The 888,827-nt window shown below is 40.4% G+C and overlaps 22 protein-coding genes, 4 long non-coding RNA genes and 1 other non-coding gene across 102 annotated transcripts; 11 read left to right on the top strand and 16 right to left on the bottom strand.

Moving 5' to 3' along the window:
- Positions 1–7,732: 7,732 nt before the first annotated feature.
- Pi3K68D (phosphatidylinositol-4-phosphate 3-kinase catalytic subunit Pi3K68D) lies at positions 7,733–24,985 on the bottom strand. Of its 6 annotated transcripts, XM_067359511.1 has the most exons (26): positions 24,827–24,985; positions 24,005–24,237; positions 23,622–23,828; positions 23,334–23,404; positions 23,158–23,273; positions 18,925–19,186; positions 18,274–18,494; positions 18,092–18,200; positions 17,841–18,002; positions 17,541–17,770; positions 17,373–17,472; positions 16,877–17,296; positions 16,605–16,806; positions 16,358–16,531; positions 15,962–16,222; positions 15,680–15,868; positions 15,347–15,596; positions 14,910–15,056; positions 14,576–14,824; positions 14,047–14,483; positions 13,769–13,925; positions 12,630–12,865; positions 12,239–12,439; positions 10,289–10,485; positions 9,768–10,015; positions 7,733–9,694 (listed from the first exon to the last, which is right to left on the bottom strand). In XM_067359511.1, the coding sequence occupies exons 1-26, from the start codon at positions 24,983–24,985 to the stop codon at positions 9,521–9,523; spliced, it is 5,412 nt and encodes a 1,803-aa protein (XP_067215612.1). In that variant the 3' UTR covers positions 7,733–9,520. The 6 variants fall into 6 exon arrangements, with proteins under 6 accessions (XP_067215612.1, XP_012232487.1, XP_012232479.1 ...); XM_012377064.2 differs by having other exon boundaries at positions 15,371–15,596; positions 23,158–23,404; XM_012377056.2 differs by having other exon boundaries at positions 15,365–15,596; positions 23,158–23,404.
- Positions 10,485–11,314, top strand: LOC105678126 (uncharacterized). The gene is made up of 3 exons (XR_010891287.1): positions 10,485–10,893; positions 10,971–11,128; positions 11,226–11,314. It is a non-coding gene; the product is annotated as an uncharacterized lncRNA (long non-coding RNA).
- On the bottom strand, positions 24,918–39,994 carry LOC105678102 (probable cytochrome P450 6a14). 6 transcript variants are annotated; one of them, XM_067359518.1, is made up of 7 exons: positions 31,033–32,929; positions 30,334–30,723; positions 29,604–30,177; positions 29,309–29,530; positions 28,657–28,908; positions 26,151–26,352; positions 24,918–25,046 (listed from the first exon to the last, which is right to left on the bottom strand). In XM_067359518.1, exons 2-6 carry the CDS (start codon positions 30,679–30,681, stop codon positions 26,186–26,188), a joined length of 1,563 nt encoding a protein of 520 aa, XP_067215619.1. In that variant the 5' UTR covers positions 30,682–30,723; positions 31,033–32,929; the 3' UTR covers positions 24,918–25,046; positions 26,151–26,185. The 6 variants fall into 6 exon arrangements, with proteins under 6 accessions (XP_067215619.1, XP_067215618.1, XP_067215617.1 ...); XM_067359517.1 differs by having other exon boundaries at positions 24,931–25,060; XM_067359516.1 differs by lacking the exons at positions 24,918–25,046; positions 31,033–32,929 and adding an exon at positions 39,902–39,994 and having other exon boundaries at positions 25,462–26,352.
- Positions 34,179–43,490, top strand: LOC105678047 (uncharacterized). The gene is made up of 13 exons (XM_012377045.2): positions 34,179–37,082; positions 37,466–37,654; positions 37,932–38,167; positions 38,394–38,605; positions 38,677–38,753; positions 38,859–39,055; positions 39,140–39,300; positions 39,380–39,548; positions 39,922–40,115; positions 40,180–40,309; positions 40,374–40,563; positions 40,648–40,790; positions 41,252–43,490. The coding sequence occupies exons 1-13, from the start codon at positions 35,528–35,530 to the stop codon at positions 43,292–43,294; spliced, it is 5,496 nt and encodes a 1,831-aa protein (XP_012232468.2). The 5' UTR covers positions 34,179–35,527; the 3' UTR covers positions 43,295–43,490.
- Positions 43,491–51,687: 8,197 nt separating this feature from the next.
- On the bottom strand, positions 51,688–56,189 carry LOC105678083 (UDP-glycosyltransferase UGT5-like). Of its 2 annotated transcripts, XM_012377131.2 has the most exons (7): positions 56,012–56,189; positions 54,245–54,435; positions 53,537–53,930; positions 53,115–53,431; positions 52,665–52,887; positions 52,225–52,444; positions 51,688–52,088 (listed from the first exon to the last, which is right to left on the bottom strand). In XM_012377131.2, exons 2-7 carry the CDS (start codon positions 54,338–54,340, stop codon positions 51,773–51,775), a joined length of 1,566 nt encoding a protein of 521 aa, XP_012232554.2. In that variant the 5' UTR covers positions 54,341–54,435; positions 56,012–56,189; the 3' UTR covers positions 51,688–51,772. The 2 variants fall into 2 exon arrangements, with proteins under 2 accessions (XP_012232554.2, XP_012232546.2); XM_012377123.2 differs by lacking the exon at positions 56,012–56,189 and having other exon boundaries at positions 54,245–54,666.
- Positions 56,190–148,779: 92,590 nt separating this feature from the next.
- On the bottom strand, positions 148,780–162,249 carry LOC105677836 (ester hydrolase C11orf54 homolog). Of its 4 annotated transcripts, none has more exons than XR_010891382.1 (8): positions 162,147–162,249; positions 161,070–162,056; positions 158,670–160,981; positions 156,570–158,598; positions 152,794–156,496; positions 151,101–152,496; positions 150,666–150,759; positions 150,566–150,580 (listed from the first exon to the last, which is right to left on the bottom strand). XR_010891382.1 is itself a non-coding variant. In XM_067359946.1 (7 exons), exons 2-7 carry the CDS (start codon positions 150,728–150,730, stop codon positions 149,175–149,177), a joined length of 1,035 nt encoding a protein of 344 aa, XP_067216047.1. In that variant the 5' UTR covers positions 150,731–151,015; positions 151,101–151,252; the 3' UTR covers positions 148,780–149,174. The 4 variants fall into 4 exon arrangements, 2 of the variants coding, with proteins under 2 accessions (XP_067216047.1, XP_067216048.1); XR_010891381.1 differs by having other exon boundaries at positions 150,666–151,015; XM_067359946.1 differs by lacking the exons at positions 152,794–156,496; positions 156,570–158,598; positions 158,670–160,981; positions 161,070–162,056; positions 162,147–162,249 and adding exons at positions 148,780–149,390; positions 149,462–149,661; positions 149,780–150,059; positions 150,219–150,397 and having other exon boundaries at positions 150,482–150,580; positions 150,670–151,015; positions 151,101–151,252.
- Positions 162,250–164,076: 1,827 nt separating this feature from the next.
- Positions 164,077–164,528, bottom strand: LOC137001299 (uncharacterized). The gene is made up of 2 exons (XR_010891383.1): positions 164,453–164,528; positions 164,077–164,359 (listed from the first exon to the last, which is right to left on the bottom strand). It is a non-coding gene; the product is annotated as an uncharacterized lncRNA (long non-coding RNA).
- An 8,085-nt stretch (positions 164,529–172,613) lies between these two features.
- Positions 172,614–174,374, bottom strand: LOC137001107 (uncharacterized). The gene is made up of 2 exons (XR_010891230.1): positions 173,000–174,374; positions 172,614–172,926 (listed from the first exon to the last, which is right to left on the bottom strand). It is a non-coding gene; the product is annotated as an uncharacterized lncRNA (long non-coding RNA).
- Positions 174,375–192,943: 18,569 nt separating this feature from the next.
- On the top strand, positions 192,944–747,743 carry Ten-m (teneurin transmembrane protein Ten-m). Of its 12 annotated transcripts, none has more exons than XM_067359312.1 (19): positions 192,944–193,298; positions 211,647–212,322; positions 212,680–212,741; positions 379,608–379,692; positions 469,449–469,757; positions 716,535–716,717; positions 721,835–721,919; positions 723,668–723,831; positions 724,368–726,947; positions 727,683–727,972; positions 728,160–728,406; positions 729,185–729,559; positions 730,203–730,538; positions 730,828–731,035; positions 734,296–734,512; positions 734,745–735,580; positions 735,730–738,038; positions 739,060–739,813; positions 740,067–747,743. In XM_067359312.1, the coding sequence occupies exons 4-19, from the start codon at positions 379,677–379,679 to the stop codon at positions 741,553–741,555; spliced, it is 10,398 nt and encodes a 3,465-aa protein (XP_067215413.1). In that variant the 5' UTR covers positions 192,944–193,298; positions 211,647–212,322; positions 212,680–212,741; positions 379,608–379,676; the 3' UTR covers positions 741,556–747,743. The 12 variants fall into 12 exon arrangements, with proteins under 12 accessions (XP_067215413.1, XP_067215412.1, XP_067215418.1 ...); XM_067359317.1 differs by lacking the exon at positions 192,944–193,298 and adding an exon at positions 732,696–732,722 and having other exon boundaries at positions 211,541–212,322; positions 724,356–724,511; XM_067359311.1 differs by lacking the exon at positions 192,944–193,298 and having other exon boundaries at positions 211,538–212,741.
- LOC105670001 (sialin) lies at positions 331,160–526,286 on the bottom strand. 7 transcript variants are annotated; one of them, XM_012363263.2, is made up of 11 exons: positions 525,700–526,286; positions 486,445–486,471; positions 466,685–466,806; positions 408,802–408,861; positions 403,074–403,104; positions 335,743–335,998; positions 334,610–334,886; positions 333,933–334,518; positions 333,227–333,359; positions 332,317–332,558; positions 331,160–331,898 (listed from the first exon to the last, which is right to left on the bottom strand). In XM_012363263.2, the coding sequence occupies exons 6-11, from the start codon at positions 335,744–335,746 to the stop codon at positions 331,710–331,712; spliced, it is 1,431 nt and encodes a 476-aa protein (XP_012218686.1). In that variant the 5' UTR covers positions 335,747–335,998; positions 403,074–403,104; positions 408,802–408,861; positions 466,685–466,806; positions 486,445–486,471; positions 525,700–526,286; the 3' UTR covers positions 331,160–331,709. The 7 variants fall into 7 exon arrangements, with proteins under 7 accessions (XP_012218686.1, XP_012218688.1, XP_012218687.1 ...); XM_012363265.2 differs by lacking the exon at positions 408,802–408,861; XM_012363264.2 differs by lacking the exons at positions 403,074–403,104; positions 408,802–408,861; positions 466,685–466,806; positions 486,445–486,471; positions 525,700–526,286 and adding an exon at positions 337,256–337,802.
- LOC105669997 (E3 ubiquitin ligase RNF121) lies at positions 747,477–752,494 on the bottom strand. 2 transcript variants are annotated; one of them, XM_012363247.2, is made up of 8 exons: positions 752,333–752,494; positions 752,044–752,078; positions 751,766–751,907; positions 751,540–751,694; positions 751,234–751,462; positions 750,930–751,165; positions 750,729–750,845; positions 747,477–748,495 (listed from the first exon to the last, which is right to left on the bottom strand). In XM_012363247.2, exons 1-8 carry the CDS (start codon positions 752,366–752,368, stop codon positions 748,441–748,443), a joined length of 1,005 nt encoding a protein of 334 aa, XP_012218670.1. In that variant the 5' UTR covers positions 752,369–752,494; the 3' UTR covers positions 747,477–748,440. The 2 variants fall into 2 exon arrangements, with proteins under 2 accessions (XP_012218670.1, XP_012218671.1); XM_012363248.2 differs by lacking the exon at positions 747,477–748,495 and having other exon boundaries at positions 749,027–750,845.
- Positions 752,495–753,349: 855 nt separating this feature from the next.
- Positions 753,350–802,783, top strand: Synd (protein kinase C and casein kinase substrate in neurons protein Synd). Of its 6 annotated transcripts, none has more exons than XM_067359354.1 (11): positions 753,354–753,773; positions 793,778–794,169; positions 794,552–794,740; positions 795,405–795,425; positions 795,995–796,075; positions 797,604–797,830; positions 798,126–798,246; positions 799,375–799,485; positions 801,340–801,500; positions 801,586–801,746; positions 801,907–802,783. In XM_067359354.1, exons 2-11 carry the CDS (start codon positions 793,807–793,809, stop codon positions 802,017–802,019), a joined length of 1,548 nt encoding a protein of 515 aa, XP_067215455.1. In that variant the 5' UTR covers positions 753,354–753,773; positions 793,778–793,806; the 3' UTR covers positions 802,020–802,783. The 6 variants fall into 6 exon arrangements, with proteins under 6 accessions (XP_067215459.1, XP_067215455.1, XP_067215458.1 ...); XM_067359355.1 differs by lacking the exon at positions 753,354–753,773 and adding an exon at positions 778,358–778,613; XM_067359358.1 differs by lacking the exon at positions 799,375–799,485 and having other exon boundaries at positions 753,350–753,773.
- LOC137001123 (uncharacterized) lies at positions 769,401–770,701 on the bottom strand. The gene is made up of 2 exons (XR_010891254.1): positions 769,834–770,701; positions 769,401–769,662 (listed from the first exon to the last, which is right to left on the bottom strand). It is a non-coding gene; the product is annotated as an uncharacterized lncRNA (long non-coding RNA).
- Positions 802,784–803,122: 339 nt separating the features above from the next.
- LOC105670066 (zinc finger protein 836-like) lies at positions 803,123–808,678 on the bottom strand. 2 transcript variants are annotated; one of them, XM_012363385.2, is made up of 4 exons: positions 807,995–808,677; positions 807,767–807,913; positions 807,594–807,689; positions 803,123–807,376 (listed from the first exon to the last, which is right to left on the bottom strand). In XM_012363385.2, exons 1-4 carry the CDS (start codon positions 808,133–808,135, stop codon positions 804,233–804,235), a joined length of 3,528 nt encoding a protein of 1,175 aa, XP_012218808.1. In that variant the 5' UTR covers positions 808,136–808,677; the 3' UTR covers positions 803,123–804,232. The 2 variants fall into 2 exon arrangements, with proteins under 2 accessions (XP_012218808.1, XP_067215427.1); XM_067359326.1 differs by lacking the exon at positions 807,594–807,689 and having other exon boundaries at positions 807,995–808,678.
- Positions 808,679–809,587: 909 nt separating this feature from the next.
- Fkbp59 (FK506-binding protein 59kD) lies at positions 809,588–812,139 on the top strand. Of its 2 annotated transcripts, none has more exons than XM_012363195.2 (6): positions 809,588–809,785; positions 809,996–810,332; positions 810,507–810,627; positions 810,723–810,970; positions 811,056–811,559; positions 811,914–812,139. In XM_012363195.2, the coding sequence occupies exons 2-6, from the start codon at positions 809,997–809,999 to the stop codon at positions 812,079–812,081; spliced, it is 1,377 nt and encodes a 458-aa protein (XP_012218618.1). In that variant the 5' UTR covers positions 809,588–809,785; position 809,996; the 3' UTR covers positions 812,082–812,139. The 2 variants fall into 2 exon arrangements, with proteins under 2 accessions (XP_012218618.1, XP_012218619.1); XM_012363196.2 differs by lacking the exon at positions 811,914–812,139 and adding an exon at positions 811,649–811,867 and having other exon boundaries at positions 809,590–809,785.
- Positions 812,140–814,325: 2,186 nt separating this feature from the next.
- On the top strand, positions 814,326–817,107 carry LOC105670074 (GMP reductase 1). 2 transcript variants are annotated; one of them, XM_012363400.2, is made up of 6 exons: positions 814,326–814,559; positions 815,296–815,415; positions 815,669–815,926; positions 816,039–816,227; positions 816,357–816,559; positions 816,640–817,107. In XM_012363400.2, exons 1-6 carry the CDS (start codon positions 814,473–814,475, stop codon positions 816,833–816,835), a joined length of 1,053 nt encoding a protein of 350 aa, XP_012218823.1. In that variant the 5' UTR covers positions 814,326–814,472; the 3' UTR covers positions 816,836–817,107. The 2 variants fall into 2 exon arrangements, with proteins under 2 accessions (XP_012218823.1, XP_012218824.1); XM_012363401.2 differs by lacking the exon at positions 814,326–814,559 and adding an exon at positions 814,936–815,083.
- A 1,697-nt stretch (positions 817,108–818,804) lies between these two features.
- On the bottom strand, positions 818,805–826,086 carry LOC105670064 (far upstream element-binding protein 1). Of its 6 annotated transcripts, none has more exons than XM_067359344.1 (14): positions 825,761–826,086; positions 825,344–825,422; positions 825,045–825,224; positions 824,564–824,693; positions 823,259–823,513; positions 822,959–823,172; positions 822,611–822,817; positions 822,307–822,499; positions 821,957–822,114; positions 821,785–821,893; positions 821,543–821,704; positions 821,244–821,455; positions 820,881–821,167; positions 818,805–819,400 (listed from the first exon to the last, which is right to left on the bottom strand). In XM_067359344.1, the coding sequence occupies exons 1-13, from the start codon at positions 825,842–825,844 to the stop codon at positions 820,907–820,909; spliced, it is 2,244 nt and encodes a 747-aa protein (XP_067215445.1). In that variant the 5' UTR covers positions 825,845–826,086; the 3' UTR covers positions 818,805–819,400; positions 820,881–820,906. The 6 variants fall into 6 exon arrangements, with proteins under 6 accessions (XP_067215445.1, XP_067215447.1, XP_067215446.1 ...); XM_067359346.1 differs by lacking the exon at positions 818,805–819,400 and adding an exon at positions 819,434–820,207 and having other exon boundaries at positions 822,974–823,172; XM_067359345.1 differs by lacking the exon at positions 818,805–819,400 and adding an exon at positions 819,434–820,203.
- A 582-nt stretch (positions 826,087–826,668) lies between these two features.
- Positions 826,669–830,092, bottom strand: LOC105670005 (DGAT1/2-independent enzyme synthesizing storage lipids). Of its 3 annotated transcripts, none has more exons than XM_012363279.2 (7): positions 829,768–830,092; positions 828,749–829,092; positions 828,389–828,524; positions 828,076–828,170; positions 827,601–827,962; positions 827,328–827,531; positions 826,669–827,230 (listed from the first exon to the last, which is right to left on the bottom strand). In XM_012363279.2, the coding sequence occupies exons 2-7, from the start codon at positions 828,795–828,797 to the stop codon at positions 827,132–827,134; spliced, it is 945 nt and encodes a 314-aa protein (XP_012218702.1). In that variant the 5' UTR covers positions 828,798–829,092; positions 829,768–830,092; the 3' UTR covers positions 826,669–827,131. The 3 variants fall into 3 exon arrangements, with proteins under 3 accessions (XP_012218702.1, XP_012218701.1, XP_067215464.1); XM_012363278.2 differs by lacking the exon at positions 829,768–830,092 and adding an exon at positions 829,200–829,583; XM_067359363.1 differs by lacking the exon at positions 829,768–830,092 and having other exon boundaries at positions 826,669–827,253; positions 828,749–829,587.
- A 29-nt stretch (positions 830,093–830,121) lies between these two features.
- Positions 830,122–842,951, top strand: LOC105670006 (ATPase family AAA domain-containing protein 2-like). 2 transcript variants are annotated; one of them, XM_067359322.1, is made up of 16 exons: positions 830,122–830,468; positions 831,052–831,280; positions 831,419–831,719; positions 831,791–831,962; positions 832,056–832,122; positions 832,210–832,459; positions 835,366–835,580; positions 835,676–835,968; positions 836,052–836,369; positions 836,451–836,632; positions 836,725–836,911; positions 837,181–837,659; positions 837,734–837,919; positions 838,089–838,124; positions 838,354–839,209; positions 839,316–842,951. In XM_067359322.1, the coding sequence occupies exons 1-16, from the start codon at positions 830,463–830,465 to the stop codon at positions 839,367–839,369; spliced, it is 3,831 nt and encodes a 1,276-aa protein (XP_067215423.1). In that variant the 5' UTR covers positions 830,122–830,462; the 3' UTR covers positions 839,370–842,951. The 2 variants fall into 2 exon arrangements, with proteins under 2 accessions (XP_067215423.1, XP_067215424.1); XM_067359323.1 differs by lacking the exon at positions 838,089–838,124 and having other exon boundaries at positions 830,123–830,468.
- On the bottom strand, positions 842,474–864,632 carry LOC105670003 (uncharacterized). Of its 5 annotated transcripts, XR_010891249.1 has the most exons (8): positions 864,493–864,632; positions 864,144–864,272; positions 860,630–860,896; positions 858,696–858,831; positions 852,380–852,548; positions 846,276–847,457; positions 844,342–845,827; positions 842,474–844,257 (listed from the first exon to the last, which is right to left on the bottom strand). XR_010891249.1 is itself a non-coding variant. In XM_067359353.1 (4 exons), the coding sequence occupies exon 4, from the start codon at positions 850,432–850,434 to the stop codon at positions 848,836–848,838; it is 1,599 nt and encodes a 532-aa protein (XP_067215454.1). In that variant the 5' UTR covers positions 850,435–850,681; positions 852,380–852,548; positions 853,299–853,452; positions 853,658–853,794; the 3' UTR covers positions 847,591–848,835. The 5 variants fall into 5 exon arrangements, 2 of the variants coding, with proteins under 2 accessions (XP_067215454.1, XP_012218697.1); XR_010891250.1 differs by lacking the exons at positions 844,342–845,827; positions 846,276–847,457; XM_067359353.1 differs by lacking the exons at positions 842,474–844,257; positions 844,342–845,827; positions 846,276–847,457; ... (2 more) ...; positions 864,144–864,272; positions 864,493–864,632 and adding exons at positions 847,591–850,681; positions 853,299–853,452; positions 853,658–853,794.
- LOC137001122 (ATPase family AAA domain-containing protein 2-like) lies at positions 843,390–846,776 on the top strand. Of its 5 annotated transcripts, XM_067359350.1 has the most exons (11): positions 843,390–843,543; positions 843,606–843,754; positions 843,971–844,240; positions 844,314–844,505; positions 844,667–844,848; positions 844,907–845,093; positions 845,167–845,352; positions 845,680–845,815; positions 845,885–845,983; positions 846,045–846,143; positions 846,315–846,776. In XM_067359350.1, exons 1-11 carry the CDS (start codon positions 843,390–843,392, stop codon positions 846,614–846,616), a joined length of 1,956 nt encoding a protein of 651 aa, XP_067215451.1. In that variant the 3' UTR covers positions 846,617–846,776. The 5 variants fall into 5 exon arrangements, with proteins under 5 accessions (XP_067215451.1, XP_067215448.1, XP_067215453.1 ...); XM_067359347.1 differs by having other exon boundaries at positions 845,680–845,983; XM_067359352.1 differs by lacking the exon at positions 846,045–846,143.
- On the top strand, positions 847,270–864,510 carry LOC105670002 (collagen alpha-3(IX) chain-like). Of its 6 annotated transcripts, XM_067359329.1 has the most exons (20): positions 847,270–847,409; positions 855,458–855,525; positions 855,604–855,814; positions 856,070–856,286; positions 857,563–857,733; positions 858,243–858,314; positions 858,384–858,467; positions 858,744–858,851; positions 858,933–859,049; positions 859,631–859,817; positions 860,638–860,880; positions 860,979–861,157; positions 861,252–861,413; positions 861,576–861,779; positions 861,879–862,080; positions 862,388–862,489; positions 862,867–862,968; positions 863,400–863,567; positions 863,648–863,716; positions 864,158–864,510. In XM_067359329.1, exons 2-20 carry the CDS (start codon positions 855,477–855,479, stop codon positions 864,274–864,276), a joined length of 2,766 nt encoding a protein of 921 aa, XP_067215430.1. In that variant the 5' UTR covers positions 847,270–847,409; positions 855,458–855,476; the 3' UTR covers positions 864,277–864,510. The 6 variants fall into 6 exon arrangements, with proteins under 6 accessions (XP_067215430.1, XP_067215428.1, XP_067215431.1 ...); XM_067359327.1 differs by having other exon boundaries at positions 861,576–862,080; XM_067359328.1 differs by lacking the exon at positions 847,270–847,409 and adding an exon at positions 853,857–853,953 and having other exon boundaries at positions 861,576–862,080.
- TRNAR-ACG (transfer RNA arginine (anticodon ACG)) lies at positions 853,150–853,222 on the bottom strand. Its single transcript has one exon. It is a non-coding gene; the product is annotated as a tRNA-Arg (tRNA).
- Positions 864,633–868,394: 3,762 nt separating the features above from the next.
- Positions 868,395–881,585, bottom strand: LOC105670004 (E3 ubiquitin-protein ligase TRAIP-like). Of its 4 annotated transcripts, none has more exons than XR_010891252.1 (12): positions 881,364–881,585; positions 880,690–881,076; positions 880,507–880,608; positions 880,347–880,439; positions 880,080–880,263; positions 879,105–879,350; positions 870,878–871,002; positions 870,454–870,670; positions 870,086–870,347; positions 868,788–870,019; positions 868,636–868,697; positions 868,395–868,554 (listed from the first exon to the last, which is right to left on the bottom strand). XR_010891252.1 is itself a non-coding variant. In XM_012363277.2 (7 exons), the coding sequence occupies exons 1-7, from the start codon at positions 881,474–881,476 to the stop codon at positions 870,955–870,957; spliced, it is 1,173 nt and encodes a 390-aa protein (XP_012218700.2). In that variant the 5' UTR covers positions 881,477–881,585; the 3' UTR covers positions 870,782–870,954. The 4 variants fall into 4 exon arrangements, 2 of the variants coding, with proteins under 2 accessions (XP_012218700.2, XP_067215462.1); XR_010891253.1 differs by having other exon boundaries at positions 870,439–870,670; XM_012363277.2 differs by lacking the exons at positions 868,395–868,554; positions 868,636–868,697; positions 868,788–870,019; positions 870,086–870,347; positions 870,454–870,670 and having other exon boundaries at positions 870,782–871,002.
- LOC105670008 (dystrobrevin beta) lies at positions 868,430–878,459 on the top strand. 10 transcript variants are annotated; one of them, XR_010891248.1, is made up of 17 exons: positions 868,430–868,589; positions 868,818–869,034; positions 869,120–869,202; positions 869,265–869,416; positions 869,491–869,599; positions 869,677–869,843; positions 869,923–870,050; positions 870,133–870,231; positions 870,332–870,413; positions 870,634–870,672; positions 870,753–870,871; positions 871,315–871,480; positions 871,668–872,008; positions 873,479–873,624; positions 874,721–874,853; positions 876,294–876,353; positions 876,911–876,960. XR_010891248.1 is itself a non-coding variant. In XM_067359334.1 (16 exons), the coding sequence occupies exons 1-16, from the start codon at positions 868,430–868,432 to the stop codon at positions 877,171–877,173; spliced, it is 2,331 nt and encodes a 776-aa protein (XP_067215435.1). In that variant the 3' UTR covers positions 877,174–878,459. The 10 variants fall into 10 exon arrangements, 8 of the variants coding, with proteins under 8 accessions (XP_067215435.1, XP_067215436.1, XP_067215437.1 ...); XR_010891247.1 differs by lacking the exon at positions 876,911–876,960 and having other exon boundaries at positions 875,907–876,526; XM_067359334.1 differs by lacking the exon at positions 874,721–874,853 and having other exon boundaries at positions 876,911–878,459.
- An 11-nt stretch (positions 881,586–881,596) lies between the features above and the next one.
- Positions 881,597–884,058, top strand: LOC105670062 (zinc finger protein 277). Of its 2 annotated transcripts, none has more exons than XM_067359360.1 (9): positions 881,597–881,634; positions 882,166–882,345; positions 882,432–882,609; positions 882,667–882,869; positions 882,952–883,114; positions 883,184–883,399; positions 883,477–883,619; positions 883,698–883,799; positions 883,887–884,058. In XM_067359360.1, exons 1-9 carry the CDS (start codon positions 881,612–881,614, stop codon positions 883,897–883,899), a joined length of 1,221 nt encoding a protein of 406 aa, XP_067215461.1. In that variant the 5' UTR covers positions 881,597–881,611; the 3' UTR covers positions 883,900–884,058. The 2 variants fall into 2 exon arrangements, with proteins under 2 accessions (XP_067215461.1, XP_012218804.1); XM_012363381.2 differs by lacking the exon at positions 881,597–881,634 and adding an exon at positions 881,743–881,975.
- Positions 883,420–887,926, bottom strand: mei-9 (DNA repair endonuclease XPF mei-9). 2 transcript variants are annotated; one of them, XM_012363380.2, is made up of 11 exons: positions 887,776–887,926; positions 887,473–887,664; positions 887,217–887,396; positions 885,964–887,131; positions 885,581–885,886; positions 885,288–885,506; positions 885,034–885,207; positions 884,803–884,943; positions 884,540–884,740; positions 884,246–884,428; positions 883,420–884,101 (listed from the first exon to the last, which is right to left on the bottom strand). In XM_012363380.2, exons 2-10 carry the CDS (start codon positions 887,538–887,540, stop codon positions 884,273–884,275), a joined length of 2,613 nt encoding a protein of 870 aa, XP_012218803.1. In that variant the 5' UTR covers positions 887,541–887,664; positions 887,776–887,926; the 3' UTR covers positions 883,420–884,101; positions 884,246–884,272. The 2 variants fall into 2 exon arrangements, with proteins under 2 accessions (XP_012218803.1, XP_012218802.1); XM_012363379.2 differs by lacking the exon at positions 883,420–884,101 and having other exon boundaries at positions 884,119–884,428.
- Positions 887,927–888,827: the final 901 nt, after the last annotated feature.

Consider the following 888,827-nt stretch of genomic DNA (forward strand, 5'->3'; position numbering starts at 1 on the left):
ATTTTTATAAAACCCTTGTGACATGACGTATGTCTTAATGATATTGGAAGAATCGATTACAAGATATATTCGAGTTACGAATCCTTGCATCTTAATTGTTGTAAGATTAAAGTGTATCCTTCTGTTCCGTTTTTATGTATCTATCTGTAAGTCGCATGTTACTTTTCTTTTCCCATTTGCTGCTTGCTTATTGGTTGCACCATTGTGAATGCTTACAGACTTACACTTTAACCTCTTTTTCTGTATTCACGTTTATATCAACGCTGTATAACCTTCTGTATAACCAAGTGTTGGCTTATAATAAGTCTACTAAGTATTTCAATTGACTTGGGGTGGTGTATTTCATTCTGGAAACCATTTACAACATTATTAAGAAATCCTAAATGCGTATTTATCCGCATAAGTGGTCGCACGAATGTAATATATCGATTATAGCCGATTATGGTCAATTATCAACTTTATTTTTTTATTTATTTTTTTATTTTATTGCACGTGATCATCCATTGTGTGACAGTGCGACTTGCTATTTTCTTTTTATTTTATTGTAGCAATTTACGTACAGCAGTATATTTAGCGTTTACTTGTGTAGTAAAAACTACTAACCCCGTAGAGAATTTGTCAGGTACTGGTAGTGACTTATGATTGTTGCGTTCTTATGCAAGTTAGTCCGTAGTCCGTTAGTCCGTAGTCCGTAGTCCGTATAGTTTGCCTTGGAAACTAAGCAGAAGCGCTTAAAATCGATTTTTACGCAATAAAGTTTACGATTTTGAAAGGATTTCGGCAGATGGACATCGGTAATAATGTTGTACTATTGATACATTAATAACACCGAAGGTATGCCGCCGAAAAGCACTAAAAGTTTTACAAGGATCCATTTTTTATCAGGAAAGAGCTCCAAGAGCATAAAATTAACTTTCAAAGTAAATATAATAAGTTTAGATTTCAAATAATGAGTTTAGTCAAACAGTTGTGTATAAGATAACATAAATCATTGACTTCGAATCTGTATTATATATAATTATGATGTTTCTCATTGTTTCTTGCGAACACGCAAAATATAAATCTTTTTTTCGTCACTTCTCTGAAATTGTATCAATTGCATTGCTTTTTAAGCAATATTTTATTATATTTTATAGGTACGTAATATAATAAATATATGTTCTATCATATAATATAATGTATACCAAAATTTATTATTTTACATACCTATAACTTGAAAATAAAAGAATTTATTTCAAAATAAACATTTTGATCTGATCGACGCAGAGAGGAAGATACATTTTTATATTTTACTTATTACGATTCACATCTCATTTTTGTTATTTAAAAAAATTCTAATTAAAGTTCATAAAATTTCATTTATTTAACTCTTACTCATAATTACATAAAATATCGACATAAGAGTAATAAGAGAGACCTTTTATTTTATTTTTAGGTTCTTTTTCAAATAGGTTTTTTAAATATGATGTTGCTTAATTTAATTGATCATCTAGAAAAATGCAGAAAATAGAAGAAATTATTATATAAAAATTAATATATTTAATTATATTTATTTTGAACAAATATTAGATTATTGCGAACAAATATTAGAAACGCAATGGATCATAATCTTAAGATTTTTGAGATTTTCTTGTACCATAACATCCACCGGAAATAATATCAGTAATGGATAGTCTAAATATCTTAGAATAAAAGATATCGTAAGATAAAAAAAGGAGCAAAAAAGAATCTAAATGCCTTTGTTGAAGTAACCCTATAGAGTAACGATTCAAAAGGATCGGATTGCAAAATACCTGGGTATTTTATGGAAGTGATGAAAAGGATAGGTAGTGTTTTCAACGGATGTTCACTCGATGCCGACTTTACAGTTAAGATACAAAAACGCATGGTGCACGTAGTAAAACGAGGGAGACACAATTTTCACCACAGGCTACAATTTATATTTACAATTCATTGTAACCCTTGCGCCTAAAATACTTACATATGTACATAATATATATTGGTCGTAACTTGTGTGAAACACAACTGCTAAATGCAAAAATTGCATGCAGCATGCCATTAGTTCAACTATGAATTTACATTAATATTTAGCCGACTATTTGTTTACTGAATAAGATCTTATTTGTTTATATATTTTAAATCTGTTATAATATTTATTAATTTATTAATTTACAAAAGATATATGTACTACACACACACACACACACACACACACACACACACACACACACACACACACACACACACGTACACGCGCACACAAACACGCACACTCACGCGCGCCATATGCTTCACATAAGTATATATAATTGTGATATACGCTTCTGTTTATTAACGTTATTAACGCGTATGTGGTACAAAAGACATTTATGTTGCAATCATAAAACAATCACCTTCCACATATAACTGAGCAATTGCCTGTGTTATCATTCTTATGACTAGTATTCAGTCGAGAGAAATAGTGTCACACAAGAATTAGTCTCGAGAAGCGTATGTGTGTAAGTGGCCACATCACTGGAGAACAATTTGCTCTCACACTTGTATTCTTGCTTAATCCTGTTTATTTTCAAAAGTTACTTTTAAATATGGACACCGAGCTTTAAAGCATACCAATAATATTTACAACGAAGATGAATGGATGCGTAAAAACGTAAAATTTATATTGAGCATTTATAACGTTAATCTGTTATAGATAATAAAACACATAATTATTATATTTTTCTCACGGCACGTGCCGTACATCTTTATTACAGGTCATAGATTTATAGGTTTATTTTTAGGTGTAAATTGTTTCCTAAAACGCCCTCAGACGCTATCGAAAATACCACGTATAACGTCAGAATTCTGAAGATTGTCCCTTACAGGTTTGCTGTAATAAGTTAATAATAATCTTGCTAGCAGATTTATGTACCTTTCCGCGCAATATCAAGAGTCTGTAAAATAATTTGGAAAAATAATGAAGTATAATAGATTGCAAAAATTGGTAGGAAATTGAATAATGATATAATTTTAGTGAAGTTAAATTGTGATCAATAATCATGATCATATCGTAATTAATAATATATACGATTCTAGTTAAAAAAAAAAATAAAATAAATAAAAGGAAATCGAATTCAGAGAGGAATGAGCAGAGAATATGTTTCTACGCTTTCTACGTTCACGGGTTTTCTTTGACATATCGTCTCGTGAACGAATCGATCAAAATGCAAATTAAACGCTGGCGAACATTTTTTCGCATTTATTACGACGTATATTGTATATCTTCCGAACTTTGACAACGAGAATTTGCATTCATGGCTTGTTCATTGTTTATTCGCTCATATCCACGTTTATACGTAAAACAAACGTGAAAAAAGGAGAGCCTGATCAAACGAAGATAACTCGGTGTATCTTTTGCGTTGGAGAATTATAGTTACGTGAGCCCCATGGACATTAATTGGCGGACATCTTCGTTGCCTCGCCGAGACGGCTTTAATGATCAGCCCGTAAAAATGTTTTCTATTTTTTTTATGACGCCATAAACACTCCGCCGGCAAAGCCGCGCGCAGTGTTCTCGTTGCAGCTTATTTTATGCGCCGTTCCACGATATCTTTATACGTGCACATAAATACATATATGTGCATTTGCATCATTAACACATCGATCCGAAAATGTAGCTATTAATCATACTCGAATAATTCGGATATCAAAATGGAGTGAAATTGCACACAGCAGACAGTAACTTTGCACCCACGGGCGCCATGATGAGATCGCACTCGCGCGATTTTAGATCGCCAAGCAATGTTAAAAAGTTCAATTACGAAATACTGTTTTATGAACTTAAACTTCATGGAATTATTTATCATTTGTACATTTTAACAATTTAATTTTACTTAAAGTATTTTTACAAATTTTGTCGTTTTTTTTCTATATTTATTCTATATTTTATTTGGAAAGAGACACACCTCGATTTTATTTTTATAAAGTCGAAATGTGTACTTTATTTTCCTTGAAGGCTCTATCATCTCTAAAAAGAATCATCTAGAAGAGTTGGAATTCCTGGAATATTTAGTTATACTGCAGCGGGAGGGACGAGGGATCGTGAGCGCAACCTCTCGATTATAGTACCTGCGGGAAGCGTGATGGCACATCGGAGCGCCTCAACGTCTCATAACTTTACATAAAATTAGTACCTAAAAGCCCTTCGTCCTTGAGGGCCGCGGAAAGCTCTCGCACTGGCATTATGACCGCAGAAGTTCTAACGTTTAATCGGCGAACATAACATTAGATACTGGAAGCGCGTAATAATATGTATAAGTGGACGAATATCTCAAATATGATTTAAAATACAAGTGAGTAAATTTAAAAGAAAGGAATCAACAATCAAGAATGCGGTATGCGCGTGAAAACTGGAGAAAAATTCTGAAGATTCTTGTTTAACGTACTTCTATTTTAATAATGTTATTTCTAATATATATGTTTTTTCACAGAAACAATATAAAAATACCACTATTGTCTGATAAAATTAAAAGTTAAACATTATTTTAAATTCAGCAAAGGGAATATAACAATTTGTGAAAGCATGAAGAATTGTGTTTACAATATTTCAGTCGCGCTTGCAAAATATTTTTTATGTGTTGAAACTCGACGTTGCTAAAGAATCGATTTATAAAATAATGTTACTTGATTGCAGCCAACATTGAGTGCCTACGGTATGTGATGTAATGTCACATGTGTCACCATGTTGCGCGATATCTTAGTGAGCACACGCGAGAGATATTAATTGCGATTGCATAATATTTACGATGTGCTTTAAATAGCGGCTCTATCTCGTTCTCAGATGAAGTTCCGTGTATCAGGAGGCGCTTACCAGAAAATTACTCATTAGCGCGATATAACATCGTATTTTAATTTCACGTTTTAATTTATCATTGTTATTGTGCGAATTCCCGGGTGTCGAGAAATTTTTACATGCTAGGAACAAATGGTGAGAAAAAAGGCGAGTCAAATCGCGGACACAATATCGGGTATATTTATTTTTCTTATTTTTATATTTTCTATTCTCTTGAAACGAGATTGCGTATTATACATAATAATTTATATTTTATGGGGATATTTTATATAGATACTCCTCAATCCCGTCCTTTTCATAAATATTCAGCCTATCTCGTTTTTTCTATTACACTGCGTTTTCATCGGATCAATTCTTTATCATCCATTAGTTTTCTTTGATTGCCTATTAACGCTTTTTTGTTTTACGAATATTTTCTTCTTAAGAAAATTTCTGTAACAAACATCTTATTTTCATCGTCACGTAGTTTTGTAGTCCATCCATTAGTTATCTCGCAATTTTTATCTTATCGTGTCACAATTCCCTTCTTCACGATTGTGCAATTTTTCGATGTGATCTGCATAACTGATTTCACGATAATAATTAAACTAGTAATAAATTTGAAATTAAATGCAATATGCGTAAAATCACAATCATATAATAAATGAAACGAAAAATTATATATATTTATTCAATATTGTGACTTGCTTCGTTCTTAAATTTCTATCATATTTTCTATTTTGATATCAGCGAAAACTTTTCATGATAGTTAAAAATTAAAGATGTAATTAGGATTAATCGATGAATAACGATTGAATAATGACTCTCTGTTCTAATTAAAAATCAAGATCGCCAATCTTTCGTTTATAAATAGATTAATTCAGAGCTAAAATTTGACGATTGGAATCTTTACAACGTTTGATAGATTTTAGAAATTTCTTATTTTCGAAACAATTCTCGTGATTTCCAATTTTAATTGGTTGATTCAGATTATTATTTTTCTGTGCGCTGCGGCCTTAATGCAGTCGTATCTTTCTAAGTGCTTCCAAGGTCTTCATTGAATTACTTTTTTATTTTTAATCGTTTCTATTTGATTATTAATTAAGATTAGATACTCTATTTAATTATGTATTACTTTAAAATTCTTCTATTTTTTTTAAAGTGCAGTTTGCTAGCATTTTTTTTCAAGATTTATATTATTCCGCAGATATATCTTGTGTATAATTCCGTATAATCTCTAGTGTGATACCTAGCATAATATAAAAATATGCAGGGCCAAAAGTTTATTGACTGTAAAAAAACGTAAAAGACATGTGTGCAACAAACATTGTTTCAACTATTCGACTCACATTTGTGCCATATTTTGTCTAAAAAAGTGGTTTAAAAGTTTTGTTCAATAAAGTCTTCCAGTAGTTTCAGTATAAACGTTATTTTCTAAAACCACTTATAATCCGTAGCTACATAAATTGTAGGCTATTGTAATGTATATTGTGTAGGTGTAAAGAATATTTGAAGGTATAAAAAGGTGAACTTACACTCTTAAGAACGCTATTTATATAAGAAAACATGTGAAAAGTACATAATAAAGAAAGAAACCATGAAATTATTTTGTCGGTAATATTTTTACGATAAAATAGCCAAAGGTTTCGGCTAACAGTAATAAGAAAGTTATTTATGAAATTGTTTTCACAGTATTATAGCATCTCATGGAAAGAACAAAATGGTACAAAGTGGATTTGGAAAAACATAAAGGAACATTTTATAACGGGATACGTGCATTTTTAATACAAAAAGTAGTTACCAATCATGTCAAAATTGTGTGCTATATTGTCATTTCATTATTAATCGCATTGTTAATATGTCAGTTGCGCATCTCACAACACAAGGAATCGAAAGTAATCTAGAACGTTCAATGGGAATAGTGAAAAGAAGAAATGGTTCGGAGTGGAATGCACTTTTGACACAGGGAGCATGTTTTGTTTGGTATTCAATGAAGCGAGATCGAAGAACTGGCGACGTGATTCCGACCACTCTGGAGAACTCAGAGTCAGCGGAGGTACTGGAGGTGCTGCTAGTCAATCCGGGTAGACTCCGCCCTCATCGGACGACCAATCTACATCCACCATGCAGTGTAATGGGTCTGTCGTCGATTCCAGAAAATATCGCCTCCCGCCTACGGGAAGAGAGTGAGCAAGCAGAGGGGGAAGTCGGCCCTTGCACTTCCATTTCGATACTGCTGCTTGCTCTCATGCATTTGTAAGGAGGTGCATCGTAATATCCATTCTCATTCATAGATCACCTCCTGTATGCGAACGGCAAGTTTGTCTCTTAATCGTTTAATCACAGATGAAAATTCTTATTTGCGCATTACATATTTATATTTGCTGAAATTGATTAGTTTTCAAATAAAATGTGGCATTTTTGAAAGAAGTATTTGCGAGGAGTAGTTTGAATTTCTTTTAATTGTTAAGAATAAAGGTTTGGATATTTAAGAATAAAGAATAAAAGTTTATAATAGAAAATGAAATAAAAATATTATAATAAGTAATAAAATATTCTTCATGATATATAATAGAGTAATAATCTATTTAGTTTTTATTTTTTTAATTCATACTTCTGATGAGATATATATGCTTCAGTAAAATTCGAAGGATTATTTATCTAAAATGAGATGTATTTGATACAAATCTTCATACTAATTCATTAATATGCATTCTTCACGTACAAACGTTTACATGATGCCGACTATCGATCAAAGTACTGTCATAATAACGGAAGTTAATCATCCCCATTGTACGGTGATGACAGTGGCAGGTCACAAATTACCACGTAGTTTTGTTTTATTGCGGCAATTTACGGAAAGCAATATATCTCGTTTACTCATTGAGTGTAATAGGTGTGGTGCAATAACGACAGAAGTAATCTAGTGTCAACAGCAGATAATAAAGGGGTAGTTTATTTAAATTTATGAGAAATATTTCTATGATTTTTTAATATATCTCCAAATCTAATTGCCACATGTAAAATGTGAATATTAATTTTAAAAGTAAAATTAGCAAACACATTTAGTAAAATATACAATCAGTAAAAATAATAGCGAGTACCTCGTAGGTATTTATTTCACAGACGATTATATGATTTCCTACTTCGTGATATACTTTAATAAAAATTGATATTTGTTGTGAGACGATACATATCAGTGAATGTATTAATCATTTATATACTTTTATATATAGGATACTTATTAATTTTAATTATTTAAATAAATTGAAAGAAGATTCCGATTTTATTGCTAGATAGTACTAAATTATTAAATTAAAGATATTACAGATTGAATATCATTTTACATAAATTTTTGAGTTTAAAGAAATAGTTGTTTTAGCACTATTAATTTTTTAATACAATCAAAACTAATTACGTGGATGTGTTTAATTCATTAAAAAAAAATATTCAACAAATACAATATTTATAAAATAAAACATATTTCAATGCAAATAAATCCAAGAAGAAAAAAATCAAAGACTCAAGGAAAGAGAATTTGCAACTTGAAATTCAAGTATTTTCAAAGAATAGAGGATTCCAGAAATTTGTACGGAATAGAAAATAATTTATCTAAAATAGAAGTTTTTTGAAATAAAAATTTTCCATCCTATAATTTTCAGATAGAAAAAGAATAACAAGAAGAAAGGGAGACAGCAAGAACTATTTTCAAAGCTTTTTAAGTGCCTAAAAATTCCGAATTCTACATTTCTATATTAATTTGTAGGAGAAATGTAGAATAAATATTAATTACAAATAATTTGTTACATAAATTTAATAATGTATTTACATAATTTCATTAATATTATAGGTTCGTTTGTTATAAATGAGGCCATTACATAGACAGGCAGTTATGTAAACTTTTCTTCTAATAATAAAATAACATCATAGAAATTCACGAAACATATTCCTGCTATGTATGTTGTATATAAAGTTCAATTTTTAACTAGATATATGATAAAAATTGTAAATTTTCATTTGACTATAAAATATCTTTGTAGAAATTCAGTTTGATAGTTCATTAGATTACAAATGATTTCATTACTACGTATTGTGCAATACACTTGATCAATATATTCAATCTATTTACAATTTTGGTGATTTAAAATCGGTAAAAAGTGATATAAATAAATAAGTGATATAAAATGTCTGTAAAAGAGTAAAATCCCGATGTAAATCTATTAAATTCATGCTGAATTCTTTCATCTTTTCAGGTATTTCCTGTCAAAAAATATAATTAGAAGATTATGCAAACACGATATATAATCCTCATCTTTTGCAACATTCTCTTTTCTTCGTGATACCTTCTTATGCAGATTTCGACATATACATATTTAAATACTTCATAGATAATTATTATGTAAACTATTCTTTTATCAACTTTTGTAAAAGTTGACTCTCTTTTTGTATATAGCTATCTTTTGAATATCACATAGTTTTTAATGCTTATCGCTTATTGAAATTACTTCGTTAAAGAAACAAACCTCCACTAGACGCACAAAGCTGTATAAACTTAGCTTTGTATCGTGAATAAGCACAGTGATTATCGCACTTGGCTGTGCATGATAGAGAAGCTTTAATATGTTGTGCCGAATATGTTTTCTACGTTCTAATAGTATTATCTATGAGCATTAAGAGACTTCATACTCCAGGGCAGTCTTTATACTCGCTTCATCGTACACTACCTAGTGGAAACCATTCAATCGTTTCATTCGTCAAGTCAAGACGCCCGAGTGGTAAGCATATACCACCGAGAAATTCATTCTCCTGCAGAGTATCGTGATTCCATATCGTTGCTTCGAGTGTTCTCTCTTTGATTACTTCCAGCGGCATTCTATACTCCAACTAGTTCGATAAAAAATTATTACGTTAAGTTAAACAATATTTATCGCTGGTTGAAACTCGATTTATATCTTACCATTTCCATAAATGACGGATAACAATTCTTCTTCACCACTTTCGTTTTCCGTTTCGTCGCCTTCGTAGGATCGGGTTTAAGATATACCTTCACATACGTATTCGGCTCTTGACTGTTCGCCACTTTGGGGAGTCCTCGAGCGTGACAAACCATGACGGATAAAGTACCGCGAGTATAGTGAAGAGACAATTTGATCTGACCGCTTTGTACGTTGTCTCTAACTTTCTTCTCGGCCCACCAGTTTCCAACTAGTATATGAAAATAATACCACTTTTAATATTATTCCATAAATTGCAAACTTTATCACAAGTATCCGCAATTAAAACGGAGCTAATTATTAAACAATGCTTTTTAAATAAATTATATTTCATGCATATAACGAGACTTCCTCAATCAACTCCATTTATTTACATTTAATTTAAGTCTTCATTTCCGAGTGTTATAATAATTATAATCACAAGTCTCATATATATACAAATTTAAATGTATTTAAAAAGTTCAAGATATATGAAAATATATACCTTTGACTTTACGCAAACGGATGTCGGCATTCTGTTGGTCTCGTAACAGCGGATGGAAGAAAGTGTACACCAGATCGCTTTGGGAAATTTCGGGTGCCATTTTAAATAGGCTTACAAGGAATTTTTCTATATCAGCTCGTCGTTTATCAGCCACTTGTTTAATATTAGAGCGTCCCACGCTCATCCCACTTGGTAAACTGCGAAACAATCGGAGAAGTTAAGTTCTGTTTATTTTTGGAATGCTAATGACCGACATATTCGTAAACACATTCCCCCATTCGCGCCTCGAAGTAAGAGTAGCGTACGTATCGTAAGACGATATCATTTTAAAAATAAACAACAGCATATATATATAATATAGTTGATATCAAACGACCGCGTTAAGCAGCAGCGGTATTGAGAAATCTTTATATAGTAACATCGTCAGCTTAAACAGTGTTTCAATTTGAGTGGGTTGCTGTTTTAATTAATTTTTTTCTGCGATATTTGCTTTTAATGAATTTTGTGCCACGTTCATCGCAATTAATCATCGAGTGACCAAGGTTGTTGAATATGAGATATGTCTGATTAATATCGGATAATCTGAAGATAACACATATCAAAAGGTGCGACATTTTGCGCTGAGTTTTTGTGTTTGAGATGTCCTACATTTTGTGACATATCGTTTTGTCATATTTTTCAGGATATATTGCGAAATTTATGATAATGTACAATCATATACATTTTTGGCGTTAAATGTGATTATATCGCAATTCAATTTCTTGTGAATTTTACATGCGCTTGACATTTTTTTTTTCTGAAGCAAATACGAGTGATGAGTTTCATTGATACATCTGTGTTGTAAGTAAATTGTTTTCAACAATAATAATTATGCAAATAAGTGTGTTATTTGATAATATGTTTCTAGCAAAAGAGAATAATATATATTAAATTTCAGAAAATAAATTATATTCAAGAAATATATCATATTTTCAAGATCTACTCAGCCGTGATTTATCGATATATCAAAGTTGTTTTCTTAAAAGTAAGTAATCCCATACAATTTTTATATTATCGTAATATTTAGATTAATATTTTTTAATATTATAAAAATAAGATTGTTATCAATAGATAATTTAAGAATTTAACGATTTGAATCTGTAATGCAGGCTAAATTATTTTTAAAGGTCTAATAGTAGATTCTAGAAGAAAATGGGTTTCAAATGGTTTCGAGCACGTCTAAAGATAACGAAGAAGGCGTCTAAAATTCCAGTAATGACCGGTTTATATCGGAGAGTTTCGTACGTTGAATCGTTTACATCAACAACACGGAAAAATGAGATTTCAAATGAACAAGTTTTTGAGCACAACGTTCCAGCAGCAAGTATTAATAACAAAAGCATGCAACATGATTCAAAAGCGGATCTTACAAGTCAATTATCATCATCATCAAGCATTGATTCCAAAGAAAGTAATCATACAGTTGAAAACGCGAAATCTTCTGCTAAAGATTCTACCATAAATGGAGAATCATCAACGCATGATAAGAAAGAATTGAATAAAATAAATAAAGATGAAAGTAATGTTTCAGATACAAAGAATCGTGTCAGTTCAGATAACGAGCTAGTGATTTAACAAGGGAAAAATGTTTGAAAATGGTTGTATATAAAAATGCACAAAAATGGATATTTTTGTGTCCCAATTTGTACATTTCGTTCTCTTATACACTTATTATTCGCTTTTATATAGTTTAAGTACTATATTTGAATTAATATTCTTTAATTTTAATTATACATAAACAAATACGCAATAATATATATGTTTATATATAAAAAATGTTAACAATAATAGTCTTTAGTATTAGAATAAGTGTATAAGATTATTATAATCCGCAGCACTTGTATTAAACAAGTTTGAGAGGAAACAATGATAACGAAAAGGATATGTGACTAGCATACATGTGCTTTTTACCTGGTCACTTTAGCAAGTGGAAAATGTATGCATAACTTCTGGTAGAATTCACAAAACTCTTTGTACGATCGGAACAGGTATGTCGGATCTGCTTGGTTTTTCCGCTGTATCCGTAAAATGTACATGTAATATTTCTCCGGGTCGTAACGTTTTTGATATCCGTGAACTTGCACGCTTGTCAGTTGACCTTCCTGTTGCATTCTACAAACATACATGTATTAATTGTATAAATAATTACAAACGTATGATTACATTTAATATTGGATGTGTTCATCAAAGTTGATTTTGAAAAAAAAGGCGAACAAGGAAAATATATATTTTATACTTTTCGACTTTTTTAATAAAATTTTATATCAACCATCACAGTACTTAATGATAGAAAATAACTCACGTATATGTGCGCGGAATGAAGGATAACAATTCCCCTTCGCTGTGATCTCCGGAGAATCTGAGCTGCGCCAGATTATGTAAAAAGAAGTTAAACTGCGTAAACCAGCTTTTCAACGAACTTTCTATCATCCGAGCGAACGTCGCCGCGGCTTCGGGATTCGTTTGTCCAGGAAGCAGAGCCTTCTGCACGTAACTAACTGCATCCATGGTCACTCCAGGAATACCGGAGGAGGTCATCTGCGAAATAGTGTACTCGTTCATTCTCGCCTTGTTGAAATGATCCTTTATCTCGATGTCGTGCAACTTTTGCGTTATAACACTTTGCTTGTGCAGATCACTGAAGCGATTCTTTTGGGATATTAAGTCATTCATGGTGATTTATGATTGAAACGATAAAGTTCGAGTCTTATTTTTATCAGCGTATAGCCTATAGAAATATTAATTCGTCAAATTTATTCACTGTCAGTATTTCACTCTTAACACAATTGACTCAGACTGCTGCAGCACACGATATTGTAAGAGTGATAAACACTAATTAGCTACATCATGTATATAGTTTGTGCTGCGATAGCGGTCTGCTTTCTGATAAAGTTCACGGATAAGTTCTTCCGTTGCGGTTATATTGTTTTCATTATGGAGTGTCAGACCACATAACTCGAGTTTTTTACTTCAATTCTATGTGTGCAATATAATCCTTGTAAAATTTATATAAAATGCGCTCGTATCTATAATAATAATTAATTTAGAATATGTATCAGTTTTGATCGTACTAAAAATAAATCTTTCCAAAATGATTTATTTAACTTAATAACAAATATTAGATACAATATTGTGATAAATTTTGATAAATTAACGAAAAATCTGTTAGAAACAAAGCAGTTTAGCACACTGTCATTCATTGTTATTTCATGTAAGAAAATATATGACACTTTTAGAATTAAATTTTACTTTTGTAAAGACAAAGAATCATGAGAAAGACAACTTATATCCCATAAGCGTTATCATAAAATTTCAGAATGTTGCAGTACGAATTTATAAAAATATATTAGTGCATATATCTTATTGAACATTATTTGGATTGTAAGTTGCACTTGCATGCAGTGTAATTATTTTACGCAACATAAATATTACAAAACATACCAATCCGAAAAGATGAAGAATTAGATTTCCATGTTTCCGCACTATATTAAAAGCTTGACAGCACAAATCCACGAAGTGGTGAAACTTCGCTGACGGTTTAACTCCTCCATTTATAACATACGCCATATCCGATGTCAGCACAAATGGTGTTCTGTCTCTGATTAAAAATATAACGCACAAGATATTACACATAGCTGTATCGCTTTAATTAAAATAGAAATATAAAAATATGTATCACTAACGATTAATAAACCATAAAAAAAATTGTGTATGCTCACCTCTTGAAGTTTCCAAACATTTGTGCATCACCAAGGAACTTTCCGAAGTCAATGTGAAACAAATGACCTGACGTTTTCAGCATAATGTTATCGTTATGTCTATCACAAATTCCTAAAATGTAAGTGGCAACGCTATAGCCGGCACAAGACGCGGTGAAATTTTCCACCGCTCTCTCGTACTCCAGTTCCGAAGGATTGTGCTTGGCTAACCACTCAGCGATCGGTCGATCCTTAAACGACCCGGTTAGCCCGAATTCAACTTGGATCCTCCGCAATGTCTCTGCATTCGTTACCATTTCTATCATTCCGCGTTTGTGGCCAGTGGGCACACAGGCGAAAGTGACCATTTTCAGATCGAGGCCTTCCTTCAACCACAGTTTGTCCATAATGCGAACCATTTGGAGAGTCAACATATCTTGCTGTAAGTCGTCGCCAACCTGAGAGGCAGAAAATACGATTCGTGCAGACATTGAATACGTTTTCACGTGAAACGACTTTGATAATTGTGGATTATTTCGGAAATGTATACCTTGAAGATCGCCGGACTTATCACATTGTCGCAACTGAGAAAGTTAATTTTCAACGGGAGAGTGAACGATTGGAAATAGGCACATGTCTGTACGTTGATACCGAACACCAGCTTACTGGGAGACAGTGGCAAGCATGTGCCGTCATCCTCCATTAACTGGCAGTGTATATTTTGTAAGCCGTTTTTAAGCGTTTCCACTCGTAACGAATCCTTCACAATTTTAATATTTTCAGCTACTTCGTGCAGGTTCTGTAAAAAGATGCGACTTGAAGTATCTGGTCTTCCTGGTTACATTCTTTCTTTCTCGTTAAATAATTGAAACGTAAAAACATACTTTAACAAGTAATTGTTGAGTGAGAAAACTCTTTCTCAGTGCATCTCCAATAACAGCCAGCAACGCTCTTAACATTAACTGCAATCTTCGGTGATAGCGAGCGTAACTGATAGCTTTGTCATCTTCCGCGGTAATTTCAGAAGAATTCTAAAAAAACAAATGCACTTTATTAATAATGCGCCTATTTTTATAATATTTATGTTGATGATATGAATTGCATAAAGCAGCTACTACTTTTACATGCTTAGGTGTAGAAATAAATTCTTTCTGACTTTCGATGTCTTTATTGATTCAAAGCTGCTAAATTTCTATCACGGCGACATCCAAAAAAAAAAAACAAAATTTATTTTTACACCTAATACAAAAATAAGTGATTTCCCAGTCCGATTAATATCTTATTAACGCTCAGTGGATGCGCAAGCTATTAATAATGTTACCAACGCCGATGATCCAACCTGTACCTGGGGACTTTGTCCCGGCAGCGCTTGAGTTAGCAACCAGTAGATGTGATGGGCCACTCTCGGTGAAAGTAAGGCACGCTCTAACAAGAACCGAGTCAGAGGTGAGGCTTCGTACGTCTCGTGTTTCATTGCTTGAAGTAGCTGCGGCAGATAATCGACGAGTTCATCGTTGCTCAGCTCGCGGATCCATTCAACTGCCATCTCTCTGACTTTCATATCTGGGAAACTGTAAGAAGAAATGCGGTAATTTGCGAGACACATCTGCGTGGATGACAAATAGAGAAATAATTTCTATAAAATATATAATACCATGGTAAAAGTAATTGTAAGGCTTGCACTGGAGGCAGTGGACTCCAGACTCGGAGCGACGCGTGTAAGTCCGGTAAGCACGCCCAATCCCAACTGTGCGCAGCTAATAATACTTTAGGTAGAGCTTCGGGTCTGTCGTGTAAGTAATGTCTTTTCTCCCATAAAATTTCCCGTTCGTCGACGGGCGGTCTAGAAAAAGAACAAGAATCAGCTTTTGCAAAGTACAGTAAAAGAGTCTCGAGTCTATTTTTATTTATAATTGTCATGCCATTTAGAGCGTACCTCGAAAATGTATCCTGCTGCGTGATATCTATTAATAGCTCCTGCGTGTTCTGATCTAACGAATTAAAATCTAACGACTCCACATCGTAATCTCTCAATTCCGTGGGGAACAACACCTTTCCACCGTAATCTGGTAGTTCTACTCCGATAATGGGATGCGTGTCGCCGCGCGGGTGAATTCCAGGCGCTGGCGCCGGACCTAATCGTTTGTCTGCAAGGGCTGGCCAAAGGGACAGAAAAAAACTCCCTTGGCTCATAACGCTATAATTAAAATGAAGATACATAAAAGTGTGCGTATGACGCAAAGAAACGTATGTGACAATGTAACATCTCATCGGAGAGAAAAAGCTGGATGAGGAGCAATTTTTGAGATGCGGCAAATTATTCGTCTCTTACCCGTCGTAATCGAAGAACTGTATGGCACCCCATCCGAGCTCTTCCTTCTGCATTGCGTTCTCTGCGGATGAATTTGACTCGTGCTCTGCGGGTTGCAACGTTCGTCCGTAAAGAACTAGCACGAGTCTGGCTTCTCTTGGTACTTGACACACACTTATTCCGTGAAATTCCAACCTTAAAAGACATATCATTTATGTTACATTTATCTGACGTCAGAAAGACGTTGCAAATGCGTGTTTGCGCTTACCATGAGTTAAATAAAATCCGCGGATGATAGTTTGTACTGACAGTCATCGGCTCCGACAAAACTGGATTCCCGACCGGTCTGGTTCCATGGAAGATTTGAGCTGCCACTATATAATCATCGTGTTTCCACGAGGTTGGTAGCCTGTGCAGAGCCCCAACGCGCACCAGAATAGTATCAATTACCTCTGACGAAATCAGCGTATCTATTCAATGGAAATAAATTACGAACGTATTTCTACAAAGTACTTTTTACGAAAGAATCAATTCTCTTACTTGTCGGAAATTCGCCTTTGCTGCTCAGCTGAAAATCGACTCTAAACGCATGACAGTACGTCTCGACGAGTTCTTGGATAGCATCGCGAATTTTGTGACAATGGGAGGAAATCACATCGGGGAACTTTTTTCTCAGAGTGACTACAGCGTAATCGCCATCCTCGTGTATGATCTCTGGTTTCTTGCATTCTATGTTAGCTGTGTGAGCTTGTGGTAGAAATTGGCAGCAAGCGTTTACGAAGTTGTCGACGGCCTCCGTGGTTTCGACCGTCTCAATACTTCCCATTAAGGCACACACTGCTTTTACAGCTTGTACTACGCCGTGCGGTTGAAGTTGAGGTAGTAAAGCAGAACCTTGATTGGTGGTTGCCAATTGTTGCGCCGCGGTCTCCACGCGTTCCATTTCTTTCTCTACTGTCTCTGTGATAAACAAAGTAGAACATTTATACAAATGTACGACAAGAAAGGCATATTTTTGTATATGCTAGAGTTATACCTAATAAAATAATTAATGTATCATATGAAATAGGCTGCGAGGGTTCATTCGGTAGAATATCTTCTAATCTTAGACACTGATCACGATTGTCATCTTGCAGCTGGAGAAGAAACGGTAGCATGAGTATTTAAATGTAGCCGAATGTTTAAGTAGCGGCATGATACTGACTGTTCGTGCGATGGATTGCTTAATTTGTGCCCTGCTCATTACAGCTAACTCGATATCTTTTTCTAATTTGATGCACTGATGTATGTATTCGTATTGTGCTAAAGTCGTGTTAGGTGCCAGGTATTCAGCTAGTCCCCATACTCTCAAACAATACTTTTCTACATTCACTGTATCTTCGTCCTCCAAGGAACAGGCGACATTCAAAATAACGTGCTCCACGCTGCAGTTCACTGCAACATAATATTTCAATTAATATATGATGCAATCGTTAAGATTTTAAAACAAATTCTTGCAACTTACCATTACAAGTGAAAGAAATAGATTGTGCAGGATCTTTGTCGTTATTAACTAATTGCGGATGAACTACTAATTTTATACTTGTACCGTCTGGATACAAGTTCTCCATCATTGGACTGACAACGTATCCAATATTTGTACCAGGATCATTAAACGGAAACTCGCCTTGAATTATTTCAGATGAAATTGAATTATAAACAATGAAAAGATAAATTATTTAAAATGTGCCCGCTAAAACATTGTTTTCCACTAACCTCGTATAGATTTTATCATTTCGTGAAACGCTTTCAGATCACAATCATGAAGAGATGATCTAGTTTTCTTAACTCTTACATTTTCGTATAATCGCGTTTGATGCTTTTGCTGTAAATAATATATTAAAGTATAATGATTATTTCGTAAAAAAAGAAGAAAAACAACTATTTTCGAAACTCACTCGACGATCTAAAGAAGTTTTCCGTCTTTCTATGGTATTCCATGCAGCCGAATTTCGAGGAGGCAATGGAGGTGGTGCGGCTGGCGACAAGGCTGGCGATTTTGCAGATTTCTCCACAGCGGCGTAAACCGGATCCGAGTTGACGCTTTCGTTTGTACTGTACATGTAATCAAACGGATCGAATGGATCGTATACACTGCCACTAACCTGCGACTGTGAATCTGTAAAAATTGATACATAATAAGAACAAAATAACAAAATCTACTTACATAACAAACATTTTTCCGTTAAAAATTACATTATTTTGTACAACACTATAATTTATTAACAAGTTTTGTGCCGCGTAAGCCAGTTTATACTGAACTTTGTGTTTAGATTGCTCGATATTATCGTTATTAGGAGAAATTATTATAAAATTTCATAATATTAATTGATGTATAATTATCACGTATAATGTTATCATGTTAATGAATTGTTGATGATTTATGTGGCACAGCAATCTCCACTTTTGCAAATATATATGTATATCTTACAAAAACATATATAATAAATTCGATAATGAGTCAATCCATGCGGTATAAATAAAAGTATAAATAAATGTAAAATCAACGTGAAAAATATTAATGTGTTAAATGATATTCGACAGTTTACCATTTTTGTGTTCTTGCGTTGAATCATGTCCACAGTCAGTCTTAATAAGTAAAGGATCAAACGCCTCCAATACACTAACTCGCGCATTTGGCTTGTCCTCTATGTGCTCAAAACTATTTAAATCTATAAGATTGCTATTTGGTTTTTTCTCTATCACTTTTAATACGTTCAACTGTTCATCATCCTTAGAGAACGCCGATGCTGATGGAGCACATATGGCAGGTGTAACGGTTGGTCTATAATTCATAGGCAATGGAGGAATCTAAAAAAGAAATGCAACATTTAAGATAACATTCCAGGTGATTTCGTTTTCGTCATGCATTGGCCTATATGAAGTTAGCCCCCCATTTTTCGATTTTGAATATTTTTTTAGTTGTTCCAGGTTGTTCTACGTTTGTTCTATATTGTTCCAAAGTTATGAGCAAAAAAATCAAAAAACATGACGGGAAAAGCAAAAAAACGATTTATTTTTGTGGCCACCCATTTTTTAAAAAATTCAAATTTTTTTGCTGTTCTGGATTGTTCTAATTGTTCTAAACATTGTTCTAAAATATTAATCCCCCTAAAAAAGAATTTAAAAAGATATAGCAAAAAATAGCATTAAGCGTCCAAATAGTATTTTTACATTTATCGCTATTATTATATTATGTTTTGACACCAAATTACATATTTAAGCTAAAAACGAATAGAACAACCCAGAACAACTCTCAGTTTCACCAGAACAAACATATAAAAGGCACTTTACTCTTGAAGGTAGAGAATTATTTTATCTTTTTCGACCGATAATGTTACATCAGCGACACTAAAACCTAGAACAATGAGAAATAGACACAGAACAATCCGGAACAACTCTCAGTTTTGTCAGAACAAACGTTTAAAGAGCACTTTACTCTTGAAGATAGAGAATTATTTTGTCTTTTTCGACCGATAATGTTACATCAGCGACACTAAAACCTAGAACAATGAGAAATAGACACAGAACAATCCAGAGCAACTCTCAGTTTTGTCAGAACAAACGTTTAAAGAGCACTTTACTCTTGAAGGTAGAGAATTATTTTGTCTTTTTCGACCGATAATGTTACATCAGCGACATTAAAACCTAGAACAATGAGAAATAGACACAGAACAATCCGGAACAACTCTTAGTTTTGTCAGAAAAAACGTTTAAAGAGCACTTTACTCTTGAAGATAGAGAATTATTTTGTCTTTTTCGACCGATAATGTTACATCAGCGACACTAAAACCTAGAACAATGAGAAATAGACACAGAACAATCCGGAACAACTCTCAGTTTTGTCAGAACAAACGTTTAAAGAGCACTTTACTCTTGGAGATAGTTTTTTTTTTTTTACTGATAACGTCGCATTAACGACACTAGAAATATATAAAAGACATTCTTGAATATAAATATTTATGACATTTTTTCTTTTTTTTTTGTTTTAAAAAACGTATAGTTTCCAAGATATTTTACTTTACATTACTTTAAATTAAATGTTTAACTTTTAATTTTATGCGTCTTTAGATCAATGATCCAGATTCTTTTTGGAATGCTTGATTAAAGTGAGTTTTCTTACCTCTCACGCTTAAGGTCTTGTACGTGTATATATAATTAAATTCCAATTCCAATTTTTCTACAATTGATTAAAATTGTAAGATTTTTTTTCTATAAAAATTGTTTTTGTAATTTTTTTTAGTTTTAATATTTTTTATTTTTTAAAATGTTTTTTAATTGTTTTTAATGTTTTCAAATTAAAAAAAATTTTTTTATAGTTTTAAGTTTTATAGTTTTTATAATTTTAAGGTTTTGGAGTTTATATTATCTATAACCGCAAAATTATTATATATATATATATATATATATATTGTATAAATTTTTAAGTTTTTATTTATATACATATACTTCTAGGTTTATTTCTATATTATTCATAATATGTACTGGTTTTTATGATGTAACAGTTTTACTGATGTAACATTATCGGTCGAAAAAGACAAAATAATTCTCTATCTTCAAGAGTAAAGTGCTCTTTAAACGTTTGTTCTGACAAAACTGAGAGTTGTTCCGGATTGTTCTGTGTCTATTTCTCATTGTTCTAGGTTTTAGTGTCGCTGATGTAATATTATCGGTCGAAAAAGACAAAATAATTCTCTACCTTCAAGAGTAAAGTGCTCTTTAAACGTTTGTTCTGACAAAACTAAGAGTTGCTCCGGATTGTTCTGTGTCTATTTCTCATTGTTCTAGGTTTTAGTGTCGCTGATGTAACATTATCGGTCGAAAAAGACAAAATAATTCTCTATCTTCAAGAGTAAAGTGCTCTTTAAACGTTTGTTCTGACAAAACTGAGAGTTGCTCCGGATTGTTCTGTGTCTATTTCTCATTGTTCTAGGTTTTAGTGTCGCTGATGTAACATTATCGGTCGAAAAAGACAAAATAATTCTCTATCTTCAAGAGTAAAGTGCTCTTTAAACGTTTGTTCTGACAAAACTGAGAGTTGTTCCGGATTGTTCTGTGTCTATTTCTCATTGTTCTAGGTTTTAGTGTCGCTGATGTAATATTATCGGTCGAAAAAGACAAAATAATTCTCTACCTTCAAGAGTAAAGTGCTCTTTAAACGTTTGTTCTGACAAAACTGAGAGTTGCTCCGGATTGTTCTGTGTCTATTTCTCATTGTTCTAGGTTTTAGTGTCGCTGATGTAACATTATCGGTCGAAAAAGACAAAATAATTCTCTATCTTCAAGAGTAAAGTGCTCTTTAAACGTTTGTTCTGACAAAACTGAGAGTTGTTCCGGATTGTTCTGTGTCTATTTCTCATTGTTCTAGGTTTTAGTGTCGCTGATGTAATATTATCGGTCGAAAAAGACAAAATAATTCTCTACCTTCAAGAGTAAAGTGCTCTTTAAACGTTTGTTCTGACAAAACTGAGAGTTGCTCCGGATTGTTCTGTGTCTATTTCTCATTGTTCTAGGTTTTAGTGTCGCTGATGTAACATTATCGGTCGAAAAAGACAAAATAATTCTCTATCTTCAAGAGTAAAGTGCTCTTTAAACGTTTGTTCTGACAAAACTGAGAGTTGTTCCGGATTGTTCTGTGTCTATTTCTCATTGTTCTAGGTTTTAGTGTCGCTGATGTAATATTATCGGTCGAAAAAGACAAAATAATTCTCTACCTTCAAGAGTAAAGTGCTCTTTAAACGTTTGTTCTGACAAAACTGAGAGTTGTTCCGGATTGTTCTGTGTCTATTTCTCATTGTTCTAGGTTTTAGTGTCGCTGATGTAATATTATCGGTCGAAAAAGACAAAATAATTCTCTACCTTCAAGAGTAAAGTGCTCTTTAAACGTTTGTTCTGACAAAACTGAGAGTTGTTCCGGATTGTTCTGTGTCTATTTCTCATTGTTCTAGGTTTTAGTGTCGCTGATGTAACATTATCGGTCGAAAAAGACAAAATAATTCTCTACCTTCAAGAGTAAAGTGCCTTTTATATGATTGTTCTGGTGAAACTGAGAGTTGTTCTGGGTTGTTCTATTCGTTTTTAGCTTAAATATGTAATTTGGTGTCAAAACATAATATAATAATAGCGATAAATGTAAAAATACTATTTGGACGCTTAATGCTATTTTTTGCTATATCTTTTTAAATTCTTTTTTAAGGATATTAATATTTTAGAACAATGTTTAGAACAATTAGAACAATCCAGAACAGCAAAAAAATTTGAATTTTTTAAAAAATGGGTGGCCACAAAAATAAATCGTTTTTTTGCTTTGCCCGTCATGTTTTTCGATTTTTTTGCTCATAACTTTGGAACAATATAGAACAAACGTAGAACAACCTAGAACAACTAAAAAAATATTCAAAATCGAAAAATGGGGGGCTAACTTCATATAGGCCATGCATTGATGTATATTTTTCGCTAGCTAGCAAGTGTATGTAATGCAAATATCTTTGCATATACTAGAAATGTGTTAAAGCATTGATTGCAGTTTATATAAAAAAAATTATATCACTAATAGTATAGTATAAAAAAAATAAACACTTTTCAGATGTAAGATACCTGTCCAAAGAAAAAATATTTAAAGATCATAGATTTCCATGCAGGCTGTAAAGAAACTGTGTTTTAACAAAACTTTCTTATATATTAATCCGTATTCAGAAGGATCATATTGATAAAAAAAAAAAAAAATATCTTTACGGATTGAGAATGTTAATTTCAGAGGATAATGTAGAAATCTTTATTACCTGTGGTGCAATATCAGGTACATTGTTGCTAACACTACTAGCTCTTGACATTACAGGACTAATTCCTGGCGTTCCAGGTGTTCCTGGCGTACATGGTGCTGTGGAAGATCGGGGGCCTGGAGAAAGAGAATGATATCTGAAATCTCTGGAATGATATGCACCAACTGAACTATTACTTCGAGATACTCTTGATTGTTTCTTCAATAAAGATGGATGTGTATCCCATTTAGGTTCTACTGGTGCTTTCCTGCAATAAAACATTTTTCATGTTAGTATAATATTTTATGCAAAAGTAAAATATGATGACAAATTCAATTAAAGAAAAATAACTTGACAGACATATCAAAATTAAAATATAGATACACTTATCAAATATACAAATAAAATAAAATAATTCCAAAAAAAGCATTGATAAATACTGACAATTTTATTAAAAAATTGCTTTAATTAAATATATTTATTACGGTGGTGGTGGAGGTGGTGCTGAACAGTATTCGGCCAGATTATCCTGCTTCACAGGGCTTGTAAAGTTGATTAAATCAGTAACATCTTGACCTGCTACAGTAGTTGTCGAATTTCTCCTACATGGTATTGGAGGTGGTGCTAATATTGCAGTACTCTTTTGATTTGTGTTAATGGATCCTGGTCTTGGTCGACTTCTGCACTGGGATCTGTACATACCACATACAATAGATTATTTAACTTTACTTTCACATAATAACGATATGTTTTTATTTAGATAAAAATGATCATAAGTCAATAAATATTATCAAGTATAATATATTTTGTACAATTAAGAGTAATTAATGATTAAAATCAGAAACATTGAGTGTTGATAAATATTTACCTTTCTCCCTGCGAGCCATCTGATTCTGATGTACTGTTTGTATTGCATACATTGTTTTGTGCAGTGCAAGATTGTTGTACATTATTAAACTGTGACTCCAACTTCTGTAATCTAAATCTTTCTAAGGCCAAACTTTCCAAACTGAGGGCTTGAGCCCGTTCCAAGTCTTCCTGAAACTGTCTTTCATGGTCAACCACCGCAGTCCTTTGGTCGCAGGCACTCCTACGTGACATCTAGAAACAGTGCAAAATTGCATTTAGTATACTTGTAGCATTGAACCATATATTTAGAATGTTACATTTATCATTAGAGCAACATTACTCCAATAATGTAATGTCATACACATACACATACATATACACACACATACACAAATGTACATTCAATATCACCCAAATAGAAGCACGTCAGCACATAATAAATCACATTCTAACCTATACAGAGAGATGTAATAACACTTGAAGACTTCTGCTTGTTATATAGCAAAGTGAACAATCATTCTGCTTGAGGGAGCCAGTTTTAGGAGCATCTATCGATTATTGTGCACTTCGACCGAGTTGCTTTGTGGCATCTTGTAAACATTACCGTGGGAATCTCGCGGACGGAATCGGGCAAAACGGATCTCCCTCGGGACTCACGGACTCCAGAATGCCTGAGCGATACGTACGCTACTGAGCACGAATGTAATGTATAACACGCGTGCAGCGATAAGAACAGGAGCTACGCGATAATGCGTGGCGACTGCGTTTAAAAGGCCGCGTTATCACTTCCGTCATGTGCAACACGCGTATGTAAGATTCTTAAAATTGGTGGACTGCTCACCGTGGCATTATTCCCAAGGAAACGTTTTGCTGACAGGTGCTTTCGAAACGCGTTTCTCGCTCTTGTTCTTTCTCTGTCTGTTTTTCTTTCCCTCCGTCTTTCCTCTCGCTCGATTAACGGGTCCGCCACGCTTTTTTCGCACATGCGCGTCGAATGCATTGACTGCGAAATACTCAATTCGAGTAGAAAAGGGCATCATACGGTCCCCGCTTCGTTGTTTCTAAAATTTGTGCACTAAAAATGTTTTAACACATTGATATTACATTAATTTCAAACAATTTGGATCGTACACATTATTCTTAGATTATTTATGCATTATAATTGTCGCTTAAAAAAGATTGCACAGATGTTTTAGACGCGATGAGGCGTTCGTGGCCGTGAACAATGTCGACAAATGCATCATTACAAAAAAGATTATTATTATTGAAAGTGTCTCTAACAAGTAAATGCGCAGTTGGATCTTCGTACCGCGCGCTCCGATTAGTCGTTCCACCAACGAGCCTTATTTGATTACAGCCGATTCAATTTATGGAGTGCGTAGGATTGCGAACAGTTAGGAGTTCCGTTTTCATAGCACGTCGCGACAGACTATCTATATCTCCTCTTGTATATACGAGCGCATAGCAATACGTAGCTATGCTTGTAACTTACAATCTATTTGTTTATATTAGGTGATCCACTACGAAGTTGTATCGACAATATTGAGAAGCTTATCTCTATTTAAAAAATAGTTACATAGTAAGATAAAAATGTTTACTACTGTTCTATATTAGCAGATTAAGTATAACATTTGCGTGTGTTACGTACAATAAAATTTATTTTAATAACGCAGTATTTAAAATCGTAGCACATATATATAAATATATTTTTTATAAATACAAAAATAAAAAGAACGCTATTTTCATAGAAAATTAAAGCCGCTTTTAGAATTTACAGCATAAAATAACGAGGTCTCTCAAAAAAAAACGATAGAAACTAAATTTACTTATAAGTAAACGAGCCACTTAATAAATAAAAATTCTAATCAATTTATACAAAACAAATGTCAGCTGATATTCCATCTTTGCCGAATTAAGCACGTTTATATATCATAGCACAATTTTATACATAAAATATATTAAATTTAATATCCCGAGAAAAAATGGTATAATATGGTCAAATGTAAATATATATAATTAGTTATGAAAAGATCTGATAACATGTAATATTATGATCATGTAAAATCACATATAAAATTACATATGTTATTAGATCTTTCCATAATTATACATATTTGCATCTGACCAATTATACCATTTTTTCTCGGCATTAAATATTTTAATACCTTAAAAGAAATGCTTTTTTTTTAAATCTACAGATTTAGGAAACTGGAGTAATGGCGAGCCAAAATCCCTTCTCGCTTGTGGTCACGAGACTCCGTCTGCTGAATTTTATTGGCACGATCGATTTGTCGCAAATCTCGACCTGGTGATCCTTGAGGAACGATATTATCCCTATCTTGATTTGCAGCAACGCGAATCGCATTCCTGCAAAATAATCAAATGCGTCACTTGAGTGATTATGATGTATCGGTCACGGTAGCTGTTTAATAATGAATTATCGCTTTCGAAGCAAGCGCTTATCAGAATGGATCGGAATTGGGACGGACGTTTTCTGCGAAAAGTTTTATGCGCATACTATCACGGTCGACGTCCTGTGTAATGCATAAATTTGCACGCTCAAGCAGATCCGCATCTTGTTTCTTGAATAAATAACTATTAACAGAATTATTGAACGATAAATTTCCCACATGACTTCCAGTGTGTAATTTCTTATGCGGCAATGATTAATAAAATTAATAAGTGATAAAAATAACAAGCTAAACGTAATTCCAGAATGTTATTATGCTCTTAGTAAGTTAATTAGAAAATAAGAATGGCGAAATAACCGAGATAAGAAAGAAAACATAATCGATTAGATGATCGAGTGAGATAATAGCGTTTGTAAATTTCACAGATATAATTTCTTATCATCGCGAATAATTCAATTCGCTATTCTCAAGGTGGTCACCGGAATAACAAGCCTTTATTTTATTTTAAAGACGCAAGCGTATGACGTAACGTCTCGTTGAGTCAGCATATTATAAATTCCGGATAGACTCCGCTTAATTTGTTATTCAGATAATTATACCATTTATAGCAGACTTTATTGTTGTGAATGGTTCATAGTGACAGCAGATTTTGGCGGTTTCAGAGAGGTTAGACATCTGCTAATAATATTCAGTTTATATCGCTTTGAGTTTCATACAAAAATCTTGATTTTTACTGTGTTCGAAATGTTGAATTTTGTGCTAACCAAGCAGCATTTGCGGGAGGTTTTAATTTTCTGCTTTAATTGGAAGAAAAGTGCAGCTGAAGCCCATCGAATGCTTGTCGAAGTTTATGGTGACACTGCTCCAACTGATAAATCATGTAGGGATTGGTTTCGACGTTTCAAGGATGGAGATTTCAGCGTTGAAGACAAGCCTCGCTCTGGACAGCCAAAAAAATTCGAAGACAAAGAATTAGAGGCATTACTCGAAGAAGATCAGAGTCAAACGCAAGAAGAGCTTGCAGGATCATTGGGAGTAACTCAACAAGCCGTTTCTGTACGATTGAGAGCCATGGGAATAATACAAAAACTAAGAAATTGGGTGCCTTATGAACTCAAACCGAGAGACGTTGAAAGGCGATTTTTCACTTGCGAGCTGCTGATTCAAAGGCAACAAGAAAAAGATTTTTTGCATCGGATTGTGACTGGAGATGAGAAGTGGATATTCTACGACAACCCCAAGAGGAAAAAATACTGCGCTAAGCCCGGTCAATCGTTGCCATCGACCTCAACATCAACATCAAAGCCGAACATTCATGGTTCGAAGATCATGCTCTGTATCTGGTGGGACCAAAAGGGTGTTGTTTACTATGAGCTGCTGAAACCTGGCGATTCCATTACGGGCGATCGGTATCGGCTTCAATTGGTTCGTTTGAGCCGTGCATTGCGAGAAAAACGGCCGGAATACGAGCAAAGACATGATAAAGTTATTCTTCTTCATGACAACGCTCGGCCTCATGTCGCAAAAGTCGTAAAAAAATATTTGGAAACGCTCAAATGGGATGTTTTACCGCACCCGCCGTATTCTCCGGACATTGCTCCTTCTGATTACTGGTTGTTCCAAAAGATGCAGCACGATTTGGCAGGTCACCGGTTCACTTCTTTCGCAGAAATCGAAAATTGGCTCCAAACTTGGATCGCCTCCAAAGACGAGTCATTTTTTCGAGATGGAATTCAAAAATTGGTTGAGAGATGGGAAAAAGTAGTAGCCAGCGATGGACAATACTTAGATTAATCTGTTCATTCATTTTGTTTTGAAATAAATGCATTTTTGAACACAAAAAAACGGACCAAACTAATTTGTACTCCTGATACAAGAATTAGAATCTAAGTAGTCGTGCGTACCTAAACAACGCGCAAGTCCAAAAGTCGCCGGAAGTACGTTTGGATAAGCGAAGTTGATTAACTTTGCTAAATTAGATCACTTCGATAAATTTTTAAATCATCAAATTTCGACGGAGTTTTCCTCATTTCGCCAAAGAGATCGTTAACATTGATAATTATTTTTGTTGTTAAGGAAAACCATATTATTAATAATAAAAAAATTATTATATATCAAAAACTACACGATTTTTTGAAGACTTAAAGTCTTTCTTAAGTTCTTATTTTTATATATACACTTAAAATTCAACTTACAATACGCAGTAGAGAGTTTTAAGAAATATGAGAAAGGCTGAGAGAGAATAAATAAAAATCGGTACCTATGCAATTTCGTGGCCCTTCTCCGAACGGCAGATACGTGTTAGGATGTCTCGTGCGTTTGTTCTCCTCCGTGAATCTCTCGGGATCGAATTTAGCTGGATTGGGATAATAATTCGGATCATGATGAAATCCATAAATCGGTATGATTACCCGCATGCCGGCTGGCAGCTCCACTTTGCTGTTCGGTATCTGGTACTTAAACGCGCACTTGCGTGAAAGCAGCGGGGCTGATGGATACTTTCTCAATGTCTCTATGCATTTTATAAATATTTTATTTCAAGTTTTGCCTGCAGCAAACTCACTCGAATATGAATTTTATCTCATGAAAAGCGGAATATATATTCCATTTTCGCAATTTGTCAATAAATCGGCTAAAGATAATTATGTCTATCTTCAAATTTAACGACGAAACTCTTGGTTTTTTCGTTGCAATCATATTAAATTAACATCAAAAAGTCGCATTAAATTTTTTTCCGTTGAAATAAATTAGTTTTTCGCGTTTTTTTTTTTTGCAAAAATTCCATTTCTGTAAAACGCAGTAAAACGTTACGAACGTAGGAAAACGTGGTAACTAATGAAAATACGAGAGCGTCAGATTTAAATCTTATTACCTTCAGATTTCTCGTCAATAATATTACTTTGGATTCGTACCTAATATCACCATGTCGAGGTACTTCATCTCTTGTACCGTGTCGTAAGTTAATTTTCCACCTAGCGGCTTTATGGCGTTGCGGATCTCTCGCCTAGTCTTTTCTTGAATCTCCTGGTTTAAGGCAAGCTCATAAAGGCAGAATGCGATCGTGTTCGAAGATGTTTCGTAGCCAGCGGCAAAGAAAACAAATGCTTGCGCGGCAATAGCGTTCTCGTCCAATTCTAAAAATAATGTTTTCAGCTTTATGTAAATAAATAACGTACGACATTCGCGCGGAATATACGTGCAGTTTACCGATTTCCTTCGCCGCCTGGGCATCCTCGTCGCTGCAGATCTGCGCGCTTCCGGTCTCGTTCTCCACCGCGCCCTTGTTCTTCAGGTCGAGCAGCAGATCCATGAAATCGTGTCTCCTCACACCATTGCTCTCCCGCTGGCTGATCACCTGTGACACGACATCCTTGAAGAAGTGAGTGACGCTCGGGTCGATGACCTGCACGCCCAATAGCTTGTACAGCCTCGGCATCGCCGTACGTAGCATCCTCCAGAGGGTGGCTTTGTAGCTCGGCCTCGAGAGCTTCTTCGCCGCCTTGTGAAACTCGGACTCCTCGTTAGTTAATGCGTTTATCTGTATGCCGAAGGCGCAACTCCCGATGACGTCGATGGTAAACTTCGTCGCCAGTTCCCGTACTTCGACCGTGCGATCCGCGGCGCAGCTCGCGCTGATGAGCTTCTGCAGCTCCTCGCAGCACTCCACCAGCAGGTAAAACATCCGCTTCAGCTTGCCGGACGAGAAGGCGGGCGTTAATTTCGACCGCAGGCTCTTCCACTTGCGCCCTTCGAGGTGGAACAGGTGCTCGTTGAGCGGATCCTGACATGCGATTAAGGACGAACAGGATTATAAAACTTAGCGGCAAAGTTTTTATTGTAAACGTTTAAAATTGTCGATTAAAATTTTGAAAGAGGAATTATTTTTTTTCCAAAGAAAAAAAGAAAATAAAGAACTTCTAGTGACAGTGCTATGTACCTCGTTATTGATCGGAATCCCACGATACGGAAAGCAAGAGAAGTCCTTGATGCATATACTTTTCACCAGATCGGGATCGCGAAGGATCAACGCGGGCGATCTCACGCGAAAGACGCCGAAGAACCTTTCATCCTTGAACCATTGATACATCTCTTTGACGCCTTCCGGTAGCGACTGTCGAAATAGGAGCAGAGGACCGAAGTTTCCGACCAGCACAGTCGGCTTTTTGTATGGCACACCGCGACATTTCCAGAAATCGAAGGTCGCCGTGAGATAAAAGTACAGACTGCCGAGGACGAGTCCGATAAGCAGGAAAGGATGTAATAGTAGCGCCACGATAGCCAGCATCTTCAATTTCAACTCGATTTACAAGTTTGAAGTAGCTTCTTCCTAAAAATAATTTTTTTTAAAGATAATTTATTATTTTTCCTCAGTGTTAACTAATTATTAGTACAAATAATATTCTTTAGTTGTTATATTAAGGTGCATTGATTTAAGGTTGTTAAAGTCGCTGAATTGCAACCTTAGCGCAATGCAGGTGCGGCTGTTTGATTATCGAGGTCTATTTTTAAATTTGTTTTCTAAATGTACTCTTATGTTACACAAAAGAGCATGCAGACGAGAGATTATAACGCGTTCACACTTGTACTGCGTTTACATCAACAAATCCAGATTACACACGAGTATAGTGATACATACATAAACACTCGCACAGCTGTTTAATGGAGAGAGTTCTACGTGAGACCACTTCTTAACTCGTTGCTTTAACAAGAATATTCTCTCAGCGAAGATTAAATCACTTTCTTTCAATCACATGACTCTCTATCGTGGGAATATCGCACATTATATGAAAAATATGTTATGCAATATTTAATATTTTTATTTACATTACATTTTCTAGTTTAATTATTTTTGTTAAAATATTTTTTAAATTCATAATAATTTAAAATAAAGATTAAATCATCCTCGATTAGTTTATCAGCTGATTAAAGCGTTTATTTCTATTATATCTTTATAATCACTGTTTTATTGCGTTTAGCTAATAGTTTTTAATTTTATTTTAAATATTGATATTGCAAATTTATAATTTGCTTCTTTTGAGTTTAATATAAAACCACTTGAAAAAGTTAGCGTTCTATGAAGAAAGAATTTGAAATGCAGCATGTGTATACTTTCTTCAAATATTCTTCAATGATATTTCAAATTTTTCGCACATTCAGGTAAGCGACAACTTTTACTCCGTTCGAGTAATCATTTTTGTGGTCTGTACTGTGACGATGCGAATTATTTATCAGAAACTTCGTTTCTTCACTGAAAATACGCTCACTCACTCACTGGCCGATTGCATTCTAGGGGCCGACGAACCTAACAGCTCAAACCGCTTCGACTGATCTGACTTGGCATAAAGAGAGCACAAAAATATCGTGACACACTAAAAAACATTTGCATAAATTTTTCGCGATTTTTCAACGGCGCGTGTAATGACGCAGTGTGCTATCGTCGTCGTGATCGAAGCGGCGAAGAAGAGCGAACGGTGAGAAAAGGACGGGAGGGAGAAAGGCGAAGAACGACAGAGAGAGAAAAGAATGATATATCTATATTCTACGCGTGTGTGCGTCGTATCGTTCTCGTCGAAAGACTGACCTCCCACCGACTGAAAGTCATGAATGTACGCTATACGCATTTATAAAGCCTCTCTCACTTCACTCCCATGCCGGCTCCAGATCGGAGGAGCTCCCGCAGCCGAGCTAATACCCCCTTTCGGGGAAGCCTCGCTTATCTTCAAGAGAAAGAGGCTTTCGCCTTCCTCTCTGCCATCGGTATCAACCGCGGCTAGGAAAAACGGATCCGCGCTCTTTCACATTCTCTTTCGCGTGCAACTGACAATTCTCATTCTCCACGAGCGATCGTACCGTTTGGATGAACGTATAGAGCAGAATTTATTTGGATACGCTATAATGTACTGACGCATACACTTGGATTACAATATATGTATATCATTGATAACGCACATCCGGATTTTTCACGACATACATGTGTACTAAATTTGATTTTTCAAATGTTTAATACAATTTCTTATTCCTGAGACACACATTTGTGCAAATCTATTATAAGAATCGATTCTTTGTAATATTTGCCGTATGGAATCACTGAAACCCTTGGTAATCTAAGCGTTAAGAAATTTCATAAATTTCCCAAAGTGTATAAATAAAACGCAAATTAAAAGAAGTATAAATCTTCCCAAATAAAGTGGTGCAAGCAATTTAATCTAATCTCTACTAGATCAAGATTTATTAGATTATTTGCGGAACGTGACTGATTATGCGAAATGCTATCTTCGATATGAAATACGATTAGTATGTTACATGCAAAGATAAATATATAAAAAATATTGATATTCTTGTACATTTTTACATTCAGTAAATAATAATAAATACTCTATTTTCTTTTAATGAAAATATTCAAACAGAAACATATTATAATTACTGAAATAGACACCATTGAAAATAATCTTGTCGAAATCTTATTTGATAAGATTTTTTCGTGCAAATGTAAAATATATCATCTTGAGATTTCAAGTGAGATTATAAGAGTTATATTATAAGCTATAAATATAATAAATAAAAAACTATTAATAAAAATATAATTTGCCTTTTTTATCTGACATTTTATATTTAATTATGATATTTAATTTTAACTAAGAAATGTCGGACCAATAATCAGTCGCTGATAACTGGCCGACTATTGATCTTGCTGGCTACTACAGAAGCGACTGCTCTTGGTGCTGGAAATGTTTCGTGAATTGTACGATACGCGGTGCATTTCGCGAGTACACTTGTATTTTCATTCAATCATTGGAATTTCCATTCGAATGCAAAATCACCCTAGATGACGCGATCGAGATATTTCTGATTGCACAAAAAGCAGCCATGTTTCTCATACCTGGCACGTACCTCGTACAATTTTTTTTAATTTTAGGATTAAGCTAACTCATTCATACACATGACAAAGCCCATTGTCGTCGATGTATTAAATGTTTAAATCAGCTAGAAAAAAATATAAAACTGTGCTATGATGAAATTATTATCACGATAATTGAAATGGAAATAATTAAATTTTTTATATATTTTCTAAATAAACGATTTGAACAAACGTAAATAAATTATGTAATTTTTAGAAATTTAAGTTATATTCACATTTACAATTGTGTATTGTTTTACAAATTAAATTAGACAGCTTCTGTTAATTTAATGCAAGACTTGCAGCCTCGAAAAATGATGCATGAAATTGTATCATCGCATGAAGATGCAATTGTATAAAATATCGTTATATTTACTATTCTATTTTCATCTTTTAATTATTAAATTTATCTGAAGCACTTTAAAGAGATGTTTTGATAAATCTATTATTAAAAAAATATGCAGTGCCTTAAACTTTTCCGACACATCTACGAATAATCCGAATATGTGTCGGATTCTACTGTTCGCGAAGTTGGGGTGCGAGCTTTGTGCGCAAATTTCGCCACCGTTGTCCGCTGAGATTGATTAAATTCGCACTAAGCGGATCAACGTGTTCGTTCATTGCTGTCCCACGACCTAAATAGGACTATGAATAAATAATTGCGATCGCCGAGTATAATCGCATTCATTTGAATACAATCGCAGTAACAAAAGTCATATTAAAATTTTATTATTTGTCGCTTAAAAAACGAAAACTGTTTATATTTCGACATAATTAAAAATATAAAACACACATATATAAAGAACCAATTAAATCCAGAAAATTTTCCTTTAATCAAATAGAAGAAGGGCATTTTTCCTTTTCATATTTTAACACATCAATTCCCACAGCATTATAATATGAATATATAACACAATCAGATACTTTGATTATTACATGTTTATTTATATAAACATAACTGATTGCGAATGCAACGATAAAGTAAATTTGAATAAATATTTTTATGAATTCATTCAACTTTCTTGGGTTTAATATTAATGATTTCGATATATCGTATCTGAATTTATAATAATTTAATTTGCCTACATAAAATATTCGATAAGCGCAACAAAATATTTATAATAAAGTCAATAAACCAACAGATTAAATGGATTATTTAACAGAAATTTATATCTCATTGACACGAAAATGATGCGATCAAGTTGGAAAATAAGATTGCATATATGTTATTAAAGATATCTAAATTATAGATACATATTTTTTTCAATCTGTTATAAATATTATTCATCATGCCAATATTTTTTCGTGCAAGAACCATGATTATAAAAATATTTAAGAGAAATCTACAGTGCGATGTAAATTTATCGAAAATTATGTGACAAAAATTGAACGTAATATTTTAACGAAGAATTTAAAGACTTTCTGATAGAACATAAGAATTTGATCTTTGTGTATTTTCGTAAATAATCTCAAGCATTGTAAACTAAATATATATCTTTTTCACAGATAATACTCGCAAATATATTTAGAGTTCAGAAATTACTGCCAACTCAAAATGTCCCTCAGTGGCATTTATTGCCGCCTCGCCGCAAAATTATACGAATCGAGATCCGGAGCACCAGAGATGAGATGACGCGGAATTCGCTTTCGCCTTATGTGCCGCTTCCAAAATTGCAAATTATTAAAATTATTCCGCGATAAAAAATTATTTTTGCTCGGTTATTATTCGCACGCGCATCGCCGTAATTACACGGACCCTTCTTCGATGCCTTGCGTAATAAATCCGTGCCGGGCGGACCGCATGGCGCGTAGACACAGCGGTAGCTACGGAAGAGGCCGCTACAGCCGCAGCTGGCGGTCGACCGCCTCGAAATGTTGATGCTAAATAAAACTCCTAGCTGCTTGGGCCGATGCCACGCGCTCTAATTTCCACGAAGGCACGGCCGGCTGTGGACGTGGTGGCCCGGGGTCTGCCACGTCGCAGGGCGACGAGCGCGTGCGATAGATCGCCGATCGATCTAGTGATTCTTTCGTCGTTGCGAAGGACCACGGGATCGAAGACGGAGGAGTAGCGGGTGAAAAAAACGCCAGGCCGTTCGCCTTGGGCAGCTTCTTGGACGCTCTCGCTGCTGCGTGTCGACCAAAGCCGGAGACAGCATCATCGGCGGACGGTGGATCAAGCCTCACAAGCAACGTCCGGTTCTCGCCTTTTCCATGTGAAGGGCGCATTGTCATGGCTGTCGCCCTTTTGGGCAAGTGCGTCGCGCTGCTAGGCCTCGTCGTGCTGCTCTACGCCACTTGCTATGGCTTCCGGATACGGGACATTACGCCGCAGACACATCCGGCTGTCTGTACACCCGCGCACGGTAAAGCCTGTCCTGCGGAGAAAACGGTGACGACAACCGCGGGACCGACGCGGAAATGGCAGGAGTTGCGGACTGTCGCCGGCGACCGGAAACCACCTGCCGAGTCGTCAGGTGTCGAGAGTATCGTCGAACATCCAAGAGACAAGAGCGCGACTGGACGTACGCCAAAAGGTTCCAGAATAAAGAATATCAAGGTAACCGACGACGATGACGATGACGACGAAGAGGAAGTGGAAGACGAACAGGAGGATGAATCGGTGGATTCCGAAAGAGATCAGACGGATAAAACAGAAGACGATGACGAAGAAGAGGAAGAAGACTCTGAAGCTGAGGTATCAGATGCTGAGGACAAGGAAGAGAAATTGAAAAAGGAGCTCGCTCGTGACGACGATGATGATGAAAGTGAGAATGATGACGAAGATGACGAAGATAATGATGAAGATGACGATGATGATGAAGATGATGATAATGATAAAGATGGAAACATTGGCAAAAAAATTCTTAAAAAAGATCCGAAGAAAAAAATAGAAGAAACCAAGATGCAAATTAAAACTGCGAAAATTGTTAAAAAGGCGAAATACACTAAATCTGATGAGGATGAGGATGAGGATGATGAGGATGATGAGGATGAGGATGATGAGGAGGAAGAAAAAAAAGAGAAAAGAATAACAACAAAGAAAGATACCCAAAAAGTAACAGAATCGTTAAAAAAACAAATTGGTACACCGCATAAAAAACAAGATAAAGACAAAATTCAGGTTTTGCAAAGTGACGATAACGAAGACAACGAAGATGATAAAGACGACGAAAACGACAAAGACGACAAAGACGACAAAGACGACGAAGACGACGAAGACGACGAAGACGACGAAGACGACGATGACGAAGACAAAGATGACAAAGATGAAGATAAAAAGAATGATGCAAAAGAAACTACCCCAGCACCTAGAAAGTTAGAGAAAGTGAGGCTTGCCGATAAAGATAAGGCTAAGATTGCTAAAATGTTGCCCAGCAAAGGTGATGAGGAAAAACCAAAACAAGAAGATAAAAAATCAGCCGATATCGCAAAACCAGCAGTTGAGAGCGTGAAGAAAGTAATCGAAAAACCAAAGAAATCCGAACCAATCGAAAGTATAAAAAAACCAGTCGAAAGTACGAAGAAATCAATCGAGACTGCGCGAAAACCAGACGAAAGTGCCAAAAAATTATCTGAAAGTACGAAGAAAGTTGAACCGGCTGCTCCTAAGCCTAAGGCCGAAACTCCTAAAACCGCAACAAAAGTAGACGAGAAATCGAAAACGCGCGTGAAACCGGAAACTTCAACACCTGCGCCGAAGATCAAGGAGCGAGCGAAGGAAGCGGATGTGAAAAAAGTAACAGCGAAACCAACTTCAAAATCGAAGCAAGTTCCGCAAGCGGAGAGTGAGTATTATGTGAAGATACGATTCTCAATATGAAAAGCGAGTTTGGCCTTAGTGTTTCCCGCGTAAACAGCTATTGCATTAGTGATAGAACTTTAGATAACAATCTATCTAAAGTAATATGCAATCGATAGTGCAATCCTGTTATTCTACGCTGCATTATCTTTTGCGTACAAATGTTCTTTAATCATTTCCCCTTAAATAATTTTTGTAGAAAAAATTAAATAGCTTTCTTAAAAAAGTAATATATTAATAGTGAAAATTCAAGTGCGCTTTTAAACATCCGATAAAAACAAGCAAAGATACATTTCTGCTTTCCAAAGTGGGATTTATGTTGAAAAAAATTGCAATAATTAACTGGTTAATTACGCGATATTCTTTTAGAGCGAGAGACGAAGCCGAAAACGAGTAAGCCTACAGACGCATCTATTACATTGTCCGAACTGAATGATGCAATTCTGCATGTGCCGACCTTCGTGCCAAATTTTACGAACGTTGAGAATCCCGAATGTCAGCAACATGGCAAGATATTCCTGCGACAATTGAGAGGTTACAAGTTGTGGGCGCTGCAAAGTGAGTCGATTGACAGAAATAACTGTTCATTCTATTTTCGCATTGACGAGCCAGAGTCATTATTGCCTCAGTTAGAAGGTGTTCAATATTCCTCTAATAATTTACTTGAAAGAAATACGTTGATATTATCGACACCTATCGAGAAGCTTCAACCGGAGATTCACACTTATATAAATGATATAAATATAGAACGCAATAATTAGTTTCTGGTTAAAAAAAAAAAAAAAAAAAAAAAAAACACTTAAACAAATTGACAAAAAACCCATCTTGCTTTCAGTGTTAGATTCGAGCGCTAAGATTCCGTCAGGCTTGCTGCGAGGAAACATGAATCAGCTCGGGGATTACGATCAATGCTTGGGTGTGTTGACGCATGTCAAAATAGATGAGAAGACGATAAGAATTCAAGGGAAATATTGCTTGGCTACTGTGGACTTGTACGCTTCGCATCCAGATATGAAGTTACCGGTCAATCTAATGCAAGCTCGCGCCTTTATACGCGGAAACATGAACGACGTAAGTTTTGCTTAATTAAAAAAAAAATGAGAGAAAATTAAACATTATATCTTTTAGAAAAAATAGATAATAAAAATCTATTTTGTGAATAATTATAAATTTCGAAAATTAAAAGTTTACTCTAAATTTGGTGGATTTCTATTGTTTCTGATAACACTTTGTTTCCGAATTGAAAAGCAATTCGTCCTGAATTAAGAATTCTTTAGCAATCCATTAAATGTTTCAGCCAGGTCATTTCATTCCAAAGTTCACTACAATTAATTGGGCGCTATGCCTGCCCGCAGCGTGTTCCGCTAATGATGCTGAACGTGCGTTCGAGAGTGCTTTAGAAGAATACAATGGAACCATTGGAATTAAATTTACAGTGAACGTCGATTCAAATATGTGTTACGTCAAACAGAAGTCTCAAGCTTACTCGAAGGAGACAATCGGCGTCTTGTACGTACCCTTTCGTTACATAACAAAGAAATACGATGGATAAATTTTCACGCTGCCATTTCACTTTGTAGATATTTTTACGCCATGATTGTTTGTCTCGTAATTGTAGCGACTGCGAGGGATTACCTCGTGGAAACGCAAGGAAAAGGTAATGTTAAAAATTAATGTCTTGCAGAACTACAATTATGTTTACAAGACGATTTCGGCTCAATAAAGCAGCGATTACGGCATAATACACGTATCTTTTTCGCAGGAAATTATTCTGAAAGGATAATCATGTCATTTTCCTTACGGAGGACCATTAAAGCCTTATTGAAGGAAGCGACGGGTACCGAGGATATTACGTGTATCCACGGAATAAGAGCGTTGGCTACGATCGCTCTTTATGTCGCTCATCAGGTTATAATAATCTCCCGGATACCGCTTAGCAACCGTATTTCTCTTACCGAGGTAAGATTCGCCGGGCGGAATCCGCATTTGGTTTATAACACTCTGGCATACTCCGGTGCCGTCGATTAAATTGTATTTGAACAGATCGCCAACAGCCCGGCCAGTTCTGTTATGCGAGTATCGTTAGTTTACACGGACGCGTTTCTGCTGTTAAGCGGCGTTCTGACCGCTTACAACATGGCGAAGGAGCTAAAGAATCGCGGTGAGATTCGCTGGTTTTGCCGTTTTATCGCCCGATTTATCAGGTACGCTGACCCAAAATCCGTTCCAATTTTATTCCGCTCGCACAAAAAGGTGTATCAATTATCTCAATTTGGCTTCCAGACTTTCGCCAGCGTTGCTCGCGATCGTGTTCTGGTACGCTTTCGTTATGGAACACGTCGGTTCGGGACCGCAGTGGAACAACGTTATCACGGCGAACGCGGAACTCTGCAAGTACAACGCGTGGACGAACCTGCTGTACGTGCAGAATTTCTTTCCGTTCGAAGAAATGGTACGTATACGATAGCGGCATTCAAATCCTTGGATGCACAACAAAGTCTTCGAGATCTAGTATTTAAGTTTTTGTGACATTTCCAATATCTTTGCAAATAAATTTGTACTTCTGATTAATGTTTAGATTATCCAAAGGTTATCTTTGATAATATTCCATTTTTAAATTTGTTAAAATTAATTTTCAATAATTTTTTGAGAAAATATTAAAAATATTATAAAATTAAGTAAGAAATTTATGAATTTATTAACTATCTTTCTGTTATTCAAATTTTGGCAAGTTTTTATTATCCAGTCATGTATCCAAGGATTAAACAAATGTTAAATAAATGTTGAATTAAATAATCAACTCACCAATAATAACACCTTTGCAGTGCGCCACGCATACTCATCAGTTAGCTCTGGACATGCAGCTGTCGTTCGCAGCACCCATTCTAGTCTTCTTCCTGCAATATAAACCCTTAATTGGTGTTTTGCTAATCATCTTTCTCATTTTGTTATCTGCCACGCTCCGTTACATAGCGACAATCAACAATTATTTGTCTCTCGTCATTTTCCACGGGATTTCGTGAGTATATCTCAAGTATCTTAATTGTAACGCAGATTTGGCTAATATATTCTCTCGATTGCAGGCTGAAGCGCCTTTACAGGACAGCAAATTTAACATACGCGTTGCCGTTGCACAGAGCCACGCCGTATGTTTTCGGCGTCGGCCTCGGTGTGCTGTTGCATTACACCGGCAAGAACGTCCGCATTCACAAGGTAACTTTTGGGCGCTGTTTGCGGAAGTCGTTGTGCGAATCTCGCGGTAACGTCCTAATTTCAGGTGTTAGTGATCTTGGGCTGGCTAATCGCGTCGGCTTTGGGTTCATGGTCGTTATTTTCACCCTGGCACCAGGCCAGACGAGATTACGTATACGACGTTGAAGAGGCAGCGCACTACGCAGTGATCGGACCGGTGTTGTGGGCCGTGGCTCTGTGCTGGTTGATATTTGCCTGTTTCACGGAACACGGAGGTCGGTTGTTAATGCAATTAATGATAATTCGGATTGCTGATCAATAGATAAAACCCACTGACATAATTATAACGCTCCATGTAGGTGCCATCGACAGATTTCTCTCCAATTATTGGCTGATAATCTTCAGCAGGATATCGTACGCCGTGTACTTGACGCAATTCGCGGTGTTTTTCTACAATGTCGGGACCACGAGATTTTCCACGGAATTTCAGCTTCACAGATCAGTAAGTCGCGCGCGATCGAAGCGGAAATATTTTTAAGGCGCCTCGTATGAAAATATCACGTTCAATTCACGTTAAATGTACCGTTTCTTCTTATTGTCTTTCATTGATGTTGCTTCTTTATGATCTTAAAAATATAAATAATTAAAAAATTAGAAAATAAAATCAACAATAAAAAAGAAATAGAACTCAGAATCAGACAGCTACATTTAGAATTATTTGATATGCAATAAAAATATTATTGTACATATGTGAAAAATTAGTATAAATGAGAAAAAATGTGTGAGAAAGACAAAAAGGAAGAAATATTAACTAAACATAGAGACGAAGAACAATGCAAGCGTTTAATCTTGAATTTAACTAATTATAATTAATAATTAACGTTTCGAAGTAAATAAAAAAATCACAAATTTACTCGTTCTTACACGATCCTACGTATAAATGCATTATTTTCATGTTTGCAGATCGATCTACTGGAATTAGCAATAGTGTTAGCCGCGTCAATCGTTTTGACGTTACTTTTCGATCTTCCGATGCAGGACGTGAAGAGCGTCATAATGGAGAGCATGGACGCTCTGACAGTCGAAGCTGTCGAGGAAAAGAAGACGAGCAAGGATGAGAGCGCCGCGGAATCCGCGGAATCCGCGAAAGCGGTCGAGCGTGCGAATGTTTTCGAGGACGACGAAATCGCGTCCACTGGTTGGGATTGGCAGAAGGATATAGCTCACGGTGCTACGATTCTCGATCGACAGGACACGGAGGAGGAAATAATGGACGTGCCGATATTAAAGAAGGCGAATGGAAGGCGAATGTCGTTCATCGATCGCGAAACGTACAACGCCGAGGACGCGTCGAGCGGAGATCGGGTCAAAGCGACGGCTAAAAGACCGTCCAGAGACAACACGGAGAACAACACGGAGCGCGGCAAGAGGGGTCAGAGATACGCGACGGACGATTCCGAAGAGGAAGCCATCGAGCTGCTGAGAAGTCAGCGGGAGCGCGAGATCGCGACTCAGCGCAGCAGGCGTTCGAGAAGTAAAGACAGCAAGAGATTATCGTCGAGAGAGAGCGAGAGCGAGGAAGAGCGGCAGCGCAAGAGGGAGAGCGACGACGACGCGAGACAGTTTAGAAGATCCGAATCGCGAGGAAGAACGTCGGCCAGAGAAGCGGACGATCATCGTTCCTGGGAATTCGTCGGGAAGGAAAGTCCGTCGGCCAGGGAGCCGCAGGAACCGATATCGCGACAGGCGAAGCCGATCTCGCTTGCGAGATCAGCGGACGTCGCGAGGAGAGCGTTCTCCTCCGAAAGCGAGGAGAGCTCGTCGACTCGCGGCAGAACGCAGCCGGAGCGCGTGCCGAGCTCCGACGCGAGGACGAGCGACGAGGAGGAGTGGGAGCACGAGCTGAGGATACGGAGACAGCAGTTCATGGATAAGCTGGTCACTCAGCAGCCGGCCGAGGACGAGGAGGCTGAAGGCAACGCGGAGCCCTTGAAGCGCAGATCTTCCGCGGAGGGTCGAATAGCGCTGCTGAGCGACGATCTCTCGGTCGAAGACAATATGGACTCGTGGACCGTGAGCGTCGGGCCGCAATTCACGTTACTCAGTTCTTCTCAGGAACCGAGCGAGACCGAGGACGACGCAATTTACATGCGACGCAGGGACTATCGCGAGCAGGGTCCGCCCTCGCGAGAAGAGAGCCAGAGCGAGGAGGAAAGTAGCCAGGAGACTTCGAGGAGGCAGTCTTACACGAGCGGCAGTCAGAAGACGTCCCTGGAAGAGGAGGAAGAAGCCAACTACAACTTCGTACTGACGAAGGACAGCAAAAAGGAATCTCTGCAGGATCTGTCGAAACTGTCGCAGGAGGAGCTGGTGAGCGCCGCGTGGAATGCGGCGCGGAAAGAAGGCGATCCTCCGGCGAGACCGGCGTCGACGGGATTATTCAAGCGGGAGTCCATCGTGAAGAGTCAGGCGAGCGAGGAGGACCCCGAGTACCTCCTGCCGGAGAGACCCAAGTTGGTGCAGCAGGAGCGCGAGCATCCCTTCAAGAAAGCCTGGCAGGAGCAGAAATCCAGGTCAGAGGAGGAAGGATCTTCAGCGTACGCGATAAAGGATCCCAAGGAGGCGCAATCCGAGGCAAGAGCGAAAGAGCAAGGAGCGTCGCCGGTTAAGCGCGAGCGCAGCGGCGAGCAGTCCGACGACGTCGATTCGCTCGCCGACGACGAAGCGGAAGGTGCCGTGATGCTGCGAGGCGGCAGTACCGACGCAGAGGACAATAGAGCCAGCTCGAAATCCGGCACGGATGAGACGGACTCGGTCTCGACGGAGTACAGCAGAGCGACGCGCGAGGAAGATCACAGGCAGAGCTCAAAATCTGAGACCGACGAGGATTCCACGAGATTTAATTGGCCCGATGAGGAGGAGGAGGAGGAAGACGAAATCTACAAGACCGACCGCAGGAGGAAATCGGAGGAAGCGGATTGGGAGTGGGAGCGGGAGGAAACTTGACGAAGATGATTTTAGACGATATTGTACAGAGAGTGACTATATCTTACTTTTAAGTCGAGTCGAAGGGGAACGACGATCGGATCATGGCGTTCGAACGGGGTGTGCGAGAAAATTGCGTGAAGATTGTGAGGAAGATATCCGAAAAAATGACCGAGATTTATATTAATCGTTATAAGTTAATAAATTATAAAGGAAATATTCTATATATCATTTCATGGAGCCTTTCATTTTTTTTGTATTTTAAGTGTTCGAGATATTGATATTCTTGTCAGAATTGTGTTTCAATCTCTCTGAAAAACGAAGAATTATATACATAGATACATTGCTTTAACGCATTCTGTGCCATTCTGATTTTACGTGACTTTTCACTTACGTCGTGAAATTTATTACATATGTTTATAAGATTACAATTATATAAATCTTTCACACACACACACAAATAAGAAATATAAAATATTTTATTTTAAACAGCTTGAATGATCAAGCGTGAGCCACGCGGCACGGAACGTGTTAACTTGCTTTAGGCGATTTATTTGTAATTTCAGAATTCAAATAGAAATTAATTTGTAATTTTATGCAATTTTATGCATTTAAATAATCAAAATACACATTTGCGAAAATACAGAGTACTGATATACATCCTGCAAGTTTCATGTATTCCGATTTTTTAAATATTTCTCTACACATATAAAATTACTAATAGAATTCTATATCGAATTTTGCGAATATATCATTAAAAGTGAGCTTTATAAATTTATAATTATTATCATATGCTTACGCGCTTCAAAATATTCATTCAACAAATATCATCGACAATAAGACATCTGTACCAAAACTTTTGCTCCGAAAGTGAGTATTATTACATGCGATTTGTGACATGTTTTACAAGCGGTATTTAAAAATTAATTTTTTATGAAATAACTACAATAAAAAATAAATATCGTTATTATTAAAACGAATTTCCGTCATTATTTACGTTCAAAAATCAAATGTTCTAGATATCAAGATTAATTTGTCTTAGATGAAAAGTAGGTGTGCTCTGTAAATTTGTTCGCGCGGAGCACAAAGGATCACATTAGCGGGATAAGGAGGAGAAACTGTTCCTCAGCTGCTACTATGCTTTATGGGGCAAAATCTCGTAAAGATCTCAAGTGCACAAGGTCCGCCGGTCGCTCACTCCGGCTAGTAGGCGATCCTCGGCCGGATGTTATCCACGCAAGGTGATCTACGCTCGCGTTTATGGCACTACGAGGATTACTTCCGTTCGCCATACCCAGGATCTGTGGGTGGCGGTTGCCGCTTACGGCGGCGGCGGTTTTCATTGCTTTTGCCCGACCGTTGCCGCCGCCGCGGCGGTGGTTTGCCTCGTTTATGCCTGTTACATAGAACACACGGAAGAGTAAACGAAGGCTTTACACCCCCCCCCCCTTCTGTGTAAACGCATCGCGAATCGCGCGCCGTGCATAAACTGATGAAAAGATCGGCGCGCTGCCGATCATATTTCATGCTTACGATCCGCCCGCGCCGCGGCTGCTTTATTTATGTGTCGCGCGGGTACATTGAAACTAATTACCAGCTTCCCCGCCGACCGGCCATTGTGCCGGCGAGTGCTTGCGCGACACGCTTTTGGCCCTGACATCGCGCAGACAATTACTTAACCCCCTTTGTTTACCGCGTTATTAAAGTGTCATGCTGTTTTCCCGTGACATATCTAGTTTCCGCGAGTATTCGCGTATGTGTCATCGTCAGTCAAAGGTAATGTCTCTCCAATCAAATCATTTTCACGTCTCTTTGACGTTAATGTTTGCAGAGTGCGAATCGTAGCTAAATGCTCTTATACAAAATTTGCGGCCAAGTTCCATAATTTACTTTCACTTTCGCGTAATGTAATTAATATCAGTTTGTCGAAAATGCACGGACATACAAAGTAAATGTGAAATTATAATTTCAATAAATTGATTTCTATTAGAAAACATTTGTCGGAATAAAATTTATCATCAAGCAAGCGACGCAACGGACGATATTACGCCGCGGAATCTTCACGTGAAATATATACGAATATCCGGAGACTTCGACGAGTACGCTTTCGGTTTCCGCGCTTTCTCGGGTATGAAGCCGCAAAATTGCATAGTCAACGCGATCCCGGACGTCCGAGGAATCCGAAACGGTTGAAGCGCGAGCGGTACGACCCGCCACGGATCACTTCGTACCAATTTGGACTACGATGCTCCGCGAGATCGTGGCCATGAGCGAAAGCCTGGAACGGGACCCTTGAAATTCTAGGCTTCAAGATCGTGAACTGTGCGCGAACCGTCATAAGCCAAGAATTCGATAGCGGTTCCCAATCGCGGCTGTTCTACATCCTTGACGTCTACATCTAATACGGATCTTCTCGCCAAAACGTTAATACGTTTTTCGGAGCCTCATCAAACTACAAAATTTATTTATAAAAATTCTGCGAGAAGATAAAAAATTAGTTATAAACTGTCATTTTAAATTACGTTGGCAAATCTTAGTTTGTGTGTGTTGCAATATTTACTTTGTTTGAAAGACTCCCCACTTTTTTTACAAGTGATGCGCATCGAAACTTCTGCGAATAGATTTCTAGAAAATGCAATTCTCAATTCCATTATTTTCGTAATTAGATTAATTAACACAATAAGAAAGCTTCCCACGTGAAATAAGATTTGGAAACAATATTTCCTCGAGTGGCAAGACCGAAATTTTATCGGCGCGTAGTTTCACCGTGTTTCTGATTCGCAATGTGTGTCGGTCGGCCGGCGCGCACGCCGATATCGCGCGAGTCGACGTGATGAAGCGACGCGGGCGCACGCGGGACAAAGAAGCGACGAAGAAGTTGAAGAGAGGCAACACAGAGTTGGGTGTACAATGGAGAAAATATTCAGCGGGGTTGGGGAGGGGTGAAGGGGGGAGGGCAGAGAGGGAGCGCCTGTTATTGCCTCGCACGTACACGCGACGTACGTGTCGGTACGTTCTTATTTACTTTATCGAGAAGGCGAATCGCGAAAGCGGCGCCTACGGTGGTACGATTTCCACGTTCTTTCCTCCCCCCTGCCCTCCCGACCGTTTCCCCCTGTACGTCAACCCTTTTTCTCCTGCATCCTTTTTTCGCCCGCGCCGAAGGATCGGCCCTTCCTCCCATTCTTCTCCACGGGAACGGGCCGGCGACGTGCGCGCCGGACGTGATCTCTCCGTGCATCGTCGTCGGTCTCGTTAGTATGGCTGCTTATCCGCTTTTCTCATCCCCGAGAGTGCGGAACGTGAATGCTGCGCGTTTCTCTCTATTGTCGTTGATTTCGGCCCGGTTCCCTCCCCCGCCCGACACGCGTGCAGACGACGACGACGACGACGATGACGACGACGCGTGTCCACACGAGTGCACGGCGACGACGGAGTCCGCTCCTCTCTCTATCCTGCGAGACGTGCCCCGACTACCGTCAAGAACTCATTCTCTCTCCGATTTCCAGGATGCGTTTCCGCGCACCCCCGGGTGTATTCCAACGGGATGCCACAGCGTCCCAGGAGGCATACGCCTTTTCTGCGGCACAGCCGAAAGACGGCCAATATAAATACTGCAGGATCAAAGCGCGAATCGAAGCCCCGGTCTACCCGCGTCCACATTACGGATAGCATTGATCTGGCATTTATTTGAATTTATGAGCGTTTGTTCAACGTAAATCTATTGTGACATTGCGAATAAGACGATCATTCAATCACAAATTTTTATCATATGTATTAAATATGTGACAATTTGAAGTAATGATGTTCAATTTGGTGTGTGAATATATGATTTGTTATTATTAAACTTGGGAAAGCTGGAAAAAAATTCTAATGCTAAAATTCAAACAAAACGATTATGTCCATAATAGTCGGAAAATGACCGATCATAATTGCTGAATTAGTATTTACTGAAATTAATCATTGTTCGATTATTTCGGTATAAACAGATAAAGTGTTGCATTTTAGAATTGCACGCGAAAATTTGAGAAGCTGGCTGCGTTCTCGAAACGAGTTATCGACAAAAATCCATAGGACGCGATAGTTCCTTGTAACAAAGAATTGCACGCTTTACAGATTACTGTAGTTTTCTTTTAAAATATAAACGTAATTAGTGCGGTATCGTAAGCAAGCAGCGATGCTGCGCAACTCCGCGAGGGAGAGCATCGACAACAAGAACTCTCGAGTGACGCTCGAAGGCGACGAGAAACGTCTAACGGCGCGGAGACATTTGCATACTTGGGTATTCATGCAGGGAAAGCTTTCGTCGGGCACATTACAGGATCCGGGATTGTTGCACATGAATACGCGACACTGTCTGGGAAGAGCGACTGTGAGAACGGCAAAGAGACGGCGAGAGGAGACATTGTTAATGCGAGTAGGTGTGTACACGTCGGGTATTTGCAATCGCGCCGCGATCGCGGGGACGTAAGTAAATTATGAGATATGCCTTACGATGTGTAATTGAAATCTCGCTTAATCGTTCGCGGGTTTGAGCGCTTTCGCATGCTAAATATTTCGCCGCAAATTGCGTTTCGAATAATTTCGGGGTTTCCGTCTCGGCTTTGTAATTGTTATTATTTGATAAGCAGCACCCACTTGATATCTTAATCTGACCTTTGACCTTTGTTCGAGGCTCGCAATGTCGACTCGATTCTCAATTGCGTGACATATATGTATATATTATTAATAAATTCGTTGTTATGCGCAATCGAATCAAGTGTCCCCTCTCTCTCGCTCTTCCTCATCACGCGCAGAAAAGTTGCGCCGATCTCTTTTGCAGAATCGCCGTCGTCTTCGTGCCACCGAGCCGGATAATTGCTTCGATTATTTACAAGATTTCCTCGCGGCAGATTAAAGCGATATCACTCCCGTCTCCCGTGACGTGATACTTTCCCCGCTTTGAGAAATTTCCCGCTTCCTTTTTCACGCGACCCGTCAGCTAACCACGCCTTCCTTCTTCGCGCGCGCTTCCCTCGCTTCCCCTACAAAGCCTAATCCGATCACGATGAAACGAGGTGTCCGTTCGACTGTAATTCCGCGATAATGGATATTGCTATTCAAGGTATCTCTCGCATTAAATGACAAGCCTCGTCGCGATTTCGTCAAGGGTAAGGATTTCGGGGCGTAACGCGGTCGCGTTTATACATAGAGGAAGGATATGGCTAATTTTGCATTCAATTTAATCAACCGTCGCAACCAAAGAATTAATTACGCTACAAATTGAGAAAGAAATAATATACACGATGGCGAGTTAAAAAAATAGTCTTTACATTTTAAATACAGCCAAAAAATTTGTTATCAAGAAATTAAAGTGTAGATAAGCGTAATGATTGTTTAAATAATTATTTTTATAATAAATACATATTTTAATAACGACTTTCCGAAAGCTTTTCGGCTTTCTTGTCTAAATATATATAAGCAGAAATGCCTGATGCATGGAAGAAATTCATAAATATAGAATTATGCCAACTATGAGCATTTGAATATCAATAAGAAAATTTTCTTTGCAATAAGAAAATTACATTGCAATTTCTGTGAAACATTTGATCGTACATTCTTATCGTATTACCAAGAAGTACTCATTCAATTTATTTACGTTTATTCTTATTACTTCTCCAGAGCAATTCGCTTCGGTCCGATTGCCTGCCTATTCCATAATCAATAAGGATAAGAAGACTTCCCAGTCCAGCGGCAATAAATCGGATCCGTAATTGATTGATAACGGATGTGTAATTTCGCAGGCTCTAACGAGGCTCATTGAGAGAAGCATTTGATATTGAATTATGAATGCGTCAAGCGCGAGAGAAGAGAGGAGCGACGAGTCGGTCACGGGGTGTCGCGGAGGGGGGGACGAGCTTGCGCGAAGCGTGTGCCGCAACCGATCCCACATCGTGGGTATTATAAGTTCAGTCGAATCCTTCGTGGGAATGAGCGGCTTGCGCGCCCGCGAGACTCACCTTTGCATTACTGCTAGCTCGTCCCCAAGTGTAATCTCTAAGCTCCTAAAAGGTATTCGCCCCTTTCAGCCCGACCGCCGCTGCTCCCTTACACTCTCCGTCTGTACTTTCTCGTCCTCTTAACACAGACCTCGAACTTGACGTTATCGAAGGAGGCTGCGATAAGATGGTGCTCGAATACGAAAAAAAAAAAAAAAAAAAAGAACGAATCGTTTTTCATCGCAAATCATATTGGACGCGACTCGCAATATGATATTTTTGCAATTCCAAAGGAGTCGCTGTCAAGTTTCGAACGAATCGAGTTACATATTAAACATATATATATATTTCCATAAATTTTGCAGACAGCATATTTGGCAATCTGTAGCCTGATGCTACAAGAGGGCTGTATCATTTAATACTGTCAAACATCCATTTCGTGAGGGCGCCGATCTCTTTTCGCCGCGTGTAAAAATTTCTTTCTCAAGATGTCGGAGTAAGCGATGGAAAGCACGCACAATGATAAATTATCGTTGATAATAGCAGGGACTAAAGTGTTTTGATGACGCGCGCGAAATAAATCTGAGAGGGATGACTTTCAAATATTTCGGTTGAAAGCCTGTCAAATCAATATTTAATCATTTTTGATATGTTCTGCAAGGAAGACTATTACTTCATTGATTTTAACAGTTTGTTTTTTGTTGTCCGCTTTTTACATTTGTACACCCTGTACGCGTACGTCTTATATGCTTTCAAATTAATAAAACTATCAAGAGATCAATATCGAAACGACGACGCAGCATTATTATTATGGACTAATATCCCACACAAAATTTTTAAAACTGCTAGAATCACATCTTTTTTGTAAAATGGACGAAGAATGACAGTCGCGATAGGATACGCGCGAGCGAGAATGATCGACGAGTGGGAATGGCCCAAAGGCCTAATAATATTAATTCGAGAATATAGCATGTGGCGCGCGCGCTTACTGCTTTCCGGGAAAATTCACAAGCCAACTGAATATGAAACATTCATCGTATATTGTTTATTTTTGAACAGTGCGTTGCTTACGCAATCACTGTCGAATGAGCAGCAATTTTACTGCAAAAATTATTTTTGTTCGTATCTGCAAAATACTTTTCCAATATTTTATCTAAGGTTTTTTTTAAATTTTCATCACTAATAACGGCGCATATATATTTCATATTAAATATTAATATAATATTAACAAGTTTCATAAAATTTTAATCGCCTCGTTGCATTGTAGCCACTGCTCGTTGATTCTACTCGCTTCTTCGATTCACGTTTACGCAGAGATACGAGCGCGATAACCGCGTGTACGCGTGTAAGTACGCACGCGGTTCGCATATGTGCATCTGCGGTCGCGTTTTATTACACGGCAAAAGGGCCCTCCTCACGCCGCTGTACCATCAATAATTGCGCGATCGGCGCGCAATCAAACGCGCTCGGCGATGCACATTGAATAATATTCGTATCATATCAAACGGCGAGTCGTTCGCGGATACGCGGCAAAATTTTCAAGCAAATAATGGCCGATTGCGTAAAGCAATTTCGCGGCTCATTGCTATTGAAACGTACGCCTATCTCACCCCTTCTCCTCATCCCTTCCCGCCGAAATGGACGTGCCGGCAGGAGCGAGCAATTTTTCCAGCGAATATTTTGAATATCGTAACCAGAAATTGTGAATGGAAACTCATGGAAAGAGAGACCATTCGCAGCATTTTATTATGAAATTAAATTTAAATTTGTGCCGCAGAGAGGGGAGAGTTCAGAGGATTATTTCGATACCTCGTAACCACAGGATATAATTTATCCATAAATATTCCCTGATTTGTTTTACACGAGTTATAATGTCATAATTTATAAAATCGAGTGTTTAATTGCATTATTAAATGCTGTAAGAGCTCAAGAAAAATTAATTATTCTGCATCACCATGGTGTCTTACGTTTTTGCGATACTTTTGCCACTAGATTTATAAAACTGCTACGCGCACTATGCTAGGATTAAAAAAAGCAAAATCATAGTGTTATTATTATTGTTTTCGGATAAAATCTCACAGAATTGCTGTCGCAAAGAGAAATAAAATTGTTCTAAATACTGTTGCATTCGCTTCGATTGAGAACGAAAAATCGGCGGTTTTGCTGCAATATAAAGAAAAATAAAAATAGAGAGATTTCATCCCCGAGGCAACTAGTCAGCAATATAAAAAAAGAGAGTCGGTTTTTGCGAGCCGCGTACGAACGCTTTCGCGCGATTGTATTGCAATTCGAATATATTGATTTATTAACTCGTTGTTCGGACGTTGATTGCGTTATTAAAGATTCTCTGTTTTATTATAAAAGTGTTATATTCATTTCGCACGTATGCGATCGCGAGAATCTCGGACATAATAATACATATAAAATAATACCATAGAAAATTGTAGTGTAGATTTATTATATAGAAAATTACTACAGGATACTACAAGAAGTTTTACCTTTTGATCAGCCCTCGAAAATGTCATTGTTGCTTCTTCGCGTTGTGCATTGGCCGTTTCTTTGCTGGCAAAAGCTGCTTGTTAATCCTAAATAAGTAACGTTTAATCATTGCAAGAAATACAATGATAACCAGTACAACGAGAATAATTGCTCCGATCACAACTGCCATTATGTCTAACAGCAGAATCTGGTACCAGGGCATATCTCGTGACTTATTTCGAAGATGTGGCGCTCCTTTGTGACGTATGACATGCTCGGTCCACCAAACGGCATTGTCGAGTGGATCGTATGGCAGGTCTCGCAACAGGTCTCGCATTTTCAGCATGTTTTCTTTATAACTAAGGATAAAAAGACAGCAGGCAAACGAGTTAATTATTTTGACATTAGAAACATCAGATAATCGGATACGCATATTTTTTAAAAGATAGACGTAAGTTCATTTTGAAAAAAGATTTCGTCTCATTAACTTATTACCTGGAATTCGTAATGACCTCAAGTATGGCTGCTCGGAATTCGTCTTCGTTGGTATTTTTGAACGATAACATCTTTCCCGTTGTAAAAACTAGGAGCATTTTTACATTGTAAAATTGGTCAGCGAAAAAGGGAAAGCCAATTACAGGTACTCCGTTTCCTATCGCTTCCTCGGTACTCTGCAGTCCTCCTTGATAGACGAAGAGTCGTATGTTCGGATGTGCTAATAAGATAAACTATTATTTTCACCGCGTAAAATTTTTTAGACATACTTTCGCAAATAAAAGCAATATTTTGCGGATCAAAAACGCAATATTTTTTAGACATATTTTCGCAAATAAAAGCAATATTTTGCGGATATCAAAAGCGCTATTGTGATTTAATTCCTCTATTGTAGAATTCTGTGTATCTCAGACACAAACTCCACGTTAAAAATTACGAACCTAAAATTTCTTGCTGCGGCAACCACTTCCTAATAATGACGTTATTAGGTTTATCCGGAAGAAATTCGGATTCGAATTTCCATAATACTTTATACGGCAATTTCGCAAAAGCTCGTAGCAACATGTTACGCCTTTCGTCAGACAACGTATTACTTTTAATGTTTGAGCCCAAACTGAAATATACGTATCCTTGTTTCGCATCGTTCAATATTTTCTCCAAATCCTGAAATGGATTCGAAAATATGAGTGTTTTTTCGCTTTAAATAAATTTGCTTTGATCTAAAAATCAACGTTGTAGCGCAAATAATAGAAATGCAATGTATATTAAAAATTTCTTGCAATAATGTGCTTTTGTACCAAAAATATGTTGAAAATATTTTTCAACATTAGCAGATATCATAACGCAATCTCATGGCATTCGTAACATTACGTTGCTTGGTTTATAACTACCTGTGGCAGGCCTTCTTTCTGCGACACTGGACGGTATCCACTTATAGGAATTATTGCAGGAATGTTTGCGCGAGGATAAATGAACGGATGAAAATTCGACAGCAACAGAGTGATATTTGAAATGAGTTGATGGACGGGCGGCACGCTATCCCCGAAATGTTTCCTGCTGATCTTTTCATGTGCAGGGATGAGCTCGTACCAATACCAGTATATCTGATAAAGGGATGAGTACAGATTGACGAAACGTTCCCACAGATTCATATTTTCGTCCAAGTTCGTTAATGAGTTCGGTGAATAAGCCGCCAACAGAGGATTTCCTACGATATAAGAAAAGTCCAATAACGAGCTTTAACTCTTTTTCTCTCTGATGGTGTAATAATAATTACATGACGTTTCACGGATAATAAACACATTCTGCCTACCGAACACGAAGTGCTGCCAAGATAACAATGGTATTGATGAAATTGCGATTATCGGAGCGTTAAAGCGTACTGATAACGCGTAAAGTGAATCATAAAAGATGCTTTGGACGATGATCAAGTCGAACTTCTCGCCACTGTTCGGCGATATAAGTCGCTGCATGACAGGATGGGATAACGTTTCGTCGCTGATTATCACGCTGCGCACATTTAATGCCCGTAGAAGCTCTGAGAGTCTATTTATTGAATATATGTTGATATTTTGCACAGAACTAGTCAAACACAATTCCACTTCGGTGTAATTCTGAAGAGTGGAGTTGTTCATAGGGAAAGTTGTAAAAATGATTATATCGTGACCTCTTTGCGATAATTCCATCATTAATGGTCTAAAGGCCACCTACGAATATGGGTGAATGTTAGTTATTATATTTTCAAACATTTTATCAAAAAATTCAGAAAAACTTTAGAAAGATTAAAAAGAAATTTATAAGAAACCTTAAATCGTGATTTATTTCCCGCGCGTAAAGCTATTCTAACAAAAATTGTTCTCAACAAAAAATTCTCATGTTTTATCGATTAAGACGAGACTTTATAGATGTTTTGAAATAAATATCCGTTTCTATATTGAAGAAAAATCTAAAAAAAAACTTATTTTATACTTTGTAATTTAAAGAATAATTTTATAATTTGGCAAAATTAAAAAAGAAAAACCTGGTGGCTGTAAGATATATCTGGGAAGACTCCAAGTATGCGAGCAGCATCGACGACAAACCACAGGATCGGCACTATTAAAATTGACTTCGACATCTCATTGGATGATTTCCGTTTTCATTTGTGTCGTCTACTTTTTCGACTAAAACTGCGTAATGGTAAAGTACGCTATTTTGGAGTTGTTTGCATAACTAAACAATGCAGAGATAATTACTGATAAGATAAATTGAGTAGAATTATATTGTATTTGTAGAGAAATAAAGATATTTTATAGATAAGTTATGTTTGTTTGATGTATTCTGAATTAAAATCATAAATAAAATGTAACCACAAATAACAAGTAATAATTTATAAGTATGTAAATAGAATAAAAATTTACGTTGCACAAGTGCGCTAAAATTATGGAAAATGTTAAAAAATTATGAAAACCATTGCAAAGATTATTCTAATTATAAATATTGAATATAAATATGCGATATTAACTTTACAACTGATTAAGAAGCTGAAATAAAAAACAACTGAATTAAGAAAAATGCGCAAAATGTTAAAACTATATCTTTATGAAATCGAAGCGTGGAATTTTTTCACACATATATATTTTTTTGATAATTAAATAATTATTAGCGAGAGCAGAATTTCAATATTATATCGATTCAAATATAACTATCGAAATTCACATTATTTGGATATGAAATAAACCAAGCGCGTCGTAATTTTTCGAAACAAACAAATGTGGCGCGTTCTTGTAGGACATAACGTTTCACGCGGCCGCGATCACGGCAACGATCACCGCTCCCAGTTGCCCCCTTTGGCATCTCATTGCCGGGGGCGCGTACAGGTCGCATCGGGGTGGTGAGGCGAGCGTTACCATTATCATAGGTGGCACGAAGCGTCATTGGCCTAATTGGCGTCGGTCGGCCGAACGTTTCGCATTCGGTAGTGGCCGTACAGTTGCGCGCAGTCACGCGTGATTTCCCTGTGCACGACCATCTGCACGCATCACAAACCCCGAAAGGGTGCTCTTTCACCGGAGCTACCGCGGCCACCGCCGCCGTTCTCGGGAGAGGGGTTACATATCGGATGGACGATGGGTGGCAATGGGAGATAGCGGCGGCGGCGGCGGCAACCCGTACGATGGTAGGAGAGAACGGCCGGCACATTGCGGCTGTTCCAAAACAAACATACGACTTGGACAGGCCGAATCGTTTCCCGGTTGGAAGCTTGCCTGGAAATCGGCTACGTAGCTCGTACGGAAAGCGCGAGTTATTGTTGGCGTTTCGGCCGACCGGTGCCTTCGATCGACGGTACCTCGTGAATTTCGTCTCGTAAAGTTATATTCACTCGGGGGAGAGATTCGTAAATTTTGCCATGTTGTAATTCTGGCGCGTTGCTGAATTATCAATCGATCAGCCGCAAACGTAATATTTTCTCTGATGAGTCAGTGGGTGTATTGGTAAAGTTGTGCGAGCGAAAGAAGGAAAAGTTAAGAAAAGAGTATAGCAATTTTAATTTTTCAGCGCATATTGATAAAATTAATTTGCTTGTTTAGAATGACACAATTAAGAAATAATATACGTATGCGAGATGAACGTTGAATGTAATCACTGATCTAAAAGTTACAACACCATTAATTTCTCAAAAAATGAGGAAGTCTCAAGCAAAAGATGAAGAAACAACAGTAAATAAAAATCAGCGTTAAAAATAAGGCTCAAAGTTTACAATAAGCTAAAATAAAATAAAGTAAAGAAAAGGTTTTATATTGCTTACTTTGTAGAACAAGAATATCCTAAGATTCGAAGATCATAAAAATAATCCATGATAAAGCGTATCACAATAAAAATTATAATAAAAATGTGTCATGGTCAACTACACATCGAGAACACGTGCTCTCTGAGCTCATCTGAAACATACTAACCTAGAATTCATGGACCAAATCAATACCCAAAACCCTATACAATATGGACGTTGAAAGCGCGAAATTCAAGATGAAGAAACAAAAGAGAAATAGATTGGATCCAACAATCCAATGATAATTAAAAATTGAGCAAGTAGATGGTTAATGTTATGTTAAAATTTTATTTTTTTAAATCTCTTATCAGAAATCAAAAAATTCCTAAATCAGGAAAAAACCATGAAATTTGATATTAAATATTTTTGCAGCACATCATATAATTTTCAGAAAAGTGTAAAGATATCGAGTTTTTTGTGAAAGGATGTTTTCATCCTTTGAACAACATTTTTGCCAAAATGTGACATTTTCGCAAAGTTTCTGCAAGACTTTCGCAATTTTCTTTGAATTATCTTTGTCAGTCGGTCGAGTTATCTTTTCGCGTCAGCGACAGCCTGCGGAATATAAGCACATGGAGAAAATATCGCCCGCAGAAACGATCGTCGAAATTAGATTCAATGGCGGAGATGGCTCGCCGATCGGTCGGCTTGCGGAACGCTACGGGGGATGCCGGGCGGACGGATCGAGGTGGACCGACGGGTCGGTATGTTCGGGCGGGCTTCTCGGCTCCGGCGGAGTGAGGTTCCTCCGCTCTGCGGAGGAGAGATAGCGAGTATTATCGGGGAACTAATTAAACTGGGGTATAAGAAATAAAACAAAAGAAGAACGGTAAGGAGGAATTCTCTCTCGTTCTCTTCCTTACGCGAATAGACGGCCGCCCCACCGAGCCGGCCAGGTGGCTCAACCTGGATACGTCGTGCCTATCTACTTACCTTACCCATCTTACGCCGTGTTGGGTCAGAGGTAGCTCGCTGAGTGGGGTCGATGGAGGTGGCCCTAACCCTCATTCTCCGCTGCTTCGTTGCTGACGCCGCCGCCGTCGCTGCCGGAGGCCGGAAAGTAATTAGGCTGGAAGCGAGAGATGTGGCGGATATTGTACCATGGTAGCTGTTTCCCTCCTTGCACCAGCTCCGAGATGGCTATATAGAGTCATTGTTATCTAACTTAAATGAACCGCGTAATAATATCGTTAGAGGTGTTTCGGTATCGTCGGCGTCCGGGCGTCTTCGGGATATCACGACCAGCCGAGAGCGACGCTCTCCTGGCTTATAATCCGCGCGTGTGCGATTAGAGCAGCGCTTACGATATTCAAACTAGAGTAAAGTGTTGTATAATGTTTTGATAACGTGGAACAACAATTGTTTTATTCCAGTTTGAATATCACAAGTTTTACTCGACCAAGATTCCGCCTTTTACAACAGCAAAATCGAAAATTTTATCGTTGTATTTTCAGAACGGCTGTAAACCCTTCTCTTTACAATACAGAATTGCTAATGAATGCTAAACGCAAGTATAAAATATATAATATAGAAAAATACCCGGAGGGTTTTTGGGGAGGAAAGGAATCATGAAAAGCTCATGATAAAGGCGCGCGAAAGGAGATAGATTCTCAAGAAAAGGACGTTCGTGACGTTATCAGGGACGGTCTCGAGAGTGGAAATTAAACGGGACTCGGCAGGAGCAGATGAAACAATTTTTCGAGGAGAGGGGCGCTTGGCGAGAAAAGGACCGAGAAAAAGGGCGAATAGTGGGTGGGATTTCACCGGGGGGGAAAGAGCGGCCGCTATCTCGACTTATTTTCACGGATCGGATTTCTCCGGGCCGGCGGGGGTAACGGTATCAGCGGTTTTCACGTCCCGCGGCAATTACATTAAAAGTTTCTGTAAGGGGCGCGAGAATTGAGTAGGAAGACGAGGGCAAAGAGAGAAAATGGGAGGAGCGTAGCGGGCGGAGGACCGACGCGGGAGAAGAGAGAAATATTCGACGAGGAGCGAAGGAGTCCATTTCGCATAAAAGAGCGGCGGAAAAGAGAGAAGGGAGAGATCGAGCGGAGAGAAGAATAAGAAATGGCCGGGACGCTCGCTAACGATCCACGAAGGTTTTTATCTCGTCATTTCTTAACGGTCGCCGCTGTTATTTAGTGCCTCGTCATTATAACCCCGACCGCCGCCCCCGCGTTTCACTGTCCCGGCTCGCTCCACGGCGTCCGCCGGCGTTGAATCACTCCCCCTCCTGCTCCCACTATTAATTGTTCATTCACCCTCATCGAAGTCAGCGCGCCCTTTTTTAATTCTGTCGTCGCGTCCGCGCGAAACTCGAGTAGGAGGGAAATTCGATATCAGAAGAATCGCGAGATGAAGATCTTGGCACGTCCGAATACTCGACGAATCGTCGGTGCTAATTATTATTCAGCGGACACACAACGTAGCGCTGCATCTCAGCACTTTCAATTTTCCGTGTCAAAGTACGCGTTTCTTCTCTCTTCGCGGTTACGCGCGTCTCTCTCCCACATCGACAAAAAATGCAAACTATAAGGCAATTATTGCCAATTACTGGCGGCTGTCGAGCATTGCGCGCGAGGAATATAATCAATAACATCAAGCGAGCAATTGCTTCGTGCATTTAATAGAAATTCTTGCGCCGGTCGCTTGAAAAAAAGCAAACGCAATTTGAGATTCGACACGATTTTGCTAAACGCGCATATCGCTCGTCGACTGTTCTCGACGATTCGATAACGAAGGCTCACTTGGCTCATCCGACTATTCCGATCGGGAGGAGAGGTCCCTAAGTAGGGATAAGATGTCTGGCTGGGACAGCTCCCGCGACGAGTTCGCGGTAATCCGAGCGCTCGGGATATTTTAATCAGACCGATACCGCGAAACAAGGATTCCACCTTGTATTTACATATCAAAATTATTGGAGCTCTCCGTGGAATTACCGAACGGTCGCCGTGTCCGGGACAAAAGCAGCTCTCATCGAAGATCGTCTGCGAGTCTGTAATGTTCGATACGAAAAGTGTTCCCGTCGAGAATATTCCGGTCGTCGACCGGCGAGAGAAAAGTCGTCAAAGAAGATGGTCTTTACGTATCCTCCTCGCCTCGCTCCTCGAGCGGTTTTAATTACTTGGTCTTTTTACCCATTGTTGATTTCTTTTCATCAAGCGTATTCCGCGCTACGACACGTGATATAATTAAGAACAAGTCGATCGAATGCTAATTAGATTTTGATCGTAACGCGCGCACTTCCGCGGCTACGTCGCGAAAATACTCGCCAAAGTTTGCACAAATACTCGTCGAAAGTCGAAAAGAAAAAAATTTAAAGTAAAGTCTATGTACCAAAGATACAATATCGTTGAAATTAAGATGCATTCAAGGCAGCTGTTTGTCCGATCTTTGCGGTTTTTCTTCACTTATATATCGCGCGCGCGTGCGCGGCGACTCGCGTGGCGCGATTCTCCTCGAATTCGCGCCGCGTCGTCGCGCAACTTTTTTTCCTCCCGTCGCGTCCTCCCGCGCTTTCCAGACCGATTAATACAGCGGACGGAACGGGAAGCGGTAATATCGTGAGGATATGAAAAATGCATTCCTCGCGGCATAGTCGATGGCGGGCAGCGTCGGGAAGGGGCCAAACTTTCGAGACTTCGGTTTCAGAACGCGCAAGCACAGCTTCCACGGAACGGGAAGATGGGTGTTGGAGACCGTCGCCGGGGGTTGGCAGCAGGAAAGAGTCGTTGGAAAGAGAGAACGGGGGGGAGGGGAGGGAGGGATAGCGGCGACCGACAGGGAGATGGAATGCGGAGCGAAGACTGTACCGTGCGGCACGACACGTCTCGTTCTTCCTCATAATAATATTTAATCCGATCCATTGCATGGTACAGCAGTTCGCTCTTACCCCAACCTCCGAAATCCTTCAGGGTTCTCTATCCGATGAAAGTCCGCGGCGGCGGTAGATTCGTCCCGCCCGCTAATACTTAGACGCCTCGCGACGACGCTTCGAGAGGGGGGGAGCATTCAGCATACATTTCGTGATTGCGAATGCGTTTTATAATTTCTCTCGATATAGCGATTTAATCTAAATTGAGATTCGCGGGTAAATATTTTTCTTTGAATTCGCGCGAAATGCAAGCCCGTTAACTGGGTTTCGCGTAATTATGTTTAGCTCATTTTCATTTGCTTCCGCGTTATCGCTCGTTTATATTTGTTATGAAATGCTCGCGGACATTGGTCCAATTCACGATCATAATCTCTTTTTATTCTGAATACGTGCTTTCTGCAAAATCGTTTCATAAATATTTTGCACCGTGGAAAACGCAACGTTAAAAAAGAGAAAGAGATAATAACATATTATATATATAATAAGATATTATGCGTGTAATAACAATCCTCAAAAAGGAAAGTAATCTTTTACTTTCTCATTTTGGCAAAAGATACGGTGGAAAAAGCAACCGTGTAATATCTGGATGTCTGGTGCTCACTCTTGAAAATATTTCGGGACGGGATTCCGTGAAGCCGAGATAACGTTTCAGACTTCAGAGCCGAATACGCGAACCGGAAGCACAGTGTCGCTTTACGGGTCGACGATTTCGCTTTGCGCTGCCCGTTGAATTCTCTGCCAATTATGCAGTGTTTGTGATACGCATTTGGAGGCTGTGTCTTTGCCTCTCAGAGACACTAGTGTTTCGGACAAAGTTGCGGTGACGAAAGTTAGAATAACACATCAGGCATACTTATTTTAATTACAATTATCTTCGCGACGAAAGATATGAGATGTGCGCTTTCGGCAAGTAAAGTTTTTTAACGTTCAAATCGCTTGAAAAAACTTAATACAGATCTATTATTATAAAAAATTAAATACACGAGCCCGGTTGAATATAAAAGGGCGCTATATCAAAAGTCACTTTCGTTCGATCACGATCCAATTTGGTTCACGGACGCTCCACCTTCCGCGGACTTACGAGTAATAAATAACGATTTCAAACGTCAACCAAGAATTCGCCGCGGCCAAATTGATACCATAGATCAAGCTATGGAAAAATGGCTTTGGCGTACCAGGCTGACTTTCTCCGTTCAATAAGCGACTTTCTCGGACGCTGCCTGCGACGGCGGGAAAGACCTGGAAGCTCGATTCTTGAAATTGATACTGTCTTCTAAATTTTCAGATGACAGAGTTTCTTTCCGCTGGATATTTTCGCGATCTTACGTCATCGCGAGAAAATCCGCTTCTTTCGCGACGACGTGTTTGCGGTTTGAAACACGATAATAGGTCATACGAATAAAACGGAATAAATACGTTTGCTTTTGTTTACCGGGACAAATGTATGTCGAGAAATATGAATAAAGATATTAAAACCTTTTGAAAGTGATGAGAGACGTTTACGAGCAAATATTTCGAAATACAAAGCGAATGTCCCGTAGTAAAAGGAAAAGGTTGCACATACAAAATATGGGATATGCTGTTTCGTGCTTTTACTTTAAAGGAAATGCTTTTACTTCCATCTTCAGCTAAGAGTATTTGCTTCATTTTTATGGACGTGACGCAATATATTTTTGATCCATAAAATTAGATCTTTAAGTTCACGGGATAAGTCCATTATACGTTTACGATTGGAATTTCATATGCGACCCAATGATGTAAACACAAAAATTGCACAAGCGCTCACGCATTGAAATATTTTTTACTTCTTTTCTAAATAGCGATAATAATTGGATCTTGATGTCAATATTAACGCAACGCGAAATTTTTTTTTTTATACGGTAATACAAATATTTTTTATTAATCAAAAATTCTGGTATTTAAAAAAAAAAAGCATGAGTTATTCAGAACTATTTGACCATTCGAAATCAAGTGTAAAAATAGCGTCCCATTTTTCAAATGCAGCTATGACGCTGTTAATGGAATTTTTAAAATAAATATCAGAAAATTATACAACTCTTCAAAAAGAAGCTGAAGCTTCGGTCGGAACTATGAAATTTTTATGTCGGGGTGCTAACTTTACACAATCCGAACGGCGATATCGTGTGAAATAGCACCTCTGGCACTCGACGCGGCGCCAATGTCGTGGTAAAAGCGAATTTGGGAACTCGTCCAAATGTTAGCTCATCGGTTAAATCCATGCAACGGGCGAGGCGGGGGTATTTGATATTGTGGCACGGCATGGAGGGCGGTCGCCATTATAGGCGAGAACCGTGAGCTACCGGCAGTCAGCCCCTCTGTTTACCATATAGATGACTCGTTAGCGAATGTTAAATCACTGTATTTGCCTAGTCGAGATTTATCATTCATACCGCGGGTCAATCTACCCGTTTCTCGCGATAATAAGTCAGCCTGCACTCGCGTTCCCATGCTACCTGGCTTAGCTGCGCGAAATTCATTACGGATTTAGATCTCTGAGCAATTCATTCATTCATTAGTGCGATTATTCTTGCATTCATTTTTATTATTTTCGACTTAATTTTATACAGTTTTATACGCTGCGATACGTAATAAAATGATTTTAAATATGAATACGTCCGGATATCGATTACTCGGTAGATTTATGCACAATATAGAACGATAACGCGCAACGATAACGCGCGATGCAGATGCACCAAACGAGCGCGGGTCGGGCGAACTTGAGCAGTTCAGTGAATCTCTAGCGTGCGCTATCGTTGCACCCCATTGTACTTGGCGATTGTACAGACGCTACACCGCGTCTCCTGATTATCTTGGCTTCACTGTCTCTATCTCGATTATAAATGACCTGTTTTGTGCCCACGGTGAAATAAAAGCACGATGGAAGATAGAGCGACGCGGTGCTGAATAAAAAAAATCACTGTGATTAACGCAGGATGCAATTAGTCCACGAGAAGTAAAAGCGAGAGCGATTCTTTTTTTTCCTCTCTCTCACTGTAGCCCTCGTAAAAATGGAACCGGCTTCCGCCTGAAATTGAAATGTCGGCGTGAGTGAGCACTTATGGCTGCTTCGAGCGCCAACGTCGAAGAATGGAAATGTACGTATTTGCACTGTCAGTCATATCCTCTCGGATCTCGGATAAATAGTTTTTAGAAAATTTTAAAACCTTTAATGAGAGAAAAATCCTAATAAATTAGTACAAATCTATAGAGTTTATTAAAAGCAGTACTCGATCTTTTTCACAATAATATTACTTAAAAAGTCAAATAATACTTTTATAAACATAATTTATGAAATGTCGAAATGGGCAGGAAATGGAAGATTCGGAGTGCGAAAATAGAAAAAGCGAAATGCACACGTATTTCAGGTCGGAAAGCGTAAAATTTAACTTGTCAAAAGTTGAGAAAAAAATAAACGCAAGGCACGCGTATATATAGAGTAAAGAAATTAAATGAATAATTACGTTAAAAATCCTAATGATATTAATAATACATAACCTTATTATGCATCATAATTAGAATATTTGCGCAGCGGAATAATTTGTTAAAGGTTTATGAGATTTTAGCACTCTTCGCGCAAATTTTAGATATCGTACAGCCAAGATTCGAGGTGCCATGAGCGCCAAGCACTCTTCGACAGGACACGAACGGCAGAGTAGCTTCAGTCTATCTGCATCTCGTTCCGTTTCTCGCCCACCCATAGACGCAGTAAACAAAGCTCTAATGAAACTTCTAACGAGTCAAATCTTATTATCATTCAGAATGGAGCGAACGGGCGGCAGAGAAGATGTGCCGGGAGGCGGAGGGGGCTGCCGGTTGCTGAAGAAGGTTGAGTTCGTTCGTTTGAGGAGTAGGTAAGTTTAGTTACTTCGCGTGCATAAACACACCCCATTACTTGAAATAACAGCAGCCCCGGTTTGGTTCAAGAATCTCAAAATAGAATCTTCTAGAAATACGACGCGTTATCTTCTCTGTTTTTAACCGTAATAAAGATCAATTTGTAATGTCTCAATCATTCTGATACGAATTGAACATTTTAATGGAGATATTTTTAATCTATTTCTTGAAAATATTGCAAAGCGCAACATTAGGAGCGGTTTCTGGCAAAAGGATAAATAAGTTACAAATGTAAAACTTCAAATTAAAATTTTATATGTGTCGACAATGATAAAAATATTTAACTGACAAAAAAGCTTTTTATTTCGGTATGATTATGCATAAAACGGACTTTTTTTGGGAAGCAAAATCTCGAGTATTTATGACATCCCTAACTTTTTACGTTCCGCGAGGGTCTACGGCGAACAATAGCCGAGGTACAAGATGAAGTCGAGAGATGAATTGGAAAAGGTTATAGCATGAAGAGCTGCCCTAAGACAAAGACAGCACAGAGCTGGCTGGGGCAAATTCGGATTATTCTCAATTAATTAAATACCAACCGACGGCAGCCATCCCCTAAAGCTATTCCCGATCTTGCAGAAAGATTTCTGTTCAAAGACAGATTAATTAATTCCAGCGACACAACGAAGTTGTAATATCTCGACGCCAGACTATTGCGTGCCGCTCTATCGAGAATTTATATTATTTTCTCATTCGTTATAACTTTATTTCGCGCATTCATCATAATTCACGCGTAATTCGTGACTATTCTCGCAACCTATCGATACCGGGATTAAGATAAGTATACGTAGTTCCGCGGATGGACAATTTCCGAATTGTAAAAGTTACAATGAATCAAAATAACGAGACGGGACAGCGAAATTACTTGAGTTTGTCGATACATCCCTGATGCCAATTCCACCCATATTCCCAATGCCGTGACTGCAGGAGAATCACTATTGGAAAGTTACCTTACAAATTAGAGTAAATGAAATTAAAAGAAGTTTCCTCCCTGCAGTCTGAATTTTCAAGGAAGTTTGCCGTTGGAAGCAAGCTCCTGCATTCGTCCGAGTTCTATGTATAATGAGAGGAGAGCGACAATCGTGTCGTCCTCGGCTTCTCTCTCCATCTCCGCCGTTTCTCCACGAATTGGAGTGGTATTCTTCTTCCCATTCTACCTCACTTTGCTCGTTGATAAGGGAAGATTAACACGACTGTGTGCGCATGAGGCGCAATTAAATCTAACACCAAGTTTTTGGGAAAATATTTTTGATCAAGTGTCGAAACAAATATTTTCGACGACGTTAATCTATTTGATATATCACACTGACGTTTCAGCCGCATATTCTACGCGGAATTTTGATAGGAAAGGTATTTCGTTACAATTGATAGAAAATTTATGTAGGAAAGTTTTGCGCACGATACAGACTCTATGGAAGAGTGAAAGTTAACAGCTATCGCGTTATTTTTAGCATCGTTTCGTTTGGAAACACACATAACTCCGTGGTTACATAGCGCGGGAAACAAGCGAGCAAATAATATAACAGGTGCAAAATATTTATAACAGGGATTTATTAAATATCCTGTCTGCGAGACGAAAAAAACAAAGGAATCAGTTGCGAGACTACATAAATATGGCACACGTCCGATGTATGCTTTCGTCGAAAATATGATATGCTAACGCAACGGAATAAAATGTAATTCGAGGCGCGGATATTAATTTACATGAAATTTAATTAAATCTCGATTAATTCAAATACACCCGCGTTGGCCGCGCCGAGATCCAATGCGGCTTTCGTGCAGCATTTAAAGTATTTAACGTTGACGTCACGAGCTAATTGATATTGTTTATAGATAATTATTACGAGCGCGTGAGGGATAATACGGATAAGTATACAAATTATATTGAGATTTGCAAGTGTGACAATTGTGTTAAAAAATAAGATTGCTTGATCTTTTGCTGAGTAAATGTTACAAATCCGAATTGTCTCTTATCTTTAAAATTATATAAATTATTTTATCGAATATACATCCACAATGATTTTATAATATTTAATTTCGAAACTTTCAATAAAAATTAAATTTTTTTCGTAATGAAATTTATCATATATACGAGACGTATATGGAACATTTGAAAATTATGAATTAAAACCAGATTACATAGCAATACTATTGTAAATTTAAAGTGCATTTCTTGAATCTGTGTAAAAATAGTGCAAATAAACAATTTTGAAACTGTTAATTTAATGCAATTGTCATATTCGTGTCTAATTTCTGGCAAAAGGTATCTCGACAATACGACGACTCTATCGTAGACGCTTGACTTTTTAATTACGTGTCATAAATTGGCCGACACGCTCGGCCTGCTCCAGGACACTCCATTTTCTGGGTGGCCGCAGGTTCGATCTACCACCTCCGTGCTTTGAGATGAGCTCCACGGCGGTTCCTCCGTAAATTGTCTCGCTTGATAAATCGATCGGCTAACGGGGCATCCCGTACGTGTACGTAATACCAGCCGGGAGAGCGGCGCTCTCTCGTCGAAACCCCGAGGGAGAAACTAAGAACCCATACCATAAAAGACGTCACGTGCATAGTTGAAATTGGCTGAACAAATCTCTTTGTAAATAAAATTCGCTTCGACACGATTATTCCAAATATGATATGATATTTTTATTAAAGATCGGAAGATCAAAGTTAAATCTAAGAATATTATTTCAAAATTATTACTAAAACAATTGAATATTTTTAGTTTTGGTTTCTTTTAGCATCAGTCTCTTCACATATTAGCTATAACTTTTTTTCTTTTCGTTCGACGAAAGAATAAAAACATTTATGAAAAAAATTTTCAAGAAATACACAATTGTCAAATCTGCGAAGAACTAAAACTCGTTTCCTTGTAGGTTCCGGTGTGATTTGTTAGCGCTTCCGTGCGAAGCGTATTATTATTTGTCCGACAAAAGCCTGGTAATAGCTACTTGCCACGTAACCACTGGACGTGATTTCTAGTATTTCCGGTATCGCGGTCGGCGAACATTCGGAGGAATGATTCATGGGGTTTGTTCTTTGGAATAAGTGTTCGTGGTGACGTCGACACCGGCGAGAGAAACCGACCGGGAGGAGAAAGAGAGACAGAAAAAAAAAAGAGAGAACAGGACATCGCGGTTAGAGAGGAGTGGGCCCGTGTACACGATTGACAAATCCGAGAACTCATATGCAATAAATCGTCGGCGGGCGGCTGACTGCAGCACGAGTTTTTTGTATTTATAGCCGTTGCTGAGAGATGCAACGCGCACGCTGGCAAGCACGCGAGGGGATGGAGAAAGGGGCGGCCTCGGCCGAGCGGCAAGAAGGTTGCCAACTTTTCCTATGCATCGATATGAATATAAATAACAGGGGCTCGGCCACGTGGGGACAGGCCTGCCCCGTCGCGCTCAATCTGCTTGGCAGTCCTCTTTGCCACCCTTATATATACGAGTTATATCTCCTACGTTCAAGCTCCTCGCACTCCATAAGATGATTACAGAGCGTGCCATCGCGGCGAGAAGGATCGCGACGCTTTTCTTGGAAAGTTTTTATTTAAGTTCTTATGTAATATCTACATCGGGCCGCTCTTTTGAAAATTACTTTGAGACTTTTCGGCGTGTAAGATCTCGTAAATTATTTTCGCAGAATTTCCGTCGCGTTGAAATTAAATTCCTCCCTTTATCTTCTATCTTTAAAACGATTTCTTTGACGATTCTAATTTTCCCCGCATAGACCTAGACCCCGCTTTTAAATCCCTGTTGCTCGCGGCGGCGGCGGCTCTTACATACCTAGGTGTAATTGTCATTCGTATCTCATTGCAAACAGCCGAGAAACATAGAGGCCAGAAAAGGGGGGGAGGGGTTGGCGGAATGAGTGAGGGATCCGTAGAGGTAGGTATCGTACCTTGGGAGCAAACACCGTCTCGCTACAATGAAACGCAATTTCCTGCTGTTGGTGCCGAGACTGAGTCAGTCGTCTCATTCGTCTTGAGCTAAAAGCTTCGCTTCTCACGCTTGCTGCGTTAAACAATCGTACCTGCGTAGCATTCGTTAACGAAAGCCGACGGGTGAAAAGGGATCTCTCCCCGCTCGATGTCGAAGATTCAGCCGAGGCTCCCCCGCCTGTGCCTTCCATCGACTTTAGCCGTCGCTCGCGCTTCTTCAACGTCGTATTTGTAGCGGCGAGAGCAAAAAAAAATCATCGTTTCCGAAAGGATGAAAGAGAAATCGTAGTCGGACGAAAAATGACTTCGGATAGAAAAAAAAAAGTTTCCCCTCGGGAAGCGGAAGGATTTTGAATGGAGGACGGTCTTTCTTCGCTAAGACACCGGTACGGAAGAGACACGAAGGGGACTTTGGAAGGAAGAGATGAGCGCGGAGGAGGGGAAACGATAAGGGATGAAGGCGAGAACCGCACGAGTGGCAGAAAGACAGGCAGTATTATTGCTTTAATCGATCAGCCCGATAATTCTATTAGCATTTGCGTTATTCAAATGGTATTTAATTTTCCGCAACGTTACCTTCATTCCTCGATTTACATTTCATTCGTTCGGAATTGTCTCGTTCCCCCCCGCCCTCCCCCCTTCTTTTGCCGGGCCCAAACCTTTTCTCTCTCGGTTCGGCTCTTCTTTTTTTTCAGTCATTTAAAAACTGCGGCCTTTCGTATCTGCATGTCGTTATCCTCTCCTCTAAACTGTTTCCGAACGGGAACGTCAGATGCGCCGATATTAAATGTATACGTAACCGGATTATATTTGATTAAGCGTCCGCCTTTTGTCGGAATATTTGATATTTTAATAACCGTTCTCTCCGCAAGATTTATGCAGATAGCACAATGGTGGAGGTAAGACATTCTAATTCGTTTTTTTTTTCTTCGACGTAAGAGAGAGACAGAGAAATACGAGTGTTATTTTTAAAAACGGCAAAGATTATATTATAGATATATGCTTAAGATTAATAAAATTCCACATATATCAATAATATATATAAATTATATGATTATTAGATGTTAAAAAATAATTCATTAAATATAAAATGCTTCATAAATTAAGAAAATTGTAAATCACCTGACACACAACAAATACTGCGATATCGCAGTATTTCGCATAAATTTCCGTTTCGTTTAATTTAAAAGGCGTAATAAGCGCGCAAATAACAACGCCCTGGCTGTAGATTAATTTCGTTAAATCGCTGTGGAGATCGCGGCGAAATACCTGTCGTGAAAACGGAACGCTCGGCAAAGAAGGGAAAACAGCCAAGTAGACTTCCGGATCGCTTCGAAAAACTTTCTAGTTTAGGATGAAGGGAGAAAGAGCAGGACGGTATCGGCGATGGGCCGGAGCAGGGCGGAGAGGGAGGGCGGAAGACGTGGAAATTCTTGGTACCTTACCTTATCCAATCACCACGGGCGGGACGTCGGTTTTCTCGCGAAGTAGCTATCGGAAACTTTCTTTAATCAAGTGTTTGATCAGCACCTCTCTGCCCCTCCCACACTCTCATTGTCTTCGTACGACTGGCAATCTGGCCGCGGCGGAGCCATCCTCCTAACCGGCATGAACGCGTACCAACACGTCGATTAATATTATATTATGCCGTTCTCTGTTTGCGCAGGAAACAAGCTTTGCTTTTCGACGCGTAACGTAAATAGCGGAAGTACTCAATTTAAGGGATTGCCGGTTGCTTGCGCTTCAATGACATTCATACTTAGATTTTAGATTCTCGTTGACGACGGAAGTTGATAATCACGATCGGTAATTAAGAATGGATAATTGTAACGTCACGGATATTGTGAAATCGGAAAACATTTTAAATATATATTATGCTTAAAATGTAGAAAAACATTTGAAATATTCATGTACTCTTTAGACTGATTATAATTGATAAATCTATTTTTAAAATGCAACAGGAAAAAGATTGTAAGGTTATAATCTTTCTTTTTCTGTTTGGTTTCTTCCTGTTTTTTTATTTAAAAAATTTTGAAAATCTTAACTATCTTCTGTTCGGTATCAAGTGCAATAATATTGTTTATTCCACAGGAAGCAACATACCATTGCAGGTTCGCGTGTGCGATAGGAAGAAAAGAGAGAAGATAGCGCGAAACGTTAGTAAGACTCACGGGCCACATAACGGCGTATTAAGGGTGGGCTCTAAAAACGACGATATAATTACATGAGGTTGCGCCTGAGCCATGATTTAGGGCGGTATAATGTATAATTCCTAGCACGACGCGCCATGTAGCACACAGGCCATCTCTCCCTCTCCCCCCGCGCCCTCCTCGCGACTCTCACGACAGCGCGGCGCCGTTAGCGTAAAGTGCAGGTGCTTTCGCTAAAGTATCGCGCCTATAAAATGAAATTAAACTTCCAGCAAATTTATCGGCCACCACGCGGCATTGCGGATATCTTCCCTCGCCCTATCTTGCATCCCTCCCCCCTCCGGGCCGATTAATTCGTCTCTCGTCGTTTCCGGAAATCAAATCTCCCCTGCTTATCTGCGGGATCCGTCAAGTCCGACGCTTAACGTTCGGTTGTTGAAATAATCTCGCGATCTGCGAACGGAGTTCGCGGCTGGTCAGAGTTTAACTGAACAGGCGGATATTCTTTCCGTTACTGATTTCTGAGTGTTATTATTCCGATCTTTTATCATCAATCCGTGAATTCAATTGTAATTAATAATAGAAGTTGAAATTGACGAGCAGATAAAAAAGTATTTCGATTTCTTGGAACGAGAACTTGAAATTCATTACGATAACTTTGATACAACTTTTGGATTTATTCTACAATAATAAAGATTCATTGGAATTCAACAAGAGGTATTTACTGATTTATGTGTGATTGTGCGTAACACCGATGCCGCCCGTCTGATCGAATCAATGACGAGACGTCTCACGCCCGCTTTCTTGTCGCGTCGCGACGCGTGAGCGCACGAGCGGAGGAACACGTGGAACACGCAACAGGCCGACACGTTTGATCCATCAAATCGCACGGTGGAAATCTTTCTCGCTTTATCTCAAAAGGTTTAGCGTCTCTCATCTCCGGTGAGATAAGAAAGCCATTCACGATCCGAATGTGAGATATTATTGGACCGGGAAGGTTTCAGACTCTCAAGAAAGCTCTCAGTGTGCTTGTGCAAGATGCAAAAGATTGCAAGGCGTATCGAGAGAAGACGCAGATCGTGAAGTTTTTCATTCTTTTGAAATCTCCGTGATGTGTTGTGTAAAGTGAAAAAAGAATTGAATTGTAATTTCTGTAGAGTGCTTTGTTCGGCTGATGAAAAATAAGTCAAATAGAACGCATATGAAGAGCATATAAAAGCAAGATTCTCTACAGTTCATTGTATTCTCCATTTGTTTCATCAAAAACGTGAATATGGTTTTTGCAGTCCTCGCGTATTTTATTTAAATTATTATAAATAATATTGTTATTCATATGATCATTATGGTTCCATTTAGATGAAAAATTTTGTAATAATTAAGCAAAATGTGAAAAATGTAAAGTAACGTATAATATTCAAATACTTTATCACACTAATTTAAATTATTACTCAGAATTTTAATTATAATTTATTGTTATAATTATTATACTTTATATATACTTGATTTATGAACTTCCATCTAAAACGTCTACACGTTTTTCAATTAACCAACACGGACAAAATAAATCAAATATTTATCATCAACGCTTTTTCATGTTAATAAATTCTCCGTTATCATCTCTCGTTTCTTTATAACGGAATGTTATAGTAATAATAGCAACGCCAGAGAGAATAGCGTGTAGGGAAAGTTATCGCACGAAAAAGGGCATTCTCGCGCTTAAGCCTCGCTTCAAATTTACATGCATTACGGTAGCTCGCGTGAGTCATACGACGGTACGTTAATTATCCTCAGCCGTTCCTTAAGGGCTTGAAACTCTCTTGAAAAACCGATGGCTAATATTTGAGACGAGGCGAGACGAGCGATGTTAATGCCTTATCTAGCCGCGAGGTTAATAATGCCGTGTCGTGTGATAAATCAAGCGACGGCGGAAAGGCTACAGGGACGAGGAAAGCAGAGGAAGGGCGGCCGGCACACCATTCGCGTAAACGCGTATACTTTAGGCAGCGTGCCTCAGCGAGGGCGGAAGAAAGCGCGCGAGGCGTGAGACGGGAGGCAGAGTTTGTAATCTACGGCCTCGTGGGGCCAAGGGCGAATCCCGAGTATCCCGACAATTATCACCCCTCGACCTTCCTTCGTTACTTACGTTGGCCCTTGGGCTGCGAGCGGCCTTTTAGGAATCCTTGCGATGCCATCCTCGTGGCGTGTTTTCTTACATATTATATTATATTGTACTCACCGACACGAATATTTTGCAGTTTGCTCCATTCCCCGCAGTTTCCTTCTTACAGCATGTCTTCAAAACATTCAAGATGAACGACGATTGTCTTGACAGTCGTGCGAAGATCGGATACGCAATAACGTTTTTTTTTACGGTACTTCATTCCAACAAGCTAAATGTTCAATACACTACATCTGTTACACTACATTACACTTCTAATACACTACACTTCTTCTGCACGTAGAGTCTTTTAAGTGATTATTTTGTGAATGGAAAATTGCATATTTACTGGAATTCTTAACCTCTTTGTTTATACCGGCGTCCGATCGTCAAACAATCGACGTCGTCAATTCATCACTCGTGGAAAATAATACGTTATGATAATCGCTCGTTACTTTAAACGGCACTCCCGATAAAAATTTGCAATTACTATGCACAGTAAAACCTACGAGATCGTTACGCACAAAATGGCGATTTTATGCAATCAGTAACTGACATTTTATAAAGCGTCCTGTGGCGCGTTACGATGCATTACTAATTAGAACGAAAGTAACTACAGTAGCTGGTAAAATAGAGGGCGCTATAACCGGTAGCGCTTTCTCTTCTACCGACTTGTTCTCCGCAGTGATGCGATATTGTGGACAGAGGTCCACGGCTCAGCAGCTGTTGTAACAGCTGTGTTCCGAAATTCAGTATTAATGTACTGACAGTACTGGAAATCTATAGTTTACGTCGCATATATTATAGATTTTCAGTGGCAATGAATTTCGAAACGCAGCCAATATCAGATCACTGTGATTCCATCTTTTCCGGTTAGGACAATTAAGTATCATATCGTTCAAGTACTTATTTGAATTTTAATAATATCGTAATAAAAGTGTGCAGTGATTGTGTAGTAAGTGTGTAGTGAATTTTTATCGGGAGTGCCGTTTAAAGTGACGGGCGATTGCGTAAAGTATTATTTTCCACGGGTGATGATAATTGACGGCGTCGATTGTTTGGCGGTCGGACGGTTTGAAAAAAAAGAGGTTAACAATTCCAGTAAATATGCAAGTTTTTATTTCATTCACAAAATAATCATTTAAAATGTTCTACGTGCAGTACTTTTTATTAGATGTAGTATATTGAATATTTAGCTTGTTGGAATTTAGTACCGTAAAACGTTGTGTTATTGCATAGTTGATGATGCATAATCGCCGTGAACGACAATCGTCGTTCGTCTTAATTGTTTTGAAGATTGGGTTGTAAAAAGGAAACTGCAGGGAAATAAAGCAAACTGCAAAATATCGGAAGTGAATAGGGTAACTTGATATAATTAATTGTGCATAGCCGGTGATCGTTGCGCAATTGTTCGTTTCGTTCGCTTCGAAGGCGCGTTTCGTGTCAAATAATTCGCGGAAAAAGTAAGGTTATGATAATCGGGGAAATTATGTGTTAGACGCATCGTAGTATAAAGTATGTATTTTATGTAACGCGGAGTGGTGAATTTACGGCATAAACTACGCGTAAGTGAAGTGTGCATCTCGTTTACGATATGAAGAAAAATAAGAATCTACAGCGGAGCAGAGCAACTTGCAGAATATTCTAACAGGTAAATGCAATTGTTTGTTTATTATTTAAATATATGTATTTTGTAGCCAAAGAATTGAGAGATTAAATTAATCTCTCGCTCGTAGATATATATTACTACGCATTTCAAAAGTTTTATATTCAAACTCTACAACAATTTCCCAACTTTAAACAATTTCTGAATAAAATAATTCCATCCAATATTCATTGGATATTTCTGTTGAGAGCACACTTGTAAGCAGTTTCATTACCAAACGTAATAGTGTTATGTCTTGTAATTACAGAAGTCTTTTTTGTTCCCTTTTTTGAAAAATAGTATGATTACATTTTTCTTCCATTCTGTTAGTTTTCTTTTGGCTAGTATTGCATTGAAAAGTTTTGTCAGTTCGTGTACAAAGTACTCTCTATCATATTTAATGAATTTATTTCAAATTTTATCTTTGCTAAGCGCTTTTCTATCTGTTAGCTTTGATATTGTGATTCGTACTTGACTTTCCGTTATATTTTCTATTTCTATTCCTTCCCTTGTGTTTTCTAATTCTGCTTCTGTAATTGTGTTGGTGTGTTGGTGTTATAAGTTGTTATTAGTTGTCTATTAATGTAAAATTCTGCTGCATAATTTGTTTATGAATTATCCTGCTTTTTATCATTTTTTTAGCTTTAAAACATTTTTCGCAATGCTTCTGTTCGATATTATTTGTTTGTACTACGGGAATGTCAGACTTAATTACCGACGATTTGATTCCCCTAACTGCGTCCTCGAGCTTGATTTATTACAAAACTCGGGACCCTTTCTGGAGACACATTATCGATAAGACGAGAGAGTGGCTTAAGGCCCTTCGAAACATGCGTATAATTCCACGAGCTCGTCCGATCACTCCAGTCTTTCATCTCCTTTCTCTATATTGCTCCGTGACAGTTTATTCCGATTCAGTAGAAATATGCGTCGTTAATCAGACCTATCGATCCAAAGGTTGATCTGCGCAAGATAATTGAATAATTAGTGCGTTTTCACATACAAGCGCATGTTGTAACACCAGATTAAATTTTTCCGTCGACGGTACCCAAATGCGTCGCGGCGTCTCCGTGCGGAAGATTGCACCCTTTCCAGTCCTTAGAAGCTCTTAATTAATGGCACCAGCACGGCAACGCGAGGGGAGTAAGGAGAGTTTATGCTGCAGACCTGTAATCTCATGATGCCGTAAGTTATTCTAAATGCACTAGTGGGACCTACAAGATATCCTCTCGGTGTTCGTTGGGAGATAAGTTTCGACCTTCTCCACGCTGTTTCACGCGCCACTATGCCACCCGACGTTTCGGCTCTCTCGGCACGGATTCTGTTTCTCGCCCGATATCGTTCACATAAGTCGATATAAATTTTCGAAGATCTTAACCGGCGATTCGACGGGACACACACATCTCTTGCTCACTTTTCTCAGAAAATATTCCAGCGGAGGCATATGTTTATGCGCTTCTCGGTGGGACCACATGTCTTTTATGGACGCTTATCCAAACGGTCAGTCTTACAGAGCGAATATTCGAATGAGTTTCTTTACGTTGTCATATTTATGAGAAGCAGATGTGTGTGTTTGGCAATTGCAATATATCTCTTGCGTTTGACGTGTTCTAAAATTTGTTGGAAAAAATTGAAGGATTCCTTTGGGTTTGTAAAGGAGCTCCGCTCTCTTGCATCAAGCAGTCCTTTTAACAATAGATATCACGAATTAAATAAGATTAAATTTAAGATAAAAAATTTTGAACCATGTTACTTTTTATTTGTTTTCAACTGTGTTATTTTAAAAGCACTGTATATTTTCTATGTTATTTTATTTTAAATATGTCTACAATTTTTAGACTAATTTTATGAAATTTAGATCAGAATTATATATATATTCTTTAATTCACTAGAAGATAAAATGTTGAAAAATTTAAGAGCGTTTGTTGAATGGTTGTACTGGTTCTAAATGTTTTGCTTGGGTTTAGGTAGAAACGGTATGCAAGCAAATACCATTCGGCTAAAACAGATTCTAGGGTTAAATGCGCTAAACTGAGGCGTTTCTCACGACGCTATTAAATGTAATGTACTGGAAATTTATCTGTCATACGACTTCTTGCCTATATACATGAGTCACAGTTTTCTTGTTAGTATAATGAGACAAACTAAACTATATATATTTTAATGAAGTTTTTTTCAAAATTTAGACGCTCAAAAATGTGTGTAAAATATACGAATTTTGTTTATTTTTTTGTTAATTTTTCTTATATTTTTCGATCGCACTAGGTTTGCTTTCTTTTACGAATCCAAAGGAGTTCTTCAATTTTTTCCAAAAAATTTGTATCATATATATGTGTGGCACGGAGCGAGGATCCTCGCGCACGTGCAGCACATCATAATTAAATTTTGAAAACGCGCTGCGCAGCGCACCGCCGCGTTACCGTCCGCTGCGGCTAACTTCGGCGCTTTTCACGCCGGACCGGCTTGGTAATTCGATTTCGTCGAATTATCACTCATTCCGCAAAAAGGATAAATGCGTACGTGAGCCGAATTCGACGTTGGCTCTCTCTCGCCTCTCTGGCTGCCTTTATCCGCGAAAAGCGACGTGCACCGCGGCATGAAAAATATTGGATGTGCGCGCTATGACGTTGCGGTAAACGCTTTCGTTCTATCAAAAATTTTCCAAGAACAGAGAGCAACTGTTATTAATTACAAGATTTGGACAATCCATGTTTGCGTAAATACACGCTCGCCGAATTGGCAAACTTTATGTAAATATCGAAAATCATACGAAAATTCGATTTCAAATTGGATTTTTTTCTCGATTCGCATCACTTTGGCCCGTAACCGAATTATAGTTCGCAATCAATCTCGGTACAACCGTTGTTCCCGACGCCTCGTGCTTTACGGACGAAACAGACGGGACGATTCATATTAAACGATATGAAGAAATGGCTCGGTGATTTATGCGCACAAATTGTTCTGTCGCTGCGCTGCCGCTCCCAAAGCTGCCTTCGGGCCCCCGTAGTGTCCGTTGTTCTTCTCCCGACATCTTATTGGGTGCTCCCGCTTCCTCCAATATCCAGTGCATTAAATCGCACTTTTTCACGATCCGCCGTGAGATAGTGTCGTGGTGGAGTCATACAAAATGACCGTGTAAGGAAATTTGTGTGAGCGACGAGGATCGTTCCTCATAATAAATTCTTATTTTGCGCGTCAACGCTCGGTTTTGCGAGGCCACTCGTAGAATGCAGATGGTAATCATGAATCGTTAATGGCGTCTACCTGAATCCCCGTTATTTTCTTTGACAAGTTTCTTGTCGGCTCTGCGGGTTGTCGCTCGCTAAGGATGGCGTTATTCGGTTTTCACCTGCTTTTGATTCATTCAAAGACTTTGTCTCAAGTGAGTTAAAGTTTTACAAAGGACACGCAGGTAGAATTTCTCCTTGGAAAACCTCTTGTCCCGGTGTTCTTCGAATTCCTACTGCGTTGAAAAGAAAGACAGATGACAAATTTTTATTGCTCAAAGAAAACATGTTTTTTCTCGAACATTTCTTTGCAGCAAGGATCACAGGATCAAACAATGCGATTTCATTTTTTTTTAGAAATTAAAGGCGTTTTAATTGAAAGTTTTCGTTACGTCAAATATCAAGTAAGAATTTTTATTATACACGACTGGATAAGATAAACAATTTTCTTGCTCAAAATTTTTTCTCGACGTTATTTCTCGCGATATTAGTTTGATTTTGGTTACATCCGTTTCTCTCTTAAGTATTTCTTTCTTTTTTTTTTTTGACTTTCTTTATATTGCAATGTTACATAAATCGAAATATTATTCTCCGGCTACGGGTTTTCCCGTGGCGATTTTTTAAGACCATCATTTTCACGGTGACGCCGGGATATAAGTGCCAAGTGTGGGGAGCGTGCGACGCGAAATATCGAATATAGAAAGCACTCCTCCGGCAACATCTGCGGAAACACAGGGACTGACAGGTCTCAGCCATTTAAAATGAAATTTAATACCCACTATCTTCGCTCGCCTTCCTTATCCACGCTCTCGCGTCCCTTTTATATCGCACACCGTCCGACGACGCGTGCTTGTCAAATGTTTTATGCAGTTTTACGGCAAATCGAGCATGCATTTATCGATGCGAAATCAGCCGCTGCACTCTAGTTCGCTCGAAAACCATTCGGATTCTCTCCAATTCTTACAAGCCTTTCTACTTAGAGGAAGTTTAAGCAGCCTTTGCGGTATAAGCAGACTTGTAACGCAACTTGGACAGTGCTCGCAAAAATGGACTAGGATTATTCGGAGTTTCACAAACGCGTCCTACAGCGCCGATTCGCTTGCGAAATAAAATTTGGATAGATTCTCGCGTATATGCGTACACGTATCTCGTAGATGTGCGTGCGTGAATGTGCGACTAGCTGAGGGGGAAAAAATAGCTCGTTCGCGTCGACGGATTTGTCGATGGCGGAAGCCGCGCGAAATCGTCGCCGATCTCGAGTAATTCACTCGCCCGCTCTCTCTTGGCCGCCGCCACCTTCCTCTCCTCGCTCAGAATGGAGGTAATTACCGGATTTCGGCGAAATCCATGGAGCGTGGGACATTTAGAGCTGTTATAGTTTCGACGACTCGGCAGCGACGAACCGGCTGGTCGGTCCGTCAAAATGAAACGGCGGGAACAGAGAAGGAAGAGCGACGAGGGGGTGGAGAGCAACGGGCGGGAACGAACAACGACGAACGAATGGCGTTATAACAAGGGCTAGTTAGCGGCACTGCCGTATTACCCTCGCGTAGTTCTGCCGCTGCACAATGGCGACAAATTTCACGCGCTATATCATCCGGCTTCGCCGTTCGCTCTACCCGACGGCCGCAGGAAAGACGTAGCAACGGCATGACAAAGCGTAGAAACGGCGAAGGGCGACATCAACTTGATGTCGGCCCACGAGTATCCCTAATAACTGCTAATTCGCGAGATTTGTTTCAAATCTCGCATCTAATCTCAGATATAATCGTCGCCGCGCTTACCGTTCTTAAATGTTTTCCCGTGAATTTATTTTATAAGTTACGTGAGAAAACAGTTTGGACAATGATCGGATTAAGATCGGCTAATATCTTTCTGATTCTTCATCTTTATGAAAATAAGCTCGTGTAGGTAAATCGAAAAATTTCCATCATAAATTCGTCGATAGTCAACGTACAATAGCAGTTAAATTTTATCATAAAAAGTGTTGAAAAATATTTGAAATTTATCAGCCAGGATTTATAAATGTATGTGGATTTCTGTTATAGACACGTTGATAGTCGTTTATTTTTACTATAAATCTTGCACTTTCATATCGCATAGAAAGCATTTGTAGCTAGACGTAAGAATCGCGGAAGCTAGCACTCAGTCAGCCAGAAGAAGGATATTCGCCGGTCCCCGATTCCGACGATTCCCAGGCCAAGGCCCTTTTGATCGACAGGTTTGATTTCCGCGTCTGGTCGCGGCAGTTTGCGTTAACATCCGGCATTCGAGCCGCAGGAATGACTTCGCCGTCTCGACGTCTCTCTCTCTCTCTCTCTGCAACGATTTAGAATATCTGGCAAAGGTGGCCGTGGCACGTGGCCGGCGGGAATTCACAGCCGTCCTCGACGCCATCGCATTTCTTCACACTCGGCCTCAGCACAGCGGGTAATGTATTTTGTATTCAATGAGGCGGATGAAGAGAGAGAGAGAGAACTCGTCAAGCCAATAGCGACAACCTCTACCATTGGTATTCGAAAGAGGGAGAGAGACAGAGAGCGAGAGAGAGAGAAGGAGAATCAGAAGTAACACATCTAAACTCGCGTCGACGTCGCGTCTATATCCGCGCTCACTCTTCATGTATAAAACGAATGTATATCAGGCTCAACGCGAAACGACGACGACGACGGCGGTGTTCGTCGCAGCGCGACACCTAGTAATAACGTTTATTGAAGTGTAAATACGCCTCTCGGAATTTATGAAAATTATCGTATGATATTATCGGATAGATTTCCAACACGCAGTTGAAAAATAGGAAATATTTCAGGATTTAGAAAGTAAAATGTCCCAAAAATAGCTTTGAAAAAAAAGCATTATTGTTTGCTTTTTTTAATAATCGACGTCGAGTTCTCAAAGTTTGCTTATATGATTAATTAATTATAATACGCATTTTTATGGAATTGTTTTTAAGATAAAACATTTTAGGAGTGCACATATATATATATATATATGACGCGACACAGTCCAGACTAAAATTTTTTCCGCGACAACGCCGACGTCAGACAGCGAAATATTCGCCGCTGGGCGCTGCGGGTCTCCGGACCCTTCAGTATTCAGTACACTCGATCACACAACAGTTATCAAAGGAACTCATTTGAGCGGTTGAATGGATAGAAAGGAAGTCAATCTCGGTGCGCGGAGATAAGGCTGCAGCCGGTTTTCATCCGCCCTGCCATCCTCTTCCCCGTCGCCAGCCATCCGCACGTAGCCCTGCTCTCTCACGGACGATTCCCACCCCCTCAAGGGGGTGACCTCACTGCGCGTCTACCGGCGTCTTATGGCACTCCCCCCCCCTCTCTCTCTCTCTCTCTCTTTTCTCACGCACACATCCGCGCAGCGTAGTCAACCCCGGACCACTCATACGAGCGCGTGTCAATACGCTTCGTCTCACATCGCATGCAGGCCGCATGGAAATCCGACGAGTTACGAGCATTTTCTCCTTTTTTTCCGGATTACCGTCCCGTTCCCTCCTCGATCGATGTCTACGCGCGCATCTGGTTTCCGATTCCACTTAAGCCGCGTGCGAGGCTTGAGTAACAGGTGCATTCCAAATTAGGCGACAGCATTCGTAATCCCTCGTCACGCTCATAGTGACTTGCGAGAGATTGCGAATGCGCACAATCCAGTCAGATGAAATATCTGCACCTGAGGGGAGCCCAAGATTTCAGATTTGACGTATGACATATCTTTGACACTTGACATATCTTTCTAGCCAGAGAAATTAACGAAGCTGAGCTAGGTTGAATCAAAATCACAAAATAAGTGGAGAAAAATAACTTTGGAATATAGAGAAAGTGGATCTGCCGTAAATAATTGCAAAAGCCTTTCTGAATATCGACTTTGAAATTATTTAAAAGGTTGAAATGTAAAGACGTTTATAATTTATTTGAAACTTTACGCAGCATATCAAATGAACATAGATCTCACATACATACCGTTACTTATTAAATAAAAGTACTCGAAGATATATTCTTATACTGGACATGTACCGAGAAACCGTGCGTTGTCATAAATAAATTACACGGGAACGACGTGGGGTGTTCTCCGAGAGTTGGTACCGTCGCGTACATGTTTATTAGATCTCCAGAACACGGTGAGAGAGAAAGAGAGGCGAGGGTGTAACGTAATTACATGTAAATAAATGTATGGGTCTGGATAGTTGTCGGTAGGAGTTTGCACAGAACCGAACGTGCAGGACAGGCGGTTAGAACCGGCCTCGCCGCTTCATCCCCGTACCCCGCTTTCTTCGTCGCTGTCTTCTCCCTCTCTCTCTCTCTCTCTCTCTCTCTCTCTCTCTCTCTCTCTCTCTCTCCTCGATATCCTCCCTGCCGCAGCATCGTCTTCGAGATCGCGTCCCTGACAACATCGCTGTTCGAGACGGTAGGTGCATGAAGTGGCAGAACGTGTAATCAGGTTTTCAGTCGTCGAAGCTACAGCTCGTATATTTCTGATTAAAGCAGTTTTTTCGGGAAGAAGGAGCTCGTCCAAGATCGATTTCCGTCTATTACTTTTATGACTTTCTATGGACGGGGCGCAACTTTCTATATATTCCCCGTTTCTACTCGATAATCTTATCTCGCTTCAGTTCCGGATGCTGATTACGAATTGAGTTCTTATCAATACCAATGGGAGTTTTTACAAAAAGAAAGGTCACCCGTATTTTTTTCTACGCGGAATGATATCAAGGAGCGTTTGGCCAAGACGAGGCAATAATTTGTTCCGGCAAAAGTTATCGATATTGCCTGAGATAGTTATCTATATAGCGCTTTGTAGCTCCCTATACATATAGTTAAAGATCCTATTATCCGTATTCATGCGTAAAAGATAAAGAGGAAGGAAATCCGTTACACTTTATCGATACTTTACCATCTTTCCTTTATCCTTCGATAAAAGATCTGATTATATTGTGCTATACTTCGTAAAGTTAGAACGTTATTTGCATGCGCGCGCACAAAATACTTTCAGAATTATCTCTACGATTTTCAATATGCATTATATTTTTCCAATTTCGTTTTTATCGGAATAATTTTATTTCCTTGAATATCAACTCGTAGATTCAATCAGAGCGCAATTGTGATATTAAAGTAAATGTAACATTGGAATAAATATGGAATAATATTGTCTCAATATTTTGCAATAATGAAACTGAGCTCCCATTTTTTTATATCTATTAAACAAGTAATTTTATCACTTTCAATAATTCATATTAATTCCAATGTAGCAGGTCTTTTCTCATAGAAAAAAAAATCGCGAGAAATTGCATAATTATTTTTCCATTAACATTAATCATATATTTTTTTTTTATTATATGATGAAAGACGTTGGCTCGCAATTTTGATTTCGCCGTTTGATTAGGTTCTTCTCGCTTGCGAGCCATCCAAGTATATTTGCTGTTTAGATACGTTATACACAACGAACATTTTTCTCTTTCGTCCTGACAGACATATGTCCTTATTTTTTATTTCTCCGGCTAGCGGTATCGTCTCATAAAAAATAAACAATCGTGAAAGGAGAGACGAGGATCGAACGGTCTTTCAAAGAGATGCGCGTTGAGGTAGAGAAAGCAGGATGATCGCGATTACGCGCGCTGTCACCCAGCACGCGCGCGGCAAAATATACTCTTTGGCACCTCCCGGACCGCGCTGGGCCCCGCGGACGTGTTCGCGGCTGAAATTATGCGCTCGTTTACTTCGCGCCCTGGGTATCATGCAAACAGTTACGACGCCGCGAGCCACGGCTGGGTGGTAAAATTACATTTCCAATTCATGAAACGTCAGTTATACAGGGGCGGGAGAGTGGCGCTTGGTTTCCCGTCTGTAAAAAGCACACGCGTTTTCTCTCTCTCCTTGCACACGTTTGCACGTCCGCGGTGATGCTCCCGCGCCAATAAGAGTCGTGTCTTAATTCTTTTCGCGCCTCTTTCTTCGCGCCAGCATTATCATAACCGACCGGCGGGATAATCTTTTATTTCCTTCTCTCGAGGAGAAAGAAAGAGAGTCGGTTTCTTCGCCCGCTATCATCGTCCCATCCGCGTACACAGCATCGTCCTCCAACCCAATTTCGCTTCTGCGTCACTTTTCTCATTCCATTCTCGCCTTCTCCCCTCTATTTCTTTCTCTCACACGCACAGTGCTCACGCCACTCAAATAAATCATATAAATACGACCGCGCACGTTTGCGACGACCAACAGGCGGCGAACGTGCGGCGGGAGATGGCAGGGTCCGCGGGGCTTTATGTATTTGCCGTTTTAATCTAATCTGCGGGCGCATGTAAGAATATATTAAAGAAAAACTTTGCGCGCTGAGACGTGCCCGCAAAAATTATACCGTCTCGAACAGCGCCGCGATCTTGTTAGGGATTGTATCTGAACCTCCTGATAAAAAACATTTTATCCAGGAATATATCCTAATCCCCGCCGAAAATTCGATATATTCACAAATTTCCGCCACACCGTTTATTCCTCACTTTTCGCCGTCAAAACTACTCTTACGATAACATCACCAGGCAGCGTAGCCTGTAATCGACTTTTCCTAAATGCGTTCCACTTTTTTGAAAAATTCAATTACGCCGCGTCACTCCGCGCGCGCGTATACACATATAACGCGGCTTCTGGATATATATCGAAAATTTCCGTCCTCACGCGTGCGCTTGAAGCAGCGCGTTTGACATTAAAAAAAAAAAAAAGGGAAAAAAATGAAAAGAAAAGAATAATAAACTGCTTCGTCGCAACATTTAATTGCGGATAATCAGGGATATTCGGTAATCCCGCGGTCGGACAACTTTCGCGGCCCCGGCGCCGGCCACGTCGATATAGCGGAACAGTCCGAAAGCCTTAATCAGGCGGTTGATCCGCGCGTGGCAGGTCGTCCGACGGAGAATGGCGAGCGCGGGGCGGGTGTGTTTGCAGAGGATTTTACCTACAGGCAATTAGACAGAGTTATAATTAACCCGGGCAGCAATGATTATGGCGTACGGACACCTACCTACCACACGCGGCCGTGAGTGCGGTGGAGACGAGAAGCCGGTACGGACGTTGGTGCGGGATCACGTCGTCGTATACATCCCTCGGTGTTTACCGGACGTTCATTGGACATCGCGGCGGATTTGTTTGTATTACGGATTACAACGGTTCGCGCAAGTTCCCCGAGGGTCGACGCGTTTCTCAGTACACTGACGGTTGACACTGCATCCTCTTACGGAGACTTAATCTCGTAGCACGACGACAAATTGGCGCTGATTGGGTCGGATGATCCTCTGATTACCGTTTTCTTCTCTGATAAAATTCCACTGGAAATTCCAGCGAAACGTCGGGCGGACAACTAAATGATAATGCATTGCATCTGAATTATTCATTTGAGTTATTCGAGAGTTTTTTTTACATATCACGTCTTCTTTAGAAATGGTTCATAAAATATCGTACCGATAGTATATTTTAATTCATAAAATATGCAATCCGTATGATTTCTGCTTACCGCAGCATCGTCTTCGAGATCGCGGTTCAGTATATTTCATCAATATATCCCGAGAAATTTGAATTATTTTTCTTCGCAAATCATATATATATTGATACGCAAATAGATCTCAATTTCTCTCAGTTTCAAGAAGAGAATATTACTTTTTAGCATTGATTAAAAAAGTTTCATGAAATATTTTTATTATATTTTCATATCGTATTTTTTCCTCAGAAAAAATATTAGTTTTATAATAATTATAATTCCATATAAAAATATTAACTTCTCAAATAACTGCACTCATTATGGTTATGAAAAATATGTGCATATTTAAAATAATGAATAAATGGTAAAATTAGAAAGAGTGTAGTATTTTGTTTCAACTGCTATAGATTCCATCTGTACGTATAGTACGTCGAATCAATTCCATTGACAAATACTAAAAACTTTAGTTATTTGCACTATCGAATTAAAAATCAATTCACGAGTTTCACTTTTAAAAACCATAAATTTACGTCGCAAATTATAGAATTTTGGTTTACTTTCGTCCGCGTAAAATAATATTTGTCGGATTGGAACGATAAATCTCCCTTATTAACTATCTCATAAGCTTCTGCATACTTATTCACATAATTCAAGAATCTCGCGGATATCTGGTTTTTTTTGCACGATAAAATTTACTTTTCAAACCTGAGTTCTCATTCCGCAAGCGACCGATGTCATCGCTAATCAATTCGACCAGAAAATCATTGCAAATATTGCTCTTAATTGATTCGTGCGTACTTAACAAGCGGCTCGTATTTCCTCGTTCGAATATTTTCAAGATTACCTGACCTACGAACCTCGTGATTTTCCGCGCCTTCTCCGACGGTTGAATGAACTTGTAACTCATCGCACGATCCAGTAAAGTCATCCACTATATTGAATACATATTTTTAAATATATTTTAAATACATATATTCGCGTACATATATTAATTTACTCTTAAATTATTATTTATACTCCACCTTTGTTTTCTCGACGTGGTTTTTCACTCATCCATTATGTACAATATTTGCCGTTTACTATTCTTGATGCGTAAATTCTCGTTTCACTTACGACGATTCTCTCTCGTCCTTTGTATTAAACGCGATATTCTCGTGGGATATTAGCTTCTGTCGTAATTGCATTAAAATAACAGGAACCGAGAAGCCGGAAAGTTGCGGGGCACCACTGGTCAAAACATTTCCGCTGCCGTCGGATGATGAATGTAATGTTCGGTTGAGCGCGCTACTTATGGTCAAGATCGTTGTTGCTAAAGTTTCTTGTATAGGAATATACGGCCGTAAGGCTTGTTTAGGTAGGCGGTCGGAATAATTATGAGAATAGTGGAACAGTTGTGGAATAGCAACCTCAGTGCTAGGAGTGGGAACGAAGGATTCCGAGTTTGAATTCGGCGTTAATTTTTTCCGACACTTACATATCTATGAATTACGACGCCGTAAAAAAAAGTAAGGAATGAATTTGCAAGAACAACTTGTGCAGAAACAACGAGATCTTGATATAGACGAGAAAAAAGTACCCGATAGCGCGCGGATGCGAGAAAGAAAAGCGGGGAACGGCGGTGGGACAGCTTAATAATACAATCTTAGCATCATTAACCGCGGTAATGGTGTGAACTTTTAATTAGTTGTGCAGTTTCATTCGGAAACATTTGCCCGAGTAGCGAATCCATTGTGTTTTTATTCATGACCCGCGAGATAGGCAACACAGCCCTATCTCCCTCTCCTAAACTGTACTCGAACCGCTTCCACCCTACGTTTCCACCCTACGTTAACCAGAAGCCCTCGGGCCCTTGGAGGGCAAGAAACTTTAACTTTCTTCTGCACCCTCCGCCTGAGAATCCCAAGAAAGAGATGTTATGTATTTGTCTATTAACGCCCGAAAGACCCTCCGACGATCCGCTTGATATCCTGACGATTTAATTGAGAAGTGAAAGACTCAGTCGGAATACATCGGAATTAACCCTCTCTATTAACGACGAATATATATATATACGTTGTTTGAAAAATGTTCCCTACCGCCGTAGGACGATATATACGCACAGTTCTAATTTATTTTAGATGTGATACCAACTGTTTCGCGCTTTTATGCTTAATATGAACCGACGGAATTAAATTCACAAATCAGTTATCTGAATACAAAGAAGTACGATAATTTTACAACGCGCAAAGTATATGCATTTGATAAAAAATTCTTGATATCACACATTAATGTCTAATAAATAATAATTAAATTTTAGATTATTTGGATAGCAAATTTAGGTTATTTTGAAACAATGATTATTATTTTTTTCATTAATTACACTATTTGTGGTCTCTTTGTGGTTCTTCTACTTTTTCTTCACTACTTCTGATGATTTACTGTTTCTATATATTATGCATGCTTGTCGTTTTTCCTGCGCTAGTGTATTTATTTCTTCAATGAACCATTTGCTGCTTTTCTTTATATTTGTATTTATGTTTCTTGTTTCTATAGTTTCATTTGCTGTTGGAAAATATCTTAAAAGCTGTAATTTCTTGCACTCTAGTATTAAAATGCTTCGTAATCGTTCGATAAGCCAAATACGCGTAAATATTTTCGTATTTGCGATGAGAAGAGTCGACACTTTAACGTGCTTGTCGAAGCGATCGGTCAAAACAGGCCGGCGTTCCTTTCGCGGGATAATGGTAGAGGATCCTTAAAAGGATTCGGTTTACTAATCCCTTCACGATCCGCCTATAAACTCAAACACTCTTTGCCTCCGACCAGCGCAGGGTCATTCAATAGAACCGTCAGTATAAAACGGATTTGGATGGCTTTAATTACTCAGCTCTCGACCGGCGATGTAAATGACGGCCATTAAATCGCTTAGCTCGATGTTTACCTGAAAACCGCTAAAATGTGGGCGATATGCAGGAGAAACGACTGTGGTCGCTGGTTGAACGAGCATTTTTATGAATGAGTCGCGGGTATTTCGCCGATTTTGCATCGGCGATTGCGCACATTTATTTTAGATCGGGAACCTCACTTCACAAAACATACACGATGGCAATCAGTGTTCCTATTCTAAACTTGGCGCGGCTCAGTGAATTATATTTAAGTATGTCGTTAAAAGTAATAATAAAAATACGAAGTAATTAAAACATTGATTGCATTTAAATTAAATATCTTAAGAGACAGTATTAGTATTATTTTTGAGAAAACTGTTGATTGCGTTAACTCTGCAGAAATTGACCATCAAAAAATTTTAAAAGACATATTTGGCAAGTTATTAGTTGTCGCAGAGTAATGCATTATTTATTTGGTTGACGTGCATTGGTTGCACAAAACTTGGCAAGAGTGTTTGACAGTTCGATTCTAGAAATAAAAGTGAACGGCTCGAGTGCCTATTCCGGTTGATTAAAGCGTTGTGGGATACTCCGGTGTACGAGATTGGTTATTCGCGAGACGATGCGCAGCAGCGTATTTTGCAAAAAATACGCAGAAAAAAATGGCTCGCCGTTTGCTTATAAACATGCAAATCGTGGGCGGCAGAGCGAAATTTTCATTACGCATCCCCCCGACGTGCGCTACCGCGTTGCCTCGGTTTCGCTTCGCGGCTCGTCGCCCGGTTTTTGTCTCTCACGCGCTAAATTCATCGATGGTTATCATTGTTCATCCGTTTTCCTTTCCATTCCGTCGTGTACACGACTCTCTGCATCGAATAGCGTTCGCCATCAAATCCCGATCATGCCCTTCTAATCCCCATTTCGGTGCAACTAAAAATGAATTTTACTTCCGTTTTAATTCCACTTGAACAATTTTTGGCTTCGGTTCCGTGTTTCATAGCACGGCGCTACTAATTTTTCTTCACCATTTCGGCCGTTCGATAAGACGCGACTCGCGGATTGAGAAAATTTCAAATTTTCGCCGCGCAATATTTTTTCCACGCTCGCGTCGATTTGGCGAGTCGCGTGATCGAATCCCCAAGTCGCAGAAAATGACGGCGGCCCTTTATTCAAGGGTCTCGCTGGATGAACCTACCCGAATGACGCCAGATTACAGTGTCACGTGGTCCACAGGTCCACGGTGCGAGCGAGGGGCGCCAAATATATTGTCTGTCGCACGCATCGTGTACGGCGCGTATACGGCCTTGGGACCGACGAGCGTAACGCCGACGCGACAGATTGGCTGGGATAAATTAATTTCATTTACCGGTGATTTAGACGATCCGCGATGTTGAAGGGACGCCATTTGACATCCTCCACGCTCGCAACGTCGCGCCGAGACGCGCTACAAATGGATCCTTCAGCATGTCTCGGGCATCGTTGCACAGTAAGTTAGGCGAACATTAATGCAACCACGATCTCTCCGTGCCATTAATCTTAGAATGTTAGAAGTGAGTGAAACACACGCGTATTGACATTAAAATATATTAAATTAAAAACATCCATCAATGATTGTGAATGTTTAAATTTGTCATTTTTGCATTTTTGGGAATTTTAATATATTGCTAAAAATTAAATTAATATTCTTGCTTTTATCTTCTACCACGAACGCATCAATTGCTGCAATTATTTATACTTTTTATTGTCTGCCACAAAGTTTGTAATAGATACCTTGATTTTAATTCGCAAAACATATTAATAGCTTGCTCTCTCTTCGCACTTTATATCATCCGAGATATCAGTTTTAAATTATAATTAAACCATTTGCGCGATCTAGTTTGGTGGCTCATTTTGTTCCAATTTAGGATTTTCCGCGAGACGATCGGATACTTGAACAGCCAGTCAGTCGACGATCCCACGCTGCATCGCAGCAGCGCCAGGTAGGCTAGAACAGTGTAACGTGAAATTGGTACTTTGAAATTTCATTAGTGAAGTCAGGTGGCGTCACAGATTCAATTAGCTTTTTATTGGATTTCGAACTGTGCGAACTGTCAAAGCGGTAACCGCGCTGGCTGGCTAGCTGGCTGACCAGCCCGGCTAGCTCCACTACTGGGCGCGTCGAGCTCTACAGCAGCGCAACGCACATACATCGCGTGTTGCGTGTGCCCGAATGCACGTAGCCGGACGAACCGATCGCTTTGCCACCGAATCGATATTTTTACACCAACTCGGATAATCGCCTGCACAACTTTGCCGTGCCTTCGAATACCGTGGAAATAACTGATGGCTTTTCGAATGCCCTCGCAGTTGATTTTACGCTTTTCGAAAACGCTTTCTCGTTTATCTTTTCGTTGGAACGTCCATTCGACAGAGATAATTTGTTTTACAATCCACATGATTGGTTAAATTTAAATAATAAGCTGTTGATCAGATAGGGTCTTGTCCGTCGAAATGTAATTTTGTACAAGAAAGCTTTTAAGTTGACTTAATATATAAAAAATATTTTACTTGTAAAGTACTAATTTTCTCAATTAATATTTTATTAATTGAGACATACATTCACACATAAATTGAAAGAAATCGAAAATTGGTAAAAGTCGCTTGTTATTGAATGCCTACAACGAATAATATATTATATGTTCTATACATCAAAATATTTAATAAATTTGTATAATTAATTTTCTATATAGAGATTTCTTTGCGTTCGCAAGAAACAAAGTTAATTCGTCATTTTCTTATTTTGGCCATCGTTAACGACGTTCGTGAAATACGAATGAGAAAAACTAACAGCGAGCGGACTTTGAAAGTCGGCAAAATTCGACCCCATGATGGTCGGTGCCGCTCGTGCATCATAGGTTTATGGTTCTACGATGGCATTTATAAGGTTTGCTTGACTTGGCAAGTAAGTTCCACCGCCGAACTCGTCCCGAGCATTGGGGTGGCGAGACGCCATGGAGCGCATCATTACCACCATGATATATATACAGGGAGTTCTGTTAATGCGTTTTGGGGTTCCTTATTGAAAAATATTGCGTTGATTCTGCATTAAAGTGACAGTCTATTGTGTCTCCCTTTTTTCTTGTAGTTACACTATGGTTATATTTTCGGAATTCAATCAATGTAGTAGTGTGATGCCTTCAAATTAATCTTGCTACAATAATTTGACGAACATGATATAATTATCGATTTAACTAATAATTATTTTACTGCAAAACAACATTAACTAAAACATCGTTCTAGCAAAACATTCTCTATCTTCGGCAACCACTTTGCGCCCAAATGCGAAACACCGAGAACGCGCAAACCGCATCGTTTTTATAGTTGACTGACTACGATCCACGTCCCTTCGTCCTCTCCATCTTTCCTCCGATGGGTGATCCCATAAATTAGGGAAGACACTCTGCCGCTTACACCCCCTCTGTGCGGGAAAACGGAACGATTTCGAACGCACGTCGCGGCGGCGTTACTCTGTCCTGACGTCGAAGGGTTCGTCGGGGTTCGATGGGCCCCGGTCATCCCGCGATAAATCAGACCGGACGCGTTACACGCGAATGCAATGCGTTTTCTCTATGTGCCCGTGAAACCGGCCTCGGTTGCAGTTTTATCAAGCTTGCCGGCCGTACGGTGACGGTTACGTGCACGCAGATCCCAGTGCGACACTAAATTCACCGGGCGCAAAAAAAAGACTTTTTATCCCTCGCGAGATCTTGTTAAGTCTAATTCCCCGCCCGCACTAGGAAAAGCACTAGTTTTCAAGTGAAAACATAAAGCAAGTACCATATTGTACATTTCTCACACAAATAATTCTTTACTTCTGTTAGAAAATATTTTTTTGCAAAGAAAAGCATGGAGTGAAAGCGTTTATTTTAAAGTAAAGTGAAACACAAGAAAACACATTTTATCACACAAATAAATTACTTTTGCTAAAAAGCATTTTTCACTTGCTATCTCGTTTTTTTACCTGTGATGTACTTTGAGGTAGTAGTATTAATTGCATTCCGTGTCGAAGTATTCTATTTGTAGAAAGTTTTAAATTTAGTTTATTTAGATTTTTGCGACTAAAGACAGTCGCGCACACGCTCGAATAACGGCAACTAAACGTTCTCGTAAAACCTACCACGTAGCGCAACTTTCTCGCGGAAGCCTTTTAACTCGTTACATAAGCTAGCCGCTTGAAGATGCATCTCCACCAACGCGACATAATTTTTTGCGAACTTTCGCGAATCTCGCGTCCGCGTTGTACGTACCTCCGACTCCCGCTCTGTCCGTATTTCATTCTCCGCGCGTCGCATTCGTTCGTTGTCTTCGAGGAGGAAGAAGGAGAAATAGGAAAAACTACGGAACGCTTCGTATCGTGGGCACGTGCGGGCCGAGGTTAATTTCAGGAGACGAATGTCACTTCTTAAACTTGCTGTGTTCCACCCGAAAAAAAAAAGTTTCTCAAGCATAATTGCGCCCGTTCCACGTGCGCGATGCGACGCGACGCGACGCGACGCCGCCGCCGCATAATTTCGGTCCATGCTGAAAATATCGCGACTACACGGTGTTTCCGGCGAGTCCTCGCGAAGCGGCACAATCTCCCGACTTTATGTCGTAAGATTTTTTTCGAGAAAAATTCCTGTCTCTTACACCCGCCGTTGCAGCAACCCGAGGGAGCAGTCGGCGGGTTTTTTCTTTGCATTGTGGCAAGGACGCATTTGTTTTGAGAGAAAAATATGAAATATTGTCATAACGATAATTGTTGCAATTTTAACTTTAAATCAAAATTGCTTTCAGTTGATTGAGCTTTACAGCTCGGAATTGGAATGCAATTTAATCGGTTGAGTGCGCTAATATTTTGAATAATGTTACATAATAATCATTTATCATCAATTTATGATATACATATATTAGTTATATATTTGTCATACTTCTATTTGTTTCTTCTGATTTTGTCCCCTTTTTGCAGTAATAAAATGTAAAAAGAGAAGCAAAGAAAGAAACAATTAAATGAATCCAGATTTCTATTTTGAGGAATTATTCCTCAAAATCGGGAAATACACAACTCGGTTTGCTACCGCTTCCGGAACTTTCCTGTCGTGCCGCCCCTCTAACGATCAGAAAACAAATACGACGATTCGAGATTCTTCTAGGAATTAAACTTATAAACATGACGGTCTCTATATACTGACAACGAAAATATATATATATCAAAATCACGTACCCGCATCGTTATTCGATGCTTCGACCCGGACAATGGCCGCGTGGTTCAAGTATCACAATGCGCGGCTTGTCCACGATCCATTCAATTACATGACTCGAGAGATACGCAAACCCTCATTTTTCATCGACGTCTATTATAGTGAATCTCTTCCAAACGTTCTCTCGCTATCGACAATGTCCATTTTCGTGCATAATAATAATTGGACCCACTTTTGTCTCCCGCATTCGCGTACTCGATCGACCGGCGCGGTAGAAAAAGACAAATGCGAATTAATATAAAAAAGATGTCCTAACTGCTACATGAGATACATAGCAGTCACCAGTTTTTCACCGGCTTCTTCTCGCTCGATCTGTCTTTTTTTCATCTCTTTCTCTTGCTTGCCTCTCGCGTTTCTTTGTTCCTCTCCTCCGGCCCTTTGCCTGGGCTGCCATTGCAGTTCAATTGTCCGCGAGAGGCAGGAGAAAGATTCTATTAAAAGTTGACGACGGGGACGACGACAACGACGGATCCGGACTTGCGAGTTTTAATGCACTCGTTATAATCGGCCCTCTTACCGCGAAATGCCTAGCGAGCGCGCCTTCGTTCATTACCCTTCAGCATTCCACCCTTCTCCCTTTCCTCCTTCGCTCTCCATCCCCCTCGGATTAACTTTCCCTGCTCGTCCTATACTTGCCGCGTCTTCTCGCGAGCGTCCTCGTAAATTGGGAAAATAATTTGCTGTTTTAAGAAACGGCTCGGCTCCTCCCCCGCAACGGCCGCCCTTCCCCTTCGCCTTCGGCTAAACGCGAATCCTCCTTCTTAAGTGCGGCAGTCTCGCGACGCCGGACATTCGCCTCGCTTTCGTCGCGAGGCATTTGACGCCGTTGACGCCGGCAACGTCGTTTCCGTCGCTCCGCTTTTAGCGTAAGGCGTCGTTTTCATCGCTCGTCTCGTCGGATAACTAATTTTCATAATCTTCGACCGCGCGCGAGAAAGTCGTCCGGGAATAAGAGAGGGACTCGCGCGACGGACGGCCCCGTCTTTTTATCCGAGTTCTTAAAGTTTAATTAAATTTTAATTTATCAATATCCGTCCACGCAGCTTCAGACGAGAATGATGGATTTATTCTTAATACTAACGGAATCCTCGGAACGACGATGTGTTAATGTTACGTATTATTCACGTAAAATATATATGGGTATTAAATAATCGATCGATTGTGCGTCTGTTAAGGCTCATCAAAAAAGATCCAACTACTTTCGTCGACTACTGCTTCTACTAATTGCACGGACAAAAGTATTTTATAAAGTAATTCGAAGTATCGAAGGCATCTTGGAGATTGTCAATTTAAAATTTATATTTAATTTATTCTTAATTTATCGATAACCACAATTTTATCGAATACTTGACTTTACACAAGCCTGTACAATGTAAATGGATCTTCATCGCATTGCATAAAGTGATGGCAGGACTCGCTAATTGAAAAGCTTATCCATCTGATCACGTATCTGTAGGCATATTTTCGTTTCTTTAGCGTAATTGTCCGATTTTGATGAGACTGTCGAGGAAAGGCCGATACCTTTCGTTAGCTCGCAAATAAGTTTTCTCATTGAATGCGCGATCTCCGCTCAACTTTCATGAACGCTCGCTCGATCGACGAATGAAAGTTTCCGCTTTAGAGTTGAAGCAACTTCGACCGGTAACTTGTACAATGACCCAAGTCTATTTTGGTAATTATATTAAACGTTTATTCAGTTTATTCAATTTGCTCTCTACAAATTATCATAATACTATACCTAATTGTTAAACTGGTCTGTCTTTTATATTGCTTTTTGGTACAATCGCAAAAATGCCTTCCTTTTTAGAGAGAAACAGCAGGAGTAAGATTTAATACGTCAATTGCATAGACTTCTTCTCTTGCAAAATTTCGTAAAATATTCAAACAAATCTCATCTTTAATTATAAATATTTGAAAAAAATTCTCTGCAATTAAGAACTTGTTTGCAAAATTATGCGCAACGGTAAATAAGTATCTGTAAATTACGACAAAAATTCTTTTAAGTACGTGTTTTTTTCGTATGTGAGAAAACTTTCGAATCGATTGGATTCGCACTAACACTTTAAATCCGCGTCTACGTCGGTCGCGCCGGTAGCACGTCGTTGCGACGGTTTAAGGGCTTCGTGTCTTTCATTTTCACTCTTCGACGACGCTCTTTCTGACTCTCTTTCTCGATTTCTTCCGGAGCGCATCTCTGCTCTCGAAAGCCGCCGGCGGTTCGTCCTAACGTTCCCTCGGGCCGCGACCCTTGCCTCCTGACGGGTCTTCGAGCCGCCATAAATGGTTTCATTCTCGACTCCTACATCCCGATATAAAAATCTCTCCCTCGGATTTTCTCGCTGGCGCATCGCGTGTCGGAAAGGAACGGAGAAAGTAGAGCAACAGCGCGCGACGAACGAAACGAAAGGAATCAGAAAAATGCAGGCATCTCCGGGGAAATTAACGTAATGAGGCAGTTCGATTCTTCGCGCGGTGAAGAAAGAGAGAAAAAAAAATAGAAAAGGACGAGAGCAGTCTGGACTGTGAATACTATCGTCTTTCGCAGTCGTTCGCCATCGCAAAGTTATTGGTTTCCTCAAGATGCTTATATATATAAGTATATATATATTATATATATATATATATATACTTCTGTAATTCATCGGGATCGTCCGATGAGAAGCCGAGTGTCTCGTTAAAATTATAGCAGATCTTCGACGGTAAGACGGTTGGCATTGATTACGATGCGAGTGCTCTGTATCGCTTCCTTCTCGCCGCGACGTTCTTTTCAATGGCAACAAATGCGTCTCCGAGACATAATCGATTTTCGATAATAAGTATCATAATACGATCCAGACCTTACAACGATTTCCCGGATACGCTATAATGAGCAGTCGAAAAAATACATTTAATCATCACTTAATTCTTTCTAAAAATGTGAAATTCTGCGATTGTACATTTTATTCATTAAATTATTTAAAATGTTATTCATTATTCATTATGGAAGTCGATATCAATGAATCTCTCACTCTTACGGCAATTTAATAACGTCTAGGCGGCAGTAATTCACGGCGGCGGATCCGCGCGAGTTCTTTCCGAGGCGCAGGAAATTCGCTACCAAATATCCCAAGATCGCCGAGGGTCCTCTCTTCTCCCGGGTCTGAGTAGTGGAGAAATATTCCGGAGTGCCTTACTTCGGCGGTTAATTAATGCAGCTACATTAAGAAGGAAAGGGCGCGGAGTCCGCCTCCTCCTTCTCCTCCTCTTTCTCTTGTTCCAACTTACTCTCCGCTAGTCGCTCGTACGCTGGTGCAAGGAATCCTCCGGGCTATGTTATTGTGCTCAAACTGTCTGAATGCGGGGGTTAATTGGAAGCTCTCGCGTATAGTTACTCGGCAGCTCTACGATCCGTTTGGACCACTGCGCCCCGAAGCCACCCATTGGCTGCCATTACCGCCGTTGCTGTTTCTGTCGCTGTTCCACCCGTCGCACGCAACTTCCTGTCTGTTAGGCGTGCGATAGCGTGTATCAGTGAACCGCGACTAGTATCTTAATACCACACGAGCGGCATATTCGAATATTCGCGCTAGTAATGCACCGGAACAATGCGTTGGGTAAAAGAGTGGGAAGGGCAGGGAGAGACGTCGTTTAGAAGGCAAGTAGGCATAAAGAGCCTAAGCGCGTCTTAGCTGAGTGAACTGACTAGTGAAGCATCGTTAAATATATAGTCCCGGAAGGAACTAGAAGAGACTTTCGTCCGCTGAATAATGTTTGCCAGAAAGAAATTACGCCAGAATAGAATCCGTGTGCAAATTCTGCAATTTAATATTTATATCCATTATGTTCTGAATTTTTAACACATTTTATGGTAAACTGATAATAAGAGTTTGAACAAATTTATACAAAAAATTCGGGATTAGCGCCGGACAATTTTCGTGGTGACCATCTTGCGGTCCGATCGACCTCTCAGCTTTTTCTTTCTCGGTTTGGTCCTTCTCTCCGTTTAACATCCGGTCCGCGTGCTAGCGATATGTCGACAATTGCGCGAGATTCGCCCGCCACTTTGCCCATCCACAGCTCCGTTTAATCCTCCCGGTTCCGCTTCGTCTCTATCCTCGTTTCTCCCTGCATTCGCGATTCTCTCCCCATCGCTTCTTTCCCCATCCGCTTTATCGTTCTCGTTTTCTCTAGTCGTAGGCCGGATGCCGTCGCGCGCATGTGCCGCAAGAAGAGCGGTACGCATTGCGGTTGTAATATCGCAGAGCGACCGTTTTGCTGGCGCAAGGATATTACACCCTAAGCCTCGTTCCGACGGCCTTTCTCGGTCCCCGTCCCTCGCTTCCTTCGTTTCGTTTCGCGTCCCACCGCCGGCGGGAACAACGTCGCTCGCCACTTTGCGAGAGAACGGAAATAGTAGCCCAGAAGAGCGGAACATTCCCCCTTTCCTGAGTGGAACGTTGATGGTCATCTAACGATGACGCCCGGCGCCGCGCAGCATCCGGTCGGCACGCACTGTCCTGCAACAGCGTGCCCGGACGACGCGGACCGTCGCGGCGCGTGTATTGCGTGTTTGTCGTTCCTCGTTTGTCTACGCGTTCTCCCTCCCTTCCTTCCACCCCCCTCGGTTGTCCTTGTAAATTCATGCACGTGCGACGCTGTGCACAGGCCCGACGTCGCCGCCGTCTCGTATTTTCGCACTCAAGTACACGCACACGTGTGCCTAAGTGCGACGACTACGAATTCCAGCTGGAATTCGGCGACGATCCTCGGTAATTTATGAGGTAGACAATTGGTCCGAGGGCACCGCCGTTGCCACGGAGCGTTAAAGTACCGGGAGGACACCGCCGGGTGCATGTATATCAGGTGACTCGTAAGGATAACGGCACGCGCACTCGTATTATCGTTGTGAGAAGCTTTTGCTCTTTCGTGTCCAGCGACTGAACAGATAACAGTTTCCATTATTTTGTAAATTAAAATTCGAGAAATTTAGTAGTTGTGGGAAACGTGATAGGTGTAGAATTAATTTGCGTTTATTGCATTTTAAATAAATGCATTATGTAAATAATTAAAATTATTGACAGTTAAAAGGAATTGTCATTTGATCTCATATCTGCATTAAAAGTATTTATACACAGCGCAATAGTGTTGTAATATACAATGCTTTTTCTTTAAATGCGAAACTTGTGTGCAAAAGAAACGGATAGAGTCATAAAATCTTTATGCAGAATTTCCATTTTGTCGACTACTCGAGATATAAATAATACTTACAAAAGTCGGTAAAAAATGCTATACTGTTTAAGGTCCTACCAATGTTCTCATTATGATCGTCGCAATTTACAGGTACCATTATAATAGCAAAGAACCCGCGAAGTGTATTCAGCATAGAATTCTGAGATTTTCCCTCTTGCTCCCTCTCTCTCAGGAGAATGTCCTGGTAGTTGAAGTTGAAATAAATTCCAAGTCCGCGCACCCGGTAGCTTGCAAATTTATGGTAATGCCGGATCACGAATCTCCCAAATGAATTTTATTTAAAGTTTCCTACATCCGACCGTGCTGTGGTTTGCCGGAAAAACTTTAGAATTCATAAATACAATTTGAATGATTCCCGCTATTCGGTCCGACATTTCTGTCACGGACGAGTAGACGAGTATAATGATGGTCAGACACTAAGTAAAGTGCTGGAAATTAAATGAAAAAGTTCCGGACGTTAACCGCGACGATTTTCACATTAGCCGCTTAAGGTATGTTGATGGATAACGAAAGAGGCGACTACTGACCGCTGTTCGCTAATATTATTAATAAGTTAAAACTTCACTTGAGTTCGTGGCAGACTAGAGCTCCTAAAGTCGGCTATAATCGAAGTTTCTCTCTAATCATTAAGTGGAATTATTGTGTTATGGACATGCAATATGAATCGTTTAACTGTGCTGTGTAGAGTCGAGTGCCTATCTCTTCTCTAACTTCTCTAAGTTAGTTGGCGTACCTGAAATTGCGATCCGGTGAACGCGGATAATATCGATTAAGTCTTCGTCGAGTTTGGAATTTTCTGAAATCGAGCTTTATGTCCAAAAGTCTGATTTATGCGTGCTGAAAATTCTTCACGGCACCGATTTCAATGCGTTTTCGCGAGTTTCAAGTTTTGCGCGGTATTTCTGCAGCGTCGAAAAGAAACGGACTCGAGAAGTTTGCGCCTGTGGTTCGTGTACCGAACGAGAGAAACGTGCACACGATTTCCATCATATTCGCGGTGGACGCGCTCATAGTTTCGCCGACGGTCTCGTTGAACACTTTTTGGGTCGAGTGGTTTCTCCTATCTGGCTGTTTTTCAGCCGGCCGAGTTTCTTCTTGCGGCCGAAGCCTTTGACTGTAAGGGAAGCGGCCGCAGTTGAGAATCCTTTTCATGCTCCTCCTTGCGTAGCAGCACTCGGAAAGAAGAGATCCGCATAAGTTTTCTAACGATCCGACTTTGCCTCGTTTCGTCTCCGACGAGAAATTTCAGCTACCCTATCAAATGATGATTTTGCAATTCTCCAAAGAAGGAGATGAAGTGCTCTCAGAAGCAAATAGGAAAAAAAGGCACAATGCCAGATATTCTATCTAATCAATAATTCGTTGAATGGACTACGAAAGTAAAACCTACGTTAGTTTCAATTGCTAAATACACTAAAAGTGGAAAAATTAATTAAACTCTATTAAAATATTTACTAACAATCATAAATTAATAATCAATTAAAAATCTGTAATAATGTGTTCATTTGAAAATTAATTCAAATTATTGATTAATTGATTCACTAATTATTTTATTATTATTATTTATTATATTTTAGTATTTTATATAATATTATTCTAGTACACTTTTTAAAATATTTTTTTACGTATCTGAATATTTCTTGTTTTATTCCTCGGATCGCTTTTGTTAAAATCATTGACGTTAACATATGGAAGTGTAATCGAACAGGAACCTTCGTGCCCTGGCACGAAGTTCCTTGAGAGTGTCCTTAAGGGGAAATAGAAGAGGACAGAAGGAGGGATGGTTGTGGATCTCTTATTGGGGCTGAGAAATATATGGGCGGAAATAAGCCCCCCTCCCACTGGTATCGCCAAGATGAAAGGACGATAAAGGCAGGCCGAGTGACCGGAGGCATGCAAATTGATAGTAATAGCTAGTCTCCTCTGTCTCAGCCCTGCAGACCTTCCGTCTCCATCCCTCCTCTCCCCCACGTTCCTTGGAGGATTCACCACCCTCGACCCTCGACTCCCTCGGAATCCTCGCATGCACCGCGTGACATTGATCATCTTGATTTACTGCCGTTTGCGTTATTATCCGCCGGAATCAAAAGCAGGCGGAAGTATTCCCTTAATCCGAATTATGGGGGCGTATTTGTATTCGTGTTGCGTCACGAGAATAAAGTGAGTGCTGACAAAAATTGCTCTATAAATATTACCCTCTCGTATAGTGTTTCTTTTTTATAGAAATACTTTTGATAAGATTGATTTGAAATATTTGCAAGAGTTTATAGAATTTTTAATAGCGGCAATATCGCAGAGTTATTGTTATCGTTACCAATATTTCGAATAAAATATTAATATTTTTAATTATTTTGCATTTACATACTTTGTGTTGTTTTCATAATACTGCTTTGTTGTAGCGTGTACGATTTAAATGCAATTATTTTAATTTATACCACTCTTTGTTGCAAAATTTATATCTTTTGTTATATCGTTTCGTCTGTGATTTATATTTTAAGGAGCTGCGCGTTCTTTTACACGCGGGATTAATGCCGCGCGATTAATTATCGATTGCACTTTACAGTTTTTTCCCGACTCGTTTGCATTCATTTGTTGTTTCTTGCTTCTCTCGAGCCGGATCTCATTGTTCGTCCAATAGCGTGAAGCGCGTTAGAAGGGGCGAGCGACGACTGTTGACTTCGTGGGTCGGCAGCATCCACGCGGGAGCAATGCGTCGAGTCTCGAAAAAGGGGTTGGCAAAGGGCGGTTGACTCCCTGATTTACACCGGCGGCAGACTTCTTCTGAATATTTAACGCGACGAGACTTGAACATCGCCGGTTCCGTCGCGCGGCTGATCCCGATTAAGGGAAAGTGATAAGTTACTCCGAGTTTTGTATGCGACTTTTACTCCGCCGGTTGTTTATATCCTCACTTCTCTCCCACGCGTAGTCCGGCTTTTCCCTGGCAACAGTCCCCCATTCTGCGATTTTGCCGAAATCTGGGATCTTCCATGTGTCGCGGGTTGTTTCACATTGTTGATGCCTTACCTTCCGCTATTTTAGATATGCTCTGCTAAAAATATTCGAAAGACACTTTGAAAGTGTCTAATTATATATTCAAATTATAGATATCTATAATTTTAAAAGATATTTCGTGATACTCGCGCATGTAATATAAAATATAAAAAAAATAATATCAAAATATATCAAACGAATTTTTATTTCAATTAATTTAAATTGATAAATTTAAATGACGGTGTCCAAATTTTATCGCGCTCGTTAAAATCGTTATTATATAAAAAATAACGTACCGAAGCACTTCGAAAGATTAGAAGGAACTAACGATGTATCGGAGTTTCCAAGACGATGAATCTGTGAGACTCTCTCTTTGTCATGTGCATCCATTCCGATTACGAAAGGTACTAACGCTAGCACGTTTGTTGATCCGTGAAACTCTACAGGACGCTGATATATCGCATCACATTGTACCCCTTGGATCGAAGCAAAGACCGTTAATCAGAGTGCAGTAATACAATCAGACTACTAGCGTGTAATTCCGTTAACGTGGCGCCTCATTCGAGTAAATTAAATAACGCATCTGCACTCTGTGAAGGTGAACCCCATTTTCGAAAAAATTAATTTTTTATTAAAGTTCTGATTTCACCCCAAAAAGTTCTAGAGTTCTTCATTAAATTTAGAAATAGTTCCGGTGAATTAAATAAAAAAATCCATTCTTGAAAATGTGGAATGCTAACTTCAACAAAATTAACGTAATACCTTAACCGTTGAGAATAATTGCGTTACATTGCAGATTACAATTACTGCGTATATGTTTGTTGTTATTTTATTTTAATTAATATATTTTATTCGAGCGATGAAAAGAGTTTTATATTTATTAAATTGAAAATAACTACAAATTGAATATAAAAGTGCCCAACAGTTTGAAAAATCAACTGTTATTCAATTGCTTAATTGCTCAACTAATACCATAAATAATTAGAAATATGTGAAACAAAATCTGAGAAGCTCACGCAATATATATTTTAGGAAACGTTCCATCGAAATGCACAGATTCGAGTCAATTGAGCGTAGAACGATAATAATGAATAATAAAAGTGTGCGCCGCGTAGTTATGAATTTATAGAGTTTCAGTAATCATCCTATCACTCGGCAATGTTTCGGGCAAATAGAACGTGCGGTACAATGCGCATAAGTCGTTCGTTAAACGGGCGGGTAACGGCGCGTTGCGTTCATTTTACCAGAATCGCGGCAAATATCAATAATTAAACGTTCCGCCGGTGGAAACAAAGCATAACGAAGCGAGTTGTTTGTGAACGTTAATATTGTGCGCATATTATTTACTCATTAGCGTCATTCAACGGCACAGTTACATACCATCCGAACATTATCGCGATTTACATGCAGGTCGCGGGCGCATCTATACCGGGCGCGCGCGTCGACGTTAACGAGGGCCGCGCCATCGACGCGACGTCGTGCCCACGCCGCCGTCAATCCCAATCGTTTTCGCGTTCGCACCAATCAACGCGACGGCGACACCGAGGTGCGGAATAAAAACGGCGGAATCGCGATTAAAATCGCCGGCGCGAGAATTACACGCCGCGCGGCGGCGGCGGCGGTGGCGGCGGCCAGACCGTTTCCCTCTTCCGTTCGCTTTGTGCGAACCGCGATGCATCGAAACGGACAAGCGGCCGAAACGCGCGTTTTGGGCATCGTTAATTTGCATAAATCCGCTGATAAAGATAACAGTCATTGTTCGTCGCGGCTAATCAATTGCTTCGTATTTCCATCGAACTGTTCGTGTTCTACATCAAACGGATCGCCCTTCTCTCCGCGTCGCAAATCTGCGTCGCGAACGGAAGGGGGTCGATCGGCGAGGGCGCGGGTGGAAAGGGTCGGGGCTAATGCAATACGCGCCCGCACTTGGACATAAATATTACAGCGTGTATGCCGGTAGAGAAAATTACGGCCACTCCGACGGTGCGAAAATATTCGGCAACGCGTCCCGTGGCGAGTCGATGATTAATAAATCAAACCGTCGCGCACGTCAAACAGGCATGATTGTAATTTGCTGGGATTTCCGTTTTGTGTACAAGAGGCACGGTCGATGGGGAAAGAGGAGAACGAGGATGGCCGGTGGTAAACGTATACTCGCAAATTAAAATGCGCATAATTACGTAGCAATTATGACGTTTGCCTTTCGTCACGAGATTTCCGGCGTACTGATAAAATTTACGCTCCGAATATGTCAATAACTTCTTCTCGATAATTGGATAGGAAGGAAAAAGATGTATAATATATATGTATGTAGGTAAAATTCACGATAAATATATGCGAAAAATTATTTATATATGAACATTAAAAATATCAAAAGAAGAATAATTTATTTAAAAATATATTTAAAAAATATTACTACATCAAATGCAATTGTTTCGCGTACTGCTGCGAAAGCGACTTTTGCTACATCGTTTATGTTAACTAAATTGTCACTACAAGTACCGAATTTCAAGGTGTCTTTGAATCTCTGAACTTTGTCTTACGTTGGTGTTCCCCAAGTAGCTTTACGGACACCTAGACAGCGCGTTCGCGTTGCGTTATATGACGCAATTACTACCGCGCGACTGCAGATATTGTTGCATTGTTCGGTCACTGTGATTGGAATTTAAATTTTATTCATAGGCTCGTTTATATCCGGCCAGTTACGTATTCAAATCAGACTCGGTCTGCATTCGAGCCTCCCGCGTGTCCGTACGTACCCTAGTCATAACCCGGCACCGCCGTACTCTCGATAATTTCGCCGATTTCCATCGTGGTCATCCGACTGGATCGAGTTCGGAAGGTGCGAACTTTGGCGATTTTACAGAGGCGGGGTGTTCCACCGAAAAGTAACGTGTTCGAATTGACGTGTCACGCAGTCATGGAATTCCGAATCGAAATTTGTGGCCCGGCTGATCTTCTCCGACGATGTTACGCTAAAACGAATTGCGACAGCAGATAGTTTTGCGCAAGTGTGGAATTACACGCTTTATATTGCCGACCAAGCTATGCGCTGACTTCTATCACATTCGTTTGTCATATTGTCGATGGCGTACAATAGACATTGCATGTCCCTTCGATTTTAAATTCGGCAAGGAATCGGCGAAATACGCGCACGACTGACGTTCGCGAATTCGGCGGCAGGTCCAAAGCGAAATTATGGTTATTACGTCGGATGTTTAATGATGACTATTTTGTTCCTGCAGAACGGACTCGCGCGTAAGGTACAATACGTCGTCAGAGAGAAACTCTGGGGCGATGGGATTGAGTGGTGAGGGGGGAAGGGGGGGGAGGGGAGGGGGCAGGACGACATCCGTATTACCGGTCGTTCTTTTTCTTCCTCCCGATCGTCCGTTTGCCGCCGTCGCCTATTGCGGCGTCGCCCGGCGTTGCCTTATTCCAGACGAGAGTAAGTATTTGGCATGACGTCAAACGTAGATATTAGGATTCCCGGGAGTGGCCGGCCGAAGGGGCCAAAAGAGAAGAAACGGCGGAGGTGAAGGCGGAGGAGGTGAAGGAAGAAGAGGAAAGAAGGACCGAGCTGTGTGGTACTCGCTCGTGCGTCACATTCGTGACCAGCCTACGGGCACCTTCCCGATGCTCGCCGCCGTCATCCTCCGTTTCTTCTCGAAGGCACCTTTATTTTTGGCACATGTTACGAGTCCTTTGTTCTATTTCCGCCGTCTACTCCAGATACAGAAACAGTCGCCTTCGATATTCCCTGCAGTTCGATCGATTGGTGTAAACTAATTTACATGTCATAGATTTAAATAGAGAATATTATTAAAACGCAGACGGAATAGGGCCTGCATATAGAAGTTAAAGAGCGGATGTAAAAAAAATATATTGCATTAATTATTGATAGTGAAATTAATTTCTCCTTTTAGATAGAACGTGAATATAGATCCCTCGTATTGTGCAATTCGATTATCGCAATTTAATATTGCCTCTCAAATTTCTATTCGTACAATTGTATTTAATTTCACCTTTAAATATTTAACACTGTACCTGAGATTACATCGTTATCATCTGAGAATTTAAAAAAAAATTGGTACACGCGAATAAAAAAGTGTATATAAACTTTCGCTTCTTTTTTTTGCCTTGCGTGCACTTCCGCGATATTTAATTAATGCTCCCCTAGTTCGACGTTAAAACGAAGCCCGTTATTCGGACGTCTTCATTGTCTCGCCTTTCTCGTCCGCGCAGGCAAGTGAGGGCGCACGCCGACCCGCACTCTTTACGAATTGCAAATTTTCGGCAAGTTTTCGTTAGGGAAATTCAGTCGGCAGTGTTCGCTGTATACAAAGTGGCACTAGAGGATAGAGTGGATAGCTAAGGGATGGGCGGTGGGGGAGAGGAGAGGGGCCTCGGATACGGCGCTCCACGGTAAAAGCACAAATATTTGACGGGTAAATAGAGTGATACTTGATGCGGCGCGCTGGTTGGTGTAGGATGCTGCAGCAGCGTGCTGCGCTATCCGCTATCGTGGCCGTTGCCGCCGCTGCCAGAGCGGTGGTGGCGGCGGCGGCGGCGGCGGCCAGAGAGAGCGCTCGCCGTGCTTCCTGGGGGTGCTTTCAGAACCCTTCCGCATCGGCCACCTAGTTTGCTCGCCGGCGAGATCCAGCACGCCTGGGTAAATTGCAAACATTAGCTTGCAACTTGTAACTCTTCGGCACGTTGCGGCAGCGGATCGACGCGCTGCACCTCCCGCGACCGACGGACGTAGAATGTCGTAGTATTTGACATCAACGAGTGTACGTGATCCATGTCACGAGCGATCGAACGGACCGATTGTATGAGAATGGAGTAAATTATTGACGTACCGTGCTGCTTGAACGGATGGCCGGCAAAATAGATTTTAAGCACGCGCTTTATTGAGATTTTAATGAATTTTAATGATCTGTCAATCATCAAAGATTTATCATTTTTTTTTTACTACACGATAATTTTATTTAGTTTTAATTTACTCGCAAAATGTTTAATATAGTGAAAACAACCTTTTCGAGAAGAACATTTTGATATTAATCACAGATATTATTTTAAAATGATCAATATTATCTTACACTAAAACCTTATTTTCTTTTATGGAGATTGCAAAATACGTCGGATATAATAACGCGTATTGTATTTGAGAAGACTGCTCTTACGACGTTTTCGTATACAATCATTAATCCGCAATGATAAGGAAGATCCTCTCTTGAGTGATTATCCTCCATAAATACGTTCAAAGATCTGTCGCTACGGAACTCATCCCTCGTTGTCAAAAGCTCGCCAAGGGGCGTAAGTTCGAAAAGAAATCCTCTTTGAAAGGATGGGAACGCGAGTCTTGCGTGGCTCCTTCCTGCCGAGCGAGAAGGGCTGACGCTTAGGGTTAGGATAAAAAGGGGCCATCACCAGGCAGCATAATGCGTTTATAATAAATCGCGGGTAAGCTCTTATGGAAATCCGCTGGAAATTATTCGAGCCGAGAATTTGTGATGGCACGCAAAACGCAGAAATGTGTACTAATGTACGTTCTCGGAGGAGAAGTGAGGATATTTATTTTGAAATGTCGAAGCATTAAAGGCACTGAGTCACACCCCTTAAGTACGCTTGTCACCCTCCTTCGTTCTTGATCTCTTGTGCTTTTTTTTAATCGGACATGCTATAATGGCGCTCTCCCCGTATCTGTCAATTTTTTACGACACCCTTTATTGCTCTTTACTGTCGCGTATTAAAGACGCTGCCAGAGAGATATGCACTTTAATATCATATTTATAGGAATTACAATAATATTTTAAATTATTATTGAAGAAGGTTAATCAAGAAAATTTAAGCACAAACTTAGAAACATTTGGAAAAATTTATGTTGGAAATTTCATGTTTATATTATTTGCAATATTAATTTTTATATTATATTATTTTATACATATATATAGATAATCCTATAAATAATTGAAAGATATAAAATTAATTTTATACAATAGTTTATTTTTATAATTAAAAACAATTAAAAATTCTGTTCTCTGTTATGGACATATTAATTAACTATTGCGTACAGTTTGCTTTTTTACATAAATATCAAATTTTAATTAAATTAAAGATTAAAAGAGCGTTCTTCCGCTATCAGTTTGACTCATTATCTCATTCTCGTTGTGCCAACCAACACCGAGACTTTGCGAAACGGAAGAGCAACCTGCAGGGCCGACTCGACATGACTATTCGTCACCGAGGAACCCTAACGCCTAGCAGGTACGATAAACGGAGCTTCGATTCCCTTCGCGGAATACCCTAGCCATTAAGCACAATGCCGCTGCTATTACTCTTCGCGATGTTATTGAGTGGTCCCCATTATCATCGTATAATATCGCGATATCTTTTCGCCTCGATGCGAGAGCTCACGCAGAACGGAAGAACTGCCAAATCGCAGCGATCCTCGTTCGAAATACTCTACTTTGGAATACAGTCTGAAATACTTTTGGCAACTGATAGATCCGGAGATTTTTAAAGCTATTCTCTTGCAAAGTTGTTAAATCGTGAGATGCGAATTTCACTGGTTTATAGAATAATATTTAAGTTTTACATTTAAATTATTTAAAATAAAGTTGGAAAAGTTTTATAATATATATATACACCACAGCAAGTATAACAAGAGCTCACAAAATTAGAAACTGAAATTTGCAGAAATAAGGATTACTAAAAATTGATTATAATAAATTCTTTTAGCCGTCATTTTCAACATTATTTTTAGATTACTTTTAAATTATCAGAGTGTTTAGATTACATAGTTTGTTCTACGCGGTATATGGATGTGAGAAGTTGTGCGAATCAGAGACTTTCTTTGTTTCGAAAAAGTCGCGTTTGCTGCTTCGCCTCTCGCGCGCCGACTCGTTTGCGTGCCGATTTAACCGGCGGACTAACGAGCCAACCGAGTTGCCGGGCTATCTTTTCCTCGGCTTGTTCGCAGTTATAACGGCAAGCGCGGCAGCTCCACCGGCATAAGATAAACATTGCCCAATTATAAATTCCTCGCATGCAAATGCCGAGCTCGCCAGCTGCGAAGCGCCTACGAGTAGAGTTCTTGCTTCCTTTCGTGTACGAGCGCTCAAGAAGCGGAAAGACCGCGGTACCGTGATGAGGGTACGTCGAAACGCCGGACTAAACGAGAGAGCGTAGCGAAAAAGAGGGATGAGAGTCGAACGAAAGAGGACAGCGCGGAGAGACAAAGCAGGACGTACACGGAGACAGATGATAGACGGAGGAAGATAAAGAGAAGGAGCGGCGGAAGGGGAGAGAGAAGAAGGAGAGGGAGAGAGAGAGAGAGAGAGTGAAGCGAACAGAGAGACACAGCGCGGAGTTAGAGTTGCAGGACGAAAGGATGAAAAGGGAGGAGATTGGAGGCGGGTCTGATTGGCGGCGGCGTTAACTGGGAAAGCTAAGCCCGGAGTCAGCGCTCGGCTGCTGCCGCTGCGTCGTCATCCGTGTGACAACTTATAATTTGATAGAAACCCGTTTCGTACCCGTGTCTCTCTGTACCGGTCCCGAGCGCGCCCGTCTCCGCTTCACTTTCCGCTTTCGCCCCCTCCCTTCCTCCTCCCTCTGCCGGCTCGTCCCGCGCCGGTCTCTTACGCTTCTATAACACGTACCCCAACATCCACACCATCCCACCAGCCAAGTCGGCTGCTTACCGGTCCAAGGTGTCTACGGCTGCGTGGTGACGGCGGGACTTTTCAGGCGAAACTACCGTCGCCGTCAGGAACCGCCGGATCCGCTCGTCGGGAGGATAGGAGGGATAGTTTAATTCCGTTGATTATATCGCGATGTTTGCACTGCGCTCGACTCAGTCCCGCATAGTTAGCTGGTTGAGTGCCTCCACGACATTCACGCAATTTAACCGTCCACTATCGACTGCGCGCACGAAATTATTACACGCGTAACTTTCGCGAGGCGTTATTTGCGATCTCGGATTGCGCGCAGTCACACGGAACGCACGCATCGTTAATTTCCAAAGCGAATTGCACTTCGCGCTGCTTCGATCAGAATTTGCGACAGTCGCGCTTGTCGCGCGTAACGCCGAAAGTGGAAATTTATTCATGATATTTTTCCAGGAAAACTCCAGCCGGAATACACGCTTTTCGAGTCGATCTCGTGCTGATCTCGTATCTTGTATATTAATCATAATACGTCCGGTTGCGCTTGTAACTTAGCGAAACCGCGTGCTAGCGGCAGCGGCCGTCCGTACACGAATATGGACGGGCGCGCTAAAGAGACGTACGGCAACTCGTCCAGGTAAATGGGTTGACTGATACGTTTATATATGAATACTCTCTCGCGCGCGCATTATGCGGAGGCTCGGTTCGCAGTATTCATGCGTTTAGCACGTGTTCCATCCTTCCGTGATAGCGAGATTTTAGCCGATGAAAGAGAAGGAGAACGGACGAGCGATCAGGAGCGAGAGAGATAAAGAGAGAGAGAGAGAGAGAGAGAGAGAGAGAGAGAGAAGTATACAGAGTGGCCGAGCTTGCTCAGCAGATTGGTATCAATGGAGACAAATTGAGTTGGTCGGTGATCGATGAAGCTTACTGGCCGTGACGCGAAGTTACGGCAGCGTGCACAATGTTTTCCCTCGCTCCTCGCTTGCCGTCGTGTTTCCACCTCGATACGTCGCTTCTCTTTCTACATAGATATCCGCCCGGAATCGTATCTTCTGTACCGCTGCACGTTGCAGTCGTAACTATTCCCCGTCCGGTGCATTTGCACACTCCTTTGTGAATGCGACAGGCCGTAACTGTCCACCGGAAGCCGATTATCTCTTAACGCTCGTTCAGCGATTCTTCGCCTATTTGCAAAATTGCGAGGAACCGACACTGCGCGCGCAAGAGCGCGGCACTCGCCCGCGTTAATTGCAATTAACTTGTGTGTGATTTTTTTCCCGAGACTAGCGTGAGAATTAAATGTCCGCCGAATGGCGAAACGACGCGCAGAAAGAAAGATTACATAATTTTGCTGTTAACATCATTTTTAGTTTCGCGGGGATTTTCACAGATTATCGCGACGCCACGGGAAATCGCAATTACATACGCCAAATCTGTCGTGCCGTAACGATATAACTGGAGGCCTGTCGCGCCGCGTGACGCACAAGAGTCCCATCGTCTGGGATCTTGAATGATCGATGGCACGCAATAAGTAAATATGGGCTATCACTCAACGCGGGCTGATTACGGAACGAACGCGAGCCGACTGCACACGCGCGCGCGTTTACGTATGCATCCCGTCTTCTCCAGGCGGAGTTATCGGTATGCGAGGTAGACGATAGTGGCTATTGAGACGCGGTGTGTAAACCCAGACTACCGGGCTTTTAGTTGATTAACGCACGCTCCAAACCGTGACTCCCCGCGAATCTGGAGTACAATGAAAATAGCTTTCGCCAGAAAGACGGATTACTTGAAGATTATTGACTTTCGACCCATCCCCCGTACGTCGCGAGACAAGCCGGCTGAGGGGCGGGAGGGATAAGATGGAGAATTCCAGATTCCTCGTTTGGACCCGGGTCTGTGCGCGAGGTTATACCGCTCCTCCCCTAAGTAGTAACGTCGCGGGTATGGGGAAACGGCTCTCTGTCTTGTCGACCGAGCGGTGTGTCCTCCTCGACGCGAACTGAGACGGCTTTCCAATCTTCTGTTTCTTCAAAAGCGGAATATCGCTGACGACGGGCTTGGTCGCTGCTGATACTGAGTACGTTCGAGTAGATATGTACAAAGTTCCACGCGTACATTTGTAACATAGTGATGTAAATATGCCATTCATCTGTAATTGCGGTTAATTTTTCGATGACAGCTGTTCTTATTGCATCCATATTTAAGGAGAACGATTTAGGACTTTGATCAATTAATTCAGAAATATTTGAAGATTGAAAATATTTTTTAAAAATTGTAAAAATTTGAAAGATTTTCGCTAGAGCAAAAAACCGATATTATAAAAAAATGTTAGAGTACTACTTCAACTGTAAAATGCCTAACATCGGATTATTACATCACGCCAACTCTTGCAAATGGTATCGATCGATTTATTATGCAAACGCTTGCACGCGCTACATTTCCGGTGTAGTCAAGAAGCGTATTCTGCGCATACTTGAAAATTGATTTTCCTTTGGGTCCCACTATAGATTTGGTTAGCTGCATTTATAGTTCTATATACAGGTTGTCCGGCTATGCGAAGGCAAACAGTCATGGCACGTGTTGGTTTAATTATGGCCTGATGGCTCGGCGCATATCCTCTCGGCTCCGATACTTCCTATGTGTGCACACAATGAGGAGAGAGCGTCCTCCGTATACACGTACATAGGGGGCGTCAATCAACATTAACTAGATCGTACAAACGTGGTATTGGCGATTACTATATGTTGTCATCGACGTCATAATGACAAGACATGCGTGATGAGCATGGAAAATCTTGAATTATAGTCGTCGGAGATGAATTAATTGCAAAATCACGAGCGCGCTATTATCATAGATAACCTCTCCTCGTAATAACGATTTGTAAAAACCCGGAGAAACGTTACAAAAGCGGAAAATTTTGAATCAAATTTAATAATAATTTAATAATGAATGTGCGAAATAATAGTAAAATTATACGAGCGCACAAATATTACGGAATCGAATGTATAACGTTATATCGCAAATTCAGATATAATTTTCTATTTGCGTTAAATTTAATTTAATCTCTCGGAGAAAAAGAAATCTCGCGGTGAAAATGCAAAATGCGAATATATCATTTCTAAAACTTGTCAAACACCGACATTGCGAGAAAAAAGGCCAGCGGCTATCGGGATCAGGCCATTGTCAATGGAGATTTCGTATTTACGAGGCATGAATTTTGCAACTCGTTCACTGTAACATGATTATCCGAATTCCGGACTCCGACTGAGCCACCCTCGACACATTCGCAGGTCGATACGCATATGTGTGTAGGTCGCTCTACTCGTTCTATTTCCTGGCATGCATAATGCACGTAGAGGCGAGTTTACATTGCCAATGGCGAATCGGAAAAATTCCGCCAATATCAGACAGGAGACATTTTTCAGACCGGGGCGTTTGTCGCCGTTTCTTGGAAAATGCGTTGACGAGAGCCATTGTACCGGTTCTCCAGAAATTGTGAAAATTCTTTATCCAGTCGCCGTGTATTTATTTATCTCGCGCAATATTTGCGGATAATATTTCAATTGCTCGCCGCATGTAAAATAATATCGATCGGATTAACCGAACAGTATAGAACGATAGAGCGTCCGCTACGATAAATATCCGCTAAGCGCTCTCTATTCGCGCGCGGTCGCTTGTTTTAATTTCGCCATAAAGAAGAACCGGCTCGCGTAAACGATATATGCTAACACCTGTATCTGCCTCTTTTCCAGCGCCCGGCGTTACCATCCCGCCTGAACCTCCCTAATGCTCGCAAATACGGGAACTCCCGTACCGGGATTATTGTATTCGAGCGTGCAAAGGCGGGAAAACGCGAGAAAAAGAAGCGAAAACGAGCGGCGACGGCGTAGGACGGAAGAGGAACAGGAGGGAACGTGAGCAAGGTAACGAATAGAAACGTATTGCTGGCAGGAAATGAATTTTTACGATATTTACTTTAAAAGTTTTTTCCATCGCAAGGGGGGGGGGGAAGGGGAGGCGTTATCCACTTCCGCACCGCGTACTCCCGGCAACGAACCAAGATCCCTCCTCGCCTTCCGCGAACACCCGGATGTCGGAACGGTCCCTGGGACAAATTGTTCGCGATCGATTGGCCTTGCCGTCTAGACAAAATAATTTACATAGCATACGTAATATGCGTGTTGTGAAGATAATGTTGAAATTCCGAAACTTTAATTTTCTTTCCGGAATGATGAGCGCGATGGCGTTTGGTACGCGAGTTATTCAGTCAGTAAAAGACACAGTTAAATATTTCTTCGTGTAATGCATTTAAATATTACAACTGTTGCCGCATCATCTAAATTAAAAAAAAAATATATATACGTGATGTTTTTTTTTTTTTGTCAATTTTTACTCGTTAAGTTAAACTAATTACAATAAACAATTACAATTAACTTTACGGTATTAAATATATGATTTTTTTTACATTAATTAAGAGATTAAATAAAGATTAAATTGTGCACATTTTCTGCAGCAATCTGTAAAAATTCAATAGAACGTTAACGAATGATTGTATAATTTACGGATGGAAAATTACGTTAAAAATATCTGCTCACATTTGCGGGACAACTCCTTCATTAATGCAGCCAATGATCGATTAAATCTTGACCAGTATTGCAGCGCGCGGTAACTATTGACCATACGAATTATCCTTCGCAGCGTGTATGGCCTCTGCGATCACCGGCGGAATAGCGTTGCGGAGCTCTGCGCCGTCTAATTATCGTACGTGCCTAATTTCAAGGCATCGCGTTGAAATGTACTAACCGTAACTAATGCGGATCGGTAAACGCTATTAATCCGCAGCTTGACTTCTGCTAATCAGCGGTTCGCCACATCTCGGTGAACCGATGTTTCATAGATTCTGTTCCATGATCGTGAATCAATATCGCGGGTGTGGAACGATTGGAAATTGCGAAGCAATTGTCGAAATGTCTGAGCAAATTGTTTACTGCACACAAAATAAATCAAAAACAATATGCCATTTATATTTTCTGAAATATTATGTTTTTCGCAGTTTTTTAATTTATTTGAGTGCATATTAAAAATTACATGAAGAAGAAAATGTCTAATATGTGTTCACGCGTGTAAGTGAAATATGTAAGGTGACGTGTACACATGAGCATTTCTGGATATGAATAGTTGATAAATGAGTAACGTTATGGAACGTTAATACCCTCCTACACGGTGGCTGTATGTGACGCTGACGTGATTTTCGTTCAATCTAGCTGTCATCGAAGATTTATCAATAGCGCGCGCCTAGCCTTATGGCAATGACATTGCATTCCCTCCCTCTATTGATACTGTTCCACGAATGATTATAGATTGCCGGCAATCGATTAGCAATTATCTAAGGATAATTATGGTTGTCTCTACGCCGTTAGCTCGGTCACGGAGGTCTTGCCTCGCGTAATCATATCTCGAGTGCATTAAATAACTTTACAAATAACAATTTTTTGAGTCTCCATCGAAATGCTCGAGAATTGTTTGACTGTTTTATGCGACTGTTTAGACGGCAGTAAATTTATATCAATTAATTTACAGTGATAAATTTTATTTTCTATATTTTAAATTCAAAATTGCACAGTATTATTCTAAACCGAAAGAAATAAGCTCTATTATAATTTCTGAAAAGTCTAAATTAAAATAATACTGAATTTCAGATATTTATTTTGAATTTAGAGACAGCTTAAATCTCCGCTTTCAACTTAATCTCTACTGACATGTCGCGAATTTAAGCGTGACGCAGATTTGGTTTTCGGATGGGAGAGATGCGTGAACTTCTCCGATACCGGTTACAAGGCTCGCAATCCCGAAATTCGCCGTACTTCCATCTTGTCATACGTAATTATGTGCGAGTGCTCGCAGCACCGTCGTCACTCGGCTTCTATACGTTCGAAGATTACAGAGGCTGAATACGAATTCAAAATAGGAATGCAGCCGACGCCGCGATCCGGCGAGAGGGAGTGAGAGACTGGGATCAGCTTGCTCAACATACCGATAATCACTCACGCAAGTAATGTCAATCCGTGGCGCGCGCGTACGGGTTTCCACTTATAAACAATATCCGTTAATTTTCGCTGAATTCAATCTCGGAGGTCTCGGGTTCATCCGCACGCTTGCTCGCTCGCTCGCTCCTATCCGGCAGCTTACCTCGTACGGCGGAACTGGAAGGTGCTTCGTAACGAGAAACTTCGTAACGAGGCTGGCTGCCGGTTCTCCGGTATAGACCTTCGAGAGTTTCATCGAAGAAGATACGATCGCCTCTAACGGCGTTTCGGGCGAAAATTTTCCGCGTTATATACTGGTAATCGGGAGGGGAAAAGAAAACGTCCGTTGCAAACTACGCGCGAAATTAGTGAAACTGAATTAGGATAGAGACACACTGTTAACACAATACATGATAATAGCGTCTTTCTATCTTTATTAGGTAAAAATTTGTAATAAATATCGATTTTTTTATACCGAAAAGAATTATCTGATTGTTAACGGAAAGATAAAATAATATTGTGTGATTGTTAATTATTATTTAATTTTCTTTTACAACTTAAAGCAGATTGTTATTTTTAGCATGTTTTGTTACTCGGAGAAAGACAATAATTATAGTTTGATACATTACATCGCGTTCCGCTCGCGTTAACATTCAATTTCAATTATGAACAAAATTAATAGCGAATTAGAACCGCCAGAGTGATCGAAATAAAACGGGCCATATATATTACACGGTGACGTTACGCAATGCTGGCATTGTTATTTCTGTGAAAGTAACATACTGCACACACAACGTCGCGCAGCGAAGCGCGAAATCAGTACGCCGCGCGACGCGACGATTCGTCCGCAAATTTTCGTCCGTGCCTGTTCGTTCGTCGCCGGCGTATCGTTCACCGCCGCATCCACGACCCCGGCGCGATCGTGTCGCGTGATACGAAAGAGTTTCGTCGGGACGTATTAGCATGATAAAATACGTGATACTTAGTCCCGCAGTTTGATCGCGCACTTCTGGTTTGTTGCGTTGCGCAGCGCGGACAGGAGTAACCGGCAGGGGGAGGGGAAACAGTTAGTCGCGTCAGTCCAGCATCACTGTATATAGAGCGGCGTTACCAACTGGCCGAGTCTGATTCTCCCGGTGCACTGTCAGCGATGCATCGCCGGCTAGAAACCTCCCTAACGAACCGCATTTACATCTGAAAGGTGCGCCAATTACCCACCGACTGCGTTTTACTTCATCGACATTGCGAGTTGCCACGCCGGCAACTGAACCATCTACCCTTCGACACCGCCCCTTCCCGCGATACTCAACTATTTTCGCATGATCGCACTCGCCGTTCGATTGAACCAGCTTTTTTTTGCCCAATCCCTTTTTAGCCCGCTTTCGCAACATTTTGAGTATCGCCGCGAGGCAGCCGCGTCGCGATCTGTCGGTGCAATTTCGTCGCTTTCGGTTGATCAAGCGATAGCAATACTTTTCTATCGAGAAGCAAGGCGACACTTTTCTATCGGGGGGGAGGAAGAGGAATCGGTGATGGAACAGATAGATATTTCAGGCCGGCGACGAATAAAAGAAAATACAATTTAATGTTAAATATTCTGGTTATTGAGCCGAAGATACGCTATTTTCAGGATATAGAGTTGAAATATGTTAATGATGAATCATTTTCTTTAGATGGATCCTTTTTTTTTAATAGTAATAAACTATATTTATAAATTGTGCCAAATAATTTGATAAATAAGTATATTTTTGAAAGAAATTTAATGGATTACCAAGCAGTAAAATTTTATTTGAAAATTTTTCATCGTGTATACATTTTCCAACGTTGCATTTATAGCTTCTCTTTTTGCGTTTGTTTTTTTCCTCTTTTTAACAAGAAGTGGTTTCTTTGATAAAACGACGTCGATGTATCTCGTATTCTGGCTGGATAGTTTCACGTTCTAGTTAATTCTAGTACTTTGCTTCGAGGTCATCGCTCTCTCATTTTCAATCTCTTTCCCGGTCGCAGGCCGACGCGAGGGTGCGGTATTCGCGGTTCTCTGCTTTCGACTTCGCGGCCTTTTTCGGGTCGGCGTGTAATTAAATTCTTTCGCGTCGTCAGGTCGTTTGACCGTTCGCTTAAACGTCGTAATTAAGGCTGCGTTCAACGATCGTGGCAGCAGCCTTGGTGTTAATGCCTTTCGGAGTGACATCGGTGGCGTGGTGCGAAACGCTACGGTGCATCGCGCTAAATAAATCGAGTGCCCGTGCGTGGCTATAGTTTGCAAAAACTTGTTTCTTTGACGGCTTATGCAGCTCGCACCGATATTTTTTTTGCGCTTTTACTCGGGAATTAAAAGTGCAATAGCCAAAGTGCTACATTGCAATTATACGGTAGACATAAATGTCACTGACAGCTTAAATACAGTGACATCTATTGTCCTCGTTTTGCCTCAAATTTCTATCCGCGCGTATAGAATTGTTATTTCTAATATGCGCATCTAAAAATATTCAATTATCCAATAAGAGAGCTTTACTTTTATTCAGTACATTTTGAAAGCGTTAATAACATACGTCAAGCACTCTTAAATATTTTCGCCGCATATATTATCGTCCATATTCATCGCTCGAAAGCGCCATCATCACGGAATTGTACGGGTCCCCCGGCGTTTTCATCCTCGACTCTAAAAAGCACCCCGGAAAAGTTGAGTTTCTCGCGAAACCAACGACATTGATCCGCGGTGTACAATGCGTTCGCTCGGACTAGTCTGAAGAATCCCTTTGATCCCGGCACTCTTTAGATTTCTGGGCGCAGACAATACGCTCGGGCGTGCTTATTATTAAAAGCTGCCTCCGCATTTTCAGAGTTGCGCCTCATTTAACGACCATTTCGCATAGCTGACGCCAGTAGGTCAACCTTATTTCCGACATTTATAACTTTTTATGCACTTTTACCTTTACATGCTGGATAAAACGCGTGGTTTACCCGTAATTCTAAAAGAATCCGTTTGTCATGGAAATGTAAAGATTACAACGAGTAATTTATTTCAAATGTGTGTAACATAAAATTGCGTTTAAGGATAAGAGCAGAATTTTACGAAAATGTTACAAATAATTTAACAGAATAAAATTTAATTATTATTTATTTGGATTAAAATATATTGCGATTTAATTTAAATGTTGCTCATATTTAATTTTCTACTTTGTTGGTACATGTACGAGAATTTACATTAGTATAGTACCATGTGTATCACTTGCCAGTAGACATGTTCAGTGAAAAAGAAGCACAACGCGAGTGCTATTGTTACATGCCCAGCGGTAGTCCGCGGAGTCAGCAATTTAGCTATTTTCGGTGGACCGCAGCCTCGAGGGCACGCTTTGAACTTTGGCACGGTTGTAATTTTCACATTGGGCGCAAGGCAGTCGATTGGAGAACATCGCGCGCAAAACGCATTCACGTCGCACTCGTGCGAGTTCCGTTTTCCTACTTTTAGCCCGAGTAGAACAAAAAAAATTTTCTTGTTTCTTTGATGTCATGTTTTGGTCGCTGAACCAGCTGCTGAACTTTGCGCGCAACACTAATCGATTAGAGATGATTTTTTTGGACCTAAAATTTGTATTTCTAAGAATTTTGAATGGTAAACTTGGCAGTACATTACATTGCTATCGTGTAACTAAATATAAAGACAAAAGTTTATATCGGCAAGAGTGTCTTATTAACAAAGCGGCAAAGCTTTGTTAAGTGAACAAGGAATTTATTCCACGCGATGCAACTTTAAAAAGTTAGCAAGCATTTCTAAAGAAAATTATTTGATCGAATTTTCTGACAGTTAAAGCTGAAATTCAAGTTGAAGCTTAAGTTTTATTAGTTCTCGTACAATTTGTTTTTCTAACACGCGCGCGGGAATCGGAAACACGAGGGTCGGACGAAACTTTTGCCGGACAGCAACGTTGTGAATTTACACTTTTGACGCGTTACACGCGCGCTTGGACGAAGCGACCGCGTGCGCGCGCATTCTCGTGTAACAAGGGTTTGAAGGCAGAGGGTGATATTAATTTTCGCCACCGTGCCCACCGCGTCTCTCGTTCTCTTTGCGTCGCCGCTTCGCGCTTCAGCGCTGCCCCTTTGTCGTTTGCTCGTTAACCGCGTCGGAGCATTTTTAATTTACGTTTGTGCGTCGGCAGAGAATGCAATCGGTAAGAGTCGCGCTTTCGCAAGGCGATGCGCCGCGGATCTACTTGAGCGTTTTCCCAGCTGCTTGATATGACAAAGTCCGACGTCTGCGATGAGAAATTGCTCTTTAAATTTCGGCAAGAAGCGCGTAATTATCGTACATTTAAAAGTATACGAAAAATATTTGATAATATAAATTTACAAGTTTTTCCAGCGATGGATTATTTTATGGCGACGTAAACCGTGCTTCGTTTTTGATCATATCAAATAAAATAAAAAATTGTATCATCAAAAAACAAAGCACAGTTTTCCAAGCTTTTATCGCGATATAGTTAAGTTAACATAAGCTTTTAATTCTGTACTCATGTATATACGATAGTAAATTTAATATTTTAATGATATTAAAATAACAATGATAAAATATATTATTCAATCGTTACGATTAACAGCAAATTTATATTGCTAAATATTACAATCTGCAACACTTAAAAATTTGCGCAGAACTTAATAGAAATTTATCTAATGTCTTAATTAATGTACCCCAGTTGTGGTTCATTCGCATTATCGATGTGAATATTTGCAATGGGGTCCTTTCTTCATCCTTTCGTTTCTACTTTCGATGATAGGCTGCTTCGTTAACCCGCCGGCAAGGCTGAAAATAATTTCAGCAGAGAATTTCATCAGACGGAGGGTAAAGTAGCCCTTGTAACGTCTGGCAGCTTAACACTCGTTTAGATGTACATGTATACGTACTGGTGGGCAGTTTAGTAGTTGTCGTTGACGAAATATATTACTTTCGTTATTGTCTGTCTCGTAGCAATACTAACAACCGGTATAAGGGTTCTGCTACCCTGTGAACTGTTTTAATTAATCCACAACGAATTAACGGTTAAAATAGCACAGCCATGACGTACCACGTACATTATTCTATCTTGTCTAATCTTCTTATCCTATACGATTCGTTATCTCATATGTTTTCAAGCCTTCACTATGCCTTAAGTAGATTTTGCTTATTTGCAGCTAATATACTAATTGCACAGTGAAAATTTTTAATCGAAAACTTGGTATCAAGCTTCACAAATTCATAATTCTTAAATGTTAAATATCTTAGTAAATAAAATTTTTTAATAAAATTATATTAAGGTAAGATTTATTTAAATTTTAATAAAGAACAAAATGTTATTGTCTCTTTGCGCACTTCTAGAAATTATTAGTTTACCAAAGTCTTCTTTACTTTTTATTCACTTAAACTTCTGAATTGGTGGAATCATTAACCGCGAAAAGGATGAGATTAAAAAGGAGAGAGACGCATTTATCTCACTTCTGAAAAGCAGTAGCATCGTATTTCGGCTAATAACATGACGCAAAATAGGCTGAAAGCGTAACCGCTTCCCTGAAATTAGCTTCACTTAAATTCTCCGCAGCGCGCGCGCCAAGGCGCTTACTTCTTTGTAGAATGAGGTTCAGCGGGAAACGCGCGCGCAAGTAACTTTTATACATGCCCGCTACCCTTATAAATCGTTAACGATGCTGCGTCCGTGCCACTAATCGCGCGAAACGACGTAAAATGTCGACCTAGAAGTTTTGTGGCTTTACGAGTGCACCTTTTGCATTTCTATCTATAAAATTATGACTCGGTGGTTTTTATAAATAACATTTTTACGTTATATCTTTTTTATTACACTTAGAAAGTTACACCTATTACATAAATGGATTTATTTTTGCACAGCGTTAGAAAAAAAATGTAAGAAAATTAGCGCGCTTTAGATATGAAATACAGTTAAAAAAAAAAAAAAAGAAACATGACGAATTGTCTCAGTACACAGTTGCGTTTATTGCGCTATTATTATCTTCAATTGTCCATTATAGTTTTTGCGATTAATAAATACCAATAATACGTATGGTATAAACGTGCTTTAGAGGATGAGACGATATCGGCAATATCGTTGTTGAAAAAGGTTATTGGGTCGATTGTGCCTTTTCTGCGGATTGTACGACAATGCGGATGGCCATAGGCGCGGCACATTCCTGATTTTACGGTTCTCTGTAACCGGCAGCTTACGTGCTACCATTATAGAACAACGAGATCCGGCTTCGATCGTTTTACCCTCTGTTAAAGTCAATACGAAACCTTTATATCGGTACAATGGAATTGCTCTATCTAGCGGCTTCATCTCGGCTAAAAGCATTGCGTTTTTAATAATAGAACCATTGATAACAATCTACATTACAAACTCAGACGTATACAGATTTTTTATATCAATTATTTTTTATCATTATCCACTTTTTTCCTTAAAAAACAACGCACGGAAAAGTTCTGTGATTCGAGCAAGATTTTTATACGCTTAATACATTCTTTTAAACATGTAACGTTATACATAAATTACATGTGACACTTTCTTGACATATATACAATATTTTATTAATGTATACTTAAAGATAAGTGTATTATAAATTCAATAACTATAAAGTTTTTTTTCCAATTAGGAAATTCAGAAATATTTAATTATAAAAACTCTTAATTTTTAATAAGATATAATTTTATTGGCATAAGGAGTTTACAAATTTAAACACTTTTTTAATACCACTTAGTGGCATCGACAGGAATAGTGCTTGTATTTTGGAGCACAATGAGCGAGAAGATTACTCTCGTTCGGTAGACCAAGGGCCGAGCGAATTACGTATCCGGCCGTCGTTTCGCTCGAAGGGCCTGTCGTTACTCCCGTCGCTCTCTCAGATCCTTGAGAGCCAACTGTTAATCCCCCCGCAGCACTTTGCCCTTCGGATTGATGCCTTTTAATTTGTTCTCCGGTTAAATTAAAATCGACTTAGTCTTTTCTGTTCGTCCCCGCCGTTTATCTGCCAGTCTCCATCCCGTCGTTCCCATCGATGCGCCGCGTCGACTCGACGAGACTCGCAATTCGCTAACTTAAAACGTTCTTCATCAATTTCGCGACGTACTACGCGCATATCGCTGTGTCTGCTTTGATCTGCCCTGATTCTGCGTCCCCTATCAGGTGGCGCCGCGCCGAGCCAAGCTGAGCCGCGTATCTTCCATTCGCGTGATGAGTCTCATTTCGCTTTATCACCCTTCATCCACTTCGAGCAAGAACTCGCGTCGACCCTCGGTATCATCGGCCTACGCTTTTACGTAGGCTGTTTAGCTTGTTTGATGCGACTTCGCGGTAGAACATACAAACTATCAGCGTGGCCGTTAGACCGGAAAAAATAGGCTTTCCGGCGAGGAAAGCATTAGTGCAAATGGACTTCTCTTGGTTGTTGAGACATAGTGTTCCAAAGTTATTGCCGCTCTAATTTAAGATATTTAGAAAAAACGGAATAAAGCGTTTTTGAGTTATTAGCGAGTATTAACAGAAGTTTCAGAGACACGGATTTAATTAAATAATAAAGTCATAATATATTGTCAGAAAATTCGAAAAAGTGCTGGTTACAAAAAATAGATCTAAGGGCTGAGAGAAAATTTTATTATTTTTTAGCATCATTTTATCATTTTTATTATCATCTTCGCCCCTCTTCTCGACGCAGACTGCTCCGCGTCCGACAGCCACAATAACTTACTCGCAATCTTGACAAACGGTCCGACGCACGTACTTTGCGTCTTGCGCTTTAGCGAGGACAGCCCGCGCTAATGCATCGTCTGTCGTCACGGGTTAGCATAATGCACTTAACGACCCTAGGCTTACACTTCGGCCACCCACTGAATAAGTCCTGTACAAGAGCCAGCACTTAATTCTTCCGGTATGCGGCTTTCCCCAACTGCCAATCGCCTCTTCCAACGAAGAGTCTTTGTACACTCGATTATTCGTTCAATGAATATACGAAAAAGTAAACTAAAATTGTTAAAATTCAGTGGAATTAGCAGAAAACGATGTTATATTTTAATTTAAAAAATAATTGCAAATACGATTTTTTTATCTTCACTATCAGCAAAATTTTTTAAATATCTTTAATGAAATGCTGGCAAACTCTTGGTTATTATATCCTTTCACATCTTGAAATTCAATATCTTTTTCAAGAATAAGTCCTCCTGAATTCTTAAAACATTTTTATCGTACCCCGTTGAACGTTACCGTAATAATCGCAAACGAGAATTTAATCGATTCATGGTACAGCTACGCAGAAGGTTTCTGAAGAGCGTCCTTCGTCACAAGCGCATAATTCGCAATTAACTTACGCAGAGTCTGCTCCACGCTAATTAATGAGTACGTCAGAAACTTCAGCTACCGTACTTCGATTAGTCTACCAAAGAGTTTTATAGTCGCCATGTTAAGCGCTACGAAAATTTAATTTCCGATACATCATCGGAATTAGCAATTAATTAAGAAATCTCGCACTCTGCCATTTTTTTTATATTATATAACCCAAAAGATTTTTCGCGCTTTACTACATCAATCTGTTGAACTTTTTTGACACATCCTGTAGATATTTATTTCTGTTCATTCTAAGTTTATGATCCTTTTTTAATAATCATTAAACTGCAAACTTTTTATAATTCGTATGATGTAATACAATTATGGCTGAAAAATTATTAGGTTATTTCATTTATGTTTCGTGTCACAGTGCTGTCGTCATAAATAAAATATCCCGAGCTTTATTTCCATAAAAAATTTTTTCAATAGATTTATATCCGTATTACATTATGATTTCCTTTACTCGTGCGTCAAAGGGCTTTCACGAAAGCGGGCGCAAAATGTCCCGGCGTCGACGCTGAAAATTGCCGACGTCATCGAAGGACGAAACGCAATTACCGACAGAATCGTGCATCCTTCGCGTGTACGCGGGTACCAAGATCTGCGATTCCCATTTTTATCCGGCGCTAATGGGACGACGTCAAAGTAGACCCCTATTTGCCGTCTTCGCGATCTTCCGGTTCATCGATTCTCCAAGGCTAACCCAATAAGTTAAGCGCCCATTCGCCTTGAACGCACCCGCAGACTCGCGTAATCTTGGGCCGGAGAATATTACTGATCTTCCAAGATACATGGTGTATTGGTCTTCCGTTCTGGCTATTACTCAAACTCAATTAGGATTACGGGCGCGCTGTAACTTTCACTTGCAATATCAATTTCGTGCGGCCACAGTTGCTTACAAAGCGATGTCGGAATGCAAAATGCAGGAAACTTTTAAAACGCCTGCTGACGCAAAACAATAATAATAAAATAAAAGTAAAATTAAGTGGTCAAGATTATGTTGAACTAATTTCAAACTTAAAATGAAAAAAGCTTCCAAAGTTTCAGAGCTTTATATCATTTTACGCGGCAGACAAATTGAACATTCAGCTTTAAAATTTAGTCTTTAGCGCTACAACTTTCATTTTTCGGCACGCATTTTGGTCAATATAAAAGTCTCGAATACAACCATTGGTTCTATACTGCAAATTGCTACGTGCCAGATATTGCGAACAGGAAAATCTAGCGATGTTTCACCGGCACCGATTTGTTGTGGAGATGGCTGTACATCATTCAAGCGAGCTGCGAGTGAAGACCCGAGACAATAATTGGCTCGTCCACTCAGCATCGCTGGAGTGGATGTATTCGTTGAGATTACGCGAAATGGTTGTAAATGCCTGGAGAGTAGCGGCCGGTCGGAGCGGCCCTTGTCAGCCCTGCGCCGCCCCGCTATCAAAGAGTGAGCCACTATCTCGCAACTGCAGTTACAACTGCACAAAGGTTAATGCACGCTATTGTTGCTGCCAGCCGGCCAGAACTGCCGTGCTTTCGTTGGTTCGCAGGCAAACCCGATTCATACAGACGTCAGTGAACACACCCTTATATTTCGACCGATAATCGCAATACAAACATTTAAACAAATGGCACTTTTTTTATCATTTATAATATTTTACTTAATTTTCTGTTGTTTTTTGTCTATTTGCGTTAATACATCTCATTGCGCATTGCGAATTTTGCACAGTCATAATTCTTCGCGCTGCAACTCGCGAGCTTTCGCGCTATTACATCTGTTGACTCATAATTTTATCGATTCTCATCAGTTTTGCGTATAAAACATGTAAAATTGCTCGTAAAATCGATCGCGGGACGTAAAATACTCGTAAAACATGTCGAATATCATCTTTTCTTTTTCTTTTAAATAATGCTCGGTGAAGAACCGCGTCAGAGAGAAGGAAATTTGCGATCTTCGAGCTCGTGTTCTTCGGGACCGCTTCGATCCCGCAAAAAGTCACGCTTACGCTAGTCCGCGCTTGCCCGGGATAGGAAATAAGGTGTCCGTGGAAATCTCATATGGCGGGCTCTCGCATAAAATAGGCTGAATAAATCACGCAGTCGGCGAGAGTTGGTGGATGCGAGAGCGGAGGCTGGCGAAGGGAAAAGGGCGGCGGGTACGCAGGCAAGACAAACTTTCGCCTAGGACGGGTATGCGCTTCCGCTTCTCCTTACCCCCTTCCTGCCCGCACGGTCTTCCGCCTTTTCTACGGTGTTCCTACGCAGCATCCCAACCACCTTCCGACGCCCGCCGTCGTCGTCGTCGGCGTCGTCTGAGCGCGTTTCGCAGTTGAGCGGCGCGCCGCTCTAAGGAAACTGATATTGCCGGCAATATCCAGTTGTTTGCATTGATTCGGTCTGTCTGAGAATCCTGAGGAGCGATTCCTATCCCAAGCCAAGGCTTCACATCCGCCTCCCGCCTCCTCCCTTTTCTTCGTGCGGCACGAGTCCCGGCAGTGCTGCTCCTCCCCCACCTCCTCCCCTCGCGCGCACGTGTGCATAGATTATTGAAAAGTCACCCACTGGAAATTCATACGATCCCGTACGTATCTTCGTTCGTTTAGAATCTTCACGTCAGATCTTCTTCCTTCAGTGTCCTTTGTCATCTTTTACTCGGTTTCACCGACACCAGTGAATACGTTGACATCTTGATTTATAGGCGATGCCGTTAGAATGTTTTATTTAATTTTAACAGAATGCATTTGGCATAATTTAATTATTCTAAAATTATGAATAAAACTTGTACGCGTTTGTTATGTTAATTCCGAATAAACGTCTAACAATCTTAACTGTGAAAAACGTTTTCGATAGCTAGGATAAGCGTTACAACGCTTCGCAGGTTGAAGGCATTCCCAATTCCCATGAAAACTGCTTCTACATGAGAGAGCACTATGGGACGCGCAAGACTAGCGATGCCTATAATTCAGGCGATCTATCACAGCGAGTGACGTCATCTTAGCATAGAGGATGGGGTCGGCGGAGGGGTCTTCATGCAAACGACCCTGCCGCCGTTCCGATGATATATCCATCGGCACCTGTTAGACGACAGCGTCTGAGCGTGCCTCGACGCCATTCTCCCGTAGTTTCGCGTGGATGCGCGACTTAAGCCTCCTTACCATGAATTATCGAGTACCACTTGCCGGAAAGTTGAGGCTACGCTCACGATTGTCAGCGTCGTGGGGACCTGACGGAGTAACAGGCTGCATCAGATTTTCGCAGCGAGGACTATAAATTTCGAAGGAAGCATTGTCGCACTAAGGGACGTTAAGTGTGAGGCGTGGGATTTAGTTAATGCATATCTAACTGAAAGGTGTCTCTTTATAACGTTTTCTCGTGTCTATATTTGAAATAATTACAATTTGTATAATTACCGAAGACAAAGATTATTCTACATCTTTGATATTCCATAATGCAATTAAAATATAGCTAGCGTTGCATAAATGTCATTATATAATTTATTAAACTGTGATTATACAAATTTAAAAATATTGCAATGCTAAAGACAAAAAATCGAACATCTGCGAAACACAGTGGATCATAATCTCTATAATGTAAATTTTACGCCGTTCAGATTTCATCGATTCTTATTGTAACTCTTTTATTCGAACAAATTTTAAGGAATTATCAAATCTATTTAATATATGTGAAATTGAAGTGGAATTTTATAAGATGGAAATTAAGGCATTATGCTAAGGCATAAATATGTAAATGAATTTGACGCGCGAACGATGACAAGTCGTTGCTCTTCGATTTTTACGGAGGGGGGGGGGGGATTATACCATTCTTACACAACTTTCAGAAATATATTCATTCTCCGTAGACGGTGCTTTCATTACAAATTCGGCGTTCTACTCCGTGGAATCTTATGCGGATCACCCTGCAAAGCGTGCTTGCATGAGATGGCTGGAATATTTCTCATTCAACTAGAAAACGATAAATTTTGCGAACGTAAGGGCGGCACGACGCATTAGCGAACGCCCGAAGGCTCGCGCGAAGGGTGGTTATTTACGAACCGCCTTTGAAGCGGAAGGCATTATATCGTCGTCTCGCTGTGCAATTGGGTTAAGCCTAAAACTCGCCCCAAGTTCGTCTCGCGCACGACGGTCAGGTTCAACCTTCCTGTATTTCGTATCTCCCTTTCGACGATGTATCACGACCGGCTGCATTTCCGCTTTGACAATACACGACTTCTGACCCTCGTTTCCGCAAGGAGTTAATTTATTATCATCATTTTTGGTCAACGTTCGCGGATTTTCCGACGACTAATGATTATTTATTTCTTATTTACTAGATTTTATTTTCTATAATACTTTCCACTCTTATTTACTGTTGATATATATATATAATCAGTAAAAGTGTAAATAATGAGGAATCACGAAACTTTTGCATTGCATATTTCGTTACATATTCATACAATTACAATAGACGTTTCAGTGAGCGTAAATGATTGAGTGCTTGCTATAGTCACTATACAATATTAGATACGATGCTAGGCGGACAGAAGAAATTTGATCGATTACGACGTGGAAACGAGTATCAGTTCAGATGTCACTCTCAAGGGTAGTCACAGGTCATTAACCACCCTCTTAGTAGATTTCTTAGTGGAGAAGTCGGAGATTTGTTAGCAGTGATGCAAGCGGCGTCACAGCTATGAAATCTCGACGTGTTCTCAACATCTTAATTTTGATATAAGAAATAATTTTATGGTACCAAGATGCTAGATTATATAATAATTAGAAAATTTGAAAAAGTACTTTTCACGCCTTGTATAAATGATTAAGCGATGGCAGTGAATGATTATTAACGATAAATAAATTTATACGCGCTTCTCAACTGTTAATAAATAACAGCGCTTTGGTTTTCACGAAAATCGAGTTCTTCTACTATTTCGGGAAAGCGAACGTTCTAACCGCAGAACCTACATTGAATTTTAGCGCGTGGGAGTGTACGGCCGACACCGCACAGTCATCGGGATTCGGTTAACGCACGAAATCGTTCCTGAATAATTAACGATCGTGCCCGCGCGGATAAAAGTATTCCATTATGCGACTTGTCCGCCGTTCTACACTGCGTCTCTTCGATGGTAATGGCAGTTTCTCGTTGCTGGTTATTTTCGATGCCACCGGCTTGAATTCAGCCGGCAGTCTCTACTCAAGTCTTCCAGACTAAGTTTATTAAATTAATGCTTAGTTTTTTGCGACCGCCGGTCTGAATCTATCGGTTTTATTTCAAATTTTTTTATATAGACAAAAACTGATTTTGTAATTCTGTATTTTATATATTTATATTTAAAAAATTTAAGTAATTTAATGTAAAGTAATATAAGCTGCAAATTTTTCATGCAATATTAATAATCAGAGAATATTTTCTTCTCAGTACATAGATTTAAATATTTGTAGCTTTTCGGGATTTCTAAATAAGATAAATTTAGCGAGAGAAAGCGTATTTTCTGTGTTCCACCAGTTACGTTTTTGTGACGTCGAATCGGAGCCTCGTTGCGAGAAAGGGTCAATCGCGCTCTCGGAAGCGTTTGTGAGTGCGAATACGATCGATAACGCGGCCGTCAAAAGTTTCTGTAAACGTGGAAAATGGCTGGGCCAGCTACCGTATTCCCGTGAGATTTCATTTAAATGCAGATGACCCCCTGCGTAAGTGGCGCGCGTCACTCGACTTTAATATCGATGGATATCATTAGTTCACCCACGCCGCCGCCGGGAACCACGCCGCCGTTCTTCCTTCCTTCCTTCCTTCCTTCCTTCCTTCCTGCAATGGATCTGCGTTATCTCGCTTCTCGAGTTGACTTTATATACGCGAGGATATTGCGGACACGTCTATGACCCGTTCCGGGGAACTGCTACGAGGATCTACGCCGCTCCCGGGCGAACGAATCGAGCATTACTTTCTTCGCGAGCACGATCCTCGCTACGTCGCGAGTAGCAAGGATCTATGACTACTAAGTAACGTCGCGGGAAATGCGTCGCCGTTAGGAAAACACCCGGTAAGTACCGGTTGCATCGTTATTTTCATAATGATAGCGCCGGTACCGCGGTTTTCACTGCTCCATAAATGAACTTTCAAATTGGAGTCTTAACGTTTTTTTTTTAAGGTTAAGTTTGATAAAAAGTTACATAAATCATAATTTAAAGTTGTACTTTTTGAGATTTTTTCCCGAAATATTGGATTAAATTGTTACAACGTTATAAATTGCATTAAATTATTATAACAATCTAAATCTAGAACTTGAACAATTAATTATAATTTGACCCCTATTTTCCTATCACTCCTTTATTTGATGTGGCAGAAATGAAATCTGTAACAAAGTAACGCCAAGACAGTACTGACAGCTGTAGCATAGGCGTGTATATAATCCTGATCGATAGTAATTTACTCGTCCAAAGTTTCGTCTCGATTAGCAGTCGATGGCGAAAACGAAGCATTTGCTCGAATGGACGAAATGGGTAGAGCCGGCTTAATAAACTTCATCACGCATACCATGTTCCATGGTCGGTAATATAGCAACGTCCTCGATAATCAGGCTTAAATTCGTTGACACGGGCGCGAAACTATTTGACGGCCGAACAGACTGATTGGTCGATCTAATTATCGGGACGATTATAGGCCCGAAACACGCGCACGCGCGCGCGCGCGCGCGCGCTTGCTCGTTCGTCAGCAAAACGAAACTCGGTAAATGCCAAACCGTGATCGCAACTATTCTCGCCAGGAAACTTCTGCGAGAAGTTTCCAACGAGCGCAGGAGCAATTTCCTTCGTTTTTCGCCAACTAACAAAATACTTCTATAACTAAGCAGCTCTCGAGTCGGGAGTGAATTATTTTAGAATGACGCGAGGGCGAGAGATAAATACACGGGGAGAGCCTAAAGAAAATTTAAACGTAGTTTTATCTGAGCTCCGACTTCTCGCAAGGCGGAGAAACGTCTTGGAATTTACCGCGCGACGATACACCCCGTATTTCGTACGTGCTCTCCGCAAATCGCTATACAAAGCGTAGCGATTGCGCTTACTAATTAAGGGCGCGTGAAAATGATCTTTCTTACGTGGTTATCAGACACACGAGACAGCCCATTAATTACTGTCGCGGGAAGTGTAGGCGCGTTAGACGTGAAACTCGGAGTGGAAATGGGATAGCATTTTTCCACCGGCTTATCCGAACATCGCAAATTCGTCACGAATAAAGTCGGACAATTTAATTCCGCGGCCTAGCCTGCGCGATTAGCGCACACGGCCGCGCGATTGCATATATCGCCGTGCAAGAAACATTGCTGGCCGGCGCGCACGCTACAGAGTTTTTCTTTCCGCGCAGATGCGAAGGAAAAATCCTATCCACCCGTATGAATATTCAGTCGCGATAAATAGAATTATGCAGCTCGCTGCTGCCGCTACGCTCGGGTGATCGCCTTTCGCGCGTGTACCGAGGCTCTTTATATGCAAGGTGTAGCGTCGATGGTGCTAGGCGCGATAAAATTAGCGTGTCCTCAATTACGGGCGAACTAGGAAATGCGAAAAACTTGGGGTAACTATGGCCCGAATCTATGGCGCATTCATTAAATGCCATTTCGTTAAAGCCCGAGCATATCAGCGGACATAAAGAGAGAGCGAGCGAGTAAAGTCGTGCTAATTACTTATTTTCACGATTGCCGGTGCTCGCAGATAAATATTTGCCTTGAGAATTAACATAATTATTCACACGGGTAAATAAAACAACTATAATCATAGATAAACGAGCTGCATAAATATAGGTATCGCGTAGAAATATATTTTTGTACAGAAATCTACATAGATAAATGTGGAATAATCATTTATTCCGATAAAAATCTGCGTTATCAATTGCGGTGTATTTATCTATAATCAGGCGCATAGTTTGTTTCTTTAATTTTCGGGGGAAATTTCGCGACAATCGAATATCTCGTCTCGAAAGTTGTGGTTATTAAACACTGAGATCATCGGCCCAACGTGCGACGTAATTTAATGCCGAGCGTGTTGAAAGCATATTCAAGAAGTCGACGGAGTCATCTGGCGAAGCGAACAGATATTAATTTAGGTAGCATAAGTGAGGTACATACCGCGGGTGCTACGTAATATTTAAGCTGAGTGCTCGAGGCCGCGTTTCGCTTTTATGTACGAGGGGGATGTGCGGCGTGCTAAGCTTGTCCACGACCGCTGCCCGCCCCCTCGCTCTTGCCGTTGCAACCACCTGAATTAATCGCGGCGCCCTGCGAAAATAATTATTGCTCGTCCCTCGCTTCGCGTGTACGGCCGCGATAATTAACGTTTACACGTCGCATCGCTCTTTTAAGCACGTTCAAGGCGCGTTTCTCCCGACGTGAGAACGTTAACAATTACGTCGCCGCGAACGGAGCCACAAAGATCGCTGTTTCACTTTCTTTCAGCTCGTGTCAGCAAGATATAATCCATTGTCGTCGGTTTCTTGAAAATAATTATTTATTTTTCACTAGTTTTACGATGTATTTTAAATCGTATAACTCTTAATAAAATTAATCCGTACGGCAACTTCTTTATACTTTCTAATATCGTTGTTGTTTTTTTTGCGAGAAACAAAGAAATCTTAGATCTCTGTTTTCGCATACAATCGAAACTGACTACGTTTAACGTGTGGCGAACATATGTTTCAGACTGGTCGCAGCTTACTCGGATCGCCGAATAGCGGGATGTGACGCTCGTAACGAAGCACCAAGTAAGTGCAATTCACTTCAGGTGACGGAGCGTGCTTAGAATTCGACCGCATGCTAGTCTCGACCAACTCCAATCCGGCTTGCTAAACTCTGAGATTTTTGACCTTTCGGGTCAACGACATCCGCCAAGTCGAACGATTCGATCTCGTGTGATTTACCTCGAATCCCACCGCATCCCCTACCTTTGCTTCCCCTCTCTTTCCGTGACTAATCTAGGTTTCCGTAACGCTTCGGCAAAAGATGGCTGGAAACTGTCGCAACCTCTTTGAACTGCGGATCACGTCTTGACCGCACCTCGTTCCGGGGTCGAATCGGATCCCCGAGTCCAGTCGGACCCGATGAGCAGCGTAGCGTAAAGGAGCCTGATTGTCCATATTGTCCGGCCGCGTTAAGTTATGGAGATCCGTAATGCTAACCGGGTTGTGTCTTTAGTCTTAGCTACGCGTTGGTTACAGAGGAACGCCAAACGAAATCCGTCGCCGGAAGGCGACGGATATGTCTCGCCCAAAGACAATGGACCGTTTCGCAAGGCATGTCACGTAATAAAAGTAGAAAGCCGGCATGTGTTTCACGAACAAAAGGAAAGATAACTTCGCCTTCGATATGTCGGTGATGCTCAGCGCGCCGGAAATCGACATCTTTCCTACCGTAGCTATCGCGTTAAAATTTATTACAGTTTACATTTAGCGAAAAATCGACCAATGTATGCTTTTATCAAAATTCAAATATCTTTGTCTAAAAAAGGAATATTTTTTAAAATTACGGATCAAAACGATAATATTTATGGTTAAAGAAACCGCTTTCTGCAGCTTTATTTCCTACTTTTATTATCAGTATTATTTAGTTTCATGCAAAGTGTTGAATATTTAAAATGCTTTGTCACGGATATATAAATTGCAGTTAGGTTCAAGTCGCGCAGCAGTATTATTCGCAGCGCGGTGCAGAAAAAGCGAGTTATAGATTTACAGAAGAGACTGTCACATTAAATGACGTTAGTCCGGGAGTGCGAGTAACGCTGAGCTGGCGACCGTAGAGCAGCCGGATAGGACAGGACGTTCCTGGCCCTCGTTAGCACCCTCCTACGCCCGGTTTGCGCTCTCTTCCGCTTCCAGGCACATCCACTTCACTCAACGAAGGCACCGTGCCGAACAATCGTCTCGTAATTCTTCCCAATCAACCGATTGTCGAAGCTAAAACTATTGTGTCTTTCCACGGGCGCTTCGGAGAGACCGAGGATTCGAAAGCATCCCCTTAACTGGCACATAACTCCCGCTGTTACCCTCCCTTCTTGAGCCCGTCCTCCGCCCGGTCCGTTTGACGACGCTGTCGTCACCTCGATGGCGACAGTCGGTAAAACGTTCCGGTCCTCGCTGAGTGCGGTCAATCGACCGGCAACGACGGCCATTGTGTCTCCTCGAGAGACGCTAAAAGACGCGTTTACGTTTCGTCATTGTGGCCCTGACATTGCGATTTAGTGCGTTTAAGGAAAATTCGACAATCGCGCCGAGATCTCAAGTTCACGAAGCCGGCGGAAAAAGATATAAGCTATATATCTGTATTGCGATTACGATATAATATCGTAATTATTAATAATAATCTACGATATCTTAATTGCAATGAATATTTTAACGATTTACAATAATTTTAGCGCAATAAATCCAAAATTAATGCATAAAATTTGTGTCATGCATGTTTTTTATTATTTAAATTTTTATATCTACATAATTTCTCTATTTTTTATGAGTTATTCAGAAAAATGCTGAATTCACGCAAAGAATTTCAACTTGAATACGATCCATTTCTCAAAATCAAGCTTTCTTTCTTGTTTAAAAATATTCAAGAATTTTCTACAAGAGTTAATCAGCGGGCTTAAAAGTTTCCTAGATTGAACAGAAAAAAATTATTTTACTTTTAGATTCAACACACATGAATTACACAAAATCAATTAATTCAATTCGATTCAAAATGATACAAAAACGCATACGGGATGCGGAGCGGAGTGATTTAATTAAAAGCAGAGCGACGAAAAATAAATCTTATCGCGCAATTAACGTATGCTTTTCTCCGTCTGCTGGATTCCCTCGGCGTCTCACGTCCCTCCGGCATTCGTCCTTCTTCGATTCCGTCTTTTTCACCCTTTTCTTCGCTTCCTTCGAAATACGGTTGCGCTCGCGTTCTCGCTCTTGTTCTCTCTCGCTGTAACATTCTCCCTTGCGTGGGAACCAAACGTGAACTCTTGTCACGAGCACGTGCGCACGCCGCAACACGGCTCGCCGGAAATGACGTAATAATTAATGGACTCGTATCAATTAGCGGGCGCCTACACCCCCGGTCCCGGTCGCCAGTTTTAAATCGGTTTATGCCGCGCAGCAAATCTCTCGGTCTCACCTCCATCCTCTTCTTCCCCTCCCCCTTCCCGCCCCGTCTCGCGTACGAGCCGCACCTATTAATTACGAAAGGGTCCATCAATTTGACACATTAACGTATCGCCGGTGCAGATGTCGCGCGAACGCTAAACCGCGCCGCCATATGTGGCGAAAAATGTCGCTCCGCAGCCGACCGTTTTTTCGAAATTTTTTGCGCCACCGTTCCGCGTTAATGACTTCATATTTTCAAATGCAATAACTTTAAACGATTAGTTTAATACGTCGACAATATCCCGGGTGTTCTCTCGCTTTTTTTTTTTTTTTTTTTCTCCTAAACTTCTCTTTGTAACAGCGCGTCATACATCACGATCGTAATTCACGCGTGGTACCGCACTATCGAGTGACAAAGCAACGCGCCAAAAACGTAGATAGAAGAGCGAAACCAAAACCTAACGCCGCAGCTGGCACGTGAACGGGCACACCGCGCCGCGCCATTATTTATAGGGTTTACGGGATTTGGTCCACCGCAAAGGCAACGGCGCTAGGCACTGCGCCCTTGAGGGTCTCCGGCTCGCAAATCGAGGGTGTTGCCAAGTGGAAACTGAGAAGACGTTACTGTTTACTATCTCACCGCGAAGACCCGCGCACCTCGATCCCCTGGAGCATACGTTCGCTTATATTGTTGGCCCGCGGTCGCATTCTCTGGTCGCATCATCCTGCCCTTAAACAATGAGTTCCATATACCGAGTGTTCCTCTTGGGAAGTTAACGACGGGCCTGCTTAGGATAATGCGAGCATCACGAAACGCCGCGGCTCGTAATGAAGGTACATGGACATCGGGCCGTGACGCTCTCGTAATGTCGTGAGAACGAGAAAAGTGTCTGTAATTCCTTCGAGTGCATTCGTCACGGCGACCAGAACTATCTTTATATTAGTTGAGATTCAAACTTACACTATAAAATTGTGCGATTAATTTTTCCTAGCTAAATAAATTTTTAATGTAGTAATTTCAGCTATAATTCTTTCTATCGTTCTCACTAAATAAAATTTTCAAAACTGATATAAATTGATATAAGCAATTGTGCAAACAAATTGAAAAATACCTTCAACAATTTACTGAATTTATTATAGATATCTAAATAATAATGAATGAAAATTGCATGAGATATTTCTGGTTTTGAAGAACAAAGAAAGCATAGATGAATCTCGCCCGAGGCATGATTCGACGTAAATTCCCAGACGACGACCAATTTGCAGAAATAAAGTTCCGACGGCCATTGTTTGCCGAATCTTGCACGCGGAAATGCCAGTGAGAGGCCCTCATTCTCTTTTTCCACTCCATACATCTTTCGAGGGCGCGTCTAGCCGTACCGTTACCTTTCCTTGGACCCTTCGACGTAGAAACCCTTCTCCGTTTGACGTATCTCGTTTAAGCCCGAAATCCGCTTGTTTATACAAACTAAGGTATACCGACGGGGCGAGAGAAATGGAAATAGCAACCGAGAGGAGAAAGCGCGAGGAGAGAGACAAACGCTAAGGAAAAATTTTTCTATAGATGCCTGCTCCATACAATTTCATCCCTAACCGACAAACTTTTCTTTTTAGCCCGACAAGCTTCTTATTGCGAGAGACAATTCCAACAACTGACGTTCCTTCCCAACCTGCGTGCTCGTCTACTCTTATTTTTTTTTCTTTTCCCTTGTTGCTTGCACTTTATCCAGCTTTCGTCTTGTCTTCCCAGTTTTCTTTTTCACACACTTCGTGTGTGATCTACGAGCAGTCGTTCTAGCGTTTCTCTCTCACTTTTGGTAAGATCGACTCTTATAAATTACAAAAATTTTATTTTATATAATATCTTTGGATAAGTAATTATACACTGTTGTTACTTTTTTTGTGTGCGTAGGTAATACATTGCAAATTTTTCTAATAGAAAAAAAGTATCGATTAATTGTAGATGTAAATATTTGCGAATTACACGCAGAGGAAAAGTATATTTACGATTGAAAACGCTGCGAAAGGCTTAAAGCCTCGTGCTTTGCCTTGCTAGTCTCGCGTTGGATTGTCACGAGCTTTCCGATGAGTCCGCGATCGTTTCGGCCTTTCAGCTGTTCAGCATCCACTGACCCGTATGCCAAGTTTGTTTTACGAGACATTCAGAAGTGCGTAACAGTCGATTTGCATTTATATTAGTGCTCGCCGAAGCGTGAGTCTTAGACCATTGTTCGTTCCAACCCCGTCAATTTGAGCAGTACCCGTGACCCCGGCCCGACCGATGTTTCTCCTTTCTCTCCCCATCCTGAAAACTTTAAACTCTCTAGAGACTGCGCGTTTAATCGCACGGAATGAGCGCTGGATGGTATGAAGATACAATGTTGCACCGAGGCGCAGCGCCCAATCCGCGGGGATTAAAAGTCGATCGTGCAGCACGCGGAGTCTCGATAGGGTACGTGTTAATACGCCAGCTGATGCACGACGGTGACGCCTTCTGCGTCTCATAGATAATTCGATCTGGTAGTAATAAATGAGACGGACAAACGATCCATGAAATAGGCTCAGCCGCGTCAGGCGATCGGTGCTTCTTGACGCGAAACGAGTTTAATCCTCTAAAAGAAAATTGGCGCCAGATTTATGAAACTTTTCATTATTCCCACAAGTACTGCGTATTATATATATTTTTTAAAATAAAATAGAGTGACCGAGCAGATAGTATAGATGATAATATAATATAATAAAAAATTAAGAAAAGTTTGATCTTTTAAACAAACCGAAAAGAATAACATATCAATGATAAGATCAATAATATTTGTTCTAATAATTAAAACATTTAAAATCTAAGCTGATACAAAATGCATAATATTTTTGTGCATATATTTTAATCTTTATATTTATATATACATCTCTAAGATGTTTATTTTAAATATTAAAATGATAAAAATGACTAAAAGTTAATAATTTTATCATTTTTAATTAATCATTTATCTAATCATTATTCATAATCTAATTAATAATGTTCTCCTCTTTGTTTTGTTTCTTTTCTCTATTCGAGAATACTTGTATATTTTTTTAGAGCAGACAGCACATGCGGAAGCATGTTGCGCTTTGATTAAATATTGATTTGTAACCAATACGTTACGTACAATTCGTAAGTAATTGCGCCAGCGTAAGAGGCTTATGCGAAGCTTCCGGCTCTTTATTTCATTCTCTGCATATCTCATCGTAAGATTTCCGGGAGTGTATTCGTCCGCCGCGTCTGTCGTCCCTCCGCTTCGAGAGTAGATCGAATCAAAGTCTTGTCTGACGCAGCGACGACTGTTCGAAATTAATTTTTTTCCTCCCTGCTTTCGTTCAGCCACTCGTTCGTTGTCGCACGAAGCATCCTCTCATTTTCCCTTCCTTCTTTCGCACTTTGTTTATCGCGTTTCTCTGTTCCTCCCCGAGGAATCTCTTTTTCTAGTATCCGTTGAGGTACGACCGTGCAAACGCCGTTAGACGGCGCCGTCCGGGGCGGATTGTAAATTTCTTTAAAAAACCAATCTTCTCCGTACTTACGGCTAATGTTTCGCGGAGAATTGCAATTTGCGCCCCGACGCCGGAGAGAAAACGATACATATTTTTTGGAATTTCGTCTCTGATGACACAACAGCATCAGTGAAAGTAGGGAGAAAAAACATACAGTGTTCGCAAAAATGGATGAATGTAACAAATGTTATTATTATGCACAAGTATATAAAGAATAGAGGATTTTAGAAATTGTGGAGGCTACAATTAATATGATTTAAACAGCCCAATTATACGCACGCAACGCGAATGCAAAATATTTTTACTTCGGTCCGAGAATCATGCATGAAATCATAATTTTCCAACGCGCATTCAACCATATCGTGCATAAAGCGTTATTATTGTTGGCAGTTTATCATTGGTCTCCAGGGCTCGCAAGTCGTGGCTTAAAACTGCATTATACGGTACTTCGCGGCGGTCGTAAAGCGGTCTCTCGTCTCATGAAAGCATAGAATATTAAGCGAGAAGTAAATACGCGATATGGTTAGACGCGGGTAATAAAGTGATGATGCTATGAAAGTAAGCAGAAAATTTATTAATGATGGTTTCGTTTCCGAGCGAAATTCGACGAGTCTGATCTGAAGCGATTTTTTTTACCGATTGACTACATTTTGATCTTCATTTACATATAATGCATTTATGCATACAAAATAATTACATTTTATTGTTATTTTTTTTTATAGGTTGTTAAATATAGCAAGTAATTTTTTGTACAAAAAATATTTAGATACTTGCTTTTAATGGAAAATGTACGAAAATAAGTTTCTTATGACTCAAGAGAAGAATTTTCCGAAATATTTTTTATTCGCGATTAGATTTTTAACGTATAATTAGTTTTTTAAACGTATATTAGTTTTATATTATATTTGTTTTTATATTAGTTTTTTTAACGTATAATTTTCGTATAAAAAAAATTAATTTAAAAAATTAAAATAGAAATAAATTGACTGTTATTTTTGATAATTTCTAACATATCTCTGAATATCAGAAAGAATCACAAGTTATCGAGGTTTATTGAAAGCTTCTTATTTTATTAGATATATACGGACATTTCTATTAGCGAATTTTTTCGAACTGATTTCTGATCAAATGCACGGCAACGTCTCGAATCGAATGCAATCACGGCGTGGTAGCTGTATCAACGCTGTTATTGCCGCAGAATATGATAAGCACGGTAGCTATCGGTTTGTGGGTAATGGTAATTACGCGGAGAGCCCTGAGGCAACGAGGGAGATGGCAACAATACTCCACGCTTGGGGTGATGCAGAGCTATTAGCTCCGAATCTGATAGCCATAATTATGCTCGTCTCAGATCTCGTTACGTCTCGACTTGACAATCGTAATTGTTCCCGACATAGTTAATGAATTGCTGTGGATAACGTTTTATTTACAATTAAAGATATGGAATAAAGTAAAAGCTGTCGAAACGTTTATCAAGTCTTAAACAGTGCTTAATCTTCTCTTGAGTTATAAGAAAATTATTTTCATACATTTTCCACTAAAAGCAAATCTAAACACTTTTTGTACAAAAAATTACTTGCTATATTTAAAATGTTTGCTATTTCTACTTGTTTTATTATTGGTACGATTCAATTTGTACAATTAAGCTGATTTTTAAATTAGCTGTTTAAATCAGTTGGAATTAAATCGACAGCTATAATAACGTTTTATTAAAAATTAAATTTCGTCTTTTATGTATGCGGATGCATTTTTTACCATGCAGCTGATTTGTTTGATTTATACGCATTTTCATTGTTTCGACGAAAATAACACGCTCAATAAATAGCAGCTCTATTAGAACATGCATCCAGTATACGCAGTCAACTTGGCACAAGTTTCGCGATAGTCGACCGATTAGATGGAAAGGCAAGTTTTCCGTATCGGTCCAATTACCGGCGAAATTACAGTCGAGGCCGAATCTGCCAACTAAGAACGCTTCCCCGTGCGTAACACGACTCATATATCTCTAATCTAGATTATTAATTAAATCTGGCGCATAAAGCTGTTTCAGCTGGCAAACTCCGAAATATATTACCCCGAATCGCGAAATTAATGTAGCCGCAAGTCGATTGCGGGGAGGTGTTTCGCCCGGGAATGATGTTGCAGCGTCGGGACAAAAATAAAATGCGAACCTAAGCGAATAAGCAATCTAATCATTTTGTTGTAATATTTCTTACACAAATTTCTCCTAAATTCTGATATTTAAAACTTTTTGGTACAAAATTTGTGGTATTTTTGTTTTTTTTGATAACACATATAGTGAGAATTTTATGCTTATTCATAAAACGTGTTGCGTATTTAGAGGGGAAAAAAATAAGGTTTCGCATTTATGAAATATTATATCACATATCGTGAATGTATTGATTTGCTTTCTGTATGCTGCGAGACGACATGCGTCACGACAGACATCGCGCGGTATGATCTTTGCAATTACTGTAGAATATTGTTTCGCATTTCCATATTGAGAATATATCAATGCGACACGTCTGGTTCGCCGTCGCGAACATAATTACGTCTTTGATAAAATCTATACCACATTGAGCATTCGTGTAAAGGCGCGGATTTTATGCACTGAAAAGGACGCGACGAGAAGCTTTACGTGTGAATGATGTTTCAATATGACCCTTCTGCTTCTCACTTTAACGGCGGTTCACGACATGCGAATGAAGATAGACACATGTGTAGTACCGTGTTAGCTACCGATCTTTTATGAAGGTATCAATTCATCGTATAATCGACAGCCGCTGCCTGTCGCCGTCTCCTAAAGTTGAAATATTTGTTCACAGATCATGAATGGTACCTTTGCATGCGTGAATCAGAAGTTACGTCCGATATAAATAATGAAAGGAACTTTCTAGTGCGTGTTAATGTCCAATAATAATAAATTTACTTATATATTGATAAATATTTAAATACGACATAGCTTGAAAAATTATATTGCAAATATTATATTGTTATATTTTTCCAACAATAAATGAATTTATGTGAAAGAATGCGCACAATGTTGGTTAGCAAAAGGACTTTCTGCTGAATAGAACGAGTCAGACAAATAATACATGCTAGAGACGGCTTTCGTAGAAGAGTTCAATGGCAACAGATCGTGAAAAAAAGAATCGTACAGCTAATTAAAGAATTACCCGCTTTTGAATTGAGAAGAGAGACCAATAGAATGGACAATAGTTCACTAGCAGTCTAAACGGACTAACAATAAGTAAAGCGTACCATCGCGTCCATTTCGTCGCAGACAAAAGCTAAGAATCGATTGAGAATTTCCCGGAATCAACCATGATCCATTTTTTTCTTTTTTCTTCCGTCTTCCCTTGTTATTTAGCTTCGGTCCCTTCGTCCAAAGTGTACTAACACTACGCGCCGTTTCGCAGCGAGATGCGAGCGCGCACTGTCTACACGCCTGCATCCCGCCTGTCCCTTTATCTTCGATTGGGCGGCGGGTCGACAGACAGGGTGGCTATTACAATTAGTGGACATTATGATAGGATGGGCAGCGTGCAGCGCCGTACCAACATCGATGAACTGACCGAGCAAGCGGCCGGTACAGTCTATCATTGTGGACCGGCGTGTGTGTGGCTTTAGCGAACCGTTCCGTTACTCCCTTTCTCTTGTCCCGATCGGTGCCACCGACTACCTCGTCCCCCTTTCCCCTCTTGATCCGCCCGAGCTCTTCCCCTCCCGCCTTGCGACCCCTTTCGTAATTACAAGCATTCATTTCACACTAAAAGCAGCCAGCACTGGCGCAGCCTGGAACCATTCGAAACGAGTCCCGTGCGAGTCGCATTTTCACTACAGATTGCCACCCATCTACTCTCCGCTCTCACCCCTCCCCCCCCCCCTTCCGGGCCGTTTCGTTTTGCAATGGTTCGCTGCGGCCCTTTTCCAAATTTCCGCGATTACAGACTATCGCACTCGATCGTAGCGAGGATATATCGATCGGCGCAAATATGTGAAGTTGAAGAAAGATTTTATTTAGTATCTAAAAAGACTGAAATGCACACCAAAATATTAAAGGCATTAAATTGTTGTCGGTTGCTATTGTTTTTTTAACAATAAGAATAGTAACTTTTAGATAGCATATCTTCTGATAAAATTAATTAATGTATAGTTATCTTTATGAAAAAACATATTTTAGTAATTTGTAATATGATGATACACATACATGTATCGTCATCGCGTGAAAAATGTTTGATATACTATTTTAATGTTAATTATTATGGTACGAGCTTTTAACGCCGCTTTTATTACACGGCAGCAGTGCTTAAAGTGCCGCTGGAGACCACGTAATTATATTGCTGCAGATTATGCGGCTATGAGCTGTAAAACGATTATCATGGGCGTTACTTAGATCTCACTTGATTGAGGCGTATTTTATGACAGACTTTCGTTTGCAATGCTTAGCATTAAAAAGCTATAAATAAGTGTACGGTATGTCGATACAATTTAAACCATTCATTGAGTTTCTTCTATTTATAATTCAATAGAAAATTGAACACTTTTTATCATAAAATAATATTAATTCTAGTGTTACGGTTGTCAAATCTATGCTGGTGAGATATTTTATTGAAAAGATAGTTCTTTTTATTGACGTTGAATAACGCTAGAACCGCCTACTAAGCTATCCGTTCTGAAACTTTTGGAACAAATTGCAAATTAACTTTCGCGAGATTTCTCCCGATTTATTTTTTCCGACGATCAAAGTATCTTTCACACATACCCGTCCCGTCTCGCGTTGGCCCTACGAAAATCGAGCGCCGCAAGAAAGTAAAGAATGAGCCAATCTCGCGTATGATCGAACATTTCGATTCGGCGAACGAAGGCATTACGTTTATACATCCCCGGCTCTGGTGGATATCTATGCTTTCATGAGAGAGTTCATGGCGGCGGGAGGACGGTGGAACAGGGACAAAGAGCTGGCGAAAGGGAGAATGATGAAGGGAGAAAGGGATGATACGAGCGTGGCATCGCGCGTGCTCCGGACTTTTTTTTTATTCCCTGAATATCGGACCCAATCAGACACCCTCGGTTCTCCGCGCGCGCGAATATAAATGTTCCCCATCTCGCCTATATAATCATGGGAGTGTGAAATTAACCAGCCAATCCTGCGACCAGCTCGCCAGCGAAACCCCGTTCGCATCGGCGAGCGCGACCCGCGCCGGCTACCGAGCACTTCGATCGGGCGTTCTAGAATTTTTACGGTGCCTGAATTTAAATCCATACCGCGATGCTCACGGTCGACGAAACTTTCAAGTGACGCTGGAAATCCACGTCCTGTAAAAGCACGGAGATAGCAAGATTCTCTTTCTTTGTCTTTGAATTAGCGCAATCGCTGCCGGGCGCATTATACGCGACTTTTGTGGATCTTTTCATGTCGCCGTTGCGTTTAAATAGAGCCAAAGTGAACCGCATTTTTACGCGCAGGCAAGGGACGGTTGGGATAATGAACAGTTTTATCTTCTAAAAATTAACGCCAGCGCAACTTAAAATACTTTAAAAATGCGCAAAAATAAGATTTTTAAATTATTATATTGTTTGTATTATCTTACACGAGAATATTGTATATTTTACATCATTTTTAAATCCAGTATCTTAATAATATTGAAATAAAAGCAAATTGGACTCACCGGTACGATGCGCAGCAACGGAGTTGTTGTTTAGTTGGCAAAGTTGATCTGTAAAATATAAAAGTAAATGTTTAGAGAAGGTGAATCAGGCTTAATCGTTTTAAGGACATCCAGATTATAGCATAATGAAAGAATTATCAAAAATTTAATTGTTTGAAATAATAATAAATGTGTAAAAAAATCTAATAATCATGAATATTAAATATTGTAAATGTGTTACTGAATAATTCAAATATTCTATGTGCGCGTTACATTAAAAAATTATTTCTGTGCAACATTTTACAAATAATAGGTAATATATAAACGATAAATACCTTAAAGTTGCTCCGCCGGTGCCCGATGCCCATCCTGAGCCTGCTCATCCTCCTCTCAGTACAGAAACATGATCACACACTCGCGAAAACCCGAATAATTATTATCGCGCGATATTTTCTACGGCACTTCCGGAACGTACTTTGTCATATCAGGACAAAGATATTACTCGGATATCATTGCACGTAGATAGGATACGTTCGACACACTGCAGGAAACTACAGGAAGAAAAGAAAGGAGATTGAAACGATTGGTATTTAATTTTTGCGTGCTAGTCGTCGCGGCTATGCTACGCTTAAACTACTTCAATACGTTTTATTACTCTCTTCACTCGAGAAATACTACGCAATCGCGCTTTGCGACATTTAAAGCATTTTAATATCTCATAATGTGCAAATGTAAATATATGTATGTAAAAGTTAAAACGGAGAATAAATAACCACAGAATACAATATTCGAATCGTTAAATGCGAAAACTAATTAACAGAACAAACCATCAATCGATGGTTATTACGAAAAATAATATTATCTTATTACGGTAGTGATTTCGGAGGATAATTATGATAAAGAAGTAGGAACAATATAGAAATAATTGAGGTGGTAGAAATGGTGGGAACAACGCGCTGATGTGAAACGATCCGCGGCCGTGCGAATAATAACTAACCTTGCGGCGGTCAATAGGATATAACGGAAAGACAAGGTCGTGTCGATTATGAATGTGAAGAATGCGAAGAGTGGGGAGCGACAAACATGCGTGCCAATACATAGTGTAAGAGAGAGAGAAGGGATAGAAAGCTTGCTCTTTCTCTACATCGCGATGAAAACAACCCCACCAAACGTCGCAGGTCGGCTTTGAAATTCTTAACATTACGGGCGGTATTCATAGTTCGTTCTTATATTCAAGATCGTCTTAAGCACGGACTTACATTCGCTCTCTTCGCCACACACAATCTTGAATATAAGAACTGACTATGAATACCGCCCCACGACATTTATCAAACGTTTATCGAAATCGAGTTTAAATAATTCACAAGATTTAATTTACAAATAACTGATTATTTGTCTTGTTAATTTGCCTTCGGTTTAGACAGAGAGTCGCTTTCAACGTTAGCCAACATTCATACCAATGATTCGGCTTTTCAGTTACATCAAAGTAATGGACTCGGCAGTGCTATCGTAGATGATATTATGATGGTTTAAAATAAGCAGAAAGTTGGATCGGCTAAAGCGGAAGTGTTGTAATTATGCTAATAGCCCCGGCGTTCAAACGGCCTGTGATGTGGTCTACTGCCGGACTCGTTCGAGTCAGTCGATCAAACCAACTTTTCCTTCTACTTATTAATATTACCTGGCCCAAGTCATCCCTCCTTTCCTCGCTTTGCTCTCCCGCTTTTACCCGACCAGCGCGTCTTTATCTCTTTTCTACAGTTCTTTTCACTCTCTTCTATCCCCTGCCACGCAATTTCCGCAAGTAAAAATCTTCAGCATTTCTTCATTACTTATAGCCAGGCCGCAAAGTTACCGGACGGGTGGGCGAGTTAGCAGTGAAGGACTCTGCCGGAAGAGTCGACAGAGGAAAAAGATACACGTGGCGAATGGCAGACATTCAATCTCGCCGAAATCAAAATCTGATGTGCAAATTTAATCAGCGTATGAAGTTTTAGTAGCTTAGTACAACTGCTTATATTACACTTAATATTTAATTAATAATTATCAAGCAATGCGTCATTACAGGCCATTGAAAAAAATGACACGCACCAATTTTTGCTAAGAAAAAAATGTACTTTTGCTTTTCCGCGAAATTAAAAGTCAGCAAGTAGTGACAAAGACGCTGTATACACGAACCGTGCACGCGGATTAAATCTTTGAGAGTAATCATGGTATATCATTAGTAACTGTTTGCGAGAAGGTTGCAACATAACGAACGTGCATCGGAGCGAATGTAACTACGAATGCGGCAGCAAAGCCGCGGTCGGAACGGTAAGCAGCCGACGCAACGTCGTATTTATTTACTGTATTACTTACATTGCATTGCGCACTCCTGCCTCCTCGTTACTCTCGCTACTCCACCATGTGCTACAGTTTGCTCATTAATGATACCGCAGAGTTACTTTTGCATGTAGATCTCAACGCGCAAACTTAAATCCGAGGACACCCAAAATTTCGAATCATGTACGAATATCGTGTAAATAAAATTTTTTTGTTTTTTTATCAAGGCTTAAAGAAATACAATCATTACAGTGCCTATAATAGGCATATTGTTTGGTTGCAAAATTTCTAAATCTGCATTCATATTACATGTATAATGCTAAATCCATTTTAAACTATAAGTTTCTATCTCGAATTCTGTCATGCATTATAGATTGTTTAATTTGTAATCTTCTGCTCAACTTAAAAAAAATCATAAAACGCAAACAAAAGCGCAATTGAACTTCCAGATTTCATTAACGGTTTTACCGATAAAGCAATCCCCTCGCGACTTTCACACTTGTTTGTCGCGGCTTCAACGACACAAATAAACAGCGATGTTGCTTTGAACATACGGCGCATTATACCAACAAGCAGTTTCCATCTGTCGCGACGGGCCTCTCTATAAATATATTCAAGAACTTTCGAAGCGAAATATCGTTGCAGTTCCTGTGTCTCCGTTGAGACTCCGAGGTAGGATATTATCTAAAGCCAGTCTGCAACCGTCTATCGAGCCGTACGTCTCGGTGCTCCATCGAATCTCACGGATCTGCAGACGGCGGCGGAACAGAACGTAGGGGACGGGGTGAGGTCGGTCGGATGGGGTTGAGAAGGGTTGGAGGGGAGGAGTGTGATCGGTGCGGAGTAAGTAGAGGAAAGAAGTCTGGATCCAAAGGAATATTTATCGAGTGGATATTGAAATTGATGGTCGCTACCTCAGACATGCTAATCCGACGAGCGAGCGGATTTCTGATAACGCCCGGCGACGGGCAAGAAATAACAGAAGGGTAATTCAAATCGAAGACGCGCCGCCGGCGAGATTACTTATGAGGTTTACTTATGAGGCGTCGTGGAAAAACGCCGTTCCGCACACCCCATCCGCCTGCCTCCTGCGCTCTTACTCCGTCATGTAACCTCCGAGGGAAAGACATTCCGCCGAAATCAGAGATACGTTCGCGAGCGAACGAGTTGTCGAGCCGCGAGCGTCGAAAGATGCGCGAAAGAGAGTGGGTCTGTCAAAGGGATATCTTCTCATGAATTTTAGTGTCTGCAATAGGCACGTTGAACTACGATGAATGCGCGATCTGAATTTTTCTAAATTGGCGGAAAATAATTTAAACGTATATATTTTCTGATAACTATTTTCGAACAACGCAGTGCGTAATTTTTTATTGATTCTTCTAACAATAAAATTTGCTCCTAAAAATTGCCCCTAGATTATACAGATAATGTTGCTTCTCTCAACTGGAAAAAGGTCTGCTATCGGCTCGCGCTGCAAGATGCTTACCCCGTTAAAAGAATGTAATGACCGTTTATTCGCGGGCAGATTGCGCATCGTCGCCGTAAATACCCAGGGTGGTTTTATCAGAATGCGGCGTACGCGATGGGCAAAAGGCCGGTTGGCGCGGCACAGCGCGCATTTTTTTCTCTCCACAAAAGGGCAATATTTCCGTGCGGCAATTACATTTACAGGACGGCGCGGAGAAGGGCGCGAGACGAGGTAACCGGTAACTAGCCTGGTAGCCGCGGCGTAGCCCGCCGCGATAGTGGCCGACGCGAAGGCGGCGGACAACGAGAGGCAGAGCATCCCTCCGCAAAAGGTTATAAAAATTCAATTAACTTCGCAGTTTTAATTAATTCCGTATTTATATGACGCGATAAACAGAAACTGCCCCCCGCGCGGCCGTTTCGTTTAATCCCCGCTATTGTGTAACGGTACCGCCGCGGTGCGCAAACCCGATTTTCGCGCGGCCTGCGTTTCATCGCACGCTCCATTCCCACCTCTATCTGCTGATTCCAGTTACAGTTCGAAAGAGACAAAAATACCGAGAAAGACGGCCGATCGTTCACATTCTCGTTTATGTGCTGTTTAAAAAAATCACATATTTACTATCTTTGAAATCGGAAACGAGATACAACGTATGTAAATGCGATTGAGATTGTAAATGCGATATTGCCCAATTAGAAAGTCGTACTGTTAACTGTGAATTTAAAGTGTTATTAAAGTAATTGTTAATTATTATTTTTGCTATAATTAAGTAATACTATACAATATTGCGAAAGTTTTTATCTCGATTTTTAAATAACTTTTAGCTTAGCTTGCACAATTTAAATTTATTTAAAAAAAACTTGTTGAAAAAGAGATATTCACGAAATTTCATAAAAATTAGAATATATTTTTGCATAAGTAACATCATAACTATTACGTTTGCGATAATATCAGAGGTTAATTGAGCGTACCATATGCTCGATTGCATGTGAAATTCAACATCAAGATTTCGAATCTGGGCGACGTCTCGGTAGGCACAAATAAAGTTTCCTCTTTCCATTTTCGCCGCGGGAACCGGATCGACTGTGCACTGTGGAAATTCGAGGCGGTAGCGCACAGTCGGTGCTAGATTCGTTTCTTCCGGCGAAAAATCGTCTCTGGTTGAGATACTATTCGCGGTAAAGAGAAGAACTGAGTCAGAGACACGGATAAAAGTAGACGAGAGCAAAAGGGGAAAGAGATAGAACCCCGATAACGTACGACGCGGTTCGGAAAGATCTATCGTTTTACCGCGACAGAGATTGTTTTGTGATCTCGAAAAAAAGATATGATCGAAATAGATTAAAGGGTAACATACTACAAGGAGGTCTGGATATATCAAAGACATTGCAGTATTACTAATAAAATCACATTCTCACGTATAATGAAGTAGATTATTCACAAGGAAAAAATAGAAAATATAAAAATATAATACATATAAACTCAATTATAGTTAATTTTTATTTCGGTGGGGAAACAGTTTTCTAATAAAGAACATTTAAGTATTATCGATAAAAATATGATTCGTTTATTAAAAAACGACATTAATAAAAAGTATTTTATGTTATAAGAAAGTAGTATTGAATCAAATGTAAAAAAGCAAATAAAGAAGAATATAATACAACTAAAAACTAAAAAAATTTTAGTTTTTTAATGTTGTTATATATACTTATAAAATAATTATGAAATAATAACATTTTTAATTAAATAATAATGTCATAATTAAAATTAAAACATTATTTTATATCAAAGTTATTTCATATAAATAAATTTAATATGAAATATAACTAATTTTTATAAAATTAATTTACACAAAATTTTTAAATTTTTTTAAAAGTTATTATTTTAAGAATATACATATGTAATAATAATATAATAAGTCAAAGTTTAGAAATATAAAAATTTAAATAGAATCATGCAAAAACTATAGTAACTTAACCATTAGAATTAACCATTAGAATTAAAATACAAGCTGAAGAGATTGTTCGAATTGAGCTTACATATTTAACCACATTCGCTGGATTTGTCTAATTTCTCAAACGTTTCTTAAAGCGATCTAAATTACATTCTGGTATTTGTATATTAACATTTACTGGATCCACACAATAGAATTTTTTGGCCGGACAAAAATATCCTAGGTATTCCGTTGCCACATCTTTTTCTAGCGCATCTATATAATAATGTCATATTTAACCACATTCGCTGGATTTGTCTAATTTCTCAAACGTTTCTTAAAGCGATCTAAATTACATTCTGGTATTTGTATATTAACATTTACTGGATCCACACAATAGAATTTTTTGGCCGGACAAAAATATCCTAGGTATTCCGTTGCCACATCTTTTTCTAGCGCATCTATATAATAATGTCCACCTGTGTTGTAAATTGAAGAGAATGTATGGAAATGCTGCTTCGTGATATTCAAAACCTGTAAAACATAGAAATAGTGTGAATATTATATGATCTTCAAATTTTGAATCACTCGATCACGCATCTTACTTCAAATCCACTGCTTGCATTTCCAAGATGGTGTCTGATTCTGTTGCTAAACGTTCCAACAGCGGTAAAAGGTGTGGGCATACAACGATAACGTAGCCATTGATGAATCGAGCGAAAATCTCGTAATATTGTTGCAGCCCTATGTGGCATAAGGTGATGCCAGACTTTTCCGTTATTCACAACAAATGTTCCACCAAGGTCTATAAAATCAGACACAGAAAATTTATTTGACATTCAGCGGTATGCTTGATTGTATTATTTATTGACTCGTTCTTATAATTGAATATTTTAATTTAATTAGATTCTATTGTCTCTTACCTATCATGTATTTGCTAGTCCGACCGTAACAAGAAGAACTTTGCATTGCTGATATAAAGTCCAGTGAACCAATGCGCTTCTTAGCATAAACTTTAATAACTTGTCCTGGCTTACCTCCACTGATAAAAAAGTTGCCGTACATACTGCACTCGTGCAAATTGTTATGTATTTTATATGGTCCTGTTCTGCAAGTTTTACTTAAGTAGAATAAAGTTCGACTTCTATTAAAGACTGATATCATTCTGCCATTTTTTGGTGAATATAAAGTATTCATATAGAGCTATAAAACAATAGTTTTTGTAAGAACTAAATATATAACAATAGATTGAAAGACAAAAACAAAGTTAAAACACATTTTAGTGCACGACTTAAGCATAATGTAAGCTTAAGAGTAAAGAATGCCTTGTATTTTATATAGTGCGATTGTAATAATATATACTTCGCAGTTTAGAGTTGTGAGCGGATTTTTACACATTCCTGCTCCGATGACAAGAGTTTTTTCATTGTAGCCAAATTCGGTTAGGAGATGTTTTATATTGTATGTTTTGTGTATTTGCTGCCATGGATACACGTTTGCGAGACCACCGACTTGCATAAGTGCCGGTTTGCCGCATAGTCCTGTAAATGTATGACGAAGTTGAATTTAACGCATAGAAATTATAGAAGTGTGTTACCTTGCATATATTTCAATAGGTTCCTTACCTGGTGCGGCTAGATTAAAGGGTTTCTTTCTTAAATCAGGGCAATCCACCCATTCGACTGAAACTTCTTTGAAGTGTTCCTTCAGTCCATCTTTTAGTACTATTATAAAAAATATTCGTTAAAAATATGATAAATCTTATGTATATTATTATATTTATTGAGTCAAATTGTGAATATTACATACGTACTATTAGCAATTGCTCTTTTTGAAGGTGGTGTCACGTCTATCTCTTTCAGTGAATAATTCATTATTCGTATATTATATAAATGTATGAAGCCTGAAATTGACAAGTAGATGTACGCAGTTTCAACAGTTGAGAAACTTACAAACTGTAATACTGTATAGTAGTGGTTTTGATAAAAGGAAAAATTATATCGACATAAATTAAATCAGTATATTTAAATTTCACACAGTACAAAGTTCTACGTCTTAATACTTCTCTGCTTCTTATTTACAAATGTATTGTTATTTATCGAATCTTTGTTGAATTATTACACAGCTATGTTAGCATAGAACATGCGACCCGTGTACATCTACTTGTTAATGATGATATAAATGACACATGTTTTTAGTAATTTATGAAAGTATTTAATTAATATATACATATATAGCACTTACCGCACAAATATATTGTGAAGCGAATAATGTACAATTTCAATCTCTTCAAATTCGGATTATTTTACCAACATTATAAGGGAAATGTTTCTTTTCAGACGTCGCACAAATGACTAATGTGAATCGCACAGCAAGTGCGATTCACAATTTCAAGTCCTCAAACATTGTCCAAAACATAAGAAGAAAGAGAGAACGTAAACAAATTATAACACTGTTTGGTTGTTGTAAGACGATGAAAACCGGCAATATTATTTCGCTAGATCGTAAATTATTAAATTCGTGAACCGTAAAATTTTATGCAAAAATACTCATAATTTATTTCTAATATAAAGAAAATGATTTTTTGAAGAGAAGTAGATAATTATCATCCTGCATTTTTAAGTACGATATAATTCATGTTTTATCTAATAAATATAGGATTACATCTACTTGTCAATTTCAGGCTTCATACACATTTATATATTATAATATACGAATAATGAATTATTTGCGAGAACATTCATTGAAAGAGATAGACGTGACACCACCTCCAAAAATAGTAATTGTTAATAGCACGTATGTAAATTCTATATATAAAAATCTTTTTGTAGTTCTTTGTGTGCTTATGTAAATATGCGTGACATATGTAACAGTCGCGTAAATTGTTTTAAGTAATTTTCCCTACAATGAGTTTGAAGATGATGAATAAAAACTCGCTTAAAAGTGTAAACTACCGTGTTCTTAATCTTCGAGCTTCGCATTTAAACAGAAATGATTATTTGTGATTTAAGGAGTTTTATGACATCAATTTCTATCGATTGCTAGACTATTGCTAGACTAATTGCATCTGTTTTAAATGAACGATTTAATCCATTTTATTCTGAAGAATAGGAACCGACAACATACCTAAAATTTCATTTTTTTCTTTTATTTTCTTCTATCCGTATATCTCAGTATATAAAGACGCAGGCCAAAAAGAGAGTTGCACAAATATTTTGTCAGATTTTTATGCAATACTATTGCATTTTGCATCGCAAACATTTAAAAATATTTTGGTGACATGTGACAGAATACACAGCAAACGTTATTAGCATATACAAGGGGTCCCAAAAAGTGTAGTCATAAATTTAAGGGATTGTTAATAATGTTTTTGTGAGTCAAAAATATTAATAAACTTATGTTCGATTATCAACTGTTACTGAGTTATCGATCAATTTATTTATTACTTTAAACTTATAAATTTTCAAAATTAACATTAAATATAATATGTTTAAAATGCAGTAAACATTAAAGTAATTGTTCAAAATAATTTGATTGATGATAAAATCAGTCCGAGAATAAGATAGGAAAAACTGCTTGGCAATATAAACTGCTGTACTTTGATTCCTGTGCTTGCTAACGCTGATTGTCAAATGATGATCTGTAATGAAATATAATCGTATTTATTATTAATATATAATAATAGCTGTGATTTGTGTAGGAAATGCTATCTTCAAATTTTTATTATCGCATAATGAAGCTGAATATGTATTTAGAAAGTATTGTGAATGTGTAAGAGATAGACATAGATAGAGAAAGAGAGAGAAAAAGAGAAAGAAACATTACATTTCATCATTCCATTAGGCGGATACTTGAGATTAAAGAAAAATAGAATTTCAAAATAATTTAAAAGAACAAATATATCGCTAGCATAACACTTTTGCAATTTGATTCTTACTTGAAAAATTTGTGGCGGAATACAACGGCGTCGTAGAGGAACGTTATCAACGTGCGTGGACATCGTTTGGAAGCCGACCGAATTGATGGGTTAAATACGACCGAATGCCCAAGCCGAAATCGTGTCATTCATCCGTGCGAGGCTGAAGCAGGTAGCCTCTCGAGACAAGTGGCACCATCGACATGGTAACAGCCTGGTAACTGCCTCGTAAGCCGCCTAACGGAGTACCAGCGGCCGAGCCTAACGGCCGATCCTCCGCGCGCGCTGGTTAGACTTAGCGCAATGGCCTCTTCATCAAGCATCGCACGCCTAAATCCTTGGATCTGGAGTGAATGTCGTTCTCTCCAACTGACCGAAGCTTCGTGGAAATTCACGCGGATTACACGGCTCGCTTTCACGCGATTCGAAAGCTTAACGTCTCGATCGACGCGCGGCAATAATCGATCTTTCGTGTCGAGGCACTTCCGCGGTGATTAGCGATAATACGGCGCGCCAATTATCGGCTGAAATAGCGCCGCTCGTACAGGCCAATTCGTTTTGATAACCTCATTAGTCGACGATGATAGCATCGTGTGTATTCCAATTGCGCGTGTTGTGTTTTGGACCGTGTAATTTATTATGTGGGTAGTACATGATACATTTGCATTTTGCAGATTGAGATTGTAATTTCGATTACAACGTAAAGAATAGATTGCGAGATATCGAGATGAGATTGATAAAATTTTCTTTTCATGAAAGATACAGACATTAAATTCTACTTAACGCATCGCTTTTATTTCTTTTTCATATAATTCATTGTTGAAATGTCTGTACAACCACTCGAAGTGATAGCCGGGTCCGACTTCGATGATGGCGACAATGATGCTGATACATCCATTGATACTGATGGTTCTTGGATCGGTCAGGATTACAGACGCGTTTCCCGGGTAATGCTGTTTCCTTGTTTCTCTTCCGCCTCGCTGAAGGGTGTATTGTGGTCGGGGCTATCCCATTACGAGGCCACTGTTTGATACCGGTGAGAGAGGGATGGACGTAGATGAATGGATCACTTGCGATCTCTGCGTCGATTAATTTGCATTTCTAACTCAAGTGTTCATCACGCGCTTCTAACAGTCGCCATTATGTTCGATGTTTGCTAGATTTGGCGCCTACTAGACAGCAATCGTTTTTACGAGTTACGTATTGAACAATTCAGACATTTGTTAACGACGTTATGAATGTTGATATTCGAATAGCGAGAATCTTACGCTGTGATTTGATGATAATTCGAGTTGAGAATTGACGTGGAAGTTGCTGCGTAAAATAAATGTTAAACTAAAATTCTTTAATATATTATTTCTTACACTTTTAACAATCGTGCAAAAAGTTTTCATAAGGACTATATACTTTTTAATTTTATAAATATATCGGAAGATAGCGAATTATAATTTTATATTGACTCGAATAGGAAATGATAATCATGAAAATCAATTCAATGAAGATTTTCGCAACGAGAATCTCACATTTGACTTATTTTCGCTTGTCGTCGATTTTTCCACGAGAAAATTTCGCTCCGAACCAATCACGAACGAATGTTGGTTCTGGCCATTAAATTGATATTCCATGAATCGGTGTCAGGAGCACTCGATACTGTCTGAATAGGCTTGTTTCGTGTCGGATCCGAGGAACGCGAGGGGTCGTGTCCTGCCCCGGCGGTGGATACGTTCCTTCATCGGACGCGAACAAACTGGCCGCTCTTTTGTCGAGGACAATGCCGGGAGCTTACGTTCGTTCAATATTTTCCGTCAACAGGCTGCACGCGTTCATCTCGTTATAAAGTCTGTTTGATCGGCAAACATCGCGAACCCGATGCATGTGGCCTGGCTAGTGCAACCGGCGCACATATACATACACACACACACACAACACATACATACATACATACACGTAGGAAAAACGTTTCACGCGAGAAATATTCATCTCTTAAAAATGTTTCCGCGATACTTTTAGCCAAATGCCTCATTTAATTCAATTAAAACCTTTTTTTACTCAGTTTTCCCATGCGACTGATTTTTTGATTACATCTCTTCGTGGCAGATCTTTTTGAGAATTTATCAAGCATTCTTTATCATTTTTCCCAAGTTACATTTTCCATTAACTGATTGACCGCTATCGCGTATATCTTGTACATGGTTGGAACAACGAAAAGATAATAGCAAGTAGAATGATGAAAGAAAATTGAAAAACAGTCTTTCGTGAAATTTCCATAAATGAACGGTTCGCGTATTGATCTTAGTTGGTACAGAGGAAGTACAAATTATTATTGGGAAAGGAAACCGCTGACATCGAAATCCATTGTTGAGACAGCACAAAGACCCGATGTACGGATTTAAGCATTTTGAGTATTATCGCGGAAGGTCGTAAGTAATCTTGATGGTCTGCATGCATCTGTGCCCAATATTCCGGCGGCTGTCTTGGAGTCACCCTCTCGTGCCGCCCCTCGTACCGGCTGCCGTACGACAACTCACCTACGCGGAGAGAACTGATGACAAACGTTGCCATCTAAACAAAGGGCCTCACGGCATACGCTCACCAGACACGCAATTTCCGCGCGACATGTAAATCGCTCGAAATGAATTTCTGCCAATCACGCACGTGTGCCAGCCGCGCGCGCGATCACGGAAGGTCCCGCGCGCACACTGCGTGGCGTATTTCCGAAAAAATGCATGCCCACCTAACGAAGCCTATAAAGCGATAAAAAAAATATATACATAACAGAGTGAAAGCCCTGAATTGTTGAAACAAAATTGCATTGCTTATCGATAAAAGCGTTCTTTTTTACTTTTCCCCTTTCGTCGTGTTTTCCGGATCATTGTTACATTCAAGATGAGCCATTTTATGATGTTGCCAATTCTTATTGCAAGTACGACAGAGATTCGTACGATAATCTGGCGGAATTTTCGCGCGATATGCGTTGCTTTCGATAGATTTGGTGACATTGATATATGCGTTATTTATCGCATTATTTTTCCACTCAATAATAAAACAAAATTGCACTTTTAAAAAGTAAATCAGTTGTGCAGCTTCAAATGTGGAAGATTAATATTAATCTGTGTTCTGTATTAAATTCATCCGAGAAATTGAAGAAATTGACATATCTGTTTTACGTTCGCCGTAACGTCCACTTTTCTGTAATTTTTGCATTTACATTGTATATAGTACAATTTAATATTATTCAAGGAAAAGAACATTATACTCTCTCTCTTTCTCTTTCTCATTATAATCTAGTTTTAATGGATGCATTCATATTTTTTTCATTGCGTTTACGGAATCAAATATTTACTCGTATTAAAAATATCGCGCTTACTTTTGTATGAAATTCAAGATAAGAAAAGATAATTCAATGTACCATATTATATATATAAGCATTAAACATCTCTTTATTACATATTACTTTTTTGGGGGATTTCAGGTGTTAGTTTGCCTTTTTAGTGCAGTAGGACTATAAGTGATGTGCTTGTGAAACATTCTGTGTTTTAGCATTTTAACTTCTATACGCAGCAATTGGTCTTTTCCATTTTTTTACACATTAATTAAATTCTGGTGAAAATAGAACATCCATAATTTCGCGCCTTCTTCTACCACTTGATGGAGGAACTGTTGTAGAAGTTGTAGACGTCCTACATCTTCCACGATATCCGCGTCTTCTATACCACAATTGTTCCTTGGCGTAGGATAATATATCGTTATTATCGATGAATTTACGAATAAGCAATCAAGTTCAAGTTAAAACTTACAGATTCCTGAATCAAGGCGGCAACCACGACGAACACGATTAGGCACACTACTGTTAACTTCATATTGCAATTTTGCACTTACACTGATTGTCAAACAATGCAGGAGTAGCATTTATACCAAATTGTTGATGATAATTTATTTTAAGCATTGACAATGAGTAATAATACCGTTTCGTTACTTCCGTAGCACACGTCAAGCACATACTGCGTAATAAAAGTAACTAATGATTTCACAAAGTGTCGGCATGTTCCACATTCTTTTGAGTACGTATCACTGATATAAAATTACTACTTGTGTGCAAAATTTTAAACAAATGTACTTGAATAATTAGTCTTACAAAAAATACAACTTTCCGGAAAAAATGGCCTTTATATTCAAAATAGAATGGCATTAGTCATTTATGTTAAATTAAAATTATCTTTGGAGTTATTTTTCAATTACTTTTGAATTATATTTTCTGAAATATTCACAAAATAATAAAATGGTAAATATTTAAAATAACACAATCAGGCTCGATCATCTTGATTTACATATGTTATCAAGACTAGAGTATTGAGTAATGTTCTAAAGGTTTTATCCATCGTTCGTTGTTTATTGATCAATTATTAATAAAAAATGTTTATAAAATGAAATGTAGTTTTCGAACACCACGTATATTTAATGTAACATATGTAACATATTTTATCTAAAAAGTTTGGGAATAATATTATTAAGTATATAGAAACATGAAACACACACATCTTTTTATTGCACACTACTTTATTCAGGAATTTCAGGTGTCAGTTTGTCTTTTTAGTGCAGTAGGACTACGTTTGATGTGCTTGTGAAGCATTCTGTGTTTTAGCATTTTAGTATTACTTCTATACGCAGCAATTGGACTTTTTCATTTTTTCACACGTTAATTAACTGTCGGTATAAATAAAGCAACCATAATTTCACGTTTTCTTCTATCTCTATCAGCTGATGATGTTGCGTTGCGATAAGTATTGTTGCGTTGTTGCGTTTTCTGCTTTGTATGGCATCGCATTGAAAGGAAAAACGAATTGTTCCTTTGTGTGCACAAAATAATACATCGTTGTTCTTCAAGAATTTATAAATAAGCGATTAAGTTCAAGAGTTAAGACTTATAGATTCCTGAACCAAGGTGGCAACCACGATTAGCACGATTAAACTCACTACTATTAACTTCATGTTGCAATTTTTCACTTACAATGCTTGCTCTATAATGCAGCAGTAGCATTTATACCGTACCGTGGAATGACGATCTATTTGTTGAGCATTGACAATGCATGGTACCGCATTTGTTTCACTATTTGCGTAGCACACGTCGATGTTGTTTAATGAGAATAATTAATGATTTCACAAAATAACGTCATCTTCCGCATTCTTAAGAGCACATCTATCATTGATATAAAATTACTAAAGATATTAAACAAGTGTACGAGAACAATTGGTCTTACAAAAAATATAACTTTCCGGAAAAAACGAATGGTATACTAATTACAATAATACTATTTTTGGCTAGTAATATATCGAGAAAAACTTGATTTTAATATTAAAGATAAACTAAAAATACGTATGAAGTTAACTAACTGAGCTGAACATAGTATGTGTCTCACGCATCATATTAAACTATTACGTCTATAAGAGAATTTTACTAATTTTCTTTGGAAAGTTTGAAAATAATATTATTGACTATATATATGTATTTTAAACATTTCTTTATTGCAGACTATTTTTTTGAGGAATTTCAGATGTCAGTTTACCTTTTCAATGCAATGAGACTATAAGTTGTGTGCTTATGAAGCATTTTGTGTTTTAGCATTTTAACATTACTTTTATACGCAGCAATTGGTCTTTTTCATCTTTTACACGTTATTCAAATGCTGGTAAAAATGGAGCATCCATAATTTCGCGCCTTCTTCTAGTCGAATTACTCTCAGTTTTTGTTGGTGGTATTGCTGGTGGAGGCGTTGGTTTATCATGTCTACGATGACCAGGATATCCTCTAAACACCCAGTAGGATTTCTTTGCGGGATAATTAATCGTTATTATCGAAGAATTTACGTATAAGCAATCAAGTTTAAGTTAAAACTTACAGCCTGAACTCCAGTTAGAAATCCCGCCTGAAATCCCGTCTGAGCTCCCGCCTGAATTTCCGCCTGAACCGCGACAATCACGATTAGCACGATTAGGCACACCACTGGTAACTTCATATTGCAATCTTGCAGTTATTACTTGCTCTACAATGCAGCAGTGGTATTTATACCGTACCGTAAAATGACGATCTATTTGTTCAGCATTGACAATGCATGGTACCGCATCTGTTTCACTATTTGCGTAGCACACGCTGGTATTGTTTAATGAGAATAATTAACAATTTTACAAAATGACGTCATTTTCCGCATTCTTTCGAGCACATCTATCATTGTTATAAAATTACTACTTGTGTACGAAGATATTACACAAGTGCGCGAACAATTGGTCTTACAAGAAAAACAACTTTCCGGGGAAAATGGTCTTTGCTATACATGTTCTAAAGATTTTAGTCGTCGCTCTCTGTTTATTAAAAAGTTATTAATAATTCAAATTGACGATTCAAATAAATATTCCTTTTATTTTTTCCGCCTAGGAATTTCGAAGAACGGTTGTTATACTCTTGTCACGTAACAAATGTTTTCTTCTTACTTATGTTATGTTGTAGAAGTACTATAAAGTGTATAATTTTTTTTGCAAATTTCTGGCGTCTATATGATATTTTTCAAAATAGTGCTTATATCCATTAACGAATTCCGTACCATTATTATTTATTGATGACTCAAGTGTAAGACTCTCGTTGTTCAGAACATTTTCGCAAGATATTTATATGTTTATATTTATTATGTTTGAATAAATAATTCTACGTACACATTCTATGTATTATACATACTAAAATGTACATACATGGTACTCGAAAAATATGTCCTATTTTACAAATTTCTTTGGTTAATATCTTTTTAATAAACATTGAGTGACGACTAAGACTTTTAAAATATTACTCAGGACTATAGTTTTGATAACATATGTTAAGATCAAGATGATCGAGAAAGGGGGGGGAGGGAGAATTTGACAGTATTATTTTAAATATTTATTTTTATTTTACATATTATATACAGGGTAATTCCATATCTTATCGTATCATCCATTAATGGCAGGTTTCTAAAATCATTTGGAGATGAAAATCTTAATACCAAAATGTTGAAGCTACAATAGTATTTAAATGGAAAGGGTTTAAAGTTGACCAATCAGCTTGTCAAAACTTTACGCCCTCAGGCACGTTGCATATTGATTTTTATATTCTTACCATATGAGAAATGTCATTTATCTATGACACGCTTCACGTGAGAACTTTGACAGTTCGATGCGCATTGCGTTCTAACGTCAATATTCTGAACAATTTTTAAGTTATTGTTATCACAATATTTGTCACAATTATTAACCACGTATAAAGAAGATAAGTTTATAAAGTCATTTCAATAATAATACATAAATTATATCAATGTCGATCAATTAAAGTGATATCTAAGAGCACTTTCAATATGCGATGTTCCTGAACGTGCAAAGTTTTAACAAGTTGATTAGTCAACTTTAAATCCTTTCCATTTGAAAATTATTGTAGCCTCGACATTTTGGTATTAAGATTTTTGTCACCAAATGACTTCAAAAATCTACCATTAACTATTGATACAGTTGGACACCCTGTATAAATGTATATTGAATATGTAAAGAGAGAGAAGTGATAAAGTTCTATTCGCTCTCACATATGGAAATGATATACCATACTAATTGCCATAATACTTTTTTTGGTCAGCAAATATATCGAGAAAAAATTGATTTTAATATTAAAGATAAACTAAAAATACGTATGAAGTTAACTAATCGAACTGAACATAATATGTGTCTCATGCGTTATATTAAACTATTACCCCATAAGAGAAGATTCTTATAAATATGTTAAAAAATTGTCCGAACTTTTTTGGTCGTCTGATCATTGAATATTATAACTAATTTTGTTTGAAAAGTTGGAAAATAATATTATTGACCATATATATGCATTTTAAACATTTCTTTATTACAGACTACCTTTTTCAGGAATTCCAGGTGTCAATTTATCTTTCCAGTGCAGTGGAACTACAAGTGGTGTGCTTGTGAAGCGTTTTGTGTTGTAACATTTTAACATTATCTCTATACGCAGCAATTGGTCTTTTTCATTTTTTACACGTTATTCAAATGCTGGTAAAAATGGAGCATCCATAATTTCGCGTTTTCTTCTATCCGGTACTGCTGCTGTTGTTGTTGTTGTTGTTGTTGTTGTTGTTCTTCTTCTTCTTCTTCTACCTCTACGTCTATTTCTACGCATTGTACGATTACACTGGAATAATGATTTTTTTACGCAGGATAATATATCGTTATTATCGAAGAATTTACAAATAAGCAATTAAGTTCAAGTTAAAACTTACAATGTGACTCTTCTGACATTCCACCTGATTTTCCACCTGATTTTCCACCTGACCTTTCACCTGAATTTCCGCCTGAACCAAGGCGACAATCACGACTAGCAAGATTAGGCACACTACTGTTAACTTCATATTGCAATCTTGCAGTTACTGTACTTGCTCTACAATGCAGCAGTGGTATTTATACCGTACCGTGGAATGACGATCTATTTGTTGAGCATTGACAATGCATGGTACCGCATTTGTTTCACTATTTGCGTAGCACACGTCGATGTTGTTGAATGAGAATAATTAATGATTTCACAAAATAACGTCATCTTCCGCATTCTTAAGAGCACATCTATAATTGATATAAAATTACTAAAGATATTAAACAAGTGTATGGAGAACAATTGGTCTTACAAAAAATACAACTTTCTGGAAAAAACGAATGGTATACTAATTACAATAATACTATTTTTGGCTAGCAAATATATCGAGAAAAAATTGATTTTAATATTAAAGATAAACTAAAAATATGTATGAAGTTAACTAATCGAGCTGAACATAGTATGTGTCTCATGCGTTATATTAAACTATTACGCCCATAAAAGAATTCTTATAAATATATTAAAAAGTCGTCCAAACTTTTTTGATCATTGAATATTATAATTAATTTTGTTTGAAAAGTTGGAAAATAATCTTATTGACCATATATTTGCATTTTAAACATTTCTTTATTACAAACTACCTTTTTCAAGAATTCTAGGTGTCAATTTATCTTTTCAGTGCAGTGGGACTACAAGTGGTGTGCTTGTGAAGCATTTTGTGTTTTAACATTTTAACATTATCTCTATACGCAGCAATTGGTCTTTTTCATCTTTTACACGTTATTCAAATGCTGGTAAAAATGGAGCATCCATAATTTCGCGTTTTCTTCTACCCGTTGCTGCTGTTATTGATGTTGTTGCTGTTGTAGTCGTTTTATATCTGCATCTTCTACCGCGTTTTCTATACCAGAAGTGTTGTTCCTTTGCACAGAATATATTGTTATTATCGGAGAATTTATGAATAAGCAATCAAGTTCAAGTTAAAACTTACAGATTGCTGAACCAAGGCGGCAACCACGATTAGCACGATTAGGCACACTACTGTTAACTTCATATTGCAATCTTGCAGTTACTGTACTTGCTCTACAATGCAGCAGTGGTATTTATACCGTACCGTGGAATGACGATCTATTTGTTGAGCATTGACAATGCATGGTATCGCATCTGTTTCACTATTTGCGTAGCACACGTTGATATTGTTTAATGAGAATCATTAACAATTTCACAAAATGACGTCATTTTCCGCATTCTTTCGAGCACATCTATCATTGTTATAAAAGTACTATTTGTGTACAAAGATATTACACAAGTGCGCGAACAATTGGTCTTACAAGAAAAACAACTTTCCGGGAAAAATGGTCTTTGCTATACATGTTCTAAAGATTTTAGTCGTCGCTCTTTGTTTATTAAAAAGTTATTAATAATCCAAATTGACGATTTAAATCAATATTCCTTTTATTTTTCCCGCCTAGGAATTTCGAAGAACGGTCGTTATACTCTTGTCACGTAACAAATGTTTTCTTCTTACTTATGTTATGTTATAGAAGTACTATAAAGTGTATAATTTTTTTTGCAAATTTCTGGCGTCTATATGATATTTTTCAAAATAGTACTTATATCCATTAACGAATTCCATACCATTATTATTTATTGATGACTCAAGTGTAAGACTCTCGTTGTTCAGAACATTTTCGCAAGATATTTATATGTTTATATGTTTATATTTACTATGTTTGAATAAATAATTCTATGTACATTCTATGTACATACTAAAATGTACATACATGGTACTCGAAAAATATGTTCTATTTTGCAAATTTCTTTGGTTAATATCTTTTTAATAAACAATGAGTGACGACTAAGACTTTTAGAATATTACTCAGGACTATAGTTTTGATAACATATGTTAAGATCAAGATGATCGAGAAAGGGGGGGGGAGAATTTGACAGTATTATTCTAAATATTTATTTTTATTTTACATATATACAGGGTAATTCCATATCTATCGTATCATCCATTAATAGCAGATTTCTAAGATCATTTGGAGATAAAAATCTTAATACCAAAATGTTGAAGCTACAATAGTATTTAAATGGAAAGAATTTAAAGTTGACCAATCAACTTGTCAAAACTTTACGTCCTCAGGCACGTCGCATATTGATTTTTATATTCTTACCATATGAAAAATGTCATTTATCTATGACACGCTTCACGTGAGAACTTTGACAGTTCGATGCGCATTGCGTTCTAACGTCAATTCTAAACAATTTTTAAGTTATTGTTATCATGATATTTGTCACAATTATTAACCACGTATAAAGAAGATAAGTTTATAAAGTAATTTCAATAATAATACATAAATTATATCAATGTTGATCAATTAAAGTGATATCTAAGAGCACTTTCAATATGCGATGTTCCTGAGCGTGCAAAGTTTTAACAAGCTGATTAGTCAACTTTAAACCCTTTCCATTTAAAAACTATTGTAGCTTCGACATTTTGGTATTAAGATTTTCGTCTCCAAATGACTTCCGAAATTTACCATTAACTATTGATACGGTTGGACACCCTATATAAATGTATATTGAATATGTAAAGAGAGAGAAGCGATAAAATTCTATTCGCTCTCACATATGGAAATGGTATATCACACTAATTGCAATAATACTTTTTTTGGCTAGCAAATATATCGAAGAAAAACTTGATTTTAATATTAAAGACAAACTAAAAATACGTATAAAGTTAACTAATCGAACTTGAACATAATGTGTCTCATGCGTTATATTAAACTATTACGCCCATAAGAGAATTCTTATAAATATGTTAAAAAATCGTCCGAACTTTTTTGGTCGTCCGATCATTGAAAATTATAACTAATTTTGTTTGAAAAGTTGGAAAATAATATTATTGACCATATATATGCATTTTAAACATTTCTTTATTACAGACTACCTTTTTCAGGAATTCCAGGTGTCAATTTATCTTTTCAGTGCAGTGGAACTACAAGTGGTGTGCTTGTGAAACATTTTGTGTTTTAACATTTTAACATTATCTCTATACGCAGCAATTGGTCTTTTTCATCTTTTACACGTTATTCAAATGCTGGTAAAAATGGAGCATCCATAATTTCGCGTTTTCTTCTACCCGATGCTGTTGTTGATGATGTTGTTGTAGTAGTCGTTCTACATCTGCAACCGTATCTTCTACAGGGATTTTTAAACCAGAATTGTTCCTTTGCACAGAATATATTGTTATTATCGAAGAATTTATGAATAAGCAATGAAGTTAAAACTTACAGATTCCTGAACCAAGGCGGCAACCACGACTAGCACGATTAGGCACACTACTGTTAACTTCATATTGCAATTTTGCAGTTGTACTGTACTTGCTCTATGATGCAGCAGTAGTATTTATACCGTATCGTAAAATGATGATCTATTTACTGAGCATTGATAATGACGCTTTCCAGCAAGGAACACAAGTTGCGGAAGTATCGTTCTGTCTTTGTTTGATATCCAATGAGCAACAGGAAGTATAATACTTTTGTGTACTTTTGTGTCACTAGCTGGAAAGCACACAATGAGTAGTACTGTGTCTGTTCAGCCACTTGTGTCACACATGTCAAGCGCATACTGTTTAATGAGAATAATTAATAATTTTACAAAGTGTCGACATCCGCATTTCCGCAAGTTCCGCATTCTTTCGAGCACATTTATCATTGATAAAATTACTACTTGTATATTAAGATGTTAAATAAGTGTACGCGAATAATTGGTCTTACAAGAAAGACAACTTTCCGGGAAGAAGAGATATACAATTTTCGCTTTTAAAAATAGAACATCATTAATTAGTCGTTTGAAGTTTGCGTTCTTTTTAAACACATATACATAAAATAGTAAAATTAATGCGCATATTGCATCTGGTTTTCATGCATAACAAAGTAAAATAAATTCTTTATGTTAAATAGAGAAAACCTTTACTAAATTTAAACCTTTACTTTATTTAAATGTTTTTATAGGAATATTTTATATTTTTACATAAAAACAATTATTACAATATACATTTATATATAAGTAAAATAAACATAGTTTAATACTTGACTTGAATGAAAGAAGTCAAACGTTTCTTCTATTTACGTAGCTGCAAGGAAATTAATTACTTTTACCGTTATTACGTTAGAATATTAACGGACATCGCGCTCTTTTTCCGCCTGTAATCGGATAATATGTCGACAATGACTATCGCGGGACGTATTACGGAAGGGCATACAAGGCGGATCCCAAACCCTACATGCTTCCAGGCGGGTTATACGGTAATACAACTCCTCTCCGGCACCCTCGTCAACTCATACCACCCTCGCACCATACCCCAACAATCGAAGCCCGTCTCTCGTTCGGTATTTAATCCCCTCTTCCTCTCTGTTGTCGGCCGATTTGATAACGCCTGGCGGCGCCTTACACGAGAACGAGAAAGAGAGAGAGAGAGAGAGAGAGAGAGAGAGAGAGAAAGAGAGCGGATGGCGGGATGGAAGGAAGGAAAAAGGCGAGAAGAGAAAAGGGTTCGTGCGTGTATAAGGGTGTCTTTTGATTTATGTCGTCGCGTCTGCCGAATGACGGCGAGCATCAATCATCTGAATGAAAGTATCGGCGAGGCGTATGGGCCGTCGGACGGACGCGTATGCGAATCTCGGATTCCAATTCGACAGAGCGGATGAATGCGTGGAAAACAGAACCTTAGCAGCCCTTGACTGCTACTGGTCCCTTCCAGTTACATAATTCCTCGCCTTTGCATTTTTATCTCGAGTGGAGCGTCTCTCCCTTGCAGAATCGAGCGAAAGAAATTTATAAGAATAGAAAAACTACTGTTTATCCTATTTATATGAGTTCCAGATTGGTCTCTTCTATTTTTATCAGATGTTTTTTTGGCAATTTAGAGAAAATTTGTTTTAAACAAAAATGTTGAAATCAGAAATGTAATTTTTTAATTGTAAAACAATTGGAAAATATGTAAAGATTTTCACAAATTAATATTCAACATTAAAATGCAAGACATTATAATATTATAATACGAGGAAGAAATTTTTGTGAATAATATGATTCTCAAACGTAACTTTTCAAACGTAATGAGTTATAATATTCAGTGAACAAAAAATTCGAGCAGTTTTTTATATTTATAAAAATTTTTTTATAACTTAATATTTTAAAAATACAATGCAATTACAATAAGTATTAACAAGGCACATACTGTGTCGATCTTGCGCGCGATTAGTAGATGCTATATATTTCATACATATTTTTTTATTACATATTAATTTATTTTTAATACCGAATTTCTCAGTATATTGCTAGCCAAAAAGGTATCATTGCGATTAGAAATACGGTATACCGTTTCCATGTGCGAGTGCGAATAAAGCTTCATCGCTTCTCTTTATCATGTCTGCGGGCTTTTCGTCGAGAATGCTGGATTTGCGATGACGACGTCTTCGGAATGTGGCGAGAGGCGGTAAGATATGCCGGGAAAGAGCGGCGAAGGAAAAAAAGTCGCTGAAGCACGCGCATCTCTGGCTCGGCGACTTCGCGCTAGGCTAGAATTTATTTTCCTACGAAGTGTCGTCACGGAGGGCCTCCAGCTGCTGGATGCGATATTCCACATGCGTTATGCACATACGAATATTTCCATACATAAATTTCATAGAGGTAGATGCCTACTTCGTGTTGCGTGTTGCCGACGATCATAACGATATTTAGAGATGTTAACAAAGGACTGCTTTGAAATCTCACTCGTTTAATCCACCATTAATCACGCTATAAATGGAAATATCAGGCAAAGTATATTTTTATCGTGTTAAAACAGAAGCATCACAATTACAAGCATCACAACTGTCTCCTAAACTAAAAACGCTTTTACAGCGCTTTTTAAATCACTGGTTTTATTTTCTTTTACGAGTGCTGCCTTTAAAAGTGTAAAAAAAGGTTTTAATACGGCAAAAGCCGGCAGCGCGGTCACGTCAGCTCGCTGGCGTAACCTAATTTTCAGCGATTAAATGCAACGAGCGCGATAATGCTTGTAAATTGAGCGAATTATGCCACCGGTGCTGGCACCCGACGTAGCCTCGTCTGATTAACATGCACGTTACGCCGGATAATGCCGTTCGACCTGACATTTGCATCGGTACGCGTCGAACGGCCTGAGATTTTAGCACATGGATCTTGGGGGGTAGAGAATGGGGGGGGCGGGGTGGAGTCGTGTAAAGCGTGTAAATGCTTTACACGACTCGATGCTTGCGATGATTACATTGAATCCTAACGCAAGGCGAATACGAACACCCCTTTATTTTCAACGTGTTCGCTATTCACGCATTGGCAAAAATAAATTAAGATGTTCGCATAATTAGAAAAACATTACTATACAAAGAAATAAAACCTTCATTTATTGCGAATGTTTTACGCGGTTGACTTTTTTATCCGTTCACTGTAACGTACAGAATCTTTTTAAAGGCTGATGGAAGTAGCGACGGAAACATTTTTTGACGTCGACAGATTGTTAGTTCACGTGTTCAAGCAGTCGTTCTGTTACCAATTTCCTGCGCGTTACTGGCTATAGAGATCCCGGCCAGGTGAAATCATGGCTACCTTCTGCTTTACGGCAACGAGAAAAGAAATCCCCACTCTCCACCGCCCATCCCCCACCCCCTAAGCGACGTAGAAACTTCTGCTTGCGACAGCTACAGCTTTTCGTTCTTCCGTTTCATTCAGGCTGTGTTCCCGAATCCCTCTTTCTCTCTCTCTCTCTCTCTCTCTCTCTCTCTCTCTCTCTCTCTCTCTCTTTTGTTGCGCCATAGTCGGGGATCTACCATACGTGCGCGACGCTTTCACTGTTGCGTATCGAATGCAGAGAGCCTGGCAGCCTCGCACCCAACTCCTTCGTTTTCGGCCTACGAGTGCGAATCCTCGAAATGCGTGGGATGGAAAGGATCGGGGGAAAGACCGGCGAGTGCGGGGAAGCACCGATTCGAGGAGGTGGGCGGACGAGGAGGGATGGCACGGATCGCAGAGGTCGGACACCACGTAAATTGCATACCCGATTGCGGTCTACTGAAGAGTGGCGCCCTCCACTCCGTGCCCATTCTCCCCCTTGTCCCTCTCTTCTCAACCCCTCGATGCCGCGACCCCAAACTGGATCTAACAAGCCAGCGACCGCAGGCTAGGTTCGGCTTGCAACAGGGTCGCCACCTCTGGGGACCGCCGGCGGCTACAGCCAGTGAACTGTCCCTTGTGTCCTGACTGCAAACCCCCCCGCCCTCTCCCCGTCCGTGAAAATCTTCATGCCGCTCGCCCACTCGTCCTAACAAGCCCGCTTATGTGCACTCGTAAACCGCCACGATGCACACATAAGGAAGGTCGCGTCGTTTTCCTCCGGACGACGTCCGGATCGGGATCGGAAATGAGAGATGATGTCAAGTCGGGCGAAAATCCATCGGCCAGAAATTTGCATTTCAAATTTTAATTGCGAACGCATGACACTTGCTTAATAGACTACCGCGACGGTCATTATTGCGGCTACAATTGTCCTACCGGAGCGATCGCGGCGGCTCTTTGTCATGATGAGGATATAACGAGCCACGCTGCATTGCGTAATGGTGTCACAGCGCGGCTGCATTAGACAGGAAGTGCACCACCTGCTGATCCGAAGAATACGACCTATGCTCCAACTAAGACTCTTCGCCAATGCGCAATAAAAGAAATACGCCGCGTAATAGTCCCGCGCGTCCAGTAAAAATAAACTCGAGTAATTATCGCGCGAAACGGTTAATTGCCGCAGACAAGCCCTCGTTAAGAGGTCTCTCATTATCACTGTCAAAACCAGCGCCGTAAATTCTTGACTTTTTTCCTCTCCCCTACGCTAGTGTCGCATAAAAGCATCGAGAAGCATTAAATGTTTCACGTACATTTATAAACTCGCAAATATAATATTTACAAATTCATACATTTTTTTCCAAGTGATCGCACTTCTGCGGCCGCGCGGAAAGTTTTTCGCGGCTCGGAATTCGTTAATATGTATTCTATCGCGTCATATCAGGCAGAAATGGCCAAGCATTGCAAACTTTAAACGACGCCATTAATGCAAAACGGTAGGCTTCTCTCAATGATTTTTTGAATAGCTTTCGGCGCTCGGCGTTAGAACGAACGTCTTCACATCTCGCGGCGCGCACAAAGAAGGCGCGAGCTTGAATAAAGCGTGATGCTATTTCGCGAAAGCCTTCGTGAACTTTTGATAGCGGCGTTAGAAAAACTTGCACGATCCGAGTGTACTCAGGGATATTCCTCTATCAGAGATAAAGCCAATAATGTGTCAAATGCTAATTTACCTAATCGAAATAAATCCGGACGAATACCGAATACCGAAAGCCGCGGTATTAGTCCTAAGACGCAGCGAGCAAACTCTATGATCGGCGGTACGCTCTTCCCCCCCCCCCACAGATAAATCCGCCTCGTCCTAAGCCCGGCTGTGGCAATCGCAGACATCTATCCAGATGAAACACTGGCAACCGACGCGGGATAGTCATCTACTGCGGTACTTTGCGCGGGGGTGGCTGCGAGTTTCGGATATCGAAGAAGGAGACGCCGAAGACGGGAGCGCCGCGACGAAGCGGCGTGACGCGGGGGGGGGGGGGAATGGAGCGAGAGAGGAGGTGAGAGTTTGTGCTCGGAGGTAAGAGGCTGAAGAGCCCATCTGGCTTCCAATCAGAGCGTTGCCACCAGCACATGTGTTCACGGCACGTTGGAGGTGGCGGCTCAATCAACGAGGGTGCATCCCTCTCCGACCTCCTTCGCGTCACCCCGCACTCTGGCAACTTTATATCACATAATCGAGCCTTGAAGCCGCCGCTCCGTACCTCGTTTACCCCTACCGCCGCCCCGCATCGGTTCCCATCTCTCCTCCGCCCGTCCGCCCTCATCTTTCTTTCTCCGTTTCTTTCGACGGGGCCTCATCCTTTCATCCTTCAGACCGGCAGCGCGGCTCCTCTCGAGCTTCTCCGTCTCCTCGTCTCCTCCCGCGCTTCCGCGTTTACGAGCTTTCATCCCTCTTTCTTCCGTCGATCCTTCGCCTGCGAGCTGCCCTTCGTCGGGTCCGACGGTCTCTCTCCTCCTCTCCTTCTTTCTCTCCTCTTCCGAGCGACTCTAACGCGCATCAACGACAGTACCTAACGGCGCTAACGGCGGGATAAGTAATTGCACGCGTCGCGCAGGGGAAAATGCATCGCCCGTTGCGAGAGAAACGGCGCGGTAACGGTGAAAAGTAATCACCTGCCGAGGCTGGGTACAGCCACCTACAACGCCGGTGAACACGACGAGGGAGGGGGCCGAAGCTACGACTATCGACCGGAAGGATCCGGCCGGCGATTAGCTCCTCGAACGAGCTACGCGGCGAGAACTATAAATTGTAATAGAGAGAGAGTCTACACGGCAGTCTTTACGTAATTACCGTGGCCGCCTCGTGCTCGCGGCGTTTACATCCTCACGCTCCTCCGTTTCTTTTGCGCCTCGCTCGTTTTCGGCCCTTAAAGGACTCGCGGGCTTTTATTGGCCTAACGAGATAACAGAAGTGAGAATCACGAAGTAATAGTTCAGCGCGAGATTTGTTTTTTTTTTCTTTATTTTCAAAATATAAAAAAAATTTTTTAAACAATTTCTAGTGTACAAAATATTTAATTTGTTGAAATAGATGCTAGTTTTTTTTTACGATTTGTCCTGAAAATTGCAGAGAGTTGATCTAAAAATTATATTATTTATAACAAATTCAAAAAACTGTAGTATACTTATTTAAAGCTTTGTTTGTAGTTTATATAGAGTCACATAAAATATTCTTGTTGCATCGTTTTGCCAAGCCCATATGCGATGCATAACATCTGTGCTGCGCTACTTAATGGTATGGAAGAGACGAATTCATGCGTAATATTTCTGAGGCGATTTGGCTTGGACGTCCTTTTTGAAGCGCCATTTAAGTAAATTGGGTCCTCTTTTCTCATGCAGATACGATGCCCCTTTCGGTTGGATTGAATTTAAACGGGTCCACTCATGGCATGCTAATTTGCTCACATCTGCGTTAATGCATAATGCTCTCATTTAAAGAACACCAGCCCTGTACGAGCTGTTCTATTGTTAATACATCAATTCACCATTATTTTTTATATTTACACAATACTCACTCTGTAATATAATACATTTCTTCCCTGCTACTTTATTGTAACATTTGCGATGACTAATATTAATTTAGCACTGATACAATATTAATATTATGATTAACAAAGCTTCACTATTATATTCTTCAATACGTACATAACAAACAAAATTAAATATGTATAATTTTTAATCCTTTCTTTTGTAAATAAATTTATTGGCATAAAATTTATCGTAAAAAAATTTCACTGATTTTGTTTGGATATATCACGATTGATTAATTTGCATAGAGGAAAATGAAAAATATGTAAACGTGCTAATATTGCCATTTAATAATGCTAATTTGCTAATTGAATTATACATATTAGATGCGTCGCGAAATCGTACCGGTAACCCTACGCATTAGAGATTAAAGTTTTAGCATTCTAATTAATTCACGCCTCTCATATGTGAGATATCTGTGTTGTTACGACGGCGTTCCATAGAAATGCAAATGATACAGAGTCGCGTGTTTACCTTAGTAATATCCCATCAGTCCACCGCGTCACGTTGGTTTTGCATTAAGCGTGGTCGAAAGGCGTTATTCCTCGAATGCGTGCTCGGAAAGGAGACAACAATAGAGGAAAGAAATGCACGGTTCTCAGCTGTTCGCAAAGAAAGAAAAATGATCCACACCGTTCAAGAGATCACTTTTCGGAAGATCAATAGCTTTCGCTGTGCGTGAAATGGGGCACTTTGTTTGGTCGATAACAATCATGAATCTGGCATGATTATTCGCGCTGTTTTGTATGGAAACTGCATATTGTGTTTGAGTTCTCGCACGACAGATGACTAATTCTGCTCTTTTGCACGCAAATGACTAAAAAATTACTTTTTTTTTATTTGTTTGTTTTTTCCCAATAAATAATATTTCAAAATTGTTTAAAAGACGTCAGAAACGTGAAATTAAAATGAAATAAAAATGATTGAGGCTTGAGTTAAGAAACGCGAATTTTATTACGTGCGAAAAAAGAAAGTCTTTACTCGCCGAAATTTCATCAAAGACTTTGCCAAGTTTTTGAGACAGTCGATTTTAAAGAAGACTGAATCAAGCTATAAACAGCTGATTCCTTAGATTGTCTATACAATAGACATCGCGGTGTGCGAAGCGAGCGAGGAACGAAGGCCGCGGTTCGAAAAAGTAATCACACGTTTTTACTGCCGATTAATGTGATAATATACTGAACTGCAAATTATATATATTTCTATTCGGTAAATATATGTAACACATTCATCGTCGTCTTAATTTAATATTATTATTTCAAAATAATATTATTAATCATATATAAAAATTAAACACACTTTATTGTACACAAATTTTATTAGGAATTCCAAGTGACATTTTGTTTTTTAGTGCAGTAGAACTATAAGGGATGTGCTTATGAAGCATTGTGTTTTAGCATTTTGACATTACTATTCTATGCAGCAATTAAATTTTTTTATTTTTTTAGATGTTAATTCATTACTTGTCTGGTTCAGCTGTTGTTGTTGTTGTTGTTGTTGTTGTTATCCTATTCAAGTTTCCTACCAAGTATATGTATACCATGTTCCTTTGCACAGGATAATATATCGTTATTATCGAAGAATTTACGAATAAGCAATCAAATTTAAGTTAAACCTTACAGACTCCTGAACCAAGGCGGCAACGATTAGCACAATCAGACACAACAATGTTAACTTCATGTTGCAATCTTGCACGTAAAATGATTGCTTTACAGTGCAGCAGTAGTATTTATACCGCATTAAATGACGATTTATCTATTTGATAAGTATTGACATTGAGTGACATTGACATATCGCATATATTTTTGGCATTTAAGTAGCACACGTCATACGTATACTGCTTAATGAGAGTCATTATTGATTTCGCAGAGTGTGCAGATATCAAACAAGTATATCAAATAATTGGTCTTACAAGAAAAACAACTTTGCGAAAAAATGTATGGCCTTCATATAATATAAAATTGTACATATAATTGCTGTACAGTGCAGCAGTATATCGTATAGTTAAATAGCAGTTATATCGTATAGTTAAATGACGATCTATTTGATAAGTATTGATGATGAGTGGTATCGCGTCTATTTTGCCATTTTAGTAGCGTCATACGCATACTGCTTGTAATGAGAGTCATTATTGATTTCGCAGAGTGTGCAGATATCAAACAAGTGTATCAAATAATTGGTCTTACAAAAAAACAACTCCGGAAAAACCGTATAGTCTTCGTATAATATAAAATTGTACATAAATTACGTTACTTTTTCTATTCTAAATGTTTTAACAATTAATTAATAATTTTGGTAGCAATTTTGGTCTTAATATTACATTGTGGACACAAATATTTATTTATTGCTATTATTGGCTGCGCCGAATAAATCAGATAATAAGAAATTTTTCTCGCGCGCTCTATTCTGCAATAAATCTCGCGACTTGTCAGAAAAATCGCTTTATCTTCCTCTGCGCGGGCTCTCGCGTCGAATTAAGTGAATGCAGTTTGTTTGCTCGTGTCGTCAGTATTTTAGGGACGGTGCAAGGTACAGGGGGGTTGAAAGGCCAGCCGACGGCGTCGGGTGGGGGTGCGCTGTGCATGGGCTCGCGAGATACGAGAAATAATGGCAGCACGTATACGCACGCCGCTTGTACACACGAGGCCACATTCGCCGAGAGAAACTGACCGCTGAACAGTTCCAATGGGGCCTGGTCACCACTCCGGCGGTAATAGCCCCGACAATAATCATTTATTGTTCCTCAATGGCACCGACGCGGTGGGTCGACGCTTGGCTCGCCGGATAGGAAGGAATAAAGAGAATAACAATTCTTTGCCGACATCTTTTTCAGTCTTACGACTGTAACAATGTGTTCTATATACGAGGGTAAATTTGAAATTATCCGCAATTTTTTTAAGTAAAACATAATTTGGATATTGCGTATAACGAAATATTATTATGTGTAACAAATATTATATTACACAAAAATAATTACTTCTATAAAATACGATAGAAATTAGCGAGCTGAAAGACCAAACGCTGGTTATTCGCGATGGTATATTCTCTAACAATGTTTACTTACTCGACTGTATACAGATGTTTCGGTCATTCTGCTGTTTGACTCTATTTTCGTCGTTTTATATCTCATGAATATTTAAAAGTGATTTCTGTTTTAAAATATTTGCATTTTTTAATCTTAACGTATTACATATTGCATAGATTTTAATCTCCCATAAACCGGTTTTGTGTATGCTCGCCAAAGAGTATTTCTTGACCATATTTCATAGAACAAAACTGTATAATTTGATTTATGATGTGGTCTTTATCGAACCGAGTTGTAGAGCAGAAAGGTGTCAAGTTCAGATCAAAGAAACTAATGTCATAGTTTTATCTATCGCATAAGAGCGGCCGGCATTACGTCGTAGATCGAATTCCTTCCCTCTTCCACAAACGCTTGTGGAATCAGTCTGAAGATAAGCTTAACCCCTTCACTTAACATTCTTTTCGTCTGGAAAACGACCCGTCATATTGAGTTTCTCGAGATAGTGTCTTACCGTCTCGACCTGTGTTTCCCAGTGATAAATAGTCCCTTTCCTGAACGACTATTGCACCAAGCGTATTCTCAAATGTAAGGTGTATGAAGAGTTAAATACGATTCGATATTTCACGTTAATATATTATACACGAAAGAAACATTGTTATAAATATATTAAATCAAACTTTAAAACATTCTTTTACAAGCTACTACGTTGAATATTACATTATTATTTTGCGCATTGCGATTAATTCTGATTAACTGGCATAAACCTGTTGATCGCGTTTATTTATTTGCAGTTTATTTAAGTATTTGATACGTTATCATTACTGGATTTACAAAATAATTTTGAAATTTTACTTTAATATTATATAAATTGTCATTTCTCAGTTTTAAAGACCAGCATTCTAAGTTGCGTAGAATATTTTACGTAAACAATTTATATTCAGAAAGTCAAAATTTAAAAATTAATGAATCAGTTGAAAATTTAATATAATTACATTTCTCTTTTACCAGTCTGGCGGTACATCTTTTGTTTATGCAGAGGAAACGCGTGGCATCCGATACATCTTAAGTAATGCTAATTCGTGTTCTTGGTCTGCATTGCTCTCTACGTAGTGACGGATTATTAATGCAACCAAGCATGTGTACGTTTCCGTAGAATCAAATCTATGTGTGTATATACATAGGGCATGGGCAATAAACACTCGATGAGCAAACGGTGTGCGCTCGACATTTGATTGGGCGAACCGCGTAATGACGGGGTACTGTCATGCAAATCTTGTCAGCACCCCGGCGCTTATGGCTGCGGGCCTATTACGCCCGTAGGCATTCACCCATCATCCTGTTTGGTGACTGTAAATCGATGATTTGTGAATCCTAGAAACTTAGCGCGCCTCCGAACCGACGGTTTATCGACGTCGCATTTGCACAAAGTTACATATAACACGATTATTATATTTCAGATATGAAATAAAGAAATTCAAATACGAAATAAATCGTTCAGCGCGAAAGCAGAGAAAGGGACGATTTTACTTCACTTGATTCGTCTTATCCAAATTAAGTTTTTTGCTATTAATATGTGTAACGTTATTGTATTAGTATTTCTGATATCGCATTGCAGGGTGAAACAAATTACTACGATTAAATGAATAACAATGGCTATTTCAATTCACGGTCGAACGGCCGTCAACGATTCAATGCTTTTGCACCGCGCCGTGCATCGATTCGCTCTTTTTCATCTATTCCTCGCGCGCGCGGATCGACAAAACCCACCGGCCGCCTAAAATACCGAACCATGTGGTGACCATGGCCGATGTCCAAAGTAGAGGAATGGCAACGCGTTTATAATTTTTTTTTCCTATCATACGCATAGGCACGAATACAAATCCGCACACACGACTGGTGCCACCCCCGCCACCGCGGTCGGAGGGAATTTATATTTGGCTCGGCGCGTTATCGTTGATTTATCGCGAGACCCAGTTTTCCACATTCCTCCGCACCTCGCATAACCATTTTTCCACCTGCACGTTTTGGGAAAGAGGAAAAAATGGCGACAAGTTATCGCCGCGTGAAAGCACATGCACGGTGATCGGTGGTTTTCGATATGTCATGTGTAATAATGCGACTCGTATACCGTAAAGCCGTGACAGGAATGACAATGCTGCGCGATATTTTAAAAATCTAACGATCGCATCGCGTTTTATTATAAAATGCGCACAGAGACGAATCAAACTGAACGATGATTCGTTCGTATGGAATTGCATGGTTAATTCGAATCGATAAATATTTATTGCTATATTATTTGAAGGGATACATTCTGGAATAGTCATATTTGATTATTATAATGAAAATAGTAAGAAATTGTTACCAATTTATATAATTAATACTTTGAAAGAATGCTGCATTAGTTTACGGAATTTTTTCATGGACATTAAATTAGATTCAATCAAATAATTTGCAAAGATCTAATCTATCTAATTTATTAATATGCTTAGTGTTACAAATCGAATCATTTATTTTGTCAAAGGCATCCAAAAGATGAATTAAGCTGGCATAATATTCTTCAAAATTACTGTTCCGAAAAGCCTGTGAAAAAGTAGGCGAGTAAGCGGCATAAACGCTGCTAGGTTTCAAAGGTCTTTAGGAAATGAAAAAAATTGCACGTATAATCAAATACAACCTTGACCGTTCTTACGAAATAACGAATTTTATCGTGATAATTATGATAGTTTAGCTTTCAAAGGCCTTTTAATTGTAAAATACGTACTAAATTTCCAGGCAATTACAACGAATTGTATCGCAGTAGCAACGATAACTCGGCTTTTGAAAGCCTTCTGAGACACGTGCTAAATTTTTCTAAAATTAAAAATATGTCTTTTTATATAATAATAATTATATAAGATATACTATTGCTACTGTATCATACACAATGAACTTAATAATTCTATTTCAAGCGATATTACACATGATGTGAGTTTTTCGATATGCAGTACAATTTTTTCTCGGTTTGTTCTTCGCGGTTCAGTGCAAATCTTGATTAGAATATACGTATTTCGGAATGTAGGTGAGTTTATTGGTACCAGCGCCCATGCGTATCTGCAATAACAGGATCATGAGCTTATAGCCGGAGCTTAAGGGGTTCGATCAATTATTGTTCGCCTCCTATCTACGTCACGCTGAGCTAGAGCATCGGCTGACCGATAACAGGCACACTCTAAACTGCATTCACGCATACACTTTCCGTTATCAGCAAGTCGTCTTCAAATTCAAGGAATAATTATTATTCAATTCCCTGACAAAAATTTCTAAGGAAGGAAATTAATTTTAAAAAACCTTGTGAAATTAGTAACATGAATTGAAAATAAATTTCTATATTTATTTGAAAAGTAATATACAGTATAAATTTGTAGCATAATTTATATAATTAAAATTTCAACGAATATATCACATAATTTTAATTTGAAATACATAAGACACACGTTTTTGTCTGTACATTATTATTTATCGAGAATTTATATTTTTTCTTTTAAAATATAAATTTGCATCAAAAACTATTGAAAATTCTAATTTTTTTAATACACTTTTGAATATTTTATAGAGGCTTTCTTAATATTGCTATAACAATCATTGTATTGATCCGTTAATGTGAAATAAATAGAAATATCTGCTTTTCGTAGATTTCATATATTATTTTATAATTTCCGCTTAGCTGCGTCATCCTTCTTTTGAGAATAGTTAGAGTGCAATGTCAGGCGCGTATTATGCAAGACAGTAACGGTCACGACAAAGCGCGGATTATCGCGTGTGAAACGTTCTATAGGAGAACCAGGATCGGTTAGTTGACTATATCGTCACGGCTAGGCCGCTTATCTCGGTGCTGTGGCATGCTAATCAACGAGCTACTACGCCTACGCTTGCATATAGGACAAGCGCGTTCCGGCAGTTATCTCGATTTGTCCAAATAATCCCGGAACAAATCGCCGTGGCAGCGATTAACTTCCGCTTCGTTTCTATTTCATGCAGTGCACGCCTGTCGGCAGCGCCCATTCGTTTCTGCTTCCTCCAGTTAGCGCAACAGCGGTATTGATAGCGAAGCTGACGCGTATAAATTCACTGTTTTAAAACGGCCCCACCGAAATAATCCCATCCGGTAATTAATGCACTTGCCCTCTCTGTGCGCCGCGTAATTGATTTCACATTTACGAGCCGCGGAAATCAGTTTTATCCATCCGATTGCGAAACTTTTTTCTCGTAACTTTTGTTTTATTGCTACAGATTCAGCAAAATCGAAACTCGACGGTCCGCAGTTTTCTCGCACAGTTTACGACTATAAAATGAAGCGGACTCGCAAATCGCGACAATTTAGACGCGTTTTTCCATCAGCCGAAATCTTCGCGAGTTATCTGTTTGCGCCAGCGCTGATTACACGTCAGTCATTTAAGAGAATGCAAGAAAGGAGGAGCAAGAGAGGCGCGGCGGAAAGAAATAAAGTTGCACGAGAGCGGAGCCTAAAGACAAGTGTCGCAAAAGTCCTTTACAAGAGGTCTGCGCTCCACGAGCGAGTCCGCGGACGAGAGAGTGCGGAGGAGAGGAATAATATCGTCCCACGACGAGATTCTTCCGGTGAACTCCCTGGTGGCGCACCTCCCGCTGCTTTTCTCGAAACGAAGAGAAAATTGGAAGGGACTGGAGGCGACTGGTTCCAACCGGCGTGCGGCAGCGGCCGGGACGAGAGGCGAGCCGAAGAGATCCGCTCCGCTCCTTGAAATGCGCGCGCGCGCGCGCGGCTCCTCGGGGATTCACGAATGAAATTTCATTTCGGGAGCGCAGTAATCCCGGAATTGTTACTTGACTTCGTTCGCGGAACGAGAGCATGAAAGGGATCCCGTAGATTCGTCCTGTAATCGGCGGAATACCCTCTTCCTCCTCGCTCTCGTCCTTGCGCCGCTACGCACCGCGCGCTACTTACTCTTCTTCTTTAATCGATGTAGGAGCCTCATTGTTTCGTGCGCACCTGTGTTTGCACTTGGCTCGGCTCGAACTCCAAGGGGATCAGCCGCACAGTTCTTGATTACGCCTTTGAAGGTGTTATAACGAGTGAGAGTGAATCGATGTAATTTGCGTTTACGATTCACAATGGGGTGCGTACAAAATCGCAATTTGCCAATCATTAAAGAAAGAGACGAGGCGAAAGACGGGAAATTATTCCAGTGTCTTAGAATGCGAACTGATCAATGTTTCAAACGATGCAATCGTCAGCTGGATACAACGAAATATTACTTATTTATTTATTAACTTGCATCAAAATTTTATAAAAGAAATTCTGTAAACGAATAAGTTTTCTAAAGATTTATGATGATTTAGTGAATAATGTATGCGATTAACGAGATTAGTGGAAAAATATTTTTCGGAAATCTAGCGATAAATTTTCGCTCAGAGCCTCAGTCGGTTGCAAAAACTCAATCGCGAATTTAGATTCTCTGCATGACCTTAATTCTTCGCTTATCTCACGCGCGACAGTTCTATTTTTATAATCTGCTGTTTAGTGCAAATTTGGAATTTTCTTGTCGAAAATGGACTCTCTTGTGTTTTTTGCTAACGATCAGTGCAATCTTTTCTGAATTGTCGATTAGTAAAATAGCGAAGACTTTCTTGTTTTTCAGATATGATAAATTTCGTATCTCTCATTTCGAGTCTGTAGTTCCTTCGTACAAATATACAGTATGACTATTAATTGAGAGAAAATTATCGTCAGAACATTCAGAAACTCTGGCTTCTCCGCCTAATCCAATTCGCTCCCGTTAAACGGCGCTTCCTTTCTTCCTCACTACGGAACTAACATACGCTGTGATCTCACTCTGCTAACCTAATTTTCAGTAAGAGATTAATCGCATAATTCAACGTCGAGTGACGTGCAGACGCCGTCGATAGCGCGAATGCGGGCCAAATGGCATTATAGCCGGATTCGAGGGAATCGATTCCCATCGATGTGATCGTTCCGATTCCCGGAGCGCGCAGAAGGAACAGATAGTAAGAAGCATAGAACTTGGATCGTGAATGCCTCGAGGAACGTCAATTAATCATTCATATCGGCAATATGTGAGATTGACTCGAATTACAGACAACGATTTAATCCATTTATACGAATTACGTCTTGACTCGAGCGTTATCAACGCGCAAGGATAATATAACAGTGTAGCGTAAATGTCATTGTATTATATAACCATTTTTCCATATCTCTGTATGTGAAGAATATTTATAAATTGCTAATGTTAAAAAAAAATTGTTGATACTTTTAAAAAGAGGAACTTTATAAAAACTTAGCGCTTGCTAAATTATCCGTCGTGCAGCCGTGATTGTCGGCGTGAAGGAGAGCAGCGGAAAGGAAGAATTGTTAGTATATGAGAAAAGTGACACGCGCCGGATGAAGAGGGAGAGAAAAATGAAGACTACGATTGTGGGCAGAATGAAGGAGGAGAGAAAGGGAGAAGGGAGACAGTGCTCCAACGCGCGATTAGATGACTTGTCAACCTACGAGAAAATTGCGTTTTACAAACTTGTTTCGAGAAAAGAATTGGAGGGAATTGCGGACGCGAGGATGGGCTGGCTGGTCGTAGGCAGGCAAGGCAAAGGAGGGAAGAAAGGACGAGTGAGCCGCACGTTAGGAGAGAGGGCCGAGAAGGAAAAAGGAAGAAGGTCCCTCCTCTTTCTCGGCGTTAGGGCAAAGTAGTCTGAACTGAGCTTCGAGCAATGCAAAGTCGCTACTTCTGTCGTATCTGTACCGCTCCCCTCTCCTCACGTCCCGATTTCCCCTCGCCCTCGTCTCGTCTCCACCTACTCCTTACAAAGAGAGACACAAATTGCCTTGGAACTTAGTTTCGTCGGATATAAAGGACTTTCCGATTACGTTACCCGTATTCCGTGATTGATCCGAGATGACGATTGCGAGAGCAACTCGACGTGACCTCTTTCCCGACACTATGCGCTCATCCTTCGTATTGCCGTCTAAGGTTGCACGGATTTATGCGAGGCGCATTATTTGCAGCTTTCAGCCCACGATACATTTCCTTCTACGTGCTGTACCGTTGCTTTCTCACTGACTTTCCGGAAGTCCGTGTCACGAGCAAAAAATTTATAAAGATCACATTATCATATTTTATATTATCAGCAATATTGTATTGCACTCTGCAGCAAAGTGTGTAGATAAGATTTTACTATCGCTTTGTGTACACGTCAATAATGCAATAAGATATTGACAAATTCATAGCCGGATTTGCGTCTGACTGGCGATGCGTTTGTTCATTAGCCTGTTTTCGAAGAACGGTATTACATAGCAGACTTAGCCGAATGCGAGAGACCAACTGGACGCACATAATGGGAAAAGTCTACATATGTACAGATGTTTATTTAAATAAACAAGACAAACATCGGACCGCGGCACGGCCGAAATCGTTGAGGCGGAAGCGGGCTCGGTCGGACGTAGCAAGTGTTCGAATTACTAGGTTCAACAGTTTCACCGAGAAGGTCCTGCGGCAAACGACCGATCGACAGCGATTGGTCGGTCTTTCGGGACACCCTTCGAGCGCGGTTTATGCAGTTTACATACGCTGGATGAAGCGAGGCTTTACGAACGGCGAAGATAAGCTGCGTCCGAGCTCCGCTCGGACCCGTCCATCCTTACATCCCCCTTTTTTTCGCCTAATACGACGATAAAGCAGGAAAGTCTCGGAAAAAAGATGAATCTTACCCTGTGATTCTTTCGGATTTCACGCTTCACGGGAGGATCGGCGTTGTCCGCGACAGAATTTCCACCCCAATTGGTTTCCACTCAGCTCTCGCACTGTAATAAATACGAAGAATCGGCCTGTTCTTGCTGCGTGAATATAGAAAGAGAGGAATAAAGACGATATTTATGAACGGTTGTTATTTGGCAAATAATTACAGTTTGTCCGAACGAATATAACTGATTCATTGTCATCTTAATCTAATTATTTAATTTTACTATGTGTAATTTTCCACATACTGCACATACAAAAAATATATTTGTTTTCTATTTAGAGATTTTATATATATTATAATAATGTTTATTTAAAAAAGAATAGATTAATCACACATTGTAGTATTACGTTTATTTTTTTATAAGAGATGATAGTTTTTGCAAATAATTTCTGTTACAAAAATGTTTTATAATTTACTGACAATTTTGTTGATTAAAATCAATCATTTTAAATTTAATTGTTCCAATAAAAAATGTAAAAACAGGTATCACGCTGTACACGTTGGTTAAAGACATGGAAAATGGTCGAGAATTAATGATTCTGATGCCAATTGCCTTTTTCTCGGACTCGTCTGGTTGATTTTACCGTCGCATTTGCCGAGTGAAGGAAATTTAGGCAAAACCGACAGAGGCGTTTGATTTCTGTGTTTATCGGTGCAAAATGTACATACGGAAACGGTCACATGGACGCGATAACGAGGCGCAAGGGCAAAGGACTGGACGTACGTGTCGTTCGAATTTTCCAGCCGACCGCGTCGATCCAAAGGGCGCGCAGGCTAATGATTCTCGCTCCCGGTCTCCCCCTTCCCCCCTATTATCCTCTCTTATGTATAGCATACGACTCTTCTCTCCCTCCTTTGCCATCCCCGTCGTCGTCGTCGTCGTCGTCGTCGTTGTCTATTCCAATTTGCGCACGGAAGCCGATCCATAGTTTCAGGTCGCGGTCGCAGGGCCCGGCGCGAGTACAGAGAAAGCATCAGGGGAAATTCGAGGGAAAAACTCCTACTGAATGAAATATTTCACGGGACCGATTGTGAGTTTGGACGTTTTCCGGTTGATCGGACGATGCACCACGTGAGCACCGACGTGGAAACCTCCATCCTCTTTCCGACAGACCGTGCTGCAGCCGTCACCCCGTAATCTCTCACACTTTCTTTTATTTTCGTACAGGGGGATAAAAAAATTGGTTGATATCGAGCCTTCATCGTATTCCTCGTATTAGCCTCGTTGACGGACGAGATACTGGTCACTTATTTCGTATTGTTTTGGTCTCCGCGACAGCGTTAGATTAAATCCATTAAGTGATTGCAATTTAATACAGAACTTTCAGCCACTGAATAAAGCGGCCAAAGATTTTTACGTTTTTTGTTATAAACCTTTTTTGGTTTCTTATGCCGCTTTCTTATGTTAAATGCTGGAAATTAAAACTTAAATTTTGTTAAAATAGCATCTACTTCGATCAATATATAAATTTTTTTTATATTATATAAAGATCTCTAATAAATGTCTGACATATATTTTTTATTTTTCCATTAATTTTTTCTGATAATACTATCGCGCACACAATCGCCATGTTTCACAACGCATAGAAATCGAAGGATCTTTGGTAGTTTCTTCATAACGAAAAAAGCAGGACTGAAGAAAGAAAGAAAGAAAAAGTCGATTGATCGCGAAAAGGATAAAAATCAAGATTTTACTTGCGGAACTTACCAACACCTTTGTTTGATTTTCTAGCTGCTCTCCGACGTTCTTCCATTCGCGAGAGAGCGTTCTTGCTCGTTTTTCAATCGACGGATTCACTCTAATCTCACGTGTAATCGCTCGGAAGGATCGCGAGTCGCTTTGCGGTCGCACATTCCAATAGGTTGATTGCGATGCCGCAAGGAACGACGTCAGGCAGGTATTGACCAAGATGTACCTCGCTTATAAAAGGGTCATGGATGCTATTGTGTGCAAGTAGAAAGCAACTGTTACAAAGCAACGCTTTTAGCCGGACGTTTTTTAATCATAAAATATTGTTTGACATAAAAACGAAAACCGTCGACGTACCAGATTTTTGTACAACATTTTATCAATAGTTCCATTGACGATTATAGATTACATTTGATGATCATTCATGTTTTATAAAAGCTAAAATATTCGAAAAATTATGACATTATTACAGTAGAATGATAGATTGCAGGGAGAAGAAACTCTTTCTATTTGATGAAGGATCTATCACAATGAGGCCAGAAGGATTCCGACTTGTCTGAGCAATCAGTCGCCCGCATGTTTGGATTACTAACCCTCTACTTCATTCTTTTCTTCTTTCTGCTTCTACAGTTTTTCTCTTTCCTTGTTTGAAAGACTTGTCTTCATTGATCTTTCAAAGAACTTTACGTAATTAAGGAGATGGGATAATATTACTGCAAATAATCCGCTATTAATTAAATTACTAGTAAAAAAGATCTATTCGCAATGTTTGAATATCTAACTTTCTTAATATCTAAATTCTTGATTTGTGGTGAAATCTAGCCTTGTTGTTGGCAAATTTTTAACGATAAGAAATATTTATAATAGAAATAACAGCTGCGTGAGAGTATACACATATTTAGCAATAATACAAGTTTGTATCAATAAATAGAACACCGGATATAGGAAATAGCTTGAAAAGGCCTGTAGAAGGGCGAAGTCGGAGTAACAACGCCGTGTCTCTCGGCAGCCAAACGTTCGGAATAACGCGAAAACGTGATAACTGCTACTTCGACGGTAGAACTCGCTCGTCCGAACAAAAGTCTAATTCGCGCGGTGGCATTAGCGACGGGAGGCGGCGTATCTACGTACATATATAGCGCTTGTACGTACTCTGAAACGGTCGGACTGGCTGGTCGAGGCAAAATTTACCGTGTGTCGAAGGCAGGAAGTTTCACGGTCCTCCCACACGCGAATGACAAAGGACAACGGCCGGGCGATGCGCATTCGTACGGATTCTACGGGCAAAGTTTGTTGAAGCCAGAACCGCTCGTTCGCGCGGGTGTACCCGTGTGCATCTGGCGCGGTGTCCATGCGTGTAGACTCGAGCGCGCATGAAGCCACTCCCGTCTGAGAATACGCGGATATTCTATTAGAGACTTAGGTGCCGTGAGAGAACGAGGAGGTCGAGAGATAGCTGGAGAGAGATGTGAGAGGGAGAGAGAAAGAGAGAGAGAGAGAGGCGGCAGGGGAGGGAGGAGAGCAGGAGAGACGCGGAGAGACTAGACATAAGTGCGTCCTGTGCGGCAGGACGAGAAAGGGATTAGTTGAACTATTCGCACGGAATTGTGGCTCGAGAGCGCGCATGCTGCTGTCCTATCGGGCTGCTTTACGTTGCCTTCCTTCAGGAAACGTCGCATTCTGTAGGACGACGATGATGCCTCTCTCTCTCTGTCTGACTATCTGTCTGTCTGTCTGCTACGCCTTTAGTTCCTGATGGAGAGACTCGCGAGAGAAGAGAAACGCGCCGGGCAAAGTCAGTATATACCGCGTTTGATTACGCTTCTCGATCCGATTGTACCGAGCGTCAACGAGAGTATAGGTACTTTGTACGAGTTCTGTCTCGTCGTCCGACGAATTCTCGATGAGAGTCATCGGGATTGCGCCCGCGCTCCTGCTTTGGAATACACCGCGTTTGAAAACTGCGTCAAATAAAGCGTAAATATATCCCTTTTCATTTGCACGTCTAAAGGTTCCGAAAGCGATTTGCGTGAAAATTTTCATTACTGTTGCAAAACCTAATTTTATACCTTGTTCAGCATTCGCAGCCTCAGCGTGATAAAATCGCTGACAGCTTGTAAAAAGGATTATTTAATGCACACCAATTTTTATACAATTCTGCAATTATATAATAAATATTTTATTTTGCAAATAAGATTAAGATTTTTAAAAAATATGCGTATGATAAATTTCTAAAGATATAGCAGAGTGATCAAACGCCGTGCCGGCGCTGTAAATACATTTGAGGACTAAGCCGGTTAGGAAGTAAACTCAAGCGATATCAGTTGTTAGTAATCTGATCTTTGATACGCTTGTCGAATCATAACGCAATGCCAGGATCTTGCTTATGTACGCGGATAACTCGCAAATGCGACTAAAAAGTATATCGCCCATTGCCGTGTCTTTCTTCTGGCGGTGCATGTCGATGATATAATCGGATTCTGCCAATAACAGCCACGGCAATTGCGCTGATAGCCGCGGACGTTATTAGAATATTCTGGACGTAGCCCAGAAGCCGGTCCTGCGGCAAATGGATTTTCATTCAAAGGTATCGCGGGCAGTCGAAGCCGCGGGAAATCGCCGATACTTTGAAAGCATTTTCATAACTTTGGCCGACCCGGAATCTTGGAATCAACGATACCAGGCCGATCCAATTAACTGTCAAACTCACCAGAAAACGTAAAGAAACGTCGAATTAAATATTCGCCAATGCTGATACATGCTCTGCGAGGTTGAATCCAAGAATCTTTTTAGAAAGTTCTTATTAAAAGATATGTATTTATTAAAGATTTAACCGGTGACTCGTTTTTTTACAAAATTATCATGTTTTTTAATGAGCTTCTTTCAGTAATCTGGCAGTTTTCTGATTTTTCAAAAAAATTTTTTGCTGGGAAATTACCTAGTTATGCACCGCAGCTGTAAGCTCGTTATTATTAGAAAAATGCGTTTATATTCTCTACACAGATTCTTTCAGATTTTTTTTAATGTTATGAATATGTAGTAATCTGATGGCATCCACTCTGGATTAAGTAGACGATGTGGTAAAACGCTTTTTTAATGATTACTTTTAGTCAAGATACATAACTTTTCCAACGAAAAGATATTTTTTTCAAAGAATCTGGAAAAACTGCCGAGTCATTAAAACGAGTCTTTGAAACGTATCAATAAACATGATAATTATGTAAAAAATTTAATTTATAAATAAATATCATATATTACTTATTTTTTTTGTAACAACTTGTTGAAAACTTATGTTTTAAGATTGCGTAGAAAGACTTTTATTGATTAGCATCTAATTATAAAAATAATCAAGAAAACTTTTTTCAAAATAATATTAAAAAATTTCTCCAATATTTTTGGTGTTTTATCTCGCGAAATAAGTACTCTATTAGTCGTTATAGCTTTATACAAGATTTCATTTACCTTGCTTCATGTCGAATCTCTCTCTCGAAAGAAATATCCGTATCTGCTAAAACTTCGCTGAAATCGCGCGATTTCCTTTCATCGAGTAGATTGCCCGCGCGCGTAATTCCGCGGGATTTTGCAGAAATTCGCGGAAATTTCTCGCAAAGAGATCGAAGCTCTTTTTTTTTTATTCGACAGAGCGGCTCCGAACTGTTTTAATAATAACGCTCGTTAACGCGCGACATGTCGATTTGCGGGCTCAATTAAATCTGTGTCTCTCGAATTGACACAGGTCGTCCGCCAGTACGTAAAACGTGTCACTCTGGCGCCAGATGAGGCAGAATAACGCGCGCCAGTTCGACGATAATTTATGTTATCGTAGGGACGCCCGCACTCCCGAATCCTGATCCTGGCGCAAGAGTTATAGACTAATTAAATCGGTGACGGAGCGCGTGTTAGTGCTTTCACCGAATGCACGCGGCTAATTACCAGTTTACGACGAACCAATGGCACGGCGGGCGATTTGTCGGTTCCCTTCTAATTGCACGCATCAACGTTCGTTGTCAGCTTGTAATTCCGCCGGGCGCAGGCGCAACTGCGATTGATTAAGCGCTAACACTTCAAAACAATACAACTTCTTGCTGCGGTGGTGAACAGCGATGCCCGAAAACCGGTACTAGATCCCGTGATTAAACTGTACCCATAAGAGCGACTTAACATATCTCTTTAGATATTTCTCTATGTTTCCAAACCAAATACATATTAATTTATTTACAAAATTAAAGCAGTATTAAGACCTATATATATATATATATATATATATATATACTTTTGTCCCTGTATAATATTGTTAAATTAACTACTCTCTTTTTCTTTCTCGGATGCTACTACACGTAGCAAATTTTAAACTATTTTTCGGATCATAAATTTTATTCATAAAAAATGGAAATGAAGATTACGGATTTGATACATAGACAAAATTAATTCAATGGATCAAAACGTTTTCGGCTAAACTAAAAAATCAATTGTAATCGGTCTTTTGGCGATAGCCGAGCTATCGCAATGCGACAACCGACCCCGAATCGATGCGTAAACGTGAGCTTCAAAGTCGAATCAGTTTAGCCGCCGATCCCATTGAATGAATCTAAATCGATATTGCGGGGCTAGATCTCCGTCGAGTATTGCCGATTGGTTAGTTGAAAAGAGTCACAGACGTGGAAAAACAGTTGCAATTTATTCAATGCCAAATCGCGGCGGGATTGGGACCGATCTCTTTCCCGCCATCCCCGCTCGCCGTTAGAATTGGACTCTATCGGGCCATAACAATTATTAGCATTGCGACGCGCGGCGTGGTAGTGGCACAATAATATGCATAGAACATAGAGGGCTTACAGCATTTCCATTACATTAGCCCTCGCACGAATGCGCGAGCGCGCCAAACGATCCGGAAATAAAGCGGAATTGCATATCGGAAACTTGGTTGCCTGGCCCGCTGCCAGCCGAGTGCCTCCTAATTCTGTTCTTTGGAAAAACCGACACTTTATTCGCGCCGTGCAACTTACCTTCGCAACTTTGTCATCGCGACGGACCGACGACGAGGTTCAATCTGGAAGATGAGGCGAGAAATCTGCACCTGGAAAAAATAAATATAGCGAAGCTGTAGCGAAGACTGAAAAATGAGCGCGCCTTTAAAGATAAGGTAACGTTCAATTATAACATTCGTTTTTTAAAATATTCTTTCTATTCTCAACTATTAGATTGGCCGGAAATAATTGCGGTTTTCAACCGTTATCTTTAATTGAAAATATCTCAGCTTCTAATAAAATTTCTCAAATAAAAACCATTAGATTCTACACATTTTCTCCAATGAGAAATAAGTTTATTTATTCTAAATCGATAGAATTCTGGCGTTCTGGAATCGACGAATTCCTTAAAAGTGTTTTCAGCAGCCACTTGATTGTTGAAAGTTTCTAAAGACCATTTCGAAAATGATTCTTTTGTTATAAGAAGATTCCTCGTTTAAAATTCGTAAATTCTCTCAAAATCTTCCCCAAAATCAGGATTCTATTTAAGAGATCATCAATGGAGAACTGCTCCTCTTAATGATATCCGCCCTATGTTCCTTCATTCTGGTGCTGAGTTATCTTTTAACTTATCCTACATATTGCAATTTCAACAAGAAATCATGTACATAACACCGCGATGAGATAAAATATTTCATTAATTTTTTCCAGTTTTAATGAACTGTTTTGAATTGTTAGGGATCAATTAACAATATTAAACATTACTCTAAAAAATACAAATTACGAACGAATCGACTACATTTTATAAGTGTGGTGTATAAGTATATAGATTCAGATTCTTTTTTAAAAAGTCGTCAGCAAGAAAGAAAAACTGACTTCACTTTGAAATCGTTTACGCATTGATTCGTTACCGCATTTGACTGTTTTTTCGTAGATATTTTAACTGCATCAAATACTATTACACCGTCTAATAACAGACTCCGTGCGCAGCGCGGATTTTTCATGAAATCGCGGTACAAAATGGGACGCCTTTCTTTATTAATCCTGTCGGAAGTAACGATAACGTTCCGTGCGAAGTGTTCTCAAGTTAGGTCGATAGCGTCGTTAGAATTTGAAACGCAAATGAGAAAGTCTCCTCGCCTCGATAACGTCGAAATCCCGGCAAAAATCACTTGGCGCGCTCGTGCTCTCGCGCGGCAAAGGCTACGATTTTATTTCCACGAGCCAGCTTGCGCTGCCTCATGGACGCCTCTGTAAGTCCTCGGCTCCATTTCGCGTCTCGCAGCACTGCCATGTAAACGAGGATATTCCTCGTCGTAACAAGCTGTAACTAAATGCGTAAGACGGAGGCGTACACATTGGGCGGCATGCTGCCGGCCCGGTTCAAGCTCGACCATTGGTTTAACGAGCGCGTAAAAGTTAAAACAGTAAGTGCCTCTTAAAAGCGCTTTTCTCCACCGTGGTTTCAAATGGCAAACATCATCGTATTTTATATCTTGTTCCTACTCACGCTTTCTTCTTAACTTAAGTTTACCCCGATATTCTATGCGCGGCGATCTTTGCGAAGTTGCGGTCGTTCACAATTATAGTCGAACTTTCGTATTTCTTCTTCTGATTTCTTTTCCTTTTCTTTTTCCTTTCCTTCTTACGCTGTTCTGTCATTGTTCCGTATTTGTCCGATTACATAATCGTGTTAAAACACAAGAGAAAAACCGCTTAATTAATAAGTCTGACAATTTTGTTATGCAAAAAGTGAGTAGCAACAGCAACAGTAATAAAAAATTAAGTGGAAGGCTAAAAATTTATTTAATACTTAAAATTTGGAAGATTAAACTATTTGTAATATTTTTTACGTCTATATGCATGCCATTCTTTTCATAATCAATGTAAATTATCCGTACATATTTTATATTTTTAATATTTTTATATTATCTATTATTTTTATACAAAGTATTCCATTGGATAATAAGGCATTAAAACAGAGAGAGAGAGAGAGAGAGAGGATGTGTCTTCGAAATTATTTAAGTCTTACATAAAAACAGGGCAAGTATATTATATTAAAAATACAAAAGTCTATATATGTGTATATATATTTCAGTTATAAATAGGAAAATATAGACTATTTAAAGTACAGCTGCGTCCCGAAAAATACACGATATTAAGGCTTATAGTTTTCGTAGGAAATCGCCAAAGTGTGTTTGTTTACTTTAGTTGAGCATCGAGTGAATAGGTACGAATGTTTTGAATACCAGAGCTCTCTCTCTTTCCCTCTCTCTCTTGTTTTCTCGCGGCGCGCGCCTGTGTCAGCTGTTCTGCTATAAGCCGTCTTATTCTCACAGAATTATATTATTGTACGAGTGAATTATTTTCTTATTATATCTATTTGTTTAAGAATTTTTCGTACGCGATTGAAAAAAATATAACCTTTATACGTATTACTCTAACCTTTATATGTATATTAATTAATTTAACATATTTATTTGTTTAAAAATATCAAAAGTTTAAATCAATCAAAAGTCCAAAGCTGTTTGCAATAATTGTCTTTATGTCTATATTAATTTAATATTATTTATTTATTTGCAAATTAAATAGCAATATTTGAAAATTGTTTATGTTACCAGCAATGAACATATTAAGCGGCTTATTCAAACAATTAATTCTAGCCGAAATTCATACGCCGCGCATTTTTCACGCAATAATTCGTGAAAATCATCAAGAATAATTATTTCATAGCCTAAATTGGATTATTTCAAGTTTTTTATGTAATATACATTCGTCTCAATGTGTTAATAAAACATAATTACATTAAAAATTATTTTGTTACAGGGATTATTTTTTCACCGCGTAGTGGCGTGAAATTGGTGCGTGTGACGTCACGACCTACCATAATCTACCGCAATCGTCATTACATCGCGTCGAGCATTCAGAGGTAAGTCGCGCGCAAGCACAATCTTTGTCTTCGCGATATTTATGTTATTACGGATGAATTAGTATACAAATTAGTATTGAGAGTATCAAGTATTAAAAATTATTTTGTTATAGGGGTTATTTTTTCTCCGCGTAGTAGCGTGAAATTGGTGCGTGTGACGTCACGAGCTACCATGATCTACCGCAATCGCCATTGAGCGCCATTACATCGCGTTGAGCATTCTCAGAGGTAAGTCGCGCGCAAGCACAATCTTCGTCTTCGCATATTACGGACGAATTAGTGTACAAATTAGTATTGAGAGTATCAAGTATAGTGAAAGGCGATTGTTTCGCGACTCATTAACATATCCACGCGATTGTATAGCATGTTTCTCGGCGTTCAAAATCGGAGTCGTTTTCGCGTCGGATTGCCGCAGAACGTTATTTTTTGCTCCGCTTTTCATGCGACTTTCGTGCTATTTGCTCGTTCGACGAGCGTTCCGCATGCTATATACGACCGAGATCATCATCAAAAGCATCAAGGAATCTTTGTCGATTCACATGTGGTGTGTATCATCGCGACGATAATGACCATCCACCGTCTGGTGACGAAAGCGACGGATCGCCATGATAGATTTATCGAGACGAATATCACACGATATGTCGCGGTATTCACGCAATGACGTCATACTATTAGTACAAGTAATTTTACGTCAGGTGTCTATGTCGTCAAGGTCAAATCGCGATCGTTTCGCATTCTCATGTATTTCTTTATTTATTTCGTGTGAATTTCATACGCGATTCAGTATGTCGAGTGAGAGTGTCGAATATATCAATGGGCAATTGTTTCTAGGCGTTAATATGCCTACGTGATTGCGTCTAGCATGTTTTCGGCGTTCGAAATCGGAATCATGTTTCGCGTCGGATTGCCGTGAAACTATTTTCTGATAGATTTTTTTGTTATACTTGCGTTATCTGTTTATTCGAAGAGCGCGTCGCGATGCACCGTCGGCAAAATCGAGAGATTATCGTAATCAATGTAACTTGTTATACTAAAATATTCATGTCCGTGAATCTTTGATGTTCGTAAGCGGCGTCAAGATAACCTAACCTAACCTAACCTAGCTGTCGGAATCCGTCTTGTACAACAGAATTTTACGGAGCGTGAGTAAATTAATGAACTATCGTTTAAGTTGCAGTTTTTTTGCGCCCGGCTTTCCTCTGGAAACTCTTAGTGACTCGCTTACTGTGTAAATGTTCTACTGAGCCCCAGCTCACTGAATTTTTCGTTGCACTGGCTCAGTCGCACATCATATTAACGCTAGTCCGAATCCGAATTACGTTCGCTCCGTGTTTCTCGCGTCTTTTTATCCGCCGAAAGTAAAATTACGCGAACGAGTGTCGGGAGTGTCGGGAGTGTCAAATTAAATGACAAGATGACGAGAAGTGATGACAAGATGACATGACTGTCTCGGCGCATCGGTCCGCATGATCGCGATTAACAACCAGATGTAGAAAGGAGGAAGAGCGGCGTATGCAGTGGCGATACATCGACTGGTGAGTCATTTATCATTTATTCTAGTTCGTTTGTCATTGTCCCAATTGGCGTCTGTAAGCTACAATATCGCTATTTTTTCATTTAAGATAATAATTCGTGGCAACTATCGAAAAATTCGCTTTACGGCCGTCCAATAAATTTTCTCGCGATTTTTCCAAAATCTGCATTTAATAACTGCGCTATGTCCGTTCGACAGCAAATTATCTACATACATATATAGCGATTATTAAAATTTTATACTCTATATATACGCATGGATCTGCGCATTCCGTATTCTTTTAGCTTTTTGTGAATTGCGTCATTTCACGCTCGTTTGTTTTGTTTTAATCTATATATTGTTCTTTTTAGTTTATATATCGTTCTTTTTTTTTGCATTCGACGTTCGTCTGTTTGATCGACTCGCCTTTCCTGCGCGGACTCTTCAGCTTTCTCCGTATTTTCGTCTGCTTCGGAAGGAAAATATCATCTTGATTTCCGTTGTTGTCTTCGTTGTTTTTCTTGTCTGAAAAATCTGAGCCAAGATATTCATCTCGTTTACGCTTCTCTTACGGTTTTTTGGTTAATTGATAGATTGCGGCATCTTGCATCTTTTTATCCCTTTTAAAAGTATGTATATATTTTTCATTAACTGTATGTATATACGAAGCGTGAATTGCATTGTTCTTGGCGATAGGCGCATGCTCGATTCGCGTATAAGCTTTTACAAGGGGAATCGAGGGGTTATGCCGACAAGCGACCGGCACGGTGGATTATCCGATGAGCCGGATAGGATCATAAATTATGATGGGGAATTTGTTCGTTCGCTCTATAATTCCCGGTAGCGAAGTACACTTTTAAAATATAGGAATGTGTATTTATATAAACGGAAACGGAAAATGTTACATAATGTATACAGCTGCTTGAAATTTCGATTATAATTGAATAATGCATATATTTCTTAAAATATTAGTTTAAAAACAGAATTAAATTTGACAAGCGTGATGTTTAATTAATCAGAAAACAAGAATATTGTTTCCACTGGCGAAAATATAAAAGCCATCCACTCGATGTAACAGCGACAAAAGCACGATTTCCGACTATACGTTTCTCTTTTTTCTTTTCTTTTTTTTTTAAAGAATTCTACAATATAAAGTTACGTAAAATAAGTAATTAAACGATACAATTTTTATTTTAAAGTATTGTGCTAAAAATGTATTGTGCATTATTAAATATTATCACAAATTTTTGTATTTTTATTGTTTTGCAATATTGCGACATTGATGAATCCAGCTTTATCGCTTAATAAAATAAGCTGTATACACGGAAGTCGTGATATATCGTAACATTGTTTGGGAACGAATGAATCACCCGGGATTATCGCCTTAAAAACTCGTTTACAAAGTCTCTTCTTGGTTGCGGAACGCCGCGTAGGTAATTTTACAGAGATTGAATTGGCTTTATATCCCGCGACTGTGAAATATGAGTCTGCGCTGTGTGAAATAAGAGCCGATTAGATTGAAAGAGTATTCTCTTTTGATATCTTCTTATACGCGCAGCTTCAGAATTCTCTTGCTAACTCTTTTTCTCGATCTCTGCCGGAATCAGTCAATATCTTGTAATTTTGTGTAGTTACAAAGATTATTGTGATAGATGAAAGCAATAATTAAAGAATTATTTGATTTGAGATATTCTTATTATCGGGAGCTAAAATATTCGTAAAATATTATGTTTATATATAAGAATTTCAAGGTACAAAGCATTTATTGAACTTTTTTCCTTGGCTGTTGCATCACGTCCGATGCTTTCCATTGTTTTCGGTCTCTCTATGCATCTTCATTTATTTGCCTTTCACTGATTGATTTTCGAATGTCTTTTATGCCTATGATTCTTTTTATCTTTCTCTTCTTCTATTTTCGTATCCATTGAAGAGCTTTCTTCGGTAGTCTTTCCTCAGACCTTCGTTTGTGTCCGAACCAAATCAGCTGTTTTTCGTCTTGTATTGATTTTTTTATTCCCATTTGGTCTTTTATTATTTTATTGGGTATTCTTTCTAATCTGGAAATCCTCGCTGACCTATAACATTCATCTCGGTTGTCTCCAATTTTTTTCTGAGATGTTTTTTGAGTCTCCATGTTTTTGATCCGTATATAAAGGTATTTTTCACGATATTATATATTCTCAATTTGAGTGTTTTTCCAATGTAGCTGTTCCATATTTCATTTAGTGCTTTAATAATTTGTTTAGTTTATGGAATCTTATTTCTTCGTCATCTGTTCTTGTTGTATTAAAGATTACTCCGAGATATTTGTATTTGTTACATATTGTAATTTTTCTATTTTCTATTTCGATATCTGTGGTTTTTTTCTTCTTCTTCTACATTGATCTATTTATATTAATTTTTTTATTTCCGTTACAATATATTTATATATTACATGTAGTCAATGGCTCAAAGAAATTAAAATCGTTGGAACTCTTAAGTCATTTTTATTAACATTCAAAAAAATTTCTTTGATATCCAAAGTATTTTGAATTGAATAAATGTTAATTGATCGAATTATTTTTATAATAATTTTTATAATTCTTGAAAAAGTAATTAAGAATGACGCGGAAACGATTGTTACTCTTAAAAAAATAATTTTTGTCGAAATTCAAAGGAATTTCCAACACTTGATAATTGTAAATATTATTTATTATGAAAATAAGGAAATCAGTAATTAAAAAATTATTTAACTTTAAATAATTTTGGCACAAAATTTTTTTAAGCATTGATAAAAATTGTTTTTTAAGCCTTCCACCATTTCATTTATTTGTGTGAAAAATAGTCGCAAAATAAAGTTTGGCAAAGCGAGAAAGACAAAATGTTGGTTTCGAGAGGACTAATAAGGGCGTGCCGGTAATTAACATGTCGAACGCAAATGGTACTGCGTAAAATAGCACGGTGCCAGTCTACTGCGCGCTTGTTTTATTTTCATTGATCCATGTCGTGGGATTTCCGGACGTAATTCGTCGAGGGTAATTCTGCCGTTAATAACTTTTTAAAACGATCATTAATATTGCAGTCGATTCACCCGCACCCCTGCTGTTCCCGCTTTTCTCTCGTCGTCTCCACCTCTCTTGTAGTTTCCTTACATTCCAACCGTGAAATTGGCCAACGATAAAAAAAGAGGCCACCCAGACTTCACCAGGTTCGAGCGTTCCCGAAGCTCTTTTGTGAGGGGCCACAACCACGCACCTCGAATGCGCGCGGTTCCGTCGTTGCACCATGCATATGCATCGTCGGTGCATTCACCGTGTACACACGTCGCGGATAAATATGTATGAGAACGAGCGCATCGAGATTATCCACTACTACCTCGTTTTCTTCTACGGATACGAGGATGCACTCGCGCGATTTTCCCTCTTCGTTTGCCGTCTCTGCTAAATTCCACGCATTTCAAATAGTCCGCACACCGTCGAAGCATCAATAATACGTATTACGCACGTTGCAATGTGCATCAAATCCTTTTCTTATATTAACAAAAGTCTATATTCAGATGGAAAGCATCGGGAGAAATGTCAATGTGATGTTTGAAAAAACTCAATAATTGTTAAACTGTAGTAAATAATTGCATGTAAAATAACGAATGGGCAAATAATTTCTTTTTCGTTATAAACGTGATTTAAATTATTACATTTTTTGTATCTGAATACATTGTTATGTGCACTCGTAATTTTATTCATTTTTATGTCACCGTATATTTGCCTGTGTTATTTATTGTATTTATTATCGCGTATCAATCATCTGTTTTTAACACTTTCATCCGTTTTGAAAAACGATATGTCATTTATATTTCTATTTTTCCCGGCATTACTCGGAGATATTAAATTTGAAATCGATCCATTTACATTAATCTTTTTGTTTCCGCCACAATTTATTTATGTATTGCGTGCAGTCACTTAACTGAGTAAATTAGATCTACTGGAACTCTACCACAGAGCCGTGCAATTCGCATTTCATAGTTAATAAACAAATACGTGTATGTTCATATATTTAATAAAAAAATTTCATTCTTGCATACATTAATCGAGATTATTTTATATTAATTTTTCGAAATGTGTTGCCTGTCTACTTCAATTTTTTTCTTGTGCAAGCATTTTGGGCTTTTTTTCTGTCGGTGTATTAGTTTAACGGCAACAGTAAAAGTTCTTTTGGAGAAAACTCTTTTAATGTTTTATAAATTATCAAATAATATTCTGTTACAAATATATTTTGATAAAACACAAATAATGATTCAAATCAAGCATTTGAATTTAAATTCTGAATATTTCTAAATAAATATTTAAAATTTTGACTGATATTTTTTCCTAACATGCAACTTTCGCATGAAAAATTTCAGGACCAAAATGCCCGAAGCAAATCATACTATAATGCGAAGCCACATAGTCTATGAAATATGTATAATATAAAATATATATTCGCATATTTCGCGTTTAAAAATATTCGGGGCTACATACGCCAAGTCGACAAATAAAGATAAAAAAATTGCGCAGCTCGTATTGTCCATTTTTAGAATTGTTAAGACGGTAAGAGCTCGATTGCAAAATTCGTTAGGAAACTTGAGGAAATGCTTGGGTACGAGCGTCTAAGCCTTTGATAACATTCCGCGAGGGAGCGAGTGCCGACTTTTCTTTTGACGATTACACATTTCACAACGTCGGCACACACGGCCGCGTGCTTACGTATTTATCTTAATGCGATATCCCGCCGGGCTGAACCTCCTCCCTTGTGGCGCCTCCGGGCGCGCCTCGTATACGGGCAAGAAATCGCGAATTCCTTGACGGTACGTCGCATGAATCGCTTTAGCCGCAGCCTCGACACCGAACTTTTCGCCGTGCCGTAACTCGCGTTAGCTTTTGCCCTCGGAACGAGCTTCCCGGCAATTCCTCACTGTATCTCTCTTTCCCTCATCTCTTCTCCTCTTTACTGTTCCTTTTCATCCTTTTCATTCCCTTTCGCGACCTCTTCCGCCTTTCTAGCTACCTGATTCCATCTCGCTCTCGCCGAACTGCTACATAGCGAATGAATTCGCGGCCGGTGAATCATTTACGCGAATATCGGCCCCCTCTGGTGGATATTATACACGTTTCGCCGCTTTCCTTTTTCTTTTTCGTTCCGCTGACTGTTGATGTTCGAATTCTCGCGAACGAGGATAGATCCGAAGCGAACGCGAATTCCATTCCGCATGAATATGTGTGCATGACGTTTAAAATAGTTTCAATAAAACAGCTGAATATGATTCCGATTCTGATTTGCATCACCTAAAAATGACATTTATCGGTTTTTAGATGATCCAGCAATCTTCTTTTAAACATGTTCTCAATCGAGACTGAAGGATAGCAGAAATATAAATACATTTGTTTCTAGGTGTATGTTTTATACAACATTTTTACATTTCATTATAATGTAGAAAGAATGCTTTTAACATTTTATCAGTTATCAGTAAACCACGTGTGCGCTCACTATGCACACTCATCGAGAAATTATTGATATCCTCACGCGAATATTGTAAGCACGTGTGTTCGACCAGCGCGACCAATAAATATCGATAATACCGCGGCATTATAGCAATAAACGCGAAATATAAATAGAAATTTAACGCGTGAGGCCACACAGTGGCGGCGGTTTTGGGCACATCGCGCGGCGACCGGTGGAGAGTAAGAGGACACTGTAAAACCGGCTTATATTATAAATTGATCTAATCTATATGCATTAAAAGCATGTTTCGATGCGCGTACTCGCCTACGTGGCCGCGACCGATATCGCATTTTGATAATGCAGCCGGATATTCAAATTAGGCGAGTTTATCAGATTCACCGGAGTGTCGCCACGGGATCGCCGATGCGAGAATATGAATCCCGGATTCGTGCGACTATATCTTGTACATTTTTTGAAACTATTATATTCACACTAATTCCGTTCACATTATATATTTGGATTATTTCTTTTCTGTATCTATCTATTTACGGATTATTTCTCAGCGACAAATAATAATAATAAATTCTTTAATTCCTCGTGGAACATAGAGCATCTACGAACAGTTTCCACCGCACTCTGTTCTTTGCCATTACTTTTGCTTCTCGCCAGGTCTTATTTACGGCTTCTAGCTCTCTGTCCACCGATCTCTTCCATGTCATTCTAGGTCTGCCTCGTCTCCTTCGGCCTTGTGGATTACATTCTAAAGCCTGTCTTGCAATATTTCTTTCGTTTTGTCTCAGGATATGTTCTATCCAGTTCTATTTCCGTTTCTTGATTTGCTCCTCTATTGGTCTCTAGTTAACTATTTTCTCAGAGTTCGGTGTTGAGTAATACATTTGGCCATTATATTCCCAATATGTTCTTCAAGCATTTATTTAAGATGGTCTGTAGTTTGTTGGTCAACTCATTGGTAACTTTCCAGGTTTCGCATTCATATAAGAGCATTAATTTAATATTGGTGTTAAATATTAAGTACGGTGCTCTTGCTAAACTGTCTAGATCTCCATATTAGGTTAATTATGTAAAGGCGCCGTTTGCTTTGTTGATCTGGCTCTAACATGACTGTACCGTCTTGCGTTATGCAGCTGCCGAGGTAGCAGAACAAATCCACCTGCTCAACGTCTTCCCCTTCTAACGAAAGCTTTTCTGTCATTCTTGCGTTGACTCGTATCTCTTTGGTTAAATAAATACTCTAAATTTTAGAAAATTTAAATTTTCCGATTTTTTATGTTTTAATTTCACAGAAGTATTATTGATAATTTTGTTACAAGTGCGAAAGTTTCTTATTGCATTCTATGAAGTTCTTTCTTCCTCTTTCGCTTCTTTGTTATCTTTCTGTAACTGTACCGGGTCACGTGACAGTCTCATCTCCTTCGCGTGCAAGTTTATCTCATCGTCTCTTTATCTCTCTTGCAGTATAGAATCAGCGCGATGTTCGTGGAGTTCGCGGTATTCCAATTTCCAGGGATAATGTATCTTCCTAGTTAGCTCCAGCCTCTCAAGAGCGAGAGCGGGAGCTTGCCAACTGGAAGTTCATTAATGAACTAAATTACCGTATCCGTTACTTTTATCGTGCCACTACGATCGTATAATACACCCTCCAATTCACGAAATCGTTCCTGACGATATTTGGCTTCTGTGCATACTTGTCGCGATGATAAGCAAAATTCGGTAATGTACTTCCGCGGACCGAGCGCAATGCTGGAGAAAAGCAAGTGCAAATGCGACTGTGACTTCTCCAAATGATACTTTGGAGAATTTCTTCTCTCTTTTTGTGGCTACTGTTTTACATATCCTTTCTAGTAATTTACTCTTTTTTTAAAAAGGCGATATTTTTATTTCTTAATATTCTATAGATTTTATATTAAATTAATTATTACAAAAATATAAAAGTTTAAGAGCAGTATATGATTCAGATAATATATAGTGAAACTGCATATACATATATTGAAGTAAAATGCTATCAATATTTTAGCAATGATTAGAATAATTCATATAACGCGAGAGTAATTTATATAATCTGAAAAATCAAAGTAAATTTATTCTTAATTATAAAAGAATGATAGTCATATTTGCACGCAGTTCACATGAAATTATATGGGGGTTGCCAATATTTTTGATCATCGTTGATAGGATGATTTGTCATTTGAGAATTTACGCCGATGCCTTCGCGCGTTTAAATCCGAATGTATAATGTGGTAATAAAGCCGTCGGCCATACGTTACGTCCACGCACGTCACATATGGTGCGTACAACTAAACTGTTATTTTTTAATTTATGCCTTCAATTTACTAGCTCAACGATGCTCGGCGCGGGTACCAGAATAATTAATGCTAACCTGGCCGGTTGCACGAAATTATCTACCCGATAATTTTTGTTAAAATCCGCCATTAAACTATGCGTACGTTGGTAATTGCCGTTGCTCACGCACCCTCTCATTTTCTCCCTCTCGCGCGTAATGATACCCATTTTCACACATCTTGTTTATTATCTTCGCTACCATTTCCCCCTTCATTGATATAAACTTCCTTGTAACATCGTTGGAATTATGGTATGTCACGGTTAATTTAACATATTTTTGTAATGATAGGCACGCATCGTCGATTATTAGGGACAATTAATTATATATTTTTAGGTTCAATAAGCAATAAGATACATAAGTAATAAATATATTGTGCTTTTATTTTAAAGTTTTATTGAATGTCAATATTTTTTTAATGTACAGACACTATTAACAATATACATTTGTATATTGTTTTTTATCATCCATTTATCAAAACATAAATCGGACATTCCCTTCTTTTTTCAGTTTTATTTTTATTCATATTTGTTCTAAAATAAAATGACAGAAAATCATACATATGTCAGAAAGAAAATCTCAATAAATCTATCGAACGAATAATATAGACGTTCAATCGCCTTTAAATTATGAATAAAGTAAGAATATGTGGTAACGAATTTGCTAGGATTTAGGGAATCCATTCCACGTCGTTGATCTTTAATCTTCCGCCGTTCATAACTTTCCACGTGACGCTGCTATTTTGTTCCATCGATGTTTGATTATCGTCTTTTTGTTATTTTACATTATTTCATGCGATACGGCAAACTTTTGTATCTTTTTGCTGACTTTTTTCTTCAGATTACACGAGGCACTCACAAGACTGTTCTAAATTAATGGTAACGCATAATTGAAGATATTATTTATAACAAGCCATCAGATCGCGCGCGCGCGTGAAAAAGATCTCTCGGGATTTAAATATATTTTATGTACCGTGCACAAGTATTTCGGCTGACCGTGGGCGGACATCTATATAGCGGGCTATAAATTACGGTGAATCTTATTGTTCTCGTAAACCGCATCTCTCAGCGCCGCATTTCGAATCACGATCAGCAGCATTGAGAGATTCTTGATATTTATAAAAAAGATTAATGATTCGGAGATGTCATGTCCGATTATAAAAGTTCGCGAGGTATCGGCTTAGAATTTGACTACAATGTGGTCATTGTGTCGAAACTTTCAATTTTAACAACAATACAAGTTGCTTGACGGTATCACAAACGGCTTTGCATCTCTTCGTGGTTGTAACGCGTGCTTACGCGCTATTCCCTTTTTCGCGAGCAGATTGCATCCGGAGTCCAATTCCATTCCGTTACAATCTCTCGGGAGCTAGAACTGTATCTCCGCGTATTCACATGCTTGGATCTTACGCGACTACGGTCCCGTATTGACCCCGATACGGGCTCGGCCGGTCGTCTTACGTTATTTCGGAATTTCTCGGAATGACGTAAACTGTGTTTCGTGCCGTACGGAAAATCGCACGTAATATCGTATACTGCAATAAAGACTTTCAATCTGTTGGTACACGTTTCAAGTCGGAAAGCTGCTTTTCTACTTGCAAATTCTTATTTACTTCTCTGTAAACACGGAAAATGTCTTCTCTTATCGCTTCTGTAATAAAATAATTCTAACGTTTAAAATAAGTTTATATGGAAAAAATTAAAGAGCTTCCGCATCAATTTTGTGCCGGGAAAAAATTTATTCCATCGTTGGTTTGTAAAAACACCAAATTTTGTTGTCCAGTTGCATAGCTAATTACATTCTTCAGGGGAAACTTTTATCTCGTGAAAACGATCGGAAGCTTACAATGGTAATCCTTTGATTGTGCGCGAACACGTTGGTATAAGCCAGTGATTTTTTTCCTCGTTCGCGCGTTTCACGTGCCATCGATGTCCGCCGAATTCTTTTTGTTCTCTCCTCTTAGTCGGACTAGTCGGATTAAAAACCGACGGCCGGACTATTCGTTAAAGTCTATTTGAATGATAGAGACGCGCACGCCCCTCGACTTCAGTTTTTTTAATAAAAGCAAACTCGTAGGCATACGTGCATGTACCCGTGACGCGGGCCCCGTATATGACTGCAAAAAACTCGCTTCTCACCGCCTCCACTATAAAACGAAATTCACGCCCCGCAAGCAAAATATTTGCTCTCTATCCCACCGCTATTTTCAGCTTCGTACTGCATAGCCCGCAAGCTGGAAATTGCCAAATATGTATTCATTTTTTTTTCTGGGTATCGTAGCATATGGGCGATATAGTGCGATGATGAAGCGCGAGAGAATTTACACTGCTTGTCCACGTTATACCTGTTACACGGTGTACAACACGGTATCGAACAACAATACCAAACTATTGCGATCTGTGTGCGTTTCGCTATTAAAAAAGATTGCGTGGAAGCGCAACATTGTTATGGTGCAAATGACCCAGTTCTTCATAAAATAAACTTTACAAAATCGCGCGGCATAAATCCGTGACATCGCGCGAAGTGTTCGTATCTCTCTCGCGGGTTTCTCTTCTTGCTTTTTCTCGTCGCTTCGTTTTCTTTTTCTAACGCGCATTGCTTTATTTACGTTCCTTCATTCCGATTGTCTCTTCTTGTTTCCACCGGCTTTTCTCTTTCTCGCTCTCCCCTCCTCTCTCTGTCTCTCTCTGTCTACTTTCGTCCTTTCGTAGTTCCACCAGGCTTGCGTTCGTGCCCGACTGGCTAATATATGGCTCCTTGTAATTGCTCCACGATAAATTAATACGATTTCGCACGCATGTGCCGCACGATATATAGGCCCATTGTTTCGGGTGACGGTACCCTCGAGGAACGAAAGGGTACGAACGCTTACATACGTATCCCAGAACACTTATCCGCGGTTCGGAAATAATGCATCTCTTCTTTTTGCTTACGTCAATCTTGGAAGGGAAACAATTTAAAGCTTACATTTTTCGTTGTAACAGAATGACAATTTGCATTTTATATTTATATTTGTTATATTATGTACAATAATTGCAGTAGTTGTACTGCTACATGAAATACCAACTAATAATTATAACTAGATAGACTTTTTTACATATTTAAAATCTTGCCAATTAGTGGAATTTTACATTTTATTTTTTGTAGTAAATTTATTATGTTTAAGAGATTTGGTATATACTTTCTTAATTAGATAAATTGTTAAACATTTTTTTATTTTTCCTTGTTGTAGTTTAAATAACGTCAGAATATATGATATTTAACGTAAAATTGTTGCGTATGCGCGTTTTTATGTATTTATTTTGGCTTACGTTTCTGTCATCAACGTGATCCTTCGGTGTTTTAGTGAGATATATTCAAATTTAAAGCGAGAAATTTATGGACTCCAAAGAAAATAATTTTTATATTTGTAAAATCTCGATTTCGAGTCAAAGAAATTATCAAAGTAAAATTTTTGTTCTGATTATTTAATATATTTACTAGATTGCTCTTTAATATTTCAATTTTAAATGACTTTTGATCAAATTAAAACGTTTAATCTCTCAAACTTGGGACTTTTTATATCATTAGGAATCATTGAGTGGAGCTAGTTTTAGTTTTTGATCAAGAACTTCATTGCTTATAATATTTTTTTATCAGATAGGAGCCAATTTATCGTGCGTTTCTTCTCGCGCGGTACTCGTAACGGCATCTCTTAGAATATGCCTACACCATTATCGTTGGTGCTTTATCTCTTATACTTTGTTTCTGCCTTTCATTATTACTATAGGCGACATATGTAGTCATGTAACGAAGTACAATATTATATTTGTTCATTACGTCGACGCGCTAAAAATCGTATTGTCCTCGACATTGATCTATCGACATTGATTTATCTCGAAGGTTTGTCATTGCGCGCAACACAGAGAGTGCCAAAGAATGAAAATCAGAAAGGGAAATCGTTAAATTTGTTTCGTGATTTGATTGATGCGAATGTTCAATCAGCGTTGCCGCGCGTTTCGCTAATTGCTTTGATCACTCAATGTAATTCAATGTAATGAAACATGTGTAACCTATAGACCTCGACAACAGGGCCCGAGAATGCAGTTGAAACTGTGACGCACAATAGCATATTATCGGGGAAAATCGTATAGAGCATTATACACATTGAATCGATATACTAATATAATATATTACTTTTGCGCTAAACCATAAATTGAAAATTTGCGGTCAAAAAAAAAAAAAAAAAAAAAGAGAGAGAGAGAAAGAAAAACACGAGTAAGATGAGAGAAGATCTCAGTAATGGTTGCCGACCGACGGTCAATTTAGACTTCAAAGGGTTGTCCGGTATAAAGGATGTATAAAAGAGGGTATGGCCTCTTACATCCCGAAGCGAATTCCGTTTCAGAGAGCGAGAAGGAAAGAAAGAGAAAGGGTGTAAGCGATGCCTACGACCTGTAGGAGAGCAAAACGCGCTCCATTATTTCCCAATAAATTCCCAACACCGAAAGAGACCGGTCTCTCGCCTTTCCGTCGCAAGCCGGGACCGCCCACTACCTTTTCTCCGTTTCACGTACACGTGCGAATCCGGTCCGAAGTTTTAAAGTGGTTTTAAAGTGTCATCGCACACTCTCGAGAGTGGACGACGGCCAGTCCACTCGGCTCATTTCATCCGTTGTATCGGTAAACTATAACGAGACAAATGGATGTAGGAGCGGGGCGTCTCGCTCACCCCCGCCTTCGTTCTCTCTCACACTCGCTCAGACTCACATCCGTTCCAGCTAGACCCCTCTTCTCCTCTTCTTTTTCTTAATACTCTTCCTTTTTTTTTTCCTTCTCTCGTTCTTTCTCTAACGCGATCACTTTTGTCTCTCGCCCGTCCACGTAAGCGTCGTCCCTTCCTCGAGCACGAGAACGAAGAGAGAATCAAAGTTGTAACTGCATGTGGCCCCCCACGACCATTCTCTTTCGCCGTCCCTTATTCCCCCCCCCCCCCCCCCTACGTGAACACGTACTTTAGCCAAAGTTGCCTCGCCTCTCGTCGCAATAGATATAAATGAACTTGGTACTTCCGATCGTTTCCAGTTCTTTTCCTCGGGTCTGCTCCGAACTACAGCGCGTAAAGCAGCTTAGTTCATCTTTCGGTACGTTCGCAACACTCGGTGCTTTACCCAAATAAATAAGTAAATGCTTTGTTCCATGCATTACGACGGATGTAGGATTTCGATGTTTTTCGTCTGTCTTGTCGAACGTGCGACATACAAATCTTATTCCACTGAATTTATTTTCAATCAAATTTTGTGTTTTAGAATTTTTATAAAATAAGAAATGTTGATTAAAAAATACTTGCGTTTAGAAACGCTTTATCTACATTACACATTTAACGAACTAAATAATTTTCTTCTATCCTCTTTCCGGCCTGTTATGCTTCTCTCAATTGTCATGGAATCAAATTACCGATTGTTGCATTTTACAGTCTATGTTATGAGAAAAATTTCGTAAAATTATATTTCTTGAAATGCACAATAGTTTACATTTACGCTTTTGATCGTCGACATTACGCACCTGATAATTAAATCTAATAATTAAAAGATATAATACCTTTTTTGTCAAAACATTAACATTAAATAAATGTTTTGTCACAGATAAATATATATTAACGTATAAATTTAAATATATTAAAATAGAACGTCAAATTAGTAATAACAAAACAACCAGTATTTCTCTACTGTCTTTAACATGGTCAAGCCCATTCACCGCAAGTGTGCTTCCTAGTAATGCGAAGCGTCGGACAAAACAGCGGTCATGATGCTATTAAAACGTTCATTGTGGGTAGGTTAATGCCGCTCGTAATGACTTCAGAATTGTTATATGCTTTTACCACCGAAGATCGGTAATAAAGTTCGTTTATGTTCATCTAATTAACCACTTTCGTATTGTCGATTACTATTTTAAATACAATTATAGTGGTACGATTTTGCAATCGCTTGAAACTTTGCGTTATAATCGCATACGTAGCAGAAATATATGATAATTTGTTTTTGATGCGGTCAAAAGAGTAACCGGATTACCAAAACTTTATTAAAAAATGTCCAATTTTTTTAGAAAAGAGAAAAATTGTTGTATTAAGAATATAATTATATTCTTTAATAATAACATCTATGTTTTATCTGCGATCTACGTTTAAAAAAAACAAGAAATGTAGTTGAAAAATTTTTATACGGACGTGTTTCGTGATCAGTTTCAATTTTATCCGAAAGTTGTAGCTATCAAAGAGAAAACATACGTAATTTCCCAGATGAGCATTAATATCGCCTGCGCTCCCTTGACAGAACCCGAGATTCGTGGACGATCCATTTCGAGGGTCGCCTGGAATGCGTTTGCGCGCAGATTCCAATTTGCCAAGGTGCTCGGAACACGTACGCTCGCTGAGGGGCCGTTATTTCTAATAGGAGATTTTCAAAAGTTGCATCTCCGCGACCCTTCTCGTTAGGGGGTCAGTAATTGCGCGGTAACAACGTGCTAAGATGCTGTCCGTTGGAATCGGCCAGACGCCCTCGAGATGATGTCGGCTTGGTGAGGAGCGTGCGAAGGGCGGCGGTAAGTTAGCGAATGGGTGGCAGACGGTGGGAGGGGGAAACGAGAGGAAGAGGAGATGGGGCAGAACGTTATCACTGGAGATCACGCTAATCTAACGCCTTCATCCCCTGCACGATCGTGCAACCCTCGGTCTGATCCGACTTGACTTTTTGTAACGACTTCTTCTTCCACCTCCTACATCGACCGCCCGTTTCTCCTCCGCCGTCGCTCCGCGCCCTCTCATCCTCGTTCAAAGCCTCGTTCCGACAGTAACCCAGCTTTCATTCCAATCCACAGCCAGAAGAACCTATCCCCGTAATTATCCGATAAGCGAAAGGGAACGCCCGGTTATCCGGCGGCGGGTTGTTGATACATAGGACGATCTCCGGGCCTGCTTCCCCAAACCCCTGTTTTGTTGGCGTTTCCACTTTGCAGAAATAAAAAAAGACTTGGAAAAAAGCTATTTACTTCCTGCAAATTAAAAATGTTGAGCTTGTTACATTTGTAATTGACAGTAATTTAATAAGATAAATGAGATTAATGACCTCTGTGAAATTAGCACCTCGAAATGCGAGTTTTTATAAAACTGATATAGAATTTAATGGACTACGATTTGACCATATTTGTCCATATATAATTTTTTGTCGACCAGTCCACCTTTTTGCAGAGAAAAGCCATACATAAACAAAAAATTGGATAAAATTTAGTCACGAGCATTTCTAAATGCATTTTTTTAAATTGCACGGCATTTGATTATTCACAATTTGATCATATTTCTTCATACATAATTTTTTTTGTTCATTTTATAAATCACTTTATAAACCACTTTATAAAGTTACACACAAATAGAAAAAATTGATCAAATTTTGTCACGAATATTCTAAATGCGTTTTTTAAAATCATATACGGGATTTTTAATTGTGTGTTCATAATTTTATCACGTTTGTCTCTAAATAATTTGTATCTATAAATAATACATGAAATTTTTACATCAGAAATCGATGGAATTTGGAAATAAATTTAGAAATTTTATTATATATTTAGATACGGCTTCAAATATTTTTCTATCTAGCAATTAATTCTACTTTTTTTATTTTTATTATTGCGTAGTGCATACTTTAATAAAAGAACTAATTTTTTCGAAAATGAGATGCTAAGTTCACAGAGGTGCTTGAAATGTGTTTTATAATAAAGACAGAAGAATATAGTTCAAAAATTAGGGTGCACATATTTAGTGAGCCTAACACATTCAGATAATACTGTGTATATTTAAAAAAAAGTCAAATTAGTTTTGTGAATTTTAATGTATAATATTTATTTTATACAGAATTATTTTCATGTTTCTTCTGTCTTATATGTATATGCAATATGATTAATGAAGTTTCCTTGTAATAATTATTTTTTAATTTTGAGTAATTTTTGAATTTGCAAAAAGAAATCGGCGACGGTAGGCACGAAACACGCGAGCTGTAAAAACTCCGGATGTTCATGAAACATTTACGCGATCATAAAGACAGTTCATAAAGTTTATACGCGCGGATGTAGTCGTTAAACTATCGCACGTAGAGTCTTCGAGTCGACATTGTGTGACCAGAATGTCCGCAAGGAGGCCGCATCGTATCGGTGCTTTTACTACTGGAAAAACTATTATCCAGTCGTCTTTTACCACCAACACTAGCGGATCGTGTAAGCTGGCGTTACATCTTTTATTAGGCGTCACATATATTATTCCTACGGCCGAAAGAAATGGTATCAGCTGACGCTTTGTATTTGCTATGATAGTTGCGTGTGATAGCAAGTGTGATAGCAAATGTGACCAGAACATTTTGCAATTAATTTTCTGCGACTTTTAAAATAAATAATTGTGCGCTATATATTTAGTCGAAATAGACATTATTGCAATAAACTCCGTTTCTCGCAAAAATGGAAAATGGGGAGACAATAGGAATTCACGATATTATCGTTTGCGTCCGTTTTTAGATGAACCACGTCAAAGCGGAACAAATTGGCCCCGTAGAGCTCGTCGTAACGAGTGTTCATAGTCCGATATTCCAATAATATAAATCCTCTTTCGTTATCGGAGCAAATTTATTGGAGGATATTATCGAACGTCGATTATCACGATAACATCATGACGGTACCGGCCGGATTTCGATGTGGATCGTGTTTATTTGGAGCAAAAGGTCCCAGGTGGCTGCGTGTTTATTACAAAAACGTTATTTATTGACTGGCTTCTTCGAGTAAATGATTTGCTGCGCTTCTATATTTGTGTAGTAGAAAGAGATGAGTTTGTGGAGACAATAATGTCTCATATGTATGTGGTATATATATGTTTAATTATAAAATTAAAAGTTATTGAAAATTGAATATGGTCAAAACATTATCCAAATATTGAAAAAAAATTTACTTGAAAGAAAACAAAATAAAAACTGTAAATACTTAATAGAAAAGCTTCGAAAATAAATCGTCAAAAGAACTCATTTGCTGGCACACTAACAAAGTGTACTAAAAGGAGAAGAAGAAAAAGAAATAATGTAGAAATACGTGTAAAGCACGCGGAAATAAAACCAGGGCGAGCGAATTCGGTCATTTTCTCTTGTCCTACGACATAATTGGAAACTACTCTGTTCAACTCTGCTCTCTTCTTCTATCTTATAAAAAAAGAAAAAAATGTTTCCGAGGCTATTTATATGAACTTTTACAAACTGCAAATTAATAATTTTGGATTGGTTAAAAAATATATTTTTGGATTAAATTAATATATACTTTTAACTTTTCTACTGCTTAAAAATGACAATATGGGAACAATACTAGCGGTAGAAACACGAGCTATTTATAAGCTGTCAAAATTGATAACATTTCAAGTCATTGCCAGAATCAAAAATGTACTCGATATCCTTCAGTCCATTCATCTCAGCTGTGAAACGCGATGTGTAGGAACATATTATGAGTGTACATTGTAGAATCAATCGTTGAATTTATATCGTTTTATACTATAATTATATGTATGGATGTGTCGCGGCACAAAGTACGTTTAACTTGTATTCGTTTCGCGGACCGTAGCGTGTCAAATTCGTGATGTAAATTCGCATAAAGTATACGGGTTAATTTTCTTCCGATAGTCGGTTTCGAAACAGAGCAATTATCAAACATTTATTTATTCGAAACCGACTCGTAGCGTTGGGGTTGTTTTCGTCGTTACGCTTAGTATGCGCGCACATCCTCTTTCTCTCTCTCTCGTGCGCACGTTCGTGTATCAGCGTAAACATTGTTGCCCCCCACTTCTCGCATTCCTTTAAGTCGGAATCGGCGCGACCTTGTGTTTCCTATTATACCGTTATTATTCGCACGGCGGCACTCATACGAATGGTAAATCGGCGTATCGGCGCGTTATTATTTTCAATAATACCTTTACTATTTCTCACAGTTTTCCATGTCATGCTTTTCCGTCTTAATCTGTCGCGCAGAGTGTCAAACACGTAATATTTGAGTTACATCTTTGTCTTAAAATGACAAAGTACACGTCGGGAATCTCGTTTAAAATATCGGGCGATTTTCATATACGCGACGCGAACGCGAGTGAGTGCCTTGGTCTGCGAGAACTGAGAAGAGGAGGGGGCTCAGGAAGAGCATCGAGCGCGGGGGGACAACGTTTGCGTAATTAATCATTTATTTCTTATTTCTTATTTGCATAAAATATTGCATATAAAATATTAATATAATGTAGCGCACATAAAATATTTAAAATACTTTAAATATATAGTAAAATATTTACAATAGTTGATATTCACTATTCTTAGAAATATTTTACATATTAATTATTATTCAACTAATTAAACTTTCTTCTTTATTCAAAAAATATATTTTTGAAAATTTTAATTCTTTGTTTAGACGTATGCATAAATAAACGAATATAAAGTTTAATGTGCGCAGTAATTATTTTATAAATATTAATTATTTCAAACACTAATCTGCATTTATTTTTTTATTTTACAGATCAACTTTGTGCGCGTAATCGGTGCTACAAAATATATTCGTTCCGTCGTATAGTGTAACAAAATGCGCGTCGGGAGTGCCGTTAATGCCGAGAGTTATAGCGAATCTATAGATGAACGCATTTTTGCTGTATGACAAATATTGGGACACGATTTTTTTTGACTTTAGGCTTGGCTCGGGGGAGGGAAAGGTCGGTTTCAATCATAAAATCTCCACTACGGCAGGGCAATCTTCGGTTCTACGTGCAGCGCGCTAGTTGTACAGATAGCCGGACTGTCGAAGGTAGTCGAGGACGGCTACCGGAGTTAGTCAAACGCTACCGATTGCTTTTCAGATGCCTTGTATCTAGTCGGTTGATTGGATGACTAATCACCTCATCTTCTTCGAGCTTATCTTTGCCTTCTGTTTTGAAAGAATCGTGCCCCAATTGGTAAATGTGGTCGTCTGAAACGCGGACGGAATTCGTGCGTAACGTCACAGCTTGGACAATTCGGTTTGATTCGCCTGTGATGTCGGGAGTGCCGTTTTAAGTATCGCGCGATTTTCGTATTCAGGTACGCATGCGAGCAATGCATGCGCCGCGAACGCGTGTGATTCAATGTGAGTGCTTCGAAGGACCACTGAGAGGAGGAGGAGGCTCAGGAGGAGCATCGGGCGCCGGCGGAGCAACGCTTAGGTAATTATTCATTTATTTGCTATTTTTTATTCGCACAAGATATTGCATATAAAATATTATATAATGTAGCGCGTATAAAATATTTAAAATACTTTAAATATTTAGTAAAATATTTATTTAGTGAAATATTTATAATAGTAAATTAATATTTGCTATTCTTAGAAATTTTTTACATATTATTTTAAGTATTGTAATTAAACTTTTTTCTTTATTCAAAAAATACATGTTTGAAAATTTTAATTTTTTGTTTAGACGTGTGCATAAATAAACGAATACAAAGTTCAATGCGCGCAGTAATTATTTTATAAATATTAATTATTTTGAACACTAATCTGGATTTACTTTTTTATTTTGCAGATCAACTTTGCAGATCAAAACATCGTTAAAGAACGACAACTCCGCTGCTGCGCATCGTACCGGTGAGTAATTTATTTTACTTTAATATTGTATCTAGTGCTAACGCATCTAATGGAATCGATGTTACAAGATACATGCTTCAATGCTTTTATAATGTTGATTTACGTCCGAACGTTTATAGAGATTGCGTAAGATTCCGGTTTTTCTTGTCATCAGTTTGATCTATTACTCAAAATACTCTTTAAATCTCTTATTGTCACAAGCAAATTTGAAATAAATTTCTGGTTTTTTGAGACTTGAAAATTTATGAGAAATACACGATAATGAGAATATTATAAATTTCGATAGTAATTAAAATTCAATAGTTATCATTAAAATTTGCTGTTAAAGTATTTAAAATTGTTTTCAAGTGAGAAAAATCATTCTGATATATGTAATATCGATTCTGATTCAATGTCTTTGGCATATAATTCTGAATTTCACGCGACATAATCGGGGGCGTTGCAATATAGCAGGAATTTTAGGAACTTTTTTTTTTTGCTTTGCGCTTGGGGCGCGCGAGCCACTTCTAGCGTAGGGACGCTTAAGACGGTCGCAACGCCCCCGCATACATATGTAATTAGTTTACATCAATCAAATTACTGCACGTAATATATAACAACTATTATACGTTATTATATTTTAGAAAAAGTTTTTATCAAATATTATTTTTCTGTAAACAATTGAAGTTTAATTGCTCCAATATTTACAGAATAATTTTGATAAAATTATTATCAGAAAAAATTGATTTTATCTTAATTGTCTATGACAGTTTATTTTTTAATGTGTTATATGAAATATATATATTATAATGCCGTTCCTACATTTATTATATTTCTCTCATATACGTATATATTTTCATGCGTTTTTAATGTGCGAGTTATTTATAAACATATGTAATAAATATGAGCGCGTGTGCATTAACAGTAATACGTCTATGCAAAAACAACTAACAGTATTATATTACGGTTTTTATTATAGATATAACAAAGTTTGTAACATTTTATTTTTATAGAGCTTAACTGTTCTATTTATCTGAATCATAGGATTCTCTTTAAACTCTCTTTTGTACTTTATTCACTTTGACATTATTATTTACATTATCCATTTACATTATCCATTCATACATTATTCGCTCTCATAATTCTGTGAGGCTAATTAATATTTTCCATTGGTTTCTTCCGACTATTCTTCAATAGTTGTGAAATAGTTTGATATACTTTTATTGTACTTGTTAATATTACATTGTCAAGAACCTGCTCGTCGAGTTAAAAACTTTTACGTACACTTGTGCGCTCGACAAAAGGAGCTCATTAGTCGTGGAATTATAAAAAGCGCGCCTAGTTGTTGGCGGTAGTTATTCAAATTCTTCCGCGCGTAACAGCGTAACGATAATACTGCGCTGAAAACGAGCAACATTTCGATGCAATAAACAAGTCAATGTCGTTAACAAAAAGCGTTTCAGCTCTGTAGATTTGTGTCGATTGTAATTGCAGCCAAGGCGAGAAATATTTCTTTTCTTTCAAAGCTGCAAGTAAAATCAATGTAAAATAGGTCAACATCGTCTTCTTTTGAAACTTTGCGAACCAAGCACTCTGTCTGCTGTAATTGACGGTGCATAGAAACTGGGATACACGAGGTATCCGCGATGACCTTATTGGTGCAAGCATCCGATCGTAGTGATGAAGCAGACCTCGTCCCTTTGTAACCGGACACTTTCTTTTTGCCGTGTAATTTCAATGGTATTTAATGATGTCACGAGCGATGTTTCGCGGTAGTACGGTGCTACGGTATCAACTTGTAGAAAAATCTTTCTCCGGATACAATGACTGTGTGCGTGTATCACGCGTGTATGTTTGCGTAAATCTTTATAGCGAACACACGTGAGTAATATTTCCGGGGGCTACGGTTTCGACATGGGGGTGAACCGGTTACGCACAGTGATTTTCTACCCCCTAATGACTTTTGTTTAGCGCATCCCCTATATATCGTGTCGCGATGCCAAGCACAATGTTGCCTATCACGGTTTCGTCTTTGTTCGGATTTGAATAAATCGTTCACGCATCGCGTCCCTTTTCGTCGCTATGAAATTTTAATGGTTATCAAGCAGCGAATCTGCAAGCTCTGTATGATAATTCCTATTCTGTACATTTTCGTGACTTGCGTATTGGAAATTGATGATTCACAACGACTCGCTTGATTGTATATCCGTTCGAAAAAGCTTGCATTATCGGAGAATTTGCAACGCGAACAAATAAATTAGCATACGGTTTGACTAGTGAGTTAATGCGACGAAAATAGAAATAACGATATTTTTTAGCTTGAAATAATTTGCGCGCTCATCTATCGTTGTCGAAGGCTCGATTTTACAATCGCCACCGGTGAATCAGTACTTGGCGGAAATATATTACCGCCGGATTAACAGTGTAAAAATGCAAATAAATTTCAGCAGTGGGTACGACCCCTGGCTGGACGGTACTAAAATCGATCCGGGGAGATGGTTACTGCACATGGCTTTCGGGCCATTTACCAATTACCGACGATTAGCCGCATAATATCTTCGCTAATAAAATTCTTAATTACAAATTGTGGATATGGGATATCGGCTTCTCTGGTTCGTGATACTGATTATCGCTATAATAATTCGTTGTACCAACTGCAATCTACCAATATCGTTACTGCGTATGTATATCATTAGCCTCATAATTACCTGTAGCACCAAAAAGAGGGGTGCGGGTGCGCAATTTTCGATACTGTACTGTGCCGCAACGCATTTTGCAGTTTTCCGCGTATAGTCCGTCCTTCGATATATTTCACATCGCGATGGACATTTATTCGTATTTTTTTTTTCACTCGGTAATAGCATTTGATATATGATTTAACCTGTTTTTCATTTCACGCTTTTCATATATTCCGTGTGCTAATCCACCGTAATTCGTAATAATATATATTTTATGACTTTTGACCAACTTATACTTTACGATACATTATTTCCGATTAGTTTTTCGACCGTTATAAAGATTATTCTGACGGATGAAAGCGATTCAATCGATAATTAAAAAAGTTATTTGTCTCTAAAAAAATCTGGGTTTGAATTCGCACGACGCAGAAAATCTGCGAAAGAGTCGCTTCTCACGACCCGATAAAAAATGGATCCTACTATTGAATGTGTAATGGCGAGAGAGACAGAAATATGACAGTCGGTGCCTCTAGGAACAATTCTGCGTGTTACAACGACGGATTCGTGCAGGCGCATCGCGAGGATTGCACGGGGATTTTTTTTACATGAATTTGCCTGGCAGCTTGCGCATTATTTTGAAATCAAGCGGATGTACGAGTCACGAGAAGCGACTTTTTCGCGGATTCCTGCGTCGTGCGAAACGCCCGCTCTCTCGGCGTCCCGCTATAGCGAAATTCGTACGATCTCAAGTTCTTGGATTCGATAGGTCGCAGCGCGAGCTGTTATTGCAGGTTACACCTGTAAATCAGGTCCCTGAGGCGGTTACCACCCACGGGATTCGTGGGCAGAACACGCGCGGTCAGATCTACAGATTATACGGACGACTGGTATCTTGTTCCGCTCTCCCCTCCGCCCCGTCGCGTCCCTCTTCACCCGCCACCTTCTATGATCAGCGTCGGATCCCTTCTTGCCTGTTGGGCATGCACGCTGCATCTACCTATACACGTTGCAATGCGAGGGTCCGAATAACACCGACTATCCTCGACAATTTAGCGCAGTCCCGCATCCTCTAACGTCGGCTTATCGATAATGCCGAGTTCAATAGCGCGCATACCTATTTCGAGATCCGTTTCGACTTGTTGATCGACACACTTATCGCATAACGGAACATGGTTTGATACTTGCTTTTGATACCTGCAATAATACCGCTATATTTTCCCGCTATCTTCAATTTGATTATTCTTTGCTATTTATTACCGCAAGTCCGATACAATTTATTACGAATAGAATTTAATAAAATATAAATTTTTTTACTTTAGAGAAAATTTCGTATTTTCTATATAGTTTTCGCCCGGAGTAACAATTCAATAGTCGTTCTTCTGACAGCAAGTCGCAAGAACATCTGTAAAATAAATAGCGTGTCACGCATTCTTATCCTGCGGATATAAAAGTTGCGAAAAACTGAATATGCGCATGTTAGGATCTCGCATTGCAGCGCATTAAATAAGCATTTTTGCGCGTCGTAAGCCGAGAACTCAGGGGCTGGAAGTAAAACTGTTTGGAGTTTTCCGTGCATACGGACGTCCTGCGTCCCGTTCTAACGCGCATTGTTATTGGTCCATATTCACGAAGCAATTACGAGAACTACCGAATCTCTACTTTCTTTTCTACTTCGCCACATGGGATGCGGCGTGTATAAAATTGTAGATTACGCAATAGCCCAGGGCGCCATCGCTTATATACCGTTGCAGCATGGCTTAATCCAGTGACGTTCGTTGCGCGCGATAAAGCGAGCTTCGGGCACGACACGGAGAATACCCTCAGGAATTCGCGGCCAGACTCCTTTCGCAGCAGTACGGATGCGTAGTAGTCGGAGAAAAAGCACCGTATTTTTTTCAGACATTCGGCCGTGACATCGTGTAAATGCGCGAGACATTGCATTGCTTTATGGGAGAAAAAGAGTTTTTTCACCGCTCGACCGTTTCGCGGAAATTATTGTTGAGAAGATTTAGTGTTACCTTTAGTAAAACACCAAGTTTGCTTTTGTGGAGTGAATTTTGCATTAAATATATTAAAATATCCCACGTTATTTCGCACGTGTCTCGATTATCTGAATGATTACTTCACTGCCAAATAATGATGTCAAGATACTTAACATCGCACATTTGATTTTATTCCTAGTGTTTTCTAAAATATGAAAATAGGATGTTAATACTGAACCATCGATTATTGATGCAGGTTGTTCGTATGTTACGCTCCTTCGTCTACAATTACTCGTTACGCGTTCGATCGTGATGCGAAGCGAATGCCGGCGTTAAGCGCGCGTTGGCTTATAAAATGAGCAGGTGAGGGTAAAAGCGGAGACGCGCGGTCGAACGTGAAGTACTACAGAATCGCGAAATAGCGTTTTGTTCGCGGCGGCGAGCGCGCAGGGGCGGCCGGCCTTGTCGATGCAGCGCGTGGGGACGGGGGTTCATTACCCATGGAAAAATAAACTAAAGGGAATTGCTCTCTGCGCGCGGAGCCGGAGCTGTGTGGAGGCCTGGTGCAGCGCATTCAATACCCACCGCGCGCGGCCCTCCTCTCCTCTTCTTTCTCCCGCTCTCTCTTTCTCTTTGTGCACCGCAGCAGGATCCCTCATCGAAAGTATCTCCGCCTGGCCCTTATCCTCATTCCGCTTCAATCCCCCTCCTCCCCTCCCTTCGCTTCTCTCTGTCTATGCGCGGCCGTTTCTTTTACTCTCCTTTCGTCCCCCCCCCTCCCGCTTTCCTCTTTGCTCTCTATGCCCATATATGAGCCACTTAATGATTTACCCCTCGCTATTAATCATCCTGATCAATTTCTGCAATGCGCCCCGGTGAAAAGAATCAACCGGTATACGCGTCGATCTGATTTTTCTCTTTTTTTTTTTTTCATACGCAGAGTAACGCGACCACGCGATGTATATCGATATTAACGGGGTAGTAATGGCTTTCATTGATGATATCGGAGTGGATAGGAAAATTAGTGTTTTTACCGTGAATTACGCGCCCGATAGAAAAGCGAAGTATTGAATCGAGTATCTTTAAATACAAAAAAAAAATTATTATATCGAGATTTTTATTTTACAGTTAACAGCTGTTCTTTTCTATAAATATACACGACATTTTTTGCAGAATGTCATATTTTTAAATACCAGTAAATTTGCTTAAGCACACGATGTCATTATTTTTTAATGTTATTCACTTTAATCCAAATTGGGATTATAATTTGGTAAATACATTAATGCATTGTTTATTGCATCATCTATTTTTAGTTTATTTATTTAGCGCAGTAATTAGTGCATTGGGCACATAAAAGTTGTATCATTAATACGGATTAACGAATCGCAACATTTTATAATTTTTTATTTACGGAAAATCACCAAAGTGTGCAATTTTCTCGTTTCCGCTTCGCCGTGTGCATCGATACGGCGCGCATGATCGATACGCCGTTTTATCGACTGTTACAACTATTTGACATTATACTTTCGAGCGGACGTAAGCTCCTCGGGGACGCACAGAATCGTTTATCTCGACAGAACGGCTCATGGATTGAATGATGAATTGCGCTCGTATGTTGTAGTAGATCGCGTCCCGTATACGTTCACATATGTACAGCTGCACCAACTAAATCTCGTCGCGAGAGGCGGTAGCGCGGGCAAGGGCGGGGGGAGGGGGGGCGGATACATGTCGGACCTCCGCACATTGGTGCGGAGAGCCGGCGCGGAGAAAAGGTGGGTGGGCGAAGAAAGAGACATAGATGAGGAAGCCGAAACAGCGGAGAGAGAAATCGGACAATAATGATGCGTTTCATTGAGTCCATTGTAGTTCGGGATTCAAGTTCACAGACACAATCGACATGTATCCATTCCCGACACCGTGGTGCGGGCGCTATTCAATCGACTTTCAATTTCTGGATGGTGTTGCGCGTTCGTGTACGTAAGCCACGGTAGACTACGGTCCGGCGGAAAGGGCTGGTTAGTAGCTGCGCCCCGCTGTTTCCCCGAGATACATTAGACGTATTGTATCTGTCGATTCGGCCCGGATCCACAGCGGCGATTTTTGCCCGGTCTTCTTTGTCGGCTTCCCGCTCTCTTTACCGCACGGTCGTCGTTCCCGTCTGATGTTAATTAATTCGCCTGTTATTTTTCTCTAGTCCGGCTCTCTGTTCTAATCTCGATGTTCGTTCATTAATCATGTTTGACAACCATTGTCTATACTGTGAATGATAAATTTCTGCTGGTAATAACGACATTGAAGCATTTAATTTGTTCATGTTAAATATTGATTGCAAATTTTATTAATTTATTTTACCGAAAACAAAATTACGTCAGATGTCTTATTTCGCTATTTTGCTAGTCTCCTCGCGTAATATAATATCATATCTCTTTTAAGAAAAAAGAAAGATACTTCGAGAAAGCATCAAGATGCATGATCTCATATGCAACGTCACAATTCTTTTCTTTCGAGCTGCCAAAATAGTCGTATCTGCATAGAATGCTATTGGAAATGAGCAATCATAAAAATTGACTTGATTATATGATTGCGAGTCATTATGTAGAACGTTAGTATTGTGATGAACTGCGAGCTGTTATTTGAATGCGAAAAACGCGAGCACAATTGTTGCCAATAAATCAACTCGCTAAGCTATTATTATTTATAAAAACATGTAATTACGTTTTAACCCACGAAGTTACGGGTTGTTACGAGCAATCGATCGTTTACATGACCCCGATACGTGTTACATTTTTTTGTTTTTTTTTTCCGTCGGCACCTTCTCTCAGTCTCAATTAAATTTCAGACTGCCAGTTATTGCGTGCGTGCTCCCCGTAAAAGTGAACGATAACTCAGTAAAATATGATTGTTATGAGGTTCAGTTATGTCGAGTCAATAAGTAAGTTAGTGATATCGGTAATTTTTCAGCTTGCGCACGGAGAAAAGAATTTCGCTGTTGTAGCAAAATTATCGCTGCTATGTGAACAAGAATTTATTCATTAATATAATAGCAAATAATTTGCAAATTTTATCAATTCTCAGTATGCTTAAATCTTAACATTTAAGATCTTTTTAGTTATTTACATATAATAATTTACAGAGTTGGCATAAAATATGGCGCAGTGATAAATCTTTGTTTTCCGTGTATTTCTGCTATTTTTTATTCGTGCGTGCATTAAAGTATGAACGTGCATTATCATGAAACTTGTATTACTTTAATATTCAAATATATTTTATTACTCGATATTAATTACTATTTTAAATATTCAAATATATATTAAAACAACGTGGCAAAATTATATATGTATAATCGTAGAATGTAATGTTTGATGTTGCCTTAAAAAATTGGTAACTTTTGCAACTTTGAATCTTTCATTCGCCTATCTTTCGCATGAGAATCCGGACGTTTTTCGGGTAGATTAAATCTTCAGAAACCGTGGACGCATTACCGCGCGTCAAAGCGCCTCTCGGAGATTCGGCTCGTCATCAGACGTCAGAAGTTACGAGCGTTCAGCGCTTTTTGATCTGGAAAGCTGGGGTCGGGAAACGCGCTGGGAATTCCGTGGTATTCCGTGCGCCATTGTCACGAGGAGATCACGTGTGTGATGCGTGAGGGTAGAGAATGCAGCTCGGTCCCGGGGATACCGAATAATAGATATTACCACAAAAGCGGCGTGTGCCGTCACGTTGAAAATTGATTGGACATGTACTGGCGGTTGATAAGGCAGCCTCTTGTTACTGGGGTGCGATATATATACCTGGCGCGCGCAAACGGCGGATACGGAGAAACATAGATTGCAAGTAATTACTTTGCTCCTCCTCTATCCTCTCTCCTTTCACGGAGACGGCGTGCATACGCAATCGCGTTACTGAAAACGGTAAGGGTGGCTCTATGGAATCCTCGTTTATATGTCGGCGTGCTCTAAGGTGCAATTTTATTACAGTGTCGTCATTGCATTTATGGAGGTGTCTCAGTCGTAACATCGTATACGACGTAAAATCCTTTATAAATGTATTTAAAATGTATTCAGAGAAACTTGTACACAATCATAGGCGTAGTTTCTTGTCAAATTTTCGGGTTTTTTTTTATTTAAATCTAAAATTAAAGAATTATACATTATTTTACATTAGAATATAAATCTCTTTTCCTTACTTTAATAAAAATATCTTTGTACAGGATAAAAGAAAGGAGAAACTGTTTTTAATCTAAAGATCATTTATACAACTTATCCTAACAATTTCTTACTTTTATTACTTTACTTATATTCGAACTTAAATGCTTCAAACTCGTGCAAACCGCAATCATCTTCTGTGACAGTCAGGCGCGAAGCAGCCTTACAGTGGAAGTATTTTTTTTCTTTTTTTGAAAACTGGCAAACAGACGTTTACCTGGACGATGTTGTCGCCTCTGCGGCATGGACAACGCGTTTACCCCTTCGCTCCATACTGACGCCGACTACGCCGGCCGTCCAGAGTGCGGATAATCTAATTATCTTGGACGACAAATCTCGTTACCCGTGTCGCGGCTGTTGCCGACGACGCGGCACGGCGACGCGGACAATGTCGTGACGACCTAAACGCAAAGGCGTAACGCCGGTGACTCGCTCTGCAGTCGGAATGAAATGGAAGGACGCGAACCGGAGCGCGTGGGTGGGAAGACGAGGGACGGAAGATATCGTTAACGTAATCACGAATTTCTCTACGAGAATTATTCGTCCGCCTCCGCATGCCGGTCGACGGCGGCAACGGAAGGTAGACGAAGGCCGGAGGGTCTCGGGCTATAGGGAAGAAAAGAAAAACGTTTACGGGGGCTTATGTAAATGCGGGTAATTAATTTCGCGAATCCTATTAGCCCTGCACAACGGTCGTAAGTGCAGGAAGGCGGGAATTTAACAGAGGAGGCACTTCGCAGTACCGGATTTTTTTTCGAGAGTCTCGACTTCGGCGCGCAACCGGAGGTTAATTTCGAGGAGAACAACGCGTATATACTTGTCCGGCGGATGTTGAATCCATTCAGACTTATCGTTGTGGTTGTTTATTATAAGCGACATCTTTTTCTCATTCTTCTTCTTTCGGTGCCTTTTATCGTACGTTGATTATTATTAGGGCTGTTTTCACCCGAGAGTTTGCTGCTCGAAATAAGGATTTGGTGCTCATTTTAAACCATTGCCTGAGGTTTTTCAGCCAGGATGTACGGCCAAGTCTTCGGCATCCTTGAATCTTGCTTTGCATAATTAGTTGCAGAAGTTGGTATTTATCACTGCGCATGATGTGACCAAGACATTCAAGTTTTCTTTTCTTAATTTTATAAAAACTTCCAATCCCTTGTTCATTCACTTCTTTTTCCTCATTATTCGAGAGAAAACGTCTTGTTTTCTTTATGCATTTTATCTCATATCTTTAAAACATGAAAAGCGAAAGTGAAAAAAATATACATCATGTATTTAAAATTGTTATATTTTCTTTAAATAGCTAAATTTGAAAAATTGAATGCAGTTAAAAATTTAATTTACGCTTTGGCGTTTTAGAGTGCGTCGTATCTCATATTTCTTTTTATGCGCGAGATGAGAATCAGCATATCTCAATATTAGTATAGAATCAACTCTCGCGGAAAAAAATTCGATGTACGTTTCGCGGGTTTTAATTTTTTTTCCGTGCCAATTCGGGGCGGAGTTCGGATTCTCGCTCTATCGCCTCCACCCTCGCGGAATCTCAAACCCCTCGGTAGCGTCGCTGGAGAATCTAATGAATTTGAGCCGTCAATAATACGCGCACTGCTGGAGGGGTAACTCTCCCCAAACACAAGTGGATCCCGGTTTGTCTCGCGTTCGTTCGCGTGTATTCGAGCGGGTGCATACACAGGCGCGACGGACAAAAGAGTTCGGCCGACGAGAAGCAACTACGCACGCGAGCGAGCGCGCGCGCGCGCGCGCGGATGCAGCCACTGTGAAATTAACGAATTTTTCACGATGGACACATTAACTGTTGCCGGCCGGGTCAGCAAAAGCGCCCCCCGATGCTTTATGACAACAATGCGAGCGATACTGTGAAAGGATGAGCGCGACGATAAACTGGATTTACTGTCGCGCAGTGGCAGGAGCGAATTTATGGTAGATGCAAGGTGTGCTGCAAGAGAGCGTGCACAAAATTCAAATTTTATGTGTATATAAAATAAAAAATAAAATTGTAGATTATTCTTAGATTATAATTATCGTTTATCATGCTAGAAAAATTTCGTATCATCTCTATAATACACGCACACCACTATTTATAAAATTCTTGGACCATAAATTTATATATATGTCGATATTTTTTGCGTTATATTTTATAATACAATGTAGTCATGTGCGAATTGCAAAAATTTAAATGTATATAAGAATTGACGGGATTGTTCTTTACTTATATTTTATTATTATAGTTTATTATAGTTTATTATGATTTTTTTTTTTTTAAATTACAAGAATATACATCACAAATTAGTATAGAATCGTATAGAATGCAAGAGTGTGCATCCGTATATGGATTCTTCTGACAGCGTTGTATCCTTTAATGGCGGAGGAAAGGCGGTATTATTAGAGTGACCCCGTTTCTGCTTTCGTTTCTAAATTCAGAGAAAAATACAGTGTTTTGAAGAATCCTCGTTTTTTGTATCCCTTGTATTTTGAGGAATTCCCCTCGATGTGTTTCTGAGATATTTTTATTAACTTCCGAAGATGTATGTAAGTACATGCGTATTGAGACTTTGCCGAGGATAATTTGAATTGTTTTTCTGCGTAAGGGAAATGAAATTTTACGATGTTTTTAAGAAGCGGTGTAAGTTTCGCGGAGCTTCGTACAATTCACCATAAAAATCGTGATTTAAGATTCTGTCGGCAACCCTAGAATTGTATCTCCATCATCCATTTTGTTCCCTCCGATCGCTGGCTCGGCGCAAACGCATTTTTCTTTCGACACCGCGGCGAAGCGGGGGCATAAGTTATTCCTTTGGTTCAGCGTTACGAAGGTCCTCGAGGGACACTACAGCTGGCAATATTTTCTTCCTCTCTCTTTCTCTCTCTCTCTCTCTCTCTTTTGATCTGTCCTAACGTTTACGGCGAATTGTATGGAAGGAAGGAAGGAAAAAGTCTTTCCTCGCTTTTTTGCACTTTTTGTGGGGGGAAGGCTTGACGCATAGCCGCGTTTAATACCATTATGCGTTCGCTACCTATCCAATGACAAATCATCCCGGCGTCTAATACCGTCGTCTGTAAATATTCTTAAACGTGAAATACAACACGCTTGGGTGTACGAAAAGGAAAGGCGTTATTATTCGCCGAAAAATAACCAAAGACAAAAAACAGCCGAAGCGTACTGTCTTCCGATGAGCGCGTATCTCGCATGAACGTGCGTTGCATTTTTGCAGCGGGAAATGTTCGGGCTCGAAATACCGAAATTTGCATAGGCAACTACGCTCGAACAGTTCATGTTCCTAAATACAAAGTTCTTCCCTCCCCCCGGCGGCGCATTGTCAGTAGTACTGTCTGGTCGGAGTGATTAACTCCCCTTTCATTATCGCCGCTTCCGTGACCTTCGTCGTACCTCTCGACGTAGTCTCTTCCTCCTTTACGTCCTTGCGCGCATTCCTGGCGCATTTTAAAGCGTCTCCCACCACGTTGTCTCGGCCCCTCTCCTGTCGAGGCGCGAGTTAATAATGTCCTCGCAATTAATAATCGCGAAATTAATACCAAGACGTGAGAATAAAGATAGATGGGAATACGGAACGTCTTCCGGAATTTCTTTCTTCGCTTCTTCTCTTGTCTGAATAATTTTTTTATATATTATGATATACCTATATATTTTTGTATTCTTTTATTGTTCCTGTTTTATTCCTTTACATGTTGCGTATGAAAAATATGAGTTTTTTTAATTGAACACGGTTATGCAATATAAATCCGACTCAAAAAATCAGCTTTTAGCAACAAATATCTAGAAAAATATCCTACAATAAATTCCATTGTACCATTGTAAAATTCTCTTAAATTCTATTGTAGCGTTATAAACATATTCGGAGGATTACAATATTAAACTGTATATTTTTATGCAAAAACATTTTGCAACGGGCTCAAAATGCAATAAATCCAATATAAAATTAATTATCGATCGATATTATTATTCTGCGCACATAATTTACATTGTGTCTTGTTTTTTCTGATATTTTTTTCTCGTAACAGTACATTATTCGACTACTGAATTTCAAGACTGTGATCATATTGCGTTCAAATCGATAGTATAACTAAAAATACTGTCACCGGTTCTTTCAGTAATGAACTGCTCTATATCGAATGTCCATTTTCGAAAAATCTGCTTCGAGATATTAGTTTCACTCGTTACAAACGTAACGGCCTATGTAGCATCGTAACTCCCCGGCAATTCATCGCGATTACAATCGACCGCTGATCGTTGCGCGCTTCGATTTGGTAGCCGCGACGAATTGACGATCTACCCTATTTTTGAATCAATTGATCGCCATGTGGGAACGTAGATTTCATGAAAAGCCATCCGCGGCGTAGGTCATTCGATGAAATCAAATGTCGAGCTCACCAGATTCGTTTTATCCCGAGCATATTCGTGTGGACTGTGCCATATATAGAGCATCGAGAATGTAAAAAACTGCAATTCGAGAAGATTGAATGATCGCGCCGGAATAGATTAATTTCCCTTCGGAGGTCGATTTTGCGGAACTGAGGCATTTTATTACGGCTCGGTCCTTGGCCTGAGAGATAATGAGTTGACCCAATAACCCGGAAAACCGCAAGCGAAGTTATTTCTGTACGTGATGACTGAGCCGCTGTTAATAATCCGGTTTTGGCTTTAATTAATTTTTATCGCGTGCAACAACTGATAAAGATGGAAATAAACTAATGGAGAAAATATGATTCATCGACGCTAACATTATTCGCTTACGCGCCGATAGATATTGATCCCGCATATGAATTCGCGCTCACGTTTCGCCGTTGTTGTGCCACGCGCGGTCCGGATCCAATCCATGGAGAGAAGCGCGCTATAATCGGCAAAAAGGCCAGCGCTCTGCGGCGCGCGTGAAGTGCACTTGCGGCAGACCCTTCCAACCCCGTGTTCGCGTTGCAGGGATAGAAAGTGCACTGCCGGTCGCGAGTGCAATTAACTGCGGAATCGGCGGGCGAACGAGTGGTCGCGATGCGGCGCAGCGCGCCGAAACTCTCCTGTATTCGTAATTCGTAAGATATTTCACGCGGTTAAACGAGACTTGGTAAAGTTCAGCGTGTCACACCTGCCGCGTGTAATCAACCCGCCGGGGTTAAGTAGGTTTCTCGTTTTCTCCGCCGTGCGGAAATCGGGCCCCACGTCGGAGCTGCATATGTGCTCCACCGCAACGATAACCGCAGCGACACGTTGATACGCCGACGCGCATTGTTTCCATCTTCGGGGTTATCGTCGGTGCACCGTCGAAATTTATGCCCGATTGACCAATGAAAGCGCCGACGTATGTGCCTTTACGTACGGCGGAAGTTAGTGCCGCGCGAATGCCGCCGCGGAAGTTGACGCCACTTCTCAAGTTGCGCTCGGTAATTGAGATTTCGCTAAGAGATGTTGGGAAGTTATAAGCCGACGTTAATGTCTCGCATTGTTTGCTATAACTTCGTGGCTGAAATTAAATGAAGCAATGCGCCGATATAAAAGGAGCGTTTCCCGGAAATTTCGCGCGCGACTTTTCTCCACCGGGCTATCGACAATGCACTCTGTCTCACTCTTCGAAATTCACTCTATCCCCGCGTACGACTATCACTATGTTTTGAATAATATCTACCTTTAAGCTTACTAATTATGGCGCAGCAATACATAGCCCGCATAATGAAACATACATTGCAGAATGTGTAACGTTAATTACGCGAGACCAACAAGCATAGAAATACAATTCTGTGCTTTACACAAGTTGTATATTCTACTCGAGACAATATATATATATATATATATGATCGGATATAAACGATATGTAAATAAATGATACCGCTACATTTCCGCAAACCGTCGGACACGGCATATCGGAGAAACGGTTTATCCGCGTTACAATGATGTGGTTATCGAGAAGTTTGTGGAAAATTTAATTATCGGGAACTTCGTCATAAGGCAGAATTTTGCTGATATTGAGTTTTATTCGGGTAAAGATTAGAGATTTTTTTTTAAATACGATAAAATATATAGATTCCTTATATCGCTCTATATCGCTCTACTACGAAATATAATAGTAGTAGTACAATAGTTTATGAAACAAATCATAAATATATGTAGTACGCGACAAAATAAGAAAAGTTTCAATTTTCTTAAGACATAATAATGTTGTGTGTAATAAGTTTCTTAAGAGCGCATAGTACTTAAACGTATGATATGTTCGCTAGCAATAGCAGAAAGGTAACAACTGCAAGAGCAACAAGTGCGCGAGTCGTAATTACCCTCCATTTCGCTTCACGAACTGTTTCCTCGCAACAAATAGACATTTCATGGAAACGGTTACATAGGTTGTCAAATTTATAATATACAATATATCCATTTCAAAAAGTTGCATCGATTCTTGAAATCTCGCTTTCTCTTATTTTAAACAGCGACACAGCAAACGAGGATATTTTGACTGCACAAGCGTATTAATATGTTATATGAAAATTATATCTTACAAACTGAAGAACTTTGATAAAAAAAACACGAGGAGTTGCGATATTAGATGCAGTTTTCCATATAATAAATTATTAGTATAGGTATGACTTATGTAGTTGTAAAAACAGGACAGCACGATAGATTTTATCGTCATAACGCGACAGCTGATAAGATTTTAAGCCATCAATAACGGGCAGCGTAAAAGATTTAATTATCACGTCCCGGGAAAGGAAGCTTTCATAATTGCGATTGAAGTCGACGCCTATTCACATGAGAATATTTAATACGATGGTAATAAAATCGATGAAGACGTCAATGAAAAGTGAAGTCCAATTGACATGAGCGTGCAAAAATAGCGCGAGACAGGCGAGAGTGCGGAGCGGTGCGAAGGAAAGAGGGAGAGTGCGAGAGGCCCAGGACGAAAGGAAGGTAGCCCTCAGCAACCCCACCGGTGGCAACCACCTCTCGGCGGTGGATGCACCTCCGCGAGTAGCAGAAGCAGCAGCGGCAACGGCGGCGGCGGCAACCTCCCTCCGAAAGCGCAGAACGTGGCGCATGCCCATCCGGGAATCGAACCCGCGGAGGCACAACGTCACCGGCGGACCAGCCGCCGGGTTCCTCAGTACGTTTGGCGAACAGTTCGCGAACGGACGTATATCCTCCCGGTGGACTCTGGAGAACGCACTCGTCCTGAGCATAAACACGAGCGTGTGTTGCTACCGACGAAAGGAAAGAAACGCGGCGGTCTCGGCTCGCGCCGCCGATCCCCCGCACGCGAATGCAAGGACCCTGCGATACGCCCGCGGGACGAATCTCTGCTCGTCCACGCCGTAGGCCGTTTTCCCCTGCGTCGATTCTGCGGCGCGAACGCCACGGTGACGCGGGAAGAACATCCAGCGGCACATCTAAACTCCTGGGGCGCAACGGTGACCCGTCATACATGCACTGACCAGGTCGTCGACAGCTTACATCCACCGACGCACCGCCAAGGTCGGCCGCGATCGATGAACGTGGCACCTATCGCCACGTGACCGGACGACAGCGCGGACGAAACCGACCAGCGTGGAAGCACACGCATCCGTCGATCTCGCGGAAACGTGCCGGATAGTATCTCTCGAGGAATGCCCGAAAAATTCCGTTTCAGGACACTTAGATCGTAAATCACTCGCTGAAACTCCGAGCTGTCCGTAATCGGCCGATAGTTTTTCAGCATAACTTTGAGACGAGCAGTTTCTCGAGACATTTCGGTTCTTGACTCTCCTACATTTATACTTTGCAATCAAAGAATCTCTTTGAGGAAGAAGTTTGAACTCTCTTATGATAAATAATTTCCTTCTCCACTCAACACGTGACAACGGCGTGTTCGGTCACGAGCTTAGAGCGAACATTCCATAGTCTTCCCGGAGGCTATCCCGGTGGTCCTCCGGACAGAAGATTCTCTCGATCTTGTATTTACGGACATCGGTGGTGTGCTGTGGGAAGGAAGGCGTTAATGTCTCGTCGACCTTACTCGCGCCTCGTCGCACGGACCCTTTGATATATTTTCCGACTGTTTAAGAGTTCGTACGGGGGAAGGGGAGGACGGAAAAAAAGAGAGGACTGTGACGTGCAGTGCAATCTGTGTAAAGTAGACTCTGGGGACGGCGGGAAGGCAGTTAGAACGTGACGTGACGAGAGAGTTATAGAGACCGAAGAGAATACGGACGAAGGAAAAAAAAGAAAAAAAACGACGGGAGAACAGACTCTGCTTAAGCTTCCGAAGTGGGAATTGTCGCGTCAGCGTAAGCCTGGTGAGTCTTTAGTTCGAATATCACTATATGTTACGTTAGAAGTGTACGTTATGTGGCAAACTGTAAGTAAAGAGAATCGTTTAATGTTTGATCGGAGAGGAGCGGAAAACATTTCGGAGGAGTAAGCTACGTTCATTGTTTATGATCATCTTTGAATGAGCAACAAGTGTGTTGCTGGCATTGTGTCAGGCAATTTATTCTTGATATCAGAATAAATAGGTCTTCTCTCTACATGCGCTGCGTATTTTGATAAAGAAAGAGAAAGAGAGAGAGAGAGAGAGTGAAAAAGAATATGACTTTCCGATATTCAATATTATTAATTCATGCACTCATCCGTGCGCTAGGAAATAATTCGTTGAACTAATTGTTATGTCGAAAGCACAGGTCAAGTTTCTTATAACTGTTATTGTAAGACACTTTTTTTATTTTCTCACGTATTCGTAAGGTGAAAATAATATAAATAAGAGTTTATAGTGATTAAAAAAATTCTTATATTCTCTTATAAAAAATATTAGGACGACTTATGATATGATTTAATCTCTCTCTCTCTCTTTCTCTTTGCGCGAGACAATGGACGGCGGCCAACTCTCTTACGAAGATCTGTCCTCACCCCGTTGCGACATCCCTCGCTCTAGCGACCGTCTACTTCCAATACGACCGGAGGGTAAGGGGAGCGGTGCAATTATGTCGACCTCATTTCAGAACAGCTTTACTTCTCTCCTCTCTTCCGCGCATTGTACTATTCATCTATATCTTCCTGCTCTCCACCGAATCTCTCGCGTGCTCTTCGTGTCTATTTCGCTTTTCTTTCTTTCACGCGCACTCTTATCTCTCCTTCTCACACTCGACGCGATCTAGTCTTTATTTTCCTCTCTTTTCACATCTCTACATTGGATTATTTTTATTCCCATTCTTAAAATATAGGATCAAGTTCTAGAAACTTAAATTCTCGTATATTTTGCCGATTGCGATCTGTTTGTTATCTAAGAAATTATGGCGATACACGTACGAGCGACATAGACTGTCTACTTAGACGGGCATTTTTACGACGGAAATCCCGAAAATAAAGTAACTTCGTGGTATTTCGTTTGTAATCTTTGGTATCTGATCGCGCGGCAGGCATGCTACCCCTGCAAGCCAGTACATCTACCCCTTGGTATTTGTCGTCTCGATACGGCAATGACGTCTGTTCCTCGAATCACGCGCGATCCGTACAAATTCCCGAACTACACGCAAGCTGCACGTCAGCGGCTTTTGCAAGGAAATCCGCAACTGGTTTAATAATTACGTTTTTTTCGGCTTAAACGTTAATCTTCATAAAACCGATGATCGTACTGTTTTACGTTTAAATGCTTACTTTTTCCAGATTCTTAAATTTACAGCAGTAAATGTAATCGTCTATTCAATTATATAGTATTACGAGTATCATTTAATAGATATTAATTATAAATAACTTTATATTTTATATATTTTTTCGGATAAAAAGAGCTATTACGAATAAATGAATCAATCCGTAATTTAGTCGCTTATAACTATTAAAATTTTTATGTTACTTAGTGCAAAAGTCTAGAAAGTGTGGAAGATTTAAAAGTTTGCGAGGGATAATTAAAAGTTAATTTAACAATTTATTAGTTTTGAAGTAATTAGAATTTTAAACTAAATTTTTGAAACGTTGAACTTTAATTATCAATATAGAGAAATATAATGTATTTTACGAAGCTATAATATTTGATGCATACTCGAGCAATGAAGCATTTCACACAAAGCCGCTGGAAATGAGCATATTAATAATATTACAAAATATATTAATGCGTGCTTGTGCGCGCGAAGCGTTTTACAACTAAACGTATTCCTAATGAAAATGACGTGCATGGAATATAGAGCGTAACGGCATTGGTTTCCCCCGTGTATTGCACGCGCGCGCGGTTATACAAATATGGACGAGCGCACTCCAAATTAAGGTTTAGAGTTGGTACAAATCAGTATCGAAGTTATGGACGTGCCGAGCTGGTAAATCTAAATCCCTTGCGATTGTCTGTCAATTATTTATGATTGGCGGCAATTTGTCCAATCGAGAATAAGCCCTTTCCTACTCGATGGGGTTTACCAGCTGCCATTCAATGTTTCGGACTGCATTATCCGTTTCTCTCTTCCTCGTTTTTTCTTGTCCACGCGCGCAGACATGTGTTATCAAAAATCCAAAGACAAATAATTAAACTCGCATTTCTCAGATTAATCTACACCGGATCGAGAGAACGAAAACGCTATCGCGGACAAATTCATATGCTTGTGTGAGGCGCAGCTTCGGTAACAAATGTTACGATATATTGCAAATTCAATCGGGGTCACGGAATTTCCATTTAAATTGCGTTTTTGCACAAGATACAAATGTTCACTGCAAATCCAATTAATTAATTCTAACAATCAGCGCGATTCTCTTCATCGAGGAACAGAGAATCAGATATGGCGACACGATTTCAATAGAGGCGCTACGTTATTATGAAAGATACAAAGTGACAATGTCGCAAAAACAATATTGTCGCTATTACCGGTCAGTAATAATTCAGAGAGTTAAACTTTTCTAGCGCGGCTCTGAAAAAGAAGCCAGACTTTCCAGCTTCATTCCGGAAAGCGATAAGCGACCGCGTAAAAAGCCACTCGCGTGACGCGTACAGTATAGCTTTTATTCAAGCCTCTCTGCTTAAGTAACTTTCATACTAGTTTGCTACTTTATTTTTCTGTAACGTTGTAATTAATCGAATAACAGCTGAGTTAACATTTTCAATATCTCACCGGTGAACGAAGTCATAAGTTTCTACACTGTGGTTGATTGAAATGACGCGCGGTAATCTCGTGTATCGAGTCTTGAATGAAAGCGCCGCAACTCGGCATTAATTAAGCGAAACGAGGAAATTAATAACGACTAACTTTCGACGCGTTGAATTACACACACCTCTCTTCCCTGCTCTTTCCTCCAGTCTCGTCAGCGACATATAATTATCGCGACGATCGAGTCCTTTTTTATATCCGTCGACATTTATTTGCGCCATGTCTGCCTAACAAGCCGTTGCGTGTCGATTTAACAGAGTTCAATGGAGGACCGGTCGAGTTTTTGCATTCTGCGTAACATTCATTTATGTGCGCCGTTCTTTTTCTGGCTGCTTATACTTAACCAAGTTTACGTGAAAAAACTAACGTCGCGTGCGACCGCGGCGAATTTTCTGGAGCGCGCACACGTACACGTTTACCTGACGCGGGAAAAAGTTTGTGCGCCGCAAGTAAATTAATTGCCCGTGCCGCAAAAGATATAATTAATTTTGTTGCAAATTATTTTGGTTTCTTCGTTCGTATCAAACTACGGTAACACGATTATATCGTGTTCTTAAAAAACAAAATTTTGCCAGATACAAATTTATTAGCGACGGAACAAAATTTTCATTTTTGCGATAATATACGAAATAAAATTCACTCGAGTAAAATTCGTGCTTTTAACGCGGAGATGTGGCATATGCATATGCACATTTCTTCGTAATTTATGCAGTTTATTTTTTTACAAAGTTACATCAAATTAATGAACTTACGATTTATTTAATGCAATATTACCTTTCAAATAATTTTAGACATGCTCAAAGAGACATTACATTTTTCGTAAAATATTTACACGTTGAACGAGAGAGTGGCGAGAGCCGCGCGCGAACTTTAGCAATTGATGACTTTATCGGCGCATGCATAAATCAAGCGAGTTTACGGTTGAATAGTCAACATCTGAATTCATGATTCCGCGAAGTTAACGCAAACACGCCGTCTGAATTTGTAACTATCGAATTATATCGCCGCGCATATTAATTGGACGACGTCACCAGCCCTCGCGCCGCTTTGCCAGGCGACGACTTTCCTCTTTTTTCCCGCGACTATCCGGTCGCGCCACTTTGCCACGTCTTTCCGTCTGCTATACTTCTGCTTTGTCAACCGTCTTCTCTATCCTCTTCCCGCTCACGGACCACCCACGACTTCGGCCAGCCCCTCCACTTACGTCAGCTTAACGTCACTCATGCTCGTACGGCAGGTCCTTTTTGTCACACTCCGCTCTTTTCGCTCCTCTTCCGTCTCTCCTCATTTCTCTCGTTCTTTATCTTACCATGTAACTATTTTAAAGCGCGCGCTCGAGAATCGACGGCAGCCGAAGCGCTAAATATTCGCTAAATATTTGCCGTGCGTTCAACCGGTCTGATTAAACACTCGACACATCACCCGCCGCTCTCCAATCCGAATCGGCATAACTTTGTTCGAATTGTAATTACGGGCCGCGGATCGGTTCTTCGCTTACTTCGTTTAATGAGTTTCAGAGCCGATCCAGGGGCCCTCCGCAAACTTCAGTTCTCGTTCCTTTCAGATCGGTCGCGGTCTGCCAACCCCGCGGGGCTGCTGCGAGCTCCGACTTTCTGTGCGAGCCATCGCGATGCTAAACTTTTTGAAACGTTTCCGGGAATTGTACGCATGATTTGCTGAATATAACTGTCTATACTGATCTCCGCGTGTCTCTAAGTTATTGATTCCCTTGGTGCATTGTAGAAAAGAGGGAGAAAGAGAGAGAGAGAGAGTAAATTAATGACTCAAAGAGAAAATATACTCTAACTTTAAAACATAATCGTAATTAGATCAATAGTTATGAAGGCAGTTTTAAGAAGTTTTTATGTGATTCGTAGGATTTATATTGAAATTGTGACGATACAAAAGGGCAAACTCTTGTAAATCTTATAACTTTGTGTTGATAAATTTTTCTTCTTTCATTTTTTGTAATTAATCACTTTAGTTTAATGATAACTCAACTGACTTGTTTAATTTATCTTGTTATTTTATAGAGAACGACATAAATCGCTGTAAACTGACGTGCTTATAAATATGATTTCTAGTTGATATTAATGGACTACATAGAGATGCGCAAAATTGTCCGCAAAACGTACGTTTTCGCACGCGCATTAGTCAGTCTCGCTTTTCCGGAGCGTAGAAGCGAGAGTACGGTCGTGGTTTATCGCGGGTACCGGTTTCTGGCCTCCGAGGCGTGGGGATTATGCAATTTAAAATGAGTTAATTGAAGTGCAATAAGTCGTTAAAACTCTCGAGCAAATTAATTAATATGAAAGCCGGTTAGAACGGGGCAGCGCGCGAAGAGCGACCGCCCTGCCCGATCCTCGCCGTTCTCCTTCGTCTCATTCTTGCGACGCTATTACCCACCCGACCGTCGGCCATGTCCGTGGCACGTTCCCTCTGTGCTTGAACAAGGCGCCCGCGCCGCCTGCGAAGGTAGTGGTAACGATGAGGTCGGAGAGGTAGAGAACGGCGCAGGTCGATGAGGAAAGCACGGTTAATGAAATAATGTACGCTCGAGGTAGCCCTCGAGCACGCGGCGCGCGCGGATTTAACTTTTGCGCGAAAATGCTCGCGCTCTGGGAAAGACAGAGAGAAAGAGAAACGATGAGAGCGGGTTCTCTGCGTTCTCTCAACTTCGAGCTAAGTCGCGGCTTTATTGCCGAGGGAGGGTCGATCGTTGAAATCAAAGGCCCTCGCAAATCGTAGCGTGCTTAATTAAGAATTTTGCGTGCTGAGGGAGCGCAATATCGTCGACTTGTTGGGGAGAGAGTTAGGCACGCCGTTTTCGCGTGGAATTTTTGGTGTTCCGATGATTTCGCGAATTAGACGGTATGTGCTTTTGTCAGCATCGAGTTATTACGTATCTACCATTTTGCTAATTGCATTTTATTGTGACGCATAAATTTTTTAATATAGTCTTAATTTTAGACATGATAAAACATCTCAAAATTATCGAATTTCTCTGCCACAAGTCTTTTATCAACATTGACGTTAAAACATTTTAGCTAATTACAAGAAATTAAATAGGCCACAGAGTACTATTTAAATAATATTATTAATTAATAATAAGTACATTTTAGTTAAGTAACAACACATAATTTTCAAAGTTTAATTTTAAAGATTTCAAAGAGATATATACAAATATCTACTGAAATAAATTAATAGCAGTTTTTAATGAAGTGCTTGCTAAGCAATTTTTGAAATTTAAGTATCTAGCAAATAATTATTTCTAATAAAGTATAATAATTGCCATGTATTTTCCATATTTTTAATAGATTATGTAACCGTATGATGAAACGCGAGACCACTATTTGCACTTATAAAATGCGATATTTTGATATAAGAAATAAAATCAAAATGTCTGTATATATTCGCAAGCATTTATGACATATATATTTTACAAATCACTTATTCATATTATTCATAAATTGCAATTGCAGATATTCGAGCTCTTATTGGAAATGCCATCTTTTTCAAAAATAAATTTATTTCAGTAAAAAAAAAGGAAACATACGCGCACGTGAAGAAAAGCGAAAAAAAGCATGACTATCGTTCGGAGAAGTCTCAATATCTGGGCGAGAGGTGGTAGGCCCTCGGGGAAATAAGCGAGAAAAATAAATTATATCGATACTCCGCGCACAATCCACCTATCTGTGTTTATGAAATAGTTTATGAAGTTTTATTGCCCGCGCAGCGAGAAACGCGTTCGTTAATGCTGACGTTGCAAACGTCCGTTTGACACGTTTTCAGTTTAATTACTTCGACCGCCACTAACGGACGAACTTTCCGCAGACGTTATTTCCACCTCGTTTAATGGGCCATTTTGTGTGTCAATTCTCTGATTCTCTCGTGCCAAAATTTTCCATCTCACTTCGATAAAATCAGGTCTCCATTAGATTCGATAGTTTGTTAATCCGAAATTAAAAATATGAATTGAGTTAATGCATTCTTTATATCGTAAAATGAATTGAGATAACTTCTCACAATTAACTACTTCGAAAATTGTGATCTCAAATCAATTATCCGTAAACAAGTTTGCAATATAAATATGTCGGTAATAAACCTCCATCGCTTATAAAGGATGGCTTTCGAGGTACACACACAAAAATAAAATAAAATAAAATGGTCAGAATAAGTATTAAGAAGATAATTACAAACGGATTTGAGTGACATGATTGACGCCAACGTAAAAGATAAGTTCGTTTCTCTATTTCGCGAGATGAGTTCGATTGCATTCGCGGTTCGTAGAAGTCTCTCAAAATCGACCTGGCCGTTTATTGTTTCGATTGTTCGCACCACCACGAAGCTAAAAAAACATGCTTCCTTGTTTTTAAATTAAATTATACACTTACATTCACAATAAATTTTTGTAATTATTCGATAAATTTCATGAAAACTATATACGTTCTATATATTTTCTTTTTATATCATTTTTGCCGTTATGAAACAGGTGCGATTTTAATGAGGGATAAATGTTAACTAGTTCTCGACGCATTGACGTGCGAGGATCGAGTGATGTTCGGCAGTTTCGTCATTCAATTAAATTTCCATCTATCGTATTATTAATCTGCCAACTCACCTGCCTCACCGTGCCTCGATCGAGCACGACGTCTTGTTCAAACAAGCCAATCAAATATCTTGCCGGACTATATCCCGCGGGACTCCACGACTCTTCGCTTCGATAAAACGTCATAAATCACACTGACGTGCACACGATCGGGAGTATTTATTAATTTAACCGAGACGGCTCCGAAATCCATTATGGCTGGTTACGAGGCAGAATACGATTAGCCACAATACGCGTCCTTCATTGGGGCTGATGTCGGCCGTCATAAACTACCATCCGCGTAGAAGATTCTCGAACGAGAGTTTCGCTGTCGAAGACGCGGGCGAGTCATGGACCCCCGCGTGCGCTCGATATATGGATTACCGGCTGTGCTTGATACACGATTAATAATCACCCACCTTATTCTTCATTCCACAATAAGATCGCACCGATGAATCTTTATTAATCGCTTTTATCCGCGTCTTGAAAACAAACGTTACAAAAGGTGCGTATTCCTCTTAAAAAACAAAACAATAAATAAATTTTAAACGTGCATTTATATATATTCCGAAAATGCTCTCTCCGAGATGAGAAGGAAGCGCGAGAGAACAGAATTAACGCACAGATGAAATTAATTAAGGTTCAAGCATGGAGAGGGTTAATTAATTGCGATGCGAGAACTAGCCTAGTGCTGAATGAGCGGTGCGAAAGGGAAGAAGATGAGAAAGAGCGCAACGCGATAGGGCGACGGAGAGGGGAATACATTTTTCACCGTTCCTGTGCTAGCACCGATGCGGATTAACGGCGAAAGTGGATAAACCGGGCGTCAAGGGCTGGATACCGGCGTGCGCGCGCGCGGGGGTACGTACTGCCAATAAAACCCGGGGACGGGGGGAGGGACGCGGGTGTCAGTATATCACGTGGCTCTGGCTGGTCGTGTCCAACGATACAGTCCAATATATTATCCAGATAGCCATGCTAATTCAGCTATAGTCCCCGCCGGTTTGCGCCTGACCGAGCGGCCTCCGTGTCGCACGGTTGCTGCGCGTGTCGTCGTTTTCACGCACACACCGCCGCGGAGCTACGCACACAGCGCGGCCACGCCACTCATAGATACGTTTCGTCATCCCCCGACGGATCCAACGGGTCTCTCCGCATAGTCGTCCTGCGTGGCAGGGATTTCAGGGGGCATTGCATCCTCGTTACACGGTATTATACGATCGGACGCGACAGGAGAAGATTACGTTGCGCCGCGCCGCGCCGCGCCGTGCCGTGCCGCGTTTGACCGGAACGAAGGTCCGCGCGCGTCCTAGAGCGGTCCGTTAATAGGTTTATTCTTGAACGATTACCAATAGCGGCGCTTGCGGCTCTGATACCGGAGAATGCAGCGCGCTGATAACGTAATAAGCTGACTGATGGACGCACGGCGTAACCGGGAATATAACGAACTGCTCCGCCTCGGATTATAAGAGAGGAAACCCAATGTGCAGACGAGAATGCGATTGAAGAGATAGCCACATGCAAATGTATACACGGTTAAATGCTAAAATTTCAATTTTTTATTATTTCCATTGTACTTTGAAAAATTGTCTATCGATATAAAATTATCATAATTTTTTTATGTTAAGTACGTATTAATAACACTATAACATTCTTCTCTATTATTATATGAATGTTTCTTCTCCGCTACTTTCTGTTTGTCAACTTTTTATAGAAAAATGTTGAAATTAATTTTAATTTCTAAATCGAAATCATGACAATCGATATTTCTCGCATCAGCGTATAAGTTACCGTCGCTCTTACGCTAGAATTGTATCGTTACACCGCGTCGGAAAACTGTCGTTCCGTTCACTTTGAACTCCTAATTGAAGGTGCTCGCACGTAACAAAGTCCGGAATACAATTTTGCCGATTTTGGTGTTGCGCACGAGAATGGACGTTATCCAATTTCGCTGCTCCAACGTTCGTATCGCCCCGTATCGAGGGAACTCTTCTAGAAAATAATATTACGCTACATTTCGTAACCGCGAGAAATGTTTCGCAAATTCTCATTGGTTGTACTTGTAAAACGATAGTGTTTGACGGGCGCACTTCTAGATTATTAGCCCGTTAAATTCCTGCTTTTATATCGTAAAATACACCATGTTCAATTTCTAACGCTTGTGAGAGCGCGAGAGCATAGCTATTTATTACAACGAGTTTTTGAAAATTGCAAATTTTTATGTAATTTAATATCGGATTAAATATCCGAAAAAGAAAAATGTAATTTCCGACATGTGTTATAGAGGCAAAAATCACGTTAGTTTTAACTTTAATTGAATTATCAGCTTCGCGTTAAAAAAAAAATCATTTTGGAGGCATTGATAAAATGCAAAAATTTTTTTCTTTTTAAATCTCTTTCTCTCTCTCTCTCTCTCTTTCCCTCCTTTCTCTTTCTCTCTTATAACATTTCCTCAACCTCCAGCTTAAAGGAATTAGCGCTCGTAAAGCGACGAAACATCCTCGTGTTACACCTGTCGTCGTGCAGTAAACTGGTTCCGACGGAGATACAGGCGCGTTTGCAACGGTCTCAATTAGCCCGGCTTCGCAGTTCGTTAGACCCTTTAAAACCGGTTTGCAGCGCTAAATGTTTTCAGTGACGGGAGCGCATGAACGCACATACATACACACACGTACACACGACTAAAGACGCGCGTAGAAAGGATGAAAAGCGAGCGGAATGAAGGAAGTAAACCAAGGTCGTTTCCAAGTGAACGAAATTGCGTAACGCGAGACATCGAGGAGTGGTAACTAGTTTAACCTGTGAAATTTAGTACGGTTTATTCCGGCGGCGTGAAAACTTATATTCTCTAACGCGGTATTAAGATCGTGTTCCGTCGTATAAGCACGGATAATAACACAGATAATAAATGCATATAAGACGCGCAACACGTCGATAATTATGCACATGCAACGATAAAATCGTTTCACACGCGTTTAATCTTATCCGATATATGGTTACATGTGAGGAAGAGAGAAAGATATATATTTTATTTCAAGTAATTAAATTTCAAGAGCTTTGCCAGATATTGAAAATATTGTTTGCCGGAATGCGACATACGTAGTGCCATGCCCGCTGAAGACAAAATTAGTCATTCGCTGTATAAACTTGCACGTACTCACTTGTTTCATAATACAACTGTGAAAAACAAAAAGGAATTTGTCTTTGCAAAATGGTGACTAATGGCCATGCTATTGTACAAGTGTAAATAAAAAATTTTTGTCACGGAAAATCGCGAATATATGTATATTACCACGCGCGCCACACGTTTGCTACTGCGTGCGAGAATTTCGATAGAATCCTGAAGGTAAAGTCGTACGCTCTTGAACGTTTGTGCCCGCGCACACGTCAATAGAAAATATCGGTAGTAAACTATTTCAACGATCTGTGCCGGCTCACTACCTAAAAATAAAGTTCACACGGCAGCGTGAAATTGACGCCGTGAAACTTTATCGGCATTCCCCAATCGCCCATATTCTCGCGACTGAGTAAAGCCCAATCTGCGATGAAAAAGTATAGTAACGGTGCGGGTGAATGAGATTGAAGGATGGACCGGATTAAGGTTAAAAGCGCGTTCGCGGACCGTACGGTAATTGGACGTAAGAGCAACTATTTCTCTCCTAGCGACCGGGAGAATTAGCGCAGTAAGTTGAAGTTCTCGGGAAGAAGTTTTTGAATGAGTTTCTAATTTGAAATCCGATTCACCCTTCAGCGCAATTTGTCCGTCATTACGGTAAATTACAATTATTTTAATAAAATTATATTGTTTTAACAATATTAACACGCGAAATAGAATTGCATGTATCTCCCAAAAGATACAATTTAGGTTAACTAATGAAGGATGAGCGAGAAAGTAATCATTATTAAAAAATATATTTTTTATTATAAAAATTCAAACAACAGTTTATTTTTTTTATTCTTGAGAATGAAAATTTTTCAACACATTTTCGTACATAATGCATTATTATATAATAATAGAGAGTCTTAAAATTTTTTCAGATTAATTATCCCTTGTGTAATAAGCAACGAATTGCTAAACGTAACGTGACAAGCGCGGTTTGCGCGGTTTGCGTTTAAAACGCGAGGTTCGGACAATTAACGCGATTCTTAAAATTTATTACGGACCCTTTTATTACAAACACGGAAATCAGTCACGCGCGGGCGCGATACGCAATGGCGAAATTAGTCGTCTCGCGTTGCCGTGATCTCGCCGCCCGCGGTGGCGTATCGATCGTGGTTAGTAATTAACGAGCGGTGCGCGCGAGAAAAATCGAAAGCGATCAAGCCTCACTGCGCGTTGCTAACTAATTACCCGCCGAGGATCGTGATTGCGTCGCTTTGTCAATCTCCGCGAGCTAGCCTCACCCGCTCAATTTGCATTCCGACATTCGTTTTACCCGGAAGCCGCGGGTGTCTATTTTTAACTCGTGCTGCAACCGAATTAGGCTTGTGATAGCTGTTTTATCGTTCGACCACAGCTTTTATCAAGACGTCCAGCTCTACAGCTGGTATTTGTAAATTTTTCAGCGACGCGCAAAGTTTATCACAATTATTTCGATAAAATACAGACAAAAATGTTTAAAAACAAACTGGTCTTTTCCCAGATTTAGATTGCGCTATTAAAAAATTATTTTTTTAAAAGTTTCCATTTTTAACCATTATTTCAAATTATTTTTGTGATTTAATATTATTATGCCTTTTTTTTAGGGCAAAACATGTGTGTGAGTCAATTTCTATAAAAAATAAATAAAAAAATAAACCATCATAAGATTAAAATTTATTTGAAATTTATCATATATGATATATCAGAACAAAGAATCAAGTAAAATAGAAATTGACTGTTTGATACATATGTACATACTTTTCTATATTAGCTTCTTTCACATCCCATTGGTTTAGATAGATAGCGCGATAGATCGATTCAGCGCCAGTTTAAAGAGACATGAAATGTCTCGGTTTTACCGCGATAGCAGTTCTTCTCGCGCGGCAAAGAAGTTTTACGATTCAAAGTTCCTCCGTTGTTCGTTAAAATCGAACGAATTCGCCGGTGAAGCGATCGGGGTCGGAAAAGCCACTTTTGAGAAATGCAGTCATATTATTTTACCCGTAGACTCGCATGGCTCAAGGGTGTTAAAACTTTACTAGCCGTTCGATGGGGGTGGGGAATTCTCTTCCTTTCGCGAGATTTTCTTTCGTTCCATTGATCGACCGTCTGAAAAATTCTCATGCTCGCGAAAAGCGCGTTGTGAATACTTCCAATCTCGTTTCGGTTTTATCGCATCTTGCATTGCGCCTTAATTTTCGACAATCGTGATCGGATCGACAGCGTATCGCGCATACGGGCGCATGCTACGAACGATGTTTCGCGGTATGAAAAAAATTAATCGATACGTTTCTGAAGCAAAGCACGCTGCCATGGTTAGAAAGGTAAAATCGCGTGCATCGCGCGTTGCTGAGCATAATATAATAACTTATGGAACCCTGTTGCTCAACATGTCGCATTTGCCACTAGTAACACGAGGTTCGAAGTAGTTGGACTTTTCTCCGCGAGAAGTTTGCATGCTTTTTCTGTCACATTTTTGTAATACTTCGTGCATCACGCGTACCTTGTTAATAATACATTTAGTAATCCGTATTACTTCATTTTCTTCCCATTATTCTTATTAGCATATTCAATCTACTTCACTATATGTGCTTTGTCGCGTGATGCGAGTATTTTATGCATTTAATATTTAGTTGATGTTCTGAATACAATTATCGGCACATGTATGAGTAATTAGTAGTATTCAAGACACGAGGATTTATCGATACAACATGAACAGGCAAGCTTCAGTGATAATTTACGCCACACGTAAACGCGTCGGCACAACTTTCGAGACTTTCCCCGAACTCGTGCAGCATCTTTGCGCAAGCCACGGTAGAAATGTTTGGATTTTAGCTGCGCTTTGACGACGAGAGTGGCAAAGACCGCCAATGAGATACCAGGTTCAAGTGTTCGCACGCCAACGGATCCGCGTGCATGCATCTTGAGGCTACGCGAGCGTGGGGAAGAGACGAAGCGATCAATCCCGTCGATAGCGGGAACTCGGGAGAAACTCATTGAGAAGCACTTCCGCGCCGGTGAAGAACAAGCGCGCGACGGCGGCGGCAGCGGGCCCCGTTCTTCCATTTATCGAGCGAACGCGAAGTTGAAGTTCGATGCCGCGGCGTCGAAGGAACGAACGCGGGCGGGCGACACGACGCAAGAAAGCGTTGACAACGAAAGCCAATATGGTGGGTAATGAGAGGGCTGCGTCAATTTTCAGCGTTCCGTAACGACCGCAAGAGAGAGAGAGAGGCAGAGAGAAGGAGAGGAGCGACTGGTTGAAAGAACGGGTGGGATGCAGGGGATGAGATGGTGGCGGCATAGAAAAAGGGACGGGACTGAAGTGCGCCGTGGGGGTGAGATTGTAAAGAGTGTTTACTTAACCCCTGCCCTGCCTCGAGGTGAGTGCAGCTGTCTATAAAGACCGCGGATCTCTATATAACGGAGAGGAAGAAAAGTTAAGCGCGCGATAGACGGAGAGGCGGAAAGGGGGAGAGTTAGATAGACGAAGAGGAGCAAGAGAGTGGGAGATGTTGGGTCTGTTCAACGAGTACAAGCGGTTTTTACGCGCGGCCTGTTTATACGACAATGCCTTCAGCACACTCGACTCCGAGCGGCATCACGAATCCAAGCAACGTTTTTATCAGCCGTTTTCCTTCGTGTTATATATCTGCTGGTGTCGTGTATTGTATCTTTCGCTGGCGCGCCTACTAAAATGTGTTTTTAAAACAATCGTGCCCGACAACTCGAAAACAGTCACAAACTCGACAATTGAGTGTTGAACTGCGTTGATGGTTTATTGAAATCAATTTTTTTTGTATCTACAATATAAATCCTTTTTAAATCCCGACGAGTCATATATAATACATTGATTTTCAACGAAATCAAATTTTATAGTCGTCTATTATATTTGCGCATCTATTTTCTATGGTCTATTTTCTATGATTCTATTTTCTATGGTAATGAAATCTATTGTATGTTTTGCTATTAGGATTCAACAATATAAAATAATTTTCTTTACTGCGTTCAATCTAAATTTGGGACTTGAAAGTTTTTTTAATAATCAGTAGTAATGTAATAAGCAAGTACCAGACATTTATTCAGGCATAATATAAGGTTTCTGCGGGTAACAGTTTGGATATCAGAATGCACGTGAGTACGTTTAAAAGCATTGAAATGATTATCCACAACCCCCTTTCAAGTGCTTTCCTTGAAGCAATAAAAGCCGTAGTACGTCCTGCCTCTTTGCAAAATCCTGCCAACATAATGGAGTGTCCTCTCAGTTATACTGTTTGAGATGAGTCGTGGTCTGAACGTGACATTTGCATTTGTACAAGCAAAAGCGGCAGCAACAGTTTGCGATGGGAACCAACATATATTTTTCCCAAGGGTGACTTGTTACACGCGTCTTTTCGTTTGTTTTTCTCGACATTCGAATCTATAACTATATTTATATCCTGTAAACGATATGAATATTTAGCATTACAACGCATTTTCTGAAGGCAAAATTGATCGTCAGTGTGCCACTTGATACATTCAATAATATTGAACAGAATAATAATGCAAATTGAAATTAGCTTTGTGTTTGGAGGAAAAAAGCGGTATTTTATTATTATATCATGTTACACGCGATTTAATCTCGATTAATACAGTTTTATACCTTCGTAGTTTTACATTTTTAATAATGTTACCTAAACAAGTTAAGTGTTACCGTAACAAGCAAAAAATTGCACAATATCGAAATAATGAACTGTCAAGCGACAATCATCCCATGTATTTAAGCGGACAAAGGCTCGTTACACAATGTCACCCGTCGACAAAATCGAACGCACCGGTTGACTCGCCGCCGCCGCCGCCACTGCCGCCGCCGCCGAACGGCGCGTGTTAGCAAAACGTTAAATGCTGGACAAACATAATTTGTCCCCGCCACTCACAGGCGTTTATTTGCCGACGCTTGGTCTACCGACTGATTTCGGAAGTGTGAAAAGACCAGGCCTTCAGTCGCACCGCTAAAGTGCCGCTAAAGTACTCGTCGTGTTTTGCCCTCGCCAAAGCCAAGGTGAGCTTTTCTGGGAGACCGCGTGCAGCACGGAAAGAGAACCAAGTACCGCGGGAAGACTAATGAGGAGTAATGAAACACGAGCAAAGCGAAAAAAGCGAAAAAAGCGAGCTTGAGCTTGGGCGCTGTAGATGCGGAAAATGAAAGTACGCAACGAGAGTGACCGAGACCGGTTATTTTTGCGAATTTATCGTTGCCATTTGAAGCGTGACACAGCCGATAATTGACTGACAACGAGTAAAATGACAGTTTGCTGTTACGTCATTGATATTTAAACGGTTGAAATATCACGTACTGCGTAATGGCAGAAAATGCCCATTGCACATGTAAATAATTGGTTACTAATTGAAGCGTATCTATTATGATTAATCGCATCGCATTACCGAAAAAGTATCAATTGAAATTTATCTCGCTCCGCGACGAGAGATTTGACACCGCGCGAACTCGACAATGATAAATCTATTCGGCACTAATCTAAAATTGTTGCGAAAGTCTGATCTCTCTTCGCCTTGGCGCGCCTTTAGCGCTTTTCGCAGTCGAAATATAGCGTCGGGATTCCATCAATATTTCGCTCTCTGAGAACAGCGCGGAGCAAAGTGCATTTTTCCGTCGAAACCGAGCTTGTAAATGCGCAGTCGAGTATCGAATATTTCAGCTTGGGGAAACGCGCGATATACAAGCGAGAGCGTGCGCGGAAGGACGGGGTGGTACGAAAGGGGTGGTTTGTGACATCGAAGCCGGCTTGTCGAGTTTGGCCCGATGTTTGCCGAATACAGTCAAAGTGCATGTGAATTACCGCATTAACCTGGACTCGGCTTGTGTGCCAGCGTGGCGCAGCGCGCGTAATTAAAACATTCTTGTCACCGGACGGATCGTCAGCGCAAACAGGAGTGCCCATCATTTCGATTTGAATTCATTTGGTGGTTGAATTAATTAGCGTCGCCGGTTTTCGTTTCACCGACGTGTCGGATGTGAGAATTCCGCGCAACGAGTAGCACCTCTATTTGAAATATTGACGCGCGCAATACCGCTCCCCCGAAAATACACAGGGAATTTCGAAACGAAACTTTTATCGCGTAAACTGCAGCCAGCTGACACGCGGCAATCTTTCCGCAATATATTGAGAGTGCAATTCTGTATTCCGTAAAACTGGCAGAAAGGTTCATGATGATTTTCAAGTGGCGCAACATTGATTTATCGTCTTTTTGATAGAAGTTTTTTTTTTATTGAAAAGAGAAATATACAATAATTTCACAATTCTTATTATTTTTTATCAACTCTCTTTTTGAATATGATTCCTATGCATTTTAAATGTGTATAGCTAACGGGTATTTATTTGAAAAGAGTATTATGCGCAACCTACATTATTATATACGATGATTTTTTCGTTTGCAATCATCGAGTTGAGAAGCTATCCGGCGCGGTCGAAATCGATTCTGAAGTTCTGGTCTGCGAACATTCTCGCATTTGGAGGGTCGATAAATAGCGAGGAAACGACCATCGGGCGAAGAGGTCTCGCATAAATAATCCGGTGACTCTGACAGTAGAGTGTCCCGGCTGCATAGAGATTTTAGAGCGTGCTCTAACCATGACGAGTGCCATGTTTTATGGAATGTTCAACCGCATTTAAAGCCCGGCGCGACAAGTCCAGCATAAGGGTACTTAAAATTCGGCGAGTAGCTCGACCACAGATCTCGTACATTGTCCGAGACTGTTTTTTTTTTTTTTTCTGCACTCATATTTACTACTCACACATTTTTTCACTAGCATTGATAATTTATGTATCAATTTCGAATATATTACGGCACACATTTCGCGATTTGTTACTAATATTTCGAATATACGTTCCTATTTATTCTTATACGACGATAATTTTCCAATTGCTGATTTATAGTATCAGCTTCTAATTAATTACATTAATATTCATTGACATGTTATATATTATATATACGTTTTCAAGTTTTTGTTTCAAGTTGCTCCTCGTTAGAGGGAAATACAGGATATTCACTTATTTTACTTTTTCACTCAATAAAGCCGGCCGGCTTTGTATTTGTAATGTAATTAGAAGCGTAGTAGAGTCGGCGTGCTCAATGAAAAGCGGATTGAGAGAGCTGTTTCTTCTGACTTTTGCTGCTTTCTGTTTCCCTCTCACATTCCGGCCGTCCCTCTCCTATCGCTTTTTCTCATCTACCATTGAATCGTGGTTCTTATCTTTGAGAAGTACGAAAAGCCTCGGCACTTCCTTGATTCGTGAAACAAAGGCCGGTAGATTGAAATTCGTTTATTGCAGCCTGGCTGCTTCTATCGAGTTCGACGTTATTCTTTCTATTACAACGATAAGACCGGTGAAGTCCATTCACGACTTCCGCCCGCCGTTTCTTTCATTCGAGTTTTCTTTTCCCTCGAGTTTTCTCCTTTTTACAACTGTAGCCAATTAGAATTGATGCTGCGAAATTATACCACTGCTTACCAAAAACGATCGGCTATTTGCAAAAACAATATTGAATGTAATTTCGTTTTTTCGTAGCCATCGAAACCGCCTTTCCGCGTGTTGATATAAAGTATAACAATCTGGGCTGCTATTGAAAATATAAAGAGCGTTTCACGAACAATTTAATGTTCGACGTGATAAATAATTTCTATATAAAACTGGTTTGTCGGCTTCACGAGTTTGCTGAAAACGGGTGATGTAACAACCGGTGTAACACGATAGAGAGACCTTCCGACTTTCTTTTATCGTCGAAATGCCGCTCGCTCGAGGAAAGATGAACGATCAAGCGAATTCTTCAAAGTATATCCGCGCGGAAAGCGGAAAAGAGACGTGCACGAAGGGAAGAGAGGAAACGGCTGTGTCAGTTAAGCGACACTGACGTCTCCCGTCCGGTTGAAATTCCCGGATGTCGTTTAGTTCGCGGAAGAGAGAAAGAGGATAAATAACGTCAATTCTCCGGTCGCCGCGAAAATTCGAAAGCGCAGTGGACGATGACGTTTGCCTATGCAAATTCTCGCTACAGAGGTTGTACGATCCTGCGAGCCTCGCGCCTTCTTCCGCCTTTCATTTTCCGTCTATCTCAGCCGTTTCTCGACTGACGCTAACATACGGACGTTCCGCTAGCACGGTTGACAATCCTTACCGTCTCGACTCATTGGAATATTTTATGTCTGACGAAGGAAAAATTCATTCGTCTAGCACGACTTTCCGTTTTAGAATACACCGTTGAGAATCCGCGCCTCCGACAATGCCGTCGCTGTCGCGAATTTGATTATCAGAAAAATTCTCGCGCCGATTACGAGAGCGACATATGCCTCGTCGTTCGGTTTTTCACATGAAAATTGTAAGAAAAATGCGCATAAATTTTGCTCGGATTGATCGGCAAGCAGCAGCTCACATTATTCACGTAATTAGTGTCATGCATAAATGAGTGAACGGCGCGTTACAAAGGCGATACGATCGAGCGGGATTATGCGCGCCTTTAATAATTCGCTAAAAATGATTAATTATTATTTCATTCGATACTTTCAACATCTATTTATGTTTGTTTATTCTTTGCTCGCGAACGTAACTCCCAAAAATATTTTAATTGTTAAATAATTTAACTGTTGTTAAAAATTACAATCAATGACCGCTCTTGTCTGCAATGACTGGTATACCGAACGTCTTTATCGTCTCCGTTTCCTTTAACAAGCTGAAATTAATTTTACAAACTCCACCCTTTCGTCTCGTGGCTTGTCATCGGCGGGATTGAACGGCGGTTAGCGCGGCGAAAATTAATATTTGTCTAACCGTCGAAAAGTTTCGAGAAGGCTGAACGGAATTGTCAGGCGTGCTTATTAATTCATTCGCGCAAGAGGATTACGTACACCTGTATATCTCGGAAAAGAATGGCGCACACCGTAGAGTGCGGCGGAGAGTCGTCTTTACGTCCCGAAGCACAAGTGAAAGGGACATCTTCGCGTCCCCCGCTCGTATTTCTTCGTCTTCGGTGAGAAAGGATCTTCTCGGCCGGGGGACGTGGACTATTTGCCGAAGACAGTGGACACGGCCGATCCGTACAGACGGCTGCCATAAAGAAGAATGTCATCGCGAATCCGGGAACGTTGGTTGTTTCCCGGCTTCGCACACATACTAACGCCGGGTAAAAGCGTAGCCGGGATAACGCGTCGCTGTAAACTTTGTGTAGGGAGGCGGCTTTGTTTCGAGCCATTTCGTAGCGCAAAGCGTATCCGGATATATTCGATCTCGTGTGTTTTAACGTTGAATCGGATTGGACGTATCACTGCGAGATTACTTGTTGCCTTCGTATGGATTCGGCTGTAATTTGTTTGAGATGCGTCATCTGGAAAGATTTTAAAATTTCAAGTGAACCGTACTTTTTTTTCATATATAGATAAAACGTTTTTTATTATCAATGTTAAACGGACGTGACTGCCACATTTATTCACAACTTGTTATTTTATATTGTTGTATTTTTCGTGCAAAGTTGAGGGCAATTAATTATAGCGAAGATATTAAAGAAAACTGAATATATTTAACAAAAATCAATTACGACCGCGGAAGAAGTATTGGTCAAATAAATAATATAACGTGACGTTACCTGTCGAGCATTTACTTCCGTACGATTCTTACTCGAATCCGGATACAATTTTTCCGCGTTAACATTTGCGACAATCCAAGATCTCCGAGTCCAATCCGCGCTATTTAGACTCGAGATTCTTCCCATCTTTTTGCAATTCTCGGAAAAACTTCGTCTATCCGTCTCGTGTTCGCGCTAGTCATTACTTAAGCCGGATTCTCAACAATACGGGCGATTTTACGCCAACTAGTATCGGCAGGATTGCTTGCAAAGGAAGCGCGGCGGCCGTTGATGTTTGTCTCGGCAAACACACGGGATGCCGAGGGGAGAACTTGGAGATAATTAAATCTGAAGCATTGCATGTGCCGCAATTACGCACAATAAAACGTGAGGATCCTCATCAAATATTAAATTAATCCCCGCTTGCATATTGCGTTGAGTATCGTTGCAGCTTCTACGGGAACTTACGAGTTATGCCGTGGTCCTATAATTAATAATAATGGATGCGTTAAGTCTAAATTTATTTTAATTGTTCTGGTTTAATTGAGAAAATATAGAAAATAAAAGAAAAATTGGTGAGAAACTTTTGTTTTGGACATTTTGTTCTTGTTATAAAATTGTGTGAATTGTTTTTCTCAATATATCAAATGTGATTAATATAAATATAAACTTTTACGTATTCCAAGTCCTGTTAGTAGGCAATTTGCAAAATTCATATCTAAGACGACGACACGTGCCGGAAAAGACGATACGTCATAACATTTTCCGGCGTATGATGGTGCACAGCCACAGACAGCGCGCGCGCGCACGCGGGTAATCGTAAAATACGGATACCGCCGACGGGCGTTGGCGCATGCATCTCGAATGCAGCTGAAAACGCAGATTGCAGGTGTCAGCGGCTCGGTGGTCCTACGGCGAACTTTCGCCAGGCCATATTTCATAAAAGTCGACGCTCTCCGCGCACCGCAACGAGTAAAGCAACTGTACCGCCGCTCCTCTCATCCCTACGTTTCTTCATCGCTTCGCTCGCTCTCGCAAACGTGAGCAACCACGAACTTCTCTTATAGCAATGCGGTTGCTCGCGCAACAGCTAGTTTATTCAAATTTGACGTAATGTCCCCGTGCATAGGAACTCGCGCGTATCCATCTGCGCTTGGAAGACGTTCTCCTCGTCTCTCAAATATCGAATTTCGCGGCAATTTCGCGGCGATTTCGCGGATCGAGATTCTCGATACTAATTACGTCAAAGACGCAAGTAATAAGTCTTTAACATAAATGCACAATATATCCAAATTACGAATATAAATATATAATAAAAATTTGCATCTATATTACACGGCAAAGATAAAGAAAATAATATTGTAAGTATATTCCTACAGTAGATCCAAGTTAGAAATCGATAAATTAGGTTAGCGCATAGAGCGAGAGAAAGAGGGGGAGCGAGAGAGCATTATTTACGTTCGATCCAGCGGCAAGTTTAGAAGTTTTAATAGCTCAGTGACATTTGTTTCCGGACTAGGGCGAACGCCGGCGTGTAACGCATATTGGGAATCTCTGCGCTCTGCCGTCTTGCCACCTTATCCATGGAAAAGTTTCACAATCGAAGTTTTCTGAGTTGTTTATGACGTCAGTAGTTCGCTGCAATAGCCCATCCTCCGCGAGAGTTACGACATATACTTTTATATTATCGCTACTTCAGCGATCCCATCCACTTACAACATATCGCCCGCTCGTCTCCGCTCTTCGCAGCGGGCGAAGTTATGACGTGATGTAAAATCGAACGCCGAGGCACACGCGGTGCTCGCTTGATTACTTTCGCAGAGTGTGCGGCGCGCACGGCCGGAAGTACGTCGCGTTTTTCCGCAACCGCGGAACTCTTTGACGCGTTTCGAGTCGATTTTCCCATAATGAAAACAGAGCGCGAGAAATCGAGTAATGAAGCTATTCAGCGTCGACAATGGGTGGGATTTTAAATAGCTGATGAAATGTTATTCTTCGATCAATCGCAACTGGCGCTTATACTTCATCAGAAATTTAATTTGCGTCCGATTGTCGGGGCACATAATGCCGCAAATTAGACAATTGCGACAAATGACGGTTCTTTTTGCCAACTTTTCGCGTTTCCGCGAAAATGCGAATTTCGTTGAACATCGATCTTTCACGACCTGACTCGCGGAAAACGTTCACGTATGCATACGACTTAATAAGTTCGCTTATCGATTCTCATCAGGTATGTCCTGCTACCTGGCTGACTTACACGAGACTATTTTGTAGTACAAAAGCGCGGCTCGCATGCCCTTCGCGTTATTAATTATTCATCTCGCGCCGCGAGAACGGCGACGTAATGAGCGTCCGTGCTCTTCTCTCTTCTCTCCTCTCTCCTCTCTCTCTCTCTCTCTCTCTCTCTCGGCTTCTCACTCACATGGCGCTTCTTCATCCATTCTTGCCTCGCGCGCGGCTTTTGCTCGAAAGTCAAGAAAGATTATTAATAGCTCGCTCTCGCGTGAATTATCGTGTGCTCTACGCGATATCGTCGCGAGCACGTGCGATATTCAGCGACTTGACTGCACGTCGCTGCAGCGTTAGCGCCCGGTGCTGCACGGGAAAATATCTGACCCAGTAGAAATTGGGTTGCTCCTCGAGATGCTTCGTTGCATTAATATGAGATCAGATGCCTGGCATTCAGTGGCCCACCTTCCATGTTATCTCACGAGTTTATCGATCCGTTCGTTATGTGCCTCTCAGGAATTTAAACTATGCTCTTTTTTCCTCCACGTAATGTGGAAAAACGTGTATTGCAGGAGAGCGAATCGAAGCCGATAATTGCAAAAATCTTTTTTTATCCACGGTAAAACTCTTAACTGATATCTGTGTATTTTTAATTGATAACCTATTTACAAATAGCACTCAGCGAATACGCTGCCTGTAGTATAACGCGCGCGCCGTAACAATCTCCAAGTATTTAACTATAACTAGCATCTCTGGCCATGCTACATTTAAACGTCGTTTGCGAGAGCCTCGAACGGTTAATGGCGTAGTGCTCGAAAAGGCCGGGGGTATGTCGGCACTGCGGAGGAAATAGGAAAGAAAAGAGGAGGAAGAAAATTCTCTTCGGAGCGGGAATATACCCCGTCTCTTTCTCCAATAAAGGCGATACAAACGAGCTCATTATGCGGAAAGGGGGCGCGGTTTTCAGAGTGGAGCCGTCGGTGCAGCCACCACGAAAACGAACTCTCCCGAGGAAGTCGGTTCTCGACAGTCTGGTTCCTCGGCCGTTCCCGCGACGATAAAGATAAAGGAACGACGAACCGAGCGGGCCGGCGTAAGCGCGCCGCGCACCGCCGCGCGGTACCATAACGCTTCCCCTATCGCGCGTATAACGTTCGAACATTAATTTGCATTCGCGTGGCTCCCTGCCGGCTTCGTCTGCTTCGCGGCAATGGATGTAGCCCAGATGGGTGCGCGATAACCAGTCAAAAAGAACGTCCGCTTTTGTCGAGCGTGATATAAATTGCATTTTTTTCGTCGCGATAGGGAAATTAGGAGCGGCGCGAAGTTTTCCGATGCAAAACGCGCTGTTTTTTGTGCCACTGGTTTTTTTTTAATGGTGCGCTGCGAAGAAGCTTGGGTTATGAATTTTATTTAATGTAATACGATATTACTCTTGGCACTGTATATACCGTAGTATATTCTGCAAAAGTTGGCTAATGGAGCTGGGTTAATTCTCCACGTTATGCTTTCCGGTCCGCCTGGCTGAATATATCTAGAGTTCTTATACAACCACATTATATTCATCAAGGAAAAATTCTATTTGTGTATGAAATGATCAGAGTTAAAATGGATCAAGTCTATAATTTGTGAAGCTCGCTGTAAGTAAATTTATACCTGAAGCGAACTGTATAAATTATGGACTTGATCCGTACATTTATTCGTTTAATCTCATTTACCATAAATTAGGTGAGAGAAGGAAAGAAAAGAGAAGATAGCGAAACGGACTAGACATCTGTTTCCTCTAAATACATGACCTCTTTTTTTTTTAGATTTCTTAGATGCTTTATGTAAAATTATTTTAATGATAAAAAGTAGAAGAATATAAATATTTTAGTTTTGTCCCTTTTTTTTTTAAATTACAAAAGAAATAGTTCAGCACTGTATCCTAATTAAAATTGGTCTCGTTAAAATTAAAATCAGTCTCGTCGTCAGCAGCATATATGTAAGGCGGCATTTCCTCACGTCTGTCAAAGTACGTCTTCCGCAGATTCTTCCAGTCACGAGTTTCCGACGTAGTTCCGCGATTGGCCAGTCTACTGAAGAACCGCGCGACAAGAGACTAGCTTCGCTCAAAAGACTAATTAACCCCGCGGGGTCGTTAGCATATTCGTTCGTTGACCCGATCTTGATGAAGAGAAACCACTCGAATCTTTATGCGCGCTCATGCCTCTCTGTCCGGCGACTTGGCGAAGAATAGCGATTATTAAATAAAGTATATACTATATTGTTACATAAGTTCTTTGAAAATATTTCATCATAATTTTACAAAATCGGAAAACGTCAAGAATGTCTGAATTATTTATTACCGAAATTAAGTTCGATATTTTTTTATTGCTATAAATGGTTTCATAAACTATTGACGATTGCTAGGCAAAAGTTACTAACTTGCTTTTATGTATTCTGGTTGAGAATTAAACACCATGTAACCTTTCGTATGAAATATTACAGAACGCTAAATAATACAAAAGTTATATAAATAACAATTGTTACCTTGTTACAATTTTCATGTGAACATTTGAATGCAATCATAAATGCAAGATGTACATTGTTGATGACGTCAAACAAAATCAATAACTAGCACGAGTCTGTATAGGCGACAGCTACGGATATGTGATTTGTATTATTCTTAATCATAATAAATTTGAACAAATATTGGTTGCCTCATGAATTATATAATTATCTTGGCAATAAGCAAACAAGTAAAGAGGAGAAAATGAATATTTTATTTTAACGATACAAAAGAAGATTCAGCGGAGTGAAATTAATTTACTTTATTACACTTTATTAGCAAAAACCATTAAAACATTCGATATAAATTAAATTGAGGTAATCATATAAAATATCAAAAGATATATAAAATAACATATAGAAAATATTTATAAAATAATATATAAAAAGATTTTATACTGCCACATAAAAGAATATAAAATCGGAAACTAAGATCCAATTCAATTCTATCAAACAAGATATTTTGGCTTTCCCTTTAATATACGTTCTCGCGCGTCTGTACGATATGCTCGAACAATGTACGATTGTGCCTTTTATTGTTCCTCCGCGCATAATCGCGTAACGGAACACTCAATCTGCCTTCGACGAGTTGCTCGCATCCATGTGGAGATCGCAGCATAAAGATAATCTCCGTAGACAAACTACGCGCCTTACATATCACCGGTCAGAAATTATGCTTTCCAGGTAGCGCGGGCGAGTTTATGAGCGGCGCGACGCCAGGCACGTAATCGTCTCATAAAAGCCCTAATCGCGAGGCCTACATAAAACCCCAGCACGAGATCTTGAAACATCTTGCCATTAATCCCGTGCCCGGGATTTCGCCGTTACTTTCTACGTGCTGTATTGCTGGGTTAATCCGGAGGGAAAACCGTATCATCATTGAGGCAGCTTTCATCAGATTGTTTAATTCTTGCAGCTTTATATATTTCTTTACATAATTATTCGGTGGTGGACTCGGTTTCCATTTTTTAATACCCTCTTTTTTTTATTTTTTCCCTTTTCAGTGAGCTTTTGATACATTGATTTTAATACATAAATGTGCTGAATAATATATCAAAGAAAGATAAAATGTTATTTTTAATCGAATTAGAAGGTATAATTATTTAAAGCTTGCAAAATAGTCACATCAATGCATTTTCCCTATTACACCTCGATAAATGTTTGATACAAACTGCATAATTAAATCGCTGACTAATTAATGACACGTGCAAATGGTGTCAAGCTGCGATATATTATAGTTCTTGCGAATGCCGCGCCAGTTTAATTTCTGCGAACTCCAACAAATTATTGCTTTTGCATATTGTGCCGCGCGCCATTCGCCATACCGTGTTTCTTCGTATCCACCCACGGCACGTAAACGCAAAACATAAATGCACGCCGACGTGCGCAGTACTGCGATCGCATATAATAAGCTCAGACGTTATATCCGAACCTGGGTTGCAGCTGCAGATGCGTTGGCGCATTTATAGAAGTACAATGCTCAACATATCCGGCCGATCGTCGGCTATAAATATCGAGATTTATCTCGATTAGAGTGCGACCACGTATCCGTACGCACGCACGGAAATGAGCCTGCGAGTCTGCGTTCTTTCCTCTCTCCGTACGCGTTTTGCATACTCGAGAACAAGCGTCAAGTGTTCTTTGAATTTATTAGCATTATTAATTTATTAGCATTAGAAATATTTATCAATTGTTTTACACAGTGTTTTAAAAAATATCTGCAATGTAAAGATACGTGTGAGAAACCGATTTCTTTCGACAGCTTCATCATTTCTTCTGCAAAACTACGTGTGTATTTTCGCGTCTCGATGACGGCATCCTGATGGAATAATCTGTATAGGTTACGAACATTTATTTTGCTCATCGCGCGCGCTATAAACGCGTATCGGAGGATGCAGTCGGGGTAATCCAATAAAGTCAATTATTCTACGGGAATATTCCATTGTAGGAATATCGACGAATCATCGGCGGCAACGGGGTGACTCGCTTTGTGGAAGGGATTGCGAAAGAACGAAAAAATCAAATTCAGTCGAAATTTCGGTGCAGATCGACGGCGGTGCGACGTGCTCGGACTTCGAACACAGCTAAACCAACACGTACGCGTACTTTCCAATGCGAACATGCCTAATACACTCTAGAAGTAGAAACTATCGAACTAAGTATATTTGATTGGAGTTCAGTTAGAATGATAATATCAGAATGGACATATCGGAGAAACGTTAAGTTAAATTATGTCAAAGGATAACAGAAGTTAAAAATAAATGTGAACTTCGAAAAAGATTTCGATAGGTTTCCATTCTGCAGATTTTTATACATTTTCTTTTAATAATACAGTTTAAGAGAGATTGGTATCTGACGATTGTTGCGTATTTGTGATTTTAAGCTAATTATTTTAAGATAGAAATAAAAAAATAAAATAAATATGTGATTTTTTGGTGTTCGTATAGAATTAAATAATTTAACTTCTGACGCTAATTAAAGGCTCATCAGGCACAAAGTACATTAAACATTCTAACGCGTAACATTAGTTAATTGACGTTTGATGCAAATAGCCTTTAATGAGATTCCGCAAATCGTTTTCGAATAGTCATTCACAATAGTGTTCGACATCGAATTTCGAAAGTCGGTTCTAATGAGGATTGCATTGCAAATTTCGTGTGCGCAATTTGCTATTATATTAAGTTATAATATCAAAGTTGGAAAACAATATTTGCAGATCTTTCAATTTACAGAGATATTATATTTCTCTTATTATTTTTTTTTTCTTGTTTTTTAGCATTAAAAATCTTAAAATAATTATTCTCATTATAAAAACATAAAAAAAATTTTTTTTAAATACTTAACAATAGGTTAGCTTTATATATTACAGAATATGCCATTCTTATTAAAAAAATTTATTTGTAAAGAGATAAGTATAAGTGTGCTAATATCTCGATTTATACGGTTGAACAGCGGTTTTACTTATTGCTGTTTTATATCAAGTTTCCACGTCTATAAACGCGATTTTATTGCATCAGCCGTGACCAAGCATCGCGGACAAGCACGTTGAAACCAGCCATATGATCTGCTGTGCGCAATTACTTTTTTTTACGATAGGTCTTGTATGCCGGGTGTATGCGCCTTTGCGCGATTTTCTCGCGCTCGTTTTTTCCCATAAAACTTTTCCGCTAAATGAACCTGAATTAACAAGGAGCCATGACTTAACTTTTCGTACTTAAGTTATATCGGTAATTCGTACGCTACACAACAATCGTAAATTGCGTTTTTTTTTAGCACAATATCCAAAGAATTTCGATAGGTAAGATTTTCATTAAAAACGAAACGCTGTAATTCTTGATTATATTATATTTTTTTCATGGTATAATTCCAATGTGCCGAGCTTTCGCATTGGGGTTCAGTTATTTTATTCATTTACTCGCTCATCCACCCTCTCGTTTGCAGATACCGAATTTTTATCAAAAATTGTTTTCAATTTAGTGCCCGCATGGCACAGACTGACGAGTCTGAAAATTAATTTTTTTCACTGGAGCGGTTTTAACATTTGCACGTTTAGCAAATTTTGTTATCTTTTTGGCAAATTGATTTTAACAGTTACTGATCTGTTTAAACTTATGAAAGACGCTTGAATTTTTTATTGTATTGCACAAATCAATGTTATAATATTACAAATACTTTTACTTAAGAAATTATGTTTAACGTTTCATATCTTGCATTCTAGATATGATTTTTAAGTTGCTAACGCAATTATCTTAATTACGAAGGTAAGTCAGAAATTCGCAATTCCGCAATTTTTTCAAGTAGAACGTAATTCGAATATTGCGGATAATTTCTGAGTTACCTACCTTAGTATTATATAAACTCGAAATAAGAATTGTGACAATGAGATGTGCAATCTCATTCACGTGTGTGAATCATTGCGCTTTGTCTTAATGAGATTTCCTTTCTACTTTACTTTATAAGCGTGTTATATAGGAAAGTAGCACATCTATTTTTCTCTCTCTCAAAAAAAAGACACTTGAGTTAAGACGTCCTTCGTTTTTCGATAAACAGAACCTCCTTCTATCTCGCTATTGGCGATGCGAAGAAAATGACGAGCTTTGACCACTCGAGTTACAGTACTCCACCATCTTTCCGCAAGGACCACCGTTTAATCTAAAGCAGAATGTCCTTCTGCCCCACTATTGGCGCTATTTAGTAGACAACGCGCTGCGAACCACTCGAGTTACAGTTCCCCACCTTTCGCGCAGTATGCTCTTGCGTCAATCGCAGCTTGTGATCTAATCCAAGCCCTTTCTATTATTTTACTATAGGCGTGTCAACTGAATGAAGCGACCACTCCGATTGCATTATTCCACTTTCGCGCAGTATCCTGTCGCGTGAATCGTCGCTAGCCTAAACAAGGCCTTTCTTCCGCCCCACTACTGTTAGGAAAATGTCTCGGACCACTCTGATTGCAGCACCCCACCTTACGTGCAGTATTCTTTCGCGTGAATCGATGCTTAGCCTAAACCTTTCTCCCACTATTAGCGTATCAACAAAACTCCACCTTTCGCGGAGTATTCTTTCGCGCGAATCGTCGCGTAGCCTAAAGAAGACCTTTTTTTCTATTCTACTATTGACGTTACAAATTAGTGCGTACCCTCCTTTCTCTTCTAGTCTAATGAAGTTGAAATAACTCGCTATTTTTTTCATATAATTTTTTCAAGTAAAACATAATTCTCACATTGCGGATAATTTCTGTCTTACCTTAGTATATTTATTTGTACGTTTATGAAGAATGACATTTTTTCTTGGTTGTAATATTCTCATGCATTGCCTATGCATTGAAATGTTTATGCGGTGGCAATTTTTTGCCGAACAATCTAGAAACTTCTGCATTCCGTACTTTCGGCATGACAGAAATCTCATCCGATTATCTATGGTTTCTGATACTGATTCCGTACGTCAGATTGAGCGTGTTTCCATGAAGAGATGGGATGGAGGAAGATCATCTCGCTTTATGGGTTCCGTACGTGTCCACCACACAGGCAGGAACGACGATACCGTGCGGCGCACGTCGTGTATTGTCCTCGCTTATTTATCGTCGCGAATGCGATACAATTCCGAGGGTCTCCGATACTACAAACGCGAGTGCGAGATACGCGGAATCTCCCAATGATTCAGATCCCCCCTGTGTCCTTTCCACTCACAGCTAGCCAGATAGCGCGTTACATCGATGTGAAATCCTGCGTGATCCTCGAATCGCTGCTATAGACATCGAGCAAGTTATAGCCTTGCCCGATATATTTCGTGAATTTATCTGCGTGGTATATTTCAAACGATTATTGTACTCGAACGTCTCTAAACATGCTCATTTTACATAATAATTTATATGTCACATTGAGAGAAACAAAGAGGATAAGTTATATTCTGCATCCGCGCAATAGTCGAAAACAAACCTGAGGATTTTGATTGCTTTCTTATCGAACGAATTTTGAAAGAGCGATGAAAGAAAGAGAAGCATTTATGTCTGTCGATTGAAACGCGTAAGTCACAGAGGTCAAGTGGCAAGTTTCCGACGAATGATATAATTGGAGAGAAGCGAGGAGAGATAAAGCGGATAATGATGGAACGGCGACCACAATTCAAAGATACCGTTCATTAAGTTACGAAAGACGCGCCCGTTAAAGGCGGACTTCGTCGCAGATACGATTGGCCGATATGTTAAAGTGCACATTGTCGACGGTCGGAGTAACGTTGTTGGCCGCGGAACAAACGACAATGTTATCGCGGACCTGTATATAAATACTGATACAGCAATGTGGTACTAATTTATCGCCAAGCCCCACGGAGATCCGATTTCACTCCCTCACCGTTTCCCTGCTCCTTCGCCTCTTTTTCTTTCTTGCGTGCCAGCCGTGAATGCCGCTATTATGCATTATGATGCGTAATTCCGCCCGCAATCACGACCGGATCGTCTTACAATTCCACGGATATCGTGAATTTGCCGGGTCGAAGACGCTGAATTCTTTATGCTAAATGCAACGTAAACTCACCGGCTCGTTCGGATTTAATCGCCGACAATTGAACGCAGCTTGCAGTTTCTTTTATTCATATTCGCAATTTTATTTCGTTTGATGAAAATGTTACGTTAAATTTGTAATACTTTTTTAATTATTAGGTTATAAATGATTATGCCAACACAAATTGCCCAGATTTTTTAATAATTTGAAGCCGTGCTGTTAAAAACAAATAGAAATTGATATTGATATTTGTATAGCTCTGGGTGAGATTAAATCCAGAATTTGTTAAAAATAAATATTATCGATTGGTGAATGCTAATTAGTTGATAATAATCAAAGTATTTTGTGTGTATAACTTTTGTAATATTAAAAGATAGATTTATGTCTTTTTTACAGAGATTCCATTATTTTATCTTAAAGAAATGCAAAATAACTTTAAATATTTTAAAATGTAACTATCTTGTTGTAAAAGAGAATTATTCCGATAACATCGATCCTCTTCACTTGCCAATAACATCAACGTGCACTCCGAACACTAGAAAACGCGCCGGGTTTTATCGTGAATGCAGTTGCTATTGCAGTCGCTTTCGTATGCGCGAGCATGCACAGGTGTAAACCGGTAGCTCGGTGTTTACAGCCGCGATACTCCTTTTATCGAGTCACCTTAGATGTGCGTCCCGGGACGCTGCAGCTTCTACGATTTTCAAAGTGCTTCGTTATTCGTGCATCGATACTTTCCCTCGGAAACGAATTCAGCGCGAAATCTCCGAGCGGAGAAAATTTTCGCGATACTTTGATGTTATCGCATCACGCAGAATCGCGAAACTGTAGCACGCATTCCATCACAAGCGTCGTTGCGAGATACTATATATAATAGTCTGTGACTATTGGCTATTTGAAATTTCATAAATCGGGAACCGCTCCATTGATTGATTGCGATGGTCTATGAATAATATAAATCTGTAAATAATATTAGTATGGCGACACGCATTCCGCGCATAGAAGCACGATTATCAATCTTTCCGACTAGAACGTCGCTAATATGCTAGCTCAGCATAATATTTGATGTCGCGCGGTGTCTCGCTCTTTTTATTATATCTAAAATTTATGGACTGTAAACATTTTTGTTAGCGCTCCAAATCTTGCTTATGCTGTTGAAATGCGTATGTTGCAACGTTGAAATTTTATACTTTAATTGTTATATTTAATTTTGATAATATTATATATTACATTTAATCGGTATCGTCGCGGCAATGCAGGATTAAACATTGAATATTAAAATTTGTACAATATAGATATTATTAGCAATATCGCTTGTTTGCATTTTGCTTGCAAGAATATTATTTCCTGTCGTAATTATTTGTAAAATATTCTAGATATAAAGCGAAAATTGTATTTGTGGGCCAAGAAAGTAAATTAATATTTACAATAATCGCAAAATCGCAAAATCTTGATGGAAAATTTGCACTCGTCGAATAAATACTTCGCAAATAGGCCAACCTGTGGCACGAACCAGCTCGTGACTCGAAAACGTAATTTTTTTCTAATACTCGCCGATCGGGGATCGCGTAATGTAGGTCACCGTACGCTTCTAAAGCTTCCGCGCACAAATAACATGACTTTTAATGGACGGTTGGGTAAAAAGGGTACGAAAAAGGGCGACGGGGAGAAAGTAGCAGACGTTCACAGATGGAACTTTTATCGGTCGGAACGGAGAGATGATCCGGCGGCTGCCCGATCTCGCCGTCCTCGGTTCTCTATTCTTTCCTCATCGTGCTCGCGCTTGTGTCGTAGTCGGCGTCGCCGTTGTCGTCGTCGTCGTCGTTGTCGTCGTAGACGACGCCCGTTGACGACGAGTCTTGTAATCAAAAAGTCATTATCCACGGTTGCCTCCGACTCCGACAACTTTCCCGTTGCCGTCGGTCCGACCACAATTCCTCGGAGTTCCCGGCATCGGAACGACGCGAAATGAGAGACAATGATACTACTTCGTATTAATTTCCCTCTTCGTGCGACGTCCCCTCCTGTCCCTCTCGCCCAGTGTAGAACATCCACCGTGACTGCGGTACACTCCGTCTCCCCCCGCGTCGTCGTGTCGCTCACGGAGCTCCCCATTGTTGAAGCGCTTGTTTTCATCTTCCGTTTCCCCAATCTTGTACCGTCTACTGGTACAACCTCACCTTCGGCATCGCCGAATGACGCCGCGGATCTATCTCGGGGTGGTTTAACGCGGTATAGCGGGATACTTTGATAGATATATCGCGGGCGCGCGCAACCGCGGATCCGACGGTGAAACGGGTTACGATGTGGGGCACGAAGCGAAATTATTACACGCGGTCTATAATCACGTTACACCTGCTTTAAGCTCCGAGTAGGATATTAGCTGTAAAAGAGAAGCGATACGGGACGATATATCGATCGAAAACGCATGAATAACGCGACTCTGAGCTGTTTGTTATCACGGGTGCGCGCGATACCGTCGCTGTATTATTTTTAGAGTGTATTAAATTTTGTCGTGTGCGAAAATCGATATTTCGAATGGGTGAGATTTCGGACCGCTAATAAAAGGGCGACTACATCGCACCTCTGCAGGACTCCGTGTTTGGCGATACATTATTTAAATCAGCGCTACGTTTGTTTGCTGCCTCTGTGTACGACATGTAAATACACTCCCCCGCTCTTGCGACCCCACCTGTGCCGCAATCTCCCAACGAGACCTCTCCTCGATCATCGAAAAGAGACAGTGTAACACCGGCGCTGATTATACCGTGACAATCCCAGTGATGGCGGACCGCGCGATAGCGATCATCCCGCGAACGAAAATTGCGCGTTTGTTTTTAGCACTCTAAAAATTTATCAGACATGATGCTCATTGTCATTTATCAGTAATGCCAATTGGTTTGAATTTATTTTTTTTATCCTTTTTCTATATTTCTTTTAAATCTTTCTAAAGTTACCGTTATAAGTATTCTAATTTTTGCGTATAAAATATGTTTTAATATTTTTGATAATTTGCGGTGCATTCTCCAAATAATACCGCGGGAAATTATTTTATAAGTTTCAATCTTGATTCTTTGCAAATATACTCCGAGCAAGCTTACGGCAGGGATCTGCGAGGATACGCTCGCGCGTCACGTCGTTGACATTTGAAGTATATCCATCTCCGAAACCAAGCGGTGTTTGTAGGAAGCTTTCTTTCGCAAACGTGACTGGGTTATGATCAAAAAGAGCTTGCCGTTTCAGAATGCTCTGCGACAGCCCCCTACGGTAGGACTATTCCCGGAAAGGATAGAGTCGATCGAGTTTGTTATTCCACCAACCCTGACAATAGCTTGCGTTCCATTTTCGAGGGCTGGAAAAGTGCAAAAACACTCCACGCCATGTGCCGGTAATATTCTTTTATTTTAAAGAAATTCTCTGCCTCTTAGAACAGTCTCTTCATGATTCTTTCGGCTTATACGCTTGCGTAAATCTTTATCTACACAAATTCAATATTATTTTCGTGCAATGTGAAAATAATCTTCCGATATGAATTATTTTATCTTATCGTTTAGCACACAAGTTTTATTTGCATTACCGTCACCTCTTTCGACCGTGGAAATTGAACGAGTAATTTTAACAAACATGCAAATATTTGGTTCATAAATTTGTATTATCTGATATTATTTTTAAGGCCGTTTTTTCCCCCCGCTTGCCTAACCTGAAGTATGTAAAACATTTCTGTAATTTGGTTAACAAAACCAGAAAGCGCACTTTTAGTCGCGCGCAATCGCGCCAGGAAATCTTGACGAACTTGACAAAGTGCTGCGATGCATTGCAATGATATCGTGACAGAAGCGAGATTGCCAACCGCGGTGACGTCGCCTTTCTATCGCTCGTTACAAAGGTGAACGTACATAGAAAGTCTCATTAGCATATCGTGAGCGAAACAAACTCGCTCGCTCTAATCGTTGAGCAGTTGGTACTTTCGACTCCCGGGTGACGTTGATAAACGTTAATGAGTGGCCGCACGTAAATTTTTCTTAACTCTCAATGAAAAGTTTAAATGATAAAAAAGTGTAAGTAATTAAACGCGGTGATTGGCACTTGGGACTGAGTAAACGAAGATTCTTTTAATTAAGGTCCCATCGCGTATCTCTGCTCTTTTCAGTATCCGCAGTGACCGTCTGCTTATCTTTCACAGTTTATTTATAGTTTTGGTATATGTGATTCGTGTACGATAAAATACTAGTTTGTCATAAAAAATAGAAGTACTATAAAAAAAATACAGGATAATTAAACGAATAAAATCGAATAATATTAGTAATTATACATTCGAAATTTTGTTGCTTTTTTCTGGCGTAAAAGAACATTAGAATATTTAACATTTGACATTTGGTCGTCAATATTCGAAAATTCGAGACATTACTTGTTTAAGTTTGTAATTCAAACTGACGACTCTTCAATATATGCTACAAGTAAATAGAATCTTTTAGATTCTACTAAAAATTATGCGCCGTAAAATGTTACATTGATAATAGTAATAAATCTCAAAGTTTCTCGGGTGAAGATTGTTTCGCTACTTTACTGATCTGTACATTTTTACTACAGCTTTATTACAATGTAAGTAATGAAATTCTCTGCTTTACGAGAATATTCCCCCGGTGCGGCGTTGGAGCGTCTACGAAAATATTCGTTCACTGTTACAAGAGCCGTAACATACGGGGGCGCGTGAAATAGCGCGACCTCGCGCGCGTGAGAAAGCGGGTGGAAGTGGCGCGCGGGTGAAATCGATCGTAGAGGCGGATTAAGCTCAGCGTGGCATCGTAAAAATGTGCTTCTCCACTTTATACATACTTTAGTCTCGCACGCGGCATCTCCCACGCACTTACTGTCCTTACGCCGCTTTCGGTAATGCAACCATAAATAACAAAACAGGCTCCGCCAGCCCCTTGTAGCTCGTTTCGTGGGACGTTATCGCGTACTACCCTTCGAATCGCTCCCCCCTCCCCCCCACCCTTTCCAGGAACATCTCAGCAAGGGGTAATCTTCCTCGCAAATGCTTTTCTCCGCGCGATATGTATGAGAAGCAATCAAACGATCCGTCAGCAGCCACCAAGACGGATGCGCCGATCCTTTTCTATACGTGTTCGCGCAGCGGCGTGTAGTATTTTAAATCGATTTCACGCTTACATCTCTCGTCGCCGCTGTTTTAGCCCTCGTTGTTTTTATTCCGAACGTCGTAATGGCATTTTTATTCTCCCGCATCTGCGATCGCGACGCACTTCGCTATTATTCTACCGAGTGTACGCGGTAATAGAAATCAAAATTCAATGTAGCAATTCTGTCGAAGCGGAATATAATTGAATAACTTATAGAGACGCGTATATACACACACACACACACACACACACACACACACATATATATATATATATATATAATTTACGTATTTTTCTTATTAATTATGTCGTAACAATACAAATCTCGAGCTCGATATAAATAACCGACTACACAAGCATTCATTGTTACAACATAATTAATAAGGAAAATACGTAAATTTGATGGTATTTATTATTAATAGCGTAGAAAAAGCGTTATCCACTATAACTTTTGCGGTACATTGACAGGAATAGAAACGAATTTCCAACTGTGGCATCGTCTGTATTATCTTTTAAAGTTTGCGACATGAAATCACCGCGAGAGAGACTCGCCGCTTTCCTTTTTCCCATTTCTATGCCCGGAACGTGCTTCTGAAAGCTTGTAAAAATGGCACAAGCAGCGTGACTCTGTCGCCACCATTCTACTGTATTTCTCGTCCTAATTATATGCCACCAATGCGGAACTTGTTACGCTCATCTCTCCACTATCGCGTCGCCTTGCATTAACCTACAGAATGTTTTGCTCGCTTAATTACAATGGCAATTTCGCTAATTAGGTCAAACGCATATGTCGTCATGTAACCGCAGCAACGAATGTGCACGTGAGACAGAACTTAAATTATATCTTGTTTACATCCTTTAAATAAAATATTTTGTCAACAAAGTGATAAAATTGGGAGATTGATATTGAAGAAATTAATTAGTGGTAGAAACAAAATTGTTTTAAATAAACAGATGCGGAATTTTCAAGTTACAGCACGTTTAAAATTTCAATTTAAGATTAATTTCATCCTAAATCAATAGAATCGTATTTTCTATTTACTGCTTTTAACGTATAGTTTGCCGTATACGTCTTTATATTTATATCTTGTTCTGCTGAGAAAGCAATAAAAGGGCGCGCGTTTTTCTTTTTGACGGAAACAACGAAGATTGCGGGTTTAAGGCTATTCGGACATTGACGGAAATGGAGAGCGACGTAATCGGGTCGGCAGCGTCACGGCGTTAATTCTGTTCTTTTCAAGGATAAATGGTACTGTTGGTCGTCAGCGGGGACATTTGGGTACTATTTCGGTTATCAACTTTATTTATATGAACAAATGCAAAGATATAATTCCTGGTTAAATAGCATCGTATATTTTATAATATTCTTATTAAAAACAGCCTGTGTTAAAGTATACAATAAATTAATCCCATCGCTATACCTAGCCAACAATATACGAATTTGATTACGAGAAAATCTGTATCATTGATTTAATGCATTAAAATATATATATTATTTGGCAAAGATATTTCATAATTTTATAATTTGTTGAAACTCATAATATAGCCTTAATGCGATTATGTGAATAATGACAAGCAGATGCGCGGTGTCAATGTATTTTCAGATATGTCGTCAATCACATAACGTGAATAAAATTGAATTCTCCATAATTCCGTTCCTTTTGAACATTACAAGGTCCGCGTGCTTAATTATTGCAGCTTGTGTGCAATTCGTAAACGCTTAGACGTGCGCGGGTGCGGCTTGGCGTAGAACATAGCGTCACGCAGCCTACATTACAAATTGGATATTATGCAATTACTTACCGATTAAATTAGCCGTTGCTGACGCCGCAATGGTTGCGCTTGTACGTAACACGTACCGCCCGTTTTCCAAGTGTAGCCGTGAACGTACCCGCCTGTAAGCAACCGTTCGCTCACAAAGTGCCCTTAACAATCCGAGCTTTTACTAAGCTCGCGAAATACTTTGTTCCACAACGAGCTGTGACTAATTACGAAATGTCGTTAAGAACATTCCCCGCGATTTTAAGCGTTGCAGCAAGATAAATTGCATTTTACACCATCCATTTTAACATTGTACGAGCGTAGAACACAAACGTTTTAACCGATTAATATCCCGCTAATGTGTCAAAGGGTGAAACTTTAAAATCCACTTTCTGCAAAACAATCCGGATATTCAGTGATATCTGCTCGCCACTGTGGCTTGCAATATCAATTACACGGAAACTATATTTTTTACGTGTGATATGATTTTCGTACTACAGAGCACTCTCATGTCTATTTTAATTCAATATGATGCAGGAAATTAAAGTCCGTCTGTTTTCACGTTCCTCGACATTTTTTTCAAAGCCCGGTGTTTTACGGCGCGAGGTTTTTCATGCCGGTTGAAAGATCAGCAAGGGTTCAAAGGATTGTCGGTTCTTGCATTTTCGTCCTCCCACTCTTTTTCGTTCACTCGTCGAGACCATTAAGACCCAGTCTGGGTGGCCGATTTTCACCAACCTCGTTGGTGTCGTCGCTTGCGCGTATGTCTTTAGCTCCGAAAATAGTCGCGCTCGCAATGCACATAACCCGATATTTTTGAAGTCGACGGTTTCTACACTTGGAAATTCTTCGAGGTAACGGTATTTCGGTCGAACACGCGCGGGTGGTCCTGTGCCTGCGAATATTTCGCTATCGGCACGCTAAGACGGATTGGAATTGGCGGTTTAAAATTGGTGCAAGTGCCAGAGCGAGTTATAAATATGTATCGCTACAATGTCATCTCGTGTCATGAGCGAACGAGAAAAGTTAAAAAAATGTGTACTCGTATTAATAGGTTAACTAGTTTATTTTAACATTGCGGATACGCTGTATATATATATATATATATATACATATTTATATAGCTCGAGATTTATTTTAAATATGTAGATCAGAAAAAAAAATCTAGACTGTTTAGACTAAACCTGATACGTGGAACATTCTCTTTACAATCTGCGGTGAAATTTACACTACGGTTTAGTCTTTTAATTTTTACGATGTAACAGGATGTGCTATTTAAAAATTTGAGAATATTTTTGTCTATTTAATCTATGGAAATCTGTTTAATGGAAATCTGAAAGCAAAATTAAATTAATAACATATCAAATCAATAACAGTACAAGAATGGCAGCAGCTTATAGAAGGTAGATTAAATGCGAATTTCAGTATTGCACGTTTCACGCTCTTTATGCGCTAGGCTGGCATGTAGGTGTAACGTGGCATTAATTCGTTTATAAGTGTTCAACATTTCACGTATTTACAGATTGCAAATGTGACATTGTGGCTTGCTATTCAATAGCATTCGCGATTTTGCGCCACCGTGAGTTTCTATCGCGGCCAATTCATCGAGTTGCATGCACTTTATTCGAATGTACCCTCTCCCCTCATTTCAGTATCCGCATTTATGCGGATGGACTGATAGTTCCACGAGAGCATGCACACTTGTATCTCATTTTCAAACTTTAAAGCTCTCTAATACCGTGCGTCTCTGTCGACCAAAATTCACGAATCAATAAAATGATTAGGCTTTATCATCATAATAATTCCTATTTTTACTTGCCAATAATTTGTGAATTATTATGTCAACGGATAACGTAAAATCAATAAGTTATTTATTTTTGCCCGCTTGCCCGTCAAATTCCTTCCGTGTAACTTCTTGCCCAATCTCTGGTTAAAGGCTCGCCGCTTTCTCTCTCTCTCTCTCTCTCGCTCCACGAATCATTGTTTGATCATGAATGTTTTCGAAGTGCATGTGCCTCGAAGAATGCGAGACGGACTCGAGCTGTCGCGCGACTTGTTTACACACGTACCTAGCGCCTGTGGAATATTTGTCGATGGCCGCGAGCCTGAAAAACGTCGGACGGCTGTTCCACGTTCGACCGGTCGTAATATGGTCACGCGGGGGCGGATAAAGCAGACACGTGCTTCCATGCGGTGGAAAAAGGAGCGTAAGACCTGTCGCATCGCCGGAAGGTCTGTTTGCTTAGGAGGCACCCGAAAAACCGGGCGTTAAAAGCCGCGCGCGACTCACTCCGAAACACTCGCGGCGCTTGTCGACGACTACGTAACCGGTACAAGTTCCCGGGCCCTGGGAAACGTCGGGATAATGCGTCGTCGTTCCCGCGTGGGTCAATATTTTCATTATTTTCCGGTGGCAACGAAGAGGACGACGACGGCAACGACGGTGGCGGCGCACCGGAAAACGCCGCAGAAAACGCACGTGAGGCACTAGATGAATTTTTTTTTCCGCACGAGTTGTTCCGAAGCGCATCCTCCTCGTGGGAATTCATTTTTTTCCTCTCTCTCTTTTTTCTTTTTCCCCGAGGCCCTCGGCCTCGCGCGCGCTCTATTTCTCTGGCAGAATTCCGTCACGTCAGGACGGAAAAAGGGCTCCTCTCCCGTTAAATAGAGAAAAACACGAGGTGCTGAATATTTTTCGAGCCATTGTTTCGGTACGAAGACAATTCCGGCCAAGTGCCACATTTTGCCGGGAAAGGACCACGGCCAAAGTGAGAGGCACGTCCAGTTCAGTCTTCAGGCAGAGTATACGTCCTCTCGCATGAATTAAATGTCAACGGATCTGTCGTCTGTTCGCTGCCTTTAAAGCACTAAAAATTTTCTCTTTCGAACATGAACGGAATATATCAAATATTTAATCTGTACAGAGAAATAGTTTCCGGATATATATATTATATATCTAGAATATATTTTATCTTATCCAAAATTATTTTAATGCAAAATGCACAAGTTGGTAAAACTTACAGTATCAAGATATATGGGAAGCAGTAGAGGTTGAAGTAATGTCATGTTGGAATAAATATTTCAACGCCACGATCTATTCTGCAAGTCGTTTCACCTCGATTAACGCGGATAATCGACTATGTGTTCCAATTCGTGGAACTGATAAATCAACTAGTAGGGGATTATCTTCTTAAGATCTTTCCTCTCCAGCCCGGTCGTGCATCCTCTTCCGGTCCTCCTTCACTCGTTGCGAGCTTCCAGATGTGCTCTCAGACGGTTTTACGACCTAGTACGTATTAGTAAGGCGCGCGATGTCTCATCTAAACATTTTCAGGTTCCGAGTAATGCTCGACAAACGGCTTACTTCAGCGTCCGTTATTAACATGACAAATTCGGTAGCGTTAGTATTTAATTGATCTCATTATCTTCACGATATTAATTAATTTCAGAAATAAAATGTTAATTATAACTGACGCGTTGGAATGGTAAGATATTAATATAATAAAATTAAAATTATTAATGTGTCAAGGTACAAATTTAATTTTAGTCTTCCTCATCGCTTTTCAGGTGATCCAATAATTTTTGCCGAGAGATTAAATTTAACATATTACATATCCGTTTTAAATTCCGCTGGACAAGTGTATGTGACATATTAAATTATTTAGAACGCTATTTGTGAAGCTTCTGGCAATGGAAAATAGAGATATCGCGTTTCTTTACAGTCTCTTGCGAAGTCTCGCACACAATCTTGACAGTTAGCCTCACTTCCCGGTCGCATCGTGTGACGAAGGCAGAGAGGAGAAAAATTGCTCCGGTATAAATAACACGCGATGTCCCTTGTCACGGTACTGCGGCGAATGAAAGACATTCGTCCGCTTCGACAGGTGCGTGCCGCACACTTCCGCGGTTCCCAAGGGCCCAGACACGTACGTCCATTAAACGTTTCCTGAAACATCAACATCAACGCCGGTCTTCTCGCGTCTATAAACGTCGAACAAAAAAAGAAAGGTTTCCCGTGCCAGCTTTTCTGGACCGAGCACGCTCCCGTGAACCAAAGGAATCGTGTTCCCATAAACGCTTAAAATATACAGGCTCGAATTTAAAAATATCACAATTCGAATATCATCTTATTTTCAAGTCTTTTATTTTACTGATTTTAATAACTATTAATATGTGTGATTCAAAACTTTGATTTTTTAAATTAAGCTGAGCATCGTTGATGTGGGAGAAAATTTGTTCGTCGTGTGCAGACATTATAGTCGAACGTGTGGCACGGCGAATATCGTGAAAATGATAGCGCGTTATCGTCACCGGCGTCTAGCATAACGAGTCGCTATTCGCAAATCGGCATTAAGCGCGATTCCAGCTGCGAGGCGCGCGTTTGCTATCGCCGACTGCTAATATCAATTGGCATTCATAATCATTAGGCGATTAATATTATATTAACATTAGTGCGCGCACGCGATGCACGCTCGGAGGCAGGAGGCTGCCAAACGCAAGGGAGAGAGCGACCGGATAATCCGCAATCTACGGCTTATAGCAATTGAGTGTAGTAATAGCGTTGTTATGCATTTGATATAAAGCCTCGTTTCGCGTCGGGGGTCCACGTACGTTATGTCGTACCTGTTCCATCCACCTTGTACATTATCCCAGCTTTGTACATTATGTACGGTGTGTGCGTGCGCGCGCGTGCTATGCAAGCGTCGTCAGCGCGCGCACACCTACGTGACAATCTATATAGGAATGTGTAATCCAATATCGCGCGCCGGCATCGCATGTATGTGCCCTGGGTGGTCGTATCTGTATCGAGCGGGGTCTCGCGCGATCGCAAAAATGTGCGCCTTTAAGACCGCTCGTAGAAATGTAAATGAGCGCAATCGCGTGCCGGGCAAGCGCGAGAAACCTCGAGTCGGTCGATTGACTCGTCAACTATCGCCGCGCGCTGTCAAAAGCGCGGCAATTCAGATGCACATTTATGCATGTTCCGAGTAATTAGCGGGTGTAATGAAAAGTGTACCGAACGCGTCGTAATATCCTTTATCGCGGGAATATATTAGAATTTACATACGAAGAAACGATCGGTGCGATTATATGGAGATCCGCGCGCGATCCCGCACGCAATCGCGGAATACGTACGTCGACATTGTTTCCAGAGCAGATCCCAACGAGCATGTTGGTAAACTGCAAGTCGGCAACGCATACCTCCACCATCACCGCTGTTTACATATGTGTATTCTCCGAGTGAAGTTTCTCGATGCTTCGTTACCCCGTGGCCGCTTCTCAGACAGTCGTATCTAGATCCGCTCCCACCTTGTTACCGGAGTATAATAAACATAGAAATATATAGTTGCGCCGGTCTTATCTTCGCGGATTAACTGGAAACTATGGTCGGGCACGTAAAATCCTCGGACACGCTTGTGCACAGGCTTGGCGTGCATTCCCGTACTGACCACCCATCGTGAGAATATCTTATTAAAACAAAGTAATGGACAACGCGGTTTCTTCGTGGTATACCTGAATCGCTTATAACCACCTCGGATAAGATCAATCTTTTAGTATTTATTGCACGAAGCACAGTGACTTATCAAAGAGTTTCTGTTTTTTATATTACTTTACGCAAAGGCGAAAAGATTTTTGAAAAAACTGAAATTCGCACGAATATTCGGAAAGAAACTTAATTCCTTATGCAATCTTATAGTCGAAACTGCAGAATACGATCTTGTGATCAAGAATGTTATTATTGTGAATGTAACAAATAGAGATGACAAATAATAAATACAACGAATTTGCAATTTTACTTTTACTCGGACTAATTTAATAGATATTGCAAATATCAAGTTGTAATTTGTTATTATTCCCTCTCTAATCGTATTAAAAGTATTAGCGAACCGTTAATAGTATATCTGAATTTTTTTTACTTGGAAATCAAGACAAATAGCATATAGATTAAGATTGTTCGTACCAGACGGTGCCTGAATGTTAAAATTGCAATAACTGATATAACCATCCTTGGCGACCGCAATTTTCTCTTAGAATCGGATCCGACGATTTTCTGTAGAAAACTGGCGCCTCTATATTTGGTTGTTATGTTCATCAAAATGTTAATCGAGATCTTCGTAGTTCTCTCCTCGGCTTGTCTATACTTCTCGAGTTAATAATCATGCGACGAACTCCGAAGTAATCACGAAACCGTATTAATTCGTGGACCGCGCCGAAAAGATTAGTGAACTCGCCAACGGTTCTAGAAAGTGGGAAAATATGAAAAGTTTTTGATGGGTTCACTTTACTCCGTTCCCGATATTAATTAAAATCAGGCGCTTTTTTATTTTCCACTACTCGTCTATGTTTATTTGCGTTATACTTCGGTAGATATGTGGATTTTATTTGACTGTTTTCAAAAAAAGGAGGAAATAGACAGAATTTCCAATACACAAAACATGCACGTAAAAATCTCTGACTGCCGAACAAATTAAAATGAAGTTTGAGTGTTTATAACCGATTTTATGTACGTGAATCCACAATATACACATGACACGATGTATAGACGCACACTGAACGAATTGTTATAATCGATATTCAAAACGATACTGTTTGACAAAAATAAATTTGAGGAGAATAAAACAATAGACAATAAATAAAATTCACGTACGACACAATGAAGGAGACAAATTATTATAGAAAAAAGGTATTCGGTATGTTTGTTTGCATTGTTTCGCAAAAAATTTTTGTACATTTATATTTGAACATTAAGATATAACGAGAAAAATATTTTTTAATTGCAATATTAATTAATAATTAAGAGATTGAAAAAGGAAGAAAACGTAAAAGTTTTGTGACGAAACTTCAGCTAAGCTTCTTTCGATATTAATTAACGGAAATCTCTCTCTCTTTCTCTCTCTCTCTTTTCTCTCTCTTGTCATTTGCACCATTGTGCTTCCCTACTAAAAATTGACGAGAATGTTCGTCGCTGCCGTGGAGAATAATCCTTCCCTTACAAATTCCTCGTTGTCCCCGTTCGATTATCAGAACTTCGACAGGACTGATTCGCAAGCCAGCGGAATAATTAAAGCATTCCACTGATAATTCTTATCGATGACTTCTTCAATTTTGACAGACGCGTTGTTAGTCCGATCCTTACAACTTGTAAACTCATCGAGGAACAATTTCAAAACTTATACAGAAAATGAAGTTGTTGATCGTCGCACTAGTCCGCCTTCGTAAGATGAAAGTTTATCGTCATGAATAAACATTTTTTTCTTAACTTTATCCTTTTAAGCAAGCTTTTATTTTCTTTCAATATTGTATTAAAAATGGGAGCATAATACATTAGCGCGTTTAATTCGTGACATATATTAATCGTATACAATGCTGATCAATTATGTAAAACAAATTATGCAATTTTAACATAATTATATTACAAATACGGTGAAATTTTTGTATTGGGAATTGTTTTGCTCTATTATCGATATATTAATTATGTAGCCATAATTTTTGTATACTAACTTTGTTTGTTATTTAATATTTACATATTTAGTTTCTCGTGGGAGTTATTTTGAGATTTCGATGAAGCCAATCTTCTTTTCGCTTTTGGAATCGAATATCAATACTAATTGCTTTGATCGTTTTAACATTTTCTTCCACCTGTAATCTGAATCTCTAGTAGTATTAATATTGAATTTACCGATAACCGAATAGTTCCGTCGATTTATTGACTTTCACTTTCATTGTAACATCATGATTGATTAAAATCGAACAAGTGGAAATATTTTAAAAAGTCGAATAGTTATATATCTTACATCGTGATGTTATCTAGCATATCTAGCGTATCTTTGAGAAACAATAAGGAAAACGTAATTAATTTTAAACGCGTTTATTTTATTTTATTAATCATTAATCCACAACTCGATATATTATAAGCTATAAATATACTAAGTAAAATTTAATCAAAAAATTTATTTTAGCCATCGTTTGCCTTGATTTGATTCGTAGCATTTTTACAAATAACGTTTTGCGGTTAGCAGAAGTTGTGAGTTGTAGAATAAATATTAAAAAATTAAGATTTTTTATTATTTTGCTATTTGTTATGCACGCACCTGCGACTCTCAAGAAATTGTGAAAAAGAATGAGTACCATCTTCGTGAACGACGTCGCTCGCAACTTGCCCGTTTGCCGTCTCCATTGACCTCGCTTTTAATCCACTGTTCGTGCCCGAGTGTTTCTTATTTATAACTTTCTTTCGCGGTCTCTTCGTTAAAATGCAAATGCGTCCAAGGCATAGAAAATGTCCGTGAGATAAAAAAAAAAAAAGAAAACTTGCCGAGGCCTGCGACCAGTATGTATTCCGCGGAAGTGAGAAAGCGAAACGCCGCGGCATTCGCGGAAATCGCCTTTTTGCGCTGTCGCACTCTGCCTGGTCACCGCGTATGTAAAAATAGTAGCGAGCGGATGGGATCGAGCGAAGTAAAATTGCCGCGGTCGGAAAACGGTGACGATGATTTACAAACGGTACGCGCGATGGTGAAACATAAGCCCTTTTCATCCTCTTGCCAGAGCGCTGCTTTCCATTGTGCTCTGTATTGAGCGCTTTATCGTGCCAATGTACACCGTTTCGGTTCGAGCGCCAATATAAGAGAGTGCCGCGTTTTGCTTTACTTATTCTCTAATCGTACAAACGGCGGTATTGATTGCAGCTCTTGGAGAAAGGGATGATTAACCGGCCAAGCGCAACAGGGTGGATAAAAATAATGTCGTGAAATTTAAATTGCATCGCGCGCGTTTCTTTCTTCTTTTCGTTATCGAGCCTTTTGTTATTCTTTCGTCGCGGAGCAATGACGGATATAGTTACATTGTGATGCTTTGTAAATTTTTACACAAGTTAAATACGTACCGCGAGAGATATTGTTATATTTAACTCGAGCGAGAAATTATTTTTGCGAATTTCAAATTTACATGGAATATATTCATATCGTTTTTCAACGGCAGCGGGTATAATTGGAGAGAGTTGAGCATAGTAGTGGCTTCATACATTTTTAAAATTTCGAGAAAATCGATGCAAAGTTAATCTTCTCGAGTTTTAGATTAATTTTCCCTTTTAAGAAGATTAATTTTGCTCAAGTTTTTAAAAAGTGAATTAAATTGTCGCTTAAGTCACATTTGTTTTCTCTTTTTGAAGACGCTTTTTGTCGCACCTTCTTAAGGGATAAAATTGATAACTGAAAGAATAATCTTGACACACGCGGGCGGAAGAGTAACCTATACGTGCGGCTCTTTCTAACCCTTTGTAAAGCCAACGTTCAGGTAACAGCAGTACACTGGGCGAGCAAGTCTGTTGTTCTGGCGGCGGTTGTTGGCTCGCTAACTGCCCGGGTGACCGCCTCTCTCGCAAATTACCTCCAATTTACCACTAAAGTTACACTGGAGCTCCACTGTCCTCCTTTCAAGGGTTGGATGTCTACCCACCGTTGATGGTGTCGTATTTTGCGAACGACTCCTCGAGCAATAGTTAAAGCGCGCAAATCCGCGTCTTAAAACCATCTTACTGCTGCTTCGAAAAAGGAAAATACGCTCTTACGTTTATTCTGCATACCGTCGAGCGTGAAATAAAATGGCATTTTTATTATATTTGAATTTTACAAGCGGAAAATGTTCCGAGAAGACAAATTCTGGTAAAGAAAAATATAAGAGAGTGTCTTTGCGAGAGAAAGAGGGTGTGAGTGTCGCGTGTAATATTTTTCTTCTCTTTTTTTTATTATGTTTTTTCGCATTTTATATAATTTTATTTCAACTTTATGTTATTGGCAGTTCATTATCGAAAACTTCTTGAAAGTCGAGAGATTCATCTGGTAACATAGCACTTCGCTTGCGAAAGTGTTACTATGACTACGCGCGGCGAAACGAAGGCAGGACTTTGTCGGCATGGCGGCGGGGATGCGACGCTAGTATGCAAATGTCCAGTCTTGGCAATCTGCTTAACTTCTCGTCTCGAAATTTTCCGACTTTCCCCTGGAGCTTATGTAAAGTCAGCCGTCTATTAATAATGTATTAAGTAATTACGAGAACAGAAAAAGAGACGGCTCTGCGACAGAGTACGCGCCTGTCGTCGACTTTCGTGCTTGCGCACACACAATCTTCTGCGGATGGAGAAACGCGGGAGATAAGTTAGTTAAGCGCGTTAACATTCGACATTCGTTCGTGAGCGAAGGAGTTGGAAAAGATTATAGCGAACGAGTTTTTCAGAATCGTTGCGCGCTGGCTGAAATGTAAAATCCCAAAGTTTCCATGATACACCGTTTTTTCTTCCAAGCCCTTCTTTTAACAGCTCAGTTCTTTTTTCCCCCCGTTTCTGCTCACATATCTGTCAGAAAATTTTGGCTTTTGAAATTACATAATGTTACCTACTTTCTTCTTGAATATTTAATTGCAGCGACTTTTTGTTTAAAAACTAGATTGTATAATTTATTTTTAATTTTTAATAGATTTGACGATCGTCAAATATAATTGTCACGGAAATATAATTGAATATTGACGAAATTACATTTCGAAAATTATTTTTGCACATCGTGGCGATGTAGTGCGCGCAAAAGTGGCTTCCATATTATTAATTATATAAATTAGTATGTCGTCATTGTCGGTAACCGCGCACTGAGTAAAGGCCAGCGTGAAGAATCCCCGAAACAAATCCCTGGCAAAGCTCAAAACTCCTTCCGGAATTACTGGCTCGGATTTACTCCGTGGAGCTTTTAGTCGAACCGAGCTTTCGTTCTTCCGCGTGGGAGGTGCTTGGTGCAATTCATCCAACTTGAACGCGAACGAGTGATTCGATATTAATGCCGTTACGAGTTCGCGCCCTACTTACCGCCGCGCTCGCGGGACGACTGCTTGCGGAACTCCCGGGGAACGGAAAGTTCGCATTTCGCGCGTCGAACTCTAATGCTCTTTTCGTAATTAATGGCTCTCTATCTCGTATTGCTGTCTGGAAATCGCGATTCGCGCGAAATCGGGTCCGTTACGCGCATAACGGCGTATTACCGCGAAACGGTGCGTGAAAACAGCACAGAATGCGATATTGCGGTGTTGCGCGTTACACGCTCGTTATTCTCATTAATAATACAAATAGGATGCGCGCTTCGTGTTTAGAATAATACGCGCTATCGCATCGGTATGATTCGCGAACGAGACAAACGGTATTCCGTGCCGCAGCTGCAACAGTTCTGAAATTATGAATTGTAATTTGCAAGTGAAAGCGAAAAGATAACGCAACATAGATTGCTCTGTATGATGATAGCTTGCTAAACGGTTAATTACAAGCTTGCTTCCTCTTTCATGATTATGAGATGCATCTTGCGACGAAACGTCGCTAGATTTATATTGGAATCGGGTCGGGAATCAGGAAGTTATAAAAATAATGTTTTGCTAGATTTATTGTTAAATATGATAAAATGAGAATATTATTACAAAACTGTATTAATTTTATTACAAATATTAATAGCAAAGATTTTATAACAAATATATAGTAAAATATCGATTCTCACGGTATCTCCTTTCTTATTTAGAATTTTTCAATAGATGGTATTATTGTTTTTTGCGCATCATATTGTTACGCAACATGAAAAAATCGTGATACGGGTGAAACTTGATTACAATTTCGGCAAACGAATATTTAATTTGCGCGTTAATCAAACTGCGCTTTACCTGACAAAAAAAGTAGACGGATTTGTTGGAAACAAAAATCCAAAATTATTTATTACACACCTAAATCATTCCCCATAAAAAGCTTTATGCTTATTTATTGTATCTCCTCACTATTACATCCACGTAGTGGATTCGAGGTAGGTACGACGTATTACACTCGCAGCTTAAACTATTTCACGAGGGTCACGGCAAAATAATCGCGCATAGTTGGAGCAGCGATGTACGGTACAAGAGTTCCCAATTATCTCGAGGAACGCAGTGAAAAATCACATCAGCGTCGAAGACGGCAGGCTCGAGCAGGCCAGGGCCGTAATACGAGCTTAGTTGAAAAGCTGAATCGCACTCCTGGGGCAACGCCTCGCTCGTTGGCTTGGAACCCTCCTGACTTACGAGCAGATTAAGAAACTCCCCGGGTCTCGATAACCAGCCTCCAAAGTGCCCCGGGTCACTGCTCGGCCGTGAAACGATATCCCAACGGAGTCCCACGGAATTCGGCAAGATATTATTTTCCGACTTTCTCCGCTCGTGTTAATTACAGGCCGAGCTTTATGTTATTAACCCGAGAGCCTCGTGAATTCGGCGGCGTTCTTAAGTTTTACGATTCCGACGAATCGACCATTGTCGGAGCGCTAATATTACGGAACCCTTCCATAAATATATATCATTGCCCAGCAATCTGAGATCTCTGCGGTAATGAAAAAATCACGAGGAAGCGCGAGACGAGATGAAAGAATTGTAACTGATAATCAAATTAATTTATGTGTTACGAGAACACGGAACTCTTTTTTTTAATTATGTAGATTCGCTGCTGTTGAAATAAACAGATTTGTAAATCATCCGCGACACGCATGAATAATGCATATTTTAATTACACGCTTTTTTACAAAATTCTACGCCTAGAATATATATATAGTCGGGTTAATATGCGCACCGGTGCAACGTCTTGAATACATCTCATTGGACACTTACGTCGCTGTAGCATTCATGAGATTCTTTCGCAACGGATGAAATCTCGCTGGGAGGACGGGCTGTGTGTATGCATCTAAGTCCGGCGAAAGTACGACGGCACCGGTTGAGGAATTTTCCGCGGCATGATGACGTTATGGAGTTTGTCCCATTTTTGCGCGGGGGAGATTAAGATTTTAATTGTGCAGCGCGCGGTAATTACAGAGCAAACTTCCTCTCCACGGGCTTTCTCGCACTTCCCTCGCCGTTCTAGAACACAACCTACAATGCCTCTCTTTCTCTCATTCTCTCTCTCTTTCTCTTTCTCAGTCATGCATCTTTGCCTTCTTTCTTTCCCTCTTTAGTGCTCCTTTCATACGAATCGTCGAGATGGTGGAAGTTTGCACGGCCAGCTCGGAGCTCCGCGATTGGACGAGTTTTCAGGATAGCGCGGAGGCAGTTTTGCCTGCTGGAACAGGAGAGAAAGATCTTTTTCCTGGATGGAGCTGGAATAATATTTGTAGATTACGAACCGCGGAACTTATTCGCCGCTTGAGAGAATAAGAAGCAGAGAGAAAGAGAAAGAGAGAGAGAGAGAGAGAGAGAGAGAGAGAGAGAGAGAAAGAGAGAGAGACACCAAACCAAGTCGAATGGAGTAAGTGAAGTGAAGAACGGGAACAAAAGTGAGTATTTCTAGACGTAGCCGGTGCACTCGATAGATCAACATTGGCAAATTTCTCACCTCGCTTTAGTCATGTGTAAAAGGATACACAGAATGATTACACGATCATGCCTGAATACACATATAAAATATCTCACGATTTTATAGCTGCGATACGCGCGTAATGTAATATTTTGCAACATCCATAAAACGCGCGACGCTTACATCACATTAAAATAAGCGGATCTCAAGTTTCTCGCGCGATTCTTTCGCAAATCTGGAGAATATTTCTCGCGTTACATAAACCTGAATAAATATATTTTCATAAAAATCTCCGAACGAAAATCTATGAAGGGAAATAGATAGTTGGAGAGAATTCATTTATATTGCAAACTAATAAGTTAAATCAGCAATTCCCCGAGTATTTGCCGACAAACAAATTAAGATTATTATAGAGCACGGTTAATGGTGCGCGTAACGGAACGCGAAGAGCAATAGAGCGCGCGGTTAATCCGGACGGATTAATTAACGTGTCGCGCGGCGCATCCTGCGTTGCGTTAAGGAGCAGTAGGACCAATGAGTCGGCGCCACGGGTTTCCAGTACTTTCGGCGTGGCAAACTTGGTAAGCTCGGGGAGTTATGCGTTCTCCGGCAAACTTGCTCACCGCCCCAGCCAGCAGCACGCACCGCGCGCACCGGCGGCCGTGGTGTTAGGTGGCTATACGGCGTACACGGGCTAACTTGAATAATAGACATTGTTGTACGAATTAGGCGGGTAGGGGTAGAGCCTGTGGTGGCCACGAAGATCCGAGGCGCCGACCGAGGTCTGGACCCTGCGCGCGCGTGAACCTCCGACTTTAATTAACGATGTCTGAACATCCAGTCCGCCGGACGTATTATTAACTCTTCCCTCCGCCGAGTTTGCCGTCCCATCGAGGGCGCCCCGAGAATTCGTGGACGTCGATGATCCGTTCGGAACGTCGTACGTGTCAATGGAAAGAATGCCGGGACGTTCCGGCTAGTTTACCGCGTAATCTATCGCCGTGTATAAATTCCAACTTATGATGTGGAGACTTGTGCGCGTCGCGACGCGCTTCTCCGACTTTCCTTTTTCTCAAAGTTTCCAGCGGAGTGAGACGATAAGAGAACCAAGTCGCGGATGGATCGCAAAGGGCGCACGCAGTTCGCCGATATCATTCGCGAGATCTCGGAATGCGGAAAACGCGAACAGATGCGCGGAAAGAGAGCCGGGAGAAAAAGTTTTCACCCGGAATTACGATTCGGCCCGACTATAAATAAGAAACCGACGGCTCGATATAACTCACTGGATTTCCATACGATGATAAAACGGACGCTTGGACGCCGTAGCTCTCGCGCGATGATTTATAAGTTCCCGACGGCTCGAAAATCTCTTTCGGCCGCCCGGCCGATTCGGCCTGTCTGAGAATGTTTGCACGCGATAACGGAATGTGTCCCGCGTAGCCTCATCCTCTTTCTCACTTTTCTAATCGCGCCGGCGGACAAGCGAGGAATGCGTTAGACTTTTTGTTAATGATCCGCTCCGCTCCTGACTAGCATATCTACGCTTCTACGTGCTTTCCCGCGTTACGATATTAGAGTTCTACATCTACATCCGTACACGTACAAGTGGCTTCTATCAATATGTTTGATGAAATATGGATTATTCTCCCAGCAGACCGAGCGGTCTGGTTCAGGAATACCAAGAAATCATCCAAGACATCCGTATTCAAGTCTTGATGTACGATTTACGGATAGCGCCGGTTTTCACATCACGTTCTCTTATTGCCGCGAATTTTAACATTGATAGAAATAAGTGAATTAAGCCGTAAGCTTCTACATTTAATACAAAATTTATTTCTCGAAATTTGATATTTTTATCTTGTGTTTGTTAAAGAGCAATATCGCGATATTAAATTGCCGTAATGCGAATTAAATTCGAGAATAGAATATTGCAAGGGATTTTACTAAGCAGATTACTTTATAAAAAAGAAGGAAAGACTTTATCTCATATAATATATAAGAGAGGCTTCGCTATAATTGTATAATTGTCTCTTTAGTTCTTTGTATTCATTATTCAGTACCTTCGAAAATTAGCCGTCTGTGCACTTTCCGAAATATTTACGATTATATTAACTGAAAGAATTATGTGCGTGAAAACGTTGCTGCTTAAAGTATGTTTTAATTATCTCGCGTTTGCGTTTTTGTGTATCGTGGCAAATTCGTATGAATCGTAAGTAAAATATGCTCAACTATAAAAATGGATATGTATTTTAGTCTTAACGGAAAGTTATTACTAATGGACAAAGGTACTTTTAATCAGCAATCGGTGTTCACGAAGTTGGAGCTCAAGCTTCATGATATCTGGTCGATTCCAGTACAATAATAGCGTGTCGAGAGATTTAATATCGCCGAATTGCCACGCTGACGATCAATTAATGGGCGTTAGATTGTTCCGCGATATTTCTTCTGCGTGTTTCGAAAAAAAATGGGACGGCCTTCGGAAAAGAACCGCGTAGATCCGAAATTAAATTATCTTCTCGTTTCTATCGCGCGCTTCATTCTTTATCACCGTCGTACGGGCCGTGATATATTGCGTGATGCGCTGGCGCCGGTCATTTGTCAAGCAAGCTCGAAAATATCTATGAGGAACTAGGAACTCCCGCGTGTTCACTCACATGGATTGTAGGTTTGTTGACAAAAAGTTCTACCATAAGTCAGGCGACGAAAAGCCGCGCCTTTTTTGGTGTCGCAAGTTCATAGATACTTTTTGGCTGTTTTACAAATAAATCCGTTCGTCAAATTGTCGCATACTCTATTGATGAACATGATATAGATCATAGATCAATAGATCAAGTCAAATAAATTGACACACATTTTTTGACTATATATATGAATTGACAGTGACATATTCAAGTTATAATTTTATACTACGATAATTAAATAGATATATATTAATGAAAATATGTTTATATTTATGTCCCGTTGAAATACGTCATATAATAGAAATGCGTAGTGTCATTTAAGATAAAAATATTTTTATATATAAATTGATAAAATGATAAAAAAAATATCAGGAAATTATGAATTGTAATTTGCAACTAAAAGCGAAAAGATAACGCAACATAGATTGCTTTGTATAATGATAGCTTGCTGAACGGTTAATTACAAGCTTGCTTCTTCTTTCATGATTATGAGATGTATCTTGCGATGACGTCGCTAGATTTATGCTGGAATTGGGTTGAGAATCAGGAAATTAGAAAGAAACACAAAATAATATTTTGCTAGATTTATTGTTAAATATGATAAAATGAGAATATTATTACAAAATTATATTAATTTTATTATAAATATTAACAATAAGGATTTTTATGACAAATATATATCTATATCAAAATATCGATTCGCACGGTATCTTCTTTCAGTTGAAAATTCAGAAGGAAAAGCTCTCTCCCGCAGAGAGTCGTATTTCTCCGGGGTATAATTTTTTTTTATTTTTTTTTTTTTTTTAGGAGCTTATGAAAAGATCGATTTATCCGTCTAAAGTAAAATATCAATTATACTGTTCCTAGAATTTCATAGATGAAACGCGAAGCGCGGAAAGCGAATTGAAAATCCACGCGCTATCCGTCAGCCTATCACATTCGGCGAAACGTACATACCCTAACTCGCGCGCATATCCTCGTGTCTGCAGATAGCAGTAATATCCAATATCCGGAAACAGTTAGGAGCCCAGGGAATACGGCTGGTCAACGTGTCCCTTTCGGGCCACCCTGCGCAGTAATAGTGTGGACGTTAACCTTTTTTCCCTCGATATCCTCGGCCCGCGGTTGAGATTCAATTTGCAAGGGCTATTCCAGTAATTGCATAAGTACTGAACCGCAGTCGCACGTGGTTCACGAGCACGACCGTATCTTCGGGATCTGTATTTCCACACGTACACGGTGAAATCCGCCCGGTGATCTGTTTCACGAGCGCCGGCCGAAGAAAGTTCTTTCGTCGGACTGCTGCAGCTGAAATGCCCCGGCATCGGGAACAGAATTAATACAGTTAACCGTGCTAATTACGATCTTGATTGCATTAGTTTGGGATGTTCATTGCTTTCCAATTAACCTTCCTTACGCAGAAGTTTACGTTATCGGAAGTTTACGTAATCGCGCTAAATTAAACCGGTGTGTGATACGATAATATAGCTTTTTAAAGTCGTCGTTTCAAATAAATCTCCCCTTGGACACTTTTGCGTGAAAATGTAAATTTTTATCATGTTATTGAATTATCGTTACATGTAATATCCTCAATTCAATTGTGAATATATATGCTTTTATCAATGATATTATAACATTATAAAAATTGTTTTTTTTTTTCTTTTTTAACATTGAAATTATTTTTTTATTTTATTTTTTTTATCCTTCTGGTTTTAATCGACAGATTATGAGCAAAAATAATGTACCACATATAAGCGCGAATAATGAAATTTGCGAACGGATAAAATTGATCTGTGTTATGCCACAGTACATGCGGTGCAAGTCATATATCCTAGGGTTAAAATAACTTTTTGTCGAGTATTAAGCACACAAGCCGTTGATCAAATCAAATAGATTACTATGTACATTCCCCTTGTACAAGCACTCGTGTAACTGGTCGCCGTACTCCGCACACGATTCGAAAATGTCATCGTTAACCATTGTTCGCCGAACATTCACACGTAGTCGTGAGGGGGATGCGCGCGAGCATGATATATTCGGTTCCCTCATGAATACGTTCGCCGTACGCTTCAGGCTAGATTGCTCTAGTTAACGACAGGTATTTGAGCGCTAACTATCCGACTGACTCGGTGCCATTAGAAATGTTTCAAGAGAAATTGCCCGTACTGCGTTGTATTAGCGCGCCGTCGAATTCCGTACTCGCGTGTTATGTCGCGAACACGACACGCTGCGGCGGGTACTGAAAATTGCATTTCTCGCGCATCATTTCTCAGTCATGTTATTTTTATTGCCGCCTCTTTTTCGACGAATATTTTTAAGTGTTTCGCAACTATTTTTTGTAAAAGGAAAAATGTATCAATGAACTATTTGTGTCGTTTAATATCGCGGGAGAAACCGTTAATACTCACGGAAAGCAGTATTAATGAAAGGCTGCCTGTGAACGACATTGTTCCGCGCGCGGCTCTTCTCTCTCTCTCTCCCTCTCTCTTTTTTTCCGGTCGCAGGACGCTAACTGAAGCTTTCAGATCGAGCTGAAAACTTTAGACATCCGATCGAACTCCGCGCATGAAGATGAATGGGCCGCGAATTGCGGACTAAGTAGGATGTCACGCGCGGCAGCCCTCCCTGCCATTTTCCACTCCCTCTTCTCCTCCGCACACTACACTGAAAATCCATCTCTCTCTCCACCGCGGTTCCCTCTCTCTCTCTTTCTCTCTCCTCTGTTCTTCCCCTCTGTTTGTATCCCCGTACACCATCCGCCACCCTGGTCGTCCGCCCGCACAACTCTCGTTCCCTCTCACGGCTGCTCGCTTACGTATCGGTGCTCTCACTTCGACCGATGGCGTAACAAACGCGAAAGCGTGCGCGCGCGCGCGCGCGCACGCGGCCGCATCCATCATGCGAGCCACTTTGTCACAGCGGGATCAACAGCGCTTAAATTGTATTCGCGATTCGAGAACAGCCCATAAATTCTCATCGCTGCGACGGGACTTCCTCCTTAACACGCGCCCGAGCGCCGTGATTCGACGGGTTTTCTTCTTTCATCCCACCTTTCCCGCGTCGCCGCTATCCCGGTTTACAATCCCGCGATTTTATGGGTTATTTTCGAAAGACTTATGTTATATACGTTTTATTATTCGTTAAAGTGGTCATTCGTGAATAGAATCGATATCGAATGTCAATACACTATAAATTTCTTGAAATGGGCTTTTAAAATGTCTCAATATATATTGGCTTTTACTGTTACTTTTATCAATTTCGAATCTGACTATGGTTTTAGTTTACGGTTTGCAAAACACGATTCTCGTTGCATCTCCGAATTTAATAATTTCTGCAACATCTAACGTGCACTGATACACTTTTTTCTTCTTACAAAAAATAGTTGGCTGTAAATATTCACACGAGGTGTGAAACTTTTCGAATAACGACTCCTGAAAATATTCCGTATCGCGTTTTACGACACGTTCGACGCAAAATCCGTTTCGAGATCCGAAACTTGCGCGAATATTCGGGTGCTCGAAAGACTTTTGGAAAGATCGCACTTTTATACCTCGCGTCCGCACGGTTAATTGTATCACAGCAAATGCCGAGCGTATGCTAATTCGCAAGCATGTATAATACACTACTCTCTAGTATGCACTCCGCCGGTCTCCTCAGCGGTATGCAAATGAAAATCCAAGTTTCCTACACTCCAGTGTTTGTATTCCCTCCCGATAGACTGGATGGTAGAATTTCGCTCTGTTGATATAACCGGGAATGACGATACGCCTAGCCATTTTCGCGTTGATGACGGGCGCAACTGCGATTCGTTACGGCGATTGCTACGACGATTAAATCAATCGGCGCGCGGGACTCGCGCCGCGGCTTTTTGCAGCTTTCACCGCGCGAATTCGGATCGAATCCGGCCGCGTTATCTTGCGCGGCCATTATAAGGGAATTGAACGGCGTTTGTAAATTTCGCTCCGCCACGATCGATACGCTCTCGTGGTCGTGCAGGCCCGGTCGAGCGGCTTTACCATGGTAGTTTACGTCGCTCCGAGTACTGGACATGTTATACAAGGTTCAGGATGATGTCGCGCTAATGCACCGGCTTTGTTGTGATTTGTGTACAGTATCTCCTCGGTATACACGCGCGGCCGAGGATACTTCGACAATGCTTCAGACCCGGTATAGTCCAAGGTAGAAGTTACGAGCGTGATGGGAGCGCGGTTAATATATGGGTACCGATTACCGCGCATTATGCGCTCCGTCGCGAATAGTAAGTTTGTTCGCGAAGCGACAGAGGAGAGAGCGTCGTGCAAAGAGCAGGTTTGATGCACACTGCATCAAGGGACACGCGCATAAAGACTTGCATCGCGTCGTATTGTAATTTAATTTCTTCATAATATTATGTTCCAAATAGTTTCTCGTGTCTGCTTCTGCAGTCGATTGTATCGCACGCTGACATTGTTCCGTAAACATGTCTTTAGAAACATTCGTCGTTGAACGGAAGAGGGAAGCCGCGAAGAGAACCGTGATGATTGGCGCGCGAGCGGATTATCTTCGAAACACGATGGATGAGGTGAAAGACAGGAAGATCGAGACTGCAGTACATGAATATTCCATACGCGAACGCTTGCGCAATGCGGGCACTACCACTCAAGTGGCATGCCACTTGGTACTGTCCGCTTTGGCTGGGTCAGCCTTTCCTCGAAAGGGTGACTTCCGCGGGGGCGAGACATCCGCGCGCGCGATACGTGTCTACGCGCCAAGAAAGCGAGGAAGGAGAACGAGCCTCCGCGACGTTTTCTATTTACGACACTTCCTAGCGAGCTAAATTAACCGAGAACGCCGGCGATCCTTATCCCCCTCCCCACTCACGTCCTCGCATTTTGCATCGTCCTGGAGGACCGCCCGCGACGGTGGAGGAGGGAGAGCGCCGCGTCGCTTAAGAGCGGAGAACGTTCTTCTCCGCCTCTACGTGACCGAACAGATAAGAGGGCGAGAACGTCGTTAGTCTCTCGTCGAGAGACGGAAGAAACGTCCTCGTGCACGCGAAAACCGTAGCCGTCGCGCCGCGCCGTCGAGAGATTATCGGGCGCTACTTCGTTTACAAATTTCTCAGAGGGGGAATCAAGCCGCCCTTCGCACGGCAATGCTTCTTTATCGTATTATTTAGTCTGAAGATATCTTCCGCTGCGACATCGCGGGCGTGTCTACCGTGAGAGATCCGTGTATTTCAGGGCTTGAAGCGATAAGACCAACTGGAGCAAAAACTATTTCGGTCTTTAACGAGGACTGTCGGCTACAATAACTCTAAAGCCGGAGAAAACAAACTTACCTTTTATCTTTAATAGTTGGACGGGAGAATCAATAATGCACCGACGAAAATTCCAGTAGCCGCTGGTTCTTCCGATTTAGGTCTTCCTCCGTTCCTATGGATCCTCCGTAAATTCCTCTAATGCAATTTATCGCGACGCTGCGCGCGGCCAGATATAGAAACTTTTGCGGTACAATTACTCTTTCACTGCGGATTGAACATGGCTCTACATGCCTCGGCTAATGCGGAGTTACCTGAGCGGAATATCTCACTCTCGCTCTTCTATTAATATTTACATACATTATTATATATTTTATACCGTTACATTTTATCTTTAATACGTATCTTCGTGTCTAATTATGCATCTTGTTATTTGCTGCCACGTTACGTAATTAATGTAGCGCAATTTAATTTATTTAATTCAAACTCCTTTTCCAAAATGTGTTTGGAAAAGGTTTCACAGATTTTATCTAAACATCATTTGAATAATATCTACTTGGTTCTGATTCAACGTTGCGAATACTTCATTACATATTGTAACAGAAGAAACTTGTTTCTAAATATAGCGCCGAGCTATACACGGGATAATCACGTCAGTGATATTAATGACGCGCGTTGTACATGACATATTACCAATGAGACTGCCACTTCCCTTGCTGCGAGCATTATTAACTTGTTGGGCGTTTACATTAGCGGTGTAATTAAACATTCGAGCCGAGTTATTGCGATCTGTCATAGATAATACACAGCGGGAAAGTGCGAACAGAAAAACTAAAATAACGACACGTAACACGGTTGCGACATACTTTCTTTCACGATCTCGCAGACGTGCATTAGCGGATAGATTAAATCTTTTCATACAACTCTATATATTATGTCGTAATGAATATTACGTTACTCGCTATGCTGACTATTTAGAAGCGCATCTGCGATGTAATTTTGAAAAGTTATTTATTCAACAGATAAATTCCCGCGGATTCGAGCTGTCCCTTGGTATATTTCTTCTATTTCCTATATTCTACTTCCTACACAGATAATAGGATGTCAATGTATGATGCGGCTAGTTATGAGAGAAATAGGTGGGCGGTTTTACGTCGATGATATATATATATATATCTGTACGTCTGCGCCTGGACAATGGTCGACCGCACGGTCAACTCGGGGAGAAAGAAAGATGCGTAAATAAATAATGTGGGAGGTTATTTCATGGCGATGTACAGTGCACGCTGCTTATAGACTGCTTTCCAACCGCCGTGAAACTGCACAAGACGTTTCTATATATAGAGCTTTCACGTTACTGATGCTTCATGTACTTGTGTTTAGCTGCACGATGTAAGATTCGCGATTCTTTTATTTTCTCGACAGTTGAGCGCAATAACTTCCAACTACAAATAGGTCTTGGCATATTGAAAATTTTATATTTGTTTACAGATGCAAAAAAATGGTTTTTACATTAAGAAAACTTAAAAATACGCGCCTTTTACATATAGAAATATATCAATCATACTTTAGTTCAGACTAAAAATATTTAGATATTGAAATTTTATCTCACGTACGTTTGTTTCTAATCCAAGGAAATCATTTCTACCTGTGTCTCTTCAATTACAAATGTCTAATAAAATTAAATAGAAAATTAAAAATTAATGTTAGTGAAATTATGAATTACTTAATCATATTCAGAAAGATGATGTGTAATAACTTGTATAATACTACTATAATATTATATAATATTATATTATATACATATTATATTATAATTCTATTATAATGTTATAAAAGATTTGTATTTTTGGCAAATCTCGATTATTGCTTTCTCGAGCTACGTCAGCCGTACATTAGCGACAGAATTCCTGAAGACATCGCGCACGCGAAAAGCGAGTCGTGCGCCAAGGCGGTTTATAATGTTTATCTCATAATGCGCTGCCTCTTTCTCATCGTATTTCTTCGTGCAGAATGGCGTGGCTGTTAGTCTTTCGTAAAGGTACATTAGCACCCTCCGTGCCGCGCCCCTATAATCGACGAACGGCCACACCATCTCTAGGAAAAAAAAGACGCCAGATGATGACGCTCACCCGCCCCGTTAACTTTTGGCTTTATACCCTGCTCCACGTCGCGGCCATACTTTACGTTTACAACGTATAACTCCATATAGAGTGCCGTCTATAATCTTCCCAGAAGTGGGTATCAATTCCAATAGATTTAAATCTTTCGCGGCCATCCCGCCCGCGTTCCTCGCCTTCCGGCGCCGTTCAGCCGATCTTATGCCTCTCGTAGATAACGTCATTTCTTCTCGTCCTGACGATCTACGTGGAATAAGTTCGCCGCGCGCGTTAGACGAGAATTCGTTGCTTCGCGGCAAGGAGGTGGAGTAAGCAAGACATACGAGTTTGCTGCTCCGAAGCAGAACTAAAAGGGCGACTTTTACAATACTCGGTTGGAAAGTTCGTCGGTCGAGGATTTGTCGCGCATGGCTTGATATGTCCGACGGAAGGACTATCTGCCGTTTGATTCTACTTTCCTGGATACATGTTGCCTTACGTTTTATAGGATATCGCGCATGAGCGAGAAGCGTTTAAAAAAAGTTTCGCTTCAAGATGTAGAAAATATATCGCTTTAGAGAGAGGAAATCTCTGTGACCTACTTTGACCATAATTCTTCATCGAGCCAACACATTGACCGCCCCTTTGGTTGACGCCGAAGTACAGCAGGTTTCGCTGTGACGCATACTGTCGATTCGCATTGGCGATCAGTGACCTTTCCAAAGCAGGGCGGGTCGGAGATCGTTTCGGAACGGATCCACAGAGAGACTGGTTAAACGGCATAACGTGCCGCCCTTTAAGGGCGCTTCCACAGGAATGCGACGCCGGGCTGACGACGTGACACGCATCGACGAAGCGCGATGCGCGGCGCATGCTAATGCCGGAAATCTGAAACGTCAACTAGAGCAACGCTTGCTGCTGCAGCAACGACGACGCGGAACGCCTACCGGGATTTCGTGGAGATTCAATTCGGTTCTGTACCCGAACGCGCGGCTCGCGTTCGTAACGATTTGCGCCGGACGAAGGCATTATGTCGAGCGTCCTATTGTGTCTCATCGGTATTTACCGGGCATACAAAAGCTACATTACAGATGCAATTTTTTAATATTAAAATTATATTTATAACTTAATTATTATTTTACTAATTATAATATAATCATTGTTAGTTGCTGATATTATTTCAATAACTCATACTTCTCTTTTAGTGAAATTAAATTTTTTAATCTCTTTTTATATGTTATATTACATAACATAAAGATGATAATTGCAAGTTTTTGCAGACAATCTTTCGTTAATTGCGTTCGAAACTTAATTATAATCGCTATAGAAAAAGTATGTTGGATAAAAAAATCTTATTCTTCTAAGAACGAATACTTTTTCTTTATTATTACAATATTGAAAATATCGTGGGAAAGATTGTAGCTGAAGAGCAATAGGTAGAAGCCGTAGAAAAGGGCGGAGTAATCGTCAGAGTCGCATATTGGCAGTTGTCCCGCGTTATAACAGACTAATCGTTGAAATACGTGCAAATATTTATTTTCGAGCTGTCACGAGCACAGCCACTTCGCCTGGTTTCCTCCGCGACTACGACGGCAAGGCGGGATAGCCTACTACCCACCTATGAGGGCTTTCTCAGAGAAATACGACTCTCGGATGCGTTCGAGCCGATGTGTGTGCATGCCGGTGCACTCTCGTACGCCGCACAGCCTTTATTTATGTTTCCCCGCACCGTTGCACTCGTTCGCGAAAGCAAATCAAAATGTTTTCTCAAGTCGGGACCCTCCTCGCCTACGCTCGCAGTTGGAATCGGCGTAACGCGACGCTAGAGTCCGTTATTAATCGAGAGATCGACCGCTCGTTTCGTTTGTTTCAATCTGTCATATTCGTTTACACGTGTGTTTATGCGTGTGTGCGTGCTTGTGTTCGTGCGTGTATGTGATTAGGAAGGACTTTAATGGAAGCTACTCGGTTATGCATACACAAATGCTGCGTCGAAATTGTGCGCGACAGGATATTAATTTCATCAACATCTGATGACGCGTTTAGCGCTTTATTAGTATAACAGCGTTACATTTGTGTGACAGGCCGAAAAACTGAGATATTTAAAATGTATTTCGTGATTTATATTAATATCTGAATGCTTGTAAATGACGGGCAAAACTTAAATACAATTTACAAATTGTTATTAACAAATTGGATCGCGTTATTGCCGCTGTTCTACACATAAGCGCATTCGATCTTCCTTCCTACGTATATAAAGTCACGTCGCGCTGATAAATATTGCCGTTTCGCATCCGACGTAACGCGGTCCTTTAACTGAATTCGAACGAAATCGCGAGAATTCGCGTTCACCCCGGCAAGCGGGTGCCACGTGGAATCGAATTATGAGGAACTGCGCGACAGTCGACGCTCTCTCCCTCTCGCAGATGCGAATTTCACTTCCGGACGCGGAGAGGTACAATAAAACGAAGATATTTGACGGACCGAAGCGAGAGATAGAGGCGGAAGGTGAAGAGCGAGCGCGAGCGGTGGGATCGCGCGCTCTCCTCGTCGCTACCACACGGTGGACGCCGCTCTCGCGTACAAGGGCGACGCGGCGGTAGAGCAGGGGGCGGGACGACGGTAGGTTGGAAAGGCTATGAAATTACGGGTAGGTAAATGAAACTATTCCAGAGTCCCGTGCATGCAGCTGCCGCCGCCACCGCCGCCGCGTCGGTACCAGTCCGGCCTGACCCAACAGTGCGGAAAGGGCTTTTATTTTTATTTGCCTTCCGCTTTATTTTCGCTTTAATTTCTCCCTTTTCGTCGCGGCGCTCGCTAATGGGGATACCGGCAACGCGGGACCGGGGCCGAGGAACACACGGAGTGGACGGGAGCCATTGACCGGTGCCCCTCTCCCCTCCGCGCCGGTATCCTGGGCTAAATCCTCGGCGAAACTGCAATTCTTCTTTCAACGCCGATAAAATTAATTATCTTGTCCGCCTCCATTTCGTTCCGCCGCCCACCGTTTTCCTTCGGTTCGTCGCGACGATGCAGCCCCATCCGGACGGAAGCGACGTGTCATAAATCCTCATTTTTAATCGCAAACGCTCGCAGACCGAGACACGCGAATATTTAATCTTTACGGAATCTTTTCACGGATAATTCGGATGTTGCCTTCGATTATCGATGTCCCGTTGTCTCACTCGCGTATTACATCCGCGATTGACATCCATTTGTGGCATCGGTAAATCGGTCATGTTCGCCGCCGTGATAAATTCACCCCGCCGACACAGATCGAACTTTTATGTAGCGGAATGTGCGATTTAATGCGAGGCGAGGACGCGCAGGAAGGCCCCGACAAAGAGGCGAAATTTTTGCATATCGAGGTACCGCGCGGTGTATACGCGTCTGTGTTTGGCGAACGAGAACCTACAACGATTTCCACTTACTTCCGCGGAAACTTCGGATGGAGGATAGAGTTGCCATCCTATCATCCCTCCCGCGCTCGGCGTCCCTCGCCGCTCGGTGACTTCCTCTTCTTTTGCATACCACCTTCGTTTCCTCGCGACTTTCTCGCACTGTAGGAAGGTGGATGCGGAAACAGCGTCAAGGCGGCGGCGCGCGTCCAACATCCTCCCCTCGCGCTCACGCTCCCGTTTCCTCGCAGCCTCCCTCTTTCTCTCTCTCTCCCGCTATCTTGGGGTGGCATTGCGTCCCCCACCGACACCCCCTTTTTCACCCTCCGTCCCAACGGTCCTACCGTGGCCCGCTCGTGCCGTCAGTCGAGTCCAGAGGACTCCGCGATTCGCACTTCGATCTTCGCGAGCTTTCCTTCTGACGGCAATTCTCGCGCGATCTTGCGATCTCGTTGTTCGTTTGTAAGATCGCTTCTCTCGCAGAATTTTGGATTGCAACGTGAAAGCAATAATCGATACGCGGCCGAAACAATTCTGTGTATCAACTTTAGTATCATTGTATACGACAGACTTGTAGAATGTGTACACTGTGATTTTGACAAACTATCTCGAAGAAGAAAACTTGGCAGATGCTTGAAATTAATTTCATCAACGTGTATCCGATTTGCGTGGAGGATTCAATGCTATGAACAACCGGTGTTTTTAGCACACGGCAATCTTGATGCATCGAATATTCGTGATATCTAAACGATTCGCACAAAGACGGAAAAGAGCATCTCGCAGAGCCGCATCTCTTAAGGTAATCTGATATTGGGTAAACAGTGTACGCGTAAAGTGCATCGTTTCGACGCCATATTGACAGGCGAACACGTGAGATCTCTCCTGCTTCCTCGTCTCCATCACGCAGCACTTTGGAGGATGCCATCCGAGCACTTTGGCTGCAGGTTTGGGAGTTTCGCATAAGCAAACCAGAATAACCTATCGCGGCGTAAGATTCGAACGCAGCAGGGTCGACTTCGAGATAGCTACGTCTGATAAAATCTCAACAAAATCGTCTGGCGACAGAAATGTGAAAAATCCGCAGCTTTTTCGTTGGGAAATATCAATTGAAATCAACAACTTTCCGATGTAAATTTCATACTATTTGGAACTATCAGACACTGCGACTTTAAATGTGCCTGACGTATTATATTTCTGGAATGACTGAAATTCCAATTTATTTCGTCAACGAGCTCTGCTTATATAACAAGTAGTCGCGAGATAATCGTTATAAGCTGCCTGCAATTGCGATAAAACTCGGTGCTTCGATAACTGTCGACACATGACGCGAGCTGTGGCCTTGAAGGATTGCGCGACGTGAAACTTGAAGTTTCGTTGAAGTGCAAAAGTTCTCGCGAAACTGCGCGGAGAATTGGACAGATATATACGTCTTGAAGGTGAGTCGTTTGAAGGGAAATGGCCTGTAACACGCTTGTCCTTGATTAAATCTTAGCTGTTAAACCACTTCGGGTCGGAAACGCATGTAATTGTGTTATTATTAATGATCCACAATCGAAATCAGTTGTATCGTATTATCATGCTACGTCATCATTCTACCATTTAATTCTAACGCCGCGATGATGTTACATTACTTTCTAATTTATGATTTTATTGCGGCGATCGCATGATTAATTGATTCCCATAAAGGCTTTTAATAGTCCGCGTAATCTGATTGACGTAATCAGATTAACATGATATAATTAAGTGGCTGATAATAGATTCAGTCGACAGCTAAACGACAATCGGGTCAACATTGCAATTATAATGACGTCACGGGCGGTATATAATTTTCATAGGTTCGGAAAGCGTGCTGCGTGCGGCAGAGGCAACTGTTAGGCAACTATTCGGCTGAAAGATTGGACAGCCACAGTGAAGCGCTCGGTTATCGGGATGAATCGCCATAAACTAAAACGCGTGTTGCTGAGTGCGAGCCAAAACGGCGGTAAAATACCCGTATGAAGGCTCAACTCTCTCTCTCTCTCTCTCTTTTTAGTCTTTTGGACCGTGTCACCCGTTTGCCTTCCTCCGTTCGATCATCCCTCCCCTCTCCCCGCCCTCACCCCTAGATGCTGCACGATCGACCAGTGACCAATATCGGTCGGTTAGGATGTAATAAACCCTCGGGCGTCACAGATCATCCCTCCCGCCGTCCGTTATTGAGGCAATATTATGTGACACGGCGTACCTCGGCGTACGCGCGCGTCCCGTAAAATAGCACGCGAACGCGAGACGTGCAAGTCTGCGCGCGGAAACGAGCGACGTAATTCACTACGTACCAAAGAGTAGAAGCCCGACGTCATCGCCAGACTGCATAACGTTTCACGTACGCCGGCTGATTTAATCGCGCGAGTCCGCGGCAAAGCGAATCCCCGTTACTACAGGCGACAGCCATCGGGACCGATGAAAAGCCCCTTTAGCTTATCTACATCATACTGATATCTTTATAAAAATTATCCACACATGTCGCAGAAGATATTACAATATTATATTTCAATTTTCATTTAACTCCTCTCGCGTAACTTAACATATTATTTTCATTTAGAGCAGTTGTAATTTGCGCACACACAAACATTTTCCTTTTAATTCTTATAATAATAATCCTCTATATTTATTGATCGATTGCGTGAATAATATCGCAGCCGAATTATTTTGACAAGAAAAGACGGCAAGCAGTCAAAATTATCGTCTACATTAAATATTAGAAATGTAAATATAACGAAGTATTAATAACAGCTTATACAAATTAAATTATTAAATTAACTGCAACAAATAGCTTGAATATCTGACGACTACATCATCACTTTGCAAAATTGATGTCAAATTAAATTACTTTTCCCTCCAAACTCGGAATCATAATATCGTTTTTAATCAATCTTACCTTACAATTCTCGCGCATTCTTCACTTTAGTTCGAAATCATTGTTCAAGTTATACGAAATGTGAAGAACTCAATATACGAAGAAATATAACCGATCTGAAATCAGAATTGAAATGAAAAAGTCACTCTTTCAGCAGATACAACGAAAAGCGTTCAGGCAAGTAATCAGGCTAACGAGAATAATTATTGTCACTTCTTCACAAAGTTAGACGATTTGCGATTTCATTACCATTTATTATAAGTACCGTGAAAAGAAATCATTCGGGACCATTGCACGAAGAGTCGCGAGAGTATATCGTGTTCAGGAATGGCCGAAAATAGGGTTTTGTAACTACCGGGTCGCTCCAGGAGGGTCTCGAATCCTCTCACGATACGGTTCCCGTCCTCGTTCGGCATCTAGGATTTCCGATAAAGCCATCGAGAATTCGCTGGAAGCCGGCAGCGTACTCGACCGGTTCGACTTCCGGAAGTTCCGTCCCTGAAGTTCACCCTTTCGCGCTGAAGAGCTCAAGCGGCCGTAAGAATCTCGAAAAGGTCAAAGCTACAAACTCGCTCGGACGTGGATTTGAAAGAGGGTGAATGGATATTGGGGTTAAAAAAAATTATCGCACTGTCGCAAGAGGGATGATGCCGTTACGTCGTTACAGCGAGCCCCTGGATCGCTAATGGAATAAGGTTGCGAGGGGAGGGAAAGAAAAACGACGACAAATCGCATACGAACGCTAAATCGGCTTTCTACTTTTATTGTTGTAATTTTAAAGATGGATGGTGTATATACGATTTGACATGTGCATCGTTTCTGTACTTTAAATCTTTTTATATACGCACATAATAACGCGAAATGTAATTTAGCGAATAATTCAGGTGTTATTTTTTATATGAACAGCTGCATTAAGATATATGAAATTTTAAACTCGGTCTCTCGCGATAAACTTGATTCAAATTTTATATAGAGCCTCGTAATACAAATGCGAGTTACTTTCGATAATCCTTTTTATACAATAATGGTTCTAATTTTTTGGAGCATGAAACTTTGATTGAGAATAGATATGTTTTATTTCAACTCGTATACATTTATTACAAATACGGATGACTGGTTTGAAACAATTATACACGATGCCTGGTATTTCGTGTACAGATTTACCTCGATAAATATTATATCTAATCGCACGCGCGATAAGTGTTAAATCTAACTTTGTAGGATTTTAAATTTCCCCAATATTTGTGTCGCCATTGAGTTTCCGCGAGGAATCGATTGACATTGTTACATACATAATTCTAATCACAACAGCCGTGATGCTTTATCGGGCGTTCGACATTTCCCCGCTGATGAAAAATTTGAAGCGTTACATACACGAGCTATCTCACGCGCCGGTTATATTTCCCCGATATTGATTTCGTTCTCATACACACTCCATAAATAAGTTTCTCCGCCTTCCATATCTTAAGAACCGGGCGATAAATCTCTCTTCTCTTCTCCGCGCTGGTGCGCGCAGACTCGCTATACTCCTTTTTCTGTAGCCGCTCACATCTCCACTCTTCTTCGACGCGAGCAATCGCGCGAGCTCGTGCGCGAACGCTCGAAAGAGACTCTCGCCGTGCATCAGATATAGCAGCACGTTCGACTTCGGGTCCTTCGATCATCGAATTACCTGGTAACAACCGTAATTACCATAATCGTCCGAGACGTAGGTGCCCGAGGTGCCAAAGCGATAAATCAGAGGTGTCGCGTCATGCTCGGGTGCGAACCAAGAGACATTATGCCCCATGCCTGCTTCTCGCTTCTAAAGGATCGTTAAAAATCTGTTGAGAATGGCGCGGCATATATTGAATTTCATAAACGTGCCGCGATATGATCAGAATCGAAATAAAAATTTCACAATAAAACCGACACGCTGTTATAACATGAAAGTTCTTCACAAAGTTGGTTGACATTCATGAGCTTCACGTGATATCAATTTGAGTAAAGAAAAATAGCAGTATTATTTACTTTATTATTTGTTCGAAGATAGACTTAAAAATCTTTATCGAAGCGGAATAACAAATAAATAATGCCGGGAACAGCATTTTTGTTATCATGTAGCAATGAAATATCGCAAATCGCTGATGCACGCATTCCAAAGTGGAGACTATTTCCAGTCGCAATTCCAATATCGATTTATTGCATCGGTCGCAGCTTCAATATCGATTTATTGCATCGGTCGCAACAGCGCGACTATTGTCGCGGACTTAGCCCGGATTTGCGGGCAACGTCTCGCGTGCGTTTGCGGAAGGATTCATTAAATGCCGTAATTCCGTTTATACGCCTCATCAGCGTTTTTCCTCTTGTTGCGCAGGGCGTTTTAGTCGGCGGATTCGCTCATTATTATTTCGTTCCCGTTATAACCGCTCATTGCTCACGAGATCTTTGACCTTGATCAGTATGCTACACTACGACGTCCCCATTTACCGGCAGATTGGAGGGCTGCGCCGAGCGGTGCTCTAACGATGCCCGCAATTTCCAAGAACTTGGCAATCCCGCTAATAAACCCCGCGACATGACGAGAGCGGGATCACGATTTTTGCTGAGACACATCGGCGGCTTAATCGAGCAATCCGTGGATTCCAAAGGTCGGCTAAAAATTACCACGGGGATCGGTCGGAAATTTGTCCCTTCGTCCCGCATTGACGATCAATCTGCGAACCGCTCAACGAGGTTTTCGCATCTTGGCCGACCGGTAAATTATCTATTTGGATGGCGAGCGCAAGACGGGGAGACCCGCTGCGCTCTCTCCATCGTTTTTACGTGCGATCAATTATGGCGGATGTTAACAGAACTTGATCATCGCTCGTAAACAACGCTTTAATGGCAGCGGTAATGGTTGACGCACGCGTTTGGTAGCTGACTCGCGCCCTGTAACGTGATCTACGGATAATTCATGCTGACGGTATAAGCGAACGTGGCTGCGTTTAACGCGGGACGTTTATTACGGGACATTTCTGTCGGGTGCTCATTTTCTACGGACGGGAGATTCGTCTTCTCGGCGAGACGTAAATCATCGTTGCTCTACAGAGGAATGCGTTCCGAAACATAAACGTTGCGCGGCATCGAAACAGCCTGTTATCGTTGTTGCAAAAATCACGAGCGGTTGACACGCGCTATTCGCGAATTTTCTCTGATCTCCAAATAATTTTCGCGTGTCATGAAAATCTTCAAGTTCTCCGAAATTGTTATTCGTCATATTATTCAGCAACAGTTTCAGGTTTATATAAATGAGGCATCTCTCTCGTGCTATGTTGGCGCATAAGCTTTTATTTTTCGAATTCTCTATGAATTTGCTTTGTCTCAGCACATTCGTACGAAGATATAGCATTCACTTTTGATATCAAAAATATAATAATTTTGGTGGACAAAAAAGGCGGATATATGAAGCATATAAAAATTGGAATTTTTCGCACAAAATCGCAAATTTAAAACAGTGCAGTTGTAAAATATCAATTTTTTTATGATATTAATAGAATTTTATGAAATTTTATATTACAAAAAATACAAACTCTTTTTTCAACATATGTATCAATTGTTTATGTACAATATTTGTGTTGTATTATCGAAATGTTGTAAAAATCAATCGCGAGATATAACTTGATATACACTTAAGCTTTGCCGCAGAGATTCAATTTATATAAAGATCACCAGAAGCGGGAAGTTCGCGCAAAGTAGTTCGCGTAGATTATCCGATAAAGGGTGAAGGAAGCTGTCACGGTCGGACGTGCCCAATCGATGGAACTTCCTATTTGAATCGATTATTAATTGCTGGCACGTGCGCCACGTGGCTTCTATCTGCATCCCGGATGAAGGACCGAGCACATCGCGAGCATTTCGGCGGCCGATAAGGTTATGCCCATCCACCAGCTACTAATTAGCACTTGATTGACTTCCTCCTTCTCTCCTCTCCCGCCCGTATAGTTGTCACAGAGATTAGAAGCGGCCATTATGGTGGCTGAATGGATTCTGAACAGTGAGTGCATACACAGACTGAATATTAAAGAATACTTCAAATAATCCGTATATCAATATTCAACGAAACTTATTTATTTATTTTTTCTTTCCAAAAGCAGTAATTAAATTTATAAATCGTAAACATTAAAAATATTTTTGTATCTCAAGAGATAAAATAATAATTTTAAATGATATTTTAATGTGTGATGTCGAAAGGATATTGAAAGGATGAAATTTTTTTTATCGAAATCTCTTTTGTATCGAACAATATTCTTCTATAAATACAATGTAACTATTATTTAGACGCTTCCTATTGCTATTGTCGCATATTGAAAGCAGACGGTGTGCTCGATTACTCGTCAACGAATCAATATACTGTTGAAATAAGTTCAATATGCAGCGTGGGTATTCCATTATTTTTTTCGGATATGTTTGCATTGATTATTCGATATTGTGTAGCTAGTTTCAATACATTTTCAGTTCACCCGTTGGTAAAGACAGAAGTTATTCGATCTATTGAAAAACTGCGAATAAAATAAATCTGAAATAGTTATATATAAATATTATATCTATAAATATAGTTAGCTTGCTATTCGTTTTATTGATGATTTAATTTTATATCTTTTTCTGTTATGTTAGACAATGCAAACTAAAAAGAGAACTATTATTGTAACATAGCGAATGTATTTTTTAGAGTTATTTAGTAATATTTTTTTATCTGTTATTTAGATATTTAATGTTTAGAACAGGATTGGATGATATTCTTGAAAATCTTTTTCCCGCAAACAATTTCGATTCTGTGTCATTATTGAAGGCAGGGCAGTCCTTCGATTATCATACCTCCCGCATTTGCACGTGCATGAATCGTTGGGATACGGTTAATGAGGGAAATCAGTTGATGGACAGTTACATTGTAATCAGATTGACAGAGCGGCAATGGCGGGTGACGTGCTCGTCGACTTGTCAGAAAAACAATTGGCCGTTAATCACTTTTCGATTACACGGAAAACGACCGTGTCGTCACTGGGAAATAAAGTGCACGACAATGGACAATATAATTCGAATGTATGGAGAGTTACTGTTAATCTTTTATTTTTTATTTTTGCATATTGTTTCGAATACTCTATATTGCTTTATATGAAATATCTTTATGGTTTTTATGAAAATCACTAGTGATGTCTAGAAACAATAGTTGATTACTAATATCCCGTATTTAATTGTCCGTTTAATTTATGTTAATAAAATATCAATTAATCATCAATTAATATTAAATATTATTTGATTAATAATATTTAATATATAATAACTAATAATCTCTGATTGAAGTGCATGACACAAATCATGTTATGAATATTTATTGAAAAAACAATACGAATTTGTGTAAATGATGTGCATATATATTATACAATCGTAAATGCAATTTCTGTAGAAATATGACCATTGGCAACGCAGTAATTCGTCTTGTAAATATTTAAAATATATATCTTGGATTTTAATAAGCGTGAACAGAGCTGTCAATTCATAAACTAGACTCGTCTCTTTCAACGGTGTCACTTTATTTTAAATTTTCTCCGTAATAAATTCGTAGAAAACGCAATGATCCAAGTGCTGATAATTGACATTGATCCGGTTCAACGTTCTTATTCCATTAAATCTCATCTTCCAAGGAAGAAGCGCGCCTCGGGATTGAATGTGTAGAAAAGAGAGACGACCCGGATTATAGGGTGTGATGCTCGGAATAAGTTAATAAACAATTGCTTAAACGAGACTACAATAGCGTGGCGATATTGGCTGCCACGTCATGTAATGATGACTGACAGCGCTTTTATGAAAATAGTCACACACGTCCTGGGCAGGGTTTACACGCAGGAAATAAGTAAGCGAAACGTTAATGCGCCGTATAATACGTCGAGTTTTAATACACATTCAGGTCGCGAAAAGTCAGTTTAATTTAACGCCGCGCCGTGATACGATTTTCTGTGTCAAGTCCCTTATTATTAACCTTAGACTAAAATTGACGAAATGTAGGTGAAACACGGGAAGCATATTTTAAGCACGTCAGGGAATACTCGGTCTTTTTTCTTTAAATAATCCAGAATCTTTTCTCCTCGCAGTTATTTGTGTTTAATATTCCAGCACATTATCATGCGTGACGCGTATCTTAATGTCCATCTCTTCTACGAACACCTGTAATTCACGCGCGCCGTGTTTCGTGACTCAAGGGGCAGTTTGACGCGTCTTTCATGAATCATCCTTCATCCGGCCCTTCCTAAACCAAGTTGAATTAATATGCCGCGATAGACGTCGCGTTTGCGGTGGTCGCTATAACGGACGGATGAAGGCGATGACAGCGCGTGTGGGCGTCATCGCGTATGCGCGTCGCTTTCGTAAAAGAAGAAGAGAAAAAAAACGCACAGTCGTTCACTTGAAAACCACTTCCGCGAGAAAACCACGTCGAGAGGGACCGACGATCGCTCGGCGCAGGTTGTAAAGTGGAAGAAATAGCAGGAGGGGGCTGCCCCCCTCGGCTGCGCGACATAATGGCTCTTTATTCAACGAGTGGGTAGGGTAAGATCCGTGGAACAAGACCCGCTGGATTGTATGCAGAAAGATATTTCCTCCTTCTCGGACGTTACGCACATGATAATAGAGGTGGGTGAGGTCCGTCGTTTCTGTCACCGGATGTCACGCGGTGCCAGGCGACATGTTTCGCTCAAAGTGACCGCACGCATCGATATTTTCTCTCGCGCGACGGACAATGGCGATGAGATAGCCGGCGAAAGTAAAATCGATCCGACACACGCAGATGCGACCGTTTCGCAACCTTTTCCGGCGGCGGAACTCGACACATAAAAGTAGTAAAATCAAAAGGGAGATAAAATCGCCGAGCATACGGATATAACCGAATGATTTCAACCGGAATTTCTGCATTCTATCGCCAAAAAAAAAGTGAAACTCGAAAAATTGAAGGAATGCGAGATTCATTCTTTGTCTCGCGTTGCGAATTTAAAATACTTATGCACTAGTTTTCCGTTATACAATTTTTGTTGTATGCTACGCATTCGAATGAATCGCGTTCGATCGAGGCACAAAAAACATTCCCCACGACACTGACGTGTGGGGTAACGGCGGTAAATCTTGGCCGAGAAACAATATTCACACGCTCTAGCCGGCTTTCGTCCGGGAAATATTATATTATCTGTTTCCAGCATCACTGGAGTTTTTATCGGCGGAAAGGAGGAAAAAAAAAGTAGTTCACAGCCGGGGAAACTGCGGCGTTTGCACGGCAGTACAGCGGAGAGTACAGCGACGTGGTATAACCGCGACGAAGGAGTCACCGGGACTCGGGTGCGGTGGCGGAAAATAAATCTGCGCTTTCCGTGTCGTGCAACGTGCAATTTTAAAGGTTGCAACGGCGGCGTAAAAAGCGTGAAGCGCCGCGGTGCGCCGCCCCCAAGAGATAAAAGTGTACGTACACACAGCGAGCGTAGGTACGTACGCGGGGTCGGATGTACTCCTCTCGCCCCGATCGTCATTTCAGTGTGCGCGTCCCGTGTCGCACGTGGCGATTCTTCAGCGCTCGCGTATTCCGGCCGCGGTTATTTTTAGTTTTTGCGTGTACGCGTGATGTGCGCCCGGTGCATCAATATTCATTAATCTGCGGATGAATGTATGTATATTTATACGCAGATTGGACCGACTACGCCAAAGAGGCGCGCGTATGGAAAAAAGAAGGAAAAAAAAAAGGGAAGGCGTCGCACAAAGTTTCGTCAGTTGATTACTTGAAAGTACTACATTAGGTACCGGATATGCATTCGCGTGTCGTTTTGCGAGAGTCGAGCTTGCTCTCGTGTCAAAGTACTTGATCACATCACGGAAAATGCAGCGAGCATCCGTGATGCGTTGCTTTTGCGAAAAATAATATTTTTACGATCGAAGCGGTAGTTTTTGAAAAAAATTTACTTCTGCACATTTATTTACTTTTCTCGTATATGCAACAGCGAAAAGTCATTTGTAAAATATATTACTTTTATCTTACTTATCACATAATGCTATTTGTTATCTCCTTTCTGCGGATTATTTGAACTTAATTCTCCATTTGGGTATAAGCTGCTCAGTGAAACAGGGCCAAGTGCCTTCATAATGAACTCACTGAGTACTTTCAAGACGTGTAAATGGGACACACGCTGATCACACAGACCGTGTACTAACGGCATATCATGATCTCTCACTCGCCTCGGCTCTTCTTGCACGGCTCCGCTCAATCGCGAGATAACGACTAATAATAAACCTTTATCGCTGCTGCAGGGCATCTCGCGAGAAAGCATACGTATAGGTCGACACCCCACGAGTGCCTTACACACTCAGCCTCTGTTCCATCGACTGTTTTTTGTCAAAAGAACCCCATTATACTGAACATGCGCGCCTAAAGTAGCTCTTGACCTTTCCGTCTCTCTTCCTCTTTCTTTCGCTCTTCCTCGCTCCACCCTCGGTCTATCTTGCGCCTTTGGCGTATGAACCCGGCTCCCCGTATTTCTGTTTCATATTCCCACCTCGAGCACTTTTCACGATTGTCGCTCGAGAGTTAAGATGACGCCATTAAGCCAAACTTTTTTTCTCAGCAAAGCCAAATCAAACGATTCTCTTGTGCAGGCCGATGCGCGCTGACTCGATCTCTCAGTGCTCTCAGTGCTCTCTCTCCTGTTTGTCTACGGATACAGTACTTCTTGATATCTTTGACACAAAGAGGAGCGAGATATTTGATCATACGTGACCGACTTTTTCGAGTGACTTCATAGCGTAGTTTTACAATCCCTGTGCGAGACGCGCTGTAACAAACGTTTCAATCGACTTCACAAAGTTTTACGGTTCGAATATTATTTTCACGTAAGAGTGCTTTATACAAGTATTCGCGCAAATTCAATTTGATATACGATCGGGTGAAAGATCAGGAATTGTGTAACGTCTAGGTAATTCCCACCAGTCGTAAGAAAAAAAGATTTTCGAGAAAAGCGAAGAATGAAACTTGTCGACTCATCGATCTGAACATGTTCATGAAATTCGATCGCCAAGATTATCGTTATCATCTAAGGTGAGCCGATGATCGATGTCGGTGTGCTGTCTCTTTCTCTCGGAGATACACGCGCATTCACACAGTAGGTATCCGTTTATAAATACGGAACGTGATGCGTCCGGGTCGCTGAGTCGTCCCTTCGCAACCGCGAAGCTACGTGACGAGCCATCGAATTGGCTCGTGACATCCTGTCTTACGCGACGATTCCATAAGCTAACCAAAATCGCAGACGAGTCACGCTTCGGCTATTCTAGTCGTCGCATCGTCGTGTGACTCATAATATCGGCGATATTGGTCATCGATATTGATTGTTTTTTTTCATTCAATTGTTCTATTATGAATCTATTGCGTTAATGAAATCGTCAGTAACAGAAAAAAAATAGAGAAATATTAGTTTAATTAAAATCTGATTCTAAGCTAATTAGATTTCACGTGAAATAAATAACAGTCAAGTTAAACGTTCGCGCGCGTACAAAGATATCCTTGTCTGCGTGTCGTGTTCTTCCAAAAACGGAAAGAAAGTTCTGTGTGCGTGTCGCGAGGAGAGAATACCGGAAATGAATGGTACACATCGACGGACGTTCGGACATGTCGCAATGTCGGGGTGGTTCCCCGACCGATGTCTTCAATGGTGACAAAACCGTGCCATTCCCGTATCCGTTCGCAATTTGGCGAACAAGCGATGCCTTGACAATGGGGCACTCTTATTGTCCGATGAAATAATCGTAAAAGGATAATAGGACTCTGGAGACCGACTGTTAGTCGAGTATGTTCGACGATGAAATACGTTTTCGAGCAATATCCGGCGAAAGCGATCATTTTTGTAGCCTGAGAATCTACACACGCTCGGAAATGAGCTTTTATTTTAAACGGAGAATATCGCAATTAAATTATCTAATTTTAACTGTAAGCCAATAATTGTACATCTATATTTGTCTTAAAATATTTAATTTCCAGGTATTTTTCTCGCAATATTGAAATAATTTTCGATAAAATTGTTCCAGCTAAACATTAAAATACTATAATATATAAGGAAACAAAGATGAACCTAATTTTTTTAACATTTTTTATTTTGTACGAAAAAGAAAATACTCATTTTCGGCGTTGAATTTAGTTAGTTGGACTTTATCGTTCCGCAAATGCGAAAGATATTCAGTTACAATGTAAACGGAAATGTGTTTGCGCTTGTCATATGTAATAGCACTTTCCTTCGTGGTTTACGAGCGCGGCACTTTAGCGGCATGAAGATCCTTTTTTTACATCCTTGAACAACGACATACGCCATTCTTCTGGATTTAGTCAGGATGAAATATATTTCACCATATATTTTTGGTTTTCTTCCGTAGTGCCTCTTTTACGTCTATCATCTCGCGCACGCGATATATATTTTTGCTCGTAAAGCATGCTGCTCTACCCCGTTTTCTGTCTCTATCCAAAGATTCGTATTCATGGACCACTTTTAGTAGCTGCTGGGTCTATTAACGACGCGCTTATAAGGAGAAGGAAGTTCGTTAAAAGCATGCCGGGAATACGAAATATCGCCTGCAGTGACCTGCGGAGCGACGGCTCATAAATTTAGCGATACTCTTTGCATCTTAGAAAACTTTTATCTTTTTTATCTTTCACATTATTACGACTTAATGTCGTGATACTTTCCATCTAGAAAACATCGGATAAAAGTGTGATAAACGAGATTATTGATTAAATTATTATTACGAGGTCACTTTTTCAAATATCACAGATTCTCTGACAAATTTAGTTTTTAGATTTCAGAGTTTTTTCAACTGTGGATTAAACTTTTAAATTAAATTTCAGTAGTAAATAAATAACAATAGTCTGTATTTTTAACTCAATATATTAAATAAAAATACATCGCGATGCAAATTGTTTTAACTATTAATAAAATTATACGAAATACGATTATAAAATTTTGAGAAATCACAGATTCTTTGACAAATTTAATAAATATTAAGTGTATTACTTTCTGAAACGGGACACAAAATTCAAGTTTTTTATTCACTGTCTTGTAAATTTAATTTCAGTATCTTGTTTAAAAGACCACTATTTTCGAAGGGGTTCACATACACTGTGCGTTATTTGCAAGCGGCAAAGAAAAACATGAAATATCATAAAGAGCAGTCGGCATCGGCAAAAGACGAGCTCGCGGTCTCCAACGCGAGAGCGTAACTTCATGGTAACTTTTACGACGTTTTTATAGCTCATTTCGTACAAGGCATATGTCCGCTATCGCAAAGTGATCTTTGTTTTATATTTGTACGGTCGCCGTTACTGTCATGGCGGTGGCTGTCGATGTTTTATCCGCATTTCACCGCCCACGTCAACTTTCGCTTTCTTTTCAAAGCACGCGAAGGAGCGATCATTGCGAGTTCTTTCATATTCTTTGATCCATCGCGCGATGAGATATTTATTTCAAGTACTGTTAAATTATTGATATACACGTATCAATTTTCCATACGGGCGCTAAAGTCTGTAGATGTTCCGTCGCAGGGTTAAAACGTAGAAAGAAGCAGAAAAGGAGAGGAAAAGAGAGACTGCGCACTTTGCGCGGATCCCAGCAGAAACGTGTGGCACGAAGTAGGTCGGCAATGGCTGAAGACAACTCGGGACTACGCCAGCGGAATTATAGCGCTGGTACGCGTTCACCTAAAGGACCACCCTTTCACGGGAATAAACTGGGTGTTGTAAAACCTCAGGGAGCGTCGTGAGGTGGTTAAGAATCCGCAACGAAAGGCCGCGCGGGGGTTACGACTTGGTATCACTGGCTCAACGTTGATGTAAGGGAGCGATGCAAGGGCAGACGGGCGCAATGTGGTTCACGTTAGAAGTCTAGACACGCGGTGAACAATCCAGTGTTGATAACCGCACACCGGTGGCGGCATGTTGATGCCTCGCCACACAATCTCGCTCCGACCTGCGCTCACCTTTCGCTTTCAGATCACCGCCAGCCACTCTCTATATTGGTCGACGTCCCTTGAATATCAACCTGTCGGAAATGCTGCGCGCTGCTGATCGCCGACTACCGCGGAACGATCCCGTATAATTTCCTTTTCCGAATGCGTTATTTTCGAAGCGTCGTCTTTACACATCTTTGAAATTTCTTTATAAATCTTTGATACAATAAGAAAGTTATAAATATTGTATTCTTCAAAATTGATAACTTAATGGTAAATTATTCGAGAATAGTTGGCAATAATGATTAAAACTATTATTTTCTGATTTTACAACATTTTTTCCGAAAAATCCGAAAATAGACGCGTTGTAACGTTGAATCTTTTAAATTCACGCAGAATCTAGCTTTACCGCTGTAGGTCCGTTGACCGGAAAACTCGCTGTCGAGGGCGTACAAACGTCAGCGAGCGGCTTTACGAGCCGTGCCGCGCGCAGCACCCCTTCGAGATTCTTCACGGAGGAGCTTCTCGTTCGGGGACGAGGTTCATCGTTGTGCGCTCGTGCGAAGGACGCGTCGTTACTCTTCATCTGCGAAATGACCTTTAATAGCGATGATGGTGAAAAATCGCCGTGGAATTTCTTCGGCGCGAAGGGTGCGCGAAAGGGTGGCCGGCCAGCGCGCGGCAACGGCGCTATTATTTCGTCGGGCGCTTGACAAACGATTACGTGGGCGCCACTTTCGCGAAAACTAAGAAAACACTCTCGCTAAATCATAAGGAGCCATTACCGGTGGCGCGGACGCGCCGCATATAATACACGGGGCATTTGGACGAAGAGCTTGGCTCAGCCTTTCGTTTTTCGCGGCCTCCCCGCCGCGATTTGTCAAGTTTCAAGGCAGATCCACCCCGTGTTTATCTTCTTCCTAATGTCCCCCCTTTTTTCCTCGCGCGCCGAACACTTTCGCCCGATGAATTTTGCAGGAGAAAACAATCTCGAGGCGATGCAACGGTCCTCTCAGCGTCGGCATAAAAATTCATGAAACTGGACGCCAGCCTAATGATTCTTGCTGCCGGTAGATTACTTCGGAATTTCTCTCTTTTTGCACGAAGATTTACGGCATTTCGCGAAAGAGCCTTATCGTATTTTCCCAGTGCAAAAAATCAAAGGTACTCTAAAAATGTTTAATTGTTTTATACGAAACTCCGCGAAATACGATTACTCCGCAAAATTTCGTTACGCGCGCGTAGATAAATAAGCACATGTCAAAAAGCCGAGATTTCGAGCGCAAGGGAAGGCAGGATCTCGCGTCGAGTTACCGCCGACGGTAGTTTTCGGTGCCCAGGTTATACGGGTTTAACACGATCTACCGATAATGACGGGGTCGTGGCCTCGTATCCACTCTGGTTAAGCTCGATGCTCGCGCCGAGTCACGCAACGGCGTGTCACGCGAGTGCCAAGGATAGCGTGCCCTCGCGACACGACACGGCCCCCAACGCCAATTGTCACACAGCACGAGGGGAAGGACAGGGGGAGGGAGGGATCCTTAATTACTGTCTTCGGGGTCGACCCTTCTCGTTACCGATGCGTATCCCTTTCAATCGTCGTGCGTAGACACGTCGGGGGAGAGAAAAAAAAATCCAGGCCATCGTGCATTTCGATGCTGATCACTCGCGCAGATAATCGCCCGCCCACATCTTCACTCGACCGTGACCATTCTTCATGCCGCACCGGATGCCATTAAGGCACTCGAAACTCTCTTCTCCCCACGGTAGTCTTCTCAATCTCCTTGATAACTTTTTACGCGCGTGCGATGGTTTACGTTTTACGCGTTGCACATAATCCCCTATTCATGAGCGCATATTTAGACGCTGTCCGGCCGTCAATAGAAACTCATGCGATCGCGGATGTTAGTAAAATTTTAAGTACTCGGTGTAAGTACTTGTTAAGTACTTGTATAGGTATAGCGTGGGCGAATTAAGCGTACCGTTCCCACGGACCACGCGTGACTCACGCTAGTGTTTATGATAATGATGCTTTTAGAAACGTTTCGCGCCAAAATAAACTACGCGTGGTTGAATGATTCTATTTTTCTTCCTCGACGAGAGACAATTCAGGATGTTTAATGAAGAATTCGGAATTCACAAATCGGTCCCATATTTATTCTTCGCGTAATCAGTAACGCGTCGTGCATAACGTTTGTAATGCCTGTTCTCTTGAAACCGGATGACTGTATCGGATCTGACACTGATACTGACACTGACTGTTCCCATCGGGAACAAACCCTCTGCAGGCCTTCTATAGTCGGCTAGAACTGCTTTCCACTTAGCTCACTGTATTGGCGAACCGAACACAAGCAAGACGTTTAACGCTTGAGTTAGTCTGCCGACGTGTGATTTGGCCTTCCGGTGAACCAGGGTGTGCATGAGATAGCGACATTTGCAATGCGGGAAATCATTGATTTGAGAATCTGGTAGAAAATTACATCGGCGTTTCGGGCGTCTACAAGCTGTTCTGTACAACGTATTTCGCTACAACGTATGTAATTGGCGTTTCTCAACTCACATAGCGTGAAGGTTGAACAAAAAACCGACTCGATTGTGGAAAATAATCATTACGTTCGCGAATATTTTAGCAAGTGCATTTTGTCCCAAAATATAGATATAAAAATATTTGCTTTTTATTTTAAATAAGAAAATCGATCAATATATCAAATCAATTGATTAAAATAGTTGAAATAATCTGCTATTAAAATAAATTATTCTTTATTTTCGAAGCGAAATTCGTGAATCGAAAATAGATTTGGAAGAAAATTTATCTATGCTATTTGAAACTAATTCATTAAAGTCTGAACGTTACAAGACGGCCAGTTCTAAATTTTGCATTATTATATTCACGTCGCGATCTTTAGCGTCATATATCGAGCACGTCTCGTTCCAAGCGCTATTCTGTAGTCGTTCTTTTCTTTCGCGCAAGTTGAAGGATTCCTTTTCCGGGGCCGCGTAGTAATTCCAAAAAGAAGCAGTGAGTGGCTCCTCGCGTAAAGAGTCTACGTGACTAGAACAGCCTTCTTTTTTCACACGGTAACAGACCGAGCTTCTTCACATACGCATAACACGAACCACGCGTTAATCTTGATTTGCAACTAACGTTCTCCATCGTTCTCCGGCGCCTCGGCGCGTAACCGTATAGCATCGATTTAATCCCCAGAGACCTTTCGTTACGTTCTACTTCTGCCTTCTCATTCTTCCGCGAGCGTACGAGCCATGCACTTCCTGCGAAAATCGTTAAATGTATCGGAATTGATAGCTCCCTTTGCACGTTTTAAGCTTTATATACGGCGCCCTGAATAGCTGCGCCGTCAGAAATTGTACTGCGGCAAGCGTGTATATAAAGTCAATAAAAATGATTCATTGGCGCTGCCCGATGTTAGTCAATTATGCATTTGCATAAAGGAGGTATTTCCTGACTATACGAATGCTATCTTATGCTACTTTTTCGCACGCTACAACGCATCAATGGCGCGATGTGTATAAAACGCCGGGGATTCAAAGGGTGCAGACTTTGTGCAATCCGCAGTCTCGACGCGTATTTGCCAAAAATGAGACGGAATCCGCGTCATACCTATTTTACGTCACATCCGAAAATATACACACACACACACACGCACACACACACACACACACACACACATAGGTAGATACACGTCGGTTGAAAGACGTTTCGCGGAGGGTTATCGCCTAGGCTCGCTTCTTCCGGCTTTCCGTTCCTCCTCCGTTTCATCTTCCCTTTTCCTTTTTACCTCGTCCTACATCAGACCTTGGGGAATGAAATAAATTCCGCGTTTCTGAGAAATTGGAGAGCCTCGGGGGTAGAAGACATTTTCCTTGGACCTCCGGAAAACTCCTTATTCCGCGTCATCTGCTTTTCAATCAAGGTCGGGTATCGACGGGCGCGGACAAGATGAGAAGAAGGTGAGCTCGGCTGCGAAGCCGATGGGAGGTCGGCAGCCACCTTACCTTCAGGTTATAGATAAGTTGATATCACCCTTATAGCGCCGTCGCTCCATCGACCTTGCGCTTTCAGAGCTCGTTTTTAACCCTCGGACCAAAAGCAGGAGAGTTACGATGTTGACCGCGACAGAACAGAATTTCCCTTCTTCACGTATACGTCTATGCGATCTTAAATAATAAAGCAAATAGCTTTTTACATCATTTTTATTCACAAATTTTGCGAAAAAATATATAGAAGTTTTGAGAGAAATTGCAAATATCACAACAGTATATTTTCTTCCGTGAGATAAAAAATTGTTTTATAACACAACGTTCTGCAAACCTATGATTCTGAAATACTTCAATTTTCAATTTGTTAGCGTTTATTGCAAACACAAGATGACGTTGAAATTTCGGTAATGTTTGCGGAAAGTCGATCGAAACTTTCGTTATAAGGAAATGTTTTTCGTGCAAATGTGAAACCGAAGTCGAGCGAAGGATGTCGCAGATTCGTAAACTCTGTTAGAGCACGTGCGGTCTGCCGTGTGCGAAATGTTTCAAACTAAAGTAAATTATATATTTGAAGCGAGACGTATCTCTAACAAGAAAAGGAAGCGGAAGATATTATACGGGAGAGAACTGCGCGGCGTTTTGTCACTGAGTTCGCGGGTACAAGTTTCGCGATTTCGTCGGAGGCGCGATAAGTAAAACTCCGTCTTTTTTATTCCTCGCGCGGGTGGGAGTTTCTTTCGAAAGTTTATACTTACTTTCTCCATCTACCGCCGCCAGCTGGGTGGCCCAGCTTGTTTCTCCCACAATTTTAGTTCAGTTGGCCGCCAGTCACGCATAACAAATGATTCTCTCTCGTTCTTTCCGTATTTCTCTCTCTCTCTCTCTCTCTCTCTCTCTCTCTCTCTCTCTTTCTCTCTCTGCAAACTTTCTTCCTTCCTTATTTTCGTTTGACCATTAACTGCAAACACATAGATAAAATAATATTTCCAAATTGTTTAGAATAATAATACTTTTTTTTTATTATATATTGCTTTGAAATACTTTTATTATATTTAAATATTTATATTGAATATTTTTTTTCAAATTTAGATAAAAAAGTATAATGGAACAAATCAATTATGCTTTATTACGTACAAAATTATTGATATTGATACGAGCAGTTCATTTTCCACGTTTCTGTTTTCATGATTCTGTACATATGAAAATATAATTTAATATCTTTATCAACGCTAAAAATAGTGAATAACCAGTGATAGATCGAATAACGTTGGTGGGAAGTTTTCGAGCGGCGTATGATGGTGATAGGATGGCACTGGCGAGAAACAATTGCAGTCTGAAGACTCACACTTCAAAATTGGCGGATGCTGGTTCCTGCGAGAGACTGGGACTTTTCCTGAGTTCGAGTGAAAAGAACAAAAGCTTGGAAGGATGAACGAACGAAGGAAGGCGATGGAACCAATATGTAGCACACCTTTTTCCTTTCTCCCTTTCTCTCTCATTTTATCCTTTCTGTCTCTCTCTTTCTCTCTCTCCTTTTTTCTTGCTCTTCTCAATCCACCAACGAAACCTTTGTTACTTGTTAGTGACTTTTATCTGGTCGCCCCGGGTCCTCGATTTATCTCTCAGTCTCCTCTCTCATTCTCCCTCGACTCTTTTTTCCGCCCCTTTCTTCCTCCCGTCTTCTACGTCCTCCCCTCCCCCCTCTTTTGCTATCGCCTACCAACAGCCCGCAGCCTCAAACAGTCCGGAACTTCTTATTCCGGATTTCAGACCCGTAGGCAAGGCTCTCATCCCCTTTCTTCTAGTTCTTCGTGCACCTCTTTCTTTGGTCGCCGCCGGTTCTTCTGGTCCCACCACCTGGTATTTCTTATCAGTGGTGGCTTAATCTCTCGCACGACTTCTGTTAAGGTAGACAACCGAGCGAGCACGCGCGCCGGCCACGCTTCGCACGGCCACGAAAACGCGGACGACTTTCTTCTCGGTGTAAACCATCTTGTCTTATCGCGCCTCCTCGGAAACTCGAGAACGAATTCGATTCAATGGGGGTTCTTAATTCTTACGGTTAGCCGCTGATCCACTGCCGATAATCCCACCGATCTTTATACAGAACCGCACGACCCGTGAGCGAATTGTGTAACTTCGCTGAAACTCCAGACATTTGTCATTATAGAATGTACTGAGATCTCTCGCGAAAATCGACGGTAGATTTGCAAAGTATTGTGTCAGAACGTTGACTCGAATTGTAGAACTTGAGCGATTAATTCTGCTAATCACATTTTTCGTAAAGTGTCTTACATTTTGTTACACAAATGCGATAATTATATTTTATGATATAATTATGGGAAACAAAAATGGAGTTTTATGAAGAAGACAAGAATGATTTTTCGCTTTCCCTTTTTGACAAATTGCGCAGGGACAAATCACGTAATTTGTTACGGAACGCTCTTGTGCCTGCGCCCGCTTTTCGTCCCGCGGTCTTCGATCGGCGGGAAAAAAAATAGTTTCTCGCTCTACTTTGTCCATCGTTGTTGATAAGTCGCCCGCCCGAACAAAGAGCTTGATTTGTAAGGATGGTCTTCGAGATCACTTTTCTTTAGGGACAGTCATGGAAATATTGGAGGTAGTAGCAATCGAAGGATGACCCTATTCGCGCCTCCCGTAGCAAAGCCTTAGATAATAAAGACTCGTTCACGCGAGCATAATGGAAGACTGATCACGCTGTCCGCGCTATCAGCACTTGCCATTGCTCACCGAGAATTCTACTTCCGACATTCTATCTACTCTTAAATGTGTTGTTTCTTCGTACGATTGTTATTCGAATTATCTCCGCGCTTCTCAAATAGTAACCAAATAATAACAGTACATAACTTTACTCATTCAATATAAAGCGCAGTAAAAATTTCTTTTGTGAAACTTTCTACGAGCATATTTTTTACTTAACTTTTAATCACAGCCTCTTTTCTTTTTTCCGTCATAATTCTGATAATCGTGCGGAAAAGAAGTTAAATTAACTGTTCTTTAAAGTTCACGCTAATTATGCCGACGCTTCAACGTTAAGGGCCATATTACCGGACTGTATCAGATTAGCACGGATCAAAGATACTAATGGCGGCACAATGCGTGCACTCAGTGAACTCAGACGGAATGACGTTTGGACTTCGTTGATTAAACGCACAAAGAGGGTGAGAGAGAGAGAGAGAGAGAGGGGAGACGGAGTCTTCTTGCTCTTCGGACCATTTTCAGGGCGAGACGGACACGGTGCGTTCTGCACCTGACGTAGTGAGGGTGGACGAAAGGGGTGGACCAGAGGTGGTACACAGAAGCATCAGGAAAGAGCCGAACGGGGAGAGGAAGGTCGGGCTAATTGGATGTCGGAGGCGCAATCTTGTGGTCTCCATTTGTCATTCGGTAGCGCGAGGACGCGTCCCCGGGTCGTCCCCGCGGCCCTTCGCCCCCCCCCTCCCCCCGCTTTTCTATCTTTCGCTTTATCTCCATTTTTCCTCGTCTCTCCGCGTTTCCCCGCAAGCCTTTCTTCCCCCCCTCACCCCACTCCCAGGCACGACACACGTCTGTACACTCACGCGGAATCTATCTTTGAATTCGGCGGTCGCGCTGGTCCGCACGGACGTTGGCCGGATATTACGAGAATTCTGGAGTCCCTTCGAGACCTCTCTGGAATTCGATCCACGTATCCCGGAGGTCGCGCCAAAAATCCCACGACTGCCGCCGGACCCCCTTCTTGTCGACGTGCACCCTTTCCCCCTCCCCCCTCCGCCCCTGCCACTGTCTAGCAGCTCCCCTGAATTTGGGATTCGAGAGAGTTGATCGATTCGATAATTACGCGTCTGATGAAAGAGAAGCTGAAAGCAGAACTGATAAGCTAGAATTAATTAAATGGAGTTACATATTAAAGGTGAGATGTAGCGTTATAGTATTTTCCGTAATAATGTCGCTGTCAAAACACATTCTCGATCAACAGAGATGTACCGGTTGCGATGTAATCGCAACAATGTAAATTAGCCTAAGCTCGAGTGCAAATAGACGTACTTTATTGACGGGCCGCATATATACGCGCGTGCATTCCCTTTCGTACTCCACATGGCGACGGTTTGCTCGAATGGTCGCCGGATATTGCAAGAATCTAAACATTGCCTTTGACTTCACCGGCATTTAATACACACATAACTCATCCCGCTGCAGGGTCCTACGACTCCCGCTCGTTATATATGTCCCGCGAACTAATTACCGTTGAAATTTATATGAACGAGGAACGAAGTATGAAAGACACAAAGGCCGCGCTGTTGTATCAAGGTTCTCTCGATTATAGATAAATGAGCGATGTGTACAATAAAAATGTCTCTCCCGCAAGATTTGGCGTTTTTGCAAGCTATTGAAAAAAATGATTAATAGATGAAGATGAACGGGTGAATTAAATAGACTGTAAAAAAATATGTATATAACGCTAAAGAGCCATTACTGTATTCATAATGTTTTTTTAAAGAAAATAGAAAAGCGGACTAATGATAAGTCTGATAAGAACTGGACTGGAAACAGCGTTCCTGCAAAGTCCCTTTAACTAACTTCGCTCTCGGCATTAATTGCGGGCAGTGTCGTAGAGAATACGAAACGCGCGCGACCGCTTTGAACAACGATCAACGGTAGTACTTTCGTTCTCGCGAAGTTGTTCTTAGTATCATTAAAATTACTTTATAGCACGAAACGAAATATATATATAGACATTTACTCACACCGCCATCTGATAACATATTAAATCGCGCATCCATCGAAAAGAGTGACTGCGAACTCACCTGAAACAGAACAATGCATTTTTTATTAGATATTTTATTAACGTTGAGCGCGCTACACGCGCGCAAATTATAGCCGTAAAAATATCAAATATAATACAAAAAGAGTTAAATCTATGTAACTTTAAATACTAAGTCTATCAAATTTTATACTATAAAATTTCATACCATAAATTTTATACTATAAAGTGCCGAAATTTTCTATTCTGCAAATCCGAATCATCAAAAATCTTGCGATACGACGGCTGTGATACATTAATTTTCAATTTAATTGCTTTCTTATAACGATAAAAATTAAATGACTATATTGATTCACTCTATATTACACATTCGTTTGGTTACACGGCTCTTTTTTTCCCAAAGATCCACGAGTGAAGAAGTTTAGCGGAAGTTTGTTTCGAGAGATCCGATTGAACAGTTAATTAATTGGGGCACGAATCGACGAATAAATCGTTGTCCACGTACAACCGGGTAGAAATAAATGCCGATTGCGCGCCAGATCGGAATGTCTGTGATCCGAACTAATGAGCAATTAGTAACAGAGCCGCTTGCTCTCTGTACGTAGTACAGGGACCGAACGTGGCCACCACATGCCTCACGCTAAACACTACCACCCAGCTGCCTGCCGTCAAAGATTTATTGTCCAGTTACATATGCGTCCCCCATTGCAAGAATACGTCCGCGCTAGCGTGTATTTTACAAATTGACAAGATCGTTCCTTCCATAGTACATTTTTCAACGACACATCACGCCGCAGCGTTGAACTGAAACGGAATGTGCGATAAGTGAAATAAATAAAAACACGTAAAATTTCATTATATAATCATGATTAAATTCAACAATTTTCGACGGTAATTTATATCTAACGATGTAATGTTGGATCAAAAATTTTGTTTTCCGTTGTATCTATTTTGCATCTCTTTGTTATTGTTTATTTTGCTTACCTTTGTTATTAAAAACACGTGAAGGATTTCATTTAATTGATTACATTTGACCACAAACGGTAATCTGGTGCTGAACGTAAAATTATCAAAAAGTTAATTTGATTTAATTGATGCATCTTGTTCGCGTCACGTGATACAGGCACTTTCATGTCTGTAACGCGAATGTGGCTTAAATTACACAGCCATTTACGGTAATTGCGACGCGGATAATTAACAGACAAATTTATTACCGTAAAGCATGCTTGTGTTCTTGTAAGCGAGACTTTTTGCGAAACGTGAGAAAATTATAGCAACTTGCCACCGATATTTTTCATCGAGAGACGAAGGCGACTGGAAATCCACTCCGCGCTTTATTTCTCGTGACTCGCGCGACGCGGTCTTTTCAGGCGACATATTTGACGTCGCGGAATATATTCCGACAAATTTGGGTACACGCAGCTTCGAGGCAATGACATTACGTAAAATATCCGACTATTCGACGTCGAATTACAACAGCCAAGAATATTCCAAGAGAAATTCGAGCCCGGGGTGTTACGCGGGGATCAAGGAATACGATCACCCGCGCGAAATAATCGTAGATCTCTCGCGCTCGATTTATCGTGAAATTCACAATTTATTTAACCTCCCGGCTGGCAGCAGAGGAAGCGATTCCGCGTAGCTAGGGAAATCAGAGATTGTGTAGCAAGGGTTAAGAAAATCGATCGTTCGGCAAACACGCGGACGTTGCTGCTACTGCTGCAGGGTTATCGTGCGGAAGGAATGACGGTAATTGCCGGTTTTGTCTTCCGACGAGGCGACGCTAGACGCTCTTTAGACGTTATGAAGCGGCGGCGGCCGCCGCTGCCGTCGCCGTCGCCGCCGTCGCCGCGCCGCGCCGCGCCGCGCTGCCTTTCACATCGGGATTTGACTTCGTCGTCTTCGACGGCACTCGGTTCCGTAATATTAAGGCACAGTCTGAAGACGATGACAAGGACGTGCCACCTCGTGTTCACTGGCGCATGGCACAATTTTACTCGAAGAGCGTCAAGTAATTCTCCATTAAATACGAACGAATAATTCGCCGTGAGATAGATACGCACGTAAAGAGCTAAATGAAAATTGCGTCCTTCTGGACAAATGATACAATCTTAACCGACGCTAAATTTGGCATCTCAAATAATTTCCAGGTGTAACAGCTTTGACTCTCGTAACTTGAAGTAAAAAAATTATGAATTTTGCAAACTAGAACATTAGTAATGTTAATTTAACTAAGTTTAGCGATTAAATTATTACCTAATACATACCGAAGTTTTTACTTGAGAAATCGATGAAATTTGAAAACAAATGTAGAAAAATATTTCAATATATATTTAGACACACATATATTTGACACACATCGCGAATATAGCATGTTGCAGGAAGAAATGCCGATAGAAAAGTATGTAGATAGAGTTTTACGTCCGCTTGAAATCAGCCGAGGAAAAGGAAGGATAATTACGCCTTTGAACAGGAACAAATGACGGCTACGACCGCTAATCTTTCTTTTACTACCTTTATAATCGTCGAAATAACGCCGCGGTTAAAGTGTTCAATTCCCGCTACAGCTCGCACGTAACCCGCAATTCGCTTTTATCGCGTGATGTTTTAAAGATAAACACGTAATGCTGTTTTAAAGACCATTGTAAAAGACTGACGATATAATTGGCGTGGCTCGCAAAGCGAGCGCGGGATCTCGCGCCAAATACCGTAATTCACTTCGCGAACGGTGACGCGCGGAAAGAATCTTGCCCATCGCTCAAACTCGTCCCGCGAATCGATGGCACGGGACTTTCCTCGTTTTTCCCCCGTAAAGGTGAAGTTTAACGGCGAGCACTACATCGTGCCGGCAATTATTTACGTTATTTTCGCGATACGATCTCGAGAGCGCGGGCTTATAAACTCATCGTTCGTGACTTCGCTCTATCCCCTTTAATGGGAAAGCGTGTCTCATGTTGCACGTTCAGTTGACTAAAGCGTTATTAACTTCCAAAGTAAACTCACTCTTTTCCTCGTGGCACACTTTGTACATAGACGTAGCGTTACATAATGCTCGATGAGAAGTTAAGCTCTCTCTTATATATCGTATGCGAGTGCTACGCGATATTCGCCGGTCCGACTGGCAATTTGCCTTTGCATACCGCGGTCTCACTCGAAGTATGAATAATAATGACCCTGGATATGTGAATTACGAGGCGATTATCTACGACGGAGGCGCGGACGGGGCGTAGGCGACCGTTGGTTATTGCACCCTAGCGTATAGCGCTGTCGGGAATCGATTCTATGACTCGGCAATAATAACAGCAGCACACTAGATATATTTTCCTAATTTCAACGCCACCGTCTCTATAGCCGTCCACCGCAATTAATAGCTATCTAAGCGGAAAATAGCAAAAAACTGACATAAATCTAAAAATCTTAGAAGCCGACTTGAAGTATTATGAAAATTATATGCTTCTACAGTTATCTATGTCAACATATTCTTTTTATATATACATATATATATATTATATTCGGGTTTATACGACAGAGCTCGGTCTCCCCGTTTCTAATCGCCATGCCTTTCGATCAAAAGCATCGTCCTCTTCCATTCTTCGGGCTGTCATTGCTTGTCTCACTCTATGATCTTTGTGGACGTCCTCGCTTTCTTTTCCCTTCCGGAGAATATCTATGCTGCTTCCTTAACTTCTTAAGTCCACCATGATTCATTCTTTCTTCCCCTAAGTTTTCCTAGTAGTCAATAATAGTAATAAACATACTCTTTTTTTTATTAATTTTAATATATATCTTACTAATTAATTGCAAGATAATGTTTATTAATGCAGTAAATAATTAAAAGTTGTAATAATTTTATATTACTAAGATTTAAGTAATTTATATTCATTTAGATTACCAAGAATATATTATATATAATGTCGAGAGCTACGTAAAGAATATGCTTACTTTCTTACCTTAGCCTTTATTAGAATAGGGGTAAATACAGAGTGGATAGGGGTGAAAATCTCGGTACAAGGGTTCTCCGTTAAGTGGCGCCACCTGACAGACCAACCCCTTCTGGAAAGAGAAAAAAATGTTAAAGGATGTAAAGTATCAATCTTGTTAAATTTCAAATATTTACCTTCTCTAAACAAAGCTAAATAAATTTTTATTTACTTTGCTATTAGTAATGGCAAGAATAATTTAAAAAATCTTGTTTCGAACAAAAACATCTCGTCTACCAATAGATTTTTTTTATTGATTCATTCTTTGAACTTTAATAAAACACATTTTCATATTTCATTACATGATTTCGCATTGATAATCTCTGGATTTTTTGTCGTTCTTTCAACAATTTTGCATGCAAAGTAACACAAAACGTATACTTGCGTGGGAAATAACTTATACGCTGCACAACGAATAAAAAAAGGTTATTTTACTTTGAGAACAAAGATGTTTCATCCTGACACTACGCAATTCTAAAATTATTAACATCTCTACAAACGTTTCTACATAATCAATCGTGAAAGTCTTAGTCAACTTTGTTCTGTTTTACGATAATGTCCCGCTCGAAAGTTTCAAAATATAAAAACTCCTGTACTCCTTCTTTTTGGCGCATGTGTTTGAAATACGCAAGCAGTTAGAGAGCACGTTGTATCTTGCTTCGCAATATATCTGTCTCCACCGTCCGGCTTCCAATTGTTTAAGTTTCGTGCTCGCGTTGTGCTCGAAAGGATAGGATGTGCCGGACAAAGGATCCGCGAGTAGGTATCCTCACTGCGATTTGTCAAAAACATTCTCCGGCCAAATTCGTAGTGCTTTGCTGACTACGTGATGAGTACATGCATACAAAGAAGCGCGCGGTATGCCTCTTGTTTCGTTTAAACGAATGCCAGACAGCGGATAGAGCGCGGATTGAAAAGAATGGCTTGGACAAAAAAAGAGAGAGAGAGAACACGTGTCCATTCAATTAATTTACTGTTGAAATGTAGATAATGTTAAGATTTTATATCTTAAGCGCATTATGGCGCTCTTTGTACGCCAAACATTATTTTACTAATCTTCTTCTTACTTATCTCGCCATACTTTGGCAAGCTGTGACTTCGTCGTTATTGCCATTTGTATTTGATGTCTAATTTCAGCTTCACAATCCAGTATTGTCAATTAGGGCCCCAAGATATACAAATTGACTGACCACTTGACTAATTCGTTTAAAGTTTGTTGTTATTCTCTCGATCGACAACCATTATTTAATTCTGTCAGTGTTAATGACATATTGTGAACTGGTATTTTACTAATACATAATAATGTAATTTATTTAAATCATATATTAAGTCATATAGTAAATCATATAGTAATATATATTTGCATAATATTTAGCTCTCATAATATTATTTATGTCACGTTTCATGAAAGTATAAAAAACATTAATATCATTATTTATATTTTATGAGCAATCGGATGAATACAAATTTTATAATTATATAATTTTCTATAAGAGTTCACAATTTTTGTATAATAAGTATAATAAAAATATGGATAAAATGCTTTTATCAAATGTTGTAAAACATTTGTGCGTAAATATTAATGAATATTGGAGAAAAAATATAAAACTGTTGATGTTTCTTTAAATTTTTAAATAATTTTTATCATTTACTTCATTTCTGTTAATAATGTTCTGCAATCCTTTGATTAAAATATTCCAAGTCAAAGTTGTGAAGTTTTCATAGACTGATTCCGGGATCTGTACTGCAGTCATTTTCTGCATCTAACATAGTTACAGTTGTTGAGAATGCAAAGTTCTCATCCATTTGACAACAGTCTATGTAGGTCAAGCTTGAGAGAATCGTCTTTTAATTAACTACTTTTGGAATTAACGCGAAAAGGTTGTCCTCGGTGGAAAAACAAACCCGGGGAGGAGTCAAGAGAAAGCCGTAAATAAGAGCGAAATGAGAAATGAGAATACATAGAAAACTATTTGTTACTTTCCGTATCTCGGCTAATGAGAAGATATACACTGCGCTTTCCTCTATGTTAACGTTAAAAGAAGGAAGAAATCCCACAGTTAAATAAGTATTAACATCAAAACACACACCAATTGTTCATAAATTATTAAAAAAAAAGTATTTTTGTCTTTTATTTTAACGAATGCATGGATTCTTTCCGAAATTCACTGAAATTTACAATTGTTTTCTTTTTTTTAGAATATTGTAGATATATATGCCTATAATTTCAAGAGGCATTATACGTAATCCGACCACTTTTTTATGGTAGCCAATTTTTCGACGTACAATATCTAAAAAGCAACTGTCGAGCACAACGGTAGCGTATTGCGCGGGATTCAGCGGAGGCTATCACTTACGCTAGATTTAAAAATCAAGTTAATGGTCAGCGCATTATTTCCAAGAGATGAGCTACGCCCCGTTGCGCCTTTCTCCCACGGAAGGGCTGGTATAGGAGGGCTCTCTCCACCCGTTTTCGCCATGATTGTAGCGGAATCCTCGGCAAGAAGTAATCTCTTTCTCCCGAGGTACCGGTATCTCGCGCCGAGGCGGGATATTTATTTATGGTGATTAATCACGCAAAGCCGGAGACGCGGATCCGAGAAGTGCCCGGAACTGAAAGAGGCATGAAAACGAGCAAACATTAGAAGCGAGACGATAAGGCTCGGGCTCGCATAATACCGCGACGAATGCGCGAGACGCTTCTGTCTTTCTCTTTCTGTCTTAAAACGTCAACCCCCACCCACACCTATAGTATCTTCCCCGTCGAACAAATCGCCCTTGCTATACTTCTTGACGATTCATTCTCGGGAATATTGCATTCGTTGATCTTCCACCCGACCGCCTCGCTTCCTCTGCGAAGTTAGCCAGATAAGAAAATATTTGAAACCACGCGCGCGCGTGTGTATGCGTGATCGTATCGCCAAGACGGTGTGTTTTATTGACTATGTTTTGTCTCTCGCGCAACACGCAAGCCGAGATACTCGCCAAAGTCGCGCCACCTTTTTACAGCGCACGCCGTATGTCTTTCTACAGCTGATGGTTGAAAAAGAAAAAGCGGGACCTCGACGATCACGCGAGGCCTGTAAACGGTTATCGCATCGCTCTGCCGGAAGTACACGCCCGTCGGCCGGAAAAAATAGCCGGACTTCGGAGGCCTCTGTAATTACGCCTCGTGAAATTCAGGAATCTGTCAGCGCCTTCGTAGATTACCTTCGTGGCGGCGAATTTAAATTGTTATTGATTCAAATTTGCCGACGTAACTTGACGCGAAGTTTCGCGTTACCTCGCATTGACCTGTTGTCGGGCCTGTTATTTTTCACGGGTTATTTCCGGGCATTCGTGGCGCGGCGCGTTTGAACGCGTGCAAAAAAAAAAAAAGAGGATTGATCATGCCGCGCAGATTTGCGGAATTCCTCGGCCGCTAGTCGAGTCCGCTCCTCCCCCGCGTCTCCGCGTGTCAAATGAAAATATGTCACTGCCAGTCGGTGGCAGTCGAAATCCGGACGCGGTGGCGTTCTCATCAGCATGCGAAAACTTTGTTATTTGTTTGAACACGTTAAATTATGCATGCGCAATATGCTGACGGCTTTCGACGGCGTTTCGGGGGGAGGACGCGAGTTTGGGCGCGGAGAAGGGCGCGATTCGTGGGGGGTGGTCGAAAGGACGGTTGAGGGGCGGCAGAGGGACAAAGAGAAAGAGAGAGAAAGAGTAACAGTGCCGCACAGAGAGGAGAGCGCGCGAGTCGAAAGGGTGCAACATTTCTCTCAAACGTAATTGAAACAACAATAAAGTACGAACGCACAACAATGAACGTGTCTAATAACCCCGAGCTCTTTGCCAGCTCTATACTTTGGTCTGAAAGCACAGGGGTCTTACTCTGTCGCTCGGCGAGGGGCGCGAAGATATGATTAAATTACGAGGTACAAGCCGTTCGCCGAGTTTGTGTTCCCGTGCGATCAGCTATCTTCCGACTAGGCTGATCAGTTCACTTGAATTGTCAGATTTTGGTTATATAAAACAGTGAAGATTAAATATCTGCTGCATTTCTTCGAGATCTTATGAAAAATTAATGCATTTGGAGTCTACGTATACGTTGTTTGAATTATCAAATTCTACTCATTTTTGTATCGGATTTCTTATTCAGTGTTCAAAAAAATAAGTAAATTATTCGTTCACATTGCAAGGAAATTGCTCAAATATTTCTAACTTTGTTACAATTGCTTAAATTTAGTAACTTTGTTACAAACTCGCAAATTCGATCAATTCTTTATAATTAATTGTGCATAAATGATATGATGTTTTACGATTTGTTAGAATGATTGCCACAAATTTGCATCACTTACGATAAAAATTTAATTTTGCTAATTTTGCATTGTTAATACAGAAATCGAAGTTCAATAATCCGTTAAATTTGATTTTATTAACCAATGTTAAATGATTATTTCACAAGTTTTTCACAAGTATTTGTAGACAGATGTGCTCTTAAAACTTAATTAAAATTTGTGGGTCGAATGCAAAGATATTTCATGTAAGAATATAATTGCGCGTGAAATGCAGAAGCTTTTTTAATTCAGTACATACGCGTGTGTATACATAATTCCGTTTTAAGAGTCGCACAACTAACCTATGCACAAAGTACTCGGATATTTTGACTGAATATGTTCAGGATTCGTTGGCGAAGTGGTGCTTCAGTAGCTAAAGTAGCGCAAGAGCAGCAATTGATCGAGCAACGAGCGTTCGAGTAACAAACACGCGACATATGTTTGCGGACGACGCTTATTCGGGAACGCACTCAGTTTACTTGGATAGGGTTTAATATTAGCGGAGATTAAAAGTCACCAAAGGCAAACGATGCGCGGATGCACGAGAGCAAGAGAGAGAGCGAGAGAGAGAGAGAGACGCTAGCGCACACGACATATACGCGGAAAATGCTATAGGCGAACCCACCGAGAGTTACGCCGCGTAGATGTGTATGAGTTAATGCGTCGTGGCGTGTGCGATGCATTTTTTTTTCATCCGTCGACAAACGAACGGACGAACGTGACGTGGTCGCGCTAATCAAAATCCGATGCGCCAGCAACGACCGCCGATTAAGCCGGTCTCCTCTGAAGCCCCTCGTCACGAATCCGCGAAGCTGCAACACGGCGGTTGGCCGGTTTGACATAGGTCCGCGTGCACGGTCTCCTATATATATCCTGTGTATATTTCGCATATACATATTTATACAAGGCTCGAGTGCGCGGCCCGCTTTTGCGTCCACGTCGATCGTCCCGGAGCGATATGGCCAGGCGCTTCCTCCCCCCCCCCCCGCCCTCCCCCTCGGTTGCCGCTCCCGCGTCCCTGCCGGTTATGGTCCGTTTAAAATATGAAACGCGGTGACAGCCAAAATCTGCAGGAAGTCCGTACAGTGCAGTCAGACTGCAGGCTACGCCGCGGGAGAGAGGAAGCCGGTCAATTGGAAACGGGGTGACCGAGTTTCGAGTCGCCGAAACCGTCCCGCGCGCGCGCGCGTCCGCGTTATCCTTCCGCCTTGGCAACCCGACGTATTGAGTTCTTTACCGGAACCTCTCCCCGGCCCGCTCGGTGTACTCCCGCGACGCGCTGTAAGGGAATAATCTTGACTCGCCGCGAAAGCCGCAGCGCGCCGACAACTGCCGGCAACGACCGTCGGCGACCCAGCTCACGTTCACAGACGTTGCATCCCGTTCGCGTAAAGGAATTTCGATATACTGAATTCGCGTGACGCGTGAGGCGGACTTAAGATCCACGGGCGAGAGCGCCGGGATGAAGTCGCCCTCGACGCGATGGAAATCTTGTTTGTATATCGCGATAACGGCGACTGTTGTTTTATCGCGAAGGTGTACGAAGCTGTTTAAATTTTAATTGCCTCTAGTTTGCGCTTAGGAATATACATAGTTTGTAAACAGCGACAATAAGAATCTTTCGCAATATCGTGTGCGTGCGAATGTTTGCGCTCGGCTAACTAGCTGAAACTACGATTAAATTCGGACATCTAAAATGAGCGCCTGTAAAGCGCACGTAAATGGAAACATTCAAGTGCAAACACGCGACACTTCGGCTTCAGGCTTTAATAATTTTCAGTTTTGTAACGGAAAGAGTGAAAAACAAAAAACAAATCTCGACTGGCTATATTTATTTTATCGTTATTCTATATACGTCTTTACTACAATCAATATTGGAAATTTTCATTCACGTTTATTATCCAAACGAGAAAAAAAACCATGGAATACGAATTATTAAATTGCGGTCGATGATAGAAGTCTAACAATAGCGATGAAAAAAAGCGCAATCACGACTGTCATTAATAGCGATTACATTAGTAAGAACGTTTGCATAAGCGCGGGCGAATTAGCTGTTCCAAAAATATTTAAACACGTCGATAATTGCTCGTTGATATATTAAGATAAAAGCTTGACACGGCGCGATGGCGTAACGTCGATATCCGGATAGAAAGGATTAAAACGCGGCACCATGTGAAATACGTTTACTATCTTGTTACAACGTCAATCAAATCGCAACGGCAATAAATCATCAGCATACCATATCCCTCGGATCAAACACCGAAAACTCCGTGCCGTGCTGATAGCGCGTACAGATAGGCGTTACACAATATTATCTTCCGGTAAACGTAATAAATTTTCGTAACGCCGGCAGGTATTTTATATGCGAAATATTTATCGCGCGTCGAGATCCGAAATTAAATCGTTCGGGCGGCATCGGGCGGAGGCGGATGCTATAAAGGAACAGCGCGGCCGATCGTTGTCGATGAGGACTCGGCAAAATCGAGCGGATATCGTTTGAATAGAGTGTACTCGGTCCTATTCGCCCCCCTTAAATTCACCATCCTTTCGCCGTCGTCGCCGTCGTCGTCACCGTCGTCGTCGTCGTCGTCGTCGTTTCTGGCTTCCGTCTAGCGTACGTCGCGCGAGCTCTTATTAAAGGTGGCGATTTATCGCTAGTAATAACGGTGCGGTCTGGTGCTGCTTGGCGGTGAATGTCTCCCAAGGTTCCCGGGAAGAGCAAGAGCTCGTAGCGCGAGACGGAAGAGGTCAGGGGGGCAGAAACTGGAAAGTAAGGGTTTATTCGCAGTAACCCCGTCCGCGCGCGCTCAACTCCGGCGGACATCTCCGTTGGGTGGCGGTGTGTGTGTTATCTAGCGTACGTCGAGCGTGTGTACGCGCGCGCGAGCAAACGCGCTCGCGCCGGGGTAGATTAACAATTCCTGACATTTTAGTGGCGCTCCGGATGCGTTAACGCCACTTCAAGTACCGGAGTGCTCGACCGTAACGAGCTCCAGGATTGATTAACCGCCCCTGTCGAGCGACCCGCAACTACGGGCTCTACGTGCTTCTCTAAGCAAACGAGACGACGGCCCGACGAAAGATCCTCGGAACTTATAATTACCGCTTGATTAATTGCCATTTTGACAGATAACTCGGAAACGGAGAGAATTTTTCACCGACTCGTCCTCGTTGCACTCGGGCGGGCCTGCCGTGTGCATCGATCAATCTTCCTAAAATATTGTACTATGTAAATTAGTTGGCATCCGCTGACTTTTCGGACAACTGGATGAATCGGTAGCTACTATTTACGTTGAAATCGGGATAATAGAAAGCATTCATCGAACAAGAATGCGGCCTTGCGCGAAGCATACGTGGCTTTCCGCTATTTCAAACTTCACTTCTAAATTTCGCCAATATTCGACAAATTTAACTAGCTTTATACAGTAAAATTAGTTTTTACGTTAGAAAAATGAACACGCATGTTGAAAATAAAATGCGAAAGCTGCTCGAAGACTTTGTAAGAAAAGTCTAAAACAATCGAAGCGGATATTCAGATTACGCGAGATATTTATTTATACAGAGATATTAATAGTAATTTCCGACAGATATTAATGGTGAGTTTCGAATAGAATGTTTTAAAAAAGATCTGGATTGGTCAGCGCGATGTTAAACGTGACAGACAACGGCAGGTGCTTTCCCACGTCGGTAGTGATCGAACGATGGATCGGTCGGTCGGGTTAGAACTGCGCATACACATCGATAGAAGGAACAGGTCACCTGCTCAAGGGGTTACGAAGACGAATAAGCATTATTCATATCGTGAACGCTTATCCTTAAGTTATTCATCTCATGAATTAGTAAACACGATGAAGAGAGAAGCTTTGGCTCGCATTGGCCCATCTCAAGAAGGCGCACTAGAATATCAAGTCGAAACGATACTCTTCGTGTTTCGTTATCAATAGGCAGCAAGTTTAAGATCAATAAATTCCAAGTACACAATTAGTATTTTGACAGCAGTTCGATAAATATCTTATCGCGCGATTTGGCATATTTTTTGAACTTCAATAAATGATTATTAAAATACTAAATTATACGCTTGATCTAAATTCTCTAATTATTCGAGATGACTGTGCGATATACCGCGTATATTAAAAAGAAATTTAATAAAATTTGTGTGTAATACGCATTTCGCTCCCCTCGATCTTTCGTATTTCCTCCTAATAAAATTTTCGAAGAATTTCCGAAGGTAAAAGGGTCTCAATATTCCCTCATCGCCGGAACCGCGCACCTTTTATCGCGGTTGCCGGTGATATTTAAAGGAAAGAGGAAATGATTTAGCGAAGAGCGATGGTTACCACTCGCTTCTCGTCAACAGCATCGTCGAAGCGAGCGCGACGCTATAGGCTGGAAATAGATTAGAAACGTAATATTTCAACCGTCGTAAATATTCCCCGCCGCAGCGTGTGGCGGTGTGGTGCTCCTTCCATGCGGTCGTCGTCGTTCTTTTTCCGTCGTCTTCTGTCCGTCTCGCACCGACTGGCAGTTGCGACGTCGCGATCTAATTGGGATAAGAAGAATTTTTGTACCGGGTGGCCCTTAATTGGTCGCCCCATCATTAAGGGTGGTCCGCGGCTCTAATTATCATAGCGTAAATCTTGACGCTTCGAGCGATGGCATTCTCAGCTTGTCCCGAACTTCGCTATATCGTCGAGCTTGGCGAATGGGAGAGTTCATGAATTACACGCATTTTATATTTGCATAAATATAAAATTCTACTTTATTAAATGAATAGAAATAATTGTACATATAATGAATACGGTTATATGTTAAATTTATTACACGTAGGGTGCAACTCAGAGCTGGCAAAATTGTTGCCCGTATAAGGCAATAAAACTCTGATACTGATAATATCTTGCAAAGCATATTTTTAACCGCAGTTTGTTCCGGATACGTACTGCAAGATACTAGCAATATACAAATATTAAACATATGTATATATACTTGTCTACAATATAAATTGATAATTAAATATTACATCTGCGAAATTAATTTTATCAAAAACGTTAGACAATGATGTCGAACATACAAAAAATATGAATTATATAAATATGACACAATTATATAAAAATTACACATTAAAAAAGTATTGGCACATATACTTTTTTTATAACAAATCATTGGAACGTATTTACGCAATTTGTGGAATATTTTTCGTCTACGCGGTAGACAACATTATTTTATATAAAAACATAATGCCCTGCTGGGATTTTTTAATAACTATGAAAATCATTTGGGATTAAGTCTTTGTTTCTTGTTGTTGCGGCTGTTGCTGCTGTTGGTCGTCGGCTTCCCAGTTTTCGACATCTGGTACCGGATAATTCCATTGTTGAATTTTGCCCGATCCGAAAGTCGCAAATATGAGGAAAGCGAGAATCTGGGCGACGATAGTAATCCAGAACGAGACTCTCCAACGCGCCATAGTATGCTGTGAAAAGCAAGCTTATGTGAATGTTACTCTACTGGTTAAATTGAATGCCAACATTGTGAAGATTATTTTCGTTTATATTTAAAAAATATGCTGTGAAATTTAATCGCAATTTTTCGGAATTACGAGCGCGTAATGTAATATGAAAAATCTAGTAAGATCTGAATATTGCAATAAAGTTAACTTTACAGTTTGTTATACAAACTTTGCAGTTGATTATACAATTAGGATTCAATGTCCCATAAAAAAGATTTCAGTTTAATTTTTTTATCGCGTTAAAGCTGTTCCATTTTTCATAAAACTTCAGAAAAGTGCATAACTTGTTTAAAAATTCAGGAAATCGACGATTAAGTCAAGTTGTTCTTAGCGGATACTTTCAGTTTGCATTAATATTAGCATTAAAAATGTGTTCACTTACCCCTTCGGCTACGAGCGCGCCGACTATTGGTGGCAAGATAAAGGCAGAAATAGTGCCCGGAGTATTTGTGATACCCATGAGAATCCCCGCGTAATTTGGAGCCAGATCGTTCTGATTACAAAGATGACCAACGAATATAGCACCGCAGACCACTATACTGAGAGTTAGCAGCACGGTCGATGTAACGCGATCGCAACCAATGTACGCAATTATAACAAGAAATATGCTAGGTGGCACGGTACCTGAAAGAGAGGAAAATCTGTTTACCTCGGATCTTATGTAACTCATATCTAATGCCTATATCAGGCATTACCTCGGATCTTATGTAACTATATCAGGCATTATTTATTTTTATCATAAAATTAAATCTCTCGCGCGTTTCTTTGCATTGAATACAAAATACAAATTTTCATGATGTGATGCATAAAATAAAATAGAAAAATTAACAGGATGCTCCGTAATACGATATAAACACTACACGAGGATTTTAAACATTGTTAGTTAAACATTGTCGTTGAGACATTATATCAGAAAAAAATATTTTACAGCCACGTGCATTATATTTGTTATCATGGTCAAACGTACAGTCACGCAAAAATTTGCAAACAATACCTTATCTTTATTCAATAAATATGTAAATGTATGAATTCAAGCAGTTTTAAATTGTGTCATTATATCCGCTAAGGTTACGAACTGCCAAAGTTAAAATAAGAAATGCTTTTCTTTTAATTATATTAATTAATTAAGAAAAATATATATTAATCAAAGGAATAACATGCAATTGTCATTCAAAATTACGCAATATTTTGATGAGAGAAACATTTGAAAAAATTATGTTTCTGTTTTTTTATTACATACATCTTTGATGTGCGAATAGACGAATTTAATGAATTCCATTGCAAATACGTACTTATGAAGACTGCAATTTTACGAGCACCTGTCTGCGACCAGTGTCCCTTTTGCCGTCCCCAATCTAAGACTTTTCCGATTAGCGGATTAATGATAGCGTTTACGAGATACGGCGTGCAAACAATAGCGGCATTCTGTGAAATAGATCGAGAACAATTTACAAAGTTCTGCTGGGTAAACAAAATCATTTTATGCAAAATATAAAATAATTACAATAGAAAGACAAAGATCGGGAGACAAAACATGATGTCAGCGGCTTATTACAATAAGCTTCGGACTCTATAATAAAGAAATATTCTTTATTATAGAGTCCGAAGTACAGTTGTCCGAAGTACGCCTAACAATTAAGATGATAAATCTCATATCTGACACGCACAATCTTGCAGTATTTGACTTCAATTGATACGAATAAACTGGACAGTTATTAAATTTTGTACTGAAGATGGTCAGAAGTTGACCGAAATGTTTACGTATTGATGTAATAATAAAGAAGATTGTAACAAGCTGTTGACATCCTGCTTGGACTCTCGATCCTTGTCTTTCCATTCTAACTCTTCCTAATAAGAGCTTATATACACATTCAAAATATAAAATGTTAAAGTATTTACTAGATCTGATAACATAACACAACTTTCATTAAAACGCGTAGCAATTTGTGTCTGCGATGCGTATAAAATAAGTTCTACATATTCTTATTACAAACTTACCACTCTGATGTCATATCGCAATATCTTGTTCATGTAAAGCGGCAGCTGCGTGAGCAAAAAGTACCAGCAAAAATTGCCGAGAGTATTGGTGGCGACCAGAGCCAGAAATGGCACCGACGTGAATATACTTTTCCATGGTACTTTCGTTTTCGAGGAGCCGGGCGGTCGATGACCGTACGAGGTCACAATGAGCGTTCTCTCCTGCTCTGTTATGTACTTCTGCTCCTCCGGACAGTCGGCGAAAAATATGTAGAAGACTACACACCAGATCAACGGTAATGTCCCATGAATGTAAAAAATAGCCTCCCAGCCTACGTAATTTAATATCATTCCAGAGCTGAGAATAGATATCACGGTTCCGAGCGACGTTCCGGCATATATGATGCCGACCCACAAACTTTTCTCCTCGTACACAACCCATTTGCCCAGAATAACGTTCACTATAGGTAGATTCGCCGCGCTCATGAGACCGGTAAAAAATCTCACAGTGTACAGTAGGGACAACGAGCCCGCTGCAATCGGCACTAACATAGTTAAGACTCCGTTCGCCAGTACGCAGGTTAGCAACACCATCTTCGTGTTGAATCTATATTGAGAAATAATAGATTTCTATAGATTATAATACGAAAAATATGTGAGTGGAAAAAAATAAGCGAATCTAGCCGTCGACCACTTACCGGTCCGCCAGGTAGCCCGACGGAAACATCCCGACCAGATATCCCGCGAAGTATATGCTAATAACCAGACCTTGCTCGCCTGCCGACCAATCGAACGGACCGTCAATATCGGCGCCTTCAGGCGCTTCGAATTCTGGACATTCGTCCGACCAGTCCTGTTCACCTGGTTTCCTTTTTACCATGCCAACGATAGCCGTCGCGATATTCACTTTCAGACCGTAAATAATCATGTTCGCAATGCATAGCATTATGGCGAACAAATACCGCACGCGTATCTCTAAATGTATCATGGATTGCAAAAACAGAAATGTTAAAATAAGCAAAAAAGTTATTAACGTGATTTTCATTGTACGCAGACATCAATTTGTAGATATTATATGTTACATCTAATTATTAGTAGCAACTTGTAATTATTAGTGGAATTTTTTTACATATCTATTTTTGTCTGATAACATTTTCCTTAATAATATTATCAACAATACATTCTTGAGAATGCATTCTTGCTCTTTTCATGAATTAAATAAATTGATGAAGTTTGCTTTAAGGAATTAGTCAGTTTGGTTTTTGAATGACTTACATCGTGCTCATATCATATCGGTATTGCAATAGCATAGAGATAAGAGGATTGTTATATATAGTGAACAGACATTATTTCGATTATTACTCGAAAAGCCATGGTAACAGATATGTAAAATAACATGCGCTAAAAACACAGAGTACAGTTCGTTTGTTTAATCTATGTTAACCTAATAAATTACAATTTGCTAATAATTATGTGTCAAAATGCATCACAAAACAGTAATCAACGCACTTGGGTGTCGGTTTCTACAAAATATGAATTTGTCAAAACATGTAAATAATGAATATGCATTTTTCTACATTAATCATAAACCATAGCCGCTAGTAATGCGAAAAAAATTGATGTCTGCGTACATTTCTGTATTATAGTTTAAACTAGATGTTTTGCGCAAACAACATCGAATATTTAGAGAGAATAACAGTGCAGTAATAATAAAGCGATAAAATTTATCTCCGTACGATTGTACACTTCGCGAATTGAACATTAACAAATTTAATATAATTCTTCAAAGTTGCATCAATATCAGTAAGATAAGAAGTGTATAGTTTCTTACCCATAGTTGTGAATATTTAACAAGACCTTGGTTAATGAGTCGATGACATCGATGATCATTACGTTTCGAATCGTCGCGCCAAACTGACTTTTTTGCTTGTTTTCGTATCGATACGATCAGCACTTGGTTTCGCTCGATTCAACACTCTCACGTTCAACAGCTCGATGACGACTATCGAATTATATCGCTGGACGACGAGACGGCATCCAGACTCCTCCTCCACGAATATCTTTTCAGACTTGTGTGCCGTGCATTCCTATCGAAGAGATTATGGTTCACCAGTGAGAAACGCGTCGATAATTTGCAAAGCGAAAAACGTTATGAGACCTCAGTGCCGCTAATAAATACGTCATACATACATAACACTGCCGACGATAACAGAATACGCGTAAATATGCATGATGATCGTACGTTAGAGCTAAGCAACTTTGAAACAATATAAACGATGTTTTGTACTAAAGATAGATATTTTGTGGTTATTTTTCCATACGTTGCAGATAATAAATATGTCGGATGACAATTTAATTTGTTTTAAATGTCATATTTAGCCATTCAATATTGATTTTGATGGCAATTTTAATGCCAGCTGTGTTTGCTAAGTACATACTTAAGCGAGATAATAAGAATTTTTATTCTTACCAAAGTTTCTCCCGTTGGAATTCAGTACTCTTCGTAGGTCGAAGTTTTCAAAATTTTGGAAAATATTATCACATATACGTGTTCTTATATTTTCTTAGCATGCCGTATCAATGTACAAAGTCCAAATTAAGAAACTGACATTGCGATATTGAAACTTGTTTATCATATATCGTCAAGACACAGTATTCTGTTATTGTCAATTATTTCATTTATTTCAATTATTTCATTTAAAAATTCTGTATTTAATGTTTTTGCTCAAAGTTTTCTTTAAATTAATGAAAACAATCTGTAGAAGATAGGCGTTAAGACACGCTATATAAGTGGTTTTCTGTAAATATAATTTTTCAAATGACCAATACGCACAGTGACAAGCAGGCGATAAAAAGCGGATAACGTACGCACGCTAGATAAAATTGTTGTGAATGACGCGTGTGTTGCTGTGAACGATAAACTACCGGAACTAGATATAACCGAACGTGTGAGCAACGCTGCAAAAGGCGATTCGACACGAGTCGAACGACGGCCACACGGTTACTAACTGTGGAAGCGGATGCGTTTTAACTTTCAGTAATTCACGTAAGTGGCGATTCCACAATACGAACAACACCGCCTTGTATTTGCCACGTCATTATGTGGAATCGTTTTAAGCGGTGTCTTTTATATCAGTTCTGTTACAATGCTGCATGTATACTTGCTATGCATTACGCAGCACTGCTTCATGCAATTAAAACGATCGTATAAAAATGTATAAATAAGCAAATCTTATCGAGTTCACTATACTAAGAACGGCAGGTTAATAATCCAAGTTAATGTATAATTTAATGCAATCGCTGCATGCATTCTAATCGTTTAACTCGTTTGCAATTTAACTCACTTCAATGCCGACCGTAATCGATTACTCTTCTGTCAGCGAACAAAATTCCTCGAAAACAGTGCTCCGACGAAACACCAGCAGTCACACCAGTCTCACGCTTGGCTGAAATCATTTTGTGAAACCGGTCTTCGCCGCAGCCGACGCATTCATGATGCCGCGCTCGTCGTGCGTTAATTAAAGCCAACTGTGTCTGTTTTGATTATACAAACACCGACAGTTTCGTCTACGCTAGCGTCAGTCCGGCGATAAAGTCTTACTCGCGCGATATACTCAACACGCGTATTCCTCTACCCGCGTACTTATCAACCAATCATACGAGATGTAATCATTTCTCTCGTCGCAGTACGGTGGCATGTGGCGATAGCATTCTTAACAGATACGCGTCGGCGAGATGCCGCTTAATGTTTACGAGCTGAAGATAATGGGGTCTCCCTGGTGAGCCCGTGTCCAAACGGATGAGAAACGCTTCGGAGCGTAGCCTGAGACTCCCCGCCGATCACGGCCACGGTCTCGGATATCTATACATTCTACGTACAGTGACGCCCACCGAATAATATTCACCATGCACGCGTCATCTTTTTCTGTCACCTAATCGCAGATAAACTAAGCAGATTATACATAGTAATATATTGTTAGAATTTATTTTCTATATATCATGTAACATACGTTACGTTTAGTGGAGATAAAAAAATACTTGGCATTTATAAAAACAGCATATTTTTCTCCTAATGCGGAATTTATACGAATATTTCGAGAAAATGATGACTGTGCTACTTTCAGTGATTAATCATTCAGAATATTTATAGCAACACTTATCAAGTCAAGATGCGTGGAATAATTTATCAGACGAATTGGTATCTTGATTGGTACTTGTCGCGAAGAGTGCATATTTTTCATAATACTAAATACGTAATACTAAATAGATTCAATAAATCGATAGTATAATACAATTGACACATGATTTGATTTGAAGAGATTTATCAGAGTAATCAAAATCTTTATTGGTATTTATCGTAAAAAATTAATATTTTAATACTAAGTAAGTGCAGCGAATTGATAGTATCATATTATCGATAAATAATCTGATTTGTAGAAATTTATCAAACGAATTGGTATTTTGATCAATGCTTATTATAAAAAGTAAATATTTTACGTAACACTAAGTAGGTACATTTAAATTGATAATATAATATAATTGAAAAATAATCTGATTTGCAGAGATTTATTTATTTTATCACGAAAGCTCTTACACAAGCTCTGTATTATCTACATCATTCTATGCATATTAAATTCACATTAGCGTGTAGTAATTGACGTGAATACATATGATAAATAATATATAATGATAGTAGTAATTTCTATTATATTATATTCTTATTAATAAGAATAATTTATATTTATAGATAACGTAAACATGAATACATATTATTTGTTAATTATGTTAATTATTTGTTAAAATTAATTTTCCATCAATAAGTCAAGAATTGAATTATTTTATATATTTTATTATATACATGTGTGTGTGAAAGATTAGAGATTGATAAAATTGAGGTTACTGAAATAAAAAGCACAGTAATTTTTATGACACACATTGCATCGTGGTTCAATCAATGACATCGCGATAACGCTTTTACGTAACGCACTTGCGTAATACATTAGTGTCACAAATGAGGCTCGCATAGGAAATCTTTCACAGGTTAGATTTTTACATAATATGTAGAATACTTTATTCAAGGCAGTGTGTAAGAGAGTCTTTAGCATAACAACAACATACCACGTCATACTTTGTATTTTCTTTTCGGCGCGAACCGCATACGCTTTCTGCATCGCTCGTCGCCCGATGGGCAGTGGCGAACACGGCAGAGCGCGCGGTGGACAATAACGACGCGACTGGCCATCACAATATTTTCACCCGACCCGCGGTCTCTTTCGTGCGGTAAGCGTGTGACAAGCGTGACGAAACGTTCGTAGAAACGAGAAGCGCACGGGGACGGAAGTGGTTGCTGCGGTAGTTTCGTGACGACGACGATGACGCCAACAACGACGACGACGAAGCTTGGAGACGCACGAGTTGCTATCATCCTCGCGTTTCCTCTGGGCTTATTCGGCCCAGCGCACACCTGCATTCGTGCCCGAGGTGAATGCTCGCGCCGCATACCTGCTAGAGGAATATGATGGCAGGTTGACGAGGCGGGAAAGGGACGCGGGGGAATCCACTCGAGAAAACGCAAAGCTTCACACACCGGTAAAAATGGATACGTCGCCGTTCTCGAGAGGGAGACGGAGGACAGATAGAACGGGGAGAGAAGCGACGAGAAGGGACGAAAAAAAAAAAAAAGATCGGAAGACGCACTCGAAACGGAGAGGCATGTCTGCCTGTATGACATTTCGCGTCGATTAAAGAGGGTCGCTGACTCTTGGGTGCGACGGAGCAATGACGATCGTCGCGGTGGTCGCGATTAGAGACCGCGCTCGAAAATCTCAAAATGGAACCACGAAAGATTCGGACAGGACGTTCCAGCTACCGGCCGGTTCGTATCCTTCGAGCGTTTCGGACGCCTGCTGACTTTGTCCACAATGTAAACACGCAGTGCGCAATCCTCGAACCGCTGCCACTCGAGACAGACCCATTGAAGATTCCTCACTGGCCAAATACCAATTAGCTGTAGGGTTAAGGCAGGCTGCCCGCGCTAACGAGCGCGATGCCCTCTTAATGCCTTCTTCAATTTTCGTTCGCTATTCGGACCACCTACCAGGAAAAGAAATGTCGAAACGGGACGCCGGTAGCCGTTTTGGTTGACATGTTATTTGTCGCAACAAGTTCCTCAAAAGTTGCGTGACTGAAATTTGCTGATCAACTCGCGAAGTGAAGATAACGTTACGCACAAAATATACAAAGAATTAAATAAACATTCGTTCTTTATTGTTAAAGCATTGCAAAATAAAATAAAGTAACAAAGTCCCAACGGAAAATTGCTTTGGAGTAGATTTTTAGATATTAGAAAAATATCAAAACTGTACGAAAATTTTTCTGCACTGTTATAGCTATTTTGTTTTGTTATAACGCGATAAATAATGAAAGATCAGATTTGAAAAAAACTGTCAATGTTTTTAATATCTCAGATGTTAGCAGTGTTTAACAGTTGACAATTTTGCTCACTGGAATACTAATTACTTTTCAATCCAAATTTACGGGAATTATTCCGTAAAGAATCGCTCATAAATATCTGAGACTAATTTGCAAATCAGAGGAAACGATTCTCCAAACAAGGATACGAGTTTGAAGCAGCGAGGCGGGCCAAAGGTAATGCATCACTTCGTGTGTTATCTTCCACGAAGTCTCTGCCGTGCAAAACGCGCGCGCATTTTCCGCGTTGCATTTAAATGAAACAGACAGTTTCCATCGCGCTCAGACGCACGCAGGGGAGCGCGCCCGTGGAGCGTACGCGCGCGCATGCGGCATACATTGCCCCGTGAGATAAAAAAAAAAAAGGAAAATACACACAGGAGACGAAGAGGTGATATATGCGGGCATTAGTTATACACGAGATGTATGAGGTTTTGCGGCGTCACTCTGCCACTGTCAGATTCCGGCGCGGTGCTCCTCCCGACATAATCGGGACGACCCATATTTCCCCGCCGCAATGCGTCAAGTCCCCCTCGTGCGATTCCCCGTTTCGTACCTTCATTTTTCACTCCCGCTCGTGATCTCCCGCGCCCAAATTCACCTTCCATGTCGTCGCGAGCGTCTACCGTTCCTCCATCCTCGCCGTATCTTCGCGACGGCCTCTCCATCTCTCTTCCCGCCCCGCGGCACGACCCGCCGGCGTCGCGACGATTGTACATCGCTTCCGGTAAAATCATCCGTAGAATACGGGAGTCCCCCGATCGGGACGAATCGATTCGCGAAATGCCGCTGGCACGAGGTGAACGGCAGTCAAAGCGCCATGGCAAATATTGGCCGACTATTTTCTATCTATTTTCTATTTTGATGCTCCCGGAACGCGCTCGTACTTTAATAAGCGAGCCGATGCGTGAAGCGGTGAAATTGAAATTGACGGTCATTCCCTAAATTTTTCTATGAAAAGAAAAAATTAATTGTTCAAAAAAATTTCTATTAAATTTAAATTAAATTCCAATCGTTGCTTTCAAATTTTCCTTAAAATTATCCGAATATGACTATTTATATAAAATGAATTATTATAAAATAATATGTTACTATTATATTTCTGGGGTCGCACGACTCTGCGATGCTGTGTCAGTGCCGCGAATGTGCATACATGCTATAATCAAAGTTGTTGGAAGAGTATTGGATTATGCGAGAAGAAGAGAGCGCGCCGGAAAGAGCTATCCTGATGAAGACCGTCAATATCGATTTTTCGTTAGGGAATGAAAAATGCAGCCGTTGCTTCGTAAAATATGTGCACTTTATCTTACGCGCTCGGGAATGTATGCGTCACGACATTACGGAGACGATGGCGCTATTGAACGACCATAAAACGTTTGTTTGTTCGGCAAGTTTACACAGCTTTCATAGTTAACGGCAGCCCGACGTCGTCGACCGACTGTCACTGAATGAAATGCTAACGATGATGGATGATCGAGGATCTCTTTCTTCCGTTTGATCTGTAGGGGAAAAAAAGGGACGTCGGTAATTTGTACGCAGTAGCTGAGTTATCGAGAAGCTGCACAGTTTTTTTTAGATTGTATTTAAAATACTCCGTAATTAAACGTGACTTTGACATCTAAATCTCTTACATCATAAAAAAACGTTATTATTCGTATGCGACGAAATGTCACAAGTGTTTTGCATTGCAAGTTTATGTGTATGCAAGTTGCGGGAATAGTTGATGTCTAGATATTGCTTCACGTTCTCAATTTCCACGTTCTCTCTCTGACATCGTAATTAAAATTTCTTGATATTAATGCAAAATTCAGATTAATTTAATCTATGATTCAATAAAATGATTTTAATATAGTAATTAATTTTAATGATAAATTAATTCAATTAAGTACTTCCTCTTCTACATTAAAAATGTAATTCTCTCTATAAAATATTGCAAAATTTTAAAGAATATATTAATGTACTTACATGAAAAGGGGACCTTTCCTTAAAATATTACTATCGTACTAATTTACACATAATGTATTCATCTGATATAAGCAACAGTCTAAACTTGAAACAAAAAGCGTTTGCATTTTATAAAAATGAAGGGCACATATTCTCTCTGTTTCGACTTGTACGTGTCTTTGCGTTTGACTTTGACATCTATGCGTCTACGCGTAATAATTTTCCGACGCACACTGGAAAGAGTACAGAATAGCATGACCTTTCATACCATTGTCAATACTTAATTGTCACAAAGCGGCGCATATGGTGATACAAAAACGTATTATCGGATATCAATAGCGAGAAATAGGTCAATATTTACAAGTTTCGTATAAAAATGCTGCCGCTGCATCAGAGTGGCACAAGTTGCATCAAGCATCAGATCAGATAGATCTAACATCTACAAACGAATCTAAAAATGCGTGCTGTATACGTACTTCTGCTCGTAGCCGTCGCTAGCACGATGATCAAAGAGACTGTAAGTAAAAAATTAACTTTGCGTTTTTTTATATGCTTTCGTTAGATATGCATATAACGAGCTTTATCGTTGAAAGTTTAGGTATATATTTCTAGTTGCATTGTATGATGCATGTATCTCAATTTCTCTGACAGAAACCCTTGTTCGCGGATATTTTGTACCACTGCCCACTGATAGGTGGCTTATTCGACCAATGTTGTTGCGACAATAATTGCAGCCCTTGGTATAACAGAAGATGTTGCACAACTACAACTACGTCAACTACACAATCATCATCATCTACTAGTAGTTCTAATAGTGGTTCTAATAGTGGTAATAATAATAATACTAATAATAATAATAATAATACTAATACTAATGCTAATAGTACTGGTTCAGCGATTATTGGATAATAAGTGGATGTCACTGAGGAAGGCAATGGATTATTAAAGTAGGCATCGAAAGATAGTGCGATGCAAAATGATTAGTAGATATAAATTTGTAGTAAAATATCTTATAAAACTGCATATAAGAGCAAGCGGTTAAATAATTTCGTTATATTTGTACGGCAAATTTAATCTATTTAGAGATTCATGTAAAGATGTTTTGTGCGATATATATATATATATACATGCACAAAATAAACCGCAAATTGAAATAAGAATAAACATATATAAAATACAAGTAATTTTAATAATTATTATTTATGTTAAGTTACTTATTATTAATTGCTTCATTCTTTTTCTTTTGGATGCTGCAACAAATACATTTCGCGACAGTTTCGCGCAAAATGAGTTAGTGATTCATCAATCTATATAATTAATGGTAGGATAATGCTACATTGAATATTCATAAGCGATGCAAATGTCAAAGAATCGCAATAATGTCGATTCGAAATTGATATAGTTTATATGCATTAATGAAAAATAGCCTTCTATTTGACATTTGTGCATCTGAATTCCCTGTAATGCGCGCGATATATCAATTATTAAATTAATAGTCAAATTCAAGCTTCTCCGCGGGCACTCTTATCGAGGTCATCTGAATCATATAAAATATGATTAATACGTTTTTTTATCTGACACGACGGAACATATAATTTTAACGCAATTACCATGAAGAATCTGGTCGGCGTTTTGCTCGCTACTATTATATGCCACTGAATATGCGCTTTTATTTTCGTTCTTTCGAGAAAAATCGATAAAAAAATCACGAACCTAACGGAAAAAAGATACTACACGATGCGGTGTATTGTCGGAAAACGTGACATATTCGTCGGTGAAACGTCATCCTCTAACCGACTTGGTGAAATTGGAGCGGTCTCGGGAGACCCGAGTGAAAAAGGGTTACGCGCGCACGCCGTCTACTCGGGCAGAGTTGAACGGAATAATATGCCCGGCGGGGCACTAGCGCCTTTATCGCATTAAAAGCTACGCGTCTAGTTGTACGCGCGAGACCGTGCACTACAAGTTGGGCCGAAAACGCGCGCCCGATCTCACAGACACGTCACGGGCTCATCGCGCTTCGGATCAAACCGAAACGTCTTACGTATCTCGAACGTGAACGATATGATCCTCTTAATGTGTCCGGAGGCTTACGAGTATTATGATACTCTCTTCTCTCCCCCTCTCCTCCACGTCTTTCTTCCCGCTCCGCGATCGTCTGCCCATAGTGTTCGGGATCACCCTCCGTTTAAGCCGGACGACGAAGCCCCGGCGAACATCGGCTTACATGCATACTGATGCGTCGTACGCGGATATGTATTAATATGTTAATACGATGCCGCCAGTTACGAGACTGTTTGATATTACAGCTGTCTATTCGTTTGCCTTTGTACTCGCGCGCCTTCGTTCAAATATTTTCGCTTTGTAATGAAACGTATGGATGCGTATTTATGAAAATGTTGGACTGGTCGACGTTAAGAATGAGAGATCGCGTTGTAACTTGCGTGTATACCGGCGCTCTCGTGGCGCACAGAAAAAAGTTGAATAAACTTTCTGACGTGAAGTGTCGAATTATCATCTCGCGATGTCGATACCGTTCATTCTCATTCGTCTCGGCGCCGTTTTCTTTAACTGGTCTCGAGAACGGATTCACAGATACTTGAACCGGTAGAATCTTACGTGTTGAGAATAGCTCCCCAGATACGGAGCAGTTAAATTTTTCTCCTTTTTTGTTTTACGGATGTTTTTGTAATTTTTCAACTTCGCTCACTGACGCGACTTTTCTCGATTTCGCGCGACAGCTTAACGAGCCATCCTCGCGCATTGCGATCACGAATTGCGGTCGCAACTTCGAGAAACAGTTCGCGCTGTCTCCCGTAGTTTGTGTCGCTTTTCCGGTAACGTTTTCTTAAGATCGTTGTAAACTGTCGACTTCGCGTGGAAGAAGCGCGCTCCCGCTGTTGCAAAACGACGCGCACGATTCCTGACGCCTTCGTTCCTGCAAGAATGTGGGCGCCAGCTAAGCACATTCGTAAGCCCGCCGCGTTATGACATTCCTGCGTCGCGAGAGGAGGGCAGCCGAAAGGGCGGAGAACAGTGAGATGTGACGGCGTCTTGTTAACGGCACACGATGTCCTCATTATCGCGACTGACGGTGATGACGATGCAGGTGCTGCGCGACGCGAAGTGGATTCTTCGCTCCTCGAATGATGAAAGCGCAAGACGGAGGCGCGGGCGCGGGCGAGGAATATACGGAGGGAAACCCGCGGACTCATTAATATGGTCTGGTATTCGTTAAGGATGAGGGACGTCTAAATTTTGGCGGAGAAAGTCTATCTAACGTCTCCGGAAACTTGGGTCTCCCTTAAATAATGAAACAAGTATATTAAGCATAAATCATGTATCTTTCGCGGTAAATCAGATTGACAGCGAAATTATGTGTCGTTTCAAAGAACGCATTCGTGCGCCGTGTCGTCACACGATTTTTTATATTCGATACAAATAAAGTTAAGCGGTGCTGGTAGACGTACATATTTTTTTTATGACAGGATCATATATCACATACTGAAGCCCGTGAAAGCGTGTCGGTTACAACGACGTACACCGACGTCCGACGGCTTCAGCTTAACGTCAAAGTCACTTCGCTCTCAAGCATTACCGAACCGCTGATTGTAACTGATAATAGCTGCAATTATTAAGTTTATTAACTTTCATCCGAAGCTTGTCTTACGATAAATTGGCTATAACTTGTGTAACTTTGCAGCTGACGGTTCCAATCTCGAGTTTCCATCTTACGAGTCGCGCACGAGCGATGTCGCTTTATATCGAAGCGAGAATGCGCACGAGACGAACAAAACGTCGGTTTTAATATTCCGTATCTCTTCCATCTGAAATCTTTGGCATCCCGCAGGGAGACACGGCGCTGTCTATCGTGAACGAGGGATGAATTAAAGTTTCTGCGGAGACTTTGTTTCCCGCGATAGCATATTGAAGTCAAAGGGCTCGTGATTTCTCCGATCGATAATAATCGTTCGCCGCCGTCCTCCGCCGTGCCCGCTCATCCATAATAAACGGCCCGTTTCGGAGGCTGTAAACAATTGATTTATCCATCCAATCGTTGTTTTTAACTCGCAGACACTTTCCCGAGCAAAAGTTCAGACAAGAATCAATGATTTTTTCATGTACAAATATCGAAAATAATTCGCCGAGAAGAATAACTGTTTGTCAGCAGAAGAAATACGAGGCTGTAACGAAGTGCTGGGTGCTATCGATCTTCCCCGCGGCTCGTTCCCGCGTCATTAATCCTAAATAAGGTTTATAAGATAAAGTGGAATGGGCTTGTGAAGGTCAATAAATCTGGAAGAAAATAGTAAATTTGTTTCGTATGAACTCCAGACTCGTGGCGTTACTTACTTATGTAACACGTACAATTTTACAATTCGCTTAATTTCATCCATTGTACTCTTCATGTTTTACACATTTAAATTCTCGTATTTATTTCCAAAATGCGTTTTCGTTGCAAAAATGTGCCATGTTAACTATTTGATAGTACAACGTTTTATTTTGCTTCTTTCACATTTATCAATGCGTTACACATTCATGTCCGAAATTTAATCGCACGCTTTTTTGCACTTGCTCAACAACCTTAATTCTCATTACGTCAGGCGAAACACAACACGCTTCAAGACGACTTATTATGCTGCGCGCCCTGAAATTACGAGGCGGGCCTCGACGGGACCATTCAAGCAATTTCATAGGGAACTATCTCATCGGCAATATGAAACTTCACGGCATCTCGTGCTACGTTACCCTCCTCAAGTCATGATATTAGCATAAATATTCCGGCGCTGTTTCTGACCGAGATAGGAAACAATACCAATCTACGAAACTTCCGGAAAACTGAATTGTATAGGCAAACGGTACACATTTCGATTTCTCTCGATCGCATATCATCGCTATGATTTTTCCTCTAATCATCTTTGTATAAAATTTACTTTTATTTTTTCCAAGTTGTTTGATCTGTAGGGGGAAAAAAAAGGGACGTCGGTAATTTGTACGCAGTAGCTGAGTTATCGAGAAGCTGCACAGTTTTTTTCAGATTGCATTTAAAATTACTCCATAATTAAACGTGATTTTGACATTTAAATCTCTTATATTATAAAAATGTGATTCTTTGCATGCGACAAAATGTCGCAAGTGTTTTGCCTTGCAAGTTTATGTGGATGCAAGTTGCTCAATCACTGATGTCCACATGTTGCTACACAATTTCCACGTTCTCTCTCTGACATCTCTCTCTGACTGTAATTAAGAATTCTTAATATTATGCATTATATTATTCTTAATATTTTGCATTATATTATTCTTAATGCAAAATTCAGATTAATTTAATCTCTGATTCAATAAAATGATTTTAATATGAGAAGTCATTTGAATGATAAGTTAATTCAATTAAGTACTTTCTCTTTTACATTAAAAACGCAATTCTTTCCATAAAATATTGAAAAATTTTAAGGAAGATATCGAAAGGAACATTTTTTAAAAATATTAAATGTAGTAATTTATACTTAATGTATTTATGTGATATAAACAACAGTCTAAACAAAGAGCGTTTGCATTTTATAAATGAAGGGCACATATTCTCTATGTTTCGACTTCTGTGTGTCTCTGCATTTGATTCTGACATATTTACGCGTATACGCGTTATAATTTTCTCACTGACACACATTCGAAAGAGTGCAGAAATAGCATGACGTATTATACCATTGTCAATACTTAATTGTCACAAAGCGGCGCATGTGGCGGCGATACAAAAACGTATTATCAGATATCAATAGCAAGAAATAGATCAATATTCACAAGTTTTGTATAAAAATGCTGCCGCTGCATCAGAGTGGCACAAGTTGTATTAAGCATCAGACCAAGTAGATCTAACATCTACAAACGAATCTGAACATGCGTAATGTATACGTATTTCTGCTCATAGTCGCGGCTTGCGTAATGATTAATGAGACTGTAAGTAAGAAATTAACTTATATGCATTTTCTTATATGCTTCCATAAGATATGCATAACGAGCTACCGCTGAAAATTTAGACTTATTTACATATTTCTTGCGTTATATTATACGTGTATCTTAATTTCTCTAATAGAGGTCCTTGTTTCCTTCGGATATTTTCGCCTGTCCTTTCGGATTCTTAGACTGTCCACTGCTAGATAATTTTTTTGACAAGTGTTGTTGCGAAGATAATTGCAACTCTTGGAGTCACAGAAGGTGTTGCACAACTACTACAACTATTTCAACAACACCGTCTACAAATGGTACAAATGGTACAAATCCTGGATAATGGATAATAATGTCGCTGATGGAGGAAGGCAGTGAGTTATTTCAAATTATTAAAGTAATTAGAAACATCAAAAGATAATGCGACGCAAAATGATTAATAGATATGAATTCGCAGTAAGATATATTTGAATATATAATATTATAAAAAAAGATAAATAATGCAATACGCATACAAGCGCACTAAAATAAAACTGCAAGCGTATAATAGCAAGCGGTTAAATATTTTTGTTACATCCGGAATGGCAGGTTTAATTTATATATTACAAGGCGGGTCTCGACGAGCAATTTTATAAAGAACTGTTTGATCGGCAATATGAAGCTTCACGGCATCTCGTGCTATGTTACTTTCCTCCTCAAGTCATGATATTAGCATAAATATTCAGGCGCTGTTTCTGAAACCAATCTATGAAACTTCCAGAAAACTGAATTATACGGGCAAACGATGCACGTTTCGATTTCTCTCGATCGCATATCGCTGTATGATTATTATTTTTATTTGTTTTCTATGTTGTTCTTGATTCACTTAACAATTCTATAATTGGAATGATTATTTTGAGATAGCTCGAGTATAATTAATTTAGAATCATAAACATAAATATTTCTCTTCCAATTTCCTTACGGCCCAATTTATGATTTACGCTGCCCGAATTGGAATACACGCGTAGGTTGCAGCGATCGTCTAAATCCTCCATCTGGTCTACATCGTCGATAAGGTCTTCGGGGTTCATGGAAGGATCGGAAGAGCCACGCCCTGCTCGCGTTGCTCGTTATTCACGGCGCGGCGGTGCTCCATCTCTCTCGCGCGCTCAGATCTCGTCGATGAATCTTATCCGGGCCGCGGGTCTCCTCGTTAAATCTCGCCAATCAGATATATATCGAGGGGGGTGAGAGAGGGCGGGGGAGAGATGCGAGGCAGTTTCGTGGTTGAGCGGTCGCTGCCCGTTTACACCGGATAAAATACTGCGTACTCGGGCAGATGCTCACCTCTCGCGCGAAAGCCTAACCCTATCCCGATTCTTCAGCGGTTGGCGGCTGCGGCGCGCATGCATTGTGTGTTTACGGTGTACGTTGTCGGCGCCTTGTATACTCCGAGTTCTCTCCTACGATTTTGTGTGAAGCACCAGCCGCGCTACTAGCCCCCGGTGCGTCGGTGTGTTTCTGGCGCGTTGTTGGGAGAGCGACCGCGCCGCAACTTCCCGCCTCCGCTTGCTCGTGGTGGCTCCCTCGGGCCACCTTCTCATTATCCGTTGGTGATGGTGGCTGCGGGATGGCGGCGGTGATAGTGATGACGACGACGACGACGACGGAGGCAGCGGCGGCGGTCGCGTCGGTGGTGTTGGCGTTGGTAATGTAGTGGTGGTAGTCGCGTCCGTAATGGCAGTTCCGTCGCAACAAAGGAATCGTTATTAAGCGTCGACCCGCCCGGGGACGCACCTTCCTGGACAGTCCCAGTGAGAAGAGACGGATACGCTCCATCCAACCTATTGTGTGCGTCGTCGCGCGCGCGCGAGCGCGCGCGAGCGCGAAGCCCGCGGAGGATAATTTTTAAAGGAAAACCGCGATTTTCGCACGTAGCATCATCCCGCGCTCTTTGCATTCTCGCGCTATTCCGCGGTTCCGCAATATTTTTCCCAACTCCGAGAAAACTCGACGCGCGCGTCTTCTTGTCGCGCGGACGTTGACTTCATCTCCCACGGTGCAGTGGCACCGAGATGCCAGATACGAGGTGAAGAAAAATGCGCCGGCGTGCTCTAGTAGACCTTCTCCTCCCGAATAGCTATATAGATGAAAGCGATTTCGTCGTGGATTAAGGCGCGAGACATCAGACGGACGCAATTGCGTTTTCGGATCTTCGAGTCGCGTTGTTCTCCTGATGTATTCTCGTCATTAGGTCTCGGAACGTAACCGTATTCAGGCGTCTCGTTAACGTTATTGCATTCTACGTCTTCATTTCTTATCTAATTGCTGATCGAAGTATGTTTGCCCGAGTGCTTTATAAATCACACGTTAAGTAATATTTTGATAATCCTTTCGAAGATCGAGATCTTAGATTTTTTCGGAGATCAGACGATTTAGAAATTCTTCGATGCTTACGAGCTAAGAAGAAGAAAAGTAAGTTCTTGTAAGAAGCAGTAAGTCCGACTTAGCTCCTATTATACACTAATACTCGTGTAAAAAGGCTCTTAAATAAGATTTGTTTCCTAAAACCGACGAGCAATAATATGGTCTTAAAGATTACAGTCATTATATGAATTGTTGCTATATTTTTTACGAATCTGGCTAATGGTTTTATTCCCATTCATTCAGAATAATAGTATAATAAGATTGATATACAAAGAAAAACGGAATAATATATTTAATATCAAAATATTGCGACTAAAACTTTAGATTAACTAGTTTAGATCGGAAGTTATTGCTTGTTTCGGGGAAAAAAGCTCCATATTTTGCCTTAACTTTTTTTACTTCCGCCAGCCGCCAAACTTCGTTCTCTATGCCTTTCTGGAGGCACTCGGTTTAACCGGATTCCAGATAATTCACTTCCTTGCTCCTCGTCGTAGCAGGACATTAACGAAATTAACGTGTGCGCTCGAGGTAAGATAAAATTTATATCATACGAGAGATAATATGCGCGATAGTCTTCGAGCATTATGCGTCGAATAGAAAAAGCCGCCGGATACGCGCATTTCAAAGTGACAAATTTTCCTACAGCTGTTTGATAATAAAATTTTTCTCACATAATTATTTCCCGATTTTAACGAATGTATGATTTCTTTGTTGTTGCAAATGAAGAAACAGTAGTGCGCTTTTTAATAAGACACCAATTATATTTCTAATCCTCCAGATTTTTTGTCCTCTCTCTCTCTCTCTATCTCTTTCTCTTCAAGCGATTTTATTTGTACATTGTATTATTAATGTTCTTGGTAGCAATTACTCACTGTCAAACGCGACGTAAGTTTAGACAAAAATTTTGAAAAGAAGATAGATAGTTTCCATTATATGCGCGTAGTGTAACGGGGAGTGATAAATGATTTTGTAATAGATAAACATGGGAATGCATTTGTCACGAATGGGTATAAATCAATATTAACCATTTAATTAAAATATTCTAAATACTTTTCCAACGGCAAACTGTTGAAACGTTGAAGTGATAGATGCTCCCGCGTTTCAATTCTCTCGGATAAAGCTGCGCAATAGTGCCTAAACGCCTAAACGCACGGAACATTGTGTGCGCAACCTATCATCTGAAAAATTAGCGCTGCTATTGCGAGATACCGACACCTGTCGAACGCGCCTCTCGAAATTTTTTCTCAGGTGTTCTGTCTGCTCAGACGTCTTGTTAGCCGAAGATTTGTGGCCGTCTCACCTCATTAGGGGATGCTACGGGCAATCGTCTCCGGACTAACCGGTGTTTTGGCCCCGCCTAATCGGCGTAAAATTCCACGATATTAAGCATTTCAACGGACGCTTTAAGCAACGCGTCTGTCGTAATCAGCGGCCAAATGCCAGCCGCTCCTCATTGCCGGGCTCTTTTAAGCATAGGTTACTCCAAAAGCGTACCCTTTCTGGAAACTACAATCGTTGAGTACCGACCGAAAAGCATCGTATAGACACGAAGCTCGCAAAGCCTGAATTAAAACGGGTCAGTGTGTAATCGATATCTGGAAACGAGAATCGTTACTGTGAATTACCGCTTGAACGGTGGGATATATATCGCGTTTCACTGTCGATAAAATATCTCTTCTCTCGTTGACTCGACGCGCGGCTGTCTTGTATGCGCCCGCGGTTTCACGTGTTTGCAGAAACTTGTGTCGGTCTAGCGATAATGAAGTTAACCATTAAAAAAGTACTTTTACACCGACTGGCACTGGTAAACGTCACGGTTTGTTCGAACCAACGACGAGTAAAGTTCAGTGAACTTGACGATGCAACGCGGAGTCGTGTGTAATATTTAATCGCTTGCACCAAGCGATGAAAAAATAAAACGGACATCTTAACTCGATTGTCCATTCCAAACAGGTCGTGTTACGAATTAGAAACTCGCGAATAAGAAAATGATAATAAGTTACGCCATTTTATATTCTATATAATTACTATTTGATTTTTTAATAATCTCTTCGAATCGCGAACTTAATAATATTTTGACACACAAAAGATTTTCACACGGAATAGCTCCGTTAATAACTTCATTATTTAATTTCGTTCATCGATTTGAAGTGTGCAAACGCCGCCCTTTTACGCTAGGTATATTACACATGACGGGAAATGGATTGCCCCAACTATTTTTGAGACGGTTTAAAAAAACACTTGGCACAGGTGAAACCGTCGAAACACGGTACGGCGATTAAACGCGGATACAACGACCGGAAATTCATTGTTTCGTTTCGGCAACATCGCGAGAGGGACAGGGGAGGAAAAGAGGGAAAGGAAATGGCAGAGGGGTGTTACGCTGGCGGGGAGCGAACCGGATTAAAGCCGCATCAAAAGCGGGGATGGATATATAATTACATTAGCCTGTACTATCGGGTGGAAATAATAGGTTAGACGCAGCCAAGAGACCGGCGCGTATGCGGTAATTAGGTTGTATCAGGTTCGTAAGCTACGTTGTCAGCGAATGGACGATACGAGAGAGCGCGCGCACGAGCGAGCGAGCGCGCACGAGCGTGCCTACAAACACATTAGATTCTAATGACACGCTATTACATTTCGGGACAATCGCGCGAGATAGGTCGCGTCAAAGATTTCGTCGCGTCTCGGTCTTTCTCTCTCTCTCTCTCGTCGTTCTCTTTTTCTACACGTTCTTATTTTCTATCCACCTCTGATCTACTCGTCTCGTTAAACCTCGTCTCGTAGACGAGTTTACAACGAGTTTATTACTCGTGTTACTTTTGCCCGCCGTTCTCATTAAACGTAACGAGCATTCGTGCTTCGCGCGCGCGCACGCGGATCTTCAAACTGTGAGGCGCGTTTCACGCCGTCCACGCTGCGCTTTCTGTCACGCTTCCATATCTGCGTATATGAAAAAATTGCAAGAATTCTTTGCTCCCTCCAGTTACGATAATAATTATCACAAAAGGACAGCGCGTCTGTCGAAGTTCAAAACGTTTACCTTGTTCGCGATCGCCGATGCCATTGTTGTGTATCTTCAATATATTTATGGGCAGTTGCGCGAGGGTGGCGACAGGCAGGAAGAAACTTCTGGCGCGATCTCCGCTACAACGTTGAATTATGATCATTTTACGGGCGAAGATGGAGAGACCGGAGGAAAAGAAAAGGAATTACGGTTATGCTTCCGATAAAATTCCGCGCCGCACGGCGCGAAATTATTTAAGGTGCACTGCTCTTCGAGGAGCTCGCCGAGACCATAGACTTCGTCGTCGGAATGTCGAAGCGCCAATCCTTTTTCTTTGGGTTTCTTAACCGACCGGCGCGGTGCCGGTCGTAAAAAAGACGAAACCCTTGCGACACGACCAATTCGACTTCCGTGCCCTTACGCTCGACTGTCCTATGAAGAAAAAAATCAATTTGTCCTATTTTCTGTACGCCGAGAAAGATAAGGGTGCTATAGAAAAAGAAACCATCTTTCGGTGCGCAATCAGACCGATTCCGTTCGAGAAAGAAGGAAGACTTATATCTCCCTGCGCGAAAATTCATTCCTTCTCCGCTTCTTAAAAACAAAACGAAACTGCAGAGAGAAGCCCATGCTTGTCTGTAAATAATTTGAGTGGAGTGCCTCGACTGCGCAGTCGAATCGTTGAGAGGTCCTTCTTTCTCTATCTCTTTCCCGTCCTCATTCTCTCTCTCTTTCTCTCTCCAGATTCACCGTTTGCGTACCTGAGCAAAAGCGCGGGGTGCACCCTGAGAGACGTAGATATTTTTCCATGTGCAGACACGCATATATATGTACGTTGCGCGTAGAATCGTAGAGCGAGTGTGTATGTCGTTTCAGACGGCGGTACGACCGGTGCTTTTTGCAACGCAACAAGCTCCGGCTCGATTGTCTCTAAAACCGTCCTCGGTGAAATGCACGTACTCTTTTCCTCGAGTTCCGTCGGTGCGCCGAGTGAGAGAGTCCCCCTTTAGCCTCACACGAATCCAGCCCTCCGCAAACTTCCGCGCGCTGTTTGGATAGGTGCTACGCACTCCGCTTCTCCAGAGACACTCGTCAGCGAATACGCCGAAGCAGACAGAATACGGCAACGCTGTTACATCGGCAAGAATGATTTGCGTAATGGCGTCGCGTGACTGAGTTTGTGTCGTGTCAGTGAATGAGCACGGCGAAAACATCAGACATGATTGGAATTTCTCACTGTTAAATCTTAATTAGCATGAACATCTCGAATTTATTTCTACAGAGCACTCTTTTGTTACAAAAACTGTTACGTTATTAGAAATCTGATTGAAGATATTTTGTTCATTCGAAGTGAAAATTAATTTTCGAAAAGAAAATTTCAAGTCAAAGTTAATTCTTTTCATAAAATGATTTGCGGGATTAAATTTATATAATAACGTTCTGTCGTAATAAAAATTTCTCTCCGGTAAGTTATTCGCTTGCCAATCGCGAGATCGGGATACGCTGAAACCAGCGATGGTATAGCATTTGTGACGTCAGTTTGCATTCATTAGAAGTTTTTCTGCTAATGCGCGGTTCTATATCCGGAAAGATAATCGAACTCGTTCAAAACTAGTTTCCGGACGAGTGAAATTGGCATTCTCCCCGAGGCCGAGAACGTCGAGATCCGACGTTAGATTTTGTCAGGACATAGGATATTAGGCAACGCTGTAGACGCAAAGAGAAACGCGCAGGAATTCAGTCTGGAAACTCCCTCTGTTCTCCCCCCCCCTCCCCTCCCCTCCTCGCCGTCCCTCTTGCCGTTTCTCCCTCTTGCTTGAGCCCTCTCGTGCAATCTTGCTGGTTGCAGATAAGACTAATTACCATTATATCCACGGAGAATAGCTCGTGCACCATCATCCGAGAATCCTCTATCCTAATCTAACCTTTAATAATATCGTCGACAGTCAACAAGCTGCGCAGCACGAGACATTCCAAGTTGATCATAATTAACAAAACACAATGTGTAGATTTTAACGTGAGAAATGTTAAGACAATGGCACACGCGATTATTTCTAAACATTTTTCTCAACGCGCAAGCAGCAGAGCGAGTGATATTTCAAGATGCAAATGCCCGCGGCCTAATCCTCGTACTTACCGGTATAATTTATTAAGCGCGGCATACACTCGCTAAAATAATTAACTTAGTATAATCAACTAGTTTACGCGTGGCAACTGTAATTTAACGAAGAGCAAAGTTTTGAAATTGGCTCGCCATGTGTTCCATATTCTATATCACAAGCTGCAACTTCTATCCACGTCGCAATACATAGACTGTTCGCGCTTATGCATGCGTTAGACTCGGTTTTAAAGATGAAATCATGAGCGGCGGGCGGAACGCGCGGCCCACCATTAACGTTGCGAAAGAGATGCGGAGCTTATTTGAATGTATCGGTGTCTTTAGCGGAAAACGACGAGTCTCTGCTTACTAATGGCGAGTCGCGCGAAACTTTGGACGGGCGTTATGAAAATTTACGGATTTTAAATGCCCGCGGACGGGCGGGCGGCATTAGAAGTTTTTACCCGCGCGAAACTTCGCCCTTCTTATCTCCCTTTATGGTCGAGTGCCGTCCTAGAAAATGGGGTAACGCGAGTATCTCGAAGCGGAAACATCGATCTCTCCGGAGGGTCGTAAAGACGCGGCAGGCGGGCAAAGACAAAAAGGAAAAAGGGGGGGTGGAAAAAAGAGAGAGGGGAGAAAATAGACGAAGGAAGGAAATAATCCCGGAAATTGAAGTGGACAGAGAGTCTACCTGCGAGTGATATTTCCATTCTTTGATAAAGAGAACATCTGTTAATAGGTCAGTGGGACGGCGATATTTTGTACATCGAAACAAAGAACGCGACCGTCTTTTTGTGCTTGGTCCAACATTTTAAACTTCCAAGCAATAATGGAATCTGAAGAAAAGTCAACGTAGAGAAAATGGGAAAAGCGTGTAATACATTGTACATCGGCAACTTTAGTAAATCCTAAAAAATTATCAACAATATTATTGCATCTCACGTTCGAATAATAATTATCATTAATTATAAATTTTATATTTTATTGTTGGAATAGTATAGTTTTTCTGCAAGCAAGCGGAATACCATTTTATTTACTCGTGCGATAAGTTGCAAGCGTCTCCACGATCCGCCGCTGTGTAAATTTTCACAATGCAAAAGACGAAGCGGGTAAAAATGAGTCGCGATTTGAAGTGAATCAAAATTGTGCACTGCGAAATCAGCCCCGAGTCACTAGTTTAATTTATTTAGTCGTTCGTTGTATCGCCCGGACACCTCTCTTCCGTCCAAGCTGCTAGCGGCGCGGCGGTGACAAGGAGAGACGGTGTCGGCGAAGTTGGTAACTTTATGCTCCGCTTGTTTAGATTGGACAGGAAAGCGGTCCCTCTGGTTCTCGCCGATGTTGGTAATTTGGCACCGACTTCGGAGCCAACCAGCCGGTACCGTTGACGGTTTAACCGTAATCACTGAGCACAACGACTTTCCTGAACTCCAAATCCCAAGATTGTCCGTGTCGCCAAAGGCGTCCGCGGGCGCGCTCTCGCATAGCGTCGGATCGATCTCGTGATCGAGTAGGAAAGACCGCGTTCCGCGCCAGCTGCCGCATTCGTCGGCCACTTAACCCCGTTGCCTCTATTCCTAAGTTACTGACACGGCAAGCGTGTTATTACCTATCGTAATGCATGCATCGTTCACCGGTTACACGATGTTTTTCAAGATGTTCCTCGAGCTGACGGTAATTAAGCGCGCACCGAAAGGGAAACGAGGCGCTTCCATTTCGTAGCAATTATCGCAGATAATTGCGGGATAAATGGGTTGATAAGCATCTTGCTCGCGAGAATCATGCTCGCAAATTTCCTAATATCATTATGAACGATCCCCCTTCATCGTATTATTTATTCGTATCCACGTATATTGCGTACATTCAAGCGCGTCGAGTATCTCGAATAATAGTCAAGTATCGTACTTTTCTGTTAAACGACGTTATACAAATGCGCGTATTATTTCAAAAGATGCAGACCTAATTGTCGTGGCCCGTGGCGTGAATCGGGCAATGACGAATAACTATTCAAGCGAAATACTCGGCAATTATGTCATATTGCGGTATTACACGTGTGCGCGTGCGAACTTCATCTCTACATATGGCGTTTACATCCCAGTTTCATGGCTTTCGGTTCGTGTAACTCATCGAGTAGTTGGAACTACACACTCGCCTGGATGCGAGGATCCGACTTGTCGGTGTATTCCTCTGGGTATATATTGTCGGCAAAAGCGATTAGCAAGGCGCGACTGTTTGAGGTGTAGGCGCGCAAATACGGGCTTATTGATTCGCCACTAGATACTGCTGCGCCGAGAATTGCCGCGATATCGCCGTGTATATATATTTATTTTTAATGCGATTCTATGTCGAGGTGGACGTAATGTGTACCTTGCGATAATACTTTGCACAGTTCTCCAAATGGTCGAAGCGGTGTATTTTTATGATTAGCAAACTGCATTTCTAATTTTTACAAAATTTCTGTAATAACAAGAATTGATTCTTACATTTATCTTTCTCTGAGTATTAAAATCAAGGCAAAATACTTAATATTGGTTTTTTACGTGTCAAAAGTAATTCGGATCGCGAAAAAAATGATAATTAAAACGTGGTAAAATTTTTCATAATGAAATTTATTTATGGAAAGATTACTTGAGTTATTTGATTGTTTTCTTACTTTCTCTAGTTACTTGAAATTTGCTAAATACTTAATTAGTTGAAATATAAATCATACAGCACTCCGATTACCACGTGCTTTAGCTTTTAATAGCGGTTCCTTCAGTTTATTGATTGTGTATCAAAGAGCTCGTGTCATTTCCATTTGTGAAATGTTTGTGAATGCGCATTCGAACGGATGTATGACGAACGCAACTCTCTCTCGCGCTATTAATGTATATCTAATGCACTTATAGAATTTCGTCGATTCAGGCGTGAGGCACAAATGAGGACGCCCTCAAGTTCCGAAATTCATTACGGCGCGCTGCATCGAACTCTTAGCACGTATACAGCTGCCATTTAACCAGCCATTCACTCCACCGCGCCGCTTTCTATCCTCTAATAACTTCCCGATAGTCGAAACGTCACGAGTTCCAGCGAACGACTAGACTCCGTATACGCTTCCAATAACCGCAGGACAGTTGCCAACTGTGGCACATGTCGTTTTCCAGGGACGCTTCCGCTCGTGAATTTACTTTGCAGCCTCACCCGCTCAAAACGAGATATAGGGCAGTTCAATTTTTCAAATTCTCTAATGCATGTCGCGGAATCTCCAATTCGGCTGATGGTGGAAGAAAAAGGCAAACGTGTAATTCTAACAATTTCTCCTCATCTCGAATATACATGTACATGTAAACGGTGACGGTGTTAAACAAATTCTAACCAGAAGCAATTATAATTAAAATTAATTACGATAAGCTGAAAATTAATTTCGGAGGATTCGCACCGAAGAAATCCGAGATCTTCCCTCCGTTTAGTGCCATTTGATCGCATACGTCGAAAATTCCGAGCTCAACCTTGGCTGGTATAATTAGCCGCGAAATCCTGTCCGCGTTGAGTGAGCGCGGGTGCTTTTGGAATACCGAGGGAACGCCGTACTCAGACAACCGGTGGATCCGCGCCACGCGGTAACCTTCAGACGACAGCGACGACGGGAAGGTGGAAGTCTCACAACGGGGTTTCGTAAGATGAGCTATGACGCTACACGGCAAAGTTAGCGGCTTAGCGTCAACGTTTGACAAATTGTGCACCTCCGCCTCGCGCCATTGGACGACGGCAATCTCCATTCTCTCTGTATCCGCGGCAATGACGTACGCCTTTGTCCCGGCTTGACGCGCATTTTGTTGAATGGCCACCTTTTCGGGCGCGCAACGCGCCGACCGCGTGCGTTATTAAACAACAAAAGCGTTCCTGGAAGACAGTCCGCGTGATTCGTAATTAATTACGAGTGAGATAAACACGTCACGATGAATCGCGAGCTTAGACGTCGCGCCTTTGATTAATTGCCACTCGAAAGCTGCTGTAATCTGAACAAAAAAACACAGTCGCGCGCACAGATACGTACAAACGTTCCCATAGTATCCAAAATCCATTTGTATAGATATCATCTTTTAACAGTAAGCTGTAAACTTTTCGACTCGACGCTAAATAGATAATATTTGTTTGTGAATGAATTTTTACGCAACTGCGCGACTTTGTAGAAAGATATCTTCCTAAACGAGATTCTCTATCCAGAGGCTCACGTCAGGAGAGCGTACGAAGAAGTTAACAAGAAGACGAGAGTTGTTGGGAAGATCTCCCACCTACGCGTGGAAGATTTAACCGATAAAGGAACATCGTCATTGTGACTCGATCACGCTTCTCCCGCATCTAACGCCTTTCATCGCCGCGATCACGGGCGCGTCTTCATCTGCCTGTCGTCTCTTTAAACCGATGACTGCACGTGTCACTGCGACTCCCCACGATCGCGCGCCAGTTGTGTTCGCCGCGTGTGTGAGACGCGTTTCGCGGAACGCATGTAAGATTAATCGCGACGTGCGAAACAGCCCGCTACCCGCGTCTGCGAACACGTGTTGCCCATTCCTGCTTCTCTACTTGGGTGGTTCCGCGACCGTGCGGGACGCACGATTAGCATCGGGATATCGCGATGTTCTTCACGGCGAACGCCGTTCGATAACGACGTGCCTGTGAACGGCTCGTGTCCGACGCGTGATTGCGGACGTGGTGTGACGGGACGAATCGAGTCGCAATTTATTTTTTACATGTAGTTATAAAAACGGTGAAACTGTTGCAAATGCTATGTTAACGAGGAGAAGTAAAGAAATGACAACAATATCACTTTACAAGAAACATTTCTTTAAGACAATCTGTGTCTTAAATGTTACGTATGAATATTTTAAAGCCAAATTTTATAGACGTAGAATTATCTTAACAAAATTGTCGATTTTTTGTCAAACAGTGTGTTGTTGCTCATTATCGTTAATCTTCGGATAATAATTCTTTGAAAACGATTTATTACGATTATTTTCTCGCAATATAAAATAGCTATATTGAAAACAATCTTCAGACAATCAGATTGTCTTATGCGATTTCTGTAATCGTTCGATGCATCATTATTGAAATTTTTACAAGTATCAGATTTTATGTTGCTTCCGTAAAAAAATTACTCCATCATAATTTCTATTAATGATATTAATAGTGCATTTTAAGTGTAGTTATTTTTGACACAAGATCGTTTCCGCGGCAGGATATATCATTTCACGGCGTAGCGTCGGGGTTTTCGAACGAACGTCCATCGCTGTTTCAATAAGCTCATGGGAATCGGCAAACGCGCGGAGGAGAGGACCGAAAACCCGCGCGCGACGGCAGTGTGGTGGCTGTACTGAAATATTAAACGGGAGAGAGTGCAGGACCTGCTGTGATGCATCCACGCACGCATTCCTGCGTAGGTTGCACACGCAACAGCCTATACCTGTACATGTCTACTATTTTGTGAAACCGTCGCGTACGTGTATTTTAACTGGTTTCGGTGGCCCTGAACGCTGCGACAATGCTTTGGGGTTGTCACTATATGCGCCTGATAAATATTATAATTAGCTGATGCGCGGCAGCAATATAATTCATTTATGCGTTAATTCTTGCTACCCGGCGTCATAGACTCCCCTGATAATGCCGCCACCGAAACACACGGTGTCAGTTATCTCGGACGTCGGACACTTTGTCGGTAAAAACTACGAGGGCTCGCTTTAATTGAACACTAAATATGTAAAGAACCATAATATGAATTAATTACAAGGGTGGATACAAAAATGTTTCAATCGACGCTTAGAAACTCTGTAAAGGAAACACAGATATGTTGATGTAAAATCCACTGTAATTATAAATTAATTTTTTTTTATCAAACAAAATTTAAATGTTTGCACATCTCTAAATATTTTCGCAAGCTGTTACAAAGTTCGTACTCGATTCCGCCGTGTGCGGATAGAAGTTGCAGCATAATAAAATAATCTTCGCTATCGCGATACAATGCGCAATAAATATTACAATCGTCCGAGTTGTAACGACGTATTAACTCATTTACATAGCGGTCTCTCGCATCCAGACGACGTTGAGTTCCCTTGATGCCGTAATGCCGTAGCGAACCTCGTTAGCTCGAGTTTCCTGTGATAGTGGCGCACCACTGACTGCATTACACGTACACCGGCATCACAGGCAATCGTCCAACGATCGAATCGACTGACTCCCGACTCCCAATGTGTATTCCGCGCGCGCTGCATGTCAGCCCAATTTTGCCCGGAAATACGTGTCGCTCCGCCGTTGTAGCACGCGTCCCGCGCCATACGCCGGCGCAATGCGGGGGAGCAGGGGTTTCGTGCCGCGGGTTAATTAATAAATGGGAATTCGATTTGGCGGGAATAATTCAGGAATTAACATCGCGCCCGACCGGCCTATCACTATCCGCTTCGATGCCGCGACGCGCGTCGTTTGGCCAGCAAGGCGATGTACGCACGACAATGCACGATCGTGTCAATATTGACAGTGCGCTGCGAATGTTAATAATTGATCAATGGCAATTCCTATTGCTCTATTTGAAAATCATTCTTACTTACTCGCACACTTGTGTCGGAAAGGAAGATAGAATCTAATTATTTAAATAATTTCTTTGATATATATAATGATTCTAAATTTATAATCCGTGATAATTAACGACTCTAAATTTTCTATTTCCGTTCTCGATGAATTTATTTTATAACTGTTTAGTCGAAAACCGGTGAAAATAGAAGTTTACTCAAACTATAAATGCCAGTTAGGAATGCTGAACAACTAATTATGAATAACGTAATAGCGTACATTCATTTATTACGTTATTTCTTTATGATTGTTATGATAATCGTGATAACGAGGGTTTAACAGCGACAACGGTGCTCTTTAGCAGACAATTTTCATTTGTATGAGAATCGCCAGCTGTCCATTACATCTTCTTGGTGTACACTTGTCTGCGTGTACCGTCCGTGGTCGCGTATACCGGCGTATGCTTTGCGGTAACACCAGCACGTGGGCTAGTCCGAGCCAGAAACCCACTCTCGTGCCTGCGGTTTCCTTTGTTTTCTCTGTTTTGTTTCGTATCACTCCATTATACCGCACGGAGAATCCTAAAAGAGAGTCGTACCCGCGCGTGCTCGTACCTAGGACACCCACATGGCCAGAAAGTGAAAGATAAACGTGATTCCCGACATCTTCACGGAGTATTTTAACTGATTAAAAAGGAAACCATGTGAGAGAATTAATAATATAACTTTCTCCGAATCACATTGACCGTATCTTCACATTTATGTGTTGAACGTGTCAGCGCCTATTGATCTTAAAGACAAGATTGAAGTAAAATACGTAAATGAGAAAGAAAACGTTACAAAGAGATATTTGCTTGATAACAGCTTTGCAGGAAATTGCAATTGTGTTGACTATTTATTACTGAAATATATTTTTCTAGCTAAATAATCTGTTTTTTAAAAGGCAAGTTTTTTTTATCGTTTATTTTCCTGCAAGGAAGAGTTGTTTTATTTAAATAGTATAATTATAATCATAATAATTAAGAATTATTGTTTTTACGTTAATTTGTAATATTATTCTTGTGGATTTTATGTAATATAAATAAATCATGCATGAATGCAGGTGTTGAAATTCAGTTAAGTCCGATGTAGTTATTATTTGCCTCGGTTTTTGACGATATTGGTTGGTCAAAAATATAATACGAATATAGTTTTATTTCGCCGTATTTGTATCAAAAACAGATTACAGTTATTCGCAAAAATACATTTCAGTTATTTTTAAAAGACAATACAATGTCAATCGACACAATTGCAATACTCTGTAATCCCTAATATGATTTAGTGATTGGGAAATTTGTTTCTATTTATTGTAAAATATCTCGCGAATCTCCACTCCGGAAGATTTTCTTTATCGATTTACGAAACTTAATTTTTTTTATTAAAAATTATTTATTAAAAAGACTTTTTCAAATATTTATATATTTATATGATTATACGAGAGTTAATCGAATGATTATAAACGTTATTGATACAAATTGTCTCATGTCGCTACAAAGATAATTGTACATTACACATCGCCGTTTTATTAGATATAGTACACGAATATGGACGGCGTCAAAGACATCCTGTCGCGCCGGCCATGAATTTTGAAACTGCACACCGCAAACCGTCTGCAACACTGAATTCGTCAACGAAGCTCGACAGAAATTCGTGTTTGGTGTAGACGGGCGCGCACGAAACGGCCAAATTTGCATTCTTGACCGCACAGAGAACAGCCCGACGCGCGGCGGCGGCCGGCAAAGCGGCGGAGCAAGGAGGCGAAGCTAAACTGGCACAAACGAGCTAATTTGCTCTCATTAGTGTGACTGCGTGCATTGTCCTCGTTATGAGCGGTGGTGTGTTAATTACACTTACACGTTGTCCGAACAGCCAGATAATGCATCCGGTCACCCAAGGTACCACCGTCCAGCGTATGTATCTACAGAAGAGAAACGGAAAGGGCGATCTTTCATGCCGCGCGAACCGTTTCCGTCATTTCCGAGTCAACGGCAATTCCAGCTTTTAAACGAACATTTTGGTCAACCAACGACTGCTAAATTTGATAATATGCCAAATCAGTGAATATAGTTTGTCTCTTTCGTTGTTGTTATTCGTTACGCGTGCGTCGGCGAAAACAACAAAATTTTTAATTACTCGCGAAGAATTGATAACATTTTCAATAATTGATCGCGATTGCATATTTTGTTTTTGCAGTGTTTTATTACTAGCAACTTGAGAATAATCTATTAATCTCGCAACAAAGGGGAACACATTCTGCAGACACAATCAGTTCCGATAAATTGCCGGTTTGAAAAATCGCGCATTGGCAAAACACGGACAAATGGATAACAAACAGATATTCCCGCGAGAAAGTTTTCTTCGCTGTTTCATCCGATGGAAGGCGCACAGCCGTCGCGGTAACGCGCGATGGTCGCCGGCGCTGCGCCGCATCTCGCCTCGACATATCCACCGCGCCACGGCGAGTTCCACGGTCGGGGCGCGTTGTAGGCGAGCGACGGGGGATTTAGTTGTATTTTATTCAGCCACTTTATTCCAAGACTTGTCGCAGTTTTACATTTCCATCGGCTGCAGGCAAGCAGCATGTGGTGCACCGTCGGCTATTTCTACATACACACCGGCGGAGGCAACATCGGCAACAACAGCAGCGGCGACGGCGGCGGTAGCGGCAGCGCAACTCCACTCTTTCCGTCTCTCTTTCCACCCGGGTTTTCGCGGGCCACCTACACACCGTCACCCTCGGTCGCAGCGGTACACAACCGTCCTCGACACTCCATCTTCCGTCCGCTCCTTCTTTCACTTTCCACGGTTACGGCTTTCCACCGTCCCCTACACTCCTCCCTTCCTCTCACGCCCCTCTCCTCCCCCCTCCGCCGCCGCCTGCTCTTGTCTTCTCTTTCTTTCGTCGCCCATGACTCCAAGAATTTTACCGGCTCTCCCTCCCCCTTGGCGACCACCCTGCAGACTTCATTTCGCCTTATACCCTTCACCTACTCCTTATTCCTTTCCTACCGCGCGCTCGCCTCGCAGCTCTCCACCCTCTGTGTCCCCGCGACACGCCTTCCTCGGTATCTTCATTACGCAGCTTTGTCACTACTCAGCGAGCTCACTTAATTCGCATAATTCGCGCAATTTCTGTCTTTCCGACACGCCCCCCTCGTTTTTTCGTCGTCGCGCCTCCGCGCGCGAGGATCCTTTCGCAACAGCGGGGGAGAACCGTCTCTCTAAAATGAAACTTCGGGGGATAATATTTTTTTTTTTTAGGACGGTGAAAATCAGGAATTTCTTAACGACGTTCTTTGTGTTATCGGCGAACTAATATCGCGATATTACCAAGTGAACGAGAAGTCTCTCGAGTTTAAATCAAGTCTTTTGTGTGCGCGCGCGTTCTTATTTACAAATAACATCTTACGATTCCGTTAAATATAAAGCACGTAAACCGACATATAAAAGGATTGACTCGAATATATCTGTTGTTATACCGTGGATATTTCACGGCGCAGATCGAATGCATTTCTTTCTCAACCAAACGCAGACAAGAAAAACATTCTCTCTGAAAGACGCCAACGTCTTTAGCGTTCTGCCTGCTACGGTATTCTTAGTCATTAATGACGGGAGACGTGCATCTCGAGTACCAAGAGGATTTCTTCCCAGGAACGAGAGATTTTCCTGGTTTCTCTTCGTGCCCCACGCTCTCTCTCTCTTTTTCTCTCTCCCTCTCTTTCTGTCTTTCCGTCTTCCCCGCCAGCCTATTTGTCTAGTTCTCTCCTTCGTACCGAATCTCTTCTGCTTGCTCTCTTGGATGGAGACGTTGCGGTCGCTAAATGGATTCGTGCGCATTACCGCGTCAGTCTGAATGTGGCTCAATCCATGAAGCAGCATACCCTTTTTACCCTCCCATTAGACTTGCTGTGTCTTGGTCGATACACACGTGTGTGCGCGCCATACCACGCGGAGCAAGTTGCATTAACAAGTTGAATTTAACTATTAAATTCGCGCATACACACACACACACACACACATATATATATATATATATATAACACTCGAAAGTTTACAAAACGGCGAGCCGGTTCTACGTTATGCGGATTGTCCCAGTTTAATTCGCGCTTTCATTCTGTAATTCGTAATATTCACCAACTCATTAATGCTCTCGCGCGCGCGCACGTTTTTCCTCTGACGGTTCCACAAAATTACGGACAATTTTCAACAGCCGAACAGTCTCGACCACCTGTGCCGCAAAGTTTACGCGATCGCGTCACGACGGTGCAACTCTCGGCCATATTTATCGCGTCGAACGTTACTCGCTTTGTACGTCGACGAGTACAGCCAACGATACCGAAAATATCGTTGAGGATGCCAGCGGAGTGCATCACCATGATTGGTTCAATTCGCGATATTGCTCGTACATCGTCGCCATTTTATAAACTCGCTAGAAAGTAAATCGATAAACATGTAAATAATAAAACCTTTTTTTATAACCCATTGTTGTAGTTTGAAAATGACAAAATTGGTTTAAAAAATTTCGTTTTAGTTTCGCAGTTCAATTTTATACAAGTTTTACAGCCAACTATGTATATTATCCAAAAACGAAATATTAATGCCTAAATTGCAATACTCCATTGAATATTCCATTTACAGTTCAAACATAGGTTTCGTAAATCATTTGATTAACTCTCACATATAATCATATAAATATTTAAATATTTAAAAAGTTTTTTTTATTAAATAATTTGAATTTTAATAAAAGAAGTTAACTTCGTAGAAAAATTCTAAAAACTCCACACATTTCTATTCTAGCTTGTAAACATTTGTACAAGTTATACTTTGAATATCATTCATTATTAATTAAACCTTTTTTCTTAGTTACACAAAATTAAATTTGTACATTACGGTTATATGATGCATGTATTGGCATATAATCGAAATATCTATTTTATAGTTCTCAGTTTTCTTAAAGTATGTGAAGATAAAGTCGAGAGACGAGTTGAATCGATTTTAAATAGAACCGTTTGCAAGAATGGACGTTTCGACGAGTATTGCGTCTGGTATTTTCTGGATTTGCATAGGATCGGAGCCATAGCAGCTTCTCGAATACGTAGGTACATATATTTCTCTAGTTCGACCGATTTGTTATCCCGGGCCGAATACTCTTCGCGACCCGAACAAGATGCATTGACTGGACGTATCGAAAGGAATAGTCCACGTGGATTGTAAATTGTGCTGGAAAATATATTTTATTACTTTCAGTTTATCCATTATTATAATTTTTTACACGTTTATTGGACGTTTATCGTCTTTAAATTATTTTTATTTAATATATTTGCCATATAATATTATTTATATTCTACATATATAATTATAATATAATCATAATTTATTATTTATTTTATTCAGTTAAGTGATTTTTTTTGGTCACGTAATTAATCTATTTGAGTTTTATTCAAAATGAGATACTGTATAGAAAATCTCTTGGAATAAATCACTAGCGGACTCAAAGAAGAGCGCAATATCTTAGATGTCGATTCCTTTGCCGGTTGATTTTAGCTCTCTATCGACATTCTTGAAAAGTCAAATCCACATCGCGCAAAGACTTGCTAAAGGAACTTCACGGTGGAAACGGAAACAAAAGCGCAGGAACAAAGGAGAATAAATATTCAGAATATCCGCAAACAAGGAAGATTTACGATTTTATTTATAAAAATTGTAGAGTTACCTCGATCGCCATGTTACGAACGCTCTCACGTTTCTTTGCTGCAAAATGCCCCGAGGGATGGAGGCGCGGAAACGTGTTATAGAGCTCAAAGGAGAAGGACTGAGGAAAAATGTACAGACACGGTAGTGCAATCATTCGACAGATCTCAAAATATGAAAAGTGGACTGAAGTTTAGCGATATCGATAGTTGTAACCTCCTTTTTTTATTATCTCTACGTTAAAATACTATAATGCGTTTTTAAAAGATAAATAAGTTCGCTGTAATAAATTTCACCGCGCCGCGTATAAACTTTTGCTTCCGTTCTTTTTAATATTCCATAAACTGATTTATTGCTTCAAGTTCTTAATTTTCTTTGTTGTCGCGATGCATGTATACTTTCATATACAAAGTATGCGAAATATATGTACCTCGCCTTACTTTCCTTGCACTCGCTTTTCTCCTCTTTTATTTTCCGCACCGTTCTGTCGCCTCTTTCTCTTTTGTCCTGTCTATAGTGCTGCAAAAAGGGTCCCAGCGTCGCAACGTTAAAGTGCATTTCAACCTGAGAGGAACTTAACAGTAATGGCTTGCATCGTTTTGCCGATCGTCCGGCAAGTAGTTGCCAAAAACGTAGCATAAAATCCACAATTATCGAAGCAACTAATGCGAGCATAATAATGTTACAAATTGCGATGCGAGAAAACTATTTTCGAGAAAATATTTTATTTTCAGACTTAATATTTTTATTCAAGAAGCGTATAAAAACAATTACATATTGATCGATTATCGATTTATAAATTTATTTGCTCTTGAAATCGAAATCTCGGCGTACAATTATAGACTTTTCTTGTACTTGTCTTGATGCTCTCTTCGACGTCTCAGACAGCATCATTGTTGTGTGCGTAATTGCCGGTCGAGGTAGTTTCCTCGAAAATTTGCTCGGAAAGATACTTGATGCTTGCGTAATGACGTGGTCCGTGGAAGAGGATAGCCTTCGCGGGAGGCCTGTAGATCCCTGGTCGGGTTTGCTGGCGGTCAAACCGCAGTGTCGGATTACGGCACTCTTGTAGAGAAAGAGACGACGGCTTAAAGGGGAGAAAAGAGAGACAGAGAATAGTTGCGGAGTAACGAATACACTGTCTTCCCTTCGAACGATTGCTTCGCGTCGCTTTTGTCAATCAACGAATAAATACCGTCTGGTCTTTCTTTCGTTGTAGATCTTTGTGCCGATGAAGATGTTAAGTGCTTTCTACCATTCACTTATTACGATCGCGCAGCATGAATGGCTTCATTTTTTCGGTCGCCTCGGCTCGTAAAGCGTGAAACAGGTCGAACGAGCGTACACGATAATCGAGTCGGTTGTTCACACGGTTGCCTCATCGTTTAGGTGTGCTAATTGCACTCATTATCGCCGCTAGCGGAATACGGAAGAGTGCTTCTTTTCACAACGTTTACGAGTATTCTTTTTTTTACGGAGGTAAAGAATAGAATCACTTATAATTAGAATGACAAATAAGGGAAATATACATTGTACGTAAGTACAGCAGATTATACAAGTAGTTTATTTAATGATGATATCTGCTATAAACAGAAGATGTGTGTACAGCTTCGAGCCGTTAAATATTTTATATCGAAAGAAGCACAAGACTCTACTTAATTTTTAACATTCCTGAGTTTTGAATCTTTGATGAACAATTTCTCGTCGAAATTAACTTCGCGTATAAAAAATTTTCTCAATGTAGGACGCATCAATAATAATTATTATTAATACTAATATCGTCTTTTTGAAATATCGTTCTTAATACATATTGAATGATCGTTGCTCAGCAATTCCGGACTCAATCTAAACATAGTTTAGTCTGCGCTTTTCTTTTTTTGCTCTCAGGCTCTCACGATCTTATTTAGACGCAAATTCGGCGACTCTGCGTGTTCAGGAACGTTTCGTGCCTCGATCGAGGTGTTCACGAGTGTGGAAGGAAGCAAATACGAGAGGGGGACATTCTATCGACACAAAGAAAAGTATCTATTTACAAGTCGCGCGGTGGGCTCTGTTCATTTCGGTGTTGGCGTGATCAAGGAAACCAGAGTTTTAATTTTCCGCCTCAGCGGACTCGCTAGCTGGGGAATCAATGAGAATTAGAGAGTAGGGTAGCGCCCGGGCTTACCCTCGAAACAAAAAGGAATACTTTGTTAGGACGAATTGCGCACGGGAAGAGCGCGCCGCCTTTGCCGAATATCTGCTTATACAGAGAGCCATGCAAATACAAAAATACATTTATATCTCACAGACATTATGCTCCGGAATAAAGTAGATCGAGATAAAATAGGACAGTGGAACGTTCTCTTTGCGGATGAAATTTTCCTCATATTTCCTGCGGAAACGTTTAGTCCGCAACAGCTCTTCGCGCCAGGTGTCCCACTGATATTTTTAGCTTAATATCTCCGAAAGTCGTTCGTCAAAGTATACACTCGCGGCAATTTTCTTCGGAAAGGTCACCCCGCCACCTTGGGGCCAGTAACTTGGAAGATCTTCTCCAGCACGAGCGAGAAATTTAATCGCGACTCGTTCGTACGATTAAATGTCACCGGTGCCATACACGCGAGACCGGGACGCGGGAGACGGAGACAACGACGTCCCGAGAAATGAAAGGGAGCGACGAGTACGCGGGCGTGCAGGAGCGAGAGGGACGGGAGAAAGGGCAGACGAGGACGAAGGGTAGATCAGCGGGGCCCCAGATTTCCCCAGTGATTGTCTCGCAAAGTCTCGCGGAGTCTCGTCAGACCATTCATCGGCGACGTGCCGAGACTTCGAGTCTGGGAAGGTTGCACAAGTCCTCGGCTAAACCGTCGCTCATCCTTTTTCAACCGCCGCGAAAGAGAAGAGGCAGAGCGGATCGCTCGACGTCGGCCCGCGTGTGTTTTATCCCGCGCAACGCTGTGTCTCCTTCCCTACACGCTCGTCTCTCTCTCTCTCTCATTTTCTCTCTCCCTCGCGCTCATCCCCGCGCTCCCTCCCCGTCGTTCACCCTTTGATGATGGAATTGCCAACTGGCCGATAACACTGATTGAAAAAAAGGCTCCCACACAAAATCGAATTTCCAGCTACGAGCACCCCCGGTATAGCGGGGGACACCGCGATACCGATTGCTTTGATCGCCGCGCTATATATATATATATATACGACCCTCCCGTTTATGAAACCTCTCGCGACCGCCCGAAAACTTGCCAGAAATTAACGATCACCGAATAAATTTTATTCTGTGTAATTCTGACGTTTTAATTGCGTAATTACGATATGCTTTGCGTAATTATGATGTGCGTAATTGCGATACGCGTAATTGCGATACGCTTTGATCTCGATCGCAGAAAAATATCCCTCGCAATCGATTGACGGTCATAATGCGTTGCTGTGCGGCACTATTTCTAGCCGGCGCAAATTGCGATTCCCCAATTAAGCACCGTGGTATTTCTCCGCTGTTCTCCGGCTAATTGCCGTGACGTTTCAAAAACCGTTCGTCCCCGCCAGATCAAGCCAAACATTCCGCTTTTGATTAACGGTACGCCCTTGCCGGTCCAAAGAAACGATTTACATTTTGGGCGAAATTCGGCGAAACCTGGTCAGCGGCCGGCGTGGCCGAGCGCGTATTAATTAGAGACTCGCCCTTAAAGTACCCCGGGCTCGAGACACGGCCTTAAAGTACGGCAGTCTGGTGAATTCAGTGCTCGGATTTCACGTAGTCAGACGCGGGTTTAGTGCACCGTGGGGGTAATTATTCAAGCGGCATCCCTCGTGGCGAGAGAGTCACGCAAGGGTACGGCGTGGCGGCGGAGGGTGTGAGTGAACTGCCCTGAGAGGGCGCGAGACGGCGGCGGGAAGGTTTCTGAGCGCGTCATCCATCACTCCGTAACGTACGCATGTACCCGCGAGTGCCCTGAAATAATTGAGCGCGAGAGAGCGGGGCGGAATCGTTTCTTCCTCGGTAATGCTAGCGACTGAAATTTTCCTACTGCGCCGTGCGCCGGCAAACCGGACGAAGGGAAAAACCGAGGCTTTCATATCTCCATTTCGAAAATGTTAATGCATTTATTCGCTTCGACTGTTGCTGCATTTGAAGGCGCATAATTCACCGACGGTGATGTATGAATGTACTATTCTCCCGTATGAATTTATGTAACGTGAATGCGTGCGAGTGTAAGAGCGCGTTACACTCGTGCGAAAATTCATACGTAAAATAACGAATCGAGTTAGATAATAAATTTCACATGATATGTAAATTATTTTTCAATGGCCTTAATGTTTCTCGAACAGATCTCGGTCGCTACGGCGGGAATCGCAAATGCGAAATCGTAAATAAGGAAAGAGGTGTAACAGCCGTATAATACCGACGGTGAACGTTTCGGTCGCGCGTTCCTAGCGCAATTTTTATTATTCCGGAGCCGTGCGATTAGTATTCTGTAGAGGGGGGGGGGGGGGGGGAGAGAAAAAGGTACGAGAAAAAGAGGTGAGGAGGGAGAGAAGAAGGGATAAGAGGAGCGTAAGAGCGCGAGAGATTGAACGTAATAGCGCGGCGGAAGAAAGCGGGGAGCGAAAAAAAAAAGCGGACGGAGCGCCGATGCCGGTTACATTCCGGTTCGGCATGCCGGGGCCGCGCCGTGCGCACGGTCCGTTTTATAAAGCTACGAAATTAAGAATCTGTAAATTTGCGATCCCGAATTAGTATTCCGCCGGACGCCTCTTCGCGCCGTCTGGAAATCGCTGCGAAGTGAAAGGCGCCGTGCGAAACGGCATCGAGTCGGGGCGAATACAAAGGGAAAAGCATTTGTGTTCGGAAAAGCAAACGGAGAGGGTAGAGGAGTTACCTTACAGAGCGACCGAAATGGTGAGCGTAATCCTCTTTTTGGGCCCTTCCATTCCCGCCACCTTCTCTTTCCGCCTTCGTTTCTCTCTTACGTGTGATACGTGCTTATTTTCGGGTGGGGCGAGAGAGGAGGAGTAAGATCGACGAGTGCGAGGCGTAAAAAACGAGCCACCCCCGAGGGATAATCTCGACGAGAAAAATATCGGGCGGCGAGGAGAGGAGGCGATCATTCTCCGCAGCCCGGAGACACGACACTGTACTCGACCGTTGCAATATACTCGCCGCGATATGTTGGTGCTTATTTCGAGGGTCAAACCGGTAATGAGCGGAAATAACATTAATGGTGTCGAAAGCACGTAACATGAAATATCGCATACGGAAGCACATATGACAGGCTGATATTACGCTGCGTAAGACAAAAATAAATCAGTGCATTTGTGCTTGTTCAATACGAATTCCAGATACTTTTTTGAATTAATAATTATTTTTCCGTAAACGTTAAAAAATGGAACGTAGAGAGGTGTCTGAAACTTTTATTATTTTCGCTATTTCGAAAGCGCAATCTTCGACGTTAATGTATGAAGCATGTATATTTAATTTTATCAAGCTTGTTGCGAGGTATAGTTATATTGCGACGAATAAGTTCTCGCTCGCCGCTGTTCTGGTCGTGATAAAGCGAAAATTATAACAATAAAGACGTTATACCCGAAATTCCGCGTATCCCGAAATAATTGAATATGCGTTGGAGTGAATTAGCGGCGGCGTTGAATTAAATATAAGACGCGGGTAAGCCCCGGGGGTGGATCGTCGGCGGCGCTTGCTATTAATGTCACCAGCCCTAACCACGGGTCATGGACACCGTTAGAAGGGTGCATTCTTAATCAGGTATGCCTTTTGGTATGCCCGCGCGCGCGCCCCAAACCGAATGAGATAATAAAGCTGCATCCGCGGGAAACCCTAATAACTTTACGAAATCTGGATCAACCAGTTAACGCACATCTAATATTAATAATAAAAAAGCAATACGAATGCGTCCAATAAAACAGCGAAACACCAATCGAAATTCAATGGCACAATTCCACTCCGCAATGTAATTATTATGGAATATATAATATATAATTCTAGTTTGGGTATTCGTGCATAATTATTACATAATTGTTGATTAATTAGAATTATTTCAGCGCAATTATAATTCCTAAAATATTTTATTAATTAAATTTCAAATTACATTTCTGCTTAAGTAAAAAAAGTAAGATATTTTTATGTATTATCAGCAATTTTTTATTGCTTACAATTTGCAAATCCTTTTTCTTACTTAATAAGTATATTTTTTTATTCAAACGTTGTTCTTTGTGATTGCAAACGTACAATTTAAAGAGATTGAATTTTGAATACCGAGTATTTTGTCTTAAAAGTATATTTAACGATGCTCAATTGTTTAACTGAAAACATTGTTACTGCGAATAAAAAATTCGTATGATCGCTGACGAGATTCTTTAAGGAATCACTCGTTGTCGCGCGAATCGCGATCAACGCGTTACAAATCGTATATATACCGTGACAAATTTACTTTCTCCCATTCGCACAATCCGATGGGACAACCGCGTCGCCGGCGCGCGCGGCACAAAGGGTGAGCGATGATGAATTGGATGCAACTCGCATCCCCTTGGCGCTCCCCCGGAGGGGTTCGTGACGTGTCCGATGTACACGCCCGACCTCGATATACGTTACCTATACACACACACACATACGTGCATACGTGACATTTGCTCGTACGCGATTTCGTGGGTGCGCGGCTACTTAACGATTCGCTCGGTTTTTGCACCCGGCAGTGACTCACGTTCGCACATGTGCCGCGCAGCCACACGCTAACGGCCAAGTCGGTGGATTCTGAAATTAAATTACGAATTACGAGCACGACGGCGGCGGTGGCGGCGGCGGCGGCGGCGGCGGCGGCGGCGGCGGCGACTTCGAAAGGGCGGTTTGCAAGACTTTACGACTCGCAGTTACTTCTTCAGCGGCGAGCTCGCGGTTGCGCACGACGAGCAAGGAAGTGGAAAGAGGCTTCGAAATGACTTGCTTATGAGACGACCTTTCCACTCATCCTGGTTTTTTCATTTACGGAGGAGTCCGTATATCCAGTTCTTCCGCAGTAGCGTCACTATGTAATGCGTTTTTGCTAGTTTACGAGACAATTTATCGAAACTATGAGCTATTACTGTATCGTTTCTCGTTATAAATGATTATGACTGTAAAGAAACATATATATATGAATACTTGATGGTTTATTACCGTTTAATTTGCATTATTTCACATTTAAGATTCATGAAGCTTTTATCTCTTTTAAGGAGGATACAAGAGTTAAAATATGACAACTTCATTTAAGTTTAATTGCCTGAAAATGTCGTTACTTTGGTAACGTTGGTAAAGAAGGAAGAAGAGAATTTTGTTCATTCTGGAATATGAAGAGAAGCTATGATCGTTGACATAAAATTCGATTATAATGACATAAAATTCAATTAAAATATTAAAGAACGTATAACGCAGAGTTCAAAGTTGAGATTTAAAATAGTTAATTTGATTGATTAATATTAAAAAGATGGTCAATATAGGGTATGAAATAAAAATTAAGCATTAATATGAAAAGTAATATGTAAAAGATTAACGAATTTTGAACAAAAGTGATTTTAAAACTTATTTATACGAGTACCAATAAGCATTTCGTTTAATAATGTAAGTTAAATATTCAAAATATTTTCAAATTCGCGTATTTAACTTGCACGGTAGCTTTGCAAAGGCCGACAATGCGTTCGGCAATGCAGCCCTCGGTGGCGCCGAACTTTAATGTCCGCCACCGTCAGTCGTTAGATTGATGTAGCAGCATCAGTCGAGTATTAACCTGAAATGAGCGTATAATGGCGGTGTCGGGTATTTGATGCCTGTGCTCAGGACGCAACGTATGGCGTCCGCCTGTATGCAGGTTCTAGGATATTGGGCTTACATTATATACACCGTTCATGTGGTTAAAATTAAGCGATATATCGATATGCCGACGTATCTGAGCGTACACCATATGTGTTCACGAATATAACATAAAGATAATATCAGAATTTAATTTATACGAATTATATCTACGTCAATCACGTCGATTAAAGTAGAAATGCTTTTAGCTTCCATAAAACGAAAAATATTTAAACAATTATAAAATTTTTCCATGGATTTCTCTGACTTACTTTTAATGTATATATTTAATATATATATTTTTATAATACATAATATATGAATTGTTAATTTAAATTTAATAATCGTGCTGAGCTGAAATTATTTAAGAGTTTAATTAACTAAAATCGCCAGGCGTAAATCTGTTGACGCCAAATTTTCGAATTTCCAGTTTAATATGCGTGTAATCGAGGTGAAATCAAAGTAGAGTCATAATACGCACGATTAAATCGGCTGTATCTTTTCACTGCATTTTTTCAACTTGTACATTTTCGCGCCGAGCAACGGTGAAGCAACGGACAATTGACATTGTGATAAAGATTCGTAGTGCAAACTGATTTCTCTTCTTCACCTCCTCGAGAATTCTTCCATTGGTTTTCTACCGGAGTGTAAATACGTATAGGATTTCGAGCACGTGTTTGTACACGTTCGCGTACCAGGCCGAAGAAAAGTCTCGATCCTTAAAATTCCCGATGCAGGTTTCAAGCGTGGCTCGCGGTGATATTGGAAAAGCTATCGAGGCCTTCTCATCTACTCGCCGGCATTCAGCGGGAACTGAACGAAATATTCGGACGCAATTTCTTTATGATAATTCAATTTATCCTACGACCGCGCGTCAGCGGCCACGCGGAGTGCATCAGCTTTGTCGTAACGCGCGATACCGGATACATACCTGACGTACCGACGTCCTCAATGGCATTCCCGAACCTTTTATTCAGCAAATAGCTGGACCTTATTCGCACTTATTGCCAGGAATAGCCGGCCCGATAAAGAATCCCACCCCACCTTTCGTGAATTCATTTCGCGAGCACCGTCGTCTCTCAAAGATTCATGAAAATTGATCGATCTGCACTCTCGGCGAAATTTTGCGCACAAGGTATTCCCTTATCAGGCTTTGAAATGTTTATTCTCAAACACAGTGTATTCATGCGGTGGTAATGTCTTACTAATGTTCAGGTTAATATTTGAGCTGAAAATCCATTACTTTGTACTCTTTGTATTTTCGCTATGGCAAATAAATGAAGCTGTTGAAACTCTCGGTATTTCAGCTTATAATAGGATTTTTCAAATAGATTTATATTTGAATATTAATTTTATCATACTTCTTATTAGAGTTTTAATAAATTTAGTATTATTATTCTATAATATTTTTACATATATTCAAGAATTTTTTGTTTAACATACATTTTTACATGCCTGCACTTAAATATTGTTACGATAATGTTTTTCGAATAAATGACTTGAAAAAATCACTCTTTCGGTATTAAATCAACTATTATTCATACCGGATGGAACACATGGGTGAGTTGGAAGAACTTTTTGGGAGCTGCGAACACATATATTTTTCGACGAACCGAAAACAATCTCTTAACAGCAGTGCTTACTCCCATCATCGACTGTTACTTCCAAATGGTTGAGCCATTCGTCGAGCTTCAGTCGTATATATTTCGTTCATAATCCATCCCGTATCAATTTATCTTAAGCGTATCGAATCGTATCCGTGAGTGTCTTTCCCTTCTCTTATTTTCCCGTTTCCCCGGCTTTCCCCATCTCGTCCTAGCGCGAGCGACGTTATCCGATTATTTCCGACCGCCATTTTCCACGGCCCCACAATGCATCCTTCGATTGCGACGAGTCTCGATTGTATTTTCGTAAGTGATATTTGCTGAGAAAACTTTGGCCACTTCACTCTAATTGTTTCTCCCTCTGCAGCGCCGCGCGGAGAGCGAAATCCGTCACGGTGAATAAATATCTCCAAATAGAGGCTGGACAAATCTGTTCTATATTTTCGAAGAATCGCGATATTTTGTTCCGCGTTTGCGACATACATTTTTAAACTTTCATCTTGTATCGGAAAGACCGCAAGACCGCGAAAGAAATAATGGAACTCGAGAGCATCGTGCGCCCGCAAACTGCTCATAAAACTTTCGAAAATCCAGCGTCGAGTAAGTTGTCGCGAATTTTATTTTACATCTGTATGTCAATCCTGCAAATTTTCTCACATCTCGGCCCCGAAACTGAACTATCACTCGACAGCAACAAATATGATTTATTACCGTCTCTAAAGTTTGACGAGACGTCGTAATTAATTCTGCGATACTCAAGAGGTATTCCCGGCACTTCACTAGCGAACATTGCCAGGATGTTTGCTAATAGGATGCATTCGCTGTTCGATGCGCAATTATGGATAATTTGGAAAGCGCGGTCGTATCAATCGTGCGATCCACTTGCATATTTTCCAGCGTCGAGCGCCGTGCACGGTAAAGAGCAACATAAGAGGGTTATTATCGGTCGTATAAATCGGTAATGCAATTACGCCGGGTATTAGGAGCAGATTACCGCTTTGGCTTACATATACGTCGAATAAAACGCGGTGGCCGTTGGTAGCGTGCCGTTATTCGAGGGCCAGCACCACCGTTTTGTATCGCAAGTTGCTAATTAGTTCGCCAGATGGACAAACCGTTTGCGGTAATATTGGCTCAGTTTGGTAATAAGTCCTCGTATATTGCAGGCTACTAACGGACTTTAACGAGTATGGGTAACCACTTCCGTTTTGATTCTCGATCGAGCTTTACTTAATTGATTATTTAATTGATAATAGTGTAATTTGTACTTTTGTCGAGCTTATACATACATTATAGATGGCATTTTCGTGTTTTGACGATTTTATTTTAAAACTTTAAAAATACTACTGCAGCTTTGTCTTCCAAAATAATATTTGCCTTGGATTCGATTCTCTTCCAACACTTTAAAAAAGTATTACTATCACGTTCAATATTTTGTTTAAATTACGCAACGTTTCGTTCTCATCGTAAAAAAGGGCTCTCTTAGTTATACGTTTTTAGAATGTGCTGTTCGGTAGCACGATAGCGAAGAGAGTTTCCGAGCTTACGTACGAGGGATTGCTGGTTATACGTCGGACGTTAAACCGGCTTGGAAATAGTTTCCGGAACTAATTTACTCGCGGAGGTCAGCGTCGTCGTCGCCGCCGCCGCCGCCGCCGCCGCCGCCGCCGCCGAATATCCTCTTTATTTCACGTTCCGACTATCGTCCTCGAAATCGCTGCGGTCGCGAATAGCGAACTTCGAACACGGATGTAACACCCGATCCATCCTCCCTAACTGCGAGCCAATATTATCTTTGATCCGACGTCGTCAACCGTGGTAGCGCTTGAGTATAGTTCAAATACCGAGAATTCCTCCTTACTGCGCCGAAGCAGACATATGATTACTTGCAATTGAATCAATGTAGTGTTCTGCGTTTATCCTAATCGCTAACGAAATATTTACATTTATTCTTTTATAAAACTTATAAATTTTTTAAACTAAAAATCGGAATTTTTATAAATCTTTTTCTTTGAATAATTCTGCATTATATTTTATGTACTCGAAATAATCTCAGTCGTTAATTTTGACACGCTATTCTAATAAAAGCTCGCAGTTTTTTTCTAACATAGATTTATGATTCGTTCTAGGTGACGATTTATCCCTGTGCAACCGTGACTCCGACAAGGAGTGACTATCGAGGTACATGAAAGAAGGACATGAACTACTCGCAAGGTAAGGCAATTTTAAAATATTACGTTGTAAAATATAATATAGAAGCACCTGTACCTCCGGACTTGACAATTTTGCGAAGGAGAGAAAGATGGAAAGGAGAGGGAGAAGGGAGAGACGCGCGATATTTCCGTGTATCTATCGAATTCACCGAAGGTTTGTCCCCGTCCGATTTCCAGCCCAACCAAGTGAGCGGGAGGTGGTCTGAAACAGTTCGGAAATTCACTCAACTAATCAAATACCGCTAAAACCGCTAAACAAGTTAGGTTAGCAATCTACGTGCTCCGAATGGCAACTTCGAACTGCTGCGGCTACGAAGCGCGAAAACGCTCGCGACTGCTTCCGCAATCCGCACGCCATCTTCGCCCTCTCATCCACCTACATTCCTTAACGAGGGGAAACGACTCGATGCAGACGTGTACGGATCACCTAATCGACGGTCCAAATCTCGCGATTGCCGGTTTTGACTTTGTCCGTCGTGTCATTGTGCGGTCGATCAATACGCACGCGGCGTACTCTCTAATTTGGATGGAATCGAATCTCTTTAAAATCAGAAAATTACAATTGTAATGTTCTTAAAGACGCGAGAAGAATTTTTCAATATACTAATCGCACTTTACAATTTTGAATGTTGTGTTGCATCTTATATGATATTTGATTTTCAGAGTTAATAGAATCAATTATATGTAAAAGATACAAATAGTAAGTTGTTTGTCGAAATAAAAATTTTAAACACAAGACAGAGAATATAAATGTACACTATCTCAATTTTAAAAGTGTACGAAAATAATTTATTTAGTAGAACCGAAGTTAATTGCGCAATTTTTATTTCTCTTTGCAGTCGTTGTTCGCTTTCTACGCCGCGAGTCGAAACAATCGTAACTCCATGCGATCGTGCTTTTCGTAGTTACTCTTTTGTCGCGTAAGATCGCGCGATTATTATATCTTAATAATTATTGCGTGATTATATTTAATTATATTTTCGTGAGTGAGTGCCATAAGAAAGCAGTCAATGAACCATTAAAAAGAGAAGGAAACATCGGGCAACGGCGGAGTTACTTAAGATTAAAACTGATTTATTATTTATTTATTAATTTTTTTTTGCGCCCTTCTTTCGCGACCTTATTGTCCTCATATTAGACATCGGACGTTATCTCGTATACTTTGCCCAATGAAAAAGACACATGGGGGATATGCTCGTAATATCTAAGGAGCTTTCTCCGTCATTCACATGCAAATGTATGCCGAGACGGTCATTAGATTCTCCACGGATGAGCGGACCCGGGCTGCTGCATCCTTTGTCCTTGCGACGCCTTCACCAGCATTTTCGTCTCGTTTGCTATTTTACGGAGAGATACCTTTCCGAATGAAGAAGAGCGTACAAATTAGTCGGATCGTTAGTGAAATCCATATTAACGAGACACGCCGGTTCTCCCTCAGTGGAAAACGCACTCTGGATCCCATGTTAATTCCAATCCCTCCCCCGTTTTCAGCGACGCACAAAGAGGAGAGTCGCAGCAGCGACAGCGTCCTGTATTCTTTTGTTGCGGTAATACTCTCCGCCAAACAAGCCGTGAATATTTTAAACATATTTCACAGAACGCATAAATACTGTCCGAAAGAATATTTCTGTTTCGTCGCGCGTGAGGAGAGCGGTGTACGCGACTGTCGTGAATGAGAAATGAAGACGGACCATCTGCATGTTTAAACATCGCACGAATATTAGGCGCAAACAAAGAGACTGATTGGCTGGTCGTAATTGAAACGCGCAAAAGAATAATAAAATAAGGTAAAGAAATGCGAGACACGAGAAAAACAACGCATCACGACTTTACAATTTTTTCTCTCACGCGTCAAAAGATAGCACAATCGACGGTGAGCCTCGGATCGGTACGAGGTTTGCTACCCTCGTACAGGAATGGGGCGCCGCGATCGTAACTTCCTTTCGGGGGTTGAAAAGGAAATATAGGAAAGCGACACGCACGCAGTCGGCCGGCCGAAAATGCAGGGTAAATAATGAATTTAGCCCGTTTTAAAGAGGTTATTGACGGAATCCATTCCCAGTCGTAAACGCATGGCCGATCGAGCGAGAGAGGCGGGGATCGTTCGATCAATCCCGTTTCGCTCTCTCCTCACCCCCTTAACGTAATTACGAGTCTCGTTCTCCGTACGGTCAAAGAGGACTAAATATTTCCTCTCCGCAATACATCGCCTTTTCCTCGCTCGCGTCAAGCCGATATTTATTCAGGCGTTTGCCCGACGGCCGTTCATCGAACGAATATATCCGCCGTAAACCAACGTTAGTGTCAAGAGTTATCGCGTAACATCGGTCCCGCAACGAATAGCACGTTTCGCGCGGGCTACCATTTCATCCAATTTGCAGCGCGCAGAGTGCATTGAATGGGGCTGCCTGCGTCGTAACGCCGCGACGTTATCGATGTAAATTCGTGGAGGAATTGTTCCGCGCGGGCCAAAGCGAGATTACGCACTTGTTCCTTGCGATAAATGGCTGTGATAGAAACGATCCGCTCTGCGCAACGTAATCGGACGAAATAAACTTGAAGCGCGCTAGTCAAGTTTTAGGAGAAAAATTGCAAAAATTCTGTGCGACACAAAAACTGAAGTAATCAAAGATTACTGGGAATTTTCTCGTATATTTATTTCGCTTGTTAACCGGACAACAATTGGGACAGTTTTCAAGAATCGTGTACCAAAGTTTTTGAAATTTTAACGCGACTATGAATTACTTCTTTCCCGACTGTCTGAAATATTGAGGATAATCCATCTTCGTCTTACGAATTAATTCCTGATGCGGTGTCTCGGGGGAAGTGACGCGAGCCAGACGGCGAGAAAGAAATGCCGCCAGGAGTCCTCTTCATCCGCCAACCATCCGGCTTATATATTGTAAATACCACGTAATCTGATGACCTCTCCTGGCGACGGTCCCTTCATTACCGGCGCGGGTGCCATTGTTCCGTACGTATAATTGAATTCCCAAGGCAGCCGCTCTGCCGCCAGCTAACCCTCATCCTCTCGACATCAGCGATCCGAGAGAACCGCCGATTCCACGTTGGAACTCTACGAGACCCTGATTTACCCCATTCAGTCGGGAATAATGCGATATCTCGTCCCCCGAAAGCCACGTCGAACCTCAGTCGAGAGAGAGAGAGAGAGAGAGAGAGAGAGAGAGAGAGAGAGAGAGGAGGGAGAGGATGAGAGGAGGGGGTCATTTTGGCAGAAACGGGTTAGTCTAAGCTCGTACACGATTCCGAATGTCCATCCGTTCGCATCGCCAAAGTCTTCCGCTCGTCTCCGCGAACGCGAATGTCGCTTTCCACTTTGAGCGCGCGAGCCAACAATGGATTCTATCGATGCACTCGGGAATAGTCGATAATTCGAAACTGAACGCGGAGCTCTGCTACATTGTATTCCGCGTAATTTCGGCTTCGAACGTGGATTGTCAGAATTGCTCTCTGAACCATACAAATTTAATACGAACCCAGCTCGCAATGTACATAAGGTTCGCAATATGCTTGTATAGGTAGATCAATAAATAACGTAATTTTCGCAATGTGTACAAAACGTTTCAAATGTATCATATTTTCTTAACGCGTGATTTTTAACTAATTTACATTGCATTTCCGCTTAACATTTTATTCACAATAATTTTATTCATAAATCTCTTTATTCATAAAATACGATTGTATTCGCGTAATATCGTGTTATATGAGAAATTTCGCCGATGGCAGTTAATAATCGTTAAATTATTAAGTAGTCTTTTACATACCAGAACGATCGTGTCACTAGGGAATTATCCGATTTACTTATAGCACGCTAGAATATTTATATCCTCATTCGATTTCTAAGTGGCGACAATAAATTTGTCCGAATATCTCCCATGTTAGAATTCTCATCTATATATATATTCCAAATATGCATACATCGCAATATGCAATAAATATTTGACTTTGATATTAACATATTAAAATTATCATCCAGCTCGGAGCACAACTTTTTAATCCAGTATTACATATTCACAAATATATACATCTCACATGCATAAAAGTAATAAATTGGAAAAAGAGATATTTTCTTTAATACTTTATTTGCCAGAAAAATATTATTAAAAACTGAGAATTTTATTTTCCGTTTTATACCGATTGCATATGCGATTTTCAAATAGCTTGAATGATTAAAAAATAGAAGAAAAAAAAAACTCTACTTTATCCGGCGAAGATTGAAACGCCGTTCTTGTTACGAGAAATCCGTCATAATCAAGCCGCTGCTGCATTATAGTCGATCATATTCACAAATTAGACGATCGACCTTATCGTCATTTATCAGAGTGCGCCGACTGTCAGGCGGAGATGATAACAAAGCGTGTAACGTGTCTAACCGAAGCACGCCACGGACATTCACTAATCGTAAACGTCGGGAGGTCGTCGCGGCATTCAGAGACAGGATCACCTACGGCGTCCTGGCTGTTATGGTCTGTCGCGTCCATCCTTCCAGGACCCCGTTGGTGACCATGAATAACAATGTCGATAATGCGTTGACGCCGCCGTTGCGCGCTGCTGTCCGTAATTAACGCTCGCCAGACGCCCGGGGTGGAAACTCGCTTTTTCTCCACGATGCATCTCCGTGTTACGGTGTGATCTAGACGTCCAGGATGCCTTTACGCTCATTTTACGACACCGACGAGCCCTGCAGTGTCCCTCGTGTAAACGATTTCCTGCACGGCCGACTAACTTCGTGACGTATTCGTCCTGTTCTCTGCTTCGTTGTGGAAACACCACAGAAAATTTCGACTTAAATCAGGAGCTGTTATACGGCGCAAAGAGTAAAATAGCAAAATGACATCAAACGTATACGGAGCGCGCGCATTTAATTACCAGTTGTCGAAATTAAAATTGCATACGAAAATGTTTGTGAAAGTTTTGAATTCCTATTTTTATATTTCACGAGTCTATTTTAATATATTTTTCAACTCTCTCTCTCTCTCTCTCTTTTCCTCTTTATTTCTTTCCCTCTCGCAAAAAATATCTATTAAAGTTTACAACTAGGATAAATCATATTTCTCGCGTTTTTTATATTACCAACGATTTTGCGATGGAACGCGGGCTTCTGTCAATACTCGGCTCCTCCACCGAGCTTGCATAGACCGTCTTTGTGCCGAAGACATGCACGTACGCATAGACGTACCGTCCGCGACGGCGCTGGCGCTGCAGGTGCCCTGTCACGGTCATGATTGATGACCGACATTACGATTTGTCAATAACAATTGTCCCGGGCATAACCGGCCCGCGTAAACTGCAACTGATAGCTAACATCGATTGTCCACGTCGACGTAACTGTCCGCCACCCGGAGTGACCCATAACGCATCCGCACCAAAAATCTGCCGCGGACAGCCGGGCGCGAAAACGGATTCGTCCCGGCAACGTTGTCGCGGCTGGTACGCGACGTCCATGCGAACACACGCGGCCGATCATTTTGCAGCACTGCCAATTTTTGTGTATTTTTCCTCGTGTACTCTCGTTTTTTTTTTTCCTTTTTTTTTTATTTTTAACAATCGAGGGTCAATCCGCGCGTCAACTCGCCCGCCGTTCAACTACGGCGGAAACGAAAGCTATTGTTCCGTTGGGAAATAACGGGGCTTTTTGTTCATCGCGAAGTGTCTCCCCAATAGACTGACGTTTAACATACATAATTAAAAATTACTCCGGCGACACGTTATTTTGCCGTGGCCATTGTTGGCGCGATAGAATTTTGGCAAGACATTAATATTGTGTTTAATATTAGAATGTGGTGTGATCGAAGGCAAACGGTTTGCGCAGAAACGCATAATCGACAGCGTGAAAATTATAGGAACAGATGACTGATTCGTAATGTCGGTGTTACTCCGCGATCGCCCCTCGCACGCACCTCGAGCGCGGAAAATCCCGTGAGATTTTTTCCTCGGCCACTCGACCGCCCTCGCTCTCTCAACGAGTAGAAGGAAGTGGATGTAGGAAATTCAATTTGATCGCCGACACGATTTTCGATTGGCAGACAGCTCGAGAACACGTGTGTGTCTGCGAAGCGCGACGAAGGAGAGAGAGAAAATGAACGGGACCGAGTCTGTAACGAGTCGCATTGTGCGACTGAGGAGATCTTTCTCATCTCCCTCTTATCTCTCTCTCTCTCCCTCTCTCTTTCCCTCTTTCTCTTGCTTTCGTTTTATTTTCCGTGGTGGATTTATCGTCTGTTCGTTCGCGGATATACGCGGCCAAGGCGAGCCCCGAGAAGAAACGGTCAGTGTCCCTCCGAACGCTATTTTTCTTTCTCTGTTTGATTCGTAGGCGTTTAGAAGACTTATGCGTGCTCGAATCCCTTGCTTTTTATCATTATAGTATTGCGGTGATTTATGGAGCATTAAAAATCGGGAGACAACGGAAAGAAGAAAAATAGAACCGAGGGATTGATGCGTCTGCGCGTGTGTAAGCTGTACCTCAGAGTTCGGCAGTGTCTAACATTTAATTTACGCGCAAGGAAAATTTGTACATTGATATTTATTGTTGCATAACTCGCGCAAAATTGCGGCAAATATTTGCCCTCGAGCGCACGGCGCGCTTATATTTCGAACCCGTTCTGAAATCCACTCGTTACTTGAATGCAAACATTGTGTAGAAGCAGATTGACTGTGGCTGGTCGGCTGGCTGGCACATGGCGAGGAAAAAAAATACGTTCCGAGTAAAAGCTGTTGCGGTTGAACGGGTACTTCTTCCTCGGAGTCCGTCCCGATTCTTCGGGCGTTGTGAGCGTTTAAAACGACGACGGTTCCTGCGAAGGCCGCGATTCCGTACGTCGGTCGGAGCGAAACGGACAGACAACGTAGGAGAACGCTGTATCTGGAGGTTAACGTTCACCAGACGCTGAAGAGGCCCCCCGAGTACCGGAGGCGTGCTCGAGAGCCTCTATTGAATTAACTCCATTCACCAAATTGCTCTCGCATTATGCCGGATCACGCCTGAGCTAACGTCCTGCGCGCCACTACGGCGCACAATCTCTCTGTCACAAGCGCCGTCGTCTGAGACGAGCACGTCGTCGTTGACGATTGAGATTCGCGTTCCGCTCGGCGGTAATACGCGCGCGTGCACTTCTCTTTGTGACTCATCCGAGCCACTCGGTTTTCTTCGTCGGCGCTCCGTCCTCTAAACGCCGCTCTCGAGATTCGGCTCAGCCATCGTGTTCGACTCGTTATCGGCAAGAATATCGAAATATCGGAAAATTTAATTGTAACCGTATTGGATTTCCAGCGAGGGAAGACGATAACGTTGATTGTTTAAGAGAAGTAAAGACAACGCGCGCTCATCGTCCCTTTTGTTGACTGTAAGTGATCCACTCGTTGCCCCACTTGGCAAGAATCGACAAATAACTGCGATAGTATCGATTGTTAGTAAAAATATTAATTGGTCGCGTTCGAAACGAGAGCGTTCTCATTTCAGTCGCGCGCAAGAACGTTCGGCGGCGAATCTTCTTTCGCAAAATAATCTCATTGTTCTTCCCTTTGCCTCGCGAATAGCATCTTTGGGATGCTACTGCTGAAAGAGTTTCCGCGAAATACTGCCGTGTCGGGCGAAAGAATCCTTTGAGGGCTTTCACGACGAACACTGACGAGAAGTTAGTGTTATTACCGTCATTGAGGGTGGCCAGAAGCGTCCCTTATATACAACCCTTAATTTACCCGAAAGCCTCGTCCGGCAATTCCCCGCGAATTTAGAGCGGCTTGTCCTAAAACTTACGGTCACGTTTCAAGCGCTGCGAATCTTTTCTCTTCTCTTTGCCGAAACGGGTATCATAACAGGTAACGGCGTCCTTATCGGCGTAATAGTCGGCGTTACGCGCCGGAATACAATGCTCCTTCCTACGCGGTTGTCGTATAATTTCTACACCGTCAACGGTTACGTAAATTTCAATAAAGTCATCGAAAAGACTCGTTAAAAACGTGCGTAATTTGTTAGGCAGCAAGCGTATATGAATCTTATATTTATCTGTCGGTTCGTAAATAGCGCGCAGTTAAGGTTCGTAATGAAATCTAAATGGCGAATGCGCCAGAGGCAATAGCGATTGCAACGGTAGCGGCGACCGCTCGGCAGGTTACGAGGGCTCTTATCGGGCGCATGCCCTGAGTGCAGGTGACTAATCCATCCTTTCTGCCCGCTCACTGGTGCAGCAACGCGCCCTGCGGGGTCAAAGATTAATCTTCCATAGCGAATAAAGTCAAAAACGAATATAATTAACGGACGTAATTAGGCGGATAATACAGTGCTTTTTTTTTTACCAAAAAAGAGATCAAAGAGAATATGTTTGTAAAATTGCGTGACATGTTTAAAAGGAATAAAGTATATCGATAATTAATATCTTTAATAAATTTTACGTAATAAAAATAATGACATGCACGTAATTGAATAATATTTATAATAATATAATTATATTCGAAAAAAGGTTGAATTAGATAAATGTCTCTCGTGCGTTTTTCATTTTCTCTTTTTCTTATTTGAAATTTTACCGATTCTATACGCTTTCTCTGGTTGTTACGCCAGTGTGACTTTAGCACTCATTACACTCTGGCAACCGCTGCCTTAATTTCTCTTTGCCACGTACCCTTTCTCGCGGAAGCCGACCTTTCTGGCCGCTTGACCATTATTTACACCTCGCCCTTCCTTCCTCAAGCTCGATTGTATCCCTTGAGCAAATAAATGATCTCGTGATTTTTAATTGGACCTAACCGCAGAATTGGGAGGCTGCAGATAATAAATGACTAGCTGAACGAATTAGGCCGCGACACAAAGTTAATGAGAACGATTTATTTTACGAAATCAACATCTGTTATATTTAAAGGCTGTTATTATAAGTACTAAAACAGTATCATAAAAATAATTGATTATACGAATATAAGTATATTTATTTTTCTGATAATAAGAATCGCGTAATGTAGCAGCGGCGGGAGGAAATATTAAGTGAAGACATCAGGCGTGTGCATAAGGAAGCATTATTCCGTTTGATACGCGTGTCTAGGTCGTTAAATTTTCATGTGGACGCGTCCGGAACTATTCACATAAGATCTCCGCGTAAAACGCGCTCGTAATTCGCATTTTTTACAATCTGCCAATGGAACTATTCAAAGTGCATTTGGCGATGCTCCCCACGTGTCTGAATCATCGCAATAAAATCGAACGTGACGGGGCTGCGGCGCCGTGGCCTCCGCATGACGCGCGCGTCTGGATGGATACGTTACGGCGACGGCACCTCCTGCCTCTTAGTGCCAAAGGGGTTCGCATGAGTAGTTCGATCGAGCCAACTGTGGCGGTCGGGTCAATGAGGAATGTTAAATGTACATCTCGCACAATCACGCCACACCGAGCAAGAAGTCCGACCCAGTTTCGGGCGATCGGTTGGCAGGAGTGTGCTTTGTGTGCGCGACGCCGCGCGTTCGTGTGGATCTGCAATGATACGGGAGAAACAGGAAACTCCGTTCGCACACACGTAACGTGAAAACGCAACCGGAGTCTCATGCCTCACTCCATCCCCCAGCAGTATTCCACTGTACTTACGAACACGCTAATTACCCAAAGGAATTTGCGCCGACGTTCGTTCCTTCCGCGTATCTAAAGACCCTCTTTAAGCGTTATCAGCCTTCGTGAATTTAGTAGCCGTATTCCGCGCGAGCAGCAGGCTCTATCACGGCGTTAACGCGGCAATAAAAAGAGGACGCGTTATCGCGGCTGTGATTAAAATTTCGAGGATCTTGCGATCGCGAATACATGAAATGAATCTTATTGAATTAAGGGAACAAAATGTACCCAATAAATCGATTACCGATTCCTTCCTTCTTCTTTCGTCTTTTGCATTATAGAAGTAACATCGTAATTTGTGTTTTACAGAGATAAGAAAACCGATGTGCAAAAGTTGCTCCTATCTAAATAGAGATTAAGGAAATGATAATTATTTATCGCAGCATTTCAGTTTTCGATATTGAATTTCTTTTGGCGAATTAAAATAGACATTAAATTTTCTATTGTTTTTTTTTTTTTTTTTAGTTTATATTAAAAAATATAAAACGTGTCTTCAACGATAGTTTAACGCAAACAATTTTTGAGTAAATAAAAAAGTGATATTTTGCAAGAAATACAACAGATATTTTGGTTTATTCATTAAAAGCATTTATTTGTTCAGATTCCGACGAGCATACACGTTGATGTAAATATAAAATTTGTTATAAATTTTATTTGGATCGATATTCTGACACAGAATCCATAAAGCCGATTAACGTTCGATGGCCGATTGGCCGCGCGCGGCGCACGCAGTTCCTGTTTCTCGTTTTGGCAATTTAAATTTCCAACGGAACTGGATACAATAAAGACAGTGAATTGGCGCAGATTGCAACCGTTTACCAAGCACAAATTACGAAAGACAAATCAGGCTGATCGCAAATCTCTCGTTCATTATTTACTCGGCGATTTTCCAAATGAACCAGTCCAAACCGATCTCTACAAAAGCATTTCGTTCGAGTCTGCATCGATAATGACACTTTGGTTTCGCTGCGTCAACTACGATTAATTGATTCGTGCTAGTCGAGCCATCTATTATCGCCGCAGATGCACGCACGCGGATTTGTTGTAAATTGGGTCACGTTTGGCACCAAACTGCGCGATTTAATTATGCAGACGAAGAGAGGAAGAGTGTGTGTGAGAGAGAGAGAGAGAGAGAGAAAGCGAGAAAGAGACAGAAAGCTCGATCAAAAGTTAAACTATTGCAGTTCGGTTTATAAGTTCTATTTGCTTTAAACCGATTATCAAGAGGAAATCCTATGTAGAATGCGTGTTTTGCATTGATGGATCGCAAGTCCAATAGATTTTACACTATTCACTGATGTAAATTGATTAAATTAAATATTTGGCAATATCTATAACAATCCGCTTTGAAAACATCAGATTTCTAATACTTGCGATTTTGTAGGTACATGTTACACGTCACTTTTACCGCGTGATTTATTCTCGAAATTGTATAATTCATACGTACGTTCCATAACGTTGAGTGCAGCACGAATAATAATATCGAACGAATCAACATTCAGAATTGGCGTATATTACGTTTCGTCGATACGCGATCTCTCCGCGATATTTTTTGCGACATTTTACAAGCGCATATATGAACTAGCTACAACGCACGACTGTCGTATATTTCGACGGAATCGCTTTCCCAAACAGCGAGAAATAAACGAGCCCGCTGCCAGTTTATGCAGCTTTTAATCGCGAGGAGCACAAAAGCGACGCCGCGAGATATATCGGCGCCGACGGATGCGCGTATGCGGGGGTATAATGTGGACTTTGCCACGCGTATAAAACACGACGTACCACCTTACGTAAGCCGCGATGCATCATCGCGTCGAGAAATCGATAGCCGCTGGGAATCCGGCGCGATTTCTCGCGGCGGGCGCGCCGGCAATCGCGAGCAGATTGCTCGCTGTTTACCGACAGCGAGACAATTCAATTTCACGCCCGCGGATTACATCGCTCCCTTAACTTCCCGACGTTCGTTTCCGCCTTTTAGGCGGAGAATCGAGGAGAGACGTGTGATAGAGAGAAGAAGAAAGAAAAAAAAAAAAAAAAAAAAAAAAAATAGAAAACCGAAGATGACGCGAGGTTTTCCACTGACCTAAATCCGCACATCTCCGAGTCGCTGCCGCATGACTAAGGCGCGGGAAGAGACCGGGCCGAGTGTACGCCGGTACACTCCGGCAATCTGCATATCGATTTTCCCGGGAAAATGCGTTATTCATGGGAAACGGAGTCGTACGTCGCGGAAACAGAGGGTGATCCGCGCGATCGCGATACGCCCAAGCCCATTTGAATCGAGAGTCGACTGCGACACGCCATCTTCTCCCGACGGAGGAAGTTAAAAAGGAAAAGAAACTGACGGAAAGGAAGGGGGAGCAAGGGGAAGTCGGGGAGATCGGAGTAGGCTATACGGTATTACGGGGGTGACAGGGGAGGGGGGGAGGGGGGGAGGGGGGAGGGGAGGGACAGGAGGAGTAGTGAGGTTCTGCTAAGTCGTCGCTGATTTCTTTGCGTTGTCTGAAAAAGATGTCGGCTGAGATATGTCGTACGATCCATCTTGTCGACGGCGATACTCCGAGTATCGAACACACGCTCTCGCTTGTATACCTCTGTGATATATGTTCGTGATAAAACATCGGCGAGCGTTTCGCGCGACGATGGTAATAGTAAAAATAATTCAAAGAGGCTGCGACATGCTTTTCCGCTGACTTTAATTATCGCGAATGCATTAACATTCAACAAGCGCGCGAATTACCGAATCTTTTCACCGGCAGAAGCCATTCATCCCCTTTCGCGGTTTTCATCGAGAGATGTGAAAGGCAGCCCCGTCACTGACGTCATACGCTACCGTGGAAATAAAAGAGTCCCGGCGGCCGCTCGCGGCAAGTTTGCGCAAAGCGTGACGGGCCGTTCGGTCTGAATGCGCTTATTATAAGCATCATTTGTTATCTCTTTAAAAATAGCAGCGCGCCGGCCGGTGCGGCGACGTCGACGGTGAGCGGATGCTGCATGCCGCGGGACGATTTATCAGTGCGCTTGGAGACGGGGTCAGTCATCGCGTCCACGCGGGCTCACTCGCACGCGTGCGGACTATAGTTACAGTTAAATTCCGCGGCTTCATCTGAATATAGAATCTTTTGCGCCATACATGACTTGTACACTCGCAGCGTGCCTCTCTGTTCTCTGTGTGAATCACCTGTCTCTTGCTCTCAGTGCTCGTCCAGATAACAACCTAGATGAAATTTCATTTGCACTGAGAGAGAGAGAGAGAGAGAGAGAGAGAGAGAGAGAGAGAGAGAAAGAGAGAGAGAGAGATTGTGTGGGAGGGATGTACGGACGAATGAGATTACTTCGCTTTTGCTGCCGTCGACAGAGCTCGGGAGGGAAAATGAGTTTTTGATTCGCCGGCACGGCCGATCAAGCGACACTGAAATATTAAATTTACGCGTATGAGACGCTTAGCGCGCTAGATTAAGTGGATAGAATAAACGACGCTACTGGGAGCCACGCACATAGCGGTTAATATAAAATATTGTATGTTATAAAAAAATTTTTTGAAACGAAGAATAATATAATTACAAGTGTTCGTTGAGATGAATTCGAAATACGAGAAATAAAGTCTAGATTTTTATGTATATTTATTTTTAGTTGTATTCAGGTATAAATAGTCAAAAGTATAAGACAGGATAATTATTGTCATTGTTGTGTGATCAAAGTATAAATATGTTTATCGTTGAAATTTTAATGCAAACTTCTGCAATAGCTGGTTTTATCAAACCACCAATACGATAAAAAGGATATTCTATTCACAGTAATTTTATTACTTTTATTATTATCTATTTTTACATATTTCTGCAAAAGTGTACTTTTATATAAATTCGATATCTTGTAATGTCGTATTGTTTCACGACTTTGTGACAGAAATATTTTTATTCGATTTCACGGTTGAAATGATTTCGCAAAGTCATGAATCTGCGACGAGATAAGTAGCCCAGCGCGCGTCGTAGACGTTCGTCGAGCGCCGGGAAGGTATCTATTAATCAAAATTTCAAGGTATGCAGAACTCATGATAGCCAATTAGTCTGGTACCATCCCCGGCGTCGAATCGAATCAATTTGATCTCCGTCGCGCTTCCGTGGAGAAGTACGTCGGTTGCGGCACGATAGGTGGATATGGCAAAATTTCAGGGGTAGCGAAAACCCATTACCACGAGAGAGAGGTGGTGTGGGGTAGGTAGGTAAGGAGCATTACGAGAGATGATATTAGAGCGCCGGTCCATTCCCTACCGCTATTCGCCCCACCCACCGCCGGCCGGTCCTATCCGCTTAATAGATTCAGCGATATTATTGAATTAGCGCGGTTGAACGAAGCCTGGCTACTTAGACGCGCTAACGGGAAGATCGACGAGAAAGATGGCCGTGGTTGAAGAGAGAGAGGAGGAGAGTTGCGATCCACGAATCGAAACGGCACTCCGGTATTACCCTTCTGGACCGTACTATCCTCGGGGGCATAACTCCTTGAATTTCCATCGGACCGCGAAACGCAAACGAGAAGCGGAAGAAAGGGGAGGCCGCGCGCGGTGAAACAGTTGTGGAACGTTGAAAGTTATGTGGCTTCGATTTTTTTCATTTCGCACGAATTTTTTTCATATTGCGCGTGATGCATTTATTCGCGTTAATTAAATTATCTCTCTCCGAATCACCGTTATCGGAAGATTAATTGTAACAGAAATTAATTAACACACTTCGGCCCGAACTAGGGCAGTATTTCTTTCATCGATTTTGCTACAATCTTCGAATTCACCGTGGAACAGTGATATTCCTTCAATCTGATCTTGTTAGCTGTAATTACTCTACGGACAGACGTGTGGAAAGAGCATCGCAAGAGTTCGAGTAACGCTGGGTATACGCACGCGGTAAGCTGAGAAACTATTTTCCGCGCACGAAGTAAGAGGCAACCCTTGGGCGAGCAGATGAATCTACCTGTACGCAAGGCGCAGAGTGCCACTTCGTCATTGCCTTACGGTAACGGTTATGCTTCGCGAAAGTTTACCAGTTTGCTACTATCTATCTACCGCGCTCACGCAGGACGGATCCTTTTGCTCGTCTCAGCGTTATCTTCCACCCGCCTTTCTCACTTTTTCCCTCACGGGCTACTTTCAACCCTTCTCTGTGGCGCATCATCTTCTCGCCGAGAGTCAAGTTGAGTGGGAAAGCGCTAGCTTGCCGGCAATCTCACGAGTTGCTTCATTCCTAAACCGCATCAAACGTTGTTTCACAGTGAACCGTAAGTCTAATTCGGATCGATAACATTCGGCTTGCAAAAATGAGAAAGTACCCGGCGGTAAATGTTTGAAACGTGCACAAATTATTTGCTTTTCTGTTCCACGATTTATTCAGGCAAGAAGGAACAACTGGAGATCATCAAAAACGATTGGAATAAGAACGACTTCGCGAGATGGTCGATTATTATTATTTCGCTCGCTGTGATAATCGGCTATTCCGAAAACTTGCGCACTAAACTATAACTTCCGGCAAATTGGAGAACATATTACGAAAGAATTTCTTTGGTCGCACAATCGCACGGAAAATATCGTGAAAGTTTTCAAATGCTTGAGAATATTCAATTCTTAAATTGCGGTGAATGAAGCAAAATGTAGCGTGTAAAATGGAGCAGTAGATATGTCCGCAAATATCATGTTAATCTTGATTTTATTTTTAAATATATATATTTATATATATATATATCGTATTATGGGCGTTTAATTTAATTGCGGATCCACCACAAATTCGATGACGCTCTGCAGACGGATATTCTGGTTCTCGTCACGACGTTTACAAGTCAGTACGGCCTGAGAGAGAGTCTCGCTCGCGTCAACCCGGATTTTCCGGCTGTCCCTTCGTTTCGAAGGGCTTCTTCGGCCCGTCACTTAATAATCTTTATTCCCTAATTCCATAGGATACGTAAAGTCGGGCAGTTAAGTCGGCTGGATTAGATGATGATCGAAGAACACGAAGACGAGGGTCCGCGTTCCTCAGTATTCATACGGTAGAAGGCGAAAGAAAAGAGTTGGTTCGTTGAACGGGGTTAGGTAGACTTAAGCCCTTCTCGTGGAGATTTCTCGAGATTAGGATCGGACCGGAACAGTTCGATTACAGATATTTCAGCCGTATCCATGTAATAAATAATAGATTACATAATATTTTTTTATTCTTCTTTTATAAAACATATTCAATCAATGTATAATATACAATTGGTTGATAAATTAAACACATTAAAATTAATAAAAAATTATAGCAAATTTTTAATAACTTGTAAAATTATTCAAACGTGTGATTAATTTATTTCTACAGTTGCCACATTTTTTAATTATATTACATATATGTAATTTGCAAAAAATATTGAATAGTCTGACTGTCACAGTATCGTTTCTTTTTTCTGAGATTATTAAAACGAAAGTCTAGTAATGGAAAGCCTTGGAAGAATATCTCGATTGAAGCGTAATCGTGAGGATAACGTTAAATTATCTATCCAAACCGAACCGATCCCGTCCGACCGTTCAGTCAGATTGTCAATCTCCTTTCCCTGAAGCCGTTCTGGCGAGATAGTTAGCTCGATTTTGCTCATGGAAAGACCCCTTATTCGAAGATCCCTTTAAGCCTCGCGGGCGACATCTGGGCGCGTGAGCTCGTGCCGCGACCGGAGAATCGGCACCGCTAATAATTACCACCCTCGAAATTCTCTTGCTCGGAGACACCCCACGGACTATTTCTCGCGTGGCTAAGCACACGATTTCGAAAGCCGGAGAGCAGCACGCCGTAGGCCGTGTATCCGCTATGTCGCACTGAAATATTTCGCCTCGGGGCAAGAATGGCACAGTGGTGCCGGCGGGAGTGACGTCAAATGAAATCGAGGGGATGAAATCGTTTGTCACGTCATTTCATTTGTTACTTTCGCTCTCGAGTCGTCTCTCCGTAGATAGCGTCCTTGTCGTCGTAATTTATGGCGTGGCTAAAAAAGCCATTTGCCTTCGCTCACACGTGTCGTGATTTCCGTTTTTCTTGCTCGCGAAGGTATATGTTTGTGCGAATTAAGTTCTAGAAACCGAGTATTCTGTTAAATCTGTTAATCAGAGATACTTTATGCGGAAATTAATTCGTTTCTTTTCTTTTCTTTTCTTTTCTTTTCACAATTTCTAACTTAAATTCCCCACTTAAAATTCTTTCGCGCACTTCCGTGTGCCGCGTAAGATAATAAAAGAATTATTGTAATACATAACAAGCACGGTACACACAGCATACGTGACTTGAATACACACACACACGAGCACTACAGTTGGCAATATTTTCTAAGCTTTTCCAATTCTAAAAGTCTATTCAGAGACAAACTTTCATTTCCGAAGGCATTGAATCGAAATAACCCACTCTTATGACGTTACGGAGAGATGTGAGGCTCCCGGTATTCTTGGATTAAAATGTACATATCGTACGTTCCTACCCTTGAATGTGTCGCGTTATAAGAGATCGCTTCAGCGTCCCACAGATTGGCTATTAAAACCTTCCATACGAAGTGCCTCGAGAGCACACACCCGCCTTCACGAAACCCCCTAACACCACTGCCAACGACATGAAGGGTTGTTTCCAATTTTCCTAAATTACGCGCGGAGCGATATAGTCGCGATGTGTATAGACGAGGAAATTCGTTTTCGGCCCTTCCCCTTCAGTTAGATGCATCGATTTCGGGACAACATAGATTATAAAAGAAACGTCAAAACGTACATTTTTCCCACGCAAATTGGATGCATAGATTTCTCGCATAAAAAAAAAGTAGAACTCGATTATCTTTCGTTCCGAGTTCAGCGATTTGCATCTATTGTGATAATTTGAGTTCCCATCCTTTTGTATAATTTTAATTCTGTCGCTAAAGTAAAATATGTCGCTTAATTTCTGACTTTTCTTATTAACTCCGCACGCTCCGTACGCCATAGATTATCCTTTCGTGTTTGCTTAAAGTTATTCCAAAACAATCGAGCCAATTTCACGCTCGATTCATCGCGAGACCCTTGCATATTTAATCAGCGCTGTCTTCATCGAGGAACTAATTACATTTTTGCTACGACGGAGAGAATAGGGATCCGATACTACGCCGTTGGTTGCAACATCGTTGAAGGGGGTCTTCATGAATACAATAATACTAGGCTAATCCCTCGGGCAATGAGCCGCCACAAGACAACTTTTAATGAAGAGTATTGACTGCAGTGAAACAGATGTCTTGCGGAAATTGGGTCACCAAGCTTCTTTATTAATTTAAAAAATGCTGGACTCTCGGATAATTCACGCGATAAATATTTTTCGCGAGCATCAATATAAGTTAAAATAAATAGTGCGTGATTTATTTCAAAAATTTCGCATTATCTCCATTTATCTCATTTAAACATTATCCTTTATTTATGCGCTCGCGAATTAGTAGATTATCCTGTGTATTATTAGCTATTTCCATGCTAATTGCAGAGATAATTGGTGAAATGGAATAATATTGTAACATATATGTATTAGTAATATTGCTACTTAATATGCAATAACAATAACCTGCACGATGGTAACATTTATGTCGCCCGATGCGTAAATATTGCACTCTGGCAATGATATTTCGTTCATTTATCAAACAGGATTTTTACGCGCAAAATAGTTCGTGTGTACCTTCATTATTTTTAACAAGTTGTTAAAATCCCATTTTTCAATACATTATACAATTATATATTTATCACTAATTTAATAAATGTAATATAATTAAATGGTGTATTGAAAAAAATAGCATTGGAAAATAGGAAAAGAAAATAGGAAAAGCTTTTATACGTGATATCTATCCTTTATTATAGAGACATCTCAAAGGTAACTCGATTTTGATGGTGACAGGGCATTTGATGCTGACGAACTGTCGAACAAAGAACTCTTTTTAGCAGAAAGAAAAGAAAGTTATCTGGAAAATCCAATTAGGTTTGCTCACCCTTTTCACGGCTTTCGATACTGTGAATCGCGCCTCTCTTTTTTTCTAAAAGCAGCATAATTATATTTATTGTGCCGAAGAAAGTTGCGTCTAACTCTGCTGGTATTTCGCTTTCATTGGCCTTGTAACGAACTTTCGTGAACTCATCGGGAGTAAATCATATTTAGCTAAAAATATAAATAACATTAATGCAGTCTGAATTTCTTTAAGAATATTAACACTGCTATCATTGATTTGTTGAGCACTTAAGTTTTAAGATACAGACTTTGTGTATTTCAAGCGTATTTTGTTTTAATATAATCTTGCCATTTGCAGTTTTTTTTTTTTTTCTAAATATCTCGCATTGTAATATTGAATTTTTCCATATATCGCGTAAAACATTAGAAATGAAAATAGAGAAAGAGAAGACTCCCTCCTTCGCAAAAACCGATGGATTTCGCGAATAGCCTATCAGAATCTGGCGCGCAACTTAGCATTAAGTATTCGCTGTTTGCATATTAATTGTTCATTATGTCAACCGGCCCCCGACATCGTTACACGTAAGCTGATTCGGTCGGAGCGCGAACCGTGTAACGATCTCCGACGATCGAGCGGCGGTCCGTGATTGTTCATTTCTTGTCTCCCCCTTTTGTAGGCGCTACGCATAGCTATCCCGGGAGCGATGTATGCAGATTTTTTAATCGTCTCTATTACTCGGAGAGAGCTTCCTAGCCCCGGGATTGACACCGCGGCATCCAGATAAAAATCGGTAGGCTCGATTATACGACGGCTTCGTCCGGCTTTTTTTCTCTCCGCGAGCTGCGAGCGGTGGGAAGCTTCAATATGGTGACAGCGGCGATGAGGAAGAGGAGAACACGACTAGGTCGGGCGGGCGTGAAAGAGCGAGGGAGCACAAGCCCATATAACATTCATTCGTGATCCGTTGGGAGCGCTTGAGAACAACGTTATACTTTCCCTGCTATAATTCGTCGGGGGAGAATTTTCCATCGTTCTGACTTCAGCGCACCGCTGCTGTAATACCAATTTTGAAATTCCTGTCCGCGAGCACGGTGCGCGCTACATAACGGCGGTCTCTGTAGGCGAGAAGTTCATGGTCACATATGTACTCGGGTATATTTGTCGCGCGGCATAAAAGGAGGATTTTAGCGTCGCAAAAGCAGCACTTTTTCATAAATATGTACATATGCGCAGCAGGCTGATTAACAAGCGTGTCGCGCGCTTAATAAAATACGAAAAGTGGAGATTAAAAATTAAAAAAAAAAAAAACGAATAAAAATATGGATATTGGAAGAATTTATTTGGTAGAAACTCGCAAGCGCAACGTGGTCGATAACATAAAAAAAAATTTTTTTTCAATAGTGCCACCGTCAGCCACTTTCATTTCCGTCCTCAATTGATATCATAAAATGGGAATATAGGTCATCCGAAGCTTCGAGTTAATTTTGCAGGATATTTTGATGTATTGAAATTCTTTTTTTTTTTTTTTTTGAAGTTTTGCAAAATGAACTATGCAGTAATAGTGGTTTGTATTGGATTATCTCCTTTCGGAGTTTCATATTTCTCATTTTGCAAAGATGAAATAAGACTACCAAAGCTGGAAACTTTGTTTATAGTAGGTGGCGATATGATGAAAATGAGATATTTCCGCATCATAAAGCTTGGTAACCTAACAACTTTCTCATTGGCAGAGTTTATTAGTGTTTTTTTATTCGACACTTTCTTTACGATCGACGTGTATAAAGTTATTTTAGGCGGTAATAATGTTGGCAACCGTAAAAGTTAATGCATTCTCGATACTTTGAGGTGCAGATCACCGTGCAACATTGTTCTTTCTCCCCTTCTACTTCTTACCGGATGGCATATGAAATTTCCATAACTGTAAACTCGACGCAGGCATTTCCCGGTTGTAGTTATCATGACTCGACGAAGTATATTTTCGCATGCTGCCACTTCATTAACTTTTTACGACGTGTTAGCAGGACTTTTATATTCAGAGTCGATAAAAAAAGATTATATTTGTAGCAACTAAAATACAGTGCTTATATTGCCAGAGTAACTTTAATTATTCGCGAGAGTAATTTTTGAAAATCAAGTGCTGTAATAAATTTTACAGTGAGTTATATACAAGAGTTTTTAATTGCAGGATTTAAACTCAGAATCGATTACATCATATTTAATGAACACATTAGATTTTGAAACTGCCAAGTAATAAAAAAATTTAATAAATTGTGTAAATTTTAACATCTCTTTGTATTAATCGCTTGCAATCAAGAATCAAGATTGAAACATCTCACTGTCAGACATCTGGCAATCTCGATCTAACATATCGTAAAACATCGCGCATTAAGATGACGATCGGAATAATGTAAGAGGTTCTTGCGAGTTCTTTATTACTTCTCAGAACCATCATGCGATTATCTTAAAATGCGATGTTTTTTACGATCGCTTTTACTTCCGACGTAGGTCGGCGTTGCTCACCATTGCACTCACGATAGTGTAGTGGAAAGCTCGTAAACTCGCGAGCCCCGTCATGTGTGCAGGGTCGCGCTTGCGAAGCGACCACGCAATTCAAATTCAAGAATCAACTTTACGAACCGAATAAGGACGGCCGGACGAATCCCCGCGGCGCAATCCTATCGATCGTTCATAAAAGTTAGCGACGTTCCTTTGTGTACCGAAAGAAATAATTCCGACGAAGAAAACAGACGAAAGAATGAGATGTATACATGCACAAAGTCAGTGTGGATTCTGTGTCAAATTTGCTGAATACTTGAGCAGTGTCCGTGTTACGCAACCAGGTTCCAATTTTGACTGAGGAATTCGAGACGCGACAATTTTGTTCACAGTGACGACAAGTTTCACAGCTAGCCACGAAATATATCATGGAATTTCCGGTATTACGAGAGAGAGATAGAGAGAGAGAGAGAGAGAGAGAGAGAGAGGGAGGGAGGGAGGGAGAGAGAGATTGCGGAACTACGAAATGATAACATATTTACGAACACGATATGATATATCAGATACGAACAAATTTCGAAATACGTGTCAATACTGCCAGTGCCGAAATTCATGTTATTCTCGATATTTTTCATAAATTATACGTCTAAAAAATCATCTAAAAAGGGAGATTTTTTCGTACGCTTATACGCGGCGGCCAGATGAATGAGTCGCGTGCGTAGAGATCTACCGAATTAATCGCTAAAATCTGACTAGCCAATCCCGTGGACTGTTTCCTGGAGCTATATTACGGTGGAATTTTTCATCGATGGAAACGTCGGTGCGCCGACGAGGTGAACGATCGGCGAGGTAGATGTTTTTGTTACGCTGACCGAACAAAGCCGTCCACTTTCATCGTCCACGCGTTCCGCTCTCTTGTCTCCTTGCGCATCCTCGAAATTTTATTTCATCGACCGGCCCATCAAACGATAAACGTTTCATGCGTTTCCGCGAGAGACCGATCTGATCCGCGCGCCGTCATTCGCTTGTAACATCATTGTTGGCACTCTCCCTCTCAACGCTCGATTTTCTCACTCGGCCTTTCGCAGACGCGTCGAATGATCCGCCATTGCCGTTCTGAGAGGCTCGGCAACGCAGCGAGGGTACTTTGCGAAAATTGAATACCTCCATTTTCCTCGATGTTTACCGTGGAGGAATCGCTCTTCAATCATGGCAACGACAGAATGCCGAATAGCGAGTCAAAAGAGAGTCAAAAATGCACCGACTGTTTCACGGATCGTTATATGTATCATATATGTATGAAATTTAATAATGAAAAAAGCGAGTAAAATATTGAAAATTTTTTAATAGTTTATTTTACCAAGATAATTGTTACGGAAATCTGATTGACGCACAATATATTTTTTTATCACTTGAAACGTAATTAAGTGTTTTTAAATAGAGCTAATATGTGTGTGCATAAATTATTGCGTTTGGTGAGATGAATAATTTTGAAAATTGAAAAAATGATGAATCGATCTTTACTCTCTTTTTATGAGCCAAACACACCGCGGTGGGCGCATTAAAAAATTGAGCATTAAAAATAAAAACGCGCAGATTAGCTCGCTCCGCAACCCCTTGAGCCCTGACCTCGCGATTCGCGATATCCCTCTCGCCTCGTTCAATCAATCCTTTCTCTCTATCGTTCTTTGTTCCGCTCGCCGGCCATCATAATTGCCGGTAGGTCATTTTTCATTGGCTGTTTCGCGTAGTACGGCGGCGCAACGTAGCAGCAGGCGGAAGAAGGACGCCGGTGATTGATGACGTTGTTTTTTCGTTGTTTCATAAATCCGAATTCTCGTTATCGATGGATCCGTAACGATGCGCGCTTATATAAATTGCCGCGCGGCGTGGACGCACTCCCGCCGGACGTTATCAACGAGATTTCGATTAAAAGAAGCTCCTCTCCTAATTAAGAACAATAAGACACCAAGGCTATTTCTGCCTACCCGCCCTTTCTGCTTCTTCACTTTATCGATCCGCCGAAAGAAGAACGGCTGAGGATCGCGAAGAAATGGTTCCTGAAGTGTAATTTACGAGCCGGGAGTTCTTTATCCCGGTTTCGCGTAACGAGTTCCCAAGGATATCGAAGTACTACATGGTCGTTTGGTCGCTAACTCGGCTCGACGAGCCCGCCGAATTTATCTACGCAATTCTTTCCTTCCGTCCCGCATCGGTCGACGGAAAACAACAGCGGAGCGCGCGCTTGCCTGTTCGTAAAACGGTTTAGCGACGTGATCGCGGATAAAAGATTACGCCCCCCGATTAGCGCGTTTATCACTCACCGAAATGCGTCCGATGGATCGGCTAACGTGCCTGAAACAGATAATAAAATTTATCATTAGCGGAACAACTGGCCTAAAGAAAGAGTTCACGATCAATGCATTAACACGCGCGCGATAATCACTGATGATATTAAAAATACTCAAAGAGTGGAAATTCCTCAATTATATTAATAATTTAATATCAAAATAAGCATGTTTGAATACATCTCGTGTCTAATAAACTACCATCCGTCGGAATTTTGCAAAAGCTCGTGTGTATAACAAATTTAACAGATCAGACATCTGTCTGTTTAGGCAAAAATACTTTCAACAAAAATATATTGCCACAGTTCATAGATTACGCGATGTCTCTCGTCTAATGTGACATAAATGACACGCTGAATTCTCGTACTTTCAACATATTGTAATCTCTAAAACCAATATTATTAGAATCGACTTCATGTGTCGGATTGACATCCATTTCGTGCGCTGCAACGCAATTATGACGTTGCCAACGACACGGCGATCTTCTGCCCTCGGCAAGCTGACGCGCTAAGGTAGCGCTAGTCGCGTTGCTTTGCGGTTTTACACCGTGTAATATACACGCGTTGAATTTAATATCGGGCGGTTTCGCAGCGTCGGGGGCTCTCATTGTCAGGTCGGCCCGACGTCGGAGTTAAACGCGATCGTTTTACTACCCGTCATTCCCGTCCCGTCGCGGCGCTAAGTATTAACCCTCCCCCGTGCCCTGGGTCGACCAATTTGCATACTGCCCGTCTATTACATCCTGACCTAGCGCTGACGTACTTCTATGCGGGAGTCGGTTCACACGGCCGCCGGGGTTCACCTGCATAATGGACCTAACTATTCGGTACTCTTGACTATCCCTCCACGTGACGAACTAATCGGTAATCGGATTGACCCACGATGCACTTATGCGCTGTACAAGTTTCAAGCATCGTGCGAGCATCCAACTTCATCTTAGCGTCTCGTCTTTACGGCAATATATTAAATAGCCTTGATACTGACAAATATTTTTTCCACAGCTTTACAGAGGCTGCACACTTTGAATATTTTAGTTGCGGTTCAAACATTATCCGTGGATTCATAATTTATTGCGAAAACGATTGATAAGCAAGATGTGTCAAATTTATTTCAGTTCGTAAGCAGGTCATAACCGATTTCACACTACGTCCAGACCGGCACGTTTTTAAACACGATAAAAAGCAAGCTGATAATGCTTTTTAACGGTATTTTTAAATCTATGTACATAAAAAAAACGCAAAATACATCAACGAACGTTTGCTGCAGCCACTTTGTTGACGTCGTCGCGTGTTCGATAATTCTCCGCTGATAAACTCCGCATATAGAACGATAATAGAAGACTGTCAGCTCTGCTAATACAAAATGTGAACTAGATGCTTTTCTAGAAGAATGATTAATTATTACAACTCAGCACAATTCGCGTCTAATCTTGCCTTTTTTGCATTCGATCTTCCTTGCGCTTCGCGAAGGAAGTTAGTTTTCTTATCTCTCCGTCCGTTCGTCCTTCGATTCATTTCTAGCTACTTGCGAAATAAATATAAAATGTGACGCAGGTAATGGCACAAGATAAAAATATTATCTTCGCAGCTCCTAGCGACTCTATGTGTGTCCAAAGTAGGACAAGGCCAATCTTCCCTCTTTATACAAATTATGCAATTTGTATTCCGTTGAAGAGTTGACCCGCATCAACTATCTGATTATACCACGTAAATATGCATTTTTCAAGCTTGCATATTTTTTATTTACGGCTGCAAACATATTTTTTCTCAACAAAAAGTAATAATGCTTACACAATATTGTTGTAAAATATGACCTCTCATTCAAGCTAACAATCGCAGCTATACGAATTAGCACAATTATGATTTGTTCTCATACAACTCAATCTAGCAGATTTCTTCTTATTCATACTAAAATTCGACGCGTACTCTCTTTATCCAGTATCCGCACTTCTCTCGTGCTATTTTGATGCGCGAGAAATATTTCAGGGAATTACGAGGGTTTAATGGGTTAAGCGAAAACATCGCTTCCTTCGACGTGCCGAAAGCCTCACGGCTCTCAAAGCTCGCATCTTTTCCCGACGAGCAAACGCCGAGGGAAAGGAGAAGCGATCGCGCGCGAGTGAGGCGGAGCTAGCGACGCGAATAAAAGTTCCGCGCGGAGGCGTACAATGGCATCGGGGGCTGCGAGGGTGAAAGTTACGGTGAATCATTGGTGCGGCGGAGGATTGCTCCGGGTACACCGCTTTGCCTCGCTCGCTCTCATAAAATAAATCTGATATTACCGAGCGGCTTCCTCTTTCTCTCTCTCTCTTTCCCTTTCTCTTTCCCCGTCTCTCTTTCTCTCTTTCTCCCGGTTCTAGCATGCATATATTTCACAACCCTTCCAGCTCTCTTCCTTCCATCCCTTCGCGTTCCGTGTACTGCGAGACACAATGGGGACGGTCGCGAGAAGCGTACCGGTGCTCGATTCAAGCGGCGCCGCGTTTTCGGTATCGGATCGCGCGTGAATCGAGAGAGAACGGCGCCTGCGGGGCAGTATCGTAAAACGGATAGTTTTTGCAGCGCGGGTCATGTACGTCGCCGCGAGCTATGCACTTCCCGCGTTGTCGACACGCCGGGTCAAAATGATCGCCGTGTATACTTTCGGGCCGTACCTCCTCTATTCTACTTTCGCCGCGTTTTATCCCGTTGATCAATTGTTCGCCGCTATCAACGTGTTTTGCGGCGTTCAGAGATAGTCTCTTTATCGTGCGAGGTATTTATGAACTGTGTAAACCGAGCGTAAACAACTACAATTGTTTTTTTTTAAATCCACATTTATTTTGGAATACGTAGGAAAAATTCAAAAAGTTTGCGGTATTCATTTTTTCGTGTCTTGTAATTTTGATTTTTTTTTTTTTGCAATCGCGGTTATTTCGAAAATTGGACGACTCTTCCATTTGTGCCCGGGTCATTTTTGCAAGGTGAGCTCTCGCCGTTGAATGGCTGATCTTGCTTTTGATCAGCCAGCCGTAATATCATCCCGAAAGCGCATCGCGGAATGGCGCGAGGTGATACGAATGCGCGGATGCGTTACGCTCATAAAAGCGGCAACATACATACATCATTCGCTTCCGCGATACGCGCGTCGAAGTCTGGCGGGGCCGCTCCATTCGGAATCGAAGGGAGAGCCTTTTCGTGCGCTTTTCATGCACATTACTCCGGCGGGCGCGTTTCACGTTAACTAACCATCATTTGCATTGATCAAAAACTCCGGGCGCGTTATGACTGTGAGGAATTCGCATTTACACCGCGTGTGCTGAATGTCGCGTGTGCGTCGCGCCGCTGCGTTTCGCCGCAATACGAGAAATGTAATCCGATAATGATTAGAGCGGGCGGAATCGATGGATCGATACCGAAACCGCAGTTTTCCACTGGCGCCGCGGTCATTTGAATAAGGAAGGTTTGCTTTGCACTCGATGCTACCTGACCCGTCCACGCAACCGTCCGGCCACTCGATCATTCGATCGTACGTCGCTGCGTACAGCCCGCGCCTCTCTCGCTCTCTTTCTCTCGCCGGCGCTCTCGCGTCGTCTCTGTGTCTGTATGTACTACAAGCGCACAGTAAACTCCCTCGTCAATAAACGAGCTCGCCTCTATTTACTCGTTACTTCATCATCCGAATCCCGACTTCCCCCGTCTGCGCCGCGGCAATTCACCGAGTCGCTGATTTACGCGATTCAACAAAAAATCAACCGGGAGATGAATCCGGGCTCCCCGGAACAGAGCGGCGCTGCGACTAGCCGCCGCCGACAAACTTCCGCGATGTTATCGTTTCGAGGGAGATGCGCGGCTTGATAATCTCCCGACGCCCGCGCTCTGATCAAAGCGCGCCGGTTTCTATCATAATTTTCATTTCGCCGTGACACGATATACGCTCGTCGCTTCTCCATCCCCCTCTCCCCCTCCCCCCTTCTCGCCCCGCCCGTCTTTTACTCGCGTCAGCGGTGAAATCAGGCCGAGAGCTTTTTAATGAAATTGACCAGGATGACGGCCAAGATCGACATGAAATGGATTATGACTGACTTCCACCGCGTATCTTCAATCATATGAGTCGTTTATTTCGAAAGCGGCAGAAGCTTAAAAATCCCGCTGAAGTGAATACAGCGCGCGCGTATTCGCATCTCATTAAAATTTATAATGTTTCAGTGATTGGATTGACGTTATTTCGAAGTAAACGTCTCAGAGATGTGCTAGAAACTGTTGTATCACTCATCGCATATATCATCCTTAGACATTGATAACCCGAATTCGTTTATCGATTGATCAATTTCGACGGTAGCATTCGATGTTTATTGAACGCGACGCGAAACGCATTTTTCATATCTTACATGTTCCAATAAAAAAAAAAAAAAAAAAAAAAAAAGAGAGACACACACACACGCGCGCGCGCGCGACATCGAAACAGTATGCATTGTTTGCATATACCAGAGATCCTTTTTTACTACACTCGTAAACGTTATTGCGAATTCTGCGACGAAATATAGATGCGCGAGATCCGATATAGCGACTACTCAGACAGCACTCGACTTGCCCGCGCAGCGCTACACAAGCCAACACCGCCTTTCAATTCCGCGAGTCCGGCTGATTGCATTGAACCAAATTTCGTACGCGGACGCGCTTCGGGTCGCGCGTGTACATACACCACCGCGTATGCGCGCACTCGCGTTCCGGTCGTAAAGGATTTTATCGTTATGAATTTAATTTTCATACAAACAGTTTCAGCCCCTCTTTCCCTCTCCCTTTCTCTCTCTCACTCTCTCTCTTCCTCTCCCCTCCTATCTCAGCAACACTCGACGAAGCGAGCGTTTCGTGCCAATGCAGACGTGGTTTGCAGGGTACTTAGAGAGGAACAAGGGTGGCGAGCTCTCCAACGCAGCGCCATATCCCGGCTGGTTATCCGTAATCCAATAAAACCAGGAGACACAGGCGAAATTTAATATCCAACACCATCAAAAGTCGCTGGGATTGTTCCCAGCTAGTTATAACTCCCGACCCATACATCCCGTGAATCGCTATTCACAGGTTGTATTGCCTCGCATTCGGGGCGGCCTCGAGCGTCGCTCATTCTGCCTTAGGGCTACGCGATCGTTGTCTTAAAATGCCATATTAATCTAACTGCGGGGATAATCCACTTTGCCGCGAATTTTCTCGTTCCATTTTGAAAGTAATTAGAACTTATGATTGCTCATAGCTTTGTCCCGTATTGGCGCACGGGAATACATTCGAAATTGATTTTTCATGTTTCGCGGCGGTAATAGTGCTGCCCTTCAATTTCCGTATCTCGTAAGTCACTTTAAATCATTCTATTTTACTTATAACGCGTTTCAAAAACATGTATTTCCATTGTGTTTGTTGTCGGTATAATCGTTAGATTTTATGAATTTTTAAAAGGATTAAAAGCGCTCTCTCTCTCTCTCTCTCTCTCTCTCTCTCTCTCTCTCTCTCTCTTCTCTCTCTCGCTCTATTTTTGAAACCAGTAGTGATAACGATGTACCGTGCTTTGCAACAGAACTAGGCCAGCAATTTTTTTTTACATACAGATCGTTAAAAGCGGTTTAACTATTTGATAACTATGAAAAGTGCGTACATTCTTTTAGTTTCGCTTGTTACACTTTTTGGTCATAAAATCCATAAGTCAGTTTAAATTATTCTATTTCACTTACAACAATTTCCGTCGCTGTTCCGTCGATGTCCCAAAATAGGTTCCGTAACGGCTTCTCTTGCTGAAAATGTAATAAAGCGATCATTCAAATTTGCATAACGTTGCTCTAATTATGAAAGTACGCAATTTGAAATTTAGATTTTACATTTTTTACTTAATTAAAATAATAAATTGATGATTTTAGATGCAAAAGATATAATAAAAATCAATTACAAATAGATTTCAATTATATAAAATTTCACGTATCTTATATTTTTTTTCCAACTTACATAAAATTTGTTTGATGATGCTTTTTATTACTATTTTTCGTGAAATACGCATTCTTGGAATAAAGAAATTATTTATGGATACTTTTTAACGATGCGTTTCGTATATCGTATAATTACGATTTTTAGAAAATTTTGCTCAATTTATTTTTCTATTTTCAGCAAATAAATTTGCGATTTTATTGAGCACCCTAGTCTCTACTGCCTCTGAATTGCCAATATCATGAAGTTGTCACTTCCACGACTCCACCCATATTTATTTCTAGCAACAAAGCTGACAAGAAACTTTACGAGCGAATTTTTACGATTGCATGGTAGCGAATTTATGAGATTTCGCGTTGTTGCTTTCGTCAACGAGTTACACCGTATACCGAAAAGTTGCATAACTGAAATGCATTTTGCAAAAAAAGCAGGCGGACAGAGAGAGAGAGAGAGAGAGCGAAATTCACACACATATTTCCACGTTATCGGCTCAACTCTAGGTCGGCGTGTTTGTCTCGCGGGAATCTGGTGAACCGCCGTTTTATCCCTTGCGGTGTAGACGCATTCGTACTTATCGTTATTAATTAGTGGAACGTGTCCACAGAGGTAGGACAGGGGTCGAATTACTACTCCGACAAATCCGCTTTTCGAAGTTCGACCCTTGTTATGAACACCCTCGGCAACCTCGTTTATCTGTTTATCTAGTTTGTACTTCATCGCCGGTTCCTACAGTTATAGCTACAACGTGCGTAATTACTATCGAAATTTATTACGACGGTCGCTCGAAGCGAGGGTTACAACTTGTTAATATCATATCTTTTTTTCCCCATACTGATTCTGCTCTGATTAGATTTGAGATTTCAACGAATGTATTTCCAGTCTGGGAATTAGAATTTGACTAAAAGATATTCGCATTCTATAAATTACAAAAAAGAAACTTCTTCAATTATAGTGGAGCAACTTTGTTAATATTTAGTTTCCGTGAATAGCAACTTGAGTCAGATATGTATATCTACAGTGTAAAATTGAATCTATGATCGAAAACTAGCAAACGTATTCTTTGATTAACTTACCACTGTGAAGTTGGCACCCTATTTTCGAAAAAATTAATTTTTTATTAAAGTTCTGAATGCAGCTTTGCTTGATTACGTCTTGTGAAGTTAACACCTCATAATTTCAAGAATGGATTTTTTTATTTAATTCATCGGAATTATATTTCTAAATTTAACGAAGAACTTTAAAACTCTTTGCATTCGGAACTTTAATAAAAAGCTTTTTTCGAAAATGAGATGCCAACTTCACAGAGGTGATTAACTTGTATCAGCTGTGCCTTCAGTTGCTCTGTTGATGTTGAGGGTATTAAACTCAAATTATAAATAACTCGATTAAAATATCTTGGTAAAACAACACATATGAAGATCCGGTTTCGCAAAATTAGAAAACAAAGTGACTAATCACCGGACGCGTGACATTTGACATGACACGACGCGTTTCCGCTGTTACGATTATGCGTTGTGTATCCAAGTGTTCCGCGTCACTCTCATGATACTGTTGTCGCACGGAAAAATATACAACTGCCTACTTAATAGAATAACATGGGCTCGTCATGAGATATCAAGTTTAAAATTATCTTTTAATAGAAATTTTCTGACAAAATTTAGCTGTTCCAAACCATACAAACATTTTTGCAGTAATAACAAATTTCTGCATAATCAATCATAAAACAAATGGGAAACAATTTTCGAGATATAAATTAATCCAAAGACGTCTAATATTTTTTTTATTTAGCAGATGCAATTGAATAAATATTTGCTACATATACTAGTATGTAACTAAATTCTCTAATAATTTTGCTCTGTATTCTTTTGCGATGTTATTTATTGCGATAAGTTTAATTGCTTGTTTTTGTCGTGTTCTTTTTGTCTTATTATCGAACCACAATCACCACGCACGACGCCGTAGGTGCGAGGTATATCTAAATTATAACGCTCTCGTGTACGTAGCCGCGTTGAGGATGTTGGCGCGCCGGTTTATTTCGCTTTGTCGGCAATAACAGTAGATCTGCCTAACGAGCCCCTAAATAAGGGAAAGTAATTTCATGTATTTATGCGTGAATTACGGTACGACCGAGGGTATCTCCGGAGGCAATTAACGCCGACTTCGTAAAACCGGCATCTCTGCATGCTGCAGGAAACAGGAACAACATAGTAGAAACGCATTCGCCCCTACTGTATACATATACGCGTGCGTAAATGTATGTATACGCTAACCGACCCTTAGGAACAGCAACCTTTTGCCATCTCCATGAAACTAACTAATTGCTCGCGAGCAAAAATGAATATAACCGCGCGCGGCAGTTGGAATCGCAGGCTCCGAAATTTGCAGGCTACGTGTTTCGAAGATCGTTCATCTTGTCCGGACAGATGCTACGCTTAAGGAAAATCTTATTTGTTTAATTGCTCTCTTTCGAGGAACGAGTGTTATCGCAAACTCATAGCGCTCAAAAAGTTCAGATGGCAGATATTAATAGATCCTGTAATAACGCGCGTCCTCTCTTAATTTAGGGGATGATGAAACGTATTTAGCAAGCCTGATTTGTCGTCCATAGTCCCCCCTATGTTTGCCATCCCTGATTAATACAACAGCTTTATCCGCAGGCTCGATCAATCGCGATTATTGTAGATCTAAAATAATTAATCGGCAAATTAGCGGGAAATATTACACGACAAAAATGTAAAACTGCTGAATCATTTTCAGTTTTGTCAGAGCGAATTTAATGGACAGCGCGAATAATTGCGACATTTCCACGATTTCGGCATAGCTATCATAGTCGCCGGCGATGCGCGTGAGTCGAAATTCCGTCTCGTCAAAATATTACCGCTGCGAATTGAGGTGTTTGAGTATATGCCGGCGGTATTCGCGAATCACGCGAAGAACTCGAAGAATTCCTCTCGCCGCGCCGCGCTCGATATCCCGTGCTGAATCCCGTGAACACGATAACCGGATACTTTCGCGGCGCGAAATCCTCATAGATACTCCGGTCCGCGTGTTGTATAGGTACGCACCACGAAGCACGGAGGGAAACGCGGGCCACGGACGTACGCGTATAGTTGTAACAAGGATCAGACGTTACACGATACACCCTCGGCACGGCTATTCAAACAGTTTGGTATAAACGTGACACACTTCTCCCTGAGATGAAGAGGAGCGGCAGTCGGGCGAGTGCCTCTCCTCGTGCACCCACGCCGGACTGAATATAACACAGATCCGCATGGTAAATATGCTCTCCTAGTTAGTGCCGCCGCAAACACTGATATCCGCACTATACGTGAGGTTGAATCGTGGAATGGCGAGCGGAGGAGCTTAGAACCCGGCGAACTTAGGAAGCCGTCTTCGCCAGGGGAATGGTATTTTGTTGACAACTAGGCCACTTACTTATCGAAAGTCAATAGCTCTCAAACAGCAAAGTCAAATAGTGAAATCTTATAATACTTAATTATTGTAGCATTCTCACATTTATCGCTGCTCCGTCTTCGAGAAATTAAAAGCACGTGATACAAATCCAATTTTATTAAATATCAGAGAAAATGTATTTATTAATTATTTACGTATATAAAGAACCAAACTAAAAAGAAATTTTATTATAATAACTCATTGAAATCTTAGAAGTTTAATAAGTATTTGTTACGAATAATGTTTTTCAATGTTTAATGTAAGATTGTACTTTTTTGAAACATTATTTTTGTGCCGTACATTAAATGTGTCATATTAAAGAATAGAAATAGCAGAGTAACGAATTGTTTTCGGCAATTTGTTAGCTCAATTAGGTATCTGATATCTCTACATTTGAGATACTAATTTACAGTCGTTCCTTAGGCAGTAAAACCCGTTCTACTCATGCATTACGCGAAGTGAACAGTAATTAGAAACAGTCTGCTGTTATACTAGCAACAATGAGAATGGCGGTCATGCTGTCTACTTGTTTGACTTTGCATTATACCAGCATAACATTACAAATTGCACATTGGCTCCCTAGAGCCAAATTCTGGGATTGCTGATTGCGTTTCGTATTACCGAGTAGATCAAGTCTGTAATTAATGAATTAGCATGATTGGGTTTCAGTTCATTCTTTCCTCGGCAAATAAATTTTCTTTTCTGTATTTTTTATATTGTTACATTTTGATTAAATTACGAAAATATCAGACATTGTTATTTTGTGAATACGAAATTAGAGTAGATCGGATCGTTTTTTAATTGCTGCACAGATATCCGATAAGCTAAAGATATAATTACATTATCTTACGCTGTAATAAACTATTTAAGTGTTTAGTAGAGGTAACAATCTAAAGTTCTCACAATTTCGAGCAGAACTCCGGTAATAGGAAATTATTATTAAATGTAGGTCAGTGCTCGTCGAGTTTCCCTACGTTGCAAGATCCTTATTCGAACAAAATTTATATACTTCCTGTTTTGCATCTCTATAATACATAAAAGTAAAGCAGTCTTCATGTACGTATATCGTAAATAGAAAAGTAATACTAAAACTATTTTCAGTAATATTCAGTATTTCGTAATAATATAAAAAAAGATCAATTCTGCAACAGTTTATCAACACAGCAATTAGCATATGTAATAATTTATTTACAGTAATAATAATAATTTGTTGTAAGCTGTCGAAAATGATTATGATAACATAATTCACTGGAAAGTCAAGGGATAAAAATAGAAACAGAGAAAGATGGAAATGCAGACTTGTCAGCGTATCTCGCAGCATAAAAAGGATAAAATGTTAAAAAAGAAAGGAATGAAGTGACAGGTCTTCTCTCCTACGACACGCGTATGCGCGAGCAACCCTACCGTGAGGAGTATACGTGACTGCGGTAGACTAAACAAAAATACACGTGAGAAACGAGAGGCGGGTCGCTCTTGTCCCCTTCCCCTCCCCTCAAAACTACGAGATGTAAAGTCCTCATGCGTATTCTCGCGTATTTCTTAAAACAGTCGGTGGATATCTACGCTTACGGCGTATCCTAGAGGCGAAGTCGCATACAGGCCATCGTATGTGTGCCGATTGTTCACCAAACACCCGAGAAAACATCCGACCCGGCGCGATGCGTGTTTATGGTTTCTCGATCGATGCAACGTGCCTCAATGGCATACGTCTCGAAACATTTCCTTACATTCCCCGGAGTCAAAGACGCCGGGGAATACGCGCGCGCACCCCGGCGCACTCGAGAAGAAAGAAAACGACGTTCCGGTGCGGTAGGAACGCCGTATCAAACGCGCTTCCTCCGTCGGAAGAATGCAGAATTCTTAACTGGCGAACACACAGATGCACACACACGCGCGCACACTCGCGCTCGCGCGCGATTTCTCGACGGCTAACGGGGTTGGCTGTGAGGGGTTTTTTTTTTTTTTTTTCAAGTCGAAGCATTCCACGATACGGCATGGCACTTCGATGAACTATTATATTCCCGCAGTGTTAAAGGTTACTCTCTCAGAATATGCGCTCGATATCGACGCGTTTATTCGCGTAAAAGGTAGCACGGTGAATACGGATTTTTCCGAGGCAGCAAGCGTAGGATGCGGATGTGTGCGTTGCAATACGAAAGTTTTTAGTGCGCCGCCGATGGTAGATATTGCATATCGGAGAAATGCGATGCGTCTATCGGTAATTACGCGATATAGCGAGGAGGATCTCTCGACGTAAAACCGGGTTACCTTATTGCCGGAGGAAAATCTCGGCCGATATAACGCGTATGTGCGTGTCGGCGGCGGAGCTGCATAGGTGGATAGAGAGAGCGCGAGAGAGAGAGAGAGAGATGTGATCGTAGCAGCTTCGCGAGACGTTTCGAAAAATAAATGACGGGGAAAAATATTCCGGGCGATATAGAAACCGATCAAATTCCTCCAGGAAATTGCCTGTGATATTACGATGGTCGCACGCGGGGCACGCCTGTCTCCTCTTCCTCTCACCCACTTTCGTGCCTCAGCTGTATACCGGCTCTATGTACTCTCCTCTCCTCTCTCGCGCGCGACGCTACGACGAGGTAGCCTCGTCGTCGTTGAACGGCGACCTCGTCGCGTTCCCGGGAGCGATCTCGAGCGGCCTTAAGCCGGCTGGCTCGCCGACTGCCTGCGTTATTGTCATCGTCCTCGTTCTCATACTCGCAGTCCTTGTAGTCGTGGAGTTTCACCTCGGAGCCATGGGCACGCCCCAGAACTTCGGCTCGTCAACGCTTCGGGTTTACGCCGGAATTACGCGTGCACATACACACACACACACACGCACACAAACACACGAGTGCTTCTCTCCAATGCGCGCGGCATCTCCGATTCTGCGGCAAACATCGCCGATATATAACGCTCCGACTACAGCGTTGATGCGTGGCTCACAGCATCGAGCAAATATCCATGCAGTTTACCCTCTCGCGATGCCAAGTCGAGAAAGTACCGTCGACGTCGCGCGCATTCGGAGTTAACTAGGCTCTCTGCCTGTCTCATTGTCGACATTCATGCGATCTATATGTCGCGAATATCCATTCGCTCAAAATGTATTTCCGAAATAATAAAGAACGTACAGTCCGCGTGTTCCTTTAATTCTGAAAGCTCTGCAGCCGAATGTAAACAACAACACGTAGTTGCTTCAGATATAATAACTCGGTCGTTTTATTCTCAATAAAAATTTATGCGAATTATTTCTCCGATAAATAATGCGAGAAAATGTTTTCGACAGGTATTTAGATTATATTCTGAGCTCTATCGCGTATCTGCTCAGTTTCGCCAAAAATGTTTTAATCGAACTAAATTATTCATTCAGTCAGATTTGAATAGAACACTCGCTATGCATCTCATATCCATTATAATAATGTACACGGAATTTTCTTCAGCAGTTTAGCTTTTGTGTGTTAATGCGTTAACTTGGAAGCGAGCGCGAATCGTCCGAAACAAAAATAACATCGAACCCGACTTTGTTCCGCGCATTAAGAAAACAAACCGGATAGCGCTCGCGCATATCTCCCGTGTTCTCCCTTTCGCTCGCTCTGTGTGCACACGCGCACACAGACGAACACACTCGAAACCCATAAACCATGGGAGCCGAGTCACATCCGGTGCATAAATCTCGCGGGGGTTAGCTGCCGGCGCGGTACCACGACTCGCATGTGGCGGCGGCGCGGGGACCGAGACGGACGGGGAGCGGGCATGACAGCGCGGCACGCACCCAGAACGGCACGACAAACGTGTGCCGTCGGATAGGTGGAGCGGAGGACAACTAGTTAATGGTCATTAGCGAGTCGCGCCAGTTTTAAATCTTCCGCCGGCTGCCCGAAGGGGCGTGCTGGCCCGTCCGACCCCTGTCAACCCCCCCTCCTCGAAAAGGCTTCCACCTAGTTGCACGTAGGTTGGCCCAGCAAATTACCCTTAGCCCACCCCCTAGTTAGCTCACTGGTTATTACGTAATTCGATGTTGAATGCAATCGCGCGCCCCTCGCGAGCCGACCAATTATTCGGCCACGTCTCTCGCTTTTGCGAACCGCCGTCTCTATGAATGTAATGCCGCTCCGCTCCCCGTCACTACGTTGATTCGCATTGATTTGTTGCACGCTCGCGAGAAGAAGGATGCAATTGATATTGGAAAAAGGTTGGCTGCATTTAAAAGTGCGAAAAAGAGACGATTCCCGCTTTCAAAATAGATCGGATCGCACAGTGACGCCGTATAAACCACGGCAAAGCGCTTAAAAATATTGCTCTAAGCGAACGACGTTTTCATAAAATGTGGGCCGTTGCTCGTTTATCTATTTTCGCGCTTTTAAATATTCGCGTCAAAATCCCGCTCGGCGCAAAGTGATTCGACGCGTACCGATTTCCATCCGCGCGTCGCGCCGCAATTGAAGATATTTCACTTTTAAATGCGGCACACGGGCTTCGCATTTACTCGATTACCGCCGGCGAGCGCAATAACGTGTGAGACCGACGAGTGGCTAATAACTAGTCGCTCGCGCACAGCGACGACGAGCCGTGTAATGTATCAACTGGCAGTAATTAAAAGCCGCTGCGTAGTGCGGTAATGGCCGAGGCCCGTTACGATCATCGCTGCAGCGCCTATAAATCGTACGTCGTAGGTGGATGCACCGCGCGCGCTATTACGCCGTGCTCTCTTTTTTTTTTTTTTTTTTCACGTCATAGCAACGGCGGCGGCGGCCCGGCAACGATTCGTCTCCCAAACGTGTCGCGCGGCGGCCTCATAAATAAAAACCAAACATCTGGCGGATCGCTCGGTTGATGATTATTAGCACCGCGGCGTGCACGATCCTAAATCTCGACCATACGTCATCTACGATAGCAGCCGTCAGAGTTGGCCGCTTGCGCTGCTTAACCGGCACTTTGTTCGAACGAATGTTTCCCGCGCGCCGCGCGTCTGCTTCTTAGGCCAGGGTCGCGTTAAATCGCGCGACGGCCATGGGAGCGGCTCCGGTAACGCATTCACGGGTTAATGCGGACGCCGTTATGACGATTAATCCCTTGCTCGTTCCGCGCGAGATTCTTCCTTGAGCCCGGACTTATCCTCAGCCTTAGCCTAATTACGGGCTCCGTCCGCCCGCTAAACGCGACTGTCGCCCTTCGAAGCCGTTAGATCGTGCATCACCACTGCAAAGGCGTGTACACGCTCTTACTAAACGCAAATGCGAAACGGAGGTCCTTAACTCGCGCAATAATGCTACGCGGAGTGGAGTAAGCCGCGGCTAGAGCCCGAGAGAAGCTAGGAAGAGGCGGATCGAAATAGAAACGCGGACAGACACTTGAACGAGGTAACTGATACCAGTGCACCTATAAGCCCTTTGGAAACACACACACACACACACACACGCCCAGGCGATCTCTCTTCCTCTCCTCTCTCTTTTCGTATCTCTCTGCGTAAATAGCGGCACGTGCAAACCACCGGTGCAACCCCTTTCGACTAGCTGCTGTCGAACCCTAAGGCCCTTTCGGATCCCGCGCTGTTTACCGGCACAATATTTACCCGCGACTTATAACCATCGACAGTTAAGCCGCGTGTAAAGCGTCTATACGATGCGCCGAATGAGGGTACGCGGCACACGCGCAGGTATACGCGGCGTCTAGATTTTCGCCCCCGGTTCTTTTGTATCGTAGAGGGGCGATGAGGGGGAGGGGCGGCTTTGCGTCGCAAAAATAAGTTGTCACCACCGCGGTGCTTCTGTCAAAACTAAGCGGATTTCTCTGTCTCAAACCGCGATCTATTTCCTCATCGAATGTCTCGTGGAAAGTTAATTGCAATGAATTTTATTCCGTTCTTCGCATATCGATTTCGCAAGGATATCATCGTTGGTTCAATTCATTCGTGTATATTCATTAACTACAGTGTTTGCGAAACATTTGATCTCGTCGAAAGATGTGTAAGCATGTTTTTTATCTTTACAACGTTAATAGTTATCTCCTCAGTAACGAGGCCGCTTTTAGGAAAGTCTGAAGATACGTGGAACATACGATGATAAAGCTTTATTTTCCACATCTCTCTTGCCGAGGTTTTGCATCTCCCGCACGTCGCTTTGAAGAATTACAAATAAAAAAAGAATCGTCAGGTCGTCGTCCCTTCTTCCATTGTGCTATGACATATCGTTCCGGGCTGAAGAATTAGAAAAAAAAAAACTTAGGGAAAGCTAAGTGGGGGGGGAAAAAATAAAAGCTCGCTCTACGATTATAGAGCACGTAGTCGTCGCGACGTAAACCCCGGCGACGCGGCACAAAGCGCTCATAGTTTACAGATAGCGTCGGGTTATTTGCGATGGTCGCGCGTCTCCGTCGAATGCAAAGAGAAACGTACGACGGCGTGCGAGCGCGCGCGCGAGACTCCCCTCTCGCCGCGCCCGCTTCTTGCCCGACCCTTTGTGCCGTCCCGCCGACATCGCGACAGTCGCAGTCATTGGCACGCTGATCTCCCGCATAAGGCGGAATAACGAATTTGCCCCTGCTTCGCAACTGACGCACGCATACGCGTATGCAAATCTTTACTTTGCAATTCCTCGGCGTTACAAGGAAAGTTCATAGGGAAGAGAATTATAAGTTACCGTCGACAGAGAGAATCGCAAATGGATCGACTCGGCGCTAGAGTGATCCAGCAAACTTCGCGCTCTCATCCGACAATCGGCATTGTTATCGTATTAATATTAGCACTGATTGGCGCACGGATAAGTTTTGCCGGGTTGAAAAAGTATCCGCTTAGCTTATTTTAATATCACTCGATCCTTTCCACTTCACAGGACTTCGCAGAACCAGATTGATATGAGATATATATTATATTTTATTTTGATTTGATTATGCCGGCTGAAGCTTGAGCGAGATGGCAGTTCGCAATTACGGACCTGGAGTCTGAGGCTGATTAAGATTGACATTTTCCTCAATCGCGCTCGACATGCGCCGTTAGATATCCGCGCGAGAATTTCGGCGAACATCCATAACAGAATTTTGCGCAGAATGCCGATAACTGTTAACGCGTTCGCACAAGTGCTAGGATATCAGTGAAAACAACGATCATCGCTATCCCCTCTCGGGTCTATTTCCGAATGAACGATTTGTGAATATCCTCTTTCATTAAAACAATATGCGCGCTAATCAAATATCTCTTCAGCGTCATTTTATTTCGGCGCAATGCGGTGTTGATTCGATTGCAATCGATGCGCGCGGTGCGTGCGCTCACTTGAATTAAAACACGAAACTACAGTAGCACGCGGCAAGCCTCGGCGTTTCTCGAATCGACCGCGACGAAAGGAAATATCGATTGCGATTAAACATGTCTAATCGTTTCGGAGCGACAATTAAACTCACATTCGAAGGAGTCGTGACCTCCCCGTCCGTTTGCCACCGGTGCGCTTTCCGAGCCGATGCACATATCATGCACTCAAAGCGGTCGCACTGTATTGCCTTTAATTGTACGCCGTATTTGCCGATATGATTGCGGGGATAAACAGTGAGTAGAAAGGGGGAGAAAGAGAGCGGCAGAGAGATGTGGACAGAGGAGAAGCCTTTTCGCAGCTGCCATGGGCTGCGAATCGCGGTCACGTGCCTTCCTCAAATACGACCGTCCCCCTAAACACGTTCGGTTCGGCTTACTGCTTTTCATTTACCCGACTTCCCCCCCATCCCTCTTCGCGGTCGCCCCCTTTCATTCCGTGTACTTTGCTCTCCGTCTGCTTCGTCGATCTCTCTTTCTCTCCCCCCCCCCCTCCCGCCTTTCTGCTCTCCTTTCTTCTCATGTTGCACACGCTTCGGAATCGACAGATGTCACAAGAGGACAAACACGCCCAGGCGGACCTGTCAGCGTGTTCTGATGTCGCCCGTAATCGTAATTAGTACCTTAATCCGTACGATCGTGAGGACGTCAGAAGCATTTGCGACAGCTTGTGCAATATTAAGTATAATACGCCTTGCTTGATATCTATCGGCGAGGGACGGTCGATTGTAAAAGTTTCAATAAAATCTTAATTGATCGCCGCGCAAAACGTAGAGCGTGCATTGCACACAGTTCCAACTGTTCGTAATTGTGGGGGGAAGATATCTGATCTTCAACTATATTATTCGTATTTTGGACATATTTCTACGAGAAGCTTGAATTAACCAAACAATAAAATACGACAAAAATATCTCAAAATTACGACTAAAATTTTTAAATTATATTTATATTTAGATTTATATGTATTTTATTATATCAGAGAATATAAAATTAGTAATAATTAATATTCAATAATTTCAATTGCAATCGAATTAAAGAGTTTATGGTCTATGTGGTTTTTGCAGTCGTATATTTGCCAGTGCTGGACTTGACATAAAATATGTATCCAAGCTCTGCCTCTTTGAACTCATCGGCATTTCGTGATAACTAAAAATTATTTATGAATGTCATGAATGAGCGTTATCAACGTGTATCGTAAAGCCGTTTCTCGTTAAAATTGTATTTCATAAGTAAAATATTGCGAGTCAACGAATTTGTTTTTCATTTGATGAAAATGTCGAGAGCTTCATGAGTGTTTCACCGTGATAAATTGACGTCATCGATTAAAAGCATTACATTTTTATCAAGCAAATCGAATGAGTGCTATTTAATAAAAGCAATATTAATTCAATGCGCCAGTTGTTAAATCGATAAAGTCGAGATCACCTAGAATTCCACTTGCTATTCGCACTCGATACTCTGCGAGAGAGAAATCTATTATTAATGATTCTTATTGTAATCGATATTAATAGCGTGATAAATAAATTATGTGGCAAAGTGGAGCACGTTCCTCGCGGATTCTTTTCGAATCGCCAGTAATACGAATAAATAACAGCAGCGATTATTCTTTTATTGAATAGCGCGCCACATATGGCACCGAACGATCTCTTCAAAACTTTTTCGCTAAATTTCTCTGCGGTCAGAATATCCTTCCGCATACAAAATATCGCGCATATCCGCGCAAGGAAAACAAGTTTCGCCTTACGCCTCGCGTCACAACAATGTCGAATTGATCGCGCGGGCAAATGAGTGGACCCTCGCGGATACATACGAGTCCCGCAACGGAGGAGTCGGATGAACAAAACGCTGGAGTGGCTGGCCTGTATTTCGCCTGTTATTCCGGAAAGTTTCGATACTTCCGAAGTGAGGTACAAGTAGTAGAGAATCTCGCGCGGAGCGCAGAACGAAGCGCGCCGCTTCAACGGGAGCACTGGGCTATCGGGTTTGCGGTGTAACCGGACCTGGTAGCTATGCGAACTTCTCTCGCTCACTCCCTCTCACTCTCTCCCACTCTCTCGCTCTTTCTGACCTAGGTTCCTCTTATTTCGGAAGATTTCCCCCGATGCTCATTGCCTTCTCCCTCAACGCCAACTCGTTCCTAAGTTCCGAGAGCCCGGCTTATCTCCTCCTCTTCTTTCCACTGCGCTTCTTTCTTTTTTTTTTTTTTTTTTTTTTCATTCCATCGTGGTCACACTTAAAACAGCACCACCCTTCTGGAGCGTCAAGTTTCTTTCTCCTCCGTTTTCGAGCGACCGCTTCTCTTTCCGCTTTCTTGCTCCACTTGGACTTGAACTCGCGCAAATTACAACGATCGCAGATCTCGGTGTTCAAATATTAATTTTTGGATGAAGGCGACAAGAGCAAAGAATATCTAACATTTATTGGAAATTTTAATCTTCCTGAAATTTCAGCTTTCTATCTTTATTGAAAAATAATTTGGATTTAATTTATTATGTAAAACATATTAAAATTTATTATAATTCGGCTAGATATTTAATATTAAAACGCGTCTTTTTCTTTCTCTAAAATCGATAGCTAAATTATCGGTTGAAAGAATCTTACACTGCACGAAATACAATTATAATTTTCGCAAATTATCTGCCATCTTCACGTCTTGCGTAATTTTTCATCACAGGGCTTTACGTCACAATGCGGTTGGAAATCCGGATGAGCATGGGACATGCCATATATCGTGTTACGAAAATGGACGGGAGGTCGCACGTGCGTTTACGGGCGTTTAGGCGTCATTTGCTCGCAGCTTTACGCTCATTATACCGGCGTTAATATAAGTACTCGTCGTAATACTTAATGATCCGTAAGTAATTGTATAGTGTCATTAGTGCTATGGACATGACGCTTGCCAATTTCACGCGACCGGTAATTCGAAGCGACGGTCGAACTCATTTGAATTATACAAATTACACGGAGCGGATTAACGAAACGTGCGCGAGTCCCGCAGCCGCTCTCCAATACCAGTTTTATATTTCATTGGACAGATCAAGTTATATGAGTTCTTTGCGGGAGAGAGGTGATCGCGGTCGTACAATTAGCAGGATTTTCATTTTTTTGTCTGTGCTATAGTACGTGATATCAGACTTTATACACGCATTTACAAGTAAATGAATGATGAATTTATGATCCGTCGGTGTGCTGAGTATTATTAAAACATTTAAATTATATGCAATTGAGTGTACGTACACTGAGGATAAGCGGTAAACCATAGTGTTGCGTTGGATTTGATATCAAAATATTTGAATTACGAATATTGCCGTTGAGCATTTATCAAATATTATAACTAATATATACGCGCGTGTTTGGAGAACACTATTAATCTGCAATTATTCGTAATAAAAGGCGTTACACAAGCCTGCGCGATTTCCAAGTTCACGTTGTCGCACGAGCCGTCGAATTTATGGGCGAGCTGCCGAAAAAGGAATACGCGCGAGAGCTATTCCGCGCTTCTTACCGGAAGTGTCGTTAGTTTCAAATAATTCGCGCGGTACGACGTTTCCTGAACATCTTCAACGACCCTTCGCCGCACTTCGATTGCGGTGGAATTTTCACACGCTCGAGAAGCCAGAAACAAAGAGGAGCCTCCAAGATTTCGGTGGCTTCGGAAGACGTCTGCGATGCAAGAGGCCGAAGAGAGGGAGGGGGCGACAATGTCTCGCGATCCTCGTGCGCATTGTGCTGTCTCTCCTTTCTTCCTCCTTTCCTCCTGCGTTTTCCCCCCTCTCTCTCTCTTTCTCTCTTTCTCACTCTCTCTTTCTCGCTCTCACCACACTTCTACAGACAGTGCGAGAAGAGATCTCGGAGAGATCCTGGAGGGATTTCGTGAGTAGAGAGCATAGATGCCGAGGACTCTCTATCCTCGCGTTTTCTCGTGTGCCATGTCTCTTCCTCCACTCGCGTACCTCTCTCTCTTCCGCCGGTTCGTCCCGCTCACTCTCCCTCTCATTTAACTTAAGATTGGATTGCAGATTACACATCGTACTATCCTCGCTTTTGCCGTCCTATTCTTAATTTCAGTTCAGTGCTTCGGTGCCTCTGTTTTCTTTCTCTCTCTCTCTCTCTCTCTCTCTCTTTCTCTCTTTCTCTTTTTCTCTCTCCATCTGCCGCTTCTCGTGCTCGGGTCCGCCTAGCGTCCTCGTCTTCTACTTTTTTAAATCTCGCTTTATATACCTATCCACCGAGGAAGCACGAAGTGAAATAGCGCCGGAAATGAGAATCTACTCCCGACCGAGTTGAGGGTGAAATTATTTTGCGGATATAGGCTACCGAGAGTAGATTCCCGCTCGCTCTGGGGCGACTTGATTTTTCAAATGATCGAAATATAGAGAAGTGGCGTACCTCTCGGCGGAAATTGCAATTATTAAAATTATAAATTTATTACATTAAAGTGTACTTGTCACGACTGGAGATTAAGCTGTTGGCGCTGGAAGAAATATACGATATAATTTTATAGTCAAATTACTGAATAAATATTTTCAGATTTTTCTACTTGAAACAAAGTAATGCTTCTTTCAACCGCTTTAAATGAAGATTAGGAGGAAACAATTTTTCTCAGTAGCTATAGATACGTCGAAACAGATCCCATGCAATAATATCAAATCAATTTCTCCTGCATAATATTAGAGTAAAATATTCGTAAAAAATTCACGAGTCTTTCTTCTCGTCCGCGAACTCCCGGAGGGCGATCGGCTGGGAGGTGGCCGAGCGAGGAGCCGCGCGGGGCGGACGCGGCGAAATATCGACACTGTGAAATTCAATGGGTTGATTTATGACGGCCATAAGTCATCAGTGACGTCACGCACTTCCCCGGTCGGTCAGCGTGAACTGGCCAGAACCCTATGTATCCGAGGTCTCTCTTTACAACCCGCATCTCGCGCTTTATTCGCTCTCGCGTTTCTCATTTCGCCGGACAAATGCGCGACGGTAGGCGCGCGTCCTCCCTTTCTTCCCTCGCGCTCTTTCTTCTCCACCTCGTCGTCGCCGCAACCCCAGCCGCTCATTTCCCCATTTTCGCTTTTTATGGGGTTGCTTGAACAGGCGGGGTAATAAATAGGGAAATTAATTGCTTTTGCGTGGTGCGCCGTCGGTTCGTTTGATCGGTCACGCTTCGTGACGAAGTACGATCAGCGCCGGTCGAGATTTACTTTTCCACGTGGATTGCGAGCCAACCGATCCGTGCGATTGACTGCGGGCCCGCGTTGCCACTGACTTGGACGCGATATTCGATTTGAAGTTACGCGACGGAACAATTCGCGAGAGCGAAACGCTCTTCGTGCAAAACGCGCGCCGGTTAGCGGAACGACGGCGATGGACGACGACGGTTCGATTGAACGGCAAATGAAACGCGAGCTATCGTGACCCACAAGGCGTGACTCGTGTCGCGTCAACGACGATCTATCGTGACAGATTAGAGTGATAGGAAACGAGGTGAGGCCTGACACGTGTCAGTTTTTTTGAAAACGCTCCCAATGGCCTTGTCTATTACGCGAATGATTATCACTCTTGACGCTCATGTGCTGCTCCAGATATTTCTTAATTGATAGCGAAAAATAATGATAGAGATGACCGATGAAATCGAAAAGAAATGGACTGTCAGTATCACTTTGGTTAGTTCGTGCTATTTTTTCCTTCTTTTGATTAGCGTTCAGATAAATGTGTAGCCACATCAGAATTAGTGTAATTATTCTACAAAATATCCAGCGTTTGTGTTTTTATAATAAGTTCGTAGCATTGATCTAACGAAAAGAATTTAATATAAAGTCTAATATAATAATGCGTCAAACTTGTGCGCGATGCAATGCGCTCAAAAATGCGTCGTTGCAACAACATTGCGAAGTAGATACTGGGAATATTCCTAACTTTCATCGTTATGCACTCCTCGGAGCACAGACACCGCTCTCCCAGGTTAACGCTAATTAATTAAACCCGCATATTGTGCCAGCTTGATCACGTCCAATCAACGTACTAACGAGGAAACTGGAGCGCGCGGAGATGGCAGACGGGTGTGTCAAGGACTTTACGAAACTTTTCCGACACTTGACACAATTGACTGGAATGGCCGAGACCGCCCTTTTCCACCGGAACGAAACCGCGTAAATACTTTCGTCAAAGATCAACGTGCCTCGTAAATTCCACGAACACAGACGCGCGATGAATTGAATAAAAATTCCACACTTTTATCGACGCGTGCAATCTCTCGTACCGAATCTACGAAGCCAATCGCACGACAGCCACCTCGTTTTCGCTGTATCAGCGATCTGCGGCAAACAATGGCGGATTAAGGTATTTGGAACTGTCAGGCATAAATTGATTTAAAGGCTGCCAAAATCAAGAAAATTACTGTTATTATCAATATTTAACGTAGAGAATTTTTAAATATATTAAAATTCTAATAAGAATTTAATGTACATTTTATAATAAAAATAACAATAATCAAAATACAAAATTAATAAGAAAATAAACAGAAATAATATACTGTCTCGGCATTCTGCAATGGCGAGCGGAAATTCCACCGAATTCTTTAACGCGAAACGCATCGCGGACTCGGCGGTTATCGAACTCGCCAGGCAGCAATAATTTATACAATTAGCCCGATACGTCGGCGCATCGTAAGAGACTGTTCGCGGCATATAAATTAAATTATCAAAGGCCATTCTGGATCCACACAGCTCAACTCTGCGCTCCGTCGTCGAGCACGAACCGGTATAAATATATGCTTTGCGCGCGACACACATACGGATGTGTGCTCGCGTACATGGAAGCGCACGTCGAGCAAAACGACGACGTTAGATTTGCGCGTATACCCGCGCGGTGTTCCACTCCGCATCGTGCAACCGCATCGCTTTACGCGCACACGAAAAGATGATAGTCGCCGGGCTAATTCCGAGCGCACGCGAGCCCGGGCAACAGTAGCGGTTGAATCGATGCTCGGTTCATTGCCTTGATTTATACTTAACGTGCATGGAGGGTCTAATTATTGCTCCACGCTCCCTTCAGCGCGAGTTCCGTCCGTTTATTCCGGTCGTCGCGTCGCGAGGCGAGCCAAGTGTGTGCTCTGCGCAACCGGATTCCTTATTCGCACAAAGGGATTCTCTTAACACGTTTGTTGATCGCGCGACGTCGCCGTTATTTTAGTCGGCTACAAAGGACGCGTTTCCCGAGTGCATCGAGAAGAATTTCGATCCCACGGTCCGCATAACTCGTCCTGTCATTCTTGGCGGTATTTCGGGATTTCCGGCCCAAGTTTTCCGGCAAACAAGAAGTACGGTCGCGTCATTAGCCCGTGAGATTATTCCGTAGGATATACACTGGCATTATCGTGTCCGAATAAAGCACTTTGGGTCGCTAATAAAGACACATACGAGGAGGCGAACCCCACGTCGTTTTACTTCCCCGCCATAAAGATCCGCAATGGTCCATATAATTCGGTGACCACCGGCCGAGCGAGGGGGGACGCGGGTCGTCTTCGAAGAAGCCTTAATTGGGAGACGAGAAATTAAGATAGTTCGCGGGAGCGAGCGATAACTCGGCGAAATAAAGGCCGTTTGTTTCTTCGTCGACCCGCTGCGAATGACTCAGCGGGACGATGCCAAAATCGATACGGGAACGTCGTGTCATATCTCTCGAACGTTTTCTCGGTGTGTCCGACGTCCGAGCGGAGCGTAGCGCGGTCGATCGGATCGGTCTCTCGTCGGCCCCCCCGCCGGCCCGCACATTTATCCTCGCGGCGATAATATGTACACACGTTTGCAACGTTGTGCGCTTACACGTCTCGATTCTCGTGGGACTTCGACAAATGGGAAGAGGACACTGGTCACGAACGCTCTGAGCGGCTCGTTAATCGAATCCACTAAAACCCCTTGCTACCCTTCGCTGAACTGTCAGGGTTAAACGATCACAGACGAGTCTTTACGGCAACTTAGCGCCGTCGTTATCAGTCGCTCAAATACGAAGGTGGCGGTTTAATGCGCGGCTACACGCTTAACGACACGTATTAACGTGTTTTAACAATGTATAATAGTAATTTGATGTAGGTTGTATATAAATTATAATTAATTGACATCACAAAATTTTGAAAAAAGTTTATAATAGTAAAAATTTTGTACAAAATCTAGTATATTAATGTTTCCAATATCAATGTGCACTTTGAGCTGAATTTTACGAAACCTATTTGATTGAAATGTATCAAAAATATTGAATATCAAATTTGTTGGTATGCTATCACATTTCTTCATCGAATTACGGTATTTAATTCACGCTGCTCACCAACACCGGCGTTAATTAAAATTACCATTTTAATTAACATAAAAGCTGAATATATCTCAATATATGAAGTGACATTATATTGCAAAAGAGAGATAATATGTAATGTGGAGCAAGTATTAACTATTTTATTCTATATATCTGCATTAACACTTTTCGAATCTGATATTACGAACGCTATCGTTTGTCAAGTTCAATTCGAGCAGAGACCTATCACAGCAAATGACTTTATGTTTGAAAGCATAAATCTGTATTAGAGCGGAGAGAAACTAATTCGAAACAAATCTTCCCAGACGGCTAGTAGTTCGGAACGAATCGGCTTCTAAGAACTAAGTTTGTACGATTTCTGATAATGGTCAGTGTTAACGATGATTACTGTCCCGATTACCACTTCGAGCGGTTGCTCGTTAATTCTAATACTGTTGTTAATGCGAGCACTACTACAAAACAGGATTGAAAGAGAATGGTATTAATGTTATATCCTATAAGATATCGATACCTCCCTTGAATTACCCGGCAAGATTGAAAATCGATTCCTCAGTGTTATTTCGATGTTCGTGCTGTTACGTATTTAATCTTACAAAGTAACAGCTGTCATTTCGTTCCACTAACATAATGCAATTCTATAACCCTCTTCCTGTAGTCTTTTGAATCGCAAAATCTTTGTTTTACGAGCAAATGTTCTACTTTATTGATAATGCTAAAATATTCTCATTGAGAAAATAAATTTATTTAAGATTTAAGAAAAAAATATTGAGTTTGTGTCTTAATGAGTGAAATGTTTCTAACGATAGTATTAGAGAATTTCATATATATCAATAAAGGATTAATTTATCACGACCTGTATGTGCAATACGGTCGATATGCAAAGTTCGTAATGCCGTGCATTCGGGAAATAAAGAAACACATCTGTTTGGCCAAAGCGATAAGGAAGATTACTGAGGGATAAAAGGATCTCATAAAGTCAACGCAAACTCGAACTCCGCGCCAAGTTTAGCGTGTATACGTGTGTGTTGGTGCAGATGGCACATATTTGTACACGTGCTTTCAGGTATTTGTGCCATAACTGAGCTCTCTGAAACTCGCTCGATGCTCCAATCTCTCGAGTCGCGTCCCGACTTTTTCTTTCCGTTCTATTACTTACTCGTTCTATCTCCCTTGCTTGTACGCGGTAAAGATTTACTCAGTAATCCTTCTGCGACATTACATCGCAATTCTCTCACCTTATTTTATTCCATTTTCGATACTAAATGATGTTTTCACGGTGATATCAAAATAGCGAACATTTTATTTCCTTATAATTCTTTCGAAGACGTGCAGAATAAAATATTTGATATATCATAATATTTTAAATGTCCGATAAAATCTTTATATTATCTTTTATAGTCTCTTTTCTGGATTTAAAGAAATATTGTGTATCTCCGGTTTTCATTTTATGTAGAATAAATACTATAATAATGCTTAAAATCCTCAATTCTGAACAACAATCTAAAATAAAAGATTATCTGTTTGACTTAAGACATAGATTTACTACGAAATTGTTTCATCTAAAGGAGATTGACATTTAATATGAATCACATTTAATTAACCGAAAAATGCATCGGCTGTCCCGATTGTTGATTCGCATTCAATTAAGGAACGATTGATGCGTCTTGTAACTTCATCGGCTGAATTCGAGAGGATTGCGATCTACGAGCTACACGTACGAGCTTAAGTCCCCCTTTGTCGGCTTTCTCCGCAAAAACCTGAGACTACAATGGAAGAAAAGAAGCCACGTCGCTTGGGAGTCGGGCGGCGGCACAGGTATCCACGCGATGCTTTCGAGTTTGGCCGTACAGCGAAGCAAAGGGAAGCTAAGGGGATGCGGGAACCGAGAGAGAGAAAAAGAATAGGAGCGCGAGAAGGGAAAGGAGGGTGCACATTTGCATGCCGAGCCGCAGTCTGACTGCGGTGCGCACCGACAACTCACGCGTTTTGTTCCTACGTTCCTCAACCGGCGGCATTGGGATTCAACACGGAAAGTGAAAACGGATTTCTTCTCGCTCTCTTCCTTCGTACTTCGCCGGTACCAATGACGACGCGACGAATTTCTCGTCCACTTTTATTCCACCCCGCGTGCCTCGCAAGTGCTCGCTTTTCCTACCGCCGTAACTTTCAGTCTTCCACTGCATTGTTTCCTCTTCTCCCCACCTGGCGTGCCGCGTCCCGAATCCTTCTTCCAGACAGTTACGTTGTTTCTGCTACTCGCAACACCAACTTCCGCCCTTTATTACGCTCTTTAAACCCTCGCGCCTCTTTACGCCGCCTAAACTCTTGATTGAATTGTATTTATTTGCGCGGAGAGAATCTTCGTCGCGAATCGCTTAATCACGCGCTGTAATAGTTTAAGCACATAATTTTGGAAATGATGTCCAAATATTTCCATATTTTGTCACTTTGAGACAATTGAAAATATTCAACCGACTTCGTTAGCCCCTTTATTTCTACGACTGTAAAGAAAATGAATTTCAGCCACAAACGCTAATTACCGCTTTCCTGCCTCGCTCAATCTGTCGCAGAGGGATCGCGCACGAAACGGAAAATTAAAATTCGTTTTCGAGATCCGAAACGCGCGGAAATCTATGAATGACGCTAAAAAACGTCGAGAGGGTGGTGCATAATGGACAACTTTTCATTCGACAGAAAACGCGGACTTCGGGACCCGCGCGCATTGTCCGGCCGGACAATGTGTCTCCGTACTTGCGTGGCTGCGTTCGAATAACGAGGGTTGCCAAAGCGAACGAGTGAATTGTAATAGAGTCGATAACGCGAATGTCCATCCTATTGCCACAACGGCTGGATGGCGGCGATGCGCTACGACCCAAGGCTACGTTCCCTGAATATCCTCGTTGCAGTGACGATTCCATCGCGGAGTTCAACGATCCCGGGCGATTTATCGAATTATGTATTAGATGCACGAGCTTCAATGTAACGGCTTTATCAAAGATAACGTAGAAATTTACTTTGAGAAATAATATAATTTCCTGAATAATAGTTATTTTACGTATCATCACGCGGACAGCTAGATATAATGAAAAAAATGTGCGGGAATTGTTATCGTGTCCGAAACAAAGCACTTTGTGAAACAATGCGCGAACGTCAAGTCAATTTCCGTTGTCAAACAGAGAAATTGCGATTGCGATGTGTTGAAATAACCACATGTGTTGAAATAACCGCAATTCTGCGGAAATTTATTTTTTAATTACTCGTTTTTGCAGATCCAATTCGATCCGAACAACGATCCTTTAAATCAACTTTGTTTATTAGTCGCTCGTTTGCAGTATCCGATGCGATTTGATCGTAATCAAGTACGATATGTCAGAAGCGTGAGCGTGTTTTTTTTTTTCTTCAAATTTCGGAAAACGCGAGAAACGGAATCGAAGCTGTTCTTCAGCCGATACGAGGATATAGGGAACAATTAGAGAACTGGAATAAGCGACCAGGAAATTCAATGTCGCAGCCGGTGTGACGGCGTTTGGAGAGCGCGAGCGGATTTCAGCGGTCGAACCATTCGTCTCTCGATTCACTGGCCCAGAAGGTGCGAAACGAATTAAACGCGTGAAGTGACGTTTTCTCTGTCTTTCCTTCCGTCCTTTCGTTCTCGCCGCGCCACGTTCCCTCCCACGTGCGCTTACCACCCTCGCCATCAACTCCTTCCTCTCTCCTTCTCTTTCTCCGTTGCACTCACGCCCCATTGCGAACAATGAACATTGGATACTCGAGACAGAAAATATGGGCGACCGGAGGGAGGGGGGAGGGGATCGCCGCTCGTGGATCAGCAGATGATTACGGGGTCGTAAATCTTCTAGGTTCTAGCGCGCCGTCGGCGGTCCTCTGCACTGCATCACGTTGACGGCTGAAAAAAACTGCGCCGGCTGGTACGTGTCTCGTTTCGCACAGACTCGCCTCGTCTATGTTTATTAATTAAGAGATGAGTACAAATATCTCGCTTACTCGAAGCTCGTTATTCTCCGCTATTTACTCTATTCAAAAATGTCTAACTTGTGAACAGCTCGTGTCGAGAAAAGTTTACTTATTTAAAAATATCGCACATTTGAATGTAGAAATCAGTACAACTTAATTATATTTCCAAAATTAGAATTTACAAATAGATATTTAAAATGTCTGCCGCTTGAATTGTCTTGAATTCCACGCGTTTACAGTGATACAGGCGCGATTTATCGGCGACGTTGCAACATCCGAGTGTCATATGTAAGCGGCGTGGAATCGCGGGATCTCGAGACCCGTAACGAGGTATATAATCGGTATCACGGCGCGATATCGCGCTCGTTGACGCTTCGATAGGCGGATGTGTGATACCGCGCCGACCGCTTCGACGGGATATTCGATTTGACCATTGCCCGTGAGTAAGGACATTAAAGGATTAGGGTGAAAATCCCCGAAATTATTAGGTGATATCCAAGTGGAAAATGGAGCGTCGATGGTGGGAAATGCTGACTGGTCAGCGACCGATGGCGAATCGTCCATCTGTCCCTCGGGATAGTCGGTTCCTGTCTATGCTAAAGGGCCGACCGGGTGGACGCGCGTGTGGGCGAGTGTGGGAGTGACTGGAATTGGTGGGTGGACGAAAGGGGATGAAAAGCCGCATTGTGCGTATAATCACGCTAACCACCCGTAAAATGGATAACTTCGTATGCCACGCGATCGTCATCGTTCTTTCACGGTTAAGTGAAAATTGCGTTTCAAAAGTTCACTCGATCTCGCTTTTGCCGCGCACACACAACGAGAGAAAATTCTATAAAATTCACATATATTTTTTTACCGATAACTTCATTCCGCTCTTTCTCGAAATCTCTATTATGGATTATCAGTTGGAATTTTTTTTGGATAAATAGCCATTAGCAGAGTAGCGTAATCGAGAACGATGCGAAATAACTTGAATACTATTTTTATTGACATTTCAAATACGGCCGAAATGCGGATGCAAGTAAATCGATAAGAGCGGGATATAAGTGATTTATATTTCATATCCGGTTTCTCCGTTCCAGTATCGAACGCCTTTATGGCATCTTTAATATCCATGATACTGCCGCATACACACATACGTACGGGTACACATGACCTCTCACGCATACACGTACGTGTTTGCATTTCCTGGCTCGGCAGCGCGTACGATTGCCCTCTTCGAAGAGCATTTCTGTCCTGAACACTTCATGAATCTTTCATCCGACTGTCGTAACAACGGCGATCAGAAATATCTGGCGAAAGAGAACGATCTATCCCGCAATGTCGCCGAATCGGGAGAGTCTCAAAGGGACTCACTGCAGGATATTACATAAGTCAGTCCATTTTATATTATCAATTACGTTTAAAAACCCTCCCAGTTTGTTCCGCAATTTAAATGCATAGATTTGCTACTTTACGTCGCTCTCTCAGTAATTAAACTTATTTTTGTCTAACGAAGTATTTCGTATACTGATTAACAAAATTCTACCATGAAATTATACGATAATATAGAAGTGAATTTTGCTAAAATATTCGACATAAACTTTAATATTTTATTTTTATCGTGTGCTCTATGCTTTATATATAACGAGATGTGTTTTATTTTGTTGCACTCTCATACACGGTGCAAAGTACATAGTAATTTATTTCACTATATTAATTAATATAAGAATAATGTATTTCGTGAAATAAAATTTTTAATAATCAATTAAATAACTAAAAGTGAGTGTTTGAATAATTAAAAGAATTGTTAATATAAAATTATTTTGTTGAATTAATAATGCTTGTGCATTAATAATTAATAATTGCACGAACGTAACTTAATATTTAACGCATCACGAAGACTCGTTTAAAGCGAAGTAGCGTATCGTTGATGATAATCTAGAATCAACTCGACTACGTCTGTCTGCATTAATATGTCATTTTCACACAATCTCTACAGTGGCAGCGAATCTGATATCGACTCGCGGGCCATAATCGTCGCGAAAATCTACCTTGCGATTCGAGTGGAAACAACCGACCGTCTGTGTCTACTAATAGATCCTTTTAACACTGATCACAGACGGTGTAGAATTGCACGATGCATTCGGTATGCGCAACACGAAATCTCGAAACGTGTCGCTTTCGATTGTGGGCGTAGCAACTTGGCGATTACGACCGCTTGCATACATCTCCGCGCGTACACGACGCACACACGTACATAACTTTACACGTCCCTGTGTACAAAGCTAGTGGGAGAAAGTAGAGAGAGAGAGAGAGAGAGAGAGAGAGAGAGGGTTAGGGGGTAATGTTAAGGCCGACGCTGCGGCATTAAATTACGCGATGCCGACCGAGACGGTTGATCGGGAATTCTTCAGACGGCAAGGATTACAATGCCGCCGTTCCCTCTTTAGTATTCATTCGATCTGAATAATGTACCATTAAATTATTGGTCCCGATCCGCGCGGGCGTTAAACGATCGCCGGCCGTCAGCCCCGCTTTGTCGAGGCATGTTCGTTAGCCCCGACGGGGAATCTCGGCGCTGTCGATCGATCGATCAGTTTTTACGCGGCTAATGCGGGACCGAAGCCCCGTCTCGTTAATGCGTTCGGAGATCAGATCTCGGTCGGCTTCCAGTGTTGGTCTTGGACGAAAGCTGAAAAATTAGAGGCCCGACCGGGATGGACCGATAACGGGGTGGCAGCCCATCTTTTTACACTTCGTTAATTTTCTCAAGGCTCGTAGATCGTAAATTGATTTACTACAAATGGTTTAGATAGTTTACGCATCTTTGCCTTTTTTAGGAAATCTGTATACTTAACGTATTTTCAACGCAGGAATCTTTACAAGGAAAATTTTCGAGATGAGAAATGTAAATAGATTTCTCAAGTTAAATTTTCGCAATATTTACCCGTTTCTAGACGAACTCTCTTCAATGTTCATCAGAAAGTTTAACATCGTGAAATTTTTTCGTTAATAGAACAACTGTTAACGAGAAGCAAATATAAATTTTATTCGAGGTTTCCTATCTCGAACATTCGGTCTTCTTGAAACCCCCAAACCCGTCGCGCTCTCTCCGCAAATTCTTCTTTTTTTATAAGGGGAAAGCCGATGGCTATCGGATTTTACGGTAAAACAAATGCGCCGTTCCGGTAATCGTGAAACTGTCCTTCTGCCGGCTCAATTTATTTTACAGTTTTGCTTTTTTTATACGTTCGATTTTCTGCCTCTTCTCTGCCGCTCCTTTGGGACCGACAATCCTTCGTCTCTATTGGCTCGGACAAAAGTACGCGCATTTCCTTGATATGCCGTTGATGCGCATCCATTTATTCCTCTATTCAGCTACAGCGAGATTTCCTATGGACTACGAACCCGGGTTTTCCGCTTATTCTCGGCAATGAGAAATAGATCCGCAGCAATTTCTATTTTAGATTTTTTAAAGAAAAAGAAGAAAAAAAGAACACTATCATGAGCCATCAAAGAATTCCAAGAGAGTGCAATAAAATAAAATGCATCTCGTTGTATGAAGCGTAGAGCATAATAAAAATAAAATATTAAAGTTTAAGTTGTCGAATATTTCAGCAAAATTCACTTCTGCATTATCGTATAATTTTATGGTAGAATTTTGTTAATAAGTATATATATGAAATACTTCGTTAGACAATAAGTTTAATTACTGAGAGAACAACGTAAAATTGCGAATCCACGTAAATTGAGGCGGAACAAGTTGGAAGGGTTTTTAAACGTAATTGATAACATAAAATGTTGCACACTTTGCGACTGAAATAACGTTTACACTTGGACGAGGAAGAGGGATAACAAAAAATATTACAGTTAATTCCTCGCGCGCTCGTGGAGCTGGGATCGAAAGCTGGCTTTCGTGAAATACGCAACTTTTCTCTAGCTTCGCACGATCTACCGCATTTCGCACTTCACCCGCGAGAAACTTGCGCGCGGACAGCGCGTCCGTGTGAGCCCTTTCGCGCCAATGGCGAAAACATAAATTCTCCCCGAAACTGAATTCGTCGGGCGTTTAGCCGTGTCCGCGCCTCGAGGCAAATGCTCGGCGAACCACGAGCTAACTCGAACTCGTTTGTCCTAACCGACGTACACAATATGTTGGATAATTCATAGCGCAGCCGATGATTCTTCCCGACGACCCGTTTCTCGCCCTCCGACGAAGGCTTCGCATCGGCGCTGTTTCTCGATCGCAATTTTTCAACGTCTATTTGTTAATTTCATTAATAATTCAATCTTTCCTATATGTATGCAAATGATCGGTCGTTAATTTCATTTTCCCCGAACTTTGGAACGGAAACTGCGGGTTCTCGATAGCCGGCTGCACGAGCACACACAGCTTTGCACATACCGCTCGTTCTAATACGTACGCGGCGCGATGCGCGGAGGCGTACCTTCTCTTTTCCTTTCTCAAAGAGTTCTTCTGGGAAATTGCCAAAGGCGATAGGAGTAAGAGCACGCTGTGCGTGCGGCGAACGCCGGAGAAAGAAAGAAAGACAGAAGGGGCCGGCCTAACGAAGCCTGAGCCGCATGCCTGATGCATCTCGTCCCGTACCTCGCTCGTCGCCGTTATCCTTCCGCTCTCTTCCTCTCCCTTCTTTCCTCCCCCCTCCCCCCTCGTCCCAACAGAAAACCCTTTTCTTTCGTCTCGCATCTAAATTTACCGATTCCGCCGATAGAGGAGCCTTTCCTTTTCGCGCGGATGCGCTCGCGTCGAGTCTTTCCGCGCAATTCCGGATACGAATGGTCCGGCGTATGTCCCTCTCTCGATCGATGGATCATCCCTCCTCTTTTTCTCTATTTCTTCCTTCTCTCTTTCTCTCTCTCTTTCTCTCTTCGAATACGGTTTTCTAGAGAACGCGTTTTCCCTCGGTATTTTCCATGTGCGTCAACGTCTTGTCGGGCAACTTGCGCGTTTCGCTTCACCTTTCGCGAACCGCGTCCTCTCCCGGATCTCCGTCGGCCTCTTACGCCGAACTTCTCTCCTTCTTTCTCCTTCTTTCTCTTTCTCCCTCTCCGCGTTTTCTAAGAAATTCCGACAGTTTTCAAGGCAACGTTTATCCGCGTCGGAAAATGCGACTGAAATGCATCGGTGCGTGCTTTCCGCGCCGCGCAAGAGCAATTTCCACTCGCATTCTTTGGGTTTACCACATGACTGCTCCCTATTTGGGCATACACATATCGATGCGAAGACTCCGCGAGATACCGTCTCTTGTTATGCTGATCAATTTAAATGTTTTTCATAAAAGTTTAGACGTCTTAAAGATATTTTTAATATTCGCTTATCGTTCAACGAGATTTCATCGTCGTATATCAGGATCGAAAAAACTGTTACATATACTTCAAGGTAGTTTGATATTCGTAAGCGCGCCTAATTTCTCTCACGAAACATGATCCATAAAATTTTAACAAGTAGAAGATAAGGAGAGATTTATGAACAAGTTGTCTTGCAGCTAAGATCACTTGCCGCGGAATTAATGTTTTGTTTAATCCACTGGCTTTAGCGCAAAGACTTATCACGCATCATATAATTATAGAAAGGGCGGTCCGAGATGATAGATGAATATTGAACACCGACAGAACATGTAATTTCGTGTTAACTGATAAATCTGCCAACGATGCAACGTTCGTGCAAATGCGCCGCTAGTTGTCGGAAGTGACGCGTGCATTTTGTACCCTAAGGAAAGTGCTGGCGTAATCGCATCTCACTATCAACGATGACCTTTGAACTTCCCGTGCGAATTCTACGTATCTATTTCTATATATAATGTAAAACATTCGAACAAAATATATAAAATTTAATGTCTAATAACTTGAGAGAAAATTATATTTCTATCAAGTTTTCCATACAATTCTTGAAATATGTGTAAAGACGATAAAATAATTGTGACGATAAAATATTCTTGTAATTGGATCACAAAAGAGTGATAAAAATACCTTGTTTACCAGTAAATAATTATTATATAAAAATGTCTAGATATTGATCCAATATTTGTTCGTCAGGTCTCCATCTTATCTCGATATCTCTGTTTTCGTATGTATTTCCGAATATGAATAAACTCACAGAAAAATGGCACACCCGTCGCGAAAGCATCCATCAACCAAATTCAGTTTCCGACCCGACGGAGATACGGGCGAGCGATAGCGATAGGTAGGTTCCGTCAATTTAAAATCCTCACGCCGCGGGGGGGCTGGCAGCCCCCGTCGCACGATCTGAGGAGATTTGCATCGTGGAAGTTGCAGGCGTGACGAGATAAGACAGTGGGTGGGTCGACAGGGAAATTTCCAGGCAGGGCCAGCGACCAGCGTGGTCTTTCCCGCGGAAGGGGATCGAAAAGCCGGGCCGACGTAAACGCCGAAGCAAGCGAGGAAGGAGCGCCAATGCGAGCGCAGATAAGTCACCGGAACCGGAAGCCCGCTATGTCTGATAAGTGCGCCTGTCTACGCGCGCGCACGCTTGTAGTCGGACTCGGTCGAACGTCGCGATGGATGGGACAATCCGTTGGCGATATCACGACCCGCGATAGGCCAGACGGGGAAATTGGCGAGCATTCCTCAAGACCCACGCGCAGAACAAATATGAGATCGTATGAGCATCCGTAAGATATCAAATATTCCGTGGATCTACCGCCCGCGTACATTTTGCATGAAATATGCGCTGCGTGCTGCAAACCGAATTCGATGAAAATCCGATGAAAATCGTTGGCTTGATTCATGATTTTTCGCGTCGGATCGGATATCGTGAAAATAAAATATTGCCGCAGTTTTATAAATTTTTAAGCCGCATCCACTTTAATCATTTCAAGTCGTTTCGAAGATAGTCGGTTATATTTTTCACGAAATCCAATTGCATAAATCGTACTCTTCGGTTCCATCTAAAAACATTATTTATCCAAAAATCTCAATATTTTCATCACCGAGCATAAATCGACATAAAATTTTCATTCCATTATCAACTGATTTTTATCAGCATAATGCAATAAATAATAATGTAACCTGTTTTTACCTGACACGGATTGTTCATTCGTCCAACTAGTAGCCGATAAATATTGTAAAATCTTAGCTAATAATTCAACACATTCTTTATTGTGCTGTACTTTTTAAAAATATTGCTAACTTTTTTAAACATATTCTTATTCGAGCAAAACACTATCTTTTTTCTGCGTTTTGGCTATATCTGTTAAATTATTTAGTTTCGATGTGCGATTTTATAAAAGACACACATAATGAGCGCTTTGCTGTAGAATGATCAAAGAACAGGTGCACTGCGACGTTAGTTCTGAAATTATAACGAAGGGTGTCGAGCGTTTTTTAACGAAGGCGACCAGCACATTATTTTTGTTTGACGGAACTAGGGAGTTGAGCCAAAGCTACCGTTAATTAACGTAAATTGTTTTCTCCTCCTTTTATGCCATGGTTCTTCCTGTTCTTTCGCGGGTTTTTATTTTTTCCTAGTTTGTATCAAACAACTGGATAATAATCATAAAGTTGCATCAAGATATTTATATATATATATAAATGATGTGTAAAGCAAAGTTATAAAACAATTTTCATCAAGTGGACTGAATGATTCGTTAAATAATCAGAAAATTTATATTTCAAATTATGAACAGTTATTACGTTAAAAAATATTAGACTCGATATATCGTTGCGTTGCTTTCTTGTCAAGACTTGAAGCGAAGTTAAAGTTAAAATCTTGCAGAGCAATTCCCTGTTATGAGTGCTAAGTAAATATTTCGGCGATGCTTGCAAACAAGGATTAACCGGAAATTTCGGTAGTGGCGTAACACTGTGAGGCGCGGGTAACAAGGCCGCAGTGAAAGGAGCTGAGGGCGGAAGAGCTTGTCGAAAAGGCGAACGACGTAAGAAAGCTGGAGGGAAAGAAATAGAGGAGGAACGAGAGATCTGGCGGAAGATCGGCGCTGCTGAGGATAAGAATTTGCATAAACCGCCCATTAAGTCGCGGGTGGTTTATTGAAAGCAGTGGTGGCTGTCTGTAGGTGTGAGTCGAGATGGCTCTGCAAGGAAGATCGCTTAAAGGAAAGTAATAACGTTTGTTGGGCGAGAGAAGGTAGCTTACCCTTGCCCCCATCTCGTCTCCCGCTTCTCCATCCGAGGCTGCGGCGGCACGGAGCCGCACGGTTAGCGGCGAGGTTCGACGGCGAGGGCTGGAGAATCCGACTTCGGATACGAAGCGTTATTAGTTCCGTATTCCGAAGGTCTTTGCCGGAGAACGCGAAGCCAGTCAAGGTCTTCTTCCTTTATCGCCGACCCCGCCGTCGCATCGGTTGCTCAGCGTCAGACACGATGCAATTAACGCCTCGGCGTGTCGGTCTATCGATTCGCGAGTTTTCATTATGGATTGTGGCCATTGTGCAACGTGGACAAATGTAACAATCCCTTTACGCGTCTTTGACGTAAATCTACTGCCTCGAAGAGTAACAGGTAGAACTGCGTGTAAATTAATGCTTGTTGTTTTTATGGAAGCTTGAGTAAACGGTAGCTTAAGTAAATGGTACTTAAATTCCTCTGGTTATACTAATAACTTTATATATCTCCTATATATATTTTCTGTATTTTTATCACACATTTCTCTAATAAAATGCTAATGAAGTTAATTATATAAGAAAAATAATAATTTAGTACAGAAATTATTATATCTTGGTTATTATTTTAAATATGCCTTTCAAGCATTTGAAAAATTCATCAGAGATTTATAAGTCTCTCTAGCTACGCGTCGAATGTGCAGATTCAAAAATCTGGTCGAGTGAGAGCTATACAACGAGATTGCAATACAGAACGAAGCTTTCGGTGAAAGGAGATGGTAGCGGAACGGTAGCGTGGTGAATAAAAGAGAGTGGGTAGTCGCGAGTTCTCTCTCATTCGCGAGGAAAGTGGACCCGTTCCCTATTTTTCCACTCGCTCTTCTCTTTTTCCTCCCCTTTCCTCCCTCCTCGGATGGAGGGAAAAAATTGCGAGCGAACGACGGCAGAAGGGCCCTCTCGACCCGAATTTTCCGTATTTCCCGGACGGAAGCGCGGTACTTCCGTTACCGGGCGCAATATTTTCGTAGATTATCCGCGAATCCGTTAATGGAGCCATCTGCAGGGCTACATCGGTCGGCATCCCTCTCTTTTGTCTTTCCCTACCACTTGTCATTCGTTTTTACTCTCCGTTCTGCAATGCGAAATGAATAAACGAGCGACTTGGAAAAATTGTGCCCAAGTCAAACTGCTTTTGACATATATGCACATTTGTGCTACTAACATTTCATAATCAATTTGTGAAAATCTTTGTAAAAACTATTTTTAAACGATTTAAATTTTTATTTTCAATCATTTTACAGAAAAACCAAACATTTTTTCTCAAAATACAGAAATTACATTTGAAAAAAAGGTTAATATCGAAGTACGTGAATGTGGTTTATGCAATTTCAGCTTAAAAGATTAACTGTCCAAAGATGAATGAGTAAAAGCGTCGGAGAATATTTTATTGGGTCAAATTGCTGCCTATTAATTTGAGAATTAAAATGCAATAGCGACTGTGCAAAGTGGCGAGAAGCATCGTAAAGCCATTAGGATTTTTGTCACGACACTGCGCGACGAATTCTTGACACACGGCGGCTGCGGTGTACATAGCACGAAGCTCTGATCTAATATTTGTATGTTTACGCTGTGTGTATGTAACTCTCGCTACCGGGGCGCCGTATTTGCGCTACGTCCGTTTCTAGCGGGGGCGTCTGTTATCTCTTTAAAAATAACCTCGTTCTCCGGCGGCGCAGCGAGGCGCGATTACTGTATCTGCCGTCATCCTGTTTAATTTCATGTTACTACGTGCCCCGATGTCGCACGTCGTTAGCACGCGCGCGAAGAAATTTTTTTCGCTCGCACTTTGCCAGAAGCTTCCCCCCCTCTCTCTTTTGCTTTTGCTCCCCGCTCTCTACCTTTGACCTTTGACCGCGCCGCCGCGAAGTAGTTTTTCACCGAAGCGAGATTATTATTTCCGTTTAAAATGTCCTTCTTTTGGCGTGGATAGAGTCCGACGCGGAACATCGTTAAAAGTATTCCAAAGAGTCCCCGGCACTCTTTGTTTTCCGGAATCGTCTGATCGTTCGCGCGGAAAGTCTAATTTCTCGTTTGATCAGAATTCCTTTCAATCACGTGCTGACTTCGACTTACTCGACTTACTCGACGTACGTATAATCTCCTCTGTAATTTAGGTGACGTATAGATCGTCCGATCGACCGTCTGACAGATTTCGGGGCCCTCACGGATTGTCGAGTTTCCCGATTCTCGTTTACAATTAGTGATGCAACGCTGAATTGCAACGGGAAACCAAGTTTTAACGGTTCTGCAATTATTCGTGAGTGATAACGTTTAATGTTATTATTTAGGTCAGCAAATTTGATCGATAATGAGCATTTCCATGATTTACACGATTTCCGAATTTACATGAATATTAATATCGAATTTCTACGAAATCCGCCTTTATTATCTCTCTATAATACGCGCTATCAATTTTAACATATTCCCATAAAAGTATAATTTTCATCGTAGATTTTTACATTAACAAAACGATTTAACTCATTATTGAATTTATTATCACTGTCCTTTTAATGAGATTTTTGTCTACGAAAACGCTTAATGATAGATATTGCGATTGCTATTTATGAACAGCAAAGTGACGACATTAATAAGGCTGAAGAAATTTCCTCAAAGATCAGAAGATATTGAGCACGAATTCAGATGCGAAAAAAAAAGGGAAAGAAAAAAAAACGCGGATGAACACGGAGATCGATCTCTCCGTGATGTAACTGCTATAAACTCCGCTTTTAAGCTCCCTTTCCTTGCTGCCGTCAATAAAGGAAAATTAATTCAAATTAAAATCCAATTTGCGCTATCTCCTATTCCTCTGTGGAGCGAAGATACTCGTTATCCTTTAGAAGATGTCGAAGCTCGTTAAGTTCTCATCGAACTCGTGAAGTATCCGTCCATGAAATCGTAAGGATTATATCGTTCATCTACCTTCTATCGCTCTCTCTCTCTCTCTCCCCCCTCCCTTTTCTAGTTAAATAATCTTTCAAACTTACGGGTGCAACAAATACAAAAAGTCATTACCTGTCGAAATTAAGGACGCGTCTTCTTATAACTTCGCGTTTAATGAGCAACAAGGCCAAAAAGGATCGGTCCACTAATCGCAAATGGCGTGAGCCCGTGGAAATTGATTTTATCGAACGTCCACCTATCGGATACTTGAAATCAGTATCAAATTTCTTCCGAAGAGCTCTCTCCTCAATCGTGCAGGATTGACTTCTCGCGATTGACTTACCGCTACATTGAAGTCGAAACGAAAGACGAGAGGAAATATACAGCGTTTCAGAACTATCATCACACACTGCTTTTAGCTGCGGATTCTTTGAACAATTTTAAACCTGACTTTTTCCCGACTGCAGATTTGAGTGTGGAACACTATTTTTTCTAGCTCTTTTTTTCTTTTTACGTTAAACGTCTACCGAGATTAACCGCAAGCTTTATTAAAAAGTCGCTTTGTTATTTGGACTGAAAATAAATACTCACGCGAATGTTCACGATGGATGAAATCATCAGGTTTACAATTGGATAACTCTATTGATCGCTATTACACTTCAATGCAGATATCGAAAAGCGGATATGCAATTCGAGTTGCCCCGGGTTAGGAAACCACCACGACAAGGTGGCAGAGGATACAGACATTAAGGGCGAGGGTGAGGTTATTCCACGAAGATCGTCGGAGATGCCCGAGAACTGAACGTTGCGCGCGGCGCCCCTTCAGGATCAATACGGCAACCCCCGTTGTAATACCGCGTTGCCCGCCGCGAGCAACGGTGGTATAACTTTTTAACGGACTTTCCTTTAGGAATTTCTCGTCCACCTCGGAATATTCTCAAGGATTTCATCTCTCGTATATCAAGAGAATCAATACCCTTACTTATAATGCTTCTAATAACTGATAAAAAAATTTCCGTTATCAAAGCTGATCTATCTCGGAATAAATCAACATAAATTTGGAATAAATCATGTGAATAATTCTCAATATATTTAATTATACGAAAGCCAGATCAGAGAAATGTGTTTATTTTATTTAAGAGTTTTATTCAACAAGAAACTTTCTCTAATGATAGATTTAGAATCCACTCCTCCTCCGTGAAAATTTTTCCCGGATTTGTGGATGAATTATAAATTGTATAATTTCTATAAAAAGATATGTAAGATACATCTCATCAATTTAAATTTGACATAAAATAAGCTAATGTACCAGCCGTTATTGTAACTTGGCCGATCGATTCTCGAGTCAACCGCAAATCAGAAATTTAAATCAACGTCGGCATTTTTGCATTTCTTCTTGCGAACGAGATGTGAGTTTGAGAATTTCTCAATGCTCCCTCGAGTCACTCTAGATTTAAAGGAAAACGGTACTGTCCCACAGATTGAAAAGAATTGTAATTACGTCTGGAATTGATAACGTCACCGCGGCAGCTACTTACTCGTTAGCGCAGATATGGAGAAGACATAGTGGCCATTCCATGTCTGTGCTTAGCCAACTTGCGTCGTTCTGATAACGAAAGGATAGCGGAGTAATTGCACGGCTCAAGGACCGTTCGGCCGATTACTTCTCTTTTTCCGCCCTAATACGATCATCTCCACGTCCTTTTCTTTCTTATCTTCGCGTTTGGGAAACGTAATGAAAATTTCGTGTGTAGCGTCTGCTATGTAATAAAGTCCAATTTAATACTAAAAAACAATAGTAAAAATAGTATAAAAATAATGTAATAAAATGAAATATACACACAATTATTATCTTTTAACTCTCTTCATTTATCGTGCAATCGATTTCGATTGCGGTACGATAAAATCGTTTTATTAGCATACTTCTGCGAAGAATAGAGAGATGAATTCCTTGGTCTGAAAGATAAATACGCACATACGCGCGACCGCCTTTCGCGGTTATGTTTGCGGAGGAATTGTGTCTTTGATATTGAGATGCAGGGTTTCAATAAAAGAACAAATAATTTCCATGTTATTGAGCCATAGGAAGGTGGAAGGGAATTTTTTAATAACAGAGCCCAGGGATGAGGCGATTGCAGAATGGAGACTGGTATGCCGCCAAGACACTGCCTAAGGAATCCCTGACCCACTTCGCGATTCTGAGCCAATATTTTTCTATTCTCTCGAAAATTCCTCAGAATGCACAAAAGATTTCTGTAAAAGCAATGAATATTCCCGCTATGAGGTTTGAAATACCCGAGTCAGGAAGGCGAATAGTGTGCGTATGCTCGTTTGAGTAATTTTAGCTTCTTCGGTGACAATCGTATGGTCCAAATTTAGATGATATATTCAAGTCTTTCAATATACAACTCTATTCAGACAACGTGAGTATCGTCTTGTGCGCAGTAGAATACGCGAGTACAGTATCCAATGATTGTAAAGTTAAAATAAAACCATTATTTATGCTACAAAGGTAGTGAAAGGAGCGAAAAATCTCTGACAAAAAATTTCGAGCCAAGAAAACTTTGTCGCGGTTACGATGAGCGGTACCGATACGTCAGTGATACATACATAAACACTCGTAACGCGAATACTTTATACGTTATCTGCACCGCGGACTTTATTCCGTTTAACTATCAGCGTAATTATGATATAAATTTTGAGTACGGACAATTATTTCACGCCAGTACTAATGCTTCAAGGATTTGCTGCCGACGATGCTTTCCTGATTCTCGCGAAGGGGATTTTCGGGGTGGCGCAGGGAGCTGAATGAAGAGGACGCGCGAGAGAACGCGAGAGATCAAGAAGGAGAGAGAGAGAGAGAGAGAGAAAGTAGAGGGTGGCAATTTCCAGTTATAACGGCTAATCCGTATTTCATCGCCTAAACGGCGCTCGTTCGTCTTCGTTCCTCTGCGGTTGAGAGAGCCGGGATGGAAGTCGGAGTCGAGTCGCAGTAAAATATAATTGGGTTTCGAGGATTATCCCGCGGGCGAGGTAGATCTCCGTGCGACTGGTTCCACTGGGTGTTCCTTTTGCCCCCACGAATCCCCGGGAGCTCATCATTTCGAGGGAGTACCGAGAGAACATCAGCGCGCACCTATCTGCAGTCTTATTAATCTAAATCACCTAGCATGTGTTCGATATATCGATTCCCGGAATTCTTGATTCGCGCCGACTCTTGATGATTATCGTGCGGCGCGGCAACTCATCTTACGTCATAACTTATTTAGCTGTCCACGAACTGCTTAACATTTCGTGTATATTTTATAAAGTTAAATTGAAAACTTTATAACTCTGGCAATACAAGTTTTATGAGATAAAAATAAAATCCATAAATTTGTATAATATTTAAAAAAATTATTTCCATTTAGTTTCTGATATAATTTTTCATTTTTCTAACTTAATGCGCAATCGAAAATATCATAGACAATCTATTTTGCTCACAGCTCATCCTCCACCGATTGTGAGTGAAAAGCTATGTTCTTATTATATCTTGCATTGCCGCCAGTTACAAGAATTTTTGAAAAAGTTTATATACACGTAGAATTTCTTATGGTTAAATATAATAATCTCAACGAGATTGATTAAATTTTAATGAAATATAAATGTATAGTTATTTCGAGAAATTTTTCGATTCTCTAATCCATCAAGTCTACCAAAATCTTCTCAAATCAAATTTTCTTGGCTTAAAGAACGAACACTAACAGATCCGCGTTAGACCTCAAATATATTGCCATACTTGCATTAGTTATTTATCTTCGTATTACGTATTGAGGCACTATAATCGATCGCGTTGTATAATTCAGCGTTCTCGTAACGGCGCGAACGCCGCTGTAGATTAATTAACGCCATTCGTCCTCCATTCTATCTTCCGCTTCTTCTTCGTCCGACCGCCTCGTGAAGCCGGCGTAGGGTCTTATCGGCGCGGTCAATCGTCGACGGATAAGGCCGGAAATCCGGCGCGTGTCTCTCGATATCAGCGGGACGCTACGCCCACGCTTTTCGCGCGCGCAGATGCTGCCCGCCTCTCTTTTTCTCCTCGTCCGCGGTCGACTTTCCGATGTCGCCGAGTATATACGTCTTGGTCGTCGTATCCCGGCATTCTCTCTCCGTCGCGAATGGAGCGCCCGCTTTTTCTCTCCCGAGGGGGAATTTCCTCATCTCGGCACCGCGTTCCGCGTCTCCTTTTCTCTCGCGGCGTCCGTGATCCCTAGCAAGAGTTTCCGCACGACTGTAGCGAAGCCATTTCTTTTATCTGCTTATCCTTATCTGCGGCTGCTTAAAACCGTACCCCGAACCCCTCGTCGGTTTCTTCCTCGCGACTGGCTGGCTGGCTGGCTGGCTGACTCTTCCTTACGTCGTTCGTCCTCCCGCTCTCCCTCCGTCGTTTCTTCGCCGACTTACCGTTCTCATTAACCGAGCTTCATGCACAATGCAGCCGGTCGCACTGGTGGCATTCCCATCGTTTCTTTGTTCCTTTCCGGGAGAGCGGGATCTCTAAGTGCATCTACGCGCCGCGAGTGCATGCCCGCTATGGCGCGAGTCAACATTATCGGGCACTTCGAACACCTCGAATCGCTCGTCTGCCTTCGAAAGCTTTCTACGTTTTGTATCAACGCTTACCGGCGTGTCCGCGTAATTTAATGCTTTGTATTTCGCCTCGATGCAGCCGTCCCTTTTTTCTCATTATCCGTTTCCTCTGCAAGCTGCATACATTTACGTGCATCCTTGATTAATTTTTACACACTATGCGATGTTTATTAAACCGGGAGCATTCGCTGATTTAATTAAATTCCTGCGCGCGCGATTTCGTTGTCACTGAAGAATGCGGCTCTAATTTACGCTGGACACGTTGTCGTACGCGTTTATTAGAAACATTTTCGCCTGTCACTGAATTAAATATCCATAAGTAAATTAAGATGTAAGACGATTTTTTAATTACTCGCTCACTATTGCAATTAACAATCACTTCTGCGAAATGACGATTTTCACGAAGCACACGTTGAACAGCTAATAAAATCAATAAACATTTAATGGCGCGAGCAACGAATCGTTATCAAAGAACTTTCGGCATTAACAAGAAGGGATCGAGAGTTAGAGTTCCAGTGTTCTCGGTATTAGCCGTAGTTAATGAAGAAGGGCAGCGGTGCAGCGACAGGAAGCACTCTGATGAATGGAACCAATTTACTGAGTTGGCGTCTAGTCTATTTTACTTCTTCCTAAGCCACGGACCTATTGATCTCCCCCTTCCCTCTTATCGTTATCGTCCTACATTGAGGCACCAACATTCTCATCGGTCTAGTTAACGTCGTGTATCAAACATTTTCTAACGCCTGCATCCTCGTGACGAAATTTCGAGTTTTAGCTTCTAAGAGGAACGACTACAATAAATAGTTTGGACAATAAAGTCGATCGACTCTGTTTGAACTCATGTTTTTCCGTTCTCTGCGCGTTCAACATTTCAAAAATCAGACATTTCAAAATCTAGTACTTTTAATGTTTTAAGTAACTTACTTTTTTGACAACATGTCTGTTTATATTATATAGAAGATAAAAATTCACAATTCTAAAATATTGTAATAATAATGAAATTATACATGTTACAAAATCAATTAAGTCAAAGTGAGCATTTTAATTTATCTTCTAAAGAGGTTACTAGAAGTAAACTTTTAGTTCATAATATGGAGACTCGTCTAATGAGTTTCTACTTTAAATATGCAAATTTCAATTCGATATTTCATTCCAATTGTATACGTATGCAGATCCCGCGATCAAATACATATTGCTCTGGCGTTCAGACACCATTTTCAGCTCCACGTGAATTGTAAGGGATCCCTTTGAGGGTCCCAAGCGGATCAGCCTCCCACATCCAAGGGCCTCCTATCTCAATGATTCGATTCTCGAGTACTAGCGCGATCCCAACCGGCCGAGGACCCCCGGCGCCGGCCGACTTCGACGTATGTATGTTAAGGCAGGTGAACGCGAGCAGGTGAAGGTGCGCGCGTATAAGAACGATCGTACATTACATTTGCACGCGTCTGTGCGTGAGCTTTAGTAAAGTCGCATCATGCGGGACGCCCGTGTGGGTGACTTTACTAAAGCGAGGCAGGAATGCGATATCTTCGCGGGGCATTACAATAACAAAGACCGCGCGCGCGCGAAGGAGGCACGGCGTCGCGTGGCGGTGTGTGCGTGCGTACACGTCGGCCGGCGGGATATATACCGGGTGACCGTCCGCATTTGCATACCACCTCCGGCCACCCCGCGAAGCCCATGTACGCGTTTTCTTATCTCGCTCCTAACAAACCCTTTCTGCGCCGTGGATAGCCGCCGTGATGGATACGGTCTGGGCACACTTCACGGACGGACCGCGTGCTACGAGCCCACTCCATTCCCCCTCTTTCTCCCTCTCTCTCTCTCTCTTTCTACACCCTTGTAAATTACTGCCTTTAATTGCGTCCGTCGGAGCGACCGTCTGGCACGATGACGATAATTCCGGTCATCCTACGTAGACAAAAATGCCCTTTCGAAAGCGCTTTTAATTGAATGCAGATATCTGATAAGGTCTAATCGCGCGCAAAGAGAAAGTGTGTTGCAATATGACGCGTTACATACATTAGTGAGGTGTTATACTTTAAATGACAGATTGCAACGACGTATACACATATATATATATATATGTCGACAAAACGGTAGCAAGGGAAGAAAAGGGAGAATATGTGTGTAATTAGAGACTGCTTCGCGACTAATTAGGTGATATTTTTATTGAAATGGACACTTTGAGATTTTCGGCGTGCGAAATTTTCGCCAACTCGCTTTTCGCAGCGGGACGCGAAAAATTACGAAATGCGATTAAGCGGACGCGAGCCGTGCGGTTTTATCATTAGGAAAAAGTTTCCGCACCGCAAGCCTGTCTGTCGTAGCAACGAGATTGGAGGCTGGGCTGCGGTGTTGATAGACGGATTACATTTGTGTATCTTCGTATGTTTCGCGACGACGGGCGTCGTGGATTGCCGCGGAAAAGGCTGGTTTTACATTTTCCAGAGATAGTGGCACGTCTGCCTCTCTCAGACGACGCTGCCGTTAGTGCAGCGTCCTCCTCCTTCTCCTCCTCCCTTGCTACTTCTCTCCTTCCGCCTTAACGGGCCTCTCTTCCACTTGCCGCGAAACGTATAGACAGCATCGGGAAAGTTTCGCGAGCTGCGCGCCGACTGTTCGAAAGTTAAACGAACGACTCCAATTATGCAGCCGGGCGTTGCAACGAGCCGCGCTCTCCCAGCCGGAGCTGTTTATTTTACAAATTTATTATTGGCGTGGCGTTACGACGAATTACTAAACTCCCCCGCTCCCTCTCTCTCTCTCTCGCTCTTTCTCTTTCGTTATTTCCCCTCTCATTCCGCGTCAACTCTCCGCACATTCTACAGCACGCTATTTTATTTCTTTCCCTGCTTTCTAAATGATGCTTCGTTCGCGCGTCTCTGCTCTTGTTTTGTCGGCAAACTATTAGTAAAAAAGTTAAGTTAGAAACAAAATCTGACAGAAGAATCATAAATATTTTTCTTTTCCATTTTTGCTAACTTTCGGTCGTAGAACACTTTAAAATAAAAGACACTCGTTAAAATTCCAATTCGCGCATCTTCGCTCAATTTTATTCCGTTATTATAGACTTTGATTAGAGAGTTTCGAGGGAGTGACACGCGTAAAACGTATCGATCGATTGAGCGGCTAATTCGATTATCTCCTGATTTCCGACATGGAAAGAACAGACTGGACATGTCGTATAACCGACATAATTGCGCAAACTTGATAGAACGATATTTTGATGAAGGCAAAAGGCCGCGCGGTGTTTTTTGTATGTCGAAAACCCGATGCAGAGAAAAGAGGCAATCGGGAGAATCACTCACCGCCGCTGGGCCGTTGATGTTGAGCACAAGTCAATTTTCTGCTCGCCCGACTGCCATAACTCGCCGTAAAAAATTGGCACGTAAAACAAAAAACAAAAAAAAGAAAAAAAAGAACCGCGCCGTCACGAGTTAATGAGAAGCTACCGATCGTCACGCTGCCCGGTGCCTCGGCCATGAATAATTAAACGCTCGCCCCGGCTACCGGTGTAATCCTTAAGCGTAGGCCGTAAAAAGAATTATTAAAGCGCGCTGCCCTTGTTCGGCGGACTCAGACTGCCCTGCATTACGCCGAAGCGCGCTGTCAGGTAAAATGGCTCAGACTGCAACCACCTGTGTGTGTGGTCCGTCACAGAAATTTTTGTATCTGTCGCGACTGCGTCGCATTGGTACACGCGCGTCACGACAGATTGTTGTTCTGACAAAGTAATTCAATTTTCTGCGATAATTAAATTCTCAGCGACGCGACGGTTCTTGTACGTTGTTCTCCACGCTGTTCCCGTGCGCCGAAATAATAGAGAAACAATCGTAAATGGTAGTAGCCTTTCTAGCCATTTTAATAAATTAACGCTTAAATGAAAATTTAATGATAGTCTAAGTGGAAATTAATATTCATTACAATTAATAGTAATCTTTAACGGTACTTTATAATGCACGAATCAATCGTTCCTCTTGCTAGAATAGTAATTTCAATCACTGCAAAATCACTGCAACTTCTAAATCTCAGTTCTGGATTGATTCGGACATTATCATTTATTTTACAACTAAGATGAAATATATTATTGCATAAAAAAGAAGTGTGAAATGTGTAACTCTCGTGTTTAATAATTTAGCGATTTACACATTAGGCTGCGTTAATTTATACAATGGCAGCAATTCTCGGTGAAATGATGCATTTGTTACACATGCAGATGTCTAAGGGTCAAATCCTATTAAACGGAAATGCGGAAGCGCGGTAGTTTGCAGCATCGGCAGTCGTCAAATTATTGGCGAGCGATTAAAGCAATGTAAAGTCTGCGCGGACTTGTTCCGCGACGAATAATTTAAGCGTGTGATTGCCGGCGGGCAAATAATACCCGTACGATAAACAACGGACCCGCCAACGCAAGTTAATCGCTCCATTGTCCGATTGTGTCGACGTGCGTGAGTGAATTCCATCGCTCTCTCATGGTAACACGCTACGCGCTCTAACACGGACAAAACGACTTGGTTATATCATTGCTTTTCCATGAACACGTTGGCGCGTACGCGTTTCTGCCCGTTTTCGTGCATTAAACCGCGAATAAATATGTCCCGTAGAGTGGATTCGTACATCGTCGGCCATCGTACACTGCTTGATGATGTCGAGCGTGGATCCGGAGCACGAATTATCAGACCGTAAGGGCGTATATCGAAGAAATTAGTGGAACTTCCGGTCACAGAATGGTATAATCATGACGAAATGTTTCAACGTTGAATTTCCAGAGATGGGCCGGCTATCCAGGGATGATTTTAATCGAAAGATTTTATCCATTGTAACACATTTCAAAGATGTAAAATGTGAGACGCAAATGGTCATTAAAATTATTTTGACTGAAAATCGATAAAACCTTCGTGCATATATCGAGATATCACGTCATTCATTTTGCTCTTTATTATTAATAGTATTCGTATTATATCAGCGAATACATTGAACTATGAATATGTAGCATTCCGGTTCTCCGAACTCCGAAACAATCTAATTTTTCCACACTCCCTGTGCGCCGTCTACAAAGCACGCCAGCTGTCGAATCATTATCGTATATCCGCCCGAGCTTATCGTGACCTTCTGATCTAAATTGCACGGTGCTCATTGCGCATTGGGCAGCTGTTATCGATGCGAGAATCGGTCTCCCGGATCGGTCGCAGCGCGCAAAGTTTCAATCGTCTGAATTCGGCCACGTAATCCGATAAGGAAAGCCGATGGAAGTTAGTGCTTTTCGGGAAAATCTCATCTGACGGGCCGATGCGCGATCTCATTCTAGAGCGGGATTATCACGCCCTACCGCACTAACCGATGGGGATCCGTAGGTCCTGCTTGCACCGCGGGTAAATAAAGAGGGGTCCGGCGAAGGCGACGCTACACTTTAGGTATGACACGATACGCGAGGAGCTACTGGAAGAAGCGAAAAGTCAATCAACCGCCACCCCGCCGTTGTTTGTACGCGGCTCAACGCTAATTCTTATTTGTAGGTCTGATTAAACGCCCGCATAGAAGGGGATCTTCTTAAAATCCGCAATGCGAATCAGCGCAAATACAAGAACGCTGAAATTGCTGTCGACGGACCCTTCGGGCCTCGTCAGCAATCTTCACTTGAATTGTTTCGTCATTTTAAAAAAAGGTTGCAGCCGATTCCCCTTCGCGAGATCAGATGGACCGAGTAGTTTGGCGCGAGACTCGGACTATTCCAGCGAACAATGGCGCCGTGCAGTCTCCTGCAGTCTTGTAATCTATCGCGACAGGTTTTAGCTACTGCAGCGGTTTAGCTTTCGCGCTTTTGTTCTTTGTTTCGGTCGTCTGCGACACGAGTTTACGGAATCGCGTTTCGCTGCGATCTGTTCTCACGAACATCGGGCGTTTCGAGTGTAAATGTTTAATCGTGTCGGTGATTGGACGATTGTTGTCGCAAAAAGACAAATGACGCAAAAGAGTTTTAAGGCTATTTCTTGTGCCGTAAAACGTGTGTCGTGCCAATAATACTTTCACCCAGGATATAAACCCTCCAGGCGCGGGAGAAAGTGCCAGGACGAAGAGAAGGACTACTACCAACCCACGGTTAGCCAGGATACATATCTACTCCTGGGGAGCCGTTAGCTTGAAGATGGCTCCCACGGGAAACCAACTCTCAGACTCATCGTGGCAAGTAACGACCGCATTCCCTCTCTTATTCCACTCGATTCGGGCCGGTTCGTCTATCCTCGCGCAGGGTTTCTCTGACCTTTAACAGCCCGCTTCAGTTTCACGCATTCTTCTTCGAACATATTCGCCGTTTCCCAAAGGAAAAAGTTTGCAGATGTGAAAACATCAAGCGAGGATTTACATCACTTGAGTTTCCACCGAATTAGACGTGCTAATAAAAGCGTGCGAATATATCTGATTTGTCACAATGAAAAGACTAATTCATTTACAATGATGAAACAATCAATTTTCAATTTTTACATATTGTGCCGAAAATTATAAATTTCAATCTCGTGCTTCTCAATAAGCATAGTTGAGAGATAAAATTGAAAAAAGTATATTGCATTGTATAAAGCACAAAATTATAATGATGATCGGTATTAATATTATAATTGTCACAATTTAAATATTTTAATTATCATTTTGTAGTGTTTAATTCAAAGTATGTTTCTGACAAATCTTATTCTTCGGGATACAATGCGCGCTTGTGAATGCACAGCAAGTAAGAGAGAACAGAAATGATGAGCGACAAGAACGGTGCAGCAAGAACATGATACTAATTTGTCTAACACGATGAGCAACAATGTTTTGGTTCTTCAGTGCGTATAATATACGTACAAATGCTGCATGTAGTCGATGTCGCGTGTCATCCATGCCCGACACAATGAACACGGATTTCTTGCGTCCGAGACAATAGTCTTAAGGTTGTAAAGGGCGGACTTGACTTGCTAAGGAAGTTTCCTTCGGCCAGTCCCATCGCGCAGATGCGCCATTGTGCGCTCTAAATTGTCGTCTTGCATAGGAAAGAAGCAAGTCTTACATATTAATACGCAAGATACCCTTTCGCTGACGGAAATAAAAAATTTAGAAGCAGTTTTCTCATAATAAAACTTTCATTAATCTTTTAATGTTCAGTATTTAATATTGTAGCGTATAAATTAAATTTGCATTAATTTTATTATAAATTCAAGTTAAATTAATTTAAAAAACACTACTTTTTTATACGTTTGCACACTCGAGATTTAATTAAAAGAAGGCAAACAGTGCAAATAATGAATAGTGGCGGTTGATGACTGGTCCATATGAGCATAACGCGCATAATGAGAATAAAATGTGAAAAATGAGTAAATGGGGCTCCACTTTAGCGAATAAATTTCATAGAAAGTTTTATTTGTATAATAATTTTGTGTACGACGGAATTCAGTAAACCGTCATTAAAACTTTTTATACCGGTGCATTCACGAAACTCTCGATGCGTGCAGCTTAATGTAACGTTTTCGTTGCATCGTAGTTACGATTCAACATTATAATAATGTGCAGTCCGCATTTCATTTTCATTACTTGAGCGTAACTTTTTTTTCTATAATACAAGTGCTGTAATGCACGATGAATTGCAAACGATAAAAACGTTTCTTTGACAAATATGATGTTTATACGTCAGTGTAATCCTTTCGCGCTTGAAATGAAATAATTAGTGAGGGAATGCCATTACATGTGAAGCCCTTTGATAAATATTAATATTGATAACATTTAATTTATGTACGACGGTAAGAGGGCGCATTACGTGGCTCGTGTGTAAACAAAGCATTATCGAAAATTGAATACAGCTCCAATAAAATTTTAATGTATCGATCTGCATATAAACATAAAGAGTAATGAAAATCATTATGCATCGTATTTTTCAATTATAATGTCAGCATCAAGTTCATGCCTGTGCGCCCGTACCCGTGTTCGCAGACGTGCAACGTGCACGGCACTTTAATAAGATTTCCTCGAGCAAGGACTATCGATAGAATTATCGTTAAACTGCCTTAAGTAACCGAACTAACGATATATCGCAAGTTACGTCGTCTCATGCCTCGTGGCGCTATCGCCGGTTAATTCGATGATCTGTCGACAGACGCGAGGCGGGAATAAAGCGAGGGAAGACCATTCGAGATATACGTCGGAGTACAGAGAGCCTGGATTACCGTGCAGCTTCGCGAAAGTAATTTCGCGAGACAGGCACTTCGTGAAGCGGGAACGGAGCGGGCGCGGTGCGATATTAAAGCGGCAATGCACGGAATATGGTAATGTCGGTTGGGGTAACGAAACCCCGACGCGACGACGTTAGCTGGACACCGGGCAGCCAGACCGGTGAAATCCGTCCGAACAAAGGAAATGTCGAGCCACGCACGTTATTCCGTTCAATTTCACCGCGCGGTCAGTACGTATCCGCGTGGTGTGGAACGAGACTCTTGCGCAAACGGCGACGCTAATGGCAGTTCCATTCTCGAGATTTTCGAATTTCTCGCAGTAAGGTAAAGCCCGGCTTGCCCGCGTCGCTCGGCAGTTTTAGATTTTCCGGGACTTCGAAATTCGCTCCGGGACTTCTCTCCTCTCGCTCTCAATCTCTCTCCCTCTCTCTCTCTCTCTCTCTCTCTCTCTCTCTCTCTCTCTTTCTCTCGTCGCGACTGAAGCTCACCAGGCGCGCGCGCGCTCGAGAGCCGTGGAAATGGGGCAGCGCCGGAAACTCCGTCAAAGTATTAAAATCGTATCGCGCTCGTCTTACATGGCAAAAGTTCATTGATCGTGCTCGCAACACGTATTACCTTTCACCACATTCACGCTGTATGACGTAATGCAATTACGAAATAAACACTATATAATATTTTTATATCGTTCCATACGATATTAATGAAATTCGGAATCAGTGCGAATTAATATCTTCCGTTGATCTTGCGCCAAGTAATTTGCACGGCGCAAGTTGGCCGTACAATCGGAACTCCGGGGCGACGCGCGATGCGTTGAAACGGAACACGGCAATCGGATCGTTTTCCGGAATCCGCGTCTTATCGCGGTGAGCTCTAAATATGACGCGGCTGGCGGCGCGAAGCCATTTAAATCGATTTGCGTAGACGATCTCTCACATTTTCTCCGCCCATCTCGATCTCACGAGAATTCGCCAAGTGGCGCGAGGGCCAGGGTAATTCGGTGTGATGCTGGAGTGGCTTTTGGCGAGGACGCGGGATGGGAGGGGGGAGGGGTGGGTGCGAGGAAGCGGGACTGCGGAAGAGGAGTTAGGGAAGCATTGAGGGCAGAGGAGAGAAAGGGATAGGGACGCGATGCGATGGAGGGACGAGTGGGAGAGAGGACGTAACTCAGACTGTACTTGGACTATCTGCACGGTGGATCTGGCATCTCGAAGAGCAACGCCCACTCACACTTCGCTGCGGGCGCGCCGCCGCGTGTGTGGCTCCCCTCGTACGTTTATATACATACATACATACAAACGCGCGCGCGAGGGCAAAAGCGTACGCGCGAGCGCTCGCGTTACAGCCGTCCGCTCGCCCGCTCACTCGCGCAGGCAGGTAGGTCGGGACACACCGGCGCGCCGCGGCATGCACACACGTCGGGGGTGGATCGCGCACAATTACCCATTGTCTGATACAGAAATTTATGTGAGGATACCCAGGGCCCACGTAACTAACGGACGGTCAGCTCTCCGAAAGAGAGGGACAGACGGCGTGAAGGAGAAAGAAGAAGAGAGCAAGAAAGAGAGACAGAGAGAGAGAGAGGGAGAGAAAGAGATCTACTAAATCCAAAGGCTTGCCGCAGCATGCGCCTTAGACCGTGCAGATAACCGACGAATAGGATACAGGAGAGACGTGCTTTGTGAACCGGAACCCGCGAGAGCGGCCGCGTACGTACGTAACCTTATATTCCAGCGCAAGTATATGGGTAGAGTCGTACGTGTTTTCGCGTGCGCGCGAACTGGCGAAGCTCCTTCCTCCTCCCTCAGCTAACTCTCGTAAATACTCGAGTGAAAAAAAAAAAAAAAAACTCGCCGACTTCGTGAACTGCACGGCGCGAGTCGCGCGCCCAATCGAAAGAGAGAGTTATAATCAGAGTTGCGTATCGATCGCGTCGTAATTTTCGCGGATTGAAATTGAGTCGGGTTTGAATTGCAACGGTTAATTGACTCAACGTGTATCTATAACTGCAAAGAAGAAAAAGACGATGACTGTGCGTTTTTGAAAAATATCTCGAAACTTTAGGGGAAAAAAAAAAAAGATTTATTTTGAAAGTTGTTTCGTTAGTCAGCCGGTATTTTGAAAATTCATCAATCAAACGAGATTCGTATGCATGCAAACTACTGGATATTCAGATGCGAACTACGTTATAGAAATGTGCAGCGTCGTACGAAAAATATGCGGCTTGATCCGATTGTAAACATTCGCAATCGCGTGCAGACCCTTCCGCGGTATGCGCGCAGTGCGGAGACGACATCTCGATTTATCGGTCTGAAATAGGAATTTAAAGGGATCTCGCGAAATCCGAAAGAATCGCGGCACGCTGCGTTTTTCACCAATGACCGCCGCCCGCTTCACCGCTGTCCCGCTGTCTCGTTTGCGTGGTATAGAGGAAAAACTGTTATGGACGCGCTGTAACGCTGTCCAAACACGGATCGTAGCCCCGGCGCATTAAAACGCCGACGGGGGAATGGTAGTCGGGCGTCCCTTATTTACCCACGTGACGAGGCAGGCACTTAGTATCGTGATATTACCGGGGCAAATAAAAAGCACGAGCGCGAGAGGGATGGGGGCTGCGCGTAGAGTGAAGTTTAAACCGCGTATCGTAATGGCATGCTGGTTATGGCGAGCGAATGCCAACAGCGGTAAAACCGGGTTACAGGTTACAGGTTCAAGACTAAAAAAAAAAAAAAATAGTTTCCGCGAAACGGATATTATCGCACATCTACACTTAAACGTCACTTTCTAACGTGTCCCACACCATTTATCGCGTTGTCCACTCTGTGACATTAATGGAAAAGTAAAACTGTTTTGCTTCTTTTTTCCCCCCCCCCTCCTTTTCACGTTCGCTCAGCGCTATATTGCACGTCTAGATTAAAGACATTTTTTTCTATTTATTTATAATTTCTTATGTTTTATACTTCATAAATATTTTATGAAAGCTCATAAAAATATCACTGAAATTATTGTTCAAGTGACCGAAGGAATTTCGGGAAAGTTAAAATCGATCTACAGTGTCTCTTGTAATTCCACCGTAGCGAGATTCTGTTTATTGTGTCGTTAAATACATCGAGATTTATGTAAATTCGAAAATCAACACGAGACCCAATAAAGCTCGATAATCTGGTTGATAAGTCACACATGTCAGAGGGTGCCGATACAGATAAGCCACGTAAACATAGTTAGGCCTCGCCCCATCGAGTTCGAAAGCTCTTTCCCATGAAGCATCCCGACCCTTCTTATCAGCGGATTACCTTATCCGAATTTTTTTTAATGACTTCTCACGCCTTTTTGGGTTAATAGAAATTTTAAGGGTCTCGGTCTCCTATCGCTCGTCATTCTAAATTGATTCGTTATAGATTTCGTTAAATTACGTCGTCTGTATTGCAATAGAAATCTAATCTTTCCTTGATTTCGAAATATACGTCTTTATCTACAATAATTTATTACGTTTATCAATTCATTAATTTTTTACTAACGAAGCGTAATCGATACAATGCACAGCTGACAATTATATTATTTACAGCGAAACATTTCCATGATTAAATACGTAATTTTTATTAAAAAGTAATGAATCGTTGTATGTTACGCAAAATACAAAATAACTGTATATGTAATAAATGATTTTGACCCGTAAAAGCGATAACGCAAATGCAATTATTTTTATGTTATTTTACGCTGTCAGTTTGCTACGCAATTATCAAGACGCGTACAATGAGGACGTGTCTATCATATTTCACGCGTCATTAGTTCAATTTCACCGTTGCATCCGTGATTACAGAAATTACGCTCCTTATTCGAACATTCTCTCGTCGTACAAGCCAAACGAACATTGAGATCTTACGATTCACTCGGTTTCCATCGGCGGCGACGTCAGTTGAGTAATTCGTAGATAATAGCACCAGCTACGGATTGCCGTGCGAATGATTCATAACACTAATAACGGCACGCGTTAATATTAATTGAGAACCGGCGCTGGATGCCGATCGCATCAATTATGGGAACGACGCGAAAGTAATGCACCGAACAATTCGATGCGGCCGTATAAATTCGTTTTGACCCTTGCATTATATACATGAGCGTGATAAATAACGCAGCGTGTAATTAACGGAGGACGGAATGAATGTTTATCTGTCTGCGCAGACGCCTTTATCACGTTCCTGGTAAATACGCACACACCGCCCGCGCGGTTATATGCACAGCGATGCATGTGTGCAGCGTCACATAAAAGCAACATTATGCGTTTCACAAATTACGTTACCAATAGCACAGGCGAGAGCTAGTAGCTAGTAGTGTCCCGCTAGTAGCTTTGCTACCGAAACTCAGCGTACGTCCTGGACGGGTTAATAAATTTATAATGCGACGCATCTGATGCGTCGGAATTATATAAAGGAGCGAATGCTCGGAAAAGCTTGACTCCGTATATTAATCTCACGAGTAGATACGCCACAAAAAAAGAGAGTGAATTATAACTGAGAAACGCCGTAATTTGGATCCCTAAATCAATTTTTATCATGATTTATCATGATTAGTTGAATTCGGAAGTGGCAAATAAATCTCTTTTTTTTTCTCTATGATAGATTAACCGAAATCATATCCGATTGCAGAATGTAGTGTTACTTATATCTGGATTTTTCAACATTGTTTACAATTCGCGTGATGCAAACGGTTTACGCGGTTTTAGCTACCGAGCTTGTTTTTTTAATCCGGCACTTGGCGAACGACCACAGTGCCTGAGAGAGAAAAAAAGAGAAAGAGACGAAAAGCTTGTGCTAAAAAAAACTGTACAGTCTAAAACAAACGCGCCTGATCTCACGCGCGAATCCACGGGCGACTCATCGATCACCCGTACACGTACATAGAGAATACGGCGATCGATCGAAATTTTACGGCGTAACGCGAAAATTGTTCCGCAGTTTGTCAGATGGTCGAGCCTTCCGGCAGTTCATTGCTTCACGTGTTCTGCAAGCATAAAGTATATACGCCGGCAATACATAAAGAATCATCAGCGACTTGACTGCTTAAACTATACAGCAGACTTTGTATTTGCGTCGACGGATACTTGAACTTAAGAAGACATCGATATTTTGTGCTTATTTACTGCTTAATGTATCAAGAATATATTAATTTCCGATGTATTAAAAATTATGGAAAAAATATGTGACAAAAATAATATTATAACATCAGCACTATCGAGGTATCATAAACACTTATATATTCTCACTTGATATCTTTTTATTTTATGAGATAATCGATAAACTTCCATTTGTCGCGTTAAGGTCAAGTTAATAAGGTACGGTAATAAACTTATCGTATATCCGTGGCGGTATCTATGCGCTACGATAACGCGGTAGTGACGATAATAATGATAGTAATAATCGTAACGACACCCTCACGCGCGGAGCATGCGTTGAAATCTTGTGTCAATACGAGGAATGTTAACTAGACTATGACAGGAAAATATACCACAATAACAATTAGAAAATGGTAATAATATAATATGTAATGGTTATAAAAGTGTTTAACCCCCATTCACAGTATTATTTCGTATTTCATTCAATTATTTCATAATTAATTTAAGCTATGCAAATAAGTTTAATTGAAATCACTATATTTATCTTAAGAGAGAGAGATTTTCTCAGAAGATTACTTTGTCGGCATGCCGAGCTGAAATTACAATATTATTCTATATATTCTATTATAATATTTTCTTTTTACATAATATTGAAAATTTAATTTAATTTGAAGATGCTTTTAAATGTGTGTCATACTTTTGCAAAAAGATATATTTAATTCTGTATAATATTGGATTCATAAATTCCTCATGATGAAAATTGTGATCAATATTGCATGTGGAATTAACATGCCATTATCACTTTTATATAAATGACAATCATATAACGTTCCGATGTATATTTTGTTACACATTTCCATCATTGGACCTTTATACGAATGTTGCTGTAGCATTTTATGAAAATTGTTCTCCGTAAATAGACGTCGCATACACGACACGTACTTGAGAATGATCGATAAGTCTCCACTTATCTGTAGAGGCATGCTAAATAGTGCTTGCCCACGGTTATGTTGTTATAAATATAATCATGGCATATGGAGAACCAAGTTCGTGCAAGTTGCTCTTTCTATTTCTTGCATCGATAAAGAGCATTGACAAAACTCATGCGATAGCTATATCTTTTTATGAGTCGCACACCGCTATATTTTTGATAGTAAGAAATCGATATCGATATAAATACCTAATAATATTAGCACATCAAATAAAAGTAATAGAAAAAATATTTTAATGAATAATATTAAAAAATAATTAATTTTAGAAATTTGTATAGTAATTTCTGTAAATTTGAACTTTTTTATTTATGATATATGTATTTATATGTATGTTTTCTCTGTGCATATGTCATTTTATCGCGTGACAGTAAATCTATTTAATAATCTCCAAGCTGTCCAAGTTTTCACTTGCAGCTACAGATATTGCGATAATAATTTTAAATACGCCAAATTTTTACGGGTCTCTCTCTCCCTCACTCTCCCTCCCCCCTTAACTTCCCTCGTTCAATTTATTATTCATGAAACCCATGAAAACTCTTAGCGAGGAAGTGAAGTTTAACTTGTCTTTCTGTCGTCGAGCGCTCACGGGTACGTACGTACTTCTCGGACCGTTGACTTTAGATCGATATTCGAAGCACGCCTTGCGCAGACGAGACACGAACGGGCAAATAGCGAGAGCGATCGATGCGCAAGAACTCGATAATTTTCTCTAAACGCCGGACGGCGGTCGGACATCAGACGACCATGCCGTATTTGGCGGATCCACGAAGTACAATCATGACCTGCGTTTTTCCGTACGTGCATTCCAGTTCGCTGCGGCTACTTTGTAACAACCGGCTCTTTAAACGTTATTACGCTCACGCGGTTCTGCCTGGGAACCGCGTTTCAGTTAGTTTAAGCGCGGGCGCGCATTCAACGCGTCCGACCGCCACTTTTCTCTTCGGCAATCGATCAAATCTTGGGCGAAATTGCACTTCTCTATGCCCGTCAATGGTGAAAGGTAACCGACGCGAGTTTCTCATTTGCATTTTCGCCTAATGGCGCTCCGAAAAAGAGTTCCGCGGCGCCCTTGCTTTGCATAAGCTAATACGCGAACGAGTACACTCGGACGGCAATGCTTTACGAGAATAATTTTGAATTTAAATAAAAAGTGCCGACAGAATGAATTCAGCCTTTACTTTTTCATCGGGGGTGACAAAGTTTCACGCGCGCCTACTGAGCCGTACAGATTTCCGCGATATAACGAAACGCCGCTGCGCGCGTTTTCCCGTCACGTGGCGGCTTAATGCCCGAATGTCTCCGACATTCGACAATCTTTTTTTACGGTCCATTTTTTACAAGACGCCTCGTGTCTTTCAAGAAAACGGAGCTCGTATTCGTACACACCTTGCCTCTCCACGTCAGTCCAGTAACGATGCCTATACATCTCGCGCCTTCATTGCCACTTTCTTGTGAGATCTCTTACAACAGTTTCATGCAAATTTCACGCGGGGAGACTCTGCCCCGTTAAACCCGAACGGCGTAATCTCGAACTTTACGATCCACCAACTTCGCCGCCTCTTTTTTTTTCGCGCAAACATCGCGAAACGAGCCGCGTACCGTAATCCCGAGTTTTACGTCTTTGAGCGAGCACGGATGTTTCCCTCTCTCTCTCTCTCTCTCTTTCTCTCTCTCTCTCTCTCTCTCTCTCTCTCGCATTTGTACGCTCCTCCGCCTCGAGGCGAAAACCGTTCCGCGGGGTAACGCGCATATTGCTAGCTGTTGACATCGGAATAATCAGGCGCTGTAATAATACGAGCATCTGATACCGATAATCTGCCAATATTGGCAATGTAGTATTAATATCGCGGCTAAGTAATCAACAGCTTCCTATAATCGTAGACTATAATCCTATAGTTGCTTGCACGCATATGCGTATTGTCCTTGAAAAGGAATCGCTGGGAATTATTGGTGGCTGATTTCTGACTGATACCATCGAATCTTGCCACCTGCTCGCCCGCATCGCCACATGTAGCCGCACGGCAGATGTTTATTTTTTATCTCGTTAGGAGTTATGATCAAAGAATCTACAGTCACGGTAGGTGAAGATTCTGAAAATTCTTTAAAGCGAAAGGACAGATGTTTTCGCTTAAAATATGTATATGAATCAATTGAAGATTGACGAGTGATCATGAGCTAATATTGATAAATTTTTTTTTCTAAAATAAGAGTTAAGTTTGTGATACGAAATGCTCATAATATAATGATTCGCGTAATCAGCAAGAAATTATGTAAAAAGAAAGTATAAAGAAAGAACTTTTAGGCGAAACATAACCAACTCTACAATCCGTTGGTATCCACGTCAGTTAAAAAGTTGGCGGAAACCGGATTATTGCAACAATAATAGAAACGCCGGCATTTGTCGATTTTTATCGGCAGTCATTCACTTTTCATTAAGTGCCGTTATCGTGAAGACCGTTTCGCGCACTCGCCGTCGTGCTTCGTCTTCGTTGCCTTTTGTTTCCTGCTTCGCTCCGTGCAAATACGACATTAAGCGTAAATAATTGGCCGATACTCCGCGTCAGTATATCAGCAGACGATGCAACGAGGAAAGGTTGCGCGCAAACACGCGAGGTCTGCGCCTTCGTGTGTGTATCACCATGCACACTGTCCGGTTTCCACGCGATACCTTGCGCGACGAGGTTTTTATTCGTCGTTTTATTTCTCTCACTTCGCGTCTCATCCTCGGAATTCATTCACACGTGAAACGTGTGACGGGAGATTACGGCATGAATTTTCTGCACACGAGTTAAACGAATAAAATTTTGCGAAAAATAAAATCTGCAGCTGTTTCTGATGGAAGCAAAAAATATGAAAACGAAACGCCACGACAATGTTGCTTCAATGTTTCTCAGATTAATAATAATATAATAATATTGTTAAAAATTATCTGAGGTGAGTAAATGTGTCACTTGAAACAATGCTTTTTATCATCATTATGTGAGAGAATAAAATAATATACTTAAAATAATGTACTTGTTTTAATCGATATCCGCACTGTGAATAGATGATGTAATCGAATACTACGTTTCACGAAATAGCCTGCACCGAAATAGTAGAGTGCTAGTTTTTATTGAAAGTCCCCGATTCGCTACGAAGAAAACCGTAAGCCTCAATTCGAGCGATGTCGACGTAAGCTCTTTCCATTTAGCGAGCGAATAGAAATCGAGGAAGTGAAACGTACTCTCCGTCCCGTCTCGGGGATGCTATCACTGGCGCGAATCGATTAATCCAAAGACGATCCCGGACAGTGTGCTCGGCCGCCATTACCAGAGATCGTGAAACATCCGATCCAATCTCGCGATGGACGCCACCGTCCTATCGGTGGTGCAATCTTTTTATCTGTGATGTAATCCAAGATAACGGGCATGTCGTAGAGTGGGACAAACGGCGAGAGATAGAAAACTCCTTTTACCTGGTGACCCAGTGAACCGTGGCCGGCTATATCTTTTACGAGAACGAAATCGCCGTATTATATACGTTCATTTACAGATCCCCGTGCCAACATTCCTCGCAAATGTGACATTAGATAATCGAGTCAAATGTATCGACATCGAGTGATCTCGCCGTTATGCGTCGCGATGAGAAACGGCACGAAGGCACGCACGTAGCATGCGCTGCGTTAATAATGAGTTCGTATAGCGAATTTAATAACGTCCCTATATCGCGAGGTTTGGATTCGTTGATAGTGGAGATATTTCTCGGCAATAAATTTTCACGCGGTTACTGTCAGTTGCTTCTGCAAAATTACTAGTTAACTGCTAATTAAATTATGTCGTTAAATTACACGCGACTAATTTAATAGGTCACAAGCACCTCCCTCGCGCCGGTTTTCCAAGTCTGTTGGATATCTAGAGTTACCCGGTTATACGTTTCAATATAGCTGTCGTTTCGTATAAATATTAATGAATATTTACTGTTCTGTGAGCAGCGGGAAAAGCGCCTGTCTAACTAGCGAAGAAAGTTTAGTATGTGCTCGTTATTAGAAAACGTTTTACAACCCTGTTATCTGTGCGTGTCGGCACGCCGTAACGTTGTCACGATATTCCGCCGCATAATATCATCCATTTATATGCGCAAATATATAAAATGCACGGTGCACTGTGCGCGAAACCCGGTTTGCTGCGAAAAGGAGTCACAGAGAGACATAAATTTTATCACGTTCCAAATTTCATAATTCGAGTGCAGAAAAATATAACACTCACCTGTAATTTTACGTCCAATTAGCCCGCCAAATTAAGCCTATTATTCGCAAATTGCAGAAAAATTATATATCTTTGCGAAATTACTAACAGTGCATAATAATTTTCGCGCATCGCGGGCGGAATATATACATTGTATTTATGAGTGTACAAGTATAGATTACCGCATGTACGCAATACACGCGCGTGTCCGGCTGCGGTAACATGAGAATTACGATGATATTATAGGGGTTAACCTAATCCGCGTTGAAGGTTGCGAAGAAATTTACAAGCCTTCATACACACACGCGGTACACGAGTACTCAATATATAAACGCGAGAGTTCTCTATAGTGGCCACACAATGCTCCCCTATGGTAACCCGATAATGTATTATGGATACGTGAAATTCGAAGAGAATCTCTCACTCACCTCAGTGCCGGAAAACAGAAAATGTTTGAGCATTTGCGTATACGAGATCGTTTCACGCCGCGTCTAGATTTTCCTTCCCACGTCGTGTCGCGATGCGGACTGCACTCTCAATGCGCTTCTCTCTGCAACAAAGAAACGTGAGATGAATCTCTGTTCCGGGTAAAATGTAGCAATTATTGTCGAATACAATAAATATAATGCATTGCAAAACTAGTTTGAAACTGATTTGCATAATTCGTAACAATGTTTCAAGATATTGTATTTTAGTATCGACGGTTGTTTTTAAAATGCATTTACGCGATGTAATATTTTGTTTCTGTTAGAACATAAAAATTTTGCGAGCATCGAGAGATACGTTTGATACCTGCAACGTATAGGATACTAGTACATATAAGGTTTGCGCCAGAGTTATTTGGGTGCGCGGTTTAATGTTGCATGTAATATGCGGACGTCGTTTACCGCTGGAAGCACATGTTTACGTACGGTTTATTCGATACGCACGGTGAAATGTATCGGGCCACATGATCGCAGGCAAAGAAGGAGATCGCAAACTGTCGTCCGCAGCGTTGTCGGACCTGTCACGCCGAGATAAGAATTTTTACGATTTCCATCCGCGGACTGCGGTAACGCAATTACAAAATCACTAAGCTTGTTAAGCGTTAAAACCCCCGTAAGTTTGTTTAGCCCGGGGCCGCTTTCGAGGATGGACGGACAAAGGTAAACAATGGGACGGAGGGGGCGAGAAAAGGAAGCGGCGACGGAAATGGAGGGGGCGGGACGAGATAGGACGGAGGGAGCGAGAGAGTAATTCGGTTAGCGATGAGTCGCGTTGTTACGCAGCTCGGTATATTGCGTCCATTAACGGTATGCACGCACAAACCTAATTACAATGAACCCCCGGGAACGCCGCGTGCGCCGTGATTGGTAACGTTACTTCTTTTCGCTCTTAACACAATGCCGCCGAATAGAATATCCTTTATGCGCTTGTCCATGCCGTGTCGAAAGATTATTTGTACACAGAGAGTGGAGGGCGGCATAGATCGTGATGAGCGCGCGATGCATTATGTCCGATACGGCACAGACCATAATTGAATGTCGAATTACGTGCTACCGATAGATACCACTAATAACATTTGCATTTCGCCGTAACTTCATCCATCACGGCGGCGAAGGTCCTCCTGGCGCACACAAAGCTATATCCTGCTCATAATCAAATTCAAAACTCGACGGAAAGCGGCTGCTGATTGCGGCGGATCGAAGATGAGCCGGGGCGATATTTTATCACTTCATTTGAATGCTCGAGCGAAGAAAAATCGCGCAACGTTGTACAACTATGCTTCTTAATTTAAAATGATTAAAAAGATACGACCCCGCGGTTCATATCGGACACGCAATCAAATAGGGTTAATCGAATCGCAATCTCCGCCCGATCCAGCGTCCGCGGATTTGTCGATAATCGATTCCGTCGCCGAGGACACTGATACACGTCCACCCATAAACCATTTTGTCTCGGGGCGCGCGCAGAGGAAGCGCAGGGTTATCGAGAAACACAATTTCTCATCCCTCACCTCTCAACGAGATGCTAACGAACCTCCGCCTCTCACTCTTTTTTTTCTCCCTCCCTGGTAACGGTGTAACTCTCTCGGCGGCAGGTCGATCGATCGGCCGGCGGCCGATGTCAAAGACGCCGATTCAGGGAAGAAAACCGACTTGGTGATATCGATGTCCCGATAGCACGGTTCGGTGACGCGAGACCCCGCACATACCGCGCGAGAAGTCAGAGGTCAAAGACGGGAAGCATCGATCAAAGTTTTCGCGCGATTTATCCCGGAGGCATCGCCATAACGAGGCGGGTCGCCGCGCCATCGGCTTTTTTTCCATAATCGCGCCTCACCGCGTCGTCGTGTCTCCCCCGAAAACCGGTTTTCCCTCTCGGCGCGCGACATCTGGCACCGCGAGACGTCTGCCTCCCCGAGACGATCGTCCGAAATGATGACAACCGGTGTTGCTCTTGGGACCGATTAGTCCTCTCCGTCGATAGTCGAAAGCTTGTGCTTACGCACCATTATTACCTCGGGAAAAAAACACCAAGCGCGCCGTGTATCGGTCTCGCGGGACCGTTTCCGAGTAAGACAGTAGCGATGAAATCATAGAGAGTCAGTCGCGAGGATCCAAAAGGACGACGTCTGCGCCGGATATTCCCCTCGAACTCTCCCGGTCTCCATGCAGCCCGGAGGATGCGGAAGTCTCGCGTTTCTTCACTATTTGCGCAAGTGTGCGTGACGCTAGGATTGTTTTCCCAGCGCCTTTACCTCCTCCTCCTCCTTCTCGCGAGACCCTCCGGGGGTCTCCTAATGCGTTGCACGTTCTTGTGTTCTCGGTGAGTCGGTCGTCTCACCGATCTCTTTCCGATGTTGCGACAGCTTGCAGCGAGCTACCAGCGCTTTGTTCTCTTTGTGATAAACGCGCAACCTCCGTCGGATCTTGCATCTCGCGACAGAATGAACTCCGGAGTTCAGCAACGGTGTATTTTACGACTATTCCGTCTTGCGGCATTGCGGTAATATTTACGTCTGTATTTTTAATATAAGCCGTCCGACAACTCGCTACTTTGACTTTAAAATGAGTTCTCTATTAATTAAATTAATTGCCACAATCTTGTTTTTATTTTTTTTTTTCATATTTCTTTGTAATTTTTATAACATAACTAAATTATGAATTTTGGAGAGAAGCTTGATCGAAATTGTTTCGATGTTTGTTTCAGGGAAGGGACGGCTTTATCCGGCCTACAGTCTAAGTGGCAGCGAGGGTGAGGATAATACCTCTAGTTTGCGCAGTCGCGCCTATCCGCAAAATAATCATCAAACCGGTCAATCGCATCACAATCAGTACAACACCAGTCAACACAAGCAGCGCGTCTACCAGCAGCAACAACAACATCCATTGTATCATATGCCCGGCAGTGGTGCTGGCCTGAGTGATACACCGACTTCCGGTAACGCGTCTGACGAAACTCTCACCGATAGTGATCTCATCACTGTCGCTCGCGATTCTGCGCTCCTCGTGCATAACGGTGAGTAAGTATTTTTTACAGTAATATATCGATAATAATAAGTATTATTAACGCAATACAAATCTAATGCTTAATTCGCGATTGTCGGCTACTTTTTAATAATAAAAAAAAGAGAAACTGACTATTATTTTAAATAGAATAAAACATATTTTTTAAAGAAACTAACAAAATATGTATGTACAAGAAATCAAATGCAAGTCAAAAATCGACCCGCGAGAGAGATTCTCGTTCGTATTCTATCGACTAGTAACGATCGCCGATACCCGAACGATTCGACGGGCCGTGTCGTGTTTTGGCTCGATCGTTTCGGTCGTTTATTATTTCGACCATATCACGAAGCCAGAAAAATCTTCTCGCTCGTATTAAATTATATGTCATTATTTTACAACATATTTTTATTACCAGTCAGTCGTATGACTATAACCGTTTAGTTTATAATGAATTTTTGTATTCGGATCAATTTTCACAAACATTAATGTTAGCTTGCGTTACAAGATAGAGCACCCTTTTTGCGATGCTGAACTAAAAAGCATTTTCATAATTCAGTAGCAAATGTCATCTTGGCATGATCGAAGGCGTCGCTATTAACCCGGGACGCTTCGTGACACACTGTGTAACGGTAATGTAATCGTCTAATACGCCCCCCCCCCCCCCCCGGATGACGCGATGATTTCCACTGTCATGCTAATTCGCGTGGCTCGTAATTGCGCGTTTATGCGCACCCGAGAGCCGAATTGACCTCGAGCATTATGCGTCCAGGATATGTCCCGGTCTGTCACGGGGAGGGCAGGAATTATTCGCTCGTGGAAGAATAGAAGCATACGTATGATGGATGGCGCCGGCGTGTTGTCACGTTGAGGGACCAGGCTCGGAGTCGTCATCGCTGGAGAGATTGAAATCCGCGAGTTTTCCCGGCTTTCCTTTTCATCTCGTGCGGCGCGGAGTCGTCACAGTCATAATGATTCAGCTGAAATCTTAATGGAGTATCGAGAATCGCGGTAGGATGTAATATTGCGTCCAATAAAAGGGAAGACCCTTCCCAGTCATATCTTTCTTCCCCGGAAGTCACAGCGGAGATTCGTTGCCACGTCACGCGCGCTTGCTTCACCGCCGCGATATACTGAATATGTCTTCGTTATAACGTTTCTATTCATTTGCGCGAAAGCTTCTATATTCTTGTGTCTTATGATGTATGTATATACATATATATATTTAGGCAACGGCGGGGGATCGTCTTTATCGTTTCATCATCTCGCATTACACGCAGTACGAATCGCATACAAACGTTTTATTCTCGATCGGCCAATACAGTACGCGCTGCGCGATGAATTGATTTACTCGTCTTCGGCCGCGACTGCAGCGATAAATACCTTTCACGTGCAAATGTCCACTGCGTTGAGTACGGAGCTGACTTGGTTTCCAGGTGGTACGCGTTAGATGAAGGTGGTGCAGGATGGGCTAGACGGGCCCGAGATATGGTGTATACCTTCGGAGCGATACGTCATCCCTGACAACCCGGCGTGCCGATAACCCCCCGTCTACGACAAACCCCGTGTGTGGCCTCACACCTCATCGCCGCAAGGGCCATCCATCATGTTTGAGTAATGTAGGGGAACGATTTCGCGTTATTGCGAATGACCGACTCTGTCGCACGTGTCCTTTTACCGTTCTGTCTTCTCATGGATTATCCTCGAAAGATTTGTTCCGTTAACGCGATGAACTGATATCATTATGCTTTATCCCTCCCGATAACTCAACGTCGTTTCTTATTTTCACGATTGAACACGTTCGTTCGATGAAAATTAGTCGTTGCAGACGAAAAGCAATCATTCAACGCCAAATACGCGCTAGTCAAAATTGCTCCCATAATTATTCCAACCGTCTAAACAAGCCTCACGGCTCTTTCTATATTCCTACGAAAGCAAGAATCTTCTGAATTTAAAATGTGAAAAATATTCTGTATCCAAAAATTACTTTTGCATTATCATAATATTGTATAATAATATTATTTAATATTTATAAATATTATATATAATATTGCATTATTTAATATTTTTGCATAAATATCATCGATATATTATTATTAGTATGAATTATATTAGACGTTAATTACACAATAATTCTCGCGTATATGAATATATGATCCGCGTTACAGAGATTAGCATGTTCATACTGAGCATCATTACCCTGCGAACAGATACCTTGGTCGATTATACTGCTGTGTGTAATTCGATGCGATGAATTAATAGTAGCGCCTTTGACGAATCAATTCCTCATGGACTTTAAATCTTCTGCTTGCGGAGGAATCTTCGGCACGAGATCAGAGACGATACACAAACTATTAATTACTGTCAAAAGCGAAATAAACCGCGTTACATCCGCTCCCTGATTAACAGTCGGCACAATCGCCGTTTTCATCGTCGAGCGCTGAATGAATTGGGATTTTCGCCGGCGTATGGCGGCGGCGGGCGTGACGAATTTCTCGATTCCGCCGCGCGCGGAATCGCGAGCCACGTTAATGAGACGGAAGTAATCCCCCCCCTCCGGGGTATTCATTCGTCCTGGTTGAAAGCCCTCCTGGGTCGGTCATAGTTCCGGCACAGGAATGGATTTCACCGCGAAATTCCGGTCGTGCACTCTAATCCACGTCGCCGTCTCCTCCGACCTTCGATATTCACACGGAGGAAGAACTCCCGTCGCTTTATCACAAACGCGCGCCCTCTCTGGAATTCCTCCTTCGCGTATTATAAATTTCCCAGATAATTAATGTCCTCCCAGCCGTATAACTTTTTCTCGACAATGTATGCTTAAATTACGAGAATTATAAGTAACATTGAATTTTGCACAGACTAAAATCATAAAGTTGTTCATGCAGTTCGAAATTTATACGCGCTTATATACGTCGCGCTTGATACGCAAATCATCGATATACACTTTTATTGCTTGTATTGTTTAGATAAAATCTGAAAATCTCCATCGTGCAATTTATCGCATTTTTTTCTCATTACCAAAGTTACTGCATATTATTGTTTCCGACGCGATAGTTTTACCAATGCATTTTACGGTACATGTTTGCGTCATCGACAATATCAGCGCGCGACGATTTATCAAATACCCTTTAGTAACGCGGGCTTTTGTCACCGGTCGGATAATCACGGCTCGTTACACCGAAGAACGCGATGACCGGGCACTTCGACACATAATAAAAAAAAAATCGTCCTTTGTTGCTCACGTAGAATATCGGATTTCGCCTGCGTCGCTCCGCATTAACGAGCGTCTATCATCGCGAATATCTCCGTAACGATCGGTCCTGCTTCATCGAGTTACTCGCTCGTTAACACTTCGTTTGATCCTACGACTGACGACGTTTCGCCGTCGTCTCGCGTGATGAGCGCGCGCAACCCACCCCGGCGGCAATATAGCCGTGCATGTCGCGACGCTGTCTTCCGATCTGACGGTAGGCCCGTCCGTCGCTCGCGCAGTCTGCACTTCCGCCAGGTAGACAGGCGCATAAATAAAAAATCAATACACCCTTTTCTACGTTCGCGCGTCCTGCCGTCGTTCCTCCTTGTTTCCTTCGCGCCCTCTCTCATCGTCAGCCCGGTCTCTCGTCATCTCCTCCGCCGTTCGAGACTCCTCTCCTTCGCGTTCTGTTTCGCGCCCAATTTGCGGCCCATCATCGCTACGGAAGAAGCAATTTCTAACTTAAATGAAACTCCCTCTTGCTCGCGCTCGCCTACACCCCACGATCGACAGGAGACGCCGGTCTTGCGTTTCAGCAGGCAGGGCGCAGACAGAGGGTGCACTGGAAGCTCTTCTCTATCGCAGCGAGCGACGGCCACCCCGTAGTTACCAGTCGCTCTGAGACCGCTTACACGCAACTACCAATATTCCTGACAAGATTATGACGTGGGCTCCGAACACTTTGTAACTGCACGCAACTTTGGTACGTCCTTTTGTCGAAAATTCTTTACGATCCAATATTACAAATACATTTCTTTAGAACTCGATACAAAAATATTAAAAATATAAAAGCATAAAAGCGTCAAAAGTTAGCAATTTATATAACTTTAGGGAATCTTAATAAATTCATTTTCACACTGCAGATATAAAACATAAAATCATGGCTGTTATTGTTTTTTTTTTTGTTCTATGGATAGTTTTTCCCTATAAATTTTCTCGCAAAATTTTTGCCTATAAAAAATAGTAATCATTAATTTTCGCAATTTTCGTCGTAAGCTTCGCTTGTTACATACGACAGAGAAACGCACACATAGCTGATATTATTAACTCGATGCGTGGATTATCTAGTGTTCACCGAGGTACATTGTCCCGAAGTATCACTAAACCGCTTACAGGCTAGATATTACATCCCTGCCAAGATCATCGCGCAAACTTGCGGGAAACTGCAGCTGCAAGTACCTCACCTCGCGTCAAATCATTGCAGCGAGTGATCGCCCGGGACGAGCGCCGCATTCCGAACTTTTCTTTTCCCCGGCCCCACAGTGCCGCAGCTACTTGCCACAAGGAGCTAGTTAACAGTTTGTTACGTCCCTGTCACTATCACGATGCAAAACCGGAACTCCTACTAACTAGCTTCTTGTGGCGCCCGCTATCGCGATTATCGTTTGTCGTCCATTCAGCGTATCTATTACATCGCCGTAAGCAATCCAGATCAATCGCGCAGCTTTACTCTGTTCGGTACAACTTTCACGGAGATAAAGTTCGCAGCGCGAAATTAGATTAAGGATTACCTTTCATTTGTTTCTCGTGCAATACAGTAATTAATATACGATATGTCCATGTTTTATGCTTCAGGATTTTTGTATTGTTTGTTTTGTTATCTGAGCGAGATAATTTATGAAACAATCTAGAGATTATCTGCCGAGAGCAATAGTCTCGCTTGCGCCTGTTCCCCGCCTGTGTCTGCAACTTTTTGCTGATATCGATGCTGATAACTACATTGGCTCGCTCGGCAGGCAATAATAAAGCAGGACTGACAAAGAAGGTTAGCGGCGCTATCGCGTGGCTCGAAGTTGGCGAGATTGCCTGGCAGCCTCTCGATATGGCCTGAGTGGAAGCGCGGCGAACTTCGATAATCTTCTCTCCAGCGAGCGGCCCAGGGCCCAAGTTTGGCAATCAATGCGAAGTAACAGTTTAATTAAATACGGGTAACCCTTCGCCGACTCCGCGTGCGCGCGCCTGCTCGCCCACTCGCTCGCTCGCTTCGCTCGCTTACCCGAAGACAGACTAATCTCGCGTCGTCTCAAGGGCTCCAGCTGGATTCGGCAAACGTGAGTGTTCGACGGACTCGCAAATCCGATCGTCGTCGTTCGCGTCCCGCTTTCCCCTCCCTAGTCCCTTCATCCTTCGCCCCCTTAGATCGCGACACGTCGAACTTTGCGGTCGGTAAACAGCAATCGAACGAATACGAGATTTCGACCGAAATCGAGTCAGCGTCGGTCTGTAAGGCCGTTTCATCGAGCGTCAGAAGTTGCGCTGAATCCGCAGATTGCCGTAGATCTGGGTTAGTGATAACGTAGAATAAACACGATTCTAACTTATCAGTTTCAGTGGAGCGCGCCAGGCGGAGAATAGTCTATTCATTCATTGATTATGCTTCCGAGGGACTTTATATTCACATCGAGTTACGAAAATAGTTGGAAAATAAGAGTCGCGAGTTGTTTACGAGTTTTCCTTCGCAAAGAGAAATTTACCGAATTATTTTGCTATATCAATTTCAATTTGTATTCTAAGCTCATTTAACGTATATGCGATATTCGTTCGCGTGGAGCGCGTTATGCTGCAAAATGACACCGTAAACAAGCAGCGCGTGTTTCTCTGCGGGGAATTTTAAAACAGAATTTTACGTGTTTACCGAGAACGGTACAATTTAACATAAAATGAATGTTCTCGCGATTATCTATGAACCGCATCGCGAATTAAGCCGAGGTATGCATAATGAGGGGGGGGGGAGGGGAGGGGGGGGCAGACGCCACACACTCGCGCCGCAATATATTCCGTGAATTATGATGGCCAGGTTTTTAACACGCGAACATTTGAGCTTCGAGACCTTTTAACATGTCGAGTGGATCGCGAGCGGGGAGATTCTACCATCGGTGACAAAGTACCCTTACGTGAGTCCATTACCGGAAGCACCTTTCAGGCTAGAATGTTATTGATACGTAGACGTAAGTTTGCGCGCGTAGAAGACGATCGGCGGCTCCCCCTTCGAGGAGCATTATGTCTGTAGCGAACGCTCCTCATCCATTTTCCATTCTCCTCACCGTTTTTCTTCGCCGACCGCCATGTTTATGTATGTCCGGCTGATTACCGAAAGCGAGGATACGCGGCTGTTTGTCTCGCGTACCCGACGGCGACAGTAGCGAAGCATCGGAGTACGAGAGGGTCACGCTCGAATACTCTCGGCTTTCCTCGTGCCTCACAGCGTCCTTCTCCCCCCCCTTTCTCTCTCGCTATCTCTCTCTTTCTCTCTCTCTCTCTCTCTCTGTCTGCGTCGCCGTCTTCTTATCTTCTCTCGTGCTCTCGCAGTTCTCCGCTACGCATGACTCCCCGATGCCACGAGCAAGTTTTATACCCGGGGGACGTCTCCTACGCCTGATTTCGATTCTCGAAACTTCGCCTTTTCGCGGCCTTTCGTCTCGTTCGTCGCGCCCCCGCTCCCTTCCACCTTCCTTCAGAGCCCTTGAGTCTCTCTCTTCTTCGCTTGTTTACGAATTACCGGACTCATTTCCATCCTTCTGTCGACCTTCGCTCCGCTCGGAATCTCGTTCGAGCATATCGGGAGAAAACGAACTTTTCCCATGTGTTCCGAAGTAAATGGATCGCCACGAGGCAGAAGATCCGCGAAGCATTCCCGGGCAATAAAGGCTCTGTCATCGGGTCTTTATAGTACTCTTTGCCGTGGTTCACAAGGGAACCATTACTGCTATTCAGCGAGTCAGTCGACGAGTTTCCTAACATTTTTAAGCATCTAATGTGTATAGACGCATTTGCCATGCATATTCACATTAAAATCTGTATTTCATTCGATATAAAATATTTAAAAGCAACGAAAAAAATGATATTATTACAAATGATGACGCTGTTACAATTCGGAATACACGTATCATTGCAGCGCAACGAAATTGCACTTTCGGTATCTACATTATCCGTAATCCGTCAACACAGTGACGTCATAACTATCCCGCCACAGATTACGGCGATCTGCCCGTTATTAACTTGAATATTACTCGATGAGCGGTATTCCCGGTGAAAAGGATTCATCGCTCGCTCAACAAGCTCTACATAGCGCTATGGTGCATTCCTGATAACTGCCACGGACTTCAGCCGGACGGGCACTTGTCCTTCGTTGCACATAGCGTACATTTGAACCGAGAATGGAACGACCCGAATCCCTTTTAATACCGAACTAAGTGGGAAATGATGTTCCTCCCTCCCCTCCTCTCCAACGGTCCGAGAGAAGCTCCTTCGTGCCGTTATCAAACCCAAGTTCAACCTATGCATTATTCAGAGAAAGAGTGGACGCGAAATTGGTGGTGGGGCGGAAAAAAGGGGATCTATTAGCATGGAACCAAATTACTTTTCTGCGATAACGTCATTCGTATAATTTGCCGCCGCGGCGGACGACGGTGGGAGCTCTTTTTTTCGCGAGTAACATCTCTTTCTGCAGCGGCAACGTAATATCCAGAACCGAGCCCATCGCTTTTCCCTCTGCGATTCTTCCGATAAGGATTCCTCGTTTGACCGCGATTTCCAATAGAAGGAAATAAAAGCGCGGCAAAGATAGCGAGCTTACCACGCGTCGCTTCCGAAGGTTTCAACGATATTCTAGCAATATTTCTGTTACGTCATTGAATACAAAAAAAAAAAAAAAATAAATAAACACGATGCATTTTTATATGCGCGATGTTTCGAAATAAATATACTTCTTTTTTCTCTTTCACTTTCGTGCATTAAACGGTGAAATGGTAAAAATACTTTCAGTCGAAATCGGATACTGCAATCGTGCATATTCAGAAAAACTGTAATTTATTAGTTGACGATAAACACGTTTGATATTATACCCGGTCGAAGGGAAGTAAAAACTGAATCCAGAAAGCCGCGCAGGAATGAAACTACGGAGTACACGCGGAGAGAATCAGCGAGCGGACGACATAGCGTCGGAATGTAATTTGTTGTCCGTGGAAGACAATCGAGGGATCGGTCGCGGAGGACGGAAGAGGACACGAGTCCTCCGACTTGGATCTCGACGAATCCAGGGTTGAAACGGATCCGGCGGAAGAACGAGAGCTCTCTCTCCGCGGCGCCGTGGTCGAAGAAACAATTTCAATCATTCTTGTCGTAGCTTTGATGTTTTATGAGGATACCTACGCATTCCTCTGGTCCGTGGAGTCGCAATTCGTTTGGGAAACCGAACTCTTTTTCCCGTTGTCCGCTCTCGCGATCCGTCTCTTGCCGTTGCCTTTTTCCAGCGTCTTAAGCGCCGGAGCCGGTGTGTGCGCGCGTGTGAGCGTCCCGGCTTTCTTTCGTTTCTCCGCGTTGTTTGACGGTCACGGAAATACAGAGGATCCGTGAGCGGAAGGAATCGAGACACGGGCGTCAGTTCGATTTGATTGTGTCTCGGAGCTGGAGCAAATAATGGAGGTTCAATGTCTCTCTTCGTATCTCTCTCTCTCTCTCTCTCTCTCTCTCTCTCTCTCTCTCTCTCTCTCTCTCTCTCTCTCTCTCTCTCTCTCTCTCTCTCTCTCTCTCTCTCTCTCTCTCTCTCTCTCTCTCTCTCTCTCTCTCTCTCTCTCTCTCTCTGTCTCTGGCGACCTCGTAATGCTAAGCTCACTTGCCTGCCTTCGGTGATCATGCAAATATTTATTTATCAGTGCTCGCTAAGAGCAAATAATCCTGTGCGACAACACAAATGCGCTTGAATCTTGAATTTAAATATGAACTACGATTCTCCTGCCAGAAAGTTATTTTTAATTCGTACGAACAAATTCAATAAATTCTGATTGCTTTGATTAATAATAATTTACATTGTAAAAAGTATTTCTCTGCGAAAAGTGCTGCGTCAGCGATCTGGAAACGCAAAAACAACGTTTAAGAGAACGGTTGTCGAAATGTATCAGCTGCAAAATTCGGACCACGTTTCCGAGCAGATACTTTGACTTTCTTGCTATCTCTTTGAAAGCCCGGGGTACCCGGAATCGAAGTATACTTCGAGAATGAAAGTACTCCCTCGCGCGCATTCGGAAAGTACACCTGATATCGCGCGACGCGATGCGGGGTAAATCCGAAATCTAATCGCTCGGCCGTAAAATTCCAGGCACGTGCGCGGTATATGCAGTGGGTACCGGTTGAACCTGAAAAGAGCCCGATGTCGAAGACGCGACGCGCGGCGAGACGAGCAGGACGAGTGCGGGAAAAAAAAGCAGACCGGAAAACTAACGGAGAACGAGGGCGTCGGGGGCGGAGATTCAGGGCGCTCGATTCCAGAAGCAGCCGGATATCAATGCGGTAGATTACAATGTCCCCTTCCCCCCTTTTTTTCCCTCCCCCGAGACGCGACAATAGTCGTCTTCGGTAAAACGCCGCGATGGCAACGCGCGTTTATTGCGCCGGCCGATGCTAAAAGTTCCATTTACATACCGCGCGAAAACGCGGCGCGGGCGGCGAGAGGCGCGGTGAAAAAAGATGCGGATGCGATTTGCAAGACGCCGCGCCGGTCGGAGGGAAGAACGATGATAATAAAGGAAGTGGAAGGGAGAAAGAGGCGGCGGCAGAAGAGTAAAAGTCGGGAAGGCAAATTTCGTTATTGCCTGCGACAGCCCCGAGGCACGCGGCGTTTAAAGCGTTGTTAAAATAAGAAATTGAGTGTGATAAAAGTGTACAATAATAATAAGTATATAAATAATGAAGTTCAGTAGTCGCCCGATGACTGCGTGATTTATTGCTGTTGATTTCTCTGCGATTCGATTTCCCGAAATCTAGAAGGTAGTTTTGAAATTCACTTTTGCGAAATTACAAATCTTACGATTTTTCGCGTGAAATTATATTCAGATTACGGCAGAATTAATTTTTTATTACTCACACGCGTGGAACAAGATAGACGGAACAATTTATTTTATGCGCATAATGGATTATTACGCGTTAATTTACGAAACTAAAATCGAGTCGTAATTATATTTCGTGCGCTGATGATGGTCGCTGCTTTCTTGCAGCCACATCCGATTTAGAAGCACCGAAATTTTCCGTAAAACAAATAACAAGGTAGACCGGACAATTTGCCGGGTTTGCATGATTAATCATTTCGCATCAATTTGCGAAACTAAAGTTGCGTGCCGTAATTATCCGAATATTATTTCGCCCTCTTGGTGAGGGTGCCCGGTTTCTTGCAGCCACGCGTGTCTACGCCTGTACGGAAGCACGTACACACAACCCACGTACTCCTATTCCGACGTGGCTCTCGTGAAATTAAACCGAGAGTCCATCGTTTCCCTCTTTCGGTCGGGTCGCTGCTATAAACTTCGCCAGTTTATTGTTTCCCCGCGCGCAGAGTAATTTAAAGGACCCACCCAGCGGGCCAAACCAGGGCCGCAGCCAGACAGGGTGATCATCCCTCGAACCTCATAATTGATTTTCGTGCAAATACGATCTTAAAAATGCAATTTGATATAGTGCTGCGATAAGATAAATCTTACATCGCGCACGCGAATTATCATTTATCATTTTTTCAAATTCAATTTCTCGTGATTATCGAGTGCCTAAATGTATTATAAGCCAAGTTTGAAGCACAATTTAACGTAAAGTTGTTTCACATGATACGAAAGTGTAAATGCTTTAGAAAATTGTTATTTACTTTCGCTGAAAGGATAATACATATAATTCTTATTTGAAATTTTCGATCGGCTTTTCTTTCATTTTCAATATCGAATATTAAATTACCAAATTAAACATTAAAATTTACTGTTTCTTTTGAAACTAATTGCGAAATAAAATTTGATTATTTGCCTTTTAAAAGTGCAATTTATCAAAATCTTCTTGTTAATGTTAAATAACGCATCCAAGTAAAGAAGACGTTCCGGAAGATTAATGCAAACCTTCTAGTGCGGCCTACATACTATGGCAGAGAACAACACTCAAAACGATTAAATGTATACATTAGGCGAAGCAAGGCAGAAGGTCCATTTATCCCGTCTTACGTATTGTGCCCCCGCTGGGTGTATATGCCCGATTACTTTAATTCAGAGCCCGCGACGGCGATAATTCATTGCGCGATACAGGGCAGCGATTTCGGCCTTAGGCCGGTTATTTGTAACCGACGAGCCATCCTTCTCCGCTCTCTCCGCGCTGACACCCCTTCCCCGTTCCTTCTTTGCCGTCTACCCGTCCGTACGACGCCCACACGCATTCGGGCACCACCCTTCGAGATCGCTATCGTGCTTCGAGGGCGATTCGGGAACGCGCACCCCTGTTCACGGACTCGTAAAAAAGAATCGCCTGTCTAAACGCGTTAACGACGGCCAAAAGAGCGCAACGACCGACTTTTCATAGCCTGAAGACGCGCAGTCGAGAAAAAAAAATCACAGTATATTACAAACTGGTTAGAAACAACGAACTCCTAGCTCCGTGCCTCGCTAAGGAACCACGATCAGCCCTGGGGATCCTCGTGCTAAGCAACTATAATAAATTAAAGCGCATGGGTGGCCGCATGGTATCAGGCAACGTTCGACTCTCCCACACGATATTTTATGTAATCGACCTTTGCACCTCCGCGTGCCTCGGAGGTGAGCCGATGATGTAAAGACGACTTTATTGCGAGCAAAAATGATTTAGCTCGGAGCAACGTCAGGTATTTAAAACTCTCTTCAGCTATCACGAAATATTAATAGATTTTGCAATTTTCTAAATCTTGCATCTCAAAAATAATAACACGTTGTTTTGTAATTAAATTAGAAATACTGGAAACGATTAAAAGTTACCATTTTCAAACATTATCTTAGATGTAGTTTTACAAATATACCTGTGTTTCACACTTTCTTGTTGGGTTGCGGAACCTTAATGTTGCTGCGGTTTTGCCGAATCCTCAGCATTTCATCTACGAGAAGAGATGGAGGAGTGCAGAAAGCGATCGGGGAAGGGCCAAGATGAGGAACGCAGCGCGCGAAAGGGGGATCCATAGATCTCGCGGCAGGCTAATTAAACGTCGGGATACCGCCCTATTAGTGGCAGCACCTTGGGGGGCGCACGCAACTTCGGTTTCGCCCCCATACAGCGAACCGGACTAGCTGCCGGCAATTATAAATCGTCAATTAATAAGCGTAACTCACCCACCTACCGCGGCGTCTCGTTGGAAACTTCAAGTCGCGCACTACGGGCGGGGGTGTAAATCACCACGAGGGTCTTTCCACAGTTGTTTCCACGTGGTAGCCAAGGTCACGAGGCTTTCACGACGCGACGTCGGGCGACAAAGAGTTCTTGACGAAGGCCGAGCTCGGTCTCCCTCGACGGAGGCGAAGGCAAAAGTTTATTAAGGCTGGGAGCTCGTCGTGGAATTAAAGTCAGGGAAACTGCCGCGGAGAGGCGAGCAAAAGGCGCCGGTGGAAGTATTAGTGATTATCGTTCCGCACGTATTCACGGCACTCACGAAAAATGGTCGCGCGGAGGAGTATAATAAAAAAGAAAGTTTGGAAATATGACTTTTACGTCGAGTAGGCTCCTTTCATCGGCATCCCGATGATTATTAGCAACGCTGCGATTTATTCATCCGGTAACTTTTCATTATGTACGGATTTTTCTACGGATTTAGAGTGAACGAATTTGTTTGTATATTTGATGTAAATGCAACACGTGCCGCGAGGCATAGCACCGATAATCGAAGCGGAGAGCTGCAAAGTAGTTAGAATCAAGTAACGAGAAACATCGAATGCGTGAAAGATATATAAAAATTATAATAACAGAACGCGCGATTATAGCGGCATGCAAAAGCGAGGCAAAATGGAGCCGGTGCAGGACTTCGTATCTCGTGCCAAGAGTTTTCGCTTGTTCCTCCCTCTTTAACCCCCCTTCCCCCTCCCTACCGCGCCTGTTCTTCGCTCATTGTCTCTTCCTCCTCGTGTCTCTCCTTTCTGCCTTTTCTTGTCTCGCTTGTTGCGGATATAAGCGAGGCGTTGACTATAAAATAATGAAAATTTATGGCTCCCCATCCAAGGCTTCACGGTGAATGGAACGCAAGGGGTACGCAATTTGTAGAGCTTTCAGGAAGCTTTGCCCCTGGCCTGTGATGAAAATGGCGGAGCAACGGTGACAATTACCAGGAACCTTGTCACCCCTCTCCCGGCTTCCTTCTCTCGCGCCGTGTCTGTTCTCGGTCCCCCTCCCCCTCCCTCCCACTCCCCGCCCCCTCGCCACCTCGCGCCGCGAGCACCTTCGTTACAGGTGTTCCCCACTTTATCGTCGTAACTGGATAGACACCTCGATCTCCTTGATCGTTTCTTCGTTATTTACAACGACGAGTCTCGGAAACGAAGCTTTCTACTGTGTCGTTTACGCGAAATAGAATGATCTTCGATCCGCTACCATTCACGGCGCAAAGTGTGCGAAAAACGTCGTCAGCGCGAACTAAACTTCCTTGTAATATCCTGCGTTATTCTTACTGGATAACACTATCGAAAGAGGCATTCTGCAAAATGGCTCAATAATACTTCCTTTATATAAATAAACTTTTTTCGTTTTATTTATGTCTTTTTTCAGCCTTCCGCGCTGTTCGGACTCTGTTGTCGAATCAAAGACGTGCGCTTTGTCGTAAGTGAAAACGCACGGCGGCATTAACGAAATCCGTGCATAAGAGAACGGTAGAGTTATTCAAGAAATATTTTATTCAAGAAATATCTCGGGACGGAGAAGAAGTACGAATCGCTCAGTGCTCTCAGTTTGATGAGCGTAAGGGCTGAACGCCCGTCGATCGAATAAATAGGTACTTTCTGTATTCCGCTCGTATCGTTTGTGAATAGTTTATATTCGTTCGTGGAATAAGGAATAAGCGGTTTGTTCGCACGTGAGTGCTTCCAACATGGCATACGTGGATTTGAATACAAAGTGGGTGGAACATCGGATATCCGTGCACAAGGAGGTAATTGCATTGAATAAAGAAGGATTTGAAAACGTAAAAGTGTCTACACTTATCGCCATTCAAATATGTGTGCATTCGAGATTCTCAATATTCACGATCCAAAACGATTTTTCTGCGTAATAACATACGAACATGCGCTGATGCTTCCACTTTCCCGTCCACCCTTTGATCGACTCACAAACTTAACTTCATTATCTGTTATCTATATTTTCTGGAAACATTGTGACAGCATACAATTTAAAAAAAAGTAATACTTTGGACGCAAAGGATATTGCCGCAAAGCTGTAACTATTTTTTATAATCTTGAAACGATTCTAAGAAATAAAGTAATATTTTCGAGAATGCTTCAAAGTATGCAAATAAGAAAATAAATTAAAAACAAGCATAAAGATAGTTTGTATAAATATTGTTTTGCATAATTTATAGTGACTCATACTCTAGTTCTAATATTTTTCTTATGTTATATAACAAATTCAAAAATAGATTATATAATACTTTTATTAACTTTAAGTAAAAATTATATCGATACCGTATCATAATACGGTTGGTATGGAACACCCTGTATATTCTTGTTTATTGAAATTCAATAATTGCGTCAGTTAAGGTTGTGCAGCAAAACTCGATGCATTGAATAATAAAAACATTGGATTTAAGGAATGTCGAGACGGATATAACTTTCTCTTTGCACCCCATAATCCCACTTTTTCCCGTCGCTGCCGGGAGTTGAAAATTCCAAACTTAGCTGTCCGCGCTTGGAGTCGATTTCCTCGGGGACACGGGACGGGCATGGCGTTTTCCGACGAAAGAAATGTATTTACAGCCGCGTAGGGAGGTAGGTAGTCGCAAAGGTGGAGGAATCTCGGCAGCGTCGTTAATGCTTCTCATGGAAATATTACCGTGTCGATTCCACGGGATATTGCGTTACGATCGGAAACGCCTGTCGCGTTTGCCCGTGGGAATAATGTCACATGTATCTCGATCGTACGTGGGTTATCTAATCGCACGCATCGTTACGCATTTCTTGAAAGAAATCCAACTGGGTGTCGTTAAAAAAATATTCTCTCTCACTCGGCACTTCGCACTTATTGTTACTTGCGAAATCTTAAAGTTGAAAGAATCTGGAGTACTCTTGGGCATTTTTAATATACTATTTGTATTTAAAATAGGACTGTGAGATAGATTTTGCTTACGAGCTCAAAACATGTTGTATATTGCAGTATATATGTTGTATATTGTTGTATATAAAACAACGAGATAAGGATTTTGAGATATCCATCCGCATTAAAAAAAATATATTTTTTTAACTTAACCAACTTTTAGGTAATTGACAATAGTAAATAATTATCGAAATTAAATTCTGTCGTCATGTTGAAGTGTGTGCAAAGATTGTTCAAAACGCGAAATATGACGAAGCTGTCGATATAATTCTAACGGTCGATACGATGGTCAGCGGTCTCGTGTAGCAAGCAACAGCATATAGCCTACAGCATGGTGTAAAGAATGTAAGGTGAAGTATTGCGCATATGGCGGCGACTTCAAATTTCAACCAATCAAATTTGCCCGATGAGGAAACGCGCCAATTATAAATGTAGTAAGTTATTTAAAAATAATATATTTAAACAATACAATTATTATATGTTTATTAATATGAAAAATGTAAATGCAATGTAATATTTACTAACCACATGTAATCTTTGAATTTTCATCCCTCTGGCAAGCCTGTAACCATTTTCTTCGCAGCTCAGGATCTTGAGGAAACGAGTAATATCTCACTTTTTTGCTGAATATATAATTTGTCCGATTTTTACAATTTCTCACGAAACAACTTGGCATGGTTGAAAATTTGTCGTCGACTTGTCAAAACTTCACAAGTAATATTCACACATGCACACAAGTGATAGCCACCGATGTCAATCATTGTCAAAACTATGTAACTGATTCTATCGTGCGCCGGCCATATTGAATTTTGCATCACCGGGCATATTTGATTGGTTCGCTGTTCCCCACTACTTTTGAACCACTGCGCATTCATCGGAATGCTTCACCTTATATTCTTTACACCATGGCCTACAGTACGGATGCAATAATGCACTAATGATGTCACCAGAACAAACAACATTTTAAATATTTGCTCGACCGATATTATCCGTACGGGCCTTGCGCGAAATATTCGAACGCAACAGCAGCAAAATATCGGATATTATCGTATAGGCGATATGCGACGCATGAAAAACGTAATTTAAATCGTTATATCAAATTTCAGCGCACTTGATTAATGTCAATCACATGTAATATAACCGAGCGTCGATGCCGAGGTTACTGCGCGTGATTCATTAGTACGGTCATTAACACGTTTGTCGATGACACGATTGCCAGGGGCTCAAATACGAGCAATATTTTAATTTCTATTTAAACGCATCGATTATTCTCTGTAGTATTTTGTATTTTCAATACGTGCGCTTAATTGGACAGATCTTGCATTGCATTACCGTTTATATTGTTCGTCGCGCTGCGTGCGGTTTCACGGAAAATGGTACTTACCCGCGCTGAAGAATTCTGCTGCTGCTTCTGTAACAAAAATAATATAAAATGTAAGATAAGAGGATAACTTTTTTTAATATGAAAAAAATATATAAAATATAATATAATATATAATATAAAAGAAATATAAAGATAAACTTGTATCAGCAGATTTTCAATTTAAAAACTATGATGTCCAATCGTACAGATCGTATTTCAAAGTAATAAATTTTCTAAAAATAATTTATTTTATGATAATCTTATGTGTTATAACTTAAAAATTGAAGTTTTTTAATATAACATATAATATAAAATTAAATTACAAACACAATAATAATAATAATAATAATAATACAACGACTAAGAGAATCCACTAAAACATCCGCTTCACAGGGAGTGAACGATAAATAACACGATTATGAATGATCCATGACAAATCTGCGGACATTAAGAAACGCTACAGTGAGAAATTGTACAGTGGGATGGAATCTTTCGCAGACGAGGTTTATACAGCGCCGTGCGCCGTCGCGTCTTGCGGACATCAATTTTTCATTTATAAATAAGGAGGGCCAATTACCATACTCGCGTCGTACAATTAAACGCGCGCGGGTCCAATGAGAGACACTCGCGGCGCTCGTCGTGTATTACGGTGAATAAGTTGGAACGGCGGAATTTACGTTTATACACCAGCCGAGAGATAAATGAATCCTCGTTAGGTCGAGCACGATGAACCCTCGTTTGCATCATTCCCGAGGCTCTCGATCAAAGTGAAACTTCCTGACTTCCCGATGTCGGGAGAGCGGCATATATTGAACCGGCGACCTTCAAAGGGCCGTTTGAAGCATCGGAAGGTGTGCCCTTAATGTTTTACCGCCGATTCCGCCGGCGCGATCGCTGACGTTACCATAACGATCTCTACTCTCTCGGAGCTTCGGTCGCCGCAATTTATTTTCGAGAGCGGCTCGTTTTAACGAACACGGACGCGCACAGCAAGATGAAGTTGCGCGAGCGTAAAACTGCGATCACGCGAATTCTATTTGTCCGTTTTATGTTGATTATGGATCGTACAAAGAGCTCGTTTATCGGGTTCCCCGAGGTGCATTTGGCAGCGAGACTTTGAATGGCAACGTAATATCGAAGAGAAGTGGTCATAACTGCGTTACGGACCGTAAATATTCTCCGCGCTCTTCTACAGTTTAGGATCTCGCGCAATAAATTGGATGTCACACACATTTGGCCGATAATGTCGGACGTAATTCTCAAGTGCTGTTGCGCATCATCGTTAAGATAGAGTAAATCGCAAGTATGAATCTGAAACGTGCACCGCTATGTTGTATTCAATTGCGCTATCTCGACGAATCAAATCACCGTCAATTAGCATTAAATGGAACACTATGAAAAATTGTACAGTATTATTGATTGTGCGCAGTTATTAATAACAGCATTCATTAATCTACAACGTCAAAGAATAATAGATTATAAAAATAATGAAAGTGATAACTGATGCTCTTAGTCGATATATTAGCATCAATCTCAATAAATGAAGATTCACGTACGATACGATAAATCATCGAGCTTCGTATACAAGAAAAATAGCGATGTCATCGATGTGATACATTTCGGCGCATGTTTTTCACACTCGGTAATGAACGAAAAGTTTTCCCGGTTGGGGGAAACTCGCATTCCCCGCGTAACCGGAACCGGATGTTTCTGTCGTCGGTGGTGTTTTTCTGCCCTTTGCGGGTATCATGCACGTATCTGACTTTGACCGTGACTCAGCCGAGCACCACCATTCAAGTCGTATCAAAGGGGAATGGATAATATCGCGTGTTAGGTTCGGTACGCTGCATTTCCAAACACCGAAATCCTCTTTCATTAACACGAACGTACCCGCCAAGACGCGCCGTAAGGGCAGTGAAGTAAACGCATACGATTCCGCGAGGATAAGGATCGGTGTATCCATCATGCTCAACTTTTTCAGCAATTAACTGCAGGCTCGCGATTCACAATCCAATTCGTAACATAATTAAAAGCCGTACACGATATAATTTAATTTAACCGCTATATTTCTCTTTACTACTAATATCGGATATAAGCGTTTTAGAAATATGTCTAAATACTAAGAATTTTATTTTAGAAATAAAAAAAAAGAGGTAAATTAAATTATAAAAAATAAAATTGTATTGTCAGAAATTTTATACAAAATTTTTCCAATTTATTTTTTTGATACACAATTTAAATACGATTTGAACAGTTTTTCACAGTGCAGTGAACAACAACGAAAACACGCCACCCGCCAGAACAGGGGGTATTACTACCAATGTTGACACCTGGTAATGACAGTCGTCACTAACACGCGACACCCTTCGGTCGGCGCGTGGCGTATCCCGCACTGCGTGTATTCGAACTTCAGACACGTGTCCGCACACGTGTGTGCGAGAAAATTTTCCGTCATCGTCTAACCGAAAAGACCGTTGGCTTGAGAGAATTCCTGTCGGAGAGGATTCGCCACCTCGCGAAAAACGCTGATCGCCTAGGGCGAGAATTCGACGATTCCAATCGGCGTCAATTTCCTAGTCATCGACGCTCCAATAATCGTTATAGACAGGTTCCCAGCACCGTGAACCGTCAATTTCCTGAGCGTGTTGCGCACAATAATCGTGCATTATTACACGCTCCGTAACCGAATGATTTGCAGAAACGACCGCATCGGGTATAATACTGACACGACTTTGCTATATACTCGCAGCACGCTCTCGGGAAGCTTCCCAGAAATTGCCTTGGAGCACGGCGTCGTACAATGTGAATTGTAATTGACAACTAAGAAGTTCCCGGCTAATCAAGAATTCCCCGTAATTTATCGTTAAATATATATTTTTTCTATAAATTTATCATCAAAGTTTTACGATTTATCATTGAATATTTTATAGTTTCTTAAATTTCACTTTGTGCATTTCATATTCAACTTACAATATATCGCTATTTGTTCTTGTAGAATATTCTTATTTTTTTCTTTCAAGATAGCTTTTTTTATTCGTGCAAAATATTTCAAGCAAACTCATAATTGTTCTTTATTAAAATTGATTGTGATCACAAGTAAACGTACTTCCCCTTCATTCTTCTTGGTGATATCTCTCGTTGTAAGTCGAGCCTTTCCACTTTAAATTCAGGTTTTCACGATCGATTGGCCGGCTTTGCAGTCACGATATACCATTACATGCTACCGCGTTAGAAACTGGACGACTTGCGCGAGCACGAGCTTTACGAGTTAATGCGACGCGAAAAGCTTTGTAATGCAATAACGACAACGAGCGCGGCGACGTATGGCGTGAGACTGCAGGCTAAGAAATTACGCGCTTTCGAAGTGTGAGCGCGACTTATTCCGATAAGCTTCATAAAACTACAGCTGGTATTGTATTGCTTATATCATAAGACGTATATGCTTTTTTAATCGTGCATTTTTGTATTATATGTACAATGTCTTGATCTCGATATATTTTATTCCGCGGTGTTAATCCAAATCTGTACTTTGTCGCGATGCAAATTTTAGATAAATTACGAGCTTTTTTTAACGATAAAATGTAGAAGCAGACGGATTTATGAAAAATTATTGTACAGACGGAAAAATTAAACTCACAGTCTCTTGTGTATTCAGACTTAACATATTGCAACAAAGTTCATAATTAGTGGCCAGAATGTTATTTATCATGCTTTATACTCAAATCCGAGAACAGTACAGGCGTACACACTTATTTCTGGAGGAAATTAAGTTATAAATAAAGCTGTTATATGCGTGCAAAGTGCGGGAAGATTTACGAAACACAAATAATAATTGCGCATAGCGGAAGCATAGTTTGCATGCTCGAAGCACTTTGTTCGCGGTAATATTCGGCCCCTAAATCATTCTTGATCGTGTACACACACAATCTAGAGGTATATAAATTGCACTATTTACGTACAATCAATTATCCGTGCGAGATACGTGATCCGACGCAAAACATGCAGCTACTTCTCTCTAGATAACCGACAGTTGCGGTCTTGCCAAGAAACCACCAACACATCTCGCGACATCAGCGAGAATGCATTTCGGAAGATCCTCATCCGTAGCCATAGATGTATCCGCTTATGCTTATACAGGCTGTTTCACGCTAGCGAGACTGTCTACCGTGTATATCTTTCAAATTTAATTCAAATAACACAAAAACATCGCTCAAATATTTCAAAGTATCTGCATTTTTTATATATTTTTTTAGACGTTTAAAAAATTTTTTTATTATTTGAACTCTCTACGTTATTTTTGCTATTAGAAATTTTTTCAAGGAATCAGAAGACAGATTTACAATTTTTAACAATATTAATAAATAATAAAATTTTGAATGATCTTTGCTTTAACAAAATTTATAACGCTTGATAAATCTTCAAAAGATTAAATTGCCGAAATATTTAACGTCGAAAAATCATAAGTGACGCAGATAAAGACTTTAAATCCAATTTTCATTTATAAAATATTTCTTTAGATTTACCGAAGGGTTTACAGTTAGAAGTATATTTGCGGTAGATTTGGAACGCCGTGTAGAGCCCGATCGTATGGTTTTCGCCCGAGAGGATTGCCAAGCTGTTCCTCCCGGACAATTCGGCCCGGTGCATAATGCTCTGACTGTGCCGTATATCCGTAGTAGTGTATAGCGGGCGAATATTGCGAGATGGTCAAACGAACCATGTAGGTACCTAAGAACGATAGCACAGCATAACAAATTGCCGACGAAGGACGGATCTCTGGTTTCTATAGCACTCTTTTTTTCTTTTTATCGAACCACACAATGCGTGAAAAATGCTTCTTTACGACGAGGAAAAAAAAATATAATACAATACGAGAGATTGCACAATTGGACGAATTTGAATTTTAATGCTACGAATAATAATTTTTCGATTTCACGATGAGAAAAAATGCGATAGTTAGTGTAAAATAAATCCTTTTCTATTTACGGCGATATAAATTAAAACTAAATTTACCGATCTTAATATTGCGCTCGAAAGCGCTGTAAGTAAACCGTTATGCATTTCACACGTCTCGTTGGATCTCGCAAAGTAGGGTAACCGTCGTCTTTCGTCAGAGGTATGCCGCGATGCATTAACGGCATGGTCTGGAAATCGTTTACGACTACGGAAACGCTGTGCTAAGTTTTATAGAAGAGGTAACGCGCGAGAACATTCCATTAATTCCTGGCGTTTCATCGGCCCAACTTCCGTCCTTTCGGCGTTGACTAAAGCCAGAACGACGTTACGTTTTCATCTGAAAGCTACGGAGCGGCGTATTTCATAAACCCCGGAAACTTGAGACGGAAACGAGGTCGACCGATCAGAATCTTGTCGTGCAAGTTGAGAAAATCATGAGGCCCGATTATGAGTAAGTGCATGGGAATTACACGGAAACGCGTAGCCGGTGGAACACGAACTCGCGCGTTCGAGTATTTCCCGTAAAACGTATTCAAACGAGAAACGATGCGTAAACTTTATGAAATTTAGTAGTCGGCGTAATGGCCGAATGTATTTTAAAAGCATTCGCTCTTTTCGAGAAGTATACAGCACTTAACCGTATATAATATATGATATCATTATGATATCGACATATTGTTATAATTATTTCAATGTTTTTCGAGATTTTCATTGTCCATAACGTCGTTATACATTAATGGAATCATGCGTAGATACGAATTTCTTTCGCGAGCGCATTGTACGAAACATTACAATGCATTGTTCTCGGTTTAAAAGTTAATATAGTGAAACCGAATTATTCATTCTATTTGCACTGATAATCGAGTATTACCGAATATATGTTTTAAACATATGCTGATAGTTATTGTTCATGGCTCTCTTTGATATGTAAAATAATCCGTTATTGTATGCAAGCAGAGTATAATTACATTCTCATCTTTGAATATATATTACTCAAAAATACAATCCGCTAAATTATCTGCAAGATCGCGTAATACGAAATCGACCAGTATTTTTTTTTTTTTTTTTTTTTTTTTTTTTTTCATGGCAATCAACTCTTCGTGACATTTAAATAATTTATTGGAGCCATTGGTGCACTTTGGTACATCGCTGACGAAACGAGCTTGTTATAATGTGCTGCACGCGGAAAAGCACTCCACTATTTAGAACGTTTCAGTGCACGTAACTGCTAAATAAACTACTAAAGTTTAAACCCCAGTTGCGGTTCGACTTGGCCCTGAGGCGTATCTGGGTTAATCGACGTCGATGAAATTCTGAAACGAAGTTACGAGTGCTGCGGTCGAGCGCGATCGTTTCGCCATCGGTAAAATCCGTAGACAGACTGCGTTTATTTCGCTAGAAATAGGATAGCTAGACAATTGGCATTCGAAAGAATTTCACTATCTATGCAAAACGAGCCGATAACTGCATAACGTTTACAACTCGGACCATAAAAGGTAACCGGCATAAACACCGATGAATTGTCGATTTTACGATGAATTTAATAACGATTACTCCATTTTTATATATAGACGCGTTTGTACGTTTGTCGATAAACAGTGCATTAATAAATAGTTTAATAAAACAAGAATTTGCTCATTGATAAACAATCGAATGCGAAATAAAATAGTGTTAAATAAATACCGTTGCATATTATTCTTTCGCGATGTTAAATCAACAATGATGTTTTTTTTTTTTCGTTGTTTTACGTAACTTGCTTAATTATCATTGCCAATCCGTCGCGCAGTATTTCGGAAATCATTGTTAGCGCCGTTAAAGTCTAATAAATCCCGCTTTGGTTAAAAAAACAACCAAATAAAAGGATGTTTGAAATAAATTTTCCATTGAATGTTTCACTCCAAGCTCAATAAAATCGCTTTCACAGTTCGAACTAGCGACTGAGGTTCGACCCCGTGACCGCGGTCGCTCATTCCTATGATCTATTATTTGCCTTTTTTCGCTATTCACAGTTTTCGGTTTTCGACGTGAAATATTCCGTCGATCAATGACCTTTTCCCGACTTTATCATCGATTGCGGACTGTCCGCGGGAACAACGTACGAGAGACGAGCGATTTATCAATTTTCAGGCCGACTGTTCCGCTGTATAAAATATCATCCACTCGTTTGCTCCTCCCCGTCAGATAGCTCGTGCGATCGCCCAGGGCTACCCGCGGGATAATAATTATTATTTCACGCGGTTAACGAACGAATTGTGTCACGAGCAATGCCCGAACACGTTCCCGGTCGGAAGGGAGCGAGAAAGAGCGGGCGGGCGTTACGAGGATGGAAAAAGAAAAACCTCGCGCTACCTCGTAATTACCGTGGAACGTGAAATTCGAAAATCCTGATTGGCGTGCGTTTCCCTGGAAAGAGTCACGTTTGGTAAATTTTTGCAGCCCGACCCATCGCAAGCTCCATTTTCAATAACTTTTTTCCTTCCAATAGCTGATCCGGTTCTCCGATATTTATTATCGCGGAACTGAACGACACTTGCGTTAGATATGATTTACTATAGTCTGGGGAAGGGAAAAAAAAAAGCTGCACGTGACCGGGGAAATGTCGTTTTCGTTGAAATGCCAAGTGTCGGAATGGTTTAATAATTCATCGATAAAATTGTCACTCGAATTAGTCGAATATGTTAATAATCGGTTTCATGGTTCACGGTTGCGTTGTGTGAATTAAATACGTAAGATGCGATATGTGATAGCGAGCGAACCGTTATACTTTTATTAGATAGCACGGAATTATTAATCATCATATTTATCTGACACAGAATTATGTAAATTCTGGATTAATTATCATTGATCACTAACTTCGTGACAGCCGCCCAATTATTATTATTTACTGGCAATCGATCGTCCTGAGCGACTGTAAACGTTCAAACTAATTACCAATTCGTCAATCAATTTGCTTTGACTTTCCTGAGAGAGTTCAATGCCTAATTAATTTTACATTGTACTTATTGTTAGAGTCTGATAATAAAATTTAATGCTTTAATTGACATCATTTATTGATGTGCTACTTTATGTCGTTTCCACGAACTTCCCATTGTAAACTGCTAAATTATTTTGTATGGAGCTAATAAATCTGTTTTATTTTAGTTGCACTTGCCTTCGTGAGTGCTTTTCTTGACTCAGATGAAACATTTATAGGAGGTTTACTATATTTTCCGGAAATATTGTTTATTAAATAATTTATTTCTTAGTTTATTATGGCACAACGATAAAAAAGAGGCAAATACAGTGCATTGTTATGCATCGCTAAAAAATATAAACTTGTTTCTAAAATATTTAATACATTTAATTTTTCTATTTCAGTAAATGTTACATGCATAAATACACACTTTGCACAAGCTGTATATAACTTTATTATCAGTTGACCAGCTTACGTGTTTCGGCGTCTGCATGATCAATCAGGAATGAACTGGGGCGATTACAATCATTTCCGCTTTACGTTCGTCCTAGTAAGATCTTCACGCCGTTGAAAAATATTCGCTACGTGACGAGTAAACCTCACCCGATCTATTGTTCGTGAAAAATCTTGGATCCCGCGGAAGATAAACCCTACTTCGGACGTATACACACGCGATACGCCGGATTTAAATTGTCAAGACAACTATACACATCAACGTTACGTAATATTTCAAAGTATAATCAAGATTTTCTTTTTTCGAGTCCGTTTTCAAAGCCCGTTTATTATTGGGACTGAGTGGAATAAATTACTATCAAAATGATTAAGCTGTATGAAATATTATTGAAATATATCAATCGTAGATTTATAAAACTATTAGTAAATCGAGGCAATAATTTTATCGCTCTCACAAAGCTAGCTATCAATTGTTCAATAAATCAATTCTACCACTTCGTTCTAAATACATAAATTAGTAACAACTTTTTTTTTTACGAGGGATTGTGAAAAAATCTTAGACGTCGAGGAGGGTGCGCACTCCCCAGTAATGTGTGGATTCTTACTCTTTAAAACCAGATACTCTTTTCTAATCTACCCCAATATTATCGCTCCCAGCCGCACACCTGCGCACACTATCCCACTAACGGAAGTTAATTTCCATTCATCCTCCGATATCTGTAGAATTATTAAGAATTACACAATTCGTTTTACTCTCTTTCGGACTTTATCGAGACAGTACACCCATCAGAACTCCTTAACACGACGTAATACGAAACTACGACCATAACGGGCGGAGCATCGAGTTACTCCGAACGTAGAGATGTCATCTAATCTCTCTCCTTCTCATTTAACAGTCGTGTCTCGAATTACAGTTGATGAATATCCGCCGTAAATTCCGATGTAATATAGGCTTAAACGTCGATGTGCCGGTTATACTTTTTCCCGCGATAAGTTCTCGTAAACGACGGCGATACGTGTCGGCGGACATATCAGTTTTTCCTCAGATTTTTACGGTTTCGAACTCGTTTGCCTTTGCAGTCGGCTGAATATCTTATGATTTATAGATTTCCCGCCAGGACCGGCGTTATTCGAAAAAGCGTTGAACATGACGCGACCTCCGATCCACACCGGTTAACTTAGGCCGTCGAATGTCTTTTTCTCTCTCTCTTCCTCTGTCTAACATTTTCTGTATGAAACGGGAAACTTTTAATAATACATTTATTGCGGTCCTCTAGACGCGCCGCAAAGTTGCCGGCTTCGTAAGATGTCACGTAATCCAATTCATGTACTCCACCGCTGGTTTTACGACCACAAGCAATCATAGCAAGATCACCGACCTTGAATATTTGTCAGTGAAGCACGTTGATTGTTTATAGTGCTGAGCATTTAATATCATTTTGCACAATGTGATTCTATACGTCGCTCTTTATTTATATTATTTTATTAAATGAATGAAATCTTACGCAATTGATTCAATTGTGCCTGCGGAATTCTTTGACTCTCGACTGCTGATACCGCTATCTACTATCTCTCGAGGTGAATTCCTCAAAAGTCACATCGCGGCGTCAGCACATGTGCGTAACTTAAGTCCGACTCGTTAACCGAAATTGCGGACCCCGATGAAATAAGGCGTGCGCTTGACAGGTTCGTTGAAGCACGTCGTGCCGTGGTAAGCGCCGATATAACGTCGAGTAAGCGACCCGACTTGATGGACACGAGCGGAGAGTGCATCGTCGTGGAATGCGTGTGCTTCGTCGTAGGGAGGGATACGTTATCTACGTTTATGGACGCCTCGGCCGTATATACGTCGACGGAGTTATTGCGAACTCTGGCACCGGCTGTGACATTCCCAACGTTGCCTCCTGATGAGGGATTATCGCGCGCGCGATTGTGGCATTGAGGTGTATATCTGACGATTTAAGGTCGGCGTCAGAGAGACCGCTTCATAATGACGTCGACGGAATGTCCCGACGGAGGAAGTGGAAACTGCGCGTCAAAAGGAAGCAATTGTCATACGCCGCGGAAACTACCTTCACTTGTGAAATTGGGTTGCGATAATTTGATAATACTGAATTTTACAAATTCTTCGGATGTTCCATATGATTTTGAAATTTTAATCAAAAGATCTTGTATGTATATATGTTATATATGTACATATTTATATTTTCTACATAGAGATATATAATAGAGTAAAAGAGAAAAAGAGAGAGAGAGAGAGAGTTATGTGTTTCATAAAGTTTCAAAGAAACTTTAAAGCTATACGTGGTGTTAGCAGATTAAATTGAAAACTTAAAAAGGAATTCTTTCAAGAAAGATAAGATGCATTTAATAGCATGACCCTGAAAATTAATGTGGTATTGAATACTTATTACCCGGCCTCTACAAGGACGACCTGTATGCGCCCAGGTGTCTTGTTCGTCCATATATGTACTGACTAAAGACCGCGCGAAAGTCCCGAAGCGATCGCCTCACCTGCCGTACATGAAATGCACCTGGCCGCAAACATCTAAATAAGTCTGTTAAATCTTTCAAAGATCACTTCAGTGGAATCATATGCATCGCGTATCCGCAAGCATTCTCACGCTTCATCCAAGGATATTTTCATCCTTTGTTTCAAGTTATTTATACATTTAACTAGAAATTTCTCTTTTAGTATAAAATTAAAAGTCTTTATTATAACACAATGTTAATATATAAAATGATAAGATCAATAAAGTATTTAATCTCTTCGAGTTCTGAATTTAAATTTTTGTACAACATCAAACATTGTTTAAAAACTTATTTTTACAGTATAAATTATTCATCGTTATGTCTTTATAACAAAATCATAAGATTTAATTTTTATAAAACAATTTTGTTTGAAATTACGAGCTCAAAAGATTAACAGTGTTTTGTCCCAAATTCCTTTTCTAATCTGCTATTTTCTTTTATTTCGTTGTTCGTGAAATTCCTTTACATATGTGCATACGTGCATGCACTTATAATCAATGGCCCCTTTCCCACCGATGTAACAGTCATACCGGGTCGCGATCCTGGCGTATCCTCCTTCGACTATCTCCTGCTATATTTGCCGAGAATATCGATACCTATCGGCATTTACGCCAACCGTCTGACACCAGCGAACGTGCCTTTGGCAATCTCGGCAGTACACGACCGGCATTATTGACTCGGATAGGACGTGCACTTCCGCCTCGAAGATCGACCTAATTTGTCGCGTTAGTGCCAGGGAATCCCCGGATACTACGATGTACAATGACATTCGCAGAATGCAGCTTAATGATCGTTATAATCCAGAAGTAATTATTCGTTATCCGTATATTAAGTCCATCGTAAAGAGAAAGGTCCATTAAAAAACCGTAAGAAGAACGACATTCCTTTATCCGTCTTATATGAATCACGTAATGAATGCACGATTACGCATTCGTCGAACCATATCCAGGTATTTGTCAGATTTGTCACGGCAATGCCTAATATGAATCGAAACCGCTCTACACGTCAGAAAAAAAAAACGGGACGTTTAAAGTCCGTGGAAAAAATTTCGTTCTCTCCAGCATAAATTAAAGATTAATCCTATCGTTTATCATCGGCGATCGTTAATGGTTTCGGTGAACGGGTTCTTTCAAAGAAAGACGTGCAAGAATCAAGCCCATGGAAGACAAAACCAGTCTCTACCAATTTGATGACTGTAAAACGTTCGTCCTGAAGGATAAACAAAGGCTGTGAAAGCGGGGCGAGTCGGTGACCGTTCCCCTTCGCGCTACTTCCTCCTCGCAATGTTGCGCGCTCGCTTCATCTTCCACCTTGCCTTCCCGTCTCGGGGGTTCCCAAGGAGGCGCGCGAAGAGAATGAAATTCCAGCGTGTATTTACTCTTCCCCGTATTTTCCTTCGATATTAACACGTCGGTAAACAGTCGTTATTAATTTTATTTCCGATTGTTTGCTGAAAGCTTTGGTAGACGTAACAGGGAACTTGACCGTCCAAGTAATTGTTGACAATCCACACCTATGTGCTCTTTTTGTTACTACACTCTTTTACAATAAGACAATAATTTTGCCACAAATGGGTGATTTCTTTTTTCCACGCTCTCCATCGTTCTGTGATTATCACATTCACTCTCATGCGTGCCTCCTCGCTCTAGCTTGCTCTCATACGTGCTTGAAGGTGCATACACGCACATGCATTCTTGCTCTTATATTCACGCTTCTATCCAGACATACGTTTCACTCAGCGTCCTCTCTTTCGCATATCACTCACTCATCCGTCTCGATCATACTTTCGTCGGCGACTCTTACGACGTCGTCGAGATACTTTTCTCTCTTTTTCTGTCGTGGGATCGCCTCGATGTAAGTAGCTACGGTGTCCCAACAGTCCTCACTGCTCAGTATCACCCCGACGATGTTGTCAGGTGTGATTCTTTCAACAGTAGTCTCAAGTCTTTTTCTATCTGCAGCCCATCGGTCACAAACGAAGAACGTGTGATACGCGTCGTCGCGACTTCGACCGCAATATACGCAGTCTGGGCTTCTCACTTAAATTAGTAATTAGAGTGTATATACACACAAAAAGTAGCTCTCATTGGAAAAAATTTCCAATCTCTGTTAATAACGATAGAAATCAGAAATAAACGATTAAAAACATAATTAAAGCTACATTTAATATGAATAATAAATTGAGAACGATGTCAATTCTGTCGGTTTATTCAGTTACGTCGATCTGTAATGTCGATGTAAATTAAACGGTTGAAATACAGCTGTTGGGCGGATCCGGATATAACCACATCGAATATAGTCACAGTCGGAACAAACATTTAATCAAGATTGCTTTATTTTTCATTTACGCCAGAAAATCTTTGCCCGGTTTCCCCGAGGACCGATTGACCTCTCGTAGCGGCACGAAAACTGCGGATCTCGCGAGAGATAAACTCTGCGTAGTTGCAGCGTATACTATATACACACGAAGTGCCGGGTTTATATCGACTTCGTGTATACGTATCGTCTTACGTTACGTAGAACGTTAAAGCCGCGTCGGGTAAACGCGGAATCTCGCTCTCCTTCGTCGAGTATCGCTTACACGCGACCGTATAAACGGGAAATGACGGGGTAGTACGAGGCAAACCGTGCGCTAGCGCTTTTTCCTTTCGCAAATTCCGGTTTCCACGTCCGTGGGGATAACTTTGTCTCTTTCCTTCCCTCGTCCTCTCTGTCAAAACGCGACAAAATTTTCCGAGTTCGTATTTCTTTAACACGCGCGCTCATCAATCCTGTTTACAATTCTTTTAAATGTTAAATATTCTTCTTGCATGGAGAAATTCTCGTACAAGTAAGTTTTACTGCTTTATAAAAGCTGCCGTTATAAAAACTTGCTATGTGCATCGAATCATTATAGATATATTTTTACATTTTACTTAAACTTAATCTAACTGTATTAACTTTTGAATTCTATCTTTCGCAATACTTTTATTTTATATTTGAAATAACTGCATCTTAACTAGTATTCGGTATTACAGTTCTTTTTTAAATAACTTTTTCAGTTTCTTCAAATAATTCTAATAAAGAAAGATTTCTCTTACACGAGAAATATTTTCAAGAGACAAAAGTCGTTCAGCAATTCAAGACAACTGAGATGTCTGGAAAAGGATACGTACGCGTCACGACATACGCGAGAAGACAAATTGTAGAGGAGATACGACACAGCACGTATATCACTGTCCGCCAATGTATTTCAGTGGCCACGTGTCAATTTAAAATTTAATACTCGCTCCCGTCGTATACCGATGCGAGATGCACGGTGAAAATTATTTAAGCAGTAGTAAAAATTGTAATTCGGTTGACGCATAGCAGTTTTTCAAGCCTGCACATAAAGTTTGACATAAAGCTCTTTCGCCCCTATTTATCTGCAACCTTTGGTTGCTCAATTTTACGGTGGTTATAAAAAATGATTTCGATCCATTTACAGGCGATAAATTTTTGGTGTCCCGTCGAAATACCCTCATCGCGAGATTGCTTCTCGGAATATCGCGAGATCCTATCGCGCTTGTTTCTTCGCGTCGTATAACGTAATTCAATAATATATTTTGTATAATAAAGTTATAAGAGCCGGAGCTAGATTTACATGCTCAAATTTTTTTAACAATATATTGACAAACGTTTCGGCTATCAGGTTTAGTCATGCTCAGCGTACGACAAATTATCTAATCTAGCGCATCTATTTTTGAAATTTGCACACAATTCCAAACAATTATACGCACGCAATCAATCTTTCGGTCTATTTTTTTTAAAACGGTGTTAGTATAATATAATATTTCTTCTCCGAAACACATCGCAGGACGCTCGTCGAGTGTCTCGCTTAATCGGGTTAAAATGATCCAGCCGGCTAATCCGGCGTCGCGCATTCGTGACGTTACGGCGTGACGTTTCGCGAAGAAAATTACAAAGAGGGTCCAACGGCATAGGGAGTGACTTGCACCAGGTGTCGCGACTGTTACTTTTAAAGGGGTTACTTCGAGGGTTAGTGCCATGAAGTGCACCCTTCTCCCACGTGTACTTTGTCACCCTTTGCAACTTCGTGCGAAATTATTATACGAAGCAATTTTACGAACACCTTCTCTCCTGTCCGAGTTTGAACACCATCTGATAATCGTGATACGATGAAAGGTATACAAGCGATAAGCAGGAAGAAACGATATCAACATATTTCTCCACTCGTAATATGCCGATGATACGCAGAGTAGAGGAATCCTTTATGAATTCATTCCTTTTTATATGCAACACACATGAAATATAAGTATTAGTTTAATTTACTTTCATTTTACTGATGGAATTTCTAAATTAATAAAATAAGTAATATCGCGAGAGAGAGAGAGAGAGAGGGAGGGAGGGAGGGAGGGAGAGAGAGAAGGCGGCTCTCCCTTGGGGAAGAACCGGAATTTAATGTTATTAAGATTTATATACGAACTCCGTGTTTCAACGTTGAAAAAAAACTGGGCTATGTATCCTCGCATCTTTGCCGGCGGCGCAACTTAAGATAATGAAGGAAAAGAGGGGAAAAAAGCTAGAAAATATGAAAACGGGTCAAAGATATAAAAGGGTGGTCCGGTGTTTCGGTAAACCGAAACTAACACTCCCCGTCTCACCAAAAGTGGAGCATGTATAGAACATGTGCATGCACTATGTATGCAAGATGTTTTTCTTTCAGCAACTAGCATTGCTGGCAACAGCTCCGACTATCTGACTTCCTTGGCAAGAGGTAGCTAGGGAGATAGAAGGTATCCCCTATTCACCGCAACCACGTTGAAAAATTTAGTTGGACGTAACGAGTACGAGCCGAGTAGATGAGGTCAGACCGTTACTTTTTTTTTTCTTTTTTTTTTTTCATTATTTTTTTTCTTCATGATGAGGCAGCGCGCGCTATTCTCCATTTCTTTATCGAGGCCGCTCTTCATAAAAGCTTTTAAACAATGATCTTGAAGATTCATTGTAAAGTAGTTAACGCACTATTTATAGTACATTCTATATTAATAATAACTCTTATACGTGACAAGGTAAAGAAAAAAAATATTAATTGCATTGGTTATTAAATAATTATGCATACTTTTGACGCGTGTGGGAACAATATGTAAAGAAACGCGTCGTTGTATAAGAATACGTGAAATGTCCCAATTGAACACGAACGAGATGGGAAGATTTGAATACTCAATGTTCACTGCTGAATATGCACGAGGACAAAACAATATGACGACACGATGTATGAATGCATCGGCATGGTGCATTGACTTGCCTACTAGCAAGTCATCCATATCATCGACGATATATTACGATCTATTTTTTTTGGAACGATGTTCGTAGGTTCGATGGAGAAACCAAGCTGCTAGAAATGGAACCGCTTTGATGTTGAAGGGACATCGTCGTAGGAAATCAAGCATATCGAAGTAATACCCCTGTGGCATCAAAATTCCAATGTGCGATGAAGCCTCGCATAACCCCTCTTTCGCCATTTTCACGCTATTCGCATTCCGTTCGCGGAAATCTGTGAATTTTTTTCACACTAGAATTCGCGTTCGTTTTTTTTTAAGATAAAATTGGAATCAATAGAGATAGCTCGTGCGATTTTCTAGAGGTCATTTTCGATTTCTTCGAAATATGCACAATTTGTTGCTTTTTATGCAGAATCGCTACGATCATTGTAAAATTCCGTATTTATATAATTCGCGTTTTTATTTATGAATTTCTCAAAATATTGGTTCGAATTTTATATATTCACGAATGCAAACGTGTTTTAATATCAAATTGGTTGCAGATTGTACGCTGGTAAACGTGACTCGGTTGAGCGTATTTATAATTAAGCGGATTATCGAATGTTACGACGCACGTGGTCTGTTCAAACTTGCCAATAACTCGAAACTTAAGAGAAGTAGATTGTCACGCGTACGTCCCCTGGGAGGCGCGAAAGCGAAACTGATTGGCCGTTAATCCCCCGGCTTTTCCGTAAGATTCACCTTTTTTTCCACGACGTACAGTTGAATTCGTCGGTAATTGGATATAAATCACGGCTCGCCTTCACAACGTGATGCCTTTGTGCGCATTGCATCATTAGTGAACATTATATCTGGCGTGTTAGACGACAGCGCGAGCCTGAGTAGGTTTTGTCTGGCTTACGCGGAAATATGTATTTGTGTGTGTATGCGTGTGTAGGTGTGTGTGTGTGTGTGTGTGTGTGGCGAGAGAATGTTCGGCCAGCTGGATTTATCTTTCCGACTTTCTTTATATTGACGCAAACACGTGTGTCATTTAAGCACATACTGTGAATATGACATTCATTTCATTGAATTTAAATAAGACAAAAAAAACCACGTTCTTGCATAAATATAAAATATAAATATCTCTTAATATTACTATTTTTTTTTAGTTTTAGCTACAATTTTCTATTTTTGCATAATTATAAAATTACAATCTTTTTTAACGTCTCCTTTTACTTTTATATTTTGCTGGAAATTAAAAATAGGTTAAAGTTTAAAAGTTTTTATAGTAAACGATAGAGCGCGAAATTTTTTTAATTGCATTCTTAATTATTAAATTAACTATAAAATTTTCTCTTTCTCTCTCTCTTCGGTAAATGGTTATTGAAGTACCATACGAATAATATTTCGTCACTAATTTTTTTTCGCAATTTATAAATATGAAAAGGATAATATATTTTGAAATGTAAAAAACTCGTCGAAAATATAAAGATAATCGACTATATTTTGATAGTCCCATTATATCTGTTGCGTAAAAATGCCGTGATTCATTGTTCAAAGGATGAGTCGTCTGCTGAGCAGGTGCGCTTCCCATACGGGTATGTAAATCTTACAGGCCCGAAGGCACGCGTCTGTTACTCCTGTACGAAGGCACGACTTATCGCTTATATTAATTTTTGTTACAAGACCCGACCAGACAACCGGCGGTGGAGGCGGGCCGTCCTCGATCTTCGGCTATTAAGAAGGGACGCACATATTTTCGGCTCTACTCACAACAACCGAGGGGGATGGTGGGTACGCGTGTTTCTCGGTTTGTTGTCATTCGTGTTGCACGTGGTGCCCCGGCGCGCGCCGCGGGGGGTCACCGGACCCCACATCATGCTCAAAGGTACCGACCATGGGCTTATGCCGCGTGACAGGTATTCTTTTTCATTCGACTCGACTAAGATCTCCGATTCTCGCTCGTGTATTTACCGGGTATTAGAGAGTTCTACTTTTTTACACGGAGATTAAACACCGAGAAGTTAAAAATTAATTCCGTCGGCTCCGACTTTAATCCTGATTGATCGATACTTGAATTCTCCTTGCCTCAAATTTTGGTCGACAAATATCATTCGTGTAATAAAAAAATGATACAACAAAAGCTTTGTATTAATCCTTCAACTATTATGTTTCAAACTTTGACACCTCAATGATAAGTTACTTGTATGAAATTTAAGAAAAGTTAAAAATATTGATTCTTGAAACTGAGAAACGACAATTTATCTAGTATTAAACTAAAAATTCCAAATTATCCTCTATAAATGTAATTATTGATAAAACGTCAAACGTTTAACAGCAAGTAGAAGTAGTAAATAAACGCTGTCAATGCGTTTGCTTTAGTTACAGGATTAATATCCAATGTTCGACAAGGATAATTTAATAAATGTATTACATGATTATAAGTTGAAAAATATATGTGGCAGAAAAATTTATACACCAAACTACTCGGCTTGCTAGTATAAAATATTTAGTGATTTATAGAGATTCGAGGAGAGATGAAAGCTTTAGAGGATTAAAGCAATTGAAAATCTTGAAGATCTTTCTATGCAATTCTAATCGCCAATGAATTTTTCATATTAGCTTTTCCCGCGCTAAAGAATTCTCGATGGAATGCCTTTTAAAACTTTGTAACATGCGATCGACGGTTATTAACTTTTAATAACGCTTGAGATCGCATCAGCAACATAACGCTTCGACTCGTGCGCTAGTTCGAGAGCTCATAACAACCTACATTATCCGCGTATACTTTACACACGCGTTTACAGCGCGCGCTACAGTTGTGTGTACCCTCTGCGTTATCTTGCGCACACGTTAACCCACCTGGTGCATAGCGCGTGTGCGCGCGTGCTAGACTACTTATCTACTTTGATGTATCACTCCGGAAACTCCGTGCACGAGCTCTCTCTCTCTCTGTCTCTCTCCCTCTCCCCCTCTCTCTCTCTATCTCTCTCTCACCTTTCCTCTTGATTTTCCCCTCCCGTCCTTCGCAACCACCTCGTTTTCCGGTGGTTACAAGAGCCGCGCCAATGGCGGCAGGAAATTCGCGAAACTTCACTTTCGAAAGTTATGCGTCCGCAGCACTTTGCGGTTCATCGAGTGCCGCAAGTGGAGATAATTTCGGATGAATTTCTGCGAATTTGCGCGGCGGAATTAAAGCGAGTCTGACGAGTAAAACCTGTATGCTTAACACGTCGACTGCCAAGTGAGTTCGGCCGGAACTCACCGGAGCAATATTTACGAGAGCGATAAGTCGACGGAAGTTTATCTCACCGAGCGTAACTGCAAAATTATGCTGTCTTTATCGAGCCGTAATATTTTTCAGCGCCGTGTCGCAGAATATTATAGTAAACGATATAAAATCCATAGGATATCGCGCGCGTACTTCACGCCGTCACGCAGCAGTCAACATGTTAAAACTTTATTGTTAACGTGAAAATTAAATTTCCTTTTGTATAACACGTCACTGTACAGAGGATGCAGTTCTCGACGTTTCAAGATGAATGTCAAGTTCTTTTTTTCACAAAGCACTCTTATGTACCCAATATTTTTTTCCTGTGTATTACATAGCTGTGTCGTTAACCTACTGAAGCAGCGTCGAACCGTAATATCTAATATCGATATCGTTACATCGTACACCGTGTTCAAGCTGCCATTCTCATAACGACAAATAAACACCTTTGAACTGAATTGCAATCGCGCGTAACAGACGTGTATCGGCACTCATACCTGCAGACACGCGGATATGCGATCTTTCCGCGAGAGAGTCGCCTACCCTACCCGCCGCGTTCGAGGCTAAAACCAGATCGTATTGCACTTCTTCGACAAGTATTGCGCATGCCCTTGACATTTTTAAAGGAAACTCTACACGCTTCCTTGTGATCGGGTGACACGGTCGACTTTCCGATCGAGAAAGCATTCAGGAGTAACGGAACAAATCGGCGGAGTGAATCGCTCGCGAAAAGCGAAGCGGAAAAAAAGACGTCGGATCGCAAAGTGGGGAAGAGCCCCTCGTCATTGACAACTTATAAATCGTAATTACGGTCGATATGAAAGTTTTCATCTACCTCTGACTCCTCTGCTCCATGACGGAAAACAAACTTGTCAATTAATAATTAACGGAATTCCCCGGTGCCGCGATCGATGCTCAACGATGAGAGCTCAACGTTCGACGCGACGAGAGCTCTAGTTTACTGCAGATTCACCTTTTATTTAATTTTATCCAGATAATTATCCATCGAGACGCTCAGCCGGCAATCTCGTCAATTTCCTCTTCAATTACATGATACTGATAATGATACTAATATAATTCAAATACGAAGAAGAAATAAAATAATTGATAACCTAGCGTGAAGACTCTGAGATCGAAACTCACATTATCGTGATCGCAACTGTCATTTGATCCATTTAAGTTGATCGATCTCGTCACTCTGTTACTTTTTCTCTCATGAAACTCGCGCGTTGCTGCCGGTGGGTGGCCGATAAACGATCCTTTTCTGCCTTTGGTCGGCCGCACGAGGGTTTTCCCCTAGACGCCACCGCCGTTACTTCGCCGTACAAAGGAAGAAGAAGCGATATCTTCGTAATGCGGCTGCTTCTCCCCGTTTCATCCTCCACCGTCCTGTTTCCAGCGTCATCATTTATTCGAGGTGCCTATTTACGCGCGAGCCTTCAAAGCCGCTTTCACGAGATAACCCTAGCTCGCTCGAGCGAGATAACGTCAAAGTGGTCTTCCGTCGAGGGACATCGCGACCGAGAGAGAAACCGATTGAAATCGGTATTTTCGAAAGATAGTCATACTTACGAATTCAATCACCATCGTGAATTATTAAATTATATAAATTAACAAATAGATATGCTTGAATATTAATTACAAAATCTTCGACGTATGAAGGCAGATTTTATTCTTTTATATTCAATTCATATTTCTGCTTTATATTCTCTTTTGAAATTAATTTACCTCTGTCTCTCTTTTTCTAATTCAAATCCTTCTCGAAATACCGTGACAATAAATAAATCCTTTTTAAGGTTGTGGATTTCGCATTTAGTTTGCACAAGACTATGATTTTCTGCAAGGTTTACCGAGCTTGTCGTTACACGGGGAAAATCGAGGCGAGTTCGGCCTTCGTTGTCGTGTTTACTTTGGAGTGTTCGTTATCGCTCGCTAATTGAGCCCTTGACGCGGCAACATTCGCACGATGTGCACGTCTGTGCAGCCACGTAGCACAGCGTTGCAGGTTGCTCTTTCCGCTCTCCCTTTGCTGCTTCTCTTTCCCTTTCAATCTCTCTCCCTTTCTCACTGGCGTCCGTTTCCTGCATTCCCGTTTGGCTGCGTTCTCACTGCCAATGCCACCAGAAAATCGACGGTGGCAACACCGACGTAGTAGACAGTCAGTGTTGGCACCGACATCGCTCATTTACTTTGGCTGTTCGCTTCACGGATTCGGATTTAATTACTGGATTCGCGCGTCGCGGCGCGCGCGCGTGCACATAGAGGAGCATGACAGACGCGCGGAACGGCTGGGACGGATGGTTTGCATCATAGTTTCGTGTTCGCGAAACATAAACGACGAAATTTATTTTGTTCGCGGTGCCCAGCTGTCTCGATGCACGAGAATCGAAACAACGTCCTGAACGCGCGAGGAAAGATTTATTCTCGGCCCGTTGCCACACATTTGTTTTACTTAGGGCGAATGAGGGCGGACATAATTTCTCAATATTAGTTAGTATAATTATAATTTATATAAAGAGATTTGGAATAATATATAAAATTATAACGCTACCAAAAGTATTGGCGGCATTATCGCGAAATAAAAGAATAACAGATAACAGTGTATTAGTTTTACGGTTTTATTTTAGTGGTTTGTTGCATCATGTTTTGTAGCAATATGTCATATTTCATCTCTGATACACGGCGGTTTGTGAAAGGGAATACGCATATTGTAACATGTTACGTGTACTTTGTTGTGAACTGCGAAATGTAGCCGAAAAGTTATTATCGACATATATGCGGCTGTATTCAGATTTGGAAGACTTTTTCGTTTAACAGGGCTCAGTATGGCGTAAACAGCAAAATGAATAGCCAAAGCCAAAATCAATCAAAGGCGATGATTATCTTTGTCCTGACTTTGTTCACAAATTACTAGTCATTTACTATGTTCACTTGTACGCGGTTGCCGGACGAGCGCAGCTGTTGTCAACTTTCCAAATGCGTTTGCTTTTAGCTGTTGTTTTTATTATACGAACTGGAAACGTTCTGGAGTAGGCAGCATCACGCCGTAGACGACGAGAAACAAAGCCGGGCGGGACAAAATACGGGAGAAAGAGTTAGGTAGACCGAGGTCGAGACTTTTCTTCGTGGCGAGTCCACGTATCCTCGTAGAGAGTCAGGCGTACTGACCGGAAGTTCGTCGCAACGGGTTTCTCGAGGGGCCATTCCGATGATGGATCGCGACTCTTGCGAAAGTTCGGCCTCGAGTCGTGCAGAAGAGACTCCAAAGAAGTACTCTTTAAGGTATTACACGACGCCGATTCGCCGCGGTTTCGGGAACTCCGAGTCACCGGCAGAAACAGTCTTTGTAATTCACTGTAAGGTCTTCGTATACTGCACATCGGGATAACGAAAAAGAAAAATGGTTCTCCGCTACACAATCGTTACACGCGGCAGTGAGTAGAATATACGTACAAATATAAAAAAAAAAGAGATAGTCGAGAATTAATTAAAAATTATTTAAAAAATAGTCAAGATAGTCAAGAATTAATAAGGTTCAGAAGCCTTCGATATGTTTCCATTCTGCTTGATTAAGTTGTAAACAAGCAATCGGTGAGAGATTAATTGAATGGCGTTGCGAGCGATCCCGATATATCGCTCACGAGGCTGCATCGAGGCACGAGTGTGTTTTCTCGTTATCGTCCGGGATAAGCGTGAGAGGAGAGGTTGCGTTTCCGCGGACGAGTCGCCGGAGGAGATGCCGGTCGGCGCGATAGGTCGGGTGTACGCTTCGTATCAGAAAATGATGATGCAGCCACGGCGTGTGATGAAAAATGGCGGGTTCGAGTGAAGTCACCGGAATGAAATGCATGGATTGGTTTAGCCCGGGGCGCCTGCCACGGAACTGGCATAGACAGCAAGTGATGGATTACCGAGCGCGGCCGTACCGCGAGTTCCCTCGGTATTCGCTCTCCCGAAGACTCCTCTCCTCGTCTCTATCTCCCTTACGCTTCGTACGTCACGCGTTCTACGTGCTCTCTCCCTCTCTTTCTCTCCCTCTCCCTTTCCTTTCACGTAGTCGTCAGGATTTCTCCCGTTTGCGTCATAGTTAGACGAGCGAGCGCGTACGCGGAGATTTCATCGCGGTATTAATCGCCACGAAAAAATTCATAAATATGTCGAAATATTTTTTAATTAGAATGTTTTCGATAATATCTGCCTTTTCCGGCAATTGTCGATACAGTTACACTTTTACGGCCAGCCGATGAAAACGTCGTACGTCTCCAACGACGAGAAATCCATTTATAATCTTTCCCCCCTTCCTTTCCTTCCTTCCTCCCGGCATGATTATATCACGTTTCTTTATGGACCATCAACCCAAAATTCCTACGCCTTCTTACAGCATTCTCGTGTGTCTTATGCACGTACATGCCCGTGGAGTAGATCGATTACGTCGCCCTTCCTTATTTAGTGCCCTCGTGAAACGGTCCACGAGTCGCTCGTAAATTTGACAAACTCTGCTTGCAGATGTTCATTTTGACACGCTCCACTAAACGTGATGTCGCGTCGACATTCTGTCCCTCCTCAGACACAATGAAATTCACGTGCTGCCGAAATATAGAGTCGACCCTTCCCGCTCGTTGAAGAAATTTCGGGGATTCGTCCACGGCTCTTCCGCCACGGCGTTTCCCACTCTCAAACTTGACATTCGCCTTTTCATCACGGCTGCTCTCGATGCGCCGATTCGTTTTGATCGTTCTTCCATTAAAACAGTCTTCCAACCGTACGTACTGTGCACACCCTATCTTCTTTGAAGCATGCCTGCGTCCTTAAACCCTCAAAGTATCGTCGGGTGGTTACCGTACGGAAGGAAATTTTGATAGTCACCGCGAACTTTTATATCAATATCGTGTAATTTTATTCTCCCTTTTTTCTAACGCATTAAACATTTCCATATTTATCACTCTCTCTATTTTGCAACTGGAATTATTTATTTGAAAGTTTCATTTAACATTTAAAAAGCAGCAGCAATTTGCGGTCTATTTTTTATCATCTTGATGTTTATGTAAAAATTATTAGTTTCTAGATTAAGTATTAATATATATTTTAATATTTAATATGTTTGCACCTCTTTCCCTCGAAACAAACATTAAATCCATGCATACATAACTAATCCATGCTTAAATATTTAGAAACCCATTGAACTAGTAAACACATTTCATAGGCATATAGTTTGCTCGCAATTTCCCTTGGAGAAAACTTTGTTCATTTCGTAGTTGCTGCCTAGCTGTTCGCGAATACGCTTTACGAGGCGGCGTGCGAGACGTATGGTCATTTGCACGCAGGTCGAATTTCGTCCCCTTTCACGAAAGTTTCAACGAATTTCTCGCGCGAACTGCAAAGATTCGGGCGATGTTTCGATGCCGGTCAAGCCGACATCAAGATTGGCGTTTATTTTCTCATTGACGCCGCTTACGATCGCTCATCCTCGAAAAATAATCACTCTTCCACGCGCGCGTGCGCATACACGCCGGCTATTTTTCTAAATTATTTGCTGGTTTGCAGATATACACGTAATCGTAGCTATTTTCGAATGTACCGAAGATACATATATATATTTTGTTCGCTCGCATCGATAACAATGGAAATGGTTGAACGTTGATTCCACGTGTGTTAATCGTGGTATACCCTGTTTTGTTTCAATTATTTATTAATTAAAACAAATATTACATATACGCGTGATCGAAAGTAACTGACTGGTGTACAAATCAAACTGCATTTTAATTGTAAATAATTAAAAAATGAAATTGTTTCTCTAAAGAGCGTTCTTGTTAATTTCTTATCACTAATAAATAAATATAATCATCACAATTTGCCGAAAAGAAGAGTTCGCATTCGGATGTTCCGTCTACTTTGTAACAAACCACTTTTGTACTATATTAGTAAAAATCTCATCGTTTCAAGATCATCTTACAATATTGCACACTTGGTATTTTGCTAGCGCGATTTTATTTACACTTGGTTATTTAAATATCATCGATTGAGAAAGGATTTCATCGACTAGAGCACGGTCACTCGACCATGGCACCAACGAAGTGTTGGAGTGCCTCAACTTCGTACGAAAAGCGACGTGACCGTCTGCACAGGGCATCAATTAATCCGCGAGAACTTTACTGCCGCTTTAGTACGTTTACTAGCCTTGGTCAAGTAGTTGAGCTTGCGTGATAACTCCGTACGACGAAAGCAGGACTTAAGTCCTTAAAGGGATTTCAGCGTAAGCTGATTAAACGTCGACGCGACCTTCGGACCTTCAAAGTCGATTGAACGTGAATAAGTGAGAAGCAACAGTCAGTATTTGACACATGCCATCGTATTTCTACGACGATTGGAATCGTCGTCCGCGTTGTCTCAGTATATATTAATTCACTTAATTCAATACTCGCGATAGTTCTCAAAAATATTATTTCAATGCTTCTTCTGTTTCTCACCCCATCTCTCTTTCTCTCTCTCTCTCTCTCTCTTCCCTTCTCTCTCTCTCTTTCTTTTTATGTTTTGCAATATTTTCGATTCTGTAAATATCACGGGTACCGGAAAAAACCTATTGACAGGTACCAGTTCGTATTCCATTTGTAGTGTATGCATATTTACGTACGAAGCGCGCGTATTTCGCCCGTTATTGTTTTCCTTTATGCCCTTCGAAATGCCGGCGCATCTATTTTACGAGTTATCCGCAAACCTTCAGCGCAGTTTAAAGGCACGTATATCCAGACGCTTTCGAAACTTCCGTCCGCATCCTCGCCTCTTTTCGCGACGCGGCAGCGGCAGTTCTACAGCCGGATGCCGACAGTGCGTCTATAAAAGAATGGAGAAAAGGAGTTCATCGCGCGGCGCGTTCTCGTCCGCGCGTCTCTAACGAACGCGCGCCGCGAGAAAAGTGGCGGGCGGTCCTTTCTTGGTGCGCGCCTGGGCTCGCTCTCCGGCAACGCTCTTCTACAACGCGGAACATTATTAAGCCGCGTCTCTTTTCTCTGGACTTTGAGACGAGCCCGGGCGCGCGTTTACCATTCGCAGCCCATGATAAATTGTGCATGGCGGAACATTTTAACGGCCTCGTTTCTTTCTGCGTTTAAGTACCGCGCAAAAAGAGCGCGGAGAAATTCACGAGAGAAGTACGAGAGGGAACGACGACGGTGGCGGGAAGTGTATAGAGGAACACCCGGTAAAAAGGGGGGTTGTGCCGAAAGGGGGAGAGCCGCTTACCCCTTTAACTCGCGCGGCGTAAACGGCTCGCGAGGAAAAAAAAACGAAAAAGCAAAGGAAGAAAAAAAGAAAACGATGCGCGGCGAAAATGTCGAAAAGCCGGCGTATGCGTATATATACCGCGATTCCACGTGGGAGGCGAGAACTTAAGCTCCGTTTTCTACTTCGCGAAGCCAGCCGACCGTCCGACAGGCGTCCCGCCGCGCCACTCCGCGCGCCATCGTGCCGAACGCGGGTGCGTCGCGAGGTGTGCGTGTGCGAAGCGCCCTGCAAACTCATTAGGAGGCTGAAATAAATACTACACTGCACTCGCTTCCGCCTCGCGCTGCTGCCGCCGGTGTTGCAGACTGCGCCTGCAGAGAGAACTTCCGATGAAAGTTTCTCCTAATGAGAGGCAGAGCGAGAGAGAGAGAGAGAGAGAGAGAGAGAGAGAGAGAGAAAGACGAAGAAACGAAGGGAAAGGAGCGAAAAAGACGAGAGAGGCGGGAGAGAGCAAAGCGCACGGATAGGAACAGGAAACATGGAGAACCTGCCGCGTCACATTTCACCAAAGTCAGATGCTTTTTTCCAGTTTTCGTGCTCCTGAGAGTCGCGACGTCTCCCCCTCCCCTCTCAACCGATTCTCCCCCTACGCGAGTCTCGCTCTCAAGTGTTTTGGTCGTTCGAGCAAGCTGGTGCCGTCCCTGTGTTTCTCCCTATACTCATTCTTCTTCCCTGCTCTCATCTCTCTCTCTCTCTCCCTCGTCCCTCGCCACCCGCCGTTCTCCGACCACCCTTTATGTTCTTCCGCCCTCCCCCTCCTCTCCTCATCTCTCGGCTATTTCCACATCGATAAGTAAGAAGTCCTCTCGCGAGAACTCTTCGTAGGAAAATGTCGAGAACCGGCTGTTCTGCGTACGGGCTGAAATAGTAGAGGCACGAAGGGCGAACGAGATAAAGGGAAACGATGTTGAAGAGAGGAAAAAAGTTTCAAGACCAACTCCTCTTTTTTTCCATCCGTTTCTTCTCTCCCCCGCGCATTTTTCTTTCTATCGTCGTCCGCGTACTCTTCTCCACTCACGCCACGCCGGATAAAACTATTTTCCTGTTTCTTAATGCGGACGAAAATATGCCTGTAATGATTGCTTCCGTTGCATCTGAAGTCGGTCCAATTACACCACGCGAGGGAGATCGTATAACGTTGGATTAATTAAACGCGCGCGTCTCGTATTCGAGCATATAGCACAGGTTAAAACAAATTTGCAATTATTCCTGTTACTAAATCCAATCAGATCGCGGCTGAATATACGAAAACCAGGTTACTTGGCTCGTACACTTGCGGCGAAAAATCACATGTGCTCGGCTATATCTGAAATCTATAAACTATCGCCGCGGTATAGAAATCCCGATATAGCGCAGCTCGCGTATCGAACAAAAAACCCAATTATTAATAACAGATGCTATTAATACCATCGCGAAATTTCCCCTCCCGACGGATACACGCGTAATTACCCCAGGTCCGTGTAACGAGCAAATTTCCACGAACTGATATTGATTACTCGACGGAGATATTACGATTTAAAATTAATTTCGCGGAGCAAGAGGCGCGCGCGCGTGCACGGACCGCTCGCAGACAGTGCTGTAGCCGCGCGGATTAGTCCCCTCGTCCTGCGCGACCTGCTTCGTCCTCCGCCACCGCCGCCGCCCCCTGTTAAGCCAACCTATTCTGTGATCCGCTTTCGCCATTTCAATTTCACTCCCCCTCCCCGTCCCTACCCACTGCTCGGCCGCTCCGCTCTTCCGCGTCTTCCGCATCCTGAGAACGTCTACAGCTGCGCCTGCAGCCGCCGAGGGTCCGATAGGCGCGCGCGAAAAAGCGACCTTCTACCGTCGCCACTTTTCAGCCCTTACCAGCGATTGCGAAGAAAGCCGGGCAGAGGAAACCGCGTCGTGACTCGAGAATACGCGAAATAATCTTTTTCCTTTCGGATAATCGCGCCGCGATAGACTCGATGGTGGCCCGTATGCGACCGGCAGTCAAAAGAGCGAGAATTTTCGAATGTCCGATGGAACTTTCAAGCGTCGAAATTCCTTTTGAACAGACGGAACTGTGCAAAAGTTCGGTCGCATCGCAACTTATGTCACGCTCGTGACACGAATCAAATAGAAATCTAACGAATGTACAAGATATGTCCGAAATGTGCAGCTTTATCTATTTAAATTAGCGTTTCCTAATTAAACTGACATCGAATTTGAACAAACTGGTAGGATTAAAAACCCAGTTTTGAAATTTGTTATTCGCAAACCGCGATCGCCGGCACAACGACATGACAGACTTCCGTGCCATGCCTCGCATGATTTGCATCGTAAAACTCTGTACACATGTGTTTTAACGCGAACGTGCAACCGCGATGAAATAATGGGGCATACACAATCGAGTGCACACGCTCGGCTACGGACATGCAATTGCGTTTGCGTAACACGAAACGAAAAAAACAGCCGCAGTTATTGGAACATAAATTATTTCAGATGTGTAACAAGATGAATCGATCTTATATTTTATAAAAGTAAGTCAGTAGTAGAATAATTGTGTTAAATTATGTGCATTTTCTTTAGAAAAATTTCGCAGAGTGAACATAGAAAATTGTGAAAAAGGAATTTTTACATGAGTAGGCACACTTACAATTACTATATCAACAAAGATTATCGTTGTAATAATTGCTCAATTCACAAATCTCTTGAATAATCTATGAAAGATAAGTTTAAGTACCACTTTCGTTACAACTTTCGATCGTGATTCTTTTATGTGGAAAAACATTTTATATATTTTGATATCAATTTTCAATATATCGCTTCTTGCAGTTTTATGATATTTATGTTCCATAATTCGCAGCGAAGTATAAAAGTCAACTTTGAGAGTGATTCTTCCCATCTCAAGATTCTCTCTCCATTCCTTCTTTTATCCGACATTTAGATTAACTACCGAAGCAATTTACCCGGTCGGAAACTACCGCGACCGACAAACCGCGCGTTAAGGCACAACGGCGATGCTCGGCCGGACGACACGACGCTAGCCGGTGCTGTCGAACTGAGAGAGTACATCAAAAGTTCGCATTATAGTCCGGAATCCGTATCTTTACTTCAGCGAGGCCATAAAAGCGCTTGTAGGAATGCGCTGCGTGCGAGATAGTGGCCGCACTTGATGGCGAGCGCGAGCTTCGAGGAAAATCGTCCGAGGTGTATCTGGGAGCAATTCCAAAGAGGTATCTTTCGCGAAGATATCATTGACTGCCGGAATAATTCTTCCGCAAAATCCGCGTAGCCTCTTACAACGGAGACGGAGACCTCGCGGGAAAAATCGAATGCGATTTTTATTGCGCAATAAGAGCGGATATCGATACCAATATCAAATGTACTCCGCGCACGACAAGTCGTATCTTCCTGCTTCTCTCGCGTATATAGCATTCACGAGAAAAGATTCTACGCGGTCCAAATTCCAATTCGTTCGCGAAACAGCGCGCTTTATCGTATTTTTCTCGAATCAGTGTGTGTATCCTACTTTCGTTCAATTATGCGCACGCCACTCTCGATACGAAAATTGCTAACTGTAAATCCCTATTTTATATCTCGGGAACACGCACAAAATACATTCCTGTATTTTATCTTCAGTTCATTTTCCGCGCTTGAACAGAGCACGCGTATGATGAACTTTATGAACAAATTCAAGTCAACGAAATAAACTTCAATACATACTGCAACGTAACTATAGAATTTAATCTCAATTTAGGTTTCATAATTTAATTTGAATTTAATTAAAACGCGAGATTTAATCAATTTGTGCATGACTTATAATAACGTGGCCAGACGAGAGGAAGAGAGAGAGAGAGAGAGAGAGAGAGAGAGAGAAAGAGAGAGAGAGAGAGCCGAAGTCGGTGTGATTCGTCGACACACCTGTATGATCACAAATGCAAATGGTTCGGAAAGCGGATCATCTTATCTATGAAGGACATGAATATAAAACAGGGCCGCGTGCATTAACCTGTTTCCACGGCTCTTCGGCTGACCGCACCCTCGCAATCAGATCGGTATCAGATTGATCAGCACCTATGAGAGAGAAGGGCCCATTCTTCAAGGAGGAAGACTGCGTTCCGTCTCTGCTCACAATTCGTATACATCTCCCGATAGGATCACCAATTATTCTCAACGATGGGCCCAGCGCACGGGCCTGTCAATTATCTACCTGGTCCGTGAACCTCTGACCATGAGAAACGATCCTCGGTCAATCTGCCGAGAGGTCGTTACACAGCACTGATAGATACATTTATGCGGTCAATCTGATAACGGGCGATCAAGAAAATATCTCGTGATTCGATCTTATTGTGTTCGATATTTGTTTACGGTGACGTATCTCAATTTCTTTCTACGAGACATATTTATGATCAAGAACTCTTAATAATTGTACATGTAGAATTTTAAACTTGACACAATATAATATAAGCATTGTCTACCTAATACCTTATCCTCGACAAATTAATTTATTTAACGTTTTTCATTAATAATAATAATAATTTTATATTTTATAATTTATATATATACATTTCTAACTTCAAAATTTTTGTTTAATTTTAACAAGATTCAATGAATAAAATTGTACGATTAATAAAATATTATGATATAAATTTTGGAAAACTTATTCCATTTTTAACTTTTGTTGTACGTAAACAATTAAAATTAATAAACTTTAAATAGTTTGATCAAGATTAACGGATAGTTATTTGATCCTACAGATCGTTAAACCTCGACCCCCTAGCAAAATGCCGTTGCATCTCGATGAAGCTGATAAACTTCGCGCGAGACTTGGCAAAGTATTCCGACGCCAATCTAGATACCGTCATTTGAGTTGCCATTCGAGAATGGTTTGCTGAACCAAACGTTTACGTTCCTCGTTATATCCCCGCACCATGTCGTTGGCTCTTGCTCCCTGTATCGCTCTGTGTGTATCTCCGCCGGATTCTACCGAAAATACGCCGCGTCAAGATTTATCGAAGCGAATTTGCGAATTAGCTTCGCGCCGAGTATTTACTCGCGACGTTTGTATTAGCTCACATTTTTTTATCAAAGAAATATAATAGGCATCGCGGATAATCGCGACACGAACATCGGTGTATCTAACGGCGGACTGGTTGAGTCACAAGAGCACATTTTTAATGCGGAATTAAATGTATCGCGTGCGAGTCAACGGTGCGTTCCTGTGAACGACAATTCTCATTTAGTCATGCAACTGATCATATAATAGATTATTACAAAGAGCACTATTGTGAATATCGATTTAAATTGTATTAAGTATAATTATACTGTGTTTTACAAAATTGTGGTTTTCGCAATTACGCGTACATTGAATCATAGTTTCTACAAATCTCTAATTTGGAAAATGACGGTGCGGAAATATCAAGCTCGCGATACATAATCCAATCCTTCCGAAAAGCGATAGCTCGATTCCCCGTAGCGATTTCACGACTCGTTAGATCAAAAGGGATGGCCGGGTAGGCTAGGATTCGGGTAAGGTCGAGATTCGCTTCTCGAATTTGCATGTCTAGTTTGTGTGTGTACACGTGCAATTTGTTACCGCCGCCATTGCCGCAGCTACTGCTGATTGCTGATTATTCACAGACGCTAAAATATACACGGCTGAGCCCGACCTGCCTCGGAGTTTATGTACACATGCACGGGACCAAAGCGGAGGATTCATATATCCGCGTGAAATCACGTATATGGACGAGTGTATGCATTCCTCTGTATCGTATTCGCGCAATTAAAGTAGACACAGTCGACCAAATGGCAAGCACACAATGATATTTTCGATACACAGAAACCGAAAAGCGTACGTTTCAAAATGTCCGAATGTATAGATTTAATTGTATGCATGCGGAATAAATTTGGATCGCGCGCGATTATTGTTTCGCGAAATTACTAAATATTTGACGTAGGATCGTATCATTTTCCATACAGAGTTGTTGTGTGTTACAGCAATCCGTTTTAAAGTAATCAGCATTATGTATTAAAAAAAATTCATGAAATTGCAGCGATGTGAATATAATACAAAATATTTATTTATATTGATTTATATTTACCGATAAGCGGCGTATTTAATTCTCTTCCTCCCGTACTGCAAATTATCGTCAGAAAAAAATTGCTCTTCACACAAGTTGCTCGATCAATATACATTATTAAAAATAAATGACAATTTATATCGCGAAGGTGGTACAGAGAAAGTATGCGACAGCAGAATTACTTGTTTTTATTTAGGTATTCAGTGTCGTTTAATATGGGTTTTCGTCGCAGTTAATTCCGAGCGTAAATTTGTCCCGCCGTAAAAGGATGCTTTGCAGATCGTATAAAAGTTCCGCCGGCGGTTCGCGCAGAGCGATATCGTCAAATTGGCACAAAATACGGAAGTTTATATCGCCGGATGGCGGGAAATCGGAGCGAACCCGAGTAAAACGACACGCGGAAACGACCGGCAAGGGGAATCCTTATGAGGAGTTTTCCGTGAGTAATTACAGTCGTTACCGATAATTAACACAAAATACGCCTGCCCGGCCGCGGGCGTTGCGTAACCTCGTATAACATAAACGAGATACCGTCGCAGCAATTATCGCTGCTTACGACAATTAATAATGGGATTTCCTTGATAACCGTGAGCCTCTTTCTTTCTCCCTCCTTCCCTCCGCCTCGCTGACTATACTCCTGGCGTAGCGAAGCGATAGCTCCTTTCGGTAAAGCCAGCCCGGTAAAGGAGCTTTCCACACCGAGTGTCTATTGTTCGCGGTAGCCCAATTTACGACGATTATTTACAGTCGGTGAAATTTATTTTCCCGCCGCTGTACCCGCTTTCCTCCTCCCTCCCTCCTTCCCCCCCCCCTCCTGCGCTCGGTTTTGTAGCGCGGATGAAGCGAGGGTGGTTGGTCTGGCGGTCGCCAAAACACGGGCGCCTCGTTAGCACCCACGCTAATAATAATTACTCGCCTGGTTTGACTCGCAAAGAGGGGGTGGTCTCGCGTAGGGACGCAAGGACATTGACATCGTCTCCAAAAGCTGAAATTTCCACTCCGCTCTGTATTTCTCACCCTGCCGTCGGATATTTCTCCTCTCGACGTTCCACCTTGCATTTGTCAAATTCGTAGCTTTAATGAAATCTGTTTCTCGCAACGTTAACGCATGAAAGAATCACAATTTGCTATAATATTGTTTGTGCGTTTAGCAGGAAAAATCAAAACTGTAACGCGACGTGATCGTGTTAAATATTTGTGTCACGTTCTTCGCATCCTGCTACGGCATGTTAAATGTTTACACATTTATGCAGATATAAATATATAATTTATATACACACAGACGTTCATATAAACATTTATTATATTTAATTTATGAAAATATTATTGCAAGTACTTTTGCGACACGCATTGGTGTTTATCGATCTCTCCTCGTTACGCGAATGCAGCTTATTATCCTTCTTGTTGGCTAATAGTCGAACCTGAGAAGCTTAAACTGAATACATTCCCGCCTTTAATCCGCTGTCGCCTTCTCCAGTATCGCAGAATTATATTTCTCCTGAAAGGAGATCGGATGAACCAATCATAATAACGAAATTTCAACTCCTACCGTCTGGCCGTCGCCTACCACCCGCTAGTCGAATGCGTATCGAATTTCTGCTTCAACAAAAGAGAGGGAGAGGAGATATAATTCGTTTAATACCGCGCTGAGAAAGATTACGCTCGGCAGGAGAAAATTTTAGAATTCACAAGATTTCCACGCACCAGAAGAATGCATAGTCACGCCATATTCGCGGAACTTTCTGCGAGCTGACTGCGAAAGACGAAACTCGTCGAGATAAGCTCGCACCGGGCGTAATTGAACCGCAATGGTTCTAATCTCGACTAGACGTGTTTCTAACGGGGATCTTAAGCGCAAAGTAACGGGTATAGTTAAGAGGATACCGCATACTCTCGCGAAACCGTGAACCAGTTAAATATCCGCAGGCACAATGTGAGCCATTTAGCTATCCGACAAAATTTGTTGCGTGGCAATAAAGCGATACAGTTACATCCATTGTCTTTACGAGTTTATTGCAACGGTTCGCGGTATAAAATATGATAAAAATGTGAAAAGAATTTGCACGCAAATTTTTAATTTATTAAAGAAATAAATCAAATTCGATAAATTATGTTACAGGCTCTTTTATTATTCAATAATTAATATTTACCAAATAGAAGCTACTAGAGCCAGAGCTAGATCAACGTGCTCAAAATTATAACTATCAAATTGCAGTACAAACGTTTTGTATTTAATTATTGTATTTAACCATCCTCAGTGCGTAGAAAAAATATTAATTATTTAAGATACACATATTTTTGGAAAACCGCACGTAATTCCGACAAATTGGTCATTATAACATACAACGCAAAAAATAATTCTATTTATTAACTGATATTTTGAATGAAACCGAGTTTATATTCTATTTTTTGGTTAATATGGAAATATACTACTGCTGATTTTTTTAAACCACATATTTTATATTTTGAATCACAATATTCGAATTGAGTGGAGAAAATGTTATTCTTTTCACTGTAAAAAAAATTCGGCAAATTTACACAAATAAGATATACAAATTATATAACAAATAATAAAAATATATTAAGTAAATATTATAAATTCACACAATTTTATAAATTTACATTATTTATTTAGCACATTTCCGTTATTTATCATATAACTTTTACATCTCATTTGTGTAAATTTACTAAATTTTTTTTACAGTGTTTTTTACATATGTCACACTCTTTCACATATTTCTTATTTATTCCGCAACTGCCATCCATCACGTCAAACGTCTTTCAGCATTTAATCATCCACATTCGTACATTATGATTTTGCGTTTCGCGACTTTTTCACTTTCTGCAGTCTTTCACGTTACGTTACGAAAGGAGATGGCACCGGCAGCGCGTAGTAATAAAATGAGAAAAATCGGTGAAGAATGAGGGATGGGCGGAGAGGGGCGAAAAAGATAGAACGTGCGACGCGGCTGCGAGAGAAAAACGCGTTGCGGTGCTGAACGCACGACGACGGATGGATAGGAGAGGAGGCGGTCGTGGATTTCGTCGGGGCTCTCGACAAGTTTTCTGCAATCGGTTCGTTTGATGCGGATTCGCCGTCCGCGCCTCCACCCACCTGCGTCCAAATCGAAGGCTTTCGCGAAAGTTGTGACATTCCGCCGCGAAGATGCGGAAAAGACAGAGAAAATGTAAAGAACGAGGAACAGACAGATAGACGCGGAAGGAGAGAGGCTCGAAGAGATGGAAAGGTTGGGAGGGCGCGGGGTGGTATGCGAACGTCTCTCTGCGTAAGTCGGGTAGGACGGAGAGATTGCTGTGCGGAAACTTCAGCGAACTCGAATGTTTACCGCGACTCGCTCTGAATCAAGGACCGTGCGTTTCTTTTCCCAACGTTGACGAAGCAACCTGTTTGTTAACTTGTTCAGGAATTAGCTTCAAACTTACGCAAGAAACGCTAATTAAAAAGTAGAGATTGCTACTTCTGTCTGTCGACGATCGCCTTGTAGCGTGAGTGGCTCTGTATTGCGAAAGAAATGTGAAATTAAAATGCTCTTTTTCCTGCGGTATTGGCATATATAAATTAACGCGACTTGAAAAATAAATTTAGGAAAAATAAATTAATTATTTTATAAGCCGATTAAATTATATCAAATTAATTAAATGATATAAATTAATTACTGTCAAGTATTTTTTTATATTATTTTTTATTTGTTAAATGTTTCTCTTGTATTGGCCATGCTGTATAGGATGTTTATATAATTTATGATTTATAATGAAAAAGCTATGAATTTTCGCTGCGCAGTAGTCAGTTCCGGCGCTTCGTTTCAAGAGCGATCGCCAATATTTGCTTGTCTCTGAGACGAAAGCCGTGAAGAGCGGCTCTAGCGACCGGAAGATAGTTGGCATGCGTGCGCGACGAGCGGAAGAGAGTGGAAAGAGCTCGAGGTTACTTCGTCGGAATACCAAATACCCATTTTGCCTCGCCTGACTACCCTCGAATCGGACCACTACTTGCGCGGGACTTCCTAAACTTCTCAGAAAAGCGAGATTCTCTCGAAAAAGCCTCATTTTTGATTTTTAACATTTCATATAATTGACCACATAAAAATTAATAGATTATTTCTTTAATCTTGAAGCGTTTATCGAATCTTTGCTTTGAAATAAAACGAATATTTCTCTCTCTCTCTTTCTCTTTTTGCTTACGATCTCAATTACTAGTTATTGTACGGTTAAAGATTAATAGAAGGTTGGTAAAGTAATAATAAATGTAGTTACTGACGTGACTGTCAAAGTACAAATCATCAGCTCATAAACTGAATCGATATGCGTATTCAGCAGGTAGACATACATGGGAGACATATAGGTGACCACTACAGTATATCCTAGAGGTGGATGAAGGAAGGCGAGGATGCATCTTGCGTGAGTTAGGGTTGACCGAGCTGAATAATGCATTGAGTTGCTTCCATCCTAGCCTCTATATTCTCGGCACCGTTGCACGCGTTACTTGGTATACGGCCGCTCTATATACGTAGTCTTGTCTTTGCTGTTTAGTAATTTGGTATATGCGCTTGTTACTCCGTAGACTCATATTTACCGTTGAATTTGCGGTACGAGCGTGGTGTCTCATTAAACGTATGACAAGACTATCTTTCTAATTTAGACATTCCTTATTTCAAACTTATTCACGTTTGATTAATTTCAGTAATTGATTTTTCGGTAATCGGTCTTATAATGATCATAGCATGGTATAATAAACTCACCACACGAATATCGGCAGAAGTTTTTGTAAACGTACTCACCTGCAACAAAAAAAAGAAAAATTTTTATTAATATTACGAATCAGAGCATATATGATATTTTCGTGAAAATTCAAAATATGAATAATCAAGGAACTTATCATAGTCTTAAAAATTTGAGGGAACTCTATTATACAAGATCCGTGTTTTGCACTTCCACAAATAGCAAAACTTTTTGCAAACAAATAAGGACTAGTTCAACAGGTCCGGAAAGAAGCAGTTTGCATGTAAACATTTGCGCGTAGAACTTGCTCTTGTTTAAACCGTTTCTCTTTTCATTCTTGGAAGCTTTGTCGAGAGTTACGTGATGTCTCGCGCACTTTCGCTTTCGTTCTCGACAGGTAACGTCTGAAAGACAATTTTGTCATTCACAGCTATACATTGCACGTTGCGCCTTTCCTCGATCTTGAAAAGGGCGGCTAAAGGGTATTGCGAAGCCGAGAGGAAATATTCCCGGCTTTTCGGTAGAATGCGCGCATGAGATTATTTCATCAGGCACCATTGTGTATTACTACCGTAAAACAGTTTTTACTGCCATATACCGCGAAAAACTGCATTTTTGCCAGTAAACACGGCGGTCGTTTGAAACACCCACGCGGATGCCGGAATAGGATAATCATATTTTTTTATATCTCTGCATCAAGAAAACGGCGAGCTTCTAAACAATAGAGTCGTTATTTTGCTTGTATTATCTTATCAGATCTCGTGTAGTTGGTACTATAATATACAAAACAAAGCACGTACGTATTATTTTCTGGAAAAGCGCTGCTTCGCATTTCATAAGTTAACTTTTCCAGGTTGGCAGAACTAGGCTAAACCCATAATTCATAAGATTCATTTTAAGTACGATATATATTTGTAAACTTTAGAATTCATAACCTTAATCCTTTGTCTCGCTTCGAATTTTCCTTAATAATATATTTACCAAATAGGAGCTACCAGAGTCAGAACTTGGTCAACATGTTTAAAATTATAACTATCAAATTACAATACAAATGGTTATTGTATTTCAATATACCTCAGTGTACAGAAAAAGATTTATTATTTAAGATACACATATTAATAAAAACCAATATTAATAAAAATTTTTCTTTTTTTGTTGCAGGTCAGTACATTTACAGTAAATTTCTGCGGATATTTGTGTGGTGAGTTTATTATACCATACTATAATCATTATAAAACCGATTACCGAAAAATCAATTACTGAAATTAATGTTTTTTGTTATTATAACAAAAAACAATATGTTCTATTTCTTAACTGCTATCTGGATAAAACCGCGCGCGAAGCAATCATCTTTAATAAATTCATTAAAAAATACCGCTCAATGTTATCAAATCAATTAATTTATTATATAAAAAACCTGCTTCTTAGCAAACATTGGCTCCCTAGCAATGTTTGTCACTTACAAATAAAATATGAATCAAACCATAAAATCAATCTCAATGCAAGTCAACTATTTGTGGTATTATGTTAAAAATTTTTCTTAAATTTTTAATTGTAATAATTTTATTTATGATTTTATTTGTGAATATCTAGCTAACTTCTTCAGCCAAGTATATCCATCGTTGTTAGGAGAAGGATATATTTAAATTGAATATAAATGTCACTGCCAATCAAGCGATAGCTAAAATAAATTCAATCTAGTATTTTTTATAATTCGCAGCAACACAACTGAAGCCAGTGCAAACGAAATAAATGAAATGTTAGTCATACGAATATAACGAATAGAATTCTGCTTACCGCTTGATGCGCTGCTGTTTGTCGAGGTCGTTCTCTCGCCATCCAATGTTCCAATGCTCCGAATATATATTCATGCGGACGTCGACCAGAGAAATGCAGCTAATCAGGATCCCGCGTCGAATTAACACCGTACAGTAATCACTCGTTGTGTGACGCGACACTCCCGGCGCTTGTTACATGTATTTAGAGCGAATAAAAAATATACAAAATACCGATCGTTTATTATTTGATTAAACGCACAATACGATGAGATAACATTTCCCGGTTTACGCGGACCGCAGACACACTCGATTATTCGTTATACTCGCCCGAAAGATTATTCGACACTCCCGAAACTCCGTCGCGGATTCCGTCCGAGGTGCGAATGAACGAAGAATGCGCAGTTACACGGTTTAATAAGCAGAATCTGATATCACTAAAATGGCGGTGGTCGTGTAGCTTCGTGGAACAGACGTCACACGACTATGCTGGTAAAAATAAATCCTTGTATGGCGCGCCACTCAGATAACTTCATGATACGAGATGCTGACTAAGTATCATCCAGCAATCGTTTAATTCTTAATTCATCGTTATACGTTTGAAAGAGACCAGTCGGTACTGCGAAAATTACAAAATGTGATGAATAATTAATTACGAGTTATGTGTCTTAATAAATAGGTTACTATGACGCGCACAAGCGGCAAATTATTACAATCATTAAAAATATCGAAAAATTTCGATTGAGCGCGATCACTCCTGTCGATTCACTGCGTTATAACAATAATTTCTCGTTTGATTCGGTATTAGCGACCTTTATTTACGTACGGAATTCATTCTTGACTGAAAAAATATCCCGAAAACGCGGGAGCTTCACTACTTTCGTTGTGATAGTGACCTCTGGCGAAGTTTTGCGAAAGTAATGTCGAGTAACTATATTAGTCAAAACAAAATATAACTTTGCGCATGCGACGTAGATAGCTTTGCGATGTAAGATATATTGACCGTGTATCTGAGCATCATTTAGCAATCGCTAATTCCTTAATTAATCGTTACTCGCTTGAAAGAGAGCAGTTAGTACTGCAATAACATTATTACGAGATGCGATGAATAATTAATTTTGAGCTACATATTTGAATCAGATCAAGCTGATGTCAGCGCCGAACGACATACAATTATGAACGATTATGAATGTCAAAGGATATCTGTTTAATCGCAATGATTTTTAATGATTTACCACTTACAGCAATTGTCTGTCTCGTTTGATTCGCCACTAATAATTACTTATAAATTTGTTTTCGAACGTGAAAATAGCTCGAAAATGTAGCGCTACTTTCGCTGCGATAAGTAGTGACGTAAATGACGTAATCACTGCGCGAATCAAAATCATTTTCGCGCAGCGACGGTGTCGTTCGCGAGCCTCAATAATTTGGTAAGAATATTCAAAATATAATAGTTATCATTCTTTGAGAAATTATATTTGCGGAATCGTATTAGAAAATAATCTAATATATTTTAATGCGAGTAATATTTTAATGAAATAAGTCGTATTAATAAATTGATTCGATAGTACGTAATTATAATCCTAGATAAGTTAAAAATATCGTGAAATACGATATAGTCTTTATTCTTATTGTCCAATTCAGTAATAATAGAATGAATATTTGCAAAAATATCGATCAATGTATTTAATAAGATTCATATCAGATTTTTGTTATTTAAACCAGACACCAAAAATACCGATTAATTATAGGAAACCTATTAAATTAACCTTACTAAATTCAAGATTTTAAAAAATTATTATTGCTTTAATAATTGCTGATTTTTTATCTACAAATATTTTCAGAAAGCTAACGTTAACAATTGTTTCCGTAGATCTTGAATATTGTGTATAACAATATTAATTTATTAATTCTTGAACTGTTTGATTGTTAACTATGCGAATTGAAACAACTCAGATTCATAAAATTCTGTTTCATGTCTAGAAAAATAGAAAATAAGAACTGCGAAATACGTGGTATATTTCGATGTAAACAAAACGATCGCGACCGTCGCATAAACAGCTAGGCACGAGTTAAGCGCCGTCACGTCGTCCAAGGTCTTATTTGTTTTGAGTAGCGTAGTTTCCCAGAAGTCGGTTTCTCACGAAATCTCGCAGGGAGGGGATTGATTTCGACTAGCACAGCTGTTGGCTTCACTTCCACGGTGGCTCGCGACCGATTACTATTAAGTATAATAATGATTCCACGTTTTCGAAATATTTTTTGATTGAAAACGAATTTCGTATAGAAGTAAGTGTCGGTAGTGCTAACTTGAACGACAAGTGATTTTTATACAATGGTAAATCAATAAAAATAATCGCGATTAACTGAAATTCTTCGATGTAACATGTTGGTTCGCGCGGTATCGGAAAACTTTATTTACTAAAATTCATAGTTTCGCATTATTTGTTCAATCGCATTTGACATACGAGAGTGTTTTAAGAAAGCTGAATGGTTGTACATTTAACGACTAATTAAGAAATCAAAAATTTCTAGATGGTATTCACTGTTACATATGTATGGTTATGTTTCATTGTGAAGTTTTCCGCGCGGTGCGCTGTGTAAGATCTTATTTTGACTAGTTTAGTTATTTGACGTCAGTTTCACGTACCCTTTGGAGCAATTATCATTATAACGAAAATAGCTCTGTATTTTCGATATTTTTTCGGTCGGAAACAAATTCCGTATACGAGCAAACGTTGATAGTATTAAAACAAACGGTGGGTTACGATTGTTACGATGCAGAAAATCGACAAGTGTTCGCTATTAACCGAAATATGAACGTACTCGGTGTATGTCGCTTCGCGTCGGTGTCAGAATATTCTGCTTATTAAGACTCATAACGTGTCGCATTATTTGTTCAACAGCATCTCGCGCGTGACAGTATTTTAGATGAGTAAAATGGTCTTTCGTGCGGGTGACGACTAATCAAGAAATCAGCGGTTGCTTGACGACGCTCATTGTCACATGCGTGGTTAGGTCTCGCGATGTAAAGTTGGCTACATAGCGCGCCGCGCGAAGGTTACGATTTATTTTGACTAGCGCAGTCGTGTGACGTCAGCACTGAGAGCTTCACGACTGACGGCCATTTCGTTTTATGTTTTACGCGTCGGTGTCGGAATGTACTTGTTAAACGCGGTTATTCGTTCATTCGCATCTCGGACGGAATCCGCGACGGAGTTTCGGGAGTGCCAAATTACATGACGGGCGAGTGTTGTGTGGTGTTTATTCTACATGGAATCCTAATGAGCTGCATATCTCTGGCCGATGTTTGCACGGATGCATATTCTGAGAATTGGATGACGAGAGGACGAGTTCGGTAAATAGCGACGCATCAATCGGTGAGTAAATTATTACACAATTGTTCTATAGATTGCCGCCTGCGTATAATTTTATAACCTATTTACTAAAGTAAGAAGACTCTTATATATAAGATGTATGTAATGCACAGTTATTTGAATTCCACGAGAATGCAACATTCTTTTCGTGATATCTTTTCACTTAACACGCGAATCTTCGTGTTAGCACCGTGTTCAAATATAAAATCATCGTATGAAATGATTAATTCAATCCGCATTACTTGGTGGCTCGAGATTCTTTCTATCTTTTTACAATTCTCGGAAAAACTCCGCCTGTCCGTCTCGTGCTCGCGCTAGTCATTACACCTTAAGCTCGATGCGCAAGTTTAAGGCCAATTCGCGATATTTCGATGATTCCAATTTATCTGCCTCTTACAATATATTATTGTGTATTTGCATAACTAATTATGTCATTAATTGTTTATGCCCTCGATAATTTAATAATGTTGCTATGTTATCCATGATTTAATAATTGCATCGTAGTAATCATGTTTAAACATGCGTTCCGTATCATATTACTGTTGCATTTCTCGTCAGTCACTTTTTATTTGAAAGACCAGATCGAATGACATCATTCTTGTTTACACGACTATATTGATGTGCAAATGGCAATTGATCGCCAATCTCGTTGCCACAGCATTTTTTTTGCAAACAATATTTCCATGCAAGTTATCCATATTCATTGAAAATGAATTGTTAATACAGGTACTACGTTTTCAATATGTTTATCCAATATTATCTTATTGATATCATCTTATCGATATCATTTAGCATAAAATATTTTTAATCATTAGGTAGATATTCCCAAAAATGTAGACATTGGTAAAATGTACAAAGATGAAACGCATCGAATTTATCCGGAATTCCAAGCAAACAAGTGTTCACTAATCCATGGAATGTTAGACAATGAGTTTTCCTTGCGCAAAGTGAAAGTTTTATCATATTATTCGCGGTAAACCCTCCAGTAGGAGAATTAATGGACGTTACGTCTTTTGTTTAGCCACGTGACTTTATGAAAGGGGAGCTATTCAGAGGGAGGGAAGGACAATTATTTGACCTGAGAAGAAAGATTTTCCGCGTCGATATAATTTGCGTTGTAGGAAACCAACTATTTTGTCTTAATACCGAAATTATTCATCGACTATTAAATCCGACAGAATTGCCGCCACGTTTTGCAATTAAATTAACAAACAAATAGAAAACTTTCAGAGTTTCATGTTATATCGCGTTCTTAACTGGATGAGAAATCCCTTCGCGTGCTACTAATAACATTCGCCTTTCCTTCCTCAAAGCTTGGAAAACTCGGTAACTACGCCGTTACCGAAGCCGTTCTTCCGAAGAACTCTAATTTCTCGGATTTGTGGTGTCACTGCTTCATACGCGACGGCGCATTTACTGACCGCGGTAGTACATGGAAAGGTCGTGACCGGTAAATAAAATAACCGAGAGCTGTTTCTTTTCTCCTTATCCCGACCTGTCAACCGTAACTCCGCAGACATTCTACTCAGGGTCGTGACTCGGTCTGGCTAGAACAATGAAAACAGCATCCCGTAGACATATTCAGAATTGAAAAGTTGGAATCTAATTTTCTCTCTTTCTCTAAATATTAAAAATAATATTCCGAAATATAATTTACAAAAAAAAGTACTTTTTATTTTGTGTACACAGAAGTATGGTTTATTAATTTTGCTTGTGTTATTTAATCGTTATTTATCACAGCTACACAATTGAAAATACATTACAACTTTTTAATTTAGAAATAAAAATTGTAAAAAATATACTTATTAACAAATGACATATATAAATAGGCAAGAAAGTGGAAATAATTAATCTCTGCAAAATATGCAGTTTAAATTCTTTCGCGTGAAATCCATGGCGAAGTAATCGCGCCGTTTCTCGTTTCAAAGAGCGCTATCAGCAGGTGAGATCCACGAGAAATAAATTCTTCTCGATTGAGAATCCGATCCTGACGATCTAATCACACGATAGCTGCACGCGCGATCCTTCTTCGTAGGGATAACATCGTAAAAGGAAAGAGAGATACATCAGGCGGCTCGTTAAGATACAAAAGCGAGCCACGTGCGATGCTGGTGTATTTCGTGACAGCATTGTGTATGCTACATGAAACTTTTTATTGCAACTTTCGTGGCATTATACGCATATAGGAGTCAATCGAGATAATAAATGATATGTGAATGAACGGATTTCAATAAGAATATTATTACCGACAATTTTCATGACAACGAATTCTCTGAATCTTAACTTTTTTTTATATATTAAGAATATTGAACAAAGTATAAATTTATTTTATCGAATTTAAAGGAGTATAGAACTTTTCCTTTCTTTTGGCTCTATAATTTTCGAGCGCTGTTTCCGTCGGCGCCCTACGAGCTTCGCTTCACGTCATCGATAACGTTCTAACATCCTTCGAATCCGGAGGCGAACACGTACGAAACACGACGAGGAGCGAGAGAGCCGACGAGGGCGCCCACACCGGCGTACTCTCTGCGCAGCTAGAGCTATCCATCTTATACACGCGCCTCTAAAGAGGTTTTATTCCGTGCCGTACCCAACTCTCTGGCCCGTCTTCCTTCTCCCATGATAACGCCAGCCTCACAACTGATTGTGAGCGAGGGATGTCGCACCCTATTCGAAATTTTCTCTTACGTTTCATCCGGGATCATTCGAGACAACTTAAATCTTCGACACCTTCCTCGCGAGTTCACCTCGATGCCCATCGATCGCTTCCGGCGAAGCATTTGTATTATCCGTGCTTAATCCTGCGCAATTACTTGCTTACAGTTATATATCCATCTCGGATAACTATTTTTTTTATGCGAAAATTATAAACGATAATCGAATTGCTCCATTAGTTAATAAAACATATAAAATTTACACATGCGTTTCTACGCGTAGTAATTTAGTAGCGATATGTTTGAAATTGATGAAAATACTTGCAATTTTTTGTTTAAGAATTTAACGATGAAACAATGATTATTCTATAGATTGTTAAAAAAATTATTACAAAATTATCTGATAAAGTAATTTAATTTTCACATTAACATTTTCTATATTAGTACGCTATTAGATAACCAAGATACTATCTATTGTAATTTTAAATCAGGAAGAATGACGAGAGCGGACGAGAAACGTCGGTTATGAGATACTTCTATGATAAATTTTGTATTTACATATTTGTAAATCACTTCGTTTAGATCTGAACGCGATTCTTAAGAACGATAGGATAATGACACTCGCTGATGCATATGTAAATTGAAATGAAGCTCTGACTGCCTTTGAAAGACTCTCGTCTCGCCTTACCATATCGATCGAAAGAAGATTACGCTCTAGTTGCTATACCATATAACATGCATGATTTTCTAAAGAAAAATTAATTAAAATAAAATTATGACTTAATGCAGTGGTATATTATTGTGGAATAATTGATTGGTCAGGAATAAAGAGAATAACAATTTATTAATAATATAACAAGTTTACATAAACTTTGTCTCTCGAAATGCTCAAAAACTCATTTTCGAAAAGTAACTTTTTAAAACGTTCTCACTCTGCGTTCTAAATTGACTGTTCTCACTTCTCAAACGCTCATCTTTGTATTCTCTATCAGACACTTTCAATTTCCAATCACTCGCTGAAAACAGTAATACCGCGCAAATCATGCATCAAACATTACGATATTCTCTCTCACTCTCTCATACGCTCATATTTTATAATCCTGCATCATGATTAACGATCAGAAATATTCGCGACTGTTTGATTAGTGTTTATAGCGTAAAATATGATCGATCAAAGAATTTGTATAAAAAAGTTGCATTGCAAATAGATTCCGAACGAAAATCGTTCTTTCTCAGCTCTCCACGCTCCACGATATCACGCCTTTATTTCCATACGCTCTATGACTTTGCATATTCCGCCGTCTTCCTTTCTTCTCATTCAAAGGTCGTCGTTTTATACGTCGGACCATCTCTGACTCCTTTCGCGGATCAGCCCTCCTTTCCGATCTTTCAAGGATAGTGGGATGGGAGGAACGGAGGCCTCGAACTCACGTCTCTTCTCGCGCTCAACTGAACGAACTATCCGCCTTCTTTGCCCGCGCCCGCCATTCTTTCCTTGACTGCATTTGTCCCTTATTAGATATTCCATTTTATTGAACGAAGCCTAGGAGCCTTCCTTCCTTCCTGGCGTTCCCACTTGCATCCTTTCGCTTTGCCGTCGACTATACACGCGAGGATACGTCCTCTCTCTTCCTGTGGGATTCTGTCTATCCCATCTTATCTTCAACGTCTCTCTGCTTCCCCGCCGCCGACGTCATTCGGCAGAAACGCCTGCCCCTCTTTTTTTGACGACGCGCCTCTCGTCCACGACATCGTTTTATTCCGCGTCTCGAATTTCAAACGTTATTATTCACCCTTCTACGAACCCCTTCGCGAATCTTAGATCTTTGTCGTCGAGTATTTCCGGTTAGGTGCGCGCCCGGAAATCATTCTTTTTCTTCTACCTTTCGACTTTCGCGGTGTTACGCGGAGCTACACATTGATTCTGCTTTTCGCAAGGAAATCGGGGAGGTTGAGACCGATGGGGTGGTCGCGATGGCCGAGGGAGAATGGAGGATGCTAGATAGATGAGAGCGGAGGAGAAATTTTCTCTGTACTTTCAAATGGGATCGAAACTGTATTTTGATGCGACGGTAAAAGCTAAATTTTATTCCGACAAGATTCTATCGAGGAACAATAAGCTCCTGCATTGAATCGAATGATGTGATCGTAACCTTGTAAATGGTCAAGTTAAATTTGGATACGGTTTTACGGTTTGAATAATATGGTTTTATCGAAAATTTAAATTGTAACTCAATTATTTTATAATATGTGTTTTTTGAAATTGTATTTATTATTTATTAAAATTTTATTTATTAAAACTATTAAAACATATTTTTTGTGTCTAAATCTGCTTGTTGCAAAACTAATTGCATTAAAAATATTAAATTGATATTAACATTAAATATTAAATTTCGCGTATCTAAATGACTTTAATGTACATTCTGTTCGTGTAATAAAGTTGAAATAAACTGTGCGTGTATTTGTGAACTAAATATTAATAAAATAAATTATTTTCTACAATAGTACAGCTCTGTAAAATTAAAGTACAGCAATTATAAACACTGCTACCAGAAATTTAATAACATCAACGCATAATAAATCCAACAAGTTTGAAGTTTTCCCTAGCTGAAAATCACAAATTAACGCATTTTTGTTGACGAACAATCATTCGCATTACATCATAACTTTCACATTTATTTTATTTCATTGTTTTTTTTATGTGCTTTGTTTTTTTTATGTCTAATAAAAAAACTTTATCGGAATAAGAAGCGTAAGATTCCGCGCGGCTTTTTGAGTAATCGGTAACGAGATAGCGATCTCTCCATTTGGTCCTGAAGTAACTCGCGTTCTTGAAATAACGAGGTTCGAGGGGACGTGCGGCCGTAGAAAAGTGGGTAATCTTCGTCGTTGTCGCGTCGTGCGAATGTCGCCGCACGTACGTGGCGGAACGGGGAACACGCAGAGTCTCGTAATAATATCCGCCCGGGCAGGACCCGCAGGGCGCACCCTTTTCCTCGTACTTCTACTGATCCGGACAATCATCGTTCTTCTCTCTCTCTCTTTTTCTCTCTCCCCTTCTCTTCCCTCTCCGGGACATCATTCTCGGATGACCCTACCGGTCTTCCCTCATGGATTCACGCGACCGACAACGAGGCCAATCGCGCTTCGACATCTCTGCTCGCGCGTTTACAACATGCTTATACGATCACCTTGCAGGCACAGATAATAATCCTTCGCAGCTAATAATTGCCCTAGGCTGATAATTTAATAACGCATGCGTCATAAAAATAAACATTCCTATTTCAGTTTATATTTAAAAAATTAGAAAAAGATTTGCAAATAATTTCCGTTGCAAATTATACTGCGCAGTCATTGATCATTGATGACATTGCTGTTTGGAAGATTTGAAGTTGTAGAGTGTCATTAGATTTTATACAGATCCGCTCCTGAGTGTTATCTTCATCCCCTTATTCGTATTTTTGCATTGTCTCCTTGTATCCGATTTTCTCTCTTACACTAACCAATTCTCTCTCACCCGAAAGGCTGATTATGTCGGACGGAGTTAAGACCGCGTTTGTTTATCTGATTTTACGTTATAACGGCAGGCAACGAAACAGGCTACTGTAGGACGTCGCGGTGGTATCTCGTGTAACTAAGATTGAACGGGAGAAAGGGAGAACAGAGGTCGTAGGAGAGAGAGGGACATAGGGCGAAAGAGCTAGGAAGGAGAGATAGATACGACGCGCTTCGTTCTGTCGCCGGAGGCGAGGACGGTCCTCCTTCGAAGAGCAGTTTAGTTACGATGAATGGACCGAATGAATCACGCGGACCAATTAAGGATTACAGTAGACGACACTCCACCAGCACCAGCTCCGCTTGAGCGTCCGGTGTTGGAGGTGCGAGAAACGAAAGGTACCTCGAAGATCGGGGTAAAGCGGGTTCCTTCACGCCTGCTTAACCCTCGCTGGCTTGCACTTAATTGGAGCTTCTAAATATACTTTCCGGATGGTACAATCCGTCTCTTTCCGTAGTTGTGTATTGAGTCCGGAATTCTCTTTGATTAGAAGCAAAAATAATTTTAGCAGTGCAAAGCTTGATTGTGAAATTATTTTGATTATTTTTAGAGCACTAGTCTTTTCGTAATTATAATTAAATCTTTATTAATCTTTATTAATCTTTTACATAAAAAAGTAACATGAATTAAAATGAGAAATTCCAAAAATTTTGCTTCAATGATATCTATATTGTGTCTGTAGAATCTCGATAAAATACTTTGCATCATAATGCTAAATGTAAGTACCATTTACATTAGTTCAGAATGTTAAAGTGCAATTCCACTTACGAATTTAATGATATTACTCTATTGAACGCATTATCTCGTCAACCGAATTAATGTGATTGTAGATAAAAGGGAAGTACGTTCGCCAGTTTACTTTGCGGAATAACGCGAATCGATCGGTAAACCGCAAACTTTCAGGAAAAATTTCTTCTCCGACATAAAGTCCTATGTTCCGTCGAAAATATTCTATCTCGCCTATTTTCAGAACTAGTCACGAGCGTTTCTTATCGTAATAGTTTCTCGGTAAAATAGATAATAAAACGTGTTAAAAATCGCGAAATAAACTGATATATTGTCATGTTTTTTTTTTTTTACTAGCTGTCTGCACGAATTCTGACGTAATTAACGGTTGTAACAATTTTGTACATTGCACACGATTTTCTTATTCTGCAACTTTATTATCGAAATTTCTGCTTGTACTTATTAGATTACGCTGCACAAGCAATGTAAAGTTTCATTTGCCATTCTAAATTTTATTGCACGGAGAAGTTTTAGATAAGACGAAACAGTGCATCGCACGGGATTAACAACGCACTTTAATTTAGTTGGGTGCTATACGCCTTACTTCGTAGTTCTAGAACCAATCTACCGTGCGCGCGCGTATCTGAGTCATCTACTAATTTATTTCCGACAGCGCGCAACGAGCTACGTTACCACCTCTTTGCTCTATCGTTAACGAGATCATAGACCGCACGTCACGCTTGTAACATCGATAGACTTCAGACGTGAGATTTTTTTTTCCTCGGGTGTCTCAATCATCGGGCGAGCATATTACGTAATTCCGATTTTGTGCATATCGAGAGAGCCTGTCGCACTTGTCCGAAGTGCTGGAACGTACCCAACGAAATCCTTTCTTCGTGAGATCTAAACGACCACCCGAATGCTTCTGAGCCGATGCCAAATCCGTTTCGAGATTCGCGATTCAGCTGTACTTCGTAATAGCAGCTCGCGAACAGTGGTAATAGCGACTGCTAAGACAAAGAGGAGACCGTGAATGCGTCACGATACATCTGGCAGTGTGTAATTTATTCATACGGATATGCGCGCTATATCCGTGAACGATCGTTACGAAAATTCTCGGTTGTCATTCGCGAGCGATTAGTTTTCGTCCTCATACATGGTCGAGCTATAAGGCCTGATTAAATCCAATGTATAAATATCCATTTCAGTACGGCACATAGTTCTAGGCGAAACTATTTTCCGTCTATGACATTGTGAAATAACTTTAATCTTTTCTTTTTTATTTTGAGCTTTTGTGACATTGTTAATGTCATCAAGAGGTTGATTTATATCTATTCACACACAGCTATTTTAGACGACTATATTAAGCATTTTTATTTTCTTTAAAAAGTTTATCGAAATAGAAAATCTCTGTAAATTATAGTATTTTTTATATCAATTTATATAAATTGCACTCAATTAATTTTAAATATTTACCAATAGATTTGATGTCTAACGCGCATGAGACATTAAATTAGTAAATAACACAAAATAATATAAGTAAAAACTGCATTGTGTTAATTGATCGCATACTTTGTGATGCAAATGATTTTTTTTCATCTGCAACTAGAGAAAGTAATTCTGATTGAAAAGAAAAATATATCTTTGTTATTCAAAAACATCGTCTGGTTAAAGATAAGAGGAGTAAAAACAGTCTGAGTCGCTATTCTATCTAATTTAATTCGTACGGAGCCATTAGTGTTTAGAACGGTCGGAGAACCACAGAGGAGAAATTTACATCGGTGCGTTGCATAATCGCCGCAGTTAACCCTAATCTCATTCATGACCTATGGAAGTCACGCGTTCGTACGTTACGAGGAACAGTCCATGACTAAGTGCTCGATCATGTGAACTCATTCGACACTTGATAATCGCGTACGAGGACGAAGGGCGCATGCCGTGCGAACCACCTGCAGCGTTTCTGGTCTTATTCTTACACGAAGAGAGCGCGAGGAGAGCGGCGTCGGTGCGCCGTCTCTCTCTCTCTCTCTCTCTCTCTCTCTCTCTCTCTCTCTCTCTCCCTCCCTCCCTCCCTCTCTCTCTCTCTCCCCGCGGTGCGGGGTGTCGCCGCCGGGGTAGAGACCCTTTCTCTCACTCCCTCTCTCGCCTGCTCTCGGGGGTGCCGATTTGGGGGATGAAGCACGACGGCGCGTTCGCGTGTGTACCGGCACATCGTATACATTTGCGCGATACCATACATACGATCGTGCAGGCAGGGAATCACAATGGGGAGAGAAACGGAGTGAGCTATATAGCGGGATGACGGACGCGAGGAGGAAAACGATGACGACGACGAGGACGATGACGATGACGATGACGACGGCGACGGCGACGGCGACGGCGACGGCGACGGCGACGACGACGTCGACGTCGACGACGACGACGGCGCAACGTCGCCATGTTGAGTCACGCATGCGCCGCGTGGGAGTCAGAGCCGCGGACTGTCGGGTCGAACGAGGAGGTCGGAGTCAGTGCACTGCCAGCCCCGGAACCGCGAACGTCGATCTCGCGTGCTTGTCTCCCCTGTGTCGCCGCAGGTTTATTCCGCGTCGCGTATATCACGGTCTGCGCCCTCGCGCCGTCCCGAGGTGTGGGTGCCGCCGGGTGGACTCGGTCGACTGACTCTACCACCTCTACCGAGCCGAACTCTACTCGAGTCGCGCGCTAGGTCGTTCCACCCTGAGTTTCAAGCCGACGCTCGGATAGAGAGCTTCTGGAAAGTAACGCGACGACCGGTATCGATACGCCAAGCCAGCAGCGGACAGTAACCAGTGTAGTGTGCACCGCAGTTCGCGAGCTTTCTCTCCGCCCTCCGCCGTGGATGCGGTACCGATACTGCGGTGTTTCTCCGTGTGACCGTGTACGACCGGCCGATCGGATCGGCATTACCGCGCCGCGCGCTGATTGGTCCGTCGGGCTGACTGGCTCGCAAGAGAAGAGGTTGGTTCCTTGGCGGGAGGGGGATCAGTGGCGAAGAAGATGGTGATTTAAGAGTGTCGTGCAGTGTTCGTGTGCAATGGTACAGGCAACCGTACGACCGATAGGCATAGAGGACTGTAGATGTACCAGCCAGGTGGGTGTTTGAAGGATACGTTTCTAATAATCTTCACGCGCGCTTTGGATTCCGACTTCTTTCCCCCGATCCTTAATACCTGCCCCCGTAAGGATCGGTCGCGTGCCCCTCGATGACGCGTTGCATGACTCCCCACCACGCCCAGCGTTTGCGACCGGTCGCTGCACCAAATGAGAGGTGCCTCGAACTGCGCGTCAGACCGATGCGATCCGCTGTAAGAGAGTGGATATCGTGCCACTGCCGCTTCGGTCATCGGCATACGGGCATGTAGGTAGGAAGGGGGGAGGGAGGAGGTGGAATCTCAATTCACTCGCACAGGAGTGCAATGCTCGCGTGAGAAGATGAATTTGTCCGGGCGGCGCTTCGGCGCTCGATAAGTAGGAAAAATCATAGCTTCCGTTTCGCGTTTCTACATAGGTGATATTTCGTTTTCAAAACCGCGACGCGAACGTCCGAACGGGACGCGTTTTCGCGCTGCGCCGAAAAATCATCGTTTTATTTCCGCTTTCGCGCGGAATAACGTGTAACGAACGGGGGAATGGAGCGCATCGTCCCCTGTCGCTATTGATATGTTGGAATTGCGTCCCGGTGCCGTGCCGGCACTGATAGATTGCGATTTCCAGTTTTCAAGTTCACTTCAGACGATTTCGCGACATGACAACAGGTATTACTACCTTTTAACAGCCAAATGTAATTAAAATCGGATATTTTAATCTTGGAGCACGAATTAAGAAGTGTATTAAATTTATAAATATTTTAAACTCACTTCGCATTATTTAAGCAAAGCTGCTGCAACGCTGCGATGAAATATCATCAATTTTTATTTTTTTCCTACTTTTAACAAATAATAAAATACATTTTGCGAAAATGTAGTTATACTTATTCAGTCTTTATTTGCGTATTTTACTTTAAAAATGCGATACTCAAATATATTTGAATAAATCAGAGAATTGAATCGTTAAAAGATTATTTTGAAAAGTAAAAATGTAATGGAAATATCTCGAAAGTTAATTATTAATCGGACAACGTCGCAGAACGTTCTAAAACCGATTATAACAAAAAATCTTGTCTCTTGTTTTCAAACACGAAGCGCGTTAATTTGTCTCGATGCATATATATTAATAATTAATTATCTAATTAATATTTTAACGGACTATCATACGACCGGCGTGTCTACACAAACATACCTAGAAAACAGAGATTCATTACCGTATGAATGGTAGATTTTTCTCTATTATTTCGACGCGTAATAAATATTCATTCGTCTTTATTGTGCCCGCGCATTCGATGCTGTGTCCGCGATAATATTACCATCGTTAATTATAATTTGATTCAATTTCCTCGTTTATAACAATATCCTCGTTAATCCGCATCATATTTTCACTTTTAATCCCGTATCGAGCACTGTCAACGTTCATGCGTTGCTGATTCTATACAATCGATCGTGCGGTGTCGTATAATAATCATGTATAATTGGTAAATTACTTGTTAAGCGACCAGAAAATTATGCCGATCCAATATGAAAATCGAGATCATAAATACTATAGCGCTTGTTATATATACGCTTCAGGATTTTCCGGCTTTGGCCGCACGTAAGGGATTAAGTGGCGTTGGAAATTACCAACCATCCGCGCGCGCGCGCGCGCGATCAGATTTGCAACTTAAACGAGTAAAATGACAAACTAAAACGTTAATATATCATCGAGTATATACATCAATAACAATCAAATTTCACATAACATTGCATCGCTCTGATATAAATATATGATGTTCTCTTATCAATTGATAATTATTATCATCCGATTATTATTCAATTTATGTTGTAAAAATACGTAACATTATATTATCTGATAATATCCTGTGTGTGTTGTCTTCAAATATAGATCATACAAATTACTTGTATAGCAAGCTGTTGAAATAGCTTACAACGGAAATTATTAACCTAATTTTATCTTTTTCTTATGTCAATGTTTGCGGTTTTGCATGCTGAAAATACCTAGATTGCAATATGTTCGTATTATTAGCATCGCTGCGGTGTGACGAAAAATATATTCTGCCGCGGGGGGATAATGTTTTCCAGGCAGAATGGAGCACCTGTTTCGCGTAATATCGCTACCCTGTTAGTACTTCACATATGAATTTCAATATTTACACAGGATAATTCATCCAAAAAAAGCTCGTTTCAGTTATTTTAGTTAATCAACGATTCAAATTTTTAAAAATACATTTTATGTTATTCATATTTCGTATCAAAATCTAATTATTCGTTGCATGAAAAACGTTATCTCGTGACTGCGCTCCCAGAAAATAAATGGAATTTCCATTCCAATCTCCAACATTTTCTTTATCAACTAGCAACTTCAGGAATCACAATTCGTTTAATCTATAAAAAGTTCGCGTGAGTTTCCTAATAACGCGTGTGGTAAATGTGCGTAAGAAGTATTCAGCGGACTTTCGTTGAAAACCTCGGATAAAATGAAAGGAGAAAAACGGCGCAATCAATCTCTATTCCAGGGCAAGGTTTAGAGCATTATCGTATATGTCGCTTGTAGAACTCACGCGAACGATGGAATAACTACGGTTCAGCAATTCGCAGAAACTTATCTGCCCGACATTTATGAGCAAAGCGAAGCTTTTTTTGGAGCGATCTTATACACTTGTGTCAGCAAGTTTTAAAGTTGGCAGCGTTACTTATGAAATCAATATTTTCCTTGATATATTCCCTTGATATATTTCATTGATATGATATTTTCGAGATATGATATTTTTTGATTAATTAATTTCCATTGTTTTCGGTCTCTCCATGCCTCTTTATTTATTTGATTTTTCTTTCATTGATTGATTTTCTAATACCTTCTATTCATGTTTTTTTTTTGTCTTTCTCTTATTCTGTTTTTGTAAGGTATCCATTGAAAAGCTTTCTTCGGTAGCCTTTCCTTAGACATTCGCTGTACGTGTCCGAACCATATCAGCTGCTTTTCGTTGATACAGTCTTGTATTGATTTTTTATTCTCATTTGGTCTTTTATTATTTCGTTGGGTATTCTTTCTAATCTGGAGCCGAGGTTCTCGTTTTATTTTGGCGTGGTGCATGTTTTTATCGAGCGTCACTTACACATAGGCGTATTTTTGTGAACGTATGACAAACATAATATAATAACGATAATAATATCGAGAACTTTTTGACATTTGTGATAGAGCAACACGTGGCGATAAAAGAGAGAGGGTCGTCGTCGCGAATAAACGAGGTTATCCCAAACGAGACAGCGCGAATGAAGATTAAAAGGCCGCCATGTTGGTCGCCAGCGTTTTGTCAACGTTTTAACGAAAACAAATGCAACATGTATTATCCCGGCGGCACGTTCGAGTAGCGGCGCGTCGCACGTGCCGTTGGTAACTAGGAAGATAGTCGCGCGAAAATAATGACACATGTCTCAACGTGCGCGTTGCATAAAGTAGAAAGACAAAGTCGGGACTACGTTGACGGTGTAGGGTGTGTCGGCCTCCAGGCACACCATTAGGGTTGGTGTCACGTAGGGAACTACAAGAGGATAGGAGTGGAGTGGGGGGGAATCGTCCATAAAGTCTCATTGTCCCTCGAAAGTCGTAATGGACAGTGCGCCGAGGAAATTGCGGACGGGCGTTGCAGTCACCGTGCGTTTAGAATTGCATCACTGATTCTACCGTCCCGCATCTCGTTAGAAAGATCCTTCGAAAGCTTCTCGTAGAGGTGGATTTCGGACGTGTAATTTGTGATACTTTCCATTTTTTTTAATCCAAATAATATATTTTATTTTTTATTTACTGATACTACATTATATTTGATGTAATCTGCAATGTCTAAATCTATATAAGTATATACATATAATATTATACATTATAATATATAAAAATATTTTTCTTCAATTTAATAGAATCGGCTGATGTTATGTAGAGAACGTTTCGCGATAAAACTTACTGGCTACTTTTTGTCCACGTCTTCGTATGATTAAACTTCGTATATACAAGATATTTATGGCTATACGTTACGCGCTTTTCATAGCGCGCGCGTCCAATAATCTTAGGATGATTGAACCCATTTCTCTCTATCCCGCCGACAACGAACGACCACGATTAACTTCTCAGTACAGCGGCAATCACTTGCACTTGACGAACGGTTCAGTGAATGCGAGAGTAGGGCGCTTCTTTGGTCGGCACGTCTATTAAAAATACTTAACTCGACACCGGTCGACGACCCAATGTTCGTCGATACTATCGACAATGCGAATACTGTCGTTGTATGCCAATGTGCATTACGCATTCTTCGTTCGCACACTTGCTGGCTTTATTCCCGTCCGGTCGCCGCGCGTGATATTTCGAAGAGAGGCTGATTCCTCCTGCGTTCGTTATCGCCATGATTGATGCGGCGTTATCACGCGGGCCGGATGCGCGCTCGCGAATATCTCCCGAAGCGTCGCATATATTGCGCGATAACTTGGGCGAGCTCTTTACATTGCGTTAAGCTTCGCGTTACTTTCTTCGTCACCGCGATGATATTATCGGTCGAATGATTTCCATAATTTCCATAAGCTCGTATCAGCGCGAGAGGACAAAGTCCGCGTATGCAAATGTGAGTTTATCGCGCGGCCTGCAGTGCGAACTTATTGTTATTCGCACCTCTTCCTTAGAGCTAATCGACACGTCAAAAAGAGGTGAGGGTGCACCAGTCGGTTGTAAATATTCATTCGGAATCGATCAGCCGAGGCGAAGCCCAAGGCCTTTGCATCCATAGTACGTCGTTGCAGTGACCGACTTTTTCTCACTGAATTTCGCCTTTTGTCTTGCGCCGGGGTGATTTATCGGCGCATTGTAAGTGAGTCTCGGCGGCGGGCATCGTGCGCCTTTTAGAAATTCAGATACTCTCATGCCGATGCACACACAAAGCTTAAATGGAAGTGGACGGAAACTCGCCAGGATTTCGTCGTGCATCCCGACTCATCCCGCGCTTTTCCCTCCCGTGAAAGTCGCTCTTTCGCGTCGCGTCTGCGAAAGATGAAGGGGCGGCGAAGGGGAGTTTCTTGAAATATGTCGCCGTGGGAGAGCAAGCGACGAAAGTGTCATAAAATCCGTGGAGACGCGAAAAAATGGATAGAATACGTCGGATCGTAGATGTTGCTGGAGCACTGAAAGACGAGCGCGACGAGGGAGGGGAGGGCGATGGAAGGGTCGCGGGGAATGAAGGGGAGGGGGGTGTTGGAGCAGAACATCTCTCCCTCTCGCCCGCCACCGGGTAGGCGCATTTGAAAATGTAATCAGTATAATAGCAAGGTGGTTCTACGAAGTCGTGCAAGCGAGAAACGCCTGACGTCTCGACGCTTCTCTTTATGCGTTGCCTCTCTTCTTTTCGTCTAGCGCCAATCCGCTCCGCCTCCACCTCCACTTCTGCCGTCCGTACATCTCTTTCTCTCTGCACACCCTTCGTACCTACGGCTTTTTTAGTCGCGGAAAACGTCTCTCTTTGTCCGTCCACTTTAATTTGTTAAAAGCGCGAAAAGCAACACCCGTCGCGGGACGAGATACGCGTGAGCTTCATGCAGGACTTTCTTGAATGCGTGCGTTTGAAATCCCGCGGAAAACGATGCGCGGGAGACAATAACGGATCATAGTCATCACTTTTATAGATAATACTCGTTTGTACGGGCAGCAAAATGCTATTTTAAACGCTACGCGAAAATGTGCTCTTTTTCTCTTTTTTTTTTGTTTGTTTGAATATGAAACATTCAACTGTTAAATACGGCGAATATGAAACCGCGGTGAATGTATTAAGCATCGCATGTTGTTCTTTCTAATATTAGCAAAAATTTATCGTTGTTTGTTGTTTTCTTTTTTTTTTTTTAATTAAAATAAAGTACCGTGAATTTGTCTCATCATGATTATTGAACTCTTACAAATAAGGAAAACATTGCTTTTTTTTACTTATATTTTGAGATTTTATTATATCGATTATAGTTACGAATGTTGCAAATTTAGATTTCTTTATTTGTCGCAAAATATCGCAACATCATGTTTTTTTATTTATACACCATTACATCTTAAGAAGAGATTAAATTACTCTATAAAACTGACTGTTATCGATTATTGAATTGTTATAAATATCTCGCTTGAATTAAATCAACAGATAGTTCAGATTTAAGCTTATTAGAAAATGATCAGATTCCATAGATTTAGATATTTTGTTACCCAAAAATAAAAAATTGTTTACCGCATGAAACACAGACGTCTATTTACTAAATCGTTTAGTATCGCGCAATTTCACTATCGCGTCTTGGTTCAAAGAGCGTAAAAATAAAAAAGAAAATACGATGCAAATACACGGCACGCAAAAATTGTCGAGTAATCTTCTCATCACGAATACGAACGCGTCTCATCGAATTGTCACAAAGTTAAGTCGGCCGGCAAAGTTCTTTATCCGCGAGCTCTGTGAAATATTAACTTTACTTTCTGCACGGTCGGAACTTTCCATCGCAACTTGCACCGTCGATACTTATGTCCGTCTTTATCCAGTAATGTATAAATGCGCGTTGCAGTGCACCGCCCACGTTTTCGTTCGCTCGCCCCCTCATTCACGATTAGCAACGCGGCTATTTTTACACGCGAAAAGCCTTGGCCGCACCGCGCACGGCGCGCAATAATTGTTATTAGACATCCTGTGCGTGCTATAAATTCCCTCTCGGTAAAATCGCCCAACGCAGACGGAGCTTGTCGAACCGCAAATATCACAGCGCGAATTATAATATGGGGTGCTTTAGAAACACGGATTTTGAATAGGCGAGTAATAATTTTAGCACGCGTCAACTCAAGGCAACGACGATCGGACGAGACAGTAGGGTCCTATAGCGTAGGCGGCCGCTGAAGTGCGTGATAGAGCTGATAGACATTATCGCGAGTGCCGAGGTCGAATGTCACGGATACTACTACACAAGCGAAACCGGGCTTTCCCCCTCTCCCCTCTCCCGCGGAACGGACATGCCGTATATACCGAACCGAACACTGTGTCTCGCTATGTGGCACGCACACACGCGCGTCCGCGCGCAGCTTACGCACACCTCGACACGCACTTAGAGGTCGAGCGGGCAGGTACACATACACGCTGACCTACGCGCGTTCTGTCGAATCCACGCAGGATTATGCGAGCGTGTATGTACACAGGGTCCACGCACGCCCGTGCGTATAGGTGGTGTATGGAATGGTGACCGCGACACGGTATATAGCGACGGCTAAACCCTACTAAAGCTCGTAATGTATAGCCAGGCGCAACCCGTGCTACGCCCTCCGGCCAAACCCTCTCTTCTCTTCCAGCGCCCTCCGCTGTCTCCCGACCCACCGCCCACCCTGATTTGCCACCCGTCCTCTACCGTCCCCGCTGTCTCCTCCACCCGACGGTTCCGACGGCAAGCGCAAACCCGGTAGAGCGTTATCGACCTGCGGAGACGGTTTTAACGAATCGCTGATTAATTAGAACGGACCATCGTCGGTAACCCCTGGCGGGCCTTATCGCGGCCAATGCACCGGAGACGCTCCTCGGTTGCAGATGCTGACTTAAAGGTGCTCCATCGTGATGGCAAGAGAGCGCTTGAATTTCCATGCACGCACGACACCTTGTACGTGCAGGCATTGTCAGTGGGCAGCCGCTTCACGTTTACGAAAAAAAGGAACGTGGCGTGATGATGCGCGACGATGTGTCAGCATCTGCAAAAAACGTTCACTGTAATACTATCCACACAAGAGAATGTAGTTGATCCAGCAGATTGCAAAAGTTTGGAGATAATGAAATTTAAGTCGCGGAAAACGAGATAAATTGAATGGCAAAGACGCTGCAAGAGATAAATCGGTTCGTTGTTGCTTTGCTGGAAAAATGAGAACTTTACTCGATAAATAATGTAAATGAGAAATGATTTTGTTAATGGTTTGATTATTTTGTGCAAAATTTGAATTAAATAACAATTGAAATTTTAAACGTTGATAAATTGTAAAGATTTATGATAGTCGACAGAAAAATGCATGTTGTTCGATTCAAGTTTAAATATTTAAAAAATATACGTGGCAAATGGACGATTAATTTAAAAAATGTAATATTAGGCTTAACGATTTATTTATAAATACGTAAACTGTCGAGCTTTCACTTCATTCAGTATATTTTGGTTCATTTTGATATAAAATATTCATTTTAATATAAAGATGCAATTAAATTTTAAAGCGTGATACAAATTTCAATGGTGAAAAGTAAAGTTTTTCATTGAGAGAGAGATAAAAACTCGCGTGCAGCACGTTGAGTAATTGGAATTCGATACACAGTACATTTCACTGCAGTGATTCGCGACAAACTATTTTTACTCGCGCAGTAGATAGTACAATAAAATTCGTGTCGGCATAGATGTATGCTTTTCATATTTCCGATAGGCACAAAATGCACCAATACAAATAATATCGAATTTTTCGAATTTTCTGTTTCGGCACGTTTAAGTGCGCAATAATGGAAATGCACGGCAACAACGAAAGGCGACGGCGCGTTACATCCAGTTGCGCCGTTCGCAATCGATGTTATACGTTTTCTGTCACATTTCCTGTGCTGCAAAATATGATATTCCCTGCGGAAGTTAGTACGCGAACGCGCGTTTATTCAAAAGTGTTGGAATAATTTTTACGTATGTTACAAATCATGTCATTTCGCGCTGTATAAATCTTTTCCAGATACTGAATTATTATTATTGTAGAACGGATTCTGGATAAGAACCAGCGTTATCGCGTATTTTTTTCACAGCGACCTGATTATTTTGATTTAATTAGAAATTTATTGCATTACCTTTATAAATATCTTAAAGAATTTATTCATGGAAAAATGTAAATATTGAAATTATATTAAAATTAAAAGAATGAGAGAGAAATATACATAACAGAACTTGGTACTTTCGTATTCATTAGACACATTAATACTTCAAGGTCCGACGTAAAATCCCCTGTCGGTGATAAAGTCAACGTTCTTGCATCTTTTATAGAAATTCTTCATTTTTTATCGGACGGCTTCGTTTCACTTTAGGATTACTCCAAAGGCGACAAGATCCTACGAGATTTCTGCCTTGATCCCTTCGTAAATCCATTGCGTCAGGCGGTACAACGAAATAACAAGTAGTTTAAAATCGTCGCTTCCAGGTCACAAATCAGCCTAATCGCAAGATGAAGGAGGCGGTGTCTTCGAATTAAAGCGGTTCGCGGTTATCCCCCTTCAACCATTGTATCCTGTTTTCTTAAACCTGAATTTATTGTTTGTTCGCTGTTCTTCGTTCGGCTCTCCTCTGTCCCTCGGGGTGGTTTAATAAATCTCTGTCGTGTTTTGCAGCGACCGGGAAAACGAGGAGGTTCCTTCCTCCTCGTTGTTAGGCGTCACTTCCGGCGGCCACCCTTGCATCCTCCGCACGGTCAAATTTTCCTAGGGGAGAATCTTCTCGAACGCGAAATAATTATGTTAGCGATATATATAAAATAACAACAAAATAGAAATAAAACAACTTCAAATATTATTAATAATAACGTAAAAGAATAAACTATTAATAATACATTAAAAAAAATTAAAAACGAGGTTATAATTATTTCTTGATCGGCTGTACAGTCAGCTTGTCAATCTTATTTAAAGCAATTACTCTACAATTTTGCATTAAAATTTTGATACCGTGCATTTCGTTTAACCTCATTATATCAGATTTCGAAATATATTTTTGGACACATTCTCGGGCAGTGAAAATGCGTGGAGAGGTATTATTAGCGACTGATATCGCACCTAGCTCGTAACGAGAACCTGCTTTCGTTGAGGCACACCGGCCAAGGCTTTGTAAAAACTTTCGACCCCGCGCTCGACGTTTCAGTGTGTTTTATCGCCGGCCGACGTTAAAATAAAGTTACCGCGACGCAAAGCTCTCGCCCCTCTTTTAATCATCTTCCTTTTTCAACCATCGTCCTCGTCGGCTCGTCCTACCGCAGTCTCATTCTTGCCACAGACTCCGCGCACACTGTCCAGAGATATTGTTTTAGGGATGGCGTTCGAGCATCAACTGAAAATAGACCTGCTGTCGTAACACGTACGCATCTCATCCCTCTCCCTCTTTGCGCCATTGCCTTCGCACCGGCCACCCTCGCCGTACCGCTCCCGGCCAACGTCCGCTTTCCCTTTTCCCTTTTGGTTCATCGACGCGAGTGCGTTCCTCGCCCTTTGCCGCCGTTTTATGGCAATACTAAATTTCGATGAGCGCGTGAGGCGAAACGATATCAGGCATTTGCCACTGGTCGGCGGTGGTACCGGCTGTCTATTGTCGCCGGAGTGCGTTTCGCGAAGTAAATCGAGGAAGATTATCCATTTCGTTCTCTTGTCTGTTAAAGTCTTTTTTATTTTACATTTTATCAGCCGATATTGCGCAATTGGAGCTAAATGAGAACATGCGAATATTTAAATTGTTCTAATTACTACAGAATAAATTTAATTTCAATTGAAAATAATAATAAACTACTAAAGATTTGAATAATAAAAAATAATCTAATACATATTTTGTTTTGATTTATTGCTGGAATTTATGTTGCGCGCAATGTTAAGTAAATTTTGCATGGCAATTAATTTCATCTGGCAATTAATTCTACTTTCTTTATTTTTATTATTGCTTATATATTCTTCGTTTTTTACGAGAATTAAATCTAAATTGTCTGATTCAACGATATTTATAGAATCTGTGAGATACGAGGACAAAAAAAATAGAAGAGATGTATTTTCTTCCTTCGTCAAAGCGTTTTGTTAGATAATTACCGTGCAGGTTGACTAAAAAAAGTAATTTTTTCGGAAATGGCAACTTTAGAGGTCACTTTTCTCAACTTTCATACAGAAATGGGTATTTAATCCGGTGAGCGAGACACTGTACGGCGCGCAACTGCATTAAACATCGGTGTATGTCCGAATAGCAGCCGCTCTGCCTGATGATACATCGAAAATGCGTTTTCCATTATCCGCTCGCGAGCAAATCGCGTCGATCGACCACGTGAAGCGATACCTCGCCGAATGCGATAGCCCGCGCGCACCGGACACTGGAACGGAGGTCAATTTCCAATCGTCGACATTTTTTTTTAATGGATAATCCCGAACAAACCAATTCCGGCCGTACCCTACTATCGCGACGTATGTAGACGCACGTATCACGATTTTCAAGCTTACGCTTCGCTACATGCCGTAGCAGATGGATTTCCACGGATCGCCGCACCATTTTCGGACGCTCATTCGTTTATTGCCTAGGTAACTACTGGATGATGGACGGGCACGAATGCAGATGACAGAATTGAAAGTGATCGCCCGTTTCGGTGCGCTACCGCTTGCCTCCTTCCCCCCCGCCCCTCCCGTCGCGCAATCGGTAACGTACAATTTTGGTTGCCAAATGTAGCTATTATTAAGCATTCGAAAATTCAGTTTTTTTAACTTCTTATTATGGAAACTGCGTACTGTTATTTTGAACATCGCATTTCGTTAAACCGCATATTCTAGATATCGATCAGGGAAAAGATTACAAAATTAATTCTAAAAGCAAAGGTCAGAAGTTGCGTAGTTTGCGTTTCAGATTCGATAAAAATCCAGATAAAAGGGTTCATATGCAGCATATATAAACGCACTCCATTATAAATCGCAGTCTCAGACAGCAAAACGATTCGGAGGCAGAACGGAGCGGCGAGTTTCGTTGATCCGTTTAGCGATAGGCTCGTATAGCCGGCGAGCCGATCAATAGATATTTAAACTCCGCGCGTATCGGGCAACTGACCTGCGAACTGACTGGCGCTGAATGGAGCGTTATAGCGGGAGCGTAATTCTTTATTTATCGACTTCGCAATGGCATTCTCGATAAAGCTTGTGCGCGCGCAGTAGAGAGATCGTAAAGCCGAACGACTACACGCATAAAAGTCCGTGGCAGCGTCGTTGTGCGCCGAGAACGCGTTTTTATTTATGCGCCGCATCGCGAGCCGACCGGCGATTTTCGCGCGCCCGATTATTCTTCTCGCGCCGCTCCTCATTTCGTCCTCTCTCTTTCCCGGCATCACGCCCACATCATCCACGTACGCGCTTCTAAATACGACGCTTATTTTCAAAACACCCTCCGGATTAGCCGTTTCGCCGTGTCCTACACAAAGCAAAATTCTCCCCTTCCATCTTCGATAAATGCAAGGACGTGACGAGCCAGGTGGCACGTCATAGCGATCACGACGTTCCCTAGCTTTTTGTCACGCTAATACGCATACCTGACAAGCCACAATGCCTTGCTTATTTCGTTACCGAACGCAACAGCAACCCCCCTCCGACGGTAACTATATATCCGCACGAATTTGAAACTACCATTATTCCCGCTTGCTCGCTCGAAGCACGGAATGAAAAAAAAAGATCGAAGAAACGAAGCTATTTTTAAGAGGATCGGCTGGCGACGATAATAGTGTCGCGTAATAGTGGCACTCTCATAAATCACATTTGAGCTCGAGAAGAATGGAATAATATCGCTCCGCCTTGCGCGCGAAATGACAATTCCGGAAGCGGAGCCGTTGCGAAGTGTAAGTGTATATAATGTTTGACACGGTTCCCATCAGCTGTAATATTTCTCACATTGTGTCGGAGGCGTGGCATAAAATATTGGAACTATGGCGACACGAGAATTTTTTGTAGGGACAACATTGTCGCACGCGGAGCAATCTTTTAGTTCTATCTGAAAAAAATAATAAACTCGACTCAAACACTGGAATAAAAATAAACACTGGAATCAATCAGCGTGATATTCAGGAATAGTATCGATAAATATATACATATTTGACCTGCTTCCGAGGGAGGAGCGTTATTTGACCAACGAACCCTAAGGGTGTGGCACTCCGTCTCGACTGTTCTTCTCCTTCTTCACAAATTTTCGTGAGACGAAGAGTTTAGACGAACCACGGCCACCACCATAGAACGCTCTAGGGGGGTCATAATGCCTTTCCCGAGGAAAGAATTTCGTGGGTGGGCCGCGCGGGGTTGAATGCAGATAAGAGCGGGCGTGCCACTTAAAAATCCCATTAAAACGATCGACTCGAGTATATCCCCGGCGATCCCGACAAGAAAGGAGTCCGCTGCATGCGTTGATACCGACCAGACGACCCAGTCTCAGTGTGTAATGTAAGTGTATGTATGTGTGTGTGTGTGTGTGTGTTCGTGCCGCGCCAAGGATACTTTTCGTACATAAAACAGACCCTCCCGCCAAGCCTTTTCTTGTCTAACGCTATTACCCACGGTGCGGCACTTCATCCGTCGTTGAATTTATGAACACCTCCTTCCCCCTGTCCGGTTTCCAAAAAAAAGAATAATAATATTCGTTCGCCTAGAATTGGAACCCGTCTCATTTTTCATATATGCGTAACTCGAAGCTACCGTGTTGGAGAGGGGGAGGTGGGACTGGAAAATATTTTCTAGGATACGAGAGGGAGCACGCCCTAGAAACGGTCGTTTACACAAATCAGTAGGGCCTCACGAGGACACGAGTTCATTCGAGCTTGTAGCTAGGATGAAGATGAAATGTGGCGTCGTACAGCGCACACACGCGTGCGCGTCTATGCGCTCGGCGAGGAGCGTATGTATGCACAGGGATAATATAGAGGGGTTGCGAAATTTTCCCCTGTATTGTCGCAGACCCCACCTCGGGGCTCAGACATATTTCAAGATTTGTTATCTTCCGCATCGCGCGAGCGACCTGGAGGACCGATGCTCGGGTTTAACACAGGGAATATGGCAACGGCAAGTATAGCCGCGGGCTCCTCTAATATCTCAATCCGTTGTCATTTGCATTCGTATATGTATCTGCCACTAACATCGAGAATGAATAACAATGACATTTTCCGACAAATTATCTATCATTCTTAACGCGCGTTAAGAATGATATTTGAATATGATACATACTTTGTTTATAATAATTAAAATATATTCCTACGCAAGATTTTTGCTGCATAAAAAGATCTTGCTCGGTAAGATGATTGACGTTCTAATACGGAAATCTCATCTAGAATGGAAATTATATTCGTACTATCGATTTGATGGATAGCTTGGTTCCAAGAGCCACAAGTGAATAATAATGCAAAGCTAACAATAAGTGAATATTCTGACGGAAAATCGGAGAAAGATTCGCGATAAATTTCAACTCACGAGGATTTTAAAATATTTACTTGATATCACGAAGCAGTTTGATACGAGAGATGTAGCAGAAATTTGTAATAGAAATACATTGTATAATGATATTTTTTTCTCGCTTTTCTGGAAAAGTAATATATTAGATAACTCTTCGAAATAATGATATAGTGCACAATTAGGCGTCGCGACGGCGCTCCACGAACTTCCATCGTCACGGATTTACTGTAATTCCACTAAATACCTAGCTTCCTTGCACGTAGAATCTTCCTTTCTCGCAGCATTAATGTTCAAGTTGCATGACTCTGCATCATTTCAAAATTGATGTATGCATATGAATCTTTTTTATACCGTGCATTGCTGTGTGTGTGTGTATGTGTGTGTGTGTGATTTTATTAATTCATATTCTTCAAAATAACTATCTACGACAACGACAACATAATCTTGAAGATAAAATGGGTTAATAAACAATAATTATATTTAAGTCATTAAGGAACAGATTGAGAATAGCTTTCAAGAATAAGTACGTGACGTTTCTGAAAACAAAGTAGCCCGTTATAGCTTGTTATTGCCTTCGGCGGGAACGTATAGCAGACTTGTACATGTATACTTTTATACGAGACGCCTGATTTCGCGCGAGACGGCGTGCATATCTTCCGTAGCTGGCGCGGAACGCGGGCGAGCCATCGGCGCGTCTTCGAGATTCACGATCTTGATCGAACTGTCGCCTCGAGAACGCGTGCAGGTTGTACGCGAAGATTTCCCGAGATGACGATACAGCACGTAGGTACACGTCGCGACGTCGTGTCGCGAATTTTCCTCGTCGGGGATTTAGCATAATTCCGTTGGCTGGGCGCCCCGCACTAGGACGAGCGACGGTCGCGGGAACGAAGGGTAGGACAGGAGGGGGGAAGTGTGTAGGTGGCGGCGGTTGTGAGGACGGTGACGATGGTGGTGAATGTGTATCCCTCTCCCTCGCTCCTTCGCTCGTTCTCCCTCGCTCGTTCAAGGCAGGCATGCCGTGACAGCGTGTGGGTCCATTTGGTTCTCAGTGGTCGCTATGGTAACCTCGACCACCCTCTTCTTCCCTCACGGCATCCGCTACCCAACTCTCCGCGCGCTACACGGTCCTCTCAAACTCTCGCCCTGCCTCTATCTCTCCCTTGCTCTTTCTCTCGCTCACACATTTTCTCTTTCTCTATCGCTCTCTTGGCATATCCCTTCCTCTCTTCCGCTCTTTTCCTCTCCTTCGAGCTCGACCGCGCTCTCTTTTTCCTGTAGCTGTCTCTACCCGTCTGACGCGTTTCGTACGATTCTCTTCTTCTCTCCCGTATATGGCTGTGTGGGTATCTCGCTCTAGCTCCCTTCCTGGTGGCTGTCGTCGATCGGACCGCGCCAGTAGGCTAAAGGGTTAATGGCCCCCTGGACACTCCCGTGGCTAAAAATTACAGCCACCGTCGTCGACGTTCCTATACACAGTGACAGGCCCGGGGTCGATTCCTCGTTCTTGCCTTTTCGCCGCGAAACGCGCGCGCTTCGAGATTTCCCTCTGTTTTATATCACACGTGCCGATGTAGAAGCAAAGTGAATTTATTTATGGCCCTTGCGGTCTGGTACGTTGCGAGAAACTCCGGTTACGGCGCGAAAAAAAGGATGAAACGCTCGGAAAACCGTGTATCGCCTCGCTCGCCGCTGGCATCTACGATTCTTGGTGAGAGAGAGAAAGAGAGAGAGCCCGAACGTTAAATAAATCGCTTTAAACCGGGGAAATATAAATCGCGAGGAGAACGATGGCGCCGGCAAATCTGTACGTTACCGCGTGATGCTCGAACGGAAGAAAGATGTGTGAGTTCTTAGAAAGAGCGCTCTTCGAAATCTTATATTTGTGTATAAAAGAGACTCACTTACAAAATTTGCTTTATTCATTCAACGAAATCAGAATACCGGCAGCACTGATTTGTGTTAGCAATTTTCGGAAAAAGTATATTAAAAAAAATTTTTTTTTTACGCTTATTATTTTATTCACGCTTCAGTCTGATGTCTGTAATATTTCTATTTAATTAAAATGAAAGCCATTTTTTATGCAAAGCAATATAAAAGATTTGTTTTTATCCTATAATTCAACCACCATTGTATGATATAGCTATGTGTTATATCAGGGTTGAGGGAATTTCCCTCAAACATGTGTGGTCTGTCGCAGGTTGTCTCTATTCGTCTCTAGCGATGCACGCATGCGGTTGTCTAAGTGCAGACGCTCCCGCATTCGCAGACTAATCAAATTTACGGTCTCATCTCCCCGTTGTGCGCGTTTCTGCCGGTCCATTTAGCGTCTGTTCGTATCTAACACATGAGGGGTTACTTCGGGACAGTGTTCGAAGTTTTGCAGATCGAAAGGAAATGCAAAGTAATGGGTGACATTGCGAACTATTTCTTGGATCTCGACCGGAATATAATCAGAGTTGCAACGCATATATTTCACATTTTCTAATATTTTACATCTAATACTTAATTTTCTAATATTTTAATAATTTAAAAAATTACTATAACCAATTATTTTTACATTAATTTGCGATTTACGTTTTTTTATAAAATAAAATAATTTGTAAGAAGTACAAAATTGACTCGTAAATTTTGTAACGCAAGAAAAATCATCTCACACTAAATAATTACGCACTATTACAAAAACTCCCTAACCTCTGAAAAGTTTTTTTTGCGACGGCGTGAGATCATAATCCGCGGATTAAGTCCGGGCGTTTAATCTGCAACGCGAACGAGATCGATACGATATCCACGATATTGCGACACTGGAGTTTGAGTTGGTTCGAGTCACGATCGACAGGGGCACGTCGGCGGGCACAGCGGAGCAGCAGACTCGTCGTCGTGCCAAGCACGACCGGTGCCACGATCCCGCCCCTTTTCACTTCCGGTACAAGGTGCGCTCCGGAGCACACACGCCGTAAGCTAGACGGTAGGCGGATCGATAAGGAGACGAGTACGAACGAAGGCTGCCCCGAGCGCGCGGAGAAGAAAGAGGGACGAAGAGCCGAGGGGGTGAGATCGAGAGAGGGATGATGGAGACGCGGCGGGGAATGGAAACGCGGCCGACGACGGAAGGGGGGAGGAGGAGGAGGAGAAGGAGGAAGAGCGCGAGAGAGAAAGAGAGAAAGAGAGAGGAGAGAGAAAAACGACAGGGGTAGGAGGGTGTTCAGGTCGGCGGGAGACGTGCCGCGGAAGAAATGAATTCGAAAAGGGGTTATCCGCGCTATTCCGCGTCGTATCTATAGCCGCGGCCTATCGATCTGACGGCATTATTGCTGCAGGAAGCAGCGACCTCAAATTCAGCCATCTGTGCCGCGAGAGCACCACCGTTCATATTTCATCGCGAGGTGCTTGCACCGCGCCGTTACGCCGTCGCCGCGCCGCGGCACCCGGAACGCGCAGTATATGCAACGTTCGCTCTATCTCGCGAACGAACAAGCACTTTCCTTCGTGTTGCACGCTTCGTAGTCATTACCCCCGTCGAGCGGTGCCACTCGTGCACTGCAATGTGTCGCGGGAGCGCGGAGCCATTTAAAAATCCGATTAAAAAGAGAGCGAAATTATGACTAATCGATGCACACCACCGCCCCGTCACACCGTTCACTATAAATTTTACAGTATCGTATTTCGAATATGGTAAACACTTAAATCCGTATTGCGGGCTATCAATTTTCATCTCTGCTTGCATTTTTATTCGTTACAGTGGACACGATTGAACACGGTATCAACATTTCCCATCAGCATATCTCAAAAACGTATTGTAAAAAATTGAAGATTTTTGTAAGAAAAAGAAATTTAAATTCAAATTTTATTGAAATCTCTAATCATGTGCGCTGTTGCGGTTTATCGATGACTCGTGATGATCAAATATCTTTCATTTTACGATCAAAGGGAAAACGAATTAATACAGAAGTATAATATAAAGAGACGGAATACAACGAAGGTTATAAGCTACTGTTCGATACGCAGCTAGGTCGCTTCCGTAAGCTGGTCTAGCATTTTCTCTCCTACCGGAACCATTCACCCTATAATCTTGTCGTTACCTCATCTTCTTTTGCAGCCCGCGAACGATGACATATCCCCTAGGTATATCGCGTTCTTCAGCAAAGCGCGTCTCATTCTTTAGATTCCGCGCATGAATTCTCTCGGCGCTCCGAGTAATATTTGCGACTCTTGAACATACGATTTTCACTTCTCTCCGTTTAACTTAAATCTGTGTGCAGTGAACGAGACGGATACAACAATTCTATTCGGAGATTTTTTTCTATCTTGATGCGAACAACTATAAAATGTATTTGAGCGGTACGCATGAGAGAAAGGAATGTTTCATTCATATTTCTTTCTTCAATAAGGCAAGCAGACTAGCGTAAATACATTTTCTTGTATATTAAAGGATTAATGTCGTTACACCGTCGGACGAAAGTGCAACATCTGGTGTTTGGGAAATTCAATATATTCACTCAGAATTTCACCGTGCGAAATACAGTTCGCGTAAACATTGAGTTCAACAGTGCGCGCGGCGTAACAGTAGTGAAACAAAATTAATTTTCGACACATGCGGTAGTTGCAAACCTTGGTGGATTTAGGTTATTTCCACAATTGATTTATCATCCATTAATTACATTTGGTCAAATCGAATTTGCGAGTCGTTCCAAAACTGACGTCGGATAAAAACGAATGAATAATAAACTATGATTGATCGATTTGCGGGCGATGCTTTCATCGCAATGCTGTATAGATCGATTTCTGCGGCTTTAATAGCCTTTAACTAGTTTTCATTGATTAACGATCCGAAATCCTGCATTTCGAAATAAAAATTTCGGCGTGAAAGGGTTAATTTGGGGGTGGGGTTAGGTTAAAGGTTTCGCGCGATAGAACGCCAAAGTTATCCGTGCTAGCGCCTCTCGAAGGACGCAGATGGAGATGTTGCGAACAAGGGTCAGCGCTATATAGGGTCTGCATTATTTATGAACTTGCTGCGCCGTTGATGAGAGCGGCACGATCTTGCTTCTCTCTCGCCCCAGAGAGCGCGTCCCGGTTCGGTATCGGCACCGGCCAATTCGTCGTGGAGCGGAACAAATCGCGCGTGAGTAAATCGCCGCTCGCATCTGTCGAGTCTCGTTAATAATTAAAACGTGCGTCATCCTCGCAACACACGAGAAACTTGCCGGGCATATTAAGCAGGAAACTTGGCGCTCGCTCAACTTTAGGGAATAGCAAATTATTGATTTTACCGTAAATACTAAAATAGCTAATTATTATGTAATAAACGTTCGTTGAAATTTGTTGGTTGATTTTCACTTAACGAGTAACATTAATGATAAAAAGTAAGTTTTTAATTTCTTAAAAGACACATATGACGAAGTAAATCTCTATCAACTTGTGTTTCAATTGCTGCGCAAATAAAATGTTGTTCTGATGCCGCAAGATGTCACATGGTAACGTCAAAACGATCGATTTATACCGCCGGCCAAAAGGCCACACGAAGATCGCGAAGCTACGAGTTGGAACTCTCTCTCTGTAGAGCGCACCTAATTCCACGCGGGATTTGCTAATCCAGGGTTGCAGAGTCGGTCATTATTTGGTGTCGCGTGATCTCGGGGGTAAAGCAGCGCGTACGGGGGCGTATCCCGGTACCACGGAACGCGCTGTATTTATCCCCCGATATATCACCCGAACCCCTAAATGTCCCGGAAAAGCTCGTCCGACCGAAACTAGACGCGTATAGAGCGCCGCAGAATCATGGAGCCGAGCGCACAAATAGCATTTAACCATAACACGGCAGTATCGATTTTTAATTCGCTTAAAAATCGCTTTAAGCCGCGCGATAACGATTGAAATATCTTTTGCATTAGCAGCCGTTTGTCTAATTACGGGAGAGAAGATTAAATCGAATCGCAACGCTGCGCCGGCCCGCTGATACATTCAATCTCTTTGATCGCGTCATTATTAATAGCTCTTTTATCGATACGTTATTTAGTACTCCGTCCTTAGCTTTCTATTCGATCCGATCGCGTATCCCTTTTTACGCGGTAATTGTCTTTTGTTCGTGCAGTTAAAAGTTCACTATTGGATCTATCGTAAGTGGCGTGGCAGATAATTGAATGAAAAAAAAAAAAAGTAAAGTATCTCTCTATATTCCCTGAATCCCTATTTTTTCTTAATTTTCATGACAACTTGTTTATGACACACGCGTAAAATGTCGCGAAATTATAAAACTTATTTATTTTGCGGAAATACGCTGAGAAAGGTAATCATTTATCGCGACTCTCCAAGTTTCAGTGTTGTATATTTTTGCAAGTCCCTCGAGATAAAATTTTGCTAAAGTAATTTCCATTTAAAATTAAATAAGGGATAAGCCTTGGAAATGTTCCTGCGGAAAGGAGAATCAAAGTTTACGTCGTCGCGTTTATCACGCAGAAGATTACTAGCTAGCTGACTACCAGGGACGACTACGCGACGGTGCGAATCCCGCGCGCGAGAAAATCAAGAGAGCGTAGAGAAGCTCTCGTGCGTCCTCGGAGCGTGTGTCTACGTACAGGCCGATAGGTATCGATCCCGTTGACTCTATTCAGTGTGCACGACTCTCGACGGGGTGAGTTATATACCGCGGGCCGGTGCCACGGTAGAGTAACCTCCCTCGTACACGCTTGGGAGCGTGTGTGCTTGTGAAAACACCGATATCGTTATTTATGCATCGCGCCGATGGTAGGCTGTATATCTCGTCCCCCGAATGTATCTTTCTTTCTCTCCCTCTCTCGCGCTCTCGTCATCTCTCGTTCTCTTTCCCTCTCGCTCCCTCTTTCTCTCTTTCTCTCACTTTCTCTTTCTTTCACTCCGCTACACTTGCGGTCCTTCGAAAACTGCGCCCAGGCCTGTCGGTAAAGTTACGGTTAGATTGTGGCTTTCTCGGGAATTCTCTGGATTTTTACGCGCATTCCCCCAATCCGTCGCGTCGCGGGATTCGTTTTCTCGTACCCGATGTTGTACTCGGCGCGTTTCGTTCCCTCGGCGATACCGTCAAGCGCTGTCGGAACGGCTAGTCCCTCTCTTTCCCTCTCTCGCTCGCTCTCGTCTTCGTTCTCACAAACGGCGTCGGGATTTAACGCTTTGCGGTTCAGATGTTTTCCGTGCTTGCCGCCGCGCTACGTGAATTAATCGCGCGCCGATTTGCCGGTATGCACGGTCAACATGCGTACCGCGAGCAACGTTGATATTTCGCAAATAGGCTAAACGCATTGTTGAACGATGTGGACGCGCGGCAAACTCTGCGCCCGACAAACGCAATCATTGCGCCACGCAATATTATTATATCTCGGGAGCAAATGTTTTGTGATGTTAGGCAGTTATCGCATCCGCGCATGTTACAATGTAATCGAGCTTATCACGATCTGTAATCGCTGCGTGTAATGTGAGAGGATTGATTGTTCATGAAGTCAATACACAACGACGTTTGTTTACTGTTACGCTACACAGTGCAGAGTTGTCGTAGCAGTGATGAGGAAAGAAGTGTGTAATATTAAACACGAAAATAGATGCTAATGACTCACGTAAATTTATCGCATTGCGTTCGACATATTACAAATATAGAATATAATTGCAGATGAATTTTTGCAATCTCCCTTTTTTTCGGTTGAATATAAAGAGAGTGATTATTCAGTAAATAAAAGTTTTTATTTATGGTTGCTGAAACCGGGTATCCAAGAGAAAGATCAACGTTAACTATACTTTCTGGCACGCTCGTTTTGTTCACTATCTCTCGCCGTAGGTTATTTTGCCCCATTTCCAATCTATTCACCGAGCATCGCCGATTGTTCACGATCGCGCGATTCAATATCGCGTTCAGTGTCTCTCCGTTAACGACCGTCAAAGTGCGCCGGATGCCGTCAATAGTAGACGCGAAAGTGTTAACGGGCACGCTGCGAAAAAAAGAGTGAGGAAAAAAAGCGTGAGTGTATTGCGATCATTGATGTAAAATGAAAAAACGCTTTCCCGCGCGACGGGGGCAGGGAAGCGCGGCAGAATCGTTTTTATCTCGGCGTACGCGGCTTTAATTTCGCAGTCATTACCGTTATTATTTCTCCGCGTTCGACCAAACAATTTACGCGATGAATACAGCCGAGTATACAATACAACGTACGGAATTAAAAAAGGGATCGACACATATGGGCAAATATTTCCATACCGACGTTGCCGGAACACGTTGCCGTCGGACCGAACATTGGCTAATTAAAACTATTTATCCGAAATGTGTGTAAAGGTTCGTTTTAAAATCATCATGGAATAAACACCGATTATTTGCTCCTATGTCATCCGCTCTTCGGCTTTTCGTATATCGTAACCGAATAAAATTATACGCTACTAACGAAATGCCGCTTTCACCGTGACGAGAGCTCAGCGCGCAGGGAAATGCGGCGGTTGGCCGGGGCGAAATTTTATCAAGAAAATCTGCTAGCGTCGGGATAAGTTTTCTTTATGCTATCAGCTCAGTTTTCCAGTTTCTACTCTCTACGGACTATCGAGTCGCGAGACCTTTTCCCCGGCGATCGCTGAGTGGATGCTCTTCCTTGCGGCTTTGTTCGCGGCAACGAAGGCCAGTGATTAGAGGTGATTCCATTTTTCCAGTTCACCCTCCGGACTCCACCGCCCGAGTTCTCATTATTATAAAGTCACTAACGAACCGAGGAAGCACCCCGCAGACCATCCAATTTCTCTCTCTCTCTCTCTTCCTTTTTCGCGTCCGTCCTCCTTTCTGCATCTTCACTTCTTCTCTCTTATTCGCTCCCTCCATCTTTTCCCTCATCCCTTTTCTGTTTTGCTCCGCTTCTTCCGGTTTCCCTATCGCTCTATGGCCAACGTATCAAATCGATTCCCTTCGCAACTCACAATCGAAGCGACTCGCAAACTAGAAATTGAGGCACTTAAGCTACAAAGTAGTGACGGCTTTGAATCACTCGTTTAAGTAGCGGTAACACGTAATATTCTGAACTCGGCTTTCCGTTTGTTTATACACCCGCTGCAAACTTTGCTTGAATACTTATAGCACACGGAACGACTTATGTTTTGTTGGCACGAAGGCCAGTACTATAAATAGCTTGCAAAGTTATAGAATGTTTGGTAAGAAGTTCATATTTGTACTGATTACACTTTTTATAATAGTTTGATATATATATATATATATATCATGCAACAATATCTGTTCATTTTTCGCGATTATTACAACTTAAAAATTTTATTATTAGAAATAATTAGAGTCTTCCCTCCGATAATTATTAAGTTACTCGTTATAATTATGTCATTTACTCTGCAAGGCAGCGTAATGTAATTTAAATGTAATTATGAGTGTAAAAGGATTATAATAAAAATAGTCATCCGAGTAAAACTTCTTTGAAGTAAAAATTTTGAAGAAGAGAGCCTGTGTTCCGGTACTTGAAGGAGTTTTCATACAATCGGGCAGATTCGATAAAGTTGCCACCGGTTCGCATCTTTCGCTCACTTTCAGACAAGTTTGAATCATCGGCTTAATACGCGGTAGTTCGCGAGCCATTCATTAGCGGAGAAACTTTTAATACCCCACTTTTATCAATAACATCAATTTATCAGTTCGTTACAAAAACATGCTTTAAGATTATGGCTTCAGCATTTTTGCATAATACGCTCCTTTTATAAAAGTAATGTAATTAACAAGTAATATATGCTGTGTTAAATGTATTATATGTTGAATATTAATGACATAATGTTAATATTCGATTAAGAGTTTTTTTTGCCACACTAGAGAGAGCATACGGCGTTTCTGTTGCGGTATAATCTTTACGTAACGTTTATAATTTTTTATACATATCTCTGTTATAGTTTTTACGAAGTTTTTCGATATAACAAGATAAGTATAAAGAAATTATCGCTATAAAGTTAAAGTTTTAGTTAAAGTACAAAAATGACAACAAAATAATTTCAGAACGATAAGCCCCTAATTGTACCGAGATAACTCGCGACCTTTTTCTAATTCCACACATACGCGGTGGCTAATGGAAGCTGTTGTCTTTATAATTAGCGCGTGCGACTTTATCATTGCGAAAGAGACGGCGCTGTGGTTAACGAGTGATCATTCCACGAGGTCACGTGCAGCGTGCGACGGCAAAGAGCGGAGCGGTAGAAAAAACTGCAGGCGCGCGCCATCAGACAGATACGAGTGCCTGGCTTTCCTCTTTTCTCGTTTCTTTCACCTTCTCTCCTTCACCTTCTCGTATCCTCTTCGGGCAGCGCTTCGTCGAAAAACGAGAGTGTTTATCAGGGACGCGTTTAGCGTAATCTCACTTCCCGAGGCATTCGCGTAATTAGAGTCGCCTTCGTAATCCTCTTTTTTTTCGCTCGCTTCCTCAGGACGTGATGTTCGCCACGCGCAAACACCATGCTCTGAGGAAGAGCGAGAACACGCATACGATATAAATATGCACGCGCGCGCGCACAAACACACACACACACACACACACACACACACACACACACGCACGCACGCAGAGAGAGAGAGAGAGAGAGAGAGAAAGACCGCCTCTGTGCATGAATGCATTCCACGCATTGCCCACTGGTCCCGCTAATTTCTGTCTTTCGTTGCTCCTCCCTTTTGCGTTCGCCTTCATTTCCACCCCCTTTACTTCGCCTCCTACTCGATCCGAGCTTTAATTTAGATTGAAGCAAAAGATGGGACATAGACAATGAGAAACTCTCTTCTTCCTCGTGAATACTCGATTTTTTTTGCAGGGACCCTGCTTTTTTGTTTCACTCATCGCACGGCTATTTTTAACCAATGAGATCAACTACTATACAATATATAAAAATATTTATATATTTTTTTACGCAGCACATATTTTTGCCAACAGTTTAAAATATTATTTTTATTTCGTTGAAAAGATAACAGTAAAATTTAATAATAAATAAATAAAATTCGACAAAAAATGGTTAGTTTTGCAAAAATGACTTGATTTGCATTAAAATTGTTATTCGTTCCGGCATTAAGAGCATTTCGGAAATCTTTGTGGTTTAAACGCGGGTGCTTTCGTATTGTAAAGAAGAGGATCGTCGTTAAGCTAACGAGCACGTTTGTTCTGACGCACGTTCCATTCCCCGGGGAATCCCAGAGCGAGTTTGAAAATTATCAAACTGATAATGAGCGCGGCGCGGGTTATCGTGTGATTTACGGCAAAATACCAATTTCCTCTGTATAGAATTTCCGTGGGTAGGTATAGAGTTTCAGGACTCCGGCGCAGCGAGCAGCGATGTTTGTTACGTTTCCATTGGCAAGCGGGCATTGTGATCGATGCGCGACCTACATTTTTTTGTATCAGTCGCTTTTTAATTGTTCCGACTTCCTCCAATTGCAGCTTGATTAATACCGCTATACCTTTACCTACCGGTCGTTTATTTAGTCGTCCCGCTTTTTTTGTCGCACTACTTGCAGCGCTCTGCTGCATTTTCGTCCGTTATTTTTCTCGCATTCTTCCCGATCTGTACCGTGTAATTCAATCAAACGAAGAGATCGCCATTATGTAAAATTCACGTAAACGCGCTTGTGCAATTAGCTCGAATCGTTTGGGCGAATCGTGATTTCTTGTTTCGATCCTGATCGATGCGATAACAAACATTGTGATAGCAGCGTAACGTAATGACAAACGTTGCTGCAATATTTCTCTGAGATAATTGATGTAATATTATTTAAACAAGAAAAAAAATATGCATAAAAACGGCAACGTCACATCTTAATTAATACAAAAAAATGTTATTGTCGCAATACTACGCATATTGCTAATTTAATATAACAAGTTTTATAAATATAATTATAAACTTATTTAATGTTGAGAATTAAAAAACTTGGACGGATAAAGCGTAAATAATGATAAATTGTTATTGTTACAACAATTTTTAATATAGAACAATAGAAACTTAATTTGCATAACCAAGAAATAATATACTAATGAATAAAAATAAAAATATTAATGATTCGAGGTCAAATGTTTGACGGACTTGCAAATCACGGCTTGCACAGTGACACAGCTTTGCGGACGTTTTGTTCGAACCTTCGTAGCGAACTTATACTGCAGAGAGAGAAAGAGAGAGAGAGAGAGAGAGAGAGAGAGAGAGAGAGAGAGAAAGAGAGACGATAGCAAGCACTCAGAGGGTTTATTATTTCTCGAGAAAATACGACAGACAACAAGTATAACGGACGTAAAATCGTCGAATGATTACGCGAAAAACAAGTGTCTTCGCGGAAAAGTACGCGCAGAGGTTCAAAAGTTTCAAAGTAAACACGTCGTCTTAAGGAGATACGAGAGAGATAAAATTACTTCGATACGGCTAAAGAGCTTCGTAACGTTGCGGAAGTTATTATAGAAAACACCATAGCGAAAACAGCCGGCGGGCATTCATCGCGAATTAAGGAGAAAAGCACGCCGCTTTACGAACGGGATTTAAGTGGCGAAAATTAATCGATTATAGTGGGACGTATTGAATTGAAGATAAGGGCGCGTAATGGCGGAAGTCAGAATCGCTAACTCGCTTATTTTACTTTCACGAGGTGTTAATCAGGCAACCAGAAAAAGGTGTTTCGTGGGCGTGCGGGTGAAAGAGGGGAAGGGAAATTTGTTGCGGATTTGCATATTCATGGTGCGCACGTACTTACCCGTCGTGAAAACATTTACCTTGGGTAGTCTTTATTATTCCTGGCTGTTACGAAGGCTTCGAATTCAAGACTTTGTTGTTTCCATGCGAATAAGTTTGTCACGCCCACGGTTCTTATTATCGTTCAAAAAGCTTTCGGAAAGCTATACTTCCTACTAGAATTAGCAGCTATTTTATCGTAGGAATATAAAAATTTAGCATTTTCTTTCATCGATATTTATTTATTATGTTACTGACATTTGATAAATTATCTCCAGACCCTCGTTAAATCTAATGCAATCCCTATGGCATCAGTTTGCGATAAGAGCGAAACGATCTCTCTTCAGTATCCTAATCTTTTCTATTTCCCTCCATCCGATGACACAAGCCACGTGCTTCTGGTAGAGGCGGCAGTTGGATCTCCACACTGCCACGTGTACCTATAATCTCTTATCGCTCATCTGTAATAGCCGATATTCTTGAACCGGTACGCGTGTCGCGCAGATGCGTTTCAAAGAGGGATTCGTATGCGTTTCAAAAAGTATCGACGTGGTCGCACGCATTGGCAAGCGGTTAATAAACGTTATCATATCACGCTTTGATTTGTATTAAAATAATACAAGAATTAGATTACACTAGATGGCGATGACAGTAGAAAATTTCATCTCATAATATTCATCAAATTTGCAGGAATCAATTATGCTAATTTTACATAATTTTATTCAACATAATTATGCTAAAATATTTATCGTAGCACAAATAGCATGACGAATAATTATAAGAATTTATGATAGCATTTCTGACGTTATATATTTGCGGTAACGTCATCACGAAGCAAATCCGTTAAAATCACGAGGTCGTCCGGCCACCCTTTAGAGGAATTATTTTGCTTTGTACTCGCAAATTCTTGTCCTTCATAATTCCGGAAATGACCGTGACGCCGGTCCCATGCCAATGTACAATGGTATATAAATTTGTCTTTATCTTACTCAGATTATAGACATGTCGAGGCGCTGACCCATGCCGTAAAAGCAGCCCGTTTAGTTGAAATCGTAAACTAATGCCCCTGTCAGGCCGAATTTGCCGCGCGTTTCTAAAACGGCCATGACGACTCCCGAACTGTTTCCTGTGGGGAAAGGATAAAGGCAAGAGTAACAAAGACTGAGGAAATAAAATTGTGACGAATAGCAATGTGACAAGACTAACGAAGTCGTAGTGATCCTCTCACTCCGGTACGTGACACTAAGGCGTCGCTGGCGCGCATTGTTAACGTTTGTCGCTGTCTACGTCGCCTGCCAACGTGACAGAGCAATAAAACATCGTCAAACGCGCTTCTTGCCTCCTGTACAGGATGCCATAGAAGAAATATTTCTCATTTTAATTTTGTCATGAAACCTTTTAAAACCTGATTATGGCCTTTTTATCGTTATATCAAAGAAGTAAATTCAACTGAAAAATGATTGGCCAGGAGGAACGGGAATAACAATTTATTAACAGTATATAAGTGTATCAAAACGCTCAATAACGCTCTTACTCTTCGTTCGTTTTTATATTCCTTCTCACACATTGTCAATTACCAATCACGCATGCACGCATTCTCGTTATTTTCCAAATCTCACTTATTCTCTTATTCTCTCGTGTATTTGTATTTTATAATTCTACATTACAAATGATTAAAACGATAATAACGATAATTATAAGTATTACTTAGCTATTTTGAGTTTATATCTTTTTTAATTTTCTTTATTTCTAAGAAGTTTTAAGAAATCATTAGAGAATCTGCGAGGAATATTAATCTTCCGGAAGACATCTGGGAAACGTTGTCTTGGAAAATTGAAAATAGAACCTACTATTATCGTTTTCGTATGATGAATGCAATGAATCTCGAGATCTGTCTGGCTGGGTCGCGCACGAGTTTCGAATAAGAGAGAAACGCCTCATTTGATACACGGGCGACGGCCGGTGCCTGACGCTCGGTTAATTACCGAAAAATGCCTTAATTATCTCGACGACCGTCGTGCCTGTTAAGCTTCATCTGTGTAGAAACGTTCTCATTAGATAACTTGCACAAAGTCCACTTGTAAGAGATTAGATTTTTTTAGTCATACATTCAGCACACTTTTTTGTTAGTTGTTCAACAGCATTTTTCAACATAGTTATAATTAAGTAAAAGTCTCATTTTAAAAACTCTATACGATTTAAAACGCCGTTTCAATATAATTTTTTATTTGTAAACATTTTTCATGAAAATACAAAAAGTCAGTAATTGAAAATATTTAATTATGTGTATAATGGAATATACAATTTCGATGTGGGAAATATCGGAAACGATCCAGATGCGTTGCGCATATATCTCCGAAAGTACTTAATAAATCACTATTACTTTTATCGTAATTATAGAGGCACGTAAACCGATTAAATTTTACGCACCAAGAAAGTTATATGAAAGTTCCGCGGAGCGAGAGAGGCGATTTATGTTTAATTATAATTCTAAAGGATGCGCAGCGTTATTGTTAGCCCGTTTTGTTGTTATTCATACAGCGGAATTCATACAATTTTAATTCCGCGTTGCCAATGACACAGCAGCTAATGGCTATAACTGCTTTTAACAGAGAAGCTACCGCGGTCGTAAACTTGTAGCCAATCATGCCTGGATTTAGACACTAAAAGTCGCTTGCGCTTTTACATTCCCGGCGACCGGACGAGGAGTGCCAGTATAACGACATGCGTTATGCGTTGCACGTGTTTCTTATACCGCGATCCCGGTTCAGATGTGAATCATCGCAAGGCTACGGTTAACAAGCATACTGTCGGGAAACTAGGAGGATGCAAAGCTTACCGTAATGGAGAACAAATAATTTATTCCGAAAACTTTTGCAAGAAAGTAATTAAGTCTTTTATGTTTTGCTTAATTATTTCATATATCTGTAGCATTCATTATTAAATTGAGAATATTAAATTCAACGAGAAAAGATATGGGAAAATGAATTGCACTTTCAATTTTTCCTAAGCAAACATATCTTTCATAAAAATGAAGAAAAAATACTCGAGAAGTGCTTTTTGTTCAATCGAAAATCATATCATTATGTGCGTATCATTGCGTTAACTACTTTTTATTTGTTCTTTCATTACGTGAACACTTTTCTTTTATAAATTTTAAATTATTACACATATGTACCTACATGTTTTGTACGTTGCGTTGGGAACCAACGTACAATCACATGACACTTGCAAACGCGCGCAGAGAGCCTCTCTAATTGGGCCAATTGTTTCATTAAAAATAAACTCGCATGGGTGGATGCCATATATGGCGCTCTGTAACGATGCGAAAATCTTACGAGACAATTTAATTCCATATAGTGCTTGGTGCAAATAAAAAGCAGGCGAATCTAAGGCTAACAGGATCCAAAACGAAAGTCGGGATTATTCTCATCGCAAAGTGAAACATGTGATGTATTTTAAATCGGTGTTTAATTCATGAAGAAAATCTCCGAATAAATCAACGAGTTCTCTAATCATGATTATGATGTATTTTCACCACTCATTTGTCAATAAATGTGTCTATATAATCCTCGTTTTATATAAATACCGAATGCATTATGCATAATATTGAATATCAATATTGAACGAATATCAATATTTTTACGGTAACGAAAACCAGAATCAGACTGTTCCATTCATTAATAAAATTGCAGGGGGAATATTATAGGCCACTGCAGGCCGTTCTTATACAGTTTTCTGAATCGATAAGAGAGCGAGAGCGTTGGGAATCGGCTCATGTTTCAGGTCCGAACTTAGGTGGAATTAATATACACCAGCCCGTGCTGTTAAAACGTCTGATCGTTGTACTACATTGCAATTAGTCTTAATTGTTCCACCGTCCTTCCAAGTACGTCCCGCTTACCGCCTTCCGCATTGTCCGGTTGCGATAAGCACGCGAGGGCGGAATCATGACGTGAAGTTTAATTGTGCAAAGCTCTCTCTAGAATTACCATGTGTTTCCGTAGGAGAGAGAGAGACCCGGAGATAGAAACGCGTAAGACAGAGAAGACGGGAAAGAGAGAACAGGCGGAAAAGGAAGAGACGTCTACAAGTTGAAAACACTCGAACTAACAAAAGGGGCGGAAGTAAACTCGCGGTTACGTCACATCGTAGAAACTGTAGAAATTACTCGTGAAGATATTTATGTTACGGTAGAAGAGACAGGCGCCGGGAGAATGGAGGTCGAAATGCTCTCGAGCGTTTCTCTCCGAGATAGCCGTTGCATCGTATTTACGTTTTATCCGGTGAGACACGGTAGAGAGAAATCTTGCGACTCCTTCAGCCCGTCGCCGCCGGTCGCTGCGAAAGGGAGAGAAAGAGAGAGGGTGGGACGCGTCGATGGACCTTTTTTACTTGTCGCGGCCCACTGGCGAGAGAGCGTCCTTTGAACTCCCTTCATTAACACCTGGATCGCCGGATATTACCTCAACCTCCCTCGATCGTATCCTTTGATCAGCCCCCTTTCGGTCTCCGCGACTGCAGCGCAAAGTAATCCGCGGCACCGGCCGCTTTCAAAGAATTTTCCGCTGGCTTCCTTGGTCGAGGAGGGGAGAAAAAATAGCAACCCTTTTGGATTTTCGTACCTCGCCGGGCAAAAAGGACTGCCGGCCGAGCACGGAGGATCCCTTTTACCCTCTTTCGCACGGTTGACCGACGAATCCCGAGGTTCGACCTCTCGCGAGGGACCGGCCCTCACGATTCCCGACGTCCCGATGCGAGACGCATATTTGACTGCGTAAGGTCACCGGTCAAGCGGGCTTTTACTCCGCCGAATTGACCTTTCCATCACTCCAGGATCAGTCCGAGAAAAATGTGGCTTATTAAGTCACCTTCTTAGAAATCAGCAATGTGTATTGTGTTTTGTACACTCTCTCTTAACTTTTATACAATCATACAAGTATTTATCGCGAGCTTTCAACTTTATTTAGTCTGTGCGTAATATAAATTATTATGTTTTCAAATATAGGTTTTTTTAAAAGCTTTTTCTCTTGAATAAAAATTGTATTTTCGCCAAGTTGTTATTTTAATGGTATTTGTTGTTTTTAGATGGTTTAAAGTTATTAATTATTTTTCTATATGAATCTTAAATTTTGAATTTTTTATAAAGTTTTTAGCTACATATTTATATTCGTAAAAGTTAATTTACTAACTTCTCTCAACTTTTCAGTATTTTGAGGAAAAATATTTTTAATCCAAGAATAAAAATAATTTTATAGCGCGTTCTTTTTAGCTTGGAAGAAAAGCGATCAATTTTTTAGAATCTGAAAGATTTACACAAATAATCCGATTAGTAAATCGAATATCAAAAAATAAAGTAAAAAATATCGGATTATCAGAATATTTATATTCGAAAGTGTGTTAGCAGTCTATGAGCAAGTTTTTCGCGAGTTGAAGCCGCGTCACTTAAACAAAATATCGGATGACGCGAGATCGCGAAATATGATCGCTTCGATAGCTTCTTGCACTTTTATGTGCCAAGAGAACGAATTTGACCGTTGTTCAATCGCGTAAATATCCTCGTTTGCGCGGTTGAAGGTATGGATAGCGTCCAAACGGGTGGATCTAATATTAAAACGCGCTAGATTCTACTCGCAGAGAATCTATCTCTCGAAATAGCCGCTTCCAGAGAGAGAATGCATTCTCGACATTACGCCGCTCGTACAATCGCATCGGCGTGATATCGGAGTGGGAAGCGGTCCATTGTCTTCTGTACGCCATCTGACTATGCACGAAAGCGCACACACATTCGCGGAAATTGCCGACGTAATTATCCTTATCTCTAATTGAGAAACTCGGTCGCATGAAGCGATAGCGCGCACATACGATAACTGGCAGAACAATCGATCTTTGCTAACGGTTTGTTATTTCATCACTAATTACTAATTGTGTTTATGTGCCTGACTTTACTTATCGGCAAATTTTTATTTCCAATGTAGAAAAGTGTCTGTCTTCATATAATCGTGATTTCCGCTTTAGTTTCTCTCCATTCTTTCTTCGCTTTTCTTTCAAAGAGAGCAAGACGTTAGGTTAGAACTCTTAGAGCCGCAGCGCAGAGAACATCGCCGGGAGAAAGAGTTTTTCCGGAGTTTTCTCCCAGGGCTCTCCTTCCTCGGGCACGATGGGCGTCCGATCGAATGGGATATTGGAAACTTTATTCACGGCTGTCAGGAAGGACGGAGCGCGTAGGACGGACGCTCGGCGCTCGCCGAATGGCGTCGGCGGCTGTAAACCATGCATCTCGTTCTTCCCATTCAATAAGGGGATGCGCAATGATTTAGGCGAAGCCGACCGGCCGAAAAAGGTGCAATAAATAGGAAAAGCTTACGTGCCGGGAATCCCGCCCGCACCCTTCGGGAGATCGCGTCGATCTTCGAAGGGACGAATCGTCGTCGTCGTTGGACATATGTGAGGGGGCGGGGGAGGGCGGGGACACGACGGCCCTCGATATTCCTACGGAATAGATTTTCCTTCTTTTGCGTTCGCGCGGATCCTCTCGATTGGACCAAGTCGTCCGAGAATACGCGTATATCTATCGGGGTATAGGGTGGCATAATTCCGGCCTGATAAAACACGGATGATCGACGAAAGAGATCCCCGACCGGCCGTGTGTGCGTCGCACGCGCGAGGGTGCCTTTTATCGCGACCTTATCGGGACGGAAAATCGACTGCCCGGCTTATTGACGACGCCATTTGAATGCACCGCGCCCCGACGGCTGCATATGTGTGTATATCTGCATGCGTGCGCGCGCGTATATATGTGTGCTGCGTGCGTCGTAGTTCATTTGCGAACGTGCGGGTTTCGACCGGGGTCGCTACGCTATGAACGCCCGTGCGGAAGCCGGATTAGATTATGGAATTCAATTAATTAAAAGTGAAACTCCGGCCCGGCGTGGTCCGAGTTAGTCGCGTCCTTCGTCGGTGCGTTTTTTTTTTTCTCTCGGTCCACGCTCGCTCCGAGATCGTCTGCGGCTAAAAGCTGTGACCGGTCGAGAACGAGCGGATCGCGGCCATTGTTCGGGCGAAGCGCGAGAAGCTCTTCGAGTGCTTTCATCGATTCGAGGCAACGTTGCGTAATTGAACGGTTAGCTGGTTTTCGGATATTATCACTCGTTAAAATTGCACGAGATGGACATCCTCTTCGCGGGGCCGGGTATCGGTTTAGCGCGTTTCGGGTTGTCAGTTCGATCAGGATAATCTCGTTACTGCGAGTAGATCGTACCCGCGAGAGATATCGTGAATTGACGCATATGAATCGTTTATAACGCACGAATTTGAAATAAGCGCGACCGAACTCCGACCTTCCTTCCGGTTAACGAGCTACATAATTAGAGATAATTGAACTATTTTGTGTATAAATATTCGGACGAGCGAGCTTCTCGCCGTCACACGTGAATCGCGAAATTTAATTGCTCCAACTATATTTCGCTCTTGATTTGACAAGTCCCGCGCTATATATCATTATGCGGCGTTCAAAAATCGCATTTGCTATGCGCCGCGCCAGTCATTGAATTATGTCATATCGGAGCACATCATTGTTTTTCGCTTGGCCGTTGACGAGGATCAAGAACCGTCAGTTCTCGAGCAAAATTCCGATTGGTTGAAAACATAAGCTTACACGTCGATGATGGCAAAAAATTTACAAGTTATTGTCCTATTTAATTCTACTTTTGTTTCTCTTGTTATTCTATTGTTACATTAAAATTTAAAATATGGCGATAAAAAATATCGGACGTACAAAGCACAAGTATGAATATAAACATTCGATTAGTTTTGCAACTGTTGGTTTTAATGAAACAATCGCTGTCCATTTTGCTTGACAGAATTTTCAACATTTGGAAAAAGGTGTTACCGTGCATCGGCAACGAAATAGAGGCGGTGAATTTTTTCGCTATGATAGACGGCATTAAACAGAGACAGGAGCCGATTCCTCCGCCATCTCTGTCTAGCTATTTTTAACGCAGGTCGTACGATTTCCATGATATATCTATACATGGCGCCGGTCGTGCAAAATTGAATAGCAATATTTGTTTTCCGCATCGCAACGCGAAACTTCATGCCGAACGGTAATTTTAGAAGTATGATTGATTCTGTATAACGTATCGGGTTTCCGCGCGCCGTGCAGCCGACTTATCGGCCCTCTTCGATCGCCGAACGCTATCGATGCGCGCAATCTCTTACAAATCGCCGAACAAAATTAAATAAATCAAGGGGTGGACGAGCGGCCGTGTGAGACGAGGGCAGAAAAAAGGGGGTTAGCTTGGGATCATTCTCTGTCCCTTATCTCTCGTCTACCTATGAACATTTCTGGGGTTCGTCCCTACGGCTGAGGGATCCTCCGTCTACGATTCCACGCCGGACGAATCCCTTAGCAAGATTTTCAAGACTGCGCGCTCGTAACTCGTAGAAATGGTCCTCGCCAAGAAAAACCTGCCTTCGAACGACCCTAAACTCCTCACCGTGTGGAAACTACCAAGAAGGGCAAAGATTATTCACTCCTCGCGCATTCGATGAATTTAAATTTCAGTAGTAATTGATAAAAAATAATTACGGAATGTTTTTCACCCACAGATGAAAACAAACTAAAAAGATAAGTGACAATAATTTACAGAACAATTTGATTTTGAAAGAATTTGCTTAATTACATCTGGGGAATGCAAAACTTTTGAGAGAATCTCGATTTTAATTAATTTATTTTATTTAACGCAAATTTAGTTTTAACTAATTATCTTGGGATATATTGATTGAAACAAAAACTCGTGTCACGAAAGTTTTTCTTAACGAAAACATTGATTTCCAACTTGTATCTAGAAATTTTTTAATAGAATTGATATTTCGGACAGAGATGGAAAGTATAAATCTTTAAAGTGAATTACTTCAACGCAAATTGGTAAGTGGTAAAATTATACGGGGAAAGAAGTCGCCCGAAATTGACGGATTGGCTGCACTTTTTTGCATCTCCGCCTGTGGTGTCGCGTAGAATGATGAATCCAATTATCGATTCGCACGTGCAGATTTTTAGCCATGCATATTCACGTCAGTGACCGCCAGTTATCGTCACTGCGCTTTCCACGGGCGCGTATAAACGCACAGTATGCGTAACGACGCAATCAAAATGATTTCAATTCACGATATTAGTGGCACCCATTGAATCGCTCGCGAAAAATAAATCGCATGAAATAGCACAAATCCCGTTTGGTTCTTGTAATGCGCCTCGACATATCTGGCGCATTCATTTTGCACGCTCATTCACGAAACGCGCGCGGGTTTAATCAGCGGCTTACTCGAAAGCGTATGTATGACAAATATCTTTTTTTCTGCTGAGATTATGCACCGTCGTTGAATATGCGATAAATCCAATAAATACGAATATCTATTATATCGATGGGCTTATATAAGCAGTTACGCTTTAGAAACATACGTATCTCGAATTATTATGAAAAAAAAGAAATTTAATTTTGGTGCTCGCGGTTGGATTTATCAGAGTTCATTTTGTAACATGACACTTTCAATAGCGCGTGTATCAGCCATTCGCAATGTGTACGGTTCGTTAAATAAATAATTTGAAACATTAATGACCGCGGCTCAATTTGAGCGCTGTAATATTTGATCGATGCACCATGTGCATTGCCGACGATCGTTGTCGCATGCGCGCATAGAGTTATCTATCGTTTGATGGTACCGTTATTCAAATCGTTTACTATTATATGCGGACTCGTAATCATAACATTCTCGCGCGCCTATGTCCAGCGTATCCCTGAAAACCTTCCTTTGAACATACGTTTCATGGATCGTGGACTTCTGCGCAATGTATGCATATCGTGTGGGCGTGTTCACGCTACACGCTCGATTAAATGTGTCCATTTACGCGTCATCACATACGCAAGTAATTTCTCATTGCGATAGTTCAATCCTGTCGTTCTTTATGTAATTTCTCATCAAAGGAACGAAATTAATCAGATTGTTTTGTTCGGTGTTCAATTTTGATTCTTATAAACTTTTGTGTTTGATGCTTCAGTATTAATTAATCAAAAGGAAAATATTACGATATTTTTTTCCTTGGACAAACATAAAAATTTACAGAGATATGTATATTTGAAGAGATATAAAAGCCATTAATATCTTCAGCTTTTTAAATTTATAGTTTATTTTGTTAAATAATATTTTTTTATATTGTTTAGATATTATAACGCAATAAGCGTACATGATAACTACAGTCGAGTTGCTGTATTTTTATTCTAATTTTTTCCATTTTTTTCTTCCTCTTTTGCGCTGTTTTCTCACTACTTCACGTTTGCATAATCATATGACAAGTTAAAATGAAAAAAGGAATGAAAGATAAAATATGTTATGCAATAAATTTTAATATATAACATTAAAAAAAGGAAATTTGATCTATGCAGTAACGGATCTATAGCATCGCATGATAATTTTTATTTTTCTCTTGTTTTTTATTTATATGATTGCATTGCCACGCAGTGACAAATATGAAATAGACAGAAGATAGACAAGGAAACGAGGGGAAAAATGGAAAATCGTAAGAAAAAAATGCAAAAGTTCAACTGTAATTTAAGTAATCCACTTTTATGCGAACTACTTCATTCATTTTCGCCATATGCGCACGAAATAAATCCGAGAATCAAAAAATAATATCGATGTGGCAGCGCTGCGATATCGCACCCTTGAAACCCGCCTTTAACGCGGCTTTCGAAAGCCGACTCGCTCGCATAACGCACGCATATCACGTACGTGCAATCAGGAGGGAGCGACCGAATCGCATCCCGTGGCGAGGCATCCGTGTGTACGAACGGTACGTACAGGCGACCCACATAGCGATTTCGCGTACATACAGCAAAGGAGGGTGCACAGCATCTCTGTACATGCTGCCACGAGAGCGACTATTCCCAAGATGGCTATAGAGCCACTCGAATACATTCTGCTTTCGTTCGCTGAATGCGAACCGAGATGATAGCCGGCTGATAGCACGACCGGTCACTTTGACAAACCCTCCCTCACTAGTCGGGGCGCACGAATCATCGCCAGCCAATCCCCCGCTTCTCCTTTGGTCTATACGTTAGAGACGATTCGCCCTTTCAGAGGCCGAGCTCGGATAATTTTCCTAACGAATCGGATCCGTGTATAGCGGCGGCCAGGACGGAATTAAATGGTGGATTAATCGGTTTTGCTGCACAGCAGCAGCATGCTCTGATTAGTAGCCGATGATAAGGAAGGAGTGGACGTATGCACGTGCACGGAGGAGCCGCATTAAAGTGTTCTTTGAAAGTGCGACAGTAATTTTACGGCCATTGGATTATGCGCGAGAATTTAATAGGTCCGTGGACAGATCTATGTTTACATTTTACTTTTACCCGAGGGATGGCCACGTACATTTGCGAAGCGAATGCGCTAATGGAGTTGTGTATGTTAACCATATGGTTTTATACCATTCCCTTGCGATTAGTTTGTGTATAATGCAAATATGTCGCATATGTACTAATTGTCAGATTTACTTATTTTCGCAGTCATTTATTATGATAAGCGATAAGCTTTTAACCGATATTATTCCACCCGGCATAAATAAATGTTTCGTTAGCTTGAAAATAAATCTGGCTTAAAAAAGCTCACTGTAAAATATTTAATAATTGTACGTAAGTAGAACGATAGATAATCATTAGGCAGATGGGATAACGTAATTAAATTAAACGATTTTCCAATGATAAAATTAATGGTTATTGTAAGATTATTAAAAACTAACGGACAGCCTATTTTATTAGCGTTATTACTATTAATCTAATATATTGTGTCGCTTGTAATTAGTTATATATTATATTACAGTTATAACGATTAATTTTATCATTCAAAATTACGTTCTCTTATTTATCAAGAGGTTGCAATTAACCCATTTTATTCACTTGGCTCTACGCGGATTAAATTAAAATGCACACCGCGTTTATCTTTCGAGAAGAGACTTATGCAGAGTTTTAATGCTTAAAGAGAAATTACACTAAATTAAGCTTCTTTGAAAAAATATCCCGGGATGAGGAGGGGGTTAGCTTACGTTCCCTGGTGAAACCGATTTTTTTGTTAGCGCCCCGTCATCCCTCGACGTTCCTACGAAGATTATGCGCCAGCTGACCACCCTTAATACGGTCTCGACATATCGTTTTGATAAATCGCAACAATTATTCAACGCCGCTTTACAGCGCATATGTCCCAGGAAATCGGGGTTGTCTCGAAACTCATACTGTCCCTAACGTTGTTTTGTAGCTGGGAACGCTTTTTGTCGGGACGTGGGTACGCGTCTGCACGATATACACCAAGGGATTGCGCGTTCTGTTTAATTGTGAATCGGCATTGCTCGGACCCTTGTCAATTTAATCCGTCACGTCCTAGTGATATTGCATGTAAGATAATTATTTCGATCATTTTACGGTAACATGTTGAAGAACGCCGCGATGCTCAATTTCGACGCGTGCGTGAAAAAAACTTCGCAAACAACCATTTGTTTTGATAGATAACGTATTGTTTTAAATATTGCACGCATTTGAACGCTGCTGTGCGATATTGCTTTCTCTGACATTTCTCTTGAATATTTTGTGAACGTATTTGGATTTCTACGAAATTCGGTCACAATGGTCTGAGCAAAATTTTACATTACAGTTGTCTATTCATATGCATTAAGTGATTAATTTGATTAACCCACGAGAAAAAACAATATTATAATTAATCTGATTAATAATTATATCTGGCAGTGTAATTATATAGTTTGTAATGTGATTATAACGTCCGAGTGTTAAACGTGCCGAGATGAATATTTCAGAGCGTACATTTGTCTCGATACTGAGAATAATCGGGTTAATCAAATCTGTGTAGGAAATGTCTAACTATTAATATAATCGCGCTGCATATCGCAGCGTAATGGGGATAACGTGTAATTAAAATGCAATTAATTGTCATTTATTCCGTGCTTGATAGTGAAAAAAATGCTACCGCTGAATATAGCCGCTAAATGCAAGTTGAATATTCATCTCGGGGCGCAATGGATAATCGAGTGGAGTGTAAAAAATGGAGAGACGGTTTGTTCGAGACTCAAGCTCGAGAGAGAGTTCGTCTACAGCCATAATTTCCGCAGTCATAAAAAATTCTGTATATATATATATATCGAATATTGTATATATCATACAGCTGCTTGCAAAAGTGCGATCGAGGGAGATTACAACAGTGAGTCATTAGCAAATATCTTATTCATTTACGATGGTTCGATTTGCAAACTGATTGGCGGATTCGCTCTCAAACACTCCCTTCGACAAATTCAAGACAACTCGCGCGCGAATTCGAGGAATTAATTAGTGAAAATCCGGAGGGGATCGCGGGTAGTCGGGGGATTGTAAAGATTGGACGGCAGACCATACCTAAGGGTGGAAGGGATGGTAGACTTTGGTACTCGAGACTTCGGCCTTCGAAGCCCTCGCAGCAACGGGTCTTTCCCTCGGGAGCTGCTCTTCTCTTTCCCTCCTCTTCATTCAACCCTGCTTGTCTCCATTTTCCAAACCCGCTATGTCGGTAGATGACTCCCCCTTCCACCCCTTTCCACCTCGCTCTTTACTGTCGTGCTCTCTTTTCTCCCCCTTCCGGCGCTCCATCGCCGATACTTCATATTAACCGCATCTTTCCGTCGGGCCGTTATCGTTATAATAAAGAAGAAGGAAAAGAATGGGGACAAAAGCGAAAAACGAGAAAAAAAAAACCGACACCGGCACCGCCGTGCCGAGACGCAAAAGCTCGATGGCGTCCGATTATCTACGACCGCCGACGGAACCTATATCGCAGCTTGGCTCGTGCCAGATAATTTCAGGGACGATATTTCTCAATTGCACGACAGCAGCCGGTTATCCGCATAATGGCTAGACTAAAAAAGCATTTCGAGACGCTACGCCATGATATTCGGAGTCGCGATTTCATATCTGCGGTAATAGCGATTTGCAAGAGCTTTAGTGACATTAATAATCATAATATGAACGTATTGCGGAGTTACGATATTCATGGAGAGATGATATCTCGAACTCGTGCTTTATAATGATATTTGAAATTCAGATATCAATTTATAGAGCTTTTTTGAAACGCGATATTTATTGTTTTGTTTTTATAAAACGTTGTGATTTGTTTTGATAAATAATATAAAATTGAAAGAAGAGAAAGAGAGAAGACGAAAAGGGAAAATGTATAATTATCTTGAATTTATTTTAATTTGAATAATAAGACAATGTTTATTTTACCTATATTTCGAAACAGAACTTTCGCGTATTTATACATTTATGTTCGATACTTCTTCGTAAAAGTAAAGACGATTTCATATCTAAACTGTCGTCTTATAAATCATATACGTGCAGAGTTCGCTGACACGAAATATCGGGGTGGTTAAGTGCACAGTCGGCATCAAAGCACGATATCCCCGTAAAACGTAAGATCCACGCGGTAATTGAATGCCATTGAATAACCATCTCGGAAATAATGGCCCCTTATTTTCCCACCGTTTCCTTCGAGAAATGAGTTCTCGCGAATACCGGAGTGAAATGAACGCCACGTAGTTGTCTGCCGGTCTTCTGCTATCTAAATTACGTTTCGAGGGAGAGAAACCGTGGTTATTTATTTCTTCCGCGGCATCATGCATTTCGCATCCGACGAAGACGTCCGACAAACTCTGCCGTTGAATCTTTACTGAGGCTCTTTCGTCCCCGCTGCTTTTTTGTCCGTCCGCTCGCGAAAGATTCAGGACCCACGATCAGGAGCGGATCTATAGAGAAACTAACAAGCTTTAATCCTGGAGACGCAACAGAGCTTTTGGTATTTCAAATTTATGAAATCTATACGTCTCTCTCAAAGAAATTTTTTTTCTTCACATTTACGCGACATTTCTCTATTCTTTATTCATGTAAATATTGAGAAAAAATTGTATTTTTTTTCTTTTAGTAAAGCGTATATATTTCTGAAAAAGTCATTTATTTCAGCATAATTTTTTATAAGAAATTTTAAAAGTTATATATATTCGTCGCTTTCTTAAAACATATTTCACCAGAATGAAAAATGTTTTTTTCAACTTCTTTACTTCGCTGCGCTCCTGTAGGTCTGCCAAAAATCGTTGACTATGCAAAATCACCGTTTGCTCCTGTTCGCGATTTTCGCGGCGATTAAACGATCTCGCCCGATCTTTAATTTCGGCGTATCTTCTTGATCGCCGACGAATATCGTTTTCATGCTTCGAAACGTTCCTCACACACGTATCCCTGATGATATACAGAGATTTTAAGCAAGTCCACAAACGAACCGAGCTATAGTTGATTTCCGATTCGAAATATACATACGTACGTACATATGATATATAAATATATACGTGAGATTTTTTTCACCGCTCATAGTAATATTATCTTTTTTTTTCTCTCTAAAATCACGAAACAAATTATTTTGGATCGAAATTCCTGTCGGGCAATAAATCCCGTATTTTTAACTCATATATTGGCATTCACCAAATCCAATCCAATTTTTTTCCCGTTCCGCAAACATACGGAGTCAAAGCTACGTCACTTTGACGATCTAATGATTTCGCTTTCATCTTCGTACCGGGCACGCGGCTACCGGAAACAGATAGGCGCGCGCTGGGCGTTCTGGCTCTAGCATCCTCCTGGTTCAATTTGCACTTGGCTCGGCCCTTTGCTCTCCTCGTGACAGGATGCCTTTCAATTATTCCGTCCACGCCGCTCCGTAATTTGAGCTCTACACAGTGGTCGCTCTCTTCCCCTTCCCCACGGCGCTACGGCGGGCCGGACGAGTCCGGCGCACCCCTTTATGTTGTTTTATTTTTTGCCTTTTTTTTCCGAACACGCGAAAACTGCGAAGTGTACCGCGGGGGTGGCGCAACGCGAGAATTGCCGTAAAACGATGGCGAAAGTGCGGGGGAAAAATGGGATTTTCGACGATGGCTCCCGCTACCGGGGAGCAAATGGGCTTTCGATCGGCTCGAATGACCATGACTTTAATTGCGTACTTTGTTCGGCGCCATCGTGTAATTTCCGGCGTTCGCCGGCGGTTTATGTACCGCGGCGATGTAACGGAATTTGGCGCACGCCATAAACACGCCAAATGCCGTTGTTTTATCGGCAATAATGGAACGGGTTGTATCATCATGATCTGCCGAATTAACAGCCGGTATTCAGCGAACGGATGTCGCTCGCGCGAGTAGCATGCCGGCGAAGTCGTCGTATTAATACGCTGCCGCATCCTGCGGCATCGCGGGTGCGGAATGACAAATGAATCTAAACGAATCGCTCCGTCCGAACGATATTGATTAATAGCATTTTATACGAAAGCATCGCGGTGAATTAAGTAAAACTTACGTGCTAAATGCTACTTGTTAATTATTAATATTATAAATATTATGAACGATGCTTTTGACGTATTACAACTTTGTCGAAAGATTGCTATTACACACCATTGCGTTCTCGAGGCGAGTAAGAAAGCCGGGGGATATCTACGTTGAAATATACGTGCCACTGATTATTACGCGAGTAATACTCGCGGCGCCGAGGGTGTTTCGTCGCCGTCATAACGAAATCCGGGAAATTTTTTTCATCCAACGCCCATGCCCGCCTCCCGTTAAGCGGATATTATTATCTCTACGTTCCTTCTTCTCACTTCTCTCTCGTCGCGTTATCGCTCATTTCCTTTTTTTCCCCCCATCGCGACGTCCTCGTGAGCACGCTTGCCGCTGATGCTGTTGCCGACCGAGATTCTAATTAAAAAATTAGCGTTAATTACGACGAACACGCGGCCGGCGCGCGTGCAGCGCGGCGCATCGCGCGCAACGACTGCCGGTATGCGGGAAAGGAAGCGTCCAGACGAAAAACTCGACAAATGCATTTTAATCAACGCTCCGTCGGCTTTTGCTAGCTCGCGCGCGTTGCGTGCAGAGGTTGACGAAGGATGCCCGAAGGATAAGAGGATTCTCATTGCTCTCTTGCCGCGCATTTCCGCGAACCCTACCGGATTTTCATCTTTTCTCCACGTTTCTGTCTCTCGATGCAGATTATACTGATATGCTATTGTACGACCGTATTAAATAATAATGATATATATATAATAAAATTAATATCGCATCAGGAAATTATTTAATATTAATATTAATCGCGATAATCAGCGCGAGCTAACATTACAAATGATTGTTCGCCTCTATCTAAAACAGTTTCTACAAATCTTTCTCACAATCAGTTCAATCAGTTCTTCCCCGAGTTTTTATCTTAAAGATTCCCGGAACTTTGATACTTTCGTACAAAGTTATGAAAGCACATCGCCACAATAAATTTCACGTCTTGCTCGCAGTTCGTGCACCACGGTGATATATCACGGGACTAATATTTTCATTGAGTATCTACGTTTATCCTTCCGAGTCATTAATTACCGCAACGAGTTTACGCTAGGTTGGTATCGACCGGCGAGAAGGAAAGCCCCGATAAGCTCGGCGTGACCGACTTGGGGGCGATGACGTTCCGGCGATCGCTCCGACGCCCAAAGGGCGAATCGCGTGAGGCGTGAGACGTCAAGAGCTGAGCACGGAACAAAAAAGTCCATCTCCGCGCGTGACCCTAATTTAGCGCGGGCTGCAACGCTGAATTCTCGCACCTCTTTTGTAATTTGCTTTGTCGCCACGGCCGCGCGATCGATGAATGAGAAACCGGTTTGCACCGTTCGCAATAACGTGCGGAGACGATCGGCGAATTAATGAAAACGGCGCGAAGCCGGCCGACCGATTTGAAATTGCTCGCCGGGCGAATTTTTCCGCGAGCCCTCCCAGCGCAGGTTATTAGACCGAATTAAAAAGTTCGATCCGCGACGTCATGGCTGGACAATAACTCACCCTTTCAGTCGCCGTCGACGCAAATGCACTGCGTCGTTCTATTGCTCGCGCGGTCAGGAACGCGGACGTGCGCAACGTATATGCAGTTTTCAGTCGCACTCGGCGTTCATTTCGAAAGCCATCGCATACGAGTCGCGCGTCAATCACGACGCTGGTTGTTTATTGTCGTTTCATGACGCGGTTTAATTTTCTTCGACCACGCACGGCCGGCGAACTTTATTGCACGGTTTGTATTTTAGGACTGATCAGTGGTAGAAAAAAATAGCTTTTAAATGTGCTATATTAAAGATGGCACTTATCACGTAATTCTGAATTATCATTTGCGATAAAAGATATAATTTTGAAATTGATTTTTCTCTTATTAATTTTCGGCACTCATCGGTTAATTATTTTTTTAATTAATGAATATCTCTTAATTTTGGAAATAAAATAAAATATTAAAATTAATATTTCCGTTTTAAAACGTAACGTAATACGCATCATATTCTTTTTAAAATAATTAAAAACTAATCCGCGCATATAATACTTATTTAGCAAAAAAGTTAATGGTTCAATAATCGAAAAACATCACGTAAGAGACAAAGTACGAAACGCTTGTTTGTCGAAGAAGATAGTTGTTGGCTATACGGAAGGTCGGAGACGGAGAGGATTTCTGGGCGCTAGTGCTATCGGCATTTCAAGAGTACACTCGACATCTTAACCCCCGCCTCTTGAATCTTCGTAACCTGATCTTGTAGTGTATCCACAAGAAATCGATCCATCCAGGTTAACAGTCTTAACTACTCTTGATCGCCACAAACTCGCGCGTTGCTACTCATCTTTTTCTACAGGCTTGCTCGGCGGAGAAACGAGAGCTTTCGTCTCAGATTCTGCGTCAATTTTACTGTCCCCTTTCCACGCGCCGTGATTTAAATACGCAACCGGCGCGGCCGGTTATCCAGGATAAATCTCGGAGACCCCGAGAGAGACGAAAAGCCTCGCAGCTTAATTGAGTATCCCCCCCCCCCCCCCCGTCCTTTTCCTTTATCCGCTTTTCAACTCGTGCCTACTCTTCACTTTCGGCTTGATTAATTTGATTTTGGTCTTCAACCGCGTGAATAATTGTCGTTACATGCGACAATCACTGCTTTCCGCAATATTGTTTCTCTCGAAATTGTTTGCGGATCGGAATATGTTGTATAATTTTTTTGCGCAAGTTATACTATTTTTGTAAAATTTTTATGAATGATAAAGGAATTAATGAAAGTTAGACATTTTTCACACGATGATGATTCGAGTAATTACTGGAATTATCTAATGTGCAGCATGTAGGTCGACGTGTAGTTGAAAATTCATCTGCGACCACTGAGCGGCATTCAAAATTGATATCAAAGGGTGACCAGTTTATGAACGATAAATGGAATGGTGGTACGAGGCTTCTACCTTCGTGCACCCAGCATCAGCTACGATGCACATCATACTGGCAATCAATGGGTGCACCACCACGAGGATCATAACCGCACCCAAAATCATTAGGGGATCGGAAACTGATTAAGGGGAGAGGAGTTAAGCCCGGATCAAGCGTATGAAAGAGTCACGGTGGTCCCTCATTGTCGGACCGACCTATTCATTTGCCGTATTATCTGCTTGGATCACGTGCGGTTGATACTCATCTATAATTTCGCGCCTGCTGGCGTCTCTGCTCTTGCATAATCCAGCATTCGTGCTCATATTGTCCTTAGTACTCTGCCTTCCGATTTCATCTTTTTCTTTAGATTAAATTGAAAGAAAACACGATTATCATAAACTAATCCACATGTGGTGTGTGGCTTAAAAAAATCTCATAGACTATTGAAAACTCGAGTCGCTTTTTGATGTCGTGATAATATGTAGATTAATTCACATTCGAGAATTGTTAATTTTTAATATGTTATATATAATATTCTATTTATATATCATATTTTTTTTTTCCGCAAACGGAATATAATACATTTCATCATTTTAATATTTAAGCAAGGTTAAAACGCTTAATCCTGAAACACTACAATTTAAAGATCAGCTTCGAATAGTTGCGCTATTTGTACTGCATATTTAACGGTGAGCTAATATAATGTTCGAATATAAGCAGAATATTAAGTAACATAATAAGCTGCATTTTAAAAAATATGGATTTGAAATATGAATGTAAAAATTAATTCTGCGATTTGTTCAACAACGCATAGATAAAAGTTAGCTTCAGATATCTATGCTTTTTGCATTAATTTGAATAAGTAATTATGTATATATTATTCAAAAATATAATAATGGATTGCATTCTCTCTCATCTATCCACAATAAGCATTCGCGAAATACAAGGTTACATTAATATAGTAATGTGTTATTTATACATATATACTTTATATGTAATCAATAATTAATGCATTATTCTATTTAAATCAATTATGTTTTCGCGCTGTTTGAGACAAATATTGATTGGCAGCCGTGCATGCAGCTCTCTGTCTTTAATAGCGTAGAGATGAAATAGTCCGAAAAGTAACGGCGTCAGCTGCTATAGCTATTCTATTGTACTATCTAAACGCATATCTTTCACACGTTTTTCCGTGTTTTTTTTTATGTATAATATTTTTTTCTTAGCTCTCGGCACGGAGATTTCGCGAAATGTTTCCGGCGGTCTTTTATAACGGCGTGCGTCTTTACGCGGCTCGAGCCAAGTCGGAAACAATTATTTATAATGTATTTTCTCCAGACGTCTGATTAACCCCGTGGGTGAATGAAACTCTCGCCTCGCTGGGGTGTGCGCTCAAAACGAGTATTTGATTATTCATCTTCTCCTTTCTTCCCGGTCCTTTTTTTTACGACTCCACGTCGCGGCGCTGGCGCCGGAGTGAAAAGAGGGTTGTGAAACCGTGGAGGGCCTACGGTGATGCAATCCCTGGGGCTGTTCCTCCCTCCCCCCTCCCCTCTCCCCCCCCACACTTTTCTACCACCGGTAGAACGACTCCTTTCACTCTTCTGCATTCGACCACCCTGAGCGAAGGATAAGGTATTCTAATGCCTCGAAGCCCGTCTGCCTTTCACTCCCCCGCGCACTCTCTTTCGTTCTTTTCGTCCTTAACCTCGTCCTCTCCACCTATCGCCTTTCCTTCGTCAATGCTTCGTTCCTGGCTCCTCGAACCCGTCTGTACCCTCTCACTCGTACTTTTTATTTTTTTCCTTTTTTTTCTATATCCACCGCCGCCGCCGTGTATTCGTGAATAAAAACCGAAGGGCACGCCAGGCGGTCTGGCTCTCGCGGGAAAATGGAAATCCGATATTGGTACTTCGCCCTTTAAAAGGAGTGCGCGCGCCTACCGATACGAAACGCGCGTAAATTCTACGGTTCCGCGCTCCGCGCGGCAATTTGCCAGATGAAAAATCGCCCCTCGACGGCGCAATGGAGCCCCGTTGAAAAACTCGATCGCTCGTGCCCACTGGTACATCGAGACTTTTGCACACACAAACCGAAGTTCCTCCACCGAAGGTTATTTATAAACGCCATGTATATAAATGCAAAGTGGAGAGCCGCGTATTTCATCCATAATGGTTTGTTACACGCGGACCCAAACTTCGGTTAACTTCAGTTAGTTCAATTTTCGAAGCTGTAAATACGGGAAAAATGTACCTTACGATAATTGTCTCGCGGATAAATATAGAAGTCGGGAATTGAACTAATCTAGATAAACCGGCGCGGAATCCACCGGTTTTTTAACTAGAACAAAGAGCCGTGATCGCGGCGGAGTAACGGTGATCTCCCGACTATCGCAACGAGGATTGCCAGGAATTACAGGAGTCGCTCGCGGCGGTAACGTATAGCCTCGGGAAAATAAGCACGATTACTATCGGAACGCCATAGAATGGCACACTTTTGCGGCGATCGGCTAGAAAATTATCTAATTGGAAAATAGCAGAGCGCCAATAGGACGAAAGAAAAAAAAAGTGGGACACCTGCGGGAGCAGCGGTGAGCGATCAGCGGGGTGCAGAATGGAAAATGCGAGGGGGATATGAAGAGGGTGTCAGAGGGTAGGCCGCGAGAAGAACGAGCGGAATTTATTATCGCGTCAGCAAGTAGTCGTTATGTTGCCGGGAAAATGGTACGGCGGGGAGGTATGGGCCGTGTAGCCTGCTACGGAAAGCGAGGAGAGAGAAAGCGTTAATAGACGAGAAAGAAAAGGGGGGAAAGAGAGATTTGGCACATCGTAATACGTCGGGTGAGGGTGCCGTTTTTCCTACGAACTGTGGTGGTGAATACGGGTGGCTACCATTTTTTATACGTCTCTCAGCCATTTCGGGAAAAGACGACTGCCAGCACGATTCGGATATTTTTGCATATTTGTTCCGAAATTCATTCCGACTCCCACACGATCTTCCCGCGATCATCCTCGCCGATTGACGCCATTCTCGACGCGTGTGAATTTACATCACGAAGAAACACTTTCGCAGCGTGGTTTTTCCTTCCGTTTCGTAACGACATTGAATCCAACTATCATCGAATCCACTCGGTAAGATGAAACTTCATTCCGTCGTTTGCGCGAAAAAATACGAGACGATCGACCTTGTTTGCGAGTCAATGCGGTGTGCAGAGGGAACGTTGCGAATAGGAATGCGCTTAGGAGATATGAAACGCGTTGCTGCGCGATGCTTAATGTAAGGATTCCCTTTCGCCGGTATTCTGTAAGCTCCGAAATATCTTCACGTGAAATATTTTTGAAATCGGATTAACCTCCGTACGCCGCCGCGGTGTCGTTTAAATATTCAATTCCACGTATCCTACGCGTAGACGGTTCCGGCGGATTAAAACATTTCTAAATCTCCATCGCAATCCGCTTTTATCTGTTTAACTCTTAATTCGTGGCCGGAAATTTAAATGGAACGCGCCGCTCATGCGAGTGTGTGTGCACGCGCCCGCGCGCGCGTGTGTATGCGAATTTATCCGTCACGGAATAGCATGTTCTATAACTTAATCCATTAGAGATTTACCGTTTGAATATTCGTGCGGTGGATAGAACGGCCGGGCGATATATAAAAGTATATTAGATACGAGAAATCTTTCTCGCACTCGAATAACAGTCTAACAGGGTCTTAATATTCCAATCTCTCTCTCTTCCTGCATTATTAAGCATCCAAGAAATTTGTTAATTGCAGTTTTACAGGAAATTTTCCTATGTTTGCTGATTAACAATGTTCGGCATTGTTTGAATGTTTGCGAAACTTATGTTTATACTGGACCAAAATTAACTTCGCCCCCCGCCGTCTCGCTCCCGCCACTCGGCGGCGCAATCTAACCCCATTTTACTGTACTCCAAATCTGCGCCAAATGTTTGTTTTCGACGCGAAGTGTAGGTACGCGCGTTTCGGGTATCGCGTTGCGAAAGATCAATTATCAGATTACACCCATTGTTTGGTTATCTCGCGGGTCAAGGATCAAAAACCGAAAACAGCCCCGGAAAGCGGTTAATAATTCAGCTCGGTAAAACTGCAAGAGATGACAACAGAATACAATAATAGTACATATCGCGATAAAGTTACAGGACGGAATATCGAGTAAAACGGGTTTGTGCCGGTTTAAAACGCAAAATTCATCTAGCACGTACGATCCCTCAGTTCTTTGACGCGGACTGCATTTTTACTCTCTCTCTCTTTCTCCCTCCCTCCCTCTCTCTCTCTCTCTCTCTCTCTCTCTCTCTCTCTCTCTCTCTCTCTTGCTTCCTGTTATTCGAATATATCCATGTAATATTTACTCGTTCAAGGATCAACAGCGTCGGTTTCACTCGGAATAAGAGACGCGTGATTCGTGCAAGTTTAAACGTCACAACACAGCGCAACGCTGAAATTCAATGTAATTAACTCTGGACAGGGCGCAGAGAATATTTATTTGCTCGAATTTTTAGATCGCCATGCCACGTGACGGCGGTGTTTGTCTGAAATCCTAATTTTTGAAAGACGCTTTAACTAATGTTGTTATTCTATTTTTTTTAAATATATTTTAATACGTATTTTACTTTTTATTTTTACGTAAAAATTAATTCGCGCATAAAAATAAGGATTTTTACAGATTTTGTTAGATTTATAATTTCGTAGAACACGCAGATTCAGATGAGCTGCAGAAAACTAAAGGATTACCGGGAATTAATGAAAGCGCGAAATACCTGATTAACGATCCGAATAGACGTTGGCGAACGAACAATTTCCCAACTCGCAGACTCCCGATAATCGGGAGACAAGACTTTGAGCTCGGGACGACGGATACGGGTCTGCGCGAGGAAGATTGATCAAAAGAAACCGGATCCGGATCGCGCGCATTAACGAGGCTGGAGGCGCGCCGATTTTCGCCGAGGTTCGCGATTGTCTCTCACCGTCGTCGCGATATTTTACACAGAGTGTCGCGGGGATGCGAAAGAGGGAGGGCGGACGGCGACAGGGGACAGCGAGATTTTCAACTCTTTGCTGATTAAAGCGAATTTCCTATGGCTCTCGCTACCGGGTAATCCGCTTGGCGGGTTTAGCAGCGGCGGCGGTGGCGGCGGTGGCGGCGGCGGCGGCGGCGACAGCAGCGGCAGCAGCGGCGGCACCAACCTCCGTTTCCCTATCCCACGCTGTGCCGCCGCTCTGATTTAAATTTATTTACATTTGTCCCTTTTCTACGGCGCGCTTCCTGCGCGGCGCTATGAACCCGACGGCGCTATTGATTTCGTCCTCACTCACGAGCCACCTACTCCCCCGGTCCACTCCCTTCGCCCCTGCCCACCCACCGGCCTCTCGCCTCCCCCCCCTCCCCCTGATGCCCCCTCCGAGCAAACCCCCACACCCGCAACGCCGGGTTTTAGCCGCGGAAATTTGCCGTTACGAAATTCATCGATCGTGCCCTTTCCGTCTAGTTTCAAAAGCCTATAACATAATACTGGCCGCAATGGCGCGAAGAAAGTTGCAAAGATACGCTTAAATATTTCATAGGAAAGGAAAGTGAAAGTACTGACGCGATTGATTGATGGAACATTATTATTTTATTGAGGTAGATTTTCGATCAACAAGTTCTCTTCTCCAAAATAATAACTCATTCGGGTTGTGCGTTGTTTCTGCTTCTAGCTCGTCGACTATATTCTTGCAAAATGATAACATTAGGTCTCCTATGATCCATGCGAACCGACACACATGGACCGTTTCGCGAAGAAAATTAAAAGTATCGGACGTTAAATATGCACGCGCTAGAGTACGGATATATAACGTGACGTCGGATGAATCGCGGTATCGAATGGATTTCTATCCGCGCCTATAAGAATTTTACAACGTTATAAATATAACTCCGCTGGTATCTCGGAGTTGGCTATCTAGAGCGAAGTTACCGCCGCGCCGCGTCGTGTTTCTCCCTTCGAAAACGCTACGGCCGATCGTGAGCGTACGCCGCGATCGTTTCTTATTTTCTTAACATCCCGAGTGCGGAAAGTTAGTTTCGTCTCTTTATTTGCAGATCTTTTATTTCGTTTTTTTTTTCCTTTTTTTTTTCAAGCACAGCGCTGAAATTTTAATTGCTGTAATTGCATTGCGATGAAAAGAGAGCTGAGCGGTTTTTACATTTAATCTTGCAGACCTTAACTTTCTATAAATTAGTTTTCCCGTTTGTATCTGTAAAGTTTATAATTATTTATACATAAAGGCAAACTTAAAGTTTCACGCGAAATACTCGCTTATCCATTATCATAAAATGTGTAATTTGAGAAATATAATTTTGCGTCACATTATTGTGTCCGAATTATGAATGATTTATCTTCGCCTTTTCTTATCTTTGAAATTAAAGAATAGCTTTGCACGCAAATAGATGTAATAAGCCTCTAATCTTGTGTAAAACTTTGCAAGTTAGCGTGAACGAGGATGCATTTTCGCAATCGGCCATGCAATGACTTTTCGTAATTGACGACATGAAACGGAGCGCTCTCGTTATCCGAGGTTGAAGACGGAGGTTGACCTAATTTCAATTTGAAATCGACACTATCAAGCGAATCCGGGGTCCCAGGTGGCGATATCATTTCACTCAGGCAACTTACGATTGGCCCAAATTTTAGTTTAACCGACTTATTAGCGACCTCCATGCGTCTTGACCGGCTGTTCACTGAAACGCGCGGTGACCCTCACCTGGGACACAATTAGTCACAATCTACCTTAGTTATGACTTATTCGCCGTAGCTGCCTGGCGCGCAAATTACTTAACTTGGTCAGCTTACGCGAGAGAGTTCACGCCCCCTCTTTCCCCTCCGCTCTTCTCTATCCGTCCTGGAACTTTGAGGCTTGACTTTATCATCCGTTGTAGATTCTCATTAGCCGCTAACGTCGTCACCGTCGTCGTTTTGTTGTCGATGTCCGTTGTCGTTGACGTCTTAGCCTTGCAGATCTTTGTAAGATTGCGCGATCTATAGCGGCGCGTTAATTTACATGGATAATCATCGCGAAATGCGGGATGTACCGCCGAACGTTCCCCGAAACGCGTCCGCGCTCATTACAGCGCCGAGAATACGGGGTTTGCGGGCTGTAACTTGTCGCCCAAGTTCGCTCAAGAGACCGAGCTGATACATTCGAAGCGTGTTATTAATTAACAATTACGTGCGCGTCGGAAGGGCGTAGTTTCAATAGCGTCGGCGACGTTCTCGCACAATAGAACGAGATTCACGGCTTGCCGGTACGAGAAGGAGAATTCATTAACCCTTTGCGATTTTATGGACTTAGTCCGCGATAATCCTCCGCACGACACACAGTTCTCCAAACAATTGAAACGGTGCAGGATTGCAATCAACAATCAATATTTATCTAATCATCGTAACGTTTGCCAAATAACAACAATTAATCGTTACGTTCATTTTATTTCAACATTAAAATGCCGAAGTACCTGACATTGGCTCGTTCATCGAAATTAATTCCGACTGTAAAGAGTTAAAATCCGAACGGTTGTCTCGCGACGCGGAAAAGTAGATTATCGACTTGTTGTAGAAACCCCTCTTCAGCCTCCCACCTGAAGAGGTGCAATGAACGACTCGGACTCTACTGGCGTTTACTTCCTCCCGCGGTAACCCACATTCGCGTAGAACCAGTTTCTGACTTTTATCGATCGATCGCCGTGAGAAGGAGAGTCGCGCGCGCGGTGCAGCGCATCAGCATGTCGGTGGGAGAGAGAGGGTTGCGTTAAAAGGAGGGAGGAGGGAGCGTGTCACCCCGATGTAAGCCGCGGTAAAGCGCTCGCGAGATAACGGAATCGCCGCTGGCGAGTCGGGCTCGAGATCGGGCTTGTAACGTCCGACGCTTAAGTCGGGCGTGTTAGTTGGACGAGCTTAAAACCGGGCGATTCCTGGAAGCGACTGGCGTTAGAAGTAATTGTTGCCGGCTTCCCGTCACTCTCCTTTCTTGATATCTACGTTAGGGCTCGAGGATGCTTCGCGCCGGCAATCTCGAGCGCGCGGCATCGTGGGACGCTTAAACCGAGCCATTATCTTTTCGACACGCTTTCATAATATCCGCGCGTGGATTTATGCGTACGTTAAATTTATGTATTACTACACGTACGGAGAAGTGCACGCGCGCGCGCGCGAGTAATTTCTCCCGCCTGTGTGTTTGCCGAGTTCGTGATGCCTCCGGGGTAAGGTGTAGATTTAGCCACGCTCGCCGCCCAGCGTTAGCTTTTGTTCTCGAACTGATGCGTTTTCCTTGAACGGGCAGGTTATAACCTTTGGAGTTTTTTTTTCCTTTTGCGCTGGATGCAGAAAGCGCGGGTAAACGCACGCGAGATTAATTTATTTTTCTTTTCTCTCGCCGTTTCTAATTCAAGACTAGTTTCTGAAATATCAAGTTGTTTCGCTCTAGTGAAAGTTTCACTTTCAAAGTCCATCTCTGCAAATTAAAATCTATACCCGCATTGCATAACTCTATTATTTGTTTACTTCAATCGAATATGCGTTAAAAAGACTTACAACGCATGAGAAAGAAACATGTCGCAGGTGAAGTGGAATAATCCATCGAATAAATGTTCAACGATGCAGGAAATAAAAGTTTCATTTACGACTTTCATCGTGCCGAAGTGCATTTACAAAGTGCTATTTAACACGCGCTGTGTGTACGGTACGCATTTATAATACAAAAGACAGCCGCGGTACTTCAGAAGTTCTTGACCTCAAATAGAACGGAGACTTCGCGCACAATAGTTAAAGGCTAAGTAAAGTTTAATGCATGCCTGTTAACTCGCGGGACATATGCCGCACACACCGATAGTACGTAGTAAAGGATAGAAAGCGTCTAAAGAAAATCGCTCGCGTCTTCCTAAACGCGGTATGTAGGCAACTTTTTTTTTACGGTGCTGTTCCTTATTTTTACGATATCATCGAGGAAGACGCGTTTACCTTGCGACGCGGATAGTGTTGCTCAAGTACACGAGGAACGGTATTCCGCGGCGAAGAACCGCGTGCCGATAGCGAGACAAAGTGCGACAAGTCGGCAATTCGGTGCACGTTGAGAGCGGCGTGCACACAAACCGCCACCGCGCCCATTTTCCAGCCCCTCGATATCTGTTTTACGAGTCTGTATGCGGGTGACGTTTACTTCTCGCATCGTTTCAGAGATCTTAATCGGAAATAACGCGAAATAAGAGAATCGCACATAACCGAGAGAACGTATCGTAAAGCGATCGCGATAGGTAACCGTGCGGGAAAAAAACGATTGGCGGTGCTGCGTTAAACAGCGATTTTTCCCCTTGCGAAGTTATATTTACCGTCATGTCGATAATAGCGCCGGCAAAGGGGTAACGACGAGTTTACAGTTCGTGCCGCAGTTTGCCAAAAGACCAGTTCGATCACTGAAAAGCAGATTGCCTCCGCGCGACGCGCGAGTGGCACGCCACTTACATCTCGCTGCAGCGAGATAGATAACGTCCGGCAACTTTCTCACCGACCGCTTCGCTGTATCTGTTTGAGCGATGAATCATTCATAAGCTTCAAACTCTTGCGTCGGAAACTTTATTTCGCGATATCCGTGTTGCGCGGCCGCGCGCGCCGTCGCTTGTTGGTTTTATCGCGATAATAACTTTGCATAACTACACCGCGTTAATTCGCGTTAATCCGAATTTCAAATTTCCGAGAAAATCACGGATTAATCCCTAACTTTTCCTTTCGTTACTTCAAGCTTTTGGAAAAGTTCTGAATACATTTATCTTCGGCGCTGCGAGAGAAAAAGAGAGAAAAGGAAATGACTTGTAATTGCATGTTAATAAAGTTTCAATGAAATTAAATAATCGATACTTTGCAAAATGCATCGCCATAATTCGACTCCGCGATTGATATGCAACGAAGATTATTTCGAAAACATTTTATTTATGGATGACGCTTTTTTGAACGTAAAGAGGTATTGCATACTTCATGTTTTAACATTGTGCCTTTTATTTTCCGCTGCGCGCTATGAAGCGAACTATGGTGATATGACTAAATGGCGCAGCTTATGCCGCTCTTTCAAACGTGTTTTCGTCAGTGCTCGTTCCTGTAGCGCCGTGAAAAATCGAGTCAGACTGCTGACTTCGGGGTCACCCGGTGCGCCCCATAAAGGCATTATTAATGCAAGCCAATCCCGGCGCGGCGCAGAACGAATTGCCTCTATAAAATGTAATTTCGGAAGAGTTCCGATACTAAATTTTGGATAACAGCGCCGCCCGAATATTTTCATTCCAAATGCGGCAGTTCTTTCAATGATACTCGCAGAAACACGAACTTGGATCTCATTTTCGAAATTCGGGTTGGAATTTGATTTCTCGGTTTCATTAATACTCAAAATTTAAACCGCTTTATTCGATTGAGTTTTGCATTATTATACCCTCCATTTGCATCTCGACATTCTACGTAATAGATTTGCAAAGTTTAGAAAGAAAGATATCTTTATTTCAACACTTTGTGATATTCTCGAGTTTATTGAGTTAACAGATTTTGATACATGGAAGAACGAAGAAACTTGATGCATAACACATAATATTGAAATACAAAGTTTTAATTAAGGTTTCCACCTGATAATCCGATTTGGCTGAATAGCAAAACAGCCATCACGGTAGATAACGAACGCAATATCTTACGAGCTGCGCTTTGCTCCGGGCGGAATGTCACGTAGCTCGTATATTTGAATTTATATATTCGCGCAACGCGTCGTTCATAAAAACACAATGTTATTTGCGATGCGGGCGCGATAAAGTGAGATTTTCGGATTTGATAGCGCAACCGGCGGGATTATCAACGATCCACCTTCTCGCGATTCCTGCACGAATGTTTGCCTTCCATATCTCCCTCTTCCTGACTTCTCGAATTTTTCTTCCATTTCGAGCTTGGCTCGTGCTCCGAGCGCTTTACCGAAGGAAGAGAAAAAAGGAAAATTCTAATAAAAATATCTGAAAACGATTCTTATTCCGGTCAGGCCCGGCACTGCGAGTTATCGAAATGTGTGCGGCGCAAAGCGTCGCCTAACGAACGAATGGCATCGATCCGTGAAGGCAGCACGCTTCGCGTTGCCGCGCAGTTGCATGTGCATTCTACCGGAGCTTCAAAGTCGCGCTTGAAAAGCAACGCGCGCGTTGCACGGGATGCTCCAAATTAAATCTCAACCTTGTTAGTATTATGTTAACCACCGCGCGACTTGGCGTCCGCTTTAGCCCAGTTTTCATTGTTCATTGTTGAAAAACTCGAGACCTGCCGTCGCGCAAAGCCACTTTAGCCCGAGACAAGACGTAGGAATGGGAAGGAGAGAAACGGATTTGCGGAGACCACCACTCTTGCCCCCTGCCCCATTCTCCTCCCCTCCTCTCGCTATCTCTGCAGTTCACCCTTAATAGATTTTCGCCTCTGCCTTTTGTTGCGAACGGTGGAAGGAGATGATGACCCAACCCCGTCAAGGCACCGCCACCCTCCGCCACTTCCTTTCTTCCTTCGTTCGCTCGTTCGTTCATTCCTTCTCCCGTCGTCCTCTATTTACTCTCAGCACCCCGTGAATCGTGTTGCGTTAGCTAGCTAGCTAGCGTCGAGACGCCGTCCCATTCCGCGCTGTCGTCGTCGTCGTGCTGTCGTCTCCGACCATCCGGTACCGAACAACCGCCTCGCGCTTCGCGGCGAGACCTTCGCCCTCGCCCACCCTTTCCCCCCCGGAAAATAAACTCATGATTTAAAGCGTCTGAAAAAGAGATCTTTATTTCGCACGACGCCCTTATTTCTGCACCGTCCGGGACAACCGAGGCCTGATTAATGGCCGTTAGTTTTATTCGTTCCTGGCCGACTCTTTTCCCGTCGGCCGGCCGACGACGCGGCGAAGCTGACCTTTATCTTGCCCGGCACTCTCGGGGGCCGGTTACCCCGATGTGTGTGTGTGTGTGTGTTGCTCAGTGCTGCTCAACCCGCGTGGGCCGCTGAAGCGCTTTAATGAAAAAGCAGCCGTACGCCGGCTGTGTTTATGTGCCCGCTAAATTGGCTTCGACCTGCTACGCTCGCCGGTCTGTTTTACGCGAGAGTTTTGCATTAGTTCGTTCCTCGAACCGCTCGCGGCTAATTGGACAATTACTCTTTTGCGCAGGATGATACAGACGAAAACGGTTAACTTCCCCGGAATTGTTCCGATGGTGCGCTTAGAACGTGTTGCTGAAATGGCTGCCTCTGTGAGAAACTTTGTAACGTTGGTTTTACTTAAAAAAATGGAGCGGCGATGTTAATTAACGTTTTAGCAAAACAAATCCAGCGTGGGATCAGGAATAAGTGATTTGATGAATTCGTGAATAATTCAACGATAAATCTTAATTTATCACGTTTTACAAGTAGCAGTAAATTCGATTAGTATTCCATCAAAATTCGAAATGTGAATCTCAAGATACAATCTCTCGACGGTCTTTTTCTTCTCTCTCGCGAATGTAACGATTCTAATTCTGTAGACTCCATCTTCCCGTGGAACCTTCGTTAATTGTCTCAACTCGCTGGCACGAACAGATTCGTACTTTAGTCGACATTCGAATTGGAGCGCAAAGTGCACTGCGGGTGATTGTTTAGATAGAGGGTCGTCTCCTGTCTCGAGAACAATTAAACTACAACGTTCTTATCTTTCTCTCTCGCTCTCCTTCGAATACGTGACATTTTACGAATAAAAGAGTTTATAAATGGTTGCTCGCGCAGCAGCTGTCAGACGTATTAAAGTGAAAGACTTGAGATTTTCTCACTTGAATCTGTGTATATATTTTTAAATAAACTTTTAAATCAAACAAAAAGATAATTATGCAGTGCACTTCAGAATTCTCGACTTTTTACTGGCAAAGATTTAACTTGACGCTTTTTTTCTCTTCTAAATAATTTAATAATTAAATTTTACTTTAAATTGAGAAATATTTACATATTTTTTTACATTATGCTTCTACTACAGCGAAACTTATCGAAATTAATTGTAACTCGAAAATTTTCAATGCTCGAAAGTCCAACATTGATATTGAAAGTACGTCTCGGCACCGCATTTACCCCGTATCGCAATTACACTGATGGAAAGCTTGTGTCATCTGCCAATGCGGATTGAGTAACCAAAATGGAGCGCTAAGGCGACCAGACAGTGTGTCTACGAGTAGATTTGGCGAGCGCGCGTGCTGCTGGCGAGGCGTATAATGCGGGCGTACGGTTGGGGATATATTCGTGATATATAAATGGATGCGGGAGAGGTAAAAGCTGGGGATAGGCGCTGTTGATACAGCACGAAACGCCGCGGACAAAGTGGCTATTACGTTTCCTCGTTATCTATACACGCGTTTCGAGCGCGACGGGTCTGCGCATCATCTCGTATGCGCCTATTACGCGCGTATTTACTAGGTCATAAGTGTACGCGAAGCGTAATGCGCGCCGGGACTTAGAGACATAGCTCGGCGTCTCTCAGCACTCCGGCGTATGCATTCGCGTTCTCAGACTTTAACGAACACGGGATCCGTCCACTCGTTTTATACTCTTCTAAAGCAAAAGTGTGAACCATCTCTCGTCCGCGGCGCGTTAAGCTCGCTCGTCGACTCCGCCGGCCGGGCTCCTGTTTTTCAAACTAACGACGGTAGCGTAGTAATTTTTTCCGGATTCAGTGCCGTATTTTGTCGGGCTTTAAAAAGCCGAGGAAACTCTTAGAGAGAAATGATGCTTAACCTTGGCGCGCTTGAAATATTATTCCACGCCGGCGACGGGAGGTGGTCGTGAAAAATTCGCTGTATTACAGCGCCAAGTTAACTCCCGCGATACATTAAGGATATTTAATTATCTTTTCCGATTTATCTAACGTTATATATACATATTTCAGAAAAATCTTGATTGTTTGTGTGCTGTAATATAATATTAAAGAAAACGGGTTTACACATATCTATAGATAAAGATATCTGTTTCGCTCAATGGAAACATTAAATGATACGCTTGCACGATACGTACAGTTTCCACTTTGTGAGTATATTATTACACAACCAGGCAAACATCATTAACCCGAGCCAACCCTATTAAACGTACTCCAGCAAGAATAATAGCGAAAAGTTGGGGGGGAGGGCGACGACCATTCTCTGGCGCCCATTAAGAATTGGCGCGGGCCTCGGAAACCGACCGACGTCGCTGACGTTACGGCCGATCGGCGGGCGCCAGTAGTTAATTAAATCAGAATCAACATCGAATTAAATCGAAGCCATGCCGCGCCACGCCAGAATCGTCTCTTATTCCACGTAGCAGCGTTACCAACGCCGTGAAAACTTCAAACGAGAAAGGAAAGATAGGGAGGCTTGGTTGAGGGAATTGCCAAGACGTGGTTGCGCGGAAAGGAAAACGGGGAGGAAAAGGAAGAAAAAAATAGAGAGAAAGGAAGATCCGCAAGCACCTATGCTGCATCCGACCGGGTATCTAAGGCACCTAACCGAATCCAGACTTTGCTCCTCTCTCGTGCTTCTTCGTTCGCATCAGTCGTTTCCTTCCTTCTTTCCTTTCTTTCTTTCTTCTTTCTTTCCTTCCTTCCTTCCTTCCTTCCTTCCTTCCTTCTTTCCTTCCTTCCTTCTTTCTTTCTTCCTTCCTTCCTTCCTTCCTTCCTTCCTTCCTTCCTTCCTTCCTTCCTTCCTTCCTTCCTTCCTTCCTTCCTTCCTTCCTTCCTTCCTTCCTTCCTTCCTTCCTTCCTTTCTTTCCTTCCTTTCTTCCTTCCTTCCTTCCTTCCTTTTTTTCCTTCCTTCCTTCCTTCCTTCCTTTTTCCTTCCTTCCTTCCTTTCTTCTTCCTTCCTTTTCCTTTTTTCCTTCCTTCTTTCCTTCTTTCCTTTCTTTCTTCCTTTCTTTCTTCCTTTCTTCTTTCCTTCCTTCCTTCCTTCCTTCTTTCTTCCTTCCTTCCTTCCTTCCTTCCTTTCTTCCTTCCTTCCTTCCTTCCTTCCTTCCTTCCTTCCTTCCTTCCTTCCTTCCTTTCTTCCTTTCTTCCTTCCTTCCTTCCTTCCTTCCTTCCTTCCTTCCTTCCTTCCTTCCTTCCTTCCTTCCTTCCTTCCTTCCTTCCTTCCTTCCTTCCTTCCTTCCTTCATTCCTTCCTTCCTTCCTTCCTTCCTTTCATTCCAAGTTTCTAATGTATAATTCCGAACTTTCCACCGACAATGGCAGTTCTCCGCAGTTCCGCAACACAATTGATCGCTTCGCCGCGATTCGCCTCCTACTTTATACTCCGTTCCGAGGGGGCTGTGGGATTGAAAGGACTCCGAGACCCTGAAAGGTACCGCGCAAGCTGAATGTAGGTACGTGCTTACGGATCACGCCGGGGTCTGTACCATCGCAGACGTGTCGCGCGAGGCTGCTGATTTCGTCTCTATGTGCGGGAGTATTTAGCGCGACGCGACGTGTAAAGGATCGACCGAGCGTTAGCATGTTACGCTGGAATGTTCTTTGGGGAGCGTTAAACTTGTCAGGATCTTTTGAGCTGTTCTTAAAAGATGTTTGTACTTACGCAATAGAAATGCGGAAAGTTTCACGAAGAATATTAGATTGCAGATAGAGAAATGACTCGTCAATCGAATTATTATTTTCTTATATATTTTTGACATTTATATTGGAAAGAATATACTTTATCTTTTTGGTCGAATCAAATGTTTATCATTTAAATAATATTAATAATTAGAAGGGTTTTAGAATTAAAAAAATATATATTAATCTTTTTAGTCTCGAATTTAGATTGCATTGTTAAGGAAATAATTTCTATAAAAAGATGAGATTTAATAAATAATTAAACAGTCATAAAATATAAAGATTTCTATATATTGCATATGCTATATCGGAATTCGACATCTCAAAGCGAACGTATATTACGTAAAACGATCTTGCCGTATATAATGACTACGAAATCACGCATCACGTCAATTACCCGTCGCTAAACTGCTCGAGTTGACTCAACTAAATAAATCAATTAAACGTAACATGGTTACGTTATTACGGCGGTACCCGCTAAATATTCCCCAAAGTTCTCGCAAAACAGCCCTCGGAATTAAGCTAGTGCCGGCTTTGCGTAAGCCGTGTAAATCCGCTATTAGCAGCATGGAACAATGTAAATGCCAACGTCGGATGCACCGGAAAGCACGCGACCACCCCTCCGTTCCGTCTCGCGTTCGTGGAATGACACCGACCTCTCTGATCCGCCCCTCGATCCTCGGTACGATGTAGACCCGATCCTTCCGCGCGATAAGGAAGAAAAAATGTCATAAATCATGATCGCTCGCATGGAATCGGTAGCTGGAATGAAGCGGAGCACCGCAGGAAATATGACGGCAGGGCTGAAAGACGAGACGCGAAGCACCGACTCGTTAACGGTAGCTCGTGCGGTCGTGAAACGTCGCGAATATATCACGCGGCTATCACGGTGTCTCCCGGAGCGTGGCATAACCGGTGTACCGAGATCCTATCTGGCCCCTTTCTGACCGGCAGGATCGGGGCTTGGATGAGTATATTAGACGGCGGGCCGAGCCCTGTTAGAATTCGCCTTGCGTCGCTCCTGACGAATGTGGTTTAGACACGCGCCGACTCGTTGCATCCGGCTACGAATATTCATTCTTCGTGATATAAGCGACCACCTTGACCTCCCCGTCGGCGGCGCTGAATTCAGACTGCTGAATATTACACCGCGCACTCGTACCCGATGTCCGACTGTCGTGCATACGCGACGATTGCGTGCCGCCGTACGAGCCGATGAATTGACCCGACGTTATTGTACCACGCGTTGTGATCCTTCAACGAGATACACGCCGTAACGTGTAATCGAATATGTTGCGCTTAGAGAAATGAATATTCGATTAACGAAAAGCTTCGTTTTTTTTTTCTTTACTTTTGGATTCCATGAGCGTATTTACAATTTATGAAAACACGCGTGCACATTTAATATTAATAGGAACGCGATGCGATAAAATATGAGATGCGAACAGACTTTAATATAGCATTTTAATGCGGCTTTTGATATATACGATTTATGTTTAAATGAAAAATACTGAAAATCCGCGGTGGAACATATAGATGGAAACTCTGCCCCGTTGGGATTTAGATAAAGTTGAGAAATTGGGCGCGGTTATTCAGATTTTACGACAGATTATAACTTCGGGCACGGTAATTAAGTGCCCAGCTCTCTTCCGCTCTCGTAAACGTGTTGCCCGGCTGGCCTTTTTGGCGGACCACCATGGAATTTTAAGTGGAATTGGGGGGGATTGTTTAATTCGCGTCGTTGTGGGGTAGATTTTCCCCCGCCGCTCTCGACGTTTTAAGCGTTTTCCATAATGCCTACGTGAATTCACCCTCACGTATTAGCATTTTAATTAGAAAACAGATCTCTAATTCGACGTTCCTATGACAATTTAATTGCCAGCCGTAATTAATATGGGATTCCCATTCCCGTTAGACGTTGAAACGTGCTTGCAGCGCGCTGCATTATTCCTTAAATGTAATATTGCGGCGGAAATGCTAACGGAATTCTGGAAACTAATAATAAGGACTAATAAAAAGAGATAATCCGTTTTGTCCAGAAACGCCGCGGCGAAAAGAACGGCGCGCCGTTCAGCCACCATTCTCATTCCATCCATAATGATAATACAAATTAGAAGTGCCATTATCAAGTTTATTTTATCTTTTAACGGAATGGGTGTCTCATAAGTCTCATAAGTCTCATAATTGTAATTTTTGTCCGTCTTCCGTTTTGCGAGAAATGCTGCAACTCTTCCACTTCCTGCACGTCAACCCCGGCTTCTGTCGCAATTCCCAGGAAGCTTTTTATCGCGGGGCGGTGCAGGAGGCGCTATCGCTGTCCCACGACATACGATCGTAAATTTCTCGCACCAGGCGCAGAAAGGGCGCCGTGAAAAGGGGCGGTGCGGGACGAGGAGGCGGCAAAAGAGCGGGCGGAGGATAACGAGCAAACATCTACACGCACTTATCGTTGGAAGGGCTAACCGCAAAATAACGGGTTGCGAGCCGCGAAGTAGTTAATGCGAGAAAGGAGGAGGGGTGGAGTGTCGAAAACCCCGACGTGCGATATACACCTTGCTCGATTTTTAAGCCGGCCTATCAACCACCGACTGCTCCGACTGCTCCCTCCCTCCCGCTCCGCATCTCTTTCTCGCTATCTCGTAATGTAAACGTATCGGACGCGCGTAACAACCTGCAATTTTTTTCACGGGGGATGATCAAACGCAGCCGATAAGACCCCCGGACTCGCTTGGACGCACACCCTTTTACGCCAAAGGGCGATAGCGATCATCAAACTCACGTCTGGGTAGCGGAGACACTAACATAGTACCGCGATAGCACCCACAGTATGATAGCCGGGTAAGGGTGGATTTTTCATTACTCGATTGCGAAATCAAGGCTCGTCGGTCTGAATCGGCGATCTGAATTAATTAATCTTGAAGTAGAATTATTTGCTATCCTCTTACATTTTTTATGAAGCATAATATAGAAAAGAAAAATTTCTTGAATTTAGTGACAATTTTGCGTTAAATTAACATAGTAGCAACTTGGAGAGGAGAGAATTTAAGATATTAAGTTTACTAAATTTTCACTTCGCGAAAATAATATTAACTTGCTGCAGCTATTTTTGCCGTTATTGAGGATATCAAGATGAATCACCGACAATTTTGACAATAATTTTAGCATAGTAATGTTATTTTAAAAACAAATCAGATTTAATACCGACATTGTTGAAAAATTATTCTTACTTGTCGGTCTGTTATAAATTTCGCAAAAAATGCACCAGATATTGAATTATAGGAAATTTTCAGCACGAAAATAGATGTTTATAATCTAAGACTTCCTCTGTAAATATGCAGAGTAAAATAATCTGGATGCCTTTCGAAAAACACGTCATGCGCGCTTGAATTATATCGCGTATCTAAATTACGATGTTAACTATATAATTATACTTTATTACGAAAACGTTGATGGACTCATTAATATTATACTCTCATAAGATATTACATACTAGTATTATAATTACTCGCTTAATTATATGCAACGAAATTACGTACTACTTCCAATAATTTATTTATTTACCTCGTTTCACATACGAAATATCGTATCATTTCAATTAAATCGCTGAATTAATAAACTAGTCATATTTTTTTCATAACATTAAAAATTTTTATCTTTTGAGTTAAAATGTTATAAAGTTGAAAGTTACTTGAAATTAAATTTAAAAACATAAAATTTATCATATATTTAACATTTAAGTTCTTTGAGGATCTCGTAATAATTATTTATTCAAAAGAGTACTTTTAAAGTACACTATGCTATTGAATTTTTGCGCATGCGAGGGGCGGAGCGCAACTACGCCCTTGCAGGTCTGACTTTTTTATATTAGGATTTTCGATGTAAGGAGAGGATGAAAGAGAGGACACTCTTTGCCGTCTGTTTACCCGGTCGTCTAGGCCGCCCGCAATAAGGGAATCAGTAGAAACGTGGAATTCGTTCCGGCAGACGAAGCTAGTTTCTCGTGCAGCGCGGAAAACACCGAAGGAAATTCAAAGAAAAAGGAGAACAGATAAGAGACAGAAGGAGACAGGACGGCGGGCCGCGATTGGGAGCGAGAGTGACTGAGGCGAGAGCGAAGCGTCGGAAGATGGATAGATAGAGTAAAGGGTAGAGCCGAGGAGACGAAAAGAAGACGGCTCTGGGATGGGCGAATGGGCTTCTCGCGAAATGAGAAGAGACTTTATCCATCGCGGATGGATACCGAGGGAAAAAGTAACCCGCCCGACCGCCGTAGGAGAAAGCTTTCGAGGCACCAGATCCGCCAGAGCTTTCTGCTTTCTCTCCGCGTTTGCGGTCGACTTTAATCGCGCCCATTGTCAAGAGATCCTCGCGCCGATTCTTACCAACTGTGACAGGTTGCTACCGAATGCGTACGTAAATATGAAATTCGACGCCAGTAATCTACTTAATTTTTCCAAACACTAACCATTTTTTTTTTAATTTTGCACATTTGATTTTATGAAATTAAATTAAGAAATAATTATCTTCAGTATGAGAAAAGTGATTAAAATAGAGTGACGTTGCTGAGAAATAGATTTATGAATTTAATGAATTAATAACATAGCAGTGTAAAGAAAATGTTAAAGTTAATAATGCAAAGAAGGTTCAGAGACATTTACCTTTTCTTCTACATTTTATAAGCGCAATTGCTCGAAATTTGCATTTACAAGATTTAAAAAAATTTCTTAGTTCCGGTAACGCGGGAGTCTATTGGGATTGTATCGCCCGAGAACTCTTGAAAATGTTTGCGCAACGATATTGCTACCATTATATTGAGGATGATCATCGACCTCGGGGGAAGCGTCTGTCGAAAGTGGGTTAACAATTCTTAAGTGCCTTCAGGTGGCTTCTGATAATAGAGCTGCACTAACATTCTACAGGACGCATTAGCCTATCAGTCTCTAAGGAAGTCTCGTGTATTCCTCGGAGAATTGTAGTGCTGGCTTAGTTAGTACGGCGTCTTCCGAGATAAGGCTATTGTCTAGGCAAGCTAAGAGAAAAACTCTCGGGGATAGCTTATGTGCCGGTCACGCTGTCAGAAAGCTCTTCGCTGTGTGTGTACGTATAGCGCGTCCGTGTGGGTATCTGTGTGTGTGTGTGTGTGTGATTTGAAGTGGATGCACCTTAATAGCTATGGAACGCTCGATACTGTCGTCGACAAGAACGCTTATGCATAGTTGGACTAGCACAACGATACGTGTCAATACATCGAGGAATTCGGACAAAAGCGCTTCTGAACATACGACATGATAAATAAATGCTATTCCCGTGTAATCATCGCGCTGCTTCGCAAAATTTTTGGCGGCTTTTTTGATGCTTGATGTATTTATGCGAGAACCGAAAATTATTTTACAAAATGAAATGTTACATTTTATTTTACAAATTTATTTTACAAAGCGATTTACTAGTACAATTAAAAAACAATCGTAAACAAAACATAAATTATAAATGTAATATACCCTGAATATACTTTGAATTTTCATAGTCACATTAGTGAATATTTTTTTAAATTTAATATTCGTTTAATTTAATTTTAAATTTTATTTAAAATTTGATTATTTAAAAAATTGTTAATATAAATGCTTGTTATTATTATAATTTAAATATTCCATAGTCAGTAATTATTTTTAGAGTAGAATAAAGCATCTCTAAATAATCAAATAGCAGTTATTATTATTATGTACGATATTAAAAAGTCATTGTATTAGCAATATCAGCATATGATTTATTAAAACACGTGCGTGGATATTTAATAATAATAAAATAATAATTTAATAATAGAATGAGCAGACTAACTTCTTTTGTAAAGCCGTGACTTTAATCGCGCAAAGTATCATAATTTGATCTAATTTTGATACAAGTCGTTATCGAAGGCGTTTATTCAATATAAATTTAATTGTGTTATAATGTGCATACATATCCACACACACACACACGCGCGCGCGCATATTATATCGACGTCGCGCGCGCACAGTTCTAAAGAGCGATCTAAACGACCAAACGTTCGCTCAACCGCTTATCGGATAATGAAAAAGTAATTAGTGCCTTTCGCGTAGCGCGGTCACGAAGGATCGTTATCTCGCACGGTACAAATTTCGTACGTAACAGCCGCTATTTATCAGGATTCGCGTGTATGTTGGTGGAAAAAAAAGAAAGAAGCAAAGAGAAAATGCGACACGTCTGATATGGTCCCGGGACCGGTAAAGAAACGAATCCCGCCGCCCGAAGGTGGAATTTCGTAACTTCTCTCTTTACTGGTCGCGACACGAACCTCACTTTCTTGCCCGGGACTTTGTTTTTCCGGAGATCGCGGCGAGTTTACCCTCTCGAAAAGGGGAGAATGGAAAGTTAGTCTCCTGTAGCGATTTTTCCAAGTTTCCTTGGGGGGATCACATTACTAGATTAAGCCCGGGCTCTTTTCAGCGATCCTCTTTGACCCGCTTGTCGGGTCTGTTGCGTCGTTTTCCCTTGCGCGGACGCTCCCGGAGTTGCGGGATAGGTAGGGGAGCAAAAAAAGACGCGCGGAGCGACGCGCGCGTCTTTTCGTTTCGACGCCTGGGAATCACCTCTTCGTATCCTTCTCTCCCTCACGCTGTTGCTTTTTCGCGCAGCGACGGGCAGAGGGGGAGGATAAGAAACTAGACGGAGGACGATAAGAGCGAAACTAGAGCGCGCAGAACTTCTGCCTCGAACGCCTGTCCGGATCTAGGAAGGAGATGCCGGTCGAGAGAAAATCAGACGTTCGTTCCGAAGCAGTGCTTGAAACATTTATCTAGAGATTCACGGCGAACCCAAGCGCGACTTCTTCTGAAAGTCTCGTTGCACTTTTAAGACCGGTTAAGACTGACGTTTCACCGATCCCGAAGCGAGTTTAATCGTCCGTACTTCTCGAGAGTCCCGATCGAAATACCATTCAGCGCAAGCGTAGGGAATTGATATCGAGTTGAGCACGAAAAGAAATTGTATACATTTCTCGATCATTGAGCTTCCAATTGCTCCCGTCGACTCGTGTTCCGAACATACCTTCCCTCGTATTTAACAGCTCGCTGAAACGCCTCTCCCGCGCGTTACGTTGACTTTCCGACGTGATAAAAGTAGAAGTGAAATAATGAATCGTCAAGATGTATCAACATAATTGCGTTTGATGAAGAACTCCGGGATTAAAATTAAGAACTCTAATCTGCCGGCGAAATCTTTTTTTCGCCCGAAAGGGGTTTAAATGCCCGAACATTCATCATGCTGTCCGAGAAGCGAAAATAAAGCTGCTTCCGACTACCTGCATTTATCGTTCCATTCTGCCGGCCCAGCGGCCCGATGTTTCACGCTAGAAAAATCTCCCAACTTATCCGAAATCTCGGCCTTCCGCGAATCCAGACGACACAAGCAACAAAAGCGCGCGCCGAGATAACGTCGCCGGCTATTCACCGGGGGGGCTCCAAAGACCCCGCGAGAACCCCGACTTAGGCCTAATCAAATTGTAAATTTGCTAAAAATGCAAATTCGCCGAATCGGACGTCTCTCTGCGAGCAACGAGCGCGCACGCAACCCGCTACGTTTTATTCGTACGAAAGCATCGCGAAGCATCTACTGCTCATTTGCATACACGCTCCGAATGGCAACGATGCCTCTGCATCCTTTACGTGCTTGTTTCCTATATATCTCTCCTTCGCCTATCTCTCCCCTCGTCGACGATTAATTACCGTGAGCTCTCGAACTTATGGATGAATCACACGATCGCAGTATTGTTGAACGTGATAAAAAAGTAGAAAAAAGATTCGACATTGTTGAAAATCTGATATATTTGATATTTTATCGTCGGATTAGTTGTATGTTTTTCATCAATATTTCTTCGTAAATGTAAGCACAAAATACATTTTGTACACTTTTTATGACAACTGGATCACATAATGTTACGCGAATTTAAAACTCTCGATTTTTATTCCACGCCTCGCGCATATAGAGCCGTTTAGTCTCATCGTTTGTCGCGAAGTGTAGTGAAAATGAACCACGAACACGATGGAAATAGCGCGATTCCGATGAAATATCGACGTGTCCAGGAATTTATATCGCAGCTTGTAGCGCGGAACGGACAGGCCGCAATAGTCGGATGAATTAACAGCGCGTTGGACGCTACTAAATATAAAAGGGAAGCACGACTGTTTCCAGCGCACGTGAACCAGCGACGTTACGACTCGGTGGGGCCGGTTGACCCTTCAGCCGTGATTAAGGGCTTCGATTTATCGAGTGCGCGTCCCCGGCATTCCGTGAAACACGAGCACCGGGGCGGGGCGGCGAGGGCGGACGAAGTGAACAAGATGGAGCCACGCAGCACCCTCCGGTAGTCCGGCTGATCCTTTATTTATTTCCTCGGTCCCGCTGTAATATTCATCGCGCAGAAATTGATTTGGAATTAGACCTCCTCTTAGACCTCCTCTTAGACCTCTCTCGAGTCTCCGGGCTGTGCTCTCGAGGGTAAGCGAGGTCCCCGGCAAAAGAAATTACTTCTTCAAGTATCCCCGGCTTGAACGGCGTTTCCAGCTATTTTATAATTTCCTGGTGCTCGTTAATGCTGCCCATAAGTGCGACGTAATAAAATATACTGTGTTGCTTCAAAGTATTACGAAGGGTTCTAAACGATAAAAATTCGAAAATGATTCATGACTTTGCAAATAATCTGTTTTTAACGAAAGAGCCGTATTTATCGTCGAGATAATTGAGCGCGCTTTCCCCTCGTGTATATTTAAGAAAATTGGAATCGATTTCTTCGGAATAATAAGGAGATTATCATCTTTCACTTTGTTAAAATAGCGGATAACACTTTTGTTGTCAGCTTCTCAATGTTAGATGTTAGATTAACAACATGACAAGTTTTGCATTTTTTATATTTTATTTATTTGTATGCTATAACTACTTCACGATTAAAATTAAAATTGAATAACGAGCGAGAGCTTCACGAGTCGCAGCATATTAGCTAAATCATTCATCGATGAACACGCAATACGCGTCGCCCTTCGATCGCGGGGTCTCCAGTGCCTGACAATTTAGCCAAAAGCTCCGTCGTCGAAAAGGGTGGAGGGCCAGGAAGGGGTGCACCCAGGCACGTAACGAAGGGACGTGCGGCGGCATGGTCAGCGACCCTCGTTCCCGTCCGCGAAGGGTAGGGTCCGAGATTTCTCTTGATAGGACGAGGCATTTTGTCAAGCGGCTAAAGTAATCCGAGCCACGCAGCTGATGGGTGGTGGTTTCCGCGGGTGGGCGAGCGGACGCACACGAAGTCGGAGCTGCGTCGGAAGCGAGATCGAAAAGAGGGGATCGAATTTTCGTCGGAAAGCTCGCGTGCCAGAGCGGCGTGGCGTGCGCGCTCGTCGGCGTTCCTTTTCGAATCGGTCGATGGCGATGCCGTGCACACAACGAGCCCGACGTACGTAGTTCATGGCTCGATGTCGGTTGGCGTGATTTCGAGCCCCGTAGAGACCATACGCCGGATATGAACCTAACTTTACCGGAGAGCGAGCCACGGCACGTCGATGGCCTCGGTGCGCCGCTCACGGCTGGATTCGATCAAAGTCGAACGAGCCGAAAAGCAAGAGGCTGACGGGCGCTTCGCTGTGAAAGCACAATTTGACATCGCATTTTGTTCGCGCTGCGGCACAAAAGAGTGTTAATTGTAGCCGAGAAAACTGTGCACGCGGAGATTCCCTCTGACGCGGTGGCGGCGGCGGCGGCGGCGGCGGCGATGTTTCATGAAAAGAGAATCAGAGTTCCATTAATGAATCAGCCCCTCGGCATTTCGAAAGCCTTTCACGATCTTACATCGCACGCGAGGGATCTCACACACCGCCCCAGCGGCGACGAGCAATCGATCACACGTGCGAAATTCGAGTCCTGGGAACAGTAACAACGGCAATGCACCGGTTTGCCCGACGTGTTATGAGGCTGTTAATGGAAAAGCGTGCGCGCGTAGAGAGGAAGATTAACTCCGGAATCCATATATCATTGCATCATTAACATACATACGGGCCGTCTGTGAACCAAAACGGCTTGCAACAAGAAGCGCGGGTGTGATATTTCAGCGCAAGTGTAATTTCGATCGGATACATTCGTAAGCCTCGACGTGTTTGCCGACACGGCAGCGCGTGCTAACGAGAGAGAATGCCGTCGGACAAAAGCGTAGTACATCCGTATATAGATTCCAGGATTTAAACGTTTTACAACCCGCTTCGCCGCCGTCTCACGACGCGGTCACGGAGAAACGTAAATAACGTCGTCCCACGTACGTGGTTATTTAGAGAGGAAGAAGAAGAAGAAGAAGTTGGAGAACGGCGCCGGAGAGCCACGGTTTCTCCGGCGAGTTTTTGATTAGGTATGTCTCTTTACGCGAGTACCACCAACGTCGATAAGTACCACTTTCAAGTAACTTTTCCCCAGCCTCCTCCTTCGCCGGGCCTGCCTATACTCGGCTGCTGCGCTTCTCCGCTCTCTCCTCTCTCCACCGTGTCACTAACTATCCGGCCGACTATCCGTCCGTCTCTCCCTCTCCCGAAGCGAAGCGAAGCCACGAACTTTCTGCTACACCCGCGCGCGCCCCTCCGCCATTCCGCCCCGTCCGGGTTCCGCCGCCGCGGATGCCGGCTAACGAGCGACGTTAGACAGGATGCAATTAGCAGAAGTCCTCTTTTGAGGTTCAGCTACATGTCTCTTCTTTCCCCGCCGCTGCGTCAGCGAAGTGTCGCGGGAGGGGAGTGGAAAAAGTACCCGCGGAACGTCCCCAATTGAAAGTCACTTCGGCGCTCGCCTAATTTATTTCTTTCGCCTCCTTGTCCGAATGCAAATGAACGATGCCGCGCTGCTCCGTCAAACTTTTTCCCCGCACAGCGCCGGTTTGTGCCTGTTCATGTTCTGGCACGGTCTCTCCTCGGGACGTTCATTTCCCACCGCGACCCGGGCGTCCCGACGCCCTCTCTTTCTCTCTCGCATCAGTATTCCTCTCATTTGTCTCGCACTGATTGTCCGGGAAGCGTAATGGCGCAATCTCCCGAGCCGTCGAACGAGGAGGAGCCGCACTGGCGGGCGCTTTACTTGAACCGTTCGCCAAGTCACGTATTACACCTCGAACGACGAACTATGTACGTCGGACGACTAATCAATTTCTTTTCGTATCCGCAATCCTCGCGGCAATTAAGTCCCGATGGATAAAAGCGCAGAATGATCTATACGAGCCGCCACCGCCGCCGGAAAAATGTTTGACCCATTTGTCTCTCTCTCTCTCTCTCTCTCTCTCGCTCACTCTCTTTCTCTCTCGGCCGCAGACAATAGGTTCTCACGCCATTCAGAATACGAAAGCAACGGATCGGCCGACGTGTATTGTTGTTATACCGCGGAATATTTGGTGATATGGTTAAATGCGAGTTTGTATATATGCGAAATATATACAAAACGTCATTAAATATGATAAAATATATCTTTGACGGTTTTAAAACTTTGATTAAATTTATAACTTAAAAAAATTTTTTTAAATATTATTTGATTTTGAAACGGAATGGACTTTTTTATTTAAAATTTTGTTAAAGAAACATTGGCTCCGATTTCATCAAATGATACACGCCTGCTGATTTTTAGTGTATTTTTTAGCGTAGTTATCACGCACGCGAATGCAATCAGGATTATAAAGAGTACATCGCGCATTAATTTCGCAAAGTTATTTTACATGGCTTGCAATTTATTCTAAATGGGAAGTGCCGTTATTTTACAGAGATTTGGCGCTGAACGCTCCCCCGGGGGGAAATTTCGGCATGACGAAAATTCGTAATTACGGGGTAATCCAGCAATAATGACTCTCAATGATTCAACACGACGAAACTCGTCCATTAACGCCGCCCCGTGAAAAGTTTTTTTCGACGCAGGCGGAAAACCGCGTCGGAGCCGAATGTCATCGAGCGAGCGTGCGGCCCGGCCCCCCCGAAATATTTCCCAGGATCGAAATCGTTCGTACGTACGCGCCGCGACCCGTAATGACGTTCCCGAATCAGAGCACGGATGACCGAAACGAAACGCATCGCTCACTACGCTCCGATTCACATAGTTCGGTACACACGTGTGAGCGCGCCCGGCGCGCATGCATACGCATACTTACACATCATACATACGAAATCGTACGTGTCTACGAAGCGTCGCGCTTAACGGTGAGGGGGTCATGGACGGCTAGCTCGCGTTAAGGGTCACGCTCGATTGCATCCTACTTGCACTCGTACGCCGACCGGCCGGCCGGTCAATGCACGTCGGCGGAACGGAGCAGTAATTTCTGATCCCGGGGCACGTCGGTTCGGCCGGCGTGTGCGGAGGAGGAGAATGGCGAACGATGAGGAGAGATGCATCGTGCATCGGCGAGTGGCCGGCGGGGGGACGCGCGGGATGAACGGAGTGGGAGGCTACGGACGCGTGGGAGCAGAAACAGATTCCTTGACCATAACCGGTTCGCACACGCCGCTCACGATCCCTCGTGCGAGTTTACGTTGCCCCGGGTTAGGTAAGTTACTCCGGACACGGGGTTAAGTAACCTTCCAGGTCGAACGAGAAAAAGTCATCGGGAGAGCCGTCCTACGCTCCTCCCGTGCCCTCCATCGATTTATCTTTCGACTTTCGCTGCGCTCTCGGCGTCTTGCGCGCCTACTTCGAGTGTCGTATTCGCATAATAAGTGTGATGAGTTACAATACACGTTCCTTCGCGTCTGCGAGCGTGTAAATAATGCCCGTTGCAACAAATCGCAGACCGATATAGTCGATCTTTTATTTTCATACGTTTTAAACATTATTTTATTTTATTTTTTTTTATTCTAATGCGACGCATAGAACCACATGTGTTAATATAATTCAGTAAGTTTTGCATTAATACGTCGCAGAATAAAAGTGGCATTCTTATTTATATTTATATATTAACTTTTTCGAATATAATACTTACGATTGTGTGCACTCTTCGGCAATCATTCTATATCGTTGCGTCGCGGTATTCAATAATGTTATTCCGAGAACGTCAAACAATGTGTTGCGTCTTGACTGCAGGTTTCCCGGAAACGGAGCATCGAGAGACGAATGTCGCTCCGAGAACCGACTCGTGACTTATTAATAGCGTATGTCGACTTGCAGTCGGATGGCAAGTCGCGCTTATATACAGAAACGCGTATGTACCGAACGATCAGCCGGCGTCGCGTATCGAAGTATCGGAATTTCTCCGAGGAGTAACTAGACGGGAAAGAGGGAGAGAAAGGGTGGTTTCCAGGCGCTGGACGAACCTTCGGACCAACCGCCCGTCCGTCCGTTCGTCTGTGCGCCCGTCTCGCAGGTCGAACGATACCGAGCGGAGCGCGTGCATCGATGCCGCGTAAGCAATATTGATCGAACGGGTGCATTACGGGGTGACCCAGGAGGAGGCGGTCGGTGACTATGGGGGCTGCTGCGGCACCGGGGATGGCCGGGACCGAACCCGCGCACCGGCTTCATTACAGGACCGACCGAAGGGTTGCGCCGATCCGAGAATACGAGTCTCTCGTCTTGTGTCGCGCGCTGCGCCTCTTTCCGCTTCCACCTATGTATCGCGTTCGTACCGTTTCTCCATCTTCCTCTCTTCCTGTCTCCGATTATTCTCATCTTACCGACTCTCTCTCTCTCTCTCTATCTTTCTCCTTGCGGAATCTCGATCCGCCTATCTCCCGGCTTACTCTTTGCCAACTCCGCTCCGACTATCGACGCTTCACGCTTGATCGCCAACCCTCCTTCCACCTATCTACCTTACCTTTTCTCTGACCCGTGCGGTCAATGAGATCCATACCGAAGATATTAATAGGCATAGTTTGCCAAGTGGGTAGCAGCACACGAAGACGCAGCGCACGAAAATGCGCGTGCACGGTTGCGCGGGATGAAATCTCGTCGGGAACGCGCGCGGCGGAGTGAGTTCGAGCCAGACGAGCTTCCGATTAAATTATCAACACGTTATTCCACTTACGATGCCGGCGGCCGGTCCTGCGCGCGGCGTTATCGCAACTCTATCTCCCACTTTATCTGCGTTACGCGCGATCGCTTCATCGTGATTGTCAATTATAATATGAAATTTCGACGCGTAAACAGCACACCACTTGATACTTCATTATATAATGACCCGCTACAATGATCCACTTAATGTCACGGTTTAATAATAACGTCGAAAGGTATCGAGTTTTGCGTAAAATACCATTTTGTCGAGCCCAAGTGTCTCGCAAGAGAGCAAATAACATGACGAATTCCTGCGCAAAGTGTACACTGTAATATGTCGAACAAGCCTTTTTAGTTATATCTTCGCAAATCGATGTGCGCTTTTCAACAGCGCAATATTGAAAGCACAATTTTTGTTTGCTTCAAAATCAATATTAAAAACATTTTTAACCGTTTCTAGTTCGTTCGTGGACGTAGATAAACATATCATAAGCTGCGGAAATATCTTATCATTTACGGTAGAACACGTTGAACTATGTAGTAATCTCGCTTCTTCGATACTCCAATCTCACGATCAATTCCATGCTCCATGAAGCACGATTGACTCTCGGCGATATAGCACAATCTCGTCTTGTCGCGCAAAAGCTCACACTTTAAATACATAAACTCTTTCGAATCATATTTCACTACATAACTTTACGTAACAAGAATATTAATTATCTATACATTTTGCTTTCCAACTTTTAAAATATGATTTTTCATTTTTGTTACATCAAATTTATCGACAAATTCTACTTTCACACAATTTTTATCGCTTCTCACAGCTAACTTTTCCTTTTCCTTAATCGCAAAAGTCGAATCGCGATGAGTCATTCGGCTTTCAACGATTGAAACACGACTCGTAATTTGCCTGCGCGATCCGCGTAATTCTCGATATGTTGGTATCTCCGGCCATCGTGTCCGGCCTTCCCCGTTTTACGTCTCTTTTGTTATAGTAAATCGACGCGACGGAATTACGCCGCGCTTCAGGTATCGGTATGTACACACATATACACGCGCGGTGGCGCGTCCCTCATCACTCTGCCTGATTAATTCATTGCGCGAAGTGCGGGGATGTGCAACGGAGGGTAGGAGGGTGACAAGAGACGGGCAACCGCGTAGCGGAGCGGAGCGTACCAGCGCGGAGGGCCGGAGTGGAGGAGGTGGAAATGTTTGGCGCACACCGAGGCACCGGTTCGGTCGGACGTTTTGATTCAATGCTGCCTGGACGCATTGATTAAATGACTTCAAATTGAAACGGATAGCACGGCAGGTGTACGAGGGTAGCGATATCGGCGGCGGCGGCGGGGGGAAGCGCGCGAAACCGGGCGCAAAGCCACGAAGTCGCTAACTCCGAAACCTACGCGCTCTCCTGCGGCCTGGGTTTCGCAATGAAAACACGAGTGTGTGCGAAAATCACGCGGATCGGAATTCCATCGCGCCATGCGAATTCATACGTCGCGAAGCGATGAAAGTGCCCGCGCTGAATCGCACAATGCTTCGGCCAAAGTAATTACATTCTGCTAATTAGTACAATAGATTGGAGCGTGCAGAATTAAAAATCTAACAAATCCAATCTTACTGTAATCCGCAAGCGTTATCGAAATATCGATCTTCGATTTTGATTCGCCGTCACTCCGAGTGCATAATTTTTTTGGCACGTTTTACGGGAATACTTCATAATATTTCGTGCGTAATATTTTTTTTACATTTCAAATAAGATAAATGCGCGCGAATGAAGATCCTTGGGGATACACGCGGTTCCGAGTTCGATAGACGGAAATCGCGTACGCTCAGCGCGATGCGTGGGGGCGTTTATTCTGTGCGGAAAAGATCGATCTTGCGGCCGCTGCTTCCGAATCGTCCTCTAGAATTCCGCCCTTTCGAACGCCAATTCCTTTTGTTGCTCGTTCTGACGTTAGCGGCGGTCGGTCGATATTCCACCTTGCGCCTGTCTATCACTCAAAAAGATCCTATCTGCCAGAAACGCGACGACCTACTTCGCTTGGCGGCCGAGTCATGCGATATCGGCTTGTCGAGAAGCGATTTGTACTACCGAACGCGGTGCTTCCACGGTATTACGTTTTGTGGTGTAATCACGCTAGATTTTAGACGATTCGAATCGATTTCCTGGGTTAATTAGGGAGATAGAGCATCAAAGAGCAAAGTGACAGCGTCGCTCACAAAAACCGACGTATTTTTGTCGATTTCGGATCAAGCTGACACATTCGAATAGCTTAAATCTCTTATTACATTTTTATATTCAAGAGCCGGATGCTCCATATTTTAATATTCTGCAAAGCATAAGTATATGTGTTCCATTATTCCAGTTTTCTTCTTAAATAATTTAATTTATAAATATATTTTGGTGGACTTGCTAAAATATTGACAATTTGACACTTTTCACAGCTTGCTGTCTGTGAGAAATGTATAATGAAGATGTAGAAAAAGCGAGAGTTTAATGTAATCGTAATTACTTTTTTCTGAGTATTAAAAAGGTAGCGTGAAAGAATTAATACGAACAAAAATAATCGTCAAAAGTATATGATTATGGTAGAACTTTTGTGGAAACTGTACCACTTTGAAACAGCAACAAACACACTACGCCATATATTCCGTAGCAATATTTTAATAAACATAAGTCAGATTCTGCACACGTTTCACAAACACGATTCGAATCCATTTGCAAGCACGGCCGCGCAGATATTCCCAAAAATCGCTCTCGGCAACGAACTAGCTCGCGCTACGCGGATGAAACAGTCCGGTGTAATAACGTTAATCTCAAAACTCTGTATTAAGCCCTGAACGATATATCCGCGTCCCCGCGCTCGTCGGCAACGCACGGTAATATTCGCGCCATTTTATAGAGATATCGAGTTAATCTATCGAGGTAATAATTTTCTACTCGCCGCGCGCGGCGAGCCGTACTTTCGCGCGCCGCGTTACCGCGGCCGCGAATTGTCGGCATCGCGCTCGCTAACGAAGCATTAGGATATCAGTTTTGAAAAGCAAAGTTTCCGTATCCGCGAATATCCAATTTCCATCCAGCGTCCATCCGCAACGGCGGCGTCCTACGCGGCGCAGCGGCAATGCCGTGCCGTGGCATTATATTCGCGCGCGCTGTTCGATCATTCGCGTTATGCGTGCCAGATATTAATCCCGTGTAATCGCATTATAGAACCCGCGGCTACGCATGCGCCGATGCAACTTGCGAGAATGTATCCGATCGCCAAAGGTTACAACGTGCGCGCACACGCTGTGCCGGGCGAATGTATTACCGTAAGATGGGATTAGATTGCACCCGCAGGGGTAACTTTGCGCGACGATGAATAGAGATCGTAATATCATTTAATACCCGAGAAAGTAATTTGTGTTGGAGTTGCAGTTTGTACTAGAATAGTGTGCGATTTTTTTTCCTTCAAAGTTAGAATATATGTGTATGTGAATTTTTGGATTTTACTTAAAATTCACGCGAAATTTTAATTAAAGGATCGAATTTCTTTTGACACACTGGGCGGTTTTAAAGTCCTGTCTTTGCTCCGGTGCAAAGTTACCTTTGCCGATGTAATCTAACCCGGTTTTACGGTATCGCACGCGTGTGACGCGATGGTGAGCGCGGAAGTTTCAGTCCGCGAAAACGAATTACTTCGCGCTGGGGGATGAAGTAATAACGCTGATGTCGGGGGTTGCTGTGTGGCCATATGATACAACGTATGCAGATAGCTGCGGACGGACGATGAATGGCCTCTTTGATCTGCATTTGCTTTGTATAACGCTAAGAGGGCGCGGAGCGCTCGTAGTCGATATATGGACATCGTGCATCCATCCTCCGTGAGGTTGTCTGATTACACGAGCCTTTTCCGCGCAAAGAGACTCCTCATTGGCTCCGCATTACGTTTTGTACGATTAACTATTGACACTGTGGCCCGTCCGTTACACCGATACGCGAGGCAAAGAATCAATAGCACACCGTAGTCGGAGAGAAAGACGAGAAAGACCAGCTAATGCTGATTACTGTGAGGGATGGGCGGTAAAAGGCGTGGTGGTATACGTAGGTTAATAAACGCAAAAGAAACTGTGCTTTCCACAGAGCAAAATCAACTTTTTGCGATCCAGTTTCAATATATGCGGTTGCAAACCGAAATTAAAAATTCTTTCAAAAGAAAAGTCTAATTCAGAATAATTTCTAAAAATTAGGAAAAATATGTGAATTATTATTTTATCATTTACATTCGAACAATTGAAAATATCTATTTTTTTTCAAATCGATTTAAAAACCCATCATACGAAAGAAACGAAATTAAAATGTGTTTTCTAATATTGATATCAATTATTTTTTAAAAATAAAAAAAGTTGGCGTTACGGAACATAGCAGTTTAAATAAAAACGTGCATATTCTCTAACGCGAGAAGTCTGCTTTTCACTCGTGTTTAACAATAAGCGCGCTAGATTATAGCACCGCCATGCTGATGGCACTTATAGGCCATTTCCTCCGGCAAATGGGCAAATTTCTCCAACAACGCGGCCGCGGGCCGCCGCTGCTCGGGCGATCGATTATAGTTAAGGTAACCAAATTATAATATAATCACCCCTTAATCTCTTCGCATTGGCTGTGCGCGGGTCAACCGGCGGTTTATCACCGCGCGCGCGGCGCTGCCGGGACTGAAATCCATCAAGCGCCATTGCGTCGATGGAAACCATTGCCGTTAGTTTCCTAAGCAACCGATAGCAGGTTGGGATTAGGTCGGGTGCGGGTTAATGCTTGGGAGGAAGGGGGTTCCCGCACGGCATACACGTTGTGTATACCTGGTGGAAGCGGGAAGCGCGGGAAGAGAGAAAGCGTGCGCGAGAGAAAGGGCGAGTGAACCGTGGCAACCGATGATAGAGATCGATCTATCGCACGTAAATAATTGGATCGCGGTTACTTTGTACGGCGATAGCTGCCGGCTGGCTTAATAACCCGGTGCCCGATATCCAAGACGGTTGCTACTCCGGCAGCAGCCGCATACTGTATCCGATCGCGTCGGGATTTACGTAATTTGATTACTTTGTATATGTTTATCGACTGTACTTGGCGGATATCGAAAGCGTTTCACAGATATTAATTAAAGTTAATGCAGATTTCAGAGTGATAAAGCCCGAAAGAGACAGAATAGCAATTAAGATTTACCGTGTACTTCAGCTTTGATTATAATGATTCTGAGGACCAATTTTACGCGAGTAAATTTTTGACAAATCTGAAAATTTCATGATTGAATTTATAAACTTAACGCCACTGAAATTTTGTTTCTCCGCGGAAGTAGACAGTTTATTTTTCTCACACGCGATTTACTATTTGCGTGCAACGCGTCAAATATTCAAAATGGCTAATTTGCCGGGTGCCATGTCTTACATCGACCTGCCAGGTTCAAATGCATGTTGCTATTCCTGTGATGTCAGGCAACCAAATCCAGTGTAATTACCAATGGTGTGCACGGTGCCAATTATTAATTACTCTGACTGACAGACGCATGCACGTGAAACGACCAACAATCAACCGGACAGACCCTTCGAGAAAGCACGAACTGCAGCACAAGGCGATATTTCGAAAATGTCTCCTTTTGCAGCTTACATCAAATGCGATCGTGCTGGTTGAGATTTGAAAGTGAGTTGACAATAAACGGGAGACACGATGAGAAACTTATGAAATATCTTCCGATATTTCTTTACGCGTAAAAAAGTTTGATAATTTGAAATGATCTATCGATTATATTGAACTGATGTACCATAATATCAAGTTTGCGGTGTATTAGTCTTATTATTGGAAATTAAATCAGAACAGACGAAAGTCCGGAACGTGGAAGTTCCACGTTAGTTCGGCTAATTGAATTTCAAATGTGTGTCTTGCTGTCATGGAATCCGGTCTATCTTTTCCTTCCAAACACACGTTACGGTAGAGTACATCGAAGCTGGCAAACGCAGTGCCGTCGTTTTTGCTTTCTCGTTCCATCGTGGCTCTCTCAACGCAAGCGTACGCTTGAAAATATACGAGCACTCGTCAAAATGGCCATCGACCGATAAATCGAGAACGGAATCATATATCTCTAACAAGTTCATGAACACATAGGTTTCTTATCACATAAATCAACATGCGAAAGAATAATTGTTTAAAAAAACATTATTGTAAATTAAAACGTAATAATTTTTGTGATAAACCACAGATAAAATCAACTATAATAATGTCCTGAAAATTTTTATCTATGCTTAAGATGAAAACTATACTTAAACAAGTAAGATTTTAATTAATTTTATTGAACAACATTTATTTTGCTAAATGTCACAGTTAATTCATTTTTCTTTTTAATTAGGCACAATCTCGCGTTTATATTAGTAGTATTTTTATGTCGTGGAAACAATGTTCTTCTTTTGGCAGGTATCCTTATTTCGAGTGCGATGTCTTTGTCATGTAACCGTATCGAGATAACCGTAAAAATCGCATGCGCTACGGAATGTTCTGAAAATCAAAGGACGAGATAACAATGCTACACCGCGACAGGAAACGTCAGCCACTAATTAGTCGAACCGACAGCCGTTCGAGCGACTCGACATGAAGCGTAAGCTTCGAGCCGCTGACTATCGGCGAGGGCGGCCGCGCCGGAGGTCTCCTAAAAATACGCGAAAAAAGCGGGAGCTCTGCAACGTATTCGTCGGGGGCCCACGACAAAAAGGGTTTTAATTTCCGGTGAGAAAGACAACCAAGGGCCGCCGGCTCGGCCGCGCACGAGAAAGCGCGGCCAGCCTCAAACAAAATATTACTACAGCTCGACGCGCTTCACAGCGCAAGCCGCGACTTTATTTTCTGCCTTCCATCGCGTTTGTTTCGATCCAGAAAAAGGTTCTCATATTCCCTTAGCGAAACATTGTTGATGGTCTTTTGGAAACACATTCATTGAAACAGTCAGATAATTAGGAAAAAATGTTTAGTGTGTTTATTTCTTTTCTTTTGTAATAATACTTTTTGATGTGAGACACGACTTCAGGCTTAACGAAAAAGTTGAAAATAATTTTTATTGAACGTAGAAATAAAATATCATTCTTTCAAAAGCTGTTTACTTAATTGAAGCTCTTGTGTGTGCTTTTATAAATCTATCTACATATTTTTTAATACACTTTTTTGTACCGCATATTTTTTACTTTTCTCCTGGCTGTCACGATCCAATTTTTAGCCAGCGCAATTCACTCGAGGAACCGAAATCGATAGAGAATTCAAAACATCGGTACACTCGAATACGGAATATCCTGTATTGAATAAATTAAGATACTGCGAAAGAGAGCCATACGGTTTTTCTCGATACTCTCGAGAGGAACGGCGATACGTGCCTTAGTTTCATTCTGAAAAACAGCGCGAAGATGGAAGGTAACACGGCCGTGCGTACCGTGGCGAATTTTTAGCACCGGCCCCATTTTTTACAACGACGATTTTGTTCAGCGATGACCGTCGATCCGGCTATCCAGCGCGGTATCCTCAAATATTTTTTGCCCGGTTTTCATGATCCGCGCGCCGAATAAACTTTCGCCCCGTCCGCTCTCGTACTTCGGATTCCGTAAGACCACTTAAAGTCGGCGGGCAGCGACGAGTGCGGAGGATGGAGCGGCGATATGAGAACCACTTTTCCGCGGTTCCACGATTCGTCGTCGTTCGCTATAACCAGGCATGCCCGTGGCAGGAAGCGTTACGACGCCAGGCGGAACGGCGAAGGAAGACGAAAGGATATTGGCGGCGAAGTTACGGGAGAAGGACGACGCAGAAGCGTCCTGCTGACTCGGCTCGCTCCGAGACGAGAGTCGACGAGAGAAACCTGGAAGTTCGTCTCGCCCATCTTCTCGTTCTTCCTCGTCGCCGCCGTCGTCCGCGGATATTTACTGTCTCTTTCGTATATTCCGGCGGTGCTGTCCCTCGTCTCCGCCACGACGTCGGGCTTCCCTCCCGCGGGATCGACGTAATCCTCTTCCATCATTTCGCAGCGATGATATAAAAAGAGTACTTATGTCGGTTCAATTATGGAGACCCGCGCCAATAAAAGCACACCGTTCCGCGCGCTATTCTTTTCCCTTCTCCGCGTTTTTTTCACTTGAAACGTCTTGCGAGCCTCGGATGAAACTTCTATCAGCGTGATAATAAAAGAACGAGCGAAGTTGCGTCGCGCGAGAGGAGAGTATCCATGCCGTCGCCACTTATTAATTCAGGAATGAAATTAAATCGTCAGCGTTCTGCTTCTCGAAACGTAGAAGGAAATCACAACATGTTAGAAAAATACGGAAAATATTACAATTCAGTAGAATATCATCAAAGAAATAACGCATATTAGCGACTTGTAGATTTGCTGTAAAGTTTATGTATATTAGTGATGTACAATGTACATTTAATATGTGATCAATAATATCGCACACACTTTTTTCTGAATTTATTAATAAAATATACGGTAACAAATTGCGATATGTAAATAGATATAGTTTTGACAAGAGCTCAACAGTTTAATAACTTTCGAAAATATAAAATTTAAACACAGTTTTTTCACTTTGACATCAATTCATCAAATGTTTTTTGACAAAAATGCTTAATTATTGCTGTAGTCCGTCATCGGAAGTTCTATCTACACGTTGAAAACCAAAAGGAAGTGATAGCACTTTAATTAGGATGTGATAGAACGATGCCATCGAAAGTCCACATCGCGTACGCGATAGCTGTCATTAATCACTCTGAATATTGTCGGACGAAGCATTTATCTAACGCCTAAACTAGAGCCTCTGCGTTATTAATAAAAGCAGCGACACAACGACGTCCGGAGGTCACTTTATGTCGCGTAATTTTACTACTAATTACGGCCGCTTGCGTAGCATTTTGTCGACTCGCTCACTCGTGACCGGCAGTTGCTCGAGTTGAAGGAGGGATTCGCCAACGACGTGCGTAATTACGTGAAAGAGATTGCTTTTGACAAAATGTCATTCAAACGACACCGCTTCTGTCTCTTTAATGCCTTAATCTTGGAATAGCGCGGCAAAAATATCTCTTAATATTAGATACACGAAGAAACCTAGTTTAATGTCGCTTCATTACATTTTGCTTAAAGATACCAATTAGCATTTTAATTGAATACAGTTCTTCTTTTGAAACAAAATAACTTCATGCTGAACTTAGACTACATTGGTACATAATTACATTTTCATCGATTTTGCACTTGCCAATGGTCGCTCGGTTACAAATAATAGCAAATACGATAATTAACTTCTATCTCTTGTTAAAATCAATGTATATAGCACAACGAAAATGTGAATATCGATTCTCATTATACGCGATTGATATAAATTGTGAAACTAAAAATTAGATTTAATATCAGAAGGAATACGTGCACAGTTTGATCGGAAATCAGTGGATATTATCATCTGATAAACGACATTTTCTTAAATATTATTATATTAATTAACTGTACGTTGTCAAAATCTTTTATTTTACGTATTAAAATAAAATCGCTGAATTTTTTGATACATCATCTTAAATTATCTAAAGTCGGCTTATTTCTTACTTTATGTAAATCTTCTTTTAAGAACAAAGTAGATTAACAGAAACCAATATTAATATCAAACTGACATTTTGTAAATCCTTCAGTCACAATGAAAATTACTCCATTTTTCATTGTTCATTTTCCGATGCAATTTTTTTCTTCAACTTGCGGCGAATGTTATATTTCATATGTTAGAGTTATATAACACGAGTGGAACGGACTGTTTGCCACGTGTGTGCATGCGAGTCATTACTAAATATCGGTAAAATAAAAAGCGGAGACAAAATAGCGCGTAATTTGAGAGACGCGTTAGGTCGATAAATAATATCGGCGTTTCGTAAAACGCGGAACTGGGTAAAAACAATCGATGAACAATTCCGCAACATCTGCGCCACTTCTCTCTGTGTACGTGACCGCATCAAACCCGATAGCGAGCAAAGCGGGAGAGTGCTCTGTGCGTTTACACGTCTGCTCACAGCCGGCGGCTGTATCGGACGTCCCGCGCTCTCCCTCCCTCCCTCCCTCTTTCTCTCTCTCCCCCCCTCCCTCTCTCTCTCTGTGTGTTTCCCCGGCCGAAAGGTACCGAAAAGCCCATGTCGCAGCGAATTTCAGACAATAAGGGTGACACTTCCGGTCAGGCTTGAAGCGCATTTTAGCTTCCGGTCCATAATTAGTCGTTATCCGGGTGAAAGATAATTAACTGATAAGAGCAACCGGGCGAATCTGGAACACCAAGAGAGGAGCACGCCGTTCGTACGAAACTGACGATATCGAGATGCGACAGTACGGGATATTATAACGATATTCAATACTATTGAAGCAATCTCAATAGTTTCGCCCTGATACTCCGATACTTTAGCATCGACACTTTCAGCTTGATACTTTGAAGGTATCGACAGTTTCTTGCCATTATCGCAGCATACGTATCGATTACACACGTATTATCGCACACATATTATCAGTACTGAGCAGGAATGGCAATATATTTTTTCGATGTAAAATATATGTTATTATTGCAGCTTATAATTCATATTTATACAAATACCTTCGTATTTGAATTTAAAAATTGGCTTGTAATTAAGTGCTACGGTTATATTTTTATTATTATAAAATCTGAAGAATATCTATTTCAAGTATTGTCGATATTTTCTCTTAAGTGGAAACTAAATGGACATTTTATTACGATGTATAAAAAATATTGATTGGCGTATTATTTTATGCAAACTGTTGAGAGTTATTTTTAATGAATCTGTAATAAAACCAGAGCTGTCACTAGTTAAATTTCTGTAAAACAAACGTCAGCTTTATACATACTAGCGACGCTGTACATTGATATGGAGTAAGTAGAGGTAAGTGCAATGAAAGGATAAGACTTCCAGTGAGGAGGATCGTTAACTGGCGCCTCTATTAATAGATATGCGTCTGGTGCGCTTCGTCATACGTCATTATTTTATTTTTCCGGCTACCTCCGGCGGCAACACACTTCCTTTCATCTCGAGCCTCGCGGGAACGATGAAGCCCTTGTACCGTTCATCGTTCGGTTCCCCGCGACCTCGAAAACGCCGTAAATTGTTCGGAGACACGTCGCGGCACGCGTCTCTTGCTTCTATTCGCAGACGCAAGGAACTGCAATGAGACGATGTCTAGAGACAGCCAGATATTCTCAAATAAATCTCTAAATAGAACAGATTTTTTCCCGTTGCCGCAAAAAAATTCCTCTCGTTTTATAATTTAATTTTAAACAATTGTCAGAATTTTGCTTTTAATTTATGGCCAGAACATTTAATTATACAATAATTGTTTTTATTTGTTTGTTTTTTTTACCTTGGAAAACTATTCATTTTTACTGTTTGATTTTATTGTCGGCTGAAAATAATATCCCAGATTCTAATTTGAGCATACTTCCAATCAATAATAATCGCTTTCAACCGAATAATTACTGCTAATTTGAAAAGTCGAAAGATATTCATGATTACGCGCAATTTATGTTTAGCGCACGTAATTGATGGTAGAAATAGTGCAAAGACATGTTCGAAGTGGCCACTATTGTAGCTAGTGTACGTCCCGCTAACACGAACTAAACTTAACTTGCATTGTTGAGCGGAATAAATTACGGTTTTATACTTAGCTGAGGGAATAGACGAATGTAAACCGCTGCCTGTCTGCAAGTTCGCTGATAAACGCAGCTGTTATGGAACTTGCACGCAGTAACAAAGTTTATCCGAGTTTCTACGTATTAATCGGATAGTTCGCCGGGGAGTTGGCTGGTTAATTAGTTAGTCAGTTACTCGATCACCGCGTTATCTTTTATGGTTCCTTCTTCCTTCTCGTCGGCCAACTTTTATCCGACATAACGAGTACGTTCCGTGTAAAAATATCATATCGTTTCTAAATATTCCAGTGTTCGACATAAACTTCTTGCGTTAAAAATCGCTTATACGGTGTAGATTAAAAAACGCGCCGCGAAGTTAAATCACTTTTGGTGATAACTTTATACTGAAAAATCTTGCTTTTCAAATTTATCTTCTTTTGATAATAATTTTTTATTTAGCAGTTTAGAGTTTAGAAATAAATTAATTAATTAGAAGTTAATAACGATTCTTATACTGTTCAACGATCGATGGCGCAGGACTTTATTCTTAGAGTTTCTTATTTATACAACACCGTAAGTCCGCATTTTTAGCATTGTGACACATAGGATATGACTGAATAGATATCACATTAATCACGACTTAAAAAGTGCACGTAACTGACATGCGCGAAATAACAATAGAGATAAATATTCGATTATTTTTAAATATATCACGCCATTTATAAACATAAATATTGTTTTTTGCATATCTTAGTTAACAGTTTTCTATCGACTAAATATATAAACGTGGAATTAAAATTATCATATTTATAATAAATTATAATATGGAATATCTTCTTAAAATCATGATTGTATGCAAAGTGTATTTGCGCAAACTCGGTCAATATCGAATAGGAAAGGACTCGTTAAGTATAATATAAACAGATATGAAATTCTCTCTTGAAAAAGGCAGATTGTATGTTAAAAAACAACATTATGTAACATTTGGTAAGCCTAGAATTTTAAAAATGCCTAGAATATAAAAATATATTTTTTATTCAATTTTATGCATTGAAATTTTTAAATATAAAATTTGATAGGCTTAGCATTTTGAAGTTGCATAGATCATAAACTCTTTTTATATTATATTTGATATTTTTAAGGCTATAATACGCGCGTGTAGCGCGCTCAATGTTATGTGTGTTCTAATAATATAAAATATCTAATAAAAAATGCATTTTTCTGTTTCAGGTAAGTTCCAGTTATTCCCTTCAATTGATGCGCGATTTAATACATTCCTCCTTCTCTCAGCAGTCTATTAGCTGCTTTTTTATTTGTGAAAATACAATTAATTACGATCAAGCAAGCAATAATCATCAAGAGTGACAATCGCGCGGCGAGGGAAACAAAAAATTGCTCAATTTTATACATTATTCGTCGCGACTATTTTATACCTCTGAACTACTTTCATACGCTTCTATATTTTTCGCACATGTAAAATAGTTTTACAACATTCGAGCAAGTTTTGAATATTTATCGCGTTTAAAATATTTTATGTATCATATATAATGCACGTATATTTTGTTCCTTACGTTTTATATTTTAGTTTCGATAAACATGTTACTAACTTGTCTTGGTTTTGTAGATGCGTTAACGTTGTCTAGACAAGAATTAATTTTGCTGCATTAAAATTTTACATTTTTAATTTTAAGGCGCGTTTTGCTATCTGTATTATAATTCAGCGAGAGTAAGTGTAGGAGATAAAATTAAAAATAAATATCTGCGGAATAAAATATCCGAAAATATGACGGCTATTTTTCTACTGTTCATGCAATGAACTTTGATGGAAAAAATCTCACGAAACCAGATGGCTATCATGTTTTTAGATATTTCATTCCGCTGATATCTGTTTTTTATTTTATCTATTTATTCACTGTGTTACAATATAGATAGTGAGATGCTCTAAATGTTTTGAAATGTACATTTTCTATGTGGATCGGAATTAAGCCAATGAATTTATAAAATAAAAATGTAAGATACGAATAATAACTTGTTTGTCGGAAGAAGAATTTTAAATTCAAGACACAGAATATAAATGTAACTACCTCAATTTTAATTCTCGAAATTTTCTGAACGTAGCGTGCCAATGTTGATGTTGGCTCGCGGCGCGCTGTTTGTTTACATTTTTGCTACCACTTCGTTATGGCGCGTAGCGCTGTTCACCGTTATAACCTTGCTGTCTTGCTCGTACGGAGACACTTATGAGGGTAAGACGTAACAGGAAGTGTACGAAAATAATTCATTCAGTAGAGTCGAAATTAATCGCGCAATTTTCGATTTCTCTTCGCTCGTTATTCGCTACGCCGCGAGTCGTACCGAACGAATCGTAACTCCGTACGATCGTGCTTTTCGTAGTTACTCTTTTGTCGTGATGCCCGTAAGGCCGCGCGATTATTATCTCTTGATGATTATTGCTCGCGTGATTATATTTAATTGTATTTTCGCGAGTGAGTGCCATGGGAGAGCAGCCAATGGACCGATGAGAGGAGGAGGAGGCCCGAGGGCACCAGACATTGGCGGAGTTACTTTAAGGTAACTAATTTATTATTTATTTATTAATTATGTAGAGATTTCCGAGTAAGGTTGAGGGCAATTAATTAAGCAATTATATGAAAAAAGAACTGAATATATTTAACAAAAGTCAATTACGGCCGCGGCGGCAGAATTGATCAAATAAATAATATAACACACCGTCGCCTGTCGAGCGTTCAACTTCTATACGATTCTCGAATTCGAATAACAATTTTTCCGCGCTATCACTTGCGATAGTCCAAGATCTCCGAGTCCAATCCGCGCTACTTAGCGGCTCGAGATCTTATCTTTTTGCAATTCTCCGCCTGTTCGGCGGCCGATCAACATTACGGACGATTCTACGCCAGCCAATCCATTTTACGTTTGCTTATGACAGCGAAATCGCGGAAAACGATTTCCGTTTTATCATTCCTTGACGCGATGACGACATTACTTCCCGGACAATCGATTTGCGCGCGTGCTCATGGGATGCAAATAATCTCGGTGGCCGGCGCTATCAACGGCCGCGAGTGGCGCCTCCGATAAGCAAGAAGCACTGGCCGGTGCATTTCATTTGCACGTTAATTAAAAATAAATTTAGCCTAGCCGCGGAGTAGAAGTAGAATATATTGCACCCGATATCTCGCAACTGGTGTATGTTCGCATTGGGAAAGATCCGAGCTCCCACAAGTACAAAATAATAGATGTTAAACACTCAGTATTTATATCGCCAGACATTCCATTTTTTCTACAACTCGGACAAAAGATCCGAGCATTTCGTATGTACGAATTATTCTTCTTATTTGAGATCTAATGATCTGTTTGTTTCCGAAGTTACTGGCACTGGTTTTCTTGTGAAGTAGATTGCCAATTATTATATCTCTCCATCTTTTGGGGGGTCTTCCAGGTGGACGACGACCCTTCGGTCTTCTTTCGAGAAATGCTATGCATGCTAAACTGTTCTCTCCCATTCGTTTTACATGGTACCATTGTCTTCTTTATCATCCCCATTTTATCACGTTTCGCAAATTACATTCATGTCTGATATCTTCATTTTTTACCGTACCTCTTAGAGTTTTACCTACTATTGTTCTTGGCGTCGTTCTTAGCGAGCAGCATTTCGGCTGTTCGAAGCATGTTTTTAGTTCTGTTTGTATTTGCTCGGTCTTTAAACGAATTATTCAAACAGTTAAAAGAAATATTTTTCTCTTTTTCTGCTTTACACATACGATTTTGTCGAGATTTTTTACACTCGAAAGTTAGAAAGTATTTTATTAAGTATTTTAAATATTCATAAACGTTTCTGCCACGCTTACAAATCAGGTCCATTTTATTTTTTCATGTATTCTTTAACGTCAGAAAACTCGAAAGACTGTGATGGAATGATTAAACATATTGTAACAAGAAACAATTATATATATCCCACGAATATTTGCGCGTCTAGTAATTCACGGCAGCACCGTGAACATCATGCATATCCATTTTGACTTGCTTTACGTGTTAGTACCGTCGACCTAAATCAGTTTATTACGCATGTAGTCTGCGCAGGGTCATCAATCGTCGATTAATCAACCGGAAATGGTCGATTTAATGCGTTAACGTTACGGCCGTGGATACGCGTTTCGCACGTATCGCCATATCAGTGGCGTTAATTAATGTAATATAGGCATCCGTATTACCCCGCCCGGCTACGAGAATGCCATTTGGTGCCAGTTTTTCGACTAACTAAATCAATTTCGCGTGTAAAACGCTTTATCAGCGACGTGGATGCTCCCTTCGTTGGAAATGCCGCTGTTCGGGCATTGTCGTGTCTGTTTTACATGGAAAATATTCCCTCTTTCGGAGACCAGGAATAATCGTTTCGGATGTAATAAATCTACTGCTGCAATTCATTTTTTTCATTACACGCCTTGCTTTTGTCAAATCTGTTCGATAAAAAAACGCGACTTACTTCCGCATTTATGTTAAAAAAAGACATGATAAACATTTCTTACAATATCGAATTGTCATATTTATCTATACTCGATAACACAACGATGCCAAATACTACATTGCAGGGATAAATGATATTTTACAAGTAATAATTAATTGCAATGGCCGAGACCTTTATTATATGGAGTTATGAATTTTTGGGAGGTTGGTGCAGCCCAGGAAACGCGTAGCATGCTGGCAAGATAGCTGAAGCTACGAAACGGTGGTAGCTATTTAACGGGGCTCCCGGACGACGGGGGTGGGACTTTCTCTCCGTCTCGCAGTTTCCATTTCTCTCGCTCTCATTCTCTCTTTCTCTCTCGCTCTCTCTAACGCGTGCGAGCACAGCGCGGCGTTTATGCACCAACCCCTTTGCCATAGGTCGTAACCTTCCGGCGTGTCGAGGTAAGCAGACCGTACCAGACGGCTGCTGCAGCTGTACGTTTCTGGTGCTAGAACGATTTCCGTTCTGACGATTAATCCACGGCGAAACGTCTGCGGGTTTTCTGGGAAGGATCGCAACCGGGTCGCTCCGCGAAATTCCTGACGATAACGAAGCACCGCAGGCGTAATCGCGATGAGTGGTTTCGCGTCATCGCTGAGACCGTATAATAATCGTCGTGATTGACATTTGCGCTGGCACAATTGTTTTTTTTTTCCTTTTTTTTTTCTAAATACAATATTGAATTTTACATATATAGATATAATTTTTGCGTACATGTTATTCGAAGAAATCGGCCGTAATGTCGAGCGCGTTCGAATATCAACTGCACGCAAAACGATGCTAAAAATGCAACGTTTTTATAATATGCGGAATAAAGTCCGTTACTCGATTGTCGAATAAATATCATTTTATGCGGATTTAATGTATCGCCCAGCGGCGATGTTACGCGATGACGTAATTTAATTCGTTTAACCGGTTCTACGCGAGCATCGTTTCATTTTTATTTCGTTTTTTTTTTTTTTATCTTGTCATGCATATGAGCACGCGTGCGTGCGGCCGGCTAAAATGCGAGAGTTTTCCGCGAGTCGGTGCCAGGATAGCCTATATATTTTCGAGCAATTAGTGTCACGATCTTTTTCTACCCGCCCGCTTAACTTTGACACGCTCTGTCACTCTGAGCCCCGGTACCCTTCAATCCCAGTTGTCTGCTATTCGGATGCGAGTAATTACGCGTCACTCATGGCTCTTACGATCGACGAGCATGCCGGCGAAGTTTCCTCGCTCGGGCGCGAGCACGCGGAGCCAGGGGAACCTCTGTCGCGAGAATGAAGTGCCCTGACTTTGCCGACGCTCGCGCAACGATTTCCCGTCCTGATCATTTCGAGTGTCGATTTATCGCGCCGCGTCGCGGATGTAAAATTCACGTCGGAACGAAGGCTCCGCAATTACGCGATATTTCCGCGAGAATGGCACGATAAAAACCGTTGGATAAATGAGACAATGATTTTTCAACGATGAAATTAATATACATCATTAATGGAAAATCAAAATGAGTGATATAAATTGATAACGATTAATGCGTTAAATAGAATTACACTGAATTTATTTGCAAATATAAGTATATACTTTCGAGAATAAATGTTCTGATTCACTTATCTGACAGACGTTCCGTTTACATCAACTACATTTCCGATCGTCATAATTCCACGAACCCGATATACTCATACAATTCTGCGCAATTCTCCGGACAAGATAACCTCGCCGAGGGTATCGCGAATGCGAATATAAAATTTCACCTCCAGACGTATGACGCGTACTATGGCAGTGTTTCCGCGCATATCCGGACGGACAGTCCGTCGGAGTGCCTGTCGAATGCAGCGACGCGTGCATCTGCAGCCGCCGCGCGATGCACATTTCATGTCGGCTTGCGCCCGGGCGCGATGCAACCGCAGCAAAGCCGGGGAGTACTCGTAGCTCGTAGCTCGTTAGACGAGAACACGGCCGTCGTATCGGTTAACAGGCCGCTTGCTTATGCTGTTGAGACTTAGCGAAAGCCGCAGACCGTCGCTTATTAAACCACCCCTAATTATATTTCAATATGCGCCCGCGAGGTGGAGTGCCGAGGTAGGAGATTGGCCGAGGAGAATGGATGAGGAGGAAAGCGGCGGCGGCGGCGGAGATACAGCGGGAGAGGAGGAAAGATGAGGAAGGAGTAGGAGGATCGAGGGGGGTTGAAACGACGCCAGAGCTGCGGGGACGCGACCCCCGGTATATGCAACCTCTCTCGACCGCGATATTCCGTTCACCCCTCTACTCCGCTCGAGCGCAAAGATGAATTTGCTGCTGCTGCTTCTCCTCGTGGCAATTAATAGTTTCGTCCCCAATTAAAGGAGGATATTAAAATCGCGTTATGCCGCTCGCAAACCCATCGACGAGTTTTCATTAAAGGCTATTGCCGATGTAGCAGAAATTAACGCTAACCGAAGCGCGTCCCGTTTGAAAATATAATACTTACAGCGCAAAATTTTGATTAAGACTACAAATCCGGGTGTATTATTCTGAATTTATGATTTTAGTTGAAATTTACTTTTGCATTAAATTTATTGAGTTCTAGATTGCGGAATTTCGAAGCAGTCTATATTTTTGTGTAGCAGCTATTTCGTGTAAAATATTTGCAATAGTTACACATGATTGAAATAAATTTATTAAAATACATTCGTAAACATTATAACACAGTTTACAATAGCTGCATCGTCGATTATATTACAAACGGTTATTGCTCGTAATAAACTGAATTTATGCATCAAAATATATTGAGACATAGATATGTTTGTTTTATATAAATTTATCTAACTCAGGGCAACAATGAGAGTAATGTTTCTTTCTGTGAGTTGGTTCATGAAACTATCGTGATCGCCGAGGATTTATAATTCATCGTATAACTGAATCGATAATTTCTCTCTCTAGCGTAAATACAACAAACAGTTGATTGATATAATATTCATACACTCGTAACAAATTAATGTATGTGCCATGATTACTATTGCGCGATAGCTTTCATTTCATCGCAATCCATAACGTAATCACTATTAAATTGGTATCGTACCACAAATATTGTATCTTTGAGAACAGAGATTTACGTGAAAGAAAAAGAGAGAGAATTATTTTTAGAAAGAAGCCTCGGCAGCACATAAAATTAATCATGTTCCGTGAAAGTAACTGATGTCCCTTGTTAATTATCCATCATTTGTCACATCATCTAATTATATACCTTAATGATCAATTTGCAAAAGAAGCTGCAAATCCTTTCGGCCTTCCGCGAACTTTCTTTCTCACGTATTCAATACCGTTAGATCGATTGCGAAGTCTTTTATTTAAAATGTTCCGCTACTCTATCTCTTTATTTTCCCGATAATTCCTCATTAATTCCGCTGGGGTTATTCATCTCTTAGTCTTCATTTATGCGAAAAGTTTGCACTACCTCTGAATATCATTATCCGCGTAGCACCCTTTTCTCTCAACTCCCCGGGCGATTTGATTCTATTGTTGAAGAAGAAACGGCTCCAAAGGAAACTTCCTTGTATCGTAGTCTAGCAAGCCTTTCAGCCAAGAGCATATATATATTCATTTTGTGCAACCTTGCTGAAAGTTTTTGCAAAATTAATGAAGATTTAAGTTTACACAATCATGCGGCGTATTTTGTTAGGTCGCGATACCATTTACTAGTCGAGTATGCCTGCCGTAATGTGACAATATACGTGTAAATTAATCGATCGCAGGTACTAATACCTGCAAATTTGCATAATCCGACACCCAAATAACCAAGTAACCTAATATGCTGATAAGCATAAGCTGCAACCCCAAAATTCTATGCGCTGCAATAATAACATCGAATACTTAAACATTAGTATACAGATATATTAATCAAATATTTAAGCTTTCTCTGCAGAAACTATATCGATTTTTTTTGTTTCGAGGGTACTATTAATGAAGACAAAAGTGTGAAATTTATGCAATATTTAATACAATTTTAATAAATTAAGGTAATTATTTGATATTATCAAAATAATAATTTTTTTCGGTTTTAAAACGTCCTGTGATGTTCAATGCTTAATTTCCATTGCTTTCGGTCTCTCCGTGCATCTTCATTTATTTATCCTTTACTGATTGATCTTCGAATACTTTCTAGTCATGATTTTTTTGGTCTTTCTCTTTTCCTATTTTCGTAAGGTATCCATTGAAGAGCTTTCTTCGGTAGTTCTTTTTCTCAGACATTCGCTGTACGTGTCCGAACCAAATTAGCTGTTTTTCGTCGATGCAGTCTTGTGTTGATTTTGTTTATTCCGATTTGGTCTTTTATTATTTCGTTGGGTATTCTTTCTAATCTAGAAATCCTTGCTGTCCAATTTTTTCCCGAGGCGTTTTTTGAGTCTCCGCGATCCGTTCGAAATAACAATAACAATTTTATATTGCTAGATTAACTTATTATCTGTCACTTAAATAATTCTGAGCTGTGGACATTTGTGAATGAAAGAAGAGCGCCGTTTTTTAATATAACATTTACACGTTTATTTAATTTTTGCATCATTAATAAAACATTAAACAGTTACTCCCGTTATCTCGAAGCAGAAACGGCCGGAGGCGCGGAGCGGTTATCGTATTACACAAAATGTTATCGCGCGCGATCGGCTCGAACGACACGTCGATGCTCCTTCAATGTTCGATCCGCACTCATCTTTGGCGTGAACAAAATCAACCACCCCCATTATCCGTGAAAACCTTCCACTCTCTCTCCCTCACCGCTCGTTTCGCACCTACCCCTTTTCACCTTTACTCACCTCGGATTATCGATTGCCCCGGGCGTCGTTTCGTACATGTGCAACGCACGCCGACACAAGCGCGCTCAAGGTAATAGCTGTGATTACGGAGGGATGATCCCATCAGAGCTTACGAGACTTTTAACGAAACTTTTCGACCGTACGAATTCCGGTACGCCCCGAGGCGAGCATACACACCGGTTGGTAGAAACGTTATTTCCGCGAGCCCGTGACGTGACGCGACAATAAAATTGCAATTTGGTAATGAAATCGCAAATGCGATAAACACTTCATAAATAATACTTTGCGGCACATTTCGGTGGGCGGTAAAAAGTAAACAGCTTTTGATGAATTCGATGGATTCTTTTTTTTTTTTTTTTTTTTTTTTATTTGGTGTGTTTAATCAATTTTAGTATTATAATTAAAATTAACGTATTTAACATGCCACGTTGAGATTATATAATACATCTCATTTGCGAAAATGTAAACAGTAGTATAATTAATGTAATGAATTTTTTTCTGGAAAAAAAAAGAATATAATTATATTAATTTAATGAAATTTTCTCTTATTTCCGCAAAGTAGTGCGAATCGAGCTTTCGAACCAAAACGTCCGTAAAATTCACGCTCGCGGCGAGTTTAAACAAGACAAAGGGTTAAGAAGCGTTTGACTAAAAGCATCGAACAGGTGTGAAATCTGGTATGAGCGCGAGCAATTGCACGACTGACGCGGAGGCGGTGTAAAGCGCATACCGCGATCCATCACTCATTAAGCGCAGCTGCGCTCACCGATTCCCATTGTCGTTGCACCTGCTCGGCTGTTTCGCGAATATGTCGACGCGTGTTTTTCACCGTTGTTGTTGGGTCTATCGTGAAAAAGTCTGGGAAATTTTAGACTGCCACTCTCGGCAAGTCAATTCATTCTCGCATGAAAAAGAACCATGTTAGAAAAATGTGAAACGTGACTATTAATTAGTGAACGAAGTCTGTTTATAATTGTACGCGAATTTTTCGTATATTAATAATTGCACGATATTAATTTCTAATGATGCAAAATTAAAATTACGGTCATAAAAATGCGGTTGAAAAAATTACCTTTGTAAATAAATGAGTGCCGCATATGCGATATCAGTTACAATATAATTACCGCAAAATTGTAACAGAAAATTTTATTGCAGTTTTATTCCAATATACAGTACATATGCGATCGATTTTATATAAAAATTTCATCCAAAATAAAAATATCAACTAAAGCAGACAGTTTTCTTAAATTCACGTGTTAGTAGAACATATGAAAATGTCAAGTATTCTTAAACATGTTACATTCGTTCACGGGTCGATACGATTCTGCATCTACGATAAAACACGATAAAACACCCGCTTGACTCGAAAGTTTGTTACAGTCATTATATCCTGATCGGGGGAATGTGAAATCGACATCGCGGCACGCGAGGGAGTCAATATGCGATAGACGTAGATAAAAGGATAGTGAAATAACACAGAGACGGGATAGGCAGATTGGATTGATTGATAGCATTTATGCATTTATTATAGCGTGACTAATGGCTATATTTCTCTAGAGATAGTAAACCAAGAGAACGCGACGTGTATCAGTAACACACACCATGATCTATCTATTCACGCTAAATATAATCGCATAACGATTGTTTGTATATTACGTGCGCTTTAAAATTTCGACGTAAATTGATATTTATTAAAATATCGATTTCGCGCAATGATAATTAACGAGTAATTTCGCATAGATCAGATTTTCTCGGCGGTAGCCGCTCTTGATAAATCGATCTTATCGTGACACCTTATCCCAAGACAATGCGGCTTTCAACTTTGACTTAAGTATTGATCACACGAAGGAGCACCCGGAATGATTAATCGTTCGACGACTAAAAAATTAATCTCGGGGAGGAAAACGGTGTATAACATTCCGCGCCATTGTCTCCTCATCCCCCCTCGCGCTTCTTTCTTCCTTGTTCCGAACGACAATTCATCGAGGCATTTGCACCTTTGGCACGGAGGATGGTGGTGACCGAGGTGATTAATGAGCAGACGGAGTTTTGATTATGGCGGCCCGGAGGGTGGCCCGTCATGCAATTAGAAGATGAATCATTCCTAAGCTCAAATCATAGTAATCCGATGAGACAGGCGGGCAGAGAATGGGAGGCTTTCGCGAGAGAGAAGGTGCGATGAGAGGTCGGTTATTTATAACCATGTTGATAATAGGTATTCAATGTCGGACATTAATGTATCTCATTAAATTATGGTAACGAATAATATTAATTTGATTATTATTATAATTATAATATATAATTATAGCAAAAATCAATATTTCTGTTTCAAATTAATTAATTATAACATTGTTTTTATCAAAATTCTTGCTGGCGCAACATTCGGTGCGTTGGTTTCGAGCGAGTACCGTAAATTAATAGCGTTGTAAATTATTAATAATAATTAAGAAAGTGGGTTAATAAGGGCAACATTTTTTGTGCGTAGCTCTATTTTATTTTGAAAAAAACATATTTTTATTTTTGATATTGAATGTCGAGAGATAATAATATATGCAAAACACCACGATAATAAAATTTCATAATCCTCGCTCGTATCGACATGATAAATATTCTAGCGCTGTCTCGTCAAAGATACCAAACACTTTGAAGAATTTATTTTTCTGCAATCCGCATGAATCGTTAATTATTTCCATTCAAATTAAACTAGAGATTTTTCACGCTGCAACGATTTTGTCGCGAGTAACTAACCGGCGGCGGCTGTCTTTATTAAAGGCCATCATTACGGCGCCTTTCAGAATCTTGCGAAATATCTGCGAATTTCATTCAGACGCCTCGCGTATACGCGTGTCTACATTCGCGCGAGAACTCGCGGAATCTCTTCGTGGTAATCATCTCGCAGGCGTGTTAATTGTGACACGTAAGGCTATCAAGCAAGCATTGTCGTTGGCTAATTAAGAGATGACTTCAACGCGCGAGGTCGTTCGCGACGTCTGCCAGCGGCAGGATTAATTAAGCCGAATTGCCTCGCGGAGATAAGCCCTGAGATCTCATAACTGCATTCAATCCGCTCCTTCATATTTCTTTCTCAGTATCGTTTGTCTAATCTGAAGGGAATATTAAAAGACGTCCATTCCGCTAAGTATGATGACTCAGTATATTTAAGCACTCCGTTTGCGCGCGAGTTGATTATCGCAAAAGAGATTACACGAGTGCAGTAATCCTGAAGAAAGAGAGATTAGATTTCCCGTGACTGCGCGTCCCAAAATATATCCAGCGGTCGTACAGAGTTTCCTGTCGTAGGCGTGCAATTAAAATATTCACGAGTGTCTCTGTAATACGAAACTTTCCGCGTCTACTCGGCTTTTTTGCGAGATAAAACTGAGGCGGTTCAATTACTGCATCAAATATTTCCAAGTATTGCGCTTTTGCATTACCGTGATCGATTGTATCATTATCGTAATGGAACATTAGGTACTTTCAATTCCCCAGTACAAAAGCGGCGCAATATCTCGCGACCCGAGAGAGTCAATTTTCAACAACTATCCGGCTGGCAACATTTTAGCTGTCGTTCAGCGCGGAATCGAAGCGCATACACGCGTTCCCGACAATTACGTCAATCTCGTAAATTCATCGTCGCCGTCAATTTGTCCGCGTCGACCACTCCGTTAGAAAAGAGAGAAAGAAGAGAAGACGAATCGTCAGTTTTTCCTTTTTTTTTTTTCTCTCTCTCTCTCTCTCTCTTTCTATACGCGAAGATTCAGCAGACCGTTGAATCGCGACCAGCTGGACCGGCACAAGCCAGGCACTGTGCTTGGTCCCGACGTGATTCTCGTGAGAGAGCGCGGGTGAAACGTGGAAGCGGAATGAAGGAAAAAGCCAAGATGCGCACGAGTACACACGGAGGAGCGTCGCCATTGGACCGCGCGCGCGTATCTCCCCTTTGCACACAATGGCGCCGATTGTTTATCTCAAGATCGCCGCATTCATGAAAGCTCATCGTCGCGCCTCAACCACGGCTCGCACGTATAAGCGCCATCGTGCCTCGACATCAACTGCCGTCATTGTCTCGGCGACGCGCTCGTCGTCATCGTCATCTCGAGAGATAGATGAAGATTCGCATAAGAGAGAGAGAGAGGGGTGAGGTCGAAGATCGAGCACCGTCTGGTACAGTGCGTAGATTCAATAAACTGAAGAGGTTTTTACGGTGCGGATGTTAGTATTTAGAGGAGATGCTTTTTTCACGAGTATATTTAGAATAGAATATTTCACTCGTACGTGGCACGGAATTTTCTACGCTTTTAACATGCGTGCGCCATCCGCGCCTCGTCTGATTTTCGACAGTGTTGAAGTGCTAAAAAATTTACACTTCTATTTTGAAATTTCTAGGAAATTACGTACGTTGTTTTAAAAAAGTTAAAAGAAGACTAATATTTTATTTGAGCAGATTTAGATTAAATTTTAGATTAAATTGGACACGAATAATTTATGTATTTATAAAACGTTAATTATCTTTATGAAAGACGTTGGAGTGAACTTTTTTTTTAGTTTTTAATTCTTAGATTAAAATCAAAGTATCTGATAGTACTATGTCACACTGATGGCAAGATGCTCTGTGTTCCACTCGAGAGATACTCGGAATCATCTATCTCGGAGCCGCGTGTTACTAATGTCGTTTTCCCAAGGGCAGCTTTATCCCCAGATACCAGACGGAAGTCATTCTCAACGTATGACCCACCGTGCGTTGTACGCATGATCGAATACGCATCTCCATCGGTCCCGCGTTCGAGTCTGTCACGACCTCTTCGCTCTTGATTCCCGACTCGTTTGCAGCTTTTTGTCAGTCCGCGCGCCGGAAGCTCGTTCGTTCGCTCGCTCGCTCGCTCGCCCGCCACCGTGATGCAGCGCGCTCGGAGCCCGGTCCGTCCATAGGGATTTTGCGCCGCGCCCGGTCTCGTCGCATAAAGGGTTGCCCACGGATGATGTAGTGCCGTGTTTATTGCGTCCTATTTGCTCCTCCGCCATCAGCGTTGCCGCAATAGCGCGGAGCTCGTTCTCTCGCTCTCTCCTTCTCTCTCTTTACCGTGTGTACGTGTGTGTGTGTGTATGTGTGACTGTGTTTGTATGTGTGCTTCAGCGCGCTCGCGTTCTCGGCAATGGCCGACGGCGCGTGTGTATGCGTCTGTATGCTGAGCTGGCTCAACTCTCGCTCCGCAGGAACTAATTACAACGAACCCCGGCTTGTTGGCCGAGAGAGTGCAATGTTTTCGTTCTTGTGCCCAGTGGTGTACCGTCCGTTTTACCGCGGCCACCCTCCTCCATCTCCTCCTCGCCCTCCTCTTCCTGTCCCCTATCCCTGCCTTCCTCTGCCCTTCTCTTCTCACTACCCTCAAACCCGATCTCCTACCGCGTCCCCCTCCCCCCTCCCGGCACCCTCTGCACCCTCGAATCCCAGCGACGATACCTCGACGCGACTGTCCTCCACGCCTCCTCTCCCACGGGATTTGCTTACAATGCGGAATCCGCCCGGGGGAGAAAAAAATTTCAGCTTTTTGAATCCGGGACAAAAGAAGCGGCTAGAAAATCTGGGAGAAATGCGTGGCGCCGTATTGCGTGCGTGGCTAAGTGCTATACGGAGGTATGTTACGTGTATGTACGCGCAGGATGATCTATGATGAGTGTGTCTCTCTGTGCAGGAACGCGCATTATGAGCGGCTCCGAACTTGTTCCGAGGTAACAATCGCGCACGGTGAATCATTAAAATTTCGAGATTGTTGAGGATTTTTCATGAAAATTGAAATGATTATCACGATATACAGAAAATAAGAATAATCGAGAAAGAGAAGAAATCATTTTTACATTAAACATATTTCATCATTATCATTATCCTAATTTATTGCCACTTTAGTGGCACTTTTATGATTTTATAAACGATATTGAGTGTTTATTATGTTGAGACAATACGACCGCATGTTTTCGAGCTATTTTCGTGATATTTTTTATCCTCTGTATTATTATCTTCATATTATATAAATTAGTGTCAAAAGTTGAAGAATTATTTTTGCGTCAAAATATTGAAAAGTGGAGTCGCGTGTAAAATATATATTCAGATATTATTGGTTCCATTTTCTTAACTTATTGATATCATCATGTTCTCATAATTCACAAAGAAACGTACACAGCTTTGTTTGTAGAAGAATGTAATAAAATTAATTGGAAGCAGATTGATGCAGAATTTATATGTCGATCTCTCTGTTGCTTGCGATATGCATATTTACATATTCTGAAAAGTTATGTCCGATCGATACAAAGTCACGTGGAAACGTTGGATGTATCTTCTTTTTTTTTGCGGGCCATCAGATTTATGCGTAACAGATACCATAAACTGTGGAGAGCTTTTCCGAGCGTCAGCAAAATAAAATATGAACATTTCTCCTGAAAAAGTCGTAAATTTCTTGACCGTGCGAAAACACGAACTTTAGCAGTGTTTGTCTTTGATTTGGATCAAAACTTTTATTTCGTTATTTTAGATTGGCGGATATTATTAAAATATACAAGAGAAAGGCTTGTTATAATTATCATAATTTATTATAATTTTTATAGATTTATTTTACTCGTATCGTTAAAATTAATTTAACATTTTACATGTATGAATAGTATACAAAGTTACAACAAGCAATTTTGTTGAAACAATGGTTTATAGTGGCAATGCTGCAATGATAAAATCAGTGATAAAGGATTTAAATTATATACCTACAGCGTTTCATTATTGTTATTGTCTTTATTATTTGCAATAGATATGGTCAGAAAAAATCGCATTTGAAATTAATCACATGTAAAGTGAATTATAAGAACGTACAAATTTTACAAAAACAATAATTTTACGTCAATTTAAATAAAAGATTAACGGTAATAGGATTCGTAATCTAGTTATCACGGAGAAATATGATGTGGTAAATGTATGAAAAGGAAAACACGAATATCTCTAGAATTCGTTTATTAAGGTATATTTCATTATAACTCGGCGAGAAATTGTCTTTGCGAAATCCGTGCGATATCAGTCGAGCGATAATTAAATGCTTTGTTAATTATTCTCGTAGCCCGTTCTACTGAAATTGGCCCGCGAGACACAATAATCGGGTAGTTCTCTGTGATTTCCAGATAGCCTTAATAGCAGGCTTGTAAGCGAGGAATTATTGCTGGCAGGATTCTTGAACCAGGAATTCATTGAATTTCATGAGTTGCATTTTACGAGATCCGCATTCCGCGACACAATTTCTTTTTCAAAACAAGAAAAATATTCATCAATTTTACGCCGTATAAACTCATGAATAAAACTCGATGCTGCTAATCGTAAACAGACGTGAAAAAGAAATCAATTGGTTCATAAATTAATTTTTGTATTTTCTTATTACTACATTTTTGTTATATAAATATTGAAGTGTATTATTCAAGACACATTGTGTCTTGATCTTATGTCACAAGAATAATACGAGAAGAATAAATAACAGAAAACAATTTATTGATCCAGTCGACAGATAAAATAAAGTTTGAAATTTGAATTTTTAATAAAATTTGAAATTGAAAAATTCTATTTTAGATATCATTTTATTTACTCCAGTTCATCATATACGTATAACATCTTTTTATCCTTCAAAGTTTTATCAATTTAGCTTATTATATTTGTCCTCAATATTTCTTCTAGATCCGAAGGTTTCACTTTATAATTCGACTCGCCTTTCTTATTTCATTTGCTCTCGTTGATAGGCTATTTAGAAAAACAAACACTTTCTAGAAACGATATTCGTTATAACAAAGATAACCCTAACATTGTATTTTGTGATCAGTGAACCCAGAAAACTAATTAAAATCAGCCGAGGTTATATTTGCGCCCGTTAGTTGGAAATTTGCTTTTATCGGTTTTTATTCCTCAAACCATTTTATAGAGCACTGACAGTTTTAGCTACGGATCGCTATCATAAATTGAAAAACAACGCATTGGAACGTTATTTCCGAACCGAGATCTCTGTCTGAGGTAATTGATCGTTTGAATGAGTTGTATGAAGTCAATCGAAAACTAAATCGCATGAGTTTAATTTAAAACACATGTTCGAAGTGGACATACATTTAGAATTGCAATCATGGTTATTTGTGTGGTAGTATACTGATAAGAGGAGGCGATTATCTAAAAATACGATGTTGTGAAAAATTTTGGCTCACGTTGTAATCTTCGTGGAGCTCATAGGAAAATCCAATATTTAATATACGGATGTTGTCATTTTATCGATAAACTGTGTTGCTGTATATCTCAAACATAATAAAAAGCTTGCGCAAAGTGATTGCTCTTAGAGTAGTTTGATATTATCTGGATATTTTTATCTCTTCTGATGGTAAATCTATAGACGATAAATCGAGAAAGGCTTCTATGACCTATATTTTGAACTTAACAATCGAGATCAATTTCCGTTTTCGTGCTCCTCTCGGCGAAAGGAAAGAAATAGTTTGAATTTTTAAAGCAATCACTTTATAATTGCTTCGCGAATTGAATGTTTTACGACGCATCGAGTATTTGGATGTATTTTGTTGAAAGAATAAAAATACAGCTATGGGTGTTAGAGAGAGATTTTCCTATAATTCAAAAACATCCATCACTTTCACAGATTGCGATATCTCGTCTAGCTTTTCAATAATTCATAGAAATTTACGACGCTAGATTCTTACTACATTCGGCAAGTTTCGCGAAACTGCTGTTTAATATTGTCAAGATATCGCCGTCGACAAATTAGTTTCTCTCATCCTCTCGCGACACACGCGTCTCGTCAGCGCTGATTACGTCACGCGACGGGAAGTCGTATCCGTTCTTACGCGAGTAGGTAATGGAAGTGCGCGTTATCCTCTTTTACGGCGACGTCAACCCCGCTCCCGGGGCGCAGTCATAAACTCGTCGCGGATAATGTCCCGATCGCGAGCGTATGAATCTTCATTCAGACAGCCGACCCAGTTCGACGTTCCACTCGCACTTCGACCACTCGCCCGGCAGCTCTCGCTGTCGACGAATCGTCGCGATCGTGGAATTTCCGTGAATCGCGAGAAGATGGGAAGATAAGGCAAAGAGAGAGGGAGGGGGATGGTGGAAAATACAGCAACCATCGCTATCACCACCACCACCACCACCACCACCATCGCCGCCCGCCCCGAGCATCCGTGGCCTACGCCACATTCTGAGAATGCCAGGGAAGCTCTCCCAGGCGCACCCTTCATTGCCGGTCTAGCGGAAGGAAGAGGGCGGGCGCGGGAGGAACGAAGGGGGGCGGGGGAGGACGGAGGGCAATGTCGGAGGTGGCTGGGGGGCAGGAAATCTGATTGCCAATACATTCCATAGCCCCCGCGAATTTCAAACCAATTTCCTCGGTCTATTGCCAATCACAAAGAGCCCGAAATTCTTCGCTGTCGGTTCGGAACGAAATACTTCCCGTGGTTCCTTTCAGGCGGTCGCCGTGCCCCTTTGACCTCCATTGGCGGCGCCGCGGTAATCTTCGGATACCGCGTTCTCGCGTTACTTAAACGAACGTTCGCTCAGCGCCGGCGAGATTTACGACGGGCGGAAGCCCGAGACCCGCTTCGGCCGGCTCACCGACGTCTCGACGAGATTTAGGTATTTTGGAGCCGATAAAATCGCGATTGACCGAATCAGGTCAGCGCACGTTCGCGCAGACGTGTTCGATATTTAATTCTATGCGGTATAATAGTTGTGAAATGTTGGAATTTATTGTTATATTTCTTTTACTCGTTTACGCGCGAACCGCGATGGTTTTGTTCACTTGACGATCGCGATAGCCATACTAATAATATCCATCGTTGCGCCTATTGATTGCGGGCTTTGGCAATGGGAAATAGATATCGCCAATGTGTTCTATGATTTAATGCAATTTGACAGCTGGCTGTGATTGACATACGGATTAATGCATGGATGCATTGTGAACGAAATATCGTTTACGATCAAGTTCGCGGCGAAAATGCCAATTTTCTCATTTTATGGATCTTTTGCGCGAGTCCGCGATGCACGCAATGCTGCCTGCGATACCAATAAACGTCCGACGTGCGTTCCGGATTTTGAGAAACACCCTCCATTATTCATAGGAACTTGGTATACGCCTGAATTACCCTTCCCTCCGAAAAGCGTCAGTTTCACCCTCAAGAACGAAACCTGTCAGCGGGGCTGGTATCGAGAAAATTGATTTTGAAATCGCTCATTTCGAAACAACGTGTAACTTTCATTTCTCACTCACCTCCCTCTGAAAATCCATGCATCCTCGAAGCCGATCCGCTTCTAGGCACTAAAATATTCTCGCCGATCTCATATCTATTTGCGTAAAATTTTCTTAGAAGAAATTTACAAATTTCGCGAAAGAAATCCGTTTAGAAAAAATTGTTGCACATATTAAAAATTGTAAAAACATAAATTGTATCGAGAGGCTGGTAGAAATGTAGCTAATAATAATAATCACAGCACTATTCACAATCTATTCGACAGCCTTCTTTCTAACTGTTCGAAACACGCGTGCAAAACAGCACGCGAGTCTTTTATACTTGCGCGGAAGCCGGTCGTTTCGTCTAAAGTGCAAAATGATACCCAATTATTTCGTCGAAAAACAGGTTGCAGGCGCGCGAACCTTCGTTTTAATAATAACCACGATGCAGTAGCGCGAAGTGGGCTCTCCTTTAAAAAAGAGATCGCGCAACGGGGGGTCGACGGGCGGGGCGAGCGAGAAAGTTGGCAAAAACTACCCCCCGGAGAGTGCCTTGCGAGCGAGGAATATATAAACCGAGCCGAGAAAGCCAATTTCCCGGGCGCATACGGTTACGTCGTTTTCAATAATAATTGGCAGCATGAATGGGCGGCACGGCTCGCATAGAAATGCGACCTCACCGTCGCACTGGATCGCGCGTATGCGGCCACGGCGGATTTCCCGCGTGTGCGGCGGCTGCGCGGCGGCACCATCGGGGCGCCCGTCATCTGAATTTGATTCCTGGATGCGTCTGGTCATTAGCGAGTCCAGCTGCGTATACAGTCGCGGCATGTCTCGTCCATGTGTCCCGCGCCTGTCTGCGTGCGCGACCGCCCCGAAGTCCATTCACGCACGCGCCACCACAAACGAGGCGAGTGACGGCTCCCGTCATTTCCGACGAGGGTTGCGGGCGGCGGTACGCGCAGGGGGAAAACGTTTCGGACTTGTCCACCGGCGACATTCTATAGCGGGGTGTGTGTGTATGTGTACGCGTCCTGCACGTGGCACGCGGAAGTCGATTCCGCGACGCGAGATAGGTAGGGCACAACGGCACCAAGGGTTCGCGTGTTTCTCCACGCCTGCTCTTTAAATGACGCTGGTATAGTTTTCCGGGTCGCGCGGGATCAAATGTCGGAGGCATGTCGCATGCTTATCCGCGCATGAAATTTTCGCCGTCCGGTGTTTACTCTCTTTTGTCTCGCTCTTATACAAAGACGCGTGCAGCGTTATTTCGATACAAATAAACAGAAAAGTAAGACGAGTAATGCGAGAGGAGATGAAAATGTAAACGCATGAACATGCGTAAAGTTAATTTCGAAATGTTTGATATTCATGAAAATATATGGAACAACACGTTTTACGAGAGAATTACACCGTTTCATATTTTCTTCTCAAATATTAATAATCAAATAATATAGTAAATAGCATCATGCTCTGCAAATATCGCGACATATTTCATTATTTATCACATGCAAAACATATTACAAGTATCAAATTTCTGAGTGAAAATAAAGATTTTTTTCTACTATCTTTAGATATTATCAATTCGAGTATCTTTTCCACTGTATATTTCTCTATTTCGTTAAGTAACTCTAATACTGCGATCAATCTCTTTTTCGTCTCTCCATTTATATCCGCGTTAGCTCAATGCAGACTGCTGAGTTTCGAGGGACCGTTTCGGATCGATACATTTAAGCGCTCTTGAAAAAAAAGGTGATCTGTCTCTTTGGCGTCTCTTTTACGTAGGTAGTAGCGTTCTGATCCCGAATACGAATCCGAGCGGATTATCGGCGAGTGAGTATCGATCCTCGCCGACCATCTCGTTACGGCCGTCTTTTCTTCGAGGAAAAGGACACTCGAGCGTCGTTTGTTCCCAATTTCCAGCGCAGAGACGTTTAATGCGCTTTGTGAGCGATTTGCCGGGCGTCCGTCGTCAGGTCATTTTGTACCTCTTGGCGTAAATCCGAGCCGCCATTATTGGCGCGTTTAAAAATGCTTCGCATCGTGGCACGCGGAGTAGGATGACGGGGTGTAGGGTGGGTTCCTTTTTCGGGGACGCATTACTTTTAGCTTCCATTGTCGCTGCGAATATTATTAGGGCATTACGGAGCAGACGGCGGATTAACAGCGTGACGGCGCACTGTTACGTGTTTCAATGGACGAGCGGGAGGAACTCGTCCGTCAATGGGGTCTTTGGGTTCTTAAGCTTCCCCTTCCGCCCTTCTCTTCGCCGTCTTCCGGTTTAGCGTCTCCTTAGGCTGCGCTGCTTCGTCGCCGTTGCGCTCGCTCTATCGTCTGCGTTATCGTTCGTCTCGTACGGCGGACTAACCAACGAGTTAAATGTAGCTAATCCTCGCGTGACATACCGTCCAACAAAATCATAAACTCTATACCGCTCTGTGATAAACTCTATAGTTGCTGCCCTCAAATTAAAATATTGCAACGGTTGAAGACTGTAAAAAGAAATTTATCATTTATTTTTCTGTTTTTATGTTTTGCAGTTATAAATCAGATAATTTTTCTTGTAAACGTAGCTTTATATTATGTTAAAAGTTTTATTAAGTTATCCAATGTAATCGAGAAGCTATAAATTGAAACAATTCGATTAATTTATGTGCGATATATTTATGCGCGCAGTACATTGCTCGTGAGAGCGACGGAGCATTGCATTTAATAGTGCTTCAACGAGCAACTATTGATATTAATCGCGATCCTAAGAAGTCGTTGACATCTAATTGAGCATGACGACAGCGGCAGTTGTTAGACCGCGAGGTCGACTCATTATACGACTCGTCGAGGAAATTGAATCCGCACACAAGCAGAACTAAAATCATCTCCATGCATACGTTATTATTATATATATCGACTGGTAGAAAATAAAACCTGCAAATTTTCGATTGACACGGCACGCTGCTGTCGCGTTTTGAATCTGTATTAAGTATTATTTGTCGATTCGGAACCAGGATTCCATGCAAATGTAATTCGACAAGATATTACTCATTTATGTGTTCAGTGATAATTAATTTTGAGCTTGTAATGCTTGTGCAGCGCAAATATCAGCTATTTAGGGGCATCAATAGATAATCGTGAAACAAAACGTAGCCATACGTGGTAATTACTGTATCCTCACATACAATTATACAATCGACTCCCATCATTTTGTAGTGAATAGAGTGTCAGTAGTGATATCGTTGCGGGGGAGTGTAGACATGTTGCATAATGAATAATTTTATTCAATCTCGATCAATCACTCCGTCAATTTTATTAAAGTGGACAATGCAAAACATTAATGTAAAAAAAAATAATATAAATATTGAAAAAAGATGAACGTCATCCACGGCAAACAATGCTTACATACTGAAATAAAACCATTCTTGAATAAATTAAGCTGCTGTAAATACTGCTTTTGTTTGCAATCGCTTTCCAATTGCAACCATCGCGTGTATTTGCACACTTTACATTATGCTCCATTTTCAGAGACAGCTGACTCTCGATCGTACGTACAAGTAATAATCCGGTAATCGATAGAAAACCGGCAAACTCGTTAGTTCGTTAGCGCGGAACATCTTGGGAGCGAGCGGATGAAAAGTCACCGAGTGCTTCCTAAAAAAAGGGCGAGCGCGTCTCGCCGACTTTTACGACGGGCGAGAGGTAATTGCAAACCGGATAATTAGATACCGACGCACGGCGTCGAAACGCGACTGCACCGACACGTGCACACCGGCGCATTTTGGTAGACTGGCGCGCTCGTCAACATATTATCGGAGGTGGCTGACCTTGGTTACGCCGGGCATAATAATTACGCGGAGGCATTTATGACCGTGGGTTAACTGTACCTCGCCTTTCTTTCTCTCTCTCTCTCTCTCACCTGCCACCTTTTTCCCCCGCGCGACGCTTATTACTTGCACTTCCTCCAACCCCTCTCATTACTCGTTTAGTTGCCCTCGATCGACGACTGTTACCATGCTTTCGACTTCGCGAAGTCTGTTTTCCTTGTGCCACAGCGGTTCTCAAAATCTACTCAACTCGGCACGCAAATATTATTTGCCGTGGCCGGAGTCGTACAAAAATAAAATAACTCGATAAGAATTTTAAATCAATTGGATTAAGAATCCAGAACTTTGCCTTGCCGTCTAAACTGTTTTCTTTCGTACGTTGATTAATTCCGAACTGTCTAATTAGTTTGCAAATTTATATAAAATAGTATCTAAGTTGAATGAAATTTTTAAAAATGTTTCAAGAGTGACTACTCCATCGTACATTGTCTTTTTTTATATCTAGTTTTCTCCAAGCTTTCCTTCCTTGAAGCGACCGCATGCAACGAACTGCACGAACAATCAAGAGCTTCTAACTATAAATACGCTCGCGTAACGCATCCACTTTTACAGCCGGCTTGCGTCTCTATCGATGTAAACCGACTAGTCCGGCGGCGTTTATTGCTACCGTTTGCGCGAGCCACCCCGGTTGGTATCCGAAGCCAGGATGGGTCAGTCAGTGTTAACAGGGCCGTAGAACGCGTGATCAACCCTTGCCCTCACTCGAACGTGGCTTCATTAATCATTAACCGGTACATCGGCGATCGATGGCTTCCGCGCAATTAGTGACGGATGCAGCATTGTGCGAGGATTTGAACTTGTTGGACAGGAGAGTCATGCGACCAATGCGTATTTCCTGTCTTAATATTGTTTGTACATTTTGCTTGGACGTCAAAAATATCACTGTTTTCTATCAATTAAAATGATTGACGATAAAAGTTCTTCTAAATTTGCAAAAAATGCCTCTGAAAAATTATCAATAGTTATTTCTGTAATTTATTATTTTTGTTAATTTAATGTCAATACTAAATACTCTTTTCTGAATTAACTTTTCATAAACAAAATTAATTTTCTCTCAACTCATAGACAACTATTTATTAAAATTGCATTAGTAATTTAGAAATCACAATTCCATTTTCTAATTCTGTTTCAAGTAGATAACGGAGAGAGAAAAAAAGGAATTATTTTTATTAAACGAACTCCACATCAAACTGTTGAGAGAGAAAGTACGAACGTGGAATAAAATCTAAATGTGGCGGCGTGATTTTTTAAATGAATCGTGACCAGACTGATCGTCTGAAATCTCAACCGTGCAATTTTCCACAGGCGACGTTCGAAAACTGTCGTAAGTTCGCACACACTTAGCCGCGACATTTAAGAGGCCCAGGACGTGTTTAGCGGCTCGTTAACATTCGTTATCACGTTGCCAGCTTAGCGAAAGCGGCGTCGAGGACGCGGTTTATGATTATCGGCGATGCCTTTCGACTACAAATGTGTGTGTGTGTGTATGTCTCCGGCGGCAAGTTCTTCCGCTTTTCCTTAGCGCGTAAGTTCGTTCGCCATTACTTTTACGATTCAGTCTTTATCGTCCATTCCTCGCTCCATTCGTACCGCGAAAAAGTTTCCATCGCGCGACGCCGCGCCGCGCCGCGCCAATTCGTGTCTGCTGCAGCCGTCCGCCCCTACTCCAGGTAGGACTACCGTCGGGACTTCCCCGACTAATCGGCGATTACGTTTTACGACGGGTTCCTCATATTTTTACGAGCGCCATTCCGCGGCAAAAAATGTCCTCACTCATTCCTCCCGAGCTGGAAATGTGCGCCTAAAGATTTTTCCGGGTATGCGCGCGCGCTACGGCGGCGGCGACCGCCGTCGTCGTCGGCGTAACTATAACCAGGTGCAGCGAACACGGGAAATAATAAAATATAACCCGACAGCCGTGGGATCGTTGCTCGATGCGATTACCTATTTTATAGTGATTGGATAATTCGGACGGCGCCGGGCGAAAATTAATTTCCATTTAATCACACATACCGATATTTCTTAATCCGTTGCGCGTAAATTGCGTTGAGTTCTGACCGGGCCAAATATATATATATATATATACTTAATCATATCGCAAACGCGTGCCACGGGCAGAAATTGCGCCAAAATAACACAGTATAAAATATTTCAACAATTAAAAACGTATTTAAAGAAATATTATTCATATTTTGAATTTATTCTGAGATTTTTCAATATTACACTTTCTGTTTTTATCGCGCAAAAATATATCTACGTCACACCATTACGCAAAAATATATCTACGTCATACCATTACGCATGCCGCGCAATATGTCGACGCATCGCGGCAGATCACCGAAGGATTTCGACGACAAAAGCATGCAAGCCTACGCGATTTACATGGTCTCCAGAGGGGAAGAAAATCTGGAGGCCGCAGCTCGTAGTCGCTCCATTTCATCGCTGTCAATTTCGCATACGAGATATTTCATTACGACGCGGTCGAAGGGAAAGGCGGGAGACTTGGAGTCCTCGGGTGTCCCCAGACGCTGATTATCGGGGAGAATGCATCGGAAAAAAAAAGGAAGGGGATTACTTTTACTCGCGGGAACAGACGGTGACTCAATACTATCTCTCCCCCGTTCTTTTTCTGCCATGTGCATTTTCATGTATTGGCATTCATCGGGCTTTGTGGCCCGATATATGAATATCATTACCGGATATATTTTATGGTATCGCAGGCTGACGCCGTGACGGATCGATCAGCTGCGCGCAGCGAGAAGCACGCGCGCTTCATAAAGTTCCCGCCGTAGGAACGGAGCGGATCGGCAATGGGTTTCCTCGCTTTCTCGATTAGTCCCGCAAATTTCTCGGGGCACGTCGCGCCGTTGATCTCCGATATGTGCGAACGCGTCCGCCCGCCCGCGTGCAGCCCGCGTTCGACGTGTGAAATTAGATTGTATTGTCGGGTTAGGAATTTAGTAGAGGCGGGCTGTACGCCCGCGCATAATATCGCGTTGTTCCCATGGCCTTATCGTTATTGTACACAATGCATTCCGCAATTGGTACGGGTATTCAGTCTAGGATCGGGCAGACTAAGCTTGATCTTGATCATGCCTCGAGGTCCAATTTTATTTAGGCCAATTTCCATGAATAATCGATTACCTAATAGTTTGATTAGCTTTCAGAACAGTTTAAACGTAATAACGATTTAACTCTCTATTTTTCTTCTCTGAGAATATGAAATATTAAAACTGAAATAATAAGAAATTTGTAGACGAAAAGAATCTTTAACTAGTAAGTATGCTTCTTAAACAGATCCGGTAAATATGCATAGTTACTTTTTTAAGATATGTTTTCTCTTGAACTCTCTCTCTTCCACAGTTTTTCAACTTGAAAATTTCAAAATTGAAGATAAATGTAAATTGAATTATATTACTATGTACAACGGCTTTAAGAACGATCGATACGAGTCAGTGAAAGCATCATCGCAATAAGCATAAAATGTATTTCTATTAGCTTAAATATTTTTATAATTTTCAATTAAAATATTGTAAAAAATATTTTTACGAAGACATTTTGTTCGCGTTGATTAGTTTCTATTTATCTTGTGTGAGAAAATATAAATACAAGACATCTTATTTTTTGTATCCACAAAGATTTGTATGAGTTTCGTTTAGTAATATAAAAACAAAATACTTTCATCTTCGTATATCAAGAGTTTTATATATATTTCTTTAATCACATCTTGGCATTTCCTTTTTATGTCTTATCTCATGCTTCTATCTTTTTTGGCCAAACTTCCTGGATTAGATAAGAGAAGGATCTAGCTCGCTCAGGGCGGAGCCCTGGATATAGTCGGAACTGGCGCCTCGAAGGAGTTTCGTAGATTCTCGGTTTTTCCTTCCACCGCCGTCAGTTTCCTCGATATCGCGTTACGCGTCCGGGGATGAGGCGGAGTATCTATCCCGGGTAGCCACCCCTCGGGTCGGGTGAAGCCGAGAGATAATTCTCCGCTGCAGCGTCATTAACTTCTTCTTATTGCGCGAGCTACACACCCCCCGAAACGCATCCATTCCGAGTATAGAGGGGTCGGTGGTTCGTTCTATCGAGCGACCCTCCTATGCCATTTGTAGCTCATCGATCAACGACGCGCCGGCGAAAAGAATACCCGGCATCCACACCTCCGCGAGCACGGATTTCCTCCGTAATCGAGTTTGTTCTCGATTATCGATGGTCGCACCTACCGGGAAACACCATCTTCTCGCATCGTCCCCTCGTCTCGGCGTAAAATAACGGCGCGGAATGCTCCACGCATTGAACAATACGTATTGTTAAGAAATTAAAACTCGGCAAAAATGTATAATTATTTCTGCGAAAGAAGCTTACCGAGCCAAATATCAAAAGCCGTTATTTGGTATTATCAACACTGCAAACGAGCTGTGCGGGTTTTCCGCGTAATCAAGAAACAATACTAGAGCCTGTGAAAGAAGTTCTGTAAGCTTGATTGGCTTCGCGAGCGGTCGACGGTTGATCCGGGACTTTCCCGCAGGATTCGAGGGTCCGGTCCGAAGGGTCGGTCCCTGGGGTATTCACTGGCGCATACGCAAAGAGGCGCCCTTCCTCGAAAAGGAAACTTCGAATCTCGCTTGTTACGGGTTTCGGACGGGAGGGAGCAAACGACGTTTCGCAACGGAAGCGGAAAAGCGTGTCTGAGCTGGACTTTCCGTAATTGAAGAGTGGAGCTCAAATACCAACCAAGTGTTATATTTTTTCATTTGTTTGCTTTTGAAGGAATTAACTGTGCATTAACGTTATAAAAAGACGGCTGCGTGCTACTATTTTTATACAAATTATCAATTAAATTCTTCAATAATTCAGAATATATTTTTATTGTATCTAAAAATCGTTTAAAATAATTCATAATTCGTGAGAGAATTCTGTTTATCATTTTGTGTACCGCGTAATATAAGAAATATCGGAGAAATCAAAATAAGCTTCCATATAAAATATGAATCAATAATATATTTTCGTATACGTGTGAATTCTGATCCTTCAAGTGTTTTGTATTACGTGAAATAGATTTGTGTTTTAAATTCTATCGAATTCTAACGAATTAACGATCGCCCGAAGCGAACCTTAGAATGTCATTCTTAGACTGTACGTATTCGATTTAACTCCTTTACACAAATAATGCTACTAGGTTACGTATCGGTCACCTAACCGCCCAAGGGTACAGGAATACATTGGTGATAGCATCGATACCTGGTATCGACGTCCCGCGAGTACGCCGCGCGAGAAGTTCTCTCCCGTCCGCTCGCTCGTTCCTGTACATTACATTCACGAGTACGCGGATGGGTGCAGTTCCGGATTGCAGGTACACGCGTGCACACACGTAAGGTAAAAGCGGAGCTGGCAGCTGGCGCAGCGATAACAATACCCGCGGTGCTCGTATAGCAGTCAGAGCACACCGCATTCGCGGCGCGGTCTGTGCATATACGCGCGGCGCGTTCTCGAAATCTCGAGCTGCCCTCCGGCCGTTCGTGCGCTCTCGCGTTGCTCGCATTAATCGCTCCCTCGCTCCCATCGCACACCCCCGCTGTCCGCGTTTTTGCAACGTTCCAGAAAAGAGAAGGGGGCGGGAAGGGGACGTGAGGTTGTATCCCGCGCTATGGCTGAAATTACATCGACGCGATTCAGTCGGGCGATCGCTTGTATTTTTTTCCGCACGCGCCGCAGTGTTATTATTCGGTCGTGTCATTTTATTTTGTCACCTCTCCCACGCGCGGGGGGGCGGCAGGCGTTTCAACCGAAATCTGCGTTGAGGTTGAAGTTGAACAAGCTTCGATTAGTATTGTAAAATGGAATATCATGCGTGACATTTTTTTTAGATATGGACCGCACTATACGACATGTCCAGCCCTGTGCAATTTTGCAATTCATTGATCTGTGTTTTGTGTAGAGCTATCTCCATATATAGCTCTTCGACCCGATCTGCAATCTGACGATATATATTTATCTCTGTGATTCGATTCCCCGTTTCGTGGTAAACAAATCAGTTCTGTGGCGCACCGCGAACCGTGTCAAATATTATCGCAGAGAGCACAACGTTCTTCATCAGCGAATTGCTGTTTAATAAGTGATCAGCGAAAGACGTGTACGTTCGTTGCATTAATATAAATTCTCCCAAAAAAGATTTTATTATCGACTTTTATTAGTCAAAATTGTGCAAAAATAACTTTAAATGTGATCACTTTTCTCAAATTTTTTAATCATTTTTACAATAATTATGCAATTTTCGTTTAAAAGAACGTTTTACTTTGATAAGTTAAATTAATAAATGTCATCCAATCCAAATCATGCCAAAATACTCAATTTAAACTAATAGAAGAAGCGTACAAAATAGAAGAATATTGTTGATCTATTGTAATTAAAATATCGCAAACGATTACATTTAAATTTTCACGATTTATTTTTGGACATAACTTTGTATTTTACACATTCTCGTTATATCTAAAGCGGTATTAATATCGCGAAGTGGTACGATAACACGAAACGTCTGTCAAGATGTCAATTTTATGAGATCGTACGAATTACTTTTACCAACGAAATCTTCTGTGTGCAGATATGTGTACGGTCGTTCATTCTTAGTTTAACCGGAATAAACATCGCGTTCGCTAGAGTTCCTCGAAATAAATCATACGAGCAGCAACGGATTTCTGTTTTCCACGTAAATAGCAATTCTAAAGCTACATGTTCCTGAAAAGAGAAACGCTACCAAGATAAACAAATTTTGTGCATTGTTTATTCAATTTTCGCATAAAATAGCAAAACAAATCGGTGCATCTGACAACTTTGTCTCAAATATAATAAATCTCTATTGAGTGAAAATTAATTATGTGACTATCAATTTATTAACAGTTTCATGATTGTAATTATCGTGATTAAAGCCGCGTCTGAATAACAATTATGCACGCGTTTGATATAAGCTATTGCGTAAAACGGCGGAACGTTTTCGACACTGTCTCTCTATTCGTTTCCCGTGTGTTTCCCGTACGCTTATTTATACCGCAAGGTTATCGCGCGCGTTACGAACGGAAACAATGAGGTCAGTTATTGGCACTTTGATGACGATGCACTCGTGCGATGCAAACAGAACGAAGCGAATACTTTTTTTCCCTTCCCGGAAGATATTACGTTGTAGCGTGCTGCATTCTCGCTGTAGTCCGCGCGCCGGTTTACAACATATACGTTTTCAATTCGGATCAGCACGGTTTGTGCGGCTGTGCCAGATTTCTATAATCGGTTGCCCATTTAGGCCAACCGGCGGATATAGCCGAAACGATGTCGTCACACGTAAAAGCGCGTCGATGTTACAACCAGAGAAAATTGCTGGGCAATCCGTTTATTTGTTAGATGATACACCAATATCGATATCGAAATAGTTGCTTTATGTCGATTTTAATATACGCAGACACAAATACTCGCAATGAATATTGTTTTCATCGATATCGGCCATCGCGTGCTGATGCGCGGAGAGAAAAAAAAAGAGAAAGAGAGAGGGATGACATTTGCATTCTTTTTGGAGCGCATTTTTTGTTGGTCCTGTAAATTTACGAAACGAGTTTAAACATGGCATTTACTTTTTAATCTTCTCACTGTTGTATACATTTGTGCTTTATAAAATAATTGTGATTACCAAAAAATATTTTTATTAATTTGTATTCTATTTAAAATTTTATATTACGGACAGCTTTAGAAAATTCCGCGTTAGAAGAGAGTGTTTCCGGCGCTCGACGTGTTCTACGCGAGAGAAAACAATGGTTAACGTTGCCGAGGACGTTTACAGCGAGCGATATCTTACCGATATCGACGCGATGTCACTTCCGAAACGATGATGAAACGGCCGCGGCCGGCAAGATCTACGACGCGAACTTTCCGCCGCGCGAATCCGTACGTGAAATTCATTCGCGCTGGCAGACATTCGGCGCGCGGTTTTCAATCGGCTGGCATCTATCAATCATCGAAACTCTCGTTTTTCCTCCTTTTTCCACCGTTATCGCCGCCTCTCCCTTTCGCCGATCGCCCTTTTGCTGTCTCCCGACCTCCGTCAACCCTCCCGCTTTTCCCGCGTCCCCTAAGCACGCCCTCCCTCCCCTCCCCCCGAAAATGCATCGTCACAAATAAAACGACGCAGTCTGCGCAGCGCATATCAATGCTGTTTTTATCGTATCGCGACAAACGAGCGCGCAGTTTGTTCCTCTTCCGCCCTTTTTTTTCAAACCATTGTGTTTCGTCCGTGGAACAGACACCACCCGTATCCATGTCGCCGACGACGTAATTAGCGATTGTCGTGTGTCAAGTCGATAACGGGACAAGACGACTTTGAGTAAGCGGACATCCTAACTAATGAACGACTTTTTTCGTCAAAAAAAACTTGAGAGACCATTGAATATTTTAATAATCCATCAAATTACTATAATAATGGCTATAATGATTTCGTTGCTCCCATTTTTGCACGCTGATATCCGAAATTTTCCAGCGGGTCAATCATCTGTCAAAGAAGTATGCGAACGTATCGTGGCTTTTTTCATCCGCGCTGCGACATACTTCACGTCTCCGCTTTCGCGTCGATGTCGACGCGTCGCGACGCGTCTCGTCGCATCGCGTCGCGTCGCGTCGCGTCGCTCGCGGATCTCGACGAATGGCACAGGTTGACGGATGCACGGAAGGGGTGAGGAGGGGGAGGAAACGGGGGGGAGGGGGAGGGAAGGCGGATGGGGACGCGGGATTGAAGCCGGCGATTCAGGACGGATAGCCAAGGCAAAGTTTCTCGGTCCATTGTTCCAACATTAGTTAGTTTCATTAATGTAATTCCCGTGTACGAGATGAGAGGGCTCTCGTATTTACTTGGTTTCCTTTTTAGCAATCTATTGTCGGCCCTTGTGTCGGCATACGGCGCCACCGGTGCCCGCGCATTGTCCCGGGTATTGTCAACGAGTGCCTCCAATGGAAATCCACGCCCAAACCCCGATCTCTCCCTAGTACCATCGTCATCGGCCGACGCGCGTATCCGATAGAGTAAATTGATGGTGAACGAGATGGGAGTTGGCGGAAGACTGCAACAGTCACCTCTTTCATCATCCGGCGAAATCCATGAATTCGTATCTGAAAGCCGACGACCACGCGCGCGCGCGCGCGCGCGTATTCGCGTCTGTGTGTAACGCGTCGAAAAAATCTTTTGAGCGCGGATGAACACGGACTCTCGTTTCCGCTCGTGTAGAAACGCTCGTATATTCAAAGCCCTCGTATCGCTTTTGCGCTGCTGCGATGTTTAATATAATTTATAATTGATTTATTTAATATTTAATTACACGTTAGCTTGCATCTCATGGTTAAATATTGAATTTCCGGTTATGTCTGTATCTCGTTTATCGATGAACGTGTATTGTTTCACATTCGAAGGAAGACTATCGTGTCCCATATCTGTGATATAAAATTTGTGCGATATCCTTGTTCAATTATTTCTTCCCATCGAACGCGATCGCGTTCTCCGTTTGTTTGTGTTATACTGGCATTTACAAGTGCATGATAAACACTTTACGTTAATATCAGCTTACACACATAATTGTAATTTGTATCAATCCATTTAATCATGATTAATTAAAAGATGCTGTGATATTTAAACAATTTTGGTAGTACTCGAGACATCAAAGGGACTCTTTCGACTGATTAACCGAACTTTACTTCGCACATTTAATTAAATCGTTGTACAGTCCGATTCAATATCTGAATAAATATTCAGATTAAATTGTCTGGTTATCTTGATCATTTGCATCTGTATTCGCAAAACATTTTTTTGCGAGAAAAATCGTATTTCTATATTGCTGACCACGTGAAACTCTCTCTTGAGAACCGTTTCGGCATTGAGATTCTGATAGACGCAAGATACATCATCGCAATATATGCCCAGGAATATTCCATGTCAGACTGTAATCCCTTATCCGGCTTTATAACTCCCTCCGAGTCCTTTTTCGGGTCTGTCTTCCGTTGACGTCTGACGAAATTAAGAGTGTCGTCCGTCTGTCACCTCGCCGAGATGGCAGGTCTACGAACCCTGCAGATTCTCCGCGAAGTTTTTGTCACGCTTGTGGAAACACATCGGACCGGAACCGCCGTCGGGGCGCGGTAAGAAACGCCCTTATCCCCACGGCTTCGCGAACACGATGACGAATATTTTTCTTACCGTCGCACTTCACCGTCGTGGATCCCCCAGTCGCCCTCCTAGAAAGAGGAGAACGATCCTGCCGGAGCCGTGAAAAACTCTCGAGAGGGTCGATGCGTCTCCGCGTACTTGACGGAGCTCGACAGCGGCGGCATGATTAATTCATTGCCACCAGAAAATTATCGTTATCCGATAAATCTAATTTTGATCGCTTCGGAATTTTATTAAATAATAAGAGATCTGGCAAATCTACTGAATGATTTTAAATTACGCGCTTACGATTGGTGCGAGATAAATGTTGCATTGTATATAACTTCTCATATGTTTATTCGTCAAATTTATTTTATTACTAAAATTGAAATTTTTCTTGCTTCGATGCTAATTGACACTTAATATTCGACATTAAAGTATTTAACACCACCGATAAAAATAAAGGACTGACCGTAAATAGCCGATAGCGGCGTGCGTTACGAATAAAAGGCGTGAAAAATCGGCGACTTCCGGCATCGTTGACAGAGATGATTGTCGCGTCCCCACATGCGGGTGATTCCGGATTTTCGTAAGGGGCCGCTGGAAGATTTACGTCGAACGTATTTACGAGCGCATCGAATCGCCGCTTTGAGATCTTTAAATAGCACGCGATCGCGAGCCGTCTCTAATCGCAGTTCCCAGCCTCTTCGAGACGTATCTCTTTTCTCTTTCTTCTATACTATCCCGAATACGCTTCGCTGCCTCTCTTCTATCCGCATGTTAGATCTGTCTTTCTAATTGGCGCGTTCATTACGGCACTCAAAGTGCTTCGCGTGTTTTGTCACGTTTCGCGGAACAAATAACGTCAGCAAATTTACATACGAATATTTCAAAGACTAATATATGTGCTATATATATATAATATGCTCTTTTATTAATTTTTCTTTTAATGCATATATATTTTACAGGTTTAAAAAGCTTTGAATAGATATATGTATATATAGGAACATCTATTTAAAGCTTTTTAACGTGTAAAATATATATGCATTAAAAGAAAAATAAATAAAATAGCACGCTGAAAACAGACATGTATCATTGTCAACATAATTTAATTGTGATAATTAATTAATTGTTGACTTTTATTTATGCCATTGTTGAAAATATATTACTTACACAGTTCTAGTTTTATAATATTCGTTATAGCAAATGTACATCTATATAAGTAACCCATCTAAAATGAATTTTTAATTCGCATTCCGTGTGCGCGTCTATTAAACACGCAGAATTTTAATTAACTCTCATATAATTAAAATTTAATTTAGGCCAGCAAAGGCCGCAGTGTACTTACCGGAGTGTAAAATTTTGATCCTCTTCTCATTAAAAGAGAAAATGATGTTCGCTCTGTCAATCAAAAATAATACGCTTTTATATTATTAATGTCCGAATACAATTGGCCGGCATAAATTCTCTCTATTTCTTGTACTCCAATTACAAGTTCAAACAGGTGTCGGTGCATTAAAATATATATATATATAGAATAGACAAATTACAATAACAAGTTTTTTTTGTTTGTTTTTTTTAAAGAAAAGATAGAATATAAATTTGACATATAAATTTAACATATTAAAATGTAATATAAGACTTTATCGGAAAATGCAATTATGTCGACAAATATATGATAATTTATATAATTTATATTTGTACTATCGTGAATTAAATAAGATTGATATGATGACATTTATATATAAGATTAACAGAGTGACATATTTTGTGCAAAAAGGTAATGTGCAAATATTAAAAATAGAAACAAATTAAGGAAAAGAAGAGAAAAAGAGAAAAGCGGTGAGGCGATGAACCGGCGCGGAGAGGCGGAGAGAGGTGGAAGCGAAAAGCAGAGAGACGTGTCAGAAGAGGAGCGCTTAATTTCCTGTCGCGCGCTTTATTTCATTAAAAAGTCATTAATAATATTACGTTAACGCACGCGCGTGCGCGCGCGCGCTTCACTGTGTCGCGAGATTTCGTTCTGCATACTGCATATATGGTATACGTTATGCTGCATCTGTGCGTGCATACATGTCCGATTGCGCGTACGTGCCTCTATTTCGCGCGCGCCTCGTCTTCTCGCGCAATGTACAATATTAAACCCCGGTAGCTGTTGCTCTCCCTCTCCCTCTCTCTCTCGCTCTCTCGCTCTCTCCGAACGACATTGTTCTCCCCGCGTGCTTCTCGATGTGTTTCCCGCTTCTCTTCCTTCGGCCAAACGAGCTGCCACCGTGAAATATCGCGAATGAACTATTTTTACGACATCCTCGTGGGGCCATACCTTCGAGTTATCCATTATCATTTTAGACACCGCCACGTATATATTACCTTCGAAGCTTCTCGCGTCCGTTTTTTTCCTCCCTTTTTTTTACCGCGCTTCTTTTGTTTTAACAAAAATTCAACGGCGTGAACTCCCGCGAGCTTTTAAATGTATCACCGGGCGCAAAGCAGAGCGGCCGGGACCGACACTGTGCCGGATATACTACCGTGCGAACTCAAAATGAATGAGCGCCACGTCCTTTGTGGCATCGGCGCGCAAAGTGGTTTTATGTATGTAGGTCGCGAAGTTTTCGATGAAATTGTGGCCTCGGCGCTGCGCGCGGCGCTGCAACCCTATCCTGTGATCGTGTGCGCGAACGTTTGATCTCTCCGCGGTGTAATAGACTCGCAGAGTGACTTCATTGAATTCGCATTCGATCCGCGCGAATATCGCGCAATTAGGGCGCATGGGCCGCCGATAAAGCGTAATAGGACCGCGAAATCAATCCGGGTCCCAAACAATGAGATTAATTATCATATCCGTTGTGTTCTACTTTAATTAATTTCTATTATCAAAATCTATGTATAATCCTGTGAATAGTCCAACAATTGTGCCAATTCCATAATTTGTAGCTGTGTACAAAATTAGCATAATAATAGAAATATATTTTGATGGTAGAAGAATAAATTTACTTATTTGAAGACAAAATATAATAAAGCTTAACATATTTAAACATGTATGAAATATAGTTGCAATTTTTTGCACACATATTAAAAAACGCTATAAAATTACAATAATAAAAACGACAAAATAACTTAAAAAAACGATTGGAAAAATTGCAATATCATGAAGATTTTCGCTACAGATTTTTTCATTTCTCAATAAATTTGGCGCAGATTAAAATTACCAAGAGAGATTGTTTAATAGGATTGTCGGTGGAAGGATGCGCGTACTACTCGATCCATCTGCAGAGTAATCGGCCGGATTCCGCGATCGCGGAAAATCGCTTCCATCGAAACACGGCCGTTCCCATTCCGTCCATCAACGCTACAGGGGGATTGTTTTAACGCGTGCCGATAAAATGCGTTTGGAGGTGAGAACGGGGAAACGGATCAGCCGGCGTGAATATAGCCGGAGTGGATATAGATGCCTGTCTCTCGCTCGGATGCTCTCTGACCAGTAACACGGTGTTCCAATTTCGGGGCACAAAGGAGGACACAGCCGTACTCCGCGTTAGATCTGTCAGAATCCTCGTCGATCGACCCGTCCCGTCGGTTAGACGCTCGTCCGCTCGCGAAAATGTCGATGCCATTAGCGTGGATGGGCCCCCGGTTAAAAGAGTAACACGTTCCAGCCTGTGGAGCTCACAGCTACCGTGCCTCTTTGATCTCGCTCGGAGCACCTGGTACGGAAGGGCCGCGCGCGGTCATTGGTAATAATAACTCGCTTCTCTGAACCGGGTCGACCTCTTCGAGGGTGCCGACACTTATCTCCGGTTGCATCTTATTGCGCGATTCGCGCATTGTTTTCCTTTCGCTCCTTTTATGATTCTGCACTGACTCTCCGATAGCCGGTCCCCTCGCTGCCTCTCGTACTACCGCCTTTCTTCGTAGCCGGGCACGAACAGCTGCTAGTTTCGGATGACCTCGCTAAGTCCTTCGCCTGAGTCGCGCGCACCCTTAAGACGATACGGGTCCTGAGAGACGCTCGAATTCGCAAAAGATGGGGATCGAACAATCGTTGAGAAAACAACGAAGAAGCTTTCTTTTATTCCTTTTATTTTCTTGCGATTGTGTTCATTTTTTATTATGTTTTATTTTTTTATATATATTTTCTCTTAAAATATTTTTAAAATTCAAGAATATTGTCAAGGTTTTATAAATTATAAAAGTTTATCGTTATCGTACATGCAAATCTGTAGGAGACCGTCTTCTTCGGATAGATCCTTCTGGAATTTATAGAATAGAAATTGAAAGCATTACATCCTCAAGTCACTTAAGCGTATTTGAATACAGTTAACGCTTTACACGTTTCTTCGTTTCAAATCCGCGTTGAGTAGAGTGAAAAGTAGAGTTCAAGGAAGCGCTGAATTATGGAAAAGCGATGCGCTCGAACGCATCTGATCTTTGTCGCGGAACTACACGACGCGCGCGAGACGGAGAGAACACAAACGGAAAATACGTGCATAAGGAAGACGTTCAAAGAGGGAGAGTCCGTTAGTCCAGGCTTGCCTTTCGGAAGAAACACGATACCACGTTGGAGGCAGCGGCACTCCGGCCATTAGCTATTTACGGAAACGGCTCGGTAAATGGAGCGTGGAGCCGAAGTTGCTTCACGATTTTCGTTCAGCCGAAGAAAAGGAACAAGTCGATGTTTTTTTCCTCCACAAAGGAACGATAGACGGGTGGCGGGCGCCAAAGGGTTGCCTTTTGGGGAGGGGGAAGAGACAGAATGGTGCTCTTTTATTTCGGGCAAGGACGATGCGACTGTTCGAGCGTGCTCCGTTACGTGGAAAATCGTACGCAACGGCGAGGGAGGCTGAAACAATTTTTACCCTCTTCCCTCGTCGCCTCGTTTTTACGTCCGTTCCGTCACGTTCCATGGGACGCCATCGGCGACCAGCAGTTGCCGAACGCCGACGGATGTGTGACGGAGGCGATCGTTTGCCGTCAGAAGTGTGGTTTTTCTCTGAACGGACCTTGATGTTTTTCTGACGCGACAAAAATGATCTCCTAACGGTAGAAGAAAACAGACTTCTTAAGAATGGAAATTGAATCATAAATATCCACTTGATTTATATAGGTTAATATAGTTTCAAATTTTATAAGGAATACATTTTATTGCAGTAACAAACAAAATTGAGCTGTCGAAAATATTATTGGAAAACGCATTTTTTTTTAAATAGCGTGATTTATAAAGAACGTCTGCGATTTAACTGCATTCCGAAGTTAAATGTTGAAGCTGCCATCCCGATAGCGATACTATAAATTGACGCATTCCGATACTCATTGATCACACAGTCCTCGCTCGTTTTGCACCCCGCACTGCTCATAAATTTTTCACGAGGCTGAAAGCTTCGATCGCGTGCACTAATCTCGCGGGCAGATGCCGCGCGATGCCTCGCAAAACCGATTACGAGAGAGTAGATCGGTGTATACCGCGCGATAAAAAGACCTACGAAGAATGGAAATGGGGCCGTTAAATCCGTCAAAATGCCTAGCCCCGTGGCTAAAACGAGTGTGGTGCCTTTCTTCATCGAAGGGACACTCATCCACCGTAACTAAACGGATTTCTCTCCTTCTCCTTGAAATTATTCTCATTGTTCGTGCAGCCTCTTCACTATATATGGATTCCCGCAATGATGCATCATAGAATGCATTCAGCTGACATTATCGTTTTCCTTTTTCGGATTCAGTGGGACGCAGTTTACTTCGTTCAAGGAACAGTAATCGTGAATTTAAGATTTTACATAAAGACATATGCGGAGGATTATTTTCAAATGATTCTTATTCAAGGAATTTCCCGAGAAAAATTTGTTTTCTTTATGAAAATAACAAGTTTATTTTAATTTTGATGTAATTTTAAATATGTAAATACTTTGCACAAACATTTTATCACTGAATTCTTGTGACACAGCTTTTATAAATCGTTGCAGCTATATTTGAAAGAAAAGCTTTAAAATTAAAAGTGGATAAGACACGTTTTGGCATAATTTTTCTCATATATTATGTTTATATATTATCTTTATGATGAATTCACCAGTTTGTTTTAATAACGTTTTTAATTAATAAAATTAATTATAGAGTCTCATTAAAACTACAGATAAAAGTTTCTAAATATAATAAAATCGCTTCTGTCTCTAACTCCGTTATAACAACAAACGCGCTTTACAGAAGAACACAAGCGTTTTTGTGCTGCGCCATCGACACATGCCAGTTCCAAAGAAGGCAATCGAATGCAAGTTTCAGTCAGCTTCGGTAGCCGAGCATCGTAATGAATCGTCGCGACTCAACATTTGCCTAATGAGCGCGCTAATCGACGTTAATTTAATGACAAGCCGTACGGAGGCAACGTAAGCGTCTCAACGAGTCTTATTGACAAGCCTTGCATATGCCGAGCCACTCCAGTCGGAGCTGAAACAATGAGGGACCCCGCCGTGTGTGGTCCATCTCGAACTGTAAAGACGACTTTTTGCGTCCAACGGTCGTCTAGTCTGCGACACGCGTCGGCGGCGAACCGTAACAACTTCACGGCGCTTCCCGCAGCACAATTACTCGCGATCCCCGGGGATGACATTTCTCGCGGTTTATCGCGCAAATATTTGCCAGACAAGATCTTGTAATTCCTTCCCCATCCGCACCGCGTTTCGCGTTGTAGCAACGGAGGGTGGCGCAGGGCGGAGGGCTAAGGGTGGCGAACGAAACGAGTAAAAATGAATAAAAAGAGCGGCTCATACTTACCGCGGCACCTGTTGAATACACAGACGTGTCTATCTTGGCATGATTGACAATTACTTCATTCCGTTCATCGTGTGCAAATTCGCTACCCGGACGAGTGCGTTTAAAAGACCTCGTCAGAAACGATCTTTAATCCGGCGGATATCTCTCGGATTTTTTTGCCGTTTTTTTTTCATGTCGGGTAAGAAGACGTGTTTTTTTTTCTTTCGCGCCATCGATCGCAAATATCTTATGCTTATATCTCACCTATATATAATCGAACGATCGCCATTACAGGACGCTCCGCCTTTCGATCATTATTCAAAAAGAGAGAGCAGCATCGGCACAGCCGCCAAATAGTGCACGGCTTCATTTATCCTCGTTGCTGCGGCCATCAAGGTCAGGCGTGATCCTGTCACGTCATATATCATCGTTAAGACGTACCGGGAATACCAGTTAAGGGTTAAAAGCAGCCTTTATCAATCCGAGGCCGAGCCCTCGGGGTCTTTCTCATACGTCCATCGTACCGTTCCGCCGGACGTGCATTTCCATTAATTCACCCGCCTGTTATAAGCAGACTTTAAACGACCGGCTAGACGATCGCTGTCTTCTGCAGAACTTTCCGCGGCGAAGGGAGAAACGGTGCTTACGAGATGCGCGATTGCCAATCGCGCGTCCCGACGCACGCGGAATAACGCTCTCGCCCGATCGAGACGAACATCGCGATCACGCGCGATGACGCGTCTTCCCGGAAAATCGTCCCCCGTTCATCTCGTGATCGCTAGGTGGTGATGAGTCACGGTCGGAAGCCTAAAAGATCATACAGTCAACGATCGTGCGGGCATTCTCAGCAATTTTCTTCTCGCCGCGTCGGCGTCTGAGGATACATTGTCTGCGGATGTGCCTCGCAAATCGATTGCGCTGCTAGCGGGCCGCCAAACGATCGTGATAATTTGCCGAGGTCTCGCTCGCCCTTACCTGCCGGTAATGACAGTCGCCGGAGGCTCGAGGAATTCGTGGGAGGCTCAATTTTGTTAAATAGCCAACGACTACGTGGATGCGGGGAAAGGAGGAAGAGGGGGGCCGGTGACGTACCCGAGCGAATTCCAATTGCGGATCATGGATCACGGTCGACACACTCGATCTCTCTGAACCACAATACATCATTTAAGTTTCCACGAACAGTTTATCGCGTTTTACTTGTTCCTCCAAACTCATTCATATATCATAATAGTGGACATCCATTAATTTTAGTATCTCGAAAGAAACGTCTAACTGACCTTGAGCGGAGTGTCACACACACACACATTAATTATAAAAATTTTTAAATAGATATACGTCTGACTGGAAAGCGCCTTATTCAAATTTAATTATTCTGTTGCGGGAAGAAACATTAGAAGCTCGTGAAAAAAAAAAATTTATCTGGAACTTTCCATGCGCAACAGCTAAATATACGATATATGGAATATCCCGCGTACTGTAAAAATTTGCGATTCAGATGCATAACGTAGCGCATCGGGGGAATGATGAAATTCTAACACGTACGCGGAAAAATTTGTAATTTCCTCGCTCCGGGGGCGCCGGGCGCTGTATCTCGCGCGAATTCAATTTTGCCGTATATGCAGATACATAACCGACCCGGGTCACTTTAATCCCCCTCAATGGCGCTCATTATTCTTTCAAGACCATTTCCAAGAGGCATTTCAATGCGAATAACTTATGTACGTGCCGGCAGTCACCTGCTACACGGCCGCCCGAGAGACGCTCTCGAAGCACTCTCTCTCGGTACGATGCACCGTACAGGTGCATTGTACCGCGGCGCACAATCGCCGAAGTTGAGATGGCTCGCTCGCGTGGGAGGCTGAGAGAACTAGTTCTCTCTCTCTCTTTCCCTTTCTCAAGCGAGAGACGCGCGGCGCAGCGAGATGCAGAGGCAGGGAGAAGAAGGTTCTTGACTGGCTACTTCTAAGGTCAGGTCAGACTGGAAGGAGGAGGAGGAGGAGGAGGAGGCGGCGGTGGTATTTCGCCGACGGATGATCCGGCTCTGGCCTTCACCCGCGCGCGCCTTCAATCCATCTCGCTTCTTCCCATTAGCATTCACTCTGCCTGCGGATAATTACATGGACTTGTAACTCCAAAATCCCGTCGTCCGAGAGAGAGAGATAGTGGAAGGATCTCGAGTATTTGCGATGCCGGGTTGCGATCATTAATATCGACGTGACTCCCAGACCGAAACCGTGGAGCTTGCGAAATTTATGCTCGATTGAAGCCATCGATTAAGAAGATTGCTCGCGTGTTTTGCCTCGTGTATCACTTAAAATTGAACGCGCTGACAAATTAATGTTCACGCAGCTGGGAATTAACGCTGCGCGCAAACGTTATCATCGCGGCATAATGTTTTATGTTTTAACAAGAGATTAAGAGCGGTATAATTCCAGGTTGGTTTATATTTTTGGACAATTAAACGGACGCGCTTTCTATTAATAATAGAAACATTGCAATCGGCGCGATGCGTATTTGTGTTCGTTGCGTCGAAAAAGCAATAATCTCAGCTACCCCGGGCTAAATCCATGCTCCTAATTTACCATTTCCGCCACATGTGCGCCAGCGTGAGTAATCAATTGATGATGTTGCTCCCATCGTCGTCTCGTCCCGTCCCGTCGTCTTGAGATCGTGACTTGCGCGCTTACGAGTGCATCAGCTTGGATCTTTTTTATTCGGCCGGTTAAACGTCTCTCGCAGAACGCAATAACCGGGCGAGAGCCGAGTCGATATCACACAGGGGTGTGTTTTAATCTAAAGCATATCTCTCGGGTGGTCCACGCGTAAGAGTGTGCGTACATACGTCACCTTGCGAGCCAAGGGTACTTCAGGCAACTATTCGGAGGGTGGAAGCCGGGGAGAAGCTATAGCACTCTGTACATTCGCTCCCCGAAAGATTGATGGTGACACCACAGGGGTGGCGTAAGTCATCCGCGTAAGGAAAAAGAAAGTTTAAAGTTTCCCGCCTGAACATGCATCGCCCCTTAAATACCCTTAAATTTAATGATGTCTAAGATAGAAGGGGGTAGCGTGCGGCGCGCCATTCCAAAACTTCGCCATTTCAGTCGCCGTAAAGTTTTAAATGTGCGGAAACATGATGGCGCGCGAGCGCTTAATTACGGAGTGAATTAAAAGAAGCGAAATGGAAGTCGGTGCAGTTTGATGGACAGCGCTCGATTAAAATATAAATCACCGTCACCGTTCCAGGCTGTGTTAACAAACTAAACCGCGATGCCGTCCCTTTATGATAATTCCTCGCGCATAAAATGTAATAGTTAATTATCATTACAAATCGCCACATAACTATGCATTTAACAATAATTTGTTTTAAACGGACCTATTTCTCTGCCTATTCTACCGTAACGCGAGTTTAATATTATTGTGTGTATATGTATATTTGTTGGGTAGGGAATTAGTCCCTTGTATTTAATTAATCGTTGTTTGGGCTTTATTGCATTCGGCTTATTACGGCGAAATAGCGGAATTATTGAACGCGGAATCGCCACATTACACTATATTTGGAGAGCATAAATTCCGTTCTACCAATATTAGTTGTCAGTGACACCGCGACGTAATAAATCTGTTCACAAATAATCGTCAGAACGTCTTAGCATACGAAAACATTTATTGCAAAAGGATTGCCGATTAATCTTATGATTGAAATGTGAAGTACTCAACATATATGTTGAGTAATATTTTTATAAAATTAATGCAAAAATTAATATTTTTATCAAAATAAATTTTATATTAATTAAAATTAAAGTAGCAGTTTCTTATAAACCTTTATTAATTTCTCATCTTTCTTTTGTTTCAGGTATGTACATCACGCTTGTAGACGATACAAATCAATAATCGACGCGAATAATTATTTGTAAGTAGCTACACTTGTAATACATTAACTTTTTATATTGATTAAAATTAAAGTAGCGGTACTATAAAAAATTTAAATTTTTTCTAAGATTAATGCAGTATTTTTTTTGTATATATATGAAATTTATTCTTATAAATTAAGGATTTATAAGAAAAAAGGCTTACACGATTAAAAAATGCTTAGCGGTTAAAATGACTTCATTACGGTCGTAATTGATCACTACAGTGCGCATCAGCGTTGAGAACAGGAAACGGGAAGACCCGTAAAGAACAATAACAACGTGACTAAACTTATGTTTAACGCGAGAATCGACGGTGCTCAAAATTAAAAGGCAACCGTAAAAAAATCTCGTCTACGGACGGAAGGACCCTTGATACAAATATGGTAAACACAAGACAGGAATGCCGGTTTCCTAACCCTATACCTGTCGCGACATACGGAAAGCGACGAGGATAACCGGAGAACGACTGCGGTCCGCGCAATCTCGAAGGACGAAAATCCTATCGGGCCTACAACCTGTCCTGTCCCAAGACATCTGTGTGTCCCCCCCCCCCTCCACTCTCCTTCCCACCATTCCATCGGCGACCCATCTCGCCAGATACCCGGCTCGTTCTGCTTGTTTACAAATTGACTTCATAAGGGGCGGTGATTTCCACCGCAAATGGGATCGGCCGTTGGTATTCACGACATACGGCTAACCAGATCGAACCTTCCGAAATCTAGGAATCGTTATGGTCCAACCCCTTTCTCAGCGCATTGCCTCTCATCGTCATATCCGTACCCTTTGAGAGAACAAGCGTAACACGAATTTCCTGTTTCCTCGTTAACGACTTTGAAATTAAACCGGAACGAGTGGCTTTGAAACTCGAAAATAGAAGGGAAAAGCGTATTATCTTTCGTATCGATCATGCGTTATCTTACTTTTGTGGCGTAGGGAAAATAACGGTTTTCGAATATTATAAATCAATCGCGAAACAGATAGAATATACAAATCGTAAAAATAATGCAAAATAATATGATATTCGTTGAAAAGATGGAATCCCGACGGCTATTTCGACGCATTATAGACTCCTCACATATCGTGCAAAAGCGCGGATTCAACCGATTGCTATCGATTTATGTAGTTGGTGACGGTGGATATCACGCATTATCCAAGGAATCGCTCGTAAATTACAGAGTTTCGCGGACCATCGAGTATAAGTACGTATCACTTATCCGGACGCGAGATGCATTTACAAGAACAGCTTCATCGGGACGAGGTATGCGCGCAATCATGGAGTTCCGCGGATAATGCGGATAATCGGTTATATCGCTGAGAAAACGTATCATTACGGCGCGCACGGATAAAATGCGCATCGAGAACAATCTCGAAACCGTCGCGGTTTCGTGAAAAATTATCGCGCGCAGACTCGTGTATTCGCTGAAACGGGGCTAGCCGCCGAATTAAAAATCACTTAGCGGTTAGAAAGCTCTAGGGATAATTGCGAAACCGGTTCTGCACGCGGCCGGTATCCTTTCTCACGAGATTCATCCCACGCATTGTGCACTAGAAGCTCTCGGTACTTAGACAAAGCGCGTTTATATTAATACCGCGTATTAATGCAAGCCGGATGCATCCCGTTTGTCATGCCGGCAGAAATCTTGATGCAATTTTTAACGCCCCGTTGGACAATGTTAATTAATTATCTTATTTATTTATTAATTTCACCCAACCGTTGCGCGATCAATAATTAAGTAATTAATGACCGACATTTACCGATATTTTGTAAAATTTAATATGTTCTGCGAATAATAATAGAGTTAAAATATTCGTTAAAAGAATTTTCGTATCTAAATTGAATTTAAATTACAGAGTATGTTAAAAAATTCACATTCACACGCTCACACGCGTCGATTTATACGTAGATTAAAGAAATTGATTTGAAACTCCGGGAAACTCGAGATTCTAAGAAACTCAACGCGACTAGAATTCTTCAATTGAATCGCTAGTAAGGTAATAGCTTTTCAATACGCGAGGATGAAATTGCTCGGCCATCTCTGTAATTTTATTATTTCGCAAAATGGAAAAGAAATTTTTCTTTGCAACAAAAGTACCGAAGATTGCGGATTGAAATAAGAAAGCGCGTCTTCTTTATATCTGCGTAAATGTAGGCGGAATTTTTTCATAAGAACTAGCTCACAATATCCCGCTGTGCGGTTTCTAAACGGCTCATCTATTCGCACTTTGTCAAGTTGTCGAGCGGAAAAAAGTCTGGTGTTTATGCAGCCGCTCGGCTATTCGTATTCGTAACTATTGAAAGGTCGTTGTAAAAGACGAGCGATGCAGAATGCCCGAACGGTCCAGGCACCCTGTGTTTATGGAAGCAATTTTCCGGCATCCGAGACAAATGACGTCCGCCAAGGACCTATTCGATCGCCGAGCGACCATATCCAGACCCATGTGCTAAACTGTCAGCTTTTCTAAAGCAGATCTTTTCGAGAATTCGAAACCCCAGTAATGTTTACAATAGCCTTATTAATGACTACTCCTTTCTGTTACGTGAACGGATTCTATGATGACCTAGCGAAACCTCCCATGAAGACGTAAAAAAGATTTTTTACAAGTCGACATTTACGTGACGAGTAGACAAATTTAAATGCAGCGTGAAATGAAAAAACGTTTTTCGTTATCACACATAATGTATACATATTTAGCGTGAAAATTAAAATTACGTGGAAATTTTTCTTATTTCAAGACGAAAAGATTTTTAAAATAGGAGATTTTAAAATAGGAAGGAAAAATTATAAGATATAAGTATTAAGATAACATACTGTTGCTTTTACATAAAAGCAAATCTCTTAAGTAGTTTATAAACGAAAAGATGAAGATATATTAGTTAGAAGATTATCGGATAACGATGTCCGAAAAATATAAATACTATTCAAACGGGCAAAAAATAACAGTCAACCGGTTTTTGACCAATAGAAACTATTTATGAGTTTAAAGCGGATAGGCACGAGTGAAACGACAATAAAAATGAATCTCGTGACCAATCAGCCCACGGCTTTCTCGGAGGCACTAAACACCTGAAATCACTATAGTCGCACAGTCCATCGGTCGCTGACGATTCAATCGCCGACGGTATATATATCGATCCATAGATCCCCGCTTTACTTTGTTTGTTTTTTCAATTTTCCGTGGTCCAGGTAAATATGAAACCTTGACGGTTCGGGCCCAAACTAACAGTGTCATGTTAAAAGGCTAAGAGGGGTTAATTGTGCCTCGATGTAAAAGAAATTAGGCTCGTCGAGAACCGTAGTCCAAATATCCCTGCCGCAGACGCGACGCCGATGCCCTTTTCACAAGGCTGAGATCCTTACAAGATAAAAAAAAAAAAAAAAAAAAAAAAGAAACCAGTCACTCAGCGGGGATGCTCGGGATATCTGGCATCCACGAGTGCGCTCGCGAGGACCGGCTTTGTGCGGAGAGAATTGTTTGGACCCGAAATGCAAATCCCTTTACAAATAACAATGCTTATATAGAACGCAAAGTTCGATTCGGTCGGCTTCGGCTAGCTGGCCGCAACTACTCTGTATATGCGACAGACGCCGCCTTGGGATCGCGTGATTTCTCGTCTCTGTTCGTTTCTACATAATTCCAACGGGCCAGTCGCGATCAACTTGCGGTGAGCCGGGCAGAGCAGAAATAAGAACGCGATATAGGTACGTGACGGCGAACAATCGGCCGCGCATTTTGGAACAGATGCATGCGATAGCACATGCCGAATCCCGATGGAATCTAGCGACACTTGGCACGTTCCAACTCGGGGATAAGATAAAGAATCGTGCGTCATGAAGTCTTTAGAAGTGCCGCACAAATTCTAGCGAGCCGTCCTACTTTTGCAGAGATTCTATCAATAAATCATTTTATGTGACTAAAATTGAGAGCACTTTCTTATTAATCGACTCCGCTTGACATAATTTTCGAAAGTACACCGCGTTTAAATTATTAAGACACTCCGTTTAAAAATTAATCAAGCTAATGCCATTTCCGTATTCTCGCCGAAAGAAAACACAAAGTATCAGACTCGACAATTTGTCAAAAACTAGCGACTCGCGTAATTTCCGAGAAAACGTTTACGCTATTTCTTTTTTTTTCCCCCTTCGGCAGGATTATGCGTCGCGCGCGCGCGGAGACGAAACTGATATGTTAAAAGGCAGCAATATACAGAAAACGCGGGATGACCGCGTGTCACAATGTGTACACAAGTTGCATATGAGCTACACGTCCCACGGACTTCGGGCGGCATGATCCTCGACCCAGCAGCGTCCAGATGGAACACCGAAACACGACACTTCTTAACACAAACAATTCCAGATGTGCTTTGAGCATACGCGAAGCGGAAAATGTTGTATGCGAGATCTCACGCGTTAAGTGACGTTATGCCGGAAAGTTGTTTGACCAAACAAAACGTGGTATTGAAGATAATTATATAAATAGATCTTTTCAAGTTCCCTCGCGCGTTGCTTGTCAATTTCAATCATGTTACTGTCGGTTTTGCTATTTTTAGCGCCAGGATACATTTAGTTCGATTAATATGAATTAACGTGAATTCAGCTGATTTTTCGTTTCTTAAATTAAAGTGAAAATTAAGAACGAACAACGTGTCGATTAGATTAAGTATTACAGCTTAACGCTCGCCGTAACATTGCGAAAACCCGTAATCGAACGGAATAAAACGCGAGTCACATTGGGCCGCTATATATCGCGAGAGATATGAACGTCCGGGAACCGCCGAGGAATCGAAAGAGAGAGATTCTCGCTCCATGTACGAGAGAAAGGTGATCGATGGCTCGGACGATTGGTATCGCGAGCCAATACGATACCCCAGAGACATTACACAGACGCACTTGGAGAAATTGCTAATCCCCTACATCACGACCCTCGGTACTCCGTTACGCTGTTACTCTTACGCCATCCCGGTATACTCGGCTACGTGTCAGGAATTTCTCTTTCCACCCTAAACGGCCATTCTCGCGAGATAGTTTGGGGTAGTTTATCTGCTGCAGTCTGCTCCATCGCGCCAAGCATTTCGCAGCGCGAGCGATTTTACTTTTCGAAAATATTTCTATATTTCTCTTTCGGTATAATTAATTGTAAATAGTTAGAATAACAAATTGTGATAATTATAATAATTGATATCGTACGATAATTGACCGTGCAGGAATTAATGAGTTCCTTATAACTCCGTACTTCGCATATCTGTCTTACGCATCTGCAAAATTGCGTTCGTATTCGAGCAGGCCGCCGGCATTTCGATTTCAACGTCGATAGTCTCGCTGTTTGACAACCCTTCGACCCTGTTGAACATCGTACCGTCTGATCCTTCATCTTCCCTTACAACATCTCAATATCCCTCGGATGTATGCGTTAATGCATCGCCTTTTGTGCATCGATAACGCGGTTGCACGCATGTCACGCACGCGAATGCATGTTGAAGTGAACAGACTGCATATACTCCCATATCCGTTTAGGTAGCTGAAATCACGCGAGAACACGCAACATCTATCTTATTGTTAGTAGTTGGAAAACGATGATGAACGGAATTGGAATAGTAATATTCAGTGTATTATGTGTTTCGTAACGTGCGGCACGTTACGAACGTTATTTAGTCTCGCATTATTATTGATCGACAAGTTAATTGAAGTTTATGAAAATTCTATTCGTATTTGTCAAATATATTAATCTTTGATAATTGAATTCAATATACAATATATAGAAGCAGCAACAGACGAGATTTTTTTCTAAAAGAGAATTTTTTTCAATATTTTTTATTAAAGCCAATATGCTACAAATTGATTGAGAAAAAAATACGGTTAAAATCTTTTGCTGACACAAGCGTGTTTGAGCAACAGTCGTACGACTGGGAGCTCCCCGCATAGTTCGACGGTGACTTCGAATACGTCGACGCTAGAATACAAGGATTTTTCACGCGCAACTGCGTTCCTATAAGCACGGTGCTTCTTTCTTCGGATAGAGGGACGTGCGCATCGCTCTTTCTCTCGGAGCGGCATGGTGTAACTCATCAGCGGCATGTACAAAGCTGCCAATAGACGTGCCGAGATAATACGTGAAGGGGGACCGCGGACACTTTTAACCGCGCGTGTTTGAATAAGCGCTCCCCTAATTCCTTCGAGCATCGCGACGACGCTCGAGTGCCTGGAAATATGACAAACACATTTGCTCCGCTCACGCGGAGCGACGTTCAGGCTCGGGTATGGCAGATGTCCGCTCGTATCCATGCCTTGAAGCAATATAAGTTCTTTAGTGCCTGCCTTGATTAAATAATTAGATTACACAGATAGACGTTTTAAGGTTTATATGTACACCGTGTTTTTATGTATACTTGTGACAAAATTAATTTATTGCAGATTCAATTCTGTAAAATGGCGAATAAACACAAAGTAAAGAATCGGCATAGATATCAATTTAATGTTTATTGACGTGTGAATTTCATTAAAAAAGATTTTTCAACAGAAGGTTAAAAGCATTTATGAAAATCATTTTGTTTTAACGTTGATGTTTTGCGTGCATCGAGATAATAACGAAGGGTCTTTGTCGAAGTTCTTTGCTTTTATTAAAAAGAATAGAAAGAACGCGGTATCCCGATTGTTAACAAGTGAGAAAAAAGGGATCCGTGGCCACTCGAAACGAGTAGTCAGGTGGTCGTGTTTTTCGGCAGGATCGGATCGATCGTATCGCGGGGTTTGGCTCGATGCAAAAGTATCCAAGCTCCTAAATGAATTATTAAAACGTGTCAACTATATCTTTTTCTCTCGCATTATTTATTGCTTGTCACAATCTGAGATGGCATCACTATGAAACACATCAACTTTTTTTTCTGCTGATTGAAATTACAGATATTCCATTGCCTTGTTTAATTAAAAGAAAAAAATTTTATCTCTTGCGAATACTTCTATACGCATGAAAATTGTGTGTAAACATTTTATTTATATACGCCAACAGAAATATTATATTTAAAACTTTGTTACACAACATTGTTTAATCACAATAATAGTCTACCAAATCTACTTTCGAGAGAAATATGTTTCAGATTTATTAATGTAAATCTGTAGTTGAAAATTCGACGGACTCGATTTTTACAATGTATAATATGAGAAGCTATCGATTGCGTTCAATTTAAATAAACACTTCAGAAATAGTGATTGATTATGAGCGATCTAACAGACGCAAAAACTTATCGCGCAGAACCAATAGGACAAAATACGTTTTATAATTAGTACCGTGACCGTGGAGCGAGCTCTCTCTCTGATAGACGGAAGCTAATGACAGGCATGGGATTCGCTTGAGAGGCCGTATACATGATCTCCAGCCGTCTCGCTCGTGTCACAGTATGACAGACGGTCGATCCAGATCATCGGGAAAACGCATTATATAGGCAGGCTTCTTTCGGTTCATAGAAGGGATCGAGATAAGTGTGTCCTTTTTTGAGAGTTCCATTAATCACACGGGTCTCCAGTCGAGCATCGGGATCGAAGCCGCGTGACAAGTTTTGAAGCAATTAGACACCCTTCGAAATTCCTAAGCGAATAGTCACCGTCCTCTCTCTCTCCTCCCTAGCGCCCGATCGAAATTACTCCTCGGAATCGCTCGTCCTGGCAATCTAACTGCTCTCAGGCCCGATAAAAGAAATGGACGAACCCTTTCCGAGAGTAACACTCCGGCTTCGAACGCGCCGAACGATATTACGCCGATCCAGTCGAAGAAACTCTTTGAGGTTTTTCGGATAGCAATCAGACTCTTAATCGAATCTTTTCAAGACGCGAACATCAGTGTAATCCATCCAACCGAATTTTTTTTTTTTTTTTTATAAAATAATTGTATCTTCGTAGATCTTTCCCATCGAATAAATCGAGTCTACGTCTACTTCGTGTAATCGCTTTTTTTCTATATCAAAGATACCGCGTTGGCTATTATAAACAGATCAATTAAAGATCTGAGCTTTATCAAATTTTATAAATGATTGTATTAGATTAATTTTGTTTAGTGAATATAATTAATTAGTCGCATTTGTATTCTAATGCTCTCTTGATATTAAAATTTTTTAATTATTAAGAAAGATTATTAAAAGATAAGCTAAATTTTTTTCGACGTAAAATATTCTTTTTATATCTTGGAACTTATCGGTCGTACAATTAAAATAACGTCATAATAAAGGATTAAGCGACATCAGAATTAGATTCCTTGCCATCATGAGACGCTTACCCGCACCATATAAAGGTATTACGATCTGTCCACTGAGGACCATCACGACGGAAGACGGAGGGGAAGAAGGAAACGGTCAATAAGAGAGCTCGTGCGTGCTGATACGAGCATATTCCGTCGAGAGGGTAAAGTCTGCGGTCAAAGAAGGATCTAATAATCGGCCATGGGCCGTTCTCTCGTCGTCCAGTTAACCGTCGAACAAGAGACGGCAAGGACGAAAAATTCCAGAGAGAGAAAGAGAAAGGGATACTTACGGATATTTGAGGGTGAGATCGAATCGGGCAAACACGAGGATATTAGCGCGGTTCGATCGACTTTTTAAACAGCAAATTTATTGATGTTCAACGGTGTGGCACGAGTCGATATGTGACATTCTTAAAACATCGTACATGAACTTTTAATATCATCTGTGTACATTCGATTCTCTCTATGTAATATTGTTAAAGAAACACGGCTGTGACAAAATGCAGCAAACGACAGGTGGGGTTACACACTATACTTTATGTGACAAACGGAAAACTTTCCTCCAAGCGATTTATTTTACCGATACCATTTTTGTTCTGATAAAAAAAAAAGAAATTTTTGCCTGAACTGTGTGTATCGCGCGTTTCTGCTCAATTCACGGCAATTGTCAATTAGTTCAGATCCATATAACTTTTAATAACTAACTTCGGCCCGCAAAGTTTTCACGACGGCTGTCCGCTTCGATTAGCTCGGCCAACGTTATTTCAACGGCTTTTCTTTACGCTCGATGAAATATCCCGGGCCTGGAGAAACGACTCGCAGTTGCCCAAACGGCTCGAAGCGGCGCGACGGTAGTGCGAAGTGATTCTGACTTCCGTGCTTTCTCCGCGCTTAAACTTCGGAGTAATACCTCGAAGTTATCGGGCACACCTCCAAAGTTCCGCATCGTTTAACGATAAGTACTTATCAGAACTGATAAAAAATATGGAGCGAGTTTACAACAAAGCGTACACGAGAGGGGCGGAATATAATTGAACCATTCCGCACTGCACGAACGTCCAAGTTCCGTTTATTAAAGGCGAAACTTTCGAATCACACAATCACGTTTTACAGAATTATAAATCAAACACATCTGCGAAGAATGTCTTCCACCTCGTCTAATATAAGTTAAAGAAAATCCAGCGATCGTTAAAAAACTTTCGTATTCTTCGTTACTGATTTTAGTTCCTCCGGTTTGACTTCCCGACTCGTTTTGAATCCTTTTGTTATTTCACTGCACTTTGTTTCGAGAATGCTTTGCGTGAAAGAAAACTGCTTTGTCATCAATTAAATCGATCCACATATCAGATTTAGCTAATCAATTTTTACATACAACGGAGATCCTCCCTGCGAAGTGACTATTCGATATTCATGTCGATTCGACTTTTCACGTTCCATGGATCTTTTCGAGACGTATTATTTCCCGGGGTACGTGAGCGGGGGTGGAGCAGGTTGCCGGCACACCTCTCATTCATCGAATCTTCGTGGCGATCTCCGACGAGAAAGGCACGGGCGGCCGAAAAGAACGAACGGCGGAGAGTAGGTGGAGAAAGATCGCAGGACGATCGGCGAAGCGTTCTTAAAAGCCTCTTAAACCTGTCGCTGTCAAGCAAAACCGCCCATATATATTTATCGTCAATATCGAGGCGGTCGAAGAGAGAGAGAGAAAGAGAAAGAGAGAGCGAGCTTCGCAGCTGGCCGTCCGCAAAATAAGGCTCGATACTGGGACCTTCGTCTCGATCCGATCGCACAGGACAACGAAGTTTGTCCTTCGCTATTTTCTTCGCCACTTCTTTGACGACAAAGACAAATGGTCTTGTGACGATCCTAAAATATATGCATCGAAAGAGTGTTCCGCGAATCATCAGTTAGAAGAACGACGTTTGTCTTCACCAAAGTATAATATCATAATTTATAATCCGGTATCGCTGAATGTTTAAAAATAGCTTGTGTATTTTCCGAAACGGAAAAATAATTTATCACTATAATTTTTTTCTCGCGAAGAGAATTGTTCCCTCGAATAATGCGAATCATACGTATTGCTATACTTATTTCTTAAACTGTTCAGTTACCGAAACATGTTTATTTAACTGCTCTTTAATTTTCTTGTAGAAGTGTAACGTTAGACTCCTCGCAACGCGGTCGCATTGCGACGTTCGCTTGCGCACGCATCTACTTGCGCTCATTTATTTTATTTTCACTGCCTTCGCATCCCCAATTCCCACGTCAATCATTAATCAATCTACAACACGTGTGTCTGCTTTAATTCACGCAACATTCTCGGTCTACCTTCTCCACGTTGTTGCGAGTCTGCCGCCGGTGCGGTGTCATGCGTCGCGACAGGTGGCGATCGTGCCATCGTTTTTCGGTGAACCGTGACAAGAACGCCACATTGTTGCCTGCCTAAACACCGCGGGACCCCGCGCCCGGTACCCCTCGTCTCCGACGGTTGCCAAAACCCCTTTCGCGACGGCCGAAAGGAAAACGTAACGCGAGAAGGGCCCCCCTTCTCTCGCTGCACAGTGACAGCAGCGCCCATGCTGACAAATGCCACGTAATAGGCCCGATTGTTCGCCGTCGGGCCAATTTGAGTGGCAGCCCGGTAATTTCGGCAGTCCCGGAGAAGCCCCACCGGAAAAGGCGATCCCGGGCGTATCCTTTCTCTCCTTGCACGAGTCGGCGCGAGTCGCGCGCGCAGCGCGCAGCGCGCAGTGACAGATTAAAGGGGTTTTGCTCTATCGGTGTGCGTGCGTGTTTTTTTTTTCAACCACACGGAGCCGCTATTCATCGCGAGCGAGGCGGTCCCCGGGTAGCCGTATGTCGTTCAACAAGGATCTGCGCGAGGGTGCGGCGGCTAGGAGGACGGGGGGGCGCGAACGAATTTTCAGAATGTCGTGGCTCGGGGAAGCTCCGAGAAGACCCGGATCGGTACAGTCGCATTTATGGTTTGTACATCGAATTTGCCCGTCTCTGCCCTCTCGCTTGCACCACGACAAACGATCGTTTCGAATCCACCGGATCCCCCTTTCGACGTCGTCATATTAGATAATCACAGGACGGGAGGAGGGGGGGCCCCGTGCGCTGCGGACTTGAAAGGTCCCGACATCCATCATCCATGGGAGAGGGATTGTGTCCCCTTCTCGCGCTCACCGGACCGGACCGGGACCTGCGCTCTATTTTCCCTTAGTTGTCCCACATCGGCATTGACTTTAGATACATTTTGCGCCTGGAGCTACTTACCACAATATTATTTCAACTAAGTTTGGTTTAATTAGCTATTTTAAGAATTTAATGCTTTAGAATAAAAGTTTCAAAATTTTAATTGTCGAAAGAGTTGATATTATTTGAAAGTAAGAATTTAATTAATTATAAATTGCAAATGGATAATTTGAAGATTATTAATACAAATTAATATTATTAATTGTGATTCGATTATAAATGGCTGTTATAAATTGAAAATCCAGTTGAGAACACTTGTTTTGTGCGAAAGTTATTTGTATTAACACGAATATATTTTGTATTTGTATGTTGTCAACTTGCCACCCCGAGCGGCTGTGCCCGTTTCGATTATTTCTATAGAGCCGATGCTGCTCCCCCCCTCTCTCTCGTCCCTTCTCTTTTCTCCCCCTTCTCTTTGCCCAACTTTACTTGCCTGTGTACACGCCGGAATAAACACAATGTCAACGAGCACATTAATGTTGCATCCCCACCCGTATCGGTGCAGTTCTTTCATGCCGCTCGATCGACCGCCACCACTCAAATGTCGAATGGTTCGCGAAAAGTGTAGTAACAGTCGATCTAATGGAGATTGGATTGCGGATAAGGCGGTCCTATTCTCCGGCCGGGGGCTTCCGAGCCGCTGGTCTTTTGTGATTGATGAAAATCTTCGACAGTCGTTGACAATTTCGCCCTGAATAAGTGGTGGCCATCGAAATCGAAGCGATATCGTCGAGCGGAGAAAAAGTACGTCGGTATTCTTGTAACCGATTTTTTGTGACCGATAACTTCTTACTGCGCGAAGATTCTATCCGCTGAATTGAGTGCATTCTGCGTCTGTATATTTAAACAGTTCAATCGTACAGGCAGATGTGTGTGTGTGTGTGTGTGTGTGTGCGCGTTTGTGCGCGCAATATCAGGGCCGATATCGCGGCTCTCTCGGAGAGAAGATTGAACGGGCCGGCATGCAAAGTTCTGCAAAGTTATCTTTGCTCGCGGCACACTTCATCCTTATTGATGCATTCTCCGCAGATTGAAAGCAGGATCGATAGAAAAAGCTGCTTACTGCTTTATGCGCGCGTTACAACGTGATTTCCACTCTTTATGCGCTCGGGGAAGGTAAAGTCCGAGAGAAAACCGGCGAAAGGTCGATACAATATTCTCTAATCTAACAACCTTTCTAACGTCGTCCTTAAATCAAACAACATTCAACCGAGTTAATATAGAAATTATACCGCTCTCTCGTGCGAGAGAGCAAAATTGAATTACTTCTGTCTCGAGGGCGAGTCTGCACTTCATTTCGTATCATCCATCATGTTCCTGCATTTATGTGTGGTGCGCGCAAGTAGGGCAATCTCGCGCGGGCGACCCGCGCGCGCACCGTAATAGATATGTAAATCCGAAATTTAATTGCGTCTTTGAATAATAAGTAATTTAGTCATGCATTAAAACGCTCCAAGGGCGAAACTTTTCGTAATGGAAAACGTCTTCATTGAAGCGGCGATACGTTGCACACCCTCTCGGCGCTAACGGGAATGCAGTTCCGTGAACTGTGACTCAACTTTGTGATCACGTATTTTATGTACCGATATAAATATCTTCCCTCGAAACTTTAAACGCTCTATTTATAGGACGCGAATCTTGCAAGTAGGTCAGTCGCCATTTATCTTTAGCGTGTTATCGCGAAGCTTCTATAACCGCATATTGATCGAATCGAGAATTGATATTATAATCACAAGTAAAATTAGATGTCTTTAGAGAAGCGACTGTTGGAAATTCTATTTTACTAACGATTTTTTCTTTGCGATATGGTTTATGAGAACCACTGAGAGCATTACAAGAACGCGGAGTGTGCGGTGCATTCACTTTTCTCGCCTGCAGATGACATAATATCAAAAAAGGACACATGGCTCACGTGCGGAATTGGGAGAAAGGGAGAAGGGAGTTCCCAATATCGATACTTTGCTCTGTTCTCGACGGTTTCGCTTTTTTCGTGCGTGCCTACGCATCCGACACGTCGGACAAAATATGGAACACACCGTTCGCAGTTAAACCCGCGCGACCACAATGCATCCCGCACGCGGGATATAAGACACAATGATGAACGCAAGCATTCTAAAGACTATATTATACGCAGGGCTGAATTGTAAAGTTGAATAGTACGTAAGGTTTCTTATGTTCGTTGAAAAATTTTAAAGACTTATCATTACGTGGACAATCAATTATTACTCTCAAGCTGATTTGCAACAATTGTTGTATACTTACAATTAGTTAAAAAACTGGTGGTTAAATTAAATTATCGATGATTATTAATACATATTGCTTTTAGAAATTATATCGCACAAAATGTTACATTACAATTACATTTTGAAATTAATTATTAATAGTTTTCAGATAGCAAGCGAAGAATATCTTATTTCTAATTCTAATTTTTTTAAATGATTGCATTTTTTACGTAATATTAAAAAAAATGTTATTTTGTGGAACGCGAGCATCGCTAAACTACATACACATATATATACAGTCACTTTATTCGCATTCATATAAATGCAATTTGCTTTTAAGAATTGTCGATTCTAACAATAAGTAAGTAGATTTACGGCGGAACACCATGGGACCACTTTCTTCTCCCTTTCAGTTCGTTTGGCAGCAAAGAGGGCGACGTGAATCTCGGATGTGGGGGAGTATTAGCATAATTCGGGCCGAAACGCAGACCGGATTCCTTCCTGAAGAGGCCCCGGTGTCAGATGGCGAGCCTATGAAAGAGTCGGCACTCGGAGCTCTCCCGTAGGGCCTCCGAGATTACCATCGGCGACCGTAAACGCCAGAAAATAAGCTGCTCCCCGCGCACTGTCGACCGCCGAAAAATTTATTCCAATCCTTTGTTCTCAGACGCTCGTTACTTAGTAGTACTTGTCGGAACGGAAATATCACAGACCGTTGCTTTGAAAGGTTAACTCCGCTTCATCATAAAATAACGAGATTCTCGATATTAGAATCCTACGACCTCGCGTATAAACTACTAAACTGCTCACCAAATAAATGAAGCGCCAATCTATATATCGTGTTCACGTCAAAGGATATATTCCACGTTACATCGGTGCGGTATTTTAGCGTCAGATGATTTGCGTCAATTGCCTAAAAGGGTGATTCAGCGTCCGACTATACTCTTCACTTTAATCCAAAAGTGGACGCAACGAACTATTTGTTCTTGCGAAAAGTTCAGATAAGTTTGACAATGACGTTTGTCATCTGACGCGACTGTTCGAATTATTTCAGGATTAGTGAAAGATAGATTTAGTAATATGTGGATATTTTTATCTCATATCGTCGTAAGATTTTTCTGACGTTTTCTGCATAGTCCAACGTCAGTAGAGTTGACGCACAAGCAGTCGAGAAAAGAACATTAGAAAAAAACTATAATTATTCTTTCGTGTTCTTACGTAAGTCAATGACGTATGATTTGGTAACGAAACTTCTAATTTGAGGTTTATTTTTTTATTTATAAAGAGTAAAGACAGGAAAAGTGTTATCGATTACTGTTAACAATACGCTCGTGTCCGCGGTTTCTTTAATAATAAATCGGAGAAATCCGTTAATGTTTTAACATACATCATTAGCATTGTATTAAAATTTACACAACAATAAAATACAAATACGCTCGTATGCGGCGGTGCTCGCTTTAATAATATATTAATATTAAACAATATTAATATTTGTTATTACTCTGTTCACTTGTTGTTCAAGCAAATAGCAAATACAAATTACGTGTGCCGGATGACATCATGAGGACACTCTTCTATTTCCACGGTTCTATTTTACTCGGGCGGGAAACTAGAGTTAGCGCAAAGGCGTTATCATCGATCGCGCCGCGATTTCAACAATCGGATATGCACCCCAACTCGCGAGCGGTCGAAGGTGCCCGCAGGAAACCTTAGCAAGAACTTCTCCCCCATTTTCCTACCTCCCAAGGATACCCCCCACGAATCTCGTGGACACGGAGGGATGGCCGGAACTAGCCCGAAGGTCTCGCGAGTAAGGGCTACGAAGCACGAGGGGGAAGCGGCGTGAGATACGGCCGAACCTATTCGATAAGATCTTTAGTCTGTCGTAAGAACAGGAAGTGCATTAAGGAAGCGGGTATTCCCACTGTGACTGCTAACTCGACACTGTATTACTCCCGGTTAAAGTAGTAGCTGCCGTTGCAGATATTGCAAGTAGATTGCGAACCGCGGAAAATCTTCCCGCAGGAAGTTAGATGTTTTTCAAGATCGTGAAATTGAGCATTATCACGCTGAGGCGGGAAGTCTCACGGAGTTGAAGATCTTCGATCGCATAGCGATGTCTCTGAAACGCGAAAAGATAACGACTTATATTCGTCGCCAATATTCTAATTGCTTTCACGAAGCGCAAACCGTCTGATGTAATTAATGATTGACAGAATAAATATTTAAATATTTCTTGGTAGCTCGCTTTTAAATATGTAGCTAATAAACTTAATGCGGTTTGAGGAATATCGACTTATCGATCAAGAATTACCTTGATAAATGCTATTTATTATTTTTTTTTTTTGTTGTATTAAAATGCATTTCATTATACGTATTAAATACACATTCCGACGATTTTGATTGCCGAACGAACATCCTTTTTTAATCTGCATTTTCAATTATTAGAGTAAAACGCAACGCTGCACGTCTATTTTAATAATACTTCAACATCGAATTCAGCCGCGTATCGAATCGGGTCCGTGTAACGTTACAAATTCACACAGGAAAAAGGGGTTTTCCGGCGGATTGAAAGCCCGCCGGCAAATCCAGAAGTACAAAACTTCAATCGAAACACTCCGTATGGGTTGACAGATTCGCGCGAAGGGGGTGAAGGTCGAAATCCCGGAATCCCGAATTCGATTTTCGGCACGACGGTGCTCGCTCAATGCAGCTCCCTCCGACAGAAAGGCGGGGATGAAGGCCCGAGTTGCTCGTCCGAGATTGGAAAACGTCTGGGATTACGTAAAGGAAGAAAAAAAAAAGAAAAGAGAGGAGGCCACGGCGGATTGCGTATCGGGCAGATGGCAGGCGGGCTCTCTCTCGCGAAGCCAACTGCGTTTGTGCACGAAAGTACCTTACGCGCTGTACTCTTCCGTCCGTGTAAACGTACGTGCGTGATGATCGGCCCACGGGATGGGATGATAGTGGTGGTAACTGTTGCTCGTCGGAGAGAGATACGGAATGCGATAGCACGGGGAACACGTTGGATGCGCCGCTCGGATTTCGAAAAGGGTGGGACACCCTTTCATTTCGTCCGGTCAATAGTTCTTTTCGGTCTTCCTTCCTTTCTTTCTTTCTTCCTTCGCCCTCCTCCTCCTCACGCTTGTTTTCTTCGTCTTCTTCTCACTCCGGTCGCTGCGGTATACGCGCTTCTTATTTCATGCGGAATGGCACAACGCCGAGGCCGAGTCCCAAAAGTTTCGTGGGACGAGCCTCCCAAAAGGAAGATCAGATCTGCGCCCTCGCGTGCAACATTTTTTTTCGCATTATGCGGGAAGACGGAGTCCTTTATGCTAAAGTTCAAAGCAGCGTGCGCTCTCGATTAATAATACAGCTATAAAAGCGAATTGTAATGGAAATAAACTGATGCATTTTTAAAAGGCTCTCCTAAAAAGCCGGAGTCAATAATTCTGCCGCTGCTTAAGTCGGGTGTGAACGCTGAAAATATAACTGCATTTGCGCTTTATGCGAAAATAGAATATTATTTTCGATTATTTCTACATTTTTTAAATCGGGCATTTGGACTGTTAGATGCAGAAGAATATTCGATCATTCAGAAATTTTAATGGTGTCGAGCAGCAACGTCATTTAATTTTACTTTATATACTCCGCGTATTTTCTCTTCTCGCTCTGCGATCGATGAAAGCTCCCACACATCAATTTACAATTTTTATACTTGTCATCGAACAAACACGTTCTCGCTACTATGTATCCCATGGGGAAACAGATTTCAGTGAACAGGTCCAACGTGACTTTGCAAGTAGCACTGCGAAGGGTCCAGCAGTCTGACGGACAAGGTAATCTTTAGATTCATCCTCCCGAGCCAGATGTCCGATTCGAACCAACAGTGTTGTAGTATCACATTCACGCTACAACATCACCTATTTACTATGTCGTTCAACTCTAAATAGAGAACATCAAACCAAATTAGAGTAATTCTTTTTCTACGATATTTTATTATACGATTTGAACAAAAGAGAGAGGGAGAATGAATATTAAATTATATTTAAAGATATTATTTGTGTGTGTGTGATATTTAAACCCAATAAAAATAATATTTTGCTTAATTAAATTCAATAAAAATTAATTATAATATAAATAATAAACTGAGATTTAATATGCTTAATATAAATTATTGCTTAATCAAATGCGGTCGCTGTATCGTAAGCATAAATATACCGGAAACCGTGTGAAGTTTCCAACTTGGCACTAATTTTATGCCAAACACGAGACTTCGCGCCACCATCCATAAAATCTGCCGCTCGTGTGCGTTTCCGTGCAAGTTCCGCGCTTGAGACTGCAACTTATTTCGTTCTTCGTATGGGGAGCGCGACAAACGCATGTTTAACCAAACTAACAACGATGAAGCACGATGGCGACGTGCGAGCGAAGTTCCGTGATCGTTTAGAGAAGTTTCCGCCGTGACTTAGTTGCCCATGAGTGCATCAAGGTGCTGCGCGATGTGCAAAGTTTGAAGAAATAAAGAGCGCGGAACTTGGAAAGATTATGAAAACTACCTACATTTTCATATTCGGATGAATGATTGGAAATGCCGTTATTATGGAACTTCCAACTTCGACGATCGTAACTTCCGCTGCCTGGAAAGTCTACTTTAGAAGCATAAGATATATACATATATTATACAATATATCGAAGTTTTCTCTCTCTCTCTCTCTCTCTCTCTCTCTCTCTCTCTCTTCTCTCTCAGTAGAATAAACGTTATATTATTCTCCGCGTTATTTGTGAAATATGTTGCAGATTTGTTTGCATAATACAAAATTCTCTCTGAAAATTTTAATACATTTAACATTATCCATTGTTATCCCAGATTCGCCTCATTTTCGCCGTCAATTTTGGCCGTTTCACACGAAAGTCGCGTTTACGTTCAAACGCAAAATGGTTGCGAGAAGACCGCATTATCGAGACAAAAAAAGTACGATGCACATCGCGCACCTGACGTGCAAAGACCGCCGCGCACGGAGTTACGGCGTTACGTACTCGTTATCTCCCCGCGCGGCCGTAAAGTGCCTGTCCTTACACGGAACTCGGAACGACCGGGTACGCGTGTTTATCCGCGTTGCCGGCGATGAGGTACTACACGCGAAGGCGGAGGAAGTTTTCGTGGCAGCGGAGCGCGCCGGTCGTGACCGAGAGCGACGTGCGTCGGCGGAGTGCAGGCGCGCGCGGAGCGGAGAGAGTCATCGCCATGAGCGCCGTAATTTACGAAGCCGTCATCCTTGTATGCAGATGCTGCGGCCGTGAGGGATGCCCTCCCCCCCACCATTCTCTCTCTCCCTTTCTTTCGCATTCTAAATCTCCGCGCGATCCCCTCACGCGAGGGGGGGGAGCAGGCAAGGAGTTTGGTCGTCGCAAACGGACCTCCCGCGCGGCTCCGACGCGCGTAACTTTTATTGGCTTACCTCACTATTTTACAACCGATAGTGGATTAAGAGGATTAAGCGCAGTCGTCCATACGATGGGTCGCCCTTACTATAGAGACATAAAGTTCGTAAGATACGAGGATTACCCTTTTTCTAACGAGCGCGGCCGCACAACTCGGCGGCGGCTTCGAGTGTCCCGTGTGAAATGCCGATATAAAAAGTCGATTTACGCCGAACACGCCGCGGTGCCATGCCCGCATCTGCGAACCGATCTCACTTTCATCCTCGTCCACCTTGAGAGTTTACCGCCGACGTGGATCGCCGGGGAGTGTCGAGTTACTCGAACATGCTCCGCTGCTGTCGTGATAGCCGACGACAATCTTCCGAGACAAAGAGGTATCAAAGTATCAAGCTGTTGATAACACTGGTATCGATATTAGTATATCAATATTTCTCACGTTACAGTAATTACAATTAACCGGATCACCGGGGAAATGACATATAGTAGAATTTAACTTTTCGTAGCTAAAATTGTGTAACTGCGAAAGATAAAAATTCTCGAAAGTGTATTAGAGACGCTTAAATGTTTTATAAGTAGTCTGAAAGAAAAATTAAATTTAAAAATTTTTCAAGTTTATTTTTCACTAACAACATTTATAATACTTCTCATTATTTCCTACCTTTAAAAGGAAATCGCATTTTTCTCTCAAAGATATTAATAACGTGATTATTCGCGTTGTTTTACTTACTCAGCAAGTTTAAATCCCCTTTAAAACACGATAGATATTTCAACAATGCTTCAATGCATATAAAATCAGATCGTTCTGTTGCGCGCGACAGAAAGTATCATGGACCATTCTCCCGTTTCTCTCAACCGCAAACAAGGTCGCTGCAGCACTCCCGGCACTCGGATCACGGAAAGCCCCATCTTCCGTGAATGTCGAGCACCATTTACGGCCGAAAGCTTTTCTGGGATTTCAATATCGAAGTAGAGTAAAGTAACGAAGAAAGGGTGGAATTGGGTCACGCGAATGAATATCAAGCTATAGATCTTCGAATCGGAAAATTGACCTTACATCTACTATCGTTATTTTGAATGAGAGTATCTATCTCTATATATTAGCGTGAAAGATCACGCTTCCAATAAATTTCGATTGTCGGCCAATTCTTCTTTCACTGCTTAATTAATTATATTTTATAAAGGGCAAAAGGAAAGCATTCCGTAATGAAATTTATTTCACGAGTGTTTTAATGCAATATAAAAGCAAACATTGCTTGCCGGTAATAAGTTTTATGTACGCTTTCGTTTTCAATTATAACACAATTACGAACTTGGATACCACACAAGTGGTACGCAAATTAGGGGAGCCCGTTCGAGCGCGCTCGGCTTTAACGATCCTACAGGCAGAACGATCCGTGCGGGCCTGCGGATAGCCTTCTTCGAAACATCATAATTTACCGCACGACTCGACTTCTTATTATCCCGACTTCGTTAGGCGCGACGCGCGCGGTTGAAAACAGGATGGTTTTTATCTACCGCTCGTCCCGGCCACTCTCATTCCGCGATACAACTTAATCGCACGTCGAGGCACAGTGCGAAACTGTCCGACCAGATAAAGCGCGGCGGAGACGACGGTCAGGTTGGTTCGGGCTGTGAACGGGCGACGGCGAGGAAGCTCGGAGCGACAGAAAAACAAGGGAAGCGTCCTACCTATTAGGTCACGTTTACACCATTTCGGGAGAATCCGGGTAACCCGGTAAAACGATCGCTGAAGCCCTCGGAAACTCCATGGTGCACGCATTATTCAGAGCAGTCATGTGAAGGAGGGAAAAGGTGGGGGAGGGGGTTAGAGGGGGCACCAAGCGGATTCCCTGCGCCCGCGCGTAGACCGCTAAATGAATTTTTTACAACAACCCAGCTGTATGAAATCTCTTGCGAAAAACAATTCCACACTATGAGAATTTAAATGGATGCTCCGGGGGAATTTAGATAATGCAGTTTAATTTATCCTCCCACGGTATAAAGCTGCTGCTAAAATCTACGGCTATTGTCTAAGTTTTCAACATGGCTCGCGCGGATAATTTCATAAATATCTGAAACAAATTTCCATTGTCTATTAAAAGTATATATCTACTCTCTTGCTCTCTTATCATGTTGGCCCGCAGTATTGTGCTTGGTCTTTTATGAAATTGCAAAATATAGTCCGTTTACGACGAAGTAGCTTGTTCTCGAAACGAATTGCGAACGAATAAACAATTGCAAATTGCGAATATAATTGTTAATCCCTTTATCTCCGAATTTCGGAGTTCTACTTTCATCACTGCTGTTTACCAATTTTCGAATTTTATACGTGAAAGTATCTGCCGGAAACGGGCAAAAATTCTTCAACAAAAGTCAATTTTTAAATAAAAATAACACGACGCACGGCGGTAAAGTTCGCATAATAGAAAACGGATCGCCGAGTCCGACGGTATCCGGCCGGCGACAGTCGAACGACCGGCAGCAGCAGCAGCAGCAGCCGGTCTTCAACCAGTCGCCGTCGCGACGTCGACGATCTCTCAAACCCTCTTGGCAAACATTTGAACGCGGAGATGGCACGACGTTCCCGTTTACGCGCTCCTCCACCCACGTGCTCATCCTTCTAGCCGGTTTTCGAACGATGCGATATCCATCCCATCGCTTCGCGTCGCGCCAATAGTTTCGCGTTCGCGCTTGCGAGCATTCGTGTTTTCCAGGCCCATTTAAGTCTCGTTACGCTACCCATTGACCCGTTAACTCGCACTCCCGAGCATTAATTTGCCGCGCAACTTCACCGCAACGGGGCGAAATAAAAATTGCGGGAATGAGCGGGAAGCGTTGTTGCAACCGTGCTTGCGTTTACGGCGTGTTATCGAAGAAAACAACGCGCGTGCGAGATGTGAACTAATAATAAGAAGGAATGCACTTGTTCGCAACAGTTTTACACAGATGCCGACTAGATTTTGCCTGGCAGATGCACTTTTGTCGGCAATCTACTGACGCACGGTTTTTTTTTTTTTTTTTTTTCTTTTTTCGCGCGAACAAGCTCGCAATTAATCCGCTATCTGCTCCGCTATGCGAGAGCCTGTTATCCTGATAAACATTATCACTGGGCAAGTTTGCTATTATACGAGAGAATCTCAAGACTTTGTGTACATTCTCAATTTTAATTTTTTACACTGAACGCGATCGGATAAATTTTCCCATGCATTGTTAATTATGGAATTAAATATTTATATTAATAATTGTTTGGCAAAATTATATTTGAAGAAATTTTATTTAATTTTGTTAATCCAGAAAGAGGCGAAGTGCACAGCGCATCCCCTTGTATTTCTCTCGCGGTGTCCACAGAGAGCCGTTATTGCAATTTGCGTGCATTGTTTAGAGTGCGAAACAGGCACAAATTGAGGGTGATCGAAAGGCATTCATATACGTATACAAACGGATAACACTATATAATTGCGCATAAAGTTTATTAACGATGAAGCTTTTACAGCCGACATTTATTCAAATAAATGATATTGTAGATATTTTTACGCTTCTCGAAATTACGTCAGAAGCCGCGCGAAATTAACGATTTTACATTACGCGTTATTTTCGATTTTACATTATTATGAGAAAAATAACGATTACAATGTATGCGGTGTGCTATGGTATTTTACCTCGTTTCTCCCGCCGGTTTTAGCTGGGGGTGGTTGATTAAAACTCTCGTGTACCGCGCATACAAATACACCGCAAAGTTGCCCACAAGAGAAATATTGTCCTAAACTTATCGTAATAACATTAATTTGTTGTTCCGGTACAATGGATTTTAAATATTTTTGTTCTATTAATGAATATCGCGAACGATATTTGTTGCCTGTTTACGCAGCAAACAATAATACGATGATATTATTTATTAATTATTATTCTAACACGGTAGCTAATTAATTTCCGATAGATTCGATATATATTTTTGATTTGTTACAATATAAAAAAAATAATTGCATCGGAAACATTTTCTATCCGTGAGTATGTCTTTTCCGTGCTGTTATTACGCCAGAACTACGCCCTAAATTCTTACAAAGGGAATGCCATTATGCATGCAATGACATATTGCCTCAATGGCCGTGATTACGGTCCTTGTAATCACCTTTTCTGCCCTGTTGCATTTCAATCGCATGCACACGCGATACATCAGAGAAATTCTTCGATTTCCAATCTGCGATTCCGTGCCCACGCTAATCGACCGGTCCCCAGTGTCTGCCGCGCGCTTCCCCTCCCACACCAAACCAATAATAATCGAAAGATCGTGGGCGAAGATCGAGAGTACAAATGGCGCAACATCTCGTTATCCCGTCCGCGGGCCCTCCCCTTTCCCCTTCTGCGCTTAATATTCGCGATACACTTTAATCGCTCATCAGCCGCCCGGAACCAGTCGCTCCGATAAAACGGATGGTGCCAGGTGCGGATAGTGTTTGCTCGAAACTGGAGCTAATAATTATTAAGAATCTTCAAACGGAAACGTATTAAAAGAAAACGTGACTTTTTTTATACAAGCATCATATATTACTTGAAAGAAACTATTAATTACTTTTGAGAATTGCAATCATAAATATTAGTAAAATTAACTGAAGTTTAATTGATTTTCTGTTTCTCTCTTTCTAAAATTAGTGGAGATACAAGTTACGAAAGAAGAAATTAGTATAAAGACTACTAAGAAAAAAGAATTAGTCAGAAATCGATCAAACAACAATTTATTTTAACTTAACGTGCCTTTTTTCTTAAAACAATCTTAAGCGATATCATTCCGCAAGATCTCTGGAAGGTTTGAAGCTCCAGTTTCGTTAGTTTCCGCGCAGATCCGTTCCTGGCCAGCGGAGATGGCAGAGAGAAGAGGTGTGAGAACCCGAAGAAGAGAGCCAGGCCAGGCGGTGGCGGTGCGAGAAAGGGAGCGGATCTTCTTTCTCGACGGGATCCGCTGCAGCATCAGTTGAGTAGTGGGTGCCGTGATCGTCGAGGACCGGCTGTTGTCCCCCCCCCCTCCCACCGGTAGTCCCCTCACAACCCCTCGCCCCACCATCATCCTCATCTCACCCGACCGTCGTCCTCCACCCTTCTTCCAAAATGCCCCTTACACAAACCTCCCCGCCGCCAAAGGATCTCCCTACTCTCTCTCTCTCTGCCTTCCCCCACCATTCCGGCATCCACAGTGTCGGGAGTCATCGGTTGCCCCTCTGTCCTCAGTCTGTCACCGACCGCGCAAGCGTGCGGTTCTCCTTGGAGTGAAGTGCGACCGCAGGAATCGTCTGACGCTCGTATTGTGCTCGTCGACGATCCGCGAGTATCGTGTCGCGTGGATTCCCGCGGGTCGGTGTTGATTACAACAATACGATCAGCAATTGGGTGCGACTGTGAAAGAAAAATAACTGTGATCTTAGATGTTGAATCGCTCGACGATAATCGACTGTCGAACGCGTGTCAAGTGATAGATCGGTATAGAAAAACGGTATCCTCGTGGATCGCGTGAATCGGTCGCGTGTACCGAGCGCTCGCGGTCACCTGAAATTTTCCCGGAATGCATTTTCGTATTCGCGTCCGCTGACACGGTCTGCACGACAGGACGTCGATCGACCGGCCGGCTCTCTCCTTCGGCGAAGTGACGTGACGCGAGAGGAAGCTTCCGGTTTCCGCGCTCGCGAGAGAGAAAAAGAGTTTCCCCCGACGTCGCCGGACAACGTCGATGGGAAGAAGGATCTTGTCGGTGGTCGCTTATCGATCGATCGAAACGTACGACTCCTACGGTGGAACGAATCGCCGACCCTCGTCAGCTGCGCGGATGGTACTTGGAAATTTTGGGAGAAACTCGATCGGTCCCACGCTGCGCTCTGTATTCAATTGGTCACGGGCTGGGTCTCGCACGGGTCACGAGACAGGGTTATTATTAATCTACATCGTGCGACGCTCTTCTCTACTCATTACCTCACATAAAGAAAGGATCGTCGGAGCGCATTAGATGTGCAATTCTGCCAGAGTACACTTTGATTCCACGGAAGCGTATATTCTGATTCTTCAAAGTACACACACACACACATGAAGCGCTCGAGACGGACCGAGCGACACCGAGCGTCCAAATTGCGAGAAAGTGAGAGTCTGTGAAATTTCGTGCATCGTGCAGTGCAGTGAACGAATGCGAGTGCGAATCGAAACAGCGACGGCCGTCGCAGAGGCAAAATCGCCGACGATGCATCTCGGAGTCTCCGACCTCGACGGATGATGACAGTCAGGCCGTGCGACTTGAAGAACAACAAGCATATTTTTTTTCCCGACCTTTTGCGCGGCACCGGTGAGTTTTTCCGCCGCGGTTCTTTTCTCGCCTCGTCGTATTTCATACGTGTGGCGTAGTTTAATTTGGAATACCGTGCTTTTTGCGCGCGCTTTGTCGCACGCGGACGCGCGGGCGCGCGCCCATCCATCGACGTCGCGGAGTTGCCCTTTGAAGTCCAAACCGGAAGGATCGTTTATACGAAGGCGAATACACACGGTGTCCGTTTCTCTACGTCTTGCGTGATTCGAGACGACGACGACGACGACAACGACAACGACGACGACGACGACAACAACGTCGTTGTTATATTACGCGTGTGATCGTGCCATCTTCTCCGCGCTTAACGCGGATCACAAGGTTAGTCGCGTGATCCCCCACGTTCGCGTCGATGACAAAGAGAAGTGAACACTCTGTTCAATGTGCGACCCTACCGCGTTGCTGGATCTAGTGCCAGGCGAGGGATTACTCAAGAGGCCGTCCATGGATTATAACGAGTACACGTACTGCTACGGCGGTGGTCGAGGTGGGTGGCATTTCTTTCCACGGTGCACTCTTCCCCGGGCCAGCGGCCCATCACCGCGGAACCAGTTCGCGCCCGTCGCGGAACGAACGAGATTTTCCATCGTTCGTGGCTCGATTGTGCGATTCGACGCATTCTTTGGCACGGTTCTCAAGCCGGCTTGTGGAGTATTGTAGAAGTATTGTAGATGCGGAATAAGACGCTGAGAAAAGAAGTAAAAAATGTAAAAAAATGTAAAAAAATAAGGGACTAACGAATATTATTTAATTAACTAATCTCCATCTAAGTGATATCGTTCAATTTCAATTAAATTTTGTTGAATCCAGATTATTTTAATTATTTATGAAACCGTCACGCCTGATGTTATATTATACATGGGGCGAGTGTCAAAATTATCGCTAATAATTTGATAATATTAAATTATGTACTATTGAGAAGATTGTCTAATATTAGGATATTGCGGAATTAGCGCGAATTTCTCACTCGGTGGTTTGCCTCGCGTTGAACTTTGCAAAATCGCGGATGATCCTGACGTATGTAACGACGATATTCTACTGTGTGTGAAATTTAAAAATGAAAGGTAGCTCTTCCATGAATATAGGAGAGAATATAGCCAATCAATCAAAGGGAATCGGAGTGTAGTTAAATATTTAACAATGCGAAATGGAGTGGCGTTGATAGAGTGGCGTTCCCGATAACTCGACTTCTCCACAGAAAAACACAGTGACTAATATTTTTATTAAAACTGACGTTTATTTATTTTTATTCGTTACCACGCTACTTCATATTATCCGGCTTTGTTTTGTTTAATACTGATGGCGATTTTGAGGTATATACAGTGCCTCTACGGAAGTGAATAACCCTTAAATTCTTAAATCAATGAAAATGTTGTTTGCCGTGATTTTGCACGAAAACAGCTAAATCGTAATACCGGATCGTATCTTCGCTCTTGGCAAATAATAATTAAGAACCCGTAAGAGCCACGCGATCCAACTACTCCCGCCTGTCGTGATAGAGCTTCTATTTTCGGCGCGAATCGATTGTCCCGAGGTAGCAGCTTCCCCCGCGGCGATGTAAAAAAGCAGCAAGACGAAAACATCCCCGTGGAGCAGAGGGTGTCACGCGACTGCATTATCACGCGGGCCCTATTTGTCAAGTCGACGTATCCAAGGCGTGACTCGGAGAAATTTTTTCGCATAGTAAAACTACTCGGTGGTGTATGTAAATGAAATTTTCCATTATACGCCTCTCTCACTCTCTTAACTATTCGACGATGAAAGCCGCACGTTTAATGGAGAAAAAAGAGGAAAACTTTAGACAGTACCTTACATAGTATCGTTAGTTACTATCGGCTCACTTGTCATCGTCACATATTTACCGTGTGGAACAAAATCGATCGAGGAGTCACGAAACGTTGATGGTGCTCATAATTCTGAATTTTATGCATTTCTAGCATTAGCGAATTGCAATTTCGCTTTAGATTTTCATTTCACATTATTATATGTTGCGCAACTCTATATTCTAGTTCTTCATCCGTGATATTAGAGAGAAAATAAGTTTAGCAAACTAGAACACGGATATTTTCGCGTGCTAAAATATTCGTGCACATGCTAATCATTTATTAATTAAATAGCTCTTTTGGGAAAATAATTTGCATGAATCTAAAGTCAAATGAATTATTCTTTAGTCCATTAAGTCCTGCGCATCTTTTCGCACTCTCCTAGCGTTATACGTTGCGTCTTTCGATGTAGGTGAGTTATACGTGCTATCCGTTGTCGAAAACAGGAACTTGTTTCATTTTGCAGAAGCACGCTGCAGTCCTTGAGCGGAATTCCGTTTTAAACTCTATTACGCGCAAGCACGACATTTCCATTAAGATTTTCCGACGGAGTGAACGGAAAAACGGGCATAATTATCGTTGCTGAAAAACGGGACGTTGCAGCGCGACGTTGCTTCTTGCCCAGCCGTCCCGTCACTCGATACTGCACTCGATACTGCACTCGATACTTGGAATTTCTCCGCGTTCAAAATAGCCTTTTCTCGAGACTCACGAATCAGAGTCCGTCCGATGTGACAGATGATACATTCCCACGACTACGTTTGACACTGACAGTAGCTAATGTGACAAACCACGATTTAATTATCTTTCAATTATTGACGTGAACTCATTCTTGTACAATTATTCGGCAGCGCATAATTTCACTTCACATAGCTCTTCACGATCTCGAAAACAGTTTCTTACGCGGATAACGACTTCTCGGAGTTTGAGCTTAATAACTTTTCGCTGTAACAAATCAAAGTAAAACTTTTTTTTTTATAATTTTTGGGATACAAAAGTTTAAAAAAATTATTGTGTCTTTGGAACAGTGATGTTGTCGAGGCATTTAATTTCTTTAATGCGGATTTACTCGAACTGGAAGTGCGATTGACTGAAAACTGCGAATTGACCAGACTGTGACTTAGTATCTCCATTTCGCGCGATGGGAAAGCTGCCATTTCTCGAAGATCCGCTGCGGATCTCGTTCCGACTTCGCGATAGCGTTCGAGCCGCGATAAAACCTCCATCCCCGGCGCGAATCGATCGCCCGCGGGCGCAACACTTTCACCGGGTGAGCGCGGAGGGTCGAAGAAGGGTAGGGGGGGAAGGGGGACTCGGGGAAAAGCTACGGGAAGAACGACAACGCGCGAGAGACACACGAGGCAGGGGGTTGGGAGAAAGGGAGCGGTTGCATTACCACCACGCAGGAGCCGTATTTATCACTCTGACATTTCCAAATGTCGCGCGGTTTATCAGGTGTTCCCCCGGTAGAAACCTTAAGGTACCTTCGCACGAATGCACGCCCACCGAGAGCGCGTCCGTGAGAGAGCACGACGAGCGCGAACGCGCATGCATTGCATCGGCGACGTCATTAAATTTACATAATAAGACGTCGCGTGGTGGTCGAACACCACGTCGCCGTCGTCGTAGTTGTCGTAGTCGTTCTCATAGTTGTAGTCGTAATCATAGTCGTTGTCGTCCTCGCCGTCGTTGTCATCGAAGCTGCTGGTACTAGCGGTGCAGCTGCCGCGATCACCGGTAATTGAATGGAACGGGTTTAGCGCTTCGGTAGGGCTAGAATGAAAGAGGTGGTGTCAACAAAAATGTCGGGCGATCGGTCGTCCTGCGCTGCTGCGTCTTTCCTCCGATCTCGGAGCCTGATCGATCGCTCCGGGAGTAAATGACGGCGAAACATGAAGCCGCAGGCTTCATTTATCGAATATCGTCAGAAAATTCGCACTGCTTAAGTCTGATATTTTCCTCAAAATGTGAAGCAATATTTTTTTTCATTACCGCAGTTACTTATCGAAAAAATCACTGCAATTTCTGTCAAATCAGTAAACCTGGATTTCGTGAATAATTTGCGAATCAAAATAATACATTATTATACTATACAATTTATTGAGAGAAAAACGAATTTTCTTCGCAGCTTCTTAAGCAAGCGAGACATTTTCGCGAAGAAGTAATCTTTCCTCAGCTTTACGAGAGCTTTATATTTGCATGACGCCACGTCAAGATATATCTTCCTCTCTGAAGAGATTAAAGCAATTGGTTGCGCACTTTTTCTCGCCGCTGCTGCTCCGAATGCTAATTTCTCCGCGAAAGTGTGCCATAGCGCCGGCAACCTAAATTCGCACAACTTCTGTAAGTTTTTTACCAAAGATTAGATAAAAATTTCAACGATGCTCGAATAGTAATGATGTCGCGAGAAAATGGGTCAATTGCATTGATTTAATTATTTCCCATTGATTTGCGCGATAAATCGCAACGTTCGTTGTATCCACCGCCGCGCTACGCCGCTGCGAACGTGACCAATTCGCCCGCGGCGCCTCTGCGCGACGCATTAAAGTTATTCACTTTAACTATTTTCAAGTTGCGAAGCGACTCCCGGGTCCCTCCCGGGGGTGTACCAGTCCGCGCTGTGTTCCTGAATGCGCCGTAACGATCCCTCAGAACGACAGACAAGGTAGAGCAGGGGCATCCAACCCTCGCGCGCTCACGCCGCTTCCGGTTTCCGGCACAACGCGCGAATTTCGCGGTGTATTCCACCGTCGCGAACTTTCGGTAATGCAGAAATAAAACAAGCCTTGAATTCGCGATCGTTTATGGGGGAAGAGCGATGCGTTTGTGCGGGCACGCGCGATCGGCGATCCGCGTCGGCGATTTCGAAGGAATTTCAAATGAGCGAGTGCAAAGCGATGCAAATGGCAGGTGCAAGAGATGCAGATACAGCTTGCACGATTTTTTCGCGGCAACTTAAAGATAAGTGTTGTATATTCTGGTTATTCTTATCATCCTCTGTCATTTTATATAATTACAAAAATAAGACTAATTTGAATACTGGAAATCGCATCAGATAACGCATCGATATTTATAGCGAAGTAATTTTAATTTTTATTAACAGATCGTATGGATATTCCTGTTTTAGAAACGTGGTTTGTCAAAGCAATTTTAAAAGGTTTCGATATTTTTATCTCAATGTATGCATAGACTCTCGATCCAGATTTGCAGCATGCAATATGCGAATCACTCCGAAATCGCAGGAAATGTCAATCTCCGGAAACGTGCTTCCAATTTAAATCTGGCCGCAGTTTAAACAGACATATAGAAATAACGGATTTAAATAAATTAATTAATAATATTCGAGCGCGCATTATTTTTTTCAGCGAACGAGAGACGACGCGCGTATATATAATAAACTCCTCATTAACGGACTCTCCACGCACGCGCGCATCTAGCCATAATATTATATTATAATCGCGCTGATCTTCCGACGTGTATTAAGTCGTTGAACACGATGTCCAGAATTACCGACGTACGAGTAAGAGAGAGAGAGATTCGGGGCGTAGGGGGAGAGGGAGCCTTTGTAATAACCTTCCCGGAGCGAGCGCGCGCCTATTACCGCCTCGAGCGCTAAAATACCTATATGACGGGGCCGGCCTTCTTGAATTACGCGGCAGGCTGCTCCGTCGAGATTAACGTCTCGTAATAACAAGCGCTCGCGCGATGGTGTAAGGTGGTGCATGTACGGTGGCGCGGCGTCCCCCCCGCGCCCGGCCCCAAGAGCGAAGGGAAGAAACGATCTGAGTGAGGCGACGAGGCCGCGGCGGATTCCTTCTCTCGCCGACGGCTTCGATTCCTCGTTAGAGGCACGTGCGTGGTTATCGGTTGCTCGTCTACGTCGCGTTGAGAGAAAGAGAGAGAGAGAGAGAGAGAGCAGTCCGGCTTCGCCTCCGCGCGCAGTCTAATTGCGACCAAAGTTCACGCGGGATAAAGGCGCGCGCCTCCCTTCTATACGCGCGATCCAAGGATAGAGCTGGTGGTGAAGAAAGGACGCCGCGTGCGCGAAGCCGACAAGCAATTACCGTTCTCTCGGATCGATAGGGTCGATCCGCCGCCGGTGTCATTATCGTCAGATGAACGAAGACGAGCCGTTCTCTCTCTCTTTCTCTCTCGCGCGCTCTCTCTCTACTTGGTCCTCTCATCGAGCAAAGACGACCGCAAACTTTGATGCAGCCCCCGCTGCGGACGCGAAATTGAGTAATCTCGCGGCTTCGTTCCATCGCGCGACACGCGAACTTGAACTTTTCAGCATGATCGAGATTCTGACGTCGTCGTTCGCTAGATTTCGAAGGATTCGAGAGACAGCTCCCGAATCGACCAAGCCGCATACGAATATCTTCATTTCCAATAGAATAATTAAAATATAATATAATAAGTGTTATTTAAAGCTTTAATAAAAAATTTACCTTCTTAGCTAACGGATAGTAAACGATTTTGCTATTAGTATTTTGTATTATTACAAAATTTTTTAATTATCTGGCGATGGAACGAAAAATGATTACGAATGATTACGAAAAGCTTTATTAGGTATACATTACAAAATAGTTAACTTTTTCCCTGTTTCGAGCCTAGAAATATGCGGGGAACCACTGGAAAATCTCGATTTATGAAAATGAAAAACTTCGTGGAATTTATACGAGCTGAGCTGATATCTATTTTCTCAATTTATGAAAATGAAAAACTTCGCGGAATTCATACAAGCCATCCTACCTATTCCGAAAAAAAAAATATAATTTAACATTCCGCTCTGCAGGTCATGCGTTATTTTACAAAGTACACATCGATAATAGATAGCAACTATTTACAAGATTAAATTTACCGCATATGTACATATATATACGATGTAATGATAAAAATGTGTGTGTGTCCATTGCATTACATGATACCGCATGTGTGTACACAACGCACGCGAGTAACGTATACTTGCCGTATCCGTTTCTTCGCGCAACCTACGAGTTTGTTTGCTTACCCCGTATCTTGTTCCGCGGGATCGACGGAGCTGCCATTTTCCTCGAGTAGTCGAGGGAAGTCATTTCGACCGAACCGTAAAACGCATCGTACCGTGCCCGGCCAAACTTTAATACATACGCCTCGGCGGATGCCGCACTCGAAATTGAGCAATCTTGCACCCCATGAAGCTATCCTCCATCGCAAACTTGCAACTTCGGTATTCCTAGAGTGCCTCGACCACTGGGCAACTAATTTAGTGGTTTCCTTGGTACGAGACGAACTCGACACTTTTGGTCGTGAAATTGGTATTCCATTGGTCCGTGGGCGCCGTCGCCATTTCTCGGAATAGAATCTTGTTTATAATCCTGTCTTATTAAAAAATTCACCTCCTTATTTCAAAACGCGCGTTTTTCGAACGCAAATATGAATTCGTGTTTAGTGAGAAAACAGAATTAAGTATTCATTCGATGCTGGAAAGTTAGTTTTCTGTTTATATTGATCGTTTCACTCCAATTGCGAACTAAAATGCAAAGAAACTAATGCGCCGGAGAGTTGTACAAAGTTACACTTTAAATTCCAGTGCGGAATATTATAAAATCGATTATTTGATAAACGATGATACGGATTAAGGGGAGAAATTCGCCCGGTATTCGCCTGATGAAGCTTTCTTCGATCGCGCGATGTACTGCAACGCGGAAGAATATTCCCGTCGATTTAACAAAACTTGGATTCTTATTAATAGTAGCGCCGCTACGGATATCGGTTATCCGTTCGGCCGCGAGTTGGTTCGGAAAATGTGATTGCTCGAGCAAAAGTTCGGCGGGAGTGGCGGAATCTCGGCGGCGTAAGGACGGCTGGTCCTGGGGACGAACGACCCCCAGGATCGTCTTCTACGATCTCCTCTCGACGGCGGGCCTCCTTCCAATATCCACGAGCTGCCAAACGCAGAATTCCCTCTTCCCTTCCTCCTCGCCCACATCGCCCGCCGCTCTCCCGGATCTCCTACTCTTCCCTGTCGTCCTGCCCCCTTACCTCCCTCGCGCGCTTCCTTCCTCCTTCCCTCCTTCAACCCCGCCGCGTGAGAGCTACCTCTCTTCGCTCTATCCTCGCCAAACGGCCGCGCGGCATCGATTTTAACCTCGGCTTTGCGGATTTATTTCGGCCCCGGTGCCTTAACCGACCCGAGAGAGCCGTGTGTGTCGGCGTATTTCTCTAAAGAAATCATTTCCTTTCGCGCGATTACGGAGGAGGAATGGCGATGTAGAGATCGGGGAAAATCATAAGGGGGTAGTACAAACGTCGCGCGGGGTACGCCGGCGATAAATTTATACGCCGCGACCGCACGATGCACACACAGTTATCGCGCCGATCTCGCTCTCTCGAGCCTCTCCCGCACGAGGTTTCCGGGATGAGAACCGATAAACATTTTACGATTCCTCTTGCTTCTTCGTACATAAGGAAGCGCGTTGACTCGGAGTGATTCTTTAAACGGAGCGTAGCGGTGGATTAACAAAATTGATTGCATTTGAAATATCATAGGATTAAAAATTGATATATTCACAATTTTTAGAAAACGAAAAAGAACGTACCCAATTATTACTCAATTCAATATAGAAGAAACCTCTCATAAATCCGCAACATAATTTGGCGCCGAAGTAAATCCGTGGACATAATGGATATCGTTGCAGACGTCGTTGGCAGATATCCTAGGCGATTCCGACGAAATCTATCGACCTATCGGCGCCTCCTATGAACGCGGCCCTATTCATTAGGTCTCGTGCGCCGCGAGAAATCGAGATTCGAAAGTTTCCGACGCGGGGGGAATTGAGGGAGGCGGGAGGAGAAGCGCAGGGAGGAATCGGCGCGTCCTAAATCACTCCTTTCTTTACGTAGGTGTACTAACGACTTCGCCTCCTCCGCAGCCTGTAATTAATAGTCGGACCGCGTTCCTCGGATCCTATATCACCGCGGAAGAGAAAACGCGCGCGAGATAACCGGAGATCTAAAGGATCGTAAAGGACGTACAGATCGTAGAGGGCCGATAATACATGCTGGGCAAGAACGATCGAACGGGGAATGAGATCGTCGGTGATTTCTATCGGCTGTTAATTGCGCCGATTAACGGATAGATGGACGTCGAGAAGTCCGGTGCGCGGCAACCGGTTAACGCCCGCGCGCGTCCGCTCGTTACTAATTAATTCCAACGCTCCTCGCCCCTGTCTCGAGGTAAGAGCCGCTAAACCCGTGTACAGATCGTAGATTTCCAATTGCCGCCCGTGTCGCCTGATCGTAAAGCGCCGGGCGAACGTAACGCAAGTACAGCTCGTCGATCTGCGTGAGATACATGGGTAATCGTTAGCAGCGCTTTACGGCCGACACCATTACCGTAAACGTAAAACATTATACGGCGGAGCTCTATTAAACGACCGGCTAATAAATAGCTTGCTGGAGCGTGTGCGCGCTGTACTGCATTTGGCTTCCCCTCAAAAGCCGATTCGTGTATCGCTTGATCACGTAAAACTAGATGTAGCTGGCGCGTACTATTCAACCTGCAAATTAAATGATAGTGTGGAATGCCTCGAGGTGTTGTCGAGATACGTTTACACCCACATTAATCCATACTAATTAATTTTGCGAAGGTTGTCCGCTCGCATATTAGATCGTTTATATAACCGACGTTCGATGTTATCGTAAAATCATGTAATGATCGAAAGAAAATATTGTTGCTGCCGCGATGAACTTGCGCGATATCCGAAAAATAAAGAAGTTTACCGTCGATGTTATTCTATCTTTGATAGATTGTTTTAAGCTCCACAAAATTTAGTTGACGGTTATAAAAAAATTATTATATTTATTACTTGGTGTTTCTTTTTTTAGACTTTATTTGTAGACATTATTTTCTTTTGCCAGATTTTATTTCGGAATTTAGTTAAAACTCCGTTTGCAAACTTTATTTTATTAATACAAACATTAATACGTTATCCGATATGAATGTGATATAATATACATAGAAAAGACATAAGGCTTACGTCTTTTTACTTATTCTTATTACTTATTCTTATTAGACTAAGCCACACTGAAAGCAAACGGATATCTTGCATCAATGTAAATCCGTAATATAGTCCTCGCATCACTGGCCGTTGCAGCAATTCTCTCGAGACAGGGATCGAGCCGGTATCGATGATACTTAGCCGTTCGACCACTCACTTCGTGAAACAATAATGCGACTCGCTCGACGACAACGACGACGACGGCCGATCCGCGACAATTGCGAGCCCGGAGCCACCCACGCGTTCTAGATCGCCGAGAGCCCCTTTGAGCTCGACGGGGCAATTTATCCGCGGCCGTGTCCGTGCGATACGTGTGTATATGCATTGGGCGTGCGTAAAGCGGTATCGTTATCGGATCACACGAGTTGCGGTATTTCGCGCGGCGCGATGCGGCCGGCCGACCAGATATTATGACGTCTACGCGCGAGAGAGAATCGCCCACGAGAGATCGTCGGTCCACGATCATCGATCGGCGATAATGGGCGGCAATGCGGACACACACGTGGGCGAGGTACAAGCTCGCCGACTCTCAGACCGCAAAAGTTTGCCGATGGGAACGACTTACGGCGAGTCGGGGTGTTAGCGGTGTTTCGGTCCGGTGCGTTTCTTCGGTGCCAAATTGCAGCAATTTTACGAGTGACTTTGTTGCCGTTCGGTCTTTGGAACTTCGAAATTACAGACCGTTTCACTCGACCGAAATAACTTATCATTGTTAGAAAATGATCAACTTCCAAAACAAATACAGATATCCGGATGAACAAACTGCAACTGCTTCAAATAGTTGCAAACTTATTTTTTATATTGCAGAAACTTTCATTATGAAAAGAATTACGTGTCTATGAATATAAACACGTTTGTAATTTTGAACGAAATGTTTATAATTCCAGAAATATTTAGCTATCAAGAAACAAATGCTCGAAAAATTCAAAGTTGCAGCTCCGTGTTTTCTTAATTGGCGTGAGGGAACACGCGAAACCGGTCGTATGATATACGAACTTGCTCGGCGATCGTTCGCGTGAACACATACAGAGCGTTTTCCACATATTTTGGCTGGCCAATGCAGTTCACCGAAAACAGGGTACCAATTATATCGGCCCCAATTCCTCACATCCTGCACTTTGCTCGCGAACGCTTCATACCCGATCAGTGTGTTCTCGATCGATATTCTCTCATAATGTAGAACTTCTGCACGAACAGACATGATCTGAAAAAAATTAATTGCTGTTATGATAAAAAATTAACGTATATTATCGTATGCGCTTAATTATGAACATGGGCACGAAATGTATATGATATTAATTATATGAGCGTAAATTATTGATCTTAAAACAAGTTTGTAATGTTAATTTTGTATTTATGACTTGATAAACATAAAAATATAATATATTTTATTTTTTTATCAGGATTACATTTCACTATAAAATAATAATAATTAATTTGATTGAAAGATTTTTACTAAACTTTGATTTATCATATAAAGTTTTTTTATTTCCACTGATATATCATTTCTAACTTTAAAAGGCTTCTTGGAGCGTTAAAATCGGCTCACGGAGAAAAAGATATAAGTGAAATTCACGCTACTTGACTAATAACAATTTTTGTGCGGGATGTCAGGGATATCCTACGAGCTTTCACATGAAAGCGAAAGGTAGAGAGTTAAGGGTCGAGCATTCATACTCGGATTCACACGATCAGACGCTTTGATTTCGACCTCCGTTTCCCGTCTGGAAAACGCCTCGTCTTTCCACGCTCGGCTTAGTCTTTCTTCCCTTCGGTACGGAGGAAAGAATCGCCGAGGGTGTCGTATCGAGGTGCTTCGTGGAGGTCCACTCGAACATACCAGACACGCCGGACTCCGGTCGTAAAAAGAGAGAGCGAGTAGCCACTCGCGCGGCGGCGGCGGCGGCGGCGGCGGCGGTGGCGGCGGCTTTTCCACTACCGAGCGGCGCGTGCACGGCACATAAATTCTAATGGGAAACGAATTAAGCCGCCCCATTTTCTCGCCCGAGCCCCTTATTTTCGCCGAACGTGAAAAGTTTTCAGCGTACCTTGGCGCGCACCGGCGAAAAGATCCTCCCAGATATATCGTACTTAATGCAACTGCCCCTGCGCGTTATACGTACGTGCGTAATAACTCTCGCCGACAGAAATTCTCCGGGCCGTGTATCATCCAAAGCTACAGCTTAAATACGATAGTATATTTGCGATGAATTGCACAGTTTTAGACTCGGCGGAATTACTACTGCATCCGATGAGGAGAAAATGTATTAATTCTTCGAATTTACGCGCGCGAGAGATTCAAATAGATATACATAATTCTATCGGAGCACAGTTTTATTCGTGCTGCTGACGAGTTTTCTCAATTTCGGTTTTCCTAATTCCGAGCCGAAAATACGCGACGAAAGTACGGAAACGTTATTAGTTCACGCGCGCGCTCTTTATAAAGCGTCACTTCATAGCGGCGCATCTCGTTTGTAGAGACGAGTTTTCATCGCGATTTTCTTCGGGACGCGCTCGTCGGAGTTTTCGCTATTCAAAGAGGGGAAACGCGTGACAAGCACCGCGGCGCGGGTGTGCGCGCACTTTTTTTTTTATCAGCTACCATTTATTTCGACTTCCGTCCTCCCTGTTAACTCCCACGGACTTGGCCGCCGTGGAAAAGCTAATTTCGATTTTCCAGGACACCGGCGTGCCGTGAAAAATCCAATGGTCGAGCTGGCGGCGGGAAAGCGTTCCACGAATTCTCGCTGCTCTCCGACTTCGCTCGGTCTATCCTGCTCCCTTTATTTTCGAGCCACGTAAATTCTAATGGGAAACGAATTAAGTCTTTTTTTCCTATCTTCCTCTCTCTCTTTCTCTCTCTCTTTCTCTTTCTCTTTCTCTCGCCGGCGGACCGCTTCTCCTCGTGGAGTTTCCACTTTGTCCATAGGAAAAACGAGCGCCGCCGCCGACGCCGCGCCATTCCGCGCGGTTTAAGGCCGCCGAGAGATGCGATGCTCGACTTCATCGTACAGATGTTAGTGCATTCGAACTTACACGGACGTGCGAGCTCGTCCGGATGGACGCAGGGACGGCTGAGAGGATGTTTCTGCCAAATTACTACTAAATTTTGCAAAATAATTAAGTTTTTTTTTTATAAAGAGGGAAATGTAACAAAATACAATTGCATTACGTTAAATTAATAAAGTTAATAATCTGATTATAATTATAACAAAAAAATTAAATATATACAACATATAGAAATGTTAAATATTTGAAGCATATATACTTATTGAAATACTCACATCTGTATTTTCTCAGCGTCAAGTGCGGCAACTGTAATCTGATTTGGAAATAAATTTTGTAAGATATATAGTCGATCCAAGCGTCGTAAAATCTTCTGACCGGCCCTGCCCGGACGTGTATGTACGTAGGTACGCGCGAAAATGTATGTAATGCGAGGGTAAGGGACGGGGCTCACATAGGGCGTAGAACGAGCATGAGGGTAAAGAACCGCCGCTATCGGCCCTCCATCCATCCCCCCTTGCGCCTTTCCCGACCCTCCCGTTCTCCTCGTCTCTCCCGCCGCGCCGCGTCTCCTCCGACTTCCAATTAAAACTGTTTCGCCCTACCCGTGCTTTTTCCCTTCTTCCTCTCTCCTTTCTTTCCCCCCCAAGCGGCCGGTACGCCCCTTCATTTTTCAAGATTTTCCTCTGATGCCAGAAGGAAGCGAGAAAGAGAGTCTCGAGAGGGCTTTTCCTTCGCTTTCGGGTCACTCGACGACGAAAATCTCCTAACGAGACGTAATGCGACGACGTCGCGCGCGTCCGACCCGCTGATAAAACGAGAGGATCGACTCGACTCGCTCTTGAAGAACGGAAGCGCGGAGATTAGTAGTGATTATTGACAGGGCTCGTTTAAAAGCCAGTCGCGATGACTGAAGTAACGAAGGCACGAAGCACGAGTCTCTGTAATTGGAATATAGATCGGAGAGATCTGTTTCGTTTTGCAAATTAAATTCCGCTTATAATTTTTTTAATAAGAAACATGAGCAAAAATAAATAATATATATAAAATTAATAAGAACGGTATAATTGATTATATTATATCGCGAAATTAGGCGCGAGCAAATCACGGTGGATTGCGATCTCGACGAAGTGACGAGAAGATCCTTCGCTCACGGGAGGTGTACGTAATGCTTCGTTTCGCGCAATATCTTTAATGAGACTAATCGCGCGCGTAGTTAAGCGTTTTATCGTAATTAAATTATAGTAAATTGATGCGGATGCACACGCGCGTACGGCGGATGATGCACCGCGCGGCAGAAAATTTCCGCGAAAACTTCCGGATATTGCGATAAATTGCGAACGCTACCCGATACTACAGCGACGTAGTGATTCCCGGAGTAAAGTGGTTGTTTCACAAATTCTGGCATGGCTTCCATAAGTTCCGGGATAGCACGAAGCAGCGGCTGAAGCGCGACGGTGGCGGCGGCGGCGGCGGTGGCGGCGGCGGCGGCGGCGGCGGCAGCGGCGAGGTATACGTACGTAAACTCAAGATAACTCAACCGCTTTAGGATTCGCCGGGAGGTACCGAGAAGCCTAGAGGATCTCCCGGTATATCCGACGTTGTGTGTGATGCGGCTGATGGAAGAACCAAAATAGCGTATATCCGTTCGATAATATTTTTATAAGGTTCCCTCTCGCGTCGCACACGCAGAGCCTCGAACGAGTCCGATATAATTCAAGCGATCTGTCAGAAATCCCTCGACACGAGGGTGAATACAGTTCACAGCAGTTCGTATCGTTTATTTTTAACTTCCCGATAAGTGGAAACGATCAGTTATCTTGCGATAAGTATAAACAATGTCGCTCACCTCGAGATAGATAACAGCTCGCTTCGAATGTTGGACTATTTGCGCCTCCGACGAAACGACTGCTTGACAAGTTTATTTATAAATATCTATGACGAAAATAATTATTTCTAACTATTTACCTCTTCTTAATTTTTAAAAAAGTCATCTATAAATTTATTTAAGAAGAGAAAGTAATACATTATTTTATAAATTTTTTGTTATGACAAAATCGAATTGTTATCTCTGTAATTTGCATATCTTTCTCGAAAATCAATTACGTATACATTTAATGTAATTGTGTAGGAATCGCTGTAATATAGATGGACATAAACCGTAGATAAGCAAGGCATTTTTTTCCCGCTGCTGTGGATTTATGAAATTACCAACACACGCGACGAGCCTCTCACAGGATTGCCGCTGGCACGTGGAAATATGCGCAGCTTTATCCGGCGTGCGATATAGTATTAATTCGTTCCGCACCGAAAGCTAATCCAGACACGAGACTAACCCTTGTTCATTTTCTTCGCCCAGCGTCCCAAAATTCGTCCACTCTGCTCTTTGATACGTGACCAGGCTCCCGAATCGTTTGTTCACTTTTCCCCTCCTAAATCTCTGTGGATATTGCTACGATGTTTCTTTATACGGTATTTTATCTCGGCACGGTTTCACACGAGAGTCATACTTTTTCGGCGAAAAATGGCGCGGTGGTACAATTTATCTTTTATCGGAAACGGATACTGAAGACTTAAGCAATCCGCAACAAACCGCTAGTCAAATATACTTTACTTAATCATTGTTTTTATTTATTTTTTTTTTTTCAATTTTTTATTTACATTACAAAAATTATTATCAGTATCAGTTCTCGTATCAAAATATCAAAGTGTACATTTAATTAAAACATCCATCGTTCTCGTGTGCGTTACTATTGAATTATATCCCATGCTTGTAATATTCAATTAACAAACTCATTCGACGAAACTCAAAAATCAAACAATACTATCGGACACGTCGATTCATCATCTTGGTGATCCATTAAAACTGTGAAGAGGCTTTTAACGGGATCGGATTGCATCACGATGCGAGCAATCGACCAATTGCTGTGTCAAGAATCTCACTTTCCTCATACGGTTGTGTGCCAGTTAGCCTTTTCCATGCCGAAGGAGAGCCACCTCCAATGATCCGAAGACAAGCCGTGACGATCTTGGAGAACCTCTTGATTCGAGCGCGCGCACGGGCGAACGATTCGTACCTGAGGAATCTCGGGGAAAAAAAGGGAAGTACCTTCTCTAATAAATTCCATTAGGCATGGGCTCTTGCTCGTAAGGGCCCCGATATTATGTTACGCGTTTTGACGTGCGCTCTGAATGGTCGGCGCATCCATTACGCGGCCCGGTGTGCGCTACAACGGGTCTTCGAGGTCAGGGCTCATTCAAGCCCGAGGGGTCCTCTATGACGACGTTCTTTTGGCGCTCCTTCCACCTCTTGGGTCCCTTCGCCGGTAGGAGGACCCAGTCCGCGCAAACCAGGCGAGCATAATTCGATTCACGGATGCTTCGCTTCTTCTTACCCCGCGTGCACGCATCCTTTGTCGCGCGATGCTCATCCTGGATACCGGATAGCGCAAGGATCGGTTCTACCTTTTGTCGACGCTTGAACTTTCTTTCTTCCTCTCTCGGCCCTCCGGTCTGTTTTTATTTATTCTCCTCGAGCGACGATGAGGTCGCGTTCGCAGTCTCCTTCTCGCACGTTCGAGACTGTTAAAACGGCGGGAAAAGGAGTGACAACGACGGAGTGAGATCTTCTTGAAGTAACTGTCGGGACAATACCCACTCCCGCCGATCTATTAGCAAGAATAACGACGTGCCGCAGACTCTTCTGCCTCGATGACTCTGCAAGGATGAATAGACCCGCGCGGCTTCTGTCGAGCGCCCGAGCTCTCGAGTCGCACGAACGTTTCGTGCGTAACGAGCGGATTCTGGGGTTAACAAGTTTCGGGCGTTCAGATAGAAACGGGTCGACGAGGCGCGCCGTCGATCTCTCAGTGTCTTCTTCCGCGAAATTCCTATTAACAGAAATTATCCGGCGACGTTTTGCATGCCGTAACAAGATCGAGGAAACGTCGCCATTAAAAATGTACCGTGTATATGTCTATGTGACATATATAAGTCACGTAAAATTGATGCGTATATTTAATATCGTGCACTTTGATTTTGGAGTTTAGCAACGGCACTGTTGTATTAATTAAAATTTAATATATAGCCACCATTGGGAAATATTAATATAAGGATTCATATTTAATCGCCGAATACATCCGGGCGGGGGATATAATAAAAGAATTTCACATTCGGAATTACGAATATGATTATTACTAATTACGTCAATACATTAATTTGCTCGCTAATTATACGATGTAATAATCGCAGCTTACATACGTATATCATTATTCACTCGTGTTCTAAATGCGAATGCAAAAACGGCTATTTTTTCCGAAACGCCTTTTAACCTTTTCGAAGAAAAAAAAAAAAAAGGGACAACATGTCCTTGAAGCGTCACGCCAGTTTACGCGTCTCTATCTTTGTCGATGAACCGATGCGCATTGGTAGTAATGCCAAATGGTGCTTTCCTAGGGAGCGGGATGCGAGGAGGGGCGTAAGAGCGAAATGTCGAAACTGGGAAAGTTCGGTCGTAAAAGGGTCGAGCACTCTTGGCTGAACCAAGTCGGGCGACGGAAGGGACGGGGCGGCGGGAGGAAGGGTAAGCGAGGCACGAATCGAAGTTGGTAGCTACAGCGGACGGACGGGTGGAAGGACGAAGGGGAGACGAGCACGCGATTAGACGAGATTGAGAAAGTCCTTTGTCGTCGCACGGGATAAAACTTTTTTTTTGCGCTCTTCTCTCACTCTCTTTTTTCATCCTCCACCCGGTTGCCGACCCCCTTCGCCGCCCCACCCCATTTTCTTCCGCTCACGCCGCCTCCTGTTGCGTCCTTTATCGTCCAATAGGATATCGGGCGACGTTCGTTACGACCGCTAGAAAAAAGAGTAGAAACGAATCCACCTCATTGACTGGGGCACTCCATGCAGAAGAAGCGGCTCGAATTTCTTGCCGACTCCCATGTACAGCGGATTTTCTTCGAATACAGTGCCCGAATTCGGGCGCTCGATCGATGCCGGCCGATTAGCTGACATAATTCATTAATTATTATACATTATCTGTATAAATAAATTTACAGCTGGCGATATTAAATTTTTACCGATATACATTCACGAGAAGCGATAACAATAAATTAATATTCCAATATCGAAGATAATATATTGAAAGAATAAATTGCGGGCAAAGTATTTTCTGTAACAGACAGACACAAATTGATGCATGCTGTGTAACGAATATGAAACCTAGAAAATCCGTCTTTAACGCATGTTGCTACGCCAATTTTTTTTCGTCAAGTTATGACATTTTAAAAATCCAACGCGAATGAACGAAACGACGCGTACGCGTAATGTTACATAAGCATTGCGATCAGCTGATCAGCTGATCAGCTGATCAGTGATGGTAGATCACTGACCTATACAGAATACATAATTCTCGGTTAATTTTAGCATAAATTGGGATTACTCAAAATGATAATTGATCCGGGTCGATGTAATTATCGATATCTTCGCGCAGAAAAGTTGCAACGAAAAATAAGTTTTATTTGAAAGCTCAGACGAATTTGGACGCTTCCGACAAGTTTGAAATTTATCTCGGATGAGTGATTTGCGAGAGATATATCGCTTAAACAAAAATAAAACTAACTCTTCCGGTGACATAAAAATGCGAAACAGTCGCTGCCGGGCGACGTGCCGAATTTATGGATTAGAATGACGTGTATTCATTTGCTGCGCTTGATTTAGCGTGAGATACAATTGTGTTTCTTCATCGTTTTGCAGTTGCAATAAACTTTTTTCGAACATATACGCGAAATCATGAAGTACGGGCAATCATGAAGTATTAGTTGACGTGTACAGTTGCAATTACTCTGCATAATCGTTGAGTTTTGCGTGATTTATTCGCGCAAGAATTTATCACGCGAGTAATCGCACGCCAAGATGATAATAAAAACAAGCGAAGATAATTGAGTTCAGCGATGATATTCGCTTTTGCCGTTTTTCGACTCGCAACACGCCGCTCCGTCGGACATAGTAGTTAAACCGAGTTTTTCAATTGGCAGAGTTGTTTCGCGCTTGTAATGATCGAGATTGTTTTGGAATTGTCGTATATCACATTGAAAGTGCATCGCGCTTGTAAAACTCGGATATTGCCGTATAAATAAATCGCAGTGTATACATGTCTTTTTGTGATCGAGATTTAGCTTCGCAGCCGCTCGCGTTTGTCCTACTTATATAAAGCCTGCTGAATATTGCAGCCCGCGTCTAACAATAATCTGCTAACGCTTTCGCGGGAGATATACCGTGATGAATAGCGCAACAGCCTTTTACACCGCGAAACCTCCGGATCGCATCGGGCCGGCTTTCCATTTTTAATATCTCCCGACAATCTTTCCAATCCGCGGCACGCCTGTAAATCCGCCTCGTTCATTCCGCCTTCGTTGCCGCGCGCGTTCGCGCTAACGCTCGAAAGCGAACTTTTGTCGGCTTTGGCTTGGAAAAAAAAATTCCAGATCGCGCGCGGATAGGGTTACGCGCGGCGATTTCATGCGTTGGCGCATCATCCGTCCACCCCCGACGGCCGCGATGACGGTCGTCACGTGTGAACCGTACCTAATCGTGAGATCGGCTCAACCCTTCGCCAGATGAAAACCCAGGCCGGGTACCACCTGCTCTGGATTACTTGGCGCGAGCATTATAAGCTTCGGAGACCGCCAGCCGGCCTGGATCTAGGCGAATCCTCGCGCCGACGTGTCGATCTGGCGCTTTTCTTACCAAGATGTTCTCACTTTTATGGTTCCATATATTCAATAGACACCTACCGTTTTTTTTTTGACAATTTTCCCATCAGTCGTCTATTATCCATTTGTGATTATTTTATTGCTTACCCCGGAAAAAAAATATGAGCCAATTTTCCTTTTCACGATCAAAAGTGGAAAAATCAGTTATCTCTCTTCTCGAAAAATATCGCGATTTATAAAAAAATTTATAAAAATATAGCTAAGGTTATTTAGATTACATTTTATTTTTAATAATTTTTGTTATATTTCTGAGTCTTGAAATTTTAGTTACGCTTTTACAATCCTTTTCTATTTAAATTTATTATAATTTTTACCTGCTGCGTGTCCTCAGACAAAATACCACGCATTAAACCCGTCTTTTTAAAGGGTAAATTTTGAACCTGTCCGTGAAACATGCCAGAATCCTTTTTAACACTTTCACTTTTTAAACCGTGAAATTTATCGTTCTTTTAACATCAAATACTTTGAATTATATTTATTTTCCAGAAATTTTTCATTCTGAAACTAACGTACTTTTTCTCCGTTGTTGTTGCAGGGTGTTTGTTGGACAGTTCGGCACCACGGGGCCCACCTGATGTGCCACCCCGTAACCCCGCAATGAGCCGACTCAACGGAAGACTGCCAGGAAGTCACGCTGCGAGCGATCACGAACGCGATCCCGATCTCGAGCCATCCTGTCTCGTACGCACCCCATCCGGTAACTTCTACAATATACCAAGTAAGTATGCGGGGATTGTTAAGTCTGATTTAGTAGAGAGGGAAGAGTAAGCGGCGGCGAACACGTGGGAAACGGTTTTCCCCCTTTTCCTCCGTCTACTTTCACCAATCCGCAATTGATCCATTTTTTTGCCGAAATAAAAGTTTCAGTAGCATTACACATATTGCGTAATTTCAAAATAGTAAATTTTAAATAAGATTCAAAGTATTTTGAAATAAGATTATATCATTTATCGAAATAATTGAAGCTAGATTGTACAAATTTTGCTTGTTCTTAATTCATAGCTTGAGAATTGTTCGCTCTATATCTTTATTAAGAAACTTATTGATCGCAAATTGGTGAAAGAATCGTGTACGATATTCCCGTGCTATAAATTTTCCCTTTTATTAGAAACTTCTTTTGCCATTACCTTAATTACAAAATATTGACCCCGAGGAGGCGACTCTTTTTTTTTTTTTTTTTTCCTTATCTAGTCAGGTAGTCGCGTCACGAAACGAGAGAAACGATTTTTGTACCTGTCCCTGTTTTCTCGTATCTCGCCGGAGCATCGATTTGTTATCGCCGCGCAGAAACAAAATGCGAAACTCTCCAACTTTTCCTTTTAATAATGCCGCGCGATTGCCGAAGCATAAATATTCCTGTATCGTTGATATTTTGTCGGGATGAAAAACGTGAGTTGTCCTGGCGGGGTGTGTCAACCGATAATGTCGGCGATGTTTGCGCCAGGTCATCGAAAGATGGCTTAGCGAGGGCAGACGGCAGCGGGGTGACATCTTTGACGAGGGTATACGCCGTAATCAGTGGTAACCAATAAGGGGAGGGTTAGCGGAGGGGGTGAAAAGGGGAGTCGATAATTTCCAGGTCCTCTTACGAGCTCGTATCTTATCGTCCCCGCGTTCTTCAAAGACCCCTCGAAAGCCAACGCTGCAGTCCCTGAAATGTTTCTCTTTTTTTTTCTCCCCGACGAAGTTTTCGTACGCTTCTGTTTGCCGAAGGATTCCGGGTATCCTTTTGCTTTATCTTGGGAAAGCAAGGCACGTGATGACCCGGCCGACGATGCTCGCGTGTTTCGCGTGAGAAAACGCGGCTTCTCGTGAAATAAAAGTTCGAAATAAAAGTCCGGACTTGTTGGAGTAGCCTCGAGACTGACTTGACGCTCTAACAAGCCCGAACGATTCTCAAAATCTAGTCGCCGGATTGGCCCGCCCAGAGCGCATCGGTCTGATTCAGCTCGAGCTAACTTGGCCTTTCACGAGTTCTTCAAACTTACACGCGCATAGGCAAATTAATTGCAAATTTAATTTAAAGTATCTCAACATAAAATAACATTGCACTACCGGCGAAACTTTTCAACGCGATTGAAAAAAAAAAAAAAAAAAAAGAAAAGTTAAAACCATGTAACGTCTGAGAAAGTAGCAAAAAAGACATAAATCATTCATTCGCAGTAAAAGAGAAGCCGCATTTTTGTGTTTTATGCGCATACACACACACACGCGCACACACAACTTTGATTTTAGAAAGTTGATCTTTAGTCACTTAAAATGCACAGAAACAAATGAGCGATTTCCGCATTGAAAAACGGTATTCGCATTTATTTTGTGCGGCAGTTTAAGGACAATCCCCGACGTCGTGGTTTGCCTCGTCCTTTGCCGTACCACCGAGCGTTCTTTTCGAGAGAAGAAAAGGGTGCCTTGCGGCGACATTTTCCGAGGCACTCCACCGACGCGTGGTATCGACTACAGAGAGAAAACAACGGTGAAACCTAAGCTTTTCCACGTACAAAGTGTCCCCCGGTCCACTCGGTGACTCCGGAAGTGTCCGGTACAAGTACCCCGGGCGCCCGCCCGGTGACAAACTCCTTTCTCTTGTTTGGCTCGTCGTAAAAGATTTTTCAAATTCCACGGTCGAACGCCGGGGGTTGATTTTTCCGTCTATGTGTCTTGCGTTTTTCCGAAGCAAACTGCGACACGATTCAAAGGCCTCGCTTTGAAAGCCGCGTGACAGCACAAACGGTGATTTACGATCCCCTTTGACTTATTGACTTCCCGGTTATGACACTACCTGACGCTTATGACCGTCTTTGCATAATACGTTTAACTCCACTTACATTAGATTTCTATACTTTCCCGAAAATCCTCGACTACCTGTCTTGTTTATTTTTCAAACCCTTTTTCCACGAAATCTAATTTCTTTTATCGCCGTCGCTAATCCAGTTATTGCTGTGTAACCGAGAAATATTTTTTTTACGAGCGTAAAACCGATTCGTGCTACTTAAATCAAGTTAGTTCTTCTTCTTCTTTCGCACACATTTTTACAACAGACTAATATATCTGTATCTGCAAATATTCGAAATTGCCTTGCGAAATTCACGATAGCTCTCAACAGAGCGGTATTATAAATTATTAATGAGATAGATTGTTAATCGCAGCGTAATGGAAAATCCAAGCAAGTCGATTTTCTCGTGCTTAAAATTTTACGGAATTTCACCGCGGAATTTCAGAGATGCATAACGAGAAAAGATACATCTAAGCGCTTTAATTCTTCAAGTATTTCGTTAAAACTTTATTCCGCCCCTTGTAACATTGGATTATCGCGAATGTTTCGCGTCACGTGAGAAAAGTTATTTCGCAGCTTGCGACTGAGGTATACGCTTCAGCATTATCGCGTTACCGGAATTCTAGTCACTCGGGTGATTTAACGCGGCCGACGCAGTTCCAGTCCGTTGCATACTCACGTACAACCCTTTCGCGGCGCCATTCTTCGCGTGAGGATGCCCCTCGCGACGGTAAATCACCTGGCAGGTCGCCAATTAGAATGAATTCTCGCCGGCGAACCGCCGATTAGCAGATATTCCCCTCTAATTCGATTCCGGACGACAGGGGCTCGTCGTCTCTCTCGTGCGCCTAAGCGTCCGGGAGAAAAATAAAAGTGAAAAAGGACACCCTGCGGGGAGAGAAAGGGAGAGAAAGCAAAAATACCCTCCTCCGAAAATCACCGTAATCACAGATATCTGCCTAAATGGCATAATCACCGGATTTCGGGGCCGGAGCGGCAACACCTGCAATTAGCGGCGGCGGGGGTCAGTCGGCTACGGCCCCGAGCCCCTCTTCTTCCCACGCCCGCGTTTTACTCGCTCGTTCGGGTATACGTGTAAAGGTGCAGCAGTGAGGAGCTTCGTTGGGCTTGAGTTACCCGTTAAGAAGACAAAGGAGCGCCGGAGCGACGAGCCTCCTACAGCCTCCCGCGCTTCCCGCGCGCTACCCCCCCCCCACCCCCTCTCCCCCCGCCCCGTTGTTCCCGAAAAAGGGCTTTCGCGAAACGGGTTAAGTGTCAAGAACAACAACAAAGCTCGAACTCGAATGCCGCTCGCGCGCGTGTAAACGTGCAAAGTGGCTCATTAATATTCAAAACGACGAGCGCTGCGTTTTAAATGCGCGCCGTGCCACCGGAGAGAGCGCGCGCCGCTGTATCTCGTCGTGCGGATACACCGAGTTAAACTTCTAAAATTAATTCGGAGCTTGTTTCAAATGTAAATACGTTTTCGGCGTGCTTATTTCTATTTTATCAGTCATTATACTCGGAATTGAATATCCAATCTCGCACGATCTCTTTTCCTTTCCTTTTTTTTTTTTTTTCATCCTTCCGCCCGCGATATCGCCCGCCGATCATGAATATTGTACGTTCCGGCCAATTTTTCCGGCTGGAAAATAGATTTAAAAGTTTCGCCGGCGCGAAGCGCTATTTTAATTCGTATAACTAACATCGACCCGAATATTTCAGCGCGATATCGCAGAGAGACGTGATAGAATTCGTGCGATCCCGCGCGTTATTCCATGTCCGAAACTTGTACTTGAGGTTCCCCCGTTTGAGGCTTAACGCGTTAATACCACTCGTGCATATTGTTGCGAGTGTGATCCCTCAAACCACCATCATCCGCCGCTAATTGTCAGTGTTAGCGTCGAATATACGAGGTGTATCACTCGTATAGGATTTGGCTCCAAATTTCCAGATTGCATATTTTAACGAAAGGGGAGAAAGAATTTCAATTCCAGATTTATTATCAGATCCAATTAACTTCTTTTCTCTTGCTTTTTAAATAGAAATTTTACTCTCGCGATGTACTTTGTTTTTTTTTCTCTCCGCTTTTTAAGATCCCCTGCATTTAATGATTTTCTGAAACCCAAGAATAACACACACGCGTCTTCTCCCTTCACTTGCGGCCTGGCCGCTTGAAATTCAAGCCAAAACCGCGATGAATCATATACTTATCGATTCAACAGGAGCCGCCGCCGCGACCCGCCGTCTCACCTCTTCCTTCTGCTCGAAACGCACACGCAGCGTAGCACGCTGCGCCACGAATGGGAAAAGACGGTCGCGTCTGGCATCACAAAGAACGTCTGGTCGTTCACCGATGTGGGGTTGGAGGGGAAGGGGAGGGGGGGGAGGAGGAGGGGGCAGAGAAAAGTCTCGCGTTGAAAATGAGGAATCGACACTATCGTAATTTATTTAACGGCCGACCACGCCTCGCGCTCACCGACCTTCGCTCGGCCGCGCGTAATTACACGTTCCGCGTAATCGGAAATACTGCGTGAGGATAAACGCAAGGGAGAGGGTTGTCATTATCCCGTCGGTTCGTCCGGCGGACATTTTTTAGTCTGTCAAACCGATAGAGATCCCACGTGAAAATGCTTGTAGTACGTGCCGTCTATTAGAAGGCCCTAACGATATCATTTACTGCGGTAAATCAGTTAGTCATCCGCGATGGAGCTTCATCTAATCCACCGAACGTGAAACTTTAAAAATTGCGGGTGTAATCGCGAGCCCTCGCGATGCGAAAAGGGCTCGTTGGAAAAAGTTATCTTACCACCAATTTTCGCGCGTTACGACGCGTCCTGGTGTAATGCGATTTCGTATGCATTACGTAAAATGTAAACTACACCGCGTTGAATCGCATTTACATTTTTGGCGGCGGAAAAACTTAACAGGTGCGGGTGGGAGGGCGGAGGAGAGACAGAGAGGGAGGGAATCGTCCCGCCGTTTCCCACGAGAAATTTCGCCGATCTGTCAGACGCGTCGTATAACAAACCATCTCTTCATCGTTTCGTTTCTTCTTGCAGAGATACCGAAGAATGAATACAACAACAAGAATCAGTCTACAGGGAACAGTCCAATAAAAGTGGAGCTGCAGAACAACATGGACAGGTAAAGAGCCGCATTTTACCGAGCAATATTTTCCGTCCCGTCTTTCTGTGCTGCGCGACGACGTGTGTCGCCTGTGTGCGAATGAATGAATGAATGAATCGAAGGAAACGCGTGTTCGGAAAACCGACGGATGATCGAAGCGAACGAGCCGTGGCCGACTTCTGCTCCGCCGCCTCTTTCTTCGCGTTTAGACGGGGCCACTCGAGAGATCCTCATGAATCATCCATTCAGTCGATTCGCACAATGAGTCAATGTTTGAGCGTGGATTGTCATCCCTCAAGAAAGCGCTTCTCGTCCGCGCGTGACGCCTCGCCGTGGAAAATCGCCGGTCCGTCGAGACCTTACGAGAGTATTCGCCACAGACTCTCGAGAAGCGCACTGTTGAAACTTGCAAAACGGTCAGTACGAGATGCACAGTGTGTATTTACACGGAGCCGGTAAACGAACTTCTTTCGCACGGCAGCACGACGGAAAGTCGTGATAACGCGCTATCTTGGCAGCGAACATATTCGACTTTTACAAATTAATAAAGCGCTCGAAAGTTGAGCGAATTATTTAAAAAGAAATTGAATGACATGATATTGAATTAGTATAAAGTGGAAAAATTAATTTGATCACTGCTAATTAATTGATCACTGCGATATGATATTTTCTATTTAACTTGTTCCTTTTAGAATTTTTAGAATCAGTTCGTCGATTTTTAGAATTATCGAATAGTAAAAAAAAAAGTATGAGATGTGAGAAGCGACACGATTCGAAATTGCTTAATTTGTACAAAGTTAATCGCTTTTATTTATTTTTGGTAAAAGCCAAAACAATAGAGCATAGTGAAAAATGTAAATGCCATAAAACCCAAGAGCTGAAACGTCCAAAAACGTAGAATATTCCAATATTGGAACTTTGTAACGAATAAGTCAAACATTTCGATGTCGGTCCCGGAAAATAGAGAATTCAGAGACCAGAAGTTTCACTCGGAGAACTCAAAATCGCCCGCTTTTATTTGGTTTGCGCGATAGAACAAAAAAAAAATGCGCGTCCAATCCGCGTAGAATCAACAGCGGAGAGAGAGAGGACGCTTGATAGACGCCGCGTGGGTTTCTCGTTTTTTTCATTATTACGCGGCGCAACGAAAGCAAACGCGCTTCTCCCGCCCGCGCTTCGGAGAATCCGACGGGTTGCGTTTAAATATTTTGGTTAGACATTTGTGAGTTACTTGGAGGCAGCGGCGGCGGCGGCGGCGGCGGCAACGGCAACGGCAGCGTTCAGTACAAACATACTCCAGGGCTGCTGCTTTTCCACGGGGGGTATGTATGTAACGAGCGAGAATACATTACGAGTTTCTCGAACGCCACGAGGGCGAGAGAGGGAGAGGGCAAGGGCGGAGCGAGACAGCCGAAACTCCATACTATAGGGGAAACTCCGCGAGTTTGACCGAACGTGCTTGAAAATTGTACCGAGGTGCCGAATTCCACGACGGTGTTTCTCTAATTACAACGGCGGTGCATCGAGAAATTATGTAACGCCCGTTGTGTAAAAGCCGGAGATTCGGCGGGCGCTAACGCGCGCGCGGTTCTCTTTACGGGCCAGCCATCCAACTTTCCGCATAAAATGGCGGGATAAAGATTAATCTCCGACCGTTAACGAACGGGGGGGTAATCGTTAACGCGCGTGTCGGACAAACATGCTAACCCGGCGGAGCCGGGAATTTAAATTGCGGCCGCTACAAATCGACCTTCATTGATTTTCAGAGTACCTTTACCTTACGGGCACGCCCCGTCGATGATCCCGATGAGGAGACAAAGCATCCGCTGTCACTTCCGCAAGGGAATCGATTGGTGCAGCTGGAAACTAATTGCCATAGTAGTAATTATGCTCGCGCTCTGCTTGACCGCGGCATTAACTTACGTCGCAGGTAATTATTCGCGTATTACTTTTCGCAGCGGTGGCATGTTCTTTGCTCTATCAAGATCTTTTACACTGCGAGCGACGTTCAATATACTCTCGGCAATGCCATATATTTCGGTGCAAGTAATTAAGCTGTACGCCACGCTCATTAAGAATACATTATGAATACGAAGAATTATGGATAGAGTCATTAGTCGTGAAAAAACAATTTTGCATTTATCTGTTTTCTTTCACACTTATTTCGAGAATATATTGAACGCCTCAAGTAAAACAAGTACATATGTAATTTTAATTCCGAACAAAATTATAAAACGTAGTACATTTGTTCAAAAATTGCAATTGTGTTTAAGCACCGTCGCAGAAATGTTTAAGAGATATGCGTGGAAATATCTTTAAAACTGATTTTAGATAATTTATCGATTCTTATATTGTGCGTGAAATAATTCTCAAGTAACACAAAATAACATAAAGCTAATATAATCCCCGGTGAAAACTAACACCACATCCAATGCTAATTGATTCCTTATTAAGCGTCGAATTTAGTGAACTGGTCGTATCAAGGCACGAAGGCGTGCACGGTGCTGGTGGGCGAGAACACGGACGCGAAGCCGTCGAGCGAGGCGAACAAGACGTCCACGTCGTCCACGTCGACGTCGCAGTCGATCCGCCCGCGGCAGCCTACATCAGGTAGTATTATCACGTCGGGTAGCATGCTGCTAAATGGTTTTGTGTACAGCCGCAAGCGTAGGGACACGTTTAACGAGCATGCGTTGCACCAAACTGTCGCACCACCATCCTTTCATGACCCTGAAGAAGCGTCCTTAACCGGGCAGCGGTCCGTCCCGTTGCATGAAGAGTTTTCCGGTAAGGTTGTGCATGATCCGAAGCATGCGGACAGTCCGGTGAAAGGAGCTGCCGAACGCTCAATCGAGATTGCCGAAGTCGCGAGGGACGCGCCGCCGGAGTCGCCGAAATCGACGACTTCCGGATTGGCGGTGCCGCTTGTCGCGAATGTCTCCTCCACTACTACTAATTATTCGCACGATCGTTCGACTCATACCACTGTCGCTGTCGACCATCTCACCTCTTCATCTTCTGTCTCTGTCTTCGACTCTGACCGCGTTTCTTCTTCCGCGTCGACTACCGTCCGCGAATCGCCCAGCGACGGGGCGAGGCTCGGCACGATCTCGCGGCTTCTCGCGGGATCACCGGGAGACACTTCGACGAAGTTGCCCGGCGTCGACGAGGATGCTGCTGACGCCGCCGTCGCCTCGGGAGCCCCGATCGCCAAACTCGCGCGCATCGACGTCGCGGATTTCGAGCACGATACCGGTAACGCGCTCACGTCCGAAAGTTCGGACATTGCCGAAGGCAGCGATGATACTGCCGAGACTACGACGTCTGCATCCGGCGTGGAGTCCAAGAAACTTGGCGTAGATAGCAACGACTACGACGAAGTAGTCGGCGGAACTACGGAGAATGACAGTGGCGTTTCGCCCGCCAATTACAGCGGTAACCTGGACGTTGCCGATGGCACTGTAGAACCGACGACTACAACATCTTTGGAGATACGCTGGAATGAACCGACGGAGGAGCAACAATCGCACGTAAGTAATTCCGATTCGAGCGACGTGTTAGTTCCCGTAGAACTGGATCAAGAAGAAAACGCTAGTACGATTTCGCCCAATAGAAACGTAGATAACGAAACTACGTCGTTGAATAAAACTGAGAAGATCGGAAGATCGGAAGATGTAGTCAAGATTGAAGTTGTCGAAGACCGTGGCGGAGATGCGTCTGGAGAGAACAGTGGCTCGGAAAATGACGGTATCTCGCGAACGGTAAATATAGCCGAAAAATCCGCGGACTCGCAGACGTCGGACGTCGTGAAGGAAACGCAAGAGCTCTCCCGGGAATATTCATCGTCCGAATCCGAAGCCTCGTTCAGTGTCGTTAGAGCGGCCGAGCGATCCGAGGAGCTCCAACGAGACTATCCCGTGCCGATCTACAGCTACGGGCAAGACGAGGTGGAGATCGTCGATTTCCAGCACAAGATCGCGGAAACGAGACACGCTGCGAATTCACCCGACGCTAAGATTCTCGACAACGACGTAAAGACGAACGTTGCTTTCCGAAAAACACGGGACAAGAACGATCTACGAGTTGTCGTGAGGGAGCGAAGCGACGAAGAGTTCCTTCGGAAATTCGAGGAGAAGTTCCGTGAAACCGACGGGGTCGACGAGTCCATTGAAAATTTCCCGTCGATTAAAACCGACCGTAATTCATCTGCGACCGACGCTCTGCATGACAACACGATGCATGATTCATCGGGCGACGCGTCATCCAATTCCGCATCTAACGCAGATCATCCGTCTAACTCGCCGATAATTCAACGGGTGCAGATCGTGGAGGTGCCGGTGTACCGCGACGCTCATTCGGACAGTCAGTCGTTTTCATCATCCTCATCGCCGCATCGAGTGCTTATAAACGTGACGATCGCTACCGAGGACTCCGCCTCCCCGAGGCCGCTGTACGTCCTGTCGGTGTCCGTGCCGACGGAGAGCGACGCGGCCGGCCGTACGTCCGGGATTAACATCAATCAAGCGCAGGTGCACGAGCGGCCTCCGGAGTCATACGCAGCCAGCATGAAAAAAATCCCTGCTAATGACGCGGCCGAGTCGATACACGCAGTTGATACGCGATTACCGCCACCGCCGCAGCCACCTGCCTCGCCGCCGGCACCGCCGGTCTGGGCGGGTGGCGAGTGCGAGTGCTCTTGCCCCTGCATGGGCTCGTCTTCTGATGAGTGGGACAACTTTTCAGCGATCGATGACAATCCTGAGCAGGAGCTCGACGACGTTAACTCCACTTTTCTGTTAGCCGAGCAATCCTCGGACACGAAGCAACGAAACGAGGAATCCTCCACGAAAGATTCGGTAAGATCCGACGCGAGTTCCACCACCGAAGACTACTATTCTTCGTCGCCGGACGACGTCACGGAGACTAGCGAGTCAGACAACGAGACGATTTCTTCGTCGACTTACGAACCGGAAGTAAGCACCAATATGTGGGCCTGCTCGGGGACGACTCCGCTCCCGCCAGAGCCCACTATACTAATCCTCGAAGGTGAGGCCTCGTTTACTATTGTTTTTCTTTCCTTCTTTATTCACTCTCTTTCTGGAACCACTTATCTTCTTCTCTTCGAGCACTTTCACTTTCTCTTTTCTGATGCTAATGCTCACTTCTTTGCTTGTCGTGGGCGCCGGTCGCGGATTTGTGTTGATTTGCATTGTTGTAGTCATTGTAATGCGCTTTGTAGTGAGTAGCGTAATTTTATGTAGATTGTTGTAGCGGTGACGTAATTTTAAGTCGAGAACCCCTTCAATTCCTGCACGGAATGTCATGATTAAATAGCCGTTAGCAATGGTGATCGGTAATTTTACATAAGGGTGAAGAAAATTATTCAGTTGTATTTGTTGTGAAATAACTGATAACAGAAGTATAAATAATCTGTTTAAAAATGAGATAAAGAGAAAAGAAGTAATTTACACAAAGTGCCGACATGTAGAAGCATCTGTGTTTAAACTAAAGAATATTTAACTTTTGAATGAGAATTTTCGCTTTTGTCGGATAATGTAATCTCGATGCCTCGTTAAACTTAAATTAATGCTACTTTTTTTAAGACATCAGCTGTTTAATTCGAATCAATTTTGGCCGGTGTAAATTCTCTTCTAATCGTAGATAGATAATTGAATTAATTACACTAAAGCCACACTAATGACAATCTGGATTTACATTATCCGACAGCAATCCGAGCGTGATCGTTTATCGTTTTACTAATTTTGACTCGTGTATCTGTAGGTTCGCGAACCTTCCCGGCAAGGTCTTTTCCGCCCGACGGGACGACCTTCGCCCAGGTCGGTTTAGGACAGAAGCTCAGCAAGGAGATACCGCCGTACGGCTACTGGAACATGCAGTTCTACCAATCGGAGGCCGCCTACGTGCGCTTCGACTACAGCATTCCGCGCGGTGCCAGCATCGGCGTGTACGCGAGAAGGAACGCGCTGCCCACGCACACGCAGTACGATCTTCTGGAGGTGCTCAGCGGTTTCAAAGCACGAACCACCAGGGCGTCCCATGTTAGTGTTATTGTATGTGCCGCTACCCTATTTTTATTTCTCTCTTTTATCTGCCATGCCGATAGTCTTGAATAGACTATTTTTTATATATTTTCTTTTTCTATCCGCTCCTCCTCTTAAAAACTGATCAAACTGATACGATCAGATTTGAACGACGATAGATTACGCGGATATTAATCGACTTCAAACGCTTTTACAGCCTTCGATTAAGAAAGAGGTAACTCAGTACATGGAGCCCGGGCATTGGTTTCTCTCGCTTTATAACGACGACGGAGATCCTCATGAAGTCTCGTTTATCGCTGTAATCGCCGAAGATATGACGCATAACTGTCCGAACGGCTGCAGCGGCAAGGGTGAGTGTCTCTTAGGCCATTGCCAATGCAACCCCGGCTTCGGCGGCGAAGACTGCAGCGAGAGCGTCTGCCCGGTTCTTTGCAGTCAAAGAGGTGAGCTTGTTTTAATGTCATTCCGACGAAAAGTAAATCAATTGTTTATTTTCACTGTCCAAATATCGGTTGTAAGTTAATTCATATTCATTTTTGTATATTATTATATTTATTTGTATGTAATTATTATGCGCTATTATTCCTGTAAAAATATTGAGAAGTTTGCGATAATAGGATTCAATCGTTTAGTTAAAATAACATTAAATTGAAATCCGTATTGGAATTTTAATAAACTTCAAAAATCGGTTATTGGTTACGGGTTTGATTGAAATCCTATTGAAATAGAAAGAAATAACGATTGGTAGATTTTTTAACCTATTAAAAAAACCAAGCCTGGTTACGGCTTCGTTTATTGATTTCTTTTAAATAGAAATCAAAGCCGATTACGTTTCACTCGCTTCAGTATTACACTTTTCCAAACAGTCGCGATACATATTAATTTCCTGGTGCTTGGTGTACCGTTTTCTCCTTCTCTTTCTCTCTCTCTCAGCGCTCTCGTGAGATATGTATCCACATTTATTTAAATACTAAAATAAAACGTTGCAAGTAATCGATTTCAAGAAGAGCGCAACGGCGACTCGGTGTGATTTTCGGATTTAGTAAATTGAAACGCGCGCGTGTACTTTTTCGGTGCAGCTTAGATTGCAACGACAACTGTGTATATCGCGTCGAGTTTTAATTGCCAAAAAGTTTTGATTGAAAAGCAATTTTGCAAATACTGCGCGCGTGAATAATTTTGGTCTGCCTCGTTAAATTGAGTTCCGTCGTCTCGATTTAGGCGAGTACATAAACGGCGAGTGCCAGTGCAATCCCGGCTGGAAGGGCAAGGAGTGCTCGTTGCGGCACGACGAGTGCGAGGTGCCCGACTGCAACGGACACGGCCACTGCACGAACGGCAAGTGCAACTGTGTACGCGGCTACAAGGGGAAGTATTGCGAGGAGGTCGACTGTCCGCATCCGACTTGCTCGGGCCACGGTTTCTGCGCCGAGGGCACGTGCATCTGTAAAAAGGGTTGGAAAGGAGCCGACTGCAGTCAAATGGACAAGGAGGCACTGCAGTGCCTGCCGGACTGCAGCGGCCACGGAAATTTCGATCTCGAGACCCAGACCTGCCTCTGCGAGCCCATGTGGTCCGGAGATGATTGCTCGAAAGGTAAAAGGAGAAATTTAATCAACATTATTTATACATTAAATAATCGAAAATCTAGCGTTCTGAAAAAAACAACTGGCTAGTGTAAACAGCTGAGAGATTTTTAGTTGGAAAAACATTACAGAAATAATTACTGGTGGCTAAATTTCGAAAATTTTGTTTTTTATATTTTTCTGACAAATATTTTTTAATTATAGCAATTAATTGTTTTACGTAAAACATTCTTGTACCTGATTTTTATAAAAATATATTGAAATTTAAAAAAATAATAGATATATTAAAATCAAATGCTGACAAATATCTTCACGTTTAACGTAAATTCGGAATTAGAATATCGCTATTTAGGAGGTAACTAATACTAAATTGGGGTTAAACATATCGATCGTACGTTCGTGCACTCCGCGGACTGACAGTTCCTGTGTTTCCAGGTCTGGATGGCGACAGAACTTGCGAAGTAATTCTTACGAGATTCTTTTGAGTAACTGTCCACTTTGTTTTTAGATTCCCCCTCTAGCTTCGTTCACTTGTGAGATGTAGATCATCGCTTTACTTCTCCCGGCTTCTGCGTTGTCGCTTCGAAACTAACACATTCGTCCGTATTTGCGATCGCTTCGCTCTCTAACTTTCCGTTTCGATGGTGTTTCAGAACTGTGCGATCTCGATTGCGGTCCTCACGGGCACTGCGTGGACAACGCCTGCGATTGCTCGCCAGGTTGGTCCGGCGAATTATGCAATCTGAAACAATGCGATCCCCGATGCAACGAGCACGGACAATGCAAGAATGGCACGTGCCTATGCGTAACCGGATGGAACGGAAAACACTGCACGATGGAGGGCTGTCCAAATTCCTGTTCCAGCCACGGACAGTGCAGGGTGTCGAACGACGGGCAGTGGGAGTGTCAGTGCTACGACGGCTGGGACGGCAAGGATTGCAGCGTGCTTCTTGAACAGAACTGCAACGATGGGCGAGACAACGATAAAGGTACAGCGCTCAAATTCACTTTTGCTATTAATTCAGAATGTTTTGTTAACGAATCGCATCTCAAAGAAAAGGATTATTTTTACTTATACTTTATACAATTCTTATTTTGCATTACAAATTTCAAAAATGAATATAATCTATTTAAGTTTACGCTTAAAAAGGAGTAAAGACGAATTTTTAACAATTGCATTTCTCAAAAGTATTTATATTGGGAATATTTATTCAAAATTAAGCATTGTTCGTATTCTTTTTTCGCAACTGCAATGGAAGATAATGTGCCTTTTTTCAGATGGTCTCGTTGATTGCGCGGATCCGGAATGTTGCTCAAATCACATATGCCGTAGCAGCCAGCTGTGCGTCGCGGCGCCTAAGCCAATCGATATATTGCTACGGAAACAGCCTCCCGCCATCACTGCTTCCTTCTTCGAGAGAATGAAGTTCCTAATCGACGAGGGCAGTCTGCAGAACTACGCTCGTCAGGAGACCTTCAACGAGAGGTAAGTTCGCCGTCGATCGTCGCGAGACTTTCCCCTCTCGTCCTTGCGACCAATGTCGTCGTCATGGTCCTCGTCGTCTCCGCGTTGAAATCGTTAGCGAAATTTGTCCGTCCCGAGATCGATGTTGCGTCTATAGTCTGCGTGTCTCTGAGTAAAGAAATAAAATGAAAAAAAAAACCTCAACACACGCGCGATCATGAGAAAATGGCAGCATTAGGAACACATCAGTCGTTGACACTATACGGGGTGTTCAAGATTCTTTATGCTTCTTTTTGCGGTGTGGATTTCCCGAACAATACGAAATCGATTTTTCTCGGCAAAACTTGATAAAACGCTATCTTTAGTAACTTTTCAACATCTTTGCGATTAAATCATTAAATAAAAACATGAATGACGTAAAATTCACTGAAAGTGGTCTCGAAAAAATACGATTTTGCGATTTAATTTGTCTCGAAGCTTGTAAAAATTTCCGAGATTTTTTTATAACGTAGAAATTATGCCTCAACAGGTTCATCAAGATCACGCCTATTCCAAATTAAGTAAAAGATTACAAAGGAAATGCATGGGGGGATCTGCGAAAGCCCCCCGTGTACAGCGTGCCAATCGCGAAGGTCGAGAAAGTTGCATGCTCGACGGGACGACTAACGGTTATTAATAATACGAATTACGGTCCCTTTGACTCGAGCCGGGAACCGAATCGGTTGAAAGATTAGTCGTACAAAGCCGATCGATCTCTATTTTTAACTAAAGCGGGAAGAAGCGCGTGCACAGGAGAGAAGAGGGTCCCTGGCTTCTCTCTCTCGCAGGGACCCGGTAATCTTTAGCTGCCACCGCGCGCACATATTACAAGATACACGCATACCCCTGTACAATCTCTTTCTCCCTTAGTACACGTGTATTACCAACAGTACAGACACGAGGATGCATACATAGATTTCAATATATTATATCTGCGTTGTTGTGACCCGTGTGAAATCACATCCCAACAGTTTTCTACATATGTTTTGTACGTACGTGTGCGCGAGCGTGTGCCCTGCACTGAAACCCCTTTCCTCCTTGCCTCCTGCCCCCCGCCTCCTACTCTATCTCTATCTCTTTCTATCTATTTATCTCTCTTTTATTCTTTCTCCATCTACCCCGATCTTTATCGCAGTCCCTTACGAATCTATCTATCGGTATATCAGTCCAAACCCCTCCCGTTCTTTCGACTTTCTCTCTCTCTCTCTTTCTCTCTCTCTCTCTCTTTCTCTCTTTTCTCTCTTTCTCATGTCCGTCCGAGTGGAGCTTGCGTGAATGTGTGAGTCCATGTTTAAGCCTCGAGCTTTTCGCTCATCATGCCGGCTAAGGGGGTGGGAAGGGGATACAATAACCGGACAGTTTTTTTCTCCCCGACGCGTCAGGTCCATCGGAAAGGGGACCAGCGAATTCTAGTAATCCCGAGACGCGACGTATCGAAATTCTTCATAAAAGCGGAAAGTTTTCCTCAGACTTTTCTATATTTTCATTCCCGAACCTCTGGAAATCCTTCGGCATTTTTTTTTCTCTCTCTCTCTCTCTTTCTCTCTCTCTCTCTCCCTGATCCTTCGTCCCGGATCTCCTATTTTCGCCTTTAATCGCATCATTTTAACTCGGCTCTGTTTTATCCGTGCTGCCCGGTCAGTATGTTCTGGAATCACTTCAACACAAGGTAAGAAAACCAGACGTCGATAAAGCTCGACTAAATGAACGAGGATCCGTAATGAGATCCGTAGCGGTAACAAAAAACCTGCTGCTGTTTGATAATATTTTCGTGCATTTGGTATCTCTCACGTATGTGTACATAAATACATCCTGCATCCTGATCGCGACGAGCCGTGCGCGTGTGCGTTCGACTGCGCCTGAGAACGTTGACCTCTCTCGATTTGATTGAGTCTCAGCGGGTCTCTCTTTAGATCACGTACTTTTGCACCACGCATCTCTAGCATCGGTCGCTTTCAAGATGATAGGGGGGGAAAAAAAATAAATAAATATCGAGGATTAATGAGAAACGATCTCTCATTGATCCTGATGATATCTATGTTCTTTACATCAACTTGGAAATCTCGATGAGATATGCGCGGTTCATGATACATGTTCTAAGAGCTTCCGTCGTGACAGTTGAAACACATTCCACGATCGTTCGAACTCGCACTTCGTCCTCCATTGTTGTTGAACACATTCTCATGTTGCATGGTTCAGTTACCTTTTGATTCCTACGTTGTGTTTCGTGCCTTTTACGTTGAGCTTCTGACTTTGTGTTATTCGTGTGTATATATATATATATATATATAAACTGTACGTATATATAAGTAGTGACTTGTCCTCGACCATATGCTCCAGTGCCAAAGAGGCACACGATTGCAAAAGTTCGACTGTCGTAACACTGTATTCCGTTCAAAGACGGCAAGTACGGTTTGACAGAGAGATCTGAAAATTGCGCCGAAACGAGAAAAGGAGAGGTGCAGCGATTTACATTCGCCGTTATTCGCGCAGCGGACGATTGAAGAGTCGAGTGGTTCCTCTTTAGCACTGAGAAGCAAAATTGACGAAAGTACGTCGCGTTGAATATTTACCGCGTATTTGCATACGCGATGGCGATCAATGCCCGATATCGAGATACTTTTATAAGCGGCGAAAGGATTCTGTCACATGTAAATGAATGCACATTACCCTCCGGTGCAATTTTATCTCGATTGCTTCTGTCTCTTTTAAACGCCCGGGAAAGAGTGCACGTTGCGTTTAATTATAGCGATTCTCCCCAACGCATATATCGATCCATTTAACCGAGGATCAATCTTAAGATTTATTTTTGAAGCACTTGAAGAATATTACCCAACGTTTTTTACACCCTTTCTTCGTCATTACTTTTTTAATAAAAATAATTAACACTGTTTTCTCCAATACATTCTTAAATTTTAATTTATATACTTCTACATAAATTTTTAATAAGAATAATTTCAATTCATAAAAATATAAAGGTACGTATTTAATTTCTTCGTCCTGTTTTATTTAACAAGAAACTATTTCGTCAGATATCTCAATCAACATTATAAACTGACAGTATCTTTTCGACGACGTTCACGAAAATGTTCAAGAATTGTGAACAGTAAAAAACGTAGTAGATTGAGATTAGCCTAGAGAATAGCGATTGCTTTGTTGGTAGTCGAGACACACAAAGTGATCTTAGAGTATCGATTCGCCCGCGAGTTTTCCTGCGATTACAATGATTATTGTCTAAACAGCCGATCGGCCGTTATACGCGGTCGCGTCGTCACGCATCTTGGAACGGGATTGATGGGAGTGCGGGTCAGCACGAGCACACCGTTGGAAGGCTTCACTCTCACGAGAGACGACGGCTGGTTCGATCTCCTGGTGAACGGCGGCGGCGCCGTAACTCTGCAATTCGGCAGGTCGCCTTTCAAGCCGCAGAGCCATATCGTCTTCGTGCCTTGGAACGAGGTGGGTATAAATTTGAATTAATCATCGAACTACACTCAGCTTCCGAACTGGAAGTTGACTGAACTGCCGTCGAAACTGCTGGCTAAACTGACTAAATCTTGTACCATAAAATTGATTGACTTAATAATTACTCTCTTACAACGTGTGATTAAATCTATTCTGGCGTCCAGCAAGTTCTGAAGTTCGCTTTAGAATCGAAGACGAATACTAATAAAGGTACAATTCGTTTCAGGTTATCATAATCAACAAGATCGTCATGAGCACTGCCGAGGAGAAGCCACCGGTGCACATTTCACACGCGTGCGCGGCTCACGACTACGATCTCATGAAGCCGGTTGTCCTGGCGACTTGGAAGCACGGATTCCAAGGATCCTGCCCGGATAAGAGCACAATTCTGGCGGAGTCGCAGGTGATACAGGAGAGCTTGCAGATACCCGGAACGGGTCTGAATCTGGTGTATCACAGTTCTCGCGCGGCCGGTTACCTCTCTACGATACAGCTGCAGCTGACTCCGGAAGTCATACCGGCGACTTTGAATCTGATACACCTGAGAATCACAATCGAGGGTATCCTGTTCGAGAAGACCTTCGAGGCCGATCCCGTGATCAAGTTCACCTACGCGTGGAACCGGCTGAACGTTTATCGTCAGCGCGTTTATGGAGTCACAACCGCCATGGTGAAGGTCGGTTACGAGTACAGCGACTGCAAGGACATCATCTGGGACGTGCAAACGACGAAGCTGAGCGGCCACGACATGTCCATCTCGGAGGTCGGCGGCTGGAATTTGGACATTCATCACAGATACAACTTCCACGAGGGTATCCTGCAGAAGGGAGACGGTTCGAATATTTATCTGAAGCACAAGCCGAGAGTTATTCTCACCACAATGGGAGACGGTCATCAGAGGCCGATGGAGTGTTATGACTGTGATGGGCAAGCTTCCAAACAACGTCTTTTGGCGCCTGTTGCACTCGCAACTGCCGCAGACGGCTCCATCTTCGTCGGTGATTTCAATCTGGTCAGAAAGATCCTCGTCGACGGAACAGTTCGAACTGTGGTCCGACTAAAGTACGTAACTGGTGTCATTTAGTTTTACTTATTTATTTATTATTCATATTAATTGCGATTAGAATCTTCTTTCTTTAATTTCTTGATTTTTTTTTAACGCACGACGATTGTGCTTCAAATGGCTAACCTTTTTTTGTTTCTTTTCGCAGCGCAACCAGAGTGTCATATCGTTATCACATCGCTCTGAGCCCACTGGACGGCGTTCTCTACATATCGGATCCGGAATCCCACCAGATCATCCGCGTTCGCGACACCAGCGACTACACGGATCCCGATCACAACTGGGAGACGGTGGTCGGCTCCGGGGAACGTTGCCTTCCAGGCGACGAGGCTCACTGCGGCGACGGTGCGCTCGCACGAGACGCTAAACTCGCTTATCCCAAGGGCGTCGCCGTTTCCGTCGACAACGTTCTGTACTTCGCCGACGGCACGAACATCCGAATGGTCGACAGAGACGGCATTATTACCACCGTCATCGGTAATCACATGCACAAGTCGCACTGGAAGCCTATACCCTGTGAGGGAACGCTGAACGTCGAGGAAGTTCATCTGCGCTGGCCGACTGAATTGGCTATCAACCCTCTGGACAACTCGCTGCACATGATCGACGATCACATGGTCCTGCAGCTGGCGCCGGACGGTCGCGTGAAAGTCGTCGCTGGGCGTCCGCTTCACTGCGCCTCGCCGTCGGCCTCGTTCGACACGGAACTCGCCACGCACGCCACCCTCGTGATGCCGCAGAGTATCGCGTTCGGACCGTCGGGCGATCTCTACATCGCCGAGAGCGACTCGCAGAGGATCAATCGTGTACGCGTAATCGGCACCGACGGCAAGATATCACCGTACGCCGGCGCCGAGTCCAAATGCAACTGCTTGGAACGCGGTTGCGACTGCTTCGAGGCCGATCACTACTTGGCGTCGACCTCGAAATTCAACACCATATCCGCCGTGGCGGTTTCGCCCGACGGTGTCGTGCACATCGGCGATCAGGCTAATTATCGCATCCGCTCGGTGACGGCGAGTATTCCTGACGCGAGCGGCGCGAGGGAGTACGAGATCTTCTCGCCGGACACGCAAGAGATTTACGTGTTCAACAGATTCGGCCAGCACATTGCCACGAAGAACATCCTCACCGACGAAACCGTATATCTCTTCAGCTACAACGTTAACACCAGCAACGGCAAGCTCAGCACGGTGACAGACGCAGCCGGCAACAAGGTCTTCCTCCTCAGAGACTACAGCAGTCAAGTGAATTCGATCGAGAACACAAAGGGCCAGAAGTGCAGACTGAGAATGTCCAGGATGAAAATGCTGCACGAGCTGAGCACGCCGGACAATTACAACGTCACTTTCGATTATCACGGGCCTACGGGCTTGCTGAAGACGAAGCTCGACAGTACCGGCCGCAGCTACGTCTACAATTACGATGAATTCGGCAGACTGACCAGCGCGGTGACTCCCACGGGCAAAGTAATCAGCCTGACATTCGATCTTAGTCTGAAGGGCGCGGTGGTGAAGGTCGGACAGAACAACAGGAAGCCGATTTCGATGCTGATCAAGGGATCGTCCGTCGTGACGAAGGTGGGCGAGGCCGAGCAGAGAACGATGGTCCTCGCCGACGGTTCGGTCGGCAAGGTAACACCGTGGGCTCATACCGTCAGCACCGATACCATGCCATACTCGATCCTAGCGGAAGTCGAACCTCTGCTCGGCGAGAGCTATCCCGTGCCGGCGAAACAGAGGACGGAGGTCGCCGGAGACTTAGCTAATCGTTTCGAATGGCGGTACTTCCTGCGAAAAATACAGGGAAATAAGAATCGCGGCAACTCGAAGGCGATCGCTCAAGTCGGCAGGAAGCTCCGAGTCAACGGCGAGATTCTACTGTCTCTCGAATACGATAGAGAAACAAACACCGTGGCTGTGTTCATAGACGATCGAGTGGAATTGCTGAACGTCACATACGATCGAACAGCGAGACCTGTTAAATGGGGTCCGAGGAACGGTATTTTCGCCGGCGTCGAATTGGAATACGATCGATTCAGCAGATTGACGAGCTGGACGTGGGGCGACATCAGCGAAACGTACGGCTTCGATAGGGCAGGTCGATTGTACGAGATTAAATATAGTGATGGTACATCAATGGTGTACGCCTTTAAGGATATGTTTAGCAGTTTGCCACTGAAGGTCACTACGCCGCGGGGAAGCGATTATCTTCTTCAGTATGACGAGGCGGGGGCATTACAGTCGTTGACAACACCGAGAGGTCACATTCATACTTTCTCTCTTCAAACGTCCCTCGGATTCTATAAGTACCAGTACTATTCACCAATGAATAGGCATCCGTACGAGATTCTTTATAACGACGATGGTCAGATCCTTGGTAAAGTGTACCCTCATCAAAGCGGAAAGGTCGCTTATGTTTATGATCATGCTGGAAAACTTGAAACTACACTTGCTGGTAAGTGTTTGTATGACTAAAATAATTTTGTAAAATATTTCTCTTATTTTATTGTAGAAAATCGAAATTATTTTAGTATTAAATTTTAAATTATTTTATTTTACTCATTTTTATGCTTCAAAATTTTCTATTATAACATTTGAAAAATATGTAGAATTTTAGAATTTACATTTTTTTATTGCAAGGCATTGAAATCTTTTTATATACAGAATAAATATTGTACGTAAAGAAATGGCCTAGAATTGTAGTATATAAAATTTCAGTGCATCGTAATAATGTTCTAAGCCTGTCAAATGATATAATATAAGATTCTAAAGCATAAAAATGAATAAAATATACATTAATATTCAAATGTACATTTTATTTATTTTTTGTCTTAGAACGCCTTAGAATCTTATATCATATCATTTGGTAGGTCTAAAACTTTACTACGATGTATTAAAATTTTATATTTTAGAATTCTAGACCATTTCTTTATTTAAAATATAAAATTTCAATGCATCACAATGAAGAAAATGTACATTCTAAAATCCTAACCTAATTAATGTGTTATGATATAACATTATAAGACATAAAAATAAATTAAATGTATATTTTAACATTCTAGACCATTTCTTTCTTTAAAATATAAGATTTCAGTGCATCGCAGTAAAGTTCTACGTCTGTCGAATGATATGATATAAGATTCTAAAACATAAAAATGAATGAAATGTACATTTTTTTTACTCCAATTGAAATGTTGTATTTTAAAGAAAGAAATAATCCAGAATGCTAAAATGTACATTTTATTCAATATTGGACATTGTAATTGTATAATATAAAATTTGGTGAGCTCAGCATTTTAAAATTATTATTTGTTTATTGATGAATATTATAATATTCATTCTCTCTTCTCCAAATCGAATTTTAACAATGCTCATTAAGAGAAAATATTATTCATATATATTTCAATATATAAAACACAATGAAAATGTTAGAAATTAAATTTGTTAGCTAATAAATCACGAATCTTTTTTCTCAGGACTATCCTCGATACATTACACCTATCAAGAGACGACCAGTCTGGTGCGTAGCATCGACATCAATGAACCCAACTTTGAGATGCGTATTGAGTACAAGTATCACGCCGGTATTGTGAAGGACGAGAAGATCAAGTTCGGCAGCAAGAGCGGCATGGACAACGCTCATTATCGTTATCAGTACGATGGTAACGCGCGCATATCCGGTATCGAGGTCGACATCAATGGCAAACAATTGCCGCAGCTTCGTCTCAAGTACAGCCAGAATCTCGGCGTGTTGGAGGGCGCCGGCGATCTTAGAATATACAGGAATCTCTTCAATAGATCGGTCATGCAGGATAACAGCAAACAGTTCTTCACGGTCACGGATTACGACGAGCACGGTCGCGTCAAGACGGTGCTGATGAATATCAGATCGTTCGACGTGTTCCGCATGGAGCTCGAGTACGATAGTCGCAATCGCATCAACATGAGAAAGCTCACGATCGGAAAGGAATCGATGGAGAAGAAGGAATGGTCCAGAATGGAGAAGATCACTTATAATGCGGACAGTCATGTATTGGAGGTCGCGGATACTGAAAACAACTGGCAGTACGCGTACGACGAGAACGGCAATGTGATCGGTGTGACCGAGCATAATGAGAAGATCGTTTTGGGCTACGACAGCGGCGACCGAGTGGTTCAATACGGTGACGTTGAGTTCAATTCGTACGACGGACGTGGCTTCGTCGTGATTCGCGGAGAACACAAATATAGGTATGTATTTTTTAAATCTAATTAAGAATTTTTTTGTTTAATTAGAAAATGAGAATATTTTTGTGATTAATCTTTCTATAACAAACATAAAAGTTTACTTATTAAATATAATTGAAATTTATTTCTATTAAAATAATTTAATTTACGAAGAAATTTCTTTTTTTAATGAAAGTTTCATACAAAACTTCTACATAATGTTAATTAAAAGTACCTTAATAAATGCACATAAATGAAACATCAAATTTCTTCTCAGGTACAATTCACGCGGTCAGCTGATTCACGCCTCGGAGCACAAGAAGTTCCAGATCTGGTACTTCTACGACGATCGTGGCCGACTGGTGTCGATGAACGACGACCGCGAGAACATCACTCAATTCTTCTACGCGAATCCGAAGACTCCTGATCTTATAACGCACGTACATTTCCCGAAATTGTCCAAGACATTCCGGTTCCTATACGATTCGCGCGACTTTTTGATGACCGTGGAGACATCCGAGCAACGATTCTACGTCGCGACAGATCAAAACGGCTCGCCGCTCGCTCTCTTCGACACCAACGGCAATCTCATCAAGGAGATGCGCCGCACGCCGTTCGGCAAAATCATTAAGGATACCAATCCGGACTTCTATCTGCCGATCGATTTCCACGGTGGTCTTCTAGATCCCAACACCAAGTTGATCTACTTGAACAAGAGACTGTACGATCCGACCGTCGGTCAGTGGATGACGCCGGCCTGGGAGCAAATGGCCAATAAGCTCACCACACCGACCGACATCTTCATCTATCGCTTCCGTAACAACGATCCGATCAATTTCAAACAGAACGTTGAGTATATGACGGATCTGACGAGCTGGCTGAAGCTTTACGGCTACGACATCTCGACGATGCTCGGCTCCGAATACACGAAGGAGATGGTATATCAGCCGAACGCCGTGGTCACATCGCCGCAACTCACTCCGGACTTCGGCGTGATGTCCGGATTGCAGTGCATCGTGGATCACGTGCAGGAGAAGTTCTCCGACTTGGACTTCGTACCGAAACCGTTGCTGAAGCTGGAACCGAAGACGAGAAACTTGCTCCCGCGAGTGGCTCATCGCCGGGCGGTCTTCGGCGAGGGTATCCTGGTGTCGCGCGTCGGCAGCCGCGCTCTGGTGAGCGTGGTGGACGGCGTGAACAGCGTGGTGCAGGACGTGGTGACATCCGTGTTCAACAACTCGTATTTCCTGCCGCTGCACTTCAGCGTGCACGATCAGGACGTCTTCTACTTCGTAAAGGACAACGCGCTGAAGATCCGCGACGACATGGAGGAGCTCCATCGGCTCGGCGGTATGTTTAACGTGTCCACGCACGAGACGACGGAGCATGGCGCCGGTACGTGGAAGGAGCTAAGGCTTCACAATCCGGATGCGGCGGTGGTGATCAAGTACGGAGCCGATCCTGAGCAGGAACGGCATCGAATTCTAAAGCACGCGCACAAACGGGCCGTGGAGAGAGCGTGGGAAATCGAGAAGCAGCTGGTGATGGCCGGCTTCCAGGGCCGGGGTGATTGGTCGAAGGAGGAGAAGGACGAGCTCATCAGCCGCGGCACCGTCGACGGCTACGAGGGCGTCGATATTCACAGCGTGCACAGGTATCCCCAGCTCGCCGACGATCCCGGCAATGTCGCGTTCACCCGCGACACCAAGAGGAAGAGGCGGAAGAGCGGCAACAGGCGCAACAGGACTCACAGGCACGACTCGTGATTTGAGGACGTCACGACGCGAGTTCGGAGTATCGCTTGGGACTTGATTCGCGCGTGAATCCGTGATGCGAGCACGAAGGAACGGGAGAGGAGGGGAGCGAGCAGTGTGTCGGTGGAAAAGTGGGCAATGGTCCTAACTGCCACCGCAAACCTTGCGTAAGCTGCAATCCGCGCGCGCGGCCGACGTCGTCGCTCCCTTCTCTCCCCGATTCTCCTTTCGACCTCTTCTCCCCGCGCTCGTCGTCGCGAAAAGACGCGTAGATCTACCACGCGCGACCACGGACGCGCGATGCGTCTTGTGTCCGGTACAACTTACCCTCGTCGATGTGCCATAGAAGCGCGCCCATGCGATCGCGATCGATCCCAGATCCTAGATCGATGGCCGCGCATGCCGGGACGACGGGTGTGAGCACGGATCACGAAGTGTCAAAATTAAGCTAGTCGCATTATTAACGAAATGAAGAATATAAAGCTTGTTACATGGTGATTAGTTTATAGGAAAGAGAGAAAATGAGAGACACAGGGAGGGGAGAAATTAGAAAGAGAGATGGCGGATCGACGCGTGGAGGTGCGACAGGACGAAAGTGCATGCGTGAACTCTCAAAGTGCCGTCCGCGACGAAATCCGATAGTGTTTTTGCAAAAAAAAAATAAAGAAAAAGGTGGGAGGAAATACGTGTCTCGGACTTTCGTCAGAACGTCGGTCGAATTCGAGTTGGCGTTATTCACGCAACACAGGGTCTACAAGACACACGCGCGCGGAAGCGAGACGCGTCGAGATCGGCGCGTCGAAGTTAGAAGATGCGAGGCGAGAGGATTAATTTTCAATACAAAGATAAATAAATTTTCTGAGATTCCAAACGTCAGTTTTTAAACAAAAAAACTCTGCTCGGAATATTCTCACCTCGCATCTCTAGTCAAAACGCATTCGTTTGAGGGTGGACACTCGGTTCGACAAAGCGTCCGTGGACGTCGCCGTATAGGTCGCGTCGCGAGACGCCGTAGAGAAGCGAGGGAGAGATTGAGAGGGAGAGAAAGAGACAAAAAAAAAGAAACATGGAGAACAGATATACAGCAGATATTTTTAACATGGCGCAAATTGGTGTACTAGATGCGAGACGAGCAATTGTAAATATAGCTACTCGAACTTAATGGTAAATGTAGATAAAATATCGTAACGCGAGAACGGTCGTAAACTCAAGTGGAACTGTCGATACCGCTTTTTTATATGTATACAAAGAAAAGAAAACACGACACACGCATGAAGCTGTAGGAACTTAACGTCCCCGAAATGTACGCGAACGCGAGAAATATTCGCGGTGGGGAAAGTCGCAGAATTATCGAGACGCGTCGCGATTTTTTTTTTTTTTTTCGATGAAAAATTGTGAGAATTAAATGGGAGATTTCGTTAGAAGGAAACGCGACATTCGCGCGAAACGGATGGTTCACGTTAATCTCGATCCAGGCCTACGCACGATTGACACACACACACACATCGCTTCGCAAATCGGCCGAATGCATAGTCGCACCATTGGCATGGTTTCAACGATTTCGCCGGCATGTGCAAACGTATAATTGAGTGTTACAGAGTCAGGTATAAATACGGCACCTGGAATCGAAATCTGTCAAATCTAAAATCCATATTCAGATATAATTTCATACATATTTCATATGTATAAATTTAAAGAAAGCTATTTTGCAACGTAAATAAAACATATTAATATTTTACTATAATAATATTAATAATCAACGTGAAGTCTCATTAAAGAACAATGAGTGTGAAATCAATAGCAATCGGAAAATAATTAGAAACAATTATTTGATTTATCGTTGCAAAATTATCCTCTCAAACTATCTATTTTCAACTTTATACAGATTTTAAAATTGACGGATTTCGATCGTGATTGTTTGAGGTATAAGCGAATCTACGATTTGCCGTAGACAAAGTAGACGCGTGTAAATAGTATCGGCATCGTGTAAACGAGTAATAAGAATTATTACGACGTGACATCGTCGCGTAGTAAAGAAACGACATGACATGACATGACGAGACGAGCGACAGTCGTAACGGGATTCGTCGAAGTAATAATGTCCAGAAGAAATAATAAATAATAATAATATGATAACGATAAGTAATAAAAATAATAAATATAGTAATAATAATAATAATAATGGAAAACGATAATATTACCATTGTACGAAAAAATGCCCCGCCTATCTTTCTACTAAAAATGAAAAATTATTTTTTGAATTGTGTCGTCGAAGAAGTCCTATGTAACCGTGTGTATGTGGGATCGCCCCGTGAAAAAGAACCTCACCCCCGCGCTCCACCGAAGAGAGCACCCGGCAAAAAATAGATGGATTAACGAGACCTGATGCGGGGATTTGTTTCGTCGAGTCACAAATTCCTATTCTTCAAAATTGGGGATAGATTTTTCGCAATGGTTCAACTCTCTTTTCCATTCTTTTACTTCCGTGTTCATTTCATTTTTCATTTTATCAAAAATTTCGACAAATCGCATTTTTCATACGGAATTAAATTCGACGTTGACATCACGCTGTGTTCGAAAACTTTAAAAACAATCTACGGCTTTCACGATCAGATATGAAATTTAAATTATCGAAATAAATTCTCGATTTATCTTAATCCACCTATTTTTTACAGGGCACAACCTTTGACCCCTCCTATCTGTAACTGATATAGCTGAACTCGTCGGTGTTTATCAATATTGGATAAATAAGAAAAAAAAGTAAAAAGCGTAGATCGAAGTTTGTGGTTCGGGTCGAATGAAGTAACCGACTAATAGAAAGTAAAGACGCAAAAAAATACGAATATAACGCATAATATATATATAGGGGTACACGGTGAGCCAACGTGCGAGCCCACGCAGCTCCACCACGTTGTGTTCCGCGTAGGCGATATATAATAAATAAAAAAAAAAAACATACATAATCATAACTACAAACTTACGTACTAGTTGACGAGTTTAATGTGGGGTTTAGCGAACGGTTAAGGGAATGTGCTAGTGAACCTTACAAGTAACATCGCTGTACATATCTGTTGTGTATAGCCGACAACACGCCACTGTTCGCGAAAGTAGTCTCTTCACATCCTCGCGTAAAGGAAACATTTTCTACTACGAAATCAAGAAGAATTTTAGCGGCTAGATATTAATTCACAACATGTAACTCTCCGAAGTCATATTTCATAAGTCATATTTTTAAACCTGCATCGTTATCATACTTACACAAACTCCAAGATATTAACAGCTGAATTTCGTTAAATTTCTCACGCATTTTCTTCATTAAAAAAAAAATAGATTTATTAAAAGAAATTGATAAGATTTGTATAATACGAAATAGCAAATACGCCGCTAGGATTCCTATTATTTCGCTAAATTTCCGTTCGGAGTTAAATAGAAAAATTCTTTTCGTGCGTCAAACGCCTTCTTCAGACAGAAGCCCGAGGTTGGACGAGGCATATCGATCTGTGATTCATTCCGTATGTCAAACCGTCGATGCAGAGGCTAAATTTTATTTTCCTTCGTATAAATAGAACAAGAGTAAGGCCCAAAAGTTAGTAGCTTAACGCGGAAAATTGCTCAGCGCCATCAAGCCTCGGGCTCGGCTTGAAATATATGAGCTTGCCTACATTAATCTTTCAAAATCTCAGCGAAATTTACTCCAGAGAAGTGTCTCGACATTATTGTGATCTCAAGTAGATAATTTTCACCGTCGCTTTGCATACTGAAACGTATACTTCAGAGCAACATTCGCGACAATGATGAAAATTGTTTGCTTGGGAAAATCTTTTTCGAGTAATTTTGTCAATTCCTTTAATAACAAAAGGGTTGAATCACTTGGCTTGAATTAGGCTACCGAGAATATTTATTAGTCTCGAGTACATATTGGCTGAAAAGTTATTTGGCGTAAAAATATTAGAAATTTCTTAATTTCTCGTCGATAGACCGTCATTCTCGCCAGTTTAAAATATGATTTTTAAATCAATCGAGGCAAGATTCTCTTTACGTCTCCTTGAGTAACCCGTGTCCCTTCGATATTGCGTTTCTCTCTTCGGCACTTCGAGGAGATGAAATCCCGTAGCGCTTGTTACTGAGTTGTCCATTAACAGGCCGTTACCCGACACGCGCGCATTATTGTAGCTCGTAGAGACGCTCAGCATGCGGCAGCGTTTCCCGACACCTCGAACGAGCTAGTCGGGTGAAGGCTGCAAGCGGTTTTTTTTATGTGTACTCGTCTTGCAAAACGATACGTAAAAACGGGAGAGAGAAAAAGAAGCAGAAAAAATGATACGACGTTAAAAAGTCCTGTACTGTCGAGTTAACTTTACGCTTAGCGCATGTTTCCTTCGAGCGCAAGAGCCACGAGTGAATTCCACCTGCCGATATTTCTCGACGCTTTTAATTCTATTTCTATAAGATACAAAATAGACGCGATTACGAATATATGCAAAATTAAAGAATTATTCTCAGATTAATTAAGTCTATATAAATTTTATAAAAATATACAAAAACTTGTGTTATTCACATTACGTAAGAATGTAATCCTTATTTCTTTTTTTTATTATCAACATTTAAGCAAATGTATTTACACTCTGTGCGAATATCTGTAACATTTCGGAATCCAAGCATCGGAAAGAAACAGGCGCAGCGGAATTCTCGGCGCGGCTCATCGCAGGAAGGTGCAAAATTTATTATTGTTATGCCGGATCGCGGTCGGCAGAAGCGCGATCGATACGCGAGTAAGAAAAAGCAATACTTCATAACTATCGTGTATGTCTTGGGCGGCCGTTGAAGGGCCGACGGTAGAACGAGAGATGATATGTCAAAAGTGAGGAAAGCGTGAGGAAGGATGCGTGAGAAGCTAGAGAGCACGCGCGCGAAAGAGATATATATATAAATTAATATATATATATAAATATATAAATATATAAATATGCGCGTGAGTTGCGTTAACGATAGTTACTGCGAGGGGAAAGGAAGGAAGTCGTGCGCTTTTTTTTCTTTTATATATACAGACGAGCCGAGACGCCGTTCGTCGTACGTGCTCGTCGCGCTTCTTTTTGTACGCCACAGTGAAATTGCGGCGGTCGCGTGATATTTCTTTTTGTACATATTACATACGATCGAAAAACGGTATGCAACGTTTCGTTGAACGTCACGCGACGCCGAAACGCTCCTCGGGAACCTGCGACCGGTAATTCGCGTATTACGGAGTCCTCGCTTTATTCCGAATACGATAAATGTTAAAGATCTACGCTGTTGATTATGAATTGCGGCAATCTTATATATTGTATATTGTATATGTAATTATTTTCTATGTATTATATACTTTACCGTACCCGAAACACACTGTTGCAAAAAGTTCAGAAAAAGCTCTATGTTTAATTTAAGTCCACATGTTGTGTAGCAATTCTCATCTTCAACTTGTACTCTCATTCGCTGTGACTTTAGTACTTATCGTATTCTGAACACGGTATTGTGCGAAGTCTCCGTTATCGTTCGCAGGGAAAGAGAGCTGCTACGTAAAAAAAAAAAAAATCCACAATCGTACGCGACATTGATGTTGTTAATTAGGGTACCTACAATTATCCGTAGCGATAGTAGTTTCGTACACCTGTGCCCGAAAAAAAAAAAAAAAAAAAAGATGAAAGGAATTATGTCACCGTAGCGACCTTTATACTTTCATATAAAGACGACGGTCAATTTATACACGGAGAGGTAACGAAAACGTAAAACAAGAGAAAAAACCCCTTCCTGGCATTTCACTCTCGGCATTGGCGTGACGGTGAACGCGGCTCCGAATCTTCACACTGGAAATCCTAGCGAAGGACTTCCTCGCAAACGCGTGAACTGGCGATCACCGACACGACCGATACGCACGCTCGCCCCGTTCGTCTATATTTTTCTTTTACTTTTTTTTTTTTTTTTTTCGTTTTTCGTGAACTTGTACATAATTAATTGCGATCATTATGTAAATACTCTTGAAACACACACACGTACACACACGCGTGCCCACGCGCAAGGTTTATTTTAAAGACTACATCATGATATAAATATATATATATATATATATAAATATATTTACCATGTAATGATATTTAACAGTAAGGTAACATATATTCTATACTCTTACACGCTAAGTACTCAATAAATATATCTATAAAATCTCCCCGTGTTTGTGAATGTCTGCCCCTGGACCCATCCCGACGATCCCGTCGTATCGTGGCGTCTAAAACCATCCAACAAAGCCAAAAGAACTATAATCTCGAGTAATGTTAAACACCTCTGTTTATCGGACCCGTTGAAGGGACTACCGTTAAGTGTGTCCTCACCCCTAGGCCTCTGTCACCTCAACTCCCAATCCTTACGCGCCGAGTCGTAATTTCATCCCACGGATAATCACGAAAGACTTTAGACTATAGATATACAGATATAAATATATGTATATAAATATAAATACATATATATATATATATACGAATTATACGATACTCTCGCGACGGGTCCGACGTGGTCTGACAAGTACCTATGGATACGTGATGTGATGAAAGTTGTTTTTCTATCGATAATAACGAGAAAGTTTTAATTAAAGTCTTTTAGTAATATCACTAGCAAGTGTTGTCATTGCTTTCTTTCTCTTTCTCTCTCTTTCTCTCTCTCTCTCTCTTTCTCTTTCTCTTTCACTGCCCATACACATACACATACATACATATATACAATGTTGGACTGTGTGCGCGTCTAACGCGAGATCACATCTTTCCTTGGTGTGCTATCTCTTATCAGAGACTGCGAGTGTGTAAATAGGAACTTATCTGTCGGTGCTAGCTGAGAAACTATATGACAATACGGCGGTATTCTGTTACGCTAATCTGTTATGCCGACCAATTTTTCATGCTGATCCTTCTTGATATGAGGTGCTCTGTAAAAATTACAGGAATATGAAAGAAAAGACAATCGCAGCTGAATTAAAAAAAAACTCTTAAATATAAACAGGCTATTGATTGTGCTCAGGGAGATATTGCTATGCCGTCTACGAGCAGCGCAGGCACACATTAACTCTCTTTACAGCGCTATTTGTCACGGAATTTCTTACACTTCAATGCAATTAACATAGGTATCTGCATTAAGCTAATTGATATTAGTATTGCAATTTACAAAAAGAAATCTCTTAGAAATATCTCTGGAAACCAATCGTTATTTTCTGTTACAAACTTTATATTCTAATAGATAAGTACCGATTTTTCTAGTATTAACGATGTTAATCATTTTCAGCCGCAGGAGAGTTAACGATAGTTGAAGATTAATAATGAAAGAAACGTGGGCTTTATATATAATTTTAAACCATTATTAGTCTTCTTGAAAATTCAAAATACGAGCTTTTTCTGTTTGTGAAAATTATTAGACCAACAAAAACATCGAACATATAAAGGAAGTGAGTACCACAGCTAAGTATATTTAATGTACATAATTTTATTACAAATATTCTTGACAGTGGCTTTCGTTCTTTACAAAAGTTCAAATGTGTTATATGGTATTTCTGTGTAAAGACAAGATGGAAGAAATACATATTACGTTCCCGTTGGTTCTGTTATCGAACTGCATAATGTGCTGAGGGATTTTATATTTGCTCAATCAGATACAGAACCAAAGGTTACAATTAAATTGCTGAGAACATTTATCAAATTTCCCTCTCTCGTGTTACATTTTAAAAACACATATAACAAGAGCGATTAACAACACTGTTAAGTGAAACTAAATTACAATTGTTGATTTACATATGCATATTATAATGGTTTGATTACCATTTCTTTAAACGCCGCAAAGCTTGCAGCATGTAACATAATTTGTGTAATGTTCATACACATTAAAAGATTTTATTACAGAAAATATAAGTTAATGGAAAGGATGTGTTATCAAATAGTGCTTCTATAATCAATCGATATCTATTATCTAATCAAAAGAAGAACGAGTGATAAATAAATATTTCTATAATTATCACAACTTATATTTTTCAATACTCTGTACTCTTTCAATTCTCATTTTACTATTACGAAACATTATTTACTAAAGAATCGTTAAAATCATTTAAACGAAAATAGTATGCATACATAACGATATACACATTTTACGTTGTCATATATTTTATTATTTCATTTAGTCTAATATGGTTTTATATGCATAGATTATAACGTATGAATACATTGTGAGTAATCATACGATATATCATATACACTTTTTGTTAACTTCCTCTTGTAATTTTATATATTATCCGATAAAACAAAGACTGGAAGCAGCACCCGTTACGGGCAGGAATGATAAAATGTTATTCATTATTAGAATTATTAGAATTACAGAACACAATTGTACAATATGTATAGACAATAAATTAATAATAGAAATTTATGTCAATATATTGCTACAATCTATCTTTTAATTTAATTATAACATAACTTGATTGAGTAAAACTGATAAGGCGGACTATTTAATGTAAATAGAACAATATACAAGAAATTTGGTACAATAACTTAATCCTTCTCATGTCTTTTATAAAAGATTATCTATATAACAAATATCTCCTAAGACTATCTAGGATAGCAAATGTCTCTCTTATTTTCAAAATGCGTACAATCCTTAGAGAAAATATATAAAAATATCGCCATATATCTTATAGCTTACTACATCACTCTTAATGATTTGCTTAATGCGTGGCATGCTTTTTTGGTATATATATTTACGTTATATACGTTAATTTTAATCATTGATCCTTACGATTTACTTTCATATTTATATGAATAAGATTTGATTTATAAAGAATTTTTCTGTTCTATTTCTTTGGTTTAAAAATGTTTATATATATTTGTTCTAATATAGATATACATTTATTTCCACAGAAATAGATGTATATCTTTTAAGATTAACGCTGATGTGCTATTATCACTGATGCTTTATGTTTAGACACGAGTAGGATTATTAGTTTTGCATTCTGCATTTCCTACCTAATAAAATACTTTTTTTTTATAGACAACAAAATTATAGTAACAGCATATACAAAAATACAAACAGAGTATTTATTAATAATTTTCTTTAGCGTTGCTATAACACAACGATGGTGCATATAAGAACAGTTGGTTTTCGCAACAAATATTACTTACTCAAGGCCCAGAGCCCAATTGATACCTTGAACTAGGAACAAAATTAAAGGCTGCCAAGCAACTAACCATCTCAACCAATCCAACAGTTGGCCGTATAAGACATGTGGGCGTTGCCATCTGTATAATTTATTAAGGTATATACAATAGATAGATTAGTGTCAGATATTCGTTACTGCATTAAACACTTTATAAAAAGGATACGGATTGCAGAACATTTTTTTTAAATCGACCTTCTCTTTGCAATAGGGGCAAGTTTGTTTCTTCCCCACAATACACCAACCCCTAATGCAAAATTCGTGGAAAACATGTTCGCAAGTAAGTTTGTATGTATTTTCAATCACGCCTTCCTCGTGCTCAGAAACTAGAAGCTTATTTCCACATACTGCGCAAACATTCGGCTCCAAAGTTCTGGTTGGAATACTGCCTGGGGTGTAATACTGAAAACCACATTAAACATTATAAAATTATCTATGTAATATAACATTTAAATATGATAGTTGCATACTCCGATATGTGACGCCATTTTGTCAGCACATATTTCAGCAACATCCCTTGCTAGTACGCCAAAGTAAAGACCATAAAATAGAAACAAGACACCGCAGTCCACCCAGACGTGAGGTTTAACGTCAAATACGATATTTAGACCCAAGAATGTAAGTACGCACAAAACGTAACCAAATAAGCCTAGTACATAACTGAGCTTATAAATAAAATAAAACCATTTATACACTAGCCTGCAAAAGATCAATTCTCCATTATTATCTTATAATCGTTGCTTATGCAATCAATATTAATAATTATTCAACATTACCTTGGTGTTGTACCTTCTATTGGCTTTTGAACAGCTTTTCTTACTACTAAACCTGTTATACACGACGATAAAAGCCATAAAAATATAAATCTCCACCAGTGGTTCTTTAAACTGATTCCAAATGGAATAACCCACATAGCTACTAGTGTTATAAACTATAAGAAAAATATCTTGGTCACTTTTTTTTTTCAAATATTTATACAAAAGAAATATATCATTGTTCAACCTGATATGATTTAAAGTGCCTTCTCTTCCATTCAACTAATATAATCTGTGCTACTGTTAATGTTATCAACAATACAAGTAGCATTTCTGCGTGCATAGATTCATGACCCTTGTGCTGTTCGTGCATTTTTATATGTTCCACCCTAAAAAGAAAGTTTAATAAAAGTTCTATTAATATTTTTTAAATATATATTCTAATTAAAGATGTTACAAGTTAAATCATAAAAAATACAAAACAAGACTTATGTTATAATGCTATTATAAAAATTAATAAGTTACCTCCATTTTTCCTCTGGAGTTAGGTCAGCCTCGCTCTAAAAACAAAAAGTATTAAATTGCTTGTATTGCAACATTCTAAGCAATATGACGCAAGACAATGTGCAACATTTTTCTTAATAGTACAATTATTATTAACAACAAGAATCTATATTTGAGACGAAAATAAAGCCTATTAATGAGTTAGCATAATTTTAAAGACACGTTAATGAAGGTTATGTTTTCGACGACCTTGCATAGGCATATTATTTCCACATTGCCTAACGCTTAATTCGTAAAATTATGCACTTACTTTATTTGGCATTTGATGCATTTCTCGTATACTCATGGTAAAGACTATATTCTATTAACGCTCAAAGAAAAGTGTTAATAAATTGTCATAACGCAGACGACGCGTTGCAGCAGAACTGACAATACCGTTAGCAGTGGTGCACATTCACTCAATGACCGGTATTTGTGTTACATATATTATCATACATGATCACAAATAATTTTTTTAAACAAAGAAGTAATCAAAAGCTAAAAAAATGTTTCATAAATTTCGGTATAATTTTGCAATTACTCGGTTTTTTACACATTCCTTTAATCTAGTTTCACAGAATGCAACAATTTATTTAATATTTCGCGCCGAAAACATTGCTTCTATCTATTCATCTATTCTTCGTAGCAGCACTTTCTCACTTTTTCTTGCTTCTCTCTTCTTCTTTCCAATGCATAATTATATATATTATCTATCTCATATTATGAACAGAAAGTGCAACATGTGTAACTATGAAGGATAGATTTCGTGTTTCTAACGTCGCTGCTGGATGGTTTTGTGTCGTAAGATAAAAATAATTGTTAGGTAATGTATACATATAACTACTAAACTTTGAACTCATGAGAATAATGAAACTAATATCACTAATTGTTTCCTATTCATTATGATAGCAACTCTTATGCAGTTTTTTAAAAGATACAAATTATTCACATAACCTACATAAATACCTATTTTATAAAATCTCAATTGAACATAAAAGACATGGTATAATATTTAATTTATATCTTTATTTCTTTTATATTAAATAATCTCAAGTATTTTATATGATATACATTACATATCACTATTATATCGGTATAACCTTATCAACAAACTTTTGCTTCAAATATCTTTGAATATTACTATAAGATATGATACAAATTTATTATTATATTATAAAGAAACTTATATTAAATATTACAAGTCAATATACTTAATCTGTAAAAGAAAAGATTAATAATATTTGAATTGATTAAACAGTACATTCAAATTACGCGCGCGCGGTTTGGGATAAAACTGCGCACGCATAAAGGAACCAGCTGATGATTTCGACCAATAAACGCGTTTCGTGCACGGTCGTCAGCGCTCGGACGTTTACGGCGCTAAACTACACCCAATGCTAGGGAAACGAAGCAGTGAGGGAAGAGCTGCTAATTCACTCGGCGGAGTAGCAATATGAACGTCTGTGGTACCGTTCGTTGAGTAAACGCGCGACGTGACAAAATTCCATTGCCGTGAAATTGCGCGCCGTACGTGTCAGCGGGTCGGCGTGACGTTCCGCGTGTCGCGTGAGTGTTAACAGTGTGTCGGTGCCTGATTACATCCCGTACACGTGGATACACGGATTTCTTGGGAGCTGGTACTACGGATTTTCGGAAGGATACCGCCAGCCGTCGGTCCCGTCGGTCGCCGTCGTGCTGAGGAATTGCTTTCGGTGAGTAACGCAAAATTGCTTAGCGTCTCACAAACAACTGTCCGTTGGAATGATGCGTAGATTCGTGTAATTCCGGCTGGTTGTCGACAACCGGCCTACGTATTCTCAGGTATTCTAGCTCGATGTTTTCACACTTCACGCTTTTGACAGGCAAAAAATTGTTTTTACGCCGGAACCACTCGTTCCCGCGCCGAGCCGCAAAAACTAATTGAAAATTCAGAAAAAAAACGCAACATATACGAATCACACATCTTGCGTGCGATATAATATTATTATATTACGCATTATTAATATAAATAATATTACATATATCGTGACATCTTCATGGAAATGTACAATGATTATCATTATTGACATTTCAATTTCTTTTTGCAAATGCATCTACAAAAATAGCTACATATCAATTTCTATAAGTGGTCAACGCGTTTTAAAACAATGATAGAACACATTCGAGTGTTCTCACGATAATGTTTGCTCTGAACGGTGATTATTTATTGCCGTGATCAAATTTTTTCTGTTCTTAGTTTCCATTCTTAATCCTTTACACCGTACTTTCAAGGACTCCACGCGATAGTATTAAGTAATGATTAGAGATTTATTATTCCAGTCAGCCTTTCTACTTGTGTCATATATTGAGTCATTTATTTTTTCGACAAATAAACGTGCATTTTTTTTTATCGTGAAATCGCATTGAAAAAACACAGGCTGCTGCAAAAGACCCTTTTTAAGACGTCACAGTTTAACAGGTAGCCTCCCCCCCCCCCTTCCTCCTCTCGTATAGAAGTAAGCAGAAAAAGTTCTGACACGGCGCCGCCGATTACCGACCCTGAAGATGTGCCGTGGAATGCGGAAAAACGCCACGGAGAAGGTCAATAGTTTCGCGGCCGGCCGCCATTCGATCCCTGAATCCGATATCGAATCGAAGATCGCATTTATCTGTTGCACCCCATTTGTATCGGGAATCGACCGCGGTGCAATATACGCGATAAAATGCATCTCGCGGCTCGTGCGAGAGTCATCGATCGCACTGATTTATCATCGTTCCGCTCATTAATTACGGCAATTCCAACAATACCGCGCTCTCCGCCATCTTCGCCGATTTCGTTTGCGTTTAATCGTGAGAATTATCGCCACGGGTCTATATAGAAAGTAATAAAATTTAGACCCCTATTTGTATCCCACATTTAACGTTAATTGCGGTCGTTTGATTCTCAGACTGAGATAACGTTCTACGTCGTAAGACAAATAAAATCCGGCGTGTTCGGCTAAATGTATGGATTGAAATTCTCAATTACGATCATTCTGGCAAAATAACTCTATTTAAAACCATCCAATTTAAAAACACCAATTGTTTTTTAATTATATATTGCGTAAAATAGAACAGTCTTGCGAAATACAATGCGTAATTTTATTTAAAAATAGAATTTATATATTGCTAAAATAACAGGATTGCTTTTTTAATCTTTAGTACAATCTATTATACTCTTGCACGAGGCTCTTTACAAAAATTATTGGAAGATGTGGGTCTGAGAAATTATTTGTCCCTTGATTTGCATCGAAGAGTCCTAATTACTTCCCATCCCCGTCCTCTCTATAGTCCGTGTTTTCTCAGCGCGCTGAGATTAATACAATTTGTGTTCCTCGGAGGTTCGATAATGCAGTTTTGTCGGTGCACGCGGAACGGATATAAAGTCAGGGAACTCCGAAGGAGCAAAGTCCTCTCGTGCCGGTTGTTTGGATGTCGTACAAATTGGCAGACCTCCAGGTTTCCGCACTCTCTTATCCCGCGCGAGCGCTCGCTCGCCGCCCGCGAATATCGCATTCCTCCTTAGCATCCGCGTGAGCCATAAATGTGTGTATATATGTGCGAGATTCGCTTCCGCCACGGATACATTTAAGCGCCTCGTGTTCGCCGAAAATATGCCGTTGACACGTCGCTACGAATACACGGCAATCGTATTACTTGTATATACAGTAAAAATATAATTTTACACGGAATTAAAAAAATTTTTTAATATTTGAGGTAACTCGAAAATAGATTTTTCACAATGATATTTATAATTTGATATTTTTTCCATTTTCTTTTCCATTTAACGCGATAATTTCCGGACGGGTTTGATATTGTAAAATTGCAGTATATGAAAAATAAATATGAATTCGTTTTTCGGATTATTTCAACAGATATTTGATTTTGGACTTATCGCAACCCAGATACGTAATATCAAAAATTGAAATCAAAAAGCTATTTTGTTGAACGGAAGTATTGCACATATCATGGGATCACTGCTTAAATCAAAACATGCTTGTTTTTCCAATCAAGTGCTGTTTAGGCTCTTTAAATAGAAAACGAAATCTAATCTGAAACAATATGGTATTTGTTTTGTGATATAATCGTCGGAATATTTTAAAGCCCTGATGACTGGAATTAATGACATTATTGGCTGACACAACGCAAAGACATGAAATGACTCGTAAAAGTGCTACGGTGCTATAAACCGTTGTAAAACTGAATCATGACATAATAAAAATGCTTATATCAGTTGAGAGGCATGATAACGCATTCGTTACGATCTTATCAAACAGAACGACCGTAATGGAGCTACAGATCAAATACGTGATCGTGATAACGTGTTGTACTTTGCACAAATGATCCAGCTACCTTTGTTACGTTTTATAACGATGTTATTCCGAATAATATTACGAAAGGCGCGTAACTATCTCTTGAATGAGAAAATTTGAATTAAAAGTTACGTCGTTATCGTGCAGAACAAAAGATCGCGATGCATCGTAAATGTGTGATTAAAAAGATCGCGCTATTTTATTGGCTGTACGCCGTCAGAATCTGTAATTACTGACGCCTCGCGTAATTGCACGGTGCTTCGTGACGTATCGCCGGTAAATCGTCTGGAAGGTTAAGGCCAAGGGTGGTGATTGTGCGATAGAAAGGATGAAAGCCGTTTATCATAAGGAAGAAGAAACGAATTCGGAATTAGTAACAACAGTTCTCGCGTTTGTTTGTGCTACCGCGCTACAATACCTGTAAATATTTTGCCAACACGAACATATTGTCACAATAACGTTTTGATTTGTAAGCAAGATTTGTAAGCATATACACCGTATTTTAAAAACGGCTGAAACGCAAGATTAGTATTCTTAAAAGTTTGCAAAAAAATTCTCGACAATATTTAATTCAATTTTAATGTAAACTATTTCAAAATTCCTTTATCTTGCCTTGATGACTTCAATTTAGATGGACTTTTTTTTATAAATATTTTTCTCTTTTTCTACTTTGATGCGTTTTCTATTTTTGTTCTTCGACGTGTCCATCGCATTTAAAACGTTTTATCGTCGGTATTTATCGAGATCCACCTGTTGAAGATAACTTTCGCCATTGCGAATGCACGCTATAGGCAATCGCAACCGGATGAGATGCCATAAAGTTTTCCAGTGATGCGTGCATTCCACGTTGGGGACGGCGCTTCCTGTAAATACCGTAACGGGAATAGAAAATAGCACGCGCGCGCGCGCGCGCGTGTACCACACGGTTCGTGGATCCGCCTTTGAGGGGCGTCGAAGGCATGCGAGCGAGAAAAAAATCACGGCCGATTACAAATTCCGCTGACTGACGCGATATTTCTCGGTGCGGTCGTACATCTCTTTCTATCCTTCGTTGCACCTGCCCACGTCGCGTAACACGCATTAAATCTCTGAAAGGACGTTGCGTGGGCAATGTGGAGCGCGGCAGTGAATGGAGCGACTATTCGATATAAACAACACCGGCCTACCTGTAAATTGCGTAATCTGTCTTTTTACACGTGATCCATGTATTTAAGATAACTGTCCCGATATGTGTGGCACCGGTTTTTTTCCCATCTGTCTTCCTCCCGGCGTAAGACCTTGGTTCGATTGCGTGCGTAATGCTGAAGTACCATCAATCTTTGGTTTTCCAGCTACAAGCGATTAAACGTGAAACGGTATTCGGCAAATTTGAGAGATAAAAGTAGATAACGAAATCTTTCTTATTGCTCATACATCATCGCTTTTGCGTCATTTTAACAGGATTTTATGTAGTTTGAAAAATAATGATTAAAATAGCGTGAGGTATTAAAGATTAAAGATTGAGAATTATATGACATAAATTAAGTTTGTAAAAACGATTAATCAATACGCTTTGCTCATTTATTTAAATACTTTCAACATCTTGCACATTTTATTTGAAGATTTATTGGGATATAAAATTTTAATTATTAAAGCTGTATCCGCCACTTGTCGTGACTTCAATCTTCGATCGCTGTTTCCATTTGATCGACGATGCGTTGGAAATTCGGTTTCGCAATGTATCGCGAAAGCGATGTTGCCCGATCGCTACGTATTTACGCGCGACACGCAAAGTGAAATTACGTGGAAAAATTCGCTCGTAAATTTTCCCCGCATCACGCAATCGTCACCAGATAACATTTACCCACGTGTCTGTCACGCCGTCTCCTATCGCGATCGTAATTTATTGAGTTACAATTTAACGGACGATCTAACGTATCCAGCACGCGCATTATGGCATTTCGCATTTCCGCATTTAACATTTAATCGACGTAGTTGAATAGAATTTAAAGGACTATATAGAGGAGTCCTTTGAACGCGTTAAAAATTAAAGGAAAAAGAAAAAAAAAGAAACGACACTAATACAATCTCAATCATTTGAAAGCAATAACGGGAAGCGATCACGTCCATGATAAATTGTGACAGCTTGCGTACACAAGCGAGTACTTATTTCCTGGCGACGCGAGAGATTAAGGAATCATTCTGATGGAGATTTGCGATATTCGCCGGGCACTGCCGTCGCCGCGAGAAAAGCGAAATATCACCGCTCGTTCATAAATGATAAATGCGCGCATAATGAAAAGTGATTTGCACGCTGGACACAATCGCGAGGCTAAGAGGGCGGAATATTTCGTGGGCTGCCGCTTATAAAGCGGTTGAGTATTCACCAGTCACGTAATCGCGAGCTATTTTCTATACTTCGGGGAACCCGCATCGATAATTGTGTTTCATCGCACTATAGCACAACGCGTAAACTTCCTCTTCCCACATACCGTGCAATTACCGGTAACCCATTTTTCCTTTCAACTAGACGGCGAGACCGCCGAAGGCATCGCGCAATGAGACCGATGGAGATTTATCACCGACGCGTCGCGCCTTTCCCTGAACGCGAATTATCCGCGTGCCGCTTTGTAATCAGATAAAGCCGCATATAATGACGCTAGAGATAGCGATAGCGGTAACGAGTCCGACAACCCAGATAATTTGTGTAATAACATCGAGAGTGTATCGAGCGGCGGGCTCTCGAAGCCCTGGCGAAGCCGTTTAACATAAAAACAACATAACAATATAATTAGATCGTTGATTGTATCAGCTACACTAATTCGCAAAGTTATTTAACACCCTCGCGACGCATGTAGAAACATAATCAACCGAAGAGCACATTCTCCTTTTCAAAAAGGGAGAAATTTCATCCAGTTTTTTTGTAATATAAATTTACTTTTGTAATCCTAGATTCTGTGTAAAACCGAAAATTAAAAATGACTTCTTTGTGCTTGAATTGAATAAAATGTACCACGCGACGTCGAATGTGTCAAAGATATTCTGTATCCTTTTTATATTACGATACGGGATTGTAATATCACAATAGTACAATGTTACAAACGAACATTTTTAGATTATCGGATTATTTCACGCACGATTCTGAAGATACATTGATTTTGCAAGTAAAGAAAGTCTACGTGTCTGGTCGAAGAATTTGCAGGTGGTGCACGATGTGTAGTAGTCTGTAACGAGGTTATATGCAGCCTCCAGTGAATGGCCGTCGTCTCCAAACGGTGCCGCAATTTTCCGATGCCTTGGCACCCCGTTTCTTATTTCGCCCCCTTCGCCCGTCCCCGCTCGTGTGCCCCATTATCGTTCTCTTCGGTCATTGATGCGCCGAGCGGTGGGACTCGCACCCACGCGCGAATCATCAACCTACTCTCCGCGCCCGGTCACGTCCTCGTTTAGTAAGTTACAGGGCATTTGATCGCTCTAATAAATTGGAATGCAATAATATTGCTGATGTACTTCCACACGCGACGAAGTGGGCGGTGCTCTGTAAACGCGTGGGTGTAGTTTAATACGCGCTTGAAATAATTTTTAACAAACTTCGAGCTCTCCATAATTTAAATTTCGCGATGCATTAATAAGATAGAGGAAAATTAAAGGGAATATTAGCAGTAAAGATTCCAAGTGAAAAAATTCTCTTGAGTTAATTTCGAGCAGTCGTTATATAATCGTCTAACGTGGAATGTAAATGCAAATAAAACGTAGTAGCCAGCGAATCGCGATGACACAACGTTCGGGAGATTCTGTGTGCATACCTGGAGGTCTGCAACGGTGGTCGAAAGTGGGTTAGCCGAATGGCATAGAACGGCAAGCGATAGGTATTCGATTTTCTCTACCGGTCTTCTGCTAATTCATTACACTCTCTCTCTAAAGCGCGTACGCTGCCTTGGAAATAATTATTCTATACATAAATCAAATTATAGGAATCTTAAACCCGACATTAATATACCCCATTATTAATCAATCATTCAAATTGTTAAACAAGCAAGATTATTGCTCTCGTCTCTTTGCTTATTTAATGGGATATCCTAATTTTTTCTCGTTTTTAAAACGTCTGGAGAAATCTCTTTATTTCTGACGTTTTTAGGACATCCGGGAAGAAATAAGATATTTTTCCGGATGTCCTAAAAACGTAATGTATACCTTACTATTATTTTTGTTCAACTAATGGCGCATTCCTGAGGTGCTGCGTCACAATATTTGAAAGCGAAACATTATTGGAAATTAATCCGCATATTAAACTGTCATGTTTTGCATCGCAATTAAACTATCGTAAACGTGACATTTTAATATTGGAAAATAATCTTATTGCAGTATACTTTTCTGAATATTTATCTTTTTCTGTTTATATTCTGGTAGACCATTATTGCCAAATAGTAAACTATTATATACCAAACATTCTTGAACCAATATTGTGTAACTTTATGAAACCAATATTATGTGACTAATAATTTTTTAAATATTTTTTATGGAGTATTAGTATAAATATCTAATATATTTTTTATGAAACATTAAATTTATGATATAAAATCACGGAATTATATATCATTACCGAAATAACAACACATAATACACATAAGAAAATCTCTATGAGATTATTTAATGAAACAAATTCCGTATTGCCTATTTTACGCAATATATAATACATTAATTATTCTCTTATCCTTCGTACCTGATTACAAATCAGTACAAATCAATATCTAATTTAAAATAATATCTCTGCGGCGCGACAACAACTTAAAATATCAGGCAATAAATACTCACGATCTAATCTTGAGAGTTTAGTCATCGATGCATATCGCATAAAACAATGTCAGAGAAGTTTGATTTGGATCGTCGCAGGGAGGAATGCACACGAAGAAATTCTCTCGGCGCTTGCAGATGCGACGGCACGTGTGTTAGCGCGAAACTACCACCGTAACGAACATAAGAAGTTACATCGTGCAGGCCGAGTGAAAGGATTCCTTGGCTCACACTTTTACGTCGCAACCTTCGGACGTGACGCATAAGTGCTATTCGTCATTTCCGCTTTTGCGTGGCGTGTGTATCGTTTCTTGGCCTCGTCTACGACTGTAGGGGCAAAAGCCAGTCTTTGGTGCCTTCGGATAAGATCAGCAGAAATACGATAATGTTCGAGAGAGTGCATTCCTTCCTGTGCGCCGCTGCTGCGATTGTTAATAAAATTATTTCTAACGATTTCAATCGTGAAAAATTTTCCTGCTTTCTCGAAGGGTATATTTAACTTTTATTTATTATTCTCAAAGCACCCTGATATTAGATAATTTCGAATGATTGATAATTTGGATGATACTTTAGGTCAAGAATTTTTTAACCTCTTTAAAAAACTCGAAGCAGTTTTTTTTTTATCTCTTTTTAAAATATATGCATCGTATGCGCATACATATTTTCACCGGCACCTCGGTGTTTGATGCCTCCGGCTTTGCAGATGCCTCGTGCAATTTTAATTCAATCCCTCGAGATTTACTCTTGTGGTCCCAGAGAAAGTCCGTCCTTCAACAATAATGCAATTTCTCGTTCGCTTTGCAAGCTGGAAACTTACTCGTCGGTCGCCTAAATTAAATTGCAATAGTTTTTATAACCGCATCTCTTATAATTCTAAGCAATTATGTGAAAAACTCAATTAAGTGACAAATGAGTTTATGATTAATTAGGGATCTTTCTTCAATTACTGCAAACTTCTCAATCTTTTCAATAGCGGTTATTTAATCGGTAAAGTGATAATAATATAATGATGCTGTAATTACATAGTTTTTATAAAATCTCGAGGCGGAAACTCTGAAGGGAGTGCATCGTCAAGTAATATATAACTGTATGCAGAAGTAGATGGAAGATCCATCGAGTGCAACGAAGCGCGGAGTCTAAAATGAATGGGAGCATGTCCTGCGGTTAGAAGGAGAAGAGGTACCGTAAGGAAGAGGACGTTCGATCGAAGCCAAGTATTGGTTTCATAAGAAGATCTCAATTTGCGGTCCTTTATTCGATAGTCTACTTACAGCTACATAAATTTTTTTAAACGGTAGTAAATACTATTTTCATTAAATTTTGTCGTCATGATAAACAAATCGCCAACTCGCTAATGAATTGATAAGACTCAGAAGGAAATGTGATGACAAAGCATACGTAAGATTTGCGGTAAGATAATTTTCACTATGAACATTTAGAAGATTTTTTTATTTGCGAGGGTTTCGTTATTAGTGAAATAAAGATCACATCTTTGACTTAAGATTGTTTATCATTAAAGTTTTATCGTTTTGCTGATGAAGAAAAAAAATTATTTCTTTACTGCACAATGTAGATTCAACATTTTTTCGACAAAGTCATCTCTCGGGTGAAGTAATTGCGATGAATCACGCGATTATGTACGAGTAGAGTTACCTCTCTGCCCAATCTAAACATAAAACAACGACTAGAGAGATTTCACGTAGATAGGACTATTCGTAGCTTAACGGGTTCTCTCGGTCACCTTCGACCTTCGAGCGCCTTCGGCACTTTTCCTACGATTCACTTAGATGCTCCCGTTGAACTTGTCCCGAATTCCTCGAAGCTTGCCAGTCACGTTTCCTCGCCGCCCTGTCCGCGGAACATAATTAATCGCTGCTCCATTTCCGTGCGTGACCTTCCTCGAGCGAGCATTCGTTGATTCTCGGTTCGGCCAATGCAAGTCGATGATTTGCAGAGAACGAAATCGAATGACGTTAGCACAACGTTCGCGTGAAACTCGGCTCGTGCTAAAAACAAGTTCTCGGAAAAATAAAATTGTTGATGTGCACTTTGTAACACATTGCAAACATAAAATAAAATTATTCGGCGCCTTGTGTTAATCTAGCATCTTTACTATTAAATTGATAAAAATACAGTTTTTAATTTTTTTAATACAAATATGCACTTGATCCAGAAATGCGGATCGGAAATAGAAGACATTGATGATATCGGATGCATCTTCCGGTAATAAAATTTGTACTTGATTTCCAGTGGCGAGAATGACACGTTGAGAAAATATAATTAACTGTCATTATACGGCCCAGATAGAATTAGATAAAAGGTATTATTGCCAGTACTATCATTTCTCCGTAAAGACATCCTTTCTCATACATAATTACAGTTCTACGTAAAACCCTTGGCGATGCATTTAACCGCATTTCTTCTCGTGACGATAATTGACATGGAATCGAGAATGTCGTGAACGCGTGTCTGTAATTCATAATATCAGAGCACTCTATATAAGATTGAGTTGTCCGCGCATTTTTCGCAGGTACATACATATATATACATCGTCATTTCTTCGACGACCTACATTTGTCAATTACTTTTCACTGCATCCAGTTCTTCTCGTTGAGCAATGTACCGTGCAACGATACGAAGACCTTGCGTCCTTCAGTGACATTTATGAGAGATAAATCGTGGAAGAATTTCTTTGTATCACTAACGTCATTTTCTTCTAGAGTTTGTTCTTGTATTCTTTTCTTTTTGTATTCTTTTGATACTTCGCATTAATTACCGCGTGCGATCAGGCTTTGCGTCATCCGTATGTAGTTTCACGCGGCACTTGGCGCAACGCGAAGAATAATGTTATCGTGATTCAAACGACCTAGATCGCAAGCATTACGTAGGTTTATTATTATCAGTACGAGGTATATCAGTACGGCGCTATAGCGGTTTCGACGGTCGATAACACGCCCGAAAAATGCTCACGTCTCGGAAACGTGATTCTCACTATTCAGAAGTGAGAAAGACCGAGGAAATGAAATGTCTCATACGTAGTCGGCAATCAAAACACACCGTCCGACCTTTTACCGCGTGCAAGGACCTATCAGATCAAAGCGATTACAACGATGAGGAGTGAGACGGTGCTAGAAACATGATTGTGAGATACGAGATTACGATATTTTACCGGGTAAATCACGAATACGGCCTTTGTTATTATTTACTCCGTCATTTTCTAAATCAATTTATTATTAATTTAATGGATCTTCAACCTTTATATTTTCGTATCACCGAACGATCAGACGTGAAAAGTTTATGCGACCGATAAAAAAATGAATCGACGTTCCTAATTTAGTACCTGAGCAAATTCAGCTGAAAATTTCATCACATTCGAGAACAATGCTCTGCGTGGCATGTAAACTTTTCTCCGGATAACTCGATGAGTAGCTTTAAAAACTCGGACACGACACGAAATGCGTTTCTTTTATCGAGAAGGGAACATTTCTTTCTCTAGGCGAGATATTTCAAGGGACAACCTTGGGAAAGAAATCGATATCAAGCGTCACATCTAGACTTTTGTGGGGCACAAGGTAGCAGGTGAATACGTAACAATCGGCCACCCTTATAAAGGCACAGCAGATTCTATTTAATTCCTCTTATTCTAGTTCTCGCTTGAGAACATGCTTCTTTCTACAGAGCTCCCACTAAGCTCAAGTTGGTGTATACGCGGTGTCTCAAACATTATGTACTTTTTGTCGACTATAAATTCCTTGCTCAATTTTTTTAACAAAAATATCAATTAACGAGTCTCAATTATGAGATATAAATATATATTTTTTTGTGAGTTAACTATGAAAGGCAGAAATATTGTTTTCAAAATCTATTTATTTATTTTAATTTTAAATAGAATGTGCTTTGACAGAAAGTTAGGAATTTATTACAATGATATTTAATGTTGAATATTGAAAACTATTTAAAAAGATATTTGTTCTATTAACATTTTTGCTATTTGGACTACAAGTTTATCAGAGATTTTTGACAGAAAATACGCGATTTTTTGTGCGCCTGATATAAAAACCTGGAAGTACACGTGTAGTATTCATATTTACGTACGCGAACGTGTAAAAAGAAACAGAGAGAAATCCAGTTTCATTCACATTATGTATGAATTTTTTACGATCAAGATTAGATAAGCGATGAATTGATATTTATAGCACATCATTGATGTTGTAACGAAGCACTTTATTATAGGTACTGTTATGAGAAGCGTATAATTAGCTAACGTTTTAAAGCGATTGTTTATATATGGTGTATCAACATTCGCCCGCTGTTCCTTTGCTTTGAACTTCTTAATGTATGTGTAGATACAGTTTTTCATTATCTTTATTACAGTCAAACAAATCATTAATTACATGATTTTATCGTCAAGCTAAAGTCACTTAATTTTCAATATCAAATTCCATAATTAAGTGGATCAATAAGTTTCAGCTGAGGGAATTATTAAAGGAATATTCGCGTGATTTCTGATGTATGATTTCATAAAAAGTAAAAGAATCGATTATATATATATATATATATATATATATATATATATATATATATATATATATATATATATATCACAATTTTATTCCTATTAACAATTTTAATATAAATCAATAAAAAGACAGTGATGTTTTTGAATGCTTCTACTGTTTCCGATAATACAGGAAGACTGCGATCAAGTGCTTCAGCAAGTAGAACGTGAAGTACGGAACTCGCTTCCTATAAATATCACGCGCGGGCAGGTCAATCGATTTTCTGATCACGTTTGTGACGTTCGAGTACACAATAAGACGATCTATTTCTGATATCTTATGCGCTTTTCTATCGGGCAATGTACCCATCGAGATATCTTTTTTTCTGATTCTTTCATAATCGAATCTTTGTTATAAAAAAATCTGAATGTTTCATGAATTTTTTACAAAAATTTCTGCAATTTTTTTAAAGATTTTTTAAGATGACAATAATTTATTTCAAAATCTACATTGGTCATTGATCATAGATGAAATATCTGGAATACATTTTTTAATTTATTTTATATTCTCACTAAATCTGGGATTTACAACATATATTTAAATAAAAACCTTTTATATTTATATTCACATTTTATAAGCGTGAAGAAAATATGTTGGACATAGGTGGAATTTTATTTATGCCACTTGTCAATAATTTATCTCGTATTGTTATCACATATAAAGCAACGATAAAAAGTTTGAAGACGTTTACCTTCAGATATAAATGTATTTTCAAGTATTTCTCTCGTATTTAACGCACTGTATTAAAGCACTATTGAACATTTCTATTCCCAACTACCGGAAAATGCAAATGATTCCTTGTCTCCGATAATCGATTGTTTCGCCATCGAAGTCAGCATGCGCGCCGCAGTACACGCGTTCATGAGTCATTGAATGACTGCTAACGCTGACAGAAGATATCGACGTACGTCGCGTGCATAATGACGAATGACCACGCGAAGTACTTATGCACGCATCATCATGCATATCTTCGCGCGATTTTTACCGCGAACTCTCTCGAAAGCGAACTCGTCGCGCGACCCGCTTTAAAATCACGGAACTTTCGTCCGCGAATGATTTCTCTGCGAGCGCGCAGAAAAAGTTTGCCGTCTCTCTCGCGCGTCTTGCTCTCACAATTGTCTCGTTGAATTAGTGCAAAGTCGTGTTTTTGAGATTGCGAACGTCCTTCCTGTACTTTCTGGCGTAGTTGAACTTTTCTTAATTTACACAAATGGGTCTGTGTTGGTGTTCAGATTTAAAAGTTCTTCTAAAATAAAGTAGTCAAACGAACGAATTGTGGATACGCGTATAAATATTTGTATAACGTGATGCATCAACCTCGAAATAATAAATAACCAAAAGAGCCATGCAAGAACTTATATAATCATGAATTTGAAAAATATTAAATATTTGATTCCATGTTTAAAGATTTTTTAAGATGACAATAATTTATTTCAAAATCTGCTTGGTCATTGATCATAGATGAAATATCTGGAATACATTTTTTAATTTATTTTATATTCTCACTAAATCTGGGATTTACAACATATATTTAAATAAAAGCCTTTTATATTTATATTCACATTTTATAAGTGTGAAGAAAATATGTTGGACATAGGTGGAATTTTATTTATGCCACTTGTCAATAATTTATCTCGTATTGTTATCACATATAAAGCAACGATAAAAAGTTCGAAGACGAAATTAAAAATTAAAAATTCCAATTATCTTTAATATTCTTCTTAATAATTTGTACATTTACATTGCGTGATTATCTCAAGCACAAATCGTGCAATTAGCGAGCCAAAATCGGTCTGCGTAATAATTAACGTGCAGCCGCGTTAGCTGCGAATGTATGTTAGGTCGCCGATTTGGGTTAAAGCGACTGGAAATTGGCAATTAAGTATACCACGGGCTTTCTCTAACGAGTCAATTTTTTATAAACACGCTTATCGAATAGAAATCGATTTTCAGCAGAACCACCTTCCGCAAGTTGGGTTTTTCGATACAAATATTGGAGAGCATAAAGACGGCTAAATAAGATCGGGAAATGAATTAGTGACATAACAAATTTTTGTACCAAAGCAAGTATAGCAATTGCGAGTGCTTTCTGGAAAGAAACTTAGTAAATTGAAAGTAAATAAGTTGAATGAATTGTTTATCTATAAAAGTACGATTTACTTTATTGATACTCGATATAAGAGACATATTTAATTTTTTTCCAAATACAAATTTGCCTTTTTTTAAGAAAATATATATTTTAATTCATCTATTTAATTTAATTTAATGTATAATAATTTAATATACAATACTAGAAAGAATTTTCAACTTTTGAAAGGCTCCTGAAAATTGTTTTATAGTGCAGAAATTTAAATTTTCTTGGGTGGTCTAAACTATCATTTCACCGAGCTTTCTCATATTCATAGCAAGCGCCAATCCGATCGATGATCGGCTCGATTACAGATTAAGTTTCCATCGACATCGCGCGTTACACTTTAGAGTGGGTGCACTCTCTTGCTTTCGTCGAGAAATCTGCACGTATCCACGGTAACGTCCCCGCGCCGGAGAAATGGCTCCTACACTTTCTTTTTCTGCCGGGTCACATCTATCTCTCTCTCTTCCTTACCGTTAATCTTGTCCATAACCCGACCGTATGCTGACAGGTTTTTAACGGCGAGCGTGTTATCCGATGTAAAAAACTAATTGCGAGAAGGGATTGGGATATTGCCCGCTTTTTAAAGAAACTGATCATGTAGAGGATTTATAAAGGGAAAAAATAAGTATAAAATAACTATAAAATTCATGTTTCATTATTACAACGCAAGATTAAAATTAGTTGAGCTTAATACAAAGTAAAATTGAATATTAAAGTTATGATGAGCACGTCAATTTTGAATAAATTGTTTGAGCACTATAAAATTAGATGTTGGATAAATTTTTTTTTTTTTTTTGGCAGAGCGTGATTGATTGATCTGTAATTTTCAAAGACGCACTATGCGAGCGTGGCATTAACGATTCCCGATAAGTTCTCTTGGCGGAAATTAAAACAGTGACATCGAAATTAAGGACAGAATACTTGAAACTTATACCAGGAAGTGACGACAGTTTCACGAAAAGACTTCGTCGGACTTCCGTCGTGCTTAAAAATAACCGCAAAGTTATTTGAAACAACACACAGTATTTTATTTTTTTTGCTTTAACAATGTAATCTCTGGCGCCAGACAGAAAGGACCACTCCGGTAAAATTTATTTGTTTGCTCGACACGCCCGCATCTAAAAATCTCCAGCTGCTTTCGCAATTTATCACGTGAAAATATAGAGCGCAGCTAGGAATATGGGAATTCGCTGTCTGATATAAAACCGAGTCCGTTCCTATCACGAGAACCGTAATGGACACTGATCTTTTTGTTTTATCTAAATTTTTTCCAGTTCTCCCAGAAGAGAAATTAATGGGTAATAGCTGACAACTTGATTCACATTCTGTTTTATCTTGGATTTAAAAACGAAATATATTTTATTGTAAAAAGGAATTTAGTTCTCAGTATTAATAACGCTGTAATTATAATAACAAGGACATCACGAAGATTTGGCTCTCGGAAATTTTAATATCTGAACAGTTTCCTCTAAAATGTTAAACATATTTCTGCATGTATAAAATTTATTATTACAAGTAATGCGATATATAGAATTAGAAATAATAATAACTAAACAATAATAATTGACTTGAGAAGAATTAAGGCGTATTCCTGCCGCGACGGAAGATCGAGAAGTTTGATCTGCATAGATTTAACGCGTCGCATAGATTCACCTCCGCATCGATCGGATGTAGATCAATCGCACTTGTTGTTGCAACAGCTGGTGCATTGACAATGCTCGGTGTGTGGCGTGTCCTCCTTACATTTCCATTATTCAAGTGCTTTCGTGCTCCGAATGCTCCGGGCCTTGGGAGTGAAACGGTGCTAAGAGAGAACAAATCGTGCGGATCATTAAAGTTAATGAGTTAATGCGAGGAATAACGCCTTACAGTCAAAATTGCACGCTATTACACCTCATGCCGCGACTAGTTCTACCTGTTTGCTATAGGCTGCTGTGCGCACACTTATTGTGCTTATCGAGATCATAATTCTAACCTGCCTCGCGCAAAATCCATCGTCGATTAGGTGTAGCGCTAAAATAGTGCAATCTGCTGTCTCATTGTCAGTGTAATACATGGCCGCTTTCTCCGTGCTCTCTAGAACCCAAACGATCCATAAAAGGATACATGTGTTATATGTGTGCTTATGTGCCGTATTATTCGCCTAATCAATTAATTAAGTCGCTACTAAAGAAATAACTGGATGTGCGATCTCGAAAGCTTTAGGTCTACTCGCGGGATTTTATTTTTTTTTTACGATCTCTTTCGTATTTCTTTGTTTTAATTGCGCGCTAATCAAGAACTGCGGATGCGTAAATTCGATCGGAATGAAGTTCGGTAATAATCTTTGGTCGGATAATATCGTCCGAATTGGCGATAGTGTCCCAATTCGAGATACCATTGCGGTGCATAAGGGATCAATGCATGCAGAGCATAACTATCAACTACTAGCAGAGATATCAGTCGAAGTCGACCCCGATTTTGGGATTCCAATTTCAGAACGAACGATCCACTTCTCTCTTCTCAACATGCTCGCAATGGGCTCGGAATACTTTGCAAACATTCTCGATTAAACGCCATCTCTTAATTGCACTTCGATTTTTTAGCCTTTGTAGAATGTATATAGATATTTTGTTATATCACTTTTTATTTTTGAAATTATCTTTATTGTTGTTGCAAATTTTATTAGACGTTTTAATTGGTCTATATCTGATTGAATTTATCAGGATTACAGTTAAAGTTACGCATTAATATAGAATGATAAATTGAGAAAGTTAAGAATTACTGTATTATCTCTTTTTTATGGCAAAAAGATAACGGATATTTGTATAAAAATAAAATGATATGAAGTTATTGCAGTAATAAATAAAAAAATTGTAGATTTATTGGAATTAGATAAATGCCGTTTTAAAGATAGTGAAGCATTTTGCTGTTATTTTTCGTATGCATTACATTTTGTCGCATCTATTTATGCATGTATTTGCTTTTGCATAAATAACAACCGATGCAAATTTTATGAAAATCGTTTGAAGTATTTTATTTCACTGAGATTATATGAGATACTCTCGAATTTATTATTTATGAAAACTGCTTTATACGCTTTACAAAACGAAATATTGTTATTTTGTTCTACTTAATGCAGATAATTTAGCAATTATCTGATTTCTTAATTAAAGTATATTTTTAATATTTATATTGAAGTGAATTTTTTATATATAGAAATTACTGCAAATCACCAAGACGTTTAATGTAAAAAATTGAGAAGTAATTAATGATTTCCTATTCAATTTTTTTACATTGTTTTTGGATTTATCAAGAGATTTGAGAATTATTTGCATTTTTTTCTACCTATCTAACGCCAACGCATATAATCATGCGAAAGTAAAAATAAGTCAGACCGTCTGCCGTAATAAATTTGTGAAGATACGTGCGATGAAGGACACGTAAAAACCCACACGGTGACATGATGCACATTGTGCGTATTTGCGTCATCAACCGAACGAAAAGAGCCGCCGTATCGTTGTGCGATGCTATTCTCGGCAGAATGTCGGTCGGAGAAAAAATCGTGGATGAAGCCGGACGAACTCACAATAGCTGCTCCTCCGAAGGGATCCCGCGCGAGACGTGATGAAGATAATGTTTGCCCGAGTTGACTGCGGCTCAAACGGTATCAACGACTTCGTCCGAATCGTTTATGAATGCAATTAAGACGCCAGACGACTCTTGCGTCACGCTCGTCGGCTTGACCCTTTTACTGACACAGTCGCACTTAACAGCTAATATTTTTTCTTAGGTTAAAGAGGATCAAGGTTTTTTTGCATTTTCACACACCCGCTTGTGAAAGAAAATCATTCAGCTCTTATAAGTTTATTAGTGTATTTTATAAAAACACTCTATTTATTTTTCATTAACTTTTGTGAAAGGTTTAATTATTATTCTTCATTTTTCTAGATTCCTCTATTTTAATAGAAGAATACTTTTCAAATTATTTTATTTATTGTCATTTATTTTCGGACAGGTGAATTTTTACATGTTTATATAACGCTTTTGTTTTAAATTGTGCTTTACGACTTTATCTAATATTCGTCATACAGTTTATCGCAAATCTCTCTCTCTTTATTCCGTAACATGAAAAATGATTGTATATCTTTTTATATATCAGTAAAAAAATTTCCTGCGATAAAACTTCAAAAATCTCGTCGCGATACACTTCCTACTGCTGAAAGATGTAGCCGCGATAAGCGTTTCAAAATACGCGTTCGGAATGAAAGAAGAATTTCTCATTTCGTATATCAGCATCGGTCGTCCTTACGATCTTTGAAGAATAGTGGGCAACAACCGGAACACACCATCCATTGATTACGTCGAGTACTATCTGTTGCGCGATCGAGCTTGGCAACCGTCAGGTTTAGATATCACTATCTACTGATTTAAGTCTCTGAACCCGTCTTACGCAAGCGAGTTCTCTAGCGACAACGAACGACCTAATCTTGGATGTCGTTTGCATGAATTTATATCGACTCTTTCTCTTGGATTTAGATTGCGCTATTTAAAAGTAATTTTGATAGTATATATTATTATTACATTAATTATCATTCTCTTACAACGAAATGATAAAACTTAATTTCTATAAAAAAAATCCGCACTCAAAGAGTTATACATATATGTATATAATTCTTGTACAATATGTATACAAATAGGTTTTAACTTTTGCAAATTGCACTTTCTTGTAACTTTTTTTCTTATCACTTCTGTTTAAGATTTTCGCGTGAAAAAGCTTTTTGAAAAAAATACCAGCAAGTAGAATTCTCTCTTTGCTTTATTTCTGTTCGTAAAAACTGGATCAATATTTGCATGCGAACGAAGAAGTAACACGATAATAATTTATCAGTTTGTCACTACCCAATTGTCGATATTCCTGCTCGATGTCGGACTTATCGTGAATGTATTATTATACGCGGATAACCAGCGAATGACACGACGTCTTTTGCATAATGTGGCAGATGACTCATAACTGCATTCCCTGCGTGTGTAAAGCTGTTTCACATTGAACTTTCTTTATCACCACACTATACAACAGGTTACGAAGCCAATCCTCCCTTTCCGTGAAGAATGCATCATAAATCGCTACTTTTCCTGATCATTTTTACAACCTTGACATTTTCGATACATAATGAGACAAGCATATAATACACGTTCTATCACATTATAAAATTCTTACATTATCTATTTATGAAATTATATTTTTTTCAAAGAGCTCTCACACAAAAATCTCAAACAGGAAGTGCCGGTAAGATATTTAAATATTCTGGCAGAAAGAATTAATTTTACGAAAGAAATTTAATCGGCAATAAGAGAAGGAAAAAGTAACTGTTTCCAGTTTGCTTGAACTGTTAATTTCAGCTTTGGCATGTATCAGAATATAATTGGCCGTTAGAACTTTCCTTTTCCATGCGTAGAAGATATTCCACACCTCAGAGATCTAAATTGTCTGGGTGCTCCAGTTTCGCAATCGAAAAATCTAATCTTACATAATTGCGCCGTACTTCTAGATTCTCAGATGCTATCCGGTACGCGAAACAAGTAACGATTCTCTTTCTTCGGTTCCCACGAAGTGAATTCGAGCGACTTCTTCACTTCCCGTTATAGCGCGAGAGAGACGCTTCTGCCCATCGTAAAGTCCTCCGTTGTATAGTTTGGCTGTCGTCGATCGAACAGCCTCACTGTCTCTACAATCTGACATCTTGCACGACGATAAATATTTTCAAGGCCGATCGCGTGATACGTCGTAAGGCGATAAACGATTCGCTTTATGAATCACGCAAAATCCGCTTGATGTTCGCAGCAACGTTAAAAACAATTGCTCTTCTGTGTCGTCGCAGTAGCAAATTTGCCTCTTAATATGCTTATAGATGCAAATGATATTTAAATTTTAGCAAGAAGCCCCCGTTAGCCGTTGTAATGATCGCTTGATTAACCGCGAACGCGTCGATGAATCAGATGCTTCAGAATTCTCATCCAGACTGCACGAAACTTCGCACATCACACCGCCGGCCGCTCGAATCATTTAACGCCCGCGTTATGCGATCTCTCATAAATTGCTTTCGTTGCGATACAAGTGAGTACGGCGGGCAAAACAGATTCGCGCACACGTAACTAAATGCAGCAATCGCAATTAAGTAACACGATGCGCAACGAAGTGAATTTGTGATTCGCGAAACTCGCGAAGCAAATTCATTCACGTAACATTCAAAAGTGAAATAAAGTGGTACGATAACATTTATTTTACATATCAAAATTTACATATTTCACGAAAATTAATTACGGATATGCTATTAATGCGTTGCATTTATTTCTTTGCATCTTTTACATTTATTCTGAGCAATTCAGCAGCTTTATTGAAAAATTCAAAGCTAGCTTTACACTTTGAAAAACCTTTGATACCATCTGCACCACGCGATAACATTGTCATATTTATTCAACTTTCTTGACAAATACGAAAAATATGTCGATTGTAATCTTTTATCTCAATCTTGTTTGCAATGGTTTCATGGCAATCCGCTTCGCGCAATCTTTCTACGCGACAGCATGTACTTTAAAACATTATGCATCGTATACTTTTTTACGTAATGCATACTGATCTTGATTATTTTAGAATGCGTATGCTAAAGAAACTTTTACATTAATAAACATAGCAAAGATTTCATATCATTTCGGAGTCTCCGAAGTTGTAAATGTCATTGACTGGAACGACGCGCTCTTGAAGTTCCACTTCACCGCGAGCAACGCTATTATACCCGGGGATTCCTCCCGACGAACAAGCGTCAGGAAAGTAACGAGAAACGCTACGCTGATTGCAATTAATTGTGCAATGCGCGTGCGGCGGCGCGGCCGCCGTATACGAGGAACGGAAAATGAGCGGGCAAGAGAGGAAAAATGCCGGAACGTCCGAGCGTCGTAATTCCTAAAGCGAAACACCATCGTGCATGGCTGCCAGGCAGGAGGACTGCACTCGTTGGCGGTGCATCTGCCTCTCGGCATCTCAGACAAGCAGCGAACGCCGTGTGCACATCCGATGACGCGTTAATTAGCATTAGCTCTGTCCACTGCAGGAAGGCGACAGCGTCGTAGAAAACGAATCGAGACGTTACATTATCTCTACCCATTTTTTAACGAGTTAAATTGTTACACAGTATAGCATTTTTTTTCGCCCAACATTTAAAAATAATGATATGAGAAATATAAATTGAAATAAATGTAAATTAAAAAGAAAGCTGCAAATTCTTGCATAATGAAAAATGTATTACAATCTTACAATTATGAATATAGAAACGAAAGGAAATGCTGCGAGCAATATTCAATTTGCATATTATAGAAACTACTGCGAAATGTCGCGAATCTGTTCTGCTAATTGAGATATTTACCGAATTATCGCCAAGTTCCTAGCGTGTACGATAGTTCCGTCTTACATGCAGGAAATACGGTAACTTCTATTGGCGAGGTAATATGAACGTTTGCTCCGAGACCATGCGTACGTATTTCGCACTCGCCATGCGGACCACTGGGGGTACATCCTCATTAAGTCAATCAGACTGAGTTTGCATGCATTATCTGTACGAGCGTTACGGGACATTCGAGTTAAGAGGAGGTGATGCGCGACGTTCGAGAGTTCCTGAATAGCCAATCAGGACGCTACGGCGTTTCCGCAAAATAATAAAGCCGCGAATGAATAATACATTGTCGTCAACGGATCACAGGCGGAGCGAGTAGTATTTTTCCCGCAGAACACCGCGCAAGTTAATGTTTCAAACTTTATACTTCGCTTTATACTTTTCTTTCATATTTATAAAATAAGAATGTGATATTGTTGCGTGAAGATATTGATTAAGTCATTCTGGAATTAATCCGCATCTTATTTAATAACTTAATTTGCATTCAAGGTTATCTGCCTGAACTTTGATATTCTAATGCTTTATGCATAAAATTCAAGAGACGGCAGGGTAGTATTCCGAGGTCTGCAAACGTCAGCGGTATTGATCGTGATACTTTGCGAAGTTTCGTCCGCACATTTTTACTGTTTTGCGGTACTAAAAGGCAACGCATAGCATAATCAGAGACCAATGGATTTGTAATAGGATTAGACACAAATACGGCCTCTCGCATTGTACTCGACTAGGAAGCTAATCCTCTTATGCTTTTCAATCGGTAGCTTAATCGATAGAGACAAGAAACATATATGGCGTCTCTTGATTGCTCTTTGTTCGCCATTTTTTGCCAATCCGTAGGCAATAAACAGTATTACAATATGACACAAGTATTCACAAGAGAATCTTTTTCGATAACTTATGAAATTTTGCAGTTAAATATTGGGAAAGCTATAAGTTCACAAAAATGTATAAAAAATATAATAATAGTATTAAAAGTATAATATTGACAAATTATTATAAGACAAGATTTATTATTATTTTACGATAATGATGTGAAAATTCCGTTATTTACAAAATTATAATTAATGGACTTTGAAAATAATCTCATTGGAAAATAATCTTATAGAGACTAAAGTACTTTTTTTAAAATACTTGAAAAATATTGAAGGAATAATCAAGATGACAGAGAGAAAAGATATTGATCGGAAAGTATAAGCCTTTAACTATTTAGAATAATGAAGGTACCTGGTTTCTCGGATAGGATAATCAGCATGTCCGGTATAGCAATATGCACGCATACATATATGTACATAGTTAAAGTATAATCATGCATAGTGCAGCCGAGTAAATTATTTGTAAAATAATAAAATAAGATGCAAAATTAATTTAACATGCAAAATTTAATTTAGAGAAAACATGTACAAGACGAAGCTGTCAGTTTCGAAATATTTATTAATGAGTAAAATATTTTGCCAATTAAATTTATGGAAATATTACCGTGAAAGTATTTCAGAAGGCAATCGAGAGACACGGTGTTATAATGCATACGAATAAAAATGTTCTGATAACATTTTTTTCTGAAACACTGAAACGCAATGCGGATGTCACTTAAGCAGTAAAAGTTTGATTCAAATATAAACAAGTGCAATCACAAGTGGAAAAGAAAGAAAGGAAAGTTGAAGTCAAAGATCGAGACAAACAAACTGCTGTAAATGTTCACTCTCACTTTCATTGCATTCTTAAACATGTCGCAGATTGAAGTCACCGTTAGATAATATACATGTAAGCACTGACCTTGGTTACAGTCTGATGAATACCAGCAGTTTTGCAGCGAGTAAGACAAGTCGCACAAAAACACTAATAAGAATGTACAATTAAGCAGTTTTACCGTGTCGTGCTTGTTACCTCCATTAATCAGCCAAGTTCATTATCCTCCGTTGTTCCTTTCGCTCTCTTTTTATGTATTATCTGGGAGTAATTTCGCCATATCTATGCTCCGGAAAGTGACGCTATAAAGAAATGTAAAAAAAGAGAGATATGCAAACTTCGGACGATTTAAGAGTACTCTAAGTATCATAGTCGCGTTCTAAACGTTCTAAACATTTGTGATAAAAAAAACTGAAACCAATTTTGATTGTTAAGCAATTAGATGTGACTTTGAATATTCTATACCTGCGATCTTTAAACGTGAGACATTCCGCGGTATGATCAGCCTTGACCGGAGTCGTATATGCGTCTTCAATGGCCGCACAGAGGCATAATTAGCACTATATGTAAATCAGCTTTTGCGACGAGTGTATCCTTACGTAAGTCTCATCTTCGTTTTACTATATCGACCTTCAGCAACAATCGAGAAAGCTTATTGATTTAACATTCTTATTTTTTTTTTCTGTTTTTTTTTTATGTGTACGCCAGACATTATTAACATAAAAACTTGTCGACTTTGGAATAACTCCGTATAATCGATTACTAATGACTTTTAAGTATGACAAAAGCAACATAATTCATATAAAAAAATATGTCAGAGAAACTATTTCTATCGCTTCGCAATTTTAATTAACGCACAATTGATTCTTTTCAAATAATTTATTTACTTTAATTAATATTCTGACTTGTTAATAATATCGAGTTAATTAATATATTGTCACTAGTGTTTACATAAATCCATTTACATCTATAGATAATTAGCACTTGGAATAATCACGTTTGCATAATGATGTCAAGTCGCGTAATTTGTTCATTTTGCATCGCTTGAATTTGGGTAGAAATTATCGTGTAATTTGTCACTTCCTTTCGCAGAAAAAAAAATTATTTAGAATACAATGCAAAGTAATAGAAACTTGGAACTAGCTGCGCACAGATGGATTGTAAAAAAATACGTAACAATGGGAAGAATTTATTCAGGCTTAAATTACGGTGGAAAAATTACGACGGGGTAATTTGATTACCCCCGTTGGTGTTGCGAGGCTTAACGGGGTTCCTCGTCGGAGGAGAGCGCGCTACCTGTTACACTGGCGTGTCGCGTAATAACAGGTATTCTTTCTCACGATCATTCAGCTGTGCGAGAGCTGCGAGCGCATCGCCCGCAACGCGCGAGCCTTCTTCTACGTCAGTCCATGTCCGACCATCGTGTCGCGTGGATCGCGCACACGTCCGACGTGCAGCACCGTCCGCGTTATTTATAAATCCGTACGGAACGTGGTGGCATCCTGGGTTTTCCCTCCCAGTCGCTTTTATCGAAGCAGTGCGTGTCGCTTCGGACGTGTCACCGTGGTTGTGCGCGTGTCAGTGAAATCGGGAAAGCATTCCGTTTGTGACGAGCTGCATCGCTCAACCATGCGCCGCGAAGGTAGGAAATTGCGCTCTGTCAGTCGGATCCGTTCGGTTCGAGCGTTAGGTTCAAGCGTATTTAGCGAAGCTTGCGGCTAAAGCTTGCCGCGCCAACTCATAAAATCTGAGAAACCGATAGTACGTACGCCGCCGTGTGAGCCTTTGATTTTGGCCCTGATTTGGCATCCGCTCCGATCCGAGCGGAAGTAACGAAGTTCGGATTTCTCGCATCTGTTCGGAGTTAATCTCGATCCCGACGCCGGCTGCGTCTGTTTCACCGAAGTTTCAGCGGAAGATCTTGACTTTGAACTTTAGAATTGCCGATCAGTAATTGGTCTCGACTAGATCTATGCTTCTTCCAAATTTAATTGGTGTTTTGTTGCTCGAAATTAGCTGCGAAGCGGTGCGAACTCGACGATATTCAATGTGGATGGAAAATTCCGAGCGTAAAAAGAGAGACTCGCAGAACACAATCGATGTAAAAAGTATGCGTTAAGTGCAACTCATTAACGCGCGTCGCAGCTTAAGAGGGCTGGTCTGGAGGGCTTTAAGCGCATTACTTAACAGCTTCCGCAAGGTCGCATAACATTTGCGTTACTCATCAGGTCATTCTTGAAATAGCGATGGGGAATGGCGATAGTCGTGAGCAACTCTTTATATTTGGTCGTGCGCGTATCACTTTTCACCATTTGCGTATTGTCAACAATTAAATGGAAAGCCATTATTATTGTATGCGTATGAGTATATCAGTTATTTTTAGCTAGCTAATTTTTCAAGACCGCGCACCTTCATTCGCATTAAGTTTCCATATAGATAGAAGTGCGGTGTACACGAACATTAAATTGGCTGACCTTAAGAAACATTAAACACGGAGTTCTCGTGCATGCATCTATCAGTGCGAGTCAGTCACGGACACGCATCGCTGCGGGCGACATCCTGTAGACCTGTGTGCGTCGCTCCTATGCGATGCGTATGGATTTGTTTTTGTAACACGTTTGATAATTCTGCACTTGGGTGCAAGAGAATCACGTCATAATGAAGTTTGAAAACAAAGCTCGGTTGCCAAAGTATGTTAATGCCAGGAATTAAGAAATCGAAAAATGCTAAGTCAGCTGATCTTGTTTAAACGCTTTGTTTGAACACACACGATCACGCATATCTAAAAATCAAGCTTTAATTAAAAGCTCAGAAACTTAAGGAAAATATGCAGGATTGTATTAATGATTGCTTTTCATCATAATTGAAAGGATTGATTAAAATAAAATGCGTGCAAGTATTTCGATATGCCGATGTTTAAATTATTTTTAAAATATCGGAAACTAGCAGAGATGAATAGAGAATATATTTCTATTTCGTGTTCTTATGCGTACAATGAAATGCCTACGAATGCAACGAAAAGCCCTCTAATTAGTGCATTTCAGGAAGCGTAAAATCTTCAAGGGTCGCTATACATGTCGCTGCATTCCTTTTTTTTTCTACGGCGAAACCGCGCGCATCTTTGAAACACGGCGTAATATACAAAGAGCTGCTGGACCGTGTTCCTCCTCATACGTACATGTGTTAACGATGCGCTTCGGTGCGCGCGTTCACGCACATAATCACGCTCGAAAGACCTCGCCCTTTTCTCCCCCGGCGAGATCCCTTTCGCAGGTACCTGCTGCCCAACCTGTCCATGCTTATTTATCGTGCACAACAAACGCTATTTAGGAGCTAACGGTTACCTTCGTAGCATCCAGACAGAGCCTCGACCATTTTTGCGCTCTAAAAAAACTCGAAATTTTCGCACACGATTGATAATGCAATCTCCCAGGAATTTTATTGCAATCTTGATAAATAGTGCACTCTGTATTTTAAAAATCACAGAAATCTTCTCCCACGAACTGTTACATCGTGCGCACATTTTAGGAAACACTTTCATAGATTACTCATCGCGAGAAGGTATTTTTAGCACAAATTGGGTCGCACGATTTAATCGATGTCACGTTACATCCCGTACTTGGTCATTATTAACCTTGGCTCGCCTCGTTCAGAAACTAATTCGATCAAGGCTCGTGGAATTGCATTAGCGAGGGTCCGAATATGCTTATCGCATGGGGGGAGTATAATCAACAACGTCCACGCACGGGGAACTATAACAAGGATCTTTCTCTGTAGTCGGCCGGTAGCGAGAGAAAAATCATACAACGAAATAATTTAATAATTAACTTTCATTACGCTTAATTATTGCACTGATTCTCATTAAGCGCGCGTATTCATAATCGCGGGTCTTTCTCGTCGACACGAGAGAGTCTTACTTATTATTTAATTACTTAATTAACATTTTGAATGGGAATTTTCAGCATCAGATAGTTAATATAATGTGCTATATATATATATATATAATTTTTTCTATTACTAATACGAGATTGTTATAAAATATTTAATCTTTTTCTTCCTTTCCCCTTTGATGGGGACAATTTTATCGCGTTGCATCAACGAGCTATCCAAATGATATAATCTGGTAATGACGGCTAGAGAGAGAGAGAGACTATCAGTCTGTCACGATTCGATGGGAACAAACGCTGAAATTTGTCGGCCTCTTTACGCTCCACATATTTCAAAATCCTTTCTTCTGTCATCCTACTTGCGGCTCTCATCCATTTTCCCGTCTTTCGCGCCAGAGTTCTTGACACTTCGCACGAGGCGAGGTATCGTGCGAAGAAAAATATAAGACACTTAGCGCGCGGAAGATATTACGCGCCTCGTGTGAAACTTATACTTCGCCAAATATTACTTAATAATTTAAGTGACAAATTAACGTTTCGAGTCTACGGTGGAATTGATATTTATCGATTAAACTTTCTATCGCATTAAACAAATCGCGTTAATTGAATTAAATTATTGATTTGCAAAAACTATGACTTTATTATAATACATTATTATACGGAATATAAAATTCTGTAGCATATCGCGAAGAAAATATAACTTCACAACTTTGCGATCGTAGATATCGCAGTAGTAATCATTCTTTTGGAGTTTTTCGCAGAAGGGCGAACCTGATAAAGCACGACATGGAATATAATATGCTAAAATTCTAACCGGAACGCTGATACGATAGCTTCTCCCGATCATATAGCGGCGAGATTGTGTATCGAGCGAGATATAAGAAGTAGGTAGTTTCATCCAATCGATAAGAGAGTCCTTTTTCGCAACAGTATCTTTTGTATTCGTCTCTCTCGTAAAATTCATCTCTCCCACTGAAAAGAATCGTGCCATTGTGCCGCGTCTTCCTGCCATTTTCTATGCATGCATCACTGCTTTTGTTTAACGTATGCTCCGTCGAACTTTTAAAAAGCTAAACTATTTTAAAGTAGTCGACATGTAATATACTGCATGCTGTTTTGAATTTTTTTTTAATCTTAAATTATACGTGCAAAGAATGTAATTATGTTAATAGCGATAATCGATGATTAAATTAGCAGGATAAATTAATTTAAATCTCTCTGTTTAACTTACATAGCGTAGCATTAATGTGATTCTCAATTTCCAACATTTCTAAAGTTATCTAAATTTATTTATAAATTTTTGATAAATTATTTTCCATTTTGTTCCAACTTGTTTCCAACTTTTAGTCAAAGTTTGGTGAAACGCAGAAATGCGATACTTCGTGAAAATACTTACACGATATTCCCGATAAGCGTTTGAATCTCGGCTTTGCAAGGTTGATCCCGGATTCGAGACTTTCATCCCCCTCGAGATGAATAATCTTAGCCTGAAGGAGCCTTTAAGGATCGTACAGGTGGATTAACAGTCCTCACTTCAAGGCCAATGGGAGCAGCTTCGGCTAATTGCACCTTCGGGATCATCCTGCATGAATTTCTGCACTCTAACAACCGCAAATAGTGGTTCCAGCATCTCAGCTAATAAAAGACCAGCTACCCTGACGCTCGTTAAAGTGCGAACTATAACATAACGGTTATCTGCAAGGGCTGCACCGTCTTCTTCGTAATACTCTTGAGAAACGCTGCGGGCCTTACAAGCTGCATAAGCGTAAAATTGGTCGCTTTCAATTGAGCCGTTTACGTAATTTTATCATTTTTAACGGTATCGATTCTTTATCAATTATATAAAAATTATGATCAAATTCTTGAAATTTACACAATTTCCGTGGATTTTTAACTTTTTTCAGAAATTTTTTACGTAGTCTCAAGAATTCTATCGAAAAGTACTATGACTCAAATCGATTCTGGCTGAAATAGAAAAGCTGTTATTAACTGTATTACGAAAACGTGGTATTGACATTCCATATTTTTGGATCAAGAATTTCAGAAAACTTTGGGAAAGAGCCAAAATTATATATATAATTCTGAAAATGGTGGCTGATTTCATAAACACCAGGCTAATTGTGTGCGGAACACAGCGCGATTGAACGTTGATCAAAAGACGCATTGTAAACATCGTCCTCGCCGACGGCGGCGCCGATGGAAATCGATCATTTATTTTACGTAACGACAGACGACGATGGCGTGCAAGCCTTCGACGGATGCAAATCTATCGCCGGCCATCGGCGTGCGGAATTGTGAACTCCGGTGAGGACGTGGAGGTTACTGACATGGCCCTCCTTTGTCCGTAACCCGTCCGTAATGAGCACCGTAATTTATCTATAATTTATTCGTTGTTACATTCCCTTTGACAGTCGTAACGCACTACGTTGCTGGGTACATAACTGCAGTCTCGCCGCGTTACGCGTTACCGGTACGTCTTGTTAAACCGGCTGGGACAGATAATCAGGTCTGATAACAGTAAAATACAGGTGACCGATAGTGTGCAAGAAAATTCACGCCGAAGAATGCTGATAAATGCATTAGAAAGCTCGGTAAAAGGCTAAAGTGTGAAGTTCACGCTTTTTCATGGCCGCTTGTTCGTAAACGATCTGAGATTAATCAACCTATCTCATCGCCGCATATATATCCCACGGATATGTACGGCAGCAATTAGGAATGATAAATCTTGTAGATTTATCATAGCTGCGAACACGAATATTTTCATGCGATTTACATAGTCAATTAATAAAATTAATTCTTGAATTTGTAACAAGTCTGAATTTTTTAGAACAAAACTATTCATTCAAAATATTGAGAGTAATGAAAAATATTTATGAAGAACTTTTGTCGAAATGAAATGTAAGCTGAAAAGCTGCAAACGGGGATAAAATATCACGTGCACATACAATATTGCATAAGAAATATTTTTAGAATAAGAAAATAAATTTGGATTTATCCGAGAAAAATTTGAACGCGTTGCATGAAGCGTATAATCGAAAAACTATTTTCCTGCGCAGCCGGCGTCTTCGCTCGTCCATAAACGTCACTGTGTGTGCAATATAAAAGAGTATGCGCTTGAAATACACGGTATTCATATTTCTTCAGAGTTTTTTTAGTGAAGAGAATACCTTCGTCCATTTATCGCGATGCGACCGCAACTTTGTCGACCATCACGGCCCGCATTTCAATTACGAAAATTATCATCAGACAGACGCACGCGAAGGATTCCGTGCTTGTTCTGCTTCGTGAAATTTTTGAGTCTTCTGAGCATTGGCGACGTGCCAGGAAATTTTTAATCTTCCCCTATTCGCGTCCACGATCGATCGCGAATAGTTCGAACAATGCAACATCGCAACACTTCGCGGAAAGGCGCTTAAAATATCTGCAAACAAAACCAACGTATTTGTAGCACATCTACAAAGTAGGCGATTAACAAATTAATAATGAAAAATATAGTAAAGAAGACTGACAGAATATGCCAATAATACTGTTAAAATTCTCTTAATTCACAGAATATCGATTGTCCAAACAGTTTGCAGGAAAATATTTTTTCAAAATGGGCTTTTTTTCTAAATATTGATTGTACAAAAATATGTATTGACAATGATACAGCGCGTGGGAGGGAAATTGTTTGTGACACTTGCACGAGTTTACGTCTACTGAAGTGCGAGATGACGCCAGCGTTTCAGTTAATTCAACGACAAAGTATCGGAACGAGGCATGACCTACTTTTGAAACTAGATTTTCAGGTTCAAAATCAAAATAGCGAACGCAAATCTATATGTCTAGCGGTTACTACTGCTAAAGATATAATATATAATCGATAAAATCGAAGTAGACGTTAGTGATAATTAAAATCCACTCTGCTGAAGATAATCAGGATAATTTTCTTGACATAAACATATGTTAAGTCAGTTTCTACACTTGCATCTTTCTTGCTTTATAACTGAAAAGTTATTGATACTTTAACGTTGAAAATAATGATTGTCGTTTAAAAAAAGAATGTTCCTTAACGTGTGTCATTAAAATATATGGGAGTGGCAGCTGTCAATAATAATATAACGAGTATAATGAACAAAAATATTAGTTGTCGGGATAATATAGTAATATAAGTTTAATACGTGCAAAAGAGGCCAACGATTATTTCGTTATTTGCATCGATCGCTAGCTCGATTTGTAAATGATTCTGCAAAAAACGGTTCACGAACATTAACAACTCCGAATTCACATCGATCCATATATTATTCTTTTCGCTCAACCGAAGTCAGTAATGGACGGACAATTTAAAGTGTTTGTTGTTTGCCTCGTGTAAACAGATCATCGACTGTTCGTGTCCTGTCAAATTTTCTCGAATAATACAAATGAGACAAACATATGATACATATTCTATCACATTGTAATATTATATTTCTACATATAACATATATATGAGAAAAGTCGGAAATTCAATTGAGATATCGATCTTCCTCATTGATATCGCATCTTTTAAACCGAGTTTGTTTACTGAATTATATGTGAACGTAATGCCGCGTGAATAATCGTGAGCTCTTGCCACTAACAGGGCTTGCATTAACCCAGATTTCAGAACATAAATTCGCGGAGGTGTAATTGTAAACAGTAACTGCGCCACAGCTGGTTAGGTATCGTTGACCAAGCTGTCGTCACTCTGCAAACGGCAGCCCATCGTCGTCATGATTCACTGTCGTACGCAGACGTCCTGCGTTGCCCACAAACCACGTCACAGGCCGGATCATTATCTTCGCATGGCGCGCCGTAATTGTTCCGCGTTCGATTATCGGAAAATGTAATATCGGGCGCGCGCTCGTCGACGGAGCAAAACTGTTTAATTCGCCATCTGGGTGTAATGGCCAACCGATCACGTGGAGCTTAATTTTTCGCGATCTGTGAAGTTAGCACGACATTCTATTAATATAAAAAAAAACAATTACAGTTCCAATAGCACTTTTCATAGTTCTACAGTTCAAATTACGGAACTTTTTTTTATTTTTATAAGGAACTGTAGAATTATGAAAAATGCTACTGGAACTGTAATTGTTTTTTTAATAGAATGTCGTGCTAACTTCACAGATCCAATTTTTCAGACATAAATTTTGAAATCGTGTAGTTTCAACGGGTTTTCAAATGAAAATATTCAATTTCTTATTTTGTTATAACGACTACAATTTTCTATTTAACTAGAATTAAACTTCTTAATTGCTGGAATTAAAAATAAACTAAATACATTACGTGACTATGAATGAACGTTTTATTTGACGCTTTCAGAAGGACTTAAAAACATAGATTATACTCAATTTGCCACGATAATAATACAGTACCACAACAATTTTATGCTACAACGTTAATTTTAGAGGATTGAAACGAATGACTAAGCACAAACCAGTGTTCAGCGCTTTACGATGGTTTGATTGTGCAAACACAGGACATTTGGAGGCTTAAATAAATCGAATGAGTCTGTCGGAACGGGACGAAAAACATAGAATATCTTCATCCGCGACGTTCAACGCGCGAATAATGACTTTCTAACAGCAGTTATCTCTGTCTCTCTGTTTAACGTCAATTTGCAGTGCTATTTCTAGACAAACGACTAGTCGTAAGAGGCGCTAATCATCGGCTTATGATGTTTGATCACGCGAACGTCCAAATACTCTCCGGATGAATCGGCACGTTGTATAACATTTTATGCTCAGAGCAAAAACTTATAAAATAAAATGGAGAACGTCTTCATTCGTGACTGTTGACTGCGTTCGGTTCAAAGACACCATCGTGGCTGCAGGAAGAGCTGCAGAAAACACGCAGGTCACACGGAATATATGTGTACACTGCGAGCAGCGCGTATCGAAAACGTGAATCGTGGTCGGAGCTTCATTTCTCTACACAATCGTGTCTCTTTTCAAAGCACCCTAAACTGCCAGCTAGGCCGGAGAACCAGTCGGGGGCTTTGCACTAGAAACCAGTTCACGGTGAGACTCGCGCTTCTCACAGCTTGCAAGCCGGCCAGCCGGTTCGCAAGTCGTTAAAAACGATATTCTTATTTAAAATGAAACGAGTTTTAGGAGCGAAAAATATTTTCCGCATATCGTTAATGTCTAGTAAACTGTAATTTATGTAACAAACTTTATGACACTTTAATATACATTTTTAACACTCAAATATTTAATATAATTATAATAATAGATTTTGATAATAATACATTTATCAATATATGTACACACATAATTTAATTTAGATAATCGCTGATTTTCTTCATAAATTACTTTATAATTTACTTCCTTTTTAGCACAGAAATTATTTTTGACGTAGAACAGAATAATAATTTTTTTTTTTTTATGCGATGAGATTCTTTGGAGAAATCTCTGTGATACTTGTAAGAATAATGAGATCCTTGATAAAGCAAATGCAGCATTTGACAGAAATGGGTCATAGATTAGATATAACAAAAACGATATACAAAGACTCATCCCCGAAGAAACTTCGCGCTCATAAATACCCTGTCTATATTCTTCCGGTACAATCCGCCGTAAACGACGTTTTCCTTGCCTAACGTGGCGCGACGTTGCTTTTAAGACCGTCTATACTTCCTTAACTGCCATCTCCTCGGCATTGTCCTCAAAGCGTACCGTGGTACGAATTCCCATCCTGAGATCTCTATTGGCCTCTCGACTTCTGAACGAGAATATGAGAACGAAATGAATACAGCAATTTTAATCTTCTTGCATAAACACGAAATATCTTTTTTTTTTCTAACCGTAATCACATTGTCATTTTTTAATTAATGAATAACGCAAAAGTGATGCAGGAAATATTAATTATTTGAAAGCACAATTAAAAAATTTGATTACTTTTTTCGAAATTAATTTTGTATATTACAAAATTAAATTTCACATAAATAAATCGGTAAAATTCAAAGAAAATAATATTTTCCGTGTTATTTTTTTCTTGTAGATATAAATTCTATTATCGATGATTTTGAAATCTATAAATACTCGAAGAACTCTCAGTCAAAACAATAAACGCCACGCAATGACTCAAGTGTGACGGCATCAGAGAATATGTCATTCGCTCGAATGCATCGATGATCTGACTCTCGTACATGGCGTAAGAATATCATTAGTGTCATTACAATGCGTCCGCGGCAGTTATTTATAATCCCATGCTGGCATCCTATAATTACGTCAGATCAATAATAATCGATTGCGACGACCGCACACAAACACACACATGTGAATATTTAATCTTTAAATGATATCTGAAACTCAAACGTCGCGCACATCGATATTCAATCAATAATCTACAACTTGGCGAAGTTTATCACTTGCTATTAATGTATCACCGACATATCAAAGCATTGGGTCGAATGCAAATTGAAGATGTATGAAACTCTTGGCTTTCAGCCAATTCGTACGTCACGATTCAGATCAAGCATGATAAGTGATCCTCAAAATAACCTTTGTTTAATATTGTCTCCAATTTCGCAGATATGCAATAGCACACGCTAGTATATGTAAAAAATTCAGATTTACAATAGAATTACATAAGAATATAATATTCTTCGTAAATATATTTAAAAATAGAAGTTGCGTTTTAACGCTAACTCATTCAATTATCAAACTTCTACTGCATTTTGCGGTGGCAATAGTGGGTCAACGAAGCGCGTAATGAACGATACGAAAGACGCAACATTCATTAAAATTGTCGCAATGAGATTCTACTACATGTCGTCCTACTTCTGAACTAGAACGGCTGAAAATTTAATTAATGACATTACACACGCGTAAGATAATTAATTCGGATTTTTCGGATAAACGTGTCTGCCGCAATGGCGCTCTTGCTGCGGACTATATGCGGTCATTTAAATCACGATGCCGGCGATCACCGCGAAGCCGCAACGTAACCGTTCATTGATATCGCTTATATAGATTCCGTTGTTATTTATGTAACGATAAATAAAGAAGGTGGTATAAATAATTTTATATAAAACCTTGCTTGGTATCGTGCTATTTAAAGACCACATTGTGAAGAGCGTTCACATTCTCTTTACGCGATCACGGTTAGTCACCTTTATTTATGTACAATGCACCCTTTATCTTATCAATGTTTTCCTCATACTCGGTCATCAGGCGCATTTTAATCAAGGCAGAGATGAATGCATGATGTCATTTGCAAACGGAGCGTTAAAAAAATTCAATGACCGCACAAAGTTCAATCGCTGGACGAGCAGATAATTACATTTCCGTGGAATATTCGATTGGCAATTTACGAAGGAAGATTTAACTTTGACATTTTCTATATAAATAAATGTTCTTTTTTACAATTTTTTAATATTTAAATATTTTCTAAAATATATTATTGAAATTGCATCATATAAAAATTAACTTGTTGCATTTTTAATTTACAGTGGAAAACACATTTATAACAAAAGTTAAAAATGTAGCGAATATTTTCGATATCCACTTTTGCGAGTACTGCATGATACATTGTGCAATTCCGCACCCTCGCGCTGATGCATATACGAGAGCAACGCGACTTCGAATGAAGGTAAACGCACACGTGCACGCTCGAAAAGATACTCGGCAAGGTATTATAGCGCACACGATGCACCAGACATCCTTGCAGGCGATAATGGTGACATAACAAAACGAAGGCGCGATAGTAATGATTCAGCATGCGATACCGGTCATATTTCTCTTTTGCACACGTCATCAGCGTGAAATCGGGTCGCTACCGAATGTATTTTACCATCATTCATCAAACAATTCTTGTTGACAATTCTTGTTAACTCGCAGGAAAAGCTGCGAGACTTAACGCAAACCTAATTGCGTAATTGTCGCAAAACTAATTAAGCACCGCAAAATACCGATACAATCCGTATCTTAATTATTGCTAAAAAATTCTGGATTTTTTATGTGCGAGAATTTTATTTAAAGGAATTTTTTCTGATATGTTAATGAATGAAAGTATATAATTGCACGCTGATGTACAGTTGCAATTATCAAAAGTTTATATTAGTTTGGGCAATGTGGCACAATCTGGAAAAAAATTCTAAATTAATGCTTGATTTATGACTGCGGTGACCCGACCTTGCCATTTACAAAAATGCGAGCGACACGTTTTACGGTATCTGCGTACACGGCATTTTCCAGCAACAGTGCGGCACGCTTTTGAAATGTCAGTTGCATACATTTTATCGCAATGTCGCACGCCGTAAACCACTTCCAACATGTTTATCTTTTTACGAAAGCTGTTATGTCGAAAATCAGCAAGCACGACTATTTGGGAATTATTCGCATCTCTCTCGACGATTAAATATCGATGATACCAATATTTATGATTTATCAATGTGCGCGATTTAGTCAAATTTAATGTTTAATGTAATAATCTGCAATACATAAATTATAAGTAACAAGTATTTCATTTTACGCGACATCACACTGCCATTAGCATATTTTTTTCATTGGCGATAATATCTCCAATTACATGTTTACAAAATTCAACCTCTTTAACTCTAACATATTTAATTCTCTAGCACACTTTTAAGGCATTGTAATCGCAACTGAAAAAACATTACATGAACCGCGACTTCAGTCTCGCACTAGCACACACGCGATACTTGCGTCGATCTCACGCTGATTTAAATGCTGCGGTTTTGCACGGAGAAGAGCGTAATCGACTAATCGTTCACGCTCGTGGCGCCTTCGAGATCGCTCGGTCCGGCTTGCGGAGCAGCATTCCACGATCCAGAGCGACCGTGCCCATTTCTATCGTGCCTGGAGCGTAAGAAAGGGCTCACTCACCGAAGAAAAGGTTCTACAGCGCGTTTCGTTGCGCGAGACTTGGAAAGCAGCAATTCTTTATTCCACCTGTCCGACACAGGTTCGAAAATCGGACTCCGCTGGAAGCTTTAACGTGACCTTCCGAGCCGGTCGATCGTTCCTTGGGCTGGCCTGGCGGCATTCCTCAGCCCACGCCTCCTTATTCGCCTTCGTCACCTTGAAGATCTTCCTCTTTCCCTCCTTGTCTACAACTTTACGACGGTTAGCCTAGTCTTTATAGCTTCCAAATTATTTAGATTTTGCTGTATCAATTCATGAAATACTACGCACTAACGCTAAAAAATGTTATATTTTTAATGTATTTATATATTTTAATGGATAAAAGATAAAAGGAGCGAAAAGTTTAGGCTATTATTAGTTTACCGTTTTAATTACAAGTCTTTTGACTTAAAATTTATCTTGAATATTAATTTGAAATATTTAGCTTTTTAATTCACTCTCAACTATAGTATTTATAGGTAGATAATATAGTTGAGGGAAAGTATATCCGATATACTTTATGTCTTATGCCTCCAAGACACATATATGTAATTCTTTGTGCGTTATTACGGAGGTATTCTATAATTTATCATTTCTACAAGCATTTGCATTAAAACCTATGCAAATTAGTGTGGGGAGCCGCAAAACCCTCGTCCACTATCTCTTGCGCAGTGTGAATAATTCTCCGCTCCACATTTCTATACTCACTAGATCAAAGCACTGCAGGGTAAATGATTTCCAGGAAACAGCAATTTATCATCCGGTCTAATAATTTAATTTACTTAGCAGCTAGCTACAACATTAATCACCAAACTCAGGAACTATAACTAAAGAAATACAGAAATATGCAAATTAATAAGTGTAATTGTTGAAGGACGCAATTGATAAATTGCGAGGACTTGATCTCAGTATTTTTTACGAGCATGGATTTAATTATCGATTAAAGAATAAAAACAGACTTCTGTCACATTCTGTAGCTCTCGAACGTAGGCACAAGGAGATCCGCTGTAAACGAGTGTCATGATCGTACAATTAACTTTCGCGAGATCGATACGTTCCATTAATGCAAGAGTAGCAATTAACTCTTGATAGCTGATTTACGCAAGTCGATCGATTTGTTTCTCTTACGCTCTCGCGTGAAGCACGAGAGAACGAGCTCGAGAACCGAGGAAACAACGGGATTTCAGTTTTTTTCTGCTTTTCTCCAGTTTCTCAAGTGCCTTGTAATCCACGGAACAGCGGATCTCGTGTCCCTAGATTTCATTCTCATCGGCTTTCACCGGAGACTTCGACTGAGCAAGGACGTTTCTTGACGCACAACCCACGAATACTCCCATATTCACGGACGACTATTGTCTCGTTTCCACACGCAGCTATTTGCTTCTTTTTCAAGTCATTTGCATATGATCTGATATGCGGCATTGTGCGTATTTTTTCGACGAGGATAGTTAACAACATTTGTCAGTTTTGATAGACGTATATTCGATGATGAAAGTTTTAATAATTACGTTTCAAACTGATTATTTTGTTTATAATAAATATCATATTCACATATATGTATTTTTTTCAGGAAATTTGCTTTATATTAATTTTTCAAACAATTTTTTATAATTCATATATGACGTTGAAAGCGAAATGTGTGAAATTTATACACAAGAGACGGAAAATCTACATGGAATTTTTCTTAAAACTTAGGAAACTTTTTCGCAACTGGAATAAATTGCGATACACTGATTTGGTTTACAATTTCTCTGAAAGATATTCTTCTCCGCAGAATGAAATTGTTTTCCCTCGTAATTTAGGCTGTTAGAGCAATAACAAGCGGAGCCAATGTTGTTAGCCGGTAAAACTCCATCAAGCAATTCCGTAACCGTTGATGACTAGAGTCAGAGAATGCAGGCTTGATACACTACATTTGCATACGAACGAGTCTTCAGCGCGGTCAGTCTCAGCGAACCATTGCGCCTAATTGTTAGTCCGCTTGACCCAATCGAGAATCGCCGCACGCGCAGCATCGCACGGACGCAATTTTCATTCTCCCGACTGCTTTACGTGCCGCCTTGCAATAAAGTCATGCTGCTACTTTGTAAGCAACCTAAGGTGCAATTTAACGAGCGCATTCTTTCACCGGCGATTCTCGTTCTTTAAAAACTGGGAAAAGTGGTTTGTGTCAATTTTCAGCGTCATTTCACTTCGTCATTTTATTTAGAAATCTATTAGGCAAATTGAAAGGTAAATTTGTACGATATGATAAGCCAGAGATTTTATCGATTAGAAAAATTTTGTGCAAAATCAAGATTTTTAAATTATTCTTAAACGAATAATTTGCCAATGTGTACACATATCGCGGTGTATCAGCACACGTAGTGTCTCGTCTATGCAGATTTGTGATGGCTTCGCAAATTGGGCCAATCGATGATCCAAACCGAGGCGTAATCCAATAACTGTCGAGCTCGCTCTAGCAAATATTCAACATTCCTGCATAGAGACGACTATTTAAACACGTCCGTTGCAGCTCGCAAATCCTTCGTTTACAGTCCGGAAAATTTTCAACGAGCAATATGCAGCAAATTGTGAAAAATGAGAGTCACATCCAGCGGCGATGAAAAACAGAATAAAAGAATCATGAATATTTCAAGAATTTAGTCCAGCAAATACATGTGTGTGTGTTTCTTTGTTTTATTAATAATATCACACGTAATTCTCTTTGGTTTTTTAATTGCTTTCTTTAAATTTTTCGATAATGTACCAAATTTCGGATAATTATCCTAAAGACTTTCTCTTATCTCTGTCATTCATTTCTAAATAATGGATCGTGTTCGTCGGTAATATAAGAACCTTGCCGTACAGAAATAAGTGTAATTGGCAAAGGAGAACGTTTTGCCTCTATGAATTCAAAAGCCATTAGCATAAATGATGCATGAGAGAGGCTAAGCCAATGAGGACTACCGCACATGAAATTTCATTAAACTGTTACGAACAACGATAAAATGCTTTCACCGAAATAATATCGCCACCTCTTTAACCGTTCGTTCATCTTTTACTTCCAGACGAAAGAAATTTCTCAACTTAGGCTAAGATGTCACATCACAGCGACGACAACATGCTGATAGCAACGTCGGACTCTTTCTGGGAGCCCGGGAACTACAAGCGAACAACGCGGAGGATCGAGGATGGTCAAAAACTCTGCGACAGCCTGATAGCGCTGGTCCAGGAAAGGGCGGAGATCGAGAAGAATTACGCCAAGGCGCTCAAGAGCTGGTCGAAGAATTGGAACGACAAGATCGAGAAGGGACCCGAGTATGGCACGACTGAGGCGGCATGGAAGGGTGTCCTGGTGGAGTCTGACAGGCTCTGCGATCTTCACCTCAGGGTCAAAGAGAACCTCTGCAACGACATTGTTCAGCAAGTCAAAACGTGGCAGAAAGACACGTATCACAAGGTAAGGATAGCTTCGTTAAATCGGCATCCTCTACAACGTTTCTATCCCTCTTAGAAAAATTAAATCGCACGATCGCGGCGATTTTCACATTTCGTGAAGGACGACACGCTTTCAAATGGTAAAACGATTGGTGCGATAAATTCTATTGGCGGTCCTAAATTTATTTTCAACCACTGATTAATTCTGGAAAATAATTAAGATTTATTTTTGTAATTGAAATTATAGGAGAGACGAGTCTGCTTCTAGAGTCTAATTTCTTGTTACTACATTTTTGTGCTCATACGCAGAGATTACCGTCTGATCTCTATTACCAGTGATTTCTTTTATACAGGTTTTCGTAGTAGTAGCTAATATTGCACTGGATTTCGTTCCATGATTGCAGTCGATGATGACCCTGAAGGAGCGCAAAGAAATGGAAGACGCGTTCAAGAAGGCGCAGAAGCCATGGGCGAAACTCCTACAGAAGGTCGAGAAGGCAAAATCCGAGTTTCACAACAGCTGTAAGACCGAGCGTACCGCCGCGAACATGGAGAGGAACGCCTCTGCGGATAGTTCTCTCTCGCCGGATCAGGTGAGCGCCGCTACAGTCGATTATATCTCGCGCACACATTATATCACTTGTCACTCGTAACATGTTATTAACGATCGGCGCAACGTGCCGATGTATTACCATTGGAATCACATCGTCGCCACGTTTCGCTTTTAAAAGGCGGATCGCGAAATAATCCGCGAATTGCATGAGTTTGTTTCTAACAAAGTCTCTAACAAAGTACTGTACTTGCAGTACGCGTCATAACGTTTCCGTAGCGTATAAAGATTCCGAGTGCTCTTGAATGAAACACTTTTCTCTCTTACGCAGCTATGTGTGTGTAAGAAATATAATAAAACATTTATTGAAAGTGACAAGTTGATACAAATATTACACAATTCGCGAACGCGAACGTATACACATTTTATATTAAGAAATCTGTAGAAATAGGAATCTAGTCGTAAAAAGGAACGCGCAATATACAAATAACAATTGATTTTTCGACAGCACTTTTTTCGCAGTATTTTTACAGTATCGAAAATATTTTTGTATCCTCTTCACAGCGATGAGATCAAAATGATAGATAGCACAGGGTATATACTATGATAAAGTAACACGCGTACATAATTAGACTTGCATCTCGATTACGCACACGCGGCTCTACATACGGTAGATACAGTTGTTCTTTAGCGAGTATTATTTTCAGATGGCCCGAGGCTCTGAAAACGTACGTTACACCTTGTTGTATTCCTAAGAATACTTGCATGTGCCGCTATTCTCTCTTCTATTCTTGCTTTTCGCGACGTGTCGCGGTAAGCTAACGACACGCGACTCGTTCGCGACTCTAACGCGCGGAGTTCCTCCTGCACGTCTGTGTGTTTCTTATTCGTCTCTTATTCGGAACGGAAAGGACACTTCGTACCGGTCACTGTGCAAACCGAGACACACGTTCCATTCCACTTCTTGTCCGATAATTATACGAACGCTGTCTAAATGACGTAATAAGCCTGCAAGACGAAAGAAAAACTGTAGTGCAACTTCCTGTCTGAGTTCTATTACCTCGTCGCCACTGTTGAAATTATTGTTAAGAATAACGATACCGATTGAATCGAGTCCAGGAAAGGGAAGAATTGCCAAATTCCGCGTTTTGCATCGCTTCTCAATTCTAGATATTCAAGCATATACAATTGTAATCACTGCCAGAACTACTTACGAGCACGCATATAGTCGACACAATAATGAGATCTCGATATCGGCGACAAACAACTCTGAAAGACAGCTAACGACGATTTTTAGATGGCAGATTGTGGATGTGGTGCATGGAGCCTCAGAGTACCAAAAAACCTTAGGAATAATAAAATAGGCGACATTCAGTTTGTATGTATATGATGTTGCATGTCGTTGCATGACTTTTTTTCAACTTATATCTTTTTCCTTTCTTTTATTACAGAGAGCTCTGCTGGTAAGCAAATCTCTAAGTCTTTTTAATTTGCACAAAAAGTTTGCATTCGATGGATCGAATTCAAAAGTAGAAAACACAATCAGCAAATATCTTTGCAAAAATCTATGCACTACTTTCTTCAATACGCATTTTATTACATATTTTGAAGTCGATCCATTTTTTAATTTTAGATGTAACATGCTTTGCTCGTTTAGATAAGCACGTAGAAAAATATGACTGACAGCCGAAATATAATTTGCAGTATCGATTGATTAAGCTTTATTTATAATTAGCACACGCTTTTCGACGTGTATTGCGTTAATTTATCAAGTCAAGGCTGGTAGAAACATAAGAAGTGCAGCGCGCATGCATGAAATATAAATAATTCATGTGGGGATGAACGCAAACCTCTTTGCGCTAAATTCTTAGAGCGCTCGCGGCACACGATAGTTGAATACACCTCTTCGACGTTTTTCTGCGAGATCAAATAACATAAATTTTACCCAGTACGACCTCAACCTTGTGTCTTCGCCATAAAGCAGCGCCGAGCGTTCGGAAAGTAAGCGCTGTAATTATGCAATTATGTAAAGCAGTGGAATTACTGTGTTAGCGGAGTTTTAAATCACGCGAAATCCATATAAATTCCATTACACAATTCCCTATATTTTTACAAAGATTTTAAGATCCCAATAAATTTTGTTAATTTTTTTGTCGAATGCCGTTCGCAAAATATATGCAATTTTTATGTTGTTCTTCAATGAAACATTTTCAAGTCTATAGATAATAATACACTTAAGTATTAATCCGAAGATACATCGAGGATGCAAATTAAATTACGATAGAATAGCTATTATTTTGTACGTTGTTTACGTGTAATTGCATGACGAAGTAAACACGCATCAATAGATTGATGTAGTAGAGGTAATATAAGTAGTTTGGTACAGTAAATAGCTAGATTATATACTTTTCTGCACATTCTGATATACGAAAATCGCTATATATTTCTTCGTCCCCGTTCTTTTAATATGTTTAATGGTAATTTTTATAATGGTATCCACGCTTAATGTCGCAAAAAAGCATCCTCTTGCAGCTTTTTGGCGATGAGCTAGATAAATTTGAGGGTAAAGAATTGGCACCATCAATCAAATTTATTTTCTTATTATTTAACATTAAAATTTCAAGTTTTGTGAACTAATGCTGAAACGACAAACTTAAAGAATCATGATTATTGTCATATATAAAATTTATTGCAAATAGTACGAACAATAAATAATTATTATTTATGTATATTCTTTTTATTTTCCGTAAAATACTATTGTCTTAAAATTTTTAATCATCTTTAATTTTGAAAACTTAACACATACTTAGACTATGTCTCGTAATGCGACCAATGTCTTTACCTTCAACCCAAGATTAAAGACGAACTCTCAGTTTCTAAGTGTTTTCTCGTTTCTCTTGGCACAGGTGAAGAAAATGCAGGATAGGGTACAGAAAACTAAAGAGGAAGTGCAAAAGGCGAAAGAGAAATATGAAGCGGCGCTTCAAGAAATCAATCAATACAATCCAAAATACATGGAAGACATGACGCAAGTATTCGAGAAATGTCAGGAAATGGAAGCGCAGCGACTACAATTCTTCAAAGAGGTCCTGTTCGGCATTCACAAATGTCTGAATGTATCGCAGGATCCAGTGTAAGTTCTCATTGCTATGCAATTGTAAATCCGCAATTACAAATTTAAAAAGTTATCTTCTATAAAATAAATTGATAGAAATATATATTTTTGCAAAGTCAATACATCGCAAATATGATGATTGCATCTCATAATCAACATTAATTATAAAATTATTTAGTTTAATTAATTCAATTTAACTTGCAATGATTTAAACTAAATTAATTAGTGTTTCTATCTCTTTTCTAAAATTAATTGATACGAAACGTTTGCGTATCATTATCATCATTATTACAAATTGTATGTTGCTTTTCAGGCTTCCACAAATATACGAGGAGTTCTATCATACGATAAATAATGCCGATCATGAGAAAGACCTGAAATGGTGGTCTAATAATCATGGCGTAAATATGGCTATGAATTGGCCGCAGTTCGAGGTAAGCCGTTTACGCTTGTCGCTACGCACTACAAAAGCTCTACTGTCGCATGTAAAAGCCCTGCTCGTGGTTGAAGATCTTAGACAACATATAGCTGTAGCGTGTACTGAATATTACTCTATAGCTCTTCTTTTATTTATAATAATAATTTTACTGTTAATCGTTGGTCAATATGTACGCTTCGGCATATTTTCTTCTTTTATTCCTAGCACTTGGTCCAACATAGAATACAATGATATTTGCTGCAATTTCTCAAATTATTATAGGATATATATATTAACAAAGATCCGTTAAGAAATCAGTTTTATCCATATCAAAGAAATAGCGATTGTTAAAAGAATACGAAATTAAGAATTAGATCATATTGGCACCAAAATAAGTAGCAAAATTATCTCACATTTGAACGGAAGCAAATGGGCATACTCTTAATCAACGTTTTTAACTTTCACTTTATCGTTGTGTTATTAGTCGTTATTATATTAAATAAAAATTACGCTTTTTTTTGTCTGTACAATCGCCACTGAAAAATATTCCGCTTGCAACAATGTTTGTTGTTTTTTTGAATTTTCAAGCTTTCTAACCCGTAATCAACGTTCCTTTATTATTTAGAAACGCGATTTTTCAAACTTTCCCAAAAAAAAAGAATAATACTAGAGCTAAAATTCATACAGTCGTTGTACATAGTGCGAGTTTATCTCCTTATATTGATTATGGGTTGCAAATACTGCCGATTTTTCACTTGTCAGCATTTTTCATTTAATTAACTTGTACAAAAATAGAATCTTATATCATAAAGCTGTGTTTATATTGCCATTTGCAATCAAATTTGTTGTTTGTTTCAATGATACTACATGTGCCTCTGTCCCCCGTCATTAAGAGTTAAATTCGTTGCGAGAGTAATGCCCAGCCCCCTCGTCACCTCTCTCGTTTCAGGTTTTTTTTCATTACCAAAATTCTGAAATAATATCAAAAGCTGCCAAACAACAATATAACGTTGTATCGCGTTTTCTTAATTTAAAAACAAGAAAAGAGAGAGAAAGAGGGGGGAGAGAGAGAGAGAGAGAGAACCCGAAGACAATTTTCCGGAATGCATGCATGTGATTGTTTTGGGACGTTGCTATTATGCAGGACTACACAGAGGAGTTCCGCGAGATCACGAAGGGCTCGAAGTCGAAGGAGGCGCTCCCAGCAGGCCCGATCACACTCATCAATCAACGCCCGGTCGGCGAGGATCTGCATGTAAAGTTTTGTTTACACGTTACACACGACGCACCACCCGCAATCTCACTTTAACTGTTGAGCACCCCGCGCATCCAAAACCTGCTCGCCTACTATCATCCCGATTATGCCGATGAGCTGGTTCGTCTCGATCTCGGGCACGATGATCGATCGAGAGGTCACCGGCGCCGGTTAGGCAGGCACGCGACCGCTTTTAACGGATGTCCCAGCTGGCCGCGAGGTCATCCAGGATGAGTTGCCTTTCTCAGCTTCTAGCTCTTAACTGTCTTAACCGAATTAACCGTAATCCGCTCCGCACTTGCGCTCGCACGTAATCGCACGGATCCTAAGGTGAACGCGGATGGCCGAATGGCAGATATAAGAGCAAATTTACAAACTGGAGAGCGCGATGTTAAAGCATGAGACATCAGGAAATGTGGGTCGTAACAGATTATAAAACAGATCATAGATAAAGATTCTTAATTTATATATTTGTCAGAATATCTTTTGCTGATGAATTAATTATATTTATATTATTCATAAAATGGAAAAAAGATTGTATCTGGAAATAACGAAATTGAGGCAAGCTTATGTTTATTTATTTGAATGATACGATTTGTTAAAGGATTGCCATTATTTAATATCAAAATGTAATCAATGTTATATTCGAGAAGTATAAATAAATATATATATATAAAATATATAAGTAAATTATTTTTTTATTTTATCGCCAAGATGGTTCTTCGAAAGTTTGTAAATTAGCTCCGTTCGAATTGCTTATTACTCTGCTCACGGCATATACGGTATGATCAACATAATATTATTAATGGATATATGTATAAGTATATAAGTCATCAAGCATAACACAGTAAGTCATCAACAATTGTTAAAAATCACATATTTCTACATTCTTAAAAACGTTATGTTACAAGGATGTAATAATGGAAGTCATACTGTGGAACTAAACAATGGAAATAATGCGGAATTCATTTTAGAAATAGGAGAATTATACAGCAATCTTTTACCAAAATCGCATTTTCTTTCAACTACTGAGAACTTGGAACTTATTAATTCAAAATTTTTACAGAAGCTTAATATGTAGTATTTATTTAAACGCGTCTAATATTAATAAAAATTAAAAAACATGAATATGGCGGTTTAATGAAATTTTTACGAAAGAAAAATAACTTTCAAAGAAAGTGCGATAATATTAGGGGTCATTCTGTTAATTTCTCGCATGGTATCATAAAATCATATGTATATATCATGAAACCATTTGTATATAATTGCCAGCTGAGAATTATTTCGCAGAGAAACATTTAAAATATATCTCATCAATAATGCAATATTGCAGTAATAATATTTAACACGATTCAAAATTAAAGGGATATTATTTTAGCTATCCAAAATTCATATAATCTATTTATAGAGTTCTGATCACATTAACTTTTTTATAATTCATGTAAAAAATGTAACTTTAAATCTCACTTTGCTTTGTAAATACGCATTTTTTAAATTGTTAAATTTCTTGTAATGTGAATTCGAATGGATAACTATCTTCTCTATAAGAATATTATATAAATTGTTCACATTGTCAACTTTTATTACTTACACGCAGTATAAAGTTGATCAATGTTCTTGATACGAACAAGATTATTGAGAAGATAGATACATTGGATAACATTGGCTTCGACAAAATCACACATGCATTGTTGGCATGCTCGTTAAGCTCAAGGTATTCACAGCAAACAAATCGAATCATACAGAACATTCGATTATACGCATGGCACTCTCATCGAGAAATTCGTGCATATCGCGAAACGCACCGTACAAACTTTCTCGAAATGTATCTAACACATCTCCTTGTTCAAATAGGAATTTCCACCTGTCAATAACAAATCAAAATCGAAGCCCGCCGCCCGAGTGATACCAACGGACACGAATCACGGAGATAGCAAAACCGATACAATAAGTTCCAGCAAGCAATCTTCGGAAAAGAACGAGACCGATAGCGTTAATAGGACTTCAACCATTACGTAAGTTAATCAAAAATACAGTGTAATGTTCTTCATTTGGAATTCATAAAAGCGTCGTGTAATACAAAACATATGATGATTGCAGTAACGGCACTAATGCTAAGCAAGAGTCAAACCCATTCGAAGAGGAGGAGTGGGATGAGGACGGTGGCGAACCTCTGGTCGACAATGGAGAACCGGGTGTTCCTGTACGAGCATTGTACGATTACGAAGGAGCTGAGGCGGACGAGCTCAGTTTTAAACAAGGCATGTGAAAAGTGTATCTTTTACTTTCAGTATTTCAAGCTTTCAGAATCAATTGATAGAATTTTGGCTCGCACATTATTCTTTATATAATTATTTAACGTAGTTTTTAAGTGCGATTAGCTATTACGTGATGCTAAATTGAATTGTCACAACTTTTCAGGAGATGTATTCGAGAAGCTAGAAGATGAAGACGAACAAGGGTGGTGTAAAGGGAGAAAAGACGGTAGAGTGGGCCTCTATCCGGCAAATTACGTAGACTTGGTGTCGCAATAGATTAAGTAAAGTAAAGCCAAATCCACAAGTTCGTTAGTTACTTAAATATGTAACCTCTGAGAAGAACAAAGTTTCGTTTCGTTTCTCCTCGCTGTGCGAATTTCCATTCGCGACGCGTTCAAGGAGAGACCACGATATATGATGAACGAATCTTAATAAAGAATGAATTATAATATTTTCCGAGGCATTCTAGGCGTGAGCTGATCGTCCGCATTTATGAACTGTATAAACCGACGGAGAAGTGATTTTGTTTCGAGATCCTTCCTCCGCGTCAAAGGCAATTAGCGGAGTTGATTTAAATGAACAGCTTCCCATGCGAAGGTATCCCACTCACTTAAAATAAAATTTGGTTTTAGATAGCTAGATTAGTCAAAATCGTTTTGCTAGTTAGTCCCAATCGATAAACATGGATTGCCACGAGCGTATAGCAAGTTTAGATCTTCGGAATATTGTACAATCATATGTTTTATGACTCATTACCATTGTTGTAAGAATCTTTTGGCTGATGCAACGAGAGTTCTATTTAATTTATTGTTATTAAAAAAAATACTATTAAAAACTAATGTCTATCTATATGGTGTCATTGTACATAATAGATATAAGAGCATATATATATAAATATATATATATACATATAGTAATACGTGAAGTTATTAAGTTGTCGTTTAACGAATTTAAAATGTTAAAACATGTGAACATAAAATACATCACTTTAAATGGATATAAAATAAAAATACAAAATAAAAAAGTTCGGGACCCAGAAATCAATCATGGTTTTATTTATCAATTGAATCTTATAGTTTATAATTTCAAATACGCATTTATTTCAATTAATATAATTATTATTTAACGAAATGATGTAAATAATGATTATTGTATAAAATTTTTAGATATAATGATAATTAGAATATGTATTTTTTCAGTGCCCTTGAAAAATCGATCTTACTAAAGAAATATATTTCGAGAAATAACGCGACTGATACACCAAACTACACATGTGCAAATTCAAATAAACTGCATTCTCAATATTAGTAAAAATACCTTGATAAAGATAACACGAAAGAAATCATTTGATGTAATTTTAAAATATAATGCTTTCTTTATACATCTAATTCTATATTAATTTTTATCAATAACAAGTTTAACACCTTGGAAGGGTCTTTGTACCATACAAAAAATATAAAACCATAGCATATAAGAGATACTTTAATGTATATATCAATTTTCTTGCTTGAATTGTAGCAATTAAAGAAGAGAATATATTATTTTTTTCAAGAATATTTTATTTATAACTATCGTAAAATATTAAAGCAAAAGATTTATTACGAATATAATACACAATTATAGATCATATTCGTAAAAAATGTTTATTTTTTAATTCAAATTTTTTTCTTAATTTAATAGTCATTCATATATTAGTCCATTAAATTGAATTACTTATAATTTTATAATATTATTAATTCACACAAATTCTAATTTATGTGGTATATATTAAACACACTTGGTGTATTTAAGACATTTACACCTGAAACATTCAATCAATTTATCACATTTATGATATTAGTGTCATTCATTAAACAAAACAGAAAAAAATCCTTTTTCATTGTAATTGTATTTAAAATCGTATTTAAGTTCTATGTAAAACGTAGATATCATATTTTTGTCATATTAAATCATAAATAATATTCCATAAAAGAAACTATTTTAATATATATTCTGTAACAAATAAAATAATCTTTCCAATGCTTAAAAGTAAACTACTCATACCTCATAGAACTTTATTATATATAATTATGAAATGAGCATTATACATCTCAACCTATTAATTATTATTAATTATTGGTGACAAATCTGTAAATAGTGTTATAAGCTAATGTTATCTTGAAAAATAATTGCATATTGCATATGTTAAAATATTGTGTTGTATGTTTTATCTAATTCTATTATGCTTTTATACTATCATGTTTTCTATTATACTTTTTATAAACATTAAAAAACTAAAAGTAAATAAAAACTGTCAAACTTTACGATCAAAAATGTATACTTCGTGACTAATAGATTTTGTGGTAATATAAATTGTGAATGTTTCAAATGTATTTTATAATTGGTTACCGCTATAATTCAATAACAAAAGATATTTTATAACATTCACAAACTGTATGCATAAAATGAAATAATACGATTAAATCTGTACATTTAGAACATTCTTAATATTACAAATGAGTTGTAACGTGTTCTTGCAATTCTTCTAACGTGCGGAACGGTTTGTCACATAACTGGCATATTTGCGCATTTCCGTTATGTAAGTTTATATGGTCCTCCAGATCCTTTTCTGTATCAAACAGATCGTCACAAAGCGTACATTGATACTGATAGATAATTTGGGTTTCTGCTGCTTTTGGAACTTTCTGCACATGCACCCTTGTATGCATCTCCAGCAATATTTCTGAATCGAATAATTCCCAACATTGACTGCACTGATGAAATTCATCTTCTGACGATGTACTATCTTCAGGATTGTTCTCCTCATTGTTCGAGCTTGTTTTATTCAAATTGTTACTATCCTCGCCGTCGAACCAATGTTTACAAATATGCTCTTCTAAGGCTTTATCCGATTCCAAAATATTGCCGCAAATAGTACACTTGTGTTTAGGATCCTTTTTATCACTCCGTTCTTCGTCACTCTGCTCGTCACAATGCTGCTGTAAGTGGTCCTTCAACAGTTCCTCGTCTATGAAGATTTTTTCGCATAAGAAACAATTGTACTCTTTATTTTTCTGTGCGATATTTTTCGCAACATTGGACTTTGCGTCTGTGGTAGTTACTTTGTCGGACTGAATGTTGCTTTCATCGATCGTAGTACTTTGCACGTTCGTCTCATTTGTCTGCTTCTTAAGCGGCATTACACAAATACCTTTCCTATTCGTCTGAATTGCATAGCCCTTCTGCAACGCCTCAGAAACAGTCGGCAATTGCAGCCCAACTGTATGACTCTCCTGTGACATGGCAGGCACAGCAGTTTTTATTTGCGACTCATCGACGTTGTTTATCTCCTTGTTCTTAGTTTTGTTTGTTGATTTCAACGGTTTGTGCGCTTCAAAGTGCTGCAAGAATAGTTTCTTCGCTTTGAAATTAGCTTTGCAGATGGGACACACGTAAATCAAATCTGGCATCTTCAATTTGCATGAAAAAGCATGCGCCTTCACGCATTGGTAGTCAACTATCTCATGGCACTTCTTGCAGCGCATTTTCTTCTGCTTTTCTTGCGGCAATGTGGCGGTATTTTTGTTTACATTTTGCGGCAATGTGGCGGTATTTTTGTTTCCATTTTGCGGCAATGTGGCGGTATTTTTGTTTACATTTTGCGGCAATGTGGCCGTATTTTTGTTTATATCTTGCGGCAATGTGACTGTATTGTTGTTTGTATTTTGCGGCGCATCAAAAGCTTCTGATGAAGTTATATGAGATGCGCGAACATGCGTCTCGATGTCCTTCACACTGTTACACCTGAATTTGCAAATCTGGCACACATAAATCTCGGGTTCTGTTGATGTCTTTACTTCAACGTCCTTTTTATCACTCTCTTTGTTCGCCAAATCTTCTTTAGCATCGTTATCTTTAGCTCCTGATGGAATTATATGAGTCTCTCGAACGTGTGCTACGATATTCTTCTTACTGTTACATCTAAATTTGCAAATCTTGCACACATAAGTCTCGATATCTGCTAGATTCTTTATTTCAACTCTGTTTTTATCAATCTTTTCTTCGTTAACTTTCAAATCTTTTTTAACACGGGATGGCAGTGACATAGCATTGTTATCTTTATTAGTTGTAACAATCGAATCATTATTTGTAATTCTCTTTTCTAATATAACCTTGCGACGAAGTTGTTTTGTCGTAGAATTCTTGTACGTTCTTGGGCAAGCTCTGGGTGTTTTTTGAACCTTCGTATCTTCCAATTCGGTGAAATCATCTAATTCCAACGAAGTGTTAAAATCGTCATACTTCTTTGGCGGTACGATAAGACGTTTACGAGGAGTTGCGCTGTGCGATTCACTTGTTAGCGCAGCCCGTTTCAATGCGTTATTAATGACCTTGTTTGCTAGATTTAACCGCTCCAGCACGACTCTTGGCTGATACTGAGACGAGTGTACAGCTGTCTTTACAAATTCCGGTGAAACCCTCTGGAATTCCTGACACTTCGTGTCATTCTCATTCGTCATGTGCTCGATATTCTTTTCTATGGCGTTCTGTATTAGATTTTTTAACTTCTGATCGAGCTTTGGTTGCGAATTCGTGTTATTCACACAATCAGTTTTCGTAGCGTCCTCGTTTATACTTAGATATTTTTGCTTTACTTCCTTCTGAATGAAATCCGACAATTCGGCTTGCATGTGTTTCAACATCGTGAATTCATGAGACTCTATTCGAATATCTAGACATCTCTCAATATCATTCTTTGTCGTTTCTTTCATTTCATCTTTGTTTTCGAATATTGCGGGACTCACCACTCTGCGCAGTTGAACTGCATCAAAAATATCAGTATTCTCCTTACTATTAACATCTCCATTGAGGCTTTCGGAATTCTTGGAATTATTCAACGTCTGATTGCATTGTTGATCCTGAAGAACTAAATTTGACGTTACAATGAATGTGGTTTTACCAATTACTAGCTCGGTTTTCGATGACTTTGGTGTAAACATGGTGTTATTCGTCTGCGATATGGGTTTTCTCGCACCATTCGCCGTAACATTATTTTCCACCAACGAAGGTAAAGATTCCTTTTCCGGTGAATATCTAATTTTTGTCTCAATATTATTCTTCTCACTTGGTAAGACCACCATAGCTTGGTTCCTCAATCTCGTTCTGGGTGTACTTATGCCAAACCCAGTATACTTGTTCGCAAGATTAGTTTCTAAATTTTTCAGCAATTTTGCAAATCTTTTTTGCTTTTTCGCTTCCTCATCCACGTTAGTGTTTGTTTGAGTCTTCCGCACAAGTGTTGATTGCACGTCGTTGGATTCACTATCAGATACACTCTTTTGTGTTGCGGCATAGAGTGCCTTCTTTCTTGCCTGCCAACGCTTTAGGGCTAATATCCTGCGTTTATTTTTGCCGCATCTTACATGTAACTTAGACCTCTTTGATTCAAAAGATTTATTTTCCGTATGCTTGTCACTACCATTTTTCACATTTTTATTTAGCTTTCTTCTATCAATATTGCATGCTTTCTGAGGGGAAATTTTGGATAATATTGATTCATCCTCACTCTCTGATATATATATCGTATCTATTATAACTTTATCTGTGTTTACATTCGTGACTTCTGACGAGGATACATCTATTTTAGATCTTTTCTGAAAAAGACAACCAAATTATTCAGTCATTAAAATAACTCATAAATATGCTAATGCTAAATAATTCTGTCAGATACAAAACTAGATACTTCATATGTATATGTGTATATATATATATATATATATATGACACATTTTTTATTCATTAAATACAAAAAGAAAAAGAAAACTAAAAAGATAACATAAAAAACAAAATTATAATTATATAAAAACATACTTTATCAATAGGAGAAATACTATCTTCGTCACTTTTATTAAAATTTGTCCTTTTGATACTTCTTTTCAAATGTCTATTATTTTTAGAATGGTTTACCTAAGATAAAAGAAAAAAATGTTAAAAAATTAAGTATAAAAAAATTCCACTGCTGACAGTGAAACTTAAACACTTACAGCATTATCAGGTGCTTTCGAGATTTCTAATTGTTCCAAGAGGATTTTGTGGGATTGCATAAATAGTTCTTTGAATTCTGTCCACATGGACAATTTATAAAAGCATATATGACATACCCCATCAGGTAAATTCTTGTTGTACTCGATCTGCATCAGATGAACAGAAATAAAATAAGCATTCACATAAAATGATTGGTATAAGATATAGTAAAATATGTTAAAGCTTACATCGATGCAGGTGCATCTTGTTAAATCCTTGAGCTTGGGCTCTACAAATTCGTCGCGTAATTTGACCATAAAACCACTGTCGGCCAGGCATAGTCGACAGCGTTTAGCCATAACGTTCAGTAATTTACTTCTTCTCGCCATTTGGAATTGGCGTAAAGAACGAAGAAAAATAAACAGTAACCTCTAAATCATTTCCTTCCTACGATTCGAACATGTACAAGCACAGCGACATGTAGGACATGATAACATACGAAATATAATCCCCGTATAGAGCGATTAGTATATTTTGGTACATCTATGCCATCAAACCACCAATATGTCTGTGGCTAGCATTTTTGGCGGTTTCTCAAATAGAACAGCTATCTTATTCCATCTTACTCTCTATGCTCACAAGAAACAACAGACCAATAAGATCCGTCTTCCAGAATAATTCACTGTTATATTATCTGTTCAATATAACCAATTATTAATTTAATGTGCTAATTTATTGCTTGATATATTATTTATTGTTTGATACACTTGCAAATGATTGCACACTGATTGACACTGATGCTTCGCAAACTATTGCGTATAAAATGACGCACACTTAAGAAAATGGCGGCAACATGTATATTTATTGATGCGTTTATATTTTTTTTGCTTGATATTAAATTCGAAGAATGCCATAACGCTCATACAAATTCTACGACAAGAATTAATCGATTATTTAATAATTATTACATAATAGCTGTGTAAGGGCCATAATACATGAAAAACGTAAGCAGTAAAACTTGAGCAGTAAGTAAATTGGCCAATCACAGTCAAGTATTCTTGGAAACGTAAAAACCATTGGCTAATTTACTTGGGGCCACTTTTTCCAACGTCTGTTAACTCTAACCGACTGGTAACTTTTTAGAACAGTCAACTTAAAACTCGAAACTTGTATATGTCGTCAATCCTAAAATCTTAGTATATTTTGATAAAAAGTGTCTAGAAATTGACTGTAAAAAAAGATTTTGCAATACTAACACTATATTATTATATTATATATAATATTTATTTAGCTTATGAGAAAAATTTTCTCCTTCAATTGCAATATTTTATTCTTCACGTTGGCAATCCTCTAACCATTAATTAGAATTAACAGACGTTGGAAAAAGTGGCCCCTAAGGGCCATTTTACAATGCATCGCGAATGTCCCTACGCTAGTCGTATCCCCGTCTTAACAGAAATAATTAGAAATAGTATTTTTTAATTTGTTCGCATAAAATGTTCCAACATGTTTTTACTCGCTACTTCCAATATGTTCCAATCTATAGTATTACGTTATGTAAAGGACATCCTAAAAACGTCTTAAAAAAGACATTCTTAAGACGTCCCTAAAAAAGACATCGTTGTTTAATTTCTTTAATAATTGGTATTTTAACAACAAAAAACTTTAAAAGAGACATTTTTAATTTTCCTTTAACATTATGTGCTCCTGTTAACAATTATTTAAAATCCCGGCTAAAGTGGAGCGTAAGAAAGGCAACAGAAATAGTATGTTTGCTCTCTTCTAGTGTTCGTAGCGCGGAGCTCACATGTATGTACGTAGCTTGCGCATGTGTGCGGTATTTCCTCTCTCACGCTGCTTACGCTCAAATCTGGCATCACTGGCGCTATTGCAAAAGTTGATTTCGAATAGTCTCGAATTGACCGGTACGCGTGTAATTATTTGTGTTCATTCGTGCTCCGGATTTTCTTGGACAAAACGGTGGATAGAAGGTGCTTCAACGTATAACAAGTGCTCAAAAGTATTTCATTTTGTGAAAAGTACGTATCCCCTCACTGAATTATAACATTTTTACACATAACTTTTTCATATAACCATTCTCCATATTTTTTTGCGATATCATTTCCTTTCTTCATTAGCATTCATACGTTTTGCATCGAGAAAGTTCTTCGTCACGATACTGTAATATAAATTATTATTACAACGTTATTTCGAGCGCTTTTAATTCTCTAGTTTCGTCTTTTGTATAGAATGGCCGAAATAGATTTGTCTCCGGCCCAGGACAGAGGTGTATTGAAGGAAATTATCAAGGAAGGCACAGGAGATGAGACTCCCACTAATGGCTGTAAAGTTAAAGTTCATTACATTGGCACTTTACTAGATGGAACAAAGTTTGACTCTAGCAAGGACAGAGAAAAGCCATTCAAATTTGATCTTGGACGTGGTAGCGTTATTAAAGCATGGGATATCGGTGTGGCTACTATGAAAAAAGGTGAAATTGCTATACTTACTTGTGCTCCTGAATATGCCTATGGCAAGAATGGTAGTCCTCCATCAATTCCACCTGATGCTACATTAAAGTTTGAAGTAAGTCTGGATATTATATTTAACTATAAAATTACCAATTGTTGCCCAAAACAAAATATTATACACAATGTATTAGAAAAATTCGTTCTCTGTAGTTACATAATATCTACATTGTGTCATTAATCATTGAAAAACTATATATTAATTATACATTCTCACGTGTGTATTTTTTAGGTTGAATTGCTTGACTGGCATGGAGAAGATCTAAGTCCAACTAAAGACAAAAGTATTGAAAGATACCAGATTACTTCTGGAAAGCAGTATGCTAATCCAGAAGAAGGTTGCCAAGTAAATGGTTAGTATCATGGTATATTAAGTTTAAACATAAAATTTATACTGTATTGTTATCTTTTTTTTCTAATAATGTTTGTGTATATATTATTTCTTTAGTGCACTTGATTGGAAAGTACAATGGAAAAGTGTTTGAGGAGAGAGATGTAGAATTCACTCTTGGAGAGGGAGAGATTGTGGGAATTGTGGAGGGTGTAGAAATTGCACTGCAGCGTTTCTTGAATGGAGAGAAATCCAGACTTTTAATTAAAAGTAAATATGCATTTAAGGAAGAAGGAAATACTGAATTTAACATTCCACCAAATGCAGATGTGGAATATGAAGTGGAATTGAAAAGCTTCGAAAAGGTAATATTGTTTTTTATTTGAATTGAGAGTATTTTTTCAATAATTTTATAACTCCTTGAACTTTTAATCACATTATTTGTTGTAGGAAACGGGAGTATGGGTAATGAATACATCCGAAAAGTTAGAACAAGCAAAGTTACAGAAAGAAAAAGGAACAAAATATTTTACTTGCAACAAACTCAATTTAGCCATCAAAGTGTACCTTAAAGTTTTCAAGTATTTAGATACTGATTTTAATGATGAAGATAAAGTGGAGAGGAATCGTATTGCGTTAGCAACACACTTAAATCTAGCTTTATGTTACTTAAAAACCGATCAAAATCTCTTGGCAAGAGACGAATGTACCAAGGCTTTAAATCTGGATTCTAAAAATGAAAAAGCTTTATTTAGAAGAGGACAAGCACATCTTGGGCTTGCATCGCCTGAAATCGCTATTAAGGATTTCCAAGAAGTTCTAAATGTACAACCGAAAAATACAGCCGCGACTAAACAAATCGTAATTTGTAATAAACTTATTAAGAAGCAATTAAGTAAAGAGAAGAAGCTTTATGCGAACATGTTTGATAAGTTTGCACAGGAAGACAAACAGGTTTGTGAAAAATACAGTCATGTATTTGAATCTTAATCAACAGGACTTTTTCATGTATGGAACTTTATTAATTGATTATAAAATTTTAGTCTAAATACGTGGTTATTTGAAGTTAAAAAAAAGAAATTATCTCTGCAATGTTTCAATACACAGTTGGATACGCAGTTACACAGTTGGATATTGATTATCACACGCATTTCAATGTTTAAAATAAACTACATTCATATAGAAAGTGCATTTATTATAAAAATTATGAATGACATAAAGGCTGATTAATTTAGATGAAATAAATCTTGAAAATAAGCATATCTCTATGTGTTTGCATTTGACCATAAACCGTGACTAATGTCACAGAAGGAGGAGCAAAAACTGAAGGAACTGCCAGATGTGATGCGCGGGACTCTAGGAGAATGGGGACAGGAGGAAAGACCTGGAGGTAGAGATGCGACTGCCTTTGAAAAGGAAAATCCTAACATACTTATGCTCAATGCTAACGGTTCCGGTGAATTCAAAAACATGTAAACAATGACTTCTTTTTCTACATTGCCTGATGTAAACTGCCAGTACACAGAAAAACTTATCAATTCTTATTTTTATTATCACCCAAATACTGCAATCCTTTATGGAAGTATATTATAAAAACATTAAATTGAATTGCAACGTGCATGATAAATATATTAAATTAAGTTTAACAGCACTAAATGGAATGACATTTTGAAACATTGTTATAATTTATTATTGTTACGTATATTATATAATGAATTATGTAGAAGTCAATATACACAATTATATTGTAGAATTTTTTAAATAAGTGAAACAATTGAACTATCTAAAAAAAATAATTCCAAAAATTAGCAAGCTGTGACATACAATTTTATTAATGCAGATAGATTGCGTTATGTTTTAGATGTTTATAACTTCTGCAAAATCACATATAATAAAATATATTCCATTTACAACTGTAATTTAAACAATATTTATGTGCCCGATTCCACCAACGTAGATTAACTTTAATCTCGGTTCAACTTACTCTTCATCTTTTTCTAGTTCTAAGAATTAGAAAAAGGTGAAGAGTAAGTTGAACCGAGATTAAAGTTAATCTACGTTGGTGGAATCGGGCATTAGTGTATCACATCATGTACACTGCAATATCTAGAAATTAATTTATTTAATATAAATTTAATATGTTTATGTGATCATATAAATGCAATCCCAGTGGGCAAATTCACTAGAATGTTAAGTCAAAAATTATTAATAGGAAAAAGTACATAACATGGATACATGCGCATGTGGCAAATGTATGAAAATAATTTAGCAATATACATTTTTTCATGTACAACTAGCTTACAAATTATATGTGTGTACACATTATAGAATTATAGATTTATATATATATATAACATTATAGAATTAAAGAATTATTATAGAATTAAGTATAAAAAACAATTCAATGAAAATTTAATATTATCCCACTTTATTATCATATCGATAATTTTGAATCTTCTTGCTCAGAATTTATATATATATATATATTATACATCATGTATCATGGTCCTTTTTAAGGATGACGAATTTGTATAGAATAATACTATTCACAAAGCACAAAGTTTCATTTTTTACCAAAGCTGTTTTTACTACACATATATAATTTTATACATGAAATTCTAAGTTATTTCCTTTATGAAATATTTATGAGCCATCTTTTTTCAGTTCGAATCTATTATCCTCAACTAATGCATAATTAACCAGTTGATAATTGTAATAGTAATAGTAAAAAAATGGATAATTGCCTATTTTTTATATTATAACTAAGGTTTGAACTATTATTAAACTGGTATCAATATTGACCTCTAGCATACAATAAAAACTGGTATCAATTCCCTGATAATTTAAATACTTTTGTTAAATTTACGTACTGAAAAACTTAATTAACACACAAACTGTAATCCATTACGTCCAATAAAAGGTATGAAAAAATATTTATATGCATATTTACATCAATATTTTAAATTTTTAATATATAATACACAATAAACAAAATATAAGTTTGAAATTATAATTTGTTATTACAATATAAAGTGTTGCACATTGTCATGTTGTCATGTAAACAACGTGGCGTGGAAAAAAAAGCTTGAGAATCGTCATACAGTCTAGAAATGTTAATACTTTTGATTCATTATCAGTGATATTAAAGTATACACATGTTCACAGGGATGGCTTTATGATTGCTCGAGCCATTGTGAAATTGAAATTTTGCGCAATGCGTCCATCGTTAATATGTTGGCTGGCATTTGCCCAGAATGATAAGACACAATAAAAAAATATGCAGATCATCGCGGTGTCAACCATAACTTTGTGATGATTCCGTATAATTTCTGCTGAAATAACAATAAAAGCGCAATGACAAATACAAGGAGAAAGCTTTACGTAAACCAGGTTTGATAGAAATTGTATATAGCATTCGATAATATATATATGTGTGCATTTAGGCACACATAACAATGCTTATTATCAAGAAATAAAATAAATCTTTTTAAATAAAACTATCGTTATAAATATAATTTTAGAACCAACTTTTTATGATTTTATAAGTCTTAATAGAGAGAGAGAGAGTGGATGAATGTTCAATCTCCAAAAAGGAATATCCGCCGTATACATCCTGCATATATTTAATGCGACGTGGACACCTCTTAAAGCGCCCTCAGACCACACCGCCCTGGTTCAATAAGGAGGAAGAGAGAGGGACGAAAATAGCCTTCTCTCCCTTATGTGCAGACGTATCAGATAAGGCACGGCTGGGTGTACCAGTCAGTGTAAGAACGTCCGAGTTCGTGAATCTGTCTGCGCCCGGTGCGTGTGAAAGTCGTCTGCTAGATTAAGTTGTTACTTGGAAGGAAAAAGTCAATTGCCGAAATGCCGAACATAATAAATGACATAAAGCTGGACTTTAAGGATGTGCTGTTACGCCCGAAGCGGAGCACGTTGAAGAGCAGATCCGATGTAAGTGTCGTATTTATATAATTGACGTAAATTAGAATCATCCGTCGTGTCGAAATTATGCTATATGACTCTGTCACACAGAGAGAAGAAAAAAAAACAGCGATTAGAATGCTTCGTCTTCTGAGAGATAGCATGAGATGTATCAAAGTGTATCTGAAGACAGACAGCACACACATTTCATTCCGTTACACATTTAAATTCCATGATAACGTATAAACATAGTGTGTGTGTGTATATTGTATATATATATATATATATATATATATATATATATATATATATATTGGGATTACAATGTCTCAACTCTTGTAGTGACTTTGACTTATTTATTGTATCTTTCAAACGTTTACATAATTGCTGGTTAAATTTCTCAGACTTATATATCAATATAACATTTCTCTTCTTATCTTAATTTTCTTGAATATGCTATTTCTTGTTAGTTCAGTCTGTGCTCTACCACAGCTACACAAACTTTTACACTGACATGAAAAAATTGACACGCTCTCGCTTTTAGATGATTTACAGTATGTTATAATTTAATATATGCAATACTAAAAGATATGAAAATGACAAACTATTAATTATTAATAATAAAGTCATCTATCATATCAATTTTGACATTCAGAAGTATTATATAATTGAGGAAAACATTTTTTTAATGTACAAATACATATGCTATCTTCTTTAATGTGTCTTATATTAATAAATTCTAATGTCCTGATATTTCACATTTTAGGTAGATCTCTTTAGAGAAATCACATTTCGCAATTCTAAACAAACATATAGAGGAATTCCTGTAATGGCCTCTAATATGGATACCGTTGGAACATTTGATATGGCGAAAGCTTTATCGAAGGTACAGTATAATTTAATAACTTATATTTTGGAATATTTTCTATTGAAGATTTATTGAGTTTTTTTTAATAATACTTATATTTTTTATCACATATTTATGTATCTATATATCTGCAATTTAAAATATAAGTCAAATTGGTGTCACACAGTCATAAATGTTATTAATATACTATTATTTATAATGTAAATCACATAAATGAATTCATAGTGATACAATATGTATTGTCATACTTATTATACATGTATTCTTTTAGCATGGCCTTTTTACTACGGTTCATAAATATTATAGCCCAGATGAATGGAAAAATTTTGCTACACTAAATCCTGATTGCATAAAAAACGTCGCAGCCAGCTCAGGAACAGGAAACGAAGATTATGAACGACTTACAAGCATTTTGGAAACTGTCCCGGAATTGTCATTCATATGTTTAGATGTTGCAAACGGATATTCGCAACACTTCGTCGAATATGTGAGAAAAGTGAGGGCGCGATATCCAAATCACACTATAATTGTAAGTAATCGATTGTTTCTCTAGCTTAAATAGAAACACATGAGATTCTTCTATTTAGGTACTAATCTGTACCTTTGTACTCGAACGTAAAGATTAATTGCTACCACTACAGGCAGGAAATGTTGTGACAGGAGAAATGGTGGAGGAGCTAATACTTTCTGGAGCAGACATAATTAAAGTAGGAATCGGTCCGGGTTCTGTATGTACAACGCGAATGAAGACCGGCGTAGGCTATCCGCAATTGAGCGCCGTAATTGAATGTGCAGACGCAGCGCATGGCTTGAAGGGGCATATTATCGCCGTAAATATTTGTTATTATTGTATATTATATTTTCTATCGTAATTGGAATGTGATATGAATGTAATTATACACGAAGATATTTACCTCTGTTTACTATTTACTATATGGAATGTATAATGTTTATTGCAGGATGGCGGCTGTACTTGTCCCGGAGATTTGGCGAAAGCATTTGGTGCCGGTGCGGACTTTGTTATGGCAGGTGGAATGTTCGCGGGCCACGACGAGTGTGGAGGCGAAGTTATAGAGAAAAATGGGAAGAAATACAAACTTTTTTATGGAATGTCCTCTAGTACAGCTATGAAAAGGCACAAGGGAGGAGTTGCAGATTATAGGCAAGACAATACACTGTTATTGCTGCAAATGATAAGATAACGAATGGAAAATTATCTACATATTGTTTCTATGTATGTAGATCTGCAGAGGGGAAGACTGTTGAAGTGCCTTATAGAGGTTTGGTCGAAAACACCGTGCTGGATATATTAGGTGGCTTAAGATCCGCTTGTACTTATACAGGAGCTGAGCGCCTGCGCGAATTACCGCGACGAGCGACATTTATACGTTGTACACAACAATTAAATCCTATGTACGGGCCTCCACCAGATATGTAAAACCGTTATGATTAGCATAAATGTTAAATTGTGCTCCTTATATAAAATGAAAGCTTAGGAAAGAAAGTTTTAAACGCCAATCTTTTTTAATTGCATATTATTTGCTGGCGAATAATATTTATAAATGGGTGAAAATGCAGTCTTGCTAAAAAAATGTTTATCACCTCATTTCGTAACATTTAAGTATTACGAATTAATGCTAAGTATGCTCAAATTGAAGAACATTATATGATTAATCCTTATGCACAAATAAAGAATTTCGTTATATTAAATGTTGTTCTGTATCATTGTAAAAAGAAACGCTCTTATCAATAATGTATACAATATTAAAAACGATAAGAGTTAAACAGATAAAATAATAAATGGAGATATTTTTATCTTTTTCTGATTATATTTCGTATTTTTTGCGTTAATATATTTTAAACGAATACAAAGATATTATTGATATACTTACACTGTTTATTACTCTACTATCATCTTTTTATCAGATAATTAACAAAATTCATGCAATTTCGCTGATAATAAACTTTATGAAAAACTGCGAACTCTGTTAATTATTTGATTATCCGTAGAATTTGAATATTTATATATATATCTTTACAAACCTTGCATTAAATATGCATTTTATCGGCTTATACATGTATAGTATCTCACAGCATTTTTCCTTAAAAAAATGAGAACCTTTCTTACATATTTACTAGTTGCTTCTCTTGATCAGAGAAACTGGAAAGCTTTCTGTTTGCACCTGTTCCTGAAACATTTGCCAATGTCAATTAATTATACACATAAAATATGAAAATACATCAAATAAAATATAAGATCGAGTATACTTTCGTATACTCAAAATAAAAAAAAATAAAAAAAAAATAAAGGAAAATATATATTAAGACATTATAATAAAACATAAAAATATAATTTATAAGATAATAGAAAGATATGAGAAATCAAAAATAATTTTTTTTTCTATTGCACATATACATGTAATACATTTAGTCTGTAAATGTAAAAAAAAGAATGTAATTATTAACTGTTGAACTAAAATAACAAGTAAAGGAATAAAAAGCTATTATTCTATACTTCAAAATCCTATTTTATTGTTACACTATATATATATATAAATTGTCATTCACACTTCTCAATGTTAAAGTCAACATATGTGCTATTTCCTAGATATAAGTAGTTATAAAGAAAAATATATAAAAGCTTTATTTGCTTTTATGTAATATATAAAATATATTCTCAATATGATGCTAAAGAACACAAATAAATAGAAACATAAATTGTTTCATTCATAATAAACGTTTCAATACGTCGAAAATATACATACAACCAAGATAAAAAAAATCATCACACATTGTTCACAAAAAAATATATTTTTATATCAAACGTAAGTAACAAAGATAAATTTATTCCTATAAATAAATCATAAATCGCTGAAATACAAAAATATTTTAAAGATATTCTTTAGAAATTTTGTTATTTTTTCTAAAAGTATAATTGTATAAGATATTATTCAATACTGATTTTATATAATAAAAAAAAGGAGTAATTTAAAAAATTTTTTTATTGCAACTAAACGTTAATGATATAATTGGTTTTCAATTTTATAACTTTACATATTATATTAAGTTGCATAAAAGGAGCATGGTAATCATTTACTTATTACTTGCCTTTCAACCATAACATAAAACAAAATTATTGTTAGATAATATGAAGATTATTAGGATTAAACTTTCTTTTTCAAAGTATTTGAAAATCTGTACGTATATACATATAGCAAAAGCTATATGTATACAAATCTATACATGTGATACGACGACGATTCATATATAATGATGAATACGATACATTTAGAGATATTTCAAGTCTTAGAATAAATTAGTTCGTATACAGAATGTTTCAAAAGTAGTTTACTTACTATAACTATCAATATATATTTTGAAATAAACAAATTAAAGATTCCAATACATAAGATGCAAATATTTCTTTATTTTTTAGTTTTTAAATTTTATTTCAACATAGTCTTAACTTCGAATTTTGTTAATGCCTGTATTTGAAATCTTGTTTCAATATTCAATATCTCATTTAATATTGAAAATCAAACTTATGCAGAAATAATGGTCTTTTCTGTATTAAACTCCAAATTTGCCATGAAATAAATTCAGAACAAAGTATTTCATCTTTGATACATTCTGTATTTGTTTTCATCTTAAAGAACACAAATTAATTTGAAACTTGATATAACAAAAAATACAAAAAATTTGATATTACATATGACTAGCTAAAATTTCCGATACTTGATTACTTTTAGAAATGAAAAGCCATTACTCCGTCATACATATTGTATAAAAGCAGGTAATACTGATTAAGCAATTATTTAATATATGTCATTAATAAATAGCACGTTATGTGTTACATGCCATCCAATTAATCTCCGGTTTGCAGGTCCTAATTCCTTGGAGTACACGTAGAATAGTTGCTGAATGAACCATTTTAAACCGCAGATCCCCAAGCCATGACTTATTGTAGGACGGGTAAACCTGTCTAACTGGCAGCTCCAAATATCTAAAAATAGTATTGGTATTTCACGAGAGAAAGTAAAAACAAACCAAAGTAAAATTGTATTTAACACCAGCGCAATAAGACATGTGCACATATAAATTGTCATATATCTTTCGTATACACAGGTGATAAAATAACGTTCATGGGTAATGAAAACACATGGCAGCTGTACCAATTACAGCACTTCGTATAGTCAAGTTTTGAAGTTATAATAAAGCAAGTGGTCTCAAGTAATGTCTCAAATGAGTATTTTGTTGAAATATAAATAATGATCTAATACTAATAATAATAATATAGTTTCCGTTCATAACAACGCATTTATAAGGATATAATTTAACAAGTTTAATGAGAGAGAGAGAGAGGATGCAATAAAATGGGTACAGATGCTGATCCCTCGTTCCTCTTTCTGACCCGCTGCTTCACCTGCCAGCTTTAACTTATATTACAATAATACATGTTATGGAACAAAAATACATACAATAGTATAAGTAGAACATAGACATCATATTGATATATTATAATATTCATAGTAATTTCAATCAAACAGTTTTTGTTTGATACTTTTTGTTACTTAAACTTAGAACGATGGATATCCTACAGTATATGTATATGTATATATATATATATATGTATATATATATAAAAAAAACACATGAAACGTATTATATAGTATAAACAGAATATCATTGATTCTCGTGACATTTTTAGATATATGAAGATTATGAAGCATTCAACTATTTATGATAAAAGTTATATGGAGATTATAGCAGGCATTAACCGCATCCCGATGGAAAGCTATCTGAAAACTATCTGAAATAAACAAATAATTACGGTAAAAGAAGTGACCCCATATATAAGAAACAGGTTTTTTTTTCAAAGGTGTAAAATGTATCGTTATTTAAATCATCACATGAACCACAAAATTATAGATCATAGATTTTATATTTTGCAAAGTTTAATTCGAATTCCCTGAAAATTCCCTGAATTCAATGAGCATCAATGGATATATCTAACATTTCCTTATTCTTACACCATTGATTTATAATATGTCAGAATATCAAGTCAATATAAAAAGAAATGCCAATTATACATACAAACTATAGAGATAAATCAAATAACTATTAAATAATTAAAATTTTCAGATAAATATGAAACGAATAAATGAAAAAATTAATTACACCTTTTTGCATCCATATATTGTATATGTATAAAAGCAAAGAAATTTATATTGGCTCAATATAATAACAGTATTAGAACCACAAGCGTTAAAAAAATTGTATGAACTTTTAAAATCGTTAATTTTCAATATCGACATTGAGTATTTTTAAATCTTTAATTATTAAAACTTAAAGCTTTACGCATAAAAGTCGAAGCGAAAATTACCACAATACTTGAGTTCATATATTATTAAAATTGTATTCAATTGTATTTCATACAATTTCTTATATGCTTATATATAAATATTATATTAAAGTTTACTTACAGCTTATCTTTCTCTCGAGTGGAAGCTTAATTCTCAGAGCTCGACTGCGAATAGGGGTAATTCTGATAGCCTGATGGAAAAGAAGGATTCTGCTGCCCCGTCTGTGGTTGAGAATTCGAACCAGCATTCGGTGCGTAATAACCACCTGGCGTGGAGCCAGCATTCATTGCTGGATAACTTCCGTAAGCTTGAGGAAATGCGTTAGGTGTAGTACCTGGTGGACCAGCTGATTGTCCTTGAAGAGACTGCATTTGCTGCTGGGCCATTTGATTCCCTTGCATTCCGAGCTGCGTAATATTGCACGATATTAAAGTACAATAAACGACAAATAATAATTAGAGTTATGTATGATGAGAAATATACCTTGCCCGCCTTCATTTGAGCTTCTATCGCCTCAGCTTCCTTTATTTTTCCAATACTCCTGTAATATTCTGCCCATTGAACGCTGTAATCAGCTTGACCGCCATTTTGTGCAGCGCCTGCCTGTTGTTGCGGCTGAGTCGGTTGCTGCGGTTGCTGCTGATTTGGTCCAGCAGAACCCGTTGGCGCCGGATTAGATTGATTTTGCGAATTGCCTGAAATAGATGTACAAATTAATCGATTTTTCGATGTATATTTCGGCATAGCATTCCCTTGTAATGTAAATTTATAAAGATTCTTACCTCCTGGTTGATTGTGATCTTGTTTTCCTTGTTTCGCTTGTTGCTCAATCATTTCTGCTTCTCTATGCATACCTAGCGACCGGTAATATTCGGCCCATTGAGCACTATAATCTGGCTGACCAGTTTGTGGATTGACTTGTACAGGAGCTGGATTAGCATTACCTGTCGAAGCAAATTTATCGTATAACAGATATAATAAACCTCCTTGCATGTGCTAGAAGAAATCATAAAGTCATACATACTTCCGTCGGTAGACTGTGGCTGACTGGGCCATGCTTGATACCCTGTATTCCAATTTGGATTATATCCAACAGCTCCTTGAGCTCCAGCATACGAAGAACCAGCTGGACCCTTTTAAATAAAAAGTTCGATATAATTTAAAATTTCTTATGGAAACAACGATGTTAAGCGTACCATTCCTAATTTTTCGCTAAATATTCTCTTAGCATGCTCAACTTGCTCAGGATTGCCTCGAATAATAAAGATCTTTTCATTTTCATTACTTTGATTCCGTCTATCTAATTCACAATGTGCTCCTGTCTGCTGATTGATTTGTTTAATAGTTTCACCACCTAAAATAAGAATTCAATGAACAACGCTTTCTTTATTGTGCTAGAAAAGTTAATAAATTTAAATGCAAGCGTAACTTAAAGCTCCCAAAATTATTGTATATAATCGCTTCATGAGAATAAAAAAGAAATAAAAACTGGAAGCTTTAATAATGCATACAGATCTGAAAAATTTGTAAGTAACATATATAATACCTTTGCCGATTATAATTCCGCATTTAGACGACGGAACAGTAAACGTCGTTTCGATTTTATCCTGCATGGGTCCACCTTGTCGTCTATCCCAACTTCCATATTCGTTTGGATTGCGATTGCCACCAAAACCGTTACCTCTTGGACCACCACCTCTCCCTCCTCCCATATTCCCAGTTCTACCATCATCTCTCCTCTAGAAATAAAAAATTATAAATTAACAAAGCGTGTTTTACGGTTGATGAATAAAGAATAATATTATGCTTAATGAACATTTTAATAAATTTATAATTTACAAAATGCATACCATCACACTATCAATCAGTTCCTGAATTCGTTGACGAGCCTGTTCAACAGCTTGATGCTTTCCCGACAATAAACATTTTCTATCGCCAGGCCCATCTTCTCTTCCTTGCTGAAACTGAACCTTAGCTCCGCTTTCCGCTTGTATCTTTTTTATCATATCTCCGCCTTTACCAATAACAACACCAACTGCGGCTCTTGGAACGAGTACCTAAATTAAATTTTGTGTAATAATTTTATAAAGTTTAAAAAGAAAAGGATGTGCGTGTGTGTAATGGCATAAACTTCGATTCAATAAAATCTTAATTGTATTTTGGTTTGTGAGGAGTACAAATAAAAAACAGAAATATACTTGGTCATTATTAACCTCCACTCCGTCATTGTTCGCAGGGCCGTGATTAAAGCCACCACCACTATCATTAGAATAACTTCCTGCTCTCTCAGTATTCCTTCCTCCTCTATGAAACATTTGCATTTCTTTTTCGGCTATTAATTCATAGACTAATTGCTTAGCATATTCGACCTTTTGAGGGTCTCCCGTTATTCTACAGAAGGAATTATATCGACTTAAAATAATTATGCAATATTATTTTGATAGAGAAAATTAGAAAACAGAATTATTCTTACTTGAGAAAAAGTTATTTGTTCTCACCTCAACGGTTTTTCTTGTTCTTGAGACGGCCCTTCCTGAATAACAACCATTTTAGCTCCAGACTTTTCTTGAAGTTGTTTTATGGTTTCTCCCCCTTTGCCAATTATTAAACCAACTTTAGGACCGGGAATCATTATCTCAACAAATCCGGGATGTCCCATCATTCCGCCATTGCCGCCACTCATATTCATCTCACCAATTCCCTCGCTTCTGCTTCTTTGATTCACTATTGACAATACAAGCTCCTTCGCTCGGCTGAAACACATAGAATATAAGTGCACAATATTTTCTCGACTAAATTGTTTTACATCTCAAAAAATTTAATCAATGTACAATAAGAATAAAATTTGTTTGCAACACATAAATATACACTAATATCTATTATGGACCAATATGTTATATGTCACTTTTATAACATTTTTCTTTCTCAATAGTCAATAATGTCTTATGAAATGGTGCAATAAAAGGTTTCAAGGTTTTGTATCAAAATGTCATAGGTTTATCATAAGCATTTTCAAATAAATAAAATTTTCTTCATGTCGTGATTAACACGTCCCCATGCATATCCTATCCTCCTTCCTTCCTTCCCTCTCTCCATACCCTATTAAAAGCAAAAAACTATTAGTAAATACAAAATTATTAAATTAAAAAGTCAACTCATGATCAATTTTCAATGGTCAGAAATTCAGAAGCATACAAAAAGTCAAGTTTGAGCCCGCTATTCGCATCCAGGAGCTAAATAAAGATTCTGTAAAACATTTCATAATTTCAATATGCAAAAGCATATGGACCTATATTTGTGAAATGCAGGTTCCAAGTGACATGAAACGCACATGAGAAGTTATAGCACATAAAATACATCAAATACAAGCTATGTTGTCAGAATGTGTCCCAATCACATTTTCTAATAAGTAAAGCATTGCAATATATATATTATCATAGCATCACAGTTTGATATGGAATAATTGTTCAGTTGTTTTTGGGCAGTGACACAATGAAAATGTGGTAAAAATTTGTATTCAAATAACTTGGAATAAGGTATCCATATATAAATTTAAAGGAGGATAGCAGATTTGCTTGGCTGATTTATAAACAATTTCTGCAGGAAAATATTTTTCACAACCTAGTCTATAAATGTAAAATTTGAATCAACAATTATATTTCACTTCAATAGAAGATAAAATATATACATTTAAAGTCAACTAACAAAAGTAAATCCTTATCATTCATTACGTGTTTATAAAGTTATGATATGATTTGCATTGCATACAAAATAGTTAAAATAAGAAGGGAAAAACAAGTTACTTGACGGCTTCTCGTGAACCAGTTAGCGTGCAAACACGCTCAGGTAGCCCACCGCTTTCTGGTGCCATTTGTATCTTACACCCCGTTTCACTCTGCAATCTTGTTATTTGTTCTCCACCTCTGCCAATTACTGTAAATACATTATTATTACTCAAAAGTAATTATGTATGTGTACATTCATAATATAAAATGTTTTTACTACTGTATTTTAACTACAAATAATTAACAAAAATTATACTTAACTAATTATTCTGAGAAATAATATGTGTGATTAGTGTTAAAAGATAACAATATGTAAACCATCAAATTTATATACATGTGTAATATATGATAAATCAATAAATAGAAAATAAATATATTGTAAAACAGTAACTTCTTTTTCAAATAGTCATAGAGCACAATACAACATACTATAAAATATGAGTTACACAAGATATACTCATAAAAAAGTAGGACAGTAATTTCTTCCAGTTTAACTTACTTAAACCAACCATCTTGTCTGGAACTCTGATATCTTCATTGCATATACCACTTAGACTGGAAGAAACTTGCGGCCGAGATCCTTGACTACCTGAATCTCCAATAGAACTGCCTCCAGGTCCACCACGAATGCTTAGCAAAGGATCTGGTACTAATGATGCCATTTTCTTTGCCTCAGGCTCTAAAAATATAAAATATAACAATCTTAACAATTGTAAACTAACAAATGTAATCTAACCAATAAATCACCAGCCGCTGTATAATAAAATAGAAGATATACGTTAAATATATATACACTACCTGAACCATCTTCTAAAGGACGTTTCAGTTTAGAATCCTGGTTATTTTGCGCACCAGCTGGATTTATTTTTGCGGCAATCTGGAAAGATCAAATAAAAGTATAAATTCTGGAAAAATTATTTGCAAATATGTAAAAATGTATGTCGTACATTACTTCTTTTTCCTAATTTAATCGTTTATTGCCACAAGGTGACACACACACACGCGTTCGCGCATAAATAAAATTTAAATGTAGTAAATACAAAAGATATATGTCAAGAAAGCCGCAAATTCGTATGTTACAAATGACATGACGCTTTTCCTCAAGGAAAAAAACTGGAAGATTCGATCTTGGCGGGTAAACGATACGCATGCTTTATTTATCGACCGCTAATTTTACGATTATCATCGGTATGCTATTTTCGGATTTAAAATTACCTGTTTGGCACGTTGCAATGCCGCTGCGAACGCGGTGCTTTGACTTAAGTTTTGAGGCGGAGCAACCGCTGAATAATCACTCATGTTGGTGCATGAAGTTTTGTAGGACGGTAAAGGATTAATTACACTTGGTCCTGGAATTGACGAAACCGGTTCTGTAGTGATCCGCTTTGTTACGCGGCGTGTAGAACGGAAGATCCGCGAGCAATGGAAAGAACCTTATTCCGGTGCACAACGGTATTCACAGGAAGGAAAAGATTTACGTGAGGTTTGTGAGTGAAAGAACTTTCACGGGGAAACAGCACGGCGCAAGCGTTGGTCATTGGGAATGCGGCTGTTTTAGTGTGACAACTCACTTATATCGTATGCTTAAACTAGGGACCCTAAAAGTAAAGGTAAGATCTCATGGTACAGCCGTAACCGTGTAACCAATCAGAAGCTTAGCATAAGCGTAAAAACTTCAATCTCAACGGCCTAATCACGTCCTTCAACGGCCAGAAAGCACCTAATTATGTCCTCCAATTTCAACGGTTAGAGAACGCCTAATCATGTTCTAATTTTTTCAATGGCAAGAGTCTAATCGCGTCTTCTATAATTGGTATTCAGGACGCGATGGAGCGTTCTCCGGAATTTGCTAAAATCAAGCAAGTGGTACAAGTCAATGATAACGTAGAAAGAAAATTGGAAAAAGCTATAGGAAAAACTGAATTGTAAAAGAAAGTAATAATGTAGAACTGTAATATATATCAATCTACATTAATTTATATTTTTTTAAATTTATTTTAACTACTTTATTAAATAATGGTTATTTTATTAAGTAAAGTTTATGTCAATTTTTATAATTATTTTTAATAAATCATAAATCCTCGTTAATTCTCATATCGATTATCAATAAATTACTAATAATATTTATTTTAAAATGTAACAAAATTAATTGTTTATTGTAATTTTATACAAAGATAATAAATTATTTAATAAAATAAAGATTGTTATTATGTAAGTGTATGAATGCAGTGTAATAGAAAATAGGAACGTATAGAATTGTTGAAAAATAACATTTGTACATTTTTATACTTAAAATATGCAAACAATGCAATTATTTCATATCATATACTATTTGTATACATCACATATTTATAAATAAATCGTATATCATAAAACCAACCACATTTAAGTACAAATATAAAATAAATTTATAAAAATAATATAAATATTAAAAAATCTATATTAAATAGAACATTTTTACTATATTCTTCTTTTCGTAACACCTAAAATAAGTCCAATCAATTTGGACTAAAATAATTTCTAACGTATATTTTAATATAATTGCATTAATTGTTAAGTACGATAAAAAGGTTATCACTAATTTTTCTAACTTCTTGTCTTATACATTCTTTCTATTAATGCCCATGTTATGTTACCAGGTATTCTTTGATGTTCGTTTATTAAATTTTTAAGAGCATCAGCAACCTAAAATAATATTTAAATATTTTCTAAACATATCTGATATTATTAGAAATTATACAACATGTCTATTATGTTTCCTATCTTCTTTATAACTATTTACCTTTATCTGCAATTCTTCAGGTGTCAGATTTCCATCATATGGAATTGGCTTACCCACATATGTTATCAATTTTACTGGAAATCCTCCATAAATGGGTACAAAAGGAACCTTTGTCCAGGAATAAATCTTCAACCATATCCTTCTTCCCCAACTTATCGTTCTAAATGCTTCTCTGATATTTTTTGTAAATATGGGAATTATACTCTAATAAGAACAAGTCAATCATTAAAGTAAAAACCAAATAAAAGAATACAAAATTTTATGGAAACATACCACTTTGGCATCCAGAGCAACTTTTGCAAAACCCATTCTTTTCTTCCACATTAGTTTGTAGTAAGAATTCCCAAATTGAGCTTCGTATACGCCGCCCGGTGAAATAGCAAGCATATTTCCTTCTTTTAATACAGCAGAACATGTTTGAATTGTACCAGGTATTACTTTCAAAACATCGAGGATTATGGACCATCCAGGGACATTAAAGAGGAATCGATCAGCTACTGTGTGGATTAGTTTTGAATTAAATAGAAATACTTTAGACATAAAATAATATATATCAATTGGAATAGCTCCATGGTAATATATAAACAAAACTGGTTTGTCCTGCGGAATATTCTCTAAGCCTACAATTTCATATCCTGTCAAAAAAAGTACATATTTTATTAATACTTTTATATGAAAAATTTAAAGATTGATTTAAATGTAACTTAAATGTACAATTTTGTAAACAATTTATTAAATTAAAACATACCATGCCAGATCCAACCGTGTGCATCCCAGATAGCTGCAGTTGTATATCGTGCAGCATCTCGCCATGCAGTACCATAAGCGGTTCTTAATCTAACTCTAAAAGGAATAAAATATTTTTTTTAAATAAAGAAAAATTATTTTACACATAGACAATTTTAGCAAGAAAAAATTTTGCTGAGTAATGCATATTCTTGCATCATTTTTGGAAATTATTTTGTTACAGTAATTGAACCTCAATAGTTTTAAATATTTACTGCGATAAGTGTTAATTGCATTACAACCAATAAAGCTGATAAATTATATTTCTTTCAAACCTGTGTAACTTGTAGACATATAATATTAAAGAAGTTAAATAGAACAGCAGCACAATCACAAGCGGGAGTAAAAATGTTACAATAAGTGGCATTAAGAGCCATGACAACCATGTAAAGTCCACATCGGTATATTCAACTGAAAATATCACAAAATAAATTCTTTCCAAGTTATTAGATCTCAATCAAAACATAAGATCTTTTTCAATATAAAAATTGCAAGGCTACAAAATCTATACATACAGATAAAAAGCATTATATTTAAACATGCTCAATGAATAAACGTTATAAAAATTAAATAAATGTTAAGATAGCATAAATAGTGATATATATATCAAGAGTTATTTAATACAGTATATTTACCTATAATATCCTCTAGCATTGGCCAGATGTTGTATACAATAGAAAACATGTTGAGATTAATATAAAAAAAAGTATAGGACAAATTAACTAATTAAACAATCCAAAGTCAAACATCTTCATGGGAAGCACCTGCATATTTCACTGTTGCTAACTCAGACAGTGATGTGTTATTTATACGTATTCAGCATAATTATTATTCATTGTAATTCCAACTTCATTTTTTTTTTTTTTTTTTTAAGTAATCACCATCTGCCGTTACTGGGTAATTAAAATCTTTACTTCATATTAGCATAGGGTCAAGGAAATTACTCAGCATCAATTAGAATCTTCGAGTCATTCAATAACTGTAACAAGGTCGATTTTGTCACCACAGAGTAGATTTACATTTTATCATTCTTTAAAATTATAAATTAAGTTATATGCTATCGACGATTTTATTCCGCATTCCAACCTCAAAAGTTTGGCACTCAACTGTCAGCGGCTGTCAATAAATATCAATATACAGTACAGTTAGAGCATATACTACTTTAACTGTAGAAGCATCTTTAACCACAGAAATCTAGATAGCACGATCCAGATACGATAGTAAATGTGATAGCGATATTCTATAAACGTACTCCTATCTGAATCGACAGTTTTTGTAAGATAATTTAAAAAAGGAATAGTTTCTTAAAATCCTTTTTTATGCACATAATGCAAGAACATCGCTATTGTTCGCGATCACGCTAGATAATTAGCGGATAATTAACTTATATCTGTCATCAGTTAATATTAAACAATTCTTACAACAAACAGTTCTTACAACAAACAGAATATTAAGAAATAATACATGATAACCAATTTACATTTCTCTTTTTTCGTAAACTCTGTGTATATAATAGAAAATCATAAATCTAGAATCCGTATATCATGACTGTTGTTTGAAAACACAAAAATTACTTCTTTATTGATTAACATATTATATAGCTTATTATTATTTTTATATTTTTTATATGTCAAATATTTGAAGTATTACATACGATTCTAATGTATTGACGTGTAAATATGCTACATTTGACCCGGAAATATCTAAACTGGAAACGATAGACATTAATAAACGCCTACTGTAAACGTCTAACGCAACTTGCATAATTCAATAAGACACAAAAGATTGACCAATTATACGTCTAATTTAAAGAATAAAACACTATGGCATTCTCTTTATTAGACATATGATTGGTCGATTTATCTGAAAGTTGTATACGTGATTATGCAAGTGTATATGGATAGACCATAAAAAGGGCGTGCTTCTCAATTGGTTGAGTTGTCGGTTGCACTGGTCGACACGTAGCTGAGTTCACCGCGATGGGCTTTATACACAGCAGACGCATGTATTTATATAGTTACACATACGGAGAGAAGTGGGGTATGCGTGGTACGGATACAGATGATACGGATTTTGTAAGTGTAGTCACTTCAGGTCGTCTCGCTCCTTTAATGCCGTTCGAAGTGTACTAACGTCGATTATGTGGCTCTCTATTTGACGGTGACGGTCAGTGCGCTCGGTTAAACGATATTCGATCGCGAAAACGGTTATTCCATCAGTGTGTGTGTGCTGCTACGAAAGGACAATCCCTGGCGATCGTGAATGCAGTGCAGCATTATCCAACACGCATATGACGGACGTTAACAATTTTCATGGTTTAATCGCACATCGGCAACAAAAATTGGCCAAATGAAGGTAATTATCGCTGTACTCGTTGAGCGTGAAGCATAATTCCCAGGAATGTGTATAAAGGATAAAGATTACAAAAGTTCAGAGATGGATAACGTGCATGGCGTTCTGTTTGTTTGTTGTTAGACGTTTGCCACCGATTCCTCTCTCGCTTAAATGTGTTACAATGCAACTTGATTGCATAAATTTTAATTGCAATTTCGCGGATTATTAAGATATTCTTTAATAATTTTTCCACATCTTGTCTTTATCTTTTTTGGTCACGCTGTTTACTAACACAATGAAAGCATCTGCAAAGTGTCTTAATGGAATAATCAAAACTACAGTTGTACATTTATATATATTTATTTAGATTTAAAAATAAGAATTAATCAGGATTAGTATATTTAAAAAGATTAAAAGTATCTTTTGTCATCTTATTACTTTTGTGAAAATTTCTATGTATATGTATGTGTGTGTTTGATCTATTTTTAAATTATTTTTACATACAGCATATAAATAACAGTATAAATGTTTATATTGTTAAAAATGTGTACATGTACATCTTAAGTGAGTTGCAGAATAAAATTATCAAGTCAATATTTTATAGATAATGTCAGATGATGATGCTGCATTGGATTCAATGGACACTGAGGAAGAAATATTTGTTCCTCGCAATCGCAGCTTGGACTCGAATGTTAGACGATCCAAGAGCTTGCGAAAGCTGAGGTCGCATTCTAACTCTAATTCACCTCTAACTAGAAATAATTTAAGTGTACGTCGTAGTACACGTAATAGAATGCAGACTTATGACAACCTCAATACTAGTTGGATTCTAGGTACAATAAATCAATCATAATTTACGTTAATCAATCATAATATACATAAACATATAATTAACACATATTGTAATTATGATATATTCTTATTTGCTAATAATTGTAACTCTTTCTAATGATCAACATTGAAATCGACAGGAACACAAACGTTAAAAGGATATCCTATGTTTCAACAACATGCTTCTTCCTCAGACAAAGAGATAGTAGATGATGTCCCTGATAGAAAGCGCGATCTTCGAGATCGAATGCCTTTAAGATCTCGTGAAAATCATCCACCTAATAAAAACCCGACAAGACATCTTAGAGACAGAACAGAACATGAACGACAAAATAGCAGGGAACTTAGAGTTAGACCTGATCGCGATCTTAAAGAAAAGACAGAGCCGGAGAAGGATATTAATGAACAAACAAGGCCAACAAATGAAGAAAAAGAAACAAGGCATGTAATTTGTTAAAACTTGTGTATTATTTAAGGGAACTTAATGTAATTTAAGTAATAATGTTCTTCAGGACAAGAAAGTCTGATAGCCCAAGCAGATTTAGAGAAGGTCCTGTGACCAGATTATGCGGAAGTATAGGTGAAAAAAATGAAAAACCCAAAACAGAACAGGATGAAGCAGACGTGGATAGTTCGCGAGAAAGTGAAAAGCCAGATAACAATGATAATTCTGAAAACGAAGACGTAAGCAAATTCTTGTAGCTCCTTTTTTATATATTAAATAGCAGTCTATAAATTTATATATATATATTTTTTTTTTTTCATTATTTTTTACAGGGATATGAAGACATGTATACACGCATTAAAAGAACAAGACGTACGGCTCAACGGCAATTACCAAGAGGTAGTACTGCAACATAGTAGCATAAGAAAGGCATAGTTTTTTCTTCTGAGAAACAATATATCTAATATATTTTATTTGTGTAAACAGTTGTGGATACTGATTTGAGCGAGTCATCGGATTCTCCTGGGCCTAGAAAGTACAGCTTACGTCAAAAAAAGCCTACTGTAGATAGGTTTCAAGCTAATGTAGAGCCAGTTAGACGATCTATTAGAGCTCTTAGAAGTGTTCTCAGTAATTCAATGAGAAGAAGAAAGCACAGGAGTAAGAGTACGAGTTCTAGCGATTCCAGTGATTCTGAACCACAACGTTACGACAAGAAGAAAGGCAAAAAAGCGAGGTAATTATACACATATATACACTCACCCGAAAAAAAAGCGGTACACTGAAAATGTGGGAAAAATTCATCAAATTTCAACTGACGATAACTTCGTAAATAATAAAGATAGAAAGTTCTATAAAATATGGAAATGAAGCTAAAAATCTCTACTTTAAGAATCAATTTATTTCAATGTTGCAAAATAAATTTATTGAAAATGGCGGATGACAAAGCGCGAGCATGCAAAAATGAAAAATAATGGTTCGAGTTTGCGACGGTGCACGGTATAAACAAAAAATTGTAGCTTATTGGGATCAAAAGCGTACGAAAGTACAGAGTCTCCTCTTTAAAATGCTTTTTTATGCATCTCGATACGATGATTTTTCGCCGAGAGATTCGCATTTGAAGAAAAAGGCAGATTCTTACTTCAAATGCGAATCTCTCAGCGAAAAATCATCGTATCGAGATGCATAAAAAAGCATTTTAAATAGGAGACTCTGTACTTTCGTACGCTTTTGATCCCAATAAGCTACAATTTTTTGTTTATACCGTGCACCGTCGCAAACTCGAACCATTATTTTTCAATCAATTGTTTTGCATCCGAAGGAGATGTCTGCAGATCTTTTGTGATTTCTCCGCCCTGACTTTTTGTTTATGCTCGACCGCACATTGCGAGAAGAGTGCTTGATTTCTCTTGATCTTTTTCTTTCGAGACGCGTTACTTATTCGTACGACTTCGTCAAAGTAAACAATAATTAATCTTTTCGCATTGAAATTATTGGTCAATTATGGCGACGATAAGTCCTGAAAAAGCTGCTCAAGTTGTAGCGTTAATTGAAGATGGGAGAAGTCGAAGGTACGTTGCTGAGGCACTTGATTTATCAGTGTCAACCGTGCAACCTGCTTATGCTAGGTACTTGGAGACTAATTCTGTCCAAAGAAGACCTGGTTCGGGACGTCCTCGTTGTACGAATGAAAACGATGACCGATTTATTGTTTTAAATTCATTAAGAGACAGACATCGAACGGCTGTTCAAATTCGAAACAATTTAAGAGATGTCCGCGAATGTAATGTATCCGTTGACACTATTCGAAACAGATTAGCGGAACACGGTCTTTTTCCGCGCAGGCCAGCAAATGTACCTTCGCTTATGCGTCGCCATCGCGTAACTCGACTCAATTTTGCTGTCGAGCATGCAGGCTGGACATATGCAGAATGGAGTACCGTTCTTTTTAGCGACGAATCTCGTTTTTGTCTGTATTCTTCAGACGGACGAGAACGAGTATACCGTCGCGTTGGAGAACGATTTGCAGACTGTACTGTAAGTGAGAGGCCTAGCTACAATGGTGGCTCTGTAATGGTTTGGGCAGGAATTTCTGCGAATGCTCACACAGATCTCCACTTTTTTGACGCAAACATGAACGCAGATGTATACGTGGAAGACGTACTCATACCGTACGTTGTTCCGTATGCGCACTTCATCGGAGAGGACTTTTTGTTTATGCAAGACAATGCTCGACCGCACGTTGCGAGAAAAGTGCTTGATTTCTGCGATGAAGTTGGCATAAATCGACTCGAATGGCCAGCAATGAGTCCAGATTTAAATCCCATTGAACACCTATGGGACAATATTAACAGAAAAGTACGAAATCATATACCTGCTCCTCAGTCATTGCCAGAACTTCGAAGAGTTCTTGAAATAGAGTGGAATGACATTACGCAGACTGAAATTAGAACACTAATAAGAAGTATGCCTCGTCGCATGAATGAGGTAATACGCGCACGAGGAGGTCATACCCATTATTAATATACGCGCGCGCACACACAATTGTACACGCACCACCGGGAGGGTTTGGAGTCGTAAAATATCGTGGATCTAACGAGCCATGAGGTCCTTATCCCAGTGGTGCACGCGCACACACACGCATGCACGCGCACGCACGCACGCACGCACGCGCACGCACACACACACACACACACACACACACATACACACGTGCCAACATGTGCACACGGGATCAGATTTCTGCCACGTTCACGCCGTTGATCCTGGGTAACGCCAAGAGCAGAATTGACACTTATAACCGTAAGGAGAGTTTGGAGTTTTAAAATACCGCGGAGCTGATAACCACAGAATTCTTATTCTTGCAATTCGGTCTGGTTCAAAATTGAATATCTCGGCACGTAATACAGCTAGCAGGATTTTTTAAAAACCATTTTAAAAGTTTGGATGTCTAGTGTTCGAAAATTCATAACGCAATAATGTGTGATAACTTTCTCCAAAATGGCGGATGACAAAGCAAAAGCATGCGAAATTGAAAAATAATGGTTCGAGTTTGCGACGGTGCACGGTATAAACAAAAAATTGTAGCTTATTGGGATCAAAAGCGTACGAAAGTACAGAGTCTCCTCTTTAAAATGCTTTTTTATGCATCTTGATACGATGATTTTTCGCCGAGAGATTCGCATTTGAAGTAAGAATCTGCCTTTTTCTTCAAATGCGAATCTCTCGGCGAAAAATCATCGTATCGAGATGCATAAAAAAGCATTTTAAAGAGGAGACTCTGTACTTTCGTACGCTTTTGATCCCAATAAGCTACAATTTTTTGTTTATACCGTGCACCGTCGCAAACTCGAACCATTATTTTTCAATTTTGCATGCTCGCGCTTTGTCATCCGCCATTTTCAATAAATTTATTTTGCAACATTGAAATAAATTGATTCTTAAAGTAGAGATTTTTAGCTTCATTTCCATATTTTATAGAACTTTCTATCTTTATTATTTACGAAGTTATCGTCAGTTGAAATTTGATGAATTTTCCCCACATTTTCAGTGTACCGCTTTTTTTTCGGGTGAGTGTATATATGACAAGAAAATTTTAATCGAGTGATAGTTTTGTTAATATATTGGGGAATATTTTTACAGACAATCGGCAATACCTCAAGGTGGTCCACCAGATCGAAAAGCTGACATAAATCCTATCACCTTAGACACTAATATTAGATTTAGCGACGTCGGGGGTTTGGAATCCCACATTCACTGCCTTAAAGAGATGGTCGTATTTCCTATGATCTATCCAGATGTTTTTGAGAGATATCACATTACCCCACCGAAAGGTGTCTTGTTCCATGGTCCACCAGGTATCTATAGCACTACAAACTCATCATTTTATGAAAATATGAAATCAAAAGTCATTTTGATATATTAATATTATATAAATTGAAAATTCACTTAGGGACTGGCAAGACACTGATAGCTAGAGCACTAGCCAATGAATGTAGCCAAGGTAGCAAGAAGATGACATTTTTCATGAGAAAGGGAGCTGATTGTCTGTCAAAGTGGGTCGGGGAATCGGAACGGCAACTGAGATTGTTGTTTGAGCAAGCTCAACAAATGAAACCGTCCATAATATTTTTTGACGAAATAGATGGTCTGGCGCCTGTCAGAAGTACTAAGCAAGATCAGATCCATGCCAGCATTGTGTCCACACTTTTAGCACTCATGGATGGCCTCAGCGATAGAGGAGAGGTAATAGAAGTGAAACGATGTTTAGGCCGGCTGTTCCGATAAGATTTTTTAAATTGCTACTTCTTTCTTTTTACTCGCAAAAGGTTATAGTTATTGGCGCAACAAATAGAATCGACGCAATTGATCCGGCTTTACGAAGACCCGGCCGTTTTGATCGCGAACTCTTTTTCCCACTACCGGCCATGAAAGAGAGATCAGAGATTCTGAAGATTCACGTCAGCAAGTGGAAAAGTCCGCCGTCCGATCAATTATTGGAGATACTGGCAGAGAAGGCAACTGGTTATTGTGGCTCGGACTTGAGAGCCTTGTGTACCGAAGCAGTGCTGCAAGGATTAAGAAGAACTTATCCACAGATTTATATGACAAATGACAGATTATTACTGGATCCGGAAAGAGTCGAAGTACGTTTCGTAATAAGAGAGAATAATGATTGGCATATAATTGAAATTTGTTGATGTGCTATTGATTATTTTAATTAACAGGTAAAAAAACGTGATTTTATGCAAGCAAGCTCCACACTTGTTCCGTCATCGCACAGAATAACTCCATGCGCAGGGAGAAAACTACAGCTTTTTATGGAACCACTATTAGGGCCTCCATTGGAAGAATTAAACAACTTAATTAAAGGAATATTTCCTCAAGGTGTAAATCCCGCTATGGCAAAGTAATTATTTTTTTACATATTATAGCAATGTTGAAATTGTTGACGAAACATATTTTTCCGAATGATTATTTCTATATTTGTCTTTTTCACAGAGTGAGAAATGCTAAAGGTATCCATCGCCCAAGACTATTGATCTCTGGTGGCAATCTATCTGAGGGTCAGGGACCCAATTTAGCTCAAGCGTTATTATATTGTATGGAACATCTGCCAGTTCAAGTGTTAGACGTCAGTACATTGTTCGCAGAAAGTGCTCGATCACCGGAAGAAACTTGCGTACAGGTTAGATCAGATTATAGCTTTCTATAACATTCCTATATGTTATAGCAAATATAACATTGTTATATAACATTTTTAAAGTTCTTCCATATCTGCTGGAAGTTTTCAAAAAGATCACTAATTTTCTAATAATTAAAAATAATATAAATAAAAGGTTAATTTTATTTTCTACTTTTAAGCTATATATGTTTGTGATTGCACATCAGAACTTTCTATTTTATTGTCTTTTAGGTAAAAAAAAGTTATTCAATGATAATTGTTGAATATTACAGGTATTTAACGAAGCTGCTAGAAATGTACCGTCCATAATTTACATTCGGTCGATCGACCAATGGTGGCCTCTCGTACCGGAGACAGTAAAAGCCGTTTTCCTCTGCCGCATCGCAGCACTGGATCCTTCATTGCCAATTTTAATTATTGCAACAAGCGATGCGACCTATCAAGATCTCCCGAATCAATTAAAAAGCTTGTTCAGTGAATTACGCGGGGAAGTGTATTCCATGAAAACTCCCACTACTGAGCAAAGAATGAAATTTTTCCGACATATTTTTATGATTCAGAGTTCAAGACAGTCACAGATCAAAAACAAAAAAGTAGAGGTTCTAGAAACACTGCCACTAGCACCAGACCCGCTGCCAAAGAAACTAACAGAAGAGGAAAAGCAAATGATGTATGAGAAGGACGAAGTGTCTCTCAGAGAATTACGTATTTTCCTGAGAGAAATCTGCGCTAAACTCGCAAGAAATCGACAGTAAGTGTCGTATGAATTAATTTCAATTTTTGTTCATACAACTGCGAAGGCGTTTAACGTAAACGCTGTTTCAGATTTTTCATGTTTACGAAGCCAGTGGACACGGAGGAAGTACCAGATTACAACTTGATAATAAAGAAACCGATGGATCTGGAAACAATGATGACCAAAATTGACATGAACTGCTATCTCTGCGCCCGTGAATTTCTCGACGACATTGATCTCATATGCAGAAACGCTCTGGAATACAACCCGGACAGGTTGGTAGTTAAATTAGAAGTGAACTTTCCAAAGATCATATGAGCGAGTCAAGGAAAACATACGACTCTTGTGCGAAAGTATCACCATTACAGAAGCAGTTATTATAACTTAAGGTTCTTCTAGCAATCTGTCTTTTTATACTGATTATATTGTGTGTTTTCATGTCAGCTTACGTGATAGGCCTTCCCTCGGAATATTAAAGAGGTAGTTGAGCTTTTTGCTGTATATCCGTAATGCTGTTATCGCTCCGTAGATAATAGTGGTTTTCAATTTAGAGCGCACCATAATCGTTAATGTTTTGCTAGACACACCATTACGACTAATTCATCACGCATCATTGAAGACCACTCCCATTAGTCATCATGCTTTCTATAAATGGAATGCTAGAGCTATGAGTCCTTTACGCGCTATTAATACATTTTACTTTTCACAGGGATCCTGCGGATAAATTGATAAGGCATCGGGCGTGTTCTTTGCGTGATAATGCTTACGCCTTAATAAAAGCTGAGCTAGATTCCGATTTCGAAGATAAATGTCGTGAAATTTCGAAGAATCGTCGAATTCTAGAGAGCAATTGTAACAATCAGGAAGAAAATAAGAATACAAAGTCAGAATCCACTCTCACAAGCGATCGAGTGGAAAAGAAGGAGTCTGTAAATTCTAGTCATTCTCTCGTTGTGAACGGGAAGAAATTCGGTTCTTCGAGGAAACGTAAAATACCCGCCTGGGCGCGAGGTTACGTGAAGAAAGTTCATAAGAAGAAAAAGATTGCTTTCGACGAGAGCGTTACGGAGATAGTAGCGCGTAAATCATTAAGCAATGAAACTACCACTAGCATTGATCTAGAAAAATTCCAAGAATTCGAAACCGAGGCAAATAGCGTTTTAAACGGGCACGTGTTCGATAATACCGATTCGGAGAACGATTCGCAGAACGAAAATTCAAAGGGAAGTCACAACAGCACGGATCAACGAATAGATAATCTCGAGCAAATGGAGATATGCTTCATGGACGAAGAAAGACCTGTTAGAAACGGGGATTCAAGTTCATCATCTCGACGCGAAAGCATGGACGAACTATCATTCGCCATCGAAAGCGATTCTAGTCGAGATAAAATCGAAGAAAACGAGAAAGTTATAGTTGATAGAACCGAGCTCGAAAATGCATGGCATTTTACCGTTGAGGCGACAAAGGACTTCCCTGTCGAGGTATTATGCGATATCTATGTGCAACTAAGCAGATGCGTTGGAAAATATGCTCACAAGTATGATAGAAAATCACTGCCAAAGGTAAATACATTTCATATCAATTAAAAAAATAGGAAATACTAATAAAAAAATCGATTCTTATCCTAATTCAGCGTTAATATAAATGTTTTATATATTGTATGTGCAGGACTTGCTCAAGGAAGTGGAAAAGTTTACGGAGTACAAGTTACAGCGTCACTAGAATACAACATGCAGGTCACTGGCAAATATACGAAAGAGTCTGACACGTGGCTGAAGGTATTATGACATATAGAAATATTATACTATCGTAATTTCTTTAGCCACACGGCACAAAGTCTTTCTTTTGTATATTTATATTAAACAAAAAATCGAATATTATCAATGTTATATCCACTTGAAACTTTGGAACGGTATATTTCTTAGTTATTGTACTGCCAGTCTTTACGTAAATAACATGTATTTTCAAAGCAATCATATTTGTTGTGTAAGATAGTAAGTAACTAATTTAGTTAAATATTGAGTTTCAGGTATATAATCATATTGGATTTTGTACATACTGTAAAAGCATGATAAATTTCCAATCAGATAATTATTGATATTTTGCATAACAAAATGGAATAATATCGTGATTTTCGATCGTATGGCTAAAGTAACAAAGACATTACGTCGCCGTTTTACTACATGCAGCCATTTACGAACTTCTTTTCTAAAAAATAAATTTTACTTGAATTTCTAAAGACATTACGTCGCCGTTTTACTACATGCAGCCATTTACGAACTTCTTTTCTAAAAAATAAATTTCACTTGAATTTCTAAAGATATAGCTAAAGCTGCAAATTTGGCAATTCATGGAATTGCTTTTATTATTGAGATTATTATTCAAATTATGTTTGGCGAGCCAAAATAAGGCAAAAGTGATAAAAATTGCTAAACATTTATGCATAATATTTCTTTAGGATAATCGTGTACTCTTGAGAGCACGTAGAAAAGAATTACATGCAGACCTTGCTGCTATAGCATAACTTTGCAAAAATTATCTTCAATTTATTTTAAGTTACATCGATGAATATTGGATTGATTATATTAAATATAACACGAAAGGGAAAACAGGAATTGGTACATTGTGTACTTAACTAATTCCGATACAGATGGAATCTGTGTTAAATGAATACGTTAATATGGCACAATAATCGTTTCCAATTTCATCATTTCAAATACTTACAAGACAAGAGTGCGGCATTTTATAATAATGCCGACGAGGGATTATTCCAAGTATTCTTGTTAGATAAAAGATTACACAGTTGCACAGTTATATGGAAGACAGGAACGTATATTTCTTTATATCTGTTAAGAATTGTGGTTTTCCTCCGTGTATCAATATACCTCGCGCTACAGAATGTATCAATTCAAATTATAATTAGCATAAGATGATATACTTGATGTAAAGCGAGTAGGTCAAAGACTATTATCTCGAGAAGAAATTCACATAAAAGAATTTGAGTTTGACGTATTAAAAGAAGCATAGAAATTATTCCATTACGTCCAGGAATAACATGCGATATTATTGCATGCAATAGTATTATTTTATTTAAAAAAAAAAAAACTGTTATTTTTTCCAAGTTGTTGAACGATCATAAACGTGATTTTTTTCTCGTGATAGTGATTCGTGGCCCATCCTATATTCGTGCAGTTTCAGTTCATACGAAATAAGATGTATCTAAAATGCGACTAATAATCTGCAATCTAAATAGACCAAAGTTGTAAAAAGTACAAGGTTTTACTCGTTGAAGATGGAAACAGGGCACTTAATATACACACATACACTATTATAAATATGAAATACCTCGATGAAACGCGTTATACAGTGGCGGCTAGTTAGTCACGTTTAGATCAGTTGTAAGACTTCAAAAATGTTTTTAAAATTGTAAATTCAGTCGCGCTCACGTTTTAGATCTTCGCAAGTGAGCTACAATAATACACATTAAAACTCTGGATAAGAATTTAAGAAATTAGGGCAAGGAAAAAAAGATAACCCTATTTCACTAAGAATTTTCCGAAAGAAATGATTGATTTGAAAATTTGAATGAATATTGAAGCGATAACGAAACGTTGACTTTCAGTCGGTCCTAAGCACTCTTGAATATCTGGCCGTCGCTCTACAAAGTATCCCAGGATTATTGCATTTTTTCCATGCTTATGATCCTATCTATTTTTGATTTATCTTATTTTTTATTTATTTATTCGTTTCTTTATTTGAATTTTCCAACTATTCGTATTTTTAGAACAGATCTGACTTTTAGATTTTATGTTTTTATGTTTCTAAAGCTGTGATCGCATCGATTTTTGTAGCAACTGCCGCATTTATTAAATTTGAAGCTGTACATCTGCGCTCGAGAAGAATTGCGACGATTCTGGGAGATTTTGTTATATGTACATGTATAAATATTAGTAAATATTTAGAGTATATAACTTGCCTTCCAGATTCGTGTATTGGTTGTGATTTGCTATAATTATAAACGATTAGTTACCAGATACAGTCGTGTGCGACGAGATGAGAACTCGTTTTCACTTCTGTTTTCGAGCAATCTAAAAGGCAGATTCTCTCCAATAACCGTCTGAACAGTACATATGATTGTCGGAAGCGACGTACAGAGTGCGACTTCACCTTTTGCCGTTCAAACCATACGAATTAGGAATTATAGGAAGTAAACTCTAAATTAATAAAACTTATGTGATTCGTGTGTAATATCTTTCTTAGGGATATATCATCGCTGTTGAGATGTGAATTTTTAGTTCAAGCGAAAGGTGTAAGTTTTGTTAGTAGCATATCCGTTTCTTGCGATGCATTCGTAGCGAAAAAATTTATATAGTTAGCGTAAGAATTCGTTTTGTTCGACAATTGAATTGTTCGTCGAAATTCGATTGTATTATGATTGTAAAATTTTTTAGTGAGTATATAGAATCGAAGACTGAGGTTTAGAAGAAAAAAAAAATGCTCGCTTTTTAGTGTTCGTATTATACGTATAAATTACATGTTGTTCTCGATTCAGTTTTCATTAGAAGAAAAAGAAAGGCAATCGCTTCAGTGTCAGTACGAATTGTCGATTCTCTTATTTGCGCGATGATAAGAACCCGCTCAGCGGGAATTACACAAGTATTCGGTATTTGCCAAAGAAGGAATGACAGATTGCTCTATCAAAACTCTCTTCTCGAATAATAACGATTATTGTGAAGCGTTTATTAAGTGTAACATGAAAAAGTTACATTGGCGATTAATAATATCGAAATCAGCCATCGAGTGGATGTAATTTTTTCTTCCAACGATTACGATTTACATTCCGCTTCGAAATAATATTCCGAAAAACAAACGGCTAATTCCACGGTTACGTTTTTTGGTGCTACTTTTGGATATACCATCATCTCACTGTTTTCGCATCGCATACGTACATACTTTGTATAATTGATGTATGCGCTGTCGGATCGAGAAATCTTGCAACACTGCCGATTACAGACGAGCGACCACAGTTTTCTCTCTCTCTTTCTCTCAATATAATGACCCTTAAGACTACTCTCTACGAAGAACGAAGTGCGTTTGAGCTTAAGCTGTAGCATATCAAGTCCGGCAATTTTTTCTACCGACGACACACATGGGTAGACGGTAGTCTTAAGAATCTCCACACACTAACAAGTTGTAAAAGGTACGGACGAAAAGCGGCGATGCATCCACTGCCTTATTTATTTTATCATATAAGTAATACATTTATTGTCATACACTATAGTGAAATAAAGTTTCGTAATGTAACTGGCTTATAACGATTTATTTGCGATTTTATTCCGTTTCCTCTGCATTTCCTTGGTTGTCTCATCGCGAAATCGTCATCTTGCTTACACGTTTGCGCGAAGGTGTGCGGAAATATATGAATGCCGTCGTATCGATACAATTAATGTGCGTATTCGTGTATCGATTCGTGTATAACTTTCCTGTCTGTTTGCTGGTGAAACGTCGGGAATGATGAAATTGAGTAGTGATCTCTCGTAACTCCAAGCATCCGCACAAAAATTCTAGTGATGATACCGATCGTAAGATCATTCGCATAATGTGTGAATGAATCGAGAGATTTATGCCAAGGATAGTCAATGATGGTAATAACGATATTTTTGTATTAATCATTTGCAATAGAAGCGCGCAGAGAAGTGAATAAAAAAATCGACGGCTCTGCTCGAGTATTTGCGAAGAAATATGTCCAACCTGAAGGATTTCTCCTGCATCGGAGGGCTGGAGAAGCACATTAGAATCGTGAAGGAGATGGTTCTGTTTCCGCTGATGTACGGCGACGTGTATGCTAAGTTTAATCTTAGACCGCCGCGTGGTTTGTTGTTCTACGGTCCTCCAGGTAATGTCAAATGTTTATTTTTTTTTTTTAAGCGAGGATCTCTCGCTTTAATTTTTTATCAGGAACAGGCAAGACTCTCGTGGCCAGTGCTCTAGCGACAGAATGCAGCAATTCTGAGCGCAAGGTCTCCTTCATCTCGCGCAAGGGTTCCGATTGTCTCAGCAAATGGGTCGGAGAGAGCGAAAAGAAGCTCGAGAAAATTTTCTTGTTGGTTGGTGAAGTTTAATTTTAATAATTCTTATTGTGCACGCAATATTGTACATTCAAAAATAAATATCCAGAATAAGGATCAGTCTGTGATTATTTTTCCTTCTTCCTTATTTGCACAAATAACTGTTTTGCGCAAATTATACGTCGCATAAAATTCTCTGTGCAAGCCCAGCAATAAATGTGATGTATTTAAACCGATGATTGTTTCACTTACCAGGCACAACAGACGAAGCCGTGCATTATCTTCTTCGACGAAGTGGACGGTTTAGCTCCCGTGAGGTCCAGTCGGCAGGATTTCGTTCATGCTAGCGTGGTCTCCACTCTCCTGGCTTTGATGGACGGTTTGGACAATAATTCCGAGATCATAGTGATAGGCGCGACCAACAGGATCGATGCGATAGATCCCGCTCTGAGGAGACCCGGCAGATTCGACAAGGAATTGTATTTCCCCCTGCCTTGTTACAGCGCCAGAAAAGAGATACTTTCGGTATCGTCTTAATAGAACTATAAATAAAAAAAATAAAGAAATATGAAACAAAAATGTTTATGTATGATGATAGGTGCACATCAAAAGTTGGAAACAGAAACCTGCGCAAAAATTTTTGGCGTATTTGGCATCGAAAACATTAGGATTTTGCGGCAGCGATCTACAGGCTCTTTGCGCCGAAGCAGTTATGTGCTCCATTCGCAGGAACTATCCACAAATCTATACTTGCAAATCGAAGTATCACATCAACGAACGCCAATTGAAAGTAAGATACGATTAATTTTGCATAACAAATTAAGCAAATATAAAAGAAATGATTTTGACAGAAATCAATTTTTATATATAAAGAATTTTTTATATACATCTTATATTATTCTTATATGTGAATACTGAACATTTTAAACGCCTTAATAATTTTTCATCAAGGTGGAAAAGGAAGATTTCCTGAAAGCGCGTCAAAATATCGTTCCAGCGTCGCATCGCATCATCATCGCTCCAATCAAGAATTTGTCCGTCAAGGTTCAACCGTTGTTGCAAGAGGATTTGGCGAACATCCTGACGCGATTACAAATGCTTTGTCCAACTGGCATGTTGACATCCGACAACATGTAAGTCGCGATCTGATTATATATAAAGCAAAAATTAAAATAATAATTTGAATTGCAGTACAGGCAAAGCGACGTCCAAGTCGAGCGTTTGTCCGCGAATTTTGCTGTGCGGCGATGACGATTCTCATACTCGTCATTTGGGACCGGCGTTGCTGCACACTTTGGAACATCTGCCGTGTCACATCTTGGACGTCACGACGCTGTTCGAGGAAACAGACAAGGCGGCCGAGGAAGCCATGATACAGGTAGAGAACTAATTGTTTTCACGCGTTTGTCTTCAGAGAAGTGTGTCAAATAGTCATTTTGTTGTGATAACAGAAGATCAAGACCGCACGTCGCACTTTACCGGCACTGCTGTACGTTCCTGGTATTTTAACTTGGTGGGATCTGTTGAACGAGACGGCGAGAGTAGTTTTCACCTCATTAATGCGTGGTCTCGACCGATCGGTCCACATGCTCGTCTTAATGACTGCCCATTGTCGACATTCTAATCTGCCACTGGAGGTAACGTCCTTTCAATAATTTCGATAGGCGCTTATTTTAACATTGCTTTTTTTTGTATTTTGTATGCATTTAGTGCGTTTAAGTTTAACTAATTGCCTTAATTGTCTTAATTTGCTATATTTTTTATAAAGTTTATCTAAAAATAAAAAATTGATAAATTAGCGAAATTTGAAAATGTTAACAGCAATATTTCTAGAATTATATTTTAGAAATAAAAATAGCATTATTAACTTTTCCAATGTCTCAGGAATCATTAATATATTGCCACAATATATCTATTCATATAAGATAAGTAATTAGCTGTAATAAACTTGGCTGCCATCACAGATTGCAGAACTGTACGACGATAATCACGGCGAAGTGTACGAAGTGAGATTACCGTCGGCGGAAAAACGGCGTTCCTTCTTCAAGCAATTGTTCATCAACGGAGGTTCCAGCAATCTTTCTGACTGCTCTTCACAAGGTGATTATTCGTCTAAAACAATCGTTTACCGTATAATCATTGAATTAAATCGGTTTCTAACAAATGCAGCCGATCTGGTGCAAATCCTGAGTCCGAAGAAGCTCAAGGGCGAAAATAACAGAAAGCTAAGGAGCTATGTGCATTCTACTAACTCTAACGGGTTACTAGGTAAGTTTCAAAGCGCAAGTTTCACGTATAAAATTTACAAATTATTCATGTATATATATAGAGATTAGTGCAGCACGGTCGAAAAAAATTAAAATGGAATCGAAAGCGCGAAATAAATTGGGTTCTGTACGATCTTCGCACTCGACATCTTCTAAATCAAGTAAATATCAATTATAATCTTATAGATCCAGCTTACATGTATAGCAACCCCTTAAAAATTTATTATGAATATATTAACTACATTAATAAATTGATAAATTTTTAAGCGAATAGATAAATAATTATACTTAACTATATTAATATTATAAATTTGCATCGGTGATTGATACAGGAACAAACATCAAAAGAGAATACAGCGCATCCGGCGAGGGTCCGCCTTCCAAACGACAGAAACTAACATCCGGCGTATCGTCCAGCACCGAGAAATTTTTCAGTTCTCAAATCGAGGACTTGATCGAAATGATAGTTCGATCGACGAACGAATGGCCGAGTCATTTACTGGAGAGCTTGTTCTCCTCTCTCGAACTCACAATGGAGCACAACGGAGATTTGTGTGCAACGGTAAACGAGTATGTTGTACGTTACGAGGAACTGAAACGAGTCAAAATGCGTGCACAACAGGAGGAAGATTAATTATTAATTTGGTGGAACGTGCTCTCACTTCTTGTCAATCGTCGTTGTGATGTCTAAATATGCAAAATGCTGTAACGGAACGCAATAATTAATAACAAATTTGTGAAATGTAATATTGTTGTGATATAATGTGATATAATAAATAATGTAGTGGATTGTTTGTTTGAAAAGATATTCCTTTTTCTAATTGTTAACGCGCGTAATATTTAATTATTTAACTAAATATTTATTTTGTTTAAATTATATATATATAATTTAACTAAGAATACTAATAATTATCAATTTTATTCTCGTGTTTTCAGATGCAAATGTCTTCGAGAATCTTTTATATTAATAGCAATTATCGAAACCCTCCTCCTATTTTTCATTATCGATATGTTCAATATGAATTGATCTCTGCTTTGTGCCACATAATTGATGCGCCTTTGTTGCACCGACTTAATGCTGCACGAATGACTTCTCGTCTCTATTCTCTTTGTAGTTCGTAGAAACGAATCAGTTTCTCCTACTCGAGAGAGCATCTCTGCATGTGGTGGAGGGGTTCGGCGACGGTGCTCCATAGGCTTATCAGTTAGCGTGCAGCTACGATGAAATGCTGTTTGCCGTGTTGCATCTATATTCCGGGTACAGTTACGTTCTGTAAAATCACGTGGCCGGATGTGAAGTGTAACGTTACATCAAAGAACGCGTTTATCTGCTGACCATTGCTGATAAACGGACGGCGATAAATCGTTGGCAGTCCTCTAAACCACTTCCAGCGGAGATATCAACAGGAAACCACACGTGGAACAGGGTAACTTGTGAACGTTTTTTCTTCGTATTATTATGCGTGAAATTATTGCTGCAATAGATAACTGATTTTTAACACAAATTAAATTTTCATAATTCTCATTTATGATAGTTACTTTTATAAAATTTGCGGTTTGATTCTATCGTAAGCGTTTAAGCAGATGAACGATATAAAAATAACAGAGTTTCAGATTTTTAACAAATATTTATTACAAACATGTAGAAGAGGTATGTTGGAAAGATCTTAAAATATCAAATTGAGCTTTCTTAACATCGCAGCTTACTCTTAAAAAGGTAGACGAGACGCCGCCGATACTTCTATGTGCTACGGAAAACCACATTTTGGCAGAAATATTACCGTTAGAAAAATTGACCAACACACATAGTGACGCACAATGTGACAAAGATAAAAACAAATAAAGAGTCGCAAATTGTACATAAACTAATTTCCGGAAGTCTTTCCTTTGAAACAAAATGCTTTAATCTCTAAGCTCTAAGCTCCTTACAAAGGAATAAGATATAAAAACTTTTGTAAAATATATAAAATTAAAAAAATAATATTGACTAACTGCTAACTTATATTAAATAGAAATATATAATTAAGTAATTAAACAACTGTCAATTTTTAGCGCAAACGATTAATGTGATTGTTACAAAACTATTATTCAATCACATAAATCAAAAATTTAAAAAAATGAGAAACAAGTATTACATCATGATTAGCACTGATAATAAGTTTACATAATATTTAACACTGGTAAGTACGTCATTCTTTCTAAATATTTCCAATTAATATCATGATAACATTTAGCAAATTTTTATCAATCTTTGTATTAAAATGATCAATAGATGATCAAGATTAAGAATCGTGATTATTCAGATTCATAATCTCCCGATCACCAAAATATATCGCAGTATTTTTCTCATAATCAGATAGAGATTTTAACTGCATATATATGTGTATATATATATATATATATATATATATATATATATATATATATATATATATGGGATTATATTTTAACATCTTTATATTATTTACCATAATAATAGTTACTTCAGGATTGAAACTTAATTTATATGTTACATCGTTATACTCGTTTTATCTATTGGATCACAATATTTTGTTCCATAAATATAAATGGTTAAAATAAAAAAAGAGAATATAATAGAAAAAACGATAATGCAAAATAACTACATTTTTGCATTCATTCTACAATATAAATTAACGGCTACAGAACAGATATATAATATTTATATATGCATATAACATAAAATAAATTACTATTGTCTTCTAATATTTAAGAAAAGTAAAATTAAAGAAGGAAAGATACATTGGCACATTCGCATTTGAGCTTTGAAAAAATTACGATTTACAATCGTACCTACAATCCAACGCTAGTTAACAAATTTTTACTAATATACGCTTAATCTAGTACAACAATCGCTTCATTGTCATTCGCTCTCAATCCGTTGGTGTATTGTGATTCCGCTGCTTGCATCCATGGATTCAAAAAATCTTGATGATCATATACAGGGTACTCTTCTAAGTTATTGTTATTAATTTCTGGTAAATTTTCGTAGCATCTGATTCCGTAATGGTGAAGATCTTCCAAATAGATGCCCAGTTTCTTATCAAATGTATTTGCCAGAAACTGATAACTACTTTCGGTAATTGTTGTAAACGGTAAGTAATTGGACGATTCAACATTCGTCGTAAATTCAGCATTGCATTTTTCAGGATAAACGGTTGATTTTCCTTGTATAGAAAGCATATACAATTCGGCAGAGTTTTGTACTAACATCTCTCTTTCCGTGCGATTAGGCGACTCATGGTTGATATCGCTTTGTGCATTTCCTCTTGTTATCCGTAGCACTTCCTGTATATCATCATCAACGTTCGAATCTACTTTTAGCGATTCGTTTTTTTCATTATCTCTAGATAAAAGAGTACGTTTCTTCATTGCACTATCAAAATTATTATTTTCATTATCAATAGGTACTTCTACAGAATCTATTACAGAACTTGTTAATCCAGCACTTTTCTTATATCCTGCAACTTTATTAGACCGGCTAATAAGATCGTGACAATTTTTGCTGGACCAAGAATTTTGTTTAGAAACAGACGATACTATTTGATCGGATTTGTTTGATTGGTACATAGAAAATTCTTTAGAATCATCTAGAATTTTGTCTTCACAATATGCTTTTTTTCTCTCTCGCTCTTTTGAATACGCATTGTCTATCCTTTGCGAATTTTCCTTATCATGTATAGTGAGATTTCCGAGAAGCACGTTGGAATGTTCCTTAGAAGTGGAATCGTGAGGAATTTCGTATTCTTTGTACGAATCGTCACTACCGGCGATTGTGTTTCTATGAGGCATATTCAGGATCTTCGCGAGACTTCTCCCCACTATATTGGTTGAACATGCTATTGTGTCGTCTTTAGTGGACGCAAATTTACCTACAATGTATCGATTTGCTTTGTGGGGCCATATACCATATTCTATATGACTGTCATTTGCAACAGGGTCCCGAAGAAACAAATCAATATTCGTCGCGCAGTCATCTGGATGTTCTTCAAACCAATTTGGTGTTTGCGTATCAGCATCGACGACATATCTAAGATTCTCCTGCACTTTCAAATATTTTCGATCTAAATTGACATCCATTATGGTTACTCCTTGTAATTTGAATGTCACATGTACAGTCTCTTTTCGAAGCTTCTTTCTGCGCCTGTGTTTGTGTATTAGTCGTTTATGAATTTTCAAGTCCGAAATATTTACAAAATACGCGTTACATATGTCGCAGTTCTGGCCGATGTCCTGAAAGTAACTCTCGTTGTTCAGGCTTTCGATTAAAGGTCCTATAGCTGTATTGTGTCTCCATCGTCTATGCAGAATAACGTCACTTTCACACTTGAAGTCTCTGCCGCATATCTTGCATGTACTTCCGACAATAACAACACTGCACTCCCGCAAAGTCACGCCAGCGGGAATGCGGAATCTTCTTTTGTTTGCCGGCATGTCGACGTCCACGTCGGAGAGCAACCAATTTTTTTTTTTTGGCCGACAAATCTTCTTTGTTGTTCTTTCACCGCTTTTATATTGCCGAATGCCTGAGAAGCCCCAGTCGCACCACCGCGGCAACTACCGCGCGCGGTAGTTCGTCGCCGATAATAAGCTTCGCTTCGTCAGCAACGGGGCTTCGTTCAACTTCGTCTTATATCGGATGTGGCGCCACCTCACCTGAGGGAATCACTGAGGATGTGACCTGACGTCGAGACAAAAGACAAATTGGTATCGTGCTGTGTATGTTATTGGCAACAGTCGAATTTGACCGTTAACCAAAATATAATATGTAATACGTGTGAATACACATTCCAGCACAATTGAACGTAACATAAATTAATGATATAAATTGATAAAGAATATTATTCCTTTTTTTTGTAATTCTTATACTAATAAAACAAAAAAAAGGACGAAGAACTTCTTGATCAATTTTATATTACGAAAACGTTCGACAAATTGTTCAACTACTTTTTGAACAAGAATAAATTGATAAGATTGGTGTTTCAATAACATTGATAGGATGCAACAGTTATCAACTCGTTATCAACTCATTTTTAACTTTTTATTACATCACTTCTCATGATATCAAATTTCTACTAAATTTATTTGCCAAGGTTGAATATTAGATTACACATTGGAAATTGCGTGTAAGAAATTAAAATTTAATTGGATCGGGCAATCAAAATTTTGTCCCATAGAATTTAATTCATTAAAAAATTGACTTTAAATTTCTAATTTGCAATTTTCAATATCAAATGCATAGTCTATGAGTTTTAAGCAACGGAAATCAACCGTTTTTAATCAAGTATTAAATAAATAAATGGAAGTTATACCTGTAGCTAGTTTTAATTCCATGTTAAAATAATATGCATTTGGATGAGAAGTAACTCGAATTATTTAATAGACTTAAAAGACTTAAAATTAATAATGTTATAAAAAGTAGCTAGCAGGTTTAATCACGGCATTGAGTCAAATATTGTGTATTCTTATAACTAATCGAATATTTTCACCAATTGCTAGTTTAATCTGCAAACGGAAAAATGCTATACGTATAAAGCTGCATAATTCACTCGTTAAATTTTAATGAGTGAATTAGAATAGAGTTAAAAGTAGAATTAAAATATAATTTGTATATGTAAAATAAATGTTTTGCATATATATAAAATACATGTAAAATAAGATACACATGTATTATAATATTAACTAAACGTTAAATATATCTTCTAACACAGTATGCATTATAAAACAAAGGAAATATCTTAACAATGTAATTGTAACAATATAATTTTAATTATAGCAACGGATAATGTAGTCGTTTAAAATTATTTTGTAAAATATAACTATGTCCTTAATAAATTGTACGCTAATGTCGTACAATTTAATCGTATTAATTTAATAAAAGTATTAATCAGCATTAATTATTATATAATCCTTCTCTCCCCACTTTTATTTAATAATTTACTTATAAACTAATATTTCTAATGATATATAATAATGTTCTGAATATATTACGTAGATAGAGAATAAGAAAAGACTAAGAAAGAATTTCTCTCTTGTATTTATGTTCACAGTATCGCCCATGCCAAACGTGATAAAAACATGTAAACAGTCGAACCCTTGACATACATCGTAGCAGAATATAATCCCAGCATATTCATATATATTTCACTTTTACATTCGTTAACTAATACAGTTACAATTATATAGTATTATAATTAATTAGGAATAGAAAATTAATTACATAAAATTACTAATAGCATTGTCGAAATTGCTATCTGCTTCCCCTTACAGACAAACAATAAGGACGATATTTTGTTTAACATGCACAGAATAAAACTTCCAAAAAAATAAACTAAATATTTTTATATAAAAGATTAAGCTCTGACAAGTAGTTTCTTACCTGCTTTTGACGATGAAACGCTATATCTTCTAACGCTTTGCTGCTCTAAGCTCTTTGTATCCCGAAACCATCTCGTCAGCTCTGTTGTGTGACTCACAACGCAATAGAAGAAAAGAATGTACCTCCTGATCGCTAAAAGCACCATTCCGGTGTTGCCAGTTACTCAGTTCTGAAAGTTTGAAGAATTACTTTGAAAAAACGCAAATATCCGACTACTTCGTGATAAAAATCCCGAAAAATAGTTTACAAATGTAAAATACGCATAATATAATTTATGCACATCGTTTTTTTTATTTATATTATAAAATTCTCGCACGTTTGTCTTGCTACGTGTGCTTATTGGAGAGAATATTAAATAATTTTTCAATGATATTTACTTTTGTCGATGAATAAAATAAATCAAAATTTATTTTCTAATTTGCTCACACTGTCGGAAATTTTTTGATCAATATTATTTATCTATAAAAAACGCAATATAAAAATTTAAAAAAGAGGCGATGTTAATTAATAGTTATGTAAACTTGTCTCATAAACAAAAAAATGTTATCATAAAACGTATAAATTTCTGATTCTGATTTCTTTCTATATACAAAAGATTATTTTTATCGTCGCATATGCTCTTAATCGTAAAAGCAGAGGAAACGTTCCATTTTGACTGATTATCTTACGTACATGCATAATTTTTAACATCTTCTGATTTTGCAATATTGTTAATTTCTGTTTTAAAAAAATTAATTTTAAATTTATCATTAAAAGTATCAATTTAATCACGATCCTGCCAGGATTCGAACCTGGAATCTTCTGATCCGTAGTCAGACGCGTTATCCGTTGCGCCACAGGACCACATCAAAGGTCAATTTTTTCATGTACTTTCATTGAAATCATAAATATATATATAAATTTATGAAGAAAAATTTACCTGCAGATTTTAAAACACTTATAAAAAGATCTTGTGAGATTTATTATTAAATTTGGATGGTGCATCTCCCACTACTGCTTATTCAACAATGCTCATCAAGTTCCTATAGTTCCTAAATTTTTAATAATCAAATGCTGCATTCATCGAGATACTTCTAAAAGAATGATTAAGAAAATCATATCGTCTACATCGTTTTAATATCAAGCAATATATATCAAAACTTAATTTATCTACTTTATCTAAATAGTAATGATGCATCTAATCTATCAAAAAATATCTTTTGATAGATTAGATTTATCATTACTTTTTAGATAAATTTATAATCTTAATTTACAATCAAAATGACACGGAACATTTACCGGATGCTTATCTCCCTATAATTAATTTTTTTCCTCCTCTATAATTGTATTTCCCTTTCCTTTACTAATTCCTTTATTCCCTCCATTTCACCATATCTTCCCCTCCATACTTCTTGTTCTTCCTACTTCTTGTTCTTCCTCTCCCCTTCTCCTTTTTATCATCACACGGAATTTCTTTACTTAATTTTGATCATTAAGATCTCAACTATTACACTGTTTAAGTCTAACATCTTTTTACTCTTCCACCTCGCTCCTTCTGTGTGGATAAACTTACGTTCTACATGTTTTCATTACAAGTATGTATAAATCATTTCAATCTCCGGTCAGCTTACTTTTTATAACATTAATTTTCATTGGATATTATTATATTGATTACAGTCCTAACGTCTTTATGTACTGAACAACACTTTCGTTAAAATGGATTGTGAAAATTTCTTCCACATTATATTGTCTTTGTAATCAATGCGTTACGATTCTTTCGTTTCTTATTATACACTGAAGAAGGCCTGATGTCAGGCAGAAACGTTTGTAAATGTAAATGTAAATAATTTTAAATAAATATACTGTAACCTTCGCACGAATAACCTACATTGTAGCTCTTTACGCTCCTACTTAATTTTATTTGATTTTGTTAATTACTAGAGCCTTGTACATCAATTATTTTATAATCTTATTATTTAATAAAATATTGAATAAATTAAATAAACTCTTATTTATAACCGCCGTGTATATTCTGTACATACATTGTATTTTACTCTATTAATATAATTCATGGATTCAATTTTATTTCTGTGTAAAAATTTCAAGAAAAAGTAATTTAATAAATCGAAAAAAGCCCCAACAATTATATATGGGTGTTTCAGACCACCCGTACTCCCCATTTAAAAACGAGGGAAATGGTTATTTTAAAAAATGTTTCAGACAAAAGTCGTTGGTGATCAAGTAATGCATTACATGGGCACATGCGATTTACCTTAAATGACGTCGTGAAAGTCATGTCCAGGTCGACTTGAATTTTTTAAATGGGAACACTTACTTTCTCTTACTTTTTATTTCATATTCTTGTAGCTGACGTCAAGGCGTTTTCAAAACACTGGTTACAAACCCTTTTTAGTTGAGACTAATTTTACAAAAAGGCTGTGACATATATATAATTCAAAAGTAACGAAAAACGGTACAGAGACTATGATCAAATTGTTGTGTGTCGATGTTACATATATTTACGAGTCATATACAGTCTGATAACAATAAACGTTTCGATCGATTATGCGATCATTTCTTCAGTAGAGGAAAATAAATTAGAATTAAACATAATATATACACCGAGATTTAATTAATACTCATACTTAAAATTAGAAGCAACAAATTCACGAATAGATCATTCACGATTCGTGAATTTGTTGCCTTTAAGTATGGATGTTAATTAAACCTCGGTAAATGTTACCAATATGTAACAACACCAGCATATATATCATCACATAATGTCTTATTTACTGAGATTTCATACCGATTTTCTTCACAAGTGACAAGTTTTTAATTAAATCGACTATACGCTAATTTTTATTACATTTTATTCTAATTTATTTTCCTATACTGAAAATGATTGTATGACCGATCGAAACGGCTATCAAATTATACTTTAATGACTTGTAAATATATGTTACATAACATATATGATACACAACTTATTTATAGCCTCCGTGCCATTTTTCATTACTTTAAAATGTAATTTGTTTAGATGCTTAAGAAAAATTTATTCTAGAGCATAATAAATACTGTCAATTATTATTACCGTTTCAGATTTAATTAATTGCGGCAAATGTATATGCAAACATGGCTATTCATGATAGTGTATTTGTCATATGCCCGTAAGTATCATCGCGTTGATGCAAAATCACATCAAGTTAGTGAAGCTTGCGAAGGTTGAAATATCACATTTTCATTAGAATATGTTATGGGAGAAGATACTATCAAACGTGGGCTGTGCAATGGCTACAAATCCGGCGAAGACGATCAACAGACCTTCGATTTCATCAGCAAGTTAAAATTCGATCTGTTGGAGGCCCGCTATAGTGGCATGATGAAAGTGCGAGGCAGCAACCGCATGCAGACGGCATATCGGCTGGAGAGAGACACTGATGTCATCCTACCGACAAAGTATTCAAATTAAGATGCACAGAAACAGTGGCGTAGCATCTTTAAGTTCTCGAATAGAAACTCTACACAGCTAAATTAAAATGAATAATCCACGCACATACATACATATTTATTATAATGATTAGAATTGCCATTTCTGTAAAGTCTATTCGATTAATGAAGATGAATAATGATTCTTTAAGCTGTTTTGCCATTAAAAGCATCGATTAGCAGAATACCGAGCAATTTTCCTTTCACGTTTGCGTCTTGTTTCAGAAATATTACAGCTAATGGATTTCCAGAAGAATTCACGTTAGTGTACACATTGAGAGCTAGAAAATCGCCTAGGAACCCTTGGCATGTCATTAAGATCGTGGATGCGAAAGGTGACGCTCAATTTCTCATTACGATGAATCCCAGGAGACAAACGCTGGACCTTTCATTGATTGATTACGAGGGAAAATTGCAGACGCTTTCTTTCATGAACGATCGCGTAAGTGTCATAGGTCATGTTTTCTAATAACTTGTACATTGTTATGTACAATGGCCTCATATCTTTAGGATAAATACATGACATTTCCAAATCATATGCTTGAACAATAGAGATATTTGTCTTAGAGAAACGCCTGAATTTATAAATTTTTAACGCAGTTTATTGTCCTTATTTGCCATAAAAAATGATTAAAATGTTTTATTTGACAAAAAAGAGATATTTTTGTCGAAACATTGTTGAATTGAGAAAGCTGAAAGTTGAACGCATTTCGACATTGATGACACTTGTGGAATGCGCCGTAACTCCTATCAAGTGCGACTTTTAAAAAAAAATCGCTTGTTGAGAAGAGAGAGCCGGAACAATTTAGCCGATCGATTATTATGAGTGTTTTGTCAATTGTGGCACAAAATCATTACGTAAGCCATCGCGTGAATGCGTGCCAAACGGCACAAAATTGGGACGTAAATAGTATCGTCGTGTCTTCACGAGACGCGAGACAGAGCAGATGTAATATGCATTAAATCGCTTCTTGCAGAAATGTCAGTTAAGAGATTCTCAACGTTAGCGTGACGAGAAAACGAGACATCAATTATATGATCAATGATTCTGCAATAAGAACATCATGATGTACTTGAAATCTTTTAATCGATGAGGAGAACACTATTGCGGGCATTTATGCGTTTCAAAATAGCGTAGATTTGTACGATAAATATAAAATTCCTCACTAATAACACTCGCTGACGTACATTTTAGATGAACTGCAACATGCGACTTTGATGGAAGTCTATTTATAATTTCATATAATGAAAAGTATTTGAGAAACACGCATACAGAATACATATCGCTGATATATATCTTGTAAATGTGTATTCTGATTTTTCAAGTGTTTCCTGCATATTACATCAAACTAAATTATACGTAGAATTCTATTCTGAATTTTGTCGGAAGTTGTAGATCATCTAAAGAACTTTATAGAAGTCATTTATTCCTTTAATCGTTATTTTTCGTATGCACGGTGGTAGATCTATCAGTATGCTAATAAAGTTAAAATTTTACGCTACAAACTCGTTAAATATTTATAATGCGATCTTATTAAATATTCATAAAGTTTCTTTTTCTTGCCTTAAACTTTTTTGCCTTCTCAAATATTATATTTTAGCTTCCACAGCTCCTAAAAATTAAACCCGCCGTTACAAAGGATAAATAAAAGAAAATTTAGCTAATTACAGTTTGTGTCAAAGAATAATGAACAAAGATTTGGTTTTTGATAAAATAGTTATTCGACAAGAGTTGGCACAAAGTAAATTTTGGAGTGTACAAGGATAAGCTAGTACTTAACGTTGATTGTATACACATTGGCACGAAAGCGCTAAAACCGCGCAGATCGATTAAAGGTGATGGAGACATATCAATAGCTAAAATGAACAACAGTGAAGTCACTGTACCGGTAAGTTGCTTTAATACTTGTTAAATTTACATTTAAAGCCTAAAAAGAGGAAAGTTTTGCTATTTATTCTAGTTGTCAACTAAAAATTTGTGCTCTAAACTTCGGCATAACTTCATAAAGATTAATTTGCATGCACATAACATGCGTCTGACATTTACGAATTGCATCTCTGTTATGTCACTGCGAAGAATATGCATCATTCATATACAACATTACGAGTCGGCTATCGCAATTAAGTAGCCCTCGCTACTTAATTAACAACAGCTTCACCCACAGGCTGAAATTGTCAGTAGGACAAGCTGAATTTAATATTAGCTTTGGCTTATATCCAGAGTGCACATTCACGATATTAAAGCTTTAATAAATAGAAATATCATTATGAAAGAAAAATGTGAAAAATTAAATATTTCCTACTAATCTAACGAAGAACTACAAACTGCAAATTGAATAAAATGTTAAATATGATATCATTATTATATTGTCTGAATGTGAATTTGCTTTATTGCAAGATCGATATGCAATGGATGGTCCTAAACTGCGATCCTACGAGAGCGGAGAGGGAAACGTGCGAGGAAATACCGGTAGGTCAATATATTTTCACAAGATTTACGATTCGCAAGATCTGACCAGTGTAATTTACATGACCGTAGCAAAACCTAGTCGCTCCGTTGTCGCAAATAAAACCCGCCTGCGAAATCTGTCCGCAGGGACCACGTGGATTTAATGGCACAAACGTAAGTACCCTTTTCAAATTTATATTAACTGTTAGATTAATAAATATATGCATCGAACGGTTAAGAATAAATTAAATTTTCAGATGATGTACTAACAAAATTTGAAACACTTAACAAGTTAGCCGACAAAAATTGATCTCTATATATATTTTTATAAATACGTGTTAATAATTTAAACGAGACTAAATGTTACGTTAACCAAAAGAGTGCATGCACTTTCTTGTTTACCTAATAATTTCCGAAATCGTTGATGACACATGAAGAAAATGGTATCAGGGATCACCCGGTCCGCCTGGACTAACTGGAGCGCCGGGATTGACTGGATCACCAGGTTTACCTGGATTTCCCGGACAACGTGGATTACCTGGGGAACAAGGAAGATCAGTAAAATCTTTTTTTTTACACATACAAAATGCAAACATATTGTATGAAAGAAAAGGGATACAAAAAAATATACATTCTTAGGGGGCAACAGGTAACATCGGCGCCAGAGGTTTTCCAGGATTACCGGGTCCCATAGGATCAACTGGACCCGTAGGATCACCGGGATTACCGGGACAAAAGGGCGATCGCGGTGAAAGAGTAAGCATCTTTTACACGTTGAATGCCGAGAATACCAATCACGAGTACTTAATTTTTCATTAGTTGAGATTATATCAGCGTGGTAAATTAACATATTGGATCAGTCATTTTATTGCTAGTACTCAGCGGCTACGTGTCTTTCTATTTTACATATATAAACACTAGAATTTTTGTGATCGCTCTAAATGTTAATATTGTAAACACGAGAAGTCTCGTGATCCGCAATGTGTTTATTACGATTTCATATAATGCAGAATAATTAAAAATTTTTGAATATTATTAATGTTATGATAATGATACGTATAAAATAACAAATGCACTATTAAACGTTTAAACAATTTAATTTTTAAAATAATTTAGTTATATATATTTTAAATGTATATTATGACTTTGATATTGATATTTAAATGATATTTAAATGTATATATATATTATGACATATTACGATATTGCAGCGTAAACGACAAGATATATAAAATTCGCTCGGTATTTAACGTGTTAATTTTAATTTAAATATGACGGCAGATAATTAGAAAATATTTCCTTGACGAAAATAACAATGGAAAAATAAAACTTAATAGGGTGATATGGGATTTCCCGGTCTGAAAGGAGATCAAGGTCCTCGTGGATTTCCGGGTCCGCCGGGGAACGTAAGCAATTTTGATGGTAATTTATCGCACTTAACGGGCCCTTCTGGACCGCCTGGATATACCGGCGAAAAAGGGGCGAAAGGAGATTACGGTATTCAAGGCAAGCCGGGTGAAAAAGGTATGACATATCGTTCTTTAGCAAAGGAACGCGTACATTACCTAATTACAGTAGATTAAATTTGTTTACGCATTTATTTACGCGGCAGCACTGAATATGCGCTGAACAATATAATTCGATTTCGCGTTATAAATCGCGTCGAGACATATAACCGCGTTATTTTTGTTAGCAATTGAGTGTAAGAATGTCATGAAACAAGTGTTCTCGATTATTGCTGTCAACGTCGCCAATATCTAAATCAACTTGCCACCTAATCTGGATTGTACCAAGACGAATGTGATGCACGAATGTCTGCTCGTGTATTTAATCGCGATCTTAATTTGCAAATGCAAATATTGATTTGCACTCAAATGCTCGAATTGTTTATGTTTCACGTTTATGGCTTTTTTATTAACATTATATACTATACATTGTAAAAAATCGCGATTCCAACAGCGACTATTAAACGATTCAAGCGATGCATAATATTCCACGTATCTATGTCGACCCAGATGTGCTAATTCACAGTCATTGTAAATCAATTTATCGCAATCTGTGACAACGTCTATAAATTGTTCGCTAAGTAGCTGAAGAGTTAAAGTTAATCGATTGGAAAAGGTTTCATTAAAAATGTTCGTTAACATTTGTGTATAATTGTACATAATTAATGCGTAAAAAATTACGAAAACATCGTTTCAAAATTATGCATTTTTAAATAGAAAACTAAAATAAAAATGTATATTGTATATAATTTAAAAACGACATTTTTCTTAATATATTTATAATATACGTCAATTATCATAAAATTTAAATTAAAATAGAAATATATTTACGTATTTAGGTGAACGGGGAGAAAGAGGATATCCGGGATTGGATGGTCATAACGGCGCACCAGGACCTCCTGGTCTTCCAGGATTTCCCGGTCCGCCTGGACCCACAAGGAACCCTACATATGCGGATATCCCTCGCATTCCTGGACCACCAGGTCCTCGTGGCATAACAGGTCCTCCAGGATTGCCAGGACCTCCGGGTTTGCCAGGTGAAATGGGACCGAAGGGTGATGCCGGAGACCGAGGTCGAGATGGTTCGTAATTAATTTACTAAAGAGATTAAAAATTAATAAGTTTAATTAAATTTTTTAACATTTTATCTTAGATGCAACACAAAATATTATGTTTACAGGTATATCGGGACTAACAGATAATAGTGTAATACCAGGACCACCGGGTCCTGAAGGACTTGTTGGTCCCCCTGGCGATGATGGTCTTCCAGGCGAGAAAGGAGAAAATGGACCAATAGGTCCTCCAGGACTACCTGGAACTCTAGGAAAAGATGGACTTCCAGGATTACCGGGACCACAGGTACTTTGTATTATTTTTCATTTACTTATACTTCTATTATTATTTTCTGCAAAACAATGTGCTATTTTATGAATATTCGTCATTGCATGCGAAGGGACTTCTAGGGTCACGTGGAGAACCAGGTTCTCCAGGACCTCGAGGTTTAGATGGATTTATGGGAAAACCGGGGCTCGATGGAAAACCGGGCCAGAAGGGAAATAAAGGCCAGAGCGGCGAACAAGGTCCTGTCGGACCTCGCGGGCTACCGGGAAGTTCGGTAAAAATGACCGAAACAAATATAACATTATATTGTACAATTTAAATATTATTACTATATCTATATAATATAAATATTACTATTAATATATCGTAAAATATTATACATTCCTGTGCTAATTTATAATAATTAATATAATATTTATTTTATTATTATATATAGGGACCAGCAGGCTCGCCAGGTACGCCAGGCGTACCAGGATTGGAAGGAAGACCAGGTCCATTCGGACCTCCAGGACCGTCGGGTCCGCCAGGACCTCCGGGTCCTCCCGGTCCTTCCAGTCTTTCATCCACCGATAGTAGTTTTGTTAATATCGGCAATCCTGGTCTCGAAGGGCCCAGAGGTCCACCGGGTCCTCAAGGAATAGTAAGCATCGTATTTAAAATTAAAATAAATCTAGCCAAATTCAATGAATTAAAGACAAACCTTAAATTAAAAAAAAAAAAAAAAAAAAAAAAAAAACAGCCGGGTGAGAGAGGAGCTCCTGGAGAACGAGGATCGGAAGGTCAATTAGGACCGCCTGGTATTCCTGGTAGAGATGGAACACCTGGATTACAAGGATCGCCTGGAAATAGAGGTCAGACCGGATTACCGGGACTCGAAGGGCCGCCGGGTCGCAGTATTAGCGAGGTGGAGATTCGTGATATTTGCGCCAGTGTACTGAGAGGTGATTTATCACTCATGGTAGAACCGTTCCTGGAAATATTACAATTTAGTTATAATTCAACCAAATTTAATTGATCGGATCGTCTATTTTTTTTTCTACTTTTATCTTTAGAGACAAAGGGTTATTTAATCTTCGGTTAACTTTAATTGAAGTTTAGAGAAATAATCCTACCTCAACCATCTCATTGAAAAATACTCGCGCTGAAATAAAAAATGTGAAATGTGATTGTGCTATTTTTACATACAAGGCTAACATATAAATTATCTCGCGATTCTTTTTCTTTTTATTGTCGCTTATATACATACAGAACGGATAACCGAAATCACAACATTGATGCAAGGCCCACCCGGTCCACCAGGCCGAGGCCGTCCAGGTCGTTCTGGATCACCCGGCCCTCAGGGTCGTCCAGGTATATCCCCACCTCGTCAGGATTGCCGATCTTTATCGCTTTTTATTTGTGCTCGGCACGATATTAATCGCATTAAAGATCAGCTACTGTCGTAGGTTTTTTTGTTAGTTTAGAGACGAATCTTGGACGTAGAGCGGAACGCTAGGACCCTAGGTCGAGATGAAACATTTGACAAGCAACATTGTTGTAATAGCCTCACGATCTAAACGCTTGAAGCACCATCATCATCATCATCGTCCTTGCGTAGATTTATATAGTACATGAGAATGGCGTGATTTATCATGACACTTAACGGTATTGACGGTTCGATCGGGACTAATGATCCCGGCGTTGCCGTTACGTCCATAAAGATAATGGTATACTGGCATGTGTCACAGAGAGGCTGAAAGAACTAACAGAGGGTCTACGAGGGCTACCCGGATTGCCAGGACCGGCTCGACACGGCCGTCCCGGTCGAGTCGGAGCGCAGGGCATTCCAGGTACCTACTGCTCGAAACAGTGTATTCCTCTGGAATGTCTGGAAAGTGACCTGTTCGGAATAATGGAAGCTTCTCTCGCACGCATGCGACGAATAGATTAATCAAGTAATTGCACTAATCGTTTCATCAAATTCTAATGCTATTAACATATTTTAAAAGCAAATTTTTAAAGCAGTACATGCTTTATACATCTTCATAAGCAAAACAAGTTTATTTATCTTCAATTTTATCATGAATTCTTATATTTAATCTGTCTTCGGTTATAAAGAGCTGTAACTGCTTTAAGAAACGCCTGTATAATAAACCAATAAAAATTTACATAAATGCATGATGCATTAATAATATAACAGTATTTTATAAATACTTTTATCGCTTTTTATATAATTGCAAAAATTTCTTAATTTTAATTAATGCTATTTTTAATCATTCAGGCGATCAAGGACCACCGGGATTTCCAGGAGAACGTGGATTCGTCGGTTTACCGGGTCCGCAAGGTCCTTCTGGACCGCAAGGATCACCTGGCGAACGTGGAGAAAAAGGAGACAGGGGTCTCGAAGGCGTCGGTATAGAAGGTCCGACTGGCCCACCAGGTTTACCAGGTTAAAAAGGATTATTAACAATAAAAAGATATTATAGAAATATTCAAGGTTGCTAAGATTCTGATCATGTTTTATAACAGGACCTCCTGGTAATGATGGTATTGGTCTACCTGGAACACAGGGAGACAGGGGAGAGCCAGGCAGACCAGGTAAAAAAATAACATTGTTTTATGAATAGCTTGCAGAATAACTAAACTATTTTTTTCATCGATATCTGTATATCATTTTATATATAAAACACGTTTTTAGCAATCTATAATTCATGAGATTTTGAAATACACATCTATTTATAATTTCATGCAATAAAAAATTCAAAGAATTATAATGTACACATATATAATGCATATCACTGATGTAAATTTTATACATGTGTGTTTCATTCATATGTGTTTGTCACAATGTACATTTTAATTTGTCAAATGTTCTCTGCATTACAGAGAGTACGTAAAAGTATAAATAGAATTCTAATGTCTTCTTTGTTATATAGGACACATAAAAGTATAAATAGAATTCTATTTTGAATTCTGTCATGAATTATAGATCGGCTAAAGTAAGATTAAAATAATAACTTAATACCATTAACTTGATAGGAATTCCTGGTATAAGAGGAGTGGCAGGACCGCAGGGACCACCTGGATTTTGTGAATTCTGCAATTATCCTAGCAGCAATTACTTGCAGTATAATCGTGGTAACACCAAAGGACCCTGATAATAATAAATATAAAAATTTCCATACAGCAAAAACATAGTGTGAAAAACACATAATAATTTGATATGCTTTCTGATCTAATTATTTACAGTTTGGCATTCAGCATCAAATTACAAATTTCTACAGGTCTTTCGCAGATCACTGCTATATATTTTTCAATTACGAGTTAATTATGACTAACCTCAAACTGTCAATGTATTATTTAATAAAACTTACTTTTGATATAGCTGCTTATCGATGCATTATTATTAGATTGATATAAAAAAGTCTCTTTCTTTCTTTTTCTCTCAAAGCTTTGTGTTAATTGCTAATTAATGTAATAATACAGATAGTCGCGCGGTCTTGAAAGATTTGAATCCGTCGCACATATCGACGCATAACATCGCGGTCCGATTCTTCGTTCTTCCGTTCACAGTGGCGACGGCGCCACCGACGGGTCGTCGGAAATATCGGGAATCAGTGGTGGCCAGTGATGGCCGCGGAATTCGCGACGTGCGTCGGGTCGAGGTTCAAGCGGCGAGCTTGTTTATCGTGACGTCGTCCCGGCGAGAATCCCGCCTCGTCCGGTCGCGTAAAATCGGAATTCGCTCGCGGAGGGAGTTGATCGCGCGTGCATCACGAACGGACCAGTATTCTGGTGAAGCGAAGCATACGTTCCGTTTGATAAAACTGCTCCCATGGCTGCGGATAGTTCTGTACAAACCTGCGGCTAATCGTGACGAATATCGTATGCGCCACGAAAGTATCTGTTTGAATAACAATTATTTTTTCCCTTCGGCTCGTTTTGTCTCGTGATACAATGATGAGGTGGGAGTGAAGAAAGTACGAGAGAGGGTTTTCGAAGAATACGAGACAACTCCACGCCCCGGTACCCCTTACGTTGGTACCCTTTTTTTCTCGCTGAAGACACGCGCGCAGAGAGCGCCCCAGGTAGCATAAGCAGGTAGACAAATAGATAAATCGACCGATAGAACAGATTAGATGTATAAGATATGTTTTTTTATCGATAGTTTTTCCATCTTTTTCACGTCTTTTTCTGTTTGCTCAATATTCTGTTTGAATATTCAATGTATATTTATATCCTTTTGAATACAAAAAATATAGAACAAATAAAAGCTGATCCGTAAAAGCATCGCAAATCCTATTCAAAACTTGAGATAATGTTAATTTTTAATGGAGTTAAACATAAATGAAAACAATTATGATAGTAAATTAGTAAAGTTGGATATAGTTAATAACCATTATATCCTAATTATCGTTCATTAAACATTGCTAAAATCGTTGCTCAACAATTCAAATAATATATTTTATACATTAACGTTTTATACATATTTTGAATATTTTATAATAGCACTTTTATATAAAGTTTATATTGACCTATGCGCTCAGACTCTTATTGCAGATTTAGCATTAAATTATGTTAAGTGATAGCTAGATATTAATAGGCATTAAATTATGTTAAGTGATAGCTAGATATTGACAGGTATTAAATTATTAATGGTGATGTAAATCATAAAGTTAGTTATTTATTAATACACTATTTGATTTTGACATTGCTTAAAAAAATTAATCATCAATTTTATCTATTTAATAAGAAAATGAGATTAATTTCATAAAAATAAAGAGCCAGATTCAGCGCTTAATGCAATAACATAGAAAACAAAAGTATTAATGATACTTTTGATGTTGATTTTAATGCGTAAACTATGCTTGTGCTTTAAAAAAAAATTTTTAAGAGTGACAGTGCAATTAATCAACGAGAAGATTCTTTTACCATATTAAATGGAACTTTAAAGAATGTTCTTTTGAACTTGCTCAATTAGAAACTTACCCTATACATATTGATCCTATACATTAATCTTCTGTGCAAATATAAATTGAAGTCCATAAATCTATTCTTTACAGTTACAATATATACACGCACAATTTGCACTTTCTGTTCCTAAAATAATAAAAAATCGAATATTAGATATATAATATTTGTAGGCAGAGCGAGGAAAGAGAAAAAAAAATAACAAAAAATACAGTTGAAAAAGACAGAACCCCTATACTGCTAAAAAAAATATAAAAATAAAGGGAATTTTTCGATTTCTAAAACAATTGAAGATGTCCTTTTACTTTTTAACTTTCACCCTTATGTGAGTAACATACATCTATTATGCTAATGAAAGTTTTAGAGACATATTACGTATAGCAAACATAAAATACATAACAGTACATCAAAATGCTTTATACCGTGATCTTGACCTTCGAAATGGTACCGGTTTTGATTCTTTTTACCATTACGCCGTTTCAGAAGTCACAACCAAATGTCCGTTACAAACGTTATAAAAAAAATTTCTCAAGGATCTGAAGTTGGCCGCGCCTTTTAGCCGCTCCATTTCGCGCGTTCCTTCAAACGTGTCCGACCGCCCGGCGTTCCCTTCCCGACCATTCCTTCGTTTCTTTGACCGATCTTACATTCCCCCCACCTGGCCCACTTATCGTATTGATTCAAACTTGGGCATCCGCGTTTACTTCCCTCATTCCATTGAACCCATCAGCCAATATTCCTTTATTACTTCCTGATAGGTCTATTTCGGCCTATTCCGCTACAATCTCGATCAATTATTAAGAACGATTGATCGATGTGATACGCGATAGTATATTCCGAAAAAGTAGAGTATCTGTTTTTATTTTTTTACTTCCTTGAAGAACATAAAAATTTTTATACAATACATAATTATGTTGAAAAAGTTAAGTAATATATTCAGAGAAAAATTAGATATTAAAAAATTGAAAGAATAGAATTATTTTAACATTAAAATTGCAGGTAATAAAATTTTTATGCCAAAAATAACAAATTATTTTAATTAAGATTATTGCAAACAAATCAATCTCCTGTTGTTTGTTATATCGCAAAATTAAATTATCTAAAATACAATTCTAAATAACATAAACGTAAAAAAAGATATAAATTGTAGTACGAAATTGTTAGACAAAAATAATTGCACCTGGATGATGGACGGTCAGTTTTAAATCAATTACATCTTTGGGTATCGACGTTTATTAACTGGGTCAGTTGTTTACGTAAAGCGGATTATATTGCTACAGTTGAACAACTCTGAATTAAATCTCTTTCCCAAACCTAAACTGGGTATAAAGCTTTGTGTTTTCATATAAAAAAAATCTGAAATAAAAAGATAAATGCAATTGAATGGCAATGCTTATAACAGAAAGAATACTAATATAATAAACAGAATAAATAATCATGTATGTCTGATAGTTCATTAGCAGTAATTCTATTTTCTTTTTAACGATATTCAAATATCTTCCGCAAAAAAATATATCAAATAAAATAAAAAATATACATACCTTGTATTTGAAAAATATATTTACGGTATTTTATTCTATCATAGATTCTCATGTAAGTCCGGGCAACAGTTAAAAATCTCTACTCGTTAATAATGCCGCACTAAATCGTTGCATGCTTTAGTAAGAGATAAATGCATCGCGTGTACTCTCTAATTGTCACTAATTAACTCTGTCTTAGCTCTAGCTAGTCTATCCTGAGTTGATGATAAATAGTCTTATTCTCGCGATCACAATGCAACATGACGTCTCTTACAAGCTAGCAGCTACGAATTAAGAGCAGCTTCGTTAGTTAGACGTCTGCCTACACCGTACTGAGTATTCCTTCAAATTAAAGTGGAATATATTGTTTGAAGTGATTAGACCTACAAAAGAAAAATAAACAGAATTAGATTAAATTAAATGACTTTTTTCTAATATATTGCATTACGGATACTGCTAAAAAATGCAATTAATTTTGGTCATCACTATTTTAACACGAGGCGCAAATTAATTCTCTTTTATTTGCCTCATTTAAAATCTAATATTCTGGCGCAACGCAAAATTGCTCCGAAATGTTTGTTAAAAAGCACACAAATCACGGTGTGTAGTGAGCCTGCGATTAATCATTCAGTGGCCTTCGCTTTGCGTGTATTCGTTGATCTTTTATGCCATGCATAAATTTACGACTCATCTAAAAAAAACTTGATCTCAAGCGCAGAATTATATCGTTCGGAACGGCAATAGTCGCTATGAGCGATCGCGAAGGAATGTAGAAGAAGAATCAATGGAAGGAATAATCCGTTTATTCTGTGCAGCGAACATGGCCGAGGAAGGTGCGGGTGGATCAGGAAACGGGAGCAGCGGCGAGACGAGTCGTTTGCAGCTCCTGCAGGAGATGCGGCAGCAGAACTTTGACACCATTCGATTTGCGTCGTATCGCACCGCCTGCAAGTTGAGATTTATTCAGAAAAAAGTACATCGTAAGTGTCCTCGACTTAAATAAACACTTAATTTTATCGTACTTACACAAGAATGAATGATGAAGTCCGAATCTTTGTCACCTATTATGTAGATATTCCAGGATATTTCTAAAACATGAATTTTTTCACATTTTATACAATCATACTTATACTGATACAATCATACTTATACTTTTTTGTTTTTTGTTTTATCCATACCTGTGTTAATGTATACATTATTATATGCAGTGCACAACGTCGATATATGGAATGTAATCGAGGCATTTCGGGAAAACGGTCTAAATACGTTGGAGCCGTCGAGCACATTAGGAGTATCCAGACTGGAAACGTTGCTGTCTTCCTTGTTTCACGCGCTGAACAAAAGGGTGCCAGTATCCCAGCAGTCTAAAGTCGACGCAACCACGGCGTTGCTGATGAACTGGCTATTAGCTGCTTATACTAGCGGGTATGCTAAAAATATACTGAAACGATTGATTGAGATTTTAACTTGATTATTGACATCTGGTTAAGCTGAGCAATTTTTTTTTCAGGGAGAACAACAAAATATCTGTATTTTCGGTGAAGGTAGCTCTAGCGACGTTATGTGCGGGAAAGCTTATGGATAAATTTCGATGTAAGCCACTAATAACTTAATCGATGGTTGAGCAAGCTCGTTAACAAAATTTCTCCTCGCAGATATATATTCGCAAATATCCGACAGCAACGGACACATGATACACTGGAGGTTTGCTGATTATCTGAAGGAAGTTCTAGCTTTGACCGCGGCGGTTTACGAATCCCCATCGTTTGGATATTCCGACGGCCTCGCTAACTCCATTTTCCCCGCGGTATGTGTGCAATGTATTTGCCAACTACTTAACAGGCCAACGATATAATAATACGGATAATGCGGTATGTGCAGAATTCCAAAGTCACCGTAAACGACTTCCTCGATACGCTCATGTCGGATCCTGGACCGCACTGCTTAATCTGGTTGCCGTTGTATCACAGGATGGCGGCAGTAGAAACAGGTGGCGACGCAGGATTTAAATAAGCCGATTAAAGTTAATCATTAACAGATAGTTCACGTAATCTTCTATGTTTTCAGTGGCCCATCCTATTATGTGCGATGCGTGCCACAGAGAGAATTTCACCGGATTCAGATACAGATGCCAAAAATGCCATTCGTATCAGCTATGTCAAGACTGTTTCTGGCGCGGTAAAGTTTCTGGAACTCATAATAACGATCACGAAACGAGAGAGTACAGTAGTTTTGTATGTATTATTTATTGTTCATATATTCCGAAAATTTTAAACCTTACATTATTTTTGATGGTGTGATTTTTGTTGGCAGAAATCGCCCAGCAAACAAATTGGCCATTCTTTGCGAAAGAGCTTCAGATGCGTGCCCGAAAAGGGGAAGAACAGTCTACCGCGGTTTCCGGAACAGCCTGAAAAGACATTAGATCTGTCACATATAGTGTTAGTATTTATATCATTCGCATAATTCTGTTTACCTCTTAGCGTAATTTTACAATCCAAAAATAAATTTACTACATTCCAGCCCACCGTCACCTTTACCATCTCACAACGGTTTTCCAGATCCAGGATTTATGGCTCCATTTGATTCAGGATCGATGGACAGCCGTTCGACCTTGAGGAGGTAAGCACGAGCAAAGTTGTTCCTTATGCACAATTTATTTGCCTTTTGCCATTTGCGTGCAGACGTCATGCTTTACTTATTCCTTTTGTATATCGTCCAGTATGGACAGTTCAAGACTGGACGATGAACATAAATTAATAGCACGATATGCACAAAGGTTGGCACAAGAAGCTAGGACTATGGTAAGTTTTTTAACATTTTACATACTCATTTTACCCTTACCGTTCTACACAGCTACGCGCGCGTTCTAATTTGCTTTGACATTAAAGCGCGAGTGTTGTCAGCTATTCTGATTCATTAAATATGCAAAGGCCGTGAAAGCCAATTAAGCCGTTCTGTCGTTTCGCGACTCGTGCTCACTTGCCGGCACTAATGTTAATTTCATAACTGCTTCGTTAACAGCCTCGTACAGCGTCCAGAATGTCCCAGGCAGACCAAACTGTAAGTACACATCGTTTAGAATATCGTTAAAAGTTCCGCGCTGCATATAGTTTCATATGAGATAATATTTCTGATTACAGGGTAGAGCGCCGTCGGATGCGAACTTGGCGTCGTTGGATGCATCGCGAGCGCAGCGTGAGCTAATATCACAGTTAGAGGCGAAGAACAAGGAAATAATGCGCGAGATAGCAAGGTTAAGGTATACCTGTGTCGTTTATATTCCTTTATATCAAGCCTAAACCTCGATTTCATCCTGTTGACCCATCCTAGGATCACGCATGTTCAGAACGTTTTGTTTCGCTTTGTGTCACCTTGGTTGCATAGCTCGCACTATGAAATAAAGAGAAAACAATACATATTTATATACTGTCGATGAATAATAATGACAAAAATTACAATTCGCGTTTGAATGATAAAACAAATTTGTTAATGTCAATCATTCTTGTCACCAATCTCTCTCGGATTGATGTACTCATTAGATTCATATACTAATATTACATCAACCACACGTCACACCGCTTTACATTAAAGTCAGTGGAGTGGAATATTATTACGTACTTATATAAAGCGCGTGATACATATTCCGCTCCCTTGTGTTGAATGCCTGAAAATGTTTCAAGAAACATTTTATCCTCACTGCAGAAGGCAACAGGAAATAGAAGCTGCGGGTTTGGAGAATCCGGCGTTAATGTCGGAATTGCGAGCTTTGAGACAGAGAAAGGATGAACTGGAGACACATCTGGCCACGTTGCAAGATTCCAGGAGGCAATTGATGGTACAACTAGAAGGTCTAATGAAAATGCTAAAGGTATTTTTACAAACATTATTCTTCTCCCTTGCATATTTATAAAATTTTAACGTCATAAAATAGTCTGAGGTTTAACACAACTCACTGTTTCATAAAAAACGAGAAAAAATGTCAAAGCTACACATTGTTTTTATTGTTTTCACTCAATTAGAAACAATCAATAATGTAACGCGAATTATTCCAATAGAACCACCAAGCGTCGCCGCGATCAACACCGAACAGTTCACCGCGGAGTACGAAGTCGCCACCTTTGCCACCCGGTGCTATTCCGAGCAGCAGGTCGGCACCGCCGACTCCCGGTGGGCCCTTGTCCACAACACCTCAACAACAACAGCAACAGCAACAACAGCAGCAGCAGCAACAGCAACAACATCAGCAACATCAGCAGCAACAAACGCCGCAACAAATATCTCAGAGCTATCAAAATCCTGTTCCGACGACGGTGGCTAATGTGCAAGGCAACGCTATACTCGGCACGATACAGAATCCTATTCCAGATAGCTTATCGTGCGTTGGAGGCGATGTAAGGTAGGCAAGCATGTACAAAAAGAGAATATAATATAGAAAAAAAAGATCAAACTTTTTGCAACGTGAAAAGAGTACAGAACGAATAGAGAAAATTGTAAACTGACACACGTGATTTATACATAGAAGAATATCACATAGTTAAATATTTCTTGGTCTATTTTCAAACGCAAATTTCACAAATCTATTTACATTCCAAATGTACATAAAAATATTTTAATAATCTAGACATTAAATTAAATCGTGCAGCTAAATAGATATTAATTATATTTGCAATAATGCAAAATGAGATATCGCTTCCGTACAAATTTGGGATAGCAATTGTACGCTATACATCACATTGCATTTAGTCCTTCCAAATTATTATCAACAAAGTAAATGATTATTCATAGTGTAAGAGAAAATCGACTTTGAGACAGAAACGCTCATAAATCAGATTTATTGCTTATATGTGAAGTGTATATCCAGATCATATACCCAGTTTATTCCAAATACTAATTTTTCTGGCAATATTATCGTAGCGATCGGAATAGAGAAACTACTATGCACATTATTCGATTACTTCACGATTAGTTGAAAAATCCTAAAATTCTCCTGCATGCAAATATAAGATACTTTTAATTAAGCTAGTATTAAGACTAATGTGGCACTAGCGCGAGATAAATTTGAGGCAATGAGTACCTCGTGAGATGTTACTTAAATCGTCAGATCTATATCGATTTATAAGTATATATATATATTATATATATAGTAGAGGTATTTGTACATCCATGTCATACCGCTTTTACCCCTGTTTTAATAATTTTTTTTTTAAGTTACATTAGGTTTGATATAAGTTTCTTATATGGGTATCTCTTTCAGTTTGCTATCATTATTATATAGTCATTTGTTAAACATATTATTTATGTACAGTACAAAAGCAGCTACCCTATAAGGAAAGTATTGATGCGTTGGATATAAGTTTGACGCGTACGAGTTACCCATCCAATCCTTCCCCGCTAAGCTTGTGTAAAACACCATCTATCTTTTAAACATTGTTATTTTGTATTTATCATGCAAGCGTTGCGACATGTAAATATACCGTCCTGCAAGTAATGTAATAACCAAGCGTGGCAAATATTTAAACCAACTGACAAAGTATTTGCGATGCGTTTATAACTTCGCCATATCGATATAATTTTTGTTAGATACAGTATCTCGTTACGCGAGAATCCAGTAAATACCACAGTTTACCCGAAATCGTGCATGTGTGTACTGTTATAATCGGTAACTTGCTAATTTTAATTTAAAACTTTGTAGATGCTTGTATGTTTTGATCGCCATAGTGATCACTATAGTGAAGCGAATGTGTAAAAATTATAAGTGGAACGATAATGCTTGTGCAATAAAAGTTGCATGCTGCAATTTCTGTTTAAAAAGATTTTTTATTTGAAAGTTGCTTCGCGCCAAGAAAATAGAGATTTTCGATGTCAGGTCTGCGTTCAGGACAAACAGCTTACCAGGGAGCGGTTCGAGCAGTGCCAATAATAGTTTGGGCCGATCTCTGAGAAACGACTTACTGGTAGCTGCCGACAGCGTTACTAATGCCATGTCAACGCTTGTGAGGGAATTAAACTCAGGTATGTTGAATAATAAATGCGTTACAAAATCGAGTATCAGAAAAGATTGATAAATTGGACGTAGTTGTGTAAACAGAAGTTGACTTGAAAATATTTGGATTATAGAAAACAATTAGGCAAAAATGTATTAAAATTAAATAATGTCTAATATTTTTAGAACATCAAATCGTTTGTAAAAGTGACAAAATCTACATCAACCAAATGTAAAATATGAAATAGAGATTATTTCATTTTGCTTGATAAAACTATGTCCAATTGTGCTTATAGTTTTAAATAGCGTAACTATACAACACTGCTCAATTTGTTATTTTTCTTCTTAGTATGTTAAACTCATTACATAGTTGACATATTAATATCGCAGAAATATAGGTATTACTATCTCAGACTGAAGGTAATTTTTATGAGGCAATAGTTAGCGCCTCCTGAGTTCTACAGATCAATTTGATACTGCAAGCTTAGCTACGAAGTATCTGTTAGCATCTATTGCCGCGTTTTTAGCTGGTAGCATGTTAGTAATACGGATTATAAGCGATTTCATCAGTGGAGCCGTAAATATGTCAAATTCAATTGTCTCGGAAGTGAGGTGAGCATTAGACAAACTGATTTGCATTCACCGGATTTATCATGCGTAGCAGTTTACAACAAAGTCATTCATCTATATTACTACTGTTTATTATTATTGCTACTATTTTTACTCTTGCTACTTTTATTATTATCACTCTCATACCACCACCACCATACTACATATAAATGTATATATTAATTAATTTGCGTATTTCATGTTATTTATAAGAAATATTTTTTTCACACAATCATTTTAAAAACAGTTAAGATAATGAAGAAAATAGTTTCGAATCTTTTAAGACGGGACTCAAACTTCTCACACAGTATGTATATCACATATTGCATTCAATTTCACTTGAAACTGCAAAAAATGCGACACAGAACCTTTAACTACTTGTTATTAACATTTGAAATATTCTCAATCATCGCATCAGAGCTGAATGTAAACAGGCATGCCACATCGCATTTATATTACTCTCATTTATACCGTCAGAATATAGCATGAAAAATGCTACTTTTTATCTGTTCCTAGTCTCGATATTCATGAACGAAGTCCACACAGATGTTATCTATGCATAAGATATGTTCGATTGGATATACTTAAATAGAAGAGAATTTTGATGCACATCTGTTTATCTATGTGTAATGTCATTCTGGAGAGTCGTGTAAGTATGACAATCAATGTTGCAGTGAGAAAATATGATGACTGTGCAATCACAAATGAATGGTCTGAAGATGCTATAATTCCTGATCATTAAAACTCACTTATATATTTGTAAATGTATAATGAAATATTCGTTTATAATTAAAAACACTTATGCTAAAAACCGTGTTTGAAAAATAGCTATACATAAAAGAATGTAACATAAATTTTATTCAGTATAATTAATATTCTGTTAATTGAATTATTAGATATTTGTTTTAAATTATTAGACATTTTATTAAGTATTAGTTCTCATTCAACGATTGCACAATTATCTGAACGTAGTTAATCATTTCAAGAAAATAAGCGATCATGAATTTATTATTGCTCCAATCATTGCAGAATTTCGTTTTCGAAATAAGCGACTCTCAAGTCTGATTTCATAAAATCTTGCATTATAAGATAAATTTTTACAAATCTTTTATGCAGTAATTAATAACAATTAATCAGATATGAGAAACTTACAAATCTCTCATTTCTAAAGATGCAATACATATGAAATACATGATATATACATACAATCCCAAAACAGTTACATTTACAACAATATTTTTTAACGAAATATGATACATATTATTTTTATTTTTTTTTTAACAAAAACTTAATTGGATATCATTATTTACCAAGACTATATCTATTTGCACGTTTCAAAAATCACTAAATTTCAAATTTAAGATAATTGAGAGTCTTCTTTTTCATTCAAATTGTAAAATCTAAATATCGAGAGAAACTGCGATAGTTTTGAGATACTGTGCACATTTTCTCTATATTGTTTATTTGTAAAATCTTCAATGTAACTTTGTTGGATTCTACCAATTGAAAAATAATGAGATAAGATGATATGTACCAAAGTCGTAAACATGTAATTTCCTGATGTAAAACATGCGCACAGAAGCCTTTTTCATTATTTCTGTTAGTGGAACTAAGTGCCAAAGTTAGCCCGAATGGTTAGAAGATGGTCTGTATATTTGCCTGTTACCATTTCTACTCGGTTTTTCATTTATTTTCTTTCTAGATAGAGAGATAGTTAATATTAGCCTGATAGCACGGACTACACTACACGCAAGACCATAAATAGCAGCAACAATAATCTGACCTGCAATTAAAAAAAAAGGGTGCTTATTTAAAAAAAAATGTGATTTTTTTTTAGACAAACTTCATATTTCAAAATTAATGTGTAGAACAAAAGACTGAAACTCAAAATTAATCTAAAATTTTGTATGAGTGTAATGAATAAAAAAAATTAAAGTACATGTATCAATTATTACAATAAGAACTGTGGCTGAATTTGGCTAACGAACAGACATTCCAATATACCATATACAATATACAAATGACACTTTAGACGTGTTGTGGAATGTGTGTGATGCACCCCCTGTGAATGTGTCCTGGTGGCTTGCAGACTCAGACCAGGAGGACCATTCTCACAACTCTGGATTAATGAATATCAGAAAGCCGCTAGGTAAGTATCTCTACATTAACCTTCATTATTTTGATTTTCGTTTGCATTTTAGATATTCGCAATGTCGTCGTTTTAAGCGAAAGAATCCTGAAAACTTTTCAAGCATTTAATTATCTACGAGTTTCACGCTGATATTTCGATTTAATTTTCTTTGGTACTTTCAACATTAATTTCGCAAATCAAGCTGTACATATCTACTCATATATTCTATCTAGAAACATCTTCCCCACATTTCTCTCATCGTCATTAAAAGATATCAAAGCACTACGATGTATATTTCTGACGATAATATTATGATAAGTCGACTTACGGACTTCCGTGTATTTCGGTAATTTACTCTTATTCATCTACAGTTATAAGTTTACATATGCAAATGTCAGATAACATTTCTTTGGTATGACTACAAATCTTCTTCGAAGTTGAAACCTCCTCGGAAATGGAATTAAATTCAGCGAACAGATATGCTATTTTACCTTTTATCATTCAAACTGAAAGAGACAACTGTAATGAATGATTCGTACAAATAAATTTTGAAACGAGGCCGCGTCTACTTGTAGACTTTGAAGCGGGTGAGGATGGAGACGACAGCAGCGGTGGTGGGAATTCCTGGCGGGAGGAATTACAGCGACGCTATCAACAGGAGAATGACTTCCTGGCGGAATTGCGAGCTCGCAATGCTAGCATACCGCAAACACCGTCGGCTACATTGTCCAACGATCAGGAACACGAGAGAAACGAGAGAGAAGAGGCGGATGGGGAGAAAGAAGACGAGGATGAGTCTAATTGGGCGGAGGCAGTGAAGAGATGGGTCAATCGATAAACCGATCTAGCAAAATCTGAAGGTGCATTAAGTGTTAGGTGTTGAGGATGCGAAGAAACTCGGCGAAGAAAAGTCACGAGCGAGTTACAATGACGACTGGATTACACACACAAACACGCTGTGGATGTATACTTCAATATTAGTATACAATGTAACTCTCGATAAAGTGTTGGATGTCACGCAATTTCAGAAACTTATGCATTTACAAGACGGTACTTGCAATCAAAAGATGACGTGAAACTCAACGAACCATTATGGGGATACAAACATCATGGGGATTTTCATACGAAACAAGTACCGCGATCATCATCCTTAGAATGGCATTTGTATCGCGGGGATACACAGTGATTTTGCTACTTCATTTATCTACAATTTGTAATAAGACGTAATAAAAGACTTTTAGAGTTTGTTGAATATACATCCATATATAACACTGTAGGCACAACTCGAGAATAAGCATTTCCGTTTTATTACATTTTTGTTTATTGTTATTTGTAATTACTGTTATATTTGTAATTACTATTAAGCGAACTGAATACAGTATGCAAATTAAACACAATGCGCAATAGTACTGTGTCTATCTTGTAATTCCATCGCTTTAAAGTTAGCTTAGTTTTAAGCGAGCATACGTCTGTATATATTTGCGAAAAATATGTCCGATAATTGATAAATCATCGGTTTCATCGTCTCGCGTTCCATTCATTCAGACGTTATCATAGATCATGCGACAAATTTTGCACAGGTTTTACCAACCATTGACCAAACCTGATCCTGAACCAGTTAACTATAGCGATAAGACGACTGCAGTTAAACCAATTTTTTAATACATTACAAGTTTAGCGTAAACTTAGTTTGGCGAGCAAAGTGTGTTTTTGTACATTTGTACCAGTTTAAGGTACAATATGCTATTAAATAAAAATGTAATAATATAAACGAATATAAAAATATTGACGTATTAGATATCGCTTGGAATGATGACTTTACTGAATTCGATCGCATTTACAGAATACGAGAGTAGAGAAACGAAACGTCTAGTCTTACGTACAAAGTACTTAATTTTAAGTTCCTAGGATAAGAGAGTATTCCAATTAATGATCCAATTGTTAAACCACGACTGCTATTAATAAGAACCAATGCGTTTTGTAACTATTTAAATAGCATGCCCTATCCGCGAAATATCCTATGTATATATAATATACCATTTCAGAATTCCTTTTGTCTATCTCTGTCAAAATGATGTAGCGCCTACATGATATGAATGCTGAATAAAAGTTTATTGATACATATCGAAATGGTTATTATTTATCCTTTCAAAATTAATATTTTAATAAACTTGCTTCTATCCCACACTATCTTATATTATTTTTTTGGTACAAAAAATAAAATTAATCTTTGAAGAATATAAAATATATAAACGCATCGAAACTTAGTTTATCAGATTATGAGCGATCTTGAATTATGTAATGTGTTGCGTATCTATTGAGGTAGATATCTATAGAGCAAATGCAATGTGTACTCTCTATTAAAAAAATAGTTTCTGAATCAACTTGTATACATATTATCTTGTTATAGTAGTAGCATTATGATAAGTAATCAATAAAAGAAAAAATAAATAAAAATTTTAATATTCTGAATAAAGATTTTAATGTTATATATTTTCAAAAAAATGTACTCTTGCAATAATTTACTATCTAAACAAAATCTATATACTTATATAAAATTATAATTTATTTTTATTAGAATCACATCTAAATGTGTAAATAATTTTCTAAAAAACAAGTAAATCAGTTAATTTTTACAGAGAAATTCATATGTAATATAACAGTAGCAAATGTTGATGTAAATTATAATATCCACAAATAAATTTCAATACTGTGTTGCTTCTTATACAAACACTTAATTTAAGTGTGGTATTATTAGAAACTTTTTACCTTCAATTTTTTCTTTTTTGATTGCATATCCATGCTTGAGATGTTTCCATCATGAGTAATCATATTATTTATTTCACTGCTATCATTGCCTGATTGCAAACTGAGTTTCGCTTTTTTTATACTACTTGGACATTTGTCAAGTGTAGTGTCTAATGTACGTTCTTCTTCGTTCATATCAGTAACTACTTCTATCCATGAAGGCGACAGTAAATCATTTTGATTTTCAGTTTCTTGTCTTGTATCAGTCTAGTAAAGTATGAGAAATAAATTATACATGTAGAATTGAGGAAATCTGGTTCGAAGGACAAGTTTAATGAATTGTCTAATGTATGCATAATCATTTCATATATTGATTTCATATATCAACGCTCGGAATTAGTTGCACATTTCGAGCCGATTCAGGAGACGACGCCTCCTGTTCCCCCACTACCGCCCGGCCGCTGGCGGCCGAGCCGCCGATAGCTCTGGCGCAGGAGCGTTTTATATTAGAAATAGGCTGAATTGTTTAGGCATTTCTTAGGAAATCGTAACATTTTCTTCACTACATAAATAATGTTTATTTTCATTAATACATAATATATATATATATTTAATTATTAATGAAAATAAACATTATTTATGTAGCAAAAAAAATATTATTTTCTGAGAGGTGCCTCAACAACCCAGCCTATTTCTTATATAAAACGCTCCTGCGCCAGAGCTATCGGCGGCTCGGCCGCCAGCGGCCGGGCGGTAGTGGGGGAACAGAAGGCGTCGTCTCCTGAATCGGCTCGAAATGTGCAACTATTTCCGAGCGCTGCCATATACTGTGAATATTTCACAAATTAGACATACAAAAATCACAAAAAAAATTAAATTTTGTGGTTGACAATTTTTTATTGCAAATAAAGAATTCTTTTAAAGCCATTCTAAATGGACAGAAAAGCAAAACAAATTTGCACTAATCATTAAGAATGGACATATTAAATTAATTACCTGATTGTAAATATTTTTTTTTGGTTGTGGTGTACCAAGAGACCGATTATTTGAGTTTCTTTGGCTGTTAGATTTTATAATACAGTTTTGCTCTGAATTTTTAAGCAACTCTTCTAGGTCATAAATACGATTTTGTAGACATAATTTTTCATTTTTACAAGATTTTATATATTGCTTTAAATGCCTAAAAAGAAAAAACTTTAATAAAAATATTAGAGATTTTATGCTGAAAGATTTAATTTGTTACTATTGAAAATAAATACATACAGTAATTCTTTTCGCTCTTTGTCATAAAACTTAGATTGCCATTTCAAATTATATTGAAAATTTGTTATTTTATTCTCGTTCTCAATCATCGTCCTAAAATCAAAGATAAGCGAATTAAGCATATTAAGCATATTAAAAGCAAGGTGAAGAAAAGGCATACTTTTTCATAGCACAAATGTAATTAATTAATTTTGGATTTTTTGTTTCTTCAACAATTTTCATGACATCTTTAAGAGTATCATCTGATATTGTTTGTTTTATTCTATAAAAAAGAAAGAGCAATTAATTAAAAACATTTAATTATATTAAAATTATTCAGGATATATAACATATACAAATATACCTTTGAAATTCATCCAGTTTCTTTTTTGTGTTAGACAATTGTTCCTCTAGAACTTTATATTGTGAGGAAAGTTCATTTAAATGTATTATTTTTTCCTTCAAATCATAAATTTTAGAATTTTTTTTATTTATCTCACTTTCCACGTTTCTTACTTCCTGCCTAAGCTCAGCATTTTGCTTTTCCAGAGCTGCATTTTTTGAAGTAAAATGTTCGATATTTGTGTCCTTCAGTAAAATTTGAAAGTTTAAATTGTCAATTCTTTGTTTCAAATCCTCTGTTGACAAATCCTCTGTAGAATTTGAAGTTGTTTCGTTCAAATATGTAAGATAAACTCTATGGATTCTTTTTTTTGTTATTGTCTCACGACATTGCGGACACGTTGGAGCTCTGAAGCAGAAATATATGTAATTAGTTGATGTTTTTTTTATTGATTCTCTATGTGTGTTGTTAGAGATAAAATTAAAAATTAATAATAAATTAAAATCTCATTAAACAAGACAATGAATGTTTTATTTACATTTATTCTTTCTTGCACTAAAAATAAAATAATCACATGAGACTTTGAAGAGAAAAAGAGAAAAGATACCAAGTGTAGAAAGTGCAATTAGAAGAAAGAAAATTAAAGATCTATCCATCGCATATGAAAACATAACCTTATGACCAAATGCGTTTACCTGTTCAGCCACTGATTTATGCACTGTAAATGAAATACATGTCCACAATTAGTGAAAGAGACTTCGGCGGATGATATTAAACGATCATGACATATATTACAGAGAATAACCATGTTGTATATGAAAAAATGGCACAACAACAACAATGATCAACTATTCAATTGAACTCAATCCAGTGCAGAGCTGTCAGTTTTCCTCGGCGCTGGCAGCACTTGGCCAGATTTGTGACGCAAGAAGCAAGCAGTAGAATGGAGGGAGTATTGCACCATGTGTAAGCCACCTAAAATTTTAACCAAGACTCAAACCATTTTTAGCTAAAACTCAAACCAAATAATTCGAGTCTTGGTTAAAAATGATTCTATGTCGAGAGAGAAAGGGTCTAAAGATTGATGCTTATTCTGTTTATCTTACTGCCACCTATAAAGATCGTGAATGCTGAATAAAAGAGCTCGTTCACAGAATTTATAGAATAAAATATTTCTTGAATAATCTTCTGAAAAATTTTCTAATATATTAACCAAGAAAATAAGTGAAATTAAAATAAGTGAAAGTGTGCTATAATTATAATATTGTATATTGGAGTTACACTGTGTTATAATTCATCATAACCATGTAAAATGTTTATTATGATTCTGTTCATATATCAGATTTATGCAAATATTCCTCTATATTAGAAATGATGTTTATTGAAATATCCATTTAAAAATAATTTTTGGATTAGCGTTTTTTGCAAAGTTGAGCACATAATCTCTTATATAAGAGGAATAAAATAATTATAAGACAAGAATTTCTTTCTCTTTAGATTGCACATAATGTATAAATCTCAATTTATTGGCCTGGATGATGCACCATGCGACACAAAATGCCTGTTGTGCGATTGTACATTTGTTCTTCCAACAAATGAAACAGATTTTCTTACACATTTATTTAAGATACATCGTCTCGTTATAGGAGATGTTTGGAAAATAGCTAGTTTAAAAAAGTATGATAATGATTAATTTACTCTGATACTTATTATTTTCATCATTTTATAATATTATTATAATACAATAATCTTGATCATTTTAGTTATGTACACTATTGGAATGTAAAATTTAAAGAAGCACCACTGACAACTTATTGTACTACATTGTTAATGGATTGCACACCAGATGGTCAATCAAGTAAAAATGAACGTTATTTCTTGCTTTCTGATTGTTTATCAGAAGACAAAACTTTAAGAGATGAAATACATCAGGCTAAACTTGTATGTATCAATGGAAAGAACACAAATTGTGTTGTGACTTACAATATTCTTTTTAAGGAATGGGCATTGGCACAACAAGAGATTGAGCGCACAGATATAAATTTTAAACGTGGTTGTATGTTTTGTCGCATGGAATTTTGTGGATCACGTGCTGCGTATATTAAACATCTTTATGAAAAACATAATCTACATCTTGGCAAGCCAGAAAATTTAATATTTCTTGATGAACTTTTGGACAAAATTCAAAACACTATTGAAAGGTATTACATTAAAAAAAAAATTACGATCCACACATTACTCAAGTAGCATTAGTGTTTTCAAAAAAATGTTTATAAATTTTAGCTTAATATGTATTTACTGTGAGAAAACATTTAAGGATCGTTCAGTGTTAAAGGAGCATATGCGAAAGAAATTTCACAAATGTGTAAATCCTAATAACAAAATGTATGATAAATTTTATATAATTAATTATCTAGAGCCAGGAAGGACTTGGAAACAAAGACAGGTATGATATAACTTAATTAAAAATTAAAAAATTTTAATATAAAATTGTAATTTCTTAACTTTTGGGCAGGATAATTTAGAGAAAACTCCAGATCCAGAAGGTGGCAGTAGTGGAAATGAAGATGAAGAAACTTCCTGGTCTGATTGGAATGAAGAATCTATTACAATAATATGTTTATTTTGTAATTATAGCAACAATGAATTTACCTATATCTTGACCCACATGAAAGAAGCACATAGCTTCGACTTTGAGGAAACAGTCAAAGATTTGACCTTTTATCAGAAGGTATGAATTATATCATGTAATTATTAATTTTATCTTTTTAATAATGTACTATTTTTTATAATACATCGTTATTACAGGTAAAAGTCGTCAATTATATAAAAAGGCAAATTCAATTACAACGATGTATTTCCTGTGAAATAGAAACAGATAATGTTTTAGAGCATATGAAAAATCAGCAGCATTATAAAATTGCTGCACAAAAAGTTTGGGACCAACCAGAGTTAGTATGATTAGAATCACATAAAATTTTTATTCACTAAAAAATTATATTGAATATGTGTATTATTGTATATTTCAGATATTATTTTCCTATGTCAGAAAATGATTCATTTTTATATAATCTTGATGCAACTAGTAATAGCGATGAAGAAAATGATGTTCAAAATCTTACTGAAGCAGTGTAAGTATTATTAGAAGAAAAAATCTAATATATATTGCAAATTTATAAAGTAAAATAAATAATATGTATGTATTCAAAAAATTTCAGATCTAATTTATGAACATTGATTTTTACTAGATAGAAACCGGATTCTCGTACAAAATTCTACTAGCTTTCAATTATTTTATTATGTCAAGCATTATTATCATGTTTATTATTAAATTTGTTGTATTGTTATATACTCATGTTATTATATAATAAATTTATTTTATAATAAATATATTTCGCTTGCTTTTTTGATATATCCTTTCTTATCTGTTGTACTGAAAATGACGCACAATAGTATATAAATAATTTATAATACATTTTACAAGATATGTTTCTCATATGTACAATTTGTAGTGACTCATATGTCACTACTGCAATACCATATTATTAAAAAACTCGAAAATGTTGAACAAACAAACCTTTATTGTGATTTATCTATCTGTATCTCATTTTTTTACTTTGGAAAAAAGTTTCTTGCCGCGTACTTTGGAAACACCTTTGTTAGTTAACGATTTTTCATATGTTAATAAACATTTCTCATGTAGAGCTTTATACAACATTTCAGCATCATTTGCATTCCCAATTATTTCTTTTAATTCTTCCTAATAACCAAATATACAATTAAAAATTATTTATTTTTAATATTCCAATTATTTAAAAATTGTAACATGATAAAAATTTCATTACAAGAACAGAATTGATTATTTACTTACTTGTGAAAGTGTAATAAGATGATCTAACGATTTTCCTTTATTCAATAGAATACGCAAGTTTTTCGAATGCACACCAGGTAATTTAGCCATAAAATCTTGTATGTGAGAATTATACTTTTCTACCATTATTTGTTTGTCTTCCGTGTTTTCATCTGCTCCAATTTTAGCAGCTACATTTGAATCAGGCTGATTTCGTCCTTGCTATAAACATATAATTAAACAATTACTTATAATGTTATTTTAAAAATTTACATTATTTTTACCTTCAATTCTTCAAACAACTGTGCTGTTGCTTGTGGACTAGGAGACCATATAAGTTTTAGTTTAGGAAAATGGAGCGTTAGTAATTGTAACTTTGAAGTTATTTCAGTATTTTTAAGATCTCTACTAACATAATAATTTCCCTAAAAAAATAGATATCATTGTTATGTAGAATAAATGCACTTTTATTATGTAGAATAAAGTGAGTGTCATTTTAATAAGATTATAGCTACCTGAAAACAAAATGGTTTATTCTGATCAAACTCTATGAGAAGCATGGGTTTGGCATAATGTCTTGTCATAGAAACTGCTTGATTGTATAATCTTCCAGAAAGTAAAGAACCAATTAAATCAGATATACTTTTTCTCTCAACGCATATCTCTGGTGTAAGGATGTAATCACCTACCTGTGAAGTGACAATATAAGCCATGAAATCAGAAATTACATTCAGCTTACATTAACAAACTTTATACATGTTTCACGTACCACTAACGTCACCGGTTCAATTTTTATACCACGAGTGTATAAAATGGCAGGTAATTCACTTCTAAATTCTCTCATATCGACAATAACTTTCTGAATTACTTTGGTTTCAGATTGCATTCCACCTTTACGCGTATTTTCCTGTTCTGCGTTATCTGATTGTACAGCAAAAGTCAGACAATCCTCCGATTTTCCATCTTGATCTTCTGGTACAACCATCGTCTAAAAAAGTAGTTAATAATTATGTAATTATTCAATATCATATTTCCTGTTTGTTAATCGATTTAAATACTCACAGTTTTCGTATTAATTAAAGAATGAAACGCTTCCTTTTCCCGTCGTAATGAAGTAAGATATTCTTGCTCTTCAACAGATCCGCCATAAATTAAAAAATATACCTTCAGATCTAATGAAGGATTATTATTCTGATATATCTCTAATTGCCTTACGGTACTGATATCGGCTACATATAAAATAACATTGTTTGGCGTATGCTCAGTTAACGTTCGTTGTAAAGCCATTGGATCTCCTCCCTTTTTTATGGCTTGTATGAAAACCAAAGGCGCGGATGTTGCGCAACTGGTTAAATCTAAATCTGCCAACTGTAAAATTAAAACAAAATGTAAGAAAATAATTTTCTAACAAGCTAATACTTTTCATAATATAATATTCAATTTACTTGCGAACATTCTTCAAACAAAGTTTGTTGTTTTACATCTGTTGTAGAAGTACTTGGCGTAGTTTCTTCCACGCATTTCTGTGACAAGGTGAGCACATAAGTGTCATGATCTCCTCGAGTTTCTTCCTCTGCATTATTTTCAGATGTCGATTCCTGATCTTTTGTGTCTTTCTCACTATTGCTACTTGTTTTTTGTTCTTTATTATGCGATAGTTTCTTTAAAGCCTCATAAAGTAAGTATTCATTGGCACCCATAGTTAAATAGTTCTTTATTTGATGACATATATTGTTATCATGTCCTAAAATAAGAACTTTATCAATATTTTCATTGTCTTTCTTCTTACGCTTCTGTTCTTGAATCTCAAACAGAACTTCTGACAAAGCTAGCCACTTTGGATTTGGTTCTGGTTTTAGTTCATTCTTTTCTGAATAAACTCTGCTTTTAGCATATTTAAATAAATTCTCGACTTCATCTAACATTATCCAACCACTGGACTTCACAGCATATTCCATAGTCCGTAAACGATTTAGCATGGCATAAAATGAAACGGAATCTTCATACGTCAAAGATATAATAAGGGATCGTAATGTTTTTAGATCAGAAAATAGTTGTTTGGTCGTTGTACTGAGTTGATGCCAGATTGGATCTAGCTGCGAATGTAATTGCTTATGAAACTTTTTTGCTATTGCATTCTCCACAGTTAACTCATCTAAATCTAAATATTTATTGAGCCTTTTCAATTCTTTCACGATATAATTCATAACATCAAGCAATGCTGTTTGAATGTTTTGCATCTTTGGTGTGATTTTTACGTGTAATTCTATAACATCAGGCTCGTGCTTAGATAGACAGTTATTAACAGTTGTATGAAAGCGTGGCCATAAGTATAATTTTTTCACAAACAAGGCCTTCATAACTCGTTCTACTCGTGAATATCCAACTGTGAAAGCCAATGACGAATTTGTAAACGCTTTGATAAATCCAGTCTTGTTACTTTGCCTGTACAAACGCAATGCAAATGCTTCTTGATACAAATTCAGAATATTGTGGGCTCTATATACAAGAATACCAGTGACTAAGTGCAGTGGGACTCTATTTTTTAACAGATCTACCACCAAGATACGACCTGATATAAACAGCACTCCACCCTCCAAGTACATTATTTCCCTGCAATATTTTGTAAGTATTATTAAATACATACATATTTAAATAAAAATTACAAAAATTTTTAATATACTAATTTTTAATATACCTTTCATTAGAAGGACATTCAGCATTGACTACACGTGGCAATATATTTGTCCCATAATTTTTAAGCAGATCAATAAAGTAACTCTCATCGTAATCAGTGGTTCCTAGAACTATAACTAAATTGCCTGGATCTGAATAAGCTTTTATCACATTTGCAAAAACAGCTTCTATACCAAGGCCCCTATATTTTTTATACAAATGATTAGAATACATATTTCTACATAACATGATAGCAAGAGAAAACTAGTGATACTTACTTAGCTGTAATAACTAATCCATCCTCTTGGAGGATTTCAAGAAAGATTTGATTTTCGTATTCCAACATGTTTATTAATAATTTTTAATTCAATTTCTAGATTTCATAATTTTAAATAAGTTTAGAACAATAGTTGAACTAAGAAGTCCATGAAATACCATATCAAGTTAGCAAAAAATGAAATATGTCCTCTCTAAAATAGTAGAAAATAAATACATAATTAAAATTAAATTAAATAAATTAAATACCCTAGAAAGTAAATACGTAAAACAAAAAAAAGAAATTCAATTAACTCATATCCTACTTTATTATATCGATCTTTATAAGTGCTTCTTGATACTTGATCATAAGAAAAAGTATCTTCTTCTATCATTATTTCAGATACCAATAGAGTATATTTACTGATTTCATGAGATGGATGGCCATAAACACCAATACTCACAGGCCGTTTAAAGCTATAAAGATAAAAAATATATTACACAATGTTAAAATAAATTTAGAAGATTATAATATACAATACCTTTTAGGTATAAAAATAATATCTTCTCCACAAGTTGTAGATTGTAAGCAATAATGATCTGGTTCATACGTTGGCTTGGTTGTAGTTTGCGATGCATACAAATCTGCGTCACCTGTTCTAAAAAACAAAGTATACAATGTATACATGGCACATTATAATATATTATAACTTAACAAAACGATAAAAATTTCTATATTATTAAGAGAATAAAAAATGTTGGACAACAACATAGTGGACATTAACAATTGTAACATCATTTAATTCCCACTCACATTGATGTCAACCGTATTTTAATGTAACCATCATAAGTCAAGCTATAATATTTATAGGAACCACCAGGTACATCATCACTGACATAGTGCAACAAGTCCTCTTCCAATGCTAATACACAGATTATCTAGGAGTTTAACGTTAAAATTTAAGCACGCATTTACGAAACTTCATAAAATTAATTAATACTTTCAATTTCAAAGAGACTTCGTAGAGAAAAATATTTTAGTCATGCGCAAAATTAAAAATATAACCTTAACTTACCAGTGATGTAATACTAATAAATATTTCCTTCATAATATATTGCATAGCAACATTATTAGCGAACACTAATGCTGACGATTTTTGCACAATATTTTACTTAGACAATGGAACAATTGTCTAATTATACGAGAAAGATCGTATTAATTTCTCTCTGCTCCTTTCGTTCCGTTTCGTTCGAAAAGTAACCAAGAATAACCAAACATAACCAAATTGAACCAAATGTACGTAAGAGTATATTTACACAACTTGCTTATGCGGTATGCAAGTTTGTTTGAATATACCATATCCTAACATCGTGTCGT

Source organism: Linepithema humile, chromosome 7 (genome assembly GCF_040581485.1).
Source record: "Linepithema humile isolate Giens D197 chromosome 7, Lhum_UNIL_v1.0, whole genome shotgun sequence".
NCBI classification, from domain to species: domain Eukaryota; kingdom Metazoa; phylum Arthropoda; class Insecta; order Hymenoptera; family Formicidae; genus Linepithema; species Linepithema humile.

Excerpts from the sequence above, each read along its gene's own strand:
- Pi3K68D (XM_067359510.1), bottom strand. The coding sequence starts at position 24,985 with ATGCATTCGACGCGCATGTGCGAAAAAAGCGTGGCGGACCCGTTAATC. Across the intron at positions 14,484-14,575 it reads TAAGTCCGGCGATCTTCAAG|GTTGGCGACGACTTACAGCA; the intron begins GTATACATTTCC and ends TCTGCCTCTCAG. Across the intron at positions 12,440-12,629 it reads TTCATTCCGCGCACATATAC|AATGCAACAGGAAGGTCAAC; the intron begins GTGAGTTATTTT and ends GTATGTTTGTAG.
- LOC105678102 (XM_067359518.1), bottom strand. The coding sequence starts at position 30,681 with ATGCTGGCTATCGTGGCGCTACTATTACATCCTTTCCTGCTTATCGGA. Across the intron at positions 29,531-29,603 it reads CCAGGCGGCGAAGGAAATCG|AATTGGACGAGAACGCTATT; the intron begins GTAAACTGCACG and ends CATTATTTTTAG. Across the intron at positions 26,353-28,656 it reads AGGGCCACGAAATTGCATAG|GAATGCGATTCGCGTTGCTG; the intron begins GTACCGATTTTT and ends ATTATTTTGCAG.
- LOC105678047 (XM_012377045.2), top strand. The coding sequence starts at position 35,528 with ATGGCTGTCGCCCTTTTGGGCAAGTGCGTCGCGCTGCTAGGCCTCGTC. Across the intron at positions 38,168-38,393 it reads TACGCGGAAACATGAACGAC|CCAGGTCATTTCATTCCAAA; the intron begins GTAAGTTTTGCT and ends TAAATGTTTCAG. Across the intron at positions 40,310-40,373 it reads AGAACGTCCGCATTCACAAG|GTGTTAGTGATCTTGGGCTG; the intron begins GTAACTTTTGGG and ends TCCTAATTTCAG.
- LOC105678083 (XM_012377131.2), bottom strand. The coding sequence starts at position 54,340 with ATGTCGAAGTCAATTTTAATAGTGCCGATCCTGTGGTTTGTCGTCGAT. Across the intron at positions 53,931-54,244 it reads ATATATCTTACAGCCACCAG|GTGGCCTTTAGACCATTAAT; the intron begins GTTTTTCTTTTT and ends CCATATTCGTAG. Across the intron at positions 52,089-52,224 it reads GAGGTCATTACGAATTCCAG|TTATAAAGAAAACATGCTGA; the intron begins GTAATAAGTTAA and ends TTTTATCCTTAG.
- LOC105677836 (XM_067359946.1), bottom strand. The coding sequence starts at position 150,730 with ATGAATTATTCACTGAAAGAGATAGACGTGACACCACCTTCAAAAAGA. Across the intron at positions 150,581-150,669 it reads AAAAAGAGCAATTGCTAATA|TACTAAAAGATGGACTGAAG; the intron begins GTACGTATGTAA and ends TTTTTATAATAG. Across the intron at positions 149,662-149,779 it reads GACTAGCAAATACATGATAG|ACCTTGGTGGAACATTTGTT; the intron begins GTAAGAGACAAT and ends CTGATTTTATAG.
- LOC105670001 (XM_012363265.2), bottom strand. Across the intron at positions 332,559-333,226 it reads TAAAATTGCAGTCTTCATAA|GTACCGTGCCACCTAGCATA; the intron begins GTACGTATTTGC and ends CCTCTCTTTCAG. Across the intron at positions 331,899-332,316 it reads GCGCGCTCGTAGCCGAAGGG|CATACTATGGCGCGTTGGAG; the intron begins GTAAGTGAACAC and ends TGCTTTTCACAG.
- Ten-m (XM_067359312.1), top strand. Across the intron at positions 738,039-739,059 it reads ACTTGAAACTACACTTGCTG|GACTATCCTCGATACATTAC; the intron begins GTAAGTGTTTGT and ends CTTTTTTCTCAG. Across the intron at positions 739,814-740,066 it reads CGCGGAGAACACAAATATAG|GTACAATTCACGCGGTCAGC; the intron begins GTATGTATTTTT and ends ATTTCTTCTCAG.
- LOC105669997 (XM_012363247.2), bottom strand. The coding sequence starts at position 752,368 with ATGAGTATACGAGAAATGCATCAAATGCCAAATAAA. Across the intron at positions 751,908-752,043 it reads ACTCCAGAGGAAAAATGGAG|GGTGGAACATATAAAAATGC; the intron begins GTAACTTATTAA and ends CTTTCTTTTTAG. Across the intron at positions 750,846-750,929 it reads AAAAAAATGTTCTGCAATCC|ATGGCAACGCCCACATGTCT; the intron begins GTATCCTTTTTA and ends TAAATTATACAG.
- Synd (XM_067359354.1), top strand. The coding sequence starts at position 793,807 with ATGTCACATCACAGCGACGACAACATGCTGATAGCAACGTCGGACTCT. Across the intron at positions 794,741-795,404 it reads GTTCTCTCTCGCCGGATCAG|ATGGCCCGAGGCTCTGAAAA; the intron begins GTGAGCGCCGCT and ends TATTATTTTCAG. Across the intron at positions 801,747-801,906 it reads CGAGCTCAGTTTTAAACAAG|GAGATGTATTCGAGAAGCTA; the intron begins GCATGTGAAAAG and ends ACAACTTTTCAG.
- LOC105670066 (XM_012363385.2), bottom strand. The coding sequence starts at position 808,135 with ATGGCGAGAAGAAGTAAATTACTGAACGTTATGGCTAAACGCTGTCGA. Across the intron at positions 807,690-807,766 it reads CGAAAGCACCTGATAATGCT|GTAAACCATTCTAAAAATAA; the intron begins GTAAGTGTTTAA and ends CTTTTATCTTAG. Across the intron at positions 807,377-807,593 it reads GTATTTCTCCTATTGATAAA|AAAAGATCTAAAATAGATGT; the intron begins GTATGTTTTTAT and ends TGTCTTTTTCAG.
- Fkbp59 (XM_012363195.2), top strand. The coding sequence starts at position 809,997 with ATGGCCGAAATAGATTTGTCTCCGGCCCAGGACAGAGGTGTATTGAAG. Across the intron at positions 810,333-810,506 it reads ATGCTACATTAAAGTTTGAA|GTTGAATTGCTTGACTGGCA; the intron begins GTAAGTCTGGAT and ends TGTATTTTTTAG. Across the intron at positions 810,971-811,055 it reads AATTGAAAAGCTTCGAAAAG|GAAACGGGAGTATGGGTAAT; the intron begins GTAATATTGTTT and ends TATTTGTTGTAG.
- LOC105670074 (XM_012363400.2), top strand. The coding sequence starts at position 814,473 with ATGCCGAACATAATAAATGACATAAAGCTGGACTTTAAGGATGTGCTG. Across the intron at positions 815,927-816,038 it reads ATCCAAATCACACTATAATT|GCAGGAAATGTTGTGACAGG; the intron begins GTAAGTAATCGA and ends CTACCACTACAG. Across the intron at positions 816,228-816,356 it reads TGAAGGGGCATATTATCGCC|GATGGCGGCTGTACTTGTCC; the intron begins GTAAATATTTGT and ends TGTTTATTGCAG.
- LOC105670064 (XM_067359344.1), bottom strand. The coding sequence starts at position 825,844 with ATGAGTGATTATTCAGCGGTTGCTCCGCCTCAAAACTTAAGTCAAAGC. Across the intron at positions 822,500-822,610 it reads AACTGATTGATAGTGTGATG|AGGAGAGATGATGGTAGAAC; the intron begins GTATGCATTTTG and ends TTTTATTTCTAG. Across the intron at positions 821,168-821,243 it reads CTCAAATGAAGGCGGGCAAG|CTCGGAATGCAAGGGAATCA; the intron begins GTATATTTCTCA and ends AATATTACGCAG.
- LOC105670005 (XM_012363279.2), bottom strand. The coding sequence starts at position 828,797 with ATGTTTTCTATTGTATACAACATCTGGCCAATGCTAGAGGATATTATA. Across the intron at positions 827,963-828,075 it reads ACACGGTTGGATCTGGCATG|GATATGAAATTGTAGGCTTA; the intron begins GTATGTTTTAAT and ends TTTTTTTGACAG. Across the intron at positions 827,532-827,600 it reads TTGCTCTGGATGCCAAAGTG|AGTATAATTCCCATATTTAC; the intron begins GTATGTTTCCAT and ends TGTTCTTATTAG.
- LOC105670006 (XM_067359322.1), top strand. Across the intron at positions 832,460-835,365 it reads AAGAAAGGCAAAAAAGCGAG|ACAATCGGCAATACCTCAAG; the intron begins GTAATTATACAC and ends ATATTTTTACAG. Across the intron at positions 836,370-836,450 it reads TGGATCCGGAAAGAGTCGAA|GTAAAAAAACGTGATTTTAT; the intron begins GTACGTTTCGTA and ends TTTAATTAACAG.
- LOC137001122 (XM_067359347.1), top strand. The coding sequence starts at position 843,390 with ATGTCCAACCTGAAGGATTTCTCCTGCATCGGAGGGCTGGAGAAGCAC. Across the intron at positions 844,506-844,666 it reads TCAACGAACGCCAATTGAAA|GTGGAAAAGGAAGATTTCCT; the intron begins GTAAGATACGAT and ends TTTTTCATCAAG. Across the intron at positions 845,353-845,679 it reads ATTCTAATCTGCCACTGGAG|ATTGCAGAACTGTACGACGA; the intron begins GTAACGTCCTTT and ends CTGCCATCACAG.
- LOC105670003 (XM_012363274.2), bottom strand. The coding sequence starts at position 850,434 with ATGCCGGCAAACAAAAGAAGATTCCGCATTCCCGCTGGCGTGACTTTG.
- LOC105670002 (XM_067359327.1), top strand. The coding sequence starts at position 855,477 with ATGTATATGCAAACATGGCTATTCATGATAGTGTATTTGTCATATGCC. Across the intron at positions 859,050-859,630 it reads AGGGCGATCGCGGTGAAAGA|GGTGATATGGGATTTCCCGG; the intron begins GTAAGCATCTTT and ends AAAACTTAATAG. Across the intron at positions 862,081-862,387 it reads TTGCGCCAGTGTACTGAGAG|AACGGATAACCGAAATCACA; the intron begins GTGATTTATCAC and ends ATATACATACAG.
- LOC105670008 (XM_067359334.1), top strand. The coding sequence starts at position 868,430 with ATGGCCGAGGAAGGTGCGGGTGGATCAGGAAACGGGAGCAGCGGCGAG. Across the intron at positions 870,414-870,633 it reads CACAAGAAGCTAGGACTATG|CCTCGTACAGCGTCCAGAAT; the intron begins GTAAGTTTTTTA and ends CTTCGTTAACAG. Across the intron at positions 872,009-873,478 it reads TGCGTTGGAGGCGATGTAAG|GTCTGCGTTCAGGACAAACA; the intron begins GTAGGCAAGCAT and ends TTTCGATGTCAG.
- LOC105670004 (XM_012363277.2), bottom strand. The coding sequence starts at position 881,476 with ATGGTTATTCTCTGTAATATATGTCATGATCGTTTAATATCATCCGCC. Across the intron at positions 881,077-881,363 it reads ATAAATCAGTGGCTGAACAG|AGCTCCAACGTGTCCGCAAT; the intron begins GTAAACGCATTT and ends TTTCTGCTTCAG. Across the intron at positions 879,351-880,079 it reads AAAAAAATATTTACAATCAG|ACTGATACAAGACAAGAAAC; the intron begins GTAATTAATTTA and ends ATACTTTACTAG.
- LOC105670062 (XM_067359360.1), top strand. The coding sequence starts at position 881,612 with ATGGAGGGAGTATTGCACCATGT. Across the intron at positions 883,400-883,476 it reads ATTTGACCTTTTATCAGAAG|GTAAAAGTCGTCAATTATAT; the intron begins GTATGAATTATA and ends TCGTTATTACAG. Across the intron at positions 883,620-883,697 it reads AAAGTTTGGGACCAACCAGA|ATATTATTTTCCTATGTCAG; the intron begins GTTAGTATGATT and ends TGTATATTTCAG.
- mei-9 (XM_012363380.2), bottom strand. The coding sequence starts at position 887,540 with ATGTTGGAATACGAAAATCAAATCTTTCTTGAAATCCTCCAAGAGGAT. Across the intron at positions 885,887-885,963 it reads TGTTTGAAGAATGTTCGCAA|TTGGCAGATTTAGATTTAAC; the intron begins GTAAATTGAATA and ends TTAATTTTACAG. Across the intron at positions 884,429-884,539 it reads ATCTTATTACACTTTCACAA|GAAGAATTAAAAGAAATAAT; the intron begins GTAAGTAAATAA and ends TTTGGTTATTAG.